Source organism: Dromiciops gliroides, chromosome 4 (assembly GCF_019393635.1).
Source record: "Dromiciops gliroides isolate mDroGli1 chromosome 4, mDroGli1.pri, whole genome shotgun sequence".
In the NCBI taxonomy this organism is placed as follows: Eukaryota; Metazoa; Chordata; class Mammalia; order Microbiotheria; family Microbiotheriidae; genus Dromiciops; species Dromiciops gliroides.
The window spans coordinates 138,657,326-139,810,758 of record NC_057864.1 but is presented as its reverse complement, the minus strand read 5'-3'; the positions used below and the strand labels follow the sequence as shown (position 1 = coordinate 139,810,758).

The 1,153,433-nt window shown below is 35.9% G+C and overlaps 2 protein-coding genes and 6 pseudogenes across 3 annotated transcripts; 5 read left to right on the top strand and 3 right to left on the bottom strand.

Annotated features, from left to right (window-relative positions):
• Nucleotides 1-20,453: 20,453 nt before the first annotated feature.
• On the bottom strand, nt 20,454-29,876 carry LOC122754709 (annotated as a pseudogene).
• Nucleotides 29,877-242,677: 212,801 nt separating this feature from the next.
• LOC122754708 lies at nt 242,678-299,880 on the bottom strand (annotated as a pseudogene).
• Nucleotides 299,881-321,840: 21,960 nt separating this feature from the next.
• Nucleotides 321,841-322,358, top strand: LOC122754707 (annotated as a pseudogene).
• Nucleotides 322,359-357,339: 34,981 nt separating this feature from the next.
• LOC122754706 lies at nt 357,340-358,113 on the top strand (annotated as a pseudogene).
• A 2,288-nt stretch (nt 358,114-360,401) lies between these two features.
• On the top strand, nt 360,402-361,145 carry LOC122725421 (annotated as a pseudogene).
• Nucleotides 361,146-392,637: 31,492 nt separating this feature from the next.
• CHRM3 (cholinergic receptor muscarinic 3) lies at nt 392,638-1,025,839 on the top strand. Of its 2 annotated transcripts, XM_043964241.1 has the most exons (5): nt 392,638-392,753; nt 606,753-606,854; nt 729,578-729,673; nt 923,129-923,240; nt 1,022,352-1,025,839. In XM_043964241.1, exon 5 carries the CDS (start codon nt 1,022,371-1,022,373, stop codon nt 1,024,126-1,024,128), a length of 1,758 nt encoding a protein of 585 aa, XP_043820176.1. In that variant the 5' UTR covers nt 392,638-392,753; nt 606,753-606,854; nt 729,578-729,673; nt 923,129-923,240; nt 1,022,352-1,022,370; the 3' UTR covers nt 1,024,129-1,025,839. The 2 variants fall into 2 exon arrangements, with proteins under 2 accessions (XP_043820176.1, XP_043820177.1); XM_043964242.1 differs by lacking the exon at nt 923,129-923,240.
• LOC122726501 (small ubiquitin-related modifier 2-like) lies at nt 474,167-474,811 on the bottom strand. The gene is made up of 2 exons (XM_043964243.1): nt 474,658-474,811; nt 474,167-474,605 (listed from the first exon to the last, which is right to left on the bottom strand). Exons 1-2 carry the CDS (start codon nt 474,809-474,811, stop codon nt 474,529-474,531), a joined length of 231 nt encoding a protein of 76 aa, XP_043820178.1. The 3' UTR covers nt 474,167-474,528.
• LOC122754705 lies at nt 474,810-620,579 on the top strand (annotated as a pseudogene).
• Nucleotides 1,025,840-1,153,433: the final 127,594 nt, after the last annotated feature.

The window sequence follows — 1,153,433 nt, the reverse complement described above, 5'->3', positions numbered from 1 at the left end:
CAAGGTTGTATTGCAGAGTAAATTCATTGTTACTCTACAGTTTTATTGAGCACGCAAAAGGGATCATTTAGTCAATGATAATAAACTCAGTTCTTCAGGAATCTCAATGCAAATGAAACAATCCCCTTTTTTAAACTATTTTTTGTTTTCTCCCACTTTGGTTTATGATTCTACCCCCCCACACACCCACAACATGACTCATAGAAATATGTTTTACATAACTAAATATACATATCCTACATCAAGTTGTTTGCCTTTTCAGCAAGAGGTGATGAAAGGGAGGGAGAGAATTTAGAACTCAAAAAACTCAGTATGATCTGATCAAATAATTTTTATGTTCATTTCTTTATAAAGATCTGCTCCATGGGGAAGCTAGGTGGTACAGTAGATAGAGTACCAGCCCTGAATTCAGGAGGACCTGAGTTCACTCTGGCCTCAGACACTTGACATTTTTAAACTGTGTGACCCTGGGCAAGTCATTTAACCCTCATTGCTCCCCCCCCCAAAAAAAGATCTGCTCCAGTGATCATCCCACCAACTTAAAAGTAATTATATTTAAGAACTCTCATTGAATTAATAAATAGATCAGAAAAAAGTATAAATGGGGGCTGTCTACCACTATAAATCATTAAAAATATTTGTATGTGAGGCTTGGCTATGCCCTAAAGAATGTATATAAGATGAAGGAACCATCTCAAAACTGATAGAGAGTCTAAGGCACTGAATTCCAGAAATTGAAGCAAGAATCTCATTGTACCACACCCTTGAGGAGCAAAGTTTGGATTGAACTGTTTCAGAAGAGTAAGTCATGAGTTCAACTGGTATAGTAGAAAGGAAGATGCAGACTGAGGGATGACCAAATTACAAGTTAGGATGTTCTCCAAATTCCCCCTCAGAACCTGACTCTCTACACATAGAAACTATAATATGATCTGTTCTTTCATGATCCAAAGGTACCTTTGGAGAGAGTATTAGACTTTGATTCAGGAAGACTGAAGGAAGTTTGAATCCTGCCTTAGCCATTTAAGTGTATAACACTGGACATGTCATTCACATCTATCTTATTCAGTTTCTTCATATGTAAAATGGTGATGATGATAAAACCTACCTCATAGGGTTCTATAGTACTTTGCAAACCATAAAATGATCTGTAAATACTATCTATTTGTTATTGTTGTTGTGGTGGTAGTGATTTCTATTGCTGTTACTATTACCAAACTTATTACTAAAAATAATCTAAAATTTTCCTTAACCACAAAGAGGCCAAGGCATTCTTTCTCCATTCTCTCTCTCTCTGTAAGTCTCTCTCTACACACATGCATGTATGTATGCATATGCATATATATGTATATATATATATGTGTGTGTGTGTATATATATATATATATATGTAAACACTTTTATTTTTCTCCTTGTTTATCTCATTTTTAGACTAGTTTAATGGGGCCCATGACAGTGGTTGGATAGAGAGCCTATCATTCTCTTTAAATATAGTTAGATCATCTTTGACCTTCTTTATCCCTGATTGTGGTAATAATGAATTTACTCTGTGATCAGCTAAAAGCATGGCCAGCATTAGACATTTTCCAACAGATTAAATGTCCTCCAAAAATAAAGAGGAAGCCTACTCTTTGAAAAGAATAAATATCCATATGGGCCACATGAATTGCTAAAGCATCATCTCTTACGGCAGTTATGGTCAAAGTTATATACACACATGTATATATGTATGTATATATGTATGTATTGTGTATATGTATGTATACATATGTGTATATACATTTAAATCTATAATAAATTCCTTAAAATTGGGGAAGAACCATGTAGACCTATGTGTAAAGAGTATATCTCCTTCTAGCCTTAAAATAATGTAATTATTTTAATAGTTTTACATCTGGATGCCACATTTTAAGAGTAACGTTCACAGATTATGCATATCTACAGAAAAGTTACCAAGCTGAGAAAGGACATGAAACTGTCCCAAAGAAACTGGTGATTTTAAGTTTGGAAATCAATCAACAAGTATTTATTAAGCATCAACTATGTGTCAATCACTATGCTAAGTAATGGGGATATGAAAAAAATTAGATAAATTCTATTGTCAAAGAACTTGCATTCAAATTGGGAAAAAAACTTTTTTTTCCCCACATATAAATATACATATGTATATGTTATAGGATGATGTATGCTATATGTGTGCATATATCTATATCTATATCTATCTATATAGAATAAATATGAACACAGTAAGTACAAAGTAGTTAAATACGTGTAAATTTACCTCAGTGCTTACTGATTCTAGGCAGTGGAGCAGGGACTTTGGTCATAATTCCAGGGTTAAAAAGAGAACTCATGGTCATTCATTGACCACAACACAGGCCAAAAGAGTTGTAAACACAACTCACCCCAGATGGCACCACTTTGTAAGAACTGAAAATGTACAAGGCCCCAAAATTATCTCTGTAAGAGATTACAAAACAAAAAATGAAAAGGACCTATATGTAATAGCATTACAGTCTAAGAAATGATGAATGGGATGCTCTGAGAAAAACTTAGACTTACATGAAGTGATGTAAAGTGTTATGAGAACCAGGAGAATGTTGTATACAGTAACAACAATATTGTATGATGATCACGTGTGAATGGTTTATTATCAGACACACGACCCAAGATGATTTGAAAAGATTTATGATAAAAAATGCTATTGAGGGCAGCTAGGTGGTACAGTGTATAAGGCACCAGTCCTGGATACACGAGGACCCGAATTCAAATCCAGCTTCAGACACTTGACACTTACTAGCTATGTGACCCTGAACAAGTCACTTAACCCTCATTACCCCACAAAAAGAAAAGAAAAATGCTATCCACCTCCAAAAGAAGAACTGATGCAAATGAAACAATCCCTTTTTTAACTTTTTGGGTGTTTTTTTCCCCACTTTCGTCTATGATATCCCCCCTATCACCACAACATTACTAATATGGACATATGTTTTGCATGGCACCATATGTATATCCTACATCAAATTGCTTGCCTTTCCAGTGAGGGGTGACAAAAGGGAGGGAGAGAATTTAGAACTCAATTTTTTAAAAAAAATTAATGTTAAAATTGGTTTTACATATAATTGGTAAAACTAAAATATGTATGTGTGTGTATATATATATATATACACACACACACACACACACATATAAAATGAATGGGGCTTGTCATTTATATCATCTTATTGAGCAGAGAGGGAATAGAGCTAGTGTGTTATAGTGGATAAAGATCTGACCACAATACAGAAAGATATAAGTTCAAATCTTGGTTCTGAAATTTGGTACTACATATGAGTCTCTTTTATACTTAGTTTATGGTCTATAAAACTGGTGATGATAATTCTTTCACTGCTCAACTCAAAGAATTTCTTTGATGGAAGAAGTTTGTATACACTAAAAACACTGTATAAATATGCATTATTTATTATAACTCATTTGCCTATATACATCAATAATAGAACCTTCCCTTACCTTAGCGATATTTTCCATTGCAATATTCAGAGTTTGGCACCAAAATATCATTCTGCCTAGTAATGTGAGCACAAAAAATTTGGGTTTTGATTTTGATTATTACTTTTATATTGATTTCAGTTAAGTGTTAGGATTAGAAGCCATACCAAAGAGTAGAGGAGCAGGTGGATAAGCGGTTGAGGCAGTAAGTACAAACTACTATCATTAGTTTAACATTAAACTAAGCATATATGATAAGGTTATAAGAGGATAATTCAATTGAATAGAGCATCAACTAAGTGTTTTTGACAATAAATAACATTAACATATTCATAGGCAATGGAGAAAAAGCTAATGGATATGGATGAAAAAGTATATTATAATGCATTTACCTGCAAGAAATCAATCTGTGAAGTAGTCAAAGGATACAAATGAATACTTTTAATTTTCATATATGTAATATGTACATGTGTGTATAATTTCATATATATTATTGTATTTATGTACTCCATGTCCATCCTCAAGCACTGGGATTTCAAAACTACTCTAGGTTCGAGGAATTAGTTGGGTTAATATTTATCTAAAACATTTAAAAAAATAAATTAAAAATTTCACAGCTCATGAGTCCCCAGCAACACTTTTCTTTTAAAACAAATGAGGGGGCAACTAGGTGGCGCAGTGGATAAAGCACCGGCCCTGGATTCAGGAGTACCTGAGTTCAAATCCGGCCTCAGACACTTAACACTAGCTGTGTGACCCTGGGCAAGTCACTTAACCCCAATTGCCTCACTAAAAAAAAATGAGAACATATATTAATTCAATGTAAAAAAATAAATAAACATACTTATATTATAAGTAACAAGAAATTATACCCACACATATAGTGTCACACTTTCCCACAGATATTCATTTCATGGTCATAAAAGTTAATAATATGCTATTATATTAATAACTAATTATTAATTTGTGATTCATCCCTTTCCTCCCATTACTGTTAAACCCCTATTCCTGAAAATGTCAGTCAGTCTCTGAAAAACATGACTGAATGATATGATTACTCAGTCCCCAAGGCACCTGATCCTTAACTATGTTGGGCAGGACCCTACCCAACTAAGAAACTGATTTCTTTTTAGGGTATAAACAGAATCAAGTCTAGATGGGTTCTTTCTTTGGGAGAAGTAATTCCTCTTCCTGATCACCTCCATTAGAGGTTAGGGCAACCTTAAGCTCATGAAGAAAAAAACTAGCTAGAGATGTCTGGATAGAAATGGCTTCCCTTACCTGGATGTCTTGAAGCTGATGAGTTTCATTATCAAGCCATGGCCTTAGGAGCTGAAGGTTTCCTAGCCCACCAAACATGTTCACCAATTAGAGACGAATTTGACTTGTCAGGGGATTTCTCTATTAGAAGAAATACATCTTATTTAAGGTGTTTCAGAATCTCCCTAGGCATCTTTGGTAAGAAGAGAATTTACTGACCATCAATTTATCAATTATTCACTAACCTACTTAATAAATTTTAAATTAATACCCCAAAACTGTCTCTCAAGGATTTATTTGCAACAATGGGTATGGGGAGTAGAGGGAACATTTCTAGGTAATATGTGTAGGCAGAAAATAGCTGTAGGGGAAAAATAGCCAAGGAGTACACATGGAAGAGGGATCAATTTAATGTAAAGGATTAACGCAGCCCCACCAATTCAATATATTTAGTGCTTTGTCTCAAATGGAATATCTATTTACCTTCAACACTGTAAGCACTAGAGTCTTCTTGCTTTCTGATGGTTCTAGTCATTAGGCTGCTTTCTACACCAAATTGCAAACAGCTGCTGTCATCTGCAGGGCTATCTTCAATACTGAACTACTGTTAACTGCTGGTTCTCCGCTGAATGATAAACACTATATACCCTTTTCCTAGCAAGGTCATGTTTATGTGAACTAAGGAAAACAATTTGTTTTTGTATATTAGACCATAAATCAAGATGATATACAAACACTTATTTAAATAATTGCTGTGTACAATGCACTGTGCTAAGCACCAGGAATACAAATACAAGCAAAAAGAAATACAGTCCCTGACCTGAAGGAGCTTACATTCTAGTGGGAGAAAACAAGACATAAACATTAGCAAAAAAAAAAAAAATGGGGGACTGGGAGGAAGATGGAAGATGTAAAGAAGGAAGAGGAGATAGGTATCCAGAATTGGGTGGGGTGGATAAAAGTCCTATTGAGATGAGACAGATGTGTAGCCTAGGGAGGAATTAAGATATGGTTGACCTAGGCCTACACCTTACAATGGAGCATCTTGAAGGAACCGGCCAATCACAGAGAAAGATCAAATGGTACTTTTAATTTGACAAGTGGGGCAAGGGTGGGGTAAGCTGCCAAGGTATAGAAGTTTCTTTGGCATGGTAGAGAAAAATTTATGGAGATGAGTCAGGAGTGCAGCCTGGAGAGGCATTAAAGAGTGAAGGAATTTCCTGGAGAAGAAATAACCTCTGGGTTATTCAAGCTCTGTTAAGAATCAAACATGGAGCATTATGAATCCAGGCAGCATAAAAACCCCTTGGTGGTTTTGTTTTGTTTCTACCTCAGGGCCTATTCCTCCTGGGCTTATTTGGGTTAGCATGAGAAAATTCCCTTCAATTCCCTCATTAAACTGGCAACTGGTGCCAAGGCCATGCAAATTACCCTTAGGCTTCACTTACTAAGCCTGAACGGCCAGAGTGTAGTTGATGGCCTTTGTCCTAACTCTATCAAGGTCAGGAAGATATGCTTAAGTGAAAATTTCCTTGTAAAAAGTTTAAAATTCTGACAATTTTCATGTGAAAACAACAGCTTATATTATCTAACCGATTGGGGTCAGCTGTTTAATTTAGACTATAGTAACTAGTTCATGTAATAATTTGAATAGAGCCATAAATTTAACAAAGCGCTTACACAAATGTACCAAATGATTAATTTGGTGATTTTTGGAACAGCTGCTAATCAGGCACAATGACACACTATTCAGGAATTTCCCATTAGTTGGGATTTATCATTGCAGTTCTACTCTTTCCTTGTCATTTATTCATAAGTGTGTGCACATGTGTATGTTGTTGCCGCCGCTGCCGCCGCCACCACCACCGCCGCCACCACCACCACCACCATCATTATCATTGGAATAGGTACCTTCAGAAATATACATTTCCAACTACTGCTTCAAAGGTAAGTACCTCTAAAGGTTTACCTAGATGTAAGACCCAATAAGAGTTGCCAGGGAGCAAGAGGAGTTATACCAATGAAGTTACAAAAAAAGAAAGATTGTAGATATACTATACATGCATATATGAATATCTGTACCTATATATGTATAGACATATGCACATATGTACACACACGCACAGATATGCACCTTTCTGTGTGTAAGCATGTACATTTAGGAATGTATGTATACTTACAAACGAATATGTGCATACTATACTAGATATGTACAAGTGTAATAAACATGTGTGCATATATCCTTTAATTCTAATGAGAGCTTAGTTTTCCTAAACCAAAATTTTCACTATTATTGATACTTATGCCTTCCTTTCATTGAAATTGAGCATCTTTTGCCACGCAAAAATGTTCATTCATTCAAAAAAAAATACCTTATATCCTCTCCAAAGCACTCATCTGTAACATAAGGTCTTAGAGACTTTCCTGGGAGGCATTGTGACAGCTAAAATGTCAGAGGTAGGTTTCCAAGTAAGACTTCTATCCCCTATGCCATAGCTTCTCCTACACACACAAACACATACATATACACACATACATCCCTACCACTTCCTAAATAAAAGTATATATGTGTGTATATATATATATATATATATATATATATATATATATATATATCCCTTAAAGGCCATTATTATAACTTAACACTTCTTTGCATCCCTCACAGAATTAAAAATAATTTCTTTGAATATAGGTGCTAAATAAATGTTTGACTAATTATATCTATAATCTTCTTAACAGACCATTCACAAAAGAAACACATTTTTGGTATTTTTTTAAACAAATCTTTCATGAAGCATGAGATACTCTAATCTAGTGAGAGCTGGGAGTTAGTCTACAATTTTTACCTTCATAGATATGAAAATAGTACAGGAGGTAAAGTTCCCATTGCTATTCCCTCATTTTAATGCTAAATAAATTTCTGGAAATTTTGTCAAGTGGAGACATTTTGTCATATGTTGATATTGAATAACATTAGCTTTCCTGTGCTCCTAACAAATATACTTTAACAAAATACTGAATGCTACATTTTTCCCCAACATTAACCTTATTTATATGGGTCTATAATCCTCTTTTTTTCCTATATATCCCCTAAATTTGTATAAATAATTCAAATGGAATATACTTTGCTTCTCCGTTTTAGCCTTTACTGAAATCCATGTAAAAAGGACATGTTTCTGTACTTGCATAATGCCTTATCTACAAAAGCAGTCTTTTTACTTAACTTCCTCCACAGAGCCCACCATTAACAAAACCTTTTCTACAACCCTGCTATTTGCTTTCTTTCACAATCATTTAACAGGCTTTTCCCTACCCTCCTCCCTTAATAATAGCAGTATTTGAAGCTCCATCTCTAGTATTTTATGTTTGAACTTGGAATGAAGGCAGGAAACAGCTCTGTAAGGTACACCACCTATTAGAATATATTCCCTAAAAGGAAAAGAGATCTTATAATAACAACCAACAGAGTCAGTATTAAGACTTAAGAGACAAATATTTGAACAAGTATAGGAATATAATCTATTTTTTCTCCTGTTGCTTTTCACCCAGTTAAATACAAATTGTGAAAAATACCTTTAATGTTTCAGGGATTGCTTTTCTATGAAAAAAGGAGTGTTGATTCACATATCCTACTCTTTTACCTTAAATGGAAAATTATAAAACATTAAATATTTCTGTATTAATTAGTGTGATTCATGTTAATTTTCTGAAGAAAATACTGGATTAGGAATAAAAAAGGCTGAGGTCAAAGTCTGACTTTACCACTCAACATCTGTGAGTGATATTTTCCCCACACCTTAGTTATAAGTGATTTAACAATTGTAATGATCAGTATATTAACTAAAATTATGATTTAGTATATCTAGATATTTTATTTTATTAGTAGATTACATCAATAATAATGGATGAGGTAAGAGAGATGTTAGTGAGGCGATCCACATTGAAGTTGTTCTTTTAACACAAGCTGTCAGCTAAATCCACACAGATTATATCAGTCAAATCCACAAACTTAAAAGGTCAACTATCAAGAATAGTAGCTCCTGAGCTAGATATACCAATCAGGACTGATCATCTACTATGACACACCTACTTTGGTTTTGGAAGCCCCCACTTTGCTTATGTTCTGTGGTTTTACTCTTTTAATTATGTACTAATATGCATTAGAATTTGAGTATGTTTGTCTTACTGAAATCCCCCATTTTGATTACCCTTAAGACTTGTTTGTGTATAGGACCTATGGCTCAGCGTCTTTCTGGTCCTACCCCTGACTGACCAGCTTTATTGTGAGATAGGCCCTCTCTTAATAAACCTATTTCCATATGGTTTGGAGACTTTGCTGTTTCTGCAATTCATCAGACTGATAAATTTTTATGACATAGCTCTATGATCTTGGGGAAATGTAACACCTCAGTCTCAGTTTCTTCATATATAAAATGGTGATGATATTTGCACTACCAATCACAATCAGATTACTGTACTGATCAAAAGAGGTAAAATGTATAATAAAATTTATGAACATGTAAATCTATTTGTTTATTGCTTTAAGTGTTATTACATATATCTATATCTTAAATATTACTTTATATAGCAATGAGAGTAAAATTATACTATAACAATTACATATAATTCTGTTATTACTATAAAATAACATTTACTAAAATAAGTAAATATTACTTATATTAAATATTTAAAAGGCTGTGAGGAAAAATAGGATGATAGTAAATAGCTCTGAGGCAAGGAATAAAGGATGCAAGTGATGGATAGCCTCTATTTTCTCAGTAAATTAAGAGTAGATTTTCTTTTAAACAGGAGGGTAGAGGGCATGGTGGAAAGAATATAGGAAAAAAACCTCCTACTATTTGAAATAAAATAGTTAAAGTGCAGCAGAAATGTTGTGATACTTATGTTAGATTGTGATAGTATGCCTAGACTGTGATTACATTTCCCTGGCTAAACCATCAAGGTTCCAAAGTCCCGTCTATACCACAATGAGAAATGATTAAGATTATATAATATATTAATAATATATAATAGCATACATCATCAATAACCCAATAATATGCAATCAATATATAATTTTACTCTCATACCTCATTAGATTATATATATGTTGTATCTTAATAACATATCATATTTTATGTATTTTCTATTAAATTTACAGAAAACTATATCCTATTCCTTCAACTCCCAAACTCCATTGAAAAAAATAATAATAAATAAATTTCTTATAACATACATGCTTAGCCAAGGGTTAGTTAAGTCAGCAAAGTATTTCACAGGACATTTATAGATTTAAAGCATTATACTTCCCAGATGTACTTCCTTATTTCTAATTTATCATTATGTATCTTTCAAAATATTTTAATTATTACATTTCACACAAAAATAAAATTCATAATTACTTTTGATGACAAATTGATATTCACAAATAAACACTAAATAATGGTAAAAAGTGTCCTAGAATATAATAGAATGATCAATAAATAAGTAATGAGCTTTAAAAGAATATTTATGAAAATTACCAGGAGAGTTAAGTATTTCTTTTTTTTTTTCAGGGCAATGAGGGTTAAATGACTTGCCCAGCATCACACAGCTAATCAGTGTCAAGTTTCTAACACGTATATATATATATATATATATGACACTTTGGTTCAAAGAATGGATTTATGCAAGCTGGAAGCCACAGGGTAGTATGTAATTCAAAAAAAGGCCTATGCATTCCTTGGCCTTAAGGGGTACTTACATAGCTTGATTGTTTATCCTGTCAGTACTTCTGACTGATTCTTTTTGTGTGTGTGTGTATGTGGGGGGTAATGAGGGCTAAGTGACTTTCACAGTCACACAGCTAGTAAATTTCAAGTATCTAAGGCCGGATTTGAATTCAGGTCCTCCTGAATCCAGGGCCAGTGCTTTATCCACTGTACCACCTAGCTGCCCCCAACTTCTGACTGACTCTTGAAAGCACTCTACTCCTTTTCCTAAGAAATGGAAGGTACATTTAGCATTGAACTGTAATAACTTCAGCTAAATTTTAGAAAAGCATTCAAACTGCTTCTTGTCAACGAGGTGGGGAACTTTGGATACAGAATGAAGGACTGCTTTTAGTAACTTGTCTCTAAGTAACATTCATGGATAACCCATAGCACAAGCATATGGAGTATTGTAAAAGCCCGATGTTACCCAAAGAATTCCCCAGCAGACCCTTAATAAAGAATATAGAATATAGAATTTCCCTTATGTAAACTTCAACCAGATCTAAAAGGGATAAGGAGCATCTAGGTTGCACAGTGGATAGTGCACTGGGGTGGTAATTGGGAAGATTTATCTCCTTGAATTCAAATTTGGCCACAGACACTTAATAAGTGTGTGACCCAAGGCAAATTACTTAATCCTGTTTGTCTCAGTTCCTCATCTGTAAGATAAATTGGAAATGGAAATGGCAAACCACTTTGGATTGTTGCCAAAAAAACCTCATATGGGGTTATAAAGAGTTGGATATGACTGAAAAATGACAAAAAGGTATAAACAGATATAAATGAATGAAAAAGAATAACAACAATAACAGACCTGTAACCTTTCCATCTTCTAAGATCTATGGTCTATATGAAGTCCAGGGCAGGTCAAGCTATAGCATACCCCTCTAATTACCCTGTTTCCCTCTTCATGAGTCTTAGTGGGAAGTGCTTGGCTTCTACCATTATTATCCTTTCACGTGATTCAGAGAACTAACTGTTGAAGACCTTACATGTAATCACCTGGGACTTTTGTTAGACATGCATTTTACATGATATTAGACAGTATTTCTACCATAATGAAATACCTTCTTAGGCCAAAGAATGAAAAGGAAAAGAGTAGGGAATATGCTATTGTGGGTTTTTTCCTCTTTTCTACATGTCAGTGCTTTAAATTCTTTTATTTTTTAATATTTCGATTTTTATTTTTCCCCAAATTACATGTAAAAACACATTTTAACATCAATTTAAAAATCTTATGTTCCAAATTTTCTTCCTTCCTCCCTCCCCAGGCCCCTGTTAAGAACTTAAGCAATTAAAGATAAGTTATATATGTGTACTCATGCAAAACATTTCCACATTAGTCAGGTTATGAAAGAAAACATCTAAAAAAACTTTAGAAAAAGGAACTAATCAAAAAAATGATACTTCAATCTGAATTCAGATACCATCATTCTATCTCTGTAGATGGATTGCATTTTTCATAAATCCTTCAGAGTTGTCCTGGATCATTGTATTGCTGATAATACAACCATGTCATTCATAGCATATCATCTTACAATATTGCTGTTATTTTGTATCCACTTCATTTCACTGCATCAGATCATGTATTTCCAGGTTTTTCTGAGAGCATCCTGCTTATCATTTCTTATAGCACAACAGTGTTCCATCATAATCTCATCCCACAATTGATTCAACCATTACCCAATTGATGGCCATCTCCCCAATTTTGAATTCAACTTTTAAAAATCTTTTTGGATAGCAACTTAGTAGTGGTATTACTAGGTCAAAGTGTATGTGTGGTTTTATAGCGCTTTGGCCATAGTTCCAAATTGCTCTATAAAATGTTTGAATCAGTTTACAACTTTACCAAGAGTGTATTAATGTCTCACTTTCCCTATATTTCCCACAACATTTGCCATTTTCCTCTGCTTTCCTATTATCCAATCCAATGAAAAGGAGGTAGTACCCAGAATTGTTTTGACCTGAATCTCTTCAATCAATAGTGAGTTAGAGCATTTTTTCATATAGTTACAGGTAGCTTTGATTATTTCATCTGAAAACTTCATGTCTTTTGATCATCAATCAATTGGGGAAGAGCTCTTATTTTAACAAATTTGACTCAATTCTCTATGTGTATGAGAACTGAGGCCTATCAAACAAACTTGCTTCAATTTTTTTCATAGTTACTACTGCTAACTGTATTTCCTTCTATCCTATTCATTCCCCATGAAATTTACTCTATTTTCTATCTTTTTTCACCCTATCTCTCCTCCAAAGGATTTTACTTCTATCCCCTCCCCCAATCTGCCTTCTCTTCTTTCACCCCCCCACCCCCCATCCTCTTCTACTACTCCTTTTATGCAGGGTAAGATAGATTACTCTACCCAATTGAGTGTGTATGTTATTCCTTCTTTGAGCCAGTTCTGATGAGAGTAATGTTCACTCACTCCCCTGCACCTCCTCCCATCTTCCCCTCTATTCCATAAGCTTTTTCTTGCTTCATTTTTGTTTGTTTGTTTGTTTTCATTCATTTATTCATTCAATTATTTGACATTTTTCCCCATCTTACATGTAAAAACAAATTGTGACATTGTTTTTAAAATTTTGTGTTCTAGGGCAGCTAGGTGGCACAGTGGATAGAGCACTGGCCCTGGAGTCAAGAGTACTTGAGTTCAAATCTGTCCTCAGACACTTAACACTTACTAGCTGTGTGACCCTGGGCAAGTCACTTAACCCCAATTGCCTCACTAAAAAAAAAAAATTGTGTTCCAAATTCTCTTCTTTCCTCCCTATCCCTCCCTTAAGAACCCAAGCAATTCAATACAAGTTATACATGTGCAGTTGTACAAAACATAGCAGACAAAAAAAAAAAACTTTAGAAAAGTGAACTAGCAACAACAAAATATACTTCCACATGTATTCAGATAACATCAGTTATTTCTCTGTAGATGGAATGCATTTTTATAAGTCCTTCAGAGTTGTCTTCAATCATTGCATTCCTGAAAATAACTGTCATTCGCAGCAGATCATCTAACAATATTGCTGTTATTTTCTATACACTGCATTTCACTTTGCATTAGCTCATGTAAGTCTTTCCAGATTTTTCTGATAGCATCCTGCTCACCTTTTTTATTTTTTTATGGTAAACTACATTTATATAGTACTTTAAAGGGAGATTTCCTTACAAAACACACATGAGGTTGATTATTGCAACAACAATAATAGCTAACATTCATATAGTACCTTATACCTGACAAAGAATTTTCTTCACAATAGCCCAGCAAAGTAAGTACCATCATCCTCATCATCCTCATGTTACATGGCTGTTGCTTCTACTTTAATTTTTTTTCCCAGTTACTATTACTGTTTCCTTCAATCCTATTCACTCCCTATGGTATTTACTCTATTTTCTATCTTCTTTTACTCTATCCCTCCTCAAAAGTGTTTTGCTTCTCACTGCCCCTCCACCATCTGCCCTCCTTTCCTTCACCTCTCCCCTCTTATCCATTCCCCTCCCACTTCACCTCAGGGAAAGATATATTACTATACCAATTTGAGTGTGTATGTTATTCCCTCCTTGAAACAAGTCTGATGAGGGTAAAGTTCAGTCACTCCCCTCCTCCTCCCCCATTTTCCCCTCCACTCCATAAGCATTTTCTTTATTCTTTTATGTGAGATACTTTACCCCATTCCACCTCTCACTTTCCCTTTCTCTCAGTGCAATCCTGTCATGCCTTAATTTTATTTTAAAGATGTCATCATGGGGCAGCTAGGTGACACAGTGTATAAAACACCTGCCCTGGACCCAGGAAGACCTGAGCCCAAATGTGGCCTCAGACACAAGACATTCACCAGCTGCTCAACCCTGGACATGTCAGTCACCCCACTCTGACTGCCTCACATAAAAACAAAAAACAATAAACAAAAAATAAATGCTTTACAGATATTATCCCTTCATAATCAATTCCCACCTGTCCCCTCTGTCTACATTTATTCCTTTCAGCTGTCCTAGTACTGAAAAAGTTCTTATGAGTTAGAAGTATCATCTTACCACATAGGAATGTAAACTTTAACATTTTAAGCTCTATCATGATTGCTTTTTCCTGTTTATCTTTTTATGCTTCTCTAGGGTCTTGTATTTGAAAGTCAAATTTTCTATTCAGTTCAGGTCTTTTCATCACAAATGCATGAAAGTCCTCTTTTCAATTGAAGTCCCATTTTTCCCCCTGAAAGATCATGCTCAGTTTTGCTGGGTAGGTGATTTTTGGTTGTAATCCCAAATCCTTTGCCCTCCAGAATATCATATTCCAGGCCCTCCAGTCCTTTAATGTAGAAGCTGCTAGATCTTGTGTTATCCTGACTGTGGCTCTACAGTACTTGAATTTTTTTCTTTCTGGCTGCTTGCAGTATTTTCTCCTTGATCTGGGAGCTCTGGAATTTGGCTATAATATTCCTGTAGGTTTTCATTTTGGAATCTCTTTCATGAGGTGGTCAGTGAATTCTTTCAATTTCTATTTTACCTTCTGCTTCTAGAACATCAGGGCAATTTTTCCTTATAACTTCTTGGAAGATGATGTCTAGGCTCTTTTTTTGATCATGGCTTTCAGGTAGTCCAATAATTTTGAAATTATCTCTCCTGGATCTATTTTTCAAGTCAGTTGTTTTTCCAAGGAGATTTTTCACATTGCCTTCTATTTTTTTTTCATTTTTTTGTTTTGCTTTATTGTGTCTAGATTTCTCATAAATTCATTAGCTTCTATTTGCTCAATTATTTTCTTCAGAGTTTTTGTACTTCCTTTTCCATTTGACCAATACAGCTTTGCAAGCTGTTGGCTTTTTTTTTTCATGATTTTCTTGCATCACTCTTTTTTTTAATTTTTTTTTTTAGTGAGGCAATTGGGGTTAAGTGACTTGCCCAGGGTCACACAGCTAGTAAGTGTTAAGTGTCTGAGGCCGGATTTGAACTCAGGTACTCCTGACTCCAGGGCTGGTGCTCTATCAACTGTACCACCTAGCTGCCCCTTTTTGCATCACTCTTAATTTTCTTTCCAGTATTTCCTCTACCTCTCTTACTTTATCTTCAAGGTCCTTTTTGAGCACTTCTATCTCCTGAGACAAATTCATATTTTTCTTGGAAGCTTTGGATGTAGGAGCTTTGACTTTATTATCTTCTTCTGAGTGTATATTTTGATCTTCCTTGTCACCATAGGAACCTTCTAGGGTCAGAATTTCTTTTTCTGTTTGCGCAATATTCTTAAAGTGGGGCACTGCTTTCAGGGTGGAGGGTGGACTGTCCAAGCTTCAGGGGGTTTCAGCAGCTGCTCTCTAAGACACCTCCAGGAACCCGCAATTCCCTAGTTCCTCCAAGGTAGTATGATTCAAGGAGAGGCACATTCACCACTTTCCTGTTCTATACTCTGGTCTGGAAGCAACCAGAAGCCTGCTTCTCTGCCCTCCAATCAAGAAAAGAATCCTGCCTCACTCTGGTTGCAAGCTCTGATGTACCATTTCCCCTTTTCTTCCTAGGCCACCACCCACATCTTGACCTATACCTGAGCATAGGCAAAATAAGATACCTGTCTCAGTGCCAGTAAAGAGACCCCTGTAATCTCCACCTGGCAAACTACTTGGCCTCCTCACCATCTGTGGGCTGAGTTCCAGAAGCAGCTGATTCAAAATCTCCTGAGGCCTGGTTCACTGGTGCAGCCTGTCTGGGACTGGGACTCTCTTCCAGTACAGCCTACATGGGACTGTGCTCTACTCTCCCTCCTACCAGCTCCCAGTACAACAGACTTTTCTGCTGACCTTCTAAGTTGTCTTTGGCTAGAAAATTATTTCACCCAATCCTTTTGTTGATTCTGCTGATCCAGGATGTTAAGGGCTAAAATTCTAGCTAAACTGTCTAAAACATTTAATGAGTGGTCGCCAATAAATTATAAGCTTTAGCAAGAGTTAGACTTTTAAGCATTTATTAAGGAGAATAAGAATTTGGTAAAGAGAGAGAAAGGTCCAGATTCCTATCTATTAAAGGGAGAGCACATTTCTAGCTCCGCTCTCCACCAGAGTCCAAAGGAAAGAGAGCCAGACAGAGCGCTAGTCTCTTCCTTCTTCCTCCCGCTAGCCTGCATCACTTCCTTTTCCAAAGAAAAGACTCCTGGTCTTGCCCTCAAAGACCTTCGCTTCATGGGCGGAACTCTTCTACAGTAAGTCTCCAGCAGGTGGCGTCATTCCAATCGTTACAAGGAATTGTCTTATGCCATTATTTGAAGGTATTTGGAGGGATCTTGTTGAGACCTCAGGGAAGTCACTGCCTTTCCTCCACCATCTTGGCTCTGCCCTGTACTCCCTGTAATGTGCTATTGTGAAGGTGAGCCAATTCACCATATTTCATATTTTGATTCAGTTTTTCAGGATCAGGAAGCCTGGTAATTTCACATGGGGTCAGAGTATTAGAGGTGAACCTGAAAGAGTTCAAATGCTGAGTTGAGTTGAGGAGAGGTCACAATTTAGTATATGTTATAAAGATTCTATAACCTGATCTATATTTAATGTGAGATGTAACTTGTATGAGTGATTAAGAGTAGGTTTCTGGGACATGTTCAGTGTTCTATAGCTTGTTTAGTGCTCCATTTTCTCCTTCCCTTCTGCCTAATACCAGATAGAGCTAATAATAAATCCTTGTTAGATTCTGTACATTAAATACAAATTTCTGAACTCCCTGTTTTCTGCCAAGGAAAAGAGTGTGTATATGGAGATGAGGGTGGAGATGAGGACAAAGCAAATGGGGACACAGAGCATGGAGTATGAGTAAGCAACATAATTATAAGCTATATACTCATGACACACGGACACTGTGGCAGAGGCCCAGATTTATAGCAACTGCTGCCAACTCCTTTCCATCCCTAGGATGGGTAATCCTGCCTATCATAATAGAATGGCCTCTGTATGAGAAATACACTGTCATGTTGGTGGTGATAGGCACATTGATTGAGATAATGCATATTTTCCCTTTTGATCTTCCCACTTCAGCAAAGATCACTAACCTGTTACCAAAGGTGTATGTCTGTTTCAAAGCCTTCTTTCACACATCATTTCTGATTTGAATTCCCAGGTGGTTTTTTTTTTCTCATCGCAGATTTCCATATAAAGATTCACCAGACATGGCATATCAGTCTCAGTAAGAAGAAAAGACTGGGTCAATGATTTTATATCTTTATGAGGATTTGGAAATGTTTACAGCCCAACAAATCATTTTCTTACTACTAGGTACATTTGTCTACCTAGAAAATACCTTTATAGACAAACTATGCTTTTCTTCCCCCATTTTTCTCTGAACTTACCCTGAGTCCTAAATTCAGAACATCACTGACTACCTGGAAAAGTTGAAGGTTGCTAGCCTAATCTTCAATATACAGAACAAGCAACCCAAAAGGTATACAAACCTGTGGCCTGCCAAAATCATTTCCTCAGGAGTGTTCGAGCATAGGAGTCTCTAACTTTCTCCAATATTCACACCTTAAGATCTTCCTGAAAGATGATGGATACATATTTTTCCCTTTGATCATCCCATGTTCTGTTACTGAATGATCACCCTGAACCAAACTATATATTTTTGGTAAATCATCATCACTATTAATTGTGGAAAATCAAGAAGAAGCTGCCATATAATGGCTGACCAATACATTTATCCATACATTGTTACAAAGGAGGGTGCTGCAAATGAAGGGAGGAAAGAGAGAGAGAGACAGACAGACAGACACACACACACACATACACACACAGAGACACAGAGACAGAGATAGAGACAGAGACAGAGGACTGAGACTGAAAGTACAGGAGAAAGGGACACTCAGACCAGCCACTGATTACAGATATCATTGGGCCTGAGGGAAAACCACTGTTAAAGAAAAAGGAGTCATGTTCAAATTGATATACTCTTTAACATTGGTTTTCCTTTAGGCCCAATGATTTCTGTAATCAGTAGCTGGGCTATTCACTATCTTCACTCCCTAACCATTCCTCCTATAAGAACAATCCTACCTTTTACTAATGGAAAATAAAACAGCCTACTCTAGGCTCAAAGGTTGATGATCATGATGATGATAAATAGCAAGCATTTATATTGTGTTTTTAGGTTTGGAGAATATTTTACAAATGTTACCTTATTTGATCCTCACAGCAGCCTCAGGAGTTAGGTGATTATTATCCTCGTTTTCCAGTTTACAAAATTGAAACAGACACAGGTTAAGTGACTTGGCTAGGTCAAATAGCTAGTGAGTTTATGAGTCAAGAGAGAATAGAATGTTAGAAATGGCAGAGGCCTTAAAAATACATCCAAAAATTCAGAATTTGTGCTTCACTGAGAGAACATATCCCCAAAAGCCCACTTTACAATATTAGTGATAGAAATAATTTACTGAAAGAATATCTATTGAAATGTTTATCTTCTTTTTTTTAATGTGGAACTATGTTTAATGTCATTGTACATATATAACCTATATCAGATGGCCGCTTTGGGGAGGGGGAAAGGGAGAGGGAGAAAAATTTGGGACTCAAAAAAACCTATCTTTACACAGAACTGGAAAAAAATACTAATAATTTGAAAAAATAGAAAAAAGAAAGAAAAATTCCACTAGCAAGTTCAGGGCAGGAGGGCTAGAAAATTCTTATGGAGAAGATCTAGACATCTTACTGACCCACAAACTCAATATAAACCAATTATACAAGAGCAGGAGGAGGGGAAAGCTGTCACACAATCTTAGTAGCTAACATTAATAGTGTTAGGTGCTATGCTAAGCACTTTACAAATACGATCTCACTTGAACCTCACAACAACTGTGGAAGGCAGTGCTATTAGGTCACACAGGCCACCTAAGACGGGATTTTTTTTTTTTTTGGCATGAGGGTTAAGTGACTTGGCCAGGGTCACACATGTAGTAAGTGTCAAGTGTATGAGGTTGGATTTGAACTCAGGTCCTCCTGAATCCATGGCCTTTATCCACTGTACTTCCTAACACCAGACTTGATCAAGTCTTCTTAAATTCAGACCTAAGGCTACAATTTCAAGGAAGAGAAGTAAATGTTCTTTGGCCTTGTTCAGTCACATTCAACTGCTGAAACCCCATTTGGGGTTGTCTTGGCAGATATATTACAGCTGAGGAAATTGAGGCAAACAGTGTTAAGTGACTTGCCCAGAGTCACACAGCTAATGTCTGAGGCCAAATTTGAAATGAGGTCTTTCTGACTCCAGGCCCAGCACTCTATCCACTGTGCCATCTAACTGCATTGTCCTAGTCACACCAAATCGATGTTTGCGTACCACAGAAGTCCACTGTATAAGGACCAAGAGGATGAAGTACATGAAGATCATGTTATATGACACAGGTACCTTAATGTGTATATAGATAGAAATATAGACTAGGGAGTCAGAATGACCTGAGTTACTTTGACATCCACAATAAGTAATTGAACTTCTCTTGCCTTAGTTCCTTCTTTGTAATAGGGAATAACAGCAGCATCTACCTTACAGGGTTGTGAGACTCAAATAAGGTAACAAATCGAAAAGCTCTTTGCAGACCTTCAAGTGCTACACACAAATGCTAGTTATTATATAATGAATGGTTTGAAGCAAGTAGGGATGTTTAATTTGGAGAAGACATAGGGGAAACACAAGACAGGTCTTTCAATATTTGCAGGACTTTGATTCGATTAGACTTGCTTTAGATTGCTTTATTTAAGAGTTGGGAGATGAAAGAGATGCGAAACTAACAAGCAATAAACTTCCTATTTTCCCTCCCACCTATTTCCCTCAAAAATCTGTTTATGAATATCTGAAATCTTGGTTCCATTCTTCCCTGTTCCTTAGTACTCCCAAGATATAGAGAGCTCAATCAACCAACTCCTAGACCTGAAAAACAAATTGTTGGGTTCCTATTCTCTCACCTGCTCTGCCCAAGGATGGGCTTGCCTTCATCTTGAATGCATGGTGGAGCCCAAAGAGGAAACAGGCAGAGGGGAGAATGCATCCCCCTCTGAGAAGGGAGCTGGGAAATAAAGAGTGGTGACATGAGGGCCCCCATAGCTTGGATGACTGAAAGGAGGGCCAGGAGCTAGGGGAATAGCCATAGGTCCCCCAGGGAAGGACCCAGCTGCCTCAAAATCCTCTTGGGGTGAGTTGCTGTTGCTGCGTTTGCCCTTCTGATGCAGGTTACAGAACTAAGCCCGGACATCTTTCTCAAGTCCCAGCTCCTCGGCAATATTGTTGATCTGTTGAAGTGTGGGCTTGGGGCACTGGAGAAACATGCTCTCCAAGTTTCTGATCTCCGTTCTCAATGCTTGTACGCTTCCTCTTTCTGGCTTGCTGAAGGACTGTCTCAGCCTTGCAAAGCTCCTGAAGGTGATCATTGTCATTAGCTGCATCTAGCCTCTTCTGTACCAGAGGTCGGAGCTTACACATGTTCTTGAAGCTGAGTTGTAGTGCCTCAAAACAACAGATGGTGGTCTGGCTAAAATCCTTGCCAAAGAGAGCCCCCAAGGTTATTCCCACATCAGCCTGGGTATAACCCAGAGTGATCCTCTTCCGCTTTAGCTCCTTGGCACACTGCTCCAGTTCCTCTGGGGAAGGGGTCTCCTGTGGCTGCTCGTCTCCACTCTCCACTGGCTAAATCTTGGTGACTCGAGCTGTGGCGCCGGGCTCTAGTGAACTGTCCTCGGAAGGGCTCTCTACCCTGGGTCCTGCATCGTCATCGGGGACCGCGATCTCCTGAGCAGGCTGATCCATCACTCCCACATTGGACTGAGGTTCACAGTAGATACCTCCTCCCCACATATCATGCAAGGGGTGGTACAGGGCCATTCCCCATCTGTCGGGTCCAGGTCCTGTCCGGGCCCCACTGGGTGGGACTTGAAAGCTAGGCCAATTTCACATAGGTTCGGACCCTTCAGCCACGCCACCGCCCAGGCAGGGCTAATAGTATTCAGGAGCCAGGTGCTCGGCCAAGCGAAAGCAGGGCACCCCGACCAGGGGTTTTAAGGACTGAGAGGAAAGGGTACAATCTGAAATGCATATCTTCAAGATAATCTAAATAAGGAGCAACAGTGAGGGTTTTTCTTTGCGTTATAAAATCAATATATTTCTCTATGTTGTTGATGTTCAGTCACTTAATTGTGTCCTACTTTAAATGACCACATTGAATTTGTCTCTGGTATTTCCCAGGCAAAGATCCTAGAGTGGTTTGCCTTATTTTAACTAGTGTGTCCCCATTTTACAGATGAGGAAATAAAGCAAATAAATAGGGGTTAAATGACTTGACCAGTCACACAAGTAATCAGTGTCTGAGGCTGGATTTGAACTCAGATCTTGATTTCAGTCTTAGTGTTCTCTCTACTGCACTCTTTAGCCGACCCAAACTTCTCCTTACCTGGAGTAAGTAAATTTCTTTAGATAGATGGGGGGCAGTTAGGTCATACAGTTGATAAAGAACCAGCCCTGGATTCAGGAGGACCCGAGTTCAAATCTGGCCTTAGACACTTGATATTTACTAGCTGTGTGACGCTGGGCAAGTAACTTAACCCTCATTGCCCCATTAAAAAAAGAAAAGTAGACAGATTGATGGATGGATGGATAAATGGATGGATCAATAGAGGGATTGCTAGATGGATAAGGGGGGGGCAGGCAGTCAAATAGATCATTCCTGTTTAGGAATGTCAAGATTCTGAATAAAAGAAATTTAATTACTCAAAAAATATGTCTATACTATGTTCTGCATAGTAGAAGGAACCTTAGAGCTCATCAAATCCATTAGGCTCATTATTCAGATGAAGTAGTTGAAGACAAAGATTTAAGGCAGCTAGGATCTGAGTTGACACCATTACCTTATAAACAATGATCAATCAATCTTGTACCTTTTTCATGAATTGATGAGTTACTGATCACTCAAAATCATGGACTGACTTCTGGAACAGTCCTTACCTAAAATGAAACTGAGGTCCAGAAAGGTAATATTTCACCAAATCAGGTAACTTATATTCCAAATAACCACTTTTTCAAGAATGATGACAGAGAAAACTATGTACCTAGCAGGGAGCTGAATAAGATGATCTCTAATGTGCCTAGAATAGGTGACATGCTAAAAGTCAGAGAACCAGGTATCTGATTCCTAGTCTAGTTTTCTTTCCACTACTTTGGTGAATATCTTTTGGTCTATGTGATATTTTTTTTCTTAACAATCTTTCTGAAATTCATATAGATTTTAATCTATTTTAGTATACGTATATACACATATGCATATATGTATATATACATGTATGTGTGTTGTGTTGTGACATGACATGACGTGATGTGATGTGATGTGATGTGATGTTTTGAGAAGTGACAGTCAAAAGAGAGCTGGCCTTGAAACCATGGGTTCAAATTTCAACTATACCACATATTAACTTTGAGATCCTAGGTGTTTTCCTTAACTTCTCCATGCCCTAGTCAGCTCTCTAAGATTACAAATTACAGAGACATGTTGACCAACATTAGTGGAAGTAACTTCCTAACCTGAGAGTGCCAATAGAGAGTGCCAGTACTAAGGAAATCCTATTCAGTCCTTACAGTAGTATAGCATAGCACAAAATAGAGTAATATAGTATAATGAAGTCTAGTATTCTAATATTCAGTGGAAGAAAAGTTTCTTTTTTCCCTCTTTCTCTAAATAAAAATTCTCAAGTAATGGCAACTATTCTTTTTGATATTTTCTTCATATCTATCCAAAATCCCTGTCTATTCTCTTGGAAAAAATCTCATTTCTCCAAATTTATTTTGTCTGAAATGACATCTATGGGCTTCAAATCATCAAATGTTTTCCACTCACTGAGTAGAGGATTTAGAGTTTTATCAAACTCACATCATGATGAATAAGGAAACAGATTCACAATTGTACTAATACAGAGAGAAGAAACCACTCATCAGTTCCAATGTCTGAGTGATAGATCATAATTAAACAACCCTTTTCCCAAGAACATTTCTGCATGCCCATGATCTGGATGAAACGGTAACAGAAATTTCTTGAAAGTCACTGGTTCAAAATGCTAACTATGGTTGTCATCAGCATGATCTATATTCATTGTTTCCATTTTTAAAACAATCAGGATATATAGATTGCTTTCTTCAACTCATTATTCAGCACAAATATGAAAGTTCCACCCATTCCCCTAATTTCATTGGACTAGTCATCCTTGAAGAAAGCTTTGCCAGTTCTATCAATAGCAGTTCATTGCATGACTGAAAATGATACCAGCTTTGTGCCTAGAATGCACCATCATTCATTGGCTTTTTTCAACAAGGATATAGGAGACCACACCTGCTACAACAGCTACTATGTAGTGATCCAATTCATCACAATATGATTGCTATTAAGATCTGTGATGATACCTTTTGCTGTATCACAGATTCCAAAGTAGGTTGCTCTAGAGATAATAACACCCTGTACCAAGAAACTGGATTTTTGGCACAAACCACAAATTTCATCCAGGTTGATGATTTTTACAAAGCAATCTCCCAGGTCTGTGAATTCTCTTTCAGGGGAAGATTTCCAAATACAACGTCAAGGGCAGTTCTTGAAAAATCCACAGTCAGATAAGTGAAAGAGTTAGGGCTTGAATTTAGGTTTTCTGACATATAATCTCATGTTTTTCTCAATGCATTTAGTTATCCAAGAGCTTCAGTGTAGGGATAATTTCCTCCCTATTATAACAATATACATTCCTTGTTCACAATATTGAATTGGAGTTAGTTAGAAGAGACCTGGGTCTGAATTATATTGCCGACATTTAGCTACATGACCATGGGCAAGTCACTTAACCTATATAGGCTTCAGTTTTTTTAATCCATAAAAATAAATTTAATAGTTCTAAACATATAAATTTATTGTGAAATATTATGAATACATGAAAAGCACTTGTAAAAATCAAAGCACTATTTAAACGTGATCTTCAGAAAGATCAACTTTTATGGATTTATCTTTGTTCCTCCTTTGTTCCTCTCTGGATTCCACTCCTGACTCTCCAGCCTTCTTTCTCCATTATTCTTCAGTAGCTTTATCACCCTGGAACATTCCTTTGCTCTGGAATCCCTTTCCTCAGATTTTTTAGTTTCTCTTAGACCTTAACATTTTAAGGAAGTGACCAGGACAGCAATATTCATTCCTTCATTTCTTTCCAGGTTCTGTTTCTGTTTCTATGGACTTCTTTCTCCACCATTCCCCCATACAGGTACCATCTTTGTTCCTCCCACTGTACTTTTCACCAACTATTTATGTACTTTCCTTGCCAATTAGAATATAAGTTCCTTGAGGACAGGGTCTATCTTTCTTTTTACCTGTATTTGTATTCCCAGTACATAGCAAAGTGCCTGGCATATGCCAAATGCTAAATAAATGCTTGCAGGTAACAATAAATTTTAAAATGTTTTAATATTTGCAAAATCCTTTGAGGTAAGTACTATTATTATCTCCATTTTACAGATAAGTGAAGTGGGAATCAGAGAGTTAAGTGACTTGTCCCCATTGATATAGCTAGTAAAGGTTACAGGGGCTTCACACTCAGGTTTTCTTGACTCTGAGTCCAGAGCTCCATAATATTCACTCCATGTGGTTTCTGTACATTACCTTGTTCTAAAAGCACTATGTAGATCTAAAAACCAACTTTGTACACTTTCTAAACTCTGCCCATTTTCAGATCAGATCTTCTAAACCCCTCTCCCTGGTAGGGTACTACTCATATACCATATAAGTCATTCTTTGAAATCAAAGCCCTTTGTGAGTGAGCCTGAGGACAATTACCTCAGATGAGGGAGGATGTGAAATGCTGTGGATGTTGTGCAAGAAATGCCAGTGGCGGGACTCAGCTAGCACAGCTGTACTTTTTGCCTGACGATGAGGTGAACTCTCTACAAGAGCAAAAAGTGAAATGGAGTTTTTATAATGACTTTTCTACACAGCCTGCATTTTTGAGTTTGGGGTTTCCTGCTGACAATTCAAGAAGAGATCAGCCATCTACATCACAGATGAATCCAGGTGGATGGTTAAAAAAAAGTAAATGTTGCTAACTGAGTAGAATATTATTGTGAACAAGAAATTAAGCATTTATTTAGCACAGAGAGTTTTTTCAGCCCTGTGTTTGAAATGGAAACCCTCATTATCAAGTATGTCCCTCACAGTTTATATCTGTACAATGTTTGGCAGTCACTTTTATGGACTGCTCATTTCAACAGACCAGTGAGGTGGATCAATATTATTCTCTCCATCCTACATATGAAACAACTGCAACTGAAGTAGGCTAAATGGCCTTCCCAGGCTTATATAAACTTGGTAGCAGAGCCAGAATTAGAATTCTGCTTAGAGTCAATGATTTTTCAATGCACACACACACACACAAAACTGTGCCTACAGTCAAATCAAAGCAGGTTAATTAGTTATCCTATGAATGGAGGCTGTATCTTCAATGAATCTGGATAATACAAATAAAATACACATTTCCATATTTGTAGATTTCCTGCTGTTTTTTTTAAGACTTGAAGTTATTATCGGTCCAAATATACTAAATGATTTGTAAAGCCTTTCTATTCCATGTAGGATGTTTAAATGTAGTCAAATGACTCCAGAAAATGAAAATAATAAGAACAATAATCATCATTATATATTCCATCTTAGTTTGCAAAGGGCTTTACATGCATTATCTAATTTAAGTCTCACAACAAAACTACAAAAGAGCTATTATAGGCATTATCATTGTCATTTACAAATAAGGAAACTGAATATCATAGAGGTAAAGTAACATAGTTGCACAACAATTAAATGTCAGAAATCAGTTTTAACCAAAGTCTTTCTGCTTATGTTTATAAGTGTTTGTAAGTATAGCAGCTCTAGTATGCTCTAGTAAATTGTTTTTCTATTAACACTTCTTTTCATAAGCCAATAGCTATGGGTCACTCTCTTCATTAGGGTTTATTAGCCTTCTGCTCTTATAGGTCCCTACCTAGATATGTGCTGTCTAACTCCCTTCAGTTACACAGCAGGGTCTACATCATCCTTTATAGAAAGCTTAGCAGCATCTCATAATCTGCAATTAATTGGACCCTTGTGCAGGAACCAAATCAGGACCCATGGATCAACAGTTCACACCATTTATTATTGGATAAGCCTTGTGTTTGATTATATGTTGGTCCTACTCTAACCTAGTTCCTTGTTCCTGGTACCTGGGTCTTTGCTGCCTTGTCTATAAATAAGTCCATTACTTTATGCCTCAGAACTATATAACATATCCTATTCACATTCTCCTTAATATGAAATCCTTCCCTGGCTTCCTCACCTATATCCTAGTTATGATTGGACTAGAACCTAGACTTGCTCATTCTAATTAACACTGGGACTTTATCCAGGAACCAAAATCTCTAGGACTCATCATGTTAGGAGGACCCTATCTGAACTGCCTGCTCTGCCTTGGTAACTCTTCCACTTGTCCAGGTCACCATTTTGCTCTCTATCAGCCTATTATTTTCAAATAGCTACATTAATAATGATTATTGAATTCATCAAAAAGATGAGTTGTACTTCTCTTTACTCCTTTTTGTTTTCAGCATTTTCTTGATGTGCCACATTTTTCCTAAGAAGGAAAGCTAAGTAAATAAGTTATTTTTGAGAACATAAATATAAACAAAGGCACAATCTATTGTTAAACATTAACCAGTTGCTTAATTTTAAATATAACAGAAGCATTTTTCTATACATACATAAAAATATCATTGATAAAGAAATAATACTAACATTTTGGCATTCTTAGGCTCTAATCTAAAAGCAAGAGAAGAATAATAGGCTAATTATAGCATTCCTATAATTTACTAACCAAATTCCTTTTCCTATAATGAAATGAACAATCAAATTGGTACCAATAAAGAGTTAATATTATTCCTATTAGAAGCCTAGCTGAACACAATAACTGTCATCTATCATTTGTTAATTATTTCATATTTATTAGTAATTTTTTTGAATTATATAGATTTTGTGTCATTTTAGAACAAGGATTAGGTCTTTACCCTTTTTGTAATTTCTGTAGTGAATAGTCATCAATACATTATAGGTACTAAATAAATTCATAATTGATTGGTGAGGGAATTAGATTCAATGAATGAAGACGTTAAATACTTCAGAGAAAATTAGAAGCTAGATGGTAATTAAAATTGTTAAGATTACATATCACTATTTTATTTGTATTAAGAGAAAATATTTGCAAAGTCATCATTTCTGTTAAGTAAACAGTGTAAAGTAAAATGATACAAAGACAGAATTAGAATTTACTGATTATTTATTGGGGCCAAGAAAAAAGATTTTGCATTTATTGTATCTTCTCTTGCTAAATAGTCTCCAGCAAGATCCTGCTATACTCCCAAAGTCACCTATTTTGTTTTCTGCAATCATGTGTACATTTCAGTGGTAATGGGATTTACAAATAGGTCGCATCCTATTTGCCCTGTTCTATATGTGAGTTTGTTTACCATACACCTCTAGGGCTACAGTCAAGTATTGCTCCTGGGAATAATAGGACTGACATTTGCCATGCAATACTTAAGACTAAAATAAAACAACTGTTAATAAACACAGGTGTGTTCTATATTTACACATACCTACTTTAAATATTTTTAGCCATGCACATCAAGGAGGTATTAGACCACATATCTTAATGCAGGAATAAACTTTTTCTATCACCTTACAGTTACAAATAGTAAAATACTATACTTGTGGATATTCTCTCCCTCCCTCTCCCTCTGTCGGCTTTCCTCCCTTAACCCCTCCCTCCTTGGGCCTGTCACATTATCTATACCCCTTTATTTATAAGAAGGTACTTTTCCCATTTATCATGTAGAGACATTTATTACATTCCTACTTTTCGTTAGGTATTACTAGGTCATTGTATGCTCTTTCTGTGGAAGGAGTATAATTAAGTCTAGTACACATTCAAATGCATAATTGCAGGGGGTGAAAGATTTAGAACCACAACTGGAAGATTCTGAGATTCCAAGAATGGAGCTTTGCTGTGAATTTCCAGTATATGGTGAAAGACTAAATCTTTGTGTCTAGCTAGCACTAAGCTACAGGTATGTCTCAGATTCATAAGAACATTTCTCTGTTCCAAGAGAGGTCATCTCTTAATAAATGGAGGCAGACCAAGAACTGTGCTCAGTGCTGAGTTGTTCATACACTTGTGTTCTAATTCTGCCCAGTGCTAATGCCCTGTCAAGCCTCCAAGAAAATCTGGGCTTCAGTATCTCATGCAATGAAAAGTATTGGGAGAGGGCAGCTATATGCTTCCTAGGAGGGCTAGATTTCTGACAAAAATGTTGGCCAGCATGCTAGGAAAACACCAATAATTTTGAGACACAACACAATAAAGTAGAAAAGAGCTCATGTACCTATCCATTCCCAAATTTTACAAGAACATGAGAAGAATAATATGGCCCTCTATGTGCTGATGTAAGTGTTACGTTCTGATATTAGATAATATCATATTTTAAAGTGAATCAGTGGGTTACTGCTATGGTGAATACATGATTACCCAATCATTGAATGTGAGACTTATAATGAGAATGATATTATTTAATTTCCAAATTATAACATTTAGTTTCCAAACTATCAAGAAAATCCTCCTCTAAAAATTACTGGGGCCTTCAAAAGCCTTCAGAGAACAGAATTCCCTTTGAAGGCTGTGGAGGCTCCACATAGGAATGGACTCCATGCAGATAGCACCCAGTGTTTTCAATCACACACATACACACACACACACACACACACACACACTAACACACACACACACACACATGTACATCCAGTCTTTGCATTTCTTTGGATGTTCAACCTATGAATAGTTACATGGTTTCCTAGGATTGTGCTTTTTTTTTTCTTTATTAATGATTTTCTTAAATTATCTCAACACAGAACCATATTATAAAGAATATTAGGCACGAAGGATATACTTTAAGGGATGGAGAGAGGGTGGACCTGAGGGGAAGAGTGGTGAAAAGTAAGAATAAATACTTTAGATGTGTATAGTGCTTTATGGTTTATAACATGCTTTCATTCATATTTAGATATGTATTTTATTCATATACACATGTAAATATGTACTTGTATACACATATGTATGTGTGTATAGCTTCATTATTTCATACAAAAAATAAAACACTCTCTGAGTTAGGTACTATTAATATTGTTGCTTTCAATCCAGAGACAAGGAAATTGAAGGACGGAGGATTTAAATAATTTGCTTCCAATCACACAGCTGGTAAACAGCAAGGTTATGACTCATACCTTTATCTTCTGATTCCAAACATTTTCTCACTGTACTAAGATGCATCTCAAGTAGTGGAATAAGGGCAGACAATGGGCCAGAGGCAGGAATGTTATACTTTGACATTAAATTTGATTCAGCATCAATTTATCAATACAAGAGTCCTGAAAACCAAACAATAATTATCTATTGTGCTCAGCAACTGGGGAGAACAAAAGTATACTTTACTTGTAGTCATTGCTCCTCAAGGAACCCAAGGCTTAAGAGCAGACAAAGACACCAATATAGAGAACTGCTTTGCTATATAGAAAACTACAAAACAAATGGTATGTGAAGTTTCGGCAAAAGTTTGATACTAAAGCGGTAAATCGATATGTGCTTCCTGAAGGATGTGGTATTTGTGTTGAGCGTTGTTTGTTCTGTTGTTTCAGTTGTGTCTGTCTGTTTATGTCCCCATTTGGAGGTTTTCTTGGCAAAGATAGTGGAGTGGTTTGTCATTTCCATCTCCAGCTCATTTTGTAGATGACTAAACTGAGGTAAACTGGTGTTTCACCCTATACCACATAGCTAGTAAGTGTCTGAGGTCTTTGAAGTCAAGTCTTCCTGACTTCAGTCCCAAAGTTCTAACCATGATGCCACCTAAAAGCTCCTGTATTGTGTATGGGGAAAGATTTAATAGGTGAAGAAAGGAAGAGAGGATACTATAGGAAGTGGGACTCTTTCAGCAGAATCACAGAAATGTAAGAGCACAATACATATGCAGAGAGGAAAAAAGAATCTAGGTTAACTAGAACACAGAATCAACTGAGATGCCATAGGTTGTTTGACACAGTGGAAAGAGGAAAGAATCAAAAAGAAAAAGGGAAAAGAATAAGGTTTACATAGTACCTACTATGTGTCAGGCACTATGCTTAGTACTATATAAATATTATCTAATTTGATCTTTATATCATACATATAAGTTGGAAGTGCCTTTAGAGATACCTACAATTTGTCCATTTCCTAACACAATCTTTTTAACTTTATACCCCTGAGTAAATTATTTCACTACTCTGAGTTGTGGGGGCTAAAATTTAATATACGGAGCATTAATTGTGTCACTCGCTGAAATATTGGGGTCCCAGAAATAATGAGAGACCTTTATGTTCAAAGCTCCCTACCCTCTGAGATGCCCTTTTAGATATTTCTCCGAGGCCAATAAGAAAGGAGTCTTACAGCTTCTTTTCCGCAAAAGGATCAGATTTTATTACTTGGGAATTAATTAAACAACAAAGGTGAAATTAATAAAAATCAAAGATAAGGAAATAGGAAAAAGAAATACAAATAAATTGTCTTAACTCACCACACCTGGAAAGTCTGCTAGCTTTCTTGCATCACCAAGAAGACTGAGGAGCCAGAGGGCGAGTGTGAGATCATTCTGGAAGAGGCTCTCCTCCCCTCAGAGAGTGTTCAATCTCCCTCCGCTAACAGGGGAGGTCCTTCAAAACTGTCTATGGAGAGTTCTCCTTCTGACCTCATTAGCATACATAACTTCAGGGTGGGCCAGGTGTGTCCCCTCCCAAATGAGTCAGCTAAAACTCCAATAATTTTTTACCACAAATAATTTTTACCATAGAGTATTAGTGTCCTCATATGTAAAATTATTGGTTTGGACTATATGGCATCTAAGGAAGATTCAACTAAAAATATAAGCCTATCATTTGACTCTGAATGACTATGATTCTAGTGATGATTTTAGAAAGGTAGAGTAGTGTAAGACTGCGTGTCATGAATATCAGAAAAAGGAGAATGAATTTTATTCAGTAGACATTAAGACAATTTAAAGATCACAGAGTGAAGGAATGATATTACACAATATAAGCTTAAGAAAATTCTAGCAGAAGAGACTGGAGAAGGATGAATAGAGGCCAGAAAATATGTTATGAGGTTAATACTATAAAATGGAATTCTGTTTGGCACTGAGGATATAGAAAAGGATATAGATACTGCTTTCAAAAAGAATAGATATGTAAGGAGAGTTTAGAAGTCACAATTTGACTTTGGTAAGTGTAAGACTCATTCACAGCCCTGTTCCTCCTCCATCTTTCCCCCAACTCCATAAGCCCCTTCCTGTTTCTTTCATGTGGGATTTCATCCCATTCTACCTCTCTCCTTCCCACTCCCCAAGTACAGTCCTCTCACACCCCAATTTTACCCTAAAGATTTCATTATTGGGCAGCTATTTGACCCAGTAGAAAAACAACTCATGCTAGACTCAGGAGGACCTGAGCCCAAATCTAGCCTCCAACATAAGACACTCAGCAACTCCATGACCTCAGGCATGTTGCCGAACTCCAACCACCCTACAAAAAAAGATAAACAAAAAATAAATGCTTTACAGATATCATCCCTTCATAATCAATTCCGACTTGTATGCTCTATCTAAATTTATTTCTATCATCTACCCTAATACTGAGTAAGTTCTTGAGTTAGATGTATCATCTTCCCATGTAGGAATGTAAACAGTTTAACCTTTGAACCTCCCTAATTATTTCTTTTTCCTGTTTACCTTTTCATGCTTCTCTAGGGTCTTGTATTTGAAAATCAAATTTTCTATTCAGTTTAGGTCTTTTCATCATGAATACATGAAATTCCTCTCTTTCATTGAAGTCCCATTTTCCCTCTGAAGGATTATAATCAGTTTTGCTGGGTAAGTGATTCTTGGTTTTAATCCCAATTCCTTTGCCCTCCAGAATATCATATTCCATGCCCTTGAACCCTTTAGGGTAGAAGCTGCTAGATCTTGCGTTATCCTGACTGTGGCTCCACAGTACTTGATTTTTTTCTTTTTGGCTGCTTGCAATACTTTTTCCTTAAACTGGGAGCTCTATAATTTGGCTATAACATTCCTGGAGGTTTTCATTTTGGGATCTCTTTCATATGATGATCAGTGGATTCTTTCAATGTCTATTTTACTTTATACTTCTAGAATTTCAGGGCAATTTTCCCTGATAATTCCCTAGAAGATAATGCCTAGCCTCTTTCATTGATTATGGTTTTCAGGTAGTCCAATAATTTTCAAATTATCTCTCCTGGATCTATTTTCCAGGTCAGCTGTTTTTCCAAGGAGATATTTCACATTGCCCTCTATTTTTTTTATTCATTTGGATTTTGTTTATTTTGTCTTGATTTCTCATAAAGTCATTATCTTTTATTTGCTCAATCCTAATTTTTAAGGAATGATTTTCTTCAGAGAGCTTTTGTACCTCATTTTACATTTGGCCAATATTACTTTTCAAACTGTTGACTTTTTTTTCCCATGACTTTCCTGAATCACTCTCATTTCTTTTTCCATATTTTTCCTCTATCTCTCTAACTTTATCTTCAAAGTACTTTTTGAGTGCCTCTATGGCCTAAGACCAATTCGTATTTTTCTTGGAAGCTTTGTATTTAGGAGCCCTGATGTTGCTATCTTCTTCTGAGGGTGCACCTCGATCTTCCTTGTCACTAAAGAAACTTTCTATTGTCCGCATCTTTCTCTGCTTGCTCATCTTCTTTTACTTGACTTTTAAATGCTTCTTAAAGTAGAGCACTGTTTCCAGGCTGCACTTTCCCAAGCTTCATGGGGTCCCAGGTGGTATGATGTAAGGAGGGGCAGGTTCTTCAATGACCTGGCCTTTTCTCTGGTCTGTAGATAACCCCAGACCAAATTGCTAATTAACCAGGCAGCAAAACATTGTGTGCTGTGGTTGTTAACTCTGATGAGCCTGTGCTCCTCCTGTACCTGGGCCACTGCCACTCAAGCCTACTTCCTGGTTCCCAGAAGGGGTGAAACACTCAAGTTCTGTCTCAGTGCCAGCAGAGACCCCTGTAATCACTATACAGCCAATTGCTCAGCCCTCTTACCAGATTGTGAGGTGAGTTCCACAAGATGCTGGTACTGCAGCTGATTCAAAGGCTCTGGGGGTCTCTTTCTCTGGTGAGGCCTGCCTGTGACTGGATCTATGTCAGCATAACCACAGGGTTGGGCTGCACTCCCTCCCTGGCACAGTGGTCCCCTCCTGTCAACCTTCTAAGCTGTCTTTGGCTGGAAAATTATCTCAGTCCATTCTTTTGTGGGTTCTGCTGCTCCAGGAATTGTCCCATGGCATTATTTGGAGGTTTTTTGGAGCGATCATGTCCTGAGTCCTGAGAGCTTACTGCCTTTCCTCCATCATCTTGGCTCTGCCCCAGAAATCCAACCTATGGCTTTTTTGATCAATAGATTTCTAGGAAACAAAAGACCTTAAAGTTGAATTTCTGCTTAAAAAAAGAATTCCAACTACAACATATCTGATAAGTATTATCATCTATCCTGTGATAACCTGGTGTGAAGAAAAATAAATTATTTGTGAGAAAGTCTATTCTACTTTTTGATACAGGTAACTGGAAATTCTTTGTTACGTTAAGCCTAAATTTACCTCTCTGAAACTTCTACATGTTGTTGCTTGTTTTACCCTCTTAGTCCATGCAGAAAAACTTTAATCTCCTTTCTGTATAAGAAAACTTCAAGTATCTAATGACAGATATTGTTTTCTCTAAAAGTCCTCTCTTTTCCAGGCTAACCATCCTCATCTAGAATGTAGTACTAGGTTTAAACTAAGGAAGACCTTATTTCAAATCTCTGCCTCAAACACTTTTCTAGCTAGTTGACTCAGTGCAAGTCACTTTGCTTTTCTCAGTTTTGTCATCTAAAAAATTATAGCCCCTATTTCATAGGGTTATTACGAGGATAAAATACAATAACATTTGCAAACTGTAAAGTGTATGAAAATGGTAGCTATTATTAATATAAGTAAATATATTCAAGGAAATACAGAAAGGAGAAGCAGGAAACATGGTAGAAATAATTTAGATGAGGATGAATAGAAGAAGCAACAGAAACCATATCATCCTGGGAAATACCACATACCACCAGTAGAGAAGGAGGAAGCAAATGTATTCTAGAAATGTGTTAGAAAAAAATTTAGCAAAGACACTTGATATATGAAGCAATCTAGCTAGAAATGTGCTGAACTTCTTTCTTGAAGAAAAGCAAAGTAGCAAAAATGTCAATTTACCAATCAATAATAATTTGATTCAGTGTATCCTCTATTTGAAATATGGAAGAAACATCAAAGGGAACTCCAATTTTGTACATAATTTGGCCCAACAAAGAGAAAATGTTTTGATTAAGATAGAAATGATGGGCAAAAGTGGCCACTTTATCTTAAAATTCATTACATAGATGTAAAGGAAAACAGGCATTCTATTCCTTCATCCAACGACTGACAAAAATGTTAAATGAACTATATCTCAGAATTCTGAAATATCTGACAGATGTGATTGATGAGAGTTTTGGGAGATGTTTGGAAGATCTTAATTGGTCTTTTACTCACTCATCATGCTTTTAGTATCTCTCCCTCTCTAATTCATCATCTACACAATTGGTAAAATGGCATTTCAAAACCACACATGTGACCAAGCTACCCTGTAATTTAAAAAAGCCCCAAAGGTTTGCAATAATTTCTAGACTAAAATATAAACTCCTCTATTTGCCATTTAATACCTCTCACACTCTGTCTCCAACTTTTATTTTCTGAATGAATTCATATTACTTCCTCTAATACACTCTTTCCCCATCATGAATTAAACTAGCCCACTTGCTTGTCCTTATGCATCATATTCCATTTCCCATTCCTGTGCCTTTGTACAGACTGTCACATATGCCTGGAATTTTCCTTCCCTCCTTCCCTCCATATCTTGGAATCCATACTTCTTTGAAAACTCAATTCAACTGGCTCCTTCTACAAAAGCCCTTTTATGCTCCCCTATACTTTTATTTTTATCATTTTCTTACCCCTAAAATTTAATTTGTATTTACTCTGTATATATTTCATGTACATTTATCTGTGAATATGTTATTTTCTTAAATCATGATAAAAAATCTTCAGGCACAAATATTATTTTAATTATCATTTTTTTTTAAATTTCCAGAACCTGGAACATTCCCTGGAATATTGGTATATAACAAATGTTTTTTTAATTTTAATTGAATTAAAATCATGGACATCAAGAGATGTATTATAAGACTGGAAACAAGAAAATTTACTGATTTTTAAAAATATGTTAAGAGAGTCATTTCCTCATTATATGCTAGTGTCCTTGGCATTAACTGTGTGGGTACAATTATATCACGTTATTAAACAAGGAAGAGAATGTGAGAAAGTGGAAAAAGCATTTACATCTCCACTATTTACCAAGCAATATAATAAGCACTTTAAAAGTATATAATTTGATGGGAGGATTTCTATATTTTCCAAAAGAGAAGTGATGATCACATTTTTGATGAGAACAAGTCAAATGAAATTTATATGATTTCATTCCTTAACAGGGTTACTAATTTGACAGATTAATGTAACATGGAGTCCAGCAAAATATTTAATGCTCATGTTACTACTCTGGATAGAATGAAGAAATAAATAGTATCAAAAGAGTATACTGAGAGCTGATAAGTGTTTAACAACCAACTCTCCAAAAGATATGTGCATGATATGCTTTTAAGTTTAATTTGCATTATTAATATCATTTCCATTACTTCCTTAAGGTAAGACAATCAATGAAACAATATATCGAACCCTGACTTATAATATTTGCCAGTTTCCCAAGTGTAAATGCTCACACTGAAAATCAACAATGAAATATCAAGAGCCTATACTAGCTGACTCCAACATACCCTAACATCATAACTGGTTGTAAGACTCAAACTGAAAATCATTGATAATATATTGGTGGAACCTTAGAGGGAGGATATAATTAGAGTTTACCTACATACATTCTTTTTTTTTTTAATTTTGGGGGTGGGGCAATGAAGGTTAAGTGACTTGCCTAGGGTCACACAGCTTATGTCAAGTGTCTGAGGCCAGATTTGAACTCAGGTCCTCTTGAATCCAGGGCCAGTGCTTTATCCACTGCGCCACCTAGCTGCCTCACCTACATACATTCTTGACTCTATTATGTGAAATATTTGTAGGTATGATATAGATAAAGGCATAAAAAAACATGATTATCAAAATTATAGACAGCATGAGGCTGGGAAGGACAGCTAGAATCTTAAATTACTGAGTCATGAATTTTAAAAAAAGAGCCTAGATAAGTGGGCTAAACTTACAAAGATGAAATCGAATAAGAGTAAATTGAAGGACCCCTGGTTTCAAAATGTGAATTCCACAAACATGGTATTTGAGAGGCACAGTGAGGTTACAATTCACTTGAAAAAGCTCTCGGGGTTATAAAGTATCCCAAGCACAAGATGAGTCAAGAATAGGACAAAGAATCTCCAAAAATGCATTGCAAGTTTAGGTCCGTAAAGGTAAACAAAGCATAAAGAATTATGAATATAATTGTCCTACTAAATTCTACTCTGATCCAAACATATTTGGAGTATTCTGCTTCTCTAAATTTCTGTGAAGTTCTGTGCACCACAATTCATTGTTTATTTATTTAATTATTTAGAATTGGAAATAGTTTATTTTCTAGGTGAAACTACTCAAATCTCACATGAAAGCTGTTTCTTCTTTAAAAATTTATTTAGAAATTGATTTTCCCCGAATTACATGTAAAAACAATTTTAACATCCATTTTTGATACTTTGTACTCCAAATACTCTGCCTCCTTTGACTCCTTCCCCACTTAAGAACACAAGCAATTCTACATGTGCAGTCATGCAAAACATTTCCACATTTGTCAAGTTATGAAAGAAAGCAGACAAAAAACCTCAAGAAGATAAACGAAAAAAATATGCTTCAATCTGTATTCAGACACCATCATTTTTTTTTTTTTTTTAGTGAGGCAATTGGGGTTAAGTGACTTGCCCAGGGTCACACAGCTAGTAAGTGTTAAGTGTCTGAGGCCGGATTTGAACTCAGGTACTCCTGACTCCAGGGCCGGTGCTCTATCCACTGCACCACCTAGCTGCCCCACCATCATTTCTTTATCTGGAGATGGATCACATTTTTCATTATAAGTCCTTGAGAGCTGTCTTGGACCAGTGTGTTGCTGAGAATAGCTTTCATTCACAGCTGTTATTTTGTATATAGTACATTTTATTTTGCATCAGCTCATGTAAGTCTTTCCAGGTTTTTCTGAGGGCATCCTGTTCATCACTTCTTATAACACAATAGTGTTTCATCATAATCTCATCCCACAATTGGTTCAGCCATTCCCCAATTGATGAGCATCTCCTCAATTTCAAATTCTTTGCATCATAAATGGGCTGCCATAAATATTTTTGTACATATAGGTCCTTTGACTTTTAGTTTTTTATCTCTTTTTGAATACAGACCTAGTAGTGGTATTACTAAGTCAAAGAGTATGCATGTTGTTTTAGCTCTTTGGCCATAGTTCCAAATTGCTCTACAGAATGTTTGAATTAGTTTACAACTCTATCAACAATGCATTAATGTGCCATTTCCCCCATATATGCTACAACATTTGTCATTTTCCTCTGCTGTCCTATTACCTAATCCAAAAAGTATGAGGTAGTAGCCCAGAATTCTTTTGACCAGCATGTTTCCAATATAGTGAGCTAGAGCATTTTTTTTTCCATATGGCTATAGGTAGCTTTGACTATTCATTTGAAAACTTCATCTCTTTTGATCATCTATTAATTGGGGAGTGGCTCTTAATTTAATAAATTTGAATCATTTCTCTATGTGTTGGAGAAATGTGGCCTTTATCAGACAAACTTGCTTCAAAATTTTTTCACAGTTACTATTGTTAATGGTATTTTCCTCCCCATGCCAGTTACTCTATTCTTTATCTCCTTTCACCCTGTCCTTCCTCAAAAGTATTTTGTGAACCACATTTTAAAAAGTACATTGATGCACTAAAAGGCACTTAAAAGACTGTGACCATGATAGTGTAGGGACTAGAAAGCCTTATCTAATTAATGGAATTATAAATATTTAACCCAAAGGGAAAAAGACAAAAAATATGTGTTATGTTCTGAAGGCTTATCATATCAAAGAGAGATCAGACATTGTTCATTTTTATGCCAGAAGGAAGAGCTAGGAAGAATCAGAGTGGTAAATAACAACAACAACAACAATGTTGATAATGATGATAAAGATGTCACCTCATTTGATCCTCACAATAGTCTTAGAAAGTAAGCACTTTTATTAACCCCATTTTACCCAAGGTCATATACCTAGTAAGAGTTTGAAGCTAGATTTTTTTTTTTTTTAGTGAGGCAATTGGGGTTAAGTGACTTGCCCAGGGTCACACAACTAGTAAGTGTTAAGTGTCTGAGGCCAGATTTGAACTCAGGTACTCCTGACTCCAGGGCCGGTGCTCTATCCACTGCGCCACCTAGCTGCCCCTGAAGCTAGATTTGAAGCTTTATTCATCCCACTCCAGTGGCTTCCAAATACCTCAAAGATCAAATGTAAACTCCTCAGTTAAGCTTCTAAATCCCTCTCCATCCTATTCCCAACCTATTTTTCCAGTTTCAAAGGATATCACTGTTCCTTCCATACTCAGTGATAAGGCCAAACTAACCTTTTCTCTGTTCTTCATACATAATATTCTATCACCCATCTTCATATCTGTGTATGAGCCATCTTTTGTTCCAAGACTTTACACCATCTGCCTCAGCCCTGCTTGATAGAGTCCCCTTCATTTCTTGAAAATGCAGTTTAGGGGGCAGCTAGGTGGCAAAGTGGATAAGGCAATAACCCTAGATTCAGGAAGTCCTGAGTTCAAATCTGGCCTCAGGAACTTGATACTTACTAGCTCTGTGACCATCTGCAAGTAACTTAACCCTCATTGACCTACAAAAACAAACCAAAAAAAAAAAAAAGAAAAAATGAATCAAACCTCAAATCCACTTACTGGTTGAAAAGTTGGGGTTTTATTGTTTAAACACTGACTTCTGCATGAAGCCTTTTCTAATCAACCCAATAACCAGTGCCATCCCTCCAAAACTGCATTCTATTTAATATGTATATGCATATATTGCGATTACAAAATTTATATTATTATTGCACATATATGCATGTTTACATGTATTTGTATGCATAAATAAAATGTGATACACATAAACACACACAAAACACATCTTAGTATTTTTTCCTCTCCAGATAGTATTGCTCATTGTAACAAAGGCTTCTTTCATTGTTTATAGTAATCTCAACACCAAGTTTAGTATCTGACTGTGTTTTAAAAAACAACAAAAAACACAAACAGAAAAAAACAACTGGTGATTGATTGATGCTTCTCAAAGCTCTAATTTACCACATCACTTTATCTTTAAAAACAACAACAAAACCCCAACTTTTCAACCAGTAAATGGATTTTAGGTTTGTTTCATTTTGTTTTCTGGTTTTCTAGTTATATTAATTGCAACACTGTCCCCTTCTTTTTAGGATCTTGCATTTTATTCTTTTATCCAATAAAATTATTAGTATTATTCTTATTCATTTTTTGAATCTTTCTGCTGGTTTTTAGTGGTATTTTCAACGTGAAGATTTCCTTTCTTTCCAATCTTGCTTTTACTCTTATTCTTTTTACATTATGGGGCGGATTCATTCCTATTTTAATTGATTAGTGTGAACTGTGTTTTGACCAAACCTATCATTCAGCCATCTTTTCAGATCTGAGATCAATTTATTTTTGTGGTACTTAGAAAAATTAATTTAAAATATTAAGTAATTAAAGAAATCATCACAGAAAAAATATTTATTGATTAGAATACTTTTCCCAAGAATGGAGTTTAGTTTTCCATTTTCAAAATATAAAAGTCAGAAGGAAATATACTAAGTAATTTCTTCTTTAGATGAATGTTTCTATGAGAATATGGAAAATCATGAATCAATCTACCAATCAATCAGTGAATTAATGGGAAAAATTGATTAATACTATATGCTAGGATCTGTCCTGTCAAAATGCTAAATCAGCACATTTTAAAAATACAATTTATTGCTGTTTTTTAAAGACCCTTGTCTTTCAAAGATAGGAGGTAAGCAAAATTGCTGGCTAGTTTCCTTAAAGAAACCACTTTAAAATAATTTCCTCAACTTTGAGAATCTGATTTTGTAGTTTTTTTTTTCCTTTGGTTTGCAATAAAATACTGAACTGATAATTCCTAAGTTTAAAACAGGGACTTCTGAAACTAATACCTTTTTAAAGATTCAATTTTCCTTCCATCCACTGGTCTTTCCTCTGTTTGAGAACCTCAGAATGCCCTCCATAAAGAGAGAGGTTACCACAGAATTACAGATCTAGCCTTTGGTTAATTAACATCAACACTGCATAGGTAAAAATCCATAAATTTCTAAAGCCTTTGATATAGTGTATACCCAGACCTCCATCTCTTTTGTCTTTTGCCTTACCATCACATTCTAAGGGTCCCTTAAGAGTTAGAACATTGATCTAAACCTAATAATGTGACACAGTGAGGGAAAATGTAAAGTATTTCCTGTTTAGTTGTTTTTTGTTTATTTTGGTCACATCTGACTATGACTCCATTAGAAGTTTTCTTGACAAAGATACTGGAATGGTTTGGGTCAGATTTGAACTTGTGAAGATGAGTCTTCTTGACCTCAGGCCTACTTCTCTATTGACTGTGCAAAACCTTTCACTTGGATAAAAAAAAATCAATTTCATAAGTGTAAGATGGAAAAGGCATATGAAGGAATTATTAGATTTATTCTGTTTGACAACAGAGGACAAACAAGGAACAATAGTTTGAAGATACAAAGAGGTAAATTTAGGCTTGAAGCCAGAAAACACTTAACAATGGAAACTATCCAAAAGTGAAATGAAATACCTCAAGGATAGTATAATCCTGCTCTTCCAAAGTCTTCAAGCAGAGGTTAGGTGAGCCCTAGTTGGGTAAATATAATGGGGATTACTTTTCTTTATTTTTTGGTATGGAAGGCCTCTGTGGTCAGTCCCAATTCTCTAATTATGTGATTCTGAGACAAACAGATGCTTCTGTATCTAGCTAACCCTACTTTGCTTTTTCCTACTTCCCCTCGAGGCATTTTGTAAAGGTTTCAGGCTGACTTTTGTCTAATTGGAGGAAAAGCTGAAAGTTATTTTTCACCTAAGTCTTCATACTAAAACCCCAGTTAACCTGACTGATATATTCCATGGAAAGCTGAAAGCCAAAACTATCGGCTCAAAATCACAGAGATTTATTCCATTGCTTCTCTTTTGATAAAGTACCTCTCCAAAGCTAATATTGAAAATATATCTGACAGCTTCTGATATTTCATTATTGATCTAACTAGTTAACTGCCTTATTAAAAGGACCACTATATGACGTATATATACACACAAAATATATAATTATATAAATATACATATATACATCTATATGTGTGTGTGTGTGTGTGTGTGTGTGTATATATATATATATGTAAAGTGTACTCCATTATATTGAGACTCACAGGCCGTCTAGACCAGTCCACAAACAAATGTAAACCGCACTATATATATATATATATATATATGTAGAAAGAATTCATCTAGTTTCTGCGTGATGGCTTTCAAGGTGCAAGATCCAATTGCCCTTGAGGTAGATCATTCCATTTTTGGATAGCTTTCATTTTGATAAAGTTTTTCTTGACATCAAGCCTAAATAGGTGAAATGAGACAAAGACTAGATAGATAGATAGGTAAATAGATAGATAGACAGACAGACAGACAGACAGACAGACAGACAGACAGACAGACAGGAAAGAAAAAGAAAAAGAAAGAAAGGAAGAAAGGAAGAAAGAAAGAAAGAAAGAAAGAAAGAAAGAAAGAAAGAAAGAAAGAAAGAAAGAAAGAAAGAAAGAAAGAAAGAAAGAAAGAAAGAGAAAGGAAGGAAGGAAAGGAAGAAGGAAGAGAAGAAGGAAGGAAGAAAAAGAAATTGATGCAAAATGAATTAACCATTTAAATCCTCACTAATATCTGAAATTTTAAAAGATGGTTTTATATATATATATATATATATATATGTCTGTGTGTATATATATGTGTGTGTGTCTATACATACAGAGAGATTGAACATATAGAATATATTTAATAAATTGAATAAAATATGTGTAGTGTATTTATTCATGACAAAATATAGTAAACATATTGAACAAATTTACATGTTATTGATATTAAATAATTGTAATTATATAATTTAATTGTAATTAAATGATTATAATTATATATAGTATTCTGTATATATTGAATATGTGTGCATACATATGTGTGTACATGTGTCTATATGTCATCACCTCATGGGTCCTGTAGTGCATAAAATAGCAACATTAGTGGTGGTAGCAACAGTAATAGCAAACTATCTAGGGCTGTTAACCCAGAGATGGTAAAGTAGTCAGACAACTGGTCAGGAAGATATTAAAGGTAACCTTTTTCTGTCACTAGGCACAGGACCTAGTATCTGGATCACAGTTATACGATGCAGAGAAGTACATGTGCTTGGTTACAAAGGAGAGGAGACCTGATTGCTGTTCCAGGGAAGAGAGGAGCACTAGTGCTTGAGGCTGTGGTGGAGCAGGGGCTCTTCTTAGGCAAATGTGAGTGTAGACTAGGAAAGCAATGGCCATATCTCTCCCTAAATCATATTACCTTGGAAACACGGAATACTCACAGATCCCCTGAATAAGGTCAGAAAACAAGAGGGTGAAAATGTCTGTAGATTGGGACAGACATTGCCTTCCCACCTCCAGGGAAGCAGAGGCCAACTTTAATATAGATTTCAAATTCAAGAAATGGGCTGGAAAATAAGAAAACATCAAAAGAGCATGACCATAAAAGAGTTATTATGGTGACAAGGAAAATCAAGTTACAAAGTCAAAAGAAGACAAGAATGTGAAAACAGCTACAAAGCAAAGCTGAAAAAATGAATGCTCACTAATACACATGTATCAAATAAGCACAAAAGACAGATTTCCTCATCTCTTCAACTGCGAGCTTGTTCAAAATAATTATACAGAATTCACTTTTTGCCACAATTATTTCTATTTGTATTGCTGTGGTCATTGCATTTAGGGGAAGGGATTTTCCTTATTTTACTCTATATTATAACAAAGAAATATTCTCATGTTTCTCTAAATTCCTCAAATTCATCATTCCATATTGTGAGAGTATATTCCATTATATTTATATGTAAAATGTTTAGCCATTTCTTATCCATTTCATCCACTTTGATTCCAGTTTTTTTCTCACTCCTAAAAAGTAATTCTGTTATAAATATTTTGGTATATATGAGAAAATTATTTCTGTCGTTAACCTCTGTGTGGTATGTGTCCAACATCATATTTATGGATTGGTACATGAAAAGGAGACAGCAGCATCAATTATATTGGGCTTAACCTTGACCTTGGAATGAAAAAATTGGGGAATTACCTTCAACTCCCAGAGAAAAATGGGTTATTAGCCTTTAAATACTCTTGCAAGTAGGAAGATTTGGTAGGAACAATACCTAACCAACACACACTCCCATATAGATTAGGCTCTTTTTTCCCCCCAAAGGTACTGAAACTATTTAACAAATTTACATGGATGGTGTGATTAAAGCTTAAACCATTGGCCAAACTTCTTGGGGACCTATGTACAAAAACAGCCAAGACACAAGGGCCTAGAGTAACCCTTTCTTTTTAAGCATAAATAAAATCAATACAGGAGACTTGTACTCAGCTGAATTGAGGCTATAACCACATTGAATATCCTTTCCCTGCACTTAAAGTTGTTCAACTACTCTAAATATTCCTTATCTGCTATGGTTAAGCAAACTTTCTTTGGTTAACTGTTAGGTGAATTGAGCATCTCATTTCATTCCAATATCATACTGATACAACTAGTATGATCTGAGTTAGATATGCCCTATCATAGTAGTTAATTAATTAAACAGAACCTGAATAGAAGATAAGGCATGAGAAGGGAAGAATTTACATTACTACTTTTTCATATCTCTTCTGTTGAAGGAAAAGAGTAAGTAGTTCCTCTCTCTCCTCTTTCTCCTTCTCTCCCTTTCTCTCACTCCCTCCCATCTCATTATGGTTCATCTTCCTTTGTCTATCTCTTTCTTGCAAAGATTGTCTTAAAAATTTTATCCTCAATTTATGAAAGTCATTTCTCTTGGAATTTCATGATTTACCTAGCTAGACATTTCCCCTACTGTCAATGTGCTCATAAGAATTAATTAAAATTTTATCTTCCTCTCTGTAAAGCAAAGTTGTCTCTACATAAGACTTAGTTCCTCACAATTCTGGGTTTATTGCTAAAAAATGCCTAGAACTACCGGCAGGGAAAGGGCAGTGTCCATAGCATAGATTTATTTGGGCTGAAATTAGTAACTTGGTACAAATCAAAATTTTATGCAAAAATGAATATTGCATAAAATTATTTTGTAGCAACTTCTTCCTTTCTTTCCTCCCTTTTTCTTATCTCTGCTCCTCTGTGATCACAGAAATTCTATAATTGTTCATTGCTTCTTTGCTCTTCTAGTATTTTAAATCACTTTATTGATTGTTGCTGTTTTTTGGTAATTCTCATATGTAGTTCTAAAGATTCATGTTGTATTAGTCATTTTTATAAGTTATTTCCCTCTGAGAGACTGTAAGCTTCATATGAGGACAAGGAATTTTGTTTTTGTTTTCCTTTGTATTTCTGCCAATGTCTAGAGAAAATGCACAGAGTAGATATGTAATACATTGGGGGGGGCAATGAGGGTTAAGTGACTTGCCCAGGGTCACACAGCTAGTAAGTGTCAAGTGTCTGAGGCCAGATTTGAACTCGGGTCCTCCTGAATCCAGGGCCGGTGCTTTATCCACTGCACCACCTAGCTGTCCCCTGTAATATATTTTATTAAATAAATTGAACATAAACTAATAGAAATTACATGCATTGTATACTATTTGAAAATGTGTAGGGAATCCTTAGATGGTATCTGTTGGGTGTATTATTTGTCATCTGCCCAAGAAGACATCAATTAAAAACACCAGTACAAACAGTCTGTGCTTAGCTTTTTTGGCTAACCAATAGGGAATAAGGCCACTACACATTCAAGCTCTCATTACTTCATACCTAGACAATCACAGTAACCTTCTGATTAGTTTCTGTGTATCTAGTTTCTCCCTATTCCACCTACCAAATCAATAAGAACACAACATTTCTTTATTTGAAAATCTTCAGTGACTCCCTAACACCATAAATATGAATTACTGAGTCTGGCATTTAAAGAACTTTGTGGTTTGTCTGACAACTATGCTTTCAGGCATTTCTTATTGCTCCATTTTACATACTACTTGGTCAGCATAGGTTTGTCTACTAGATTTTTTTAATGCAACATGCTATTTCCTGTCTTTATGCCCTTGTCCTGGCTGTCATCCATACTTGGAGTTATCTCTGCCTCTTGTAATTGCTGACTTCTTTCAAGACTGTGCACAAATTTTATCTCCCATAGGAAGCTATTGCTGATTCTTTCAGTTCTTGGTGCTCTCTCATGTATTTGCTCTGTATGTATTTATATTCTTCCATGGCTTCTTTCTCTAGTAGAATGTCAATTTCTTGAGGGTACACTCCATTTAATTGTTGTATTTGTATCTCCAGAACTTAGCACAATGCCTGGATCATAGTAAGCATTTAAAAATGTTACTTGAATGGAATTGAAAAATGTAGTCATTAAGCAACAAACTGTGGACATGATTTTGATTGAAGTAATGAAAGTCTATTCATTGTCCAATGCATCTTAAATATCAGAGTCCATATATAGTATATAATGTACTTCTTCATGTTAGGCCCATTAAGAAAAAAAAAGTTTTAGTTGGGATACCATCTATAAGATGGGCAAGTTACACTAGAAGATTAGTAGTACAGCTTTCAGCTCTAAAGTCTGTATTCCTATGAAGTTATAACCAAACGAGTTCCCTCCCTCCCTTTCCAACATTCATTCATTCATTCATTCATTTGTTTACTTGTTTATTTATTATTTTTGTTTGTTTATTTATTCATTCATTCATTCAATAAATGTTTTCTGATCACATACCATGCATCAAATGTAATTGGAGAAGCAAAACTAATCATAAAGATATAGATGTAGATATATAATCACTTTTACTAATTTATGAGTTCCTTGAGAAGGGAAAGAGAGAGGGAGAAGCATAAGCATAGATATAGATATATCATAAATACCTATGATCTAGATCATATATATTATCTAAATATATCTCATATATATCATACTTGAATGAAATGGCATTTATTAAGTGCTTACTGTGTGCAAAAAAATAAAATTGGGTAACATACTTGAAATAAAAATAGAAAAGGAAGATAGCCCCTGCTTTTAAGATGTTCACATTCTATTAAGGGATACAACATATAAAATTTTAATCTGTAAGTCAGATAGAACAGTCCCATCTTTTTTAAGGTGCAGTGGCAAAGCCCATAGTGATATGTTACTTTTCATATCACTTCTGCTGATAAAATCATATAAGATAATATATAAGAAAACAACATGTCATATCATATAATAAAAACATAATATCATAAAAATAAAAAAATTACAAAATAATTTAACGATATGACAGTGCCAAGAACTTTGTTGGTGAAAATTTTCTTTTATGGCTCTTCAGGAGGAGTCGCTACAGTGGCAGCAGTTGCAAAGCCATATATTCATGGTAGTTGGAGAGAAGTGTAAAAAAAAAAACAAAATAAAAGCCATGTGCTCTTTGTAGTCAAATGCTATTGTCACCTTACTTATTAAAATCTAATTTTTATAATTTGTAAAATGAGGATTATAAAACAGCGTGGTATCATGGAAAAGAGAACTGGATCCCAAATCAGATGACTTGGGTTCCTATCCTGGCTGAGATTATTACTTATGCGACCTTGTGCAAGTCATTGTGCACAGTACAAGTCACTAAATCATTTTAGGATTCAGTTTCTTCAACTGTAAAATGATGAGCTTAGTGTTGATGACCTCTAAGGTCTCTTCCTGCTCAAAAAATGATGGAATTTTCCTGCACTGCATGCTTCACAGGGATATTATAAGAATCAAAGGAGATAACATACTTGTGTTTTACCTTTTACTTCAAGGAAGTTTCTTACAAACAACAACTTTATACCTTTTAAAAATAGTGGGCTAAATATTTTTTCCTAGGGATTCAAATGTACCAAAACATGATGAAATGGAGCATTTTCTATTTTATTGTAAAATGCCAATAAGCAGAATGGAAAGAAGTAAGGAGTCACTGCATAGAAATAATTATCACAAACCAGCACTTGCTGAGTAAAAATTTCACTTAAATAACCCCTAATGAGGATTAAAATAGAAGTAAAGGAACATAGCAAGGTCTACAGTATCCATACCTTTACAAAGTAAATTTATAATCAATTCATAAGATGCAAAACATATTTTCCCACTGATTTCCATTGCTAAATAAGGAACACCATTTTGGCTTTATGAGCTATAACCACATACAGATAACATTGCTAAATGAGAGGAGAAACAACTTGGTGGAACAGAAAGATGAATTTGGAGTCAGGAACACCCAGGATTAAATCATTCATTAGACACTAGCTATATGACCATGAGTAAATTATTTAAACCCTCTTGGTCTCAATTACTTTTTTGTAAAATAAAAAGGCTATAATATGTTGCCCCAGAGATCCCTTCTGGATCTAACCTTATGATACTATTAAAGGAGAATTTATGAGATCTCCTTGAAGGGAAAGAATGTATAGATATAGACTAAAAATAGCAATGACGCCTAAACCTGTAGTTCCTTCTGTATAGGAACCTCCCAGGTGAGAAAGCTCCCTCTACTAATGCAAGTGATCACCTGCATAAGCCTGCTGGGAATCAGTCTCCTCAAAGCCATACTTGTAGGGTAGCTAGTTTAAAATATAATTGTGGGGGCAGCTAAGACACAGTGGATAGAGCACCGGCCCTGGATTCAGGAGGACCTGAGTTCAAATCCAGCCTCAGACCCTTGACACTTGTTAGCCGTGTGACCCTGGGCAAGTCACTTAACCCCAATTGCCTCACCAAAAAAAAAAAAGTAAAAATAAAATATAATTGGGAAATAATTAACAAACAAAATAAAAAGACAATAGAACATAGATACCATTAATACGTGGTTTTCTAAGTCAATATATATCCCACTGTGTTTATTTGAATTTGACACTATTGGTCTAGAACAGTAAAGTGCTTTGGTCTGGTTTATATAACCAATATTATTGATAAGACTTTAACTAGGGTTCCCTTGGTTGCTAGGTCAGCTTTCTAACCACTCCATTATGCTGCCTTTTAAAAAATAATTGTATAGAATAATTATATATACATATACACACACACAAATATGTATGTATGTACATACATATATTATATTAAAATATGTATGACATATATGTATATGTATATTTTTATAAATATTTTTATTTCTTTCCATTCAATAAAAGACACTTCATTATTTTTCATCTATTTGTTGTTTTCATTCACTATTTATTATTTACTTTTTTCCATTCTTTGTTGTTCTCTAGTTAGTATGACAGGTTACAATGTCACTGAACCTTATTTTATACATCATAAGAATGGGAATCATAATTTTTGCACCATTTTCTTACAGGGAGATTTTGTGTGGATCAAATGATCAAATGAAGCCATATGCCTATAGCTTGCAAACTGGACAAAGCACCATTATAATTATTACCAAGTCTCCCCCCCCCCATGCAACCTGTGGTATGAGTAGATGATGTATAGAAGTGTTGTACACAGCAGGCCTTACAAGTTTAAAATCAAAAACAAAAACAAAAAACTGTCCACCTATCTGACTTTGTAAAGAACTCTAGCCAGAGAAAATTATTTCATGTTTTGAACTATCAGTTTCTTATAACAGGGGAAACATTTCTATATGGAAAAATATAGAAAAGATTTTGCAAGGTCTCAACTTACTAGATATATAATTTTATTCCACTCAATTAAAACATAGTATATCCTTAATGTGCTTTATTTGAAAGGGAAAAAATGATGCCTAATTTGGTTTGATAACAAAGTTTAGCTCAGATACAGGTCAAATTGAGTTTTAGACTTTGGATCCATTAATCAAGCAATTAGCACTTATTTTCTATCACGTACTTGGCCTTGTGCTATACATTGAAGATACACATACAAGAGGAAAACTTATAAGTATTGAATAAATGCAAAACAAATGTACATTGTTTGGGGTGTAGGGGAAGTATTAACAACTAAGAAAATTTAAGAAAAAAACAAAGGACTTTCTGAAAGAATTAACATTTGAGGTGAGATCTGAAGGCAGAATTGTAGAAAAAAAACAACATTCCTGGCATGGGAGGAAACCTGTGCAAAGACACAAAGGCAATGAAACATGGTAAATAGGGAACAATATACAAGTTTTATTAGAATGTGGAAGAAAGAAAGGGAAATAATATATAATCACACTGGAAATTTAGACAACAGAAGGAAATAAGCCTTTATTAAAGTACCAACATATATTAGAAACTACATGAAGCATCTAAAAATATCATCTAATTTAATCAAGCCTGGAGTCATGTTGTGAAGGGCTTTAAATGCTGCCCCCCCCCCAAAAAAGTTAAAAATTTATTTTAAAAAAACAGGAAATCACTGATAATTCTTGATCTTGGGAGTAATACTACTTGCTAGTCATGTGCTTTAAGGAATATCAATTCAGCTCTATATGGAGAAGGAATTAGATTAGGGAGAGACTAGATGACTGGAGGCTATTTAGAAAACTATTGCAATAGTTTAAGTAAAAGGTGAGAAGGACTGGGAATAAGGAGGTTGAATTGTGAGGTTTCTTAGGTATCTTATTTTGGTGGCTAACCAAAATTTTACAAAGCACACCCTCTCACTTTGAGATTTCCCTAGAAGGACAATGTGGTATTGAATTAAATAGAATGGGAGAAGTTAGAGATGTAGGGGGACAATAAGGGTAAACAGTTAAAGAATCTCAAGAAAAGTCAGATTAGTAGAAAACTGGTGGGGGAGACGTGGTAGGGTTCATTGGTTTTGAGAAAGCATTTTCAAGGACTTTGAGAGGACAATTACAAGAGAATAGTGTGGTCGTAAAAGTTATTTCAAGGGGTTAAGAAAAAAAGGCTTTATAATTTTATTTTTATTTTGCCTTAAGAGACACAAACAGGAGTGAAACGGGACAAAAGGGTCAAGGGTAGGCTATTTGAGAAATGGGAATATTTTAATATTCATGTAGGATTTAGTGGACATGATCCAGTAAACAGAGATAAAGATTCATGAGGGAGAGTGGATGAATTCTGGAGAATAATCTAAGGCACTAGATGAGGCTGAAAGGAATAGAAACACGATCTTAAGTCTCAAAGTTGGGCCTTAATAGTGATGCCTCAAAGATAGAGCTAGAGGTTTTAATGAATGGAGGAATAAAGTTGCAGGGACTATTGACTAGCCTCAATGACTTTAATAAAGAAGGAAGTATCTCTGATAAGGAGTGCAAGTGACAGTTGAAACTATAAAGAAGTCAAAGAAAATAGAATACATAGCCTGGAGAAAAAAGACATGTAGGGCATGGTTTTCTTCATGTATTTGAAGGACTGTGATGCTGAAGAAGGAATAAGCATTCTGCTAACAGATAGGACTTGGAGACATTAGGTGGAAGCTCAAAAAATAGCAATATCTAGGAAAAAACTTTCCTAACAATTAGAAATATCCAAAATTGAAGTAGGTTGCCTCAAAAAGTAAAGTGTTCCCAAAAGTGCTTTCAATCAAAGAAAGGATTAACAATAGAGAAGGCTATTCTTCAGTTTTGGTTTGGGCTAGACAACTTCTGAAATGCTGAAAGGAAATAATGTTAGAGATCAAAAAGAGAAGAACCTTTGAATATGTTAGCATGTGGGATCAGTTGGGAGACTTTTCCCAGGCTCTATTGGAGAAATATGTTCTGTTTAACATTCCAGGGCAGTCCTTTCCATGTGGATAGAAGTAAAGAAGATTCTGAGACACTGAGATACCTACAAAAGTGGGGACAGCCTTCTGGCTACAGTTGTTCCTTTTTCTTTCTCCCTTTCAACTGCTACTCTTGCCAGAGCAGGATTAAGCAAAAGAGGAGCTGAGACACATCTTAGAGAGCCCTGGTAGCCCTTGCAGTTATTCTAAGGTGGAGACCTAGAACAGTGCTAGAAGGGAAGGGCAGGACTGGATCTTCTTTTGACAAATATAAAAGGCCTGAAAGACTTGCTAAATGGAAAGTTTCCCAGGTGATCCACTCAAGAGCCTGGGATAAAAGTGGCAAACATGAGAATAATGCATTATTTTTGCCCTAAAAACATAATAGCTAGTAAGATAAGGAGAAAGAGAAAAAAAGAAATGATAGGGGGGAAAATCACTGGAGATGCTTTAACTTTTTAAAAATATTTTTTAAAATTACCTTGGAAATAGAGAAAGACCAGATAAAATACATTATGTCATGGCTTTTGGTGGTTAACTCTACAAACTAACACTAATGACAATAATAATAGTTAGCATTTTAAGGTTTGAAAAGTACTGTACACACATATGCATATATACACATACCTATGCATATATACAAATATCAGCTAGGTGGCATGGTGAAGATAGTACCAGGTCTGGAGTCAGGAAGACTTATCTTTATGAGTTCAAATCTGTTCTCAGACACTTATTAATGGAGTCAGCCTAGGTTATTCACTTAATCTTGTTTACCTCAGTTCCTCATCTGTAAAATGAGCTGGAGAAGGAAATGGCAAACCACTCTAGTGTCTCTGTCAAGAAAACAACAAATGGGGTCCCAAAGTGTAGAATAAGACTGAAAAACAACTGAATTACAATTAAATAAAACTATATATGCGTACATGCATATATACAAATTCATTTGATTCTCACAACTCTGTGAGGTAGTTGCTATTATTAATCTCTTTTTATGGATGAGGACAATCAGGTACAACCATAGTACTTCCTAGAAAAGAAGACTACCTGTAGGAAGGGTCCAAATGCCTAGCTTGCCTTGCCTGAACACATGAGTATTATCCTGCCATATGCCCATAATTTTCCCTTTCTACCAGGGTAAGTTCAGAGTACCATTCTTGCCGCCATTCCTCCAAAGAACTGTTCAAAGATCCCTGCTATTTTGAGGAGAATGGAATAAAAGATGCCTAGGATGAATTCACTGCTTTTGAAAATTTCCATTGAGTCAGTGACTCTTCCTGTCCAGTGGACAATGAATGAATTGTCTTATCTCAAAGCACCGAGATTTTTTTTGCACTACGCCATATAAGCTCCTAAAGCCTCCACCTGTTTCTGTGAATGGTGAGTTTCTGCCTAGAATGTGCATACAAGTCACTTATAATGCTTTCTCCATAGGGTGCAAGTCTAATACACAAAGTACGTATCTCAGTACTATAGTGATCCACACAACCACAGTGCAAACAAGTCAAAAATATTTGAGCTAACACCACCTGCCTTTAAGATGTTCAAGAAGTTTGTCATCATCCTGATTTATCTCTTTGTCAGTTTTTAGTACAAAATACTGCACAAGAACCTGTCAAGTGTATTGACAGGAACACATAAATATTCCATGAAAAAGGCAGTAAACAAATTTCACATTCAGAATCTTTTGCAGTTTCCTTACTGCAGTGGGATTTTTGTGTTGGGACTGTAAAGCACAACTCATCTCTGGTCCCTAGACAAAAAACTCTCAGGTTTCTGCCAACCCAACCATTTCATTTTGGAAACCCAGAGAGGAAAAATTCAAATTTCTTCTTTCTACTAATATGTTGCTCTCTCAATAGATAGATAGATGGATGATGGATCTATCTATCTATCTATCTATCTATCTATCTATCTATCTATCTATCTATCTCTATACATATATCTTAAATTAGAATTTCATATTTCATAGATCCAGGAGAGATAATTAGAAAATCATTGGACTACCTGAAAACCATGACCAAAATAAGAGCATAGACACCATCTTCCAAAAGACTGTCAGGGAAAATTGTCCTGATATTCTAGAAGCAGAAGGTAAAATAGAATTTGAAAGAATGCACTGATCACCTCCTGAAAGAGATCCCAAAAGGAAAATCTCCAGGAATATTATAGCTAAATTCCAGAGATCCCAGGTCAAGGAAAAAATATCACAAGCAGCTAGAAAGAGGCCATTCAAATACTGTGGAATCACAGTCAGGATAACACAAGATCTAGCAGTACTTGACTTTCAAATACAAGACCCTAGAGAAGCATAAAAAGGTAAACAGGAAAAAGAAATCATGGAGCATATTAAAATATTAAACTGTTTACATTCCTACATGGGAAGATAATACTTCTACCTCATAAGAACTTTCTTAGTATTAGGGCAGCTGAATGGACTATACTTAGACAGAGGACACAGGTCCGAACTGAATACGAAGGGATGATATCTATAAAGCATTTTTTTTTGTTTATCCTTGTTTTTTGAGGGGCATCAGGGTGGGGTGGCTTCTGTCTGGGACCAGATTTGGGCTCAAGGCATCTTCGGTCCAGGGCTGATTCTTTGTCCATTTTGCCACCTAGATAACCCATGATCACGTTTTTTTTTTTTTTAATTAAGGAGTAAGAGGAATGCACTGGAAGAAAGGGAAAGGGAGAGCTAGACTGGAGAAGTAGCTCAAATAAATAAACAAAAAAAAAAGCTTATGGAGGGGAGGGGAATAGGGGGAAGGAGTGGAGGAGTGAGTGAACCTTACTATCATCAGAATTGGTTGAAAGAGGGAATAACATACATACTCAAGTGGGTATACTAATATATTTTGCCCGGAGGGAAAGTGGGAAGGGAAGGAGATAAGGTAGGGGGGATAAAAGAGGGAAAGGAGGAAAGGGCAGATTGGAAGAGGGAGCAGTAAAAAGCAAAACCCTCTTAAGGAAAGTGAAAATGTTCTGCATAACTGCACATGTATGGTTTATATTGAGGAGGGAGGGAAGAAGATTTAGAACACAGAATTAACTCAAAGACCTTAATCTCATTAGAGTGGGCTCATGGAGGGAATAACATACACACTTGATTGGGAGGAGTAATCTATTTAACCCTACAGGAAAGTAGGAGGGAAAGAAGATAAGAAGGGAAGGGTGAAAGAAGGGAGGGTAGATTGGGGAAGGGGGCAATCAGAAGTAAAACACTTTTGAGGAGGAATAGGGCAAAATAAGATAGAATATAGAGTAAAGATCATGGGAAGGCAATAGGATAGAGGGAAATCATTATGATGATTGATTATAATGGAAAAATGTTGGTACCTACTTTGCTGGTCTATTGTGAAGAAAATTCTTTGTAAAGTTTAACATACTATATAGAAGTTATAATGAACAGATTGCTATCAGAAAAACCTGGAAAGACCTACATGAACTGAATCAGAGTGAATATACTGTATACAAAATAACAGCAACAGTGTAAGATGATCTGCTGTGAAGCACATGGTTATTTTCAGCAAAGCAATGATCCAATATAACTCTGAAGGACTTATTAAAATTGTAATCCATCTACAATGAAAGCACTGATGGTATCTGAAAACAGATTAAAGAATATGTTTTTGATAATTCCTTAATCTGAAGTTTTGTTTTTGTCTGTTTTCTCTCACAACCTGGCTAATGTGGAGATGTTTTCCATGACTATTCATGTATAACTTATGTTGAATTGCTTCACTTCTTGGGAGTGGGGGGTTTGAAGGGAGGGAGGAACAGAAGATGGAAGACAAAGTTTTTAAAAAATGATGTAAAAATTTGTTTTTACATGTAATTTGGAAAATAAAATGCTAAACAGAAAAGGCATGTTTAAATTGAGCAGAGTAGCTTGTGGCCAACAGATTACAGGTACACAAAGTAATCCCCCTATGTAGTTAGTAGGAGGAAAGAGAAATGTCAACTCTACAGAAACATTTTGTTTTTATTTACTACAGTTGGGGGATTCCTGTTCATCCAAGGAAGGATTCATAAGGGCCTTTTAAAAAGTAATAATGATCTTTCCCTTGGTGTAAAAGGAGTTACTTATATTGTTCAATGAAGAATTATGAATGACAACCATTCTCAGCAATACAATGAGCCAAGACAATCCCAAAGGACTATCGATGAAGCATACTATCCATCTCCAAAGAAAGAACTGATATTGATAGAATATAGACTGAAGCATTCTAATTTTTTGGCTTTCTGTCATTTTTTTTCTTTTATTCAAGTTTTCTTACACAAAATGATTTATTTGGTAATTGTTAAAGTAATTGCACATGAACAACCTATATCTGATTGCTTTCCATGTCAGAGATGAAGGAAGGGAGGAAGCTGAGGAGGATAAAATTTGAAACTTAAAACTTTAAATAAAAAAGTTTATAATTTTCACCAGATAGATAGATAGATAGATGATATATTTAAAAATAAGATAAAAGGAGTTGCTTAATGGAGCACTATCTCATGTCATTTAGGTAAGATTACAACAATGTTTCTTAGTATTTAGAACTAGAAAGGGTACTAACTTTGACAGGAAGTCCTGGGAGTCAGGATACCTATAGTCAAATTTAACCTTTAACACTTACTAGCTGTGTAATCCAGGACAGTTCACTTCTAGAAGTTTCGACTTTGTAATATCTAAAATAAGAATAATAAAAGTTTCAATCTACCTTAATAGGTTGTGATAAGTGTTTTATAAACGTATAAGCCCCAAAGTGTATATACATATATATGTGTGTGCATATACACACATACATACAAGTTATTATAAGGCAGCATTCTATAATAGAAAGAGCATTAAATTTGGGGTCAGGGGACCTAGGTTCAAACCCTAGTTTATTAGTTATTAGTTCAGCCTGCTTGGAAATATTTATTCTTTCTTATTTTAAGGTTTCTTAGTTTTAAAGAGAGCAGTGGATTAGATGACCCAATGATAAATTAAATCATAATTGGCCATGATATTGTACAGGCTGAAAATTTGAATAACTGTTTCAAAAGCTTGGATAAATTCATAGGTGACAGATCCAAAGTAGCCAAGGATGTCTGGGACACATCTTTAGCCTTTCAGGTTATAGACAATGAAGAAAACAATGGCTTTCTATGACATGCCTCTTACTATCACTGTCAGAGAGAAGAATGTACCATAACTCTGAGCCTGTCTTTCTCTCTTTCTTTCTTTCTTTCTTTCTTTCTTTCTTTCTTTCTTTCTTTCTTTCTTTCTTTCTTTCTTGAGGGGCAATGAGGGTTAAGTGACTTGCCCAGGATCACACAGCTAGCAAGTGTCAAGTGTCTGAGGCCAGATTTGAACTCAGGTCCTCCTGAATCCAGGGCCAGTGATCTATCCACTGCACCACCCAACTGCCCCTTGAGCCTGTCTTTCTTAGTAAAATAATCTTTCTTTTTTGGCAACAGATGAGTAAGGTGTTCTCATAAGCAAGAAGATCATTATTTCTCCATGTGGCCTGTCTATATAAATGGATCACATACACACACAATCAAAATCTCTGATTCATATTAAACTCTGTTTTAATTATAGAAACTGGGTTTCAATTTTATTTAGGACTTAAGTCAACAAATAATATTCCAATTTGGCCACTGACTCATCCAAAACTTTAGGAATAACAAAATTAGCTAGTTTCTTAGCATGTTTTGGTAATGGTATAACAAAGCTATGGCAGCCAATGATGAAACAAGTTGACTGAGGATAGCCTATTATTGTGAGCAGCTCATGTTGCTACTGCATATTTTCTATTCACAAATGCCACTTAGAGAATGGAAGGAAAATCTTTCCTTTTTCTTTTTAAAGAATCATATCAATATCTGAGAGGTTAGTTTATATTTTAAGTTGCTCTTGTATGCCTTAAAAGCATTCATTCCTCCTTCAAGACATTTCAAAATCCATGTTCAACTTTCCATGTCACGTTAGGGCTTAGTATTACATAGATTATAGAGCTGGAAAAGTCCTCAGAAACCATTTAATCTTAGGGCTATGTTTTGCAATTGAGAAGAGTGAGGTCCAAGGATGTAATATGACTTGCCTTAGGTCACATAGATAGCAAACACTGAAGGCAGGAACTGAATCCATATCTTTAAGAAGTGAATTTTTCCACTTTACCAGGCTTCCTCTATTATTTTCCCTGAGGAATGGATATTCAGTTGTTGTAACTTGAAGTGGTAACTTTAGCTGTTTTTCTCTCTGGTCAGAATGAAGGAGGAGGAAAATGTGAAATGGAAATTACCAGGGTAAATAGGAAGCAAGCCAAGTAGACATGTACAGACAGTTAAAATGAGGGTGCAGAGTTCAAGGTTACCAATAAGATGATCCCCCTTCCTTATCACTCCCTTTCACTTTAGCTTCTAACTGCAGCTCTCTTTCTTTCTATGCCTGTAGGGAATCACTGGAGGGAATATTTAAATAAGTGGATCACCTATTTTTACCTTTGTATACCTATTTTGTAACTGGCAAATGAGAGAGCTCATCAAAATGACCAAGGTAATGTCATGAGTCAAAGGTGAACCTAGATCAAATCTGCCTCTAGGACTTTTGCACCAGTGCCTCACAACTAACCAATGACTCTTTTAATTTGATTCCAAACAAACAATTTAAGAGGTTAAGTTGGACAGGTCAGCCTATTTACATGAAAGCTGTAACAAGAGACCAATCCATTAGGCTTATCATCTCATTTGGGAAGAGTAATTAGCCACATTTTCAAGTAATTCCAATTCAATCAAAACCATTCTACAAATGAAAAGATTAGATGACTCCATAGCTAAAGATAAAGTGCTAATTGAACAACTAAACTGAAGGCCATCTGAGTTCTAGAATCTAAATCATTCAAAATTCTAAAATTCACTTTCATTAGTAAAGGGATAACACACAGTATAGTTTTATCAAAATAAATGCAAGTAACATTATCTTAAGTGCTAATTTATGCCAATTAAAAATAAGAAGTGAAATTAAAATATTCACTCTATGAGCTATTGGTACTTATATCCCATGCTATTAACATATTGAAAAATATTTTGCAAAAATAAGAATTTTTATAATCAAATTATCTCAAGGAAGAGTAGGCCAGACAGACACAAGGCAAAGGGACTCTAAGGAGAAAATACCTTCATTTCTAGCAGTTTGAACACAGGTGGATGTTTACAATATTCTATAAGAAATAATAACCAAACTGTCAACTACACTCAGCATTTTAGAAGGAAATATAAACCAATATTGAACCTACTGCCTCATAAAAGTTAAGTTGTAAGAAATAATATGTTGTTTCCCTCTATTCCCCTGTAAAACATCTAGTCAGACTATTTAAAATAAAATCTGACCCCAGTTGACTATATGTATAATATATGTATTTGTGTGTAATACGTATTCTAAAGCATGTGCATGTATATATGTGTACATATATGTATACACATTTGTTTTCTTACAAAAACAAATTCGATAAATGTAAGAAGGAAAATTCTAGCTCTTAGATACAGCTCTATGCTGTTTACATAAAAACACTCAATACTTTGAATTTTTTCCTCTAAAGTTAGATTTATTTGCCATAGACAAGTACAGGACACTGGTTGGGCCAACGTTCTGATTGAATTTGGTAATTTCTGGTTCCTCCAAAGTACTCAGACATTACTTATTTGGTAAGAAATTAGGGGTGGGAAGAGAATGCTGATGTTTGGAAACTAAAGTGTCACACTGAGGTGTGAAAAGAAATGGGACAAGATGGGTCAGGAAAATAAAGAAACATAAATCTAATGAAGGAAATTGGCATACCAAGGCATGGAAATTGGTTAATACAGAAAAGAATACAAAAAAAGTAATATTGGGCAAGTTGATATCAAGGCAGAGAATCAGAATTTGGAATCCAGTAGGAAGGTCACAAAGGTAAGAAAATGAAAATCAGCACTTAAAGGTCAGTGGCTTTATATAAGGAAGCAGCGTTCAAGTTCTGGGATTTTTCTGAAGCTACAAAGATGAATACTGAGTGAAGAGATAAGCACTGAAGTCCAAGTGAGCTTAATATGAACAGGAAGAAAAATGTGGTTCATCGATAATAACTTTTACATATAATTTTATATATATATATATATATATATATATATATATATATATATAAAATTATATGTAATTATATATATATATATATATATGCTGTCATTTCAGCAGTTGGTTAATGTTTTCCTCTGTGTATGGGTCCTCAAGCACTTATGGGTACCTGTAAGAAAAACAAATGTCCTGCAGGTGACTCAATCTTGATCTCAGTTATGCTGTAGACTTACAATGATATGCCCTTAGAGTGGTACCTCTTCAATCACCACTCCCAAGCCAAATAATCTTTGAAGGGTATGTATTTTTTACTGTGTTTTAAAACAGAAACTCCAAGTGTTTAAAGTTACAGTTGGGAGCTTGTTAAAACAATATAATACCATTTGCTTTCTTCCCCAGTGCATTAAGATTAAGCTCTCTCTTCTCCTATATCAACAAGAATTAATTAAAAGCCTATTATGTACATACCATTACGCTAGATGCTAGGTTAGGTAACAGAAATGAAATTTCCTGACTGTTAGGGAGCTCATGCTCTAATTGGTGGTGGTAGAGAGAACACTAAAATATATGGGAATATAAACAAGAGATCATAGAAAATCTAAGATTAAAGGTAGGGAAAGAACAAGCAGCCATGGGTAGTGGCAGCAGGAGAATAAAACTTTTGAAGAAGATGGCTCTTGAACTGAGTTTTGAAGCAAAATAGGAAATAACAGAAGATGAAGTAAGGAATAGAGTATTCTGATTGGGGGCAACCACTGAACAGGCATTTAAGTGAAAAATTAAGTTTGCTTTAGAAAGAATATAGGGAGAAAGACATTTTGACTGTACTATGATCTAGAGGGGAGTAATTTTTAATAAGTTTGAAAATGTAATATGAGGCAAGGATGTGACTAACCTTAAAAGCTAAACAGAGAAAGTTTTATTTGATAAATTATATAAAATCTGTGATTTTACTTGCATAAGGGAAGTCTCAGGTAAAAGAACTCCTTCTACCTATAAAGCTTGGCATTTTCTCCCACCACTTTTGAAGAATTGCCTAGGGCCCTGGGACAATGTGACTTCTTGAGGAGGCACAGACATTATGTGTAAGAAGCAAGACTTGAACCTAGATACCATATGCTTTGAGGGTTGTTTTCTATTTACTCACCTTAATCCTAAAAGTAACAGAAAGCCTCTTAAGTATGTTGAATAATAGGAGGAAATGGTTCAATTTGCTCTTTCAGAAAAAAAACAACATTTTGGCCTATGTAGAATAATAGAAAGAGAAATGGATTTGGAGTCAGAGGATATGGATTTGATTCTCGACTATCCTGGGAATTACTATTTCTAGGAGTTGATTGTGTAGAAAGGAAGAAGAGCAAGAGAAAGATGATGGCAAATGAGTGGAACTCTTAAGAAATCAGGTTGTGCAGTGATCGATAATGATGGACTTTGCTCTTCTCAGCAATACAATCATCCAAAACAACTACAATAGACTCATGATGGAAAATGCTATCCCCATCCAGAGAACAAACTGATGGAATCTGACTGTGCTTCAGAGCATACTTTCACTTTCTTTATTTTTTGTGGGTTTTTTCCCTTTTGTTCTATTTCTTCACAACATGACTAATAATGGAAATGCTTTACATGATTGATCATATATAATCTATGTAAAATTCCTCACTCTCTTAGGTAGCAGAGAGGAGAGGGAGGAATGGAAAATGTGTAACTCAAAATTATATACTAAACATTGATGTTAAAATTGTCTTTACATGGAATTGGAAAAATATTATTTAAAAGGAAGAAAAAAGAAATTAGGTTACCTGGATGACTTTCCTTACATATGGGTGCATTGGTATATATGACCTTGAGATCAATTCAATTAAATTCAAAAAGCATTCTGAATAGCAGCCTGTTTAGTAAAAATGGAGAGTTTACATAAGATCTAAAATCATCTGACCAGGCAGAAAGGGCATTGGAATAGAAATGCAAAGACCTGGGTTTAAGTTATGTTTATTTACTAGATGTCAGTAGCACAGGGGAGAGATAGATCATGAGTAGTTCATAACTAACCAACAGTAAGAAGAAAAGTGACAAAGCAAGAAGAGAATAGAAGTTTGAATTATTTCTTTTTCCAGAAGACCTACTTGTAATATTGGTTGACTATACCTGCTGCTTTCATTAGATAATTATGGGGATTTGCTAATAGCCGATCAGTAGCAACTTGGCAAAACAGCCGCAAATTATACTGGAAAAGGCTGGAGATTATGCTATAAAAAATATAACTGGAGTCTTTCCATCACAGCCCACTGCAGAGAGAAAATGTGCAGCAAGCTGGCACTTGAGCAAGAGACTTAACAGCAGGATTTGCTAGTGAGGCACAAAGAACTGAAAATCTCAGTTTTAGCAGGTATAAAAAGTGAGAGTAATGCTCCAATGACCTGCAAACTGTCAGCACCCAGTATGCCCAAGAAAATAGGCACAGATTCAGAATGTGCTTGTGAAAGTTGCAGCTGTGACTGAATATGCCCAGCTTTCTTGTGAAGATTTTAGACAGCTTACAGTACAACCTATTATATAAAATGTTCTCCTATAGTCCTGCATTTGTATAGGCCATTGTTAATATTGATTTTGATACAAATATGTATGAAAATAGGCAAATGGAGGAAGCCATGATTTCAGTAGTCAATAATGAGAGGAACTGTATGATATGATAAACACATACACACATATTTATGATAAATTGGTAAGTGTTCCTTTTAGTATAGTTTGAGGTAGAATATCAATAGCTGTCCTTTATTTCTACTTTTGTCCCATTATCCTTGATGTCCTCTTCTTCCAGATGAATTTTTATTATTATTTTGAATTCTCTATTTATATATATATGCACACACATATATGTATACATAAACACATATACATATATAAATACAATACACACTGTATGTAATATGTGATATATGTTATTTGTAATATGCAATGCAAATAATATATAAATATGTTTATATATATATATACACAAGTCTTATACATGCATATATATATATTTATTAAGTGTTTTCTTCTGCTTCTATTATAAATTTCAAAGTCCTCATCCGGACATCTAAAGATTTCCACAGTCTGACTCCCACCTATTTTCCTAGTCTTAAAAAAAATGGTTTCCTTTGTACCCTTGGTGTTCTGGACAAGTGAATTCTTTTTACCATATCAAACTACCTCTACCAAATCATTCAGTCAATTTGCTTTGGATGTTAAGATAATTTTAAAAAATCAACACTTTAATACATATTTTCCCATTATATAAACATATTCCCAGGCCATTTAAAATTTTTTTGTGTGTGTGGGCCAATTAGGCTTAAGAGACTTGCCCAGGGTCACAAAGCTAGTAAGTATCAAGTGTCCGAGGCTGAATTTGAACTCAGGTTCTCCTGAATCCAGGGCCAGTGCTTTACCCACTGCACCACCTAGATGCCCCACCCCCCAGCCCATTTCTATACCAACAATTTGAAGTAGAAAGTTTGCACAGTCCTCAAGTCCTAGCAGAGTGTTGTATTTAAGATCTAAGAAGATACAAAGCTGATATGCTCAACCTACTAATAAAGTAAATTGTAATTTCCTTTTTACCTACCCACATGCCACCTGAAACTCTGATTCACTCATCTCCCTTAGTCTACAATGAATGGCTATTACCTCTGACCTGTTGGCAACCTGTAAAAGAACCCAGGGATTATTTCATGCTTATATTTGTATTTCCAAACCTTAGTACAGTCTATTCTAAATAATGGGTACTACATGTCAGTGATAAAAAAAAATCTTCCCAAACTATCAAGTCACTTCTAAAGTTCCTCTCCAGAGTGCATACCTTATTCTTTGTGATTCTCTCTTTAATGTCCCAGTATCCTCTTGATTATAGAAGGTCACTTCAGGTCTGAAACTCCTACCTTGAAAGCATACTCAATTCCCAAGCCCTCTCCCTCTGATGGGGTGGTTTCTCCTATGATTTCCACTGTAAGGAGGACATCAAGGTCAGCCATGTCTTCATTCTTCTCCAGGCTGTAGTCTCTACTCCTCTGGACTTTCTCTATCACAGTCTCACACTAGATACCTTCATCTCCCTCCTCCTTCCCATCCCACTTGTTGATTTCTTTCAGTTTATATGTATTATCTTTCTTCATTAGAATATATTTTAAAATATGTTTTTATTTTAATTACTGGTAATTAGCACAGTGACTGCTCCTAGTAAGTGCTTAATAAGTGTATGCAGACTGAATCATTTGAAGACAAAATGAAAAAAGTCTTCTATCAGAATTTTTTTTAAAGGAAAAATTTTAGAATAAAAAAGATCAATTTTGATATTGGTGATTTTAAAAAATCATGCTGAAGGTGGTTGTACCTGAAATAAGGGTTAGAAAAAATGAAGCTTAAAAAAAACATATAATAATCAACTAGAATCTAATAGAAAAGAGATAGTTGATTTGAGACTAGGATGATACTTATTTTCATTATTAGAAGGAGCAATAACAAATGTGAATTGGATTGCTACCCACACAAGGGTCAAGACTAAGGGAAGAGAGACAAAGAGCTTTTTGAGAGGTATATTTTATATTACCAGAATTTAATATGCTTAGAGCAATATCTTAGATACAACTTCATATACTTCAAACTGACTGCCTTCAGACTTGTATATCACTTATGAAAACAATGTGCAAATAATAGATTGTCTAGAATCTATTCCAACTGAACTAATACTTCTAGAAAAAAACAATATCCTTAACCTTCCTCTCCATTCACCTTGAGCTAAGAGAGAATTAAATGCTACAAAATAGTCTAGGAATATCCAAAGCAAAGAGCTCAAACACATATTCAGACAGTGGATACTTAGCCTTTCTTTGATTCGAATTTAGGGAACTTTAAAAAAATTTCATTTCAATTGAACAAGCTTTCATTAGGTACCTACCATATGCTAGGCACTGAAGGAGGGGGGAGTCAAAGAAAAATATATAAATAAATTTTATACACACACACACACATATACACACACACACATATATATACATACACATACATATGTATATATACACATATATATTTACATAATCTACAAACAATGATGCATGCATGCATATTCCCTGCCCTCCAAGAGCTTGCATTTTCCTGGTGGTGGAAAAGATATGTGGGTCATGGTACCACCGAATTAAATAAATATCATACACACAATCTATGCAAAGTAAATAGATGGTATTTACCGTAAAATGTGTGAGAAAATCTTTAGTTTTGGAGGATTAGACAAGGCCTCATGCAGGATTCTCTTCCCTTGGGTGAAATAAAAGTGAGTGTGTGTGTGTGTGTGTGTGTGTGTGTGTGTGTTTAACTGGCTTAGATATTGTTTACAATCATTTTTGAAGTACATGCAAAAGACTGAGAAACAGTATCATTTCTACTATCTACTTTGAGACTTGATCATTTGACTGTTCAAATTATAATCTGAAAATAGCTTCAAAGAGACAAGCTCAGGTAGGATTCAGATGCTTTGTTTGGTTCTGTATTTGTGCATATATGCATACATACAGATTTTATACATAGGTACCTGTGTATGTATACATCAAATATTTATGCATATATAAATGTGTGACTGTGTATGCATAAGTGCATTTACACATACCCGTATGTATAGAGAAGAAAAGGGAAAGGAGGGAGAGAGAAAATAGAAAGATAAAAAAACATAAGGGAGGAAAATAGAGAGAGGGAGGGTGGGGGAGAGAGAGAGAGAGAGAGAGAGAGAGAGAGAGAGAGAGAGAGAGAGAGAGAGAGAGTGAGAGAGAGAGAGAGCGCGAGCATCGTTTAGGTCACAGTGCATGAGTTTGAATGCCAGTAATGTAAATATTTGAAGGTTTAAATAAATCCATCCGAGAACTTTAGTCCTGATGTTTAGGCACCTGAGAATGATGGTTATTTTTATTTTATATATTGGGGAAATGATCATTAAGTTGGGACTAGAGGAGAGAAAGCATGGGTCATTAGTGTTGCATCAACTTAAGTAGGGAGGGAGGAGTAGGAAGAAGGGGAAAAGTTCTTTGTCAAATTAATTATCTCATTTTAAAAATTTCCCCTATTGAAAGAACTAAAGAAAAATCTGCTTTAGATTATTCCTTTCATGATTTGTTTTATTTAGCCTATTTACCTTATGTAAGGTTCACTTTAAAGTACTTCCCTTTCACATTTTTCATTTGTTATGAATTGTCTATTCTAATTAGAATAAAAAGACTGATTTCTGGGACAGTTTTTTATTATTTTGAATGTTACAATCTATATTCTCCTGGGATTATATGTATATCAAAACTGTTTTATGATTATAGAACACATTTGATGAATTTGTTTATAGATAGAAAATGAGTGTTTATTAACCACAATGTAGAATGGAGGCATTCATAGAAAGGACCTAGAGTCTGGACCCAGAAAGATAAGAGAAGAAGTAAAAAGGACAGATTTAGTAATTGAATCAGGTCAATTTGAAGCTGGTATTGATGTGTACTGCATTCACAGTTGAGTTGTAAATCCAGTTGAGCAGAGGAACAGCTTGAAAGCAGAGAAGTAGAGAAGTCACGAAGAAGATCAATTAGTTTGACTGAGATATCATGCTCAGAAAAGTGGTAGTCATGAACAGTGGAGATCAATTCAGCCTAGCATCTGTTGAACAAAAAAGTTACATTATGAAGGGAAATTTTATGTATGGTTCCTAAAATGGAAAAAATGAAGTAAGAAAGGGTAAAATTCCAGAGTTGTGAGTTAACCCAAGCACCTGACTTTTCCTGTTTTATATCTATTTGAAAGATTTCTTAAACTGTATGCCCACTTTCCCCCATAGATTCCATGATTTGCTTTAATAAATGTGAATTGGAGATGTTATTATTTCCTTTGCACATTGTTAAGCAAAACAATTATATTATTTTGAGTATCTGCTTTTGTTTGAATGGAAACACATTGTGGGGGCTCTAGAGCTGTGGTGTTAAATAAGGGGAATATATTCCTTTATAACAAAGGTATCTCTCGGAGAGTTTGATTCTAACTGGTGGTGGTAATACATCTCTGGAACCATAAACATACCAGCATAAGAGTATTTTGGAGTGAACAGGTTAGTCAAGGAGGAAATAGTACACATACCCTTTGTGAGGTGCTACTGTGGGCTATAACCATGTGTCTACTATACTTAGATTCTTTCTGTTCTATCTTTTGGTATTTGAAATTATCTCTTGGGAAAAATAGCCTATCAAATTCCTCTTGTTATCTCCTCTTCCAATATGAATCCCTGTTGTTTTTATGCCCAACCTTTGTTCTTATTTTTATTGCTCCTCCACCTCTGCCTTTGTTCTATGCCTCACTGTATCTCAATACACACTGATTTAAAAAAAAAAATTCCTAAGGATAAATGAGTTTCCTTCTCTATTCCTATCCCCAATGTGAAAGACTAATTTTTTTTAAGGATAAATGGAATTCCCAATCCTTATTAGATATTCTGTAAGGAAGAGAGTCACCCTTGTGTTGACTTGGAGAGAAATGAAAGTTTTTAGGGAGGAACCCAGTAGACATTAGTCTTACTGACTCATCTGCCAGAAAGATTTAAGAAAAACAGAGTGACACCCATCCTAGTTCCAGACCCTGCCAAAATCAAGTGTACCTTTAGTAGAATAATTTTCTTCTCTATCAAAAAGGAACACATTTTACAATGGCATTAGAGAGTATGTTAGCATAGACAATTTGCAGTGTAGAATGTAGTTTCTCCATATTTTTAAACCTTTAGAGTGAGTCTCAAGGATTAATCACTGATTTACAAAGCTGGAAAAATAAAAAGGTGATCAAGAAGTACATGAAAATAATTGCAGAGTATAACCACAAAGAAAGCACCCCAAATAATATGTAAGGATTTAATAGACATAAAACTTAAATATTCAAAGATTTGGGACTTCAAATTTAAAATAGTTTACCTAATTTTTCTATTGGATCATGGTAACATTCACATTTCATTTCACAGATTATTTTATTACACAACATTTTGAAAATGATGAAAATAATGATGAAAATGCATGGGAAAGAACCATCATTCATACCAGGCCAGGCACTGTGATAAGCACTTTATAAATATTACCCCATTGATTCTCACTTTGAGGTAAGTCCTATTATTATCTTCTACTTTACAGTTAAGGAAACTGAGGAACTTCAAAATTAAATGATTTTCTTAAGGTCATACTGAGGTAAGATTTTAACTTAGGCCTTCTTGACTCCAGGTCTAGTGCTCTATCCACTGTGACAACTAGCTTCTTCAAATATATTAAATCACAAGTGTGGTAGGAAAAATACACTAACCCCTACTTTCATGCCAGTTAGGTTAAGTTTTCTTTAAAAGGCATTGTGACCATTCTTAATGACCATATCTCTGAATTACAACATTGCAATAGGAAACAAATACACATGGGGAAATCTTGGAAGTCTTCATAAGCCAAAGAATACCATATTGTGTTACCCAAAACTTTCATAGAGATAAAGAAACCCAAGACTACCAAAAACTATGAAAGTTGAACTCTTGTGATACTTTACAATATTGTATTCATTGTTTAGTTATCATCAATGTCTTATCAATGCTGACACTCTCCTGTAAATAATGTGGGGCCACCACCCTCACATGAATAGGATCACAAGATGAAGTGTTCTGTATTGATATATGTAAATTTATTCTATCTCCCTCACTCCACTGTAAATCTGTATTACCAGGTGGACCACTTCTTTCATCTGCACACACTTTATAGCTAACCAGTACCCTTATGCTGTATTGTTTGCTTTTTACCCTTCATTCATTAGTCTTAATTCCCTTTTTTATTTGTGTATTCTCTCCCCCCACCAAAAAAAAAAATAGTATAGAAAATTTCTAAGTATTCACAGGCCAGAGTTTTGACTTTAGGCCTTTTTGTTTTTTCTTGTTTTTGCTTTGTTTTGTTGTTGTTATTAATGTTGCATTTATTCCTTAGTCTGATTTCTCTAAGCAGTCAAACCACTGAATAGATTTTTCAAATATCAAACTTAACACAAAGCTAGAAGACTAAAAATGAGAAAAAAATTGGAAAGGAATTAAAAAAAACTTCAACTTGACATATTTAAATAAATAATTGATGTCAAAATTAGGAATTGGATGGACAAAAAGGCGATTGATGCTGACTACAGAAATTTGTGTTGAAAATTAGATAAGAAAAGACAAAGAGAAACATGGAATTTCAGGGAAACATAAATGTCTAGAATATTAAAAAATGGAAGGAGGAGAAAGTGAGGCTGCTGACTGCACAGCACTTCCTCACTTAATCCAACTCATTGCAAGTCATGGCATCCATCATCACTGAATGTGCATTACCTCAGGCAAACTGAGACCTAGGAAAGATCTTAGCTTAAAGAAGCCAAGTTCTCCCACTGCATCCATTGCCATCTCTAAACTTCCTGATCTATATCTTGCCATTGGACCCAGATGGCTTTGGAGCAGGGAGTGGGGCTGATGACTTTGCACTGCCCTTCTGCACTTAAATCCAATTTCCTGCAAATCATGACATCACCTCCTTACGTCATGGTCCTCCTTGAGAATGAAGGACAAACAACAACAACAACTCTGAAACTAAAAATAGGATGCAAAACAGATGAAAGATATAAATATCTGTAAATATTTTGTTACACTTTTTTTACCACATTGAAGAAGAGGACTACTGTATTTGGTCTATAACATCACAAACTCAGCTGTACTTATTGAAGAGGTAGAATTGTCATTGAGGAGAAGAAATAAAAATAGCTGGACTACACAAATTATAGATGAAGGATAGTCAATTTGTAGATGATCCAGCTGTGACGTCATTGAGTCATCTATTCACAAGTTGCATGAAAAAAGTAAAATTATCATACATGTGGAAAATTATCTCAACCATTATGAAAAATAGCCATGAGAGAACATTAGTTACTACCATTCAACTGTCAGAAGAGGAAGAGGAAAGATCATGCATCTTTTTACTGCTTTGTACATCTCTCTTGCCAGGTTTCTCAGGCTCTGGAGGAAAGAAGAGAGGTGAACAATGGGCTTCTGTTCTACTATTTACTTTCCCTCGCATGGTGGTGAGGCTCCTACAGGAAGAGGAAGAGGAAGAGGAGAGGTGGCACACTTCCCACCTGGCTACACTCTTTTAATCCTGTTGCTCTGATCTCCAGCATCAAGTTTAAGTCCAAAGACTACTGTGGATTGTTTTCTCCAAACTCTTACTATTTAGTGTTTCCCTTCCATGATTATTATAACACCTCACCTAGTTTCCTGGTGTCCTAATGTTCTGGTCAAAAAATTTAACTTAGTAAACCTTGAATACTTCTGGGGCTCCTCATGGATGTGACAGTCTTTTGGAAAGTATTCTGATTGTGAGTAATTCCTAGTGTTCCTGAAAGTTGGAACTTCTATGAGGAATTCATCTTGGAATTCAAGTTGAAATGAGCATAGACCTCCTGAAGCTGTGTCTGGATAGAGGCTGTCTCCTTCTTAACTTTTTATTTTCCTTAGTGGAACTATCACTCAAAGACTTGGACTTGGGTTCCAGGGATGAATCCTTAAAACCACATTCTTTAGAGCTCCTATTGAGTATGAGGTGATGATTAGAATCAATCAAGTTCAGGTCCAAAATCTGCCAAATTGTTCTCATCTGACTCTTGCTTCTGCTAGGCTGGTTGTAACATCTGGCCTGGATTCCTGGACTCCTGAGACCTTGTGACTTGATGTTCTGGGTAGGAAACTCCACTCTTTCCCTTTTTTTTTCTTTTTCTTCTTCATTTTTCTTCTTTCCTTTCTTTCCTTCTTTTTTTCTTTCTCCCATGTTGTCTTCATGTTCTGTCTCTGTCTTTCTCCCTTGAGCTCCCCCACCCTGTTCCTCCCTCCTTTCTTTCTCTGTGTCTCTGCTTCTGTCTTTCTCTGTCTCTAGTCTCTCCCCCTTCTTAGTGGTGTCATGGTCTTACTATCTCACTCAGGTAGAAATTCAGTAGCCACTCACGCTAATTGCATTTTTAACTAACACAGAAGCTTTGACCTTCTCCATTATCAACTGGGATCATTTAACTTTCTCTTAAGCAGCTTGGTTTCCTTTCACTCATGGAATTCATCATGCTGCTGCAAGACTCAATACCCACATCTGATAAGTTTTTGCCCTACTGCTGCTCAGAATTGAAGGGCTCAAGTGATCCTCCAACTTCAGTCACCCTAGTAGGAGGATTTATAGGTATGCTGCACCTCACCACAGCCCATACTTGTTAAAGCATGGACATTTATGCGTATAACTTTAAGATAAGTAACTGGATAGTTTCTGTTTTATTTCAATGATTAATGAACTGAAATGCATATACCTAGAGATCATGTTATTTTTGTCATTAATATTCTAGTCAAACAAAATATCCATTTGAATATTTCATTAAGTTGCTAAGCTGGCTAGCATGTCAGAGAATTACCCATGACATTTTCAGAATATAAATTACCAGAAAAAAATGTTGCACATGTCTTAAGTGCCAAAGCTTCAGAAGATTACAGAAAATAACTCTGTAGCAATTCCAAGTAGTAAAGGTTAGAGGTCAGAAGACACATGCAATATTATTCTGGCAAGGTCATGACATGCAACAAAGAGCCCATTTAAAAAGAAGCCTAAAGCAACTCCTTTCTTCACCTCATAGAGCACAGTGGTCATTCATCAGAGCTTGGGGTTGGTCTAAGTTGACCATTCAGGTGCAAAAGGCTCACTAACATTTTAAATTAATATGTAAAGAAGATCTCTTGAAGTCTCAAAGCTCATTCCCAAATATGAATGAGTTCTTAACTCAAAATGAATAGGAATTCATTTACATTTAATCATTATGCTGTTTAGTGGCCAAATGCCTCAAATTTCCTCCTAGACTTTGCTCTTTTTCCCTAAAATTCTCTACTAATACCAAAAGAATATGGTAGTTTCTATAAAACTACTTCCAGACCATTAGAGGCTGCACTGTTAGATGTGTAGCTGGTAAAACACATGAAAATAATTTTCTCTTGTGACAAGGGGAATCTGTTGATGCCACAAAATGAAACCAGAGTGTTCAAGCCATTATATCCAATGATTATGAATACATCCTGTTTATTTAATCAATCATGAAGCAATTTGAGGCAAGTAAGTAACAGAATAGATGAAGTGCTATACTTGGAGTCAGGAAGGCCTAAGTTTTAACCCTGCTTCATGCATTAGCTATGTGATTCTGGACTAGTTACTTAACCTCTCTCTGCCTCAGTTTTCTCAACCATAAAATAAGTAAAACATAGGGGCAGCTAGGTGGCGCAGTGAATAAAGCACTGCCCTGGATTCAGGAGGACCTGAGTTCAAATCCAGCATTAGACACTTGACACTTACTAGCTGTGTGACCCTGGGCAAGTCACTTAACCCCAACTGCCTCACCAAAAAAAAGTTTAACAATAGGTCCTACATCACAGGGTTGTTGAAAAGATTAATTGCGATAATATATGTAAATCTCTTTAAAAACTTTAAAGTACTCTACAAATATCAGTTATTAGTAAGGGCCTATAAATATATGCCAAGCCATGCTAGTAAGACAAACACAAAACTGAAAGCCTCACCTGTCCTCAAAGAACTATCTTGCTAATAGGTGAGAGTAGATTTCCTAGATTAAAAATACAAAAAGCCAAAGGAAGCACTAAGAAAATAAATCCTATGAATACTTATTCTTAGGAGAAAATAAACATGATGGTACCATCAGGCTGAATGAGAAGAAGATAAGTCACTTACTTAACTTGGCTACCCTTTGGTTTCTCCATCTGCCTTCCAAGGATGGCCACCATGTTCATCTGCTTCCCTCTCTAGAGTGAAGGGAGGATTAATGTGTGTTTACCAAGAAAGCCCATCTGCCTGTTAAGCCAGCTCAGCCAAGGCAGTTAGAGATAGCAGCATTTCTCCAAGGGAAATACCAAACATTTTCAGGGTCTTGCCAGTTTCCAGACTTAGTTCTTCCTTTATATATTACTTTCCTTTTACAACAGCTATGCTTTTTAAATAGAGGAGCTGTTTTTATTATTATTATTATTATTGTGTAGCAGTTAAATAATTAATTCAGGTCACAGCTGTAGCTTTCCAGAAATATTGCAACAAACCCTCTCAGTCACATGAATCAGTGATCATCTTGAGTATGGATCATTTGACACTAACTACCCTTTAGGTTTTGAATAGAAATTACACTTTAGAGCCAGGAAGTCTTGGGCGAGTCTTTCTTCCTTCCAATCTATAGGTATTTTGATTTTTTTCCATTGCATTTAGAATTTTCTCTTCAAAATTTTTTGTTGTTTTAAATTACCTAATATCCTTTGGCATTTATTTTCCTTGTCATATAATTTAATATTTGACTATAATCTCTTCTTGTATTGTCCCATAAATATGTAATGTATAAGTAACAAAAATTATCAGCAATCCCAACACTTTCAATCTCTCCCTCAATCAAGAACAAGACTGTCTCAATTTCTTCTTATATTTTTTTATTTTTTATTTTAATGGAAGTGACAACTACCCATCTCCTAGGGCTATTTGTTGTTTTTTGTTGTTGTTTGTTTGTTTTCCTGGGCAATGAGGGTTAAGTGACTTGCCCAGGGTCACACAGCTAGTAAGTGTCAAGTGTCTGAGGCCAGAAATGAACTCAGGTCCTCTTGAATCCAGAGCTCATGCTCTATCCACTGTGCCACCTAACTGCCCCTCAATTTCTTTTTTATATTAGTTATTACCCTGACTACCATTACAGTAGGAAGTTTTTTTAATCAAGGGAAAATAGCACCTAATTTGGGATTAGAGCTCACTCGTTTTCCAATTTTAATTCAATTGCCTTCAAAACTCTAACTTCTTGGTCTCTTGACACTTGCCAGCCTTCATTTTGAGTATTGCTTAATACCTCCTGTCTTGCCTGACTCTGGGTTTTTGATTCAATTTAGTTCCCTTCAATTCAACTGACTTCATTTCAAAACATTTATTAAGTGTCTACTATAGGACATGCATTATACAGGTACAAGGGACACAGAGAAAAAAATAAACATGCAAACAAAAATAATCCCTGACCTCAAGTAGTTGACCATTCTTTTGGAGGATTAAAATATACAGAAATTCATTGTAACTTGAAGAAAGACTGGGTATTAACAAATAAGGGGATTGGGGAAGGCATTCTCTAGGAGTTGACATCTGAGTTTAGGCATAACAGAAGCTAAGAATTTTAAAAGGCCAAGGGAAGGAGCAAATGCATTGTGAGCACAGACAATACCCTATGAAAAGGGAAATTGAATATTTATTCTATCAGTCAGCAAGAAAAAAAAAGTGCTTACTATGGGCCAGGCAATGTACTAATAAGTGTGGGGAGAAAGAAAAAAATACCAGCTCCTTTCAATTATCTCACATTCCAAGCTTTTTGCATATGTAATAGGGCTTTTCTCATTCCCAGATTGCCTAAAATCCAGGTACTCAAATAGAAGACAGCAGTGTCCTGAATTTGGGAGAAGGCATTCTCTATTCCCCTACCACATGGGTGAATTTAGCATCTTTCCATTGGCTAGGAACAGGTTGCTTCTTTAAAACTACCAAAATGGATGCATTACTCTCTCTTTCCAGCGGAATTCTTAGGTGAAAGTCTTGTTCTCCTAGAGTGTGGGCACCATGTACTAAACTGGGTGAGAGAAATGGTTACCTTCTTTTGCTTCCTCCTTTTAGGAACTATGGCCCTGAGAATTAGGTTTCAGGGTTTTCACCTGTTTTGTTTGTACTTTTCAGTTTTAAGTAAAAGAAGTATAGTCCTACAACGAAGGACTTCATGCCATGTTGACAATGGATACAGGATTCCATGCTGGATGTTTTTTTCAACACATAAGGAAATCCTTGAGAAACAGGGTGCCGAAACATAAACCAAGGGTTGACTTGGAATTGGCAAGGATTGGTGCTGTATAGAAATGGATTTAAGCCAAGAGACTAACCTCCCTCCCCTCCCCAAAGAGTTGGAGTGTGTGTGTGGGTAAGTATGCCCCTGAGACATTTTTGGGGGTGTTTGCATATTTGCTCTTGTTCTATCTTTCGAGTAAATATTGCATTTCAATAGCTAAGCTGACTGTTATGGTCTTAAATCAAAAAGTGGTGCTGAGAAACTGCTAAAATTGAGAGAACACAATTGTTGAAGTCTTGAAACAATTGCAGACTAGATAATCTCGAACTTACTCTGAATGGTACCACAGAACTCCAGGAAAGGGGTGAAATGTAATACACCTGGCTTTCAGGCATCAGGTGTCAGTAATGCTCACAATTGCACATATTTAATATATACAGTATAAAAAGAAAGTTATCTTAGAAGGTAAGTACTAACAGTGATAGAGGAGGATACTAGGAAACTTTTGCTGATGGTGGGATTTGGACTGTTTTCAAGGAAGTCAAAAGGTGGAAATAAGGAAGGGAAGCATTCTAGACATGATTTTAGACAAATAAAAGATATGAAGAGAGGTCACCCAAGTAAGAGGAATAGGAATAAGCAATACAGCCCAGCTCCTCCCTCACAATAATTGCACCCAAGCCTATAAAATCCATTAGATGGTGTTGTATTAAGGGAATCCAAAGAATATTCAAAGTGAGTCACTTTTCTATCTTAGGTATATATTGGGAGGCACAATTCCAGGTTGCTCCCCAAAATGGCTTAACAGTTCACAATTCTACCAACAATGAATTAGTGTCCCAATTTTTCCAAATCCCTTCCAACATTTGTCACTTTCCCCTTCCATAATTTCAGCCAATCTATTAGTTGTAAAATCATCCTCAAGGTTGTTATAATTTGCATTTCTTAATCAGTAATGATTTAGATCATTTTTTTTCATATGACTAAAAAATGTTTTGATTTCTTCATTGGAAAACTACCTGTTATATCCATTGACCATTTATCAATTGGCAAATGACTTGTATTCTTATAGATTTGATAAAGTTCTTTATTTATTTTAGACGTAAGACCTATATCTGATAAACTGTTCTATTTTCCACAATTGTCTGCTTTCCTTCGTATCTAGCCTACATTTGTTTTATTAATATAAAACCTTCTTAATTTCATGTAACCAAAATTATCCTTTTTATATCTAACTTTGCTATCACTTATTTATTCATAAATTGTTCCCTATCCATAAGTTTGACAAATAATATTCTGTAACCTTCACATTTTCTGGTAAAATCTGTCTATTTCTAGGTCATTTAACCATTTTGACCATATCTTGAAAAATGGTGTAAGATATCCATCTATGACCAGTTATTTTTACTATTTTCCTTCTCAGCCTCTCTTTTCATCCTATCCCAGTTACCTTACCTTCTTCCCTTCTCCTCTTATTCCTTATTTTACCTACCCCTCTAAAAGTCCCTCCCTCATCTATTATTATCTTATTTATTCACCCCACCCTCCTAATCTTATTCTATACACACTCTAAAAATCCCTCTCCTCTCTCACCTTTGTAGAAATTCAGAATACTTCTAAACCTCTTCATACACACACACACACACACACACACACACACACCCCTTATTTCTTCTTCAACCCAGATGAGAGAAAGGGTGCAATATTACCAGCCCTCCACCCTAACCTGCTCCCTTTGTATTAGTTCTTCCTTTACTGACCTATTTTCATGAGATAATTTCTTCCTCTGAATATGAACACAGATCTTTTACACTAAAGTAGCTACCAGTAGTTAGATTCTCTTTTCCTTTCCTTACTCATTTTTATTTTTAATTTGTCTTATTTTATTTTTAGCAGCATAGTATTATTATTAAGTTGTTTTTTTGTTTTTGTTTTTGTTTTTAGTGAGACAATTGGGGTTAAGTGACTTGCCCAGGGTCACACAGCTAGTAAGTATTAAGTGTCTGAGGCCGGATTTGAACTCAGGTAGGTACTCCTGACTCCAGGGCCGGTGCTCTATCCACTGCGCCACCTAGCTCCCCCCATTATTAAGTTTTAATCCCAAATTGTGGGTAATGTTGCCCTAATCCTCCAATCCTCTTTATTGCTGTTTTCTGAATTCTGGGGCTCAAGTACAGGGACTCCTCCGTCCCTGTTGCATCAAACACCATCCATGCTGCCCTGAAAATGTTCTTACTCCTTTAGATACTGTACTTACCAGGTATGTATTTGCTCCTCCTCTCCTACAGACACAGGTGGGGATCACATCTGGTCATCACAGCTAGGCCTGACTTCTGGAAACAGCAAGGGGTCCTTAGAATTCTCCTTACTGAGCCATCTCCTATTCTTTGGATGAAAGTTTGTGAAGGAAAAGTTCTGAGGTAAAAGTTCCTGTTTCTGTGAATTTCTTGAGGCTACGAATAATATGAAATTTGAGGTGAAATTTCTTGAGGCCTACTCAGCTTCCCTCAGGGTCCACTGTTTATTGATTCAGTGGAGTCTGCCTGCCTTGTGGTGTTTATACTTCACTCAGACCAAACTTCTGCCCCTGTGGTCTTCTCTGAGGTCCTCTCAAGATGTCTTGGGAGGACAACAGCTTTACCCCCTTTATTTTTACTGAACTAAGTTCATTTAATGGTGATTTGCAGTGTGTGGAGGAAATCTGGAAAGCCTAGAAATTTCTGATTTACTTGCTTATCTTCCCACAATTGAAAAAATAGTTTTTAAAGTACCTGGTCAATTTGAAGGCAAAAAAGAATGTCAGTAGATATGGAAAGACTGAAGTTTGGAGAGTGAGGAATAATTGTAAGAGTAATATGCTACAGAATACTGGGGGAGTTGTGATCAAAGATATAAGACGACAAATTTTAAAGAGGCCATATCTTCAACAGAGACCAAAGTAATGGATTGAAAGGGAGACTTAGGCTAAAGGGATTTCAGAGGCAGAGGAGAGTGAAGGAGATAAAGATTAGTAATAGCTAAGTTCTCAGCTAAAAGTGTAGAATAGGGTAGTTTGGGAGGGTTGAAAAGAAAAGAAAATTTTACAACTTCTTTGGGAAGTATGGTAGAAAAAAAAAATTGGGGAGGACTAGAAAGAATGTCTTTTTGCAAAGAAGTCCCAGTTCAGATTAGAAAACAAAACTTGGTACCAGACTCAGTCATTATAGTGGCATGATTTCCTCTAGCCAAGGGCTTTTTTAAAGTGTTTTTTTTTTTTTCTGGCAGGGCAGTGAGGGTTAAATGACTTGCCCAGGATCACACAGTTAGTGTCAAGTGTCTGAGGCTGGACTTGAACTCAATCAAGTCTTCCTGAATCCAGGGATGGTGCTTTATCCACTGTACTACTGAGCTGCCCCCTAGCCCAGGGCTTTTTAAACTTTTTCCCCCCATTAACCCCTTTCACCCAAGATATTATTTATGTGACCCCAGCTACATAGGCACATAAAATAGGTATACATAACCTTTTACTGTTACCAAATTTTTCCTAACCCCCTTATTCAGTTACATGGCCCCAAATGGGGTTGTGACCAACAGTTTAAGAATCTTTGGTCTAGCCCTATTTGAAAGCACATAAGTAGGAAAGAAGGAGGTATAAGGTTGGAACAATCAAGGTTTGTAGTTTGACAGTGTAAGTAACAATAGGACAAGAGCACAAGGCATTCAAGAATAAAGGATTAGCATAGCTTTGTAATGGTTCATTAGTGGTTTGAAATCAGGAAGGGAAGAAAGTGAAGCTATTGTAAGAGCAATGTTCTGAGAAACTACTGAAGGGTGAAAGAACTGAAAGTCATGGTGAAGATAAAAAGTAAGTTTAGGAGGAGGAACAGGAAGAGATGTTATAATGAGAGGTTATAGCTACATAAAGGGATTTCAGAATTCTTGAAAATAGAAGTTAAATATTTGTGAGTGATGACAATATCAAGTGTGTAATTGTCCCTGTTTGTAGATGAGTTGGAGTGAAACTTTAAGTTTTTAGATCACAGGATCTTAGATTTATATTTAGAAAGGAATTTAGAGAGCATTTAATCCAATACTCTAATTTCAGAGATGAGGAATTTAGACTAAATGACTTCACTAAGAATATTATTTGGAGAAGATACTTCTACCAGTTTTCTAGTATTATTATAATTCTCCTCTTTGTGGAAGTAAATCAGTTAAAAAGGTATCAGAATCTTGCCTTCTTGGGGTAGTAGGACAATATTATTTATTCTCCAAGGTAAAGCATATAATCTGCATTAAAAACAAAATTCTCTTTACTGTCTTTGTTTTCTTTATTTTTATGAATAAGAATAATAAAGAAAAAGATAATTTTACCAGGCCTTTCTTGACAGTTGTTTTTCTTTACTTTGACAGTTGACCAAAATTAATGGAGCTTTAAAGGTTCATAAATACTAGGCTCCCATTAGAATATAATTTTTTATTATATTGATTTGAATATATCATAGGTCAAACCATGTCACCACAAATAATCATCTACAACAAAATTATGATATAATTCCATTTGATCTGTTAATATGAACATGTGGATTTGATGGAGGTACCTTATTATCCAAAAGGAGTTTTATGAAACCCTGGATTAGTAGGAACAATAGGAGCAAAATATCTTTCAACTGAACTCCAGGCTGAGCCCAGATAGCTAGCAAATAAAAGACCCTACCTAGTGACGTCTTTTCCCTCAGGATAGTAATTCCCTATCTTATGGTAACATCTGAGCTTCCTCATCCTTGCCAAACCATTTTTTGGAATCCTCTAGTATTATCATGATACATTTCCTCCATACTTGTTATAACTGAAATTGTTAAACTACTTTTTGCTTCTGGGTTGATTTCTGTATCATACTATTGAAACTGACAACGCCCTGTAATCAGTGGACTACAACCATATATACCCTCAGAAATGGGGAGTCCTCTGAGCTTCCCTCTTAGGAAGGAAGTCTCCACATGATCATGTGTTTTGTTAACTTTCTTCTTGGGACAATAAAATATTAAATTTATATTTATGTTTTTCTGTCTGTCCCTGTTTTCATAGAAGGACAGGCATGTTTTTTCTGTCTCTCTCTGATTTGTAGGAGAAATTAAACATTATTTCTCTGATCTGGTTGTAGGAGACAGGAAGATACAACACCTATATTTTAATATTTGACAAATCCAATAAATAAATTTATGGGATTCTATAGGATGCAGAGCTCTGTACCAAATATTGTGGAACATACAAAATTCAGATGAGTAATAAACCTGAACCTCACAGAAATGCTAACTCCAGTAGAGGAGTATAATACAAAGAAATATTACTATAACATGGAATATGTACATCCTAAAGACTATATTAAAGAAAGCGAGGAAAATTAATTAGAGAGATGGGATCAAAGGGCTAATTTTATGTGAGGTTGAAGTGGGGAAAAATTTATCAGCTAAGGGTAATCAAGAAAGATTCTATGAAGAAAGTTGAATTTACTTAGTTCTTTAAAGAATGGTTAGGAATTCAACAGGAGAGGAGAAGGAGGAGGTGGGACATCCATAGTCTGAGGAAAAAATGTAAAGAAAGCCACATGGGCAATAAAAACAAAAAAAAAAATAGTTCACAGAATAGAAAGTAATCTAGTTTAGGATATACATGACTAGAAATTGTAGGAGATAAGGCTGAAATAGAGTGGTTCAAAATTATGGAGGTCCTTACTTACACTCCTTGAAGGAGTATGTTTTTTACCTACTGGGAAATAGGTAAGTATTTTTTGAGCAGTGGAGTGATTTGACCAGATCAATACATAAGGATTATATTGATTTCAACATGAGGGAAACATTACAAACTCTTTTTTTCTGCCTAAATTTATCTCTAACTCACTTTTTACATGAAGCCTTTCCTGACTCTACTCCCACATCCTCCCTCAAGCCATGACCTGATACTGGCCTCCCTCCCAAAACAACCTGATATTCATATTGCATATATTCTGTCTGTAAGATATGTATATGTATGTCTGTGTATCTCCTTTTTGGATTCATTTTTGTGGCCACCATGGATACATCTGGAGCTTACTTTGCTTCTACTAAGTCCCTCCGATTTTTTTCAAATGAATTATATTGTTTAGTACTCACTCATCCAGCCTATACTGTACTCTATATTGCAATCAATAAATCAGTAAATATACATTATAAATGCCTACTATGTTTATTGCACATTGTTAGGAAATGTATATAGAAAGACGAAAACTAAACTATCTTTGTCTTCAAGGAGCTTATATTCTATCAAGGGAGATAATGTGTACGTTTATAAGCATATAAGACACAAAGCCAACACAGGATAACACTGCATGGAGATGAAGGTGTTAGCAGGAGGTGGTGCAGTGGATAATGTTGGTCCTTGTTTGAGTCAGGAAGACCTGAGTTCAAATCTAGCCTCATGCAATTACTAGCAGTATGGCCCTGGGAAAGTCACTTAACCTCCATCTGCCTCAATTTCTTAATTGAAAAATCAGTGTAATATTACCATCTACCTCTCAGTCAGAGCTATTGTGAGGATCAAATGAGATAATGTTTTTAATGCACTTAGCACAAATGCCTGACACATGTTGTTCAATTATTCAGTCATGTCCAAATCTTCGTGGCCCCATTTGGTGTTTTCTTGGCAAAGATACTGGATTGATTTGCCATTTCCTTCTCCAGCTCCTTTTACAGATGATAAAACTGAGGCAAATAGTAGATGGAATAAAAATAGTTATTCCCTTCCACATCCTCTAGCAATTGAAGGAACAAAGAAAGTTCTACAAGAGATTTGGGCATTTTAGGTAAATCTTGAAGAAAAGTAGGAATTCTAAGAGGTAGAGAAGAAGATTAAAATTTTAGGCTTTCCATTCAAGAGCCAACACAATGAATGGTAAAGAGACAGGAGATGGAAGGTCATGTGTGAAGAATAACAAGTAGGCAAGGATGACTGAATCCCAGAGTGAATGGAGGGGAATGATGTACAATAACATTTTAAAGGTAGTTTGAAATTATGTTCTGAAAATTAACAGGTTATATCCATCCCTAATTTTTAAAAAAATCCATTTATTCAAAAACTAGGAAGCACCAAATAAAACTCATATCTCCATATACATAGTTGAACAGAAGAAGACTATTATACATGGAATTGCAGATCTCTATTATTTATAGCTTACTAATCTTTGAAATATATAATTTCAACTTGTAGCTTTTAAAGGTATTCAACTGATATCTGCTTCTTTTTTTAACCTTATGTGTGTACTGTTCTCTACACTAAAATGTCTCAGTTTCCTTTTCCTTCTTTTGTCCTATTTTGTTACCCTATATTTATTACATCTTGCCCTCCAATTCTCTACATTAAAAAAAAATTTAAAAATTAAGACCTTGTGAGAAATATACAGAGTCAAGAAAAAACACATTCTCATGTTGGTAGTATCTGAAAGAGTATATCTTATTCTCTATCTTGAGTCCACTACCACTCTATGAAGAGGCAAATAGAATGCTTCATCCTTAACCCTCTAAAAATTACTTTGTCATTGCATCTGTCAAAATTCTCAAGATTTTCCAGATGGGTTTCCTTTTAAGTATTATTATTATTATTATTATTATATAAATCATAACTTTGGCAGTACTCACTTCATTCTTGATCAATGCATAAAGATCACAGGAGGTTTTTCTGAAGCTATTCATTTCATCATTTCTTATGGCACAACAAATTTCCCTTATATCTATATACCATAATTTGTTTGGTTATTCTCCAAAATAAAACCCTTAGTTTTCTTTTTTTTTCTATTCCAACAAAGAGAACTTCAATACATATTGTTTTACACGTGTTTTTTCTCCTTTTTGTATTTCTTTAGGAAATGGGTCTAGGAATGTTATCATTGAGGCAAAAGGAATATTATGTTTAGTAGCTTTGGGGTCATAATTTTAAATTGCTTCCCAAAATGGCCAGACCAATTTTCACCTCTATCAACATTGTATCATCTTGTCTCTTTTTACTGCAGCCTTTCAAACAATTTTCATTTTCTCTCTTGGTTATCTTTGCCAATCAGATGGTTTTGCAGTAGAATCTCCAAGTTGCTTTCATTTGCATTTCTCTAATTATTAGTAAGAGCAATCCTGACATTACTAGACTCACCAAACTTTATAGCTGGTAATGACCTTAGATATCATCTAAACCAATTCCAGAATTTTACATAAACACAAGGAAGTCATTTCTTCAAAATCAAACAAGACCAAGAGAGAATTTGCTTCCAGTCTCAGTGCAAGATTCTTTTTATTATAATGCACATGGGCCAGTTTACATTATTCAGTAAATTATGTCACAACAAATTCAGGTAAAAGGCAAAACAAATTTTGCCAGGTCTTCCAGGAAAGGTTGCTCTTACATTCTTTAGATGCTGGGTCATCCCCATCCCCCCACTCCTGCCCCCAAAGTAAACTGCTTATATTAATTAATAAATGCTGAGTGTTCTACAATATAAATATAATGGATAGTCTTGACTTATTTGCATACCTTGAGAACTGATTTCTCAATATTCTCAATGATACTATTTCTTCCAGCATAGACTTCCTTTCTATTTTCATGACTTATTCCAAACATGCTGCCAAACTATTTTTTCTAGTGTCATTTTTATGTCCTCAGGCAGGAGATCAAGAAATGTTAAAGGTCAAAGATGGTGAATTCATTGTCTTTAATGGAGAAAAGCTCATTATAGAAATTTTAACAGGTCTTTTCTCATTATTTTGTCTGTTACCCTTCATTTACTTGCAAAATTCAATGTTCTCAAGATGATTCAGCTTAGTAGGGTCTGTTGCCAAGGTTTCTAATACTTATTTTTCTCTACTAATACTTTTCATGTTTTTTTATGAGATGATGTTCATAATCTCCCACCAACCTTCTCCAAAAGATTTTTATTGTCATGTTTATATTCTAAAGTAGCATTGCCCTTAGCTCTCCTATTACTTTGCTCAGTAAAGATAACAAGTGTTTTCCAGCTGAGGTAGTTTCAAAGTTTCTTTGGTCTCACTATGATTTTTTTACTTTATATCAGTTACATTTCCAGAAGAAATGATGAGAGTTCATATTGATATCGGCTCTTTAATGCATTTCAGAAAAAAATCTGCTTTGACAGTTTGTTTAAATAGTTCAAATTGGAATTGAGTCAATTGCTTGCTATTCCTTCATCTCAATTTAATATATTTGACCAATTTGGCTTTGATACTGCACTTTGCTTTAACATACCTAAGGTATAGAGAAGGATAATTCAGAAATGATGCTCACATCATTAGGCATTCATTTCACATATTAGAATGTAATGATTTTTGTCAAAGTTTCTTCTTACTCCATCTGGTACCTCAACACTATTTTTTTTTCTATTTTAAATGTTCTTTTGATGTTCTCAATGGATAAACTGAGGTGAAAGTAGAAGCCTTCTAAGGACTTGATACTTTCCTATCACCAAAATAATATTCAAAAAGTGTGAGGAAAAGTCATATTGATTACAAGAATGACCATGAATTAATTTTTTCTTTGCCTGGAACATTAGTCATGTTTTTATCTATAACCAGTTCCTGATGGGGCTCCGCATAAAATTCATTTACTTTTGGTGAACTATTTTCACAAATTCTCTTCCCTACCTACTGTTACTATCTACATTCCCAGAATGGAAGTAGAAATATCTGCTATGTGGCCCAGATTAAGATTTTACTTCAATAGGTACTGCACCCATCTTCAGGATTTAATTATGTCAGTGGGTATAGGTTTCTCATGGTCTATGTACAAAATTCAGTCATGAAGAAGATAGAGTTGCTCCTTCCTCAGGCTTCTGAACCAGCAAACCAATAGAGAGCAAGAAAAACTGTGCCCTCATAAATCAGAACTACTTTCTTGCAGACTGTTCTTTCCCTATAATGAATTCTGTTGGCTGTTACAATAGCTACAATTGTCTTCTCTTATTTTTAACCTGAAGTACCAGACCAATCACAATTAGTCCTTGTTTACAACAATCTGGTAGTCTATTTCTGAGGAGTTGGCATACATCCTTCCAATTTTAACAAAACCACAATATAATATAGGTCAGCCAGAGTGGACAGCCACCATCTATTTTTACTTTGTGACCCTCGAGCTCTAAGATGAATCTGGCTATAATCAATATGACTGCTCTGTTCTTGGAAATCTCTATTTAACACATAATGTAATCTTTTTTTTAATATTATAATTTTTATTATATTGACATGAACACTGAATATTCATTCCTCTAGTAATTATAGTTGTTCTTTATTTTTTTTTAATGTATGAGGTATTTTATTTTTTCCGCCACATGTAAAGATAGTTCTCAACCCTTGTCTATACATGCTTTACAATTTCAGACTTTTCTCCCTCCCTCCCCTCCCTCCCCCCACCCCAGACAGCAGGTAATCTGATATAGGCCATATCTATATATCTCCATACATATATATATATATATTTACACACACATATATATATACACATAACAACATTAATCCTACTTCTACATTAATCCTGTTACAAGAGAAAGAATCAGAGCAGTGATGCAAAACCTCAAAATAGAAAAAAAAAAACAACAGCACCCAAAACAAAAGAAATAATATGGTTCAATCAGCATCCATACTCCACAGTTCTTTCTTTCTTTTTTTTTCTTGTTGTTGGAGATCCTCTTCTATCATGAGTTCCCTGGAACTCTCCTGTACCATTGCATTGGGGAGAAGAATATAGTCCATCACAGTAGGTCAACACTCAATGTTGATGATACTGTGTACAATGTTCTTCTGGTTCTGCTCATTTCACTCATCATCAGCTCACGTAAGACCCTCCAGGTTTCTCTGAACTCTTCCTGCTCATCATTTCTTACAGCACAATAGTATTCCATTGTATTCATATACCACAACTTGTCCAGCCATTCCCCAATTGATGGGCACCCTCTCAACTTCCAATTCCTTGCTACCACGTAAAGAGCAGCTATAAATATTTTTGTACATGTGGGACCCTTTCCCCCTTCCATGATTTCTTTGGACAAAAGACCTAAAAGTGGGATTGCTGGGTCAAAGGGTATGCACAGCTTTATCGCCCTTTGGGTATAATTCCAAATTGCTCTCCAGAATGGTTGGATCAGCTCACAGCTCCACCAACAATGCATTAGTGTTCCAATTTTCCCACAGCCTCTCCAACATTTATTATCTTCCTTTTTTGTCATTTTAGCCAATCTGATAGGTATCAGGTGGTAACTTAGAGTTGTTTTAATTTGCATCTCTCTAACCATTAGAGATTTAGAGCATTTTTTCATATGGGAATAGATAGCTTTGGTTTCTTCATCAGAAAACTGCCTGTTCATATCCTTTGACCATTTCTCAATTGGGGAATGACTTGGATTCTTATAAATTTGATTTAATTCCCTATATATTTTAGAGATGAGGCCTTTATTAGAAGCACTGGCCTCAAAAATTGTTTCCCAGCTTTCTGCCTCCCTTCCAATTTTGGATGCATTGCTTCTGTTTGTATAAAATTTTTTTAATTTAATATAATCAAAATCATCCATTTTGCATTTTATAATATACTCTATCTCTTGTTTGGTATAAAACTGTTTTCCTTTCCAAAGATCTGATAGGTAGACTATTCCTTTCTCTCCTAATTTACCTATGGTATCACCTCTTATGTCTAAATCATGTATCCATTTTGACCTTATTTTAGTATAAGGTGTAAGATGTTGGTCTATGCCTAATTTCTGCCATACTATCTTCCAGTTTTCCCAGCAGTTTTTGTCAAATATTGAGTTCCTATCCCAGAAGCTGGAGTCTTTGGGTTTATCAAACACTACATTACTAGTGTCATTTACTACTGCATTCCCTGAGCCTAGCCTATTCCATTGATCTACCACTCTATTTTTTAGCCAGTACCAGATAGTTTTGGTGACTGCCGCTTTATAGTAAAGCTCCAGGTTTGGTACCGCTAACCCACCTTCCTGTGAATTTTTTTTCATTATTTCCCTGGATATTCTTGATTTTTTGTTTTTCCAGATGAATTTTGTTATTATTTTTTCTAGCTGTATAAAATAATTTTTAGGTAGTCTGATTGGTATGGCACTGAATAAGTAAATTAATTTAGGTAGAATTGTCATTTTTACTATATTAGCTCTGCCTATCCATGAGCAATTGATATCTTTCCAATTATTTAGATCTGATTTCATTTGTGTGAAGAGTGTTTGGTAGTTGTGTTCATAGAGTTCCTGGGTTTGTCTTGGCAAGTAGACTCCCAAGTATTTTATATTATCTACCGTTACTTTAAATGGAATTTCTCTTTCTATCTCTTGCTGCTGGACTTTGTTGGTCATGTATAGAAATGCTGATGATTTATGTGGATTTATTTTATATCCTGCTACTTTGCTAAAGTTGTTAATTGTTTCAAGTAATTTTTGACTTGATTTTCGAGGATTCCTTAAGTATACCATCATATCATCTGCAAAGAGTGATAGTTTTGTTTCCTCCTTGCCTATTCTAATTCCTTTAATTCCTTTCTCTTCTCTGATTGCTAAAGCTAACATTTCTAGAACAATATTAAATAATAGGGGTGATAATGGACATCCCTGTTTAACCCCTGATCTTATTGGGAAGGCCTCTAATTTATCTCCATTGCATATAATACTTGCTGATGGCTTTAGGTAGATACTGTTTATTATTCTAAGGAAAGCTCCTCCTATTCCTAAACTCTCTAGTGTTTTTATTAGGAATGGGTGCTGTACTTTGTCCAAAGCTTTCTCTGCATCTATTGAGATAATCATATGATTTTGGTTGGTTTTCTTATTAATGTGGTTGATTAAACACATAATGTAATCTTGCACATCTTGTACAAGTTATCTAAGTCCATAATAATCTTGGCATTTCTGGGGGAAATTTGCCCATTGGGATTCTCCTATACCATTAAAATCAAAATTACTTTAATTAAATAGAGAAAAATGTACATAATGTAATTGACCAATTAACAAACAAGAATTATTAAGTACTTGCTACATGTTAGGCACTGTTATAAGTTTTAAGGATACAAAGGGGTAAATTTTAAGTACTTTCTTTTAAGGTTAGCCTATGATGATATTGATAGAATATGTGTATGTCACACAGGCAGCCAGGTCGCACAGTGGATAGAGTGTCTTAGTTTGGAGTCAGGAAGACTCATTGTCCCAACTTCAAGTCTGGATTCAGATATTTACTAGCTCTATGACCTTTGGCAAATAACTTAATTCTGTTTGTCTCAGTTTCCCCATCTGTAAATAACATGAAGAAGGAAATGGCAAGTCACTCTAATATCTTTGCTAAGAAAACCCCATAAAGAATCAAAAAAAAAAGTCATACATGACAATGAATGAGCAATAACCACAAAATGCATACATAACTATAAGTGCACAAACATATATTGTACATATGAGTATATCTATGTTTGTATATATACAAGATGCACAATATAGATACAGGGTAACCTTGAAGGGAAGGCATTAACATCCAAGAACACCTGAAAAAGTTTTGTTTTTGTAGATGGTGATATTTGAACTAGGTCTTGAAGGGAATCTCAGAACTGAAGGTAAGGAAGGAAAATATTCTAGGCATAGAATAGAATAGCCAGTATAAAAACTGATTAATCCACTTAAAGTTAATTCAATTGAAGCCACACCTGCCTGACTCTGAAGAGATTATTGTTCTCAGCTCACTTCAATGTGGGATCACCCTCAGGTCCAGTGAAACAATGGATTTGGGTGAAGCTAGCCAATTAGCTTGAAGCAATGTGTAAGGACTGCCTCTTTGGGGGTGAAGGAAGGGGCTTGGACACACACAGTTTGGTGCTTGAACTGGTTGTTGGTGGGTGAAGTTGAGGACACTAGGTTAGATAGGTCTTTTCCTGGCTTTCTGACCCAGGTGTTCTCTTTTTTCACTAATAAATGCTCAAGGCCAAACTAGGTGCTAAAGTTTCTAATTTATAAGTAAACCCTAGCTAGTTTTCCCTATACTTGGGATAGGAATAAGGCAACTAAACATTTAGTTTTACTCATCACACTTGGGGTAGATAACACGGACAGATCTGTACATTAAGAAATTCACATGAATAACTATATGGACAGGACATGAAAGTGCTTTATAATTATGGTTTGCTTTATAAATGATGGCCAATTTTTTTCATGGTTTTGGGGGCTTGGAAGAAATCCTCTATTTTTTTTTTAAATTTAAAAGGTTTTTCAGCTTGACTTACATATAATCAAAACTATTGCAATTCATTAATGCTATAACATGTAGCACATTTCTAGAATGGAGTGCATAGAACTTCTGAATTCAAAAGGATTAATAACTTCCTAATAAGCATGATTAATGTAACAGGACTTTAGCATCCCATCATCTAAGATGGAGTTTTCCATATAGGAGTCTTCATCTTAGTTGATCTGGTTATGTTCAAAAGCCCTGTTGTACTAATGAATAGTGTTAGAAATTATAAGAAGGACTACAAAATTAATGTTTACTTGCCAACAACCTAGCTTCTTTGTATCAATACTACATAGTTTAATCACCTCCATTTGGAGAAAGATCAGAATCAGGGGATTTTAGACCTTCAGCAAAAGTGGAACAGTTGCTAATGCCTAGATGATGGAGGTCACAGGGTACAGTGGAGAATGCACCAAGTTAGTGGTCAAGATATCTATTTGGCTTCTAGTACTGGTCTTCTAATCAGCTATCATCTTTGAGAGGTCATTTGATCACAGTGGACTTCATTTTCCCCAACTGTAAAATGAGAAGTTGGATTGGAATATCTGTAAGGTCCTCTCTAACTCTTATAATATACTAATACTAGGCTCAAGGAACTTTAAGACTCCAAATTGAATTATACTGTTATCATATTTAATATTTTTAAAGAAAACTTGGGAGCAAGACTCTAAGTTATTGTATTAGGTATGTATCTTTTTAAGCTCACATATGAGATTTGAAGAATGCCTTGAATTTATTGCAGCATCTTAGCGCAAAATGCTAGCATGAGATTTGTAGTACAATGAGCTCATCTAAAACTCTATATGTATGTGAGTCAGTGGAAAAAGTGTATTGTATCTTTTGCTTAAAGAAGATTTTACTTCTATAGATAACCCACAATTTAGACACATAAATAAATGTTTAAAGTTGCTTATGCAAAACTGGACCACTTCAAATGACAGTGGCAGTTTGATTCAATAGTTTCTAAGTTCATAAAATTTAAAGCTGGATGGAGATCAATCATCTTATAAAATTCTGTAATTTAACAAATGAGGTAGTTGAGGTCCACAAAAATTCTATATATTTTCCATAGTCATGTGGTCAGGATTCAAAATCCCATTGTGGTAAAAAGTACCATCTATTCCACATAGTTTATGCTACTTTTCCCTTAAAAAGGAAAGAAACCATTTTTTGAGACTTACTAGGACTGGGGCTCTAAAACTTAAATTATTGTCTTATATTTCCTGTAATCTAAGGCATAAAAAGTCAAACTCAAAAATCCTTAAGGCTTCCCAGGCATGATTTGGATAAATAGCTCAGTCAATGTTTGGGTAAGTAATGGGGGTTATTTTTATTATAGCAGTGTTTTTTTTCTCAATTTCACTCTTCTAGATTTCTAAAATTAATTTTGTGATTTGCTACAAGTCAGTTGCAAACCGCATCAGTAACTTTTTTCATATTTGTTAAAATATAAGCAATTTTGCTTTTGTTGTATTATACAGTGCTTGAAATTTCTATTGCCTCCCAACTTTTTCTTTAAAAAATATGAATAGGGGGGCAGCTAGATGGTGTGGTGGTTAAAGTGCTGACCCTGGATTCAGGAGTACCTGAGTTCAAATCCAACCTCAGACACTTAACACTTACTGGCTGTGTGACCCTGGGCAAGTCACTTGGCCCCCATTGCCCCACCCCCCCTAAAAAATATGAATAGCACTGAGGAGACTGTGTAGTCTAAAAACAAATTTTCCTCTTATTCCTTACTCCTGATCCAAATTTTTAAATCTATTTTTCATAGAACTTATCTGTGTAATCTTTTATATTACTGTAACTTTCTCACAAAGTAAATGTCGATTTAATTTTGATAATTTTCAATCTTTATCCATTATAATAGATAATATTACAGACTTTCCAAGTCTGATTTATCACCTACAAAAAAGGAACAATAGTGCTTTGGTCAAAGAGTTGATGTGATTAGCAAATGATATAATGTATGCAAAGCTGGTTGCAAATTCTCAAGCACTATACAAATTTCATGGCATTATAGAGAACAAAGAGAGGCAAAAAAACTTGAATGAATAAAATACAGTCCCAAAAGTCTTAGTGCAGTTATAGTTGATTAAAATTTAATGGGATACATTGTTCATAGTGAGGAGATCCATGGGGAGGCTATAAAAGCCCTCAGGCTTTGACTAACGAAATCACAAGGTATCAAATAATTTATTATTATTTTCATTGGGATCCTTTTGGTCATGATCATCCTGAACACTAAAAATACAAAATGCTCAGTAAAACCCATTCTATCAATTCTTTCAGTTGTTTCTCTAAGGAAAATATGCACACCAAATTTCCATTTAGGAAAATTGTTATATTTGTCTTATGACTTCATATATAGTAAGAATGTCAACATCGATATTAGAATATAATTTTGGAAGTTATATGTTGACTTGTTCCCTATTGATAAGAATCTCATATTTAGAGATTCAGTTCAAACACCTAAATTAATGTTTGTACACAGTCTAAAAGTTTTATAATCCTCATAATCTTTAGCTATGAAACTGACAAAATGATGGCATTATTTAATTCAACACAATGGTAGGCATAGTCATTTTTAGCTTTTTATCCCTAGCACCTGAATTCAAATCAGACCTCATATGCTTAATTGCTGTTTGACCTCAGGAAAGTTACTGAACTCAGTTTGCCTCAGTTTCCTCATATGTAAAAGAAGCTGGAGAAGGAAATGACAAATCACTCATGTCTTTCCTAAGAAAGACCCAAATGGAGTCACAAAGAATCAGACATCCCTGAACAACAACCTAAAATTAAAATTAATACCTGAGTCATAGGAAGGTACAAATAAATCACTCAAAAATTTCTTTTCTCTTCACATCTACTTATCCTCCCATAAAATGTGGGAGATATTGATATTCTTCTCAGAGTGCATTTGAACAATGTCACATGACAATGAATGTAATTATTTGATTCCAAATTCAATAAAATGAACAATGTTGATTCCAGGGGAGAATGAAGCATACTTTCTTTCTCTCGGTAAAGAGGGGAAGTATCACTAGTATATAATTGTATATTCTGTCAGGTAAGGTATCGGTGACATTCCATTTTGCTCATTATAAGCAAATCTTGATTTTTTTTACCTTATTACAAGGTGGTATTTGATTTGTAGAAAGGATGTCAGGGATACCTATAGCACCTATGCTGGTAGCAGGGGGAAGAAGTTACAACCACCTTTAAAAAAAGTAAATAAATACAAAAATATTTTGAAAATTAAATTTTATAGGCATAGTAATTTTAATAATACATTTGCCAGGTTAGAAAACCCCAATAAAGTGGAGAAAATCCATAAGAAAAAAATCCTTAAAGTTAAGTAAAGCAAATTCATCTTTTAAAAGGCAAGAATGCTATGAAAGGAAGAAAGTAGAGACATTTTTACAAGAAAATGTTTCTTATTTCACATGTGAACACTCCAACAATTAACATTACTTTAAAAGCATGCTTCTTAAGTCTCTTATAAAATGCTAAGAGAAATGTGGGGATTTATACTTATATTATTCATCTCTTAAAGGCTAATGTTACAAATTAAGCTAATAAACATTCAGTACCATGACAACTCTTATCCATCTGATATCCATTTCCAATACAATATACTATCAAACCTGCAGCTGAGAGTTAGGAGAAGATAAGCATAGCTCATAACGAAAACATCCACAATTCCTTTGAGTGAATATACTTGGTCTTTGCTCTAGATTGGAATAAAACAAATAATGCATGAATTGCCAGTAAAGGAACTGGTTACATCTGAGGTAGCCTTTATCTGGAGTCTACTTATGATCTAAAATATTGCCTAATCACACAAAAGTTTCTTTTTGTGAAACTTTATTCAATGATTATGATCTGTCATTTGTGATGGGCTATATTTAACATTAACTTGATCAGATTCTGTAGAAATCAATTTTTAATTCATATAAAGGAATGGACTAAAGATCTAATAAACAAGTTAATAATTATTGATTCCCTAAAAATTCTTAGCACCTACTAAGTACATGAAGGTTTGGAAAGATTTTAATCTGCACCAACAAAAGGAATAGAATGGGGAAAACTATTAACTATATTTTAGAACATTTTTCCCTCAGAAATGATCATGTAAGTAATTATCAATATAAATTTTTGTAACTCTTTCTTGAAAGTCAACTCAGAATTTGGAAAAGATTGCTGGGGGACCTGGTATCAGGAAAGGGTCAAATCCTTCTTTTAATATTTATTTGGTAAATAACGATATAAAAATCACTTAAATTCCTGAGTCTTCTATTCATTACCTACAAAACAGGAATAACAGTGCCTTCCTCAAAGGGTTCCTATCATTGTCAAATGATATAATGTATTCAAAGGGGGTTGCAAATTCTGAAGCACTAATAAAATTCATAGCACTATAAAAGAACAAAAAAAATAAGGAAAAATAACTGGAATGAATTAAGCAATCCCAAAAATCTTCATGCAGATTTAATCCATTAAAACTTAAAGTTTAACTTCACAAAGACTTTTAGGATACACTGTATACTGAGAGGAGATCCATGGGGAAGTTATTAAAACATAAGAGCTTTGAATATGAGGGGCTTTGTGTAACCAAATCACAATGTATCAAAAAAAAAAAAGTCGAGAAGGAACCAAATGTTTTGGGGGCGGGGGGCATATCATATTTATTAAATACCAAAAATAGAGGATAAAAAGCATTAATAATTCCTTTCTTCCATATCTACAATATATTTATGTGAAGCATCTATACACAAGTTGAGGTCAGGCTCAATGAGGTTATAGACAGGGCTTTCTCAAATCATAGTTAACAGGGGACATCTTTTTTTTTCCAGCTTACAATTGAATGAGAGACTATCATGTCCCATTAAGCTTGTTATTTGTTTCTTACAAAAAGATATTCTATTATTTCTTATGGAGGAAGAAAAGGTCAAGACTATCAAGGGAAATGAGAGAAAAGTGGGAAAGAAGAGGATCTAGTAGTACTATATCTGAAATTATACTACAATAATAATAGCTAGCATTTGTAAAACAACTAAGAATTGCAAAGTGCTTTAGAATGTATTCTTATTCTATCCTCACCAAAACCTAGAATGTAGATGGTTTTAATCCCATTTTACATATAAGGAAACTGAGGCAGAGAAGTGTTAAATGACTTAACCTGAGTCACAGAACTAATATGCATCTGGAGCAGGGTTTGAACTTTTCTTTGTGACTTCAGGTCGAGTTCTCTATCCACTATGGTACCAGTGTTGTCCAAAATATAGAAGCAACTTTACTTAGTAGCCAGGTGCCCAGTACAGCAAAAGACTCAAGATACTGGAGTTATAACTCATTATTCAATCAAAATTATTCTGCAAATTGGAAAAGTCTGGCAAAAATTATGGTTAAATCACCATTTCCTGCCATATACCAGGGCAAGATCTAAATGGATATATGAATTAAATATAAAAGACATCATCATTAATAATATAGAAAAAATTATCTTTCACATGTATAGATAGGAAAAGTGCATAAGCAAAGAATGGAGACCATCACTGAAGATAAACTTAATACAATTGACTACATACTACGTAAAAAAGTTTGCACAAACAAGACCAATTCAATTAGAAATAGAAGGGTAAAAGTAACTGGTTAAATATCTTTGTAGCAGGACTTTTTTCCTCATAAGTTCTTATATCCTAGATATTTAAACAAAGAAATTAAATCTATAATATCAACAGAGTTTCCTCAATATTTAAATGATCAAAGCATATAAACTGTTGCTTTTCAAGAAAAAAAATACAAGCTATCTACAGCCATATGAAATAAGGATCCAAATTGCTAATAATCAGAGAAATTAAAATTAAAGCAAGGTTCTACCTCACATCCATAAGCTGGGTAAAGTGGACAAAGAAAATGACAATTTTGGAGGAGATACAGGAAAACAGATAATAACACCCTTATTGGAGCTATTAATTGGATCAGGAATTCTGCAAATCAATTAGGTACTATACCCAAGAAGTCACTATACCTCATAGTTTTTAGCTTAACAATTTCATTATGATGCCTATGACCCAAAGAGATCAAAGAAAGAAGTAAAAGACCCATATGTACAAAATATTTATAATAGCCCTTTTGAGTGGCAAAGAACTAGGAACAAAGGGATGCTACCCAGACTGTGACAGAGAGTTGTTGGGCTCAAAGTGCTGAATTAGAAATACGTTTTCTGAAACATCCAGTGTGGGAATGTGCATTATGCAACTATTAATATTGGTTACAAGGGTTTTTTATCACTGTTGTTTTTTAAATTCAGAATATATATACATACACATATATATATACATACATATATGTGTGTGTATGAATATTAATATATACATGCATGCTAACATACTTACAAATATTATTTTTTTAAACCACAGCAGGAATCTGGGAAGTGTGTTAGGTTGAACTGAAATTGACTACCATATGTTAAAGTACATTTCAACTTGCAACTGATAAATGGTCTTCTGTGTCTAGAGAGCTATGTTCTCAGTTTAGTAGACAGTGAATGATTTCATCTTATTAAGGAGCAGAGGCATAATGAAAAAGTGTCCTAACCAATGAAACTACATTGGTTCAAGATTTATATTGGGGAAAACTTCCTGAATTCCCTCAGTAGTTTCAAATATATAGAAGAGAATAAGAGATCGATAGTAGTCTTATCTCTAGTTCTCATCTTTTCAAGTGAAGAGACTGGAAAGAGATCGAGACTGATAACCAGAGGGAAGATTACATAATCTATAATTGTCAAAGCAATAATGAATTAGGAGAAAGGGCTATGATGTCTGGATTTGTCACTTGCAAGATGATAACCCAATACATTATTCAATTTTTCAAAGTTTAAAGAGTATAATAGGATTCTCGGGACAGAGCCAAGGTGGCAGAAGAAAGTCTGTGTCTCTCCCAGCTCTGGAAAACCTGTCCACATACCTCCAAAAATAATGTGATAAGACACTCTTGGAGTAGCATAATCCACATAAGAACAGAATGAGACTCTTTTCCAGCCATAGATGGCTTAATTAGGGGAATGGGATCACCTGCTGTTCAAGCTGAGAGAGAAGCACAGCATGAGGAGCAGGACCAGCCTTGAGCAGGCAGCACCTCTAACCAAAGCCTCAGAATCTTCAGAAATAATGGAAAAAGAAATGAGAGTGATGCAGGAAAAGTCACATGAAAAAGAGACAACAGCTTGAAAAGCAAAATGGAAGAGGAGATTAAGAAGCTATCTGAAGAAAATAATTGCCTAAGAATTAGGATTGAAGAAATAGAAGCTAGTGACTATATGAGAAACCAAGACGCAGTACAGCAAATCCATATAAATAAAAAAAAATGGAGGGCAATATGAAATACCTCCTTTAAAAAACAGCTGACCTGGAAAATGGAGCCAGGAGAGATAATTTGAAAATCATTGAACTACCAGAAAACCATGACCAAAATAAGAACTTAGACACCATCTTTCAAGTGATTATCAGGGGAAATTGCCCCAAATATTCTAGACGCAGGAGGTAAAATAGAAATTGAAAGAAATCACCAATCACATCCTGAAGGAGATCCCAAAAGGAAAACTTACAGGAATATTATAGCTAAATTCCAGAGATCCCAGGTAAAGGAGAAAATATTGTAAGCAGCTAGAAAGAAGGAATTCAGATACTTTGGAGCCACATTCAAAATAACACAAGATCTAACAGCTTCTACATTAAAGGACCAGAGGGCATGGAATATGATATTCCAGAGGGCAAAAGAACTGAGAACATAACCTAAAATCACTTACCCAGCAAAACTATTTATAATCTTTCAGGGGGAAAAATGGGACATCAAAGAAAAAGAGGATTTTCAGGCATTTGTGATGAAAAGACCTGAACTAAATAGAAAATTTGACTTTCAAATACAAGACCCCTGAGAAACATAAAAAGGTAAACAGGAGAAAGAAATCATGAGTGACATTAAAAGGATAAACTGTTTACATTCTTACATGAGAAGATAAGAACTTTCTCAGTATTAGGGCAGCTGAAAGGAATATACTTAGACAGATGGCACTGGTGTGAATTGAATATGAAGGGATTATATATGTAAAGGATTTATACTTGTTTTTTGTAGGGCAAAAAGGGTGGGGTGGTTTATTTCTGGGGCTGGATTTAGGCTCGGGGCCTCCTGGGTCCAGGTTTGGTGCTTTGTCCATTGTGTCACCTAGCTGACCCGTGATGACATTTTGAAAATAAATTTAAGTGGTAAGAAGAATGCACTGGAAAAAAGGGAAAGGGAGAGGTGGAAGGATGTAAAGTAACTCAAATAAAAGAAACAAGAAAAAGCTTATGGAGTGGAGAGGAGAATGGGGAAGGAGCAGGGGAGTGAGTGAGCCTTATTTTCACCAGTATTGGCTCAAACAGGGAATAACATAAACACCCATGTGGGTATAGTAATATATTTTGCCCTGAGGGAAAGTGGGAGGGGAAGGGGAAAAGGTGGGGAGAGGTGAAGGAAGGGAGAACAGATTAGGGCAGGGGCAGTAAAAAGCTTTTGAAGAGGGATAGTATGAAAGAAGATAAAAAATAGAGTAAATATCAAGGGGAGGGAATAGGATGAAGGGAAGCAAGAGTAACTATGAAAGAAATGATGAGCAGGATGCTATCAGAAGGATGTACAAAAAAATGCAAACCATCTACAGAGAAAGAACTGATGGTATTTGAATACAAATTGAAGTATAATTTTATTTCCAAGTTCCTCTTGCTAAAGTTATTCTGTTTATTTTCTTTCACAACTTGAGTAATGTGAAGATGCTTGCCATAATTGCACATGTATGACTTATATTGAATTGCTTGATTCCATAGGGAGGGTTGAGGAGGGAGGGAGGAAGAAAAATTTATAATACAAAGTTAAAAAAAATCAATGTTAAGAAAGAATGAGCAGTTGGATTTCATTGAAACCTGAAAGGACTTAGATGAATTGATACTGAGTGAGATGAGCAGAACTGGGAGAACATTGTACACAGTATCAACAACATTGTGTGTTGATGAACTGTGATAGACTTGACTCTCCTCAGCAACACAATGCTCCAAGATAGTTTCAAAGGACTCATGAGGGAAAGTGTCCTCCAAATCCAGAAAAAAAAGAAATGTGAAATCTAGATACACATTGCACCATACTATTTCTACTTTTTTTGTATTCCTTTTATGAAGTTTTTCCCTTTTGCTCTGATTCTTCTTTCACAGTATGACTAATGCAGAAATATGTTTAATGTGATTGTACATACACAACCTATATCAGATTGCTTGCTGTCTTGGGGAGGAGGAGGGAGGGGAGGGAGGGAGAAAGATTTGAAACTAGAAATCTTATAGAAACAAATGTTGAAAACTATCTCTACATGTAACTAGAAAATAATAAAATACTATTTTAAAAATAGTATAATAGGATATTGATTCAGAGACAAAGGCTTAGAGTTTGAAGGGACCACAAAGGACATTTAGTGTAAACCCTTCATTTTTCCAGATGAGAAAACTGAGGCCCCAATAAGGCTAAGTGACTTATCTAAGGTCACATAGGCTGTAAACGACTGAAGTATTCAGCATCTGAATACTTCAATGATCTACTTTTCTTTCGCTTCTTATTCTTTTTTTTTTTAGGGTGTGGGGGGTAGGGAGGCAACCTTGTTAGCACTTTCCTCCATCTACCTCCCTCATTCTTGAATTTTTAATTATACTGCTGATGCCTTTAATTATTATTATTATTATTGTTAGTAGTAGTTGTAGTAGTAGTATTTTGGTGAGGCAATTGGGGTTAAGTGATTTGCCCAGGGTTACACAGCTAGTATGTGTCAAGTGTCTGAGGCCGCATTTGAACTCAGGTCCTCCTGACTCCAGGGCCAGTGCTTTATCCACTGTGCAAGCTAGCTGCCCCCTCAATTTTATTATTTTATAAATGAGTAAACTGTGGCTGAAATAGACACTGATTTAGCCAAGGTAAGAAATAAACCCTTTTCTTCTTTAAAATGAAAATAAAACATCTAGATATCACATACAGCTCTGATTCAATTTATGAGTTCCAAACCTACTTAAATACTACTTTCTTTACCCAAATATTTTATGTCCATATGTTTGTCTCTTGTTCTCTGCTGGTTTTATCTTTCTCATTCCTTTTTTTTTGCCTTGTTGAATTACATTTCCCCAATGGTAGAGATGTTTTTGTTCATTTTTAGTTTTATACCCTGATGTTTCTTTATGTGTAATCAATCACCTCCTTTTCTAGATAATTGAAATTTTACTTCACCAGGAAGTCTATTCTCAAGACTAACCTAGTTGATAAGGATTCAGTCAGTACTTGGAGGCAAAAACATCATAGCTGACATTTTGGATAATACTGTTCATTGTCTCACTAGATAGTTATTATTTAATTGGTGTATTTTATTCAAATTATGTGTAAACAGCAACTGAATAAGTCAGTTCTTAGTTATTTATGCTAACAAGGATAGTGTGAATAGATGAAAACCAGAAGTAATCAACCTTTGAAAGTCTTTATACCATAATCCCCAAATCCTTCCCTTTGGAACCTATTTTCAAAGCTAGTACCATTTTATTTGACCTTCCTCTTTAGATCATAGCTCTTCCCACCTTTGGGAAAGGTGCATATGAGCAGTGAAGAGATCAAGAAGCATTGCCAAGAGAGTAACTTAGCAAAATAAAAGGCTTAAATAATGGAGTAACAGGATAATGATCCTTGAATAATTGAGAATGACCTATTTTCAACAAATCAGTATAAGAATCAAATACCCAATCATGAAAGTGATGGTGAGAGATACCCTTCCCTCTCATAAGCAAGAAATAACTATCTTTGCTCAAGGCAATTTGAAGAAAGGGAAGTTGGAGAAGCAGAAATGTATGTGGGAGGAGAATTTCTGTATAAAGTGAACATAGCTTTAGGGTTTTCTACAAGAGAAGAAATTATTTTTTATAACGATGACTAAAATATCAATGTAAAATAACAAAATCATTAAAATTCCTATTATCACTGAAATGATAATGGCACAAGTTCATAATTTAAACAACAAAGATTTCAGGTTAATTTCTACTTTATAATTATTAGGGAAAATTTTACTGTTATGTTGTAATGGATAAAAATGAAACATCATTTTTTATGATTTAGAAGATAATGTTGTGATGATGGTGGAGTGGAAAACATTCAGTTGAGCTCTCCCAACATTCCCCTCCAAACAACTTTAAAATGATGCTTCAAATTTAATTCTGGAGTGGCAGAGGAAAAAAAACCCACAACAATGTCAGAGTGATACATTCTTCCAGTCCATTTAAGATAGGATGTTGGAAAAATAGGTCTGTGACACAGGGCAAGTTGTTGGCCCAGAGTTCATGTGGATGAAATGCCAGTGGTGGGACTAGGTGGTGAAGACAGAAGTAGTAGCAGCTTTGGGACATCCCAAAGCAGAGATGGTAAGGGGATTTCACAATTGGTCAGAAAGAGATTACAGGGAACACAGAACCAGATGCTGTTCAGAAACTCAACTGCCTATGACCACTTCTGGGTCATTGTTCAAGGGCAGAAAGGAACACTTTTGGTAAAGAGGGAGTGGGAGTTCTGATGGACAATTGTTTGGCAATTCCATTGCCTATGCCCACTTCTGGGTCACATTTCTCTCTCTCTCTCTCTTTCTTTCTTTCTTTCTTTCTTTCTTTCTTTCTTTCTTTCTTTCTTTCTTTCTTTCTTTCTTTCTTTCTTTCTTTCTTTCTTTCTTTCTTTCTTTCTTTCTTTCTTTCTTTCTTTTTGGGTGACACAATTGGGGTTAAGTGATTTGCCCAGGGTCAAACAGCTAGTAAGTGTCAAGTGTCTGAGACCAGACTTGAACTCAAATCCTTGAGAATCCAGGGCCAATGCTTTATCCACTGTGCCACCTAGCTGTCCCTGGGTCACATTTCAAGGGCAGAAAGGAACACTCTTGATCAAGAGGGAGTTAAAGCCCTAAGGGAACAATATAATTTCAAGGCCCTAGGGAAAGAACAGAGGGTAGACCAAGAAAGCAGAGACCACAGTTCTCTGTAGATCACATGACCTTGGAAGCACTGAAAACTTCCAAGCTCCCAAAACTAGATTTGAAAACAGCAGTTCAAAAAAGACTGAAGCATGAGACAGACACTAATAGACATTAATGAAATAGAAGACTTTCAAGCATATTTTTTTTTTGGTGGGGCAATTGGGGTTAAGTGACTTGCCCAGGATCACTCAGCTAGTAAGTGTTAAGTGTCTGAGGCCAGATTTTAACTCAGTTACTCCTGAATCCAGGGTCCTTGCTCTATCCACTGTGCCACCTAGCTGCCCCACTTTCAAGCATTTCTGGTGAAAAGATCAGAGGTGTATAGAAATTTTGACTTTCAAATATCTGAATCAAGAAAAGCATAAAAAGATAAAGATGAAAGAGAAATCATTAAAAAAATTAATAAGGTTAAAAATGTGTATTTTCTATAGGGAAAGATGATACATGTATCTTCTAAGAACTTTATCATTATTAGGTAGTTGCAAGGACTCTACATAGAAAAAGGATGCAAGAGTGATTCAATTATGTTTGGATGATGGCGGGAAAAGGATAGGATAGGTATTAAAAAGGAATGAAAAGAATGATATGGGAGATGTGGTATGGGAGAAAAAGAATGGGGAAATTATTTCACAAAAAAGGCATACATGGAGGAGCTTTTACAATGGAAGGAAAAGTGGTAGTTGAGGTGGAAAATGCTTAAACTTCACTTACATCTAATTGGTTCAAAAAGGGAAACACATAGATACATACATATATGTATACATTCATACATACATACATAATTTGTGATAAAAATATATCTTACCTAACAGAAAAGCAGGAAGGGAAGGGGATAAGAAAAAATTGAAGTGATCAAAAGGAAGATGGATAAAAGAAGGCAGTGATCAGAATGACAATAGCCTTTAGAGGAGGGAGAGGGACAAGGAGAGGGACAGGGAGGGAGGGAAAGAGAGAGAGAGAGAGAGAGAGAGAGAGAGAGAGAGAGAGAGAGAGAGAGAAAGAGAGAGAGAGAAGAGGATCAGGAAAAATGCACAGTTAGTGATCAAAACTGTGAATGTGATTTTGATGAACTCACCAATAAAATGGAAATGGATCACAGAATGGATTAGAAAAAAGACACCAACAATATATTGTTTGCAAGAAACACACTTAAAACAGAGAGATACACACAGATTTAGAATAAGGGTCTGGAGCAGAATCTTATGCTTTAACTGAAGTAAAAAAAGCAAGGGTAGCAATCATGATCTCAAACAAAAATAATGTTGGATAAATTATTCAGTTACATGTGAAAATTTTTAAATTTGAACTTCACTATGAATTTCAAGAAGTGTATTAACTACTGAATCTCTGTGGAATTTCTTAGGACACTCAGTAATGCTTTTTCAACATACTGTCTGCAACCCTTTTACATTCTACAAATGTCTTTGATTCCCATGGACTGGTTCCCTAAAGTACCATTGCAATTTTCAAAGGAGCATGTAAATTCTGGGAGGAGGTATATAAGAGTGAATTAGAAGGACAGCTAGGTGGCGCAGTGGATAGAGCACCGGCCCTGGAGTCAGGAGTACCTGAGTTCAAATCCGGCCTCAGACACCTAATACTTACTAGCTGTGTGACCCTGGGCAATTCACTTAACCCCAATTGCCTCACTAAAAAAAAAAAAAAAAAAAAAAAAAAAAAAAAAAAGAGTGAATTAGAGTTGGAATAGAAAAATGTCTTAGAAAAATTACTATGTATTTTGATACCAATGTAGAACTATCAAAGTCCCTTTCTGCCCCAAAATGTATAGGTTATGTTTTTTGTTTTGTTTTTGTTTTTGCAGGGCAATGGGGGTTAAGTGACTTGTCCAGGGTCACACAGCTAGTAAGTGTCAAGTGTCTGAGGCCAGATTTGAACTCAGGTACTCCTGAATCCAGGGCCGGTGCTCTATCCACTGCGCCACCTAGCCGCCCCCTAGGTTATTTTTTTTTTTAAAAATGCTTTAAACATTTGAGTGCATCTTTTAAACTATATCCATGAATTTAATACCTTCCCTAGTGAAAGAAAATGAACTTCATAAACCTACAACTTAATGTCTAAGCATATACATTGCAAATGATCAGGAAGGATTTGATCAGAAACTCAAATAGAAAAAAAAAAATTATGCACTGCAAAGGACTGGTTTTAATTTTGTTGAGCCTGGATATGTAGTAGGACACCAGGAAATCCCAAAGATCCCAACTCCCTAGGCCAAGGGAAAAACAGCTCTGTCTCCCACCTCAGGTATGAGGTGTGGCAGAGCAAGACCCTGGTATGCTGATAATCAGTATCAGTGTCTGCAGGATATGGATGGGTATACTACTGATACCCATATACTACTGATACCTATTATTCAAAGTTTCCCTTCCCTCCCCTTTGTTCTGTAAAGGTACAAAAGACCAGGTCTTTTCTTACTCCAGTGGGACAATCACCATAGTGATCTATCCCCTAGCCATATATTCCTCTACTAATAAATCCCTTTTTTATTTTACAAGATTCGAGATGATAGAGGATGAGGTAGACCCCCCCCCCTATCCAGGTTGCATATCCCCCCAACAGACATACTGTAAAGATATGGAAGTTTTAAACTAAGATATTAAAAATCAGTTACAGGGGCAGCTAGGTGGCACAGTGGATAGAGCACCAGCCCTGGATTCAGGAGGACCTGCATTCAAATCTGACCTCAGACACTTAGTAGTTACTAGCTGTGTGACTCTAGGCAAGTCACTTAACCCCAATTGCCTCACAAAAAAAAAAATCAGTTCCAAAATAGAGAAAGGTAAAATGAAATGCAAAGATGAGTGAAGGTCCTTGTGTTCTTAAGAAAACATGATATATTTGAATAATTTTTATCCCATAACTATTCTTATGATCATTTCTAATCACATTTTTCAGAAGGAGCATATTCATCAATGTAGAGATTATCTAATCTAACCTTTTTTTTTTTTTTACAAATAAATTGAAGCTCACTGAGGTTGTGATTTTCTTGAAGTCACACAGTGAGAGACAGAGGTGAAAGTCAAACAAAGCTGTTGATTCCCAGTGCTTTTTCTCCCATACCACATCAACTTTTATACTTGAATTTGAATAATTGAAACTTCTGTCATTTTCTTGGAGACAGTACTCCCTCTACCAATGAAAGTACCTTTATTCTTATTAGGTTGTCTTTGGGAATTCCTCTGACCAAATCCCTGATGATAAGCTACTACAAATTTAGATAAATTGGTTCAGTGCCAGTTCCATAAATAGGTTGTGTTTATTTGTTTGTTGTTGCTATTCAATTGTTTCGGTCCAAGTCTAACCCTTTGTGATTCCATTTAGTGTTTTCTTGGCAAAGATTCTGGAGTGTTTTGCCATATTCTTTTCTAGCTCATTTTACATATGAGGAAACTGAGACAAACAGGGTTAAATGACTTGTCCAGGGACACGCAGCTAGTGTCTGAGGACAAATTTAAACTCAGATATTCCTGACTTTAGGTCCTATTCTCTATGCACCATGTCACCTAGCTGCCCTATCCCCCACTGCAATTGTAGTTTTTTTTTTCCTATTTAGTAAGGAATTAAGAAAGCTTACATTGAAGGCGTAGCCTTCAAAAACTTAGTGTCTTTTCCATATCATGAGCCATTTGAGGTGGACATGAGTGAATGTTTTAGGAGGAAAATTAGATACACAAAAATAGATTGCCTTCTCTTCACCATTGTAAAATAGTGACAGGCTATCATTGATAGATAATGTGTCTTTCTTTGTATGTCCAACTGGCACATAATAAGTGCTTAACAATTATTGTTATATTCAATGAAAATTAGAAGTTGAAGGAAGAGGAGAGAAGAAACTGAGATTGTAACTATAGCATATTGCATTATAAATAGTACATAATGTGAATCAAGGCAAAATAAAAAAAAAACATGACACTGAATGGGGGTCCTTCAATACATCAGAGAGAGAGGGAGCGGGAGGGGGAGAGAGAGCGAGAGAGAGAGAGAGAGAGAGAGAGAGAGAGAGAGAGAGAGAGAGAGAGAGAGAGAGAATGGTTTGTGTTAAATGACTGTATGCTGATAGACATAGGAATTATTTTAATAAAAGAAAATGATTCTTGGATAATTATCCCCTACACTACGGAAAACTGAGTTGTATAAACAACGGACTTTGGAGAATTATCCATAGAACTGTTTTTCTTCTCAAATTATCAGAATACACATTAAATTTAATTTGATTAACCCTCACATTTTATTTATAATGAGTTTCCTAAGTCCCTTCAAGTCTCAGTTGAAGCCCCTTCTTCCCAGACAAAACCCTTCCTGATTTCCCTAGTTGTTATTATTCTCTCCTGTCTAGTAAAATTTCTCTGAATTGACTTTCTGCATATTCTTTCACTTTAACATCTCTATACATGTTATATAATTCAGAAAAATCTAAACTATTTGAAGGCAGGATTGTTTCACTTTCCCTTTTAAATCACCACTATTGAGTACAGTTCCTTTTTACATGGTACACATTTAATAAATACATATTCAATTGCAATGAATAAAAACGGTATCAATAACTGGCATCTTTAGAATGTTTTATAGTATTTTATATCTGTTATTTCAGTTTTACCTTCATAACAACACTGAGGTAAATGGTGGTATTATTCCTATTTTACAAATGAGAAAACTGAGACATATGCAGCTTAAAGGACTTATTGAAGATCATACATCTTTTAATTTTATGAAACCAAATTTTTCATTCAGTTCTTCCTGACTCCAGATCCATTGGTCTCTCCACTGAACTACCAAGCTACCTAAATATCAAACCACATTCCCATTTTATAGATAACAAAATTATATTGATCTACCTATTCACTAAAACATTTATCTGAACATTACTTTAAAGGTTCATGAACATATTCTCATAGAATTTTAGGAGAAGGGGCCCTCACTGGAATCTTTTAATCATAGTTCTGAATTGTGTCTTTTCCCAAAAATGTACATATGGTAAAATGTACTTATAGTTTCCCATTTAATTTTTTCACACCTATAAAGTTCACATTTAGAAGTCTCAGCACAAAGCACATAATTGTGTTTTTTAACCACATGTAACATTTCCATTTTTTTTCCTGTTATATTGTAACCTCCTACAGCTAATTTCTTGTTGGTCTCTCTGATCTACTGTTAAGTCTCCTGAACTCTGCAAAGAAAGCTCACTCAATTTTTTGTGGTATAGTATCATCATTGTTATTGTTGTTCTTCATTCTCAAAGAGGACCATGACAGATTTCATGAATTTCAGTGAATTGGATTTAAATGAGGGAGGGATATGCAAGTGACCCATCTCACTCTCTTCTCCAGAACCATCTGGGTCCAATGGCAAGATATACATCAGGATGACTGGAGATGGCCCCAAATGTTTAAGGCACCTGGAATTGTGACTTGGTTGGGGTCAGACAGCTGGTAAGTAACTGAGGTGTGATTTAAACTCAGGTACTCCAAAGTCCAGGGACAGTGCTTTATTCATTGCACCACCTAGCTGCACATGTTATTGTCATAGCTATCACTGAATCCCAGGACCTAGAATATGACATTGTACATAATGGGCACTCAATATTTTTTAAAATAATTTATCTACTGCCACTTCTTTGTCAAGTTGTATACTGTTTCACACAAAGAGCATATTATTCAGCACCATAAATTATCTATCTGCTCTGAGAACTCTAAGCTATCTTGGGCATTAGTATATATAGAACAAAATCTGTTTTGAAGGGGACCCGATGAATATCCTGAGGTGCAGCATCCTTAACATAATTGTGTTAACCTTTTCTTCTAGGAGCTTAGTGCCTAGACTACATATTGGGTACCTCTTAAGTGTGCCTCTCCTCTGCCCCTTTGGGAGGAGACTCTAGAGTAAGTAGGGAGCATATGTTTAGCTCTATGCTCAGAGGTCTAATAACTACCTTATTCTTCCTCAGAGTACCGAAACTATAAGAGTTCCTGAAAAACATAGATCCTTAAAGTCAGAATCAATTTTCCTCTCTCTGATTGACTCAGCTTAGTCATCACAGGACACTAGAGGAGTGATCACTCTCAGGTAGTAATTCTCCATCCTGTGGTGTGAATATTGCTAGTTCCCATTCCCTTTATTCAGATACTTCAGTCAATATCAGCTGAGGACAAACAAAATAAAAGGAACAAACAAACAAACAAAAAACTCTTCTTTTCTCTCCCCTACTATTATTCTTATACATCTCAGTGACATTCTTTCCATAACTCAGATAATTCCCTGCAATTCCAGTGACTATCCCTGGAATCTTTACTGTATTTTAACAAAATTAGTGTGGGTTTACCTGTAAAGCTCTGCTCTGAGCCCTCTTTACATTTAAATCTCCACTTCTTCATTGGTGATCTTATCAGCTTCCAAAGGATAAATGATGATCTCTAAATAGATCATGCCCAGATATTTCTGTTTAACCTTAATCTCCACTAGGAACTCTTAATCTCATGTTACCAGTTGCCTGTTAGACGTCTCTACCTGATTGTCCCATAGGTGTCTGAAATGTAACAAGGCCAAACCAGACTCACTATATACTCTCTCCCCCACTCCATTTCCATCAAATCCTTCCTCCAAACTTCCCTGTTTCTTTTGACAGAAACAGAGCTGGAGACAGTTTGGAAAGCCTGATATTGTATAAGCTTCATTTGTGTTTCTATGCCTGGTGTGGTAAAATATGAAAGTTTTTAACAGTCGGTTAGGATAACTGAAAGACGCCAGTTTTTCAAGGACCACCCTTTTGGGGAGGAGATGAACAGTCCGCCTGCTGCGCATGTCAGACTGCCTGCTGGGTACAGTCCGCCTGCTGCGCATGTCAGACTGCCTGCCGGGGTTTTTTTTTGACTTCCGGGGTGGAGAGAAGGGGAGTAGCCTTTTTTGCCGGCTTGGCGGGACTCCTGGCGGCGCGGGACTGACGGTCTGACTCACTCCAAAGGTGGCCTAAATCGGTTTGGTGAGTTTTTATAAGGAATATAGACTAAGCCTAGATTTAAGACGATTTGTACTGTATTTCTATTTTCCTATCCTTCTAATCAACAACACCTTATATACAATAAAGGCTCTATCTAGAAAACCAGAAGCTTCTTCCATTTACTAGTCTGGGAGATAAATTAAGGGAAGGGTTAAGTAGGGGAGATTTATGATCTAATATCCAATTTTAAATCTCACAGTTTGGCGACCCCGAAGGGACCTTAAGGACCCTCCCACCCTCCCTAGTTTGGCCATAAGCCGGCTAATTCGGTGGATTTTCCAAATACCCCCCCCCCCCCCCCCCCGCGGACTTTCCCTTTGTCTAATCTCCCTTAAAGACTTTAAGCCTCTGAAAGTCTCGCTTTAAACAGAAAAGCCAGCCCAGTTTAAAGGGCAAGATGCTTGAATATTCTACCATCCCTTTGATTTTTCTCATCGGAATGTATTGGGACAGCATAACATCCCGACTTAGAGGAATAGTTTACTCAATGGTCCTTCATAACATTATTGGTTTTTTCCTCATTCAGGCAGCAAAAAGTTTTTTGTATAATAGTATACGTGAGAATCTTTGGGAAAATACGTTTAATATAAGTAGAAATTTTATGCCTGCAATTGAAATACCTTTTAATACCACATCCATAGTTCATACGACTAAGGATTTTATTCTTTTTTGTTGGTTTTTTTTTGTTTTTGTTATTATCATTGTTTTTGTTATTATCATTGTTATGATGTGGGGGAAACTCTCACATATGGAGAGAGACCTCAAAATGGCTGTTTCTACTAGAGATGATCCAAGTTCAGAATCAGATCAGCAGAAACTACTCCCTCTGCAGGAAGCTATAGAACATAGTAAGAAGGGAGTGCCAATTCAAGTCAGAAAATATAGCCCCTTTAGACCAAGTGACTTGTGCGCATGGAAATCAATCATCCCTAGTTTTGAGAAAAATCCAAACACTGTAATTTCACAGTTAAGGACTATATTTAATGCATATCAACCCAGTTGGGCTGATGTTACTTGCCTTTTGGAAACTTTACTGTCCCCAACTGAGATTACAGATATTATCTCAGCAGGAAATGCCCTTGTTGCGAAAGGTAAGGCCGATGTGGAATGGCCTCTAAAGGATCCAGAGTGGAATTATAATGATGATAGGGATTTCCAAAGATTAAAAGATGCTAGAGAAACACTTCTGAAGGGAATGGAATCTTGCTCTAGAAAACCGGAAAACTGGCAGAAATTTTTAAGCCTACCTCAGGAGGCTAATGAAAGACCAAACAGATTTTATGATAGACTTTGTGAGGCCGCTAGACAGTACACCAGATTGGATCCAGTAGATTTAAGAGATTCCTGTATCATTCTCAACACATTTGTTTATAATTCACTGCCAGAAATACGCAGATACTTTCTGAAACAATGTCCAGACTGGAGAAATCTCTCAGTAGATAGAATTAAGGAACTTGCAAATTATGTCTTTGACTCACGTGAGGAAGATCCAGATCACCCTAAACAGAGCATTCTGGCACCAGCGATTCCTAGTCAGCCATGTGGACACTGGAACAAGGACACTAAGGTGTGTTGTTACTGTCGTAAGGAGGGGCATGAATTGAGAGAATGTAGGACTTGGAGAAGAAATTCTAATTCTAATTACAGGCGAAATCAAAATAGAAATAGATCCTTTTGGAGGAATACAGAAAGGCAGTACCAGAATAATGGTAACCAAGACCCCCCTCAGAAGAGGACACAGGAATGATGGTGTCTTGGGGAGGAATGGAACATAGATAATGAAAGCCATATATTCCCAGATCCGGATTTTTTGAATGCACTTGTGCCAGTCCATTCACCTCCCCAGAGTAATGAACCACATGTCACCTTAAAAGTGGGGGAGACTTATTATGATTGTCTGCTAGACACAGGAGCCTCTAAATCAGTATTAGTAAGCAAACCAGATGCTGGGTGTAGACCTGTAGGATTTTTGAATGTAGTGGGAGTCTCAGGAAAGAGCCAGAGAGTGGCAAAATTGAATCCTCGCATGGTATCTATGGGGCCCTTAACAGTGGAACATTCATTTTTACTCATGCCTGATGCCCCTGTAAATTTATTAGGTCGTGATCTCCTTTGCAAGCTCAGAGCAACCATATCTTGTGCTCCAGATGGGGCTGTCTCCTTACAATTGCCAGAGGATACTGTTCATTTATTACCAATTTTACTTACAGAAGCTCAAGGAACAGCAGGGGAGGTATCCAAAATCCCCTCTGACATTCCTGAGTCTTTATGGGCCTCATCCCCTAATGAGGTGGGGCTCCTTAAGTCTGCCATGCCTGTTACCTTTAAAGTTAAGGGGGGACCACCCCCCTCCATTCCACAGTATCCATTGTCTAGGGAAGCAATAGAAGGGATCACCCCTATAATTGAGGCTTTGAAAAGCCAGGGTATTATTATTCCATGTCATCACTCTCCATGCAATACTCCCATTTTGCCAGTTAAAAAACCCAAGCCTGGGCCAGATGGTAAACCTGTTTATCGTTTTGTGCAAGATCTTAGAGCGATTAATAATTATGTTATTCCTAGACATTCCATAGTTCCAAACCCGGCTACGATAATTTCCTCGATTCCCTATGAATCTACATGTTTCACAGTGGTAGACCTTTGCTCTGCCTTTTTCTCCATACCAGTACATGAGGACTTCCAATATTTATTTGCTTTTACCTGGAAAAATAGACAGTGGACCTGGACTAGACTCCCACAGGGATTTGTAGACAGTCCCACATTATTTTCCCAAATTTTACAGCAGGATCTGGCCTCTATTACCTTTAAGGGCTCCATACTAGTACAATATGTAGATGACTTACTTTTGGCCTCTCCTAATGCTGAAATTTGTCAGGAAGATAGCCGTCACTTACTGCTGGAGCTGCACAAGAGAGGACACAAGGTTTCCAAGACAAAGGTACAATGGTGTTTGCCCCAGGTAGAATATTTAGGATTTATTTTGGCTGCTGGAACTCGCTCTGTCTCTTCTAAGAGAGTCCAGGCCATTCAACAACTCTCTGCCCCCACTACTAAGAGGCAGTTGAGAGCCATTCTGGGAGCAGCTGGGTACTGTAGACAATGGATACCCTCTTTTGGTGAAATTACTAAACCCCTCATAGCTCTTACAAAAAGTTCTGTTCCAGACAGTTTACAGTTGGATCCCCAGCATCTCTCAGCCATAAAAGAATTAAAACGGGCCTTGTTATCAGCACCTGCCCTAGGACTGCCAGATTATAGTAAGCCTTTCACTCTCTTTGTGCATGAACAAAGGGGGGTGGCTTCTGGAGTCCTGACTCAGTCACTGGGGCCTAACCAACGTCCTATAGCCTACTATTCAATTCAGCTGGACCCTGTAGCGGCTGGAGCGCCACCTTGCCTTAGAGCAGTGGCGGCCACAGCGCTTTTGGTAGAAAAAGCCTCTGATTTGGTCCTAGGTAACCCTCTAACTGTGCAATGCCCTCACGAAGTGGAGGCTCTCTTACTACGTCACAGGACACAAGCCTTTTCAGATCAAAGGCTGGCTAAGTATGAAATAACCCTGTTAGGTAATGAGAATATCACTTTAAAACGCTGCACAGTTCTTAATCCAGCAACACTACTCCCTAACTTACCATTCTCGGGGGAACCATTGCATGACTGTGCTTCTTTAGTTGATATGGCTGAAAAACCCCGTGACGATCTTTTTGATACACCTTTAGAAAATCCTGATCTTGTCCTCTATACAGATGGTTCCTCATTTATGAGAGAGGGAACCCGTTTTACTGGAGCTGCTGTAGTTTCTGATTATGACACCCTCTGGGCAGCTTCTCTGCCTTCCCATTTTAGTGCACAGGCTGCTGAACTTGTGGCTCTTACACAGGCCTGTAATATAGCTAAAGATAAGAGTGCCACCATTTTTACTGACTCGAAATATGGCTTTGGCATATGCCACTTTATTGGTATGATTTGGCGTCAACGAGGCTTTCTAACATCCTCGGGCAAGGCTATTGCCAATGGGGACCTTATCAAGGACCTCTTAGATGCCCTAAAACTGCCTTCTTCCCTAGCCGTTGTACATTGCCCTGCCCACACAGGGAATAGTGATCCTGTTTCAAAGGGAAATGCACGAGCCGATTCTGCAGCCAAGCTTGCTGCATTAGAAGCTCCTGAACATGTATTTAACCTTTCACCTTCTGAGGATATTCCTTCCAACCTAACCTATGACGATTCTGAAGTAGAAAAGTGGAAAAAGAAATTTAAGGCGAAACAGATCAATGGCATCTGGGTGTCTCCGGAAGGTAAGCCATTTCTTCCCCGGAAATTCTACCACCAGGTATGCCTCTCTGTTCACAGAAAAGGCCATTTTGGTACACAAGGCATTGTAGACTCTATTAAGAGAACCTGGATAGCACCAGGTGTGACTAATACAGCATCTCGAATCTGCTCGGGCTGCTCCACATGTCAGTCTTATAATCAGTATGCTTTTAAGGCCAAAGCTTATGGAGGGCGTCCTCTAGCATATACACCTTTTGAGCACTTACAAATTGATTATATTACTATGCCAAAAGCAGGACATTATAAATTTTGCCTTGTTATAGTTGATCAGCTCACTCGGTGGGTGGAGGCCTTTCCCAGCCCCCGAGCCACAGCTGCCTTTGTTGCCAAAATTCTTCTTAAAGAGATAGTACCTCGTTTTGGCCCACCAGCCCGCATCGATTCTGACAAAGGCACACATTTCACTGATTCGATTTTATCCCAAATCTACTCTTTCTTGGGAGTGACTCCAAAATTCCACACGCCCTACCATCCACAAAGTTCAGGCCAAGTCGAACGTATGAATAAAGAGCTTAAGAGTATGATTGGCAAATTATGTACTGAAACTCATTTGAAATGGCCTGATGTTCTACCATTGGCATTATTCTATCTACGAAGTAGACCAAGAGGAGAACTTCATATATCTCCTTATGAAATGCTTTTTGGTCACCCTCCTATCCAAGCTAAAACTTTTTCCCCAGTTTATACATCACTGGTGGGAGGTGATACTTCTGTTGCTTCCTATATACAGGAATTACAGACCAGGCTACGTGAACTCCATGAGGCAGGAGCTGTGGTCCAGGCAGGACCATTAGACTTTTCATTGCATAAGTTCAACCCAGGAGATAAAATATATGTAAAGAATTTTCAGAAAACCAGTGGAACTCAACCTGCCTGGGAAGGACCTTTTCAGGTATTATTGACAACTCCTACTGCCATTAAAATTGGTGAAAAAGACTCATGGATTCATTGCTCTCATATAAAGCCTGCACCATTCATAGGTGAAGAGATTTCAGATAGACCTGAGGTAGACGCTAAAGAGGTAAAAACCCTAAAGATAGCAACTGTTAAAGAGCAAAGAGAGTTCAGAGGAAAAAGGCAGTTCCCATTTAATAATCCCACTGATCAGTTAAATGCTTTGGGACTCAGTCTTCGTAAAGTATCAGGAGACGGAAATTGCCTTTTTAGGGCTTTAGCAGACCAGCTAGAAGGTCACTGTAGAAATCATCTCAGACACAGACAAGAAGCTGCTTCTTATATGATTAACCATAGACAAGAGTTTGAGTCTTTTATAGTAAATGACTCCCCTTTTGAAGAATATGTTGATGAATTAAAGAAATTTGGAAAGTGGGGAGGAAATGATACAATTGTAGCATTTGCTAAGCAGCATCAGCTGAATGTTGTGGTTCATCAATTAAATCAGCCTTTATTGAAAATCAGTGGCACAGACAAAACTGATGCTAGAGAACTCCACATTTTCTACCATAAAGAACATTATGACAGCATTAGAAAGATCAATGACAATTCAGAAACCCCTGCCACTTTGGCATGCAGAGAATTGGGGAACCAGTTAAAACAATGTGGCATACCCCAAACTCTAGCAGCTTAAATACCTTAAAATTTAACAAGCATTTCCTTCCACAGGCAAAAGCACTGAAGCACATGGCCTAGTTTTCTGGCCCACCTCAATTTCTCCCACCCTTTTCCCTACCCTATACCTATTTTTTTTTTAATCCTTTTTGCTTTTTGTTTTGTTTTGACTTTTGAAAGGCACTGAAAAGACCTGGAATTCACCACACCTTTAAATTCTTTAAGAGCACAAAAGGGTGCTTAGCGAATCTTTTGCCTTTTATTTTTGGTTTTTGGTTTTGCTTTGTTTTTTTTTTTGTTTTTTTTTTTTACTTTTGTTTCTTTTGCTTTTCTTTAAAAACCCGATTTTGTGAACTAAGTGACTTTTCAAAGGCATTTTAAGTATATGCTATTGAATATTGAATCTTGCTTATTGAAGTCTTATTTCTTTTTGATGAATTAATCACCACTTTAAGTATCTGCTACTGTTATACTAGAGAATTCATGTATAAGATGATGTGGTCTACTTGCTAAAAGAAGATTATGTAATAATGTCTAAAAGAAGATTATGTAACAATGTCTAATATAATCAGCTATTTACATTCGTTTATTATTTATATGTCATTATACTCTGGGTATGGTTTGGAATTGTTGTATATATCACTAATATATTCTCAGTTATGCAGCATAGCACACATTTTTACCATCATATTGTCTTTGGTGAAATTAATGAGATTTCAGAAATATGGAAACTTATCATTTCAGAGACTAACTTGCTGTGAACTCTGATGCAGGCCCTGGAGAGAATATATGTGCAACAAAAGGAGAGACAGGTATACATAAGTCCATGGTTTGCTTATGATGGTGACCATGTAGAGCACAATTACTAGGCACAGTCCAGTATTCATCCTCTCTCCCTCCTAATTTAACCTAATTTAACTGAACTTACTTATCTTTTTATCTCACTCAGTTGAATTCACCTGTGGCCTAGCACAATCACTGGCTGTCTCGGAACCATGAGATATGGTATGATAACCTTTCCATAACATTTTCAGGTGTCATGAACACATACTAAATTTGACTTTGATCCAGACACATGGTGGTAAAAAGTGTTACTGATTGCAAAATGCTATGCTAAGGTTTAGTAAAAAAAAAAAAAATACAGCAATTCAAACAGTTAAAGAAGAAATCCAGCTTTCCAGACCAGAGTCCAGAGTCCAGAATCCAGTTTTCCAGACCAGAATCCAGTTTCCTCCTGATGACATCTTACCACTTCAAGAAGACAAGAGAACTCAGAGACTTTATATGAACTGTTTTGCTTTATTAGCTTTTACTATCTCCTTTCTGTTATATACTATCTGTAACATGTACTCTCTGCAGAGGCTCTCCCTTTGCAAGACTAATGTCAAAGCGTTGGTTCATGAGGAAAGAAAAAAAATCGCCCCTCTGGACAAAACTTTCCTCTCTTCCTTTTCTGTATTGTTGTTCGCATATTATTAGTCAGCAGAAGTTATTATATTCTTTTTACTGTTCCATCAAGGAAACATTCCATTTCTTGAGGAAGCAAAGGGGGGAAATGTGGTAAAATATGAAAGTTTTTAACAGTCGGTTAGGATAACTGAAAGACGCCAGTTTTTCAAGGACCACCCTTTTGGGGAGGAGATGAACAGTCCGCCTGCTGCGCATGTCAGACTGCCTGCTGGGTACAGTCCGCCTGCTGCGCATGTCAGACTGCCTGCCGGGGTTTTTTTTGACTTCCGGGGTGGAGAGAAGGGGAGTAGCCTTTTTTGCCGGCTTGGCGGGACTCCTGGCGGCGCGGGACTGACGGTCTGACTCACTCCAAAGGTGGCCTAAATCGGTTTGGTGAGTTTTTATAAGGAATATAGACTAAGCCTAGATTTAAGACGATTTGTACTGTATTTCTATTTTCCTATCCTTCTAATCAACAACACCTTATATACAATAAAGGCTCTATCTAGAAAACCAGAAGCTTCTTCCATTTACTAGTCTGGGAGATAAATTAAGGGAAGGGTTAAGTAGGGGAGATTTATGATCTAATATCCAATTTTAAATCTCACACTGGGCTTGTGAAGTTGGCCCTATCTACCTACTTTCCTTGAAGCAGCTTCAGCTGGACAGTTCTCCCATAGCAACACACTCAGTGGAAGCAGCTGTCTCTAAAAGCAGATAAGAGCAGCAGGGGGAAAAAAGGATTTGGAATGCAAGTATACCTTTTCAGGCATTCTATAGAACCTTTTTTTAAAATACCTGAGGGATGTTTCCTGGGTCCTAAATGTTAATGGTATATAAAAGTTTCCAGTCCCACAAAGAAGAGTTAACATAAAGCAACACTAGGGAAGAACAAAAAAAAACAAACAAACAAACACACATTTGAGTCTAGAAACTCCAGCACCAAATATTAAATTTCCATAAATAAAGTAGTGCCCTCAGAAGAAAGGTCTGTTCTCCATTTATTTTAAAAACCCATTTATTCTTTCCTCTAGAGGGTTCACTACTTCCACCCACTTTTGGTGTGGGGCACTTATAATCCAGCTCTATTGTCACCAAAACCCATTTTTCTAATCCCATAACACTGACCCTGAGAAGTCTCAGATGAGATGTCTCTTGGGGTCTAGTCTGCACTTTATAGATACCCCTGTAAGCAGTTGGATTGAAATAAGATATTAGCTTGTTTGCTTTGTATAGTACAAACAGATACTCACCAAGTAGGATCAAAAGTCTCCCAGCAGATTTTCTCTATCGTTTCCATCTCCATCATGAGTCCTCAAAATGATTTTGCTAAAGTACAGTTCTATGTCTCTACTTAAGAAATTCACTGGTTACCTATTATCTCTATGATCAAGTACTAATTCCTTCAGTTAACATTTAAAACTATTCCTCACCTAATCCCAAACCACTTTTTTTTAGGCTTGTTTCAGATTGTACCCCTTCATACCCTCCATGTCCAGCGAAATTGGTCTTATTCCTCTATTCCACCTCATTTCTTCTTCCTCACCTCTGTCTGTTAGAATCCCCTAGGTTTCAAAATAGATCTCACGTGCCAATTTCTGTATAAGGCCTCTCCTGATTTCCCTACCCAGGGCTGCCTCCCTCACCAAACCCTTTGAAAAATGCTTGTATGTTGGTCTCCCCCAATTTGACATAAGTTTCTTGAAAGCACAAATTGTTTCTTTATTGACTAGCACCTTTCACATTACCTGGCATACAAGTGGTGTTTAATCAACACATGAGTGAGCATTTATTAAACACCTAATACGTGCCAAACAAACTAAGCCCTATGGACACAAAGAAAGGCAAATAATCTAATGAGAAAGATTGCATGCGAACAACTAAATACAAAGAAGATATAGATATGATAAATCATATGTAGTCACAATCAGTGACCAAATATTTCTTGATTGATTTCCTAATAAACAGAAGAAAAATATTGATTGCCTCTGCCCCACGGCTTTCTAAACAACTCCAAAATTTGAATTTCTTAACTATTGTATAATATTTTCATTCTCTAATATTAACATTTGTTCTGTGTTTGGTCAGTTTTCCATATCACTGCTGTCTACAAACAGAAGTTTCATAAAGTTCTAGAAAGAAAGATTAATTCAATTAAGTTCTTTTTCTTCTGTTCTAACACAATACAACATATAATATAGATGCTTAATAAAAATCTGTGGTTAAGGTGATAATGATGGGAGAACCATCCAGTTTTCAGCCCCTTGATTAAAAAAAAATGCCTTCTTGGAAGCCCACCTCAAATCCAGTATCTACTCTAGCAAAAAAGACCTTCTACTTCAAAATGTAAGACAACATGGGGGCAGCTAAGTGGTACAGTGGATAAAGCACCGGCCCTGGATTCAGGAGGACTTGAGTTCAAATTCAGCCTCAGACACTTGACACTTACTAGCTATGTGACCATGGGCAAGTCACTTAACCTTCATTGCCCAGCAAAATCAAAAACAAAACAAAACAAAAATGTAAAACACTAACTACAGTAATCCAAACCTCAAAAATACTTAAATACAAAAATGTCTAAAATATCACTACACAGATGTCATCTCTCTTATTTCTCTTTAATAAGACCATATTTGCAGACAGATATTACATCTTATCTTATGTTCTCGGAGTCATTCTCAACTCTTTGTTCTCCCTCAACATCAACTCTCCATCTAATCATTTGATAAGTCCTACTGATTCTGTGTCCACGTTTTGTTTTGTTTTTTACATCTAGTCTCTTTTTGTCATTCAGACAACCATGACATTATCTCAAGCCCTAATAATTCTTATCTTGACAAGGACTCTTTTCTTGTTGTTTAGTTGTTTCATTCATATCCAACTCTTCATGACCCCGATTCAGGTTTTCTTTGCAAAGATACTGGAGTGGTTTACAATTTCCTTCTCCAGCTCAATTTACAGATGAGGAAACAGAAGCTAATAGGGCTACATAGCTAGTAAGTGTCTTATGCCAGATTTGGACTCCAGAAAATGAATGTTCCTGACTCCAGATTGTGAACTCTATCTACTTCATCACCTAGCTTCCCCTATTGACAATTCCAATATTCTCCCTAATTCATCTCTGTTACTTTCTTCTCCATTCTATATTTCTCATAGCTACCAAACTTTTATTTCAAAAGCATAGGCTTTTTCATATTGCTGCTCCCCACCTAGGCACTTGTCTTTTAATGAAAATTGACCTACTTAATGTTTCTCATAGATGACAATCTACTTCTTGCTCCATGCTTTTGTACAAACTATCCTACCTGAATTAAATATTCTTTCTCACTACTGTTTCAAGGTATTTTAAGATATATCAAGTATAGTCTTTAACATTAAAATAATAACTAATATGTATATATTACTTACTATGAGGTAAGTGCATTATAATTCTTACCTCATTTTATGCTTACAACAACCATAGAAGGTATCATGGTGTCATGCATGGACTCTTTCAAGGAAGTATTCTCTTATCTTCAGAAGTCCTGCGACCACCATCATGTGGCCCAAAATGGATTTTTCAGAACATAGAAACATATTCACTTGAAAAGGCCAATGACATGTAATTGACTATATACCTGACTATTCCATTTCTTGGGTAGTGTGAAGACAATCAATTGGGAATTCTAGAAATAAACTAACTCAGCATTGAAAGAAACTAGATTGGAGAGGGGGCAGGGTAGACAGATAAGAAAGATTATGCAAGGTTAGTCCATAATTCTTGGCCCCAAATTAGGCAGAACATAATGTAGAATAGGTTCCCTAGAGCAGCAGCTCCCAAATATTTTGGTCTCAGTAATTCACTCTTTTTTTTTTTATTTTTGGTGTGGCAAGGAGGGTTAAGTGACTTGCCCAGGATCACACACCTAGTATGTGTCAAGTATCTGAGGCCACATTTGAACTCAGGTCCTTCTGAATACAGAGCCAGTTCTTAGTAACGCATGTTTTTTTTTCTTTTTTACTGACTGCATTTCTTTCTTCTTTAATCTTTTTTTCCATATAAATATTTTATTATTTTCCAGTTACATTTAGAGATAGTTTTCAACATTTGTTTTTATAAGATTTCTAGTTTCAAATTTTCTCCCTGCCTTCCCTCGTTCTCCCCTCCCCAAGACAGCAAGTAATCTGATATATAGGCTATGTATGTACAATCACATTAGTCATGGTATAAGAGAAGAATCAGAGAAAAAAGGAAAAACCTCCAAAAAGGAAAACAATAACATCAACAACAACCAAAAATAAAAATAGTATGGTTCGATCTGCATCTTTATTCCACAGGTCTTTTTTTCCCTGGATTTGGGAAACATTTTCCATCATGAGTCCTTTGGAACTATCCTAGACCATTGTATTGCTGAGAAGAATCAAGTCTATCACAGTTGATCCGCACATAATGTTGTTGATACTGTGTACAATGTTCTCCTGGTTCTGCTCATCTCACTCATCATCAGTTCATGCAAGTCCCTCCAGGTTTCTCTGAAATCCTCCTGCTCATCATTTCTTATAGCACAATAGTATTCCATTACATCCATATACCACAACTTGTTCAGCCATTCTCCAATTGATGGGCAACCCCTCAATTTCCAATTCCTTGCAACCACAAAAAGAGCAGCTATAAATATTTTTGTACATATGGGTCCTTTTCCCTTTACCATGATCTCCCTGGGAAAAAGACCTAATAGTGGTCTTGTTGGGTCAAAGGGTATGCACAGCTTTATAGCCCTTTGGGCATAGTTCCACACCACTCTCCAGAATGGTTGGATCAGTTCACAGCTCCACTGACAATGCATTAGTGTTCCAATTTTTCCACGTCTGTAATGCATTCTTTAAAAAAATATTGAGGACCCCAAAGTACTTTTGTTTATATGGGTTATAGCTATTGATATTTACTGTATTGGCAATTTAAGACAAGTAAATGCCAATTTATTTATTTATTTATTCACTAAAACATAACAATAATAAACCTTTACATACATGGTAAAATACTATATTTAACAAAAAATAACTACTTTTCAAAAACAAAACGAAGGTTGTAGTGAGAAGAGTGACATTGTTTTACATTTTTTGAAAATCTCTATAATGTCTGGATTAATAAAAGACAACTAGATTATCAGATCTGCTTCGGTATTTAATAATTCAGTCAAAATATTTTGTTTTAAATATATGAAGAAAATATGGCTTCATACAGAGCTATTTTTGGAAAATGGAAAGTATTTTAATGGCCTATTCAGGTAATTCTGAATATTTTTCTTTGATACTACATTTAAACTTGAAAAGTGGCAGTTTTGAAAGGTTAGTTGCAATAAGGAATATGAAACAATACCAACAGACTCATTTCACAGTGTTACATTAAAATACCCTGTTCTATCTTACTCTTTCAATTGGTCTTTTACCTATGAAATATCATGCAATGGTGGTTCATTGACTTATTCTGATTTTCCACCACAACTGATGATACAATAGTAAAAAGTTATATCCTCACAAGAAAAGTCTAAGTATTAGGAAATTGTCAAGCTCATGGTGGCAGAAACAAGTTTTCTAAAATCTTAATTTTTGCTTGAAAGTTTGAATTTTATCATTTATAACAAATATCGTATTTCAGCAATTCATTTTCAAGAAAATATCTGCTAAATAACTAAGTCTGAACAATCATAGTGTCAGGCATTCTTTCATGTAAAAATTATCTTCCATAAAAAAAGACTAGTTCATCCTGTAAATGGAAACATAGTATAAGTTCTTGACCTCAAGACAACCATTATGCTTAGATATGTACCAGAAATTCTTCAAGTATACTTCCAAATCCCTTACAGAGAATATTTTAAAAGGGGTTTTTTCAAGGGTCAATATTTCATAAAAATGAATGATTGTATTGCTTTCTTACACTTATTCTTAAGAGAAACTGAAATTTTAATAATGCAATCAATATTTATTAAATATTCTGGGAATTGTGCTAAGCCTTATGGATTAAAAAAAAGAGGCAAAAAAACCCAAAACAGTCTCTGCCTTAAAGGAGTTTACAATATATACAAAACTAGCTATCTTCCGGATCAATAGGAAATAATTAACAGAGGTATGGCTTTGGAATAAAACGGGTGGAGAAGGCTTCCTATAGGTGTGACTTTAGATGGGGTTTAAAGGAAACCAGGAGGTCAGTAGTAAGAATGGAAGAGGAAAATTGTTACGAGGCATGAGCCAGAGAGTATGCCTTTGAATAAATTTGAGATATGAAGTGTCTTGTTCCTGGAACAGATAGGAGGCCAGTGTCACTGAATCAAAATATGGCAGAGTTTAAGGTGTAAGATGACTGGAAAGGTAGGAGGGGGGTCAGTTATGAAGGGCTTTGAATTCTAAACAAAGAATTTTGTACTTGCTCCTAAAAGCAATAGGAAGCCACTGGAATTTATTGAGTAGGGGGTGGGAGTGAGGTGATATGATCACACCTGTGCTTTAGAAAATCACTTTAGTAGCTAGTAAATGATAATAAAGAATACAAAAGTATTGGTATAAGTTTATACCACTACTTTAACTCATGGTAAGGCACCAGGAATTTTCCTCATCATTGCTCTTGAATAAATAGTGCAAATGTCAACCCAGTTATTCCAAGATAAACAAAATTCAACAAAGTTACTGAGCACTTTGAGTGTTTCCCTACCAATTCCATTTGTTATTGAGCATTCACATAACCAAAGATCTTTGATAATTATTTGGTGCTAATGTTTGGTGCAGTATTTGGTGCAGAAACACAAGTTTAACCACATATATAACTGCATCCACTTTTAAGACAAAATTAAAAATCTGAAAATAAGATATTAACTCAGTTTTCATATTTACAAATAAATTTTTATTACACTGGTCATTTAGCCACAAGAAAACTCCTCTTGACACATTTATGAGATAATAAGTGTAAAAAAAGGAAATAATGTCTTAGTATTGTTATGAAAAGAATTTTTTGCTCATGGAACCCCTGAAAGGGTCTCTAGGAATCTAGGACCATCCTTTGAAAGCCATAGAATGTTTCTCTTCCTCCACCACAATAAATTATGCTAATCTCTTTACAAGATACCCAAGTGCTATATAAGGAGATTTGGGGCAGATAAGTAGGCTATGTAAGAAAGAAATTAATATTTAAAAGTCAAACAGGAAGAATATTTCGCTATCCTAGGAAAATAGTGAATGCCAATGACATGTGTGTATCCTGAAGTTTTAAAAATGTGTGTATTTGACAAAAGAAGAGTATAGGAAATTGTTTTACTATTGCCTCTCCCTTCCCCTCTTCTTTTCTTTCAATTTTTAGAGTTGAACCCGGAGTACCTCTTAACTTTTTCTGCCTAAGCAGTATCTCCAACACAGTTCAGGAAGAACAGTAACAGAATCCAGGGGAAAAATATATTTGTTATTCCATCTTCCCATAGGTACTTTCAATGCATGTTTCATAGCCCTTTTATGTGCCCAATATTCTATTTGTGTACACATTTTCTCCCCAATAATCCATTCATGTATGCATTTTTTTGTCTCTCTCATGAACCTTTATCCTATTAGTCTCATTTTTGTGTATGTATCTTCTCTGTCTTAAAATCAGAGTTCCACATACAAAATAATTATGTGATTGAACTAATTCCCATTTTGATGAAAAGTGATTCACAAATATATCTGAAAATGAATTTCTCCAATATGATTAATATATATTTTAAATTCTGTTGGCCTAATAATTTTATACTCCTATTTTCAAAGTAAGATTTGGTAGTTTGTGATTTTGGTGGGTGCAATATTCCAACTCACAAAAATTGATGAAGCTAATAAAAGATTACAAAGTGACAAGATTACACCTCAGAATATTTGTTGATTAAAAAAATTCTAAGAATTTATTAAGTACCTACTTTATTCCATGCACTGTAGATACATAGAGGAAAATGAAAAAAAAATTGTCCCTAAGAAGCTTACATTCCATGAGAATTCTCACAAAGCTGTACCTGCAACAGTTAAATCCAATAAATATTATCTGCAAGTTGTCCTTCTAGGCACAGAAAAACAAAGGCAAAGAAAAGACAATATCTGCCCTTAAGGATCTTTAAATTAAAAGAAAAATTGCCAATAGTAATAGCCACACCTTTTAGATGGCAATGATTCTAATTAAGGAAATAGAAAGTACTTGGAGATTTCCACATCTGAAGGTTATTCATAAATACAAGAAGTCAAGTTTAACATAGGCTTATTATGCTCAGTGGACTGACTTAGTTGAATATGAACTTTTGCTACAAATTTAGCATTATTTATAAATATGGATGCGTGAATTTTTACTTGAGCATGAGAAAAAGTAAAGGAGAGCTAAACCTAGAGTCAAGAAGACCTGAGGAAAAACTGGTCTCATACAATTACTAACTGTATAATTCTGAGTAAGTCCCTTGACCTATATCAGACTCAGTTTCCTTATCTGTAAAATGGAGATAATAATAGCATCTACCTCCCTGTGTTGGTCCAAATATAAAATGAAATATTATTTAAAAGGCACTTTAAAAATATAAAATATATAAAATATAATAGACATTATTTCTTACAACTGAATTTCTTACCTCTTCATTCTTTATTCATTTTGTTCTTACTCCTGTTTGCTTGTTATTTCATCCTAATTACCTATTTTTAAAAATTTCTCTCTTTTTTGCTATTATTATCCCTTCATGAACATTGATGTTGCCATTGTGGACTGAACCACCAGATTTGGCTGACCTATCACTGCAGTCCACACCATAGAAGGATTTTAAGTGAAACCTTTGCTTGAAACATGACCTGGCCCCACCTTTCACTGGGGCCTAAGAATAGCATAACTAATTTCAACACATACCTATGACTCCTAAATCACTGTTGTTATCTTTAAAATATTATTACATTTTAGGATTTAGAACAAATTCTCCAGGATACAGATTTATGGCTGGCAAAGAAAAAATAAAAGAAAATCACCCCATAAGTATATATAAATATTTGGTTAATGTTCAGAGGAGGTTGCCTTGTTACTAAATAATAGCATAAGATTGTTGTATGATCTTTCTTTTTGAGAGAAGATAGTTTTGTTCATATATTAGATGACAGATACTAATCATACAAAAGGGATTCCAAAACTCAGGGAAAAGAAAAGAGAATATTATATAGAGTTTGGTCCTATAAAAAACCAATTATAACTAATATAAAATTCATGTTTTCAAAATACATTTTATCTTCCAAAATTTTTTTCTTCCAAGTAAAATTTTTTATTTTTGTTCTTAGTCACTGACAACTCTGTAACTAATCCATACATATTTAAATATAAATGTTAAATCTATTAACAATAATTCATAATTCATTTTAAGTCAGTCATAAATTTTAATTTCTTGACTTTACCAGAAGGAAAACATCTCTATTAAAACATCATAGATATTTTGTGTTTAAAAACTTGTTTAATGACCCAATAGTTAAATGTGTAAATTAGCAAAGAGGATTTTTTAAAAAGTACAAATTATAGGCAACCTTCTTGAAATGCTCCAAGTTACTTAGAATAAGAAAAATGCAGATTAAAACAACTCATCCGATTGGAAAGAAGACAAAAAAGGAAAAATTATAAATATTGGGAACACTCTGGGAAGAAAGGCACTGTGGTGCCCTGTAAGCCAAGCCATTTTTTTAATGTCAGGAATGAAATTTTAATCTCTATCTCCCTCTTCCCAATTAAATAAATAATAACCTAGGACTATCACAAATTGGCATTTACCACAAAGAGGCTAAAGACAGAGGAAAAGTACCAATATGTCTCATCTATATCTATATCTATCTATCTATCTATCTATCTATCTATCTATCTATCTATCTATCTATCTATCTATCTATCTATCACCCATCTATCCATCCATCCATCTATCTATGTACTCATTTTATTGTAAAATAACTGGAAACAAAGAGGGAATCTTTCAATTATGGAATGTCTTAGCAATCTATAATATATGTATGTAATAGAGTACTATTTTTTTTAGTGAGGCAATTGGGGTAAAGTGACTTGCCCAGGGTCACACAGCTAGTAAGTGTTAAGTGTCTGAGGCAGGATTTGAACTCAGGTACTCCTGACTCCAGGGCTGGTGCAATATCCACTGTGCCACCTAATTGCCCCCATAGAGTACTATTTTTCCAGAGGAAATTATGAAAGGAAGGAATTCAAAGAAACTTCAGAACACTTATTCATACAGAAACAGAATGAGGTAAGTAGAACCAGGAGAACTCACACAATGATCACAATAATTTAAAGGAAAACAACTTTGAAAGGTTTCAGAACTCTGATCAATGTAGTGACCAATCATGTCTTCAGAAGAATGATGATGAAGCATATCCTTAACTGACTGTTGAGAAATGAAGAATTAGAGATGAACATGAAACATTTTTAGGTAAAGCCAATGTGTTCAATGGTTTTGCTTGATAATACATATTTTTTATAAGGGTGAAATTCATTTCTGGAAAGGAAGGATACAGTTAGTAAGTGAAACATGATAGACCAAAAGTAAGAAAATACCATCAATTGGACATATAAAAATACACAAAAGAGAAATGAAGTTCAAGGGGGAGACACAGAGAAGTAGGACATTCTTGATATTTCTATTTTTAATTTAATATACATAAAATTAAATTATTGTTTTATCTACACCTCTTTTATATTCCTTTTATATTCAAAGATTTATGTTTGTTGGCTTTGTTGTTTATAATTTTAAAAAAGAAAAAATGGTTTGCTATTTTATTTCCTCTCAAGCGCTCAGAACCATTCAGACAAAACAACACAGAACTTTGTCTTTATAAGTTCGCATAAATATCCCCTGAATTACTACATAGGTAGATAGATGAACCAAAGGAGGGAAGGAGAGACAGAGACAGAGACAGAGAGCCAGTGAGACAGAGACAAAGAGACAGAGACAGAGAGAGGGAAGAAGAATATTTTTTGTATATGCTGAAAGGTGGGAACAAGGGGCCAAGATACCTTTATCTGCTAAAAATATCAATATTTTCAAATGATTACAAAATATTGTGATAAAATAATGGGACTTGACAGATGCCCAGTAGCCCCACCTGAAGTTTGATTTGGAATTGATTGAATTGGGTAAGATTGGGAGACTGAAAACCTACTTAAGGATGATTAAATAGGGACCACACCTGGCCGGCCCTGAGTAGGGTGTTGTTCTCAGAAGTTGAACCTAGTTAAGGTTGATTAAATTGAGACCACACATGGCCAACCCTCAGTGGAGGGTTCTCAAAGGTTGTGGACTGTGACATCAACAGTAGAATACTCTCAACAAATCAACTTCAAGCAGTGTGTAAGGACCACCTCTGCTCCATACCTATAAAAAGCTTCCACACTCAGTTTGAGGGGAGTTCATGATTGAAACTGGCATGTGGTGGAGAACTTGAGGAAGAACTCGGCCAGGCTGGAACTCTAGGATAGATAGGCCTTTTCTTAACTTTCTGAACTCTATGTGTTCTAATACCTGGTATATTTTAATATATGCTTAATACACAAAGACTGGTGCTAAAGCTTCTAATTTAAGTTGATCACACATTTAGATTTTAAACATCACAATATTTTAACACATTTTTACTTAATTACCTACTTTGGTAATTATGAAATGGAATAATATTTGTAAAGCATTTATCACAGTGTCTTCCACATGGAGGTGCTTAATAAATGTGTGGCCCCTTCCCTCCCTCTCTCTATGTAAGATACTGAGGTAACGAAGACTAAAAATTCTCAGCCCTCAAGGGCCCAACATACTAATAGTAGCTGACATTTACATCTTACTTATATTATTTAGCCCAACTAGTATCCTATAAGGTAGGTACTACTATTGCTGTTGTACATGTGAGAAAAAACCCACAAATATTTTAAGTGACTTTAGATGTTCACACAATTAGCTAGTCAGTGTCCAAATAAGATTTAAACGTTGGTCTTCTTGAAAGCTAGCTCATTATCTACTAAACTATGCTGCCTCTTTCTTGCTTTTGTTTTTAGGGAGAGACCACATGATTGTTGATTTAAAGTTGGAAGGGATCTTAGAAGTTATCTAATTTCTCCGTCTCTTTTTACATAGGAGGAAACTGTTCCAGAGAAGTTAAGTAATGTGTCCAAATTCTCATAAGTAGAAGCATGAGAGTTAGGACTGAAATTCATGTCTACCAACTCCAAATTTATGACAATTATGTTAACAGAAAATTATGTCAAAGTTTTCTAAAGGAAGGCAGATAGATGGCTCAATGGATGGATGAAGTGCCATGCATTGAGTCAGGAAGTCCTAAGTTCAAATCTACCCTCAGACACTTACTAGCTGTGTGACCATGGGCAAGTCACTTAATCCTGTTTGCCTCAGTTTCCTCATCTGTAAAATAAGTTGGTAAAGGAAATGTCAAACCCTTCCAGTTCCTTTGCCGAGAAATGCCAAATGGGGTCACAAAAATTTCAGCACTACTGAAATGACTGAATAACAATAAAGATTATTAATATATTAAAACAATTAAAGATTCATGCAAAGTTTCACAGAAATAACTTCTGAGCTATGTCCTGAATGAAGACTGTATGCCGAAAGATTGAAATCAGAGTGCTTTCCAAGAACAGGGAATTTTTTTAAACATTACAATGGGTAACAAAAGTACAAACAGATAATTTAGCACAATATAAATGAAATCAGTTTTATGATTTATTATTAACTGTTGGAAGCAAATATAATTTTGATTAGAATTAGACTGGAAAATTCTAACAGCAGGTCTAAATCCATTGAAAGCAGTACAATTTAGAATTTATTTTATTCAAAGAAAAAATGAGCTGTATAAACACAACCACTACCTCATCTCTAAAGTATTTGCATGAGGTAAAGTAGTGCTTTATATTTATTTTCCAAATGTGGTTAGACATGGGCAATAAAGTCTGATGAACTTGAGAAATGCAATTCTATACCTGACCCACTTTTCACTCATCTCTTTACTGTGTTCCTCATAGTAGACCCAAGGGAATAAGTCATTTTGCTGATTCTTCAAACCTAAGTTTGTAAGAAAACAAAAAAAAAGGGCAACAAAGAACAAATGAGTCCATTAAGTTCCAATAAACACCAACCTTTCCACTAAAGATCTACTCTGATGCTACATTGTGGTATAAAGTTGACCTTGGATCTTTAAATGTTGTGCCAGCAGAAAACAAACTCTAGCAACCTGGAAAGTTTTTGAATATAAGCTTATTATCACATGCCTTTTACTGAAGGATCAGCCAAGTTAAATTATATTTAAAAAAAAAAGATTCAAATTGCCAAGAGGATAATAAATGCTTTCCCCATGGCAAATCTGAAAGATGGCCTTTAGAATCTTAAATAAATTGATATATGCATTGGAGAAAAACCTGCAGATCATTTTAGTATTGATAAAAATCATGGTAAAATGCATTTATTTAACAGATATTTAATGATTAAGTACTATATTCAAAGCATTGTGGTTGAGACTAGGCATTTATTTAAATACTCTTTTTCATTTAACAGACATTAATTTTTTCTACCTCCTTCCTCCCACCCCCATCAGAAAATGAAATTATTGTAGCAAAACAAATTCCTATATTGGCAATATCCATGAATGTGTGTCTCAGTTTACATATTTAATCCATCACATCTCTATCAAGAGATGAGCAGCATTCAACATCAGTAGCCCTGAAACACAACTAATACAAATGCTATTGACTATCTTAGTAGAAAAAGTAGAAAAGATTGCTTGTTGTTTGTTGTTGTTGTTGTTGTTAGAAAGTTTCAGGAGTACATGAAAGATGATGCACATTTGAAACTGTATCTTGACTCAAACATTTATTGTTTGACTCCTCAAGAAGTATAACATGATATTATAGAAAGAACACTAGACACATAGTAGAAACATTTTGGTTCTGATCTTATCTTCACTAGTAATTAGCTATATGACCACTGGTATGCCAATTCTTTTCTGTGATGAATGTCCCTCATCTCTAAAATCATATTGCAAATGCCACCTCCCTGTATAGGCTAATATGGACTAAAATTCAAATCATAAGGATGTCTATTGACCATTTATCCATCTTGGCTCATTTTCCCCAATTTAAAATTTGGAAACCTCTGAAGTTATTTTTGGTCTAGGGTGTGTGTGTGTGTGAGAGAGAGAGAGAGAGAGAGAGAGAGAGAGAGAGAGAGAGAGAGAGAGAGAGAGAGAGAGAGAGAGAGAGAAGAAGAGAGGAGAGGAGAGGAGAGGAGAGGAGAGGAGAGGAGAGGAGAGGAGAGGAGAGGAGAGGAGAGGAGAGGAGAGGAGAGGAGAGGAGAGGAGAGGAGAGGAGAGGAGAGGAGAGGAGAGGAGAGGAGAGGAGAGGAGAGGAGAGGAGAGGAGAGGAGAGAGGAGAGGGGAGAGGAGAGGAGAGAGAGAGAGAGAGTAGGAGAAGGCCTCTGAAGGCACTGGTTACAGTGAAGATGATGTCTGTTTTCACATCTACTTTTTTTTTTTTTTTTTGCAGGGCAATGGGGGTTAAGTGACTTGCCGAGGGTCACACAGCCAATAAGTATCAAGTGTCTGAGGCCAGATTTGAACTCAGGTACTCCTGAATCCAGGGCCGGTGCTTTATCCACTGTGATACCTAGCAACCCCTTCACATCTACTTTTGATACTCTATGACAATCCTCAAAGCAAATAATAGTCCTATCAGATTTTGTGAATCAAACAGTTGATTTGGGCACATATTTTATCTTTGACCAGACCTGTAGTTGCATTATTGCAGAGAACTTCTACCATTTTGGACTGGCATGTGCCCTACAAATTATAGTCTTTATTTTTTCTTAAAATCTCTATGTTAAATCACGTGTGACCTGAAGGAAGGAGATTCAATGACCTCTAAAGTCCCTAAGAGTTTGCAAATATACGATCTTATGAGCCAATGAGAATCAATTTGCACTACTACATCTGGTCAATATTCAAGTTCTTGATTCTAGTACATCCTTGTATCCTTGGACATAACACTGGAGCACAAAAACAACATTTCTCTTCACTGATAAATCACTTAGTTATCTCTTTATGGATGGCAAGTTAGTACTTTAAAGCAGGCCTATGGAATAATAGTTTAATTACCAAGATCAAAGGGCATTTCTTCTGTAAATGTCCTTCAGACAAGGCTTGAACTGTTTTCCTTGGTTGCTAATAACCTTGGGAGGTGTTTTTCATCAACACTTAGGAAGAAAAAAAATTAATGTGAGATCAGGACTGGAGGCTAAAGTTTAAGTTTTTTTCTTTGTTTTTTGTATTTTTGCTACTGCTACAGTTAAGAGAGTATAGAGAGGGGGCAGCTAGGTGGCACAGTGGATAGAGCACCAGCCCTGGGGTCAGGAGGACCTGATTTAAAATCCAGCCTCAGACACTTGACACTGACTAGCCGTGTGGTCCTGGGCAAGTCACTTAACCCCAACTGTGTCACCAAAAGAAAAAAAAAAGAGAGAGAGAGAGAGTATAGAGAGCAGAGAAGGAAAAGAGCAGATGCAGAAATAGAGGGAGAGGAGAGGATAGGAGGAGAGAGGAAGGAAAGAACAAGAGAGGAAATAACAGGAGAGGAAAACTGTACCTTCCACTATTGGTTCCTGTTCTCCTTGCCTCTCTTTTCCTCTCCTCTCTTCTGCAAGTCAATTCCTGCCACTTCTACATTGTGTTTGCTCCATCCATACAGGAAAGTATTATTGAAGTTTTAAAGATTATTTTTCTTGACTCCCTTGCTTACCTTTTTTATTTTGTATTATAATTCTTGGTTTATTCGTATAGTGCATTTCCTCATCCAGGAATTATATCATCCATCATTAATCCATAATTATGTCAGTGAAATCATAGGTCCTAGCCAGATCCATATATCTATCCCAATTGCATTTATTTCATACCACCACTGCCACCACACCCAATCAATTATAAGCTGCAAGACGGCAAAGGCCACATTTTAACAACTATCACACTCCATATATAGACATGACTGTGGTTAATGAATGCTTATTGAAGTTGATCCTAGATTCTCATCACAGGAATCTAAATTAGAACTATATTTTCTAATTCAAAGAACTAGTCAAAATCAAATACAAGACTACAAGATAATTCAAGATGGATTTGGACACAGGGCTTAATACTAAAATAGCTAAAGTATAACTAAAGTCAAAGAGCTTTAACCTAAATGTCAACAGAAATGTTTGGGTTACATATTTCAGATTATTCTTGCCCAAGTTATTCATGGAAAATACCATAATCCCTTACTTAAGTACAGAGTTGAAATTAGCAAAAATAAATCAATAAGGGCATTTTCAAGATAGCAAAATGACCCAAACATATGGTTTATGTTGGCAAGAGACTATTAAGCTGCAGAGAAATGAGCAAGCAGTATGTTCAGCTTTTGCCAAGGTCATTGGGGGTAATTAGTCTCATCCATCCTCCAAAATCTGCTCCCCCAAATACGCAAATAATTAATAATAATAATAATATTAACAATAATAATGTGTTCCTTTTTAGCATAGGAGTAAATTAATGCATACATTTAGGTACCCTTTCTTTACCCAAGGTGTTATCATTGCTTGTGCCCTAGATCTGTACTTTGGAGGTCTTTAGGCATAACAATTGTTTTCATGTATTTAAAAAAAGAAGTGGAACTGGTGTGGCTCATGAATAGCTTTGCGCATTTATCATATTTACCACACATGTGAAGGAGAACATTTTACATAGATTTGTAGGTGGCCAGATAACTGATACCTCCAGGAATTCCTAGCTCAATTCATAGCTCCAATATGACATCTTTCGTGAGATCGAATATTAATATCCTCCTGATGAATTTTGTTTTCTGTATGTTTTGTGTTGAATTCTCTATGTACATAACCCCACCCTAACATACCCTCAGTAGACAATAAGTTCCTTGAAAGGAAGAGCTCTTCCAGATTTCTTTCTTTTTGTTCCTAATGCTTAGTATAGTAATTGGCACATATTAGTTTTGTAAATACTTCAATTGAACCGAACGGAACATAATGGAGTATGATAGTACTGGCATTGTGAAACTTCATATGAAATTCAGGAAAGAAAAATGCTGGCAAAAGGTTGAAATATAGATTCATACATGCATGTATTTATGTATAGATGTATGCACATGTATGTATACAGGCATGCATGCATACATAAATACATAAAGCATATACTATTTAAATATTTAACCAATAAACCAAAGTGCCTAATACATAGATCTCTCTTTACTTGAAATTTTTAAACAAATATATGACCTTACAGTTGTAGCATATAAGGTAAATATATAATTAGAATTCATGACTGACAGTGAAGGATTTGAGCTATAATTTCTACCCACCCCAACCAAACTATATATTTTACACTGCTGGTTCAAAGTTTCTGGTGGATAGTAAGCACACTGCATGAAGGGAAACTAATTTTATTGAGAATTTTCTTTTTTATGTGTATCTCATCAATATAAATGGCAGCACAAGTGTATTTTTGTAATGCAATCTATGTATGGAAAGATAGAATTATTGCATTAGGGACATAGAGTGAATACAACCTACAAATATGATAGTAACACAAAGGCATACGTTGCTTATAGGAGCAATTTATATACAGCTTTCAAATATTCAAGTGTTTATCTGTTTTTTCCCCCACTTTACCTGAAAACAATGGCAATTCATTAATGTCATTTAATTAGGAAAATAAGAAGCATTGCCAACTTCTACCTGGGGGATATGGTGAAGGCCATTTCCCAACTATGCTTAGGTTGCATTTCCATGTCCTGGATCTATATTTCTCTCCCTTTAGGGCCAGTGACATAATCAATTCAACTGCTGGCTAAAGTAAGAACAATCTGTGACCATGTTACAGAACAAATCCATTGTATATGTGAAAATTAACCCCCATCAACCCAATGTACTATCAACAGTGTCCTGTTCCAATCCATTAATATAATATTTGTGGGGTTTTTGTTTTTTCCTGGCACATAATAAGAACTATATAAATGCTTATTCCCCTCCCCTTCCATGGTCAGCTGAATTGACTAATCAAAGCTTTCACCATCAAACAATTAAAATATCTCCTATTATTGTTTTTAATTTTGATGTCCTAGATACAAGAGATTTCTGCCTAATGACTTTCAATCTCTAAATCAAACAAAGGTAAAAATATATGTCTTTACTGATTAACTACCTCATTTACCTACTATATCTCAATGTAACAAAGACACAGAAAAAATATTTCTCTTCTGAAAAATCAGATGATATGGACAATGAGGGTTAAGTGACTTTTCCAGGGACACGCAGCTAGTGTCAAGTGTCTAAGGCCAGATTTGATCTCAGGTCCTCCTGATTCCAGGGCCAGTGCTTTATCCACTTCACCACCTAGCTGCCTCCCAGTAATGTTCTTCTGATTATTACCCTCAGAACAAGAGGGAGAAAGCATGGGTGTGGAGGGGCGAGATAGTATGCAGAGGGCACAGTAGATGGCAAGCTGCTTGGGATGTAATTTTTAGATTAATTTGAACTCACTCATTTACCAGTCAGGTTGGCTCAGCCCAAAAGAGAGGGAAGAGGGAGGCAAAATGAAAGACAATGGAGAGAGGGAGAGAGGAAGACACCGAGACAGACAGATACTAGGGGTTTGGAAAGTAGAACAACAAAATAGGACAGTTGTTCCAATCTAGTGGATTTTCAAACTAGCCTTTATATAGTATACTTGGGATATATTAGAAAGTATGACATTTGGTTTGAGCAGATGACATGCTTTGAATTAGCATAGTACTTTAGTCTCCCTCCTTTTCCCAAATTATTTATATCTGTATTTGCCCAATAATTATTTCCAAGACGCAGTTATTATAAAAATCCTTCATATAAGTCTGATTAGGATATAAGAAACATGCTAGTCAGTATTTCACTTTATTGTAATATGCTTTAAGTCAGTCTCTAGGGATATACCAAAAGCACAGATTTCCAATAATTGCTCCTCTGAGAGAAGCTTATTAGGATTGAATGGACATGATAAATGGTTTAAGAATAAGTAAGAGAGTGATAGAATTTGGAACTCAAAACTTTAAATAAAAATGTTTATTGTCAGAAAAGAACACTTAGGTCAGAATCATGGTTATAGTTTGGAATCTATTTTAAAGTTCAGAATATATATTCAATTTAGAGGCTTAGTTCTACATGGAAAAGAGGAGAGGACAAAAGGGAAAAGGCACATTAGATGCATATTCAAAGCCTTAATGCCCCTCTTAAAAATTCATAATAAAATCACCAAATTTGGGCCTTAAATTGAGATGATGAAATGTGATCCATCTGATGAAATAAAGAAGCAATGATTTTAACAATACCAAATCTGTATAATATGAAATTAATCAACCCTATAAGTAACTCATTTTCTGCTATTTCTTTACAGTTTTCAAAATACATTTACAAATCTTTGAACCTCTAATCCTGTGAAGCAGGTATTATTATTCCTATTTTGGAGATTAGGACTCAGCAGCCAAGAAAAATCCCACAGAAAGTAGTAAATCTAGGTTCTTTTCCCTAGTCTAGTACTGTTTGCAGTAATTAATATTGCCTTTTGATTTTGGTCTTAAATTCCAGTACTTTTCCCTAATATACGGTGGCTGAGTTTGGAGAACCATTGGTTCTCAGGCTACTTATGCAACCAAATTTCCTAGTCAATCTTGGACTCATTCTTTAATTTATGTTTGTGTGTCTTTTTCTTGCTGCATCCAGAAAGTGAAGTTCCCAGTTAAGCAAAAGCACAGCTGCCATAAATGGAGCCAGATATTTCTCCCTGTCTTCTTTTAGACCATTGTTGGGGTTGTTAGGCATGTTCTAATTCATGTTATCCTCTGTTTTAAGTACCCGCAGTCATTGCCACTTGGACCTGGGAGGTGAAACCATGGTAACCTTGGAGCTAGGATTCTAGGTGGGATATAGCAGCCATGCAGCTTGACAAGGAAGCTCTGAGAAGCTAGGATGCTTGATGTTAGATATGGATCTGGGACTGTGCTCTGTAACAACTGAGCTAAGGTATTTGTTTCTAAATTTATGAATATTTCTAAATACTTCTTTGACAAAGTTAATCCACTCTCAATGTTTAAATGGAACTGATGTTGAGTGGACCACCCAAATCCTACAATGGAGAGAATACCACAAGCCAGTTGCATTGGTGTAGTTTTGTAAACTTTTCAATTTTTAATTGCTTGGCTGTTTAATCTTTTTTGTGTTATTGGATTATATTGATAAGCATTGGGATACTGACACATTCTGTATTACTGAGTTTTATATGTAAGTAGTGAGAGTTAATTTCTCGTGAGAAATCTGGCATCACTACATTGCTACTGTCTAGTAGAAATGTTCATATTGCTCTTTAATATTCAAACCAGGCTAGATTCCTTGTCTTTAGGAAACTGACTAAGCTATTTGTATATTTGCTTTATAAGAACTAATAAAATATGTATTTGTATGGTATCCAGGTTAACATTCTTACTATGGTGGAAAGGAACTATAACCACAAAAATCATTATAGTAGTACTTTTGTGTCAGTGAAAAGGAAGGAACATGGTGAGGCTCCATTAGTTGAGGGATATCTGAACAAAGATATTTTTTTAAATGAATGTAATAGAATATTATTGTACCATAAGAAACAATGAATATTAAGAACTCAGAAAATTGGGGGAGGGAAAGCATGAAGTAATAAAGACAAAGCAGTTTACACAATGACTACACTAATAAAAAGTCAAACAGCAAAAAAGGATATCAAAATTCAATTAAATGCAGTGGTTGATCTTTGTTTCAGAGGATTAATGTAACCAAGCTTGAAGAAGGGAAAGTGGTAGGTTTTAAGTGGAATGGGGCATGTTTATTTGTTTTGCTAAATGTCATTTTTTTTTTTGGACAGAGCAATGAGGGTTAAGTGACTTGTCCAAGGTCACACAGCTAGTATGTGTCATGTGTCTGAGGCAGATTTGAACTTGGATCCTCCTGAATCCAGGGCCAGTGCTTTCATTCACTGTGCCACCTAGCTACGCCCTAAATGTCATTTTTGATGTTTTTGAAAGCCAAAGATCTTTTATGAGGATGTCATGTACAAAGTGGCAGTAATTTAAAAAAAACAATTAAAAATGCTTATTTAAAAGAAAAAAAGTATTGCCACTAGTAAAACTGAATTACTTGGATGAAAGGTATGAGCCAAACACAAAATGTTCAACATTCATACTTCACATTTCGCATGAAATTCTCCTAAGGAAAGGAAAATATACGCATGCTTTGTGATCAATTGGTTGAAAATATATTTCTTGATGTGCTCTTATGGCAGGCTGTTCTATGAAACAGTCTGCTGAATCTTGGCCTACTGCCAAGTTGAATAAGAGATTAGTTTTATCAAGGTTTCTGAAGATAAAGGCTCTGGCCTGATTCATGTGACTAAGGTCATAATCACATGGTCAATGTTGAAAGTATTTTCAAAGGAACATATAATGTTTCATTCATGGGGAAACAACTGTGGATAACTGCTTCAAGCTTCATAGACTAGAAAAAAGACGGCTGGCAACATGGCATAGAGATGGTCAAAAAAATTAGCTTTATGTTTTCATTAAACTGGTATTGTAAATCATGATTAGATAAGGAGGAAAGAAACACTGCCAGGACACAGGGGTAATCTTTCTCCCTATTCATTCTCCCATGTCTCCCCAGTGAATGATGATGAAGACCTAATAGGTAGGAGAATTCAGATAGAACATTGCAATTAGATTTCTGGTACCTTCTTGCATTCTTTCACATTGGTTTTCAAGTCCAGTGAAAAGTGTTTTCCTTCAAAATGTTCGTTATAGTAGTGTTTCTCAAAATGGAAGGTCAGGATGTTGAAAAAGGAGGTTAGTCAAGGTTTGAGAGAAATAAGGGGAAATTGTTGGCAATATCAAATTATAGGTTATATTTATATAAGAAGCATCCACAACTTTCTGAGTTCTTTTCCTAATATTCCATTATTTTATGGATTTTTCTGGCTTTAGAACTAGGGCTTAGCTATTTAGCAGGCACAAAGCTCACAAAATAGGCCAGAAGGCTATCATGCTAAGTTATTTCTCTGTGGATCTCAGGGCTCAGAATAAAAATAATGAAGAATTATACATTTAGCTCCTTTTTGTCCCACAGAGTTCTCAGTTAAGCCATATATAGAATGCATTGTTTCTCGAAACCAAAACCTATGAATTTTGACTCAAACTCTCAAAAGGACCTCTGATGGCAAGGCTAGATATTACTTCTGACAATGCAGATTAAAACCCATTCCTGTTTGATCAGGACTTTACAAAAGTGAACCAAATGCTTTTGTACACATTCTATGAAATATTTTACCATTAGAAGTTTAAACATGAAAGGAAAGGAAAGTTTAAGTTCTTTGATTCTAGTTTCTTTTCATATTAATAATGGAGGCCAACCTTCCTTCCTATTGTTTTCTTCTTGGTAGATTTCAGACATGTTCATATGCTGTCCATGTCAATTACTACAGCTGTCAATAAATCCCCATCTATTTTACCTACTTTAGAACCCTTTATTTAATTCTTTTTTGGGGGGGTGGCAGGGAAATGAGGGCTAAGTGACTTGCCCAGGGTCACACAGCTACTAAATGCCAAGTGTCTGAGGCCAGCTTTGAACTCCAGGTCCTCCTGGATACCCAGGGCTGGTGCTTTATCCACTATGCCACCTAGTTGCCCCTAGAGCCCTTTAAAGGAAAATAAAACCATCCCACAATACAGAAAGTTTATTTCATTAAGAATGAATAGACATAAACCCCCTTCTAGGTCTAAATATGTAAAATAAAGTCCAATAATGTTGTAAACTGATATGATGTATGATGATTAATCAAAAAGAAAAGTACTTTGCATGGATCAGGACACTGAAAACCTAATTCTCATATTGGGATCTAAGTCCGGGTCATTTGGGTTCAAGGTTGACTGGTATTACCAACTCTACTATTTAGCTCCAGTTTTATTCTTCCTCCCACCCCCTTTTTGTTTCTTTCCATTTTTTACTAACAAAATTATCTTTATAAAAGAAAGAATGAATAGAACAAAACAAAGAGCATGTAATTAAAGAATGTGCTAGATTATTTTGTACTTTCATGGTATTTTTCTTCCTCAGCTTGCCTCCCAATTCTCAAGCATCACCAAATAATGTCTTTTAAGATTCCCATTTTCCATCATAGAAATGAATGGAAACTGTTGAATAGGTTCTTATGAGAGATATTCTGTGCTATAATGACAGTTTATGAATATTGATATGAGTACTCCCTTTTTTCTACTGAATCACTATTCTTACTTGATTACAAAACAAATCAGCTCAACAAATATTGATTAAATGGCTACTTGCTACAAGGTACTTTGTTAGATGTTGTCACACTGATAAATTGTATAAAATAAATTTTTAAATTTGAAAAATAAAACCAGAACAGTTTCAGTTCAGAAGTTTATAGTTGGAAGAAATCTTAGAGGCCATCTCATCCATCCCCCTCCTTTGATAATGATATGAAGAGACTATGGTTATGTGATGTTATTTGTGACAACATATCTTTTGTCAGTCATGATTTGAAACCTATATCTTCTTGACTCCCTGTATTTAAACCACTAAAAAACATTGCCTCTTATAGATATTCTTCCATCTGTACTCGTTCATAGCTTTCCCATTATTGTTCAAGGCCAATTCATATGCCACATGGTCTTTCCTTTAATTTGACCTCAAAGCACATTGTATGACTTTAATTCATGTATGTTATTTTATTTACCATTATATTTATCTGATTACATGTCTTATCAGTATTTCATCCGCACCCTTCCTTTTCCTCAATCCCTGTCTAAGCTCCTTAAATTGAATGAAGGGGCCATGTCTAATTTCAAACCTTCACTACACATTATAGGTACTTTACTAAAAGTGACTAAAAGAATGTACACATCTTAATACCATTGTCATGTGAAATTTTGTTTTTTTTTATCATTTAAGACAATTTCACATTGTCCTGTGAAAAATATTTTACCCTAACCTAAAAAATTTTAACATAAAAATATAAAATTTATTTCATATACACTTACTTTTGTTCTTTACATATTGAAATGTTTTTGTTGATAATTGTGCTCATAGTAAAAAAGAAAATAATTTTAAACGTCATTGCAAAAGAGGAAAAGTAAGTAACTCTATTGACATCTACTCCATCTCCTTTTCACATTTCCATTGGTTGATCTTATTCCTGAGTTCAATTTATAAGAAATTGCCTTAAGTGTATACTTTACCATTGGTTATATTTTATTTATAGCTGAATCTCTCTTGTCTAGTATTTAATTTACTAATGACATAGATAGCTGACCTGATCGAAACTTTCAGGGAGAGGAGAAAGAAGAATTCATCTTTTATGCAACAGTGTCCACATTTATCAAATTATTTTCTACCCTATATGAAAGTGACATAAAAGAGAAATTAGAAGACAAATTTGAAGGCATCACTGCATAGTGACATGAGAGAATTCTTTTCCATAAAAAATTATTTTAGTTGTTCTTTAAATCCAGACTTTCAAATATGAATTCCAAATTGTCCTGCCCTGTCTTCGTTTTCTTATATTTTCCTGCCTACTCTCACTATTTCTTCAGCACACCTCACATATTCCAATATCAACAAGGCTAGGACATTACGTCCCCCCCCAATAACCAAATATCCTTTCAGTCCTCCAATGCCCACCACTTTCTTGAAGTCTTCCCTAATTAGTCTTATCTCAATTTTTTTAAAAAGTGTATAACTATCTATAATTCTGTATATATTTCTAAATGTAGAGACATAATAGGGAATTATAGGTTAAATGATATGATATGTGTAAGTACATTGCAAACCTTAAAGCATTGGCTAAAATTATCATTATTGTTATAGATGGATATTAAGAGGTAGCATGCTAGAGCTGATAGAATTCTGGCCTGTGAAACAGGAAAACCTGGGTTTATATCATGCCCTTCCAACTCAGTACCCAAAGTATGCTCTAAAAATTTAAATTAATGAGAAGTTACTTATCTACTTCTGTGAAGTTTCTATACTTAAGAGTTTCTTATACCAGAAAAATCTATGTAAATAATTTTGCACTTATGCCTGTCTCTGACATATATTATATTGTAAACTCTTTAAAGGCAGTTTCCATGATAGGTATTTATATCTACATATGCTTACATCTACCCATGTGAGACAGTTACAATCTCTTGGTTCTTTTTTCCTGGGGAACTTGGGACTGTATCCAAGACTATCTTCCCTACACCTACAGGAAGTGTAACTGCATTAATTATCCAAAAATGAAGCATAGCACCTAAATTGACCATGAGGTGCTTCCATACTTGATCCACCTGCTTCCATCATTTCCATAATTTTGGTGCAACAGAAAGAAATTTGAATTTATTCCCACTGACAAACTTCAAAATAAATCAAGGGCGTGAAATGGAATATTGAAATATGAATATAACCCTGTGCTTGATAGAAAAGAATAAGGTATGGGTCTATCCATACTCCATTACAAGGTCATGAACTAAAGACATGGGAACATGAAGAAAGAAGTAAATCAGTCCTCCCTCTTCCCATTATCCTAACTTGCTTACCCAAGAAGATTCACAACAGCTAGAAGTCTTAAAAACTTGAGATCTTCTCCCCTATCATCTCTTAGTACTTTTTTCTCTACTAAGATCAAGATCTCTCTCACAGTCCTTGCCTCCAGTCTTCTCTCACTTCAGAGTTGTAGGGACATTGCAACTATGGACCTGGCCATACCCTTCTCTTTTATGGAAACTCAGAAGGTCAAGTCCTGAGAAAATACTTCTTAGCCTCCATTGATCCCAAAGTAGCCAAGAAGTCTACAGTAAAGAGCAATAACAGAAATAGATGGAGGCAAAATTTTACAGGTCATATCCTGTCTCCTCTTTGAAAGCATTCCAACCCAGACTTATGGTAGGACAGTTTCTCCTATCTAATCCCTGTCTTGGTAAAGTTGGGGCAATCACACTTCTGGTTGTCTCAGAAAATATAATCCACCTGCATTCTTCTGTGGAAATATTGTGTGCCCTAAGAGTCTACAAAGAGATGAAAAAACACTGGCTACAAACACACACACACACACACACACACACACACATACACACACACACACATATATATATATATGAAGACATACACATAGATATACATACATATATAGCAGCATATATGTGCATATACATATACACACATTCATAGAGATGAAAAGGTGATACAGAAACCACGACTACAAATAAGTATATATTGTGAGAAAATAATGGGATTTGGCAGATGCCCAGGGGCCTCACCAGAGATTGATTTGGAATTGATTGAATTGAGTGACACTGACTGAGAGACTGAGAACCTACTTAAGGTTGATTAAATCAAGACCACACCTGGCGGATCCTGGGTGGGGTGTTGTTCTCAAAAGCAGAAGACTTTGAACTCAGCAAATAGACTACCTGGTGGTCCAGTGAACCAATCTAGACAATCAGCTTGAAGGAAGGCCCATTCTGGGGCAGGGAGACAGGAAGTAGGAAGTGAGGCTGGCTCCCTGGCTCTGTCTCTTTCATTCTGGAACCTTGGGTTGGTGGCTTAGGAAAGGAGAAGAAGGAGTCCAGTCTGAACCCTAGGGAATATAGGTTTCTTTTTTTTAATTTTCTGAACTTCACGTGTTCTCTCCTTACTAAGCGCTAATATATTTTAATAAATGCTTAATGCCTAAACTGTTGCTGAAGCTTCTAATTTATAAGTAAATCCTAGCTAGTTTCCCCCCACATGTGGGAGGGGCAGAAAAAGGTTATCACACATTAAATTTTAAACATTATAATACATATGTATCTATTCTGTAAATAATATCTTATCTCTTAGGATTCAGTATAGTGGTTCCTGTACTTTAGAGTACATTACTATAATGGCTAAATTGAACTCAGTAAAATTTTCATTAGCTGCCTAAAGATTAAAGAAATCAGTTAGGTGGCAGAATGGATAGAGTAGTGGCCTGGAATCAGGAAGATTTGAGTTCAAATACAACTTCAGACACTTACTAGCTGTATGACACTGGGCACATCATTTAACCCTGTTTGACTCAGTTTCTTCATCTGTCAAATGAGCTGGAGATGGAAATTAAAAGGTACTCCAGTATCTTTGCCAAGAAAACTTGAAATGGCATCACAAAGAGGTGAATACAACTGAACAAACAACAACAACAAAACTTATGGCCAGGAATTTAAGCCAGTCACTTCAAATGTGTTATATTAACATATTATACACTCAACAGATGTTTACTTATACTGGGTTGACAACAGACTTATTCATATCAAGTTTTATTTGTATAGCCATCCTGCCCAGCCATATGCATAACCATTTGATCCGTGGGAGTTATTAGTTTATCAGATGGTAGACAACTAGAAAAAAAAATGGGATTTGTGAAAATATTCCAGATGTTTTGCAAAGAAGTTTAGAACTTTAAATTGCAATAATCTGTATTTCAGTAAACATTTTAAAAGCATAACTTATTAAATATTAATAGATCTAGGATAGAATCTGCTTCTGACCCTTGAAATGCCAGCCTTTTTCTCTGTGATCCTGTAGACTCAATTTTGCTTTCTGTACAAGATTTGGCCCTTCCTATGAATAAATTGTATAATTGGTCCCCCTGATTCTAAAATATCTATCTCTAATCTCCATATCCAGAGTTGTCAAAATAATATTTCTAAGGTACACTTTTCATCAACTTTTTTTCCTTTCCCTTCTTTTCTAATATTTTTACTTCTTTTCCTTTCTGGCAATTAAAACCCTCCATAAACTGTCACCTATCTACTTTTCTAGTCTGATAACACACAACTTACCTCCAGAAACCTGATATTCCAGTTAGACTGGACTGCTAGCTATTGTCCAATCTCAGTACTTTAACTCTCACCTTTGTGCAATTGTATTAGTTGTCCCTGATGACTGTAATGTACTCTTGTCATTTCTGCCTTAGAGAGTCCTTGATTTCCTTCAAGGATCAACTCATGTGGAATAGTCTCAGTTAAGTCTTTCCTGAGTCCCCTCGGTTAGTCTTCTTTGACTCACTTTACCTTGTATTATGCTTATATGAAACACCCTAGTTCACTGGTATAATATGTCCTTTCAGGGCAGGAACTGGCTTCCTTTTGAATGTTTTAGCCACAGTACAAAATATACATTGGTATAGGGGTTAGGATGTTGGCCTTGGGGTCATTAACCTTGTGGTTGAAATCTTGCCTCTAGCACATACTGGCTATTTGATCTAACAAGTTTAATTTTATCATGCCTCAACAGCCCTTTAAGATTTTAAGTTGCAGAGCAATTATTTATTTGCACTGGTAGAAGAAGTTTTCTCATCTGTAGCTACCAGTATAAATTAAATCACAGTACCATGTATTGGAAGATATTTAATAGATATATATGTATGTGTACGTGTGCATGGTGCAATGGGACAGACTGAACAATACATAAAATAAAGAAAATTCTAAAGTGCTTTATTAGATATGCCCCACCCATACTATATTTCCTCTTTTCTCCTGACAAAAGTTGTATCTTGAAAATTTGATGGGGGCTATGCAACTTACTTCATTGTCTCCAAGTTAATGTATGCATGTAGCTACCCCAAAATTATTAATCTACCATATTAAGTCAAAAAGAAAGCTGGCTTATACTAAAATAAGGTCAAAATGGATAAATGATTTAGACATAAGAGGTGATACCATAGGTAAATTAGGAGAGAAAGGTATAGTCTACCTATCAGATCTTTGGAAAGGAAAACAGTTTATGACCAAACAAGAGATAGAGTATATTATAAAATGCAAAATGGATGATTTTGATTACATTAAATTTTTTTTAAAAATTGTACAAACAGAAGCAATGCATCCAAAATTAGAAGGGAGGCAGAAAGCTGGGAAACAATGTTTGTGGCCAGTACTTCTGATAAAGGCCTCATCTCTAAAATATATAGGGAACTAAATAAAATTTATAAGAATCCAAGTCATTCCCCAATTGAGAAATGGTCAAAGGATATGAACAGGCAGTTTTCTGATGAAGAAACCAAAGCTATCTATTCCCATATGAAAAAATGCTCTAAATCACTATTGATTAGAGAGATGCAAATTAAAACAACTCTGAGGTATCACCTGACACCTATCAGATTGGCTAAAATGAGAAAAAAAGGAAAATAATAAATGTTGGAGAAGCTGTGGGAAAATTGGAACACTAATGCATTGCTGGTGGAGCTGTGAACTGATCCAACCATTCTGGAGAGCAATTTGGAATTATGCCCAAAGGGCAATAAAGCTGTCCATACACTTTGACCCAGCAATACCACTTTTGGGTCTTTTTCCCAAAGAAATCATGGAAAGCGGAAATGGACCCACATGTACAAAAATATTTATATCTGCTCTTTATGTTGTGGCAAGGAATTGGAAGTTGAGGGGATGCCCACCAATTGGGGAACAGCTGGACAAGTTGTGGTATATGAATATAATGGAATACTATTGTGCTGTAAGAAACAATGAGCAGGAGGAGTTCAGAGGAACCTGGAGGGTCTTGCGTGGGCTGATGATGAGTGAGATGAGCAGAACCAGAACAACATTGTACACAGTATCATCAACATTGAGTGTTGATCTACTGTGATGGACTATATTCTTCTCCCCAATGTAATGGTACAGAAGAGTTCCAGGAAACTCATGATAGAAGAGGATCTCCAAATCCAAGAAAAAAAAAAAAAGATCTGTGGAGTATAGATGCTGAATGAACCATACTATTTCTTTTGTTTTTGGTGCTGTTGTTTTTTCTATTTTGAGGTTTTTCATCATTGCTCTGATTGTTCTCTTATAACATGACTAATGCAGAAATAGGTTTAATGTTATTATGTGTGTGTGTGTATATATATAACTTATATCAGATTACCTGCTGTCTAGGGGAGGGGGCAGGGAGGGGAGAGAGGGAGAAAAATCTGAAATTGGAAAGCTTGTATAAACAAAAGTTGAGAACTATCTTTACATGTAACAGAAAAATAAATTAATTAATTAAAAAAAATACTAGGGGGATTCAGGAGGGCTTCCTCGGGCTCCTCCAGAGTATGTTTTCTACATTTTCCCTTAATTAAAATTTTTTGTTTGTTGTCAAAAAAAAAAAAAAGAAAGCTGGAATAATTGGGTCATATCCGGTCTTATGGGGTAAGAGAATAAAATTGGCTTGTCTATTTGGTTATCAATTTATCATAGGTGCACCGTTATTATGACAGCTTAAAAAACCCCACAAAACTCCTGAATCAATATCTAGAGAGTTGATTCAGTCATACAATATAAAAGGCGTTAATTCTACTTTTACATAAGAAATCACAATTCCAAAAGTCCTACTGCAAGATACTAGCACAAACAAAATTAAAGCTAAGCTGGATTCTCAATTAATTCCACTCAGTCCTGGAAGATTCCTGAAATATATAAAGGTTTGTGCAATTTAATTGTTCTGCTAGAAATGATGGGGGCATCAAGCTCCTTCTGAAGCCTCAGGAAGGTAAGGGGATAAGATTTTCCCAGGGACCAGCAAATCCTTATTAGTAGGCCTGAAGGTAAATGATTCAGGTGACTCTAAACAGACCAGTCCTCTTTGAGGACTAAGGATACCCTCTTGGTTGAAGGAAGCAGATAGGAACCTAGCCTATTAAAAGCAAGAGTAACCCAATGTTAAGCCAGTGTGCTCCTAAGCAAGGATTTCCTATATTCCCAATGAGTTGGGCCAGAACTTCTCCTCCAATCTATAAAGAATAAGGAGGTTAAGAGGAGGAAGGAGCAATAACAGTGGTATAAGGCAGGGAAACAGGTAATTATAGGGGAAAGAGATTTCTGGCAACATGGTAGAAGGCATCACACACAATAACATGAACATGTAACATTCAGGATACAGTGGCTAACATAACCTGGAAGTATTACGGAAGATTAGGAAGTGAAATTAGAACAGTATATTGAGGTCAATCATAGACATCCTTGAATATGAGTCCAAGAAGAAATACCTTTACGTGTACATACAATAAGGAGTCTCTGATTTTTGTTTTGTTTTGTTTTTCTAAAGAGAGGAGATATGATCAAACTGAGAATATGGGGAGATTAATTAGGTTGTATTGGCTCAAGTATCTCCCCACTCTAGGCTATTCTCTATTAAGATGTCTAATGGATTTTCCTCAAGTACAGGTAGACCATGTCATCCCCTCATTCCCCCTATTTAATGGCAGTTACCTCTTGCCTACAGAATCAAACACAAAACCCTCTGTTTCATGTTCAAAAACCTTTATAAACTTTATCTCTCTGACCTTTCTAGGTTTCTTAAATGATACCCATCCTCTTGTACAATTCAACGACCCCTTGATGTTTCCTCACAGAAGACATTCCATCTCCTGGATTCCAATTATTTTACACTAGTTGTCCTGTATCTGGAATTCTGTCTCCTCTCATTTCTACTTTCTACCTTCTTTGACTTCCTTCCAGGCCTATATAAAACCCCATCAACTATAAGCCTTTCTTGACTCCCGTTAATTCTATTACCTTCCCTCTCCACTTTTTTTGGTATATAGATTGACTGGGTATAGTTGTTTGTAATGTTGTCCCTCCCCTTACATTGTGAGCTCTTAGATTTCAAGGACTGAGTGTTTGTTTGTTTGTTTTCCCATAGAAGTAGTAAGCATTTAATAAATGCTTGCTGCCTGAGTGACCAACAAAGTATTCTTGTATGGGGCAGTAGCCTGAGGATTTGCACTCAGATCCTGGCTTTGACACAGCTGTGTGACCCTGGACAAATCATTTAGACTCCATGTGACTCATGGAACTGCTTTGGATTTAATTACTAAGTCATAAATACACTACTATCTGCCTCAGTGGGAAGAGTTTCCAGGCTTTATTCCTTACGCTGATAAAATCATAGCAGTAATCTGAAAATAGGATATGGGAGTATAGAAACTAGAATCATGGAGATCAATTAAGAGATCAGCTGCAGTAGGATTAGGCAATAAAAATCTGGATTATAGTTTGACAAAAAAAAAGTAGAGACAAAATGATATGCAGATTCCCTGGTATCTTCATTTATATTTCAGTTCTCTCAGAATATCTTAAATAATAAGATTTTAAAGATATCAAGTTTTGTGTGGTTAGCTAAAGTAACATTCTAGAAAATTAATAATTTAGTTTTATATGTTATAGGTGCCTCAAGACATTAAGCACCTAGCTAGAAGAAAAAAAAACACATTTAGTCAAAAATAAATCAATGTTTATATTTGGCAAGTAGTTTGAGGACCTGGAATATAGTCTCTACTATTGTCCCTGCTTTATTACTAGTAATTTTGTTTTCAATGTCTATAGACAGGTATTCTTTCTGCCATGCAGATTTTAATACATTCATAGGTTAAAAAAATTTCCATTTTTTTTGAAGATGGAGCTTCAACTATTATGACCCCCCTTCAAACCATAACACTATGAAGTGTTGAAAGAAACAAAAAGCCAAGACAGATACACAAACGTGCTCTATTATAATACTTACCTTTGAGAAATGAAACTTTGTCCAAGTCGAAGCTATCTGACATAAAAATTGATTTTGGTAGTCTGTGCCTTATATGGTCAAAGATTCACTTTCAGAAATGTACTTAAGCTCAATATTTGCTCAGTCAACCACTTCCATCAGTACTCCCCTAACATACATAAAATATTGATTTAGTCAGATTAAATATGGATATGTATATCTACCAAGTTTCTATTAACATTTAATTTGGTATCTCAAAACTAGAGAGATTTGTACAAGTAGGACAAGATCCAGAGGATATCAACACATCTAATTAAAAATTAGGTAGATACTGACAAGTGAGAGGACAAAAGAAAGCTTTTCAGATGACTTGAACCTTGCAAATAGCAAGTGAAATGGTATTATACAGCACTTCGATGATGAGTGAATTTCTATCCTCCCTGAGTTCAGATTTTAGATTCATATATGATATATATGAGCCATCTACATAAAGATGAATAAACCATATACATGCATGTATGTATATAAAGATATATGTATACATTTATATATAAACATCTATGCATGTCCATGTATGAATACATATGTCTATATATATAAAAACCTATGTATTCATATACTTGTATCTACATATGAATATATGTACATATATTCATGTATATATGCAATAATACAAATTTTTGTAAGAATCAAAAGACATAATTAATATAAAATAAAAATACTTTGGAAATCACATCTATTTTAATGTTTAATTGATTATACCCCAAATTCATTCTCAAAATCATCTCAAAATGGTCTACTTGTAACCCCAAATCTGTTTAATGCCCAGAAGCCATTCCAATGTATATTCTCCATGCTTTCTAGCAACTGAAACATCTAGAAAATTAGGTGGGGGGGGTAGAGGTGGTAGTGGGAAGAATACCGCAGAAGCTGTATCAGCTAAGGTTAACACATACAAAGAATCTGACAAAATACAAAGTTTATTATAGCATATAGAAAAGTACAACTCAATCATGAATTGGATATAATGTTTACATACTAGCTATAATAAACAATAAGTATTTTATTATTAATCATTTGCTTGACTTCTTTGGATTGTTTAAAAACTTTTTACAATGTTTTTTATGGTCAACAAGGATAGCAAATGGTCCTATGATTTAATCAGTCCATATATCATTAAAAAGTGATCAAAGGAAGTTTGAACTGAAGTTTTGTTTCTGTTTTTCTCTTCTCCCAATTCAATATCAAGTAGTAGTATTCACATTCAATTTTCTTTACAGCATGAATAGAATTATGAATTCTTTTAATGCAACATTCTAGAATTTTGCCAAAATGTAATCTGTGTACTATCAGACATTGAGCTTGACTTCAATTAGTGTGCAAACGTCATTCTTTTATTTTTTTGAAGGGAAAACATTTGAATCTTTCCACTCCTACATTCCCTCTCCTTTTCTCCAGTCTTTCCAACTTTCATTTCCACTTACCTTGGTTAAGTAATCACAGTTAACCTTAACAGTCTCCATGCCCCACCCTTGACTGCCAATTCCTTATTCTTGTTCCCCTCAAACCCCTCCCCATCATCAATATTCTACCTCAAAACTACCATACCTTTCACTATGCCCTCCAAAGGCAATACACTTGCTTTCATCTTAAATCTCTTCTTTTCCCATGCTTTACATTTTCTGTCTCTCAAAAAGATTTGGCTCCCACCTAATGACACATCCTCCCTAGGCACCCTTTCTAGCAATGGCTTCACTTTCACTCATTCCCTCTATTCACTGATATGGGTAAGATTGCAATAGTACTTGCTCTTCATTGCCACTTTCAGGTTCTCTCCCTACCCACCATCACTCATTAATATTTCCTCCTTTGTAATTCATGCGATCCATATCTCCCACTGGTAGTTGTCATCCACACACTTCCAGCACATTCTTATAAGTTGTATAATAATTTCAGTACTTGCACTGAAATCTTTACTTCCAAACTCCTGTCTCTATATATATTTATACTCTCAAACACTTTAACCTTCCAATTCCTCAACTGACTCATTTTCCTTGACTTACTTAACCAGACACAGAGATGGTAAAACAATAGACCTTCCTATCACCCAGAAATGCACCACTTATTTTCAAGTTTGTTAACTCTGAATTTCTCCTTTCTGATCATAATCTTCTAACATTCTATCTTCCAATTCTACCCTCTGCCTTCTAAAACCAAATTCTATTCTTCATCCACATTTTGACCTCCAATCCTATAATGCCTCAGTTCTTTCCCAGGCCATCATCTTTGCACTAACTACCTTCTTTCCCCAAATTCATTACTTAGTGAACTAGTTCAATTGTATACTAAATTTCTTGAGAATCTTGCCCCCTTTTCATATTGCAGATTATATCCTGCAAATTCTCAGCCTTGGATCACTCTCACTATTCACTGCTTTTGTTCCTCCACAACTGATGCTTAATGAAACTGGAAAAAAAATATGTTACTATTCTGACTAGTTTCACCTCAAATTTCTGTTACATAATTCAGCTGAGCCCTATTTCTTATCTCATATCACCCAGATGTCTTTTCCACAATCTTTTCTTTTACTCCCATCTCATGTGATGAAGTGGTCCTTCTGTCAAGGCTAAGCTTTGTACATGGACCAGTGATCTCATGCCATACTCTCTCCTCCAACGGATTGCCCTTTTTCATAATTCCCAGTCTCTTACTTGTCTTTAATTTCTCCCTCTCTAATGGATGCTTCCTAATAAAGGCTGGAAAGGTGGAGAGGTTGGGCAGGTTATGGAGGACTTTAAATGTCAAACAGAGGATCATTAGTAACTTAACAGAGAACAGTTTGGGTTGAACAATCATGTTGGAAGCCAGACTGTAGAAAGTTAACAAGAGAGTAATGGGAAATGAGGTGAGGTGGATATTATAGAGAACATTTCAAAGAAATTAGCTACAAAAGGGAGGAGAAATGGGGAATGATATTGGGGGGGTGTTGAAGAATTCACTGAAGATTTTTTGAAAATGTGAAAGACATGGGAATGCAAGATAGTAGGGCTGATAGGGGAGGCAATCTGCTGGGGAGGATGAGATGAAATGGGATTATTTGTGCATGTGGAGGGGTTGGCCTTGACATTAGTGTGTATTAAGGAGGACAAAAAAGGAGGGAGCTCTCAGTGAATGGCCTTGATTAATTTTTTTCTGTGAAATGTGACAAGGATCTCAGATGAGTGCATGGGTTGTTGGGAATCTAGAAGAGGTTTGAGGAGAGATGAAAAAATTAAAGTGTCACAGTAATGAGTGTGATAGTGAGTTAATTAGGGAGGAGTTTAAAAATTGCCTTTCATCAGTGAGAGCCCAGTTGAGATAAAATAAATTTGTAGTGGATACAATCAGCAAAATTTCGTGATTTTATCCAGCTTCATTCAGTAGCTTCTGTATAAAGGTGAAGAATATGTGAGTATTCCAAAGCTGAGGCTTTGCAGGGCAGGTAAAATTATAAAACACAAGAGCAAAGAACTCAAGAGAAGAGGGCAATGTCGAATTCAACTGGCTCTCCAATGGGTCACAGTTTGTACAAAGAACAAAGTTAGTATTGGCAAGAACACTTATAGATTAGTGTCAGGCTTTTCTAGCTGAAGCATCAAGGCACCCCAAGGGAGATAGGAGGTACCATGTGCCAGGTAAATGAAACAACCACCATTGCCTGTGATGGGGACATCCCAAGACCCCTGATCACAACTGCCTTGGGAATAGAAATCTCCCCCAAACTACCAAATCTCATAGCCAATCATTAAGTCATTATGAAGATAAGAGCAATCTTACTCATCACTACCAAGAACAACTGCTGACCAACTATCACCAATAACCTTATAGGAATAAATTATCTAAGAGTGGCAGCACTTCTCAAAATATTTTTCCAACTTAAAGCCCAACCCTTATAACCATTCACCATTTTGGAAGGAACTCCTGTGGGGAAGTAGCCATTAATCCCTACCAATTGTCAACAATTTGACATAGACAGGGCATGCACTCTAGGCTAGGCTAGGCAGTATATGCCAGATAAATCAAGCTACCACCATCACCTTGCTTACCATTTCCTCTCAGACTGATGGAGAGAGTTTAAGCCTTTGAACCCAAGAGCCTTGGGAGTATTCATTACTTCTAGTTCAGTGTCTTCAGCCATCATCCTATGAAATCACACGTGGCATGGGACTGCAGTGGAGATGCAAACTGGTAACTGTTTTTGGATGTATTACAGGCACAGTGCATGAAGACCAAGAAAGGAAAGTGCCACTAAAGTCCTTGGCAATGTCAAAAAGTTCGACATCAGAAACTCATACTATTTTATCAGTGGAAATAACATAAAAGTAAAAGCATTAATACACATTTTGTTGATGAACCCTAAGTATCCTGGGACTTTTCTTTCTGACTTGACAGCTGAAACTTTCCTTGTGTGTTACCTCTACATTAGAACATGAGCTTATTGAGAGAAAAGACTTTCTTTGTTTCTATTTATGTCTCATTGCTTAGCACAGTGCTTTGCATATAGTAAAGGCTTAACATTCATTCATTTTTATTACTTTTCTTCCTCCTCTACTCATCATCTTCCATTCTACATGATTTCCTCTCATTATTCAGTCAACTTATTAAGTGCCTATAATGTGTCTTGAACTATGCTAAACACTGAAGATACCAAAAAAAAAAATAAAAATACTCATTGCCTTCAAGGAGCTCACAATCTAATTGGACTTAATAGTGAAAGGGAAGATTCTGAAAAAAAATACATAAATGCAGCATCTGTCTTTCTGTTCCTTCCCCATTAGCCAGAATTTAAGATTATACATATTTTGTAGTGCACAATCAGTATTGGTTAAAACTCCTGTTCGTTTTCCTTTTAACCATCCATATATCCTATGAACAATCAAAGTAATCATTATTACCAGCTAGCCATAGAACACACAATTCATAACACAAGTGTTCTAATTACATATAAATGTGAATAAAGTGAAAATATAATGCCTTCCTTCCTGGCTGCTTTCCACAAATATTGAACTCATAATCTCAAAAATACAAATATATGCAGTGGATAAAATGGACCATCACAGGAATTCTGGGGAACATATATGATCATAGTAGTTATGTGAAAACATGCACATACAGTCAATCAATCAATAAACATTTATTAAACATTTACTATGTGCCAGGAACTGTGCTAAATGCTGGGATTACAAAAAGAGTCAAAAAGATAATTCATGCCCACAAGGAGCTCACAATTTTAATGGAGGAGATAATAAACAGATATATACAAATAAGCTATATACAGGATTATCAAGATATAATCAACAGAGAGAAAGGACTAGAATTAATGGGGTTTGAGAAAGGTTTCCTGTAGGAAATAGAATTTTGGTTAAGATGTAAAGAAAGCCAGGGAAACTAGTAAGTGTAGATTGCAGATTAGGAAGAGCATTCCTAGCATAGTGAACAGCTAGTAAAAATGTTCATAGCTAGGAGATAAGCATCTATAACTTTCAGGAATTACCATACCACAGTTTTATGCCCTTCACCATCAAACTTTCTACTATACTCACCCTTTCTACTCCTTTAGAGGAAGCCAGGGTCACAAGTCCAAGCATTCCCCCCAAAAAGAAGAAGAAGAGCAAGAAAACAAAGGGACTATCTGATGAAGCTATATAAATACCTTAGGAAAGAAAGCAAAGGGTAAAGGAGAAAGGAAAAGATATACCAAATTGAATGTAGAATTCCAGAGAATAGCAAGTTTTTCTTAAATGAGTAATGCAAAGAAGTAGAAGAAAGCAATTGAATGGAAAAGACAAGCGATCTCCTCTAGAAAATTAGAGATATCAAGAAAATTTTTCATGCAAAAATGGGCATGAATAAAGACAAAAAATGGCACGCACTTAACAGAAGCAGAAGAGATTAAGAAGGGTCAAGAATATACAAAAGAACCATAAAAGCACATTTGGAAAATTCAACAGTGGCCACTGGATTGGAACACATCAGTTTATGTACTAATGCTTAAGGACAATACCAAGAAGTGTTCAAATTATCAAATGAGCATACTCATTTCACACAATGCTTATGATTAAGGTTATGCTTAAGATTCTGCAAGTTAGGCTCCTGAAGTATTTGAACTGAGAATGACCAGAAAAGCAAATTAAACTGCCAGCATTTGCTGGATTATGGAGAAAGAAAGAAAGGGAGTTCCAGAAAAATAAAGTCTACTTCTTCTTTATTGTCTACAATAAAGCATTTGTGTGGAGAATATATAATGCTTTTAACATTAAGTATTTAGCCAACCTCCCCTCAGCTGCTATGACTTCCCTAAATCACTGCCTAACACCTGCAACACAGGCTCCTGAATTAGAAACCACAACTAGACATGTAAAGATAAGAAGATGTGGTGTAGATGCTGAGAACTGAACCAGCAGAGGTGAAAACACACAGCTTATGCCACCTTTATGATAGCTCATGGATACTTGGGATTTATTTTATAATTAAAAAAGAGAAGGGGCCAGCTAGGTGGTGCAGTGGATAGAGCACTGGCCCTGGATTCAATAGAACCTGAGTTCAGGTCCAGCCTCAGACACTTGACACTTACTAGCTGTGTGACGCTGGGCCAGTGACTTAACCCTCATTGCCCCAACCCCCCAAAAATGTTAGTGAGATATATATATATATATATATATATATATATATATATATATATATATATATATGTGTGTGTGTGTGTGTGTGTGTGTATACAATACATACAAATGCATACATTCATATATACATGTATATATTTTATAATACTGTATTACATAACATTACATTGCATTATATTATATTATAAACTTTTTTTTGTTTGCTTGAGGGCCTAGACTACATATTTTTGCCTCTGCAACTAGCATGATAACTAGTTGAATATTTTAGAGTCATTACTAAATGAATATGAAGTTCTTTATGAAAGATGACTATATTTAGCAGGTTAAAGGATATAGTTTCTCTTAAAAGGGTTTTAGTCTTATAAAATGGCTGCATCTTGAAATGGCTGAGACTCTACCCTTGTGATGACATTCACTCTTCTTCCTCTCTTCACTCTTACATCAGCATCTAAACCTACGAATATTTCAACTTCACTTAAAGGATGACCACCCTTATAAATGCATTATTAAACCTAACTTGTGCTGTTGTTTCTCCAGACTTAGAGAAATCACTGTGCTTTTGCATAGACTAGAAGACCCAGTCAAAGAAATTTTAGTAGTGTAGGCAAAATTGAATTTTTCTGCTCCAGAGCACACTATCTGGTACTACTCTGAAGTGACCATATCAAGGCTCTACTTAAGAAAACTTAGAATTGACAGCCCCTTAGATATGCCATCATAGGCAGGTACTTGTCTGATTGGCTTGTGTCTAAAGCCATTACTGATAGTTTTAAGCATGCTGAAATTGTAGTTTTTTATAACCAGAAACTTATTTAAAAATCTGCAGTAAGTAGACTGGTCTATTAGGGATTTGGTATCAACTGCCCCATGGCCATTATATCACCAAACCCTGGAGATGATTCTCTTCAACAGAGTTGAAGCATATTTTCTTTCTTTTCTTGGTCTTCAGATGAAATAGATTCAAATACTAGTCCTCTTTATTATTTTTTATGCCTTCGACAAATCATTTAATCTCTTTAGCCTTCTGTCTCCACACCTGTAAAATGAGGCTTAAGATTCTATGACTTTATCAAACCTAATGGTTTAACAGATCACAAATCACCAAATTTCCTTGACCATGTCCTTCCCAATAAAAGGTGGAAAAGCCACTTGAAGAGAACTGAATTGCTTTTAAAAATTAATTTAAATCATTTCTACTAGATGCTTAAGAGAAAATGAATGTTCATTTTTTATAAAATGTTATATGTTCTACTCCTAACTCTTTTGTTCTTATTTCTTAACTTCCTTCTTACTGAGGGCAATTATTATTTTTTTTAATGTATAAGGTATTTTATTTTTTCTGTTACATGTAAAGATAGTTCTCAACTTTTGTTTATACAAGCTTTACAATTTCAGATTTTTCTCCCTCCCTCCCTCCCCTCCCCTAGACAGCAGGTAATCTGATATAGGTTATATCTATATATCTCTATACATATACATATAGATATAGATATATACACACACATATATATATACACATAATAACATTAATCCTATTTCTGTATTAATCCTGTTACAAGAGAAAAAATCAGAGCAGTGATGCAAAACCTCAAAATAGAAAAAAACAAAACAACAGCACCCAAAACAAAAGAAATAATATGGTTCAATCAGCATCTATACTCCACAGTTCTTTCTTTCTTTTTTTTTCTTGTTGTTGGAGATCCTCTTCTATCATGAGTTCCCTGGAACTCTTCTGTACCATTGCACTGGTGAGAAGAATATAGTCCATCGCAGTAGGTCAACACTCAATGTTGATGATACTGTGTACAGTGTTCTTCTGGTTCTGCTCATCTCACTCATCATCAGCTCACGTAAGACCCTCCAGGTTCCTCTGAACTCCTCCTGCTCATCATTTCTTACAGCACAATAGTATTCCATTGTATTCATATACCACAACTTGTCCAGCCATTCCCCAATTGATGGGCACCCCCTCAACTTCCAATTCCTTGCTACCACGTAAAGAGCAGCTATAAATATTTTTGTACACGTGGGTCCCTTTCCCCCTTCCATGATTTCTTTGGGCAAAAGACCTAAAAGTGGAATTGCCGGGTCAAAGGGTATGCACAGCTTTATCGCCCTTTGGGCATAATTCCAAATTGCTCTCCAGAATGGTTGGATCAGCTCACAGCTCCACCAACAATGCATTAGTGTTCCAATTTTCCCACAGACTGAGGGCAATTATTGCTAAGTGTTCAATGTCCTGTGGAGCCAAGATGGTAGAGAAAAGGGAAGGACTCACCTGAGCTTTCCCCCACACCCCTCCAAATCTCTCCAAATAATACATCAAACCAATTTCTAGAGCAGCAGAACTCACAAAAGGGAACAATTTTCCAGCCCAATGCAACTTAGGTCAGCAGGAATAGTCTATTGCACCAGGGTGAGAGTAGAGCACAGTCCAATGCAGGCTATATCAGCTTAGAACAGGCAGGTATTGGGGCAATTGAATTAGTGGTGGCAGTGGCATTTTCTGGATCTCTCAGGACACAGACACTGGGCAGGGGGGGGGGGGGCGAGGTCAGACAACTGGTCAGAAAGAGATTACAGAGGTCTCTTTCCTGGTACTGGGGGCAGGATGCTGTTACATTGGTCATACTTGGATCTGGAGGGGCAGTTAAGTGGCACATTAGATAGAGCAATGGCCTTGAAGTTGGGAGGACTTGAGTTCAAATCTCACCTCAGACACTTACTAGCTGTGTGACCCTGGGCAAGTCACTAACCCCAATTGCCTTAAACATCTGGGGCCATCTCCAGTCATCCTGATATATATCTTTCCACTTGACCACTTTTTTATGGAATAGCTAATAAATCTATTTATGGTAAACAGCAAATGAAAATCAGGGTAGTAATACAGAATTCAATAAACCAGAAAATATACACATTGAATAAGATCTCACCCTGGAAACAAGATTTTTAACCTCAACCAAGAGAAAGTCCCTGAGCTCAATCAAACAAAGGGAAATGTTCCAAAGACTAGGGAGGGAAACTCAACATTAGGGACATGTAGAAGAGCTGGTTTTCCCTACACAACTGTCATTTCCAAAGTCTTTTCTCTTTTTCCATGAGTCTCCTCTCAAAGAAAGTCTGGAACCACATGTGTCTCTTTAGAAGAAAGAATGAAGAATGCATGCCTCCTCCTACAGGGTCACATTGGGATTCTCTCCACCAATTAAAAAACATGTCCAAAAATAAAACAAAACAAACAAACAACAATATTCCAGAGTAGGAAATAGCATTGGCCTGTTCTGAACATGTAATAAGATTTGTAGGGTCCTAATCATTGCACACACAACCTGTGATTGTAAGGCCCTAAGCACAGCACATAAAGTAGGATGTATTCTGCCTATAGCTATGGCTTGCTCATGAAGTTGAAATTTTTGCTGGCTTCCAGGATCTGTTCCATTGACATTTTCCATGGCTGCATACAGCTTCCATCCCTGTTTTGAAAGCAGGGGAGAGATGACCATCGTTGAGCTTCTTGTGCCAGCTTCTTCCAGTAACATTGATGTCCACCCCTGACATCACCAGTTGGGTCAGCTGGAACCAGAATCACTAGCCTGTGTTTCTGGAGCTAGTGACAAAGGCAATCTATGATGATCTCATTAAGAATTTCATAGTTGTTGGTGCAGTCGATCATGAGCTCTTAGTAATTCCGGATCAGGCACAGAACTGCCTGGAAGACCTGAGCTGTACTGAAATCAGGTTCCTTGCTCCTGTGTTTCTAGGCATAGATAGTCAGGAGCTCCAGAGCATACTGAGGAGGGAGTAAGTCCATTTTCTCTTTGCACATGTTGTACCAGTGTTTCAGCAATCATATCAATGTGACTCTGGAAGAGAGAGTGAAATTGGTGATGTTGCACAGCTCTCCGTCACTTACATCCAATTCAGTGAAGGTTATGACATCACGTTGATATGGTCTTCTTCAAGAATGAATGACAAACAACAATGACAACCTAAATCTGGGTTGCAGTCCAGGGTTTTAACCCCAGGTTGAGGAAGAGCACTAGTATACCAGAGCCTGTGGCTGCAAGGAAGCAGGGACCTTGGTCACAGTTCCAGGGTGGAAGAGGGTGCTTGTGGTCATTCACACACCAGTGTACAGTACAGGAGAGTAATAAATACACCTCTCCCTAGATCATACCACCTTGGAAGAACCAAAAACTTGCAGGTCCCTACAATTTCCTCTGAAAACAGATGCACCAAAAATCCAAAGCTCCAAAAATAGAACCCTACTTTAGCATAAAGTTAAAAGTCAAGAAAGAGGGTAGAAAATAGTCTGGCACACTAATGGAGGAACTGGGGGTCAGTATGAAGAAGAGAAGATCAAAGATGGACATAATGGTTGTCTTCAAATATTTGAAGAGCTTGTACATAGAATTGGAAGATTTGTTATGTGATGCTCCATAGGACAAAAATAAAATTAATGGGTTAAAATGACAGAGGGGGGAAAATTGTATTTCAGAGAGAAGGGAATATACGTACATACTCACAAACATATACACATAAATACATATGTAACACATATACGTATATACAACATACACATAATTTACATTTCACATATATCATATATAGATATATACACGTGCATATAAATATAGATATTTATAAATATGTGCATATACACATATATTTAGATCATATAATATTTATATTATACAAGTATAGAAATATGTGTACATATATAGCTATATTTAAGCCACATGTGGAAATATCTATATACATACATACATTTATCATTTAAGTGTATATATACACATACATACATATATACACATATTCTTTAAATATAGGTATGTATATATACATATGTCTATGTTATATAGGTATACAAATATTTGTACACATATATACACATTTAAATAACCTGCTTATATACATGTGCATATGCTTATTCATATATAGGCATGTATACATATATGCATCCATATGCACACATATATTAAAGAAGGCTTTAAATATATTAATGATGAAAGCACTTTAATACTTGATTATGTATTTAGTCCAAACTTATAAATTCATTAGTTGAGGGAACCCCAGAATGAAAATACATCACTGATGTAGGTTAGCAAATCTCGATTTGCATTTTAGAGATACGCTTTGGGCTCTCAGAGGTTAATAATAGCTAATATAATGTAGTGCTTTAAGGCTTGAAAGTCTTTTACATATGTTAACTCATTTGCTCTTTACAACAACCTTATGACAAAAATGCTACTATCCCAATTTTCCAGATAAGGAAAACAGGGCAGGGCCACATAAGTAATGTTGATTCAGGATTGAACCTTCAGGCAGTATACACTACTCTATATCTTTTCATAATTAGATCATCAAAAGGATGGAAAATACTACTTCTCAAAGTCTTGAGTTTCCCATTACTATGTGTTCAAGCTAGACTAGCTAAAAACCTATGGGAAATATTGTAAAGAAAATTGCTGGATTTTGTGGCAGTTTGGATTAAATGGTCTCTGATAGCTCTTTCAGTTCTATTAACTCTGATGTGATTTCTACTTACTCATTAAATACTTCTCTAAGAAAGGTTTTACTATGGGTTTTGTACATTGTAGAATTTTTTTTAAATATTAAAAATGCATTCCACTTACTAGCTCTGTGACCCTGGGCAAGTCACTTAACCCCAATTGCCTCACCAAAAAAAAAAAAGTTCTAACTTGAATTATGTGAAAATTATAGTGTTTTCCAAAAAAATATGTTATATTTTCTCTTATTCCATTATTTCCCAAATAGAGGATAGTTACATATATGACTCCATTGTCATAGTGTTGGATTATCTTGCCTTTTTACAAGTGGCAGTATTTTTTTTGCATTTGGTTAATTGCAATTAAAAAAATGTTCAAGCACATTTGTTTCTAAAATAATCACCTGAGATTTCTAATCACTGATGGTATTCTCTGAATAGCTTATTAATTCATTTATTAAATCATCATGTGCTTCATTATACCTGGGTTTTGACAGGGAGTAAGAGAAAGTGGGTACCTATGTGGGAAAATTTGTATAAAACATTGAAACCATTTCCTTAGTTGCCTTTCAGCATTGTCTCCTGTCAAGCTGACTCAGATGGTTAGCTTGATGGTACTTTGATATGCAAAAGAACTTCTGTGTTTAACTATAGACCACCCACTAGCAGAATCTGAGAGTATCATTAGGTAATTTGAAAGAGTGAAAGAAAAGGAGAGAAACTGTGACAAGTGGGAGAAAATAAAATGAATTAGCAATAATTAAGGTCTAGTTGATACAGTACTTATTGATATCAGTGATTCATCATTCAGAGGAGCCATGAGTGGGCACTCAATAAGTATTTGTTGAATTGAATCAATTAAGAACAAATAAATGAAAGGGCTAAAAAATGAATGCTACCTAGAAAAAGAACACAGAAAAGGAATTGGAAGAAGGAGTGTTGGAATAAAATGACTTAGCATTCAATAGTCATAGGAACCAAATACAAATAGAATTAGTCACCAAAAAAAAAAAATTGCGTCATTGTTGTTTTTTAATCATTTGAAACCTGAAAAAGGTAACACAAGTTTGTTGACAACAGTCTTCTTATGGACACCCTCTTATTTGATTTCAAAGATGTCACTTTCTCCTGATTCTTTTTCAACCTCTCTAACTGCCCTTCTCTAACTATCTGCTGACCTTTCTGGGGCAGTGAGGAGGCACAGTAGATAGATCACTGGCCCTGTAGTTGGGAGGACCTGAGTTCAAATCTCACTTCATACAATTAATAGCTGTGTGACCCTGGGCAAGTCACTTAACCCCAATTGCTTTAAACATGCAAGGCCATTTCAAGTCATCTTGATCTGTATCTTGCTAGTGGACCAAGATGGTTCTGGAGGAAAGAGTGACTTGGTGAATTTGCACAGCCCTTCCCCACTTAAATCTAATTCACTGCAAGTTATGATGTCACCCTGATGTCATGATCCTCTTTGAGAACAAAGGAAAAACAACTGACCCTTCTTTCTTTTAACTGCTGATGAAGTACCTCTGAGATCATGTTCTATTTACAATGCATGAAACTTTTAAGTACATGGTTGTTTCCATGTTGTTATTTTCCCATTAGGACAGACACCATGTTTTTGCCTTTGGAGTATTGTAATAGCCTAACAGCAAATAATAAATCAATTAGATGACAATTGGGAATACAAAGATAATAAAATAATTCCTGCCCCTAAAGGAGCTTATATTATATTAGATGAGAGAATATACAAGTAAACAACTATATATATATATACATATATATATATATATATATATATATATATACACACACATGTAAATAAAATCAGTTCAAGGTAAATATACTGATAGTTATAGCAAGAGAGAATCAAGAATCATCTCATGTAAAATTATTATTATTATTATTATTAATTATTAATTATCATTATTATATCATGGCTAGGTAGTATAGTGGTAGACCATGGGACTTGAAGTCAGCAAGATGTGAATTCAAATCCTACCACAGACACTTAATAGTTGTTTGACCTTGGGCAAAGTCCATAACCTTTATGGACTCAATGACTTCTAAGTTCCTTTTTAGCTCTCCATCTGTGATACTATGATCATATCCATCCATCTTCTAAACTATGTGTTTCATAAAGACAGGGACCATGTCTTATATAAACTTATATAAACTTTGTACCTCAACAATCCATTAATGGCTAAGTGAAATGCAACTTAAAAAATATTTGTTGAATTGAACTTGAACTACACGCATGAAAAAAAACAAGAAAAAAGCATAAAATTATAGATTTAGAACCTAGAATTTGTTTAATCAACCCCCCTCACTTAATAAATAAAGGAAATGAGGCCTAGAGAGGTCTGCCTCTGAAACCCTGAGTTTTAATAAGCCAGGTTTGAATCTTGACTATATTTAGGCTTTTATAGCACTTCTTGGCCATGACCACATCATGCTGCTGTGCAGGAACACCCTCCCTACCATTTCTTTAAAAAAAATTTTTTAATTTATGGAATAAAACAAGCATTTTCATAACATAGCAAAATGAAAAAATGATTGCATATAAAGTTCCAAATCTATTATGCAAAACTTGCTTTTTTTTTTCAAATATACAACAAAATTATCACGTAAATTCTTTTCTTCTTCCTTCCCCCTAAGTCCTAGAGATGTTTACCATTAGATACAAATAGGTATACTGTAACAGCAATATTGTTTTGAGAACATCTTTGAATGAATAAGTTATTTTGACTATTAAATATATATCCAAAATAACTATAAGGGACATATGAAGAAGACACTATCTGCACCCACCTTTTCCAAATCCGTTTCTTGTATTATCTTCTCTTATTTGAATATAAATTCCTTCATGGAAGGCATTGGCTTCCTTCTGTCATGGGGCCCAGAGTACCCCAGAAGTTCTCTGGGGTATATCAAGGAATCTTCTCCTTGAGAAACTAAACCAGAGGACAGATACACCTAGAGAGATAAGCAGAACCAGATCAGACTGAGCTAGCTTTGGGACCTCCACTCTTCATTCTGGTTTCCCTTACCCCTGGGGAGATAAGATTAGGTGTGGCTGCTTCTTTTGTGTTCTGAGGAGATGGCTTGAGAGATCAGCAGCCACCCTTCACCCAACTCCTCTAGCCACCACCAGTGGGGGATGGTCCTCCCTCACTAAAGGAACTCTCCACAGGCAGATGGTCCACCCCCATCAGTCCCATATAAAAATACCTACCAGCCTCCTGATCGAGGAGATTGGTACCTCAGAGTCACGTACTTTATGCCTTTCTCCCCAAGAGAAGTCCAAGGATTTCTCTTGGTTTCCCTTCCCTTCCCTTCCCCCCCCCCATTTCCTTCTCCCCCCTTCCCTTCCTTTGCCCCTAAATAAACTACCATCTTATTCTAAATGCTTTTGTGTGCAAGAGGATGTAATTCTTTAAAGAGGAATTCCTAAGAACCCCAACCCTGTACCCAATTTTCCCCCATAACACTTCCATTTGTATCTTCTGATAGTAGTACAGTGTCTGGCACATAGTAAATATTTAATAAATGCTTTATCTATCTGGATAGATAGTCAGGTTGGAAATAAAAGATGCTAGATGCATTTGGTAGGTGTCTGGGATAGGATTTGAAACCCTATCCTCTGACTGCACAGTTAGCATTCTGTCCTTTGTACTATAGTACCTCTTTTGTATTATGCCTAGAACTGATCAAATTCAAGTTAAAGTATAGCCAACTCCCATTTTCCCATGCTATTATTTTAGGGTTTTTTGGTTTATTTTGTAGGTGAGGAAAGAACTAAAACAAGGGGTATGAAATTATCCACAGGATACCACTAGAAATGATTAAGACTCTAGAAATCATAGTCTATGAGTAATGGTTAAAGCCATTACAGTTATCACCTATATCACTTATTTGGTATGAAATATTTATATTTCTCTCTACCTCTTTTAGGCATATGATCTATCCCTTAAAGTAGGCCTTAAGCCACTCCCATTTCAGAAACAACATCTTATTATTTCTTACATACCCAACATCCAATTGTTCTTGCAATAATAGCATCTAATACAAGGTTGTACAATGTAAGTACCTGATAAATCTTTCTATTAGAGCTGGGATTGTTGAACCTGGAAATTACCAACAGGCAACACCTGCATTTTAATAGTATCTACAGAATATTGCCATAGGATAAAGGAGCTTATCACTTATTTCCTATCTGCATAGGTAAAGCTGAATAACGGTACATAAGAGGCACAATAATCATGTGGGAAGAGTACAGGTCTTCTTCAAGTCATAAAACCTAAATCTGCATATCAGTATTGCCTCTTGTTATGTGATCAACAAGTCACTCCAACTCTTCAAGTCTCAGTTTCCTCATCTGTAAAAAAGGGATCGCACTTTATAGTAATAGAGTTGTAAGGATCAAATGAGCTGTCTCTGAAAAGTGATACAAATCATTTTATGAAAGTAATTTATATTATTCTATTATCATATGAATTTTATAGAGAGGATTCAGTTAGATATGGCCAAGAACCTCTCAACTGTGAAGAATAAAGCAACAGGATACAGAGGAGTTTGGGCTCCAGAATTAGAGGACTTGGGTTCAAATCTAGCCTCTGATGTGTACTATATGTGCCACCTTGGTGAATTAACCTCTGTGTCCTCACTTTCCTCATTTGTAATATGAAAGGATTAAGGTAGATAGCCCCTGATATATGATCTTGTGATTAAAACAAGGATAAATGTGTGAGAGGGTATAGAAACTATCTTTAAAATAATAATAATGCTAACATTTATATATTCTTGCTATGTGTGTGAGAAAATAATGGGGTTTTGGCATTCCCAGAAGACCTGGCTGACAGAGCCTGGCCTGATCTTTCTTAAGGCCAGCCCAAAGTCAGGAAGTTACCTCATTCAAAACCACACCCACCCTAAAGCCTTGTTCTGCCAGAGGATCTGTTCTCTGGGCTCTGACATCAGGATGACTGTGCTGAACCACCTTCAAATGCAGTGAACCAATAGATTTGAATGATGCTAGCCAATTAGCTTTAAGCAGTGTGTTAGGGTGGGCTCTGCCCCTTCCCTCACAGAGCTCACAATCTCTGATCTCCCTCTTTGGCCCGGGAACTTGGTGAGAGCAGATGCAGCCCACTATGGTGCCCCATTTCTCTTTCTCTCTCTCTCTCTCTCTCTCTCTCTCTCTCTCTCTCTCTCTCTCTCTCTCTCTCTCTTTCTCTCTTTCTCCTAGATCTTAGCTAGGCTTTCCTATCTTTCAGAGCCATGTGCATTCCCTTACTAATATTTAAGATGCTTTAATAAAGGGTTAATGCCCCAAACTGGTGCAGTAGCATCTAATTTCTACATAAAATATATGTGATAAACCCCAGCTATGTTCCCTGAACTTGGGACTATTATAGGGTGACCATATATAGTTTTACTCACCACAAGTGTCAAATATTATACTTAATGTTTTACAATTATTATAATTTTATCCTTACAACAACCCTGGGAAGATAGATGCTATTATCATCTCCATTTTATAGATAAGGAAAGTGAGGCAAAGAAATGTTAAAAGACTTGTCCAGGGTCATTCAGTTTGTAAGTGTCCAAGGGTGGATTGACCTCAGGTCTTCCTTACTCTAGGCCTAGCATTAATACCCATCTTGAGAAATTTTGTCATTCAATATGTCTATAAGCAGAGAACTAAAATGAGATGAGCTTTGTAGAGTGTTATGACTGTAACTCTGAGAGGTTTTTTTTTTAATAGTCTGATTTATTCCCACTTCTTACCAAGGTTTCTACACTTTCAGTTATGATAATATTATAATTGAATTTAAAATACTTATCAACTTTACCTAAATAATATGCAAGCAGGATTTTATTTAATTACTTTATCCTTAAACCATTATGGAAAAGAATAAATAATCAAGTCGTCATGAGATTCAATTAATGACATAGGATTTCACAAGCATGTAGTCTACATTGTCTCATTCTCAGGAATGCAATTGACATAAGGCTGAATGCAGTCACTGACAAAAGATTGGCTTGCAGAATCATGTGATCACAGAATTTCACAGTTGGGAGGCATATCAGTGGATATCTAGTTAATAAAATTCATACACAAAAAGAATCTTACTTCAAATACCAAACATTTGGTTATACAGCCTCTGCTTGAGGACATCCTTAGAAGGCAAACCTCTCATGGAAGCTCATTACTTTTTTGCATAGATATGTGTAATTTAAGATTCTAAATGTGGATTCTAATCTGTTCCCCCAGTTTTGGGGAAAACTGGCTAAAATCACTGACAAAACGAGTTTAGGTTTTTAAGGGTTTACTGAAAAATAGAAAGAAAAAGATTGAGAACAGAATTCCAACACCCTGGCATTCCTATCTTTCCTCAAATTTCCTTTGAAGTCCTCTGCCGCGGCCACCACCATAAAGTCAGGAACCCCCCCCCCCCAAAAAAAAGAGAGAGCTCTCCGTGCAGGCCCTCTTTCCTCCTTCCTGTCTCCTCCCAGAAAATAGGAGGCTCCTCAAGTTGATTGGCTGGTAGCCTTGATAGACAGCACCCACGAGCAAACGTCACTTCCTGACGCCAAGGAAAAGCCACATGGCCTTGCCCTCTGAGGCATTTTCCTCATGGTGGAGCTTCCCTATAGTAAGTCTCCAGTAGGTGGCATCATTCCAATCATTACAGATATAATGGTCAATAAGTTTTTCCTTTCATCAATCACATATTTTCCTCAGTCAACTTCTACCCATTCCTCCCAATCAGGCCTCTGTGGCCAAACTGAAGAAGCCTAATCCCTCTTCTACATGACAGTACTTGAAATAATATCCTCCCTTAATTTGTATTCTTCTGTAATAAATGAAAAAACCTGGCAAAGGATCTGAGTAATTAATAATCAATTTACTAATTAGGTTACCTAATAATCAATAAATTGATGATCAGTGATTCTCCTGGCAATGGAAGAAAGACAGAAATGTAGAGAGCCTGACAGCTTTAAATAAATCCTTGAAAGGGAATTCCCTTGACATCTGAAAATCCACCCTGATTATTGGACATTCAATGAGGAAGTAGGCTAAAAGTTTTCAGTTCCTCCTGCTGGGAAGGTGACTTGCTCATGAAAGTCAGCCACCTCCAGCAATCTGGACAAGAGAATCTATCTCCATCCAGGCCACTCTGCTTTGTTTTCCCTTTCATAAGATGGGTCACACCAAACTCTAACATAGAGTTACCAGGACAAGGACCCATTTCCTCCAGGTAAAAACTAATCCAGACTGGAATCTGTTTACACTCTAAACAGAAGTAAATTCTTGTTGGGTGGGGTCCTGCCCAAGATTGAAGAGCATGAACTTCATCAATCAATCATGTCTCCTGGACTGACTTTTTACAGGGGATAAACCTTAAAATAAGGAAATAAAGGAGAAAAACCTGGATCCCACATGAATAATTGGTTATTAATATAATACTAAAATAATAATTTCTCTTACTCCAAATTGGTTAATCTAGGTAAAGTCTCCATTATATCAGTAATCACACTTGTAGTAGCATGGGAAATTTTTTCTTCTCATGGATCCTGAGTAGTATAATAGTCTTTTGAGGGTGTCTGGGTTCTGTTCACTGTGTTCATCTAAGCAGAGAATCACTGGCACTAGTTTAAGGCCAACAAAGGATCTTCAGTCTGTAAAAGCCTCACAACTAGCCCCAAATTGGGTCCTCAAGTTTTCCGTGGCCAGTTTATTTTCTTCCAACCTCCTTATTTTTACAGATGAGTACACTGAGATAGAAGGAGTGGTTCAGAATGACTTATTCAAGCTTAGAAGAACAGAAAATAACTACAAACAATAGGTGAATAGCAGAGACAATTTATTATTCATTACAGACATTTTTACACTAGCATTTAAAAACTAAAGGGAAGTATTTTGTTCTACATTGGTTAGTTAAGGGAATTTTCATTTAATATTTACCCACCAATCCGCCACCTACCAAAAAACACCCTATAAACCTTAGATATCATCTATCTACTGAGTCATCAATAAAGATATAAATTAACAGATACTATTCAAAATGTATTAGTGGAAAATACTACAAAATGTCAGAAAAAATTTTTAAAATGCTATACATATTCCATCACATTGATTTAATTTGTAATTAATTTTAGCATCATTGGACTATACTTAGCTTGACTCTAAAAAGGATCATATACTTCACCACTCTCATTTCATAGATGAAAAAACTGAGGCTGAGAAAGATTAAATGCTTAGCCCAAGTTCACACAGGCAGTTAGAAGCAGAACCAGCATCATAGCTTCTGACTTCAAATCCAGTACATTGATGATCAAACTAGTGTTGTGAAATTTGGATAGAAATTAATCCCTGTGGGCCAAACATTAACTTAGAAAATCACAAATTATCATTATCTATGTTGCATTGCATTTTATTTTATTTTTAAGACATTTCCCAAATGCACTTTTCTCTCTCTCAGGGAAACTTGGTAGTTTTGCCTCCTATGAGTCTGATTCCTCTTGTAAAACCTGCTGCTTTACCTGAAACATGTGGAGGAGTGGAATGTCAAACTTAATTATAGCATAGAATTGATATGGGGGAGAAACCAATAGGAGAAAGCATGTGGGTCCTTAGGATTCCTCTATAAGAATTACACTCTCGCACAAGACCTAATTAGGAATAAAAGAACAGGTTTATTGGGGTACAAGAGAAACTGGCCGGGAGAAAGGTTTTGCCTGAACAAAACGCTTTCCTCCCCGACTAGCTCGGGGAGCGCCATTTTATAGGGTTTAGATGGGATGGGTAAGAGTCTCTTATTCGGTGAGGGGCTGGAGGTCCTCCCTCGTTGTGCTGGGGTAGGAGGAATCCCTTGTGAGCGATCTGGTGGTGGGTGTCAACTTTGTCCTGATGGGTCTAAGCAGTCTGCTTAGTCTGGTGGTTTCAGGTGGTCTTCTCCTGGATTACTTCATCCAGGTGTTTAGGAGGACTGGAATGTAAAGTGGTGGTCCTGGAGCATGCTCAGTTCGATCTGGTGCCACTTATCTCTGTTGGGTGTGTGTGTGTGTGTGTGTGTGTGTGTGTGTGTGTCTGTGTGTGTGTGTCTGTGTGTGTCTGTGTGTGTGTGTGTGTGTCTGTGTCTGTGTGTCCTTGATTGAGTTCAAGGAGAGGCCTACTTGATTTCAAAGGAAAACCCCTGAGGTTTCAAGGAAAAAGTTCCTTGAACTCCCCAGAGAACTGTTGAGGTAACCTGGGCCCATAATCCTCCCATGACAGAATGAACTTAAATTGAAAAAGGTACTTTCTAAATTAGATATTAGAAGTAGCTAATATGTATCTTAACCTATTCTTAGTAGGTAGATTTCTAGAAAAACTATGAAATAAGTCAGTATATAAATGGAATGATTCAAACAGGTCCCTAGTGCCTGCAAACCACCCACTGTTACTACCCTCTGTACTGGTTGCTGCTTTTTCAGTTGATTTTTGCCTAAACACAGGAACACAGACATCAAATAAAAAGTGAAAGTAAATAATCCCAGTAAACTTTCATGTGGTGGCTAAATCCAGTCTGAAGTTTTTCATCTCCTCCTTAAATTCTCATGAAGCAAAAAATAGTTTCTCCCCTAGTTACCTTGTTTTACATTATCAGTGAATCAGTATTTCACTCAATTTGTCAGGATTCATTGTCAAAGGTTATCTTTGATAGTCAAAGGATATCAGTCACAATTGCTTCTATCAGCTGAAGTATATGAGTTTTAATACCTCCAGTTCAACAGGCATTTGCAAACAATTGTAGACTCAGAACACTCCCTACAAAGTAGTAATAGTAGTCATCATCATCTTAATCACAATCAAAATCATGCAACTCACCATGTTTTGTGGGGCTGGCAGAAAGTGATGGAATAGGAATATGCAGAGAAGAGACAATATATGAAATAGTGCTTCATATTACAGCAGCGAGTGGATCAATTCTGAGTTTTATCCATAGATTTTTTTTCTTCCTATATTAAAGATAGAGTCCTTTCATCCATTTCATCCTCTCTGGTGGATGCCCCAGGCAATTACCATCCAGGTGATAACCAGTCCCCAAGGAAATACAGAGTAGAATTATTATTAATTATCTCAGACTAGAGTCTGTGGTAGTGATGGTAAATTCATATAGACCTCTGGAACTGGCAACCTCTGGGGAAAATATTAGCAACTCATGTTCAAACTTACAAACCTCATAGGCATATTAGAAATATCCAGAGACTGTAGTATCTCAAAAATGAAAGCCCTAAGACCAATTATATGCATCATTCTCTATTATTGCAATGAATAATAATAATAATAAGCATTCATATAAAGATTTAAGGTTTTCAAATTGCTATATAGGTATGTTCTCATTCGATCCTCCCAAGCATCCCAGTAGGTAGGTATAATTATCCCCAGAAAACTGAATCAGATAGAGATTAACTGATTTACTCTTGGTCACACGGTTGGTATGTCAGGCTGGATTGAAATTTAGGTCTTCTTGTCTCCAGGTCTAGTTCTCCATGTACTATGCTATTGCCTGCCTTATTTTTTTTTTTTGTGGGGCAATGGGGGTTAAGTGACTTGCCCAGGGTCACACAGCTAGTAAGTGTCTGAGGCCGGATTTGAACTCAGGTACTCCTGAATCCAGGGCCGGTGCTTTATCCACTGCACCACCTAGCTGCCCCCCAATATTGCCTGCCTTATTAAGCTAAGGGTTTTTTCCATTTCATATATTATTCTGGTACTTATTTTACTACCTTCTTTTTCTACCTTTTAGACCACTTCTTTACTCATTAGCAAAGCTATATAAAGGTAGACAAAAAAAGTGAAAATCAATGAAGCTCACAATTTCGATACTATAATAATCTCACCAACAGTTTTGTTTTAGGGAGATGAATTTTCAGCCAGACAAATAAATTACATTCAAATTGAAAGGTAAGGGTCCCCCCTTCCTTTTTAAAAAATGTTAAAGTAGAATCTGGATAGCCACTCATTAGGAAAATGGCAGGTTTTACTTTTCAAGTACATATTGGATTAGTTTGTCTTAAGTCATTTCTAGGACAGGGAGGTTGTACAGTAGAAAAAGTGCCAGACCTGGACACAAGAAGACCTGAGTTAAAATCTGACCTCAGACGCTTACTAGCTGTGTGACCTTTGGCAAGTCACTTAAACCTGTTTGCCTCTGTTTCCTCATCTATACAAATGAGCTAGAGAAGGAAATAGCAAATCATTCCACTATCTTTGCCAAGAAAACCCCAAATGTGGTCACAAAGAGTCAGACACAACTGAAAAAAAGACTGAACAAAGTCATTTATGATTATATATATATATATATATATATTATGATTATATATATATATATACACACACATACGCAAACATGTATATGTATATGAATATATAATCTTATATATTTTTCCACGTATTATATCTTCTTTACCCAACTAAATTCAAAGTTCCTAAAGCAAAGCGATGTTCTTTGTGACATAATGCTAAACACTGACAAGATACCTAATAAATGTCTTTGTTGACTGGCTATTTGATACTTTAGTAGCTATCTACCAATTGAAAAAAGTGAATTCCTGACATCAATTAAATATCTTTTTAAAAGAAAATAAGGATTGTAGATAATCTCTAGATTTCATCCTTTCATGTTATGTCAGTTTCCTATCACTGTGTATAACTCAAGTTCCTTAGTTGGGGGTAGAAAATCAAGAGTGAATGACTAGGTATACAAAACAGTCATTTGGAATAAGATTTGCTCTACTGTTGCCAGATGACTCAGAATTTCAGGAAGGGAGCAGAGTATCCAAAAAACAAGGACATGAACCTAAGTAGATATTGAGGACATCAAAACTGAAAAAGTAACTAAGAACAAATGCAATGGAAAAACTGGTGGGATGAGACAGGTGATGCAGTCAGGAAGCCTAAGAACAGCAATATAGAGAATTAGGGCATGCCAGAAATCAAACACCAGAAAGAGACCAGGTACACAGGAAGCTTGAGAAGATCCCCCAAAATTAGGTTGAAGTCCAAAGGTACAACTTTTATGTGACTTCCTCAATATTTAATTGGGGCATACATTGTCATAACTCCAATTGCCTCCTTAACAGACCAGTGCACTAAGGTTTAGAATCCAGGAAATAGTTGTTATTTCCTGCCATGTTTCCTTTTACTCCTGAATTTCTCCTTATCTTTATTCCTAATGCAAATTTCAAGAAGAGTGAGAAATATATTCTACCTAAGTCATTTCTCCTTATCCTCTACTTGGAGAATCAACCAAGTTCAATAGAGGTTTCTTTATAAAATATGAGTCATGACTTGTAACAGAAACAAAGAATTGGAATTGGGAGGGACCCTGGCTGAAGAAGAAATCCCTCTATGACATACCTAAATATCCATCCAGCCTCTGCTGGAAAACTTCCAGAGCAAAAAAAAGTACCTGACCTCCTAAGGCAATCCATTCCATTTCTTTGATCATTTCGATTGTGGGGAACATTTTCCCCTTCCGTGAAGCCAAATCTGCTTATCTGCATCTTCTACCAATAATTCTAGTTATGTCCTTTGTAGCCAAGCAAAAATAAAAGTAAAAGTAAAATTCTTTTTCCATGTGATAGCTATTCAAGTTATTGGACAGCAATGCTGTATCATGCCCTTTGTAGTTCAAACTAATATCCTCAGTTCTTTCAACTAATTTCAGCTCCTCATCATTTTGACACACCTATGATCCCAATAGAATGTAACCTCCTGAAAGGTAGAGACTATTTAAGTGTTTCTTTGAAAGAAATTCCCAGTGTCTAACAGCACACATTAGATGCTTAATAAATGCTTTTTGAATAATCATATTCTTTAGAGGTCTCGACTGCTACACAACAAAAGGCAATGCAGCAGTCAGAATACTATTTGCTGCTCCTTCTTAGTATTCTCCAGTCACCATCTCTCAGCATCTTCTCCTTTTTGAAGTTCATATTGTTGTGGGGGAAATTGATGGGGATTTGGGGTAGGCATTCTTAGGAATCCCTCTTTAAAGAATTACAACCTTTTGCACACAATATCAAATTAGAATAAAATAGCTTATTTAGGAGCTAGGGAAAGAAAACCAAGAGAGAAGTCCTTGTACTTCTTCTCAAGGGGAGAAGGCATGAACCAGACATGTGGTTTTCTGAGATACCTATGTCCTTAAACAGGAGATAGGCAAATACTTTAATAGAGGACTAATGGTGGTCCATTGGGGCGATCATCTGTCTATGGAAAGTTCCCTTACTAGGAGAGGACCATCCTCCACTGGTGGTGGCTGGGGGAAGTTGGGTGAGAGGTGACTCAGATCTTTCAAGCCATCTCTGTCCCCCTAATGTCACAAAGGCAGCAGCCACACCTAATCTTATCTCCCTGAGGGGTGAGGGAGACTGGAATGAAGAAGGGTGGTGGTCCTGAAGCTAACAGTGGATATCTGGTGCGGTTTATCTCTTTAGGAGTGTCTGTCCTTTGGTTTAGCTTCTCAAGGAGAAGGTTCCTTGATATCCCCCAGAAAACTTCTGAGGTATCCCAGGTCCATAACTATATATTCCATTTATGCTATATTCATTGTTGTTACTGCTATCTACTCTAATGATCTTTAAAGCAAACTCTCCACCATTTCCAATGACTTTAGCACTTTGCTCACAAGCCCTAAAAAATTCTATTCATGCAAATAGACATTTTGATGATTCTTCCAATACCCTAATTATGCAATTCCTCAACTCTTTCAACTCTAAGGAACTTTATCTCTACCACATTTGAGCCACTTGTAGAGAAAGATAAAATCAAGAACTGCTATGCCTCTAAATTTAGGGGGTTTTTATATTCCAGTTTTTGCCCCCAACTTCATGTCTTTTCATGTATGGGAGCCCTTTCCACCAACTTGAAGCTATAGAGCAGTAGCTGCCTCATTTCTTTTCTCTTCTCTACATCAAAACTTGTACGCAGCTTCACCTATCTTCTCCTCCTTCCTTCCTGTCTGAGAGGAAGCATCAAGTTTCCTCATCTCAAAGGCTAATTCCTTTATTTAACTGAAATCTGATACTATCATTTTTTTTTTACTGGGACTTCATTGATCCTTAACTCTTGAATCTGTCCCTCTTTTCTTATCCTATAAACAACTGTCCTTTTATATGCCTTCTCTTCCTTTCATTACCATGCAAATTCTGGAAAGATATTCTTAGTGCCTATACTTCACCATTCATTCAGTTGTAAAGTCCTTGACTCTGGCTTCTACTAATTCAAATTTAATCTATTCAATTTAACAAGCATGTACTAAGTGTCTATTATCCTCCTAGATGCTAGGGATAAGAAGGAAAAAAAAATGAAAATAGTGGAGGTCTCAATGTTTAGTTCTATTGTCAGCACCAATTCTTTCTCAAAGATTTTTTCAATAAACTGGCTTTTTATAACATCATAGTAAACAGAGACATTTACCTTTTCTCAATCCTGATTCTTCTTGACATTTCTGCAGCACTGAAGATGGTTATCCACTACTTCCTTCTTGAACTCTTTCACCTTTTGTCTTTTCCGGTCCTGAACTTTCCTGGTTCTCCTCCTATCTCTCTTACTGCCCCATCTGTGTATAATTCTGGCTTCTATTTTTCTTTTTGTCCTTTATAAAATTGTTGAAGGTTCCATTCATAGCCCTCTTAAATTCTCTGTTTTTGTCTCTGTCTCTTTGTCTCTCTGTCTCTGTCTCTCCCTTTTTCTATCTCATCAATGTCATCCAGTTTCTTAACATCTATTATCACCTCTATACAGATAACTTCCAAATTCTTATTTCCTAGACTAGCTGTTTGGGACAAACTGCCTCAGTTTATCCAAATAACTCGAGGAGACCACCAAGTCAAGCAGAGACAGATTTATTACATCCTCATGAGGACGGGCAAAACCCAATTACACATTGAAGTCTTGCAAAGATATGCCCAATCCTCTAGGTTTATATAGTAATCTTGAAAAGGACTGTCCCCATGTATACCTAGGGTGGATGAGCTCACAATCTAACATCCAATCCTGTCTCACCCAAGGTACATACCCAGCTCATGATCCATGTATGGAGATTTGTCCAAGAACAAAGGGGAGAAGGGGAAGGGGTACAAGTCTAAGGAATGTCAAAGAAAGAGGGAGACAGAAATCACTCCCTTATCTAACTGCAATCTATCATGACAGGGACTGGGGTTCTGACATGTGAGAGGGGAGTTTTTTATTACAGGCCATAAACTAAGGTGTAGCTGTCATGTGAGAACTAAGCAGAAGTAAAGTAAATAGTGCTAATTGGTAGAACTGTGACAAGTAATAAAACTTACTGCGGGACTGGATATCTCCCAGACCCCATCCCCAAAGTTTACAGAATTGTCCCAAGTCCATTATCTCAACAATAAAACTTAAAGGAGACAGTGAGAATTTGACAAGCAATTAACTTTTAAGCAAAGCGAGAGGCTAGCTATTCAGGGGGGGCTAGATATCTTTCAGACTCCATCCTCAGAGTTTAATCTGACTTAGATCCATAATTGTACCACACACTAGCCTTCATCTCGAGGTCCAAATTCATATTTCTACAACCTTGATGCACATTTTCATTGGGACTTATTTCTGGTTTCTCAGACAGAATGTGTCATCAAAATGAACCTAGAGTTCAACTTCATCTCTGACCCTTGGCCAACTCTCTTCCTTCTCCTAGTTTCCCTATTTCTTTTAATAGTATTACAAATATCTCAGTGACTCTAAGATCTAACTCTTCTCTCTCCCTCACAACAATGACTTCCAAGTTCTTTTTAATTGACGTTGGAAATATCTTTTGCATCTATCCTCTCTTTTATTTGTAGCACCTAATTTTAAGTCTCTCTTGCTTTCTCCCTAGACTATTTTAATAGTCACCAAATTGGACATCATTTCCAGTCTTTCAACTTTCCATTCCATCATTATCTTATACTATACCTCTGCCCAATTAACCTTTTAAAAACAGCTTAGACACTATTTGTCACTATTCCTGCTTTAAAATTTTGAAATTCTTATTGACAACTACAAAGCACCCAGCCCTGTGATGGAGCATTCAAGACTTCCTACCCAGCCAACACATTTCTAATAGTAAATCCCAGAATTCCCAAGCTATCAAGCTCTCTTCTTTTTTATATTCTGGCAAATTATTAAGGAAAATGATTCTTTGCCCAGTATATAATGTACCTTGTGATGTCAAGTGCTTGTACAAGAACCAAGGACCCTTTTACCAATATTAATGAAGACCTAGACATGAGCAGAATCCTGATGTTACTAGGAAAACCTTGAAGGTGTCAAAGAGAGTCAGAGAGATATATTTTGGAGAATACTTCCCCAAAGAGTGAATGTGGCCTGTATAAACCTGGAGTTTGGGGTTCTGAGTCACAGATTACATTTGAACAAATTTAATATCTAGCTAAACTGAACTATTTGCAATTCCTTGAAAACATTCCATGCTTCCTAGCCCTAATCCTTTGCTTCTCTGGTTCCTTCCATTTAATTTATCCTCCTATGCCCATCCCCCAATTCGATCTAAATTCTGCCTCTTTTTCATGATCACCCTTTAACATAAAGTATTTTATGATCACAAAGCCTGAAATAGCTTTCTGAATTTCCATAGCCATTTCCCAACCTTTCATGAAACTTTATCATAATTTACTTCATCTCTTTATGCATGTACATGTCTTATCCCTACTAGATTATAACTTCCTTGTGGTCAGGTACCATGCTTTATTTATCTCATTTCATCCATACAATCTGCACAGTGATTCATTCAGTATGTGCTCAATAAAAATTTGAGAGTAAGAATTGGTTCATTCCTTATAATAGTATCTTCAGTATCTAAAACACCTTGTACGTATTAAGTGCTTCATAAGTGCCTATTAATTGGTTATTTTTTTGATGCTGACTAGCTATACAGTGTGGATTTCCACACTAGCAGGGATACCCACAGCAACTAAATTAGATAGTGCTATGCATGGAAGAGAATAATAGATAAGAAATTCTAGTAATAAGAAAATTTTAAATACTGAGACAGCTTTTTTCCTTCTTAGGAGTTTTTATATGACTTTCACTCATGTAAGAACTATTGCTTGTTACTGGTCTATGGTTTCTAAACAGAAATAAATAAGAGTTTTATAGTCCCCTTTCTACCCTCTTTGGTTGGTGATACCAAGCTCTAAGCCCCAAGTACATTTTCAGTTCCATGGAAAGAAAGGAACAGTGAATTGCAACTATGCCAACTATTTGTTCTTTATTTCCCTGGACCACAGGGAATTGGCTTATACCTCAATTCTAGAATATAATAAAAGTAAATCATAAATACCATTAGAATAATTTGTATTTATGTAATATCACACCCACATACCAATGTTCTCTTTTCCTTACATTTCATTGTCTTATTATTAGGATTATATACTGGGCCATATAAGTTTGCATCTCAACTACCATACTAGCACTGAGAAAATAAATTATTTTTACTCTAAGCATTTTTAGTTGTTTTTCCTGTGCTTTGCTGTCATATCTATAGTCTGTCTTTTATAGAAATAAGACATTTCTCCGAGTCAAGCAAATTTCTCTGAGTTAAATGGGACTTAGAATTTTCTCTGCCTCTGTATTATGAGAAAGGAATGTTTCTTTAAAATCAACTTGGTTTAACCGAAATTAATCTACTCCCTAAGTTAAATAAAATAGGACCTAGTGTCTCACTGAGCCCAGAAAGGGCATATATAACAAGCAGCTTAGTATAGTGGACCTTATACACACACACACAAATTCTTCATATCAGTAAAATAAAAGAGATAACCATGTACAATTTGAGCCAAAACATTACATTCATACAAATGCACATGTATGTGTGTATATATATGTGTGTGTGTGTATGTTTGTCTCTCTGTATATATATGTATATATATATATATATATATATATTTGTGTGTGTGTGTATGTCTGTCTCTCTGTATATATATATGTGTGTGTGCATATATAAATGTATATATGTATATGTGTATGTATATATATAGAGAGAGACAGACAGACAGACAGACTTACACATATATGTTACTACATATCATTCAGCTTTTGGTGTGATAAAGCATTAACTAATTTTGGTTTTAAGCTGAAAATTTCAACTATTTTTCATTCCATATTTCTTAGATCATTAGGAAAATATTTCATTCTCTTTAAAGGAGTATTTGACAACAGCTTCTGATATATGTTCAAAGAAAAGAGAGGTAATGATATAATTCAGGAATCAATTTTATTTAAAATTTCATATAATAGTAATGCACACATTCTTTTTTTTAAGTGATTACAAACATTACAAATTCAAAATGACTTTACTATTGAACTTTCTTCTTAGGTAGTATCTTTCTTTTAAATATTTTCATTTCAGTACCTAGTTTTGCTCTACTTTAGGGGTTTAAAACATGGTACATACATATTTGTATTTATGTTTTATATAACAGTATTTTAATATAACTGGTTTCCTGCATAATCCTACTTATTTTATTTTACTTACTTTATTTTACCCATTTAAAATTATGCTAAGAAGGGATCCATAACCTTCAGCAGGCATCTATGACATAGAAAAGGTTAAGAGGGGGCAGCTATGTGGTGCTGTGGATAGAGCACCGGCACTGGAGTCAGGAGTACCTGAGTTCAAATCCGGCCTCAGACTCTTAACACTTACTGGCTGTGTGACCCTGGGCAAGTCACTTAACCCCAATTGCCTCACAAAACAAACAAACAAAAAAAGGTTAAGAATCCTTATTCTACTGAATATATTTTCACTGAAAGAACATTTTAGATCATAGATTTAGAGGTAGAAAGGATATGAGACTTCATCTACTCCAACTCTTTTTTATTTATAAGTTCACTATTTTCTAAGCAGTAAGTTGACTTCTCCAAAGTCACAGAAAAAAACTAGAATTTGAAAGCAGGTCTTGAGACACCAAACACTGAACTTCTAATTATCTCATTTTTTGTTATTCTACTCACATGTGCAGCTTCTGCTGTTTCTTACTCTTAGAATGTTCTCATGTCACCATTCTACCAAGCCATATTCAGCAAACATGTATTGCCCAACCTATTTTGTGAAAAGTATATAACACCTCTCTCCTCTAAGACCTTCCTTAGCTACTCCCAGTAGTACTCAATTTACTTTATTCACTTCATTATAGCTTAGCCCACATGTTCCTAGCAAATTTTCATTCATATGATGAGGTATCCAAACATGGTTAATATAGACTTACATACCTATAATGTCCATAACAGAGAAGGCGACAGTTTTGCTGTAATTTGCCGTAATCAGACATCTGGCATATAGTACTCAGTTCTGCAAGTTAGTGCTTAGGAAGGACTTTGACAAATAGAAACATGCAAGAAGAGACTATTGTTAAGGAAAACATCATAAGAGGAGTCATAATTATGTGATATGAGTATTAGCTGATGGAATTAAGCATGTTTAGGGCAGCTAGGTGGCATAGAGGATAGAGCATTGGTCCTGGAGTCAGGAGGACCTGAATTCAAATCCAACCTCAGACACTTGACACTTACTAGCTGTGTGATCTTGGGCAAGTCACTTAACCCTCATTGCCCAATCAAAAAAAAAAAACAAACAAAAACATGTTAACCCTATAATAAAAGAAAATTTATGTTGTTGTGAGGATGCAATTGATATCTTCAAATATTTCAAGGGTTAGTTGTGAATGATGCCTTAGAGTGATTCAGCTTAGCTCCTGAGAGGAGACCTGGGACAAACCAAGACCAATTAAAAAAAAAGTTACACAGTCAGCTTGAAAGCTCAATGTGGAAATGAATTTCCAAACAATCTTAGCTTAAGATACTGATTAGCTCTCTGACTATAGATAAATTGATAAACCTCTATGTACCTCAGGTTTGTCATCTGTAAAGTGAAGATAACAATGCCTACCTGCCTTAAAAAATTTGAAAAAAGGAATTTGTAAAGCTTAGTAACCTCAGAAATTCCTGTTGGACTAATTTAGTCTTACCCTTCATTTTACAAATGAAGCTAACCTAGAGATATTAAGTAACTATACTATAGTAATAAAGGTAGTCCTATATAAATATGGTCATCATTAACTTTTATTATTATCAATTACTATTAAAGCTATCAAGAAGGGGAATGCCTCATGAGCTAGTGAGCTCCTCTGTTTCTGAGGCTATTCAAGCAAAGACTGAATGAACACTCAGTAGGGATATTTTAGAGACAATTTCTGCTTTAGATCTTTTTTTTTTTTTAAGTGAGGCAATTGGGGTTAAGTGACTTGCCCAGGCTCACACAGCTAGTAAGTATTAAGTGTCTGAGGCCGGATTTGAACTCAGGTACTCCTGACTCCAGGGCTGGTGCTCTATCCACTGAGCCACCTAGCTGCCCCTGCTTTCTTGAACTAAATGACCTCTCCATGTGTCTACCAACACTTAAATTTTATGGCTTTCTATGTTTTTAGAGGGTTTTTTTTTCTATATGTATTGGTTTTATTACCCCATTAGTTTATAAAGTATTTTAGGAAAAGGCAATAATACAGTTTACTAAAAAGGACATTAGCCTGAAGATCTGTAGGCCTGGCAAAAGATGAAAGTTGTGTGGCTTATTTCAATACTGGATTGGTCTATACAATTGATTAATAGGTGTCCAAAGTCATTGGAAATCTTTTTTGAAGCAGATGTCCATTTGTTTATATTTCTCACTTAGTTTTAAAAGAGCCCTGTCAACAACAAAAATTGTGTGTATTTTGTAAATTCAGTTCATTTAGTCAAAAATAGATAAAAATCAAGTTGATGCATAATTGCTGAATGCCTGTTATGTGCAAGGCCACATGCCAGAATCTGTGATGAATGCAAAAATGAATTTGTAAGATCACTCATAATAATGCGAGCAATAATATTCTATTTGGGCAATCTAGAGTTGAAGCAAATACACTTGTAATATACACTAGAATCAAATGAGATAAGTGCTAATACTTTTGCCATATTACAGATGAGAAAACTAAGGCTGATTACAGTTAAGTGACTTCACTAGACTCACACAGCAGGACTTGAACTCAGATCTTCCTTACTACAGGTCCACCATTTTATCTACTGCATCTGATACTTGCAAACAATACACTGTGAGCCTATACTTAAGAATCACAGTCTATAATGTTGATCGAGTGTGAATATATAAGCTAGCCAGCTCTTTTTTACCCTAGCGAGTTAAATAACTGCTTCTAATTTCTTCTGGTATATATTAAGTTCTGCAACAACAAATATCACTACAATTAAAATGCTATACAACAAAAAAATTACCTATAACTATATGGACAACCACTTATTTCAGACAACATTCAATGCCAATAAATTCTAAATTAAGAGGGTACAGACAGACCTTCAAACTCTTTCCTGGCAGCATGTGCCCCTTAGTCATAATGTGGTGAATTGCAAAGAAGCCCAAAATAACATTTTTATAGTCAGTTGAAGGATTCAGTGACGGGTACTAGTATTTATTGTTAAGAGATTGTCACTGAAAATCAAATTGGAGATATGGAAGACATTAGAGATGAAAAATGTTGTCTAATGATGGAATTTATTCAAAAGTATTAACAATTTTCATTTTAGGGCCTGAAAAGGAAATGAATTCACAGAATCTCAAAGTTAGAAGGAAGTTGAGATACAATCTAGTTCAAAGCCATAAGTGAATAAAAATCTCCCCTAACACATAACTGACACGTGATTATCTAGCTTCTGATTAAAGGCCACCAAAGAGAGGGAATCCACAAAATGGAAAGGTTTGTTTAGGTGATCCAGAAATTGAAATTTCAGGATGACATAATGGATAGAACAAATGTGAGGTCAAGGAAGGCATCTTAGCCCTCAACTTCATCATGGTGACATCTATTTTTTTTAATTACAATACCAAAGCCCACCTGATACTGAAAAATGAAAAACTCAAAAGAACTCATTCCAAATTATAAAGAGACAGCTAATACAAAAATCTCAGTTTGGTATTTAATGCCATTTAAAACCCAGCAATTTCCTATCTATCCACAGTCTTCTTACTCTTTGCTCTCCTCCACATAGTCCATGAGACAGTGGCAAAACTGTCCATTCTATTGTTCCCACTCAACGTCCCCCTCAACATTGTGCCTTTTCTCTGGCTATCTCCCATTAAAGGTCTAGCTTCTCACCAATGCCTAATGGCTTTCATGGCTACATTGAAGACTTATAACAAATCTCACCTTTTGCAGGCTGCCTTTCTCTTCCCCCATTTCTGTTATCGCTTCTCTAAGACTTCCTTTTATTTGAACTATACATTTTTTCACATTTACATTTTTTTATATGTTGCCTCTGTTGGAATTAAAGCTCCTTGAGAGGAAGAGTGATGTTTTTACCTTTCTTTGTATTCTAAGGGACAGTGCCTGGAACATAATAAGCACTTAATAAATGGCTGTTGACTGACTAATTGTGGAGGAATAGTTTGGTCTTCGAAATCACCAAAAATAGTCACTGTGATACTCAAAAATAAAAAAAAGAAGAGGAAATAAACCATCTATAATACTGGCAGAAACTGATGAAATTGAATGCTTCACATTATCTTCAAGACTGATATATAGTTTCTTTGACAATGACTGAAGAGCAACCTCATGTGGTGGACTGAGAGCTGGTCTCTAATCAAGGGAGAACTAGTTTTAATCTGAGACAAACTAGCATTGTGCTACTGTATAAATTATTCTTTAAGACTATAAATTGCCAATCTGCATTGATAGAGGGAGTTTCCTAACCTCATACTATAGTGGTGAAATCCTATGTTTAGTCCCTATGTATATTTGGGGGGTGGAGGGGCTGGGCAATAAGGGTTAAGTGACTTGCCCAAGGTCACACAGCTAGTAAGTGTCAGGTGTCTGAGGCCAGATTTGAACTCAGGTCCTCTTGAATCCAGGGCCAGTGCTTTATGCTCTGTGCCACCTAGCTGCCCCTAGTCCTTATGTATATTGAAATGAATTAAGAAATAATATAAATAACTAAATAAAATAACTAGTTACTATTTGTACTCTTTGGGAAAATTATTAGTAAATTTCCTCCTATTAAATATCAGTTTTGCTTTTGTAATTTTCTTTAGAAAAGTATTTCATGGTACTGTGATACTTTATAGTTATAAAATATATATGAGCTAACAGGCAGTAAGGGGGGGTTGTTCTATTTTTGGAAGAGAAAGATCAATCTCAGTAGCTTAAATCCCAGTAAAGAAATCACAGGAGGTTTGTGGACTCCAACCATCCTGTCTCCCCAAACTCCATACCAATTTGCCCTTACAATTTTAAAGAGAATCAGACAATCAGTAATCAGAAAAGAGGTTGGCAAGGTAAGCCCAGCTTGCCTTAAGCAGGGTACTTATGATTCAGTACCTGGCACTTTACCTTCCCAGTGAGTCACCACTGAGCCAGTTCCCTTAATATACATCTAAAGCTAAAGAGTTTTTCAATGTGCCACTCTTTGATGAAGTTTAAAAATGAAGCTCTGACCATTTCTGGTTGTCCAAGATCCCCCTGACTTTGAATGCAAAAGTAAGGGCATCTGTTACCAGGTCCTGGCCAAATCTCATAAGAGCTAATTTAATTGCTTTATCCTTGTTCCCTTTACTTCCTGTCCTTAAAAATACTTCACCAACCTCCTGGCACCCTCATAGAATTGACTGCTGATTGAATACATCTTTAATCATTAAATCATTTCTTCTCCATCCCTGTTCCAACTCCATTCACCTATTTTTCTTTCTTTAGAAAGTGAAGTTTGCAAAAGGTACCATAAAGAAAAATAACAGTAATCAGTGCTCAATTTGAAAGGGATAATTGAAGGATGTGTGTGTGTGTGTGTGTGTGTGTGTGTGTGTGTGTGTGTGTGTGTGTGTTTAACTTCTGCTCCTTCTTTTGGCCAATTATATAACCTAATGTAATTATTATGGAGGGCAACACCCTCCTCACATTGCTGGACAGCTGGTAACCATCAAAGACATTCTCTTAGGTAGTATTTTCATCTTATTTTGTTGTATGTTGTTTCAAAGAGCCAGATGGTTTTTTTCTCCTGTCTCTTGTTCCTATCTCTTCACAGCAGGAAGCAGCCTTCAAAGGTAATGAGGGCCCCACCCAGGGAAGACAGGGTTATGAAGTGTGTCCTTGGTTGGCAATGTGGCGAAGGTAATCAGGTATATTACCAAATACAGTTGTAGAATGTAACAATAAAATTATAAAACAAAAGGTGATGGGAATTCCAAATAAAGTTAGGAAAGCAGCAGGGTCTTAATAAAGGTTACCTGTGCAAGGATATTGCAATCCCAAGTGACTAGAGAGCAAGTAGTTGGAAGAGGTCAATTGAAATTTGTATTCAAAAGTAACTCACTTGAGATGTTATTAAATGTGCATCATTAGAAATTCCATTCCATTGTAGGAAGGTATCATACTTTACTCTTATATGTTAGATATTCTGCTCACATCCATTTCCTTAACTATGTCTAATATAGTATGTTATTGTTGTTACTATTCCTATTATTAATTGTTGCTTTCGTAGTTATTCAATAGTTTTTCTTTTGTATAAATATTTCTCTAATGATCTCCAACCTTTTCCCATCCTACTTTCCTCAACCATATACAAATTTAATTTATCTTAAATTGATTTTTCTTTACCTATTTGGGCTTTACTTGTGTTTTGTTCCTCTGTAGCAGAAGCCTTAGAATAATAAAACTCAAACAACAACTACAAATTATTACCATGACCATGCTGACACGAAAAAACAAACAAACAAACAAACAAACAACCCTTGGGAGATCCAAACTAAAATCAGAGATATGTAGCACAGTAGCTCAGGGCAGTTAAGTGGATAATTAGCCCAGCCTGAAGTCAGGAAGACTCATCTTCCTGAGTTCAAATCTGAGCTCAGACACTTTTTAGCTGTGTGACCCTGGGAAAATCACAATACCCTTTTGTTTGCCTCAGCTCCTCATCTATAAAATGAACTAGAAAAGAAAATGGCAAATCACTCTAGGATTTTTGCCAAGAAAACTTTAAGCGTGGTCACAAAGAGTTGGACACAAGTGAAGAACAAAGCACAGTAGTAACTGAATAGATAGTTTTCATTTCATTTCATTTATTTTATTCTGATTAGGAAGTTTAAAACTATAGTAAAGTAAACCAATACAAATTATCACATCACTGGAAAGGTTAATAAGACCTTGGGTTTACCTGCTTTTGGGGGGAAAATGTGTGGAAGAGTAAAACCAAATCCCCTGACTTTAAACTAATGTTGTATCAACACGATAGAAAGTATGATAAGAAACCAAAGTAGCAATAGTTTACTTGACTAAGACAGTGAGAAAAGTTGCAGATTTCATATTTATCACTCATACCCTCCTTTGTTAAAATTTGGCTATTTTGTGCCCTATGTCCTGTTGATGCTATGATCTTGAGACATTTCTTTTAATCTGACATCTGCTCAAAATTAGTCAAAAGTTCCACTGTGGCTATGTATATGAATTCCAATACATCTGTCACACAGAGAACAAATTGGTCTTTAGGAAACAGTCAGAATATTCTTTCTTTATTCTTCTAATGTAGGGTCAGTCCTATAAGACAACTGGAGAGCTTTACATAATATTAAGTCATATATTTAGCTTCCTGTACTACGAGACCATCATCAAAGGGGACTAGTTATAGCTATTCTCATGGTGCCTGTACCATTGCTTGATTTAAATGACATGATATTTGTCAAGAACTTTGTAAGCCTTAAAGTACTACATAAGTATCGTTGATGTAATTATTATTATTAACATTATCTCTTCTCTAGAGCTAAATTTGGTGGTTATGATCAGAAGTTTTTTTTTTTTCTTTTAGAGATTCTTATGGTCTTTATTTACATTGTTGTAATCCTTGTGTATATTGCTCTCCAGAAGGCTTTTTTCAGTCTTAGCCACTGAGATTGCCTTCCTTCTGAGATCAATTTACATTTACTCTCTATATATTTTCAACATTTATTATATTTGTGTATTGTCTGCCTTCCTAGAATTTGAGGTCCTTGAGGATGGGGATTATGTTTCTGCCTTTATTTGTATCACCATTGCTTAGCATTGGAACTTTTTTTTTTTTGGTTGAGTCATTTCAGTAATGTCCATGTCTCCATGACCCCATTAGGGATTTTCTTGGCAGAAATACTAGATTGTTTTGCCACTTCCTTCTCCAGCTAATTTTATAGATGAGGAACTGAGACAAACAGGGTTAAATGATTTACCCATGGTCACACAACTAGTAAGTGTCTGAATCTGGATTTGAACTCAGGTCTTCCTGAGCTCTATACATGGTGCCACCTATCTGTAGGTATTTAATAAATATATGTTAACTTCATTGAGTTATTGATTGGTTAGTTAAACTTATTTGAATTTGCATCAATTTCTAGGACAATGGGATATTTTTAAAGCTAATATTCCCCTCAGTATTTACTCTAAATTTCCCAAAATGAGGAAGTATCGAGTTCTTTCTCAGGCTAGTTCAACTCTGAAGCCTGCATGCCAGTTGAGGGGGTTATGTGAAAGGTTATGGAGGAGGTGAACTATCCCATGTAAACTATGGATATTATATACACAAGATTCCAGATAGATAAAGAACGCAAAAAAGAAACAGAAGGCAGCTCCTCCATTCAGTGCAAACTGCACAAAATGAGAGCCATCAGATGATAATAGAAAGATTACATTAGGGAATTCATTGAACTCAGGTACAGAGTTTGGAAAGAAAAGATTTGAAAAGCAACCCTCATGAGGAAAGCCAGTATAAACTCCCCCAAACAGTCTTTTAGTCATTCCGAACAAACCAGTACAAACTCTGATATTTGGGGCTTTGAAGTTAGATCCTGGTTCAGCCTGTTAAATAAGCTAGTGACAGATCACTGACCCCAAAGATCATTATACTGTGAGACAGGGCCCTGCAGAGCAAAAGAATAAGGTGGAGCCAATTCAGGACCTCAGCAGTAGCCCTGGAAAAGGTATTGAGGGAGAGGGGCTGTTCAGAAGGCAAGAATATCATTATTGTCGACATCTACCAGAGACCTGTCAAAGCCACACAAGTGGCTGGGATCAATTTTTATTTGGGGATGGTATAATAAAAAGGGGATAGAGATTGGTGTTGGTCAGAAACTCCAGTATAACATGAAGAAACTATGAAAGAAGCCAGTGATTAAGGCAGGGGGTAAGCCTAGCACTACATATTCACACCAGCAATAGCATATGAATAGAGTTAGAGGGTCAAATGAGGCCTACACAATCCTTCTAAGACTACAAAAGAGAATTGGCCACAGCAAAGTCCTAATATAACAACTAAGGCTGGAAATATTAAGTATACACAAGAAAACATAAGACATTCACAACATACAATGAAGTAAGAGAAGCCCAGAAAAAGAGAATAAACAGCTGATAAGCACAGCCTCTGAGATTTTTTTTTTTTAAGGCTTGGCCAGAAGATGATAAGATTGGCTAGAATAAAATGTAGCAATAGTTAAAAATGAAATTAGAGTCTAGGAGGAAAAAAATTTGACATTGGATGAAATGGAGTGTAGCAATCAGGACTTAATGATGTAACAAAAACATTAGAGTCATAGATCAATAGCTAAAAAGGATCTGTAATCTGATCAGTATCTACCAGAGTTCCTTCCTCCCTTTCATAATAAGGATGATTTTTTTTTCTCTAAAAGGAGACAAAACTGTCTCTGGGACCCAAATGGCCTACCTTGAACAAGTTTCCTGGGTCACCTAACAACATAAAGAGGTCCACACAATTAAAATTGAGATCCTTCTCCCATGGTGGATCTCTAAAGACAGGTCACCACATCCTGTCCTGATGACCAGAAACATTTTTTATAAATATGAGGGAGACAGAGTCTATAGCAACTACATGAAGTATCCTTGCTATGTTAGGCCTAAGTAAATCTTTTTTAAAAAAATGTTAAATGACTTCTGAGTGTCTCCTTTTTCCAAAATGAACCTGAACTAATAGGATACAGATGTCAGCCTTGCCCCTAATGGAGCCAAAGAGGTCATTATATCCTCCATTTTACTGATGAAGAAACTGAGGCAAAGAGAGGTTAAGTGACTTGCCCAGGGTCACATTGCTAGTAATTCTGTCTGGTGTAGTTTTGAATCCATATCCTCCTTAATTTAAGTCCAGTGTCCTTTCCACTATAATATGCTGCACTTTTCTATTAGGATCAATGAGAAAACTACTAGAAAAGAAGGTAAAGTGAAAATAAAAAGAACACATCAATCACCTGCTTAAAGAAATCTTAAACTAAAACTACCTATCAATGATACAGCCAAAATTCAGAGCTTTCAAGTTAAAAAAAAAAAACATGGAAAGCCAGAAACAAATAACTACTACCATATTGTACATGGATAAGCTGCACAATTCCTTCAAAGAAAATGAAATCTTAGAAAAAAAATATTATGAAGAGAAAAAGATAAAGGTTTATGACCAAAACTAACTTACTGTGCAAAAATAAATGTGATACCATAGAGAGAAATATGGACCTTTACTATGAAACTAGACTTACAAACATTTGATGGAAGAATCTGAGCTTAAATGTGGTAATGTTTTACATAATTGCACATGTATAACCAATATCTGATTGTTTACTGCTTCATGAAGGTGGGAGGGGAAGGAAGGAGGGAGGGAAAAATTTGGAACTCAAACTATGAATAAAAGTGCTTATTATTTACAAAAGAAAGTCACAGGCAAAGTTAAAAAAATAATCAGAGCTTAGAGGACACTTTGAAATGTAAAGATATAAGTGAAGTGCAAACTAGAAAGAAAGAAGTGATTAATAAAAGAGAACATCTAAATTAGAGATCAATGTCAGGATAGGTAAAGAAAAGAGATGAAGTATAATAGGAGTGAACATTTCAATTCTAAAGATTTCTTTTTGTTTTTGTTTTGTTTTTGTGGGGCAATGAGGGTTAAGTGATTTACCCAGGGTCACACAGCTAGTAAGTGTCAAGTGTCTGAAATTGCATTTGAACTCATGTATCAGGTACTCCTGAATCCAGGGCTGGTGCTTTATCCACTGCGGCACCTAGCTTCCCCCATAAATGTTTATTTTTGTAATTCCATATTCTATGTAGAGACAGTCAAAGGAGAAATTAGAGGGGAAATAAGAGATTATTATGGAAGACAAAATGAGAGTGCAGAATAGGGGAAAGTAGTATAGCATAGATGCAAGTAGAACTATTCCCACAATGAATTAAGCAAAATGTTATCCTCTATAGTAATTAGAATATTTTTATTTTATCTTTTCTTTTAATTTTCACTTCTAAATTCCTAGTTCTGCTTACTTCAGTTTGCATCAGTTCATATAAGTCTCCCCAGGCTTTTCTGAAACCATCTCCTTTGACATTTCTTATGGCACAATAACATTTCATCAAAACACATATCACAACTTGCTCAGTAATCCCTAAATTGATAAATATCTCCTTGACTTCTAATTCTTAGTCATCACACACACACACACACACACAAAGATGTTATAATTTTTTTTTGTACATATAAGTCCTTTCTTTTTGTCTTTGATTTCTTTGGGATACAGACCTAGTTGTGGTATTGCTAGGTCAAAGGGTGTGCACAGTTACATAGTTCTTTGGCCATATTTACAAATTGACCTCCAGAATGGTGGGATCAGTTCACAGCTTCACCATTTCTTTAGTGTAACCAAGTTTTTCCATTCCCTCCAGCATTTCCTATTTTCCTTTTCTTTCATGTCAGCCAATCTGATAGATGTGAGGTGGTTCCTCAGAATTGTTCTAATTTATATTTTTTCATTATTTAGAACATTTTTTTCATATGAGTATTGGTAGCTTTGGCTTCTTCTTCTCAAAATTGCTTGTTCATATCTTTTGACCATTTATCAGTTGGGGAAATGACTCTTATTTTTATAAATATTACTCAATTCCCAGAATATCTGAAAAATGAGATATATCTTTATCAGAGAAACTTAGTATAAATCCACCTGCTTTCCTTTTAATTTTGGCTGCATTACTTTTGTGTGAAACATTTTTAATTAAATATATTCAAAATTATCCATTTTGCCTGCTTTTAACCTCTCTATCTCATTTGGCATATCTCTTGTTGAATTTATCAAACACTAAATTACCCTAATCATTTACTTTTGTATGTTGTACACCTCAACTATTTCTTGGATAAACCACTCTATTTTTAATCCAATACCAAATTGTTTTGATGATTACTGCTTTGGAATAAAATTGAGATTTAGTATTGTTAGGTGACCTTCCTTCACTTTTTTTTTCATTGATTCCCTTGATATTATTGACTTTTTATTCTTCCGGAGGAATTTTGTTATTAATTTTTCTAGCTCTATAAAACAATTTTTGGTAGTTTGATTAGTATGGCACTGAATAAGTGAATTAGTTTAGGAAGCATTACCATTCTTATTATATTGGCATCTTTCTGTGTGTTGTCACCCTCCATTATATCATAAGGTTCTTGAGAACATGGGATGTTTTTTTTTTTAAATTGATTTTATCCCCAGCATTTCACACAGTGTTTGATACATAGTGGGTACTTAATAAATGTTTATTATATTGTATTGAATTGGATATTTCACTATGTTTCAGCCACCCCTACCCCCCAATATCTAAGCTCTTTCCAAGGCCTTTAGATTTCACATTTGTAACATTTCTTGAATAAAGTCTCTTCTCTTCTCTGACACTGCCACCACTCTAGCACAGGCCCTCATCACTTGATGCTTTGATTATTGCAATAGTCTGCTGTCAGGTCTACCTACTTCAGCTTTCTCCCCACTCCCATCCATCCTCCATTCAACCACTAAAATTATTTTCTTAAAGCACAGATCCAATCATGTCGCTCAACCAACTCAATACATTCTAAAGGCCTATCACCTCTAGGATCAAATACAAAATACTCTGTTTGACATTCAAAGCTCTTCATAACTGAATGTCCCTTCACCTCCTTGCCACCTCTCCAGTCTTCGTATACCTTATTTTCCAACACATACTCTTTGATTCAATGATTCTGTCCTCCTGGCTGTTGTCACTTCATCTCTGGGCTCCAGAAATTCAGAAATTCTCTCTGGCTGTCCCTTCCCCATGAATGGAATGCTTTCCCTCTTCCATTACAGCTACTGACCTTTCTGGCTTCCTCTTAACCCAACTAAATTCAGATAACTTCACTGACCTCTTTGGTTTTTTACCTCTCTTAATTTCAATAGTGTTGGGCAAGCAAAAAAAATGACATTTATATGAACATAGTATAATATGTGTAGTCCGTGAGTGGAATGTGGCAAAGCTACTAGTTTCACTGTCCAAAAATAACATAAAAGAACCACTACTGAAAGGGAGTTAATTAGAAATGGTTGATTTGATTATGACTATTTGCAAAATATAAGAAAAAATCTCGTATTTTGAAGTGCTATTTGATTACAGCTGAAAAACAGCAGAGATTGTTGGAGTGTTAATTAGAACAAGTCATCATTTAACTGACCTATCAAGGCTCTAAAAGCTTTGAGTTTTTCTCCCCTGAGAAAATGCACTACTGTGCCTTTTTATTCATAATATTGCATGTGAGAAGGTCTCACAGACATTGATATCTCAGTATGGAAAAGAAAGGTAAATTTCATAAAGCCTGGCAAGCAGGAGGATTAATTTTACTTTTAGCTCTTTACTCACTAATGGAACATTCTGGGCTTCATTTTTTTATAATTTTTCAAAAAGGATACAACCTTATGAAATAACATATTAAATAACAATGAAAACCTCAAGACAATAGTGATAGTCCAAATAGTTAGTCTTTTCTAGGTTATAATGTATGTTCCTCACAATCCCTCTTTCATGCAGCTACCAAATTTATATTACTAAAAATCTGATTTGATCATCTCATTATAACTGCTCAAAAAATTCAGTGGTTCTCTTTTGCCCCTTTTCTTCAGGCAACCACTAAAAACCCTCCATAATCTGGTTCCTACATACTATACCAGTCTTATTTCTATTGCATAATAATATACTCTCTATTGATATCTAATTGGGCCTACTAGCTGTTCCTTGTGTATAGCATTCCATTTCCTCCCTTTTTACTTTTGTATTTTTTCCATGTCTAGAATGCATGCTCTCTTCACCTCTGACTCTTAGAATCCCATAGCTAGGGTGCCACCTCCTAAACAAAGTCTTTCCTGATCACTGTAGTAGTAATTAGTACTATCTTAAGAAACTGGTCTGAGTCAGGACCAGCTTGAAAAAAAATGGTTTAATGAAAACTCTTGATTCATTACAGCATGTTAAGTGGTTTCAAAAGTGCCAACCATGTTTGCTTCCCAGATTTCAAATGTTTTCAGAGTCTTCCAAAATTCTCACTTCAAAATAGCCAAGAAGGTAGACTAAGATGTAACATTTTCCTTTAGAAACACCACTCTTTGCTATTGAATATGTAAGCCAGAATGAAGGGGCCAAGAAAAGAAAAGAAAAACATTAACCAACCTCTTTAAAGATCATATTATATCCAGGGAATTATCTGATCTTAAGATTATAGATAACTAGCATCTGCAAGCTGTGCAAAGTAATTCCTCTTCCCAGTGATTATCTGATTTTCTTCTATTCCCTCCTACTGCTTCGTGGGTACATTTCTGTACATCTATGAGGCTGTGGATCAATGAGACCTTTTCAATGCTGCTACTACTTGCTGCTGCCCCTGAATGTTATTTGCCCCACCTTTGATCCTGAGTTACAGCACCTTTATTTCTCTCTGCATGATACTTTCAACATCCCAGCTCTCTGTGAGTCTTACTGGCCCTACTCTTTAAAGTTTTTCTTTTTTTAAGTAATTCATCTGGTTCTCTCCTTTTTTTTAGAGGCCACCCACCCACAACATATCTTTGTAATTCAGCCATTTGAACCTTAAACTATTCTCTTTTACTGTGAAGTAAATGTGTGTGTCATAGATACCACACATAAACACGTTTTCTGGCTACAAAACCTTTACAATAGATACAGTTGCCCTTCACATGTGAAAATACTTTGAAGCTGCAGTTGAAAAGATCCATATATAACCACCAACACTGTCCACAACAGGTACATAAAACTATGTTTTCCTTTGAACCTATGGCCACAATTTTTTCTTACTTTTTCATAATAGCACAGAAATTAGCAGCATAAGGCACTTTACAGGTAATCTAACCAACAATACCACCAACTGTGGATCATAGAATCAAAAGTGCAAGACTATAGGACCATGGATTGAAGATTGAAAAACTTAGAGGTCATTTAGTCTAATCACAGTATTTAATAGGTAAGGAAACTGACATTCTAAGTTATAAAGTGCTGTGTCCTAAAATCTTACAAGTCATAAGTGGCAGAGCTATAACTCTAATGTGTGACCTCTGACTATAAATCTGGCATTCTTACTATTTCATCATCCCAGGAAGACCTGCCACATAGTCCCTAAAAAAGTGGTTTTTCAAACTTTTCTTTTGAAACTTTCAAACTCAGATCTAATGATGAACAGCAGGCTATGGCAATCCTGAAATATTTAGTGATTGAATGTTACCTGGTAACGGCTAACTTCCATATCCCCCTTTTTAAAAACATGTTCTATGTTCCACTACAGTTTTTTATAGCATCTTTTAATGAACTAATTTTAATTCATCTGTTTGCTAAACAATGACACTCATCACTCACTTCTTATACCCCTGTAGGTTGTATAAATATTCAATCTAATTTATCTTCATGTAAAACCCTCATTAGCTGTGTATACTCTCAGTGGAAATGGTTCCTAACTAAAGAAGTCAGAGTTGGGAACTGGGCATGCATTGAACCAGGACTAATTTACCTATTTTTGATTACTGAAGTGAAGATATTTTTAAATTTTTTCTCAGCCTGTTTCTTGACTTTTAACTCTGTTAAAGTGGAGGACTGCTTCCAAGGTGGAGGGCACACTGTCCCAAGCTTCAGGGGGTTTGTTCATCTGTTTCAGAGATACTTCTAGGGATTTGTAAATTTTTAGTTCTTCCAAGGTGGTATGATTTAAGGAGAGGAATGTTTACTAATCTCCTGGCCTGTGTTCTTTTCTGAAAGCAACCAAAGGCCTGCTTTTCTACCCTGGAACTATGAACAAAGTCACATTCCACTGGGGCCACAAGCTCCAGTGTGCTTCTGTTCCTCCCTGGCCTGGCACAGCCACCCAAGACTGTGGCCTGGATGGGAGTATGGGCAAAACAACTGAGTACTGCCTCAGTGCTAGCAAAAATATCCCTGTAATCTCCTTCTGGCCAGTTGGTTAATTAACCCCTTATCATCTGTGGGCTGAATCCCAGAAGCAGTTGCTGCTGCTGCTGATTCAGAGGCTCCCAAGACCTGCTCCTGCTTTGCTGGGGCTGGTGTTAGGTGTGCACTGGTGTGGCCTGTGCTGGGCTGAGCTCCACTCTCACCCTGATACAACAGACCTTTACTGACGACCTTCTAAGTCTTTGTCTTTGGCTAGAAAATTATTTTTTGTGGGTTCTGCTGCTTGAGGAATTGTCTTATGGTATTATTTGAAGGTATTTAGAAAGGTCTTAGGGAGAGCTCAGGCAAGTCACTGCCTTTCCTCCACAATCTTCCTCCAACCTTATTTTTAAATTTTTATAAAAATCCATGGCCACAATGGAAAAATGAGTTGCTCCAAAATAAAAACAGTAATGGGTAATGGTCCAGGCATTTCTATCCATCAGTTAGGAATGACAAACACTAGCATAACCTCAGTGTGCCAAATCTGAGAGAAACCTCTCTCAGAACCAAATATGAATACCTTTGCTTTGACCAATGGATCATTTCAGTTTTGACATGGCAACTCCCTGGAACAGTGAGTGAGAATTAGTTGTATCATTCCTCTTTGGTGACCAAGATTCATTGGCATCCTTTACTATGATTCCATTCTTCCTTTGTTTATCTTCTACTATGTACTTGGGTGCCTCAGGTAAAAACTAATCCTTTGCTTTATATGAGTTAAAAACAATCTACAATAAAATACTGATTCCTTTAGGCAATATTGGACTGCCTGAGACATTGCAAAATGTCCTTTTACCCCAAGATAACTGAAACAAACTAGAATGTTAGCACAATGGAAATGTGAAGCTGAAGAAATACCTCACACCTCTAAAGGGAGAATCAAAACTCAAAGAAATCCTCAGATGGGTAGAGAAAAACCAACATGAAATTTATCTTTTATCATTGTAATATCCTTCATTGATATTCAGAAACCCAGTTATAAACATACAGGATGAAGAGAAATGGGGCTCAATAACATTTCAAGTGAAAAACAACTGGAGTTTTTGGTTGACCAAAAAGTTATCATGAGCCAATGGTATGACATGGCTGGGAAAAAAGCTACCAATCATACAATCAAGGATGTAGAATTACAAGGGATCTCAGAGGTCACCTAATCAGCATTCTTCATTATCAATACTGGGAAACTGACGTGCAAGAAGCATCAAATGATTTAATAATGATATCCTAAAAAATAGAAGCAAGTATTAACTATGCTGAGAAGAATAATGATAAATTCTAGTAGTTCTATACTGTTTGTATTGACAGAACTTACTATACACAAAAATGTTTACTCAAACTGAGAATATTTTAAATGGAAGATTACCTACAAAAATATAAAATTTCTTAATTTATTGATTACAAAACAGAGGTTTTAAACAACTCATTCTTAGGAAATAAAATTGGATTACATATAAAAGAGTTCCAGAAGAAAAATCCTCTGTTCTAGAGAATTTATAAAAGAATTCTGTAAAGAACAATTTAAATAAGAATGATTACATATGCAATAAAAAATATTATTAAACAAAAATAAAATGTTGTACCAAACTCCTTTTGTGAAATAAATATGGTGCTAAAAATTTTGCTTCTGATGACTGCCTCTCTTAATCTGCTCTCCATTTTATCATCCCCCTTTATTTTATCTCTTTCCTCTTCTACTTCCCTATTGGGTAAGATAGATTTCTATACTAAATTAAGTGTGTGTGTATGTTATGTATGTGTTTGCAAAGTGGAAATACTAGACTCTTTCCCCAAAAAAGCAACAGTAAAGTGAAGATGCAACTATTTCCTACACCATGGTGTTTCTGTTATTTACATAATGCTGGTAATGCTAATAGTACAAACAAAACAAGAGAAATAAAAGGCATAAATATAAACAGTAAGGAGAAATTACTCCAAATTCTACTGCTGAAATGAATATTCTTTTCTTTTTACTTAGCTAATGGAAATAATCCTTTCACTCAAGTATTGGAATACAAATGAAATACACAAATCCAATAGCATTTTGGTACAGCAACAATAAATTCCAGCAGCAAATAATAGAGAATAAAATCCCATTCAAAATAATGAAAATATTCATTCAATTTCTTGGAGTCATTCTACCAGTTCACAATAAAAACATATAAATATAAAGACCTTTAAAGAAATAACGAATGATAAATCATTAAAGTAGTATTCATTGATTAAGTCTAGGCTGTAGTAATAAAACAAAAATTATGATACACCTTAAATTTTGAGTTAAGTTGATTGCTATGTCAATCAAAATTATCAAGAACTATTTTGAAGCATTAGGTAAATGAATTAAATAATGAATGAATTAATTGCAAAAACCTTTAAGAGCTTAATTTTTTACTAGGCACTTTGTCAAGTGCTAAGGAGAGAAATACAAACAAGATAATATCATACTGGGATGTTTAAAATCTAATGTGGGCCCTAACCTGCCGACCTCCACCCCCAATTTTGGGGGGGAAACTGGCTAAGATTTACGGAAAAATTCAGCAAAAGTTTAGGCTTTTAAGGATTTATTAAAGAGTTAAGACAACACATGGAATCCCGTAACATCAGAAAAGTCTGTCTACTTTGCACCTACTTTCCTCTCTTTTTCTCTGTCACCCACCAAGCCAAAGTCCCGAACAAAAAGAGGGACCCTCCTTTTCTCCATCTGCCGCCACATGCCAGTTCCTGAATGAAAAAAGAGAGGGTGATCCAGTGAGCCAGCCTCAACTTCCTACTTCCTGTCTCCCTCCCCCAAAGGGGAGGTCCTTCAAGCTGATTGGTTGAGAATGGTCTCCTATTGATGGCATAGTCCACAGCCTCTGAGAACAACACCCCACTCAGGGTCAGCTAGGTGTGGTATTGATTTAACCATTCTTAAGTAGGTTCTCAGTCAGTTTCTCAGTTTCACCCAATTCAATCAATTCTAAATCAATCTTTAGGTGGGGCCCCTGAGATTCTGCCAAATCCCATGATTTTATCACATTCCGCCTTGCCCTGCCCCCTGCCCCCCCCCCCCCCCCGCTTCATTAAGAATACTCTATAAGTTTATATTCTAAAAGGGGAAGAAAATGTGTGTAAGGGATGAAGAATTAGAAAGTGGGCCAGAGTTTACATGACTAGCTGCCCAAAGACAGTGCAATGGATAGATCTAAGGTCCCAGAGGAAGGAAAACCTGAGTCCAAATGCAGATTCACTAACTAGCTGTGCAGATCTATGTAAGTTGCTTAATTCCCATCTGCCTCAGGCTCTTTGATGGTAAAATGGATTTAATAATAATATCTACCTCCCAAAGTTCTTATGAAAATTAAGTACTATTATAAATACGGAGTTTATCATAGTGCCTGACACATAATAGTCAATTAAATTCTTATTTCCTTCTTTCATTCCTTCTTTCTTATTGGCAAGTCTTAGAGTTGTCCGGAAAGTGCCATGGTAAATTCAGGACTTTGTAAGATAGGACTCACCAATCAAAGTACAGAGTCCTAGAGGCAGAAATCTGAGTCCCAATGGAAGGAGGTAGAGAGCTTTGCCAGATATAAAAACAAAATTCATTCCAAGTAACAAAATATATACAATCTCACGAAGAATAATTTTAAAAGTAGGAATAAAGGTGAATAATACTTTAAGACATCAACTTATATTAAAAAGTAGTAATCATAATTAGACTACAAAAATAATATCCAGAAACAGTTCAATTACATAAACAGGTTCAATAAATCTAAGAAAATCAAATATTTGATGAACCCCCTATTTGACAGCAAACTGTTCAGAAAAATGGAAAGCAGTTTGGAACATTAGGTTTTTATCATCATCTTATACTAAATATTCAAAAACTCTAACTGCACATAGAATTTAAATATAGTATAAAGCGGGCAGCTAGGCAGCACAGTGGATAAAGCACTGGCCCTGGATTCAGGAGGACCTGAGTTCAAATCTGACCTCAGACACTTGACACTTACTAGCTGTATGACCCTGGGCAAGTCACTTAACCCTCATTGCCCCACTTTTAAAAAACAAACAAAAACCCCCCAATAAATGTAGTATAAAAACAACACCCAAAATTAATGAAAACAAGTAATTTTTTCAACTATAAAGTGTGTAGGGGTAGGAGAGGCTCAACCAAACATGATCACAAAAATAAAACCTAATTTTGATCATATAATATTAAATAGCTTTTGCATGAATAAAATCAATGCAACTAGGATAAGGAATATAGGAATTGTATTACCCAATGACTGGGTTCAACCTCTAAGATAAATGCAGAATTAATATAAATATATAAAATTAATTGTCATTCCCCATTGTATGTGTTTAACATATTTGTGACCTTCCTTTATCATTCTTATTTCTCTTTCCATTTTTTCCTCTACCTCTCTTTTTCCTTCTACTCTCTTACTTTATCTTCAAAGTCCTTTTTGAGTGCTCCTATGGCCTAAAACCAATTCATATTTTTCTTGTAAGTTTTGGATGTACGAGCCCTGATATTGCTAACTTCTTCTGAAGATGCACCTTGATCTTTCTCAACCACATCTTTCTCTGTCTGCTCACCTTGCCCATCTTTTACTTGATTTTAAACTCCTTCTTAAAGTGGGGCACTGTTCCAGGATGTACTGTCCCCAGTTTCAGGGGGTCTAAGGTGGTAAGATTTAAGGAGGGGCAGATTCTTCACTCGCCTAGACTGTTCTTTGGTCCAAAGATAATTTTAAGCTAACTTCCTAATTAACTAGGCAGCAAAACTTTTTGTGCTGTGGTTGTTAGCTCCAACGAGCCTGTGCTCCTCCCCCACTTGGACCACTAACACTTAAGCCTACTTCCTGGTTCTCAGAAGGGGTGAAACTCCCAAGTTCCACCTCAGCACCAGCAGAGACCCCTAAAATCTCCCCTCTGCCAACCACTCAGCCCTCTCATCAGACTGTACGTTTAGTTCCAGAAGACACTGGCACTGCAGCTGATTCGGAGGCTCTGGGGGTCTATTTCTCTGGCAAGGCCTGCCTGGAACTGGATCTGTGTCAGCATGACCATGGGGTTGGGCTCCACTCCTGCCCTGGCACAGCGGCCCCCTCCTGCCGACTTTCTAAGCCATCTTTGGCTGGAGAGTCATCTCCAACCCATTTTTTTGTGGGTTCTGCTGTTTGTTCAACATATTTGAACAAATATTTCTCAATAAAAGAAATGCAAACTATTACCTGTTCTGTGAAAGAAAAATACTTTTAAATATATAGGATAGTTCTTAGTCACTAATGTTGCTAATGATTTTAAGACAAAACAAAGCCAAAAGCAAGTAGGACATAACATTTAACAGCCAAGAAATGAGTAAAGCTAATAAAAGACAGAAATAGTCAATGGCGGAGGAATCATGGAAAGTCAAGAGCATTTACTTGAGGAAACCAAGGCTCAGAGAGGATAATGAGAGTGTGTTAATCCTTTTCAACAATTTTATTTTAATAATAGTTATCATATGTTTGGTTATCTATTCTTTATAGTACCTACATTTGTGGAAAATAGTAAAAGTAAAAGTAAATTATTAATAAATGGGGTTTTTTTACCTTAAAAAAAAAGGAAAGAAAGAAAGCCAAGAGCACAAACATATTGCTGGGAGAGCTGAGAATTGGTTTGATTGTTATGGCAATCAATTTGTGTCTATGCAGAAAAGTGATTAAAAATCCATACTTTGACCCAGCCAATACCTACTATGTGCCAGGTACTATAATAAAGATGGCAAAGTGCACATATTACCCACTTACCTTTCCTGGAAGAAGTTGACGGCATCAGGAGACAAAGCACCTAATTAAGATGACATAATAATTTGACCTGGACAAGAGTAGAAAAAATAACTCTGTTGGTTTCAGTCAGTCTACTTGGAATAACTTTTAAATGGACAAGAATCTATAAAATGATACTAAGCATTAATGTACTTTTTAAAACAATAAATGGCTTTAGAATTCTACTAGAATTAATTAAAATTCATCATATATTTCCATCTTATTTTACCAATTGCAAAAAAAACCCACAATACTTCATAAAATCCCCAACCAACTTAAAGAAAAAAAAAAAGAGGTTAACCCTGAGATTGTGTCTACAATACCCTTTCACACTTGGATGAAATTGAGTCCAAAGATTTTTTTTAACATTTAAAGCCAATCAGGTGTTATACTGTCAACTCTTTTGCAATATACTTTTTGATAATGCTATACTGGGAAGAAAAACAGAATTAGTGCCAAAACTTGTAATCATGAATTTTATCAAGTCAAAACTTGCTGTGTCTAATTTTTCTCTACTATGACATAGGAATTATAATAACTAACCTATCTAAACCACAAGGTTGCTACAGTAAAAACACTGTTTACATTGTAAGCAGTATATAAGTGAAAATTATTAATATGATTATATCATGCTATCTTTCATCATTTAAAATCCATTTTCCTAGATGGGGAAGATCAAAACTCAATAGGAGTTGAGTGTTTCTGGATTTTTGTCATATTTTACCTTCCTTAAGAAGTGAGCTCATCCTTTCCATTTTTCTCTAAGTATAATTAAATTTGTGATAGTCAAATTTGCTTGACAGTTGGTAGATTTCATGGATCAATGAAACTTTTTCTAAATATTATTACCTTTATTGAGCTGTCATTTTCCTGTCACATAGTAGGCATTTAATAAACATGTATTGACTTACTTTCCTATAGCAGTTGTTTATACTGCATAATCTGTACTTTATTTTTATTCTGTACTTAATAGCACTTTGATGCCTCATCTTCATAGGTCTCATCTGGTTACTAATTTGGGGTCACAAAAACCCATAATTTTAATACCTATATTTATGGAGCTATATGGCTATGAATCATGGTTGTGATGATATATAGCCTTGATTGATAAAATACTGTAATTAAGGAAGATTCAAAAGTATGAGTAACCCAATGAACTACAAAAATTAGAAGGAAGTGTGTAAGTAGGCTGCAGGCTTTTACCAGTGTGAGAAATGAATATTTCTCTCTTGTATTTAATAATTAATTATTATATTAGGAACATTCTTCCTCTTTTTTACTTTCTCATGCATAAACTATCCAGTGTGAGAAATCTTAGGCAGAAATTTTCCCAGACCAAGATCTAATCAGACAGTAAAAGAAATTCTAAGTTTAGGCTAATGGGTGCATTACTGCTCACTGTGTTTGTTCAGACAGGTCTGGGGAAGTATTGATTGTCCCTTCTGTCAGACAAGTGATGTAGAAATTGATAAGTCCATTTGACCAAGATTTGGGTGGCCCAAATCACATTCCTCATGACCATCATTATAATATAGCCCCCTCTCTCATTGTAATATTCATTTTCTTAATAATTTTAGCCAATTGGAGTTGATTGCCCCCCTCCAGGAACCCCTACTCTGTGAAGGGCATATTAAACTGTGAATCCACCACCATAAGGGTTCTTTGGTACAAGAGATATGGCCAAATGACAATCTTTTATTAATAAATGTGCTGGCCTTATTAATAAAATTATTAAATTACCCAAATACTATGTCTCAAACTTTTAAATTGCCACACCAGTAACCATTTTTATAGAGGACAAAGTATAAAAGATATTAAGGACATTTAATATTAGACAAGCAAGAAAACAAATGTTTATTGAGTCCTTTTTGTTTGTTTGGTTGGTTTTTGGTTTTTTTTGTTTTTTTTTTAGTGAGGCAATTGGGGTTAAATGACTTGCCCAGGGTCACACAGCTAGTAAGTGTTAAGTGTCTGAGGCCGGATTTGAACTTAGGTACTCCTGACTCCAGGGCTGGTGCTCTATCCACTGCACCACCTAGCTGCCCTGTTTATTGAGTTCTTAATACATGTGAGTTACTGTGCCAAGGGATGAGGTCTTTAAAAAAATAATTAATTCCCACAGGAGTTTATATTCTAATAAATGGGGAGGCACTGCTTATACTCATGGGTATAAACAGAATTTATACACAATTACTACAAGTTATTTCAGGGTAAGGCTGCCTTATCAGTTGTGGGAATCAGGAAAGTTTTCATGAATAAAGTGGTCCTTGAGCTGACTCTTGAAGGTAAACAAGGATTCTTAATTGGCCAGTAATATAGAAAGGATCATAAATAATAGATGTATAAGATTTAGTGCTAAACCCAAAATAACAAAAGAACAGACTATTGGGTGCATCCTCTACATAAGTATTGTGGAAAGGCATGAACAAGAAGGGCAAATAAGAACATATTAAGAAGTCAACTCTATCACTGGATGGAGTTAAATAAAATCAAGGAATCATCAAAATATCATTTAAGCAATGAAAGTCTTAAATCAAATTAAATTGTTATTAAGTAAAAGTTATTATTCTTAGTCTAAAACATTTAAAATTCCAAGCAGAAAATGAGAAAAGAAAAAAAAAGACAACACAAACTTCTGTTATTCCTATCTAAAAGGTCGTTTTCAAGTTTTTCCCCAACATTCTAAATAGCACTAAATTTAGACATGAATATTCCTGTTTTGAGATGGAATGACTTGACTCTTATTCCATCAAGGTCCTCTTCATTTAATTTATGTTTCTTGATTATTATCATTAGTCTTCATGGCAGTGTGGTGGGAGAATTGCCTTATATATTTCTTTTCCAAATATGCTGTCTCTTTATTTGCAATAAATACAGTAACACAAAAAATAAAGTGGCATCTTACTGGAGCATACGTAGTTGGTTAAAATACATTAAAGGATTTTTTGAAGAGGATATATTCAGAAATGTGATTATAAGCTAAAATACTATTTTGAATGAATGATATAATTTCTATTTGTCATTAGATGGCAAGGTCTCTGAAGTTTGCATGCCCTCAAGGGAACGATTGAAGTCTACTTAGGAAACCTGAAAATAGCAGAAGTTAACTAAGTTTGCAGGCATTTACCTTGTCATTGCTCATTTCACCTGAATGTTGTCTTTGCCCTGCTCCAAATTCTGCATGAATTTCAATTGCCCCAAAAGATGAAAGAATTCTTGCTTCTCATAACCAACAATGAATACACACAGGACACATGCTCTCAATATTATTGTCACAGAGAACTCATGCAAAAGAAAATAAGCTAAGATGAACACATGATCCCTTCTAAATTGCTCTATAAGACCATCAATGATCTTCCTTTTACTACTAAGAAATAATGTCTTCTACTTTTGCTAACACTAGCTGATCTCTATCAAAGCTCTTATGTTCAACAAATAAGTATTAATATTGGTTCTGTTGGTGCATGACCTCTTGCTAAGGTAGCATGACACAGTATATAGTAAGTCAGTGGTTGTTTTAATTATATTGAAATAATATTTATATTATATTTTGAGATATTGAGATGATTATTTGTATTATTACTTTGCATTTGTAAGGTGAATGAGATAATACTTGTAATGCACTTAACAAAATGTCTAGCATATATTAAATGTCTAAAATAAAAAGAAAGGGGAAGAAAAAGCCAGTCTCTGCTTTCAAGGATATCATTATTTAAGGGAATTGTTGTTGTTTGTCCTTTGTTTTGGAAGAGGACCATGAATTTAGGGTGATGTCATGACTTTGACTGAAGTGGATTTTTTAAAATGGAGGATGGGTTAGTTGAATGGAATAGACAACGTGCAAACAACTATGTAAAAAGAAGATACATATAATATCATATAATATGGAAATGCCAAGTTCACTCCTATCCTTGACATTTACTAATTCTGTGATTTTGGTCAAGTCCCTTTACCTCTTTGGGTCTTAGATTCCTTATCTGTATAGTGAGATGATTACAACTGCACCCATTTCACAGAGTTGTTGTGAGGACCAAAGAAGATAATGTATGCAAAGTGTTAATGCCAAATTAGAATGTCATATAAAATCTGTTATTGTTTTTATTGTCATTATTAAAGTATGAAGTCATCTTCTCCAAGTTTTTAATACTTACCTATATTTAGTCACTGTTTGATATGTCATTTAGCCACATATTATCTATGAGTCTAGCAAATCATTAGCCATGAATAAAGAACATATATAACTGTAGCAAAATAAGCATCATGCAAGGTTACTGCAAAGACCTGGGTCTATAGTAGTCTGGCAAAATATGACAGGTTTCACACCCTTCCAACATATACTTTTTCTGTTTCTTGAGACCTGGATTCTTCTCTCTGTTACTAGTTATGCTTTGTCTCTGATTCCAGTTCTGACCATGCCATTTTCCACCTCACTTTGGTAGCTATATAGACAGTTCACTCATAAAAATCTTCCATCTCTGGATAGTTGCTCTCTTACTGTCTTATCTCATCATCTTAAGTTTCAATTCCCTACTAATCTTTATGGTTCTATGCTTCCCAGTCTGAAACTATTTTCTTTGGAAGAAAGAAAACAACAACAACAAAGAAAAATGCATTGAGAAGTACTGCTATTCACTCCTGAGCAGCTGTCCTATCTGTTCTTTGATCTTTGCCTTTATATAAAGATAAAAAAGGCTTTACACTCTCTTTATCATCCATCATGAACCTTGCCTTGTTCTGACCTTTAGAACTCCTGGCTTGTGTCCCAATTATGCTCTCTTTCCCATGGTCTTATAACTTAATGTTGATCTCATTATTCCCTTTCCTTCAGGTAAATTATAAGATTACGTACTAAGAGCCAAAAAAGACTCTCAAGGTCACCCAGTTTCATCCCCTTATTTATAATAATAGAAACTGAGTACTAAGGAGGTAAAATGATTTGCCCCAAACATACAGGTATTAAATGGAAGAACATGCATATGAAGCCATGCCTTCTAATTTCAAATGCTGTGTTTCTTCCATTCTATCATGTTGCCTCCCTGTGTGTCACTTTTATACTGCACATTGAATTTTCCTATCTTCCATTTACCTCAGTATCTGATAACTTTAAGCAGACATTGTCTCATATCACATAATAATCATGCTATTTAAGGTATGTGTGGGGGAATCTCACTGATCATCTCATTTATCCACTGTCTGAATAACTCTTTTTTATCCCATAAGTGAGGAGTGGCCATCCAGTTTCTACTAGAATACCTTTAGTAAGGAGGGACCAACTACCTCCCAAGTCAAATACTCCCTTTACATAGATCTAATTTGGGGGAATTTAGAAAAGAAAAGGAGTCAGGTCACTGTTGCCCTCTGTTTATCCCAGTGAAACTTAGAGACTTCTGAAAAATGTAGCACTAACCCACTGAAGCCAATGTTCCCAGAGTATCATTTCTAGTTACCATAGTACATGCTAGTTTTTCCACCTCATTTTAGTTTACTCTGACATACCTATGCCAATGTCTTTCCAAATGTCCCCTGGTAAATTCAATACAATTTACATTAAAAAACCAAAAGTGATTGTTATCATCCTCCTATAGGAGACTTGGGTTCACTGAGGAAAAAAAAAAACAATTAAGAATGTTTATTGTCAAGACTACTGTATCTGGTTGGATAGAGAGCCCACTGAACTGATTGTTTAGTGCATTTGTCGTAGACATATTTGAGATAGACAATCAGACCATGAATTAAGAAGATAACGAGAATAGACTAGATTTCCTTAGTGTAATTCTATAGTATTTTCAATGATCCCAGATTTCTGTATTTCAATAATACAAATCCATCTTTTAAAAATTAATATTCTGTTTTGTTAAGGCTATATTACTGTGAATCATGAAAAACCACAATTTATGTAAAATGAAGATTGTAGCTCACTCAAAAATACATTAATAAAGAAATTTATGGTATGTGTAAATTTACTGTAGCATACCACCAATAATGTATTACTTATGATCAACTGCATTTAGAAGGAAGTTAAAAGGTATTATCAAAGATTTGCACAACCGAAAAAGTAGGGTGGCTGCTGACATAATCAAAAAACAAACAGACAGACATTGCTACATTAGTACCCTTATATATTTGGGAATACCTCTCAGAATATCCATTTAAAGGATTTATGGGAAGGCAAGACTCAAACAGGATGAGAAGGCATGAATAAATGATGATCTGCATTATCCCAGGAAATACCCACATTAATGAAATCACAGATCCTTTTATGTTTTGAAGTACATAAAATAAATACTACATTGATATTCTAGATTACATATATTTCTCCTTTTATATCAGCAGTTTATAAACACTAGAACATTCCACATACTCAAGTTGCAGTTTCAAAATTATTATGGGGGGAAGAGAACCAAATAGTGCCAAAAGGTATTTGAGGGGTAAGCATTTTTATTTCTTCAATGTTCTGGTGACATTTTGTTTTGGACAGAAACTACTTTGCCAAGTAGTTTTATCATAGATATCCTAAAATATAAATGAAGTCTCAAGATAGCAAGCAAAACAAGGTATGAATAAAGTAAATAAAAGTCTAGACAAGAGGAAAGAAATATAAAAATGAGGAGCAATTGGTTATAAGAAAAGAAGAAAAGCTGAATGGATAAAGAAAAATGTCAAAAGAAACATGATCCTTCTCTCAAGATTTTTTCACTGATTTGGAAGAAGCAGGAAAGATTTAGTACAGTTTGTGCCATTCTTTATTTCTTCCCACTCACTGCTTTTTTCTTTTTATTTTCCAAGTTTTCTGCAACCACATATCCTTTCTATTTAGAAGTGACTGTAATCTGACCTCTCTTTTAGCTCCCATCAAATAACAATGGCCTTTGCTCCTATCTCATTTTGCTCTTTGACCTGGTCTATCACACTAAAAAGAAAATCTGGATTTCAGGCATGGCTAAATAAATCAAGCAAAGTAAACCAGTTCCTTTCAGAAGAAATTGAGTTTTGTTCCCTAGGAAGACAAGGAAAAAAAAAAAGAAATTGTTCAAGAGTTAATGGAGAAGTTTACTATCAATCTAAATATTTGTGGAAATATATGTATTTATAATAAACATATATGTGCATGTTATACATATATCAATGTGTTTATAAAGATATAATATACATATGTAAACATAACTATGCATGTCTGTGTAAATAAAATGGAAGCACTATTCATTCTCATTTTAAGGTCTAGTTTTAATATTTCCTCCTTTTGGAGTAATCTGAGTTAATTTTAAAATAAACTTCATCCAGAGGCAGAGTATCTAGAAAGGGGAAGGCAACAATCAATTGTCATAGCCTGCCCTGCTCAGACAACATCTATAATATTATACTCAGTTCTTGGCTCCACATTTTAGAAAGACTATCAATGAGCTGAAGTGTATCAAGAGAATTCTAATCAGGATGTCTAGGGCCATTTTATTTGATGTGGATAAGTTAAAGGAACATGCACATGTTTAGGAGAGTGAAAATATGACCTAATGGGACTATGAGAGCTGTTGTCAAATATTCGAAGGACATAAAATGGAAAAGACTTAGACTTGTTCTACTTCTTCCAGGAAACAAAATTAGAAGCAATGAACAGAAGGTGAAAATAGAAACATGTAGGCTTGTTGTAAGGGAAGGAAAAGCCTTCCTATTCAATAAATCAATAAACAAACAATTATTAAACTTTGCCTATTATATGCCATGCTATGAACTAAGCACTGGAGACATAAAGACAAAAAGAAAAATGAAACAGATTCTCCCCTCAAAAACCCTACATACTACTAGTGTGACAAAATAAGGGTTTCTATGAGTTAATATAAAGAAGTTTGTTAGGAGGTGGAGGGTCATAGTACCAGCAGTTGATGAGATCAGAAAAGGTTTCATGTAGAGGCCTAACCATTAGAGACATCCCAAAAGGGGAAGTGATGGCCTTTCTTAGGGATATTGTAGAGGGAATTATAATGCAAATTATATGGGTTGGACTAGATGTCCTTTATGTTCCCTTTCAACTCTGAAATCCTGCAATTCTTAGGTCCTGTTTTATAGTACCAAAAGTTTTAAAATGCATACATGTGTATATTATATATGTGTTTATATATTATGTATATATTATATATAATCATATATGTGATTATATATGTAAACTATTATTTTTCTCTCTTCTTATTTGATGCTACTTTTAATCTGTGTCTGACAGGTTTATTTCAAAAATAGTTTTCCTTGTTTCACAAAGACTGTTTTTACATGGCTTCCACAGAATAGAATGGGCCAAAAAATTCACTGGCTCTAATTTGCCATGAATTTTATAGACTGTTACATGAGTTTTGCAATGAGAAAATTAAATGCCATTTACTGAGTGCTTGTTTATCTTACATAGAACACTATGTACATTCTTTTTTATTTTATATAACTATATATAAAGTATCAGTAGGCCTCTAAATCATAATTAATCATTTCTGAACCTAGGGCAATAGCACAAGCTGGCCCCAGGGTAAGTGACACAAGACTTACCCTCCAATTATCTTTGTTAAAAAAAATCAGGTGGGTCTGATATACGAGAAAGGTCTGGTACATGGAAAGCTACCTGAAAGGATGGAAAGAGTAAGCATTCTGGGTATGCTAGAGGCATTATGAAAGCATCAAGAACAGGATGGCATGTATGTCAAGAACAGGGAGAAGATATAGAATAGGGCATCTTAAACCTTTTCAACTTGCTACCCCTTTTCACTGGAGAAATTTTTATGCAACCCTGAGTATATAGGTATGTAGATATAGGTGTGTGTATACATACAAATATACACATATATAAATGTAGTGTGTGTATACATGTATATATAGGTATATATGTATATGTGTGGAAGGATGGATGTGTGTATGTACATATACAAACACATACACACACACACACACACACACACATATATATATTTATAAAGCCTTTTACTGTTGCCAAATTTTTCACAATGTCCACATTCAGTTCTGCAACCCCATATGTGGTTGTTTCCCATAGTTTAAGAAGTTTTGATATAGAAAAATACGCAGCAATATTTCCTAAGACTGTTTATAAAAAGCAGTTGAAAATAATGTAAATTTATAAAATTCTCTTTTTAAAGAAACTGCCTAAAGTATATTTATCTGTTTTTTATTGATTCTATCAAATTCAAAATGAAACTAAGACAAACATCTAAATATCTAACAGAAGGATGTCTCTGTCTTTTAGCAAACTCAACTTTGCTTTCTCTCAAAAAAGGATAAAACTGTAACTAATTCAATTTACAAAAGAAAAACTTACGATGCTTATGTTATTTTTGGTAAACATCAAACAGAAACATAAATAAAAAAGTATTTTTAAGAACACCTCTATGTTTGGGGATATTAGTTACCCACTGAAGAAAAAAAGATGCCTTTACTTAGAAATTGATTACAATTCTTTATGATATAATTTACCTTTTAATTGTCTCTCTTTTTTTGCTGGGGCAATGAGGGTTAAGTGACTTGCCCAAGGTCACAGCTAAGTAAGTGTCAAGTGTCTGAGGCCGGATTTGAACTGGATTTTGAACTGGATTCCTCCTGAATCCAGGGCCAGTACTTTATCCACTGTGCAACCTAGCTGCCCCCTTAATTGTCTCTTTAAAAATTGTGACAAGCCCATAGTTTGCACAAACTCTACCATCCAAAAAAACCCCCCACAAAATTGAAACAAAAAACCCCACCCCTTGTGAAGAAAAATCTTTTATCTTTTCCCTGACGAGATAGTAAATTCATTGCCACATGAAGTTAGCGACACATAGACTGGAGAAATAGATTTACAAATAAGTAATTGGTTATCTTCATATCATGCATGTATTGAGAAACTTCTGCTACAATACAAAATGCACTATTCTATTCCAAACTCAAGTACATCACAAACAATTGTTAGGAAAACTGCTTTCTAAATATAATCTCTTCCCTTCTCAAAATTGACCTATACATACTTTCCTCTAATATGGAATTCCTTTCTCCCTTATGCAATTGTTCTCACCTTGCCAAACTGAACCTTGAGTTAATTCTATTGCCCAAGTCCTTCACACATATGCTTGCTACTGAACAGAACTAGAAGTCAGATCACTATTCTGACTGAGTCATCAATAAATTCAAATATTAGCAAGTCAATAAACATTGATTAAATGTCTACTATGTGGCAGGAACTGTGTTAAGCTATGGAAATATATAAAGATGAAAAAGACAAAGCCTGCCCTCAAGGAACTCACAGTCTAACATGGAGAGGGTGGGACAATTGGGAAGGGATTGGGAAGACAACAACAACAAAAATATGTATAAGCTATTTACAGGAAATGGGGGGAAATTAAAAGAGGGAAGGACCTAGACTTAAGAGAGTTTGAGAAAGGCTTTCTGTAGATGATGAGACTTTAGCTAGGACTTCGAGGAAACCAGGGAAGCCAGCAGGTGGAGATGAAGAGTAAGAACATCCCAGGCATGGGGGACTGCCAGAGAAAATTCCACAAGCCAAGAGATGGAGTGCCTCATTTGCAAAAGAGCAAGGATGCCACTGCAGTTGGATCAAAGAGTACAAGTCAAAGAGGCAGACATAAAAAAGACTCAAAAGGTTGGAAGGGGACTATGCTATGAAGGACCTTGAGAGCCAAGCAGAGGATTTTGCATTTTATCTTGGGGGTGATAGGGAACTTCTGGAGTTTATTGTTTTAGGGATGGGAGACCATAATAGAGTAATGCTTTAGAAAAATGACTTCAATGGCTGAATGGGAGATGGATTGCAGTGGGGGAAAAATTTGACACAGGTAGATCCACCATCATGCTATTGCAATAGTCCAGGTATATGTTGATGTAGGCCTGCAACAGAACCATGTCAATACAGAGAGAAGGGGCCATTTTAGACAGAGGTTGTAAAAGTGAAATCAACAGGCCTTGTCAACAGATTAGATATGTGAATGTAGTGATTCTGAGGAGTCAAAGATGATTTAATTTGTCTCAGTATTGCGAATCAATAATTTTACTCCCCATAATTGATTTTCTGACTGTTCTCAACATTCCATGCCACCTTCTTCCCAACTGCATAACCGCACACAGAAATTATACCTCAATGTCTTCATCTTTTTATCTCCAGAATTCCTAGGATGGGGCCATCCTACACTACTTAATGAATACCTCCCAGGTGATTATTTCTGATCCCATCTATTCCCAGGCCATCAGGTGTTCTTTCATTATATGTGTACCCTTCCCTCTATCTCTTACTCCATATTGTCAAGCATAATCAAATAGATATTGTCATTATTCCTGGAAATGGTATGTTGCTACTCTTATTGTCCCCCACAAAGAGAGTATTACACTCCATAAAACTTTGAGTTCTTATGGAGTCAAATAAACTTCTCCTAATGCCTTTCTAGAAATTTATCACATCCTTTTGACTTATAGTATTACCCTTTATAGTGACCTCAAAAAGTGAAATAAATGTAGGGTTGCTAGGGAATCTATCAACGTTCACTTTAAAGGAATCTCCATCTCTGAAAGGTAGCTATAACATCATCCATATATATAGCAACACCCTAAGTGTTCTACCGCACCCAGGAAAGGGATCATTATTTCTAAAGAGTTAAGAATTTATTTGCTTTGAGAAGTCTCACTTTCTCTTGAGATCTATATAGTCCACATCTATCAATTTTAGAAAGATTCAGGTTACTTCTCCACATTCTTGTTCTCTGCATAGCTAATCTATTTTTTTTTTCCTTTTATGTTCTGTCTGGTGGAGCCAAAGAGCAAAAGAATACCTTAAGTGTATGAACTACCATGAAGATGTGGCATTTCCAGAACAAAAGTTTCATCAATGGGACAAGTTCTTTATATATTATCAAAAAGACAAGACTATAAGATAAGATTGTTCCTAAGGCTTTGCCTGAGTATTCCTGTCATAGTACATTTCAATGGTATATTTTATCATGAAAAGCCTTTCAGTGTCCCAACAAGTTGTTGAATTTTGAATTATTTTGTTGATACATAGCAACAACAAAATTAGCAGCTACATGAGACTAAAATATTATTTCTAATTGAACAAATATAATGGAACCCCTCAAGATTAACATCTGCCTAATAGGTTATGGCCTATCAAACATTTTAAAAACAGATATTTTTATAGAGAATATTTTGATGCATGGCGTTCTGTAACCATTTAACAATCTTATAATGTGGATCCTTTTCTTCTTTTCTTTTCTTTTTTTTCTCTTTTTGTTTGTGGGGCAATGAAGGTTAAGTGACTTGCCCAGGGTCACATAGCTAGTAAGTATCAAGTGTCTGAGAACAGATTTGAACTCAGGTTCTCCTGAATCCAGGGCCATTGCTTTATCCACTGCACCACCTAGCTGCCCCCATATCATTTTAATTGTTCAAAATTAACTCTGCTACAAATTTATCTTTCCTTTCTGTCATCTTCCATGCAATTTACCATCTGTCTGAACCACATAATCAAGCATTTGGTTTTAGAGATATACATTGTTCCCATATCATTTTTAAAATATATTTTGTGTTCCCAACACAATTTTCAGTAGTTTCACAGTAAAATTTGCGCGTGTGTGTGTGTGTGTGTGTGGGTGTTCTACAGAGCATAAATTACTGTATTAGAGCAGTTTGGCATCTCCATCACTATGCCCATTTTTGGGTCATAGTTCAAGGACAAAGAAGTTTGTTCAATAAACAGGGAGTAGAAACCTTGACAGACAATTGTTTGGCAATTTTCTTGTAAATGTATACTGACTTCAGTGATGCAGTTCAAGGGTAGAGATAGCACTTTTAATCAAAAGGAAGTGGAGGGGACAGCTACATGGCACAGTGGATAAAGCACTGGCCCTGTATTCGGGAGGATATGAGTTCAAATCTGGCCTTAGACATGTGACACTTACTAACTATGTGTCCCTGGGCAAGTCACTTATCCCTCATTGCCCAGCTCAAAAAAAAAAAAAAAAAGAGAAGTGGAAGCTCTAAGAGGTAGTATGACTTCAGGCCTCAAGGATTCTGGGACCCTTAGAAATAGTATCATTTCCATTTTCAAGCCATGATGGGCCTGAGGAGCAGTATGGATTGCAATCCCAAGGGATCAAAGGCTCTTCCTGGGTCACAAGGAGAGTTCAGATAAAGAGATCAGTGACCACACATCTCCTCAAATCATATAACGTTGGAAGTAATAAAAACATCCCAACCACTAGAAATAGCTCTGAAAACAGCAGTGCAAAAAAGCCTTAAATTTGCCCCCATATGGGAAACAAAGTCCAATATTTACCTAAAGTTCCAAATGAAGTAATAGGGTGGAAAATAAACAAACAGCAAAAAAAAAAAAAAGGGAGCTGACAATAAAAAGCTACTGTGGTGACAGAGAAAATCAAGATACTAACAAAAAACACAATGAGTCAACACAGCTACAAGCAAAACCTCAAAAGGGAAAAAAAGTATCAAATGGACACAAGTCAAACAAGAATTCAAGGAAGAGCTAAAAAAATGCAAAATGAAATAATATTGACAAAGGAAAAATTAAGCAAAGTAATGAAAGCAAAGGAAGAGATGTATGAAGAAACAACTAACACCTTTGGTAAAAGAGGTGACAAAAATGTACGGAACAAAAAGGAAACCTTAATCAACACAAATGGCCAAATGGAAAAAGATCAAAAATTTACTGATGAAAATAACTTCTTAAAAAGCAGAAATGGCCAAGTAGAAAAAGAGGTACAAAAGCTCACTGAAGAAAATCATTCCTTAAAAATTAGAAAGTGGAAGTTCATGACTCCATGAGATATCAAGAAACAATAAAAAAATTCAAAAGAATGAAAAAATTCAATAAAATAAGTTGTGAAATATCTCATCAGAAAAACAAAAGTCCTGAAAATAAAATGAAATAGAATTATTTTAAGAATTACTGCATTACTTGGAAGTCATGATCAAAGAACCATCCCGGACATTATACTCCACAAAATTACAAAAGAAAACTGCTATGATATCCTTGAATGAGAGGGTAAAATAGAAAGTAAAAGAATACATTGATCACCACCGGAAAGAGCCTCCAAAATGAAGGCTTATGGGAATATCATAACCAAATTTTAAAGCTTCCAGGTCAGGGACAGCTTGGTGGCACAGTGGATAAAGTACTGGCCCTAGATTCAGGAGAACTTCAGTTCAAATCTGGCCTTAGATACTTGACACTTACTAGCTGTGTGACTTTGGGCAAGTCACTTAACCCTCATTTGCCCTGAAAAAAAAAAAAACCAAGCTTCCAAGTCAAAAAGAAAATACATCAAGACGAAGAAGAAAGAAACCATTCAAATACCAGTGAATTTGTCCGACTATTTAAAGAACAATTAATTCTAATTAATTCTAATGCTATAGACACTATTTGGAAAAAAATAGGCAAAGAAGGGACCCTAACAGATTCCTTCTACTACACAGTAGTAAATGACCATAGTAATCTAGTGTTTGATAAACTCACAAATGCAAGTTTTTTGAAAAATAATTCACTATTTGACAAAAATTGCTTGGTAAACTGAAAAGTAATTAGACAGATATGTATAAATCAAAATGTCATACCACATACCATAAGGTCAAACTAGGTACATTCTTTAGACATAAAGAGTGATATCACAAGCAAATTAGGGGAGTATGGAGTAACTTACCTCTTGGGTCTATGGATAAGAAAATAATTTATGACCATATAAGAGATAGAGTGCTTAATGTGATGTAAAATAGATACATTTGCTGACACTGAATTTGGAAAAAAAAAGTTTTACACAAACAAAACCAAATGCAGCCAAGATCAGAAGGAAAGCAGGAAACTATGAAAAAAATACAGTAAGTTTCTCTGACAAAGGCCCATTTTGTGTGTGTGTTTGTGTGTGAAATTTATAAGAATATTAGCCATTTCACAAATGATAAATGGTCAAAGAATGTGTACTGGGAATATGCAGAAGAAAACAAAGCTATTTATACTCATATGAAAAAATGCTCTAAATCACTATTCATTAGAGAAATGCAACTCTAAGGTATGACCCTATAGCTGTCAGATTGGATAACATGATAGAAATGGAAAATTATTAATTCTGTAGATGTGGAACAATTAGGACACTAATGAAATATTGGTTGAATTGTAAACTACTCAACCATTCTGGAGAAAAATTTGGAATTATAACCAAAAGACTATAAAATGGCATGTATTCATTAGACCAGAGATACCACGACTTGTTCTATTTTCCAAAGAGATCAAATGAAAGGGAAAAGGACCTATTCATATAAAGATATTTATAGCATCTCTTTTGTGATAGCAAAGAATTGGAAATTGGGGGAATACTCATCAATTTGGAGAATAGCTAAGCAAGTTGATATATATTATTGTGATGAAATATTATTGTGCTAGAAGAAATGATGAGCCAGATGGTTTCAGTAAAAATCTGGGAAGCCATATACGAACTTATGACAAGTGAAGTAAGCACAAACATTGGATGTTATGCCTAATTACAGCAATAATGTAAGAATAATCAAAAGATTAACTATTTTGATCAAGACAATGATCCAAGACAATTCTAAAAGACCCATGATGAAAAATGCTACCTACCTCCAGGGTGAGAATGAATGAACACTGAAAGCAAATTGAAACATATTTTTAAACTTTTTTTAAAATTTGCATTGCTTTATTTTATTTGTTTCCTTTTGTAAAATGGCTAATATGGAAATGTGATTTGTATTACATCACATGTATAGTGACTTCAAATCCAATCTCAGACACTTGACACTTACTGTATGACCCTGCGCAAGGCACAACCCTAATTGTCTCAAACATTCAGGGCTGTCTCCTGTCCTCCTAATGAATATCTTGCCACTGGATCCAGATGGCTCTGGAAGAGAGTAAGGCTAGTGATTTGCATGCCCCTCCCCCACCTTAAATCCAATTGACTGAAAATCATTTCATCACCTCCTGATGTCATGGTCCTCTTCAAGAAGAAGGAGAGGGGCAGCTAAGTGGTGCAGTGGATAGAGCACCAGCCCTGGATTCAGGAGGACCTGAGTTCAAATCTGGCATCAGACACTTGACACTAGCTGTGTGATCCTGGGCAAGTCATTTAACCCCAATTGCCTCTCCAAAAAAAAAGAAGAAGAAGAAGAAGAAGAAGAAGGAGGAGGAGGAGGAGGAGGAGGAGGAAGGACAAATGGGAGCAACTAGGTGGTGCAGTGGATAAAGCACTGGTTCTGCATTCAGGAGGATCTGAGTTCAAAATCCAGCCTCAGACACTTGACACTAGCTGTGTGGTCTTGGGCAAATCAATTAACCTTCATTTCCTTGTGAAAAAGAAGATGAAGATGAAGATGAAGACAAAGAAGAAGAAGAAGAGGATGAGGAGAATTAGAAGAAAGAGAAGGAGGAGGAGGAGGAGGAGGAGAAGAAGAAGAAGAAGAAGAAGAAGAAGAAGAAGAAGAAGAAGAAGAAGAAGAAGAAGAAGAAGAAGAAGAAGAAGAAGAAGGAAGGACTAACAACAACAGGTATAATTGAAATCAGGTTGTTTGCCTTCTCTGACTTCTCAAATAGAAGGGAGATGCAGGAGGGAGGGAAAGAATTTGGAACTCAATTTAAAAAAAATATATATTGTTAAGGCAGCAGCTAGGTGGCATAGTAGATAAAGCACCAGTCCTGGATTCAGTAGGACCTGAGTTCAAATCCAGCCTCAGACACTTGATACTAGCTGTGTGACCCTGGGAAAGTTACTTAGACCTCATTTCCCCATCCAAAAAAAATTATTTTCATAACTTGTATTACATGTCATTGAGAAATGTTTAATGAGATAAAGTAATTTTTTTTTCAGAAAATGAAACTATACTTACTCTCAGTTTCCAAATAATTACTTTTTTTAGTTTGAAACCCAAATTAACCTCTTCTTTGTGGAGAATGACTAGAGAGATATGTAAATATCTCACTAATAGAGTATTTCTCAGATGCCTGTCTTGACATCTGAATTTACAAGCAAAGAACAAAGAAACTGCCAGGATTCTAACCTTTAAGAAAGAAAATATCAGCTAATATTTGAAGTTAAGCTTCATATCTTTAGTTTCAATGTTCAATCTTGAGCTTTATAAATTTTCTGTGTTTTGTATGTACATTAAGAAATAGAAAGAACTTTAGAAAGAAAATATGTACATTCTGGATCATGAAACCATGGAAATAATTCAAGGTTAATTCAATTAAGGTCATTTTTAAAGTATGTACCTCAACCACTATGGTATATACTGGGGTTACAAAGACAAAAATAAAATAGTCTGTGCTCTCTAGGAACTAAATTTTTGCTGTAAGAAAGGAAATTTTCTTAATTGGCTTGTGAGATAAATTCTTATTTTGCTATTGTGTTAATAACCAATTATTAAGGATCAATGTTTTGTTTGGAATTTTTCCCCCTTTATTAACTCATTTAAGTCCCAGACCCTGTAGAAGGTTAGTAAGCCTTTGAAGGACATAGCTGATTTATGAGATTGCCCTAATCCTCCAGGAACATGATTGTTGATCTTGGGGGGTAGGGAACCCCACCCAAGTAGGAGGCATTATTTAGAGGGTAAACAGAATCTAATCTAGGTGAATTCTTGCCCCAAGGAAATGAGCCCCTGTCCTTGCACTCCTCCATTGGAGTTTAGCATGATCCATCTCTTTAAGAAGAAAACAGCCAGAGTGGTTTGGTTGGAGATGAATGACATATTGCTGGAGGGAACTGTGTCTCATGATCAAACCACCTTTAAGTAGGAGGAGTTGAGGACTCAGTACATCTCCTCAATTAAGGTCATTTTTAAAATATGTACCTCAAGCACAATGATATATACTGGGGTTACAATGACAGAAATAAAAGAGTCCATGCTCTCTAGAAAGGAACTTTTTTTTTTTTTTGTGAGGCAACTGGGGTTAAGTGACTTGCCCAGGGTCATATAGCTAGTAATGTCATACCATTTCTTGATTGGCTTGTGAGATAAATTATTATTCTGCTATTATCCAATCAAGGGTAATTTTCACTTATCAGGGAAACATCCTTTTTCAAAATATATTAAGGCTTTTAGACTCTCCAAGGTTTTGTCTTTCATTATCAAGAAAAACCACTGATTATCAGTTTATTAGCTACCTTAATTATTACCTAGCCTAACGAATGAATTGATTATTAATTATCCAGAAACTCTGTGAGGGTTTTTTGATTGGTTTTTGTTTGTTTGTTTTGTTTTGTTTTTTGTTTGTTGTTTTTGTTTTTTGCAGGGCAATTGGGGTTAAGTGACTTGACCAGGGTCACACAGCTAGTAAGTGTCAAGTGTCTGATGCCGGATTTGAACTCAGGTCCTCCTGAATCCAGGGCTGGTGCTTTATCCACTGTGCCACCTAGCTGCCCCTGCAAGGGTTTTTCAGTACTTGGCTTACTTAGTCATACTTTGTTTTATTGAAATTTAACAACAGGGTAATCCTATCAATCACTCAGTTAACAATGAATACCTGCTATATGCTTTCCACTGGAGAGGGGGATTATATACACAAAAGTGAACTCATCCTTGCCCTCAAGAATCATGCATTCCATTGGGGAAATTAGCACATTATGTTTACAGGAAACAAATGATATACACAAAAAGTAATTATTTTAAGGGAGGATCCTAAGAGTCACAGGGATTAAGAAATGCATTTTATATGCAGAAATATGTTTAATGTGAATGTACATATATAACCTATATCAGATTGCTTGCTGTCTTGGGAAGGGGAGAGGGAAGGGAAAGAGGGAAAAAATTTTGGAACTCAAAATCTTATAAAAACAAATGCTGGGGGCAGCTAGGTGGCACAGTGGATAAAGCACTGACCCTGGAGTCAGGAGGGCCTGAGTTCAAATCCGGCCTCAGACACTTAACATTTACTAGATGTGTGACCCTGGGCAAGTCACTTAACCCCAATTGCCTCACTAAAAAAAAAATGTCGAAAACTATCTTTACCTGTAAATGGAAAATAATAAAATAATTTTATGATAAAAATAAAAATAAATGGCTAAAACAAATAAATGAATGAATAGCTGAGTGAATGAATGAAATGCATTATATAGAAGTTAGCACTTGAAGTTGACTTGTGAAGGTGACTAGAGATTTTATGGGGTAGAAGGAGAATGGTATGGGTTTAACCAGGATAAGAGCACCAAGCAAAAAGCAAGGGTATCCCCTTTATTCCAACTAAATAGTTGTTCACTATAGTGAACATGTATTTTCTTGAGACATTGTGATAGTTTCACCTCTCTCATGTTATTAGAAAGCAAGGTACTTTACAAGAATACCATCTATTCTGAACCATCTTATAAGACAGAAAACATGTCAAATAAGAAGCACATGGACCTTCCAAGAGTGCAAGGACCTGAAGACCCAGGAAACTCTGTGCTGAGGAAGGAAAACTGAAGGGCCCAGGAGGCTACTGTAACGATTGGAATGACGCCACCTGCTGGAGACTTACTGTAGAAGAGTTTCACCCATGAAGCGAAGGTCTTTGAGGGCAAGACCAGGAGTCTTTTCTTTGGCGTCACTTCCTGACGCGGGCTAGTGGGAGGAGGAAGGAAGAGACTGGCGCTGAGTCTCGCGCTCTTTTCCTCTGGACTCTGGTGGAGAAGGGAGCTAGAAATGTGCTCTCCCTTTAATAGATAGAAATCTAGGCCTTTTTCTCTCTCTTTACCAAATTCTTATTCTCCTTAATAAATGCTTAAAAGTCTAACTCTTGCTAAAGCTTATAATTTATTGGCGACCACTCATTAGATATTTTAGACAGTTTAGCTAGAATTTTAGCCCTTAACAGATGGCTGACCAGGAAGAGGAAAGCTGAACCTTACTTCTGATCTTCTGGTTGGGTAAGAAATTTCCCCTCCCTCTCCCTTTAACTGCTAAGTACTGGTGTACTGGCTGTGTTTTCCTTTAAATTTTTTCGAATGGACCTTTTAAACTCCCTAATTATCCTATTTTTGATTTTAGTCTGTTTAACCAGACAAATGGGAGATAAGATCATGTTAATGCTTTGTTTTTGTGGATTTTCTATTTTTCTTTTTATTTTTGTTAAAAGAGCCAGCAACTTACTCACACAAGGAAATATCACTCCCTCTCCCAACCATGCTTTTTCAGAGAAACCTGAAGAGATTCCTGCTGCTTTTCCCAGTTCCAACACTAATTGTTGCTCTAATTTTGCATGCCTGGAGGCAATGACCCACCCTCTAGAAGCTTTTAATCCCCTAGCACCTGGAGGCAAAGTGGGGGAAGAGGAATCCAGGCCTGAGTTCAAAATCAAGTCGGATTCAAATTGCGCTGGTCCCTCCCCTCCTCCCCAGACCCCACCCTCTACTCCTCCTATGGCCAAGCCCATAGCTTCCCCTGCCTGGGAAGTCCAGAGATCTGATGCGCATGCTCAACTTTTTCTACCTGCATTTGCAGCTTCAGGCTCAGCCCTTCCCCGGCCTGGCTGTGCTTTTGAGACAATCTTAGAAAACTCTTTAAATTCCAGATATGCTTGTTTTGTTCATAATTTTGCTAACCTGCTTTTGTCTTTAATTAGTAATCTTATAAAGCATTTGTATGGTGAAAAGACTGACAGACAATATAAAGGGGTTAAAGAAGAAAAACTTAAGCTGAATAAGAATGACAACCATCAACATAGTTCAAGACTCTGCTTCTTTTGCCATGGAAGGGTATATATTGTACAGAAATGTAGAAGTAAGCAGCAAGGTATTGATATGAGTATTGGGGATTTTAGATACCGAAATCAGAAGTGTTCTGAATTCACTCAGAGTATTAATGTCAGTTCAGAGGTTACATAGGATTTCTATGCTATTACATCTACATTTTGAAATTAATGGTATGGGTTTATTTTCATAGAGATTTTCATGCTTTTGAGATTGTGTTTTATACTTAGTTTTTAAAACAAGGAGAATATTTGTAAAAGCTTTTTATAGTCATGTGATCAAGTTTATATTTTATAGTACTCTTATTAATATTAAATTCATATTCATTTAGATTTCCCTAGTTTGAATTTCATTGTCTTTTATTATTCCACGTGTATTTTCTTCTATTCATTCATCTATCTAATTTTGAAACATGGTTTTGATTTCATAATACAATGTTAATTCTAGGAGTATTGTGCTCCCATATTCTGAGTTGTTTGTTTTTGTTATTTTTTTTTTCCTCAACTGATTATTTGATCAAACTCTTTAAAGCATTTCCCTGGCAAATTGGTTGCCATGGCAAGTGTAAATTGATTCTAGAAGTATTATTTTTGATAAGCATATTCCCAAAAAAAAAAAAAAGAGGGGAACATTTATAAAAGTTTTCTTTTTTCAAAAAAAAAAAGTTCTTTGAGATTCTGTTGTGCTTTAACTTGTATTTAAGTATGTTCTGATTTTTCACAAAAGTAATTGTATACTAAGTAAAAAAAGGGTATTATTTGAAATTGTTGCATAATTATATATTATTTTTTGAGTCAAGATGTATTCACATTTTTTGCAATCATTTATTATCCTCAATTTTAAATCCATGTGAGACTTGGATTATGGGAACTTATCATTTAAGACATTAATTGCCTTTATTCTGAGTTATCAGATGCCAGTTGGCCAAGATGCCATCCATTCACAAGAGGAATACATGCAAGAGCAGATACTGAACTGTCACATGAGGGGAGACATGCATGAAGTCAAGGTATGGCCGAGGGAACGGCTTTTGACAAATGTTGAGGTTGGATTCTCTTGGTTTAATATTTTATTTTATTTTTCCCCACAATATTGTACAGATGGCTGGAAGTATTGATCCCACCCATCTCACTTCTACACCTGGCTTCTATGCTCCCTCCTATATGCCTGATGCCATGGACATCTCAATCCCATGCATCTGATTAAGTCTGACTCAGTTTCTTCCAATATGTTCGGTGGCATGGACATATATTCCATCCACCTATTTTAAGCCTGGCATACTGTATGGGCAGTACGTATTGCTCAAGTGTGGGAATGCTCATATCCCATCATTTCTCTGTTCTTTTATGGTAACCCCCATAATTATCTCAGGTGTCATGATAAATACAGTGTTGAATTTGGCCTTGACACCTGTTACCAATTATATTAGATTTTTTAATTTCTCAATGGCATGAGGATAATTAGGCAGATGATGCAAAAAGTGATGAAACAAAGATAAAAATTATTTTTAAAAAATTAATATCGCAGCAATTGTCTTCTCAATTACTCCCCATAAGGGGGGGGACTATAATAATATTATAATTTTAAAGAATGGTTCAATTTTTGTTTTATTATATGTTTCATGTGTAACAACTAAGATTCTGAATTCCCTTAGACATGTTTTTGAGAACTTTCATTGTTTGATTTGATTATTGACAAAGCTATTTTAAAGTTGTGTTAAGCTCAATTTTGTAGGAAATTTTCCTGGCTGATTACCAGCATCCACACATCAACCCCTGAAAAGACTTCCATTCCACGACTACACCTAGAGGACATCTGAGAAAAGACTTTCAGAGACTTTAAATGAACAGTTTTGATTTGTTCTTTTTGTTGGTTTTTTTCTCTTTCTGTTATAATATACACCATCTGTAACATGTATTCTCTGCAGAGGCCCTCCCTTTGCAAGACTAATGTCAAAGCGTCGGTTCATGAGGACAAAAAAAATCGCCCCTCTGGACAAAACTTTCCTCTCTTCCTTTTCTATATTGTTGTTCACATATTATTAGTTAGCAATAGTTATTATATTCTTTTTACTGTTCCGTCAAGGAAACATTTTGTTTCTTGAGGAACAACAGGGGGGACTGTAACGATTGGAATGACGCCACCTGCTGGAGACTTACTGTAGAAGAGTTTCACCCATGAAGCGAAGGTCTTTGAGGGCAAGACCAGGAGTCTTTTCTTTGGCGTCACTTCCTGACGCGGGCTAGTGGGAGGAGGAAGGAAGAGACTGGCGCTGAGTCTCGCGCTCTTTCCTCTGGACTCTGGCGGAGAAGGGAGCTAGAAATGCGCTCTCCCTTTAATAGATAGGAATCTAGACCTTTCTCTCTCTCTTTACCAAATTCTTATTCTCCTTAATAAATGCTTAAAAGTCTAACTCTTGCTAAAGCTTATAATTTATTGGCGACCACTCATTAAATATTTTAGACAGACTAGCTAGAATTTTAACCCTTAACACTACACTAGATCTATATCCATCAGCAGTACATTTTCTCAGATTCCTTGAGACTGGAATCAAGAAACTTTTGGATTAGAGAGCACTTTCCCTTCCAAGACTGAAGTTGGGAGGTTAGACCCCTACATGGGCATCTGAGGCACATGATGATTCATCTGGGATTAGTAAAGATACATCTCTTGTACTGAGAAGGTGGAACACTATTTTGCAAATAAAATTATACAGGGAAATTTAGCAAGAGGGCAATAAGAGCCCTTCAAATCCTCTAAAGCCTAGAATGCTCTAAATCCTCTGCCCCATTTTGATCTTTCATGAGAAAATATCCAGGGCAGATTATGGAAAGAAAGGGTAATATGGGCTCTTGGGAATTCATATATATGCAGACCTTTTCAGTAAATCCAATACTATTATTTTTGTTGGGTAGGGCCAAATGAAACCCTTTGAGTTGCCCAAACCACTCCATGTGGTGCACGCCACACAATATCACATCCCAAGGGCAGTGAAATATATTTTTTCTCTAGTGATAGAAAAGATGTAAAAGCACTTGGTCAATAGAGCAGTGTGTGATTATTTTCACAGTCTTGAGACATCTATTGCTTCAGAGCCAACCAAGTACTGGGGACAGCTTTGTTGCCTTTGGAAGGAAATAAATAGACTAATCCATATGAAATGAGGAGGGAGGAACCCTGGTACATAGTGATCCTATTATACTTGTTATTATAAATAATTCTCTTTTGTTGTTCTTATTGTTTGGTCCTTGTCTATTTAAATGTTCACGATTTTTTGGTCTGTCGAATTTTGTTAAATTCACAATAAACAATATTTTGCAAAATAAATAAAAACAAATACTATGATACAAACACATAGAAAGATATATACACATATTTATATATTGAATAACCCAACCATTTACTGACCAAATAAGGGAAGTAAAACCCTTACCTAAAAGAAAATTGACATTCCTGCTGAGCAGAAGCATATTGTTTGCAGCTTTGAGAAGGATTATGAGGAACTTACATTGTTGTCCTAACTCTCTATCTAATTGCAAGGACTGAGTGGAAAGTATGGCAGTTTTCAATGGGAATGATAACTCCATCTTACAAATTATTCATAGGAAAAAAGTCTGTCCTATCTAATGAAATTTACCTTAGATTTTAGTAGCTTACATCATGGTTCCATAGCCAAAGAACTGGATCTGTACCCAGAGGCCCCAAAAATAAACTCTATACCCCAGTTCCTCATTTGTAAAATAAGACTAGTAGATCTCATGACCTTTAAGTTCCTTCTAGTTCTAAATCTCTGATCCTATTATCTCTAGAGAATAAGGTAGCCTAAGATGTATGTAGTACTCTAATGAATTAAATTCTAAAACCAAAATATAAACAATTGCACTGAGTAAGAAGGGTAAGTTCTCTAAAAATATAATGTGAATCCACTGGGAATCCATTAATCAATTTTAACTTCTAAAAACTTGTATGAAGCAGTTGATTAATAACAGAGAGTACTGGAGGAAGGAAGATGAAGGGATCCTGATATAGTAATGAAAGCAAATCAGACAGCTAGAATCTGAGCCAAGACTATGTATGGATGTGGCTGCCCTGTTCTTTGGGAGAAGGAGATTTTAAATTATCTCTATAGCCCTGGGCAAGTCCCACCTCCTTCCTATCTTCCAGTCTCCAACAAGAAGTAAAAGATCTTGAAGATGGTAGAATCCACTAAGATCATCCCTTCCTAGAATAGGAAGATTCTCTCTGATGGAGATTCTTCTCTGATTCTTCTCTGATGGAGAAATCTGCTGCTATAGTCCAGCATCCATCTCTCGGTGGTCTTGCTCACCATTATAATGAACTTCTTCATGGGTATAATCCACCAATACACCCAATCCAATCAACATTTATTAAGCACCAACTATGTACCAGGCATCACTAAGTGCTGGAGATACAATTAATAAAAAGAGGCGCTTACAATATAATGGGGGAAGGGGTATACAAATGGAAATAGGAAAATGGGAGGGAGGGAAACAGGACACCAAGGGCCATCTTTTTCCATAGGGTTGAAAACAAACAGATCAAAAGTGAATAAATAGCTTGTTGCAGAATGGTAAGAAAGTCAATAAGGAACAGGTTCTAATTCAAACCAAAGTCCTGTGGCTTGATGCTTTCTTGACAATGAAAGCATTTTTTTCCCTGATAACATAAAAAAATGGATTAAAAAAAACTAAAAAAAAAGTAGAACTTCCATCTCAATTGGCTAATCTTTCCATGCTTATAGACAGACATAATCAAAGGAAATACAATACATGTTGTTCCAAATATTTTTATTGGTGGATGAATCAATACAACCTTCTCATGATTTTCTATCTTGCTAAATAAAAGTATATTTGAAACTGATTAAGTGAAAAAGCAAAACAAAACAAGAATAGTAGAATCAACCTCAAATAGAAACAGATCCCTACAGGTAGTATATTGATTTAGAAAACCACAAATTAATATTATCTAAGTTTTGTTGTATTTTTATTTATTTTGCTAAACATTTACCAATTACATTTAATTTATTTTTGGGCCTCATTATGCTTCTCATTCCTCTGGAAAAGAGTATTCTTTAATGAGTCATTATTTTACCAAGAACAAGTTATGTTTGGCTAAACCTATTGTCTTTTTTAAAAGTAGATTTTACTAAACTTGTAACTCAAGTAACTGCTATCATCATACATACTTATCTAGATTCTCTCCAACAATTTGATGAAGTATTTTTTTTTTTGGTATGGCAGTAGGGTTAAGTGACTTCCCCAGGGTCACACAGCTAGTAAGTGTCAAGTGTCTGAGGTCAGATTTGAACTCAGGCCCTCCTGACTCGAGGGTCAGTGCTTTAACCACTGTGCCACCTAGCTGCCCTCTGATGAAGTCTTTTGTGTTATTTTTGTGGAAAAGATGAGTGATGTAGGATAAAGGAATTCAGTTAGCTGCATTCAGTACTGGATAATTAGCTGGACACAAAGCAGAACCATGAATATTCAATGTTATGTTGGAAGTAGGTCTCTGGTGGAATGTCCTAGGGATTTGTCATTTACCCTATGTTATTCAACATTTTAATATATTATTTAGATGAAGATAGATATGGCATGTTTTCAAGTTTTCATATGACAGAAATCTGGGAGGGACTGACGTTATGTCATATCCAAAAACAAACGAACAGTCTAGAATAATGGGCTAAATTTAATAAGATGAAGTGTCAAAACGATCAATGTAAAATTCTATATTTGTTTTATAAAGTCAAGAACGCAGTTATAGAGTAGAGGATAGTTAACAGTGATATCTGAAAAAGATCTTTGGCACAATGGAGTACAAGGTCAAAATACCAATATGACATGGCAGACAAAAAAGCTGACATTATTATAAATATGTTATTATTCAAACAACAACAACAAAGGGAAGTTTGGGTTTTCTTTAAGGAAATCTGAATTGTTAGAGCTTTTTTAAAATAGAATAGTTTGTATTGGGAGGTATCAGATTCCCTATCACTCAGGGATATCAAAGAATGAATGGATATATGTCTGAAATGTAGAGTGTATTTCTATTTCAGCTCTCAAGTCCCTCCCAAATCTGAGCTCTTTAACTTCCATTTACATATCTTAGTAGGTCAATCATCATTTATAGTATTGTGAAGCCATACAGCCTTTTACAGACCTATGAAATTTAAATGAATTAAAGACTTAAATGCCTTCCCTATTTGAAATGTTTCAATAAATATATCTCCGCCTATATATTCTCATTGGCATTTCAAACTCATTATGTTCCCCTAAATCTGACCCCACCTTCAAACTTTCCTATTTCTATCAAGGGCACCAGCTTCCTTTCAGAAATCCAGATTCTCAACTTTAAAGTCATCCTTAAGTCATGCCTTTCCCTCACTTCTATGTCTAATCAATTGTTAATACACATCAATTCTACCTTTGCCACATCACTCACATTTCTCCTCCTTCCTCCCATATAGATTGCTATTACTGTATGTCATTTTTTCATCATTTGTCACCTGGACTTTTTGATAACTTCCCAAGTATTCTCTGCACCTTGTCTCTACTCTTCTAATCTTTCTTCCACACAATTACCAAAATATTTTTTTTCTTAATGAACTGGTTTGACCATATCAATCTCCTGTTCAATACTCCTGCCCCATTATGTTTAAGATAATATGTAAACTCCTTTGTCTAGCATATGAGTCTACTCTACCTTTCTAAGCTTATTTTAAGGTATTGCCTGGTCCCCTATCCCACCCCACCCACACCAAATCTTTTTGCAGATAAAATGGACTACTAGCTATTTTCTGAATTTTAACTGCCACCTCCAGATTCTGTGTCTTCACAGGGCCAAATTTCAAGATTGGCCTAAGAAACAAAGGACAAGGGGCAACTAGGTGGTGCAGTAGATAGAGCACCAGCCCTGGATTCAGGAGGACCTGAGTTCAAATACAGCCTCAGACACTTAACACTTACTAGCTGTGTGACCCTGGTCAAGTTACTTAACCCCAAATGCCTCACCAAAAGAGAGAGAGAGAGAGAGAGAGAGAGAGAGAGAGAGAGAGAGAGAGAGAGAGAGAGAGAGAGAGAGAGAGAGAGAGAGAGAGAGAGAGAGAGACAAAGGACAATTGGAGTGAATTATATAGAGGCACTTGCTATATGATCTACTACCTTGACTAGATTAACCTTACCATGCTGCCTACACTTTCCCCAAACAAACAGAATGGCAACCACTATCCTATGATTTCTGCTAGATAAGGTATATTGGTTCTGTAGTTTGGATGATGGTAAGTCTCAGAGTCTTGTCAACAATGACAATCCACAGGGTCAAGGACATTGGGCATCTGATATGTATGAACATTCTCTCTACTTACCTACCTACTTTACTCTCTACTCTTCAAGGAACATGAAACACCATTCAGTATGTCATGATGATTATATTATATTAAATACCCCAAATTTGAGGGGTCACTCATGCCACCTTTATGACTATGGCATATATCTAACACCAAAAGCATAAATCCCCACAGGCTATGTCTACAATCTATTGGACCAAATTATACTATGCATTATGAGAATTTATTGATATGCAAAGGGAAATCTATCAAGCTACCTCTTTCACCAGGGTCCAAGTTTTTTTTTTTTTCATTAAGAAGAAAAATAAGAAAGATTAAGTTCTGTATTGGTTAATAGGAACTTAATACCTCCAATACTGGTGACTAAATTTGTCATTCCTTCATGCCTCTTCCTGCCAAGCCCCAACTTACTAAAACAACTCCACCAGATTTTATTTTTGCCAAGCTTTACTATCACGAGGCTCATACAGAAGTATATTGCTAAATGCTTAATAGCTCTCTCTCTCACAATGCATGTATAACACACTTTTAAGTTATTAGGCTTTACTAACACTTTCATAAACAAAACAATAAATTAAGCCCTGATTTGTAGTGTATTTCCGAGAAATATGAATGCTCACACTGAAATTTTAACAAAGATCATGTTGGTTTAAGCTGGGTCCAGCACATGTCTGAGTACATAAATCAATATGGATCATAAAAAGGAATACAATTCAGTTTTCATTTAGACAAATTATACAACCACAGAACTATAATTCTAAAGCTAAAAGAAACTTAAATACCATCTATTACAGGATGTCATCCTAGCACCCTCTCCATCCATTTATTCTTTTTTTTTTTTTTTTTAGTGAGGCAGTTGGGGTTACATGACTTGCCCAGGGTCACACAGCTATTAAGTGTTAAGTGTCTGAGGCCGGATTTGAACCCAGGTACTCCTGACTCCAGGGCCGGTGCTCTATCCACTGCGCCACCTAGCTGCCCCCATTTATTCTTTATATATCTTGTAATATATATACTTAATTTTTCTCATGGTATACTTGTCCCTTATTAGTAAGTATCTGAGCCATGTTTGAACTCCTGAAGATGTATCTTCCTGACTCTAGGCCTATGGCCTAGTGCTCTGTCCACTACACCAACTTGCTGCACCCCCCCCCCCAATAATTCCTACTCCTTAGCTAGTCATGCTGTTGTACTGAAAATGAGACCAATTCTAGGTATATAAAAGGGACTACAAATGTCATAAGTTCATGCATTCATTGGGAACTCCTCAAAGTCAATGATTATCTTGCACCTTTCTTTGTATTTTCAATGCTTGGCATAGTGTCTGGCACATAGTAGGCATTATTAAATGCTTATTGATATAGATCTGAAAAGGAATCTTAGAGATCATCATTTATGCAAGCTTCTTCATTATATAGATGAGGAACCTGAGGCCCAAAGAGGTTATATGACTTGTACAAGCTCTCCCTGAGAATATGCAAAAGAGCCAGACTATAAACTCTATTCCTCTGGCACAAGATCAAACATTCTATCTACTGTTTTCCAGTCATTACTTATTGTACTAAAGAATATATTGATCATCACAACTTAGAACAGCTATTCATGAGGAAGAAAGAAAAGGATGGCACCCATGAATATGGGAGAGTGGCATTTTATGTTTGATATAAACCAAATAGTTGCAAAGAAATTGACATGTTTGGAATGGTGCCAAATGTATTGTCCCCAAACATCTCCACACTGTGATGATAGAAATAATAATGAATAAAACTTATTAAGTATCTACTCTGTGCAAGACAGTGTGCTAAGCTCTGGCATACCAAAAAAAAAAAAAAAAAAGTAAAAATAGTATCCTCCCTCAAGAAGCTTATAATGTAATCGGAGAAACAGCATGCAAACAAATACATAAAAAGCCATCTAAATGCAAAAAAAATAGGAAATAATTAACAAGGGAATGCACTGGAATTAAGCGAGGTTGGGGAAGGGTCTTGAAGGATATCTGTTGTCCAAATTCCTTTTCTAAAATTCTATTATGCAGGGTTAGACCATAATCTTTTGTTGTTATTTAGTCATTTTCATTTGAGTCTAGTTCTTCATGGCTCATTTGGTGTCTTTATAGCAAAGATACTTGAGTGATTTGCCATTTCTTTCTCCCATTCATTTCTTTCTTTTTTTTTTTTTTTTTTAGTGACGCAATTGGGGTTAAGTGACTTGCCCAGGGTCACACAGCTAGTAAGTGTTAAGTGTCTGAGGCTGGATTTGAACTCAGGTACTCCTGACTCCAGGGCCAGTGCTCTATCCACTGTGCCACCTAGCTGCCCCCCATTCATTTCATAGATGAGGAAACTGAGTCAAACATGGTTGACTAACTTGCCAAGACAGCTAATCGTTGTCTGGGGCCAATCTTAAACTCAGAAACATGAGTCTTCCTAACTTCAGGCTCAGAACTCTATTCACTGTGCCACCTAACTGCCCTTGTATGATCTTTAGTACTTTTTAATTTTACTATAAATTTGCCTACATTTTGCAGACAAGAAAACTGAAGCAGAGAGAGTTTAAATAAGTTGTTTAAGAACAAATATGTATTTATGAAATGGCTGTATAAGCAGTTGAATATCTGGAACTAGATTCCAAGTCTCTTGATTGCCAATTCATTGTATTTTACACCACACTATGCTGCCTCTGAGATCAAGGCCACATAGTAGAGATAGCTGGAAAGTTGCCAAAAATGGGAGAAGAATAGCACTGAAAGGAGTGAAAAAGAGCCAAAGACATACTGCCTGACATACTCTCAATTTCCCCAGGATTTCCCCACAATTAGTGCATTTAGATATTTTATAACATTCAAAGTAGCCTAATTTTAAAGCCTCATTTCCTTAAAGAGAGATGCAGGGATGTTAGATGAGACCAACTTGGAGTTACAGGAAGTATGAGGCCAGTACAACTGGGGGTCATTAGCAATTTTCAAGTGCTATAAAGAATAGCAGGAAGCAGCTGGCACTGAGAGTTTTTATGGCTGCACATGACATCTCCATAAGAGAAATTCAGATAAGGGAAATTTATATGGGTTTGTTTTAAAATTTGGGTACCAAGTCAACATGGACTTATTAAGCACCTACTTTACTGAAAGCCTGACAGTACCAAGGGTAATATGGGAGGTAAAAGACTAGTTGTTAATGTTTTTCTTGATGTTTCCCACCAATTTTGTACAGTGGTATTAAGTATATGATGTAGGTTAAAAGCCTGACTTTAAAAAAAACAAGGAAAAGGGGACAGGTTACTTTTTCGTAACCCCTTGCTCCATGTGAGAAAATGTCCCTCCCATATACTTTACAATTAGTGATTTTCTTCAGCAGTCCAGTGATATGTACATTTTTTGTAGGATCATGTCTTCCACTGACATAGCTCACCATCCTCTACTCCCATGAATTATAGGGCCTCTCTGATTTAGTAGCTACAACTAAAGTTCATCCCTTGGAAGCCACCCCACCCCATGTCAAGCACCTCTGATCCTAGCTAGGTTGATCCAGTAGCCATTGACAAGCCTGTACTCAAAGTCTTTCTAGTTTGTCTGAACCTTGTAAGAGTTTGTCCTCCATTGAAATAGTGTTTGAGAATCCTGGGGTTTCTTCCATGGGGGAATGAAAAATCCATGGAGTGTGATATTTGCAGCAAAACCAATTTTGACTTCTGATAAGGAGAAAGTAAGTGATTATAGCTATCTACAAGTGGAATAGGTTTCCTCTGGAGGTAGTGGTTTTTCTATCACTCGAAATCTCCACTTAAAGATAGGTAAGGGGCGGCTAGGTGGCGCAGTGGATAAAGCACCGGCCCTGGATTCAGGAGTACCTGAGTTCAAATCCGGCCTCAGACATTTGACACTTACTAGCTGTGTGACCCTGGGCAAGTCACTTAACCCCCATTGCCCTGAAAAAAACAAAACAAAACAAAAAAAGATAGGTAAAACAAGGGGCAGCTAAGTGGTGCAGTGGATAGAGCACTGGCCCTGGATTCAGGAGGCCCTGAGTTCAAATCTGGCCTCAGACACTTAACACTTACTAGCTGTTTGACCCTGGGCAAGTCACTTAACCCCAATTGCCTCACCAAAAAAAAAAAAAAAAAAGATAAGTAAAACCCTGGTTAGATATATTATAAAGAGGATTCTGGTATCACGAGATCCAAAATCAACAGAAAGTTACTACTTTTAGAACAAATGTGCTTTTTGGGGAAATATATATATATATATATGCAAATATGAAATATCTATACACACACATGAAAAACTGGTAAATGGTTTTATGTTTGGTTTATGCCAAATATAAACGAGACATCTTGACATAGTAAGTAGAGAGTCAGTCTTAAAGCTAGAAAGACAGGTTTTGGCTATAAAACAATCAGTAAATTATTAAAGTACTCAGCAACTCCAAGCAACTCTAAAGTTATAAGCCACTAAACCCTTACAACCCATGTGTATATGTCAGGAATTCTTCCACTGATTAAATCCAGGGCCCCCTCCAAAAAAAAGTAATATCATTTTGAGGTTAGAATTAGACTTACAACTAAATTTTACTGATTCCAACTATATAATGTATTTCTGTATCTTGTATAATAATATATTTATTTCACATAGTTCCTAAGCAACAGATTAAATGTACCTCACCTCAGACCTTAAAGACACTGGATAAATGGAATAGCTACTTTTTCAAAATAGTAGTTCTCCTGTCTATGCAATAAAATGTTAAGGGATTGAGACATGAGGTTCATAAAGTCTGTGAAATATTCTCTTTAAAATTAGCATTTCCATCATTCTACCCCTAATGTGGACCCAGAACCCTACTTTTCAATAATATTCATTTCTTTTTCCATGTAAGAAATTCAGCATACACACATGGGCATTATTAGAAGGCTTTCTCTGCAAATTAATGTTGTCATTTCCTACTGGAAAAAATGCAAATTAAAATCCCTTAATGCTAGTGCCTTCCCTCTGTTGATTCTCTAATTTATTCTCTATAGAGCTTATTTGTACATAGTTGATTGCATGTTGTTTCTCACATTAGATTATAAGCTCCTTGAGAGCAAAAACCTTCTTTTACCTTTCTTTGTATCTCCAATGTTTAGCATGGTGCCTGCCACATAGTAGGTGCTTAAAATGCTTATTAACCAAATGAAAAATATCTACAGATTATTTAGTCTGTTGATTCAAACACCAAATTCTATCGGGGTAACATTTTCATTCTCATACAAAAATATTATTTCATATTCATAATTTCCCTCAGAATTACTATACAGCATTATTATAACTAAACAATAGTTTTGTCTAATTTCAGCTTCAATCTCAACATTTTCTCTCTCTTCCCTGTTAATAATAATTTATTTTTCTCTACCCTTTATTATCTGTAAAGAAATTTTTCCACATATATACTGTGAGCATTAAAAATTCTCTCAACCTTCAAAGTCTATCTTCTTATTGAGTATAGACTGTCAAGTTTAAGGCAGCAAGAAATTTATAAGGTGAAAGGAGAAGTCTATGGAATTATGTAGATACATCCCATTTAAAGGAAAACTACTAAGTAGAAATTTACATTCCAGGAAATAGAAAAAAAATTGTGTTTATAACATCCCTGTGCAAGTCCAGGCACCCCCTTAATTAAATACAGAACTGTAGCTGAAGCCAAATCAATAGCGGCAAACACCCTTTAATGTGGTCTGTGTCCAAATGGCCCTTAGTTAAACAGATAGACAATTAGCTCTATTTACAATGGGAAACAAAGGGCTAAACATTAGCACAGCTAATAACTTTTAGCTTATAACTTCTGGTCTCAAAAGAATAGTCATTTGGAATATCTTGGTAGCTCAAAAGTCATAAACATGCATGTGTGTGTATATATATATATTTATATATACACATACATATATATTATATATTTTAACATAACATTTTATGTTTTGTGACATTTAAATTTTACTATTAAATTTGTCCAAAAAAATGAATATTGAGAAAAGAATTTCAAGTGTTCTTACCTGAGATTTTTATTACAGCTTAGAGATGGTTTTTCCCATATAAGAATATATCTGCAAAAATAAAATGGAAATGACTAGTAAATATGAGTAAATTTTCACCCAATTTACTTATATCCAGATTTGCAGGAACATGTCTACTCTAAAATGCAAGGCTTATATATTAGGAAATAATTTTCTATTTGTAAAACCCACAGTGTGATGACAAGAGTTGCTGAGAGACAATCTAAGACATCCTATTAGATACTACTTTCCCCTCCCCTTTAATCTGTCCCATCAAGACCAGAAAGTTTGTTTTGCTTACAGATATTTCTTCCTTGGTATTAGCTTCTTTTTTAATGCCACCTCTCCCAGTCCCTGCTTTTTTCTCCTTGAGCTTGATGTAGTTTACCATCAAACCCTACTTACATTTCAAATAATAGTGAGAGGTTAAGCTATTGCCCATCCCTCCCCCTACTCTTCCCTGCACATTTGTATATTCTTCCTGCATCCCCATAATGAGAATTGGCAAATTCTATTCCTTTATTCCTCTTTTCTATACTAGGATATTCCTTCTGTCTACTTTTCCCTGAAAAACAAAACAAACAAAAACAAACCAGAATTAACTCTCTCCCAGGACTTCAATTTTTCTTTTTTTAAATTCCTTGTCCCATCAGTCAGTTTATCTTAGTGGCTTCCATTTTGGAGAGTGACCCAGGCCAGTCAATCTAAAAATCCCTCCTGTTTCTGCTTCTGACTTTCTGGAATTTGCTACCATTCCTCAGGTGCCTCTCAAACTGGAATTTCTTTCAGAACCTTGGTCCTACTAAGCCTAGAATGTCTATCTTTTACAGTAGACTTCTTATGATGAAAGAGGAATATCTATTCACTGTGCTGGCTTTCTCCCATTAAAGATTTGGGGAGGGGTTCTATGTTTAGGAGAGGCCCATAATGGAAAATTTTTGTTTCCCTCTTGGCTCTGCTTCTGACTTACAGGATATAGATATCAAACTCCCACACAGATATCATCCACCCATATACACCTTTCAGCTCCCAATTTTTTATCTTTCCCAATAGAATGCAAGCTCCATGAGACTTGGGACTACATTTCTTTTTTTTTTTTCCTTTGCAACAAACATTTATTTTATTTTTTCCAGTTATATGTAAGGGTAGTTTTCAACATTCATTTTCATAAGATTTAGAGTTCCAAATTCCCCCCCCCTTTCCTCCCCCCTCCACAAGACATCAACCAGGTTATATATGAACAATCCACAAGTGCTCTTTTTATCATTTCTTTCTATAGGGGTGCATAGTAAGCTTCCTCATTAGTCCCTTGGGATTGTCCTGGATCACTGTATTGCTGAGAGTAGTTAAGTCATTCACAATTGCTCATTGAACAATACTGCTGGCCCTATGCACAATGTCCTCCCAGTTCTGCTCACTTCACTGTACTTCAGTTGATATGAGTCTTTCCAGGTTTTTCTGGTATCATCCTGTTTGTCATTTCATGTAGCACAATACCATTCCACTACAATCATATACCACAGCTTCTTCAGTCATTCCTCAATTGATTTACTCTATTATCTATCTTCTTTTACCCTATCCCTCTTCAAAAGGGATTTGCTTCCATCTGTCCCCTCCTCCAAATGCCCTCCCTTCTTTTGCCCCTCTCTCTTTATCCCCTTCCCCTCTTATTTTCCTGCAGGTTTGGAGAGATTACTCCACCCCATTGATTTTGTATGTTACTCCCTCTTTTAGCCAATTCTGATGAGACTGAGGTCTTAGAGCCAATTTCTGATGAGTATTAGGCTCATTTACTGCCCAAATTAAATGGATTACTCCACCCAATTGTGTGTGTGTGTGTGTGTGTTAATCTCTCCTTGAGGCAACTCTGATGAGTTTAAGATCTTTGAGCCTATTCTGATGAGTATAAAGTTCATTTACTGCCCTGCTCCTCCCCCATCTCTTCCCTCACTCCATGCTACCTATGCCCTTCCCCCTCCACCAGTACACCCCCCTCACACCTCAATTTATCCCTAAAGATGTCATCATGGCCAGCTAGGTGACACAGTGGACAAAGCATCCACCCAGGATCCAGGGGGATCCCAGCAAAAACCTGGCCTCGGTTACAAGACAGTCACCCACTGCATGACCAGAGGCATGTCCCCCAACTCCAATTTTTTTATGATTCTCTAGAGTCTTGTATTTGAAAATCAAATTTGCCATTCAGTTCAGGTTTTTTCATTATGAATAACTGAAAGTCCTCTTTTTCATTGAAGTCCCATTTTTTCCTGAAATATTATAATAAGTTTTGGATATGTGATTCTTAGTTGTAATCCCAATCCCTTTGCCCTCTGGAATATCATATTCCATGCCCTCCAGTCCTTTAATGTATAAGCTTCTAGATATTGTGCTATGCTTGCTGGTGTTCCACAGTACTTGAATTATTTCCTTTTTGGCAACTTGCAATATTTTCTCCTTGACCTGAGAGCTCTGGAAATTGGCTATAATATTGTAGGTGTTTTCCTTTTGGGATCTCTTTCAGGAGGTGATAAGTGGTTTCCTTCAATTCCTATTTTACCTTCTGCTTCTAGAATATCAGGGCAATTTTCCCTGACAATTTCTTGGAAGACAATGTCTAAGCTCTTTCCTTCATCATGGTTTTCAGGTAGACCAATAATTTTCAAATTATTTCTCCTGGACCTATTTTCCAGGTCAGCAGTTTTTCCAAGAAGATATTTCACATAGCCATCTATTTTTTATTCATTTGTATTTCCTTTATTGTGTCTTGGTTTCTCATAAACTCACTAGCTTCCATTTGTTCAATTCTAATTTTTAGGCAATTATTTTCATCAGAGAGCTTTTGTACCTCCTTTTCAATTTGGCCAATTTGGCTTTACAAGCTGTTGCTTTTTTATCCTGTCTTTCCTGCATCACCCTCATTTCTCTTTCCATTATTTCCTCTACCTCTCTGACTTTATCTTCAAAGTCCTTTTTGAGAGCCTCTATGGCCTCAGACCAATTCATATATTTCTTGAAAGCTTTAGATAGAGGGGCCCTGACATTGACATGTTACTCTGAGGATGCACTTCAATCTTCCTTGTCACGAAACAAACTTTCTATGGTCCTCACCTTTCTGTGTCTGCTCATCTTGCCTTTTTTTACTTGACTTTTGGTTCCTTAACATGGGGCACTCTTTCCAGGCTTCACTATACCAAGCTTCATAAGGCCCCGGGTGGTATGATTTAAGGAGGAACAGGTTCTTCACTCACCTGGCCTATTCCTTGGTCTGTAGATGACCCCAGACCAATTTGCTAATCAACCAGCTTTGTATGTTGTGGTTGTCAGCTCTGATGATCCTGTGCCCCTCCCTGACCTGAGCCACTGCTACTCAAGCCTACCTCCTGGTTCACAGCAGGAGTGAAAAACCCAAGTTTTGCCTCAGCACCAGCAGAGACCCCTGTAATCTCCCCCCTACCAAAGGCTCAGCCCTCTCACCAGACTGTGAGCTTAGTTCCAGACAACACTGGCACTGCAGCTGATTCAGAGGTTCTGGGGGTCTCTTTCTCTTGAGAGGCCTTCCTGGGACTGGATCTATGTCAGGGTGACTGTGGGGTTGGGCTTCACTCCTGTCTCGGCATAGCAGCTCCCTCCTTCTGACCTTCCAAGATGTCCTTGGTTGGAAGATGATTTCAGGATGTTCTATGGGTTTTATTGCTCCAGGAATAGTCCTGTGGCATTATTTGGATTTTTTGGAGTGATTGTGTCATGAGTTCGAGAGCTCACTGCCTTTCAAGAAACAGACTATCTAGCCTAAAGCTCCAGCCTGGTCTGGTTCTTCTTCAAGTCCTCCACTATGAGCCTGCTTCAGACATGAACTGCTAGACTACATTTCTTTTTGCCTGTATTTGTATCTCTGTCACTTAACCTACTGCCTTGAACTTAGTAAAGGTTTCTCAATTCTGACTTCTCCTTACCTTGCCCCAATTCCTTTTGAAGACATTAAGATTCTGAAGGGACACATTTATTTTCTCCCACTGGAATGTTAGAACTACATTATTTTATAGTTCTTTCCAATTACTCAATTAAATTGATTTCTCTTGACTTTTTTATTTATATTTCAAGGTTTCAATTCAGTTCTTGTTTTTGAACAGAAATGATTAAAACTCTTCTATTCCACTAAACATCCATAAAAAACAACAACTACCTCATAGGGTGATATTCAGCTTTCCAGGATAAGTTATTTTTGGTTGTAAACTACATTTCTTTTTTACCATTTGGAACATTGTATTTCAAGATTTCCTCTCATTTGGGGGGGTTAACAGGTCTTATATGATCTTCATGATTTTTCCATGGTACTTAAACTGCTTCTTTCTGGATTTTCTCAGTTATTTTTCATTGATTTGAGAACTTTGGACTTAACTATGACTTTCCTGGTACTTCTCCCATATGGCTTGCTTTAAGGATATTATTGGTGGAGCCTTTATTTCTCTGTTTTACTTTGCCTTTCTAATAGATTTGAGCAATTCTTATTTATATCTTGAAATATAGTGTCCGGGTTTTTGTTTAGTGTTTTTTTTTAAGAAAACCCTTTTTTAAAAATATTTTAAATATGTCACAAAGGAACATACACTGCAGTTTGAATGGTAAAAAGATACATGTTTATAACATCTTATAAAAACTACCATTTAAAATTTCTTGTCTATTTGTTACTCTCCTGCTACTTCTCCCCCCACCACCTAAGAACAAAATAAGTACATTATTTAAAGCATGATGGGAATGATGAAAATTAAAGTTCAAGGCATGTAGAGAATGGTGGAAAGAGGGAGCTGGGAACAAAGGGCCAAAGAGACTCTACTCGCCCTGTAGCCCCCAAGCCAAGGAACATTATCAGTAGCTAAACAGCTGTTGTGGGCTGGTGAGGGGCTGCATTTTACCCTTAGATGCTGAAGTGGACAAAAATAGGAAAGGGAGGAGATGGAGGAGATATAGGAATGTGTATAAATGCTTTGTAGATATACCAACTCACCCATAAACTGCCTCATCTCCCCTTTCTCCCAGCTGTAGTATCTGTAGCACAGAGAAGGGCAGTGAGGATTCAATCCAGGAGTCCTTGCAATCTTCTGTGGTTTCTTCTATTAGGTGAGGATCCTAGGCCTGGATGGGTAGGTGTGTACCACTCCTCCTTCCATCCACCCACCACTTCCTCTAAAACCTTAGCACCCATGGCAACAGAATTAGTCACATTAGTGGCTAGAAGTAGTTCTGGTTGTGAGCTGTCCTGGCCTAGTCCCTTATTACTTGCTTATTAGTTCCTTCCCCATTCTTTCTGCTGCTCTGGCTAAAACTGAAGAAGCAGTCTGACTTAGAGCACACACATCAGCATATAACCCATTCATATGATTTACAACACTTTCTCCCAGCTCCATAGAAAACCTGATCCCCCATGCCCAAAAAATTAGCCTTGCAAGGCAAAGGAGTAGGGTGGGAAGAAGCCTTCCCAGTTAAGAGCTGTTTGAGGTTTATCTTTCTAAATCCATCTTTGCTTCTCATAAGACTCCTCATTCTTGACATGTAAGGAAATTCTAGACCTCAGGAACTGCTTACCTCCATGATACCCAGGAAGTTAGGTAACATTCATTAAGACTCCAACTCCCAAGAATCATTTACTGCACATAATGGGGAGATGCATAGAATTCAGACCAGGGAAAATGAATGTGAAAATAAAACTGGGAAAACTTGAGCAATGTGTCAAATACTGCTAGTGTAGAATCTGAAAGTCAAGCATTCCTTTCTGGTTTCACTGACTATTCACACTTTTGACAAGCAGGATTCCTTCTTTCTTTCTTTTTTCTTTTTATTTTTGAAAGGCAATGGGGGTTAAATGACTTGCCCAGGCTCACACAGCTACTAAGTGTCAAGTGTCTGAGACCGGATTTGAACTCAGGTCCTCTTGAATCCAGGGCTGGTGCTTTATCCACTGCACCACTAAGCTGCCCCTCCTTCTTTCTTTTACCAAGTTTAATGACTAAATAGACCACAATTCTGGGGAGGGGGCGGGGTAGGGCATTGAGGGTTAAGTAACTTGCCCAGGGTCACACAGCTAGTAAGTGTCAAGTGTCTGAGGCCAGATTTGAACTCAGGTCCTCCTGATTCCAGGGCCAGTGCTTTATCCACTGTGCCACCTAGCTGGCCCGAGAACATAAATTCTTAGAGATTCCTTCCTCCTAGTCCGTTTAAAATCTAGTCTTACCTCCTACTATCCTACCATACTCCCAAGACACAGATAAGTGATCCAACTTTCCCAGAGTGACTAAGATGGGAGATAGGGATAAAGACATTGCTGCACCTTTCATAAAGATCCTTGAGTAAAGGAGTAATTTCATTAAAAATGGACATTGTTCAAGAATCCCTAGCTTTCAGTTTGGGCAAGAAATACCAAAGTTCCCAGTTTTTTTTAATGACAAAATCCTTAATATACAAATCCCCTGAAAATACTCAGATGCTACTCAGTTTCCCAAGAACACTAGGTTTGGGAGAGACAATTTGTCATTACTGTATATTCCACAATATTCACATAGGTGTTAACACACACACACACACACACACACACACACACACATACTTGTAATCTCCTAACAAACTTTAGGGCATTGGGACATGGGGATTGGAGTATTAATTAAACTAAGTCCACTTGGCTCTATCTGTCATTACACCTATCCACTTCACCCCACCCACAATTCTGGGCTGTGAGGGTCATTAAGGAGGGAATAAGATCTTTTCATTCTTTCATTATGAGGAAGCAACCTTCTTTATCTCCAAACAGTGATAGGACTTAGGTGGGTAAGTACAGGGGAAGACTTCTTCCCTCTTAGGAGTGAGATAATGGGTAAAACCAGTTTCCTTTACCTCTTTAGTAGGTTATTACCTAAATTAAGTCTCATCTTTTATTTTATTTTAATTAAATCTAATCTTAACATAAAGCAGTTGGTTGAATTCCCAAGAGGGCACAGTGATGATCTGCTTTTTGGCACCCAGAACTTCTAACCCATCTCTTTTTTTTGTGTGTGTGTGGGGCAATGGGGGTTAAGTGACTTGCCCAGGGTCACACAGCTAGTGTCAAGTGTCTGAGGCTGAATTTGAACTCAGGTCCTCCTGAATCCAGGGTGGTGCTTTATCCACTGAGCCACCTAGCTGCCCCACCCATCTACTTTTATTTGAAGTTTTGTGGCTATGAGGGAAGGAAATCAGAAAATTAAGTTATATAGAAGTAACCCTCAAGGTTGAAGATCCCCAAGAAGGTGGGGGGTGGGGCTTATCACTGGCCCTCTTTCCACTGATTCCTCCAAAGAGAATTTGACCCAGCCCCATCAAGTCATACACACTGCATAAGCATGTATGGGTACAACTCTCGCTACTCCACTGGAGGAAAGTAAATACCTATTCACTCTTATTTGCATCTAACTGCCCCTATCTTCCAGGAAACTCTTCCTTTAGTCCATGGTAAGCTCAGCTCCTGGCATTTTGGCTCCCCATCTGCATCAAAGAAGAAGGTAAGGTACAAAGCGTATAAACAATGAAGGTGAAATGCAACCAGAATGCTATCTGTGGGGAATGACCACTAAAATCATGGTCCCTCTTTTGTCCTGGGGTACAATGTATTCAGGTTATTTATGTTCACATTTCACCTGGTGAAATTACTTTTAGATTAAATGCACATATGCACACACATGCATATATGTTGTGCACACATATATATTCATATCTATATATACAACGGTCCACATATACATATACATTCACACACCTTTCCAGTTTCCATTCCATGTGGAGTTCATGGCTCTGTGATGCACTTTTCTGTGTTGGCGCTATATCATGAGTCCCTTTCCATGGCTTAATCAAAGGTTGAAATGTTGGTCAACCCTCCCAGGAATTGCTGGAGAAATCCCTCCAGCTCCTCAAATTTCAGATTATTTACTGAGCTATGGCTCTGGTGCTCCCTCCCCTGATGTAGGTTATGTTTCTGACTCTCTTCCTCCATGATGGGAAGAAACAAAAGGCACATGGAAGTGTGGGAGGTGGCAGTATAATAATAACCAGAGGGAGCAGCATCTTCAGCAAACTCTTCTGATCCTTCCCACAGCCCTGGGCCCCATGCCTAGAGGGAAAGTTGCCCATTCAGGGGTTTGTGGTAACAACCTTGGCTCATCCATTTGTGTTTGAGCAAATTATCTGCCCAGCTCTGCTGCCATCATTCACACTGGTAGTGTTTCTCCCCAACCTGCACCTGTTGTGGCACTCCGAATAATACTTCTAGATGAATCACATATCACATGCATCACATTCAAATGTCTTTGTCCCTGTGTGAATGAGGATGTGACTCTTGAGGTGATAACTACTTCTTAAGGCTCCCAAATACTGCTCACAAGTAAAGTTTTTTTCAAGGCTCTTTCCTTGAAAGGGGCCATTCATCTCCACAACTACCAATTTTTAACCTTTTTTTTGGTATAAGAGCTTCAACTGCCATGCTGTTGTCATCTTTTCTGTTTTGTGACTTTTCTCCAATAATTTGTTGACCCTGGCCAGAGCACTTCAGCATCTCTGGGCTGCCATTTGCTCCACCTTCCCTACCAGTTTGCTGGCAATCTGACTAAGCATCATTTTCATACTGACTTCTGTGGAGACCAAACTCACTCCTGCAAGAGTCTAAGAGACTCACATGAATCATGTTGCCCAATTCATTTAAGAGGATAGTGTGTATTCCTTTGGTTACTGTGTATTCCAGGGGAACTATGAATATTTCATTTTGGCCTCCTCATCCCATGCCCTTGCTGACATACTCAGAGGCCTTTGGCTGCTACTGAAATTCAGTACCCTCCAAAGGAAAAATGATATCCCAACAATTGGGCTCTTTAACTTCAGTCATAATATTCTGATGGGCTCCTGTCTGTGCTCAAGGTAGAATAAAAACCTGCCAATCTTAGGTGTCCAGCTCCAGTCTCTGGAGAAGGTTTTAAGTCTGTCTCAGAAACCAATAACTGCAGGGTTCAGCCTCTAACAATATCCCTGTATGATAGAACCCCTCCCTCAGTGCTCTCTCTCTGGTGTCAACCTTGCTACACGCCCAGAAGGAAAGAGACATGTTTACAAACCTCAGCCAGGGGCCTGTTTCTCCCCCTGCCCCTGGGTTGTTTTCTTTTTAAATCAAATTTTTCAGAGTCCAGTGATTTTTAAATTATCTCCCCTAACCTGTTTTCTAGGTCAGATGTTTTTGATATCAGATACCCTAGTTTGTCTCCTTTTTTGTCAGTCTTTTTATTTTGTTCTCATATCTCTTGATGTCTCATGAAGTCATTCGAGGGGGTGGATAGGGGAACAGTCTATTTTGGTTTTCAAGATGTGCTGCTAGGATTAGGTTTGGGCAGTTTCTCTTCTAAGTTATTTATTCTTCTATTTTTTCCTACAGAGCTTTTATTTTATTAAAAATATTTTGCTTCATTTCTTTTAAGTATTCTTGTAATTCTTATGGGAAATATTTTTTTTCTTTGAGCCTTGGCTTCCAGTTTTTACATAGTTGTTCATACCTTTTGGGGGGGGGTCTATAAATCTGTTAATTTTTTAAAAAAAATTCTGATTAGTGGTTTGGGGGTTTGGGGGAGGTTGTGGGGCTATGGGTTTTTGTTGTTATTATTGTTGTTGTTTGTAATATTTTTTTGTTTTTTCTCATTATTCCACCTTTAGTTCCTGAATGGTTTTTGTTCCCTTTAAAGCTTAGAATGTGGTCATAGGCTGCAAATAGTCTCCCTCTAGGTTACAAATCTTCTTGTACTGGATTTCACTTCTTGCAGTTAGGTCCCTATGGATCAATGGCATTCAGAAAGTCGGACTCTCAGGTCCTTCTCTTGAAGCATCTAACAATGTGTTAAGAAATTTAGATCCAGGGGTGGAGCCAAGATGGTGGAGAGGAAGCAGCAAGCTGCCTGAGCTCTCCTTCTGTTCCCTCAAAAAGAACATTAAATCAAGCCTCTGGACAGATGCTGAAACTACAGAACCTGCAAAGGGACAGAGAGACACAGTCCTCCAACCAGAGATAATTTAGAAGACTTCAGGAAAAGGTTGGTCTGACTCGGGCAAAAGGGAGGCCCAGTGCAGGGCAGCAACCCAGCGACGAGGGGGTCGGGGCAAGTCAGCAGGAGCTACAGGCCACAGCCGAACAACTGAGGCCCCTGGAACCTGGTTCAAAAATCTGGTGGCCAAGAAGGACAGTGGAAAAACCTACCTGCACCAGTTGGGAGGGCCACGAATGGGTCAGGCGGGAATGGACGCAGGGATCGGGCGCCTGGCTAGCAGAGCCCACTCAGACAGGAAGTGCAGGGTGGGGGATCTCCACTCACCATAAAGACCTCAGAGTAAAAAGCCAGTCACACAGCACCTATACCCCTGCACAAGAAGCCCAAAACAGGGACCCTGGTGCCCCCAGAGCAGACCTCAACTTAAAAAATAAATAAATAAGCTGCAATAATGAGTAAGAAGCAAAAAAAGAGCCCTCTCCATTGAATAACCCAGGAACTCTATGAACACAACTACCAAACACTCTTCTCACAAATCAAATCAGATCTAAATAATTGGAAAGATATCAATCGCTCATGGATAAGCAGAGCTAATATAGTAAAAATGACAATACTGCCTAAATTAATTTACTTATTCAGTGCCATACCAATCAGACTACCTAAAAATTATTTTATACAGCTAGAAAAAATAATAACAAAATTCATCTGGAAAAACAAAAAATCAAGAATATACAGGGAAATGATGAAAAAAAAATTCACAGGAAGGTGGGTTAGCGGTACCAAACCTGGAACTCTACTATAAAGCGGCAGTCATCAAAACTATCTGGTACTGGCTAAAAAATAGAGTGGTAGATCGATGGAATATGCTAGGCTCAGGAAATGCAGTAGTAAATGACACTAGTAATGTAGTGTTTGATAAACCCCAAGACTCCAGCTTCTGGGATAGGAATTCAGTATTTGACAAAAACTGCTGGGAAAACTGTAAGACAATATGGCAGAAATTAGGCATAGACCAACATCTTACACCTTATACTAAAATATGGTCAAAATGGATACACAATTTAGACATAAGAGGTGATACCATAGGTAAATTAGGAGAGAAAGGAATAGTCTACCTATCAGATCTTTGGAAAGGAAAACAGTTTATGACCAAACAAAAGATAGGGTATATTATAAAATGCAAAATGGATGATTTTGATTATATTAAATTAAAAAATTTTTGTACAAACAGAAGCAATGCATCCAAATTTAGAAGGGAGGTAGAAAGCTGGGAAACAATTTTTGTGGCCAATACTTCTGATAAAGGCCTCATCTCTAAAATATATAGGGAACTAAATCAAATTTATAACAATCCAAGTCATTCCCCAATTGAGAAATGGTCAAAGGATATGAACAGACAGTTTTCTGATGAAGAAACCAAAGCTATCTATTCCCATATGAAAAAATGCTCTAAATCTCTAATGATTAGAGAGATGCAAATTAAAACAACTCTGAGGTACCATCTGACACCTATCAGATTGGCTAAAATGACAAAAAAGGAAGATAATAAATGTTGGAGAAGCTGTGGGAAAATTGGAACACTAATTCATTGTTGGTGGAGCTGTGAACTGATCCAATCATTCTGGAGAACAATTTGGAATTATGCCCAAAGGGCTATAAAGCTGTGCATACCCTTTGACCCAGCAATACCACTTTTGGGTCTTTTTCCCAAAGAAATCATGGAAAGGGGAAAGGGACCCACATGTACAAAAATATTTATAGCTGCTCTTTACATGGTAGCAAGGAATTGGAAGTTGAGGGGGTGCCCATCAATTGGGGAATGGCTGGACAAGTTGTGGTATATGAATACAATGGAATACTATTGTGCTGTAAGAAATGATGAGCAGGAGGAGTTCAGAGAAACCTGGAGGGTCTTGCATGAGCTGATGATGAGTGAGATGAGCAGAACCAGAAGAACATTGTACACAGTATCATCAATATTGAGTGTTGATCTACTGTGATGGACTATATTCTTCTCACCAATGCAATGGTACAGAAGAGTTCCAGGGAACTCATGATAGAAGAGGATCTCCAAATCCAAGAAAAATAAAAAAGAACTGTGGAGTATAGATGCTGAATGAACCATACTATTTCTTTTGTTTGTGGTACTGTTTTTTTTTTCTATTTTGAGGTTTTTCATCATTACTCTGATATTTTCTTTTACAACTGGACTAATTCAGAAATAAGATTAATGTTTTTATGTGTATATATATATGTGTGTATAAATATATATATATATATATATGTATATAGATATATAGATATAACCTATATCAGATTACCTGCTATCTAGGGGAGGGGGGAGGGAGGGGAGGGAGGGAGAAAAATCTCAAATTGTAAAGCTTGTATAAACAAAAGTTGAGAACTATCTTTACATGTAACAGAATAAATATAATACCTTATATGTAAAAAAAAAAAAGAAAAAGAAATTTAGATCCCCTAGTCTACTCACTGTCTTATTGCACTGGTCATTCCTTATTTCACCACAGTTCTCAGGGCTTTTAATTCCCTACCTTGAGGCTGTCTTGAGAAAGCAATACTTTCTTGTTCCCAGTTATAAAACATAGTTAACAACAAATATCTCTTGTCTATCTCTGCTCAGTTTAGGAGGCTGACCTGAATTGCCACTGGCTTTGCTGGCATCCCTCTTTCCTATTGTCAACATGCTTCTAGCTGACTTCTCATCACCTACTTATGAGGGACTATTCTGTTCACAATTATTTACAGGAAAAAAGATTTTGCCCCCTTGGTGCTTCCTGGAATTTAATAAGTGATTCATGGTTGTTGACTTAACATTAGGATAAATGAAGAATGGTTTCAAGTAGTAGCTCCCTTAGCACCTCTCCTATATTCAGCCCTATCCTCTTTCTATCCTGTTTCCCCCTTCTAATGCCTTCCATTGTTAAACTCACCTTTATCCTAGAGCTACTATTCTCATTTTCCTGGTTGTTCTTTCCAATGCTGATGGCTTCTCTCATATGTTTCTCTTTCTTCCTCCCACCACTAACAACAGGCTAAGAAGGACTAAGGATAATCTTTGCTCACCACCATACCTTCAAAAACTTTTCCCCCCTCCCTTCCTGTTATGACCTAGTTAGTTAGTTGCCTCCCCTTTGAGATTCACTAAATATCAACCTATCTAGATCAAAGTTCAGTACCTCACTTGGAATCTCCATCACCCCACATATTCTCCTTATCCTTGATGATTTTGGTATTCACCTATTTTAATGAAAGAAGGGGAAGAAGAGGCTCTTAGTTCAAGAGAGAGTTGTATCCCTGAGGGGCAGAATAGCTTTTGGTCACAAGTAATCACAGAGAATGAGGAAAAGTGTCATTTCTGGTCCCAAGGGAGCAGGGACACTAAGGGCAAGTACTGATTGCAACCCAAAAGAATTAGAACCCCTTCTTGGATAAGGACCAGAGTACAGATCAGGAGAGAAGTGACCAACCACATCACACCAATGATCATACAACCATGGAAGTACCAAAAACTAAATTCATGGTACTAGCACTGCAAAAGAGCCTTAAGCTTAAGATAGTATGCCTCTACCATTCCATGACAGAAATAGGCCCTTATTTAAAATAAAATTCAAAATAAATAAATAAGGTGGAATTGAATAAACAATTAAAAAAAAACAGAAAACGTATAGTTGCTATAGTCACAGGGAAGAGCAAGTCACAAACGCAGAAGAAGACAATGAAGTCAAAACAGCAACAAATAAAACCAAAAAGAAAAAAAAAATGTGAATAGGATGTAAGTCCAAAAAGAATTCCTGGAAAAGCTAAAATAATTGTCAAAATCAGATAAGAGTGGTACCAGGTAAAAAATAAGTAAAGAAATGAAAGCAGAGGAAGGAATTTAGGAAAAAGATGTTAACAGTTTGGTAAAAGAGACACAAAAATACTGAAGGAAATAACACTTTTTTAAAAATGGGCGAACAGAAGAAAAGGAACAAAAATTCACTGTTTAAAACAATTCCTAAAAAGTATGTTTGCAAGTAGAAAAAAATGCAAAAGCTCACTGAAGAAAATCCTTAAAAATTAGAATTGGGCAAGTGGATGCCAATGACTTCATGAAGCAGCAAGAAACAATTTAAAAATTAAAACAGAAGAAAATGTAAAATAACTTATCAGAAAAAAACAATTGACCAAGAAAAGAGATCAATGACAGATAATTTAAGTATTATTATACTACCTAAAAGCCATGATCAAAAAAGATCCTAGACATCACATTTCAAGAAATTATCAAGAAAAACTACCCTGATATCCTAGTATCAGAAAGTAATGTAGAAATTGACTAAGTCTACCAATAACCACCTTGAAAAGATCCTAAAGTTTAAAAATCCCATAAATATTATAATCAAATTAAAAAGCACCCCATTAAAAATACTTTAAGAAGTCAGAAAGAAACCATTCAAATATTATGGACCCAGAGTCAGGATCATATAATATTTAATAGGTCTCATGTTAAAGAAGTGAAGAATTTGGGATATTATATTTTGGAAGGCAAAAGATCTGCAATTACAACCAAGAATAACCTATTCATAACAATTGACTATAATCCTTCTAAGTATAAAAAAATGGATATTCAATAAAATAGATGAATTTTAGGCATTCCTGATTTAAAGTCCAGAGCTGAATAAAAAAAAATTACTTTTAAATACAAGATTCATGATAGGCATAAAAAGGTATACATGAAAGACAAATCATAGGGGACTCAATAAGCATAAACCATGTACCTCTTTCTATGGGAAGATGATACATGGAACTTCTAAGAACTTTTTCATTATTGGGGCAATTGGAAGGATTCTGCATTTTAAAAGGGTATGAGAATGAGCTGATTACATTGGAATTATTAAAAAAAATATGTGAGAAATAAGAATGCCCTGGAAGAAATGGGAAGGGAGAGGAATAATAAGAAAATGATCTCACATAAAAATACATGCAAGGAAAACGTTTCACAGAGGAAGGGAAAATGAAGAGGCAGGCTAAGTAATGCTTGATCCTCACTCACATCCAAATTGGGTCAAAGAGGGAAAATATTAAAAAAAAAACATATCAAATTGGTAATACAAATCTATCTTTCCCAACAAGGGAGAGTAAGGGGATGATGTAAAAGGGTGATAATAAAATGATGGGCCGATCAAAGAAGGTAGTGGTCAGAAGCAAAACAGACTTGAGAAGAGGAATAGGATAAAAAGAGAAAGAGAAAGAGAAAAAAAAGAAAATTAGGAGGAATGAAATGCATAGATAATAATTTTAACTGGATGTGAATGGCATGAACTTACTCATACAATGAAAGCAGATAGCAGAATGAAATAGAACCAGAATCCAATAATATGTTGTTTACAAGAAACACACCTGAAACAGAGAAACACACAGAGTTAAAAGCAGGGGCTGGAATAGAATCTATTATGCTTCACCTGAAGTTATAAAGGCAGGAATAACAATCATAATCTCAGAGAAACAAAAGCAAAAATAGAACTAATTAAAATAGATAAGCAAGGGGGCAGTTAGGTGGCACAGTGGATAGAGCACCAGCCCTGGATTCAGGAGTACCTGAGTTCAAATCTGGCCTCAGACACTTAACACTTACTAGCTGTGTGACCCTGGGCAAGTCACTTAACCCCAATTGACACACTAAAAAAAAAAATGGGTAAGCAGGAAACCTACATCTTCCTAAAAGAAACCATGAACAAGGAAGTAATATAAATATTAAACATATATGTTCCAATGGCATGGCAACAAAATTCTTAAAAGTTACATGAATTACAAGAAGAAATAGACAATAAAACCTATACTAGTGGTAGACCTCACTTTTCTTATTTAAGTGCTAGATAAATCTAAATATAAAATAACTAAGAACGAAGTCAAGGAGGCAAATAGATTGTAAGAAAAAGTTAGATATAATGAACCTCTGAAGAAAACTGAATAGGAATGAAAAGGAGTAATTCTTTTTCTGAGTTGTACATGGCACCTTCACAAAAATTGACCATATATTAGGACATAAAAACCTCAAAAGTAAATGCAGAAAAGCAAAAATTTTGAAATCCACCCTTTTCACACCATAACACAATAAAAATTACATTTAATAAAGGGCCATGGAAGCACTAATTTAAAATCCTTTGGAAACTAAATAAACTAATTCTACAGAGTGATTGGGTCAAAGTGCAAATCATAGAAATAATCAATAATTTCATTAAGAATGAAGAAAAAGGAGACAAATTTCCAAAATGTATGGAAGGCAGCCAAAGTAGTATTTAGGGGGAATGTTTATATCTCTAAATACACAAATCAACAATAGAGATAAAGAGTAGATCAAAACATTGGACATACAACTAAAAAAAGATTAGACAAAGTACAATTTTAAAATCCCCAATTAACAAAAAAATAGAAATCCTAGAAATCATAGGCAAGATTAATAAAATTGAAAGTAACACAAATACATACACATACACACAATTGAAATAACAAATAAATCTAAAAGCTGGTTTAAGGAAAAGCCACTAAATTTGATAAGACTCATTAAATTGATTTATAAAGGGGGTGGAGCCAAGATAGCAGAAGAAAGGCTGTGAATCCCCCAAGCTCCCAACAAACCCATCCACACACTCCAAAATAATGCCATAAGACAATCCCCAGAGCTGCCTAACCCACATAAGAACAGAGTGAGACTATTTTCCAGCCAAAGATGACAACTGGGATCACCTGTTGATTAGGCTGAGAGGGGTTGGTGGGGAAAGGGATCCAGCCAGGAACAGCCCACAACTCCAGGGCTTTGAAGTCCTCAGCACCAAAGGCTTCTTCTAAGGCTCAGCTCACAGTCTGGTGAGGGGGACTTTGAAGAGAAAGTAGGAGAGATAGAAGGAAGATTTATAGAGATGGAGGAAAGAATGGAAAGAGAAATGAGAGAAATGCAGAAGAATCATGAGAAAAAAGTCAACAGCTTGAAAAGTCAAATGGGAAAGGAGATACAAAAGCTCTCTGAAGAAAATAATTGCCTAAGAGTTAGGATTGAACAAATGGAAGCTAGTGACTTTATGGGAAACCAAGACACAGTAAAACAAATCCAACTGAATAAAAAAAAAAATAGGGCAATATGAAATATCTCCTTGGAGAAATAGCTAATCTGCAAAATAGATTCAGGAGAGATAATTTGAAAATCATTGGACTACCTGAAAACCATAACCAAAATAAGAGTTTAGGTACCATCTTCGAAGAGATTGTCAGGGAAAATTGCCCTGATATTCTAGAAGGAGAAGGTTAGATGGAAATTCAAAGAATCCACCAATCACCTACTGAAATCAATCCCCAAAGGAAAAGCACTAGCAATATTATAGCCAAATTCCAGAGATCCCAGGTCAAGGAGAAAAAATTGCAAGCAGCTAGAAAATCTCAGCTCAGAAGAGGATAGCAACCTCAGGGTACCTACATCCAAAGCTTCTAAGAAAAAATATGAATTGGTCTCAGGACATGGAAGCACTCAAAAGGGACTTTGAAGAGAAAGCAGGAGAGATAGAAGGAAGATTTAGAGAGGTGGAGGAAAGAATGGAACGAGAAATGAGAGCAATGCAGGAGAGTCATGAAAAAAAAAGATTCATCAAAAGAGAGAAAAAAACCAAATTACTAGCATAAAAATTCAAAGGGTGAATGTACCACCAACAAAGATGAAATTAAAGCAATCATTAGGGGCTATTTTGCTCAATTACATGATGATAAATCTAACAACCTAAATGAAATGGATGAAAAATTACAAAATATAAAATTTCCAGGTAACAGAAGAGTCAATAAAATATTTAAATAACCTTATCTTAGAAAAAATAAATTGATCAAGATAGCCTTATCTGCAGGACCAGATGGATTTACATGTGAATTCTACCAAACATTTAAGTAGCAATTAACCCCGGAACTAATAAACTATTTGAGAAAGGGGTGAGGGAGGGAAAGAGTCCTACTAAATTCCTTTTATGACACAAATGTGTCTTTGAAACCAATTCATGAGGAATAAAAACAATGAAAGAAAGCTATAGAACAATTTCTTAATGAATATGGATGCAACAATTTAAAATAAATTAACAGCAATAAGATTACAGCAAAATTTCACAAAGATCACATAGTATGACCAGGAAGATTTCATGCCAGTAATGCAGACCTTGTTCAATATTAGGAAAACTCACCATAATTGACCATATTAATGACAAAAACAACAAAAAATCATCTAATTATGTCGATAAAGATATATCTTTGACAAAGTAAAATACTCATTCCTATTAAAATATTAGAAAATATAGGAATAAATATAACTTTTAAAATGATAAAAAGTATCTATCTCAAACTAAATTCAAGCATTTTCTATGATGGGGATAAAATTGAAGCCTTCCCAGTAACATCAGAGATGAAGTAAGGATGTCTGTTATCATCCCTAATATTCAATATTGTACTAGTAAGGCTACCTATAGCAATGACAGGAAAAAGAAATTGAAATGAAATAAAAAATAGACCATGGGGAGGGAACTCTTTGCAAATGATAGGATGGCATTCTTAGAGAAAACTGGAAAATGAGCTTTAAAAAAGCTATTTAAAATAATTAACTTTAGCAAAATGGCAGGATATAAAAACAACACTCAGCAGCAAGAGATAGAAAGAAAAATTCCATTTAAAATAATGGCAAACAATATATAAAATACTTGGGAGTCTACCTGCTAAGATAAACCCAGGAAGTATGTGGACACAATTATAAAATGCTTTTTACACAAATAAATACAGATATAAACAATTGGAGAACTATTAATTTCTCATGGGGAGACCAAGCCAAGATAATAGAAATGACAATTCTAACAAAGTAAATTTGCTTATTCAATGCCAAGCAAATCAAACTATCATTTTTTTTAAAATACAAACTAGAAAAAATACCCAATTCCTCTCAAAGAACAAAAGGTCAAGAATATCAAGGGAAGTAATGGAAAAAAAAAACAAAAACAAAAAGGAAGGCAGCCTAGAGGTTCGAGATTTCAAACTATATTACCAAGAAGCAATCTTCAAAACAATTTGGTAGTGACTGAGAAATAAAGTGGTGAGTCAGTGGAATACATTAGCTACATAATACTTCCCAGTACATAGCAATAGTAATTTAGTGTTTGTTAAACATAAGACCCTAGATTTTGTGGTAAGAACTCAATAATTAACAAAATTTACTAGTGAAACTAGAAAACAGTTTGCCCAAAAGTAGGCATAGACCAACATTTCACATAATATAAAAAGATAAAGTTAAAATGCATAAATAATTTAAACATAAAGGGTGATGTCATAAGTGAATTAGAGAAGCATGAAAAATGAACCTGTCAACTGTATGAATAAGGGAAGAGTTTATGACCAAACTAGAGACAGAGAGCATCATAAGATGTAAAATAATTTTGAAAACATAAAATTAAAAGAATTTTGTCCAAACTGGAGAAAAAATTTAAACAAATTTCTCTGATAGTTATTTTGTTTCTCAACTTTATAGGAAAAATAACCAAATTTTTAGAAAAGAGTCATTTTCAGTTGGGAAATGGTCAAATGATATGAACATGCAGTTTTTTTTAGAAGAAATCAAAGCTATCATTAATCATATGAAAAAAGGCTCCAAATCATTTATGATTAGATATGCAAATTAAAACAATTCTGAGGTACCACCTCAAACCTATTGGCTTGGCTAATATGACAGAAAACAAAAATGACAAAAAATGATGGTGAAATCGAGACACTGTTGGTGTAGTTGTGAACTAATCCAACCATTTTGAGAACAATGTGGGACTATGTTCAAAATCTATAAACCTGCGCATACTCTTTGACCTAGGAATAGCACTACAGAGTCTGTATCCCCAAAGATGGAAAAGTAAAGGAAAAGGAACTATTTGTACATTTTTTTATAGAAGCTCTTTTTGTGGTGGTGAAGAATTGGAATTCAAGAGGATTCCCATCAATTGAGGAATAGCTAATCCAATTGTGGAATATTATCATGATAAATTACTATTGTATTATATGAAAAGAGTAGAATGATTTCAGAAAACCATGGGGAGACTTATATGAATTTATGCAAAGTAAGCAGAACAAGGAAAATATCATACATAATAACAGCAATATAATATGTACCATCAGCTATAAAAGATTTAGTGATTCTGATCAAGACAATAGCTCATAACAATTCCAATGGATCCATACTGAAAAGTGATATCTACCTCCAGAGAGAGAACCAGAGAACTCTGAATGCAAATTGAAGCATACTTTTTGAAAGTTTCTTTATTTTTCTTATTTCATTTTTTGTCTGTTTAATTTTGCAACATGCTAATATGGAAATATATTTTACATGACTTCATGTGCATAATCAATCTTAAATTACTTGCCTTCTAGAGGGGGGGATGACTAAGAGTTTGGGAGAGAATATGGAACTAATTATTTTAAAAAATAATTACTGAAATTTTTTACATGTAATTTAGAAATGTTTTAATGAAGGAAATTTTATATGCATATTTAAAATAAAATATTGATAAGTGTAAAACAATTGATATGATAACTAGGTTAAGAGAGCCAAATAAAATCTTAAAGAAGAAACATTTGATTGGCTTTCCAAGCTAGGAGACAGGACAGCCAAAGACAATATCAGTATAAAATGCAAATTCATAACAAAGGATATTATGGAAGGAAAATTGTGAACAACATTAGCTCACAAAATATTGAAAACCAATGGTGGTAATAACAAATCTGCAATAAGCTTGACATGAGAATTATCTGAACAGGTCAGGTCATCTCAAGGTCTTCTATAATTGAAAACAGAAGGACAATATATATGAAATGGAAGAGAAAGACAAAATTATGGAAACAGAAAACCAAAGACCTCCAAGGGACCTTAGAGGCATCTGCCTAGTTTTTCTGTACCTATCCATCTTAGGACTTTTAGGTTATGGTATTTCAGTACTTGATGGGTGATATGAGGAGACAGAAAGAACACCAATGAAAGATGAAGCCAAGAAAAGCAGCTAGAACTGGCCAAATCAATGCTGAAACCTACAAATATGTAAAGGAACGAGTTGAGTTTCAAAAGATCTCAAAAAGAGAAGATTTATCCTAAAATGACAAAAGGTACAAGGGGATTATTCCAAATGAGACAGCTTATTTTTACAAGTTGTTTTTTAACTTAACTAGGTATGAAAGTCAATCTTGTTGCTCTATTGTGTTTAGACTCCATTCTCTTCTTGATACAGAAAATGAAGATAACTCTTTCCCTTGTAATATAAGATGGTACCATACTATTTAGACATGATTATTCAAGAATACTGTCTCAGTTATCACATTTATGAGTCCTTTAAGTACTCTGGTGTTTAGTTCATAGGGTTTAGGTAACTAGAAAATATGTGCATGTATTCAATTTGTCTTTGGTTTACCTCAGTTATAAGTGAGTTTCACGGATATCTTTTCTCATAGTCTCTTCCTTCATTGTTGAGTACTGTTCATCTCATGAGAAATGATTACCGTCCCTTTCTTTCTCCTTTTTTCTCTAATTCAGTCCTCTTTTCCTCACATTTCATTTTTCACCTAAACCCATAAGAGTAGAACAATAATCCTCCATCCACTCTTCTCTGTCTTATTTAGCTTCAATGAATCTCAAAGACATCAGCAACCCCTTTTACTCTATTAGCATGTAAACAATTCATGGTACTATGGTCCTGTCTAATTGATCAAACATACATACCTTTTTTATGTTTCCCTTGACTCCTAAATCTCCATTTCAATGTTTCTTCTCAATTCTAGCCTTGGAAGATTTTATGGGAATCATCTATATCATTTCAAAATCAACCCAACTTCCCCAAGATTATACTCAGTTTAGGAAAATAGCTTATTGTTATAAGCCTTTGTCTTTTACTTTTAGGAATATTAAGTTCTGAGCTCTCCTCTTCTTTAGGGTGGCGACTATCAAGTCTTTTCTAATCCTGATTGGAATAACTAATAAATTATAAAATGCAGATTTTTTATAGCACTTGCAGCTCCCCAAACAATGTTCTATTCACTCTAACACTATTGGATCAATACAGGTACTTGATGGCTATTGGTGGAGAATATTATATAGTGTTATACCACTTAATTCACAGAAATCAAATTTTAAAAAATAACTGAAATGAAGAGTGGGGTATTTTTGTATATCCATCAAACCTGATGACATAGATAGTAACTACAATGTAGAAAGAAGAATAGTGGAAGTAAAGAGTAATAATTCTAAGAAAGGAGATAATATCAATACTCATGGTCTTACATATTTTTTACCCAAATACAGAAAGTATGAGTAATGGAAATCCTAATGAAAATGGCAATTCTAACATTAAGAAGGCAACTTTAAACCTCATTAGTAGTATTGATATCACTGAAAGTAATTGAGTTGAGGCCTATAACTAGAATATGGCTCCAAAAGTCATATATTATTTTTTTTTAATTAGTAAAGAAAGTTGTAGTATGTGGAATAAAATTGTACCTTATGAAAATACGACCATATGAGAAAATCTAGGAATCAGAGGTGGTAAACAGCATCTGAGTAATGATCATGAAACCACAAAGTGAAACAATATTCTTTTTTGCAGTATGATAGACTTGCACCTAGACAGGAAGAGGAAAAGGATGATGAGTTCGAAAAGTAGACATAATAATGATGAAAGTAATCATATAGTAGTATATGAGATGATTATAGATTTGAGTCAGATTAAACTCTGAGGATGGGGTTTGGAAGATATCCAGCCCCACCCCAGTATAGTTAGTTTAAAAGTGTATTGCTTGTCAAATTCTCACTGTCTCCTTTAAGTTTTATTGCCAGTTAACAGTATTTTTACTTCTGCTCAGTCTCCCCACTTGTCAGCTACATCTTAGTTTTATCTGCAATCTGCAATATGTCAGAACCCCAGTCCCTGTTGAGTGGGTCAGGGGATTCGCCCACTGATTCAATACTCAGGACTCAAGAAGAAAGGACAAGGCTCAGCACAGGATGCGGCACTTAATTTGAGACCAGATGTTAAGTGACATGTTTCTTTTTCTCAGAGCAGAATCCCCTTGACCCTAGGGTCCCAACAATGGATTATTCTTTTATTCTTTATTCTATTTCTTTGATTTCCCAACATAGCTGAAGATAAATTTTAAGCCTGTCATCCTTCTAAAATTAACATGACTACAAAACAATGCTGAAACACCTGAGTGACTCTTCCTGTTATTCAAGGTGAATATCTTTAGAGATAGGGGCCAGGAGAGGGGAGGGGGGGAGTCAGTGGGAACTGTGATTCCTCTCACTGTCACTCACCCGTTCCCTCTTCCTTAGGTTTGACCTTGTTCCCCCTCCCCTTTCCCCCCTTGTTCCTGGAATACGTATGCATGTCTCCATACATTGATCATGAGCTAAACATGCACCCTGGGTGAGACAGGATTGGATGTTAGATTGTGAGCTCACCCTAGTATGCATGGGGACTTCCTCCCCACCAACATTACTATAAAAGCTCAAGGCATGTACTAGTTATTGCAACTCAGTTATTGAGTTTGCCCATTCTTGCAAGAATGTAATAAATCTGTCTCTGCTTGACTTGGTGGTCTCCTCAAGTTATTTGGGTAAACTGAGGCAGTTTGCCCCAAACAGTAGTTAGGGTTGACGTTAATTCTGGTCACATTGTGGAACTCGTTTATCAAAAGCAGAGCCACTAATAATTGCTTGATGATTAATATTATTTTCTTCTTCAAAAAATTGCGCAAAACCAAGAAAAGAAAGAATTGGTTTATGAGGTAGAAATTATAGGAAACTCCAGAAAAAGTGGCCAATCTCTCTCTGAGTTTGTGGTAAGGAAGAAAAAAAAAGTCGGACATAGTTTGAAATGCACCATAGATACTGGAGAATAGAATTAAATTGTTCAATGATTACATAATTTCCCTTATGTTCTGTATTAGGCTTAGCTCAGACCAGTCCAGTGATTCAGGTTTGAGATAAGAGGACAATGACACATCAGTGGAACATAACATTTAATAAAAATAAATTTACTTATAATAAGAGATTAAAATTATAAAATTAACAATTAAAACAGATACTATTCTACCCCCATGTTTACCATAGCAACAACAATAACCAAGTACTAGGCATAGAACCAGAAAGGTATTGTGTGTGTGTATGTGTGTATACACATACACACACACACACACACATATATATATATATGTTAAAATATTTATAACAGCACTTTTAGTTGTAGGAAAAAAACTTGAAACAAAATGACTGGTGAATGGCTAAAGAAATTATAGCATATAATAGGATTTAATAGTATTGTGTTTTAATAAATAAGAGGATTGCAGAGCACTGTGGGAAAATCCCCTTGATACTTCTATGTCAACATCATTTAACTGATGGCGTATCTGTTATCCTAGATTCTTATGACTAGTATTAAATAAGTAATACAAGTAAGAAAGCAGAAAAACAACAAAGCTGAAAAGAAATGACTTTTTATCTTGAATGCTAGCACTTGATTATGTGGCATTAATTTGGTATATGTTTGTAGAAGAGTAGCATGGTATAGTGCAGAGATGTTAAATATCCATAATACTCATGAGTACAAAACCAGATTAAAATGTAACTAAGAAATAGTTAAAAATAAAAATAGAATAGAACATAGATAACATTAATAGATAATTATCTAAATCAATATATAGCATACAGGGATGCTTATGTATGGTTTGATGACACCTCCCCCCACAAACACACACAAAGAATTCTTTTTAAGTTTGACTCCACAGGTGTAGTAGAGAGAACCCTGCCAGTGAAATTGGGAAAAATTGGGTTCATGACCTGCCCTGACACATATTTTCTACTTTGTCTTGGTCAAGTCACTTAATTTTTCAATACTTCTCTCCAATGCTATTATCTCCAGATAAGGTGCCATTTTAAAGAAAGGGAAGGAGTATTGTTCCTAGAAGTTTCCTACACTAAAGAAATCATTGGTCCACTCTCTATTCCTGTATTTTGCATATAATTTTCTGTGTACATGCTGTCTCCTACAACAAAACATAAACCCTTTAAGAGCAGGAACCATTTAATTTTTGTCCTTGTATTTCGAGTGCCTCACACTATTCCTAGCATATATTAAGTACTTATTAAATGCTTGTTGATTGATATCTGATTACTGATAAAAAAAACACAATTGATTGGAAGAGCATGTGAAGGTAAAGGTGAGGTTCTATAAAGATTATGAAGAAAATGTAAAAAAGATGGATTTTATGGCCCCACCTGATATTAATTTTGCTTTAAAATTATGGCTTCTTCCTCTGAATTATAGGGCATCCAGCACGCTTCTTGTGATTATTAGGATCATAAAAACATTTTGTATTCACAGAAGCAGAAGAGGGGAGGAACAGAGAGGCAGAGAGGTTTTCTCCTATAAATAAGAAGCAGCCTGGTATAGTAGAGTGCTGGATTTGGCGTCAGAAAGACCTTGTTTCAAATTTCACCACAAATACTTGCTATGTATATGACTCAAAACTATGGTCTTTCCACATCTACCTATATGAGGTGTTAGACTCAAAGGCCTTCCAGTGGTAAATCTACGATTTAGGATAGACTTCTCAATTTCCTGAGTTCCAACCCTTGGTCTAACACTACATGTGTGAGCATATAAAAGTTACAACCTCTCTGGACCTCAGTTTCCTCATCTATAAAATAAAATATTTGTGCAAATGTCTTTTCTAGCTCCAAATATATGGTTCTATGATTTTTTCATCTATATGAAGGGATAGAAAACAAAGTAAGCTAAATCAAGAAAATAAAACACATTTATTCTACAATAATGTGAATAAAAACATTAAAAATTAACTGTATTCAGATTATTTGCAATGAGAGACCTTGGTGGCAAAGAATAGATCATGTAGGATAGTTCTGTTATCTTGAGAAAGAGTCACTAGACAAGGGGTGCAGATTTGCCTTATCTTGCCTGGATCTAGGCCTCCACCATCCTTCCAGGTGATCTCTACTTCCATAATCATCTCTATCTCCTCAGAAGCAGAACCTTACACTCTTCCTCAAACTAAGCTGTGCTCTTATAGGCCAGGATTTGCTTTATCTTGTCTCTACATTTCTTAGTCATTTTCATGCCACGCTGTTTATATTCTCCTACCCTATTCCCTGATACAATAAGGCAGCAATATTCCCTACCTAGTCATGACTTAGGAACCAGAAGGAGTTGGAATATTCCACTAAGATTTCTTGCTCACAGATGGAGTCAGCTTATGGTCTGATTAGCAATCACAGCCACAGTGGTGACTTGGAACTTTTAAAGTTCTTGAAGGAAGTCTCTCATTATGAAATAAGAAGTGATTTCCTGTAAGAAAGGGGACAGGTTTAGACAGGACAAGCCAAAAGTTTTGGAATGGGCCTAAGGTTAGAAATCCAAGAATATCACTAGAATAAGAACCTTGGAATATACTCTACCTGTCAATTAATGAGTTTAGAGAACTCCATATGCAATTCATAAGTGAGTTAGGTAATGCTTATCACTATCTGAAAATTTTCTCCTGACAAGGAGTCATTTCACTCTGAATTCTCAACAGCACTTTAAATATATGTTGGAACTATCATACTAGCTTTGGAATTTCTAGACCTTTTGACTGGGGAGCTCAAAGTACATGCAGAGGTTCTGTCTTTGTTCACTGTCGTAAGTTTAGAGATTCGATAATACTTTTGTACCCTTACAAAAAATTGATCAATTAGATGAAAGATGGATAAAGAATTAACAAAATCATTGAGGTTTGAGAATTTGGATTTTTCAAAAGTACAAAAAATGAAGGGTCTAAGATGTTACATGTGACCAAATAAATGAGTTGAGTTCAAAATAGTGAAATCAAGGCTAAAAGAAGAAAGAAACATAGAGGAAGTCTTAGCAAGTTGAATATTTGCTTCAGTTTATCTCCCTAAAGCATCAGATTTTTGTGACCATTTTTACAATTTAACGTGAGTCCTAAAGCCCATTGCTATGATATTCACTGGTGGAATACAGTGTCATTATTTGTATGAGGATAGGGAGTGGAGTTGGTGAGAACAGGAGAATCGAGAGATCAAGCCTTTTCAGTCTCTTTGACCTCTTCAGTCCCTTTGGGGTGTTTTGGCTTCCAGTGTTAAGAGAAGGCAGATGGGGGGCAGCTAGGTGGTGCAGTAGATAGAGCACCAGCCCTAGATTCAGGAGGACCTGAGTTCAAATCCAGCCTCAGACACTTACAACTTACTAGCTGTGTGACCCTGGGCAAGTCACTTAACCCCAATTGCCTCACCAAAGGAAAAAACAACAACAACAACAAACAAAACAAAAAAAGAGAAGGTATATGATACCAACCCTACTTCAGGTAGCTAAAGGGAAGAAAAGACTTAAGGAAGAAGCTGCCATGAGAAGATTGGACAGTTTTCATCATGTCCTTTTCACTAGCTTGCTACACTAGAGACTTCATGGATTTTTCCCCTTTGGTAATTATTTTCTCTTAGTTAAGTTTCCTTGCTCCCAACAGGAGAGCTTCTTTACTCTGTATTATCTTTTATATAATCTCCTATATATACTTTCTCTGATTTCTGTCTTGCTATGAGCTTGGATAAATGGGTTTCTTTGCTATTTGCTGTGTGATTTCTATGCATTATGCACTGGTATTTGGTCAGAAGGTAGTAAAGCCTTGGATATAAAATTTATAGCCTTCCTTTATGAATTAATGAATAACAATCAGTTTACCTTAAATATGAAAACTACATCTAATAACATGTAAGGAAACAAATAGACAGAATTATACCCCTCTCTGAGGACTGCAGAAGGTCTGCCTCTGGCTAGCCCCAAAATTCTGCTTTCTCTCCTATCAGAAATTAGATTCTCACTCAAGAAAAGGATGAGGAGGCAATTATGTATGTATGTATATATGTACATATGTATGTGTATACATCTATATGTGTACATATGGACATGTGTATACATGTACTGAGAGAAAAAGATATAGATCTATCTATCCATCCATCCATCCATCCATTTATGTATTTATCTTCCTGCTTCCCTTTAAACCAAATTGAGATCCCTCATGCTACTTATGGGGACATAGATTTGTAATACATTTATATAGCTTTGTTTATACATATGACAGATCCCCTACAACCGCATGTAAGAATAGTCATGACCTAGATCCATCATCCCCTTCTAGACACAATTTTGCCAGTCAGGTGTTATGCTTGGAGGCTAGGAACATGTTTTAGGACAAAAAAAATCCTATGATTCTGAATAGGAGTAAACATAGATTGTGTGCCTATCACATTTAACATCATAAACATTACTTATATGAAAACTGTAGTGTCTAAATAATTGATATTGTACATAGTATATTGCTAGTCATGGACCATTGCCAGTTCTTCTGACCTATGTCTTTGCCACTGGACCCCAATGACTGGAGAAGAGAGTGATACTGATGATTTTGCATAGCCCTATCTCACTTAAATCCAATTCACTTACAAGTCAAATCATCACCTTCCTTTTGTCATTGATCCTCTTCAAGATGGAAGGATGAACAATAATCTGTGAGTAGGAGTAGTTGCCCTGCTGATGACCCAACTGGACAGTTCTAGCTGGCAATGCTGCTATTTCTTCCATTCTGCTCCCTCATCCTCCTTCTCTTCTCCCTCTGTTCACATGTTCAGCCATATACTTGCATGTGGTTATGATTACTTATACTTCAGAAAATATCTCAGGGTTTGGTGACCAGATTTTTTTCTTCCCTCTTTATTTGTCTATTTCTTCATTTTAGCTTTTTTTTGAACTGGGAAACTTAATTCTTTTGTATAATGTGGTTTTCATTCATGATTTCTTAAAATATATCTCTGGTAAAACAGGCTTAGATAAAGTCCACCAGGATTCACATGGAACTACTTGACAATGCCTTAAAACCCAAATCACTCTTGTTCTCACTGATTGGTCAATAACAAGTTCTAGCCCAAGCTTCACTTGATCATTGTTTGGGTTTTGAATGCTCATGGTTAGCATAAATAGGAACTCTTTTTATTCTGGCTAGAAACTCTGAAGGTGTTCCCCTTACTGAATGATTCTTTTCAGAAGTCAAACTAGGCCATTTTTTGCCTCCACTCTATCTGGGGTCATCTCCAATCATCCTGACCTGTTTGCCACTGGAACCCAGTGACTCTGGAGGAGAGAGTGGGACTGATGACTGCACAGCTCTGTTTTACTTAAATCCAATTCACTTGCAAGTCAAAACATCACCGTCCTGATGTTATTGGTCCTCTTCAAGAATGCAGGACAAACAACAACTATTTGTCATGGATATCTCTGTTTTAAATAAATTTTAAATTTGGAAAGTTAGAATATGAATCACATTTCCATTTTAATATTCCAGTTTCCCTAATCTCTTACTGTAATTTTTTTTAATTTTTTTAGTGAGGCAGTTGGGGTTAAGTGACTTGCCCAGGGTCACACAGCTAGTAAGTGTTAAGTGTCTAAGGCCGGACTTGAATTCAGGTACTCCTGACTCCAGGGCCAGTACTCTATCCACTGCGCCCCCTAGCTGCCCCTTCTTACTGTAAATTTTTAAAAATTACTTTTGATTTGTACTTTCACTTTTTTTTATTGAGGCATATTAATAGACCTGAGAAATATGGGAGAACAAGAATATAGTATTTTTTTCCTCTCACAAGCTATTAATATTTTTTAGTAATTTTGGCATGAGGCAATCAAAAGGAAAGAATTATTACCATGTTGTTAAAATGGTAAACATTTCTTTCATTTGGAATAGCATTCCACTATGAGATGATTAGAAGGCAGTCTGAAACAATGGAAAGCCATGTCTTTCCAGGCTGCATTCCTAAGACTCCAGACTTTTTTTCTTATACCACAGAAATCTCTTCACTCAGTTCCCCACCCCCACCTCTTTGATTGGAAGCATCTTTCACACCTGCAGGCTCTCCTTCTGATTGGCTGTTTCCTACAAGCCCTTCATATCCTGTTTCTGCCACTTATGACCTGAATGACCTTAAGCAAGTAATTTAGGAATTTACCTTCCACATCTGTAAAATGAAGGGGTCAAACAAAATGATATCTGAAGTCCCTTTCAGCCCTAGATCAATAAAACTATCATCTTATGCCTATGAAATTTATTTCATTGGTCCTTTCCATTTAACCCTAAATCTAAGTTCAATGATTAAATAGGTAACTGATGAATGTGTTTCACTTAGGGAAGATATTTCTGAGTAAAAATGTAGCTCACTAAATCAATCCATGTTCTGAAATGAAGCAATACCATATTGGGTCAGTTTTACTTAAACCTTTCAAGAGATTTTTGCTGACTAGCTTTATGCATAGACTAAAAGGACCAGACATTTTCAGACATCTCAGAGGAACAAAAGGAAATTTATAGAGCTACATGGGGACATTTGTTTAGTTAATTAATCTTTCTCTCTTGAACCTTCAAAACTTTGTCATTAAGAAAGGACCTTTTTTTGTGTTTTGGATTATGTTTTATAAATTAGCTGTCTACTTTGGGGAAATGTAAACACATTAATTTATTGTATCAACTCTCATAACAAGAATAGACTTATCTCTTTTTTGTAGGAGCTTAATAAATGCTTATTGACTCATTTAATGTGATACTAACAATATTAAAAATAACAGCACATTTATAAAGCTCTTTAAATTAAAAAATGTGTATGTGTGTATATATATACGTATATATGTGTATGTGTGTATATATACATATATATACATATACATACATATATATATATACACATACCTAAAATCATTAACTTATTTCAAGGGATAACCCTTTAAGGTAGCTATATCTGACATGGACTAGAAAGGAAAGGTTAAAAATAATCCTTCCTTCCCCACCTAAGATAGCATGTTTTAGAGTAGTTATATACCACCTGATGACAATCTTATAACTTGTCTCATTTAAAAATGAATAAAACTTTGAGATTACTCATACAAATTTTGAACTTCTGTATGCCCCCACCTCCCACTCCCGCCCATTTAGCTAGCTGGTATTGCTGTCATACTTAGAATTCAGAAGATCAAAAGGGAATCAGATGTTATCAATATTGCTCTGATATGTTCTGCTAACAACTAGGATAGAAATTTGGGATTGGTTGGTTCATTCCTCCCTCCAAAATCTACCATATGCAAGATGGATATTCTATCTATAAATAAATATATGTATATATGAGCAAATACATACTATTCAAAATAAATACATTGTTGTTGTTATTTTTGATTATTATTCATTCACAAAGAGGACCAAGGACATCATGAGAGTATTTTCTTGACTTGCACATGAACTGGATTTAAATGAGGTAGAACTGCACTCCTGAACCACACTCTCTTCTAGCAATACCAATGTCCAGTGACAAGACAAAAGTCAAATTGACAGGCAATGGCCTAGGATACAGTAGATGACTATGGCCTTTCCAAAATAAGTTCTTTCCTAGGCCTCCCTCATTTTGTCAGTGACAATGCCCCTTAAATGGCTAAGGGCTAGGTAAGAATTGAAACAAAGCATGGGCTAATTTACCATCACAAAACATCAATCTGGGAAAATGTATGGTTATAAGAGTTAGACTCTAGGGAAAATTGAGAAACCCAGAATCAATATTTTCAAATTGTAGTGCTGGAGAACACTTTTGAGAGTCCCTTGGACATCAAGGAGATAAAATCAGTCAATATTTAAAGAAATTAATTAAGATTTTTCATTTAAAGGAAAAATACTGAAACTGAAAGTTAAATACTTTAGCCACATAATAAGAAGACAGGACTTATTGGAAAAGACCCTTGAGTTGGAAAGATTGAAGGCAAAGAAAAAAAAAGGAAAAACAGAGGATGAGATATATAGACAATGGCATTGAAAAAAATGAACATGACCTTGGACAAACTTCAAGAGATAGTGGAGGGTAAAAGGGCCTGGTGTGCTATGATCCATGCAATCACCAAGAGTCAGACATGACTGAACAATTGAACAACAACAATAACAATCTTCTTTGAATGAGTTTATCTAAATTTAGCTGGGCTGGACCTTGTATGGCAAATGTACAAGCTATTGCTGAATAGTACTCCAAGCCTTTCCAAACTAGTAGGTCTTGCCAGATATAACTCACAGATAGTCACCTCCATATGGTGTTTGAGTATAATTCTCTGGAAGAATTACTAAGAAATAAAATTAAAGATGTCATCATCTATAATAAACATTTCAATGACATCAATGATAATAATATCAAAAATTACCATTTATATAGTGCTATTATGGTGTGAGGTTTTGTTTTTTTTTTTTAATATTTCTCTTGACTGGAATCTATCATGGGAAGTTTGATTGCAAGGCTACCAATTGTCAGAATCGAAATTAGAAATTCTGACATCTGGGAAAAGCAAGCATCAGAAAATATGCCAAGGCAAAGTATCAAATCAACTTGTAGTTGTAGTTACAAATTCAGATGAACATAGCATCCCTAGGAGGAGACATTTCTGTTTTCGTGTTAATACTCTACAAAATATACTATGCAAAAGACATCAGAGTACATTAGCGTAATTGTTGTTAGTCTTTTATTTTTGTTGTTGTTTGTCCTTCATTCTTGAAGAGGACCATGACATTGGGGTTATATCATGACTTACAGTGAATTGGATTTAAGTGAGGCAGGGCTGTGCAAAGTCACCAGCCTTACTCTCTCCTCCAGAGCCATCTGTGTCCAGTGGTGAAATATATATCAGAATAAGAGGTATATGGTCCCAGGTTAGTGTTAAGTGTCTTGCCTAGGGTCACACAACTAGTAAGTGTCTAAAGTCAGGTTTGAACTCAGGTTCTCCCAACTTGAAGGCCAATGCTCTATCCATTGTACTACATAGCTGCTTCAGTATCTTTTAAGTCTGATTAAATATGTGTATGCATATATATTTGTTTATATACATATGAATATGGAAATGTATATATGTAGCATACAAGATATTTATATATATTCACATATACATACATGTCTATCTAAGTGCTTATGATACTGTCTTCTTCACCAGACTATAATGTGCTTGAGGGCAAGGAATGTTTCACTTTTGAATTTGTATGCCAAGTTAGTCTATCATTAAAGGAATGAGCATTTATTAGATGCTTAGTATATGCCAGGAACTGTGCTTACTACTAAAAATACAAAGAAAGTTAGAAAAACAAACAAGCAAAGAGTAATTGATGCCCTAAAAGAGCTAATATTTTAGGAGGCCCACCGTACATATAATTAGTTATAAACAAGAACTATACAGTGTAAATGAATTATTTCCTCAGAGGGAAGGCACTGAGAGTGGGGCAAATCCCAGATAACAATTCCTAATGGAGGTAAGATTTGCACTGAGTTTAAAGGAAGTCAGGAGGCAGGGGTGAAAAGGAATTTATTCTAGGCATGGGATTGATGACAGTAAATGAAAAGCAAAGGGAATTGGGAAGTGGAGCATCATGTGCCTGGAACATTAAGAAGGCCAGTATCACTAAAGCATGGTGGGTGTGTAGGGAAGCAAAGTAGAAGAATATTGGAAAGATAGGAGGGGTCCAGTTCATGAAGGGCTTTCAATGCCAAAGATAGACTTTCTAATAGATTCTGAGGAAATAGAGAGCTCCTGTAATTTATTGAATGGGGTGGGGATGGTGTTTGATATGGTCTTCCCCGTAACTTTAAGAACATCATTTTTTGGCATGTGAGTGGAGGACTGACTGGACTGGTGAGAAAAATAAGGCAGGCACACAAACCCATTGGTTATTTGCTATAGGCTAGGCATGAACTGATAATGGCCAATACCAGGGAAGCAGCTTTGTGAGAGAAGTGAAAATGATACAAATGAAAGATAAAGATGTGATATCTAGTGCCTATCAGTGCCTGGTACATAGTATGCACCTAATAAATGCTTATTTTTGCTGGATTCCCAACCAATAACCCTTGGAACCTTTTAGAAAAAAGCCAGTAGAGTACTGTGTTAACTAAATTTCCGTCAAAAAAACAAAACAAAACACAGAGAAAATGCCCTGGGCAAACCTGAAGTGACTGTGCCAGCTGTAAGAAACAATATCAAGAACTAAAGGAGGAGAACATACCACTGCTGCTCTGCTTCACACAAATAAAGGGCAAAATTGGGGCAAGGATTGAAGCACGCCTAGGCTGCCACTCCATCCTAAAGAAAGGAAAATTTTGGAGACAGCTGTCCCTGCCTCGGGGCTCTGCCCACCAGAGAGGAGAGAGCCCAAAGTAGGGATCTAGAGGAAAAGACACACATCCTGGTTGCTAGTCTGGCCCCTGGAAAAGTAATTGCCTCAGGGAGAGGGTGTGTTTGTACGTGGGGGGAGGGTAAGGGGGGATATACAGACACATAACAGCTGTATGGCTACTAGAAAAAAAGGAATATTGAGCCTCTCTTTACTACAGTTTGCACATACATACATACCCACATGCATACCCACATGCATACACATAATGCATGTGTGCATACATACACATAATGCATGTATGCATGCATACATGCCTATCTGTGTGTGCATTTACTAACATCTTCTCCATCACTTTCTTAAGTTGAGACAATCAACTAAATGATAAAACAAGCCCTGACCTTGTAGATTTTCTATCTAGCTAGAAGAAAATGGATCAAGAGGAAATATATAGTAACCTCTTACTGAGATGCAGAGATAAAAGAAAGTATGCTTAGCTAAAGACCACAAATTAAGATCTAAAAAAGAAAATGCAGTTTTCACTAATTTTAATATTTATTCTTACCAATTTTATTATCCTAGAGCTATAATAGTATGGACTATTTTTCTGAATGGTACCTATTATTTGATAAAGCAAATGCCATATGGAAAGATTTATCTTTGTGCAGCCTCCAGTTCCAACAAGAATAAAAATGGACTCTCCCTGAATATACATAAAAACTGAGCTTCCATAATAACATTCTTTATGGTAATACTAATATGGGTGACTTGGTAGGGGAAGAGAGAAACTAGCAATGGGACATATGACAGCTATCATTCGTGGTTAAAAATTCTTTTTTTTTTTTATGAGACAATTGGGGTTAAGTGACTTGCCCAGGGTCACACAGCTAGTACGTGTTAAGTGTCTGAGGCCGAATTTGAACTCAGGTCCTCCTGACTCCAGGGCCAGTGCTCTATCTACTGTGCCACCTAGCTGCCCCAACAATTCTTTTGATTCTCATTTTTTGTTTGTTTGGTTTTGGCTTGATGATGCCATAATAGTTATCACCAAAGGTAACACTAGTGCTTTACTAAACCACAAGTGAAAAATCTAAGGTTGTCATGGTCGATTATCACCTTTATCCATATGTGTTGCCAGTCTTTGGGCTGCTTGATGTCTCTGACCTTTGCCATTTAAATGCCTCAAAGAACGTAGGCATTTTATGTTCTATTTAATGATCTTCATTGGAGAATCACTTCCCCATTCCTTTTTCAAAAAACTAAATAGATACAAAAAGCCCAGAAGGCACTAATTGGTCAATATCCATCTATTTTTTCATTATTATATGCAAATGCTGAAATACCTAAAATAAAATCCTAGAGGTTAATGGCTGAAAGAAAATGCTTAAAAATTAAACCTGTCTTTGAAGCTATTGTTCTCTACAACAGGACAGAAATTTGCTTTATTCTTTTTTTCATATAATTGTCCCTCTTTCAAGAAGTCTAATGAATATCCCCATTTGTAGTGAAGGAGTGAAAAATAATTCTGAATTCAAATAACTGAGGTCTGTACCTATCTTAACCCAAAGAAATCATAGTTTCAGTTGCTTGGTTATGTGACACAGTGCATAAAGCATGAGACCTGGAATCAAGAAGACCTGAATTCAAATCTAGCCTCAGACAATTACTAGCTATGTGACTCTAGCCAAGTCACTTAATTCTGTTTGCCTTAATTTTCTCATCTATACAATGAGCTAGAGAAAGAAATGGCAAACTGCTCTGGTATCTTTGCCATGAAACTCCCAAATGAAGAGTTGGTCATGACTGAAACTACTAAAGAACAAAAATGGTATAATTGTGAAACTATGATAAAAATGATTATTTTATAATGTATCATTGTCATCAAGCAAACTCTGGGCTTACCCTGAGTTTGAAGACAGAATAGTTATATGTTGTACTTCAAAATTCCGAACAATCACCATTTTTTCCCTAGTGTTTACAATGATTTTTTTTTCTGACAGGACTAGTCATGAGGAAGTTTATTTTGCATGCTTGAATTTCATAAAATATATCTTCAGTGTTGACTTCCTTATCCTTTCTAAAATAGGGTCTTTGTAATGTGATTTCATTCAAGTACAATCACTTGTAATTTCTACTTCGTGACTCAAATGTTTGGTCTTTAGCTCATTTGGAATACCAGTTATCAAATACATTTCTGCTCTTTTCAGTAAGAATTTAACTAAATACAGCAAAGTGTCTTCAGAATTGATTCAATATCAAAACTGATACAATCAGTTAAGTAATAAATATCATATCAATTTTCTCAGTTGTCAAGCTGACCTGCACAAACTGAAATCTATTTCCTTATTGTGTGTGTGTATGTTTTTTTTTAACCTGAGAAGTAATCCAGGATGTGTTCAAGCAGGGAGGAAGTCAAACAGGTTAGTGTAATGGCAGGTTGAACCACAGCAACAATTTCTAACACAAAGTGTTGGATGGAAGGCAGATGGAAATGTGCAAATAGTATGGGCAGTGATTATTGCTCATAGTAGTCAGCACCCAAGCTGACAAATGGGCCAAATTTAACCTTTGCACCCTCAGACCTGTTTCCATGAATGCAGAACATAAGACTTACAGGAGATTAAGGCCAAAAGGTATAAGTTCTGATCAGCTCCAGAGCAAATTGTTTAATTTTCAGTGTATTTGTCCCTGCTACATATTAGGGGCATCATTTATTGTTTTGGTTATTGTCTAGATTCAGGAAAGTACTGAAGAAAAGTATTATAAGGCAGATTAAAATTGAAAGTGTATTATGTTTAAGGAAAGCCAGTTGTTAAATATTTAACAGCACATGACTTGATAGAGTACTTAAAATGTAGCATGGGGGGGCAGCTAGGTGGCACAGTGCATAAAGCACCGGCTCAGCCCTGGATTCAGGAGGACCTGAGTTCAAATCCTGGCCTCAGACATTTGACATTTAATAGCTGTGTGACCCTGGAAAGTCACTTAACCCTCATTGCCCTGCAAAAAAAAGTGCAGTATGGCTAAATACAGGTGCAGTCCTAGGTCCATAGGCTTCTAAATAGCCAAGAAGGCAAGGCATTCATTGGCCATTTATTAATAGATCTTTAAACTAAAATGGGGAGAGTTAAGCATAAGGGAGTACCAGTATCCTGAAGGAGAATTGATCACTGATGGCTTCCAGAACTAGTAATACTGAATTAATTAATTTCTGTTTCATAGTCACTAGGGTTTGCTTATCTGTGCTAGGCTCTGGTCATTCTATTAAGGGTAAAATTTAACCCTAAACAAATTCTTATCCCAACTGAAATAATTTGGAATAAGTGAAAAACAGAAGATTTTATTAGAATGCTGGGCCATCAGAAGCTTGACTACTAATGAAAAGTTATGTTAAAGAACTGGATAAGGCTCAATTTTTTTTTTACACAAAATAGTCATATACATTTTTGAGTCCTGGATGAGGAAAGATAATCAATGGGGGGCGGGGGGTGGAGAGTCTTACTGAGTTATGGTAAATAACAATAACAAAATGGATGATCAAATAAAAGGGAAGTATTAACTTCCCAATTAGAATTACTACATTTCTATAGCAACCCCATTTAGCATCCCCATTTAGCAACATAATGCATAAAGAAAAACAAAAGAATGTATGTTTATTCTAATTTCAAAAGAATAATTTATTATCCCTATCCAGTGTTAAATGATGAGAATTTGAGAATTTATGAACCTAATGGTCTTGCTATATAGACCTTGGCATAATTAAAAATGGCCAGAAATGGAGCATTCTTGACCTGAAATCAATATTTCATGTCTACTTTTAGTGTCCACAGATAAGATTGAATAGGGAACATGTGATAGTTCCTTCCAAACTATATCATATAAAACATCTCAAAATAAAAGTATATATTTTTAAAGTTTTATATTTTTTACCTTCTTGCTATAAATGCCATTTTCTGACTTTCCTATTGTTAGGGTTCCCATTGAAATGAGTTCACAACATTTTAAATATTTGTATATATTTGTATGTACATATTATCTCCTCAATAGAATAGAAAGTCTTCTATCTTAATTTTGTCTTTGTATCCTTGTCTGGCACACAGCCTGGCATATGGATTTTGCTTAATAAATGCTTGCTGAATTGAATTGACCTAATAAAGAGATGGAGAACTTTAGGCTTGGAGTGTTGCATATACAGGCTCTTTTAAGAGCCCGTTTAATTTTTGTTCCCTTTTAGAAGGACCAGAGCTCATTAAGCTAGAGTATATCCAGAAATAACTGTGCCATACAAACAAAAAGTTAAAATAAAACTTTAAGATAGAAACACCACTATAGTTTATGCAACTCTTAGAAATCTTGTCTCTTCTATCCCTTTTTAACACTGTTTGCTCATACAAGCTTGGGCCATAGCACTATTTATTACTTCACAATCGTACCTTTGGTCACCTTCGACTTTCTAGCTAATTAAATGTAAATATTGTTTCAAAATGTAATTCATTGGCAATAGGTGTTATTTTTTCACTTTTATGTGTGCAAGCACTCTTCCTTACAGTAATAGAGTGCAATCATTTGTTCTTACATACTTACCACCTAGGTTGTCAGAAACCTGGTGCCCCTTCCTTGCTTAGAGTGCTATTATCTAAAGTCACCAATAGTCATTTTACTACTGAAGGAGATTAAAGGCTTGAGTAGACAGACTGTAACCTTAAAGCTGTTAAGGCTAATTAGAAGGCCAAAGCACAGGCATATGACATTACTTAGAGCCATTAAAAAGTGATATTTCAATAAGTGCAGATTACCATATTAAAATTTGATTAGATGAAGATGGAGGGCTTTATGTAAAGGAAGGCAGTGATTTAAAGAAAAGTTTTAAATAACTGTAAGATTTTGCACAGGGAGAAGACATGGAATTTCAACTTATCTTTCTGACTTTATAAATGAAGCTACTGAGAAATCAAAATGATTTAACCAATATAGGAAAGAAGGAAGGAAGGAAGGAAGAAAAAAGGAAGGGAGGGAGGGAAGGATTATTTTTTTTCAATGACTGCAAAGGAAATCAAAGGGTTTACTCTTATATTGGGTGGGAAGTTAGACAAAGTTTTCTTCCCACTAAGAGTCTGCATGATTCTATGATTTTCTAGAAATCTTCACTATAGGTAATGAAAACAGAAAATAAAAATCCTGACCAATTTTTTTGCATTCAATTAGCTAGTTTTTTAAAATATCAAATAAATAAGAAATCATATAATACAACATTGCAAAGCAAACTATTAGAGAAAAAGTTTCTTCCATATTCCAGTGAGTCAGTTGGCAGGCTTTGCTTTTGAGAACATGGTAGGACTAATAGTACTTAAACAATCTACTCCCCAAAGGCTATTTATATTGCTTCTTAGAAAACAGTAAAGTTCCTTATGTAATAACATAATTAAGAAATAGCCTATCAGAAATATATCATGCAGCAAACCAAAAACTAGGAAATATAATATGCACAGTAATTTTTATTTGAGTACTCTTAAAAAAACAATGCTCTCCTCAATTAACCTCTCTTACCAACCACAAGGAAAGAAAAGAGGTGACCTTCTAGGATAAATAGTGTTCTGTGCTTTGCTAAATCAACAAGTATGTATTTCCAAGACTAAAGACATTTTATTTTATTCAAACAACCTGACTCTTGTGAAAGCAATTCATAAGAAAGAGATAGATATATATGCACACACAAACAATACATATGTGTGTATATGTAATATGCATATGGGGTGCATATGTATACCTACATATAAAATATGTTTATATGTGTTCATATGTATGTGTATATATATAATACCTATACACACATGTATGTATATATGTATGTGTGAGATTTAAAATTGGATATTAGATCATAAATCTCCCCTACTTAACTTTCCCTTAATTTATCTCCCAGACTAGTAAATGGAAGAAGCTTCTGGTTTTCTAGATAGAGCCTTTATTGTATATAGTCACAAGGTGATGTTGATTAGAAGGATAGGAAAATAGAAATACAATACAAATCGTTTTAAATCTAGGCTTAGTCTATATTCCTTATAAAAATTCACCAAACCGAAAAGGCCACCTTTGGAGAGAGGGAGACTGTCTGTGCCGCGCCGTCAGGAGTCCCGCCAAGCAGGCAAAAGGGCCTACTCCCGTTCTCTCCACCCTGGAAGTCAAAAACCCGGCAGGGCAGTCTGACATGCGCAGCAGGCGGACTGTTCATCTCCTCCCCAAAAGGGTGGGTCCTTGAAAAATCTGGCGTCTTTCAGTTATCCTAACTGACTGTTAAAAACTTTCATATTTTACCACATATGTATGTATGTATATACAATGAAGGACACAGAGAGACAGAAAGAGGCAACTTGTTTTGTGGATAAAGATCAAACCTCGAAGACAAGAAGACCTGTGTTCAAGTTCTACATCTGAAACACACTGGTTGTATGACCCTATTCATTTCATTTAATCTTTCAGTGTCTCAGGTAGCACTTGAAGTTACCTATTATGATAGTTCCTTATATCAAAAGTTATGTTTTCAGTCATTTCAGTTGTTGACAACTCTCATGACCCTATTTGAGGTAGAATGGTTGTGCCATTTCCTTCTCCACTTCATTTTACAGATGACGAAACAGAGGCAAACAGGGAAACCCATAGTCACACAGTTTCTAAGACTGGACTTGAATTCAAGAAGACTCATCTTCCTGACTCCAGACCCAGCAATTTATCCACTGTACCACATAGCTTATAGATAGATAGACAGACAGGCAGACAGACAGACAGATGATAGATAGATAGATAGATAGATAGATAGATAGATAGATAGATAGATAGATAGATAGATAGACAGACAGACACATAGAAAGAGAGGAAAAGAGAGTGTGATGCACTAGGTGGAACAGTGACTAGAGAGCTAGTTTCAGAGATTGGAAAACCTGAATTCAATTGCTCTCTCTGATATGTGACCCTCAGCAAGTCATTAAATCTCTCACTGCTCTAATAAACTCGCTTGGACTATAAACTGTAGAGAATAGATCCATTCACATTAAAAGAAAGCTTCATCTACTAGTTACTATATTAATGAAATCACAGGTCCAGTTCCTTTTTTTCTGTCCCTCTCTGTATCTCTCATTATTTTCATTCCGTCTCCCTTTCTGCCTCTCTGTCTCTCCACATAGACATGCATATACACATATCTACCTACCTACATACATACATACATATATACATACAGTTTAAAATCTTAGAGTTAGTAAAAAGTATGTATGTCATGATGAGTTTTATTTTAATGATAAAATCATCCATATGATTCATACCTAAAAGTAAGAAAAGTCATTTCCTATCACTGTATATAATATTATGTTTTCTTGTCCCCAAGAATGTTACTTCTTCTTTTAAAAAAAGGACAATGATACAGTGAAAAAAAACAACTGGAAAACAAGAACAAAGAAATAATCATCCTTGTTCTGCAGCTTAAAGCTAATGTGATATGTTAACATTCTGGACTTCTATTTTTTTTTTTCAATTTTAAAATGAAGGGGCAGGGAAAAGTAATACCTAAGTGCTTTACAAATATATCATTTGATCCTCGCAACAACCTTGGGAGTTAAATGATTTTATTACCCTCATTTACAGATGAGGAAACTGAGGCAAACAAATGTTAGGTGACGTGTCCAAAGTTACATGGGAAGTGTTTAGTCATCCTGACTCCAGACTTGCACTTTATCTCTCCACAGTTTTTTATACACATACCTTCTCCACTCCTTCATTCACTTCTCTTCTCTTATTGGAAAGCTAGGGGTTGGGGGAGAACTAACTTCCTCCCAATCTCTTCCTTTATTTGAGGGCTGGGATCTGAACTTTCAAAGAAAATCCACATTTTCCATCAGCAGTTCTATTTGGGTTTTGATTCCAAGGAACCTCATACCCCTTGTACCCCCAAATCCCTTTCAGCTTCCTTTTGCATGTTGCCTTCCTCCATTAGACTGTAAGCTCCTGAGGACAGGGACCATCATTTGCATTTATAATCCCCACCAAAATCCAGATATTATAAATGCAAAGTCAATCGCACTTTCAACTACATCTTGCTTTGGTAGTATTAAAATTGATAAGTATTAATCAAAAGTTTGCTTTATGATTTTCTATCAACTTCATTTAGCTAGAGTAATTCCTATCTCAAGTTACTGTAGATATTGCTTATTTGAGTACCCAAGCAAACTGACCTAAGAATTACCATTGGATACTTCAAAAATTGAGAATTTTTTCCTGAATGTCTTGCTTTCTTTAAAGTGTTATTTTTGAATGATTTGCATACAATTCTATAAATTCTATAATCTTCTCTATATTACTTTATGATCATATCACATAGTAAGAGCATGGAAGTTCACTAACCAAAGTCATAGAATATTCTCCTTTAGCAGCTGGGGGAAATTTTATCAAAGTAAATTAGTAAGTCCTGGCACTGCTGTGAGTTTACGTAAGAGGAGGCCGAAGTGTACAATTAATTGATATGCCAAATCAGGTAAGGGATTAGTTCTAGAAACTACACTGGTTTATTCAAACAACTCGTGTTTGCTCAGATGTCTGCCTTGATCATTTTCCCCACTCTGTTTTGTTCTTGTGATTTAAAACCTTCAGGCTGACTGATACCAGGGAGGCAGTCAAATGGGCCATATGAACTATTTCATGGAACAGGTACCCATGTCACACAACAATTAGACATTATTAGATGGTGTTGGTCCAATGGTTTTGACATATATATGTATATATATGTGTATATATATATATGTGTGTGTGTGTGTATGTATATATGTATATATATATATGTATATATATGTGTGTGTATATATATATATAAATATTTATAAAACTGCCTTTTAAAGTTTTCTATCATTAACCCACTCTGCATTCTGAAGCTATCGGGACTTCCTAGAATTTTTGTCACACTAAAAGTTCTGTCAGCATTTCCATTATGCAGCTCCCACTTAGGAGGAAGGGCTTCTTTTAGGGCATTCCATTCACATTGGGTTCAAATTTGGCTCAGCCCAGATGCACCTTTGTTCTTAGGGGTTTTTTTTTCCCCTTTTACTGGTATGTGTATTGGGAGGAAGTTGGATGACATTATTTTATTTTAAGTTGTCTTTTTTTTTTCAGGAGCAGCAAAAGGAAGGATGTTTTCCTGCTTAATCTTTTTTTAGAAACAGATTTCTACAAGCAACAGCCTTTTCATATTTTTTGAATAATCCCCCTTGCAAAAGAGATTATTTAACTTTGAAATGCAGCTGCTGCACACCCTTATTAACTACTCTCCAAAGCAATTTTCCACTCTACTTTGTGCCCAGTGATATATACACTATCTTGCAAAAAGCCTGGTCCTCTGCCAAAGTCCATTGAGAAATTTAATGGGTTCTTGGGAGCTGTTAATGAAATATACCTTTTCCCCAAAACTTTCACCATTGAAAAATGACATGTGACAGTTTTGCAACAGTTAATTTAAAATTGGGTTGTACATCTGAGACCTGCCACAGATGGTAAATTTAGTCTTTCAAATTGCCCATCTCCAAGCCATATTTAACATTAAATGCCAAGGCAGGATCATAGAATCCCAAAGTTCTATTTAAATATCCTTGGTCTACCCACTTGGAGAATGGCTGAGAGCAGGATATATATAAAAAGTTACTTGGTGAAGTATAAATGGTAGGAAAAATAGTAGGAAAAGAAATACTTTAAACCAAGCCTAATAACTTTTTTGTAAAGTGTCATAATGAGGTTTTCTTCTCTTTCTATTGGGTAGGAGAGAAGCTAAGAGGAATATAGGACACAGGCCACTCACTACAAAGAATAGGGAATATGAGCAAACTGTAACATGCTTCATACTGAAAATTAACAATGTCAAAAAGGCACATATTATTATCACCCACTATTTGGAGCAACATAAACAAAAACTAGAAGATACCTTCTATACAGAGTAGTGTTTTATTTTTTAATCTAAAAATATTGTGGTTTGCCGCAATATTGGGGCAAGGAAGGAGACTGGCAGCAGCTACTTCTGGAACTCAGCACAGAGTCTGGTAAGGTGGTTGAGTGGTTGGCTGGGGGTAGATTGCAGGGATGTCTGCTGGTGCTGAGGAAGAACTCTGTTGTGTTTCCATGCTTGAACCGGGAAGCTGTCTTGAGAGGCACCCCAGGTTGGAAAGGGACACAGGCATGCCCAATTCTGTTCCCAGTTAAAGAGCAAGCAGGCCAGTGATTACTTACAAAACAGAGCACAGGCCAGGGTAGTGTAGAATATGCTTCTTATTAAGTTGTACCACCTGGGATCTCCTGAGGCTGGGGACAGAGTGGCCTGGAAATAGGGCCCCAACTTTAAGAAGGGTTTAAAGTCAATAAATAGGCTGGCAAAATGAGCAGACAGAAAAAAATGCGGACACTACAAAGTTTCTTTTGGTAACAAGGAAGATCAAATAGACCCTCAGAAGATAATGTAGTTAAGGCTCCTACATGCAAAGCTTGAAAGAAAAATATGAATTGCTCTCAGGCCATGGAAGTGCTCAAAAAAGGACTTTGAAGATAAGTTTAAGAGAGGTACAGGAAAAAATGAAAAGAGAAATGAGAGTGATGCAGGAGGGTCATAAAAAAGTCAACAGCTTAAAGGAGAAGGAAAGGAGATACAGAAGCTCTGTGAAGAAAATAATTGATTAAGAATTAGGATTGAGCAAATGAAAGCTAATGACTTTATGAGAAATCAAGACACAATAAAACAAAATGAAAAGAATGAAAAACAGAGGGCAATGTGAAATATCTCCTTGCAAAAAGTGCTGACCTGAATATAGGTCCAGGAGAGATAATTTGAAAATTATTGGTCTACCGGAAATCCATGATCTAAGAAAGAGCTTAGAAATATCTTCCAAGAAATTGTCAAGGAAAATTGCCCTGATATTCCAGAATCAGAAGACAAAATAGAAATGCAAAGAATCCATTGATCATGTCCTGAAAGAGATCCCAAAAGGCAAACTCCTAGGAATATTATAGCCAAATTCTAGTACTTCCCATGTCAAGGAAAAAATATTGCAAGCCCCCAGAAAGAAACAATTCAGTATGGTGGAGCAACAGTCAGGATAACACAAGATCGAGCAGGCTTCTACATTAATGAATCAGAGGAGTTGGAATATGATATTCAGGAAGGCAAAGCAATTGGGATTATTTCCAAAAATCAACTACCTAGCAAAGCTGATTATAATCTTTTAGGGGACAAAATGGGGAATTCAATGAAAGAGAGGACTTGTAGGCATTCATGATTAAAAAGACCTGAACTGAATAGAAAATTTGAATTTCAAATACAAAACCCTAGAGAAGCATAAAAAGGTTAACAGGGGAAAGAAACCATGAGGATATTAAAAGGTTAAACTGTTCTTTACTACATGAGAAGAGGATACTTCTTAACTCATCATAACTTTCTCATTATTAGTGCAGCTGAATGGAGTACACTTAGACAGAAGGAACAGGTATGAGTTGAATATAAAAGGATGATATATTTAAAGCATTTATTTTCTTTATTGTTTGTGTGTATTTTTGTTTTTGTTTTTTTGTGGGGCAGTCAGAGTTGGGTGGCATGCCCAGGGTTGCATAGCTGGTGAGTGTCATGTGTCGGAGGTCAGATTTGGGCTCAGGTCCTCCTGGTTCCACTGAGCCACCCAATTGCCCCATGTTGATATCTTTAAAAAAATAAAATTAAGTGATGAGAGGAATGCACTGGGAGAAAGGGAAAGGGAGAGGGGGAATGGGATAAAGATCTCACATAAAAGAAGCAAGAAAAAGGTTATGGAGTTGAGGGGAGATAGGGGAGATGCTGGGGAGTGAGTGAAACTTACTCTCATCATAATTGGCTCAAAGAAGGAAGAACATACATACTCAATTGGGTATCATAATATATCTTTTCCTGTGGGGAAAGTGAGAGGGGAAGGAAATGGGGGTAGGGGTAAAGGAAAGAAGGCCAGATTGGGGGAAGAAGCAGTCAGAAGCAAAACACTTTTGAGGAGGGATAGGGTGAAAGAAAATAGAAAATAGAGTAAATATCAAGGGGAAGGAATAAGATGAAGGGTAAATACAGTTAGCAATAGTTACTGTGAAAAAAAAATTTTTTTGAAGAAAGTTTGTTTGATTGGCCTCAGTTTTCAAACACATAGAGGACATAATCAAATTTGTTAAAATGGACTCACTAATGGGTGGAGTCAAAATGGAAGAGGAGAGGCTGTAACTCCTGCAAGCTCCAGATAAACCTGTCCACTCGCTCCCAAATAATGCCATAAAAAACAAAAACAAAAACAAACAAAAAAAAATCAGATCTGCCTAATTCACACAATAACAGAGTGAGACTATTTTCCAGCCAAAGATGGCAATTGAGATCACATGCTGATCAGGCTTAGAGAAGAGCTCAGCACGTGGCCTGGACTCAGCCAGAAATAGACAGTGCTTCCAGTGTCTTGTAGTCTTCAATGCCAGCAGATTCTTCAGAGCCTTGGTTTGCAGATTGGTGAGGGGTTTTAGCAGTTGACCTGGGTGAAGTGGCTGCAGTCTCTGCCAGAGTTTGGGGTGAAGCACCCTCGTTCTGAACCAGGGGGCTGAATCGAGTGGAGGTGGCCCAGTGGTAGAGGGGGCACAGGCACACCAACTTCTGACCATAGAGAATCAGATTTCTTTCTTCTTCTTTCTCTTCCTCTTCTTGTTCTTGTTCTTCCTCCTCTTCCTCCTCTTCCTCCTCTTCCTCCTCCTCTTCTTCCTCTTCCTTCTTCTTCCATTTATTTATTTTTTCCAGTACATGTAAAGGTAGTTTTCCAGCATTTTTCATAAGAATTTAGTGTTCCAAATTTTTCTCCCTCACTCCCTTTCCTCCTCCCTCCACAAGACAGTAATGTATGTTAAATAAGTTATATATGTAAAATCCACAACTGCTCTTTTTTCTTTTTTTTTTTTAAGTCTGTGTTCAGTCAATATCAGTTCTTTCTCTGGGAGTGGATAGCATGGTTCATCCTTAATCCCTTGGGATTTTCTTGAATAATTGCATTGCTGAAAGTAGCCAAGTCATTCACAAGTGCTCATCAAACAATACTGTTGTCAATATGCACAGTATCCTCTCAGTTCTGCTCACTTCAGTATACATCAGTTTATATGAGTCTCTTCATGTTTCTCTGAAATAATTCTGCCTGCCACTTCTCACAGCACAATAACACTCCATTACAATTATATACCACAGCTTCTTAAGTCATTCCCCAATTGATGGACATTCCTTTGATTTCCAATTCTTAGCCACCACCAAGAGTTGCTATAAATAATTCTTATACAATATTCCCCCCTTTTCTCTTTTTCACAATTACTATTGTTAACTGTTTTCCCCTCTATCTTACTCACTTCTCCATGATATGTATTCTATTATCTATCTTCTTTCAGACTATTCCTCTTCAAAAGGGATTTGCTTCCATCTGTCCCCTCCCTCAATCTGCCCTTCCTTATTTTGCCCCACTCTCTTTATCCCTTCCCCTCCCATTTTCCTTCAGGTTATAAAGATTACTCCACCCAATTGAGTGTGTATGCTATTACCTCCTTGAGCCAATTCTGATGGCTTATTTACTGACCAGTTTAAATAGATTATTCCACGCAATTGGATACTATGCATTAATCCCTCCTTGAGCCACCTCTGATGAGATTAAGATATTTGATCCTATTATGATGAGTATAAAGTTCATTTACTGCCCTGTTCCTCCCCCATCTCTTCCCCCACATGATAAAACCTTTCCTGTTTATTTCATGTGATATTTCACCCCATGCTAGCTCTGCCCTTCCCCCTCCCTCAGTGCATCCTCCTCAACCCTCAATTTTACCCTAAAGATGTCATCATGGGCCATCTAGGTGGCACAGTGCACAAAGCATCCAGCCTGGACCCAGGGGGATCCCAGCCAAAACCCTGCCTCAGATACAAGACAGTCACCACTGCATGACCCCAGGTAAGTCCTTCAACTCCAATTTATTATGGCTATCTTTGGCCTTGCATTTGAAAGTCAAATTGCCATACAGTTCAGATCTTTGCATCACAAAGACCTGAAAGTCCCTTTTTTTCATTGAAATCCCAGTTTTTCCCCTGAAAGATTATGATCAGTTTTGTGAGTAAGTGATTCTTGGTTGTAATCCCAATTCCTTGCCCTCTGGAATATCATATTCCATGCCTTCCAGTCCTTTAGTGTAGAAGTTGCTAGATCTTGTGCTATCCTGACTGGGGCTCCACAGTACTTGAATTCTTTCTTTTGGCAGCTTGCAATATTTTCTCCTTGAATTGAGAGCCCTGGAATTTGACTATAATATTCCTAGGAGTTTTCTTTTGGCATCTCTTTAAGGAGGTGATCAGTATATTCTCTCAATTCCTATTTTACCTTCTTCTTATAGAATTTCAGGGCAATTTCCCTGACAATTTCTTGGAAGATGATGTCTAAGCTCTTTCCTTGATCATGGATTTCAGGTTCACCAACAATTTTCAAATTATCTCTCCTGGACCTATGTTCTAGGTCAGAAGCTTTTCCAAGAAGATATTTCACATTGCCCTCTATTTTTTTATTCATTTGGATTTGCTTTATTGTCTTGGTTTTCTCACAAAGTCACTAGCTTCCATTGTATAATCCTAATCCTTAGCCAATTATTATTTTTGTCAGGGAGCTTTTGTACCTCCTTTTGCCATTTGGCCAATTTTTCTTTTCAAGCTATTGACTTTTCCTCATGTCTTTCCTGAATAACCCTCATTTCTCTTTCCATTATTTCCTCTTCCTCTCTAACTTTATCTTCAAAGTCATTTTTGAGTGTTTCTGTGGCCTGAGGCCAATTCATATTTTTTCTTGGGAGCTTTAGATTTAGGGGCCCTGACATTGACATCTTCCTCTGAGGGTGCACCTCAATCTTCCTTGTCACTAAAGGAACTTTCTATGGTCCTCACCTTCCTCTGTCTGCTCATCTTGCCTTTCCTTTACTTTGACTTTTAGCTCCTTAATGTGGGGCACTGTTTCCAGGCTGTACTATCCCAAGCTTCAGAAGGTCCCAGATGTTTGTGTTTAGGAGAATCAGGTTCTTCACTTCACCTGGCCTGTTCCCTGGTCTGTAGATGACCCCAGACCAACTTGCTAATCAACCAGCTTTTGTGTGTTGTGGTTTTCATCTCTAACGAGCCTGTGCCCCTCCCCTACCTGGGCCACTGCTACTCAAGCTTACCTCCTCGTTCACAGCAGGGGTGAAGAATCCAAGTTCTGCATCAGTACCAGCATAGACCCCTGTAATCTCCCCCCTGCCAAGGGTTCGGCGGCCCTCTCACCAGATATTGAGCTTAGTTCTAGAAGACACTGGCACTGCAGCTGATTCAGAGCCCCTGGGGGGTCTCTTTCTCTGGCAAGGACTTCCTGGGATTGGATCTGTGTCAGGTGACTGTAGGGTTGGGCTCTCCTCCTGTCTCAGCAAAGCAGCTGCCTCTTTATGACCTTCAAAACTGTCTTTGGTTAGAAGATGATTTCAGCACACTTTTTTGTGGGTTTGTACTGCTCTAGTAATTGTCCTATGGCATTATTTGGATGTTTTTTGGAGCAATAGTGCCATTAGTTCAATAGCTCACTGCCTTTCCTCCACCATCTTGGCTCGCCATTCACACTCTTTGACCTAGCAATACCATTACTTGGTTGGTATCCTCAAAGAGATTTTTTAAAAAAGTTGAATTTGAAATTGGGATGATACCCATCAATTGGGGAATGGCTGAAGATATTTGAGGTGGGGATGGAATACTATTGTGCTATAAGGAATGATGAGTAGGATGCTATCATAAGTCCTTAAACTTATGAAAAATGCAATTCATCCACAGAGAAAAAAAAACTGATATCTGAATAAAGATTGAAGTATAATTTTTTTGTTAGTTCCTCATTCTAAAGTTTTTCTGTGTGTTTTTTTTTCCACAACCTTACTAATGTGGAAATATTTTGCATGAGTACACATGATTGCATTTGGTATGTTGTGTATAACTTGTATTGAATTGCTTCAGTTCTTAAATGGGGTGGGGAGCGAGGGAGGAAGAGAATTTGAAACAAAAAGTTTTAAAAATCAATGTGAAAATTTGTTTTTCACATGTAACGTGGGGAAAATTCCTAAATAGAATACATAAATCAACAAAAATATTTTCTTCAGCAGCTTTTTGTAACCTACTTTCAATTTAGCCAATTCCATTTTTAAGGAATTGTTTTCTTCAGTGAATTTTATACAATTTTGTTTATTTTTGTTCTTTCTTTTTAGGTCTTTCATAATTCCCTTGCATCACTCTCATTTCTTTTCTCAATTTATATTCTCCTCATATTTTAAAAAAAATCCTTTCTGAACTGTCCAAGAATGGTGTTTATTTATTTATTTTTTTGGTGGGTGGAGGGTGTATAAGTAAATGATATTTTTCTTTGAGGCTTTGTATGTAGCATTTGGACATTATTGTCCTCTTCTGGAGTTTGTATTTTGATCTTCCATGTCACCATTGTAACTTTCTATTACTTCTTTTTGGAGAAGTTACTAAATCTTGTCTTATACTGAATGTGACTCCATGATATTTGAATTGTTTCTTTTTGGCTGCTTGTAATATCTTCTCCTTATCCAGGGAGGGTGTGGAATTGGCTATACATGCACACACATATACACACATACGCACACACACACACACATATATATATACATATATGCACATATATATAGGCTATTTTATATATAATTTAATTATGTATAATTAAAAATATATATTACATGTAAATTTTTTTCTTTTTGTGGGGCAATAGGGTTTAAGTGACTTGCCCAGGGTAACACACCTAACAAGTGTCAAGTGTCTGTGGCCAAATTTGAACTCAGCTCCTCCTGACGTGAATTCAGGCTAGTGCTTTATCCACTGTACCAACGAGCTGTCCCCTTGGCTATAATATTACTAGTAGTTTTCATTTTGTGATTTCTTTCAGGAGATGATTGATGGATTCTTTTGAATATATTTTTAGGCATTGGTTCTAGAATATCAGGAATGTTTTCCTTTATACTTTCTAAAAATATGTAATTTTTGCTGTTTTTTTAATTTTGGTTTTCAAGTAGAAAAATAATTCTTAAATTATCTCTCCTGGATTTTTTGCAGGTCATTTTTTCCCCCAAGGAAATATTTCACATTTTCTTCTCTTTTCTAATTCTTTTGAGGTTGAATATGTTTCTTGATATCTCATGGACTCATTAGTTTTCCACCTTGCACATTTGCCCAGAGGCTGCCTGAATGGGACTTTGTTTTTCTTCAGATATTTTGTACCTCCTTTTCTATTTGCCTAATTCTAATTTTTAAGGAATTATTTTTCTTCAGTGCTTTTTTGTAGCTCCTTTTCCATTGGCCAATTCTGCTTTTTAAGGAGTTCTCTTTGGTGATTTTTTGTGCCTTTTACCAAGCTGTTGACACTCTTTAAAAGATCTTGTATCACTCTCATTTCTTTCCAATTTTTCTTCTACCTCTCTCATCTGATTTTTAAAATCTTTCTGCATTCTTTGAGGGATGTGTTTGGAATCCTTAAACAATTTACATTTTCTTTGAAGTTTTGTATGTAAGTGTTTTTTATTTCATTGTCTTCTTTTGGATTTGCATTTTTATCTTTTCTGTCACCAGTTTTCCATAATCAGTTTTTTTCTTGTTTGTTCATTTTTCAAACATCTGTTTTGAATTTTAATTGTATGTTAAAGTTCAGTTCTGCTCCTGGGTTGAAAGGGGCACTGCAATGTTACAGGTTTTTAAGATCCTATTTTCAGAGATAGTTCTGGGGCTCTGTCAATTTTCTCTTTCAAGGTGGTATAATCTAAGGAGAGGTATGATCACTGTTTCACTGGTTTGGCTGTGGTGCATGAACCACCACAAGCACTCTTCTATCCTACAGTTGTGATTAGAGTCCCCATTCCCCTGTAGCCCCAAGTACTCCTTCTAGCCATGAGGCTATGATCCTGAAATAGTGATGGACAATGCAACATAGTCCAACACCCAGTGTCAGCAAAGGGTACCCTGTAATTTCCTTCTGATCAGGAGTCTGACCACAATACTGTCTATTGGCTGAGATCACCCAAAGATGTTCTGTTGTTACATATATTCTGCCTCCAAGGCCTGGTTGTGGTCCTTTGTTTAGCCTGAACAATCTGCCCTCTGCCTCTGCATTTGTCATTTTTCTTTTCTGTCATTTTATCTAATTTCACAGGTATGAGGTGACATCTCAAAGTTGTTTTAATGTGCAGTATTCTAATCATTAATGACTTGGAACATCTTTTCATGTAACAATTGATTGCTTTAATTTCTTTTTAAAACTACCTATTCTTAACCTTTGACTATTGATTGGGGATGGCTCATTGTTGTTGTTATTGCTTTTATAAATTTGACTCAGTTTTGTATATATTCAATGAAGCCATTATCAGAAAAAAAACTTGCTATAAAAATTATTTTCCCAGTTTCATGTTTTTATTCTGATGTTGGCTGCATTAAATTTGTCTGTACAGAAGCTTTTTTAATTTCATGTAATCAACATTTTTCTTTTTTTCTTCCCTTGAACCACACTATCTCTATGTTGGTCACAAACTCTTCTATCAATCACAGATTTGATGTATGCTTTTCCATGCTCTTTTACTTTACTTATGCTATCACCTTTTAAGTCTAAGTGATTTATACATTTTGATGTTATCTCAGTATATACTGTGAAATGTTGGTCTATGCCCAGTTTCTTCCAAAATACTTTCCAGTTTTCCAAGCATTTTTTTCAATTGGTAAGTACTTACAACAAAAGTTTAGATATTTGAGTTTGTGAAATACTGGATTATTGTGGTCATTTACAGCTATTTTTTATACACCTAATCTATTCCAATTACCCACCAATATATTTCTTACCCAGTACATGTTAGATGATTATTACTTTGTAATACAGTTTGAAATCTGTTACTGCTAGGCCACCTTCCATCATATTTATTTTCCCTGATTTCCTTGATATTCTTGACCTTTTTTAAGATGATTTTTATTTTTCTTTCTAGCATTATAAAAATATTTATTTGGTTGTTTGGTTGGTATGGCACCAAATAAGTAAATTAACATAGTTAGAATTGTTTGTTATTTTTATTTTATTAGATTGACCTACCCATGAGCTATTAATATTTCTCCAATCATTGAGGTTTGATTTTATTTGCATGAAAGTATTAGTAATTATGTTTATTAAGTTACTGAGTTTTTTCTTGGTGGTAGGTAATCAAGTATTTTATATTGTCTGCCACTGTTTTAAATAGAAATTCTTTTGCTATCCTCTTCCTGCTGGGTTTTGTTGGTAGCATACAGAAATGCTGATAATGCATGTGGGCTTAATTTATATTCTATAACTTTGCAATAGTTGTTCTTTTAACTAGTTTTAAAAGTTGATTCTCTAGGCTTTTCTAAGTATACAATCACATCATCTGAAAAGTGATACTTTGTTTCCTTGGTTCCTATTTTCATTGCTTCAATTTTTTTTGCTTGTATTATTGCTATAGTAAGCCTTTCTAGTAAAATATCAAATATTAGTGGTGAAAATGAATACACTTGTTTCACCTCTGTTCTGATTGGGAGGACTTCAAGTTTATCTCAGTTTTAGATAATATGTGCTCTTGGCTTTAGATAGCTACAACTTATCATTTTAAGAAATACATCATTTATTCTTATGTTTTCTAGTATTTTATTAGGAATGGGTGTTGTATTTTTTTTTCAAAAGCTTTATTTTTCTTCATCTATTGATATAATCATGATTTTGTGGGTTTTGTTATTGATATGGTAAATTATGTTGATAGTTTTCCTGATATTGAACCAGTCTTGCAATCCTTGTATAAATCCCACCTGTCATAGTATGTGATCTTTGTGATATATTAGTGTAATCTCCTTCTTAGTATTTTATTATTTCTTTTGTATAAATATCCATTAGTTAAATTGACTTAGAGTTTTCTTTCTCTGATTTTACCTTACCTGGATTGGGTATCCACACCATATTTGTGTGATAAAAGGACTCCAGATTTTCTTTCTTTCCTTCTTTTGTTTTGTTTTGTGGGGCAATGAGGGGTTAAGTGACTTGCCCAGGGTCATACAGCTAATAAGTGTCACATTTCTGAGACTGGATTTGAACTCTTGTCTTCCTGAATCTGGTGCTTTATCCACTATGCCACCTAGCTGCCCCACTTCCTTTCTTAATAGCTTATGTAGTATTGGAATTAATTGTTTCTATAATGTTTGGTAGAATTCACTAGTAAATACATCTGGTCCTGGAGAGGAGAATTTTTTTCGTGGGGAGCTCATTGATAGTTTGTTCAACTTATTTTTCTAATATAGATAGGTTTATTAAATATTCTATTTACTTTTCTGTGAATCTTGGTAGTACATATTTTTCCTCTTCCATTTAACTTAGATTGTCAGTTTTAGTGGAATGTATTTGTGCAAAATACCTCATAATGATTGCTGCAATGTCATCTTCATTGGCAGTATGTTCATTCTTTTCATGTTTAATGCTACTAATTAGATTTTATTCTTGCTTTTTATACAAGTTATCCAATGATTTATTTTTTTGTTCCATAAAATCAATTTCTAGTTTTATTTTTTACTTCTTTTTAAAATTTTATTCATCTCTCCTTTGATTTTTGAACTTCCATTTTGGTATTTCATTAGCCATTTTTAATTTGTTCTTTTTCACTCATTCTGTTGAATTATATTATTTTATTTAGTTTCCAATTAAATTTTAATTTATGCTTTTATGGCACTTTATTAAATGCAGTTTTATTCCACCATCATATTAAAAGTATGTATATAATAATTGCGTTTTCCTGCATTTTTGTTAGGGTTTTATGTCCTAATATATGTTCAATTTTATGAAGATGTCATGTATAGCTTAGAAAAAAATATGTTCTTTTTATATTCCTAGTCAGTTTTCTCCAATGGTCTAGCATATCTAACTTTCTGGGGAACTTATTCTTCTCCTTGACTTCCTTCTTGTTTATTTTATGGTTAGATTTATGTAACTCTTAAAGAAGAAATTTGAGGTCCCTCACTAATATAGTTTTATTGTCTATTTCCTCCTGTAATTCATTTGACATTTCTTTTGAGAATTTGAATGCTATGCCATTCATTGCATATATGTTTAGTATTGGTATTACTTCATTGTCCATGGTGCCTTTTAGGAAGAGGTAGTTTCCCAGCTTATGTCTTTTACTTTATACCACTTTTGCTTTTTTCCCCCTGACACCAAAATTGCTAACCCTGTTCCCCTGCCTCTCCCTCTCCCTCTCCCTCTCCCTCTCCCTCTCCCCCTCCCTCCCTCCCGCCCTCTCCCTCTCCCTCCCTCTCTCCCTTCCCCCCCCCTCTCTCTCTCATTTCTTTCTTTTTTTTTTTTACATCAGCTTAAGTATATTAGATTCTGCTCCAGGCCTTGATTTTAATTTGGTGTGTCACTCTATCAAGTGTGTTCTTTTTTTCTTTTTTTTTTCTTTAGTTAGGCAATTGGGATTAAGTGACTTGCCCAGTATCACACAGCTAGTAAGTGTTAAGTGTCTGAGGCCAGATTTGAAACTCAGGTGCTCCTGACTCCAGGGCCGGTGCTCTATCCAAGTGTGTTTCTTGTAAACACATATTTTTGGATTCTGATTTCTAATCCATTCTGATATCATATTCTGTTTTATGAGTGATTTCATACTGTTCACATTCATATTTTCTGCTATTTATCCTTCTTTCTTTTATGTTGTCTCTCCTTTAAAGTCTCTTTTGCTTTGAAAAGAGCTTTCTTTATCTACCTTCTCTTTCATGACTTTCCCTTTTATTTTTTTCATTCACCTCCTACTTCCTCTTTGGTTAGCTAATTTCCATTAATTTAATATATACAACTAATTTTTCCTTTTTGAACAAATTTGGGTATAAGTGATGTTTAAGCATTGCCAGCCTCCCAATCCCCATTTTCCTCACTTGAATGTCTATTTTACATGAGAATTTTCTCCATTCTTCCTTTTCCTTCCCTCTTGTTTCAGGACATTCTTCTTTGTCATCTATCCATTTTTTTTTTACATTATCTCAACATAATTGACTCATTCCTACCCTCTCATTTTATATAGAATCCAACTGTCACAATAATGAGAAAAGTTTTTAGAAGATATATATAAAATCTTCCCATATTGAAAGGTAAACAATTTAACCTTATTGAGTACCTTATGACTTTTATTTCATGTTTACCTTTTTAAGCTTATCTTTAGTCTTGAATTTGAAAGTCATATTTTTTACGTAGCTTTGGTCTTTCATTAGGAAGTCTGTGAAGTCTTCAATTTCATTAAATATCTATTTCTTCCCATGAAAGATTACACTCAATTTTTCTGTTTAGGTTATTCTTGATTGTAATCCCAGCTCTTTTGCTTTCTAGAATATTATAAACCCATTGCTCCTTTAATGTGATAGCTGTTAAATCATGTATGCTCTTAATTAAGATGTCATGCTATTTGAATGATTTCTTTTCTGACAATCGAAAGTTTCTTTAGTGACAAGGATGATTGAGGTGCACCCTCAGAGGAAGATGTCAATGTCAGGGCCCCTATATCTAAAGCTTCCAAGAAAAATAGAAATTGGTGTTAGGCCATAGAGGCTCTCAAAAAGGAATTTGAAGATAAAGTTAGAGAGTTAGAGGAAAAAATGTAAAGAGAAATGAAGGTGATTCAGGAAAGCCATGAGAAAAAAGTCAACAGCTTGAAAAGCCAAGTGGAAAAGCTCTCTGGTGAAAATATATGCCTAAGAATTAGGATTGAACAAATGGAAGCCAATGACTTTATGAGAATCCAAGACACAATAAAGCAAATCCAAATGAATAAAAAAATAGAGGGCAATGTGAAATATCTTCTTGGAAAAACTGCTGACCTGGAAAATAGGTCCAAGAGAGATAATTTGAAAATTATTGGTGAACCTGAAAAGCATGATCAAGGAAAGAGCTTAGATATCATCTTCCAAGATATTCTCAGGGAAAATTGCCCTGAACTGGATGGCAAACTTGACTTTCAAATACAAGACCTTAGAGAACCATAAAAAATTGGAGTTGAGGGACTTACCTGGGGTCATGCTGTGGGTGACTGTCTTGTATCTGAGGCTGGATTTTGGCTGGGATCCCCCTGGATCCAGGGTGGATGCTTTGTCCACTGTGCCAACTAAATGGCCCATGATGACATCCTTAGGGTTAAATTGAGGGATGAGGGGAAAGTACTGGGGGAGGGGGAAGAGCAGAGGTGAAATTGTAAATGAAAGAAACGGGAAAAGGCTTATGGAATGGGGGAAGATATGGGAGAGGAGCAGGGCAGTAAATGAATTTTGCAATCATCAGAGTTGCCTCAAGGAAGGACTAACACACACACCCAAATGGGCAGTAAATGAGCCTAACACTTATCAGAATTAGCTCAAAGACCTCAATCTCATTAGAATTGGTTCAAGGAGGGAATGAGTACAAACTCATTTGGGTGGAGTAATCTCTCTAACCCTGCAGGAAAATAGGAGGGGAAGGGGATAAAGTGAGAGGGGCAAAAGTAGGAAGGGCAGATTGGGGGAGGGGACAGACAGAAACAAATCCCTTTTGAAGAGGGATAGGATGAAAGAAGATGGATAACAGAATAGATATCATGGTGAAGGGAATAGGATGGAAGGGAAACAGTTAACGATAGTGATCATGAAAAAGAGAAAAGGGGGGAAATTATACACAAATATTTATATCAACTCTTTGTAGTGGCTAAGAATTGAGAATCAAGGGAATGTCCATAAATTGAGGAGTAATGGAAGAAGCTGTGCTTATATGATTTTGGTGAAGTGACAAACAGGATGATCTCAGAAAAACTTGGAAAGACTCATGAACTGATATATAATGAAGTGAGCAGAGATGGGAGGACATTGTACATAGTGACAGCTGTATTGTTCAATGAGCAGTTGTGAATGACAACTACTCTCAGCAGTGCAATGATCCAAGACAATTCCAAGGGACTAATGAGGAAGCTTACTATCCACCCCCATAGAAAGAACTGATAAAAAGAACACTTGTAGATTGTGTGTGTGTGTGTGTGTGTGTGTGTGTGTGTGTGTGTGTGTATAATCTGGTTGTGATCTTGTGGAGGGAGGAGGAAAGGGAGGGAGGGAGAAAATTTTGAAACCCTAAATCTTATGAAAATGAATGTTGAAAACTACCCTTACATGAAAACTGGAAAAAATAAAATAAATATGTTTGTTGCTTTAAAAAAAAAGCATGCTCCATCTCTGTGGGCCCTCCTTCTGATTCAATGGCTTCTCCCAGAACCTCCATTTAGGAAGGTCCACAGGCCATCCATATCTCTTTCCTCTGCAAGTAGTAGTCAGGCATTTTTCTTACCATGCACCTGCACTGTGTATTCCCCTCCCTTTTCAAACTCCTTTTATGTGCTGTCTTCCCCATTACAATGTAGGCTCTTTGATGACAGGAACTATCTTCCTTTCTTCTTGCATTTATGTTCCTTGCACAGTGCCTGGCACACTATAAAAACTTTATTGATAGTTGTTGTTTTTCAATTGCAGCAATAATATTCTTTATATTTTGTTTATTCTTCAACTTCCAAATAATATTGAAACTTAAATGAAGAAACCCCAAAAAAGTTTTAACAAATTATTCTTGCTTTTAAAATTACTGTTGAAAACATTTGATTTCAACTCAAATACATTTTCACCTTTACATAAGAGATTCCTCACTAAAATTTTTCCCTTCCCTAAAAATGCTTCAGTGAATGAGGTAAATACCTACTCCAAATTTTAGCATCAAAGAACACAGATTAGAGTAATTGTCCTGGTATGACGAAATATATTTAGTTTAAAAAAAAAGATTCTTCACAAGTCTTTTCATTATTCTCTCCCCTACCTTATAAAAATGTTTCCTATGAAGTATCTAATGACAGCTGGTATCAGGGTGCTGCTTTATGTCCCTAAAGGAGCCAGCAACATGCATCAGTTTCCCTCCTAATTAATCTTCTCCTCCACTTTTTTTTGTGTAGCCTCTTTATTTTTGGTTCTCATTGGCACCCTTTCTTTTAGCGTTACAGAATTTATTTAAGATGACACAAGGTGACAAAATAAATGCTGACCATGACATTTTGATGTTGAGACCCAACTGCCTCTCTCAAGTAGCTCAGAAACTCAGATCATTTACCTCCTTCCTACAATGCTGATCACTAAATTGCTTTTATCTGTCCTCATTAGTTACCTTATCAGCAGGTGGCTCCAGTATTCCCATATTCCTTCTCTAAGATCTTGTGGTGAGTTAACCTTTATCTTATTGGCCAGTTTAACTTGACATGGTCTCTAGCTTCATGCTACATAAACCTGAAGGGAAAATCTGGAAGAGAACAAAATGTGTGAGGCCATTTTCAGATTATATTCCACTGCCAAAGGGAAACTAAGGAGATCTTGAATGAAGATCCTCTTTTGCCTTGTCTTAAGTGGGCTTCCTATTCCAAATTGTTGATTAGGTTTGCAGAAGACCCACCAGTTAGAAGTAGAAGAGTTCCTTACCTATTTACATATTTCCTCTTTTAATTTTCCAAATGAGGAAAATATGGCAGTATAAGGAAGCTGCCTTGATTCATACAATTAGTTCTTAAGGGAAAAAATTATTGCTCCATTGTGTCTCAGAAATTTGCTTCAAGAGTGAAAACATGCTAAAGAAGCCCCATTGCATACAAGAAACCAGATCACCTGTGCATCCAAATCATTGTGTTGTCACTTTGAAATAGTCCCTTAATCTCTGTCACAGACTCCCGTATGAATCAAATAGGGAGGAACGAACGTCTTGCTTGTTTTTGCCATTTATGCAACATTTCGGCATATTTTAATGAATCCAGGTGCAATGGGAAGTTGTGCCAATGATAGCATATTCATTACTTGTCCAGCATATTGTGCCAGAATATGGTTTCTATTGGAGGAAAGATCAGATGATTTAACAGAAGGAGTGTATGAAGTCATTAGAAATTGAAATATAATAAAGTCAAAGCTGTAAGTCCATGGTAAACCAAAGAGTGATTCTGAACCACAGTGTGTCCTCCCATGATATGTGTGGGGAAAGTGTTGGTGTAAGTGACATGTCTGGCATACAATTGCTAGGAATAACTATATCACACTGACAGGTGGCATGGACCTCAGGTGCAGTATAGCTAAACTAATAAGCATTCCAGAAGCCAGATGAGTAAAAAGAGTTGCATTTCCTACCTCTAAGCAAATGAAAACTTAGTATTGTCCTCCAGACATGGTCAACAATCAGTGGCCATTTGAGGAAGAGGGTAGAGAAAGTGTATGTATACTATATTATAAAACTAACTTAGAAATAATATTTAGTCTCCTCTAATCATATCATTTAGAGTTCTAGGGAACCTTTGAGATCTAATCCATCCCCTTCATTTCCCAATTGAGTAATCTGAGACCCCAAAAAAGGGAAGTGAGTTTTCCAAGATACCATAGCCAAGATTCAAACCTTGGCTTCTGATGCCAGATTTAATTAACTGTCCACTGTATCACAGGGCAATTGTATTTTTATATGTCACACTTCATGTGATCTTCTTTGGCGTTGCTCAATAACTTACAATTTCAAAACCTGCCAGTTAAGGAATAGTAGAATAACAATGTGATTATAAAGCCTAATAAAAATTCTGAGATATTGGAAGAATGAATTATATATGTATATACATGTATATTTGTGTATATGGCACCAAGTTTGAGTTCAGTTTTGAGATATACTACAAAGAATTCTTCTTAATAATTTCAAAGCTCTTTTTCCTGGAATATTCAAGGTAATGATAGGATACCCAGACTAAACAGGTGTTTCACATTCCATGCTTTCAGCATTAGTTAAAAATTTTAGAGTGTATCACTAAAGGTAGTAATCATAGTTTAAAAAATGAAGTGCTTATCACTACATTTATTTTTAAACTAATTTTTGAGAAAGTAAAGGTCAAATTCTCAAGCTTTTGTTTGTCACTCTGGCATCTTTCACCTGGTGTCTTTCACACAATGTAGGTAAAGTTGCCTTTCTTTTATCTTTATTACTATTGATATGATTCTCTGAGCCTGAAAACTTGAACTGGAAGTCTTTAAGTAAATTGGCTTAAATGCAGGCATTAACACCAGATAAAACATTGACCATGAGCAAAATCCTGAAATTATTTAACTCCAGTATCAAACAGCAGGCATTGGAGGAGTCCTGGAAGGTAATAACTCCAGCACAGAGGTGCCCAAAATTGTTCCTAGAAATTCTCTGCTTCCTCCACCTTTAAGTATGTCCTACTTCCCTTAAAAGAAATAAGAGTTCCCTAAGGAACACTAGACCAAAAAATTCACAATAGTCTTCACAATCATAACCCTATTCTAAAAGCTTTGTAATTACTTCTTGCCCTAAAGAGCAAAGCTAAATTTCTCAGCAAATGCATGCCTTACCATGTTCTGACTACAAATGGGAAAGTATTTATCTCCATATACCTAATGCGTTCAGGCACATTCTTCATTTGAAACTCTCTAGGACATTGACATTAATTCTTCTAAGCCTGATGGGTCTTTCTCCAATCCACCCATAATTCTGACTATTTACCTACCCTTCCTGTCTGCCACTCTTTAAAGACCTGTTCTAAACCCAGCCTATGAACTCAGAATGAAAAAAAAAAAAGACTCATGAAAGAACTTGAAAAATTGTTTAGACATTTTTTTTTTTCTTTTTGACTTTATTTTAAACAAACTATAAGTAGTGACTACATGATGTAACCCTGGCTTGTATCTATAAGGCATATTATGCAATTTTGCCCAAATTCATAATAATTTTACATTAGAAGACTGGTTACAAAATGTCTCATGTTTAATTCTCTATTTAGAGAGAAAAACTCTTTTTTTTGTTGTTTTATTTAGGATTTTATTTTTCCCAAATTACATGTAAATACAAATTTTGACATCAATTTTTTAACCTTTATGTTCCAAATTCTCTTCCTTCCTCCCTACCCCCACACCAAGAACTCAAGCAATTCAATATAAGGTATACATGAGCAGTTCTGCAAAATGTTTCCCCATTAACCAGGTTGAGAAAGAAAACAGACAGGGCAGCTAGATGGCTCAGTGGATGGAGCACTGGCCCTGGAGTCAGGAGTACCTGAGTTCAAATCTGGCCTCAGACACTTGACACTCACTAACTGTGTGACTCTGGGCAATTCACTTAACCCCAATTGCCTCACTAAAAAACCAAACAAACAAAAAAAGAACAAAACAAAAAAAAAGAGAAAGAAAACAGACAAAAACAAAACTTCAGATAAAGGAACTAACCAAAAAAATTATGCTTCAATCTGTATTCAGACAATATTAGTTCTCTCTCTGTAGATGGACTGCATTTTTCATAAGACCTTCAGAGTTATCTTGGATCATTGCATTACTGAAAATATCCAAGTCATTCACAGCACATAATCTTGCAGTATTGCTGTTATTTTGTATACAGTAAATTTCACATTGCATCAGCTCATGCAGGTCTTTCCAACTTTTTCTGATAGCATCCTGCTCATCAATTTTTCAATGGTAAAATACATTTATATAGTACTTTAAAGAGAGATTTCCTTACAATAAACCCATGAGGTTGATTCTTGCAACAACAGTGATAGGTAACATTTATACAGTACCTTATATCTGACAAATAATTTTCTTCACAGCAGACATATGTTTTATCATCATTATCAATCAATACTCATCATAAATCAAACATCTTCATCAATTAATCCACCTCATCATCAATCAGTCCTCATCATCAATAAGTCCTTATCAATCATTTCTCTTCTTCACCCAATCATCATCAATCCATCAATCTTCATCATCATCTTATATTACTCTTGCCTCTGCTTGAAAATTTTTTTCAGTTACTATTGTTAACTGCTTCCCTCCATCCTATTCAATCTCCTATATTTACTCTATTATCTATTTTCTTTCACCCTATCCTTCCTCGAAGTGTTTTCTTATGATTGTCCCCTCCCCAAATCTACCCATCCTTCTTTTACCCCTCCCTCCTTATCCCTTCCCCTCCACCCAATTGAGTGTGTATGTTATTCCCTCCTTGAGCCAACCTGAAGAGATTAAGTGGTTTGAGCCAATTTTGATGAGTGTAACGCTCATTCACTGCCATGATCCTCCCCTCATCGCTCTCCCAACTCCATAAGACCTTTCCTGCTTCTTTTGTGTGGGATTTCACCCCATTCTACATCTCCCCTTCCTCTAACCCCTCAGTTTCACCCTAAATATGTCATCATGGGGCAGCTAGGTAACACAGTGGACAAAGCACCTACTCTGAACCCAGGAGGACCTGAGTCCAAATCTAGCCCCAGTCACAAGACACTCACCCACTGCTGGACCCCTTGTATGTAAACCAACTCTGACCCCCCCAAAAAAATAAAAGAATAAATGAAAAAAAATGCTTTACAGATATCATCCTTTTATAATCAATTCCCACCTGTTTCCTTTGTTTAAATTTATTTCTATCATCAGTCCTAATACTGAGAAATTTCTTATGAGTTAGAAGCATCATCTTCCCATGTAGAAATGTAAATAGTTTAACCTTTTAGCATCCCTTTTGATTTCTTTTTCCTGTTTACCTTTTTATTCTTTTCTAGGGTCTTTTATTTGAAAATTTGAAAATTTTCTATTCAGTTCTGGTCTTTTCATCATGAATACCTGAAAGTCCTCTTTATCATTGAAGTTCTATTTTTTCCCCTGAAAGATTATACTCAGTTTTGCTGGGTAGGTGATTCTTGATTGCAATCCCAATTCCTTTGCCCTCTGGAATATCATATCCCATGCCCTCTAATCCTTTAATATAGAAGCTGCTATATCTGTGCTATCCTGACTATGGCTCCACAGTATTTGAATTATTTCTTTCTGGCTGCTTGCAATATTTTCTCCTTGACCTTGGAGATCTAGTATTTGTCTATAATATTCCTGGAAGTTTTCATTTTGGGATCTCTTTCAGTAAGTAAATGGTGGATTCTTTCCATTTCTATTTTACCTTCCATTTCTAGAATATCAGGGCAATTGTCCCTAACAGTCTCTCTCTCTCTCTTTTAATTTTTTTTTCTGGGCAATGAGGGTTAAGTTACTTGCCCAAGGTCACCCAGCTAGTAAGTGTCAAGTGTTTGAGGCCAGATATGAACTCATGTCCTCTTGAATCTAGGGCCAGTGCTTTATCCACTGTGCCACCTAGCTTTCCCCCCGACAATCTCTTAGAAGATGATGTCTAAGCTCTTGTTTTGATCATGTAGTCCAATAATTTTCTTTTTTTCTTCTTTTCTTTTCTTTTCTTTCTTTTTTTTTTTTTGGGTGGTGGGGCAATGAGGGTTAAGTAACTTGTCCAGGGTTACACAGCTAGTAAGTGTCAAGTATCTGAATCTGGACTAGGACTCAGGTCCTCCTGAAACCAAGGCTTTATCCACTGCGCCACCTAGCTGTCCCCAGTGCAATAATTTTCACATTATCTCTCCTAGATCTATTTTCCAGGTCAGCTGTTTTTCCAAGAAGTTATTTCACATTGCCCTCTATTTGTTTATTCATTTGGATTTGCTTTAATGTGTCTTGGTTTCTCATAAAGTCACTAGCTTCTATTTGTTCATTCCTAATTCTTAGGCAATTATTTTCTTCAGAGAGCTTTTTCATTTGGCTTTTCAAGCTGTTGACTTTTTTATCATGACTTTCCTTCATCACTCTCATTTTTTCCTCTACCTCTCTTACTTTATCTTCAAAGTACTTTTTGAGTGCATCAGCGGCCTGAAACCAATTCATATTTTTCTTTGAAGCTTTGGATGTAGGAGCCCTGACCTTGCTATCGTCTTTTGAAGGTGCATCTTGATCTTCCTTGTCAGTAAAGAAACTTTCTCTTGTTCGCATCTTGCTCTGTCTGCTCATCTTGCATGTCTTTTACTTGACTTTTAACACCTTCTTAAAGTGGGGCACTGCTTCCAGGCTGCACTCCCCCGAGGTTCAGGGGGTACCAGGTGGTTAAGTTTAAGGAGAGGAATGTTGTGCACTAGCCTGTCATGTGTCTGGTCTGAAAATAACCCTAAGCCTACTTGTTCTATAACCAGTAAATGAAATTTTTGTTTTGATAGGTTGATAGCTCCAGTAAGCCGGTGCTCCTCTCCCCCCTGGGTCAATACCACTCGAGGCTGATTCCTGGTTCCCAGCAGGGGTAAAACAACAGAATTCTGGGGCAGCTAGGCAGCACAGTGGATAGAGCACTGGCTCTGGATTCAGGAGGTCCTGATTTCAAATCTGGCTTCTGACACTTGACACTTACTATCTGTGTGACCCTGGGCAAGTCACTTAACCCCACTTGTCCTACAAAAAACAACAACAACAACAAAAATCAAAAACAACCAACAGAGTTCTGCCTCAGTGCCAGCAAAGACCCCTGTAATCTTCCCTTGGCCATCCACTAAGCCCTCTATAAACTTAGTTTCAGAAGACACCAGCACTGCAGCCAATTCAGAGGCTACAGAGGTCTCTTTCTCTGGTGCAGCCTGTCTGGGACTGGATCTGTGTCAGCTCAACCTGGGGATTGGGTGCCACTCCCACCCCAACACAGCATACTCCTACTGCTGACCTTCTAAGCTGTCTTTGGCTGGAAAATAATCTAACACCATCTTTTTTGTGGGTTCTGCTGCTCCAGGTATTGTCTTATGCCATTATTTGAAGAGGTTTGGAGGAGAGCTCTGAGGAGTCACTGCTTTTTCCCTGCCATGTCTGAGAAAAATTTTTGGAAAATAGCTTGAGGGTTGAAGTTCTCTCTTGTGTGTCTCCCATTTCACCCACCAATAACATAAGGACAGATTAATGCATTAGTGTTAATGAGAAATAATATTAAATATAGTAAATTTATACTGTCACAGAATAAAGTTGGAAAAATCAATAATGTTGAAATAAGGCAGGGACAAGGTAGAATTCTCCTATCCCCAGGCCTTAGAATAATGCTTGGCACAAGGGCCAATTGATAAGTCTTGATTGACTGATTAATCCTTCTTCTGCGTGGCTTACTTCTCTTAACACTCCTGCCACATGAGAGCCCAAGATAAAAATACAGTCCTCCCAGCTTGTCCATTTAGAAATCATACCTTGTGGGCTAAAGAAGGGAATCGTAGGTGTGGCAGACACTGACTGATGCCATGGCAGCCTTACTTCCATGGGAGGGCTGCCACCTATCCCTTCTCCAAAGTCACCAAACTGTCCTTGAGACCATGAATGATAAATCTCCACTTTTCTTCAACCACTCAAATTTTTATATCAATTTAGTTTCTTCTCTTCCCAAGCTGAAAAGAACTACACATCTCCTTTCTAGACATTGTTGTATATGCAATAGCAAACACATTTTTTTCAGCAAATGAAATAGCACTGAAGATCATTGGTAATGGGACCATAAGAGACAAATCTGACCTAAATTTTTTTTTACTTATATTTTAGAATGAACCTAGAGTTCATTTATGATCATTTTAAATAGTCTCACAATCAAGGGAATACCTATAAATTGAGGAATGGCTAAACAAACTGTGGTATTTAAATGTAATAGAATACTATTGTGCTGTAAGCAACAATGAGCAGAAACATTTCAAAGAAACCTGGAAGGACCTACATGAACTGATGCTGAGGGAGATGAGCAGAACCAGGAAAACATTGTAGACAGTAACAGCCATATTGTGTGATTTGTAATGAGTATGTCACCAAATGGGCTACTTGCCCAGGGTCAGAGAAGATGCATTTAAATGATAACTGTGGGTGGGGATGGGTGATTTTTTAAAAGAGGACATTGAGAAAGCAGAGAGAGTGGTGGTGTTTGGGCAAGGACAGTCAACTTGTGGCTCTCAAGGTATTTTAAATTGGAAGGAAAAGGAGCCAGCTAATTTTACTTATCTGTCAGTGAATCCAACAGACATTATTCTAATACTAAGTGAACTGAGGTATTATGATTGAAATATTAACCTGATAGCATGTAAAGAAATGAAATGTGGAGCCTGGGGAAGGAGAAGTGACTGATGCTGACCTGGAGAAGGAAATTGAAATGGACACTATCTACCTCCTTGACTGGGCTTTGTTATGCCACATTTGAGAAAAAACATTCACTCTGGCAAGCTTCAGCTCAATCTGTTACCCTAATGTTTAATGAAATTCCCTTTGTTCAGCTTCCCACTCAGAACCACTTAGAAATGAACTTAGAGGTTCCTTCTTTACTAAGCTTGAGATGTTGGAGTGGGATAAGGTTCACAGCATGTGATGTATGTGACAGATACTCTAATATTAATATATGTAGTTGGGGTCTGGTCCTGATAAAGTATTCCTAGAATGGCATCCCTTAACATGGAGAAGCTGAGGGTGGGCTTTTTAGACAGTTGTGATGATGCACACGGGAGAATCAACATTCTATAACTAGTTCAAGCCTCTCCTATCCCAGATCCATGCTTGCTATACCTACATTTCATTATTAGAGGGTATACTGAGGGGTTGAGGTTCTCTCTTTGATTGATTAGCTGGAGCTTTCACTGACCAAATTACCACCAATGTTAGACACCAATGACTAAAGCTCCACCCCAATTCCATGGAACCATTTAATATCAATTGGCTTTTTACTTCTAAGAAATACCAAAAACTAACGTATCAACATTTCCGTCAATATTTAGGAATCATACTCTCTGCTATACCTCCTCAGTCTCTGAGGGGAATAGGATCTATTTAGCTCAGTTTCTACATAGAATTGGTTTCACTAAGTTCATATCCAAAGTTATCACTTTTGCTAGATGACTCCTTGTCTGAGCTACCCACCCTGGTCCAGGAGACTGGATTCTAGAATCTAGATCCTGGAACACAGGGATCCCAGTGCACTGTCCTGATCTCTAAAACTCACAGAGTCAGAGTTTTCAGTCTCCTTTACCTAACGGAAAAGAGAAAAGGCAAAGGTTAAGGACGAGAGCCTTTTCCTAGGGCCATATGCCTTCAGGAGGGGACAGGGGGAAGGCTTCATGGCCTCTTCTCTTACAGCACAGAGTCTCAACAGACAAATAAAATAGGACAAAAAGTGGCTAAAGTGCACAGGCTTTTAAAAGTGATTCTACAGCCAACTGTGAGATTTAAAATTGGATACTAGATCATAAATCTCCCCTCTTTAACCTTTCCCTTAATTTATCTCCCAGTCTAGTAAATGGAAGAAACCTCTGGTCTATAGTTAAAGCTTTTATTGTGTGGTAGTTACCAGGTGATGTTGATTAGAGGGATAGGAAAGTAGAAATACAAACAAGTAGTCTTAAGTCTAAGCTTAGTCTATATTCCGTATAAAACTCACCAAAAGCCCAAGGCCACCTTTAGAGAGGAGAGCCGCGTCAGGCACGTGCTGCTAACGGTGAGCCAGGCCACGTCCAACTCCAGTCAGCGTCTGTCTGTGTGTTGCAGTCATCAGACCAGGAGAGCAGGCAAGAGAGATCCCACTTCCGTTCTCTCCCTGCCTTTTAAGCTTGCACCCCGGAAGTGGAGTGCTTAGCGGCTGGGCTGGCGTGCGTAGCCCGTGTATGGCTGTCGATCTCCTCCCCAAAAGGGTGGTCCTTTAAAAACTGGTGTCTTTCTGTATTCACTAACCGACTGTTAAAAAACTTTACTTTTTACCACACAACCAAAGAGCCTCCTTTTCAATATAATGTCGGCACATTCTACACAAGTCAATTCTCTTACACATCATCACAACTTTCCTGGAAACACGGTCCTAGACTGTCGATTTAGAGTGATGTCATGTAAGGTATTCTCTATATGCATTGGACCCCAATTATATATAGATATACCCTCTTTTAGTTTCCTAATAAAGCTTATTCTAAATTATTGACCTTGGTTAAAGTGACAATATGAAATGCACCCAAGGGACGAGAAGGAAGTAGTGTTGTTAATTAAGATGGGCTCAAACCATATTTGATTGTTGGATGAAGACACATTTCCAGTGTAACCCCTGAAGTATCCCTAGTTGCTGGATGATTGACAACCAACTCTCATCGGGATCCTGACTGAGAGAAATAGATAGTCTGGCTGATAACCCCAGCACACCCTAGTGAAGACTATACATTTATTACCTTTTTCTACTCTGTCTAAATGTCACACTAATTAGTAATTTCCTTGAAGGCAAAGCATAATCTTATTTTTCTAAATTCCTCATAACCTATAAGGCAGTATTGGGTATATGTTAGGGGCTAAATAAATCCTTATTGACTAATTAAATTTCAAATACAGCAACAAGAAATAATTCCAGCCCCCCAAAATTGAAAATACTCATTTCCAATAATCCCAACTGTAGGGTTGACCTTTCTAGAAAGTCAAATTTGGAGAGTTTTTTGTTTGTGTTAACAAAATTGCCACCAATACATCTTTTTCAATTACTCCTGAAAACTGAATCTGGGTATGGCTGTGACTTAATGAGCTATATAGTGGTTTCTTGGTCTTGCTATATATACTGGGTAAATTCCTGCATTCCCATTTTACCATCTGCTTGGCAATGTGAATACAGATAAATACAAAAATACAAAGATATTTAAATGCACAAATTTTATGTTTTTCAATTTAGAGGAAGCACATTGTCTCATATAGACAAAAAGGATTTAATACTTACTATTTAAACTTTAATTCATATCTTATCCTTTGTTTTAGTGAGCTGAGAGATTGTACTTTTTTAAATTAAGATTTTCCCCTGCCTTATCATCACACTGCCTCTTCATACAGCAATGTCAAGATAACAAAACTTTATATTAGAGACCAAGAGTTGAAGTTTCAGATCTGTCAACCATGACAATGTTTGTTTTTGAAAAAGAAAATTAGTTGTGACAACAAAAACCAGAGGATTTCTTTTTGATTTGTCAGTATTGGGAAAGTGGTGAAAAGTGGGAACACGAATGTAGCATGCAAGAGTCTTCAAGATATACTGATACCAGAATGAGAAATGAGAGGAAATTGATTGAAGGTTTATGTAGCAACATTTCCACAATAATATTGAATTTGAGTCACAGCACCTGGAGAATTCCCAACACTATTTAGTTCTGTCCACCTTCCTGAAGTTTTCATCTTTTTTAACTCTGTTAAATAATTATATGTGTGTATATTTAATTTAAGCCATTTAAATCAAATCTTGCAAAGAGTAAGAATCTTGCCCAATGTCATCAAGTTAATAAGTATGGTCAGGACTTGAATCCAAGCTTTCTAATTTAAAATCCTATATTTTTTCTGTAAATTGAATTGTTTTCAAATAACTGTCAAAATGTTGCATAATTTTAATGTCTATTCTTTTTAAAAAACAGGAATGATTTCTGTGTTATGGGGAGATACTGGCAAGGAAACTCCTCTTCCAATTCTGTTTGACACCTTCTTTGCAATTTATAATTATATAGATTTGCCAGATACACTGAAAGTTTGATTTGCCTGAGGTTACTTTTTCAAAGGCCTGAACTAGTAAATCTCACAGACAGGACTTCAATTTAGTATTTCCTTACTATGCACATTCTCATTCTTTCTGTTTCTTATACATGTTTTCCCATGTTCTGATACATTAATCTTACTTTTATTAATTTATATCTTTACTTATTTATGTACTTATTTTTGTAGCATCTGGGCATCAGTCTTTCATAAGCCACAGATACTATCATTTTTCCACTTTCTATTCTGTTAGGTACTATGGATGAATGGAATAAAAGGTGGGGAGGATAAGGGAAGTGAGAGAAAAGTGCTTTTCTAAATTAAAGGAGTAAGTCAGATGATGTAAAGAAGTTTGATCTGCAGTGGGAATTTTAAGAGGGAAATTAAGAGATTTCTATTTCTTTCTCTACCCATGGGAATCTTCATTTAATTTCAGGCTACTTGTCCTCTCAGGGTATAAGGGCTTTGAACTTATAGAATATGCTCAAGGGATGGTCACTCTTTTACATGAACTGAAGATTCTACTTCCCTTGCCCACCTCACCCCCCATCATAGCCCATGAAACAACATCAGGAGAAGATGACACTGGGAGATGGTAGCTAGAAGGACCCTGAAAAGCCCATGCAGACACTGAGAGACAAATATAAAAATGGCCAGAAAGTGGGAGGTGTAGTATAATGAGAGCAAGTACATTAATAAATTTTCCCTTTGAAAAGGAGGCTCTTGGGTGGCAATTACTTATCAACATGTTTTTGGATGTGGGTGCAGAAATAGTACCAAAGTCATAGTAAGAGGAAGAGTACCCATGAATGCCCTCCCCAATGTACTCCAGGATTCTAAGCTTGTACTTCATTAATGTCATGGGATTTAATCTATGTGTGAATGAGTAATCCTTTGGGGATCAGTTTGGAGAGATTAATATCCTGTGGGAATGGGGAACAGTGATATTTCATAATTCTTTCAGTATTATTAGTAACATTAATATCTGTGGATGATATGGCAACCTGTGGCTGAGACAATGGGATAAACTGTAGCTAGAATTTAATCAGAGAGTAATGATCAGGTTGTTCAGACTGCATTGGCTTCGATTAACTCATGCCTACTCACAGTTGCTCAAGCTGTTTCTTCAAGATCTTATCACTAATTTGTATCATCAATCAATAAGCTTATATTAAGCACCAATTATTTGTCAGTACTGTGCTAAGGATTGGGGATACAAATTAAAAAAGGGAAAAACCCTAAAGGATCCTGTAGTTGATACATATAGAAGTTTGTAAAGGACACATGCAAAATAAATATAAGTTGGTTTGGGGAGAGAAGACACTCTAAATCATATAAGACTAGGTATGTCACTACCATTTTATGTCTTAATTTCTTCATCTGTGGATTAACAACATTGGACTTGATATATTCTAAGAACTTTTCAGTATCTAAAATGTGATCTTATATAATGATATAAATGAAGAATAAAAATAATGAACTAATTAATTAAAATGAATTATTTACATACAAGGTGGAGGAGTTATGCCTATACAGTTTATGTGAAGAATTCTTAGTTTAATGAATTTAAGTCATCATTAACCCACAGTTCTTCCTGCAAGCCAACAAAGCTAGTGACATTAGGCTGCATGGAAGGAATCATACTATCCCAAACAATATCTTGTTGTAATTTGCCCTACTCAGGAAACATATGAAATATTATCTCCATCTCTGTTGGCTCAAAACTGTGTTATATGTGGACTGATTGAAGAAATTTAGACTAGATAAACTCTAAGGTCTCTTCCATTTCATAGATTTCATAAAATTCTAAAGTTCTGTGATACTAAGAATATTTTCTCACTACAACTCAGTCTCCTCAAAATAAAATTTTCTGTTTAAATATTTATTCTTTAGACATGTTTCATGTGTGCATAATGATTGACTTAACACAGCAAATAAATTATTCTTTAAAATAAATTCTCAGTGTCCAAGTTGGAAGAAGTCTTTGAAATCAAATAGCCCGATGCATTCATTCAATAGATGAGGAAACTGAGACTAAAGAAATTATCATTTATAGCTAACTGAGATTATAGAATTAAGACTAGAACCCAAGTCTTCTAACTCCTAGTTCACTTATATTTCTATTCCACCACAGTTTTCTTCTTTCTATGCACCTGCAATTAAAAAAATAAGCCACACAAATTTAAAGATTTATTTCAGCAAAGTAGCTGCAAAGCCTGTCTTTTCTTCCATTTCTCTACCCCAAACCGAACTGGATTGTAGAGAACAGTAGTTCAGAGCACTGAATACACTACTGTTGAACAAACTGAAATTAATATGAGTTCTGACTATGTCAGAGTTGTGGAAAAACTAGAACTGTTTTGAAAATTTAAATTAAGATCATATTAAACTATAAGTAAATTTTCAAGGGATCTGCAACTTTGTTTTTCTGGGGAACTCTTGACATGGTACCAGCAGGTACAAACACAGATCACTATCTAGGATTTGTAGATCATTCCTCAAAAGTTTTCTAAAACACAAATAAATCATGTGATTTCCTCAGCATCACACAGCCAGTAAGTGTTGAAGACAGGTTTTCCTGACTCTAAACTCTATCTACTATGCCTCATGGCTTCGACTAAATATTATGTCTACACCAATAATATAAAACAGTGTATGAAAGGTCAAAAATGAATGGAACTGACAGTAAGTTATAAAGGATTCCACAATATCAATATTAAATGCCACTTAATAGAACCATGTTGGAATTAACCAAATCAGAAAAAAAAATCTATACCTTAGTAGCTGATAATGGGAGGATGCTATGGTAAAAACTAAAAAGTAAAACCATATATTAATCAGAGGATGAGTAAATCATCAGAAGTAATTGTTCCTTCAATTAATGGAAGAGAACTCTAAAGGAATTAGTTATAAGAAAAAAAAACAGAAAGAGGAAAGCAACTTTGGAATGCAAAGAAAAAAATCGGGGAATTTTTCCCAGTGAGGAAGGAGCTCACACCTTGAGAACTTCAAGGGTAATTTTGGCCAAAAAGGAGTTGTTGATCATTTAATATATATTCCCATAGCAAAAAAAAAAAAATCAGTTTGTGGTTGTCATTGAGTTTTTATCAAAAATAATATAGGAGGGACAGCTAGGTGGCACAGTGGATAGAGCATCATCCCTGGATTCAGGAGGACCTGAGTTCAAATCCAGCCTCAGACACTTAACAATTACTAGCTGTGTGACCCTGGGCAAGTCACTTAACCTCATTTGCCTCACTAATATATATATATATATATATATATATATATATATATATATATATATATATATATGTGTGTGTGTGTGTGTGTGTGTGTGTGTGTGTGTGTGTATGTATATGTATTGTGTATATATATATATATGTATATATGTATATGAAAGTGCTGATGAGGAAGAGTAATTGATTTTGCTAATAGCTGCAACAAAATTTTATTTTGCCCTTACCCAATTTCTGAGAATGTTGAGAAATTAAGGGGTGGAGGTGGGGAATCACTTTAATCAATGACAAAGTGATAAAACCTTCTTGATTATGTTAAAGGTATTTGGGGTATAGACCTTCACATAGCTTGGCCCCATCTGTTGACACCTCCATGAGAACATTTCTATAAGCCCTTTCACTTCTCCTAGTGATAAAGGTCAGTAATTATCTTTAGATGAACAATATGCAGCTGAAGACATATTAAAATACAAAATACATAATTAATAACACATATCTACAATAGAATACATACATTTATTAAACAAAAATTCTCTTACATCTCTATCCCCACTACTCATATTTTGGTTTTTATTGTTGTTAACCATTGGTTCTAATTAAGCTGACCGAACAAGAATACAAGGATCTGTTTGAAACTGTCCCAATATCAGAAACACAACAACACAAAAGTCTAGTTTCTACTTATAGTGAATGAAGAAAGCATCATCATATGTGAAAAAATGTTCTCTCTCATTTGAAACAACAGGATGGTACAGTAGATAGAGTGCTGAGCATGGCATCAGGAAAATATGTTTAAACCTGACTTCAGACACTTACTTGCTGTATGATCTGATCAAGTCACCTAACCTCAATCCTCCTCAGGTTCCTTATCAGTAATGGGAATAATAATAGAGCCTTCTTCCCAAGGTATTTATGAGGATCAAATAAGATAATATTGGCAAAGGGCTTGAACATAGTAGGAGTTTAATAAATTATTATTCCCCCATGATAAAGAACAATATTCAGCTTTGAATACTCACTCACTGAATGAAAGTCAGACCAGTTCAACACAAACCTAAATAAATTAGCAAGTGAACAGTATGGTCAAAAAGCCAAAATACTACATGATTAACTGTTGGGTTTTTACAGACCCCATTGGATATGTTTTACAACATGGTCTGGCTGAGAATTGTGTTTTGGCTTGTTTCCTCTCTTCTGAACTTTCATAAAATTTCTTTTGTTACCTAAGAGAATTAAATTAAGAGAGGTTTCCCTTCACTGCAGTTTATCAGAAGCCTGTCTTCTTCAATTACTTTCTCTGTTGATTAACTTATCAGTGTTCATTGCAGGATACAAGGGAAAATAGAATAAAGGCCTCACAAACCCCTTAGTCCCCCACCCCCCTACACTGAGAGGAAGGTTAAGCCAGCTAGTATATTATCTGAAGTACAGAGTTTTGTTTATAGATGTTGGCTTCCCTTCTGTGCTTTATGTTACTGTTGCAAAAAAATCTTAAGACTCTAGGTTATTTGGCAATAAAAAAAGCCTTCTCGTCCTGCCTCTAATTCAGCAGGGAGTCAATTCAACTCAAGAAACATTACTTTAGTTCTTACTATGTACCAAGAATTGTAGTGATACAAAGAAAGCTGAAAGGGGCAATGGATGGAGCCCTGGATTTAGGGAAACCTGCATTCAAATTTTGCCTCAGACATTTCGTGCGGCTGAGCCTAGGAAAATCAAGTAACATCTGTTTTCCTCAGTTTCCTCATCAATAAAAGGGGAATAGTAATAGCATTAACCTATCATGATGATTTCTGAGGGTTAAATGAAATATGTATAATGTGTTTTCCAAACATTAAAATACAGTGTAAATGCTAGGACTGTTATTATTAAAAGGTCAAAATGAAATTATCCCTGCTTTCAAGGGGTTTATATTCAATTGGAGAAAACATGTGGAAAGATATATGAATAGGAAATAAATACAATTTTTAAGTATGGGATTCTTGGAGCAATAACCACTCAAGGAAATAGATCAGCAAAGACTTTTTGTTGCAGGAAGTATTTGAGGAAAGCCTTGAAAGTCCTATGGGTCCTAAGAGCCAGAACTAAAGAGAGAGAGCATTCTGGGCACAAAGGGTAATCTGTCCATAGATAGAATGACAGTAGATAAAATATCACTTCTAGAAACAGTAAGTGGAGTATGGCTGATATGAAGAGTATATGAAGGAGAGTAATGTTCAGTAAGTCTGGAAAAGTAGGCTGAAGAGAAATGGTGAAGGGATATAAAGATATTGCTTTTAAGTATTTTTTCACCTACAATGAAGAAGATTTTACATCATGTCACAAGACACTTCCAATTTACCTTTCTTGGGACTGAGAAAACTAATTCAGAGTAATCAATTATTTACTCTTGACACTTGGGCCCCATACTATCAGGAAACTGAGAATTTTAACATAGTATTTAATATTTTGGAAAATATCTTCTAGCATTATAGTAGATAATAGTTAACCTAAAACGTAGTTGCTCAATTGTTCTTTAAATAGAATAAATGTACACACTAGGGAAACTGTTTTACTCTTAGCTTTTTTAGGTATGTGTTTGCATGTTTTATGTGTGTGTGTGTGTGTGTGTGAGTGTTCATGTGTAATTTTCAAGGGCTGGCTTATGTTAGAAAATTTGTGTTCTTATTCAACTAATAATCATAAAAACAAGTTATTTGAAATTAGTCCAGTTAATATTTGAGAAATACAATCCATTAGTACTTCTGTTATAAATTTGCTGATCTTTTCTACAGTATACAATTGTTGTTGTTTGTCAAAGAGGACCACTGACATGAGGAAGGTGATGTCTTGACTTGCAAGTGAATTGGGTTTAAGTTAGGCAGGACTGTGCAACATCATCAGCCTCACTCTCTCCTCCAGAACCATCTGGGTCCACTGGCAAGATATAGGTCAGGATGACTGGAGATGGCTCCAGATGCAGTGAGAGACCTTGGCCTTTTTAAACTCAGGTCTTTCACAGGTCTCATTTTGTCTGAGGCAACACCCATTCAGAGATTATGCTATGTAATAAATGAGGCAAAAGACAGTATCTATATCTACATCTATATATGTTTTACATATAACTGTGCACTTAAATTTAAATGAAAATAGTCAATACTATACAGTTGAAGTCTTCAATTGGGTAAGTGAGCTACAACTTGGGTGCTACTCAACAAGTCCTAGGGTACCAGATTTACTCCCTTCTTACTTGGAAAGTCCATGGAATAATAAGCAGGTCAAATCTGCTAATGTTGAATTGGAGCTAGAGGGGACTTTCAATATACAATGGGTAATTATTACAAATTTGCCTAATGCATTGCATAGTATTGGATAGAATTAAAATTTATGTAGTCCAATACCTTCCTTTTCCCATTGAGGAAACTAAAATGCACACAAATGAGATAACTTGTCCAAGATCTTGTAAATAATAATTGCAAGAATTGAGATCTAAATTAAATTTTTCTGACTCCAGATCCATAATTCTTTCTAGATGGATACCTGCTAATGTAAATCTTGATTTAAATGTTTCTTTGCTTTCACTATTATCAGTTCATTTTGGTCATGTGCTCTAACATACTTAATGTCAAATCAGAGAATAACTTAATTTAGGGTTTTCAATTTTTACATTGGAAATTGACCAAATTAACCGTATGACTTTATTTAATGACTTTTTGTTAGTAGTACTTTTTATTAGCCTCTAAGTTAAAGCCAAAAACCAAAAATTACTTACTTTTTCCCATAAATTAAAACAATTAGAAAATTTGTTGTCACATTTCTATTATCAAATCCAATCATCTATCATAACATAGAAAAAGTTACAGAAAAAGGACAGAAAAAAGGAATAGAAAATGGATAAGTATATAGGGAGAATAAAGTTCTATATTTAAAAACTGGAGAAAAGAAATAAGTTGGTCCAGGTACAGTATAGAGAAACAAAAACAGAAAGCAAAAAGTAAGAATTTTAATACAAGTAGAAATTGTCACGTCTGGCAAAGTAATTGAAAGTCAGACTACATATGGTCATTGTCATCGCTGATATAAAAAGATATATGAACTGAGAATGTAAACTGTGTGTGTGTTAAACAAATACTAATCTTTAAGTAAATCTGTTCTAATCTGTTGAAGAGAGAAGAGAACTCGTATCAGCCATAGATTGAATTTCGAAAGGACCAAAAACAGAGATGAAGTTACGTTCATGTAGTTCTGATTAAGTGAAACAAATTATCATTTTTAATCTAAAATACAATCTAGTTCCTTTTTTCCTGGTTTATTTCAAGAGATGAATTGTTTTATTCCAAGAGACAGATATGTTAAAATAAACAGAAAATGATAATAATCCAGACCATCAAATTAGGACTCCCTGAATGATGTCATATGCCAAGCTGTATAAAATTGCACAATGTATTTTTCTCAAATCCAACCTCCTTAATTTCTTATGAGGCAACAGCACACACTTTTTCTCACTAGCATCAGAAACTGATCAAATTCACCATTCTATATGACACTTCACCTCTGGGACCCACAGTTTCCTCTCAGGTAAAATGAGGGAATTGAAAAGGATGGATTGTAATGTCCCTTCCAGTTCTAAATCTATGATCCCATAATTTCCAGCAACAATAGACTAAAGAATTTCCATCATTCTTCACACATGTATATCTTACAAAGGAAACGAATGCAAGTGATGATCTATTTATTGCTTTAATTCCCTATCTTGGACTCTACAATTTAATAAGTATTGTATTTGGTTTGTTTTGTTGAAAAATAAGCAAGGTTCTGTGGTATTGGTGAATAAAATGAAATTTTAATTCTAAGTATTTTCGTATTCACAAAGACTATTGTCACTTTGATTTTATTCTCCTTGACATGGTAGCCAAAATAATCTTCCAAACGTATAGGCCTTAACATGTCACTTCCCTATTCAAAAGACTTCAGTGACTTTTTATTAACTCTAGGATGAAATATAAACCCTTGAATCCAATTCTTAAGGAAACCTATAGTGAGACTTATAGAATACCTTTCCAGCTTTGGTTCAATGGGTCCCTGCATGCATACTATACTATGCAACCAAACAGAAGATAGGAAGCAGCATGTTGACTTCTAAAAAGCATGGACTAGAATCTGAAAATCTGAATTCAAAGAACTTTTTCTCTGGCACTTTTGACCTGTGCAACATTGGATAAGTCAATAAGTCTTCAAGGTTTTATTAAATTATTACTATGTGCCAAGTACCATGCTAAGCTTTGAGGAATATCAAGAAAGACAATATTATTCCTTGATCTGAAGGAGTTCACATTTTAATGGAGGAGATAACCTAGTCAGGGAGATAACATGTAAAATATATCGTGGGCCAATGAAAGTGAACCTCAGAAGGGAGACACTAACATTGGGAATAGGCATTTAGAGGAGATGGGATCAAGCAAGTTTAAATTGGAACTGAGTCTTGAAAATGATCAGTGAACATCCAGGAGGCATTCCTGCCTTGGGAGACAGACTTTGAAAAAGTGGGTAGTTAAAAAATAGAATGTTCTATGTAAGAAATAGCAAAGCCAGTATAAATGGATTGTTGACTACACACATGAAGGAAAAGTGAAGTAATAATAATAATAATAATAATGATTAGGTTGATGAGGATAAGGATGGTAGCTAGGATTTGTATGGTGTTTTAAGGTCTGCAAAGTGCTTTATATATATTATCTCATTTTTACCTTATAATAGCCCTTTAAAGTCAGTGTTATGATTATCACACTATATATTATCCCCCATAGAAGAGTAAACTATGGTATGGAGGAGATTAAGTTACTTTCAAAGGGTTTTAGAGCTAGAAAATATCTCAGAGCAAAATGCAAAATCAGGTCTTCCTGAATCTACGTTCCCTTTTCTATCCACTATAAAATTTAGATGCATAAAGTATAAAAAGACTAAATGGAAAAAAAGAGCCATGCTGGTAAAAATGTTCTCATTTGGGAAAGAGAGGTATCAGACTAAAATTACACCTATATGCCATTCAAAATATTACTCATTTGAGGGAATTTTTGATAGGTTCAAGCTGCTTTCCTTGTTGTTATTCCTTAAATAGGAATGAGTAGGCCCAACTTATATATGTGGGTTTGAGTCTCTTCCCATCAAATGCTAATTACACCAAATACCATTTTAACAAAGGAATAGTGACTAAATACTTACATCCAAGCAGATAGCAAAAAGAAATCAGAGAAGTTATGCAGGTAAAAAAACTAGCAGACAGAAATCAGAGTGAATGAGCTCTCATACTGGAAGAAAGATATCTCAGCTCATTCAAGAGAGAAAAAACAATCACCCAAAGAGAAATCCCTCAAAGTTTCTACAGAGTCAAGTTAAGAAATCAGCAACATTTTGAGGACCTGGTTTCCCTTATGTGTCTGCACTTGAAAATTTATTCTCTTTCCACTGGAGATGCTTGAATCCTTTTTCAAACCAGATACAAGAAAATCTCTTCCATCAAGCTCTTGCATGAAATCCATATCTCATGCAGGAATGCAGCACTGAATTATTTTCTCCATCAAATGGGAGAGTTTTTTATGAATGCTGTAAGCTTGAAACCTGGGTTACTGATAGTTCTGGGAATTATCTGTAAAGAAATGAACCATGAGAACTGATGAGCTGCACACAGCAAGATAGTATAAATTGGAAGGAAAAGAGAAGCAGGGCAAGGAGAAACCTTTAGGGGATATCCATAATGACCTGTGTATAAATGAAGCAAAAGAATTAGACAAAGAGTGGTCAATCAACTAGGATAAAAGAGTTGAGGGTCATAAAAATCTAGAGAGGACACAACATATAGGACAGGATGATCAATAATGTTGCAAGTTTCAGAGATGGCAAGAAAGATGAGGATTCACAGAAGGCCATTAGATTTGGCAATTAAGACATCATTGGTAATTTTAGAGAGAACAGTTTTAGTTACATGATAAGGTTAGGAGCCAGATTGCAGAGAGTTTAGAATTGAATGATAGGAGGGGAAGGGAAAGATCATAGAACGAATCCTTTTTCAAGGACTTTAGCAAGGAATGGGAGGAGAGGAGAGGTAAATAGTGTGGATGCTGGGTACAAGTAAGGGTTTTGTTTAAAGACCAGAAAAAAATATGGGCATTTCTAGGCAAAAGAGAAGTAATCAATAGATAGTAAGATATTGAAGAATAGAGAGTAGGAATGACATGGGGGAACAATCTATTAAGTAGATCTATATATTTATTATAGAAGACTAATGGGATCATGGGTACATGGAGAAGGTATCACCTAGGAAAGGAGTAGGGTCATCCCATCTTGTGAGAAAAAGGGAAAGAGAGGATTGAGGGAGTGGGTATTGTGGAGTGCTTGAAGAGAAAAGGATTTTTTAAAACATCTTCTGTGGTGAGTAGCAATTTGATTATGAACATTTAAAGCATGTCTCCTTGGGTCTGAATTTCTGCATTTATAAAGTGAGGTTGTTAGAATAGGTGCCCTTTACACTCCATTCCTGCTTTAGATCTATGATCCTACATTGCCTAAACTCAATACATTTTGGTTCATCCAGGAAGTCTGTTTCCTTGCCCAGAATTCTCTTTCACTATCTTCCTTCAAGTTTCAACTTAAATGCTACTTTTTCCTCATAGCCTTCCCTGATGTCCCCAGTTGAAAATGTTTTGTTCATCAAATATTCCTAGAGAACTTTGTCTATATCTTTCATTTGCCTCCAACATTCCTAACGCTTATTCTACTTAATTTTGTGCAAATCATATCCCTCCAGGAAACAGTAAACTCGATACCAAGGATTGTTTCTCTGTGTGCCTGTAAATTCATACAGTGCTTGATAAATATTTATTGAATGATCATGTAAATGGATGAATAGCTCCCTTATATTACTTAGTAATATCTGCTTATTTATTTTATGTGTCTTCTCTAAGGTTACCTACCAGGTATCTACTATATATCTTGAGTATATATAGAGATAGCTAACTGGTACAGCAGATAAACCACTAGGATATGAATTCAGAAAGACGTTATTTCAAATCTAGCATTAGACATGTATTAGTTATGTGACCCTGATCATGTCACTCACACTCTGACAGTCTCAGTCTACCCATATATAAAATTAAAAGTAGTACCTACCTCCATGGGTTGTTGTATGGATAAAATATTAGATAATATATATAAGGTGTTTTGCAAACTTTAAAGAGTTACATGTAGCCTAGTTATGGTTATTAAACTTATTTATGTACATATTGTCTTGCCCCATTAGAATTTAAGTACCTTGAAGGCAAGGGCAGATTTTGCTCTTTATAGCCCCAGAAGTGTGTGTGTGTGTGTGTGTGTGTGTGTGTGTGTGTGTGTGTGTTGTTTACAGAGTATGTATACAGAGTGTGACTGGAAGTAATCTTAGAGAGAAGGGTTAGGACTGGGAAATGTCTCTCAAAAAATTTTTATTTGAAAAGAGGTAAAAATATGTAGCCTATTCCTGCAAACAGGATCCATGCTGAAGATGTATTTTAATAAGAATGACAGTAAGACCATCATTCTTATTAAAATACATCTTGTAACTATCACCATTTTATATACAAGGTAAGTGAGCTTTGGCTATCAAATGACTTGCCCCAAATGCTATAACCTAAAAATTTTTTAAAAGGGGGGGGATTTTGATCAATGTCTTCTAGATTAAGAGAAAGAGTCCAAGTCCCTTTTCTCCCCTTTATTCCACCTTTTATGATAATTCAAGACAAATCAGTATAGGAGATCAAAAAGAGTAATTGACCTTGAAATGATCTTGAGGCAGAGGAAACAAGGAGATGGTATCTTTCTAGACCTGATTCTGACTAGCATGGAAGAATTGGCTACCGTCCCAGAAATTATAAGAACATTGGGAGAAAATGACTACTCCATCAGAAAAATTAGGCAAAGTCTAACACATACTTTAGATTTGGGGAAAACAGATTTCAATAATTCACTTAAAATATGAGAAATATCCAAAGGATTATTATTTAGTAGAAGTTGGTCCAAGAGTATTGGTTAGTTCAGGAGAATTAAATTCTAAAAACAAAAACAGATATAGTACATATAAAATGGATAAAGGGGGAGATAAATAGTAAATTAATAAAGAAACAATTAAATAAAGATAGAAAAGTGGCTACATAGGAAATATATTAAGCATTATAGTTTGGGTTTTTTTTTCATAGCACTTGAAAATTGAATCAAGGGGGAAAAACAGGTTAAATAAAAAGAAAAGCACAATACTGTAAAAGCATGTTAGCCTGAGCTAAAGTGAGGTGAAATTGACAATAAATATTAAGGATAACTAAAAAAAATGTGGTTTTCTTTGGTTATTTGGGGCAGGGGAGAGGAGGATCAAAAAAGATCTATAACAATTGTTGGTTGTAGTGCAGATTTAATACAGATCACCAGAGTTGCAGTTGTTCTAACACAGGTTATCTATCCACCAGAGTGCTCCATTGGAAGGAATTATAATTAATCTTTCTAGAAGGCTGAAAAGAAAGGCTCAGAAATGCAGATTACTATGAGAATGAAATAGGGTTTTGGTGAATAAGCCTTCCGTATTCCGGATGTTGATGCCTATATCAAAATTCTATTCTACATCAAGAGTTAGGTTTCTGCTTGACATATGGGATTGTTGAGCTTCTGACACTAATCTAGAGGGCAGAATCCTGGCAAAATACTAGATTACATTATTAAAAGGATGGTTGATGAGTACTTAGAAAGAGAAGCAATGATCATTAAAACCTGTATGGCTTCATCAAGAACAGGTCATGGAAGACTAATATAATTTCCTTTTTTAAAAGGGTAATTAGAATAAGAGAATAGGGGTATAATACAGAAATAGCACAATTAGATTTCAGTAAAATATTTGACAAAGGCTAAATACAGAAAAAAATACAAGACAATATGAGAATATGAGAAAGCCATTCCAAGAGTGATAATATGGCAAAATGATATAAACATAGGAATGAAGGGGGTAGAATGAAAAGAGGATATGGGGAGTAATCCAGGGTTTTTTGTTTCTTTGGGTTTTTTTTTTAAACAAATATAATTTCTCCAAACAGGGAATAGTCTATGTACCCTTCCAGCAAAACTTCAAAGGTGGAGCACTGAAGAAAACGTCAAAGAGTAATTAATTTAAAAGAGGGAACATGAGAGTCTTAGAGAAATGGCTCCCAGGAAATGAGAGTTTATGCATGTTTCTCTCAGAACACTTGGACAGGACTGAGAAAAATAGATTGTTTATTCCATGAAGGGGAAACCCCTAACATTTGTCAGTATAAAACAGACAGGGGAGAAAGATGTGTTGCCCATTTAGGTTATATGTGCATGCACATGGTTCTTTCTCAATGCAGCTTGCAGGGAAACTAAATAGATGTCTCTAGAATCCCTCAACACCCACAAGGGAGAATTTGACTCCTACAAGGAGAGATGACTGCTGACACAAGCCTGCCTCTTCTGACATCCTCAGAGAGGGAATACGAGGCTAGAATTTTTTTCTATGTGCCATCCTTAATATTGTTAGTTCAGGGGAATTATTTTAAGGCTTACGTTGTGCTTGTGGTTGTAACCCATTAATGGGAAGGGAGTGCCCTAAGACATATTAGAAAGCATTATTCCCTTGGCACCCATGGTAATTATTCAAAGATATATGCAGGTAACAATTTGTGAATAAACAATAGCAAGCAGATACCAGAGAAATTTTACATTTAGAATATACCAGACAATACAAGAAATGAATAAACTCTTCCCCTGGAAGTTATCTTAGTTCAAACATAAAAGAAAATCCCCAGTCTCATCTAAAGGGAAATTCCTACAAATCCTTTGTGAAGATATAGGGACATGAAGGAGGCATCAGATCCTCTCTATTTCAGATTCTTCTCAGAGTATTTTGTTTTCCTCCAGTGTTTTATCACAGAAGAGAACATGGGATCATACATATCCTTTCTGAAACCAGAACCAGAACCACTTATCTTCCAAAATCTCTGTAATTTCACCCCTCATGAAGGTAGATATCATGGAATAATCTCCACCAGTAATGGAAGTCTTATGCAGATATAAGGCTTGAGGCTCCTTTACATGATAGCTGAGTTATATCATGGAGACAGAGAATCAGTGTCATTTCAGATGACTGGAAAAAAGCTGAATCCATGCTACCTTGATGGAGTAAGATCAACAGAAAAGCCCTGTGTTTTGAAGTTATTACCACTAGGTAGAATTCCATAATTTTTTCAGAGTGAAAGATTCTAGAGCAGATGCATTTCCTAAGGGTGCAACTTGTATGAGAGAATAAACCCCAGTACTTTGAATTATTTTATTTTGTTTGCCAAAATGCAGTTGGTCTTAGCCTAAGGAGTAAACTGCATAAAGGTCTCTTTGCTAAGCAAATTATTGAATTTGTTTTTATTCTCTTTGGATAACATAAAGAACTGGATCAAATTAATCTACCAACATGTATCTATCTACCTCCAGAGTAAGAACTGACAAATAGAAGTATGCTTAGTATGGTTTACACACTCATACACATTTGTGTGTATGAGCATATGTTCAGATGAAGAACTAAGGCAAATGGGGTTAAATGACTTGCCCAAGGTCACATAGCTAGCAAGGGTCTGAAGCCAAATTTGAATTCAGATCTTCCTAATTCCAGGCTCAGTGCTCTATCAAGTATGCCAAATAGCTGTCAATGTGTATGTGTGTGTGTGTGTGTGTGTGTGTGTGTGTGTGTGTGTGTGTGTGTGTGTGTGTGTGTGTGAGAGAGAGAGAGAGAGAGAGAGAGAGAGAGAGAGAGAGATGTGGTCTCTGGTGCAAGGACAAGGTTGGGAAGGAGGGATGGAAGGAGACAGTTTAAAACTTAAAATGTAACAGAAATAAATTAAATTGTAATTTGAAAAGATAAGCATTTATTAATCACTTACTTGACAACAAGCACAGTGTGCTAAGTGCTGAGGAAAAAAAATTTTTAAATGTTAATTCCCTGTCCTCAAGGAAGTAACATTCTAAAGGAAAAGGCACATAAATCAGTACACAGAAGTTAAAGAGACTAAATGGAAGATAATTTTGTGGAGAGGCATTAGTAGGAGTGGGGAAGTGGGGAGACAGGCAAATGCTACCTGAAGGAGGCAATGCTTGACTGTCTCAATTGGAGGTTAGAAGCAAGAGCATTCTGGGCATGGGAGTCCCTCAGTGCAAAGGCACAAAATGGGAGATGAGTTTATGTTCCTATTGAAACATGGAAGAGATAGTGATAGCAGAGAAAAAACAAGGACTACCTTCAGGACTCCTTAAAATCCCTCCAAAAATCTTTAAGTCATGCCCTAAAACAAGTTCTGGAATGGCAGAATCCACAAAAGGATAGGGTAAAATAATTTTTCAGTCTATGACAACTTAGAAGTTCAGCAAGAAATGTCTGTTACACCAGGGTGAGGGTAGAGTGCAATTCAGCATAGACCAGGCCCCAGCAAACCAGGAATGGGCACTAGAAGTGTCTGAATTAGCAACAGCAGCTGCTGCTTCTGGTGTTCTCAGCACACAGATGGTAAAGGGGTTGAATAACTGTTCATAAGGAGACTACAGAGATCTCTTTATTGGCACTGGGGGCAGGATTCTGTTGCTTTGCCCATACTCGATCCTGGTCCCAGTCCTGACTGGTAGTCCCAAGATGAGGAGCTTGCTACTTCCGGTAGAACAGAGACCCCCTTCACAATCCAGGGCAGAAGAGTGCTTGTGGTCACTCACAGACCAGAGCATAGGCCAGGAGAGTAGTAAACACATGTCTCCTTGTATTATACCAGCTTGGAAGAACCAAAAATGTATAGGTCCCTAGAACTTCCTTTCAAAACAACTGTACAAATGCCTGAAGCTTGGGACACTTAATTATCCACCCTGGAAGCAGAGCCCCACTTTAGCAAAGAGTTAAAAGTTAAGAAATGGGCTGGAAAATGAGAAAACAACAGAAAAAAAATATAACTATAGAAAGCTACTATGGTGACAGGGAAAACCAAATCATACACTCAGAAGAAGACAGCATAGTCAAAATTCCTACAGCCAAGACCTCAAAGGAAAACATGGATTGGTTTCAGGCCATAGAAGATCTCAAATATTACTTTCAAAATCAAATACGAGGCATGCTATTTCCTTTCTCTCCAGGGCTCCATCTAGAGCAGAACCTGTCACTACCGCCAAGATGTTGATGCCCAAGAAGAAACAAATTCCTATCTATGAATTCCTTTTTAAGGAGGGAATAATGGTAGCCAAGAAAGATGTCCACATGCCAGAATATCCTGAGCTGGTAGACAAGAATGTGCCCAATCTGCTTGTCATGAAAACCATGCAGTCTCTAAAGTCTTATGGCTACATTAAGGAGCAGTTTGCATGGAGGAATTTCTACTGGTATCTCACCAATGAGGGCATTCAATATCTCCGGGATTATCTTCACCTACCCCTTGAGATTGTGCCTGCCACACTCTGAAGAAGTCATACTGAGACAGTAAGGCCAAGGCCTAAAGGCCTGGAGGGTGAGTGACCTGTCAGGCTTACTCATGGTGAAGCTGACAGAGACACATACAGATGAAGTGCTGTTCTCCCTGGTGCTGACAAGAAGGCTGAGGCTGGTGCTAGGTCAGCAACAGAATTCAGTTTAGTGATGGATTTGGTTGTAGACATGGTCAACTTCCTCAAAAAAAAGTGTAGAGATGTTTCATGTTAAATAAAATTTGGGGGGGAAATCAAATAAGAGAGGTAAAGGAAAAATTAGGAAGAGAAATGAGTGACGCAAGACACAATCATGAAAAAACACTCGATAGCTCAGTAAAAGTAGGACACTCAAAAATACTGAAGAGAAGACATTTATTGGATTAGCCTGGAAATTGAAAGCTTATTGGATTAATCCACAGCACGATATTAGAATAAGGTGGTACAGTGGAGATAGTGCAGCTCCTGGACTCAATAAGACATGTTTGTGAGTTCAAATCCGTCCTCAGACATTTACTATCTATGTGACCCTGGGTGAGTCACTTAACCCTATTTGCATCAGTTTCCTTATCTCTTAAATAAGCTAACAAAGAAAATAGCAAATGGCTAAAGTATCTTTACCAAGAAAACTCCAAAGGGATTCTTGAACAATAGTATACAACTGAAATAACTAAATGGCAATAAATTTAGTCTCTATCAATAAGGACAGAACCAAAGGAACAAGGCACAATGGTTACCATAGGGTCTGAGGTCCAAAGAGTGTGGCTGATAGCATAGTGATCTCAGCTGTTGTTTTAGTATTTATTAATAGTTTTACTACTTAATGGGTCTAGGCATTATTTTTCAGTGCCTACTGACTGTGACATTTAAAGGGATTAATACGAGAACAAGCTAGAAAATTAGGTTAGAGTTAGATTGTGAAAGGCAGCAAAGTCTAGGCTTAGGAATTTATGCATTGCTAAGCAAGCAATGAGGAGTGCCTTAATATTTTTTAATGGATCTTTGTGAATAGTGAGGTGTAAAAATTGTTAAGGATGTGGTAGAAAGGATGTATTAAAGATAAGGACAGAGGAAAACAGAAAACTATTAAAATGGTCAAGATGAGTATCGAATAGGGTCAGAACTAAGGTGATTGCCCTAGTGGGGCTAGAAAGGATGAAGAGGATGCAAGAGACATTAGAGAACTAGTCAGGGCTTGGCAGATGATTTTATTTGGTCAGTGAGTGAGAGAGAAATATCAAAGATGCATCCAAAATTTTGAGTGTGGGTGTCTGGAAAAAGCAGACAGGTGTCAGGGCAGAGGATAGGGGAGAACATTGCTTATAAATTTAATAGTACTTTAAGTTTTGCAAAGTACTTGGCTCACAACTCTTAAATGATGAGTTCACTTTGGGACATGTTGAATTTGAAGTGCCACCAGTTCATCCAGGATATTATGCAGAACATCCTTCTACAGGGACTGAAGTAAAGAGAAATGGAAAACAGAATTACTCCTTAAACATTGTGTTCCTGGTACATAGTATGTGCTCAATAAATATTTGGCACCCCCCCAAAAAAGTTGAATTCTGTCAGGCTGTGACACATTGGCTACATGTGGTGAAAAGCCAGGGGTGGTACCCTGGATGGTTACTGTCACAAATCTAAAATCATGCCTCCCTACTTATCTATCTCATTTTACATTGGAGCAAAGGGAAAGAAATGAAAAAGTAAAATTAGGGGTGGTGATAAGTGATTGAGTAAAATGGCAGTGGTTTTTTGAGGGGCTATGCACCTAAGAGACATAATTTAAGCTAATCAAGGAAGTAATAGATTGCCACTTTCCTTCATTCCCCCCTCTACCATACTTTTTAGGCTTTATAGGAAATGGAATAATTGAATTCCTTTGGCTTTGCATAAATGTTCATTTTAATAAACCATAGAAATAATTGCTTAATATTCTGGAGTGAATTGGACAAAAGAAAGTAATATTATTTTTTACAGTTGGAAAAAAAGTCTTGATACTACTAATGTTTTGTTCTCATATATTTTCAAATAACTTTTAAAATAGTTCACAAAATTACAAAAGGAGACAGGCTAGTATTTAAAATAAATTTCATATAAATTATTGGAAAGGCAAAGACAAATTTTTGGTAGTGGATAAGGCACAAGTCAGCAACTTTTACAGAAGAGTATTTAGTCTTCATTTCCTTGTACTGTAATTTTAAAGTCATTTTCCAGTATCTGGGGCCATCCCCAGTTGTCCTGATGTGTCTCTGGAGGAAACAGTGAGGTTGATTACTTTGCACCACCCTCCTTCATTTAAATACAATTCACCGCAAGTCATGACATCACCCCCCCACCATGTCATGGTCCTCTTCAAGAATGAAGGACAAACAACAAAGATAATGATGATGGCAATGATGACAGGTGCCTATGCTGTCAATGCAAATCAATGTTTGTATGTCAGAAAGCTGATCCATATAAACTTATGTGTCAAGTTGGAATATAGTCATAGATTCTGGTTATGGGCTCTAATTTGTTTTTTACAAAACTCCCAGGCCCTGAGTCTGTCTGTTTTTATTCACTGAGCCTTACAGGTAGTAGATTTTTGAAAGCACCATAATGTTTTCCTCCACTTTCATGTTGAGAGTAAGCATGACACCACTACTTAGAGTCAGGAAAACCTGACTTTGAATCTTGTGTTAGACACTAGATATATAAAACTGGCAAGTTCACTTAGTCTTTTTAAGTCTAAGATTCTTAATATGTAAAATAGGTACGATATTCTCTACAGTACTTTCCTGAAGATTATTGTGAGGATCAAATGAGATAATGCATATAAAATACTTTATAAAAATTAAAGTACTATGTAAATTCCAGTTATTTTATATGTGATTTATATATATATATGAGTATACATAAAGATATATAAGCATATATATGGGTGTATGCATATATATATATATATATATATATATATATATATATGCATCTATTTGATCACATTTTACCCTCTTTCAATTAGCTCAAATTTATTTACCTTTCTAGGTATCTCCTCTCTCCCATGTTTGCCTTTCAAATATTCTGTGTAGCTCCTAGACTTTCAACAGGAATTCATGGAGGTCACTGATTCTAACAATGTAATGCTGTGTATTCCTGTAAAACTAAGTTTAGATTTAAAAGTTGTTATATCAGAGTATATGCCTTTCTCTTTTTACCTCTTTCTACTGCCAATAATTTTTATTTGATCTGAAAATGCTGGAGTTTAGCAGTCTGCATATGGTAAATTTTGGGATACTTTTAGTCAGTGGCACATGGATTCAGCTTATTTTTTCATTTGCCTTCTGGTTATAATTATTTTAGGACATTGTTTCCTACACCCCATGATTTCCTGAACTCTAATGTCAATTTTTGTTGGGTTTTTTTGTTGTTGTTTTATTACGTTTTCTTGGGAGTCTAATTATGCTTAAATTCTCTCATCCCAGTGTTTTCAAATGCATGTTTTAGAAAATAGATATCTCATATGTCCCTTCAATTTTTTCTCTTCTAACTTTAATATTTCTTGTCATATCATTGAATTTTGGAGTTGTACTTCTTCCATTTTATGATCAAACTGTCTACCACTTTGGTAAGATTTTTCAGCTTTTCTTTTAAGCTGTTTAGTCCCCTCCCAATTCTTTTCCCAAGTGCTCTACTTTGATTATTTAGAATTCCCTTTAATTTGATTCCTTTGATTCCTTATTAGAGATATTCCTTGATCCCTTTTTTAATTCTTTTTACTAGGACTCACCTCTTTTTAAAATATATTTTTATTTATTTTGTTAAGTATTTCATAATTATATTTAAAAATATTCACTTTTTAAACTTTGAATTCCCAATTCCCTCCCTTTCTTCACTCTCCCCCTTAAGGCAAGCAATAGTACACATAAAGTCATGCAAAATAGATTTCCATATTAGTCATGCAAAAGAAAACACACACACACATACAACAAGAAAAATAAAGTGAAAAAGGTATGTTTCAATCTGCACTCCAAGTTTATCAGTTTTCTCTCTAGAGGTGGATAGCTTTTTTCAGTATAAGTCTTTTGAAATCATATTGGATTATTGTCTTCATGAGAGTAGCTCTTTCACACTTGATAATTATTAAAATACTGCTGTTATGGTGTACAATGATCTCCTGGTTTTGCTCATTTCACTTTGCACTAGTTCATATAAGACTTCCCAGCTTTCTCTGAAGCCATACTGTTTGTCATTTCTTATAGAACAATAGTATTCCATCACAATAACATATCACAACTTGTTCATTCATTCCCCAAATTGTTGGGTAATCTATCCCCTTAATTTTCAATTCTTTTCCACCAAAAAAAAATCTATAATTATTTTTTGTTGTTGTTGTGTTTTTTTCTCTTTCTTTTTGTTTTCAAATAAGTCCTTTTCATCTTCTTTAATCTCTTCAGGAAATAGACCTAGAAATGGTATTGCTGGATCAAAGGGTATATACAATTTTATAGCCCTTTGGGCATAGTTCCAGATTGTTCTTCAGAATAGTTAAACCAGTTCAAAACCTCACCTGTAACACATCAGTGTCTCAATTTTTCCACCTCCCCTTCAGCATTTATCATTCAGCAACCAAAGTGCTTTTCCTAAAGTGCAAGTCAAATCATGTTTCCCCTCTACTCGGTGAACCCCATTGGCTCCATACAATCTCAATGAAAAATAATGCAAACTTTTCTGTTTGATATTCAAAGCCCTTCATAAACCTGTCCACTCACCACTACTTTTATAGTCTTCTTGCACTTTACTCCGCACCCTGTTATCTTCAATCCAGAGATTGCCCTTGCTGTTATTCTACCAATAAGACATCTCTCAGCTCTAGGTATTCTCTCTGGCTGTCATTCATGACTAGAATCATCTCCCTCCTCAGTTGTGACTTCTGGTTTCCCTGACTTCCTGTAAGTTCCAGACCAAATCACATTTCCTATAAGAAGTCTTTTCCAACCTCTCAGTTCCAGTGCCCTCCCTATTGTAATCATTTCCTATTTATCTCAGATATGACTTGTTTGTTATTTGTTATTGTTTTTCATAATAGACAGAGACCTCCTTGAAAGCTGTGTCTACCTTTAGCCTTTTTTTGTATCCCTAGTATTTAGTACAGTGTCTGGCACAGAGTAGAAAATAATAAATGTTTGTTGCCTGATGAAGTGATATCTGTCTGTGATTATCATCTTCTTGCTTGTATTTGTATCCTGACTAAGACATTAGGGAGGGGAGAGGAGAATGCAGAGAAGACAGAAAGGTGATTTTTTTTTCCTGTTATATGGATACAGTTTTCTTTGGCATCTCCAAGGTTAGTGTTAGCTACAACCCTGGATCCTTCTTCTTAAATGTAAGGTCTATGGTAAAGATGACTCTCTGAGAGTGGGAAAGGAAATGAAATATCAACAACCCTTTCTGTGTCCCATGTTAAATTTGAATGCTCTAATGACTTTATTCTCTCTACTAAATACCCCATTTACTAAAACATCCAGAGTACTTTCAGTATATTGTAGCTTCTTGAGCATTTCAACAAAAAGAAAGAAATATGAGCAAAAGCCAAAGAAGAAAAAGGAGAAAGAAGACTTATGGCTATTTATTTAATCAATAAATATTTGTTAACTGTCCTGATGGATCTACATAGAAATTCTGTAAAACTTTTTTAAAATAATTAATAAAAGTAACACATAAATTATACACAAAAATTAAGAAAGCAGTTTAAAATTATATTTGTGAGAAAAAGTATTGTTCTAAAGTGTAAATCATGGAAGGAGAAAGTAAAGAAAAACTATGATTCAATATCATTTAGGAGTTACGATTAATTAAAAAATAAAATCCCATCAAACCCATTACAAAAATTTATTCATAAAATGTTGCATTATGACCAAGGTTGTATTACAATACCAGTATTATAAACATGGTTTGATATCAGGAAAACAACAAAATCAATAATATTTTAAAATGTCCAAATTTTGTGATTACCTCAAAAAATATAGGAAAAAATTTCAAAGTACAATATTCATTTATGAAAAAATAAAATAAACTCAGCAAATTTGGTTGGTTGGTTGTTGTTCTTTGTTCATGAAGAGGACCAAAATGACATCACTATGCTGGAGTCAAGGTACAGTATTCCCAACTGTGGCTAATCAAGACAATATGAGTTCAGAAAAACTCTACCATGGGTCAGGCACAGAGTCCACATGAACATTTTGAATTGGCTATGCCAGTAGGCTATCATAAAGTTATCTTTGTAATACGATAAAATTACCTAAACCATATCAAATCATCATGTGTGCGGTTATGTTAGAAGTTTTACCAATAAATATAAGAGTAAAAACAGAATGCCTAGAAATGTTAGCAATAAGAATAAAATAAGATAAAGAACATAAAGGCACAGAGCTAAGAATAGAGGATATTTAAACTCCTTATTTGCTGACGAAAGGATGATTTAATAGGAAAAATCACAGATGATCATCAGAAAAAAATTTAGACAATAGCTGCAGGAAATTTACAAGTTAACAAAAGCACATGAAAAATTAATTGCTTATCTATATAATAAAATCCAATAAGCAATAATGGAAAGGGAAATCCCATTAAAATAGCACCAAAATTCATAAACTGTTTGAGAATCAAGTAATCAAACACTTTCAATATTTATACATATTTAACAATAGTGTCCCTAAAGAAAAACAAAACACACGCAAAAAAATTAAATGCCTGAATATAAAGAAGCATGGAAAGTTTTATACAAACTGATACAATGTGAAGTAAACCAAGAAAACACGTTACACAGGACTAAAACAATGTACACGAAAGATTAATAACCCCAAAATAATCAAGGAAAGGGAATAATCATTTATATGGTGCCTACAATTTGCAAGACACTGTCCCAAAAACTTTTTTTTAATGAATATTAACTCATTTGATTTTTAAAACAACTCTTTGAAGGGACTGCTACTTTATCCACTTTTTACAACTGAAAAAATAGTTAAAAAAAAAAAAACTAAGGCAAACACATAATGATTTACTTAGGATCACTCAACTAATAAAAATCTGAAGCTGAATTTGAACTCGGTTTTAATATACTCCAGGCCCCCAAAACTCTACACTGCCACCAGCTGCCTCTAATTAAAAAAAATGAAATTGTAAAATTATAAAGAACGAGAATGACTGCAGAGAAAAAATTATGAGAAGCCACGTATCCCTTATTTCCTTTCCAGACGTGGGTTGGTACTGGTAGAATTCACAAGTTTAGAACATGATATTAATTATTACTTTTTTTTCCAATGGGTTAAATCATTTTGGTTTTGGTTTTGGTTTTCCTTTTCTTCCTCTTTTAATATTTTAAAATTCATTTTTTATGTAGAATGGCCTTTGGGGAGGGTGAAGGGAAGGTATATCATATAAAAGGAAATTTAAGCAATAAAAAACCAAAAATATCAATGGAATTAATTTTAAAAATCAACACTAAGATTCAAGGTTGTTGCTTCACTAAGGATACTAAGACAAACTGAAAGAATCCCTCCTTTTCAAGAGTTTATATTCTATAAGGACAAAAAATGTTGATAAATATAAATACAGGGTGACCCAACAGTCATGAATATTTAATAACCCCTTTATTTTTTTGTTTTAAATTTATAATACCATAGCATAATGTATATACATATATGACAGCATATATATGTGTATAGAGAGATAGACAGACATAGATTCATATTATACATGTATATGAATTTACATTACATGTTAAAAATCAAATCTCATAAATGCCAATAAATAATTTTCAAAAAGTTATTAAATAATCAGACCCCTTCCTGACTTTTCGCCCACCCTGTACATAGAAACATATACATAGTAAATAAAAGGTACTTTAATAAAGGGTGACAATAACATCTTGGGGGATCAGGAAAGGCTACATTCTTATTTTTTCTTTATACTTGATTCATTTATTTTTAAGATTTCTTTTTATTATAATGAATTCCAATTCTCTCTCTCATCCCTTTTGCACAAATTGAGAAGCCAAGCAATATTATATCAATTATACATGTGAAATATTTCCATATTAGTCATGTTGGAGGATAAAAGCAAGAAAAATAAAGAAAATTTTAAAAAATAGATTTCAATTTTTACTTCTTGTGATGCTCATCTCTGTCTCTTCTTTGATCATGACCTTTACCCTTATCCATACATCCAACAGATAAATTTACCATGCTTCCCTAATTTATCTATGGAATCAAACTTTATGTCTAAATTATTTACCTATTTAGACATTATATTGGTTTACTGTATGACATGTTGATTTATATCTCATTTCTTCCAACTGTTTTCCAGTTTTCCCAGAAATTTTTGTCAAATATTGAGTTCTTATTCCCAAAGCATGGATCTTCAGGTTTATCAAACACTAGATTACTATGGTTGTTTGCTAATGTGTACCTAATCTCTTCCAATGATCCACCATTCTATTAGATAGCCAGTACCAGATTGTTTTTATATTACTGCTTTATAATACAGTTTGAAATCTGGAACTGCTAGGATGCCTTCCTGGAGTCAGGAACATACATTTTCATCAGTTTTAATTTTCCCTCAGACACTTACTAGCTGTGTGACCTTGGGAAAGTCATTTATCCCTGTTTGCTTCAGTTTCCTCATCTATAAAATGAGCTAGAGAAAAAAATGAAAATCACTCCAGTATCATTGCCAAGAAAACTTCAAATGGGGTCATGAAGGGTCAGACAGGACTGAAATCACTGAAGAACAAATTTTGCTTTTGTTTTGCTGAGACTATGATCTGTACTCCCTGCCTTTAAAAAACAAAAACTTAGCTGCAGCATAATAGATTCTGCTCCAGTCCTTTATCTGACTTCTGTGTATCTCTCTGTTTCAAGTGTGTTTCTTATAAACAATATATTATTGTTTCTAGTTTCTAATCTATTTTGTTATCCACTTCCATTTTATGGGTGAGTTCCTCCCATTCACATTCACAGTTATGATTATTGTGTATTTAGCCTCCATCTCATTATCTTCTGTATCTCCTTTGTCTGTCTGTTTATCTCTCTCTTTTTCTCTCTTTCTTTCTCTCCCCTCCCCCACCCCATCCTTCCTCAAAGTTTATTTTGCTTCTTAGCACTGCCTTCTTTGAACTAAAAAGGTTTTATTTGGGGGATGAACTTTGAAAGATACCATAAATTCTTAGAAGCAGATGGTGAGTGAGATAGGAGCCTATCCCAAACTGAGGAATGAGTGCAGGATAGGAAAAACCTATGCAAAGTCACAGAGATGGGAAATGAAACACAGGTAAAAAGGGCAGCAAGAAGTCTGGTTTGGCCAAATAGAAGACTACATGGTGGGCTCATGTTATTATTTCCTTTTCAGTTAAAGCTCCATTAGTGTTTCGTTTTTTAAAAATGCAGAAGTACAAATATGTTTCCACATTCCTTTGAAGTAGGTAGCTCAGAAAAGATTACATTATAATTATTTCATAAAAAGAAGAGGAACTGAAATTTCTAACAAATTTAGGGTTTAGTGGAAGACTAGAAGAAGGGAAAAAAGTGATCTTTGATTTCTTCCAATAGAACATAAATTTCCAAGACAAAGCCTGCCACATTTTTGTCTTTGTTTCCTAGATCCTTAGTATAATGCTCTGCACAGACTAGCACTTAGTGTTTGTTGAATTCAGCACCCAGTGTACATGAGTTCCAAAGGCATGTTTTTATTTTCCTCTTGATTCAATATATTGAAATGTAAAACACTGGAAAATATACACTAGCATGGTAATTATTTTGGATGTTAATGTAAGAAGTTACTTATTGCACTGAGTTATAAAAGCTCTAAAAGAAGCTTACCTGAAACTCTCTCCTGCTGTATACTTCTGTGTAGCTATGGTGCTCTCACAAACTGTGGGAAAATCACCTGATTTACCTCCTGTCTTAATTGGACCATGGTGGGCAGAGACACTTTGTATCCTGCAGCTCCTCAGAAGGAATTTTCCCCCAAAGGCTTTCAATTACTATCACCCTGAAAGAAAAGGGGTGGGAAAATGAACTTTTTTTTTGGATATTTAAGCCTTAGGGATTAAAAAAAATTAAATGCCCTAAAAAGAAGTTTTAAAAGAAAGCTATAAATTCTGAAAAGGCAAAGCCATTCTTCAAGCGATTAAATAGATTTGTTTCACAAAATGTCACTCCCCATAACATTTATTATTTATAAGGTAAATAACAAATTATATTTGATTGCTTTCCTGGCATCTGAATATGATTAGATAATATTTTTTTAATTGTCCATGTGGTTGTTGACATGACTTCTTACTAAACAACCAGTTTTATGTGCTGTGTGGCTTTTTTTCTCCCTTTACTAGATGGGAGAATGATGTAGTCAAAAATATAAGAATTCCATTTTCATTAAAAAATGGAAGCTTTAGTGATACTCCTTTCCCCTCAACAGGGGAACTTAATTTTAATTGGTCTTCACAGAATATAGGAGGAATTTCTTTCTTCTTTGAATCTATTGTTAACCAAGCTGCTTTCCTCCTTATTCTTAGGAAGGAAGGTACAAAACAAAATCTAGCTGCCCCAGATTGGATTAATTCCTTACAGAACTTGATGGGAGATAGATAAATTTGTTTGAGAGCTAACCTGGGGCAATTCAATAGAAGATGGATTCTAGGAATTAACAATTCTGTTATACTTAAAGATATTCAGACCACAGGTATGTTGTATGTATGTTTGCTTTAAATAAATGTAAGCATTTGAGGCCCTCCCTAGGTATGCCTACCTACCAATCTAAGTTGATTGGGAGTCTTAAAAGATTTGAAGACATAATAAAAATAAGATATTCCTATATTTAATTTTCCAGGGTTTCATTTTTATCTTTGCATACCTTACACCTCATATATTGCTTGGAAAAAAATATGTGCTTAATAAATTTATGTTTATTGATAGGGATTAGATATTTCTAAACCAAGGAAATAATTGTTATAGTAGTATTTCTAATCCATTTTTTTGTATGTGGGCTTAGTCTCATTGGTAGATACTTTATCCTAAAATGCCTCTCGATTCTCAGGAATTATTTTTAAATGCAGAGTTGTCACTCTTCTCCAGAAAACAGTCTTTTAGTTCACCAAAGTCCATCTAGACTAAGAGGAAGTGAATTTTGAGATACTTAAATGGGCCACAAAAAATAAAATGGAGGAAGTAAAAAATGGAGGTGTTTAGGAGTTTCCTTAAATAACAATAATGAGACATAAGGGGCTACCTTATTAACCCAATGACAGAGTATCAATGATTTTTGTTTAAATTAGAAGACATTGACATACCTATCTGGTCAAACTTCCTGGATGAGCATCAGCAATGTCACTGGTGAACTTTAAAAGGCATTCTGGCTCCATTCTGAGGCAATAGAGAAAAAACTGGGCTGTGGAGGAAGAACCCAGCTCTTAAAAACTTGGTTACTTGGGGCAGCTAGGTGGCCCAATGGATAAAGCACCGGCCCTGGATTCAGAAGGACCTGAGTTCAAAGCCAGTCTCAGACACTTGACACTTACTAGCTGTGTGACCCTGGGCAAGTCACTTAATCCCCATTACCCCGCCCAAAAAAAACCCAAAACTTGGTTGCTTGAGCCTCAGGGAGAAAGAAGAAAAGGAGGAAGGGGTATTTTCTATACTCTCCTCTCTCTTTTGACAATATCTTCTTACTGTAGAAACACTTGGTCATTTTTAAGGATCAAACATTCTCCTCTTCATAATGGATAGGAATTTGTTTTATTTTAGTCATCTCTATCATCAGATGAGGAAACTAAAGTTCAGAGAGTTTGAGAGACTTCTCCAGTGTCATGAAACTAAGAAATGTCAGAACAACGACTGCTTCTCAGATCTCCTGATTGTAAATCCTAATCTCTTTCCACAAATGCCAGGCATTCTTCTCTGCCTTTATGATCAGGAAAGCTGAAAGCAAAACTGTAGTTGAAAGCTTAGAGGGTTAATCTTCAGGAATACTCTACTGATAACTAACTTCCTTTTTTGGTGTCATTATCAGATGACCCAGTCACTGTTTACCTGATGAGTAGCATCAGACTCAAATGACAGAAATTGTCTGAGCAGGCTGGTAGACAAGTGTTATTCCTGTGACTCAGGGTTCCCTCTAGATAAGCAGTAACTCTGAACTATTGTGGTTTCACATTGTTTTGTCTGGGGACAGGACCCTGCTGTTTGGGAGACAGGCAAGTCTCAGAATTGAGATTTTGAAGGGACAGGGCTAGGGAGGATCTTCCTCTTTGTAGATTAAGGGTATAGCCTCTCTCTGGGAAAATGCATAGCAATACTCTAGTCCAGAATTTCAAGAAAGCCAGAAGTTGAAAGAAGTGACAACTACAGCCAAGTGATGAAGCAGCTTGCTGAACAGAGTAAAAGAGCAAGATCATCAAGAACAGTTCAGAAACAGGATCCCTCAGCATTAGAAACACAAACTGCCATTCCTTATATGTGCCAGAGCTATATGGGTGGCTCTATGTTTGTCTCTTTATTTGGGAATGCTATTGGAATCAACTCTTGCCATACAGCTGTTGTTTTGGTGATAGTGTGCCCTAGATGTACTGGGGAGGTGTTTTGGTGCAACCATCCTTACTGTGTTTGCTATATATCATGTAATTTCTACCTTGGTAGCATCTCTCATCTTTGCCCCTTTTTTCTCCCCTGACAGTGTGACCACCCTGGTACAAGACCTCATCATCTCATGCTTGGAATATAGGATTAGTCTGCTGGTTTGTCTATGTCATTAACCTCTCCTTGCTCCAGTCCATCCCCTATTCGACTGTAAAACTGATATTCGGCAGGACAGCTAGGTGGCACAGTGGAAAAAGCACAGACCCTGGCTGGATTCAGGAGGACCTGAGTTCAAATCCGAACTCAGATACTTGACACTTACCAGTGGTGTGACCCTGGGCAAGCCACTTAACCCTCATTGCCCTGCAAAAACAAACTAAAAGCAAAACTGATATTCAGTAAGCACAAATTTGACCATGGTACCCCTCCACCCCCATTGTTTAATAAAATCCAGTGGCTTTCTATTCCCTCCAAGATCAAAAGTAAAATACTCTGATTGATGTTTAAAGACCTCCCTAAACTGTCCCCATCCCACCTTTGCAAGTTTCTTATACGTTAAAGTCCACCCCCATATTCTTTGGTGTTTAATATACTTTTATTATTTTATTTTTCCTCAATTAAATGTAAAAATAAATTTTTACATTTTTTTAAAAATTTGAGTTAAAAGTTTCCCCCTCAATGCCTCCCGCCCTCCATTGGGGAGGGAAGCCATTTAATATAGGTTATACATGAACAGTCATGCAAAACATATTTCCATATTAGTCGTGTTGTGAAAGAAAACAGACCAAAAAAATAAAATAAGAGGGGAGCAGCTAGGTGGTGCAGTGGATAAAGCACCAGCCCTGGATTCAGGAGTACCTGAGTTTAAATCAGGCCTCAGACACTTGACACTGGCTGTGTGACCTTGGGCAAGTCACTTAACCCTCATTGCCCAGAAAAAAAATAATAATAATAAAATAAAATAAAATAAAAGGGGGCAGCTAGGCGGCATAGTGGATAAAGCACCGGCCCTGGATTCAGGAGTACCTGAATTCAAATCTGGCCTCAGACACTTGACACTTAACTAGCTGTGTGACCCTGGGCAAGTCACTTAACCCTCATTGCCCTGCAAAAACAAAACAAAAATAAATAAATAAAATAAAATAAGAAAAATAAAGTTAAAAAAATAAGTATGCTTTGATCTGCATTCAGACTCTAGTTCTTTCTCTGAAGATGGATAGCATTTTTCATTTTAAGTCATTTAGAATTGTTTCAGATCATTGTATTGCTGAGAATAGTTGTCATTCACAATTGATCATCATAAAATATTGCTGTTACTTTTTACAATGTTCTCCAGGTTCTGCTCATTTCACTTTGTAGTAGTTCATGTGTTTCCAGGTATTTCTGAGAATATTCTGCTTGTCATGTTTTTTTTATAATACAACAATATTCCATCACAATCATTTAGCTACTTCCCAATTGATGGGCATCCCCTCAATTTCCAATTCTTTGCTAACACTAAAAGAGCTATTGTAAATATTTTTGTACGTATAAGTCGATTTCTTTGTTGTTTTTTTTAACCTCTTTGGGATATAGACCTAGTAGTAGTAGCTGGGTATGCTAGCCTTTTGGACATATTTCCAAATTGTTCCCCAGAATAGCTGAATCAATTCAAAACTTCACCAGCTCTGCATCAGTGTCTCAATTTTCCCCCATCCTATCCAATTTTTATAATTTTCATTTTCTGTCATATTAGCAAACCTGATAGGTGTGGAGTGGTAGTTCAGAGGTTTTTTTAAATTGTATTTCTCTAATCAATAATGATTTGAAGCATTTTTCATGTGACTGTAGATAGCTTTGATTATTTCATCTGAAAATTGTCTGTTCATATACTTTGACCTTTTATCATTTTGGGAATGGCTCTTATTTTTATAAGTTTGAATCAGATCTCTATATATTTAAGAATTAGCCATTATCAGAGAAACTTGCTGCATTTTTTGCAGTTCTGATTACTGTGTCTCCCTCTATACTATTTTGCCCTGTTTATCCTACTCACTCTTTCCTTTCATGCTGTCTATCCTGGAAAGTGTTTTGTTTCTGACTACTGCTTCCCCCAATATGCCATCCCTTCTATCAGACTTAACACCATGTCCTGTGCCCTTCATGGTTTACTTTCCTGTAGGATAAAATAGATTTCTATACCCAATGGAGTGGGTGTTATTTCATCTTTGAGCCAATTCCTATGAGAGTAAGGTTCAAGCACTCTACCCCTTTCACCCCTATCCTTCCTCCACAGTAAAAGCTCTTTTGTACTTCTTTTATGTGAGATAATTTACTCCATTCTACCTTTCCTTTTTTCATTCTCCCACTGCATTCCTCTTTATCACTCATTCCTCTTTACCACTCATTTTTTTTAGATATTATTTCATCATAGTCAACTCATATTTGTTTCTTCTGTCTATGTATATTCCTTCTAACTGCCATAATAATGAGAATATTCTTAGGAGTTACAAATATAATCTTCCCACATAGAAATGCAAACAATTTAACCTTATTGAATACCTTATGATTTCACTTTTCCATTTATCTTTCTATGCTTCTCTTGAGGCTGGTATTTGAAAGTTAAATTTTCTCTTCATCTCTGGCCTTTTCATTAGGCATGCTTGACAGTCCTCTATTTCACTGAGTGTCCATTTATCCCCCAAATGAATATACTAAGTTTTGTTAAGCATGTGATTGTTGGTTGCAATCTTAGCTCCTTTGCCTTCTGGAATATAATATCCCAATCCCTCTGATCCTTTAACATGGTAGTTGCTAAATCTTGGATTATCTTAACTGTGGTTCCATGATATTTGCAATAGCTGCCAAAAATATTTTCTCCTTGACTTGGGAGCTCTGGAATTTGGCTATAATATTCCTGGGAATTTTTATTTTGGGAGGTGATTGGTAGATGCTTTCAATTTCTATTTTACCTTCTAGTTCTAGAATATCATATCAATTTTCCTTGACAATTTCTTGGAAGATGATGTGTAGGCTCTTTCTTTTAATTGTGGCATTTAGGTAGTCCAATAAGTCTTAAATTATCTCTCCTTTTTTGGGTTTTTTACCCAATAAAATGTTTCATCTTTTCTTCTATATTTCATTCTGTTGATTTTGTTTTATTGTTCCTTGATGTGCCATGGAGTCATTAGGTTCCACTTGAGCAATTCTAATTTTTAAGTATTTATTTTCTCCAGTGAATATTTGTACTTCCTTTTCAATTTAACCAATTTTGATTCTTACAGATTTTTTCTTTTCAGTGCATTTTTGTGCTCTTTTTTATTATTTGGCCTATTCTGTTTTTAAGGTGTGATTTTCTTTAGTATTTTTTCTTCCTCTTTCACCAAGCAGTTCATAGCTCTGGGGCCTAATATATAGAACTTATAATTATTACCCCTATGAAATCATGTCAAATTGATTGATATTGATTGGAATTATTATTATTATTATTATTATTATTATTATTATTATTATTATTTTGTGGGGCAATGAGGGTTAAGTAACTTGCCCAGGGTCACACAGCTAGTAAGTGTCAAGTGTCTGAGGCCAGATTTGAACTCAGGTCTTCCTGAATCCAGGGCTAGTGCTTTATCTACTGTGCCACCTACCTACCCCAGATTGGAATTATTTCTTACAGAGCTATCATTATGCCCATTGTATGTCTGAGGAAATTTAAGCTATCAGAGGGTAAGTGATTTTCCTGAGGTCACACTAAGCATCTGACACAGAATTAAAACTCTTCTTTTCCTGTCTATAAAATCACTTTTTTTGTGGGGCAATGGGGGTTAAGTTACTTTCCCAGGGTCACACAGCTAGTGTCAAGTGTCTGAGGCCAGATTTGAACTCAGGTACTCCTGAATCCAGGGCCAGTGCTTTATCCACTGTGCCACATAGCTGCCCCCTATAAAATCACTTCTGATCCTGCCTCTAACCATTACACCCCTTGTGTCAAACTCAAACAACAACTGAGGCCAAAAAACCACACATAATGATATTGGTGGCCAACAAACTGACAGAAAACTAAATATTAGCATTTTCTATGTTCTATATTTTGATTTATTTTGTTAAATATTCCATAATTCCATTTTAATCAGGTTTGAAATACTCAGTAATATATTGGTTTTGGCACTTCCATATTACATTACTTAGCCTCTATCTCTTTTATCTTTCAACTCACATTTCTGAATCACAGAAGCTCAAGGCTAGAAGTGGCCATCTAATCCAATGAATGAATGAACAAGAATTGTCTCTACAACTTAAAAATAGTTCTCATGATCTTCTAAGCATTCTCTTCTTTCTGTTTCACTTCTCTATGATTCTCTACCTGATCCTCATATGGCATGATTTATAGGTCCTTCACCATCTTGTTGTCACCCTGAAATAACAGTCTGATTTATGTGTCTTTCCTTAACTATGGTGCCCAGGACTAAATAAAATGAGTGGTTTGACTTGGGGAGAATATAGTAGGATTAACGCCTTCCTTATCCAGGACAGTAGATCTTTCAATGGAGCCAAAGACATTAGTTTTTTTAGCTTGCTAACTATAGGCTTGAAACATTACATTAAAATCCCTATATTTGACCTATAGTTTGCAGATTCCATTTTTTTCTTTTTATGAAAATTTAAACATTTTCCCTTCTCCAGTGATTTGGTACTTCTCAATTCTCCAAAGTTATTTCAATTATTGCTGCTAATTGCTGAGAAATCACATCTTTGAATTCCTTTTGCAATGTGAATGTACTCTACTTATGCCTAGTGATTGGAATTTATAACTTAGATATCTTTTACCATCTCTCTAGTTAGCTTGAATTTCAATTCCCATTAAATAATGTTTTCACCCCTTTCTAATCCAGAGATAATTCTGAAACAGAAGCAAAATATGAATGAAATTGTTGTACATTCTTTGCTATCATCACCCAGTCTCATCAAAAACAGATATGATATTCCATAATTATTTGCCCTATTTCCCAACTATAATTTTAAAATCTTTTTTTTTTCTTATCTTAGCACTCTTTACCAGCCTAACTTCATTCTTAGGTTTAGCACTCATCACACTATTTAAGGCACTGCCTCATGTTTTTGTATTCCTCTATTTGCTTTCTTGGCTGGCATATTCTTTACATTTCTTTTTTTTTTTAATCTGTTAGTTGATAAGCTCTCTGTGTATCCATAATAGTTTATTTTGACTGCCTGCCTTTTCTTTCTCATTGGGTTTGTGTCTTATTCTTTGTGTTTTCTGAATTTCATTCAGCTCCCAATACCACCTAGTTTCCCTTTAGTTTAGTCCATCAGTCTACAAAATCTGGCTGCAGTATAAATATAATCATATTTAAAATTGTAAAAAGCAGGCTTTGGTTTTTACTCGCTGGCTCTACCAAAGTAGGCAGTGGTACATATAGGGCCTTCAAGACATCATTTGTTGAGCCCTGATTTAGTCCAGGGAACTAGCTTTTCCTAACTTCCTCCAATGCAATTTTCACTATTTTTTCCTTAAGAAACATTGCAAATGTCTTTGTGACTCAACTGGTTCAGGGTACTGAATCTCAGGTTATTGGTATAGCTTCATCTAAGGAGAAAAATTAGTACACAAGGAGTCAGGTGCTTCAATCTGAGCATTCTGAGGGAAAGGTCCACAGAATGACCAACATAGGAAAACTGTGCTTAGAAGGATCATTGCTGTACCTTTGCTGAATATTTTCCCCCTATTACAACTAAATGAACTTCCTTTTATTAACTGCTAAATTTTCCACGAGTGTCTCATTTCACTCTGTTTTTTAATCTAATGTATCAGTTTAGGATAAACAAAACTTAGTCTATTAGAGGTTCCATAGTTTAAAATTCTTCTGGGGAATTCTGAACCAGAAAAGATGGAAGCTCTCAATAATTATTTTAGTGAGAAAGGGAAATAATTTCAGTGAGGGGAGAAATATGGACTTGTCTCCACATCATTTCTTATCTGAAGAACTGATATAGATATTGAGAGAATTTACCAGCTAGTATTTAGATTTTTAAAAGATATACACAGAAGATGGAGGCAATTGATACTAAAAGAAAATGAATATGAATATTATACAGTGCTGCAGCTGAGGATGAGCAAAGGATAGCAAGGAAAGCTAATAGTAAAAAAAAAAGAAAAGGTCTTGTGGAGTTTTTGTTTTTGTTTTGCTTGTTTATTATTTGAGGGGAAAGAGAAATGAAAGAAGAGTAAGAATAACCTCTGAAGGGAATGGAATGACTTTAACTGATGAGGAAAGAATGTAGAGTCACTCCATTTCTGTTTTTCTTTTTTCTTCTGTTTTCTCTGAAAGGAAAATTACCTTTGCTCCAGAAACAGCAAATTGAAATGGCTAGGAGGGAGTTAAAACCCATCATAAGGAGATAATAAGGGAATGTTCAGCTGCCTTTGACAAATCCAAGTCACCTGGGCTTAATGAACTATATTAGTTACTGAAAGAATGGAAGAATGTTCTTGTTGATTCATTATCAGTGATACTACAGACATTAAGGAGAAATAGAAGTACTGCAATAGCAGAGAAGAACAAATGCTGGCTTAACGTTCAAAATGGGGAAGAGAGTAGATTCTGCCAATGTCAGGCCAATGAGTTTAACTTCAAATCCTGGGAAAATTATAGAACAGATGATTAAAGTGCTGGTTAGTGAACATGGCTTGTGGCTAAGGGTGGAAAAGCAGTGATTAAAAATTTAGCAAAGAGACAATTAATTTGTTTCAGAACATAAAAAGTTGGGCCTGGAGTCAGGAAGACGAGTTCATTTTTTTTTCCCTTTTTTGTTTTTTGGTGAGGCTATTGGGGTTAAGTGACAAGGGTCACACAGCTAGTAAGTGTTAAGTGTCTGAGGTCAGATTTGAACTCAGGTACTCCTGACTCCAGGGCTGGTGCTTTATCCACTGTGCCACATTGCTTCCTCCAGGATGATACGAGTTCAAATCCCACCTCAGACACTTCCTAGTTTTGTGATCCTGAGTGAATTACTTACCTGTTGTCTGCCTCAGTTTCCTCAAATGTGAAATAGGGATAATAATGGCACCTAGTCACAGCTTTCAGTAGGTAGGTGGCCCAGAGAAGTAAGCACTGGGCGGGGAATTAGGAAGACTCATCTTCATGAATGCAAATCCTTCTTCAGAAACTTACTGTGTGACCCCAGCCAAGTCACTTAACCTCCTTTGCCTCAGTTTCCTCATCTTCAACATGACCTGAAGAAGGAAAAGGCAAACCATTCCACTATCCTTGCCAAGAAAACCTCAAGCAGGGTCACAAAGAGTCAGGCATGACTGAAATGACTGAACAATAACTCCTGGTATTCTTATGATGATCAAAGAACATAATATTTGTAAAGCACTTAGCACGATACCTGGTACATAGTAGGAACTTAATAAATGATATAAACCCTGAAGAAGAGAACCCCTCCAAAACATCTGAAAGCAAAGCTCCAAAGGATAATGCAGCTTGGAAAGAATTCAACTAGAATTCATGAAAGGGATAAAGAACTTTTTTTAAGGGACTAAATAATTGTATAAATGAAATAATAGCAGTAAGGGGGAAGCTTGGAAAATAAATGAAATCTATGGAAGAAAGAATTGCAAAGAGAATTAACAGCTTGGCATAAAATTTATAACAACATACTTAAGCCACAAACTCTTTGAAAATGAGAATGGACCAAATGGAAGTTAACTACTGTATGATATAAAGTTTTAAAGCAAAACCAAAAGACTGAAGAAGCAGGAAAAACAAACCAAAACAAGCAAAAGAAATGATGAGCTGTTTTATAATGGAATCAACTGACATAGAAAACAGATCAAGGAGAGCTAATTTAGGAATCATTGAAACGCCTTTCCGAGATGCAGTGTGGTATCTTCAGGGTCCTCTCTGGCATCTCAGCACAATGTGTTAAGAACCTCATAGCCCTTAGACTGGTCTTGTTACTCCTTCTCAGGCACTTGATTTTCTGATGATTTTTTTCACCCATTACTTTTTGTCCCCTCTCCCTGTTTTTTTTTTTCCTGTCAAACCAGATTAAGAAAAAAAAAATGATAGGGGCAGCTAGATGGTGCAGTGTATAGAATACCGGCCCTGGAGTCAGGAGTACCTGAGTTCAAATCTGGCCTCAGACACTTAACACTTACTAGCTGTGTGACCCTGGGCAAGTCACTAAAAAAGAAAAAAGATAAGGGGCAAAGTGGCCAAGATACCACCTCCCATAAAAACCCAGGCCATCACAGATTAAGTCAGTCAAAGCCATTGACTTATTTGACTAGAAACACAGAAGTCTAATTTTCGCTCTGCCTTGTAAACTCATTAACCATGAATCAATAATTCTCTTTCACTGTTCAACCACCCAAGAAAGTAATTTTTCTAGTGAAATATATACAATAATTCAAATTCTGTTTCTCTGTCTTCCTTAGGACTCTCCAAGAAGCTATGGGGTGACCGAATGAATAGAGTTGAGGCTAGAATCAGACAAAACTGTGTTTAAATCTGTCTGGTCTCAGACACCAGATTGTGACCCTGTGAAAATCTCTTTGCAGATGTCTGCCTCAGTTTCTTCAACTGGATAATAATTGAAACTATCTTCCAGGGTTATTGCAAAGATCAAATGAAATAATATCTATAAAGTGCTTAGTACTTAGCACAGAGTTGCTATTTAATAATTTCATGATCCTTCCCAAGCCTTTGCTACTGCATATATGCATCACAATACCTGAGAACCTTGTCACCTTTTTTACAGAAAAAAATCAAAGCCTTTCATCATAAGCTCTCTTTTCTGTCCTTTGTCATATCTCATAAAATTCACATGCAATCTGACACTTATCTTCTATTTCACTCAGGTCTTACTTGAAGAGGTGACCTTTCTCCTTACCAGACTAATCTCACTATCTGCTCAAGTGATTTCATTCGTTCCCACCTCATTCAACACATTATCCCCTCCTGTCATTGCTACTCTTTCGCTTATTTTCAATCTCCCCCTATCTATCGGTCCCTCCTCTACTGCTCACTAACATGGCCATATCTCCTCTATAAAAAATTCTCACTTTATCCTTTCATGCCTGCTAACTACCGCCCCATACCTCCTCTTCCCTTCTTGGCTAAATTATTTGAAAAGGCTTTATATGATAGATGCTTCCACTTCTCTCCTCTTACTCTCTTCTTAATCCTTCACATTGTGGTTTCTAACTTTATCATTCCACAAAACTGCCCTCTCTGAAGTCCCCAATGATCACCTAATTGGCAAATCTAATGAGCTTTTCTCTATCCTCATTCTCCTAGACCTCTGTAGCCTTTTTTTCTTTTTTTTTCTTTCTTTTTTTGGTGGGGCAATGACGGTTACGTGCCTTGCCCAGGGTCACACAACTAGTACGTGTCAAGTGACTGAGACCGAATTTGAAGTCAGGTCCTCCTGAATCCAGGGCAGGTGCTTTATCCACTGTTCCACCTAGCTGCCCCCTTCCTCCAGACTTTGACACTAAATATGACTTGGTCTCCTTGAAACTCTCTTCTCTCCAGGATTTTGGAACACCACTTCCTCTTTCTTTTCCTCCTCCTTTCTGATCACTACTTCCAGGTTTCCTTTTCTGGATCCTTATTCATATCTTCTAAGCTTAGGTGTCCTACACAGTTGTGCCCTGTACCCTCTTCTCTTTTCTCACTATGGTATTTCATTTGGTGATCTAATCAGTTCCAATAGAGTTAATTGTCATCTCTGCTGATTATTCTCAAAGATAATCATTCTGTTTCAACTTACCTCTTTTTTGACCTCCAATTTTGCATCTCCATCTTCCTTTCAGACATCTTAAAGTGAGTTAACAATATTAATATTAAACTCAACATCTCCAAAAATGAACTCATTATATTTTCTCCTTAATCTTCTCTACCTCCTATCTTCCCTAAAGCTGTAGAGAACAATATCATTCTCCCTGTCCTTGAGGCTCACAACCTTTGTGTCATCCTCAAATCTTCCCAAAATCTCACCCCCAATATCTGATCTTTTGCAAGGTCTGCCAATTTCACCTTTGTAGTTTCTTTCAGTTATTCTACCTTCTATTCTCTGACAGTGTCATCACCCTGGTGCAGGCCCTCATCACCTTATAACTAGACTAAAACTATTACAATAGACTTATGTTGGGTTTACCTACCTCATATCTACCCCCCCCATTCCAATTCATCCACCATTCAGGCTACAAAAGCGGTTTTCTAAATTTTAATTCTGACCATGTCAACTCCCTATTCAATAAATTCCAGTGGCTTCCTACTGCCTCAAACATTAAACACAAAATAATCCATTTGGCATTCAAAGCCTTTCATAATGTAACCCTCTCCTAACTTTACAATCTTCTTATATTTTACTCCCTGACATTTACTCTTTGATCCAGGGAAACTGGCCTCCTTTATTTTCTACAAATAAGGCACTTATCTCTTGACTCTGGGTATTTTCTTTGAATCTCTACCACACCTTTAATGTTCTCCCTCCCCATCTCCACCTAATACTTTACTTCTCTTTTCCCTCTATTTGCTTCTATTAAAGCTCAATTAAAATCCCTTCCACAGGAAGCTTTTGCCAACCCCTAAGCATTCTACTGTTTTCTCTAATTTACTACCCATTTATCTTATATATACTTGTTTGCTTGTTATCTCCCTCATTAGATTATATGCTCTTTGAGAACAGAGCATTTCTTTTTCTGTTTTTTTTCAAGCATCTTTTTTCTATCCCCAGCACTTAGCATAGTACTCAGCACCTTACACACATAGTAGTGTTTAAGAAATGTTTATTGACTGCATCAATGGCACTTACATAAATAAAAATGCAAATATTAACAACCTTTATTATATTTTTTTGTTTATTTTTGTTTTGTTTTTTAGTGAGGCAATTGGGGTTAAGTGACTTGCCCAGAGTCACACTGCTAGTAAGTGTTAAGAGTCTGAGGCCGGATTTGAACTGAGGTACTCCTGACTCCAGGGCCGGTGCTCTATCCACTGTGCAACCTAGCTGCCCCCTTTATTATGCTTAATAAGCAAAACATAATAAAAAGCAAACAAGCTCTTAAGAAATAGAGATTTGTTGAACAGCCATACCTCTTCCAGAAAGGGAGAGGATAAAAGAGAAGGGAAAGAGTGATAGGATGCTAGATCTGATAAGAGGTATGTGAACAGTCCCATCAACCCAACATATGTCTATTCTATATAGTTCAGTGACCCAGCCCCTATCTTATAGTCTATTGCTGAAGATCACATGGCTGCCACTTTTCCTCCATTCTTTCTCATCTAAGAAAACTTTCGATTCTGGAGCATAGCTACATGACTTCATTGGTGCCGATGTACCTTTCTTGGTGCTGGTCCAACTTACTCCTGATTCAAGTTCTAGAAGGTTGTGTTTAGCTTGTGAGTCTGGCCCTGTCATTCATAGGGTCAGGACAGCTCTCTCAAGGCTGAGGAAGGCAACACTAAAGTAACTTTCACCCTAACAGCAGCTATCTATCTCCAGTATTCAGATCTCTTTGGTAAACTTTAAGGGGGCACCATACATTTTTTCTTTGAATGAATATTTTATTCTTCATGTTAACTTCAGCACTGGAAAATTATCTTAGAGTTCTTTACTTCCTCTTCTAGAAGGAAAACCATGTTCCACTACTTTAAGCATGAATATCAGCTATGTGGATACATTAGAAAGATAAACATCTAAGGAAGTCATTGAGAAATTATCCCTGTTCTTTATAGTCACTGGAAGCAAATCCTCAGCCCTTTGTCATTCTTGTTAGAAATTGTTTTTGTTTTTGTATTTTTCAAAATCTCTTGTGGAGGATTTTATGCTACTTATGTATATAATTGGTAAATTATTCAACCAGTGAGGTGGAAGTGTCAAGTGTTATTAATTTGAGGGAAGCAGTAGATGTTTTTGTCTGACAACCAGCTGCAAAAATTCCTGTCTTAAAATGTTCCAACTACATTAAATTAATGACTGATTGGATATTTACAATCTAGCCCTTCATTTATTCTTCAGTATTACATAAGCATGATTTTATGTAGCACTTAAAGCCTTCAGAAAAAGTTTTTTCCTATCAGCAACCCTACAAGGTTGTAGAATTACTATTCTTTCCTCCCCTGCTTTATTGATAAGGAAACCTAAATTTAGTAAAGTGTAGTGATTTTCTTAGGGTCACAAAGCTCTTAAAACTCAGAGTTGAAATTCAAACACAGATCTCTGAAGTCTGGTATTTTTACTACTGTACAAAAGTTTTAAATACATGCCATTATTCAAAATAAACCTGGCTTTTCTATCATTAAAATTAGGGCAGTGTCCATGCCATGCATCATAAGAGATATTTGATTGCCCTAAATTCAGGCACGGGGAGTGCTTTACTAATCAAGTTTCTGTGGATCAAACTTACTTAGACTGAATTAGACTTTATGGCAAATTACATCAAAATAGGCTTTTGTTACATATGTCCATCAAAGGAGTAAGGGTTTATTTTTGGTGTATTTTTTCTATAATGCGAACATAAATTTACATTTGGCTTTTTTCTGTTTGTGTGTGTGTTTTAGTATTGAGGTTGGTGACATTTTCTGCCTCTTGAAACAATTTGTTTTTATGTTTTGTTGTTGGTGTATACTTTCAAAACTCTATATAGCTTTTAGGTATGGCTCAATCAACAGATCTGGCCATTTAGTATGCATTAAGATTACATGTCCTATGATCAGACAAAGATGTTTCTGGATGGGAAATGGCATAGATTTCTGTTAAATTACTAAATGCATTATGTTTTCATGAAATATAAGATGAAACCATTTCAAGTTTAAAACATTTTATTGTTATATATGATATTTGGAATGAATATCAAATTATAGACAACAATACCATTAAAGAAATAAGTTTGTGCCATTATTTTTAACATTTTGTCAAAATGCTATTTTCTAATGCTGACTATTATAGCTCCAATCACTTTTACTACTTTCAACATTGCAAAATCATTTTGAACTAAAAGAGGTGATGAAAATATGATAGCATTCTTCTACTTTGGTTTAGTTGCACATAAATGAATCAATGAATACTGCACATAACCAATCTATTTTCCTTTTAAGTTAGCAGGCCAAACCTACCTGTATTGCTTCCTTGCCTACTTCTTTTCACAATGGTGTGTGTGTGTGTGTGTGTGTGTGTGTGTGTGTGTGTGTGTGTGTGTGTGTGTTTTCAATCAGGATATTCAAAGCTGACCTAAATATAAATGTTCTCACTATTTCCTTCAGAACACTCATCCAAAAAAGAACAGAAGATTAAAGTAATTGAGGACAAAGAAGACATGGATAGTGGTCTGGCTTAGTCTTCTATAAGAATTAGATAAGAGTCAGGCAGGCTAGCCCAAGGCTTCTCAATCTGCCCATCCAAACCAATTCCTCAAAGTTTATTGCCTCTTATCTACACATTGATGGGCTGGTACAGGGAACCCAAAGGATTTATTATTATATTCTATATAAAATCTAATGACAGTGCAAGGCTCCATTGAACTATCAGCTTCACCTTGCCTGAGACGGAAGGGTCATTTGGTTCATTGTGGATGTTTGATAGATTGGCAACAGTAAAATCTGTTACTCACAGTCACAAAAATATAATGCAGGTAATTAAGTGAATCTGATTTAATGGGATCATTTAAAAGATGATTCATCAGTAGTAGGTGTGAACAAGACACTAAAACCAAAACTTAAAAAAAAAAAAAAACCTTCAACACTATATTCTCTTGACTTCACTTTAGGTTAATAGCTAGATGATTCAGAGATGTTAAGGGTACTGATTCAGCCCTCATCCCTTACCACTGATACTCTGTTTTAGTCTCATGCCAAACTCTTTATTTTCAGGACATTAAATAATGAAATCTCTAAAATGAGCATAACGGGGGCCTAAAGGATAAACTGTATTGGAGTTTTACTAAGAGCAGCAATATATAAATGTTCTCAGATATTTCTGATAATAAGTTATCAGAGTAAGCAATATCAAAATCATGAAATAGGTATGCATGTCCCATCCCATCTTACCTTTTAGCACATTCTTAGTTACCCTTCCCCATACACCAGTCTATCCCTTCCAATTATACCCCATACCCTAAACACACATCCTTATTCCTTACAATGAAATCACTTCTTACTATCTACTGAAAACCTGCCAACAAGTCCTATTCAATGTCCTTTGCCATGACCTGCCTGTTCTCTTTGCCTTCTCCCCTGCCCTCTAGCCAACTGCCAGTAGGAAAGGCTTTATAAAATTAAGTCAGCCTCTGTTAATAATGGATGTTAACTATTTTATGTTACTCCTTCCAACAAAGTTTCTCTGTTAAGAAGCAATGTGCTAGGGGCAGCTAGATGGCACAGTGGATAGAGCACCGGCCCTGGATTCAGGAGTACCTGACTTCAAATCCGACCTCAGATACTTAACACTTACTAGCTGTGGGACCCTGGGCATGTCACTTAACCCCAATTGCCCCTCAAAAAAAAAAAGAAGCAATGTGCTAAACATTAGAATCATACATAAAATAATAGGTTATAAGGGAAAATACTTTCGGATACGTGTCCTCCTGAAACATGCATAACAAATATCAAATAGAGAATCTCCTTATCCACATATTAATAAGAATGTTCCTGTATATTAGTCTGATATTATAATGAAGGGATACATCTTATAGATACAACATGCTAAAATTATATCAAGTGCCAAGAAAAAACTTTCCTTTCCTCAAATGGTTAATTTTGGGGTCAAAGATTAGGATTTTCCAGAAGATACATGATTCTTGGATTGCCCACAGAGAAAATGAAGGGACCAGAAGCTTTTTACTCTCATTTAATCTCATTACAAAATTCACATAAATAATGCCAGATGAAACATGAATCTTCCTCCTAGACCATCATTTTTTTTTTATTTGGTGGTATATCTCTTTAACAAAACAGACCTCTAGGAATTTGACACCAATTAAGGGGCAGCATGTGTTAGTATGAATGACAACAACTTATTCAAATCAGATTCCAGGAGGGAAAGAGAAGAGAGAAAAGACTAAGTATATCCTAAAAGATAGGTATCTGTAGAGTGGCTTGAATAAAGGAAGTGATACCTAGAAATATATGGGAAACAAAATCCAAGAAAGAAAGCCATATTAAAATCTATAACTTCTGCTATTTAAGCAAATACATAAAGTTTAGAGAGCAAATAAGAGGAACTAGTGACTTGAATCAAGGGAGGCAAATTTAACTTCAAAGTTTGCACTGTAATATGGCGAATTAAATAAATGACTGGAATACGGCTTAGAATTGGTAAATTGTATTCAGAAAGGAACAGCATAGGTAAACTGGGGAGGGGATAGAATTATATATTAAGAAGGTTTGTTCATGTGAGGAAATCCGGGAACCAGAGAGGGTAAGCATCATGGAGAATATTTGGATGATGGACAAAGGATGGAGAAATAGAAGTGATCTTGCCATTTGTGTTTACTACAGATTAACTGAACAGAAAGAGGAGATAAATAGAGTTTGGAAAATAGAGTAAAAGGCTGGAAGAGGAGCATGATAAAATGGTTTGGGTATATTTGACTTATCTAAATATCTGCTAGAGCTTTCTAACAAACTGGAACAGTTAATAATATCTTGGTCTACCTTATTAGTAACTTCATCCCTTAAGAAAGTAAAGAAACTGCTGAGGAGAAAAATCTATCCTATATTTGGTTCTCATGAGCAGAAATAAACATTTCTGAGGTAGAAATGTTAGGGCCTTAGGAGTGGGGCAATCATTACTCTACCCTAAATTTTGTTATATGGAAGGAGAAGGTATCTGAGTTTAGTTTGGCATCCAGCCTAGAACTTTGGAAAGTTAGTTTCAAAGGATTCATAAGAAAGATAGCTTGGATGTAAATTGACTAAAATGCTGTAAAGCAAATCAGTACAAGAGGGAAGGGAATGTTCAAGAATGAATTCTGAAGATAGAAAGGGAAATGATTCCAATGAGAAGGGGAAATGCGATTTTTCTGGAAACTAATATGTATGCATAAGAATCTGAATGTTAATTTAGATTTTTCTAAAGTATAGAAGATGAAAACAAGTACAGATAGTAGAGGATGGATATAAGGGTATTATTACATGATCCTGGAAAAAAAAAAAAAACCAGGAACACTAAAGCTCAGAATGAGCTGAGGCTGGCATAGAAAGTTAAGGAAAATAAAAGGTCATTATTATATTGTGAGAAAAAAGAAGATTAAAGAAGAAAATAGGATATTTGCCTGAGGTTGATGGAACAATCAGAACTGCAAGCAAAGCGAAGTTGAAACTTCTTAGCTTGTACTTTGCTTCTGTTTATTCTTCCAAGGAGAAGGAACTTAGTACTGGAAAAAAGAAAATAAAAATGATACCCAAGGTTAAGTAAGAATATAGAAAGAGAGCACTTAGCTGCCATTGATGAATTCAAATCATCTGGCTCAAATAAAATACATTTCAGGTCTTGAAATAAATGGGATGTGATTGCTGAGCCACTATCAGTATTATTTGAAAAAGCATTTTTACAAAGCTACCACAAGATTGGAGAAGAAAAAAAATGTTTCATTTTTTTTAAATGATAGAAAAAAGTCTGAAATTATTAGACAAATGAGCCTTAGTTTTATTCCTATAAAGTCAAGGGATTTTATAAGAACATACTCTGTGTTAAATATTGTTCTGAGCCTTGGTAATACAAAGAAAGGAGAAAAAACAGTCCCTAATGGAGAAAATGAAATGCAAATACATCAAGGTATGTGTGTGTGTATGTATGTATGCATGTATATATCCATATATGTATATCCATATATCCATATATGTTTGTACTAGATATTTATATACATACCAATAAACATACATATATATTTAAATAATTCACACTAACTTATGTACATATATGTACACATACCACACATATATGTATATGTATATATGTGTGTATCACATATGTGATAAATTATGTGAAAATTTAAAAATAGATCATTTTTAAATGGTCAATTAACATCTAGAAGGGGAAGTAATAATGACACAAAACTAATATGGCTTCATCAAGAACAAATTACACCAAACTAAACCCATTTCCATTTCAAAGGATTACTCAATTGTTTAACAAAATTATAACAAAACTTTTGGTTTAAAAAAATCCAACAACCTCATACTATTCATGTGGAGAAGATAGATGTGGACTATTCTGAATAATCTACTTAAATGGATTCTAATAATATGGTTAGAATTCTAAGATTCATTAGAAATAGTTAAGTGACTGGAGTCAAAGTATAACTGTTAAGGGTTCAATGTTCATGTGAGTATTCACTGGAATATCCCTGGGATCTGGGCTTGACCCAATAAAATTTAACATTTGTATCAGTGACTTGGCTAAAGTCATTAACAATGTTCTCATCAAATTTTCAGATTACATAAAGCTGGAAGAGAGAGGTTACACACTCAATAATAGAGTCAGCATCTAAAAAGCTCTTCACAGCCTAGAACATTAGACTGAATTTAATAAGTTAAAATTTAATATGGTACAATTTAAAGTTTTACACTTGTATACAAAAAATCAGCTCAGAAAACATAAGTTGGTTAGACAATAGTTGGTCTGCAAAAGATTTGTGGATCTCAGTGAATAATGTAGCTCAATAAGATTCAGCAGTGCGTTGAGGCAGCAAAAAACAAAAAACAAAAAAAAGGTTATATGATCTTGGCATTAAGAGTAGCCTAGATTCAAGGAACAGAGAAGCTGCCATTGATGAATTCAAATCATCTGGCTCAAATAAAATACATTTCAGGTCTTGAAATAAATAGGATGTGATTGCTGAGCCACTATCAGTGTTATTTGAAAAAGCATTTTTAAAAAGCTACCACAAGATTGGAGAAGAAAAAAAAAGTTACATTTTTTTTAAATGATAGAAAAAAGTCTGAAATTATTAGACAAATGAGCCTTAGTTTTATTCAATGTTGGCTTCTTCAGACTTCATCAAGTGTGTTCTGTCAAATTGCCCCATTTTGTAAGAAGGGTGTTTATTCATAAGCTACTATACAGTATCAGTATGCTAGTATACGCTAAGTCCAAAGTTGAGCATGCAGGTTTGTGAAGGGCCTTGAATCCATTTCACATGAGGATCAGGGAAAGAACTAGGAATGTTTAGCCTAGAAAACAGAAGACTCATGGAGGACATGACAGCTGTGTTAAAGTATTTGAAGGGTTAAATGTTATGTGGAAAGGGGTATTAAACATTCTTTTTATGAAGAATGGGTAAAAGTTTCATTGAAACAAATTTAGGCTTGATGTCAGAAAAAATAATGAAGCTTTCTAACAATTAGAACAGTCTAGAAGTGGAAGTGCTTTCAGTAGAGGAAGTAATTTCTTCTTTCATGTCTTCAACAGACTGGATTACCACCTATTGAGTATGTTGGAGAATATGTCATTTTCATCTACAAGTTGGCCTGGATGATCACTAATGTCCCTTCTAACCCTATTTTTTCACTCTTCATATCCCCTTGCCTTTTATTGTTATTTTATATTCTTTTTGATGAAAGGGGAGAGGTGAGTCTAGAGCTATATTATATATTCTGTTCTATACCATAAGACCTATTCATCAATATAGCTCATCAGCAGAGAAAACTCATGGGCCAACCCAAAACTCGGATTCTGATTTCAGCTCTTCTGGAACTTAGACTCTCAGATGAATACTAGGGAATCCTGAAAGATTAAGGGCCTTGTTCATGGCCATACACCCAGCATTTTCCAAAACTTGACTAGACCCTAGGAATTTTTTACTCCAAATTTCTATGATTCCTTTTATGAAGATAACCTAAGAAAATATACATTAAAGCATTTCCAAAATATGTGTCTATGTTTGACTGCCTAAATTATGGATTTAACCTGTGGAAAAATGAATAGATATGAGCAGAGGTCTGTCTGGCCCAGATAGTAAGAGGAAAGATGTACCAGCACCATCAGAAGCCTAGATTGAGGAGGAAGTGCATATGGACTATTGAGGCTGGGTAATCACTACTCCAATCACAAGGAATACTGGACCATATTAATCTTTATATGACACTGCTCGAATAAGTTTGTGGGTACATTTCTAAGAGGTTCACAAGAAGAGCTGCTTTCCTGATTGCACTCAAGGGGGAGGGTAGGCAGAAGCTTAGATTCTTGAAGTGTCTTCAGATACTTCTCCCTAAGAATTCTTTCAGTCATTCAGGAGTTACATCTCCCTATATGCAAAACCACAGGGATATTCCCCCATACACATTTATACCCCTTTCCATTTAGGTAGGAATGGGTATTAAGAAAAAGAATGGAGAAATAAAATGTAGACTTCCAGGAGTCAAGATGGTAGAAAAATCAGTAAATCACCATAACTCTTTCATATTCACCTACAAACCACCATAAAATAGCATCCCCCCCCCAAAAAAAAACACAACAACGTGGAATAACAGAACCAGCAAAACAAAACAACATGGTGAAACAATATTTTAGCTCAAGAAACTTGGAAAATTGTCAGGAAAGGTCTGTCTCATTCAGGTAAAAAGGGAAGCATAAGACAGAAGGTGTCCCAGCAAGCCAACCATAAGCTCCACCTCAGCAAGCCAGCAGTAGATCCTGAACCCCAGTGTAGCAGGCAAATGCCAACACCAGTAGTGACCCTCTCTCCCTGCCCCAACATGCCTCAGCATAGCCAGAATTACCAGTGGACTCCAGTTCTGAGAACTGACACCTGCTTTAGCATAGTTCTGGGAAAATAAAAGGAATAAAAAATTTATTACAGTGGAGGGAAAGATGAGAGGGTGGGTGATGAGCATCACTTGAACCTTACTCTCATCAGTATTGGCTCAAAGATGGAATAATATATATAACCATTTAAATATAGAAATCTATCTTACCTGAAAGGGAAGTAGGAGGGGAAGAGATTAAGCAAAAGAATGGGGTATTCACAGAAGAGAGGACAATCAGGAGGAAAAATAGGATAGAGGGAAATATGCAGTTAGTAATTATAACTGTGGGCGTGAGTGGGACAAACTCATAAAACAGAAGCAGATAGCAGATTAGATAAAAAAACATAATCCTACAATATGTTGTTTACAAGAAATACACTTGAAACAGAGAAATACACACAGAGTAAGGAGATGGAGCAGAGTCTATATGCTTCAGCTGAAGTAAAAAAAAAATTTTTTTTAAAACAGGGGTAGCAATCTTGATCTCAGACAAAGCAAAAGTAAAAAATAGACCTCAATAAAAGAAATAAGAAAGCAAACTAAATCTTGCTAAAATGTACTATAGATAATAAAGTCATGCCAATACTTATCATATATGTACCAAGTGATATAGGATCCATTTTTTAAAAAGAAGTTAAGTAAGTTACAAGAAGAAATATACAGCAAAACTATACTAATGGGGGATTTCAACTGCCCTTTCTAAGAACTTGATAAATCTAACCACAAAATAAATAAGAAAGATGTTAAGGAGATGAATAGAATATTAGAAAAGTGAGCTATGACATACCATTGGAGAAAACTTAATTGGAAGAAAAAGGAATATACCTTTTTCTCAGGAGCACATGAAACTTATACAAAAATTGATCATGTATTAAGGCATAAAACACTCAAAATCAAATGTAGAAAGGCAAAAAAATTAAATGTATTCTTTTTTGATTATAATGTAATAAAATTACATTTAACAAAGTACAATGGAAAAATAGACTACAAATGAATTGGAAGTTAAATAATCTAAATTCTAAAGTATAAGTGGGTCAAAGAACAAATCATAGAAGCACTCAATAATTTCATTAAAGGAAATAAAACAAAGACACAACATCCAAAAATTAATGGGATGCAGCCAAAGAAGTAATTAGGGGAAATTTTATTTCTCTAAATTCTTACATCAAGAAAATAGTGAAAGATCAGGTCAATGAATTGGACATGAAACTAAAAACAACAACAACAAAAACTTAGAAAAAGAAAAAATTTAAATTCCCCAACTGAGCACTACCTTGGAAATCCTGAAAATCAAAGGTGAAATTGGTAACATTGAAAGAAAAAAAAAGCAAAATAACCCTATTAAGCTAATAATTAAAACCAGGGGTTGGTTTTATAAAAACAATAACACAGATAATCTATCAGTTAATCTGATTTTTTAAAAAGAAAAAAAAACAAATATCCAGTATCAAAAATTAAAAGGGTGAAATCACCACCAATGAAGAAGAAATTAAAGTAACCTTTGGAAAATATTTTTCCCAATTATATGCCAATACATCTGATAATCTGAGTGAAATTGATGAATATTTCAATTGATAAATAACCTAGATTAAAAAATCAGGAAATAAAATGCCTCCCGAACCCCATCTTAAAAAAAGAAATTGAACAAGCAATTAATGAAGTCCCTAAGAAAAAGTCCCTAGGGTCAAATGGGTTCACAAATAAATGATACCAAACATTTAAAGAACAATTAATTCCAATACTATATAAACTATTTGGAAAAGAAAAGAAGCTGAAGAAGCAGTCCTACCAAGCTCCTTTTATCACTCAAATTTGGTGCTAATGCCTAAAGAAGAAAAAAGCTACAACAGAGAAAGAAAACTGTAGTCCAATTTTTCTAATGAATATTGATGGAAAAATTTTGAACAAAATACTAGCAAGGAAATTACATCAATATATCACAAGGGTTATATACTATAACCAGGTGGGATTTATTCCAGGAATGCAAGTTTGTTTCAGTATTAGGAAAACTATCAACACAATTGTGCATATCAATAACAAAATCAAAAAGAAATCATGATTATCTCAATAAATGCTGAAAAAGCTTTTGATAAAGTACATCACCCACTTCTTTTTAAAACACTAAAGAGCATAGGACTAAAATAAGTGTATATTAAAATGATAAGCAATATCTATCTGAAGCCATCAGGAAGTATTATCTGTAATGGGGATAAACTGTACGTCTTTCCAACAAGATGAGGGGTAAAGCAAGGATGCCTGCCCATTATCACCACTATTATACAATATAGTGCTAGAAATGTTAGCTGTGGCAATAAGAGAAGAAAAAGGAAAAAAAAGAATTGCAAAAGGTGATGTGGAAACAAAATTATCAATCTTTACAGATGATATGATGGTATACTTAGAGAACCCTAGATAATCAAATAAAAGTATTTGAAATAATTACCAAGTTTTGGAAAGTTTCAGGATATAAGATAAACCCACATAAATCATTAATATTTCTTTATATGACTAACAAAGCCCACCAGCAAGAAATAGAAAGAGAAATTTCATTTAAAATATAAGCAATATAAAATACTTGGTAGTCTACCTACCAAGACAAACCCAGGAGGTATATGAACATAATTACAAGACACTTTTGTCACAAATAAATTCAGATCTAAATAATTGGAAAAATGACCAGAGAAAGGGACCTCCTCCTGGACTGATGCTTCTCTGCAGACACCCCACCCAGCAGAGACCTGGCTCTCTGTCCTGTGTCTCCCTCCAGGAACTAGATGGTGGCTTCTGTTCCAGAACCATCTCTGCCTCTGTCCTCCACCAGCCCACCCTGAGATCCCTTCAGATATGCTGCCCCTGGTCTTAATGCTGCTTCTTCTGTGGGTCTCTGCCTACATCCCCAAGAGGACTGAGGAAAAGATCATTGGTGGGCAAACATGTGTTTCCCACTCCCAGCCCTGGCAGACCACACTGTTTGTCTCTCAGAATTTCCACTGTGGGGGTGTCCTGCTATCCAATCAGTGGGTCCTCACAGCAGCTTATTGTAACCACTGGAACCTTTGAGTGATTTGGGGGAAGCACAATATCTATCAGGAGGAGCCCTTCCAGCAATCAATCAGGGTGAAGCACTGGGTCACCTACCCCAAGTACAGCTTCAGAAATCTGAACAATCACCTCATGCTGCTCTACCTTGAGAAGCCAGAGAATCTGACCCCTCAAATCTGACCCATTCAGCTTGCAGAAGACTGTGCCAGTCCTGGGACGACCTGCTAAGTGTCCGACTGGGGTACCATCTCCAGTCCTATTGTCAAGTAGCCCAGCAACTTCCAGTGTGTGGACGTCAGTATCCTGTCCATGGCAAAATGCAAAAAAGCTTACCGCCGATATGAAATCACCCCAGGCATGATGTGTGCAGGGACTGAGAAAGGTAGAAAGGACACCTGTCGGGGTGACTCTGGAGGCCCCTTGGTGTGCAATGGGGCCCTGCAAGGCATTGTGTCTCCGGACATGGAACACTGTGGCCTGGCCAGATATCCCGGTGTCTACACCAACCTGTGCCACTATCGGACCTGGATTCTAAATGAATTGCAAAAGAAGCAGAAGAAGCAGTGACAAGCTATACCACCCCACTCTACGCCCCCAGGAAGATTGGCCAGTCCAACTTGTCCTCAAGCCACCTCAGTGGGCTGAAACTGCAGCCCCACAATCTACAAAGGAACCCAGGCCTGTGATGTTTTGGATCTACATCTACCCAGTTGACCATTGACCACCCCCTCTCCCAAGCATGGGACTCTGAGACTCAGGGCATCCTAATTTCCCAGCCATGGGCCTCTGGAGGACCCCATCTCTAGTCTGGATTTGGATGCATGGAAATGGAATCAAAAGGAGTTAGAGGTAGAAAGGATTTTTTGGCCTGAAATAGTGGGTCTGGAAAGGACCTTTTGAAAGATCATGTACTCTGATTTTTACAAATGGGGAAACTGAGGGTTGAAGTGACTTCCTCTAATGTCACATAGCTAGGATGTCACAGAGCCAGATCTATCCCCAGGCTCCCAGGTAACCTAGCCCCTTTCATGAACCCACTGCCTTGCTCAGGTATCCAGAGTAACCAGGTTGGTCCCACTTTGTCATACCCCTCCACAACCACCACCAACAGTCTGAGATGAATAATACCTGTGGGGCTTCCTTTGGGGAAAAAAAATTGGAAAAATGTCACTTGCTTATTGGTAGGCTGAGCCTATATAATAAAAATGATAATTCTTCCAAAACATTTATTTATTTATTCAGTGCCATAGCAATCAAATTACCAAAAATATTCTATACAGCTAGAAAAAAATTACAACAAAAACCATCTAGAAGAACAAAAGTTCAAGAATATTAAAGGAACATTATGCGTTGATTAACTGTGATAGACTTAATTCTTCTCAGTAATACAATGGTCCAAGATAGTTACAAAGGACTCACTATGGAAAATACTATGCAAATACAGAAAAAAAAAAAACTGTGGAATATGGATGTAGGTTGAACCATACTATTTCTTTTGTATTGGGTGTTGGGTTTTTTTTTCTTTTTTGAGGTTTTTCCTTTTTGCTCTGATTCTTATTTAACAGCAAGACTAATGCAGAAATTTGTTTAATGTGATTGTACATATATAACCTATATCACATTACTTGCTATCTTGGGGAGGGCAGAGAGAGGGGAGGGAGAAAAATTTGAAACTAGAAAGCTTATAAAAACAAATCTTGAAAACTATCTCTACATGTAACTGGAAAATAATAAAATACTTTTATAATTAAAAAATAATATTAAAGGAATTATTTTTTTAAAAATACAAAGAAAGGTAGCCTAGCAATACTAGATCTCAAACTATATTATAAAGCAGTAATCGTCAACACTATCTGGTATAGGCTAAGAAACAAAGAGGTGGATCAGTGGAATAGACTAGCTACACAATATACAGTAGTAAATGATCATAGTAACCAAATATTTAATAAACACAAAGACTTTGGGATAAGAACTCACTATTTGACAAAAACTGCTGGGAAAACTGGAAAACAATAGGGCACAAACTAAGTGTATACAAACATGTCATACCATATACCAAGATGAGGTCAAACTGGGTACATGATTTGGACATGAAGGGTAACACCATAAGGAAATTAGAAGAGCAGGGAAATGTCTACCTTTCAGAACTATGGAGAAGGTAAGAGCTAATGCCAAGACAAGAGATAGAGAGCATTATGAAATGTAAAATTGATAATTTTGAATATGTTAAAGTAAAAAGCTTTTGCACAAGTAAAAGCAATGCAACCAAGATTAGAAGGAAAGGAGAAAGTTAGGAAACAATCTGTAAAATAATTGTCTCTGATCAAGGCCTCATTTCTCAAATATTTAGAAAACTAAGTCAAATTTATAAGAATATGTCATTCTTTAATTGATGAATGGTCAAAGAATATGAAGAGGCAATTTTCAGATGAAGAAATCAAAGCTATAGGCATATGAAGAAATGTTGTAAATCACTTTTGATAAGAGAAGTACAAATTAAAACAACCCTGAGGTACCACTTCACACCTATCAGATTGGCTAATATGACCAAAAAAAAAAGGAAAATGATAAACAGACAAGATATGGGAAAATTGGGAGACTATTGCACTATTGGTGGGGTTGTAAACCAATCCAACCCTTATGGAGAGCAACTTGGACCTAAGGCCAAAGGAAAACCAAACTGTTTATACCTTTTCATCCAGCAATACCACTATTAGGTCTGTATTCCACACATAACATAAAAAAGGGAAAGGGACATACATGTACAAAAATATTTATAGTAGTCCTTAATGGCTGAAAAATCTGTGGCAATGAAATACTATTGTGCAAATAATACATAATGGCTCTTTTTTCCAGTTGGAATCATGGCAGACAGAGAAGAAAAGATGAAGGTGTCATCCTCTCCAGAATCCCTTCTGAAAAAGTGAAAGGCTTTTGCAATACTGAAGGCCAAACACCTGAAGAATAAGGTAGATATAAAAAAGCTCTGTAGAATATGGAGAAAAGTCATCTGTGTAAAAGCTCAAGTTTACCATAAGGAGTACAAACAGATGTACAGAAGTAAAATCTAGCTGGCTAGAATAGCGTGCAAAACTGCCAACTACTATGTACCTGCTGAACCCAAGTTAGCTTTTGTGATCAGAATCAGAGGTATCAATGGTGTTAGCCCAAAGGTCTGAAAAGTATTGCAGCTTCTCCATCTTTGACAAATCTTCAATGGCACCTTTGTTAAGCTTAATAAGGCTTCAACTAACATACTGAGAATTGTTATTGCATAGGGTTATCCAAAACTGAAATCTGTGAATGACTTGATTTACAAATCTGGCTATGGCAAGATCAAGAAACAGAGAAATGAACTGACTGATAATGCCCTTATTTCAAAATCTCTAGGTAAATATGGAATTATTTGCATGGAGGACTTGATTCATGAGATCTATACTGTTGGCAAACACTTCAAAACTTCCAACAACTTCTTGTGGCACTTCAAATTATCTTCTCCCTGGGGTGGAATGAAGAATAAGACTACACATTTTGTGGAAGGTGGAGATGCTGGTAACAGGAAAGATCAGATCAACAGGCTTATTAGAAGAGTGAACTAAAGGGGGCAGCTAGGTGGTGCAGTGGATAAAGCACCGGTCCTGGATTCAAGAGGACTTGAGCTCAGGTCTGGCCTCAGACACTTGACACTTACTAGCTGTGTGACCCTGGGCAAGTCACTTAACCCCCATTGAACAGGCATATTTCATAAAAATCTGCAAAGACTTGTATGAACTGAAGCAAAGTGAAATGAAAAGAATCAGGAAAATATTGTACATCATATCTACAACATTGTGCAATGATGAACTATGAATGACTCAACTTTTCGCAGTAACACAATGATCCAAAACAAGTATAAAGGACTCAGAAAGGTAAATGCTATCCACATCCAGATAAAGAACTGATGGACTCTGAGACAGCTAGGTGGCACAGGGGATAGAGCACCGGCCCCAGACTCAGGAGGACCTGAGTTCAAATATGGCCTCAGACACTTGACACTTACTAGCTGTGTGACCCTGGGCAAGCCACTTAACCCCAATTGTCTCACACATGCACACACACACAAAAAAAACTGATGGACTCTGAATGGAGATCAAGGCATACTTTCTCACTTCCTTTTTTCCTGTTTTTTTTTCCCTTTTGATCCATTTCTTCTTTCACAACTGTGACTAATGTAGAAATGTTTTACATATTAGTATGTGGATAAACTGTATCAAATTGTCAGCAATTTTAAGAAGGGGGAAAGGAGGGAGGGATGAAAAATTTGGAACTCAAAATCTTGGAAAAATGAATGCAAACCATTGTCTTGACATGCAATTGGGGAAAAAATGTTATTTAAAAAAGAATGCAAGGTGATGTAAGATAATATTGTGAATTCTTCCTTAAGGAATTTCTTTAATAACCAAGTGTCAGGACCTCAAGCTCATCCCATATTCCTTAGATGAAATCAACTACAATCGCCAAAGAACTTATTTGTAAACAGCACATGAGCTTATGTCTTTATTTGATTTTTAAAAATACTTTGCAAATCATGATACACAAAGAGCTGTGTCTCTGTTACTTTTATGTTTCTTCAACCTCCAACATAATTTATATGTATCTGACTTTTTCCATCTCTTTGGCTCATATTGAAGTTTAATCCAAATAAATAATATAATTTCTTGGACAACTGCTGTTTCTTCTTTGTGACCCTAATTTTGAGGTTAAAGTAGGTATATTCTTCTATTAATTTCAAGAAATATTTAATTTACTACCATATTCCAGGCATTGTTTAAAGGACCAGGAATAAAAAATAACAAATTAGAATAGCCTCTAATCTCAAGGATCTTACATTGTATTGGGAAGGAAATATGTATATAGTTAAATACAAAGTATTTATAAATACATACAAAATAAATGTAAAGCAAATAGAAAGTATGTTGGGATACTGGAATACTAAGAAGTGGGAGCACAAGGAGTGACATTAGGATGCTGAGGTGGTACTGAAGTAAAATCTTAAAGGGAACAAGAAATTCCAAGAGACAGAGGTGTGACGGGTGTTACTAAAATTTTAAATTAATAGAGCTTTAAATTGAACTAAAATTTTTGGTACACCTTCTATTTAAAAGACCACTGCTCAAAAGATGTAAATAAACTGTTTGTAAAATGATTAACGACCATAAGAAAGACTGTTCCAAATTATTTATAATAAAAACCTAAGTGGGAGAATGTCTATAAAACTATATGGACAATTGCTCTTTATAATTGTAAATTATAAAATTTAAAGTTCTATGTCATTATTAACCAAATTTGGGGGGTCATATCCTAAAAGGATCTCATATTCCGAATCTATAAAATAGAAGACTTTCACTAGATAGCGAATATCTATTCCAGTTTTAAATATCTATGACTCCAGGAAATTGAGGTTGATAATAAGCCCTAGCCAGAAATAATTTGCTAAAGTTGACTTCTAGGGAGCTGAGATGACTGAAGAAAGGACATGACTCACCTGAGCTTTCCCCACAACCCTTCTAAATACCTTCAAATAATGCTATGAGGCAATACCAGGAGTAGCACAGCCCACAAAAGGACAGGGTGAAATAATTTTTCAGTCAAAGACAACTTAGAAAGTGAACAGGAAAGCTCTATCACACCTGGGTGATAGTGGAGTTCAGTCTACCACAGACCACACCAGCATAGCCACAGCCACAGCCACAGCAAACCAGAAGCAGACCTTGGGAGCTAATGAATGAGCAAAAGTGGCAAGTACTTCTGGAACTCATCCCACAGAATGTAAGGGGGTTAAAAAATTGGCCAGAAGTAGATTACAGGCTTCTTTTTCCTAACACTGAATCAAGACTCTGCTGTTTTGTCCATACTCAGATCCATGTCATGGCCTTGGGTAGTGGTCCCAGGTCAGGAAGGAGCACAAACACACTGGAGCTTGCAGCCACTGTGGATCTGAATGCACCTCATAATCCCAGGGCAGAAAAGCCGGTCTGTGGTTTCTTGCAGACCAAAGCACAGTGCAGGAGAACAATAAATATACCTCTTCTTAAACCATACCTCCTTGGAAGAACTGAAAACTTATAAATTCCTAGAAGAATTTCTGAAAACAGCTGAACAAACACCCTGAATCTTGGGACAGTGCACCTTTCACACTGGAATCAGTGTCCCACTTTAATGAATGGTTAAAAGTCAGGAAATAAGCTGGGAAAATGAGCAAAAAAACAGAAAAAAAAAATCTTACCTTAAAAAGTTATTATGGTAGATGGTGGAGGAGAGGCTGTGACTCCTACAAGCTCCAGATAAACCCATCCATTCATGCCCAAATAATGCGGTAAAAAATCAAAACCCAGAACAGCCTTATGCACATAAGAACAGAGTGAGACTATTTCTCCGCAAAAGAGGGCAAATATGATCACCTACTGATCAGGCTGAACAGCTCAGCGCACAGTCCGAACCCAGCCAGGGACACTGCTTCCAGTGCATGTCAGAGTCTTCAGCACCAGCAGCTTCTGAGGCTCCGATCACGGACTGGTAAGGCGGTTTGGTGGTAGGCCGGGGTGAAGTGGAGGCAGTGTCTACTGGAGTTGGGGCAAAGTGCCCTGGGTCTGAACCAGTGGGCTGAATCGAGTGGTGGTGACCCAGTGGGGGAGGAGAAAAAGCACGCCAAGCTTCTGACCACAGAGAATCAGAGTTCAATCAGACTTCTGTTTCCGGGTCAAAGAGAAAGTGGCTGTGATTACTCACAAGCCAAGCAGGCTGAGAAGAAGCCTAATCACCCCCTGGGTCATGCTGTAGCATGAACAGTGTGTCCTGGAAGCAGCGCTACACTTTAACAAGGAGTAAAAAGCCAAGAAATAGTAAGCCAGGATGAGTAGGCAGAGAAAGCAGAAGACCATTGAAAACTTCTTTGGGGGAAAGGTAGACCACAATACATCCTCAGAAGAAGAAGATAACAAAAGGGTCAAAGCTTCAACATTCAAAGCTTCCAAGAAAAATATGAACTGGTCTCAGGCCATGGAAGCTCTCAAAAGGGACTTTGAAGACAAAGTAGGAGAGATAGAATGAAGATGTAGAGAAAGAGAGCAAGGAATGGAAAGAGAAATGAGAGCAATGCAGGAGAGTCATGAGAAAAAAGTCAACAGTTTGAAAAGCCAAATGGAAAAGGAGATTAAGAAACTGTCTCCTGAAAATAATTGCCTAAGAATTAGGATTGAACAAATGGAAGCTAGTGACCTTATGAGAAACCAAGACACAGTAAAGCAAATCCAATTGAATGAAAAAATAGAGGGCAATGTGAAATATCTCCTTGGAAAAACAGCTGACCTGGAAAATAAATCTAAGCAAGATAATTTGAAAATCAGTGGACTACCTGAAAACCATGACCAAAACAAGAGCTTAGACACCATCCTCCATGAGATTGTGAGGGAAAATTGCCCTGATATTCTAGAAGCAGAAGCTAAAATAGAAATTGAAAGAATCCACTGATCACCTCCTGAAAGAGATCCCAAAAGGAAAACCTCCAGGAATATTATAGCCAAATTTCAGAACTCCCAGGTCAAGAAGAAAATATTGCAAGCAGCTAGAAAAAAAGGAATTTAAATACTGTGGAGCTCCAATAAGGATAAAGCAAGATTTAGCACCTTCTACATGAAAGGACTGGAGGGCATGGAATATGATATTCCAGAGGGCAAAGGAACTGGGACTATAGCCAAAAATCACATACCCAGCAAAACTAAGCATCATCTTTCAGAGGCAAACATGGAATTTCAAAGAGAAAGAAGACTTTCAGGCTTTTGTGATGAAAAGACCAGAATAGAAAATTTTTGCTTTCAAATACAAGACCCTGGAGAAGCATAAAAAGATAAACAGGGAAAAGACTTCATGAGGGATATTAAAAGATCAAACTGTTTATATTCCTACATGGGAAGATAATACTTTGAACTCATAAGAACTATATCAGTAAGGAATTAACAGAGGACACAGGTCTGAGCTGAATACGAAGGGATGGTATCTGTAAGGTATTTATGTTTTGTTCTTTGTGGGGTGTCTTATGCCTGGGGCCAGATTTGACCTTCGGGCCTCCTGGGTCCAGGGTTGCTGCATTGTCCACTGTGCCACCGAACTAACCCATAATGACATCTTTAAAATAGAGTTGAGGTGTAGGAGAAATAGACTGGGGAAAGGGGAAGGGGAGAGATAGTCTAGGGAGAGGTTGTTCACATGAAGGAAACAAGAAAAAAGCTTATGGAGGGGAGGGGAAGAGGGGTAAGTAACTGGGGAGTGAGTGAACCTTAATATCATCAGAATTGACTGAAATAAGGACTAACATACATACTCAAGTGGGTATAGTTATATATTTTTGCCCTGAGAGAGGGGAGGGAGGGAAGGCGGGAAGGGAAGGAGGGAAGGGCAGAATGGGGAAGAGAGCAGTAAAAAGCAAAATACTTTCGAGGAAGGTAAAGATGTTCTGCACAACTGCCCAAGTATGACATATTGAATTGCTTGATTTCATAGGGAGGGTTGAGGAGAGAGGGAGGAAGAAAATTTGGAACACAGAATTAGCTCAAAGACCTTAAACTCATCAGAGTTGACTCATGGAGGAAATAACATTCACACCCAGTTGGGAGGAGTAATCTATTTAACCCTACAGGAAAGTATGAGGGGAAGAGGATAAGGAAGGAAGGGTGAAAAAAAAACGGAGTGCAGAGTAGGGGAGGGGACAGTCAGAAGTAAAACACTTTTGAAGAGGAATAGTTTAAAAGAAGATAGAAAATAGAGTAAATATCATGGGAAGATGAATAGGAGGGAGGGAAATAATTATGATGATTGAATATAATGGCAAAATGTATGGTACCTACTTTGCTGGGCTAATGTGAAGAAAATTCTTTGTCAAGTTTAAGGTACTTTATTAGGTTATGATGAACAGGATACTATCAGAAAAACCTGGAAAGACCTACATGAAATGAAGCAGAGTGAAATGTACTGTATACAAAATAACAGCAGTAGTGTAAGATGATCTGCTGGGAAGCATGTGGTTATTTTCAGCAAGGCAATGATCCAATATAACCCTGAAGGACTTATGAAAATGGCAACCCATCTACAGAGAAAGAAGTGATAGTATCTGAAAATAGATGGAAACACATTTAAATTTTTTTTCTTGGTGAGGCAATTGGGGTTGAGTGGCCTGCCCAGGGTCACACAGCTGGTGGGTGTTTGGTGTCTGGGGCCAGATTTGAACTCGGGTGTTCCTGGTTCCAGGGCCGGTGCTCTGTCCACTGTGCCACCTAGCTGCCCCTAGAAACACATTTAAAAAAAACTTTTTTTTCTTCTTTGACAATTCCTCAATCTGAAGTTTTGGGGTTTTTTTGACTGTTTTCTCTCACAACCTAGCTAATGTGGGAATGTTTTAAATGACTACTTATGCATAACTTATTTTGAAATGCTTGAGTTCTAGTGGGTGGGGGGTGGGAATGGAGGAGGAAGAGAAGTTGGAACACAAATTTTTTAAAAATTGATGTTAAAATTTGTTTTTACATATATTTTGGAAAATAAAATTCTATTCAATAAAAAATTAAATTAAATTTTAAAAAAAGAAACAATGAGCAGGAGGAGTTCAGAGAAACCTAGAAGGACTTGTATGAACTGATGATGAGTGAGATGAGCAGAACCAGGAGAACATTGCACACAGAATTATGAACATTATGAGTTGATCAACTGTGATAGACTTGATTCTTCTCAGCAATACAATGGTACAAGATAGTTCCAAAGGACTCATGATGGAAAAGGCTCTCCAAATCCAGAAGAAAAAAGAACTATGGAATATTGATGCAGATTGAACCATACTATTTCTCTTGTTTTTGGTGCTGTTGTTTTTTCTTTTTTGAGGTTTTTCCTTTTTGTTCTGATTCTTCTCTTATAACATGACTAATGCAGAAATATGTTTAATGTTATTGTACATATATCTATTTCAGATTACTTGATGTCTTAGGGAGGGAGGGAGGGAGAAAAATTTGAAACTAGAAATCTTATAAAAACAAATGTTGAAAACTATCTCTACAGATAACTGGAAAATAATAAAATACTTTTATAATTTAAAAAAAATAAAGTGTAGATTTAAAGGAAAAAATAAGTTATTATGGTGACAAGAAAGATCCCAATATACCCTCAGAAGAAGATAACAAAGTCAAAGGTCCTACATGCAAAGCTTCCCAAAAAGATATTAATTGGTCTCAGGCAATGAAAGCACATAAAAAGGACTTTGAAAAAAATTAAAAGAGGTAGAGTAAAAAAGGGTAAGAGAAAAGAGAGTGACATAAGAAAATCATGAAAAAAAAAACAGCTTGGTAAAGGACACACACACACACACACACACACACACACACACAGAGAATACTGAAGAAATTAACACCTTAAAAATAGACTAGACCAAATGGTAAAAGAGGTACAAAAATCTATTGAGGAAAAGAATGCTTTGAAAAGCCAAATTAGCCAAATGGAAAAGGATATACAAAAGCTCACTGAAAAAAAATGACTCCTTAAAAATTATAATTGAACAAATGGAAGCTAATGACTTTATGAGAAATCAAGACACAACAAAACAAAACCATGAGAATGAAAAAAAATGAAGGCAGTGAGAAATATTTCATTGGAAAAACAACTGACCTGGAAAATCAATCCAGGAGAGCCAATTTGAAAATGATTGGAGTACCTGAAAGCCATGATCAAGAAAAACAAAAAAACAAAAAAACCCTGGACATCAGGGAGTAAAATATAAATCAAAATCACACCACCAAACACATGCTGAAAGAGACTCCAAAATGAAAAATCCCAGGAATAATATAGCTAAATTCCAGAGCTGCCAGGTCAAGGAAAAAATATTGCAAGCAGCCAGAAAGAAACAATTCAATTACCATGGAATCATAGTTATGATAACAAAATATTTAGCAGCTTCTACATTAAAAGATCAGAGGGCTTGGAATATTATATTCTGGAGGGCAAAGGAATTGGGATTATAATCAAGAATCACTTACCCAGAAAAACTGTTCATAATTCTTCAGGGGGAATAATTAGTATTCAGTGTAATAGAGGACTTTCAGGCATTCTTGATGGAAAGAACTGAGCTCAATAGAAAATTTGACTTTCAAATACAAGACTCAAGAGAAGTATAAAAAGGTAAGCAGAAAAAAGTTAAGCTGTTTACATTCCTACAAGCTGATACTTGTACCCCATAAGAACTTTCTCCTTATTAGGGAAGTTGAATGGAGTATATTTAGACAGGGGGCACAGTGGTGAATTGAATATGAAGGATAATATCTTTAAAAAATAAAATTAAGGGTGAAAGAGGAATGACCTGGGAGAAAGGGAAAGGGAGAGGTACAGTGGGGTAAATTATCTCATATAAACAAAGAAAAAAACATTTATACAGTCTAGGTGAAGATGGGGGAGGTGCAGGGGGGCAAATGAGTCTTTCTCTCATCAGAATTGGATGAAAGAGGAAATAATATACACACTCAATTGGTTGTAGAAATCTATCTTACCCTGCAGGAAAGTAGGAGTGTAAGGATATGGGGGTAATACAATGGAAGGCAGATTGGGGAGGGAGTACTTTGAAGCAAAACATTTTTGGGGAGGGTCAGGGTGAAAAGAGATAGAGAAAAGATTACATGGTATGGGGAGGGAATAGGATGGAGGGAAATACAGTTAGCAATAGTAACTGAAAAAAATTTTGAATAAAATTTGCCTGATAAAAGTCTCATTTCTCAAACATATAGAGAATGGAATCAAATGTATTAAAATAAGAGCTATTGCCCAATTATTAAATGATAAAAAGAGATGAATAGTTTTCAGATGAAATAATCAAAGCTATCTATAGCCATATAAAAAAGTTCTAACTATTGATTAGAAAGATGCACGTCAAAACAATTCTGGGGAACTATTTTGTATCTATTGGACAAATGATGTAGGAAATGTGGGAGGAATTAGACATTAATGCACTATCTTTTTTTTTTTTTTTTGGTGAGGCAATTGGGGTTAAGTGACTTGCTGAGGGTCACACAGCTAGTAAGTGTTAAGTGTCTGAGGCCGGATTTGAACTCAGGTACTCCTGACTCCAGGGCCGGTGCTCTATCCACTGTGCCACCTAGCTGCCCCGATATTAATGCACTATTGGTGGAGTTGTAAACTGATTCAACCATCCTGTAGAACAATCTGGAACTATAAAAAGGTGCATACTCTTTGATCTTGCAATACCACTGCTAGGTCTGTATCCAAAATGAAATAGAAAAACAAGAAGAAAAAGAACCTATATGTACAAAAAAAATTTATAACATCTCTTTTTCTGATGACAAAGAATTCAAAATTAAAGGGATGCCCATCAATTGGAGAATGGTTGAATCTATTTTGTGATGTGATTATGATGGTATACTATTGTGCTATAAGAAACGATGATCAGGATGCCTTCAAAAATATGGAAAGACTTACATGAGCTGATGCAGAGTGAAATGTACTGTGTACAAAGTAACCACAATATTATAAGATGATTAGATGTGAATAATTAAGCTATTTTCAGTAATACAATGATCCAATCAATTTATAAGTCCCAAGGACTTATAAAACATGCTATGTATCCCCAAAGAAAGAACTGATGGTATCTAAATACAGATTGAAGCAGAATTTATTTTTACTTTTTTTGAGCATTTTTTTGTCTGTTTTCTTTCAAAAACTGGCTAATATGGAAATGTTTTGCATGACTACACATATGTAACTTATATTAAATCATTTGCCTTCTTAAAAGGGGGGTGTGGAGGGAGGAACGAAGACAATTTGGAACACAAAGTTTGTGTGTGTGTGTATGTGTGTGCGTGTGTGTGTGTGTGTGTGTATTGGAAGAGCAATGAGGGTTAAATGACTTGCCCAGGGCCACACAGCTAGTAAGGTTCAAGTGTTTGAGACCAGATTTGCACTCAGGTCCTCCTGAATCCAGGGTCGGTTTTTTATCCATCGTGCTACCTAGCCACCTCTTTGGAACACAAAGTTTAAAAAATGGATATTAGGGGTGGCTTGGTGGCACAGTGGATAGAGCACCGGCCCTGGAGTCAGGAATACCTTAGTTCAAATCCGGCCTCAGACACTTAACACTTACTAGCTGTGTGACCTTGGGCAAGTCACTTAACCCCAATTGCCTCACCAAGAAAAAAAAAAAAGAGGAAAAAAAATGGATGTTAAAACTGGTTTTGCATGTAATTGGGGAAATAAAATGACAAATAAATAGTATTTGCAAAAAATAAAAATCAAAAATAAATGTTTAAAAATTATCCTCAAGTGACCTACTTCTGTAGGAACCTCACCCATTCTCTTCAAATTCTTCTTGCATCACTCCATCTATGTTTGCCTTCTTCAGTCAAAGTTTAATGTTCTGCCCGCCCCCCCCCCCTTGTATTGAGCTTTTCATTCTCGTATTTTCTCAGAACAGGGACAATTTCTTTTTTAATTCTAAGATGAGAGTTATCCTCTGTAAATGAACCTTTCGCCAAATGGGAAAAAAATAGGGAATGCACAATTTAAAACTGTTTGCTATCTTGAAGGACATATACCTGATGGAACACTCCAACCCCTTTCCTAGGACTAACTCAGAAGTAAATCAGTATTAGAGGATGAAAGGGCCAGTGATGATCACCTTGTTAGTTTTTACTTTTTCTGATATAAGCATGGGCTCTGGAAACACATCATCTAGCTCCAATGGTGGGGATTCAGACCCCAGAGGAGGACAGTTGATGATGGAAATGATTGGGGTCAGGAGGACCCTTAATGTACCTTTCTAATCAGATCAAACAGGTAGTCACTCCACTTATGCCTAGGAGTGGCTCTGATAGGTAAAAAGAACTGAAAGGGAAAATAGCTTCTTTGTTATACCTTGGTGAATACTTAGAGGAAGTTCCTGCTCATGGGAGATTTATTATAGGCCATGAAATTCAGAGTCACAGATGTTGTTTTGTTGCTATAAAATATTCAGTTTTGTCTCTTTTCCCCCACTTTAAAGTTTTCAAATGGGATTAACTACTTTTATCAATCATTAGGCAAGTCACATGTTTTCAACAGGCTGAGTTACATAATGAAACAAAAAATCTGTTCCCTTGACAATATCACTAATACAGATGTGCTTGTATAGGAAGAAACATGTGGCAGCCATTACTCTCACACTTACATTATATACTAGAAAAAAGACTGAAAAGCTAATTTCCATCTTTGAGTACAACATATCTGATTTCCTATATCATGGAATTTCCATATCCCAAATTACCCAGATCTGTTTTGATTATTTTTTCACTCATACCTAATCTAACTTATTGTGTGTGTTGTTATCACTACTATTGGCAGTAACTATCTTCCTTGAGGAGAAAAGTACTTTTTATGACTAAAGCAATAGATGAATTTGTTTCTCTATGTACATATTTTGCATTCTGTTTTTAAGCTTTCATTCACTTGCCATGAAACCTAGACATATTATTTTTCCACTCTTTGTTTCCACACCTATAAAATGTCTATTAAAATTTATTCTATATTGTGTTGCCTGGAAAGGTTGGATTGATTTTTGTTTATAGAGAGCATTTTCATATATCCCCCTTATCTGTGCCATCCTTTGATGTGGAATCCATATATCATTCTTCAGGATCCCTGCCAGAAAGACAAAGGGAGTAAATGAATCTTTTATCCAATAGATATTTACTGGATTTCAATATCTAAAGCTACAGGGTAGAAATCTTCTTGGTCAGTGAATTTCCAACTCTTAGATCACTTCAGTGTGTGGTATCCTAGCCTTTATCAGGAGGAAAAGACCAAGAAGTTCTTTCACATAATACATTTCATTTCATTGTTAGCTACAGCAGGTCTTAAAGGAAACACTGAATGAAAATTCACAGATATTTTAAACTCAATTTATTTCTTCTCTCTAACCCTACCTGCCTATTTTTCCCCCAATGCTATCACACCCTACTTTTAAGAGGATACTAGTGTTTTTTTTCCCCAGTCAATTCCATTATGTCTATATGTTTAAGGAATAGAAGTGGGGATCACATCTCCTTCCCCACCCTATAGATTTTTTCCCTTCTTTGTTTCTTTCTTGGCAGCAAGGTGTAGTACAAAGAACAAATGGCAAAGGACCTGAATTTTAGCCCTGAGTGTGCTATCAACTCAAGGTTTTGACCATGACCACAAGAAAGGCCCTTTATTTCCCTTATCCAGAGCTTACTAATCGATTACTCATCTAAAAGAATTGCAGTAAGTGATCTCTAAGGTTTCTTCTACCCTAAACATTTACCTTGCTCTTCGAATATCTCATTTAGGACTAGTTTTGCCTTTATCAAATATGGACATAGTAGATATTATATTGATATTTCACTATCAAAATCAAACAATCCTTTATTCTACATTAGGTAGATAGTCAACCAAATCTAGTCACAAAATTTGTTAAGTGCTTTGGGATCTGTGAATTAAGTTCTCTATATAAATGACTGCCATTATTTCTATTACAACATTAAGACAATTTAGGATGTGTTTTATTGGTCCATTAATAGATTCCTTGAGTGGTGCAGCTATCTGGCTTGCAGCCCTGTGTCATGGAACACAGTGAAGATGTAGGTTAATGGACCAATTAAATACATTGTCATGTTTTAGGGCTACTGAAGTATTGGGGAAAGTTAAGTGAACTACCAAATTGGATGGAATATTTTAAATTGAGTAGAAACAGAATGAATAAATTCCACAAAAGTGATAGGTTATGTAGCTTAAAATGGTTGTCCTCTCATAGAACCTCAGATATAATATTGTTAGAATTTCTTTTCATTTAAAAATCATTTTAATGCTATCTTTTGTTTTGATATCACTTTCATTTCTGAATGTATCTATCCTTCTTCCTCTACCCAGAGGGAGACATTCCTTATAACAAAGAATACTTAAAAAACTTGCAAAAATGAGAGTTGAATAAAAATAAACAAATTATCAACTATGTTTGAAAGCATATGGGAAGTTGTACACTGACATTTTCACCTCTGCAAAGGAGAGGGAGAAGTGTATCTTAACATCTCTTTTGGAGAGACAAGCTTGGTCCTTATAATTACATAACATTAAATTCACTTTTCTTATTTCCATTTACTTGCTTCTAGGCATTGTGAATTGTTTTACTGATTCTACTTACCGCTCTCTGCATAAGTTTCTATGATTATTTCTATACATTTCTGAATTATTTTTATTCATCATTTCTTATAGTAAAGTAATATTCTATTGCATTGCTCTAGAGTAATTTGTTTGGCTGTTCCCCTTTCAGTGAACATCTCTTTTGCTTTTGGTTCTTTGCTATTACTGAAAGTGCTGCTATTAATGTTTAATGGTTTGTCAGACAATGTCATTGACCTCCTTGAGTATTTGACTAATAGCAGGATCTCTATATCAAAATGTATGGACATTTTAGTGACTTTCTTAGCCTAATGTCAATATCATTAACAGAATAGTTAGCCTACATCACAGCTCCACCAAAAGTGTATTAGAGGGGCGGCTAGGTGGCGCAGTGGATAAAGAACTGGCCTTGGATTCAGGAGTACCTGAGTTCAAATCCGGCCTCAGACACTTGACTTACTAGCTGTGTGACCCTGGGCAAGTCACTTAACCCCCATTGCCCAGCCAAAAAAAAAAAAAGTGTATTAGTAACCCTATTTTTCTGCAATGCCCCCTACCTTGTCTATTCCTATTTTTGTCATTATTGTTAACTGGTCACATGCGTGGTAAAATCTCAGAATTATTTTGATTAGCAAGTCTTTTATTATGAGTAATTACATATCTCTTGTGATATGGAGTCATCTTTCATATGGTTGTTAATGGTTTGCAATTTTTTTCACTGTATTCATATTCTTTGATCACAATACAATGGAAAGATGCTGGATTCGGAACCAGTGGATACAGGTTTGAATACTGACTCTCCCATTTATTATTTGTGTGACCTCAGACAAGTCACTTCATTTATCCAGGGCTCAATTATAAAATTAGACTAGGTCAAAATGATATTTTTATTTTTTGTTTTAATCTTTATTCTTTCTTCGGTTAAGAATTTTTCCTCAAGCCGTCAAATAGTAACTAATCTTGATCTTTTCTAAATTTTTGTCATTGTGACTTTTGTATTCAAGTTGAACCGTCATTTTGAACCTATTATGGTAGATGGGATCAAAAGTGTGTTAAACCCAGTTTCTCCATAATTGTTTTGCAATTTTCCTGGTAGTTCTTGCCAAGTAGGGAGTTCTTCCCTGGTTAATTTATATTGCCATGTTTATTCAAAACTGAATTATTGAGTTTAATTGTTTCTGATTATCTTTTTTTATCTAGCACAATCCATTGATCTACTGTTCTATCTTTTAAACAGTACCAAATAGTTTTGATGATTACTGATTTATAGTTTAATTTGGACTCTGGAGATGCAATTCCATTTTCATTCTTACTCTACTTCCTCCTCTGCATCTTGAATTTCATTTCAAATTAGACACAAATAGAGCATTAAGATGTCAAGAAATAATTTGATTTTGTTTCAACTTTGTTCTTACCTCTTGTGTGGCCTTGAACAAATATTTTAACATCTCTAGATCTCTTCTCATTGGCATTCTACAGAACTGGACTAGATTATGTTTAAGGGCACTCCATTCTCTAAATCCTGTGATATATTATATTGAGGCTAAGAAGGAGAGACTCAGGACCATGCATTTAATTTAGATGGGTAAAGTAGATGAAATCCCCACAAAATAAATTTTAAAATCCTTATAGCTTATAATACTTAGAGTGATCAAAAAGTATTTGGAAGAATACTGGAAGTTCACTGGTGAGGAGACAGAACACTAAGATAAATTGGAAAGATGACTTTATGAATGTAAAAGAAGAAATAAAAGTTGGACGATAAGTATAGTATAGAGGTAAAGGAAGAAGAAAATTGATATTGGAAAAAAGACTAAGAACACTGATGCTACAAATTATGCAGCAGCCATTCACCATGAGCTCCCTCTTCTTATCTCTTCCTCTTTTCATAGCACTCATATGCCTTGTGCCACTGCATGTACCCTCACCCCTATGATCTCATGATTAGGTTGCCTTACTCCTTGCCAAAGCTAATCTCTCTATCTGCTTAAGAGATCCTATTTCCCTCTTGTTACCCCTACTCTCACATTATTTTCAATCACTCCCTATCTATTAGCTCTTTCCCTACCATGTACAAACATATACAGTGTCACTCCATCCTCAAAAAACCTTCAGTTGAGACTTCCATCCCTGCTAACTATGTCTTATAGCTCTTCTTACCTTTAAAGTGAAACTCCTTGACAAGACAATCTACAAAAGGGGCCTCCCAAATATAACAAAAATTGAAAATATTGGATGTTGGAGGGGATGTGGGAAAGATGGGACACCAATCCACTATTGGTGCAGTTGTGAAAAGATCCAACAATTATGGAGAGCATTTTGGAACTATGCCCAAAGGACTATAGAATTGTGCATACCCTTTGATCCAGCAATACCATTGCTAGCTTTATATCCCAAAGACATTCCCCAAAAGAGAAAAAGACCTATTTGTACAAAAAGATGCATAGCAGCAATTTTTTGTGGTGGCTAAGAATTAGAAATCAATGGAATGCCCATCAATTGAGGAATGGCTAAACAAGCTGTGGTATACGTTGGTGATGGAATGTTATTGTTCTATAAGAAATAACAAGTAGGATGATTTTAGAAAAGCCTGGAAAGACTTGTATGGACTGAAGTATAGTGAAGTGAGCATAATCAAGATAACATTGTGCACAGAGATAGCAGTATTGTTTGAAGAAGAACTGTGGGTAGACTTCTGGAATGGAGCCAAGATGTCTGAAGAAAGGCAATAAGCTCTTGGGACTCACAACAGGATTGCTCCAAAAAACCTCAAATTATTGCCATAGGACATTTCCTGGGGCAGCAGAACCCACAAAAGAATGGACTGAGACAATTTTCCATCCAAAGATGGCTTAGAAAGTTTTCATTTATTTATTCATTCATTCACTCATTTGTTCGTTCATTCGTTCATTTGATTTTGTGGGGCAATGAGGATCAAGTGACTTGCCCAGGGTCACACAGCCAGTAAGTGTCAAGTGTCTGAGGCCAGACCTGAGTTCAAGTCCTCTTGAATCCAGGGCCGGCGCTTTATCCACAATGCCACCCAGCTGCCCCCATGATGGCTTAGAAGGTAGACAGGAGGGGGGCTGCTGTGTCAGGGTAAGAGTAGAACCCAACCCTTAGGCCATGCTGACACAGATCCAGTCCAAGGCAGGCCGAGCCAGAAAAAGGTACCCCCAGAGCCTCTGAATCAGCTGCAGCACCAGCATCTTCTGGAACTAAGCTCAAGGTCTGGTGAGAGGACTGAGTGGTTGGCCAGGGGGAGGTTACAGGGGTCTCTGCTGGTGCTGAGGCAGAACTTGGGTGTTTCACCCCTGCTGGGAACCAGGAACTAGGCTTGAATAACAGTGGCCCAGTTGAGGGAAAGGAACAGGCTTATTGGAGCTAACAACCACATCACACAAGGTTTTACTGCCTGGTTAATTAGCAAGTTAGCCTGGGGTTATGTATGGACCAGATAACAGGCCAGGCAAGTGAACAACCTATCCCTCCTTAAATTATACCAACTTAGACACTCTGAAGCTTGGGACAGAACATCCTGGAAGCAGTGCCCCACTTTAAGAAGGGGTTAAAAGTCAAGTAAATGACAGGCAAGATGAGCAGACAGAGAAAGATGAGGACCATAGAAAATTTCTTTAGTGACAAGGAGCATCAAGGTGTACCCTCAGAACAGGATAGCAACATCAGGGCTCTTAAATTCAAAGAGAAGTAATAGTGATGCAGGAGGGTCATGAAAAAAAATCATCAGCTTGAAAAGCCAAATTGGTCAAATGGAAAAAGAGGTACAAAGGCTCTCTGAAGAAAATCATAGCTTAAAAATTAGGATTGAGCAAATAGAAGCAAATGACTTTATGAGAAATCAAGACACAATAAAGTAAATCCAAATTAATAAAACGATAGAGGGCAATGTGAAAAGGACTTTGAAGACAAAGTAGGAGAGATGTAAGGAAGAACAATGCAGGAAAGTTATGAGAAAAAAAGTCAACAGTTTGAAAAGCCAAATGGGAAAAGAGATAGAAAAATTCTCTGAAGCAAATAGTTGCCTAAGAATCAGGATTGAACAAATGGCATCTGGTAACTTTATAAGAAACCAAGACACAGTAAAGCAAATCCAACTGAATAAAAAATAGAGGGTGAGGGGCAGCTTGGTGGCACAGTGGATAGAGCACCGGCCCTGGAGTCAGGAGTACCTGAGTTTGAATCAGGCCTCAGACACTTAACACTTACTAGCTGTGTGACCCTGGGCAAGTCACTTAACCCCAATTGCCTCACTTAAAAAAAATAAAAATAAATAAAAATAAATAGAGGGTGATATCCAGGAGAGATAATTTGAAAATCATTGGACTACATGAAAACCATGACCAAAATAAGAGCTTAGACACCATCTTCTAAGAGATTGTCAGGGAAAATTGCCCTGATATTGTAGAAGCAGAAGGTAAAATAGACATTTAAAGAGTCCACCAATTACCTCCTGAAAGAGATGCCAAAATGAAAACTTCCAGGAATATTATACCCAAATTCCAGAGCTCCCATATCAAGGAGAAAATATTGCAAGCAGTCAGAAAGAAACAACTCAAGTACTGTGGAGCCACATTCAAGATAGCACAAGATCTAGCAGTTTCTACATTAAAGTATTAGAAGTCATGGAATATCTTCCAGAAGGCAAAGGAACTGGAACTACAGCCAAAAATCACCTACCCAGCAAAACTTTTTATAATATTTCAGAGGAAAAAATGGGAATTCAATGAAAAAGTGGACTTTCGGGTATTCATGATGAAAAGACCTAAACTGAATAGAAAATTTGACTTTCAAATACAAGACCCTAGAGAAGAATAAAAAGGTAAACAGGAAAAAGAAATTAGGAGGAATTTTAAAATGTTTAACTGTTTACATTCCTGCATGGGAAGATGACACTTCTAACTCATAAGAAATTTCTTAGTATTAGGACAGATGATAGAAATAAATTTAGACATAGGGAACAGGTGGGAATTGATTATGAATGGATGATACCTGTAAAGCATTTATTTTTTGTTTATATTTTTGTGGGGTGTTCAGAGTTGGGTAACATATCTGACATCCAGCAATGAATAAGTGTCTTGTAACTGGAGCCAGATTTGGGCTCATGTCCTCCTGGTTTCAGGGTGGATGCTTTGTCCACTGTGTTACCTAGCTGCCCCATGGTGACATCTTTAGGGTAAAATTGAGGGCTGAGGGGATTTCACTGGTGTAGGGGGGAAGCAGAGAGGTATAATAGAGTGAAATCTCACATGAAAGAAACAGGAAAGGGCTTATAGGGTGGAGGGAGAGATGGGGAAAGAGCAGAGCAGTGAATGAACCTCATACTCATCAAAATTAGCTCAAACACCTTAATCTCATCAGAGTTAGCTCAAAGAGGGAATAATATACACACTCAACTGGGTGGAGTAATCATACAAGAAAGTAGCAGGTAAGGGAATAAGGAAGGAGGGATGAAAGAAGGGAGGGCAGATAGGGGAGGGGACAGTCAGAAGCAAATCTCCTTTGAGGAGGGATAAGGTGAAAGAAGATAGATAAAAGAGTAAATACCATGGGGAAGGGAATAGAATCCAGGGAAACAGTTAACAATATATACTGTGAAAAAGAGAAAAGAAAAAAATGTACAAAAATATTTATAGCAACTCTTTATGGTGGCTAAGAATTGGAAATTGAAGGAATGCCCATTAATTACGGAATGACTAACCAAGCTGTGGTATATGATTGTAATGCAGTATTATTGTGCTATAAGAAATGACAAGTAGGATGATTTCAGAGAAACCTGGAAAGATTCATATGAACTGATGTATAGTAAAGTGAGTAGAACCAGGAGAACATTGTGCTTAGTGACAGCATTATTGTTCTATGAGCTATTGTAAATGACTTAACTACTCTGAGAAATAAAATAATCCAAGACAATCCCAAAGGACTAATGATAAAGCATACTATCCACCTCCAGAGAAAGGACTGATATTAATTGAACACAGACTGAAGCATGCTATTTTGCATTTTCTTTTTTTTTACTAGAGTCTTTTTCATATAAAATAACTATTATGGTAATGTTTTACATAATTGCACACATATAACCTATATTTGATTGCTTACCACCTCACAGAGGGGGGAATAAAGGGAAGGAGGGAATGAGAGAGGGATAAAATTTGGAACTCGAAACTTTAAATAAATTGATTAATTAAAAAGGAAAAAAAAGAATTGTGAACAACTGAACTATTCTCAGCAATGCAATAATCCAAGACAATCCCAAAAGACTAATGATAAAGCATACTATCCACCTCCAAAGAAAGTACTGATATTGATGAAACACAGACTGAAGCATATTTTTTACTTTCTTTCACTTTTTTCCATTTAATTCAAGTTTTCTTGTACAAAATGACAAATATGGTAGTTTTACATAATCATACATGTATAACCCATATCTGATTACTTACTGCCTCAGGGAGGGGACAGCGGAAGGAAGGAAGGAGGGAGAGATAAAAATTGAACTCAAAACTATAAATAAATATGTTCATGACTTTTTTTTTAAAGGGGGCCTCCACTTTCTCTTCCTTTACTCTTTTCTTAAGCTCTAATGAACTGGCTTCTGACCTTATCATTCCACCAAACTGCTCTCTCCAAATTTACTAGTGATCACTGAAATGAGATCCAGTAACTTTTTTTTTTTTCAATTCTCATTCTCTTTGACATCTTCGTAATCTTTTACATGGTCGATTATGCTCTTTTCCTTAATACTCTCTTCTCTCTATGTTTTCAGTCACTGACCTCTCTATCTTAGGTTCTTTCACTGGATCCTCATTCCGTTCATCCTATCTAACCATAAGTGTACCACAGCATTCTGTCCTGGGTCCTCTTCTTTTCTCCCTCTATACTATTTCACTTGGTGATCCATCAGCTTCCATAAATTTAATTATCATCTCTATTCTGATGATTCTCAAACTTATCTGTTATGCTGCAACCTCTATGCTGAACTTAATCATCCAAATGCTTTTCAGGCATCATGAACTGGATATGTAATTGACATTTTAAATTCTATATGTCCATAACAGAACTCAATAATTTTCCCACTAAACCTTCTGCACCCCCTACTGTCTAATGCAAAACTATTATCCCAATCCCTTTAGCTCAAAATCTAGATGTTTTGTTTCTCAGCTTCTTCCTACCGCTCACCTGATAGTCTCATTAGCCAATTTGTTATCAAGGTCAGCCAATTTCAGCTTTGTAAAATCTCTCAAGTACATTGCCTTCTCTCCTCTGCCAATGCCACCAGTCTGGTGCATGCCCTCATCACATCATGCCTGTGCTGTTGCAATAACCTGCTGGTGGCATTCATGCCTCAAGTGTCTCCCCATTCCAATCCATTCTCCATTCTGCCACCAAAGTGATTTTATATATTATTTTTTCAAAGATATTTTCTAAAGTACAGGATTGATCCTGTCTCTCTTTACTCAGCAAATTCCAGTGGCTCCCTATAACAGCCAGGATCAAATACATCCTCTATTTGTCATTCAAAGCTCTTCATAGCTAAGACACATTCTATCTATCTAGACTTCTTATAACCAACTCATTACCACTTACTTTTTAATCCAGTGATAGTGGCCTCCTTTGTATTCCCTGAACATGACAGCCCATTTCTTGGCTCTGGGTTTTTCTCTGGCTGTCATCTATGCCTGAAATGCACTCCATCTTCCTCTCTACTCACTGGCTTTCCTAGCTTTCTTTAATTCACAACTAATATCCTATCATTTGTGGAAAGTCTTTTTCAACTATTCTTCATTCTAGTGCTTTCCCTCTCAATTATTTCTCATTTATCCTGTTCATAGTATATTTGCACATATTTGTTTGCTTGCTGTCTCCTCCAGTATATTTTGAGCTCCTTCAAAATAGGGACCACTGTCTCTTTTTATATCACCAAAGATTAGCATGGTGTCTGATAGTACTAACAAAATTTTAAGGACTTACTACCTGAAATGATATCATAGATCAAAATTTAGTATTAGAAGGGGACATCAAGCCAGGTTATCTCATTTTCAGCTATGCAAACTGATATTTAAGTGATTTGTCGAGGATCGCATAGAATTGATGTCTGTGATAGGATTTGAAAGGTAATTCTGATTCAAAGTTCAATGTACAATTCATTATGCCAGGTTGGGTCCCATAATAACAATAAAGTCAGTGTTTATGATAAGAAATCAGTTAACATAGTGGAAAAAGAGCCAAATATTAATTTACATTTGACACCAGAAAGAGAAAAAAATTCTCTGTGGAAGTTCTTCAAAGGAATTCAATCTAACTGGAAAATAAAGAACACAGATTCAAAACTGAAACCAGGCATTCTATAAAATCTGTAGCCTGTAAATTAAAATGACAAATGAAGCTTCATCCTAAGCAACACCTTGTATAACACTCTCTTCCCTCATTCCATTTATTCAAGGCTTTCTCTACAATGATTTACCATAATATGGAATGCTTCCCCCTTACATGCCTCCTTCTTGAAACTATTCCCATATTTCAAACTTCAACTCAAATGCCACCACCTCTATGAAGACTTCTGTGATACCCTTTTCCTCCTCAACTCCCAATAACTTAAGATAGAGGGTCAGCTAGGTGGAACAGTGTGCATAGAGCACTAGTCATGAAGTTGGGAGGACCTGAGCTCAAATCTCACCTCAGCCACTTACTAGCTGTGTGACCCTGGAGAAGTAACTTAATACTAATTACCTTAAACATCCAGGGCAATCTCCAGTTGTCTTGATATATATCTTGCCATTGAATCCAGATGGCTCTGGAGGAAAGAGTGAGGTTGGTGACCTTGCATAGCCCTCCCTTACTTAAATTCAATACATCACAAGTCATGATATCACCCTGATGTCATAGTTCTCTTTGAGAAGGAAAGACAAACCAGCAATAAACAACTTAAGATAGAAATAATATTTCTTCAGTCTTCATAAAGAACATTTTCTTTCATATATGTTGTATGATTATTATTTTCTATTTTCTATTATAGTTATTTGCATACATGGTATATATTCCCCTGCAGCTAGGTGTTGAATTGGATAGGGTAGCAGGCTTTGAGTCAGGAAGACTCATCTTCCCAAGTTCAAATACAGGCTCAAACACTTACTAGCCATGTGAGCCTTGGCAAGACTCTTAATCCTGTTTCTCTAGTCTGTTTTCATCTGTGAAATGAGCTGGAGAAGAAAATGGCAAAATACTCTGGTATCCTTGCAAAAGAAAACCCTAAATGGGGTCACAAAGAGTAAGGCACAACTGAAAGGACTGAACAAGCAATGAAGACATCTTCCCCTCCTATATTGGAAATGCCATGAAATAGGAACTTATACCTTATACTGTCTGTAAACTCATCTTGGCTCTTTTATACTACTTTGATGACCAAATTTTTATTATTGCAGTTGTAAACAATGTTTCATCTTAGGTTTGAAAGAAAAGTGAATGATGAAACAGTAGGAAAGGTTAAAAATTCTCCAGATGTTAACTGAGATATGTCCCAATAAATGCCTTTTTTGTGTGAAAGAGATGCAAAGAAATGGATAAGAAAACTCCTTTATTATTATTAGCATAGAGAAATCCATTTGCACTTTATGTAAATGACCAGCAGCCAATGAGGCAGCTAGGTGGCACAATGGATAAAGCATAGGGCCTGGATTCAGGAAGACCTCAGTTCAAATCCGACCTCAGACACTTGACACTGTGTGACCTTGGGCAAGTCACTTAACCCTCATCCCTCATTGCCCCATCCCAAAAAAGAATTTATATCTGTTCTCCCTTCTATGAGTCCCCCAAAGCACAGGAGGTCCAGCCATAAAAGACCAAAAGCCACTTGAGGAACTGGGAAACCCCTTTGGTCTTTCCTGGTAGCTTATAATGGGTGTATTAAAAGTCTCTTTCCCGCTACTATTTAAATGATTACCTTACTATCAATTATCTTTTTTAGCTCACTGACTTAATGGCAAAAGTATTCTTTATAATCATTAATTTATCTCTTGTTCAACAGATATTTATTGAGTTACTACTATGTGCAAAGTAATACACTTTTAGTTATTGTGGGGCACTGTAAAAAAGAATAAAACATAGTCCCACCTTGCAGTTTAGTAGGGAAGGTAAGACATAGTCACAAGGAGAGACCATAATCCAAAAATACAATAATGAAAGTTTCAAAGTGTTATGTTGGTACAAAGGGGAAATAAAAATTTGATCAAAGAGATCAACAATCTTTTCAAAAATTCAGTTGAAATTTAATATGAAGCTTGAAAATGTTTAGAAGTAGGATTGAAAGAGGTCCATTTTGGTGAGGGAATAGTATGAGAAATGGCAAAGAAATAGGAATAGAGAAGTAGAAATTTGGTAATTATGCTGGATTGCAAGGGAGTGCTGGGAATAAAAAAGGACACATGAAGATGATAGATGGACATAAGATTAGAAAGATTGTAAAGGGGGCAGCTAGATGGCGCAGTGGATAGAGCACCGGCCCTGGAGTCAGGAGTACCTGAGTTCAAATCCGGCCTCAGACACTTAACACTTACCAGCTGTGTGACCCTGGGCAAGTCACTTAACCCCAATTGCCTCACTAAAAAAAAAAGAAAAAGAAAAAGAAAAAAGAAAAAGAGAAAGATTGTAAAGGGCCAAATATTGAGTGCCTACAAATGTCACATTAAAAGAAATGATACTTGGAGCAGCTAGGTGGCTCAGTATATGGAGCACCGGCCCTGGAGTCAGGAGGACCTGAGTTCAAATTCTACCTCAGACACTTGACACTTACTAGCTGTGTGACCCAATTGCCTCACAATAAACAAACAAAAAAATAAACGCAAAAATGATACTTTATTCTGTAGTTGATGGGCAGTCATTTATATTGTTTGCGATAGGATATGGCAGGTTGAAAACTTTAATTTATGAAGATCAACTCAGTAGCAGTTACTACATACATGTAGGAATTATGTCAGACATAATGTGAGGATCAGAAATACTGACCATATTCACAAAGAGCTTATAGTCTAATTGTTATTTATGAAACAATCAGGGAATCATGCAAAACTATCTCAGTACAAAATATAGAGTTGGGTGTGAACTGGAATGGAGGTTAATAGGTTGATTTTAAGTTGATAATTATAGGTTGATGATTATAGGTTGATGTTTGGATGGATGATCAACCATGAGTCCAGAACTCTGACAATGAAACTTACCACTCACCTGGCAAAGAAGTGATGCACCTAAAATGCAGAATAATAACTACACTTTTGAGAATGGCCAATATGGATGTCTGTTTTGCTGAACTATGTATGTTTGTGATGAAATTTTATTCTTCATTTTTTTTTCTTTTTCAGCGAGAGAGACAGTGGAAAGGACAGAATTTAAATGCATTTAAATAAATGAGTCCACTTTAAAGCAAAAAAGGCTCATAATTTTTCCTAACACAACATAAATTTTTTTGCAGTGTACCTCAATGAAACTGTGGTTAAACAAAAATTCTGACTTCAAGGGAAAGCCTGGTAATTTACCCACTCTAGGTAAGGTGACACCATTATGTAGATCATCTCAAATGCTAGAATAAGTTTAACCTTTGTTGGTTAGGCAAAAGGGAGTCATTAAATGCTTTTGAAAAAGTTGAGACTAATAATGTAACAACAGATTTATATATTTATTCATTCATTTACTCATTCATTCATTTACTCATCCATTCATTTATTTTTTTATTTATTTGTTTGTTTGTTTTTGTGGGGCAATGAGAGTTAAGTGGTCTGCCCAGGGTCACACAGCTAGTAAATGTCAAGTGTCTGAGGTGATATTTGAATCCAGGCCCCCCTGAATCTAGGGCCTGGGCTTTATCTACTGCACCATCTACTTGCCCCCTTTTTAATTTTTTTTAACAACAGAATTTTTGTGTGTGTGTGGGGGGCAATGGGGGTTAAGTGACTTGCCCAGGGTCACATAGCTAGTAAGTGTCAAGTGTCTGAGGCCGGACTTGAACTCAGGTACTCCTAAATCCAGGGCCGGTGCTTTATCCACTGCGTCACCTAACTGCCCCCAACAACAGATTTTTAAATAAATGAGATAACTTGTTTATCAAGAGGCAGAGTCAAGATCTGAGCTTAGACTTTTGGAGTCTAAACAGAGCATTCTTTTCCAGTATACCATCTTGTTTCTCATATGAAATAACCATGAATATATGCATAACCTTAGAATTAGTCTTTTCATTAGGAATTGAATTTAAAATAATCTTAAAAAAACTCTTCTATCACCTACATTAGTTTTCTTATGTATTATTGCCTTTCTCCGCTCTCATCTGTACCTCTCTCAGAATTCTTAATTTCTTCAAAGCCTCAGCTGCTTTACTATCACCTCAGAGAACACTTCTGTAATCCCTTCATTTGACTGTGTTCTCTCACCTATAAAATTGCTATGTATATTGTTGCTCCTGTTACATTCTTGCTATACAAAGGAAGATTTTTAAGACCAAGAACTGATTTTGTCTTTGTTTTTCCAGCACTAGGACAGTGCCCTGCACAAAGATTGTTCTCAATAAATGTTTACTCAGTTGAATTGACTGGGGTTACTTCTAATTGTGCAAAAATACATGAATATAATGGGAATGATTGAATCTGTTATTGCTAATCTTAACAAATTACTGTTAGCTAATGTGTCATCTCTGCACATTAGTCTTGTTTGAGACTGAAAATTGAGGATCTCTTTGATTCTTAATGGGACCTAATAGACATTGAATTGAGCACCACTTCACCCCTGGGAAGAGTGGTTTACTTTAGTTTCTGTATATAGTGAATTTGTCTATTCTTAATCTCCTCTATAGAGGAGCATCTTAGAAACCCATTTTAAAGGAAGGAACTGAGGCTCAAAATTGTTACTGAATTGTCAATGGTCACAAAGCTAATAGCTATCAGAAACAGTATTTGAAATAACATCTCTCTTTACTCCAGATTCAGCACTGTTTCCATACAACTAAGCTGTTTTTCCTACTAAAGTCCAAATCATGCCCTTTCATGGTATGGATACAAGTCTGGGTTCTTGAAGACTTTTCCAGTCTGTCAATAAACATTTACTAAGCACCTAACATGTGCCAGGCACTATGATTAGTGGAAAGTGAGTTCTGGCATGTCCTACCAAGCTGGAAAGATTTCAAATATGGTGATAAATTATTTGTCTATTGTGTAAGGATCAACCTGGCTAAGTTTCTCACTAGGTTGGCTAAAGTTCAATAATGGTTTTTTGTAACTCTCAAAGACAATTTACTATGTCATAGAGAAGTTTCCATTCATATCATTGGGGGAAGTACACACAGTATCGAAATTATAGAAATCTGAAATAGGCATTGAGGTTTCTTAGAGATTTTACATAGCCTCAATTAAAACTATCACCTTATATGAGTTATTATCAAAAGCATTTTAGGTTAGCCATAGTGGCTTTTCGTCTGGGAACTGGAGTGTGGTGGAAGAACTTCACATGTTCTCTTTAGAAAGTGGATAGCTAGGTAAAGGTAGCTTTTTCTCTCTCTCTTTGCTAACCCCTAATATACTTTAATAAATGCTTAAAAGTCTAAATTGTTGCCGAATTTATCAATAAACTTAGCTAGTTTTACCCCCCACTGGGGGGCAGATAAGGCAATCACACATCAGATTTTAAACATCACATTGCTGGGGCTGCTGATGTTGGTGTATCACTTGAACTCTGGAGTTCTAAGTTTCAGTAGGGCTAAACCAATTGAATATGCCATTAAGTTTGGCAATAATAGGAAGAGCCTCAGGGAAGGGGATCCCCCAGGTTGCCTAAGGAGGTACAAACTGAACCATGTCTAGAAAGGAACAAGTCAAAAATTCCTTGCAATTAGAGGTGGGGTTAGCCATGTGATGGCCACTATACTTCCAGTCTAGGTGGGAAATGTAGACCTAATCTTTCTTTTTTTTAAAAGGTAATTTAATACAAAAATGCATTCTTATTAAAGACATTAAATTAATTGTTTGGGTTTTTCCTGCTTCATAAAGTATAAAACTAAATCTAATAGGTCTTTCAAAGAAGTCATTCAGAGAAAAAATTAAGTTCTGACTAAAATTAAAAATCACAAGTTATATCATTAAACTTACTTGGGACAATAGGATAGAAACCTAATAACAGAGATTTTAACTGTAAGTCACAAGAAAGGCTTGGTAAAATAATGGCTAATATCACTCATGTGAACTACTCCACAAATTGATAGTAACACTAGGAAGCATCAAATTTGACTAAAAATACAATCAGCTTAATTTTCAATGTTAATATTTCAAACAATGAAAATTTTAAAAATGCTATGTATGTAATTAGGACATATTCCCATGGTGGAAAGGTATTAGTGAACTTCCATTCTAATTATGTATCTCTTATATTGTTTGTTTTCTGCTGAGTATATATTTACTAGAGGGGATGATTGAATCCAAGAAGTTCTGGGTATGAGCTGGAGGGGTACAGCAGATAAATATATATTCAAATTATGCCATAAGATAATACAGATAATAAGTTAGACAAATATGAATATTGGAACTGTGTACATTTTCAATATTACATTGTGTTACTTTAAAAAATATATACCAATTTACAGTTTACAAGTGTTGCTCACATCCAGCATCTCCAGAAGGAAGAAAGTATTGTGTCACCTCTGTCATTGGCTTTCATCATTGTCAAATAGGTCCCAATCAGGGGGCAGCTAGGTGGCGCAGTGGATAAAGCACCAGCCCTGGATTCAGGAGGACCTGAGTTCAAATCCAGCCTTAGACACTTTATACTTACTAGCTGTGTGAACCTGGGCAAGTCACTTAACCCCCATGCCCCCACAAAAAAAAACAAAAACAAAAACAAATAGGTCCCAATCAAGAAATTGTATATATATATGCACATACACACATGCATATACATACATACGTGTATATATGTATATTTACACACATATATGTTTATATACATATATACACTCACACACACACATATATATATGGTTCTTTCCTACCATGAAAGGCACTGATTACTTAAAGGAAGAGAAGGGTAACACAGAACATTTCCCTTGGATATGTAAACACCATCAGACATTACTCATATTCCCCTACTATGCATCCACTTAAGATAAAACTATTATTGCTTCCTGCCAGCATAGTCCATCCAATTGGTCTTTCATGGCCACTGAAACCAGTGTGGATGAGACTATGGACTATACTTGGAACAGGAGTGCTCCATAGCCACCCATAAATTGGGTACTGGTGATATTGACTGTGAAATTGATGCATTTAAAATTTGAAAGTTTTCAGGCACTTCCCGGTGTTCAAATGGTGTGCTATCTAGTTACCACTAATTTTGCTGCATCACTATATTGGGCCTTGTAGTACTTCTTGCCTCTGGATAGTTGAGTTCTCCAGGATCCTATAGCTCCTCTGAACCACCTTGATGGTTGAAATAACTTGTGCTGCTGGTCCACATTAAGCCCTCAGGCCAGAAAGGAATAAGCCTTTCTGGATGCCACATAAATCTGGTTTCACATCTCTAATGAATAGCAGAATTAAGAAGATAATATTTTCAACATCATGGTGGGATGAGATTTAGACACAATGTATTATAACAGTCTTGGTGACCATTATTATTTCTCCTTGGTCATCTTCTTCTTCTTCTTCTTCTTCTTCTTCTTCTTCTTCTTCTCCTTCTTCTTCTTCTTCATCATCATCATCATCAAACAAGGTCTGCCACACACTGAGGGTAGAGATTAAACCAAACATATTTTTCTTTTTAATTCTCTTGTTTATTGTGAATTTAACAATCATCAGCAAATATTTCAATATACCAAAATGAAAAATAAAATGCACTGTATAAAAATCTTATCACCCACATCACCTAGAAAAGTCTCATTATCAAAACAAACACTTAATAAATCCGTATTAAATTATGAAAATTTTCCCTGAAAGTATACAGCTGATTTTTTGTATCTATGTGCAGGACTTTAAAATTTACTGCAAAACAATATAAATATCTGAGGTGTTCCCATTAAATTATATATTATTATTATTTTTATGTCTCCCTGGAGAGTAAATTCAATTGAAGAAACATTAAGTCGTGATAAAATTTTGAACTGGAATGATTAAGGACAAAATTTCTTAGCACACCACCAAAAAAAATCCCTCAAGGATGATGTGAACTCAGTCAGTTCTGAGTACTATTATTCAACCAGTTATGACTTCATCTAACTATGCTATTAATTCCCCATTTTAATTTTGTCCAGTAGCCCATCATATTCAACTTTGTCAAATGTTTTGAAGAAATGAAGACCCACTATATGTAAAATATTTCCTTAATTTACAAGTCTAGCAAGCCTATTAAATAAAGGAAATTAAATTAGTATATTAAGATTTGTTCTTAATCCATTTTGGCTGTAAGTGATAACCTTTCATAAATTGTCTTTAAACAGCCCTCAATAACAGATTCATTGTGGTACAGTAGAAAGAGCACAGAATCTATGATCAGATCTTCTGACACTTTTTCTTGGTGGGAATTTGGTAAATCACTCATACCCTCTCTATCTAAATTTTCTTATCCATTATGTGAGGGTATTGACTAGATGACCACAAGTGCCAGGTGGTAGATCAATGGATATCTATTTAATTTTTTGTTATTAATTAAATAATCTATACACTCTAGCACCCATTTTTTTCTTTTTGAAAGTTATGTTTCTCATATAAAATAATCTAGAATCTGTCAAATAGCCCATGATTTCTCAATAAAAGGTCTGAGAATGGTTTCTTAATCACTTTTGCTTTATTTCAGTATTTTAGCATTTAATTTATATGGGACTAGAGTCTTGAAACATGAAGTGACTCAAAATAACTACAGTGCTCTCGTCCTCATTTCTCTTCTACTTTACACTCAGTTCTCCCTTGATGTCACTTGTTATGCTCTTTCTAGCTGGCAGTATCATTCTCTTTCCTGAAGAAAACAGAAGACTGGAGCAAAAATAGGACAAATAATTCCTTACATTTGTATCCTCAAAAGATGTCCGTGTGCCAAAGACTATGCCTGTCCATTTCTTATTAATCTTCTTATTCTGAACATAATTTAAGCAATAACAACAATGTAAAATGCACTTTTGGATGCTTTATAATTTGTAGCAAGTCTCAGCTCTTGCCTTTATAGTTTATGATTCTCTCTTTTGGTTTATGACAATATTTTATACTTCCCTTTTTATGTAATCTTGCACCTTAATTTGTCCATGTTTGTTATAAAACTCCAGCTCATCAGAGAGTTTCTTGTGCAGAGACATTATTTTCTCTAGTAGTTTCTCATATTTGTTCATTACAAAAACTATCTGCAATTGCATTTCATAATTTTGTTATATTTCCTGTCATGTTGCCATTTTAAGTTTCTAGATTTATCATCTTCAAAAATTGACTTTCCTCCAGTCTGCATATTCAGTTGCCTTGGAATATAAAGTTCTAAAAAGGAAAAACGAAGGCCCAGAATTATAGAATGTGAGCTTAAAAGTAATAGAAGAGGTGATTTAGTCCAATCTCTTCATTTCACAGATTGAATAACTGAGGCCCGAAGTGGTTATTACTTGTTTGATGCCTCACAACTATTAACAAAACTTGGACTAAACTCAAATTCCAGATTCGGGACTTTTTTCTGCATAAATTGTCCTATTCTAATAATTTTCTGCCTGCTACCACTGGTGAAGGAATATAGACTACTAGACATTATAGTATGATCTTCGGTTCTAGGCTTCCAAATGAACAATATTTTGTTACCAAGATCAAGGCTTTTTCAAAAAAGAAAACAAATCAAAACAAAACAAACGAAAACATAGCAAAACAACCCAGATATTTCATTTTCCTCAACATTTTCATAATCCCGAAAAAGCCATATGCTCTTGTGGTAGCCAGGAGCAAAACAGGTGACACAGGTGTGATTCAGAGTGATTGATTGACGTCCCTTTTTCTCCTTTCCCACTTTTGTCCCCGCTTCCAGGAAGCATATTCCCTTGGTGGACTCTTAGAACCTCTCCAATCTCCTGCCCAGGCGGCCGCTAAAACAGGGAGAAGCAGAATCTCACAGCACATGGGAGGTTAGTGTGGTTCCACTAGGGCAACTGGGCATGCTCAGTAGCCAGGACAGGTTTTGGTCTCAAGTAGGCAGCCAGTGCATTACACCGGCGCTAGGCAGTGAGGGAGCTGAGGGAAAGCAGCTGCAGCAAGAGGAAGAAGAAGAGGAGGAGGAGGAGGAGGAGGAGGAGAAGGAGGAGAAGGAGGAGAAGGAGGAGAAGGAGGAGGAGGAAAGGAGGAAAGGAGGGGGAGGAAAGGGGGGGGGAAGAACAGGAATGGGGTGGAAGCAGCACTGAGGAATACAGCCACCCCTAGGCGAAGGAAGAGTTGTTGGGGAGTGGACGGGTGGGTTGTTGAAAAGACCCTCTTCCTTCACTTCCAGTGTCTTGTGCCTTGCTTTGGGAAAAGAAGAGAAAAAAAAAATAAGGAGAGAAAGAAAAAGAAAGGGAGTGAGGGGATAAAAGACTGTGCGACAAGAAAGGGCAAGAAAACGTTGCGAGGAAGGGATCCCAGCTAGCCCGGGGGTGGCAGCGTGGAGCCGGCGCGGCTGCTTGGACAGGTGCCGCTGCCCGGGAGAAGGCATGTGACGCGGCGGCCACCGCTGCCTGCGGGCGGAGCGCTCGCTGGACCTGGAGCCCACACCCCGGCTGGGGGATAAGTTGTGCTTCTTCCCATAGTCTATCTACGCTCGCGGAGCCTACAGAGCTTCGGGTTGGGATCATGAACCGGAGTCTACAAAGCGTGAATTTGGCTTGGGCATCTTGGTCCTAGGTCATTTGCTCGCTTATCCTGCCTAGGACAGGAGGACGCGGCGGAAAGTGGGGTACGAGTCCAGGCACCTTGCTGAGGGCACCGGAAAGGTCCTAAAAAGGCGGAGATACCTGCAGCGCCTGAGGTCGCGGCCACCAGGTAAGGAAGGGGCCAAGCGCCCAGGGCTCTGGGGAAAGGGTGGTGCCTGGATCAACTGAACCTTCTTCTTGCCTTTGCGCGTTATTTGGAGGGGGAAAAAAAAGTTTTCAGCTCGGGTGGGAAAGGTCCTTTTTCACCGGAGTTGAAACAACGGAGCTGGGGAGAATGAGGGAAAAGATTGCCCTCTCTCTCGTCCTCGAGCTGCTTGCACCAGTACAGAGAATAATAGGGTTGAGATGGAAATGGGGAAAAGAGTGAGGGGACTGCCTTTGTCACAATGGGGCACCCCCCGAATGGACTGACCTAATGGCGAATTGCAGCTGGGGGGCCCCCAGGATGCCTATCGGGTCGCTTCCTTTTTTCCCCATGACAGATTTCTGACTTGAAAGGACGTGGTACTTAGGCGAAAAATAACTCATTATTTCTTGATTTTTCCCTTTTTTGAACAATTAATGGGGGGGGGGGGCTCAGAGCAAAGACAAGCTCTGTCTTCAAGTAGATCATCTTGATCCATTTGCGTTTTGGTGGGGGTGGGGGCAGGGAGGGGGAAGGAGTGAATTGAGATCTGAGACTTGAGCAACACCTAGGTGTAGGTACGCAGCTCCACGCGCGCGTCTCTACTGTTGGGGCAAGGAGTCATCCAAACTTGCGGAGCAGCTGCTGAACTACATCCCTATTTCTTAAGCAACACTGTTAGTCCCTCACTTGATTCATTTTGGGAATGTTAGTTAGCTGGACTATGGCTTTTTTCTTTCTTTTCTTTTTTTTTCTTTCTCCCTTTCATTTTAGCTACGTAGAAGTGGGGGACTTGACTTATGTAATAGAGTTTGCTTGTATATTTAGTAGGGTGTGCATGTTGGGATTGTGAACCTGTTAAAGATTGTGTGTTTGTGCCCGTGAATGTTTAACTCTTTTGCTGCTAGCAGAGTGGAAATGTGACGAGGAACTAAGGACTTGGGAAATGTATACAATAAAAAAAATTCTCAAGGATGTAATGAATCATTTGTTGGCATGTGTTATTTAAACTATTGTGGAGGGGTACAAAGCGCTATTTCTCTCCCTCTGTCTTTTTTAGTCAAGGGTACTGCTGATGCTTGCGATAGCTAGGAGAATGCTATATTTATCATGGCAGTTGGGTTGTTGCGGAAAATAAAGCTTTTTAAACGTTTGTTTTCACAGTGGTTGGCTTGTTAACTCAATTTTAGTTCAAACAGGACTTTATATCATTTTTCTTTGTAATTCTATAAATCCATCCATATTTTTGAGTGGTTAAAAATCTACGTAAGGGTCCCTTTTAAAATTGCATTTGAATAAGCAAGCTCCCAAAGATTTCAGTAAGTAGTGTTATGACAAATTAACATGGATCAACATTGCCAGTGCTTAAAACAGAGTCCAAGTATTTACTTTAGATAAAGCCTCTGATGAATAATAATATTCACTCCAGAAAGTGAATTTGAGCTCAGATTTCAAACAGAACGTGAATGTCTATTGTGGTAATATAACTAATATAAAGATTTGCAAGGGTCTTTTCCAAATATGTTGCTGTATGTACAAGGTTGGGGGGCACCCCCTTGTAATAAGAACTGGTATTGCTAGATATACATGCACACAGGAAATGCCTGTTTGCCATTGGCTCTTGTGTGTGTGTGTGTGTGTGTGTGTGTGTGTGTGTGTGTGTGTGTGTGTGTGTGTGTGTGTGTGTCTTCTAACATATCTTGTTTTGGCTGCATTATCTAATCTTTCACAGAAAATGCTGAGCCCATAGATCATTACACATGAAATAATGTGCGTTAATTTAAATTTTCATTAATATTTTTTCCATAAGGGACTGCCACAAAAGGGTCACTTTGATAGGATAGAATTTAGTTTTGATATGGCTACTCTCATTTAAAAATATATCATACAGGTTTAATAGACCGTATCTATCTTTCTGATCCAGAGACTCTATTTCTTTTGTATGAAGACTGTCAATATGTTTGCTTTCTATTAATATCTGAAAGATTCTTTAGAATGGAAGATCTGCGATGACAATTAAATTAATATAACAGAACCTATAATTGAATTGAACATTTTATTTCTTCTACTTTAAACGATGAAGAATTGAGCATGAACTTTGAAAAACTGGGTCATTTGAAAAGTTAGATGTGGAGATAAAGTTTCTTAGATGAGCACTGTATATCTGAAAAAAAGGTCTTGCTTTGCATGAGGATTAATTGCAAGAAGATTGATTGTCTTATGTAATATCTTTGCATTAACCTTTAAAGTTAATATGAGTACATAAAGTTTAGTAAAATATGCCACTATTAATCCTCTCCCCTGTCAAAATCCTACCCCACCTCCCATTCACATCTAAGATATGATCTCTTTCCAGTTCTTAAAAACCCCATTGCAACAGAGATTTGCAGATGCATATACTGAAAAATCATAGTTAATTTATTTCCATTTAGAATCCTGTTTGGTCTTTTGCTCCTGAGTTACAGAGTGTAAAGGAGGCAACCACTTTAGATAGTGTTAAGTGCGTGTGCTTGTTGCATAATACTGAGGTATTAATGCAGGCAACCTGTTGAGGATGAAATAGGGATAGGAAATGGAGCTGTGATTTCCTTCCTATGGAGAGCATCCAGGGGTGGAAAATCCTTGCCTCGATGCATATTAGCACTGTTTTTGCCATTTAAAGAGCACTATAAGCTAAATTACTAGCCCAGGATTACACAGCCAATAAGTGTCAGAGACAGAACTTAAATCCAAGTCTTTCTATCTTTGAGACTAGCCCTATAGCTGCTGTGACATGCTGTGTTTTGTTGAGAATGTGTCTAAAAAAAAATACCCTAAAATAGTAATTTATAGAATTATTTGTATCAAAAAATAATTTGAGTAGAGAGAAAATTAACAGATAATATTAAAATAAACTTACTTGTTTAGATCATTGCAATTATGAATTTATTTCAGATTTCTATTTAACATTTCTTTACTTTAAATGAAATAATTCTAACCAAAAGCATAAATTCCCTACCATCCTTCCTGTGCCCCGCCCCCTCCAATGGACATGTTGTTCTGGCCTACACTTGTCATTGGGAGAAATAGTTGCCCTCTTTTAAATGGTCTGGCTACTTCTCATGTGAGGATAAAGAAACTGGGTTGTTTTGTTTGCAATTCAGGGAAGTTTATATTCTGAACAGCTGTGGTGTAGTGCCACTTCAAAAGATGGGATGAATGAACTGTGAATCATATGAAGGAAGGGACTCAGATCTGTGTGTATGGGAGAAATGCATCAAGGCTTTACTTACATAATGGAACATAATTATCTTGCTGTAATATATTATTGCTAATAGAAATACACTCACTTCATGTCTTGGTTTTAAAGTTTCAGTTAGGAATTGGAAAGGAAGCTTTTCTCCTTGTAAAGGAAGGTGAAAAAGGTATATTTTACTCAAGAGAAAAAACAAAAACCAGGACACAACTCTACTTATAACTGAGTTAGCTTTTATATCAATCAAAATGATTACATTTACATAGTATTTAATTGGAGAAAGGAATGCAATTGCAAATAAGTAATTGTGATCTTATTCCACAGAGAGAGGTTGAGAGGAGAGTTAGCAAATAGACATTTTTTCAATTCAATTGACATTGATATTGTAGTTGTTTGAATTCTGCAGAATATCTCACCACACTTCAACCCCACCCCAACCCCACCAATCGGATAATGAATTCCACATGGTTGTACCTACAGCATAATTAAATAGAAAATCTATATTTCAAAAATGTAGAGATCATTCAGCTTACTTCATAGGAAAAAATCAGGCTCAATTAAATGTTATTTCCTTTATGCTCAAGAAACCCAATTATTTGTTGCTTGATTCAAAACAATTATTTTGCAATTCTCTTTCTTCAAGGTTCTGCTCAGGTGCCTCCCATTATAACATTCCTTGATTTACTGTCCTGAACTGATAATGATTTCTCTTTCCTGGGATTTCTTAAAACTTGTCTAAACCTTTCTCATGCCATTATTATATTTTGTAGCATACTCATGTACGTGTCCTATTTTTATATTCAATTTATCAGCCCCTCATATGCAGCGACTGATTTATTCATTTTTATCTTTTCACCATGTAGCACACACAGGACATTTTACATAGTAGTTGTTACATAAATGTTTGTTGAATTGAATTTAAGTATCAAACATATGTAAATAGTCACTTGGACTTATATCAACATTCCCAAGGTAGCCTTTAAAAGTTTCAAATATGTGGAAGAGGATACCTATTTTGCTTCCTGTGTTATACTCCATGAAGAATATGTTTTATACATAATGTATTTTAATAATTATAAATTCCCTAAAATTATCTCTTTCAGAGAGCAGATTTCTCTTCTCCTCCTCCTCCTTCTCTCTCTGCCTTCTGAAATATACATACTGTTAGCTTTCCTCTGTTGCACTAATGCAATGTTAAACCAGAATGTGTGCTGTTTATGGGGGTGGGGTGGGCTTATGGAGCAAGCTTGCATATTCTGCATTTCACCCTGAATTTTCTTTCTTTCTTTCTTTCTTTCTTTCTTTCTTTCTTTCTTTCTTTCTTTCTTTCTTTCTTTCTTTCTTTCTTTCTTTCTTTCTTTCTTTCTTTCTTTCTTTCTTCCTTCCTTCCTTCCTTCCTTCCTTCCTTCCTTCCTTCCTTCCTTCCTTCCTTCCTTCCTTCCTTCCTTCCTTCCTTCCTTCCTTCCTTCCTTCCTTCCTTCCTTCCTTCCTTTTTTTTTTTCTTTTTTTGTCAGGCAGTTGGGGTTAAGTGACTTGCCCAGGGTCACAGGACCAGTAATTGTTAAGTGTCTGAATTCAGATTTGAACTCAGGTTCTCCTGAATCCAGGGCTGGTGCCCTATCCACTGCGCCACCTAGCTGACCCTCTGAATTTTCAATATGCCTTGATGTGTTGCTATGAGGACTAATATGCAGTGTCCTTTTGTATTACTAGTTGGCTACTGAATATTCTCTTTTGGCCAATAGGCCTGGCACCATATATTTTACCCTGGCATTTGGCAGTCTCTGCTACAGAGATTGGAAACAATATGATTTATCCACCTGTTGCAACTTCCCACTTACTCCTTTCTGTATGCCAACTACTTTGCCTGTTTTAATAGTTTCCATATTCCTGTGATTGAGGTTCCAGCTGCAGCCTGACAGTTTGTCACAGAGTGAGTCCCCTGATGGCAGGAAGAATGTTCTCCACCAGAATCAGCTGCTCTTCACTATGGTGCCAGCTCATTTCAAAACCAACGCGAACTTAAACACTTAGAAAAGAAATGGTGGAAATACAATTTACTTCATAGAAATTACAGCTGGCAGGAATTTACTTGCCAAATCTTTTGCCTACCTTCACTTTACATACCATGTTGTTAAGGAATAATTCAAATAATTGAAAACAAAACCTGAATTATATATCAGTGTATTCTTGAAAACTACTAGCAAGGTTATGTTTACTAATTTTCTCTATCAGGGATCTTTAGTCTTTATTTGAGTATGTTGAGGAGCTATTCTATTCATCATTTGAAACTGCAATTTAACCCTAGTCCTTTGTTCTCTCTACCTGAATTCGGGCAGGATAATTCTAAAAGTCATACATCTGGCATTGTAAATTGGTGCTTTTCTTCTCCAGAAGCAAAAACACCTGGAGACACAGTAAGTAACTGAAAGATACAATCATGTCCCTGACTCTGGCCCACAGGCCATTTGAAATTTGCAATAACAAATGATTGGATCTTTTCCTGAACAGTTAGGGTCCTTGGCCATTTGAATACTTTCAACTGGCATTGGAAATGCCCTTGGTCTCCAGAAATTGGAGAGAGTAGCCAGTGGATGCCTCAACTTAATCACAATAATTAGAGGTACATAATGAACTGGACAGGCTGGGTACCCTTGATCTAGATCCTGATAATTTTCTCAGTATTTATTTTTCACACATTTTAGGTGGCCATAGAAAATAATCAATCAATAAACATTTGTTAAACACCCATTATGTGCTAGGTACTGTGTTCAGTGCTGGAGATACAAAAAGAGGCAAAAGACAGTCTTTGCCCTTAAGGAGGGGAAGACAATAAGGAAACAAATATACATAGCAAGCTATATAGAGTATAAATAGAAAATACTTAACAGAAGCAAGGAATTAGAATTAAGAGGAATTCGAGAAGACTCCCAATAAAAAATTGTATTTTAGTTATGACTTAAAGGAAATCAGGAAAGTCAGTAGGCAGAGCTGAGGAGGGAGAGCATTCCAGGCACGAGGGACAGTTAGGGAAAATATCTAGAGCTTAGACAAGGCGTATCATGTCCCTGAAATTGCACTGAAGAATAATAACACTTATTGTTTTTACATTCATATTACATTTATGCTTCTTTGTATTATCTCTTTGTATTTATTGGTCTCATCTTCCCAGAAAAAAAAAAATTGGCAAAACTTGTATCATTGAGTGTTTGGCGCTCTAGTAGATACCTCTACTAGTTATTCAATAAATAAGTGGTCATTGATAAAGATTATGTTGTTTTCTGATTACTTTCTGTGTTTAAACATTATCAGTTCCATTACATGGTAAAATTCTGTACAGAAGAGATATCTTCCTTTCTGGCAGTGTTTATACAATGAGAAGGGTGCCTATGGGACATAAGGATACTAAAGCATAGACAAATCCATTATTTCTTAGACTTGATCTATTAAAATGCTGTCAGCATCATAGAGGAACACAAAAATATTGATATCAGTCAGTCAACGAGCATTTATTAAGTACTTATGTGTAAGTGTCTACGTGCTGAGGATACAAGGAAATGTAAAAAGATTATCTTTCCCAAGAAGTTTGTATCCTAATGAGGGAGACTTATAAGTATCCAGATAACTCTATATAACCAGTACAACAGATACTTTTCATGACGTAGAATCAAATTATATTTTGAGGCACTTTGTTGCTTCTATTTTGTTTCCAGCAAAACCTAGGATTACATGGTTATTGGTTTTTCCAGGATACTGAGAATGTCACTTATTCCAAGGACTCAGTTTACAGTATTATCCCCCAAAAGTGGTTTTTTTTTAAATAAAGCACAGATGTTTTTTTTTTTCCTTTTTTCTTTTAATTCCAAATTATTTCCTTTTACCTACTCTCTCTCCCACCCAATGGGAAGGCAAGAAAACCAAAACTTATTACAAATATGGATTGTCATGCAAAACTAAATTTCTCATTAGTCCCCCGCCCCCCCCAAAAAAAAAAACATGTAAAAGAAATCAAAAGAGAAAATATGCTTCTATCTGCACTGAGTCCACCACTTCTCTATATGGAGGAGGATATTATGTTTCATTGAGTCTTATGGAATTCTGATGGATCTTTATGTTGATCAGTTACTCAGTCTTTCAAAGTTGATTAGCTTTATAATATTGCTTTTACTATGTAGATTACAATCTGATGGATATGAGGTGGTACCTTGCAGTTCTGTCAATTTGCATTTTATAATTGTTAGGGATTTACAGCATTTTATATGACTATTGATAGTTTTAATTTCTTCCCCTGAAAATTGCCTTATATTTTTTGAACAGCTATCAATGAGGGAAATGTCCCTTATTTGTGTAACTTTAATTTAGTTCCGTATATATTTTGGAAATGAAAACTTCATCAGAGAAACTTGCTACAAAGATCCTCCCCCCTCCCCGCCCCAGTTTCCTCCTTTTCTTCTAACTTTAGCTACATTGGTTTTGTTTATATAATTTTATACACTAAAACTTATGATGTTTACCTCTTATAAAATCTCTCCATCTCTTGTTTGGCCAAAAAAATCTTCTACTATCCATTGATCTAATAAGTAATCCCTTCCATACTTCTCTAATTTGCTTATATTTTCCTTTATCATGCACTCACTTTGAGCTGATATTGGTAAATGATATAAGATGTTAGTCTGTGACTAATTTCTGCCAGATTCCTTTTCAGGAGTTTTTGTTGAGTTCTTATCCCAATAGGTGGGATCTTTGAGTTTATTAAACACTAGGTTACTCTCCTTATTTGCTTCTTTATTGTATCCTTAATATTTAATATCTCTCTTTCTTATATAGTACCAAATTATTTTGAGGATTACAACTTGGTATTATAGTCTGAGATCTGATATTGGTAGGCCTCCATCCTTTTTTTATTGATTTCCTTGATATTCTTGAACTTTTTCCTTTCCAGATAAATTTTGTAACTATTTTTTTTTCTATTTGAAGAAATTCCTTGTTAATTCAATTGGTATGACATTGCATATGAAAGTGAATCTAGATAATATTGACAGTTTAATTAAATCAGTTATATCAGCCTAATTGGGAGCAATTAATATTCCTCCAGATATTTAGAGGGCAGATAGGTGATGCAGTTGAGAGAATGTCAGGTCTGGAGTCAGGAAGACTTGTATTCAAATCCGGCCTCACACACTTATTATAGTATGTATGACCCTGGGAAAGTCACTTAACTCTGTTTTCCTCAGTTTCCTCATCTATAAAATGAGCTAGAAAAGGAAATAACTAACCACTCCAGTATCTTTGCCAAGGAAACTTCAAATGGGATCATAAAGACTCAGACACAATTGAAATGACTGAACAACAACAGGCATTTAGATCTATCTTTATTTGTTTGAAGAATGCTGTGTAATTGTCTTCATAAAATTCCTGCGTGTGTCTTGGAAGAGTGACTCTCAAGTATTTTATACTATCTGTATTTTTTTAATTGAATTGTTCTTTCTATCTCTCACTGCAGGATTAGTGTTGTTACTTTTTAAAGGAGGAAAACAAAATAGAGTGCCTACTAGTCCCACAAGTCTTTATAAATCCCTAGTCAAGTACCAACCCTAATATGAGAGTTCCTCACTGCTATACTTCTCAATGGATTGTTTTGGGTAATATTCTCAGTTGTTTTTTGCTCAGTTACTGTTTCTTTTGTTGTACATTGTTTGTCCTAATAGGGAACCAAAGTGTAATTCTCTCTCATTCAGCCATGGATGGTTTTTGGACAGGAAGGTTACTTGACCTTTTCTGCCAAGACAATATTTCATTATTTCATCCTGGATATGCATACTTTCTCCTTCCCCTCCCCCCTTACTCTTCCCTTTTTCTTCTTTCCATTTCTCTTTTTCCTCCTTCCAACTCTTCCTTCATTTTCATTTCCTTTTTTCATCTCTATCTCTCTCTTCACCCTCCTCCATCTTCTCCTCTATTTCCTCCTCTCTCCTTCTTCCCTCTGCTTCTCTCTCAATCAATTGCCTTCTTCTCCTTAAATTTCCCATATTCTTTTCCCATCTTTCCCCATTTTTCTTCCACTCCCACTCTGCTCTCTCTTCTTACCGCCTTCTACCCTTTCTTTCTATTTCCCCCTCTTTCTTCATCCGTTTTTCCAATCACCTTTCATCCACTCCTCATCTCTTTCTAATTTTCCTCCTTGTCTTCCTTGTTTCATTCCTTTTTTCCTCCTCTTGCCCTTTTCTTGTCCTTTCCCTTTCCCCTGTCTGCTTCTCTCTCACACCTCATTGTTTATCTTTTTTTTACATATTTATTTATTTAAAGTTTTGAGTTCCAAATTCTATCCATCTCTCATTCCCTCCCTCCCTACCCTACTCCCTCCCTGAGGTGGTGAGCAATCAGATATAGGTTATGCGTGTGCAATTATGTAAAACATTACCATATTAGTCATTTTATATAAAAAGAATCAAGTAACAAAAAAAAAGAAGAAAATGCAAAGTAGCATGTTTCAGTCTGTGTTCATTCAATATCAGTTCTTTCTCTGGAGGTAGATAGTATACTTTATCATTAGGACCTTGGGATTGTCTTGGATCAATGTATTGCTGAGAGTAGTTAAGTCATTCACAATTGCTCATAGAACACTATTGCTGTCACTGTGCGCAATGTTCTCCTGGTTCTGCTGACTTCACTATACATCAGTTCATATGAGTGTTTCTAGGTTTTCCTGAAATCATCCTGCTTGTCATTTCTTATAGCACAATAATATTGCATTACAATCATATACCACAGCTTGTTTAGTCATTCCCCAATTGATAGGCATTCCTTCAATTTCTAATTCTTTGTGTGCTATGGTTGTTAGCTACAACAAGCCTGTCCCCCTACATCATCTTGGCCATTGCCAATTAAGCCTACTTCCTGGTTCCCAGAAGGGGAGTAACACCCAAGTTCTGCCTCAGCACTAGCAGAGACCACTGTAATCTTCCCCAACCCCCAGTCAGTTGCTCAGCCATCTCACCAGACCATGAGCTTAGTTCCAGATGACACTGGCACTGCAACTGATTCTGAGTCTCTGGGGGTCTCTTTCTCTGGTGAGGCCCGAATGCGACTGGATCTGTGTTGGCGTGACCTCAGGGTTGGGCTCTACTATTGCTCTGGCACAGCAACCCCCTCCTGCCGACCTTCTAAGCTGTCTTTGGCTGGAAAATAATCTCAGCCCATTCTTTTGTGGGTCCTGCTGTTCCAGGAATTGTCCTTTGGCATTATTTGGAGGTTATTTGGAGCTATCATCTTGTGAGTTCTGAGATCTTACTGCCTTTCCTCATCATTGTTTATCATTAATTGTTTTTAGTATCAACTCTCTGCAAATAATACACAAATTAATATACTCTTCCTCTGTCCATTCTGACACATTGGTTCCATACAACCAAGGACCTATTATACACTTCAAACACAGCACACTCACCATATCCAAAATGTAACACATTCTCTTTACCCCAAATCTTACCTGTTTTTTAAACTTTCCTATTTGTATCAAAGACATCACCATTCCTCCAACTTTCTATGTTTAAAACCTTGGAGTTGCCATTGAATCCCCAGTTTCCTTCATCCTACATATACAATCCCTTGCCAAATCTTGCCATTTCTACCCCTAAAACCTCTCATTCCACCCATTCTTTTTAAACTTAATTTATTTTTATTTTATTTTTAATTTATGCAACAAAACAAGCATCTCCATAGCTTAATACAATAAAACAAAATGATTGTACATGAGACTGCAAATCAACTATACACAATTTGCTATTCCTTTCAAATATACAACAAAATTATCATGTAAATATTTTCTTCCCTTCCCCCACCCTAGAGATGACTACTATTAGACACAAATAGGTATATGTGTGTATAAAATTATTCTATAAATACTTCTATTTATCAGATTGTCTCTGGATGTAGATAGCATCTTTCTTCATATATCTTTTATACTTAATTTTGTTATTATAATACACAAAATAACTTATTCTCTTAAAGTCATTTTTTTTTGTGGGGCAGTGAAGGTTAAGTGACTTGCCCAGGGCCGCACAGCTAATAAGTGTCAAGTGTCTGAGGCTAGATTTGAACTCAGTTCCTCCTGAATCCAGGGCTTCTGCTTTATCCACTGAGCCACCTAGCTGCCCTCCCTCTTAAAGTCATTCTTAAACAAATAGGAGATCATGTTAACTTTAAAAGTCCTTCACAACCTTGCCCCAGCCTAACTATCTAGCCTCAATGTTTCTTATAAACCTTTCCATAAGCTATGATCCAGCCAAACTGACTTCTATGTTCATCAAAAAGGTACTTCATCTCTTGTTTGGGTCTTATCATTCAGCATTCCTCATGCCTAGAATGTATTCCACCTCATCACTACAACCTCACAGAATCCACCTCTTCCTCAAAATATAGCTGAAGCACACCTTTACAAGAGGAGTTATTACATGGAATATGTAAACTTAAATATATCTATTTCTATCTCTATCTATCTATCTATCTATCTATCTATCTATCTATCTATCTATCTATCTATCTGTTTATCTATCTATCTATCTATCTATCTATCTATCTATCTATCTATCTATCTATCACCTATCATCTATCTATGCCAATGTATTCTACCTGAATTTCAGAAAGGGCTACGACAAAGAAAACATTGAGAATTCTTTCTTTTAAAAAATAATATTTTATATTTCTTCCCCATTAAATGTCAAGACAATTTTTTGCAGGTACATTTTTTCCCTCTATCCCTTCCTTCTTCTTAAAATGGTAGGTAATTTGATATAGGTTATACATGTGCTATCATGCAAAATATATTTCCCTATTAGTCATAGTTGTTAGAGAAGAAACAGATCAAAAGATCAAAACAGATAAAAAAAACCATGAAAAAAGAGTAAAGTATGAAAAAAGTATGTTTTGATCTGCTTTCAGTGTCCATCAGTTCTTTATCTGGATGTGGATAGTATTTTCTTTCCTGAGTCCTTTCAACTTTTCTTGGATCATTGTGTTGCTGAGAAGAGCTGAGTCATTCATAGTTGATCATCATATAATGTTGCTAATACCATGTACAATGTTTTCCTGGTTTTTCTCATTTTACTTTGCTTTACTTCCCAGAAGTTTTTCCAGGTTTTTTCTGAAATCTACCTGTTAATCATTTCTTATTGCAAATTTATATTCCATTACAGTCATATACTGCATGTTATTCAGCCATTCATCAATCGATGGGCTTCCCCTCAATTTTCAATATTTTGGCACCACACAAACAAAAAAACACTATAAAATTTTTTGCACATGTAGGGGTTATTTTCCCTTTTTTATGATCTCTTTGGCATATAAACTTAGTAGTGGCATTGCTGGATCAAAGGGTATGCACAATTGCTCTCCATAATGGTTGGATCAGTTCACAACTCCACCAACAGCGCATTGGTGTCTCAATTTTCCATATTCTCTCCAACATTAATATTTTTCCTTTTTTGCCATATTAGTTCATCTGATAAGTATGAGGTGGTACCTCAGAGTTGTTTTAATTTGCATTTATTTGATCAAAAGTAATTCAGAGTGGGGCAGCTAGGTGGCACAGTGGATAAAGCACTGGCCCTGGATTCAGGAGGACCTGATTTCAAATCCGGCTTCAGACACTTGACACTTAATAGCTGTGTGACCTGAGCAAGTTAGTTAACCCTCATTGCCCCTCAAAAAAAGAAAAGAAAAAAAGAAAAAAAAAGTAATTCAGAGAACTTATTCTTAAGCATATAGATAACTTTGATTTCTTAATGTGAAAACCATATGTTCATATCCTTTGACCATTTGTTGATTGGGGAATGACTTGTATGCTTATAAATTTTACTCAGTTCTCTATATATTTGAGAAATGAAAACTTTATTGCATATACTTGCTTTAGAGATAGTTTCCCAGGTTTCTGCTTTCATTCTAATCTTGGTTGCATAAGTTTTGTTTGTGCAAATTCTTTTCAATTTAACATAATCAAAATTATTTTAGATTTCTTAATGGTCTCTATCTCTTATTTGTAATTCACTTAACTTCTTAAAAAATTTGGATCCTATACCACTTGGTGTATATATCTTTAGTATTGATAACACTTCATTTTCTATGGAACATTTAACAAGCTATAGTTTCCTTATCTCCTTTAATTAGATTTATCTTTGCTTTTGCTTTGTCTGTGATCAGGATTGCTACTTTTTTTTTTTTTAACTTCAGCTAAAGCATAATAGATTCTGCTCAAGCCACTTAGTTTTGCTCTGTGTGTGTCTGTATGCTTCAAGTGTGTTTCTTGTCAACCATATATTATAGGATTCTGGTTTTTGATCCACTGTCTTTCCAATTCTATTTTATGGGAGGGTTCATTCTATTCACATCCACAGTTATGATTACTAATTGGATATTTCCCTCCATCTACTTTTTTTTGTTTGTCCTCTCTTTCCTTTCACCCTTCCCCTCCTTCACAGTGTTTTGCTTCTGTCTGGTACCTCCCCCCATCTGCCCTCTCCTCTGTCAGTCCCTGACCCCTTTGCCTAATCTTCTTCACTCCCACATTCCTTTTGGGTAAGATATATTTTTATTTTCAATGGATTGTGTGTATTATTCTTGCTTTGAGCCAATATTGATGAGAGTAAAGTTCAAGTGATGCCCTTTGCCCACCCTCTCATATTTCCCTCCACTGTAATAGTTTTTTTGTGCCTCTTCATGTGAAATTATTTACCCCGTTCTATATCTCCTTTCTAGCTGCACCCAATGTACCCCTTTTTCTCATCCCTTAATAAGCTTTTTATATCAATCTATCAAATTCACCTTATACTCATAGCCTCTCTTTATGGATATTTCTTCTAGCTCTATAATTAGTGGTACAGGTTTGTTTTTTTTTTTTTTAGAATTATAAATACCATCTTCCCATGTATGTTTAAAAACAGTTCAGTTCCATTCAATCCCATATATTTTCTTTTCCCCTTTTACCTTTTTATACTTATTTTGGGTCTTGATATTGGAGATCAGTTGTAATTGTTGTTCAATTCTTGTCTTTTCCTTATGAAAACTTGAAATCCTTCTGTTTCATTAAATGTCCTTTTTTTTCTCAGTTGAAGTATTATGTTTAATTTTGCCAGGTAGGTGATTCGTAGATGCAGTCCTAGCTTCTTTTCCTTCTGGAATATCCGGTTCCATGCTCTTTGATCCTTTATTGTGGTAGTTGCCAAATCCTGTGTAATCCTGATTGTGGCTTTCTGATATTTTAATTCTTTTTGGCTACTTGCAGTATATTTTCCTTGACCTAAGAGTTCTTTAATTAGGCCATATTGGTCCTTGAGTTTTTATTGTTGGAGCTATTTCCTGAAGAGATCAATGAATTCTTTCAATACTTATTTTGTCCTCTGGTTCCAAGATATCAGGACTATTCTCCTTTATAATTTCTTGAAAGTATAGTAATGTTTTACATAATTGCATATGTATAACCTATATCTGGTTGCTTGCCACCTAAGAAGGGGGGAGAATTGGGAGGGAGGGAATGAGAGAGGGATAGAATTTGGAACTGAAAACTTTAAATAAATAAACAAATTATAATTTCTTGAAAGATGCTGTCCAAGACATCCTTTTGATAATGTTTTTCAGGAAGGTCAATGATTCTGACAATGTTTGACATTGTCTCACATTAGGATTGATTCTATTTTCAAGATCAGATGTTTTCCCAAAGAGGTGTTTTACATTTTCTTATATTTTTTCATTCTTTTGAATTTGTAATTGATTCTTGATGTCTCATAGTCATTAGCTTCCACTTTCCCAATTCTAATATTTAAGCATTCGTTTTCCTCAGCTTTTGTACCTCCTTTTCCATTTGGCCAATTGCTCTTTTTAAGGAATTGTTTTCTTCAGTCAATTTTTTAATCTCCATTTCTATTTTGAGCAATTCTACTTTTTAAGCAATTGTTTTCTTTTTCTAAGCTATTAACTTTTTTGTCCCATAATTCTCTGACACCAATCTCATTTCTTTTACCAAATATTCTCCTCCCTTTTTTATGTGCTTTTTAAGCTCCTCTTTGAGATCTTCCATGAGTTCTTTCTGGGCTTGAGTCCACTTCCTGTTTTTGTCTAGGACTTTTCCACATCAATGTTTTGACATTGTTGACCTCTTCTGAGTTTGTGTCTTGAACTTCCCTGTAACCATAATAACTGTGTTCACATTCCTTCTTCATTTATTTATTTGTTTGCTTTTTTCTTTGTTCATTTATTTGTTTATTCATTCATTTATTTAGTCATTTGATCACCCATTAATCCATTTATTTATTTACATATTTATGTATTCATCTATTCATTCGTTTGTTTGTTTATTTAATTTTTGCTTAGCTATTTTAGCCTTTTCCCTTCCTTTTAAATTTGAGCTCTTCTACTAGGGTCAAGGGACCACTCTCTCAGGCTTTTTGTGCCAGTGGCTATAGGTCCTGGCTGTTTACCTGGTGCTGCACTGAGGTTGTTTTGAGACCTGTGGAGGACCCTTGTGTCTGGTGCTGTGCTGAGGGGATGGGGTTGGGCTTGATTGGTCGTGCTGGTTGCCCTAAGGGTCCGGCATCTTACCTGGTGCTAAGCTGGTGTCATAATGCCAGTATCTGGTGTGTGCTGAGGCTGTTGGAGTGTTTCTGAATTTTCTGGGGCTATACTGAATCATATGTTGGTCTGACCACTGACTGTTGCCTTTTAGCTTAGGACTATACTGAAGCACAAGGCAGGGGTTGGTCACTGGAAGCTGTGTATTTTCTTAGGCATCAATAAGGCTGGCATACTACCTGTTTGTCTGTGGCTATGCTGAAGCATGTAGAAGGTCCTGGTATTGGCATTTGCCTGCTCCACCACACTGGGACTCAGGGTCTCCAGCTGGTTCTCTGAGGTGGGGCTTGCTGCTGGCTTGCTGGAATGCTTCCTGTCCTGTACTGCTCTCCCCTTTTACCAGAGTGAGAAAGACATTTGAGCCAATCTTCCAAATTTCTTAGACTAAAATATTGTTTCACCCCATCTTTTTTCTGGTTCTCATGTTCTGGGATTTGTTTTGGGGTGCTATTTTATGGTTGTTTCAAAGTGAATGGGGGGAGTTTGGGCTATTTAATGTTTATTTTGCCATCTTGGCTCCTGGAAGTTATGAGCAAGAGATGTATTTCTTATGTCATCAACACTTTTTGATGACCCCATGGAGGATTTTATTGATTAGCACTTCACTTTTTTAATGCTCATAAGCCCACTCCTTAGTAGCACACTTTGTAGAAATTATAATCAAGCTAATCTGCCTGTATTTGAAGAATCATTAAAGGGTGATAATGGGTAACCCTAGTAAGGTAGGTTAGGCTCCCTTTCCTTCTTTGAAAATCAGGACATATTTACCTATCTTCTATTTTGTTATACAACTATCATTTTCCATGTTTCTGGAAAAATCATGAATGATTCAATATAATTCAATAAATGCTTTGTAAACAAATACACTTACAATCAAATCTGTCACTTAATCTAATAACCTGGGATATTTTTTCTTTTCTTTTCTTTTTTTTTTTTTTAGTGAGGCAATTGGGGTTAAGTGACTTGCCCAGGGTCACACAGCTAGTAAGTGTTAAGCGTCTGAGGCCGGATTTGAACTCAGGTACTCCTGACTCCAAGGGCCGGTGCTCTATCCACTGTGCCACCTAGCTTGCTCAACCTGGGATATTTTTAATATAGGCCTTATGAAATGAGACTTACTAGGGGGAGTTATATGTTCTCTTTCCTTATCATGCATTATCTTGGATTTCAAAACCTTATTAATCATTTCATTCTGTTTTTCCAAGTCCAAATATCCTTCTACTTGGAAGAGAAAGCAGAAAAAAAGAATTGTATAGCTTTGGTTTATATCTTTTGCTTATTATAAATGATACATCCATCCCATATTCTGTTTTCCACATGACCCAAAATTTCTGAAAGATTTTTATTTGTCATAACTTTCAAGAGTTTCAATTTCTTTTAAATTTAGTTTCTTATAGGACTGTATCACTCATTTTTATTGTCTCTTACCTTACATTTGATTCTATATTCTGTACATTTCTTTTCCAAATCAAAATTGGTTAATTGTTTTAATTTAGACCATCTGTTTCTTTATCACATGCCCCCCTTTTCTTCCTCATTGGAATTACTCCAATTTGTGTCAGTAGAATTTTATTCTTTCTAACATCTTATTACTCTTAGACTGGGATCTCACTGATCATTTAAAAAGTAAAGTCTTTAGAATTTTCATCAGAGTATTCCCATATTTATCTTTCTCATGTATTATGATGCCTAGGATGGAATGGTCACTTTCCCAATGGTTCTTATCATTGGTACATATTTTATCATCTATGGTGTGAAATAAAGTACAGCATATTATCTGCCTTTCTTACAATCTCTTACATTTAAAGTATAAAATTATCACTAAGGCAAGCCAATAGTTGTTTAACTGCTCTACTTTTTGCAGGGAGTTCCAGAAAATGTCTCCATAGATGAAATCCTTCATCACCATTCTGTCATACATCTGTACCATAGTTGTGATCATTTTCTCTAACTCATCATCCATGTTCTTCTTTTGGACTGTGAAGTTGTTTCTCCTGTTCCTTCCTCTGTTGAGCTCCATACCAATACCACCCACCATGTGCTTTCACTAAGCTTTATGGATTTTTAATATAAATAACTTTTTGGTAGCTTCTTCCATTATACATTATTCCATTCTTCCTCTTTAACTAATCTTTTTCTCTTGTAACATTTTTCTATAGCGACATTCTAGTTATGAATCATATCTTCTCAATTCTCAATGATATTTTGAGGTTAAATTAGTTAAACTTTTTAATCATGTTGTGTAAATACTTTTATAGACAGATGTGGCTATGTTTTATTGGACTGTAGTCAGGAAGTTCTGAGTTCAAATATTACCCCAGCCACAAAATATGTGTCAACCTAGGCAAGTCACTTGTCATTTGGCCTTTTTAGGCTTCAGTTTCCTCATCTGAAAAATGACAATGATAATAGTATTGACCTTAGAGATTTGTGAGGATCAAGTGAGATAATACAGCATATCTCTAAAGTCTTAGTGAAGTTTTAAGCTTTAAAGTTTTGAGTTCCAAATCCTATCCATCTCTCATTCCCAACCTCCCTCCCCTACCCCCTCCCTGAGGTGACGAGTAATCAGCTATAGGTTATACATGTGCAACTATGCAAAACATTACCATAGTAGTCATTTTATATAAAAAAATCAAGTAACAAAAATAGGAGAAAATGCAAAGCAGCATGCTTCACACTGTTTTCATTCTATATCAGTTATTTTTCTGGAGGTGGATAGTATGTTTTAACATTAGTCCTTTGGATTGTCTAGGATCATTGTATTGCTGAGAGTACTAAAGTCATTCACAATTGCTTATAGAACGCTAATGCTTTCACTGTACACAATGTTCTCCTGGTTCTGCTCACTTCACTATAAATCAGTTCATTTAAGTCTTTCTAGGTTTTTCTGAAATCATCCTGCCTGTCATTTCCCACACCACAATAATATTCCCCCACAATCACACACCACAGCTTTTTCAGTCATTCTGCAACTGATGGGCATCCCCTCAACTTCCAATTCTTAGCTACCACAAAGAGATTTCATAAATATTTTTTGTGCATTTGTTTTTCCTTTTCTCTTCATAGTTACTATTGTTAACTGTTTCCCTCCATCCTATTCTCTTTTCCATGACATTTACTCTGTCATCTATCTTCTTTCACCCTATCCCTCCTCAAAAGGGATTTGCTTATGACTGCTCTGCTCCTCCACTCTGCCCTACCTTCTTTCATCCCTCACTCCTTATCCCCTTCCCCTCCTCCTACTTTCCTGCAGGGTTAGATAGATTACTCCACCCAGTTCATTATGCATGTTAATCCCTCCTTGAGCCAACTCTGATAAGATTAAGGTCTTTCAGCCAATTCTGATGACTATGAGGTTCATTCACTGCCATACTCCTCCCCCATCTCTCTGTCCCCCAACTCTATAAGCCCTTTCCTGTTTCTTTCATGTGGGATTTCACCCCCATTCTACCTCTCTCCTTACCCCTCCTCTAGTACAGTCCTTTCACCCCTCAATTTTACCCTTAAGATGTCATCATGGGGAGATCTGATCCAGCCTCAGGATGGCAGAGAGGAATCAGCAAGCTGCCTGAGCTCTCCTTCTGTTCCCTCAAAAAAGAACATTAAATCAAGCCTCTGGAGGGATTCTGAAACAACAGAACCTGCAAAGAGACAGAGAGACACAGTCTTCCAACCAGAGATAATTTAGAAGACTTCAGGAAAGGTCAGTCTGACTCGGGCAAAAGGGAGGCGCAGCGCAGGGCAGCAGCCCAGCGCCGAGGGGGTCGAGGCAAGTCAGCAGGAAGCTGCAGGCCACAGCCGAGCAACTGAGGCCCCTGGATCCTGGCTCAAAAATATGGTGGCCCAGCAGGACAGTGGAAAAACCTACCTGCACCAGCCGAGAGGGCAAGTTGCCAGCTGGAGGGCCAAGAACAGGATAGGCACGACTAGGCCCACTGACCCCAGCTCACTTAGACAGGAAGTGCAGGGCGGGGGAACTCTACAGACCATAAAGGCATCAGTGTAAAAAGCCAGTGACGTAGCACCTATACCCCAGAACAAGAAGCTGAAAACAGGGACCCTGGTGCCCCCAGAGCAGACCTCAACTTAAAAAATAAGTAAATAAGTTGCAATAATGAGTAAGAAGCAAAAAAAGAACCCTCTCCATTGAGAGCTTCTGTATCAACAGGGAAGAGGCAAACACAAACTCAGATGAGGACAATAGCCTCAAATTGCCTACATGTGAAGCCTCACAAGGGAAGGTGAATTGGTCTCAAGAACAAAAAGCCTTCCTGGAAGACTTCAAAAAGGATTTAAAAAATCAATTGAGAGAGGTAGAAGAAAAAAATGGGGAGAGAAATGAAAACAAAACAAGAAAACTATGAAAAAAGCATCAGCAGCTTGGAAAAGGAAGCACAAAGATTGACTGAAGAAAACAGTGCCTTAAAAATTAAAATTGGACAGTTGGAAGATAAGGAATCCATGAGACACCAGGAATCAGTCAAGCAGATTCAAAAGAATGAAAAAAATAGAAGAAAATGTGAAATACCTCATTGGAAAAACAACTGATCTGGAAAACAGATCCAGCAGAGACAATTTGAGAATCACTGTACTGCCTGAAAGCCATGATCAGAAAAAAGAATCTAGACACCATATTCCAGGAAATTATTAAGGAGAACTGCCCTGATATTATAGAATCAGAGGATAAAATCATCATTGAAAGAATCCACCGATCACCTCCTGAAAGAGACCCCAAAAGGAAAACTCCAAGGAATATTGTAGCCAAATTCCAGAATTATCAGGTGAAGGAGAAAATACTCCAAGCAGCCAGAAAGAAGCAATTTAAATATCAAGGAGCCACAGTCAGGATTGCTCAGGACCTGGCAGCTTCAACATTAAAAGACTGCAGGGCTTGGAATATGATATCCCAGAAGGCAAAGGAGCTTGGTTTACAGCCAAGAATCTATTACCCAGCAAAAATGCGCATTATCTTTCATGGGAAAATATGGACATTCAATAACATTGGGGACTTTCAATCTTTCCTGGTGAAAAGACCAGAATTGAATAGAAAATTTGATCTCAACATACAAGACTCAAGAGAAGATAAAAAGGTAAACAGAGGGGAAAAAAAAATGTTACTCAATTAGGTTAAACTGTTTATATCCCTAAACAGGAAGATAATACTCTTAACTCTTAAGAATTATATATGTATTTGGGCAGAGAGAAGGACTATACACAGAGGGTATAAATAAAAATTGTCTTTGATGAGATGATACAAAGAAAATTAAGGGGTTAAAAAGGGAGTCTATGGGGAGGAGAGGAAAGGGGAGTTGGAATGGGGTGAATTATATCATATGAAGAGGTTAAAAAATTACAATATTACAATAGAGGGAAAGAAAGGAGGGATGAACATTGTTTCAACCCTATTCTCATTAGATTTGATTCAAAGAGGGCATAACATATACGTTCACTGGGATAAAAAACTTAACTCATTCTTTAGGGAAGCAAAAGGGGAAGGGAACGGGGGGGGGGTGGGGATGATAGAAGGCAGGACAAAAGCAATGGAGAAAAAGGTAAAGAAAAGGGAGGGGCGTGATAAAAAAAAGGAGGGCAGATTGGGGGAAGCAGGGGTAAGAAGCAAAATATTGGTGAGGAGGAATAGGGTGAAAGAAGGGGAAAAAAGTACAAAGGGGTTAAATAGAATGGAGGGGAATAGACAGTAATAATAACTGTGAATATGAATGGGATGAACTCTTCTATAAAACAGAAGCAAATTGCAGAGTGGATTAAAAAACAGAATCTTACAATATGCTGTTTACAAGAAACACATTTGAAGCAGAGAGATACACACAGAGAAAAGGTAAAAGGCTGGAGCAGAATATATTATGGTTTGGCTAAAGTTAAAAAAGCAGGGGTAGCAATCCTTATCTCAGACAAAGCACAGGCAAAAATAGATCTCATTAAAAGAGATAAGGAAGGAAATTACATCTTGCTAAAAGGTACTATAGATAATGAAGCAATATCAATATTAAATATGTATGCACCAAGTGGTATAGCACCCAAATTCTTAGAGGAGAAGTTAAATGAGTTACAAGAGGAATTAGACAGTAATACTATACTAGTGGGGGATCTGAATCTCCCCCTCTCAGAATTAGATAAATCTAGCTAAAACAAATCTAGATAAAACAAAAAGAAAGAAGTGAAAGAGGTGAACAGATTACTAGAAAAGTTAGACATGATAGATGTCTGGAGAAAATTGAATGGGGATAGAAAGGAATATACCTTTTTCTTAGCAGTACATGGCACATTTTCAAAAATTGACCATGTATTAGGGCACAAAAACATCATAGTCAAATGTAGAAAGGCAGAAATAGTAAATGCATCCTTCTCAAATCATAATGCAGTAAAAATGTCATGTAAGAAAGAGCCATGGAAAAGTAGACTGAAAATAAAGTGGAAACTAAATAATTTCATTCTAAAGAATGGATGAGTCAAACAACAAATCATAGAAACAATCAATAACTATATCCAAGAGAATGACAATAATGATACAACATACCAAAATCTATGAGATGCAGCCAAAGCAGTGTTTAGGGGAAAATTTATACCTCTAACTGCTTACATGGATAAAAAGAGAAAGAGGAGATTAATGAATTGGGCATGCAACTTAAAAAGCTAGAAAGAAATGCCCAATTAGATACTAAACAAGAGATCCTGAAAATTAAAGTAGAAATTAATAAGATTGAAAACAAGAAAACTATAGAATTAATCAATAAAACTAAGAGCTGGTTTTATAAAAAAAACAATAAAATAGGTAAAATATTGGTTAATTTTGTTTAAAAAAGAAGAAAACCAAATTACCAGTATAAAAAATGAAAAGGGGGATGTTACCACCAATGAAGTGGAAATTTAGTCAATAATTAGGAATTATTTTGCCCAACTGTATGCCAATAAATTTGATGATCTAAATGAAATGGATGAATATTTACAAAAATACAAACTGCCTAGGTTAACTGAAGAGGAAATAAAATCCTTAAATAAGCCCATATTAGAAAATGAAATGGAACAAGCCATTAATGAACTCCCTAAGAAAAAAATCTCCAGGGCCAGATGGCTTTACAGGTGAACTTTACCAAACATTTAAAGAAAAATTAATTCCAATATTATACTAATTATTTGGAAAAATAGGTGGAGAAGGAGTTCTACCAAATTTGTTTTATGACACAAATATGGTGGTGATACCAAAACCAGGCAATGCAAAAACAGAGAAAGAAAATTATAGACCAATTTCCCTAATGAATATTGATGCTAAAATCTTAAATAAGATATTAGCAAGGAGATTACAGCAAGTGATCACCAGAATAATACACTCTAACCATGTGGGATTTATACCAGCAATGCAGGGCTGGTTCAACTTTAGGAAAACTATTAACATAATCAACCACATCAATAAGAAAACCAACCAAAATCATATGATTATTGCAATAGATGCAGAGAAAGTTTTTGACAAAATACAGCACCTAATAAAAACACTAGAGAGCTTAGGAATAGGTGGAGCTTTCCTGAAAATAATAAGCAGCATCTACCTAAAACCATCTGTAAGCATTATAGGTAATGGAGATAAGCTAGAGGCCTTCCCAATAAGATAAGGGGTGAAACAGGCATGTCCATTATCACCCCTATTATTTAATATTGTACTAGAAATATTAGATTTGGCAATCAGAGAAGAAAAAGGATTTAAGGAATTAGAATAGGCAAGGAGGAAACAAAACTATCACTCTTTGCAGATGATATGATGGTATACTTAAAGAATCCTAGAGAATCAACTCAAAAATTACTTGAAACAATTAACAACTTTAGCAAAGTAGCAGGATATAAAATAAATCCACATAAATCATCAGCATTTCTATACATGACCAACAAAGTCCAGCAGCAAGAGATAGAAAGAGAAATTCCATTTAAAGTAACGGTAGATAATATAAAATACTTGGGAGTCTACTTGCCAAGACAAACCCAGGAACTCTATAAACACAGTTACCAAACTCTCTTCACACAAATCAAATTGGATCTAAATAATTGGAAAGATATCAATTGCTCATGGATAGGCAGAGCTAATATTGTAAAAATGACAATTCTACCTAAATTAATTTAGTTATTCAGTGCCATATCAATCAGACTACCTAAAAATTATTTTATAGAGCCAGAAAAAATAATAACAAAATTCATCTGGAAAAACAAAAATCAAGAATATCAAGGGAAATAATGAAAAAAAATGCACAGCAAGGTGGGTAAGCTGTACCAAACCTGGAGCTTTACTATAAAGTGGCAGTCATCAAAACTATCTGGTACTGGCTAAGAAATAGAGTGGAGGATCAATGGAATAGGCTAGGCAAAGGAAACACAGAAGTAAATTACACTAGTAATGTAGTGTTTGATAAACCCAAAGACTCTAGCTTCTGGGATAGGAACTCAGTATTTAACAAAAACTGCTGGGAAAACTGGAAGATAGTATGGCAGAAATTAGGCACAGACCAACATCTTGCACCTTAGACTAAAATAAGGTCAAAATGGATATATGATTTAGACATAAGAGGTGATACCATAGGTAAATTACAAGAGAAAGGAATAGTCTACCTTTCAGATCTTTGGAAAGGAGAAGAGTTTATGACCAAACAAGAGATAGAGAATATTATAAAATGCAAAATGGATGATTTTGATTATGTTAAATTAAAAAGGTTTTGTACAAACAGAAGCAACGCATCCAAAATTAGAAGGGAGGCAGAAAGCTGGGAAACAATTGTTATGGCCAGTACTTCTGATAAAGGCCTCATTTCTAAAATATATGGGGAACTAAATCAAATTTATAAGAATCCAAGTCATTCCCCAATTGAGAAATGGTCAAAGGAACAGGCAGTTTTCTGATGAAGAAACCAAAGCTATCTATTCCCATATGAAAAAATGCTCTAAATCACTACTGATTAGAGAGATGCAAATTAAAAAAACTCTAAAGTCCCACCTGACACCTATCAGATTGGCTAAAATGACAAAAAAGGAAGATAATAAATGTTGTAGAGGCTGTGGGAAAATTGGAACACTAATGCATTGTCGGTGGAACTGTGAGCTGATCCAACCATTCTGGAGAGTGGTGTGGAACTATGCCCAAAGGGCGATAAAGCTGTGCATACCCTTTGACCCAGCAATCCCACTTTTAGGTCTTTTTCCCACAGAGATCCTGGAAAAGGGAAAAGGACCCACATGTACAAAAAATATTTATAGCTGCTCTTTATCTGGTGGCAAGGAGCTGGAAGTTGAGGGGATACCCATCAATTGGAAAATGGCTGGACACGTTGTGGTAAATGAATGTAATGGAATACTTCTTGTGCTGTAAGAAATGATGAGCAGGAGGAGTTCAGAGAAACCTGGAGGGTCTTGCATGGGATGATGATGAGTGAAATGAGCAGAACCAGAAGAACATTGTACACAGTATCATCCTCATTGTGTGTTGATCTACTGTGATGGACTATATTCTTCTCACCAATGCAGTGGTACAGAAGAGTTGCAGGGGACTCATGATGGAAGAGGATCTCCAAATCTAGGGGAAAAAAAGAACTGTGGAGTATAGATGCTGATTGAACCATACTATTTCTTTTGCTTTTGGTGCTGTTGTTTTTCTGTTTTGAGGTTTTTCTTCATTGCTCTGATTTTTCTCTTATAATATGACTAATGCAGAAATACGTTTAATTATATATATATATATATATATATATATATATATATATATATATATATATATATATATATATATATATATATATATATATATATATATATATATATAAACACCTATATCAGATTACCTGCTGTCTAGAGGAAGGGGAGGGAGGGGAGGGAGGGGAGGGAGGGAGAAAAATCTGAAATTTGATAGCTTGTATAAACAAAAGTTGAGAACTATCTTTACATGTAACTGGAAAAAATTTTTTAAAAATACTTTATTAAAAGAAAAAAGAAAGAAAAAGAAAATAGATCTACTCAGAAGACACCAAGCCTGGCTTGTCACAAGAGGGTGAGGACATAGAACATGGAATGTCAGGGCTTATAGAGATCTGAGAACACACAGGGAATGCCTAGGCTAGGAGTTGCCATGGAGAAGAGAACGTCATAGCAGGGAGGGCACCCACATAGAGCACTACCAGAAATAGAAGAGCCCTTATACCAGGGAAGTCAGAGTGACCCCTCAGACTACAGAAGTGGATGGGAAAGCTTCTCTTCTCCTCATCAGAAAGCATTCAGCTGGCTGCCACTATCACTCCTCAGTTTAGAGAGGACAGTGAGGGTCCTAAAGCTCCAGAGAATTGCCAAGAGCCACAAATCTAGCCTGTATGTGAGCATGGGTGTAAATGGAGCCTTTTCTGGCTCCAGTCTCTGGGCTCTAAGTCCTGAGAAACTGATGTGTTTGTCCTGAGTGCTGGGGGAGTTTGGGAGGGAATGTCCTAGAAAATTAAAAAAAATACTTGTGGAAAAAAAAAAAAAAGATGTCATAATGGGGTAGCTAGGTAACACAGTGGACAAAGCACCCACCCTGGACCCGGAATGACCCAATCCCAAATCTGGCCCCAGTCACAAGACACTCACCCACTGCTTATCCCCAGGTATGTCACCCAAATCCAACCATGCTCCCCCCCCCAAAATAAGCAAAAAATAAATGCTTTGCCTCCGTTCTACTTTTCCCCCCTTCTTTTATCATATTCCTCACCAATGTTTTGCTTGTTACCCCTGCCTCCCGCAATCTGCCCTCCCTTTTATCAGCCCCCTTCCCTTTTCGTTACCCTTTTCTCCCCTGATTGTGCCCTCCTTATCAGTGCTCCACTTTTCCCCTTACTCTATTATTTCCCTAAAGAATAAGCTAAATGCATTTATCCAAATGAACATATATGTTATTCCCTCTTTGAACCAAATGTGATGATAGTAAGGTTGAAACAATGCTCACCCATCCCTTCTTTCCCTCTATTGTAATAGGATTTTTGCACCTCTTCATATCATGTAATTAACCCTATTCCACCTCTGCTTTCCTCTTCTACCCACAGCTGTGATGTTTAAAATCTAAATTGTTTGATCGCCTTAAATTAGAAGCTTTAGCACCAGTCTTTGGGCATTAAACATTTATTAAAGCATACAGGTATTTACATAGAGTTCAGAAAGTTAAGAAAAGGCCTATCTAGCCTAGAGTTGCAGCCTGGTCTCACTCTTCCCCAAGTCCTCCACCACGAGCCTCTTTCAATCAAGAACTCTCCAACAAACTGACTGTGGAAGCTTTTAATGGGTCCGGGGCACGAGTGGTCCTTACACACTGCTTCAATCTGTCATCCAAATCCATTGGTCACTGAACTTGAAGGTGGTCTCGAGTTAAATTCAAAGTCTAGCTTCTGAGAACAATACCTTCTTAAGGGCTAGCCAGGTGTGATTACAATCTAGTTAACTTGAAGTAGGCTAATCAGCAATCACTCTCACTTAATTCAATCAGTTTAGATTAATCTCCAGGTGGATCTTTGAGTATCTGCGAAATCCCATTATTTAATCACACCCCATAATTTTCTTTATATCATCACATCAAAGACAATTTATATCTTTACCCTCTGTGTATATTCCTTCTGTCTACCCAAATAGATACACAGTTCTCAAGAGTTATAAGTATTATCTTCCTGTGTAGGGATGTAAACACTTTAACCTTATTGAATAACTTTTTTCCCCTGTTCACCTTTTAAAACTTCTCTTAAGTTTTATATACTAAGATCGAATTTTCTATTCAGTTCTGGTCTTTTCATCAGGAAACCTTGAATGTCCCCTATTTCATTGAATGTCCATCTTTTCCCCTGAAAGAGAATGATCAGTTTTGTTGGGTAGTTGATTCTTGGTTGCAATCCAAGCTCCTTTGCATTCTGGAATATCATATTCCTAACCTTGTGATCCTTTAATGTTGAAGCTTCCAGGTCTTGTGAAATCCTGACTGTGGCTCCATGATATTTAAATTGCTTCTTTATGGCTGCTTAGAGTATTTTCTCCTTCATCTGATAATTTTGGAATTTGGCTACAATATTCCTTGGAGTTTTCCTTTTGGGGTCTCTTTCAGGAGATGCTTAGTGGATTCTTTCAATGATGATTTTATCCTCTGATTCAAAATCAGGGCAATTCTCCTTGGTAATTTCCAGAAATATGGTGTCTAGACTCTTTTTCTGATCCTTGCTTTCAGGCAGTCCAATAATTGTCGAATTGTCTCTCCTGGATCTGTTTTCCAGGTCAGTTGTCTTTCCAGTGAGGTATTTCACATTTTCTTCTATTTTTTCATTGTTTTGATTTTGTTTGGCTGATTCCTGGTGTCTCATGGAATCATTATCTTCCATCTGTCCAATTCGAATTTTTAAGCCATTGTTTTCTTCAGTAAGCTTTTGAACCTCCTTTTCTATTTGCCCAGATGAATTTTTTTTTACGGAATTATTTTCTGCAGTCAATCTTTGTGCTTCATTTTCCACGTTGCTGATACTTTTTTCATATTTTTCTTGTGTTGCTTTCATTTCTCTTCCCATTTTTTCTTCTACCCCTCTCAATTGATTTTTAAAATAGTTTTTGAGCTCTTCCAGGAAGGTTTTTGTTCTTGAGATCAATTCAACTTCCCTCTTGAGCTTTCACATGTAAGCAGTTTGAGAATATTGTCTTCATCTGAGTTTGTGTTTAGCTCTTCCCTGTTGACACAGAAGCTCTCAGTAGTAAGGGCCATCTTCTGTTTCTTATTTATATTGCAGATTATTTTTTTTAAATTGATGTCTGCTCTTGGGGCACAAGGGTCACTGTTTCAAGCTTCTTGTGCTGGGGCATAGGGGCATTGTCACTGGCTTTCTACTCTGAGGCCTCTATGGCTTGTAGATTTCTCACTGCTCTAGGCTTGCTCCCTGCACTTACTCCAGGCATTGGGATGGCCAGGCCCAGTCACACCTGTCCCATGGGTGGCCCTCCAGCCGGCAGCCTGCCCTCTCTCTTGGTGCTGGTGGATCTCACAACTGGTCTGCTGCCCCACCAGGTTGCTGAGCCAGGATCAAAGGGCCTCAGTTGCTCAGCTGTGGCCAAGAGCTTCCTGCTGACTTACGCAGAACCCCTTGGTGCTGTGCTGCACTGTCTGTGCTGTGCTGCACTCCCCTTTTGCAAGAGTGAGACTGACCTTTCCTGAAGTCTTCTAAATTATTGCAAGTTGGAAAATTGTGTCTCTCTTTCTTTTTGTATGTTTTGTAGTTTCAGAATCCATTTAGAGGCTTGATTTAATGTTGTTTTTGAGGGAAACTTGGGAGAGCTCAGGCAACTTCTTGGCTTCTAGGCAAAATTATTAATGGTGGTTCTGAAGAATACTGGAATGTGCTCTTCTGTCTAAGCATCAGAACTCCAGAGAGCCTGGATTTATACTGAATTTTCAGTTGTGTCTGCTGTGATAGCTGTCACATGGAAGGTGGACTAATGGGGTCAGGGAGTGTTGGTTAATAATACAAAGGCTAAGAGGTTTTTAAAAATTAACCTAGACAGCATACTCATGATAAGGAAAGTGGAATTTTATCCATTCCAAATTAAGTTTGCTGAAGAGTTTCATTTTAAACTTTAATCATCCCAGAATTTTGTAAAAGTACATAGTTCTATAACCTTTACTAGCTCTTCACTTAGATATGGTCTTCTGTGCATTATTGGTCTACTCCCCTAAATTTTTTTTTTGATTCTTTGTGATAGCTGCAATTCTATGTGATAGATTTCTGGCCTCTTGAATATATGTGGACAGTGTTCTGTTATCCCTTAATTTTATATTTTAAAACCTTATTAAATTCCTCCCAAACCAGGCAAATATATTGGTGTTCCTATATTCTATATTCTTTTTATGTTTCCTCCCTCCCTTCCTTCCTTCCTTCCTTCCTTCCTTCCTTCCTTCCTTCCTTCCTTCCTTCCTTCCTTCCTTCCTTCCTTCTTTCCTTCTGCCTTTTGAGAATTCTACCATTGACATTTTGTTTGGAAAAAAAATAATTAGGTTATTTTGTCACTACAATGGAAACTGTGACCTTTTTTGTAGTTATTTATCTCTATATGGCAATAATAATTTATTTAAGATTAGATCTTCCATTGGGTTTATCTCCATTCAACTTAATGGTGTTACCAGCGTAATATAATAAGAGTCTCTCTCTATTCTCCTCTCCTCTCCTCTCCCTTCCACTCCACTCCCATCCCTTCCTGTCCCCTTGTCTCCTCTCTTCTCTCCTTCCATCCTTGCCTTCCATATATCAAGTACCCATATCATTTTAAATGGTAACAATATGCTCTAAGTGATTTAATTTGGTCCTAAATTTACTATCCACATTGATTATTTGGGGGCCTCAATATAGAGTAAAGCATGTTTGTGTGTGTCTATGTGTGCATGCGTGTGTGTGTGTGTATACACACACACACACACATATATATATAAATACATATTATTTATAAAAGATACCTATATCTATCGGAATCTCTCTCTTTCTCCCTCTATCTTTATCTATAGAGAGAGAATGATGCATACATGCTTACAAAGATAGATCTGTTGAATCATAAAGTGGAAATGAAATCACTTTTCCAACTACAAAAAAATTAAACATTTACTGAAGAATTTTTATTTGTATCCTTAGTATTTCTCAGGATTTGGGAAATTATTAAGATTCCCTAGATCCCTGTTAAAAGCCACCTAGAAAAAACAAATCATTTTTCTGTTACTAAATTCTCTCCACATTCCTTTGAATTTAGAACTCTCCCTTTTCAAATATGGGTTACAGGATATTCATGCCTTGTGCCACTAGATGGTGCTTTTCTATGGCAATAAATTGTCAATAAATTGTCAATTGGCAAGAAGTAGAGGAAGAGAAGAACAGACATCTATAGTGTCAGTGATAATTATGACACATTCAGTGTTTTGTTATACATATTTTTAAAAACCCTCCTTTCAAAATAATTTTTTGAGATAGCATAAGTATCTCCATTTTGCAAATAAAAATACTGAGATTTAGGAAATAATCCATGGTCACACAACTACTAACTTGTATAGTGAGGATTTGGACTCTGGTCTTTTGATGACATAAACATATGAATTTTTCCAAATTGTCATATTTCATTCAGAGCAGCCAAATTTAAAGTTGTGAAAACTTGGAAGCATACATTGCAATCCATCATGAAATCATAAGCTTCAGTGAAGATAGACTGAATGCAAATTGATTTTACTTTACTGTTTACATTGCTATAACCTTCAACTTATTTATAGAATACCATTTATATATTATACATCATTTATAATAAATGAATAATTTTTAATAGCAATGTTCATTTCCTTCTTTTACATGGTCATTAAACACATATTCACTGCCTTCCATCTCAGAGGGATTTCTTCTTTGTTTTTTATTCTTGATAACTTATAAAATTTAGTAATTGTTTCCTAACTCCTTGGAACATTTCCATTTTTCAGTTATACTTGTTGACTTTTGTCCTCCAGATGATTTTTAAAATTTGGTCCTTTGCCCTATTTCTCTAGCCAAAAGACCTGAAAATATAGCCTTTGGAACACCAACCTAATATTGAGGTTTTAATGTAGCAATGATATTGTATGGTCATGTGTTCCCAAGCAGATGGCATATCACTTTGAATTGGGAGAGTCTGAATGTGCTTAAAAACTTAGAGAGTAATAAATATTAGCAGTCCTTGGGTAGTATGCCAGTTTTCAAGAAGTTTTTGTCTATTCAATTAAAAAAAAAATCTTAGCAATTGGTGATTATTTTTTTCTGGCATCAGTGAATGCAATCTTTTATCATTTTTAAAAACTAAAACCCAGTGATGATTGAGGTCATGTGCTCCAGGGAATTGTCGAAAGCTTAAGAAAGGGAAAGATTATAAGAAAAACTGTTGTGACTTGGCTTTTAAAATTATTTCATTTCATTAAATATTTTCATATTATATGTAAAATCTTTAATTTTTAAAAGATTTTGAATTGCAAATTCTCATCCTTCCTCCTACCACTCTCCCCTCCTTTAAAAGAGAAGCAATTTGATTTCATTTAAATATGTGATGTCATTAAAACATCTTTCCATATTAGCCATATTGCAAAAGACAAAATAAAACAAAAAATAAAGAAAAAAATTAAATGTATGCTACAATGTGCATTCAGAGTTCATCTGTTTTCTTTCTGCATGATAGCAGGTCCTTTAGAATAGCTGTCTTTCAAATATTATGATGATTTGATTATCATTACAATATTGTTGTTACTGTGTACATGTTCTTCAGTCTCTACTTGCTTTCCTGTGCATCAGTTCAGACAAGCCTTCCCTACTTTTTCTTAGACTGTCCTGCTGATTATTTCTTATAGAAAAAAGTATTCTATCACAATCATATACCACAACTTCTTCAGTTATTTCCTAATTTGTGGGCATCCTATCAATTTCAAATTTTCTTTGCCACCAGCAAAAGAGTTGCTATATATATATATATTGCTATATATATATATGTGTGTGTGTGTATGTGTATATATATATATGTGTGTGTGTGTGTGTGTATATATATATATATATTTGCAACAAACATTTATTTTATTTTCCATTTACATATAAGGGTACTTTCAACATTCATTTTCATAAGATTTAGAGTTCCACATTTTTCTCCCTCCCTCCTTCTCCTCCCCCCTCCACAAGATCACAATCAGGTTATATATGTACAATCCACAAGTGTTCTTTTTATCATTTCTTTCTATAGGGGTGTATAGTAAGGTTCCTCATTAGTTCCTTGGGATTGTCTTGGATCATTGCATTGCTGAGAGTAGTTAAGTCATTCACAATTACTCATCGAACAAAACTGCTGTCACTACGGAAAATTTCCTCTCAGCTCTGCTCACTTCACTATACATCGATGTTCATTAATCTTTCAATGTTTTTCGGGGATCATCCTGTTTGTCGTTTCCTGTAGCATAAGTCCATTCTACTACAATCATATAACACAGCTTTTTCCATCATTCCTCAATTGATGGAAATTCCCTTGATTCTCAATTCTTAGCCTCCACCAAGAGTTGCTATAAACATTTTTTGTACAATTTTCCCCCTTTTCTCTTTTTCATGATTACTATTGTTAACTGTTTCCCTTCATCCTATTCCCTTCCCCATGATATTTATTCTATTATCCATCTTCTTTCATCCTGTCCCTCTTCAAAAGGGATTTGCTTCTGTCTGTCCCCTCCCCCAATCTGCCCTTCCTTCTTTTGCCCCTCTCTCTTTATCCCTTTCCCCTCCTATTTTCCTGCAGGGTTATAGAGATTACTCCACCCAATTGAGTGTGTACTTTATTCCCTCCTAGAGCTAATTCTAATGAGATTGAGGTCTTGGAGCCAATTCTGATGAGTGTTAGGCTCATTTACTGCCCAGATTAAATAGAATAGTCCACCCAGTTGGGTGTGTCTGTTAGTCTCTCCTTGAGGCAGCTCTGATGAGTTTAAGATCTTTGAGCCTTTTCTGATGAGTATGATGAGTGTAAAATTCATTTACTGCCCTGCTCCTCTCCCATCTCTTCCCCCCCTCCATAAGCCTTTTCCTGTTACTTTCATGTAGGATTTCACTTCTGCCCTTCCCCTCCCCCAGTGAATTCCCTTCACCCCTCAATTTAACCCTAAAGATGTTATCATCTAGTTAAGTGACAGTGGACAAATCATCACCCCTGGACCCAGGGGGATCCCAGCCAAAACTAGGCCTCAGACACAAGACAGTCGCCCATTGTATGACCCCAGTTATGTCCCCCAGCTCCAATTTTTTTTTATGGTTCTCTAGGGTCTTGTATTTGAAAGTCAAATTTGCCATTCAGTTCAGGTCTTTTCATCACAAATATCTGAAAGTCTTCTTATTCATTAAAGTCCCATTTTTTCCCCTGAAAGATAATGATGAGTTTTGCTGGGTAAATGATTCTTGGTTGTAATCCCATTTCCTTTGCCCTTTGGAATATCATATTCCATGCCCTCTGGTCCTTTAATGTAGAAGCTGCTAGATCTTGTACTATCCTGACTGGGGCTCCACAGTACTTGAATTCTTTCTTTTTGGCAGCTTGCAATATTTTCTCCTTGACCTGAGAGCTCTGGAATTTGGCTATAATATTCCTAGGAGTTTTCTTTTTGGTATCTCTTTCTGGAGGTGATCAGTGGATTCTTTCTATTTCTATTTTAGCTTCTTCTTCTAGAATTTCAGGGCAATTTTCCCTGAGAATATCTTGGAAGATGGTGTCTAAGCTCTTTCCTTGATCATGGTTTTCAAGTAGACAAATAATTTTCAAATTATCTCTCCTGGACCTATTTTCCAGGTTGGCAGTTTTCCCAGAAGATATTTCACATTACCCTCTATTTTTTTTATTCATTTGGATTTGCTTTATTGTGTCTTCGTTTCTCATAGAGTCACTGGCTTCCATTTGTTCAATCCTAATCCTTTGGCAATTATTTTCATCAGAGAGCTTTTTTACCTCCTTTTCCATTTGACTTTTCAAGCTGTTGACTTTTTTCTCCTGTCTTTCCTGCATCACCCTCATTTCTCTTTCCATTTTTTCCTCTACCTCTCTAATTTTATCTTCAAAGTCCTTTTTGAGCACTTCTATGGCCTGAGACCAATTCGTATATTTCTTGGAAGCTTTAGATATAGGGGCCCTGATGTTGATATCTTCCTCTCAGGGTGGCCCTTGGTCTTCCTTGTTACTGAAGAAACTTTCTATGGTCCTCACCTTTCTCTGTTGGCTCATCTTGACTTTGTTTTACTAGACTTTTAGCTCTTTAAAGTGAGGCACTGTTTCCAGGCTGCAGTATCCCAAGCTTAAGAAGTCCCAGGTGGTATGATTTAAGGAGAATCAGGCTCTTCTCTTGCCCAGCCTGTTTCCTGGTCCTAGATGACCCCAGACTAACTTGCCAATCAGCCAGCTTTGTGTGTTGTGGTTCTTAGCTCTGATGAGCCTGTGCTCCTTCCCCACCTGAGCCACTTCTACTGGAGCCTACCACCTGGTTCTCAGTGGGGGTGTAGAATCCAAGTTCTGCCTTAGCACCAGCAAAGACCCCTGTAGTCTCTCCTCTGCCCAGGGCTCAGCACACTCACCAGACTGTGAGCTTAGTTCCAGAAGACACTGGTGCTTCAGCTGATTCAGAGGCTCTGGGGGGTCTCCTTCTCTGGTGAGGCCTTCCTGGGACTGGATCCGTGTCAGGGTGACTATGGGGTTGGGCCTGGCTCCTGTATCAGCACAGCAGCTCCCTCCTTCTGACCTTCCAAGCCATTCTTGGTTAGAAGATGATTTCAGCACATTCTTCTGTGAGTTTTGCTACTCTGGGCATTTTCCTATGGCCTTATTTGGATGTTTTTTGGTGTGATTGTGTCATGAGTTCGGGAGCTCACTGCCTTTCCTCTGCCATCTTGGCTCAGCCCCAGAAGTCTAGTTTACTTTTGATTGTTCAGCTGAGCTTCCCTGTAAGGGAAGAGAGCTCTACTTCTAGTCTGTCTCTAATGCCTGATGATATCAAAGAGAAAACTAAGCACGATCTCTAAGAAAAGAAAGTTTTCCCAGAGCAGTTGGTCTCAGTCTCTTCATTTTCCCTGTAATATTCTGTTATGGGCCTAGCACCCCAGAATTCTCTGGGGTACATCAAAGAATCTTCTTCTTGAGAAACTAGAACCAATAAATATTTTTCAACAGATAAGTTATTTTTTCTTTTCTCTCATCTTTTGAGATACAGATCTGATCAGCACCATCAACACCACTTATGAGAGAGAAATAAATTAGAACCAGATGAAGGCAAATTTCAAGGAAGTACTGGAACAAAACCAGTCTATTTCTGCTTGAATTGATACTCAATACAAAAGACCACCACAATGGCTTAGCAGTATGAGTTCAGAGAAACTGAAATCATAGTCAAAAAAGCAGTTCATAAGAAAGAGCAGAGGAATCAAAGGTCTAAGGTAATCACCCTCATTTAGAAATATGTGACTCTAGACTCAGTTTCCACAAATCAGGCTGTTAGCAAATTAAGGACATCAGGGGAATCTCCCAGGATTCAGATATCAGGATAGATCAAATAAAGCTCAAAATCAGGTTTTGCCATCAGCATGGCAGGAATGACATCCTCTGCATCCCTTATTTTCACAATACTTGCCCACAAGAAGGTGCTTCTGAAGGAAGGGATTCTGCACTGGGTTTGTGGTATACTATGAGAGGATGAGACAGGAATATTGACAGTGGCAATTTTACACACACACACACACACACACACACACATTTATATATAATCATTTAACTATGGACATACAATGAAAGATGATAGGATACTGAAGCAGCTGTGCAGCCAAAGGCAGAGAGATCTGAAGAAATACTGAACATTGCCTGAAGCATGACCTCATATGGTACAGTCTAATTGGTATCTGGGAAAGAAGCTACACCAGCTGTTATATAAGTTTAGCATAGAGCCATAAGAAATTAAGCTACTCTTTCTGAATAAGAACTTTGAGCCTACTATGAGTTAGAAACTTCAAAAACACCTTTAGATTTCAAATATATATTAAAAGATTACATTTTTCTTATTTTATTGGACTTTTCAGATGATCCTTCCCATACATACCACACACACACACAGAGTAATTGTAAATCACTACCAGTAATATCATTTGGGAAACTAAGAAATTTTGTTGTTGTTCAGTCATTTCAGTCCTACTTGACTCTATGTAACCCCATTTGGGGGTTTCTTGGCAGAGATACTGGAATAGTTTGCAATTTCTTTTCCAACTCATTTTACAGATGAGGAAACTGAGGCAAATAGGGTTGTGACTTGCCCAGGATCACACCTAGAAAGTGTATGAGGTCAGATTTGAACTTAGGAAGTTGAGTTTTTGTAACATTTCCCTATATATATATATATATATATATATATATATATATATATATATATATATATATATATATATATATATATATATATATATATATATATATATATAACACTTTCGACATGACTGCTGATTGATTTCTTCCTTCTGAAAACTGTCTTTCACATTTTTGACCATTATTAGTGGGGGTGGGGAATGACTCTTCTTATAAGTTTGGCTTAGTTCCCTATATATGAGAAAAGAGAACTTTATCAGAAAAACATGCGACAAAAATTTATTGCAGGTTTCCTACTTTTCTTATTTAATCTGGATTGACTGTGTTTCTGTGAAAAGTTTAAATTTTATATGCTTGATATCTATTTTATCTCCAATGAACCTTGCTGTGTCTTGACTCACAAACTATTCTCCTAACCATAGATATGACAGGTAATTTCTTCTATACTCTACTAATTTCCTTACAATATCACCCTTTATGCTTTAATTATGTACCCATTTTGAATTTATTTTGATGCATGGTGTGAGAAACTTGTTAATGACAAACTATGCCTAATTTCTGCCAGATGACTTTCTAATTTTCTTGAGCAGTTTTTATTCTGAGTTTTGGAAAGTGCTACTCCTCTTCATAGAAGAGGCTGGAGATTAGGCAGGAGAAAAAATGAAGCTTGAGATAAAAGTTGTATGGCCAGATGGTTAGATAGTCAGATGGGAGGGACCATTTCATCACTCTCCATTCCAAAGTCTGGAAATTAGGCAGTAGAAAATGCAGCAAGAGAGGAAAGTCAGACTTGCAGTAATTGTAAGTCCTAGTCTCCATCAGTTTTTCTTTTCCTCTTTCCTTGAGGAACAGCAACTAGCTAACTCTAGTTGGCATTTTTTTAGTCTGGAAATCCATTTATGGCTTGTCCAATTTCTTTATCCAAAATTGGGTCACTTAATTTTTGTTTATTGTTCTCTCAATTTTAGCATTTTTTGTTTGTTTGTTTGTTTTACTGAGGCAATTGGGGTTAAGTGACTTGCCCAGAGTCACACAGCTAGTAAGTGTTAAGTATCTGAGGCTGGATTTAAACTCAAGTACTCCTGACTCTAGGGCCGGTGCTCTATCCACTGTGCCACCTAGCGGCCCCAGCATGTCTTATTTTTATAAATATTCACTTACTTCATTTAAGTTGGCAGTTTTACTGGCATATAATTAGACAAAATCATTTCTAAGAATATCCTTTTTTATTCATTTGTTGTGAATCCTTTTTTGATACTAGTAATTTGGTTTTATTTTTTATGGTCTATGTGTTTTGTTGTTTTTTAAACTAGTTTTTATTTATCCAATGCTTTTTTCTAATTTGTTAATCTCTTTGATTTTCAAGAGTTTTATTTTGTAATTTAATTATTCAGTTTACTAGACTTTTTAGTTGCATACATTTAATTGATTTATTTCTCTTTTTTGTTTTAGAGATAGAAATTTTCCCTTATGTACTTCATTAATGGTATGCCCTAAATTTTCACATGTTGTCTGATTGTTATCATTGACTTTAATGACATCATCTGTTATTCTGTTGATTTATTCTTTGACCCATTAATTTTTCAGATTTAATTAATCTCCAGTTCATTTTAATGTTTTTTTCCAATGGCCCTTCATTAATATAATTATATGCCATTGTGGTCAGTAAATCAGCAGAACCAGGACAACAATTTATACCGTAACATTAATATCATAAATATGAAAAAAATTTTGAAAACTTTTTAAGCATATAAAGAATGAATGAGTGGCATCAAAACAATTTATACCTTAAACTGCACTGAAGAAACAAACAACTTTGATAGTTATAGGAACTAAGATCAATATAGGGACCATTTATGATTCCAGATGAAGAGTGATGAGATGAGATATACTATCCACTTCCTGGTACATGGTCATGGATTTAGCATGCAGAATGAGACTTACTGATTTTTATACACAGTCAATAAAGAAATTTGTTTTTATTGACTATGCCTATTTGTTACAATGAATCTGTTTTTCTTCTCTTAATTGCAGGCATGAGGGAACAAAAATATTTTCAAAACTTTATAAATAGAGGACAGGAAGGTGCTACATATATGAACTATTTTAAAGTCTTTTAGATGTGGTCATTGTTAGATTAGCTTAATTGTTTTATTTTGTTACATGAAAATTCTTGTAGAGTATTAGTAATGTATAAATCTTTCTAATATGAAAACAAAACCTATCCATAAACAAAAAGTTTACTAATCATCCATTATGACTACATCAATTTTATCCTCAGTTTATAAAATAAATTGTCAAATAACTTTCTGATGCCTAGATAATCTATTTCTGTATTGTCCCATGATACATCATTCTAGGATCCCTTTTTTTTTTTTTTTGCAGGGCAGTGAGGGTTAAGTGACTTTCCTGGGGTCACACAGCTAGTACTTACTAATCAAGTGTCTGAGGTCACATTTGAACTCAGGTCCTCCTGAATCCAGGGCCAGTGCTTTATCCACTGCACCACCTAGCTGCTCCCTACATTTTTGTTTTGTGCCTATTTTTAAAACAGTTTTTCATCATTTGTTTGTACTGTTTTCAAATAACTTCTTTCTAAAGTGCTCAGGAACATACTTCTTAATCTGTAAATCAATGGTAAATCTTACATCCCTTCCATATGTATCATGCTATGATATTAGTTTAATATTATTCCTGGAATTTTGTTTCAAAATGAACAAGATAAACTAGTCTAATATTTAGAAAACTTACTTGCACTTCTTTTTTTATTGAAAATGAGGACAATCTTTGCTGCATTGACTCCCCATCAATATTCCACAGTTCCTCAAAGATCAGTGATAGTGGTTCTGCAGCGATATATTCAGACTCTGGGTATAAATATGTGAACCAGGTGTTTTTTTTTTTTTAACTTGCTCTTTTTAGTGTAGAGGGAAGGGAATAAGTATTTATTAAGTATCAACTATGTGTTAGTCACTGTGCTTAACACTTTACAAATATTGTCTCATTTGATACTTTGATTGAAGATCCTTTTGCTTGCTAGAGAAGAAAGAGAGTAAAGTTTGAGTAGTTTTACTCACTAGCAGTCATGTTTATTCAGCACTGACACATTCATGGCAAACATCTCTTCTATATGTTCCTTTACCTTGACACTACTAAACAAAGAAATAACAAACAAAAGCCTTTTTTGTTTTGTTTCCTTGGCATTAGTCTCAATTCTCAGCTCCTTCAGGCTTTAGACTTCCTGACATTTTTTTCTTTGCTTTTGGTTAGGTGTTCTTTTTTCGATCTGTATGTTGCTTTAAAATTTAAGCTAATGAGAACTTTCTGTGAAGTAATTTTTTTCTTAGATGTTAACCACTTTTTTTTCCTTAAGTGGGTCATTTTCCATCATGTCTTCCCATTTTCCTTCTTTAAATTCTCTAATTCTTTTTGGCCCACCATATTTTTAACGTCTCAGGCCACAAGATCTCACCTCTGAATTTTATAAATCTATCAGTCAAAAGTATTTTAAGCCCTTGGTACTAATTGCTGGAGATAAAATTAAATGTAAAGAGACAACTTGTAAGTAGGTAGGTTCATAAATAGTCAGTCAAAAACAATTATAAAGCACTTAGATTGTTTGCCAGATATACAAGATATATGCACAGTAGAGAAGATAATCTTAGATATGAAGGCACTAGCTGGGGAGCCAGAAAAGGCTCTCTTTGGTAGGTGGGATTTGAGTTATTGGAAGCCAGTGAAACTAAGAGGTGGAGGTGAGAAGAGAGAGCAATTTCATGCCTGGATGATAGCCAATGTAAAGGCACATATAATTTTATGGATGAGTCAGATGCATCTTAGGGAAAAGAAGTTACTTCTTCAATATTCCATAACTGGCACGTGTTAGTAAAAGGCCCCTAACATAGGTATCTTGCTTCACACCTTAAGCTCTATCATACTGGGCTTTCCAACCAGCATCATAAGAATTTAGAGAGAGGAGAATGGATTAATTAGGGAAAGCACAAAGTGGGAACCAACATATAAACACCTATGTATAAACAAGATAAATACAAGATAATTAGGAGGTAATCAACAGAGAGAAGTGACTAGTAATAAGGAAGATTGATTTTTATCTCAGACTTAAAGGTAGCCAGGGAAATCCAGGAGGCAGAGATAAGGAGGGAGAAAAATCCAGGCATGGGGGCCTACAAATGGAAGCATCTGGATCTGAGAGAGAGAGAATCCTGTGTGAGGCAATTATCATGGATCATAGAGTACATTGGGCTGAGTAAGGTGTAAAAAGACTGGGGTATGAGGAGGAGCTTATGAAGGGCTTTGAATAAAATTTCTAAGGAATGTGAATTATTAGACATCTCAACCACTTGTTAGTATCTTTCAATAGCCTAATTTATTTCTGGGGATAGTATGTTCTAGATCTCATTTTGCACAGTACTTTGACTTTCTTATTCCCCACTAAATTTAAATATCTGTAAATGAGATTATCTTTGTAAGAAGTTTACCATCAAATTAGTTACAAGGACTTGCCATTGAAATAGCTACATTAGACATTTTTTTTCATGAGTAGCCAATGGAAATCCCATTGTCACTCTGATGGGCATGTTGTGGTAATTTGTGGTGCCCATTGGAATGAATCTGACAGGTAATTAATTTTATATATATGAATTTTTGTATTTTTCATTTATATGAAGTATGAACATAAATTATTTTATATAAAAGTTTCAAAACTATAATCTTTTCATAAAAATGTATAGCAACATTTGAGTTCTCAATAATGACAAATTTTACAGTCACTTTCCTTATGCTATCAGACTTTTTATGAACTGGAATTCTCACAACTTGTTTCAGGGTGAAAATAAAAAGAAATTGGGCAGGAGTTTTTTAAAGCAGATTCAATGGAAATCCCTTTTTGATTAAAATGATTGTAATTTTCTAGATCCTAACATCCATTGTTAAATCTCATTCCTTTGTAGGCATATTAGGAAGCTTTCTGGTAGGGTTTGCATTTAATTATCCAAGGTAGCAGAAAAAAAAATGAACTTAAGATGGACTTGTATTTTTGTTTCATGTAACTAAAAGCTCTTAGGATCCCAGGATTCTAGAGTTTGGATTTTTCTCAGAAGGCCACTTACCAAAAGCATGACTAGGTTATTTTGGAATAATCTTTATCATCTGTTTCTGAATTTAGGGAAAAAAAGATGAATATGTACTTTTCATCATCACTCTAAGATGTGAAGAAAACAACTTCAGCTGTGAATATGTGTTGCTCACACATGCTGTTTTCAAAAGGAGAAAATGTGTGAATGGAGATAATTTCTATGAAATGAAATTCATAGGCTACATGATGACATAGACATTATACTCCAGAATATTTTTCATCAAATGGTTTATCCTTGTAGGTGTAAGCCTGAGCTTGAACCATTCCTTTGTATAAAGAAAAGGGGGAAAAGTTAGTCAATAAACAATTACTTCATTTCCTACTGTGCACCAGATACTATGCAGAGTACTAGGAAGACAAAGAAAGGTAAAAGACAACCCCTGCCCTCAAGAAGATTATAATCTAATGAGGGAAGACCACATACAAAAGGAAGCTAAAAGGGGGTAGTGAGCATGATGGGTTGGGACCCCTCCTTAAATGGAGGTTCTGAGAGTCTTTCTCTGCTTTCTACCCTCCTATCAAGGGGAGGGAGGGAAGTCAAAGACAGATTTGGATGAAATGATTTGCTAAGACATGATAGAGAAGTCCCAAGGAGTGCAGCCTGGTGTTATTTGTTGCATCCTACTTTATGATTTTAGCAAGTAAACATATGAAGACATAGGTACCATTCTTATAAAATTTGTGGATGGCAAAAAGAGGGTTAGTTAATTCTCCAGATGGTAGGTTCAGAGTCCAATTCCTTATTATTTATTATTTTTATTTTGCTCTATCAAGCCCCAAAATAGAGATAAGCATAAAGAAATTTAAGTTCAAAATTTTAAGTTTTTGAATACAATATGAGGGGCATATAGCAATAACTGCATTTTAAATATTAGTTGACAGTGAGAAGTGAATAACAGAACAATTTATGTGGTCCTAAATTTCATTAATAAGATTATAGTTTCCATAATAAGGAGAGTAATAGTCATATTATTTACCTTGCTGTAGTCAATCTTCAATACCAAAGTCTTGTATATACTATTTAGATACTTTGTCTATTTCCAGAAACAAAGGTATTATGATGGATATTTGTCATCCAAAGAATATGTCATAGCATAATTCAGAAGGTGATAGGAACTTGAAATCATCTTCTACTAGTAAGAATTGGAAAAAACAACAACACCTGGGGGTGTTGGGTTTGGAGAAAAGAACTGGGTAGGGGAAGGAAGATAGGACAGCTATCTTCAAATACTTTAAAGTTGTCACTTAGAAGAAGGAATAGACATTCATTGTGGTTTCCAAGTATAAAAATGTAACAAAAATGTCAAAATTGCTAGGAGGCAGACTTAGGACAAATATAAAAGAACACACTTAATAACATTTTTTTTTGGATAAAACTTGTGATTTTACCATATAGAGAACTCCTAATGAAGAAAGTACTCAATTTACCAATGCACATGGGTAAAATGGTCATAGAGAATTTTTGAGGGCACTGTGAGCTTGAATAGTTTTCTCAGTGTCACACACCTAGTGTATATCAGAGGCAGGATTTGACCTCTGATCCTCTTAACTTTGAGATTGGACTATCCCATGTTTCATTACTCACATTCATAACTAAAATATGGAATAGACTGTTTCATGTGATAGTGGATTCCCAGGTGAGCAGAAGCTGTACAATCTCATATTGTCAGGGAACTCCATCCTTTAAGTAAGGGTTGAAATGGATGATTTCAGAGATCCTGTCTAATTCTAGGATTCCATTAATTCCCTGTGGAAATTTCCCATGGAAATTAGTGGTACTTGGTATTCCCATTGAGACAGAAAATATTTGATGATAGTAATGTATGTGTATATCATAAACACATACACATGTATGTTAGGATCTAAGTTATAAATTAATTTCCTTCCCAAAATATGAACCCTAGGACTGATCTCAGTACTACAAAAATAATCTAACCAGAGCAGAAAATGGCAGTATCATGTTATACCATTAAAATTCAAATGTGCTCATTTTATGAAAATAATTCAAATTTCCTATCAAATGGAAGATTTTTGAAGGTATAATTATAGGAAATGCTTTCAATTCAAAATACCAACAATTCAGTAAGCATTGTGCATACAACTCATGATGTAAGTACCCAATTAACAGAGACCTGGAGAAGGGTTCTCTTCCTATTGGAGTTATTAAAGTTGACTGAAAATCTCAGAGTTTATACAAAAACAAATAACAAAACCATTCATAATATATCTTTTTTTTTTTTTGTGGGGCTATGGGGGTTAAGTGACTTGCCCAGGGTCACACAGCTAGTAAGTCAAGTGTCTGAGGCTGGATTTGAACTCAGGTACTCCTGAATCCAAGGCCGGTGCTTTATCCACTGCGCCACCTAGCCGCCCCCCATAATATATCTTAAAGACAAAAAATTAGACATATCATAGATAGGTTCAGTCAAAGCCTGAGAACTTCCATAATATCCTGATAAAATATTTTATAAGAATTATTTAAACTAATCTCCCAATATTAACATCATTGAAAGATTTCACTGAATATACAGAACACTCAAAACAGAGAGGTAATATGAAGAAAATAAAATCAATTGGATCATAAACTTAGAGATGGATGGGACCCTCAAGACTTTCTAGTCTAATCCTCTTATTGTGCAGATGAAGAAACTGAGTCCCAGAGTGATTAAATGATTTGTCTTTGGCCACTCAAGTAGTAAGTAGCAGAGCTAGGGTTTGGACCTATGTCCTCCAATGTGAAATCACATTTTTTACTACATGAAGTTGCCTGAGATATTAAAGGGAGAGAGCAGGATATTAGAAGTCATGCAGTCCACCCTCCTAACATTTTTAAGATACAGAAATGTATTACTGAAATTAAAACTAAAACACTTATCCAAGTGACAATCTTTTGTGGATTGATGAATTCTGAGACAACTTTGTTATCCTCTAAGTGTTCTTAGTTTGATAGTTACCGATTAAAAGAATAAGAGAAATGAAACCATCCAGTTTCTTTCCCCTCCCCTGTCCCTTGTTCCAGTTCACATGGGTATAAAGTTCCATTGTCCTTGGAAATTGAGCTAGAAACTGTAATTATAACAACCTTTGCAATTTCAGTTGAGGTCATAACAATGCTCCTAGCCACTTGGGTTTTTAATCACAGAGTCATCCTTGACCCTTTCTTATCCTTAAAGCTTTATGTCAGAGGACAGCTAGGTGGTGCAGTGAATAAAGCACCAGCCTTGGACTCAGAAGGACCTGAGTTCAAATCTGGCCTCAGACACTTGACACTAGCTGCATGACCCTGGGTAAGTCACATAGTCCTCATTGCCCCACAAAAAGCAAACAAACAAAAAAGTCCTTTTGGAGGCAGCTAGGTGGCGCAGTGGATAGAGCACGGGCCCTGAATTCAGGAGGACCTGAGTTCAAATCCAAATCCAGCCTCAGACACTTAACACTTACTAGCTGTGTGACCCTGGGAAAGTAATTTACTCCCAATTGCCTCATCAGGAAAAAAAAAAAAAAGCTTTCTCTTATTGGTTGCCAAGTTAGGTACATTCTGCTTTTAAATGTCCTGTATCCTACTTCTCATTGGTCAGATGAGAATCAGTTTAGCTCAGGCCCTCATGATCTCTTGTGTAGACTGTTTAAATGTACTCTTAATGATTTTCCTTTCATTCTTCAGTCTTGTCTCTTTACAATGTGTCCTCAACACAATTTTTCAAATAATCTTCTAAGGCATAGATTTGACTTTGTCTTTCCTCTGCTTTGAAAATGGTACTGCCTTCCTTTATCATTTAGAGGAAGATGCAAAGGCACTTCAGGCATTTGAGGCTCTGTAGAGTTTGGTTCTAATCTGTCTATCAAGGTATTTTTCACATTATTCTTCTTCATACAGTCAACCAAACTATACTAATTGTTCAACAAACTACACATATTATCTCCTTCCTCTATCCCTTTATACAAACCATCTCTTGTGCCTATAAATATACTCTGCCCTACCTGTCAATATTCTTATCTTTCTCCACGTCTCAACTCATGTTCTATCTCCTCCATGGAGATTTTCTTGACCCTGCCCCTTATTAGTGCTCTCCAAATTGTTTATATTTACTTATCTGTACAGATGTCCATAAGAATGTAAGCTCATTAAGGGTAAAGACTTTCATTTTTATTTTAATATTCCTGGCACCTTAGCCAAGAGAATTATATGAAGAATATGCTTATTGAATTGAATTAAACTTGCTATAGTTGAAAATGAGAAAAAATATTCATCTGGGAAATTTCCTGAAATGGAAGCCAATCTAAGTGCAGATTTAGGAATTTAAAAAAAATAATAGCTCACAATTACTAGTGATTTATGGTTTAAAAATGTCCTGATGATAATGCCATGAGACAGGTAGTACCCATTTTATAGATGAAGAAATTGAGGATGATGAAAGGGTAATTGGTTTGCCTAGAATGAAACAGCATTGTTGAAATAAGTGCTTAGCTCTTTAAGGTGACTTTTTTTTCTTATAAATACTATTCATAGTAACTTAATGATTTTTTATTGAATAATATTTACCTGTCTGCCTACTACATTGGGGTATTGTACAAAAACACTGTCAAATATATACAAAGCATGTGAGACTCTTAGAAGAATTCAGTGGGACTGTTGTTTTGAAGGCCAAAGGAGGAAAAATGAGCCCCACCCAAATCTCTATTTATTTATATTGGTGATTCTTTCAAAACTACAAATAGAGGAAGCACATTTCTTTTCTTTACTTTTTATTGTTCATTATTTTATAATTGTCCAATTACATACAAGAATAGTTTTCAACATTTTTTTCATGTGGATTTTCAGTTCCAAATTTTTCTTCCACCCTCCATTGCCTCCCTTCTCCCAAAGACAGAAAGCAATCTACTATAGGTTATATATGCAATCACATTAAACATATTTCTGTATTGGTCATATTGTGAAAGAAGATTCAGAGCACAAGGGAAAAACCTTACTTCCAGGTTTCTCTGAACTCCTCCTGCTCATCCTTACTTTTAACATGGATTTTTAAAAAACTTTCTGTTCTAAATTTTCTTCTTCCCTCCCTCCTCATTCCTTCCTATGAAATCCAGCAATTCAATATAAATCATACATGTGCCGTTATGCAAAACATCTCCTCATTAGTCAGGTTGTGAAAAAAATAGACAAAATATCTTTAGAAAGAGGAACTAATAAATAAAATTATACTTCAGTCTGTATTCAGATAGCATCACTTGTATCTCTGTAGATGGTTTGCATTTTTCATATAAACATCTTATAGCATCCTGCTCATCATTTCTTTCACAGTTGCTATTGTTAACTGTGTTACCTTCCATCTTAATCCCTTCCCTTGATATTTACTCTATTATCTATCTTCCTTCACCCTATCCCTCCTAGAAAATGTTTTGCTTCTTACTGCCCCATTCCCCAATCTGTTCTTCTTTCAATTGCCTTTCTCCCTTATCTCCTTCCACTCCCACTTTCTCACAGGGCAAGATATATTACTATCCCCTCTTGAGTATGTATGTTATTCCCTCTTTAAGCCAATTCTAATGAGAGTTAGGCTCACTAACTCCCCTGCTCCTTCCCCATCTTCCCCTATACTCCACAAGCTTTTTCTTATTTCTTTTATGTGAACAACTTTTCCCCAATTCACCTCTCCCTTTCCCTTTCTTCCAGTGCATTCCTCTTACCCCTTTATTTTAAAGATGTCATCATGGGTCAGCTAGGTAATACAGTGGACAAAGCACCAGCCCTGGACCCAGGAGGCCCTGAGCCCAAATCTGGCCCCAGACATAAGCAACCCCACCCTGCCTGCTCCACAGGAAACAAGGATAAACAAAAAATAAATACCTTACAGATATCATCCCTTCATATTCAATTAACACCTGTGCCCTCTAAGTATATTCCTTTCAGCAACCCTCATACTGAGAAAGATCTTTTGAGTTAGGAATATTATCTTCCCATTTGGAAATGTAAACAGTTTAATCTTTTAATATCCCTCATGATTTCTTTTTCCTGTTTACCTTTTTATGCTTCTCTAGGATCTTGTATTTGAAAGTCAAATGTCCTATTCAGTTTAGGTCTTTTCATCACGGATGCCTGATAGTCTTGTTTTTCATTTAAGTCCCATTTTTTTCCCCTGAAAGATTATACTCAATTTTGCTGGATGTGTGATTCTTGGCTATAGTCCCAGTTACTTTGCCCTCTCAAATATGATAGTCCATGCCTTCCAGTCCTTTAATGTAGATACTTCTAGATCTTGTTTTAGTATTGCTGTACCTCCACAATATTTGAATTCCATATTTTTTAGTTGCTTGCAATATTTTCTCCTTGATGTGAGAGCTCTGGAATTTGGCTATTATATTCCTGGAAGGTTTTCTTTGGGGATCTCTTTCAGGAGGTGATCAGTGTATTCTTTTGATTTCTATTTTACCTTCTGCTTCTAGAATATCAGGGCAATTTTCCCTGACAATCTCTTGGAAGATAGTGCCTAATCTCTTATTTTGGTCATGGTTTTCATATAGTCCAAAGGATTTTCATATTATCTTATCTGGATCTATTTCCAGGTTAGCTGTTTTTCCAAGGAGATATTTCACATTGCCGTCTATTTTTTTTATTCAATTGGATTTGCTTTATTGTGTCTTGGTTTCCCATAAAGTTATTAGCTTTCATTTGTTCAATCCTAATTCTTAGGCAATTATTTTCTTCAGAGAGCTTTTTTATCTCCTTTCCCATTTAGCTTTTCAAACTGTTGACTTTTTTCTCATGACTTTACTGGATTGCTCTCATTTCTCTTTCCATTCTTTCCTCCATCTCTTTAAATCTTCCTTCTATCTCTCCTACTTTCTTGTCAAAGTCCCTTTTGAGTGCTTCCATGGCCTGAGACCAATTCATATTTTTCTTGGAAGCTTTGGATGTTGGAGCTTTGACTTTGTTATCATCTTCTTCTTCTGAGGGTGTATTCTGGTCTACCTTTCCCCCAAAGGAGTTTTTGGTGGTTTGCTCTTTTTTCTGCCTGCTCATCCTGGCTGCCTAATTCTCAAGCTTTTATCTCCTTCTTAAAGTATAGTGCTGCTTTCAGGACACACTGTTCTGAGCTATAGTGTGGGCCAATGGGTGATTGAGTTTCTTCTTAACCTGCCTGGCCTGTGAGTAACCATGGCCACTTTCTCTTTGACTAGGAAACAGAAGTCTGATTGAAATCTGATTCTCTATGTTTGGAAGCTTGGTGTGCCTGTGCCCCTCCCCCACTGGGCCACCACCATTCAATTCATTCCACTGGTTCAAAACTAGGGTGCTTCACCCCAACTCCAGCAGAGACTGCAGCTATTTCACCCGTGCCAACTGCTGAACCCCCTCACCATTCCATGATTCGAGCCTCAGAAGAAGATACTGACACTGAAGACTCCGAGGCGCTGGAAGCCCTATCTCTTCCTGTCTGGGTACAGATAGTGTGCTGAGCTGCTCAGCGTGATCAGCAGGTGATCACAATTGCCACTTTTTTGCTGAAAAATAGTCTCACTCTTTTCTTATGTGAATTAGTGTGCTCTGCTTTTATTTATTTATTTGTTTATTTATTTATTTCTCAATTTATGTCTGTCCATCCATCCATCCATCCATCTATCCATCTATCTATCTATCTGTTCAATTATTTTTTTACTTAATTAATTATTCATTTTTATGGCATTATTTAGGAGTGTGTGGACGGGTTTACCTGGAGCTTGTGGGAGTCATAGCCTCTCCTCTGCCATCTTGGCTCCGCCCCCTAAGATAAAGTTTTGAAGGCGACGAGAGTCTTATCCATACATATGTTCTGATATATATATATGATACATATATATACATATATAATACATATATATGTATTTCTGAAGTAATTCTTCAAAGTCTCTCTTCCATGTTTAATATCTATCTAGCGCCTACTCATCTGTCATAGTCTTCTAACTTTTTTAACCTTCTAACCTGAAGTCATCTCTTACTCTTGTGAAGTCTTATAATTCAGTTATGTCTGTATAATTCAGTTCACACTTAATAATATGCTTCCTTTTGACATTCCTATTATAGTCTAGAAGAGTTCTTTCTACCATTTACCTACTTCTCAACTTTTTGCCTATTGAAATGTTTCCCTAATTGTATTATACTACTTCTTCAGCACAGGTACTGTGCTCTTATATTTCCATGGATTGTTTACTTCCAGTTGAACCATTTTATACTATATTACTAGATATTAATATTTTATACATAACTCAGGGAAATATATGTTACAAGGTAGCCTATATACACACATATATAGGTGTGTGTGTATATATATATATATATATATATATATGAATAATAGATAAACATATGTATATCTAAGATAGGATAGCCTTTATTTTGCCCTATGGAAACTTCAAAAGAACTCACACTAGCGGGGCAGCTAGGTGGCACAGTGGATAAAGCACTGGCCTTGAATTCAGGAGGACTTGAGTTCAAATCCAGCCTCAGACACTTGACACTTACTAGCTGTGTGACCTTGGGCATGTCACTTAACCTTCATTGGCCCACAATAAAAAAAGAACTAACACTAATCCATAAACAATTAATGAAATTTTTCTTTTCCATGGAGTCCCACTGTTCCCCAGCCTCTACTACTCTGTGGTTTGGACTCTCTGGAAAGCTGATATTGGGGCACCTAATAACATTTTTGTGAGTCCTGTCTTTCACATCAAATACACACACACACACACACACACACACACACACACACATGTGAATTGGACTTAATTGCACTAGTTGGAGGATATGGGATCCTCAAAAGGAAATGAACAGATTTAAAAGAGAGATGATCCCCTTCCCATGGGACTCTTACCATCTGAATATCTCATGGGAATGTCAGAGCCCAAAATATGTCAACAAGCTTTCCTTAAGCACTTATTATTAAACTTTCCCCCATGTCATAGTTTTAGTATCTCTCTTCAGTCATCTTTGTATTGTGGTTTAAAAAAAAATGAAAGTTTTTTAAGAGTCGGCTAGGATAACTGAAAGACGCCAGTTTTTTGAAGGACCACCCTTTTGGGGAGGAGACCAACGGCATGAGCTACGCATGCCAGACTGCCTGCTAAACACTCGACTTCCAGGGTGCAAGCTTAAAAGGCAAGGAGAGAATGGAAGTGTTCTCTTTTTCCTGCTCTGCTGGTCCCCTGGCTGCGCTGCACAGACAGACACTGACTGGAGTTCAACTCAGCCCAGCTCGCTGTTAGCAGCAGCATGCGCTTGACCCGGTCTCTCTCTCTCCCCAAAAGTGGCCTTGGGCTTTTGGTGAGTTTTTTATGGAATATAGACTAAGCTTAGATTTAAGACGATTTTTATTGTATTTCTACTTTCCTATCCCTCTAATCTACATCACCTGGTAACTACCACACAATAAAAGCTCTAACTAGAAAACCAGAAGCTTCTTCCATTTACTAGTCTGGGAGATAAATTAAGGGAAAGGTTAAAGAGGGGAGATTTATGATCTAATATCCAATTTTAAATCTCACAGTATGTTGGAAGGAGAAACATGCACAACTTTCTTCTCCATAAAAAGCCCAATGTCCAAGAAATCTCTCTTCTCTAAATTTAAGCCTGTATTCTTGAATCACGTTATGAAGTTAATATCTTCTCTTTGATCTAGAAGGATGGGTTTCAGGAAATCTCACTATTTAGCCACATAGGTTACCTGTACGCAGCTACAACACCTGGGACGCTATAACAAAAAAGTCAAGAATATAAATATACTTTTAATTTCCTTGGTTATATTGAAATGTGATTTGGCTAACTATTTTTTATTATGATTCAAATTTGAATTAGATGTTTAATATTGAACTTAATTGATACATGGAGAGGTTGAGTAATCTCATCTTGTGGTAAATGAACATACTATTTTAAACTATATAAGTAAAGAGTCAAGATTATTTTTAAGGTATTCAGAGTTGGCCTGACACAAACATCATACTCCCATTCTATTCTATTTTGCTTTTTAATGTGATCTCACCCCTGTATAAATGGCTTCATGTATTTAAACATTCTTATTAAATCACTTTCAGTTTTCCTCTAGACTGGGCCTACTCTTAGTAAATAAAACGTATTAAGCAACATTTTTATCTATTTAGTGGCTGTTTTGTATATTACTTTCTTAATATGGTCTCTGGTTATGGAGTCTAAACAGTTTGGAGTTTGATGGGAGAATTGCCTCATGGTTAGACATATACAGTGTAATGTTTGCATATTTAAAGACAGACATAAAATGATCTATTATAGTTTTAAAATACATTGAGACATAACTGTGTACACATATTTTAAAATATACACCTGTATGTATATATGTACAGATGTTTTACAGAAACACATAAGTGTATATATAAATTTATATGTAAAAGATTAGGTGTAGAAACATAGATTGCCTGAATAGTTTTATTCAGTTGATATGTGGAAATGTGATGGTTTTATAGATTTGGACAACTGTCTAGTTAGAACTTCAATTAGAACTTTTACAGGTTATCCTGAAATGAGTTATATGAGTTGATCTGAGGTGATTCTTTACTATGCCTGGATCATTCAAAACTGATAGATGGCACTCTTCTTCATAGAGATCCCCTGAGAAATATTGCTCAGCTTTCATTGTCTACATTGATGTGCAAGAATGAAGATGAGTGTATTTTCATGAAGGAAAAATCATTCTTTATCAACAGTAAAGGGAAACAATGAGAATAACCTTTAAAGCTGTTTCAGTTCAGCCATTCCCGAAAATATGAGCGGAAGTTCTTATGTTGTGTGTGTGTGTGTGTGTGTATATGTGTGTGCGTGTGCGTGTGTGTGCGTGCACGCGTGCTGACACATTAAAGTCAGGGGATTCCTATTCTCCTACAAAAGAGGTCTCTTACAGGATACCAAATCAAATTCTAGACTTACTCCCAATTTCACATTCTTCTTCTTTTAAGATTGTTATTAAGAGAAAAAGGCAGAAGGACCTCCCTCACTAAAATAGTGAAAGCTAGATATAAAAATAAGTGAGGAAAAACTTACATTTGCTTATCTGATTCTTCCAGTAATGAATATTGAATTTATTCCTTGCTTATCAATTTAAAAATATTAAAACATAACATATTACATTGTTATATGGTGATATGGATGCTTAGTATATTTAAATTCTTGCTTATTAACAAAATGCTATCGGATTTAGCAAATTTTGATTTCTAACTTGCAGTTCCTTTGTAAAAAGTAGCAGGCTTTCATCCATCATGCAAAGCATAACCATGCTTGTCAGTTTCACTTTCTGGTTCCCATACACTAAATGCCACAATGTTTGGATTTCTCTTCCACCAGAGAGGACTTTTATTCTTATTCTCTTACCAACAGTAAAAGGAAATGGGGATATAAAAATAGATTGTATTTTACAAGCCTAACCATCTATTTAATAATGCATATTTGTTATGTGAATTTTTAATGTAAGGTTTCTTAATTTTTTAACTGTCTGGAAATACTATTGTTAGTATTTAGTGCATTTAGTTATACAGACTAGTACATTTATGTAAGGCTTATCTCTATAATAGCTTGACTTTTTTGTGGGGTGCTGGTTGTTGCTGTGTTGTTTAATCATGTGAGTCACTATCTTTGTTACTGACCTTCTCTAATGCCCGGTTCAGGGAGGTACTCAAGGTCTTTTCCCCTTTTTGTCCTGAATGCCTACTTTCAAATGTAATGGTTGTGCTTTGGAAGTCATTTTTCAGATGATTAGTTTCCCTGCTGCATTACCAAACCACCTCATATAGGTGCTAGATTGGTTATCCAGAAATGTGAAACATTATGGTATGCATTTTTATCTTTTGAAAAAAAAAACATAAAAATTGTGACTGATTCAAGGTTATAATTTACATCATACTGAGGAATACATTTGAAATTCAGTCATTGTAAGGCTCCCAGATATAATTATACCCTTTTCATGACATATCAACTTAAGTGAGGGCTTATCAATGAAATGACTTGGCTCTCACTTAAGGTGTTAATTCAATGTTATTTATGCACTATGATATTGGATCATACACTGTGCATTGTGGTGAAATTTAAAGATGGAATGGTAGATGCAGAACTAGAATATTCAATTATTACCTTTCAAGCACTTCTGGTATATTTAGAAGGATAAAGTATACAAATATATATATATATATATATATATATATATATATATATATATATATATATATATATATATATATATGGAAACTAGAGGATAGTATATGAGAATAGGTAATAAATTATAAGAAGTTGTGTACAATATAAGTACAATAAAATTTAGAGAAAGGGGAGTTCACTTGAGGAGCATGGCTAATAATTTAGGATATGGGGGCAAAATAAGTCTCCACTTTTGTCTTGAAAAAGTGAAGGAATTAGATGAGAAAAGTGTGAAGATGGCAACATTGTGTTGTGTAGTTTAAAGAACTCAAGATTTGAAGTAAGAAGATGGCAGTGTCTCCATTTGAACCCAAAGACTGGACATAGATTCAGAGTTGTACAAAGAGAAAAGTAGAAATTCTGTGCTGTAGCCAAATTTGAGAAGTCCCAAATAAAAGAGAAAATACTTCAAGTAGCAAGAAAGAAGCATTTTCAATATTATGGAGATGCAGTTTTAGAGACAAGATTTAGAGACTTCCACATTAAAGGAGTGGATGGCTTGGAATATGATATTTTGGAAGGAAAAGAAGCTAGGATGACAATCAAGAATAACCTACCCAGAAAAACTTAGTATAATGCTTTAGGGGAAAAGCATGCATATTTAATGAAATGCAGGACTTTTCAATCATCAGTGATTAAAAGACCAGAGCTAAATAGAAAATTTGGCATTCAAACACAAGACTCAATAGAAGCATCAAAAGGTAAATATGAAAGAATGAACATAAGGGTCTCAATAAAGTTACACTGTTTACATTCCTATATGGGAAGATGATACATGTAACTCCTATGAATGTTACCATTATTAGGGCAGTGAACCCAGTTTTATATAGACAGTTGGGGTGGAGATGAGTCACTTATATTGGAATCATCTACCAAAAGGGGTGAGAAAGAGGGATATAATAGGAGAAGGAGAAAGGAAGAAATAAAATGGGAAAAAATGTTTGACATAAAAGAGGTGCGCAGAGAAGAGCTTTTATAGTGAAGGAGATATTAGTGGCAATGCTTGAACCTCACTCTCATTGGAATTGGTTCAAAGAGGAAATAATGAATGTGTATATACACACATATATATGTATGTACATGTATACATGTGTATATGCAAATATATAAGTATATCTATTTTATGTCCACATATTTATGTGCATATATATATATATGTGTGTATGTATATATCTATGTCTATCTCTATACAGAGAGATTCAGGTAGGTATAGAAATGTACCTCAATAAGGAAATAGGAGGGAAAGGGGATAAGAGAAAGGGGGTTGATAAAAAGGAGAACAGGTTAAAGGAGGAAAATATATACTTTTGAACATGGACAGGATAAAAAGAGAGAGAAGAAGAAACAGAAGAAAATGGGATGGAATCAGTAATCACAACTGTGAATGTGAATGAGGTAAGCTCACCCATAAAAGGGCAGCAGATAGAATGAATTAGAAGCCAGAATCCAAGAATATGTTGTTTAAGAGATACTTACTTGAAAGAGAAAGACACACAGAACTAAATCTGGAACAGAATCTAATATGCTTCAGTTAAACTTTATAAAGGAAGGGGTAGCAATATTTTCTCAGACAAAGTAAAATAAAACAACAACAACAATAACAGATCTAATTAAAAGGGTTAATCCAGAAAACTATATTTTGTGTAAAGGTACTATAGACAATGAAGTAAAATTTTAAAAAATAGTTACAGCATATTTGTCTGAAAAGGCCCTCATTTCTCAAATAGATAGATAAATGGATGCATGGATAGATAGATAGATAGGTAAGATAGAGTATAGAACTGAGTCAGATTAATAATAATAACAACTCCCCTACTGATAAATAATGAAAGGATGTAAACAGCGTGTTGGCAGAAGAAGGAACCAAAACTATCTGTAATCCTATGAAAAAAAATGCTCTAAATCACCATTAATTAGAAAAAGGTAAATTAAAAAAAAACTGTAAAGTATCACCTCATACCTGTCAGAAATGACAGTTGCTTGAGGGGATAAGGGAAAAAATAGGTACATTAATGAACTCTTGGTAGAGTAGTGAACTAGTTCAACAGTTCTGGAGATTGATTTGGAATTAGGCTCAAAAGTTTGTAAAACTGTTCATATCCATTGACACAGCTATTCCAGTACTAAATCTATATGCCAGAGAGATCAAAGAAAAAGGAAAGGACCTATATGTACTGATATATTAATACTATTTCTTTTTGTTGAGGCAAAGAAATGGAAATCAAGTGGATGCTCATCATTTGGGGAATTGTTGAACAAGTTGTGGCATATGATTTTGTTGGAGTTCTATTATGTTCTGAGAAATGACCAGTTGGGGTTATTTCAGGGGGAAAAAAAACCACATACATGGCAAGAAGTGAGAATAATTTGGAGATCTTTGAGTGCAGTAATAGCAATGTTGTAATGATAATCAACTGTGAAAGACTTGGCTACTCTGATCAATACAATAATCCAAGACAGTTCTAAAGGACTCAAGAGGAAAAAATGTTATCCACCTCCAGAGAGAGAACTTTTGAACTCTGAGCACAAACTGAAGTACAATTTTCTTATTCTTTGTTTCTTACTTTTTTGAAATATGGCTAATATAGAAATGTTTTGCATTATTTCACAGGTATAATTTATATCATATTGCTTCTTACAGGGGAGATGATTTGGAACTGAAAATTTAAAAAGAAAAATTGTTAAAATACATAAAAATAAAAAATAAATACGATGTCATGCTTAAATATGACATCTTGAAGTTTTCAGTAAAAGGGCTTTCAGGAGTTGTGAGTTACCCCTTTGCCACATGTTCTTTCTAAGTTTAAATTCACTTTCACTTGACCTTTGTATGTACTTGTGGTACAGTATACCATTCATTGCCTTTTGAGGGGATGTTTTATACCAACTCTAACACCCTAGTAAAATACATCTTTCTGAAAACTGACTGACTGACTCTGATAATCTACCACCAATAATGACGGGGAACACTAAGATTGATTTCCTGAGCTATACTACTGAAAGACAACCCTGTAATCCCTTAAGAATAATCCTAGAGTCCTGAAAGGATGTACACCTCAGGGGAAACCTACCCCTTTGGAATTTTAGATAAAGGCCCCTGAGTTCATGAACTATACTAGCATTAAACAATGAAGGCTTTGACCATAGCTTTAGTAGTAAGGATAGCAATAAAGTAAAGAATGGGTAGTCTTAGGTTTAAAGTTAAAAGGAAAGAAGGAAATAAGTATTTATTAGGAGCTTACTATGTTGCAAACACTATGCTAAACACTTTACAAATATTACCTTATTTGATGCTCATACCACCCTTGGGAGAGAGGTGCTATTATTTTTTTGAGGGAGAGGTGGGGCAATGAAGGTTAAGTGACTTGCCCAGGGTCACACAGCTACTAAGTGTCAATTGTCGGAGGCCAAATTTGAACTCAGGTGCTCCTGAATCCAGGGCCTGGTGCTTTATCCACTGTGCCACCTCACTGCCCTGATAGCTGCTATTATTATACTCATTTTACAGAAGAAGGAATTGGGGTAGGTACCAGTTAAGTGACTTATTTAGGTTCACATAACTAGTAAGTTCCTGAGAGATGGTTTGAAGAAAACAGTCAAGCATGACACCAAGATTTTAAGCCTGAGTAATTGGGATCATGGCAATGCCATTTATGTAAATGGGGAAGTTGGGAAAAACAACAATTTAGAGACACAGTTGCTGAGCAATTCAACAACTATACTGACATTATATAATTCTAGATCATTTCCCTAGGGTTAACTTCTGCTTTGAGGAGCTTAGCAAAATATATAGATTGAAGTTTTTAATGTAATTAATAGAAGTAATTAATGTAATTAAATGTGTTGGGTTGAAGCAAAAGTCAAACTTCCTTTATGCAAGGTCAGTGAATGGGCTAATTACTTCACTAAATAAATTCGGGGGCTGTTAAGAATCCTGAAAAATCCAGTCCTTGGGCTAGACAACATTTAACCATTGTAAGAAACATGGTTTCCTATTCCCAGACATTTTTAGGGAAAAAAAAGTTTTCATAAACTTCCTTTTAAAAACTCATTGTAGTGTTTTAAATCATACTGTTAGAAATTGCTTTATAGCTGACTTTTTAAAAACACATTTACTTTTATTCTGCCCACCATTGAGATGAACAGCTGGCCACTATCTACTGTGTAATAAAAATGCCAAATTATGATGTCTTCAACACTCAGTGCTCTCCAAAGTTGGAAAATATTCTAGAACTTAACTCATGCATTATTAGGTAGAAAGAGTGCTTGCCCCACCCTTCCTTTCCTTCCCTCCAGGAGAGGAGGAGGCATCAGTATCATCCATATATAAAGTTGCCGTGGTTCTTTAATTTCTTGGTGACATGAGTTTTCACTTGACTTTCAGAAATGGCCTTTCCCAACTTAAAAAAAAAAATTCAGACATAACCTTTTTCAAATAGATTTACACAAGAACTGGAAGTGATTTACCACATGTATAGGAAGCATTCTTTTGGATCCTCATTTCTTAGGTATGCTTATTATGGAAAGCAGTTTTTTTCACCTTTTTATCTAAGGAATTAGTCACATAGTATGAGGGTTCGCTATAACCACAAAGCATCAAGTTTATATATTTGGAGTACTTGGCAGACAGCTTTTGTGCACTGAATTCTAATGGTGAGAAAAGAAGTATCTGATTTGAATTAGCTTTCTTAAGCTATTGTTTTTGTTGTAAAGTTCACAGTTTGTTTATTTTTCTTTTGTTTTTCTTTTGGCTTGGTCATTTTTATTTTCATTAAGCTAAATTCAAACTTTGGACTCAACAGCATTTCATTAAATCTCCATTGTTGAGATATTCCATGCTTGACAAAAGAGAAGCATTTTTATTTTTGTCCCTGAACAATTATTTCCTGTTTCATATATGCTGTGTATTTTATATCAGGAATGATTGTAATTTCATAACCTTAACGTGTATTATTTTCAAGGTCTGGGTATAGAATTGACTGTAAAAATAAGCACAGCTCATACTTGAGTTATATAGACAACCAGGTGATAAAATAAAAAGGAATATTGAATATATGACATAGTTCTTCAACGTGCAAGCTGGCAGGGATGGCAAAAGATGGGAACAACCAATTAGAGGAGTTGTGTAAAAGACCAATAAATTACTGTATTTTGGATGGAGTTGTAAATTAGTAGAAAGCAATGTATTTACATAAATCAAATAATTAAAACATCCATATCCTTTGACTCCTGATATTTTACTGCTAGGTAAAGCAGTAAAATCTTGAGGTCATAGACAAAAAATAAGGGTGTACATATGCCAAAATGATTTATCACACCATTTTGGATGTAGTAAAGAACTGGGTTTGAGTTCCAGTACTAATACTTGCTAATAACTTTTTGAGCTTAGCTTACTTAATATTTTCTGACTCTGAATTTCATCATGTATAAAATGAAAAGGCTTGAATAGATGATCTCAAAGGATTCTTCTAGTTTTGAATTCAATAACAGTACTATTCTATGAAAACAGAGTTATATATAAATTTCACATGAAAGTAATTTATCTTTCAACATAGAAAATGACCTGTATTTAGAAATTTTATAAACATACTCCTGTATTCCCAACAATTTTTTTTTGGTGAGGCAATTAGGGTTAAGTGTCTTGCCCAGGGTCACACAGCTAGTAAGTGTTAAGTGTCTGAGGCTGGATTAGAACTCAGGACCTCCTGACTCCAGGGCCAGTGCTCTATCCATTGTGCCACCTAGCTGCCCCCATAATTTATTTTTGAATTAGAAATTCCTCATCTACCTTTTCTGTCATGCCTTTTCTTATTGGATTTCTGTAGTTGCTAGGAAACTGAGGCATACAGAGTTTAATAGAATCTATGTCTCTCCTAAATGAAGACTTACTATTATTGTTTTATTATTTTACTGTTGAAAATTAAATATAGTTTTTATCTGCCTGTCTCCTAAAATTTAAAAATAATAATAAATAGATCAGTGAAATCATTCTTATAATATCTCCAACAATTTGTTTCCATACTTGTCCTCCTCTGGATAAAACAGATCAGAGAACATAATGTCTCTCCTACAGGAAAAACCAGAGCAGAGACAGACAGAAAAAACACAATACCAATTTATTTTGTCCCAAGAAGAAATATAACATGATCATGCTGGAGACCCTTCACAAAAGGGTTCAAAGACTCCCTCTTCTTAAGGGTATTACAAGTTAACTTCATTAGCATGATACAAATCAACCCAAAGCAAATGCAGTTCAACAATTTGTTATAACAAGTATGGAGTAAATACAGAAGCATCTTAAGATTACAGGATTCCAAAAAAAAAAGGGTTTGGCAAGGATGAGGACACCTAGATGTCCCCATAAGATGAAGACTTACTATCCTGAGGAAAAAAGTCACCAGGTAGGGACTATTATCTGCTAGCTATCTGGGTTCCATTTGGAGTTCAGTTGAAGGACATTTTGCTCCTATTAACCCAGGGTTTCATAAAAAATACTTTTGGATAATAAGGCACCTCCATTAAATCCAGGTGATCTATACATTCATATTAACACCACTATACCACAATAGTCCTCTATCAAAATGCACTGTATCTAAAGGCATCTTGCACCATAAGCACCAATAAGGGGTCATATTTCAATAATAATGCTGAAATTAAAAAAATATTTTTATCATCTCCAATGCATAAGCAGTAATAAGGCTTTTGCATTTATGTACATTGGTGAGGAGGGAAAAGCTATTTTTTTTTTTCCGATCAGGAATGCAGCTATAATTATAACCTTAATAGAAGGTCCATAGTCCACCATCATCAGTAACCTTCATGTGTTGTTTCCCCCCCCCCCCCAAAGTTTCCATGTAAATTCATCTTACATGGGGGGAAAATAGTTCTGGTACCTCACTGAAAAATATCAGATACATTTAAATGCATAATGGTCACTGAAATATGATTTCATAGTTTCATTGTTTTTCTTTGCTGTTCTATTCATTTGCTTCTTCTGTTCAAGGTAAATGAGTAATTCATCTTTCTTTAAACTTCCATATTTCCACTAGTCACCTATGTTCACAACCTTGTAGTCTTTATTTTTTTTTTTTGCAGGTCAATGAGCATTAAATGACCAGGGATACACAACTAGTTAAGTGTCAAGTTGTCAAGTGTCTGAGTGTCTGAGGCTGGATTTGAACTCAGGTCATCCTAAATCCAGAGCCAGTGCTTTATCCACTGTGCCGCCTAGTTGCCCCTGGAGTCATTCTTGATTCTTTACTATCCTTTGCACAATAGTATCTGATAAGTTGACAAGTCTTACGAGAATATGCTTTTACATCTTTGCTGGCATTCAGTTCCTAGGCCCTCACTTTAGTTTGGACACTTATAAGTTCTAATGTCATTCAACCCCTAGGCATTCACTAAAATGTGATGACTGTTCTATTACCTCTAATGTCTTCTACTATAATAGAGTGATTTAGTCTCTTCTCTCTCTAATTCACCTTCACAGCTGTTAGACTGATAGTCCTAAAGCATGGGTTGACCAGGGGTCCCTCAGGCTCAATAATTTCAACGATTCCCTAATGTCCTTAGGAGATGGGAAATTTAATTCTTTCATTATTAGATGCAGACTATATTTACTGGCTTTTTTAAGTTAGGTCTCTTAACAGTGCTCTGATTTTCAGTTTTCAGTTAACCTGGCCTGGTTATTGCTCATTTTATACAGACTTATACTACTAGTCTCAAGTATCTGTTACCATGCATGAATCAGACTCTAGCTTCACATCAGCTTTCTTCAAAGTGAAATCCAAGCTCTATGACTCTTAGATGAGGCTTTTTCTAGTCCCATAGGTAATTTTCTCCTCCACCCAGAAGGCGGGAAAAGTGAATATTTTATCCTTACCTTGTATTATTTTGTTTATACTTAAGATTATGAGTATATATAATTTCCCCTCATTAAGTGTAATCTCCTTGAGGACCGGGGCTATTTAAAGTTTGTTTGTTTTGGTTTGCTTTTGTGCCTCCAATGTTTAGTATGATGCCTTTCACACTTTATACATTATGTGTGTAATAAAGGCTCATTAAATTGAAATGAATCTAATACCTTCTCTATAGGATCCAAAGATAAAACATACACTAGGAAAACCTATGCAAGTAAGACATATTTGTTTTTTTTGTTTGACTAACTCTAATTTAGGTACTTCATGTCTGTGAATGTGTGTTCGTGTGTATGTGTATATGTATATGTGTATATATGTATATATATATATATATATATACACACACACACACACACACACATATATATATATATATAGTTGATCTCTCTGGGCCTCATTTTCCTCATCTGTAAAATAAGGTGGAGTTAGGTGATCTTCAAGAACCTTTATAGGTCTAGATATATGACTCTGTGACTGTCCTAACCCATAGTCCTCTTTTTACTGATTTCACATTATTTATCCTCATACACTAAATTGAAACCAAACACACTGGTCATTCTTTATGTGCATCTGACCATTGCATCAGATGTCCCTTTTATCTGGAATGCTCACAATCACAACTATCCCTTGTGTTCCTGGTTTCCTTTAGGGATCAATTAAAGCGAGACCTCCTATAGATGAACTTTCTTGATATTCTCAGATATTATTTCTACTATTTTTCTCTGGAAATTATTTTATTTTATACATACTTAACATTTACTTAATATTATAGTGTATTTCTATTTAGAAAGTGAAAATCTCTGCCCCGGCGGAGCCAAGATGGCAGAGAAGAAGCAGCAAGCTGCCTGAGCTCTCCTTCTGTGCCCTCAAAAAGAACATTAAATCAAGCGTCTGGACGGATTTTGAAACTACAGAACTTGCAAAGAGACAGAGACACAGTCTTCCAACCAGAGATAATTTAGAAGACTTCAGGAAAAGGTCGGTCTGACTCAGGCAAAAGGGAGGCCCAGTGCAGGGCAGCAGCCCAGCGCCGAGGGGGTCAGGGAAAGTCAGCAGGAGCTTCGGGCCACAGCTGAACAACTGAGGCCCCTGGAACCTGACTCAAAAATCTGGTGGCCAAGAAGGACAGTGGAAAAACCTACCTGCACCAGACAGGAGGGCGGGCTGTAGGGCCACGAACAGGCGGGATCGGGCACCTGGCCCAGTGCACGCAGACAGGAAGTGCAGGGGGACGAACTGCATACACTATAAAGGCCTCAGAGTAAAAAGCTGGTCACACAGCACCTATACCCCTGTACAAGAAGCCCAAAACAGGGACCCTGGTGCCCCCAGAGCAGACCTCAACTTAAAAAATAAATAAACAAGCTGCAATAATGAGTAAGAAGCAAAAAAGAGCCGTCTCCATTGAGAGCTTCTGTATCAATAGGGAAGAAGCCAACACAAACTCAGATGAGGACAATAGCCTCAATTGCCTACATGTGAAGCCTCACAAGGGAAGGTGAATTGGTCTCAAGAACAAAAAGCCTTCCTGGAAGAGCTCAAAAAGGATTTTTAAAATCAATTGAGAGAGGTAGAAGAAAAAATGGGGAGAGAAATGAAAGCAAAACAAGAAAACTGTGAAAAAAGAATCAGCAGCTTGGAAAGGGAAGCACATAATTTCACTGAAGAAAACAATGCCTTAAAAAATTCATTTGGCCAAATGGAAAAAAAGGTGCATAATCTCATTGAAGAAAACAATGCCTTAAAAAATTCATCTGGCCAAATGGAAAAAAAAGGTGTATAATCTCATTGAAGAAAACACTGCCTTAAAAATTAAAATGGGACAGATGGAAGATAAGGAATCCATGAGACACCAGGAATCAGTCAAGCAGAAACAAAAGAATGAAAAAGTAGAAGAAAATGTGAAATACCTCATTGGAAAGACAACTGATCTGGAAAACAGATCAAGGAGAGACAAATTGAGAATCATTGGACTTCCTGAAAGCCATGACCAGAAAAAGAATCTAGACACTACATTCCAAGAAATTATTAAGGAGAACTGCCCTGATATCATAGAATCAAAGGATAAAATCATCATTGAAAGAATCCACCGATCACCTCCTGAAAGAGAACCCAAAAGGAAAACTCCAAGGAATATTGTAGCCAAATTCCAGAATTACCAGGTGAAGGAGAAAATACTCCAAGCAGCCAGAAAGAAGCAATTTAAATATCATGGAGCCACAGTCAGGATTGCTCAGGACCTGGCAGCTTCAACATTAAAGGACCGCAAGGCTTGGAATATATTCCGGAAGGCAAAGGAGCTTGGATTGCAGCCAAGAATCTATTACCTAGCAAAAATGCACATTCTCTTTCAGGGGAAAAGATGGATATTTAATGACTTTGGGGACTTTCAGTCTTTCCTGGTGAAAATACCAGAACTGAATAGAAAATTCAATCTTAACATACAAGACTCAAGAGAAGTTTAAAAAGGTAAACAGAGGGGAAAAAAAAAAGTTACCCAAGTAAGTTAAACTTTTTATATCTCTGCATGGGAAGATAATACTCATAAGTCTTAAGAATTGTAAATGTATTTGGGCAGAGAGAAGCAATTTACAGAGAGGGTATAAATATAAATTGTCTGTGATGAGATGATACAAAAAAGAATTAAGGGGTTAAAAAGGGAGTCTGTGGGGAGGAGAGGAAAGTGGAGGTGGAATGGTATGAATTATTTCATATGAAGAGGTGAAAAAACAACCTATTACAATAGAGGGAAAGAATGGAGCGGTGAACATCGTTTCAACCCCACTCTCATAAGATTTGATTCAAAGAAGCAATAACATATTCATTCATTGGGATAAAGAAATTTAGCTCATTCCTTAGGGAAGCAAAAGGGGAAGGGAAAGGGGGGGAACTGATAGAAGGGAGAACAAAAGCAAGGAAGGAAAGGGTAAAGAAAAGAGAGGGGGATGATAAAAAAGGGAGGGCAGATTGGGGGAGGCAGGGGTAAGAAGTAAAACATTGGTGAGGAGGAATAGGGTGAAAGAAGAGGGGAAAAGTACAAAGCAGGTAAATAGAATGGAGGGGAATAGACAGTCAGTAATAATAACTGTGAATGTGAATGGGATGAACTCTGCTATAAAACAGAAGTGAATTGCAGAGTGGATTAAAAACCAGAATCCTACAATATGCTGTTTACAAGAAACACATTTGAAGCAGAGAGTAAAGGTAAAAAGGCTGGAGCAGAATATATTATGCTTCAGCTAAAGTAAAAAAAGCAGGGGTAGCAATCCTTATCTCACACAAAGCACAGGCAAAAATAGATCTCATTAAGAGAGATAAGGAAGGAAATTACATCTTGCTTAAAGGTACTATAGATAATGAAATAATATCAATATTAAATATGTATGTGCCAAGTGGTATAGCAGCCAAGTTCTTAGAGGAGAAGTTAAATGAGTTATAAGAGGAATTAGACAGTAATACTATACTAGTGGGGGATCTGAATCTCCCCCTCTCAGAATTAGATAAATCTAGCCAAAAAATAAATAAGAAAGAAGTGAAAGAGGTGAATAGATTACTAGAAAAGTTAGACATGATAGATGTCTGGAGAAAATTGAATGGGGATAGAAAGGAATATACCTTTTCTCAGCAGTACATGGCACACTTTCAAAAATTGACCATGTATTAGGGCACAAACACATCATAGTCAAATGCAGAAAGGCAGAAATAGTAAAAGAATCCTTCTCAGATCATGATGCAATAAAAATTACATGTAAGAAAGAGCCAGGAAAAAGTAGAATGAAAATCAATTGGAAACTAAATAATATCATTCTAAAGAATGAATGGGCCAAACAAGAAATCATAGAAACAATCAATAACTATATCCAAGAGAATGACAATAATGAGACAACATACCAAAATCTATGGGATGCAGCCAAAGCAGTGCTTAGGGGAAAATTTATAGCTCTAAATGCTTACATGAATAAAAAAGAGAAACAGGAGATTAATGAATTGGGCATGAAACTTAAAAAGCTAGAAAAAGAACAAATTAGAAATCTCCAATTAGATACTAAACTAGAGATCCTGAAAATTAAAGAGAAATTAATAAGACTGAAAGCAAAACAACTATAGAATTAATCAATAAAACTAAGAGCTGGTTTTATGAAAAAACCAATAAAATAGATAAAATATTGGCTAATTTGATTTAAAAAAAGAAAGAAAAAAAACAGATGACCAGTATGAAAAATGAAAAGGGGGATGTTACCACCAATGAAGTGGAAATTTAGTCAATAATTAGGAATTATTTTGCCCAACTGTATGCCAATAAATTTGACAATCTAAATGAAATGAATGAATATTTACAAAAATACAAACTACCCAGGTTAACTGAAGAGGAAATAAAAGCCTTAAATAAACCCATATTAGAAAAAGAAATTGAACAAGCCATTAATGAACTCCCTAAGAAAAAATCCCCAGGGCCAGATGGGTTTACTGGTGAATTTTACCAAACATTTAAAGAACAATTAATTCTAATATTATACAAATTATTAGGAAAAATAGGTGAAGAAAGAGTTCTACCAAATTCGTTTTATGACACAAATGTGGTGGTGATACCAAAACCAGGCAAAGCAAAAACAGAGAAAGAAAATTATAGACCAATCTCCCTAATGCATATTTATGCTAAAATCTTAAATAAGATATTAGCAAGGAGATTACAGCAAGTGATCACCAGGATAATACAATATGACCAGGTGGGATTTATACCAGGAATGCTTGGCTGGTTCAACATTAGGAAAACTATTAACATAATCAACCACATCAATAAGAAAACCAACCAAAATCATATGATTATCTCAATAGATGCAGAGAAAGCTTTTGACAAAATACAGCACCCATTCCTAATAAAAACACTAGAGAGTTTAGGAATAGGTGGAGCTTTCCTTAAAATAATAAACAGTATCTACCTAAAACCATCAGCAAGTATTATATGCAATGGAGATAAATTAGAGGCCTTCCCAATAAGATCAGGGGTGAAACAAGGATGTCCATTATCACCCCTATTATTTAATATTGTACTAGAAATGTTAGCTTTAGCAATCAGAGAAGAAAAAGGAATTAAAGGAATTAGAATAGGCAAGGAGGAAAAAAAACTATTACTCTTTGCAGATGGTATACTTAAAGAATCCTAGAGAATCAAATCAAAAATTACTTGAAACAATTAACAACTTTAGCAAAGTAGCAGGATATAAAATAAATCCACATAAATCATCAGCATTTCTATACATGACCAGCAAAGTCCAGCAGCAAGAGATAGAAAGAGAAATTCCAGTTAAAGTAATGGTAGATAATATAAAATACTTAGGAGTCTACTTGCCAAGACAAACCCAGGAACTCTATGAACCCAACTACCAAACACTCTTCACACAAATGAAATCAGATCTAAATAATTGGAAAGTTATCAATTGCTCATGGATAGGCAGAGCTAATATAGTAAAAATGACAATACTGCCTAAATTAATTTACTTGTTCAGTGCCATATCAATCAGACTACCTAAAATTATTTTATAAAGCTAGAAAAATTAATAACAAAATTCATCTGGAAAAAGAAAAAATCAAGACTATCCAGGGAAATAATGAAAAAAAAATCACAGGAAGGTGGGTTAGTGGTACCAAACCTGGAGCTTTACCATAAAGCGGCAGTCCTCAAAACTATCTGGTACTGGCTAAAAAATAGAGTGGTAGATCAATGGAATAGTCTAGGCACAGGAAATGCAGTAGTAAATGACACTAGTAATGTAGTGTTTGATAAACCCCAAGACTCCAGCTTCTGGGATAGGAACTCAGTATTTGACAAAAACTGCTGGGAAAACTGGAAGATAGTATGGCAGAAATTAGGTATAGATCAACATCTTACACCTTATAATAAAATAAGGTCAAAATGGATACACTATTTAGACATAAGAGGTGATACCATAGGTAAATTAGGAGAGAAAGGAATAGTCTACCTATCAGATCTTTGGAAAGGAAAACAGTTTATGACCGAACAAGAGATAGAGTACATTATAAAATGCAAAATGGATGATTTTGAATACATTAAATTAAAAAGGTTTTGTACAAACAGAAGCAATGCATCCAAAATTAGAAGGGAGGCAGAAAGCTGGGAAACAATTTTTGTGGCCAATATTTCTGATAAAGGCCTCATCTTTAAAATATATGGGGAACTAAATCAAATTTATAAGAACCCAAGTCATTCCCCAATTGAGAAATGGTCAAAGCATATGAACAGGCAGTTTTCTGATGAAGAAACCAAAGCTATCTATTCCCATATGAAAAAATGCTCTAAATCTCTAATGATTAGAGAGATGCAAATTAAAACAACTCTGAAGTACCAACTGACACCTAGCAGATTGGCTAAAATGACAAAAAAGGAAAATAATAAATGTTGGACAAGCTTTGGAATAATTGGAACACTAATGCATTGTTGGTGGAACTGTGAACTGATGCAACCATTCTGGAGAGCAATTTGGAATTATGCCCAAAGGTTGATAAAGCTGTGCATACCCTTTGACCCAGCAATACCACTTTTGGGTCTTTGTCCCAACGAAATCATGGAAAGGGGAAAGGGACCCACATGTACAGAAATATTCATAGCTGCTCTTTACGTGGTGGCAAGGAATTGGAAGTTGAGGGGATGCCCATCAATTGGGGAATGGCTGGACAAGTTGTGGTATATGAATACAATGTAATACTATTTTGCTGTAAGAAATGATGAGCAGGAGGAGTTCAGAGAAATTTGGAGGGTCTTATGTGAGCTGATGATGAGTGAGATGAGCAGAACCAGAAGAACATTGTACACAGTATCATCAACATTCAGTGTTGATCTACTGTGATGGACTATATTCTTCTCCCCAATGTAATGGTACAGAAGAGTTCCAGGGAACTCATGATAGAAGAGGATCTCCAAATCCAAGGAAAAAAAAAAAGAACTGTGGAGTATAGTTGCTGAATGAACCATTCTATTTCTTTTGGTTTTGGTGCTGTTGTTTTTTCTATTTTGAGGTTTTTCATCATTCCTTTGATTTTTCTCTTATAACATGACTAATGCAGAAATAGGATTAATGTTATTATGTGTGTGTGTGTGTGTTTGTGTATAACCTGTATCAGATTACCTGCTGTCTAGGGGAGGGAGGAAGGAGGGGAGGGAGGGAGAAAAATCTGAAATTGGAAAGCCTGTATAAACAAAAGTTGAGAACTATCTTTACATGTAATGGGAAAAAATTAAAAAATTTAAAGAAGAATAAAAAAAAGTCTCTCACAGAACTTGAATTCTGTCTAATTGGATTTATTGTAACGTATTTAGTATTAGTTCTTGTGGAATCAATGAATAATTATTATCTTCTCAATAATTTATTAAGCACTTATTTGTGTATTCACCAGGCAGTGTGCAGATACGGGAAAGACAATAGAGGTGGGGGGGAAAGCTACATTCAAGGGACCCATCTTCTGTTAGAGTGACATAGTATATTCACAAATCAGTAGAGAAGTTCCACTCAAATGAAAATAAATGAGAAAGATTCTAGAGAGAAAAGAGGGGAAAGCCCAGGGAAGTGCTATGAGTTAGACTTAGTTTGGAGGGTAGGACATGGTTGATGAATCTGAAAAGAAGGAAAAAAGAATGGTGACAGAATTAGGTCATCACTTTAGAGCTAGAAGGAATTTTGAACTTGATATAGGTTCCCCTCTTAATTGTATAGATGAGAAAAGTGAAATCAGAGTAGTGACTTATCCAAAGTCACACAATAAGAAAGTGCAAATCTACCCTTTCCCTCTTTCCTCCCAAATAAAAGCTATTTCTTATAACAAATGACTATAGTTAGGCAAAACAAATGCTTAAAATGGCTGTGTCTGGAAAAAATTCATTTTGCACTTTTAGTCTATGACCTCTACGATGAGAAAGATGTGTGATTCATCATCCATCATATTTGGTCATTGCATTTTCAGATCCCATAGAATCAAAGAATCATTTTTAGGAGAATTTTTTAAGCCTATGAAATATCAAATAAAATTCCAGAGGACATAACTTGGTCGACCAAATAATGAAATCCTAATGTTCATAGAATACACATCACTTATCCTCTTTAATAATAAGGAAATATATGACCAAGATGGCTTATTGATCATATATAATTATTTTGTGACTTCTTAGGTAATAAAAATCATCAATCTGGGTTAGACCACTGTTTGTTAAGGGAAGAGACTTATTTCTGTTAGCTATAAGGTCCCTGAAGGTACCTTGTCTTTTCTAGGAGGTATAAGTGATTCAGGGAGCTATCAATTACAATGTGAATTTTTAGTAATCCAAGTCATTTAATGAACATTTTTCAAGAACTACAAATTATATAAAGGGAGCAGGAGACAAGGTAGTATCTCCTCTGGACTTAAACTTCATTACTTTCAGAGGTTGAAATGTAGGCTTAGGAGAATAGAGTTGGAGAGGGAGATAATGAAAATCAAAACACACTTTAATCAGAGAGAGCTGATTATGAAAAGGGGAAAAAAGGGTGAGAGGTTTGGTTGTGGTGGTCTAGGCTGGCCAAAGAGGAGGAGAAGGGAAGAGATTTCTGATTAGACTATTCCAACTATTAATAACAAGTAATGAAAATGAATCAGAGAGCAAAACCTAATAATTTGTTATTTATGAAGAAACCCATTTAAAACATATTTATATTAACATAAATTGAAAGGCTAAAATGTAGACTGTTTTGTTAGTGTAACCTCCCCATCCCCCAAACAACAAAGGAGGGTGAAAATCATGGTTTCAGATTAAGCAATAGATGTGATTCAGAGAGATAGGCAGTGAATTTACATTATGCTTCCAAGTACTATAGATAATGAAACAATCCATATCATACATACATATGTACATACATACATAGACACATATTGGAAATGGCATAGCTTCTAAGTGATTTTTAAAAAGATAATAAAAATACAGGAAAACAAAACAATATGAGTAGGTAACCTTAGTATGCCCCTTTTAGACTGATAAATCTTAAAGACAATTTTAAAGTCAAGAATATAAATATAATATTGATAAATTAGATATTATTGACTTTTAGTGTTTTTCAAATGAGAATTGTTAAAAGTGAACATTTTCAACCTTGGCATGGCACTTTTATAAAGTATTGTCATATATTAGGGTATAACAGTCATTAAAATGCAGAAAATCAAATATATTTAAATATATTCTTATTGATCATAATTCCATAAATAGTTATCAAGATGAATATGAGAAAGACTTGATATTTAAATGAAGACTGATAATTTAATCCTAAAGAATGAATCAGGGAATGAACATATTATAGAAAAAATTAATAATCATACCAAATAAAAATTTACCAGCAAAAAACACTCTAAAATGTATTGAATGAAGCTTATGTAGCTAAAGGGACAAAAGTATATGTTATGGGGAGAAAGCACCTGGGTCCTTAGGATTCCTGTCTAAAGAATTACAATCTCCTGTAAGTCCTATTTAGGAATAAAAGAACAGGTTTATTGGGGTACAAGAGAAACTGGCCAAGGGGAAGGTTTTGGAGAAACAAAACACTTTCCTCCCGGACTAGTTTGGGGAGTGCTCTATTATAGGGTTCAGATGGCATGGGTAAGAATGTCCCTTATTGGGTGATGGACTGGGGGTGCTCTGATGGTAGGCTGAAGTAGGTGATGATCTGTTATGAGCACTCTGGTGATGGGTGTTAACTCCATCCAGGTGGGTCTGAGCAGTCTCCTGGTGGGTGGTTCCAGGTCATCTCCTGGTGTAGTCACTCCCCACAGGATTACCTCATCCAGCTGCTCAGGAGGACTGGAATGCTGGGTGGTGGTCCTGGAGCATGCTCAGTTCAATCTGGTGCTGCTTATCTCTTTTGGGGGTGTATGTCCTTGACTGAACTCAAAGAGAGGCCTACTTGATTTCAAGGGAAAACTCGTGAGGTTTCAAGGAAAAAGTTCCTTGACCTCCCCAGACAACTTTTGGGGTAACCGGGGCCCATAATCCTCCCATAACATTTATTTCTAAATTCTTATATAAGCAAAAAGAAAAAAAAGTTCAGTTGATTAATTGTGGAACTAAAAATTAATTCTCCAGAAAAATAAATGCAATACTCCCAATTAAATACAAAACATCATGCTGAAATAAAAAAGAACCCATACAAAATTGAAACCAAAAAAACCAACAGCAACAAGGAACTTGTAGAAGCATAAAGGAAACTCAGAGTTGCTTTCTTTTGAAAGTACCTTTAATCATAGCTATTTGATTTTTTTCTTTGAAAAAAGGAAGACAAAATAGATTTAATAGAACTGGAAAAAATCACAATAAAGAAGAAATAAAGGAATTGGTCAAACACTACTACACACAGTTATCTGCCAGCAAACTAAAAATGTAAATGCATAAAAATTCATGGCAAAATACTCAAATTTAGCAAGTGTAAACAACCCAGTCTTAGAAAAAGAAACTAAACAAGACAAAAATTAGATCCCATTAAAAAAAAAACTTTTAAAAAATGACATCCAACATTTAAAGATATAAAGGAAAAGATATAATTGAATAGAGATTTATTTCTCATCACTGGGCTGTATCAACATAATGGAATTAATTTATTTTTTTAGCTCCATGCCAGGAAAATTATCAAGGTATTATTTTATAGAACCAGACAAAATAATAACCACCAAAATAAAATCTGAAATAACAAAAGGTCAAGAATCTCAAATTATGTAATGAAAAAAGGAACAAAAAGGCTATATTACCTGACCTAACACTATAAAGCTCTATTAAAAATAATAGAGAATTTAAAACATGGACTAACTAACTGGATATTGTTGAATTTTTGAAACGTTGTTTGGGGTAGGAGAGAGAGCTCTGGATCTAGATTAGATGTCCTTATGCATATCACTTCAGAAGACTTCTTTATGTCTCTGGGAAAAATTATAGGGTTAAAGCCTTCTAATATCCCCATAGCATCGTAATTGAGGATTCTATAAACCAGCAAACCAGCAAATGTAAACTACTACAGTAAAGACTTGACAACTCTTTGACAACTGCTAGGAAAATTGGAAAGAAGTTGAGAAGAAATTAGGTTTGGATGAACAACCACAATAAACTCCAAATAGATATAGGACCTAAATATCATGATAAAATAAAAGCTAGCATTTTCATAGCACTTTAAGATTTGCAAAGCCCTTTCATATCTTGTTTGGTCCTGACAACAATCCTTTACAGTAGTAGATTTTATTATCCCTATTTTATAGTTGAAGAAACTGAGGCTGAGGAAAATAAGTATCTTCCTGTAACAGGCAGCATTGCAATTCAGGTCTTCCTTAGCCTTAAGTACAGAACACTGTCTATTACTGGATAGAAAGAAAGTCCCAGGATCAAGAAAATCTGTGTTCAAATGTAATCCCTGAGATACTAGCTCTTTGACCATAGACTACTGTCATGGGAGGATTATGGGCTCCGGTTACCCCAACAGTTCTCTGGGGGGTTCAAGGAACCTTTTCCTTGAAACCTCAGGGGTTTTCCCTTGAAATCAAGTAGGCTTCTCCTTGAACTCAATCAAGGACACACACACACACACACACACACACACACACACACACACATCCAACGGAGATAAGCGGCACCAGATCAAACTGAGCATGCTCCAGGACCACCACCCTACATTCCAGTCCTCCTAAGCACCTGGATGAGGTAATCCAGGAGAAGACCACCTGGAACCGCCTGTCAGCAGACTGCATAGACCCATCAGGACAAAGTTGACACCCACCACCAGATGGTTCACAAGGGATTCCTCCTACCCTAGTGCAACTTGGGAGGACCCCCAGCCCCTCACCCAATAAGAGACTCTTACCCACCCCATCTAAACCCTATAAAATGGCCCTCCACAAGCTAACCGGGGAGGAAAGCATTTTCTTCTGGCAAAACCTTCTGGCCGGTTTCTTTTGTACCCCAATAAACTTGTTCTTTTATTCCTAATTAGGTCTTGTGGGAGAGTGTAATTCTTTACAGAGGAATCCTAAGGACCCACGTGCTTTCTCCTATCGGTTTCTCCCCCATATCACAACATTTCAGTCTCTTTCCCCACCCCACTCCTCTCAGCCCCAAAGTGTAGGTTGTGGAACAGGTACATATTTTCATTGATAAATGTAGTTTTCTCACTGGGACTTCCCAGTAGAAAGTACAAGGTCTGATTATATTTAAAAAATGAAATTATAAATTCTTAGACTAAAGTGGCTAAATTACATGCTTTGAGAATTAGCTCCCTACCCCAGAATGTAGAAATAGATTGAGCCAGGACAGCTAGGTGGTGCAGTGGATAAAGCACTGGCCCTGGAGTCAGGAGGACCTGAGTTCAAATCCAGCCTCAGACACTTGATATTTACTAGCTGTATGGCCCTGGTCAAGTCACTTAACCCCAATTGCCTCACCAAAAAAAAAAAAAAAAAAGAGAAAGAAATAGATTGAACTTATAGCACCTCTATTCCTCTACTATATCTCTTATAAAGAATGCAATTCCTTTCCCTGAAGCTTGTTATTTTATTCCTGGCACAAAGGTCTGCTTTTTCTGTCCTCTGGCAAGCATCCACCTGTTTTGTGCTGGGAAATACTTAATCATTTGTAAACTGAGAATTATTACAAAGAAAGTGATTACCACCTGGGGTTGTCATTAATTTGAACATCAAAGGATACACAGATAAAGCTATGTAGTTATTCATAGCCATGTGATCTACCCAGAGTAAAACCTTAATGTGATTTGGCCACATCTCTACCAGAGAGACAACTACTATGTCTTTTGATAAACTAGGAGCTATTAGACTTATCTTTTGAATATTGTTTGTAATAATTGCTGTGGGTTTGTTTTTCTGTTTTTGTTTTTACGTTCAAAATTCAGTCCTACCAGTATCAAACAAATAAACTAAAAACAAAAATATTAATATCATGTTACTTTTTGATTTTTTTAACAATTCACCATACTTTTTTAATAGCCTGCTATGAGCAAAGTAATGTGCTAGGAAATGTGTATTACAAAGATGAATAACAACAGATTCGAAACAATAAGATTATGGAATTTGAGAAGTAAGAAAAGGTCTTTTGGATTTTGTAATTCTGGTTCATTGATATGCATAGATAGAATTATTTCAGCAGGAATTTGATTTCAAAAGATTGAAAAATAAGTGAGTGTTGAGTAAGTCTCTAGGAATTTGGCAGTAGAAGGTGTTGTTGGGATGTAACTCCATAGAATGATAACTTGAGTGTGTACAGGGTGATCACAAAATTACTTTAGGATAGGAGAGACCTATTCATGTTATACGCAAATATGAAGGAAGCAGTAGAGGAGGAAAGATTGAAAGTGAGAGAGGGCTTGGTGATGATCAATAAAGCAAAGTCCCAGAGGAGAGAGAAGAAGATGAGAATTCATGTATCAGGTTAACCTTTCAATGCAAGAAGGCTATTTCATGATGAGATAAAATGGAGAAAGGTAGCTAGAATAATTTTCATTTATCCAGAAGAGATGATAAAGCACTCAGGACTGTTCTCAATAAATTCCAGTGGCTTCCTATTTTCTCTGGGATCAAATACAAAATCCTCTGCTTTGCATTCAAGGCCTTTTATAACCTGCTTCTCCACTTCCCCTTACCTTTCAAGTCTTCTTATATCCCCCACATAACTCTTGATCTAGTGACATCAGTCTCCTTGCTGTTCCTCAAACAAGATACTCTTATCTTTCATCTATGGGTATTTCTCTGGCTGTCCCTCATATGTGGGATTCTTTGACTCCTCATCTCTACCTTCTTACTATGACTTCCTTTCAAATATCCACTATAATCTCTCCTTCTATAGGAAGTCTTTCCTAATCCCTCTTAATTTTGGATCCTTCTTTTACTTTCCCCCCTATTTTTCCTGTATGTGCTTGTTTTTACACAGTTGTTTTTGTGTTGTTCCCTAAATTAGATTGTGAACTCCTCAAAGAGAGTATTTCCAGTTCTTAGCACTGTTCCTGACAGACGGTAGGTATTTAATATATGCTTATTGACTTACTAACTAAAAGTAGAAAGTTATATTACTTGCTGAAAAGAAGATGGGAGTTGGGTAGAGTGAAGACTTGAAAAGAAAAAAAAAGATATAAAGTAGTGTTAGGGTGCAGTGTGATAGGAAGTTTATAAGAAACAAATTAAAATATTGCCATAGAGTGAAGAGGGTATGGTTCCATTTGGTTCAATGAACATTTAATAAAGGAAACATTCAATTGTGTTAGGTATGATAATTTGTAAGCAATCTACTCAGAAGTTTTCTAGCTACTTCTGGTATCATTCAGTCCAGAAAAAGGCAGACATGTTTGATGGTTTGTAAGCAGTAATACATTATATAAATGTGCTTCATTATTATTATGGATGAATAAGTAGTTATCAAACACCTATTGTGTGCTAAGAACTTTGTGCCTGGAGGATAAAGACAAAAAAAGTGAGGTTGTTCATTCTCTGAAGAAACTTCCCTTCCTGTAAGGGTATAAGGGTATAATGCATTCATAAGGAAATGGTGAGGCAGGGGAGAGAGTTGTTATTAAGGATAATACTGAGATTAAGGAGTGGAGCCATGAGGCATTTGATAATCATATCCTTTCTAGTATCAATTTTAGAATGGATTTGATTAGTGTGTCCAGAGGAAAAGGTGGAAGGTGGAATGGTGGAGCAAATAACATGATGCTTCTAGTATGTGGACCTTAGTTTTATAATGGTTAGTTATAATGGTTCATACTTATCCACCAATTAGGGTACCCCATCTAAAGAAATGTGGCTTAGAAAAAGCTATTTCAATAATAGAAAAAAAATTAGTTTAGTTTTTTTTTTTTTTGCAGGGCAATAGGGGTTAAATGACTTGTCCAGGGTCACACAGCTACTAAGAGTCAAGTGTCTGAGACTAGATTTGAACTCAGGTCCTCCTGAATCCAGGGCCAGTGCTTTATCCACTGTGCCAGCTAGCTGCCCCAAATTCCCTCCATCTTTCATCCCTTTGTTTTCTTCCTAGCATATGTTAAAAAGATGAAGCTTATGGAATGTTTCTTTCTTGTTCTCTGCAGTTAGGGTTGAAGGCAGCAGCCAGTGCCCACCACAGTGCCAGCTGTCTGTGTGTACGGAACATTTTCAGTTTGATGTTCTTAAAGTGAGATCTATTTTATTTAAAAATTTATATAGTGCAGTACTTCATCCTAAACAAAAAGAAAAGCAAGATACAGAAAGCCACACCTTATTGATACTTACTCAAGGGTTTTTTTTTTCCTACTCAGTCTTTTCCAAAGAAAACTTTTGCTCCTCTATTTTAATAGTTTTTCTATGCCATTTTACCTTTGTTCTGAATTATAAAAAATAGAATCACTGAATCACCGAGCTTTTGCCTACAAATAAAGGTTTGTAATTATTAAAATAAAGAATTTAGAATTGTGCAATGAATAATGCTTCTGATTAACAAGTAAACCAAGAAAGAATTGTGTGCGCTTGTGTATGCAGGTACACTGTGTGTGTGTGTGTGTGTGTGTTTGTATAAAAGAGAGGAAGAAATGATTTTCATCATTTACCAAACAAGTATCTTAAAAGTTGGCAAAGGTAGCTTTGAACTTCAGCCACACAAGGATTTTCCTGTTTTATAAACCTTGTGTTTTAATGGGTATGAGTCAAGGTAACAGTGACTGAAACCTTCCTCTGTCATTTATTACCAGTGTGACCTTGGGGAAGTCACTTAGCTTTTCTAGGTCTCAGTTTCTTCATCTGTAAAATGAGATGGGGTGGAATAGATAGACCTTTAAGGTCCTTTCTTACTATACTCCTATCTACAGGGACCCTGAAAGAAAGAAAATAGGTGCTATTTGAAATTAGAAGGAACAGGCAAAATTTCTGCTCTTTCTATCTCAGCATGTGCTTATTCCAGTAAATAGACTCCTTGCTCTTTGCTGCTTTTACTATATCATAAATAAATGAGCAGGCTGGGCTGCCCTTGCTTTCTAGAATTTTAGTGCAGGGCAACTGTGTGTGGGAAGCTCTGAAATGTCACAGTCACTGTTTTGTATTCACTAATACAGGTGTCCATCTATCCCATAACCAGACAGATCTTGTTGTTTATTAATCCTCTTCTGTTTTGGCAGAAAGTGGGATGGCTTTAACAATTTGATAAACCTTTCTCCAATTATGATCAAGTATTTCCTCTGTGGTGTGACTCTTGGCCTAATTAATTCCCTCAACTAGGTTATCCACAGCACCTCAGTCCTTTGAAGATGGGTTCATTTGAGAGGGTTGTATTTTTCTCTTCCCAGGAACTTGTCAGAAATAGAGTTTGGTGCTGTTTTACCATGTATAAAGGTCTTACTTGACCCTTCTTGTTCATGATCTATTCCTTTGATAGCTTCTTTTCCATTAGGCACAGTTATCAACACTCTCTATAATGAAATGGTCTTCCATGGGTAACAAAAGTTTCTTTAGACCTGCACTTTACCATTGAATGACTCATTTGTGAATAATGTTATCTCCTTCAGTAATTGTATGACTTTTAGTCCCAGGAGCTATTTGTCTAGTTGCTTTACAGACCTTTTTAGATGGCATTCATTTTCAGATTGAAAAGTAGTTTGAAATGTTGCCCTGAGTTTCATGATATTGTATCCTACCTTCTAATCTGAATAGAAAGAGAAATGCTTACTGTAAAGCATAATGAAGTATACCATGTAATTGAATTTTCCAGAAAACTCAAGCTAAAAAATGAACACTTAAATTTCATTTAAAAAGAAAAATTTTTTAATTAATTTTTTTATGGCAGGGCAATGAGGGTTAAGTGACTTGCCCAGGGTCATACAGCTAGTTAATGTTAAGTGTCTGAGGCCAAATTTGAACTCAGTTCCTCCTGAATCCAGGGCTGGTGCTTTATCCACTGCACTACCTAGCTGCCCTTAAATTTAATTTTTAAAAAGTAGTCATATAAATAGAAATCTTTAAAAAAAATTCCTCTGACTTTTTAAAGTATAGTCTACTAACCCTTTTTCTTGGTGATTCAAGGTATTTATCGTGAACATCAAGTACCAGGCAGTTGACAAGCATCAAAATCTACTGTTTGCCAGGCATTGTGCTAGGTACTGGGAATACAAAGACCAAAAACAAAACAAAACAAAACAAAACAACACCCTTCTCTCAAGGTGTTTATATTCTGAGTAATCCAGAATGATTGCTTTGGGCTACTGAGCAGTATTGAGTGTGTTTTTATACAATATTTTGTCTTGGACACTTTTGATTTACTAAATTTTTTTGTTTGCTTTAAATGGCATTTAGTTTCTTTCTAGCCTACCAGTGATAATTTCTCACCCCATTCTAACTGCAACTAAATGTTTTTAGGAGATTGTTGGGAAAACTAAGTAATTAGAATCCTCTGCAAGATAAGTTCCTTGTGATGATTATGTTGTAGAACTCATGAATTTTAGTGTGCAAGAAATTTGCTATATGTTTTTCAGCATTTTTGACCTTTTATATATTTGGCGATTTCAATATTTTCAGATGTTTTAAAATGATATAAAATTGACATATACATAAGTGTGTTCTTCCAGTAGCTCTCTTCTACTCAGTGGTTATTGCAATAGCTGACTAATTCAGATGAATTCCTAGTTCATTTTATTATTGGCATAATGGAATCATAGAAACTGAGTAAAGTTCTTATTTATTAATGTCAGTTGCACATGATTATTTATAATTTTTATTCTCTTATTATGAGGATTAATTAAAAATACTTGCTGAGGAGATTTGTAAGCTATTTTCTTAAGTTATTTTCATCAACTACTCCCTCTCACTACCCACACATACCAATTCCATTTCCAAATGTCAGTGTTTCTACCTTTACATCCAAATCCATCCCAGGTCACATAGCTACCACCATACTTCAGGATCATATTATCTTCTGCTTAGTTTATTACACTGACTTACTAAGTAGTCTCCCTCAGTCAAGTCTTTCCCGGCTTCAAGACATCCTTCACACTAATGACAAACTCATTTTTTTAAATTATAGATCAGACCAAGTCACACTCCAGCTCAATCAACTTTGATGGCATATGATTGCCTCCAGGATAAAAATATAGATTCCTCTGTTTAGCTTTTATCCTTCATAGCCTTGAGCCACCCCTTCTTTCCAGCCTAGGTATTTTCCCTTTCCTATATGCCCTTATGCAGCCATACTGGGATTTTCTCTCTTCCTTAGATCACACATGAGCAAATATATGGCTTCATTTCGTGGATCTGGGTGTTTGCTCTGACTGTTTGTGATGCCCAAATTTCACCTTTTTTTTTTTTTTTTTCATTTTGCTTCCTATAAACCTTGACTTTCCTGCTGCCTTTAAAGGTGTTGCAACAAGCTTGTAAAGGCTTTGAAACAAGCTTGAACTTAACTACCCTGAATTTTTTTGCATTTATTCTCTTTATTTTATTCTGCATTTACTTATTATAGATCTTTGCTATTCTCCTGTTATAATATAAACACCTTATAAGTAAGCACTATTTATTTTATTATAGTTATATCTCCAGTGCCTAACCCACTGACCATACTAGGAATTTAATAATGAATGCATGTTTATTGATTGATTACAGACATGAGAGTAGGTTTGTGAAAAGGCATAAAAAGTAAGGTGGATGCTAAAGCTCAGGGAAGAACTAGTAGTCAAGGTTGGCTGAAACATTGTACATATTAATGAGATTGATATGAAATAATTCAATGGTAGAAGAGGTAGGTTGGACCCAGAATATCGAGAACCTTAAATGTCTAAATGAAGAGTTTCCATTTATCTTGGGGGAATAGCAAACCACTAAAGGTTTCTAAGTAGGAAAGCATAAGTGTTAGACCCATACCTGAGGCAGAGATCTGGGTAGATCAATTGGAGAGAAGAGAAAGAAGAGGTAGGCAAGACAGTAAGTAGGATATTATGCTAGAAGTGCTTGCTCTAAAACAAATGTTAGGAAAGCATTTAGTAATTGGTTTACATATATTTGTATTTTTCCTAAGAAATTAAGTTATTAATTTATTGTGGTTTATTTAAATATATTTATGACAAAGTTGAAGCTATATTTTTCTTTTTTAAAATTTTAAACAAGAAGTTTATTTAAACAACAAGATGTCTGACTTGAAGGGAAAACTAGGATCATTTTCTTTATAGTAATTTATCCCTATTGAGAGACAGAGATTGCCCTACATGTAACAGCTACATACAAAAAAGTTATAAAATCATCCTTGGCTTTACAATGATAAAAGAAAAACATTGAAATTATCCAATAAAACAAAGTATGCAAGGATTTTTTTGTGGTTTTTTTTTTTTGTTTGTTTTTTTGCTGTTGTTAAACAGTGAGAGCAAAATAACTTACTGGAATATAAAGATAAAAGTTGAATGAGCATGCCACTAATGGAGAAAAGGGATATTTTCACACAACCAGTTTGTTTTTTCCCCTCCCCATCTCCATTTGATGTTGATCAAAACATACCATCGGCCATTTAGTTAAAAAAAATACGCATTATGCCTGTGCACATACACCAGTTACTTTATGTACAATAAAGGAATGTGGGAAGGGAATCAAAGAAGAGAGAAAACTGTACTGAAGTAGTCAGGATGTGGATGAACCAAATCTTGGTTTTCTAATTGTGAATGTATTGTTTTCCTTGGGAGCACAGTTCTGGAGTAGAGTTGCAGGTTCTCTTTTTAGTAAACACCACCCGTCTGCTGCTGGAATACATCCATTGTATTTTCATCCTCCATTTCCAACTGTGCAGGTGTGTCTGTTTGATGGTTGCCCATCAAATCAGAATCTGATCTGTCTCATTGACAAACCCTCTCGTTCACAATAGGCTTTCATTAGTTTACTAAGTGGTGTGTGCCTCTTCATCTTAAATTGCACCACCGAACCATCTTGCCCTGCCACCTTCAAATTAACGTGGTCCTTGTTTTCAGTCTTGACTCCTTCCTTCGGCTTTTTGTCGGCCATGGCGAGTCCGGGGGTCTCCTCAGCCACCTCTTCACAAAAAGAGGCACTAGGATGGTCCAATCCAAGGGAACGGGGTGGGGGGGGGAGAAGCAGCAGCAGGAGCAGGAGCAGGAGCAGGAGAAGGAGGAGGAAGAGGAGGAGGAGGAAGAAGATGATGGTGGTGGTGATGGTGAGGAAGAGGAAGAAGAGGAAGCTATATTTTTCAATGACATTTATCGTTGATTAAATCTCTATTAGTGGTATTTACAGTTTGAATGAATGAATGTATGAATACATGCAAAAACACTTTCATTTGTGAGTCAGTGAAAAATACTTAAACTTTTAAATATATATTTGGTATTTAAATCACCTATTTTTTCTCAAATATTCTTTCCACCTTCTCTTCCCAGAGAGTCTTATAATATACAGTCAGAAGTGAATAAGCATTTATTATGCCCCTATTATGTCCCAGGTACAGGACTAAGTTCTAAGGATGAGATAAAAGACAATCCCTACCATCAATGACCCCACAATCTATTGACCCCCACAAAAAGCAAATAGATATGTATAAACAAGATATACAGGATAGATAGGAAATAATTAGCAGAAAGTCTTCAGACTTAAGGCATGAGAAAGGTTTCCTGTATAAAATGGGATTTCAGTTGGGATTTGAAGGAAGGGCTATAGGTAGAGATTAGGAGAGAAAACATTTCAGGCATAGAGAATAACTAGAAAATAACAACCCCAAATCCCCAAACCAAAACAACAATTACAACAACAACAACAGCAGCAGCAACAAAAACAACAACGATCACATCCTGAATTGAGAGGTGGAATGATATAAAGGTTTTGAACAACAAGCAGGATTTTGTATTTAATTCAGGAGGTGATGATGATAATAAAGATAAAAAGAAACTAAGCAATGCATATAATAAATATTTAAATTTTAAAAACTATATCTGTAGTCCATCACCTCTAGAAAGAAGGATTAGAAGGTTTCTTCTCTGAATTCTCTTATCCATTCTTTGGCATCATGTTTGGTCATTATGATTTCAAAGCATTCAGTTTAAGTTGCCTTTTCTTTTTCCATTATATCGTTGTAAGGATTGATTATCATTTTTCTGGACTGCTTATATCATTGTGAATCATTTTACATAATTTCCCCATGCTTCTTTGTATTTATCATATTCAACATTTCTTAGAGTGCAGTAATATTCCATTATCTTACTGAACCATGATTTATTTAGTCACTTAAAAGTCAACGGGCACCTGCTTTGTTTGCAGGTATTTAGTCCTACAAAAAATACTACTATAGATATTTTATTTTATTTAGGACTTTTCTTTTTTCCATTGAACTCCTTGGGGCATATGCCTGTTATGGATCTCTGAGTCCAAAAGTATAATTTCTAGTAACATTTTAAAATATAATTCCAAACATTTTCCAGAATGGTTGGACCAATTCATATATCCACATAATAATATTGGGTGTTACATTTTTTGCACATCATTCTAATTTTGTGATTTGAGATATTTAATATTTTTTTATTTAGGATTACCATAGTTTACTTGAGAATCAAGTCAAATCAGCAAATATTTATCTGTTTTCTAATCTAGATTCCTTTAGTTTATGGGTTGGACTAGATGGTCACTTAGGTGCCTTCTAATGCTCAACTTCTGTGATTCTGTGAATAATTGAATAGCTTCACCTTCCCTTAGCATTTTTAGTGATGATACAGAGTAATAGTCTGTGACAGTTTTATTCATGTAATTCAAGATGAGATAACAATGTTTGTTTTATTCTATTTTATGGTGAATTATAGAAATATGAGGTCATAGTTCTTTTGGGGGAAAGTATTTAACATGTATTGTGTTTTAGGGAATTTGTTTCTTTTATTATTAAGGAAAGTTCAGAGGAATAAATGTAATTTAACCTAAGAGCCATATCTTTAATAGCATGAAAATGACCTGGGCCATTGGCCTTATGGGCTCTCAATATAGTGCTTAAATGAATGTTTTTTATTTAATTCAGTAAAACTTTGCTGAGCCTCCCACTAGGTGAAAGACACTGTTGGATTTAAAGATTACTTTGTCTCTTCTCTAAAAGATCTTACAATATAAGTGAAGCATAATAAGCCTGTTAAATATATTGAATTTTTTTGTTTGTGTTCTTTTTTATTTTAGAACTGGCATCAGTTGTGGTTTAAGAAATTATTTTGGAAAGAAAATTGAAAATTCAGTTGTCAACAAGGTAGGATGGGGACAGCTAGGTAGTGCAGTGGATAGAGCACTGGCCCTGGAGTCAGGAGTACGTGAGTTCAAATCCAGCCTCAGACACTTAACACTTACTAGCTGTGTGACCCTGGGCAAGTCACTTAACCCCAATTGCCTCACTAAAAAAAAAAAGAAAAGAAAAGAAAAGAAAAGAAAAGAAAAGAAAAGAAAAGAAAAGAAAGAATAAGGTAGGATGGTGGTATTTATAAATGGAAATCAATTTGTGAATATAGGCAAGTCATATCTGAGGAAAAATTATCCCCATGATTTTTTCCTAACTAGTTAAGGTGACTGTAAGATTGAAAGACCATTTGAGGTAGCTGCTTTAAAGTTATTTCACAGAGGTGAAAAATTTAAGTTTCATTCCTAAAATGGTACTAGAATTTTAGGCAACTAGGTGGTGGAGTGGAAAGAGCAATGAACTTGGAGTCAGGCAGAGCTGAGTTAAAATCTTTTTATTTTTTATTTTTAAAGTATTTTATTATTTTCCAGTTACATATAAGGATAGTTTTCAACATTTGTTTTCATAGGATGTTTAGTTCCAAATTTTTCTCCCACCCTCCCTTCCCTCCCCCTCCCCAAGACAGGAAGCAATCTGATAAAGGTTATATATGTGCAATCACATTGAATATATTTATGCATTAGTCATCTTGTGAAAGAAGAATCAGAGCACAAGGGAAAAACCTCAAAAATGTGGGGTGGGACCCAGCACAAAAGTAGAAACAGTATGGTTCAATCTGCATTCATAATCCACAGTTCTTTCTTCTGGATGTTGAGAACACTCACTATCATGAGTTCTTTGAAATTGTCTTGGATCATTGTACTGTGTTCTCCTGGTTCTTCTCCTCTCAGTCAGCATTAGTACATGTCCTTCCAGTTTTCTCTGAACTCCTCCTGCTCATCGTTTCTTATAGCACAATAGTATTCCAATACATTCATATACCACAACTTGTTTAACCATTCCCCAATTGATGGACATTCTCTCAATTTCCAATTCTTTGCACCACAAAGAGAGCTGCTATAAATATTTTTGCACATGTGGGTCCTTTTCCCTCTTCTATGATTTCTCTGGGATACAGACCTAGCAGTAGTATCACTGGGTTAAAGGGTATGCACAGTCACACAGCCCTTTGGGCATAGTTCCAAATTGCTCTCCAGAATGGTTGGATGAGTTCACAGCTCTACCAACAGTGCAATAATGTTGCAATTTTTCCACAGCTTCTCCAACATTTATTATTTTCCTTTTTTGTCATATTAGCCAATCTGATAGGTGTCAGGTCATACTTCAGAGTTGTTTTAATTTGCATTTCTCTAATCATTAGTGATTTGAAGCATTTTAAGGTTATATATGTACAATAGCATTAAGCATATTTCTGCATTAGTCATTCTGTGAAAGAAGAATCAGAGCAAAAGGGAAAAACCTCAAAAAAGGAAAACTAAAAAAAGTAGAAATCGTATGGTTCAATCTGTAACTAGATTCCACAGTTAAGATTATTAACTGTTTATTTCCATCCACCCTCTTTTCCCCTTTTTAGACTTTTTCCCTTCTTTCACCCTATTCCTACTGACCAGTGTTTTGCTTCTGACCATTGCCTTCCTCAGTCTGCTGTCCCTTTTATAATTTGCCCTTCCTTTTCTTGTCCCCTTTTTCCCCCTGCTTCTTCCCTCCCTTCTATCAATACCATGCTTTTCCCCTTCCCCTTTTGCTTCCTTAAAGATTAAGCTAAGTTTCTTTATACAAATAGAATTGTATGTTATTCCCTCCATAAACCAAATCTGATGAGAATATGCTTGAAAGAATACTCACCCCTCTTTCTATCCCTCTATTGTAATGGATATTTTTGTGCCTCCTCAAAAGATGCAATTAACCCCATTCTACCTCCCCCTTCCTCTTTATTGTGCTAATTAAGTTTCTTTATTTCAACACATCAAAGTCAATTTAATAACAATACCATAATAGAAATACAGATCCAGAGAGTTATCCTCCCCCATAGGGATGTAAGCAGTTTAACCTCATTGAACAACCATCCCCTCCCTACCCCCCACCTTGTTTATCTCTTTATAATTCTCTTGAGGGGCAGCTAGGTGGCACAGTGGATAAAGCACTGGCTCTGGATTCAGGAGTACCTGAGTTCAAATCCAGCCTCAGACACTTAATAGCTGTGTGACCCTGGGCAAGTCACTTAACCCCCATTGCCCTGCCAAAAAAACAAACAAACAAAAAAATAATTCTCTTGAGTCTTTTATCGGGAGATCAAATTTTCTGTTTAGTTCTGGTCTTTATTTTTTCCCCAGGAAACCTAGGAAGTCTCCTATTTCATTGAATGTCCATCTTTTCCCCTGAAAGAGAATGAACAGTTTTGCTGGGTAGATGATTATTGGTTGTAATCCAAACTCCTTTACCTTCTGGAATATCTTATTCCCTGTGATTCTTTAATGTTGAAGTTGCCCTGTCCTGTGCAATCCTGACTGTGGCATCATGATATTTAAATTGTTTCTTTCTGGCTGCTTGGAATATTTTTTCCTTCTCCTGATAATTCTGGAGTTTGGCTACAATATTCCTTTAAGTTTTTCTTTTGGGGTCTCTTTCAGGAGGTGATTGATGGGTTCTTTCAATGATGGTTTTATCCTCTGATTCTACAATTTCAGGGCATTTCTCCTTGATAATTTCCTGGAATATGGTGTCTAGACTCTTTTCTTGATCTTGGCTTTCAGGTAGTCCAATAATTCTCAGATTATCTTTCCTGGATCTATTTGCCAGGTCAGTTGTTTTTCCAATGAGGTATTTCATACTTTCTTCTATTTTTTCAGTCTTTTGATTCTGCTGGACAGATTCTTGGTGTCTCAAGGAGTTATTAGCTTCCATCTGCCCAATTTTAATTTTTAAAGCATTATTTTCCTCAGTAAGCTTTTGCACCTCTTTTTCCATTTGGCAATTTTTTTTCTCCCATTTGGACATTTTTTTCTATAAATTTGCCAATTGTACTTTTAAGGGATTGTTTTTCTCAGTCAATTTTTGTGCTTCTTTTTCCAGCGTAACTCTCATTTCTTTTTCCATTATTTTTTCTTCTACCTCTCATTTGGTTTTTAAAAGCCTTTTTGAGTGCTTCAAAGAAGGCTTTTTAATCTTGAGAAAAGATCATCTTCCAACTTGACTCTTCATTTGTAGGCATTTTGACAAACTCATCTGAGTTTGAGTTTTGGTCTTGCCTTTCACCATAGAAGCCATCAATGTTAATGGTCCTTTTTTGTTTCTTGCTCATTTTATAGCCTCTTTTTTTTTTAGTGAGACAATTGGAGTTAAGTGACTTGCCCAGGGTCACACAGCCAGTAAGTGTTAAGTGTCTGAGGCAAGATTTGAACTCAGGTCCTCCTGACTCCAGGGCCAGTTCTCTATCCACTTATAGCCTCTTTTTCAACTTATAAAGTTGAAGTCTGCTCCTGGGACACATGGATCACTGTTGCAAGCTTCTAACTGCTCTTAGCTGCCCCACTCTCAGCTGCCCCACTTTCAGCTCTGTCGAGTTACAGCAGTGTCAAGCTGCCCACCAAGCCAAGCTGTGGTAAGCTGAGCTGTGCTGAGGTGAGCAGTGCTGAGATGCCCTCCCCTTTCACCCAGGTGGGACAGACCTTTCCTGAAGTCTTCTAAATTATTTCAAGAAGATGGCTTGTGTCTCTCTGTCTTTTCATAGATTCTGTAGTTCCAGAATCTGTTTAGAGGCTTGATTTAATGTTGTTTTTGAGGGAAACATGGGAAAGCTTAGGCAATTTCCTGGCTTCTATCTGCCATGTTGGCTCTGTACCCGGAACTCTACTGAGTTTAAATCTTGCCTTAGACACCTATTACTTGTTTGTCCCCTGGTAAGTCTCTCAACTTCTGTTTGCCTCAGTTTACTGATATGTAAATAAGCATGATAAAAATAGTGCCTAACTTGCAGGGTTTTTTTGAGCATAAAATGAGATATTTGTAAAGTACTTTGAAAATTTTAAATACCGTATAAATGCTGCTGCTGCTGCTACTACTACTACTTCTATTACTATAACTATGACTAAGATTACTATTGCTGCTTAAATGTGCCCCCTGAAACTGAACACAATACTCTAGATACAGTTAGACAAGGGCTGAGTACCACAGAATTATCACCTTACTCTTGGACACAGTGGCTTTCTTAGTCTGTGTTATTGTTTTATTTACTTTCATCCCTGCAACATCAGGCTACTATTGACTGATATTAAGATTGCAATTCATGGGGCAGCTAGGTGGCACAGTGGATAGAGCACTGGCCCTGGAGTCAGGAGTACCTGAGATCAAATCCAACCTCAGACACAACACTTACTAGCTGTGTGACCCTGGGCAAGTCACTTAACCCCAATTGCCTCAAAAAAAAAAAAAGATTGTAATTCATTATATCCATAGAGCCTTCCCCTGAATTCCACTATCTAGTCTTGCCTTTCAGCATCTTGTACTTATTCTTAATCATTAAGTTTTCACCTTGATGTTATGATCCTTTTGGAGAACAAAGGACAAATAACAACGATCAAGAGTAACAAGTTGTTATAATATCACTAAGGTATGCACTTAGTGAGAGGTGTATCTAGAGTTTGATGTTTGAAAGCTTACCCTAGAGATTCATTCATTCCTCATCTCAACACCCTCTCCATTGTATACTGTAGCCCTTGTAACTTCTTCATTTTCTATTACTTTGGGCCAAATCTAATTAAGAAATAGAAAATTTCACTTTAAAAGTTTCAGACTTGTATCATAACTAAAATGTGTGTTGCCTTACATTCATGTGTTTATTTATCTTTTTTCAAAGTGCAATCACATATATATGATATATACATATATGTGTATATATACATATACATGTATAAACATGGTATATTATCACTATATGAATTACCTAATATAATTGTTATTTCATAAAATATATTATTTCTGAATTCCAAATTACATTACGAACTTTGCTTTTGTAGTACTAAAATATTTTGATTATTATGGGTGGGACAGGATCACAAATTTAGAGCTGGAAGATACTTTACAGGCCATTTAATTACCCCCCCCCCCAATTTTAAAGACACATAGTTGAAGGCCAAGGGTATTTATGGTCATATAGGTTATAAATGGTAGAATCAAGATTTGAATTAACTCCTCTCATTCCAAATCTATCATTACACTACCCAGTATGACCTCTAACAGTGAGGAATAGACTGAATAAATAGTAGCAGTTATCACTATGATTAAATTATTCCTTTTTTCATAGAATGTTGCCCCTTGCCATCTAGTCTGAACACATCAAAATACTGTATTATTGTATAATTTAGAACATAAATATATACCATGTCAGAATTAACCATAGGATGATGCCAAGAACTCTGAAGTCATGACTAGCTTATATTCTTTGTCATATGTTTTTTTTCCCAGTATTTTAAGAAATAAGCTTCAACTAAATTGTCTTTTCTGGTAGGGAATGAAGACTGAGACTTCCAGTTCCCATTTGATTTTAACACAACGGTTCTGTTTATTATAACCGCTTGTTACCATAAAAGTATAAACTGAAAGGTAGCAATGATGGGTTAGGGTAATATATTATATTAAATAAACTTGTCCTGTGAGCAGTGCATGGAAGGCTTTGTTTACATTACAGTAAGCTGTTTTCTGCTGCATTTACAATTCTGCTATTCAAGTAAATTAAGGGAGCTCCTGCCAGCAGCCTTTAGCATATCTATCCAAACCAAAAGGCATTATTTTTATTATTATTATGTTAACATATTTATGTCTATTTAGGTATTTAGTTGGACAGTCATCAACCCTTTCAATTATCAAAGCAATACAAGATAGGGTGTGTTGTCTGATCACTTAGAATAAAGCAAATATTATAAAGAATTCAACTGCCTCTTATGGAATATGAGACCAAAAATTGGGTAGTATTAGGAAATATAATTTATGGCTTTGACATATGGTGAATATGAAATGAATTAAACAGAGTTGAGGAATTATTTTAACAGTGCTAATGTTTTGAATAGCTTAATTTTTTTAAAGGATAGGGTTTGGGTTTTTTTGTGGTTTTTTTGTGTTTTTTTCTTTTTAAGTTACATATATACCAGAAATGTCCATTCTCCTTTAGAACTTGAAGTAATTTGGAAGGTTGTGTGTTAAGGAGAAGACAATAACCTTATTTAAAATAAAGAATACTGATAAGGTATACATAAGTACAGTACTTGTTCCAGATTTAATATCTTTAATCATACATTAATGATGATAATAATATCTAACATTTATACAGCATAGTTTTGGAAAAATACTTTACATTTTATATCTCATTTAATCCCAACAACATACCTGTAAAATAGACATTATTATTATCTCCATTTTATGGATAAGGAAATGGGTTTAGAGATGTTAAATGATTTGTCCGGGGTCACACAGTAAAGTGTCCGAGGTAGGATTCAGGCTCAGATTGTCTGACCCCAAATCCTCTATTATGTCCACTATACCTTGTAGCTGCCTCAAGCACTGACAGATAGCCAGGTAATTCATTGGAAAGAACATTGTGTCAGGAAGACTGAAATCCAAACATGGCCTTAGACACTTAGTAATTGTGTGACCTTTTCTCCAAACAAGTTCACCTCAGTTTGCCTGTTTATTCATCTGCAGAATGGGGATCGAATGAGATAGTATTTGAAAAACACTTTGAAAGACTTAAAGTCATAAACACTACCTATTAATAATAGAAATACTAATTAATAATAGTAATAATAGTTCAGTATTCAAAGGATAGTAAAGTTAACACAAGTAGGAAAGAAGGCAAAGGGCAAGAGGGAGAAAGGGAGGAAACATTTATTAAGTACATACTATGTGACAGGCACTGTGCAAAGTGCTTTACAAATATCATCTCATTTAATCTTATTAGGTGGATGTTATTATCATCCATATTTTACAGTTGTGGAAACTGAGTCAGATGTCAGGTGGTTGGCTTATGGCCACATAGCTAGTACCTGTCTCCTGATAGATAGATGGGAACCCAATTTTGGAGGACTTTAAAATCCAAGCTAAGGGATTTGTGTGTTTTTTCAAATATTTTGTGAGGAACCAACAACAAATTTTGAGCAGAAGAGTTGACATGATGAATCCTGTGACTCTGGTCTCTCTAGGGAGAATGGGAATTCAAAGAAAAGAAAAAACAATAACCAGTCTGTGCCCAAAAGATCACATTGTAATGGGTGAGAAAATATACATACATACATACATGCATACATACATGCATGCATACATACACGCATACATACATGCATACATACGTATATCTATATATAGATATATATAGATATATAGATATATATATATAGTGTGTGTGTGTGTGTAAAGGATATCCACACATATACATGGGGACAGCTAGGTGGTGCAGTGGATAGAGCACTGGGCCTGGAGTCAAGAAGACTTATCTTTAGAAGTTCAAATCTGGCCTCAGGCACATAATAGTTATGTGACCTTCAGCCAGTCACTAAACTGGTTGGCCTCAGTTACTCATCTGCAAAATGAGGTAGAGAAGAAAAAGTAAAAAGCTTCATTATCTTTCCTAAGAAAACACTAAAAGGGACAGAGAGAGTTTGATACAACTGAAAAGCAATAAAACACATATATGCTTAGCATAATGCCTGTCATGTAGTAACTCACATATATCTGTCATATAGTATCACACATATATAGCTGTGTGTTACTACAACATGTGCACTGACCAAAGCATATGCATTTCTATCTACATATTTCTGTCTATATCTATCTACCTATCTCTATATCCATATATATGTGTGTGTGTGTGTGTGTGTGTGTGTGTGTGTGTGTGATAATGTACATTTCAAAGGGGAAACACCAACAGTGGGGCTGGGGGTAGGAAAGGCTTCTTGTAAAAGATAGGATTTGAGCTGAGTCCTGAAGGATATCAGATATAAGGAGAGAGCATTCCAAGCATGGAAAATGTATCTGAAGTTGAGGTATCCTGTTCAAATAAGAACAACAAGGCAAATGTTGCTTGATTATAGAGTATATGGAGGAGTCTGAATTGTAAGGATGCAAAGGTTGGAACAGTACCATTTTTTTTGTTGTTGTTGTTGTTTGTTTGTTTTTGTTTTTGTTTTGTTTTTTGCGGGGCAATGAGGGTTAAGTGACATGCCCAGGATCACACAGCTAGTAAGTGTCAAGGATCTGAGGCCAGATTTGAACTCAGATCCTCCTGAATCCAAGGCCAGTGCTCTATCCACTGCACCACCTAGCTGCCCCAATGGGGTATGGTAATGAAAAGCCAAATAGAAGATTTTATATTTGATCATGGAGTTAAAAGAAAGTCACTGAAGTGTACTGAGTAAGGAGTGCCATAGTGTGTAATTTAAAATTCTAAATGTGGGTTCTAATCTGTACCCCCCCAAGTTTTGGGGGAAACTGACTAAAATCACTGATAAATGAGTTTAGAATTTTTTAAGGGTTTATAGAAAGATAGTAAAAGAAAGAGAAAGACTGAGAAGAGATTTCTTATAACCTGGCAATCCTAGCCTTCCTAATCTCCCACTTCATAAATTCCTTGCCACCATGCTGATTTCTAGCAGCCAAAGAGGAAGCACAGTTCCACCATCGTCTCCTTCCTCCTTCATGTCCTCCTCCCAGAAATGGGAGGCTCCTCAAGTTGATTGGCTGGTAGCCTTGATAGACAGTACCCACAAGCAAATGTCACTTCCTGACACAAAGAACCTTGACCGCATGGCTTGTCCTCAGAGGCTTTCTCCTCATGGTGGAGCTTTTCTACAGTAAGTCTCCAGCAGGTGGCATCATTCCAATCATTCCAATGGTCAGATCTATTCTTTAGTAATATTCCTTCAGCTGAGTGAAAGATAGACTAGAATAGGGAGAAACGAGGCAGGAACATCAAGTAGAACTGTAGTCTAGGTATGAGGTAATAAGTGTATCAGGATCATGACAAATTATTTTAATTACAAAGATATACTAAAGATTACTTTAAAGTTATATTTAAACACAATGTATTGCTTCATTCATTAACTAAATATCTGTTGAATAGTGACAATGTATGCATTCAAAGGTTGTTCATCTGGGCATCCATAGCAAAATGTTCTCATTTGTACATTGACTAGTTTGTATTAATTTATGGAGCAGAGTGACACTCTCATAAAGTGAGAAGTCAGTACTTTTTTCCTTATCAACAAATTGCTAAAAATCATTAAGGATGGTCAAGCTCAGATAAAATGCTTCCAATTGATTTCAAATTGATAACCTTACCTATTATGTAACAACTGTGTAATTTAAGATTCTAAATGGATTCTAATCTGTTCCCCCAGTTTGGGGGAAACTGACTAAAAATCACTGATAAAACGAGTTTAGGTTTTTAAGGGTTTATTGGAAAATAGAAAGAAAAAGATTGAGAACAGAATTCTAACAGCCTGGCATTCCTATCTTTCCTCAAATTTCCTGTGAAGTCCTCTGCCGCCACCACCATCAAGTCAGGAAGCCAAAAAAGGCCAGTGCTCTCTGCGCAGGCTCCCTTTCCTTCTTCCTGTCTCCTCCCAGACCATAGGAGGCTCCTCAAGTTGATTGGCTGGTAGCCTTGATAGACAGCACCCATGAGCAAACGTCATTTCCTGACGCCAAGGAAAAGCCACAATGCCTCTGAGGCTTTTTACTCATGGTGGAGCTTTCCACAGCAAGTCTCCAGTAGATGGCGTCATTCCAATCATTACACAACCATAGTGACTATTCTATAAGAATCATTAATTAATGTATAACATATAAGCTAATATTAGAATTAAAATGTAAGAATATAAAATTTTTGCTTATTCCAAATATATTATTTTTATTAGGGATAGGTATAGTTACTAATCTCCAATTTTGTCAGTATAGGGAATTGCTGAGGTAATACTCTGTACAAGCCCACATCTTCTCTGCAATTTATAGTCTTAGAGATGAGCATAGAAGATTGAAGGGGTAAAATACTTGCCAAGGTATGCATGGCTGGTATGTGTCAGTCGGGACTTTAATACAGTTCTCCCTGACTCTGGTCAGCATCCTATCCACTATTTGATGCTTCCATTTATTTTATTTATTTATTTATTTTGTTTTGTTTTAATTGTTTTTGGCTTTTTGCAGGGCAATGAGGGTTAAGTGACTTGCCCAAGGTCACACAGCTAATAAGTGTCAAGTGTCCCCAGGTTATATTTAAACTCAGGTCCTCCTGAATCCAGGGCAAGTGCCTCCTGAATCCAGAGCAAGTGCTCTATCCACTGCACCATCTAGCTGTCCCCTTCCCTTATATTATTATAATAGACATAATAAATATGAAATGAATTATATGTGAACTCATTGCTAAATATAGATATCTTAGAGAATTTTTGAGGAATATGTAGTTTCTATATTTCTGCTTTTTAAAATTATTTATTTTAGACTAAACTTCCTAATAGACTGAAAATTAACAGAAGTTAACTTTAAAAATTGTTAAAATAATCATAAATACTTTGCTCACACTTTCATTTATGCTAAATTAGTGTTAAAGTCTTATTAGTAATATAGACTTAGAATTAGAAGTTACTTCAGAAGGTAATTTGTCCAAACCACCAAAATCATGAATCCTATCCCTTTGCTTGAAATAAGTAATAAGAGCTGTTGAACTCATGACACAATTGCTCCAAAAAACATCCAAATAATGCCATGGGACAATGCCTGGAGCAGTACAACCCACAGAAGAATGTGCTGAAATCATCTTCTAACCAAGAACAGTTTGGAAGGTCAGAAGGAGGTAGCTGCAGTGCTGAGACAGGAGTGGAGCACAAACCCAGAGTTACCTTGACACAGATCCAGTCCCAGGAAGGCCTCATCAGAGAACGAGTCACCCAGAGCCTCTGAATCAGCTGAAGCACCTGTGTTGTCTGGAACTAAGCTCACAGTCTGGTGAGAGGGCTGAGCCCTTGGAAGGGGGGAGACTACAGGGGTCTCTGTTGGTGCTGAGGCAAAACTTGGGTTTTTCACCACTGCTGGGAACTAGGAGGTAGGCTTGTAGCAGTGGCCCAGGTGGGAGAGGGGCATAGGCTTGTCAGAGCTGACTACCACAACACACAAAGCTGGTTGATTAGCAAGTTGGTCTGGGGTCATCTACAGACCAGGGAACAGGCCAGGTGAGTGAAGAACCTGATCCTCCTTAAATCATACCACCTGGGACTTCTGAAGCTTGGGATACTGCAGCCTGGAAACAGTTCCTCACTTTAAGGAGCTAAAAGTCAAGTCAAAGAAAGGCAAAATGAGCAGAAAGAAAAAGGTGAGGAACATAGAAAGTTTCTTCAGTGACAAGGAAGATCAAGGTGTACCCTCAGAGGAAGATGTCAACGTCAGGACCCCTATATCTAAAGCTCCCAAGAAAAATATCAATTGGTCTCAGGATATAGAGGCTCTCAAAAAGGACTTTGAAGATAAAATTAGAGAGGTAGGGGAAAAATGGAAAGAGAAATGAGGGTGATGCAGGAAAGACAGGGGAAAAAAGGCAACAGCTTGAAAAGCCAAATTCGCCAAATGGAAAAGGATACAGTACAAAAGCTCTCTGATGAAAATAATTGTCAAAGAATTAGGATTGAACAAATGGAAACTAGTAACTTTTTGAGAAACCAAGACACAATAAAGCAAATCCGCGTGAATAAAAAATAGAGGACAATGTGAAATATCTTCTTGGAAAAACTGCTGACCTGGAAAATGGGTCCAGGAGAGATAATTTGAAAATTATTGGTCTACCTGAAAATCATGATAAAGGAAAGAGCTTAGACATCATCTTCCAAGAAATTGTCACACAGCTAATAAGTGTCCAGAGTTCTCAATTCAAGGAGAAAATATTGCAAGCTGCCAAAAAGAAAGAATTCAAGTACTGTGGAATCCCAGTCAGGATAGCACAAGATCTTGCAGCTTCTACATTAAAGGACCAGAGGGCATTGAATATGGTATTCCAGAGGGCAAAGGAATTGGGATTATAACCAAGAATCATCTACTCAGTAAAACTGTATATAATCTTTCACAGCAAAAAATGGGATTTCAATGAAAAAGAGGACTTTCAGGTATTTATGAGGAAAAGAACTGAACTGAATGGCAAATTTGACTTTCAAATACTAGAGAACAATAAAAAAAATTTGAGTTGGGGGTCATACCTGGTGTTGTGCAGTGGGTGACTGTCTTGTGTCTGAGGCCGGGTTTTGTCTGGGATCCCCCTGGGTCCAGGGTTGATGCTTTGTCCACTGTATCACTTAGCTGACCCATGATCACATGTTTAGGGTAAAATTGAGGGGTGAGGGGGGTGTACTGGGGGAGGGGGAAGGACATAGTTGGCATGACATGAAATCCCACATGAAAGAAACAAGGAAGGGGCTTCTGGAGTGGGGGAAGAGGTGGGGGAGGAGCAGGGCAGCAAATGAATTTTATACTCATCAGAAAAGGCTCAAAGACCTTAAACTCATGAAAGTTGCCTCAAGGAGGGATTAACACACACCCAATTGAGTGGAGTAATCTATTTAATCTGGTGAGTAAATGAGCCTAACACTCATCAGAATTGGCTCAAAGACCTCAATCTCATCAGAATTGACTTCAAGAGGGAATACCATACATACTCAATTGGGTGGAGTAATCTCTCTAACCTTTCAGGAAAATAGGAGTGGAAGGGGATAAAAAGAGAGGGGCAAAGAAGGGAGGACAGATTGGGGGAGGGGACAGACAGAAGCAAATCCCTTTTGAAGAGGGATAGTATGAAAGAAGATGGGTAATAGAATAAATATCATGGGAAAGGGAATAGGATGGATGGGAAACTGTTAACAATAGTAATCATGAAAAAGAGAAAAGGGGGACAATTTTCCAAAAAATATTTATGTCAACTCTTTGTAGTGGCTAAGAATTGAGAATAAAGGGAATGTCCATCAATTGAGAAATGACCGAAGAAGCTGTGGTATATGATTGTGGTGCAATGGTATCGTGCTATAAGAAAAACCAGGAAAGACTCATGAACTGATGTATAGTGAAGTGAGCAGAACTGGGAGGATATTGTGCATAGTGACAGCAGTATTATTCAGTGAGCAATTATGAATGACTTAACTACTCTTAGCAATACAATGATCTAAGACAATCCCAAGGGACTGATGATGAAGCATACTATCCACCCCCATAGAAAGAACTGATAAAAAAAAAGAAATAAGTAATAAGTTCCTTTTCTCCAAGTAGTGTTTTGATGACCACTTAGAGATGTAGAAGTGATTTGTGGGCAGGTATAGAGTGTCCTAAATCAATTTTAGGGGACCTTACAAATCATAATATTCTATAATTATATAATAACCAAGAGTGATGGAGAACTTGATATGAAGCATCTTATTCCACTTTTAGGAAAAAGCTAATTGTTAGGATCAAGTTCTTTTTTATGGCTTCCTATAAATTTTCATTCATTGTCTTCCAAAAAGCTGATCACTTCTAATCTCTCTTCCACTACCAACCCTTTTGAAGACTTCTATAATATCTCTTTACGTCTTTTGTTCTCTGGAGTAGTATCCCAGATGTTTCAAATGCTCCTCACATGATATGGCTTCTACTCCATTTTATCTTACTGATCATCTTTCCAATATGCTCTAGTGCCATGAAAATTCCTTTTGAAAGGAGATGCCCAGAGCTAGGGTGTTGCTTTAAATTTGTACTGCCTAGTTCAGAATATAGTGGGACTATAAACTTAATCTAGTCACCATTCTTTGTGGTATCTACCACCTTGTTTTTGAAAATAGGACCACCTGATATGAGCAACAAAGTCCAGCAGCAAGAGATAGAGATATTCCATTTAAAATAACTGTAGACAATATAATAATTTGGGAGTGTACCTGCCAAGGCAAACCCAGGAACTATATTAACACAATTATAAAACACTTTTCACCCAAATAAAATCAGAGCTAAAAAATGGAAAAATATAAATTGTTCATGGGTAGATCATTCTAATATAATAAAAATGACAATTCTACCTAAATCAATTTACTTATTCAGTGTCATACCAATCAGACAACCAAAAAGTATTTCATGGAACTAGAAAAAAATAATAAAAAAATTCATTGGAAGAAAAAAAAACCCTCAAGAATTTCAAGGGGATTAATGAAAAAGATGCAAAGGAAGCTGTATCATATCTAAAACTATATTATAAAGCAGAAGTCATCAAAACTATTTGGTACTGGCTAAGAAATAGAGTGGTAAATCAGTGGAATTGGTTAGGTACACAAAAGAAATTAATATAGCAATCTCCTGTTTGATAAACGTAAAGCCCAATAAAATGATAAACATAAAGCCTCCAGCTTCTGGGATAAGAATTCATTATTTGACAAAAACTGCTGGGAGAACTGGAAAATAGTATGGTAGAAACTAATCATAGGCCAACAACTTACACCATACACCAATGTAAAATCAAAATGGGTATAAGATCTAGACATAAAGGGTGATACCATAGGCAAATTAGAAAAGGAATTAATAGTTTATTGTCAGATCTATGGAGAGGAGAAGAATTTATGACCAAAGATGAGATAGACACCATTATAAAATGCAATGTGAATCATTTTCATTACATTATATTAAAAAGTTTTTCCACAAACAAAACCAATGTAAACAAGATTAGAAGAAAACCAGAAAGCTGGAAAACATTTTTTACAGACAGTGTTTCTGATAAAGGCCTCATGTCTAAAATATATAGAGAACTGAATCAAATATATAAGAATACAAATTATTCCCCAATTGACAAATGGTTAAAGGATATGAACAGGCAGTTTTCAGATGATGAAATGAAAGCTATCTATAGCCATATGGAAATTTTTTCCCAGTAACTAATGATTTGAGAAATGCAAATTGAAACTACTCTGAAGTACTATGTCATAACTATCCAATTGGCTAATATGAAAAAAAAAGGAAAATGATAAATGTTGGAGAAGATGTGGGAAAATTGGAACACTAATGTACTGTTGGTAGAGCTGTGAAATGATCCAACCATTCCAGAGAGCAATTTGGAACCATGCCCAAAAGGCTATATAACTGTGCATACCCATTGACCCAGTGATAGCACTACTAGGTCTATATCCCAGAGATTATAAAAAAGGGAAAATGGGTAGGCCATGCTAATATAATAAAAAACTATTTATAGTTGCTCTTTTTATGGTAGCAAAGAATTGAAAACTGAGGGGATGCCCATCAATTGGGGAATGACTGAACAAATTGTGTTATATGCATGTAATGGAATACTATTGTGCTGAAAGAAGTGATAAGCAGATGGATTTCAGAAAAACTTGCAAAGACTTATATGAATTGTTTCTGATTGAAATGAGCAGAACCAAGAGAACATTGTACACAGTATCAAAAACATTGTGTGATGATTAACTCTGATAGACTTAACTTTTCTCGCCAATACAGTGATCCAGTACATTGACAAAAGACATATGGTTAGAAAATGCTCTCCACATTCAGCAAAAGAAATATGGAGTCTGAATGCAGATTGAAGCATACCATTTTTAATTTTGTTGTTACTTTTTTGTTATTGTTCTTGTTTATTTCTTCCATTTTCCCCCTTTTGTTTGGATTCTTCTCTTACAATGTGACTAATGTTGAAATATGTTTAATGGTATAATGTATAGCATTTCAAATTGCTTGCTGTCCTCATGAGGAGGGAGGGGAAGGAGGGTGCGAGAAATATTTGGACCTCAAAAAAATACCTTTATATGTAATTGGTGATTGAAAAAGAAAAAAGATAATAGGAAAAAGAAAATAGTCCAGCCATCATTGTTTTATTTTCCATGATTTTTCAATAATCATTATTATATGTGTGTGCTTATACATCTATATACACATGTTATAATATCTCATTTTACTTTTTAATGATAAGAATGAAATTTGTTTTCTGTCATCAAAGTTTTTAGGAAATGAAACATTTTCCCCCTTAATCTTACTGTCAGTAGATTAGGAAGCTCAAGGCTGAAATGGCAAGATCGATGCATATGTTGCAGTTTGCAAAGGAAGGTTCGCTGTTCCTCTTACATTTTCAGAGACAGCTATAAAGTAGATTGAGTGTTTGAAATTCTGTAAAAGCTATTTAGAGGTATCCAGAAGTAGGTGGTTAGATGATATAACTGTTAGGTTGCCTAGTGCTTTCCTCCCAGGCACTCTTCTTAATACATGTAGACCTGTATGCAAGCTCTTCTTATACCTATGATTTGAATATCCTGTACTAGGCAAAATCTGATCTCATAGCTCTTGTCATTCCTTATGCTATTCTGGCACATGCTGGGGAGGAAGGTAGTAGTAGTAAGCATTGAATAAACCCTAACCCAAAGACACTATCACATATACTATAGTGACTATACAATCTAAGGAACTCAGTCACAAACTCTTCCCCATGGGAGCCTTTGTGCTCCATACTTATTCAGATATGTTCTCTGCTTTCATGAGAAGCACACCTCAAATATAGACTACCTATAACCACTACCCCTCCTGTGATACTTTAGTATTCATTATAACCAACTTGGTTTCCAATTGCCTCTAAGTATATTCAGTATTTCTGTGTCTACTTGCTAATACCCCATAATATTCCCTCAAGAAAATGTAAATATGCAACAGTTTTAGCTGCTGTCCAAAAAAAAGCAAGAAAAAGGAAGATTCTTCTCACAGGAGTAAGAGTATTGGCACCTCATCCCAACAGTTAACCAATCTGACACTGATTGGGATTTAAAGATTTTTGCTCCTTCCTTCAGAAGAAATCACAACAGTAATATAGAAGTAGTAACCACTTGCAATATAGAAATGATAACCATTTCAAGGTAAAGGAAGAAATAAGCTTTCTTTTTACTTGCTATACTGAAATACAATAGATTTTAATATTAATTTGTTTTTTCCAATTCCAAAATCCTCTTATTAATAAGAACATTTTCATTGCAATAAGATAATTTGTTTTTCATGGGGGAACATAATTATTTTTAGAGATTATTTTCCTGTTTTGAATTTGAATTTTGATTTTAGTAATAATATTTGTTATAGAATGTGCTTAGTGCCAGAACTTAAATTCATTTAGATATTAAGCTGTTAATTGTGAAAGTTCTAAATGATATCTGCATGAAAAGATCTTAAGTAGAACTTCATAAAAGTGTCTCTTCATTTCAGAATTCAGAAGACCTAAATTCTCGTCCCAGATGGAAACCCCTTAGTTTATATATTATTATTAAAGATGACTAAAATAACTTAGAGAAATTTAATGACCTGCCTAAAATCCACTCAGATAATGTGTCAGATATGGGATTGGAACACAGGTCTCCCTTGACTCCAGGAATGAACTATATATCACAAAGTAACAGGTTGTTTTCCAGCAACAAAAAGCCAGCACCACTATTGCTGCTACCACCATCAATGATAAAACTGAAACAAGATGAAAACAAAAACCAAAACTATCAAGATCTTGTCATCTTCATGCTGCTACAAATAATACCTGAAGATAACCACACAGTTCAATTTATACTCTGGATGTAATGCCTTCTTGGGGAAAAGAGGGCAACAATTTCTGAAACACATTTGACTATCTTCTTCCTCCAAATCAACAGTGTTTTTTCAAGCACCTACCATTTGCAAAGCATTGGTAGGTTCTGGAGAAAATTATGAGCTAAAGCTATGCAATAGAAAAAATGAAGATGATCTGAAAAGAATGAAAGGGGAATAAACATTTATTTAGCATCTATTATGAGCCATGCACGATACAAAGTTTTTTTTTACAAATATTATATCTGAACCTTACAGCAAGCTTTTTAGGTGGATGCTGTTTTTATTTCAATTTTACACATGAAGAAACTGAGGCAAAGATGGGTTAAAAGAGGATTTCCAGAATCACATAGACAGTAAGGATCTGAGACCACATTTGAATTCAGGCCTTCTTGATTTCAGGCCCAAGACATTTATCTACTGTGCCACATTTATTATCATCAATATCACTTCAATCATTTACATTGTTTGAGTAGTTTCCTGCATAAACTGTTAGGAAAGTAAACCATTGTATAGATTCAGAAAGACCCCCTTTAGATTCATCCATGACTTTAAGTGTATGTTGTGAGGAGACCATTTCAACTTCCCCTTTTAAAATCCCAGAATTTCAAATTTGGAACTGCCTTAGAGGTCATCTGGTTCAACCCATATCTGAACAGGAATTCCCTTTATGGTATCCCTAAAGTATGCCCATCTCATCTCCTCATTAAGACTTTGTGTGTGTGTGTGTGTGGGGGCAATGAGGGTTAAGCAACTTGCCCAGGGTCAGTTAGTAAGTGTCGTGTCTGAGGCTGGATTAGAACTCAGGTCCTTCTGAATCCAGGGCTGGTGTTTCCCCTTTAAGACTTCTAGTAAGTAGAATTGCCCTCCTTCTAAAGAAAACCATTCCACTTTTATTGATCTAAACATCAGGAAGTTTTTCCTTATGTTGAGTCTAAATCTTTCTTTGCATTTCTAGCTATTCATTCTAATTCTACTTTTTGAAGTTATGAATAAGTCTAACCCCTCTGCCATATGCCAGCTTTTCAAATATTACAAAACAAACTTTCTTATTTCCTCTGAGTGAAGTTTTCATGAGATTTGAATTTGAGCCTGTTTACCTTTGTCACCCTCTTCTGGACAGCCTCTACTTCACAAATTTCCTTCCTAAAATGTGAGGCCCACAATAACCCATACATGGTTTGACTTGTCTCTTCAGGTTCAAGTACCATAGTTCAATACTTGCACAAAACCCCTTAGTGAAAAAAAAAATAAAGGTAGAAGAGGTATAGTTACTTTTGCCTTCATTTGTATCATTTTACAAATAAAGAAATGTAAATTTCTTAGAGGTAGGAGCTATGTTATACATTTATCTCTTTTCTCTATGGCTCCAGAACATATACTTGATAGTTAATATTTGGTGGAATAAATAAGAATGGGGTGATAACTGTGTTCTTCTAGCATTCCCCAAGGTGGCTTCTTTGAGTATCATGTCAAGGAAGGTTTTCTAGTACCTTGTCGTTATTCAGGGTGATCAGAATGACTTGGAGCTGGTTTAAAGTGTATGGTGTTTTGTTTTCTCACTTAATAGTATTTTATTTTTTTCTAATTACATGTAAAGATAGTTTTAAACATTCATTTTTATAAGATTTTGAATTCCAAGTTTTTCTCCCTCCCTCCCTCCCTCCCCTCCTCCCCCCAAAAAAACTAGCAAACAGTGTGAATAGGTTATACATGTACAAATATGTTAAACAAATTTCCACATCAGTCGTGTTAGAAGAATCAGAAGAAAAAGGGACAAAAAAGCATGAGAAAGGAAAAGCAACCAAAAAAAGTGAAAGTAGTATGTGTGAATCTGATTTGAGATTCCATAGTTCTTACTCTGGATTTGGATAGCATTTTCCCTCATGAATCTTTTGGAATTGTCTTTGATTATTGCATTGCTGAGACTTTCTAAGTCTATTATAGTTGATTGTCACATAATGCTGCTATTACTGTATATGATGTTACTATTTACAATCCTTTTTTGTTTATGCTCTCTTCACTCAGCATCAGTACATGTAAGTCTTTCCAAGTTTTTTCTGAAATCTTCCTGTTCATTGTTTCTTATAACATAATAGTATTCAATTACATTCATATACCACAACTTGTTCAGCCATTCCCCACTTTATGGGCATTTCCTCAATTTCCAATTTTTTGCAATCACAAAAGGAACTGCTATAAATACTGTTGTACATTTGGGTCATTTTCCCTTTTTTATGATCTCTTTGGGATACAGACCTAGTAGTGGTATTGTTGGGACAAAGGGTAAGCACAGTTTTATAGCCCTTTGGGAAAAGTTCCAAATTGTACTCCAGAATGGTTGAATCCATTCACAACTCCACCAATAATGGATTAGTGTTTCAGATTTCCCACATCTCCAACACTTTTCATATTCCTTTTCTGTCATATTAGCCAATCTGATAAGTGTAAGCTGGTATCTCAGAGTTTTTTTTAAATCAGAAAAGTATTTTATTATTTTCCAATTACATGTAAAGATAGTTTACAACATTTGTTTTTATAAAATATTTAGTTCCATTTTTTTCTCTCTCTTTCCCTTCCCTCCGCAAAAAGACAAAAAGTAATCTGATATAGGTTATATATGTACAATCACATTAAACATTTTTCTGCATTAATCATGTTGGAAGGGAAGAATCAGAACAAAAGGAAAAACCTCAAAAAACAAAACAAAGCAAAAAAACAAGGTAGAAACAGTATGGTTCAATCTGCATTTAGAATATACAATTATTTTTTCTGGATGTGGAAAGCATTTTCCATCATGGGTCTTTTGGAATTGTCTTGGATTGTTGTATAGCTGAGAAGAGCTAAGTCTATTACAGCTGATCATCACACAATGTTGCTGTTACTGTGTACAATGTTCTGGTTCTGCTAACTTCACTCAGCATTTAAGTTTTTCCAGGTTTTTCTGAAATCTGCCTGCTCATCATTTCTTTTTTTTTTATTGAATAGAATTTTATTTTCCAAAATATATGTAAAAACAAATTTTAACATCTTTTTTTTTAAATTGTGTTCCAACTTATCTTCCTCCTCCATTCCTACCCCCCACCCACTAGAACTCGAGCTTTTCAAAATAAGTTATACATGAGTAGTCATGGAAAACATTCCCATATTAGCTAGGTTGTGAGAGAAAACAGTCAAAAAACTCCCTAAACTTCAGACTGAGGAATTGTCAAAGAGAAAAAAAATATTTTAAATATGTGTTTCCAGGGGCAGCTAGGTGGTGCAGTGGACAGAGCACCGAACCTGGAACCAGGCTGCTTATCATTTCTTACAGAACAATAGTATTCCATTACATTCATATGCCACAACTTATTCTGCCATTGCCCAATTGATGGGTATTCCCTTGATTTCCAGTTCTTTGCCATCACAAAGAAAGTTGCTATAAATATTTTTATATATGTGGGTGCTTATCCCCCTTTTATGATCTCTTTGGGATACAGAGCTAGTAGTGGCATTACTGGGTCTAAAGGTACACAGAGTCCCATAGCCCTTTGAGCATAGTTCCAAATTGCTCTCCAATGCATTAGTGTTCCATTTTTCCCACAACTTCTCCAACATTTATTTTTTTCCTATTTTGTCATATTAGCCAATCTGATAGGTGTGAGGTGGTACCTCAGAGTTGTTTTAATTTGCATTTCTCTAATCAATAGTGATTTAGAGAATTTTTTTCATATGGCAATAGATAGCTTTGATTTCTTCAGGTGAAAACTGCCTGTTCATATCTTGTGAGCATTTCTCATTTGGGGAATGACATGCATTCTTATAAATTTGATTTAGTTCTCTATATATTTTTGAAATGAGGCATTTATAAGAAACACTGACTCTAAAAATTGTTTCCCAGATTTCTGCTTCTATTTTAATTGTGGATGCATTGCTTCTGTTTGTATAAAACCTTTTTAATTTAATGTAATCAAAATTATCTATTTTGCATTTCATATTCTCTGTCTCTTGTTTGGTCATAAATTCTTTTCTCCATAGATCTGAGAGGTAAACTATTCTTTCCTCTCCTGATTTCCCTATGGTAACACTTTTTATGTGTAAATCATGTATCCATTTTGACCTTATTTTGGTATACAGTGTAAGATGTTCATGTATGCCTAGTTTTTTCCATAATATCTTCCAGTTTTCCCATCAGTTTTTATCAAATAGTGATCTCTTATCCCAGAAGCTGGAGTAATTGGGTTTATCGAACAGTAGATTACTATAGTCATTTACTACTGGGTTTTGTGTAACTAACCTATTTCACTGATCCACTAATCTATTTCTTAGCCAGTATCAAATCCTTTTGATCCTGCTTTATAATGTACTTTTAGATCTGGTATGGCCAGGCCACCTCCCTTTTTACTTTTTTCATCAATTCCCTTGATATTCTTGACATTTTGTTTAAAGATTATATTTTGAAAGCTAATCATATCCTATAGTCTTGAACTCATTCTTTAAACTCATTTGTATTTCAAAGTTCCTACTCAGAAATCTTTTATCATCAACAATGCTTGGAATTTTAAAATCAAAGATTTGTTTCTTTCTTCTATGGAATTATGCATCACATTTTTATCTTTGTGTAGGGTTAGTTTTTCTTGGTTTTAAACCAATACGTTTTACATTTCAGAATATTGTATTCCAAGATCTCCTTGTATTAATGGTAAAAGCTTTATATCTTGTATTATTCTTATTATAGTTTCTTGAAACTTAAACTTGTTTTTCTGGATGCTTGCAATATAGTTTTCTTTAACATAGGATCTTGGGATTTTGGCTTTGACATTTCTAAGACATTTCCTTTAGGATGTTCTCAGGAATTGACAAGTTGATTCTTTCTATCTTTACATTGCCCTCTGTTCCAAGTAAATTTGGGCAGTTTTCTTTTGTGATTTCTTGAATTCTAGTTTTTAGTTAATGAACATTTATTAATTCCCTACTCTGTTTCAGGCACTGTGCCAAGTGTCCAGTATTTTTTTTATCCTTATTGTCTGTTTTCCATCCAGGTAGCTGTTTTGCCTGGAAGTCTGTTTATGTCTTCTCAAAAATTATTTTAATGAACATAAATCTAGTGAATTACTAGTATTTGTTTTTCCTATTTTGTATATCCTACAGAGAAAAGCAATAGCCTATGAAAAACTGAACTGAATGTAATATCTCTTTTGCTGAAGCTTCTCCATATCAAAAAAGTCCCATACTGCTACCATAGGTAGGAGAAAGGGAATCTCTGCTTCCACTACAGTGGTACAGGAAGATTATATATTTTTATCTCTCTACCATATATCTATTAATCTATCATCTATCTATCTATTATATATATATATAACCTTTACATTTGTGTATGTATATACATCTATATTTATATACACACATTAATACATATTTATGGCATTTCCTATTGGAAGATTGAATAGATTTTCCCATGAAAATATTCTTACATATGATGATTAGATTCTACAATACTATAGATACAATATATTACTTTAGAAACTGGGTCAAATGGCCTACCAAGGAAGGAGTATCCAGAAGTTTAATTGAGAATGGATATTCTCTCTTCAATGTGGTTTTGGCCATGTCTTAAGATTTAATATTAGGTGGTAGGTATTGATAGCATTTCACAGTGGTGGAACATTATGGGCCCCAAATGGGTAAAAGAGTGTTGAATGTGTGATACTCAGGAAAAGGTTGTCCTGGGTGTAGAGTCCTGCCTGAATTAGCAATACTACATGAGAACTTTGGTTATTGGTAGGTAGCTTGAGAGTACTGAAAAAGGAAAATGAAGAACACTAATCCTGATTTCGAGTAGGCAAATAGGATGTGTTGTGGAAATTTGTTTACAATAAGGAATGGTCGGCAATATGGAGTAGTGGAAAGAACACTGGGCTGAGAATAAGGAGACTTAGCATCCATGTCTGCCATTAGCTGGCTATAATTTTTTTTTTTGTGAGGAAATTGGGGTTAAGTGACCTGCCCAGGGTCACACAGCTAGTAAGTGTGTTAAGTGTCTGAGGCTGGATTTAAACATAGGTCCTCCGAACTGCAGGGATGGTGCTCTATCCACTGTGCCACCTAGTTGCCCCTTCTGGCTATATAATCTTAATATTCTTTATAAAAAACAAAACAAAACAAAACAAAAATCCTGGCCAAATTAGTTGATATTTTAGGTTCCTCATCAGCTCTTTTTTCCCTTTTCTTTCTTTCTTTCTTTTTTTCAGGGCAATGAGGGTTAAGGGACTTGCCCAGGATCATACAGCTAGTTAGTGTCAAATGTCTGAGGCTGGATTTGAACTCAGGTCCTCCTGAATCCAGGGTCAATGCTCTATCTACTGCGCCACCTAGCTGCCCCCCTTATCAGCTCTAATGTTCTAGATATATATTGAGTTAAATAGAGTTTTCTTGTCTTGAATGGTAACTCACATATAGTCATATATAAAGTCATATGTACAATCATTTTATAAGAAAATGAATTCAGTTTCTTAAGTTCAAATGATTTGCTATCTTTTGTAAATAACCCATCATAAAGTCAAGTGCTGACTGTATTCTGTTAAGATCATGCAGCTCTCATGTACTGTTTTAGTAATTGAATGACTAATTTATTATATATTCCTCCTCACTGACTAATCTGCATTTATTTTCAAGAATTGGAAACCTATTGAGGTTAAATCAAATAAATAATTTATATAGCCTGTCCTTGGTGTTTTTTCAACCTTCAAAATAAATAAAGCAAAAATGATCTTATATTTGTTCCCTAAATTGAAATAGCTACATGTATAGTTTTGTTTATTTAATAGACTTGACCTTGAAAAAAATTGTATGCCAACTTGTTTGGGGTAAATCAGATGACAAATTCATTTAATCAATATTTATGGAACATGTGTTGCTTGCAAAGTTGGAGCTATGTCAGACATTGTAGAACATACAAATATGTTTCTGATGTGGTTCTTGTTCTTGAAGATCTCAAATTTAGCTTAAAAGATATATAAATCTGGAGCAGCTAGGTGGTGCAGTGGAAAGAGCACTAGCCCTGGATTCAGGAGGACCTGAATTCTAATGCGGCCTCAGACACTTGACACTAGCTGTGTGACCCTGGGCAAGTCACTTAACACTCATTGCCCTGAAAAAAAAAAGTGAATTGCCAAAGTGAATAATCAAAACATATATTTTACCCTTGCTCTATAAATTGTGGCAACTACATACATAGTTTCTTCAGTAGACCTTATCCTGAAAAGTTGCATGCCTCCAAATCTGTGATCATTCACTCGATTCATTTTTTTGGAACTTGCAAGGTAGGTGCTATGCTATATACCATAGGAGAAACAACAATATATGAAAGATGTTTCCTATCCTCAAAAATTTTAAAATTTAATTTGAAAAACACTTTTGAAATTCACTAGGGCAACTGGCTCTTTACAGGAAATTCATGGCCAATGGTCTTGAACTGGCAATGATTGACTTTTACAGCTAGGTCCCATCAAGTGTGGCATAATTTAAATTTTCATTTCATATATCCATTTGGTTATAACTAGTTACCATATTTTTATATAATCATAACTTCAGATAATGAAACTCAAATAATGCAGTCACCTCATGTGATTCATTTTTCACAGCACTTAATAGCATTCATTATTGTACTAATATAGTCCTGGCTGCATTTTCTTTTTCTTCTCAGCAAATAACAATTTTCAGACCAGGTTTTTCTAAACATTAAAATTTTCTTACTTTATGTGTGTAAAATATGCCGCCATGCCTCTACTGTACAAAAAAGTATGAGTGAATAGTCTATTCTTACTTTTTTTAAACTGAAAAGGCAATAACAGCAAGATATCAATAAATATAATTGCCTGTGAGAGTACCTAATTTCTATGCCTCCCACAGCATATATTCAGCATTTATGACAGAACCATCCTACCTGTCTTGGTGGTCAAAATATCAATATCAGTTTCATGTTTCTCATTATTTGTCTACCTTCTCATGTCTTAGGTGATCATTAGAAGTAGGGCAACATTTGATGTCTTTACATCATATTTTGACAAGAGAAAAAATTATTTAATCTTTGGATTCAATTAATATTAAAATTCAAGAGCGTAAGTTATTCTATCTTTCTCACTGTGAGGATAGAATTTGATTGAGAAGTATTTTTAAAAAGTTAAATAGGATAGTGGAATATAAGTTGTCATTTTATTGGCTATTGCATATTATTTGTTGTTAGAATTTGTGTGAGATTGTACCTTGCTTGAGACCACTCTCTTTTGGAGTTCTCCTTGGGACTTGAGGGTTAATTCGCTTTGAGTTTATTGTAGTAACTTCCATAAAAAAGGCTATTTGGTTCAATTTGGGGTGATAGGTTTTTTGAAGCATACACTAGAAAACACTATATGAAACCATCCCTCTGAATTGATTTTACATCAGTGGAACAGTTAGTCTTTATACTGCAACAACTTAAAAGCCTTTGACTTTGAATTGATAATGTTGAGACATAAAGCTTTTTTCCTTTTCTCTAAGAACTAAGCAACTCATTTCTTCTTTAGCCTAAATATGACCTTTCTAGTTTAAATATGTAAATTTAAATTTTAATGTGCCAGTATAACAAAGGTAAGTATGAAAAATATCTTACATGCCTTCCAAAAAAAAAGTAAACTGCCTCATACTTGTCTTAGATTGGGATTCATAGTAGATACTACATTTGAATCCCAAGGCAACTCAGGAAGAAATAATTTAAAGATGACAGAATTTACAGGAGCTGCCACATTTTCATACAAACGCAGTGTGTGGGAGAACTAACTTTGTTTACTGCTTTACTGTCATCATTCCCTCTCCGGTTTTTTTCCCCCTGCCAGTTTGTGTATGTTACTTGAGTACTTCAGGCACAGGGTCTATACAACAAACCTCTTGGCAGAGAATGTACTGCTCTCTGTATAAGCCCATGGTGCTACTGACCTACTTGTCCTAAAGGCATACTCTTTGAGGATTTCTTTTTCAGTTGTAGGGCTTGGTTTACATTGATCCATCTATATGGTTTCACATGATTTTGAGCACACGTGTTTGCAAAATGAGTGACTTGTTGAAGGGGTCTGGGGTTGTGGAAGAGTAACCAACATTAATTTACTCTTGAAATGATTAAAACCTTGAACCTGGGCCTCTCTAGCATCACGTTTTTTTTTTGTTTGGTTTTGTTTTTATTTTGTTTTGTTTTTGCAGGGCCAAGGAAGTTAAGTGACTTGCCTAGGGTGACACAGCTTGTCCTACTGAATCCAGGGCTGGTGCTTTATCCACTGTGCCACCTAGCTGCCCCCTAGCATCACATTATAAGTACCTAACTAATATAAATATAAATTAAGGTACTTTTTCCAACTCTTTGTAAGTATTAAAAGATAAGGAATTTTTTGAAACAAATATTTGACACATAAACATGAAAATTCAATCTTTAACATTTAGTGACTGATGAAGTGGGACAGAAATTGAAAGTTATATCAGAGTCCAAGCATTTGCATATGTTTAAAACATACATTTTCAGTCATCATTCATTTTTTTCTTTTTTAATGTTTCCATGTAGCCTTAGATCAATCACTATCCTTCTATATTCTGTGTCCAATTTCTATAGAACTCTTAATATTCACCCCAGGATGATATGAATGATAGAAAGAGCATTTGAAGTTGTATAAGCAACTTGAAAAAATATTTTTTTACTATACAAAACAAACATATGTATATAAAATATACATATATACACATACATACAAACATACACACAAACACAAACTGCAAAGTCGTATTAGTATTTTCTTATCTCTAATTATTCTGACCCACTCATTTATTATAGATGCCAGTGTCATAGCATTATTCCCTCTCTGGGACAAATTGCAGTTAGAATTGCACTGTTGATAAGAGATCTGTTTCCACTTCAAAATTCTGTAGCTAAATCATGTTAAAACTACCAAGAAAAATTTCCATGTAATCAAATAACTGGTCAAAATGTATTTTCAAAATATTTTCCATATTTTCCAAATGATTAGTTTAACCCATCCAAAGATGAGTTTTAGCACCAAATATGGATATTCAGTGTGAAAAGGCAATATATAGAAGCAGTGTGCTGTAGTGCACGGACACAACTATACTCAGAATCAGGAAGCCATGGGTTTAAGTCTAGACCTCTGAAAATCAAATAGCTTTCTTTATGACTACAAATCACTTAATCACTTAGTATTCTAGACAACCTTCTAAGAGTAGAACTTGAAAACATTGTATCAACCTGCATTGTAAGAAGTGTCCTGTCCTGGGAGTTTACTCTCCCAAAGAAAACATATGTACAATATTGGTACCATATCCCATAATTATATTACAGCATATGATCAATCTATTTTAGCTCTTAAATAATCTTACAATAAAACATGCCTCACTATAGTTCTTTGTCTTCAAAAATATAGAAGTTAGAATAGGAAGAGGTAGTACATGAATGGAAGAATGAGAAATTCATGTAAAAATAAAGCCTAATTTCATTAGATTTTTTTTCTTAAGATCGTCTATACTTAAATATAGCAGGTAAATAACAGTGAATTGCTTACAATTATGTACTGAAATATGAAGCATCAAAATGGGTACATTAATCCAGGAGAACATTTAAGTATTTCTGAGACATGGAGACACATACATCCTATTTCTCCATGTCATGCTTCATCTAAATAGTGCTAAAAGCGTTATCTGAAATTGATTTGTTTTAGAAGTCATAAAGTTGTAACTTTATTGTCAACTAATGAATAAAGAAAAGTGTTTATGTTCTTTTGCCAGACCATAAATATATTTGTTTTGTTTCTGTGATATAATATAGCCTAAGAATATAAGAAGCTAGTCAACATTTCATTTTTATACATTCACACTTATACAGCTGCTTGGAGGGTGTGTATTAAAAATAACTTGACTAAAAGTTCACTTCGCTGGCAGATTAAGATTTCAAAAAAAGATGATTGATATTCAGTTACTAAGACATGTTCTGGGGGAGATAATTTTATTTTACACACTTTAAAAGGTTTTCTTAGGTTAATGTCATAAAATATTATATTTTTAACTTAATGGTAGATCCATAACTTGTTTTGATTTTGAGATATTTTCAGTGCTAAAAAATGATTTTTTATTTTTCCTACTTCAGTCAATGATAATAGATATATATTTTTTTCAGGGACCTGACTCAAGCTATTCATTAAAAAAATTAATATGTTATCTTTGTTTTTTTTTTAAAAAGATCTTTTGAAAATCTCTGGGATGAAATAAATGTGTTCTAAATATAATCAATGATTCTATAAAAGTAAATGGGAGGGGGGCAGCTAGGTGGCACAGTGGATAAAGCGTCGGCCTTGGATTCAGGAGTACCTGAGTTCAAATCCAGCCTCAGACACTTGATACTTACTAGCTGTGTGACCCTGAGCAAGTCACTTAACCCCCATTGCCCCACAAAAAAAAAAAAGTAAATGGGAGGCCATCCAGTCCAATTTGCTCCTAACCCAAGAGTACCCTCTATCACAGTTCCAGCAATATGTGATGAAGTCTTTGCTTGAAGATCTCCAGTAAGTGATAACCTATTATAACTTCAGGCAACCCAAGTCTAGACATTAAATATTTCATTAATTTTTATATATTACATGAGAGAAAAGTTTTTGGTAGTTGTTGTTATCTGTGGTGCATTTCATATTGCCTGACATATAATGTACACTTAATGAATGCTTGTTGATCGATTCATTTTATTAGCAATCAAGTATTTATTGATAGTAAATATATGGGCAGCTAGGTGGCACTGTGGCCAGTCCTGGATTCAGGATGACTCTTCTTCATGAATTAAAATTCTGCCCTTAGACATTACCTGTGTGACTTTGAGTGAGTCATTTAACCCTGTTTGCCTCTGTTTCCTCATCTGTAAAATGAAGCAGAGAAGGAAATGGCAAACTACTATAGTATTTTAACAAAACAAAACAAAACAAAATCCAGTGGAGTCACAAAGAATCAGACATGACTGAAATTGGTTGAACAAATTTATTGATGAATACATTGTGCTACACTCTGGAAAGGAAAATGAACTGAGCAATTAATGTATTAGAGGATTTGGAGTGGGGGGAGAGAATGAATTCAGGAGGATGAGCTTCTCTATGTTAAGAGGTGAGTACTAGACTAGAATGATGATGAAGGTGAAAGGAAGGGGGGCATTAGTGTTAATCAGATGGAGGACTTCCTTGAAGAACTAGCTCTATGTCTGTGCTTCAAATCATTGGCAATAAGCACTTTCCATGACAAGTGTTGTGGCAGGTAGCAACATACTCCTGCCAGCCCTTTTTTTTTTTTTTAACATATAAGGTATTTTATTTTTTCCGTTACATGTAAAGATAGTTCTCAACTTTTGTTTATACAAGCTTTACAATTTCAGATTTTTCTCCCTCCCCTCCCTCCCCCCTCCCCTAGACAGCAGGTAATCTGATATAGGTTATATCTATATATCTGTATACATATACATATAGATATATATCTATACACACACACATATATATATATACACATAATAACACTAATCCTATTTCTGCATTAATCCTGTTATAAGAGAAAAAATCAGATCCTGCCAGCCCTTTTTCAGTGTCAAAAAGGGGTCTGAAACCTAGCAGAGAAGGATGGGTTGTCCTGCCCTAGAATCAAGATACTGCTCCCACCTCTAGCAAATATGTTTCTTATCTCTTTTATTGATCCTTCTGTTCATCCACCCATTACATCTGGCCCAGTTACTTTTCTGCCTGGCCAAGATCTTAGTTATTATGCATAATTCTACTTCATACAATTCAAACTCTGTACCAAGTCTTGTCACTTGGATATGATTTGACTCCCCAAACTTGATTCTTATTTTCTTCCTTTGGATAAAGCATCTTGGCACATTTACTTTTTTCCCCCCTCTCTTAACTGATATTGTGACTTTGTGCTATATTTCACATGTTCCTTTTTCTCCACTCTTTTGTGTTCTGCCTACAAAAATATGTTGATAGGACAGGAGACCTGGGGTCAGAAAGGCCTGTTTTCAAATCCCACCTCAGACACTTACTAGCACGGAAAGCCTGGCCAAATCACTTAACTTCCATGTACCTCAATTTCCTCATCTATGTATTAGGGTTTGGACTCTGGATTCTAATGCCTTTTCTGATCCTGTGACGGGATAAAGTCTTGCTTCCAGATTTATCTTTTTTACCTCCTCCTTTGAAAGTCAGGTGCAAAACCCTTCTCATTTCTATTTTTTTTTTGATGCAATTGGGGTTAAGTGACTTGCCCAGGGTCACACAGCTAGTAAGTGTCAAGTGTCTGAGGCCAGATTTGAACTCAGGTACTGATCTGTAGGGGTATACCCTCTAGCTCCAAAATGTGTGTGTGTGTGTGTGTGTGTGTGTGTGTGTGTGTGTGTGTGTGTGTTTTAACCTGCTTTAGGGTCTTTCATCAGATGTCTTTGAGGACTAGCAGCTTTAGGATCATTTCTCCATTCTTGTTATTGGCTTATAGCTCATGGCTAATCTTTGTATCATCACTTTTTAATCTGTTTCCGTTCTTGTTTAGGAAGTTCCGGAAGTTGAGCAATTAAGGAAGGATCTATACTTACCACTCATTTGAACCCTCCAGCTGCAAAATTGAGTCCCAGCAGCTTTGAGTCTAGAAGACATGCATTCAAATCCTGCTTTTCTGACGTTCGCCATCTGTGTGACCATCGGAAAGTCAATTAAACTCTTTGAACCTTAATTTCTTTCTTTGTAAAACTCCAGTTAATTTCATTTTTTTCAATTCAGCAAAGTTTGCATAAATACGTATTTCATGCAAAAGTGTGGTAGGTACTAGGCTCTTAGAATAGAAAGATAAAATGGCCTAGTCAGTAAGTCTATAAAGTATTAATGACATCCACATTTTCTTTTTCTTTTTTTTAGCAAGGCAGTTGGGGTTAAGTGACTTGCCCAGGGTCACACAGCTAGTAAGTGTTAAGTGTTTGAGGCCGGATTTGAACTCAGGTACTCCTAACTCCAGGGCCAGTGCTCTATCCACTGTGCCATCTAGCTGCCCCCGACATCCACATTTTCATTCATATTTTTGACTGGCTCTTCCAATGTGTCTTCAAATACTATTAGGACTCTTCTATCTTGAAAGAAAAATTGGGGGGCAGAGCCAAGATGGTGGAGGACAGGCAATGACTCCTTTGGAGCTCTCCTCCAAATCCCTCCAAATTCCTTCAAATAATACCATAAGACAATTACTAGAGCAGCAGAACCCACAAAAGGATGGGATGAGATAATTTTTCAGTCAAAGACAGCTTAGAAAATCAGCAGGAAAAGTGTGTTTTACCAGGGTGAGAGTGGAGTGCAGATCCTGGTCAAACCACACAGACACATCCCCAGCCCCAGAGAATCAGGCTTCTGGAACCTTGGAATCATCCAAGGCAGTGGCTACTTCTGGAACTCAACTCAAAAACTAGTGAAAGGGTAGAGTTGTTGGCCAGGGGGAGACTTTAGGGGTCTCTGCTAGTGCTGAAGTGGAACTCTGTTTTGTTGTTGTACTCAGAACCAGGAAGCAGTCTTGAGTGGTGACCCAGGTGGGGGAAAGGCACAAGCACAACAGAGCTTGCAGCCACAGTGAAACAGGACTCTCATCCAGGCTAGAGGGCAAGCAGGTTGCTTGCAGACCAGAGCACAGACCAGGGGAGTGGTGAATGAGTCTCTCCTTAAATCTTACCACCTTGGACTCCCTGAAGCTTGGGAAACAGTGTCTCACTTTAAGAAGGAGTAAAAAGTCAATAAATAAGTTAGGATTATGAACAGACAAAAAAAAAATGGTGACCCTAGAAAGTTACTTTGGTGACAAGGAAGGTCAAAATATACCCTCAGAGGAAGATAACAAAGTCAAAGCTCCTATATCCAAAGCTTCCAAAAAAAATATGAATTAGTCTCAGGCCATGGAAGCACTGAAAAAGGATTTTGAAGATAAGGTATGAGAAGCAGAGGAAAATATGGAAAGAGAAATGAGAGTGATGTAGGAGGGTCATAAAAAAAAAATGTCAACACTTTGAAAAGCCAAATAGAAAAGGATATACAAAAGTTCTTTGAAGAAAATAATTGCTTAAAAATTAGGATTGAGCAAATGAAAGAAAAATCTTTCCTTCTCTTTACTTCACTCTTCTGTGCTATCCAAAGATATATGACCCACCCACTCTCCTCTTCTCTCTCTCTCTCTCATCTCTTTTTCTCTCTTTCTCTCTTTCTTTCTCTCTTCCTCTCTGTCTCTCTCGACCCTCTCCATCTCTCCCTCTCTATCTTTCTGTAGATAGAGCAATAGATAGATGATAGATAGATAGATGGATAGGTATATATATATATATGTGTGTGTGTGTGTGTGTGTGTATGGACATATATATACACATATGAACAAGAAAAATAAGTGGTCACTCAATATAAAAAGTAATATACTCTTGCTTCTTCAATTTCCTTATCACTTACTGTCTATTTTTTTTCCTTTACAATCTGGCTTACCATTTTAAAGAAATGTCTTTTGAAGGTGAATAGTCATTTCCTCATTAAGAAATTTAGTATCCTAAATTGAACTGAAATCCTTTTCTCCTCCATCACTGACATTTTCCCCCAGATCTTTGTAATACTGACACATGATTTTAAATTATTCCTTCTTGCTACTGTTCCTCTCTGCCCTAACATTTCTAACTGAAAGAAAAAAACAGATTCAGACCAAATGGTCTCACACCATTAAGCTTCTCTTGATTTTCCTGCCTTGATTTCTACAAAGGGAAGAGAAATAGATGACAATTACAACACAAAAATCCAGGGAGAAAAGTGTATCAACTGGAGTAGAGGGTAAAAAATGGTGTTAAATGAAGTATGTAGGTTTTAGAAGGATGAGAATTGAGAGGAGACCTTCATATTTGGCAAAAAAAATCATTATTAAATTTGAAGAGAGAATTTTCAATTGAGTGATCAGGTAAGAAGTCAGATGATAAAGGACTTAGGAATGAATAAGAGGAGAGGAAGTAGAGGAAATGAGTGTCAACATCATTTTTTAGCAGTTTGAGTAAGGGAGATGAATATGGGATATTATTCAGGCCTACTGAATGTTTTTGTCTTTAATGAATGACATTTGAAGATCAATGAACTTGGGAGCAGGTCCTTGGTGCCTAAATGCCTTAAAAGAATGGTGTTATACTCAAATAGAAATAGGGCCACTAAATTGTACCTAAGGATTCCTGAAGGCTGCTTGTGACTTAGAAAACCACGTGTTTATATATTTCTTTTTTTCACTAATTTACATATTTTGTTAAATATTTCCCAATTACATTTCAATCTGCTTTAGACCACATTTAGGAGTGTTGTGGGCTGCAAGCAGTCCAGACATATGTTTGATAACTATTCCTTAAAATGTCTTAGAGAGAATAACTTTCCAAATATTTTATCTCATTTTTCCTATAAAGTAGAATATGTAGTATAAGGTTGTTTTTTCTATTGTGAAGTATAGATTCATGCAAGATCTGCCTTTTAATACCAAATAGCATTCATAATGTAGGAGATGTTTTATGGGCTGATTTTAATCTACTGTTGAAATGAGATAATAGCAATGTTGTGTTCTTATCCCATCTCTTGCCAACATCAAGGAAACAGAGTGGGCTGAATCACTTTTATTTTTTGTTCTTCCCAAAGTGTCATCCTTAAAATAGAACTTATCTTTTCCACCAAACTTCCCTCCCCCTCCCAACTTTATTCAAAGAAGAAAGAGATGACAAAAAACAATAAGTTGATTTCTCTGTTTCTGGGGATGTTATAGAACTCCTAGATGATATAACAGATGGATTTATCTTAAAAGTATATGACCACATAATTTTGCTGAAAATCTGGAAATCTGGTCCTAGTAAAATGAAAGGCTTAAGAATCTCTGTGCAATACAGTGTGAAAGTATCAAGGGATTGAATCTCAAGAGAGCAGAGATGTTAAATGATTAGCACAGTCATAGATGTCAGCATTTTATAAAAGGAATTTGTGAGGGAACCTTTAATAACTTTCTTACCTCTATAAGATACTTACAACAATGATCTAAATACATATTTATGGTACCCTTGATGAAAACATAAGCCTGGAACTATAGTAGACTTGAACAAATTATTTTCCATAGCAGAACATATGCTCACTGGCCCACAGCCAGTTGAAAGTTATAGAGAATACAAGAACCTGAAGCCTTTATTGTTTATTGATGATTAAAAAACAAACAAAAATTCATTTCGTAAAAGAAAAGGGCCCAATGTAATATCTTTCCCTCACAGAGTAGCCCACATTTGTCAACATGTCACAAATGTATATAACTAAAACAAAGCAAAAATGCCCAGTGATCAAAAGATTTTATGTATGTATGTATAAACATATACCTATGTACATTCATATATACACATGTGTGTATACAATTTGTGCATATGTAACATACATTCATAATATACACACATTTATATATGTGGGTATGTATGTGAGTATATATACATATACATATATATATATATTTATATATGTATGTATACACACATATATGCATATAAACACACACACATACCACTTCTTAGATTGGGGTTCTTAGCTTGAGAAACATTATCTCTTTTTTTAGATTTTTGATAATTCTATTTCATTATGTACAATTTCATTTGTGTTTCTGTGTATTTTAATGCACATTTAAAACATTATTCTACAAAGAAGTCCATGGATTTCACCAGGCTGCCCAAAGTGTCTGTGACACAAAAAGTTTAGAGTTGTTGATGAATTATGGAAAACTTCTACATGTTCCATATGATTGTCATTATACTGATTGAATAAAGAATTTTAATTTTGTAGATTTTCCTAAGTGAAAATATATACTTGAAAATAAAATTAAAAACTGGCCTAAATCCAGAAGAGAAAAAAATGAATTAAACAAATAATTTTGATTGGCCAGATTATGGTATGCACTTGTGTGGTCAGCCAATAGAATTGTTCCATTGTATACTGGGCAAACACTGCAGATGAAAAATTAGCATGATCCAGAATTTGTTAGGATGAAAAAAGTATACTGGTTTGCATTTATTATATTGCATAACATTTTTGAACATCCAGTGTTTTGGGGGGAAAAGATCAAACAAACCTTTTTATGTCAATATTCTTCCTATGATGTTCCATAGTTCTTAATGGTGGAATGCCAACATTGTGTCAAAAAAAACCCAAATTTATTGTTCATTAAGAGAAAATCTGGGGGACATCTAGGTGGCACAGTGGATAAAACACCAACCCTGCATTTAGGAGAACCTGAGTTCAAGACATTTGGCCTCAAACACTTGACACTTACTAGCTGTGTGACCATGGGCAAGTCAATTAAACCTCATTGCCCCACCAACCACATCCCCCCCCCCAAAAAAAAAACAAACAAAAAAGAAAATCTGGTGAAAGTAACGAGAGAAAATACAGTGGTTTAGAATAATAAGGTCCTTCCTATCATATTTCATTCATATCAAACAAAATTGAGAACATATTAGTCATTTCGATTTCAATTCAGAAAAAATTTATCTCATTACTTATGAGATCTGCAACAGGCCCAGAAAATGCAACAGTGAAAATCATTACATTCCCTGTCATCAAGGAGCTTTAGTCTAATGGGAGGATACAACATTCACACAGTAAAATAAGAGAAAGAGTTGATTGATAAAGGCAAAGGACAAAATGCTTTGGAAAATTTGAAGAAATGGCAACCTTTAGGAAATAGTAATAATGCATAATATTCATATAAACCTTTGGATATGTTGTTTTGTTTCATCTTCCCAATAACCCTGTGAGGTAAGTACTTCTACTTACTGCTATTATCTCCATTTTGTAGATGAGAAGAATAAAGTTGAGAAAGTTTAGATTTGATAGTTTCATAGAGATAGTAAGAATCTAAGATAGTGTGGGAACTTCCTTGTTTTGTTGTGTTTTCACTTCACATGGATTGGTCTATATTATGTGTTGGCTTATATTATTGCCTCTTGCTTCTTCTTGGCCCTAAGAACTAGGAATAAGTTATGAAATTTGCAGAGAGGTAAATTTGCCCCCCTCCAAACAACAACAATAACAACAACATGATGATGATAATAATAATAATAATAATAATAACCCCCCAAAAGAATGAATGAGCTGCCTCTGCTGGTAGCAAGTCCCCCTTCAATGGAGATCTTCAGTGACAACATGTTACCTCTGTTCGTAAAGGGATTTCTTTTAGAGGTATGGGGTTGACAAGTTTTTCACCAAATTTTCTCCAATTCTGACAATTTTACTTTTCTGTGATGCATTTCTTAAAAAAATTAATTCTTAATGAATTAATTTTAATCATACCTCTTCAGTTTTTTTACTGTCCAAACTTAAAAAAAAAACAAATGTAGCCTAATTATCTCTGCTAAAAGGACAGAATGCTGTTATAGACAAATACATTGCACATGCATTTTGATACAAATTTCATTTCTACCATTTTCACACCTTTTACCTCTTAAACATTCAACTTCTTTCTACTGGAACCTCCAGTAGGAAGCACAATTGATTGATGTTATTTACCCCACACTAATGAATATTAAAATGCCCAAAGTGGTAGAAGTGAAAAAGAAGAAAAGTGTGATAAGTCATCTGCAAAAGGGAAACTAAACCACTGAATAATTGTGATTTGTCTCTCCCTTAATAATGCTACTTCTTATTTTCTGAGAACATATCTCTAAGGCACTCAAAGTACCTTGGAGACATTATCTAATTAAATCACTCTCCACATGTAGATGGCAGGATCCAGATTTAATTCTCCTACAGTCATTTCATCATATAATAAGCTTTCAAACATATGAAAAATACCTTGTCAAAACTCTCTTAGAAGGGGAAATTTTTGTAGGGGAAAGGTCCTATTGTTTCAGAAAATGTGGCATTGTCATATCCAAATGCTTGAACTCCTGTTCTTTTAATGGGCACCCTTCTCAGCACAAATAAGCCTTAAAAAGTGCAGGTTGAATTTCTACTACCAAGATCAGGTGGAATCACTCCAACAGGAGACCTTTTAGGGATGGCTCATCATTTCTGTGGTTAGCTTTTTGTTTGATTGTTGCTGAAAGTATGCTGAAAGATAATGAAATCTATGTCTGAACAGTTGGATTATACAGGAATATTTAAAAAAATTTTGAACTTTATTAAAATCCTACCCAAAGAACTCTTTCTTAAGTCAGGATATACTTGTTACAGCATTATGAAAGGACTGTGCTTAACAGTAACTTCTGATAAATTTATGTGCTTAAACTTCCCCATCTCTGAATTATTTAAATAAAAATCATCTACACACACATTGAAGGTAAGAGAAGGAAGGGAATCTTTTGCAAATTATATTCTAAATTAGACTATATCTTTACAATATCATGCTTAGTATAGGTGTATAAATTGAATTCTGTTTACCAAAAAGCAATTGATTACTTAGAGCAAAAAAGCTACCATGAAGGCTATCAAACACCTTGTTGTTTGACATATGTTTGCCAAAATCTTACAAGATTCCTTAAAGGGTAAAACATTGAAGACTTTGCCAATCATTTGACAATTAATATCAGATTATGCTAGATTGCCTTGGGGAAATTAATGCATTCATTTAATGACAATTAAATGGAGTGGGGAAAGTTGTTACTTTTTTCACTGAAGCAAATACCTATATTTGAAATATCAATATTCTTTCATAATAGTTGCTATGTGTGATTATAGTATATGAGGAAATGTGTTAGGTATTGTGGATAATATAAACTTGAATAAAACATAATCCCTGTTTTTGAAGATCTTAGAATACAGTTTAGGCAGAGCTAAGACAGCAGAGGAAAGGCAGTGAGTTCCCAGAGCTTTACCCTGAAACCCTTCCAAATTCCTTCAAATAATGCCATAAGACAATTCCAGAAACATCAGACCCCACAAAAGGATGAGGTGAGATCATTTTCCAGCCACAGATGGCTTAGAAGGTCAGCAGGAAAGATCTGTTGTTCCAGGGTGAGAGTGGAGTGTGTGCAGATCCAGCCCCAGGCAGACCACTATAGAGGAGCCTCTAAGCCAAAGCTGCAGCTGCTTTTGGAACTCAGCCTACAGGGGGTCAAGGTATTGGCCAGGGGGAGATTACAGGGGTCCTTGCTCATGCTGAGGCAGGACTCTGTTGTTTTGCCCCAGCTAGGATCCAGGTTGCAGTCTTGAGTGGCGGCCCAGGTAGAGGAGGGGCTCAGGCTTGCCAGAGCTTGCAGACACAGTGGAACAGTATTCCCTTCTGGGTCACAGGGCTAGCAGGCCTGTGGTTCGTTGCAGAGCAGAGCACAGGCCAGGGCAGAGGTGAATGAGCCTCTCCTTAAATCTTACTGCCTGGGACTTCCTGCAGCTTGGACATTGTGAGCTAGAAGCAGTGCCCCACTTTAAGAAGGAGTTAAAAGTCAAGAAATAGGCTGGCAAAATGAGCAGATAGAAAAAGATTCAGACCGTCAAAAGTTTCTTTGGTGACAAGATAGATCAAAATATACACTCAGATGAAGATAGCTTCCAAGAAAACTATGAACTGGTCTCAGACCATGGAAGTGCTCAAAAAGGACTTTGAAATTAAGGTAAGAGATGTAAAGGGAAAAATGGAAAGAGAAATGAGAGTGACAAAGGAAAGTCATGAAAAAAAACACAAAAAAACAAAACTCAACAGCTTAAAAAGCCAAATTGACCAAGTGGAAAAGGAGATACAAAAGCTCTCTGAAGATAGCAAACAGAAGCTCATGATTTTATGAGGAATCAAGACATAATAAAGCAAAACCAAAGGATGAAAAAATATGTGAATTAAAAAAATGTGAACTATCTCCTTGGAAAAACAGCAGACCTGGAAAATGGATTCAGGAGAGAGAATTTGAAAATGATTGGACTACATGAAAGCCATAATCAAAAAAAGAGCTAAGACATCATCTTCCAAGAAATTGTCCGGGAAAATTTCCCTCATATTCTAGAAACTGAAGGTAAAAGAGAAATCAAAAGAATCCACCAGTAGGCCTCCACCAGTCACAGACAACCATGGATCAGTGCCTTGCAGAGCCACAGGCCACAGTGTGGCTGTGCAGTTCGACGTGGTAGCCGCAGCTCCTGAGTGATTTATAACCAGTAACTGCCGCATCCGAAGTTGTATCTACCCCATAAGGAGTAGCTGGAGTATCCTCTCCAGGGCACTGGCCTGGGCAGATCAATATGGAAAACAAGCTGTTGCCTATGCAGCAGATTTTCCCTCTCTGTGACATTAGTGGATCCGAAGGAGAGGCAGAGCCAATACAGTTTGGCACCAGTGCTGCTGCAGGAGTTACCAGAGGGATGTAATGTCCAACATCCAACTGCCTAAGGGACTCCAACTCCTGATTTTTCCTCGGGGGTTAACTCCTGAAGCCCTTCCCATATATGAATATAGCTGCAAGGCAGCAGATGTTTAAAATCAGAGTTCCTTCCCCTAGGCGGGTTGCCTAACAAGCCCCACCTGCCCAAAGTGACTGGTTTTAAGGGACCAGTGACTCGCCTTCGCCCCTTCTCCTGTTAGTGGAAACAGTTCCGCCATGAGAAAGCCAGGAGTTGGGCTTCGGTTGTCAGAGGCTATTTGAGACACATGTCATTGGAGCATTTTATAGAGAATGGGAACTTATCCACACTCCCACCCTAGCATGACAAACCTTTGAAAGCAATGAACCAAGAATCCACCAATCACCTCCTAAAAGAGATCCCCAAATGAAAACATCCAGGAATTTATAGGCAATTCCAGAAACTCCCAGATCAAGGAGACAATGTTGTAAGCATCCAGAAAGAAATAATTCAAGTATGATAGAGCCACAGTCAGGATAATCCAAGATCTAGCAGTTTCTACATTAAACTATTGGAGGGCTTGGAATATAATATTCCAGCGGGCAAAGAAACTGGGATTACAACCAAGAATCACCTATCCTGAATATAACCTTTTAGTGGAAATTGGGAATTCAATGAAAGAGAAGACTTTCAGGCATTCATATGAAAACACCTGAAACAGAATAGAAAATTTGACTTTCAAATACAAGACCCTACAGAAACATAAAAAGGTAAACAGGAAAAAATGAAGCATAAAGGATATCTTTTTTTAGTGAGGGCAATTGGGTTTAAGTGACTTGCCCAAGGTCACACAGCTAGTAAGTATTAAGTGTCTGAGGTCAGATTTGAACTCAGGTACTCCTGACTCCAGGGCCAGTGCTCTATCCGGTCTGTTTTCTTTTAAAACCTGACTAATGTGGAAATGTTTTGTATAACTAAACATGTATAACTTATATTAATTGCTTGATTTCTTACAGGTGGTAGGAGGGAGGGAGGAAGAGTATTTGGAACACAAAGTTTCAAAACTCAATGTTAAAATTTGTTTTTACACGTAATTTGGAAAAATAAAATTCTAAATAAATAAAAATTTAAAAGAAAGTTAACAGAACTAAATTTGTTGTTATAATGGAAAATCATAAGCAGTCAAAATTAACACGGAAGACACCAAATGATTTAGGAGTGTGTATGTGTGTGTGTGTGTGCATTTATGAATTGATTTTTAAAAATACTAGAAATTGTTGAAAAAAGATATGGGGTCATTCCAAAAACAAATCTTGTCTATTTGATGAATTTTCCTAGGCCTATTTTTTTATGTCTCTGTGATTAGACAAACCAACTTTTCTCCATAATGTAAATTATATAATGAATATTTATTCTTTGCCTACTAGGTACAAAAAAATAGTATACAGTTTAATAAAAGATGTTCCTAATGGAATAATAATTCTAATTATGGAATTTTCTTTTGGAGATATTCCAATTATGGAATAACACAGTAATCTATGTAAGCAATTATGATTTACATCTAGATGTTATTTCTAATCTAGGTACTTAGAAGATGAATATATTGATAATTATTTATTAAGTGCTTACCAAATGTCCTAGGCTCTATGAGAAGTCCTCAGTATTCAAACAAGCAAGTCCTTGGTCATAAGGAGTTCTACTGGGAGAAGACAAAACATCAATAAATGGAAAAAAGGTGGGGAAATGCTTGGTGATACTAGCTAGAAAGTGACAGGGTGTGTAAATGACTGAGCATAGAAGTCTTTTTCAAAATAAATTAAGGCAAAAGACTCACCTGTTAGAGTTCAGTCTTTCAGGCATGAAATAAGTCCAAAGTTCTAGTGGGGAGCATATGGAAGAAGAGAAGAGTTGTAGATGATGGCTGGACTGGAGGGAGAGAATAAGTGATTTTTTCAAAACTTGGGGAAAATCCATTAAAAGAAGATTGGCTACTTCTTTGAATTCAAGAAAAAGGAAAGGTTGATTGGATATTTACCTATAGTTAGTTTGGTCTGCTTCTGATATTTTTGTAATAGGATCAGAGCTCACCTAGATAAGATTATTTAAGAGGAAGGCACATGGAATTTGTGAAAAATTTAAATTAGGGAATATTTCAAAAATTGAGGTTTTATTCTTTCCAAGTACATATAATTAGTCAAATTAAACCTATTTCCCTAGTTAAAGCCCTTTTTAGGGAGCTCTTTACTTTGTGGGCAAAAATGGCTTTGATTTCATGATCATGGATATTTTTCTCTGCTTGAAGACAATTTAATTACTCAGTCGAGTGATTTAATGAAAGAAAGAACTTTCTTAGCAAAAACTTTCTTTTTTCTCCCTTCAAGCAGAAATCTCGATAATAGTGTCCAAATTTATTAAATACTGTATTCCTCTAATGAAGTCATCTAAGCAAGCAGTCAGATTTTTTCTTCTCTCCTGAGTAGTTGTTATTTAAAACTCTCCTTCTGTTCATATTTTTATTTTCCCTTCTTCCAGTTAGATGTACTATCTAGTATTTCTATAGCACCTATCACTATACTTACACATTTTGACAACACTACCATATTTAGCTTAGGAAAAAAGAGAGTAAGGAAGATATGAAGAAAGGGAAACATTTTCTGTGTTATTATCATTATTGTACTAAAAGTTATTCTGAGAATGGGTGGGGGATCATGATGGAAAAATTAGGTACATCAGAATGGGTCACTGGTCACAATCATTTCCTTGCTAGCTAGTCACAGGAGCTGCCTGCCTAGGAGCAGACAGCCCAGTGCCCCACAAGAGGCAAGATATTGAGGGGTTCTTTTTTATTTCATAATTTTTAGGACAAAGTTATTAACATTATAGCTTGCATCCCACTCTGAGAAGCCATTTCATAGTATCCTTAAAGGTTATTTTAAAGGCCAGCTAAGTGGTAGGAGTAGATAGAGTGCCAGGCCTAGAATCAGGAAGACCTAATCTTCCTGAGTTCAAATCTATTCTCAGACACATAGTATCTGTGTAACCCTTGGTAAGTTACTTAACCTTGTTTGCCTCAGTTTCCTTATCTGTACAATGAGCTGGAGAAGGAAATGGCAAACTTCTCTAGTGTCTCTGCAAAGAAAACCCCAAAAGATTTCAGGAACAGTTGAACATAACTGAAAAACAACTAAATGATATCCTTATAAGGTTTACTAGGAAAAAATAATTAAGCAGCCTTAAATTATTTGGATTTATTTTGATGTTTGTTTTTATTAAATAACTATAACTGAATATACCAAGCCATCCTTGCTATGTGTCATCTGTTATAAATTTTAAGTTTAAACTTTTTTAATGTTATTCTTGAGAACACTAGAATAGAAATAGGGGACCCAGGAGCCAGCTCATTTATTAATTAGCTGAAAGGTCCCTTCCAGTTCTATCAGTTGATAAGTCTATGAATATATTCAAGATAGAACTTAACCTGTGTGGCTTAGCAAACAAACTGTAGTTCAGGAACTTCTGGGTCATTATATTTCTGTGAGGCATTTCTAATATGAGATTTAAAGATCATTTAGTCCTCCTCTCTTAGGGTCACTTATTCTTCTCCCTAGCAAAAGAAGATCTGTTATTAAACTCTACTCTATATTCAGGCAGTTTTTTAACTTCATGATGAGTCATATTGCAAAAGGTAATTTGTAAGTCGATAATTTATAAGGTCTGTTTTTGACACTACAATATTTTTCTACATAACATTTTTATACCTAGTGGGTTAGGTCATTTCACAAACTTCTTTTTAATCCATAATAGCTCCAATCCCATACATATATAATATATTTGTAAACCTATCTATGTATACATATCCATATCAATATATGTATGTATATAGATGGGAGTGATTATGGATTAAATAGAAATATGACCACATGATTATATAACTAATATGAATGTATACACACATGTGTATGATACATATACATGTAGAGACATTTAGACACACATTTATTTGCATGTGCATGTATGTATGTGTGTATGTATATACATACGTGTGTGTGTGTATATATATATATATAAAACTTTTGGAGCATATCACTTTTATTACTCACGATGTTAAGACTGAGTATTACTGCCTCATTTTTTTACAGTTGAACAAAACACAGTTTTATAGAGATTTAATGGCTTGCAAATGTCTTATAGGTTAAAAGACAGCTTGAGATTTTCTATTTTATTATAAAATCTAAAGCAAGGATTATTAACCTTTTTTGTGTCATGGATACTTTGGCAGACTAATAAAGCCTATAGATCCATATTCAAAAGATTCTCTTTAAATAAAAAAATGCATAGGATTACAAAGGAATCTGGATACATTGAAATAGTTATCAAATTATTTAAAATTAAAAGTTTATGAATCCAAGAATCTCAGCCCTAGACTAAAAAAAAATGGCCTAATTACTGAGTTGTGGCATTAATTTATATAAAAATCACTGAAATAAGTTTCATCTTTTTCTATGTTTCAAAGAGAAACTAGAGGGACTTAGAACCATTGGAAAATAGACCTTGCTTTCCTGGTTTAAACAGGGTCAAAAATAGTACAAAGGTTAGATTTCCTTTCCTTATGTTCATCTGAAGTTGTAAAGGAAAAGGAGAATGAGAGCAAATATTTAGAGCATTGAATGGGCCTTAGAAATCCCTGGGTCCAGCCTCTTCGTTTTAAAGATGGAGAAACTAAGACCTAAAGATGGTAAATTAATTTCCCAAGTCACACAGGGATTAAAGAGTCAGGATTTGAATGCAAGTTTTCTGCCTTTAAATCCAGCTCTGTTTCCACTGTCTCACACCGTCTTGATTTGTGACTAAGAATAGAGCAGGAAATTTTCTTCAGAGGCTTTATTCTGGACCTGTTTTCATCAACTCTAGATGAAAAACAGATTCATTATGTTCCCATTCCAATTCAGTCATCAATGTGCCCTATTTCAATAATGTATTTTTTTCTCTTTTGAGCAATTAAATTTACTGATTTAAATTTGTTTTGCCTTTAGGTTCTATACTCCTAAGGCAAAGAGTCAGACTTTTAGACACTTCTATAACCCAAATGAATGAAGTGAGTCATTTTAGTAGGAAATGTTATTGCATATTGAATAGCTTTATAATTTTGGTCATTGAAATTCTCAAACTCATGTCTTTAGATATTACTCTGAGGCATTCAATTTAATAGAAGTTTTCATTATTTAGCTTTTGAGATCATGGCAAGATTAAAAAACAAAACAAACAAAAATTTAGAGTATTCCTCAGTCCTCTGAAATCTGCCTTCATCTAGTCTTTAAGGTGTATTATAAATTATATCCCTTTACATCTTCTATGGTACTAGAAAACTGGCCTTGAAGTCCTTCATATATGATGTGATGTGTACCATGTTTACTCTTTCGTTTACTTTTATCAGTATCTGAAATGCATTTATTTCTTGCCTCTGACTCCAAGAATATTTTACTTCCTTCAAAATTCAGCTCAAATGCCAAGAGGTATTTCATTATTCTTCCTTCCCCAAGCCCTACTCAATGAAAATCTACCTTTTCTCCTTCCCCTCCACTCCATTAACAAAAAAAGAACTTAAACCCCTATGTTACAGACACATATAGTGAAGTAAAACATTTTTCTATATTATCCATGTCCAAAAAAAATCCCCCAAACAATATGTCTCAGTCTGTATTCTGAGCATGTTACTTGTCCATCGGGAAATAGAAAGCATGCTTCTTTTTTGAAGCCTTGGATAACAAAATTGCTCTGTGTTGTTGTTATTGTTGTTGTTGTTGTTTTCTTTAGATTTCATGATTACAATTTGGTACATTTTTTAGAAATCCTTGCAAGGAATTGTGGGGTAAACGTATAACTGTACATCTTGCTTTTACTTACCATTTTGACTCTATCTTCCTCAAATCAGTTTGTATTTCCAAATACTACTTCCTTTCTCTGATTCCCATTGCACTTTTTGCTCTAGTTTAATGTATAGCATCTTGGACTTAGAGTAAAAATATTCTGAATTTTAGTCTCCTGACTTCTACTGATTAGCATTAGAAACCTTGTGTCAGTAACTTAATCTCTCTGAGTTTGTTTTTCCATCAAAAATGGGGAGAAAACCTGTGAATGCTATGCTTTCTTGGGGATCAAATGAGATATTTGGAATAGGTTTTGAAACCTTAAAGCTGATGTTGTTTCAGTTGTTATTTCCATTCTTGTTGACAATATGCTAACCTCATTTGCATTCTTATTTTGACATTTCACATATAAACATCTTTCTTCCTCAGATTGTCACCTCTTTGAGGGCAGAGTGTTTTTTCCTTCTTTTTTCTTGTGCATGTTCATTGCTCTTCTTAGTAAAGAATGCTGACAGTGCATAGTTGGTACTGCTTGAAATGTCTCCACTAATAAATTTTATTAAGATTTTATTTAATTTAAAAATTTTTTAAAAAGTTTTGATTTTTAAGAAGAAACCTTGGAAATAATTGTGATATATAAGTCATGAAGAAGTTGCAATGATGTCATTCCCACACATAATATATATCCTGAAAAAGTCATAAAGTTCATTATTTACAATTTGTCTTAATTTATATGCCAAATCATCTCTTGATGATAATAGCTTATATGTAGAAAGAAAATTAATAAGAACTTATATTACTTTAAAATGTATGGAAAACTATAGAGGAACCGTATCACTAGTATGGTTTAAAGCAAAGATTTTAAGAATATTAATTGGGATCATTTAGTAATTTCTATAATTTTGGTACACTACTTTAGTTCTAATTCTTGGAAAAGTAGTTAATAAGAGTATGGCTTTAGAATCAGGTAGACAAGGGGGCAGATAGATGGTACAGTGGATAAAGCACTGGCCCTGTATTCAGGAGGACTTGAGTGCAAACCCGACCTCAGACACTTAAGCGACTAGCTTTGTGACCCTGGGCAAGTCGCTTAACCTTCATTACCCTGTGGGGGAAAAAAAACGAAAAAAGAAAAAGAAAAAAAAAAGAATTAGGTAGACAGGTTCAAATTTCATCTTAAGTACTTATGAGCAGCATGGTCATAGGCAAGCCCTTGGTATACCTCTCCTTCTTTATTTGTAAAACAAGGTTACTAAAAGCACTTATCATATTATTGCCTTGAGCAAATGAAATAATACACATAAAGCTCTTTTCCAAGTTTAAAGCCCAATGTTCATGTCATCAATTGCTCTCATCTCATTCTCAAATTTCTTCTTTATTTCATCTTCACCATCATCATCATCATTCAATATCATCTAAAACAGATTAGGGTTTTTTTTAGCTTTTTTATGTAAAACATTACTGTCATTTCATTAAAAAGACACATTTAAAAAAGAAAGCACACAATAGCATGCTTCAGTCTGTGTTCAATCAATCAGTTCCTTCTCTGGAGGTGGATAGTATGTTTCATCATTAGGCCTTTGGGATTGTCTTGGTTCATTGTATTGCTGAAAGTAGTTAAGTCATTCACAATTGCTCATAGAACGCTAATGCTGTCACTGTGCACAATGCTCTCCTGGTTCTGCTCACTTCACTATACATCAGTTCATATGAGTCTTCTCAGGCTTCTTTGGAATCATCCTGCTTGTAATTTTTTACAGCACAATAATATTCCATTACAATCATATATCACAGCTTGTTTAGTCATTCCCCAATTGATGGACATTCCTTCGATTTCCAATTCTTAGCCACCACAAAGAGTTGCTATAAATATATTTTGTATATTTTTTTTAAATTTTCTCTTTTCACAGTTACTATTGTTAACCATTTCTCTCCATCCTATTTTCTTCCCCATGATATTTACTCTATTATCTATCTTTTTTCACCCTATCCCTCCTCCAAAGGGATTTGCTTCTGACTGCCCCCTCTTCCACTCTGCCCTCCCTTCTTTCACCCCTCCCTCGTTATTCCCTTTCCCTCCTACTTTCCTGCAGTTAGATTACTCTACCCAATTGAGTGTGTATGTTATTCCCTCCTTGAGTTAACTCTGATGAGATTAAGGCCCTCAGTTTCTTCATTTGTAAAATAGAAAAAATACTGCTCAATCTACTCCATATATTTGCTTACATTTTTTCAATGAATAGAAATGGATATTTCTTCCCTCTAACCTCTACCCCCAACATTGGGATGGCAGAAAGGGGGAAAAAAAACCTTTTATATCCAATATGGATTATTAAGCAAAACACAATTTTATCTTGGTCATATGCAAAAAATAATAGCTAACATTTATATAGTTTTTTTAAGGTATGTAAAGAACTTTACAAATATCTCTCATGTGGTCCTCACAACATCCCTGGGAACTAAGTGCTGTTGTAATGTTTATTTACAGATGAGGAAACTGAGGTAAAGAGACCTAAGTAATTTTACTTGTGACCACACATCATGTGATGTGTGAGGCCATATTTAATTTCATTTTTTACTTACTCTAGATTCAGTGTTCTATTCATTTGTCACCTAGCCACCACCTATGAGAATAAGAAATCATAATACACCTCAAAAAACACAATATAAATCCAAATGTAAAGTGATATCTTAATTTGTGATTATTACTACCTTTTTTTCTTTTTTGATCATAAATGTTCATTAAAAGTAAATAATTCAATTTAAGTATTGCAGGCAGTCTTTTTTTGCCATAATGCATTCCTAGGAACTATGTGACAAATCTGATCATATTTCCCCCATAGAGACATATTATAATTACAGGTTATATTTTTGACCAAGAACTTGACACCACATAAATCTCATCTACTATTTTTTTTGTGTGTGGGGCAATGAGGGTTAAGTGACTCGCCCAGGGTCACATACCTAGTAAGTGTCAAGTGTCTGAGGCCGGATTTGAACTCAGGTCCTCCTGAATCCAGGGTTGGTGCCTTTTCCACTATGACACCTAGCTGCCCCAATCTTATCTACTATTGACACAATATGTCATAAAAGCAAATATAAAGCATTGAAAGCAGTAAAGTTGTCCTCTAAATCCTATAAATGGAAATAAATGTCCCATCCCATTTTGATTATACCTGAGATGATTGGTTCTTTAAATGATGATGACAGTATATGAATATGAATCTGTTCTAATATCTATTTGTCTGGTTCTGAATTCAGAATGCTGATTGAGACTAAACATTAGACTACAGGCACCTACTTGGCTCAGTGGATAGAGCTCAGAGTCTGAAGTCAAGAAGTCAATTTTGGTCTCAGACACCTACTATGTGACCCTGGACAAGATACTTAACCTTTGTTTACTTCAGTTTCCTTAATGGTAAAATGAGATTAATAACTGCATCTACTTCACAAGGTTGTTATGAAGATCAAATGAGATAATATTGTAGTATGCTTGGCATGGTGCCTGGCACACTGTAGATCCTATATAAATATTTATTCCCTTCCCTTCACATTCAATTTAAACATTTTTTTTTAGTTTAACTTGAATTTAGAAGTTCCTTAAGCAGAGGGGGTAATGATTTTGGATGGACTATATATTTTTAAAGAACAAAAATATTTCTAGGAAAGTTTGAAATAATGGAGACTTTCCCCCTTGGCTTTCTTCATATCAGGAATTGGCATTTGAAATGATGCCATTAACTTTAGAGTTGCATTGCATCCTTTGTATTATTTTTTAAATACCTTTTTTCATATTCTATATCCTCTCAGGACTTTACTGTGAAGTTTAGGTAAAATTTTCTGGTCTGATCCTATTGTTCTTCAGCCTCATTTCTTTTATTCTTCTTTCCCCCACTTCACATCACCTCCACCCCCATCAAGATAGGCTTCACAGGAAAATAATTGTCAAACAAAATAAAGAGAAGAATAGAATGTATTCTGCAGCACAACATAGGGTGGGGAAGGGAAGGACAGTCATAAACTGTTATCTTAGCCTTGGTGATAATTTAGGAGGGTGTGTAGGGTGGGTGGTGTGAATATTGGTTTCCTAGTTTAATACCAGCTGAATAAACAATCTCCCCCCCTCCCCCTTTCTTTGGCCTCCCTGAGCTTCTGTTCAATTCCAATTACATAATGCCTATTCAAAAAACAAAACAAACACAAAACAACCTTCAGTGAATGGAACATCAAAGTGTTAACTTGGTGAGGTCAAATGGATAGAATAGTGGCAGGGTTCCAAGATCAAATAACAGTTTGATACATTTTAGTTTAACAGATCTAATACTTACTGACACTTATTAGCTGTGTGACCAAAGGCAAGTCATTTGACTTTTTTGATATTCATTATCCTCATATTCAGAACAGTGGTTTGTAAACTTTAACATGCTACATAAATGTAATAGCCTTGTTATAAGTGGCAAATAGAGAAAGAGGATAGCATTAAATAATCATTGATTTAAGGAAGAGTAGATTGTTAGAAGTTACTTGTCAACCTCCTTATTTTACAAATGAAGAAACAAAGACCTGTACAGTTGACTTGAATTTCCAAAGGTTGCTCTATAAATAGCAGAACCTAGATTCAAGCCCATGTATATGGAAACTTAGTCTAGGGAGTTTTCTTTGCTACCATGTTGTTTCTCTATAGTGACTTTTTGGGTTTTTTGTTTGTTTGGGTCTTTTGTGGTGAGGCAATGAGTATTAAGTGACTTGCCCAGGGTCACACAAGTGTCTGAGGCTGAATTTGAACTCAGGTCCTCCTGAATCCAGGGCTAGTGTTTTATCCACTGTGCCACCTAACTATCCCTCTATAGTGACTTTTTTTTTTAAAGTGAATGAGAACAACATCAAGTGATAGTTCATAAAAGTACTTGGTTAGGAAAAGGGGAAAGAAGATAAATCCAATAATTAACCATGTATCAAGTCCCTTCTGTGTGCCAGGAGCTATATTAGGCCCTGAAGTCATAGGGGACATTCTTAATCATACATGAGCTGTACTTTCTATCCCTATGATGTCCCTTGCAACTCTGCTTCTATTTCTGCTGTTTACTTCTGGTTACAACTTTATACAAGTCACTCAAACTTTTCTAGGTATTAGTTTCTTCATGCATATAAAGAAAGGATTGTAATAGATAATTTCTAAGGTCCTAAAGAGGTCTAAATTCTATAATCTTAACATAAAAGATTCAAGAAAAAGGATTTAATTTTAGATTATTGGATGGCTTATTTTTCCACCAATCTTCATTAAAAAATGAAAACCAAAGGGCAGTTAGATGGAGCAGTGAATAAAGCACCGGCCCTGGATTCAGGAGTACCTGAGTTCAAATCCGGCCTCAGACACTTGACACTTACTAGCTAGTGTGACCCTGGGCAAGACATTTAACCCTCATTGCCCTGCCAAAAAAAAGAAAGAAAGAAAAAAATGAAAACCAAAAACCCTGAGCAATAACAAAACCAAACCAACCAACCAAACAAAAAACAACCATTTAAGTAAGCCCCTACTATATTGCAGGTCTCCTGATCCCTTCTTTCACCCCAAATATAATTCTAAATCCAAGATATACTCACCCTACATTTTATATCCCCTTACTTCCTCTGCCAGCAATTACAATTATTCTCCATAGTATCTTCTCCTTAGTTAACTTCTCGCTTCTTAGTTCCTTCAGTCATGTACAACTCTTCATGACTGCACAGATCATCCTGTCCATAGGATTTTCTTGGCAAAGATAGGGTACTGGTTTGCCATTTCTTTCTCTTGGTGGATTAAGTCACTTGGCCAAGATTACATAGCTAGTAAGCATCTGAGGCCAGAATTGAACTCATGGCTTCCTGACTCCAGATCCATTGTTCTATCCACTGAACCATCTAGCTACCTCCAGCACCTTGCACCAAAGCTAAAACTAATTGGGAAAATTCCTTCTATTGCTCATCTTTGACGCTTGCCCAAGTCTAGAACATGATCCATGATCCATCTTTGCCTGTCATTATCCTTTCTTCCCTAGACTGTAGGTTGGTGATAAAATGAACATGTCTCATATCTGGATTTTAACTCCTATTTAAGGGTTTTAAAATTAATTTTAAAACAGTTTAAAATATTGTAAAGAACGAAATATTTGTTGCCCCTGATGGTTCTAGTCTCTGAATTAAAAACATAATCAAAATCAGGCAAAAGTAATGTAAATATAATGTTGGTTTTCTCTTTTTCTCATAATCTCTTGTCCCTAATCATTTATTCATACCTATTCAACTTATTTTCTTGACTTCCCGGAGCTTATCCTTTCTTAATATCATTTCATCTGACTTAAATAAAATTCATCCCAATTAGATATTACTCTCTAGTCTATGCAAAGTTGCTTAACTGGTATTGATTTGGGACACTAATCCTATGGAAGGAGAGGAAAAGAAAGGAGAAGGATATGAAAGGAAGCATAAAGTAATGGAAAATGTAAAGAAGGAAAGAAGGACTGAATGGGAATTAAAGCAAAGGAAGGGGGAATAGAAAAAAGCAAGAAAGAAAATAAAGGTAAGTAAAAGTGTAGAGAGCGTTGGAGGATGGGGAAGGCATGTTTTTTTTTTCTTATAGATAACAGTGAAAAATATTTTACTGTTCCTCCACATCTTAAAAGAAATCATTTCTTTGTATTCTATTTTTGATTATGAGATACCTGGACAGAAGGTATAACCACAGTTAAAATGCTGAACAAGCTTACTGCTATTAATTTTTATTCATATTGTGGTCTATTTACAAAACAGCTAAATTGAATGAACAGAGTTAACTGCTGTACAAAGAATATGTACAGACTCGAAAGTAATTTTCAACAATCATCACCCTGCAAATATTTGGCATGCATAATTTGCATTGGCCTCATACATATTTACCAAATTACTGTGTTTCCTTTTACAGCTTCCTTGTGTTACTAAATTCAAAAACATACACGGAACTTATAGTAGATATACATAGAATTTCCCTTAAGGCTTATTTTTATTTATTTATTTATTTTTTTAGTGAAGCAATTGGGGTTAAGTGACTTGCCCAGGGTCACACAGCTAGTAAGTGTTAAGTGTCTGAGGCTGGATTTGAACTCAAGTACTCCTGACTCCAGAGCTGGTGCTCTATCCACTGCGCCACCTAACTGCCCCAAGGTTTATTTTTAATGCCTATTAAAAACTGAAATAATAGAAATGAGAAAGGAAAAGTGACATGTTTATATGTGGATATATATATGTATATACATATCTATATACATACATGTATGTGTGTATCTATCTACCTATCTGTCTATCTATCATCTATCCATCAATTCACATACACATACACACATATTTGATTTATATTGGGGCCAAGTATCTGTGCCATAGTGGGCAGTCATTTATAATAGAGTCAGGAAACTGGGTTCACGTCCTATTTCTGACAAAATCTTTTATGGCCCCAGGGCAAGTCACTAAATCACTCCAAGTTTGATTTCTTTATGTTTTCAAAGGAGATGATTATTGTTCTTCCTATATTATAGGGGTTTAAGGAGAATAGTGTTTTGAACATTTTAACATTTTATGTCCTATTTGAATGGGACCTATGCCTTCAGCCTTTATAGGGTACATCTAATGAGCTAAGCAGATAACTCTTATCTCTGCTTCTCACCAATATAAATAATAATAACTAGCTAGAATTCATGATTAACACTTTGCAAAATGGTATATAAATATTATCTCATCTTTCATGTTTTTCTTCTATCCAAATTTATTTCAGAGTGGCCAGATGACAATATGGATAGAGCACCAGACCTGGAATCAAGGAGACTTGAGTTCAAACTTGGCCTCAGATACGTATTAGCTGTGTAACCCTAGGCAGGCACTTAATCTCTGGTTCCCTCAGTTTCTTCATCTGTAAAATGAAGATAATATACCATCTACCTCCCAGGGTTGTTATAAGTGAGATAATAATTATGTTATGAAGACCTTAGCAACATCTCTGGCATAGTAAATGCTATATAAATGTTAGCTATTAAGGCTATTATTATTTTAACTTGAATTTCCTGTAGAATGCAGAAAAAAAGGGTTTCAGATATGTGACTGTATCCTAATATCTACTAGAATTAATCTGTTGATCTTGGGAAGTCACTTTATATAATTGCACCTTTTTTTACTATCTGTAAGATAGGGATTTAGATTTGATCATCTCTAAGAATCTCTCCAGCTATAGTCTTCTGTGCTCTATGGTCATAATTGGTCCTTTTATACTTTCATTGGTAGCATTTCTTTTTACACTACAGTCATTTCCTGATATATTACCTCTGCCCACTGAACATTCCATTGTTGCAAAGAAAAACAGATTGTGACGGTCTGATAGCATATCTACATTCAATTGTAGAAGAACATATTTGTTTGACTCACCATGTTGCTGTGGCGAATGACGATTTTATTTTGTTCTGGTGTGCTAGTAACAATAATAACTCACATTTATAAATGCCCTTAATATTTAATAATAAAAATAGGTAGCATTTATATAGCACTTTTAATTTTGTAACTAGATTTAAAAATATCTCATTTTACCTTAAGAATTACCCTGGGTTATGGGTGTTATTACCTTCATTTTACAGATGAAGAAACTGAGACAGACAAAAGTTAAATCACTTGTCCATGGTCACACAGCTAGTAAATGTCTGAGGTCATATTTGAACTAAAGTCTTCCTGATTCTAATTTCATTACTCTATCCATTACACCACCTAGGTATATAACCCATTTTCCCCACAGTTCTGTGAAATAAATAGTAATGATATCATTACTTCAGAGATATGGAAAGTGAGAGTAAGAGGGGATAAATGACTTGTACATAGTCACTTAATAAATATTAGGTTCTAAATCTGAATGCTGATTTCTTGTGAGTCCAAGTTCAATGCACTTTTCACTTTTCCAAGCTGTCTGTCAAATATATCAGTAAAATAAACTTTAATAAATTTTATGCATACACACAGCTATTTCTAAATAAGTTCTTTAATCTGCAGTACCAATAAATTATTTTAATCTTCACAAATCAATTTTTCTTCATATGGATAGATATAAAAGACAAAATTCTAGGTGATTTGAGTGCTAATTTTCTCAAAAGTAAAACATCCTGCACTGATACTTGGGTATATTGAGTTTTCATTTAGGAAGATAACTTTACTGATTAAATGGTGAGGAAAAGGGCATAGCATTCAGAGTCAACATTAAATCAAAATGGTTTGTCCCTGCCAATATGTATGGGCTATTAAGATTTTTTAGGCTTTTAGTATAAAATATGGATGTATATATCCATGCATTATTCCTTATGGCCTTTACTTTTTCTCTTCAGACACACTCATCCACTGAGATACCACTGAGACATGGTATCTCATGATGTGGGTGTTCCATCCATAGATAGAGCAAGTCTGCTATAATTTAAATAGAGAGGCTTGAAGAATCATTATGGTTTAAAAAAATACACACACATATGCATGCAAATATGTATGTGTTTATGAATATGTAATATACATGGTGTACACACACATATATACATACATGTATGTATACATAGAACTGTGGCCTACCCTGTAATGAATATTTCCAGACAATCCAAATAAGTCCTTAGTCAAAATCTATCAGGCCTATGCTTTTGAAATTTATTTATTCATTCATTCATTTATTTATTTATGCATGCATGCATGCAATGAAGGTTAAGTGACTTGCCCAGAGTTACACAGCTAGTGTCAAGTGTCTGAGGCTGGATTTTAACTCAGGTCCTCCTGAATCCAGAGCCTGTGTTTTATCCATATGCTTTTGAAACTTAATGAATTTGGTAGTATTTGTTTTTTGTTTGTTTGTGTTTTTGCAGAGCAGTGAGGGTTAAGTGACTTGCCCAAGTTCACACAGCTAGTAAGTGTTAAGTGTCTGAGGCCAGATTTGAACTCAGGTCCTCCTGAATCTGGGGCCAGTGCTTTATCTACTGTTTCACCTAGCTGCCCCACTTGGTAGTATTTGACAGTGTTTGTGTTCCTTGGGGTAGACTTGAAAAACCTAGGGTCACTGGGACAAAATTATGTGGCACTGAACTAAGTAAGGCTTTAGTGAAAGATAATGACAAACCAAAATTCACATTGTTAAATAGATGTGACTTCTCATAAATGTGGATTCCCCCTTTCAACTGTATAAATTTGAATGTCTCCTTATAGGTTCTTGCCCAGGTCCTCACATAAGATTTCCATAAATGTGCTACCCAGTGTGGTAGCAAGAAGAAATCTTCCTTTAGATATGTTGACATTACTTTAACAAGAAATTGTAGAGATATTGAGCTATCAGGTTGAGTAATATGCTTTGAGAAACCCCAAATCAATTGTCAGATCATTATGACATAATTCTGGTACTAATACACACACACACACACACACACACACACACACACTCTGCATGGCTCTAAATTGCTATTTCTTATATGCTTTTACAGAATAAACCCATAGTCTTGTCACCAGACCAACACATGTATGTATGTATGTATATACTCATACACACATTTACATGTGTATTGTGCATGTATGTGTGCACTGCATATATAATTATTTAATTATCTGATTGTAGTTAGCATTTTAAAAAGATGAAAAATTACATACAAGATATTATTCTACTGAGCAAAACTGTAGATTCTCATAACCATAGAACTTACTAACATAAATATTAGCAGAAATTTTAATATAATTCAAAGATTTATGAAAATTAGTAGAGGCTCCTTATTTTTGTTGCTCTCCCTTCTTTTCCTCCTTTGATGTGGTTTCTGCTGCTATAGGGTATGGAATACAGATGTTAATCTCTTTATCTATTCCTTTTTTTTCTTTCTCCTTAATACTGACCAGCACTGGGGTATTATGAGTTTAGAGGTAGGAAAGGATAGGAGATTGTCCCATATAACATTAATTCTGCAACATTCAGAGGAGTTGAAGGAAGAACAGAGAGGAAGACCCAGCATCATGAAGGATAAAAGCAGTTCTTTAAGCTTCTTAGAAAGAATGTCAAATATATGTGCATATATACACATTTACACACATATATATGTATATATTAATATGTATATATATATATACACACATACACATATATAAATTAAATAGAAAACTTGGAGATATATAGTTGTTTATCTTTTCATTGAAGTAAATTAAAATCCATGTCTTGAGAATTTGTCAAAAGTATAAGGTATAATTAATTGATCTTTGAGCAATTATCAAACTGGGAACAATTAGCATAGGCTCAAATGAGGGGATAAATCATAAATGACATATTTTTTTTTTTTACCAGTGATTGAATGTTTGCTTGTAATTCATTGTAAAATATAATTCAAAGTAGAATTATACACGGAATTCACTAAGCATGCCTAATGTAATATAATACTTTAAAAATATGTGGTGAAAAAGTCCCTAAAGGGGATTTTCCAGTATGTATAGGTTTGCAATTTTTAAATATTTTAAAAGATACAGAATGCCTTTATATTGACTTTTAATACCAATACCAATAACCAGTGATAAGCTGTAGCTCCTTTTTTTAACATTTTTTACAAGTTATGATTACTTTATGCCAGGAGTTCCCAGAGTAGTAAAGAACCTAGGCATTAGACGAATGCATTTGTAAAACTGTTATACTTCACTCTAGCTCTGCCTGTCCAGGTCTCTACTTTATTTCCTTACACAAATATCAGCAGATCAAATAATGATAATTTACTGAATCAATGATTCTGAGAGCATTTATAGCCTGACTCTGAGACATAGATCAACTCTAATAATTCATATCAAAGAGTGAAGGTACCAGAGTTAGCTTGGCTAAATAATGCCCTCGGGGTTCTCAGATACTTCTGAGTAGTTGGGGGTATATTTCTCTAAGACCCCCACTTTGATGTGTTCTCTCCAATATTAGTTGACAGTGATAGTACTCCAATGTCATTTAGTCAATTAACATGAGTTAATTTTAACAAAGGTATTTTTACTGAGATGTTGTAGCCACAATAGAAGCATAGATATCTTCTTGCTCCTCAAAACATCTGGTAGAACACTCTCCTCTATAACACTTTGGTCCCTAGTAACATAAAGTTGAAAATTAAAGCAGTTTTTAAAATAATTTGCCCTATAATTTTCATTTCTTCATGAATGGCATACACACTGAATGAGTTTAATTTATCAGCTATTGCTATCCTGGGTTAAGCAATTTCCTTATCATATATCACCTTGTTCATGCTTGGCGTACAGCAGATCTCTGCTTGAACTCTATCATGCAAACATTTAATGTATTTTTGTGTGCTGACCATCAGTCCCTGCCTGCTCAATCCAACACAGCCAGACAAGAAAGAGGAAATGTCTTGGCCAGTTAATGCCTTTTGAATGTGTTCTTAGTTTTTGCTCAATGAGATTGAGAATCAGAATCAAATGACTCTTCATCTTCACATGATAAGAAGAACACTGGAAAGAGTCAGAATACCTGTGCATGTTTTAAAAGAGGGCACTTCATACGCTATCTCTTTTATTAGCCTCTATTGCTGACCCCCAGTACATATATTTATATTTAATGCAAGACATTTTCATGCACTAACAAGAGAAGTGTCTTCCTCACCTGGTCTCACACTTCATCCTGCAACTCAACATGAAGCAATTGAATGAAAAGCTTTCCCAGTGGACCCAAACCACAGTTGTGTCTTTTGAGGGTGGTTGCAAAAGTAGGGGTATACTAAGCTTAGATTTTGAGATGATGATGGTGATGATGATGACAATAACTAATGTTCTAAGCGCTTTAAAATTATCATCTCGGGGCAGCTAGGTGGCCCAGTAGATAGAGCACTGGCCCTGGAGTCAGGAGTACCTGGGTTCAAATCTGGCCTCAGACACTTAACACTTACTAGCTGTGTGACCCTGGACAAGTCACTTAACCCCAATTGCCTCACTTAAAAAAACAAAAAACAAAAAACAAAACAAAACAAAATTATCATTTCATTTAATGCCCACAACACTGGGAGGTAGGTACTATTATTATCTCCATTTAACAGATGGAGAAATTGTGGCAGACAAACATTAAGTGATTTGTTTGTTTCTAAGTTCACATTTGAGCTCAGGTCTTCTTGACTTGGAATGGGATGTTATCAAGAACAAGCATTGTCATTCGTTGGTAAAAGAGAAAAAAAAATTCTTCAGCAGAAGCAAGTATGAAGCAAGAGAGAGTCAAGATACAAGAATAATTTAAGGCGAAGAAGGGCAAAGTTGAGAGACCTAAATTAATATGGCTTCAATTTTTTCAGAAAAATAGGCTAGGCCCTACTTAGGGCAAACTTAAAAAAAGTATCAGGTACAGGGATGGGAGTTAAGCAATGTTGCTAATGTTTGTAATATTTATGTCAGAAACTTGGTTCAAAGCCAAAAAAGAGGTACAGTAAGACAGAAGTGAAGATGGAACTAATATGAGAACACATAATTCTATAGTGTTTATAGTCCCTGTCCTCTGCAAACATAAAAATTAGTCATGTGTGTATATGTATGTATAAATATACATACATATACATGTGTGTACACTCAAATAACTAAGTTCCATGCAAGTATCTAATAAGTGCTACATGAAAGGTACAAAATAAATGATTTAAATTGTGGATTTTACATTATAATTTTTGTATTTGCATTTTTATTCTAACCTCTACTTTGAAGGTAGATTGAATTGGAGATATGTAGCCTAGAGAAAAGGAAATGAAGGAAGTATATGATAGATGCATTCAAGTAGTTGATTGATAAGTTGATAGTAAGCACTTAAATGCCTTTTTCCTTTACTCATTGAAGGAAGCTTTAGGGAATTCATCTTCTATTGATGATCATATTCTCTTTGTTTTATGTCTCACTTGACATTAATAACCAGAGAATTGTAAAACCAAGCTGCCTCTGCTGATATGTCATTCTAGGACTTATTTGATTTTGATAAAATGCATGGGACATGTCTTGCTGTAAGACAGACTTTAAGGAAACATTTCTCATTTTATAATCTAATGTGCATTTTTAAAAAAATAGTCAACAAACAAACACAAGAGAGTATTCTTGTGTCCTCTAAACCAACTGGGACCTATAGAGATGAAGTGATTTATCATAGAATATAATTTATGAAAGTCTGAAGTTTCCTTTAGCTTATATTTATTACTGATGTCATTGACATGTCTGTAGATTATTCCCATAAAATGTTTGAAGAGATGAGAAAGAAAATGATGGGTCAGTAGTTATTGATAAGCATAAGTATATTCCTTTCAAAATTCTAAAACAAACCTGTAATTTATGAAACAGCATTGCATAATGGATTTCATTATAGTCTCAAATCCTTTTCATTTGTAAAGATCAGTTCAGACACAGGATTTGTTATGCTCTGGGACATTTCCAATAAAACTAAAAGTTAATCAGGGAACAAGAAGCCATACCAACAAGTTTTCAAGCCCTGATTGCCTGTTTCTGTAATTTCCACCAATTCTGATAAAAGTATACACCCCTTGCTCCTTTGCTTTTTAGCACTGATTAGTCTTGAGGATATGGACTTTGATAAATACCAGGAGGGAGAACATTTGTATATGCCAGGCCCATATTGCCCAAGAGAATTAGGTCTTTCCACTGCAAAAAAACTTCTTTATTGTGAAAGTTTTGACAAGGTGCTTTGTCACATGTTTGAAAGCTTTTAAAATGATGAAACAACTGTAAGAGAATTGAATCTAAATCTTACCTGCCACCCACACATATAGAGATTAATTGGGTAATGTCTCTGAGGTACTTTGAGCTCTTCTGAGACAGATTCTTTGTAAATAGGAGATGGGGAGGTGGTACTAAAGGTAGAATCATATCACAATTATTCAGTGGCTTATTACCCAATTTTTGGATGATTTATCATTCTTTGTTTTCCTCCTCCTCTATTCTTGTCCATTTAAAATTTTTATTAATACTGGGCAAAATGTATGTCAATTTTTTTTCTGTTTTGTTTTTAGTGACACTAATAGAATGTTAGTGTTTTGGGACTCATCTTTCCTATAATGAAATTTTGATGGGAAAGCATACTGGATTTAATGTGTTTAGGCTAGTATTGTGTCCATTTAAATTAAATTAACTCCATTTATAATAGATGCTTAAGTTTATATAGTAAAATTAGAAAGATACATTATTAACATCAGTTATTTTATTTAAAAATAAGCATCAGAATTACAAAATAGTCAGAGTTGGCAAGACTACAGTGAGCAATTAGTTCAACCCAAACATGAAAAAGAATCCTCTCTACAATTCCCTCTCCATCATACTGAATGGTCATTCAACCAGATAATTTAACATTTGCCTGAAAAACTCCAATGATGGGGAACTCACTACCTGACCAAATAGCCCATTCTACTTTTGGAGGGCTCTAATTTTTGTATTTCCTTAAATCAAATCCAAATTTATCTATTTGCAACTTCTAGCCATTGTTCCTGGTTATGCATTCTGCATCAAACATGAGGCCAAATAGAAGTCTAATTACTTTCTTATGTGATAGTTCTATGAATAGCTGAAGAGATCCCTCATAAGTCTATTTTACTCAGATTTTGCACAATACTCTATAGGCATCTTAGTTGTACCCTTAAAAAAAGCTTTATTTATTAGTGTCTTCGGATGGCTACCAGAATGTATTAACACTGCTGTCCATTAGCCAGATGACAATATCATGCCTATTTTTTTTTTGTCATAAAGATTCTACATATAAATTCTGGTCTCTCATCCCAATGTAAAAAAAATAAATAAATAAAAGGCTTTACTTTACTTTCTTAACAAATAATAGTATACAGAGATCTTTCTCTTGTCCTTCCCTTCTCCCAAAGCATATACTTACAGGAATCCCACTTTAATTTAGGGAGTTCGTAAATGAGAGTGATTACTAGAACACATTTCATAACAATCATTATCTCATTTAAAGCAAAAGGTTCCTGAAAATGTGTTAGTATACAATGTCAAACTGCTCGTTATTTATTGTATCATGGTCATTGTTAGTTGTTGTTGTAGGTTGCATAATCTGTACATTCTAAAGACCCTGACATTCTCCCATTATTTGTATCACTTTATTTAATACATATTTTGCAGGATTCACAACTCTAGCCTGATTTACCTTTTGGCCCAGATTTCGTTCCAATTTCTTTTCTGAAATTTTCTCATTTCAACCTCAGAATATCTGAAATCAAGGTAATCATTTTGTGGACTCATGTACACACACACACCCACACACACACACACACACACACACAGGGAGAGACAGAGACAGAGACAGAGACACATAGAACAGAACTTATATCACTTTATAAAGTATTGGCTCTAGGGGCAGCTAGGTTGCACAGTGAATAAAGCAATGGCCCTGGATTAAGGAGGACCTGAGCTCAAAACCGGCCTAAGACACTTGAGACTTACTAATTATGTGACCCTGGGCAAGTCACTTAACACTCATTGCCTTGCAAAACCAAACCAAAACAAACAAACAAAAAACAAGCCAAAAAAAAAAACAAACCAAACAAAAATAAAGTGTCTGCTCTAAGTGGACTGATGTCAAATATTAGATTTTGATTGTGAAACACTTCTTTTTAATAATCAGAGAGTATATTTAAAAGTTTGTTTCCGTATTACAGATATTACAAGCTGGATATAAAAATATGCTAGCCACCAGATGGCACTTGAATCTTCAGGTATACCAGCCAAATGAAAACTAAACCACCCCAGATACATCTTGCATTCAGCCTCTTTGTATTGTGCAAAAAAAATCAATTTTTGAACTTAAATGCAGGGATCTGAATCATCAGATTCATAACTTATCGTATCATCTAGCCTCCATCCCTCCTTTCTTTTCCCTATCTTTCTGTCCATTCAGAGCATAGCCCTAAAGAATTCACTTTCAGTATTTAGAATTTATTGGAAGACAAAGTAGATAAGGAAATATAAAACTATGGCCTGGCTGCTGTGAAGACCCAGTAAGATTATGTAAAATCAACTATTTGTAGATTCTGTCAATTTGTTTCCGGGTCTTTTTGAGCTCTGTTCATCAACTTATGAATGGGATGTCAGGTGGTAAATGGTTGAAGGAATACAAGGTTGAATTTTGGTAAGACATAAGGGGACAAGGAATGCCAGTGTAAGAAATATCATAGAGGTCTCACATTATATAGACTTTTTCAGCTTTGCAAGAGAAGAATGAACTAAAGTTTATATTACTATAGGATCAGTAGACTTCATGTTTATAATAATTTCTTCTAGGAATTTGCAAGAAGACGGCCTCTACTCTTTTTTTCATAGTGCATTCCCTTTGATTCTTACATGTAAAAGAATTTTGGCATTCTTACAATGCCAAAAATGGTTTATTTAACAGTCTAAGTGATGGACCTTGAAAACTCCAACTTAACTATTCACTTCACCTAGAGTTCAGCAGACTGTTTTATCCAGGTTCCCTACTTTTCTATCTCAGAATCAAAACACACGTTATAGGCATTTATTTTTTTTTATTCATGGCAAGTGATAAATATATTGGGATCTAATTTTTCATACTCCCATTCTTTAAGGGAAGGGAAGAAAAAAGGGTTGAATCATTTTTACCAATTCCCTGGGTTTTATTTTTTTAATTCAAAGTTATTTTATTGATTGCTTTCATATTGATTTTTTATATTAATTTTAGTCTATCATTGCCAGGGGAAAAATGAGTCTGATATGTGACACTGTGTATAGAATGCCTAAGATCAGAAAGACTTGAATTTAAATCCGCTTTCAGACACTTGATACCTATGTGATCCTGGGCAAGTTATTGAACCTCTCTAAGCCGCAATTTATTTACCTGTAAAATGGGAATAAAATAGTACATATGTCACAACAAAGTTTTTATGAGGATCAAATAAAATAGTAATAATAACTATTATTTATATAGTACTTTAAGGTTAGTGGCAATCTTGCCATTGTTGTCACTACAATCAATATCTCTCTAGCTGAAGAAAATGAAAGGAAGGGGGAAAGTTTGGCTGGACATACATAGCCAAGTACTAAAATAACTGAGCTAGATTCTCTTTGTCTTTATTTAATAAATTAAAATCAACTGATTATAATCACTAGATAAAGCTGCAAAATATTTTCATATATTTTATATCAGTCATCCTAAATTGAATTACCACTAAACTAGTACCAAAACTTTTGCAATCTTAAATATTTCCATTATTATTTTTTAGTTATATCTCATTCATTGGTTCTTGAATTATAATTATATTTAAAACAGTATAACAAAATTATGGATAAACATAGTTTGTTGTTGAACTGAATATAAGTAATATGTATTTATTGAAGAATAAAGTACAATAGGTTGTGTTAAATAAACATTTAAAAAAACCCTCCCTCCCCTCGTGATGTAAAGACATTTCTTTTTCCTATGCAATATAAATTTCAAGATTTCTAAAGGGCCATTGGACTAATGGAAGAACATAACTTTTTCATTTAAACTAACACAAAAGTACCATAAATTACAAGTATAAGCTTTCTGGGAACTTACCAGAAAAATGCTTTTATCTGGCTGATTAATGACTTATTGATTAAAATGGCTATTGGCATTATCTTAATTGCATGAAGGCAGTTCTTTGACAGAACATTTATTTGAAAACTGGACTGACTATAAGGTACAATGTTTTCACAGAGCATTCTATTAATGAGCTGATTCGAAACTTTGTTTATAATATGTTGTTTTAAATACACACACACACACACACACACACACACACATATATTCATTCTTTGAACTCCTAGAAACTAGCAAACCTATTAAACCTCTTGTTATTTATCACATGAGGTTCTAATATTCTGTCTTTGCATAATATTTAAAGGTATTTATCTTCTTGAAATCTAAGTTTTTCCCCCTGAATGGTATATAAATGGTTAATACTAGTCTGAATTCTATATCTATAATTATATCTATATATCTGTGTATGTATGTATGTATATATGTATCTATCTATCTATCTATTTTTTTTGTATCATTTACATTTTCTTCCTTCTTCCCTTATGGGGGAGCTATCCCTTTTAAGAAATTTCTTAAGAAGAGAAAAAACTAACCAATGTATCAAAAAGGTCTGAAATGATATCAAGCTTTCCAAATTCATAGTCCTCCACCTTTGCAAAGGAGGAGGTTACTCCCAATGGTTAGGCTTAATACTTAATTCTCTTTTAATCTTAAAAGTGCCGTGCAATCAACACAGTAATTGTAAGAAGACCCAATTGTTCATATTGATCTTTTTCCACCTATAATATAACCTTAGAGAAACCACAACCTCCCTAAGCTTCTTTTCCTCAACTATAAAACAAATATAATAATATTGACTGTGTAGTTGTGAGAATCAAATTATATCACACTTGTGATGAATTTTGTCCTTTTATAAGTGTTATTTAAATTAAAGTATTATGATTAGTCTTTCATCTGAGAGGCCTTTTAGTTGTCTTTGAGATAGAGGAGATAATCTCGGATTGCTTACTTACATACCCAGTCTACATCTCAACTACATTCTTCTCATGGAATTGCTGGAATTGTGAACTTAACTGGACTCTGGTGCCACATAACAAACAGAACCATTCCATCAATGCTCTCCGGATTGCCTTCCCTGTAAAACAGAGCACCATAGTCTTTCCTTGTGCTGAATTTTCAGCCATCTTCAGCTTCTTTACTCCCCCTTCATTCTGTTTCTTTAAAGAAAATTCGGGCATCGCTTAGTCAAGTATCACATGCTATAATATGTCATGGATATGTGTGAGTATGAATTAAGCATTTTGCATTAGGTGGTTAAGAAGGTGAACCTATGATTTATTTCATATGGGGAATTCCTGGGTGAGGAAATTTTCTCTTCTAATGCAAGTTGACACTTTCTTTGGGACTTTTTTGTCTACGAGAGTGACCTAGAGCACTAAGAGGTCAAATGATTTGCACAGGGGCACACAGTCTGGATTTGTCAGAGGAAGAAATGATCCCTCTTTATGAATAGGAGACTGGCTTTCTAGTCCTGAAGCCATGCTACTTCCTACACTGCTGCCTTGTATTAATGTATATATTCTACTTGTTTATTACCACCAGCATAGAGAGAAGATTTAAGAGCTGCATAAGGCAATAAGGAAGAATTCAAATTGATATGGAAGGAGAACTGGAAAGCTATGTTACTTTACAGGTACTTCTGACTTCTATGTTGAGAGTTTAGGAAGTTTGAAATGGTAAATTTGGAGTTAGAGAGCCTGGTTGCAAGAACTGCTTCTTTTACCTATAACTTTGTATGACCTTGGAAAAATAACTTAACCTCTCTGGAACCTAGTACTTCATCTGTTCAGTGATGAAGTGACAGAATTAGGCTAGATGATCTCTAAGGTATATTCAAGCTCTAAATATGTGAAGTGTTGTGAATTCGCAGGAACGTGAGACATATCATATTCTAAGAAATCTGAGGGTATTTCAGAAACAAACATGAATGAGTTTTGCAGTCATTTGCCATCCTATGTTGTTCACATTGCCCTCTTTAAAATTAAGTATTTGAAAAATTCATCAGTTCAGTATATATTAGCAATATTTGGGCAATATTCAACACCCAGAGTGTCCTTTTATTTGTATTCTAAAATGTATGGTTTGTGTTTTGACTTTCCATTTTAAATCATGAAGAATAAATAAACCATTATGGAAGAAGTTAATTTATTCCCCTCAGTCAAACTGACTGGTACTCATCTGGTAAATAAATCCCATAGTAAGATAATAAGCTTTTGCATTAGTAAATAAAGTAAGATACCTTTGAAGTACCTTTCAAAGAATGTGAAGCTTAAAGTATTGTTTCTCAGGTTGTTGTAGAGGGGGAAGGAACTCTTCTTAATAAGAAGATGAGGGGCAGCTAGGTGGTGCAGTGGATAGAGCATTGGCCCTGGATTCAGGAGGACCTGCGTTCAAATGTGGCCTCAGACCCTTGACACTTACCAGCTGTGTGACCCTGGGCAAGTCACTTAACCCCAATTGCCTCACCAAAAAACAAACAAAAACCAAAAAACGAAGAAGAAGATGAAATATTTTGGCTTTCCTTCATGTTAAAAAGATAGAAGTTCTGAAGTACCTCAAATATATATTTTGCCCTTGTTAATAGTTATGCTAGACTTGCTACTTTTGTCTTCTGCTGCTTGCCTTTAAATTGTTGAGCCTAGAACTATGTGCATCCTGATGAGATAATGAAGGCAAGGTTTTACAGTGATGCCTCTAAATATCTGCAATATGGTTGGGAGGTTGAAAAGGAGGTAATAGGCTTTAAAATTATTCTGAAAACTTGACAATGACAGTTAAAAGAATGGAGACACACTAGAAGTCATGGAATTCCAGCAATAAGAGAAGCTACCCTAATACTGAGAAAGTGAGTATGAGTTAGAAGTATTATCTTCCCACATAGAAATGTAAACAGTTTAACCTATTACCCTCCCTCATGATTTCTTTTTCCTGTTTACCTTTTTATGTTTTTCTAGAATCTTGTATTTGAAAGTCAAATTTTCTAATCATTTCAGGTCTTCTTATCACAAATGTCTGAAAGTTCTCTTTTTCATTGAAGTCCCATTTTTCCCCTGAAAGATTATAGTCAATTTTGCTGGGTAGGTGATTTTTTATTATAATCTCAATTCCTTTGTGCTCTGGAATATCATATTCCAAGCCCTCTGATCCTTTAATGTAGAAACTGCTAGATTTTGTGTTATCCTGACTGTGGTTCCACAGTACTTGAATTGTTTCTTCCTTGCTGCTTGCAATATTTTTTTCCTTGACCTGGGAGCTCTGGAATTTGACTATAATATTCCTGGGAGTATTCATTTTGGGATCTCTTTCAGGAGGTGATCAATGGATTCTTTCAATTTCTATTTTCCCTTCTGCTTCATGAATATCAGGGAAATTTCCATGACAATCTCTTAGAAGATGATGTCTAAGCTCTTTTTTATCATGGTTTTCAGGTAGTCCAATAATTTTCAAGTTAACTCTCCTGAATCCATTTTCCAGGTCAGCTATTTTTCCAAGGAGATAGTTCATATTACCCTCTACTTTTTCTTTCATTTGGATTTGATTGGTGTGTTCTGGTTTCTCATAAATCCATTAGCTTCCATTTGTTCAATCCTAATTCTTAAACAATTATTTTCTTCTGAGAGGTTTTCCATTTGGCTTTTCAAGGTGTTAACTTTTTTTCTTGATTTTGCTACATCACTCTCATTTCTCTTTCCATTTTTCTCTCTACCTCTCTTATTTTATCTCCGAAGTCCTTTTTTTGAGCACTTCCATGGCCTGACACCAATTCATATTTTTCTTGGAAGTTTTCCATGCAGGAGCTTTGACTTAGTTTTCTTCTTGTGAGAGTATATTTTGATCTTCATTGTCACCAAAGAAACTTTCTAGTGTCTGCATTTTTTTTCTGTCTGCTACCCTAGTAAACTTTCTTCAGCTGAAGGACTAAACCAGATTAAGGGTACAATGCAGCAAATATTTATTATTACTGTGGTCCTTAGTTCTGCTAAGGGAAAAAGAAAGTTAAGATAATATGCTGTCTGCCTTCAAAGAGTTTAAAGTCAATGGGGAAAGAGGGGAGGCATAGGACAGAAATATAATTTGAACCTGAATTTGGTTCTTAAAGCAAAAGTTAGTTTCCTTTGTATTAATGTCAAATTCATTAAATATGAAATATTCAAAAGTAAATTGTTAAATTCAGCTTTTAAGAATATTTTTACTCCTTTAGGGAGAAGTCCATTCCCGAAATATTATTGTGCTTATTTCAAGTATACCTTCACTTGTTTATGTATTCTAATTACAAGACTTTTAAAATAATTTGAGTGTAAGGAATTCAGTTTTTAGAAACATTTGTCCTGGAAAAAGACTGGAGGATTTTTACATGTGTAGGGGATTAAGTTTTCATTTTCGTTTTGAACCTGATCCCAAATAATATACCACATTTTGAAAGGCTCTATTTCTTGATCAGAATAAAGCCATGAGGAATTAAGTGGAAAAATGTTAAGATGCTATTATTAGGCATTTACTATAATAAATAAACTTATATGTTAGTGTAGATATAATTTGACAAAATAATTGAAACAGTACTGAAGCAAATGTTTTGATAATTTCTTGTAAGTTAGATATTAATTTCACTTATTTATTAGCATAAAAATAAAAGAAGGGCAGGGTGTTACAGCTCAGTTTATGAAGTAAGGATTAATTTTTATTGAGTTTTTCATCCATTTAATACTTCTACACAGCCTAGCTCTGTTGATGCTAAAGAAGTCACTTAACTCTTTAGTAACCCAGGCAATTCTTTATGAATTTCAAATCAATAGTTTCAGTGGAAGAAAAGTCTACAATAGGGAATCACCCACAGCAATAAAAGCACTAGTATGGACCTTACCCCTGCCAAAAAAAAGGAAGGAAGGAAGGAAAAAAAAGAAAAGTGGCAGTGGTATGTAGGATAGGCTTAGTGAAGTTGAAAGCAGAGAAGAGACACAAAACCAGGAAGTGAAAATCATCCTTAAATATGTAAGCATCACATTAATATGTAGTCATATTTTACCCACCATAATGGTGATTTTATAAATTATTTAAAAATGCTTAAGGGTTTCTGTGAGGTTGAAAAATATGTACATCTCTTTCTAGGAATAGGCAACACAAAATATTTCTCAGAAATACTTATCAGAAGGGAAGTTATAACAATATGCCTATGATTTTATTTAAACAGGAAGTATCAGGTCTCAATAATTCTTTATATTACCTAATAATATGTAGTAAATAATTCAAGTAAAACATAATGTGGCCAGGATAAAAGAGACTAGGTAAAATAGTGTTTCATAATGGTGTAGGAGATGAATGATAATGAATTAAATAACTGCTTTTGTTTTTGTTTTTGTTTTTGGCAGGGCAATGAGGGTTAAGTGACTTGCCCAAGGTCACACAGCTAGTAAGTGTCAAGTATCTGAGGCCAGATTTAAACTCAGGTCCTCCTGAATCCAGGGCTGGTGCTTTATACACTGCACCACCTAGCTGCTGCCATAACTGTTTTCTTTTTAAAGGAACAACCAAATTAATTCATAATAATTCAAAGCATTTGGTTTAAATGAAGAAAGATAGAGGGAGGCATTTTTATTGTTTTTCCTCAATAGTTTTATTTCTATTTTGATACCATTCCTTCTTATTTTAAAAGAAAGTAAGGTTAATTATCTGTTTTTCATTTATTTCTTCTCTTTTATTTTTTCTTCTGAGTGCAAGATATATGGCTTTAAAATATTCAAGATGGTTAATTTTGGAAATTATAATTGACAATGTATTTAATTTCCAGTGTAGAATTCTTAGGAGGCATGAATGTAGATCTAGAAACAATACATTATACAGAAAGAATAGTTTTCTTTTTTTTTTTAGTGAGGCAATTGGGGTTAAGTGACTTGCCCAGGGTCACACAGCTGGTAAGTGTTAAGTGTCTGAGGTCGGATTTGAACTCAGGTACTCCTGACTCCAGGGCTGGTGCTCTATCCGCTGTGCCACCTAGCTGCCCCTAGTTTTCATTTTTTAACAGCATCATTTTGCCTTGGTAATGCCAAATCATATTTGCTGGCTTTACAAAGATGCTACTAGAAAAAGAAATAATCAGTGAAATCCTCCAGGTTCTTAAAGGGACTCAGTCTCTGGAAATCAAAGATACTAATCCCTACCCATACTTGAAGAATGGTTTTAGGTTTGCTGTTATCAATAACTGAGTGGGATGACCTATTCAAGAATTTCAGACCATCAGTTCAGTTCTTAGAATTCTAGAGTGGTAAAGGTCCTTAGAGGTTTTGTTGATATACTTTGAAAGATGTCATATAAAAATCACAAGTTAGAGTTTTCTCTGATGATTTTAGCTAAATAGGGTAAGCCAAGAGGGAAAACAAAAATCTTTCCACACATTATCACACAGAAGAAAACAGCTTCAGAAGTAGATAGAAAATGTCAAGCAGAAACTCTAAATGTAGGAAACTTGAAGTGATTCGAAAAGAGTGTAGCAACTGGAAAATATATGTGAAAATAATCAGGCTTAAAGAGAGAGCTAAAAATGAAAACAGGAATTCAAATTTATTGAAGTAACCTAGATGAAGCTTCCCCCCACTCTTTTTTTCCATTCAGAACAAAATTTCCATTTCTATAGACAGATAGCACTGAGACTATCGATATCATTATGTAACATCTTCATTAAGCAGTCATCACTTTTATAGAATACTTACAAGTGGGAGGAAAGTGGCTGTCTCAACAAGGTATCCTATTTCACTTTTTGGATTTCTCTAATTAAAAATATTCATTTTAATATTTTTTAAATGGAAAGTTACCCAATGGATGTAGTTATGAATGCAGAGACTACATTAGGTAAATCTGATCTATCAATTCATCAAGTTTTAATTGTTTCCCACTATTAGAATGTGAGTTCCTTGAAAGAAAAACTTTGTTTTGTTTTCCTGTTTGTATTGCTGTTACTCATCACAGTGTTTAATACAGAGTAAGAAATTAATAAATTATTTTTCATCCATTCAACATTTATTGTATATAAGACAAAGAGGACACAGTAGGGCTAGAAAAACAACAAAACAGAATAGTTTTTGCCTTAGGAAGCTTATGTTCTATTGGGACAAACAACATGTAGTCATTTAAAAGGAGATACCCACTGGAAAGATGAAGAAAGGTCTCAGTTAAGAGGGTTTACTTGAGTTGAACTTTCCAGGAGACTGGAAATTCAAAGAAGGGATGAGGATGGCTTGCATTCCAGGTATATATCATATTATCATGAATTTAGATTTGGAAATGATCGTGAAAGTCATCTAATGGAACCCTCTTTTCATACAGCAGGGTAAACAGAGACATATGTTAATTGACTTGCACAGAATTAAAGAAAAGTTGGATGAGTTGGAATTTATACTCACATCTTCTGGATCTGAATCTTGTCCTTTTCCTACTGTCCTATGGCTTTTATTCTGGGGAACAGAATGAAAAGGCATAGAAATGAAACATTGAATATCTTGTGTGAGGAACACTGGGAAGACCAGTTTGATTGGCTTGAGAGTATGTGAAAGGGAATAATGAATAATAAGCCTGTAATGGTAGGCTGGATCCAGGGTATAAAATGTCAAACAGAGGAATTTGTATTTGATCCTAAAGCATTGGTGCTTTTTGAGCAAAGAAATGACATGTTCAGATCTGTGCTTCAGGAAGATCACTGGCAGCTGTGTGGAGGATGAACTATTTTTTTCTTTGTTATCTTGTGGGATCAAGTTGTGTCTAAGTCAGGGTGGACACTCCTGCTGTCCCATAGCATAAGTTCTGCCTTCATCCCTTGTACTGCCTTTTCAATCTTCTCTGCACAGCTATCAATTTCATTTGATGATACTAAGGAAAGTTCCCTGTGAAGGCTATTGCTAAAATAAATTTGGGTTAACCTTCTTCAACTGTGGTCTGCTCCTTTCCATAGCATTCATTTATCTGATCTCATACATCTAGTAGAACCTTTCTTACTTACTTTGATGTTTTAGAGATTAGAGTTTATCAAACATAGCTTCATGTTCTTATTGATACTCTGGGGTGTAGTTTACATAACTTAAAATTACTTGACATATTTGAATAAAGTTAGGTATACTCTTTTTACCTCCATTAAAAATAATTCCCATTTGGTCATTTTTTTGTTCTATTCTATGCAGGATATGGCATGATTTTAGGTATTCTCACAGAAGTCTCTCCTTGGAACTCAATTTAGCTCGTCAAATATCACCCTAAGATATATTATTTCATAAGTGAACACACTACCACAGATGTTGTCTGACTGATACAGTGTACAATGGAACCATTTCCTTTCTGATTCTTAACAGTATACTTTCACAAATGCAGCCTAAAATTTGGCTTGTGGCAGGGGATAGGTATTAACATTTTGGGGCAGCCAAGTCACACTGTTGATTCATTGAATTTCCTGTCAAATGTGATCCCTGTGGTCTTTTTGACTCTTAACTATGCTATAACCACCATCCTATTCTTCTATATCTATTTGATGTGTTGAACCCCAAAACAAGTTCCTAATACATTCCTTTCAAATTTCATGTTTTGTACTATCGTATAATGTAGTATAGTATTTGTTCTTTATCACATGTCACTTTTCTCCTCAGTGCTGTGCCCCCTTCTCCTAGCCAAGTTATCCATAAGTAAGATAAGTTTTGTATATCTAAATATAATTATACTTAGAAATATGCATATAGACATATATTTAATTTCCTCACACTCTTTATATGCAATGAGAATCAGTTAAGTATAATTCTTGGTTTAATGTGCATGCTTCATCCTCTTACCACCCACCTTTATTTCTGAAAATATATATTTTTTCTGTAAGCATTTACCAGAAGCAAGATTATCCTTCAGACCATAGGTTTCAAAATGCTCCTGGATTAGTATATTTTAAGTCTTTGAAAATGATTTCTAATGCATATTTTTTTTTAATTTTTATTTGAAGGATGAAGTCTATCAGCTTGTTTCTCTTTCTCTCTATATTTTAATTTTAGGAATATAAGTTTAAAAATTTTTAAAAAACACCAAGTAAAATTAGCATTTCAATGTACAAAGTAGAAAAGTGGGGCTAGACATAAAACTATGAAGCTCTATTGCACACACTTTGCTTTTCCTTTTAGCCATATAATAATTCAATTTTTTTCTGGGCAGAATAGCAACAGTTGTATTTAATAACATTTGTTTTCTTTTCTTTTAAAGAATTTTATTTGGGATATATAAATAAATTTTATACATATATCAAACAGATATAATATACACATGCACACATAAATGGCATATCTAATGTATATTTACTGTGTTATTACATTTAGAAATACTTAGATATGTTCTAGTACATATAACTTAGTATTATAAATCCTTCCTCTTACATTTTTTTGTAAAGGTAAATAACTTATAAATAACAGATACATATAAATTTATATAAATAATATATATATGACAAATTTGTTTAAATATAATACTATATAAAACCTAAATAACTCATATATGCACAACTTCTACATTTATCTATCTATCTATCTATCTATCTATCTATCTATCTATCTATCTATCTATCTATCTATCTATCTATCTGTCTATCTATATACATCCTATACCCATCCCAGCACACACCTTCCCCACCTTTTTTTTCAGGTTAAATATTTTCATTTATATTTTTCTGTTCCAATCCCTATCCCTCCTTTCTTCCCTTCCCTGCCCCCTCCCTAAGGCAACAAACAATCTCATATGGGTTATACATATATGATCATGCAAAGCATCACCATATTTATCATTTAATGAAAGAATGTGGAAAATAGCATGCTTCAGTCTGTTCCATCAATATCCGTTCTTTCTTTGGAGAAGGATAGTATGTTTCATCAATATTCTTTTGAGATCATCTTGGATTATTGTATTGTTAAGAATAGTTGAGTTGGGGGCAGCTAGGTGGGGCAGTGGATAAAGTGCCAGTCATGGATTCAGGAGTACCTGAGTTCAAATCTGGCCTCAGACACTTGACACTTACTAGCTGTGAGACTCTGGGCAAGTCACTTAACCCTCATTGCCCTGCAAAAACAAACAAACAAACAAACAAAAACAAAAACAAAAAAAAGAGTAGTCTAGTCATTCACAGTTCTTCTTGGAACAATATTGCTGTCTCTGTGTGCAGTGTTCTCTTGGTTCTGCTCACTTAACAATACATCATTTCATACATGTCTTTGCAAGCTTTTCTGAAGTCATCCTGTTTGTCATTTCATACTGCACAGTAATATTCAATTACTATCATATACCACAGCTTGTTTAGCCATTCCCTAATTGATGGGCATTGCTTTGATTTCCAATTTTTAGCCACTACAAAAAGAGCTGCTATAACTATTTTTGTATAAATAGGTCTTTTTCTCTTTTTGGGGATATCTTGGGGATATAAACCAAGTAGTGGTATTGCTGGATCAAAGGGTATTCACAATTCTATAGCCCTTTGGGCATAGTTCCAAATTGTTCTCCAGAATAGTTGAATGTTTTCACAACTCCACCAACAGTGGGTTACTGTCCTAGGTTTCCCAGGATCCCTCCAAAAGCCAGTATTTTCCATTCTTGTTATATTTGCCATTCTAATAGGTGTAAGGTGATAACTCAGAGTTCTTTTAATTTGCATTTCTCTGATCAATAATTCAACTTTTAAAGCTATTCTTTTTATGCTTTCTTCTTCTCTTCCTCTGTATTCTTCTGCATTTTAAAAATGCTTCACTGACGCTCTTTTTTCTGCTTTTTTTTTTTTTGGACAAACTTGTTGCTAGCCCCACTGTGCTTTCCAACTCCTTGAATTACTTTATTGGGGAAAATTAAAGTAAAAGAGAGAGAAGCAAGGAGTGGAAAGGAGAAAAGAGAAAAGAGGAGAAGATAAATTCTTGTGGCCAATATTCAAACAAAATAAATTCCCATATTGATCATATATAAGTATATATGTATTTATCTTTTAATCTAGAAGCCATCATCTCTCTTTTAGAAGATAGATAACATACTCACCTTTCTCTATATCTGTTCATAGAAAGCACCACATTTTTGTCATTTACTACATTGACATACTAATCTATTATATTAGCATGCCATAATTTATTTAATAATTCCCCAGTTGATGGACACTTTTTTAGTTTAAAGTTCTTGGCTCTACCAAAAGGAGGTGCTATAATTAATTTTCTATATTTGGGTCTATTTGCTTTCTCTTTGTTCTCATTGGGATTCTGGGCCTAGTAGTGATATTGCTGGGTCAAATGTTATATAAAGTTTAGAGATGATGGAGGTATAGTTCCAAATTGATTTCAAGAATGGTTGAACCAATTCACCATTTAAGCCTCAATGAATTTGTGAGTTCATTATTCCCTGCAGGGGCAGTTAGGTGTTGTCCTAGATAGAGTCCCAAGCCTGGAGTCAGGAAAACTACTTTTCTCAAGTTCAAATCTGGCTTCAGACACTTAATTAGCTGTGTCATCTTGAGCAAGTCACTTAACCCTGTTTGCCTCTGTTTTCTCATTGGTAAAATGAGTTAGAGAAAGAAATGGTAAATCACTCCATTATCCTTTTTTTTTTTTTAGTGAGACAATTGGGTTTAAGTGACTTGCCCAGGGTCACACAGCTAGTAAGTGTTAAGTGTCTGAGGTCGGATTTGATCTCAGGTACTCCTGACTCCAGGGCCAGTGCTCTATCCACTGTGCCATCTAGCTGCCCCACTCCATTATCTTTGACATGAAAACTCCCAATAGGATTACAAAGAGTCAGACATGAACAAAATTACTAAACAAAAACAACAAATATCTTCTTCAACAATTTTCATATTCCTTTTGGTTGTCTTTGGGTGTGAGGTAGAATGTAAGAATTGTTTTAATTTGAATGTATATATTTCTGGTCATTTTTTTCATATTAATTTTGAGAGTTTGGTTTTCTTTTTTTGAGAATGCTTTTTATAATTGTTTGAGAAATAGTTTTTTTTTCCTTATAAATTTATGTCAATTATATATCTTGGACAACAAAACTTCATTAAAATTTTTACAAAGATATTTTCATCAAAGTTAACTATTTTTTTTTCTAAAACACATAGCTTTTGAATGCAAGTTGCTATGGTGAATTTTTTTTATTCTTTTTTTTTTTTTTGGTGAGGCAATTGGGGTTAAGTGACTTGCCCAGCGTCACACAGCTAGTAAGTGTTAAGTGTCTGAGGTCAGATTTGAACTCAGGTCCTCCTGACTCCAGGGCCAGTGCTCTATCCACTGAACCACCTAGCTGCCCCAGCTATGGGGAATTTTTAATCATGTTGTGATAAAAAGGAAGATCAATGAGAATTGTAGTTGGTAGACATGGCAATAATAATAGACAACAAAGTTAATGCAGAACTACATAGCTCTGTTTTCTCTGTCAATGAGAATTGAAAAAATAGAAGAAAAAAATTCATTACAAAGACATGAAGTCCAAGAAAAAGGAGTTGGTTAGGAATCCACCTATCTACTTTCATTTAATTTAAATTATCAGATTCTTATAATTTATATCCTTGTACTGAAATTACTGGCAGATTTGCTGAGCTGCTCTTGGTGATCAGTTGAGCTCACCAATTGCTGAGATGCTCTTGGAGATCTTTGAAGTATTGTGAAGAAAAGAGGTGCCTTATGCCTGAATAACAAACATTCTGATGTTTGAAGTGAAATAGGTAAAATCTTAATAAGATATTGAGGGGCAGCTAACTTGCACAGTGGATAGAGCACTGGACCTGGATTCAGAAGGACCTGAGTTCAAATCCGACCTCAGGCACTTGACACTTACTTACTAGCTGTGTGACCCTGGGCAAGTCACTTAACCTCCACTGACCTGCAAAAAACAAAAACAAAGCCAGAAAAAAAAGATACTGAGCTTCACATTGATTCCTTACAAAATTACTCAATCCAAAGAATAGTTTGCAATTAAGTCATCAAGCCTTTATTAAGCATTTACTGTGCAAAGGCACTCTTGGAAACATTGGTAATGAAATACAAGCAGAATGACAATCCCTTCCCTTGAGGATCACATTGTAATAGAGAGAGAAAACATTTAAAAGAAAGCTAAAAGGGAGGAAGAAAGCACTGCCCTGGGATAAGTTGGGAAAAGAAATCTAAAGAAGTCAGGAGCAGAGTCTGGAGAGCACTGAAGGAGTGAATGTGGATGTCCTTAAAATGGGAGTTTATAAGTATTTTGAAAGAGCATTTATAAACTCAATAGTCAACATAGAATCATCAGGAGCAGGTCATTAGATTGTGTTCATTTATTTTCCTTAATAGAGGTATTATATTGTTAAAATTGAAAAAATATTATAAAACGCATATGCAGATTTCAAGAAAAAAATATATTGACATGGTGTTATCCTTACATTATAAAGTAGAAGGAGAGATGAGCACTACTTGATAGTAAAGATTGTTTGATTCAGAACTAGTTGAATAACAGAACAATATAGTGGTCATTAATAGATTAAATTTGGAGAGAGGTATTTAGTGGGTAGCTAGGTGGCACAATGGATAAGGTACCCATCCTGAAGTCAGGAGGACCTAAGTTCAACTCTGGCCTCAGATAATTACTAGCTGTATGACCCTAGGCAAGTCACTTATCTCTGTTTTTCTCAGTTTCCTCATCTGTAAAATGAACTAGAGAAGGAAATTCATTATCTTTGAAAAGAATATCCCAGATGGTTGAATGCCACAAATACCGAGAATACCACAATGAGTTGGATAAAATTAAATTGACAGAGCAACAGTAATAATTGAATAAGATCCCTCTCCAATCCTTTCTTTTGTCTATAATTTTCACAATTGAAAGTGCTTGCTCCTCAAACTACCTTAGGTTCTTTTTTTATATATTATAGTTGATATATACTTATATTTATAGACAGCTAGCTGAAGCTGGACTCGGAGTCAGGAAGACCTCAGTTTCCAACTAAAAACATTTTTTAGCTTTGTAACCCCAGGCAAGTTACCTAGCTTCTCCTGTCTCAATTTCTTCATCTCTAAAAATGGATAATAATTATTTGTCAAGGTTATTGTGAGGATCAAATGAAATATTTCTAAAGCATTTTGCAAAGCTTAAACCTCTATATAAATGCTAGCTGTGATCACCATCATCATCACTTATATATGCATATGATATTTTCTACATTAAAATTTAGATACTTTGGCAGCAACTACTATTTTACTTGGTCTTTGTGTCCCAACATCTTGACCCAATCTCTGGTAGATAAGTATTTAGAAATGCATGTTGATTGGATGACTGATTATAATATCATAGGTCTAGTACTTCAAAGGATACATACAAGAGATCATCAAGTCAAATAACTTAAATTTTACCAAAAAATAAAATAGGATTTAGGGAATTTAAGAACCTCAGAAAGGTTGAGGCCCAGCACACATAGGTATTAAGTGGAAGACCTGATATGTGTTTTTAAAAAATGATCACTAAATGTATTTTATATAATATTTTATTTTCTACCAATATTCAACAGTAGATATTTTTTAAGTTTTTAGTTCCAAATTATATCATTTCCTCCCCTCCCCACCTCTGAGATATTAAGCAATCTGACATAGGTTATACACATGCAATCATATAAAACATATTTCCATATTAGCCATTTTGTGGAAGGAAACTTGAACCAAAAAGAAATGTTAAGGGCTAAAATTCTGGCTAGACTGTCCAAAATCTAATGAGTGTTTGCCAATAAATTATAAGCTTTAGCAAGAGTTAGACTTTTAAGCATTTATTAAGGAGAATAAGAATTTGGTAAAGAGAGAGAGAAAGGTCTACATTCATCTATCTATTAAAGGGAGAGCACATTTCTAGCTCCGCTCTCCACCAGACTCCAAAGGAAAGAGAGCCAGACCGAGCGCCAGTCTCTTCCTTCTTCCTCCCACTAGCCAGCATCACTTCCTGACGCCAAAGAAAAGACTCCTGGTCTTGCCCTCAAAGACCATCGCTTCATGGGCAGAACTCTTCTACAGTAAGTCTCCAGCAGGTGGCGTCCTTCGAATCCTTACAGAACGAATGAATAAAAATGACAAAGAGTATGTTTCAATCTGTATTCAGATGTCATTAGTTCTTTCTCTGGAGGTAGATGGAATTTTTCATCATGAATCCTTTGGAATTGTCTTGAATTACTGTATTGCTGAGAATAGCTAAGCCATTCATAGTTGTTCATCGTGCAATATTGCTTTTACTATGTATAATGTTGTGGTTCTGCTCATTTCACTTTGCATAAGTTCATGTAAGTCTTTCCAGGCTTTTCTGAAATCATCCTGCTCATCATTTTTTCTTTTTGTGGGACAATGAGGGTAAAGTGACTTTCCCAGGGCCACACAGGTAGTAAGTGTAAAGTGTTTAAGGCTGGATTTGAACTAAGGTCCTCCTGAATCCAGGACTGGTGCTTTATCCACTGTGCCACCCAGCTGCCCCCCATCACTTCTTATAGCACAACATTCCATTATAATCACATACCACAATTGATCAGCCATTCCCCAACTTACAGACATCTCAATTTCCAATTTAGTCACCACAAAAAGAGGTATTATAAACATTTTTGTACAAATAGCCCCTTCTGACTTACATGAACTGATGATGAGTGAGATGAGCAGAACCAGAAGAAAATTATACACAGTATCATCAACATTATGTGTTGATCAACTGTGATAGACTGGATTCTTCTCACCAATACAATGGTATAAGAAATTTCCAGGGGACTCATGATGGAAAAAGCTCTCCAAATCCAGAAAAAAACCAAACAAATGTGGAATATGGATGCTGATTGAACCATACTATTTCTTTTGTTTTTGGTGCTGTTGTTTTTCTATTTTGAGGTTTTCCTTATTCCTCTGATTCTTCTCTTATAGCATGACTGATGCAGAAATATGTTTAATGTTGTTATGTATATATATATATATATATATATATATATATATATATATATATATATATATGTGTGTGTGTGTGTGCGTGTGTTTGTGTATGTGTGTATAAACAAATGCTGAATAGTTTATCTCTACATGTAACTGGAAAATAATAAAATACTTTTATTTAAAAAAAAAACAAAAAGCCCCTTCCTCAAACCTTTACCTTTTAAAAATATCTTTGGGATACAGTATAGTGGTATTGCTGGATCAAATGATATGCACAATGCTTTTTCAGACACAAGCAAACAGGACTGAACAACAACGATGGACCAATATCTTACAATTGTGGCTCAGAAGGTTGGTAAGAGGGCCAGAGACCATGCTTTAGTGTACCTATCAAGGGTACTGGAGATGTTAAGTCTGAAGAAGACCAGACTTTATGGATTAGGTCTTAGAGTTCCAAATTTCTCTCCAGAATGGGTCAATAATTTCACCACTCCATCAGCCATGCATTAGTGTCCCAGTTTTCCCTCATTACCTCCAACATTTATAATTTTTTTCAGTCATATTAGTTTACTGATAGGTGTGAGGTGGTACCTCAAAGTTGTTTTAATTTACATTCCTCTAACCAATAGTCATTTAGAGCACTTTTTCATATGACTATACGTAGCATGATTTGTCTAAAACCTTTTTTCTATTCATATCCTTCTACCATTTGTCAAGAGGAACTGATATTTAAATTCAGTTCCTGTGACTCCAAATTCAATGCATTACAGACTACATCATGCTGTTTAACATTTGCTTCATGATTTAGTTGAAGATGCATATGAAATAGGTATCATATTTGTCAAGGACACAGAGAAACAAAAGACACTTATCACATTCAATGACCTAGTGAAATATAAGCCAAAGAGTTTTGACAAGCTAGAACACTTGGCCAGAGGTAATTAAAAAAAAGTAATGGGAATAAATATAAAGTATTATAAATACATAATAAAACATGGATAACTTATGACATCTCAAAAGAAAAATTTCTAGGGATATAAGTCACTAAATGCTCAGTAAAAGTTAATAATATTTCATATCCGTGGGTAAACTACAATCACTGACTAAATTAATAAAGGTATAGTTTTCAAGACAAGAGAAGATGCAGTTTCTGTGTGGTTTGCCCTGTTTGGAATAAACAAGAGAATATTGTTCCGTTCTAGGGACCACACTTCAGGTTCTTTTAAAATATCTTTTTTTACATTACCAGAATTTCCCCAGTATCCCCTTTCTTTCCTCAAGGGCAAGGTATCATAATCACTTGTGTACACATGCGTGTGTGTGTGTGTGTGTGTGTGTGTGTGTGTGTTTCTCATGGAAACCTGCTTTTAATTTAATAAAAATCCATACATTACAAAATAATCCAATTATATTGAAATTTAATTATCAATTAAAATGTATTCACGGATATCACCTTAAGATTCTCTTTTTGTCTTATTATATATTCTACTATTCATAAAACTTATGAAGTGCTTAATAATTCCTGACACATAGTAGATGCTTAATAAATGCTTATTGACTACCATTCTTTATTTTCTTTCTGTTCTAGTCAAACAACAAACTCCCCCACTTTTTGCATATTATTTTTTCTCCCTCTATTTTGTTTTTATACACATAATAGTATATACTCTCTTTTCATCCTCAACTTGTAGAATCCTTAGCCTTCTTCAAAGCATACTTTCATTGCCACCTGCTATATAAGGCTTTCTTTCCAAGTACTAATACTTTGTTCCACTTAAAATTGCTTTTGTCACTTTGGGAATTTGTTTTCGCGAGCAAATTTTATATCCTTAGTAGAACCATCAGCTTATTAAGCCCAAGACCTTTTCTTGCTTGCTTGCTTTTTTTCTTTCAATAATTATGGTCTATTAAAGCTATTGTACATAAATGCTAATATGTTTGTCAAATTGAACAGAAATTAGTTGGAGGGTGGAGCCTGTCAATTATATACCCTGATGAAATTTTCTTTAGTTCACAGAAAAATTCTGTCACATTTTAAATAAATGGTTTGTGAGTAATCAAAGAAGGGAGCAGTTATCTTGATGTACTAATAAACTTCATCATGAATAGGGGATATCAGACTGTCCTAATTTCCTTTTAAAATAGGGATTACAGATGAGTAGATTAAGTTTTTAATGTTAACTGTTTTCACAGATACCAGGTTGATAACAATTTGGCTGCAAGTTAATTTGGAGGGAAAGAGAAGTTAACTCACTTGTCTTTATTATAACAATAATGTTATTGTTTTAGGCAATGTGATTGTCCAAATGATTGGCAGATTCTGACAACTTTATAGTTAAATAAAAGAAGGAAACTACTGAGTGGAACATCTAAGGTTTTTGATCTTTCTTAATTGCAAGTTAATTATGTAAATCACCACCTTCATATTAATCGCTGCAAAAATCCTCCAAAATTTAGTATACTCTCTGCCTATTCAACAATGTTTGAGGATGGAAAAATTGGAATCTTTCACGTCTCCTTCTGGCCAAGCTATGTAATTTAGAAGTTTTCATCCTTTCAATTCTTCTTGACCCAGGGACTATCTTTATACTTTGAATTAGAGTAAATTTAAAAGGCATTTTTCTTTGGTGGGGGAAAGCATTGTGACTAGTCTGGAAAATTCTGCTGGAAAATTAAGAGTAGTAAACTGGTGGTGAATCATCAGTGCATCTGATGAAATAAAGCCCATTTCTGCTTTAATTTTAATGGAATTGTCTTTTAGGAAGCATGAGGGAGTACTAAATAGTCGAATTAATTTCCATCACCATCTGTGATAAACAAATTCAATCAGCCCCATAAAATTATATGTGGGGAATAGTAAAGATAAATGAAAACATTCTACAAAATGAGAAAGGAAAAGCAGGTTTTGTAGATCTTGGTTTTATTAAAAAAAACCCTCTTCCATTTCAAGAATTGCCAAGCTTTTCCATGCTTTCAAGATAGAATGAATAAATGAAAAAGTTATGTGCATAAAATCATATCTTCGAGAATCTATTTGAGACTTGAGTTATCTAAAATAGTTGCTTTTCCATATCTTAAAGCTAGAATAAATGTGGTGATACCATGGTTAAAGTTGGAGACTTAGGAAGAAAAAAAAAGTTTAAATTTCCTATTATATTTAATAGCTGTGTGGTCCTGGTAAATATATTTAAAATTCCTCTAACTTCCCATCTGTAAAATGGGGATGATAAAAAGCACATACTTAATGGGGTTGTTGAGATAATCAAAGAGATAACATATGTAAAACACTTTATTTTTTATTTTATTTATAATTTTCCCCCACTTTAAATATAAAAACATCGATTTTTAAAACTTTGTATTCCAGAGTCTTTTCTTCCCTCTCTACCCCCACTTAAGAACTCATGTAATTCAATATAATTTATACATGTGTAGTCATGCAAAACATATCAGACAAAAAAAAAGTTTAGAAAAAGAAACTAACAAAAACAACAGCAAAATATACTTCCATCCGCATTCAGATACCATCATTTCTTTCTCTATAGATGGACTGCATTTTTCATAAGTCCTTCAGAGTTGTCTTGGATTATTGTACTGCTAAAAATTATGAAGTCATTCTCAGCAGATCATCTTAAAATATTGTTGTTATTTTGTATACAGTACATTCACTTTGAATCAGCTCATGTAAGTCTTTCCAGGTTTTTCTGATGGCATCTTGCTCATCTTTTTAAAATAATAAACTACATTTATGTATTACTTTAAAGTTAGATTTCCTTTCAAAACACCCATGAGTTTGATTATTGTGACAATAATAGCTAGTATTTATATAGAACCTTATACCTTCCCATTCCTACATGGGAAGATGATATTTCTAACTCATAAGAACTTTCTCAGTATTAGGGCAGTTGAAAGAAATATACTTAGAGGGATAGAGGGTGCAGGTGTGAATTGTATATGAAAGGATGGCATCTGTAAAGCATTTATTTTTTGTTTATCCCTTTTTTTGTGTGGAGCAGGCAGGGGGGTAATGGCTTATGTCTGTGGGTGGATTTGCATTCTGGGTCTCCTGGGTCCAGGGCCGGTATTTTTAACCTTCTTTGTATTTTGGATATTCTAGACCTTGGAGACAATTGAAGTTGCTTTATACTTGTTGCATAATTTCTTTTAGAGAAGTTTGAAACTTTGTGGGGATGAGAGAAAAATGTCTAACATCTACCTTGTTCCTCACATGAGTTATAATACTAGTCTTAAACAAAGCATTCCAAAAAATGATAAGAGCATAAGAATACAAAGAATCTCTAGGATCCCTCTTTGTGGAAACATTGTTCCTCTTAATGAATTAAAATGCATATCAACTCTTTTGACTACTGATTTAGTACCATGACACTCATCCATAAGATACTAACTAGGTGCAGCTAGGTGGCACGGTGGATAGAGCACCGGCCCTGGAGTCAGGAGGACCTGAGTTCAAATCCCGCCTCAGATACTTAACACTTACTAGCTGTGTGACCCCTGGGCAAGTCACTTAACCCCAATTGCCTCACTAAAAAACAAAAACAAAACCAAAAACATAAGATACTAACTAGATGTTAATATTGATTCATTAATTATTCAAAGAATTCCAAGACCACATAACTGCACTATTGTACTGACTACATCTTTTCATCTTGCCCAAAAGGAAATAATTGGAATCTTTGTCAAATACCATATTATGATGTCAGTATAGTGTATTTGCTGCATTTTATTTTATTTTAGGTTCTAATGCTTTGTAAAAGAAGTAGCAAAGAGTTGGATCTTGTATTACTTGTTTCTAATAAAGCCATCCACATTATTACACAGTGATTGAGGCACTATTATCTGGAGAAAAGAATCCTGGATTTGGAGCCAAAGAAACTAGGATCAAATCCTATGTGATCTTGTACAATTCAATAAATCTCTCTGGAGCTCAGTTTCCTGCTCTGTAAAATGAGGACATTGGCCTCCATAGCATTAGAGGTTCCTTAAATCTCTAGAACTATGATCTCAGGATCCTATATTTTTAGTCGTGGTCTCCCTCCTGAGCTGCAGTTCCACGTTGCCAACTACTTATTAAATATTTAAAACTGAATATCCCCAAAGTATCTTAAATTCATCATGACCAAATTGAATTAATTAAGCTTTTCCCCAAACTAATCCCTTTTTCCAATGTCTCTCTTTCTATTGAGGCTACTTCCATTCTTCTAGTAACCTAGATTTGTGATTTTAGAGTCACTCTCCAGTCTTCAGCCTTCCTCTTTCCAAGTATCCAATCTTGTTGATCTCATTTAGATAAGATCTCTATACTTCTGCCCTCTTCACTTCACTCATAAAGGCACCATCCTAGATCATTATTTTATCATTTTTAACCTAGGCAGTATCTTCCCTTTTGAATTAATCTTTCATACAGCAGGCAAAGCGATTTTTACAAAAGCATGTCTCTGCCAGCCTTACTTTTCTATTTGATTAATTCCAACATGGTTCCCCATTGCCTGGATAACCTAGACTCCAAATGTAGATGCCTTTCCTTGAAGTTCTTTACTACTTAGCTGCAATCTACCTTTCAAGATTTATTATGCATTACTTTCTATTCAAGTGTATTCAAGTGAAATTTTCCCTCTTGCTTTTCCTTACATTGATCTCTGTTTGCTTATAATAACAGATTGTCCCAGGCCTTGGATGAGTTTATTTCTCACCTTTGCCTCTCAAAATATTTAATTTCCTTTAACATTTAACTCAAGTAACACCTTCTAAATGAAATATTTTCTGATTCAAACTTCCCAGCTTCTAGTGCCTTTACTCCCCCCCGCCCCCCCCAAAATTACCTGGTAATTATTTTTGTATGTGTTGTTGTATATATTTATGTATTTTCCCCTACATGATATAAACTGATTGAAGAGAGGGATGGATGGATATATATATATATATATATATATATTACTTTTATTTCTTTGTATTTCCAGTTCTTAGCAGATTGTTTGTCTGAGAACAGGTTTTCTTTCTTTTTTTCAGAATATATTTTAAACAAATATTATTTTACTGATTGAAATATTTAGGACAAAAATTTTAAACATCCATGTCTAGGAGTAGAATGGACTGTCTGATGTGGGGGTTAATTTGTTCTCCCTCATTATAAGTGTTGAAGGCACAAGTGTATTACCACTTGCTGGCTGTTGTGGAGAAGATATTTTTCTTGGACGTGGGGTAGATTATAAAGCCACTGATCTGCCTTTCACCTCTGAAATTCTGTGACTTCAAAGTTATTTTATTATTTCTCCAAGTTCTCCTCTTTTATTTTCACTTTCCATGTCCATTCCACCCTCCCAGACTGAATCCACCCTTGGAACAAACAAAAACAATTAAGTAACAACATCCTTTACAGAAATCTTTTCTGACTTATTCTTTGCTAATAGTTTCCTAGCATTTTCCAATGTGGGAGGAAGTTTGTTTCAATATCCCTTCTTGAGAAACAATATTTATCCCCCCACCCCACCAACTCTAACTTCATCCACCTTTTAGTGATCCTTTGTGATCTATTATTTATTGTATGTATTGTTGTCTTGGTTCTGCTTATTTAATTTGGCATCAGTTCATACCAATATTCCATATTTCTTATATTGTCATGTCTTATTCCAAAAGGACATTTCATTATATTCATATACCAATTTATCTATAGGTAGTCCCCAAATGGTGGAAAAACACTGTTTCTATTTGTTTTATGTTAACAAAGAATAATACGGTGTGGTATATCTTAGAACTTTATTTGACTTTAGTAATCTTGGGACATCAATAGCAGAACTGATGGATCACAACAAATGTTTCATCATTTAATTACATAATTTCAAGTGGAAATTCAAAATAATTACATCACTTAATAGCTCCTCCAACACATTGGTATCTGTGTGATTGTCTTTTCATTGCTCCTCCCATGTGGATTAGTTCCATCTTTTCTCATCTTCGTTGATTTTCATGGAATCAGATGAAACTTCAGCTAAGTTTTAATTTAAATTATCTTCCTTTTAGTAACTTGCAGCATTTCTTCTTGTGATCATTTATAATTTGCTAATCTTTCAATGCCTAGCTCTTAATATTATATATTTTGGTCACTTCTCTGAATAAATGAAATATACTAAATTTGTTGGTTATATTTGTTGCAAATATGTCACCAGTACACTCTTCTCTTTAAATTTTATTTGCATTAATTTTATTCATGCAATATATTGTTAAATTTATATACACTGATTTTTCAATTTTATCTTTTATGATATTTTGATTTCTGATCTATTTAACAAATAATCTCTTTTTCTGGAGGTGTTAAAGCAACTTCATGTCCCTTCTAACAAAGGGCCTTTTGCTGTTTAGAGGCTGCCACACGATTTAAGAACTTGGCATATTTTCCACTTTTTAAATTTAAGGATTTACTTTGATGGATCTGCAATTTCATTAATGTGGGTATCTTCCTTTTTTAGTATAGTTCACATCTATCTACTATTTTTCATGTTTAAATAAAGAAGCATTTTTAAACAAAGTCCTGAAATGTATGTTCAACAAGTTAACTGTTATAAATTAGATTTTACATAAAATATGCATTGAGAAAAAAACTAATATAACAATTATGTAAAAGAGGACTTTTAGTTCTTTAGTTTTAAGGAATCTCCTTTGTAAGTCTTAAAGCTAATCAATATATTTTTCTGCCTAAATTATATCTCCCAGACACTTCTTATTTCTTCCTTTTAAGGTTGCAGAAGTTTCATCTGGGTGCAGCAGGAGTGAAACTCCCTTAATAGAATAAATATTAACCCTGCCCTTCACAATGTACCTGACTTTGACATCGATATTGTTTTCTTAAAATAATGCTTTTTTCAGTGGGAATACTATATTAAACTTTCTTCCTAAATATTAGGTCCAACAAGACAATTACTGAGTGTTATGTTAACTCTCATGTTTGGATTTGTTGAGTCATGTTCTAGAGGACAGAACAGAAGTAAAGATAAAACAAGTATCATGCCTCTGCATATCATCATGTCCCATTCCCATTTTCCCCCCACATTATGCATTTCCCACATTTCCCACATTCCTGCATTAAACTTAGTACCTAGAAAATAATGAGTCATGATTACTTTTTGTCATTTTGTGAGCCTTTATCCACTGAATTCTGAAATAATTCTATCCAAAGACAGGAAATATGGACTAAATGAGTCTTTCATTTCTTTTGACCCTAGCCAGGGTCAAAACAAGTTTAAGATTTAAGAAATATTTCCATTTAAAGCATTTTCAAAAGCATTCATTGACTATGTCACAAGGAAAATCTGAATTAAACATTTTACACATTTAGAATTCTTTAGGTTACTTCATCCAAACATAAGAATTTGGATTTTATAGGATAAAATAATATATTTTATGAGTTATTTTATAGGTGAAGATACCAGCCCAGAGAAATCAACTTACTTGCCCATGGTTATCCATTTCATAAGTGGTAAATATTGTGAGGGCCAAATTTAATATCTGGAGAGTTACTTGAGTGGCTCACCATAATATTGGGGTCCCAGAAATAATTAGGGATCTCTAGTTCCAAAGCTCCCTACCCTCCAAACTGCCTTTGTAGATATTTCTCCCAGGCCAATAAGAAAGGAACCTTACAGCCTCTTTTCCACAAATGGATCAGATTTTATTAATTGGGAATAAAATAAACAGCAAAGTTGAAATTAATAAAAATCAAAGATAAAGGAATAGGGAAAAAGAAATATGGATAATGCTTCTAGCTCTAACCTAAGTCTATATAATCCCCAACTTGCTTTCGGTTAAGCTAATTCAAAAGAAAGCAGGGCTTTTATATTAACTCACCACCTGGGGCATCTACTCCTGCTGCTCACACCACTTGCAAGAAGGCAACCCCTGAAAACCCTGAGACTTCCCTCAGGGAGCATTTAATCTTCCTCCCCCAAAAGGGGAGGTCCTTCAAAAATTGCCTATGGAGAGAGTTTTTCTCCTTCTGACATCAGTAGCATAAGTAACTTCAGGGCAGGCCAGGTGTGGCTCCTCCCAATGAGTCAGTCCAATTCTTACCACAATATCTAAATATGTATCTTGAACCCCTCACAGTCACATTAGGCAAAAGGTATGTGTTTGAGCACTTCATTCATGCTGTGATTGATCATTTTCTTTCCTCTGAGAATTAACCACTGAAAATTACCATCTGTCTATGTAAATAGAATTTGTGTTTATTTTAATACCAAATTTCAACATATTATACACAATTAAGGATTAAGATAGGAATTGTATCTGTGACTTCATTGGAATAGGAAACTTCCAATTCCTACTATTCTTTGCCATCTTAGAGAATTACTATGTTGCTGGTAGGTTAAATGACATTTTTAGGGTTACACAGTTAGTGTACATTAGAAATGAAACTTGAACCAGAGTTTTCCAGGCTTCAAGACTGGCTCTCCCACCACTGTTCTATCTTACATAATTTATTCCATAGATATAGATAACAAAACACATTTCTAATTCTATTACATTTTCAACTCACAGTCTGACAGTTCACACCATAGCATGAATAAAGCACCTTTTCTGAGGAGTTTTTTTTGCTAAATATAATATTTTTCAATATGCTAAAAATAAGCCTTCTGTAAGTCTTATAAATATCCTTTTGATATTTGGAGAGGTGGGGGTGACTGCGTATATGAGAGTTCATAATACATGAATTAACAAAATTATTAATTGGGTTATGGGAGGTATTTTTTCCATCAAAAGAAGACATTTAAAACAACTTGAAAATATAATGAGGAAAAGGAATAGTTAATTTTGAAGTTGTTTATTTTTACATCTGGACATTTGTTTCTAAGTGATTTCCTCAGGGGCAGCTAGGTGGTGCAGTGGATAAAACACTGGCCCTGGATTCAGGAAGACCTGAGTTCAAATCTGGCCTCAGACACTTGACACTTACTAGCTGTGTGACCCTGGGCAAGTCATTTAACCCTCATTGTCCTGCAAAAACAACAATAACAAAAACCAGAACAACAAAAAGCCAAAGTGATATCCTCAATGAAGTTATTAAAATAAACATACTTTGGCATTTTCAAAGGATTGATACTTTCTTTTTACTTCCCCTATTCCACTCCTTAGTTGCAAAATTTGTACTTTTTAAGCATACAATGAGTTCCTAATTGGAGCATTGGTGTATGCAAAATTATTCTTGTCAGACCTTCTTATTGGCAAGTACTAAAACTCAGGAGGATTTGATTTTCATTAGTAGAGAGAATAGCCATATCAATAAAATCACATCTTTTAATACATTTTGACTTTGGAAGTCATTATAACATTAAATTGAGATAGTAATTATTTTAGAGTTCATGTTATATCAGCTTATAATGACGCTATCAAGTCAATTAGATTATTATGGTGGTATCTCATTATAATTCTACCCAGACAATTCATGCTGTGGGATGTGTTATATGTAAAAGTATATTATATTCAAATCTTTCTGGTACTTACAATAATAAACTCCCTTGGATGAGGGCCAAAACCAACTATAACAGGTTGGTTTATAACAAGACTTCAGTGTGTTTGTCGAGACATTATTTAGGTTGTGAAAATTAAAAAAAGAAACTTTCACAAAAAGCATATGGGGGACAAAGCTTTGTTGACTCAGATGCAGTATGAAAATATCAGTCTATGAATTTTACATCACTTTGGGTTGCAAAAGACTAGTGTTTTGACCCACTGTATCAAAGTTTCCCGCTTCATTTTATAATTAAAAATGTAGATGAACAAAACTATTTGTGGTAAAATCTATTATCCAATATTATGTTAACTAGAACTCCATTAATGGGCTCTTTCACATATCTAATGAAGAATGTTTTTCATTATTTCAGTCACAAAATTCTGATACCCTTGAGTATAAAGCATAGTGAAAACGATGTATTTTAGGAATGAGATGGAGACTTAAAATCTCATTTGTGCTTGCTGATGCAAAATCTCATGGGGGTAGGGCAAAATTACTTTTTTAAAAGGTAATTGTTTAGAGTTTCAGAAAAGAATACTGTTCTTTTTTTTTGTAGAAACATTTTGGTTCAGTCTGCATTGAGAATCTTCAGTTCTTTTTTCTAGATGTGGAGAACATTTTCCATCATTTTCTTTGATCATTGAGAAGTGTTAATTCTATCACAGTTGATCATCACACAATGTTGTTGCTACTGTGTACAGTGTTTTCCTGAATCTGCTCAATACTGTTTTCCTTTAAAAACTTAGGGCATAAGTCATTCCCCAATTGAGAAATGGTCAAAGGATATGGACAGGCAGTTTTCTGATGACAAAATCAAAGCTATCTATTGCCATATTTAAAAAAAAATGCTCTAAATCACTATTGATTAGAGAAATGCAAATTGAAACAACCCTGAAGTACCACCTGACACCTGTCAGATCGGCTAATATGACAAAAAAGGAAAATAATAAATTTTGGAGAAGCTGTGGAAAAATTGGAACACTAATGCATTGTCGGTGGAGCTGTGAACTGATCCAACCTTTCTGGAGAGCCATCTGGAATTATGCCCAAATTGCTATAAAGCTGTGCATACACTTTGACCCAGTGGCACCACTGCTAGATCTTTTCCCTAAAGATATCATAAAAAACGGAAAAGGACCCACATTTACAAAAATATTTATAGCTGTTCTTTTTGTGGTAGCAAGGAATTGGAAATTGAGGGGCTGCCCATCAAATGGTGAATGGCTGAACAAGTTGTGGTATATGAATGTAATGGAATTCTATTGTGCAGTAAGAAATGATGAGCAGGCAGATTTCAGAGAAACCTGGATGGACTTCCATGAACTGATGCTGAGTGAGATGAGCAGAACCAGGTTAGAACATTGTACACATATCAACGACATTGTGTGTTGATCATCTGTGATAGACTTGATCTTTCTCAGAGTCCAAAGGACTCATGATGGAAAAGACTCTCCAAATCCAGAATAAAAAAAGAACGGTGGAATATGTATACAGATTGGACCATACTATTTCTTTTGTTTTTGGTGCTGCTATTTTTTATTTTTTAAGGTTTTTCCTTTTTGCTCTGATTCTTCTATTATAACATGACTAATGAAGAAATATGTTTAATGTTATTGTACATATATAACCTATATAAGATCACTTGCTGTCTTGGGGAGGAGTGGGAAGGGAGAGGAGGAAGGGAGAAAATTTGAAACTAGAAATCTTATAAAAATTAATGTTGAAAACTATCTCTAAATGTAACTGGAAAATAATAAAATACTTTTATAATTAAAAAAACAACATAGGGCAAGTGAGCCAGAAAATATGCTTAAGCTCTGTAGGAGGTTGAAGTGGTTACTTAGCTTATATGAATGAAATATTAAAAACTATTAAGAAAAGCACACTAATAAAGATGGCAGAGATGATTTTATTATTTTACTGAGAGCTATAAAAAAACAAGAGAAAGTTGTTTGTCTTTAATTCAGTTATTAATACTGTAGGAAGTATCTATTGAATTGCTGCTATACATTCAATTCAACACTTCTAGGAAAAAATATGTCTACAAAAGAAGGTGCAAGGAGGAAATTATTTATTATGGAATATCAGAATGGGGAAGTGATAACGAAATCACTTAGGATTGTGGTCCTTGAACTTTGTTCTATAATATTTTGGTAACTATTTCTATGTGATTGGTTTACTTTTTAAACCAGTGCTTTGTGATCTGTCTTCATAATATGAATAATAAATAGCATATACAGGACTAGATTCTTAGATTTTCTTGGGCATAGTTAAGTTCTCTTTACACCTACACCAAAATGGCTGAGAAACCAAGTTTCACATTACATACCTCAATAAAGAATCAACAAACTCTTGATCCTGAGTCACTGTAATTTATAAGTAATAATGCATATGTAGATATGTTCATTATTTCTATTTGCTAAGGGAAAAATTCATCTATTCAGCTGGGTATCAAATAAAGATTTATCTTTCAGTTATTCCCTAGAGTTGATATACAAATGAACTTATTCCACAAGTATGTCATAACTCAAAAATTACTTTAAAATAACAGTTGATATTCATAGTAATGACTCTGAGACATGTCAAATCCTTAAAAAAAAAACAAAACTCTTCAACATCATTGTTTACCCAGTTCACTGATTGGGGCCCCTTGAGATCTCTCCTTTATTTTGTGAATCAGACACCCAGTCTGGTACTGGAGAGGGGCAGCCCTGTCACACCTATCATAGGGGAGCATGGTACTAAAATCATGTTGGTAGAAAGCATGTGCAAATATTACAGCTACATTGTAGTTAGGGAGTATATAAGAACAGGAATTATAGTTTTGTTAACACATCCTTATCTCCAGGTTAATAATGATAAATATATGAAAATGAAAAAGAATAAAAATATATGATTATATTTTTCTGAAAAATCTGTGGGTAGGTTTGTGAATCTGAGAACTAAAGAGTAGGTTTCTAGATGTTTGTTCCCTATCATGGAATTTCATAACAATTAACAATCAAATAATTTCTTAAAATTAAGAAAATGAATTTCTGAACCAGAAATTTATAATATTTCCAGCTTCAGCTAACTATTCAGTTCATACTTGATTTATCTACTTTGGAGATCTTCTCTGATAATTTATACAACACAAATTCATTTCTTCTAGGTTTCTTTTCACCATGGCCCTTCTGCTTGTTCATGAAAAGCATATATCTATTAATGTAATCTTGGTTCAAAACAAATAGAATGAACACAACAAATTGTCTACAAGAAAAATCATCATGGTGCATTCCAAAATCAAAATATAAACTACACCTCCTTAAAAATCAGTCAAAAATTCTCATATCTAACTGATTCCCTGCCAAAACAACATATAGGAATCCTAACAAGTGAGGACTTAACCTCTACTTGCATTCTTCTATTGGTGATAAGCCAAATACTTCAAAATGTAGCCCTTTCTATTTTTGGACAGCTTTCTTTTGCTTTTCTTGATTTTTTTCAAAGACATGTTCTGCTATGAAATTTCTATCATACTGATTAAACAAGGATTTCAACTAATGATATTTCAAATCTTCATATTGGAATAATGATGTATCAAGTATGATTTTCTTCAAATTTACCTTTCCTCAATACTTCACTAGAGTTGATAAGAATGAGTTCTCTTAGTAAAGGATCATTCTATTCATTTTATATTAGGGCCATAATATCTGGAGTTTAAATGACAGTGAATGAAAACCTTGAATTAAATATAAATTCATTCATTTGAATTAAAGTCTGAGAATTTTTTTTTCTTTTCACCTCCCTATTTCTATAGATAGGGATCTCAACATCCATAAAATCTCAAATCGACAACATATCTGTCACCATTGTGGTTGGTTTTCTACTTCAAAAGACGATGAAGAAATCACAAGTTAAAACTTATTTTAATACTGTTTAATATGGTATATATATATATGTATATATATATGTATATATATATATATACTCTAAAGTTTTAATAAACAATTAACTTATTCTTTAGGGATAAGAACTGAAACTGTAATTCCATTAGTATCAGGTACTTCTGGATGATGGAACTCCCTTTATACTAATATCATTTCCCCAAGGTCAGCAGATAACCTATATTTGATCCATTCACTTTTATCAGTATAGTCAACTGAGTGCCTTCCTTTTGATCTGTTGTATGTGATTTCTTTCCATTGGAAGGTCAAATACTGAAGCTGAAGCTTAAATATGTTGGCCACAAAATGAGAAAACAAGACTCATTTGGAAAGTATCTGATATTGGGAAAGATTGAAGGCAGAAAGAAGTGGATGGAAGAGGAGGAGATGGATAGATAATGTCGAAGCAAAGAACATGAGCTTGGACAAACTTTGGGAGATAATGGAGGATAGAAGGCCTGGTGTGCTATGGTCTACAGGGTCATGAAGAGTCAGACATGACTGAATGACTGAAGAACAAAATATCTTTTCAGACTCATTACTTATTAGAGGAGGTATTTTGTTTTGTGTGTGAGGCATTTGGGTTGAGTGATTTGCCCAGGGTCACACAGCTAGTAAGTGTCAAGTGTCTGAGGCCAGATTTGAACTCAGATCCTCCTGACTCCAGGGCCAGTGATCTATCCACTGTGCCACCTAGCTGCCCCTAGAGGAGCTATTTTTAAGAGAGATGAATTGGCCCCATAATTAGGACTAAATGAGAATTTTAAGTGAAATAGATCAGGAATAAAAAAATATTCGTGAAACATTTGAGTCTACTGACTTTCCTAAAGAAGGAATTTTACCTTTATTGCACTGTTTCCAACTATAAGTAATTATTTGCATATTACTCATGATTTTTCAAATGAAAACATTAATGTAATCCGAATGGCTGATGTGGTTTAATATGAAAAAAATTAAATTTGAATCAGTTGTCATTTTCAGTATTTGAAAATAGAAGTATTATGTTTTAGTTTGTTTTTTTCTATTTCTAGACCTCTATTTTCAAACTTTATCATGTAGTTATAATTCAAGGAGCTAAGTAAAAGAATCTGCTAAATTGCTAGGATAGTTATGTTCAAAAGAGGTATTCTTACCATTTCAGAAGGGGTTCATATATTTAAAACAATTTTAGAATTAGAAAGAACACAAAAGGCCATTTAATTAACATTGTATCTTAGTCTTTTGATCGGTAAAATATTTGTTAAATGAAAGGGAACTGGAGACAGCTAGGTGGTGCAGTGGATAAAGCAATGGCCTTGGATTCAGGAAGACCTGAGTTCAAATCTGGTCTCAGACACTTGACACTTACTGGGGAAGTCACTTAACCCTCATTTCCCTGCCAAAAAAGAAAAAGAAAAAGAAAAAAGTAACTCTTTCGCCTGCACACCCAGCGAAAGTGCTCCTTTCTTTCAAAGAGATTACATTCTATTTAGTGAAGCAATATGTAAAATACCTGTGCATATACAAGATATTTATATAATATATGAAGGTAATCTAAAAGAGAAAGGCATGATCACCTCAGGGGTGAGAATAGGAAAGGCTTCCTCCCAGGTACTGTGCTAAAGCACTTTAAAAATATTATCTCATTTGATCTGGGTCTTCAAGTAAGTCAGGGAAATTAAGAAGCAGAAGTAAAAAGTATGAACATCCCAGGCATGGAGGCAGCCAGGGCAAAGGCACAAAGTTGGGAGATGTAGTATCCTACTGGAAGAACTTCAAGTAGGCCAGATATAGCTAAATAGAAGAGTGTGTCGATGGGGATTACAATGTAAAAACAAAAACAAAAACAAAACCTTGAGAAGTAGGAAGAGGCCAGGTTATGAAGACCTTTAAATTCCAAAAAGGGGAATTTATATTTTATCCTAAAGGAAATAGGGAGCCACTGGAGTTGTTGAATGGGGTAGAGGCATGGAAAGCAATGACATGAATATATTTGCATTTTAGAAAAATCCTGGCAGCTGAGTGGTTGATGGTTGGGAATGGGGATAGATTTGAGACATGAATACTTGCTTGGAGGTACTTAAAGCAGACAAGGTGTAATAAAGAATTGAACTAGAGTTACTACAACTTACTGGAAAAAGCATCATTGCTTGAAAATTCCTAATAAGTAAGAAAAAACTCATTACTTCATGAAAAAACATATTTTTAGGTTTTAGGAGGTTTTCTTTCTTCCACCCTCTTCAATCAAGCCTAAATTTGCTCATTACAATGTCTGTCCTTTGCTCCTAGAGGAATGCATGAATTCAAATGTATATGTGTGTATGTATATGTGTGTATCTGCGTGTAGGTATGTATATATACACACATACATATATATACACATACACATATTACACATACGTGTATATATACATACACACAGAGTTTACTTATTATGTAAGCACTGGGGATATAGATACAAAGGTGAGAGATAAAACAAATTAGATGATTTCTACTCTCAAGGAGTTCATATTGGAATAGGGGAGAACACATATAGAAATTTGGTAGCCATGGAGAAGTGTTTTTGCTATGGTAAATAACTGCTAGGGTGAGTGAAGCCATAGGGGAGTTAATTGATATACCCTGAACATTAACAGTGGCCATTTTTTTTTTTTTTTGTAAATCACACATAACTGGAAAAAGGGGATTTGGGAGATAGTGGAGAGAGCAGGGCTGATGGACAGAATCTTTACAGAGGGTTGTAACTGGTATTTCTCCTTTGTTATGCTGTTGCTAACAACAATCGATTAATTGCATATTACCAGGGATTTAAAAAACATTCTGCAGAATGGAGATGAGCAGAATAAATAGATCTTTTCTCCATATGACATTAATTATTTGAAAATAGCCAACTCATTCCCTCCTCAATAGTATGATTTCTGACCACTGCCTCCCTGTATGCCCCTTCCCTTAAAATCACTCTCCCCCTTTTTTCCCCTTTTCCTCCTAATTCCTTGTTGGGTAAGGTTACTTTCTCTATCCAATTGAGTGAGTCTGTGTGTGTGTGTGTGTGTGTGTGTGTGTGTGTGTGTGTATGTATTGTTCCCTCTTTAAATCAATTCAGATGAGAGTGAAATTCAAATGTTGTCCTTCTACATTTTCCCCCTCTAGTATAAATGCTTTTGCTTACATACCTCTTTTATGAGATAATTTTCCCTATGCTTTTTTTAAATTTTAATTTTATTTAAATGTTATTTTGCCCAGATGTATTTAAAGTGAATTGTTTCTTTATGGCTCCTTTAAATATTTTCTTTATGACCTGGAATTTCTAGAATTTGGCTGTAATATTCTGAGGAGTTTCATTTTTTCAGGTGGTGATAAGTGAATTATTTCAATTTCTATTTTTCCTTCAGTTCAAGGACAGTGGGGCTGTTTTCTATGATAACCTCTTGAAACAAAATACCTAGGCTCTTTTTTGATAGTTTTTTTCAGGCATCCCAATATTTTCTAAATTATATCTCCTTAATCTATTTTCAAGGTTAGTTTTTTCTGAATGTGATATTTTACATTTTCTTCTTTTTTCATACTTTTAACTTTATTTTATTGTTTTTTTGATATCTTATGGTCTCATTATCTTCCACTTGCAAGTTCTAATTTAAAGAAATTATTTTCTTCAGCAAGCTTTTGTATGGCATGTCCCAATTAGGTCAATTTTGTTTTATGAGGGGATCAATTAAATTTTATACATTTTTTCCATTTGATCAATTCTGTTTTTATGGTATTATTTTCTTTCAGAATTTTGTGTTTCTTTTAGCAAGCTCTTAACTGTGTTTTTTTTTCATAATTTTCCCCCTTGTTCTCATTTCTTTACCCACTTTTTCATCTACTAATCATTTGATTTTGAATATCATTTTTAGCTTGTCCAGGAATTTTTAGGCTTCTGTCAAATTCATATTTTTCATCCTTTGAGGCTTTGATTGTATTTGTTTGACATAATTTTCTTTTGAGTTTTTCTTTTGATCTTCTCTGTTACCATAGTAGCTTTTTATGGTCAGATTATTTTTTTATTGTTGGCTCATTTTTTCCAACCTATTTCTCAACAGTGAACTCTAAGTTGAAGTTTTTGTCTGTTCCAAGACTGTGGTGGTGGAAGGGTCACTGCCCCCAAGCTTCTGGCTTTTTTCATTGCTGTTTTAGAACTAGTTCTTGGGGTTTGGGAGTTTTGATGGTTCCAAGGTAGTGTCATCTGGGGAAAGGTATAGCTTCTTTTCTCTGTCCTTATCCAGGAAGAGCCCCCAATTCCATACCAGCATAAGTGATACTGCTCTGCAGGGCCCCTGTTCTCTTGGCATGGAAGTGATACTGCTCCTCAGAATCCCTGCTCCCTTGTGAGCAAAAGTATCTGGAAGTGGATACAGGCAATAGAATTGACAAACAGCATCTGTTGCTATTAACACAGGGTTACTCTGTAATCTCTTTCTAACCAACTACTCAATCCCCTGAGCACTGTCGCCACAACAAATCACACCACTGGTCTCATATCTACTTGGACACTGTGTCAGCCCTCATTTCTGTTTCATAGATCTCTCCTTCTGAGCCCCTATGTCTTGAGCTAGAAGGATATATTACCCTGATCTATTGTTGGCTCTGCCATCCAAAATTTGATTTGAGTATTATTTTAAAGTTGTTTGGAGGAAAATATTAAAGAGAACTGAGCTATAATGCTTGACCATCTTGACTCTGTATAATCAATTTATTATTAAATCCATTCTTTTTTCTAAGATAGAGATATCACCAGCAGTATCTCAGCCTTTAGATTTTCTACTTTTTTGTACCTGAGGATGTAGTTTATTTGAGCCACTTTACTTGAATTTATCAAAGCAAGTAATATATTTTTTACCATTTCTCTAATATGAATATTAACTCCCCATTAGTCATTTTTTGGTTCTTTCTCATCCAAAGATATTTTTTGGCAGAGAAAACAGAAGATAAGTCTCACTTAAACATTTCAGCCTTCTTTCTAACTTCAGTTATCACTGTCCCATTTAATCCAAACCCTGATCATATCCTTTCTGTTTTTCCCCCACAAATATTTCCTTAAACAAATCCCTTTCTGAGGTCATTCCTTGCCAACCCTGTGAGGCTCATCCCTTTTTAGCATTCCCATCTTTATCAGTAGTATTTTGGTACTGTGCCATCCATTTTGTTCATCTTCTTGCTTTCATCTTTCATAAAATTTAAAAATCTGAGTAAATTATTTTAATGTCTAAGTTCTCATGTTGGTATGTCCCGACAACTCTCATTTCTCCATATCAAAATTGTTTCTTTTTTCTGTCTAAAATTTCATTCTTCAGAGCTTTTGATCTCCATTACAGTTGAGTGGACTTTTTTTCAAGCACTTAGACTTCTACTCAACATTCCTTTTCCTCCACAAATCCTTTGTATCATATTATTTTTAGGTTTCTTTTCTTTCTATTGTAACTTCTAAGTTGGCATGGTCACTTGTCCCAAATTTCCCATAATTTCTAACTGTGAAAATAATTTTGTTTTTTTCCCCTGTACATGTGATACAGATGCATAAGAATTGCTATTCCTTTTGTCTTTTGAAGAAGAAAATTATCATTATGCAAATTGAGAATATATATTTGTCAGAGTGCCAGTAGCTGTCTGAATGATTGAATTTCTCCATCACTACTAGATGATATCTTTACTAGATTTGTGATTTGTTTCCTGAATTCCTCCCCTTTGTCTTCTTTCTGTCAAAATGGTGCATAGTATATTCTGATTAAACTCACTTCCATTTTTCTCCATTAATTTTCAACCAAATGCCATTTACTCTGCTTTTTGTGGTTCTTGGATTTCTTCTTATGAATATACCTTCTCAATATAAGATATTTCTTCTCCCTCACATTTTTACCTGTCCATTTTCTTTTCAATACACTACATCCTTTTCTAAACTAAAAAAAAAATCCTTCAAATCAGTCCCATGACTCTGAATAAATTTCTTAACCTCTCAGTGCACTAAACAATTTTCTAAGTGTATCAACTGTTAGTGGAATTTCCACATATATGATTTCCCTGTCCTAATGAAATCACGGGTCCAATTTATAGCTCTTTCTGTTTATCTGTACAGAGTTATGTTCAGGTTATGAGGATCATCTAATCACATCTCACTGACACCTTTTAGGTAAAATTTTGCCTCTTGCATAAATTTCTAAATTGCTTTTCCCATTTGTCATACTTTCAGCATAGCTATATAGACAATAGGAGCCATTGGTTGTATTGCTGGCTGTTTTTTGAGATTCTAACTTTTTAATCTTCTATTATTTTAAGTTCAAGTCTTTGTCTATTCTAACCTCTCTTTGGGATTTACCGTTGTTCACATGCATAGGTACTTATCTCTTTTTGTCTCTCTTTACAGAGAGTGGGTTTATAATTTTCCCGTGATGCCAGTCTAATAATCATCCTTTTCAGCCTTTCTTGAGAATCTGTACTCTCAGCTCTCCTAGAAATAGCCAGACGCTAACTAGTTTTGACTTGGAATAATTTTTTTCTTATCTAACCCATCCCCAACAGTATCACTACTATCTTCCTTAATATGTGCCAATATGAAACATTAAACTGAAATTTGGCCATATGATCAAAGAACATTTATTGACCATCTACAACATGTATAAAACTATAATATTTCCCAAGATGAGATTTATATTCTCTTTGGAATGACAAAGTACTATCAAAGGTAACTGAAAAATCACTTCTGTGAGGAGTGTAGCAGATAGTTGCAAGTGATATGCTATAGTATACAACTGTTCAAAGGAATGGTGAGTACAATGGTGATAAAATGAAAATTCTTTCTTTGAGAATGTTAATTAGGGAATCTGCAGAGATTAGGGAGAGTATTCTAAGGAGAGTGAATGGAATATGTATTTGCATGGAATGATTCTGTGTTGGAGAGATCCAATGGATTAGTTTGGCTCATTTGTGTTGGGGAACAATGTGAATTTATATTGGTAAGATGAGGTCATGTCGGATGATGTGCATATATAGTGAACTGGAGAATGGAGACACTGAAGCCTTTTTTTCCTTAGCCTATAAAAAATGGAAAAAGAGTAGGAAAAAGTATGTTTCTCCTTCTCAAAGAACCATACAAGCATTTTGTGTGTCACTGTGTTGCTACTAACATTTTGCCTTTATCTGAGGCAAGCTATTTACAACCATACCTTGATCACTCCAAAGCTGACCATTCAATTTCTAGTTTAACTAGGCCCTCATTCTCTCCTTGACTGCCTTTCCTTTAGTTATTTCATTCTCTTTTAAGGTTTCTGAAATTGGAAGATGGAAAAAAAATAAAAGGAAATAAAACATCACTCATTTTAACTTCCTATCAGAAGGTCTAAAGTTTGATGGTAGTAAAGTGGAAGAAAACTAAGAAGATGAGGGAAGAATGTTTGGAAATATTTGTAGTTAGACCTTCAGAATATTTAAGGGAGAATTTAATTTTTTAAAATATATTTGATATCATTTGTTTTTGCATGACCTGTATATTCCCCCTCACCTATATCAAAGGCAGTCTTTAGTGACAAATTTTTAAAAGGACCTGGAGGAAAAGAGTTCAACAAAACAAACCTAAATATCTAAAGGCTTGACATAGTCTAAATCTAATATTCTATGCCAATAGCCCTTAGATAATTCTACACCAATAGCCCTTTTCATATATCTTCTTCAGGACTAACTTTGGTAATTATAATTTCACAGGATTCAGTTTCATTCCTTTTCTCATATTCATTATCAAAATCATTGTGTATATTGTTTTCCTAGCCCTGCTTACTTCACTTTATAGCTTTCATACAATTCTCTTCTGCTTCTCTATTTTCACTATATTAAATATTCTTACAGCATAGTAAATCTTAAATAGCATTAATGTACCACAATTTATTTAGTGATTCTCCAGTGACCATCTGCTGTTTCCAGTTGTTTGCTATAATTCAAACAAACAAAACAAAACAAAGCCTGCCATTATAAATATTTTGCCATATATGGGACCTTTATATTGTCATTGACCCCTTTGTGGTATCTGCCTAGCAGTGATATTTCTTGGTAAATTTCATGAATGCTTTAATAATTTTCTTTGCATAATTCCAAATCATTCTCAAGAATGGACTAAATCCCAGCTCTACCATCAGTAATTTGGTGTGCCTTACCTTAAACCCTGCAACATTGATTATGCCTGTTTTTTCCAACTTTTAGAATTCGATGGTTATAAAATGAAAGCTCAGAATTATTTTGATATGTATTTCTCTGATTCTGAGCATTTTATATAGATGTTTGAATTTATAATTCTTCTTTTGAATTTTTTGTTTATATTATTTTACTTCTTTATCTGTAGATTAGGGTGGGGTTGTTTTTGCTTTTTATGTATGTGTATATCAAATCTTAATCAGAGATATTTGATACAATTTTTTTCCCTGCTTAATGCCTTCCCTTCTTATACAAGTTACATTATCTTTGTTCATATAAAACTCTTTGAAATTCATGTAATTGAAATTATCTATTCATGTTTTTAAATCAGCTATATAATATTTGTTTGTCAACCCCTAGCCATATCTGTGAAAATTCCCAAATTTTTTTCTCATCTGATTTTTTTTGTCTTATGAACTTCAATATTCAAGTCACATATATGTTTATGTAAGATGGTAGTCTAATAATTTTTGTACACTACTTTGTAGTTTTCTCAGCAATTCTTTCGTAGGTACTTTATGTTTTGGGATTTAATAACCACAGGCTATTGAAATCAATTATTTCTGATTCTTCCTTATCTAGTCTGTTCTGTTGATCTACTTTTCTATTTTTAATGAATACAATTTTTAAAATCTTCTCTATAATATGGTTTGAGGTCTTGAAGTTCTAGTTCTCCTTCATTCCTACTTTTTTCATTATTTCTTTCAATATTCTAGATTCTTAATATAACCAAATAAACAATATTATTTTTGAGCTCTATAAAGTATCCAATTGGTGGTTCCTCATTAGTAACATTATTAACAGAACTAATTATATTTAAAACAAGATCATCCTAAACACATTATTAAATCAGCCAATGATACTATTAGTGAGGGCTGAGCAGCCTTTATCTTTTTCCTTTCCCAGTCAATTGGTATTTATTTATTTTTTTGTTTTTGTTTTTTGGTGAGGTAATGAGGGTTAAGTGACTTGCCCAGGGTCATACAACTAGTAAATGTCAAGTGTCTGAGTCCAGATTTGAACTCAGGTCCTCCTGAATCCAGGGCTTGTGCTTTTTCTACTGTGCCACCTAGCTGCCCCTCATTTGGTATTTATTGAACAATATAAGCCAGCCAATGTTCTAGGCACTAACAGTCTAATAATAAATTCTCACAAAATAGTGAAGTGTGACACAGGAAATAAATGCAACAGAAGTAGAACAAAAGTTTTTACAAGTCAACAAACATCCCCAGAATTCATACTGCACAATGTACATAGAGATAATACAAGTTTAAAGTTCCAAGAAATCTTCAAGTTGGGTCCAGAACTGTTTCATAGGTTCTAGAACAATGTCCATAGAATAAGCAAGCAATAAGGATGGGCTTTATTTGCTTAAGTTCCTCCTTGGAGGCCATAGGTTTTTTTACACTTACTGTACATATGTAGGGATAAAAAACCTTAGGCAATACTGACACCCAGACAGTGAAGTTCTGGTAAATGTTTAACAACTGGTTCTTTGTAGGGTGTTGGGGGAGTAAAGGATATATGCACAAGAAATTTAATTTGCATTATTAGCATTTCTGTATCATTTTCTTAAGTCTATATCGTCTTAATAACACAAACTCTGATCTATGGAATTAGCTGATTTCAGATGTATCAGTGCTCACATTGAAAAATTAGCCATTGGCTCTCCTAAGCTGAGCCTTCTGGAGCAGGCTCCAGCATACCCCTGCACCCGTGGCACTGTTGAGGAGCCCAAAAGAAGTACAAAACATAGGGTGTGTATGGGGTGTGCAGGGAAGACTAGTACCTTTGGTGAGTGGACTTGCCAAGTCCTTTTCAGGCTGCTCATCCACCTTTGGTGTCCACCTGTCACCCAACTCTCACCTGTGGCTCCAAGAAGCTGTAGCATGTGCATCTGTCACAACTTGGTTAAAACCATTTTGACATATAGGTTTAACCAGCTTGAGGGTGACTGACAAGTCTCAAACCTGTGAGTGAATTAAGGGATTGTCTACCCCAAGAATGTGAAGACTTACCATGATGGAATGAGCAGATCAGAATAATTTGTTCCAATAGTCATAAAGATGGCTGCAGAAGGTATTGTAGAATGCTTAGAAATTAGTCAGACATCAAAGACAGCAAGGTAATCCACTGCATCCTGGACCATCAACAGTCATCTTGACCTTTGTCTTAACACTGGATGTTGATGACTCTGTAAAAGAGAGTGAGACTGATGACTGCACAACTCTGCCTCCCTTAAATCCAAGTCAAGATATCACCCGCAATGTCATTGATCCTCTTTGAAAATGAAGAACAAACAAGAAAACACAGTCAAAGAGCTTCCAATCAATAGTGGCAATAAAAGCAACATGTGTAAGTTAATAAGGGAACTGGATGGAATTTATAATGAAGAAAGCTTAAATTTCCTTTGGCATCTATTTAAAAAGAGGAAGATGCACTTCAAGACCTTCAGGACTTGCTTCCTTCCTGGTGATTTTCTATGACTTAATTGAACATTTGGCAACACCTACATTCTGATGGGTAGATGCTAAAAAAGAATCTGAAATAATTTGACATTTTCTAAGGGACAAAATGACACACTCCTGCTTATAATTATGGAACAAAAATTTTCTCAAGTTATTTTCAACAAAACTTTTTTGAGTAAAAATACCTGAGCATCACCTATGTCTTATAAATATGATTTCTATTTCTAATCAAAATTGGACTTAAATTAAGTGGTTAGGTAATCAATAGATTCTGAGGTGCAATTTTAATAGCATCCTTGGAACACAATCTAAGTATTCCCTTACTTCTGTAGAAAGGATGCTAGATTTTTAGTCAGAAATCTGTGTATGACTTCTGTTTTTTCTCTCAATCCTTCTATGATTTTGATCAGTTACATAAATTCTTTTGTCTTCTGGTTTCTTATCTGAAAAATGTGGAGGTATAATAAATGACATTTCCATATTGTTTGACCTTTTCATGGAAAAATGCTGTGATTCTATTCATCTTGGGTTAATATATCATGTTATAGTTTGCAAATCATTTACATCATTTTTGTTTTCATTTTATCCTCATGTAGCCAATGAGGCACTTATTGCAATTATTATTATACCACCTTGTCAGTGAGGAAAGTAGGTATACAGGTTATAATTTATCTAAAATAACATAGCTAATAAGGGTCAGAGCTGGGACTATTCCAAAGTCATACAGGGAAAGAGCAAGGAAAGGAGTTAAATACCTATACTCTTACTCAAAAGTTATGGTTCTTTGCACTATACTACATTGTTTTGAAATTAAATACTATGGTGGGTCAAGGTGATTGCAAGCCTGTAATCCCTTCTAGCAGGGAGGCTGAAACTGCAAGATCTCTTGAGCCTAGGATTTCTGAACTGCAGTGGGCTCAGCCAGTGTCTGGACTAAGTCCAGCATTAATATGATGACCCACTGGGAGCAGGGAAAATCTAAGTTGTCTATAGAGAAATTAACTAGCTAAGGTTAGAAATAGGATGCATCACAATTCCCTAACCTATCAGTCATGGAATTGAGGTTGTAAATGGCTTTTGAACTTCCAACCTGGATGAGAGAGGAAAAAACAAGTCTTAATAATAATAAGCATACAAAAGTATATATTATGTAGTGGGGTCGTTTGGTCTTTTCCTGTTCAGATCAACACTAGCGGGGAAATCATTAAGAAAGAAAATTAAAAGTTAAAACTAGAATAAAACAAGGCAATTGCTGATAATGAAAGTGATGATCAAAAAAATTGAGCATCAATCTAAACTGAGTCAAAATGGGCACTGAAACTTAGGATAATTCTCCATTTTCTGTTATTTCATTAGTCATACTTTCCTATATCTACTGAATGACTCTTTCTGGGTTTTTCCTGTCCAAGGTAAAATCTTACTCTTCTAAAAAATCTTCTTACATTAATATGAAGCTTCCTATAACCTGTAATCTGTGTCATTGCCTTCCATAGTTCCTCATTTCAAAGTGTTTAGACTTCTAATGATTACTATAGCTTACACATTTTTGTCATGATGCACTCTGCTTTAGTTTATGCTATGCTGGAATTGTATATAGGATCTCACTGCTAGATCTCTGAAATCTCACACAGCAAAAGTGACTTATCTAAAATTTTATAGACTCCATAATTTCTAGTGTTGTGTGATATAATATATGTGTTCTGTCAATGTTGATAGATAATGGTGAAATAAAAATGAGAATTCATAGCTCTGGAATGAGTTTCCCTATATTTTATAAGGTAATATATAAGATATTGTTGTGGAAGCCTTGAAAAAAATAAACAATGGTATATTACATAAAGATGTGTTGTACAGATTTGTTGGCACAATCAAATACATTCAAACTGAGGATGAAAAATACTTTTCTTATCACATTATGAAAGCAGTTTGAAAGGCTTTGTGTTATACAGGGAAAATCACTGGATATGGAGGCAAGGGACTTGGTTTGAATCTCAGACCTGGTATTTACTAGATAATGCTGGGACAAAGTCACTTTTCCTCTCTAAGCTTTAGTTTCTTTAGTTGTCCATTGTGGCTAAAAGCAGTGTCACATAATAGACAGCGAATCCACCAGAAACTTAGGTTCTAGTCTCACCCCTTACCCTGGGCAAATAACTTAACCCCTGCATTGCATAAGTGATGCTTTAACATTATAAATTGCAGAACCCTTGTCAGTATGTGGAGGTAGAAGGAGTTTCTTACTGGGGGATGCTAATATGAATTAAATCATTTTAGTATGAGTTTTATCCCCCCCAAAGGGTAGTAACAATCTTTAATCTTATTTTTCTTGCAGGGCTCTCAAAAGGACTTTGGTTTATAAACCGTAAAAAAGTATAGACGTGTGAATTATTTTTTATCAGAATTGTAATTGAATACAAGTAGTAATTTGAATCTCATGACTGGAGTATCATAGAGATGCTAGAGGACTGGCTTTGGAGTCAAGATACCAGACTTGAAATCATGCCTTTACTAAGTCTATGCATCCCCAGCTCATTTTTTGTCCCTTCTCAAGGAATTTCAGACCTTACTTATAATTCTCCTCTCTGCTCTAACCCTTGCCTTTGTAAATATTTAGGGGACTTTGATTCCTGAATGCAGGAATTGCTTCATATCTGACTATTTCTAAGTGAAGTGACTGACAACCAAGCAAGGTAACTTATGAGGTCCATAGGAGGGGTCTAAGACACAGTGGTGTGCATATATGTGATGACAACAACAGCAAATATGGGGATCTCTCAGCCCAGAAAAATAAAGAACAAAATTAAAGGCTACACTTTGCTGGCACTGGGTACTGCTGGCACTGATTGACAACTCTGTTGTTAATATAGTAGTTCTGGGTGGCAGTTCTCAGGCAGATAGGAGTGTTTGTGGTTGGTCACAAGGGAGCAGGAGCTCTGGTGACAATTTCAGAGCAAAGAGGAACACTAGTACTTGCTGCTGATGAAATCGAAAAAGAAACCTGGTCATAGGTCAAGAACCAAGAGGAGTGCTGGTACTTATACCTTCAGGGAAGTAGTGCCCCTTTCTGGGTAAATATCAAAACAAAAGCCAAGAAATCAGTGAATATACCTCTCTCTGGATCATACCAGCTTGGAAACATCAAAAACTTTCTCTAAAACTTCAGAAACTCTTTCCCAGAAACTCTCCAGAATTATCTCTGAAAACAGCAGCCTAAAAAATGGTTAAAACTTGACAGTCTCTCCCCATGCCCAGGTGAGCAGAGACCAATTTTAACAGAAAAGTTCCAAGTCAAGAAATAGGCTGGTAAAATGAACTCATATAAAAATTGAAAACTTTTCCATAAAAAAAAAACTACTACTATGGCAGAGTAATATAATAACATGAAAACAACTACAACAAACACCTCAAAAATGCTAATTGTATAGAAGCCGAACAAAAATTCCTAGAGTGGTCAAAGAAAGAGACTACGGTGGTAGAGGAAAATTGGGAAAAATAATGAGGGTGATGAAAGAAAATTATGAAAAACGAATTAATAGCTTTGTAAAAGAGACCCTAAAAAGTAGAATTGGCCTATTGGTAAAAGAGGCACAAATAATCACTGAAGTAAAGAACTCTTTAAAAGGCAGAATTAGTGAAATGAGAAAAAAAGAGTTAAGAAAGTACCTAATTCATTATAAATGAGAATTGGAGAAGTGGAAATTAATGACTTCATGAGGCACCAAGAAATAATACAAAAAAAAAAACCAAAATAATTTTTTTAAAAAAGCACACAGAGGTTAAGCAACTTGAACAGGGTCAAATAACTAGTAAGTTTTTAAGGCTGGATTTGTGCTCAGTTCTTCCTGTCTCCAAGGCTTCAGCTTCCCTGCTATAACTTCACTCTGTTTCACCCATGCCAAAGAATTACAATATATTTGACCTCTTGATTGGTTGATGAAGAAGTTTTCGATTCGTATGCTCATGGACCCTAAAGTTCTTCTATCCTCTTATTTAGCCTCCAGTCATTCTATCTCTCACTATTAACCCTATGCACTCTCCTTACCATGACATCTACTTCCTTTACCTTTCAGTCCTATGTCAAGCCAGAATGTCTCTGGCTTCTTTTTCTTCTTTTCCTAATCTGGAATCTGTAATAAACCAGTTGAAGTTTATTCTCCTCTCTATTCTTGAATCCCTTGAGCCCTTTCACTGTTCATGCCTTGAAAAATGCTCTAGACTACTTCCTCCATATGATTCCTGAATTTTCTGGGTCCAGTGTCTTCATATAAACTGGAGAATCTTTTCACTTCTCCTTAATCGATTGTTACATTCCCCACAGCATGTCAATCTAAACCTTCTCTATTCAGCCACCCAATATAGCCCCATCCTCTCAGCCAAGGATCTTGCTTCATATTTTTATTGAGAAAAAAGAGAATTCACCATATACTTTGTTTTCTCAATACTACACCATAAAACCTCTTTATATTAACCACAATTATTTTTTTTCCTTTACTCCAATTTTGGATGATAAGTCATCCCTTCTCCTCACAAAGCCACAGCCTTTACCGGTGATCCTGTCCCATCCAGTCTCCTCCAAAAAATTCCCCTAGTAACAATCCCCCCTATATGTAATATTAAGGAGAGCTAGGTGTCACAGTAGATAAAGCACTGGGCTTGAAGTCAAGGAGACTCATCTTCTTGAGTTCAATTCTGGCCTCAGGCACTCACTAGCACTTGGAAGCACTAAGATAGAATTGAACTGATCTTCATAAGAAACTAGATACTATAAGGAAGAGCTGAAGAAGGAATACAGTCCGGAGAAGACAGCCTATGAAAAGGAGATTGGGAAGGGTATGTTGTATATAAGTAAGAAGAATCATGCCAGTTTGATTGGAACATAAGTGTGTGAAAAAAATAATATGGAATAAGCCTGAAAATGTGGGAAGGAGCCACAATGTGAGGGACTTTAATTCCTAAATAGAAGAGTTTGTATTTTATCCCAAAGTCAATAGGCAATCACTGGCGATTTTTAAGATAATAGTGAAATGTTTTAGTGATATGGAAAAGTGATAGTAATATATAAAATGATTCTCCAGCTTATATGAGCACACAGTTGGTGACTCTAAGACCCTGGGCAAGTCACTTAGCCATTTGCCTCCGTTCCTCATCTGTAAAATGAGATGGTGAAATAAATGACAACTTTTCCACTATCTTACCCCTAAAAAATGTTATCATGCAGAGGCAGACATGACTGAAATTACTAAACAAAATTTATAATATTCAATCTATGCCTGTCCACCAAATTCCTAGGAACATACTCAGATATCACAAAGCTATAAAAATACTTCATTTCACCCTCCTATGTCCTCAATCTATCTTCTTATATTTCATTATTATTCACAACCAAATTTCTAGAAAAGGCTTTTAGTACTTGTTGTCTCCATTCATTATGTTTTGAGCACTCACTGCTCAACTCCCTGTGACTTGATTTAGACATATCTCTCTGTTCCTTCTCCTGTCCCCTTTGCTCAGTTATGATGTATAGCCTGCACACTAATTTTCCTATTCTCTCTCTCTCTCTCTCTCTCTCTCTCTCTCTCTCTCTCTCTCTCTCTCTCTCCTCTCTGCCTCTCCCTCTCCCCATAGCTTGTATCCAATTTTTTTATCTACAACATTTGATTCATAAATTTATGTATCCAGTTCTAGTCTGTCCTGATATCTAGTCTCATATGGCCCCAAACCTATTGAATATTTTTAACTGGATGACCTGTTGTCACATCAAGATCAACATGTACAAATCAGAAATCAGTAGCCATCTCCCCCAAATAAAATAAAACCCCACCCTTCTTTTGAACTTGATTTTTTTCTTTTGAATACCTCATTATCACAACCTTGGATTCATTCTCATTTATTCACCCTCCCTCCCCACACATAGCTATAAAGGTGGCAAGTATTAATTATTCTGCCTTCCCACCTCTAAAATCTCTACCTTTCTCCATACTCATATGGCAACTATACTAGTTCAGGATATCCTAGTTCCTCATAACACCTCTCCTGGGCTTTGAAGTTATTTTTAATTGGTCTTCTTTCTGTGAATGTCACTACTGTCTAATCCACACTCCTCATGATTGCCAAAAAGATATTCCTAAAGCACAGATGTGAACATATCACTACTATTTTCAAAATCACCAGTGATTACCTATTGGCTTTAGGGTAAAATACAAACTCTTCTATTTAGGAATTAAAGTCCCTCACATTGTGTCTCCTTCCCACATTTCCAGGCTTATTCCATATTACTTCTTTCACACACTTATGTTCCAATCAAACTAGCGTGATTCTTGTTACTGATATACAACATACCTTCCCAATCTCCTTTTCATAGGCTGTCTTCTCTGGAGTGTATGCCTTCCTCAGCTCTTCCTTGTAGAGTGTCTAATTTCCTGTGATGCTCAGTCCAATCCTATCCTAGTCGTTAAAGTACTTGGGTCCTCTCCAGAAGTTACTTTTATATTTTTAAATGTAATATCTATGGACTATTTTTCTCTTTAAATGCAAATCCATTGTGTAGGGCCATTTTATTGCTTCTTTGTATACCGGGTGCCTAACATAGTACATGGCATATAATAGGTGCTTGTTGATATTGATGATGTCTGTTCACTCCTATAAGTAGTTGCTTAATAATAGTAGCTATACTAGCTAAGATTTATATAGTGCTTACTATGAATCAGGAACTGTGCTAAGCATTTTACAAATATTATCATATGATGCTCACAATAATCTTGGAAATTAGGTCCTCTTATTATTCCTATTTTACATGTGATGAAACTGAGGCAAACAAGTTCAATGACTTTCCCAGGATCACAAAACTAGCAAATATCTGAGGCCAAATTTGAACTTAGGAAGATTATTCTAGGCCCAGCACATTATTCACTTAACAACTAAGTGTTCTAGGAAGCTAAGACTAGAAGTTACAGATGACATTCCAACCCCTTTACATAGAATTTCCATAGCAGAAATGCTTTTTATTAATGAATTGACAGGTTCAGATAAAAAGAATTCATCAAAGGAAAGAATCACTATGTAAATATGAGAATTAAAACAAATAAAACTGCAAATGGAAACTATCAAAATAATATGGTACAACCTGTTAAACTTAAATTGTCATTTTATCATAAATCTATCATACTGAGTCAGCTTATTCTCTCAATTCCTGTTCATAGATAGTTTGCATTTCCAAGAGACATATAGGACCCATAATGGAGTGTGTGTTATTTTTTTTTCAATATTAGTAAGACACACATGCTGTTTTAATGCAGCTGTTAACACTAAATGAAAGGAAAAATAAAAACATCATCATAGGTTCTCACATTTATGTACTACTTTCAAATTTACTGCTTCTCATGTTACCCCATTAAATCCTATGTATGGCTAGATGGCACAGTGGATAGAGTTCTGGACCTTGAGTCAGGAAGATCTGAGCTCATGTTTAGTATCAAACATTAGCAATGTGACCCTGGGAAAAAATCACCTAACCTCTGCCTGACTATTTCTTATCAATAAAATGTAGATAATAATAGAATCCCCTTTCCAGGGTTGTAAAGTTTTTAAACATTTAAATTTTAAAATATTTAAATGTTCTTTGTAAAATATTTAAAATACTACATAAATACTAACTTGTATTATTATTTTCTTCACAGTAACTTCTAAGATAGGTGTTACTCTCATTTTACAAATAGGGAAACTGGGACTCAGAAACATTAAGTGACTTGCCCAAGGGCCAACAATCTACTAAATGTCTGAGGCAATATTTAAACTAAGGTCCTAACTGCAAACCAAACACTATAGACAAAAAACCCCAAAACAACAACAAACAAACAAACAAACAAAATAAAACATTGGTTCATGTGGGAACAACGGTCAGATTTGAAGGTCAAGTGATAAACTGATAGAAAAAAATGAGACAAGTGAATAATGATTTGTTCTCTGTAGAGTAACCTAAATAATTTTAACCATACTGTATTGTAAGTATGCCTACAATACGGTCTATAATATAGTGAGCCTTGAAAGGATGAAGCATATTCAGCTAAAATGTTATCCATTTCTCTTAATTGTCTTTTACTACAAGTTATTATTAGCATAAAGCTGTAAGGCATTTTTTTTCTTTTGGAAAATTACCACTTTACAGAAAATCTTCCATTAGGTGATATTAAATCATGGCATAACTGTCCAAAGTACTATGCGAAGGTGTACATGCTTCACAGTACTTGCATACCCTTGTGAAGCAATTTTTACAAAGCAACTTATTTATGTTAGATCAGAGCCAGAGTTTATATTGTTAATAAAGAAAAGTATATTGTTTCCTCATTTTAATGAATTCTATGCTAAAACAAATTACAAAAATAAAAATTCCAATTTTAAGCCTTATAGTAAGCAGCTCCTCTTCTGTTGATTTGTCCTATTGTACCTGATTAGTACATTCCATTCCATTCTATTAGAAGTCCCTCCTCTTCATGGATATGAATGAGTTATGTAAAAATATGTTCTGATATAAAAGGAAGAAAAGGAGAATATAAATGGATTGGATCTTTGGTCATACTTTATGAATTTTGTATATGTGAATCATTGTAGGTCAACTCTATAATCATGATTTTTTTAAGCTGTCAAAGCTTAAAGGTCCCAATGGCTCCTTGACCTTTGTAGAAAAGTTTGCTGGGTGTTTTTCTTATCTGTCCCCCTCTTTGTAATCAACATTAAATTAAATGGATAGCAATACCCAAGTATTGTTTGTTAAAAGAAATACTCTGCTGCATGATATAATAAACTGGAGCAGCTAGGTGGCACAGTAGATAAAGCACTGGCCTAGGATTCAGGAGGAACTGAGTTCAAATCTGTATTCAGACACTTCATGCTTACTAGCTGTGTGACCCCGGGAAAGTCACTTAACCCTCATTGTCCCACGAAAAAAAGAAAAAAATAATAAAAATAAATTCAGTAACTATGATATAATATATTGCTAAAATATGTATACTTCAGTGGGACTCAAATGTTTTGGTCTCAGGATCTGTTTACTTTTTCAAAAGTATTGGGGGCAGCTAGGTGGTTCAGTGGATCGACCACTGGGCCTGGATTCAGGAGGACCTGAGTTCAAATCCAGCCTCAGACACTTAACAGTTACTAGCTGTGTGACCCTAGGCAGATCACTTAACCCCAATTGCCTCATCAGAACCTAATGAGCTGTTATTTATAAGGATTATATTGATTATATTGGATTATATTGATTGATATCTTCTCTATTAGAAATTAAAACTGATAAAGTTGAAGTATAATTTAAATTAATTTGAAATAATAATAAACCCATTGTGTGGGTTATGGTGAAAAATAACTATATTTTCTGAAGCAAAAAGAATTATTGAGACAACAATTACTATTGTTTCACATATTTTTGCAATCTCCTTAATTTCTGGTTTAGTAGGAGAAAACTAGATTCTCATGTCAGACTGTATTTAGTCTGTTTTAGTATTCTGTTTTAGCTGAGGAATATGAATAAAATTTAGTCTCATATATATGTACTTGGAAGATAGAGAAATATGTTCATATACAAATGATATTTTAGTTTTATGGAGATAACTTTAACATCAGGGACCTCTTGTTTCCATGGCATGTGCAGAAATGGAGATCATTCTCAAATAACAGTTGGATATGATGAAGTTCACCACATCCAATTGATAAGCTAAAGAAAGATGTGTTCAGTTTAATCTCAATCAAATCTTCACTGAAGCAAAGAAACCCTTTTACTTCTCCCTAATGGATTAGATATCCTATTCACCACAGTGACTATTCTAAACATTAACTGTTCTTCTCAAGTCTCATTTACCAATTCTTCCTCATATCCTTTCAGCTGATTATTAACTCTCATGATTTTTTTTTGGGGGGGGGGGGGGTGAGGCAATTGGGGTTAAGTGACTTGCCCAGGGTCACACAGCTTGTCAGTGTCAAGTGTCTGAGGCTGGATTTCAACTCAGGTCCTCCTGACTCCAGGGCCAGTGCTCTATCCACTGTGGCACCTAGCTGCCCCCTCATGATATTTTTCGTGAAAGTTGAGACCATTAACCAAGTACTTTATTTTCTTTATTTCTCAACTCATGACCCCTTAACAGTATCCCACACTATCTCTTCTTTATCACAGATTTAAGAAGAGGGCATTCTCCTTAACAAGACTACCTGCCCCCTGTCTGTTTGTCTGTCTATCTATCACCTATTCTCCATATCTATCTATCTATCTATATCTCCATATCTCTATATCTATGTATCTTATACATATCTAATACATTTTTTATCTCCATCTATGTAGAGAATCCCTTTCTCGTGTCTTTTCCAATAGATTGTTGCCAATATCCTTATCATTCTGTTCGTCTTCTCTTTTTCTGTGTCTCTATATCTCTGTCTCACCTGACATCTTTATCTCTTATTTTCTGCCCTGCTGTCTATAGACATGCCCCAAGTATACATCATTTTAAAAGGAAAAAAATAAGCAAACAACAAAAAACCCTCACTAGAACCTACTGTCCCTACTGGATATTATTATCCTATATATTTTCTGCCTTTGTCAGGCAATCTCCTTGGGGGAAAAACTACCCTCTTCTACTCTCAGTGTCTTTGAAATCTTTAGTAATCTGTCTTCTGTATTCATGATTCAACTGAAACTATTATTTTCACATATGACACTGATCTCTTAATTGTCAAATTTGATGGCATTTTTTCCCAATTCTCACCCTTCCTGGATTATTTATACCTTCTGACATCATTGAATATTACTCTTCTTGGATACTTTCTTTTTTCTAGGTTGTCATATTTTTTTTCTTTTACCTCTCTCACTGTCCCTTTACTTTCTTTTTGCTGGTTGATTGCCCATGTCACATCTTGCTAACTGTAGGTTAGCCTTTGTCCTGGGGCTTCTTGTCTTTTGAACATTTTCATGTATTGATTTCATCACTTTTCATTGATTTAATTACCATCTCTAGAAAATTACGGCACAGATGGAAGATCAATGGATTTGAAGTTAGAGAATCCAGAATCCAGCTCTAACACTTGCTATACCATAATCATGACTAAATCATCCTATCTTTCTGCATTTTAATATACTCAAATATAAAATGAGGAGTTTGGATTTGATGACTCCTAATGTTCTTTCCAGCTCTAAATCAATAATCCTATTATATGGCCCTATGACCCCCCAGCTGCAATATCTCTTGAGCTCTGGTCCTTTATCATCAGCTCCTTATTAGGCACTATAAACCAGATGTACAATAGACACTTACAAAATGTCTAAAAGCAGAACTCATTATTTCTACCACCCCCTGAAAAAAATCCTACCACTCTTCCAAACCTATGTGTTTCTTTTGAGTGCATTACCATGCCTACAGTTACCTAGATTGCAACCTTGATGTCATCACTAACCTCACTATTCATGCAGTTGTTTGTTGTTGTTTTTTTTAATTTTTTTTTTTTAGTGAGGCAATTGGGGTTAAGTGACTTGCCCAGGATCACACAGCTAGTAAATGTTAAGTGTCTGAGGCCGGATTTGAACTCAGATACTCCTGACTCCAGGGCCCGTGCTCTATCCACTGCGCCACCTAGCTGACCCCTATTCATGCAGTTGTAAAATCTTATTTCTACTACCACAATATCTCTTGCATCTGTCTCTTTTTCTCACTCACACAACTACCAACCTAGTTCAGGTTCCTTTGTCCTGGACTATTGTAAAGCTTCTAATTTGTCTCGCTGTTTTAAATCTCTCCACAGTCCAATCCATCTGCCACAGAGCAGCCAAAATCATTTTTAAGTTTTAATTTATTTTTCAACCAAAAATACTTTTCTCTCCCACACCCCCCCCCACCATTAGAAAATAAAATAAAACCAAAAGTCTTGCAATAAATATATCCAGTCAAGCAAAGCAAATTTTTGCACTGGTCATGTACAACATGTGTCTCATTCTACACACTATATCTATCACTTCTCTGTGAAAAGATGAATAGTGCTATTGTCCTGAAATCATGCTTGGTCACTGGGCTGTTCAGTTATTTATTCTTTCAAAATTGTTTGTATTTACAATGTTATTATTATTGCATGTATTCTTCTGCTTCTACTTACTTTCCCCTAAGTTTTTGTTCAGCTGTTTTAGTTGTGTCTGATTCTTCATGAACCCATTTGGGATTTTCTTGGCAAAGAGACAAGAGTGGTTTGCCATTTTCTTCTTCAGAAAATTTTACAGATGAGGAAACTGGGGCAATCAGGTTTAAACAACTCACCCAGGGTCACACAACTAGTATTCAAGGGCTTTAATATCTCTTGAGCTCTGTCTGCTGTGCCACCAAGTTGCCCCTTCCATGCATTAGTTCATACAAGTTCTCCCATCTTTCTTTGAAAGTATCCCCTTCATAACCCTAATATTTCATTATATTCATGTAAGGTAATCTCTTCAGACATTCCTTATTTTATGGATACCCTTTTACTTTCCTTGTGGGAAAACCACAAGGTTTTCCACAAAAATAGCTGTTATAAATATCTTTTGTACATATGGAATCTTCCTCCCCCCATTCTTTGATTTATTTTACATATAGGCCTAGTGGTGATATCTTTGGATAAAAGAGTATGGACAATTTAGTAATGGAGGGAGGGCAAAGTTTCAAACTGCTTTCCAGCATAATGGAACTAATTTGCAGTTCCAATAGTATTTTTTTTTCCAATAGTATATTGACAGTCCTGGTTTCCAGCAACCCCTTTACATATGTCAATTTTGCCAGCTTCTGAGTTGTTTTAATTTTGCATTTCTCTAATTATTAGTGGTTTAGAACATTTTCCCCCAAATAGTTATTGGTTGCTTGGATTTCTTCATAAGAATATTGTTTGTGTATATCCTTTGACCATGCATTAATAGAATATTTTTTTTCCTAAAGAGTAACTCTGATCATGTCATCCTTTCCTGTCAAATCTCTAGTAATTCCTTATAACTTCTAGGACAAAATTTGAATTAATTTCTTTGGAATTTTAAACCCTTCACAACCTGACCATATCTTATGCCTTTTCTGTCTTGCTGCCAATTACTCCTTGGCCATTTGGACAATAGTCTTTTAAGTGCTTACTGTTTATAGATACTGTTGTAATCATTGGGAATACAAATACAAGCAAAAAGTAAGCTCTTAATGAGCTTACTTTCTAGTGAGGGAAGATAACATAAAAGAGCTGAAAAGCCGGGTGCAGGGGCACATTTTGTTGATGTCTAAAGACTCAGCAGCAGAGTAAGGAAAAAAATGAAGGATGGCCTGGGCACTTCCTCAAAATGGAGGTGCTGGGAAGAATTTATCAAGGGGTGACATACAGGAATGAAGAGATCTTCCAGAATGTGAAAGCAACTGAGGCATGATGGCTCATGTTGGAGAGTCAGGAGTGAGTTGAGAGAGGAGGCTGTTACTCTTTTTCATGCTGTACAGTTTAGCCAGATTGGTCTTCTTGCTGATTCTCACAATTAACACAGGGTGGACCAAAAGTCAGGATGTTTTAATAAATTTTGAAAATTCTTTTTCTTTATTTATTGCTTTATGAGATTTTATTTTTCTCATGTAATATAAAATCATTTCCTATATATGATATATATGATGCTATGGTATTATAAAATAACAATAAAAATAAAAGAGTTATTAAATATTAAAACTCCTCCATGACTTTTGGCCCAAACTGTACTATCTCCTATATTAATGACTTTGCAGTGGCCATCTCCAAAGCCTGGAATGTAATTTCTTCCTTTTCTACCTCATAGAATCACTAGTTTCCTATAAGTCTCAGCTAGGTAGTTGAGTAGATACAGTAGTGGTCATGGAATCAGGAAGACTCATCTTCATGAGTTCAAATCCAGCATCAAATCATACAATTTGTCTCAGTTTCCTCATCTGTGAAATGAGCTGGAGAAGGAATGGCAAACCACTCCAGTAACTTTGCCAAGAAAACCTTAAATGGAGTCAGAGTCAGACATGACTTAACTAAAAAATAGTCTCAGGGGCAGTTAGGTGGCACAGTGGATGAAGCACATTCACTGGATTCAGGAGGACCTGAGTTCAAATTCGGCCTCAGACATACCCTGGACAAGTCACTTCCCTCATTGTCCTGCAGGAAGGAAGAAAGGAAGGAAGGAAGGAAATTAAAATAGTCCCATCTCATGTTCAGACTATTGCATAAGATCTTTCGTGGTCCCCAGCAGCTAGTGTCTTAAATGGCAAGACTATCTTGTATCAATTTTTTTTTGTTTTTAATTTATTTTTTTATGTCTATCTTTTTAAAAAAATAAAGCTGCTATATGTTCAAATCTTCTCCCCACTCCACCCCCATTAAAATAATAGCTCCTTTAAGAAAGGGACTATTTCTCTTTTGCCTTTGTATCCCCTGTGCCTAGAAAGCACAGATACCTAAAGAATGTTTGCTGTTGGGTTGATTCCCTTTATTGAGCTAGGAAATACTATTGTCAATCAATTGTCACAGTAACACCTACAACTAGATTTGTTACCTTCCATCACTTGATATGGTCCCTCCCTTTTTCCTCCCTCATCTAGCAGAGATCTAGCTCTTTAGAATGCTTGTTTGTGAAAGGATTTTTTTGTAAACATAAACTAATCCCTTTATGTTTAGAGATAGGCATCTGTAAAATCAGCAATCTATATTCAGGAAAATAATTCTGAAAGTTTATGTTTTCCATCTTTCTGAATTTCAACTCACTCTCTTCTTGCTATTTTAGTTTTAAGAAGACCCAGGACTTTCTAGGTTCACAGTCATTCATTGTATTAGTGATTTGACTATGACATGTAAGAATGTTTCTAAAAGGAAGTTCAGGAAAGCTCTGAGTCAACTCTATATAGTTAAATCCAAGTGGGTGTTATGCAGCTGCTGATATACACTGGAAAGAAGCTGCAATGGGAAACCTTTATATATTTCATGCAGAATCCATTAGAGTATAATTTGGTATTTTAACTTGCTTCTCCCCTTTATCCGCCATCACCAAGCAGGAGCTCAAATGCATTCTGAGTTGCCAAGGTATTCATACATTGTTGCCATTTTAGTGGAAGTTCAGTAAAAACATGTTTTCCTACTGGAATCAGTTAAACTTATCTCTATCACTCCCATACCTCTTGCTATTAGTCAGTTAATTACTGCTATGAGACTGCTAATAGTCCCTTCTAACTGTAGGTCCAGAGGTTCTGATTCAATTCTTGCTTATATCTTTATCCTGTAGCCTTGGCTTTAATAATGTATAATTGTTTAAATGGTGCTCAGGTACTTTAGTAGACCCTATGCCTTGACCCATTTTTTTTTTTTTTTTTGCAGGGCAATGTGGTTTAAGTGACTTGCCCAGGGTCTCACAGCTAGTAAGTGTCAAGTGTCCGAGGCCGGATTTGAACTCAGGTACTCCTGAATCCAGGGCCGGTGCTTTATCCACTGAGCCACCTAGCTGCCCCCTTGACTCATTTTTGTTGTCCCTCTACCTCCACACAAACATTTGATGCAGATAGAGAAGCTATGGTGTTAGAGGAAACTTGGAATTCACATATACTCTTCCCCTTCTGGAGAACTTTTGTTCTTATTGAAAGAAAATCATAGCCGTGGCTCAGTTTTTGTAACTGAGTTGACAATTATAAATATGAATTAAGTGCTGTTACTGAACCTGGTGGTTGTTTTTCAGTTGCATCCAACCCTTTGGGATTCCATTCAGAATTTTCTTGGCAAATATATAGGAGTGGGTTTGCTATGTGCCTCTCCAGTTCATTTTATATATGAAGAAACTGAGGCAAACAGGGTGAAGTGACTTGCTCTGTGTCACACTGCTAGTACATGTCTGAGGCCGGATTTGACTTCAGGAAGATGAATTTTTTGACTCTAGTATTGGCACTCTATTCACAGTGCCTCCCCCTCCCCCACCAAAGATAGCTGTTTTCAAGCATTTTGTGGGGGAAAAGGGGATTAGACTTTCTCTGTTGGACCTCAGATAGCAGAACAAGAAGGAATGGAAGGAAATTGCAGAAAAAAATTGCTGTGTCTTATGGAAAATGCTTTCAAAAGAGTTTTCTAGAAATGAAACAATTTGCTTTGAGAAGAGATCTTTAAGTTGAATCTAAATGATTATTATTTTAGGATATTTTATAGGTTCATTGATCTCTGAAATTCTCCCTGTCTTAGAAATATGATTTTTTTCCCCACAGGATGATCAAAGCCTCTTCTGTTCACATTGCTTCCTCACATAAAATAATTATAAAGGACAATGTGACCATCAAGGAAAATGACATTTCCATGTGGGATTGAGAGAGAATTTAGCAGTGAAAGATCAATCCATGATTCCCTCTACTTTGACCTCTTGACCTAAGCATCTAACTTCGTTCCAATTTCATGACCACAGAATCAAACAATTTGCTTATTTTTCCAATGAGAAGTGATTATCAGAAAAGAAACCATTATCTATATCCTTTCAAACAGAGATATAACTAAATTCTATGATCATGGAGTCATCTAAAAGAAGATTGAGATTTTATGTTGTTTTTTCTTTTCAAAAATTTATAGGAACATTCTATTAATTTATGCCTTTTTAATAAATGAATTCTATTCTTTTTAGTAAAAACTGCAAGATTTTTATAATCAGAATGCTTTTATGTAAAAGGAAAATAAGCAAATTGTTTATTTAAAACATTTATACAAATAAAACTATTCCTAAAGTTTGAAAAGTGCAAATTTGCAGTCATCATTATTTCATTTGAAATGTAAGTGATATGAACAGAAAGTAAAATTAAGCATTCAAAATAAAGACTATATACACATATATGTGTGCACATTTATGTGTATGCATGTGTATGTGTATATATATTTAGGAGAAAATTTTTTTCATTATTTTGGATTTCTTATTCTCTACTGCTGTGTTTGCAAAGTGTAGGAACTAGTAAAGGGATTCTTGTTGGAAAACAACAACAACAACAACTTTAAAAGCACTTATCTGTACAGTGCAAAAAAATTCTCTAAGCATTTCTTTAAAATGTGCAAGCTAATGTCAGTAAAATGCCACTATTAATAAATTCATCCTTTGCAGTATGGGTTCAGCTTTCTTGCTATATGCTGTAAACGTTATTAACAGCTAAGCCATTTCTGATATTTAAAGCTAAACATTGTTGATCAGTTAAGAAAGAAAAGCCCTAGTTATGTGCTTATTAATTATAAAATAAGAGTCTACTTTTCAGTCATTTTTTAAGCCAACATGCTTTTGATGAAACAATAGCTAGTTCAATTTCTTTCTTTCTTTCTTTCTTTCTTTCTTTCTTTCTTTCTTTCTTTCTTTCTTTCTTTCTTTCTTTCTTTCTTTCTTTCTTTCTTTCTTTCTTTCTTTCTTCCTTCCTTCCTTCCTTCCTTCCTTCCTTCCTTCCTTCCTTCCTTCCTTCCTTCCTTCCTTCCTTCCTTCCTTCCTTCCTTCCTTCCTTCCTTCCTTCCTTCCTTCCTTCCTTTCTTTCTTTTTGCTGGGCAATGGGGGTCACACAGCTAGTAAGTGTCTGAGGCTGGGTTTGAACTCCGGTTCTCCTGAATCCAAGGCTGGTGCCTTATCCACTGCGCCACCTAGCTGCCCCAGGTGGTTCAATTTCACTGCAGTTCAACAGAACAAACTGGAGAGCCAGTAGAAAGGAAATGCAAGTAATGGGGTAGAAGAGGAGCGACTGGACTTCAGATGACTTTGTGAATTAGTGAGGGTCATGGTTTATAATAAGAATAGTTATGTTTGATGATTGTTAGTTCATAGTCTTATTTTAAAATTATTTCCCATTCAAAATGTGAAGATAAAAGTGAATTGAGTTTGGTGTTTAAGTATCACACTATTTTGGTGGTTTTTTTTTTCTGATTTAAATTGCTAATATTTTCCATGATTCTTGTCCTTTCTTAGTAAAAACATTTAACCATTGTTTTTCACATAGGTTTACTATAATCACTTGTTTTTATACCAAACCCAATCTGTGGCACTTCACCGTGATACAATATGGGCTGAATATCAGCAAGTTCTCTACACAACGTGATTGGACAATTTGTAAATTTGTTTTTAAAGGCAATAAGACCCGCTATTCAAATGTGTTTGTATTATTTATTAATGTTAAAAATCGTGGCTCAACTATAGCTATTTTAGATATTATAAATACATTAAGTGACTATTTCTTGAAGTCTCAAGTCCAATGTATTTTACTGAGTTCATTTCAAAGAACAGAGAGAGCTCTTTCACTGCAAAATGCAACAATTTATTTCTTTTTTCAGTGAATCGATGAGAACAATAATGAACTGAATATTTAGAATGCCACAGGAATCACAGAATTTTATAATTTTAAGGGATCTCAGGTGCTATCTGAAGCTAATTAACTAGAATCCTCTCTGAAACATCTTTCCAGTAGTTACATGGCTTTTGTTTTTAAAAAAAAAAAATCTCCACAGTGGGGAAATTTACCACCTCCGGAGGCATCTTATTCCATTTTTAAAAAATTTCTAATTATTAGGAAGTGATTTTTTTCCATAAGACTTTCTGTACATTTACAAATTCTGCTAACTTTTGAAATCATTTATTCCTTTCAAGGTTTGGCTTAAGTGTCACCTCCCTCACAAGACCTTTACTGATTGCTGTCTTTGTTGATTCGCAACCTTAAATCATTTTTTATATATGCTGTATTTGCCTATCATTAAAAATGACACCTTCCCAAAAGGAGAATTTAAGCTTTCTGAGGGCAGGAATTATCTCCCTTCTGTCCCACACACTCCCCTGCCTTCCCATCTCCCAGCATAGTATACCTTAAATAAAGAAGGCACTTTAATTTAAATGATCAAGTTAAAATAGGTTTTAGAGAAAGAATGAGAAGAAAATGAATGGGTCATAGGAAAGATTGAGTTTGATGAGAAAATAAGGGTAAATGTGCAGAGTATGTACTTGCCTGGTCTACAGTGAATATCCAAGGGGTATTAATTTAGACAAAGTGATAAAGTAGCTGGCTGCCCTAGTTAAGATGCTTTCCAACAATATAGGAATTTGAGGGATTACTAATTATGTAGTGACTTAAGGAGGAACCTTAAGTGAAGAACATGGGGAGAATTAGGCAGTTTCTCTAGTTGGTACTGGCAGGGGGTGGGGGGGAAGGAGTTATATGCAAACAGAAAATGCACAAGAATGGGACTTATCACTCCTGATTTTGATGTGTTTTGCTGAATGTACATGCTATTCATTTTGACATCTTTTTTTTCTCATTTAAAAGCCCTTATTCATTTAATCTGATTGTATCCACATAAAATATGCAAGGGAAGGGGATTAGGAAGGATAGTGTACAACACAATGTTCTGTTTCTCTGTTCCTTCTTAGGTAGCGAAGATGATGACCAGGAAATTGTTTCCCTACAAGAGAGTGTTATTTTTCAAACCTTTGTATACTGAAACATTTTTAACTGAGAATAAAAAAAAAATGTATCTATTCTTCAGCCAATGAAGGGGAAAGGGCATGATTATATATTCTTAACATAAATTCATAAATTTACTTTTTTGAGATTGCCTAACTCATAAAGTAAACCAAATTGTATTTGATTTTTTTCAGTTAATTTTGTAAAATCTCAGTATTGTTTCACTTGATGTAGTACAGGTAATTTTAGTGCTTGATAATCACTCAGTTGTGCATTCTTTAAGAACTGATACAACTAAGGGATTGCAATTTACAGTACCATTCTTGAATTACATCTAGTATGCTACAGAAGATGAATAGTAGGTTTTTATTGAATTTTTGTTACTCTCTTAAACAGTGGGGTTTTTTGTTTTTCTTTTTTTGTGGAGTAATGAAGATTAAGTAACTTGGCCAGGGTCACACAACTAGTAAGTGTCAAGTGTCTGAAACCAGGTTTGAAATCAGGTCCTCCTGAATCCAGTGCTGGTGCTTTTTCCACTGTGCCACCTAGCTGTCTCCAACAATGTTGTTTTTTTTTTTTTAATAATAAGTAATCCCTTTCTGTATTTGTGCTACAATTTAAATATTTTTGTGGTTGTATTCATGTTTGCATATGTTTGGTCAAAAGTAACTCAATTTGTTAGCCTTCTGTTTGGTTCTACAAGAAAACTTGTGCTTTTGTGTTTGTGGTTTGGAATTATGACTATAATGTTTGGAAACATATACTGCATAGAATCATTAATTGATTCCCTGGACCATGTAAGGTGAACAATCATTGCAGGGGATAGCCAATTGCCTAAAAACAAGGGTATGAATTGGAGAAACAGTAGAGGGGGTGAGGCAGAGTTTGCCAGGAACATTTCTAGAATAGCTGGGGTGACCATGGAGGAGGAGAAAGAAAGTGAGTTCATTAGATTCAGAGTCCAGAATTTCTCAATATTTCAACTCTGAAGATGAGATGAATTGATCTTGGGTGAGGAAAGAGGAACATCCCTGTTGCTGAGGAGAGTACTGGACAGAGCCACAGAGATTGGGCAGGTAGAAGCACTGAGCAACCCAATGTTTTATCAATTTTGAGGGAAAGCAGAGCAGTGGGAGCATCTCTGAACAGAAGAAAGGCTGTGTTATCCCAAGGAGAAATCAGATTGAATAGAGCAGATCTAGGAATGAATGTTTAGCTAGTATCTATCCTATAGTGATTTGACTTACTGCCATAAAATAACATAGTTTCATGTTCCCAAAGAGATAATTAATAATGTCATTGGAAATTATATTGCTTGGGGTGACTTTTTAGGGGGTATAACTCCTTAAATTTATCTTTCAGTTAGTAATTATCTCTCTGACTTAATTCTTTGATTTTAATGTATAATAGTATAAAGACTGCTATCCATTGATCCAACTAGAGTAAGTCATGTGTGTGTGAATGTAATATTATGTTGAATGCTAAATACATATGTGTGTGTGTATATATATATATATACACATACATATATGCATCTACACACAGACACATATGTGTACGGATCCTTATCCGTATGTGTATGTATATACATATGCACACACACATGCACACAGACACATACATGTACACAGACATATGATTGGCTAAGCAAGTGTGAGTACTAAAACCACCCTTCTTGTATTACTTATTATTAAGATGAGTTTATAGCTCTATCTGTAAAGGAAAATATTGGGTTTTAAAAAAATTTTTGGTGAATTTTATTATTAATTCATTTTGCTTCAATGTAAAAATAAAGCATATCCCATAGCCCTACTCCCCAATCAAAAGGCCCTGGATGGATAAATGTTGTATACTTCCAGGCATTCAGTGTTTGTCTAGTTCAGGGAAGCAATTATATTCCCTGGAGTGATACAGCATCAGTGAAGAAATAAGTGAATATAAATTTCATCTAAAGTCATGTATCTTTGTTTTTCTTCCATATATTAGTAAAACAGTTGCATAATTAGTAATTCACACCAAGCGATTGCTTTACTGTCTTTGCCTTTAATGGCTAAGTGCTTCTACTGAACTCTCCAAGGACCTGTCAGGAGTGAATTGTTTTTAAGAATACTCATTTATAGCTACTTGACTATTGGTGCCAATTATATATTATCATGAATGGCTATTTTTATATTAGGTCAAATGTTATTATATTTTAAGAGTGCATAATTTTCATAAAATATTTTAATCCTAAAATGTCTTTCAAGAATCTCTCTTAATGAACACCAATTAAGTTAATTGCTACCTAGAACATTATTTTTAAAAGTTTAGCTTCCTTAGCATGAAAATCATTTTAGTTTCTTGAAATTATGGGGCTTGTACTTTATACTTGTTTCCCTCGAGATTTTGTTGCAAACAAATATTTCTCTGAAAAGTTTATTTAAAAAGTAGCAAAATGTGTGAACTAAATTGTGACATGGGCTATATAATGTGTTTGGGTGAGAAATTAACCATGTATCTAAATGTTTTACTGTCATGTTTTACATATTCACAGGATTGGGTTTACTGAGAATCATTTTGAGGTTTTACTATATATAATATTTTTTTTTTCTCATCACATATCCAATCTGTGTGTGTAGGGAGAATTTGCAGAAGGGAAGATAGGATGGAGAATCACATATCCTTTTGAAATAGAGAGTAATACAAACGATCTGTTTGTCTTCTGCTTGTCAGACCAATAGAAGAGAATGAGATTTCCCTCAATATTTATATCAGTTTTATTGGAATCCTCCCTTCATACCCTGAGAAATTATAAGTACTAGGCATTAAGTCAGTACTTCCCTAAGGCTCAGTTCTCACCATAGCACTCCACCTACTCAATAAACTCAAATATCTATCATTTCTTGGATCATATATAAACTCCTTTTTTTTGACATTTAAAGCTCTTAGTAACCTGGCCTTTTCTTATCTTGACAGTCTTCTAACACATCACTCCTCTCTGCTGCCTCTATGGTATAGCAACAACAGCTTATTTGCCCTTTCTCACTTAAAGTGCCCCATCTGCTATGCTTGTACCTTTGCAGTATCTTATATCCATGCTTGAAATTCTCTCATTACTTGGCTTCTTAGTATCTGTGGGTTCCTTCAACACTCCACTCAAATGCCGGTTTCTCTAGGGTCCTTTCTGTGTTACCTTACCTATTACTTTTCCTTTGAGATTATCTTGTATCTACTTTGTGTTCATTCTGTATACTTTCATATGAGTAGCTTTGGCATGACATGGACATCATACCCACACTCCCCTTCTCTCTAGGAGAGAAAGAATAGATTGTGGGGTTTTGTTTTCTTAGAATTCCTGGATATATTATATTTAATGTTAGAACAGTTAGGTTTATATTTTCCTTTATTTGCTTCTAATGTTTTTGAATTTTTGAATTTGGAATTTTTGATGTTGCTTCTCTGTAAAGTACTTTTTGGATGTTATTTTTGCTCGATGTACTTTAAGCCATCATTCTCACAGATTCTATCTCCCTGTCTCATATAACACCTCTCCAAAATGCCACCCATTCCCTTGTTTGAAACTTTCATTTAAACAACAAATTCCTATTTTCTTTTTTTCCTTTTTATCTAGTAATGATATTCATTTTCTCTTTTTCCTCTAAGTGATTAAGTAACATCCCTCTTCCTCTCTGCCCCTTCAACTTATTTTGTTTATTTTTCCTTTTCTATAACTTTTTTATAAAAAATATTTATTTTCCTCAACATCTTAATTAAATCTATTCTTTTTTTTGTTCTAAACTATTATTCTTTGTTTCATCATCCTTATACTTGCTTATTAATTCTTTTATCTCAATATTCTTCATAGGATTAAAACTTCTAAAGAAGCTATTTTTAGTTCCCTCTTCAAACAATTTCCATATTATGTCATACATTCTCACCTACCCCCTTTTTCTGATTCTGAAAAAGAAAACAAACATAGAATTTAATTTAGAATTGTAATGATAATTTATCTTATTTATTAATCCAAGCATTTTTCTCAATTTCAGTGATAAATTTGTCAATATGCATTCATAAAGCAGCTTCTCTTTGCCTAAACTTGTGTGACTCTTTTGGGGGGAGGAGGTTAGAGGTAAAAACATAAGGCCCAATTTTATTTATTACTGAAATGTTTCTGTCATAACTGAAATTAATAATAAGCACATTTATTTTCCACTAACTAATGTATGATAGGGGAAAAAGTAAGATGTAGTGAATAAAAACAATGGATTTTGGTGCAGCATCCTGAAATGAAGGTATAACTCCCCTACTTAAGTGACTTTGTGCAACATTCCATCTTTGGATATTATCTTTGGGTATCATCATTGTCTGTGGAATTGGGATAAGAATGCTTACACAGAACTACTCTGATCGATACAAAAATCCAAGGCAATTCTGAAGGACTTGTGATGAAAAACATAATCCACCTCCAGAGATAATTGATGAAGTCTGAGTCCAGATGAGGCATATTTTTTTCATTTTATTTTCTTTGCAAAAATAGCTAATATGAAAATCTGTTTTATATTATTTTGTATGTATAATTGATTTCATGTTGCCTGCCTTCTCAACAGTTCAGGGAGGGTGGCAGGAAGGGAAAGAAGTTGAAACTCAAATTTTTTAAAAAGTGAATGTTAAAAGTAAATATCTTTATCTAATATTTATGTGTGTGTGTGTATAAAATAAATGATGCTGACACTTCCTATCATAGGGTTATGTTGAGAAGAGTGTTTGTTAGTTGAAATGTGTTATAAATTTGAACTGTTTTCATCTTCTAAGCCAGTTATGTATGATTCTTGTTAAACATGATGAAATTGTGTTGTTTTGATATGCTTTTTTTGTATTTGTTGTTTAGATATGGATGGTTATAGCAGATATTTCAGCAATGAATTTTATAACAGATTGTGGATTGGATGAACTCCATGATGTACAGTACCCGGAGGCTTCCCTGTCATTGGTAAGTGATAATCTTCCATTTTGCATATATCTCCATTCTATGTAGGTGTATGTATGTGTGTGTGTGTATGCATACATTTGCCTTTTGATTTAATATGAGGTAGATACATTTTTATATATCTTTGGCTAAATGTCTTTTGGTTTACCTTCAACAACTTAGAATACAACTAAAACTGTCTGCACATTTCACAACATTAACAACCAGGATAGAACCAAAAAGGATTGGTTTTGCTAAACGTGAAACCAAGACTTTTTAGAACAAACCCATTTGATGATATCTTGCCTCTGATCTCATATATCAACCCAGAATTGATCTTAAAAATGATAAAGCTTTGGTTTTAATATGGATTCATTTTCTTATTTTCTACATAATAGGTTTTGTGGGATACCTTTTGTACATGTAGCATATAAGTTTTCATGATTTATTCAATTAATACCACTGCAGAATCTCTTGGGGATGATCTATACAGAGTCAAATGTTTAGCTTGATCATTAATGAAGGAAAGATTAAGTAGATGAAAACTGTTTCCCAGATCATTACATGCAGTTGAATTGACAAACCAAAGAGCCTGGTTTTCAGTATGTATCAATTTATACAGACAGTACAAATAGGCAAGAAGTCAGTCCAAACATTTAATATGAGAAAGAAGTCATACTGCTTTGACATCAAAATATTGTTGTCCCTTTTATGACCCTAAACATCTCCAAGAAACAAAGACTCATATTTTAATACCTGTATTATAGCAGTCTACTGTGGCTGCAAGGCATGGAATACAACAGTCTTTAAGGAATTGAAATTAAATATCACAGAAAGAGCAATAGAGAGGTGCTTGGTGGGTGGATGAGAGCCAGTTTCAACATATGACAGATGCAAAACTTTGAAAAGAAAATGTCATCAGGGAATTATATAATGTAAAATAACATAGACTAGTCACATGGTAAGGCGTAAGATGCTTGGAGATAGAAGGGACCATTAGGGAATCTAGTACAACCTACCTGATTCAATAGTTGAGGAAAAGGAGAATAAAAGAGTTTAAGGTGAATCAGGTGCAAGTGGCAAAGATAGGATTTAACCCAGGCACTCTGACACCAAATTGAGCACTCGTTCCACTGTATAACACTAGAGTTGAGAACCAGAGTGCCCTACTAGTACCTTGGAATTTCTGGACAAATTAGGAAAGTTTACAGCTCTTTAGGTGGACTCATATCAACTTACCAAGGAAGTGAATTAGAGTTTCACATGATGGGCAGGCCTCGATGAGTGGTGATCAACATAATTTCAAGGAATATGCAAAATTATGAAGTCACAAGTCCATATGCATCTGTCAATTTTATGGTTCCAAATCTTAAGAGTCACAGAATTCCAGTTCTCATTTTAAATTGCTAACATGCTATAAAGATCTGTAATACATTGTATTTTGGGGGTAGAATAAAAATTTATAGAACTTGGAGATAGAAAACTTGGATTTGAACATTGACTCTTCTCTCTTTGTGACATTTGGCATTAAATTCTCTTTTTTTGGGCCTCAGTTTTCTCTTCTGTAAATTGTGAGCATTTGGTGTGATTACTTTTAATGGTCCTGTGTTCAGTTCTAATGACTTATTTGGGGGGCGGATAAAATGATTGCATTTAATATGTATTTATAACAGTAAGAAACAATGGATTTTGTGTTAGAAGACATTAGTTTGGATCCAGACTTTTCCATTTCTTATCTCTGAGTTTGAGGGAGTCAGTAATGTTTGCTTGACTTCAAATTCTCCATCTGCAAAATGAGGGAGCTAGATTAGATCTTCTCTATAAATCCCTTCCAGCACTAAAGCTATGATCCTATTAACTTTAATTTTGTGTATATTAGAAAATGTACCTAATTTAAATAGGACAGGAAACTTTATTTTTTTATTCTATAAAACATATTAATGAAAAACTTCCATTGTATAAAAACTATTTCTGCTATCTAGGCTGTATGCTTTTTTATCAGATCATATTTATTAGGTATTTGTGCTTAGAGATGAAAAAAAGCATTAGATCTATGTTTTTTCTTTTGTACAGTTTAATTTCAAGACTGTTATGAAACCATTATTTTTAGAATGGTGGGAGTTAGTTCAAAAATTACTCATTTGGGTTTAAAAAAATTAATTCCTTCAAATCTGGAAATCACTTTTGTTCCATACATGCGTGTATACATACATACATATATACACATGTACATATGTTTGTATTTATGTATACATATTATATATGTATATATATTCTGCATTCTTCTAGCCAGCATACATTTGCAAACATATTTAATTATATATACACACACAAACATGTGCATGTATTTGTATATCTATAGAAGAGAAGCATACATCTAGCATAGTCTCTTATACCTACCTATTTTATATATGTGTATGTATATTTGAATAATTTTCCAACCAGATACATAAGTACCACTGAACTATTTCAGAAATTTTGTATTTGTAATAAATAAATAAATTAATGAATAAATACACAAATGTATACAGAGATATATGTGTGTTTATACATATATGTAAATATTTATAGATATCTGCACATATACATGTGCATGCATATTTATGCATATGCGTATATATTTTGTGTAATGTATATAAATGAAATTAAAATCTTAATAAATAACTTTCATATCCATTAAGAGGTTATTTACAGCACATAGAATAATAATTAACATACTAGATAAAGTTTAATCATTCTCACAATCTTAACCCTTTCTTGCCATATCTTGGAGGGGGAAAATGAAGTCAAATAGAGGAATTTCTTGTTTTTATTACTATAATTATAAGCATTTGTAGTAGCAAATTAAGTACACAGATGAACAGGAATTAACAATATAAAGTTAATTGTAGAACTAAAAAGAACGTAATCTTTAAAAGGCTTGGGGATGAGATGCAAAGAGGAATAGAATATTTCCCAAGGCTTTTTTTTAAGTCATACCATATTCAAGTTTTAGTCACTCTTTTTAGATGGGATGTTTTGGTCTGGAAAATAACACATTTTGTGACTCTAATAGAATACAAGGAAAGTTGTGGAGTAAAGGTGATAGAGATAGAGAATCTAGATGATACAGAATATAGAACATAAGGGATAGAGGAAATGGGAGGCTGAGCACACAGGATATGGAGGGGGTGATCAACACCAATTTTAGAACTATTTTCTATGCTAGACTATTTTATGAATTATTTATAGTGATATTATCTTAGTCACTTCCATTCATCACATTTAACTGTTGTTTTAATTATTCAGCTTTACATCAGCTCTTTGTGACAGAATAATACAGTGAAAAGAACATAGGCACTACAGTTAGATGATCTGTGTTTAAAGCCTGTTACTGATATTTATGACTTGCATGACCTCCCAGGCCCTCAGCTTCCTTATTTCTGAAAGTGTCTGACCAGACACAGGTGGTCTCACCAATTGCACAGTGCCTTTTCCCCTAAGATGAATTTCTGTCTCTTTGAATCATTAAATCACGGATTTTGATTTTGGGGGGGGGCAGGGCAGTGAGGGTTAAGTGACTTGCCCAGGGTCACACAGCTAATAAGTGTCAAGTGTCTAAGGCCAGATTTGAACTCAGGTCCTCCTGAATCCAGGGCCGGTGCTCTATCCACTGTGCCAACTAGTTGCCCCCAGAATCACATATTTTAAAGGGTCCTCAGTGGCCATCTAGCCCAACCCCTATATTAAGTAAACACTATTTATATCTGAGAAGTGTTTGTCCTGTATCTTCTTGAAGACCTCAAAAAGGTAGAACTTACTACTTCTCAAAGCAAGCCATTGCATTAAAGACTTCCCTTTGATTTTTTTCAACTGCTCATAATGATTTTCAAATCCATGTTTCTATATCATCCCCAAATGGGGAGGGGGAGGGGATTGCCAGCCCTAATGTAACTCTTGTGAATCAGTTCTCCATCACCAACTGCATCCTGGATATATTGAGTTGATTCTGTAGGCCTTTCAAACTCAACAGGTCTAAAAAAACCTCAACTTCCCTCTTCCCAAATTCTTCCCTTTTCTCAACTTCATCCTTATTATTGATGTCTCTATCATTGTTTAGGACACTTAGTCCACTATTTCAGTGTCACCTTTAACTCCTTGCCCTCACTCACCCAATATGCAAAATGCATGACCAAATGTTGTTATTTTTACCCTTATGATATCTCTCAACATTGTCTCTTCTCATTTCTCACACCATCACCACTCATTTATACTACTGAAATAGTTCCTTACCTCTCCTTTTCTCAGTCTTCTTTCCAATCCAAATAATCAGCTGCTGAAGTTGTTTTTGTAAAGCATGCATCAGACCATGTTATTCCCCTATCCAGTAATATCCAGTAATTTCCTATTACATTTAAGATTAAATATAAACATCATTTTCTACCATTTAAAGCCCTTCATGACCTGGCCACTTTCCAGTTTTCTTACAATTTATCCTCCTCCATATACTATATAATCCATTTACATTGGCTTACTTATCGTTCCTCACAAAGGACACTGGCTGACATCCATATCTAGAATGCTTTTCATCTTCACTGCTACTTCTCAACTTCCCTGACTTCCTTCAAGACTCAGATCAGCTTCTGTAGAACTAATTTCCTTCCCTTTCACATCTCTTTTCACCCCATCCCCATTCCATGCTTGCAAGTGCCTGCCCTTATGAATTTCCTTCCATTTATACTGAATATATTTTTTATATTTCAATTTTTGCATAATCTCCTAAAGGAGAACTGATACCATGTTTTTTCCTTACTTTATATTTTCAGTGTGAAGTCCATAGTAAGTGAGCTAAGTAATAAATATTATTAACTGACTGACTTACTGAATAAACCTATCATTTGAAATATTCACCTTCTTCCCATTATTTAAATTTACAAAATTTGTTCATTTCCAGTAGCACTTTTTTCACTCTGAATAATTGCAGGAAGATTCTCTAGAGTAGCTTAAGCATCAGGTATACAAATACTATTAATACCTAGAGGTTTAGATAATCCAAACAGGTGACTTTAATTCACTGGGGACAACTTGCATGCACTCTGTTCACTTATCTTGGATTTAATTTAATTCCTCCTAGAGTAGAAGGTACACATGAAATGACAATTGTAAAAGTACTCTGGGGACAGATTTTTCTGGTGCCATTTGATTCGTGGTTGATATTTTTTCTTATAATAGTTTCATATAGATAAACTTGCCAGTGTTCACATGAAAGATGCAGCTTCAGTGTAATAAAAACATCATTAGATTCAGTGTCAGAGGATCTGGGATAGAGTCTCAGCTCTTCTCTTTGTTAAAAAGATGTCTTTGGGTAACTATCAACCTCTTTAAATGTTAATTTCCTCATTTGTAAAATGGGGATAATAATCCTTAAAGTATCTACCTTCAAGAGTTCTTTTGAGCACATTACCTATATAAAACATGTTATAGTCACTCAATTTTCAAGCATTTATTGAACATTTACTATGTGCACAAAACACTGAAGATACCAAAAAAAAAAAAAGCAAAAATTGTCACTGCCTTCATAGAACTAGTTTTCTAATGGAGGAGTCAACATATTAAAAATTACCTCAGAACATACAGGATTACTGTTAGTAGATGGAAGGTAACCTGAAATGGAAAGATATCACCATCTTGGAATATTAGAAAAATGCATCCTGAAGAAGTTGGGGCTTGAGATAAGTTTTGAAGGAAGCTATGGAAAGAAAGAGATGAAGGTGAGTGGGAAGAGCATCACAAGCATGAGAACATCCAGTGAAAAGGCATGGAGTTCAGAGATATGATGGCTTATCAGACTATCTGTAAGTAGGGTAATATAGTTGGATCATAGAGTATATAAAGTGTAAGCTACAAAAATGCTGGAAAGTTGGGCTGTTTCAATTTAAGTAGAAATTATATGTAAATTTAGATGGAACATTAGATGTAATTTTTTATTATTTTTAATAAACCTGGTCTTAATGCTTAACTCTGATAGCCATGACTGAAAAGGGGGCAACTGATGAGTTTTAAGACTTTTGCTTTTAAATATTGGGCATCACTATCAAAATCATAGCTTATGTGATTTTATACATATATAAATGTGTGTATATATATCACATATATTCAGTTTCTACATCTATGCACTTTTCATTTTCTTATTTGATTCATTATTTTCAACCACAATTAAATTGATTGAAGATTTTTGCCTCATATCTATAATGATGAACCCACATCATTAGCTTACTGGGTAGAGTGCTTCTAGAACTGAAGGTAGAGGAACCTGAGTTCAAATTCAGCCTAAGATACTAGCTATGTGAGCCTGGCCAATTCACTTAACCTCTGTCTACCTCAATATCTTCATCGTGGGGAAAACAATAGTATGTCCTAGAGTTGTTGTGAGAATAAAATAAAATGTTTGCAATATACTTTACAAACATTAAAAAACTATATAAATGCGAGCTATTATTTACATTATTTTACATTTCCAAAGTTAGCTGACTCTCACTTCTTAGAGACTACTCAGAAGAGTAACTGAAACATTTTTATTGTTTTGAATTTTAACTTGTATTTCTTTATTATATCAATTTAATATGCATAAAAGGTTGAAAACTCAATACTGTTAAACAGAACACTTATAGTCTTGTTTTTACCAAATGCAAGATATCTTAGAATCAAGTTTCACTTCTGGTAGCCCATATCTGTCAATCGGTTCAGCCCTTTCTTATTACTATAGATGGCAGAATATTAAACTGAAGATAAAGACATTAGCAAGAAAATAAAAAGTAGTAGAATGGTGCTATAATTATTTTAGCTTTTAGAAAGGTCAAACTTACGATTCTACTTAAGAAAGTCACATAGGGGATTTTGGATTGTAGGCTTTAGGAACAAAGAATAGTTTTTGATATGAATCATAAATCAGCTACTTCAAGCAAGAGGATTTGCACAGTCTTTTGATAAAAAAAAAATCAGAAGCTTTGAAGTAATGTGGAAATTGTAGACATAGTGGCTTCCCTAAGGTCTTGAATTTGTTCCAATAGTAAAGAGTAAGTAAAAAGAAGTAAAATATGTAATTTCTCTTGAAGTAGTTTTTTTTAATATAACATTTTTAAGTAGTGACACTTGGCAGAATATAATTGTATTGTGAGAGTTTTTTGTTTGTTTATTGTGATTTAGTGAAAAGCTCTGTAGATGTGTTTAAATATGAAAATAAAATGTTCTGCTTGTTCACATATGTGTATTAAGTGCTTACTAGGCCTGAGAGGATATCAACAGATACAAAGGAAATAGGTCCTGCCCTCAAAGAGCATATAATATAATAATGAAAATGACAAGAACATTGCTAATTGCCTTATAAGGCAGAATATAAGTACCACAAGGAGATACAAGCAAAGATCTATGAGGTTTTGGGAGAATAAGAAGAGAAAGTTATGAAATTGGAGGGATCAGGGAAAGTTTTGTAAAGGAGATGGAATTTGAAATGGACTCCAAAAAATGGATAGAATCTTCACAAGTAGAGATGTGAGATAACAAAGTGAGTCAACATAAGAGTAATAACACAGCTAGCAAAGGTTAGAGGCCAGATATAAACGGAGATCTTGAATCATTTCAGATTTAGCACTCTTTCTACTACACCAGCCTTCTTTAAAGTAGTGATGACCCAGATTGTTTAAACTTACTTTCAGTAAAGGTACTTGCATTCCTATATGAGTGTGGGATGGAAGATTCTAGAGCTTTGAAAAACATAGAATTAACATGTTTCTGATTTTTAGCATATTAAGAAAAGGGAAATCACTAAGTTGATTCCGATACTTCTAGTATGCTTTGAAATTAAGAAATAAGAATTTATATTTGTCATCTTTGACCAGGAGATATTATTCAGTGCATGGGGAAATAACACTACCACTAAAAAATCTATACTTAAAGAATTCTATTTTTGACATTTTATATTTTCTGAAGGAAAAATAATTTGGTATTGAATCAATTTAATAGCAAGTACAAGTGGGATAAAAACTTTCTTTAGAAAACAGCTCATTTTGATAATTAGTTGTCTTATGAACAAAATCATAGCATATATACATTTTAAAAATACTTCCTTATATGTTTTAATCCTTTCCCATAAGTGATGGGGTATAAGTCCCTTTAGAGAACATCATTCACTTTTTCTCTTCACCTACAGTTTATAGCATAGTCATAGACATGTAAAAGGTACTCAATAAGTGAATGCAGGATTTTTTTAAACTATTGTTTTCATCTCTTATCTGCCTCTTCAAGATAAGTAAATTATCAGACTATCACTCAAAAAGTACATGAAAGCATACATACATACATATACACACATACATATATACATATATTGAGTTGTTATTGATATTCATTTAAACAAAATAAGAAAAAATATTGGCATTAACAAATCATCCTATGATATTGAATTTTTAAGAAAAGAAATATCAATGAATTTTAAATTTTTATAATAAAAACACTGAAATATCTCTGAAGACAAGAAGACCAAATTCTCTGGTGTGTAGAAAGGGGCATTTTAAGTCATTTATTCTCATTTATATATTTGAAAGTCATTAAAACTCAAATAAATACTATAACCTAGCTTTACTTTACTATAGGCTTCTCTTCACTGGAAACACAAATGTAGGGTTTGAATTTTGATCCTCTTTACTAAAGGGCTAATTTTGTTTCACTTCAAAACATAACATTTGTTGTTTTTATAGGATAATCAAATTTTAAATTATGATACTATTGTGACCTTAGTTGTTACCAAATATATCCCTATTTTGGTTCACGATTTCTTAACCTGGTTTTGTGCCACATACTTTTGGCAGTCTTGTGAAGCTTAGGGATGCCTTCTCACAATGTTTTTAATGCATAAAATTTAGATACATAGATAGATAGATAGATGGATGGATGTAGATATAGATACACACACATATGTATATGTATGATTACAAAGCAACACAATTATATTGAAATAGTTATCAAAATATATGTTTTTTAAAAGCTCACTGATTTCAGACTCAATCTCTGTTTTAGAATGAATAAGGGAGAGAGCATGCATACATTTATTATTTGTTTATTATGTTTTGGGAAGGTACTAAGCACTAGAGATAGAAATATGAGGAAAAAAGACAAAACTAAGGTGTTTTTTTTCAGGAAATTTACAGTCTAAATGGAGAAGAAACATACAAAAAGTAGCTGGAAAGGGAATGGGGAGGGTACAGTTTTGGAGTGAAAAGATGACCAGAGTGTAGGTAGCATGTGGCAATGACCTGGAAGAGATATAGAGACCTTGTTCCAGACAAGATAAAGTGAGTGCTCATCCATCAGTACCTGCCTTCCCAGGTGGAGAATCTGAGGTTCAGGTGGATAGTGGGGTAGATGGAGATGATGGCTTGTCTGATGTGGAGAGAGAGAGAGCCTGGAAGTGGTGTGAGGTCCTATCAGATCCTGCCATCTAATATAAATTAAATGTTTCTTTGTCTTAGTCTAAATACTACCTCACACTTTTTAAAGTGTGTTTACATTATTTCCTCTAATGATTTTTTCAATTCCTACAGATGTATAGAAGTTCAGACTGGGACAATGGTATCTAAACAGTTAAAGAGTCACATTACTTTTGAAAGTCAATGTCATAGATCAGTACGTGTCTTGATCTTTAAGTCATGTTGTAAAATCTTTTTCTTTGTTCAGGCAGAGAGTGATGATTAAGTGTCATTTCTAGTATGTTTTTATTTGACCTTTATAAGAACAATGCAAACTTATTCATTAGTAAGGAACTCAATGAAGGTCATTCAATCAATGAATATTTATTTAGCACCTATAATGTGCAAGGCTCTGGAGTTCCAGAGACCAAACAAAAATGTCTTCCCTGCAAAGACCTTACATTCTATTAGACAATACAATATTTACACAGATAAGTACAGGATGATTTCCGGAGCAAGACAATGAACGCTAACTAAGCAATTGAAAGAAGGCTTCCTGTAGGAGACAGCACTAACTTGAAGCTTGAAGAAAACTCTTGAATCTAAGTGATGGAGGTAAAGTTAGAATGCAAAATCATGGAGATATAGGATATGTTCTAGTTTAGAGAAAGGAATGTGGAGTAGGACAATTTAACTGGAATATAAAATGATGGAGAAATGAAGCCCTATCACTGCTTTAATGGGTTTCTTCATAATGTGGCAACACTGACAGGGGAAAGGGCAGTATGCGGTATATTTACATATAGGGTTAGCCTATTTAATCAAAATGTGTTAGGAATGTCATCAGAGAGGAGATTTTGGACCATTAGTGTCAGTAAGGAGAATAGTAGGACCTGTAATATGTATATTTAAGCCCTTATTAACATAGTTAAATATTTCCATAGTATCTTTTTGTTCACTTTATTTATATTTTAATTAGCCTTGTTTGTTTTACTTTTACCTTTTTTTGTTACTCTGGACTTGACAAACCAAGAACATGAAAATAAATAAGGAAAGAAAAAAGTGAGTTGCATATGACTCCATGACTCTTAAGGGCTATCAACAGACAGTGCCTAAAAGATAAATTGTAACCTATTAATAACTCTAACATATTATATATATATATATATATATATATATACATATATTAATAAAAGCAACTGTGTGTGTGTGTATAAAAGCAACCATGAGGTTTTACCCTAAATCCAATAGGCAAGAAAATATCAGAATAGTCAATGTTGGAAGCATTGAGGGAAGATAGGCATACAATTGCATTGTTGATGGAATTGTGAGTTTTTCTTAAGTATTTTGGAAAACAATTTGAAATTATGCAAACAAAGTGATTATTTTATTACTGGGCATATTACCTAGCCATATGACTGATAAATATAAAGTCTCTGTATACATCAAAATGTGTATGATAGCACTTTTTGCAGCCACAAAACACTGGAATCAAATTGGATATCTATCGATTATAGAATGGCTAAACAAATCATGGTACGTGAACATCATGGAATATTACCGTGGTATAAGAAACAATGAATATGGCAGCTATAAAGAAGCATGGAAAGATTACAATGAATTTGGGAAGATGAAATAAACAGATCAAAAAGAACCCTAAACAGTAGGTACTGTCTATGACAGCTTAAATGGAAGGAACAAGCACAAAACAACAGAGAGTTAATGTTGCAGAACTGCAAGAATAAACAAGCCCCCCAAAATGCTAACGAAGAGGTGGAAAGTCCATGGGTGTGGAGAGTGTATACAATTTTGGATTGTTTTTTGATTTATTGATAACTTTGGGTTTTTTTATTATTTTTCTTTTTGTTCAAAAATTTTCTTTGTTTTATAATACGATTCTCTGAGCAGGGGTAGAGGTATGGATACAAGGAGAAATTTAGGCAATATAGAAACCAGTGAAGCAATAAAATACATTTTAAAAACAAAACAATAGAAATAATCTTTTTATATCCATTATCCTACCAGCCACCCATACCCAAAACAAATAGCAAAAGAGTCAGGAGTGCCTTTCAAATAGCAACTAATCACTATAGAAGTTCTGTTATAGGCTGTTAGTTCACATCCTACCTTTCCATTTAGGACTTGTGAAATCTTAGGCAAATCCCTTAATTTCAGTGGGCCTCAGTTTCCTCACTTATAAATGAGGGCATCGAATCTCTGTGATCTAACACAGTTCTAAATTTATGATATCATGATGCTTAGCCCTTCATATCCAGCTTAACATTGACCTTCTAAAATGTACTTCTTCTAATTCAATTTCAGCCAGTTAAAAAGCACTTAACTAAACATACAGCTAGCATAAGGGACTGATAAGTTAAATAGTCAAATTGGATTGTTTTATAGGACTGATTTTATTTCCATGAGATGAAGATTTCCTATTCTAAGATTTCAAATATTGATTTTAAACTCTTTGGCATAGAAAGTCAAATTCACTTTTAGGAAAGAAGGAATCAAGGTAAAATAAAATTTTCAAACTTTTGAAACATCACGTGACTCTCAAAAATAGGAAATTAACCTACAACTTAGTGTCAAAATTTATTGTTGTTACATGGCATTGAATAATATAGAACAAATAATATTAAAAAGTTGGCTAATATTTGACAAATGGCTACATTTTTTCCTTTTTTCCCCTCCATTTAAATGGAGAGGTTTCACACATATATTCTTGATATTTAACCTCTTCTTTATAACTAATTGGGAGCTGGGCAGGTACATGGCATAATGAGTAGAGTGCCCCACTTGAAGTTAGGAAGTCTCACCTTCCGGAGTTCAAAACTAGCATCAGACACGTACTAGCAATTTGATCCTGAGCAAGTCACTTAACCTGTTTCCCTTAATCCACTGGAAAAGGAAATGGCAAACCACTCCAATATCTTTATCAAGAAAAGTCCGTGGACAGCATTGTTGTGCTATGGTCAATGGGATCACAAAGAGTCAGACACAACTGAATGACTAAACAACAACAACCTTAGTGGATTATTAGGAAGATCAAACAGATAATATATACAAGAACTTTCCAAATGCTACTGTGTAATTTAAGATTCTAAATGTGGATTCTAATGTGTTCCCCCAGTTTGGGGGAAACTGACTAAAAATCACTGATAAAACGAGTTTAGGTTTTTAAGGGTTTATTGGAAAATAGAAAGAAAAAGATTGAGAACAGAATTCTAACAGCCTGGCATTCCTATCTTTCCTCAAATTTCCTGTGAAGTCCTCTGCCACCACCACCATCAAGTCCGGAAGCCAAAAGGGCCAGTGCTCTCTCCCCAGGCTCCCTTTCCTCCTTCCTGTCTCCTCCCAGACCATAGGAGGCTCCTCCAGTTGATTGGCTGGTAGACTTGATAGACAGCACCCATGAGCAAACGTCATTTCCTGACGCCAACGAAAAGCCACAATGCCTCTGAGGCATTTTCCTCATGGTGGAGCTCTCCACAGCAAGTCTCCAGTAGGTGGCGTCATTCCAATCATTACACTACAAGAGAAAGGATGCAGGCAAGATGGTGGAACCTGAGCCCAGAAAAAAAAAAAAAAAAAGAGTCCCTTGGTTCCAGAGAACCTCCTGAAGAAGAGGAAAGCCTACGAAGCACTCAGAGCCACTCAGGCTAAGCAAGCGCTTTTGGTATAGAGGAAGGAAAAGAAAGGGGGTCAGCTCAAATTCAGGCAGCTGGAATCATTTGTCCATGAGTGCCATTGGATCGTCCGTGATGTAGCTCGTCTCAGGCGCCTGGATTTGGAGCCTGGGTGCTATGTACTAAAGGACACACATTGTCTGGCTTTTGTGGTCCATATGGAAAGGATTAATGGAGTGAGTAACCTGGTGACAAAAACAATAGAGGAGCTTTGTCTGAAGAAAATTTATAGTGGCGTATTGGTTGAAATGACCCCAGCTTCCTTAAAGAAACTTTGAACTATAGAGCCTTATGTAGCTTGTGGATGCTCTAACCTAATCTGTCCATGAACTCATTCTGAAATGAGGACAAGCCAGGATATATAATAAAGAAAGTCTCCCTAACAGGTAATACTCTGATTGAGGAGCATCCAGGGAAGTCTGGTATCATTTGCATGGAAGATCCATGAAATCTACTCAGTGGGAGAGCATTTCTCTCAGGTCTCCAGGTTCTTGTGTCCTTTCCCCTTATCTGTGGCCCACCATGCTGCCAAGACTAGAGTGGGCTTTGTCAAGGAAATGGGCAAACCTGGCCACTGAGGTGAAAGAATCAATCAGTTCATTCGGCAGCTGAACTAGGCCCAGGATCCCAGAAGATTTATCTCTTCTGAGTTTATACCCAGTATCTTCAAAGAAGATTTCTTTCCTGCAACTGATGAGATGGGAAGAAAAGAGTGTTATCTGTGTAGAAGGAGCTTCTTCACCTTCTATACTCTTCCTTAAGGAAGAAACCATATTGGTTTATGCAGCTAGATTCACCTTGGATTAGAGTCTCAGGACCAGGGAAGAGGAGGCGTAATACCTGCTATTCTGGGATTGGAAGTTAGATTAAACCCATCCCAGTTTTTCCATGGTGGTCTCCCATCCAGGGAACAATCAACTGCTGGCCATATATGATTCTCTGAAGGTTGAATGTTGTGAAGTATACTTTGTCATTCTGCTCTCCACTTGGGAGAAAACAATGGGACCTGATCTGGGGTTTGAACTGACTTTCAAATATAATAGGCCATCATCTCCTTGGAACTCAGTGTTTTCCATGATCCACTATGAATCATAGGGTCCTTCCTAGCAGTTTTGTTAGGTGCCTTCCCATGTATTAGCACTACTCTGGTGCCACCACTGTACACCAAGGTCCCATTCCTTCCCGCTATTAAAGGAGAGCTATTGACTGTAAAGAAAAATACTACATGAATGTTATTATTAATTTGGCCACCAGGTAAACCCTCTGGACTAGAGGTTTTATGAGGGTATTCAGTGCAAATGCTTGACTTCTCCAAAGTGCTAAAAGTATAGCAATCTTAATTTGTCTTTGCCCCTCAGCCTGTCCTTTGATGGATTTAATTCAATCCAATCAAGTTTCTCCATATTTTGTATCACACAAAAACATGACTTTTTAATCATTCACCCCCACTTCATTTCAGCCTGATTAATTAACTAGGTGAACAGATTCTTAATCAAATCATTTCATTTATGAACCTTGAAATAAGTGCCAAAAATGCAAAGCATTGATGAAACGAAATAGTGTCAGACAAGAGGACTGTATAAGATTGCTACAGGATTGTTTTACATTCTCTGGTTTTTATATAAAACATCAAGTTAGGTGGAATGGGAGGAATTGCTTTCCAGCACATCCCTGAGGAGGCCCTCTTCATGCTTCTGCCCTATCCTATTTTGACTAAAAGAGGACCTCTGGGTTCAAAGATCATAGAGAAAGTTTGATTTAATTATTTACTACTGTGTCTCAACATCTCCCTAAATTACAGATGACACCCCAATAGTCAGTATATATTTTCTGACATCTCAGCATTTAACACATGCAGTCCATTCATGAAACCTTTCTAGCTGAGATAACCTAGGATATAAGGGTAAGAGATTAGCCATGCTTAAAGGGAACTTCTTAAGTATCCAAGGAATGCAGAAAAGTACTTCCAGCAACTAGGGAGGTATAAGTTGTGAGTTATCTCTTTTCTACATATGTTCACTAGGTTTGAGCCCATTTTTCCTTTAGACTTTTTGTACTTGTAGGAGACTGTCACAGATTTTGTGGGGAAAATTTGTTTTATAAAAACTATTGTTATTGTTCTACTTTAGTAAATAACTACTTGAAACTTACTGACTAAACCGATTCTCAACTAATAATCTTTTAGGGAAGCATGCCAGTGGGTGCTCAAGTTTTTTATATTAAAAGATAGCCCCAACTCCACAGGGCTACCTATAGAATCCTCAGAGGGAGGTACAGCTAGCCACCGTCTTGGTATTCAACTTATAAATGGCAGTGAGAGTTGGGATATGAATTTTCAGAGCTCATATGGATTGAAATTTTTAAAAAGTTGATCTAGTTTCCCCCCCATATATCCTCCCAGACATTAAGTCATGGGAAAGGGAAAGGTATATAATACTGGTTCTTCAAACAGAGAAAACAAGGAGGAACCAACAGTGGGAGTGAAATTGTTTGCTAGCTATATTTCACTAGAGATGAAAGGTTTCACAACAGTTGGCAGTCTAGTCTCAAGTTCTGGTTGCTGGCTTATTTCGCCATTGCAGCACTTTTTTTTTCATCTAACATTCATTGTGGCTGGGTAGGATCTATTAGGACTGCCATCATTGTGTAGCACTACCACAGCAATGCCTATTCTCACCAGCAGCCTATAGATATCTGTCCAACAGGAGTTCTGTTTCCACTTCTCTGATACCAGTCATATAAAGGAATGGAAAGGCAAAGTTGCAATCTAAATCAGAGGATGTGTGGGTCAAAATTCCTTCACTAGGGCAAAGCCACGGACCAGAAGGAAAAAAAAGGACTATGGAAAAAAATAAAAACAAAAGAAAGAACTCTGTTTTTAGTTCACCCACAAAAACTTCATACCTACTTCCTGACTTCTTGAACTTCTCATGCTGTCAATTTCTATTTTCAATAACTTACTGACTCAATTTTCCCTGTATCAGGCCTCAAGTCTCTTCATAATCCCTTCCAAAAGGGGTGACTTTATATACCCTGTTCTATATAAATAAGGTAATATATACATATATATACATACATATACATACATTTATGTGTGAAACACACACATACAAAGTAAATACAAAATAATTTGGGGGAGATAGTGTTAGTTACTGAGTTTATCAGAAAAGGTATGCTATATGAATTAGCATTTGACCTGAGCCTTGAATGAAATGATTCCAAAAGTTAAAATTAAGTGAGAAAAGCATTACAGATGTAGAAGATGGAATGTGAAATAGAGAAGGAGTAACATGAAATAAGCATGGGAAGAAAGGTTGAGGCCAGATTGTGAAAATCCTCAAATGTCATTTCCCTCTTAAATGCAATTTACAACCACTCTACACAAGTAGAGAGTTTAATAAGTAGTTATACCCTTCTCTACCCCAAAACGTCAGTATATGTTTTCTGACATCATCACATTCAACACATGCAGTCCATTAATAAAACCTTTCTAGCTTGATTGGACCTGCAAGAGCTTATGCTTTGCTAAGCCTTTAAAAATCTAGGGCCTTTTGGGAGCAGCTAGGTGGCACAGTGGATAAAGCACTGGCCCTAGATTCAGGAAGACCTGAGTTCAAATCTGGCCTCAGACACTTCACACTTACTAGCTGTGTGACCCTGAGCAAGTCACTTAATCTTCATTGCCCCCCCAAAAAAAAAATAATCTAAGGCCCCATGTCACAGTGAGACATTGGAGAAGGCTCTTAGTAAAATATCTATAAATATGGTTTGATATATAGAATATCAAATGTGTGAGATTATCTGTCCATTAAAATGGCATGAAATGAATCTTCTGTGTTCTAGTCATATAAACAGCATAAACCATAGATCTTTTTTACAAATGAATTTAAGAATGATACAATAGTGAAGTGGACAGATCTTATTCATAAAAAAAACAATGAATGATGTGGAGGATGACACATAACAAAACAGCCTTGAACTTAGTAAGAATTGTATTCAATGGAGAGAGAGAGACACACACATATAGCGTTATATTCAAGAAGAACTGTGTTTAATCTCTTCCTCTGAGGGAGTTACAGAAAAAAATAATAATTGACTTCTGCTTCATTGACTATACCACAGCTTTTGACTGTGAGAATCACAACGAAATGTGGCAAGTCCTCAAAGAGAGAGGAGTACTAAATTATCTTACTTGTCTCCTGAGGAACTTTTATGTGAGTCCAGAAGCAACTAAATATGGAACTGACTAGATTAAGACTAGGAAAAGGGAACAACAAGGCAGCATACTGTCACTTTATTTATTTAACTTATATGGAGAATATATCATGCAAAATGTCAGGTCAGATAAAAGGTAATAGGGTTGCAAGGAGAAATATCAACAATTTCACATCTACATATGATACTACTCTAATGAAAGAAATTGAAGAATTAAGAAGTCTCTTGATGAGGGTGAAAGAAGAGAGTGTAAAACTGGTTTGAAGCTTAACATTAAAAAAACCCCTAAGATCATGATAACTAGTAGCATCACTTACGGACAATAGAGGAAGAAGAAATGGAAGCCATGTCAGTTTCTATATTCTTTGGCTCAAAGATCACTGCAGATTGTGACTGCATCCATGAAATTAAAGGGTGTTTGTTCCTTGGAAGGAAAGCCATGGCAAATCTGGAGAGCACTAAATCGCAAACACACTGTCTTGCTAACAAAGGTCTATATAGTCAAAGCTGTAGTTTTTCTAGTAGTAATGTATGTCTGTAAGAGTTGAACTATAGGGAAAACTGAGCACCACAGAATCGACACTATTGAATTGTGTTGCTGGAAAAGACTGAAGCTGAAGTTTACATACGTTGGCCACATAAAAAGAAGATGAGTCCAATTGGAATAGACCCTGATACTGGGAAAACTTGAAGACAAAAGGGGAAGGCAGAGGATGGGATAGATTGATAGTGTCATGGAAGCAATGAAGATGATCTGGGACAGACTTAAGGAGATAGTGGAGGATAGAAGGAGCTGGCATGCTCTGGTCCATGGAGTCCAAAAGAATTGAGTACAACTGAATGAATGATTAACAACCAATACATACTAGTACTGTGATTCTGAGCAAGTTGTGTAAGTTTTCCTTGTATCAGCAAATTCTATAACTTGCAGAGTAGCTTCAGATCTACTTTTGTGCTGGGAGTTCCCTTACCTATACTTCCCTACCTACAAAAGTGAAATAATAGGCCACACCCATAGAAGTATAAGGAAACCCATAAGATAGATCATTTATACTGATAAATTTTATATAAATGCACTTTTATAAATTAACTAATAAAATGTAATCAAATACTGAAACTGAAGATTAAATACTTTGACGACATAATGAGAAGCCAGGATTCATTGGAAAAGACTCTGATGTTGGAAAAGATTGAAAAGAAAAGGAAAAGGAGGTGGCAAAAGATGAGATAGATAGATAGATAGTGCTGTAACGATTGGAATAACGCCACCTGCTGGATACTAACTGTAGAAGAGTTCTGCCCATGAAGCGAAGGTCTTTGAGGGCAAGACCAGGAGTCTTGTCTTTGGTATCAGGAAGTGACGCGGACTAGTGGGAGGAGGAAGGAAGAGACTGGCGCGGAGTCTCGGGCCTTTTTCCTCTGGACTCTGGCGGAGAAGGGAGCTAGAAATGCGCTCTCCCTTTAATAGATAGGAATCTAGACCTTTCTCTCTCTCTTTACCAAATTCTTATTCTCCTTAATAAATGCTTAAAAGTCTAACTCTTGCTAAAGCTTATAATTTATTGGCGACCACTCATTAAATATTTTAGACAGACTAGCTAGAATTTTAACCCTTAACAGATGGCTGACCACGAAGAGGAAAGCTAACCCTCAGTCTTCTTCTGATCTGCTGGTTGGGTAAGAAATTTCCCCTCCCTCTCCCTTTAACTGCTAAGTACTGGTGTACTGGCTGTGTTTTTCCTTTGAATTTTTTCGAATGGACCTTTTAAACTCCCTAATTATCCTATTTTTGATTTTGGTCTGTTTAACCAGACAAATGGGAGATAAGATCATGTTAATGCTTTGTTTTTGTGGATTTTCTATTTTTCTTTTTATTTTTGTTAAAAGAGCCAGCAACTTACTCACACAAGGAAATATCTCTCCCTCTCCCAACCATGCTTTTTCAGAGAAACCTGAAGAGATTCCCGCAGCTTTTCCCAGTTCTAACACTAATTGTTGCTCTAATTTTGCATGCCTGGAGGCAATGACCCACCCTCTAGAAGCTTTTAATCCCCTAGCACCTGGAGGCAAAGTGGGGGAAGAGGAATCCAGGCCTGAGTTCAAAATCAAGTCTGATTCAAATTGCTCTGGTCCCTCCCCTCCTCTCCAGACCCCACCCTCTACTCCTCCTATGGCCAAGCCCATTGCTTCCCCTGCCTGGGAAGTCCAGAGATCTGATGCACATGCTCAACTTTTTCTACCTGCATTTGCAGCTTCAGGCTCAGCCCTTCCCCGGCCTGGCTGTGCTTTTGAGACAATCTTAGAAAACTCTTTAAATTCCAGATATGCTCGTTTTGTTCATAATTTTGCTAACCTGCTTTTGTCTTTAATTAGTAATCTTATAAAGCATTTGTATGGTGAAAAGACTGACAGACAATATAGAGGGGTTAAAGAAGAAAAACTTAAGCTGAATAAGAATGACAATCAACATAGTTCAAGACTCTGCCTCTTTTGCCATGGAAGGGTATATATTTTACAGAAATGTAGAAGTAAGCAGCAAGGTATTGATATGAGTATTGGGGATTTTAGATATTGGAATCAAAGGTGTTCTGAATTCACTCAGAGTATTAATATCAGTTCAGAGGTTACATAGGATTTCTATGCTATTACATATACATTTTGAAATTAATGGTATGGGTTTATTTTCATAGAGATTTTCATGCTTTTGAGATTGTGTTTTATATTTAGTTTTTAAAACAAGGAGAATATTTGTAAAAGCTTTTTATAGTCATGTGATCAAGTTTATATTTTATAATACTCTTATTAATATTAAGTTCACATTCATTTAGACTTCCTTAGTTTGAATTTCATTGTCTTTTATTGTTCCATGTGTATTTTCTTCTATTCATTTGTCTATCTAATTTTGAAACATTGCAAGATGGTTTTGATTTTATTATACAATGTTAATTCTAGGAGTATTGTGCTCCCATATTCTGAGTTGTTTGTTTTTGTTATTTTTTCTCAACTGATTATTTGATCAAACTCTTTAAAGCATTTCCCTGGCAAATTGGTTGCCATGGCAAGTGTAAATTGATTCTAGAAGTATTATTTTTGATAAGCATATTCCCAAAAAAAAAAAAAAAAGAGGGGAACATTTGTAAAAGTTTTCTATTTTCAAAAAAAAAAGTTCTTTGAGATTCTGTTATGCTTTAACTTGTATTTAAATATATTCAGATTTTTCACAAAAGTAATTGTATACTAAGTTTTTTAAAAAGGGGTATTATTTGAAATTGTTGCATAATTATATATTGTGTTCTGAGTCAAGATGTATTCACATTTTTTGCAATCATTTATTATCCTCAATTTTTAAATACATATGAGACTTGGATTATGGGAACTTATCATTTAAGACATTAATTGCCTTTATTCTGAGTTATCAGATGCCAGTTGGCCAAGATGCCATCCAATCACAAGAGGAATACACATGAGGGGAGACATGCATGAAGTCAAGGTATGGCCAAGGGAACGGCTTTTGACAAATGTTGAGGTTGGATTCTCTTGGTTTAATATTTTATTTTATTTTTCCCCACAATATTGTACAGATGGCTGGAAGTATTGATCCCACCCATCTCACTTCTACACCTGGCTTCTATGCTCCCTCCTATATGCCTGATGCCATGGACATCTCAATCCCATGCATCTGATTAAGTCTGACTCAGTTTCTTCCAATATGTTCGGTGGCATGGACATATATTCCATCCACCTCTTTTAAGCCTGGCATACTGTATGGGCAGTACATACTGCTCAAGTGTGGGAATGCTCATATCCCATCATTTCTCTGTTCTTTTATGGTAACCCCCATAATTATCTCAGGTGTCATGATAAATACAGTGTTGAATTTGGCCTTGACATCTGTTACCAATTATATTAGATTTTTTAATTTCTCATAATGGCATGAGGATAATTAGGCAGATGATGCAAAAAGTGATGAAACAAAGATAAAAAATTATTTTTAATAATTAATATCGCAGCAATTGTCTTCTCAATTACCCTCCATAAGGGGGGGACTATAGTAATATTATAATTTTAAAGAATGTTTCAATTTTTGTTTTATTATATGTTTCATGTGTAACAACTAAGATTCTGAATTCCCTTAGACATGTTTTTGAGAACTTTCATTGTTTGATTTGATTATTGACAAAGCTATTTTAAAGTTGTGTTAAGCTCAATTTTGTAGGAAATTTCCTGGCTGATTACCAGTATCCACACATCAACCCCTGAAAAGACTTCCATTCCACGACTACACCTAGAGGACATCTAAGAAAAGACTTTCAGAGACTTTAAATGAACAGTTTTGATTTGTTGTTTTTGTTTTTGTTTTTTTTTTTCTCTTTCTGTTATAATATACACCATCTGTAATATGTATTCTCTGCAGAGGCCCTCCCTTTGCAAGACTAATGTCAAAGCGTCAGTTCATGAGGACAAAAAAAAATCGCCCCTCTGGACAAAACTTTCCTCTCTTCCTTTTCTATATTGTTGTTCACATATTATTAGTTATCAATAGTTATTATATTCTTTTTACTGTTCCGTCAAGGAAACATTTTGCTTCTTGAGGAACAACAGGGGGGACTGTAACGATTGGAATAACGCCACCTGCTGGATACTAACTGTAGAAGAGTTCTGCCCATGAAGCGAAGGTCTTTGAGGGCAAGACCAGGAGTCTTGTCTTTGGTATCAGGAAGTGACGCGGACTAGTGGGAGGAGGAAGGAAGAGACTGGCGCGGAGTCTCGGGCCTTTTTCCTCTGGACTCTGGCGGAGAAGGGAGCTAGAAATGCGCTCTCCCTTTAATAGATAGGAATCTAGACCTTTCTCTCTCTCTTTACCAAATTCTTATTCTCCTTAATAAATGCTTAAAAGTCTAACTCTTGCTAAAGCTTATAATTTATTGGCGACCACTCATTAAATATTTTAGACAGACTAGCTAGAATTTTAACCCTTAACAGTGCCATGGAAATAACTAAGAAGAACTTGGATAGACTTTTGAGAGATAGTAGAGAATAGAATGGCTTGGTTTGCTATGGTCCTTGGGATGAAAAAGGGGTGGACATGTGTGAATAACTTTACAACAAAATACATACATACATACATACATGCATACATACATACATACATACATACATACACACACATTTTAGGGATCTATTATTTTGTTGGTGTTGGTGTTCTTTCCAATAAGTAAATCACAATTTTTCTACATTTTGGTAGATGATATTGAACAGTTGCTATGCCTAAAAGATTCATTACTTTGTGTCCTCACCAGTGATAAGCTACTACTCATTTAATTATACTCCTATGTAAAAATTCAATGGATCAATAAGCTTTTGCTTAAAATCTTCTGAGCTTGGAAAATGAATCTTGTTGTCTTCCTATATAAACTATAATCTGCATGAGGGCTCAGAATGTTGCAATTTTTTCTTTCTATGCTTGGTGCCTGGGACACATTAGATACTTAGCAAATGCTTGTTGATTGCCTGAACAGTCCTTAGTTCAAGATTTGGAATTTTATTTTGTTTACCTTTCTTTGTGTCCCATGTGCTTAGTACACTGTTCTGCACAGAGTAAATGGTTATTAAATGCTTGTTCACTGACTGATCTGTCATAATTTAGGAAATTCAACTGTAATCCCAAATCCCATGTACTTCGTGCATCTGTAATTCTGTATTACCAAATGCCTGAGTTATTTTAGAATATAAATACAGGGCCCTTTCTACCATATTACCATCTATACTTGTGTGTGTATTCATACTATCATGGACACATCAGATTCTAATCAAAGTCTAAGAAATGAGCAGACTCTAAGATTGGTTTAACACCACTCAAATTTGAAGAAATTATACCATTTATTAAGGAAGACATTAATATGACTAATAGTACTGAATCTGAAATTATGAAGAATGGGAAAAAAGGCATTTTAAATAGCCCTGAAAGCAAACTGAGAAATTACCTTATGCCAATTCTTCAGATATGAGAAAAGATCAGTGACTTCCTTGTTTTTGATTCTAACAAGGATAGCAAAAGAAAAAGAGAAAGCAATGAAGTAGCCTTAAGAATTGGAATTACTTTTAATTTGGATTAAAGGAAAAATTTCCTATTTATGATAGTAGTTATACCCTACAAAGCATTACTAAGGACTACCTTTCCCTTAACATCTTTAAATAGAATATATTTACATTTTTAGGGAATGATCTAAAAGTGGTAATCTTATTGAAAGGCAGGGGCACAGAATAGAATACTTCTCAAGATCTATTTTGATAATTCTCTCCTTTTGAAAATTCTTTTTAGAACTATACACACCCAACTTCCTTTGAAAATATCTTCCTTTTGAGGCCTTCCATTTTTAATTTTTTTTTTGCAGGGCAGTGAGGGTTAACTGACTTGCCCAGGGTCACATGGGTAGTAAGTGTCAAGTGTCTGAGGCCAGATTTGAACTCAGGTCCTACTGAATCCAGGACTGTTGCTTTATCCACTGCACCACCTAGCTGTCCCAGCCTTCCATTTTTATTGTTCATGCATTTTCAGTCATGTCCAAATCATTGTGACCCAATTTGGGGTTGTCTTATCAAAAATACTAGAGTGGTTTCCCATTACCTTCTCCATCTCATGTTACAGATCAGGAAAATGAGGCAAGCAGGGCTAAGTAACTTGCCCAGGGTCACACAGCTAGTGTTTGAGCCCAAATTTGAACTCAAGAAGATGAGTCTTCCTGACACGAGGCTTGTAACTCTATCCATTGTACCACCTAGCCATCCCTATCCATTCAACTAAATGCACCAAATTAATGAACCTTTTGCTTTCAGCATTGACTAGCCCATCTAATTCCTAATTCTACTCTGAAGCCCTTTTGATCCAAACAATAGATTAGAGTCTCTAAAGATTGTTTAAAATTCCATAGTTCTGTGACCCGATTATTTTTTATTTTTATAAAAGTTTATATATGTTGAGAGAGGCAGAATGATATAGTGTAAAAATATCTGATCTGGGAGTGAGGAGGCAGACCAGAGCTCTCACTCACACATGCTCTGTGACCCTTGGAAAACCTGTTAACCTATCAGCATCTTTTGGGAAATTCTCTAAGATAACAAATTAGAGGGAAGATATGCATCTGCATGGGTAGCTAGGTGGTACAGCAGATAGAGTGCCAGGCCTGGAGACTTATCTTTATGTGTTCAAATCTGGCCTCAGACACCTACTGGCTGTGTGACCCTGGGCAAATCACTTAACCCTGTTTGCCTTAGTTTTCTCATCTCTAAAAGGAACTGGAGAAGGAAATATCAAAACACTCTAATATCTTTGCCAATAAAACCCCAGTGGGATCATGGAGAGTCAAATATGACTGAAATAACTGAACAACAAATATATCTGCATTGGTAAAGGAAGTTCCTTCATTGATCACAGATCTATTTTTAAAAATGCACATGTTATAGTTTTGAAGATATTAATTTCAGATCTCTAGGCTAAATGTTCATTTTGCAGTAAATTTTAAGCAATGAGCTGAGAAAAATTTGAACCATTTCCTGTTCTTTTACTATTTTGCATCAATGAAACAAGCAAAAAATATGATTGGATTTGTTTCCTGTGGGCCTTTTAAGGCCACATCTTTACATTGTAGCTTTTAGGAAATTAAAATAGAGAATATATTACATTATCATATTAAAAGGAGGCCCAAAGAAAAAGAAAAATGTCTTCTGAAAATTACTCTTTATCACTATAATTTAGGGAAATAGAGCACAAGAAGGTAAGAATTTCTTTTTTTGAACCACTTCCTGTCCTTGATTCCCAGCTCATGAGGGAGAGGAATGCTTTAGATAAATCAGCTGCTAGATTTCCTAGAATAGTAAATTACACTAATGCCTCTATTCACTGTAATCCTGCCTTTTTTCCCTTAGGATTTTCTCATTTTTCAACAACTACTTGTTTCTACCCTAAATTAGTTTCCTACAAATACTCTTTAAGTCAAGTGTTCGCTTAAGCAATATTTATTGAGCTACAATAATTGAACCCCCCCATACTACTCCTATCCACATTAAAAAAAAATTACAGGCACCCACTAAACTGTGTCGCTTAATAATCATTGATTGTCTGTATGATACCAGAATCTCTAATGGACTAAAAAAAGCCATACACATAGATAGATTGGTACTTCTGTTAAATTATTCATGATTATGGAATAATAAATAGTATAATCTAAGGGTAGAAGCAACTAAACATTATTAACTGTAGTTTGGGGTTATAACTTTTATTAAGTTCCAACTTAACTATGGTGTTAACATCAGCTCTTAGTTAAATAAAACTATTTTGCATAATTCTAAGATGCCAAATGAAAACATGTAGCCAGTGAAACAATAATTTATCATTTACTAAGTACCTATGTGCCAGGCACTATACTAAGCTAAAATTCATAAGGATATTAATAGTATTGCTAGTAAGAGTTCTGGTAGTGGTGGTGGTGGTGTTGGTAGTAGTAGTAGAAGTAGTAGTAGTAGGAGAAGTAGTAGTAGTAGTAGTAGTAGTAGTAGTAGTAGTAGTAGTAGAAGTAGTAGAAGTAGTAATAGTAGTGGTAGTAGTAGTGATTCCTTCTAATATTTTTATAGAGCCTTAAGGTTTGCAAAACTCTTTAACATGTGTTAACTAATTTGATTCTAATAACTACCCAGTACAATAGGTGCTATTGATGATGATGAGAAGGAGGAGGAGGAGGATAATGATGGTAACATTTATAGTATCTACTAAGTGCCAGGCATTAGGCTAAGCATTTTACAGGTATTATCTCATTTGATTCTCACAACAACCTTGGAAAGTAGGTGCTATTATTAATCCTTTTTCAAAGAAGAGGAAACTGAAGCCTATAACAGTTAAGTGACTAGCTCAGGGACACACCACTAGAAAGTGTCTGCACAGGTTATACAAAGAATAATAAAAAATAGTTCCTGCTCTTAAGAACTGTATGATCTAAAGGAGGAAATAACATGCAAACAACTATATAACAACAAGATACATACAGGACAAATTGAGTTTGGTCTTAGAGGGAACTCACTAAGATTAAACTGGGAAAGGATTGTTGTATAAGGCGAAATGTTAGCTGAGACTTGAAAGGCAGCAAGGAAGCTAGGGGAAGGAAGAGAATTCTAGGCATGGAGCCAATGAAAATACTCAGTCAGGAGATAGAAACCACAAGGCCAATTTCACTGGATCTCAGAATAAGGAGTAATACTGGAAATGTAGGAAGTTGGTTATGTAGAATCTTCCTTTCTTTTAAACTCTTCTATTATGCTGTATTTTATGACTGTACTTTACTGAGACTTTCTGTTTCCCTGTACTCTGTTGATTATGATAATAGTTTTCCCATCATCAACATCAGATTCTTCCACAACTATAACAAAGGAAGGAGTGGATTTATTAGAAGTTTCTACTTATGTAATGATGATGCTAAGCAAAGAATCCATAGTGGAATCCAAGGCTACTCACACTGAAAAGAGTGTGACAGAATAAGATGCCACAAATCTTATCTATGACATGAATTTGAGTGGAAAAAAACATTTGAAAGTCACTACCATATCCACTGAAAAGGCAGTGCCCTAGAAAGTGAAATTTGTCCATCTTCAAGAACTAGATCCTTTTTTCTATAAACCTTAAATTCTCTGTGAATTAACTTAAACTTCATAAATAACACATTTATGTACAATTTTCTATAGAAAAGATACGATTTTCTCCCTCTCATATGGGTTTATTAGCTTTGGAAACATTTTAGTTTGTTTTGTTTTCTATTTCTGTTTTAAATATTTGTAGTAATAATGATAACATAATAATAATTTATATTGTGCTTTAAGGTTAGAAGAATATTTTAGATATATTTCACTTTATTCTCACAAACCTGGGAGTGAGGTGTTATTATTACCTCCATTTTACATGTGAGGAAAATGAGGCAAACAGAGGTTAAGTGCCTAGGATCACACCAGATTTGAGGTAGTTTTGAACTCAGACTTCTCTGGCTCCAGAAACAGCACTTTATCTACTGCGGATAAATGAAAAGAATTTAATTTATTGGTGGGTGATGCACGTAAAAAAATAGTTTTTTAATAGTAGTTTCATATTTGTCTCCATGGTGGCCTTAGAGGTAAAAATAAGTATTGCCAGTAGGTGGCAAAGTGGACAGAGCACTGGCACTGAAGTTGGGAGGATCCTGAGTTCAAATTTGACTTCAGACACTTACAAGCTGTGTCACCTTGGACAAATCACTTAATTCCAATTGCCTTAAACATCTGGGGTCATCTCTAGTTATCCTAATTTATGTCTTGCCACTGAACCCAGAGGGCTCTGGAGGAGAAAGTGAGGCTGGTAACTTTGCACAGTCCTCCCTCACTTAAATCCTATTCACTGCAAACCATGACATCAGCCCCCCCCCTCCCCCATCATGGTCCTCTTCTAGAACAAAGTACAAACAAAAATAAGTATTTTTGAAATTGAAATTCCTTCCTGTATCTTTTTCTAAGTCTCTTGGATTCCAGCCTGTAGTTACTAAAACCCTTTCTGCCTTCATGATATTCATGACATTTCTGTAGGTATACAATCGTTATCATACAGGTGAAATTAACCCTGACTCTGTGCCAAGGTCCCCACCTTTTCCTAGAAAACCTAGATCTCATTATGCCCAGTTTGAGGTGAATTCCCTCATATTAGCTTATTATTAATGTCATTCTCTAAGTATGATTCAATACTCTGTTATAAATATTGTATCCCCTTTCCCCCCCAAAAAAAGAAGTAGTAAGTTCTATTTCTTTTACTCAAAATAATCTTTTCTCCTCATATGCTAAGGGGTCTATATTATGAGTAACTAAAATATTTTGTGGGCAGCTAGGCGACGCAGTAGAGTGCCAGGCCTGAAGTCAGGAAGACTCATTTTCCTGAATTTAAATCTGACTTCAGACACTTAACTGTGTGACCCTGGGCAAGTCACTTAACCCTGTTTGCCTCACAAAACTGCAAACTATAATAGTATCTTTGCCAAGAAAAACCCAGTGGGGTTACAAAGAGCTATGAACAATTGAAATGACTGAACAACAAAAAATATCTTGTAAAACTCACTATTTTCTATTTTAATTAAACTATGCCTTTTCTTAGCAAAGAGCTCTTCAGTCACAGGGGATAGCAGGGTGAATCAATGAATACAGTGTTGTGCCTGGAGTCATGAAGACACCACTGCCTGAGTACAATCTGGGCTCAGATGCTAACTAATTATGTGACCCTGGGCAAGTCACTTCACGCTGTTTGCCTTATTTTCCTCATCTGTCAAATGAACTAGAGAAGGACATAGCAAACTAACATCTTTGCCAAGAAAACCCCAAATGTGGTCATGAAAAATTGTACATGACTGAAATGACTGAAAAAACGACACATAAATTCAGTCATCAAGCTTTTCATTCTTTTGCTCAGAGTCAATAAGTATCTCTGTCATGATTCAAACCCATGTCTCCTGGCCACAATTTTAGTGCTCTACCGACCTCCACCTCCTGCCCCCCCCCAAAATGCTAAGACTAGTTTAGGTTAAATTAAGGGTTGGTTACTGTTCAGAATGAATGTGGAACTATAGTTTAATCATATTACATTTGAAGAATATTGTAGAATTCTGAGTCACATATTTAAGTATGTTGACAAGATAGAGAACATTTGGAAGAGGATAAGCAGGATGGTGAGTAGGCTGGAAATCATGCTTTATAAAGGTCAAATAAAAGAATTTGTAGTGCTTACCCTGGAGAAAAGAAGACTTATGGTCCCATAGCTGCTGTCTTGAAGTATTTGAAGGGTTGTGATGTTGAAGAGGGATTCCTTTCAAACCATGTTTCATTTAGTTATTAAATCCCTGTGGACCTCTGGCATATTTTTCTTTTAAAGCCTCAGTAAACAGAAGGGTAATCCTGTCTCCTTAGGTTTGCCTGTTTTACTTTTATGCTTTCCTTAGGTGTACTTGTAGGATTTTTAAGGATCCCCAAATCTCTAACGTCTCTCCCCTTCCCTCCTTCTGTCTTTTTCATCCTTTTCCATTTCCCCTCTCTCTTGACTCTCAAAGACTCAAAGAGCATCTGATAAATTTGGTTCTAATGGTAAGTGTTTAATGATAGTTTCATTATCCAACAGGTGTAAACAAAAATGAAGAGAACTTTTCTTAATTCTAATCAATGATGAAAAGTTTAGCAAAAATGAAAGTGACTAATAGTCATTAAGTCAGAAGATAGAACAAAAGTAAATGAGGAAGAATGGCATTATCTGGTAAGAGAAGTGTCAGAATATACTCATTTCAAATCACCCTGAGGCTATAGATGACAATAGTTTTCCTTTGGCAATGGAAGGGGAAAGTGGAAGGGTGAAAAAGGGTTAGTTAGGGTCACTGCTAGGGGTGGAATAGTTCAGTTTAATATTCTATTGAAAGAATGCAAAGCCTTCTCAGCTCTAACTTTATTAGTTTTTTCTCTGCTAAAGGGAGAAAATAATTGTCAAACTGGGTAGGATAAAACAAAACAAGTTAAAAAGAAATTGAGGGGCAGCTAGGTGGCACAGTGGATAGAACACTGGCCCTGGAGTCAGGAGGACCTGAGTTCAAATCCCGCCTCAGACACTTAACACTTACTAGCTGTGTGACCCTGGGCAAGTCACTTAACCCCAATTGCCTCACTTAAAAAAAAAAAAAGAAAGAAATTGAAACATAAAACAGGTGAGGTAATAGGATGAGAGTTCCTAACTGCTTACAGGGAATACAGTTCCCCAAAATCCAGATAAATTACATCTAATCATTTTGAAAACTTATGGCTTCAATTGCTATTTTACTTATTTGTGTTCTTTGAAAAATGCCAAGGGGGAATAGCTGCAAAACTAGAGATGGATAAACGTGATCCTTATTTTTAGAAAAATGGAAATGGGTTGATTATTGAAACTATTAGTTTGTGAACCTCACTGGGATTCATGACAGAACTGAATGCATTAATAAAGCAATAACTTGGGGCAGCTAAATGGTGCAGTTAATAAAGCACTGGAGGATAAATTCAGTTGATAAATTCAGTAGGATCTGACCTCAAATCCAGCCTTAGATACTTGACACTTACTAGCTGTGTGACCCTGGGCAAGTTACTTAACCTTCATCATCCCATCAGAGACAGAGAGAGAGAGAGAGAGAGAGAGAGAGAGAGAGAGAGAACTTGTGAGTATTTAGAGGCTTGGATAGATAATATGTCATTTGAAAAGAACTAGCAGGTTTAGGGTACAAGCAAGGTATGCTGCCCATAAAACATGGAGGGCAGAACAGCTAATACGATCTTCAAATAAATTTATAATATGTCCACAGTGAGGAAGGTGATACATCCACTCTTCCCTATCTTGTTTAGCCCACGTTTAAACTATTGTTTCCAGTTCTGGGCATCACATTTTAGGAAGGACATTGACAAACTTAATTGTTTCCATAAGAAGGTATGCAGGGTGATAGAACTCATTCCATTAAGAGTATCAGTTAGGGGGCAGCTAGGTGGTGCAGTGGATAAAGCACTAACCCTGGATTCAGGAGGACCTGAGGTCAAATCCAGCCTCAGACACTTGACACTTACTAGCTGTGTGACCCTGGGCAAGTCACTTAACCCTCATTGCTCTGGGGAAAAAAAAGAGTATCAATTAAAGGAATGAAGAATATTTTACATGAAAAAAAAGACTTTGGTGGTAATGAATGTGATCATTGCCTACTGGTTTTACTTGGTAAAATTAGGAACAGTAGGTGATTATTTGGTTGTGTTTTGTTTTGGTTTTGGTTTTTGTGGGGCAGTGAAGGTTACATGTCTTGCCCAAGGTCACACAGTTAGTAAGTGTCAACTGTCTGAGGCCAGATTTGAACGCAGGTCCTCCTGAATCCAGGACCATTGCTTTATCTACTGCACCACCTAGCTGCCCCTGAGTGGGTGATAGTTGTAGATCATCTCATGAAAGAAAAAACTCTTTATTGACTTAAAGCTATTTAAAATGGAATAGGGTAACATCGGAGGTCTCTATTCTTAAAGATTTTCCAGGAGAAGTTTGATGACTATTGATGTATGGATTGATTGGATGAGATAAACTCAGAGGTTTCTTCATGTCCTGAGACTCTATAATTGGGTCCCACCTCATCCCAAATAAAAAGAGTAATATAGGTTTTATCCAAGTGAATTGTTTATGTATCTTCTGTTTTGAACAATGACCATTCTACTTTCACTGATCCAAAATGGAACAATAATTTAATTCCTGATAATTATTATCTACTTTACCCTCACTTGATATTTCAGTCAGTAGGTTCCCTGGCCATGTACTCATGCCATATTCTATGAATTCTAATACCCTAAACATTGTTAATATTTGATGAAGAAAAATTAATCATTGGAAAAGATAAAAACATAATTTACATAAATAGAAAAGCATTTATTGTAATTTTGCCCAACCTTATCCTTCAGTAAAAAGCAACCATTTTTGTATGAGAAAGCTGCAGTTCAAACAGGAGAATAAATTTTTTATCAAGTTGAAAGCATTTTTTACAAAGCAAAGTTCATAGAACCCTATTATTTCTATCATTGGCCAAAAGGATAAAATAAATTTGTGAAAAATTATAGGGGTACCATAAATAATCAAAGATATGGATTTCCCTTTGTTTTACTTCCTCTTTCTCTTGCTAATAAGTTACCTTGTTTCATTATAAGTGGACAGGACTTACAGATATTAATGTGAATCTGGAGATTATATCATTGTGAATCTGTTGTAATGTTAATAAAATTATGTGAATTATCTTTGTCCATAAGACTTTATTCACTTTGGAATGCCCTCTGCCATTAATTATCAGAGTAGTAATAGGTAGAAAAGTCGTGTTAGTTCCTCAAGTTGGGAAGTACTACAGTAATTATACCTTTCATGGAAGGGAAGCTGCCAGTTTTCATTTAAATAAAAATCATGATCTTTTGTAACAAGGCTGTGTCAATTTTAGTTCTGTTTTATTTCTTTCTCTTATGTTTCTGCCCAGTTTTTGGAAAGATTTATTGGATTCAGAGCCATTTCTTATTCAGTTTTTGTCATACATTGATCTAGAACTATAGGGAATTAATATGTCCATCATTCGACTGGATTTTGGTACTGCCTGGTACAGTCTAAAATTGATGAATAATTATCATAACAATAATCATAACTAGCATTTATATAGAGCTTTGAGGTCTCCAAAGTGATTTGCATATGTTAACTTATTTTGCTCTCCTTACAACCCTATCAGATGCTTTTGTTAACCCCATTTTACAGTAGAGGAAACTGAGATACAGAGAAATTAAGTGATTTACCCAGGGTCACAGGGATATTAAATGTCTGACTCCAAGTCCCATGCTCTACTTACTGTTCTACCTAGCTGCCCATTAACAAATATGTTGCTTGACCTTCCCTGTGGCTTTTCCATTTGTATTAATGGCACTTTTAATTTCCCTGTCCTTAGGTTTATAACTTCGAAATGATTCCTAACTCGTTCAGGTACCCGTTGACACTCAATGCCCAACTTTTACTCAGATGTCCAATCTTATTGATTTTTCCTCCATACTGAGGGTCCTAGTGCAAGACTTGATTACCTCACATCTGGACTACTATAATACCTGTCCATTGAGACTCCCTAATTCCATTATCTCCCCTCACTAATCTGTTATTCATACTTCATTTTATGGTGAAATTGAGGGAAATAACCATTTACTAAGAACTTGCCCTGTAGCAGACTCTGTGCTAAGCATTTCACAAATATTATCTCACTTGATCTTCACAACAACACTGTGAGGTAGGTGCTATTAATATCATCCCCAATTTACAGTTGAGAAAACTGAAAGACAGAGGTTAAGTGATTTGCTCAGGGTCACGCAACTATTAGATGTCTAGGTGATTTGAACCCAAGTCTTCCTAATTCTAGGCTAAATGCTCTATCTACTATATCACTTAGTTGGCAATATATCCAGTAACAAAAATCACAACTCCTATATATTACAAAGCCTCTGTAATCTCACTGATTCAAAAGGTCCTCCTACAATGGAGATTTAAACTTGTCACTGCCCATACCATGTGTCTATTAAAACCCATCTATAGGGGGCGGCTAGGTGGCGCAGTCGATAAAGCACCAGCCCTGGATTCAGGAGTACCTGAGTTCAAATCCAGCCTCAGACACTTGACACTTACTAGCTGTGTGACCCTGGGCAAGTCACTTAACCCCCATTGCCCCGCAAAAAAAAAACAAAAAACACACACACACACAAAACAAAACATCTGTAACTTATTAAATGTTCAGTCATTATTGTGGTTTTAACCTTCACTACCTTGTATTCAACTTGGTGATCCTTTACCCTTTTCACTTCTGCTAAAATAAATTTCCTAATAGACAGTTCTGATGATATAATTCTCCTTTTCAAAAAACTTCAGTGCCTTTCCATTGGATATAAGATAAAATACAAACAATTTAGCCCACTAGATAAAGCCAACTACTGTCTTACCCCAGGCTAATTTTCTAGTGTTGTTCCATGCTACTATACTCAGCCTTGTCTTAGTCTACATTCTTTTCAACTTATATTGCTAAGTTAACTCTAATATTGTCCTGAACTTTTCACTTTCTTTGTATTCATGTCTCTTACAATAATGCCTTGAAGACACGATTCTCATTTCATATATTGAATTATTTTTCTTCCTCAGTTGCTATTTTTTGATGAAACATCTAAATCTCACATCTGAAATATATCTCCTTTTTCAGAGAATTCATTTTACTTTGATTCCATTATCATCCTTTATATTTCATCATCAATTTTTGATTAATTTCTTCTCTTTTTCCTACCATATGTACATTCTTTTGCCCCCTCCAAAAAAATAAGGGAATATTTTCTGAATCTCTGCTTTGTCCTTACCCCTTTCTCTTTTGTATAGAACTTATCAGTGCACAAATCATAATTGCTCCATTAGAATTTAAGTTCTTTGAGGGTAGGGATGCCATCATTGTTCATCTTGGTATTCTCTAGTACCTTGTATACAGATTGTCAATAAACAAAGACTTGCCTACATTCTACTCTTTCTATTGGCCTGCATAAACTTTCAGAAAAAGGATTTTAATTGGCAAATCAATATGTGTATAGTAATGGAATATATGTTGTATTCAGGAATGAAAAAGAAGAATATTTTGAAAGAAGTGCCCTTGCTTTGATCTCATCATTATTCATTATATTTTATTATTTATCACTTTTTTACTACAGTTCTTTCTCTTTTTCCCACCATATTCACAGATAGATACTCTTGTTCCCTCCCTCAAAATAAATATAAATAAAAAGCCAAACACCACTTCACTCTCTAACTCAAAGTTTTCATTCTATCGTTTTCCTCTACTATCATAAAATTTCTAGAAAGAATAATCAGGGGCATCTAGGTGGTGCAGTGGATAAAGCACTGGCCCTGGATTCAGGAGGACCTGAGTTCAAATACGGCCTCAGGCACTTGACACTTACTAGCTGTGTGACCCTGGGCAAGTCACTTAACCCTCATTGCCTGCCCCCTCCAAAAAAGAATAGTCTCTTTTGTCTGTCATTCGTGTATGTAACTAATCATTTTTATATCATAAACTCCTTTAGGACAGGAATCAGCTCTAATCGATCTCTGTATCTCCCTCAGAAGTAAATCTGGAATTAATTCTGGGAGGTATCTACACTTTATTTTAACATTGTACTTTCTGCATAGTGGGAGCTCAGCTATTTTCTGATTTGATGTTTAATATGTAAGGGAATATGAACTGGAGGTGGTAGACTCCAGACCCCCATAAATGGATTAACTATAGACTTTTCATGAGCACCTCAGGAAGTTAATGTTTAATCCTTAGCTAAGGACTGTATAGTTGTCATTTTGCTTTATTGAACAAGAGTTGGAATGATGATATTAAAGGATAGTTTGAGGATTACTGTCAGGGATAAAGAAATTCAAACTGTTTGTGATAACTTTCAGTCTGATAAATATCTTCTTTCCTTTTATGGTATTGCTAGTAAGTTCAGGGAGAACAGCCTGACATATTCAATATGACTTTGTTGTCAGATATAATCCAAAGTTAAGTGAAGATATATAACATGGATATTAGAGATCAATTTGAAAATGAAAAGTGGCAGCAGGATTTAGTAAAATGCAACAGACTAAGGTCTTAAGAAGTGGGGAGATGTTTTAACTCCCCCTTTGATGTTCTTTTTCATGCCTAGTGAGTCATTTCACACTTCAACCCCCAGTTGTCTCATCATGTGATAAATTCACTGACTGCTTCTATAAATCCATTACAAAGTCCTTTTTATTTGCAAATGAAAAGTTAGAAAAAGTGCTACCAATAATAAAGTAAATTGAATTAAGTTAGATTTATAACCTTTAAAACACCTAATAAGTGCAAGATACTGTGGATTAAAAGCAAATCTCAATACCTGCTTTTAAGAAGTTAACAATAGGTGGAATATAATAGATAAATAGAGGGGAAAAGAACCCTTAACAATCTGGGACTCAGGAAACAATCTTGTAAAGGAGATGACAGCTGAATGGAACCTTCAAAAAATGTAAAGGATTGTTAGAGTAGAGATAGGAATGTATTCCAGGAATGAGCATTAACTTTTATAAAATGCTGGAAGATGGGAAATGTAATGTCAAGGTCACAGAAGAGTTAATGGCCCAGCTTGTTTTGACTGGAGAGTGAATGAAGGGAAGTACTATAAAATATCCAGAAATGTATTAAAGAATCTCAGTGTTGAAAACAACCTCAGAAGCTGTTGAGTACAGTGCCTAACTGAATAAGTGTCCTTTTATAAGATTTCAAACACCTGGTCTTAAAGTTTTTGCTTGACCCTTTGAACTGAGAGGAGCCCACTATCCTCTTGAGGAAGCCTAAATCTTTTTGTGATAACTCTATTGTTAAGGGATTTTTCCCCCAAGAAAATGCAAATTGCTTCTTTGAAACTACCACTTATTGCTCCTATTCCTTCCCATTCAGAACATCATGAAACAGGTCTAACCTGTTTAAGATAGCTACAATTCTGTCCTTTGTAGGTATTTCCCCCTCTCTGGAGTAAATATTTCCAGTTTTCCCAAAACACTCACATTCTATGATCTCAAGACCCTTCACTATCATATTTACCCTCCCTAGTTTATCATTGTCTCTCATAAAATGTGCTCCCAAATTAACATACCACCTTAAATATGACAAGACCAGCCAAGGATACACTGGGATTATTAACATAATCTAAATACCCATTTGCTTTTCGGCCACCTATCAAACAGTCCACTCATATTGAGCTAGCAATTCACAAAAATTTCCCAATCTTTTCAGAAACACCTTTCTATTGGCCTTCCCCATCTTATACTTATAAAGGTATTTTATTAGTCCACTTTTCCCTTTTAACTTTCATCTTATTAAATACCTCAGAATTTTGAACCATGAAGATATTTTTAGATCCTGTTTTTTCCACTTGTCACATTAGCTATATCTCCTTTATGTGATCTGAACATGTAATAAACTTGTTATTAAATTCATTTACTTAAAAGTTAACTAGGATAGGACTAAGCATAGATCCATGGGACACTCCACTGGAGACCAAGTTGAAAACAAAGTATTAATTATATCCCTTTGGGTCTAGCCTTTCAACCAATTTTGAATCCACCTTACTATGGCTGAACAATGACTGAACAACAACAGAACTGGAGTTGTTTAGTCCACATTTCTATCTTTTCCACCAGAGTAGTGTAAAAAATCTTTATGAAATGTTTAGATTATTTTCCAAAATTCAGTCACAAGGTTATTTATTATTTAAAATTTGAAGGATCTCAGTTAAAATTCTGGATAGGATATTTATTAAAGAGAAAAAAACCACTCAATCTCTTTTTACCATATCTCCAACTGTTTTTTGCGATTCACAATTGTAAAACAAACATACTGATCTTTTTTTTTTTAATTTTCTAAGGGTTTTTACTGTTAGTAATAGTAGAGAACAGATAAAGTAAAAATAAATAAATAAATAAATAAATACTCCCTCTGTTTCTTGTCAATCTTTCTTTTTTGTTGTTGTTGTTACTTAGAGCCTTTAAGGAAAACCATAATCTTATGCAGCTGTCAGTTTTTGTTTAATAATAATAATAATAATATTCATAATAGTCATAACCTTTCTGTGGAAATTCAGTTTGAAATAAGGTTATCCATCTACATTCTAGAGGGAAAAGAAGGTATCTGCTTGTGGGTCTTAAGACCAAAAAGCAAAATCAGGACCAATCCAACAAATACTAATCCAGAAGTTCATGAAGACTGGGGATGGGTTGGTTACTCACTCACTCTCAACCAAAAACCAAGAAAAAAGATTTGAGGGGGATTGAGGAGGACATGAAATAGAAGATAGTGATGTTTCTGAGACTAGGATAATAGCAGAGGGATGAAATCACAAGGACTACATGCAGGGGGTGACTTTTTTCTACTCTTCCTTCAATATGAAACAAGTCTTACCTATCACTAATGTATACCATAGGAAAAGGTAAAACTGAATGAATAAGAAAAAGATCCAGATAAAATTGTCATCAATCCTTAGGAGATAGTCATTATTATTAGCCAAATCCTTTGAATTTTCTGTGTATGCCCAAGACTTCAAGCAACTCAACACAGAACTCTCCAAGTGAAGGGACTTCTGCAGGAAAATCTTAAACATTAGTGGGGGAAACAAACAAACATAGAGTGATAGGTAAAGAAAACTCCAAATATCAGACCCTCCACCTCCCCAGCCCTCACTGTTTTGCTAGAAGAACTCACACTCTTCCCCTGTTTTTATGAAAAAGAGCTCTGATATGGTTATATAAAGAGGCAGCTCAAGAAGCACTAATCAAGAAGTTCTGATTCTCATTATTTTATTTTGGCCTCCTTCTTCCTATCAAATCTTATGATTAGTCTCAGACTAGAAAGAAAACACTAGTGAAATCCTTAGGAGTACTACCTGAAACCTCTACTTGTAGGCTCAACTGCCAGAATTTGCATAATAATTTAACATTCTCTACTAAAATTGTCATCTCTTGACTCCCATCCTGAATAGGCCCAGGCTTGGGAAGAGATACAGGGGCATTGTAGCAATAGGGATTAGGTGCTCTTAATTTTTTATGATTGTGACTTTCCTAAATTCCTTTTCCTTAAAGGATCTCCTCCCACATATCTTCTCTCCCTCAATGAGACACTGTATTCTTGGCAACTCTTGGTCTTTGGAGTTATCTTACACCTCTCTGACCATGTCTTTTCACTAGGACAAAGCTTATACACAAATATATATATATATATATATATATATATATATATATATATATATATATATATATATATATATATATATATATATATATATGCACGTGGTTGCATATATATATACATACATATACACATATATATGTATGTTTGTATATGTGTATGTATAAAAATGTTTGTTTTAATTTTTTAAAATTGCAAAAGTTAATATCCCTTGCCATCATTAGCTCTGGTGTCTGGAAAGCCAAAAGAATTACTTTAAAGACTTTTTTTGCATTTCGAAGTGTAAGGTCTGCTTCTGATTTAGATTTTTTGGCTCCCCCCTCCTCTTTTTTTTGTCTTAATTGGCTGTTGAACAGATTACCTTATAATTGTGTTAGATTTGTAATCCTACTGTGTGTAGAATCTTTATGCAAGAGGCTACTTCTCTGGAGGGGATCACCTCTTTCTTCTTTAGCATTCAGGGATTAAATTTGCTCTAATTAATATAGTTTGTTTTATATTTAAAACTTACTATACATAACCCATAGGAGAAGCTTTTACTTTATTGTCCATAGTTTCTGATTTTTAAATAAATGGGAATATGCCAGGGGTTTTTCCTGTAATATTGTCTTTTTGAAAAAGGTCAGATATTAGAGTAAGACTTTCATTTATTCTAGTTCTCAGACTTGAAAGGAATAAATATCTCATAGTTCATGATGTTTAATCTATGATTTATTTTTTAACTGGGGTGTAATTCAGGTTTGTATTAGTTTATGCTTTATAACAATTATATTTGTACTTTAATGTTTTGACACAAAATACAGTGCAATTTCCATTACAACCATCTGAGTCTTTTATAGGTAAACAATGGCTCAGGTGAGTATGAGTGGGTTATAAATTCTGCTTTACTACCAATAATGCATGATGATTATATATCGTTTAATAAACCTCCATACTTTAACTTTATCTTCTCTATAACTGAGGAACTTAGTTACACACACACACATATGTGTGTATGTATGTATGAATGTATGTATTTATGTATGTATGTGTATTTCATTCTGGAAAGTCAAAGAGTAAATGTGATTATGAGAGTGATTAACATGATGGACTCACATAATGGAAGGAAATAACATGATATGTTATAGGATATTCATTTGATATTTTTATAATCCATTTTATTTCCTTGGATTTTATAATTAACTTAATAGGGTTTTATGTGCACAAGGCAGAGGGTAGATATGATCCAGCCTATATCAGCATTGGCATGTCAATGTTGTTTGCTTGAAGCAGTGTGTTATGTCCAGTTCTCCAAACAATTGATTGCTGGATATTTATCTTAAAAATCAAAGAAGTAAATTGCATTATGAATGAAATCTTTTTTTCCCTTTAAATCATATAACTGACAAGAAAGCACATGAAAATACAATGGAAAATAATGTGGGATTAGAATGTCTGAGAAGTCGGCTAAGTGAATGCAATATATTTAAATGAAATTTTACCCTGTTTATGAACCCTGGGAAATCAGGCCTATAATAATGCTTAACTTTAATTTCATGAGATTAAATTGACCAACTAACTTGACTTTTTTCAGTTTCTTGGAAGATTCTTCCTTAAATTATAGGTTAACAAGGATGTCCATTCAAAGTAAACTCTAATCAGTTTTCTTAACCATTATCTTAAGACATCATTGTTTTTCATATTTAAAGACAAACCTGGTGGTGGTGATCATGATGTCTCAACCAGTATCTCAGAAAAAAATTAAACAACAACAATAACAACCACCACAACAAACCTCATTTGCCAGCAACAAAATAGATTGTTCTTTTCATCTGCAATCACTATTTGCAGAACTGTGTGTATATGTGTAATTCCTGAACACGCTTATCCATGCCCCAAATTTCTTGACTCAAAATGATTTCTTTCTTTCTTTTCTTTCTTTCTTTCTCTTTCTCTCTTTTTTGTTTTTGGCTGGGAAATGAGGTTTAAGTGACTTGGCCAGGGTCACATAGCTAGTAAATGTCAAGTGTTTGAGTATCGGATTTGAACTCAGGTTCTCCTGAATCCAGGGCCAGTGCTTTATCCACTGTGCCACCCAGCTGCCCCAAGAATTCCATTTCTTAATGAGGTTTCGTTGTAGTCATCCTAAAACAATGGCATCTTATTGAAGTTATGCCATAAGGATTTGTTTCCTTTTGTCTGTGCTTTTCATTCTTCTTCCTCAATTTGCCATTTTATTAGCTCTTTTGAAGCATGCAATAAATAACTTCTTCATTTTACTCTTACAGCCTTACTGAGACTTTGTCCTTAGGTTTGTTTGTTTGTTTTTTTCATGTATTGAAACTGACATTCTAATCTCCATTATATTAGAGAGCAAAGTTACATACAATTTTGACTTCATGAGATCTTTTGGACCTTCTTATCTATTGCAAAAAAAAAAAATACCCATTCTTCAATTATTGAAATCTCCCATTCTCCTGCCTCCCAACATCCCTCTTACCTATTCTATGTGCTCCTTCTAGCTTCCCAAACCCAATGTCAAATTCTTTACCACTCTTATTGATGCCAGTATTCTTAGCCATCTTACTCTTCTGATAATCTCATACTACCATATCATTTTCCTTTCTATGATTAGAAATAGTACTTTAAAAAGAAATAAGAGGAATTTTAATTGCAGCTAAGGTATAATTCTGAGACAATGCATATTAACCACTCTCAGCTATGCTAACAAGTCTATGACAACAGAGGAAATATAACATTGCTTCATGGGATCAATAATAGATAGTAATTACTAACATCACAGAAACATCTAACGTTCTAATCCTGATATCATTTATTTTCCACAATGATATTTTATTTGGCTTATTTTAGTGATTAAGCATCAGTCTACATGGCTGTATTCTATTGATGAAGTAAGACAAAGTACAGGCCTTTTGCCATTTCAAAATAAAAAAGAACTTAATCACTTTTCAGAAAATGTAACATTAATTAATAATTGTCTCATTAAAAATGTTTGTGTGCATGCCTTTACTTCTATGAATAACAATCAAAACAATGTGAAATTCATTATAATGCAAGCACAAAGTCAATGTAAAGTCATAAGGTTGAATAAATTTGAGTTTTGATTGAGTTTAATTTGATACTTAAATTTATGATCTTTTATGGGATGCATATAAATCTCATACATGCCTTCTAAAACTCTGTGACTACTTTAAATGAATGAATGATCAAGCATGTATTAAACATTTAATATGTGCTGAGTACTGCAGGTACATGTACAATCAAGCAAAATTTTCCCTGCCTTCAAGAAACTTATATATAAGAATATAACACATAAAAGGAAAATAGAAAGCCAATTCCCTCCCATATTATTTTGTATTTAACTGTTTTGCATATATATGAATTCATTAATTTTACATTCACGATGTATATTTTTCATATGTACTTGCGTCCCCATTAAAATGCAAGCACATTGCAAATAGGGATTATTTCATTATTCATACTTAGATTCCCAGTACCTGACATATAGAAAATACTTAAATATTAAATGACAAGAAAAACATGAGAAAGGGAGTTCCTTGAAGGCAGAGAGAGTATATTCTTTTTTGGTGTCATACTGCTAAGCAGAAAAGTGACATGAAGTACTACTTCCACATCCTCCCATATATTCTCCAAAGATGATCCACAAAATTTTAGTATGCTGTGTGTCTTCCTCTAAAGCCATTGATTACATGAATAGTAATTGATAAAAGAGACTGACCATTAGCTATCCTTTGCATTTACTACATGAACAGTTCAGCAAGATTTGTTTGAACTATTCCTATAAAATATTCAATATATTTATTATACTGAAGTCTGCTGTGATTCATTTTTCACCTTATATTATCAGGAATGAATCATGATTAATATTGAATTAGCATACATGAGAAGGGTTTAGGTAACTTTAATATTCCTCAGAAGGAAACAACTGAACACATTGTGAAGATTCAGAAGAGGAAAGTAGTTTTATCTCCTTTGACACTGCTCACTGAATCATCTGAGCTACCAGGGACAGTTGATGTGTCCTGGGCTTTCATTGAAATAATTCATACTTACTGAAGCATACTATTTTCACTTTTGTTGTTGTTGTTTTTGGTTATTGTTCTTGTTTATTCTTTCTTGTGTTTTTTTCCCCCTTTGGTTCTCCTTAATGTGGAAATATGTTTACCATGATGGTAATGTATAATCTATATCAAATTGCTTGCTGGCCTCAGGAGGGGGGAGGGAACAGAGGGTGGGAGAAAAATATGGAACTCAAAAATATCTTTACATGTAATTGAGAAAAATTAAAAAGAAAAAAAAGAAAAAAGTAAGAACAATGTGCATACATTTGAATATTTCTATAAGTGGCAGATTAATATAATGACCTGTGGTTGATTCTTATTGACAGTTTTAAATGGCATTCCTTCCTTGACCATATAGTTAAGACATAAAATGAGAAACAGAAAGATTTCCATTTAACTGATTTGTTTTTGTCACCTCTATAATATGGAGCATATCTAGTATCTCAGATCTATTTAGAAGAGAAGGCAGTCACTCCCAAGTGAATAGTATAATCTCAATTACCTCTGAGCCTCTTTCAATCTCACAAGGATCAGAGGGTTGAACAGTTTCTCATGCTGTAGACAGGTGAAAAATATAAGATGGCAGAAGATGTCTAATCTTAGTAGACAGGTGGATATTAGTGCTCAATGTCTAGACAAGTGTGTCGCCACTCAAAAGGAATTTTGTCAACACATTTTTAAAGTAAATTGGAATTTCCAGCTCATGTCCTATTCTTCCTTATTTTGCGTGTTGTTCACCTTGAGTTTTCTTCTTCGTACAATCCTGCTTTTATTATTCTAAATACTACCTCAAAAAGAGTGGTTAATATTGCATCTAACACTTGGCACCATTTCTTTTTTCTTTTCTTTTTATTTTACAATAGAGATTTTTAATACTTTTTATTTGCCCCAAAGCTTATGGAGGGGGGTGGGAAGGGTAGGAATTATTGTTGGCAGGGGGGGGGCAATTGGGGTTAAGTGACTTGCCTAGGGTCACACAGCTAATGCCAAGTGTCTGAGGCCGAATTTGAGCTCAGGTCCTCCTGAATCCAGGGCCTGTGCTTTATCCACTGCGCCACCTAGCTTCCCCGATAGGAATTATTGATAGAGAAGTTTCTAGCTAATGATGATAGGTATGAGGGTGACAGTAATGAAAGAAAGGGAAAAAAGGAATGAAGGAAAGAAGAAAAAGAAAGGAAGGAAGAGAAAGAGGAAGGAAGGAGGGAAGCAAAGAAAGAGGGATAAGGGAGAGAGGGAGGGAGGGAGGAAGGAAATCTATTACTTAGTTTATTAAATAAAATCAGATAATTCCACACAGAAAATACATTAGTATTTGTTGAAAAAAATCAAAGAAAACAAAAAACATATACACCTCTGGGCCATTGTATATTCCATGTAGTAAGCTTCCAGAATTCCAGGAGTATATTCCAATTCTGTGATTGAACAATTGATTTATAATTTTTGGTACACTAACTATAACTTGTTATTATCCAGTGAAGAGCCCATTTAAGGTAGAGGTTCAACTGGACTATGATTGAGGTCTCTTCTAATTCTAAAATCCTATGAAGATAGATTAGGTGAGTTTGAATCATTTCTGGAAGAATTAACTTTATGTTACCTCTTCAGAGTCTTTGAGAAACTGGGGTCAACTCTATGATACAATGAAACCAAAATAGAACTTTAAAGGAAATTTAATAAATTAGAAAGAAAAAAAAATAAGGAAACCTATGTTAGAAGATTTTTCACGATTTAAAGTAGTATACTGTATATATCCAGAAATAATTATTATAATTAAATTTCAAGCTAAATTGATGGGGTTTTACTTTTCCCTACTTTTTAAACACATATTTACCACTCTTAATATATATATATATATATATATATATATATATATATATATATATATATACATATATATATATATAAAATGTATGTACGTATGTGTATATGTAAGTATGTATGTCTTTTAGAAGCATGCTGAGATGTACCCCTGTTACCAGTTGTTTTTCCTCTGGCTAAAGCAAATATACCTTATGACTCTACTTTTTTCATGGGTCATAAAAGAGTTATAATATTTCATATTTATAGACATTATACTGTTGAGTTTTAGTAGCCAGAGTTGGTTCTTTCTTAGGGACAAAATGTGCCTGTCTTTTCTTATGGCATTAAAATAACCTTCAAAAACTTGAATGATCAGCAAATTAATGATTCAAGAAGAACTTTTATTCAGAACTACTTTAATTGCATTCATTTTTAATTTCATTGCATACATAAACAAAACATCATCTGCTATAAATTGTTCAAGGTTCTTTATTTTCCTCTATATCAGTTTCTTAAATTTCTTATACAATAACCTCAACCTAATTTAATGCATATGCCTCAACAGATGTATTCCATATAGTTTATCATGAGTAAACTGTGCTAGCATTTACACTTAGGCTTTCAGCCTAATGTTTTGTGTATTTAACTGATGATTTTGTCTCCAATTAGGGGCTATTAGTAAAACAAAGCACTGTTTGCTGTGCTTCAGTACATATTTTTGCATCTAAGGATAATTTATTTTGCAAAAATCATTTTTGTATGCCAAGCTTTTAATGAGAATAGTTAAATAAACAGCTAAGTTGAGAAAACCATCTACTAATGAATGTACAATATACAATTTGCTACTAATTAATAGATATTACAGTACAAAGGATATATAAATAATAATTGTTTCTAAAACCATTTTGACTAAAAAGCCTTTAATAGAATTATTCAATTCAATAAATATTTATTATGAATCGATCCCTCCCTTCTTCCACTGGTGAGTTCTAACCAGAATATCCATTTTTAGAAATTATCTGAGCCAGGTATCCTTCATTGCTCTCCCAGCTCAGCTTTTAGCTTTCTTGTCTTGATCACCATGACCTATACAGGTACTTTCCCCTTCAATCTGGTTTAGCTCCATTTACAGTTAAAAAGTATTCTCTCTTTAGAATATAAGCTTCTAGAAGGCAAAAATTGTCTTTGTTCTTGCTTGTATTTTTATCACCAGGGCTTATCATAATGCCTGGCATATGTTAAGCATTTGATAAATTTTTGTTGACTTGATTTGTCTCTGGTGAAGACACTATTCTAGGAGCTGGGATAATGACAAAAAAAACCTGTCTAACAGGCATTGTGTTTGCAGCAGTATTTAGAAGAGAGATTATGGCTAGATATATAGCTTTGGGAATCATTTGCATAGAGATCACACTTGAACTCATATGAGCTGATGAGATCACCAAGGAGAGCCCAGGTTGAAATTGTATGGTACACCTTAAAATTTCCAGGGGTTGGAAATAAATAATATATGAATAAAGGCTCTAAAATAAGTCTGTCAGAGAGAAAGTGGGAGAACAAGGAGATAGAGAAGTGAAGTTGCAAAGGCTTCATGGCAGATATAGATTGAAAAAAGCTGGTTTGGATTTAACAGATATTAGATTATCAGTAACTTTGGAGATAAAGGTTTTAATACCATAGTAGGGCCAGAAACAAAACAAAACAAAACTGAGAAATGGCCAGAACAAAATTTACAAAACATGTTTAAATATTTTACTTCAAATCTCAGACTAAAACAATTATAAATATATATATATATATATATACATATCAAGTAAACACTACAGAAAAACAATTTAACTGTGCCTAGAATTGATTAGTATAAAGAACTTTACTGAGCTGAAATGCATTGGGGAAATCACATAGTATATTCAGTGATTCCAAACAACCTACTCTATCACAAAAGTCTGTCTTTTTTAAAACCAATATATCCTTAATTATATTATATTGCTGCAAATCATAGAACATAAAATCCTAGAATAATGGAATTTGAAAATAACAACAGAATAGAAACATGGTAGGTATAAACAAGCTTGAGCATATCATAAATAATAATGTATGGGGGGAAGGAGCCAAGATGGCAGAAGAAAGGCTGTAACTTTTGGAGCTCCCTGAGATCCAGCCACATACCTTCAAAAAATGCCATAAGAAAATTTTTGAAGCAGCAGAACCCACAAAAGAAATGAGCGAGATCATTTTCCAGCCAAAGACTTCTTAAAAAGGTAACAGGGAAAGTCTACTGTACCTGGGTGAGAGAGGAGATCAGCATGTAGTGTATACCCAGCCTCAGGCTGTACCTCCAAAGCCTCAGAACCATCAGCATCAGCAGCTACTTCTGAAACTGAGCTCACAGACCAGTGAGGGGGTCCAGAAGTTGGCAAGGGAAAATAGCTGGGTCTCTGCAGGAGATAAGATAGAGGACCCATGTTCTGAAACAGTAAGCAGACTCAAGTGGCAGTGGCCCATTGGGGGAGGGGCACAGGCATGCCAAGCTTGCACAACACAGAGAATAAGATTTCAATGAGATTTCTGCTTCCAGATTAAAGAGCAAGAAGACCCATGATTACTTACAGGCCAGGAAGGCTCAGAATGAGCCTCTCCTTAAATTTTTTCTACTTGGGACCCCCTGAATCTTAGGTCAGTGCATCCTGGAAGCAGTGCTCCACTTTAAAAAGAAGATAAACATCAAGAAATAGGCAGGCGGGGGGTGGCTAGGTGGTACAGTGGATTAAACACCGGCCCTGGATTCAGGAGTACCTGAGTTCAAATCTGGCTTCAGACACTTGACACTTACTAGCCGTGTGACCCTGGGCAAGTCACTTAACCCCCATTGCCCCGCAAAAAAAAAAAAAAAAGAAAGAAAGAAAAAGAAATAGGCAGGCAAGATAAGCAGGCAGAAAAAGCAGCAGAACATCAAAAATTTCTTTGGTGACAAGGTAGATCAAAATATACTCTCAGAAGAAGCCAACAAAGTCAAAGCTCTTACATCTAAAGCTTCCAGGAAAAATGTGAATTGGTCTCAGGCCATGGAAGCACTCAAAACGGACTATGAAGATAAAGTAAGAGAGGTAGAGGAAAAAATGAAAGAGAAATGAGGGTGATGCAGGAGGATCATGAAAAAAAGCCAACAGCTTGAAAAGCCTAATTGGCCAAATGAAAAATGAGATACAGAAGTTCTCTGAAGAAAAACATTGCTTAAGAATTAGAAAAGAGCAAATAGAAGCTAATGACTTTATGAAAAATTAAGACACAATAAAGCAAATCCAAATGAATAAAAGAAGAGAGGGCAATATGAAATATCTCCTTGGAAAAACAACTAACCTGGAAAATAGATCCAGGAGAGAGAATTTGAAAATCATTGAACTATCTGAAAACCATGGCCAAAAAAAGAGCTTAGACATCATCTTCCAAGAAATTCTCTGGGAAAATAGCTCTAATGTTCTAGAAGCAGAAAGTAAAATAGAAATTGAAAGAATCCACCAATCTCCTCCTGAAAGAGATCCCAAAATAAAACTCCCAGAAATATCATGACCAAATTCCAGAGCTCCCAGGTCAAGGAGAAAATATTCCAAGCAGTGAGAAAGAAACAATTCAAATACCATGGAGCTACAGTAAGGATAACACAAGATCTAGCAGCTTCTAAGTTAAAGAACCTTAGGGCATGGAATATAATATTCTGGAGGGCAAAGGAACTGGGATTAAAACCAAAAATCACCTACCCAGTAAAACAGATTATAATCTTTCAGGGGAAAAAATGGGACTTCAATGAAAAAGAGGAATTTCAGGCATTCATGATGAACTGAATAGAATAGAACCTGAACTGAATAGAAAATTTGACTTTCAAATACAAGACCCTAGAGAAACATAAAAAGGTAAACAGGAAAAAGAAAGCATGAGGGATGTTAAAAGGTTAAACTGCTTACATTTCTACATGGGAAGATGATATTTCTAATTCATAAGAACTCTCTCAGTATTAGGGCAGCTGAAAGGAATATACTTAGAGGGCACAAGTGTGAATTGAATATGAAAGTATGATACCTTGAAGGCATTTATTTTTTGTTTATCCTTTTTTGTGGGGGGCAGGAAGGGTGGGGTAGCTTATGTCTGGAGCCAGATTTGGGCTTCGGACCTCCAGGGTCCAGGGCTGGTGTTTTCTCCCCTGTTACCTAGCTGCCTAATGTAACATCTTTAAAGTAACATTAAGGGGTAAGAGGAATTCACTGGGTGAAAGGGAAAGGGAGAAGTAAAATGGAGTAAAGTAGCTCGCATAAAAAAGCAAGAAAAAAACTTATAGAGTAGAGGGGAAAATGGGGAAGGAGTGAGGGATAGAGTAAGCCTTACTCTCATCAAAATTGGCTCAAAGAGGGAATAACATACACACACAAGCGTGTATAGTAATATATCTTTCCCTGCAGAAAAGTAGGAGGAGAAAGGGATAAGGGGGGAGAAGTGAAGGAAGGGAGGGAAGTTTAGGGGAAGGGGCCGTAAAAAGCAAAACACTCTTGAGAAGGGATAGGGTGAAAGAAGATGGAAAATAGAGTAAATATAAAAGGAAAAGAATAGGATTGAGGGTATTACAGTTAGCAATAGTATCTGTGAAGGAAATGATAAGCAGGATGCTATCAGAAGGACTTATGAAAAATGCAATTCATCTGAATATAGATTAAAGTATAATTTTTTTGTTAGTTCCTCTTTCTTTTTTTTTTAATGAGGCAATTGGGGTTAAGTGACTTGCCCAGGGTCACACAGCTAGTAAGTGTTAAGTGTCTGAAGCCGGATTTGAACTCAGGTACTCCTGACTCCAGGGCCGGTGCTCTATCCACTGTGCCATCTAGCTGCCCCAGTTCCTCTTTCTAAAGTTATTTTGTCTGTTTTCTTTCACAATCGGACTAATGTGGAGATATTTTGCATGACTACACATGTATAACTTATATTGAATTGCTTGATTTCTTAGGGAGGGTTGGGGAGGGCAGGAGGAAAAAAATTTGGAATACAAAGTCTTAAAAAAAAATGTAGGAGCAGCTAGGTGGCACAGTGGATAGAGCACTGGCCCTGGAGTCAGGAGGACCTGAGTTCAAATCCGGCCTCAGACACTTAACACTTACTAGCTATGTGACCCTAGGCAAGTCACTTAACTCCAATTGCCTCACCAAAAAAAAAAAATAAAATAAATAAGTTAATTTTTTTTTACATGTAACTAGGGGAAAATGTTAAATAAATATTTTTAAAATTTGAAAAAAAATGATAATATATACATGAGAAGTATCAGAGGGCATATATGGAAAGAAAAGTAAATAGAGGTTTCCATAGTAAGAATAAGAGGTACTACGTTGACATCCATAGTCATGTCAAGTCAAACTAACAAATATTTATTACAGACATATTCTATGCCAGGCATTTTGCTATACACTGGGGATAGAAAGAAAGTGTTAAAAAAATGTCCTTGCCATCAATGTTCTCACATTCTAATGGGAAAGAGTGCATGCAAGTAGCTGTATATATAAGATATAGCCAAGGAAAATTGACAGTCTGATAGAGAAGACAATAGAAATGGAGTGAGGGAGAGAACCAGGAAGAGCTTCATGCTGTGAGTTGAGTAAATCCTTTATGGTGATTCACATGAAAACACAAACAAGAATTATATATTTTATTACAAGACATGAAAAAATTGAGATCTACCTTAGTGGAGGGAAATGCCACATTCCACTTAATCATGGGTTTACAAAAATACTGGTATACTATCAGACAACCTAAGCTGTTATGCTGCTGCTCCCACCAATCATTGCTACAAGTTAAGAAAATCAGGAATTAATTGTCTAATGTTACATAATGAATTGTGTTATTGAGGATAATGGTAAAGTGAGATATGGCCATTATTCCCAATTTCAGAGGAATTGTTTCATTAAAAGTTTGGGCAATTTCTCATCTGTGGTAAATATCATATTCTTATGGCCATGACTTTTCCCTTGTACTCTGCCTTCTCTTCCTTTTCATCCCCAGCCTAAAAATCTAAAATTTAGATAGCTGTTTAAGTACATAAACTATTTAATCAAAAATATGCAATTCTTGGGGGAAAAACCATATAGAAATTTAGTATGCTACATAGACATTGACCTAACTAAATGCATTTTAACATAGATTAATGTGTAACATATTTCTGTATTTCCTTTAAATTTTACTTCCCATTTCAATCAAGGGTTTCTCTCACAGAAATAACACTCCTCTCTAGATGAAAGAAATCAAATTAAAATTGTTCTTCTATTATGGAAAAACCTTAATCATTAGTGTCCATGGATTTGACCCACTGAAGTTTACAAAACTGGTGATATAGCTCACAAGTCTCTGAATTGCTCATGTTTTTACATATTTCTTTTTTCTATCTCACTTAACAATTCCTCCAAATTTTTCAAGGTTCTTCAAAATTCCCTCCTTCATATACCAGAAATTAGAATTCACTCTTTTCTATGCACCCTAAGGAAGTTACTTCTCTCAAGGCTCAACATTGGGTCTTTTATTTATTCCTAGTGTCTGTACCCTAAGAATTAATATCTTTGAAATTTGATTGAATTTCTTTGCTCTCAAATCCAAATATGGATATTTAAAGGAAGGAGGAACTGAATTCTACAGATAGAATTCCTGCCCTGGTGATTTCTGGGGAAGTGAAATTGCCCAGGTGAGGACTACACTTATGGATGCAGTGGTAGTGGCAGGTACAGTCATACCTAACAATTATTGAAATTGAGCTAAGCAGCCCAAAAATGTATCCAGAGAAATCACCATGAAACCCTTTACTAGCTTGACAGGAAGAATAAAAATATGCCCTCAAACAACCTTTGTAATTTGTAAATAGTAAATGATGTCATAAAGACAAATTAGTTCAAAGAGGAATTAGTTGTTATGTGTCTTCTGGCTTCACAGAAAATGCATGTGTTAAATTTGCGTGTTCTCCAATTTTCTGTGCCCTGGAGCAAAACCCTTCTCTCGTTACCCTACTTATAGCTCTAGTGTCAAGACCTTCTTTCTGGCCCTAGATTAGCATAGATTACATTAAACTAAGCCTGTTTAAATCTTTCATGTCCCAGGCTATAGAAGTATAATTGTGAAGACCTGAATGTTACTGAGGGAAATAAATTATCTGGCCTTTCAGGGAATAATAAATAAATCTTTTTTTTCAATTTAAAGGAATTTTCTTAGCATTTAATATAGGAGATATGTGTAGGATACAGATACCTACACAATGTGATTGGGGGGGGGCAGTGAGGGTTAAGTGACTTGCCCAGGGTCACACAGCTAGTAAGTGTCAAGTGTGTGAGACCAGATTTGAACTCAGTTGTTCCTGAATCCAGGGCCTGTACTCACAATGTGATTTTGAGGCATTGAAAATCTCACTTCTTCCCCTCCCTTTCTGTAGGTACTTATTACAATTATTTGTCATTAAAATAATGGCTTATCTCTATCAGCGTTTTAAACATGCCTGTATCTGTATTCATCTATGGATATGTGTATTAGATAGACCCTGACTAACTGGGCAGCCTTAAGTAAGTTATTCATTCATTTTGTCATCAATAAGTAAGGGTGGTTTCAAGATTCTACTACTACTATTGAGATGTGGTTTTCTCATGACAATATCCTTTTTGGAGTTCTATGACGAATATGCATTTTAAAGTGTATAATTAAAATGTTTCTATTAATATAAGTATAATCTCTTCATTATTTATTTTTCCATTGTAGTTTAATTCATTTAGTTAGAATTCATTGCTGATAATACCAAATTCAGAGGACCATTTCTATGGACCAGTTGCTTCACTCTATTATATCTCCTATCTTACATCATGAGTTGTAACCAGCCTTCTTATGAGCACCCAGTACTCATTCAAAGGATGAATGTGTGAGAAAATATGCATAGAGTATTATATACCCATCACTATCTATCTATCTATCTATCTATCTATCTATCTATTTATCTATCTATCTGTCTATCTATCTACCTATCTAATTATCTATCACCTATATATCTATCAAATCTATTTATGTCTGTCTAATCATCTATTTATCCATCTATCTACCTACTTGTATGTATATATATATATATATATTTTTACCCAACCTAATATTACATCTTTGTAGGGAGATCCTGTTGTAGAATTTCTTCTACCTGTATGAATCTACATCCTCTCTGCAAAGTATTGTCTTAGTGAGTTGCCTGGGGCATTGAGACATTAATTGACTTGTTTGGGGTAACATAATAAGTATGCATAGGTCATGATTTGGCCCTGGGACTTGTAGAAGCATAGGCCACAACTCTACATTATACTACCTTACTGAATCACAGTAATAAATTAGGGAATATGTATAAGTAAAATAGCAAAGCATCTAAATTCATAAAAAAGCTAATTGAATTATGAAGACACATAGTAAAAACTATTTTGGGATATTTTAAAGTTTGTCTCTCAGAGCTGGATAAATCTAACTGAACAATAAGTAAAAAGGAAAAAGAAATCTGAACAGAATGTGAGATATAGAAGATCAACCAATTAAGAAATGCCCAAAAAAGCCCCACAGGAAAAAAACTACTGTGATAATTGGTTTGGCACCCCCTACTGGAAAGATACTGTAGGGAAGCTCTGCCAGAGGAGAAAGCATGTGATTTAGAGACCATGTGACTTTAGCATCCAGAAGTTACATCTATAGAACCACCTGTGGGACTTGTCAATCAGAGCTACCAGCCAATTCACTTGGAGCTGTGTTTGTGTGGATGGCCCTGTTTCCTGTTGGAGAGGAGGTTTCTGGAAGGAGGAAGAAACAAGCAAGCTCTCTCTTTCTCCCAGGACCTCGGTTTGAGTGGAGCTGAGATGCTCACTCCCTGAGATAGATAGATGAAGGAATCTTGGCCTCTTTCTCTCTCCTCACCAAATGCTTATGGTCCTTAATAAAGACTTAAGTCTAAACTCTTGCTAAAGCTTATAATTTATGGCATCCACTCATTAGATTTTTAGACAATCTAGCTAGAATTTTAGCCCCATACAGATAGCAACTTTACACTACTGAAAAAAACAACAGAAAATCAACTTATTATGTATCCATCATGTATGTGCATGCATGGTTAATAAAGTGATAATCTAAGATTTGGGAAGTTCTTGGTTTAAAACTTCTCTCAGATAAAGTGACTTTATGCCTATGTGTTAACAACCTAACATCTCAGTCCCCACCCCCTCCAAAACAACTCTAGAACTATAAATAGCAAAATAATTTTTGATTTGCAGTTTTAGAGAAACTTTACCTCCCCATAGTTCCTACACCAAACAGTAAAGACTATTCATAAGATCTTATCTAGAAACTTGAAAAAATGAAAAAAAAATCTAATCAATTCTCTTCCCCTGAGAAGCCTACAGTAGATAGGGCAGAAGAAATTCAACATATGAAAAGATAAATACATAATAATCAAGAAGAGGGAATGACTACTTCTGACTAATACCAAGTGGCATCTCTGACCTCACTAAGAGTGTGGGGCAGGGGGAGAGGTAGGGAGTAAGGGAGTTTGGAAGGAAAATGCTTTTCATGGTTTTGGAAATACAAATAAAAGAATGTATATGATCTCCTAGTAGTAAATTGATAATGTCTCTTTTATATCATGAAAGCTATAGGTCTTAATTTTCATTGATTAAGAGAAAGGTTCTAATTGTTTAAATAGTTTTATAAGAATAGATTTAGAAGTGACCTGAGGCCATAGACAAAATATCTCATTTTGAAAATAAAGAAGCTGAGGCCCAAAAAAGGTAAAATAACTGCCCTAGGAGGTCACAGATAATTGGCAGAGTTCAAATTAAATCACAATTCCCCGATAGTAGATCCAGTGCTGACAGTTATAGCATTTTGACTCAAGGAGATTTAAATATCATCTATGATTTTCCTTTCATTGAAACTGAGGCCCAGAGAAATTTAATGCACATAGAGTGATTCTTGAAGACTGAAAATTTTTTGTGTGCATGCATATATATGTATACAATTGTGTGTCTATGTGTCTGTATGTAAGGATCCCAAGAGAGAGACAAACACTAAGGACAAATTTAGACTCTTACTAAACCTTTAAATTAATAGGGCTAATAAAGAAAAATAATTCCACGGATTACATAGTATATGAGGTAAAATGAAATTATGTGGACTGTGAGAGAATGATAATAAATTTGGTATGGAAATGGGACTAAGTGGAAGAAGTAGAAAGGATAATAGCCTTAAAAATCATCTATACTCTGCTTCACTAGGCCATTAGTGGTTAAAAAAAGTAGAGTGACTCTTGCTTTTTTCCAAATACCCTTCACTGTGTAAGTTAAAGGAACAAGAGATTACACCTTTAAAAGATTAATTATTTAAACAGAATATATATATATATATATATATATATATAAACATGTTTAGATAGATAAAGGTTAAAATACAGATATGGATATAAACATGTATCACATAACATATATCATATATAAGTATATATGTATCTATATATCTACCTGTAATTCAAAGCAGTGGAAAACATGCTCTTTCAAAAGGGTTTGAGGACTTTGAGACTAATATCAAGTAACGTAAAGTTTATTTGCATAGTATTATTTTTAAAGGAAATCTGTTTTAATGGAAATTTGCCAGTACTGCTCTTTCATTGTCATACCTGTCATACTTGTCATTCATTGTCATCCTTCATTCTTGAGTGGTTAGGTTTTTTTTTTAATTTTAAAAGAAGAAATTCTCATTTGCTGTATTATTAGACAGTTTGTACATACCAGTGAAGATAAGCAACCAGCCAACTTTCAGATTATAATCCAAAATAGTGTGGATCTTTTTTTTTTCTTTTCTTTTTTTTTCTTCTTTTTTGGTGCACCAATGAAGGTTAAGTGACTTGCCCAGGGTCACACAGTTAGTAAGTGTCAAGTGTCTGAGGCCATATTTGAACTCAGGTCCTCCTGATTCCAGGGCCAGTGCTTTATCCACTGCTGCTCCAGTATATATATATATATATATTTTTAAAATTTTTTTGGTGAGGCAATTGGGGTTAAGTGACTTGTCCAGGGTCACACAGCTAGTAAGTGTTAAGTGTCTGAGGCCGGATTTGAACTCAGGTACTCCTGAATCCAGGGCCGGTGCTCTATCCACTGCGCCACTTAGCTGCTCCTCCAGTATATTTTTAAAGAAAACTCCATATGGGAACATAAAGAGTTGGACATGGCTGAAACAACTGAACAATAACAATAAAGAAGGGCACCAGATGGAGTGAGTTTTTTTTTTCTTTCCAGTTTCAACAGGCCTTTGTTGGAGAATAGGGCTGAAAAACATTTTGTGGTTTTCCAGAAATCTTGGATTTGAAGAACAACCAGTTCTTGATTATACTTAATAAGTTTAGATCAGTACATGTTCCAGGGGAGAAGCTAGCTTTTCAGTAATATTTAGTTCATTCAATCATGTCTATGTGAAAACATGAAATAAATGAGCAGGCAGATTTCAGAGAAACCTGGAAGGACTTGCATGAACTGATGATGAGTGAAATGAGCAAAACCAGGAGAACATTGTACATGGTAGTTGATGAACTGTGATAGACTTGATTCTTCTCAGCAATATAATGGTACAGGATAGTTCCGAAGGACTCATGATGGAAAAGGCTCTCCAAATCCAGAAAAAAAAAAAAAAGAACTGTGGAATATAGATGCAGATTGAACCATACTATTTCTTTTGGTTTTGGTGCTGTTTTTCTCTTTTGATGTTTTTCCTTTTTGCTCTGATTCTTCTCTTATTACATGACTAATGCAGAAAAAAACCACGAAAAAAGCTCTGGATGTTGCATCAATGTATTTGTGCAGTGAAACAAGGAGGGAAGAAGAATGCTTCCTATCAGTATTACTTTTTGGTGCTGTGTATAAAATTTTCAGTGGCTCAAAAAGTTAAAACGAAAACCAAAGCCACAGCCCAAACACAATACCCTCCCTGAAGAAACAAAAGGTTTCAATTTAGGCAGGAGTTAAAATAGTTATGGGGTACCTCAGGATTGGACAGTGCTGTTGCTGAGAGACTTATAGAGTAGAAATATGTGAGGTGGCATGCTTTGACTAGATAGGACCTGTTTCTGTGAGCTAGTAAGAGGAAAGTTTATTATTCAGGTTAACTATCTCTTATAAACCCTCTGTAATAAATAGGATTGGCTTTCCTATTTCAGCAGTTAGCAAGGTGAAAGACAAAGTTAAAACTACTGTACAGTGTCAGGGACAAGATAGGGGAACTGTAGACAAAGCAGAGTTCCTGGGCACAACTTTCTTGCATTTTTAAGATCTCGTTAATTTTCATTGGAGCAGAAGGCCCTTTTATTTTTCAGTTGTTGTTCTGTCATTCAGTTGTGCTGACTCTTCAGGACCCCAAGCACTATAGCATGTCAGGCTCTTCTGTTCTCCACTATCCCCCAAAGTCCGTCCAAGATTATGTTCATTGCTTCTATGACACTCTCTCTCCATCTCACCCTCTGTCATCCCCTTTTCCTTTTGCCATTAATCTTTCCCGACATCAGGTTCTTTTCCAAAGAGTCCCATCTTCTCCTTATGGGGCCCAAGTGAGTAAGCTTTAGCTTCAGTATTTGTCCTTCCAGGGAAGAGTCTAAATTAATTTTTGTAAGTATTGACTGATTTTGTCTCCTTGATATCCAAGGGACTCTCAAAATCTTCTCCAGCACCACAATTTGAAAGCATTAGTTTTGCAGTGCTCATCTTTCCTTATAGTGCAAATCCCCCAGCCATATATTGCTAGTGAAAAGACCATAGCTTTGACTATACAGAACTTTGTTGGCAAGGTGATGTCTCTGCTTTTTAGAATGCTGTCCAGATTTACCATAACTCTCCTCCCAAGAACAAGTGTCTTTTAATTTCATGGCTGTAGTCACTATCTGCAGTGATCTTTGAGCCCAAAAATATAAAATCTGACACTACTTCCATTTCTTCTCCCTCTATTTGCCAGGAAGTGATGGCATCAGTTGCCAAAATCTTAGGGTTTTGTTTTGGGTTTTGTTCTTAATGTTTAGCTTCAAGCCAGCTTTTAGATTCTCTTCTTTCACACTCATCAAGAGGCTTCTTAATTCTTCTTCACGTCTGGTCATCAGAGTAGTATCACATGAATATCTGAGGTTGCTGATATTTCTCCTGGCAACCTTAATTGTGGCTTTTGATTCATCCAGCCTAGCATTTTGCATGATGTACTCTGTATATGTTATTTAAAATATACAGTTTTGTCATACTCCTGTTACAATCTTTTTTTTTGGTGAGGTAATTGGGGTTAAGTGACTTGCCCAGGGTCACACAGCTAGTAAGTGTTAAGTGTCTGAGGCCGGATTTGAACTCAGGTACTCCTGAATCCAGGGCCAGTGCTTTATCCACTGTGCCATTTAGCTGCCCCTCCAGTATATATATATATATATATATATATATATATTTTTTTTTAATCTTTTTTTTTTTTTTAGTGAGGTTAAGTGACTTGCCCAGGGTCACACAGCTAGTGAGTGTTAAGTGTCTGAAGCCGGATTTGAACTCAGGTACTCCTGACTCCAGGGCTAGTGCTCTATCCACTGCACCACCTAGCTGCCCCTTGGGTAGGATTTTAACCATTTCAAGCAGATGCCAGAGTTGTCAAGAATAAAGACAATCTGCTGCTACTATGAGAAAAAGCTGGATTTATGTTTTTAAAAATACTGACTTTAAGCTCCAATTCTCTTACTTTTTGCATGACTATGAGCAATTCAATTTTCCTGACCCTTAGTTTCCCCTTCTATAAATTAGGAATAATGATATTTATTATAATCCCTATCTTCTAGGATTGTTTTTTTGTAAATGTAATATAAATATAAGCTGTTCTTATTAATTACAATATTGTTGTTATTCTAATTATCATTAGTGTTTGTTATAATTTCTTATAAAATTTATATCTTAGCCTCTTGCCTCTTTTCCCACATGAGCTGTTTAGACAACATATTTGACAAACAGTATCAACCCCTGTACCTAATGCTAGCACAGGGGTCTCTTGTAATCTCTTTCCAACCTGTTGTTCAATCCCCTCTTAATTTCTTAGCCGAGAGCTTCCAAAGCTGCTACTACTGCAGCTGCTGTTGCTGCTGTCACTGATGCTTCCAAGGCTCACACCTGAAGGTGTTGCCACTTGTGATCTAAGTCAGCTCCTACCCCAGTGTGACAGACCTTTCCTTCAGACGCGCTAAGTGTTTTGAGGCTGGAAAAATGTCTCACTCCATCCCAAACTTCTGTGGGCTTTGCCACTTCAAAATTAAATTTGAGGCATTATTTTAGCATTGTGTGGAGGGGAATATTGGCAGACCTGAGCTGTATTACTTTTAGAGTACTCTGCCACTTTCATACTTAATGTTTTTCAGTGATCTAAATTTCTTGGGTTATATTCATTGTAAATTCATTATTTTTTAAAGTTATAACCCAAGCTTTCCCAGTAAGCTTCTCTGTGATCTTGGAGAAGTTATTTAAACTCTGTAAGATTGCAGTTGCTTTCATAGTTTTTTTTCCCAAGGTGACAAAGAATTGGAAACTGAGGGAGTACACATTAACTGGAATAGCTGAACAAGTTAGGCTATATGAGCAGGATGGAATATCAATGTGCTGTCACAAAAAATGGAAGGGAGCCTTTCAGAGAAATTTGGGAAGACATATGAACTGATGCAAAGTGAATGAAGCAGAACCAGAAAAACATTTTACATAATAATAAGAACACTATAAAGACAAACAACTTTGACAGATTGAGGAACTATGATCATCAAAATGACCAACCAGAATTCCATAGGACTCATAATGAAACGTGCTATGCACATCCAGAAGGAAATTTGATGTACTCAGAGTGAATATTGAATATTTTTGAAATGGTTAATGTGGCATTTAAACAGATACAAGAGACATAATTTCTGGGTAATTTAATCATTTTATTAATAATGCCAGCATTATAATAAAATGTACAGTCATTTGCCATATCTCTCTTAGACCAAAGACAATAATGGCAGTGGGCTCATGGTTAATGTGCCCATTGGAAGCAGGGTGTTCACAAGGGTGGCAATCAGCTCTGATTAATTAACAATTAATGAGAGATAGACTTTACCAAAAGAAGTAAGCTAACTCCAATGAGGAGCTGAGAGTACCACCATGTTACTGTTGGACTGAAAGACTGTCCCAATATGAATGAATTAAACTTGGAGGCCTCTCTTGGCAAAGAAACGAACCTTTATTAAGAGAAGGAAAGGTGGGGTCTAGAGTCTACCCAGTACACTCTGAGACCCCAAGACCCAGAATTCAGTTATTTATAGGTCTCTTCATTCATGTCTAGTGAAACAATGTACTCTAGAAGCTGGTTCATATACAATTGCCTTTTACAGGTCACTATGTCTTAACTTTGTGATCATTCTAACTTTGCACTTTCCATGATGTCTCAATCAGCCCTTTCCAAGACTTTCTTAATTTATAATTTTAATATAAAGATTAGTATATAGGTATCATTGTTATAGTCACATACTTAAGATACACACTTTATAATGATTAACGTACATTTCTAAGGTTAACTAACACAAGAATTTCCCTGGGACTATTGCATAACTTTTTTACACACAAGTTGTTTTTTTGTTTTGTTTTTTGTTTTGTTTTATTTTGTTTGTTTTAGCTATGACTGCTCTTACTATAAATCACATAGCTGATAAAATATTAGCAAGGAACTCAAGCATAGCATGGCACTCAAGTCATTGATCATTGCTCTTTCTCCTTTTCGATTCCCCCTTTGATCATTTTCTAAATTTATTGAGAATTGAACTGATTACAGGCTAAGAAAAAAATAGTTTTATAGAAGGCAATCCTCAGATAATACAAAACAGTAAGGAGAATACCCTACCAAGGCATAAAATTAAAGAAAGTTTTCTTCTGGAACAATCGATGGATGGCTTTTAGCTCACATGGTTCTGGATGAATTGAAGAACTAAAACACAGGAGATACCAGGACATGATATTTATCAGGAAGATGGGGTCATCACCAGCGTTCATGCCTTCATGTTTATTAGAAAAGCAGTAGATGGGGCAGCTAGGTGGAATAGTGAATAAAGCACTGGTCCTGGATTCAAGTAGACCTTTATTCAAACCCGGCCTCAGACACTTATTAGCAGTGTGACTCTGGGCAAGTCATTGCCCTGCCCCCCCCAAAAAAAGGCTACATAGGTGATTCATTTAAAGTATTAATAATCTCAGTTGAGACAACATTAAATAAAATTGGGCAAGAGAGAAAAATAAGGAAACGTTGTTATGCTCAAAGGTGCAATAGATAATGGAATAACATCAAGATAAAATACAGATGTTACAGATGGCACATCACTGTAGTCATTAAAGGAAAGCCTAATTGAAAAAAAAAACCACTAGATGCTTTAACTTCAATTGTGACTTCATTTTGCTTCTTCCACATAAACCTAAGAGAAAGACCAACATGAAATATAATTATGAATAATATGAATTTTTAAAATTAAGATGAATTTTTAGCAGTTGTTGAATGAGAGTCTGAAGGACTATCACTTTTTAGTGTTGTATCACTAAGGGAAGTATGAGCAATAGAAATACATGAAGGATAACTATTAAAATTACAATAAAACAATATATAAATATTGTAGCATGACTCTAAGGAAAAGAAAATTTATTTCTCTGAATATATATAAAATGGAGAAAAAGACAAGTGAAGTGAGCCTGCATCTAAAAATAAACACAATCATCTCAAAATAAGTGCAAAAGTAGGAAATTTAAAGTTATAAAAAGAAAAAATTTAATCCAAAGAAAAATGAATTGATAAAATAAAGGACCTTTCTGACATACCTTGGTTGTGTGACTGTGGGAAGCCACTAAACCTTTCTTGGTGTAAGAAAATTGAGGTTTAGTTATTGCCACTAGTGAATCAAAAGTTGATTGTTGAGAATTTTGATGGTAAATTGTAATCGTATTGGGATGTCAAAACAATGTGGATGATTTAAAATATTTTTAAAATATGTTGCTATGTGAAATTTCTCTGAGATATTAAAAAATGTTGTTAGAGAAACTACTTCCTTATTGAGTTATTAAAGTGATTAATCAAAGTCACTTGGCCAAAGTTAGTTTATTACTTTAGGAATTTGGCAGCTAGGTGGCACAGTGGATAAAACACTGGCCCTGGAGTCAGGAGGACCTGAGTTCAAAACCAACCTCAGACACTTAACACTTACTAGCTGTGTGACCCTGGGCAAGTCACTTAACCCCAATTGCCTCACCAAAAAAAAAAAAAGAGTAAGATTATTAAAGGAGAACTAATAAATATTCAAAGAGTTACATTCTCCTCCAATTTATCTTCCTTAAGGATTTAAAAAGTATTTCAATTTGTCCTTTCAAATTTCAAAAACTAATTATTTCAAATTTTATACTTAATCCAATTAATTTCAATTTCAAAAGGAAATTTCAAACATCAAATTTTCAAATATATACAATACATATAATTTCAACTTTCATTTCACTTAATTTTATCCAAGAGTGATCAAGTAATTTTAAATTGAAATTCCATTCAAATTTCCAAATTCTCAAATTATTCCAAAAGGCTTTAAATCTTGAAAGGTGAATTTTAAAAAGGTATTATATATGTCATTTTGAATATGAATTTCTTTAAAATTTCAGATTTTAAGTTCATAAATTTTGTGATAGCATTTCAATCATTATATTTAGTAGTGAAAATAATTGAGAGCAATTTAGATAGATAGAGGACAGCTAGGTGGCACAGTGGATAGAGCTCCAGCCCTGGATTCAGGAGTATCAGAGTTCAAATCCAGCCTCGGACACTTTGACACTTACTAGCTGTGTGACCCTGGGCAAGTCACTTAACCCTCATTGCCCTGCAAAATAAATAAAAAAATAATAATTTAGATAACACAAATTTTAGATAGATATTATTTTCCCTTATTTCCCCCACCTTGCCCAAGTAAATCTCCCAGTTATAGGTTAAGCTCCCTATTTATTCTTTCAACTTGGCCTGAACTTGAGAGTGATATGGGGTGTGGTAGTAGAGTTTAATACCAAGATTTGATAATATGGAACCTGTGAAATAAGTCTCTCAGTCTGAGTCAATAAGGGCTGGAGGTGCCAATTCTGGAGGCAATCTTTTTATTTATTTATTTATTTATTTTTGTTGGGGCAATGAGGGTTAAGTGACTTGCCCAGGGTCACATGGCTAGTAAGTGTCAAGTGTCTGAGGTCAAATTTGAACTCAGGTCCTCCTGAATCCAGGGCCGGTGTTTTATCTACTGCTCCACCTAGCTGCCCCCTGGAGGCAATCTCTTTAAGGACAATCTTAGCAACAAAGATTCCCTAGAAGAGGGAAAGTCTTCCACCCATCTAGTGAGTTGGTCTACAGTAACAAGGCACTGTTAACACAGTCCGTTTGACGATGTTCATATGGCATGTAGGCATGTAGGCATATCCTCTAAGAGTGACTTTCCTAAAAGCATACTGGTTATAAGACTGACATATGTGACAAGAAGCATATATAAATTGGCTACAGAGGAGATACCTGGGGCTACCAATATTTAGTTGACTGTGTCCACCATTCCCAAAATGCCCCTTCTTTGTGAGTTAAAAGGCAAGTTTAATGGTAAAATGTTTTAGTGGCTTACCAGTTTCAGTGATGCATACCAGTTCCATCTGTTCCCCAGAAACCTGTTTCACATTGGACTTCTCAGGGGACTTCACTTCTTTCTCACAGTTGTCTTTTCTTTCTTGATAGTAACACTTTTCTAATGCCTAGCAAAATTTCCTATCTTATGAGGGCACAGCATAGTATGTTGGGAGCCAAGAACCAGATCACAAGCCTCATATTCTAAGAGAGAACAGAAGCTATTATGATTTGAGGGCATAGTAGTCCATAGTACCTAGTAAATAGATATCAGGTGTCATAGACAGTGGGCTGAAGGGATAAATTGAGGTACTGGATGAGAACTTCAGATACCACACCCTTCTGCTTATGGACAAAGAGGAAGAAGGCTTGTTACAATTTGGAAGTCTCAGAGCTGTTTCTGAGAAGGGACATCTTTTAAACTGTCATCACATGTTCAGATAGCAGAGGCAGAAGTTCTGGGAACAGTCTTTAGTTAGAGCAGTTAAAGGTTGAACGTTTGCAATAAAGGATGAAATATACTGTCCAAAATAGCTTGTAGCTCCAAGTATGATGTGGAGTTATTTCTTTGTCTTTATTCAGGCTATGTTGCGTTCTCTTCCAGGTGAATGCAGACAGATAGTGGACAGATTCTCTGATCAGGAAACTGAAAAAGGCTGAGCATAAATCAATACAAATAAAGCAGTTTAGCTGTATCAGGAATGGTGGAGATGATGGTATCCAGATTAGGGACCTAGGAATATCATCCAAATTAGTAGTACAGAGATTTTACATGGAGAAGAATAGACAGTTTGTCATCTAGATGTTGTAGAATCCCTTTATCAATCAAAGATGGTCCAAATTAACAGTTTTTTACTCATTTTAATTTGGAGAGCTTTTACATGAAAAACAGCAATAAAACTAGTGGTAATAATTTTAAAACAAGAGTACTTTTGAAAATATACAAATCAAAATTTCAGAAGTGATAGATGACAAAAATAAATAGTAATATTTTTCAAAAAATTATCAAACATGCCTATTAAACAATAATTTTTGAAAATGTCCAAATTATAGTTTTGATCACATATTATCTCAAGCAACAGGCATTGTTGACCTTAAAAGCCTTGTATCATTATAAAAAATTAGCCCATACTAAGTTACAGGTAATAGGTTGAATCTTCTTAGTAATGGTACAAGTACTAGTAGTGGTTACAAATACAGAGAGAGAGTTAATAGTATCTCTAAATACAAATTATAAATCTCTTTCAAAGATGTTAAATATTTGGCATGAACAGCAAGTGATGTTATTGTTAAAGGATCAAAAGTTAGTTATTTAGAATCAGGAAGCCCAAATTTTCCCAATTTCAGGTCGTAAATCATCCTTCCCTTCACCAATACCTACATACTTCATTCTGAGGGGTATTAAAGTTTTTCCATGGATTCGTTAAAGAAAAAACAACCAGTCTTTGGCTGATCCTGAGCTTTTCCTGCTTCAGATCTGCCTTCTTCTTTCTATAATCTCTAGCATAGTAACCCTTTCCCCACAATCTAAGCAATCAAAGGGCTTGCTTTTGTCTGCTTTGGACTCAAGTGCAAGAGTCTTAGGATACCAGTTACACAATTTCTTTTTTTTCTTGTTCTTATCTCTTTCAAAAATGCAAAGAATTATGGCTTTGAGCTCACTAATATTCATCTCATGCCACTCAGGGAAATTATTCATAGAAAAACTCTTTGATTTCTGAGGATGTCTGATTTACAAAAGCTGTATTAAGTATTCTAGCAGTTCTGGGGTTAATAGGGTCAAGTCCTACATATCTCTTTGACCCTTTACAGAGTTGATCATAAAATTGATTTGGGGTCTCTTTCTCTTCTTGCTGGATTTTCTGAAAATTGCTAAAATTGTCTGTCAAACCTCTTTGGTTCGAACCAGTCTGTTCTCATCTACAGGAAGGTTAGTGTTCAGATTTCCCTCAAGTTTGGGGGTCTAGAAAAGGTAGTCAGAGATAGTGATGGGCAATCACACCAGTGTGCTTGTCTTTCCCCATTCACTGTTTCCTGTCTTAGTTCTGTGGTTTGGGGGTTTGGAGGAGAGCTAAATGTGGCTTCCTCATTTCAATGCCTTGTGGAGAAATTTCACTTACTACTTGAGAAAAAAAATTACTAATTGATTCTAAGAAATCTATGGCTTGGGTAACTAGTCCAAGCAGTTCTCTAACATGCAAACAAAAGAGATAATAGGTTCAATGTCCTCTAACATCCTTTGACCTCAGCAGAGCAAAGAGTTGACCATTGTGATCACAAAGCATCTGATAAGGTAAGAAAAGGGAATAGAATTGGTAATTATTTTTTAAAAGATTTATAGCTTAAGTAACTTAAATGTTTCTAAGTAGAACAAAAACTATTTCTAACATCTTTGTGGTTTAAACAGCTAATCAAAAGAGTTATTAATGTACCAAGTATGATCACAAAGAATTGAAAAGAAAAAAAGTAAATTCATCACCTATTCCTTTTAACCAATTTATGGTATGAATATCTAGTTAAAGAACTAAATAAAAGTATTAACAAGAATTATGATCAGGACAACATATTAAGACAATGCACATACAGTACAATCAATTAAACAAGGACCTGTTGCCTTGCATGAGATTTTCCTAGTGGCTTACACAAACCCTCTGGAAGGTCAGCTATGACGTTTTCTGAGTTTGTGGCTGCCTGAATTTGTCATACAAAGCAATCAACAAGAGTAAATCCCCATTTTGTTGTTGTTGTTCTTGTTGTTGTTGTTTTGGGGAAAAGGCATTAAATAATAGCCTATCTAACTAATGTATTGTTGTCAACCGAAACTGAGCAAGTGGGTCCCTATCTACACTAGTTGCAGTGCCACCAAGAAATTCTATCTCCTTACTTTGTGCCTCCTTTTCCATATAGAATTGCAACTTCTTTTCAAGCCACCACATTACTGGCTACTCCTATAGCTTAGCATCTGGCTGTTTGCTACACTCGATCTCCCTGCTATATCTCTCACCTATGACAAATTGAGTCCTAACTAAATCCCTAAACTCTAAATTCTACTGGCTGCAGTGACAAGATTCTAACTGACCTAACCAGTTAATAAGCAAAGGTTAAGATCCGGCAGCTTTTAGTACCTTGTAAGTATGCACCCTGGTGGCTTGTTTCTTATACTGTCATCAGGCTATATTTGTGTTGTGTACCCCACACAGACTCAACCTAACTTTACTAGGTCTCCCTTTACACAGACCAGTCAGATCTCTTTCTCACCAAGACTTACTCAGGATTTCTACTCTAAATTATAGAAGTCTAAAAAACTGGTAACAGTCAGATAAAGCAGATAACCAAACAGAAAAAAAGAGTGAAACAATAAATTCTTTTCTTTTTTGTTTTTTGCAAAATTAGCTTCTGATGAGTTTTATATCTTACATTCCTCTTTTTAATATTTTCTTTTCCCCTTTGAAATCCAAAGGGAAAGGCATAAGTACATCATAGTCAAATCTTAGTTTTAGAATATCCAATTATAGTTTGTCTCAAATTATTTATTTAGTTGTCTTTTATTTCTGCAACCTCCAATGTGGCCAGCAATGGAAATATAAAGAAAAAGAGCGATTTGTCTAATATGAAGAATATTTTTTTAAATCTACTTTTTACAGTCTCTTTCTTTTTGGTTGATCAAACCAAAAGAAAGGGCATAAGTGAAACACACCAATGGCCGAAACACTTACACATTTTGTGCCTTTAGGGAGCCATGGACATGTCCTAGTCTTAATTTTTGAAGGAAAAAAGAGAAATTACAAAAGTTACCATTGCTGGGTTTCTGGTTCTCAAAACCTTTCTCCCCACACTCTTAGCATTCTCTTTAAGTGGAAACCTGCAAAAGATTAAGATGAAAAAAATAACAAGAGAAACACAAAAGAAAAAGAGGATCCCCCCTAAGGTCAGAGGCTTGCAAAAAGGAAAAGATAGGTGGAATGGGAATACAGTGTCCAGGGTCCCTCAGGGAAGGAGGCACTCTGCAGTGCCCAGACAGATCACTGGACCATCCTGGGAGCCCTCAGTACAAGAATAAGTGGTTTCCTTTGTCCTAGAGGGGTGCCAAGCTGTAAAAACAAAGAAACTGGAGGGCTGCTAGGTAGTGCATTGGATAAAGCACTGGCCCTGGAATCAGGAGGGCCTGAGTTCAAACCCAGCCTCAGACACTTGGCACTTACTAGCTGTGTGACCCTGGGCAAGTCACTTAACCCAGATTGACTCACAAAAACAAACAAACAAACTGGAAGTCCTCCCTGTGCAAAGATACCAACTGGTTTTAAGAGAAACAAAGGTGGGGTCTACAATCCACCCAGTAGGTCTGAGACAATGGAATATAGAATTCAGTTATTTATAAGATTCTTCATTCATGTATGGTACAACAGTGTCCTCTAGAAGCTAATTAATGTAAGGTTGCATTTTAAAAGTCCTTGTGTTGGGGGAAGCTAGGTGGCACATTTGCCCTGGATTCAGGAAGACCTGAGTTCAAATGTGGCCTCAGACACTTGACACTTACTAGCTGTGTGAACCTGGGCAAGTCGCTTAACCCTCATTGCCCTGCCCCCCATGTCCCCAAAAAAGTCATTGTGTCCTAACTTTGTACTTTCCATGATGTCTCAATCAGCTAGATACAGGACATTCTTACTTTATCATTTTAATATCAAAATTAACATGTAGGTATCATTATTATGGTCACGTACTTAAGATCCACACATTATAATGATTTAATTACACTTCTAAGGTTAACTTACCCAGGAATTTCCCTGGAACCATATCATAGTTTGGTTATACATAGGTATTTGTTTGTTTGTTTGACCTGTGACTATGTTCTTACTATAAATCATGCAGTTAATTCTTATTCTAAATGGTTATAGCTGATTAAAAAAAAGATTAGCAAGGCAATACTAAGCATAGCATTCAAGGTACTAATTACTTATCCTTTTCCTTTTAATATAAGTATATGAAGTGGTTTTGTTTTTCTTATTTCATTAATATGAGATGTGAAGTTGTAAAGGGGAGAATTAAGAACTGAAAATAAAACTGACTTTAAAAAGTATTATTGTTAGGATTTTACTCCATAAACTCTAAGGTCCCATTCACCTCAGAAAAATCCTATTTCCTTGACTCTACTATTCTACGGTGATTAAATAAATAATGCTACTTAATTTATTGGTGGGCCTTTGAGGAGATGTTTCTGTGTGATTCATAAAATGAGCATACACACACACACACACACACAAACACACACACACACACACACACACACACACATCCAACCAAAACTCTGTTTCAGTGTTGGAGCCTAATGTTTTCAGAAACTGTAACTTTATGTTGTTTAGTCAGAGTACTTTTCAGTGGGGGAAAAAGCAGGTGGCATAACCAGCTGGTATTTTTTTTTAATATCTGAGGAATATTCTCCTCAGGATGAGTGATTGAGAGAAAGAAGAAAAGCCCAGCCTTCTCAGTACTACCCCAGCAAGAATTTTGAAGAGCACTAAATCATAGAATCATCAATTTTTAGCTGGAGTTCAACCCTCACATTTCATACATGAAGAAACTGAGGCATGGAGAAGTTAAATGACTTGTCAGGGGTCACATAGCTAATAAAAGCCTAGACCTAGATTTGAATTTGGGTCTTCCTGATTCCAACTCCAGTATATTCTATCTCCTACTACACCTGGCACCAAACAGTTGAATAAAGAAATAATCAAGAAGTTCAAGGACTTTCCTGGCCAGGCCTACACAAAGGGACTAACAGAAGCCTGTGGGCACTAGGGTAGGAATCCAGCCAGACAAAGCCAGTATAGAAGTACAAGTCACATGAAGCTTTATAACACAGAGTGCAGGGGGAGACAGGAACACCTGGAGCTTGCAACTATGTCATTCTGACCCACAGTCTTGGCTCAGAAACCCACAGCGCAGGCAATGATCAAGTCATATCTTAGAGCAGGTCACCCCATGTATGGCCAGTGACCTCTGAGGTCCTGGGGGGAAAAACAGCACTCATTACATAGACCACAGATAATATAGATATGTGTGGAATAAGATCCAGTTATTCCTTCAAGAAGAGCAAAGAGCCTGGACTTGACATAAAGTCCAGTTCAGAAAATGAGGCTGGAGAAATGAGTTCATATTGCCTAGAAGGATTAAATACCACAGATGACATGAAATCAGTTTTGTAATTTTTTTATGATTTGAAGATAAAAGAAAAGGTAAAAGAATAGAAATACACTTAGAAACAAATAAGGTGGAAATTACTATTTCACATTATTGATCTGTGTGAGAAAAAGAACATAACAGATGTGGAAAAGGGAATAGGAAGAGCAAGATTCACATGACTTTCATTTTTTCTGAGCCAGACCAAAAATATTTTAATAAACACAAACATACATACATCCATGCATACATACATAAAAAGAGTTTAGTGTAGAAATACATGAAGTTGAACAGGGACTGGAAAAAGAGAGTGAAAGATTAAGAGGAAGCATAGTTTTTAAAAAGGATTAGTAAAAACAAACCCTATCATCAAAAGGTGAAGCATGAATGAGGGAAAGAAAGGTTAAGAAAACTGTATTATATTTATATAGCACTTTCTGGTGTTGCAAAGTGCTTTACAAACATCACCCCAACCTTACAACACCATGGGACCTAGGTGATATTATCATCTATACTTTGCAGATGAAGAAATTGAGATAGGCAGTGGATAAGTGGGAATAAGAATTTGCCTAGCCCCTACTATGCACCAAGAACTATAATAAGCACAATTTACAAACATTATATAATTAATCCTCACAACAATTCTGCATGGGAGGTATTTTAATATCCCCATGTTACTGTTGAGGAAATTGAGTGAAACAGAGGTTAGATGACTTGCCTAGAGTCACATAAGTAGTAAGAATCTGAAGTCACATTTGAACTATCTCCTGAACCAGCATTCTTTCCACTGAGCCACCTAGCTGCTTCTGATTAAGAAACTTACCACTACTGGTAAGCACAAAGCTTCTCTCTCAATACCCCCTTCTTTGTAAAGAGAAGAGCATGGGAAAAAAAAAAAACAGAATAAAAGAGTAAAATAAATAATTTACAGTCATAATTGTGAATGTGAATAGGATGAAATAAATCATAAAATTAATATCTATAAAAAGACAGCAGAATATTTTAGAAAGCCAACTTCAACACTGTTATTTTAAAAAAAATTCTTGAAATACAAAGATTCAGACAAAAGCAAATTAAGGGACTCAGAGCCAAGGGGGGTGGGGGAGGGGGTGCACATCATTTGGTAATTGGCTGAAGAAATTATTTTCTAAGAATGTGATGGAATATTATTGTGCTGTAAGAAACGGCAAAAGGAATTTTTTTTTAATTAATAAAGTATTTTGGTTTTTTTCCGGTTACATGTAAAGATAGTTCTCAACTTTTGTTTATACAAGCTTTCCAATTTCAGATTTTTCTCCCCCCCCCTCCCCTAGACAGCAGGTAATCTGATATAGGTTATATATATATATATATATATATATATATATATATATACATATACATATACATATATACATATATATACATAATAACATTAATCCTATTTCTGCATTAGTCATGTTATAAGAGAAAAATCAGAGCAATGATGAAAAACCTCAAAATAGAAAAAAACAACAGCACCAAAAACAAAAGAAATAGTATGGTTCATTCAGCATCTATACTCCACAGTTCTTTTTTTTTTCCTTGGATTTGGAGATCCTCTTCTATCATGAGTTCCCTGGAATTCTTCTGTACCATTGCATTGGTGAGAAGAATATAGTCCATCACAGTAGATCAACACTCAATGTTGATGATACTGTGTACAATGTTCTTCTGGTTCTGCTCATCTCACTCATCATCAGCCCACGCAAGACCCTCCAGGTTTCTCTGAACTCCTCCTGCTCATTGTTTCTTACAGCACAATAGTATTCCACTGTATTCATATAGTTATATTCACAACTTGTCCAGCCATTCCCCAATGGATGGGCATCCCCTCAACTTCCAACTCCTTGCCACCACATAAAGAGCAGCTATAAATATTTTTGTACATGTGGGTCCCTTTCCCCTTTCCATGATTTCTTTGGGAAAAAGACCCAATAGTGGTATTGCTGGGTCAAAGGGTATGGACAGCTTCATTGCCCTTTGGGCATAATTCCAAATTGCTCTCCAGAATGGTTGGATCAGTTCACAGCTCCACCAACAATGCATTAATGTTCCAATTTTTCCCCAGCTTCTCCAACATTTATTATTTTCCTTTTTTGTCATTTTAGCCAATCTGATAGGTGTCAGGTGGTACCTCAGAGTTGTTTTAATTTGCATCTCTCTAATCATTAGAGATTTAGAGCATTTTTTCATATGGGACTAGATAGCTTTGGTTTCTTCATCAGAAAACTGCCTGTTCATATCCTTTGACCATTTCTCAATTGGGGAATGACTTGGATTCTTATAAATTTGATTTAGTTCCCTATATATTTTAGAGATGATGCCTTTATCAGAAGGACTGGCCATAAAAATTGTTTCCCAGCTTTCTGCCTCCCTTCTAATTTTGGATGTATTGCTTCTGTTTGTACAAAAATTTTTTAATTTAATGTAATCAAAATCATAAAAGGAATTTTTTAAGAGAAACCTGGGAGACTTCTTCAAATTAATGATAAATTGAGCAGAACAAAGAAAACAATGTAAAGAAAAATAATCACAGTTCAAAGGACTCATGATCAAGTGTGTTGTTACTCACTTGATGACAGAAGGGTGATAAAATGAAGATACAGAATGAAACATATATTCTTGGACAATTGCAAATGCTAAGGGTTTCTGTTGTTGTTGTTGTTTTGGTTTGTTTTTGTTTTTTAGCTTGGCTATGTTTACCAGCTACAAGGATGGTATCTTTATTAAGAGGCATTGGAGAGGATACCAGAGTTAGTAATATTATTGCCCCAAAAGCATGTCACTTGAGTCTCCTTTTTTAAAGTCACAGAAGAGAACAGAATGAAATTCAGAAGGAGACAGAACCAAAAAGGTTAGGTTTTATAAAGTAACCTGTTAAATATGCTATTTACTTCCAGAAGATCAAACTATACATATGAGAGATACACAGTTTCTCAAAATCTATTCTTGTATCTATTTTTCTGTTCTGTTTGCATATGGAAATATGATTTTTATTTTTTATTAGGACTAGAATAAAAGATAGAAATAATGTCTCTTATCAGAATAAAATCCTGACATTCAACTACATGGCTTTGACCTACATCCATACAAACTTAAACATTCATTCATAGTTACACAGGTGGAGAGGGTTTGTGGTATAATTCAAATCTTGATCCTCTGATACAAGACCTATTTCTCTTCTCATTGTACCTTGCAGATTCCATCATTTTAATTTAGCCCATAACTCTGTAAGAAATCTAACAAGACTTGAACCTTCCATGTTAGAAGCACAGATTTAAAAAGAAAGAGAAAAAACACATTTTAGACTCTTCCCCAAAACACAAGCAATTAAAGTGTATATACAAATGAACCTCCTTTTAAATATACACTTACATAATTCATTTAAACTAACATGAAATAAAAATGTAAATATAAAGAATATTGACTTTAAAATTTAAGTAAAATCCTGTCAAAAATACATTGGTATCCAAGAAATGTCTCGTTATGACTAGGTTGGATCTATACCAGGAATGCACATGGAGGTGGCTGCTAAGTTGAGTGTGATCCAGACTGTAATTTTGTGGTACTTGATCTTTTTTTTTTCTTTCTGGCTATTTGCAGCATTTTTATTTATTTACCATAATATATCTGTATGTTTTGATCTTGGGCTGGTGCTCTCTCTCTCTCTCTCTCTCTCTGTCACACACACACACACACACACACACACACACACACACACACACTCACACACACACACTCACACACACATCTTTCAGTTGGTCCAGTTATTCTTAAATTATCCCTCCTTAATCTGTCTTCCAGGTCACTTGTTTTTGCTCCTAGATATTTATATTTTCTTTTACTTTTCAAACTTTTTACTTTGTTTTAATATTTATTTCTCAGAGTTAAATTGGCTTCTGTTTAAAATCATTCTAATTTTCAGGAAGGTCCTTCCCTTCCCTTCTTAAATATAATGTTGTCCTTCTCATTTAACCACTATTAATTTTTCCCATATCTTTCTTCCTCGGGACTCAGTTTTCCCCTGTAGTTCACTTATTTTGTTTTTAAAAATAATTCTTCAGCTTTTTTTAACTATTGTATCATCTCTTTCAGGAATGCTGGTTGAACTTGTACCTAGGCTGTGTTTTTCTTTCAGGCTTTGCTTGTAGATGTTTTGAAGTGAATCAGCCAGTAATTTTTAAGCACCGTATGCAAGGCATTGTACTAAATGCTGAGGATATAAAACAAAATAGAAAAACGGCCTCTCTCCTCAAGGTGATTACAGTCTAATGATAGAGTAAAACACAGAAGGAAACTTAAAAGCAGGTGGGGGGAGAAGGTACATTGTATAGTGTAATATTAGAGAAGGCCAAAGAGAGCAGCCAGGTGGGAAATGAAGATCCAGCTTGCCTAGGTGCTGTCTTTAAATGAATGTAGGGGAAGGGGAGACTCTTTGCTCTATCTTTTGATCAGAGGGATCACAAAGGCAAAGGTTGCTGATGAGATGTGAATACCAAGACTAATTAACATGATCTTATATAATGATGAGCTTGTTGATGATGAGGTTTCTAGGGGCATGTTGGAGAAGTCCAAAGAAGTACATCCAGGTAGGGAATAGTAATTTCCTTCTTATGTCTTGAGAATCCCTGTAATCATAACAGTACTTTATGGTGGAATTATTTGTTTATTTGTTTGTTTACCCATTATTCCAGTCTTTTTCCCAACTTTGGACCTTTTTTTGTTTCTGTTGTTCAGTCATTTTCAATCATATCCTACTCTTTGTGACTCCATTTAGGATCTTTCTCAAGATATTAAAGTGATTTGCCATTTCCTTCTCTAGCTCTTTTTATAGATGAGGAAACTGAGTCAAACAGGGTTAAGTGACTTCTCCATGGTCACATAGCTACTAAGTGTCTGAGGCCAGATTTGAAGATGAGTATTCCTGACTACAGGCCCAGGACTCTAACCACTGTGCAACCTAGTTGCCACTGGACTTTATATTAGGGCCGAACTCTGTCCAGTTGTGGAGGTGATGTCTGAACTGAGCTGTTGTTCTCAGATCCTTCTGCTTCTTTTTTTAAGTTTTGAGTGTTATGCTAATACAGGATGTCAAGGACAGCTAAGGTTGTGGACCCGCAAGCTTTCAGTGCTCCCAAAATGTGTGATCTGTGGCAAAGTCTGCTCATTGCTTTCCTAGTCTGAGGTTTGAAAGTTTGAGTCTGAATGAATGCAGGTGGGCTTATCCCTAGTTGGATGTCCAAGTTGGTGGTGGCGGTGTTTGTTCTTTTTTTCTCAAAGAGGACGATGACAGATGTCATCACTTGCAATGGACTCGATTTAAATGAGGAAGGGATGTGCAAAGTCACCAGCCTCACTCTCTTCTCCTTTCTCTCCTCTACAGCTATCTGGGTCCAGTGACAAGAGATATTATCAGGATGACTAGAGAAGGCCATAGATATTCTTAAGGCAATTGGGGTTAAGTGATTTGCTCAGGGTCACAGAGCTAGTAAGTGTCTGAGGTCAGATATGAACTCAGGTCCTCCAAACTTAAAGAGCAGTGTTTTATCCACTGCACTACCTAGCTGCCCTTCGGTGGACCCCTAGATTTCTGCTAGGCTGAACCTTTTCCAGACACCTTTAAAATTCTAAAGGCTCACACTGACAAAAAATCAAGCTTTTTTTTGATCCATAATTCCTGCCCTGTTGTTAACACTGTATGCTTCAGACTGGGCTACAGGCGACAATTACGTCCCCTGCTCTACACCTGGCGTTAAATCCAAACACCTTTCTATTTGGTTCTTAACTTGTCCCTTATGTTTGAGACCACTTCTTACACAAGAAAGCCACTCCAACGTACAGGTCCTCTCTTCTTTCAGTTCTGAATCTGTTACTCAGTGCTGTGTAAGGATCAGCAGAGGTGTCAGTTGATATCTTGTTCCTGCAACCCCCACAAGTCCTCCTGAGATCTTATCTTGCCACTGTGAACAACCTTCCTCATCTTTCAGTCCTGGTACACTGGAATTTTCCATGTAGATCCTTGCTATTGTCCAGAGTGTCCACAGACCTTTATCTTGTTTTCCTATGCTGACCTTTGACTCACTATAAATTTTTCCCTTGAATTTCCCAATCAAGATTCAGCCTACTGCATTTTCATCTTTATAAATGGGTTGCTTTGGAAAATGTAGGATGTACTTATTCCTGCTACTCCATCACAATTTTGCCCCCTTTCTCTGTTATTGCTTCTCAGATCAAATACAAAACTCTCATTTGGGATTTTAAAATCCTTTATGACCTGAATTCTTCCTACCTTTCAAATCTTCTTCCATGCTATAATCCCTCCAAATATTCTATAATCTAGGTCTACTAACCTTACAATAGTTTATACATTGTACACTATACCCCTTCTGATTCTGTGCCTTTTCACTGGCTTTCTTCCTTGCCTAGAATGAAATCCTTCCTCACTTCTACCTCCTGGTTTCCCTGTTTGTTTTTTTCTTTTTTTAGGAAGGCAATTTGGGTTAAGTGACTTGCCCAGGGTCACACAGCTAGTAAGTGTTAAGTGTCTGAGGCCGGATTTGAACTCAGGTACTCCTGACTCCAGGGCCGGTGCTCTATCCACTGTGCCACCTAGCTGCCCCTTGTTTGTTTTTTTCAAGAATCAGCTCAAATCTTCCTTCTTTTCCCATTAATCCTATTATGCAGCAGGCTTTTCCCATTCCCTCTAAGTACTATTTCCTTCCTTCATATTAACTTTCATTTTTACTGTATTTGTCTCATACAATGTGTTGCATGCTGTTGCCCTTAAAATGTGAGCTTCTTGAGGTCAAGGACCATAATTTTTCCCTTTTTTATATCCTGAGGGCCTAGTAGCATATGAGACCCATAGTAAACATTAAATAAATGCATATTGACTAACTTTGTACATTTGTGCATTGACATTTGAGGTTACCAATTTTACTACACATTCTTTTCTTACATTTTTTTTTCTTCTGTGATCACCTGGGTATTTGGCAGTTATTTTCCTTAAATTGTAGCTATTCTCTATGGTATCTGGCTTAATGGATATACAAAGACAGTTTTCCTCACCCTTCCTTTTTAAGATAGTTTTATGGAAAATGCATCTAAGTGAGACCTAAAAGAAAGCAGGATTTCCTTATATGTATGTGTACATGTGTGTTTGTGTGTGTGTATATGAAATTATAGAACTGAATGACATTATAAGAAAAGACATGGTGACAAGAGAGGTTAGCATTAAAACTCAGAAGAATTAGTATTTTAATTTGTCTGGGACAAAGAATATTATAAGTATAAACAGCAATTTTGGATCTGTGAACCCTGTCTACTTATCTGAAGTAGACAGTAATGTCTAAGGTCCCTTCCAGCTTTAAAATTATTCGATTTATTATAGAAAATCACTCATTGATTTCCCCCCCCCCCACCCTCTCCTTTAGAAGGAGCAGGACACTATCTAGGCCTAATATTAAAGCGTTTTTCATTAGTGGAACAAAAAGCATGAGTTACATTGGACACCACCAGCTGGGAGCTGAAAAGAACAATGTGTATGGAGTTAGTGATAGAAGTGATTTCACCTAGAAGCCCAACCAAGTTCATGACATATCTGGTGAGAGGGGTGCTCAGGCAAGGGGATCTATTTTCAAAAGCTTGTATGTTTTATATTTTGCTTACTTTTTACTTTTGATAGCATTTATGGTTTTTTTAATTCTTTGGAAAGTGAGCAAAAATTCTAATCCATGAATTTCCCAGGTTGTCTGGGGAGGGAAAATGAACCACTGAAATGATAAATCCTCCAGAGTATACCCAGGCCGTTTATTTAACAAAAGGATCATATATTATTTTCTTCGAGTTGGATGACAGACAGAAAATGCCCCCTCGCCAAATCTTGACATTTGAGAACACAGGACCAAATGTAATAACAGAAAATTTAATGAAGTTGTCTTATGCTTGGGTTTAAAAAGTCACCTTCACAGGGACTAGTTTGGAGTTAGATAGACATATACCTGGGTGGGAGTGGGGGTGGGAGTGGACTTTTGTTGCAACTGCAAGTTCAATGTGCTTTAATAGTGTATAGTTATTCCTTCCACATTGCAACTTTCCCCATCACTATTTTGAAATATCATGGGTCAGCTGAAGAAATTAAATGGGAAGTTGGAGGGAGCTTTGTGGAAGCCTCAGATGACAAACAAAGGCCAGTAGATGAAAGAGAGCCTATGACCAAATACTTAACCCAAATTTTACAATAAGTAAACACCCCATAAAAGAAAAAAGAAAAAAATCAGAATTCTTCTCAGGTATAAAAGGAGGGGCAAAAAATATACACAGATTTTCTAGATCACAAGGATGACATTCCCCTAACTCTCATGATGTGGAAGGATAACTGTAATCTGGTCAAACATATTTAACTAAGTGAAACGAATTTGTCAAATTAAGAGAGACTTAATTTCTAGGGTTAAGGAATAGGTGGTCTCATTCTGGAGAGCAATTTGGAATTATGCCCAAAGGGCTATAAAGCTGTGCATACCCTTTGACCCAGCAATACAACTTTTGGGTCTTTTTCCCAAAAAGATCATGGAAAAGGGAAAAGGACCAACATGTACAAAAATATTTATAGCTGCTCTTTTTGTGGTGGCAAAGAATTGGAAATTGAGGGGATGCCCATCAATTGGGGAATGGCTGAACAAGTTGTGGTATATGAATGTAATGGAATTCTATCATGCTGTAAGAAACAATGATCAGGAGGAGTTCAGAGAAACCTGGAGGGTCTTACATAAACTGATGATGAGTGAGATGAGCAGAACCAGGAGAACATTGTACACAGTATCATCAACATTATGTGTTGATCAACTGTGATAGATTAGATTCTTCTCACCAATCCAACGGTACAAGAAAGTTCCAAAGGCTCATGATGGAAAAGGCTCTCCAAATCCAGAAAAAAAAGGAACTGTGGAATATGGACACTGATTGGACCATACTATTTCTTTTGTTTTTGGTGCTGTTGTTTTTTGTTTTTGAGGTTTTTCCTTTTTGCTCTGATTCTTCTCGTATAACATGGCTAATGCAGAAATATGTTTAATGTTATATAGTTATATATATATATATACATATAAAACCTATATCAGATTACTTGCTGTCATGGGGAGGGGAGAGGGAGGGGAAGGAGGGAGAAAAATTTGAAATTAGAAATTTTACCTAAACAAATGTTGAAAACTAAAATAAATTAATTAATTAAAAAAAGCAATAGGTGATCTTGCTCTTCTTTTCCCTATGCAGACCAGATAAAAAGTATTGTTTTCATTTCAGGTAGCCATATTTTAAAATGATTAAAGATCTTTTTGATAGATGCAGGTAGGATGTTGAAGACCTATAAGAATATTCCATAATGACGATTGGTTGAAAAATCCTGAGATGTTTTGAAAATACATAATGAGGGGGTAGAATTTGTGACTGATTTCAAATATTTGAAAGGCTATTACATGGAAGTCAAATCTGTTTGGTTTTACTTTGGCCTTCAAGGACAGAATTGGAGGTGTATGTAGAGGTTGCAGAAACAAGTTTAAGTTTTATGTAAGGGAAGGGAAGAACAATAAAACAAAAGCCAACCAAACAAAAACTTTGATGATTAGAACTTTACAAAAATTAAATGAGCTATCTTGAGAGTTAGTGGGTTTCCCTTTGCTTTAGATATTAAAGTAAAATTAATTGATTACTCTGAACATATTGTAAAGGATATTATGGTTCAGATATGGATTGATGTATATTATCTCTATGATCCATTTAAAAAGTGAAATTCATTGATTCTGGTTTTAAAGGTTTGCCTATCCCCCCAGCAACCAAATTCTGTACTGTTGTTGCTGTTGCCCTCTCTCTTTTGTGTATTCCAAAAATGAATAGAAAATGGTCGTGAAATTAACACACTGAGCTCCTGAATATCTAAATATGAATGCAAAAGAGACCTTGTCATATAAACAATTTTGATAAATTAACTAGGTATCAATTTTTGTTTATATTAATTAGATTCTTAAAATGTTTCAATTTGCTTAAATTATAAAGAACATAAAAGGGTGTTTTATATCTCTTTCTAAAATCCATTTTCTGCTCTATCAGGGGAGAAAAAAAGATGTTATTCAGTAGGTCCAGAGGTATGTGAATTAAATCCCTAGTGATTTTTAGACTGTTTCTTTGTTTACTTCAAAATGAAATCTAAATGCAAAGTATAAATAAGGTTAAGGAAAGTTGGTTAGATTATTTTGGTGGCTCCCCCCCACCTCCGCATTCATCCATCAATCAAATGTTTATTGAAGTTCTATGGTGTAAAATAGGAGACAACAACAAAAGTGCAACCAAGTAGCTTACATCGTACTAGAGAAAATAATCTCTATGCATACAAATAAATACAGTGTTGGCCAAAAATCATGTAGGTGCTTCAGTATTTAATAGCTCCTTTATTTTTTAAAATTTATAATATCATAGTATCATATACAGTATGTATAGTAAATGAATTTACATTATGTATGAAAAATCAAGTCTTGTAAATGGCAAAAAGAAAGAAAAATAATTTTCCAAAAGTTATTAAAACATTTTGGCTTTTGGGCCACCCCATACAAATTATATACACATAAATACAAAGTAATTTGGAGAATACCTTAGCACTTGTGGTTTAGGAAAGGCCTCAGGAAGGAAATAGCATTGATGCAGATATTAGAAGGGCTGTAAGTTTTCTTAAAAAGTAAAGAGTCAGGGGCAGCTAGGTGGCGCAGTGGCTAGAGCACCAGCCCTGGAGTCAGGAGGACCTGAGTTCAAATTCTGCCTCAGACACTTAACACTAGCTGTGTGACCCTGGGCAAGTCACTTAACCCCAATTGCCTCACCAAAAAAATAAAAGTAAAGAGTCATTGCATTCCTTACAGGAGGAAAATATACTTCCAAAAGTCTAGAGAGAAAACAGAGAATTTTGTATACAAAAAATAGAAAAGTAGTCAATTTTATTGGGATATAGAGTGCATTACGGCACAGTTGAAGCAGAACAAATGAACAGTTATTTATTAACTCAGAAATGGCTTAAAGGTCTTTATATGGAACCAGTTGAATATAGATTTCATTTCATCCATTGTGTGTTAGAGTTTGTCAAAGCCAGAACTCAAAGCAAAAGATATAGTAGTGAAAATCTATGAGTCAACATAATTAAAATAAGAATAAAAATTTCTAAAATCTACAAAAATCCAATCCTCAATACCTTATTTTTATTCATAGCAAATTAATGTCTACCTTAACAATGAATAACAAGGAGAAAGGTTCATTTCTAAATGAGAGGAATCAAGAAATGTAAACAAATTTTTGACATTTACCAAACATTTATTGATCCATTTTATGCAATATAGATTTCCTCATATGTATTGTGTACTTTTATCACATCAGTAAACATACTTCTACACATTGAATTATTTGTTTTATTGTTTTATTATTTTATTACAGGTGATTCAGTGATCTCTGTTCTCTCAGCTTGAATTTTGAAATATTTCCATAAGACCCACAAGATATTATGTCTCATACTTTTAATACAAAACATGTATTGAATTTTCCATTGCAAGTGAATATTGAATAAAACCTTGGAATACATTATGTTTCCTGCTAATTTTATACCAACCTCATTTAAGCATGTATGCAGATTGTTTGATTTGCTCTTTAGCATATCATCCTACTGGTATATCCCTATTTGGTCTCCCCAGAGAGCTGATAAGCCTAGGGCTAACATTTATACCTGCCGTGAAGAATAGCAATAAACTATCATAACCAAACTGATGTTAGGATTTGGGAATTGATATTTAAGGAATTTGAGTTTTAGTCCTAGTTCTAGGACTAACTGGATGTTATTCCTTTCGGTGTGTCATTCTACCTCTTCATGAATTACCTTCCTCATTTTTTGAAAGAGTATAATAATGCCTGACTAAACATTTACCATAGAGTGATTAGGAAGATCAGCTGAAATTATCTATGCAGCATGGCAGAGTGTATACAGTGCCGAGCTTGGGGTCAAAATCCAAGATTATGCCAGTATTCATATATGCAAGCATTAGATATCCAGATATACTTGATTCAATTCAACAAGCATTTTTTAAAAATTAAATACTTGATTTTAACATCATTTAAAATGTTTGACTCCTTAATTTTTCCCTTCCTCCATTCTTCCCCCTACCCATTGATAAATTGAGCAGTATGATACACATTATAAATGTGAAGTCATGGAAAACATGTTTACATGTTAGCCATGTTGAAAAAAAATAAAATAAGTGAAAAATATATGCTTCAATCTGTTCTTTCCAAATGCCTTCAGCTCCTACCAATGGTGTTCTTACAAGTAGAGAAAGTGGTCTCATATACTCAGGTTCTATCTAGCAATTGAGAGTCATATTAGCTTTTACAAATGAATATTTGCTTTAAAATGTATAATCACAAATTTACAAACTTACTCCCCCAATATAGGAAAACATAATCACTCTTCTTCTCTGTAACACCTCAGTTGTCTCTGGGAAGGGGAAGATTAGGATCACAGGAACTCATTTCCTATACAGCACAGTCCTAGTTCCAATTCCAAATGCCCCTCAGGCTCAAGTCCCTGGTACCAGTCTCATCATGGCTTCCTTGACTGTTTTGGTAGCTACCCTCCTCTGCATACAATCCTGGCTGCAAGGTTGTTGTGGCTCAATGGCTCAGAGGGTCCCAATTAGGGCATATCCCCAGATCCTTCAAAGATCACCTCTGGCACATGAAACTGAAGAGGATAAACGACACAGATGAGAAATACCCCCCCCCCCCGATTTATTTCTCAGAACCAGGATAAAAGAGAGAAAGGGAAGCTAAGTGGCACAGTGGATAGAGCACCAGCTTTGGATTCAGAAGGACCTGAATTCAAATCTGGCTTCAGACACTTGACACTTACTAGCTATGTTGCCCTGGGGCAAGTTGCCTCACAAAATTGCGTCACACACAAAAAAAGGAGAGAGCAGGGGAAGGAAGGCCTTCTTCTTTTCCCAGTTCAGTTCATGGAACCCATTTTGCAGGTGCATCTTCTGGATCCACTGGATAAAAGCAGCTGAAAATAATGGCAGAAAGAATGATAGAAAAAGGGATGGAGTGGCTAAATCTTGCCAGATTTAAAGACACAGACAGCCTGTCAAAGAAGGCTAGCCCACCTATTTGGTAGAAGATGCAGAGGTCTCCATGTTAGGGGCGTTGGATATGCTCTAAAGGCACCTCAGGGCATATTAGATACCCAGATATGCCTACATTATAGGTTTCTTTTTTTGGTTGTTGTTTTGTTTTCTTTGACTTTTTACAAAAATCTCCAGTGCTTAGCAAAGTATTTGGCACATAGTAGGTGCTTAATAAATGTTTAATAACTTTATTAAGTACCTACTATTTGTAAGGCACTATATTAGAATATAAGTAGATATACCTTACATTTATACAATGATTGGGGATTTGTCAATTACTTTAACTGAGATTATCTAACTCCATCCTTCCAACAGCACTATGAAATAGGTAGTCTTATCTCCCTCCATTATATGAATGAAAAAACTGAGGTTCAGAGAGGTTGTAACTTGCTCGGGGTCACTTGCAAGAGACAACAGAAATCCACAAACGTGAAACAGGTTTCAGTGTCCAGTACTACAGAGGTATTCAGAAGGCTTCACCAACGGAGGTCATGCAGCTTCAGGTTACCAGGATTGCAGAGGACCCTGCAGTCTTTAAGTGAAGAAACAACCTCCAATGGCCCATAATCTCAAAACAAGGTACTCGAATATTTTGACTCCCGTGGAATTTTAAAGGCCCTTTAAAGTTGCTTTCCCCGGTGTACCACCATTATATAGAGGGAATGATAGCCTTTTCCTTCTTCCTGTTCACCTTACACTCAATATAAGATAATGTCATCCATACAAAATTCTTCTGGGTAGGAGGTGATTGGTTCTTTAAATAGTTGTAGGAAAGATTAAATCTTTCTAATTTAAAAGGACTTATTCTGTAATGACCCACAGCACAGTCAACTATAGCCAACTATGTAACTAGAGAATTAGATTGCAGGAGGTAAGAATAACGAATTTACAACTAACAAGACCTTTTTTGCATATTAATTCAAGAAAAAAAAATCCTGGGAGAATAGGTACTATTATTAAAGTCAAAAACCAAGAAGGGAAAAGAAAAATAAAAAAGAGGCTAATTAAAACATTTTTAAAGCAAAGAGGAGGGAAAAAAGGATGTGGGAAAGATTTACAATTAGGATAGTTTTGAAAGTTAGATGGTGAATTTGTTGTTTACTTAAAAAGAAAGAGCCCAGCAATCCCACTTTTAGGTCTTTTGCCCAAAGAAATCATGGAAGGGGGAAAGGGACCCACATGTACAAAAATATTTATAGCTGCTCTTTATGTGGAGGCAAGGAAGTGGAAGTTGAGGGGGTGCCCATCAATTGGGGAATGGCTGGACAAGTTGTGGTATATGAATACAATGGAATACTATTGTGCTGTAAGAAATGATGAGCAGGAAGAGTTCAGAGAAACCTGGAGGGTCTTGCGTGAGCTGATGATGAGTGAGATGAGCAGAACCAGAAGAACATTGTACACAGTATCATCAACATTGAGTGTTGACCTACTGTGATGGACTATATTCTTCTCACCAATGCAATGGTACAGAAGAGTTCCAGGGAACTCATGATAGAAGAGGATCTCCAAATCCAAGAAAAAAAAAGAAAGAAAGAACTGTGGAGTATAGATGCTGATTGAACCATATTATTTCTTTTGTTTTGGGTGCTGTTGTTTTTTTTTTCTATTTTGAGGTTTTGCATCACTGCTCTGATTCTTTCTCTTGTAACAGGATTAATGCAGAAATAGGATTAATGTTATTATGTGTATATATATGTGTGTGTATATATATATATCTATATGTATATGTATAGAGATATATAGATATAACCTATATCAGATTACCTGCTGTCTAGGGGAGGGGGGGAGGGAGGGGAGGGAGGGAGAAAAATCTGAAATTGTAAAGCATGTATAAACAAAAGTTGAGAACTATCTTTACATGTAACGGAAAAAATAAAATATCTCATAAAAAAAAAAGAAAGAGCAAGATATAAACATTGGTCTTCTAGAGCTCAAATTCAGTGCTTTATATACTAAAGAAGAGCTACGTTTTAAAGATAAAGACCAAAATCAAAGCACTTTGTTCCTTCAAGGGGTTTACATTCTCTTGGAATAATGAAGGTCATTATTTTCATAAAAAAATAGCCTCTGGGGGCAGCTACATGGTGCAGTGGATAGAGCACTAGCCCTGAAATCAGGAGGACCTGAGTTCAAATGTGACTTCAGACACTTGACACTTACTAGCTGTGTGACCTTGGGCAAGTCACTTAACCCTCATTGCCCAACAAAAAATATATAGCCTCTGGTCCAACCCTTTCTTCTTTTTCTAAGTGAAGCAAACTACTTGGAAAATGTAACCTTAATACCTACCCACTTTTTTTAAAAATAGGAATACTTTTCCCACCTCTTGCAAATTTGAAACCACTAGTCTTAGGCATTTGAATGTGGCTCTTAAAATGCACCTGCAGCCTGAAAATTCCTTCAACAGAACAACTTGGAGAGAGAGGAGAGATGAGTAACAATTTTGTTAGAAAAGCTATCAACAGCAACAATATCAACAGTGGTAATTATCATGTTTCTGCTTACCCTGATATTACACTGATAGTCCTGATTAAGCCGTCAGATTAATTAATGCATCTACTAATGGAGCCTCCGTTCAGTCCTAAGGAGTGTGAGAGTGATGAGCAAGGTTGATTATAAGCATATTAAATATCTGTCCTTAGCATTTTTATCATTCTGACTTTAAGGCATTTGCCATTCTGTTTAACAAATAACTTTATAGAAGAGTAATTATTCCTGACATCCTGATCTCCTGATAAGCCTGTTCATTTTTTAGTATTCCATAGCTATAGTAATTGCCCTCTGAGGTATTTTCCATGTTATTAGTCTTTTTTTTTTTCTTTTCAAGCTTAGAATACATTTGAAAGGATTTAAAAAAGGATATAAGTGGATGACCTTTTCCACACTTTTTATTATCTGAAAAATTCTTCCAGGTATAAATTATTCCTGGGCTTCCTCCATGAGGTGACACAACTCAGGCCTATTAGTTGTAACATTTGAAGATGCCGAGGTAAAATACTTTTCAGTAGACTAGTGGTTTTTTATAACATAGAAATCACAAGACTTCCTGTTGTCACATATCTTTAACAGGTAACTTTATGTGCTATAGCAGTTAATTGTGAATGGTGAAACTTACACAGCCACAAAATAAGTTTCTTTTCCTATAATAAATACAATACCTCACATTTATGAAAATTATTTTATTCACACTAGCCTTCTGAGTTAATACAAATTATATTGCCCCATTTTTCAAAAGAAGATTCTGGGGCTTAGAACAGTTGAGTGACTTATTGCTGTAAAGTTGTTGTTTAACTGTTTTCAGAGGTGTTTCTTCATGACCGCTATTTCATCTCTACCTCCTGGTTTCCTTCAAGTCTTAGCTAAAATTATAACTTCTATGGGAATCTGTTCCTAATTCCTCAACTCTAGTGCTTTCCTTCTGTTAATTACTTCCTCTTTATCAAATGTATACAGATATATACATGTTTCTATGTATCTGTATACATGTGACAGGAAGTAATCTAGACATAAGCATTTATGTGTACATACATGCACATATACATAAATGTTCTCACTCCCATTACATTGTATGTTCCTTAAGGGAAGAGGATTACCTTTTCTTTTCATTGCATCCCCAACAGTTAGCACATGATAGGGATTTTTGTGGGGTTTTTTGGTGAGGCAATTGGGGTTAAGTGACTTGCCCAGGGTCACACAGCTAGTAAGTGTCAAGTGTCTGAGGCCGGATTTGAACTCAGGTGCTCCTGAATCCCAGGGCCAGTGCTCTATCCACTGCGCCACCTAGCTGCCCCACATGATAGGTTTTTAATAAAAGCTTATTGACTGGTGACTGACTGAAAATAATTCCAGACATAAGGTAACTGCCAGCATGAAAAGGGCAGAGATATAGAAGATACGGTATCTTGTGTGAGTAACAGCAGGTAGACCATTATGACTGTATCATAGAGTGTATGAATGGGTGTAATGAGGTAAGAGCATTAGAAAGGTAGCACGGGGAATGTTGTGGAGAATTTTAAATGACAAAACAGTAGAGTTTATATTTCATTCTAGAGGTTAGGAAAGTAAAAGAGTTACTGATTATGGAAGGGTGACATGATCTGATCTGTGCTTGTGCAAAATCACTTTGGCAGATGAGTAGAAGATTGATTGGAGTGGGGGAAAGGCTTTAGGTAGGTTGATTAAGTCAGAGGACATGACAATAGTTCAGACTAAAGATGATGTATTCCTGAACTATAATGGTAGTTGTGTGAGTGGAAATAAGCAGATATGTGAGAAACCTTGTGGAGATAGACATACCATTTGACAACTAATTGGGGTTGTGGGATGACTGACTAATGAGTAAAAGATGAGGTTATAAATCTAACAATGAAGTTATAAATCTCAGTTTAAGAATAAAGATGCCCTCAGTTCAGAAAGAAGCCTAGGAGGTAAAGATAATGAGTTACGTTTTGCATATTTTAAGTTTGAAATACTTAGAGGGGACATAGTGTGAAATTCTAATAGGCAATTGCTAAAAAAAAAAACACAAGGAAATGAAAGAGATCCAAAAATCTAAGGAAATTTACCACAAAGAGATTTTGCTTTGCCCAGGGACACACGACTAATATATGTGATAGACAAGGAATTGAACCTAAAATTTGTCAAAAAAAAAAAAAGTCAATTTAATGACTTTTAAACCATACTATACTGGTTTAAAATAAAATACATGATTTTTTTTGTCATCTTCATTTATCTGAAGGAGAAAATGTATTTATTATTCACACAGAGTAATCTAAAACCTATCTTAACCATTTAATTACCAACTTTTGGTCATTACAGTTAGACTTATATAACAAATCACTCACTGGCAAAGGATTCAGGGAACAAAACATTATTTTAACATTCATGCTAAAACTAAGTATACCATATTGTTGTTATTATTATCAGTTAATTAATAACACATTAATAATGTATTATTAATTTTAATTAATAATATAATAATAATGTATTATGACAAATAATTACTATCAATTAGTATTTTTTAGTGTTCATGGAGAGCTCTATAAACTTTAAAAGCTGATTGTTGTATCAAGCTTTGATTTTATCTTTTTTTTTCTTATATGACCTAAGCCTTATCTAAATAGTGAACAATGCCGTATAAATGTGTTCAACTCTCTTGCCTTTTCTTCTTCTGCTCTATAACCAGGGAAATAAAAATAATTGAAAATTTTTATTTTTTAATTCAGAGTATGAACAATTTAATCATTTGAGATTCAAGAATTTTTCTTGTTCCTCTAGATTATTTAAATCTATGGAAATAAACCAATGTTGAGAAACCCTCCACTCTTCTGCCTACCTCTTTGACTGTCATAAGATATTGTAATTTTCCATCTCACTAATTCTTTACATGAAAATGTGTGCGCAAGTTCTGGGACATATCATCATGTAAGGAACCTCCATCTTTGTGTAGGTGTTTTGAAGTAAATTTGAAACATGGAGGTGGGAGAGAAGCCATATGTCTGTATAAGGGAATTTTTTTTAATAAAACATCCCATGGTTTAAAAGAAAAAAAAGGGAAAGAGAGTTTCTGACAAACTAAGAAAAACAAAAGGTTGTTCAGAGAATAAGACAAGTCGGTAACAAGGTATGCTGAAGTTGACTTAGTCAAAACTAGGTTGTTCCCAAAACTGTGTCTTTAATGAGTTGTGTGTTTCTTCAAAATCACAAACAAAAATAATGAAGCTGGAAAAACTAGGCACGATTTATTTAAGGAAAAAATAAGGCCATTTCTGTAAAATGGGGATTAACTGGGATAAAAAAGCATAAAGTTGGAAGTAAAACATGTGAATAGCAGTTGCAGAATCATTGAAAACATTTCAGGCAGCTAGATGATAGAGGATAAAGCACTGGGCCTGAAATCAAGATGATTCATCCTCCTGAGTTTAAATCTGGTCACCCTGTGCAAGTCACTTAACCCTGTTTGCCTCAATTTCTTTATGTATAAAATGAGATGGAGAAGGAAATGGCAAACCCCTCCAGTATCTCTGCCAAAAATGAAAACAAACAAAAAACAACCAAATGGGGTCATGAAGAGTTGGATATGATTGAAAAATGACTGGGGGAAAATCTGGACAAATTTCATTACATGTAGGAATATTAGTATGAGATAAAGAACAACAAATATAAAAAATAGGTGGATATATATGGGAAGACTTTTATGAAGATATGTAAGGGCCAAATTTAGTATGGGAAAAGTTAATTGAGTGGCTTGCCTTAATATTGACGTAAGAAAAGAAATTAACAGCCTCTTTCAAATATACAAAACAAGTTTTATTAATGGAACAAATTTAAAACATAAGTGAGATTAATAGAGATAGGAACAATGTATAAATCTCTGATGTAAAAAGGCCCCAGGCACCCCGAACCTGTCTCCAGCCCAGCCAGCTCCAAAGGGCTTTGCCTCAAAAACACAAACTCACCACTCCCTGAAATCATGAATCTTCTGAAATACTAAACTTGACAAAACAAATATGTAGCTCTAAGGAGAATTAGCTTTGTAGTCCCTTCTGTTTTTGTCTGAAGGTCAAACACCAACAGTTCCTCTGTCTACCTTCCTTCCCCCTTTCTCTCAGAACATTCTCCAACTGCCTTTTTCTCTAACTCCCTCTAACTCTCTCTCTCACAGGAAGGGGCATATTTAGTCATACCAAGTCTTAAGTTTCCAACTGGCTCAGCACACCCACATGGGTTGTCCTCATTATAATCTGGGGAGGCTTAGTTACATAGTTTCAATAAATGTTCCCTGTTGTCAGAGTCCCTCTTGTTTGTTCAATTATCTCCCAAAGTACACACCTATCTTCTCTTAGGCTTTTCAAGCTTACATTTTTTTTTTTAGTCTGACCATAATGAAGCAAAGATAGAATTATGAAAACCCCAAATCACAATTAATTCTTTACAGATATGGAGTGAAGAAAGAAAAACTATGTATGTATGTGTGTGTGTCTCTCTCTATATAAATACAAACATACATATGTATAGGTATACACATATGTATATATGTGTGTACAAATGTATGTTTGACTAGAGCTATGAGTGTATATGTATATATGTATGTGTATATACATATATATATGATTAGAATTATATAAATGAAAACAATTCTTACATTTAAGTAAAATAGAATAGACAGTATTGGTACTCACTTATAAAAATTAAACTAGAGATACCTTTATCAAATAGTAAACTACTTAAGAACATATTTTGGATAAAATCTTAATTGCACTTAATCTTTTAAACTCCTTATGGGTTTTGAGGAGCTGTACCTTAGAAGACATTTAATTGTATATATGTTGAGGTTTATATGAAATGGAAGTGAAATTTATGGGGGAAAAAAGAAACATTTTATGTAAAATATTGCTTTCATAGTCTCACCTGGAAAATAACACCATGTTTATACCAACAAATTTTTGGTCAAGGTAATTACCAAACAAAGGTATCACATTCCAAAGTATAGAGTTAAGGACTCAGGAAATTGATAGTATCTCTACTCCTTAGGATTACAAAAGCTATTAAAATTTTGCTATTGTTGTTCTGTCATTTTCAACTCTTTGAGACGCCATTTGGTGTTTTCTTGTCAAAGATACTAGAGTGGTTTGCCATTTTCTTCTCCATTTTACAAATGAGGAAAGTGAGGCAAACAGGGTTAAGTGACATGGTGGGGTCACACAGATTTGAATTTAGGGAGATGAGTCTTGCAAACTCCAGGCCTGGCACTCTATCCACTGTGCCAACTAGCTGCCCCCTATCGTTTAGTAACTAAGAGGAAACACCTCCACTCTAGTTATCTAGCAATGCTTTTCTGTGGTGTGTAGATGATCCTAAATTCTTGAAGAATATTTCCATGGAGTAAATCTCCATGTAGGTTTTACCAAGTTCTCAAGGCTTAATGTATTTTTGGTAGTGGATTTCATGTTTGTGTTCTGAGGACTAGTGGTTCTTAATTCAGACAGATTCCTTTCAAATAATTGACCTCCGAGGGTTAAATTATTTGATGAAGATTGATATCGATTGATGAAGACCACATCCATTGCAATGAAATTAATATAACTTCCCAATAGGACTATTAGATCCTAGCATTTCTGAAAACTTATCATCCTCCAAAATAACATTATCTCTGAAACTCACACGTTCCTTCTCTTGGGCCCCCTCCATCCCTGTTTTTGGAAAGGATGGGATGTTCATGTAGGAGATCCTCCCAGACCTTCCTTTTGAACAAGGCACCAAGGGCATTCACCACATCATTTCTCACCCATCTCCTTTCTTTGATTCTATGATCTCCACATATTCATATTCCTGCAAGATAAAACCAACTTTGGGGCAGCTAGGTGGCACAGTGTATAAAGCACCAGCCCGGAATTCATGAGGAACTGAGTTCAGGTATGGCCTCAGAAACTTGACACTTATTAGCTGTGTGACCCAGGGCAAGTCACTTAACCCTCATTCAAAAATAAAAATTTAAAAGATAAAACCAACTGTATGACTCACATCTCCTCAGATCATTTCTCACCCTGGGATTTCATGTCCCCTCTTTGGGTGTTCTCTCATTTAAGTTTTTTGTTTAATGTGTTGTCTTTCCCCATTATATTATGTTTTGTTCTTGTTTTTGTTTTGTTTTGTTTTGTTTTGTTTTTTGAGGGACAATGGGTATTAAGTGACTTGTCCAGGGTCACAAAGCTAGTAAGTGTCAAGTGTCTGAGGCCAGATTTGAACTCAGGCCCTCCTGACTCCAGGGCTGGTGCTTTATCCACTGTGCCACTTAGATGCCCCCTCCCCATTATATTATGAATACCTTGAGGGCAGGATACTGCCTTATGCCTTTCTTCATTCCCCCAATGTTTAGAACATAATAGGCATTTAGTAAATGTTTAGTAACTCTGACTGACATTTTTTTTACCCTGAAATCATGAATCTTCTGAAATACTAAACTTGACAAAACAAATTTAATAGGTATCTCCTTGGGAAAACCATTTCTCTCGTTGAAAAGCAATCATTAGTGTGTGCGTGTGTATATATATATATATATATATATATATATATGTGTGTGTGTGTGTGTGTGTATGTATATATATATATATATACACACACATACACTCACACATTTTTTGGTAGGGAGACAGCTAGGTGGCACAGTGGATAGATCACAGGCCCTAAAGTCAGGAGGACCTGAGTTCAAATCAGGCCTCAGACACTTGACACTTATTAGCTGTGTGACCTGGGCAAGTTACTTAACCCCAATTGCTTCTCCCCCCCCCAAAAAAAATATATATATACATATATAAATGATAGGATAGGATAGGATAGGAAAATCTATGAAGATTCCATTCTTTGTAAGTGAATGGGTATAAAAAGGGCCAATGAAGTAACTTTAAAAGAAAAAAAGGAACGGTGCTCAATTGTTTGAACAAAAAAGGATTATTTAAATGTTATGTCTTTCATCTTTGATTATGGAATGAATGGCTTGGGCTGAGTAAATTCTACTGTATGACAAGCACTGCTCTAAGCAATTTATAAACATTATTTCATTTTTTCCTTACAACAACCTGGGGAGACAGGTGCTGTAATTATCCCTATTTTAGAGATGAGAAAACTGAGTCAGACAAAGGCTAAATGTTGCCCAAGATCACATAGTTTGCGTGTTTCTGAAGTGGATCTGAACTCAGTTCTTGACTCCAGCCCTGGAGTCAACACTGTGCCACATAACTCCATATATTGCACAATTAAGTTTTTATTGTTTCCTCTGTGTCACAAACATGCTACAATAACATTCTATCTTTGAAACCCTAAGATGAACGTTATCTATGTTCCTGTTTTGTCAGTGACATTTACTGAATGTTGTGCCTCTAGGCAAATAACTCAGCCTCTTTGGTCCTCTGTTTCCCCTTGTGTAAAATGAGGAAATTGAACTTGATGATTTCTAAGTTTGTTCCTATGTCTAATGTGATTTTGTTCTTTATATTCATCTGTGTTCACTGAAATGTTGATCCTGTCAAACTTCTCCATTAAGTATCTTTGCCTACTCAGTACTTTCCTGCCTGAAGGCCAACTGTTAAATTCAGTTTACCTCCTATGCTTCTTTGTTATTGTTGTTCAGTTACATCTGACTTTTCCTGACCCTATTTGGGGTTTTCTTGCCAAAGATACTGGAGTGTTTTGCTCTTTCTTTCTCCAGCTCATTTTACAGATGAGGAAACTGAAGGGAAAAGAATTAAGTGACTTGCCCAGGGTCATACAGTTTAAATGTCTGAGGCCAAATTTGAAATCTGGAATATTATTAGACTTCTTGACTCCAGGCCCAGCACACTATCCACCCTGCCACCTAGCTACCTTCCCTTATCTTCCCTATAGTTCCTTATATTTCAGTATGTCTAAGTGCAGTTTACAGAGCACCAGGCCTACAATCAGAAAAAATCTAAGGGCAAATACTTCCTCAGACTCTTACTAGCTGTGTGACCCTAGGCAAGTAACATAAGCTCTCTTTGCCTATTTCCTCATTTATGAAATGAGGATATTAATAATAATGCATATATCTCAGGATTGTTTTAAGGATTAAATGAGATAATATTGTGAAAATGCTTAGCATGTGGTAAGTTCTATGTAAATATTAGATATTATTATTATTATTATTTGCACACACATATATGTATGTATATAAATACATATATGTATGTGTATATATGTGCATACATACAAAGTAATAGAAGATAATTTAAAGGGAAAGATGTAATAACTTAGGGGAACAAGAAAGGCCTTCTTTAGGAGAGAGCAACTGAAAAGAGCTTTGAAAGAAGCTAGATTTTCTGTGAAGTATAGGTGAGAAAAGAATGCATTCTAGGTCTAGGAGACAAGTTTAGAAAGATATAGTGGCTTAGGATGGAATTTCCTTTGTGAGGAAAAACTAGCAAGTAATTTCATGCAAAAGGAAGCATTCCACTTTGTAGTTATGTGGTTCTCATATTTTATTAGGGTTCTTTATCCTGTTTAAATTGCATTTGACCTCCATGTAAATTCTTTTAAAGTCTTTCCTGAATGTTTTGCCTAGTACCTTCATTCTAGTGGAAAGTAGACACTCATTTAAAGCTATATGAATGTCAAGGCAAACTGGCTTATAGCAGTGTGTTTAGTAGTTATTATCTAACATTGATGAGTTATGCTAGCATGAAATGTTCTTGCTAGCTCTGACATCTTGAATGTTTTAGAGTGCCATATTTAGACGCATAAAACCTGGGGTGGAATCCTTGCTCTGACCTTAATAGTTGTGTCATGTTGGTCTATTTAACCTTTATAGGCCCGATATCTTTATCTATAAATTGGGTATTATAGTACTTGTATTATCTATTTTTATGTGAATCTTATAAAGAAAAAAAAAAGCTTTCTAAACTCTAAATTACTGTATACATGATAACTTGCTTTATAATTCCAAAAGATTTTTGCCAAAAGAGATTAAAGAAAAAGTTAGAGCATGTTGTTTATACCATAAGCAATAGAAATATTAATTTTTTTATATTTCCTGAGAACAGTTCTACAATAGGAATAGCCAGAATTATAATTCATCACATCAAAGTTGACCTTTCCAAATTTTTAAGAGGTTGGAATTTTGACTAAATGCATTTTCAGGAGCTCATTAGATTGTCAAGTGTGCATCTAAGAATGTCACAGCTGCATTTTCAAAGGTGATATTTGGAAATGTGCCTTTCTAAATGTTATTTTCAAAAGAAGCAATTTATTTTCAAAACCCATTAGGATTTTCATTATTCTTTGTTCAGTATGGGTCACTGCTTTGTTTTTTGGACTGCCAATTTTATTTTTCAGGGTCTTTTCACATAAGGTTTATGTATTTTATTTAAATATTTACATAATCAAATACATTTTCAGATCAAGACAAGTTTGGCAAGTAGAAAAAAAGATTGCTCCTTTCTCGGTCATATTGATATGAGCCATTTAAGATTTTTGAAATTGTTTTAAACATATCTTTATTTTCTCTTTGAGCATCATCCCATTAATTTACACATGTAATGGAATTACTTCCTTAGCCACAGATTGAATATGAATGCCTAAATTCAGGGTCTGTCACTCATATAGATATTTGCATTACATAATTCAAAGAGAGTTTTGTTACACTAAGTTTGAAAGGCATTTTCAGATCCTAGCCTTTGTTGGCTAATGCAAATTGGCCTTTAAAACTTAAAAGCTATAGAGCAAAACATCTGGCACATGTAGAATTTATTACTGGCATACTGGAAGGAGTTGTCATTAAGACATTTCTCTGATAGAGAAAGGAAATCCCAGGCTAAGAAACTATCAGTACTTCAGAAATGAGTTTATTTTAGTTTGAAAAAGCCTTCAGGAATTATGGTGCAGTGGTAGCTTTGTGCTAATAAGCAGCATAGAGAAAAGTGATTGATTGGCTATCTTGAATTCTGTCAATTAAAGGCTACTTTAGCCTAGGAAGAAAAGGTATTAATAGAGATTTTAGAAGAGGTCTAAATGAAGAACTAAACAATTAGTGGGAGTCCCTGAGGATTTGGCAGTGATGTGATAATTCAACTGAGTAAAAGACTAGAGGAGATGTAGTATGCTTAGAATTGACCCTGAGAATCTAGAGAGGAGGCCTGGGCAAAATGAGGCTGGCTGTCAATCTTGCAGTTGAGAGCTAATCTACAGATGGAGCTTGATCCCCAAAGGCTATTACTAAGGTCTTAGAACATTCACAGAAAGGGTAGCTAAATAAGGGAATTTAAATTTCCATCAAGCCCCAAATAAAAGAAACTCCATGCAGATATGTCCCAATAATGCTCATTGACATTAACTGTCTTTGAATGAATTCCATGGAGATCATTCAATATTTTTAAATTTTTAATTCATATATAAAAAATAAAAATATAAAAACAAAAACAAAACAAAAAATTAATTCATATGGGTTAGATGTTTACATTTTGGTGATGACATATTTCTGTCATTTTGAAACTTCAGATTTCACCATATTATCACCACCAAATACTCAAATCAACCTAAGAAAGGAACAATCTTTTTTTTTCACTTGCCAAACTTCTCCTAATCTGAAAATAAATTTGATTATGTAAATATTTAAATAAAATGCATAAATAGTATGTGAAAAAGAACCTGCAAAATAAAATTGGCAGTACAAAAAAAAAAACCCAAACCAAACCAAACAAAATAATAAGGCAGTGACCCATGCTGAACAAAGAATAATGAAAATACTCAAAGGACATAATTTAAAAGTAAAGGAGGTTAGGCCAGATGTTATCTAAGCTACCTTCTAGCTTAGACATTATGTGGTTATTAGAAGGAAAAATATAAATGAATGACTAGATATAATGTCTAGTAACTTTCTGATAAAAACAAGACAATTTCAAATTGATAATGCAAGTACAAAATGCAAAATTATTGATTCCTTCTTTCTAACAAATCTTTTACCATTCACATTGGCATCTTTAATAAATACAACAAATTTAAATATAATTCAACTGCTAACACTAGTATGAGTAATCCATGGAATTTCTTTTTAATGTCTTGCAATATTTCATTAACTTTAAAACATCTTTGAAGAAATTGGGAAATGTACACAAACATCATAAATCAAATGTTCTTATTTTTTGCATCATGAATTCAAGATCTGCATGCTGAAGACATGTTTATGCATGTTTAGTATTAGTAATTTTAAGATTCTGCAAGTCACAAGGTGAATCATTTGATATTTTGAAATGTTTAGTGCAAATTTATTTTAATTACCATAGTCTAATTTAAATGTTATTCAATGATTAGATGGCTATTTTGCAAATGGCTTTATAGTGTGCAATATTTCTTTTCTTTCTTTTTTTTTTTTTGCGGGGCAATGGGGGTTAAGTGATTTGCCCAGGGTCACACAGCTAATAAGTGTCAAGTGTCTGAGGCCAGATTTGAACTCAGGTACTCCTGAATCCAGGGTCGGTGCTTTATCCACTGAGCCACCTAGCCGCCCCAGTGTGCAATATTCTAAGGAATGCTGGGTTGGAAATCAAGAGCCTAAAGCTCATGTTTAAGCTTATATTTGATAGCAATATTACTGAATCTCTAAGTCCCAGTTACCTGTTTTTTTTCCAGAATATGTATGAGGATACTTACACTGTCTTCTCTCACATGGTTATTATAAGGAAAGTGTTTTAAACATATAATATGTTATGTAAATGTAAGTTTTTTGTCATCATATAAAAATAGACATTAGATGAGGGCAAGCTGTATAATAAAGATAAGAACTGACCAGTATCTCTTTTCCATGGATGTAAAGGTAAAGATTTTCCCTCTATTTCTAATTTCTGGCCAAATTGAAGGGAAAAGCAATCTATTCCTCTGCACAACTTGCTGTCAAAACCTAACTTAAAGGATTTTTGTTTTTGTTTTTGGGGGGTTTTTTTGTTTGGATTTTGTTTTGTTTTGTTTTTTGTTTTTGATGTTTTAAAATTTTTTTTGCTTTGTAGAAATGTCAGCATCTACTCAGAAAAACTTACTCTAGACCAACTGACTTCAGAACTCTTTCTATTTAGATTCCTACTCTTATTCTTTCCTTCTTTTGGACTTGCCTTTCAGGTTTTCAGTTATTCTCTTGTGCTTTTTGGAAGGTTTCAAGAGAAGCTGAGTGTTGTACTGCATAATGAAAGTGAAATGAAATACAAGTCTAGAAAATTCAAGGAAGACTAATTAATGAAAAGATGAAAAAATAAAATGGCAATAGATGCAAATTCCTTGACATCAAGAACTGTTTGATTTTTTTTTTGTATGCTCAGAACCTAGCACAGTACCTGGAACATAGTAGGTGCTTAATAAATGCTTATTGTTATTCTTTGTTCTTGAAGAGGACCTTGCCATCAGATTGATGTCATTACTTTCAGTGAATGGGATTGTGTAAAGTCACCAACCTCATTTTCTCCTCAGAGCCATCTGGGTCCAGTGGTAACATATATATCAGGACAACTGGAGATAGCTCCAGATGTTTAAGGAAATCGGGGTAAAGTGACTTGGCCAGAGTAACACAGCTAATGTCTGAGGTCAGATTTGACCTCATGCCCTCCCGACTAAAGGGCTAGTGCTCTATCCAGTTCACCACCTACCTGCCCCCAAATGCTCATTGAATGAACAACAAACAGGCAGTGACCAGCTTGCTTTCTTGTTACCAAGTTAGGTAATGTCACAAAGGCTTTGGAATTGATTTCCTTGTTAAGTAGAAAAGGAGAAAAATTTTCAAATGAGATAGTAGTTAAAAGAGTAGTTACTACAAAATGCAATATTTGAACCACTTTGTAGGTGCCTTTTCACATATTATTCTTCCCCAGACTTCATTTCAAATAAGCAACTGATTTCTACTAACATCTAATGAATTAGATTCCATGATGGACATTGACATATTTCTATTCTTTTAGTTTCTAGACCTCTGCTTTCCCTTTAATTATTAGATAAGGAATGAATACTCTTGGTGATTTAAAAATATTTTTAGGTCTTGCTGGAGTTCAGCTCCTTTTTGGTAGATGTGAAAGCCAAAAGTGAGATGATTTTCTTGGATGGAAAAAATTTAAGAGTGCTACATAACATCTACATGAGTGTAAGATAATGAGTGAGTGTTGGGGTTGACTAGAAACAATGAAAACCAGACTAGGTTGAAGCATAATAAGTTATAGCATCTATATTTATTTTTTTCTTATAAAATAGATTGGTTAAACTTTTCAAGTCACTCCCTAATTGTGTCCCTAGATAAAGCATGCCTAAATATTTTCTATTATTAAATTGGGGCAGAGATCATTCTAGGTCATCCCAATGAAAACTTTAACCTATTTAAATTTGGTATTATAGCAAGTTAAAATGATCAATTAAAATTTATTTCAATATCATAACGATGTATAGTAAGTACTTTTCAGTCAGGCAACAAGCATGTATGAGACACAAGCTAAGTGCCAGGTACTGAACTAAACAATGGAAATACAAATAAAAACACAAAGACAGTCTAAGCCCTCAAAGAGCTTAAATTCTAGTGGGGGAAGAAAATACATGAAAGGAATCTGAAAAGTGGTGGTAAGGGGGCAGCTAGGTGGCACAGTGGATAAAGCACTGGCCCTGGATTCAGGAGGAGCTGAGTTCAAATTCGGCCTCAGACACTTGACACTTACTAGCTGTGTGACCCTGGGCAAGTCACTCAACCCTCATTGCCCCACAAAAAAAATGTGGTGGTGAGAGGAAAGCTTCCCAGCAATGGGGCATGATAAAGAAAATCCAAAGCAATGACCTTTTTCTTGCCTTGGTGTCCTTCTTAAACGGAAGTTCTAGGAGGAGCCATCCAATCAGAGGGAGAGGATGCAGGTACAAAGAGGAATTCCAGTATGTGTATTCCAGGGCTGGAGTAATATTCCAGAGTGAAGAGATTTCTAGGCTATAGTAGAGAAAGTCCTAAGTACAGCTAGAGAAGAATAAGAGGAATTCAATTTTTTTAATGTATCTGTGATCTTATGAGTGGGGATATCATCATCACAGATGCAAATCACAACTCACCCATGCCTCCTTACCTTATGTTACTCTTATTTATGTATTCTCATACATTTGTCACAAGGGGAGGTGGGGGCTCTCCTCACTTTCTCTTGACAGTATGAAGAGATCAGTGGAGCACATGGCTATCAATTGGTTATGTCTTCTCCCATCACAAAACCAGCCCAATTAATTTCTTAGCTTTTTTTTTTTTTTTTTTTTTTTGGCGAGGCAATTGGGCTTAAGTTACTTGCCTAGGATCACACAGCTAAAAAGTGTCAAGTGTCTGAGGTTGGATTTGAACTCAGGTCCTCTTGAATCCAGGGCAAGTGCTATATCCACTGTGACACCTAGCTGTTCCCAATTTCTTAGCTTTTAAAAAAAATTCTAGTTCTTTTTGTAATTTCTTATCTGCTAAGGCTGTGGAAGTCTAGTCACATCAATAGTGCACCTCTCCATTATCATCTGAGTGATAATCCTTTGTAATTTCTTGGAAATTACTGGTATGCCAGTAAAATATTAGTGTTCAAAGGTTGGTCTTTCAGTAAGTAAATGTATTTGTGAATGAATGCATGAAAAATTGTTACACTTTGTGCAAATATTTGTGCTAAACTTTAGAGATAAAAATTGAAAAATACAAAAACAGCTCCTACCCTTGAGACTTACATTCAGATAAGGAGACAACAGAAAAGGGCTATTGGTGGTGAGAGAGGGTCTCTTTGGTTGAGGGCATTTACAAGGATGTTGAGTGGGCCATAGAAAAAGAGATTTACAAAAATTTAAATTTAAATTAAAAAAATTTAAAAATTAAAAACACAAAAAATTTTACAAAAGAAAAGTAGATTTACAGACTAAATCCAGGGATAATAGCAGAGTGTATATGAACATAAGAGGAAAGGATCCATGTGTGGAGGAAAGGTAGACTAGTTAAGTGGTAGATGTAAATGAGGGAGTGAAGTAAAGAATGGTAGCAGGAACTCTCCTAAAATAATGGCTGGCATAAGACAGATACATATCAGAAGAGTAGGGAAGTAAGAAGGAATTTCCTTTAATGTGGTTTTGGTTGTGGGTGACAACATGGAAGACTGTACAAGTAGTGGTAGGAGAGGAGCAAAGTATAGTGGCTAAGGTTTCTTTTAATAAAGTTTTCTTGTACAAAATGACAAATATGGTAATGTTTTACATAACTGTACATGTATAACCCATATCTGCTTGCTGCTCAGGGAGAGGTGAGGGGAGAGAAGGAAAGAGGGATAAAAATTGGAACCCCAAACTATAAATAAAAATGTTTATTACCAAAAAAAGAATTAAAATAAATGTCAACCCTAATGTACAGCCTGGAAACTATATTTCAGAGGAAAGGGTCAGGATGATTTTGCCTGATGAAGCAAAATAAGATAGACATTACAGCAAAAGATCATAACATGCTGTTGATGGTAAAGTTTAAAATTATGTAACCTACATTGTGTTTTGCTAAAAGTCAATGCATGATAAATCTTTGCTGGTGGACTGAGTGAGAACAATCCTTTTAGTAAGTTTTGCCTTTCCTAGCCAAAATACAGATGAAGGGATACTTATTTATTGGGCTAAATAAATTGTGCCTTTCATTTGCTGTCTAATAATAATAACAGTAAAATCATTTATATAGAATTTCATGGTTTCTGGAATATTTTCAATTTCAGCATGTGGGGGAATTGTGGAAATATTATTACTACATATTGTAAAAGAGCGAGGTCATTCTCAGAAAATTTGTGATTTTTACATGGTTTTACAACTCAGTAAGTGTTAGAGCTTGGAATCTAACCCAAAATGTATTATTCTATGTTCATTCATCTCTTGAGTCCTTTCAAATGATATGTTGCCTTTGCAAATGATCTAAGTTCTTGAACTGTCTCTTCCTTTTCATTTGGCCGAACTATGTAATAATGGCAATAGCATAAGTCATCAATTTAAACTATGTGTTTTTGAAGATGCTTGTCATCGATGCTCCATGGTTTAAATTCTCACTCCTAATGAATGTCACACACAAATGATTTATAATAGAACTAAGCTGGTACTAGGAAAAAAGCCAGTTCTTGTTTTTAAAATGAATGCTTCAATACTGAACCTAATCTCAGAACAGCAACATGGGAGTAGGGGAAGGGAGAAAAGGAAATGGCAAACTTTTGGTTGTTTAGCTTAGTTCCTGGTAGTCTACAATTTTCTTGTGCCAAAAGTCACCTAGATGTTGTTAATGAATAGTGTTTACTTGCTTCAGTTAATTAATTAATTGTTAGGAATAAAAGAAAACTCCTCTGTTGGATGCTTTTCCTCTAACCAAGTGCTCTCACTAATGCAAAATCTCTTGAATGATCAAAACTCTCTGATAGATAGTAGACATTTGTTATCACCAGCAAAGAAAAATGCCAATGTTATGGGCTTTGAACTAAGCATTTCCCTTTAGTTTCAAATTGGGCCTGTATGTTGACCTTAGCTCTGAGTCATTTCATTTTTAAATGCATTGGGAATAGAAAACTGAATGTTTATATTTCCTTGACTTAAAACTGATGCTGCTGGGAGCTTTTCTTGAGGTAAAATTGTGAACTATAGGAAGTCAAATGGGAAGATTTTGTAAAATATGTCTTTCCAAGAGAACTCATCAAGAAACTGATCAAAATATACATACCATGGCAAGCCTAATCAGTATTCAGATCTAGCAGACAAAAGTTGGGACCTCTGTTTAAATATTTAAGAACCGTATACAATTATTTTTTTTCTCTTTCAGTTTATATATAAATGTACACACACACACATACATGCATATATATTTATATGTACACATATGTGTAAATATACACATATATACATACACATTTATACATATACCTATGTATGCATATATGTATATGAGATTTTCCCCTGGTTTGATTATAAAGATCTTGAGTGTAGTTAGGGAGTGTCTTCTAATTCCATTCCTCAAAATGAATCACCCCATATTGCTTTGAGAACAAGGTAATTGTGGTCTTTATTTCTTGGGACTTGAAAATTAACTTTTCAGTCTTTGTAGTCACTAATTCATGTAGAGATTTAAGAAAATGATATCTGATTAGAACTCAGAGCAGAGTACCAGCTCATGTAGAACAATGGCATGAGTACAATTCTGTAAAAGTTTAGATATCCTTTGCTATGTACTTCTACTTTCTGCAACTTAGAATCACAAAATTAAACGACGTCTTAATTATTGAGAAGACATAGGGTAAGCACTATTAAGTATCATCAATAAAAAAGGACATCCTATGACTGTTCCAGATATCCTCATAGATATCAACTATGTTCAGAATATTGATCATGAGGTAGTGCCTATTTAGACCTACTAATGAGGTATAAGCAATCTGCCCTCCTGGATCTTCAGCTGAGAGCAACTGTTACTTTTTTGAAATATGTAGAACCAAAAACTAACAGTTTGCTTCAACTGACAATAGCTATTATCACATCAATACCTTGATTCCCAGGGGGCATACTGAGTGTTCATGTAGGGCTAGCACCTTTGGTATGAAGGTTTAACCATCCTTTTTCAGAGCTGCTCATCCACCTTTGGTATTCATCTGTCACCCAACTCTCACTTGTGGCTCCAAGAAATTGTAGCATGCACAGCAGCCGTACCCTAGTAAAAACATCTAAGCAGATAGACTACACCAGGTTTAGGGTAACCACCTGTCAGTGAGTTAGGAGGATGTCTATCCCAAGTATATGAAGACTTCCTCTTGTTGAATGGGCAGATGAGAACAATTTGTTCCATTGACCATGAAGGTGGCTAAAACAGTCACTGTAGAGTTCTTATAGCTTGGTCAGACTTTGAAGACACCAAGGTCATCCACTGTAACACAGGCCATTGCCAGTCATCTTGAATTTTGTCTTGCCACTGGACTCTGATGACTCTGGAAAAGAGAGTGAAGCTGATGACTTTCTGCAACTCTGCCTCACTTAAATCCAATTCCCATGTAAGTCAAGACATCACCCTGTGATATCATTAGCCCTCTTCAAAAATGAGGGATAAACAACAACAACCCTGATCCAGTCTTGTCCAAAGCTTTTACAACCTAATATCCCAGGTATACATATTTCCCAGTCTCCAAACACACTGAGGTATCTGTGCCTACAACTAGTATGTTGGAATTCCCAGCAGTTTGCAGTCTAAATCAGAAATCAATCTTTCAAAGGCTAATCAGGGTGTTTACCCAGCTTAGACTCAGGATTTGTGCCATTGCTAGTTCATAGGATCAAACTGGAGTCTCACACTGAACACAATAGCAGCAATATACCTGACTGACTACACCTCTATTACTGCACTAATTCTCAGTGCACCTCTCCCCTGATTACCTTCCATACTCCATCAGAAAGTAGAGAATTAATTAATTAATTAATTAGATTAACATTATGGAGCTTAATTGTCTATTTGTATCTATATTATTTGCCTTGGCAAAATATATAAGGAATAGTTCTGGCCAAAGTGAATGGCTATAGCCAAGTCTTTAATTAAATATTGGAGTAGAGCCTCCTTCTATTGCCAAAGATCATGAAGAGGATACAACTTATGTTGAAGTAGAAAGGAAGAGTAGAGTGAGAGGGAGTACCAGATGGACATTCCCTGTAGGAATTGTGACTGAGAAGATTTGTACACCAGCACTTTGTTCTCACTTTATTATTACATAGACAGGAAAGTCATGCAAAATACTATGCAGCCATCTAGAATTTCAAGTAAAGAATTACAATTTAATTGAAGCTTCTTATCCTTTTAGTTTGTTTTGGATGTTAATATACTAAGTCTATATTTTGATGCTCAGAAAATAAACTTTTTAAAAGATTGATGTGCAGATCTTATTTTGGTCACCTTTGAAGTATTGATTATGCAATTTGTATACTCTATATTATCTATTTCACCCAATCCTCCTTTGGGACTTTTAAGTCCTCAATAACATCTCCTCTAGGAAATGGACTGGTCAAATTCCAATGGTTTTGCCTTATTTACTTCCAGCAAAAGGAGAGATATGGAAAGTTGTTAATGCTATTAGTTAAAATACAGTTTATGCATTATCAGTGTTCTTTTCATAGTTTACCTGTCTCAGAATTTTAGAAAGTTAATTTAAAAATAGATTTTTGTGGGGATTGCTTTGATGCTTTGTTTTTAAATTTGTCAGAATCTTCTTATAGAACCTTGAAATTTAGGTCTTTTAAGGATTGGACTTTCTGGCTCATCCTTGCATAAGTGATATATACATATAAATACAGATATATGTATGTAAATACATTTATACGTATATATATATATATATATATATGTCAGACCAAAGTAATTGTATTCATAATAAGTACTTTCATCTAAATAAATTAACTTTTTACAGTTAATGGCTTTATTTCTATTATCACTTCCATATTTTTCTATTCACCTTCAGTATCCAACTGTGCTAATGTAGCTATTATGGGAAATAATATGAAGGGATTTTTGAAGGGATGGTGAACCAGAATCTCTAACATTGTCACTAGTTAGTTTTTTAGGAAAGTCACTACATTTTTTAGGGGAAGGGTATAAAATTAAAATAAGTGAAGAAATTGGATGCTATGATCTTTAAGGGCCTCATCAACAATAATAGTCTACGATTTTCCTCCATGTATATTTTGTTTCATTTTCACATACATATATTTCCTTTGAGAAATCTGAATGTATGTCTGTATGTATATAATATATATACATATTATGTATATGTTCACATTTATTTATGTCTGTGTGCAAATATAATGTATATATAGTTTGTATCTTTGCACATGGTTAATTCATTAGTTCAATAGGTTAGAGTTATTGTAGACTACAGTTCTAATCATATTTACTTCTCTTGATAGCACCTATTCTCACATTAGTAATCAAATAAAACATTACCTTTAGTGTTTTAAGTTAGAGTCCTTTATTTAATTGAATACCTGGATATTTTTCTATTGCTCAGAAGACATTTAAAAGCAAAAACAATTTTGGTTAAGTATATTAACTGATTATGTTGGATTTAGCCATTGTTTTTAGCTATTCAAATATAAACTTAAATAGTATTTCTGAAAACAGAGACTCTTGTAGCCATAAGAGAAATCTTCAGATTTCAAAATTAGTTTGAATGTCATTTTATTGTGACACTGAAAAATATATTTTGTATCACAAAATCTGATTAATGCCCCATAAATGGCTCAGGAAGAGCTTGTTAAGATGAACAGCAGGGTTTTGTGTTTTAAGTGGAAAAGCATGCATTGAAATTAAATGAAATTTTAATAGTGGATTTGGTAATTTTCTTGGTTCTTGGGAATTTATGGGAAAAGTGTCCTACATCTGATCTAGCAATGCAATTACCATCCTTTTCCCCCATTAGCTCTTGGATTGAGCCATTGTTTTTAAAGAAAGACAAATTAAGGAAGACCAGAGTCATTCTTCTGTGTCATATTTCTTCCATCCCTTTCTGATTTTTGGAGTGGGTTCTATTGCCTGATCCAGGTATATATCACTTACCGGGAAGTCTTCTGTTTCATATTGAGGGCTGTATGCTCCAGCCTCATGAGAAGTGTGTGAAGGTAGTTCATATTGGCCTTAAGTACTCACTTCCCACCACAGCTCTCTAAAATTCTATAATGCTTGGCAATGGGTTGGCCTATCCTTTCACAGATAACAACAATGGGGAACAGAAAACAAATGGAACTTCTCAAGATTCTATACCAAGCCAAAAACAGTGTTTAAGATAAAACTGAGATGCCTTGGGTCCGAGTTGTGGAAGCTGGGCCACAATGCCTGAAGAGGTCTTATTTTTGTGTCAGCTCCAATCCTTTTCTGAAGAACACTGATGACATATTCTAGGAGTACTTGGGGAGGAATGGGTTTAAGTTATCCCTTCTCTTTCCATTTTCTCACTGTTAGCAGAGAGCATGCAATTTTTAAAAGAATCTGCCTCAAGCCTTATACCTGCCTTTCTGCAAATAATAACTTGACTATTGAGGGGTAACATGGCCAACTTCTGTTTTCCCCTTGACTTTAGTTGTGTTTATTCTACCCATACTCAGCCCTTGTGGAAATGCAGCCAAATGGAGCTGGTACTCCCAAATACTGGGCACACACAGGAGATCCTAATAAACTACTCTTTTACTAACTTTTTTTTTCTAACTGACTTTGTCCTCTTGGTCACTTTGTGAAATAATTGTGCAAATTTTGCTTGTGAACTACTCATAAACAAGGAAAGTAGTAGTGATTACTTTCCTTTTCCATATAGTCCTACTGCCATTTGGCCTATTACCAGAATATTGAATATTGGGTAGTGCATTATTTAAACCATTACAGCTCTATAAAAGACACAAAAATACAGAATTTCTTTCCCAGTTATGGTTGTTCCATTGAGGTTCCATACCAATGTTACTGGAATATCACAAACAAGAACAGAGGATGCTTAGTTTCTTTATGAATATTTTATGTCATTATTAACATGGAATCTTTAATCAATGACTAATTTTATGCACCATCTTTTACATACTATAAATGAAATGAGAAACTAAAAAGAAATTCTAGTAAAATGGTAAGGTGACATACAGATTCATCAGAGGAGAATAAAATAGTTGATCTTATCACATGCTCAAAGGCAACAAGAAACATGTTATTTGAGCATTTCAGTTTGCTTTGCTCCTAAGGAGTATAATCATACAATCATGAAAATTCTTAGGACATATAATTATATAAGGAGATGAATACAGAAGAAATTAATAGAATGCTTCAAAATAAGCCAATATACACATTGATATTTGAGTGCTTCAGTATGAAAATGAAGAGAAGAAAGAATATGAAAACTATGGGAAAATAAGAGTTGAGATCATTTTTTAAAGTAATGTGCTTTTCAGGAACCTCTCTCTTGTACATTGATTTTATTTTCTTCAGTATCAATCAGACAATGCTGAGAGTAATGTGGAAATTTGTTTTGATTTGTGGACCCTACCTTTAGGCTGAAATTAGAAAGCCTTAGGCCCTCAGGGTCTCTCCCCCTCCTCCTCAGCTTTGGCTGAGCGGAAAAAGCCCCGTGGGCTATGCAAGATGCCAGATCAGACAGCTGGTGGGGAAAAAAAGCCCCAGTTCCCTCCGACCTGAGGGGATCTTGGATGGCCTGTGCTGAGGCACATGAAACTTGGAGTGCTCCCCCACCCCAACCAGCCACAGCCCTGGCTGGTGGATTAGCTTGGTCTGTGGGGGCAAAGGAAGCCCTGAGATTTGAGTGGAGAGAAGAAAAGGTATATATAGACCTGGGAGTGAGACAGGAGGGGGACAGAAGGACTAGATAGAAAAGGAGCAAGGACGGACTAGAAGGAAGGAGGGGCTGACTAGAGGGGAGGACGAAGGAGAGTTTGGTTAGGAAAAGGAGAGACAGGACTGACAAGGTTACAGGCCTTAATACAAACCAGGGAAAGTGTAACGTGCCCTGAGGCAGGAGGCGGCTAAGGATCTTATTGTATTCAAGAAGTTCTGTGCAGCAGGTGGGAAAGAGACACAGTGCAAAGAGGCCACAGGAAAGCAGTCAGGTTGTACATTTTATTTCCCTGTATTCTTAATTTCAAATAATATCTCATAATTAAACTCTGCTTGGATAATTTAGTTAAGAGGCTTCTTAATCCTTTGCTTATCAATTTGGGAGTGGAGCAGTGTGGTAGAACTTTATAAACGGCCCACATTAAATTAACAAAGTCAGATAGCCAAATAGTCAAAAGTCCCCAGAATTAGTACCCCAATCAAATTAGTCCCTGACATAATAAATTGAATACGGCACCATTGACTAAAGTAAAATTAAAGTAAATAGCAAATATGAAGGAGAAAAGAACAAAAAGTATTGCATGCAATCAAAGTAGTTCAACTTAAATTGTTTAAACAAGCTGTCAATTATGTGAAAGTGGTTAAAGGACAAAAATAAAGACATTGAGTATGAAAATTTTTATCTGACGCAAAAGTTAGCAAAAATGAACATGAAATCATCTGAAACAATCAATACAATCTTCTTGCCAATTAGTTTTTTATAGTCAATGAAAAAACTATTTTTTTCAAGTTGGTTTTGTTGTTGTTGTTTTGCTCTTATTGGTGGCTTTTTTTTTTTTTGGCAAAATATTACAAAGGAGGAAAACGGAAGACTAGAAAGAGTACAATTAACCAAAGTAGAGAATAGAACCCTCCATAGAGATCACTATGAGATACAACTAATCCAGGACAGCCTGAGAGAATTTGTATGTAAAACCAAAAGAGGAACAACCAGATGCAAAATAGAAGAGAGTGTTAGTTTTATAATGATTGTCTTTAATTAACAATGATATTTTGCTTTGTTTTGGGTTGTTTGTTTGTTTATTCCCAATTCAAGGGAAGTCTCTAAATATTCCCATTTAGATGCCACTGCATTAATTGCATTGAGCTGGGTCACATCAAATGCCTATTCAGTAAAATATAAAGTGATATAAAATAAATTGATCTCAACATCCACCTTTTAAAAATAATGTGGAAGTGGGAGAGAGCGAGAGCAAGAGTGAGAGCAAGTTCCCTGAAAAGTTTTACTCCATACTCAGTAAATTAGCAAAGAGGATGCATGAGAACAAAGGTACAATAATAGAAAATTGGTTGGATTTTGAATTGGATAACTATCTGGGAAAGAAATTCAGAATTATGCTTTAAAAATCTAATAAAATATTTATATTATTTTACCTGAAACATCTCTGCTAGGAACATATTCAAAAAACAACAAGGATGGAAAGAAGGGTCCTTTACCCAGAGATAATATTCAAAGCATCATTTTTTGTCTTACCAAAGAAATAGAAACACAATAGATATTCAATGAGTATAAAATGTCTAAAAAATATGGTACAAGATTTATGGATATCACTATGTCACAAGAAATATAAAAAATTGAGAGAAATATATGAAGATAAATGACTGAAACAAAGTGAAGTAGGCATAACCAGGAAAATAATATGTTCAAGAAATAAAACAATTCAATGAAATAAAAATCAAAATCCCTAAATTATATATTTCTATTTAGGAGGATCCTGGCACTGGAGAAGAGTTGAGAAGACAAACTTTTATTTCCTCTTTGCAAAGTTGTGTGACTATAGTTGTGGAACATTGTGTGTACCATAAAGCTTAATTATAATATTGGCTAGTTCTGTACATATGTGTCTCTGCAAGTATCTGTGTGTGTGTGTGTGTGTGTGTGTGTGTGTGTGAGAGAGAGAGAGAGAGAGAGAGAGAGAGAGAGAGATACATTTGTTGCAAAGTAGTTGAGAGTTGAGTCAGTTCTTTTAGTTAACTGCTCATTGATATTCTTAATTTAGATTAATTCCTTGTAATGCTTAGATTATTTAGATCAAGTCTTTGGTAATGTAAACATTTCAAGAAAATATTTTATTTTATATCTGTAACTGTATGTGAAACTTCTTTCTAATTATTATGTCAGCTTAATAAAAATGTGTTTCCAAGGTGAAGGGTGGAGCCAAGATGGTGGAGAGAAGCCAGGAAGCTGCCTGAGCTTTTCCATGTTTCCCTGAAAAACAACATTAAATGAAGCCTCTAAACAGATTCTGGAAACACAGAACCTACAAAAAGAGTGGCACAATCCTCCTACTTGAGATTATTTAGAAGACTTCAGGAAAGTTCTGTCTCACCTGGGCAAAAGGGGAGGGCAACTCAACTGACTCACCAGCAGCTTGACAAAGCTGCAGCTCAACAAAACTGCAGCTCAACACTGCTGAGAGTGGGACAGCTGAGAGCAGTAAGAAGCTTGCAACAGTGACCTCTGTGCCCCAAAAGCTGACTACATCTTTATAAGTATAAAAATAGGCTACAATATGAGTAAAAAACAAATAGGGACCTTTATCATGGACAGCTTCTATGGCAAAGGGAAGACGAAAACAAACTCAGATGAGTTTGTCAAAATGCCTACAAGTGAAGACTCAAGTGAGAAGATGATCAAAGACCAAAGACCAAAAAACCTTCTTTGAAGAGCTCTAAAAGTCTTTTAAAAACCAGATGAGAGAGATGGAAGAAAAAGTGGAAAAAGAAGCACAAAAATTGACGGAAGAAAACAATGCCTTAAAAATACAGTTGGCCAAATGGGAGAAAAAATTGGTCAAATGCAAAAGGAGGTGCAAAAGCTTACTGAGGAAAATAATGCCTTAAAAATTAAAATTGGGCATATGGAAGCTAATGGCTCCATAAAACACCAAGAATCCATCAAACAGAATCAAAATACTGAAAAAATAGAAGAAAATGTGAAATACCGCTTTGGAAAAACAACTGACCTGGAAAATAGATCCAGGAGAGATAATCTAAGAATTATTTCACTACCTGAAAGCCATGATCAGAAAAAGAGTCTAGACACCATATTCCAGGAAATTATCAAGGAAAACTGCCCTGATATTGCAGAATCATAGGATAAAATCATCATTGAAAGAATCCATTGATCACACCTGAAAGAGACCCCAAAAGGAAAACTCCAAGTAATATTGTAGCCAAACTCCAGAATTATCAGGTGAAGGAGAAACTACTCTAAGCAGCCAGAGTTTTGAGAAATATATTTACTAGATCAGGAAAACATTTCTCTGCATTTAGATGGCTGTGTTTGGCAATTTTTAATGAAATGTGGTTTGTGCTGGAGATAATAGATTCTGTGGAACAGAGAGAACTTTCCTAACATTCTATTCACCTCTTTAACTTCTTTATTTATTTTGTGGTTAGATTTATCTAATTCTGAAAGGGGAAGGTTCAGATCCCCACTAGTTTAGTTTTGCTGTCTATTTCCTCTTATAACTCATTTAACTTCTCCCCTAAGAATTTGGATTCTATACCACTTGGTGCATACATGTTTAGTATTGATATTACTTCATTATCTATCATACGTTTTAGCAAACTGTAGTTTCCTTCCTTATCTCTTTTAATTAGATCTACTTTTGCTTTTGCTTTGTCTGAGATAAGAATTGCTACCCCTGCTTTTTTTACTTCAGCTGAAGCATGATATATTCCCCTCCAACCTTTTACCTTTACTCTGTGTGTATCTCTCTGCTTCAAATGTGTTTCTTTTAAACAAAATATTGTAGGATTCTGATTTTTAATCCACTCTGCTATTTGCTTCCATTTTATGGGAGAGTTCATCCCAGCCACATTCACAGTTAATATTATAAACTGTTTATTTCCCTCAATCCTCTTTCCCCCTTTGTTTGTACTCTTTTTTCCTTTCTTTCCTCCTGACCACTATTTTGCTTCTGACCACTGCCTCCCTCAATCTGTCCTCCCTTTTGTCAGCTGCCCTTCCTTTTTTCCACTCTTTTTCCCCTGCTTCTGCCCTCCCTTCTATCAATACTACCCTATCCCCTTCCCCTTTAGCTTCCTTAAAGAGGCAGCTAAGTTTCTTTATACACAGACCTTTGAATATGACATTCTAAAAGGCAAAGGAGCTTGGATTACAACAAGTAATCAACTGCCCAGAAAAACATCACCTTCCATCTATACTGTGTATTACTTATATACACAATTTTTTCATGTGCTGTCTCTCCAAAAAGGAGGTGAGGTCTATGAGGGAAGAGATCATTTTTGTCTTTCTTTGTATCCTCAGGGATTAACATGGTGTGTAACACATAAGAAAGTGCTTAAATTATTTTTGACTGATAGACATGATATGTGTATCAGAATATTGAAAGGAAACTATGCAAAGCCCATGGGAAAAGTTAGTTACTAAGTGGAGTGAGTAAGGGAAAGCTTCATCTCCCAAAATAATCTTCAGTTTGATTGAAGACAGAAAACTAGGATCTCAGAGGTATACAAAGGCAGACTGTTAATTTTGACCAAGGTGTGAAGCTCAGTGTTTGCTATTCATAGGATAACCAATTGCTTTTTAATGAAAAGTGGATATTGATTTCTTCTGCATCATGTGGCTCAATAAAATTGACTTTGAATACATGTATATGGAATGAACCACATTAATATATTAATTTCCATTTAGAGTTGGGATTAATACCTGATAATTATCTCCTCAATAAGACTGCTGTCTTAAGTGAAAATCTTACTAGACAGGATTGAGAAGAATTGGATTTGAATTTTAACTCATACATTGTCATAGTTTCTTTTCTGTAGAATAAAAAGGGTTAATGTCAAGCAGAAATAGGCTGAGGAGCCCAGGGAAGAATATGTGTTCCATATTCCTTTAGCTTGGAGTTTGGAGATGTTAAGACCAGGAATTGCGGAAACCCAAAACTTGAGCTAAGGTAACCCTTGAAAAAGTCTACGGAAGTAGCTTAATGATAGCTAGATCAGAAGAAAGAAGATCCAGATGCTAAAAACAAAGTACTAAGTGATAACTGGTAGTGGGCAATGTGCCATTCATCATGCAGGTATATAGCATGTCATATAACAAGGAGCTCCTACTTCCTTTTTTGAGGGAAGTGAGTTGTTCTGGACACACTTAATTTTGTGTAAGCATATTGGTAGAAAAAAACAAACACTAGCTTTATGATAAAGGCCTTTCCAGATCTAAAAAATGATCCTATAATTATTTCAATTTTCTAAGTTTTACTTTACTCATCTATAAAATAAGTATAATAATTCTTGCGCTATCCTAACTCTTAGGATTGCCAAGAGGATTACATGAGGTAATGCATCTGGAAGCATCATATTATTTTATATGTGAGCCATCCTTGAGATAAAGAAAGGAGAGAGAAAGAAACAGATACAGAGAAAGAGACAGACAAACAGATGGACTTTTAAAATATGAATCAACAGAAATTAAGTAGCTTTAGTTGTAAGATTTCATACAGTGAAACTTTATTTTTTCAGGTCAGCACCTGAACAAGAGACCTAATGTGATGACTAATTGAACTAAGATTTTACCTGAGAAGGTAAAATAAATCAATCTATCTATCTATCATCTATCTATCTATCTATCTATCTATCTATCTATCTATCTATCTATCTATCTATCTATCTGTCTGTCTGTCTGTCTATCTATTTATCAATCTGCTTGTATGTATATACATATATACACATATACATACATATACGCATATGCACACATATGCATGTATGTGTATGACTATAGTCATGCATGTAAGTCATATATACATATACATGTACATATACATATACACATGCAGAGTTAGGCAAAACCAATCTCAATCACATTAATCACCATCTTCTCTCAAATTCTGATTGGGAATCCAGGAGCCCTGAGAATTCCATTATTCCCTAAACTTTCTTCTAGCCTACCTCCCATTGACATAATTGAAGGGAGAAATCATTGAGAAAATAAGGACCTCCTTCTTCATTGCCACCAGCAACAACTTTTGATCCACTACCACCAACTGACCGACAGACCTGGGATACTGATTGTGGTACAACCCCAGAAAACACAAATCTTGATTCCAACCCAGCCCTCATCAAATGCCAAGCAGTTTCCCCATACAGAGCCCAGTGCCTCCAGACATCATGCAGGGAAGTGACACCTGTGTAGATGCAGTTTGGGAATTACTCCTACAAATGCTACAATCACAGCAACTGAAGACACAGAAAAGGAAGTTCTTGGCTTCAAAATCCTTGCTGCTGTCAAATAGTTCAACATCAGAAACTGCAAATCAGTAATTACTTGTACCATCCACCTCAAGGTAGCTGGAAATGCCATATAAATTTTGACTATTGATATTTTTATTATTACTGAATATTGAAAATGACTACAGTAGGCTGGAAAAGGTTGAACTTGAATAAGATTTTGAAGGATGAATAAGAGAAAATTGGATTATGAATTTCAGGGAAAGGCAATGATGTGAGCAAATATGCAGAGGCAAGATTGTGAAGAACATATTCCTAGGGCTAGTCAGGGAGGAAGTAAGCCAACTTATATGCAGGTGAATAATAACAGATAAAATTGAAGTAGTTGCATCTAAATTTGGACCTTACTCTTCAAGAAATTACTTGAATTTTATGTAGTATTATAGAATAGAGTTGCGGAGCAGTAAAAAAAATACTCTTTATCTGTAGGAAGAAATTAATTTAAACCAAGTAAAAAATATAGTCTACTCTTTTTTTCCAAACAGCTCCAATTCTGAGGCAAGATATACATTCAGTATATAAAGAAACCATTGAACAAAGAAAGTCAAGTAATAGTAATATGAGATTTGAGAATATTCGTATTGCCTTTTGCTTTATTCCTTTCTTTTTCTTTTTTTCGGGGCAGTGAGGATTAAGTGACTTGCCCAGAGTCACACAGCTAGTAAGTGTCAAGTGTCTGAGGCCAGATTTGAACTCAGGTCCTCCTGAATCCAGGGCTGGTGCTTTATCCACTGTGCCACCTAGCTGCCCTGCTTCATCCCTAATACATTTAAATTGATAGTGTATTTAAAGGGTTGCACTAGATGATCTTCAATTTTTCTCCAAATTCTGAAGTTCTATTTATCCTTTGATTAATCCTTCAACAAAAATTATCTTGACTTGAGTAAATCAATTAATTAGGTTTCCTTTTTATCTTTAACTGAAAATACTTTAGGAAGGAAACAGATTGTGTTGACTTACTGTAGAAAAGAATGATTATGTAGTCATTTTATATTATTTATTGCTCATTTTCATTTAGGCAGCTAATATAAAAATGCTAGAATCAATGATACCCCTAGTTGTGTGGGATTTTAATTCCTTTGTCAAATTATTCCAACTCTTATTGATGGGATAGATCACTCATAAAGTGTCCATGGAGAAGAATAAAAATAATTCATTCTGATACACACCTTTTCCCCTGTGCCCTTAGGTTTTGTTTATATTAATTTATTTAGATCAAAAAAAGAGGCATTATATCATGAGGATACAAAATTGTATTAAATCATAATGTAAGATGCTTTTTTTTTTTTTTACCAAATTCAAACTTTACTCTCTTGTTCCCTCCACATCCCCATTCTGGTAACTTGAGGAGAAGGGCAAATACACTGGTTTGGTTTCCTGTTCTATTTTTAAGTCTCTAGTCAAGGAAGGAGAAGAAGGAATCATTCTATTCATGTGTCATACACTAAGCCTTATGGTAGTTTGCTAATTATAAGTTGCATTGTCTTTGTCTCAAAAGGAATTTAAGAGCTGAACCAAGTATAGTTAGGTCTCTTAGCCCTCAGTGATTACACAGCTGCAGAATTTACAGCCCAAATGTCAGCCTGCTTTAGCATTGTCTTAGGCCAAAAGGCCGAAACCAAGTAAAGTAAAACTCTTCACTTAGTTATTATAGAACTTATTGTGGAGCAAACAATAGAACTTTGGGCTAAATCAGAAATTTTCAGTCTTGTTACGGTTTTTTCCCTGGAGTTTGTGTGAATTATTTGTCCTTACAGGACTTTAGCTGCTTCTTTAGTCATGCCTTTATTTTCTTTAAATATATTTTCATTATTAATATAATAAAAATATCAACAAAAGCAATTAAACAAAACAAAGAATGAATCTAAAGGGAAGTTCTAAACTGTAGTTTGCTAAGATGAAGTACACACACACACACACACACACACACACACACACACACACACGTGTGTGTGATTTGTTTATGGAGAAACATTGCTAAAACCATAACAATATCTTATTGCCCTGTCTATACTTTGATCACTTTTTGCCTAATTACCAAAAGTTGCTTCTATATTTTACATTATTGTGGTCAGTATTATTATGTTCTATTTCTGTTTCCTTCACTCAGCTCATATATTTCCTTCTATTTTTCTTTTTGTTCCTTTTTGTCATTTTTATGGCACCATAATATTTTATACATTTACAAACCATAATGCAATCTGGTATTTGCAGTAGGCTGTTTAACAAAAATGAAAATAAAGCATTCTGAGGTCCTTGTGGAGGGAACTTTATTAAATCCATTCAAAGATTTTTTTATCAATTTCCAGAATTAGAAAATTATGCTGTGAATGTCCTTATGTAAATTTGTCTTTCCTTGAATAGGTAGTTTTGTACAATTTCTTTTGTCTAAGGAGGACTAAATTTCATCTCAGTTATTCCTTAACCTTGGCACCTTTTAGTTTTTTTTTTTTCAGACCCTTTTATTCATTCAAGTACAGTACCTATTTTATCCTAAAATGCCTGATTTATTTAGAAAATGTTTAGAAATTGAAGTTGAAAAGAACCTTTGAAAAATTCAAGTCTGATACGATCACAGATTTTCAGAGTTGATAGGATCCATCAAGTCCATCTAGTTCAAACCCTACCTTAAGAAAGTCCCCTTTTATAATATAACCAACTGAAGGACAGACAGCCTTTGATTAAAGAGCTTTAGTGAGAGGGAACTTAGCCAATGTGGCCTATCCCACTTTTGGATAGTTAAAATGGTCTTAAAGTTCTTTCATTGCTAAACCTAATTCTGCCTTTTTTGCAGCTTTTACTCATTGTTCTTACTTCTGCCACCTGGCAAACAAGAAGAATAAGTCTCATTCCTTCTCAAGAATGTTCCCATGACAGTCCTTCAATTAGTTGATAATGGTTTTTAAGGTTTTCTCCCCAAAACCTAAATGTTTTCTCTTGGCTTAACATTCATATTTGATTCAAACGTTTCTTATAGGACAGAATCTTCAGTACTCTCACAAACATGGTCACTATATTCACTCAACATTCTTCAGCTTGCCAATCTCTTTTTTTAAAAATGTAGTGCCCTGAAATGAAAATAGTATTCCATATATAGTTCAACTATGTAACTGACACTAATACACTGGAATGATTACTTAATTATGGACATACTATCACTCAGACACTTAAATGGATTTGTAATCTCATCCATTTGAGAGATTTAACTGGTGACTTCCTTTCTCAGATCACTATTTTAGGACAGTCATAACCACCAGTCTCCATTTTACTCTCTCTTCACTGGCTGGTACCTAAATTACTTTGCAAAGCACCTTGCCACCACAGAAGTAGCACTTCCTCTCATGATTAAATCATTTCTTCCAATATTCCAGAATGCAGCATGTAAATCTCTCTGCTACAGACCTATTTTCTACCTCTGTAATTTTCTCAACTAAAGTCTCCATCACTCTCCATTGTGAGTTTGTCCTGTATTAGAAGCTAAACTTGCAGGCGAGGAATGTCCTAGTTTTTGTTGTGTTTTGTTTTGTTTAAATTCACAACCTTAATTCAATGCTTGGCACAGAGAAAGAATTTAATAAATTCTTTTTCATTAATTCTGCTTTTTAAAATCCTTTTTTCCTCTAAGACCCAACTCAAATAATGGTTCCTCCATGAAGCTGTCTCCTCAACTCTTGTATTCTCACCTCCCTGTGTTCATGTCTTTCAAATATATTCTAAACATTTGTCAGTTCTAATGTTTTATAACATTTATATTCATGCTTTATACTTCCAACTGGATTCCAAGCTCTTTGACAGCAAGAAATCTATTCTTTCATATTCTTGGCATCTGGTCCATTCACTCTCATGTTGCATGAACTTAATAAATTGTTAAATTTAATTTACACATTGCTTTATTTATTCTGAAGTATTTTGAAGATAGATTAGATTTTCTAATTATTAGTTCTGTTTTAACCTGACTTTTGACTTTATTGGCAAAGCAAAAGCCTAGTGAGGAAACCCCCTTTACTATTGCAGATCTACACCTGCTGTACAACTTATAGCCATTGAGTTACCTGGGGCCCCTAGAGGTAACATGACCTGCCCAATATCGTAGAGTCAGTGTCTGAGGATTTGAGACTGGATTTGAAACTAGGTGTTCCTAATGACTGGTTCAATTTTATCTGCTACACCACTGGCTATCTCTCAGTTAGCCTTAGAAAATACATTTCTGCACTAAAATTTATTTCTTTTCTGTATGTATCCTATCTTCAATCACCACCAATTTGTTAGTAGTATTCTGGTTAATATTAACTGGCTGGTTCCTGAGAAAGACAACTTTTTTTTTTTTAATACAAGGGTAGGTCTGTATTCTTAGTTGATTAGTAAAAGTTATTACCTTTTCTTAGGTCACTGAAAGGTTAGTTGGAATAATCATAACAAATTTTACATAGTGCTTAAAAGTTGGTAGATTGCTATACAAACATTATCTAATTTGAGCTTAACTAAAATCCTATGAGTGAGGTACCAAAAATGTTATTATCCCCATTTTGGAGATGAAGAAACTGAGATTCAGAAAAAGTACATTATTTGACCATGATCAGCTGGATATATTAGATATGATATTTAATAGAGGTCTTCCTAATTCTAACTCATCTAATTCAGCTAGTTAATGAGATAATTCTAGAGATTATGTTGTCAGGAAAAATCATTATAGCAAAATGTAAAGACAGTTAAGAAACTGAAAGTGGCACTAATTTCCTTAAAATTCCTTCCTCTTTATGTGCTTGAAAGATATATTTTATATTCAAAGTAAATTTTTATTTTAATTTACTTCAACCTGACATTTCCCACTGAACCATCAATAAAAACACTGTCAACATGGTCATTTAGCTGCACAGTGCATATATTCAGAAATCAGCACGATATTCATTGGCTTGAAATCCATTTCATGTGATTGTCATTCTGCAGCCAACTTCCCAAAAGTTAGACAAAAATGCGAACTTCCTTAAAAGGAAAACATAGAAGAATAAGAAATCTCTCCCCTTCCTCCTATTTTTTTCCTTGTCATTCCTTCTACTTGCTAATTGTCTAACAATGACTTCCCCGCTCTGGTTCCTATCATACATCTAGTTATTTCAGGCAAATTGGTTGTCCACTTCAATTAGCAAATTGGTGTCTCTTTATAGGGATGTCTCATTTGTTTGCAAAAGGATGACATCCAGACATGATGATTTCCTCTAATTAACAGAACTATTCACCTTCCTTTGCTTCTTATGAGTCTGGAGAAAGGGGAGGTACAGAGAAAACTTTAAACAGAACTAAAGTATGCTTCAATAGAGGAAAAGTCAATCTGGCATACAGAACAACCTGTTTGTTTTTCCCCTATTTAAATTACAGGCCTAAATTGATAGTAAGGCTGACTATAATATAGGCTGACCCCTATCTTAATGCCATAACAAATATCAATGGCAGCAATTAATAAAGGGGGAATGAAATAGAGAATTATGCACAAAGATGAAGGGAGAGAAATTACCTGTTTCCTTTCTACCACCCTTGAAGTATTTATTGATCTTTGAGCTTTTTTGACAATACCTAAAGAATGTGGTATCCCAGAGTGGTCCATAGTAATCATTAGTAAAGTTATGTGGAATCCAGACCTAAAATTTCTTCCCTGTAAGATTATTCCCACCAAACTTAGAAGGAAAAGATTTTCTAATTAGAGCTTTGTGGGTTTTTGAGAAAGACAAAGATAATTTGCAGTTAAATTAAATAGTGATGTTTCTATTTAGGTTTCAATTATTTTCCTTTCAAGTTGGGGGATTAAATATCTTTCATGCAGAATAAGAGGGAGAGTTATATGAAAATGCTACACCCTGGGCTTTCTATCAGAGTCCTTTTGTTTTTCCCACAGCTCCTAATAAAATTTTCTGCATTTGATATATATTATCCTATTATGCTTTCTAAATTCTAGTGATATTTTACTTCAAAAAGTCCTTGAGGAATAATAAGAGACCTTTGTCTGGACAAATTTTAGGCATATTTCCAAATGAAGTGGCTGATAGCAAAGAGGCATAGTATACTAAATTGACAGGCATATTCCTCTAAGCCTCATAAAATTATTGAAGATCAAGGTTGGGATGTTCAATAATGTCAAAATGCAGACAAATTTACTGCATGGAGTGCTTGGAGGAGGGTGCAGGAAGTACCTCAGATTAATTTTATAAGGAGTTTTTTTTTAATTAATTTTTAAAAGAACTTATTAGAAGGGTACCTCCTTTTAATAGTAGTTAGCATTTATATAGCACGTTATGTTTTACAGAGGACTTTACATAAATGATATCTTTATCACCAAGGTGGGATCAGAAATGATATATCTACTAATAGTCCCTTATCAAACCTTCTTTTATGCTTGACATATTTAAGTGTTTGTTATTTCTTATTACTATTCAATTAACATTGATCTCTAAAATTATCAATAGAGTAAAATTTCCTTCACTCTTTTCAGCCTTTATATCTAATAATAAACATTCTGGCAATACTTATCTAGGCTAAAGAATTGTTATTTAAGGAATTCCTTTTTGTATACATGTCATCGGTTTTGTGTATACATATTTTCATATACTAGAATTGCATGTTTCTGGTACTTATTCTTCCTCATCTCATAGACTTCATTTTTCCTCCTCAACCGTTAACCCTGGAGAATGTGCCAAATATTTCAACTCCTATGCATTAAACCTTAAGACTAAAAAGTTTATAATTCACTTTCAGAGATACATATGGCAAAAAGTAAGAGATAAGATGAGCCTTTTATACCTTTAAAAAGAAAGAATTCACTTTTCTCATATCATTTGTAAACCATTCTTAAAATGCCTTATCCAAATTTCCCCCTATTTGGACACTATGAGGTGCTCTGCATTTTGTTTTGGTTTTTATAGTTGCTTTGTTTTTGACTCGATCTTTTGACTTCATTTTCTGTCTCAATTTTAGCTCAAGAAAAACATGGCATTTCATGGCAATAAGCATTATTTATCTAGCACTGAAGTTCATTGCAAAAGTGACTATATCTGCATGTCACTGTATCCAGACTTACTTTCCTGAAACTCCTCTTATGGTTTTGACACACAATGGTTGTTTGGGAAATGGTTTCTGTCCTGGAGAATCTAGTAGCCAGAATTGCTTATTTAAGCAAACAATTTTCCCCCATAAGGCCAAAAGCAAGCCTTAATATGATACAGAACATAACAAATTTGTAATGAAGGGCAATTTCTAAATGAGAAGAGGTTTTAAAATAGATGTTACTGCCTTGGGGAGAGTGAAGTCATCTTTTCAAGTTATTGTTTTAATGTCATTGTCTAGACGAGACCTTAGAGATTGTCAAGCCCAACCCAACCAGGTAAAGGAAATTCTATAATCTGAGGGGTGAGCTGATCCTATTTTTTTCTTTATAGCCTTTATTGAGTGACACTGATCTTTGGAAGTCATATGACTCTTTTACTGTGATTGTATCTCCACTTCGTAGTGAAAAGTAAAATATTTCTTTCTTTTGATATTTTCTATTATTTCTTCTGTTTTTTGGACCTGAATCATTATGAAAGTAAGGGTGATGTTTATAAATAAGCAAATAGCATAGTAAATTAATGAATTATAAGCAGTTAGTAGATCAATAAATCTGACAGGTACAAGATGTTTGGGTCTAAGCTAGTTTTAGCTAAACTCTTGTCCAGAAGTGCCTCTGGGATCCATGAAATTTGGCAATTATCTGTGGATAGGAAATAAAATATGCTTTTTTCCCTAGACCCCTAATAACCACATACTGAATTTTTCTTTTTCCTCCATAAAAACTTTTATGAGGTTTGTGGCCAATAATCTGTTCTGGTAGAAAATCCACCTTGTTCTGTCTCTCACCAACAGTAGCACAGTCATGGATTCTACAAACAACCTGCCTTTTACTGGGCTCCACTTCCATTAATTAGTCATTCCAAATGTTCAAAGGAGGAGAAGGAAGGGGAGGGGAGGAAAGGAAGGCAGGAAGGAAGGCATGCAGGCAGGCAGGAAGAAAGGAAGGAAGGAAGGAAAGGAAGGAAGGAGGGAAGGAGAGATGGAGGGAGAGAAGGAGGGAAGGAGAGATGGAGGGAGGGAAGGAGGGAGGAAAAGAAGGAAGAAGCTGAAGAAAGGGAGGGAGGAAAAGGCATTTGTTAATCTCTGTTATGTGCTAGACACTGGGCTAAGCACTTAAAATTATTTTATTTGAACTTCACAGCAATCCTGAGGGGCAGGTGCAATTATTATCTCCATTTTATGAGGAAACTAATGGGGGAGACACAAAATTAAGTGACTTGCCCAGGATTACACAGCTAGTAAGTGTCTGATGTCAGATTTGTATTCAGGTCTTACTCCTGGCCGAGTGCTAAATCCAATGCATCACACATTTACACAGGTAGATTATGGATTAGAGGCCCTCTAAGTTCCCTTTCTAGTTTAAAATTCTGTGATTTTTATCAATTTTCTACTTTATACATCAGTAGTACAAGTTTGGGGACAAATGAATTCAGGGCTTAGAATCAGGAAGACCTGATTTCTAATCCTACCTCCAACACGGTATGGACGAGTCACATTTCCTCTTTGTGCTTCAGTTTCCTCATCTGTAAATTTGGAACAATAATAGGACCTATCTCAAAGGGTTGTTGTAAGCATCAAAATGATTTAACATAAGTAAAACACTTTGCAACCATAATTACTATCTATTATTAGTACAAGTGTTCTCCCAGTGTGTTTCACTGAATTACCTTTCATTGGTCCCTCTTTGTTATCCTGATTTGCCAGTACTATATTATAAATATTTTTGTCTTATTTCCTTTATGGAAGTCTAATCTTTCCTTTTTTCCTGTGTTTGTTTTACAGCCTTCATGGTTATAGAACACCAGGTTTCCTTCAAGAAGAGAAATACAGCACAGTGCCTGGTCCAGTGGCTTGATTTGATGTTTCTACCTGGAACATGTATGTAAAACATGATTTTTACTTCTTAATTCTTATAGTCCCTTTATATAAACATTATCTATTTTCCAACATAGATAATTTTTCTTCTGTAAAGGAAAATTCATGGATGCAAAAAAAGAAATTTCTTCCCTACAGTTTTGTGGAATATGTGCTTATAGTATTGTGGGGTTTTTTTTTAATTATTATTATTATTTTACTACTCAGCCTGACATGTACCTAACTAGGCAGAAGGGAAAGCTGTAGTGCAGGAATGGAGTCATGGCCCATAGATTCTTTTGGCACATATTTTGGTTCACAGATATAAAATAGGATTTGTATGGGCATCTATAGGGCAGGGAGATGGGCCTGGAGTTGGGAATACTCATCTTTCTGAGTTCAAATGTTGTCTCAGACACTTGCTAGCTTTGTGACCCTAGGCAAGTTTCGAAGACCAGTTTGCCTCAGTTCATCTGTAAAATCAGCTTAAAAAGGAAATGGCAAACCATTATAGCATTTTTACTGAGAAAACCCACTTTCTCTCTTATTCTAGTTGTATTAAGTTTATTAAGATAAAAGTTTATAGTTTCCTGTAATAAAAATTATTTTCTTTATATTTAGTGACTACCTTATGTTATATTTTGGTTAATAATTTTCCCTCTAGCCATACCTGTGAAAGGTACCTGACCTAGTGGTTGTCTTCTAAAATTTCAAAAGCATATTTTTTGGTTTGTCAGAATCTAGGTTGGTAAGTTCACTTTTTATTCTGATTCTTCCTTATCTAGAGAGGCATATTTCTCAACAGCTTATGTGCTATGTCAGAGCTTGTGATAATTACTCCGTGTGTCTAATACTGAAATTTTTAAAAAGCTAGTATTTCCTAGTTCTATTGTTCTGGAATTCAAAGGGTTTCTAGTTAAATCTGATTCTAGGATTCAGTTCTGAACTTTCTGCTTTAATGTAAAGAAGGGTTGGCATTAAAATTTATCTAATCCTAAGTAAATTTGGGTAATTTACTAGCATTAAATCCATCCAAGAGCCATTTCACTGATTTTTTCTATATTTGTTTATATTAAGTTCTTATATTTGGTCCAGAATTCAACATATGATTCCCCAAGTGTAGGAAAATTGACATATCAAGAAAATAATGCAATCTATTTTAGAAACTGTTCAAATCAAAAGGAAAAGTTTTATTTACCAGTCATTGTGTAGGTGCTTAAATAATAATTACTTAAATCCAATGACCATTTATTATTGTAATAAAAAGTAAGAAAGTATATTATATCATTCATTTCTCCTGCTGCATGACCCTTTCAGGTACCCAAATACACTGAATATCAGAATGCATAATCTTGCACTCACTTTTTCTATTTCTTTCTGATGAACCAGACCACTGACTTGTGAATGGTTTTCTGTTTGCCAGCTACTTGGTTTACAGTCTGAAGGTTTAATGTTTCCTTCATTGTCTACCTTCTATACATCATATGAATCTTTAAGTACATGGAATTGAAGATTTTCTAATTGCAGAGTAGGTAAAAAAAAATCTTCCTTTATGCAGAATGACTACTAATTCCAAACAGGAGCTTTATTTAGGGAAATTGAGACTTATGACTTTAAAATGTTTATGATTGCATTTGAAAAAGTTTCTCGTTCCCTTTATATCATAAACTACTTGATGTACTTCAAATTCAAAATCTTTAACAATAAAAAAGAAAACAAAAATGTGTGAAAAAACTCAACAAATACATCTCAAAAGATTACAATTATTTGACATACTCAAATACACTTTATAGAATATTTATAATTACCTATGGATAACACTGGAAATACTCTTCATATCAGACAATAGTATTAAAGAAAAACTTTGAAGAGAGAGATGATGCCACTGGAGTAAAAATCAAGTCAGGCCTGGGTATAATTGCCTACTACCCCATCTTGTTCATGGATCTCTACCTTTCCTAACTCCCATTGGAAGGAATATGATATAATTGAAAGACCAGGAATTTTAAAAAATCCAGGTTCAAGTATTGGTCCAGCTATATAACGAGTTGTTTGAACTCCGGCAAATTCTTTAACCGTCTTGGAGTCTCAGGGTTTTTTTCCTTGTGTTTTTGTTCATTCATAAAGTGGGGATTATACCTGCATCACCTACCTCATCTAGTTATAAAGAGTTCTGTAAACTTCAAGGCTTACAATCAATGTATTATTAATTTATTATTTAGCTAATACAGTTTTATGAAGAGTAAATGAAATAACAATTATTCATGTATCACTTTATAAGAAGAAAATATGAGAAATCAGAATAAATAGATTAGAGATGAATCCTAAGGAAATATTTAAAGTTTTTAGTATTTTTAAGCTTTGTTGTGGGTCACAGAAAAATCAAAGAAAGAAAAGAACCATTGCTTAAAATAAATGGAATGATCATAACAGATGTCAGAAACCTGAGGTATTTATCTCTTTGGTTTTTTTTGACCAATAAAAACAAATTTCTTAATGAAAAGAGAACACAAATAATTAAAACGGAATTGAAACTCAATACAAGTAAAATATGGTCAGGAAATACCTAAATGCCCTCCATAAAGTAAACTCATCAATTCCAGCTTAACTATCTCTCTAAGACTAAGAGAACTAAATGCTGCAAATGCTATATGGTTCCCAACTGTATTTACATGGTTAGACAGTGTCCCCCCCCTCAAAAAAAATGTCTATACCACCACCTCCATGACATTGTGGAAGATTTATTTTGCGTCAGGAGTCCTCTCTTTTTCATCTCAGGTCATTCCCCACAGAGTTCCACACATGCCAACTCTGAGCAGGCCACTCCTGTTCCTTAAAATAGTAACAAAAGGGGTTTTTTTCTAATGCTATAAAAGAAGGAATTTTAGTTTTCAACTAATTAAAGTCAAGTCTAGAATTGAACAAAAAAAGTCTCATCATAACTTCAAACCTGTCACTAATTCCTCATGAACAGAATATATATATATGATTCCAGAGGGAAATGACATTAGAAAGGACATTTAGGGCTTTTTCTCATCTTAACTGAAAGCAAATAAAAATAATCTGAAATCAAGGAACTTGTTTTAGTCAGTGTGTTGGAAATAATAACAAAAATCAATGAAGATAATTATCTAGGTGAGACACTGTGTCCAATCCAAAGAGAGTAATGCAATATTCTTGAAATGACCTGGACTTTGTGAGATAAGTAAAATTCTAGTGGTTAGAATTAATTGGTTATGGATGGTGGTATTTTTTTGTTTGAAAATTGAATTCTATCATCCTTTTACCTTTAACACTTAATTTACAAGCATCCATTTCTGCCAAATTGAGGAATATTTTCCATACTAAAGACTCATAAAAATATAATACTTTGACACTGGAAGGTCAAGCAATGCAACTTCCATATTTTATAAATAAGAAAACAGGCCCAGAGATATGAAGGGACAGGCTCAAGGTACCACAGGAAGTTAGTGGCAGAACCAGGACAAGTATCCAGGCCAACTATCTCTTTATGCTACATCACTGGTTCTCATTATTTTTTTTCCTATTCAAATGAGTCAGTGTTGTCTGAAACCACCTCTTTATATCATAGATGAACACTTCACTGGTGGGGAGGGACAGAGGAAGGTAGCAGGTGAATAGTGTTTTAGCATCACTGTGCAGAAGATTGGAATCCTCTGCATGAGCCAAACCCAGCTTCACTTGTGGCTACCTTCCTCTGTTTCTAATGTTGCTCAGTGAAATGTTTACTCTTCTAGTGTTCTTTCTAGGAAGAATACTTGTGGAAATTCTGCCATTCTAGCTACTGGTAACAATTTGCATTACATTGTTACACCTGTTATTATGCTGTCACAAGGAATAAGTGTTTCATTTATATTGAATTGCATCTATTAATAGTGATTTTGTGACTTTATGTATATATTTTTCTTCTCGGTGATTTCATTTTACACTTTATGTGCTAGCCAAACACACTTATTTGGTGTTTTCCGCTTTTTAAGTATCTCTCACCTTTATGCTTTTGCCCAGACTGTACTATATTTCTGGGATTTACTTCCTTCTCATCTCAGACACTTGAAATTCCTAGCTCCTTTTAAAGATTATATCAAGTACTAATTCTTGATGGAAACCTTTTTTTATGCCTCCAAATCCTCCTCCTAGTCACTTTGTATGTCCATGGTATATATTTTCTTCTTATTTATCTTTGGGAATAAGTTTCTACTGCCCCATTAAAATTTAAAGCAAGGGAAGACTGAGACTATGTCATTTTTAAAGCTTTACCCCTAATGCTTGGTACATAGTAGATACTTAATAAATAGCTATTGAATTGGATTTAATTCAGAATTATCTTACACATAAAAGTCAACTGTGAAATCACTTGATTTCCCCCTTCTAATTAAGTTTGGATCTCAGATTTATTTTGTCTTCATCATAAAGTAATTTAAGCTTTATTGCTATTTGGTCCAGCTTATGAGACATTTTCCCAGGCTGACTAGTATAAGGACTAGCAGGGATCTGTAGTGGAATCCTGATCTCTTAGGGACATAGACAAAGCAACTTTCTCTGAGTCTAGCAAGAAAACCACTGACCTTGAGTGCAAACAGTTGCAAGGATGAGATAGTCTTATGCAGAATATGCCCTTCCTTGAAAATTTAATACACTTTTTCTGGAACTAACGCAGTGAATGGAGATGGATGATGCTGACCATAAAGGAAATTTGGAATCTCATGATGATAACTGTCATACAGGAAGTCTTCTCAGTGGACATCTGACAAATTCCATTATTTGATTGCAAGTCATTGTAGTGGTTATGTGTTATACTTGACAGTATAAGGTTTACCTTCTGATAAAGCCCTACATAAGCACATGTACCATTGAGCCCTTCTTTGAAAGTGAAATGTGACTGTTGTTATTGTATGGTCAGGCCATACATTTGTATTTCACTAGTTTTGTTCAATATATGTGTTGCTCTTGTGTGTAAGCTTGATAGCAGAGCCCAAACTGAGGTACAAAGATCAAAACTATGAGAGATTTTAAGGAACAAAATTTAAAATAATGCTTATGGGGCAGCTAGGTGGCACAGTGGATAGAGCACGGGCCATGGAGTCAGGAGTACCTGAGTTCAAATCTGGCCTCAGACACTTAACACTTACTAGCTGTGTGACCCTGGGCAAGTCACTTAACCCCAATTGCCTCACTAAAAAAAATAAATAAAATAAATAAATAAAATAATGCTTATAAAACTGGCCCTACAGTACCACCAGAATTTCTTTATTATTAATTGGTGAACCTGGGGTTTCTGTATCACCTAGAGAAGAATGAGTCCATCCTTGGGTCTTCCAACATGTCTAGGGATAACTCACCTATTCTGCCCAGTATGGTTGATTGAGATAATATTCATTGTTGCTTTCATTGGACACCAAAATTGCTGGCTATAGCACTCTTTGTGATGTCTTCCTAAGCCATTAGCCCATGAAGCAATGGCACAGTGTTGTTTTTGACTTTGTATCTCAAACACATGGTCACAATACCTTATGCTTAATTGTTAGTTGAAATTGAAATACATTTTTTTATGTTACAGTGCCATATTCCAAAATTTGCATTTACTCTGTTGCCTTTGTTCCTCTTTTTAAAAGACTTGCTACTGTATTTCTTCAGGTGGCATTACAATTTCTTCCTCCTACTTATGTAAGAAAATAGAAATTTGTGTGTAACATTGGACCTATTTCCAAAGAGATCAATCTTCATTCCAAAGATTCAGAATACACAGATGAGATTTGGATCTATCCTGAAACATAACTCTGCTTGTCTATCATCTGTCCCATTCACTTTATTTGTGTGGGCATGCTTTTGGCAACAGCTGTTCAGAAGATTATAGCCAGGCCAGGAAGGTATTTCTTGAATTCCACTGCTCTCCCTCATTTAACTATAGCCTAATTTATGATTTGCATTTATATGTGACTTTTTTCTTTTCCATTGTTTTGAGAGCTTGTGGTAAACATGTTGCTATCCCTTACACAACACTGACATATCCACATTTTCCCTTTTATTTCCCTCTTTTTTCTCTAGTTGAAAGTTCAAAGCTCAGAAAATAAAAGTTTGTTAACTATGAGCATTCTTTTTCTATAGGGAGAATTTGTCTTAGCTATTACTTTAACATTTCTCTTTTATTGTTAGATCTTCAGACTGATTATCAAACTGTCCTTAAAAATGTTACCTTAATTTAATCCCTCTTTCGTAGTGGGGGGGATGGTTATGTTTTGCTTTGGGAACCTTGTACTTATTGTTGGTAAATTATCTATATATTCTTGAATACTCTTACTATGTAAGCAGGCTCCTTCAGTATCAGCTATAGCTTTCTTCTTCTTCTTCTTCGTCTTCTTCTCAGTCTTCTTCGTCTTCTTCTTCTTAGTCTTTTTCTTTGTCTTCTTCGTCTTCACCTTCTTTGTCTTCTGTCTTCGTTTTCATGTTCATCTTCACAATTAAGGTTAAGTGACTGCCCAGGGTCACACAGGTACTAAATGTCAAATGTTTGAAGATGGATTTAAACTCAGGTCCTCCTGGCTCCAGGTCTGGTACTCTGTCTACTGCTCCACTTAGGTACCCCTAAAGCTATTTTCTTAAGAAATAGCAAAATGTTTGTTTTCCTTTTATCACTCCTCTTTCTATTCCTTTTTTCTTTCTTTCTTTGTCTTCATATTAATATAAATGTTTTCCAATTGAATGGAATTCATACTGCTCTTTGTTTTACATATATATGTATTTATGTATATGTATATATGCATATGTATGCATGTATGTCTTGTGTCTGTCTATTTCTATTTCTCTCTGACTTGCTCTCTTGCTCTCATTTTCTCCATCTATGTCTTGCTTTAAAATACAAGGTGTAGAAGTCATGTTTTCAACTTCTTTCAATCATCTACCAGGCACACTTGTATGGAGAGATGCTCATAGAATTGGAATGGACCTTTGAATGATTTTCTTCAAACTACATCTTTTAATGCATGAGATAAAGGAGGCCCAGAAAGGTGAAAGTGTAGTTTCTTTTCTTTTTTTTTTTTAGCAACAAACATTTATTTTATTTTTTCCAGTTACATGTAAGGGTAGTTTTCAACATTCATTTTCATAAGATTTAGAGTTTGAAATTTTTCTCCCTCCCCCCTCCCTTTCCTCCCCCCTCCACAAGATCACAACCAGGTTATATATGTACAATCCCCAAGTATTCTTTTTTATCAGTTCTTTCTATGGGGGTGAATAGTAAGCTTCCTCATTAGTTCCTTGGGATTGTCTTGGATCATTGTACTGCTGAGAGTAGTTAAGTCATTCACATTTGCTCACTGAACAATACTGCTGTCACTATGCACAATGTCCTCCCAACTCTGCTCACTTCACTATACATCAATGTTCATTAGTCTTTCCAGGTTTTTCTGGGATCATCCTGTTTGTCATTTCCTATAGCACATGACCATTCCACCACAATCATATAGCACAGCTTTTCCCATCATTCCTCAATTGATGGACATTCCCTTGATTCTCAATTCTTAGCCTCCACAAAGAGTTGCTATAAATGTTTTTATACAATTTCCCCCCTTTTCTCTTTGTCATGATAACTATTGTTAACTGTTTACCTTCCATCCTATTCCCTTCCCCATGATATTTATTCTATTATCCATCTTCTTTCACCCTATCACTCTTCAAAAGGATTTGCTTCTGTCTGTCCCCTCCCCCACTCTTCCCTTCCTTCTTTATCCCCTTCCCCTCCTATTGTCCTGCAGGGTTAGAGAGATTACTCCACCCAATTGAGTGTGTACATTATTTGAAAGTGTAGTTTCTTGAAAGTTGCATGGAAAATAAATGACATCTGGATTTACCAGAGTGCTTGTCACATATTAGATTTGTAGCAAGTAGATGCTGGTTAATTGAATAATTAATCACTGATCAGTATTTGCGGAGATGATTTAGTCATGGAAACTAACTCAACATGTTGGCAAGAGAAAGCAGGGAGCTCCTTAGCCCAGATTCATGGTCATAATTACATTGGATCTTATATCAGTGATATTTCTTCCTTTTGTTCTTGTTTCTAGATTGTTTTGCAAGGATAAGATGAAATAGCACTTTGAAAATCTGAACAAGTTATATACATTCATTATTATTAGTGTTGCTGTTGTTATTCCATTAAGTGATTTTGTGGCCTTATGACATAACTATTTAGAAAAATTTTAAATAAGTGTAAAGCTCACAAAAGCCAAAAATACTCTAAGGCGTATGGTGTAATTTTCTTATTTGCTATTATACAAATACTGAGGCAGACTCTGATGCCAAGTTAATGATGCTATTATTATCATAGTAATTGTTGTTATCAGTACTATTATTATTTTCCAATAACAATAATGTTGTAATTTAGTCTGCAGTAGAGGGCTGTCATTAAGTCTAGTGAATAATGAATTGATCCATTTCTAGGAAGCAAAGGGAAAATGTAGGTTTGCTCTGTAATATTTAATTTATCTCTCACCTAACTCTCGTTTCTATACAAGCTAATGCAACTGCTTTAACTTCCATGCTGCTTTCAGACATAACTCATACTGGCATAATTATTAGTAAGTTATACCAGTAAAGTATTCATGTAATATGGCCACAGCATGGCAAGACAGAAATAGGATTACTTTGGTGATCTTTACCACTCAACAAATTTTGCCTCTAAGTATAGCATTAGAAGTAAGAGGTGGAAGTTGGAGAGAGGCAAAATTTATACTTACTATCAGAGGAAGGGGAGAAAAAAACAAATTTCCTAACAATTAGAATTATCCAAAAGTGTAATGCATTGCCTCAAAAGATAGTGGGTTTCTCCCTCAGTAGAAATCTTCAGGTTAAAGGTGGTTACTCTTCCAAATTTTGAGATTCTGTAAAAATTTACTCTTGGACTAGATTCAGTCAAATTTGTTTCATTATTAAATGCTTTTGTAAGAGATTAAAATAAAGGTGTGAATTTATCAGGTGTAGCTACCATGAAATAGCATGCTGATTAATGTATATGTTACATTTTAAATTCACATTTTCAAGATGTAACTTATATTGGTTATCATTAAAATGCTCTTAAAATGCCATGCTGGACATTTTGTCCATTTGGATGAAGCATTCATTACCATCTTTTATTTATGGCAGTATTTTTGCTAGACCTTACCATATCTAGATGACACATCAAAAAACAAATAATTCTCATAAAATTGTAAAATATTTTAGTTTTTCTTTAATAAATTGATTATTTATTTTTGATATTCTTTTTTTTTGAAATTTGAGGTATTGATTTTTCCCTTCCACAAATCTTTCCCTTACACCTTCAGAAGACAATATGATATCAATGATACATTTGAAATGATGTAAAATATATTTCCATATAGACCATATTGCAAAAAAAAGCAAGGAAAACAATACCAGTGAAAAAAATATATTTTAATCTGCACTCAGAGTTTACCAGTTCTCTCTGGAATTGCTTTGTATTATTGTCTTGATCAGAATAGCTAATTCTTTCACAGTTGATCATTGTTACAAAATTGCTATTACAGTGTCTGATGTTTTCTTGGTTTTATTCACTTTGCTTTGAATCAGTTCATATAAGTCTTCCTGAGGTTTTTCTGAAGCTGTCCTGCTTCAGAAGAGTATTTCATCATAGCTATATACTTCTTGTTCAGCCATTCTCCACATTATGACTATCTCCTTAGTTGCTATAAATGTTTTGTGCATATATGTTCTTTTTCCTTTTCTTTGATATCTTTGGGATACAGATCTAGTATCCATATTGCTGAATAAAAGTGTATGCACAGTTTTAAAGCTCTTTGGACATAGTACCAAATTGTTCTCCAGGATAATTAGACCTGAACAAAATTCCATCAGTAGTGAATTAGCGTCCCAATTCTTCTACATCCCCTTCAGCACTTTTCACTTTCCTTTTCTATCAAGTGACCCATGGACAGCTAGGTGGCACAGTGGATAAAACACCAGTCCTGGATTCAGGAAGACTTGAGTTCAAATCCAGACTCAGACACTTGATCCCCCATTGTTTGATCATACATTCCTTTATTAATTGATGTGACAGGTAAAATTTTCCATTCTTCTCTAATTTGCTTATATCACCCTTTATGTCCAAATCATTTACCTATTTTGACCTTTTATTAGCATACAACAAATCACTAATTTTTGGATGGCTTTTAAAGATACTTTATTTCTCCCCAGAATCTAAGAGATTCTTGAAACACTGTCACATACATTAAATTTAATATATCTTAATATATTTTGTACCTCTTTAGACCATAAATTTTATCTGCATGAGTAAATACATATATGTATATGCATACATATATACATACAGAGAATGGTTTTAGAACAGGACACCCTTTGAGATTCTGAATAGACAAGCATGAAGTTAAATATTTACTTCTTACTAAGAGATGATGGATTTCACAGGATGTGGCTTACTACCTGCTGATATAGATTCCTACCCACTTTTTATTTTTGATCAGTTTTTATTTAAGGTTTTGAGTTCCAACTTCTAACCTTCCCATCTTCTGTCCCCTCCCCTCTCCCTCAGACAGTAAGCAATCAGATATAGGTTATAAATATGCAATTAAGGAAAACATTTCCACATTAGAAATTTTGTACAAGAAGACTCAAATTAAAGGGGAAAAATGAAGGAAAGTGAAAAATAGCATCCTTCACTCTATTTTCAATCCATATCAGTTCTTTCTCTCGAGGCAAATAGTATGTCACATCATTAGCCATTTGGGATTGTCTTGGATCATTGTATTGCTAAGAATAACTAAGCCATTCAAAATTCTTCATTGAACAATATTGTTGTTACTGTGTACAAAATTCTCTTGATTCTGTTCAGTTCACTATGTATCAGTTCATGTAAGTCTTCGCATGTTGTTTTTTCTGAAATAATCCTTCTTGTCCTTTCTTATAGAACAATAATATTCCATTACAATCATATACCACAGATATATCATATATATCATATATACCACAGATATATCATATACCCATTGCCCAATTGATGGGCATCCCTTTGATTTTCTGTTCTTACCCACCTTCAAAAGAGCAGTTATAATTATTTTTGTACAAATAGATTCTTTCCCCTTTTTTGGATATCTTTGGGATATAAACCTAGTAATGGTATTGCTGAATCAAAGGGTATGCACAGTTGTATACCCATTTGGGCACAGAGCCAAATTGCTCTCTAGAAAGGTTGTATTAGTTCACAACTTCATCAACAATGCATTAGTGCCACCCCTTTTTGACTTAGTAAAGGTCTTCAGGAGTCGATGAGCCAAAAAAAAAAAATTAAAATAATTAGCACTTGGGTAAGTTTTACATAAACTCATGGTTTTGACTGCACATTAAAGAAACAAAAATATGCCACTCAGTTTGTATGTGAAACTTCTATTATTTAGATCTGCCAGAGTTTGAGCCCCCATGTCACAGTTCTTCAAAATTTCAAGGTCACTTCCATGGCATGCATGGACAAATATAGGGGAAGAATCAAGTAGAGAATAAAACAAAACACTTAAAAATAAGTTTTTAAATCGACACCATTTTGATATTAATCCATACATTTTATGAACATGAAATGGTAGAAACAATATTTTAGATTATAAAATATAAAAAGTATATTGTTTGATACCTTGGAATGTTAATTTTTGTTTGTTCTGAATAGATCAGCTTTTGAAGAGTAAACAGATGATTTAATGTATTTTCTGGAGCTTTAAAATTTTTCCACTATTTATTGGATATTCCCAGGTTTCTCAATATTCCTTCTCTTTAAACTACTGGTTTACTCATATTTTCTCTGAATTCTTTTTTTAAAAAATGAGTTTTTGAATTAAGAGCTTGCTTATCCCCTCCTTCTACTGATGAGGAAATAGATGCTCAGTAAGGTTAAATTACTTTCCTAAAATTACATGACTGTCCAAATTAGATTTTGAGCCTAGGTACTCCAACTCCAAATCTAGGATTGTTTTTTACTGTACTCTTATTCCCACTGGATTGTGAATAAGACATGTATGATTTAGGATAACATTGGAATTCTGAAATATTTAATGCAAACTGTTTCATTTTAAATAAATTAACATATCTAGTGTAATCAGCATTTTAAAATGAATTATTCTTGCATATTTATTTTATTGAAGAAAAAGGACAATTTTCAATTAGCATATGCATTTTGCATGTTATGGATATTTTTACAATATTTAAGGATATTTTTCCCTCTTAAGTAAGTTAAATATTCATTGCAGTCTTGGTTATGTTGGTGCACCTCTGTCTTAAAAAACCTTCCCATTTATATTTAAAACAAAGCCTATTAGTCCCTATATTAACTATTACAAATTCCTTATTAATGAATTCTAAGCTAAAGAAGTTTCAAATTGCATAAGAAGATTCAATGATTCTGGCTAATGACGTTTTGGCCCAATATATGACACCATCCTTAACAGAGGTTGCCTTTCATTTTTCTTTGCTATTATGATGCTTTTAAATGTTGGTAAACATAATTATCTGAAATCTTCCCCTAGAAACATTTTCAGTACCAAATAAATGAGAGTTGTAGCTCATCTGAGTGGAGCAATACTTGTTTTACAGAAAAAAATGGAAAACAATTGTGGGAAAAGATTCTTTTCACAAGAAATATGTATAGTGAGTGAATGAATAACATTTGAAAATACTAAAATGACACACATTCAAAAAAGAAAAAGTAACTAATAGCAACCATTGACTTGGTCCTTTGGCAGAATTCTCTTGAGATTTTTAATTTCTACCTTGAGGTTTTACTTATCTAAAATTACATAGAAGAAGTATAAAAGATGTCAAATTGGAATAAAATATGGCATATTCTTTCCTTAGATTATGTTGTTTTTCAAATGAAATGTTATAAACAAAAAAGGACAGTAGAATCACCTACCATTTTAGTTATACGTAAAATATTAAATTTATAGTAACATATTAGTCTAAGTTCCTCATAATCTTCACTAGCCTTGCAGTCTTACACATTATATGCTTTCTCTTTCTAGTTTTCTATCTCACGGTTTACAAAATGGGGTTTAATAACCAAAACCTATAGTTACTCAATGGGGGAGGTAATAATTTGGAGACTGAAAGTAGGCAAGAATCTCATTCTTTTCTCTTTCTCACCTCCAGTATTCGGACCATTTCTACTTCTTTTTGTAATACACTCTTCCCATCCCCATCATATCTTCCATAGCCCTAGGCATAAAGAAGTTGTCTAATCAGTATGAATTAATGTATTTCATATTAGTTGTCAGAACACCATGAAATAGGCTATATACTCTCCATAAGAAAGTATCCCCAGGAATTAGAGCAAACACTAAAAATTCGTTATTTCAGTTTCATGCCCATTATATCATTCATGTAAGACCACATAAAATGGCATATATAGGAATGAGATTATTACAGTAAATGCCAGAGAAAGGCAAGAGCCAGACATCAATCTTGTAAAAGTCATAGGAGAAGTTCTTCTCATTCCTGGACCCCTTAAATCATGAAGCAAATACATTTGCCTATAAGGGGCAGCTAGGTGGTGCAGGTGATAGAATAATGGGCCTGAAGTCAGGCAGATTTATTTTCCTGAGTTCAAATCTGGCATCAGATATTTACTAGTTATGTGACCCAAAAGAAGTCACTTAACCCTTATTGCCTCAGTTTCCTCATTTGTAAAACAAAATGAATGGGATATGAAAATGGCAAACTACTCCAGTATCTTTGCCAAGAAAAACCTCAAATGGGGTCACAAAGAGAAAGACACAACTGAAATAGAACTGAACAACAAATTTACCTAAAACACTCTTGTAATCCTTTTTTAAAATTCTATGTGGAAGTTTTATTTCTTCCAGCCTTCTATCTTTCCTATTATTTAACCAATACCCAAGGATAGTTGATTTGGTATTGAAACTCACAAATAATTTTGATGTAGTATTTCACTGACTGAGTTTCTGATGAACAGAAAGCTCTTGAAGAAATCATATTTGACCTTTAGAAGTTCAAAACTATTTCGAAAATTGCCTCTGGATCATAGAAACTTTTTTTAAATGCAAAGAAGAAGAGAATGGAAGAAGCTCAGAGGGAGAAACAGACCAGAAAGATAGCTTTGAACCTAACACAATTAATTACTATCTGCTTTTTTTTTTTTTAAGTGTGGCAATTGGGGTTAAGTGACTTGCCCAGGATCACACAGCTAGTAAGTGTTAAGTTTCTGAAGCCAGATTTGAACTCAGGTACTCCTGACTCCAGGGCCTGTGCTCTATCCACTGCACCACCTAGCTGCCCCTATCTGCTTTTTTTTTTTTTAAAGGCAAGATATACATAGTAAAGGTTCACGGTTTCAGATACAATCCTTTCTTTTTGTTGTAGACTGAAATACTTCTTTTTGTTGTGTTTTGTCAAGTCCAGAACAACCACAACAACAAAAATAACAACAAATGAATGTATCAAAAATGGTTTTTCTCCCTTAAAAGTTGTTGAATAAGAGCCAAATACATTTCTATCACACACACACACACACACACACACACACACACAATGCAGATAATCTGTGTATATTCACTTATGATCTTATCCATTTTTCTTTTTTCATGGATTAAAATATATAGAAGCTTAAATCTCAGATGTGCAAAGCAAGAATTAAAAGAAAAATACAGAAACCTATTATTTTAAAAGTGGAGTGTAGTTTATCTTCATTAGATAACACATCACAAATCTTTACATAAAATTCAATTAAACATTTAACTTTAAGGTGTATAGCCTGTTGTTTTTTGTTTGCTGGCTTGCTTTTTAAGGAAATGGTATGAATATACCTTAGCATAATTTTCAATAAACAAAACTTTTCAGGGACCTTAACTCGCTTTATTTGATAAAAGTCCAAATATAGATATTTCTCTCAATTGGAATGGAGAAATCCTGGTGAAGAACCTATATTTACCTATACAAATCAGCAACCTTACTCTTCAGTTTATGGTCTTAGAAATTTGCTTAGGGTACTGAAAGTGTGTGAACTTCATAGTTGTTGTTTATCAGAGACAGGACTTGAACACAAATCTACAAACTCTGAGGCTTTCTCTGCATTCATTAGAATATTCTGGCTTTCATTTCCATTTTATATATGGGGAAACTGAGGTTCAAATTCATCTTATCATTTACTGGAGTAGCAAGGACTAGTATCCAGGCCTTTCGGCTCCTAGTACAGTGCCATTTGAAGTAAACATTTTAAATCCAAATCTATGACTCTTTCCACTAGATAGCTAATGCTTATAAAGTGGCTCACTGTTAGTCAACTACTGGAACTGAAAGGGGAAGGGGACACTTTGACTTTTTTTTGGAGGCAATTAGCGTTAAGTGACTTGACCAGCATCACACAGTTAATAAGTGTCTGAGGACAGATTAAGTTCAAGTTGTCCTGATTCCAGGCCTGGTGTTCTATCCGCTGTGCCATCTAGCATCCACAATTGTTACCTAATTTACAAAATAGTATTAATGTGGCAAGCTTTTCTTAAGTGTTCTGTCTTAATATAAAAAAAGAAAGCTTTATTTCTTTAAAACTTCTGGGTGTTTCTGGTATTGACATTTACAATGGAAAATTAGTTTCATTGCTCAATTGAAGGGAAAAATTATGAAAATTTGCAGCATTTGGTTATTCTTATTCATATTCCTGAATGACCCTGTAGAAATAAAATTGCCTTTCCCTAGACAATTGACTATTGGCTGAAATAATCCACAGATGGAGTTGAAAAACACTCCAGCTCTACAGTCACATCAGATGAGTTTAAATCCTTCATATATGTGTGGTCTTGAACAAATTTTTGACCTTCCTAAGGTTCAATTTCTCTTAAGTAAACTAAGGACATTTGATGAAATGGTCTCCAAGATTCCTTCTAATTTGAAATTTACAATCCCAAGCGTATTTCTAAATCTTGCAAAAAATACCATCATATATACACACACAAACATACCATATGCCCCCACACCCCCCCACAAAACCCTTAAAAGTTGTGCTACAAATATTTAGCTTATAACAACAAGAAATTTCTTCATCTTAATTTAAAGTAGATAGCAGAGAGACAGACAGAGACAGAGACTAAGCACTATGTACTTTTCAGCATACAACCAAAACAGTTATGAGTCATATTCAATAATATTTCTTATAGCCGTCTGGGGGCTTTATTATGATATTTATTATTATTCAGTTTCAAGCTTTAACTGTTGTTCCTGTGAATTCCACAGTCTGTCGAGATGTAAAAGACCCTCTAAATGTTTAAAATTTCAATATCTTTTCCTGCCTTTTTTGTGGTACATGCCAATATGGTAGTAAAATGCCTCACATCATATTTGGATCTGAAATAGGATTTGTGCTATTAGATTCTGGGCTCGAAGCTGTCTAAGGTGAACCATTTGAGAACTTCACTCGAAAACCAGGTGTCTGGAAAGATCAATAGTGAAAGATATGACATAAAAGAATTCTTATATCAACATGTTGACAAGGCTTTAGTACCAAGACACACAACACTTTACAATTGAATACTTTCAAATATGACCAACTTCTTGTATCATTTTCCTTTATGCTAGCTTCCTGAGATATGAGCTGAGTTCTTGCTCCAAGTGCAGAAGGGGCCGCTACTGTTTTTCATGTGTAAAAATCAACATTGTTCACATGAAATATGAGAGAATATGAAGGAAAAAGGCAGGTGAAGGATTTAAGGCATTTAAATGTCACTACCTTAGGGACTTTTTTATTTTTCCAAAGCTAATCTTGTCGTTATAGGTCAGGTTGGAGGGATTTTCTGTTTCCATGGATCTATATATTTGGGAGGGGAGTCATTTTGTAATACTGTGTAATCTTATATTTATGTTTCTGAAATAGAAATCAGCCATTTTCCATGAATAGGAAGAGACATCAAGGTTTGCAAAAGGGTTCTTTGTGCATAGTGATATTAAGATTTTGGTAACTTTTTTATAACTTACAGGAATTCTTAAAGTAAGCCAATTGTACTTAGCACTGATGAGACCAAACTCTGAAGGGTATAAAATTATTGCAGCTGCAGCATGAGGAATTTAGGCTAGATGTAGGACAATGTTTCCTGCCTGTCACTGAGTATTACTAAATGCTAAACATTACTTAGAAAAGTTGTGGAATTGCATTGTTCAGAGGTCTTGACAAAAGGAACAATTCTTATCTAGATCAGCTTATATGAATCATGTCTGGCAAAGGAGTAGATCAGACTGGCTTCTTGGTCTTTTTCAATTAACCTAATTTTATGATTGTGTTCATATACACAAGAAGAATAGAGACTTGAAGATCATTTCATATTTATGGTCAGCAAGTGTGCAGTATTTGTAATCTCATAATCCATCCTAGCAAGCATGGCAACCCTATGCATTCTTTAAGGTAGTGCTGTTAGAAAACCATTTTGTTAGTATTAGCTTCCTGGGGAGCCCTAATACTTGTATGGAATGAGCAATAAAACTTAATAAAGCAACTGAAAATTCTACACAACACACATAGGATTACTAAAACTGCCAAAAGGAAAAAGAAAAAAGAAAACAAAAAACAGTTGTTGGAGGGACTGCATAAAAAGTCTTTCACTGTTGGTAGTAGAGCTGTGAATTAATATATCATTTGTGGAAAGCTATTTGGAACTATGACCCCAGTCATTAAACTGTACATAACTATTGACCCAGAAATGCCACTTCTAAGTTTATGTCCCCAAAGAGACCAAAGAAAGAAAAAGAAAAGAATCCATATGGACAAAAATATATTTATAGCAGGTTTTTTTGAGGTGGCAAAGAAATTGAAACTAAGGGGTAGGTCAATTAATTTGAAAACTGATGAATAAATTCTGATATAATAAATGTAATGGAATGTAAGACATGACTAAAGAACTAATTCAGAGAATTTGTGGGAAGACTTACATGAACTGATATAAAATGAATGAGGAAAAACAATAGGGTAATTTATAAAGTAACAAAATATCTGATTAGTGCAATGAGCAAGTATGATTGTAGGTGGGGGATGGGGTGGTAAACTATAGCCTTGGGGTTCAAATTTGGCCTGGTCCCTATTTTTCTTTGGCCAGAGCTAAAAATGATTTTTACATTTTAAGTAAAATAAGCCTTGGTTTTTAAATATAAATACTATTAGCTCCTAGTCAATATAAAACAAGTTCATGACTTGGTGGGCTGGTATAATTTGCTAACTACTCTTACAGATGATCAATAATGCAGCGAGATACTTAATTTCTAAAGTAACTTGATGAACTCAGGATGCAGAATAGGACATACATTATTCAGATATGGCTAAGGCAATATTAGTTTTTATTTTCTTTGCATATTTTCTTTCAGATGAGAGATGTAGGAGAAAAAAGGGGGATTAGGATATGGTAAAAAAAAAAACACACAGAGAGAAAGAAAATAAAGAAGGGGAAAGTATCATACATGCTTTGGAAAAAATGCACAGGCGAAGAGAAGTCCAAAAAGAAGCATAGGCAAGTAGGACAACTGTGATAAATGCAAGTTGATATTTTTAATGTAATTTAGTAAGGCAAGTAGTACTTAATAGAGATTTCCATTTCAATAATTATACTTTTTTCTGTTCTACTGTGTATATGGAAATGTTCTTTATATTTGGTGTTTGTTAAATTCAGTTTTTCACTTCAGTGAAGACTATGAGTCAGGTATTATAGTCATGGAAGACTATCCGGGAAGTTGTAGGTGATAGCTTCATGATCAGAAGAGAGTTATATGTCTGGGCATAAGTTTAAAAGGAAAAAGGTGTTGTTGTTGTTGTTGTTGTTGTTGTTGTTGTTGTTGTTGTTGTTGTTGTTGTTGTTGTTGTTGTTGTTGTTGTTGTTTGAATGATGGTTGCAGAATGGAGAATTGGATGTAACAGGGATTGGGGGGCAGGGAGGAGAGGGGAGAGAGTTACTACTATTCCAAGACTGAAGATGTTGGGGAAAGAGTGTCATTAAAGAGAACTTCCAGAAGTAGAATCCTTCTGCAGAAGACCATGTTTCTGTTCCTAATTAGGTAGGAATAGATCAGGGAAATGCAGAAGTTTGACATGAGTTCAGCTTAAAAATAATATTTGAGTTTCTTAAAATAGAGGAACTTCAGTTTGGAAAAAATTAGGAATGGAAGTTCAAGAACTTGGGTGTATATTGATAGAAAGTGATAGTGACAGGATTAGGCTTGCAGGTGGAATATCAATTTGGATGGTAGAGATTAAGGAAGGAGGGAATTTGGAATGGAGCTGAGCTTCAAAGGAAGAGATGAATATAAAACAACACGGGAAAATGTTTAATGCAAATCTTAGCTCAGTTTAGAATGTTGGTGTGACAGTGTATCATCTAAGTGCCCAACTCCCGTGTGTCCTTTGTGTTTAAAGTTATCACTGTTATGGAATGAAGAAAGGTTGGAGTAGAATGAAATTCCACAGTGGAGGCTCCTTTCACAATCTACTTGAATGTCAATCTGTAACTGTAAAAATTTACTAGGTTGATTTTTATGTTTTGTGCTGGTTGTTGTAAATAAGAGTGCTTTCTTCCCTCTCCCCTAATTTTTTGACAGAAAATAGAAAGAGGGAAGAAAAATTATGACCTCAGTACTCTGGGCTTAAAACCAAGGGAACTAAAGTATTTAATTCTCTTACACATTAGTGAGCATATAAAAATGGAATTGTAGAGAAAACTATGAATCATCACTGATATGATTTAATATTCCAGAATGATCACATTTAAACTGGTGTGTATCTTTTGTGCTAAAGAGCAGTATTATTCCTTTCAATGCATTAATAGGGGCAGCTAGATGGCACAGTGGATAAAGCACTTGCCCTGGATTCAGGAGGACCTGAGTTTGAATCCAGTCTCAGACCTTTGATACTTAACTAGCTGTATGACCCTGGGCAAGTCACTTAACCCTCATTGCCCTGAAAAACAAAACAAAATCCTCAAAGCATTAATAATGTGCATGTTTCACATTAATGAATCAGTTTTTATTACTAAAGACTGGAATTTTTATGTTTTGAAAGTATATTTATGTTTCTTTGGCATCTGTACTGATGATCAAAAAAGAAAACATAAATTGACTATGAAGTATATAAAAGTACAGTAGACTAGAATTATTAAAGAATTCAACCAGAAGTAGAGTTGTATATTTGGGAGGTGGAGGGGTTAAGAAATTTTAACATTCTCAAAAGTAAAAAAGTAAACAAATATATGAGCAAAGTAAATGATTTATCATATTCATGTTAGGGGGTCTAGATTAGAAGGATTTTTAAAAATCCAATTTACAAAAATGAAATTCTTAGCACATTAAATTTAGTCTCTTTAAAATATAAATAATAAAGGACTTGAATTTGGAGACACTAAAATTTAGGGGCTTGAGTTTTCTCTACTCAGCTGAATTAATTTTTTTGGCAAAAGTTAGAATTATAAGTGACTTTTATAAGTTGTAATGATAGGCTTTTAATTTTATTAAGAATTTGATAGATATGAAAATGTGCAGTTTTTAAAAATTTCATAGTAATCTGAACTGAAAGTTTTCTCAGATTCACATCTCTATGTGTTTATTGGGAGTGACAAAAAAAATGGAAACTGAGTTAGTTAATAAGTGACTTTATTTAGTTTTAGGAAACCAGTGTAAAGATGTAATAAAACTTTCAGCAGCTGCCATCTCTCTTTAAAAATCTGAGATTTGTATGCTTTAAATATGTATAAGACATAGAACTAGAAGTGCAATATTTATTTAGCTTTACCTGTGTATATTTATTTTGGAGAATAATGTATCTAGGTGTCTAGCTACAGTTTTACAATTGTCATGGCTGAAATTTGGGTGAAAAAATAAATTGTCTACCCTTACAGGTATCATGGTTAAAAGCAACTAATGTCTCTAAATCTAACATCCTCAATATGTTTTCATCATTGTACATAGTATTATAAACAGAATTAAAGATTAATTGGTTTAAAAAGCAGAGAATACCAAAGCTATCATTGTTGTCATCATCCTCAGGCATCTTCTCACTAATATGTATTGAGAACTGAAAGCTTCTATTTATATATTTGGTGACCTTGGTATTGTGTTGGGAATTCTGAAAGAATGTCATTTAAATGTTTTTGAAGAAATTAGAAGATTATGATGGTCAGGAAAATAGTTTGGGATATAATTGGAATTGGTGTACATGTGTGCACATATGTATGTATGTATATAGACACATATATACATATATCACATATCTCCCAATTATAGATAGATGATAAAAAGAAAGACAAGAAAGAGTATGTATGTGTGTATGGGGAGATAGATGGTTTATATAAGTGGGGATATAAATACATATACATGTATGTTTTATATGTATATGTGTATATATATATAACATAGACATGTTGGTTAATATATTACATGTGTGCATATGTGTGTCTGTACACACACACACACACACATACATATGTGATAGGGCAATGGTAATATTCACTTTTGGTCCATTACTTCCGTATCAAAAGTAGATGTTCTTTAGCCTCAGAATGCTACCATACAGGGCTACTTTCTCATGCTGAATCAGCAATAGTAATTCTACACTTATCAATGACCAGCTTAGTTGTCATTTAGCATCACATTAGCCTTAATGGTATAACATCAAATGAAGACTTTGTTTTGGTTGGTCTATATCAGATTGTCAACAAGTGACTTTGGTATAGGAGAAAATGGTCACCTCCTCTTTCATTTTTAGGTTCTTTAGTTTGGTTCCAAGTACCCCATTAATATGAAACCATTGTTTGTTGTCCTAGTGATAAGTAATCTTTAAACACTCACTGAAAACAAGGTTGTAGTAGTGTAAACCAATGGAGACAGATCATTGTGTGAGGAATCACAGAAGAAATAAGATTTGAGAGTTGATTTATATAGGTGAAAGGACTGAGAAACTAATCTGAGTTTCTAAATTGGGATAGCATGATAGTAATAATGGTCATGATGATGATAATGGAGAGGAAGGCAGTTATTAGAAACTTTGGAAAAGAGAAAAATTAATGCAGCTTTAGCTTTTCTTACCTTTCCATTAAAGGAAGGAAGGAAGGAAGGAAGGAAGGAAGGAAGGAAGGAAGGAAGGAAGGAAGGGAGGGAGGGAGGGAGGGAGGAAGGGAGGGAAGAAGGGAGGGAAAGGAAGGAAGGAAGGAAGGAAGGGAGGAAGGGAGGGGGGAGGGAAAAACAGGAAAGAGAGAAACCAAGTAGATGAGGAGATGCTTTAGAGGAGAGAGGTCTCAAGATGGAAGTCTTTTGCATGCTAGACATGTTTGAAGACAGAAAAGTAAAATGATGCATTCTGGATTGGGAATCCTAGGAAGTATTTTAATATACTACATAGGGGGAAAATGTAGATTACAACATACTCAATTCTACAGTGTTTCCTTTTGCTATCGAATCAAAAGAGCTATATCTTGAATCTCAGAGTAGAAAAGAAATCACATGTCATATAAATCCATTCATACACACCCTTAAACTGTGAATCTCCTCTACAAATCCCTGAAAAAGTAAATGTCCAGCCTCTATAGTAAAACCTGGAAGGATGGCGAACTCATTATTTCACATGGCAACTCATCCCATCTTTGGATAACAAAATGAACTACAAAACTAACGGTAAAAACTATAAATACTTTCTGGCCATTCTATATACTATGGCCATTCATCACAAATCTAATCCCTCTTTAACATAAAAGCCCTATAAATATTGTACAAAGATTGTTCCTTTATCTTTTCTCCAGGTTAACTATTCTCATTTCATGCAACATAGAGAGGCACCATAGTGTGGTAGAGAATGCATTGAACTAGGACATAGAAGATTTTGATTTGAGGTCCAGCCCTTCAAGTTACCAGATATGTGCCTAAGCAAAAGTTGTTTAATCTTTGTGAGCCTCAGTTTCCTCAGGAGCAAAATAACAATAGCTAACATTTCTATATACCTTCAAGATGTGTAATGCTGTTTTATGACAACTACCTTCTATGATACCTATTTTACAAACATTACTACAATTACTACAATAATGTTACTGAAAGTGAGTAAGATCCATTTTTCATTTTAAATTCCTTGTCTATTTGATGTTACTTTCTGATGAATGGAGCATCTGATATTGGAGGAAAGATAATTTACTTCTAGTTAAGGGTGCAGGAACACCCTAGCTAGTATGATTAGTTAAGTCTAAAAATATATATCAGGTGAAATATTCCAGGTACTTTTTTGTTGTATTATAATAGGTTTATATTATGATATCTTTTTAAAAAATTTATTTTATTATTTTCCAGTTACATATTACATATAAGGATAGTTTTCAACATTTGTATACACTGGATTTTTAGTCCCAAATTTTTCTTTTCTACCCCCCACCCTTCTCTCCCTCCTCCCCAAAATGTAAAGCAGTCTAATATAGGTTGTATATGTACAGTCACATCAAACATATTTCTACATTAGTCATCTTATAAAAGAAGAATCAGAGCACAAAGGAAAAACCTCAAACAAAAAAAGCAGTCCAAAAGTATAAACAGTATGATTCAATCTGCATATGTAATCCACAGTTCTTTTTTCTGGATGTTGAGAATATTTTCTATCACGAGTTCTTTGAAACTATTTTGGATTGTTGCACTGCTGAGAAGAGCCAAGTCTATCACCATTGTTCATCACACAATGATGCTGTTTCTGTGTACAATGTTCTCTTGGTTCTGCTCCTCTCAGTCAGCATCAGTTCATATAAGTCCTTCCAGGTTTCTCAGAACTGCTCCTGCTCATCATTTCTTACAATACAATAGTCACAGGGTCACACAGCAAGTAAGTGTCAAGTGCCTGAGGCCGGATTTGAACTCAGATCCTCCTGAATCCAGGGCCAGTGCACTATCCACTGTGCCACCTTGATGTCCCTCTTTGATCTCTTTAAGATATAGACATAGTAGTTATAGTCGTGTGTTAAAAAGTTTGCAGTTTTAAAGCCCTTTAGGCATAGTTACAAATTGTTTTCCAGAATGGTTGGAACCATTCACAAATCCACAAATGGACCAACAGTCCATTAGTATTTCTATTTTTCCACATCCCCTCCAACATTTGTTATTTTCCTTTTCTATCATGTTAACAATCTGATAGCTAGGAAGTAGTACTTTGGAGTTGGTTTAATTTGTTTTTTCTTTATCAGTAGTGATTTAAGGCATTTTTATATGAATATAGATAACGCTGATTTCTTTTCCTACATCCTTTGACCATTTGTCAACTGGGAAATGGCTCTTATTTTCACAAGTTTGACTCACTACCCAATTTATTTGAGAAATGAGGCCTATAAGAGAAACATGTAAATTTGTTTATATTGCTTCATTTAATATGGTAACTTTTTAACAATAATCTGATTTCCCTGATTATCTCTTTTAGTTTGATCTGTTATGGCTTTTGTTTTCTCTGAGATCATGATTCCTACCCCTGCATTTTTACCTCAACTGAAACATAACAGATTCTGTGCCAGCCACTTAGTTTATCTCTAGGTGTGTCATTCTGTTTTAGGTCTTTTTCTTGTAACCAACATATTGTTGGATTCTGGTTTCTAATTCATTCTGATATCCTCTTCTGTCTTATGGGTAAGTTGATCCTATTCACTTTTACAGTTTTGATTACTGTGTATTCCCCTCCATCATATTTTTTTTTCTACTTGTCCTTCTGTCTCTATTTTTCCCTGGTTCCTCCTCAAAAATCTGTTTTTTTTCCTGGCTGACTATTTTCCTTAATTTGCTCTTTCTTTTATCAACCTCTATATTTCTCTAATCCCCTGTATCTACTATTTTTCCATTGAATAAGACCTATTTCTATGTCAAACTGAGTGTATATATTTTCCCCTTTTTGAACCAATTCCAATGAAAGTGAGGTTCAGGCATTTCCTGCCAACTCCCCTTTCCCATTCTACTGTACAAACACTTCTTGAATGCCTTTCATGTGAGAGAATTTTCTCCCAGTGCATCCCTCTTTCTCATCCCCTTTTTTTTTTAAAGCTTATCCCAACATTATGGATTCATAACCATGCCTTCTGTACATATAGACTACTAACTTCCCTAATAATAGTAAACTTCTTGGGTATTACATGTATCATTTTCCCATATAGGAATGTAAATAGTTTAACCTTATTGATTCCATTATGATTTCTCTTTCATGTTTCCCCTGTTATGCTTCTCTTGAGTCTTGTGTTTAATGGTCAAATTTTATATTCATCTCTGATCTTTTCACTAATAATGTCTTAAAGTTTTCTATTTAATTAAATATTTTTTCCTCTGAAGTTTCATACTCAGTTTTGTTGGGTAGATTATTCTACCTCCTTTGCCTTCTGGAATAACATATTACAACCCTCTTCTCCTTAAATATGGAAACAACTAAATCTTGTGTGATCCTTACTGTGGTTCCATGATTTTTAAATGGTTTCTTTCTATCTGTCTGCAATATTTTTTCTTTCACCTGGGAGATTTGTCATTTGACAATAACAGTGCTGGAAGTTTTCATTTTGGGATGTCTTTCAGGAGGTGATTGGTAGATTCAATCTTTTTTAATTTTACCCTATATGGTATAATTTCTTGATAATTTCTTGAAATACAATGTCTAGGCTTTTTTATTAATCATGAATTTCATGTAGTCCAATAATTCTTAAATTATATTTCCTATATCTGTTTTTCAGGCCAGTTGTTTTTCTGATGAGATTATTTCACATTTTCTTCTATTGTTTGATTCTTTTGACTTTGATTGCATCTTGATGTCTCACGGAGTCATTAGCTTTCACTTATTCAACTCTAGTTTTTTAGGAATTATTTTCTTCAGCAAATTTCTATCCCTCTATTACTATTTGGCCAATTCTTTTTTAAGGTGCTATTTTCTTCAGTATTTTTTGTACCTCTTTTCCATGTTGTAAATTCCCTTTTCGTTATTTCCTTGTATTACTGTATTACTCTCTTTTCCCAATTTTTCCTTTACTATTCTCATTTCTCTCTCTCTCTCTTTTTTTAAGTTATACAGAAATTCTTGTTGGGCTTGTGTACAATTTGCATTTCCCCCCTTTGAGTTTTTCCTTGAAGTTGTTTTACTTTGTTGTTTATTTTAATTTTTAAAATTTTTTTGAAGGGCAATGAGGGTTAAGTGACTTGCCCAGGGTCACACAGCTAGTAAGTGTCAAGTGTCTAAGGTCAGATTTGAACTCAGGTCCTCCTGATTCCAGGCCTGTGCTTTATCTACTGCGCCACCTAGCTTCCCCCACTTTCTTGTTTTCTGAGTTTGTATATTAATCTTCCCTGTCACCATAGTAATTTGTTCTTGTCAGGTGTTTTTTTTTTTGGGTTTTTTTTTGTCTTCTTGTTGTTTGCTCATTTTCACAGCCCATTTCTTGACTTTGAAATTTGTGTTAAAATTGGGATCTCAAGAGAACCCATTTCTGCAACTGGAGGAGATTTTGAAACATGAGACCTGGATGATAATTATATAATTGGAAAAGAAACATATCTTTTCATATGTATATTAACCAAAAATGGGATCTGCTCACCTGCGGGTAGGAAGGCACTCTCCTTCCAAGCTTCAGGCCTTTTCAAGCTGCTATTTTCAGAGATGGTTCTAAGGGCTCTACTCTAAATTTTGTGTTTCCAATGTGGCATGATCTAGGGAGAAGTGTGGTCCTTCCTTTCTTGGTCTGCTCCCCTGTATCTGGAAGAGAAAACACTTTTTCTGCCCTGTAACTGTGATCAGGACCCTTGCTCCTTTGGGACTGACCAGAAGTGCTCCACTTTGCCCTGGAACTGTGATACAGGACTATAAACAAACAATGCCTAGACCTGTCCCCAGTGTCAAATCAGGGTTCTTTTTAATCTCTTTCTGACCAGTTGTCCAATTCCCTTATAATATCTGGGCTGAGAGCTCCTAAAGCTGCTGCTGGTAATTCACTATCATCTATATGATCTGCTGCTTGTGTTGACATCATGTATGCTATGGGCTAGCCCCTACAGACCACTCCTATCAACCTCCTAAGTTATCTTGACCTGAAAAAATTGTTTACCTTAAACTGTTGTTATGCCACTCCAGAATTATTTTAATATTGTTTGGAGGGGAATGTCGGTAGAGTTTGGTTGGATTACTTCTTCTACTCTGCCATCTTTGCTCTGTCCCCTCCCAAAAATTTAGTAATACACACACATATACACACCAATAATCAATGTAAGATTTTAGTCATCTAGTATATCAGCTCATGATCCCTAGTAATAAAGTGGTCTCTATCTGCTGTACCCCTCTGGTCCTTGAAAGAAGTATTACTTGATATATAAATACAGGGATACCCCATGTAGCATTGGGGTTGGTCAATGATTTCATTAAGATATCATAATGTAGGAACTCAGTATTTGACAAAAACTGCTGGGAAAACTGGAAGATAGTATGGCAGAATCTAGGAATAGACCAACATCTTACACCTTATACAAAAATAAGGTCAAAATGGGTTCAAGATTTAGGCATAAAGGGTGATACCACAGATAAATTAGGAGATGAAGGAATAGTTTGCCTATCAGATCTATGGAGAGGAAAACAATTTATGTCCAAACAAGAGACAGAGAATATTATGAAAAGCAAGATGAAAGACTTTGATTATGTTAAATTAAAAAGCTTTTGTAGAAACAGAAGCAATGCAGTCAAAATTAGAAGGGATGCAGAAAGCTGGGAAACAATTTTTACAGCCAGCATTTCTGATAAAGGCCTAATTTCTAAAATATATCGGGAACTAAATCAAATTTATAAGAATCCAAGTCATTTCCCAATTGAGAAATAGTCAAAGGATATGAACAGGCAGTTTTCTGATGAAGAAATCAGTTATCTATTCCCAAATGAAAAAATGCTCTAAATCACTATTGATTAGAAAGATGCAAATTAAAACAACTCTGAGGTACCACCTGACTCCTTTCAGATTGGCTAATATGACAAAAAAGGAAAATAATAAATGTTGCAGAAACTGTGGGAAAATTGGAACACTAATGCATTGTTGTTATCCACCAATTAGAGAATGACTTGATAAGTTGTGGTATGTAATTGAGATGGAATACCATTATGATATAAGAGATGAGGAGAGTTGTTTCAGAAAAACCTTAGAAGATGTAAAGTGAAGTGAGAAGAACCAGGAGACTATTGTGGATCATAATAACAATATTGTAAAGATGATCAACTATAAAAGACTTAGCTGCTCTGATCAATGCAATCATCCAAGATAATTTCTAAGGAATAATGATGAAAAATGCTATCCACCTTCAGAAAAGTAATCAATGAATTCTAAGTGCAAATTGATTTTTTTTTACTTTATTTTCTTGCTTTTATGATACACAGCTAATGTGGAAAGTTATTTTGGGTAATTGTATTACATTTCATACTTTCTCAGTGAATGTGGTAGTGGTTGGAGGAAATGAGAAAATTTGGAATTCAATTTTTTTTAAATATTAAAAATAAATATATTTTAATGAAATAAAAGTGATAGGCAGTCTAGTAGAAATTATAAATAGACAAGCCTAAAAATACTTTTGGTTAATTGAATAATCTTATGATTCTCAGTAATAGATGTATCCCAAAAGCTTAATCAATGGAAAAAGAGCAAAGTAACTCTGAATACCTTTGGAATGGCAGTACTAGATTGCAATCCCTTCCTTAGGGTTACATCTTCTCTCACTCTTCTTTTTCTGCAGCTTTCTTCCATTCAACTCTTCTCCTCTTCCTAAATTTACCCTGATTCTTGCTACTTTTGTCTTCCTGTCAAAGATAAAAGTCAGTTTGAGAACTAGTCAACACAAGATTTGCAATTCATAACATCTTTATTGTTGGTTAATCACTTGGTTTTCATTCTTTCTTTTCTTCTTCCATTTTTGTAAGTGGTTCCACCATTTTTTTTTCATTTCCCCTTCCCAGAAATCTTCAAGTAATTTCTTTCTTTCCCAATGCTCAGTTTGGCATAGAATCCCAATATTCTTAGAAAGGTCTTCTTTCTAGCCTTATATCTGCCGTCCTTCTACAGGCCTGGATTAGTGCATCAATGCCAGACTTTCCAGTCAGTATTGTATGTTTTTTCACTTTATCCTACTTCCCCATTAGACTATTGGCTCCTTATTTTAGGTATGTGCTGTGGTGTGTGTGTGTGTGTGTGTGTCTGTGTCTGTGTCTGTGTGTGTGTGTGTCTGTGTCTGTGTGTCTGTGCAACCCCTCAATTTCCAATTCCTTGCCACCACAAAAAGAGCAGCTATAAATATTTTTGTACATGTGGGTCCTTTTCCAATTTTTATGATCTCTTTGGGAATAAGACCCAAAAGTGGTATTGCTGGATCAAAGGGTATGCACAGCTTTATAGCCCTTTGGGCATAATTCCAGATTGCTCTCCAGAATGGTTGGATCAGTTCACAGCTCCACCAACAATGCATTAGTGTTCCAATTTTCCCACAGCTTCTCCAACATTTATTATTTTCCTTTTTTGTCATATTAGCCAATCTGATAGGAGTCAGGTGGTACCTCAGTGTTGTTTTAATTCGCATCTTTCTAATCAATAGTGATTTAGAGCATTTTTTCATATGGGAATAGATAACTGATTTCTTCATCAGAAAACTGCCTGTTCATATCCTTTGACCATTTCTCAATTGGGGAATGACTTGGATTCATATAAATTTGATTTAGTTCCCTATATATTTTAGAAATGAGACCTTTATCAAAAGTACTGGTGATAAAAATTGTTTCTCAACTTTCTGCATTCCTTCTAATTTTGGATGCATTGCTTCTGTTTGTACAAAAACTTTTTAATTTAATGTAATCAAAATCATCCCTTTTGCATTTCATAATATTCTCTATCTCTTGTTTGGTCATAAACTGTTCTCCTTTCCAAAGATCTGAAACGTAGACTATTCCTTCCTCTCCTAATTTACTTATGGTATCACCTCATGTCTATCTTTACCATATTTAATAGACGTCAGGGCACAAAATAATTATTCGGTGTGTACTTTGGTTAGTTGTTTAGGTTTAGTTAGTTAATGTTGCTCCTATTTGGGGCAACGTTTTGAAAAAGGACACAAAGAAGGAATAGTTCTTGAAGCATCTTTGTGTATTCCATCTACCTACATAGTGTAACAATCGGAATGACGCCACCTGCTGGAGACTTACTGTAGGAAAGCTCCACCATGAGGAGAAGGTCTCTCAGGGCAAGACCATGTGGCTTTTCTTTGGCATCAAGAAGTGATGTTTGCTTGTGGGAGGAAGAAGGGGGAGGCTGGCGCTCTGACTCTCTCTCTCTTTCCTGAGGACTGGTGGAGAAGGGAGCTCCAAATGTGCTCTCCCTTTAATAGATAGAGGAATCTAGGCCTTTCTCTCTCTCTTTACAAAATTCTTATTCTCCTTAATAAATGCTTAAAAGTCTAACTCTTGCTAAAGCTTATAATTTATTGGTGACCACTCATTAGATATTTTAGACAGTATAGCTAGAATTTTAGCCCCTTACAACAGATTACAATGCTTTCTAAACCTTAGTAAAAAAAAATATAGTGATTAATTGACCCTAAAAATTCTATCATCCTGCATTTAAAATAGTGAATTTTCCCAAATGTCAAATAACAAATATACAGTTCATTTTTAGTCTGTATACAAAAGCTTTACAGCTTGGTAACACCTACCAAAATGTATTCTTCACTGGTATAAGCTTTTAGGGAACTGAAATCACATACACATCATAATGAAGCACTGAAGTTGAATTTCAGGGAGGTACAGACAGAAGTACATAAAGGAAAATTAATAAAATCCTGGTAGTAGTATTTCAGATTCTAAAGCACCTAATTAAGTGAGACATTTTTGATCAGAAGGTCTTCTACATCTTCAAATTACAGCTTATATAAAACTATCTACTCTGTTTATGAACAAAGGCATGTTTTATACTACCTTTTGCTATCTTATTCAGGATAATTAAAGAGATAATGGAGAGCATTTCCTTTAGGCTGCATCAAAACCAGAGTGGTAGGGGCAACTAGGTGGTACAGTGGATAAAGCACTGGCCCTGGATTCAGGAGGACCTGAGTTCAAATCCAGCCTCAGACACTTGACACTATCTGTGAAACCCTGGGCAAGCCACTTAACCCTCATTGCCCCCCCCCCCAAGAACAAACAAACAAACAAAAAAACAACATAGTAGCCATATACACGTTTCTCTTTCCTTGGTAATGTGATTTTGTCTTTTTTTTTTCTCCAGATTTTCACTATATGTCATATTCATTATACATTCTTCTTGGTAATTGTGAAGAAATATTATTTGGGGAAGTAAGAAGGTGTTGTCAGACTAAATGATATATAGCTACAGGTGGTATAAATGACTACTTGGGGAATTAATTTCCATATCAAGGGAAAAAAATCGTATCAAATGTCCTTAAGTGAAAAGTTACCTATAAGCCTAGAAATCTTTGATTCTGAAAAATGCTCATAGAGTTTGAAAAAGAAAATAAAATAGCAGAACTGACCATCAGAAAATGAGCCTGCCAGACAAAGAATATTCTGGTAGTCTCTGTCATAAAATGAAGGTAGTGTTTCTCAAAGTGTGGTCTGCAGACCCCTGGGTATACCAGAAATCCTTCCAGAGGGTCCATGAGGTGAAAACTATTTTGTCATACTACTGTTTAGATGTTATTTACCTATTAAAATACTCCCCCATTTTCCAAATATATAGCTCTATTGTCAATTTTTCCATATACTTTGACTAATATACCATATCACAATAGAGTGTATGTAGTACAAATGAGAATCCAGCTGTCTTCTGTTAAAACAGAAATGAAAGAAATTTGAATAAATATGTAAAATAGTATACCTCTTCTCAGTAGTATTTTTGTTTTGGAAAATATTATTTTATGATACATATTAATTGTGTTAACATAATGGGTCTTATGTTGTTATTTTAGTGAATTAATAAATTCTTTTAAATTTTATTAGTTTTAATTTAAAATATTATAAATATTAATAATATGTCCACATAAATAAGTATGTCCACGCAAACAAAATCTCTTTGGGGTCCTCAATTTTTTTTTGTGAGGCAATTGGGGTTAAGTGACTTGCCAAGAGTCACACAGCTAGTAAGTGTTAATTGTCTGAGGCCGGATTTGAATTCAGGTCCTCCTGAATCCATGGCCAGTGCTCTATCCACTGCACTACCTAGCTGCCCCTGGTCCTCAATAATTTTAAGATTCCAAAAGAGTCCTGACTTCAAAATGTCTGAGAATCACTGAACTAAGATTTATCATTCGTTGAGAGAAACAGTATTACTTTGTTAAAATGGGGATGAAATATATTTACCTTGAAGTTTTTTTTCTGTCATCAGTAGAGCATGACCTACCAGTGGAAATGGGAAAGCATCCTCTTCTTGTTTTCCTCAAAACCTACCCTCCCACTTAGAGAAACAAACTAAAAAACCCCTTACAATCTAGCCTACTTACCACTCATATTTTTAAAATAGAAGAGGAAAAAAAAGGTTTTGAAAATTTCCAACATTTTGTCAAATATTGCTGAGTTTCACAAACTCTACCCAAAGGTTCACATGACTAGGAACATTTAGGTTGGAGCTAAAAGCTATTAGAATTGTAAAAAGCAATAGTGATTGCAAAACATTGGAACTGGTAGCAGAATCAATCCTTTCATCTTTAGAGAACCTTTGTCTTACTCTCATGGGAAACTTCTTGTTTGTTTGTTTTCTTATATATTTACATCAGTACCTGGTTCCCCAGAAAAGATTAGAGGAAGTAAATAAATCATCAGAACACTTCCAATTCTCACGCATTACACTTTTCCCAGAAGTGGCTTGTATTTCATTATGGGTATTTCAATGTCTTTTGCATATATAACCAGAGTGAGATGTGAATTAAGTCTAGTTGTCTCCCTCACTTTTGGAAGAGTCTAGCTAAGGAAAATAGATTCACAATAAAAATATGTTCACTTGTGGGGGAAAAATATTGGCTATTGTACAATCAACATGGACTTATTTCAATAACTGTTAGTTCCCAGGGGCAGCTAGTTGGATAGAGCCTTGCAGTCAAGAGGGCCTGAGTTCAAATCTCACCTCCGACACTTACTAGCTGTGTGATCCTAGGCAAGTCACTTAACCTCAATTGCTTTAACCATCAAGGGTCATCTTTAGTCATCTTGATATATATCTTGCTACCCATCCCAGACAGACAGCTCTAGAGGAAAGAGTGAGATTGTTGACCTTGCACAGTCCTCCCTCACTTAAATATAATTCACTGCAAATCACGACATCACCCCAATGTCATGTTCCTCTTTAAGAATAAAGGACAGGGGGGCAGCTAGATGGCGCAGTGGTTAAAGCACCAGCCCTGGATTCAGGAGTATCCGAGTTCAAATCCGGCCTCAGACACTTGACACTTACTAGCTGTGTGACCCTGGGCAAGTCACTTAACCCCCATTGCCTGCAAAAAGAAAAAAAAAAGAGCTGCTATAAATATTAAAAAAAAAAAAAAAAGAATAAAGGACAGGGGTAGCTAGGTGGCACAGTGAATAGAGCACCAGCCCTGGAGTCAGGAGGACCTGAGTTCAAATGCAACCTCAGACACGTGACACTTACTAGCTGTGTGACCCTGGGCAAGTCACTTAACCCCAATTGCCTCACCAAAAAAAAAAAGGAATAAAGGACAGGGGCAGCTAGATGGCGCAGTGGTAAAGCACTGGCCCTGGATTCAGGAGTACCTGAGTTCAAATCCGGCCTCAGACACTTGACACTTACTAGCTGTGTGACCCTGGGCAAGTCACTTAACCCTCATTGCCCTTAAAAAAAAAACCCAAAAAACAAAAAGAATAAAGGATAAACAACAACAACAACAACAACACACCATTTCCCAATAGCCTGCTGGCTCTTTTCAGCTTGCCCTTAAATATATTCTGTCTCTAGTTACTTTTTTGTTTTAATTCTCAATGCTTTTATTACATAATGATATTTCAAGCATTAGATTCAATCCATTCATTATGCCATAACCTAGTTGTCCAAGGCCCAGGCTAAAGACAGTCTAATGAAGTAATAACATATTGGTGGAAGCTATGAAAGCAGATCTGGACAATGTCAGCCTATTTTAGTTATTTGGCAAATTCATTTGAATTTTACACTTTGATTCAATCCAGTTCAGTATAATTTGGCATCAACAAAGGGAATCTAGTTTTTGAAGAGCAGTAAAGTCTCAAAAATCCCCAAATTTGTCAAGAAATAAAAAGTTTTCGGGTATGAATCTTTTTCATTCAATCAAAATGCATTTATTAATTCCCTTCACATAATGCATTACATACAACATATGCTAAATAAAAATTGGTTCAATTTAATCCAATGCCATAAAAGGGAATTGTGACTGTTGGACTAAATATCAACTCTTAACTTGAAATGTAAAGCTGGAGGAGGAAGGGGTTGTTGTTTCTGGTTGCTAATAAATTCCTATTATCCCTTATCTTTTCTATACACACACATTTGTGAAAGGTCTGGTTAGACTTCATAGCTTTGTACCTACAAAATAAGCAAACAATTAAGAACAAGATTTGAAAGACTTTTTCACAGTACTACCTCCATATGGTGAACTGGATAGGATTCTTTTACTCAGGGCTGTGCTGAAGCCAAATACTGTGTGTTGGAGCCACTTCTTAAGTTTTCAGTGTGAGCATTTGCAACTCAGAAATCAATCGTCAAGCATGACAAATCAGGGCTTGATTTATTGTTTTGCTTCTTTTCTTGACTTACGAAAGTGATGGAAAAATGTATATCATGAAGATTAAATTTTATGATGTATCCTGCTTTTTGGAGAGCCAGCTGTTAAACACTTTACAGAACACCACTGCTCTTATTTGTAAATCATTTCAAAGATAATTCATGAATGAAGGTCTTACTGTAATTACAGAGGAATTTGGGGCTGGCACCAAACAAATTAAATAAATGATTATGCTATTGGCTAGAAAACAGTGTAATGCAGTAGTAATAATAACTTACATTTCTGTTTGAGGTTTATAGAGTTCCTTGCTCACAACACCCTTATAAGGTCATGTAAGCATATTATTGTTGTTTCAATAATAACAAAATCTGATACTCACATAGTGCTTTAAGTTTTGCCCAGTGCTTTCCCTACAATATGTCAATAAGCATTTATTAAGCACTACTATATGACAGGCATTGTGCTAAACAGTAGAGATACAAAGAAAGGCAAAAGACAATCACTGCTCTTAATGTATCCAGTCTAATGGAGAAGACAACATACAAACAACTATGTAACAAAAATATATATATGTATGTATATACATATACATATATAAAATAAATTGGAAATAACACAAGGAAGGCACTAATATTCATGGGAATTGGCAAAGGATTCTCTTAGAAGGTGGGACTTTAGCAGGGACTTGAAAGAGACCAGGGAAGCCAAGAGGTAGAGAGTATTCCAAGCATGAGGGACAAAGAGTGAAAAGTCAAGAAGTTAGCTGATGTAGTGTCTTGTGGAAGAAATAGCAAGGAGGCCAGTGTCACTGAATAACATAGAATAAGGGCAGGGGGGATGTAAGAAAACTGTGAAGTCAAAGGCCAGGTAATGAAGAGCTTTAAATGTCAGGAAGATGATTTTATATTTGACCCTGGTAATTGGGACCCAATGGAGTTTGGTGAAAAGGAGGAGACATGATCAGATCTCTGCTCAGAAAGATCAGTTTGACAGCTGAATGGAGTGTGAACTGGAGTAGGTTTATGGACAGTAGTGGAAAGCAGAACAACTAGTGGACTATTGCAATATATAATGTATAAGAGAAATGTTACAAAGTTAAAAATTAACAGGCCTTGACAACAGATTAGATATAGGGGTGGAGGAAGGGTGAGAGATACTAAGGAATAAAGGATGATATCTGCGTTGCCAACCTGGGATACTGGAAATATGGTGCATATTTCCAGTCAGCAGTAGTAGAGAATAGTTCTTGAGTCAACCTTGTAAATCGGAGATTGGTAAAGAATCATTTCCACATTACAAAATGGTCATGAATTGTTTTACTACTAAGCCCTTGATAAACTGGGAGAGATAGGAAAAGCCAGGCATAATTTAAGAGGGATTTAGAATAGAATGAAATAATGTGAATGTGTATTAGTAGCAAGTCTCCTCTTTTTTTTTTTTTTGGGGGGGGGGTGGAGACAAACAAAAGAATGCAGTTGACAACGGGTATCTCCTTAGGTGATCATATAATGAACCCTGTACTTTTGAAGCTGTATAAAAACTGTAATCACTTGATGAGAATATTCCTATCCATGATGTTGATATTGAATCAACTGCCATCTCTTGAAATTAATCCAACAATTATCTTTCTCAGTTTCATGAAAAACCTGCTCCCACTACCAGGATCTAAAATGCAGAGATTTCTGTTCTACATTTCTCCTGTCCATGTATCCAGGACCATTTCCTTATGTTTCTGCCCCATCATACCTCATCATGCCCTAAGTCAATGATCACTTTGAAAAAAAGCTATATTTGTATATAAGAGCTATGTATAGATATACATATATATTTTAAAAAATCTCTATCAGTCACCAAGAGGATCATCATATTGGTTTTTTTTTGGTGAGGCAGTTGGGGTTAAGTGACTTGCCCAGGATCACACAGCTAGTAAGTGTCAAGTGTCTGAGACCAGATTTTCACTCAGGTCCTCCTGAATCTAGGGCCAGTACTCTATCCACTGTGCCACCTAGCTGCCTCAGGATCATCATATTCTAATTGATAGTTCTAATTTTGATACTCCTGGGTTATGAAATCCACCTCCCATCATATGCATACATCCATCCTCACTATGTTTTTAAAGATAATTGAAAAGAAATTGGCATGTTAATGAGATATCAATGAAAATCATAGGTACTTTCAATTTGACTCAGTTCAATAAAGATTTATTAAGTGCTTATAATGAATTAGTACTAAGGATAAAAGAAAAAATGAAAACAGTCACTACCCTTTGAGGAGCTCACATTGCTAAGTATACTTTTGGAAGAGGACAGCTAACAAATTTTTGGATTGGAAAACTGTTCATTTGGTCAGTTGAGCTGATCCTTGAATGGAGTTAGGGAGTCTAAACTAAGGATTGAAAGCATTTTAGGCATAGGGGACCACCTGTGCAAAGGCAAGTGTGTGTGTGTGTGTGTGTGTGTGTGTGTGTGTGTGTGTGTGTGTGTGTGTGTGTGTGTAGATGCAGATACTTTCATACTCTGATAAATTTTCTTATCTCATCAGTGAGGGGTCTTTGTTTTAAATGGTGGTGCAATTCGTAATTCATATAAATTCCTTCTTAATACAGTGCTTCTGAGGCTCTCTATACTTACTTACCTAGGTTCATTTGATGAGCAAATATAGTATTTTTAGTATAACAGAACCTTCCAGATTTTGTACTCTGCTAGAATAGCCTTCAAGTTTCCAGGGTCACTTCCATATCACAATGAAAATTTAAAGTAGGACCTTGTAAAGCACAGAAATATAAACTATACATAAGAATATAAAACATATATGTGTATATACATATACTGCCTTTTAATTTTTAAAGCTGTTAGGAGGGTTCAAGTGATAAACTCTCATTGAGTAAACATGTAACAAACATGTTTAATTTAGGAGGTAAATGGAACTTTACATTTTCATATGAGTGTACCAATATTTGTTATTATAAAGTACAGAATAAATCAAATCAACATGTGCAGTTATATGATATTGAGCATTCAAAAAAAATCTGAGTCTCAAGCATTAGCTCTGAAATGAGGATGTAAATAAAATGATCTCCTTTTTTGCTTTTGTTCTGAACAATTCTGAAAGGCATTTTCTGGGCAACAGGATTTGTCAGCAATTACTCTATTGAGAATCTAGAAAAGAAAACAGTAATTAAATACCTTCACTTACACCACTTCCTCTGACTGGATAGGCAAACTTAACAAATACAAACAAACAAACAACTTAAAAACACTTAATTTAGCATTCCACAAGAAGCACTAGGATATTTTAAATTTCAAACTACTTGTGTTAATGTTAGGGGGAAAATTGAATTATCCGTGGACATAGGTATTTGTTTGTAGTAAACCAAGTCCCATATTATATAGTGAAGTCTCAAAGTCTCTACTGAACATTAAAACAAAGGGAAATCATTGTGAAATGATATCCATGTCACCCAAATAGCTTATTCAGACACTGGGAAGTAACACAAAAAGTGGGAAAAGAATATAAGGGCTAGATTTTCACAAGCTCACCACTAAAGGAATCTAGTTAAAACTCAGAAAGGGACTAGAACCTACTAAACCCTATGCCTCAAGTATTGGTTCAAATTATAAGCATCAAAACCATGTTGAACCATTTCCTGAGGAGACCAGCAAGTTATTGGACTGAGAATCTTGTGGCTCTGGAATTTAAAGCTTCTAGAATGAAAAAGCCAAGAAAATCATCTGTCCACAAGTTTCCTGATTAGTTCAGGTCCAGAAGGCTCTGCTCACTCTTTCTGATTCTGTGGGTTAATTGCAGAACTTAAAAGTTAAATAAAAAGACAAAGTTTGGAATTAAGATCAGAAACATAAATTGTTAGCAGGATTAAGAGTATTTGAGGAGTAGGCAAGATAGCATAGTCAAGGTCACACAGAAGGGTCTCCTATCAGGGAAAAGAGGTTGGTTGGGTTAAATTTAGCACAGATTTCACAATAATTTGTGATGCCTGTTGTCCTAAGGAAGTATATGTTTTCTTTTCTTTCTTTTTTAGTAGGAGTCATAAGGCCATTCTTGAATTTCTTCTTACTATGAATGAATAACAATAGAACTATTCTATAATAGATATAAATAGATAGATAGATAGATATGGATATATAGAGATATAGATTTTTTCCTTAGGAAAAAAAGTTTTCTTTAAGTAGTAATGGAAATGTTTAACTTGTCCCTCCAAATCTTCTTATAAATGTAATTTCAATGAATAATTACACCATCAACATTTGCTTAAAGTAAAAAAAAACATAATATGTTAAATTTTTGAAGAAATCATGATTCTTGAAAACAAGTATAAGATTCATAAAAGTTATTTTAATGTAGGCACCATCATGTAAAAATTAAAATAACATCTCACAGTGTAATTAAATTGTCTCTTTTGTCTATTATTCATATAGAATCCATAACCATAGAACATAGGGCTAATATGTAAAATGAATATTTTTAAAAGTGCCATCATTAAAAATTATGAAATTTTACCTTATACTCCAAAAAGAAAAATTTCAGAACCCTAATTTATGGCTTAAAACATTTCATTTAGTCTAGTGTCTCCAATTAATCTCTAATAAAAATCATCCTTTATTGAGTAGAAATGGATTATAATACTGAATTTTTAAACAGTTTGAGATCATTTTTTCTTGAATCTCAAGAAGAATGACTACTAACACTATCCCAGTTCTTGCTTCTCTTTCTTGTTCTTATGTCTTGAAAGCAGATCCATCAAGGTCTTTGGAAGGGAACCTCATATCTACCCCACCCTCCCCATACTCCTACTGATTTTGACTGTTAATAAGCCATAAAATTAACATCAAAAAATAATAAATATTTGAGTATTTGTTAATATGCAAGGCTTAGTTGGGTATAGAAAGAGATAAAACTTGTTCCATACCCCTGATGTAGTCTTGTTGAGAAGATAAGAGATATTAATAATATGATATAATTTTATATAAGACCCACTCATTTGGGTATTCAAATCTAACTTCCACAACAGGGAAATAGAAAGGGGATAATAGTAAGGGAAGAGTGATAAAACAAAAAGAGTGGATTAAAGAATGCAATGGTCAAAAGCAAAAGACTTTAGAGGAGGAAAAGGGGGGAGGGGAAAAGAAGAATGAAAGAGATAAATAAAGGAAAATAGAATGGAGGGAAATCCAAAGTAATAGATTAAGTATACAATATACAGTACTAAATGACCATAGTAATCTAATTTTGATAAACCCAAAGATACAAGCCTTTGGAACAAAAATCACCCTTTGACAAAAATTGCTAGGAAAACTGGAAAGCAGTTTGGAAGAAACTAGGCATAAACAAATATCTCACACCATATTACCAAAAGAATCTCAAAATGGATAAATGATTTAGAAACAAAGGATGATGTCATAAGTAAATTAAGGGTTCATGGAAAAATTTATTAGTCAGATCTTTGTGGATAAGGGGAGAATTTATGATCAAGCAAAAGATAGGATCACGAGGAGTAAAATGGATAAATTTGATTATATCAAAAAGGTTTTGTAGAAGCAAATTTATGCTGCAAACATTAAAAGGAGAACAGGAAACTGGGAAATTTTTTACAACAAGTTTGTCTGAAAAAAGCCTCATTTCTTGAATGTATAGGAAACTGAGCCACATTTACTTTAAAAAAAAAACCTTAGAGTAATTACCCAATAGATAAATTGTCAAATGATATGAATTGGCAGTTTTCAGAAAAAAATCAAAGTTATCTAAGGCATATTTTTAAAATGCTCTAAATAACTATTGATTAGAGAAATGCAAATTAAGACAACTCTGAGATACCTATCATCCCACAACTATCAAATTGGCTAACATGAGAGAAAAGAAAAAAAATTATAAATGCTGGAGATAATGTGGAAAAATTGGCACACTAATGTACTTTTGGTAGAGTTGTGAACTAGTCCAACCATTCTGAAGAATATTTTGGAACTATACCCAAAGAGCTACAAAATTTTGCATATCCTTTGACCCTGCAATGCCACTACTAGGACCTACTATATCCCAAAGATATGAAAAAAAGGAAAAGTACTTATTTGTACATAAAATATTTATAGCATCCCTTTGACAGTGCCAAAGAATTGGAAATTGAAGGAAAACCCATCAATTAAGAAATGGATAAACAAATTGTGATATATAATTGTTATTGAATACTATTGTGCTCTAATAAATGATGAGCAGGACAGTTTCAAAAGGAAAAAAAATGGAAAGATATATTAATTGTTGAAAGTGGAGCGGAACCAGAAGAGCATTGTACACAATAACAGGAATATCATAAGGCTGATCAACCATGAAAGACTTAGGTACTCTGACTAAAAACAATAATCCAAGACAATTTCAAAGGACCCATGATGAAAAATGCTCACCGCCTCCAGTAATTGAAACATAATTTTTGTTTTTGTTTTGCTTTCTTTTATTTGTTTTACTTTCTTTATTTTTCTTGTTTTTCTGTGTGTTTTCTTTTATAATATGGCTAATAGGGAAATATGTTTTGCATGACTTCACAAGCATAATTGATATATTTCTTGTCTTTTCAAGAGGTGTTGGTGTAGCAAGGGGAAGGAGAGAATTTGGAACTCGAAATATTTTTTAAAAAGGAATATTGAAAATTTTCCAAGTAATTGGGTAATATCTAATGACATGAACAAAAATATATTTTAAAAGCAATTACTAGATTTCAAACTTCACACAACACTTTGTTTTCCATGTCTCAAATCCATATATTAAGCAATAATTTACATGATCAATACTGGTACATATTAATAGACTTGAAGATTTATGAAACTAGTGATTTTATATGTAGACTTGGTATTTACTTTTACTTTGTTGCCTAACAGTGTTTATATATACATTAGGAACTTAATGTTGATTGAATTTGAGTTCAACACTATCAGTGTTGATAAATGATTACATAAGGTGTACTGTGCCTCTATTTCACAATAGATTCAACTATATATAATAGTCTAGAAACCTCCATAAACTATTCACAAATCTTCCTTTAAGCTCTTTTCCTACAGTGTACCCAACCTGATTTTCATTTGTTTATTAAAAATCATTCATTATTCTTTTTATAATTTCCCACTTATTTTAACCGGCTTCATAATCTTTTTATTCTCTTTTCATTAAGGACTCTTAATCATAGTCTTCTATATTTCAGAGTGAAAAAAAATCAAAATTTTTTTTTCATCTTTGTATATCCCCACATGGTGGCAACTAGACTTGGCCTATATAAAATATAGAATATTTTAGTGCCCCCCTTTTTTCCAACTTAAAAACTCTCTTAGGATGTATTTTCAATACAAATGATGATTAATATTTCTCCTTTTTAAAATTATAAACAATTTTATTTCTAGTTTTTGAGTTCCAAATTTTTTACATCCCTCCACTCCCTGAGGCAGTAAGCAATCAGATGTGGGTTATACATGTGCAATTATGTAAAACATTACCATATTATTAATTCTGTACAATGTAAAGAATTAATTGTTATTTGAGGTTTTAATGCCTTGGCACGCACTGGCCTGGGGCTCCGCAAACCGCATGGTGCTCCACCCACTGGTTGTAGCCATTGCCAGGGCTCTGGCACCTCACATCATCACCACTCACCAACACCTACGTGGGCCTGGCAAAATTATAATGATTGGAAGCCTAGTGAGGGCAGTCATGTGACTGTCAGAGCGGCCATCCCATTGGCTTGGGGCTGTGTAGGGTGTTTCTAGGTTTGGAGGAGGAGAATCAGGCATTCTAGGTGGAAGCTGGAAAGCGACAGGCGTTCTGCTGCATATTTTCAGCTGATTTCTGGGCGGTGGTATATTTTCAGGTATTATAATTTCCCTTTCCCCATTTTATTTCCTTTCCCTTGATCCTACTGATCCTGTTTGTGTTTTTTTTTAAGTTCTTGTTAAAATAAATCTTGTTCTGTTTTGAGGGAGGCTGCCGGTGGTCTCCTTCCTTGCCCCAATATTGCAGCGAGCCGCTTAGCTAGCACTCCCCAATTAAAAATTGGTCCCCACAACAAGAAAACTCTAGTAAAAATTTTAAAATGAAAAACAGTACACTTCAGTCTGTGTTCAATAAATATCAGTTCTTTCTTTGGAGGTGGATAGTGTGCTTCATCATTAGTCCTTTAGGATTGTCTTAGATTATTGTATTGCTGAGAATAGTTAAGTCATTCACAGTTCATCAAACAGTATTGCTGTCTCTGTGCACAATGTTCTCTTGGTTCTGCTTACTTCACTATATGTCAGTTCATACAGTGGCTTCAGGTGAAGCTTCAAATAAAAATGTAAATTGTTCTCAGCCCCAAAAAGAATTCCTGGAAGAGCCTTAAAAGGACTTTAAAAGCAAATTAGAGAAATAGAAGAAAAATTGGGGAAAGAAATAAAGGTGATGCAAGAGAACCATGAAGAAGAGATACAGAAATTTACTGAGGAAAACAACTCCCTAAAAAAAGAAAACAGAATTTGCCAAATGGAAATGGGAGTACAAGAGGTCACTGAAGAAAATCATTCTTTCAAAATTAGAATTGAACAAATGGAAACTAATCTTTCTTTGTCAGAATGAAAACTAGATTCTTATAGTTATTAGTTCTCAGCCTAAAATTAATCTGTTGAAGCCTGGTAATTCATCTGTCCATAGACAGCAACTAATGAAAATAGCTACTTTGCAATAGTCTGTATAATAAAAGAGAAAGCATTTTTAAGCAATTCAAAGTTTTTGGATTAGAGAAATGGGAAATATATTCACTTTAAAATATTGGATTTTGAATTATTTTTTCTAACTTTTAATTACTTTAATATTTTGTTTAAGGCACTGTTGCTTTACACTTGTAGTACTCAGACATGATTAATCAGCTTAACTTGAATAACTGTAATTTGATGCCAAGTTATTTAATGTATCTAAGGCATACTTCCTTTATTCGCAGTTATTGAGGAAAGTAATCCAAAGCCAATTTCCCCTTAAATAGCAAGAAAATTAAATGTAGCTTTTCTTGTTTCAAGAAACTTGGTTTCTAATTGTTTTTGGTGAATTTGTAATGTTTTATTTTGGATACAATAAATTATATAATTATGAAATTGAAAGATTTAATTTGAAGTATGATATGCTGTTTTTCCCCTTCACACAATTCTCTTGTATATCAAAAGAACAGAAATGTTAATGATTAAGAATTTTCCCCCAAGGCAAACAAAATAATGCCTATGCAGTCTTTTCTTATTTTCTCTTTTTTTATATCCACATGTGATTTCCCTTTTCGCAAAATCCATATAGACCTGATTTTATACTTAGCACATGGAATATATGATATTATTAAATTATCTTCTATCCCTTACTTATTAGTTCCTTTCAGGCAGTGATTTTTATATCAATTGCCCTGCCTCCCACATTGTCCAGCAAAAGGCTGAATAAAACCAAAAAAAAGATATCACTGCTTAAAAGAGAACTTCAAAATACTAACATTTATTTTTTAGCAGTGTGATCCTAAATTCAATGTAAGATGAGAGACAGAATGAATAGCTTTAATGAAAGAAACCCCAGGGGTTTTTTGAGGTAGGAGATTCTGCTTACCAGGATTTCTGGGAATTTGAGGATGATAATATATTTCCACGTCAGCACCCTCAAATAGCAAAGATTTCTAAGAGTGTCCATGACTCAGAGTACAAAAACTTTCCAAGGCACTAATGAATTAGAACTCACATTATTTTCAAAGAGAACAACAGATTAGTGGAAAGATGTAATTTCTTGTTAGATATGTAACAAATAGCATAGCTTTGTACATCTCTAAGGACTATTTACCTGTCCAAAACGTATAATGGCCATCTCTGTTCTGTTTCATTTCTTTTTTGAAGTTTAATTTGACTATACAGTAAAAGGAAATATCTTTGGCTGTTGCATTTACTTGGCAGCCAGATACAGGTTTGGTATTCCAATGAGTCATCCAAAGAGCTTCATATTCATTCAACATTCCAGAGCTATGTCATATTATCTGTTCCAATGCTTTTCCCTTTGATGAAAAAGGATGTATACATAAGAGAAGAAAAATGCCTTCTGACCTTAGGGATATTCTGTATTTATATATGTGCTTTATGGGTATTGCTCTGGAGTAATATATACAAATACATAAAATACATTGAATTATATCCTATACTCATTTTAAAGGCAGAGTAATAATCATGGGAAGATCTCTGAAGCAGCCTTTAGTTCTGTTTACTCCCATCTCTGCAAATAACTTGACTGTTAAATGACTCTTAATTTTCCTGAAATTCAATTGTCACATATGAAGTAGGGATTCCAAGTGTTACCTTACAGTGATACTTCAAGTTTCTTAAGGACCATGCATTATTCTGCTTTTGTAGCCCTCACAATTCTAGCATAATTATGGCCACATGAGACTTTCAGTAGATTCCATTTAATCCTTCTATTAAAGGATTATTGTGAAGATCAAATGAAATATTTAATGTGAAAATGAATGTAAAAGTAAAATATACTATATACTTCACAGAGTTTCTGCCACTAGGTTGTAACCTATACAGTAACATTTGGAAAAATTTTACTTCCTCATTCTAATCTCTACTACCTTTTGTTCATGACTTATATGATTTTAAAGGAATATTTATAGGAAGATTGGCAGAAATGTCGTCGTCTTTTAGCTGAATCCAGTTTCATAAGTGTCCATTACTAGGAATGCCCTACCAATAAAAAAGGCAAGGTGGTGCTACGGGAAAAAAAAAACGGCCCTTTCATTAAATAGACATCTGAACATTGGAGAGTCACTTCTACTCTCAAAGTTCCACATAAAATGAGAGTGGCATCAGATGATTTCTAAGAACCCTTAGCATCCTCTGATACTTTGATTAATTTAGCAGCTTTAAAAAACCATATTGTCATTAGCAAACAACATCCTGAAAAGTGGAGGACAAAGGTCAAAGGAAGAGGGATCACAAAAAGGTAGTACATCTGGTTAAGAATCATGATTATTCCTAAAAAAACAGCCATGAAATCAAGTTTTGATCCTATGATCCTTTCCAATATTATCTTCTTCCTAACACATCATCAGGCTTCTTTCTCTGTATTGCACATAAATTTTTCTGGTTCAGCATAGTTGATGTTCTAACACTGTTAGTAACAGTGAAAAAAAAAAGATTTTCATAATACCTTTAATTAAAATGTAAAGTGATGAGTGAAGAGTAGATAGTGAAAAAAATAATTTTAGTAAGATAAGATTGGTGTACAAGATAACTGCTAATGTGTTTTTTATGAATCTAACTTTCTATGACTTTAGGATAATTTTACCCTAAAGATGCAAATAGTAATACAATTTTATTCATCATGAAAAAAAAAACTTGTTAGTATCATCCATTCAATCTTTGTATTTTGGATCACTGAATTTTTGTATATATTAATGAAGTTCTTCCTCCTTGTTTTGGAGTTATTAGTAGTTGGTTTTCATTCATCCATTAGTTAACATTCATTTAAAATGCATCTATTACGTAACTACAAAGTACTAGGCACTAGTGATATTCAAGACTCAAGTAAATATGTGACATCATTGATTTGGAAGTCTCTCTCAATAATGCAGTCAGTCAAATATCAATCAATCAATCTTGATTTAGTTCTTACTGTGTGTAAGGTACTTGTTAAGCACTGGGTATACAGAAAGAGGCAAAAGAGTCTCTGCACTCAAGGAGCTTAAAATCTAATGGGAGAGACAACATAAAAATAACTATATAAAAATTAAGCCATATACAGGATAATTAGGAAATAATTATCAGAAGAATGGCACTAGAATTAAGATGGTCTGACATCTGACAGTGGCTTCCTGTAGAAGGTGAGATTTTACTTGGGACTTAAAGAAATCAAGGGGAGGTTATTATAGTAGAGGAGGGGTGGGGCAGCCAGGAAGAATGCCTTGAATCAAGAGATGGAATACCTTGTTTGTGGGACAGTTAAGGAGGGCAGTGTCATTGTATCAAAGAGTATGTTTTGGTGACTTATGTGTGAGAAAATTGGAAAGGTACAAGGAGACTAGGTTATGAAACATTTTGAATGCTAAATAGAGCATGTTGCATTTCCTCCTAGAGGTGCTAGGAAGCTACTGGAATCTATTGAATAGTGGGGTAATATTATTGAACTGAGTTTCAGGAAAATTCCTTTAGTTATTAAGTGCCTTCTTAGTGCCAGGCACTGTGCTAAGCCCTGGAGATGCAAAAACAAAAAATAAACACAGTCTCTCCTCCCAAGAAGTCATAGTCTAATGATTGAAACAACTTGCAAAGTTGCAAAGTTGCAAAGTTGCAAAGTTGCAAAGTTGCAAAACAACTATGCACAAAAAAGATATATTCAAGATAAATTAATCTCTGAGGGAATAGTCTAAGATTTAAGAAGACTGGGAAGGGTTTCTAAAGAAGGTGGGACTTCAGCTGAGATTGGGCAGTTAGTTGTCACAATGGATTGAATACTTAATCTAGAGTCAGGAACACCCAAAATCCAGTCTAAGATATTTATTTGCTTTGTGGCCCTGGGAAAGTCACTTAACCTCTGCGTGTCTCAGTTTCCTCAATTGTAAAATGATGCTAATAATAGCAACTACATCCTAGTAGTTATAAAATGATTTGAAAATTAAGTGCATTATAAATGCCTGTTATTATTATTGAATGATAATAATAATAATTACTTGAAATAATAAATTACTAGGGAAAGTAAGGTGCAGAAATGAGGATCATGACCCATCCATACTGGTTCATCTTCTATTATACTTTTTTATTTTTAATATTATACTATTATACTACTACATTATACTCCATTTCTTCCTTTTAGTTTGTTGCAGGGAGTCCACTAAACATTTTGAAAGCCAGCCTTTCTTTCTCCTAACACTGTTGGGATTCCAGTAGAGTGCTCTGTTTATCAACTTACCATCCCATGAAAAAACTACCTTCTTTTCCTAGCAGATTTTTCCTCGATGTCATCTCTTCTTCCTTTTCATCTTTAAAGTTGGTCATAAGTTTCAGTCTGCTCATATCCATAATGTACTTTTCTACTGCCCTGTTTGTCATAATTAAATTTTAATTCTTCAGAAACTGCTTATTCCATGTCTGTCTGCCATACAGAAACAATGGTACAATGTTGTGGTTTTCAAAATGGGCATTTTCTTCCATTAGAAACTTAGGGTAACTGGAGGAGCTTTGGAATTCAAAGCTTTTCTCATCCTCATATACAAATCTGGCCCAAATTCTTGGCCATCTGTACTATCTGTGCCAAATAGATACATACATATACACACCATACATATATCTCCTAATGAATGGATAAATTCTATAGGTTGTCCATCCAAAGGCATATTTTAATACAAGTAATGGACAGCCTTCATTATTTCAAAAGGCTCAACAATGTTTCAGGGCTTAATGTATCCAACACAGTTTCAACTACAAATGGGAGCATCTAGAGGATCTCACTGTCCAGAGAATCCCTTTTCAACTTGGACCCTGAAGTACATCTCTACAATATTGAACACCTTTGGCAAGTATATATCTTGGTTTTTTGGTTGATATTAATATTCCATTTTTCCCCTGAATCTTTGTTTCTTCCCTTAGTTACCCTATTATGTCCCCTCAAGCATGGATCTCTTTAATTTACATTTGGGAAATCTGGAAGATTTTCCTTTTATTGTTCTCTCTAGTGCTATTTCTACCTATTTTATATGTATATCTAGAACTATAATATTAGGGTCCAAATGTAATCATTAAAAAGGGTTATTTCAGTTATATTTTTTCAATGAATTTTAGATTATTTTGATATAAGAATTGGAGACACATTATTGAAAAGATCTTTGAAATTAGTATTTTTCTTTATCAAATTATTTTTTTGTTTTTGTTTTGTTGTTTGTCCTTTATTCTTGAAGATGCAGTAGATTACCTAGGCATCTTTGAAGTCTGGCCAAGCACTAAGCACTCCTCTGCATCTGCTTTAGCTGTCCTCATAATAGTTGTAACAAATTATTCTAATATCCCTATTCCCCTGACAATATATTTCACACACCAATATGTTTGAGGCCTGACAGTTACCATCAACCTGGTTTAGTCCATCTGCAGAGATGGCTTACCAAGGTGTAGTCACTGAACATGCAACAGATTCTTAGAGCTACAGGTGAGACTTGGGTGGAGGTGGATGGGCAGCCCTGAAAAAGGCTCAGGAAGCCCTCACACCAGAGGTATTAGTCCTCTTTAAATGCCCTATACAGCTGGATAATACCTTCAATAAGGATGCCACCAAGGTAGATGACTTTCAATGCTTTTAAAATGGTAAGTGAGCAGGCCTATAGTTGTTTGCATGAGTGTCTATTTAGACAGTATGAATAGTGTGGGTTTTTACTACATTTTTTATTTTTCTTTCTATGACCCCTGTGAGCATGGAGGTTCTCAGCATACAGTTAGAGCAAAATGGAAGATAATTTCTTCTTCATTCTCTTTAATGTTGCATCTATCTATGTTATAAGCATATCTATAAATATACATATATATATATATATATATATATATATATATATATATATATATACATACATATATACATATATAGAGGAGAAGGCATCTGAGGGCAAGCCACGTGGCTCAGAAGGTCAGCTCCTTGGCATCAGGAAGTGACGTTTGCTCGTGGGTACTGTCTATCAAAGCTACCAGCCAATTAGCTTGGAGCTTTGTGTGTGTGTAGATGGGATGTTTCTCGTTTTCACTGGAGTCTTCTGGGAGGAAAAAGGGGTGAGGCTCTCTCCCTCTTCTTGTCAGGACCTCATGGAGAGTGGAGCTAGAAATGCTGGCTCCCTGAGATAGATAGATGTAGACATCGTGGCCTCTTTCTCTCTCTTCACCAAATTCTTATGCTCCTTAATAAATGCTTAAAAGTCTAAACTCTTGCTACAGCTTCTAATTTATTGGTGACCACTCATTAGATTTTTAGACAGTATAGCTAGAATTTTAGCCCTTTACACTATATATATGTATACACACACACACACACACACACACATATATATATATATATAAAATTAGAGTCCAAATGTGGTGGTTCCATCCTGCTTAAAGGTGAAAACTGTTATAGTAACCTTCATAGATTTTTTTTTGTTTTCTTTTTCTCCCTTTTCCATTCATCTGTAATTATTTTTCTCATAAATTCCCTTAAGATGAATTTGTATAGTTAGATTTCTTTCCAAGTTTTCCTTAAACTGATTGTATTCTCTATTGTCTTTCTATTTCCTGTGACAATACTATTTATAATCATTGATCATGCTTCTTTATAAGATTTTACAAACACATTTTCTAGTATTAACTGGCACTGGTCACCATATCTCTTCCCTTAGCAAATGAATCAAATATTTTCTGACAGTTGTGCTTTGGGGCAATTTTTGTCTTCTTGTTATGGCCTTACATTTACATTAAATAAGCATCTGTATAAAATTACTATAATATATTCAGGGGTCATTTGTGTTGTATTATTTAGTTCCCATTTTTCATTTCTAATTATTTGGTTAGAGTGGGAATAAGTTTATTCTATTTTATTACAATTTTTATGATTATTCTTCTGGATTTTGCTCAATCTGATCTTTGCTCTGATAATTTGGTGGTGTGGAAATATGCAGACAGCTAGTTCAGAGATAACTTTCACATCAAATACATGCTTCTTCTCTTTGTCACCTTTTTGGTACTACCATATCCAATATCTACCAATTATTTTCTTTTTAAAAAATCCTGCTTATGCTATAAATGCATAAGTTTTCTCTATAATCTGAAAATCTTTAGCCTCTCTCATTGTTTTTTTTTTCTGAACCATGCTTTTCAAATATTTCCCCTTTCCCCTATTCTAACTATTTCCCATATTTGCATTGAAATCACTAAATATCAAAATGCATGTTGATTTAATTTGAACAGTCTTATCAGGTTCTTTATAGACTTTCTCTACCTCTTCATCATCAGTAATCAATTCTCTACACAAACTCCAGTTATTTTAATTGTGTTAAGTTTATTTTAATTTAGGTTAGTTCAGTCATTCATTTATAAGCATTCATTACTACTACAACATAAAACCAAATGCAGCAACTCTTTTCTTTGTCTCTTCAAGGAGTAATTTTAAAATGTATCTATTTAGGTGCAACTTTGTTCTTTCTACTGTTTTTATTTTGTTGTTGTTGTTGTTCCTTCATGTTATACTTTTTTCCCTTTATTGCATGCTTTTATGATCCAGTCTCTTCTTTCATTCTGTCATGCCAGGTTTACCCTGGGCTAGAATTCATCATAACTAAGTTGATCTCAAATGACCATGATATTACTTGCTACCCCTTCTTTTCACCATTAGCACTGTAAAAGTAATCAAATCAATACTCCCCTTCCTGTAAGGAAACATTAATCAATTACCCTGCATCTTTCCTAATCAAAACATCCTTCACTGGTCACCACTATCATCAATATTTGTTGTCTTTGTCTATTAAAATCTAATTTCCTTAAGGAGAGAACATATTTTATATATGGGAGTGTGCTTTCTTTTTTTGTTTGTTTGTTTTGGGGTTTTTTTGGGTTTGTTTGTTTGTTTGGCAGGGTGATGAGGGTTAAGTGACTTGCCCAGGGTCACACAGCTAGTAAGTGTCAAGTGTCTGAGGCCGAATTTGAACTCAGGTCCTCCTGAATCCAGGGCTGGTGCTTTATCCACCACCTAGCTGCCCCCAGGAGTGTGCTTTCTAACAGCATATATATATATATATATATGTATATATATATATATATATATATATATATATATATATATATATACATATATATATACATATATATACATATATATACATATATATACATATATATACATATATATAGGAAATGGCAAACGACTCCAATATCTTTGTCAAGAAAACTCCAAACTACATAGTATATAGTAAGTGCTTAATAAAAGCCTTTTTTCTTCATTCACTCATGTTAAGAATATAAAAATTAATATGAGTGAGTTTCTCTAGAAATATGTCCACTCATTGGTTGTTGGACATGGATCTAACATTCAGAGTAACAATACTTAAAGTTCATAGAAATTATGTTCCATGTGTGATTCTCATTACTCTCTTCCCTTTCCTGATGTTCTTCCATAGTCAATTCAGATGTAGAAGGGAGACTCACAAGACTAAGGTACATTATATATTTTCCTTTGTTTCATAGGTCAACATGGCCAAAAAATCATCATCGAGTGGCCAATTAACTGGTGTTGAGCCTCTCCATTCTTAACTTTTCTAGTCTTCAGAAAGCAGACTCTATGTTGCCAAGGCTAAGCTTGGGAAAACAAACAAACAAATAAACAAAGATGTTGGGAATACAAAGATCAGAAGAGGTCAGAGAAGGCAAGAGAAGAAGAGGGGAGGGAGGAGGAGAAAAAGGGAGGAAAAAGATGCAGATTAGAAGAGAACAGGTGTGGGGGAGGTTTCTGGAAAAGAGGGGGAAGCAAGGGAGGTGAGGGTACAATACCTGTCTTTAGGAAGCTTGCCTCCTATTAAGGAAAACAATGTGTATGTAGAAAATTTTATTTTCAAGTCAATACTATTGGTAATAATTATCTAGTCACTATTCTAGGACGTAGACTCTGATTATGATTTCTGTGTATAAGTCTTTTCTCCATCTCTCACTCCTTAAGTCTCAGGACATATACACAATTCATAAAAACAATTATATAAATGAACAGGAAGTGGGACTATGCAATTAGGATTATAAAACATAAATTCTACTAATACTAGAAGAGGATAAAAAAAATCATAGGTTTGTGAAGTACTGAGATAAATACCAATAGTATTGTTTGTTTGTTTTGGATGACAAATATTTGTCAAACAATGCCTGCAAAATATACGTACAAGTATAAATTGAAGTCTCTTTCCTCATATTGACTTTTGGCTGCATTTCTAAACTGAGAAGGATTAGGACCAGAGAAGAATTATTTTCCCGTGTTGATTCTTTATCTGTAGATGAACTAGCTTTGGTCAGTTTTCCATAATGGGAAACCACAAGGAGTACTGGCTTTTTTTGCTGCCCCTAGGAAAACCCTAAATAGTTCCTATGGAGTGACTGAGATATTATAGGCAATTGAATGGCACTAAGGGAGAGTTAGAGGAATTTCTATGCCAAAAGCTCAGCTCAATGCTTTCATTAACTAATAAGTCCATCTACACCACATGTCTAAGTTCCAGAATCAAAAACTTGTGCAAGTCCAAGGTTACATAGTTTTGTTTCATGGATTGCCATGGCCAGACAAATCAAGTAATTGGTCAACTGCTGTTGAGCCTCTGCTTTCTTAACTCCTTTGGCCTTTAGAAAGGAGATTCTGGAATGGAAAGGTGAGGGGGGAAAAAGGAGGAAAGGGAAAAGGAAGTGTGGGAAAGGGAAGGGAAGGGAGGGGAGGGGAAGTGGAAAGGAGAGGAAGGGGGAGAGGGCTTTCTAGAAGCAAGTTCTGTTTTGTTTTTCTTTGCTTGTTATAAGTCTTATGACCAGAAGCTGTTAAATGAAGTAAAGAGTGGTTAAGGTTGATTGCTTGAGAGAATGGAGTTTGGGGATCCTAAAATTGACCAAAAAATGAAGTACTAGACTCTGTGGGATAAACATTCATATTTGGGGGAGGGTTGGGAAGGGGATGATCACAATTACATTTTGCTCACTTAAAACCTAAATTGTTCTCTTATATTTGCTACTTGTCTTTTCAAACTTATACTTTTGTTTAGGAAATTAATTAGATTTGAACAAAAGACTAGGTCCTAGGTGCTTATGTTGTATCTTTTCTCTTTTATTGGTACTTGTTGGGTCAATGTTCTTAAGTGACTTTTGTTGTTGTTATTCAATTGTAACCTATTCTCTAGGAATGCATTTGGAGTTTCCTTGACAAAGATACTGGAGTGGTTTGCCATTTCCTTTTCATTTTTCAGATGAGGAAACTGAGGCAAAGAAGGTTAAGGGACTTGCTCAGGGTCACACAGCTAATAAGTGTCTGAGGCCAGAATTGAACTTAGAAAGATGAGTTTGGTTTTTTTTTTTGTTTTTTACTCTAGGCCCAGCGCTATGTCACCTCACTGCCTCTGAAGTGACTTCTTTTAATTTCATTTATTGGTAATGGTCTATTTGCCTCCATTAGTTTTTCCAAGGTATCTCAATGCATAGAATCTCAGTTCCTGACACTGATTTATAAATAGTAATATAAAATACAATCCATGTTTGTATAACACTGGGAAGGATTACAAAACATTTTCCTCATTATATACTTTCTTTGGTAGGAGATGAAAGACATTATCCCCAGTTTAAAGATGAGAAAACTGACATTCTGTCAAGTAAAGTGATTTGCTTAGGGTTATACAGCTAATACATATTTGCAGTGGGATTCAAAATCAAGTTACCCAATTCCAGGTGTAGCACCTTATCACTTCAACACATTGCCTCTAACATAGGAAAACTTACTGTTATCCTATAAACTTGATGATAAATGTGGCAGATAGCTTAAATACATGGTATGTTGTTCCTCCCAAATTTTGTCAGAGCCCTTAACCAATTGATACATGGAGGCATTCTCTGGTGAAATGCAAACCAAAGAGGTGAAACATGCCATGTGGCTCATTGAACACTGCACAGAAGGTAAATGAAGTGTATATTTTCCAATTACAATTGGAATTTTAAGTGAGTGGAAGGGAATAAACTGAACTTGGAATTTGGAATAAATGCAACTTGGAATGTGTCCTAGAGACCGAGGTTTATACAAGAGCTGTACAAACCTCGCAGAGTGAAGCATGACACAAGGTGAAAGTTTCCTGGCTTCACAGTGTCAGATTTAGATTTTTTTTAGAATGGGCCAGAACTATTTGACAAGGAAAAGGTGGAAAACATAGTTGAGCCATTTTGGAATATGAAAGTGAGTGGTGATAACCTCCATAATAATCAATGATTGGCCATTAGTATCTGAGTAGTTGTGTATACCCTAACAGGATTTTTTTTTTTGTTATAATGGTATCCAAAAACACCACTAATCAACTCTCTGATTTTTACTTTCTCATAGTTTCTCTCTCAATAGATCCAACGACCTTTAAATATGAGAAATTGGGGCAGCTAGGTGGTGTAGTGGATAGAGCACCGGCCCTGGATTCAGGAAGACCTGAGTTCAAATCTTCCCTCTGACACTTGACACTTACTAGCTGTGTGACCCTAGGCAAGTCACTTAACCCCAATTGCCTCAACAAAAAATACATACATACATACGTACTTACGTAGTACATACATACATACATACATACATACATACATACATACATACATACATACGAGAAATTGTAGATAGAATAAATTGGGGGAAAGGGGTGAGGGAAGCAAAATAAGAAAAACAAAATCAGCTGTCAGTGACTCAGGAGTAACTCTCAGTTTCAGTTCTACCACAGTGTATCCAAAGCTGAATGAACTGTTTGATCACAGCTTTTAAAATTCAGGAGATTCCGGCGCCATTCATTCCCTCATTTGTTTCACTTGCTTTCTGGGTAACAATCTAATGAGGGTAGTAAAATTGGAGAGGGATTGTGAAGAGGACAGGAATTTGTAGCTGAAGATTGGCAACAGGTGCTAGCTAACAAACTACTGGTTTCAAAGGTAAGTTTGAGTTCACATACAAAGTGAGAAAACACCTGCTCTGCAGGAGGTTTGGCATATGCTTTGTGGTTTAGAGGAGCTAAGACGTGCTCCCATTGGAGTCTTTGACTCTTCAAGGTCTGAACAAGTCCATAACCAGCAATGTACCATGCTAAAAATTTTTGAAGAAGCAACAGACAGGAAAAGATGGGAACTCTGAGAGGAGTGTTGAGTTACAGCCAAAGCATTAATAAAGGAAACCTTTAAAATCATGGACTGGAGGAAATGGACAAGTTCCAAAAAGTCAGGTAATATTGGACTGGAATTCAGGTTTCTTTGTCTGCTTGTGTGGAGTTCTTTCGGTGGGAGTTATCGCTTCATTACTACACATTTTACTTTACTCCATTGCTCCATGGCTTGTGATTAGTTTGGTCTCAAGTGAAACCAAGATTGTGCCCATTAATTTGGCAAATATTTATTTGCTTGGCAGTGAATGACCTGTCAATGTTTATAGTTTCAGTGGTAGTTCTACAATGTTTACTGTTTCCACCGTTCAGAGCTTTCTGTACACTGATCCCTGGATTAGACTCAAAGTAAGCTGATTTTTATCAAGCCACTGGGTAATTCTGACCATTTCATCTGACAATTTTTAGTACTGTAGCGTGGCAGCTGACCTGTATATGTGCAGAATTACTGTGTCATCAGCTCCCAGAAAGGTCTTTGATTGTGAAAACATTTACAGCATGTGTCCATTGAAGGTAAGAGGCAATGAAGAATTGTGATCTGCTCTTGAGAAAAGTTAAAGTAGCTTGGCTATAGCAATACTGCAGTTTCTTCAGTGGAATTTATCAGTTCTGTGTAGAAACAACAGCTCTTTAAGGAACAAGCGCCTTACTGAACAATATTCTTATGTAGCAACATCTTGGTGTTGTAGGTTTTTTTTAGTATCCTCAACCACATCCTTCCTGTTGCCTGTGGGAAAACTGTTATTTGCATTATATGCTGTGTGTATTCAGAGCAGATTGTGTGTATTTCCACAATAAAAGGATATTGTCTCTATGAAAGGCAGCAGCAGTGGATTGCTTCTAAATACTTTTGTTTCAGGACAAGGATCAGCAGGATTTTTTTTTTTTTAAGCTCTGAACCAGAAACTGATTCCTTAAAATAAACATAGTGGGATCCTTTTATAACAATGGTATGGGGAAAAGAATGGATGCTCATCAACTGTATTACATCTGTTTTTTAACTACTTTTAATTGTTCTTCCAAGAGAACATAATTTGATCGATAGGGACTGAAAATTACCAATTTAAACTAATATTACCAAAAAAAAAGTTTGAGATACATAGTATTGCTGGTGAGAAGAATCCAGAATATAGGCAGAGGAAGCTAATGCCAAACATATTATACGTTCAGGTTTAAGCATATTTTGTGGTGAACATTTCTCTTTTTCTTTTTTGTGTTTTTGTTGTGCGTGTGGTAGATTTTTAAAAATTTGTTTGGTTTTACTTTCACCATTTCTTCTTGCTAACCTTTTAGCAAGGTATCGTGTGTGCTTTCCCTACCTACAGTTATTCTGATATTGGTAAAGTTTTTTGTTTTTTTTTTTGTTTTTTTTCAGAAATAGATATACCAAAATATAGAGAAGCTATACACATTTTAATGGTCAGGAGAGGGAATAGAGAACACATCACTCACTGAAATAAGGAGAATGAACAAAAATAAGATTCTCATGGCATTCGTTTGTTGGTACTCTGAAGTAAAATAATTTACTTGTAGCTTTCAGGGTGTAATTGTATAGAATTTTTAAGATTTTCACATATTTTCAAATAGATTACTCCCATCCTGCCTTAGAAGTTTTTGTCTTCATCCATATTTAATTAAGTGGCCATTTATGTGATCACTTTATTTACATAAATAAAAATGACTAATAATCTTATAGGTTTATTTGAATATGCTTTTTATAGATAGGTAAAATATTCTGGACTGAATTACAGGTTTTCTTCAAGGATGATATGTATTTTTAAAATAATATTTTCTTTAGCTATACATATCTGGCAATGGATTTTTTGGGACACTCACTTAAGACTCTAGCAACAAATTCTGGTTTTGTATGCTGTAAAATATTTATTTCATAGTTTTGATTTTAGGGCTAAATTTAAAAGATAGATTCACTTAAGGTATTTTGAATATGTCAGATGAATAAAATAGAAAAACTCTAATGCTTGTGGGTATTTCCACTGGAGACTCAGTGACAGATTTATGAAAGGAAAGAGATTTTTCTTCAAAATAAGGTAAGAAAAAATGTGGAATGCTATAACTGAAATTCACTTTAGATGGATTATTGAATATAGGTAATGAGATTAATGGCAAATGCAAGAAAAATGCCCTATTCTGTTTATCTTATAATATTAGTCACATTTTCTTCTGCTCAAATAGCTCCTTAAGTCTGAATGCCAGTTATTTCAAGGATAAATATAAGCATTTGGATTAAATAGCTAGATACCATTTATAGGACATTTTTATTGAATCACCCTAAAATTTTGGTCATTTTGTTTGCATAATTCTAAACTGCTTTCTGAAATGGTCTGAAACTCATATCTACACCAACAATGATTGTGCTCAACATCCCACACCACAGTGACATGGCACAGCTAGGTGGTACAGTGGATAAAGCACTGGCCCTAAAATTGGGAAGACCTGAATTCGAATCTCACTTCAGACACTAGTTCTGTGACTGTGGGCAAAGTCACTTAACCCCAATTGCCTTAAAACATCTCGGACCATCCCCAGTCATCCTGATAAGATATATTGCCACTGGAGCTGGATGGCTATGGAGGAGAAAGAGGCTGGTGTCTTTCCACAGCCCTTCCTGACTTAAATCTAATTGTCCTCTTCAAGAACAGACGATCGGTGGGAGCTAGTTGGAGCAGTGGATAAAGCACCAACCCTGGATTCAGAGGAACCTGAGTTCAAATGTGACCTTAGACACTTGACACTTACTAGCTGTGTGACCCTGAGCAAGTCACTTAACTCTCTTTGCCTCCCCCCATAAAAAAAAGATAGGAAAAAAATGGACAATCAACAACACCTATGACATGGACAAGTGCCATTTTTGTCATCATTGCTAATTTCCAGGGTTTGATGTAAAACCTCAGAGTTGTTTTGATTTGTATTTCTCTTCTTATTAGTGATTTGGAGTGTTCATGTGGTTGTACTAAATGTTAATGCTTAATACTGTTAAGGGCTAAAATTCTAGCTAAACTGTCTAAAATATCTAATGAGTGGTCGCCAATAAATTATAAGCTTTAGCAAGAGTTAGACTTTTAAGCATTTATTAAGGAGAATAAGAATTTGGTAAAGAGAGAGAAAAAGGCCTAGATTTCTATCTATTAAAGGGAGAGCACATTTCTAGCTCCCTTCTCCACCAGAGTCCAGAGGAAAAGAGCGCGAGACTGAGCGCCAGTCTCTTCCTTCCTCCTCCCACTAGCCCGCGTCACTTCCTGACTCCTGGTCTTGCCCTCAAAGACCTTCCCTTCATGGGCAGAACTCCTCTACAGTAAGTATCCAGCAGGTGGCGTTATTCCAATCGTTACAGTCCCCCCTGTTGTTCCTCAAGAAACAAAATGTTTCCTTGACGGAACAGTAAAAACAATATGATAACTATTGCTAACTAATAATATGTGAACAACAATATAGAAAAGGAAGAGAGGAAAGTTTTGTCCAGAGGGGCGATTTTTTTTGTCCTCATGAACCGACGCTTTGACATTAGTCTTGCAAAGGGAGGGCCTCTGCAGAGAATACATGTTACAGATGGTGTATATTATAACAGAAAGAGAAAAAAAAACAACAAAAAGAACAAATCAAAACTGTTCATTTAAAGTCTCTGAAAGTCTTTTCTCAGATGTCCTCTAGGTGTAGTCGTGGAATGGAAGTCTTTTCAGGGGTTGATGTGTGGATGCTGGTAATCAGCCAGGAAAATTTCCTACAAAATTGAGCTTAACACAACTTTAAAATAGCTTTGTCAATAATCAAATCAAACAATGAAAGTTCTCAAAAACATGTCTAAGGGAATTCAGAATCTTAGTTGTTACACATGAAACATATAATAAAACAAAAATTGAACCATTCTTTAAAATTATAATATTACTATAGCCCCCCCCTTATGGAGGGTAATTGAGAAGACAATTGCTGCAATATTAATTAATAAAAATAATTTTTTATCTTTGTTTCATCACTTTTTGCATCATCTGCCTAATTATCCTCATGCCATTATGAGAAATTAAAAAATCTAATATAATTGGTAACAGGTGTCAAGGCCAAATTCAACACTGTATTTATCATGACACCTGAGATAATTATGGGGGTTACCATAAAAGAACAGAGAAATGATGGGATATGAGCATTCCCACACTTGAGCAATATGTACTGCCCATATAGTATGCCAGGCTTAAAATAGGTGGATGGAATATATGTCCATGCCACCGAACATATTGGAAGAAACTGAGTCAGACTTAATCAGATGCATGGGATTGAGATGTCCATGGCATCAGGCATATAGGAGGGAGCATAGAAGCCAGGTGTAGAAGTGAGATGGGTGGGATGAATACTTCCAGCCATCTGTACAATATTGTGGGGAAAAAGAGAATAAAATATTAAACCAAGAGAATCCAACCTCAACATTTGTCAAAAGCCGTTCCCTCGGCCATACCTTGACTTCATGCATGTTTCCCCTCATGTGACAGTTCAGTGTCTGCTCTTGCATGTATTCCTCTTGTGATTGGATGGCATCTTGGCCAACTGGCATCTGATAACTCAGAATAAAGGCAATTAATGTCTTAAATGATAAGTTCCCATAATCCAAGTCTCATATGGATTTAAAATTGAGGATAATAAATGATTGCAAAAAATGTGAATACATCTTGACTCAAAATATAATATATAATTATGCAACAATTTCAAATAATACCCTTTTTTTTACTTATTATACAATTACTTTTGTGAAAAATCAGAACATACTTAAATACAAGTTAAAGCACAACAGAATCTCAAGGAACTTTTTTTTTTTTTGAAAAAAGAAAACTTTTACAAATGTTCCCCTCTTTTTTTTTTTTTTGGGAATATGCTTATCAAAAATAATACTTCTAGAATCAATTTACACTTGCCATGGCAACCAATTTGCCAGGGAAATGCTTTAAAGAGTTTGATCAAATAATCAGTTGAGGAAAAAAAAATAACAAAAACAAACAACTCAGAATATGGGAGCACAATACTCCTAGAATTAACATTGTATTATGAAATCAAAACCATGTTTCAAAATTAGATGAATGAATAGAAGAAAATACACGTGGAATAATAAAAGACAATGAAATTCAAACTAGGGAAATCTAAATGAATATGAATTTAATATTAATAAGAGTACTATAAAATATAAACTTGATCACATGACTATAAAAAGCTTTTACAAATATTCTCCTTGTTTTTAAAACTAAGTATAAGACACAATCTCAAAAGCATGAAAATCTCTATGAAAATAAACCCATACCATTAATTTCAAAATGTATATATAATAGCATAGAAATCCTATGTAACCTCTGAACTGACATTAATACTCTGAGTGAATTCAGAACACTTTTGATTCCGATATCTAAAATCCCCAACACTCATATCAATACCTTGCTGCTTACTTCTACATTTCTCTAAAATATATACCCTTCCATGGCAAAAGAAGCAGAGTCTTGAACTATGTTGATGGTTGTCATTCTTATTCAGCTTAAGTTTTTCTTCTTTAACCCCTTTATATTGTCTGTCAGTCTTTTCACCATACAAATGCTTTATAAGATTACTAATTAAAGACAAAAGCAGGTTAGCAAAATTATGAACAAAACAAGCATATCTGGAATTTAAAGAGTTTTCTAAGATTGTCTCAAAAGCACAGCCAGGCCGGGGAAGGGCTGAGCCTGAAGCTGCAAATGCAGGTAGAAAAAGTTGAGCATGCGCATCAGATCTCTGGACTTCCCAGGCAGGGGAAGCTATGGGCTTGGCCATAGGAGGAGTAGAGGGTGGGGTCTGGGGAGGAGGGGAGGGACCAGCGCAATTTGAATCCGACTTGATTTTGAACTCAGGCCTGGATTCCTCTTCCCCCACTTTGCCTCCAGGTGCTAGGGGATTAAAAGCTTCTAGAGGGTGGGTCATTGCCTCCAGGCATGCAAAATTAAAGCAACAATTACTGTTAGAACTGGGAAAAGCTGCAGGAATCTCTTCAGGTTTCTCTGAAAAAGCATGGTTGGGAGAGGGAGAGATATTTCCTCCTGTGAGTAAGTTACTGGCTCTTTTAACAAAAATAAAAAGAAAAATAGAAAATCCACAAAAACAAAGCATTAACATGATCTTATCTCCCATTTGTCTGGTTAAACAGACTAAAATCAAAAATAGGGTAATTAGGGAGTTTAAAAGGTCCATTTGAAAAAATTTAAAGGAAAACACAGCCAGTGCGCCAGTACTTAGCAATTTAAAGGGTAGGGGAAATTTCTTACCCAACCAGAAGATCAGAAGACTGAGGTTTAGCTTTCCTCTTCGTGGTCAGCCATCTGTTAAGGGCTAAAATTCTAGCTAAACTGTCTAAAATATCTAATGAGTGGTCGCCAATAAATTATAAGCTTTAGCAAGAGTTAGACTTTTAAGCATTTATTAAGGAGAATAAGAATTTGGTAAAGAGAGAGAAAAAGGCCTAGATTTCTATCTATTAAAGGGAGAGCACATTTCTAGCTCCCTTCTCCACCAGAGTCCAGAGGAAAAGAGCGCGAGACTGAGCGCCAGTCTCTTCCTTCCTCCTCCCACTAGCCCGCGTCACTTCCTAACTCCTGGTCTTGCCCTCAAAGACCTTCCCTTCATGGGCAGAACTCCTCTACAGTAAGTATCCAGCAGGTGGCGTTATTCCAATCGTTACAATACATAAAAAGAACAAGAAAGTGGAAAAAAAGGAGTTCCTTATCATATGAGCATTATAATGGATCCCCCTAATAAGAAAAAATACCATGCCAACTGACATGAAAACAAAATGTATTGGAGTTAGCAGAATATTAGATTCAGAAATGCTGCATTCTGGTCCCACCTCTAAATGCATACTAATATGTATGACTTCGGGCATGTCATTTTCTCTTTCAAATTCTAAGTTTCTTCCTCTGTAAAATGAAGATGATAATAAGTGCTCTACATCTCCAAGGCTGTTGTGAATATCAGATAAGATAATATAAGCATATTGTAATGGTAAAACAATCCATAATGTAGACTCTTGTTATGATGTAGGGTCCTATTCCCTATCCTCAAAGAACTTAGAAGTTTTCTAGGGGGAGTGGCCTTACACATATGAAATAATTAAGGATCAGTACAAAACAGAATATAATTAATTGTTTATATGTATTGTACAAATAATAAATTCTGTAGGCAGCAGAGTTTGGGGGAGTAAGTCTTTATCAGGAATATGGGAGCAGATCCAGGCTTCCTGGAGGAGGGGGTATTTGATGTATGTCTTGAAAGGTGGGTGGAATTTTGAAAGGTCAGATGGAGAAAAGGCCTATCAAAAGTTGTGTAAAGTACCTCAGACTATAAAGTCATAGAAGGAAATAAACAAGAACTAACTTGTCAGGTCATAGTCACAGTTGTGATTCAAAGGATAAGCATTAAAATTCAATGAAACTTAACTGGATGTTCATCTGTGTAGATCATTCATTTTCTTTAATGTTCCAGCCAAAGCCTGTAGAGGAATGTTAACATTAGATTATGCAAAATACTTTTAAAAGATGTAGTCACCTGGAAAATGCTTTTTTAAATGGATGAAAGTAATCAGTTTTCTCTCTTATGAAATTTGCTTTTCTTTGGATTAGTTCAACTAGATAGCTATCAGGGAATTTAAAGGGAATGTTTTGGGGAACCAGTCAGTGATTTTCTTGGTCACTCCATCGTCTAATATTATTTCTGTTGTCTGTAAAGTACAAATCCTAACCAATTTCTATGAGTTGTGGCATTAAAAGTACTGTCTCTCACAGGATATTGCCATTATAATTGTCTTCTAAGGACAATGTTAATCATTTAGCTCCTTGAGAATAGGTGTGTGTGTGTCTATATGTCATTTATTTGTGTCTTAAATTGGACACAACTTAAACAACTCAACAACCTCTATCAGTGTAAAAGTTGCTGAATTTCAATGAATTGAAAATTCTTCTACAAATGTTCTGACCTCTAAAATAGCACTTTCTCAGCACCCACTTCTAGGCTTGTACTTCTAGATTGCAATTTCTAACCTTTCATGAGTAAAATAACCAAGCTTGTTTAAAGGAGTATAATAAGAATCACTAAAATATGCTGAATGGAAGTCTAAGAAGCAAAATAAAAGTCCATGGATTTTGTGACTACTATTGAAAATGATGAGGATTTATTTTCTCATTTTGAAATTTTACTTCTGCTCTTTGGGGCTCATTAGAGGCTTGAAATTGTTGTCAGCCTAATCTCTGTAAAAGTCACATGTTAACTGTATTTTATTGTTGCTCTTTATAAAGCTTTTGAAAATCTATCAATATGGAAATCAAAATGTCATTAAGTGTCCCATGTTTTTTTTTCTTTTTATGTATGTGTATGTATATGTATATACATATATGTGTGTACACATGTATATATGCGTATTTTTATATATGTACATATATAATAGATATAAGTGTGTGTGTGTGTGTATACACATTGTGAGAGAGCACAGTTATAAGATTTGATAGTGGGGGAATCTTTCCCATTTTAAAGATATTAGGTAAAGAAATTGCCCTACATAGGTTTTCAGAAGCCTTCATATACTCGCTTCCCGCCTTTCCAGTCTTCTTATACCTTACTCTTTTCCTCCTCTCACATAATCTGCAATCCCGTTATACTCATTTCCTTGCTATTCTTCATACAACACACTGAATTTCCTGACTCTGGGCATTTCAACCTATTGGTCCCCATGCCTGGAATTCTATCTATCCTAATCTCCACCTTGTAGCTTCCCTGGCTTCTTTCAAGTACCATCTAAAATTTCACCTTCTTTAAGAATCCTTTCTTAATCCTAACATCTTCCCTCTCTTCATTACTTGCAGGTTATCCTGTATATAACTTGTTTGTACATAGTTCTTTGCATGTTTTAGTGAGCTTCGTGACAGCAGGGACTATGTTTGTGGTGATGGTGATGGTGATGGTGGTGGTGGTATTATTTTGCCTTTCTTTGTATCCCCAGAACTTAACACAATGCTTGGCACATAGAAAATGCTTAATAAATATCTGTTGACTAAATGATTGACCTACCCATCCATGATTCCTTCCCCACACACTACTTCAAACTGTTGATATACAAATATCTATCAAAGCATGCAGATAGTGTAATGGATATAGCACTGAACCGGGAATCAGGAAGACTTTAATTCAAATCTGATTTCAAACTCTTATTAGCTGTGTAACTTTGGTCGTTACTTAACATTTGGTTGCCTAGTTTACTCAACTGTCAAATGGGCATATTAATACACAGCTCTTAGAGTTGTTCTAAGATCAATGTGATAATATTTTTAAGTGTTTAGCACAGTGGATGCCAAATAGGGGTTATATAAATACTAGCTGTTATCACTCATTGTCGTCATCCTCATCGTCTTCATTGTCACCACCATCATTACAACAATCACCATCATCATCATCATCATCATCATATTTATCCCTGGATGCAGGAAGTAAATGGCAGAATTGAAACTTAAATCCATGTCTTCTGGTTTCAAAGCCATAACCTTCCAAACATTTGGATGCTGTCTGCTAGGACATTGACAAGCAAGGACATATCTAGACAATGCAAACCACAATGCTTAGTGGACTCAGAATGGGTAATGTTTGCTTTAGAGATGTTTAGTTTTAGAAGAAATGTATTTTATAAATGAAGATAAAATTTGTATGACTCATCTCATTTCTGTTGAACCTTATCATCTTTCTTGATACTTGTAGTCTCTTAGCCACTTCTTGTCTCTGCCTGTTATCTCTTTTCTGACTTCACCTGCAACCCTATTTAGCCAGTTGAATGTTTCTAGAGAAGACCATAAAACCATACAGCTTGCACTACTAAGCCTGTTATATAAGTTTAGTTGGATCGTGACTTTTGCTTAAATGTGCTTCTTTGTATCTTAAATATTAACTCATAGTATTCACAACATTTCTTCCTCTTTTTTTCTCTTTCCAGCCTAAATCTCACCTCAATCCTGTTTATTGGATCTTTTATTTGGTATAGCACGGTGGATAGAAAGCAAGTCTTAGGGCTGGGAAGACTTTGGTTCAAGTCTCCCCTCTGACATGTACTATCTGTCTGATCCTAGGCAAGTCACTTAACCCTCTCATTGCCCATAGCAACTCTTAATAGTCAGTGAAAATTCTTCTTTGGCTTCCTATTACTTATAGTATAACATACAAATACCTTAATTTGTCATATAAGGCTATCCACAACCTGTTTCCAACTCACCTTTCTACCTTTGTTTTTTTTTCACTCACCTTCATACATACTATATTTTAACTAACCAATACTATCATCCTTTCCTTTATTTCACTATCCATTCACACACACACACACACACACACACACACACACACACACACACATTCTAGAAATGCATTTTTCCCATATGCCCTTCTTTGTTAAAATCCCTTGCTTCCTTCAGGTCCTAGTTTAGGGGCCATCTCTTCTATCAAGTATCTCCTGTTGTCCCAGCTCAAATTGAGCTTTCCCTCCTCAAATTTCCTTTACCTTTTATCACATTCTAACTTAAATTATACTTTTTTCTTGTGTTCACTTGTTTCTTCTCTATTGTATTACCTAGTACTTGGTCTAAAGTTTTGTTTTGACATTATGTTCTACCTACAAGATAGAACATTTTTGTGTAACTACTTTTTCCTATTATATTATAAAAACCTTGATTGCAGGAATTCTTTAGTCTTTCAAACCTTTTTTAAATATAGCCGTTTGCATAAAATAAATGCTGAATCAATTTTGTTTGATTGAATTGATGAATAACAATTTTTTCCACTTTATATTCTTTGAACTTTATATCTTTTACATTTTTCCATTTGCAAGGCACTTTTTTCTCCATATTTTATTGGTTGTCTGGACAAGTGGTATTATTCCAACTTTACAGATAAGGTCTATTAACATTCAGTTCTAAGCAAGTTCCTTTTTTCAGTTTTATTTGTGGGTTTTTTAAATATTTTACAAACATTTTTTAGATTATCTCTACTATCCTGAGACTTCTTGTAACAAAGGAAAACAATTATGCAAAACTAACAATCCAATTACATCTGAAAATGCATGCAACATTCCACCTCTGTAACATCTCCCAAACTTTATTTTTAAAGTGTTTTTAATGGACAGAAATCATTTTTTCCCCCTTTCAATCCTCTATATAACTGGTAAAGAATAAGGAAAGAAAAAACAAATTCCTTGTTACAAATACGCATAGTCATGAAAAACTGATAACTTTAATTATTGTATACAAAAATGTATGCAAAGTGTCTTTAAAATCTTATTCAATTTTAAGCTTTACTTGCAAGAGATACAGCCATGCTGTATGGTTCATTCTATACACTTCTCTGTAAAAGGATACTGTGTCTCTCTCTCAGAATCATGGATTGTCATTACATTGATCATAGTTATATAAAACACAACACTGTAAGGACAAATGCATATGAAAGTTGTAGGAACTATGATCTATGTACATAAATATACATATTTATGATATATGTATATATACACATACATATTTTTTCTCATGTTTCTGTTCTCTTTATTCTTCATCAGTATATAATATTCAAAATTATTCATTTTGGGGCAGTTAGGTGGCGCAGTGGATAGAGCACTAGCCCTGGAGTCAGGAGTACCTGAGTTCAAATTCAGCCTCAGACACTTGACACTTACTAGCTGTGTGACCCTGAACAAGTCACTTAACTCCAATTCCCTCACTAAAAAAAACAAACAAAATTATTCATTTCACAATTTATAGGATAAATTGTTGTCATGGTTCTGCTTATTTTGCATCAGTTCATATATTTTATCTCATCAAAAGTCTTTGTCTCCTTTTTTTTAACAGCACAGTATTTTTCCATCACATTCATGTATCACAACTTATTCAACCATTCTTCAATGGATGAGCATCCCTTTAGATTCCAGGTTCTTTCTGGTACCTTACACTGCCTTTCAGTCATATGACTGAACAGTATTTTTAGCAGATTACCACACTGTTTTATTGCTTCATTGCTTTCTCCTTTGTTTTATTTGTTTATTTGTTTTAAGACAGTTCAATGGAGGGAAGAGTATACTGAGAATCAAGAGGTGGAGCTTTATCCTCAATCTATCATCAGGCCAGATTTGTAACCTAGGACAAATGCCTGTCTCAGTCTCCCTTCGATTTAAATAGTAATGGTAGTCAATTTCTGCTTACCTATTAACGTCTATAGATGATGTGATGATTAATTAATAATTAGATGAAGAGTTTTGAGCTTTTGCTGACAATAGGAAACAAAAGTTCAAAGCTCTAGCCTCTAATATAGGTAATTCCTCCTGTAAGTTCAATTTCTTATTTTAAATCATAATCGTTATTCTTGCTCCACTCCTGCAATCCCCATAAGAATGACTATTAAAATGTTCTCTCATTTCAAATGACTGTTCCATAATTTCTTTGCCAATTGAGCCCTCTGAAGTTCGTTGCTCTCTCTGACCTTTTTTGGTATCACCAATTGTTTAAAAGTCTCCATTTAATTTTAAAGAGCTTTTGTGCTTCTTTTCCTTGATGCTTATTATAGGTTTTGAATCATGTACTATAAAAAGTAGTTAGCTGTATGTGCTTTTATAATGAAAGTAATTTAATTGGGCACTTTGTCTCCACAGATCAGCAAGGGTCAGAATGATTTTTTAAGAGTACATGAGAGAAGTATTATGGAAGGAGAAAGCATAGCATTTTGTTCTCAGCAGTGAATTATGTATGTTTCATTAACACCAATGGAGTGCCTAAAATCCCTTGTAATGGCAAACTTTGTCTTATCAACAGTTTCAGCATGCATTCTAGACCAACTAATTCTTGACAACTCCTCTTCCACCCACATATATTGCTCTTATAGGACATGACCCACAGTGACCCAAGGACATGTTAATCACACTAAGAAAACTATATCTCTTCCCTGTATAAACTGGATTACTTATTGTCCCTTGACCCCCATGGTCTGTACTGGACTACCTTGGTACATTTTCTGACATGTTTATTGTGACAGTTCCCTGTTTATTGTAATAGTTCTTGAAGAGGCCTTCTACAATTGAAGCCCTCAATTCCTTGCCTTTCACTCTCTTAATAAATCTCTATAGTCTGGCTTCATCAATTAACTGCTACTGCTTTCTCGTTTAATAAAATAATGGGATTTAGCAGCCGCCCAGGGGCCCCACCTGAGAATTGCTTATAAATTGATTGAATTGGGTGAGACTGAGAAACTGACTGAGAACCTACTTAAGAATGATTAAATCGGGACCACACCCGGCTGCCCCTGAGTGGACTGTTGTCTCAGGGGCTGTGGACTACTACATCAACAGGAGACCACCCTCAACCAATCAGTTTGAAGGACCTCCCCTTTTGGGGAGGGAGACAGGAACTAGGAAGCTGAGGCTGCCTTGCTGGATCTTCCTCTCTTCGTTCAGGAACCTGCACGTGGCGACAGACGGAGAAAAAGAGAGGGACTCTTTTTGTTCGGGACTTTGGCTTGGTGGGAGACAGAGAAAAAGAGAGGAAAGTAAATAGAAAGTAGATAGACTTTTCTGGCATCACGGGATCCTATGTGTTGTCTTTACTCTTTAATAAATCCTTAAAATCATAAACTCTTGCTGAATTTATCAGTAAATCTTAGCTGGTTTCTCCCCCACACTGGGGTCAGGGCAGGTTAAGATTCACATTAGATTTTAAACATCACACTCAAAAGTTACCAATTATTGAATTTAATTGCCTTTTCTCAATCCTCATCTATCCTGACCTCTTTGAAGCCTTTGACGACGATGCCAATCACCCTCATCTTATTGATACTATCTTCTCTCTAAGTTGCTGCTACACCATTCTATCCTGATTATCTTCTTACTACTCTGTACCATCCTCAGTCACCTTTGTTGGATCTTTGTCCAGGTCATGCATGCTAACCATGGAAGTTACACAGGGTTCTATCCAGAGCCCTCTCTTCTTCTTCCTTTATACTAATTCACTTAATGATCTCATCAGATCCCATATACTTAATGATCATCTCTATGTTGATGATTCTCAAATCTTCCTATCCGTCTCTAATCCCTAGGCTAGGTCTATGATCTCACATTTCCAAATGCTTATTGGTCATCTTGAACTGGATTTTTAACATTCAGTTAGAATTAGGTCAGATGTTATACAATAAGATAGTGATTCAGAACCAAACTCTGTCTGAGTGCATTCTAACATATCAATTAGGGCATGTCTGCTGCTATAGCTGAATGACTCTAGTGGGAGGTAATGTAGCCGCAAGCGTTAGGGGAAAAAAGAACTGGGCCTGAGCACACCCCAGGATTGTTCTTAGACTTCTCTGACTCATAGTGTGGCACTGAGCAAGACATTTAGTGGCACTGTGCCTCAGTCTTTTGTAAGGGCATAAGAATTGCTCATACACATGTTATAAAAAGATCACCTAGCAAAATTGAAATAATCTAAAGCTAAGATCTATATGCCCTAGTACAAGTCTATATGATTCTCCTTAGATTATAAAACAGTGTTGCTCACCAGGTTACTATCAATGAGGCTGAAACCCATAACTCTTGGTACCTTCCCTCTGAGTCCAAGTTAGTGGCTGTAAGCAAATTTCTTGGAAGAACCTCTTCTTCTTAGTGATACCTGTTATCAAAAACTGCCTCTCACTTTGGTTGTGTCCCCTCAGCCTCTCAATTCTGAAAAACAGGCCTTTCTATTTAGTATTTCTTTGAAGCAGTTTGGGGGTTAACATCCCAGAAATTATTCAAAGTTTTTAATGTTTCTTCTTCATATTCAACCTGTGATGGTTCTGCTTTAGGTCACCAAAACGTTCACTGTTGAGATGTGTTCTTGTAACCAAAATATGGCACTAATGGGGGGGGGGGGAGGAGAAAACATTTTGTACTTTGCAAGGCTATTTGAACTTATTTTAGATTATAGCAGGTATATTTCCTTTTTTTGAGGCAATACACTTTACCTTGGTCTTGACAAATATGATTGCCTTGCACAACAACAACAGTAAAAAACAAAAACAAAAAATCCCAAGCGTATAAGGTACATTTTGCCTACAGACTTCAAGAAGGAGGCCTCATCTTCCCCTTACTCATGAAAGTCACTTCTTGTTGCTTGGAGTATAGAGGCTGAATGACTTCAAAACTAAGATGTTATAATGCCTACATGCTTGATCTAACTTTTTGAAACTCAGTCATTTTAAGTTAAGATTAAGTTCCAAAGCAAGCAAAGGAAAGATTTGTATTGTTAAGGGCCCACAGGTAGCTTCACTGGGTAGAAGGTCCAAGGTATCAACCTTTACTGCATTTTTTCCCATTGATTTTGGACGCTAGTATATTTTAAGGCACCCTGTTTCTGTCTTAAGTCATAAAACAAAAAGGCTTTTCCTAGCTGTAGTTAGTAGATTAACTGTACAGTTATGGAAAACCTATGTATATTATTTTCTCCAAGGTCATTACGTTATATATCATGTCTCAGAGGCAGAATCCCCAGCCTCTCCGTGTGGAAGATGATATCAAAGGCATTCCATATGTGTGTCAATTCTCATGATACAACTAATTACTAAAGGTATTCTGTGTACTGTTCAGGGCTAAAATTCTAGCTATTCTGTCTAAAATATCTAATGAGTGGTCGCCAATAAATTACAAGCCTTAGCAAGAGTTAGGCTTTTAAGCATTTATTAAGGAGAATAAGAATTTGGTAAAGAGAGAAGAAAAGACCTAGATTCCTATCTATTAAAGGGAGAGCACATTTCTAGCTCTGCTCTCCACCAGAGTCCTCAGGAAAGAACGAGAGTCAGAGCACCCAGCTCTTCCTTCTTCCTCCCACTAGCAAACGTCACTTCCTGACGCCAAAGAAATGACTCCTGGTCTTGCCCTCAAAGACCTTCACTTCATGGGCGGAACTCTTCTACAGTAAGTCTCCAGCAGGTGGCGTCATTCCAATCGTTACAGTACAAAAGTACTGTTCTGGGTAAGTGAGACAGTGACATACCTCCTCCCCAAGGAGTTTACATTGCTTATATTGCTGGTTGTTTATAAACAAAGAATTCAGTCAGAATCAAAGAATATCAGAGTAGGAAAGGATCACAGGAGCCATTTAAACCAACCCACTCCTGAAAAATAATATCCTTTATAATATGCCTGAAACATGCTAACCCATACCTGAAAATCTAATTTGTGATTATACCTGACAAACATAAAACCATTCTTTACTGAAAGACCTCTCATGAGGTTGCTTATGAATGTGCTCCCAAGGCAGAACATTCTGCTTTGGGGTAACTATAACTGTTAGGAAATATTTTTTCCTCACATCCAACTTTTGATGTAAGGAATTTTGATGCATGTGCATACATGTGTGTGTATGTGTGTGTGTTTGTGTATGTGTGTGTGAGAGACAGACAGAGACATACAGAGAGAGACAGACAGAGATAGAGAGAGCACAAGCTAGACAGATATATGAAAGCCAAAATAATATATTTGGAAATGTATATTTTCAAGTACAAATCTCCGTTTTTAATCTGTTGGTAAGTAGCACTTCGATAATTTATAATATTTTACTTTGGGTTTAGATTCAAATAGTATTTTAGGAGCCTTTTTTGCCTAAAAAATAAGCCATTATGATTGCTCAAAAAAATCTGGGAAACTTTTCACGCATTGAAAGAAAGAGTTTGGGGACAGCTAGATGACGCGGTGGATAGAGCACTGGCCCTGGAGTCAGGAGGACCTGAGTCCACAGACACTTGACACTTGCTAGCTGTGTGACTCTGGGCAAGTCACTTAACCCCAATTGCCTCACAAAAAAAAAAAAAGAGTTTGACTAGAAAATGATAGGACAAAACAAAATTATAATATAATTAGTCATATGTGAAATGGCTTATGCTTTTAAAACAAAAGAGGAAATGACCTACATTTCTGTCTCTTGAAGAAATCATCTGCCCAATTCCCTTATTGTTTAATTTTTTTTTCTGAAGGGAGGAGAAATCTCTTCCTTTCCTCCTTTCCTTCATTATCTTTTAGAATGATCAGCTGCAGTAGAATATTGATGACCTCTAGCCAGCAAATTACATAGCTGCCCACTATGATAATTTTTCATCTGTAAGAGACTAAAAGAAATAAATGCCTCACTATCAAGGTTACATTCCCTAAGGTTCAGGCAATTTGTGAAGTGAAGGTTCTTCTTCTAAGGGTTGACAGGCTTTCAGCTTTCTCCTACCCATGAATGATTTAGGTGCTGGTGGTAATAACATAAACCAATGTTTCAGTAAATTTGATGCAGCTATTTTTTGTAATTGCTCTGTAATTGTACTTTTCAGCCACAATTCATGTGAAAAAATGAGATTAAAATACATTATTTAAACAAGTGCTACCTTTTATAGAGACTATTTTCCTTTCTCATTGTCTTCTTTGCTTAAGCAACATTCTAGGTTTGAAGATTGGTCTGTCTTTCTCTGTGCCTTCTCAAATGGGTTATAAAGTGACATCTCATTCACCCAATTTCCAGTGTTTTTCTGACCATTGATGATTGGATAACAATAATAAACATCCAAATCAATTCACTGAAGACATAATTATGTTTTCTGTATTCTTTACACCTGAAATGTTCCATGTTTCTCTCATGTTCTTTGTCATGTCAACAAATGAATATTTGAAAGCAGCCTAGTACAATGGGGAAAATAATAAGTCTTGATTTTGGGAATCAAAAACCTTAGATCAAATTCTGGCTTGGCCATTTCTATTTTTATGGCTTTGATTAAGTCATGACCTTCCAGCTCTAAATTTGATATCCTATGATCCTATTTAAATAGACCAAAAAGAGAAGATCCCTTCTAAACAAAGAAATTTCTTTAACAAGAACTGTATGGATCATGAGGAAAAGAAAAGAGGATTGATGAATAGATAAAAATTTGCAATGCTAAATTGTTAGGGTTTTTTGAAGAATCTAAAAAAGGCTAATTTTACCAATGATGTCAAATTATGCTATGACCTGATCCAAACATGAGAAAGAAATATGTCTCATCTTGCTGTTCACTAAAGAAACTTCTTTCTAAAATAGCATGCAGTTTTATAACTTTTTTTCAGCTTAATTCCAAATTACTTTTCAGAATGACTAGATCAATTCACAGCTCCATTAACAGTGTATCAATATACCTTCATTCCTTATAACATTTTTCATTTCTTTTTTTAAACATTGCCAATCTGATAATTTTTATGTCTCTAATTAATTGTGATTTGGAGCATTTTCCATATGTCTACAGATAGATGGGGTTTCTTCCCTTGAGAATTGCCTGTTCATATTCCTTTGGCCACTTTTCAATTATCTTACATATCTTGGAAATGAGACCTTTATCAGAAACTTATTGCAAAGATTTTTTTTTTCCTTTAGCTATTGCTCTTTCAGTCTTATCTGTATTTGATTTGTTGGCTCAAAGACTTTTTAAATGTTATTATATAATTAAAATTTTCCACTTTAATTTCTTCTATTCTCTTTATCTGTTTTTCGTTCATGAACTCTTCTCTTATCCAAAGATTGGAAAGGTAAATTTTTCCTTGCTCTTCTGATTTGATGTTTTTAGAGAGAATAAGGGAAAAGTTGAAAATAATATGGCCTTTTATATCTATATCTAGGATCTATTGGGGGCTTATCTTTTTATGAGATGTGAGGTATTGGTATAAACCTAATTTCTGCCAGATGGTTGCCCAGTTTTTCCAGTAATTTTTGTCAAACACTGATTCTTTGCCACGGTGGGTAGAGTCTTTGAATTTACCAAATGCTAGGCTTCTACTGTGTACTAAATCTCTTCAAGTGATTGATCTCTTATTTTTTAACAAGCAGTAAATTGTTTTGATAATTACTGCTTTGTAAAATAGTTTGTGATATGGTACTGCTGCTTCTCCTTCCTACTTTTTTGGAAATTATTTTATTTGCATTTCTAGCCTTTTGTTCCTTTAGATGAATTTCATTATTATTATTTATAGTAATATAACCTCATCCTTGAAAATGTGGCAGGTTTAGTACTAAATAAGTAAAATAATTTAGGTGGTAGTGATATTTTGTTACATTGTCTCCACCTATCCATTAGCAATTAATATTTGTCCACTTATTTAGGTTTGTATTTACTTTCATAAACAGTATTTTGTAGTTATATTCATTTAGTTGTTGTGTGTATCTTATTTGGTAGACTCCTGAGTTTTGTATATATTCTTTAGCTTGTTTTAAGTGGAATTCATATTTCTTTCACTTTCTGCTGGGTTTTATTGATTTTATTTAGAAGCACTGATGATTTCAGTGGATTTATTTTATATCCCGCAACTTTGCCTATATTGTTAATTTTTTCAATTACTTTTGATTTTCCAGGGTTCCCTAAATATAGCATCATATCATTTACAACCTATATTTATTCCCACAGGAGGAAGGAAAGAAACAAGCATTTGTTAAATATTTAGTATTTCACAGGCACTATGCTAATCTCTGTACAAAAACATCACACTTGATCCTTACAAAATCTATGGGAGGTAGATACTATTATTGTCCCCTTATTCCATTTGAAGAAACTGAAGTAGGTAGCATGTTAAGTGACTTGTCCAGAGTAATACAGTAAGTGTCTGAGGCTGGATTTGAATCTGTCTTCTTCACTCCACTATGCTACCTAAATTGGTGTTTTATAAAACCTAATTGCTCACCTGTTAGCAAGTAAGGATTTTTGAAGAAGTTATTCATGTTTTCATTTACCAAATAATAGCCTGTTCTAAGAGAATTCATCTTCTTCCTAGGGGGAAAAAAGCAAGTAAAATAGCTTAACTACTATTCTAAATGTTCAATCAGTAATAGAAGACACTATCCAGTCACTTAGTTTGTTAAGTACCTCGTATGTTGTCAGGCACTGTGCTAAGTGCTTTGAATACAAATAGGAAAAAAGAAATACAATCTTTGCCCTCCCATATGATTGGGGGGAAACTACCACAAAAGCACACTGAAATCAGGAGAGGTGTGGTCCCTGGTGGATGCATGATGGAATATTCATAGGAAACAGAAGCTTAAAGAGGCTGTGACTTCCGACCATTCAGTCAAGAAGCGTTTATTAAGTATTTACTATATACCAGACACACTACTAAACACTGGGGATATAAAAAGCAAAACTATTCTCTTTCCTCAAATAATTTGCAATGTAATGGGAGAGAAATCATGTAAACAACTACATAGAAACAAGCTATATCCAGAACAAATTGGAGAGAATCACAGGGTGAAGTACTAGTATTAAGGAGTACCAGGAGTGTTTTGTTTTGGTTTTTGTTTGTTTGTTTGGTTTTTTTTTTTTTTGGAAGGAGATGGGATTTTAACTAAGACTTGAAGGAAGCCAGGGAAACAAGGAGGTAGAAAGAAGAAAAGAGAACTCTAGGTATAGATGCATAGTTTACAGAGTGTTTGAAACATGATTAGAATTCATTTCTTCCTGCCCACAAGTCCAACATTCTATAAACTCTGCCATCCAAATGCATATAAATGCTTGTTGAATTATTTTAATCTTATTTGGGAGGGCATTAAGTAGGAAAATCTAATCCTGAGTGTTTTTTTTTAAATAAAATGTGTCACCGACTAAATATTGATATGTTCTGCTTTTATTGACACAGAATGCTTCTCACTATTAAAATACCACTTGTATCAGATTGTAATCCTGCTGGCTGCTTCTTTCCACCAATTCAATTTGACATTTAAGGTTGAATAGGGATTAATATATGTTCTTCCATAGTAACAGTGTGTTTTGCACTAATTCACAGGTTGTTTTTCTCTTCTTTCTTTTTTCTTGAAATAAAAGATTGTTCAAAAACTGCCTAAAATACCCTGACAACATGATGGTGGTGGTAGATTACCAAATGCATCTGTTATCTCTTCTCTGAGAATCAATTATGAGTATATCCTAGTGTTTTCACAGCATAAGGGAAAGCATCCCCAGAGTATTTCCTCTTGAGGTAATTTAAAGTAGGAAAAAACATTTAGAAAGGTTTATGCTGGGGCAGCTAGGTGGTGCAGTGGATAGAGCATAGGCCCTGGAGTCAGGAGGACCTGAGTCCACAGACACTTGACATTTACTGGCTGTGTGACCCTGGGCAAGTCACTTAACCCCAATTGCCTCACCAAAAGAAAAGAAAAGAAAAAAGAAAGAAATATTTATGCCTCCTTAGATCAGCCATGGAAACAAAGGGCAAGAAAGGTAATATTTGTGTAAATTGTTTATTTCTTTACTTTTTTAATTCATGGGAAAACTGTACTAATGCTCTATTCTGCTACCTCTTCATGATATAAAAGTGACCCTGAGTTCTTGAAGGTTAATCCAGTAGAGTACAGGTTCAGTCAACTCCTAACAAGCAGGCAAAACCAGGATATAGGACCACTGGTAGCTGTAACTCAATGACTACACTAGGTAAGTTCAGAGAGACCCACCTCCAAAATTTAAAACAGAGTGGGCCAAATATTTTCAGTACAATTTGCAAAGACCATTTACCAAGATGTAAAAGGTTTGGTCCCTGAATTTATAAAGGAAATACTTATACTGATGAAATCAGAGCGTCTTGAGTACAGAGTAAAGGGAAAACAAGCAGTGGCTTAGCAGTCAGTTGCTTTGTTTATCCCTGTCTAGTTGAACTTTTGCTCTCTCAAAAGATTAAATGTTAATATTGAAAAAGGACTCAGTACCCACAAATCCTTCATCTCTACTGTTCTCTTTCCCCCTCATTTCTCCTACCCTCGAGCTATATTTCTGCCTCTGTATTGTCAGGTAGTGTTATATGTCCCAAGTTCCATTGAGCAAAGGACGCTGCCTCTAAATGAGGAAAACTCTACAATGTATTAATTTGCAATCAGCCCTATCACTTAATGTCAGTGAGAGCAAGCTAGAACAGCCAGTCCCAGATGGATGGATTATCATCTCTAGTGTAGGGATCAGAGGGATTTGGAACATAGGGACTGTTCTTGGGTTAGTGTAATGGGAGTATTAAGGATAGAATGATCAGAGGATGCTAGGAACAGCTGCTTCATTGAGAAGGTGTGACTCACATACCAGGATGAGGGTTGAGCAGAGCATGGATATAGCCAGGCTATAGCTAGGTTGTTAAAAGAGGCCCATTAGTGGTTTGGGATAGCATTAGGTAAAACGAGCCAGACAGAGAGAATTGTGCTCTTGATTCTATTTCCGGATTTTCTCTTCTCAGTTCCTTTAAGGTAATTTAATGAATGTTTTGGTACTAATACCCTTATTTCACGAAGTCAATAGTTACTGCATGCTATATTTATTATACATGTTTGGGGGAAGGGTGGTGAATGAGAAACACTACATACATATTAAGTACTCTGTAGATATTTGTATAAACATTGGACATATTCTAAACTACACAAAATTAAAATTTTGGGAAGGATAGTGGTTATATAATGAATAGTTGTTAAACAATATGTTTTTTCCTAGAAAAAAAAAAAGAAAAGTTTTGAAATCTGTCTTTGGGATTCCCTAGCAGACCAAACTGGAGAAGGAAATGGCAAACCACTCTAGTATCTTTGCTAAGAAAACCCCAAATGGGGGCAGCTAGGTGGAGCAGTGGATAAAGCACTGGCCCTAGATTCAGGAGGACCTTGAGCTTAAAGCCAGCCTTAGACACTTGACACTTACTAGCTGTGTGATCGTGGGTAAGTCACTTAACCCTCATTGCCCTGCAGAAAGAAAAAAAAAAGAAAAAGAAAACCCCAAATGGGGTCATGAAGAACAACTGAAAATACTTCCACAACCAAAAACAACTGAACGACAACAAGCAAACCAAAAGTTTTATAAAACTTCTACAGGACTTTGACAGGCAAAATCATATGTAACACATGGTTAAAACCTGGAATATTTGCACAATACTTTCCTCATGGTGAAGAGAATGATTATTTACCATCTCTACCTCTCGTGCAGACACAGAATCTAGATTAATCATTCCCTAAACCAATGAGGACAGTCTTAGGAAAATGAACAGGCTTGGACCCTGAGTTACATGTATGTTGGCAAGTTGGACACAATAATGCTTCTTAAATATTTTAGTGTATACACAAGATTTCAATATATACCCATTATGTTTGGAAAATTCTAGATCATACTGAAAACACCAATATACTAGATACATCTTTACTTTGCAGAATGAATTTAAGGTCTAATAGAATCCTCCTCAAATATTTGTACAGAAAAAAATCACTTATAAAGAAAAGAAATGGTAGAGGTTGGAGCAGAGAGAAGGAAATTAGTATATCTTTCCAGGGAAATTCTAGAATTCTAGATCCATAGCCCTCAAAGTCTTTGAGACAGAAGGCTTCAGGTGGTCACAAAGAAGTATTTATAGGCACAACTATTAGAGGCTGAAAACTGTCATTATCCAAAAGCTCTGATTCCAAAGGATGCTTCTGTTTCACAAAGGGCACATGAATGATCTAGCCCAGCTTTCCCCTTCATTACTCACTTTATTTCTTTCCTCTCATGGTTTTATTACTGTTCATTTATATCTTGAGGTCATTCTGGCCAACACACCCAAACCTGCTAAGCTCTAGTCTTATTTCAAGAAACTATGAAAGATCATCCCCAACCCTAAGAAGCAGTTAGAGAACATTTTTTAAAAAGGGAAAGGATCAATGGTCACTAGGGAAATTATCAAGACATCCGTACAATATAAAAAGTGGTTTAATATTGAGATGATTGAAGATCTATCCCCTATATTCCATCTTCTCCCTGGAAATGAAGTAATATTGTTATTTTTAAAATATCACCTCACTCCATTCTGCATCTGCTGCTCTGCCTGGTTTCAACTCCAGGGAACAAGATGCCCCTCTCAGGTTAAGCTCAATCACTTCTGAAATCACCAGCATGCATCTAACTTTACCCTTTATTGACACCACCTCTCACAGCCTCCGTCTCCTTCTCCTCTCCTCTCTGAGTGAAGGGCAAAAGGGCAGGGTACCAAATTCCTCCTGATGCCTTCCTCTATAGAGAAAATGAGAAATGAGTCTCTCAGTTCTCTCCACTTTGCATCTGCTGCTATGCTTGGTTTCATCCCCATAGAACAAGCTTTCCTCTGGGGTTCTGCACCCCCTTTCCTGCCTCCTTTTGTGTGAAGTCTCCTCCTTTAAATTGTAAGGTCTTTGAATGCAAAGTCTGTCTTTCTTTTGACTAATTGTATCCCCACCTCTTAACACAATGCCTGTCCTATAGTAGGTACTTAATCAATGTTTATTGGATTGGATTAAAAGAGTATTCTAACCACTGTGCCACTAGGATTTCTCTCAAGAGATCGCTATATAAAATTTTATAAGTTGGTAAAACTATTTTATTTGTGTGTATATCCTCTTGGGCTCTGTTTTGATTTCTTCCATGTATTTTAAATATGTATGTGTATGAATGTATGTATGTAGGTGTGATGGTTTTCTAGTAAGAGGAAGTTATATATCTCAATGGGTAGTGAGATAGATGGACAGATAGATAGATAGATAGATCTCACTACCCATTGACATATATCCTATCCTCTTCCCCCCAAAAAAACCTTCCCCTCTAAGAGAAATGAATAGTCCAGCAAAACAAATCAGCAAATTGTATGACTGAATAACTTCATCCCATTCTGCATTTCTACTCTATTACTTCTCTGTCAAGGAGGAAAAAAAATAACTTTGAAAAATCCCTACCATTTTTTTGACTGCATCCCATTGGCCTCTGAGGCAGCTAAGTGGTACAGTAGGTAGAGTGCAGGGCCTGGAGTCAGGGAGACATTTTCCTGAGTTCATATCTGGCCTCAGACACTAGCTGTGTGAGCTTGGTGAAGTCACTTCAACCTGTTTGCCTCAGTTTCCTCATCTGTAAAATGAGCTGGAGAAAGAAATGTAAAACCATTCCAGTATCTTTGTCGAAAAAAAACAAACAAACAAACAAATGGGGTTATAAAGAGTAAGACTTGACTTAAAAAGCACTGAACAACAACATTGGCCTCCAGACAAACTGTCCCTGAGTAAATCACTCCCCACATAACTTATGACATTTTTTGACATAAATCTCTTCCTTACTGGTGTTTCTTAGTAAATTTAAAATAAAATATTAACTAATACAATCAATGACTGTACTGGATATTCAGCATATAGAAAGCATGGTTGTACCTAAACCAAGAAAAAGTAGGTGGTTCTTTATGTTTTTCTTGGAGATAAGAGATAAAGCAGTACCTTCCAGGAATATATCTCCTTAACCATTTCAGAGACTGGTTCTTCTTTCATAATATGACTAATGCAGAAATATGTTTAATGTGATTGTACATATATAACCTATATCAGATTGTTTCATCATGGGGAGGAGGGAGGAAAGAGAGAGTGGGAGAAAAATTTGCAACTAAAAATCCTATGAAAACAAATGTTGAAAACTATCCTTACGTGTAACTGGAAAATAATATTATACTTTTATTTTTAAAAATTTCAGAGACTGAGGCTTTCATTCCAGAAAGTCACTCTTAAATCGAATGTCTTTTTTGGATGAGGAACTGGGGACAGAAGACATTAGTATCCATTATTGGTGATTAGTATATCAAATCTGCTTATCCCCTAGGAAAGAAGAGAGCATATCAGGGAATGGAGTCCAGAACAGATACAATTTGATTGCATTTGGGATCAAGGTGCAGCATAAGTGTGGGAGTAGAAAACCCGGGTGGAGAGTCACACCGAAGGGTTACTTGAACATATTGGGCCTTCCAGAAAGGAAATGGAGCTTAGAGATATTTCTAAGGTATCACTTTTTTATGTTTCAGTGGAGGGGTCAAAAATAGTTTCACACAATTAGCAAAATTTCCTAAGGTAAGTCATGGTACTAAGAAATATAAAGTCTTTGTGATATTAGGCATAATAAAGTCATCCTTATGCCTGAAGTTCTTTTGAAGCCTACTAACTCTCATCTTCCTCTGTACAGTGCAATAATTCTGTTCATTTTTCATTCCATGGAACAAAAGGAACAGATTTGCTATGCTATATAATCCTACCTCCTTTGCTCTCAAGTTCTTAGTGCTCTCAAGATGAGCTAAAGACAGCAAAAGTGAAGTGAATAGGTGAAAACCTCAGAGCAACGGCTGGACTCTCATTTATGCAGTTGACCCAACTGAGCAGTGGTAACAGTCATTGCCATTTGAAAAATGTACTGCCAATTCAGTTTGAAAGCACCCACTTGTTTCAGAAGCACTGGAGTACTGGCATAAAGCCTAGTAGCTTTACTGATATGTTTGTAGTGACTATTAATAACAGCTAATGACTTGTGCTTACATTACCCTTTTTTATCCAAAAGAATCCAAAAACCCTTTGAAAAGGATGGTGTGAACTCCAGCTATTACAACTCCTTCAATGACACACCACTCACTCTCTGGGCCTGGAACTCAGCAACTGTTCTAGGTCATGGTCATAATGCTAGATTTGGTATAGGAGGTGAAAAAGAAATATGAGTGTAGGCTGAGTCTGACAACAAATCTGAGGTAGTTAAGTCCAAGTCCACTGAATTTTAGCTAAGACTATCCATACTCTGTGACAAGTGTTATGGGATTTGAAAGTACTAATGCCGATGAGAATAATTGGTAGCTTTCTGTCTAATCTTGAAGCATGTCAGCCAAATTTTTCTACTTTTACTACTAATGAGATTATTGGTGCATGACCACCTAGCAAGAAATAATCGTACATCTTCAGATACATTAAAGTTGGTTTTTGTTTTGGTTTGTTTTTACTGGGAGGGGTGAAGGGAGTGTGTGATGCAATTTCCCAAGTAAGAGTGTTGTTTGAAACCTTAATGCTATTGATATCACCTACAACAGTTCCTTTAGCAAATTCTTCCCCCAAAACAGTGATTGGGGAAGTGCAGTGCAGTGATTGGGGATTGTGCAGTGCAAGCTGGTTGTGCACAGCTCCTAGAGAACATTTTGCTGGATTTATAGTTACAGGACTAGGGAGAGGATTTAATAGTGATCTAGTATTCAAAGAGGGATGTGTTCAAAGAGAAGACAAATGAAACGTGTGTTTATATGGAACATCACTGGTCTGCTATGCTGAAATGGACTAAATGTACTAGCTGCAATGTCAGCTGAACAATAAAGAGGACAAATATTCCAGACGGGACTTGGGCATGACATGATCCTTGTGATGGTGAATGAAGCCAACCTACTTAAATGCATTTGGGGGAGTTGTTTCAAAGTTACTTTCTGTCAAACAAATTTCTGTGTCCCAAACAGCAAAAAAGATGCAATGGAATAGAATGTCATATATTCCAAGAATTTAGAGGATACAAATGAAGTTTGGGAAAGCATTATCTTGCAACACAATAGTCAATATTTTGGAAGGAATTTTTTTGTAGGAGATTTTTTTTCTGCTTTAAGTATGTTCCAATTTCCATACCTGTTGTTTTTAGTTTTTGTAATGATGTAAAGTCCGGAATTTTAAATGGGGTGCAGCCATGCTATTCTGAGGTCAAACAATTTAAATATGAGATATGCATGGTGCTTTTACTAAGACTGAGTCAGGAAAGTTGCACTTAAAGCTTTACAAACAAATGACTCATTATTGTAGTTGGGATGAGTTGGTTTTGCTTGTTTTGTATTTTGGGGAGGTTAGTTAACTGTGTTTGAAAAATTGGATTAACCCCCCCACACACAAAAAAAGGGAATGTCAGTTGTAAGTCTCTTTATTTCAGTCCAGTTTATTTCAATATTTATTAATGATGAACGTTTTGCTAGGCACTAGGATACAGAGATTAAAAGCAACATAATACATGAAGACATGTACAAAACAAATGTAATAGAAAGTAGATTGGGGGAAAATAAGCAAAGCAAATGAAGAGAAAGTTCATTTTCATTTGGGTAGGTCTGGGAAGGCCTGAAAAATGTTGGTGCCTAAGCAAGAACTTGAAAGAATAAAAAGCTGGGGATTGGGTAGAAATGGAAAATGGTCTACATAAATAGGTGATGTCAGAATATGGCTGGAGAAAGAATATCTAATCATTGAATTGGCTAAAATGTAGAGTCTGTGAAGGGTAGGAGAGTAAAGTAATACTGGAAAAATGGGGTAGATTCAGATTGTAAAGGCTTTTGAATACTGAATATATTTAAGTCTTAGAGCAAAGGAGTAATATCATTGTACTTGTGCTTTAAGAAGATTTTTTTTTCAGCTTTCTGAAGGATGGATTGTAGGTTGGAGACCAGTTCAGAAGCGATGACAGGAGTGATAAGGCAAAATGTGATTAAGGTATAAACCAAGATGGTATCAAAGAGCTATGGAAGAGGAGAGTTGGATGTAAAAGGCATTATGGAGTTTGACTAAATAGGACTTGGTAGTGTGCTGGATCTAAGTGTTAAGAGAAAAGAAAACAATAAAGCATCACAGAAATATCGAGTAGTTCTAAAAGAAACTTTGGTTCTAAAAGACATTTTACAAGGTTATCCTGAGTTTCCATTCCACTGGGGTTTGGGAGGAGGAAAATGTAACATTTAAAGAGATGGGAAAGGCAGCATAATTTAAGGGGGGCATTAATGACTAGAGAGGTGAGGAAATTATTATCATGGGAGATAGAATGTGAATTGAGTTCTGAAGGAAGCTGGGTTTTCCAAAAAGTGAGAATGAAGAGAAATTACATTCCATGAATGAAGAACAGTTTAGGAAAAAATCCAGAGACATGAGATGGGATACTGAGTTGTGAGAAGAGAAAATACAAACATTTGGTTAGAATATAAAGTGGCAAAGGAGGGTAATATGAAATAAGACAACACAGGTGTATAGGATACAGCTATGATGTGATTATAATGTCAAATAGATTCTAGCAGAAGTAGCTAGTCAACAAAAGTATTTCAGTAGGGGAGTACCTGTGTTTGAGGAAGACTTTGTCAGTGGCTAAATGGAGAATGAATTGTGTTATGGGCCTGGGGTAGTTCAGAAGTTTTCTGGGGGAACTAAGGGAACCTTCTGGAGAAGCTAAATCAAAGGGCAGACACACCTAAAGAGATAAGCAGCACCTGATCTAAACTCAACTAACTCTAGGACCACCACCCTTCATTCCGGTCTCCTCCACCCCTCAGGAAGATAAGCCTAGGTATGGCTTCTGTCTGAATGGCACTGGGGGACTGAGATAGCTGAGAGATCTGAGAGGCCTCTCGCCCAACTTCTCCCAGCTGGACAGTCCTCCCTTGGGTGATCACCCCCAATAAGGAAACTCCACCACTGACTGTTTATAAAAGTATTTGCCTTTCTCCCGCTCAAGTAGATAGTTATCTCAGAGAACCAGGTCTCTGTTCCATGCTATCTCCCCATGAGAGAAGTTTGACTTCTCTCTTTGTTTCCTTTCTCTGGTGCCTACATAAAATATTAAATTTGCTAACTGAATTTGTGTGTGGGAGGGTATAATTCTTTAAAGAGGAATTCCTAAGGAACCCAATCCCAACACTCCCACAAATTTCCCCATAACAAATTGGACATAGGAGAGCACAGAAGCAGGGACTTTAAATGGAATGCTTTTGCAAGAGTCCCAATAAAAGTTGATGAGGGACTGAACTGGAGAGGTGATGGTATGAGAGAAGAGAAGGGGACAGATGTAAGTGATGCTGCGTAGGGCGAATTAAAGAGAGATATAATTGTAGAGCAAAAAATTCAGCAAGAACAGATGCTTAGGGAATCAGGAGAAAAAGTGATGAACCATTCAGGGGAAAAAAGAGTAAGAAGGATCAGGTAAACACATAGTAGGGGAGAACCAGGAGAGAGCAAGGTAGTGGATATCAAGGGAGACTCAGAAGGAATGTGTATTCATTAGTGTAAACTATTCTTTCTCAAAGTTAAAAAATCTAGTTGCTGAATTTGTTATCCCCTTTAAAAACTCTAGTTATAGACTGAGTTTTTGTCTCTAAACTTGTTTGTGCATCTGTAGGTATGGTCAAAATCCACTTCTAGCTCCAAAAAGGGTCAAAATTTTATGAGATTTTGGAGGAAAGTGTGACTCTCTCTAGGTCTTAAAACCTTAGCCTTTTTGTTTAGTCATTTCTGACTCTTTGTGAAACCATTTGAGGTTTTCTTGGCAAAGATACTGGAGTTGTTTTGCCATTTCCTTCTCCATTTCATTTTACAGATGAGGAAACTGAGGCAAATAGAGTTAAGTGACTTGCTCAGGGCCACACAGCTAATAAGTGTCTGAGGCCAGATTTCAACTTCAGTCCACTGTTCCCCCAAATCAAACATTTAATCTGATCAGACTTCTTTATACTGCCTATTATGCCATGATAATTCCTGTTTCTGAGACATTGCTTATACCTTTTCCCCATCTAAAATGCCCTCTCTTTGTTCATACAAACATAGGTTTTAGAGCTGAAAGGGATCAAAAAGGTCATCTCACCTAACCCTTTTATTTTAACAACAAAAACAGCAATAACTAGCATTAATGTAACACTTTAAGGCTTGAAAAGCACTTTACAAATATTATTGGGGCACCTAGGTGGTGCAGTGGATAAAGCATTGCCCCTGGAATCAGGAGGATCTGAGTTAAAATCTCACCTCAGACACTTACTAGCTGTTGAGACCCTGGGTGAGTAATTTACCCAAATTGCCTTAAACATCTAGGGCCATTTCCAGTTGTCCTGATGTATATCTTGCCACTAGACCCAGATAACTCTGGAGGGGAGAGATTGAAGACTTTGCACAGCCCTCACTCATTGCACTATAAGTCATGACACTACAAGTCATGGTCTTCTTCAAGGTCCTTTTTGAGGTTGAGCTTGATGTCCTCTCTGAGAATGAAGAACAAACAGAGAGAGAGGGAGGGGGGAAGGGGGGAGGATGTATACACACATCCATATATATATTACACATACAAATATTATCTCATGTTATTCTTACAACAAACCTATGAGGGATAGGTGGTATTATTATCCCAATTTTACAGATAAAAAAATTGAGGCCTAGGTAGGTTAAGGCACCTCGCTGGGGTCACATAGCTAGTAAGTGTCTGAATCTTAATTTGAACTCAGATATTCCTGGTAGTTGACACAGTGGATAGAGCCTGGCCTGGAGTCAGGAAGACTCCTCTTCTTGAGTTCAAATATGGCCTCAGATACTTACCTCCTATGTGACCCTAGGCAAGTCACTTAACACTGCCTCAGTTTCCTCATCTGTTAAATAAGCTGGCAAAGGAAATAACAAATCACTCCTGTATCTTTGCCAAGAAAACCCCAAATGGGTCACAAAGTGTCAGATATGACTGAAACACTAAAACAAGACAACAACCTACAACTTCCTGACTCCAGGTCCAGCATTTTATCTGCTCTATGACCTAGCTACCTTGTGCTAGATGATAAGACTGAGGCCCAGATTAATTAGGCCAGCTGCCTAAAGTCATGCATGTATGTACTAAATGGTAGAACCAGGATTTGACCCAGGTCCACTGAATCCAGAATCACTGTTGTTTTCACTCTGTCATCTAATTCTGCCCATTTTTTAGGCTTCCAATCAACATAATTACTTCCAATGAAGCCTTCTTCACCACTCTGACTCATAGGGATCTCTCTTCTCTTAATTCCTACTGTACGCATAGTCTGTACTACTCAATTGAATACACATTTTAACATTCAATTTCATAATTTTTTTTCAGAATTGGAAGGGAGATTAAAAACTATGCAAACCTTTTCCCTGAATGAATTCTTTCTGATCAAGAAATTAATCAACAAACATGTTTTTGGGTGCTTGCTATGTGGCAGGCTCTGTGCCGGTCATTGGGGTTAGAAAGACTGAAAGGAAATCAAGCCCTGATTTCAATGAGCTTTCTTACATTGTAATGGAGAAAACATGTATATGTACATATGGGTGCATGTGGACAAGTATAAACTAAGTAAATACCAACTAATACTTTAGGTAAAATATATTTAAATACAAAGAAAGTTACTGAGGAATAGAAGTAGCAGTGGAAGGATCAAAGATTAAAATTCTCTGATGTCTTCACCATCTTTCTTTGAACACCTTATCATTTTAATCTTGTCTCCTTTAATTCACTTGTCAGTTCCAGTTCTTTTAGGACAAAGAACAGGTTGCAAAAGGAATATAATTCTCTGTCTCTGAAACTTTCCTGTCATGGTTCCCTCACCAACTCATGGAGATAGGAGTGTATGTTTTTTTGGAGGGGGTGAAGGGGAACGACAACAAGAAGAAACCAACAACCGCAACCTAAATAAGGTCAAAAGATCCTGTGTCAGCTCCCAATTCTGGGACTAAACCAATAGTGAATTTGAACAAACACTTTGAGTTTCAGTTTCCTCTTATTGAAAATGGGTATAACACGTGTACTACCCACCTCATAGATTATATAAGTGAGAGTTATTATAATTTTCCCTTATATCTCATAGGAGGATAGTTCCTGTAAGATATCTATTATTGGTCAAAAAAGAGTGATTATTCTCTGAAAAAATAAAATAATTGTTATTTTAACACAATGAAATGGAGTGTAAAGATCATACTGATTTTTGAAAGAGAGAAAGATTATTCATAATATATTATATGACTAATAATAAAGCATGGTCTAGTGTAAAGAACATTGATCCAGGAGACAGTAGACTAGGGCTAAGGCATTGGTTTTTCTCCTTAGCTCTGTGGCTAACATTAACATACCTGTTCTTTCCATGCATGGAATGAAGGAGTTGAATTATTTGCTCTCAAAGGGCCCTCTCAACATATTTCTGTGAATTCTAATGAAAACCTAATATATTTCTGGGCTCAAATATAGCTCAAGCCTGGCTGAACAGATAACCAAAGCCTTCCCTACTAGTGTTAATTCCTGATCCAGTAAGGATTGAACAATAAAAGTTGTTCAATAAATTATTTGTATTGGTTAAATGATTTGAGAGATATTTCCTAATGAATTAATGAGTGAATGAAGGATTAAATGTTTACTATTTACAAAATATGGGGTTAAAAATAGAAGAATTAGACAGTCTCTGCTCTCAAGGCGTTCACTCTTTGCAAACTGCTTTCAACTTGCTTCAAATTTTTCAGGCCTCCCTGAGCATTTGATTGAATTTTTTCTAAGCTATAATGAAACCCTTTCTTTCCAAAAAAGATAGAGGAAAAGCTAGTAAATAAAAATTTTAAATCACCCATTTTTATCCAAGACAGAACTTGCCAATGCCTGCTTTTAAATAAAACACACACATTGTCTGCCTTGCCACTATTTATGTAGCTTTGGTTGATCTCTGAGACACAGTAGATTTCATTTCAAAGTGACAAGTTTATGTTAGAAAAACACATTTTGTCATTGGGTACATGATTTATTCTTTGAAGAATTGTCTTCTTTCCGTGAACATTCATTTAATTAGGCAGCCTTTCTGTCCTATGCAGCAGATATGTAAATAGAGCAAACTTAACATTTTCATGTGGCAGGGTTAGAAATTCCATTTGTTCTACCAGAGAAAGACTAGCTTATTTTTAAAAAAAATACTTTAGCAAGATGTATTTAATGACTCTCCCTGTGACACCTAATAGAAAAAAATTCAATTCAGTTGTCTAGAGTGTTCTACAGGGGCAGCTAGGTGGCGCAGTGGATAAAGCACCTGCCCTGCATTCAGGAGGACCTGGATTCAAATCTAGTCTCAGACACTTGACACTTACTAGCTGTGTGACCCTAGGCAAGTCACTTAACCCTCATTTCCCAGGAAAAAAAAGAAAAGAAAAGAAAAAATAGAGTGTTCTACATTTCTGGAGGCTTGGTATCATTTATAAAACATATCTGGATTTATGACAGAATTTGTCCCTTTTTATATAGATGTTGGGCGTCATATAGACTCTTCTTTTTACATTTGAAACAGGTGATATCCATATAAATATTTTCTTATTTTCCAGTTACATCTAGAGATAGTTTTCAACATTTGTTTTTATAAGATTTCTAGTTTCAAATTTTTCTCCCTCCCTCCCTTCCTCCCCCCTCCCCAAGAGAGCAAGCAATCTGATACAGGTTATGTATGTATAATCACATTAAGAATATTTCTGCATCAGTCATGCTATGAGAGAAGAATCAGAGCAAAAAGGAAAAACCTCAAAAAAGAAAAACAACAACAACAAACAATAGAAATAGTATGGTCCGATCTGCATCCAGATTCCACAGTTCCTTTTTTTTCTGGATTTGGAGAACATTTTCCATCATGAGTCCCCTGGAACCATCCTGGACCATTGCACTGCTAAGAAGAATCAAGTCCATCATAGTTGATCAACACATAATGTTGTTGATACTGTGTACAATGTTCTCCTGGTTCTGCTCATCTCATTCATCATCAGTTCATGCAAGTCCTTCCAGTTTTCTCTGAAATCTGCCTGCTCATTGTTTCTTACAGCACAATAGTATTCCATTGCATTCATATACCACAACTTGTTCAGCCGTTCCCCAATTGATGGGCATCCCTTCAATTTCCAATTCCTTACCACCACAAAAAGAGAAGCTCTAAATATTTTTGCCCATGTGGGTCCTTTTCCCTTTTCCACAATTTCCTGAAAGAGGTGATATCTATAGCCATGCATCAAGGTATGCATTAAGAATTCCAGGTATGCACTGAGAATCCTGCAGTGCAGAGCTGACCTGGGGGTGTGCAATGCATCCATTTCAGATGCACTGGGATTCTTAATGATCTTAGTTACTTAACTCTAAATGCCTTAACCACTGCATTTTCTCCTTTTGTTGGCAATACTGGTGTCTGCTCCAGGGTGGCTATTATTTTGTTTACCTTAGTACCAGATCCTGTTCACTCCAGTTGTACCTAACTGTCACCATATCATCTGTCACTAGATCACATTTCCTTAGTTCTTCTTTGAGGAAAGATTTCGGGTTGGCATCCAGCTTGACTGTCCAGACCATATCCCTGACACCCTGGAAGAGGGATTTGGGGCTGATAGCCATTTGTCCCATTGATTAGTACAATTTGGGCTACTTTTTCTATTCATTCTTAAATAGGAATGGAGGCACTGATGAGACCCTCCAAGGCTATTAGATCAAGCACATATGGCCCTAGAGACTCAGATGGACATACTCCTGTTGACTCTGATATCAGACATTTAGAGTATTCTGAACCAGCTCCTCATCCCTTCCTCTCCCCTCCCTCCCCCACCTCACCTTCTTAGTGGAAACACAGATATTCTTAGGCCTCTGACCTTGCTACTCCCCTGAGTAAATTGAAACAAGATGGGGATCTTGTTTCATGGCTCAAAATCAGGTTAGTCACTGTCATTCTGTGATGTTTAAAATCTAAATGTGTGGTCATCTTAAATTAGAAGCTTTAGCACCAGTCTTTGGGCATTAAACATTTATTAAAACATACAGGTATTCATGTGGAATTCAGAAAGTTAAGAAAAGGCCTATCTAGCTTAGAGTTCCAGCCTGGTCTGGTTCTTCCTCAAGTCCTCCACCACAAGCCTGCTTCAATTACAAACTCTCTCTCAAACTGAGTGTGGAAGCTTTTTATAGGTCTGGAGTAGAGACAGTCCTTACACACTGCTTACACACAGTCTTTACACACTGCTGGATTGGTTAGTGTCATCCAAATCTATTGGTTCACTGGTCTTGAAGGTGGTCTCAAGTTGAGTTCAAAGTCCTTAGTTTGTGAGAACAATACCTTCTTAAGGGCTAGCCAGGTGTGATTACAATCTAGTTAACCTGAAGTAGGCTAATCAGCAGTCAATCACTCTCACTTAATTCAATCAGTTTAGATTAATCTCCAGGTGGGCCTTTGAGTATCTGCTAAATCCCATTATTTTATCACAAGTCACAAGAATGTCATATATGACTAAAAAGAACTGTTTTAAAAAACCTGGAGACTTTGATGACTTCATCTGAAACTTTTCAAAAATCTTTGATAGCTTTCTTTGGGACAAAACCATGAGCTCTAAGAAGATTCCAGGAGGGCTAAAGACTAATTATAAATTATGCTAATACCTTTAGCATCCTTGGATAATGGTTTCTTTAGAATAAAACTTTGCAACCTGAGTTTCACTGACCAAGGAGTCCATGGATAGATTTCAGGAGGAAAATACAATATGAGCCTAGCATAGAAATCTACCAGACATCTATATGCCAAAGCAGAACAACTACTATTTTTTTTTTTACTTTCTGAAGTGATAATTTAATTGTTCAAATGTTAGAAGAACCAACAAGAGGAAGTTCTGTACTGGATCAGATCTTTGCCAATAGGGAAGAACTGGTTATAGGGATGGAAATGAAGGAAGTGACCACTCCATCTTTGAGATTATAACAGAAAGAAGGGAAATCTGCAAATGGTCTCACACGAACCCTAGTTTTCTGTGAAATTATTTTTCAAGGGATTCAGAGGGAAAACAGGTAGGATACCATAGAATAAAGTACAACTGAGAAAGTCAGACCAAGAAGAATAAGAGATGCCCAAGAACACAATTCTAAAGACATAAATTCCCCAAATTATTTCTTCTTTTAATCCAGGGTTGCTATTGCATAGGCCCTGCCTCACTTAAATCCAATTCACTTGAAAATCATTACATCACTTCCCTGATGCCATTGGTCCTCTTCAAGAAGAAAGGACAAATAACAATCTATGAATTGTAGTAGCTGCCCCACCGGGGACCCAACTAGGCAGTTCCAATTGGGCAATGCTAGCTTCTTCCTTCATCCCTCCCTTCCTTCTCTTTCTCCTCTTCCTCCTCTCCCTCAGTCCCAAAAGAATATAAATTTTAATTGTTGAAATGTCACAAAATAGCTGAGAGCTTACAGGCTCGATTTCTTTTTTTAAGGACCATGACTTAAACCAGCATCACTCTGGTTTTCACTGGTCAACAACAGGTCCCAACTCAAGCCTCACTTTATCATTGTTTGGGTTTTGATGGCTCTGAGTGAGTATAGATAACAATTGTTTTGGTTTGGGGAAGAAACCCTGAGGGTGTTCCCCTCCCAGATTTGTTCTTCATTCATTTTTTTGGCTAGGTAAAAGAGGGCGTTCTTTGCCTCATTTCTTACCTAGCCTTAATCACTCAATTGGTGTTGCCCCAGACAAACTAAGACCTGGGAAAACCGTTAGCTTTTAAAGGCCAGGTTTCCCACTATGTCAGGGACCATCTCCAGTCATCTTGATCTGTATCTTCCCACTGAACCCAAATGACTCTGGAGGAGAGAGTGAGGCTGCTAACTTTGCAGAGCCCTGCTTCACTTAAATCCAATTCACTTGCAAGTCATGTTATCACCTTCCTGATGTCACTGGTCCTCTTCCAGAAAGAAGAATAAGAAATAGTATACTGCCATAACATGTTCTATTCATTATTGACCTTCACCTAAATATTTTCCTTCATACTTTTTGTTTTTCCTCGATTTTCCCTACATGAGTATACCTTACCAATATACAATACTACCACATTCCCTCCTTTTGCCTATTTAACCTAACCTAACCCTTTTCTTTCCTATCTTCCCTTCCTATCACATACCTTCCCATTTCATCCCTTTCCTTCTGCGTTCTTAAAGTATAACCCATCCAAAGCCAGAAATGAGCTGTGTGAGTGTTTATATCTCAGAAATCAGTAAATCTAACAAATAAGGGCTTAATTTACTGTTTTGTTGATTGGTTTAATCCCACAAAGTCTTGATCATATTTGCCTCCTTGTGATGGGACCTCTATTTTGTCTTGCTTATTGAAGCTGTGAATTTTACTATTGCATTCTTTCTTGGATTTCATCTCCTGAAAATTTTTGAGTTTACCAGCAGTTATTCTTCCTGGATGGATGGAACTAATAGGCATTTATTCAGCACTGACTATTTTCCCGGTACTCTGCTAAGCACTTACAAATATTATCTCATTTGATCCTCAAGACAACCCCAGGAGGTAGGAAGTATTATTGTTCCTATTTTATAATTGAGGAAGCTGAGGCAGACAGGAGGAACATGATTTGCCCAGAGTCACATAACTAATAAGTGTCTGAGGCCCAGTCCTCTATCTACTGTGCCAGCTTCTTTGTGGCTAGTCTTTATAGTATCTAACTTTGAGGAGGTATGTAAGTAGTTTTATCTCATCCAACCTTAAACTCTTATGGCTATGCCTGTGATTGTAAGAACAAGTAAGGATTAAGGCCAAAAAAACAAACAAACAAACAAAACAGTGATGTCCTTTCTGCTTGTAAAGAATGGTTCTGAAGTATGATGTCTTTAATTTTATGATTAGCAAGCCTTCATTAATTGGATGAGTTAAAACTGTCTTAGGGAAACATAGTTTCATTATTTTCAAGTCACACAGTAATACAAGGAACTATTGCCAAGGAGAAGCCCTTCCCTATATGTTTTAAAAAAATATTTTGATTAGTAAATCAAGTGAATCCACTTGAAAATGTTTAAAAACTTAAGAATGCTCAAATATACTTAGATTTACTAATTCTGTAAACTTAAATACATTATTTCCCCTAGCTGAGTCTCAGTTTCTTCTGTAAAATGAGAAAGTTGAATTGTATATGCTAGAAATCCTTTTCAGCCCTCAATCTATGAGTCTATGATTTTTCTCATTTCCTGTATATCTTATTAGTTTAATTAACATATATTGTTTTTTTAAATCCAAAAAGGTAAACATCAGATCAGATTCTGAACTGAATTATTGCAAGTTACCAATGGGTAGGTTTAGAACTTGTGGGGCTATACAGTGATGATTTTTTGGACTTTCACGTATAAACTCATAACTATTTTAACAACTTAGTATGATTGATTTTCTTTGAAGAACAAATATTATTTAACCAAAATTGATTACTATCTGATCAAAAAAACGTATTTTGGGGACATTTGGAGAGTGAAAATATATGAAAGCTTTTGATTTTAGTTTGTAGTCTCATGTTCAGAGTTTGCTACTAGAATTCTCATTTATTTCCATTTTTTAATATTTGAGGTTGACTTCTGATATTGTATTTGATTCAGAGATTTCAGACTTTGGTGGTTTTGTTGGCTCAGTTAATGTTGGAAAGTATTAGTGATAAATTGTTTTGATCAGCAAAATTCTGAAGATGGGTGAAAGAAGTTAAGGCAACAGATTGGTCAAATCATTGGAACCCCACTCTTATCAGTGTTATGATGGGATGTTAGCATTTTGATAGTGACTGAATGGAAATTATCTCTAAGGGTAATGCTGGGCATAAAACTAATACTAAGTCTTGACATTTGTGTCTGGGTCAGACACTGGTTGGGGTCATTGTAGTCTCATGTACTACCTTTGACCCTTCTCTGTTGCATGCCCTTTTAGTAAGTTGATGGGACAAATGATAGCTATTTAGGGGCAACCTAATGTAAGTTTGTCCTCTTAACAGTATTTAATAAACAATCTGGTTTAACTAGAACAATCTAATGTAACTAATGTTTGACATATTTATTTCTGCATTCTAAATAATTAAAATTTGTTTTCTATCTTAAAATATTAATCTGCTGAAAGCATTTGTGTCTGCTAACTATACTGTTCTAAATCTGACCCAGTAAATGTAAGAAACAATTAATTTTAATAGCAATTGATCTGCTCTGGTTTGTAATTAAGTCCTATTTTTATTTTTTATAACAGAAAAAAAGGTCCAACTAGTATCCCATTGTATCTTGTATCCTGGCATTTCATCTCCTTATAATGCTTATCAAAAGACTATAATTAGATTTTGGAAAATAGTAAGACACAGACTCTGGACACTTGCTATGTCAAAGTGAGTCATTACTTTGGTAAATCAATGATCTTGTCTATCTGGGTTGCTGTTTTTGTTGTTGTTTGTCCTTTGTTCTCAAAGAGGACCATGACATCATGAGGTGCTGTTATGACTTGCACTGAATTGGATTTAAGTAGGGAGAGTTGTGCAAGGTCATCAACCTCACTCTTTCCTCCAAGATATACATTAGTACAACTGGAGATGGCACCAGATGCCTAAGGCAATTTGGATTAAGTGACTTGCCCAGAATCACACAGCTAATAAGTGTCAAATGTGAGACTGGATTTGAACTCAGGTCTTCCCAACTTCTGCCAGTGCTCTATCAACTGTGCCACCTAGCTGCCCCTTCTATGTGGATATTTCCTTTGGTGACTACTCACAATACTATCCCCACCTTCTCATCCTATAATATTCTTGTCTTTCTCCTTTCAGTTGTCTTCCAAAGATTTGCCCAATGCCTTTCATGAGTGCCATTGTAGTCCTTGATTTATCTATATGTTTTCCCACACTTTATAAACATTCCTTGCCCATCTTCTTTTTAAACTTTGACAATAACATTTATATAATGTTAAAAATGAAATCATTTGTTGATTATATTTTGTAGCCTGTTTTTCCTTAGCGTGTATTATGCATTGGCTTTTAGGCAGTTTTCAATTCATACCATGAAAAGTAAATTCACATATATAAGTATATATTGAATAACTATAAACTGAATATGAAGTAGTTTAGGGATGGTAGCAGCAAGGTGGTATAGTGGATAGGATTTGGACTCAGAATCAGGAAGATTAGTTCAAATTCTACATTATACATTGACTGTGTATGACTCTATGTAAGTCATAGCTTCCCTCAGGTATAGTTTTCTCTTTTGTCAAATGGGTACAATAATAATTGTGAGAATGTAATAAAGTGAGATAACCTATTTGAAATATTTCACAAACTTTAGAGCACTATATATATGTTAATGATGATGGTAGAGGGTACTAGTCGTGAGATCAGGAAAGACTTAATCTAGAAAAAATCAGGAATAGCAAGATTAAGTCACTTGCCTGTGGTCACAGAGCTTGGGGTTTAAGCAGATTTGAATCCAGGTTTTCCTGACTCCAAATCGAGTTGTTTCAGTAGCATCCAATTCTTTGTGACCCCATTTAGGGTTTTCTTGGCAAAGATACTGGAGTAGTTTGTCATTTCCTTCTCCAGCTTGTTATATAAATGAGAAAACTGAAGCAAACAGGGTTAGATGACTTGCCCAGGGTCACATAGCTTGTAAGTTTCTGAGGCTGGAGGAAGTCCAGCTCTCTCTCTCTCTCCTATACCCACTGTGCTTTATTATTGTAGAAAGTATTCTTCATTATTGTAGAAAATAATTATATAGCCAAATCTCATTTCTTTAGAAGAAGCTAAGTTCCATAATGACAAGAACACAACACACTCAAATCTTTGGTCATGAACACAAATTTAAACATATCAAAGCAGACAATATCCTGTCATAAAAGTATATAAATGGTTGTTGTCCTTCTTTCTCAAAGAGGACCAAAGCAACATCACTCTGTTGGAGTGAAAGATAGTGTATAGTGTTCTTGATTGTGGTGGATCAAACCAATACAAACTTGAAATGCTCTACCACAGGTCAGGAAGAAATAGTCCATATGAACATTTGGGGTAATGATGTCTCTAAATTTGTCCACCTCCTATTTCTTTTGAGCTACCTCATGGAGAACAGCACCTTGTTTAATGTGGGCATGTCATGTTGGGCAGATCCTTTACCAGTGTCTCCCATGTCACACAATCAACTCCAAAGTTCTTAAGAGAAACCTTGAGAGATTGAAAGCTCAAAGGGAATTTGAGAACCATTGAGACCAAATTCCTTATTACACAGATGAAGAAACTTTCCCAGAGAATTTACTTGACTTGCCTAAGGTTACACAAGTAATAAGAGGTAGAGATGGGAATCAAACTGAGGTCTTCTAACATAATTACTTTTAAGTGTAGCAGAAATGGTGTGTCATACTTTTATTGCTAATGGGATAGTACTTCAAATTCCTAAAGAATGAATTTCTGTTTAAAGGAAGTCTGTTCTTAAATATTTGTGTAAGATAAAATATCTAAATGTAATGTGAATATCATGGTCTGAAATTATGGGGGGGAAAGTTTATTTTTTCTTATATTTATATATTATTTAGGTCATAATCACAAGTATGTCATAATTAATGGAACAAAATAAAACTAATATTAATTAGATGGACACAGTTGTTTCAAAAACATGTAAGATAGGATGTTAGGACATAGTTCACTTCAAATTTGAATTTTGCCCCATAAAGAATGTAATTGTTGCAAATGTTAGAGTGTGTTGGCATTGAAATCATTCTATTTTGAACCATGTATCTACAATGGACACCAGCTACAGAATATAATTTAAGGAGCAGAACACAGAAATGAGTTTTAAGTAGGAAAAAGATGTTTGAATGGGTACTGATTTCCTAAGTGGTCAATTCATTATTTAATTTTTCAAGTTAAGGTCAATTTGTGTTTCCCTTCATAATTTCATGGGTAGGCAGTGTCAGATAATGGGGAGAGAATCAACCATGGAATCAGGAAAATTTAACACATCCTAACATTATGATCCTGGCAAAGTCACTTAAACTCTCACTGTCCATGAGAAATTTTCTAAGGATAAGTTGTAGAACTGTTACTTACCTACAGTGAGAAGGAGTTTCCTCACTGTGAATTCTCTCTTCCAATGAAACTGCAGGTCTGAACCAAAACAAAGTGCAGCCTCTCAACCTTGTCTCATTGTAGGAACTTGTGTAATAAGATTCCATTTTATGACAGTCTAGACAGCTTGATAATATACATTCTATTGCCTCTCCTCTTTTTATGCACACACATGCATGGATGTGAATATATACATAGATGTTTACATATGTGTATATGCATTTCAAGAGAGAGACAGAAAGAGACAGAGAGAGAAACAGAGACAGAGACAGAGACAATGAGAGAACCACATACCTCAACTATGATTTCCTCATTTCAGCAAGAACTTGACACTAGTTATTTCATTTTATTTAAATGCAAGCGAAAGGACTAGGTTTTCACCTTAAAATCATTGTTGCTTTTAATTCTTTTAACACTCCTCTTTTCATTTCATACATTCATTTACTCCTTCTGTATCTATTTATCTTTCTAATGGAATTCTTTAGAGATGTAGCATTCCATAACTGGCTTTTCTGAGTTATTATTCTGGGAAAGGGTGAATCACAGGCCCCATCTGTCCTCTGATTTTTTTTTTTAATTCAGTGTCAGATTTGAAATATACAGTTGTCTTTAAGTTAATGAAATGTTTAGACAGCTGAACAGTAAATTGCATGCTCAAGCAGTTTTCTAGGTCAGAAAAAATTAAACTGTGAAATTAACTGGAATTAACCTATATCTGCCTTTTGTTTTGTTAAAAGAAAGGAAAAATAACATCCGAGGATATATAATGATTCTAATATTTGATAACATCACCTGGGAAATATAGCTAATATAGTGGATGAAAGTGTCAAGATTCAAAACATCCTCAACAGGCTAGAATATTGGGCCAAATCAAACAATATAACTATTAATAGTGAAAAGTATAAAGTTTTACTTTCAATCAACCTCACAAGTATAAGAAGGAGAAGTTGTGCTTAGACAATAGTTCATCATATATGTATGTGTATATATGATATGTATATAATGTGATATAAATTATATTATATATAATACACATAATATAAATGTTAGTGGACTGAATGTTCACTATGATTCCAAAATGTAATATAAATTTAGGCTATGATAAGTGAAACTGCTTCCAAGATTAATGAAGTCATAGTCCCATTATGTTCTGCATTGATCAGATAACACTGAAAGTAGTATGTTCAGTTCAGGGAATTACATTTCAGGAAATATGTTGATAATCTGTAGAGCTTCCAAAGAGAAAAAAAAAACAGCATGGCATAGGGCATCAATATCATGGCATAGGGGATGATGCAATAGATCAGAAATTTCCAAATTCTCCAGATTTCCTCCACAGACAGACAGGAAATTGATATGAAATGAATGTAGAGCAGCAAAAATAATGGGGAAAAGCAGTTGTCCTCTTAAGATAACTTGAGAGGACCTCAAAAAGACAGGCGCTCCAGGGGCTGAGCTTTGGCCTAAGTGAAGGGTAGAAACCTCCAGGCCTATCACATTGAATCAACACAGTAGGCCCTGAGGTCAGCTCCATGAGGGAAGCCAACCATGCCACAAGAAATTTCATCTTACAAACTTTCACTTCACAGCCTCAGGAACTTTCACCTCAGGAAGGTTTACCTCATAAAGAACAGCAGATAGCTAGATGGGGGAAGATTGAAGGACCCCCACCCCACTGCTGTCTCAGGACACAGAAATGATCTGTGAATTGAAAATGAGATAAATTACACACACACACACACACACACACACACACACACACACACACACACACACACGCAATCTCCAGTATTTCAGCTGTCTCTTCTTTAGACTTCATAGGGTGATGAGATTGTGCTCTAATTGAGATGGTGGCCTCATTAAAGATAATATCATTTCCGTAGTATGCTGTGCTACATATGAGTTTCAAAAGATATTAAAATCTTTGAAACCTAATGTTGATAGGTACATATACAATGTATAGTTCAATCAACATAATTTCTCATTAAGGAGGGGGAGAAAAAGGTGCAAGAGCTTCAATGGACTTCCCAGAACCACACATCAGTTTTACTGTTTTGTTCAACAAGGACAAATATACATCTTTTTCTCTTCCTGCCCCAATTTGCTTTCCTTTTCATTAAGAATTATGGGGGGCAGCTAGGTGGCACAGTAGATAACGCACTGGCCTTGGATTCAGGAGGACCTGAGTTCAAATCCAGCCTCAGACACTTGACACAACTAGTTGTGTGACCCTGGGCAAGTCACTTAGCCCTCATTGCCCTGCAAAAAAAAAAAAATTATGGATGTATACACTACCTACTATATAAAGAGACATCATTCTCTTTGCTAATGCTTTTCCTTTTTATCCTGAAGGTGCTTCAAAAATGAAACTCAAACTGAACCATTTTTTATTTTTATTTTTTAAAATTCTAAATGATTCTGTTAATTGTTTATGATCACTGGCTTCTAGTAGCATTTTGGGCCAGAATACTATGGCAAAAGGTATGGCTCAGGAGATTTTCAAGAAGTTTAAGTGGCTCCTCTAAATTTTAGGCAAACCATTGGTGCATTGGAGGGTTAGAACAGCCATCCTGCATAGGCTACTTACTATTCATGAAAATTACTGAATTTGATTTTAAGCATGAAGTATGAACTGAAATTCTAAGTAAGGCCATTTGGCTACGATTTGTGATCCAGGTTCTCTTCTCAGCTCCTCTGAACTTCTATGTAATGTTATGTCACTTACCTTCCCTGGGCCTCTCAGCTCAGTAAATTTTTATCGGTTGATAGATTTCCTCATCTGTAAAATGGAACTAATAAAACCTGTTCTAACTACCAGATAGTTGCTGCGAGAATCACATAAGACAGAGTTAAGGAAAGTGCTTTGAATAGAAAATAAAATCCTATACTAATAAAAGGGATTAATTATGGAGGGGGGTGGAAATCCCTCTTATAATGGAACAATTTGAGAAGAACAAACAGCAGAGGAAGTGTCTATTGATGTGTTTGTTTTGGTACAAAATAGTCATTTATCGTCTTCTCTTAAATGGTGTGACTTCCCCTCTGCTGTCTAACAAACCATATTCCATCAGTAAAGCAATTCCTATCTAATCCCATCTGTATCAGATGTTCTCATTCATGGAATTTACATGGCAGCCAAATAAACATGCACTTCCAGAGTGGGTAGGATTTGAACTCATAAAATGAAGGGTTATACTATCTTTCATGTCCCTTCAGGATCAAAAATCCTATAATTTTTCCTAAATAATGAAAATTATTAACCCTATCTGTATATTTAGTGAAGTAGTGATTAGAATGCTGCATAGTTTGCAATTGCATTTTTTAATTTATAGCTCCAGGACCCCTAGCACATTACTTGTCATGTAGTAGTCATTTATGTATTTATGTATTTATTTATTTGTTTGTTTTGCAGGGCAATGAGGGTTAAATGACTTGCCCAGGGTCACACAGCTAGTAAGTGTCAAATGTCTGAGGCCATATTTGAACTCAGGTCCTTCTGAATCCAGGGCTAGTGCTTTATCCACTATGTCACCTACCTACCCCTATGTAGTAGTAATTTAACAAATACTTGTTGATTAATTAATTTATTGATTGACTTAGATCCTAAAGACTTGAATTTGAATCCTGTGTCAGATACTTAATATCTCTGTTATCATTAACAAATCACTTTACCTCAAGGAACCTCAGTTTTCATGTCATCTTTAAAATGGGGATAATAATACTTTCACTATCTATCATAGAGTTATAAGCAATACAGGTTAGCAGTGTTCTGCCCAAGGTGACACCATACAGCAAGAAAAGAGTTCTACTTCTCCAAAGACATGTTTCTTCTCTGTGGTGATCCCTGGACCTGTGCCTTATGAAAAAGTCTTCCAGCAATATTGTCCTTGGGTCATCACTTACATCAACCTGTTGCCATTATACCCCTCCCCTAGGACCCATATTTCCCTTCAACTCTCAAAAGGGAGATAAGTTGTCCCTGGACATCCTGAATGTCTAAGGACTCCTTGGGTTCTGTGCTTCTCTTAATAAACAAAAATTGAACCAGGTACAAAGATACCTAATTGTTCTTTTACCGACCTTATATTATTGAAGATAGAGCTTTGCAAAGGTAAATAAATTAAGAATATTTTGACCATTAAGCTGAGCATAGTGTATTCCCGATAGAATATAAACCCTTCAAAAGCAGGAACTATTTCATGTTTTTCTTGGTATTTCTAACACCTAACATAATCCTTTGCACATAGTAGGAAGTTAGTAATAGTTGCTTATTTTTGTTTTGTTTTGATTTGCTTTGTTTTGTGGGGTAATGAGGGTCAAGTGACTTGCCCAGGGTCACACAGCTAGTAAGTGTCAAGTGTCTGAGGCTGGATTTGAACTCAGGTCCTCCTGAATCCAGGGCTGGTGCTTTATCCACTGTTCCACCTAGATGCCCCAATACTTGCTTATTTTTAAGAGTTGGAAATGACAAGAGGACCTTCTGTACCTTGGCAGTTAGTGCAAAAGTACTGACATAGGAAATGGGACCAGCAAGTGGATCAATTTTTTGATATATGTATTTTGTGAAAGGAACCTAGAAAAGTAGACTAGAGCTATATTGTGAGGGAATTTTAAAACTCCCTCTGAAGAGTTTCTACTTTATCCTCCATAATATGGAACTACTAAGGGTTCTTAAGGAGAGAAGTAATATACTCAGATATGTTGCTTAGGAAGATTAGTTTGGCAGTTGTGTGAGAAATAGATAAGAAGAGAAAGAAACTGGAAAGAGTAAGACAGATGAGGGAATTATCACTATAATCAAGGCAAGAGGTGACAAAAACCTTAACCAAGTTGTTGGCCATCTGAGTAAGGAGGAAAAAGATTGAATATGGGAGATAATATGGAAGTAGAATCCTATTTCTTGACCACTGATTGGATATGTTTTGGGATACAAGCAAATTGAGTCAGCAAAATGAATTAAGAATAGCTCCAAGATTATAATCTAGGTGACTGGAAGGACTGTGGCTCCCTCAGGAGAAATAGGGAAATATGAGGGTTTTTTGAGGTTGCAAGATAATGAATTTCATTTAAGAAATACACTTTGAGATGCCTGTAGGATATCTTGGTAGAGATGTCTAGCAGGTAGTCTGTGATGAGACCTCCTGGAAGAAATTGGGGGTGGATAGAAAAATTGGGAATCATCTGTGTAGAGGTTTTAATTGAACCCAATGGAGCTGATAAAATCACTCTGGGAGAAAGTAAAGAGTAAAACAAAACAAAAGGACTGAACCTTGATTAACATCCAGGATTAGGGAGGGAGAATTATTTGATTCTTAAGCAAAAGATTCTATGGATGAGTCAAACAGATAGGAGGGAAAACCAAGAGAAAGTAGAGCCAAGAAAGCTAAGAGAGAAAAGACTATGTGGGGGGAAGAAATGGTTTAGACTAATCAAAGCTGTGGTGAATTCCAAAAGGAAGAAAGACTGAAGAAAAGCCATTGGACATAACAATGAAAAGATCTTTATTAACTTGGAGAGAACAACTTAATTTAAGGTGTATATCAGAAGCTAAAATGGAAAGATCCAAGAAGTGAAATAGCGGTGAGAAGTAAAGACAAATGATGCAGACACATTTTGTTTTGTTTTGTTTCCTATAAGTTTGGCTATGAAAAGGAGGAATGGTATAGATTATTAGTTGAAGGGGATGGCACTATGAAATGAAGGAGTTTTGTTTTGTTTTTATTTTGTGTTTGTTTTTGTTTTTAAGAATGGGGGAAAGTTGATTATTTTTGTAAGCATCAGGGAAAGTTCCAATAGGTATGAAAGAATTAAAGGTGAGAGACTGAAAAAAAGAGACAGAAAGAAATGAAGACAGGGAATGATCAAAGGAAATTAATTCTGGAAAAGATGAGTTGGAAAGAGATCTAGAGGAGCAGAGAGCTTGGCATTGGCAAGCATAATTCCAACCTGGAACAAAGGAAAATTATATTTGCATTGATGTAAAAGTATTTGGGAGAGTAGAATATGTGATAGGAGGAAGCTCATAGTAGATGGCCTCTATTTTCTCAGCAAATTACAGGTAAGATCCTCTGTTGATAAGAACAAGAGAATGTTTGGTGTAGGAGGCTTGAAGAGAGAAAGAAGGATTAAGAAGAATGACTTTTAAGAGTTTGATAATCAAGGAAGAATAAAAATATTTCTATACATGCACTTAGACCCCGTTTAGGACTAGATAACTTAAATTTTTCTGGAATAATAAGAAAAATAAAAGTTTTATTTACACAACAGACCTAGGAGATAGGCGTTATTAATAGCAGTTAGAGATGAGGAAACTGAGGCTGAAATGGGTTATATGACTTGCCAGGGCTACATAGCTAATAAGTAACTGAGGCTGGAGTTGAATTCATGTCTTTCTGACTCTAAGTCCTATGTTCTATCGATTGTGACAGCTAGCTATCAATCCAATACTGAGAAATTAAACATTTAACCTAAAGAATTCCAATACAAGTGACTTGGACCTTATAATAAGTTTTTAAAATAAGTTTTTTACTAATGTATTCTATTTCTTACATCATCATAGTTATTCACAGTATCCTGCCCCTTCCCTTTCCTATAGAGCCATCCCATATAAGAAATTTTATCAAACTTAAATGCATATACATTATGATTTATCTTAGATTTTCAATCTATATTTATCATTCCTTTGGAGAGTTTGTTAATATAACAGAGGTTACACACCTATTTCTTATCATAACTTAAATAAAACTTAAAGTGAAATATTTCTTTGATATTACAAATGCAGACCCCCCAAAAATGGAATAACTTCCTATAAGGTACACAGTGTCTCTAAGGAGGTATGAAAAGCCATAATTAAAGATATTGAATCCTGGTTTAGTTTATAAGGCATTTTTATTTTGGTTCATCTGCAATAGTAATGTTTCTCCTATCAAATGAAAGTATTAGATGAGATGATTCCCATGGACTCTTCCAGGTCTAACAGCTTATTGCCCTGAATATAATAGGTGCTTAATAAAAAGTCAAATTGAAATGAATAAGAAGAAAAATAATACATACCACAGTAATAGGCAATAATGGTCTATACAGCAAAATAATTTCACTATATTTACTATATTATCAGTTGAAAATTTGGCTGTTGCAAAAATAATATGAATGACATTTTTATTCTTCATTGTGGCTGTAATTAAAAAAACTTTAAAGCAAATAGAATTCTCAGATTGACTTTCATTAATCACAGCATGGTATTTGTGTGAGAATACAATCTGTGACAGGGTGTAGGTGTTGCTATATTGAGTAGATTTATTGTAAGTAATGAATTTCTAATGTCAGTTTTCCTTCTCCTAATACTGAAGACCCTAGAATTCTTTTGGCTGCTCCTGAGATGTGCTAATGACACTGTGAAAAGAAATATCATTGGTAGTGTTCAGCAATTCTAGGTCATACATTCATCATCAAGGACAAAATTCAAAGAATGTGAAGGATCAGAACTGATATAGGTTGGTGTTTCCATTTCCCCCAGGTGGCAAGGCTGGGATGTATGCATTAGGGGTATTTGACTTCTGTTTACTCTCTAAATAAATGGCATATTAAGAAGTTTGATATTATAGCAGTTTGCCACAAAAACTATGATTAGTGCTGTGTTTCACAACTGAGAGATATTTGAAAGATTTATTTTAAGACACACTGAAAGAAGGAACATGATAGAAAGATTAGAAAGAATGGAAAGTTGAAATAGAAGTCTTATCATAAGGAAATAGCATTGATTTTGCTGTGGCAGATTCCTTTACAATCTGTTTTAGGTAACAGATTACTAAAGACAATGTTTTAGAATAGTGTGGTGAAGGCTGCTGTCAATTCTTGCAGCAGCAATGGTTGGTTCAGTTCTGAGACAAAATCATTTTAGAAAACTGTATTTATCAAGCAGAAACATTGATGTTCCAGGTGGAGAGGTGGCTTAATGCCTGAACATCTTCTGCATGCTGAGAGTCTAAATTTGTGGGTGGGTGTTTCCTTTCCTCCTGGCTTAGGTTTAAATACTTCCTTTGCTTGATTATTTACAACAAGGGCAACAGGAGTGGAAGAATAAGGAGACTTCAAAAATATTTTCCTTTCTCTTTTCTAAAGATCATTTTTCTTTATCAACCTTCTGTGGCCTCCAGATGGTTGAGTGAGGACTTGGGATACAGATTACCATTGGCTAAAATCTCACTGATCTACTCTAATAGAAGAAATGTTTTAAATATGAGTGGGGGAGGAGGAAAAGATGAGAATTGGGGAAGCATCTTTAAGTGAACAGGACGAAACCTTTCAGTAAAGAATCCTTTAAAAATAGGAAGTAGATTAAAGTAGGAAAAAGGATATTTTGTTTTCTAATAGAAGTTTATGGAAACTGCTTTTAATAAATTCTCCTTGGGGCAAGGGCTATTTGGTTTTTGCCCTTATATCCCAAATATCTAGAACAATACCTAACATATTGTAGGAGGTACAAATGCTTGTTAATTAGTTGATTATGTTAGTTTTATTCCGGTGAAAAAATGAGCATCAAATGAAAAAAAAATATATAAAGACCAAAGGATTCTTACTCTGTCCTTAAAGCAATGTGTTTGGTCAAAAGACTTTTCAGTTTTAAAACTTTTATCTATGTTCATATCTCTTTTTGCTCATCATGATGCAAGCACACACCCAATGAGCATCAATTCAGCAATCTTTTGCTTACAGTTCCTGTTTAACCCCAAATTTTTGGATCATCTACTCATTCCAATGAATATGCTATTAAAAAAAGAAAGTATTCTAATTTGTTTCATATTTAGGCTGCCCCATAAAGTAACATTGCACATTGGACATTTTGAACTATTCAATAAGAATGTACTTTAAATGCCCAGTTAGTGCAAAGAACACAAAGGGGCATATAAGGATTAGTGAAATGTGACCCTTGCCAACAGAGTATTACACTATAATAGAGAGAATATTAAAATGCAACTATGCATTTTAAAGCATCACAGAATACTTGCAATGCATTCTTCTATAGCATTGAATTTTGTGAAGTGTTACATTATACAGTGTAGTCAGAAAGCATTTATTAAATGCTTAGTATATGTCAGGTTCTGGTAGAAGTAGTCACAAGGAGCTCACATTCTAATGGAGGAAGAAATATGCAAAAACTGTGTATAGAGATGACATATAGAGGATAAATTGTAGATATTTTCTGATAGAGGATTCTAGCATTAAGAGAGATCAGGAAAGACTTTTGGCAGAAGATGGGATTTTAGCTGAATGTTGAATGAAGGCAGAGAAATCAGGAGGCAGAGACAAGGAGGTAGAGGACTCTTGGCATGGGATAAAGCCATTAAAAGTTCAGCAGTGGAGTGTTTTGTGCCAGTAATAGCAAGGAGGAAAGTGGGGTTGGATCATAGAATGAATGGAAGGTAGATTTAGAAAGGTAGAAGGAGCCCAAGTTATGAAGGGCTTCAAAGGGCAAATAGATTTTGTATTTGATCTTGAAGATAATAGCTAGCCACCTAAGTATATACAATTGGTGGGTAACATGGTCAGAACACATGCTTTTAAAAAAGCAATGGCAAAAAAAAAAAGCAATGGCATAGAAATTATAATTTTGTCTTTGAGAGTTGATGAGCTCATCAGCTGAATTAATATAGAGGGGGAAGAAAAGAGGGTTTAGAATAGATCCTTGGAAAAACACATGGAAAGTGGGAGTAACTTGGATGAAGAGCTAGGATGAGAAAGAGACCTCCAGAGCCTCTTAATTGGCTGCAATGCTGGCTTCTTCTGGAACTAAGCTCACAGTCTGTTGAGAGGTCTAAGCAGTTGGCTTGGGGAGATTACAGGGGTCTCTGTTAGTGCTGAGACAGAGTTCAGTTGTTTTACCCCTGCTGGGGACCAAGAAGGAGCCTTGAGTGGCAGCAGCCCAAGTAGGAGAGGGGTGTAGGCTCACTGGAGCTAGCAACCCATTTGAAACAAAAATTTTCTGTTCTGGTTGAAGAGCAAGTAGGTCTGGGATTATTTATAGACCAGAGCATAGGCCAGGCAGGTGAAGAACATGCCATTTCTTAAATCATACCAGCTTGGACCCCCTGAAACTTGGGGCAATGCAGCCTAGAAGCAATGCCCCACTTTAAGAAGGAGTTAAAAGTTAAGAAATAGGTGGTCAAGATGAGCAGACAAAGAAGGATGCAGGCCATTGAAAGTTTCTTTAGTGACAAGGAGGATCGAGGTATACCCTCAGAAGAGAATAGCAATGTCAGAGTTCCTATATCCAAATCTTCCAAGAAAAATTTGAATTGGTATCAGGCAAGAGAGGTATTCAAAAAGAACCTTGAAGATAAAGTAAGAGAGGTAGAGGAAAAATGGAAAGAGAAATGAAAGTGATGCAGGAAAGTCATGAGAAAAAGGTCAACAGCTTGAAAAGCCAAATGGAAAAAAATAATTGCCTAAAATTAGGATTGAACAAATGGAAGCTAATGACTTTTATGAGAAACCAAGACATGATAAAGCAAACCCAAATGAATAAAGAAATAGAGGGTGATGTGAAATATCTTGGTAAAACAGAGAGATAATTTGAAAATTATTGAACTACCTGAAAACCATGATCAAAACAACAGCTTACATATCATCTTCCAAGAAATTGTCAGGGAAAATTATCCTGATATTCTAGCAACAGAAGGTAAGATAGAAATTGAAAGAATCCACCAAACACCTCCTGAAAGAGATCCCAAAAGGAAAACTTCCAGGAATATTATAGCCAAATTCCAGAGCTCCCAGGTCAAATAGAAAATATTGCAAGTAGCCAGGAAGAAACAATTAAAGTACTGTGGAGCCAGTATAGCACAATATCTAGAAGCTTCAACATTAAAGGATTGGATGGCATGGAATATGATATTCTGGAGGGCAAAGGAATTGGGATTACAACCAAGAATCACCTACCCAGCAAAACAGCATAATCATTCAGGGGGAAAAATGGGACTTCAATGAAAAAGAGGACTTTCAGGTATTCATGATGAAAAGACCTGAACTGAATAGAAAATTTGACTTTCAAATACAAAACCATAGAGAAGCATAAAAAGGTAAACAAGAAAAAGAAATCAAGATGGATGTTAAAAGGTTAAACTGTTTACATTCCTACATGGGAAGATGATACTTCTAACTCATAAGAACTTTCTCAATATTAGGGCAGATGATAGGAATAAATTTAGACAGAGGGCACGGAGGAAATTGATTATGAAGGGATGATATTTGTAAAGCATTTATTTTTTGTTTATCTTTGTGTGTGGAGCGGGGGTGGTCAGGATTGGGTGATATGCCTGGGGTTGAGTAGTTAATGAGTGCCTTGCGTCTGAGGCCAGATTTGGGCTCGGATCTTCCTGGGTCCAGAGTAGGTGCTTTGTCTACTGTGTCACTTAGATGCCCCATGATGACATCTTTAGGTTGAAATTTAGTAGTTAGAGGATTGCACTAGGGGAGAGAGAAGGGGAGAGGTAGAATGGGGTGAAATCCCACATAAAAGAAGCAAGAAAGACCTTATGGAGTACGGGGAGAGATGGGGAAGGAGTGGGGCAGGATAGGGTGAAAGAAGGTAGAAAATAGAGTAAATACCATGGGGTAGGGAATAGGATGGAGGGAAACATTTAACAATAGTAACTGTGAAGAAAATTTTGAAGCAGAGGCAAGAGTAATGTAAGATGATGATGATGATGATGATGATGATGATGATGATGATGATGATGATGATGATGATGATGATGGATGGATTGGTGATGATTTGATGAAGGTTAGAATTGATTTATGAGGATTGATTTACAATAAGGACTGATTGAGGAATACGATTAATTGAAGATGGGGATTGATTGATCATGATGATAATTGATTGATGATGATAAAACATATGGTAGATACTATGCCAGGCTATTGTGAAGAAAATTCTTTGTCAGATATGAGGAACTATATAAATGTCATCTGTTACTGTTGCATGAATTAACCTCATGGGTTTATATAAACGTAATTTACTATGAAAAGAATGCTGAGCAGGATACTATCAGAAAAACCTGGAAAGACCTACATGAAATGATGCAACATGAAATGTACTATATATAAAATAAGAGAAATATTGTGAGATGATCTGCTGTGAATCACTTAGGTATTTTAAGGAATGCAATGATCCAAGACAGCTCTGAAGGTCTTATGAAAAATGTAGTCCATCTACAGTGAGAGAACTCGTGGTGTCTGAATACAGATTGAAGCATACTTTTTTCCTTAGTTCCTTTATCTGAAGTTTTGTTTTTGTCTGTTTTCTTTCACAACCTGGCTAATGTGGAAATGTTTTGCATGACTGCTCATGTATAACATATTAAATTGCTTGAGTTCTTGTGGGGGGGAGGGATGGAAGAAGATAATTTGTTTGTTTGTTTGTTTTTGCAGGGCAATGGGGGTTAAGTGACTTGCCCAGGGTCTCACAGCTAGTAAGTGTGAAGTGTCAGAGGCCAGATTTGAACTCAGGTACTCCTGAATCCAGAGTTAGCGCTTTATCCACTGTGCTACCTAGCTGCCCTGGAAGAAGATAATTTGTAACAAAAAATCTTTAAAAAATTTTGATGTCAAAATTTGTATTTACATGTAATTTGGGAAAATAAAATTCTAAAATGAAATTTTTAAAAGTTTAAAAAGTTCTAGGATAGACTTAAATTAAGAGAGACTTGAGGCAAGGAAACTAATCAGAAGCAATTTCAGTAGTCCCTGTTAGAAGTGATAAAAGCCTTGGCAGAGATGGTGGCAGAGTCAAGAGGAGAGAAAAGAGCATATACGAGAAATGTTGCAAAAGTGTAAATGACGGGGGGGTGTTGAAAAGATATTAGATATAAGGACATGAGAGGTTTAGTCTCTGAGTGAAGTACAGGACCTGTGTATATATTATAAAACTTCACATTATCTTTATTTATATTCAGAAAACAAGGTTAATTATTTTTATTGATTTATATCATTGAGCTGCTAATTAGGGTCATAGGATTATAGATTTTGATCTGGAAGAGAAATCACAGGCCATTTAGTTCAAGCCCCTCATTATACAAATGGAGACATTGAGACTTATATATAGGAAGTGGCTTGACCAATGTGGGACAGGTTTGTTGAAACTCAAATCCTCCAACTCAAAATACAGAGGAAAGGACCTCTATACAATGCCACCACCATGGTAAATGCAATGAAGAATATATCAGGTGATTTTTTGATTTCCATATTGATTGTTCTCAGTTTATCTTGGATTTAGCTTATTTATAATTTTTTGTTCATGTTCTTTCCCTCATTAGACTGTGAACTTCTTGAGAATAGAGTCTTTCTTTTGCTTTTCCTTTATCTCCAGTGCTTACTTAGTATAGTGCCTGGTATATATTAGGTGCTTACTCGCTGTTTATATACTGAACTTTCTCTATCACATTCCTTGGATTTTGAGCTGTTCATTTTAAAAATGAACAAACAGATCTCAAAAGCTAAGCAACTTACCCTAAGATAATACAACTTCCAAATAGCAGAGATGTCCTTTCTCTAAAAATACAGTACAATTTTAGAATTTTCCTGGGGCCTCCATTTTGGAGGAGGGCCAAAGATGACCAACTTTCATTCTCTTTTGCTTCTGACTTTCTAGATTTTAGTGCTCAACATGGGTTTCCTCCCATTCTTCCCCCGTTTCCAGCTCCCTTTTCTGTGCTCTCTTCCATTATTAGAATGTAAGCTCTTGGGGGCAGCTAGGTGGTACAGTGGATAAAGCACCAGCCCTGGATTCAGGAGGACCCAAGTTCAAATCTGGCCTCAAACACTTGACACTTACTAGTCTTGTGACCCTGGGCAAGTCACTTAACTCTCACTGCCCCTCCCCTCCTCCCCAAAAAAGAATGTAAGCTCTTTGAAGCTAGGGACTGTCTTCCTATTTGCTGGTATATGTATTCCCAGAGCTTAGCATAGTACCTGCACCATAGTAAGTGCATAATAAATGCTTATTATTTTTCCTAGCTCATATGACCCTAGAAAATCAGGATGCAAAGGTAAATTTGTGAAATTATTTTCCTACATTTGATAAAAATCTAGATATGTTTTATGTCTTATAGGAATATTTGAAATAATTTACACAAATGGTACAAGGACAGTAAATATCATGCCTAAAATATTAAGGAAATATCCAAAAATGTCAAAAAGGAGAAAGATCTTTTATAGACAAGTATATTTTGTAATAAACTATTGGATGAAAATTGCTTAAGATCTATAACTATAATCTCCTTGAGGGTGAGCACCATGTCTAATTTAATATCCCCTTTTTGCACATACAAGGTACATAAGCAATACTTGCTGAATAAATGAATGAATCACTATTCCTTTTTTCTGTTTCTGTAAAGAACTATTTGTATAAAATGCAATAGTGTCAAGATGAGGCACGTTTAAATAAAAATTGATAATTGCTTATTCAAACACGGAGACATAAATAGCAAATATGTAAACGATTCCAAATTTATCCAATACTTAGTTTTCTTCAGGCTTCAAAACTTCTTTTAAATGTCTGAACTTTTACTAGTTATTTCTTAATTGCTTGGTCTATTAAAGGCAGTTCTGAATACTACTGGTTCAAGTTAAAGGTTAATTATCAAATGTCACTGGAATTTTTTTTGTTTTGTAACCAAAATATCCTGCTTGATCTCTCCATTATTAAAGCTCTCAACTTACTGAGATGCTTACTTCTCAATATCTGTGGTTTTTGCAAAGTATTAGTGAATACCCATTAGTCTAGGCATAGGTAAGCATCTAAAAGTTGACGAGAAACTGTATTCCACGTTTCCACTTAGTACTTTGGGTGATTTACAAGTTCGATTACACAAGTAATCTCTGATCCATCGGTTCTCTTACAAATGGCAGCTTGAAGAAACCCTGCCAAGTAACATCTAGCCTACAGTATCTCCTCAGAGAAGTCACAGATGGATCTTCAAAGATCCCAGCTGGGGCAATCAAAACTACAGATGTTCTTCTAAACAGGTACTGGGCTATTAAAATACCACTGAATTTAACCATTAATCAGCACAATTTACAACATATTGATGGTAGATATACAGTAAGTTTTCAGGGGAAAATAATATTTTTACTACTATTATCAAATAGGGATTACTTACATTGTCTGAGCATGAGATCATAATTATTGAAATGTTATGTTTGAATTTGAACTATAAAAGTATTTATATCATTGTACTCTCATTTTTAGTGACATGTTTTCTAGGGTTAAACAAAAAATTTCCTAAAGCCACATTGCTTTTATTGCCACAAATAATTTTTTTACATATGGGACCACCCTTAGATTTTGTTCTTAATCTTGGTTAATTTATATTAGTTCGTTTGGTCCTTCATCACATTCATTACATTGTAAATCACAAATTCAGCTATTCTCTTATATGTTATACTTTTTTTTTTTAATTTGTGTGTGTGTGTGTGTGTGTGTGTGTGTGTGTGTGTGTGTGTGTGAGGCAATTGGGGTTAAGTGACTTGCCCAGAGTCACACAGCTAGTAAGTGTTAAGTGTCTGAGACCAGATTTGAACTCAGGTCTTCCTGAATCCAGGGCCGGTGCTCTACCCACTGCGCCACCTAGCTGCCCCTGTGTTATACTTCTTAATGAAAAGTATTCTCATTCCAGAGATGTTCCCCTTTGCAATCCTCCCTTTCTTTCTGATTGGTAAGTCCATGCCTAAGACCAACATTTCATAAGACACTGAGGCCCTGATAACTTAACTCTTGCCTCCTCTTCTCATTTTCTAGGTTCCTCTTTTTTCAAAATTAGTATTCCTCCCATCTTCCCCACTCTGATCCCCTCTATTGCCAAAATTAGGAAGAGAACCGTCAATCTCAAATTGATAAGAAGGCAATTTCTTACTCTTTTCACATTATAATGTTTCAATGTCAAGCAATCAGATTTATTGAATTTATACACACCTAAACCAGAAAGCCAAGTGTAGAGAGCCAATCAGAACTTAAAGTTTTCTTCCAGAAAGTCTGTTTAGTTTAAGGCTTATCCAGAATTTCCGTAGGCTTTAGCGAAGAAGAAACTTATATTTAAATGTTTGTACTTTGGGATCTATTTTTTTAATACAAAGCTATTAGAATAGGATAATCTCTTTAATGTTAGCTGGTCAATTTTACCTGATTACAAGTTTTCAACTGAGTATTAACTTACTGTCATAGAAGTTAAGACCATAGGAGAAACCAGCCTTCTCAATGTCACAAAGAAGCTTCAATAGTAGTAGCAGCAGGGGCAGCTAGGTGGCGCAATGGATAGAGTACTGTCCCTGGAGTCAGGAGGACCTGAGTTCAAATTTGGCCTCAGACACTTAACACTTATTAGCTGTGTGACCCTCAGCAAGTCACTTAACTCCAACTGCCTCACCCCCCCCCAAAAAAAAATAGTAGTAGTAGCAGCAGCAGCAGCAGCAGCACTAGTAACAGTAGTAGTAGTAGTAGTAGTAGTAGTTTTTCTTATTCCAAATAAACTTTAATAGTTTAACTAAATAATAATTAATAATAATTAACAAACAATAAATAATCCAAATTATTTAACTCTTGTACCACATGAATGTTTGGTCTTCATGTCAAAATGTTCCTAAACATAACTTTCAAAGTACTTATAGATTCACTATATATAAATTCCCCTACAGAGGATTTAAAACTGCTTGAATGATCAGTCAACATTGTTATTATCCCCCCAAAAAAATCATAGATACATGCTTACTAAGTTTACAGATGATACAGTATTTAGAGAAATATCTGATATGTTGAATGAAGGATTAGAGATCCCCAAATATGTCAATAGACTTAGAATATTTAAGGCAAAGCCAATAAAATTAGATACACTAGAGATAACTATGAACCTCTACATTTGAGCTCAAAAATCAACTAAGCAAAATGGAGAAAGCAAGATAGCAATAAGTATGAAAAAGAACTTAGGCTTGTAGAGGGCTTTGAGTGCAATATAAGTCAGCATTATGATATGGAGGCCAAGGAAGTTAATATAATCTCATAAGCAAAGATATATCCAGAGCAAGAGAAGAAATAGTCTCAATATGTTCTCATGATTGGAACACATTTAGAATATTGTGTTCCATTCTGAGTGCCTCATTTTTGGAAGGAATTGAAGAACTGGAGTCTTCAGGAGTTCTACTAGAAAGATGAAGTTATTCAATATTATTCCATAAAGAAAACGGGGATGTTTCACCTAAAGAAAAGAGGTTGTAGGGGAGCGTGTTGAAGAGGATAGATGCCTTCAAATATCTTAATGACTGTCATGTGGAAGATGAATAAGCATTTTCTTGCATGGACTTAGTGATCAGAACTAGAAAAAATAAGCAAAAATTATTGAAAACAGACTTAAGCAACTTAAGTGAGAGAGGAAATAATTTAAAATAAAAATGTCTTCCCCAATATTAGAGCTATCGAAACTCTAAATAAGCTGCCTCAGGTAGTAGTAGGTTCTCTGTCATAAAAGGTCTTCAATCAAAAGCTGGATGCCCACTTGTTGGGAACATTAGAGACAGCTAGATGGCAAAGTGGTTAAAGCATTGGGACTAGAATCAGGAAAGCCTGAGTTCAAATGTGGCCTCAGACAATTACAATCTGTGTGACTCTGGGCAATTCACTGAAACTCTATTTTCCTCAGTTTCCTCATCTGTAAAGTGAGGAAATATTAGCATCTCTCTCCAGGGGTTATTGTGAGGATCAATAGTTATAAAGTTATAAATAGTTATAAAGTGTTCAGTATAGTGCCCACCTAGCACATTGTAAGTGCTACATAAACATTCATCATCATTGTCATCATGTTATAGAGTTATAGAGATGATGTCATCATCACCACCATAATCATCATGTTATAGAGTGGATTTTTGCTGAGGTACATATTAGACCTCGAAGATTCCTTTTAAATCATCTACCTCATAAAGCTATTCCTTTTTTAAAAGAAATAGATATCTATGTGCTCTGCTGAGTAATCTATCTTCAACCACTAAAAGTCTCTTAATATTTTTGAATATTGAAATAACTCTATTGATATAGTTACATTTAGCAGACTGTCTTGCAGCCCATGGTGGTTTCACAGCCAGTTATGAGAAATACAGGACCAGATTTAATTTCTTCTATTTCCTGGCATCTTATTCTGTTCAATAAACCATGCTCCCTAACATACCCTTGCAATGTAGCTTGTGAAGTCACATTTGGAGAGTGACAAAAAAATGTAAGGAACAACAAATGCATTGCTATCAATTGCTTTGTTGGAAAATAAAATTCTATTTTTAGATCATCCAGAGTTTGCCAGTAGCCACCTAATTAGCTAAAGTTGCCTAAGGTACTCCTATTTCCTACAAATATTTTAATGTGTTCTTTGTTCTACTTGTAACTAGATAGAAATGCAAAAAAAATTGCAAAATTCTTGTGAGATATCTTTTTTTTCCCACCCAGGAAGTGTAAGAGCAGTGAATGATCACTATCTGGAGGTCTCAAAATTAAACTTCTACATTCTGATGAATATGTTCTTTGGAAGTAGATATTATTTCATTATGTTCATATCATCAGTATTAATTCAATAAGTACTTAATTGATTGGCCAATATCAGAATCATTTATTAAATCCAAGATTTTTATTGGAAAAAGAAAAAGAGAACAGCAGTTTCTAGAGGTTATAAATTGACAAATTGCTAAACAACTCAGATTTTTCCTAGAGAAATGGATGCTCTGAAGGGGAAAAATTCTTCCACAAAGTTACCCAGTAGGATAATTTGGTCTAGTGAGCCAGAAATGCCTTTTGGGTTAGCAAGAAAGTTCATGTGAAATAAATTATTCACACACTTGAGTAAACCTGGGTTTAATCCCCAAGTCAAGGGGAAAAAAGCCAAAAAAACAAAAAAACAAAACAAATCTACTGTGCCTTTCTTCATGTCCCATAGTTTGAAATATTGCTGAGATATAAACGCACATTTACTTGGATCCTTATGAAACACACTCCTACCAAATGGGGAAGCTTCAGAAGCATCAAGGTTCATTTCAACTGTGGGCTATTCCTTTCTCTGTCTCTGTCTCTGTCCCTGTCTGTCCCTTTCCCTGTCCCTCTCTCCCCACCACCACCACCACCACCACCCACTTCTCTCAACTGAAGTCTCTTTCTCTGAGGCTCAAAGTACACTGGTTATTTATAGTACAAATCCCAGTCCTGATCTTCACAGTAATTATTTTTATTGTTCTGTTTTCAACCTAGGCTGATCAACCATACTTAGGCAACCCAGTTGCCCTTTGCTTCTTGTATCTCCCCATATTAATGTTGGCTTTAGTTAAGATCCCTGACCAATTTATCCACTCCCACAATCTCATGGGTAAAAGAGATTATAATTGTATATCACTAAATTCAGCTGAGGTCCATTCCTACCAACTTCCCTTTAGCATGATACTGACAAATGTAACAGACTGATGTGCTCATTTCAGTTAGAAAGAGCCTACTTACTGATCAATCCCTTACTTCCTTCTTTCTCTCTATTCCTGTTTAAGAAAGTATAGTGAGAGCCTTTATTCGTTGTCTTAGTATTTGCCCCTTTTTTCCTGTGTTTACCACTATGTTGATAAAAGTTGATTAACACTAGGGAAAGTTGGAGCTTCATTATTTTCTAGCTCTGAAATTTGAAACAGTTAGGTGAAATAGTAGATAGAATGCTCGACATGGAGTTAAGAAGACAAGTTCAAATTGAACCTCACATACTTAGTAGCTGTGGGACTGTGGTTAAGTTACTTGTCCTCTGCCTCCATTTTCTTATCTGTAATATAAAAGTAATAATTGTCTTTATTAAAAAGGGTATCATGATATATTCCCTGCCTCACATGAATATTTCGAGAATTGGAGGCAAATCATGAAATTATAGCTTTTAAAAAGATTCTCCATTAAGGCAAGGTAGTAATGTCAATCTGAAAAATTTGAAAATATTTTGTTAATTTTTAGTATCCTAGAAAATGCATCAATATTGTATACTGAGAGCATGTCAAGTGTTTGGATATTATATACATAAGACAATTAATCTAGCATCTAGATATAACAGAATTTTACAGCCAGGAGATATTTTGCCCATTGTTAATCTTTTTTCTTTCTTTCCCATATCATTTCTCCTTCACTATTTCCAATTTACTCTTCTCAAAGTTCATTTGACATAAAAATTTGCCTTTTTTCGCATCATGATGAAATATTTTCAGCCTGTATAGCATGCATGATGAGAAACAACCTGTTACTTATTTTAAAAAAGAATGAATTTGGGGCAGCTAGGTGGCACAGTGAATAGAGCACTGGCCCTGGATTCAGGAGTCCCTGAGTTTAAATCAGGCCTCAGACACTTAACACTTACTAGCTGTGTGACCCTGGGCAAGTTGCTTAACCCTAATTGCCTCACTAAAAAAAAAAAAGAATGAATTCTGCTTGCACATGCCTAAGACAAATGAAGTTCAAGTGCTAATTAAGTTTTAAATAGCAAAATTAATGTTTGTGTAATCTTCAGAAACATAAACAAAGACTTGGACCCCCATTTTGTGCCCTCTCTTTCAGATATAGATAAAAGGGAAGAAATTAGAAGAAAAATATTTCAGATCCAAGTAAAACAGCATTATGCTTCTCTGACTACCACCCTACAGTTTGCCACTGTGCAATTTTTGAGCAATATTAATGCCCTTATCTTTTGTTTTTCACATTTCCTTTTGACCATTGGTTAATATATTTTGTGTCTAGTAGGAAAATTAAGCTAATAAGCTCTAAGAGTGCAGTGATCAACCCATGTGAGATCTAAATTTTGCAGTTCCCCTGGCACAGTGCTCTGAACAAAATTGATACTTAATTTTTTAAAATGTAAATTTAAATTAGGGAATTAAAATCTAATTCTCTGGGTCTCAGTTTATTCAATTGCAAAATTAGGCTTTTAGATTAATCGATCTCTAATATCCTGTGTAACTCTCAAAATCCTTGATTTCCATAACTGTGAAGCTAAAGTTTTTTCCTTAGAGTGTTAATGTCAGTTCCTTCCTTGAAAAAGTCAGTTATGACTTCACAGAGATTCTCAGTTGATTATACAAAATTTAATCTATTCCACAATTAACTATAAACTGTGTGTGATTTCAAGTGAAGACCAGTTATACTGTACTGAATCAATTCTGCTAGATGAGTAATCTTAGTATTCATGAGGTTAGGAAAACATGAAAAAGATGAAAATGATGTTTGTTTATATTTGAGAATTATCACCTTTGTTTTCACCTGACACACTAGCTTTGCCAAAATCCTTTGAAAATTTGGAAAATTCTTAAACCCATAAGAGAAGGGGGTTTGAAATCTTTGGAGGTTATTTTTTCCCCAAACAGTATGTATTTAGTATTCAACTCTTCACTATAGGGCACATTTGAGCAAAGAACAGTATGAAACAATCACTGGTAAATTTTTTCAGTCATTTCTCATAATTCTGTTATCTTTATAATAATGTACTTTATAATTTTCACTCAGCTTATTTTTCATTCAGGGAAAAGAAATTGTGATATACTTAGTTTCTACCTCCCAATATAAAGCATTTCGCAATAATATCTTGCCTTGTGTAACCATCTGGGTTCATGCTGCCTAAGGTTGCCTAGTAAGTCTTTTATCTATCCTATCTTTAATTTTCCTGGACCCTATCTGAATGGCCTTAGGTAGAAGCATCTTTCTTTCATATCAAGCATCAGCACAATTTGACCTAAGAGTCTTAACCTATTAGTGGTAATAAATAGCTGGTTCACAACTGCAGGAGTAAATCCCAAGATGTTTCTTTTCATCTTTTGCTTTTAAATGTGAATTGTTTATAATGTAGTTACTGACCTAGCATATGAGTAGTTTTATAAACTAATGGGAGTGGGGTGAGGAGAAGAACTCATGAAATTGCATAATATGTACTCCTGCCAATGAGACTTTTATATCAAAACTGTCATTTCAGTAATCATTCATTTATTAAGGACTTACTATATGCTAAATATTTATACTGCCTATGTGGGTGGGGCCAAATTATGAAGGGTCTTGGAAGACAAAGAAATATCGATGATACAAAAAAAATTTAAATTTAAAAAAAAACAAGGAGCTGTTGTAGTACCTTGTATAAGAACATAACACAATGAAAAGAATGTTTAAGGAAAATTAGTCTCCAAAGTATGAATGGTAGATTGAAGGTTAAAAAAAACTTCTATCAGGGAAGCCAAATTGTAGACTTTTACTGTCCTTTAGCCATACAGTTTAGAGTTGATAAAAGTATGAATCAGGAGAGTTAGTACCCATGGAAATGGAGAGGAAAGTTTAGGTACTGGTACAACAAAGCTACCAGACTTAATCACTAACTGGGTGTGGAAAGAGATGGAGAATTTGGGAGTTAGAACAATGTCAGGGGGTTGCATATTTCATACTTTTAAGTGAAATTAAGATTCAAATGTAGAGGTCAAAATGGACAAATTTAATTAGTTTGACATATATTTTCTCCAAATACTTGCCAATCACAGCACTGCAGCTAAGAATGTATATTTTGAATTAATTTATCAAAAACAATGTAATCACCATTCAGTTATAATATACCTGTTCAGATGCATGGTAGTGCTTGTTGAATTTTCTTTTCGGTAGAGCAAGCAGTTTGCTACATTTCACAGACCACCATCTTTTGCATAGACCATTGTTGCATAGAGAAAATGGCATGACTTGACAGAACAAAAATGACATTTTTTCTTTACACTTAATTATTTGTTCATTCATCTGTTTATGTATTTTTGCCCTATAATTAAAATTGTGGCAGAAAAAGACAAGTGCATATGGATAGTGTTCCCCGCCCCTCATCACATAATATAGAGGACATGGTTCTATGCCTAGTACTATATAAGGAACTAGTGCATATTTAACTGTTCTTTACTGTCTTGTTTCTTTAATGTTCTGGGGTTTATGTCCTTGACAATTATTTTAACTCATAAAAGTATTTTATTATTTTCTGGTTACATGTAGATATAGTTTTCAACATTTGGTTTCATAAGATTTCTTAGTTTCAAATTTTTCTCCCTCTCTCCCCTCCCTATCCCCTCCCCAAGTCAGCAAGCAATCTGATATATGTTATATATGTACAATCACATTAAACCTATTTCTGCATTAGTCATGCTGTGAAAGAAGAATCAGAGTAAAAGGGAAAAACCTCAAAAAAAGAAAAACAAAAAAATTAGAAATGATATGGTTCAATCTGCATCTAGATTCCACAGTTCTTTTTTTTCTGGATTTGGGGAGCATTTTCCATCATGAGACCTTTGGAACTATCTTGGACCATTGTATTGCTGAGAAAAGTAAAGTCTATCACAGTTGATCAACACACAATGTTGTTGATACTGTGTACAATGTTCTCCTGGTTCTGCTAATCTCACTCAGCATCAGTTCATATAAGTCCTTCCAGGTTTCTCTGAAATCTGCCTGCTCATCATTTCTTACAACACAAAAGTATTCCATTACATTCAAATACCACAACTTGTTCAGCCATTCCCCAATTGATGGACATACCCTCAATTTCCAATTCCTTGACACCACAAAAAGAGCATCTATAAATATTTTTGTATATGTGGGTCTTTTTCTCTTTTTATGATCTCTTTGGGAAAAGGACCTAATTCCATAACAATTTTGAAAAATATTTTCTATATTTCCTGGCCAAGAACAGAGTTTTGGTAGTTTATATGTGTAGGTACATGGTCAGAGATATATATTTCGTAGATTATTTGGTTAATGAGTAGTGCAATGAATAAAACACTGGCCCTGGATTCGGGAGGTCCTGAGTTCAAATCCAGCCTCAGACACTTGACACTACCTGGGCAAGTCACTTAACCCTCATTGCCCTGCAAAAAAACAAACAAACAAATAGATATATTTGATGGGGAAAGGAAGTATATAGAAGCAAGGAAAATAATTTAAAAGATTTTTATTACAATTAGGAGATAAATAATGAGAAACCGAGCCTGGGCCTTGCATTAAGAATGGAAAATAGAAAATACGTTCATAAAACACTGTAAAAGAATTGATGGGATTTGGTGAATGATCAGTTTGAAAGTCAAATGCAAATTAATAATAATAATAATAATAGCTAGCATTTATATAGTGCATTAAAGTTTGTAGAACAATTTACAAATACTGTTTCATTTTATTTTCACAATCTCAGAAATTAAAATGTTAGTATTAACCCCTTTTTACAGATGAAGAAACTGAGTTAGATAGAGGTTAAGTGACACAGCTAGTAAATGCCTAAAGGTGAATTGAAACTCAAGTCTTCCTGACTCTAAGTTCAGTGATCTGTGTACTATGCTACCTTGTTACCTCTTAATAAAAAAGTCAAGGGGTTAGCTAAGTGGTACAGTGGATAAAGCACTGACCCTGGATTCAGGAGTACCTGTGTTCAAAGCCTTGGACACTTGACAAGACCTTGGGCAAGTCGCTTAAACCTCATTGCCCTGCAAAAAAACCCCAAACAAACAAACACAAAAAACAATAAAAAAAATCAAATGAAAACAAAGATGTCTCTGCTGATTCAAGCTTGAGTGATTAGGAATAAGATGTTACTCACAGACAGAAAAGACAGAATGTTATTGAAGAAAATAATGAGTTAGGCTTCACATATTTTGAATTGAGTTACTGGTAGGACATTCACGGTGGCAATTATAATTGTGAGTGTGGATCTCAGAAGAGAATTTGGAGCGAAAATGTGGATGGGCGTTATCCACATGGAAGTAATAATAGAAGCCACAAGAGAGGATGAAATCACCATGGGAGATGATTTAGAGAAAACAAAGAACATTCTTCAGAAATGTCTAAGTTGAGAAATCAATATTAAAACTCATATTTGTATAGCACTTTAAGGTTTATGTAGCCCTTTACATGCACTATTTCATTTGACAATCTTTGAGGCAGCTGCTATAACTCTCCCTATTTTACAGATGAGAAACTGAGGCTGAGAGTGGTTTAGTGGTTTATCCAGGGTTCATAACTGGCAAATCTGTCAGGCAAGACTCAAATTCCAATCTTCCCATGTCTACTTCAAGAGCTCTTAGAATCTCTTACACATAAATGACCTATTCATTTTCATTCATTCTCTCGCTCTCCCTCCCTCCCTCCCTCCTTCCCTCCCTCCCTCCCTCCCCCCCTCTCTCCCTCTCCCCCATCCATGCCAGTTAGTCAGTGAAGCACACAGAAATTTAAGAAAAGGATCAAAGTATATGTCACAAAAGTCAGATAACTTCACTCTTTTCAGAACCAGGAGAATATTAAAGAGAATTAAGTCAAAAGGGAAGATTTGAAAGTGTAAAGAATTAATTGTTATTTGAGGTTTTTATGCCTGGGCGCACACTGGCCTGGGGCTCTGAGGTGCTCCACCCACTGGTTGTAGCCGTTGCCATGGTGCTGGCACCTCACGTCATCACCACTCGCCGATGCCTACATGGGCCTAGCAAAATTATAATGATTGGAAGCCTAATGAGGGCAAATTTTTCCAGGCCCACGTAGGCGTCGGCGAGTGGTGATGATGTAAGGTGCCAGCACCATGGCAACGGCTACAACCAGTGGGTGGAGCACTGTGCAGTTTGCAGAGCCCCAGGCATAAAAACCTCAAATAACAATTAATTCTTTACATTAGGAATCAAGAAAATCAAGACAGCTGAGCCCTCAGAAGTACCATTGGATTAGGAAGCTATCAATAGCCTCTAAGAACATTTTCAGTAGCACCAAGATGAAAATCATATTTCAGGGTTCTGGGCATTAAGTGAGGTATTAAGTTTTCCTGAAGACTTTTATGATGCTCTGATGAATGTATCTTGTTAGATTCCTTTTGCTTTAGTTAACTACTCAGGCAAGGTAAGATTCTAGACTCCTTTTATTCTTTCTCCCCATTTGCATTGTATCTATCAGGATCATTGGCCTCAGTGACTCTAGGTGTGTTCCTAGTTGTGTAAGCCAGAGAATTTGACCACTAACCTTGTTCTTTGAGAGTTAAAGATTTTAAAGCCCTGTTCTTGCTAAATACTCACTTCATTAGCTCATTTGGAATTACCTAGGTAACATGTATAACTAGGTGGCAGCTATGTATTGCCATCACATCCAATTTCCTTTTCTGCTTAATGATATTTCAAATATTCTTCCACTGTGGGTTTCAAAAATGTTTGGGCAATTAGGATGTAGAAATTGGAAATATAATTTAGAAACTCCCATGAAATGAAATTTCTCTTGAGTTTAACTACTTGCCCCTCCAATCCCATTTCTTTGATGTATTTTTTTGTTTATCAACATTGACAACTTACTCCAGAATCCTATGATTTTATGCTACTTAATAAAATAATGAATGAGTAAATATATCATGTTTTATAGCAGTATGGGTTCTTCTGCTCATCCATTGCTCTGTAGTAGAAGGGCAATGGTCTTAAACAATTCTCTCCCTGGTGACAACTGCCATGAGTTACTTGGGGTAGAAGAAGTTGGAAGCCGGAGTATATTTCCTATCTGTAGGAATTTATATCTTTTTGATGTTTACTCTCTCTTTTATGTAAGTGACTCAAAAGAGATATGGATTAGTAAGAAGCTGAATACTAGGTGTGAGTAATAATGGTCCTGGCCTCTAAAGAGTTTCCTTTAGGGACAACAATGAAACAGAGCAGCTGTGGGTGGCCCACGACACTCCAAATGTACTCCATGTAACGATTGGAATGACGCCACCTGCTGGAGACTTACTGTAGCAAAGCTCTGCCATGAGGAGAAAACGTCTGAGGGCAAGACATCAGGCTCTTTGGCGTCAGGAAGTGACGTTTGCTTGTGGGAAGAAAAGGGGGTGAGGAGGGCACTCTCACTCTTTTTCATCAGGATGCTGGTGGAGAAAGGAGCTAGGAATGCTCTCTCCCTTTAATAGATAGATGAATCTAGGCCTTTCTCTCTCTACCCAAATTCTTATTCTCCTTAATAAATGCTTAAAAGTCTAACTCTTGCTAAAGCTTATAATTTATTGGCGACCACTCATTAGATATTTTAGACAGTCTAACTAGAATTTTAGCTCCTTACACCCAAACCATATTAAAGGGTAATAGGAAAATATTTAATAAAATGAATAAAAATACATTAAAACAGATAATATTAATGTGTAGGTTTTTTAAGTCAATGTGTGGCCTGCAGGAATCTTTGTTTATGATTTAGAGGCCACCGTTTCTATTTGAATTTGACACTACAGAAATAGAGAATAGAAATCTTGATGTAGAATTAGGAAAACCTGGGTTGTTACCTCACTTAAGACATTTAATAGCTATATAAATCACTTATTCCTTCAGAACCTCAATTACCTTATCATTGCAATAGGATTAATAATATTTCAATCTCATATCATTCTTGTTAGAATTGCTTTAAAAACCTAAATCAATGCCAATTATTACCTTTGTAGCCACTTTGGCTAGAGGTGAAGAGCAGGGACAAGTAGGCATTGTCTCTATTCCTATCTACCTTGGAGAGTAGGAACCAGTGTATAGTAGAGAATCAAGCTGATAAAGCATAAATATATAATGAAAGATCCATACTAAATGATTTCCATTCATTTGTCCCTAAACATCACCTAAAGGTGTGAGGCAAAAGAAGGAAAGGGTGATACAAAAATGGCTAGAGCATCAATTTCTAATTCTTTCTTTAATGAATTATTTATTTATTTTCTAAGGCTTTTTTTTAGGGGGGTGGGAGACTTCAGCATTTTTTTCCTTTAGCCTTTCTTTCTAAATATCTCTCATTTTGTCTGTCATTGGATTTAGTGCATCTTTTTTATGCAAAGCTTCATCCAATTTCTCTCTATGTAGCTTTAAGAAACATAAAACCTTTAGGTTGCTTTTGAGAACCTTTTAGATATGTCAGACTCTGGATACCTACCTCAATGAGGCTGTAGTGTTTTTATAGCTGAAGACACAACTGAAGCTTTCTAATCTCCATTGTCTTCATACATATTTGAATCTGCTATCCTGGGGGAGAGGGGAGGGCACAGTGGTGTTGGGTTTGTTTTTTGTTTGTTTGTTTGTTTGTTTCTTTCTTTCTTTCTTTTTAGTGAGGCAATTGGGGTTAAGTGACTTGCCCTGGGTCACACAGCTAGTAAGTGTTAAGTGTCTCAGGCCGGATTTGAACTCAGGTACTCCTGACTCCAGGACTGGTGCTCTATCCACTGCACCACCTAGCTGCCCCTGTTTTTTGTTTTTTAATGTGAAGTATTGGCAGCTATATCAAATATTCAGTATTCTTTTAAAATTGTATCAGTATTCCACCTAGACAATTTTAGGGGGTCTTCAAAATTGGGTAGATCAGTTCTTCTGTGCAAGTGTTTAAAAATACAATCTCTTTTATGAAATACATAGAAAAATGTCCTGTGGATTTTCTTACATGATAAATAAAATTCGACCTCAACTTATACTTTAAGAACTACTTAAATTTCATACCAGAGTAGTTGCTGTTATCTTTCCTGTGGGGCTTTGTGGATCTGCTACTAATGCACATAGGACCTTTTATCCATATCTACAGGGGAAGTGCAAATGGTTGTGTAAAATCAACTGCCAAAAAGCTTTGCTGTCAAATTAAATTGTTTGGTGCATTAAATTAAGAACCATGAAGTTGTGCGTGAAAAATAGATAGTACGCTTTTGGAAAGGGAGAAATAACGTATCTTATAGTAAGATGTGAAGAAAAATCTGAGACGTGAGTATGATACTGAAGATATCAAACAACTGAAATCAATTTACTAGTATTTATTGAGCACCTACTATGTACCTACTATGTACCAGGAAGCATGCCAGGCACTAGGATTATACATGCAAAGAATGAACCAATCTCTGCCTATAAGGCATTTTTATTCCAATGGTGAAGTCAACAAGTACATGTATATGAATATATGGAATAATATTAAGAGAATAAATAGAAACAAATACAAAGTAATTAAGTACAAGGTAATTTGGGAGGGAGGGCAATAGACATTGGGGGAGATCAGGAAGAGTTTTTTTTATAAGAAGTGGAGTTTGAGCTGCATCTTCTTGGAAAAGAGGAATTCCCTGACATGGATGTGATAAAAAAGTGTATTCCAACCACTGGAATCAATGGTAAAGGCATGAAAGCAAGCATTAGGAGAAATTCCTTGAAATTTATCTTTCCCCCCCTACTGGCATTTCAATTCCCAAGGTAAAATTTCATTTTTATAGTTATTTTCCAAATCTCTAGTTTAATGTTGGCAATTTTATATGCACCAAATAATATGCTATGATGCTTGGGTGCTGCATTATAACACAAGGAAAATTTGGACCAAGGGGAATAGAAAGAATTCTGTTTGGTGTTCTTTTAGTATATTCTTTAATCCTGTTGCCCAAACCAATCGCATGATCATATATCAAGTTCATACCAAGTGCAGGGCACATTACTAGGTGTATTACCTGTGCTAGGAATTACATCAAACACTTTCCCCTCCAGTGAGTATATTCTCCATTATTACCATAGTATATTTTGAGTTGGGAGGAAGAATATTTATAGAAATAAGGCTCTGCTAATCATTATCTTAATAAATAATAATAAAAGCTTTTATTTATGATTTTACATTTTTAAAAACCCTTTACTCTTTATCATTTCAGCTGATCCTCAACACAACCTTGGAAGATAGACACTTATTTTTTTTTCCCTGTTTTACAGATGAGGAAACTAAGGCTTAGAAAGTCTTGGCCAATCACTTGGCAAAAGTCGCAGGGTCAGTAAGTCATTGGCAGAATTTGATCTAAGATCTTCTTGACTCCAGGTCCGGTACTCTAGGAACTGTACCAACAAGCTGCTTATGTGAGCTTGGTCTATCCAAGAAAAGACAGGCCACTGAATGGATATGTAGGTTGAAGGAACATAAAGAACCAGAGATAAAACTGAAATCACAAGCCCAGAAGACTGAAAGGATGGTATAATTCTTAAGAGAAACAGGGATCTTTGGAGGAGTAATAGATTTAGGAAGAAACATCAGTTCTTTTCTATATGTGGTAGGTTGGACTTCTTACTAATTCTCCGATACTCCTCACACACCCCATCTCTGTGCCTTTAAAAAAAATTGTTTCATGTCTGGAATGTACTTATTCTTTACCTTTTAAAATCTCTTGTTTCCTTCAAGATCCAGCCTATGTACAACATTTTTACAGGAAACCTTCTCTGATCACTCAGGCTCCTAGACACTACTTCCAAAATTGCCCACTATTTATTGTGTGTGTATGTATATGTATATATGTACATATGTATGTGTAGATATGTAGATATACCCATACACACACACACACACACACACACACATATATATATATAGGAGGGGGGAGGGAGGAGGCAGGGAGGGGCGAGGGGGGAATTGAGATTAGTTTTTTCTTTGCTGTTTGGGAGCTAAGATTCTGAACTAGTGAATGTGTTTGAGGGTACAGATGTCTCATAATTTCTTGATCTCCAGTAGTGGGTTGGATGTGAATCATCAACAATTTCTGGATAATTCTAGTTTCAGGTCTTTGGAAGGTTTGACATTTTGGAAAATATAGGAACTTACACTAGGTGGAGGCTAGCTCACTCTGATGACCTCTAAAATCACTGAGACTGAGGTCTGTGCATTTTATTTTTGGGGGTGGGGGAGATAGTTTGATAAATGTGTTCCAGTATAATTGATTTTCTTTTTAATCTTATGTATTTTATCTTATATGTTTAAAAAATTAATCTTAGAAAAAGTCCACAGGCTTTAGTAGATGCCCAAAGGCATACATACATTTCTCTCTCTCTCTCTCTCTCTCTCACACACACACACACACACACACACACGCGCGCGCGCGCACACACACACACCCCATTAAGAACCTGTGGCATAAGGGGCAGCTAGGTGGCATAGTGGATAAAGCACTGGCCCTGGAGTCAGGAGGACCTGAGTTCAAATCTAGCCTCAGACACTTGACACTTACTAGCTGTGTGACCCTGGGCAAGTCACTTAACCCCCATTGCCCTGCAAAAAAACAAAAAACCACCAAAAAAAAACAAAACTCATGGCATAGTCAGTATAATTATACCCCCTTGTCATTCCACATTTGGAAGAGTGAGTTTGTCCGCTCTCCTCTATTCCTTGAAATTATCCTTATATGACATGAACTCAATGCTTTTCATGATGGTTGACCACTCCTTATCAGCCTCTTTGGTTGGAGAAGACCCAGGCAATGCATGATAAAGTGAGTGTCCCATAAGAGCCCTGTTCCAGGGACTGTATTCATTTTACTTGGTGATCTCATCAAATCTCATGGATTTAATTATTTTAGCTGATAATTATTAGATTTCCTTAGTCAGTCCTAATCCCTCCATCAATCTCTATTTCATCTCCTATCTGACACTGTCTCTGGCATTTCTAACTGCCCATCTTTTCCAAAAAAATCTCCCTTCTGAACTTCACTTTTACTGTCAAGGGCATCAACACACTTCTAGTCAGCCAGTCTTACAACCTGGGTGTTATTCTTGACTCCTCAATTTTAGTTATCTTCCATATCCAATCTATTGCCAAGTGTTATAGATTTTCCCTTCTCCACACTGTCCTTTTTCTTTTCCCACGTGGTCCAAGCTCTCATTACCTTATATCTGGACTATAATAGTAGCCTACTGGTTAATCTCGGAGCCATAAATATCTCCTGACTGGTATATCCTCCTCTCAGTTATCAAAATGACCTTCCTAAGGTTCAGATCTGATGACGTTACCCTCCCATTCAATAAATTCTAGTGACTCCCTATTGCCTCTGGGATCCGGTAAAAAAAACCATTTGTTTGACATAAATTGTATATTCCACAGGAAGCCTTCCTAAACCATTTTTAATTCCGGTGCTTTCCCTCTTTTAATTTCCTATTTATCTTGTATATAACTTGTTTTGTATTTTTTTGTTTTATGTTATCTCCCTCACTAGACTACAAGCTTATGACTGCACTTTGTAGCCCTAGAGGTTAGCACAGTGATTGTAACATATTAGGTACTTAATACATGTGTAGTGATTGATTGATTGATTGATTGATTGATTGATTGATTGATAGATAACCTGGTCCCCTACCTACTTTTCCTGTATCCTTATATCTTACTCCCCCATGTACTCTCTAATCTAGTGGCATTGGCCTCCTTGCTGTTCTTTGCACAAGACACTCTATTGCTTGGTTTATCTGACTTCCAGGTCATGGAAAGTGCTATTTTCCTGCCTATTTCCTATACCAGAAACATTCTCCCTCCACATTTCTTTCTCCTGGTTTACCTGACTTTCTTCAAGTCCCAGGCAAAAACCTATCTTCTACAAGAACCTTTTTCTAATCCTCCTTAATGTTAGTGTCTTCTCTTTGTTGATCATCTCTACTTTTTTATTTACATCTTTTTTGTACTAAGTTGTTTTCACGTTGGGTCCCAGACTATGAGCTCCTTTAGAGTAGAGATTCTCTTTTTCCTTTCTTTGTTATCCCCAAGGCTCGGCACAGTACCTAGAACATACTAATAGGTACTGAATAAATGTTTATTGACTGACTTACTGATTCGAGACTCTGTCCAATTTATCAAACATTCTCCTTAAACACCATTACTATAAATTCCTGACCCCAGAGCTCCAGATATGACACGAATTTGAATGGCATTGCTTTACATTATTTACTTTGTTCATGATCCTTTATCAAGTCATACCTCTCACATCTAGACATTCATTTATTTCAGTAGTGTCAAAGTCAAGTGGAAATGAATTCCTGAGGGCCACACATTAACTTAGAAAACCACAAATTAGCATTATCTTTGTTGTATTGTATTTTTATTTTGTTAAACATTCCGAATTACATTTTAATCTGGTTCAGAGGCCTGGAGTTTTGCTGGCCACTTGAGGTCTGTGCAATGAAATTAGCACGTCTGATTTTTGTGTCACATGTCACTGCTTTTTGAAACTTCCCTGTCCAATCATTCCTTCTGTAGTCTTATTCCGATATTAGCACCCCAGCCCTGATGTCCTTTTAATTATCCTATCAAAAAGAGTTGAGTCCTCTTTTCTCAAGGAACTATATCTTCCTTGTCCAGAGCCTAACAGGTTCCCTTGTTGTTGGTAAATCATTTCAGTTGTGTCCAACTTTTTATGACCCTATTTGAGATTTTCTTAGCAAATATACCGGAGTGGTTTGCTATGTTCTTCTCCAGTTCATTTTACAAATGAAGAAACTGAGGCAAACAGGATTAAGTAACTTACTCAGGGTCATACAGCTAGTAACCATGTATCTCCTAACTTGCATTGCTCAATGAATGTGCATAGTTATATTACACTATATTCCTAGGGGAAAGTCTGAGCCACCACCATCCCATCCCATGGGAGGCTGCATTCTGAGCAGTCTCATTTCATTTCCTAGGGTTCTTAAATTCTTATACACATGAGAATCAATCAATAATCATTTATTAAATGCTTATTAAGTACAAAGAATTGTGTTAAAGACTGGGGATATAAAGAATAGGAAAAACAGCTCCCCTCTTTGAGAAATTTGCACCCTAATGGAAGAGACCACACTGATGGAGCTCAAAGCTCAGGACACTCTTCATCTGACTTGGTTACACATTTGCACTTTATTTTAAAATATGCCACAACATAAATAGGAAGTTGTTGATGCTGTTATGGCAATGAAGCTTTGGAAATTTATGGGAAAAGTGTTTTGACTCAATTCAAAAAGTCATCCAGTTGCCAAGCTTGAATAATTTGCACTTAAACTATTTGTTGAACTACCTCTCATCACTGTGTACACTCATTGCACAAAATGACATTTGGTCATTTTAGGGGAAATCTCTTTCCTATTCTATCCTGCTTTGTAAGCATTAGTTCCTCTCATTTGTCCTAAATATACCATGATCAGCCTCTAAGAGATGAGTCCTCCCAGCCCTATCTTCATTCTGAGAGTGTACCATTTGGGAAACAGTGACTCGTTTACCCATCCCCTTTATGAACTCCTAGGCTTTTTCCACACTTCCTAATTTTCATCCCTGTAAGTCAGAGGAATCTTTTCCTTCTGCACTCACAGAGCAAGCCCATCTTGTTCTTTCCTGACATTGTTTGTAAGTGTCTTCCTCTATAAGCTTTCTTAAGATGCAGAAATGAAAACTACACACAGTATTCTATGTAATATGTGATTTTGAGTAGGAAAGTTCATTGACGATTTTTTTTTTCTTTATTGAAACAATGAAATTTGGATTTGATTCAGACATGACTTGGACATTACCCACATGCAATCTTGTAATTCTTCCTTAAAGCCACAGTTACAGGGGATGCCAGGGTCTATTCATTTTGGCCTTTTTTGTCCAACTTTTCTTTGGCCACTGGTTGTAAGCACTTGCATTGACCATATAAGGGTCTCTCCCTACAGGAGTCTGTGAAGCCCCATCAACACCACAGGACAACTCATGCATATGACTTTATAGAAGAACTCACATATAACTTCCAGATGGGGACTTCTCTTAGATCCCTTCCACTTTCCATTCTCAGTTTTTTCCTGAGAAGGGTAGTCTGACAAATACCTTTTCAAAACTCTCAGTGGTCAAAGGAAATAGGAGTAAGTGACATTTTTATCATTTAGGATGATTTCTTATATTAACTATTTATGGAGTCACTTAGAGAAATTGAAATTAACTAACAAGCTGTGTGAACTTAGTTCATTTCACTTCCATGAATTTCAGTGCTCCAATCAATGAAAGGAAGGCATTAGATCAGTGATTTCTGATATCCCTTCTGTCTTTAACCTTTCTAGTATTCTAAATCATATTGCTTTTGTCTTATGTACCAAATGATTCACTTGGACCAGGTCCCATTGTATCCTATAGTGGTCTCAGTATTTGTTATCTTGTTGCTTCTCTTACAAGCTTTCCAATTTGCCATCTGTTAGATTGCTGACTTGACAATACCTCTGATATCTGTTTACCAGCCTTGCAAAATCTCAGCAAGACTTTCAGATCAGATCATACTATTTGCAGCCCTAAGTATAAATAGAATAAGTGGGACAGAGGTTAGTCCTTTGAGTACAAGAATATGATTACTCTTCAAATTAAAAAAATAACAATTCAGAGTTAAGTGTCCCCTTCACCCATGGTTGTGGATAAAAGTTTGATTTGTGAAAAAGATATCAAGATTGTATGTCTTAATTTAGGAATATTTCATTTCTATGTATGATATAAAGTTAATAAGGATTGACAAAGTAATAAAAGCAGTACAAAATCACTTCTTAACCTTAAGTTCATAGTTATGAAGATTGCATTTTTTAAAAATGGATCTGGGAATTAAGATGAAAAGAGTAGTTGGGGATTTGAAAATAGAAAAATAAATCATTTAAATTCCTGGCTTTCTATCTTGCTACATGGTGTCTCAAAATGGCTAGACTCACTATAAATATGCCCTCCCTGTATGCTTTTGACTTGTCTATTCCTCTTATTCAGTTTCTTGCCTTTTTCTAGATAGGTCCATCCAAATGGATTTTTCTCCCATCCCTTCTCTTCCACTAACTCCAGATCTATTCTCACTCTTTCCTTTCCCCACGTCTATCATCCTTTTCACTCTTCAGCGTTCATGATTTGTAGCTTCTCTGGCTCTCGTAACATGTTTTGACCCATGATACTTCCCTCTGGTGTCAACTTCTCCATAGCATTCACTCCTGTCAGTGATGGATGGATTGCTGTTTCCTTTATGAAAAAATCAGTGAATGCAGCTGCAGTCAACAGGTTGTATTTTCATTTCAAAATTGATATTGATGTTCATGTTTGTAGAAGTATTTTCTGATGAGAGATGAGAGTGGAAATACTTTTCAGGACAAAAATATATAAAAATTCAATACATTGTGTGCTCTTCAGTAGTGTAAATTAGAATTAATGTCAACTAATTTCATGTAACAAAGCAAAACTAATGCTGCATAGTAAATTTAGTTGTGAGGGAAGAAATTATTTACAGGGCTTCTCTTTTCTACTGTTTTTCATCATCTCATATTTTCAATCTAGTGGACGAAAACAGCCTACCCTGTAGTCCACTCAACTTCGAAAATTTGAATATATTTTTGTCATGGTATAATTCACTTTAATTTTAAACTTGAGAATAGTAACATAGTTTAAAGCCTGTATATTAAATATTATATTTTTTTCCTCAGCAGGCCCAAATAGAGAAAAAAATTATTCATTCCAAACCCCCCCAAAAATAGAATATTCTAATAGCTGGAAGTGTTTTCTTAGTTTCTCCTTTTTGAAGAAGAAAGAAATGCTAAGCTTCATTTCATGTCAGCTTTAATAAAGAAAAACACTTTTATACTATGCCATCAGATCTGTTTAGCCCAATTTCCTCTATCTTCTATTTTCATGTCAGGGTAAAAACTCTGAATTGATTTCTTAATCGTTAAAGAAAAATGAAATTATGCTGAGTAATATGTATTTTATTATATACCAATTCTTTGAGAACTGGTATTCTACTTATAATATGTCATAACAATATTAAACAGAATATTCTGTCAGTGAATTTAACAGATAGTGAGCAGCTACCATATACAAGACATACCGGTTAAGCATTTTGTGAAAGTTACAATTATCAGGAAGAAATAGTCCCTGCCCACCAAAAGCTTGTGATCCAGGTGATGAGGGGGAATGTATATAGAAACACATTTAGTGTAAGGTAGAATATGGTACTGGAGAGAGGTGCAGTCCAAGAATTATGAGAATAAAAGATGACTCTGACTGGGAGCTCAGAACAAGTTTCGCTGAAGAGGTAGCATGTGGGCTGAGTATTGAAGAACAGGTAGGATTGTAATGGCATAAAGGCAATTTACAGAAAAAAGCAAGGAGTTTAGCTCAGCTGAAGCAGGGTATAAGAAAAGGTAGAAAAGGTAGATTTGGGCCCAAGGTAGAGGTATAAGAAAAGGTAGATTTGGGCCTAATCATGTAAGGTTGTAATAGGATAAAGTTGGCTTGAATTTTAGAATATAAGGTTGGGGGGTGAGGAGGGATGAAACTTGATCAGTGATTTTTTTTTAAGGAAGATTACACTGCACATATCAATGTCATAGATGGTCTGGTGGCAGAACTAGTTGGAAATGATTAGCAATAGTATAGACAAAAAATAAAAGGGCCTAAACCCAGATGGTGGAAATAGAGAAAAGAAAAACTGATGCAAGAAAAATTATATAAATCAAAATGGATAGGACTTGACAACTGCTAGAGAATAGCTAAAACAGAGCAGAGGAATAGTCAGAAATTATTTGGGGCTTCTGGTCTGTTTGACTGGGAAGATTAGAATTCCATTAACACAAATAGAGTCAATAGGAAAAGCTGACTGGAAGGAAAGCTGATTTCTATTGAGTACATGTGTGAACCAGGATGCTCCATCCTCCCAACATTCCGGAGAGATAAGAAATTTATTTTATTTCATAGACAATTTATGAATCATCCAATCCAACATGTCCAATAACTACTGAGGACTGCTAATATTAATCTCCTTTTCTTGAGTTGAGGAAATGGGAAAGCCTTGGATGATTGATGTCTTGACCACAGTCATAAAATTTGTCAGTTATATGGCTGCAAGTTGATGGTTATTCTGACCACTTGTTCCATACAATACTCACTTAGCCACATTGTCTTTTAAGAGCATAGACCATGGCATTAAGCACTGGGCTTATACACTCAAATTCCACATAACTGGTATCATAATGAGCTGCAAAGCACAACCTAAGGAAAACCAATTATATTTGGAGGAAACAATATGTACAATTTAAAAAGATATAACTTGCTTAAGATCCTCTCAACTTTGATTAATCATCAACAAAAGATAAGGATTTTAAAAATACTAGTAATATTCCATGAAGTGTAACAAAGTATTCTCAGGCTGCTGAGAAACAACCAAACCAGCAAAATTCTTTAACTTATCAAGGTCGAAAACAATTTCTTTAAGTGATGAGCAATTTCCCTAATATCATTAAAGTATCCATGAGCGAGCAGAATGGAAAAGTATAAGTAAGAATAGGTATTTCTGCATGTTTATCTGTTTCAGGAAAGCTACTGGGAGCTTTTAAAATCAGGTTTTTTTTCTTGGCAAAGCTAGATTTATTGCTTTGCTATTCCAAGACTTGCCTTATCAGGAGAGAGAAAACCAGACATATGCTCCAATCCAATTTATGTTGGCAGTGTGGTGTTGCAGAAAGTATGTTGGACTTGGTATGAGGAGAGCTAGGTTAAAATTCCCTCTAACTGCAGCTTTGAGCCAATCACTTAAATACTCTGGGTTCAGTTTCCTCTTCCACAAAGTAGAGATAAAAACATTAGCACTAAAGATAATGTTGCATAGTAGATTCAGAGTGATTTTCTCATTTTTCTTATTTCATCATAATGACCAGTAATTAATACGCAACTCTAACTTAGAAGCTGAATATCCTTCAAAATTACAGACTCATTGGTGCCCTGATGCCTCACTCTGACATTCTTTCCAGCTACTCTACTTGTATAAGTATTTATACTTTATCAGTTACATATATAGTTTATCATCTGCCATTATTTATTTAGAGTAATGATGTCCTTTTGTTCTTTACTAATTTGAACATGAGACTAGTAATGAAATGTGGAATATTTCTTTTATTTTTCTGATAAAATGTCAGAAAATGTCTGAAGGAGGCCTACATTTTTTACACCTATTGTCCAAGAAATATTTCAAATATATTTCTATTTATTTCCATGTATATGTCATATACCTGGATCTTTCATGTTCTCAGACATATTTATTTCCAACCTTCAATTAAGCACCATAACTTTTGTCTTAGGCCCTTAATATGAGTCAGAAAAGTTGAAAGCTCCAGGTATTATATGGTAGCCATAGGTTCTTAAATCTTTAGGGATTATATACAAGTTTCACAGCTTTTTTGTCCCTTTTACTCAGAGGTAACATTTGCAATCTCCTATTGAAGTGAATTATAAGTTTATAATGATAACAAGTCATTTACTACAGTAGAGTTCTAGGGGATGGTCTCAAATTTGCACTTTAGGAAGCGAATGCCTTACTAGAAGTGCAAAATGGGTTATTTCTGAAAAGATTATTTTATCTAAGGCAGAACCCAACAGACATCCCCTGAAGGGAGGTGAATAGAAACTGACAGATTTCACTCAACTATAGAGAACAATTTAGAGAAAACTCACATGTATCTAGAAAAAGATACAATATTGAATATATTATGAAAGGATATAATAGTAAAGGAAAATTTTAACTTAATTATTTTTTCTGAATTAATTGCAAGCAGTAATCTCATGTAATTTGTGAAAACAAACTACAGGAAACACCCTAAAATAATTACTAAAAGAGAAGAATGGAGTAGAACAAATTAGGGACTATTGAATGGAGGTTTAGTTTTTAATGTTCTTTGTGCTGGTAGTGGTTTGGTTTTGGTTTAGGGTAGGGAGGTCGTTAATTTTTGCTTTGCTAACATTTTTTACATTTAAACTTCCTAGCATAACAATGCTATAGCAGTTAGGAAGCTGTATCCTAAAGAACTGGGCAGAAAATTGTTAGGACCACCTGGCTCTTTGGAGAGATCAGGGAACATTAATTTTGCCTTGGCAGCCTTGGAAGTGAGCAAAAACATAACAAAGGGAGTAGCCCTCCCTCATAATTCTAGTACCCACTAGTTCTTCTAGATTGTTTAGACCAAAGTCTAATGATTTCTCAATAGAGATCACAGTTTACAGAAAGATCTCTATTATGACAAATTATTTGCTGCCATAACTAGCTGTGATCTGTATAACAAAAGAAGGAAGGAAGGAAGGAAGGAAGGAAGGAAGGAAGGAAGGAAGGAAGGAAGGAAGGAAGGAAGGAAGGAAGGAAGGAAGGGAGGGAGGGAGGGAGGGAGGGAGGGAGGGAGGAAGGAAGGAAGGAAGGAAGGAAGGAAGGAAGGAAGGAAGGAAGGAAGGAAGGAAGGAAGGAAGGAAGGAAGGAAGGAAGGAAGGAAGGAATTTCCCAACTGTCACAAACTCTTTGGTCTACCAAAATAATGAGAATTTTTCCCACTCCACTTTCTCTCAGATATTTCTTTTTCTCCTTTTCTGTTTCTTTAAAAGCTAATTATGATCCCCTGCACCAATCAACAATTGATATTATTTATGTGTATAGTTTAATATAAGTATAAATAGAGGCAGGGAAATAAAGGTTCAGTGGAAAGAGAGCAAGGCTATAAGCAACAAAACTTGGACTCAAGTCCTACTTCTGACATTATTAGTTTGTGACCAGCAGCAAGACACTGAATCTCTCAGTGTTCTAGGTGCTCTAAGGCAACAAATTGCAGAGATATCAACTTGTATTGGTGAAGATTTTCTCCTCATCTAGCAGTTCTTTATGCCAATAATATCACATGTACCACTCTTATCCTATGGTTATTAATATTTGAGTGCATGAACAAAGATTATTCTGATCTTAAAAGTATAGAAGCAGGAAGTTACCTAGTATATATGTTCATCACTTGTTGCGATTAAAAGAAAAACATTTTTATGTTTAGTTATTCAGTCATGTTCAACTCTTTAAGACCCCGTGAACCATAGCACTCCAGGCCCTTTTATCCTACAATATTTCCCAAAGTCTATTGAAGCTCATGTTCTTTGCTTCCATGACATTATCTGTCCCTCTCATCCTTTTTCCTCCCCTTTTCCTTTGGTCTTCAATCTTTATCAGTGTCAGGGTCTTTTCCAATGAGTTCCATCTTCTCATTATGTAGCCAAAGGATTTTAGCTTCAAATTCAGTATTTGACCTTCCAGTAAATAGTCTGAATTAATTGTTTCAAGTATTAACTGATTTGATCTCCTTATTGTCCAAGAGACTGAAAAGTCTTCTCCAGTGCCACAATTCAAAATCATAGATTCTGCATCCCCAGTTTTGTTTATAGTCTGATTTGGGGGCAACTAGGTGGTGAAATGGTTAGAGTTCTGGTCCTGGAGTCAAGAGGACATGAGTTCAAATTCCACCTCAGATACTTACTAGCTTTGTGACCTTGGGCAAGTCACTTAGCCCCAATTGCCTTAAACATCCAGAGCCATCTCCAGTCATTCAGATCTGTATCTTGCCACTGGAGGAGAGAGTGAGATTGTTGACCTTGCACAGCCCTCCCTCACTTAAAATCCAGTTCACTGCAAGTCATGACATCACCCTGATGTCATGGTCCTCTTTGAGAATGAAGGACAAACAACAATAGTTGGATTCTCACAGACATACATTGCTACTGGAACATAGCTTTGACTATAGGGACCTTTGTCTCCACTTTTTAGCATATTGTTCAGATTTGCCATAACTTTCTTTTCAAGGAATTTCATGGTCACAGTCACAGTCTGCAATGATCTTGGAGCCTAAGAATCTAAAATCTAACACTGTTTCCATGTCTTTTCCTTCTTTTTCCAGGAAGTGATGGGAATAGTTGTGAAGATTTTAACTTTTTTTGTTTGTTTGTTTTGGGCTTTTTTGTGTTAAGTTTCAAGCCAGCTTTTGTACTCTCTTCTTTCAACCTCATAAAGAGACATCTTAATTCTTCTTTACTTTCTGCCACCAGAGGGTATCATGTGCATATCCAAGATTGTTGATATTTTTCTTGGCAACATTTATTCTGGCTTTTGATTCATCAAGCCTGGCATTTGCATGATATACTCTGCATATAAGTTAAATAAATAAGGTGGTAATATACAGACTTGTCGTATTCTTTTTCCAATCTTAAACCAATCATCTGTTCTATATTGGGTTCTAACTGTTGCTTGTTGGCCTGCATACAGGTTCTTCAGACAAGTAAAATTATCTAGTACTCCAATCTCTTTCAGGACTTGCCATATTTTATTGTGATCCACACAGTCAGAGATGTTAGTGTTGTTATCAATGAAACAGAAGTAAATGTTTTCTGGAATTCTCTTGCTTTCTCCATTTTCTAACAAATGTTGACAATTTGGTCTCTAATTCCTCAGCCTCTTTAAAAACAAACCTGCTCTTCTGGTAATTCTTGGTTAACATATTGCTAAAGCCTATCTTACAGAATGTTAAGCATAATCTTTCTGGTGTGTGAAATGAGCACAATTGTTCAGTAATTTGAGTGTTGTTTTGGCATTGCCTTTCTTTAGGCTTAAGATGTAAATTAATCTTTTCCAAACCAGTGGCTCCTATTGAGTTTTCCAAATTTGTTGGCATATTGAGTGCAAGACTTTAACAGCATCATCTTTTAGAATTTTAAATAGCTCAGTTGGAATTCCATCATCTCCACTAGCTTTATTGTAAGCAGTGTTCCCCAAGACCCATTTGACTTCATTCTCCAGGATTTCTGGCTCTAGATCAGTAACTACATCATGGTTATTGGTGATATTAAGATATTTGTTGTATAGTTCTACATATTCTTGCCAGCATTTCTTAGTCTTTTCTACTTCTGTTAAATCCCTGCCTTTGTTGTCTTTCATCAAGCCCATCTGGGCATGAAATATTCCTTTAATATATTTAATTTTCTTTTTTTTTCCTTTTTTGTGGGGCAATGAGGGTTAAGTGACTTGCCCAGGGTCACACAGCTGGTAAGTGCCAAGTGTCTGATCCCGGATTTGAACTCAGGTCCTCCCAAATCCAGGGCCAGTGCTTTTTCCACTGTGCCACCTAGCTGCCCTATATTTAATTTTCTTGAAGAGATCACTTGTCTTTCCCATTCTATTGTTTTCTTCTATTTGTTTTGCATTGCTTACTAAAGAAAACCTTCTTATCTCTCCTTGCTATTTTATGGAATCCTAAATTCAATTGAGCATATCTTTCTCTTTCTCCTTTACTTTCCCTTTCATTCTTTCCACCACTACTTGTAAAATCTCACCAGACAGGTATTTTGCTTTCTTGCTCATCTTTTTTCTTTGAAAAGTTTTGTGTTGCTGCTTCCTGTACACTATTGCAAATTTTTGTCCATAATTCTTCAGGCACTCTGTCTACCAGAACTAATCCCTTAAATCTATTAACTATTTCCACTTCATATTTATAAGGGATTTTATTTAGGTCATAGCTATGTGATCTGATGGTTTTCTCTACTTTCTTCAGTTTATCTAAATTTTTCAATAAGAGTCTCAATATCTGAGCCTCATGACATTAGCTCCAGGTCATGATTTAACTGACTATATAGAGCTTCTCCACCTTTGGCTACAAACTACATAAACTGTTTTTTATATTGATCATCTGGTGATGTCAAAGTGTAGAGATACCTTTTAGGTTGTTGGAAAAGAGCATTTCCTATAACTAGTGAGTTATCTTAACAAAACTGTATTATTTTCCGTACTGATTAATTTTGTATTCGGAAGCCACAGTTGATTGCTATTCCAGTTTTCTTTTAATTTCCTGCTTTAGCATTCCAATCCCCTATGATGAATGTGACATCTCTTTGTCATGTCTTTTATCATTTTAGTAATGTCCATAGGGTTTTCTGGCAAACATACTGTAGTGGTAGGCCATTTCCTTCTCCAATGGATTACCTTTTGCCAGACCTTTCCACCATGACCTATCCATCTTGAGTAATCCTGTATGGCATAGCTCATATTTTCATTGAGCTAGGTAAGCCCCTCCGCATTAGCTTTAAAAGGGAAAGGTCTCCTACTGCATCTGGGGCCATCTCTATTCATCCTAATGTTTATCTTGCCACTGAATCTAGATGGCTCTGGAGGAAAGGGTGAGGCTGGTGACTTTGCACAGCCTTCCCTCACTTAAATCTAATCCACTAAAAGTCATGACATCACCTCCTGATATCATGGACCTCTTTGAGAACAAAGGTTAGACAACAACAAGCCCCTCTGCCACAATAAGACAATGATCCAGGAGGGATAAATATGTGTGTGTGTGTGTGTGTGTGTGTGTGTGTGTGTGTGTGTGTGTGTGTGTGTGTGTGTGGTAGTAAATAGCAGAGTTAGATAGGATTTCAGAAGTCATTTACTCCAAAACCCATCAGGTTTACAGGTAAAAGGGCTGAGACCCCAGGAAGTTAAGTGACTTGCACAAAAGGTCACACTTAATGAAGAAGTAGGATTTGAACCCAGGTCCTCCAACTCCAAATCCAAAATCTGTTGTATTACAGGATCCTGACTGTGCAATATATCCAGAGGCAACATCCTGGCAATGGGAAGAATGTTGTATGAATAGTTAGGAGCCCTAAGTTGCAGTTCCAACTCTGCCTTTAAGAGCTACTTGAACTTGGCCAGGCTATTTACCTTCATTGGGCTCATCTATAAAATGAGGAGGTTGAACTATATGATCTGAAAGGTCCATTCTCATTCCAACATTCTCTGATTCAAAGAAACAGTTAGAAAACCGATACCTAATAACTGAGTATTTAAGATGTTGAACATTCCAAATTGAAAGATGTTAAATGGCTTTCCATTGATAAAGCTCCATTCTCCCACATTGATTTTACCTTCTAAGATCTTGGAATGGTGCCACTTATGTCTTAAAATCCCACAGTTCTCCTAGGTTTATAAAATGACAGAAGAGCAGTTACTTTAGATAATTGAGAAGTATTTGTTATCACAGCATATTTTTATTTTTTATTTTTGTGGGGCAATGAGGGTTAAGTGACTTGCCCAGGGTCACACAGCTAGTAAATGTCAAGTGTCTGAGGCCGGATTTGAACTCAGGCCCTCCTGAATTCAGGACTGGTGCTTTATCCACTGTGCCACCTAGCTCCCAATCTCAGCATATTTTATCATGACTGTTATCCAAAGCCTGCATGATGTTAAATAAACAATAAAACATTAATCTATTTAATAAATACATCGTAGAATGAGTGGAGTCTTTCCATCATTGTACTTGTAATGCCATTGTACTCCAGCCAGTAGAGTTTATTGAAAAAGCAGGTTGGGGCAGTTAGGTGGCACAGTGGATAAAGCACCAGCCCTGGATTCAGGAGTACCTGAGTTCAAATCCGGCCTCAGACACTTGACACTTACTAGCTGTGTGAACCTGGGCAAGTCACTTAACCCACCTTGCCCTGAAAAAAAAAAAAGAAAAGAAAAGAAAAAGCAGGTTGACAGTGATAATATGATTTTTTTCCCTTATCTTCTTTCAGAATATGGCATATGAGGAGGTTTTTTATATTTTCAACTTCCTGGGAGTAAGAGCCTTAAAAAGAATGCATACTTATAAATCCAAGGTTTTCTTTTCCCCCCACCAAAAAAACTTTTACTTCATTGAAAATCACATAAACTTTCATCTTATAAAATTACAACTACTTACCATTTCAAACACGTGTTCCTCATAATGTAACCCAATAATTAGGAAATCTCTTGATTATTCAATTATTTTGTTATCTTTATGGACCAGTTTTTCTCAATGATGTCTAAGTTCTTTGTATTTCATTTCTTGTTGTTTTTAATTACCCAGTTCAGGTTTAGTTCACCAATTTAGGATAACAGTGAAGACATCTTCTCATAAGTCACCATTAACTTTCCATTTCTATTTATGGTAATACTTTTTCATCCATGATTATGAAGGGAGTTCCTCAGATTTACTGTAGTCTCAAAAGCTAGAAGATAAAAAAGTGAATAAGATTCACTGCTTTAAATGAAGTTTAATTTTTCCTCATAGTGATATAAATATGACATTTTTTTCATATTTGGATACAGTTTTAAAGCCACAGAAATGCTTTTTTCACCTAGGCAGCTGCCAGCACATTAAATCTGCCTGAATTCATCTTAGTTTAACCTGAATACAAATAAACTATTATCTCCCACAAAAGAAAGTATGAGGGATGCTTATAATGATGCATTTCAATGATTTCACTTTTGTGACATTTAAACTTTACAATGGATTGCGGGGGGGGGGGGGGGGGGGGGGGGGGGGTTGGAAGGCTCTTCCTTCAGCATATTTAGCTTTATAGAATAAAGTCTTCAATGGAAAGAATGTAAAGCATGAGTAAGCCCATAAATATTATATATTATTCTAATAGGTTTATTAGTTATGCTGTTATTAACTCAGAATTGTTAGATATACAGAATCTTAGACATAACACAATTCAATATTCATTCAGCACAACAGCATTAAGCAGCATTAGGTGGTATGCAGAATTTAGACGACAAATCGTTCTTGATGTTATGGAGCTTATAATCAGTATGGGGATGTCATAAAAAGGCATAATAATAATAATACACAATGAATGATAAAGCAGCATATAACAATGTAATCGTTTAACAAGATGCATTCATTTTTTTTAAGGAAATTCCCTGTGCCTGTTCTACAATTGTCTTAGAGGGTTGCCTACCTTCAAGAGTTACAAAATGACGTACTAGGTGGAGTCTGAGGAAGGTGATAGTTGAGTTGGCCTTTAAAGGTTGGATAGAAATTAATAAAGAGTAATTAAGATAGGGTAGATTAGAAGCTACACCTGTGATTTCATTTGTATAGGGAACATCAAGTTAAGGAAACTTACTCTACCAATGCAGAGTACTTTCTCTGCAACTTATATTGAAATATAATTATTTTAAAGTTCATGGAGCACACATTAAGAACCCCTATCTTAGAGAAATGCCTAGAGCTTCAAAAGTTTAAGTGACCTGCCCAGAGTGTCACAGCTGGTACATCATAGTCAGGAATTGAATCTGGGTGTTCTTGGAGCCAAGACCAACTTCCATTCCACTACCTCATACCAAGTATGGCTTTTAAAAAAATTATATGGGCTCTTGTTTTAAATGTTTTGAAGGACAGGGCTCCATTCATGTGATTATTTTTTTACTTTTTAAAAACTATATGGAAGCGACTAGGTGGAACATTGGATAGAGTATTGGCTCTGGAGTCAGGAGGACCTGAGTTCAAATTCAGATTCAGACACTAACTGTGTGACCCTGAGCAAGTCACTAACCCTGATTGTCTCAAAAAAATAAATAAATAAATAAATGAAACCTATATGATCGTTATCCCTCTCCATTTTTCCTCTCCAGTTTGGATAGGAAATAGCAAATTAGGAGGATACTAAGGTGGGAACAATGGCAATTATTGAGGAAGACTAGAAATGTCCAAAGAGGGAATAAAATTGTTTGTATTGCTACTATTCCCAATCAAACTTTTGGGTGGTGATGGATCACAATGACTTATTGGTAGGGAGCAAACACAAGGCAAGATCAGATATTTAAAGGCTGTTTTATGTAATTTATATATCACAAATACTCAATGAAAATAGATTGGCTCTGGTGCCTTTGATGTGGTTAACTTTGTACTTTAGAGAGTTTTTTGCTTGTTTGTTTTACAGGCAACTGTCTTCATTTGGCTATTCCATTTATCATAGGTATTGTCACAGTAATTAAAGAGTTGTGTCCTCAGTGTCCCTTTTTGATATTTAATGAAACTCTAAAGCACAATTCATTTCTCCCTGCTTTCACACAGAAAGTATAAGTAAATGAACTATATAAACAACTGTCCTGCTGCCACACAATTTCTTCTTCTTATAAAAGAAGCCAATTTAATTCATTCCAATTTCTGATTTACAGAATTGAAAAGTCTCAGATTATGAGGTTTGATGGGGTCATTATCTGTATATTAGAGAACCAGCATGAACTAGATTGCAGATCCCCTGAAGTACAATGGGGAATAGAAAAAATAGGAGGGATGCAAGAGGTGTTGCCAAGGTAAAATAAACTATAACTGACAACTGATTAAGTATGTAGAGTGAGGCTAGTGACCTAAGTGACTTAAGAACATAGTATAGTCATCAAAAGAAACAGAAATTACAGAGAATTTCAAGGTATTTAAAAAAAAGTGTTTTATGTTTAAGCATGTTTTCCAGGCATATCTAATACAGGAAATAGATGGAAAACCAGGGCAGGGGTACAAGTGGTTAAAGAGCTGTTCAGTTTTTTATGTAAAAAAAAGTTTATAGAATCAGAGATCATAGGGATTTTGTGACACTGAATTCCTTACGTTGAACTGCCTTTATATATATTATATCTCACCCATAGCTCTTCCTTAAAGACCTACTTTGTAACTTCAAAGCAGTGATCCTAATCAATGAATAAGCATTTATTAAACACCTATTGAGGGATAGCTAGGTGGCCCCATGGATAGAACACTAGGCCTAGAGTCAGTAAGACACCTCTTCCTGAGTTCAAATCTGACCTCAGACACTTCGTATCTATGTGATGCTGGGTAAGTCACTTAACCCTATTTGCCTCAGTTCCTCATCTATAAAATTTGCCAAGAAAATTCCAAATGAGATGACAAAGAGCTGTACACAACTAAAAAAGGAATGAACTTTTTGAAGCGCCTACTTTGTAGCCTAAGGAAGTATGCCACGTGCTGGAAATATAAAGGGAAAAAAAATGACATGATCTCTACCCCCTCCTTACATCTGAATAACTGAATTGTGTATTTATGGATATATGTACAGATAAATATTATTGTGTATATTATTGTATACAACAGTTTTGTTGGAAGAAAGGAAAAGATCCAAACAAATGGATCTGGGAGCACTTGAAGAGTGAGAAAATACTTTCCTCTAAGGTTCAGGGAAAATGGGTTGAGATTAAGGAAGGTTTCAAAGAAGATGTTAATCCTGAGCCCTTAGAGAACAGATGAATTCTGAAAATCAGAGATGAGGAAAATTGTGGTTTTAGATATGTATGAATGCCCACTTTTTTTCAAAGATAGGATAAGGCAAGTTGACTTCAGGGAATAGCTAACAATGTTGTCAGGATAAATAGGATGATGTAATGTGAAATAAGTCTGTGAAGATAGAATGGAAATAAACTGTGGAGGATAGATAGAGATAGTAGGGAGCCACCACAGAGTTCTGAGCATGGGAGGGACAGGGTTAGACTTGTACTTTACTAAGACCATTTAGGCAGTTATCTAGAAGAAGGAACATAGAGTAGAAAAAATAGAGATGGTAAGATCAGTCAGGAGACTATTATATTAGTCTAAGGAAAAGGTAACAAGGGCTTGAACTAAGGTCATGGCAATATAGTGGAGAGGAGTGATTAAGGCACAAAAGATATTAGCAGTAGGAGCAGCATCAGCTAATAAATAGATCTTTAAGGTTTGTAAAATATTTTGTGTATATATATATATATGTGTGTATATATATATATACACACACACACACACACACAAACACACACATATACATATACATACGTATATGTATATATACAGACCTATACATACATATACACTTGCACATACGTATCAAATACATAATATGATATGTATATATGGTATACAATATGTGTGTATACATAAATATATATATACAGACACATACATATATATGTACTTGTGTATAGTCTCATTTTATTTTTATAAGCTTAGAAGTTAGGTACTATTATTATCCCCATGTTACAGATGAAAAAACTGATGGAGATTAACTGATTTCCCAGGGTCACACAGCTAATGAATATCTGAGGCAAGTCTTCCTGATTCTAAGTCTATCCACCTTGGGGCTTCTATAATATTGTGGAACTGTACAGTTATGCCCTACAGAGAAGCTGGATGGCCCAGCGGATAGAGCACTGAGCCTGAAGTCTGGAACACATGAGTTCAAATCCAGTCTCAGAAACTTATTAGTTGTGTGAACCTGAGCAAATCACTTAAATTTGGTATCCCTCAGTTTCCTGAATTGTAAAATAAGGCTAATAACAGCACTTAGTTCACAGAGTTATTTATTGTGTGGATCAAATGAAGTATTATTTGCCAAGCACTTAGCACATTGCTTGGCCTATAAGAGGATTTTAATAAATTTTAATAAATGTTCCCTCCCCCTCCCCTTATATGATATCACAAAATAAGATTTTCCCCCTAAGTCTTCACTAAAAAATCACCCTAATTCCTCAAATGATATAACTTTCAGACCCTTTAGGATTGTGGTTACTCTTTTTTGTATTCGCTCTAGTTTTGTAATTCTCATTATTAAAATGTGGCCCCCGGAATTAAGCACAGTCCTACAGTGTGAGGACAACTGCAGAATATAATAGAACCATTTTATTTTCCAAACTTTTTAGCAGCCACTTCATACTGTTGGTGTATGTTGAACCCAAAGTACACCAAAATCCAGGTGTTTTTTTCACATAACCTTCTCTCAAGATAAGTGTGAGCCAGGTGGAATTGAGGGAAAAAAAATATTGATTCTGGAACCAGAGACACTGGATTGAAATTTATATCTAATGCTTACCTGTGTGACCGAGGGCAATATTAGCTTTTTAACCCTCTCTGGGCCTCAATATCCACATTTCTAAAGTAAAGGGACTGGACTGCACAGTGTGAAGCCTCTGATGTGTCCTCATCCTCTCAATCTATGATTGTATAATGGTGAGTTTGACGGACATTGAAGCTGAGAGGTGCAATTGGCAATTAGAGATTTGTGTCTTGAGAATGATACATATAGACACGTGAACATAGATATAAATGGGTAGCCATCCAAGTGGAATTGATATTTGAAACTGTGATTTTGGATGAGAGCTCCCAATGACCCAAGGAAGAATATAGAAACTTAATGTGTTAACTGAATTGAACCTTTTGGATCACCCACAGTAAAGGGCAGGAAGAAGAGGAAGGACACAGAATGAGCAGACAGAGATTTAGGCGAACCACAACAATGTAGTGTCTAGGAAGGTGAGAGTTTCAAGAAGAAAATATGGATAATGGGCCGACAGTTGCAGATGTTTAGGATAATAAGGGCTAAGAAAAAGGGTCACCGGATTTGGTGGATTTAATACTATATGGTTTCATTAAAAGCTTTGGGGCATTGGGGGGCATTGGTTTAAATAAATAGAGGGTGGAAAAGTGAGACCATGTTTAAAGATGATCAAGTGGAAGTTAGAATAGGAAGCAAGACTAAGAAAATGTTGGCATTCGCTTCATGAGTGCTAATATAGATCCTATTCCTTACAAGCTGTAAGTCTGAATTCTGCCTGAGCCAAAAGCCTTATTCAATCATTCCTTCAGAAAATACACGCTTAGCCATCTGAATGCTTTTGGTTGCTCTCTCTTCTCGAACATGCCAATTTCTTATCAATTACAGTTTGTCTAGATAGTCACTTTCTGTCCAATCTCTCACACATAGATTTCAAATGGGATGGCTGGATAGGGCTTTCATTTATGCTGTCTTTCCCTGCCATGATATTCTTTCCTAACAGTGCAGATCCCATTGTCTTCAGGCAAAAATGTCACTCTGCACAACATCAAACTTTAACTGCTCCATGCTGCATTATCTCTGGGAGGAAACGATGCTGCTATGAAATACCAAAGTACAGACAGTCCCTTACAGCTCTCAATAAACCCATGAATTATGAATGACAGGATCTAGATGAGAATATGTCAGAAACATAGACTGTAAACAGGTGGTTGGAAGACATGGCCCTGGATTAAACAACACACTCTAATGGCTGCCTTGGGAAAATTGCTTGTCTGAAACACTTTCTTAAGATCCCATTAGTATGGCTCTTGTATCCCTTCAGTTCATTTCAATTCAGAAAACAGTTATTGAGCACCCTCTATGTACAAGGCACTAGAAATACAAAGACAAAATGAAAATACCTTCCCACAAAGAGCTTTAATGATTTGGGGTGGGGAGGGGGGGAATAGCATGTACTAAGGAAAGTCTATATACAAGTTATCCAGAGTAATTGTGGGAGGTTGAGGGTATAAAAAAAGCACTAAGAACTGGGGAGATTCGGGAAAAACCCCAGTAAGAGTCAGACATGATGAATGACTGAACAGCAACAACAAAGGGAGATAAAGATAAAAAGATTATATTTATTCAGTTTCTCCAATGTAAGGTGATTTCTATTTCTTCTCCTCCTCCTTTAGGATTTGACAGCATTCACAAAGAAGACTAGGTAAATTCTCATGATGATAAGGTCATAGGCCTATTTATCTCAGGTTACAGAATTAAAAATTTAGAGCCTTTTAAAAAGGACCTTAGTGTTCTTCTAATTCAAATCTCCCTCCTTTTACAGATTAGAAAACAAATACCCTAAAGCCTAAGCAATTTGCACATAAGAAGGAGTAGCAGTGGGGCAGCTAGGTGGCACAGTGGATAAAGCACGGGCCCTGGAGTCAGGAGTACCTGAGTTCAAATCCGGCCTCAGACACTTAACACTTACTAGCTGTGGGACCCTGGGCAAGTCACTTAACCCCAATTGCCTCATCAAAAAAAACCAAAAACAAACAAACAAAAAAAAAGGAGTAGCAGAGGAAGAATTTGAAACCATATTCTCTTATTCCAAATCCACTATTTGGTACTGGCCACACTCCTAATTCCCTAGTGCTCACCACTGCATCATTATTAGAAAAGTACAATTTACCCCAAAGGTTAATGAACAAACAGTTACTCAGCTGTCAGGTATTCTGATTCTCTCTCTCATCCACACATTAATAAAATAACTTTGATGTATCATATTAGCTGGTGCCTCCAAATAATGACTTTTTAAATTATTTTTAAAAGGTCCATAGTGTTAATGTCTTTACTCCCAACTTTTTGAAAGCATCTAGGTAATGCAGCACTTAGAGGGCTGGACTTAGAATCAGAAAGGCCTGAATTAAAATTGGGTCTCATATACTTCCTGGCAATGGGATTTTAGGAACAGATCATTAACCTTTCTTGGCATTAGTTTCCTCACCTCTAACAAGGGGCTAATAATAGGACCTAGTAAACAGGCTTGTTCCAAAGATCATATGATATAGCATATACCAAGTTCTTTTGCAAATCTTAAGATTTTTAAGTACTTTAAAGTACTTACAGATGTGATTTATTATTATTTTTACTCCCAGATTTCTTTTCTTTTCTTTTTTTAAGTTGACAACCTATCTTTATTAGTTGGAAGTAGATCTGTGAGATTCCATGATGTCCAGCATGCAATTTTGAAATGGATAATGATGATGCCCCAATAATAAAACCAATGACTTCTTAAATTGATTTGCGCTTGTACAAGTAGGTTTAGAACAATAAATATTTGTTTTCTGACCCAGGCCTTGATTAGTTTGTTTTTTGTTTTTGTTTTTTTGTTTTGATTTGCTTTGTTTTGTGGGTAATGAGGGTTAAGTGACTTGCCCAGGGTCACACAGCTAATAAGTGTCAAGTGTCTGAGGCCGAATTTGAACTCAGGTCCTCCTGAACCCTGGGCTGGTGCTTTATCCACTACACCACCTAGCTGCCCCCCTTGTTTTTTGTTTTGTTTTGTTTGTTGATTAGTTTTAAACACTGTGAATGACAGATGAAGAATCTATAAAGGTCAATAAATGGTTTCAAGTACAAATCCCTAGGTCCTGGGATTTTAGACCCCTTTGAGAGTCTGGTGAAGGCTATGGACCAATCTGGAATTATACTCCTAGATTTCTTGAGAGAGAAGAGCAGATTAAGTTTTTTGTTGTTCACTACCGTAGTGATGTTCCAGAACCATATAAAAATTAGTGTTTTCCTCGTTGATCAGCTAAGTGATTAAAATGTCAAACTCCTCTCCTCTCTCTCCCCCTCTTTCATATATAGACATAGATATATAGGTATACAATATATGTATGCATACATATGTATACACATATATACATATACACACATATACATATATATACACAATTGTATACATACATATATACTAGATATCTAAAGATATATGTGCATATATGGTGTATGCGCATATATGTTTATGTGTACACTATGCATGTTTCATACAAGAAATTAGAAAGTTATGGTATCTTTCCCACATTCTAATCTAATCTAATACATCTTCCCCATGACAGCCCAACAAAGACTAAGGATAAGTATCATGCTCCCCTTCCCCTTAATTCTTCTCTTCTCCAATTAAAATATTCCCTATTTCTTTATCAAACCAACTCATTCCCATCGACTGTACTATGTATTTCTACCATGGTGATGATATACAGCAGTAAGGACTCTCCTGATCTATTAACTTCCAATTTCTGTAAGTATTCTGGTCCTCCATTCTATGAATATAATTAATTCCTATCCCCCCAATACCTTCCTCTAATTCAGTGTTTTCTTAACCTTTTTTGTGTCATGGATAGCTGTGGGGAGTCTGGTGAAGCCTAATGTTTCTAAATACACAAAATAAAAATATAGATTTACAAAGGGAAACCAAAAATTAATGAAAAATAAAAGTTATTTTTCCCATCCAAAATTCATATTACTGAATCAAATTCAAGTTGACTGAAATTTAAACTATAGATCCCTGACCCTGGTTAAGAACTTCTGCTTTAATGAGCCCTGTTTTCTCATTACTAGTAAAGTCTTAGAAGACTCAATGGCTCTTTAATGAAAGGAGAATTTGTTGAACAACTGTTTCAATGGAACAACCTTCAAATGAAATTAAAACATAAAGCTAGAACTATCGGTACAATTGGATCTTCACAGAATAAGTAGACACCTGAAGTTGTACATATTTCTTCTTCAAACAAATAAATAGTTAAGATGTATTGCTTTGTTACAGTAATTCATCAGTCTCGTGCCTGATTCTTATATCCCTTCTGTCATGCAGAGCCTAAGAATATACAGAATTTTAACATAGTTCGTAAGAGCAAGGGGAGAGAGGCACAACAGTTATGTTGAGTCAATACTTCGACATTATAAAGCATTTAGGCAAATTTTTTCTATTTCTAGTGTGGCATTTAATAATATTTTTCATTAATACAGCTTGTTTGTGATCTCTGTTGTCTTAACAGTAGCAAAAAAAAAAGCAGTGTTGATTTCTTTTTAAAGCTAGAAAAGGCCCCATAATCACATAATCAGATTTACCAACCCATTAGAGTGAGTAATCCACCCTTGCTCAGGGAAGTTGCCTCATCCCTTAAAATAACTCCTTAAATAATACATGAGAATCCACCACTTGGTCATTCATGTGAGACACTGCCTGAAACTGAATAAAAAAATCATGAAGTCTCCCACCTGCCAAACAATTTGCTTAGGGATAACCTCAGTTTTGGTCATTAGTATTGGAAGAAGAATATTTGGCCTATGAAACAAAAGGCATATAGGGTAATTTATATTGGGAAGTGGCGGAAAAAGGCTGATAGGAGCACACTAGCAATGGAGTTCTTATAGCAATTTAAGCATTTCTGAAATTATATCTGTCCAAGTGAAAATATTAATGAATAAATCAATCATTTTCATAAAAAATATAACTTTCTAGGAACACATTATTGCCTAAAATTACTTAGCTATCCAGCGGTGCTGCTGTCCACTTCTGTGATCCTATTTGATAATAAAGCAAAAGCTTAAACTATCTAGTGATTAGAGCTATGGAAAAATGAAATGGAATACTTTAGGAAGTAGTAACTTCCTCCTTTCTACAGGTTTTCAGAAAAGTCTGAATGACTACTTGTCAGATATTGGATAGTAGGAATTCTTGTTTAGGTGAGTATTAGACAAGATGGCCTAATAAGAGCATAAGAAATATGTTTTTATTCATGCATTCATATCCTTTAAAGTCCTTTCCAGTGTGGAGGAGATTCAGTGACTCTGGGCCTCCAAGCTAATAAGAGTCTAACTTCCCACAACATTAATGTAGTCACAATTTCTTCCTCTGGTAAATGCATTAAACATTAACAGCATCCTGTCAGACTTTGGATTGAGGGAAGTAGCCACTGCTGGACAGCTAAAATATTAAGAAAATGACTACTGCCCTGCCATTCATCCTGTGGATCACCAGAATTGCCATCCATTGACTCAGAAGAAATAAGAGAATTACCACATCCTGAAAGGAAGAATCCCAGAAGTGTTAGACACTGTGGAAGGGAAAAGGCAATATTCAACCTACTCTGTACCATAACTATTATCAATATATCAGAAGTGACACTTTTATGGTTTTCCTATGGAAAGCCACAGGACGTAGTTTTGCAAAAAAATTCAATAAGCCTTTGAAAAGGTCATAAGAGGCATACAGAAGGGAATCGAAGGCAATTGAAACTCCAGAGTGCAAATGAAGGTGTCATTACCATCAAGTGGAATTGACAGCTTTTATTCAGACCCCTCCAATTGCATTCTCAAATGTTGCCCGCTCTTGTGTTTTCACTTTTTCATAATGAACCACACTTTGCGTCTAAAAAATGTGAACCCTTCTACTAATAGAGTCATCCTAAGTAGATTTAGCAGTGGTGAAGAGGACTACACTTATTTTCTTTGTACTTTATTGAAGCAAACCTTAAAATCATACAATTTGCTGTTATTCAATAGTGGCTTAATATTGATACTGCAACAACAACATGAATTATATTGTGACAATTGCAACAGCACTAATTAAATTCATTGGCTTATCTTTGCATTATTTTTTTCATTTTTATTAAGAATTTTAGCTTCTACCAAAGGGAAATAGCTAAATATATAGCTTGAATAGCCAGCAAAAGACTGTGTCTATTTGCTAACTCCAGTTTATTCATGTTTTCTCCCTTTCCCCTCCTACCTGTATCCCTACACTTCCTTTTCTTTCACTCCCTTTTTTTCTTTCTCTCCCTCTTTCTTTCCTTCCCTTTCTTATGTTTCTCCCTCTCCTTCTCCCCTTCAGTTTTGTGACTGTGGTGAAGGGATTGTAATGAGATGATTAATTGCAAGAGATCAAGGAAGACTTGGGGCAGTAAGCTGGCATAGTGGTTACATTGCCAGGCCTGGAGTCAGGAAGACATAAATCCGAATCTGGCCTCAGACACTTAACCCTGTTAAGTCACTTCATCCTGTTTGCCTCGGTTTCCTCATCTGTAAAATGATCTGGAGAAGAAAATGGCAGAGCACTCTAGTATCTTTGCCAAGAAAACCCCAAATGAAGTCACCAAAAGTCAAAAACAACTGAATGAATGAACAAAAACAAGGGAAGACCTCATAAAATAAGTACCATTTGAGTTGGGCTTCTGTAACATTGAATAGAGAAAAAGGATGCATGAGGGCATCCCAGGTGGAGGTGTATATGTGCATTCATGTGTATGTGTATGTGGAGAAAGTGACAGACAGAAACAGAGAGACAGAGAAAAAGAAGGAGCGAGAGAATTAATATACTCAATGTGCTTAATTTTTATTACACAGGAGATGTTGCCATATTTGACAAAACACAAATGTCCTTATCAAGGTAAAAGTAATATAGAGCAGGAAATACACTTGGGAAGCTGAAAGATAGTATACTCATGTTACTGTCACCTAAGTCACTGATACTGGAATACTAGGAAGGTAGAATGGTGTGGTATCCTTCCTCAACAGAAATAAACCCATAGAAGATGTTCAGTTAATTGGCCTCTGGTGTTGGGTAAAATTCAGAATGTAACAGTAAAAAATTTCTCCCCCAGATATTTGGCTGGTTTCTGGAGAAACTCTGGAATCCATGCTTCTTTGCAAAGGTATGTTGGAACCTGCTCAAACAGAGAGCTTATTGTGAAATTTTCATTGGGGGCATTTGCAACTCAAAAATGATACTATAAATCAGAGCTTGATTTATTGTTTTGTTGAGAGTCTAGACTTAAGTAAGTGCGCCACCTAGCTGCCCAATATCCACGCAAACTTTCATAATGTACATATGTAGGTATGTATGTGTGTGTATATATGTATATATAGGTATATACACACATATATGCACATGTACACATGTATATACACACATGCGCATACCCATGTCTGTGTATGTGTATATGCATATGTATTAGTTAAGTAGCTCTAATTTTGTCCCTTAAGAAATAAGAAAATTTACCTTCCTATTTCCTTCACAAAGGTGGGAGACTTTCTGTTGTGGAACATTCCAAATAATGTATAATTTCATTTAAGTGTTATTAAATTATTTTTTCTCCTTTTTCTTTCTTTCTTTCCTTTTTTTAATTACCAGTAACAAGGGATGGCTTTCTTGGTAGTAGAAGGAAGGGATATATTTAGAAGTGAAGGAGGTGGGCAAGTAGGTGGTGTAGCGGATAAAGCACTGGCCCTGGATTTAGGAGGACCTGAGTTCAAATCCGGTCTCAGACACTTGACACTTACTAGCTGTGTGACCCTGGGGAAGTCACTTAGCCCTCATTGCCCCAGGGGGGAAAAAGAAATGAAGGAGAAAAAATATCCATAAAGAATTATTGTTTCTAAATATTAAATTCCTTAGGATTCAGTTGCTTCCGTGTACCTTTTTATTTTACCTTATCATGAACTTAGGCTACTTTATAGCACAAAAGAAATGAATGGACATAAAATTCCAAATATTTACATGTCTCTAAATTCTCTTCTGATTTTTATTACTGCACATAGACATGTTTTTACTCAGTTATACTCATTGTATATACATTATTTATGTTCTGTTTTTGCCACATAACATTATTTCATATAAACATTTCTGCGTATTGCCAGCAGACATATTGTACCATCATGTCACCATACCATCAAATGCATAGTCATTTCAAACATCCAAAAATAGAAATTTGCTTCTAATTTTTTTTTTGTTATAAATAAGCATTAAACAAGTTGGAGCTATGTAAACGTTGACAAAATCTGAGTCTTTACTTGGACAAGAATACATGTTATGATTCCAAATGTATTAAATTTCTTTTGCTTATTTAGAAAAAGAACAGTGGATCAAAGTCCCTAATACCTCACTGATATATTACTGATCTTTTCAAGTCTTCGCTCAAAGGCCACCTGTCACAGTTAACTTTTCCTTATCCCTATATTTGTTAGTTCCCTTACCCCCCCCCGAAAAAAAATTACTTTGCATTAAGTTTGTATTAATTTATTTATATACATGTTATTTCCTCCTTGGTAGACTGTAATCTTTTTGAAAGTTCTTGTGCAGTTGTGTTCAACTCTTCATGACCTCATTTAGGCTTTTCTTGGCAGAAATACTGGAGCGGTTTGACATTTCTTTCTCCAGCTCATTTTACAGATGAGGAAACTGAGGCAAACAGGATGAAGTGACTAAACAGGGTTAAGTGTCTGAGGCCAGATTTGAAATCACAAAAACAGACTTTTCTGACTCCAGTACTGGCTGTCTAACCTTTTGAAGTCATATTTATATGACACTTTAATATTTGCAGTGTTATCACCTATTAACCTATTAACAAATGTTATCACCTATTAACAAATGTTATCATATCCTCCCAATAGCCACAGGAATTAGATTCTCTTATTATCCCCATTTTACAGATGAAGAAACAGTCAGGGAGAGGTTGCGTGACTTCAGATTGGAACTTCTATCTATCTCTGACACTTCAGGTCCAGTGCTCCATCCACTTAGCTGCTTCTTGAGGCCATGCACTATTTGCTTTTGTCTTTATACCCTTGGCTCCTATATAGATCCTGGTAAAGTGTTCAATACATGATAACCGCTTGATGATTGAATGAATGAAATGGGTTTGTTCCGGAAAGTTTCAGAGTAGAAATACTCATGTTTCTGTATCATTTTCTACCAAAACAACAACAAATTCTTGTCTGAGATCTGAACCACTGTTTAAGTCTCCTCATTTTCAAAAGGAAAAACTTCCAGACTCATCTGTCTTGATGTTGGGCATCAAGCCCATAAATAGGAATGCTAAAGGAGAAGAAAGGAATTTGCTCACAAGAGAATAGAAGCCTTGGAAAAGTGAATGGAAAATGTTGCCTCTGTTTAGCATGAATGAGGCCTAGGATTTAAATAACATCTCTCAAGTCAGATAAATAGTTTTCATTTGACTTAGGAATCTTCACCTTGCATTCATATATTTGAATGTAATGTTTTCTGGCTTTCTTCTTTGATCTTTATTTGATCGTAATGTTTTAAATCCTAAGCTGGACAAAATGAAATATCTAGTTTATTTCTCATTTAGTACATGTAAGAGAAGCCAATTAGAACAGGCCTCTAGCCTGAGTTTCAAATCACAGGTCTCCCAGGTATTTCAAATATAAGGTTAACTCTCCATTGTTTCAGAGACTAGAATTTTTTTTGTTTTTTTCGTGTTTTGTGTGAGGCAATTGGAGTTAAGTGACTTGCCCTGGGTCACCCAGCTAGTAAGTGTCTGAGAACAGATTTGATTGGAGGAAGATGAGTCTTCCTGACTTGAGGTCCAACTCTCTATCCACTGTGCCACCTAGGTGCTCAAGAACTAGAACAGAATGAATAATGGGACTCAGTATTAAGCATCTACTTTGTGACGGGCATTTGGTAGCTTATTGAAAAGAAAGGATAAAAAAAAAAAAAGATGCAGTTCTTGCCCTTAATGAGCTTACGTTCTCCCAGAAGGAAGCATTTGTTGTTGTTGAGTCATTTCAGTCTTGTCCAGCTCTACTCTTCATGACCCTATTTGGCATTTTCTCAGCAAATATTCTAAAATGATTTGCCATTTCCTTCTCCAGATTATTTTACTGATGAGAAAACTGAGGCTTAACAGGCTTAAGTAGAATTGGCAAGACTGTACATCTGATTGGAAGAGAGAGAGGAGGCAAGAGTAAGTACAACATTTCAAACCTGGGTAAAGGTATCCTCGATAGAAATAGAGATATTAGAAGAAAGTATGGGGTTAGAGGGAAAGGTAATGAGTTCTGTTTTGGATATGTTGAATTTAAAAAGTTAAATTTTGAATTATTTTGAAGATTTTGAAATGTTAGTCCCCAAATGTTAACCTTCTTTATGTAGGGGGCTAAAATTCTAGCTATACTATCTAAAATCTAATGAGTGGTTGCCAATAAATTATAAGCTTTAGCAAGGCTATTTAAGTGTTTAAGTATTTATTAAAGAGCATTAGGATCAGAGAGAAAGGTAAAAATCTAACTATTTCTAAGAGACCCCATCATCCAACCCACCATGGTGAGGTCAGGAACCAAAAGAGCAAGAACCCCTCCACCAGCATCCGCTTCCTACTTCATGTCCTCCTCCCAGAAATGGGAGGATCCTCAAGTTGATTGGTTGGTAGCTTTGATAGACAGTACCCACGAGCAAACGTCACTTCCTGACGCCAAGGAACTGACCACATGGCTTGCCCTCAGAGGCCTTCTCCTCATGGCGGAGCTTTCCTACAGTGGCTCTCCAACAGGTGGCATCATTCCAATCATTACAGTTATTGTGAACTACTAATAAAACATAAAAATTAATCCTATAAATGAACTGTGTCCCTCCTCTGCTCAAACAGTGTCTGTGGCTCCTTATTACCTGTAGGATAAAATGTAAATTCCTTAGCCTTGCATTCAAGACCATCCATATTGTGGCTACAAAGTGTCATAATTTATTTCACCATATTCCCTTCACATATACTACACCTAGCCACATGGTGCAAGGCTTGTTCTATTCTCACATGCTCCCTCATCTGTTCCATTCATTTATGCAGAGAACTGTCTGTTCTTGTAACTGCTGTCCATCCTCATCTGCACCAATTTAAGTCATTCTCTTCCTTCAAGTTCCAGTCCATGTGCTACCTCCTCCATGAAGTCTCCCCTGATTCCTCCATCCTCCCATTTTCTTGTTGCATTGTGCGTGGGTCCCTCTTTTGTAATAATCATATTCTATCACAAAACATGCTTATTTGGCTGCATATTTTAACTTGCCTATATGTTCCACCTATCCCACCCCCAGTTATAAGACTAAGCTCTAGAAGGCTAGTTGAGAATATATTGCTTTTCATATATGACTTTCACATAGTAAGTGCTTAATGAATGTTTGTTGAGTCAGCTAGGTGGCTCAGTGGATAGAGTGCCTGACTTGGAGTCAGGAAGACATCTTCCTAGTTTAAATCTGGCCTTAGACTCTTACTAGCTGGGTGACCCTGGGCAAGTCATAATCTTGTTTGCCTCAGTTTCCTCATCTGTAAACTAAGCTAGAGATGAAATGGCAAACCACTCCAGTATCTTTGCTGAGAAACCCCAAATGGGGTCATGAAGAGTCAGACATGCCTGAAACATGATTCAAATATAACAACAGTGTCTGTTGAACTGAAATGAATTCTCATTATTATTATTAATTAGCATTTATACAATGCCTACTACATTCCAGGCATTGTACTAAATACTGGGGATATGAAAAGAGTCAAAAGAAAGTCCCTTTCTTCAAGGAGCTTGGGTCCCAACAGCCATTTGAAATTTAGACTAATTGAAGTCCAAGAAAAGTCTTCACTTTTTCATTTATCTCATTTTATAGTCTTAAGGATTTGAATGATAACCAGCCATCAGGGAAAATATATAAAGTTCTTTTGAAGTGACCATGAAATGAGAAGAGTTACAATGAATCTAACCTTAAAAACAACATATCCCTTGAACACCCCAGCTAGATACCAGTTGGTATCAGAGAAGCAGTAGATAATTCTAATTATTTTCTCTATTTCTTTTTAGATGCTACACCCCCAGGGGGTATGTCAGAACAATATTGTTAAGAGGCGATAAAAAGTTCCAGGTTATTTGCCAGGAATAATCAAGTAGAAGTAAAGGATATGAGCCCTGTGGGTTTTGTCATGAGACTTAAGTAAAGTAAGGTGAATGGGGCTCATCTACCTTTGATATTGGAATAAAGATTCCTTTTGAAACTCTTTAAATAAGAACAAGACTCACAGGCCATCTTTTCTGCCTTTGTATTAAAAATTGTTTTCATTGTTGTTCAAGTAATGGTGATACAGGAATCACACAAGATGATAGATTTAGAACAAGAAGTTACCTTAGAGGATGAGTCTAATCTCCTCATGTTAAATATGTGGACAGTGAAGCAGAAAGAGATTAAGCCCACAGTCAGAGATAGTAAGTATGTGAGGTAGCTTTTGAACCCAGGTCTTCCTAACTCCAAGGCAAATATTCTGTAAAAATATAAAAAAGGTCATCTACAAATTTCAATTTCACTCTATCCCATCTAGATAGGATTAGGCAACCTTAAGGTAGCCACACAGATTCCCTCCCTAGTCTCTTGGACAAAACTCTCTATCTCACCCTTACCCCACCCCACCCACCATCTCAAAGTTTTGATAGGTTAGCTTTTTGCCCTATCTTGTTAAGTTCCTCAGCCTCCACAAATCTCCCTGCAGTCTTCTAGCTCTTGTCTCCTAATCTTCCCTACTTCCCCTTCCAGAATTCAGGAAGTCATCAACAAGCATTTATTAAGAGCTGAGGACTCCCTGTTTCCTAAGAGAATCTGGCAAACTGCTAAGGGATTTAGTCCTATGGAGGTATAGAGTCCAGAGAGGCAGGCAGATGGCAGTAAAGATTAAGGGATAGAAGTTTGAAGCATGGGAGAGAGAAAGTTTCCTATAGAAAGGCCATGAAGGTTCCTCTTTAGCAGGTTCAGGGCAGGGTTGGTTAACTTTGCCATTATAGTGAGCAGCTTGTGCCAAGGCAGGAGTTCTAGGGGCACAGGCATCTCCACATGCTGCAGCTGCCAACAGCATAATGACTACTCTTCTAAATATCCTTTTGTGATCCCCCAGGGCTGTGATGTGATGCCAGCTGTGAGATAATCCTCACCAAAAGGGAAGCTGTGCTGCCTTGGATTCCCAGACTATTAGGGGAAGGCTGGGGAACTTCATAGCATTCTTTTTCCTTGTCACACCAGAATTCTGCTGCAGGAACATCCCAGGGATCCAGTGTGCCTGGTGTTAAGTAATAACCCTCTACCCACCAATGGTTTAAAGGCAGCCCCTGCTGGAATGCTGGGCTAGGCAAAAGCAGAACTGGCAGGGGGTCCCTTTGACTCTTGGAGGAACTAGGGCAGAAAAAAAACCCAAAAGCCCCCAAAACTGTCACTCACACAGATGACCTAAGTAAATACTATTCAGATAGCCTCTGCTGTGCTTTGGGGACCCAGAGGAGGAAGGTAGAAATATTTAGAACCAGAAGGAACTTGTGAGATCATTTAGTCTAGTTCCTTCATCATAGGGATACAGAGATTTAAACTAGGGAGCCCTTTGTTCTAGGTCACAAAGGTAGAAAGCAACAGAGACAAGATTCGAACCCAGGCATTCTGTTCTCAAATCTAGTTGTCTGTCATTCAAACACATCATGTTTTACAGGAAACAAATATAAAGGATTATAGGGGTAATTAATGAGCTAAGTATAGGGTATTCTAAAAATATTCTTGGGGTCTCCAAAATTAAACCTATAATATTGACTACATGATTCATGCCCTTTTTTAGGGCAGGGGAGAGAAGGGAGGATGATAAAGATTGGTAATATTCTCATTCTTTAATTCTATGATGGCTATAAAATGTAAAATTAACAATTTGTTGTTGTCATTCAGTCATTTCAATTGTTTCCAACTCTTCATGAACCCATTTGGGGTTTTCTTGGCAAAAATACTGGAGTGATTTGCTATGTCCTCCTCCAGCTCACTTTAGATATGAGGAAACTGAAGCAATCAGGGTTAAGTGACTTGCCCAGTGTCACACAGATGGTAAGCATCAAAAGCTAGTTTTGAACTCATGAAGATGAATCTGCCTGAAGACTGTTAGCATCTAAAGTGGGATAGCTAGGTTTCACAGTAGATTGGGTGCTGGGTCTGGAGTCAGGAAGACTCATCTTCCTGAGTCCAAATGTGACCTCAGACACTAGCTATATCAACCCTGCTTGCTTCAGTTTCCTCATATATAAAATGAGCTAGAAAAAGAAATGTCAAACCATTCCAGAATCTTTGCCAAAAAAACCCAAAAGAGGTCACGAAGAGTTGGAAACAACCACCCAACAACATCTAAAGCACTTAACATTTTTTTGTGTGTCTCGAACCCCTTTGACAATCTGATAAAGTCTACAAATGGACTCCTTTATATTTTTTTAAATGCATAAAAAGAAGACATAGGGCTACAAAGAAAATGAATTACGGTAAAATACAGCCTAAGGACAGGGAGACAGTAATCTTTTGCAATCTAGATCACATGTAGTCTTGTGGCATTTCTAGTAACTACAATAATTTCAAAGTAGTGCAGAATGTAAAAGATATTTTGAGATGTCTGCAGCATCTATAAATGTGATAAGAAAATATCTGTGATTTCTGTTGTCTACAAAAAAGTCACAATTACTGCTAATATTATTATACTTTGTTACCTACATTAATAATTGAAGATAATGTTTAATTGTAATTAAAGGTAAGTAAAATAAAGTTGTAATTTTTCTTTCCCCATCTAAGTTGACAGATTGCCATGAATGCTAGGATTCTGTGGACCTCAGTTGGAGAATGCCTGATCTAAAGTATTGTCAGAGGCCAAAACCATAGAAGATCATGGTGCTATTTAGGAAATAATATTAAAGAGATAGCTTAGCTTTTTATATTATACTTTAAACTGCTTATTAACCTATTTTAGCCATTTCAAGCTCATAAAAGCCTTCTATTCATTGGTAAAGTGTAAATAAATGCCTATGGTAGTGACAGGTAGATGTAGGCTGGACCGTTATTTTCCTTGTCTATGGAAAATAATTGCTTTCCAAGCATCTCTTTTTTGTTAGTTTGCTTTGTTTTGTTTTGGTTTTGCAGGGTAATGAAGGTTAAGTGACTTGCCCAGGGTCACACAGCTAGTAAATATCAAGTGTCTGAGACTGGATTTGAACTCAGGTCCTCCTGAATCCAGGACTGCGCCACCTAGCTGCCCCCTCCAAGCAACTCCTTGAAGGAAATCCTTAAAATCATTAGAAGCTGGGGCAGCTAGGTGGCACAGTGGATAGAGCACTAGCCCTGGAGTCAGGAGGACCTGAGTTCAAATCCGGGCTCAGACCCTTAACACTTACTACCTGTGTGACCCTGGGCAAGTCACTTAACCCCTATTGCCTTACTAATATATATATATATATATATATATATATATATATATATAAATCATTAGAAGCTGCTGCTTCTAAGAGCCTAAAGACCCTGTCCAAACACTAGAAACTCAGGCTCATGATAGAAAAGTAAACTGTGTATATTTAAATTAAATCTCACCTAATTCTGTTTTAAAATGCAAAAATTATACTCTTTAATTCTTAAAAATCATTTTTTCTTACTTTTTAAAAAAACTATATATATCCAGTATGGAATTCTAAAATCCTATTGGGAATGCTTATTGAGAAATTATAGACTCGTTACATTACAATGAGTTCATTTTCTTTTGTACTTTCTAGCTACTTCTTGACTGGATTTATTTGAATAAGTGAGGTGGAAGCTCTGCTGTCACCAGAAAGCAAGCTCACTGGAAGAGTGTGGTCTCCCATTCCATCACTTTGAAAATGATTCTGTGAAAATGATCTCCTTGGCCAGACACTTGCATCCTGTCATTCCTTGCTGAAAGTCTTTGACAGGTCTTTTGTTGTTGTTCATCCTTCAGTTTCAAAAAAGACCAGTGACAGCATAGGTGATGGTGTTCAGGGAGGAATAACACCTCCAATGTGAGGGCTTGTTGAACTCTTTCCAGAGCTTTTCATCTTTCCGTGTCCACCTGTCAGCAAATTCTCGCCTATGACTCCAAGAAGCTGTAGCATGTGAATTGGCCACACCCCAGTAAAACCATCTGGGCAGATGAGCAAAACCAGCTTGAGGGTAAACAGCAGGCCTGTGGCAGTTACACTGTTGTGTATTTCATATCAGCTTCACTCTCTTTACTCTGGTTTGGGAAACCTGTTTCTCCCATGTCTATAAAACTTTGCTATTGTCTTGTCCTTTGCTCTCATCAAGCAAAATTGTCCTTAGATTCTTTTGTCACATTCTTATACTGGGAATGTCATACTTCTTGCCCTGTCCTGTGAGCCTAGAAAATATGAGAAAAGTCCAGAAGTGGGGTGAGATAACTTCTTAGCTCCCTCTTTTCCATCATCTAAGAACTTACATATTACAATATGCAGGAAGACCTCTGAGACAAAAATTGTGTTGATTAATATTTTATAAAAAGAGAAACAGCCTATAAATTAAGTGAAAAAACAAAATGTCAACCTGGCTGTTGGGATGAATTCACTGATTGTTGTTAATAGGAAGGAAGGAAGGAAGGAAGGAGACATAAGCCAAACAAAAATACCAAGATAAATAGAACAAGGATTTTCAACTCATATATATCCATCTCTCTTTAGCAGTTACCATGATAGCTATCCTAAGCTTTAAAAAATCAACTAGCTAACCCAAATTAATCACCTGTCATATGCATAGTGTTGTAGAAGGTACTAAAATAAATGACATGTCCCCTGACCTCTTGGAGTTTTAGAAACAGCAAACATTTGGCTAACAAAGTGATTAAAAATGTCATTGGTATATTATCCATGGATTCATATTTAATGTGAGTGCCAGGATATTTTAGGTCAGAAGCTTATAAAGAAGAATAAAACTGACCCATGTTATTTCTGAACAGTTTGTAACACAAAAATGTTTGTTTGTTTAAATAACAGGAGAGAGAGCTAGGCATGGTGCCAAAGAGGCTGAGATTGGAGAACCAATTGAACTTAAAACTCTGATTTGCCACAGGGATAAAGCTGATGTGGTATCTGCACCAAGTCTAACACCAACATCATGAGCCCCAGTGAAGGAGCCACCAGGCTGCCTAAGGAGGGACAAAGTGGCTTAGATCAGAAACTAGGTGATCAAAAGTTAATGCAGATTAGCAGTAGAATTGGGTTTATGAGTGGCTCCTGTACTTCCAGTCTGGGTAAGACAGAGACACCAAATAAATAAATAAATAAATCAGATTTAGAAATTAAAGAACCGGAAAGAGACAGGTTTGAAAAGAACAAACAGCACCAAGTTTTTGAATTTGTGAGTACTGAAGTTAGAGCAAAGGCAGTGCTATCTAGGTAACTTCAGTCATTCATTCAACGAAAGCATGTATGTGTGTTTGTGTATGTATGTGTGTGTTTGTGTGCATAAGAAAGAGACGCAAAAAGAGACAGAGACAAGGAGGCAAAAACAGAGACAGAGTCCTTTAGGATAGATTTGTATTGTCCAGGAGTCCTCCTTTAGAGCAAATAGAATGCAACAAAAACCAGCTTATCTTTATATGGAGACAAAAACCCTCATAAAATTGTGGACAGCAATTAAAAAACAATTTTGAATGAAACATAAAACTAGTAATGGCAGTTGTGTTAGATGCTCCAAACACCAGCGAGGCAGGGGAGAGAGAGAGGAGAGGAGAGGAGAGGAGAGGAGAGGAGAGGAGAGGAGAGGAGAGGAGAGGAGAGGAGAGGAGAGGAGAGGAGAGGAGAGGAGAGGAGAGGAGAGCAGAGCAGAGCAGAGCAGAGCAGAGCAGAGCAGAGAAGAGAAGAGAAGAGAAGAGAAGAGAAGAGAAGAGAAGAGAAGAGAAGAGAAGAGAAGAGAAGAGAAGAGAAGAGAAGAGAAAGAGAAAATGGAGAGTGGAGAACTTCACCATGACCCACACTGTGGCAAACAGCTATATCCAAGAAAACTGCAAATTCTCTGCAAGGAGATTACTTCCTTAACTGAGTCTGTGAGCCAAAGAAAATTTGAACTGATCGTGAATTTAATTTAGTTCATACTAATAGTGACCTTCCTTGCGATTAGCTCACCGCTGGTGTGTGTTCACCAAGTATCCCTCTCTTCTCCTTTCTTATCATCTCAGAGCACCCAATTTCCTGGGCTTTTCTTTCCACTGTAGTTTCTGTCTCCCATCATTCTTCTGTCCCTCCTTCCAACTGGGAAAAACTATATTTTGTGTAGCCAATAAGGAATTATACAACAAACATTTGATAATTTTTATTGTGTGCAAAGCACTGCTATCGGTCCTGAGAGACAAAAAAATAAATGAGATATGGCTTTTGCACTCAAGGAGCTAACAATCATAAATATGACTTAAGTTTGAAGGTGTTCAAGGCACATAAAATGCTAGGAGATAAAATGATAGATTACTTACATTTGGCATTTACAATTGAGCATATTGTGCAGGAAAACAACATCAGAGATACTACCAGGTCAAGAAGAATGTTTTAGAACAAACTTGGACTTTTTTCTTTAAGAAGTCAGCTTGTTTAGTTGGATTACATAGCAATTTAATATTAATTGTCCAAGTTAGAAATCAGTCATATTGGACCTATAAGAAAATGTTGGTCTGTACTCAGTCTTAAGTATACACATATGCATTTTTCAGTAGAGTTGATGTCTCTGTCTCTATCAACTCTGTGTTAACTATAGGGCCTGCATCTTTGGGATGGTAACTATGGCTACAGTCCCAGCAGGATTGAGACTGGGCTTAATAGAAGAATGAGAGTTTGATTTCATTTCAATCATGCATGAACGTGCTTATTGTTACTTTTCTCGTGAAGGATTTCTAGCCCATAGAGATTGTCTATATAACTTTGCACCTAAGTGAATGGAAACCATCACCTTTCATGTATGAAATATGAGCTGTTCCTTCTATTATGATGAATTACCAGCAGGAAGAACAGTGATTTGGTGGCTCTGCTGATTGCCCTGGGTTCTATTTCAGTCCTGCTCAGAGTTGATTATGTAACTCTGGGAGGGAAAAATCACTTGGCCTCTTTTGGCTTCTGTTTTCCCTGCAAAATGGAAAAGCTCGACATTGGTGTGTATGCATTTATTTACTTGTTAAATTTATCAACATTTACGGCTTTCCTTCCAGAGCATTTAGACTTTCAGATCTTTTAATAGAGAAACAGAATTGAATCAAGATGTATCAACCATGCTTGGAATACAAGCGAAGTTTTTATGTTCTATATGAGCAGTGGTCATTTTAGTTGGCAATAAGTTCATAGTATGCTCTATTCAAGCTTCTGTGTGCCTCCTATCTGCCATCACCCTGCTTCATAGTTATTCTTATAAGGCTAGGAAGAATGGTAGTTAACTGTATTGAAATGCTTGATGATAGAGTACAAAAGAGGTGCTGTTATCCAGGCTAGACTAATTTTTGAAAGGTTCTATTTAAGGTGCTGCAGTATTAAATGGGTTTCAAATGACTCACTTAACTAGCAAGCAAATAGTGGACTAAAATATGAGGCCAAATAGTGCATCTCAATTTATTGATGTTAAAAAAGGGTATTTTCAACTACAGGAGTTGGAGATCATGTTCTAAATGATGTAAAAGAAAATTAATTTTTCTGCTTCCAACTTCTTCCCCACCACCACCATTTTCTTTTTTTTTCTTCTTTTTTTGGTGGGGCAATGAGGGTTAAGTGACTTGCCCAGGATCACACAGCTAGTAAGTGTCAAGTGTCCGAAGCCAGATTTGAACTCAGGTCCTCCTGAATCCGGGGCCAGTGCTTTATGCACTTTGCCACCTAGCAGCCCCCTACCACCGTTTTCTTTAAAAAGAGATGGGGGGGGCAGCTAGGTGGCGCAGTGGATAAAGCACCGGCCCTGGATTCAGGAGGACCTGAGTTCAAATCCAGCCTCGGACACTTGACACTTACTAGCTGTGTGACCCTGGGCAAGTCACTTAACCCCCATTGCCCCGCAAAAAAATTTAAAAAGTAATAAAAAAAAAAGAATAGATGAGGGGGCAGCTAGGTGGAGGAGCAGCTAAGTGGCATAGTGGATAAAGCACCGGCCCTGGATTTAGGAGGACCAGAATTGAAATCTGGCTTCAGACACTTGACACTGATTAGCTGTGTGACCCTGGGCAAGTCACTTAACCCTCATTTCCCTGCAAAAAAAAAAAAAGAAGAAGAGATGAGGAATGACAGAAGTTGTACCCTCACAAAGCATTGTTCACAGGGAGAAAAGGGGTAGGTCTGATCCTAGCTCCATAACAACAGTGACATAATTCTCACAAGTCAGCATGGACAAAACTGAGGTAGGCCAAGTTTATCTTTGGTTACTTCCACCCCAAATCTGCCACTGTTCTCTGGCTGACCAACCTTTCCTGGCCCCAGGAAAGACTCTTAACACAAGCCTGCTTGCCTTTGCTTACAAAGCCCCATGCTCTCAATCCATCCCTTGCATATAAACACTTACCAAAACTGTCTACCTTATGTCCCATTCCTTTGGGACCCTGATTTTTTGCTAGTTGATCTGGGACAGGTAATGATAGAGTAATGCAGCATAATGGAAAGAGTAAAGAATTTACAATCAAAGGATCATCTTGGTTCTTTTCTCAACTCAACATTTACCAGATGTGTGAACTTGGATGTCACTTAACCCCTGTGGTCCTCAGTTTCCTCATCCCTAAAGTTAGATTCTATGATCTCTAAGGTCTCTTCTGTATGCAAAGTTTCTTCTGTCATTTTATTTGCATTTTAAGGAGTCTCCTGGAGAAAATGATCTAGTACAAAGGGAATATGGAATATTTGTCTTAGAAATGTATTGGTTTTCTTTTTGTGAGGGGTTTACTTAAGGTCACTCAGTAAGTTTGCAATGGAAAGAAGAATGAATAGAAAAATCGACTGATTATGAGAATTTTAGGGCCCATCACTGGCTGCCAGAGAAATATAGAAATCCATTGGATACCCCTCAAAAGATACCACCTGAATGAATGAATGAATAAATCATACTAAACATAGTAAACAATTGGCACAGAGCTTTTGGGGGAAAAGGGAGATAAATTGGTTGAGATATTGACTTCTGCTGTCTGGGCTAGAGCTCTTTAAATCAACCAGCATAAAACGAAGTGACCTGAAGTGATTTTTTTCTTGTTCTTTAATGCCTCTCCTCTCTATAACTTTAAAGTCCAATGTGATCTGCCAGCCAAATTCATGGTTTGTTTCTAAAGGCAAATTTTAGTCAATTTGCTGTATTTTTCTGCAAAACCAGTCTTCCTCCCTTTACAATTCAGGCTGCTCTCATATTTAATCACACACAAGAGAAATAATGGTGAGTCACAGCAAAACTCTGTCAGAGCTGGATGCTGGTGTAATGGGTATTTTAGAAGGAAAGAAGGCTTGCCTTTTTCCACAAGAGGGAATGCACCTGCTTTGCTTTTTATCTCTGATAATTACCGCATGTTCTCCTTGGCACCTTTAGAATTAAAATGCTGCCAGTGATATTCCATTTAAGGTGGAACAGGAGCACAGATGAGGCAAACTGATTAGCTTCAGTGCTTGTTAGAGAGAATTTGATAAAGATCATACATTCATAGATTTAGAGCTGAAAGGAGCCTTTGGCATCACCTAGTCTGCCCACCCACCTTCATTTTACATGTAAAGAAACTGAGGCCATGAGACTCATCCATATGGTAGAACCAGGGTTCAAATCCAAGTCAACTGATTACTAATCTTGTGCTTCATCTACCACAGTACACAGGGGAATATAGAATATTTGTCTTAGAAATGTATTGGTTTTCTTTTTGTGAGGGGTTTACTTAAGGTCACTCAGTAAGTTTGCAATGGAAAGAAGAATGAATAGAAAAATCGACAGCAGTTCACTCTGTCTTTAAAATGAAATATGTTTGAGATGTAGACACAATGACCTTACATTTCTTGCCATTTAAAAGCTGGGTATCATTACTATAGGTAATGCTTGAGCCTATCAAGATTGATTATATAGTCATCAGATTCTTCCATAATTAGGAATTTTCTTCATTTTTCTGACTACTTAGGTAGTGACCATTTCAATTCTTTTAAAAAATTGAAGTTCTATTAAAAGATGGAAAGTATACTTTCTTGTTTTAAAAGCCATTTTTAAATAACAGTGAGGAATATTTAAAGGAAGGGTTATCTGTGGATTTCATTTATCTGTTTTCTTCCCCCTATGTGGTAACTAAGTATGTTATGTTTATTATTCTTAGTCCGTTAAAGGAAATAATAAAAAATTGCTTATCCATAAGCCAAGTAACTGGACAGAAAACTTTGCTCTTTCTGCCTCAATGTCCTCGTGTAAAATAAAGAGGTTGAACTAAACTCCACTCACATGTCCTGCCAGCTCTAAAATTCTATTAATATATGAGAAATTATTGAGGTTAATGATATAGGGAAGTAGCATGATATTGTAGGTAAAACATTGGAATTGGAGTCAGAAATATTTGGGTTTAAATCCTGCCACAAGTACTTATGAGCTGTGTAAGCCTAAGCAAATTATTTAACTTCTCTCTGAGACTCAGTTTCCTTATCTGTAAAAGGAGAATAATAATGGCTCCTAGCTTAAATGTTTTTGGTGAGGTTCAAAAGAGGAAATGAGAGATAGATAGATAGATAGATAGATAGATAGATAGATAGATAGATAGATAGATAGATGATAGAGATGACAGATAGATGATGGATAGATACATAGATGATAGTGATGACAGATAAATAGATGATAGATAGATAGATGATTGATAGATGATAGATAGGCATATGTAAAGATATATATATATATATATATATATACATACATATATATACATTCTGTTTTGTAAAACATACTACAGTTCTTATATTGAGTCTTCATTTAAAAGATATTATGCTACTGGATGATTTCACCTTTAGCTCTTATTTCTTCTCCTTAAAAATCGGTAGATGAATAATCATGATCAGTTGTAAAGGAGCATAATATTAAGTAATATGTCTCCTGGGAATAAGATAGTTGGACTGGAAAGATTCTGTTTTCTCAACTAATTGATTCACTCTGTTATGTTTCATACTATTGCACTTAAAGGGATCATTTTATTGCATCAGCAGAGGTAGACGCAAAATTTTCAAATCCCAGTGAAAACGGAAACTTTAGCTGCAAGACTGACAATGGACTAGAAGTTTAAAAATTATTAAGGCATCTAGGAAAATGTTTTTTTTTTTCCCTTGAGACCCACATTTGACCTTTGGAAGGCTTTTACATGAATTGGAGTGATATAGCTTGGCTATGTTCCTTTACTGCACATTGTTATTTAGCCTTTCTTCAACTTAATGATGCCCAGTGCCAACACTTCAGGAAAATCAATGTGGTATTCAGTTTCAGTGGCACCTGGACAATAAGCCCGTATCTTTACAGCTCCTCAGACATTATTATGATGACTTTTTAAAAACCATAGACTCACTAATATGAAAATTAAGTTTCTTTTCTGCCCTTTTCCTTTGAACTCCTCTTTTTTCATTCATTGTAGTCATGTGGTTATAGAGGGAATTAGGTGATGGTAGGTATATTGGCAAAAAAAGATCTTCCGGAAAGCAGAGAGACCCTTTGTACATTTACTACTTTGAGCAAATCACTTAGTCTAACAGGCCCCAGTTCCCTGATCTGTAAAATAAGCATATCCTGTTAGGTGATCTCTCAGGTCCCTTTTCAGAGCCCAGATTATGATCCTATGAACACATGATTCTGAAGCTAACAACTTCCATTTGCTCTAATCTGTAAGACTGACTCAGTTTTAAGGAGTGAAGTATATTGGTTTTTCTTTGTTTTAGGTTTGGGTTTGGGTTCTGTTTTGTTTTGTTTTGTTTTTTGATCAATAAATACATGATCTATAATTGGTTGCCTATAATTACTTAGTTTTACTAATTTGATAATCATAACCAGAATATTTTATGTTTTCTTTCTCTTTATTAATAATTTCATAACCATTTTATTCACTAATTTCCTCAGTCCACCTCTAACTTTTTAGAATCTTTTGTATGGGCCTACATGACTTTTGAAGGTCACCTTCCGTCTCTAATATATAAATCTATGATTTTATGGCCTCTTTGGCTAGAGTTTACAAGTATTTTCATAATTGAATGGATCTTGGCATCTGGAAGGGATTTGACTATGGAAATATTTTAATCAGAACATCAAAGTTCTCCATTGTGCATCACCTACCTACATCCCTACGAAAAAATACATAGCTTATTCAGCTCACCTTCCTCTTTTCTACTTCCCTTATACATATGATTCTGAAAGATCAGCTTAGAAGCTTGGCTCATTATACTGTTACCTATCCCTGAACCCATCCTGATTTATCCAGATGTTGCCATTAACTACTCTCTATGCTCACTAGCCTACCTCTTACACTGCATCCTTTGGAAATCCATTTCATTATTAATAAACTTCCCTTCATCAAACTTTCCTTTTTCAGCCTTCTAATCCCTAAGATTTCCAACCTCAGAATTATCTTCATTTCTTCATTCCTCTTTTCCTTTCTTTTTCTCCAGATTCACTCCGGTTCTAAGTCTTATCAGTTCCAAATCCATAACATATTTTTCATGAATTCCCATGTCTCCACTTTAGATGGCCTTCATCCCACTACTGACACTAATCAGTTCACATATGGACTAAGGCAATAGGCTTCCAATTGGTTTCCTTACTTCCAGTTATTCCCTTTTCCAATCCATTCTACACATAGCTACTAAATATCTTAATAAAATATAGATCTCAGAGTAAAGTGGCATTGAGACCTCCATTCAAGTCCTTCCTCTATACAAATTTCCTGGGTATTCTTAGCAAGTTATTCACCTCTCAGTGCTCAAGGCTACTCTTTAAGACTATGAGTTGCAGAAAGGTCAATACCTGCAGTGGCAGAGGGAGTGTCCTCACCTGAGACTTCCCTATTCCCATGACATCATGGTTCCTAGTCTCTATCCCTAAAACACAGGTCTTCCTGTGTTCCCTCTTTGCTGAAACATTTCCACCTGGCTTCTAATTGCCATGAAGATAAAATATAAAATGCTTGATTTAGCATATAAAATCCTTCAGAATCTGATTCCCATTCTGCCTTTCCAGCTTATTTCATATTATTCTTTTTCATGCACTCTATATTCAAACCAACACCCCAGAAATAATTCTGTCCTCCCATGCTGGCATTCTGCCTCCCACCTACATTCCTTTGTACAGCTGTACCCATGCCTACAATGTACTCTTCTCACCCCTCTAGTTTTTAGAATCCTTAGCTTCTTTCAGAATTAAATTCAGGTACTATCGTACTGTGGAAAACCTTTCTTTATTCCTCCCAGTTATACCACCTTCTCTCCTCAAATTATTTACTTGTATCTGTAAATGTTCCACCCTTTCTCCCTCCTCATCCCTACTCCCAACCATGAAAGTGCTTTGCGGGCTAGGGGCCGATTTGTTAATTCTTGGTAGTAATTCTGACAAACATCATATCACCGGGACTATGACAATCATCACAGTTTGTTCTTCCCTTCCTCCATTCTCTACCCTCTCTTGTCTCTCCTTCACATCATTCCTGAATGACATATTCCTAAAGCCTATTCTTATCACATTACTCTTCTACCCAGAAACTTTCAGTGGCTTCCTCCTATTCTACTACTGAATAAAGCATAAACTACCTAATCTTAACATGACATTGAAGCCCTCCACAATGTGGCCAAAGTATCTGTCCAAACTTATCACCTATTCCCTCTTGTATAGTTTTCAATATAGTCAATCTGGCCTCTTGTTCAAGTTCCAAATGAGTACATGACTGTTCAGGTGGGGGCCGGACTAGATGGCTCTTCATTCCCTTCTAGCTCTGACTTTTCTATGCTCTCTCATATTAGTCTTTTTTGTCTCGATTCCTTTGCTCATACTATCCCCTACACAGTTATTTTATCCATTCATATTGCTAATATTCATCCAGGCTTATCTCAGGTGTCCTATCCATCACAAACCCTTCACACATTTCTCTTCTTCTGCAATACTACTGCCATCACCACCAGCACCATCAACCCTCCAATTAAAAGTGATGCCTTTCTCTTCAAATTGCTCATTACTCATTGCCTGGAACTCTTCCTTTCAGTTATCACAATCATAGTTAATTAAATGAAGCCCTTCCTCTGACAGGTTGTATATTTCTTGAATAGATGGACCATGTCATAATAAGTTTTATGTGCCCAAAACACAACTAGTGCTTTGAAGTGGTGTTTTAATTGAATTGCAGCTGGTGTGTGTTTGTTGTGTTTGTATTAGCTATAATGGAGTTTAAAAACCCATCAAGAGTAGAGTTATTTTATCTTCATGTCAGTCTTCACCAAAGATCAGGAATCTATGATTATCAGGGATACTTAGATTCTCTACTACCAATATCATCACTAATTTTTTGGTTTCCCTGATGTAGAACAGTTTTCAAACAGGAATCTTTCTAAACAGTTGTGCCAGAAAGTGCTATTTGATAGCATGCCCTTTACGCAGTGAAAACATTTAGAAGACCATCCCCTACACACACACACACACACACACACACACCACACACATACACACACGCATGTGTTTTCTACTAGATTTAGAAACATGAATATGTGTTCTTTCAATCACTGTTATTGAATTCTCACTGTTATTGAATTCTCGAGGTTGACAATACTGCTAACCTTAAATCAAAGCAAATGGGAAAAAGAGCCTTGATCTGTAAGAAAGACGTATGTATAGCAGGAGCCATATGCTCTGTTAGCCTCAGTTCTTGCCTGCAGTGGAGTGGTCTATGGGCCTCCAAACTACAGCATTAATAGAGCACAGGAAATGACTTTTTAAAGTGACACTTTAACTTATCACTTGATGTATAAGCTACACATCAATGACTCAGGCAGTTCTAGTCCTTAGATTCCTTCTTCTCTTATGGATTTTCTTCTTATCATTGATAAAAGAGGACAGAATTAAAAGATTATCCTGCCTCCCTGGATTTATGTCGAGTTATCATTTTATGATGTGTCTCCACGGAGACTTTTTCAGGCAATTCAAGAAAGGGAATAGTACACATAGATACAGGCTCTGCTGGGAGAAAGTTAAGCTGAGAAAAAAATGTGCTTATTACAATTAATTTTTTAGTACCAGAACTCAATATTCACTCTTTGTCTTTTAAACTTCTGACCAGAGGAAAGAAGGTTTGCAACGATTCTGCTTATAAATAAAAATGGAAGCTTCATGAGGGTAGGAATGATTTTATTGTTGTATTCCTAGCACATAGTATCTATATGGCAGACAGCATGTACTTGATAAATTAATAGTGAATTGAATATATTCTAAGTAAATTTAAAACTTTATTAAAAACGTACTCCCATTCTCCCAAGTCTGCTATTTTTTCTTAGATAAAACAGGATTCAAAATCAGATGCGTTCCATTTCTAAATCCGGGTGCATTATACTTTAGAATTAGGCATTTGCCCGGAGTCAAAAGATCCACTGCTAAATGATGGCAGAATTAAATTGGCCTAATTATTTTTCCTCATGAAAAACTGAAACAGAAACAGGAAATTATGATGATTTTATAAACAAATATATTTGAACCAGATAAATGGGGCCAAAAATTGACTTCAGAGTTGGAATGTGCCAATTGGACTGTAAGTTGACTGCATTAGCTAGGTGATGGTCATGTCATTTTTATTTTTTTTACTTTGTGTCCCAAATATACTATCATTGCAAGCAGTGCTCCCAAATTACCTTGATATACTCATGCAAATCATATAATAGTACATGCTAAAGGAATGGGGGGGGGGGGTAAATGCTAAGCTTTTTCATTTAGCTACTTCTCTTTTTCCTGAAGGAGGTAGTCAGCTAATAAGCATAGCCACACAGGCATTCTAATATGGAATACTATAATGTGTGGTTTTATCTGAAAGAAAGTTGTGTTTATTTATTAGTTTATAGCACTGATAAGTAAAGAAGTTGGATCTTTTCTATAAAGGTTATTCCCTGGGAAGGTAGCAAAGGGACTGTACTTTGAGTCTTCATAAAGTCTCTAGCTTATATTGGCTCCACACCCCTTACTCAAATGTAACTTACTGAGAAGTATTAAGACATATTGAAGGGGGCAGTGGATAAAGCACCAGCCCTGGATTCAGGAGTACCTGAGGTCAAATCCGGGCCTCAGAAATATGACACTTACTAGCTGTGTGATCTTGAGCAAGTCACTTAACCCTCATTGCCCTGAAAAAAAAAAAAAGACATATTGAGTATTGAACATAGCCAAAAAGAGGATGTTAGAATGGTATGTGTGTTTTCTTGTACCTTTCTGACAGTTTATTACCTACAATTGTAAGACATACAAGCTCCCCTCCTCTCTTATGATAACTCAAGAAGAAAATGGAAGATCAATTATACTATTTTAGTATTACTAGGTACTTAGTAAAATATTTAGCAAGGTAAATATTAAGTAAATAGTAAGAATACTATTTAGTATTAATTAAGTATTTAGTAAAAGTAAGACATATAACCAGTGCTTATCATGGGGGGAGGGGAGGGACAGAGTAGATACATTATTTATTTTTATTCTTTTTTTTTTACGGGGCAACGAAGGTTAAGTGACTTGCCCAGGGTTACATAGCTAGTAAGTTTTCTAGGTGTCTGAGGCGGATTTGAACTCAGGTATTCCTGAATACAGGGCGGTGCTTTATCCACTGTTCCACATAGCTGCCCCCGAGTACATACATTATTAAGGAAATTTTTTTGGTTTATTTAATTTTGTTTTTACATCAGCTCAAATAGGAATTGATGTTGCTACCTTAAAATCTTTCCCAATATGACAATGAAATTCATTTAAATAATGGAGTCAGCCACAACTGTCCTTTCATGATAATTTTCTAAATTTAGCTTTCTTTCTCCTTGATTTTCTTATTTCTAGTTTACCCAACTCCACTTGACTATATATTTCTGTGTGTAATAAGAATAAAAGAAAAGGATTCCCATGAATTGAGTTGTCATTTATCATATCTTAAAGAAAGACAATAGTTGTTTCCTGATTCATTAATTAGACAATCATCTGGAAGAACTGCAATTCAGTAATTCAACAAATATTTATTAATGTATTCTGTATGGAAAATTATGCCAGTCACTAGAGAGGATAGGAAGATGAGTTTAACATCTAGTACCAATAGGAAGGCATAAACACAATGTTATCATAAAGTAGAAATGGCAAGGAAATAAGTGAGGTTCACAGTGCTTGCTATTTATTTAAAATCTGGGGGGGCAAGAGATTATTTTTATTTTTGGAGATTAGGGAAGACTTCATGAAGGACAGTGCATCTTAGCTAGATTTTGAAGGATAGATAGCATTTCAACAGAGACAATAAGATGTAGGACTATGGGAGGAGAACTAGTCTAGGTATAGCGATTGAGCAAAAGAAAGGAAGTGGAAATATATAGAATTATAAATGGGAGATACCCAGTAATCTAGTTTCTGAATTCATTGTCATATAAAATAAACTGGGAAAGGCAGAGTGGTATCAGATGGTGCAGTACCTTGAATGAGCAGCTAAGAAGTTTAGATTTCAGTAAGAGAGAGGTGCTAAAGAATTTTGAACAGATAAATACCCCACATAAAAAAGATTAATATGCCAGTCATGTGAAGAATGGATTAAAGAGAGGCAGTATTGAAAGGTGGTTGAAAGATAACAACACTAGTCAACAGTACGATAAGGGCCTGGACTAGGTTGGGGGCAGTGAGACCTCTGCATGTCCCTGGTCATTATAATATTCTAAAGAGTTTGAGGAAGTTACAGGTGAAACCACAATTCATACTGATCTGCATTCTGCATAAAATATGAGGGATTTTATCAAATCATTAAATTTCAGGTTTGGGAGGGACCTCATTGGCAATCTTGTTCAAGCCATATTCAAAAAATGAATTTCCCCTACAGCACAGAAAACAAATGAAATGATCCATCATCTTTTGCTTGAAGATCTATGGTAAGGGAGGAACCATTTCCTTCCTAGGTAGCTCATTCACCTTTGGATTGGTCCACTTGTTAGAAAGATTTTTTTTTTCCTGTTACCAAGCCTAAATGTTCCTCTGTCTAACTTTTACCTATTGTTTCTAGTTCTTCCTTGTGGGGCCAGATAGAACAAGTCTAATTTCTGTTCCATATGACAGACCTTCAAATACTTGAAATAAGTAGGTAACATGTTCTTCCTGAGACTTCTCTTCACCAAGGCAAAGTGCTCAAACTTTCCCCAACTAATCCATGGAGGGCAAGCCCTTTCTTATTCTGGTTGAACTTCTCTGGGTATTTCCATACATACGGAAGAAATATCCTTTGCCCTTCATCTGTACATACCACTGACAAATAAGAAATGTCTAAATTTAAAATAATATATGATAGCCTCAAATTTTACATGGAGTTGTTATGCTCTGAATGACAAAGATCATCCGGAAAAGAGTTCTGAATAATTTTTGATGGTTACAATTTAATCCATTGTCAAAATTAAAAAAAAAAAACCATCTCTTCATGTCTATATGTAGTCACAAATAATAGGCTTATGATCAGAAACAGAAAAAGGTACCTGAGTGACATCAAACAGTAAAAGAAGGGGAGGAAAGGAAGAGAAGGGAAAAGGAATAAGTATATAACACCTACTATGTGCCAGCAGAGTGCTGTGCACAATATTAGCACTGTGCCAATGGTTTTACAAATATTATCTCATTTGATCTTCACAATAACCCTGGGAGGGTGCCTATTATTATTATTATTATTATTACCCTGTCTCACCATTGAGGAAACTGAGGCAAATGGAGGTTAACTGACTTATCCAAAGTACACAGTTTTGATTTAGGTCTTCCTGATATCAGACCAGTGCTCTATCCACTGTACCAACTATCTGCCTAACACCTAAAGATAAAGGACAATGAAAAATATGCAGTTGCCATTCTTCCTTTCTCCTTTCTTCCTGAACTTCTGGGAAAAAAAAAGCTGGTGCTTGCCCTTCTACAGGGCAAAACATGCTATAATCACTTAACAAGAGATATACTGAACTGAAATGAATCATAGAATTTAGATAACTTCCAAATACAGAGCTCTCAGAAAGTACTTGGGAGACCAATCATTATGATGATGCATGCTACCCAGTTCCTGATACAGAGGTGTTAGACTTAAGATAAAGAATGAGACACACATTTTTTGGCTATGCAAATGCAAGGGTAATGTTTCATGATGCTGTATATTTGTTATAAGGATTTTGTTTTTATTTTATCTATGGAAAAAGGGATGGGAAGAAGAGAAAACAAAAGTCCATGGGGAAAATAATTTTAAGAGGAAATCATTTGGAACAATTTTAAGGAAATAGAGAAGAAGAAACTCTTACTGGTGAATTTTTCTGAATAAAAACATAATTCATCCATTTGTAGCATTTATAGTTAACATAATTAAATTATAATCAGTTGCCTTTGATCTTGTATAAGTTAAAAGTCATATAAAAAACCAATGTCAGTTACCCTGATTCCTTGAGCATGTAATATCTTTTTTACACTGATTTTTATCAGTGTAACAAACTAGAGCACACACACAAAAATTCATTTTTGTTATCTCAAGAAGAGAAGTACCTTCTCTGCTTTTCTGGTCATGACATGTTTGTTTGGCCAGAATCAGCTGTATAAACTCATAAAATACTTTTTCAGTTATAATAATCTTTTACCATGAAATATGATGGATCATTATTTTTCAGCCAACAATTGATATTGCCCCAACTTTTACAAACAGAAAAATGAACTATCACTATTGAAATAAACAATTAGTCCTGACAACCAGATCTCTTTCTTACCTTTATGCAAGGAAGTACTAGAATTCAGTGCATTAATTTAATTATTAATCCTAATGCTAGGACCTGTGCTATTTTCTTACTGCCTTCTCCTCATAATCACTTTCTAGGAATGCCCCTAAATTTAGTACTTGAAGGTTTTCTTATTTCATCAGTGGATTTTATCTCTTATTTCCTTAGTAGATGGTCTTCATAAATTGCTGTAGTTAAAATAAATTCATTATGTGGTGCCAAAGTTTCTGATATTGAATACTTCTGCACATAATTAAGCTAATCCTCAGAAGACAAACACTGAATGCAATGTTGAATCCTTGCTTGAAGCATTTCTTGTTTGCACTTTACTAACAAAGTCATAGGTAACCCAGGATTACCTACCATGCATGGTGAAGCATCAGAATAGGACTGTAGTGGAGAAATTTCTAGTAGAGATACAAAAAAATAATGAACTTTAGAAAATAAGCCAAGGTACCATTCATTGGAAGTTACTGATATCAAATAAGAGTTGGAAAATTATCCTCTAATAGACTTTCATCCTTGGATACTATATAGGTTTGTTGAAAACCCAGGGAGATCTTACCTACAAGCAGGTCCATATGCCCAGAGGTCAAATAAAGTAAGTAATCAAACTAGAAGGAAAAAAAAGTTATTAGCACAGTAACAAAAACTTCTTGCTCTCAGCTTCAGCTCTCTAAGCATAATTCTTGATTTATTTAGCTTTTGTCAGACCTGCTTAGAGTACATAGTCAGCAGCATTCCGTGGCATCGAAATGGACCAATGGAATATAATCTTCCCCTGTAAGAAAGTTGGTCTGGAAAATGCTTACTAACTTTAACATTTGTGAAGTTAATGATAACTAAAAGTTGACATGTGCAACAAGGTTATTTGTATTCAATCGAGTAAGTACTTTTATTCTATAGCCTTTTGATATTTAGTTTACGGTAGAAAGAGGCATTTTAGTCAGATTTTTCATTTGGTCTGCAACAAAACAGGGTATAGTTCAGTCAAACTGAACTTATTGTCTCCTCACAAGTTTTATACCACCTAATTTATTTTCTAAAGTTAAGGAACTTAGAGTATAGTTATTATAGGAAAAAAATGACAAACTATAATTATAAAGCAGAACTAATTCAATAAATCATCCTTAATGACCACCATATATATAAAAATAATAAGAGTAATAAATGTTCTTTAGTAATTATTATTCAATCTAATCTTGTATCATCTTAAATTTATTGTTGCACTCTCATAAACCCATTATAGGAAATCCTCCACAATCCTCTTCAGAGAACCTATGATTTTGCATTCTGCCCACTTCCTGATAGGTCATAGACCCATGCAGGATGATACACACATTTTTGTTATATCAATATAAGGATAATCTTTCTTGAAGTTATATAAGTTATATGGATTTTGTTTTTATTTTTCCCCATGGAGAATGGAATGGAAAGGAGAGAAAATAGATGTTTGTTCATGGAAAAAAAAATAAGGGAAGTATTTGGAACAGTTTTAAGGGAATGTTCAGTCGTTCCAGCCATGTCCAACTTTTTGTGACCCGATTTTGAGTTTTCTTGGCAAAGATATTCCAGTAGTTTGCCCCTTCCCTCTCCAGCTCATTTTACAGATAAGTAAAGAGAGACGAACAGGGTTAAGTGACTTGCACAGCCAGGATTACATAGCTAGTAAATATCTCAGGCCGCATTTAACTCAGGCCTTCCTGTTTCCCGGCCTTGGCCCCTACCTACTGGGACAGGTAACTGCCCTTTAAAGAAATGGGGTAGGAAAAGTTAATGTTTCAGTTTTTTTGGAATAAAAATGTAATTCTTCTACTTGTAGCATTTATAGCTAACATAATTAACCCAAGTGAGAAAATTTTCTATGTCTGAATCCTAATGCAATACCACCTATATTCCTAATTTTCTGCCTTTACACAGACTGTCATGTAGGCTTGCTTTCCCTTCTCACCTCTGACTCTTGGAATCCTAACCTCCCTTCAAGGCTTAGTTCAAGTTGCCTCTTATAAGAAAACTTTTCTGATTTTCCCCAAGTTCTTAGCACACTCCCCACCTAAAAAAAAACTTTTTATTTGCATTGTAACTTTGCATTTAATTTGTGCATATTATGTACATAAATGTATATGTAGTCTATATAATAATTAGGTATACATATTGTGTTTACAAACCATATACATATGCATAATACTATGTGTTACATATACATGCATACATGCATACATATATACTAACTCCCATAATGTGTATTTACTTATCTGTATACATCTCCATCAATCAGTCATATAGCTTTCATCTGAAGACCACTAGTGATAGAACAAGGCAATACATTTAACTTTTGTACAATTTTAATAAGAACTTTTTTCCTCAGATGAATTCTGATAAGAATTATACAATATATTTTTAAACAAATATTGTTTAACATCATTTATTTTTAACATAATTAATACAAATAGCAAAAAATTAAAACAATAAAAAATGTTATAAGTAACATTTACAAAATTTTAAAAATCAACATATAAAGTCATTTTAATAAGGTTTTCAAAAAGGAATATTAGCAAAAGTGAACACCTCCAGAATATTGAAGAAGAAATACTTCTGTGAATCATTAAGCAAACGCAACTAACAGAAAAATAATCTGCAAGAAGAAAGTGGAACAAAAAAAAAAAAGAATCTATGAGAATGACAGAAACCTTTATGAATGACAAACAGAAGCTGAGCATAACTCATGGGGGACTGTGGGTGGGTTCAGATCAGACTCTAACCTTTCATGGACACCTATAGAAAATTGATGCTAAATAATAACCTTTAAAGTAGCTTAATAACTCCACATTGTGTACTGTGTTCATGCCTTACAAAGCTTACAATGGCCATCTGCTGCCCAAGCACAGAATACAGTGCTCTGCTCACCGGTACCACTTAACCCACACTAAGTTATTTTGGATTTAAATCTGCTTTCTTATGACTATTGTATTATGTAAACCACAAAACTAACCCAATACTTAGCATAATGTTCTGCATATAGTAGGTGTTTAATGAATATTGCAGAATATTGCTTACCTTATAGAATTACAGTATTTTAGAGCTGAAAGGGACGTCAGAGATAATTTAATATGCTACCTTATTTTACAAATGAGAAAATTGAGCTATAGAGAGATGAAATAAAGGACTTGCCCAAGATATAAGCTAGTAAGTGGCACAGCCTGAATCAACTCTTGTCACTCTAAACCCAGTGTTTTCTACTATACAATGCTGCGTAGAATATTTTCTCTTTCTTGTATATGGATTTAAACAACTCTGTAATGAGCTTAAGATACTAGAAGTTACAGAGAAATGTTATCTGGTATTCAATTACACAGCTAACTTTGACAAAAAAAACAAAACAAAACATTTTAAGCATCTACTACCTGCAAGACACTTGGCATAAGAAAGACTAAAAACATGTTGTGCTTTCCCTCTGAGAGCATACTTTAATCTTAAAGTAAGCTTATGCCTCAAGAGCAGGTGCTTGACTACATCCACAGCAGAGTAGACCAGCTTTTAAAAATACTGAATTATCATTTAGGTTTTGTATCACTTTAGAGGCTAATTAACACAGGTGTTATGTCTTGAGCTGAGGTTTTCTGTTATGAAAATGTAGCTGAGTTCCTTACTGTAGCTATGACTTATACATTTCTAGGAAAATGGAAACATTTTCATTAATTATTGACTGCCACTGGCCTGTAGTGATGGCAGAATTCCAGGGAAAGAAACCATTCGTTTGGAGTTTAAACAGAGGTTAAACAGGAGGCCAACTATTTTGCTATTTTGGGAGATTGTACTGCTTCATGAGTTGCAACCATATGCTATTACCTGAAGAATATTGGTATTTTAAAAATGGGTTTTAGTTTTAGAGTGAAGCTTGGAATCACTGGTAACATGGTGTAATTTTTCTCTCATCAACAAATATACACATTTCTAATTGTAAAGAATAGGGAAGAGAGAATTATGTAAGGAATTATAGCTTTGTATTGTTTAAGAAATATATACATTAAATTTAACAAAGTAATAACAGTATTGCTCTATTTGTGTCCCTTTCTGCATTTTTTCTGATCTTTTATAAAATATTTCATTGATTTTTATCATGTTTATAATTAGCCATTATCCCACTTCCCTTATCATTCTAGAGTAAAACCCCTCACTTGTAATAAAACTGTATTGTCCGGCAAAATAAATCAATATATTGTGCATAATTGAGAATGGATATCTCATGTATCTCTAGTTCATCATCTCTCTGGCCAGAGTTGAGAGGTATATGTCATATTTAAGCTTTTGAAATCAGGGGTAGATGGATTGATGGATCGATAGAAAAAAAGATAAAAGATTTACTAATTGATTTCTATGTCCTGGGAACTGTGGTAAGCACTAGGGATATAAATGCAAGCAAGAAAGAGTGATATCAGGATGTTTGTAGTCTTATGGAAGAAGACAAAACATAAAGGAATGCTAAAAAAAAAAAATTGGAGGAAGATAGGGGGGAGGATGGTATCCATGGGCACATGGTAAAAAGACCAGGAAATATCATGGTGACTTAGGCCCTGAAAGAAGGGAGGGCAGATTGGGGGAGGGGGCAGTCAGAAGCAAAACACTTTTGAGGAAAAGAAGATAGAAAAATACAGTAAATGTCATTGGGAGAGAAAAGGAGGGAGGGAAATACAGTTAGCAATAGTAACTCTGAAAAAAAAATCTGAAGCAAGTTTGTCTGACAGGCCTCATTTCTCAAACACATAAAGAAGTGAGTCAAATTTGTTAAAATAGAGCCATTCCGGGCAGCTAGATGGCACAGTGGATAGAGCACCGGCCCTGGAGTCAGGAGTACCTGAGTTCAAATCCAGCCTCAGACCCTTAACATGTACTAGCTGTGTGACCCTGGGCAAGTCACTTAACCCCAATTGCCTCACTAAAAAATAAAAATAAAAAAAAAAATAAAGCCATTCCCCAATTGATAGATGATCAAAAGATATGAAGTTTTCAGATGAACTATTCAAAACTACCTATAGCCACATGTGACTTAGGCCCTGAAAAGAAAAGGTTAAAACTGACTTAGATCCAAGAGACCGAGGAAGTAGAGTTCAAGTTTCTAGTTAAGAGGAGGTGCTTAGAGAGTAGAGAGATGGTGAGATAACAGTCAGGAAGTCAGGACTGGTTATAACTTTGGTCAAAAGATGAAGTCTTGGGGCAGCTAGGTGGCGCAGTGAATAGAGCACTGGCCCTGGAGTCAGGAGTATTTGAGTTCAAATCCGGCCTCAGACACTTAACACTTACTAGCTGTGTGACCCTGGGCAAGTCACTTAACCCCAATTGTCTCTCCAAAAAAAAAAAAGAAAAGAAAAGAAAATTTATGAAATAAATCCTCAAGTATATGGTATTTGAAGACTGGTGAGTTTTTGCTATTAAAAAAAAAAGGTGATCATGAACAAACAAGAGACCTCTCAGGGTACAAGAAATTAAGAAATGTGGGTAAAATAGAAGATAATAAATATTTTGAGGGGAAATAAAAAGAGGTGCCACTTTTTTTAAAAAGGAAAGCCATTAAGCAATGATTTGGCAATTTATTTTTCTCAAGGCCAACATTAAACATAAGTTGGAGAGATGTCCTCGGGTGGAACTCACAAGTTTTGTTGGCAAAGTCTGTTGATGAGAAAGACAAAAAGGAGCATATGGAGAAATACAAAAATATATACTCCCTAGATACACTGCCTCTTCAGATGTCAAGAAAAAACCTGGAGTGAGCACAATAAGTGTGGCATGCTGAAAAGTTAAGAATTCAAGGCCCACCCACAGAGCCAAACATAAAATATTAGGCAAGTTGCTTCTTCTCCCCTCCTCTTCTCCCTGCAGATTTTTTTTCTTCTACAGCTTTATTGGAAGGTAATGCTGCCTCTAAAAAGGGAAATTATAATTGTCCTCAGTTGCTTCATTGTTAGATAAAGACACCAATATATAAAATGGTAGGAATAGGAAGTTGGGAAACAGGAGTTTGAATCAGGAATTATCATTCTTAATAATGGGAGGAGGTAGAGTTAAAAAAAAAAAAGCATTGTATTTGGAGCAGGAGTTCTCAAACATTTGGGTTTTTTGTTTTGTTTTGGTATCACAGACCCTTTTAGCAATCTGGGGTCACCTATAGACCCCTTCTCAGAAAAATGTCATTAAATGCATAAAATAAAGCACATATAATTAGAGAGGAAATGATACTGAAATAAAGTTATCAAGATAATATTTTATTAAAAAATTCATCTATTCCAACCTAAGAAAATATGATTTAGATTTTAAAGATTTAGGCTAGAATCCAAATTTCTCTGCTCACTAAATAACTCAAGTCAGTTCACATCTCTGAGTCTCATTTTCCTTATCTATAAAAGTAGAATAACAAACACTATTTGCATTACTGTCCTTACCTATTATGAGCTTAAAATAAGATCATGTACATGAAAGTAGAAGTCCATGGAGGCAGAACCAGGTTCAAGTCCTGGTCTTTGAGACTTGTAGTGCTTATTTTATCCCTATAGTGCTCTGCCTCAGAATACTTCCTTCCTTCTAAGGCAAACTGATTAAAGTTTTCAGGTCTTTGATTTTTGGTTTCTCAGTATTCAGGAGCTGCTTCCTCACTATTAAAATAGTGTAGGGGGCAGGGGGCAACTAGGTGGCGCAGTGGATAGAGCACCGACCCTGAAGTCAGGAGGACCTGAGTTCAAATCCCGCCTCAGATACTTAACACTTACTAGCTGTGTGACTCTAGGCAAGTCACTTAACCCCAAATGCCTCACCAAAAAAAATAATAATGATAATTAAAATAGTGTGGGGTCCGTTACTATCTCCCTTACACATCTACTTTCAGGTCTAACATGAGAGAAGACTGTATCCTACATGAGGATCTTGGAATTTTCCTTATAGACTGGGAGGGACCTCAAAAGCCATTAAGTCCACACCCCACCCCCATTTTATGGAGGAGGAAATCTTTCCTCAATTAAGCCGTTTTCCTCACATCCCAGAAAGGGTAAGCATCAAGGCCTCTGATCTAGAGTCAGCATTCTTTCCCCTATACCACACTGCCCAAGATTTTACTAGAGATATTTGACTCCAAAAACCTGTGATTTCTTCAAGTGTGGGTGTTTCTCCTACCCATGCAGATGACAAAATCCTCATAGGAAGAGTTTGTGAAATTCTTTGGCCAAAAATTTCATTACCCTAAGGCCAGCCTCTAGCGTTGAGCCTTTCCAAACCTAGCTGGCATTGTCTTAGGGAGACAGTGAATCTGTCTGCTAGGAGCAGATTCAAAGCCTTTACAGTGTAATGGGACCTTCACAGCTCATGCTTAGCTAGCATGGCATTTGGAAGCACAGGGTTGATTTCACCTTATGATGAGATATTAGGGGAAAAGAATAATAAAGACTTACTATGTATAAAAAGATAAAAATCCATGTTATAGACTTAATGTAGTATGATGCCTAAGAGAAAGCAGGTTTTTAGTCTTTTGCTCTAGTAATACTATATCTGGAGCATTTGTTGTTGAGTACCAAATTTTAGAAAGGAAATTGACAAATGAGTACACTAAGAGGAGGGTAACCAGGATATTGAGAAGTTTAGAGACCCTACCATTTGAAGAAGGACTTGGGAATGTTTAGAATAGAGAAGAGATTTAGGGGATACTTGCTTGCTTATCTTTAAGTATTCGAAGGGCTATTATGTACAAAAGAGATTCAGCTAGTTCTCCTTAGCCTCAGTAACCAGAATTAGGAGATATGAGTGGAAGTTATGGTGAAGGTAGACTTAGGCCTAATGTATAAAGGAAAAAATTAGGAATTGGATATGTCCAAGAATAAAAAGGAGCTGTCCCAGGATCATGATCCTCCCCCTCATAAGTTTTTAACTGGAAGTTATCACCTCCATTTAAATGGGGTAACATTATAGAGGTGATTTTTGTTTGCATAAGTGATTTCTGAAGTCCCTTCCAGCTCTAAGACTATGTTACTTCTTATTCCATTTTCCCAATAAATGTTCAAAAAACCCTGCTCCTCCTTAGTGAAAGTATTTCATCCATTTCTTCATTTAAAGTTCAGAATTTTTTTTTCTCCTTCCCAAGCCTTTCCACAAAAGGATACCAGTGCCAGAGGCAAAGAGAGCCTTTTAGTTTCCCTTAAAGCCTCATGCCTCCAGGCTATTAGCAGAGGCATAGACATAGATTGGATATAACCCAGAATTATATTTTGAGTTGTCCTTTTATCTCTCCACAGCAGGGTAACATTCAAGACAGGACCTTTGGTTCAAACATTTCCAAGTGGAATCCCTATAAATGAAGTTTGACAGGATTCTCCCAAGCCTCAGATGCAGAACCTTGGCATACTTCAATATGCTTACAAGGAAATAATAGAATCTGGGGAGGCAGTGTAGGTAGGCTGCCTGTATACTGACAAAAGGGGGCAGAGTGTATCCCTTTACCATAGGTGTTCCAACACTCCTACAAAGAGTGTCCCCACCTCCCACTGTTCCGAAACAATCATATTTTTGTTTGGAGTTTCCTCAGGCCTGATCTCAGAACATTTAGTACCAACTTACTGAGGAGGCGGAAAAAAACTTTCCCTACTTGTTTGGCTAAGAGATTTCCAGAATTGTCTCTCTTTGGAGAATTAAAAGACTCTGTGTGTCTTGTATGAAATAAGAACATTTTACAAGTGTATATATGCAATCAATTGTCTTACTTCATAACTTTATTTTTTTCATATCATTAAAGACAGCATGATTCGTTTCAATTCAACTCAGTCTGAGACTGGCTTTAATCACAGGCACTTTTGTCTAGAAGCAAAATCTTTGGTAACTAAGTTGGAATGAAGAATAGAGAAAGGAAGAAGAGTATGTAAGATTTGTTTAAGACACAGAGAGAGAACCTCCCAGTATGTGCATGTGTTTAGAAACCCTGTCCTTTGCATAAACATTAATATAGCAAAGCAATTCAGTTTGCTCCATGGATAACAAAACGTGCAACTGAAAGGGATAAAAGATGATTTGTTTTCTTTATTTTGTCAGACATTAGTTCAAACCAATAGGCTTCTAAATAATGTTGAAATTTTCCTAGGAACACTGATCCCTGAGGGTAGACATTTGTATTCTTTATAAAGTCCGTTAGTTGTCTATAATGTCTGCATTTGCTAAAAGGCCATTACACTGATGTCTCAGATGTCAAGATCAATTATTATGCACAGCCCTTATGGAAATGAGCAAAAGAATCTACTCTTTCTGGCTATGGTCTTGAGCAGAACCTATCACTGAAACTGATCAAGAAAAATCATTTCAGAAGAAACTTCCATTAACATACAATCTGTGTTTCCACCATTTTAATGTCAGCCTCCATTATTTATGGAAGAAACAGTGCTTTTCCAAGGGTCAGCCAAGAACCAATTATTTCTTGTGCTATTCTTGTTCTTCACTTCTAAGTTTGTCAAACAGGAAACATCTGTCAGGCCTTGTGAATGGCAGATGATAATAAACTGCCCATGAAGTAACCCTGTTGTCTCTGGCTCTTAAGATTTGTTTTTTCTGATGATTTATAAAAATCATTTCTTTTAAATTTCACCAGTAGCATGTGTCTAAAGAAGCAAAGAAATGATCTTCTCTTCATTTTCAGAACTCAGAATCTCTTCTTGCAGAAAGACCCATAAGTCACTGTCCCAAAAATTTTAATGTGAGATACTTTCACATTTATAGTATTTTCTCGTGTATCCAGCCCTCTTCTTAAGTGTATCTCTCTCTTTGGGGCAGTTAGGTGGCACAATGGATAGAGCACTGTCCCTGAAGTCAAGAGGACCTGAGTTCAAATTGTTATGGGAAAAACGGGGTATGGGTTTGGGTTAGGGGTAGGGGTTCTTAGGAATTCCTCTTTAAAGAATTACACCCTCTTGCACACAAAAGCAGTTAGAATAAGGTGGTAGTTTATTTAGGGGCAAGGGAAGGGAAGGGGGGGAGGGAAACCATGAAAGAAATCCTTGGACTTCTCATGGGGAGATAGGTATGGAACAAAGCACGTGGCTCTGAGGTACCAGTCTCCTCGAGCAGGAGACTGGCAGGTACTTTTATAGAGGACTGATGATGGGGAGGGGTGACAATTTGACTATGGAAAGTTCCTTTAGTGAGGGAGGACCACCCCCCACTGGTGGTGGCTAGAGGATTTGGGTGAGGGGTGGCTATGGATCTCTCAAGCCATCTCTCTTTTCAGGACACAAAGGCGGCAACCACACCCAAAGTTATCTCCCCAGGGATAAGGTAGATCAGAATGAAGGGTGGAGGTCCTGAAGCCAGCTCAGTCCAATCTAGTTCTGCGTATCTCTCTAGGCATATCAGTCCTCTGGTTTAGTTTCTCTCTCTCTTTTTTTTTTTTTCCGCTCGGGGCAATGGGGGTTAAGTGACTTGCCCAGGGTCACACAGCTAGTAAGTGTCAAGTGTCTGAGGCCAGATTTGAACTCAGGTCCTCCTGAATCCAGGGCCAGTGCTTTATCCACTGCGCCACCTAGCCGCCCCCCGTTTAGTTTCTCAAGGAGAAGATTCCTTGGTGTGCCCCAGAGAACTTCTGGGGTGCTCTGCACTCTCAACAAAATCTCACCTCAGACACTTATTAGCTGTGTGATCCTGACCAAGTCACTTAACCCCAATTGCCTTAAACATCCAGAGCCATAGCCAAGCATCCTAATCTGTATCTTGCCACTGGATCCAGATGACTCTGGAGGAGAGAGTGAGATTAGTGATCTTGTATAGCCCTCCCTCACTTAAAATCCAATTCAGTGCAAGTCATGACATCACCCTGATGTCATGGTCCTCTTCAAGAATGGGGGCAGCTAGGTGGCACAGTGGATAAAGCACCGGCCCTGGATTCAGGAGGACCTGAGTTCAAATCCGACCTCAGACACTTGACACTTACTAGCTGTGTGACCCTGGGCAAGTCACTTAACCTCCATTGCCCAGGAAAAAAGAAAGAAAGAAAGAAAGAGAGAGAATGAAGGACAAACAACAATAAATGTATCTGGTTGCCCTCTTTGCCATATGACTTCCCAAGCCTCTTCTCTTCAAAATATTCTGTATCCCAGTTTCTTCACCTGGAAAATTATAAACTTGAACTAAATAATTTTTAAGTTGTAAATCGTCCTAGTTCTAACATCCTATGAAGCTTTGGACACAACCAGTCTATGAGTACAACATGCATTTACATTAAAGAGTGGTTGGAAAATCCCCCCATGCCACCTAATGTTCTTTTAGATTGTACTATATTTATACATGCATAAGGGGATCTCTGAACTAGCCAGATTTTCATATATGTCTATGATGTGTTTTCCCAGGACATTCATATAAGTAATGCCATGCTGCATTTGTAATATTACCATTTCTTAAAATGCTAAAATAAATTTTATACAGTTTATGTACTTTTGAGATCAAAATAACTGAAAATAATAAATAATCAGGTAATATTCTTCCTATTAAAACAACCAAAAAAAGCAAACTTCAGATGTTATGAAGTTAATTAGTAAAATAATTACAATAAAGCTCTCTGGCCACTGTTATTTCATTTTAAAATTATTTAATTCCACAAATGATTAATGAAGCCTTACTCTGTGCTGGTTACTGAGGGGAGATGACAAAGTGAAATCTCTACCTCAGGGTGCTGGGGGTTTGAGCATCAGATCCCTCAGTGTTTGAGTATTCTCTAATGCAGCTCAAGGTCTTATTCCTGTGCATTCTCTCCAGTTCCAGATGACATCAAAATATTACCCAATTTCATTAGGTAGTATTACAAAGGAATGTTTACATTGTGGGGGAAGGAAGGAAGGAAGGAAGGAAGGAAGGAAGGAAGGAAGGAAGGAAGGAAGGAAGGAAGGAAGACAGACAGGAAGACAGACCTGGGGATGCAGTTTCCCTATCTCCCATAGTCCCTGGTGAGACTGAGACCAGACTTAACAAAGAGTCTAGATAGCATATGTTGAATGAAGTTCACAGATAAATATGGATCAGTTGAAAGAGTTCTTATCAGCTACCATGGGGTTGGGTCTTAAAGATTGTTTCTCAGGACTTTGAAGATGGATTGGCTGGCCACAAAATTCAGCATGTACTTCACTCATAGAACCCCAGCGGCTCCTGACCTTTGGAATCTCTCAAGGTCACTGCCATCTCTAATTTCTTTCACTTAAAGCAGGAAGAATAGACACAAAAACAACCGAAGCAACAGCAGAGTCATATGTTTCTGGGCCACATTATGATAGCCCTGGTGAAAAAAAAAAAAAAAGACTATTGGCTCTCTTCCTGATGAATGTAGAGTACTTGAGTCCTCACTTGAATACATAAGACAGGAAGATGTCAGACCAAAGATCATTCCCTTGTTGACTAGTGCCTTTGGAATTCACCCCCATTCCAGCTCCATTGTTAATCCAAAAGGATTCGTTTTAGCTTGAAATTTTCAAATTGTTTACAAAGTAATATTTTAATTGCTTTGACACAAAGGTCTCCCAATGCATATTTTGAGGTTTTTTTAGATTATAAAGATGAACTTTAAGTTTCTGACTAACCTATTTAAAAATCTGGCTTAAACCCACCTACAGTGCATAAGAGATAAAGAAGATTGGGTTGATATATTCATCTACATTGAGTTTTATCTCCTATCACTTTCCTTTACCTTCCTTATACTCGGTCCAAGACATGCCTTTCACTTTCACAATTTGCCTTTGCTCATATTAATTTCTCTACCTGCACTGCCCCTTGACCTCTAGGCTTTACCTCTTAAAATTCAAGGTCCATCTGGAATGCCATCTTGCTAGGTTGTCCAAGCCAGAAGTATACTAGTCCTCCCCCATGGATATTTGTCAAATGAATACAATGAATGAATGAATCAGTACATGGACTTATGTCCTCTCACCCTTCTTTGAGCTTGAACAATCTGCCAGTTATAAACATGATGAACTTTGAAATCATTGCTTTGATTACATGAACAGAATGAGGAGAATGAGTTGGATTATTGGTTTGGTTTTGTTTTTTATTTCTTCTAGGTGGTGTGCTCTCAGTGCCTGTGTCTAAGTCATATCATTGATCTTTCATTTACTTTCTCTGATCCTCACCATCCATCTCCATCAAGAGCCAAGGAAGAAAAGATCAAAGAAGGTTAATATCGGTGTGCATGCTATTTGTGAATAGAAATTAAGTTGCTTTCACAAAATTGTTTTTCCTGATCCATTGCGCAAGTGCCTTAACATAAAGTTAGAAATCTGTCAAGTATGGATGTCCTCTGGAATGGGTGATACACGATTATAAAACATTTCAGGTTGCTTCTCTGAAAGAAGAAGTAATGTATGTAGTGCATTAAATGATGGAATTAGAGCTAAGAGACCTCAACTGGTATTTTCTGGCTCTGTCAGTTACTAGCAATATGACCTCAGGGAAGTTAATTATAGTTCATAATAATACCAATAATTAGTTACAATAACTCATGTTTATATAGTATTTGGTAATTTACAAATTGGTTTTGAATGCATTTTCTCAATTAATCTTTACAGCAACTCCATAGGGTAAGTCGTGCAAATGTTATTAGACACCCATTTTTCAGGTATGGAATCTGAAACTTGTAGAGGCAGAAATTTTTCCAAGGTCACATGGTTAGTAAGTGGCAAAACTTGGACTTGAACTCCTCTTCATCTGACTCAGCCATTTATTCAGTAAACATTTGTCAATCTACTGCCATGTGTGAGGCTTTTGCTAGGTGCTAGAAATATAAGGTTCATTCCCGGCCCTCAAGGAACATACATTCTATTGACTCTGTGTCCCATGCTTTTTCCACCCCCCAAAAAATACACTTTATACTGAGCCTCAGTTTTCTTCATATAAATAATGGGAATAAAAGAATATTTGCAAAACCTGTCTTACAGGGTTGTTATAAATACAGAACTAGGTAGTAGCAGTAAAGAATTTGATAAATCCAAAGCCCTATGGTCTCTAAACTAAACTTTTATTATACTTGGCATTGCCTTACCTTGGGGTTACTTCCGACTACTCTTAGAAATCTCATTTAGAGTCACCTTCTACCACATTCTACTCTATGGTAAAAAGTGGTATATCAGGACTCTGACAAATCCAACTGATCTTGTGATTTCTAGCTCCACCCTTTTTAAATAGACAGCAAGCAGATTTTCATTTGCTGGAGAGACAGTCTGCACAATAGCTTAGAAGTCACTTTTTACCTATGTTCAAATGGGCAGAATTCCTTTTACAACCCAGGAAATACCACTTGGCCAAATGAAATATAGTTATATCCACTTTCAGAGAGGTTTCAAATTGAATGTACTTCAGCTAAAAAGATACAAATATGCATGTGTGTGCATTGTACATGCATGAATGAATAGACGTGTACTGTGTATAGACATATAGTATATTGTAAGTATGTATATATAATCATGTATGTGTTATACACATATTAGTATATTTGGTCATCCATAACCATAGGGAAAAATGCAGATGAAGGTAGGCTTTACTCTCAAAGTAATTTTTTAATGTCATTTTTGGTAGATATTTGAAAACTATCTTTAAAATTGTTTAAAATTATATACCTTGAAGTTCAGTTTTGGGGTGTGCAGGTTTCTTAACTCTAGCAACAAAAGTAAATATTGAGAGTGAAACTCTGGGTGTTAAAGTGGAACAAGGATACTAGGCAGTGAGCTCTTTGCTATATCTAATCCGATAATATTCTAGTGCTTACTTGGCCTTTGTAAATAAAGATAAACATAGCCTCCCTCTTTTTTTTCTCCTCAAAAACAAACACTCATACGTAAACAAAAACCGCAGCCATGTGGCTCTTTGGGTATATGGGGACTGCAAATGTTGCTTCAGAGTCATATAAATGGGAAAACCCATTTACCTTGTGGTAACTTAGAATTTTAGCTCTTTTCTTAGGAAATACATGTTAACTATAGGATGTTAGCTAATCTTTATGTGGTACTTAACAAAGGGCTTTATATGTGTCACCTCATTTGATCCCCACAACAATCCCATGAAGTAGGTGCTCTTATTATCCCCATTTCACAGGTAATGAAACTGAAGCTGAGAGGGCTTACTGATTTGCAAGGAGTCATGTAGTTAGTGTCTGAATCTGGATTTGAATTTAGGTCATCCTGACTCCAAATCCTAATGAACCACCTAACTGCCCATGTTGATTATATTATGTCTGTTGTTTCTTCTTCTTCTTCTTCTTCTTCTTCTTCTTCTTCTTCTTCTTCTTCTTCTTCTTCTTCTTCTTCTTCTGCTGCTGCTGCTGCTGCTGCTGCTGCTGCTGCTGCTGCTGCTGCTGCGGCTACTTCTGCTTTTTCTGCTGCTGCTGCTTCTGCTTTTGCTGCTGCTGCTGCTTCTGCTGCTTCTGCTGCTGCTGCTGCTTCTGCTTCCTCCTCCTCCTTCTTCATTTCAAACTGTAATCAATGGAGAGAATTTCCTGTGTGAAAATTCCCTCTACCATTGCAGATCAACAATTGTTCTGTATTTTATAATATTGAGAGTTTCCCAGGATAATGAGAAGCTATGTGATTGCCCAAAGCCACATTCATAGTATATGTTAGAGACTTGTCTTGTGCACACATACATACATACATACATACATACATACATACATACATACACACACACACACATACACTGCTTTGAATTCAGAAAAAACAATACATTCCATATACATAAAATGATAATAAGAAGAAGCATGGTGAATAAGATCAATCTGAGTAACACACGCACAAACACAAAATAAGTCTGCATCAACAAGTGCTAAAAGAACATGAAATAGAGGCATAATCAAAGTTATTGAGGTTAGTTAGTCAAGGCTTTCTCTTGGAGAGAAGCTTTGAGTTGCTGAAACTACTCATGGGAATTTGGAAGGGGGCAGAGGATTGGGTGATGGATCAAGAGAAGAGAATAAGATGTCAAGTAATCATCCTGGAGGAATTATTGCCAGAATCAACTGGTAGTTATCGAATGGTGTAACATCAGTCACATGACCAAATAGAGCACTGGATTTGGAATCAATAAGAATTGGATTTGAATTCTGCTTAAGAGACTTAGTCACCTAAGGTGACTTCTGTCACTCAGGTTGTCATTTGACTCTCTCATCTTCAATCTCCTCACTCATAAAATGAAGAGAAAGGCAGTTGTTTTACAGGACTCATATATGATAAAATGAAATAATACATATGAAGCAAACTTTAAAGTACTATAATATCATCATCGTCATCATTATTTAAAAAGTAGGTGTCATAAAAGTAGAAGAATTAAACCAAATAACTGGAAAATTTTAAAATTATTGCTTTGTTAGTGTAGATTCCAGTCGTTCTTAAAAGAAGGAAAAAACCAAGGAAGGCAGTGTCATGAGGATAAGGATAAGAGCTGGCATTTCTATAGCAGTCTGAGGTTTTCAAAGCACATTACATGCATAATTTCTCAAAGGATCAGCACAGGAGGGACCATATACCAGGAGAAAAGGCTATACTCTAATAATTCTGACCTAATTCTAACCTTCTTAAGGTTAAAAATGCTATGCTAGGATACAGCTCTGCTCCCATACTGTTTTTATATCTGGAAGCTAAGTTCTGAATTGTGTCCACAAACTGCAGAAATGCCTTTGAAGCTCTTCCCTCCTTCTACCAAATGAGGGTAACTATAGCCTTGATGAAGCTCTTGGAGGATTTAGAAGCTCAACAGGAGTTCCAGAGCCATGTAGAAGTCTTTTAAAACTCTCCACTATATTTATACAAAGGTTGACCAAACTAAAGTAGAATAGTTTCTTAAGGCATCAGGAGGAAAAAAAATATGCTTATATACACATGTATATACATATATCCATACTTGTATGTATACATATATGTGAGTGTACACACACATGTAAGCTTTAATAGCTTAAGTATATGATGAGTTTTATGTAATTTATATGCATATATGTGTGTGCATATATGTATGTGTAGAGAGACAGAGACAGAGAGTTTTAGCTTAAAACTGTAATACATATATGCTACTTTTCTTCCTATATTGCGGCTGCTTGCTTCAAATTATGTCCTCTAAGTACTTTGACCTTAATATAGCCTTGTTTGGGGGTCTGATTTGCAAATGTTTTTGCATGTATGTGTGTGTGGGGGGGGGGTTCTCCACAGATGCAGTGACAGTAAGGCAACTTAGCAACTTAAAGATCTTTATTGAATCTTTACTCATTAGTGGCTGAAGACAATTTGACTTGAAAGTATATGGGGGGTGCAGCTAGGTGGTGCAGTGGATAAAGCACCAGCCCTGGATTCAGGAGGACCTGAGTTCAAATCCAGCCTCAGACACTTGACACTTACTAGCTGTGTGACCCTGGGCAAGTCACTTAACCCTCATTGCCCTGCCAAAGAAGAAGAAGAGGAGGAGGAGAAAGTATATGGTGGATAGATGGTCTCTGTACTCTCTGTTTATGGAACTAAGTCTTTGTAGATGGCCTACATACACATATCCATATATACTATATAAATATCTGTGTATATTTACCAATCTCAAGGGTTTTTTAAATTGCTGTCAGTGCATAACAAATAGGAGAATAAGGAGAACAAATACACAATTTTTGCCTTGGGTCCCATCTATCATTAGCTGAAAGACTGTTTGTTATTGTTGTTTGTCCTCTATTCTCTAAGAGGACTGTGACAACAAGAGGTAATGTCATATGTTGCAGTGAATTTTATTTAAGTGAGGGAGGGCTGTGCAAAGTCACCAACCATACTCTCTTCTCCAGAGCCATCTGGGTCCAGTGGCAAGATATAGATTGGAATGGCTGGAGATGGTCCTGGATGCAGTGTAAGACTGACCTTTTTAAGCTAAGGTCTTTCCTAGGTCTCTGGAAAATGGTTAGATCCTTCCTATGTGTCCTTACACTTTGTTTTCTAAATCTGTCTCTCATGGGAGCTCCTTTGTTCTGAACATACCCCCAGATATTCATAAAGCCATATTAATATTACCCTGAATAATATTCCTAAGCAGGATATTGGCCCAACTGAGTACATAGATATTACTTCCTGTCATACAAGTTAAGGTTAAGTTTCAGTTGTTACTAAAGGCAGTATCTATGTACTTATGGTCCAGCATCCTTCCTACTCAGGTTATTTAGGAGGTTACTACTGTGTATGTGTGTATGTGGGAGCATGTACTCAAGGGAAAGGGGAACCCATGGAAGGAGGATCCAGAAAGTAGAAGATGCATATCTGTGGTATCGAATGCAACACATTAGTTGTTGTTTAAGGCTATATGACCTCTTTAAAAAAAAATAGTTCATTAGCACATATCAAAATTTCTGGGTTGTTATGAGATAGTTATTTCATCAATTCAACTATCATAAGAGGGGGAAAAAGTTCCATAGAAACTTCTCTTTAACTTCAAAATACACTGTATTGCTCAGAAATAGTGTCTAGTAACCTGCTGCAGCAGTGGGGCCATCTGTCCATGATTAATATTCATTTTTTTCAACCTGACACATGCAGTGATTGGCCCTTGATTCATTGTCAAGGCTGCCGAAGACACTGGGAATATGAAACTTTTGTAGGTCATCTACAAAGACTAAGTTGCATAAACAGATTGTACAAAGGCCAGCTACCCACCATATACTTTCAAGTCAAACTGTCTTCAACCATTAAAATGTGACCTAAAGTGTCATCCTTTTTAATGAATAAAGATTAAAAGAAGATCTTTAAGTTGCTAAGTTGCCTTGCTGCCATTGCAGCTGTGGAGAACCCACAGACACATATATGCACAAACATTTGCATATTAGATCCCCAAACAAGACTATATTAAGGTCAAAGTACTTAGAGGACATAATTTCAAGCAAGCAGCAGCAGCATAGGAAGAAAAGTAGCCTTAAAACATTTCCCAACAAATCTGGTACTCGCCTTACCATAAATACTTAAGCTATCAATGGGAAGAGCAGACAAACATAGGAAAAATGCATGGACAAAACACACACGTAGGGAAAATGTATGCCTAAGGAAAGTGCATGTGTGTAGGAATAATTCATACCCCAAGCACTACAGTATGACTGATGTCCTTTGATGATGTCATTGTGCTGCTTCTGCCAGGTGAGCTCTTCAAAAGTCCCATGAAACATAGTTTCCACCAGACATTGTTTTAACCCTGTCCATGTCAGTGGATGCTGTGCAGCACTGTTGTGCTGATCTCTCTCATGCATGCACTCTCTCTCTCTCTCTCTTGCTCTCTCTCTCTCTCTCTCTCTCTCTCTCTCTCTCTCTCGCTCTCGCTCTCGCTCTCGCTCTTGCTCTCGCACGCTCTCTAGATAGATAGAGATACATAATACATATAGGTGTATATATTTAAATAGATACATAATACATATAGGTGTATATTTGTAGATAGATGATAGAGTTGTAGACAGTTTGTTTGAAGTTGAGGAGCTTTTCTTAGCTTCCAGATTTAGCTTCAGTTAGAGTCCTTAGCCAAGGTATTATTTCTCCCTCATGGAAGGTGGTACATACTCTGACATTCTTTCAGCTAAAAGTACAGAGGTTTTCACCCCTTTCCAACCTCCCCAACCAGTACAGTTATATCAACCCCCCACCCATACTCAGTTAACTCCAGTGGTTCCCTATCATGCCAGGATCAAATACAAAATGCTCTTTTTGACATTCAAAGTCTTTTTATAGCCTAACCCTCCCCATACCTTTCCAGTCTTCTTACATTGTACTCCCTACCACATATGGCTTCCTTTCTGTCCTACAAATAAGACTCCATATCTCAGTTGCATACATATTCTCTGGCTGTCCTCCATGGCTAGAATAGTCTTCCTCCTTAGCTCTACCCACTGATTTCCCTGGCTTCCTTGAAGTCCCATCTTTTTCAGGAATCTGTTCCCAACCCCTCTTAATTCTAGTGCCTTCCTTCTGTATATTATTTCCTATATAGAGCTTGTCTGTATGCATTTGTTTGCATGTTGTCTCCCTCATTAGATCCTCATTTCCTTGAGGGCAGGAACTGTCTTTTGCCCTTTTTTGTATGTCTAACACAGTAACTGGCACATAGTAGTTTCTTAATAAATCTTGATTGATTGACTACAGGTCTTTTAGAAAGACAAAGCCTCCACATAACATATAATATAGGAATCTTTAGGTTGAGCATATCTGCTCTGGAAGGAGATTCCTTGCCAAATATGTCAAGGACTTCAGCATACAAAGCCAAATCTGCCCCATCTGGTGCTTTCAGGCTTACAGCTTGTGAACTTTAATAGCTGGTCACCAAGGTCAATATTAGTCAGCTAGGTGGCACAGTGGACAGTCCTGGAGTCAGGAAGACCTGAGTTCAAATCCAATCTCAGACATTTACTAACTGTGTGACTCTGGGCAGATCACATAACCCTGCTTGCCTCATCTGTAAAATGAGATGGTGAAGGAAATGGCAAACCACTCCAATATGTTTGCCAAGAAAACCCCAAAAAGAGGTCACAGAGAGTCAGACACAACTTTAAAAAATGATTAAAACAAAAACAAAATAGTTTTGTCTAATTTAGGGTCAGAAAGACATTTCACTCCTAGCCTAATTTCCAGGGGCTGAACTCTTTCCAGTTAGCATCTATTTAGATGTTATCCTTTCAGAAAACTGAATGAAAGGATTTAAAATTTTTTTTAATTGAAAACTCTGTTTCCCCATACCTGCCCCAGCTCAAATTCCCTTCATAGTTTGTTATTTTTCTTTTGGTTTTGGCAGGGCAGTGAGGGTTAAGTGATTTGCCCAGGGTCACACAGCTAGTAAGTGTCAAGTGTCTGAGGCCAGATTTGAACACAGGTCCTCCTGAATCCAAGGCCAGTGCTTTATCTGCTATGCCCCCTAGCTGTCTCCCCCTCATAGTTTCTCAAAGACAAAACTATTTTGTACTCCATGCAAATGAATGGGAACTGGGTGAGAAACAAAAACAAAGGTAAGCCCAGGGAAAAGGTTCATGTCCTCTCTTTGTCTAACTACATTTCTGGTCTTACATCAATCAGTTAATTGATATACATTTATTAAGCCGATACTACTAAGTACCAGTCACTGTGTTAGGTTCTGGGGAAAGAGAGACAAAAATGAAACTACCTCTGCCATCAAAGAGATTCCATACCTACCTTCTATAGGTGGAAATATATACACATATAAGCATATAAAAATAAATGTGAGATAAGGGTGGAAGGTGGAAGATAACACTAAGGGGAATAAAAAAAAAAACTTCATTTTGTAAGTAGTAATTGAGCTGATCCTATCCTACCTTGAAAACAATATTGAGGGAACTATGAAGGTTAAATTCATTAAAGGCTCCATTCATGTGAATTTCTTGCTATTTTTCCATGGGTCCAAAATTTTTTTTTTGGAATAGATGATACATACCAAAGTGGCATATGCTGTTCATTACTGATGCTTTAGAAACAATTGACTAAAACTTTTAGAATAAACCTTGGGCTAGTGTGCTCTGGAGCTAAATTGGGAAAGATGTGGATTTCAGCAGGGCATGTCTGATCCTAATGTTGCAATTTGGATTAACGAAGCTAGCACTTACAGTATATTGCCTACTAGTCTGTTGGGATTGTTTTAAAGTGGCTATTATTGTGTACATATTTGCACACTACCAGGTGGCTTACAGGAAAATAAAAAATGAAGTATGAGATCTCTGAATAGAGGTTGGCATGTTATACTTCCTTAGGCGACAAGAGACAGATTTTTTTCATACCCTATTATGAAATATTCCATGTTGGAAGACCTGAAAAGCATTGTGCTTGGAGTAATAAATCCATAAATGCATAATGTTGGATGGGATTTATGTGAAGTCAGACTTTTCATCACTATTTCCTGTGACCAAAATCTAGCAAGCCATGTCCTGATGGAAAGTTCATGGACCTGCAATCTGGAGATCTGGGTTCTGTTCTCAGCTCTTCCTAGATGGCACTGTTAAAAAAAATCTTAGTCTGGGCCTTGCCTTGATCAATAAGGCAAACTCATGAAATAAGACCAAAGGAGTTCATTAGCACACCAAAGCATCAAACAGTTGGTGAGGGACAAGCCCTAAATTCAAACTGTGTGCTGCTTTTATAGACAAGAATAAAGCAATTTCCATATAAGGGTAAAACAATTTGGATTGGTACATGTTTTAGTGAGGAGATGGGATTAGTATCACCTCAGCTCCAACCCAACCCCATATTACAACATCATAGTGAAATGGGATGAATACTATGAGATAAGATTAGCGTACGTGTTGTTTACTTCCTTCTCCTATTGGCTGGCTCCCCAAGTACCCAAAAGTCAGGCAAGGTTAAAACATGGAGCTATTCAGACCGACTCTGTACAAGTGACTGACTTTGCACCGTATCATAGTCAAGTCACTTCATCTCTCTGTGGCCCTCAGTTTCCTCCTCTATAAAATGAAGGGACTTGAACTACTTTACCTCTACTATGAATTCCAGCTCTCATAGTCTGATTTTTTGCATTAGGTGGTATTTGACCCCATGGCCCAGGTAGTGCAAAAAACTCTTTCCTCCTTAGCTCCAGCATAGTTCATGGATGAGTCATTCTGACTTTGTCCTAGTGTAGCTGAAAAATTCCTATACTGTTGTCAGGAGAAACCTGGGTTCAAATTTGTATGCTTACACTTACAGGTTTTGTGACCATTGCAAGTGGCCACTGTTCTGTTTCTCCTGTGGAGTCTCTGTCTTCTCTTCAATGCATATGCTATGGTTGTCACACTAATTTTTCTAACGCACAAGTTAGCCTTTTATTGTTCTGCTCAAGAACCTTCAATGATTCCCTATTACCTCCTCCAGGATAGAATGCCTTTTGGCATTTACACTCTGTTGCCAGCCTACCTTTCTTGGATTATTTGATATAACTCACCTTTCTAACTTCTGTGTTTTATTTAGCCAAACTGGCCTGCCTGTTGCTACCAGACATTAGCATTTTGTTTTTCGCCTTTGTGCCTTTTCAAAGGCTGCTTAAGGGCTGAGATGCAGTTTGCTCTTCTTTCTAAGCTTCCTTCTATACTCAGCTCATGTGCTTCCCATCAGAAGAGCCAGAGCCAGAGGTCCCTGTCAGTGATCTCCTCTACAAAATATCCTCTCCATTTACCTGTGGTGTCCCCTCAATACAATCTAAGAGACTTTAGGACAAGAACTGATTTGCCCTTGTGTCTTTGTTTTGTCTCTGTCTCCCCAAAACCTATCATAGACCCTTGTGCCTGGTACACATCCATGAAGGGCCTGTGAGATTAGAAACTCACCTCCCCTCTCTTCTACTTCTCACCCTCCAACTAAAGGTACTTTCCTGCTTTTTGCCATCAGTGCAAAATTTCTAGTTAAAACTTTATTGGAATTTAAGGCTCACTGGATTGGTGTGAGTTACCCCAGATAAGTGAGGTTTCTTTGTTCTGGACATGGATGAAAAAAGTAGGGGAAAGACATTAAATACAAATTTTCAAACCTGGTCCACAAGAAGAAGAAGAAAAAAAAATTTTTTTTTGGTTGAAAAACCATGCAGAGGAGGAAGTTTGGAGATTCCTTTTCACAGATAGTGAATATGTAATTGAGATCAGACACTGGAACTATAAACCTAAGAGGCCGGTGATTCCTAATTCTGATAAAGTAGAGTGGCTGAAGCAGCCTGGAGGGTTTTCCTACTTGAATGGTTTTTCTAAGCCTTAGAAACCCTCTAGGTAAGTAAAAGTTAAAGTCCAGACTTTGATTAAGTTAAGTGGTAATTGATGATACCTGATGTTAAAAGGAGGAAGCATGGCAACTCTGCCCAGATTGAGCAGTCTGTATCCTTAGTGTGGATGTGAAGAGCTAGGTGCTACAATAATTAGAGCATTGGGTCTGCAGTGTGGAAGACCTGAGTTCAAATCCAGTCTCTGAAAATTAATATCTGTGTGACCCTGGGCAAGTCACTTAACTCTGTTTGCCTCAGCTGGAAAAGGAGATGGCACACCACTCCAGTATCTTTGCCAAGAAGACGCCAAATGGGGTTAGGAAGAGTCAGACATGACTGAATAACTACAACAAAAATCCTTAGTGTTGTGGGGGAAATAGGGTAAGGGGTTTGGGATAGGGGTTGGGGTTTGGGGTCCTTAGGAATTCCTCTTTAAAGAATTATACCCAAAAATAAAAAATTAGAAAAAATAAAATTTCTAAAAATTAAAAAAAAAAGAATTACACCCTCTTGCACACAAAACCAATAGAATAAGATAGTAGTTTATTTAGGGGCTGGGGAAGGGAAAACAAGAGAGAAATCCTTGGACTTCTTCTCGTGGAGAGAAGGCATGGCACAGAGCGTGGCTCTGAGATACCAATCTCCTTGAACAGGAGACAGGCAGATACTTTTATAGAGGACTGATGGTGGTCCGATGAGGTGATAGTCTGACTGTGGAAAGTTCCCCTATTGAGGGAGGGCCACTGGTGGTGGCTGGGGGAATTGGATGAGGGGTGGCTATGGATCTCTCAAGCCATCTCTCTCTCCTCCTCCAGCCATAAAGGCCGCAGCCACACCCAATCTTATCTCCCCACGGGTAAGGGAGACTGGAATGAAGGGTGGTGGTCCTGGAGTTAGCTCTGTCCTGATAGGTTCCACTTATCTCTTTAGGTGTGTCTGTCCTTTGGTTTAGTTTCTCAAGGAGAAGGTTCTTTGATGTATCCCAGAAAACTTCTGGGGTGCTAGGCCCTATATCATTAGTGTCCTTTCATAATAATAGTTATATAATTTAACTTTTAACTCTGACTGTGAGTCCAGCACTAGTCAGTGTGCCCTCTAGCTGACTCATCTGTCATAGAAATGTTATCCAATTAATAGTACTGCTTAGTGAAAAAATTCTGTCTTTGATTTGTGAAAAAGGGTAGAAGCAGGCTGCAATAGAGGGCTCTGAACCACTCTTTAAGAGAATCCAACTATAGGTACCTAAGATAGTTGAAATCCTTTGTTATTGCTATGAAGATGAATCTTTACTATTATAACATCCCTCCCTGCCAGCTTTGTGAGCTGATTTAGTAATTCAACCTCCATTTCTTCTTTCTGACCAAGTAAGATATAGACATATACATACACATATATATATATGGTCTTGAGAATCATAGAGTTAGTTATATGATTTAGAGCTAGCCCTTCGAAATCATCTGTTCTAACTTTGCTCATTTTATAAATAAAAAAATTGACACAGAGAATTGTTCGTGACTTTCCTAAGTAGATTCACACACTCTCAGTTCCCTTTTTCTCTCTATCCTCACCCAAAAGCTCCCCACAATGCTTTTCCCTTTCAGTGTGGGGCTTTCCCATATGAAAGTCTTATCTAATGTGATGAGTAGAATTAATTATATGTCTATAAACTACTTGAATATACACTTATGTAAGGAGTGTATGAGTCTCTGTGTATATGTCTCTATTGAATATCTGTAGAATAAAGTATACCCTTTGACAAACATAATTGACTGAAAACTTGCTGAAGTCCATCTAGTTTAGGTTCCCAGAGCAGTGAATTGCCTGGGGCTGACTAGACATTGTCATTCTGCCTTCTGCTTATTTTGTAAACCCCCAAACTCTCCCCTCCCAGAGGTTCCCAAACTTTCTTCTTGGACTTTTGCTTGTTTTGCCAACGAATCTGTCCAGTGAAACTGTGAGAAACTTACTCTTCCCAAAGGCAATCTTTTTTTTTTTTTTGGTGAGGCAATTGGGGTTAAATGACTTGCCCAGGGTCACACAGCTAGTAAGTGTCAAGCGTCTGAGGCCAGATTTGAACGCAGGTCCTCCTGAATCCAAGGCCAGTGCTTTATCCACTGTGCTACCTAGCTGCCCCCCCCCCCAAGTCAAACTCATTGCTGTTTTGGTCCCCCATATAAACCTGGTCCCCATTTCCCATTTTGGGGTACTCCCAGTACCTGCTGCATGGTACCACAAGCTGCAATTCCTCTGCCCTGATTAAGAACCTTAATTTTAATATATTCATTGTTTTCACTAAATTTCAGGTTGACACTTTCTCTTATTCAATTCTAGAAATGAGTCACAGCATATCAGTCATCCAGTCAGTCAACAAACATTTATTGACCATTTACTAGGTGCTAGGCACATGTGCTATGTCCTGGGGAAATAAGGAAAAGGGGGGGGGGTTGGGGGGAGTGAAATCTTACAGCCTTAAATTAGTATCTCAGCGAGTTGTGTGAGTTGTACTTACTACTCAACCTTTCAGGTTCCATTTTATCTTTTAAATTCTGTGTATTAATCACTTAATGATTGTTCTGAATCATACTGCCACCAGGTACCTGGGGGCAGCCTGGCTTCGAGGTTTACACTATCATAAAAGGCCTTGATCCTATATAGAAGTTCCTATTCCAAATTACAGGAATAATTTTCTATCCATCAGTCAGTCTGCTTCTAGAGATCATGTCTACCCAGTTCCAGTCTATTATCATTATAGCATATAATAATAAAAGTAGATTCAGTGTGAGCTAAATAAGATGCTGTACCTAAAAGGGAATTGTTATTGCCAATAATTAGGATCAGGGAAATCTTCCTGAAAGAAATAGCATTTGAAGAGAAAGAAGGAAATTTCATTAAGCAAAAGGAATGACCTAAACAAAAGCATTGAGGACAAAAAGCACATAACTTGTTCAGGGGACAGAGAGTAATCGGGTTTGGCTACATCCTCCAAGACATAGCTGAGTGTGCCATATGGCTGGCCAGATCAGGTGGTGTCAAGTTGTAGGCAGACTGCAAAATACTTATGGCAGAGTTCATTAACACTCTGTACCCTTAGGAAATGTTTCTTAAATGAAATGTGCTGTCAATTCGGTTGAAATGAGAAGTTATAGACTGCTTGTTTTTCAAAGTAATTTTCAAGCTGTAGAAGTACATTATGTCAGGAAGGTACTGTTTTATTTCTTCTAGCATTTTGTTTAAATAAGAAGAAAATCAAAATATTACAGGCATCTGAACAAAAATCACTTAAATGCTTATAGGTTTTTCATTCCGAATTTGAGTTGGCTGACAATTGCTTAGAAGTAAGCCTTCGAATGCAGTCTTTAATCAGTAACATCAGCAATAGGCGACCCTGCTTTTTGTCGAACATTTATATAAGTCATTTCTCCTTTGATTCTGTAATAAATTCAACGTGCACAGTGTTGTTCTAGGCATTGGGGAAACAAAACGTTTATTGCCCTCTGGGAACTTACCTTCTATCTGAAGATATACCTTGAACACAGAAAGTAAATGCAAAGCAGGGACTTGCTGGAGTCAGCCAAATAAAATTGAACAGTTTTTCAGTTTCAATAAAACTCGGACTCTGGACTGGAGAATCAGTTGCTACATTTTCAGTATGTATATTTATGCTAAATAAATCATGGAGAGGCAGCTAGGTGGCGCAGTGGATAAAGCACTGACCCTAGATTCAGGAGGACCTGAGTTCAAAGCCGGCCTCAGACACTTGACACTTACTAGCTGTGTGACCCTGGGCAAGTCACTTAATCCTCTTTGCCACACACACGCAAATTTTTTTTTTAAATCATGGTTTGATTTCTTGTTTTGTTGGTTTGTCTAGGCTTAAAGTGATGGAGAAAAAAAGGTTAATAATATAGATGATGATGATGGTTATTAGTGGGGCAATAAGGGTTAAGTGACTTGCCCAGGGTAACACAACTAGTAAGTGTCAAGTGAATGAGGCCAGATTTTGAACTCAGGTCCTTCTGAATCCAGGGCCGGTGCTTTATCTACTATGCCACCAGCTGTCCCCCAGATGAAATTTTAACATGTGTGCTGCATACATTTTTTTTTTCTTGTAGGAGATTTTTAAGCATTTACTAGTATGCCTTTGATACATATTCAATAAAAGTCAAATTTTATTTATGGAAATAGGTCTTGTTATTTCTGATCTCCAATTTGAGAAAATAGTAAAATGTACCTTTTTATATCAATTTTTTAAAACTCAGATATATGAATACTAACTTAAACAATCATAACTGATATAGATAACAATGCATAAAAGTAGACTGATATTAGGTCAGAACAGCACCTTTTCGAATATTGTTTTGCTGTCTAACAAATACTGTTTAATTCAATCATGAGGAAGCCAACTCCAGTTTGTGCTGGATCAGGGCCCTTAGTGGCATAATGGGTCTGTCATCATATGCAGTGTTTTGTTTCCTTGATGTTTCCCCTGACATTGATGTTAGGAAATGTCAACATATTTCCTGAAGTAAATTCAAAAAATCCTTGCTGTGGAAAAGCTGTCAAGCCTTTAACAATAATGGCATTCCTGGGAGCCACTATTTCTGCTTTAGGTACTTGATACTAGAACAATTTTTGAGCAATAGATAAAAAAAGTTCCTAGTAAAGGGTAATTTTTCTTTCCAGGCTACAAGCCTGATGCCTCTCAGAGGGACTTTCTCTACCATGTTACAGAAACCCCTCTATCTACCCATCAGAGAACCATTCTCTTCCTTCTTCTCTGTCCCCCTTGTCTGTATCTAATTGTTTAGCTTCTCCATTTTAAACTCGGGGACACACACACACACACACACACACACACACACACACACACCCATCCCTAAATCCTCTTTATTCTTCCACAGGCTACATTCCTGAACTTTTTTTTACCATGCAGGGTGCCTTAATTCTCTCCCTCCCCCCCCCCCCCAGCCTTTTTAGCTCTCTCCTTTTTATTTGTTATCTAAACACCTTGAGGTCAAGGATTCTTTTTCCCTTTGTATTTGTATTTCTGAATGTTTACCACAAAGCTAGGCATATGGTAAACCTTAATAAATGATTGTTGACTTGACTTAAAAAAATATATTTATGTAATCTAGATAAACCTACTCTAAGAACCTTTTCCATGTGGAGAAGGAAGGAGTCCTACAAGCCATATCACAGATGAAAAAAAAAAAAACCTGAAGAATAAAGAGTACTAACACCTAGCTAAGAATGATGATTGGTCTGGGAACCAGCTGACAAATTGGTGCTACCACAATTTCTCAAAGTACTGAAGACAGTTGGATATATAGCATTATATACCAAAGCTAATCATTCTGCAAATCAGTGCTCTGAGTAAGAGTCATTAATACAGATAATCAAAAGCATCAGATAAATTTTAAATAAATTTTAATTGATGTCCTTCAGTTTTATATCATTACCGTTTTCCCCATTTTCTCTCCCCCTCCAGCTCCCTCTCCCAGATACCAACCCTAGATAATAAATAGTATTTTTAAGGCACATAAAAGAAGAAAAATCAATATAACTGACCCAGTACCTTGAAAAAGTCTCAAAATAAGTGCTTTGTCCATACTTGTGGACTTCTTACTTCTGCAAATGAGTGGGTTGGCAGTGTCTTCTCATATCTTTTCTTTCATGCCAAACTTATTCTATATAATTTTGCAAAATTCTCTTTTAATTTTTTGGGGGGAGACATGTTTTTTTTCTTTCATTTACCTTGTTTTATCATTCTGTATACTGTTTTATTCTTTGACTCTGCTAACTTCATGCTGCATTAGTTCATGTAGATCTTTCACTGTTTTCATTATATTCATCATTTCTTATGGGATAGTAATATACTGTTATATTCCTGTACCAGTTTGTTTTGTTATTCCACCGTCAATGGGCACTGTTTTCAATTCTTTGTTATCACAAAAGGGGTGGCTATAAATATTTTGGTGTATTTGGGGACTTTGCTTTTATCAATGGCCTCCTTGGGCCAAAGGATAGGAACATTTTAATCATCTTATTTGCATAATTGCAAATTAATTTCAAAATGTACCAACAATGTACCAATATCTTGATCTTCCCACAACCCCTTCAACATTGAGTATTGCCATCTTTTGTCATCTTCATCAAATTTGCAGGGTTTGAGGTAAAACAGCAGGTATATATATATATATATATATATATATATATATATTTTATTTTATTTTATTATTTTTTTTTTTGTGAGGCAATTGGGATTAAGTGACTTGCCCAGGGTCACAGCTAGTAAGTGTCAAGTGTCTGAGGCTGAATTTGAACTCAGGTCCTCCTGAATCCAGGGCCGGTGCTCTATCCACTGTGCCACCTAGCTACCCCAGCAAGACTATTTTGATTTGCATTTCTCTTATTATTAATGATTTCTAGCATTATTTTTATGGTTGTTAATACTTTGAAATTCTTCTTTTGAGAACACTTGGTTCATATCCTTTGACAACTTATCTACTGGGATGATGGCTGTTGATATCATATACATATGTTAATTGTATATCTTTGATATAAAACCTTTTTATCACAGGAACTTAATGCAAAGGTTTTATCCCATTAAGATGTGTCCCTTCTGATACTAGCTGCATTCATTTTGTTTATTCAGAAGCTTTTCAGTTTGATGTAATCAAAATTATCTATGTCCTCTTTTGTAATTTTCTCTTATTTGGTTTTTTAAAAAAATCTCCTACCCATAGCAATGAAAAATATAGATAGATAGATAGATAGATAGATAGATAGATAGATAGAGATAGAGATATTTATCTGTATATCTATATATAGATATAGATATATAAAATCTAGCAGCAGATACATTAAAAAAAATTGTATGTGCATTAAGGAGTTTTTCCATTGTTTAGAGCAAATGGTTTATCTTTTCAGTGATTTAATTTTTCTTTTGTTAGAATTAGTTTATGTTCCCCTAAGCACAAGGAAGACAATGATTAAAAAAAAAAAAGTTCAGTTAGTAGTACAGAGAGGTCAGTTAGATAGCATTCTAGTTGATTATCTGAATTAGTTTTGTGAAGAAGAAGAAGAAGAAGAAGAAGAAACAGCATTATTATAAAAATGCATGACCAGGAGGGGAGGTAAATTTGTCACAAAGTGAATGAATGATACAAGAAGAAGTAGTAGTAGTAGTAGTAGTAGTAGTAGTAGTAGTAGTAGTAGTAGTAGTAGTAGTAGTAGTAGTAAAGTACTATTTGTGTACTATGAAGCATGAAAAGTTGCCAATATTAGAAATACAAAAATCAAAGCAGTCTTTGACTTTAAGGAACTTAAATTCCAATAGGTGAATACTACACACATGGGGGATGATGACCAGAGAGCTATGTTTTGATCTTGAAAGTCACAGGGATGGTGAGTGGAGCCATGGGACAACTGAGATACACATAGTAAGATTCTACAGTGAGAGAAGCTAAAGGGTCTTTGGTGTTCCCAGGATACTGAAATAGAGAAAATGTTCTGCCTTTCAGTGGATCCTCTATGGATGTTTTAAGGAAAATCATGAACAAGTATTGCACAGGATAAGAAAGTTTGCAGGGCTTGTGATCTGTGTGTGTGTGTGTGTGTGTGTGTGTGTATCTCTGTCTCTCTCTGTCTCTATCTCCCTCAATCTCTCTCTGTCTCTGTCTCTCACACACTCAAATTTGTGTATATATGTATACACACATATATAATCAGTGGAATTCTATCTCTTGGCATCCAACAAAATAAATAACAGAAAACTGTTGAAGACATATTTTTGTTTTTGTTTTTCCCCTCCGACTCCACATATTTCCCTTATGTTTCTTCTGGTCACATTTGCCTAGCTTACAATTGGGATAAAATTTGGGCTATTTATCCTTTTTTTTTGTTTTATTTTGTTTTTAGCAAAGATAGCATATCATTTGATGAAATATTCTGATTTTACATGTTCAATCTGCAGGAGTTTTTATTATAAGTAATACTTATTACTTAAGTACCAGGAAAGATCTCGAATTAATGCCTCATTATGTCTATAGGCATCCTTTCCCTGCTTCTTTATACACTCAACTCCTAAAAAGTACATGGTCAAACATCACCAAAAAAGTGAAGTGCTGACTCTTTATATATGCCTACTTACTGTTACCTTCATCCATCTGAGGATCATTGAAAACATTGAATCAATGTGTAAAGGTGGTAAGAAAAGACAGGTAGGTTAGTTACTAGGCCACATGAAAGGAATATAATGGTGAAATGGAAACATGCCTGAAATGGAGATTGACTCAAGTCAGTCAGTCTCTCTCTCTTTCTCTCCTTCTTCCTTCTTTCCTTCCCTCCCTCCCTTCCTCCATGTTTCATTATTGTAAGGAAAAGGGTTTTTTTGATCAGAGGGTCATAATTCCAGAGTTAGAAGGGTCCTCAGAGCCCACTGAGCCCAATCCTCTAATTTAACAAATAAAAAAACTAAGTTCTCAAGAGGTTGTGGCTAGCCCTGGGTCAAATGCGTAGTAAACATCAAAGCTAGGATTTGAACCCACATGCTCTGACTCCAGAATCTGGACTCTTTCCCATGCATATATGTCTTCTGTGTAGACTTTTATGCACATTAAAATGTCCTCAAATGGATATTTTTAACATAGCAGTAGTAACAAAAACTTAATCTCTCCTTTAAGATGATCTCATTTATCTTTGTATATATTTTACTTCTATATAGTCATTTAAATGTCTCTTCCACTAGATTGTGGGCACCTTAAGGTAGTGATTGGTTTTGCTTTTCTCTATATTCCAGTCCTTAGCATTGTGGCTGGTACATTTGTTGTTGCTCAGTCTTTCTTCGTCATGTGTGACCCTTTGTGACTCCATTTGGGGTTTTCTTGGCAAAGATATTTGAGTAGTTTGACATTTCTTTCTCCAACTCAATTTACACATAAGGAAACTGAGGCAAACAGGTTTAAGTGATTAGTAAATGATAAATAGTTAATAAATGCTTATGGATTTGATTCTGTTTCTCAGTGTACTTCTATCTCAGGGTGTCTGTTTCTTTGTCTCTTTTTCTGTCATTTCTCTCTCTGTCTTTCTAAATCTTTTTATCTCTCTAAATCTGTCTCTATCTCTGTCTCTCTCTTTCTGTCTGTCTCTCTGTCTGTCTCTCTCTCACACACACACACACAGCTTTTTGAAGTAGCTAAGCAGATATACCATATGTGAACTTAAGCAAGTTACTTCAATTCTCTGTGTTAATTCTCAGTTTCCTGTTATAGGGAATTAGATCTAAAGGACCTCTGAAATCACTTCCAGCTCTTTCTTCTGTCATTCTGTGACTCATGGTTATAACTAGAAGGAAGGACATGAAGCCCAAGGAGATTGCATGTGGCTGGAACCACTCACACCTCCTGCAGAGCAACCAGTGTTCCTAAGTAGTTTAATTACGCTGTGCCCCCTTGGGAGCCATTCTCACTAGTCTTTCCTTCCTAGGTATTTCCACTGATCTTCAACTGGTTTAATGGCTTGGTTATTGCTGCTCTCTACTACCATCTGCTGGACTATAGCTGCTAATAAACTTCTCCCTTGTTGGAGAGGGTTGAGTTTTCAGTACATAGCCTATGGCTTTAACCAGTCACACCCAGCCTGGCAGCCAGTAGAAACCCCTAGGCTAGGATTACCTATTATTTGAACTTGCTCCTTTGCTTCCTGTTCTGACTTCCACAGTATAAATCTCATCTGAGTTGTGGTAAGAAATCCTCCAGTTTTTATCACATCCCCTAGTGTAGGGCTAAGCCAAAGAGTTAATTCCCAGCCCTCTCTGCCTCACTTCCTCTGCCTTTTGTTACTCAGTCTCTTTTCATACTTGGCCTCTAGTCAGAACAAAAGTGCTGTTCTCTCTCCACTAAAATCTTAGCAATTACATTTCATCTTATAAAAAATGAGGTCATGAAAAAAAAGTCCTGAACTTAAAAGACAGTGCTAGATCAAAAACTGGTATGATATGCATTGTCCTCTCTATCCTTACTTCATAAAGTTAGCAATCTCTAACATGGCATTTAGAATTTTATTAAAGCCTCAAATTGTCTATATATATATATATATATATATATGCGCATACACACATACACACACACACACACACACACACACACACACACACATATATAATTTCATCATAGACAACCAAGGAAGACCATTTTAGGTTTTAAAATTCTATGATTCTTTGAACATTCAGGGTTATTCTTTTGTCCTTTTCTTACATTTAAAAAAACATTTTATTGACTTTTCCCCCATACATTGTCTGTTTTTTAAAATCTTTGAATGAAAGGAGATAAAATTCTAAGGACTTTAATTTTCAAGCTATAATTATTAAATGATTTTTATTCCAAATATATGGCATTTAGAGCAGGACTTCTTAAACTTTTTCTACTTGAGGCCCCTTTTCCCCCAGGTCCATAGGTATATAAAATAAGTATACATAACCTTTTACTGTTGCCAAATTTTTCACAACCCCCACATTCAGTTATGCAATGGGGTCACCCACAGTTTAAGAAGCTTTGATAGAATGTAGATTTAAAGATGGGCTTATTTTTCATTCGAGGAAACAATATTTCAAAGAAATTGAGATTTTTAGGCTTTCTAGGGAGATTATATAATTTGCCCAAAGCCGCACAGGTAATATGTAAAAGCTAGGTGGCACGCTGTATAAAGCTTGTCCTGGAATCAGGAAGACATATCTTCCTACGTTCGAATCTGGCCTCAGACACTTGCTAATTGTGTGACCCTGGGCAAGTCACTTAACCCTGTTTGCCTCAGTCTCCTCATCTGTAAAATGAGCTGGAGAAGGAAATGGCAAACCACTCTAATATCTTTGTCAGGAAAACCCTAAAATGGAGTCACAAAGAGTCAGGCCTGACTGAAACAACTGAACAACAACATAATTATGTGGCAGAGCCAGGATTTGAACACAGGTCCTCTGACTCTAAAGTCAGGGCCCTTTCAACTTCACCATGCTGTCTACTTTTGTAAACCATTTAATGGCTGACAGTCATCAACAAATTAGCAAAGTGTTCCAGTGTAGGAAATTCTCTTCCCAATTTAATGGTGCCTTTAACTGATGACAAATAGCATCATTAAGGGATTTGTTAAGGCTAGTAAGGTATTGATCATTACCTGGAATTAGTTGGCCACAGGAGCTTAGCTATTACATAGGAAATAATCAAGAAGCTGTATCATTTCCATTCTAAGCAGTGGCAGGTTCAGTGAGTGTGGTTTCTTATGGGGACTTTGGGACTTTGAATAGATTCTTTGTGTTATTGTTAATTATCTTTCTGTTCAGAGGGAAGAGTTAAAGTCAGGGAGGAGCCAAATATGAATTCTTGTTTGTGCTTCTAAAAGTCTCTAAGTCATGTTATGAAAATGGCATACCTGAGGAAGAATAAGCTAATACCTTTGGGGGATACCTTTTTCCTTTTTAAATAAATGCTCAGGTTCAGGTCGTACTTTTTGTTTGTCTTTCATTCTAAGAGGACCATGACATTGGGGTGATGTCATGACTTGCAGTGAATTGGATTTAAGTGAAGTAGGGCTCTGCAAGGTCACCAAACTCACTCTCTCCTCCAGAGCCACTTGGGTCCAAGATATATATATGAGGACTGGAGCTGGCCCTGGATGTTTAAGGTAATTGGGGTTAAGTGACTTGCCCAGGGTCACACAGCTTGTGTCTGAAGTGTGATTTGAACTCAGGCCCTCCAAATGTCAGGGCCAGTGCTCCATCTACTATGCCACCTAGTTGTTCCTCAAGGAGGTACTAAATAACTTCTGAAGGCCCTTCTGACACTGAGATTTTCTATTTCCTTTTAAGTGTATGCAAACGATAGGGACTGGAACTGTGATTTTACTGTTATTGAGAACACCAGCGAAGAAAGCTTCCTCAGCATATGGCAGGCCAGCTTCTTCTCTGTAATTTATAGTCTTAGATTCTCTTGTAGATAGTTGCCTAGTGAACTGAGCTACACAAAGTCACACAGCAGGTATCAGAGATGGGATTACAGTGTAAGTCTCCCTGGCTCTGAGGCCAAGTCTCTGTTAATTAGACCACACTGCCTTTCTAGTGTATATATGGCAGGGTTTTGTTGTTGTTCTGGTTTTTTTCAGTTGATTTTCAGTTGTGTCTGACTTTTGGTGACCCCATTTCAGGTTTTCTTGGCAGAGATACTGGAGTGGTTTGCCATTTCCTTCTCCAGTGTATGGCAGTAATATAATAAAAGATAAAAGTTAGGGAACATGTCACTACTTAGTTAAGCCTTTGAGGCCTATTAAGTAGAATCTGTTCTTAATGCCCTAATGAACCTCCAAGATTCAATTGTTCATGTGGCTTCTGCCTTGAAATTTGTTAAAGCTCAAATACTAAAAAAGGGTATGGAGATTAAGATCCAGTTTTCATGTCATCTTCTAAAGAAAAATAAATTAGTCAATTTAGATTTTAATATAGTTTTGCTTAGACTCCTTCCTTCCTGAGGTTTAAAACAGCTCTCACGCAGCCTTTCTGGGTAGGATAGCACAATCATTCCCTTTTCAAAAAAACTACCAGAGAGAAGTCACCAAAACCTAGAGTCCTCTGGCTTTTTGACTCTCTGCGCCAATGTGCTCCACAATTCCCATTTCCAGTAAAATACCAGAAGTTTTGACTTGCTATGAAACAATAGAATGCATTCCCCTGGTCTATGACAATCAGTACCATGCTTTTGACTTGCAGTTTTGTGATTCCTTGAATATATCTGTATTTAAGATCCCTTATTATAGGGGATGGAGCTGTTGTTGGTTCAGTTGTTTTAGTTGTTTCTGATTCTACCTGACCCCATTTGGGGTTTTCTTGCCAGAGATACTGGAGTGTTTTGCCATTTCCTTCTCCGACTCATTTTAAAGATGAAAAAACTGAGACAAGCAAGGTTAAGTGACTTGTCCAGGGTCACACAGCTAGTAAATGTCTGAGGCCAGTTGTGAACGCTCAAAGATAAGTCTTCCTGACTCCAGGCCCAGCACTCTATCTGCTACACCTAACTGCCCAAGTAATAGAGAGCTGGGCTCAAAGCTAGGAGCACCCAGATTCAAGAGAGGTCTCTCACATTCTGGCTCTGTGACCCTGAATTAACTGCTCATAGCTCTAGGAATTGTGTCCAGAATATAGAGACTTGCCTTGGTAGAGGGAGTTTCTTCATTTAGGAGTTATGATGAAATCACAGGTCCAGTTTCTATTTCTACCTCTAAATGAGCACACACAGAATTCATGTCCACATTCCCTATGAAGAATAATTATGGTAGGGAATTCAAACTGTCCCATGAGAATCTTAGAGGGAAAAAACAAGAATGTTTTAAAATATTTCTAAACTACATCCTATCAAATATTAGCCAGGTGTTACCTCTGTTCCTCTGAGGGCTTTGTGAAAAATAAAACTTTATAGTCCACACATAACAGGTGATTTAACAGTTCAGATAAGCCTTGTTATTTTTTAAAATTTATTTCTCGTACCTCGGGGTACCATGGGAGCATAAAAATTGTACCATCTTGTGTTTGAAGTCCCAGTGGCCAACCTAAGAAATAAATCTGGATTTATTTTTAAATTTTTATTTTATTTTTCATGGGGAATGTGTTATAACTAAAGCAAACTACTGATTTCAGTGTTTGCATTAAGTATTTTACTAGCCTGTGATAATATCATTGCCTGCTAGCAACAGTCTTGTCTGGGGGTGGGGAATACACACACACACACACACACACACACACACACACACACACATATATACATACATAAGGAGAAAAGGGAGAGAGAGAAACAGAGAGTGAGGGGGGGACAGAGAGAGACACAGAGAAAGAGAGAATGAGAATGAATGAATGAATAGGTTTGGTTTCAAAAGGAGGTTCTACCATCCCAGGTATTTCTATTAAAAAAAGTAACAAGTATTTTCCTAAATCTATTCATGTGTATCTATTATGCACATGTCCTTCTGAAATTTATAAATCACAATGAAAAATACTTCCCCCTGTAATAAAGAAAGAAAGAAAGAAAGAAAGAAAGAAAATTTTCATTTGAAGGATAAATAGTTTGAAAAGGGGGAAGTTTATGTCAGTAATTTGAGCTATAGAAAATAGGACAGAGTTGCTATATTTTGGGGGTTTATCACCAAGTTAGAGCTGGAAGGGAAATCTAATCCAACTGTCTCATTTTGCAGATGAGTAAACTGAGGCCCAGAGAGCTTATGAGACTTTTCCAAGCTCACAGGTTTTAATGACAGAACCAGGATTCAAATCCATGTGCTCTGATTTCAAATATTTTTAACATACCATGAGATGAAATATATTACTTTGAAGTATATGAAAAATTGTATTTCTTCTCCTTGAGTCATTTATCCCCAAAGCCTTGTCTTTATTCTGCTCCTTTCCCTTTTCCTTCTTCAGGTTGAGTCTTTTCCCTCCTGATGTTCTTTTACCTGTTTGCCTCTTCTCCATATTCCTTTCCTTCTAGGCCTCTTTCCTCTAACTCATTATTTCTTTCTGTTTGAGTTCATCTCTTCAATTAGTTCAAGTTCTTGTTCCCCTTTTCTTTTAAATTTTCCATGTCTCCCCAAATTTCCCCTCTTCATTTTTGATCTGTGGCCTTCTCCACAATTCCAAAACCCTCCAAACCTCCTTCATATTCTTACTTCCTCAATTTGAATTCTCCTATTCATTCTCCCCCACAATGTTCTCTCACTAAAGTAGACACTGAACAATTGCTTGAAAAATTTTCATCCTGGAGTTTTCTGCCTGAAGTTGAAGGGTGAGGAAAAGGGACAAAATTATGTAAATATTTAAGTTTCTGGCAATCTTTTTTTTTTTTTTTAGTGAGGCAATTGGGGTTAAGTGACTTGCCTAGGGTCACACAGCTAGTAAGTGTTAAGTGTCTGAGGCCGGATTTGAACTCAGGTACTCCTGACTCCAGGGCCGGTGCTCTATCCACTGCACCATCTAGCTGCCCCTGGCAATCTTAATTAATCTTCGAGATTCTCATTGCCATTGAGGAAAGATCAATGGTTACAACCAGAATTAACTGGCCAGTGGCCAAAGTTATTGGAATCTTAATTGACTAAACGTCTTCATTGGAAGATGGCAGGAAAACTGGGTCATAATCTCTTCTAAACTTGCCTCAATATGTTTGACTTTTAACAAACTTCTAGAAAGAAGCAACATTAAGAATTTGATCTTAAATGTTATGAAATTTAAAATCCTGGATATTTCTGTTTCCATTGTTCTAGAGAACTATGGAATGTCCCAGTCATTCACCATAGGCTTTATTTTACTTTGGCTTGTGGAGTTAGCACATTTTACCTTGTCAGTTTATCCTAGGCTTTTATTCCTATGAGTATTTGATTTATCAGCGCCAACCAGGATAGAAATCAGGCAACATCATCCAAAAAGACTGATTTTATAAGCATTGTAAAATTGTGTGTGGGTTGTTATTTGGAGCAATGTGTTTTCTGAAAAATCCACAGAAATATTCTTTCACTTTTTGATTTATTGCTTTTTTCTCCCACTAGTACTATCTAGCCTTCTTATGCCAGATCTCATTCAGAAATGCTGAAGCCACTTTCCTGAGGCCATGGCTGTATTTGCTTACAAACATTTACCTTTTTGCTTAATTTTGGGACAGGGAGACAGTAATGCATTCTGATCTTTCCAGAAAGAATCACAAATATAAAAACATTATCAAGGTGTTCAGATTTATTAAATGCATAGTACAGTGCTGCTCAACAATATTAATTGAAATTCAGTCTTCCAGATATCTGAATAGTACAGTGGAGAGAGCGTTGGGCCAGGAATAAGGGAAACAAGTACAAATATGTCCTCAGACACTTTACTAGCTGAGTGATCTTTGGCTTGTCCTTTAACATCTGTCTGTCTCAGTTTCCTCAACTGTACAATGAGGTTGATAATAATAGCACCTACCTCACAAGTTTGTGAAAATCAAATGAGGGGCAGTTAGGTAGTGCAGTGGATAGAGCACCAGCCCTGGATTCAGGAGGACCTGAGTTCAAATCCGGCCTCAGATACTTAACACTTACTAGCTGTGTGACCCTAGGAAAGTCATTTAACCCTCATTGCCCTGCAAAAACAAAAAAACACACAAAAAGAAAATCAAATGAGATATTATTTGTAAAGTGCTTAGCATAGGGCCTGGGACAAAGTTAACCCCCAATAAATGTAATAAATGTTTGTGTCCTTCCTTTTTTCCCCCTTTTTTTCCTTCCTTCAAACAGTGTACTAGTCAAAATTTTCACATAACAAAACAGAAGCATAATCAACTTTTATGTGGCCTCTGAAGGTTTACAAAGTACTTTTAATTTTTTTGGGCAGGGCAATGAAGGTTAAGTGACTTGCCCAGGGTCACACAGCTGTAAGTGTCAAGTGTCTAAGGCTGGATTTGAACTCAGGTCCTCCTGAATCCAGGGCCTGTGCTTTATCCACTGCACCACCTAGCTGCCCTTACAAAGTAATTTTCTTTTTTTCTGGTAAGGCAGTTGGGGTTAAGTGACTTGCCCAGGGTCACACAGCTAGTAAGTGTCAAATGTCTAAGGCTGGATTTGAACTCAGGTCCTCCTGAATCCAGGGCCAGTGCTCTATCCACTGGGCCACCTAGCTGCCCTTACAGAGTACTTTAAATATATTATGTCATTTGATCCATATCTTCCCTGTTCCAGTTATATGCAAGTCTTTTGTTCTCTTTGAAGGTTAACACAGCTTTGTATTTTTTTTTTATGTTTCTGACCTTTGCCTTCTTTAGAGAAAGTATGAAATCTTAGAATTTTTCACATTTATAGTGCTTACAACAGGGTTTACAGTATGATTTAAACCAAAGAGAATTAAAGGATGGTATAGCTGAGAATGGCCTTAGAGACTGTCTAGTCCAATCCCCTGAGTCATTACAGATGAGGAAACTGAGGACCAGAGACATAAGTGACTTGCCCAAGATCACAGACTCCAAAGCCAGTTCCCTTTCTATCACACTGAGCTCCTTCTGCCTGGTTGATTCTCTAGCTTATGTGGATACCACTGTATAGCCTATAATAGTGGTTTCTTCTAAAGTATGTGCCTCCAGAGACATCCATCTTACAAGTTGGTGTGCCTTCCATGTGGTACTACATACTCTCTGAATCTACTTAAGCAAGTCAGATTTAGCTTGCCCTTTCAGAAAATGGTCTGTTTCCAACTATCTCCCACCTCTTCCAATATAAAAGAAAACATGAACTACAACGTGATGTCCCTAAGAGGTACTATTTTACCTAATTCTGCAGAAGTGTTAAAATTTTACTGTATCTCCCTTTTTTTTTTCTTTTTTTCTTTCTGGTTTTCTTGCTTCACCAACACCATCTCTTTTCTGTATTTTTCCCTACCCCTTCTACAATTCTTGGTTTTTGTGCCAGCATGATTTGCCTGCAATGTCTATTTGATGCCACTAAAAAGCTCCATTTTTTTTCCTTTGGCTGGTAGACTGAACCAGTTACAACACATTGTGTGAACTCGAGGTCTTTGAATCTCAGTGGGTTTGGTATTTGTTTCATATGCATTAGTCCTATCTTATTTCCTAGGTTTCCTGCTATTCCAGATGCTTAAACTACAAGAAATATTTCTGGTTAAGTGAGATATTGTCTCTTACTTAACAGTTATAGTTGACTCATAATTTTAGAGCTAGAAGAGTTCTCAGAGACTATAGTCCAACCCCTTGATTTTACAGATGAGAAAACTGAGACCCAGAAAGGGCAATTTGTCTTAGGTCACAAGAATTAAGTATCAGGGTCATAATTTGAACCCAGATCTTGACTCCAAATCTAAGGCTCTTTCCTTTATGCCTTTAACTTCAGAAGTATTCTAACTAAATATATGAGGTCAGAATCTGTATTTAGTATTTTAAACTTCTTGTCATTAAAAACTAATTTTAATGGTTGCCTTATTTAAGCACTTGACAGAACAAAATGATCTCCCCTTATAGTTACACTAAAACCATCCTTTGAGGTTATAGGGAGGAAATCTTGGTTCTTCAAAGGCTAAGCTACCAGAACATGAGTTTTGGCAGGTTCTATCATGCTGGAAAAGTTGCAAGTATGGGACTGGTGAGCTAAGTACACAGAGGTTTATAACCTAAGTCTTAGTGACCAAATCATAAATATTTTTGGCCACGATTAAGTCATGAAGACCATCTGGCTGCTGGGAAGTTATCAGCTGCCTCAGGAGAGGATTATTCTCTCTTGATCTATTGAAAAATATCCACATTATGTGAACTGAAGTTAGGGTATACTACACATATCTCTCAAACTAATCTTCTTCACTTCTAGGTTTGCTAGGCCAATTATATTCAAGGTATCATCAAATTTTCAACTAATTTGAGTTTCAACATCAAATTTTTAATGAGCCTCAATTTTCTAGTTATTCTTCTATCATCATAATTTGCTCCCTTCTATATCAATTTAACACATCTGTTATTTTGACAATAAAACACTCATCTGTCATTGTAGCTGTTATCATACTTTGTTTTGATAGTGGTTATTTAGTAGATATTGAGTACTAACTTCTGGAGTAGGGTACATTTTTAATTTAACACTGAGAAAATATGGGAAAGGAAGGTGACATTTTGGAATTATAGTGCACTTATCCCTGTAAAGTGCTAGCATTAGTATGAATCAACATTGCTGAATAAATGGAGGTGACAGTTATTTGTTATGGCATTGAATGAATAATGTTTTTTATTTCTTTCTATATTGGAAACTAGTCTTTATGTAACTTCAAACATCAATATCAGCTAAATCCTAGAGCGAAAAAAGTAAAGTATTAAAAGAAAGAAGAATTCATATTCTTTGTATCTGTTCTTTGCAATTTCTTATATGGGGGCTGCACAGTGAAAAGGGGAGAAAGATTTTAAAATGTATCTTGTTTGAACTGTAAAATAAAGAGTGGATAAAGTTCTGTTGTTAATACATACAGTTTTGAGAATATATGAACCTTGGGGAGGAAGCTATTCAACAAAATTCTTTCTGTGTCTAAGTTTTAAGTGCATAGTTTGCTACTCATTTGGGGGTTGATGATGATGGCATATATATGTGTGCACATGTATGTATGTGTGTGTATATATGCAGCAATATATACATGTGTGCACATATTTGAGTGTGCTGTGCACATATTCAGATATATAGATTCATGTACAATACATACAAACTGCGTGCATACATGTGTATATAAACACAGAGAGTGGGCCAAAAGTCACAAATATTTACTAATTCCATTATTTTTTGTTTTAACTTTACAATACCATAGCATTATATGCAGTATATATAGAAAATGAATTTATATTACATGTGAAAAATCCAGTGTCACAAATGGTGAAAAATAAAAAAATAATTTTCTAAAAGTTTTTAAAACATCAGGCTCTTTCGTGACTTTTGACCCACTCTTTACACACACACACACACACACACACACACACACACACACACACACACACACACACACAAAGTTAGGTGCTACAGTGGGTATAGTGTTGGGCCTGGGAACAGAAAGACATGCATTTGTGAGTTCAAATCCAGCCTTATACGCTTGCTGTGTGACCTTGGGCAAATCATTTAGCCATGTTTGCCTCAGTTTTCTCATCTGTAAAATGAACTAGAGAAAAAAATGGCAAATTCCTCTAGTATTTTTACCAAGAAAATCCCAAAAGGTGTCACAAGTAGTCAGACACAATTGAACGACATCAAAGTATGAAAAGAAAAATATATATATATACACACATACATATATATGGATATTTGTGTGGATATTTATGTGTGTAGTAAAAGTAATATGTGTGTATTTACACATATATTTGTATGGCTATGAAAAAAAAAGAGAGAGAGAACACAAAGCCACGGCATGGCATTTATACATGTTTTGTGACTAGGTCTGAAGGTTTTTGTCCATTGTTTATTACTGTTTACTGGTTAATTCACTGTGTTGGTACAATATAAAATGATTTATCAATTTATCATAAAAATATGTACTTAAACCACTCATAGAGAAAGAAATTTTTAGCCTACAATGTATACATTGATTAAAAAGTAATATTAAAATGGGCTCCTCTCCCACACCCCACCCACTTTAACCTTAGATTTCCTGCATTGACAATTCTTATTTCTAACCCTAATCTGATTTTTTTTTGGGGGGGGGGCAGGACAATGAGGGTTAAGTGACTTGCCCAGGGTCACACAGCTAGTATGTGTCAAGTGTCTGAGGCCAGATTTGAACTCAGGTCTTCCTGAATCCAGAGCCAGTGCTTTATCTACTTCATCACCTAGCTGCCCCCAATTTGAATTATTGATGGCATTTTTAAATGCTGATAGATGGGTCTTTCAGAGTGACGGAGCCCTCTTTGTTTGGACTTTTGTCATTTATACAAAAACTTTGTTTAGTGAGCAAATTTGAGTAAAGTGACTTAGGAAATTAGAAGCTGGGTGGAAGTAATGAAAGATTGGGATTTGAATTCAGGTTCTGCATTTTGCTACTTGTGCAACCTTAGATATATCAGTTCTCAATGTCTTCACCTATACATGAAAGAGTTGGTCTAGATTATCCCTAAGGGCTTTTTTTAAATTGAAATACAGCAGCAACAAACAGTAGACTTTGCACATAGGTTTTCAACAGAATTTCCTTAGTTATGGATCTTTTTTCCCCTATATAAATATTTTATCATTTTCCAGTGACATTTAGAGATAATTTTCAACATTTGTTTTTTTTTAAGATTTCTAGTTTTAAATTTTTCTCCACCCCTCCCTTCGCTCCCCCTCCCCAAGACAGCAAGTAATTTGATATAGGTTAAATATGTACAATCACATTAAAAATATTTCTGCATTAGTCATGTAATGAGAGAAGAATCAGAGCAAAAAGGAAAAACCTCAAAAAAGAAAAACAGCAACAAAAACAATAGAAATAGTATAGATAGCCCTGCATCCAGATTCAACAGTTCTTTTTTTTCTGGATTTGGAGAGCATTTTCCATCATGAGTCCTTTGGAACTATTTTGGACCATTGTATCGCTGTGAAGAATCAAGTCTATCACAGGTGATCAACACACAATGTTGTTGATATTGTGTACAATGTTATCCTGGTTCTGCTCATCTCACTCAGCATCAGTTTATGTAAGTCCTTCCAGGTTTCTCTGAAATCTGCCTGCTCATCATTTCTTACAGCACAATAGTATCAATTATGGATCTTTTTTAACCAAGCAGAGACAATTTGTAGGACAGAGATTCTCTCTAGCCTGGGAGGATTTAAGTATAGACTTTTCTCAAAGTGGGGCACAGTAAAAAATAATGCCTCTACCCAAGACCCTCCTTGTCCTTTGACTCTGTGGAAGTGTTTGACATTTAAATATAGTTTCAGCTTTCAGTCTTCTTAAGTAAGATTATATGAAGAAATTATGTAAATTAACCCATTTCCATTCTGTAAAACAGAGAGCTAGTTTACAAAAATTTTTTCTAAGAGCTTTACATATTAAGAAAAAAATAGGGGGGGGCAGCTGGGTGGCACAGTAGATGGAGCACTGCCCCTGGATTCAGGAGTGCCTGGGTTCGGATCCGGCCTCAGACACTTGACACTGACTGGCTGTGTGACCCTGAGCAAATCACTTAACCCCCATTGCTCCGCAAAAAAAAAAAAAAAAAGAAAGAAAAGAAAGAAAGAAAAAGAAAATAGTAGGGGCAGCTAGGTGGCGCAGTGGATAGAGCACCAGCCCTGGATTCAGAAGGACCTGAGTTCAAATCCAGCCTCAGACACTTAATACTTACTAGCTGTGTGACCCTGGGCAAGTCACTTAACCCCAATTGCCTCACCAAAAAAAGAAAGAAAGAAAGAAAGAAAAAAGTGACCAGAACAAGACAGATGCTTGGATTTTGTTCATTGATCCTATTCTTTCTAGGGAAGCCCAGCCTGTTTTTCACTGGAGAAAATAAATCCAACTTGCCAGAGTTTGTTGAATCACTTAAAACACAATTACCTCCTTACCAAATGTGGGCTAACGCTGTTTGCAGGAGCCTGATCTATCTAATCCCCAAATGGGGTTTTGGATTAGATAGAAACTGAAGAATTTGGGCAAAATTGATCATTTAAGTTTAAGGAAACCTGTTCTTAAAAGGAGGACAGGTAGGGGGCACAGTGGATATAGTGCTAGGCCTGGAGTCAGGAAGACTTATGTTCATGAGTTCAAATCTAGGCTCAGACATTTACTAGCTGTATGATCCTGTGTGAGTCGCTTAACACATATATGCCATTGTCATGAGCTGAGCATATAGAGAACATCATGGCCAATCAACTGATCAATTAAATACTTCATAAACAGAAACAGAATCATGAAGAATTCCATAGGGCAAGAAGGCAAAACAGTATCCTTAGAATTTTACTGTATTTCATCTAAGAGCAAAAAAGAAACAAACTAAACACTAAAAAGCGTGAGATCAGTAAGAATGAGGTTCTCAGGGTGGACATTAAAAGTAGAACAAGTGGGGGCAGCTAGGTGGCGCAATGGATAAAGCACTGGCCCTGGAGTCAGGAGGACCTAAGTTCAAATCTGGCCTCAGACACTAGACACTTACTAGCTGTAGGACTGTGGGCAAGTCACTTAACCCCCATTGCCCAGCAAAAAAAAAAAAAAAAAGTAGAACAAGTAACAGGCGTATTCAGCAAGTATTTAGCACCATATATGTATGGAACAAAAATCTGAATGTGCTAAGTAGCCAGATGTCCATCCACAATGTTTAGCCAGTCCATATTTCTCATAACTATGATGTTCACAGATATACTTCTCCAGTTAAATATATTCATTTTCGAAAAAATGCTCTAAATCTCTAATGATTAGAGAGATGCAAATTAAAACAACTCTGAGGTACCACTTGACACCTATCAGATTGGCTAAAATGACAAAAAAGGAAGATAATAAATGTTGGAGAGGCTGTGGGAAAATTGGAACACTAATGCATTGTTGGTGGAGCTGTGAGCCGATCCAACCATTCTGGAAAGCAATTTGGAATTATGCCCAAAGGGCGATAAAGCTGTGCATACCCTTTGACCCAGCAATCCCACTTTTAGGTCTTTTGCCCAAAGAAATCATGGAAGGGGGAAAGGGACCCACATGTACAAAAATATTTATAGCTGCTCTTTACGTGGTAGCAAGGAATTGGAAGTTGAGGGGGTGCCCATCAATTGGGGAATGGCTGGACAAATTGTGGTATATGAATACAATGGAATACTATTGTGCTGTAAGAAATGATGAGCAGGAAGAGTTCAGAGAAACCTGGAGGGTCTTACGTGAGCTGATGATGAGTGAGATGAGCAGAACCAGAAGAACATTGTACACAGTATCATCAACATTGAGTGTTGACCTACTGTGATGGACTATATTCTTCTCACCAATGCAATGGTACAGAAGAGTTCCAGGGAACTCATGATAGAAGAGGATCTCCAAATCCAAGAAAAAAAAAGAAAGAAAGAACTGTGGAGTATAGATGCTGATTGAACCATATTATTTCTTTTGTTTTGGGTGCTGTTGTTTTTTTTTTTTTTTCTATTTTGAGGTTTTGCATCACTGCTCTGATTCTTTCTCTTGTAACAGGATTAATGCAGAAATAGGATTAATGTTATTATGTGTATATATATGTGTGTGTATATATATATATATCTATATCTATATGTATAGAGATATATAGATATAACCTATATCAGATTACCTGCTGTCTAGGGGAGGGGGGAGGGAGGGAGAAAAATCTGAAATTGTAAAGCATGTATAAACAAAAGTTGAGGACTATCTTTACATGTAACGGAAAAAATAAAATATCTCATAAAAAAACAAAAAAAAAACAAAAAAAAAATATATTCATTTTCACCATCCATGATCTGTGCACAGCTCACTTTTAGCCTGATTTGTTTGGGTGGATATAACACTCCACTGGGCTAAATCAGGGGACCTGCGCTCACATCATAAGTCTGCCACTGACTAACTGTATGACCTCCGTTGTGGTACTTTAATATTATATACTTTTTATGGACTGTGGGTCTGCTGTGGAGGGTATATCAATGTGAATAAGTCTCTCAGGTTGACTGGTATACCAGATACAAGCAAAATCAGTGCATATAACCGGATGATCCATAGTTTCTTCATCTTTTTACATAAATATGTAAATGAATGGTAGGATAAAGAATAAAATACAATTTCTCCTGTTAGTCTTCATTCAATATTTTAGACCTCGGGGTTTTGTATAAAAGTAGATTTTGGAGATTATAAACTGGGAAAAATATGGCATACAAGATGGATGTTACAATATTGAGCATATTTCTGAATTTATTGAGTGATATTTCTGGAATGAACTAAAAGTGAATCTATAACAATATTATCTCTGCATGGAAGGATTTTAAAAATGAGATTTAAAAGTGTCTCTATCCACACCTTTGAGAAAAAGTCATTTAATATGTGTGATCTATCATAGAGAAGTAAAAGTTAATGAAATTAATAAGGTTTTATATCTATAACAAAACTGTTAGGTTAAGGGATAAAGAAAGTGAAAGAGACACATTTAATATAGAATATTTGTATGTTCAAAAACTGTTAAAAATTCACACATTATATCATATAAACCACTGTAAGTATGAGTTGTATTTGGATTTTTTAGTTCCAAAAATATGTTTCTTATGATGAGACCTTTTGTAAAAGCAAATATTGAATCTGTTTTATCTCCTGTGCAAATTCTCACACATAAATTCCTCTTTTAAGAAAGAGGATACATTCCTGAAACTTCATTATCCAAGGCAGAAAAAAATTAGGCAATTTAAGAATTAATTCTATAGGATGTGGATACCTTTCCATTATACTTTTGGAGAATACTTCCTCCTTATTTCTTAGGTACTGGGGGAAACAAGATTTCAGAGGTTCCTTCTAATTCTGAAAGTCTGTGATTTGTGACATTGTTGGTCTGGTTATTCCCCTCAGTGATACAGACTACAAGGCTTCTATCCCTCCTCAGCTACCATTTTGCCTTAGTAGATGTACTGTATTCGGGTCAACCTGATGTGATGGATGTCTCTGTGAACTCAGCTTATCTGGATTTTAGAAGGTATAAACAGTCCATTGCTGAGCTTATAATCAGAATCTTTGCCCTTTGTTAGGACTTAACGAATCTTTGGCTAGCCAGTGGAAAGGATGGGCAAAAGAAGGCAACACACAGTTGGTTGAAAGGAGGATCAATTTTAGTACAGAATTCCTTTTATTTAAAATAAATGTGGTTTCTCAAAGTCCAGGATTGCCTCCATGCTACCCTGAGGCATCAGAGTAGGACTTTACTGGAGCAAATGTAGCTTAATATCAAATAAAGTAAAGTGAGTACAGCAGTTTACAAGTGCTATACAAATGCCACCTGTCATTAGTAGTAGTAGCAATGCTAGCAGTATTTCAGAGGAAGTGTGATGTGGTGAGTAGAGAGTATTACACTTGGAATCAGAAAGACTGGACTTTAAATCTTACTTCTAACAATAATTCCTAGATGTGTGAGCCTGGACAGGGTCCTTAGCCTCTTGGTACTCTAGACCAAAAGTGTCAAACCCATAGCCACATATGCCAAAATACTATGGAGTGCTGCCCAAACCAGATTAAAATGTAATGGAGAAATATTTAACAAAATCCATACAAATTTGAAGAACATCAATAATGTTAACTTGTGGTCTCCTAGGTCAATAGATAGCCTGTAGGGATTCTTATGTATAGAGGTCCCCATTACTATATCACTGCTCTACGTGACTCTATAAACCTTAAAAAGCTGGAGGGGTGTTGACCTGCCTTGATAGAATTCCCCTATACCAGAGAGATCAAATTACTGGCAGTGCACACAGTCAAAAAGGACACAAGGATATAAATGTTAATCATCTTCACCAGGCCACACAGATCTCAGCTGGCTCTGTTTTTGCTCCGTGCAAATTCAATAGCATCTATGGCAGTTAAAAAAAAAAAGTAGCCTTTCCCAGAATTTTAGGGTGGTTTCAAGTGGCCCCAATACTTAGAGCTAATGTTGTTTAATGCTCTGAAGGGCAAAGGGACCTAAAGTGTTATGGAAATGTAAAAATATTAAAGAGAACAGACTTCAGGTACCTTTTCAATACACCAACCATGAGTAATCTAAATTAAGAATGTACATAAGGTTTGCTGGAATTTTCCATTCTCCTTCATGCTCATGCTTTCACTCTGCTAGCTGCAATTTATTCTGTCTATATCTTGCTTTCACATCATCTTCCCCGTTAGACTGTGAGCTCTCTGAGAGTAAGGACTGTCTTTTGCCTTTCTTTGTATCCCCATTGCGTATGAGGTACATTGCCTGGGACATAATCAGTGTTTAATAAATGGCTGACTGACTTTGGGTTCAGGAGCTGTGTTTATGGATTTATCAGTAATTCTAGCTTCCAATCAAACTATCAACTCCTCAAGATAAGAAAGATACTGTATATTTCTCTAAGATTCCTCCACAGAGCTAGGCAGATAGAGTATTGATCTTCATAATCATTGGTTGAAATTATAGTGGCAGCATCAGGGAAATTACCCCTCATCTTTTAGTCTGGCACAAATCTCATGGCCAGACATGTGCACTTGACTCAAGGGGAGGTGCTCCAGTCTAAACAAATCAATTATTTCTTTGATCACCCATACTAAAAACAAAAATCGATGTACTACATCATCATAGCATCATAAATTTCCAGTTCTTAGAAGTCACAGAGATCATTTAATTAAGCCCTTTCATTTTATAGATGTTGAAACTGGGCCCCAGCAAGCTGAAGTGATTTTCCTAGTACCATATAGATCATAGTAAGTGACAAAAGCAAGATTTGAACGCAGATCATTTGACTCCAAATACAGAACCCTTTCCATGGCTCCACAGTGATTCTTGATATTTTATTAGCAAACATTCATTAAAACCTAAATGGAGTATTTCCTGGTGAATCTTAGAGATATTTTCCCCCTTTCTCTGTTGATGGAAATGAGAAAGTTTTTTAGCTATAACCTACTTTGAATATATAAATGCTAGGAAATGTATTTTTTTAAATTGGTGACTTTTCCTTCAGAAAATAATTTGATCTCTGATTGGATAAATTATTAATATTTTGGTGTTTAAAGGCATCTTACGATGCTACCCGCTATATCAGGCATGCCCCTGTAAGATAAGAAGATTGGCAAGTGTGTTTTGATATATTAGATTTTTAAGGAGTCTTTGGTCATGTAACAAAAAATCTACTGGATACATTTTTTAAAAAAATAAATGAAATTATTATCTTCTATAAAGTATGAATTAGTTTCTATTTCATTCATGGGAGACAGAAAAATAGGTGTTTGCCCACAGAGCCTGGGATGAGCAAGATATCACATGTTCTCCCTTTCCATTGGAAATGTCACCAAGTAGTCAATGAATTCTCAGTAAGAGAGAGTAATTAAGTCTCCCCCTTTGGATGGCTTCCCTCCTCCATCCACGTGATACCTCTGGCAACTCAACAAAAAGAAAGAGTGTACTTTCTGCTCTGCCCATTCCAGGGCCTGCAAACAGTCAGGGCCTTCTCTTTAGAACCTGTCCAGAATCATCAGAGAGCTGTGCCTTGCTAATAATATATAACATAAAATTAATTGAGTTATAACCTCCTTTCAAACAACCAACTTCTATTTATATAAATATAGATATCACATCATAAGCATGTAACACAGGATATCTACAACTAGTTTTGTTTTGTTTTGTCAAAAGACTAATACAAGAAAACACCATTTCCTGAAAATGCTTGCAGAAAGAAATTTTTTTTAACAATCACTTCCAGCCTCATTAATTGACTAATTGGTCTATATTGAAGTTTGGAAGCACAAACATTTATCTTAATATGTGAGGAAAGATGTGGAATTTACCTTGAAATTCCTTTATTCTTTTTTTAACTTAACTCCTGGCTCAGATTTTAGAAAATGAATGCAATTTCTATAATTAATAAGTTCATTTTCTAAATTGTGTTGCTCATACATACAGAAAAAAAGAGTATTTCCATAGTGCCTGCCATCCGTTTTTCTCCCTGACTCTCAAAAATCACTTCATTCATAGAGTTTGCATTGATTTAAGAGCCTCACTATCCAGTTATTTCTGGTAATGTCCTTCACTGTTGACTTTGCAAATTGAAATGTGTTTTATTGATCCAAGTATAGGCAGTGTTTCAGACTCTCTCTGAAATCTGGCTCACGGTCACCTTAGTGCAAATTTAATATAAGCATCAAGCGTTACACAAAAATGAAAAAAAAATCCTTTGGAATAATAGCAGCTATGGAATGATCAGGCTGAGACTAAATTGTCATAAATTTTCACAGCATTCTCAAACACTTGAAGAAGAGATTTTATAGGATTTTTCTAGTTTGGACTTGACCTTTTTCCCTCTATCAGATCCAAGGTGAAACCTAGTGGGAAACATATGCAGAAACTACTGGGCCAAACATTGTTTTATGATGAGAAAATGTTACTTCTCAAGATCGAAGTCTGTTGTCTAATTGATTTATATAAGATCCCTCTGTGAGACAGGTATTATTTTCTCCATTTGTAAACACAGCAGACAGAAATTCAGATGAATCCACTAACCCAAGGCCATATATCACATTGACAGAACACATATTATAAATTCCTAATATTTGATCATAGGCTTTATTAAACAAACAGACCTTTTAAAATTGGTCAGCTAGGACTAAATTGTAACAGAGTATAGACTTACCTATGACTAGTTGATTGCGGGGGGCAGGAACTCTCTTCTCTCATTTTCTTAGAATGTGATTGCTTTTCCTGTTTTGTGGATTTTTTTTAAAGATATTTGACTGAATTGAAACTGGGGATTGTTTTTCAAACTCTCCCAGAGATTCATGTAATTATAGGCTGACAGATTTATAATGGGAAGAGAACTCAGAAGTCAACTAGCCCAATCCTCTCATTTTACAGGGGAGTCCAAGAAAGGTTAATAAATAGCTGAACACAAAGTTAGAAATACCTGAGTTTATAGTCCTACCTCTGATACTGATGCTGGGACACTGGGTAAATCACTTAGACCCTCAGGGCGCTCCACTTGACCCTAAGTCACAAAGAAGATGCCAACTTACATAAGGAGGAGTTTCTTCATCAAAGTGTTTCCTATTCCAGTGAAATCACCCATCTAGTCCCTATATCTCTTCCTCTTAATAGGTCTACAAAATTTTATTAGGTACTTGCTACATGCTGGGCACTGTGCTAAGCCCTAGTAATATAAATATTTCCTTGTAGACAGGGACTGTTTGAGTTTTATCTTTGCATTCACAGCACCTAGTATGAGGCATGCCACACAGTAGGCATTTAATAAATGCCTATGGATTGATTTATTTTGATTCACAAGTGCTTTCCTATACTAAACCCAGTAGAATGGAAGGCAATGGGAATTTTTCATCAAGGAATAATAACATGATCAAAATGGAATCCCATCAACAACAAAAGCACTAACTTCCTGTGGTGTGCAGTTCTCCAGGTGTACATAAATATATAGGATACAGACCCTGCTTTCAAGAAACTTACAGTCCAATAGTAGGTAAAAACATAAACACTAATGAATGCGATACAAGGCAGAAGGTTGTCATGTAAAATAGATATTATATACTCAGTCAATCATCATCTATTGTGTGCTAGGCTTAATTTGTCCAGACAAAGTGCTATAGGAAATTGGAAGAGGAGAGTTTAATACTGGGAAGGAGTTTTTAGGGTATTTCAGGGCAAGCTTCAAGGAAAGGATGTCAGCTGAGGTAGGCCTTGAGGAAACAGAAGCCCTTTAACAGATTGAGATTGATATCAGGGTTAATGTAGGCCAGTCAAAGGGAGTCAATTTCAATTATTAGAAGAATAATTTAATGTGGCATTAATCTAATGGTGGCATATGGCCTATGCATAGGGAGACAAGACTGAAAGCAGGAAAACTATTTACAAGGCTGTTGAAATTGTCCAGGAAAAGGGGTCTGAACTAATGTAATAGTATTGGGGAAAGAAGGGACAGATAGGACTGAACAAGACTTTTTACTAATTGGTTGTGGGGAACAAAGAGACAATAATGACTGGAAGATGACTGAGATTCTGAGCCTGGATGAGGAGAGAAATGGTTTCATTAGTAGAATAAGGAAGTCAGGAAGGGCATCTAGAGATGTTTTAATTCTTTGCATTAACAGAACTTGCTCCTGATAGAAATGTATACAGGGCTGTGGGAAAATGTGACAAGCGCTCAGAAGAATAGTCAGAGATGTGATCATATTTAAGGGAGTCATGGGATGTATGTGATGACTGAAACTAGGAATGAATAACATTTATGGAGTGCTTTATCTTTTATAAAATGTTGTCCTCAACAAAGTATTGTAAAGTAGGTAGTAAACCTATCATCCACATTTTATATGAGAAAGCTAAGAGACTTTAAGTGATTTCCTAATGGTCAGACAATTAGGAAGCTTCTGAGCCAGAATATGAATCCATCTCCTCACTCCAAATCCTATACTTCATTATGCTACATCTCAAACAGATTGCCAAGCAAAAGAGTATATAGACAAGAAGTAACAGATGAAAGATAAGAAATAATCATTAATACAGGGGAAGAGGATGAAGAGGATGATGGAAGAAGACAGAGAGAATATGGTGGAAGAAAGGGAGACGAGGAGAATGACCAACTTGAAGAATTGGCAGTGGACAGTCCAAACAATAATCCCATTATTGTCTGCTTTGCAAGCACCTCCTAATTATCAGTGCCAGTTAGCCTCCTATGCCCTTCATGGTACTTTTCTCAGCAAAAACGCTGCTACAACCATCTTTTCATAAACCACTTCTGCTCCTCCTGAATGCCTTCCCTGTTTTCTACCTGGACCCAATGCATTCTTCCTCCTCTTCTCTGAAAATGTTTCTTTAAAAGTTCTATTCATGTAGAATGCACTGAGTTTACTTAGAAACTGACCTGAGAGGTTCCAAGTATCATGTGGAAAGCAGTGGTATCTTGACTGCCAAAAGCTGTAACCAGTTTTGCCAAGTGAACAGAATTCCAACTGTGTATTAAGAAAGTGAACTGCTGAATAAAATGAAAGGCCTGCCAATGAGATCATCTATTCTTTGTGGCAGAAGTTTGGCTAAAGCATGCTTCCTGAAAACATACAGAATTAAACAAGATCTTGGGAGCTTAGAGGATACTGGGGGAAGGCCCTAAGGGGTATGAGCCGCAGATGCAGGAATAATGTGATAAATAGGAGGCAAATTAAAGATGTACCAGAAAATGGCACAAATAAAGAACAGAGACTCTGTCAGTCATCAATGTTTTATTTTATAAGGACAATGGAGATGCCTTATTGAATTCCAAATAGGAGCAGTGCTAAGTGGGAGTAGGGGGAACTGGAATAGAGAATACTTTTAAGAGTTTCTTAAGGAATGAAAAGATTCTATGTTCAATGTACAGTTAATTAATACAGTAGTTGATAGATCAACCGTGGAGTCAGAGAAATACATTTGAGGCCTGACTGACACATATTACCTCTTTGAACCTAGTTAAATTACATAATGTCTCTGTGCTCCAGGAAACTATTAAAGACAACATTTATTAATGAGTTTCACATGGAGGAAGAATTTCCTACATATGAGAAATCACATGTAATGACATTACACACACTCACACTACATATGTGTATAATGTATTGACATGTGAATTCTCTGGAATAGGAAACTCTTTCTCCAAACAGTGGCTTTAAAATTTGTCAAATTCTTCACATATATTATCTCCTTAGAGCCTCTTAACAACTGTATGATCCAGTAATTGCAGATATTTTTATCCCTAATTTACAAACAATGCAACAATAACCCAAAAGATATAAGTGAAGTGCTTCTTGTTACATAACTAGTTAGTAGGTAAGTATGAGGCAAGCTTTCAACTCATGTCTTGCTGACTCCAGGTCCAGCCCTCTATCCTTTACAAGAGGAACCCTTAATCATTTTTATATGGCTCGGACCCCTTTGGTGGTCTGGGGAAGCCTTTTGACGCTCTTCTCAGAATAATTTTCTTTAATTACTTAAAATCTATAACATTACAGAGAAGTCAATTATTTTGAAATACAGTTATCCAAATATTAAAAACAAACAAACACATTTAAGTACCCCAGGTTTAAAACCCTAGCTCTATTCCATGCAATCTCTCACCACTTTCTCTAAAATTATACTCTGGTGCTTCCTGCTAGCTTGGACATAACTCTGAGTTCTAGAGAGCTGAGCCAATAAACATTAGGTCTGGCAGGTCCTTACAAGCTGGAAGGGCTTCAAGTGCAGGTCCAATGATGGACTGTATAACTATTGTGCAATGACTTCCCTACCTAAAGTCAAAGAATCTGAACTGTGAGGAGATGATTTTTTTAATCTCAGCAACTCTGCAGGGCCATCAGTTAAGTCACAGGAGGGTCCTGATCAGTTGGTGGAAAAAGGACCCATGTATCCCTTAAAGTATTGAAATATATTAAATATTGGAATACATTAAAAGCTAGAGAGCCTTTCTCAAGCTTTATTTATAGGAGATTTCTTGTACAATCTGCAAAATGTTATTTGACTTTCTAAAGATTACATGTCGGGGGTAGCTAGGTGGCACAGTGGATAAAGCACCGGCCCCAGATTCAGGAGGACCTGAGTTCAAATCTGGCCTCAGACACTGAATACTTACTAGCTGTGTGACCATGGGCAAGTCACTTAACCCTCATTGCCCTGGAAAAAAAAAAAAGATTACATGTGTTGTGTTGCTGCTTCCTTCTTTTTTTTTTTCTTTTTCTTTTTTTTTTTTGCGGGGCAATGGGGGTTAAGTGACTTGCTCAGGGTCACACACTAGTAAGTGTCAAAAGTGTCTGATGCTGGATTTGAACTCAGGTCCTCCTGAATCTGGGGCCGGTGCTTTATCCACTGTTCCACCTAGCCGCCCCCTGCTTCCTTCTAAACAAGGAACAAAACAAGAAAAAAGGATCAGGTAAGTTATAGCTATTTTCTTTTGTCTATAATTTCATGAGGACTAAAAAGAAACAAACCCCTCACTCATCATCCCATTGGTCCCTTTACACAGGACTTTGGATATTGAATTCAATAAAATGGGAATCTATTCCTTCTTCATCTATTTACTTATTTAATGGCAAAATGATCCAAATGTAATTTGTAGTATCTTCTATTGGTGGCTTTGATTCATTCACCTTTGTCTCAGTAATGTCTGCTAAGAGCCCAGGTAAGATACCGACATTGTCACAATTCATTAAGCTACAGACTCTTGAAAGGCTGAAATCTGCCAACCTCCAAAGTTCTTGTTCAGGTATCCATATGTAATGTACTGAATAACTCATTGAGCGTCACTATTTTCTACCTTCATTCTTAACCATCTGGAGAGCTGGGATAAAGTACATTTACCTTGCTTCAGACATTATCTAGGACTTTGAGATATTCAAAGGGAACAACTGAAAGCTTTTAACGACAAGGATATAGCATATACAATCAATTTAATCACTCATAGTATGGTGGAATCTAGCTCTGGATGAGGTCCTTAGAGGAACTAAGAAATAATAAACCATCTTTCCTCCCAAAGGGTTGCAATCATAGTTTGGACAAAGCAGAAAAAACGTGTGGGATAACATAAATGCTTAAAAAACCCATTAAAATATATGTTGGTCAGATGTGGACATTAGACTTGGACAATGCAGAGTTATTATATTTAGCACTACAGCCAATAGTTTTCTGGGGCCCTAAGAAAACAGAACTGCTCAACATCTCAGTTTATTGGCTAGCTTTCAACAGCTTTCCTCACAAAGTGATATTCTAAGGAACGGGTTCTTCTATCAAGCCAAATTCCCCAGGCTGTTTCACCTTGTTTTGTTGTTGTTTTTCTGTAACTCAAAAAATCAAGCAAGTATATCAATTCGATTTGATTCATTTCAACCAACCTTTAATAAACACCTACTATGTGCCAGGGCACCTTCTTATCTCAGTCATTTGACTATCTGCATGAATGTATATGAATTAGCAAGCATAAGAGATTTTTACTCAGGCTCAGCGATTCTCTTAAATTGCTGTTCATGTCTACAAGGAAGAACTACATTCCTCATGTTGTGATTTGCTTCCTCTTATGATATATTAACTCCCCCAGGTGAGATTATGTGTGTCGCACAGGCAGTACTGAATAGGACTAAAGGTCAGATTCTTCTGTTCCAGTTCAGTTAGAGGGACCAGAAATACCAGCCTTGTCACTTTTAGGGCCATCTGAAAAACCCCAGACAACCAGATGATATAGAAACATTAAGTTCAGCCACACTCTTATTGAAATGAACAGCAGTTTGCTCCTTCCACGTCTGTCTATTGGTTCAAATTCTTAGGGTTAGTCATTCAGTCAGTCAATGAGCATTTTAGGCCTTACTGTGTACCAGGAGCATAGGAATATTAAAGCAGTAGGGGTGCTCTAAGCAAAACAAAAACAAGGTCTCTGCCCTCAAGGGGTTTACATCATAATGAAGGAGATAATGTATAAATAATTATGCATATACAAGATGTTTAGAGCATAAATAGATTCTAAAAGAGAAGGCACTAGCTGTTGGCAGGGGAAGTAGGGGAGTAAGCATGGGGGAAAAATAGTGTGAAAATTCATGGAATCAGGAGATGGCATATATCATATATGTGCATGCATGTACACATAGACATGCATGTATGCACACATGCATGTGCGCATATATAGGAATACACATACACAACACATTTATATAAACATACAGACATATATGTGTGCGTATATGTATTGCATACTTATGTGTACACACACATACATCCATACATATATGAAATAGGTCAGAAAAGCTGAATCATAGAATCCATAGAGGGAAGTAAATTATAAGAAGACTAGAAAGATAGGAAGGGGCCAAATTGCAAAGGGCTTTAAATGCAAAATCAAGCATTTTCTACTTGTCCTTGGAGGTCAAAGGGAGCCACTAGGGTTTATTCAGTATGGAGATGACATGGTCAGATTTGCATTCTAGGAAAATCATGGAATTTCACATAGCACCTGCTATATGGAGTTCAAGTAGAATGATCCTAATTAAGCAAGATGGACTAAAGAACAATTATAGAAATGCTGTGAAATATTTGGAGCATTCTTTGACAGTCTGGCAATGCTGAAGTATTCACATTACATTTTGAACAAGAGATGGATGAAGCTGATATACACATAGCCATCAGGGATGATGTCACTCCTGTTCAGCTAATTGGCACGAATCCCATGATGCGAAGGAAAGCAGCTTAGGGCCATGGTTTTGATGCTCGCTTGGAACTGCTGAGGAGATATAAGCAAAAAATCATATTGCTTCCCATAAGAAGTTCAAAATTGTGTGGTGAACTAAAACTGTGTGTGTGTGTATACACACATTTGTATATATGTGTGTGGGTCCATATCCACAAATATGAGAGAGAGAGGGAAGGAAGGAGAGAGAAAGAGGGAAGGAGAGAAGGATGGAGGGAGAGAGAAAGAAAAGGAGGGAGGAAGGGGACGGGGCAACTTTACTGCTTTAGAGTAGAGAAAAGAAAAGTAAATCTGAAGACAGGACCTTGGTTTGCAATCATTGTCACTACTAGCTTTGAGACTTTGGCCAAGTCTATCAAATGCTCTTGGCTTCAGTTTTCTCATCTGTAAAATAGAGTGTTTGGACTAGATGATCTCTAAATTCCCTCCCAACTACAAATCTTAGGTTCCTGTCACAATAGCCTCTAATATTTATATAGATTGGGGGCAGCTAGGTGCCGTAGTGGATAGAGCACCGGCCCTGGAGTCAGGAGTACCTGAGTTCAAATCCAGCCTCAGACACTTAACACTTACTAGCTGTGTGACCCTGGGCAAGTCATTTAACCCTAATTGCCTCACTAAAAAGAAAAAAAAAAACAAAAACATAAAAAATATTTCTATAGATCTTTATTTGACAAAGTGAGAGACAAAAGTCTCATAGTGGATAGAAAGCCAGTCAGGATATCTTGGGTTTAGCCCCTCCTTCTGCCATATGCTGGCTGTGTGACCCTGGGCTAGTCACTTAACCTCTCTGTGTTCTAGTCAATCCTATAAGCTTATAAATTGTGGGAAAAGTGCCAATCTGCTCTTGTAGAGGGTGTTTCCTTTTCTGGGAGTTTCATCTGACAGTGAAATCACAGCTTCCATCTCTTTCTCTTATAATGTATCTTATAATCATTGTTCTCCAACTTGATCTTCACAAATGAGGTAAGAAATGCAAATATTATCCTCATTTTGTGGATTTAAAATGTGAGGCTTCAAAAATTGTGACTTGCTCTAGATCATATAGCAATTAGGGATTATGTCATTTACAAGAGTAATTATTTTCTCAGTAAATCCACAAGTTTTCATTAAGTTCCAATGATGTACCAAACATTGTGCTAGGTGCTGGGGATACACATACAGAAAATAAAATAATTTCTATCTCACATGGAGGTTACATTCTACTCGGGAAATCTATATGTACAGTTAGAAGTATATATAGAAAACTAAAAAAGAAATAATGAGATATTTAAATGCCAGGTTGGGGAGTGAGGACACCAACAACTAGGGAAATCATGAAAGGGTTTGTATAGGTATTGGTTGACCTCCAATTTGAAGGAAAATAGGGATTCTAAGAAGTGGAGATAAAGAGGAAGGGAATTCCCTTCCTGGGGAATACCCACATATGGAGATGGGAAATAGATTGCCATGTGTAAGGAACAAGGAAAGCCAATTTGCTAGACCATCAAGTGTGGGAAACAGAGTAGTGGGCATTGAGAATTGAAAAATAAGTTGGCACCAGGTTTTGAAGGGCTTTAAATGCCAAACAGAGGGATGTGTGTCTTATTCTAGAAGTAATGAGGAGACAACATAGTATATTCAATAGATAAATGAGCAAGTCAGATCTTTTCTTAAGGAAAATCACTGACAGCTCTGTGGAACTTGGGTTTCTATCATCCCCAAGATTACTAGTGTCTTATTTTAAAAAGAACATGGCTTCTTCTTAGATGTACATAGGGATAGAAATGACAGATTGGTTTCCAAAACTAATGATTGTATTAAAGAGTAAAAAAAAAAAGAGTTCTTTATTATTTTTTGCCAGATAGTACATTATTCAAAGTTGAAGGAATGTCTAGATAAAATCACCACTAAAATTTGTTAGATATTGTTAAAATATTTTCACATATTTTATCACATTCTAGTCCTTCAAAAATCAGGTTAAAATATTAAAATGCCCATTTAACAGATATGGAAATTTAAGCCCATGGAATCCAAGTACAGTCATGTGTCTAATATTACACACATGCTTTATAATGGAGATGATGCTAGAAACCAGGAAATATTCTCACTAGTAAACCATATCATCCACATGTCCATGCAATAACAGAAAAGGCTACATTTTTCTTAAAAAAAAACCCAACAACCCTGTAGTGGCCAAATCACTTAAGATCATCTAGTATTGTAGAGAGAATTTGAAGGAAGACAGCTTTTATTTGTCCCATTCCACTGGGATATTTGTTTTTATGAGAATATAAGGCCTTACAAGGGAGGATAAATGTTTATTGAGTAAGTGGAAATATTTTAAAATCTTTGATTATTCAATTTCTCTCTATATATTTCTCCCCAAGTAAGTTAACAAGTTTTTGAGGGAAAGAATCCTTTGTCTTATACTCAAAACCATAAAGCCATAAAACTTGAGATCTTAAAGTAACATTAGTCTTTGTATCCTCTTCAGTACTTAGACATAATAGGCATTTAATGAAAAAAAAATTGAATAACTGAAATGTCTATAGTACTTTAAATCTTTTTGAACACTTTTACATAGATCATCTCATTTGAGTCTCTGAACAGTCCTTTAATATAGGTAGGTAGAGTTATTTTTGTCCCCATTGTATAGATGAGAATAATAAGATTCAGAGAGATTTGAGTTATTTGCCCATGATCATATAAAAAGAGATAAGATTCAAACTAAGGTTTTCTTGATTCCATTTCCAGCACATTCTTTAATTTTCCATACTGCCTCTTTAAATACTCTTTAGTTTTTAGAGCAAGAACTTTGAAACAAATAAAACATCAATTAAATCATGAACATAGTTTGTTGCAGTTTAATAGTTATTAAAATGTATACATACAAAAAAAGAAAAAATGTATGCATATAAGTCTGGTTCACCAAATATAAACAGATATAAACACATACATGTGTGTATATATGTACATATGTGTGTATATGTATATATGTGTGTATATAGATGTGGTGGGTGGATATGTATATATTTATATGTACACACATGTATGTTTGAGGTTTAGATAAATATTTATGTCAGCCCTATTCATTTCTAGTTTAAGCAATGTGGTTCAATCCACATTTATGTTTTAAGATAGATTTTAAATTTAATTGTCATGATTCACTAAAGACTAGGAATAAATAGTAATTGTGAATTGTTAGGTATGTGGAAGAGACTGGTATATAAAGGCAAGAGTGGAGAACAAAATGAGAGAAAAAAAAAAGATTCCACTATATGAAAAGAATACCCCATAAATAGAATCAGTAAGATTGTATTGCTTGAAAAGATGGCAAAGATGTGATTTCTTAGTCCTAAGACCATCAACATCAGTAAGAAGTGTCATTTTATTACCAGAAAAAATGGAGAGTATTGTGGTCCAAACCTTTCATAAACACTATAATACTCATCATTTTTGACTACCTGGGATCACTTGAAGAGGACACACTTAACTGAGAAGACACCAGAGTGAGATTTTTAAGCTTCTTAAGTCATAGGGACTTTCAAATGGTATACATCTCTCTAAGTTTATGCAACTTTATTCCCCTTTTATGTGATAAAAAACTAAAAGAAGGGAAAGTAGATCAGTAAATGGAAACTCTCCCGAAGTATGATTGCTTCAGCAAACTTCTTCCTTTGACACCATTTCCATTCTACTTAACTTTTAGTTTTTCATAATAATCACTAAAGTGATCCTTTGACTTTTTGTTTGGAAGGTATTAAATGGGAATTCCATTTGGAACATCATTTTTCTTGTATTAGAACCCGAGAGGGAAGTAAAAAATAAAAAAATAAAAATTGTGAATATTAAGAAATAGCAAGTAGAGATAGAGTGATAGTTCTGCAGGTACAATATGCCTGAACATGTAAGCAAATAATTAAAATTATTGTTATGTAAGTTATTAATTTACTTTTGTGAAATAGCTGACTTCCTAGTAATAAGTTGAGAAAATCAGTGTAAATAAGACTCTCAGAGTATGGGTATATCTGCAAAATAAAATGCAAGATTTATTATACTGGGGTCAGGGAAAGGGGTAGTCTACATCATGAGAAAGTTTAGGTTTGGGATTTCCTATAGTGCTGCCTACATTCAATTATGGTTCTCAACCTACTCCTCATTTTTGGACCAAGATAAAGGTTCTTCTATAGAGCCTCTACAAGATATGTGTACCCGGGCAGCTAGATGGCTCAGTGGATAGAGCACTGGCCCTGGATTCAGGAGGATCTGAGTTCAAATCCAGCCTCAGACACTTGACACTTACTAGCTGTGTGACCCTGGGCAAGTCACTCAACCCCAATTGCCTCACCCCCCCCCAAAAAAAAAGATATGTGTACTGATTTACTAGCACAGTGGGCTGCCTTCCAAATATATTTTAATACTCTGTGTAGTAGGCATTCCTTGTTCATTTCATTTTTCTAGTCTGTCCTCTTTTGAGTGACCTTGTTTCTCATTGGAGAGTTCAGTGTAATCAATACAGTGTCATCTTCAAATAGCACTAAACCTCACAATCTATGGGAAAGAGCTCATCCATTTGGACTCCATGTAGGAATTCTTAATAGCTCCATATATCTTTGGTGTGCACAGCTCCATGTTTTATGTCTCACTTGCTATCGGCAATGAGACAATTGTGTTGTTGCTGTTCAGTTGTTTCAATCATGTCCAACTCTTCCTAACCCCATTGGGGTTTTCCTGGTGAACATACACTATAGTTGTTTACTATTTCCTTCTCCAGCTCATTTTACATATGATGAAACTGAGGCAAACAGGATTAAGTAACTTGGCCAGGGTCACACAGCTATTAAGTATCCCTTTCCATATTTGAGTGAGGGTCTTCCTGATTCCAGTCCCTATCCAGCTCTATCCACTCCACCACCTAGCTGCCTTGTAACAATACAACAAAACAAAAACCCAAGAAAATGCCCAATAACTGACAGAACCCTGAATATGTTTAATATTTAATAAATGTGTTGAATTGAATTGAAACTCAAAATGAATATCTTGAGAACCATTCCTTGAAAACTATATTACCTCCAACACTGTTTTCCTCTATATGGTAAGGTCCAACTATACTTCTGGATTTAATATTGTTGAATATCATTTTTACTTCTTTATATAGCATACTATTATCAATGACTAGAGATCAAGATAGCAATAGTTTTATTTCATATTTCTAGGTTGTCCTTCCAGTTTTGTGTCTAAATGCTTTCAGGGAAATCTTGCTTGAGTCCAAGCTTTCTATGGGCTCATTTGCCTTCTATTGTTTTTGATTGTTTGTTTGTGTATGTGTGTGTGTTTGCTCTTTTATGAGGTAATCTGCCCATAATATTCCATCTTCCTCCTCAGCAACATTTTTTTTTTTCAAATGAGCTTGTATCCTAAATTGTTGTTATCTTTGGCTGCCATGTATTTTTGGTTGGCAAGAAGATCAAGTGTTGGTTGGTTAAGGTAGTTTTAGAATGTTTTTAGTCTCCTTGTTGTGGCAATTTTTTATATCGGTTAAACTTATTTAAGAAATGACAGCTATCAGAGTAAAATTCCTTGTCTTTGTTTCACTTTTTTCAGCATTAACAGAATATTTAAATAAGTTATATTTGGAACTGTAATTTCTTGCAATGTCTCATCAATGCAATTCTTACCTCTTCCAATTTGATATTAATTTTTAACTTTTTTTTCAAATTACTTGAAGATCTGAATATACATTTCAGTTAATCAAAAAATGAGTTCCATTTGATAATCGTTTGTTTCTTGTCCATTGAAACAGTCTCATTTTTTGAAATGTGGTTTGGCACTTGCCAAGTCTATGACCTTTCAACTCTCTTCTTGAGGAAATAATTCATAATATGCAGGTGTAAGACTTCTTTGTAATTTATAACCTTTTAGTTTCTATCTTTTCTTGATCCCAACCCATATATTCCATTGCATTTGTTCCTCTCCTTTTCCAAACTACATTTTCTATTGCATTTTTTCCTCTCCTTCCTTGAGCCGACTTCTGAATCAAATAAGAGGCATGGACTTGATGACCTCCAATGACCCTTCCAGCTTAAATCTTTGATTCTGTTATTAGTTGATTTGTTTCAGGAGCATGATGCTAATAAGAATCTCATTTTCCGTTTATTTTTGTATTTTTTAATAGTTTAGGTGCCTTTAATAAAAGAAATAGAAAGACGGTAAATAGCACACTATCGACTCCTCAAATCACAGCTTGACATTGGGCAAGGGCAGGATCAGCCTTGTCCTTCACTGGTCTTGCTGTTAGTTGCTTGAGTTTACACATTTACTTCTCCCTGGGGAAGGTAAAAGATTGGATTCTTTCCCTCCGTAGTCTCATGCCTTCAGCACCTGTAACCAAGAGATCTTTGTGTAGTTTGTGGAGGAAATCAAGGACTTTTCTTTAAAAAGAAGATAAATAATCCTTATGTTCAAGGAAACCTCTGAAGTTACAGCAGAATAGAGATTAAGATGTGTTCTCTAAGATACTTGAAACTTCTTCATTGTTCATCAATATTCACTTCACATAATAACATTTTATATACTAAAAGAAGTATTTAACTAAAGTGGACCATGATGATGAAAACATAGAATGGATAGATTATGAATCATTAAGCCATCATTTAACAGTGGTATTTTCAGGTAAGTTGAGGAATGAAAGTACTTGGAGGCCTTTGTAGGCTTATGGAGCACCACACATTAACTTGGCATACTTCCCCTTAAAGTATAATATCCTTTATAGCCTGATTGAAATGGCACCTCCTTGGTTCCCCCTTTGTTTTTCAATCTTGCCACCCCCACCCCAGTTTGTAAGGCATTTCCCCTCAGACTCCAGATAGCACTTTCTTTGCAACTCTAAGGTATAATCAATTTTTTTTGAAAAAATGTTTCTTTTATATTCTTTTTAAAAAACCTTCCTTTCATTTTTCAGTGACTCTTACTACTCACATAAACACACATACACTCCCTCTTTATTATAACAGTTAAGAACAATTTAGCAAAAGAAATCAGTATGTTAACCATATCTGTCAATGCATGCGTCATTCTTATTTATATTCCATGACCTTTCCAAGGAAGGGAGAAAGGTTTAGTTAACAGTCAGATCTTTGATCATAATTGGTCATTGAAAAGATCTGAATTTTGACGTTTTTCATTGTTTTCCTTTACGTTATTATCATTTCATTTACCCAGCATCAATTCATATGTCTTTCCATGTTTCTATAAATTCTTTATATTTGTAATTTTATTTGTTGGTCATTTGTAATTTTATTTGTTGTTCAGTTGTTTTTAATTTGTATCCAACTCTTTGTGACATCATTTGGGGTTTTCTTGGCAAAGATACTGAAGTGATTTGCCATTTCCTTTTTTTTTTAGTGAGGCAATTGGGGTTAAGTGACTTGCCCAGGGTCACACAGCTAGTAAGTGTTAAGTGTCTGAGGCCAGAATTGAACTCAGGTCCTCCTGAATCCAGGGCCGGTGCTCTATCCACTGCTCCACCTAGCTGCCCCTGCCATTTCCTTTTCCAGCTCATTTTACAGATGAGGAAACTGAGGCAAACAGGGTTAAGTGACTTCTTGCCCACGATCATATAGCTAGTAATAGTGTCTGAGGCTGAATTTGAACTCAGCGGGAGGAGCCTTCCTAATTCTAAGTCTGGCACTCTATCCACTGTGCCACCTAGCTGCCTTTTGTCATTTTATAGCCTAATACTATTCCAATAATTAATTTACTATAATTATTCAGCCATTCCCTCAATTAGTAGACATTTACTTTCCTTTCAATACTTTGCTACTACTGGTAGTACAGAAAAAGGGGGACTGTTATAGATATTTCTGTAAACATGAGATCTTTTTTCTGTCTTTGATTCCTTTGGGGTTTATACCTAGTAATGATATTGCTGGGTTAAAAAACATGCACAAGTTAATGAGTCATCTGTTACAATTCCAAATTGTTTTCCAGAATGGTTGGATCATTTCCCAGCTCCACCAGAGCATTAGTGTACCTGTCTTCTCATTGCCTTCCCAACATTTACCATCTTTGTCTTTTGTTATCTTTGCCAATCTTATGGGAGTGAGGTGAAACCTCAAGGTAGTTTCATTTTCATATCATTTATTATTTTTGATTTGTAGTTTTCTTTATCATTGTCGATAGCTTCATATTAATGTACTTTTTGTGGATTATCTTGTTATATGGCATACCATTTTACATTTAGAAACCAGGTTTTCTTTATGTTTTATATCTCCCCACTACTAAGTTTAGGGATAGCTGGTGCCAGGCCAGTGGCTGTCAATTTCAATTAGAGGGGTTTCAGTGAGTACTTCATAATTTTCCATTGTAAAAAGTGAATCATTTCCTATAGTTTGGGAGTAGGGTTTAGGGAAAAGGAGCTGCACATAGTCAAAGATTAGTAAATATTTTTAAATTGAATATCTCAAAATGTGGGCAACTAAATCAATCAAATAACCACTTAATGCTGGTCAGGAACTGTCGGGCCTTTTGTGTTCAGTCATTTCAGTTGTGTTTGAATCTTTGTGATCCCATTTTAGAATTTTCTTGGCAGAGATACTGGAGTGGTTTGCCATTTCCTTCTCCAGCTCATTTTACAGATGAGGAACTGAGGTAAACAGGGTTAAGTGACTTGCCCAGGGTGAAACAGCTAGTAAGTGTCTAAGGCCACATTTGAACTTTTTAAAGAGGAGTGTTCCTTCACTGTGCCACCTAGCTGCCCTACCTGTTAGACCTAGGGTTGCATAGATTCCCTGCCCTCAAGAAGTTTCTATTCCATCAAATGTATCTGGGAGAAGCAAATTTTTAATCACCAAAGTCACTAAGTCAGCATGTCATCAGGTGCTTATAAAATGCCTACTATGTGCAAGGCAAGGGGGAAAAAAAGCTTTTCTCCTCAAGGAATTAAGAGGATGTATAATAATATATTGTGATGGCACTTAACTGTTTACAGATCACTCCTATATGTATTATCTCATTTTATCTTCACAATTAACTCTCTGAGATATAAAGGACTATCTCTGGATTGAAACATCACTGCCACAGAGAACATGAGTCTCAAAAAATCGCAGAGGACCCAATTTGCCCTAGCCATCTACATCATTTTCACTATGTTGGGAAAAGCCTTCTATCATCAGTCTTTGATTTAGTGAAGGGGTGGGATGGCTGAGAGAATAATGAGACTTGTTAAAGAAGACCACTGACTACATGCTAATGACACTCCAACACCAAACCCTTAATTATCCTATTTTCTGGCCTCTTCTACACACTGTGGAAGAAACACAGAAAAAAAACCCATAAGTCTGAAGTAGTTCACAGAAAAGAATCCTTCTTCTATGTGGGTGAGAAATGAAATTGCCCAGCAGTAGCCCTTGGTGCTAATGGGGAGAACAGACATGAACAACAGCAATGATTTTATAACAATTTAAATGGCCTTAAATGAGTGCCACATTAAGATATCCTCAAACAAACGTCCACTTTGCATACTTATCTACTACTGCCATATTGGATGCCACAGTTAATTCTGGGAAGAATGTATTCACGCTACCAATCCACAAGTAATAAAGATGTGCTATTTCTCTTTCTCAAAAAGCAAAGCAGCCCAAACCAGCTACTGACCTGATGTACTTTTCTCTCACCAAAAGCAACAGGTGACAGGTCAGTAGCTGTCACACTCGGAGGGGTTTGAACAAGGCCTCCATAATTTCATGTCTTTTGTATGGGGGAAGGTGGGGAAGAGGCCCTGGATCTCACACACAATGTACAACATTAGCAAGCAACAGCCTAACCTGAACCACCCCCCTCTTAACTAGGGAATCAGCTGCTGTTTCTAACTAACCTGAATGTTATAAGTAATATTATGAAGATAGAATCAATAAGACTTGGCAACAAACTGCAAGTGCGAGGAGAGGTGAGAGTGAGAAGTTAATAATCAACATTGTTTTTTTTGCAAGCCTGGGTAACTGGGAGGATGATAGTGCCCTTGGCATCCAAAAGGAACATTTAGAAATGGGGAGAGTTGGGGGAGAGATAATGGGCTTATTTTGGACATCTTGAATATAAGATCCAGTTTGAACTATACAACAGGGAGTTGAAGATACAAGTTTAGAGGTCACGAATAGGGTTAGGGCTAGATAAATAAGTCTGAGAGTCATCTGAAAGATTGTAGTTGATGAGAGCTGATGTGAAATTTCATAGATGGAGAAGAGGGCCTAGGACAAAGCTTTCAGGGACACCCGTAGACTGTAAGCATGAGCTAGAAGAAGATCCTTCAAAGGAGTTGAAAAGAAATGTTCAGACCAGTAGGAGAAGAGATCAGTGCCATAAAACTTACAAATAAGAGAGTCTCAAAGAGAAGAGGACATAGACAGTGTTACAGTTTCCAGAGAAGTCAAGAAGGTTGAGGACTGAGAAGAGGGCATAATTTTTGGCAATTAAGAAATCCTTAGTAACACATTTCTCTTTCTACAGTACCTCTTGCATCTCTCCCCTTCTTTCCACTTACACAGCCACCAAACTTCTTCAGGGTCATTCATTATCACCTCTTCTCTGGATTATTGTATTAGCCTCCTAACTGGTCTCCCTGCCTCCAATCTTTCCCTTCACAGGCCCAAACTACATACAGCTGCCAAATGAATGGGCACAGTTCTGCCTATATCACTTCCTTGCTCAAAGAGTTTTACTGGTTCCCCATTGCTTCTAGAAAAAAAAAAAAAAGAAAATTCCTTAATTAAAGATTTAAAGCCATTTGCAGTCTGACTCTGGCCACCCTTTCCAGACTGCCTTCACATAACTCTACCTCACAAATTATAGTCCAGCCCATGTATGTCCCATACATCACTTTCCCTCCTTTATGCCTTTTCATGTGCTAGAGAGTAGTTCTCACACTTACTGCTTGTCAAGGTCTTTAGATGTATTCAGGGCTTCTGTTAAAAGAAGGGTGTGCTAACCCATTACCTTCTGACCCAGTACCTCATCTCAGCCTCTGATCATACAAGTTCAGTTGTGCGCGTGCCTACAGATTCTTGTCCTCCTTCTTCCACATTTCATTTCTAGTGGTTAAAATGGGATTGGCTATATTGCCAGTAAGAGTAAGTAAAGATGAAGCTGAAACCTAGAAGTTCCCATAACTGCCTTCTGTTATTTTAGCTTAGTTTAAATGACCACAGGCTTGAAAGTTGTACACTACTCCTAAAACAGTCCCTTGCAACACCCCCGCCCCCCAACAAAAACCAGTAATAACAACAACAAAAAGGTGTGAGGTTTGGGGGTTTTTTTGTTTCTTTTTTTTGGTGAGGCAGTTGGGGTTAAGTGACTTGCCCAGGGTCACATAGCTAGTAAGTGTCAACCGTCTGAGGTCAGATCCTCCTGAATCCAGGGCTGGTGCTTTATCCACTGAGCCACCTAGCTGCCCCAAAAAAGGTGTTTTTTAATGCCATTGTGTAAATAGAGCTCAAAGTTCCATGGTACTTTATATTGATCAGACCACATCTGAAGTGATTTTCCCAGTTCATTAACAAATTAGAGTATAATCAGAGTTTGATTAGGAGTCTCAAAATTTTTTTTTAAATTTTTTTAATTAAATTTTTCTTTTTTTGGTGGGGCAGTGAGGGTTAAGTGACTTGCCCAGGGTCACACAGCTAGCAAGTGTCAAAGGTCTGAGGCTGGATTTGAACTCAGGGCCTCCTGAATCCAGGGCCGGTGCTTTATCCACTGTGCCATCTAGCTGTCCCCAGGAGTCTCAAAATCTTATCATATACGAGACAACTGAGGAAATTCAGAGAATTACGTGATTTTAGAAATGAATAAAACTATAAAACAAATTTATGTCATACTCTAAAATATGCAGAGAAATTTACATACATTCTCTCATTTGTTCTGATGTATTATTATATGTACATTTCTAGTCTGATCAGCCACAGTTGTATCTTGAATATAACATAGTGAAGTCATTTTGGTCCTCCTCAGGAATGAAGGATAGCAAATCAACATTTCTAGTCTTCTCATGTACTTTATAAATGAGGCAGTTGAGGCTCAGAGAGGTTTAGGGATTTGTTCAGGATCAATTAGCAATTTAGTGGTTCAGCCAGGGCAAGATTCCAGATCTCCTAACTCTTCAGCACTGTTTTCATTATACTACCTCTTTTTTTTTTTTTTTTTTTTAGTGAGGCAATTGGGGTTAAGTGACTTGCCCAGGGTCACACAGCTAGTAAGTGTGTGTTAAGTGTCTGAGGCCGGATTTGAACTCAGGTACTCCTGACTCCAGGGCCGGTGCTCTATCCACTGCGCCACCTAGCTGCCCCCTATGCTACCTCTTAAAGCTATTTAGAGACTGGAAGATTAGACAGTCAGATATTCAGTCACCTCAAATTATTTAGTACCTGTGTGCCAAATACTGTGGTAAGCACTGGAGATACCAAAAAAAAAAAAAAAAAGGCAAAAACCAAAACAAACGGAAAAAGTACAAACTTTCAAAGAGGTCACACTCAAATGGAAGAGATGTGTTTACAACTGTGAGCAAATGAGATATGCAGGATAAATTGCAGGTAATCTGAGAGGGAAGGCACTAAGATCAGAGTATTGGGAAAGGTTTCTTGTAGAAGGTGGGACTTTAGTTGAGAGTTGAAGGAAATCAAGGAAGCCAGGAGGTAGGTTGAGAGGAAGAAGGACAAAGTTTCAGGCCTGGAGGACAGCCAAAGAAAATGTTCAGAGCTGGGAGATGAAGTGTCATGTTCAAGAAACAGCAAGAAGTCTAGTGTTTCAGGATCAAAGAGTACCCGGATGGGAGGAAAGTATAAGAAGGGACCAGGTTAGGAAGAGTTCTTAAAGACCAAACAGATGATTTTATGTTGGATCCCAGAGGTAGTTGAGAGCCACTAGAGTTCATTAAATATGTGGGGTGACATGGTCAGACTTGAAATTTAAGATCATTTTGACCACTGAGTGGAGGATGATTGGAAATGGGGAGAGATTTGAAGGACAGAGACCAACCAATAGTTGATTTCACTAATCTAGGTATGAGGTATTGAGGGCCTCCATCAGGATGATGGTGCCAGAGGAGAGAAAAGAGTGTAAATAAGAGATTCATATCTAATGAAAGGACTTGATAACTGATTGGATATGGAAGGTAGGAAAGAGTGAGAAGTTAAAGATGGTACCTAGGTTGAGAAACTAGGTGACTTATGAAACACTCAATGATAATAATACATCAGTCTGGAAGAGTGAAGGGCTAGGTAGATAGCAGATAGAGCTCTAGACGTGGAATCCAAAGATCAGAGTTCAAATCCTAATTTAGATGATTACTGGCTTTGTGACCCTGGGCAAGTCACTTAACCTCTTTTAGTCTCAGTTTCCTCTTTTGCAAAATGAGGGTCATAATGGTATCTACTCACGGGGTTGTTTTGGGGAATAGATGGTATATGTAAAGCACTTTGCAAACCTTGAAGTGATATATAAATGCTAACTAAGATTATCATAATCATCATTACATACAACAGTTATCAAATATTTGAAGGGGTAGAATGTAAAGGAAATCGGTTTCCTTAGTATGCTAAAGAGGGCAGAACTAGGACCAATGATTTGGAGTTAGAGAGTAGCAGGTTTCAGTTCAAGGTAAGAAAAAGCTTTCTTAAAAAATTGTGATGAAACCCAAATATTTTTATTCATCCTCCAGAAATATATCAGAAATCTCAGTGACTCCATCCATCAGCTTACTTCCCTCTCATGTCCCACACCCTTATGAAAAAAATGAATCTGGGCAGTTAGGTGGCGTAGTGGATAAAGCACCTGCCCTGGATTCAGGAGGACCTGAGTTCAAATCTGGCCTCAGACACTTAACATGCACTAGCTGTGTGACCCTGGGCAAATCACTTAACCCTCATTGCCCTGCAAAAAGAAAGAAAAGAAAAAGAAAAAAAAGAATCTCCTCAAGTTTCATAATGCTATGATGACTGAAATACTTAGAGCTCCTTTATTGAGTGTCAAGTCATGATAGATGAATATCACCACAACTAATTATACAGTTCATTAAAGTCACTTGAACATGGAGGCTGAAGTTAATTTTTTCTGTGCTTTGTTTCAGTTTGCAAAATATTCTTCCCTCGAGATGAAAGCACAAAGAGATCCCATATTCTTAAGTTTAGAGCCCCAACTCATTCTCCTGGAGAATAGTGCACATTTCTGACATACTCCGCCTACAAGGACTTTGGGAGATCTCCAGGGTTTCAGTGGAACATTAAGAGACACCAAATATTCTACTTCTTCTATGGGGAGAATGTCCATAGTCATCTGGACCCTGCAAGTTTATCATTAAGTCAGAATGTTTACCTTGGATGATCCCATTGAATATATAAGTGCCTTCTCTTTTACCTTCCTAATCATACCACAGGCCCTTAAGGCTTCTTCTATCATGAAGCCTTTCCTGATCCCAAGGTGATTTCTCAAGATTTGATTACAAAGTTGAAAAATAGGAGTTCAAGAACTAGACCTGCTACTTGCTAACCAGGTGATTTTTTAGTACATAACAATCTCCATGAGCCTTGGTTTTCCTTTTTATAAAGTGGAGATATTAATATTAGCGCTTTCACTTCTGCAGGTTTTTTGTGAGGAGAGTACTTATTGTATAGAAAGCACTTTGTGAATTTAAAAAATTTGTATATGGTTTTATATGTATATATTTAAATTCACAAAATGCAGGAGGACGTGTGTCTACACGCACACATAATACATACTTACACACACATACATACATACATTATATGAATGTGCTTAAGTATATCTTCTCTCTGTCCCTCTCCATAAGTCTGTCATCTTCTTTATCAGGTGATATGTTCAAACAACCAGATCCAAGGTGTCTTGATTAATCAGTTGATATTCACTTGGAAAGAGATTGATTTCTGGTTGAGTGTCATAGGCCTCTGTTCTGTTCAGAAGTTTTGAAGTTACTTATATGAAGCCATGAATGACTTGCTTACCAAATTTGCTGGTGACATGAATCAAAAAAGACAGATAATATGTTAGATTACAGATTTGGCAAACCAAAGGGGCTTGACAAGATATATTGGACTGAATTTAAAACAGATAAGATGAAATTTAATAGCAATGAACATCAAACCTTCACTTATACTAAAAAATTGACATTACAAGTACACAAAGGGGGTGAAATGGTTAGACAGCCTTTGATCTGGAGCTTTTGATGGAATGCAAAACCAATATTATTCCACAGTGACATATTGCCGACAAAAAACTGTTAATGTCAGACTCCATTGAGAAGGCTAATTTTGAGAAATAAGAAAGAAATATCCTATATATACTCTGCTCTTGTCCATTCACATCTAAAGGTCTATGTTCAGTTAGAGTCACTAAAGTTCAGGAAGGACATTGCTTCAAGATGAGGGAAATCAAAATTGTAAAGAACCACAAGTCCATGTCTATGTCAAGATCATTTTCAGGAGCTTGGTAAATTTAGCAAAGAGAAGAAATAGGAAACAAAAGGAAGGCAAGGAGAAGAGGAAGAGAAGGAGGAAAGGGAAGGAACATTATAGATACCTTCAAGTATTTAAAGTATTTGGAGAAATGGTATGACTTGGTCTTGGACCCAAAGAACAGAAGTAGGAGCAATGAATGGAAGTTATATAGTTATATAGTAAATTTAAAGTTGATATCAGGAAGAACTTAGTAGCAATTGGAGCTATATACAAATGAATTGGGCTGCCTCGGAAGGTAATGGATTTTTCTCTCATTGGAGGTCTTCAGACAGGTTGGATGTTCACTGTTCATGAATGTTGTATTGAGTTAGAAACTAAATTAGATGGCCATCTGAATTTCTGATTCTTCAAGGCCAGATTTACACAAATTTAATAAAGATCAGTTTAAATTTTTACCAATACTTAGGTTAAAAAAACCCAACCACACAATTATAGGATGAAGTAAATATATCTAAACAGCAATTTATGTGGAAAAGATAGTGGAGTTAGAGTGAACTAAAAGTTTAATATGGGCCAACAATGAGACGTGTAATGATCTCAAATGATCATAGTCTACATTAATGTAAGTATAGGCTAGGGATGGAGACTAGACCTATAATTTCCTTGATAAAGGAGGAAAAACTTGATTTTAGACGTTGTCAGTATAGAGGTCTTGAAGCAGAAGCTAGATTACTACCTATTAGATACACTCTTGTGAGGATTTAGTTTTGTATGGATTGAATTAGACAGCTGTTGATGTCACTGCTGACCCTCAAATTCATCTGAATCTATGATTCTAGACTCCCTCCATTAATACACCTTATCTTCAGGGGCAGCTAGGTGGCACAGTGGATAGAGCACCGGTCCTGGAGACAGGAGTACCTGAGTTCAAATCCAGCCTTAGACATTTAACACTTACTAGCTGTGTGACCCTGGGCAAGTCACTTAACCCCAATTGCCTCACTAAAAAAAAATACTCCTTATCTTTCTAGAAGATACACTTACCATAGAACATTGCCCAGAACACTAAGGGGCTAAGTGACTTACCAAAGGTCCCACACTAGATATATGTCAGAATCAGGACTTAAACTGAGGTCTTCTTTGTTTCAAGGTTGGCTCTGTCCAATACACCATGATGTCTCTTTGAAAGAGAGAATGGCAGAATATCAATATAGTGTTTAGAACAAAGGAGGTTACAGTCTTTCCTTATAGTATTCCAGACCATATCTGGAAGAGCACATGCTTAAGACTATAATGTGATTCAAAACTGTGATACTCAAGAATTAGCAAAAGAGAAATTTAATAATTATTTTTGAGTTTTTTTGAAGGGCTCTCACATAGAGGAAGGGTTAGACCTTGTTACCTTAACCCTTGTGGGGGAAATTAGAAGTAATGGGTTTCTGAGCAATAGATTTTTGGCTACCCATAAGGGAAAAGAGTTTTCCAAAAAGAGAATCAGCTGCCTCAGGAAATAGTATATTCTCTCAGTAGAGCACAAGCTAAATGAACATTTGCCAAGGATATTATAGATCCAAAGTGTCAAACTCTCAGCTGACAGAACTTTGCCCTAACCAGATTGAAGCATAATTGGAAAATACTTAATAAAATATAAAAATATGTAATATAACATATAGAATGTTAATTTGTGGTTTTCTAAGTCAATATGTGGCCTGCAGATCCATTCTATTTGATTTTGAAACCACTATTATAGAGGATATCACTGTTTTAAAAAAGGATTAATTAAAAAACAAAAGGGATTAAGCTAGATGACCTCTGAGATACCATCAACCATGAGATTCTATAATTGTATTAATCCTTCTTCACCTAGAGTGAAAGCTCATGTGATGGAAATACTATTTCTTACCCTTAAATATCTTGCATTGTACTCAATAGGAGGTAGGTGTTTCATAAATGTTGATCAGTGTCATAAAATATTTCTGGAGATAAGACTAAAGGGAGATTCCATGGGACAGGGAGTGGTGTGTATATGCCATGTATTTAGCACTCACTTTATATTATTTTTTAAATTTTATATTATTTATAATTTTAAAATTTTATATTATTTTTCTATACAGATGTCATTTGGAGCTTTTAAATGAAGTTATCTTCAGTCATTGTACTTGTCTTTGTCATTAGTGAGTCGTTCCTTGGCCTTTACAACTGGTTCTTCTGGGATGATTGGGACAAAACCACCTGAAGAACCACTAGAAACATTCACCAAATGGGATGAAGCTGTAGTCAGTCCCTGAACAGAAGGAGTTGATCTTTGAAAGAGAAGTCATACAAAAGTATGCAAGGCTGACAAAGAAAATAATAGGTTAAGGTCTCATACTCCTACCTGTTCTCTTCCAAAAGGATATCTATCAGCACACAGGTATAATTCCATGTACATGTATGATTTTTTCACATACTTACATGAAGTTATCGTAAGTTGTGAAGAGGTTGCTAGTCTATTGCAAAAATAGATTGTGGTTCTCTAAATAAGTAGAATTATAGTTGATCAGACAGGAAGGACAGGTGAAACTGTGTATGCTAGTTTCCTGTGTAGGCTTTCAATTAAGTCATATGATCAGGATTAATATTGTTTGTTGAGTGTCAGCAATGTAGTTGGCAATATGCTGGACACATGACACCAGTCTTTCCTGGGAACACAAAACAGACAAACCATTCAAACACAAAATGGATCAGCTGAGAAAAATGGCAAAATCTCGGAGGTGAGAGGTTTCTGGGCATTTCTATTTGCAGATCTTGGGTTCCTCCCTCTCTTCCCCCCTTCCCGTCCCTCCCTCCCCCATACCTAGGCTGGTATTCTGGGAAGGCAAAGGGGACTCCCCCATGACCCAAATTCAGTATTTATATGATTTTTATAATAGTCCTGAGTTAATAGTGAGAACTATCAACTACAGAGTTCTTAGCATTAAATTGTGTGGGCCTGTCTAGCTTTCTTATAAAGGAATTGTTCTAAGGAGACCCTGCTCTTCAAACAGGCTGTCCCAAAAGTCTTAATGCAATTCTAAGCTATTTAAAGCTTCAATTTTTGGAACGCCCTGTATATTTCCACTGAAGAACGGAAAGAGGGAGAGATCACCTAAGCAAGGTGTGTTTATGCTCTTGTTTTGACTCAGATGACATTTATGATTTTTAATGTAAGGCACACCTAACAGTTATAGATATTTCTAGTGGATGGGGATAAAAAGATTAAAAAAATTAAAAGGTGCTTTCTTTCCTCTACTCTTAAGGGAAGGGGTAGGAAGGGAAAAAGAAAAAATAACAACTATGGCCATAGGCGATGTGTTGAACTTCTTAATTGACAATGACATTATGGGCCCTATATGGAAGTCAATTCTTCTGTTCTTTCCCCTGTCATAGTAACTGGTGGTGCTAAGTCAATGGCATAAACATATTCCAGAGAGATGTGCAATACTGTAGGGAAATTAACTTTCTAGATTATCATAGCATGCACATAAACAAGTAACTTCATATATACAACAAATGCATGGGGTTGAACTATGTTGGTGAGCTGGAGGAGAAGAGTCTGTGGAAAGGTGAACTCTGAGGTGCTTTTGGTGACAGTTTTCATTTTTGAAGTGGGGCACTGTTATAGCCTATGCTCACATGTTTGTCTGGGAAATAATTTCTCAAGTAAACCTAGCAATGAAGATATGCTTTCTGGTTTCCTCTTTTTATCTTACCTGACTCTACAGAATTTAACTTTAGAATACTTATTTATATAACAATAATAATAATATTCATAATAATAATAACAGCAGTTGACTATATTTGATGCTTTATGATTCACAAAATACTTTATATTCATTATCTCACCTGATCCCCACAACAGCCCTTTGAAGTAGAGAGTACAAGCATTACTGTGCTCCTTTTACACAGGAGGAAACTGAGGCTAAAAGGTTGGTAGCTTATGGAAAATAAGTGGTACACCTGAGGTTTGAATCTGACAAAAAATATAGAGATCCTTACAAGATCTAGTTCTGTGATATGTATCACTTATTACTACTAAAGCAGTGAACCTCAGAGTAACCAGCCTCTTTTTCTCATCAATATAAAGCCCCAAAGGCCAGGCCAAACATTTAATGAATAGAATCACAGACTCATAGATCTTGGAGCTGTATAGAACTTCAAGTAATCATTAGCTTCTTCCTTAAGAGCTTATGTATTATCCTTTTTTTTTTTTAAGTGAGGCAATTGGGGTTAAGTGACATGCCCAGGGTCACACAGCTAGTAAGTGTTAAGTGTCTGAGGCCGGATTTGAACTTAGGTACTCCTGACTCCAGGGCCGGTGCTCTATCCACTGTGCCACCTAGCTGCCCCCAATGTATTATCCTTAATATTATTTTTAGATGAAGCAATTGAGACCCAAAGGAAATAAATGACTTATATAAAGTTTCATGACTTGTAAAAAGTGCATTGAGGAGCAGACTTCTGGTTTCTTGTTTGCTAGTGCAGTACTTTTTCCACTATAACAATTTACTTCTTTTCCTTAGTTGAAAAAGTGAAAAAATGTGAAATTGATTAACACCATCCATTTATGTTGTCTTTTCTATATTCATCTATCCTTAAAACCAATTTAAGAGGTTATTTTAAGTGGTTTGGGGGGACAGGGGAAAAAAGAAGAGCTAGATGTCAGGGATAGGCCTGGAATGTAATGGACAAAGCAAAGTAGGTGGAAAATAGAGGGGGGAAATGATAGAAAAAAGGAAGAAGAAAAGAAATAAGCAAATATGGTACAGTAGGTAGTATGCTTAAGATGACCAACTTTCCCCTAAAGAATATCACTCATCCAAGCTTAAGGGTAGGTATAAATTGTACTGTAAGTTTTTTCTATAACAAGTCTGGCAAGTAAGTATTTTATGTGCTTTTTTGTTTATTTGTTTGTTTGTTTGTTTTTTGCGGGGCAATGAGGACTAAGTGACTTGCCCAGGGTCCCACAGCTAGTAAGTGTAAAGTGTCTGAGGCAGGATTTGAACTCAAATCTTCCTGAATACAGGGCCGGTGCTTTATCCACTGCACCACCTAGATGCCCCCAAGTAAGTATTTTGAAGCTTATTCTGTGCCTCTTTTAAAAAGTAAACAGAAGCCAAAAATCTTCTGAAAAGCAGTGTGTGTGTGTGTGTGTGTGTGTGTGTATTATACATGTATACATATATGTGTGTGGAAGTATATAGGTATGTCTGTACATATATACTAAATATATACCATACATATAGGATATATTTGCATGATATACATACACAATATGTATATGTAATATTACACATGTGGGATATTATATATTTAACGTGCCACATGTGTCAAGAATAATTTATCACTTTACTGAGCAGAAAACAGTTGTGTTAATGGACCACAGTAGTCTTCAGTGTTGTATTACTTTTTTTTCTAGGCTTAGTTCACAATTCCGAGATCGCCTCCAAATTTATAAAACATGAATAAATAATGACAACCCTAACATAAGTAATTCTGTCACTCATTTTTAAGCTCTTTCAGACAGCAGATGCTTTTTGAGGAGGGAATATCAGAAAGATAAGGCATACATCCAGCCATATCTAATTAATATTCTCTCGGCTATTTAGCCACGGAATTCTAATACCCAAGCCATTTTGGCAATGAGCCTCTCTGACCTAAACTAGACACAGTCTATTGCTAAGACTGAATTCCAAACCTTTGAAACATCATAAAAGCCCATGTTCTTAGCTGCTATGACTTTAGAGAACCCAGTATCACCTCCATGCCATGAAGAATGACTTTGGGAAGATATAGAACTATTGTGCCCATACAAACATTGCCAGTTGTCTTCCCATTTGAATAGATCCAATGTGGCTTTAATATTACACTTAAATAGTACATGATAGTTGAATAGGGCAGATTCTTAAAGGGCCAGGAAGAATAATAATAATTCACATTTATATAACACCTTAAGGTCTACAAAGGTCCTTTCCTCACAACAGCCTTGTGAGGGACGTGTTGCAAATATGATTATCCTCATTTTACAGAAGAGAAAGTTGTCAAGTGTCACACAACTATTGAATATTGGAGCTTGGACTAGAACCCAGTTAAACCGAGAGAGGGCAAGCATTTACAACTTAAAAACATTTCCTTAGAATGTTATTCTGACAGTGTTATTTTCCTTATTTATCAAATTAAAAAACTGAGGCAAAAAGAAGTTGCTTGACATTTTCATAATTACACAGTTAGTAAGTGTTAGACCTGGGTTTCCTACTCATATCTCCCACCTTCAAAGCTTACACCCCCTCCAGTATTCCCTCAAGATCCTAATTATCAGAAGGACATTCTTTACATGAGCGCATAGAAATAAAAAGACCCTTTTGAAGATAGGGATAGATACTGGACCTCTGATTTCATTAATATGGAGAGCTCCTGGTTATAGAAACTCACTAGACCAAGAGTCCTTAAGCTAAGGTCCATTAACTTGTTTTTGTTTTTGTTTTTGTTTTTGTTTTTTTGGTGAGGCAATTGGGGTTAAGTGACTTGCCCAGGGTTACACAGCTAGTAAGGGTTAAGTGTCTGAGGCCGAATTTGAACCCAGGTACTCCTGACTCCAGGGCCGGTGCTCTATCCACTGCGCCACCTAGCTGCCCCCATTAACTTGTTTTTAAAGGTATTTTGCTAATTACATTTTGATATAATTGGTGTTCTATGAATTTTGTTTCATGCACATAAAATATAATTTTGAGAATGGGTCCACAAGCTCACCAGATAGTCAAGAGTCCAGGACACAAAAAAGGCTTAAGAACTACTTTACTAGAGCAATGCTTGTCAATACATTCCCTGCAATTTTAGAGAGTTGCTGAGCAGTAAGTAGTTAATCAACTTACATAGGATCATATGACCAGTATGTGTCAGAAGCAGGATTTGAACCCAGTTTGCCTTGCCTTCAAGGCTAGCTCTCTGTCCATTACATCTTGCTGTCTCCCACTAAAGATAGCAAGTAGAAAAGGGGTAAAACTCACAAGTTGAGATGTGACCCTGAGAAGTGGCCGGCCCTATGCCCTGTTCCATTTGATATCTACTTCTCTAGACAAAAAGAAAACATCGATTAATCATTAGAGATTGAGAATTTCCAAATATCAGCAGGAAGTATAAAACTAAGAATATAACATCCTGACAGCCTGAAGTCATGCTAGACTGTGGAATATTTTTAGGGTAGTGTGTATTTTTTAAAAAATAATGTACATGCTGTGAAAGATGTCATGAGCAGTTAAAAAAAAAATCAGCAGGGTTTGTTTCCCTTGGAACACAAAGCCACCTGCAAAAAAAAGTATTAGTCAAAGTCTTTTTTGTTTGGTTTAAAATTTTGTAACACCACACTCCAGTTCTTTTTTATTTTTCACTCTTCATCAACCACATGCTGTTTGGAACCATGAAGGTGTTTCTCTAAAAGAAATTAATAATAAATTGAGCCCTGAAACAGATTTACATTAAAATGATTCAAATATTCCATCCAATAGCACAAAAGTTTAAAAATATTAAGTTATTTACTAGAATATCTATCTTTGTATCTCTCTGTACATGTATCCTGAGGATTACTTCTCTGTGTTCAAGACAAGAGTTGCAATGAATCTAAAAGTCCTGCTGAGCATGCTTTTTATATATCTGTCTCCTGCTTCAAAAAAAATAGCAATGGTTTCCTCCTGGTCACATGATAATCTAGCAATTCCATTCAAGGTCTTCAAGAGTTAAGCCCCTCTACCAAGCTCTGCACTCATCTCTCCCAACTCCACCATGTGAATGGTTAACCTGCTTTTGATTCTGCATTGGTTGTAGCAGAGCAGTTTAAGAAGGAGTAAAGAATTCAAAGAATCACAAGAGTTTTGAACCATTTCTAGACATCATCCTATCTGTTGGTACTCTAAATGTGATATCCTTGTTCAGTGGTAAGAGGATATGTTACTGAAGAAGCTGAATAGTTTTGTTACTTGGGATGCTTGCTAGAAATGAAATCAGAAAACAAAAGGAAGCTGCAGCTAAAGGAAGGAACTAATAAAGGAGGTGGTTTTATCACAAATGGTTTTTATCACAATGCTTTTATCACAAATCCAAAGGCAATAACTAATAACATTTCTTGGGACATTGGTTGTCATATTGCAGTGCACATGATAAGCATTTCTAGGAATATTACCATGAAAGTAATCGAAGCTCTTATATCAATGATAGATATGGAAGAGCAGGTAGAGATTTTATATGAAAAAATTATAATATACTTCAAGTTAATCTTACATATCTTTTGATATTTGGTAGCTTCTGTGCAAAAATAACCAGAGGAGAAGGTAAAAATAGATTGGAAAATATGTTTCAAGAATAAGGAATGAGAGAAGCTATAGAATGATAGTCTAGATGGAAATCTCATGTCTATACATCATGATTGCTTTTTTAGAGAAAAGAATTGGAAAGTGCTAGACATAGTAACTGAAATTGATGATTTCAACAGAAAGAAAACAAGTCCTTACTGAAGCAGGAGTCATTCTAGAATCTGTGTATAATCAGATCACCAGTTTTAAGGGGAAAAAACCCATAGACTATGGAATAAAAGATGAGAAAAGTATATCGTGAACAATTACAACAACTTGAAAATAACCTTTTTAAAGGAGTGGCCATTCTCCCCATAAATGAGAAATGTATGGAAAAAAAGTATATCACTAGTGATTTTTAGCAATTTCATACTGGAGTTTAGCCATTGTAAAATAATGACCACAACGAGAAGACCAAAAAGAAGATAGATATTAATTCAATCAGAAAAATGTTTTATTTAGCTCCTTGACAGATGAAGAAATACATAAGAAAATACTTGTTTACAATGCAAATTATAAAACATTGTGTAGAAAGTTGATAAAAAATTTTGAAGAAATATCTCTTCACAAAAAAATGAGAAGTGATGGAGGTACAAACAAGTTTAAATAGGTGAATAATATTCAAATTCTGTCTCAGGCACTTAAAAAGCTGGTTAAGAAAATGGTATTTAAGAATAAGATTTGGCTTTCGGATTGGCACTTTAAAATATAGGAATGATAGGATGTTGGCAATGGATTGAGTATACTGAACAATACTGGCAAGAATATATTTGTGTAAAGTCTTTCAAATCTAGTCAATAGGGCTTTACACAGTAAAAAAAAATGTAGGAGGGAGAAAATTGCCTATGTATATTCACCAAGCTAGATAACATAGAATTTAAACTACAATGAAGGAAGAATTGCAGCTGAGATATCCACAAAAGTTCACAATAGAGAAAATTCAAGAAAGGAACCAGTGGTAAAATCTGTGGCCTCTACTGTTTATGCTTAATGCTCAAATTTTAAGCACAATCAATAGGATTCAGACATCCTAAGAAGCAAATTTAACCTTGCAGTTATCACTAAGACTTGGTGAGTTCCAATTATCCCAAGGACAGAGGGTAACCGTACCCCCCTCTCTCTTCTACTACCATCAGTTCCAGTTCCCACTGGCTATGTTTCAACCATAGTGAGGAAACAATATAGAGGTCCCCAGTTCTATTTAACCACTTAACATTGAATATCTTTTACAAAAAGTATTTACTCCAAAATTACAGCAAAGTTAAAGTTCCCTTAGTATCACAGAGGCATTATCTCCCTCATATTTCCTTGGTCTCTGATGGGGTTGGGGAGTAGGCTCATAACTTAGCTCAGTCTCTATATAGCTTTGATTTCACCAAATTCATGTATAGATGCAGCATGATCACCCCCATGAGTCTTTGTCTCAACTTCAATTGCCTTGTGTTTAGAAACCTCCCCTCGAATGCTGTGATGCCAGAGCTCCATTTTGATCTTCCTATCTCACAGGGTTGAGAACTCTGATCATCTTCACCTTCAGAGGGCAACAACCAAGGTTTCAGTGGGGAGAAGGCCCCATGGCCCCTCCCTTACTGAACTATCTCTCACTAGATACTGTGAGCAAGAAAGTCACCAAATGAGGCAAGGAAGTAGTATCGAATCTATAAGGCCTTTTTAAATGTTTCAAGAGCTAACTGAAGAGCCTCCTGTTCAGTTAATCAAAATCAGCTACAGAATGTCTATACATCTTCTACAATGCCTCTAAGTTACTTCCATTGCACATCACTGAAACACTCCTATAAATAAGGTCTCTAACCCCCTCTACATGGAGCGATGCTGTTTAAGGCACTCTGTGCATGTGTCAGACCCTATGACAGTGGTATTACCTTTAATTGAAATAGGAAAGAGTAGAGAATGGGCAAACTGGAGGTAGAAGTATAAGGAAGAAGATAATGAGTTCTATTTTGGACATATTGAGCCTAAGATATCAATGAGCTTAACATGAAATTCAGATAAATTGTCCAACAGGCTCTTGGGATGTGGAATTAGAGATCAGAAGTAAAATTAGTGCAATAGGCAGATAAATAGATAGATAGATAGATGATAGATAAGATTAGAGAGTTTGAGATGCATAAAGTTATTTTTGATTCCATGAGGGCAAGGATTATTTCATTTTGTATTTGTATCCCTATTACTCTGTACAGTCATTGGCACATAATAGGTACATAACAATTTTTGGTTGATTGATTGCTAAGTCAGAATTGGGAGAGAGGGGAAAGACAGGCAGAAGGAGAGGCCCCAAGTCAGGGAAACTAGTGTCCAGCTATTAAGGAACAATAGTTCATACCAAAGGAAAGAATGGCCAATGGTGTCAAAAGCAAAAGAAAATTTCAAGAATTTGACTTTTGAGAAATGGCCTTTAGATTTCTCAGTTTAGAGACAAGATTATGGATTTAGAACTAAAAGGAACTTCAGAGGCCATCTTGTCAGGGGCAGGTAGGTGAGGGGGCAGCTAGGTGGTACAGTGGATAAAGTACTGACCCTGAATTCAGGAGGACCTGAGTTCAAATCTGGCCCCAGACACTTATTAGCTGTGTGACCCTGAGCAAGTCATTTAATCCTCATTGCCCCATCCCCCCCCCAAAAAAAGAAGAAAAGAATCTTCTTGTTTCATAATGCTATGATGACTGAAACAATTAGAGCTCCTATATTGAGTGTCAAGTCATGACACACAAATATCACCACAGCTAATTATACAGTTCATTAAAGTCATTTGAACATGGAGACTGAAGTTAATTTTTTTGGTGCTTTGCTTCAGTTTGCAGAATATTCTTCCCTCAAGATGAAAAAATAGAAAGATCCCACATTCTTAAGTTTAGACACTTGACACATACTAGTTGTGTGACTCTGGGCAAGTCACTTTAAAAAAAAAGAAAAGAAAAGAAAAAAGAAAAAAAAAAACAGAGGCCATCTTGTCCAAAGCCTTAATTTTATAGAATTAGAAACTGAGGCCCAGGGAGGTTAAATGACTTGCCCCAAATCACACAGGCAGTAAGAAGTTGAGGTCGAATTTGAATCTGGGTCCTTTGATTCTGGTGCTCTTTCTACTATACCATGATGCCTACTATTTTACATCCTGTGAGGATCTGTGACAACCCTTGAGATAACTGTTCCAGTGGAGTGGTAGTCAGATGCCTCATTACAAAGGGCTGAGATATGAGTGCATGCTAAGTAAATGAAAGCATGTATTGAATCAAACATTTGTAGGTAGGCTTCCTAAGAGTTTGTCAGTAGAAGAGAATGTATATCAATGGTTTTAAGGCACTGCATGATCAATGGACATTTTTTTTCAAAAATGGGCAGTTTTATTTTATTTTTAGCAGCTTGTTATTATAATCAAGTTTTAATCTTGACTTGTGGGTAATGTTGCCCTCAGTTGGGGAACAGCTGAACAAGTTTTGGTATATAGTTGTGATAGAATACTATCGTTATGTAAGAAACGATGAGTTCATTGATTTTAGAAAAGCATGGAAAGACTTGCATGAAATGAAAAAGACCAAAGTGAGCAGAACCAAGAGAATATTTTATAAAGTAACAGCAATATTGTTTTAAGAAAGACTTTGAGCATCTAAGTCATTTTGACTATTACAAATACACAAACTAAAAATAAAGGACATATGGAGAAACACTCTATCTGCACCCAGAGAAAGAACTAAGAAATAGAAGCATGTATAGAATAATCTACATATATATATATATATATGTATATATATGTATATATATACATCCACATACATATCTATTTGTACGTAATTATAGCCACCTCTAGAGTGAGTGGGAGAAAAAAAAGGGAAAAAAGAAATTTACATGATAACTTTGTTGTATATTTGGAGGGAATAGCAAGCTGTACATGGTAGATTTGCAGTTTCAGCTGTAATCATCTTTTTTATTATGCCATGTCATGGAAAGGCTTGTTTTGTTCTGGGAATTGAAAATAAAATAAATGTTAAAAAAGAATGGGAGAAGTTTAGGCCTGTTCTTAGACAATTAGGAAAGGAGCCAGCAGAGAGGGAGAGATTGAAAGTGAGAAGCAATGACCAAAGGGACAAAGTCCCAGAGGAGATGGGAAGATATGGCATAGGAACAGCTGTTAGCAGGTGAAAGACCACCTCTTATGTGGAAAATGAAATAATGGAGGGAAGAGATGGCTCAAGGTTTAGATTTCTGTTGTGTTATTCCTGTAAGATAATGGAGTGGCAGGGGGCAGCTAGGTGGCACAATGGATAAAGCACTGGCCCTGGATTCAGGAGGACATGAGTTCAAATCCGGTCACTTACTAGCTCTGTGACCCTGGGCAAGTCACTTAATCCTCATTGCTCTGAAAAAAAAATAAAGGAGTGGCAGATTAATTCTTCCAATTTTATCAAAGGAGAAAGTGGGTTTTTTTACTGGCAGAAACAACAAGAAGAAGAAACTTTTATTAAGTGCCTACTATGTGCTAGTGCTTGTGCTAAGTGTTTTAATATGGGTTAAAGAAAGCTACAAAGTGTGTGTTGTCCTAAGGAAACAACAACGGAATACATTTATTATTTATCTACAATATAGACCACTCTGCTAGGTCTTGAGGATGCAAACAAGTTTAGAGAAGATAAAGTCCTTGTCCTCAAGAAGATTTCAATTTAGGAGATGCTGCTTGATCAGTCACCAAGCTAGTAGACAGCTTATATTCTCCTGGAATAGGCTTTCAGAAGCCAAGGTTATTCTAAGCACTATGATAAGGGATCAGATAAAAGAGTAAGACTATACTAGAGGGAAAAATATATAATAAGAATAATAACATCAAGTCAAATGTACTTAGTCTATTGATAATTTGTCATATTAATGCAGTTTTCTCACATTTTGGTCTTGTCTATGTGACATTTCTATATATGAATATTGACTTTGTAGGGTCTTTACTTGAGGAAATCAATCTTCGTTTTTGTTATACTGAATTCCTTTTTTGGTTAGGTCACAAATTACATTCCTTTAGTGTGTCTATTCAGCATTTTCAGACACTCACATTTATTAGCTTAGCTTGCTGGTTCACCCAAGGCTTTTCACCAAGGTAAGCACAATTTCAGGGCACCATTAGCTAATTTGAAAAGGCTCCTCTGGGTGAAAGACATAAATGTCATTTTTCACCTTCCATGAGACATAAATCTTATTCTCAATGAGGGAGGCAAATGCAAAATGTCTGGAACAGTTCGTCATCAAAAGATGCTTAGAAAACCAGGTAAACTTACTCTTGATATCTACATGCTAAGGTAAGAAGAGATCAAAATATTTTCTGCAATTTGATTTTTATTTGATGCTCTCACATAATTTAGATTGCAATTATAGATTCAGAGCAGTTGTGGGGGGATGCTTTCAAAAGCCAGTGGTAATATTTAAAATAACAATTTGATTTTGACAACATGATGTGTTTCCTCCCACCCCGTGCCCCTGAATCCTCAGTGGCCATATAAAAGATTCACACTAACCCTTACAGTGCTGGAAACTCAAGTCAAGTTGTTGAGTCTGTTTGCTCTTGTATGAAAACCAGAAGATTCAATATGGAATTATAAACAGAATGTAGTTTACAGAATTCTTATTGAATAAGGAGAATATATCTAAAATTTCAGTTCTGAGTATCTAAGCAGTTAGTGATTGAGCACCCTCGATAAGGATTTTTAAATTATTTTTGGTATTCTTAGAATTTTGTAACTCTACATCTTTGCATTTAGATTTTTTCTTGTGTTCCTTTCTTATGATTTTATTTTTTTTCCTTTCTTTTAAATTGTATTTTATAGTACTGGCTGCTTTTTAAATAAAATACCATGAACTCTGGAGGCTCTGTTTAACAAATGAGGAGTATCATTCCTTGATAAGTTATTAGATTTGAGACCAACTTTTTTCAGTCAGATCAATGTTGTATTTATCTCCTTGTATTACAGTCACTACCAGCACTTAATTTCGTATGAGGCCTACACCTCCTAGATTTCTTTTGCAAACTGAAAAATCCTTAGAAAGAAGACAGTGAGACAGAAACAGACAATGGCAGAGACAGAGAGAGAGAAAGAGAAACTGAAGCTTTCATTTTTCACTCCCAAGTTGTCTGGTTGGCCCAATGACAGAACAGCTAGCTCTCAGCTTCTTGGAGAGCAAGTGAGAGTGCCAATAACAAAGAAATGACCAGAGAGCCAAAGAAGGCATAGTACTGTTCCCCTATTCTTTCTTTTTTCTGATTACCTTCTTTCTGTGGAAGAAATATTAGGCTTTCTTGATTTTATCTTTATTATTAATTTAAGAATAATATCATGCATGTACTGATTTATAGTTTGTAAAGCACTTTACATAGTTTTATCTCTGATGCTCATAACCTTGTGAGGTGCTATTATTACTATTCCCCTTTTAAAGATTGGGAAACTAAGGTGCTGATTCCCTCGCTAATAACAGCAAGTTGCATAGCTTGTGACCTTTTCTAAATCACAAGACCTGATCTAAATGCTATTATTTAAAGAAGAGGGCTAGGTACTAGACCTGGGATTTAACTAGTGTAGAGAACTCCTTTATGTGGAAATTCCCTCAGTGCAAATTGGGGCCTTTTTCTTCTAGAGTTACCTAGAACCCTGAGAGATTGTGATATTTAAAATCACATAGCTAATATCTGTCAGAGATGAAAATAAAACACGGATCTTCCTGGCTCTGAGACATCATACTTGGTCTTCTATGCATCAGCTATTCCCAAGAGTGAGAAAATGTTATAATTTCAGAAATTGATTTGATTCAATGCATTCTTACAATATTCCTGAGAGGTTGGAAAAGAAGAGGTAGTAGGAAGGCATAGATATTTTGCAGCTGAGCAAACTGAGTCAAAGTATCTAAGTTGTCATATAGAGTGGCTGCTCAAATTAAAATCACTCTGCCTTTGGCGCCTCTTCATTGGTATGGTATAGTGACAAGACCCATTGATTAGTTTGAGGACCTGGGTTTGATTCCTATCTCTGATGATTACTACCAATGTGACCTTGGGCAGGTTTCTTGACGTCTCTTGATTCATATGTAAGATGAAGGTGTTAGATTCTTCCATTCAATCTCTTTTAATAGATTGCCCCTTCTATCCTCCCTAATCTCTCAATTATTTTCTATCTCTCCATCCCCTGTCTCCTTCACTATTGCCTACAAACATGCACAGATCTCCATCCTCATAAAACCTCTACGTGATCCTTCCATCAATGTTACAGTCTTATATCTCTCTTCTTCCCTTTTTGGCTAAATTCCTTGAAAAGATTGTCTATAATAGGGCCCTCCACGTCTACTTTTTTCACTCTCCTCTTTTCCTACAGTCTGGTTTTCTCTTTCATTATTTCACTGAAACTGGTCTCTCCAAAGTCACCAATGATCTTCTAATTTGCAAATCCAATGACCTTTGTTCAATTCTCATGCTTCTTACCCTCTTTGAAACTTTTGACACTGTTGATTACTTTCTTCAACTTGGTACTATCTTCTGTCTAGGTTTTTGAAACACCACTCTCAGGTCCTTCTCCAATCTATCTGACCACTCCTCAGTGTCCTTTGCTGGTTGCTCATTCATGGCACACCCACTAACCTTGGTTGTCCCACAGGGCATTGTCTTGGGCCTGTTTCTATTCTTCCTCTACATTATTTCACTTGGAGATCTCATCAGTTCCCATGGATTCAATTATCTTCTCTATGCTGATGATTCTCAAATCTAGCTATCCAGACCCAACCTCTCTGCTCACCTCCAATCTTGCATCTCCACCTACTTTTCAGACATCTTAAATTGGATCCCAATAGACATATTAAACATATCAAAAACTAACTCAAATTCTCCCTCTCCAAACATCCATATTACTCCTTTTCCAAATATCTCTATTACTATTGATAGCAACACCATCCTTCCAGGCCTCCAGGCTCACAATCTAGGTGTCATCATCAATTCCTCATTGTCTCTCATCACCTCCCCCTAACCCATGCAATTTGTTGAGTTGATTTTACTGTTGCCACATCTCTTGAATATATCTCCTTCTACTGTGCCACCTAAAGGCTAATTAAAGGAGAATTAGCTACTAAGTGAGGATTTTTTTGAGCCCTAGCAACTAAAGAAAAACCTGTCTGGGGTGGTGCTATGTCATATTGTTAGAAGGCTAGAACACTGGACTTGGAATACACAAAGCCTGGGTTCAAATCTTGCTTTAGGCATGTACTAACTGTATATTCCTAAGCAAATCAGTTTAGCTTTCTGAGCCACAGTTTCCTGAACTGTAAAATGAGTAAATCAATAGCACCTACCTCCCAGTGTTATTATAAGATTCAAATGTATCAGTGCATATAAAATGCTTTGCAGACCATAAATCCCTGTTGAAATGTGAGCTTTTATCATTATTTGCCCATACTGATAAAATCACAGATGCTTGAATCTCAGAGTCAATAGGTCCTCAGAGGCCATGAAGTCCAATCCCAGTAAATGAGCAAAATTTTCCAAATCGAAAGAATCAAGTTAAGAATTTGGCCTAGAGTTATAGTCTTGTAGTACCATTCTCTTCCACCACAAGTTTTCAAATATTCCTTGTAACAAAACAGCTGTGAAACAAAGCAGTTCATTTGGCATCCAGGGATGTAAATCTTGTGGGCTTGACTTGAAAACATTGAAGGAAGTTGGACACTATCTTACTATATTGACTTAGTTATCTTAAGTTTTACACCTTGATAAAATTTTTATTCTCTCCTTCCTATTCCAAAGATAATTCCCTTAGGTAAAAATAGAAGAAAAAATATTGATTCAATATTTCTCCCTTTTCTCTGTTATCTGTTGCCATCTTCTCATCTACACTAAACAAGGACCTTTCCCTTTCCTTGAATTTTGTCTTTCTTTCATGACATAGGATCACAAGATCACAGAATCTAGAATAGGAAGGAAACTGAGAGAGCATCTACTAACCAATCATTAAACATTTATCAAGTACTTACTATGTGCCAGGCACTGTGCTAAGTGAATGAAGATGGAATGGAATATACCAGAAATAGCCACTATGCTGATTACTGAGTTCACTGAGTTAGTGAAATCGCTGAGAAGGTATATAAAGAGAAAAGAAAGGGCTCATTACTGAATCTTGGGGTCATCCAGACATAGAGGTTAGGGCATGTATATTGATCCATCAAAGAAGACTGAGAAGGAGCAGACAGCTATGAAGAGGAGAGAATAATATTTCAAAAACTCAGAGAATAGAGAATTTCTGGAAGGAGGTGGTGGTCAGCAGTCAGATGTTGTAGAGAGATCAAGAAAGATAGGGACTGAGAAGAAATCATTAGATTTGACTGTCAAGTGACAGTCAAATGGTAACCTTGGAGAGAGCAATTTTGATTGAATGATGACCAAAGCCAGATTTGAGTTGTGTTGAGAAGTAAGAAGAGAGGAATTGGAGATAAGAAGAATTTGATTTTTTTCTGCTTGAAGAGGAAAACTATAGAATGATAGCTTGAGCAAATAGAAGGGTCAAGGGGTTTGTTTTTAAATGTATCACAATTCCATTTCATTTTATTAGGTTCAGTCCAAAGTTCTAGACTTTTGAGATTTTTTTGAATTGTCATTCTATCATCTAGAAGGTTTCCTGCCCTTTCCAACCTTTTGTCACATTCAAATATGTATGATAAGTATTCCTTTATCCAAGTCCTTATTTTAAGATATCAAATAGTACAGAGTGAGCCAAAAGTCATTGTTTTACCAGCTTTTTGAAAATGATTTTTTTCTTTATTTTTTGCCATTTATGAGATTTGGTTTTTCACACATAATGTTAATTCATTTCCTATATATGCTGCATATGATGCTATGGTATTATAAATTAAAAACAAAAATAAAGGAGTTATTTAATATTGAAACCCTTTTGTGCCTTTTGGCCCACTGCATACAAAGCAAAGCACAGGCCCCTGGACCACTCCAATAAAGACCTCCTTCCAAGCTGAAATTCAGCCATGAATATAATTCATTGGAAGCTAGTATTTGTATCTGGTTCCTATTAATAAAATTTGTCAATTTAACAAATATAATTATCCAGAGGTTGATAAAATCTGGGTGCATTGCTTAAACTAAAGTACTAATGTTTCTCACTCATGTGACTTTTACATTTGTTTCATGCTTATATGTGGGGGGGGGGGCAGTGGGCATGTATAGTAGGTAGTACCAACAGGACAAACAATAATGAGAAGGTACATTCATTTATAATCTGAAATCTACAGTGAGTCACCAAAGTGTTTTTCGTGATTGCTTCTACAGTGCCAGGTACTCTCTGGTCCCTCAATAAACATTAATTGATGATTATAATTTATTGTTCAAATAGCCACTTTAAAATCACTTCCATCTCTACCCTTGCCTTCCCACCACCCTAAAATAAAAACATAATTTATATAAAACAAAGTACCTCACATACCTCTTCACAACCCATTCAGGGTGATATTTACCCCCCAGGGGCAAAGAAACATTTGTCTCAAGATCTTTTTGAATGGGGTGTTTTCTACAGATTAATAGATCATAAGATTTTAGGATTACATCATCATAGATCTAGATCCAAAAGGGATCTTTTAGGTCATTTGATTCCCATCTCCTCATTTTTTGATGAGTAACCTGAGACTCAAAGGTGACTTTCTCAAAGGTCACACACTAAGTGGCAGAACTAAGTGGCAGAACTGGGATTTAAATCCAGTTCCTCTGAGTCCAAATCCTTTGTTCATTGGATCATAAACTTAGAGCTAGAAGGAACAATAAAAGTCACCTAGTCCAATCATTTTACAGTTGAAGAAAATATGACCTATAGAGGTTAAGTGGCTTGCCTAATGTCACACAGATATTTGTATGTAAGGGATGATGTTGGGATCATAGATTTAGCACTTAAAGGGATTCTCAAGGTCCCCTAGTTAGATTCCCTCATTTTATAGCTGAGGAAACTAATCTCAGAGAGATTAAATGATGTTTCCAGTGTCCCACAGTATATGGTAGAATGGAAATTTTATTTAGGTCTTCTGAGTCCAAATTCAGTTCTTTTTTCCTAGAAGCTGATAGGCAGCACAGTTGGTAAGAACACAGGACCTTGAGTCAGGAAGACCTGAGTTCAAATCCCACCCTAGACATTAGCTGGCTATGTGACCTTGGTCAAGTCACCTTACCTCTGTCTGTCTCAGTTTCCTCAACTGTAAAATTAGGATAATCATAGAACCTATTTCTCAGAGTTGTTATGAAGATCAAAGAGATATTTGTAAAGCTCCTGGCACACTTGGTAGGCATTTAATAAATACTTGTTTCCTTCCCCTTTCCCTCCTTCCTTCCCCCTTCCCTCCTTCTTCACCACTACCACTCCTGTACTAAAATTGTCCAGTGCTTATGTGGCCAGACTTCCTTAATCCCTGATCCAAGGTCTATCTGAAATAAAAAACAAACAAATAAGCAAATAATGCAAATCTGTTTTTCTCCTTTTCCTTGTCTTAACCCCTGTGTAAACTTATCTGTTATTGATAGGGGAAATTAAAACGAGTCTAGAGAGTTTGGCATTTTCCAGGGAACGTGAAGAAACAGAGAACAGAATTAATAGGTCTCTTGTCTATCAGTTTTCTTTTATCCAGTTAACAACATACTTCCCTCTGTTGCTTATTTTCAAGAAGACTGGAAGGAAATGTTCTCATTTCAAAACTCTCCTATTATACATTTAAATCTCAGCAAGCTTGAAACTAAAAGAATTGAAGAGGGAATAAATTCATGGTAGGAAGCCTCCATCCAATAAATGAATGCTCTCATGTCTTAGACTTAATTTCTTCAGCTTGAGTCTCAAAAGGTCGCTTAAAACTCAGCTCGTGTCATGTTATGCTGACACTTTCAGATTGCACTAACTGCTTCATCTTCATTTCATTATTAGAGCTTGTGGGGGGGGCGGGGCTTGTGGGGGAATTGGTTCTATTCACCTCCGCCTTGCCAGTAAAAGACACTACTTCCTGATGTTAAAGGATAGGGGGAAAGTCTCAACATAACTTGTCATTTAGTTACTTTTAAACAGTTTAATATTTTTATTTTTATAACCATTATTAATTACCAATATATTATATTGTATATTATAATTATAATAGTAGAATTAGATAAAATTCTACTATGATGATTATATAATTATTAGATAAATATACTTATACAATAACTAAGAATATGAATTTTTAATTTTGTTATTTTAATATTCTGCACTGCACCTATAGCTTTCTTTGTAAATAATACTCAGAATCAACTTAACAGTAGTTTTTAAAAAATCAATCAGTCAATAAAATATTGTTCTATGCCTACTATGAACCATCCACCAACAAACATATGTATCAAGTGCCTACTATGTTCCAAGAACTGTGCTAATTATTCTATGGGAGAAAGGGCACATACATAATTAATATAATGTAATGTCCTGCCCTGCTCCCACCCCCACTCCCTACAGCTGCTGGTCAGGCCAGGAAGTGCATTATGTAGAAGGGCATTCCTGAGCAAAGTTTTGAAGTTAAGAAAGAAGTGAGGAGTGAATGTTTTCCAGGCATAAAGAACAGCCCATGTAAAGAAACAGAATGGAGAAAGAATGTCATATAGGAAAAAGTAACATTTATTTAGCACCTACAATGTGCCAGGCACCATGCTGTGTGCTTTACAAATACATTACTTAGTCCTCACAACAATCCTGCGTGATAGATTTCATTATTATCTCTATTTCATAGATGAGGAAACTGAGGCAGATAGGTAAAATGACTTTCCCAGGGTCACAAAGCAGCTACTAAGTGTCTGAAGCCAGATTTTGACTCGTTTTATCCCAGCGTTCTATAACTGTAAAGCCTCGATGCAAGCAAGAAACCCAACTTGATTGGATCATGAAGTGAGGAAAGGAGAGTAATATAGACATATCTCTATCTCTATCTCTATCTCTATCTCTATCTCTATCTCTATCTCTATCTCTATCTCTATCTCTATCTCTATCTCTATCTCTATCTTTATCTCATCTCCATCTCTATCTTATATCTATATATAATAGACATATATGTATATATTACAAAGATGATAATGTAATACATTATAACAATACAGTTAGAAAGGTAGATTATGAAGGACTTTAAATGACAAGTAGAAGAGACTGTATTTTTGTGTTAATAAGGAACCCCCTTGGAGGAAATGCTATAATTTAACTATAATTTTTTCCCCTCAAAATAGTTTTCTGATTTCTGTTTTCTCAGCTAGATTCTGTTTCCTAACCTTTAGGTTAGGGACCACAGTCTGATATTTGTTTTATAGTCAGTAAGCCCAGTACTCAACAAATACCTAATATTTCTTTTACTATATTCTCATTAATTAGAACAAAATGTTTCCTTCCCCTGAAGGAAATTACAATCTACCCTGGCTTTTAGAATTACCCTGATAAAGATAAGTGGAAATGCTTGCATCTCAAGGAGATCTTTTAAGAGATAGGGACATTTGAGAAAGACAAATTAGTTGGAGAAAAGGGAAAACAGGGTCCTAAATTACTAGGATCCTCCAGGAATAGGTCAGGGCAGTAGGTAAGTATCTTTTGCTCTGGCTAAAAATCAGGAATCATAGCAAAGTCCCTTTAATAAACTCCATTTAAAAAATAATACCCAATTGTCATCCTGCCTCCTGACAAATCTCTAATAAAACTGTTTATTTAGTGATAGTTACTTAGGATCATTGCTTGCATCCTGAGAACAAAGCCACTACATAGTTTATGCTAAATATATGTTAATTTTTAAAACAGTGTGTGTTTATTTAATGATAGGCTCTTGCTGGGAACAAAGTAATTGTTCTGCTACAATCTACTATGGCAAGAAAATTGTTCTCTAATCAAGCAGTGGACACACCTGCTTTTTTGCTTCCTGGACATTCTCTGGCTAATCCATTAATCTTTCACTAATCTTCACACCTGCAGCAGCTTTTTCTTCAAATTCCTGATAGGGCAGCTTTACCCCATATTATGCCCATTTTAATGGAGTGTCATGGTACCCCCAGGTCAGGCAGCTAACTAAACCAAGGTAGTGTGAACTGAATTTTTGTAAGGTCATAGTTTATCCTTGAGCTGAAAAAATTCATTTCTCTCACAAGAATGTTGTGCGAAATGGTTAATTAAAAATGTTCCTGTAGCCACTTCTTAATGATAACATCTGCTCTGAATGCTATCTTTATAAATTGTCTAAATTACGTCTCATAACTTTCTAGATGGAGTAATCTATATTCCCCAAATAAGGAAGATGAAGGCAGATACAACTCATATATCAACTTTTATATCACTTTAAAGTTTATGAAATACTTTCTCCACTAGGCTCTATGAGGTAGGTAATGGGAGCACTATTACTCTCCAGCTTTTACCAGTGAGAAATCTGGGGCGGCTAGGTGGCACAATGGATAAAGCACTGGCCCTGGATTCAGGAGTACCTGAGTTCAAATCCGACCTCAGACACTAGACACTTACTAGCTGTAGGACCGTGGGCAAGTCACTTAACCCCCATTGCCCCGCAAAAACAAACAAACAAAAACAAGTGAAAAACCAGAAGGTCTGAGAGGTTAAATTCCTATGTGGATTGACTTGTACGATCAGTCATATAGCTAGCAAGTTTTTGAGGTGGGATTTGAACCCATATTCCTGACTCTCTGAACAGCATTCTTTTCACTCTACCACATTGCATTAGGACAGATCCATGGGCCCAAAGCTAGTACGTAATGGATCCTGAATTCAAGATCTTAATATTTAAGAGCCAGAAGGAGCCTTTGAGGATATCTAATTCAATTCTTATTTTACATATAAGGAAACAGAAGCCCAGCAAGGTTTAGTGACCTGGCCCAAACTAGTAACAAAAGTACCATTTTAATTCAGATCAAAATATACTTGTAGCCTCTGTTACCTCTTAGAATAGAGGACAGGGAAAAGAGAAGAGACTCAGAATATTTGTCTTCATCTATCTGAAGGGCTTCCAGAAGGAAAAATCATCAAATTTTTTTTGGGGGGAAGGGCAGGGCAATAAGGGTTAAGTGATTTGCCCAGGGTCACACAGCTAGGGTCAAGTGTTTGAGGCTGGATTTGAACTCAGGTCCTCCTGAATCCAGGGTCGGTGCTTTATCCACTTCACCACCTAGCTGCCCCCACATCAGATTACTTCTTAGCACCAGTAGATAGACCACTTTAAGTCCCAAAAGAAGTATCTTTCTAGTAGATAAACTAAAAATTGGAATGCACACTGCCTTGGGGAATGGGGTATTCCTTACCCATGGAAGCCTGCAGATGGATAATGTTGCAGAGAGTATTTCTGTTCTGGAACTGGTTGATTAGTTAATCTCTGGCATTCCTTCTAACTCCAAGACTGATATTATCATAGCTTTTTGTTGAATTTTTCATTTATTTTGTATTATGTTGTGTGTGTGGATGTGGATTTTATCTCCCCTTTTAAAGAGCAGGCTCTTTGAAGGCAGGAACCATATCTTATTTCTCTTTCCATTCCCTTAAGTTTCTAGAATAACATCCTGTACATTATAGATATTTTAAATATATGTTTAGTATTGAACAACTTTCATTTAATAAACGGTTCTCATTTAATATTCACGTATCTGTCTAGATAGAAAATTTCACTGGGGAAGGCAAGTCTATGAGTACTCATTGTGGGTAACCTTTTACCATGCTCACCTACCCTTTATATCACAACAATTTTTGGTGTCATGAACCCCACTGGCAATTTGGTGAAGCCTATGGACCTCTTTTCAGAATAATGTTTTTAAATGCATAAAATAAAATACATAGGATTACAAAAAACAGTTATATTGAAATATAGTTATCGATTTTTAAAAAAACAAGTTTATGGAAGCCAGGTTAATAATCCCTGCTCGAGATCATCTAAAACCCCTCTACTTTCAGTTTGCCTAATTCTCCTATTTGTCTTCATTCTGCAATGCCCTGTAGAGCATCTGGTAAGAAGTTTCCATTTAATAACCCTTCATATGCTTGAAGACAGGTCGATCTATTTTCATACCTCTATTTGACTTGCATTAGCAACAAATTTATACCGATGTGCAAAATTTCATTAACATTCACTTATCAGATCTCTAATTTAATATTTCAAAGTCCTGCTGGACCCAACATTCCTTCAGGAACCCAGTGGATACCTGTCTGCAACTGGATGTGCTACAATCTGTCATTACCCTTGCTAATTGTATCCAGCCAGTTTCCAGTCAGTTGACTGTGCTTCTCTCCATGTTAAAACTGGGCTAATTTTGCAGGAAAAATTCCCTCAAACATTAATTCCAATTTTTTTTAAAAAACAGAATCACTGGGGCAGCTAGGTGGCGCAGTGGATAGAGCACCCAGCCCTGAAGTCAGGAGTACCTGAGTTCAAATCCAGCCTCAGACACTTAACACTTACTAGGCTGTGTGACCCTGGGCAAGTCACTTACCCCCAATTGCCCTCACTAAAAAAATAAAATTAAATTAAATTAAATAATAAATAAATAAATAAAAAACAGAATCACATCCTCTGTACTCCTAGGGAAAGAAAAAAAAAAAAACAAAAACTGCTATGCATGCTTATTCCATTTACCCAATGGCTGCATGTGAAGCATATATCCTTGGTGTTTCCCATGTTTATAGATCAGTTTCTTTGTTTTGGATTCAGTTATGAAGTGAGATTGCCAGGATTGAAATTCCTTTATTCCATCCTTTTCTTGAAGTTAGAAAAAAAAAAGAGATAACTCAGTGCTAATCATTGGGGATTTCACCAGTTCACAAAGAATTTTTAAAAACTAATTGAAAGGGGGCGGCTAGCTGGCGCAGTGGATAAAGCACCGGCCCTGGATTCAGGAGTACCTGAGTTCAAATCCAGCCTCAGACACTTACTAGCTGTGTGACCCTGGGCAAGTCACTTAACCCCCATTGCCCCGCAAAAAAACAAAAAACAAACAAACAAAAAAAAACTAATTGAAAGTTCATGAAGTTAATTACCCTATTGCCTCAGTATACTAATCACCTGAATATGCTAAATTGTATTCTGCCCAGTGTCACAGTTTCCAGACAGCCTTTTAACATATTTTTATTAAGACATCTTTGAATAGCTCTTCATTATTTACTAATTTTTAAATCTTTATCATTCTTTGATAAAAGCATAGCACATAAACTTTCAATAGTTCAGGCATGTTCTAATCATCATTAATTTATGAAACTTCCTTTTATTGAAGGTTTTTATTAAAATGTGTTTTCATCCACATGTATTAAAAAAAACCTTTCATATTTGTTTTCCTACTTTATTGTTATAAAAGTCTTTCAGAGGACAAGTTCACTAACACCATTTTCTAGGTCCCTTGTTACATATTTAAGTCTGGTTACATAAAAGAGACTTAATAAGTTTAGAGTCACATTGGGGTACAATCTGTTCTGATACAATTTGCTGCACATGTAGTAGTCTTGTGGGTATCTCAATAAGGCTCCACTGAACAAACCAAAATCCTTGGTAAGACAAGAACTGCTTATTATTTCACATCGGTGGAAAGAAGATTGTAATTGTGTCCAAAGACCTGGATTCAATGCTGTCTGTTGATACTACCTGTGTGACTTTGGGCAAGTCATTTAATCACTTTCAGACTCATATTTAGAATGAAGGGTAAGGACTAAATAATTTCTAAGGTCCTTCTAATTCTAAATTCATTTATCCTATGAGTCTTCCATAAAATCAAAGAAAAAATTGTAAGTTCTTAAAAGTTTTTTGTATTTTTTCCTTCATAGATCCAATTTCATGGTATCCAAAACCAGTTGGGCTGAATGCTTAGTATAGCTTGATTCTACTTTCACTGCTATCTTGCCAGCAATAAAGAATAATGAAATGCTTTGGTAATTGTAACAAGGTATATACTTTAAGCTTATTCAATTCTCTCTCTGAGATTTCATCAGTTTCCATGAGGTGCTATTTTCCCACATATTATCAGCCTTAAACACAAACACAAACACACAGAGCAAATCCATGGTGGCTATTCTTCCAGATGTATTATTCCATTGCACTATAACATAAAAAATACAGGGCAACAAAGGCAATGCCTGGTGAAAAGCACAGACAGTAAGTGCTACCAGAATTCAGATAAGATAATGGTTTCTAAAGACTAGAGCAGATGGAAGAGGCTTTTTTGAGTATTATATTAAGATGGACCTTGAAGGATGGGTAGTGTCCTTCTACTATGGTACTTGGTAACTCCAAGACACCAATAGTTTGCCTGCTTATAGTATTTTGCTTCTATTCTGGAAACTTTGTCCCATTCATTTTCTTCTGATCTCCAGCACATACTTATTTCTGTACATTTTTCATTGTTGTTCACTGGTGTCTGCTTGTACATGACCCGTGGATTTTTTTTATTCTTGGCAAAGATATTAGAGTGATTTGCCATCTCCTGTTCTATTTCCTTCTCATTTTCTGTGTCACTGTAAGGATTGGAGTGATGCCACCTGCTGGAGAGTTACTGTAGGAAAGCTCTGCCAGGAGGAGAAGGGCAAGGCATGTTGTCAGTTCCTTGGCATCAGGAAGTGATGTTTGCTCGTGGGTACTGTCTATCAAAGCTATCAGCCAATAAGCTTGGATATGTGTGTGTGTGTGTGTGTGTGTGTATGGGATGTTCCCAGTTTCAGAGGAGGCTTGTGGGATGAAGAAGGGGTGAGGCTCGCTCTCTCACTCTCTTTCACAAGGACCTCAGGAGGGAGCAGAGCCGGAGACGTGGGCTCCCTTTGATAGATAGATGAATCTAGGCCTCTTTCTCTCTCTCTCTCTCTTCACCAAATTCTTATTCTCCTTAATAAATGTTTAAAAGTCTAAAGTCTTGCTAAAGCTTATAATTTATTGGCAACCACTTATTAGATAATTTTAGACAGTATAGCTAGAATTTTAGCCTATTACATCACACGAGAGGCCAGGCATGAATAGATTGCAGTGTGCATTATTGGAGGAAATGCTTCCATCAATGAGATCACAGATTATCCATGAGTACTAAGAGCATTTACATTATAATTTTCATTGGTGTGTTCATATTTCTTGCATGATTTTGAGCAGAACTTTACTCATTTTGTTTAATTCCCAACTGTTTAATCTTTTACACCTTTGCACTCTGTAGGCAGCTAGATGGTGTAGTAGAGAGAGCAATAGACTGGGAGTTAGAAAGACCTGAATTCGAATCCTGTCTCAGAAATTTCCTAGCTCTTATGATCCTAGGAAAAGCTAGACTCAGTTTCCTCATCTGTGAAATGAACTGAAGAAAGAAATGGCAAACCACTCCAGTATCTTTGCCAAGAAAACCCCAAATGGGGTAATAACCATTGCTTGTTGAGTAGACTATCTTCACATGTATTTGATAGAATATAATTTTCAATATATTGTTTTGGGGTTTTTTTTGTTTTTTTTGCAGGGCAATGGGGGTTAAATGACTTGCCCAAGGTCATACAGCTAGTAAGTGTCAAGTGTCTGAGGCCGGATTTGAACTCAGGTACTCCTGAATCCAGGGCCGGTGCTTTATCCTCTGAGCCACCTAGCCGCCCCTCAATATATTTTTAATAATAGAATTTTGTAATGACAGTTAATATGTTTCCTTCATTCTTTCATTTTTTCCCTTGGTCATTTGATTGGGTGTTAACCTAAGTAGAGACTTGGACGACCTATTATTCTCTCTGTATACATACTTAGAATAATCCACTTCAAGGTAACTCTTTGGGAAAGTTTTCTGACTTTTGTCCAACCATATTCCTTTTCAAAAAGAAAGATAAGATATTCAAAGTGTACCCAGTTAATTTCCAATGAATTATATTACCTCTTCCAGATTTTTATTATTAGACCTGAGAGTACAGAGGAATAATGAAAATGTGCACCATCATTTTTTTACCTGTGAAAAAATCCAGCTTTTATAATATCATAGATTTTTAGCAGGAAAAGACCTTGAAGAATATCTAGTTCAATTCCTTCATTTTATAAATCACCAGGAAGATTAATTATCTTGCCAAAGGCGTATGCTGGCAGAAGCAACCTAGAATCCAGGTCTCCTGACTCCTTCCTAGGCATGAAGACAGCTACATGGCTCAATGGATTTGGAATCAGGAATGAAGTCATTTAACTTGAAGTCAGAAAGACCTGAACTCAAATCTAGCCTCAGACACTAGCTATAGGATCTCTGCAAGTTACATAACCTCTGTCTGCTTCAGTTTTGTCAACTGTGAAATAAGAATAATGATAACACCTACCTCCCAGGATTATTGTGAGAATCAAATGGGATAATGATTATAAAACACTTAACACAGTACCTGGAACACAGTAGTTACTTAATAAATGATTATTCCTTTCTCCCCTTCCCCTTTATGACAGGGATTTTTAATCAACAAGCATTTATTGTCATTGTTGTTCAGTTGTTTCAGTCCTATCCTACTTACTCTTCATGACCTTATTTTGAGTTTTTTCTTGGTCAAGATACTGGAGTGGTTTCCCATTTCCTTCTTCAACTTATTTTATAAATGAGGATGTGAGGTAAACAGGGTTAAGTGATTTGGCCAGGGTAACACAGCTATCTTTCTGACTTCTGACCTAGAACTCTATCCACTGCACCAACTCACCACCTCAAACCTCTTTTTGCCAGGTACTATGCTAAGTGCTGGGGATAAAAAGAAAGGCAAACGACAGTCCCATTCTCAAGGAGCTGACAGTCTAATGTGGGACACAACATGAAGCAACTATGTACAAACACTACGTATGCAGGTTAAATTGTTGATAATCAGGAAAGACACTAGTATTAAGGGATTGAGAAATACTTTTTCTATCAACTGTTAGTCTGGAATTGAAGGAAACAAGGGAAATCAGGAGATGGATGTGAAGAGAGAGACAACTACAGGAATTGGAGACAGCTTTTTTCTCCTTTCTATTCTCTTCCCATCCCAACTACTACTACCATATCCCTATGATTTTATTTTCCTTTTAGCAATATGTATTTATATCTTCATATATGTAATTAGCTAGTTTAGATTTAGGTCAACATAGAAAAGTTCTGATATGTATGGGTTGAGGTTCAGAGGTTCAGAAAAGGATTGGGGATGTGCAAGGCAGCCCTGGTGCCACATATATACCATTAATTCAGTCATAACTGATCCATTCCATAGCAGTTTTAAAGAATGACTCCTCCCAACCCTCCCCAGGAATTCTTGAATAAAAATTCGCACTTTGGAAATATTTTGTCCAGTGGTTCTTTTCTCCCCTGAAAGTTTATTAATCTAAATCATTTCTACACCTATACAACCGACTCTCCCCTATGTTCAGTGGCTTAACCATTCAACTTTAAAAAAAATCAAATCTTTAGAGAAAATAGCATGGGATTGAACCCTTTCAATGAGTTTGCAGTTAGAAACACAGGTTTCCCTTTCCCTATTCATCATAAACTCTAGCTACCAAATGAATCACCTCCTAAATCCTCTGGGGCTTGTGATAATTGTAAGAATAAATGCCAGCTTGGAACCTTGAAGTATAGACTTGCCCCCAAAATAAAATGGGTGAGGTAGGGAAAATTTGCAGAGGTAGCCTTACTTTTTTGTTTGTTTGTTTGGGCTGTTTTTTAATTTTTGTTTTTTCAAAGTGAATGGTTTCACAACTTTTTCTATGGATCAAGAAAACAAAAGGTTTTCAGGCTTGAGAGAACTAATGCAGATAATCTTTAATCCAATTTAGTTTCTTATTTTAAAGGCAAAATTGTGCTATTTTGATGGTAACAGCTATGCATAATCAAACCTGATACAATTACATTTCCAAGCATCCTTCATTTTTGTTGTCAAAATTCAGTCAAACCTACCAAAGGAAGTAACAAAGAGAGACAGTGTAATACATCATTTTTTTTTTTTGCCAAATAAACATTTTTCCTTTTTCTTTATGAAAAAGGGATCTTTTTTCAGTTTTGGTGTTTGGGGAAAACTATGTTCTATTCGGAGCATGAACAATGCTACCAAATCAGAACACATTCCCTCTTTTACGTTCAACAATGAATAATAATGGCAGGGTTCTCAGGGTTTGTTTCTGACTATTCAATCTACTAAAAAATGGAATCCCTTTAAAGATGTTTTTTATTGGGATAGGCTTTGTTGGTTCTGTTTGATATCATTTAAGAACTGCATATGACTCAAGTTCCAATTCCCTGCTACTCAGAGAAGACCAGTTATCTGCAACTATTCATCAGCTTTGGGGCTGCAGTAAGACTCTTTTTCAAGTTGGCTTCGCCATCTAGTGGGCAGATCCTCATTTCTTTTTATCTGACACCCAAATTCTCTTCTTTCTCTTTCACAAAAGCCATTCTAACTCACCCCTTCAGTCATGAATGCTCTCAACAAAATGGACACTCAAAGAAGAAAATGGACACTCAAAAAGAAACCTGGTCAGTGGTGCGAGTTAGATACCAGATGGGGGTGGGGGGAAGCATCATATGAGGATATTTCTATTCTGTGCCAAATTGTTCTCCAATTCTCATGATAAAAACAGAGGCAGAGTTAAATTCAGGCTTTTAGTAGTTTTTGAAGACATTTTCCTAGTGCGTTCTCAGATGACTTAATTCAGAGTGAGAATTAAGAATTGCTGATCCTAGATGACTCTGTGGCCAATATATCAATATTACTAACATGATATAGTTATCCTTTGCTTTTCATTGGATGGGTAGGTTGGGGGGGTGGAATTTGAGGACTCTGGGGAAAGATACTTGAAACTGATATTTTTAAAAAAACCTGTTTTGATTTGTGAAAAAGAAGACTAAGTTACAGATACCAGAAGAAATGAGTCTACCCTACTTTCCAAGTATCTCTTGCAATACCATTAAGCCCACAAGAAGGTAGCCTCAACTCCTTCTTCCCTCAATGCTCTCCTCTCAACTACACACCAGGCATGATAGTTCCACCTGGCATCTCTCTAGCACTTTGTACTTTTCTCATTGGTTTCACGTCCATCAGCTCATTTGATCCTTATAGATTTTTGGTAATGATTTATAACAGATACATGCCTACATATATAAGTATTTTCAACTCTTTAACCATCAGAAAAGCTATGATTTCTACAAAGATTGCATTCAGATTTCTAAACATTTATCAGTACTCTCAAATTTAATTTTAGTTTAATTTCTTCTTGGCTGACTTGCCCTTCTCTTCTGTTTAACATATTTTGTTGTTCTGGCCAAACTGGCACCTTTTTTTTTTTTTAAATCTTTGGTTTCATTCCTGCATAAAGCTCCAAGTGAAGAACTCTCTCTACCAATGTACATTAACACCTGCTCTGCAATTATTATCCCAGAGTTGCTTGGGGCACTGAGAGGTATGGTAACTTTGTCAAGGTCATGCATTCAATTTGAGTGTGAAGTAAAATTCAAAATCCTTCTGACTCCAAGGCCAGCTCCCTATCCCCTACACTATACTTAATTCCTTTAACATACTTTAATTTATCTTATTCTGGATTTAAGAAATGAAACAAGCATTTCCAGAACATAGTAAAACAGAAAAAAAGACAATTGTATTGAAGTTGCATATCTGTTACGTACAACTTGTTATTGCTTTTAAATCTATAGTAAAGTTATATAATAACTTTTTCCCCTTTTTTCTTCCTTCCCCCAACTACCCTAGAGATGCTATCATTAAACATAAATATGTGTGTGTGTAAAATTATTCTATACACACTTCTATTAATCAGTTCTCTCTCTGGATGCATTCAGATAGTGTCTTCCTTCATGTGTCTTTTGTAGTTGGGTATTTATAGTAGTCAAAATTATTTAGTCACTCAGAGTTGTTCCTAAAACAATATTGTTGTTATTGTATACAAATAAATATTTCTGCTACCCTTGAGAGCCCTAAAATCTTGGAGTTAAGGTAAGGGGAGACCTTAGAAATCATGATTCTGAGTTCCCAATGCGCCCTTACAATATTCCTGAAAATGGTTACCCAGCCTCTGCTTCTTTCTGTATTTCAAGAGTTATTTTTTTTTCCTAAGTGAGGCAATTGGGGTTAAGTGACTTGCCCAGGGTCACACAGCTAGTGAGTGTTAAGTGTCTAAGGACGGATTTGAACTCAGGTACTCCTGACTCCAGGGCCGGTGCTCTATCTACTGTGCCACCACCTAGCTCAAGAGTTATCTTAAAGAAGAAGGATTAGACATTTGTTTGGCCAGAAGGTGGAGCTAAGGACAATGTGCAGAGGTTACAATATGCCAAATTTCGGCTAAAAGATGAACATACTAATCCTTTGTACCGTCTAACAATCTAATGGGCAGATCCCAACAGCAAGTTCTGTATCACTTGGATGCCAGATATGGCCACTACTCAGATGTCACAAAGACCCTTCGTACTTCAGGTAGGCATTACTGAGTTCAATGACTTCTGAGGTCTCTTACAAGTCTAACATTCTTTGATTCAGTTCTTATTAATAAATATTTATCAAATACCTACTGTATATAGGACACTTTGTTGGAGACTAGAAAATACAAAGTTCAAATAAGAAAGACACCATCCAATCTCATGGAGTTCATTTATACTCTAGTAGGGAGATAACTATAACATATAGTAATACTCTAATATAAAAGATATACTCTTTAGTTTTAGTGGGGGGAGTTGCTATTGACAGGAGCTAGGAAGGCTTCATAAAGGAAAAAGCATTGGAATTTGTCTCTACAAGATAGATCGGAATTCATAGAAGCATAATAAGAAGAAAGACAGTCCAAGTAGAGACAACCTCCTCTCAAATGTTGTGGGTACATCTAGGCCAAACACTGCACACTAGAGAATAAAGAAGGGGGGAAAATGCTCTTTTTCACCTTATTTCTTAACCATTGTTCAGTCTTATATGTAACGCTGTCAATTCTATCAGCCTGTTTCCTTTTATTGTGAATTTACCCTATGCTGCTTCTAAGTGCATCTGAATAAGTAGTCAGAAATTCTATATTAGGGATAGGGACTGGACTCATAATTTTATTAATATACAGAACCCTTACATGAAGAAACTCCTTTAATCATTGTAGATCATTACTTTTTCTGTAATTTATAGTCTTAGAGTGTTGCTTAGATAGAACATTGAGAAGTTAAATGACTTGCCCAGGGTCACACAGAGGTAGGACTTGAACCCAAGATTTTCTGGCTTTAAGTCCAGTACTTTATCCACTCTGATACCACATTGTGAAAACCAGTCACCTAACCTTTTTGAACCTCAGTTCCCCAGGATGTAAAATAGAGAAAATAATAGTAGCTAACTCATATAATTGTTGTAAGGGGGTGTGTGTGTGCGTGTGTGTGTGCCTGCATATCACTTCACAAACCTAAAAAATATTTTATATATTAGCAAATTATTCTATATTTTAGACTGATTTTAAATATTTTTATTTAATTGATTACTTTTAGTTAGTTTCTAGCCATATCACCATTCCCTAAAGAAAAAGTTGAAATGCCTTCCCAACATTACCTTTCTGGTTGTATGTAGGAAAAGCAAGTATCATTCAAGAATTTTCAGCTTTCATATTGCTTTTGCAGGGTTTAAGTATTTGTGGGTCTGATTGTTTTCTCTCTTCAGTAAACATTCAGCATCCACATTTTGTGCTTAATAAAAATCTCTTCTGTATGATTCTCTTCACCCACTGAAATGTGTGAAGGGTCCCCAAAACAGCCCCTTTGTTCTCTACATTTCCTTTTTATATTTCTCCTTATCCTTTGTTCTCTACATTTCCTTTTTATATTTCTCCTTATTTTTTGTCCTGAAAGTATATCACCTCTGTCCTCTCTCAGCCCACAGGATGCCTTCTAGTTTTCTGCAATCTTTTACTATTTGTATTACAAGTTTCTAGAATAACTTGTGCTTTCTCCTAACTTGAATGATGTTATTGAGTCCTTGCATGTTATAGTCTCTCTCTCTTTCTCTCTCTCTCTCTCTCTCTCTCTCTCTCACACATACACACACACACACACACACACACACACACACACACACACACACACACACACTCCCTACTTCCTTACTCTCTCTGCTTTGCCTTTGAATATTCACTTTCCACTTATCTCAAGCTCCAAGGATATTACTTGCTCTTTCTCCTATGGAAGAGTCTATTAGTCTCATTTTCTTTGTATTTTGCCTAAAATAATTAATTCGTTCTTGATAAGTAGAATTATTACCAAGTTGTATCAGCATTTTGTCTTGATAGATGACTCTAAAGAAAGTCAACAAGCATTTATTAAGCACCTATGTATCTAAGCACTATTGTGTTAGTTAAGCCCTGGGAACATAGTAGTAGGCCTCCACCAGTCGCTGATGACCATGGATCAGCGCCTTGAAGAGCCACAGGCCACAGTGTGACTGTGCAGTCCGATATGGGAACCACAGCTCCTGAGTGACTTATAACCGGTAACTGCCACATCCCGTGTTGTATCTACCCCATGAGGAGTAGCTGGAGTGTCCTCTCCAGGGCGCTGGCCTGGGTGGATCAATATGGAAAACAAGCTGTTGCCCATGCAGCAGGTTTTCCCTCTCCACGACATTGGTGGATCCAAAGGAGAGGCAGAGGCAGTAGTCCCTACTTTCAAGGAGCTTAGAATCTAATGAGGGAAACCATTTGCAAAACAACTGTATATATTAAAAAAAAAGATACAGGATAAATTGGAGATACTCTCAGAAGGAAAGCACTAACATTGAGGTCCAGAAAAGGCTTCTTGCAGAAAAATTTTAGCTATGTAGATGGGGAGGGAGAGCATTCCAGGCATAGAGGACAGCCAGAGCAGAGAGATGGAGTATCTTGTGAAAGAAACATCAAGGATTCCAATCTCAGTAGATAGTAGAATACATGTAAGAAGTAAATATAAGAAGATTGGAATGGTAGGAAGTGACCAGGACCAATTTATGAAGTTTTTTTTTTTTAAAAGCTAGAGTTGCTTTTAAATTTAATTCTGGAGTGAGCCACTGGAGCTTATTAAAATGGGGTGGGGTGGGGGGCTGTGACATGGTCAGACCTTCACTGTAATAAGATCACTTTGATAACTGAATAGAGGATGAACTGGAGTAGGTAGAGACTTGATTCAGGAAAGCCAATAGCAGGCTATTGAAATGATCTAGGCAGTAACTGCTTTTCCCCCTTTTCCCCCCTTTCCCACCCCCACCCCTGCCCCAAGTCTAAAGGGTGATATCAATGTTAAGACAAAGAAGTGGGCACGTAAGAAAAACATTCTTCCTTTTTGTCTATTTTGGCATAAATTTCCAGCCCAGATTCTTTGAGAATACAGGGAAAATCTCATCTATTTATGGATCCACACGGCCGGAAAGCAAATAAAGTGAGTTGCCAAATTGAAAAGAAATTTATTAGTACACTAAGGAAGACTGCTTGGGTTGGTAGAAGCTTCAACCTACCATGGTTCAGATTTGGCATATAGCTTTTTCAAGCCTCGGCACCCAATAAGCATCATTTGAATGAACCAGTGGAATACTGTTTGTCTCTATAGGAAAACATATCTGGGCTGCCTCTAGTTATATGTTAGGTATACCATTTGTGGGTTTATGTATAGCTAAAATGTGCTGTGTACAGCAGGTTTTTATGTATTCAGCCTAAGCAGGATAGGGGCAGTCAAGGCAGGTTTTATTACTGTTTACAGCAGAAAAGGAGGTAATTCAATGAGGTTGTGTTATTGAATGTGCAGCAAATGAGGTATAATTAAAATAGCACATTGGAATAACAAGGTGTTTTGTTTTTTATCTCCTACACCAATAGAAACCTAAAGAAGGCTTCCTCCTTCATTTAATGTAAAGTCAGTTATCTAAACCTCACAGTGAAGATTTACATATTGAAAAAATAAAATAAAAATTGAATATTATATTTTAAGTGTAATGTATCAGCACGAAAACAACCATTTTTTAAATATAATTCATTTTTTAGGTGATTTTTTTTCTTGGTCAAAGGAATTCCCAGTGAGGAAATTTAGATTGATACCTGTTCTTCAACATAGAAAGTTGTCCAGGGCATTGAAAAGTTAAATCATTTGCTCAGCATCATCCAGTTAGTAGGTTTCAAAGGACAGACTTGAACCAAAGTATTGTTTGTGGTTACAAGGCCAGGCCAGCTTAATATCCACTGTAACCCATTGTTGCTCTTGTCCAGTCATCTTCAGTTGTTGTTTGACTCTTTATGACCCCCATTTGGAGTTTTCTTGGCAAGGATACTGGAGTGGTTTGCCATTTCCTTATCCAGATCATGTTATAGATGCAGAAACAGAAGCAAACAAATCTCCCACTGCATTCTGGGCCATTGCCAGTCATCCTGACCTATGTCTTGCCACTGGACTTTGATGAGTCTAGAGGAGAGAGTGGGGCTGATGACTTTGCACAGCCCTGCCTCACTTTAACCAGGTTCACTTACAAGTCAAGACATCACCTTCCTGATGTCATTGGTCCTCTTCCAGAACAAAGGATGAACAACATGAATTCCTCTTCAAAATAATGTCTTTAAATGAATAAAATAATATATATAGGATTACAAGAGAAAGCAATATACTAAAGTGAAGTTATCAATATTTCTTTTAAAAAGTTCACAGACCAAAAAAAAGGGGGGGAGCAGCTAGGTGGCACAGTGAATAAAGCCCCGATCTTGGAGTCAGGAGGACCTGAGTTCAAATCCGGCCTCAGACACTTAACACTTACTTAGCTGTGTGACTCTGGGCAAGTCACTTAACCCCAATTGCCTCACCAAAAAAAAAAAAAAAAGTTCACAGACCCCAAGTTAAGAATCTCTGCTCTATCATATTTTTAGAAGTTTAATATTAACTTGCTTTGTTTCTATTTTTCCCCCTGCATTGGATTGTAGCAGTGTAGAGGTATTTATTCTCATTCCTATGAGGCTCATCTGGCAGATACCTTGTCTATATCTCAGCTCAAGTTTTATAAACTTTTTTGGAAATGTTATTTTTAGAAAATTAATATATCAAGGACAGGGGTGATGAAAATGTCTTGGATAAGTACTGTATAACTTGGAACCACTCTACATTTTAAGAAATAATTAAAAAAAGAAGAAAAATGAAATATTATGAGTGTATTTATGCTGTAATGAAAAAAGATATCCAGACTGGGAGTTGGTAGTCCTGGTGTTCTGGACTTGAACACATAGCCAACTAGCTGTGTGACCTCAAATAAATTATAAGATTTTGAGTGACCCATCTTCTTTATCTGCAAAATGAAGAGGTTGAAATAGATGGTTTCCCAGGTCCTTGCCAGTGGTAACAGTCTATGTTCTTTCCCTGATTTCTTTTCTTCTCTCTCTCTCTCTCTCTTTCCTAGACTATGCCAGAGAGCCACGATGACCCTGCACAGTAACAATACAACCTCTTCCTCATTTGTTAACATCAGCACTTCCTGGAACCAAGGCACCTCAGGCCCAGGTCTTCCTCCTCACTACGGCAGCTACAATGTTTCTCAAGCCTCTGAGACTTTTTCCAACAATTCTACAAATGATGACCCTCTTGGTGGTCACACCATCTGGCAAGTGGTCATCATTGCCTTGTTGACTGGCATCCTAGCCTTGGTGACCATCATTGGCAACATCCTGGTAATCGTGTCATTTAAAGTTAACAAGCAGCTAAAGACTGTCAACAACTACTTCCTCTTGAGCCTGGCTTGTGCTGATCTGATCATTGGTGTTATTTCAATGAACCTTTTTACCACATACATCATCATGAACCGATGGGCTTTGGGGAACTTAGCTTGTGACCTCTGGCTCTCTATTGATTATGTGGCCAGCAATGCTTCAGTCATGAACCTTCTGGTCATCAGCTTTGACAGGTACTTTTCCATCACCAGGCCACTCACATACCGAGCTAAACGAACAACCAAAAGGGCTGGTATGATGATTGGCCTTGCTTGGATCATCTCCTTTATCCTTTGGGCTCCTGCCATTTTGTTCTGGCAATACTTTGTTGGGAAACGAACTGTTCCCCCAGGGGAGTGTTCTATCCAGTTCCTCACTGAACCCACCATTACCTTTGGCACTGCCATAGCTGCCTTTTATATGCCTGTGACAATTATGACTATTTTATACTGGAGGATCTACAAGGAGACTGAGAAACGTACCAAAGAGCTTGCAGGACTGCAGGCCTCAGGGAGAGAGGCAGAGGCTGCCCACTTTGTTAATCCAACAGGCAGCTCCAGGAGCTGCAGCAGCTATGAACTACAGCAGCAAACCATCAAACGCTCAACCAGGAGGAAGTATGGCCGCTGCCATTTCTGGTTCACTACAAAGAACTGGAAACCCAGTGCTGAGCAGATGGACCAAGACCATAGTAGCAGCGACAGCTGGAACAACAACGATGCTGCTGCCTCTCTTGAAAACTCTGCCTCATCTGATGAGGAAGACATTGGCTCAGAGACAAGAGCCATTTACTCCATTGTGCTCAAGCTCCCAGGTCACAGCACCATCCTGAACTCGACCAAATTACCCTCCTCAGAGGACCTGCAAGGATCAGAGGAGGAGCTGCGCAAAGCTGATTTGGAGAAGAAAACGAACAAGCTCCAAGCCCAGAAGAGCATGGAGGATGGAGGCAGCTTTCGGAAGAGCTTTGCCAAGCTTCCCATTCAATTAGAGTCAGCTGTGGAGACGACCAAGCCACCGGAGGCCATTTCTTCTGTTGCTAAAACAACAGCAGCTCTTCCTCTTTCCTTCAAGGAAGCCACGCTGGCCAAAAGGTTTGCTCTAAAGACCAGAAGCCAGATCACTAAACGGAAAAGGATGTCCCTCATCAAGGAGAAGAAAGCAGCACAGACCCTCAGTGCAATTTTACTTGCCTTCATCATCACCTGGACTCCGTATAACATCATGGTCCTGGTGAACACCTTTTGCAATAGCTGCATCCCTAAAACCTATTGGAACCTGGGGTACTGGCTTTGTTACATCAACAGCACCGTGAACCCCATGTGCTATGCACTGTGTAACAAAACTTTCAGAACCACATTCAAGATGTTGCTGCTGTGTCAGTGTGATAAAAGGAAGAGACGCAAACAACAGTATCAGCAAAGGCAGTCAGTTATTTTTCACAAGAGGGTACCACAGGAGGCTTCATAAAATGAAATAAAAATTTTAAAACAACAGCAAGCGACCAAACACACATGCACTTAGACCCCATAGACCTTGAGAAAGGAAGAAGGGGAAGATTTTTTTTCCTGGTATTAATATTAGACATTTCAATGTCCAGATTTGAAAGCCACTGCCTGGCTGATGTATCCTTTTAATAAACCTATTTTAATATAAAAAGTCAAATGCACATTAAGCGAAAGAAAAACATACTACTGAATGGTAAAACATTAACTCGGAAGTTGTTACTTTATCACTTTGAATGGTTTTCCTAAAAAGGGAGGAAAACAAAGCTATATAGTAATTATAAACCCATCATTGACCTGCCCAGGTCTATTGACTCATATCAGCTCTGGGATCTCAGGTAAGCGTATCTAGCTGGCCTACTTTCCAACTTCTTTCTAAGGATCCTGCAAGTACCGATCCAGGCTCTTGGACAGAGGAGGCCAGCAAAAAGATGGTCTTGAAGAGTTTTAACATGTTACAAGGTGGCATCTTGTCCCAATAGAGCTTCCTGTCTTCTCTTTAGTGTATCCTTGTTAAACCCTACCTACCTGTGGACTTGATCCTCCATCCTTACGGAGTACTGTTTTGTGCAGCTAAAGTTTCGTGTATATGAAAATAAATACATATATATATATATATATGTGTATATATATATATGTGTGTGTGTGTGTGTGTGTGTGTGTGTATATGTGGGTACAGAGCATACACACACACATGTATACAATATACTGAGAAACAAAAAAACTGGCAAATTACTCCTGCAATACATGATTTCAGTATTTTGGCAACTAAAGTTCTCTGGAAACCTAATACAACACAAATGTACAACACGATCCAGATGAAACAGGCCTCATTTAATGCTGTTAAATCAAGGCTGTTTTCAGGGGCCACTCAGAGAACAGTAGAATCCTATCCAAAGTACACCCAAATGAGGCCAGCACTGTTCAGCTGTGCCTATTAGATGCCCTCATGTTCAGTCTGAGAAACTAAGCAACGTCAGCAGATCTGTGGAGATTAGTGGTCTCCAGACCATCTGAATCCAGATGAGCCAGGAAAATCAACCTCTTCTGGGCTCTCGAACCCCACACTGAGGACTGGCTAGCCAGCTGCATTGGTTTAAAGCTTTCTTTACCTGTGCTAAGGCCCAGGCCCCTTGGATCTCAAAGAATGAATTGCAACACAGTGTTTTTGAATTCTCCACAGCCTCAAATGTGAGCTTGCGGCTAAACAAAATTTCTGTGATAAGCTTGAAACTCAACATTAGTGACATGGCTGTCTGGGTCTCTTCAATTGCAATATATCTGGTAATAATAAAAGGAAGAGTTTTTTTTTTAAAAAAAGAAGAAGAAGAAAAAAAGAATGAAAAAAATGAAATTGTTTTGGTTTTGTTACCTGGCATTTTCTGATGAAAATTTACTAAATAAATCAAAGGGCTTAAATCTGTGTCACTTAGACATTGCCAGTGTTTCCTGGGCTTGAGCATGTGATCAGAACCCAAATAATGGGTGTGCTCTATAAAAGTTAGGTGTCCTCTGAGGAAAGACTATATTTGAAAAGTATTGCTTCTAATCTGATTTATTTACATTTTGAAAAATAATTTTGTATTTTCATTTGACCAAAATTATATAAGTTTTGTTTTGGGGTGGTTTTTTGTTTGTTAATTGTTGTTGTTCAATTTCCTTCCTTCCTTCCTTCCTTCCTTCCTTCCTTCCTTCCTTCCTTCCTTCCTTCCTTCCTTCCTTCCTTCCTTCCTTCCTTCCTTCCTTCCTTCCTTCCTTCCTCTCTCTCTCTCTCTCTCTTTCTTTTTCCTTCTCTTTCTTTCCCCTTTCCTTTCTTTTTTTCCTTTCTTTCCTTTTTTCTTTTCCTCCCTCTCCCTTGCTCCTTCCCCCCCTACCCCTCCCTCCCTCCCTCTCTCCCTCTCTCCCTCTCCCTCTCTCTCTCTCATTTTTGGCTGAGGGTGGGGGTGGGTACTGTGGGTGGGGGGAGGGGGCAAGAAAACCTTACCTTTGTTTGGGGCATCAGTGTTGTGAACACAGAGCTGGTGTAAAAGCTGCTTTTGTATTCAGTGTGAGATGGTATTTACAGATGATTTTGACCACAGTGGAAGTATATTAAATGGTGTCTGTGTATTTGAGCTATTTAATTTGTGTTATGTTTATATGAAGAAATATTTATACATACTTCACCAAATGTTTATTTAATGTTGATAAATATTGCTCTTCAGTCTTCAGCTGTGGTGTCCTTTTAAAGTGATTCCTAAAGGTCCACTTTAACAATGGATACAGTATATCTAGCTTTCATGTTGCTAAGAAAAAAGTCATCTTGTTGGCATTAGTGAATATTTAACTCTTTGTCTGTTAATTAAAAAAACCACAGTAATTATAACATAATGCAGTTAAGCCACGATTTTGTTGAACCTGATGAGAACAAAACAAGAGAAACCAATATAATTAACAGCTACTGTGTTGACCTTGTTCAACCAAAGAATAAGGAAAATATGAAGTTTTCTAAGTTGAGTAGAAAATGACAGGTCCCTATACTCTAAAGCCAAGTGGCAACCATTTCTCATCCCAGTTCTACCACTAATTGGTTGACCTTGACCAGTGGTGGCCTTGATTTTCCTCATTTGTAAAATGAGGGTGTTGGACTAGATTATCTCTAAGGTCCCTTCCTGCTCTAAAAGACTGTGATTTATGGTTCAGTAGAAACATTTTTTAAAAAATATTTTCACTCAAGTTAAACTGGCAAAAAAAGTATTTAAAAGGTTAATGTCTCCCATTACAACAAGTGATTGCTACCCAACATTTTTAGGAATTGAAACACCCTTTCCTTGTTCTGGTTTACCACACAACCATCTTCCTAAAACTGTTACTTGGTGTGCTTTATTTATTTATTTATTTTAGATTAGAGAAAATTAAACTTTCAGAATTGGAGACACTCTGGGTATTGAAAAACCAGGGTTGATAATCACTATTCTCTGTAGAGAGAATCTTCTCTTGATTCATGCTTTTATAATGATCCTAATAAGCTCAGAGATAAGAAAAAAAATTGAAATGGGATTCTAGCCGTTCATTATTATTCATTTTTGCTACAGATTTTTTTTTTAAACTACCAACTCTTAAAAGCTACTTTTAAAAATTACCTATTGACTTTGTTTACAGGATAGGGACAGCAAACCTTGGATCGTTTTCAGAGAAGAAAAAACACAAAACCAAAAAAAAAAAAAGTGAGATTTTAGTGTAAAAAAAGGTTTAAAATATAAGATATAGCAAGTGTTTATAAAAGTCACTTCATAATATTACGCATTCACATCGTAATAGGTTCACTACAAATAAACTAGCTATTCAGTATATCAATAATAAATGTCCTTTTGCTCAAATTGGGAATTAAATGATTTTATTGTGTGCAAGTCATGTACATGTAGTGTGCTCTGTGATAATCTATTCTACTGGGAAAGAGCAGAAAAAAAACAAAAAGATAAATTACATACTATCACATCCTGTCTCATCCTATCATATGCTAACTAACTCTGTCATATACTATCTCACACTGTCCTATCCACATATACTCAGGCCCATACATTCTGCTTTCTTTTTTTCTTCTCACGATCTCTCCTTTGGTCACCATTCAAGTCTCCCTTGTTTATATTCTCCTTTCCTTTATCTTCTCCTTTGCCCATCAAATCTAGTCTTCCTTTCCCAAATATGTTCTAGTTCTATCCACCCCATCTTCTGATGGCTCCAGAGTCTGGCAAAATGTGAACTAACAAATACATCCCTAAATGCTAAGAAGCTGGCTGCCTTTAGTCCAAAGGGTACAAAGAAAGCATAATGAGATTCCTTTGCAAATTCTTTCAGTGCTTCCAGATGGACTAGTCTCAATGAGTTGGAGATAAGGGAAGCATATCCAGAGGGAAGTTTCTCTACTTTTTATTAAATATAATTATGGGCATGTTCATTACTTCATTTAAAATATTGATTTGGTAGTGATAATATGCATAGCTCTGTGCTGTGCTGCTACAGAAATCAGGAGTCATTTAGATAGCAAAGAAATTAAGACTGAAAAAGCCGAGTTCATTCATCTAATGAACCTTTCAGGAATAGTGTCTGGCTAGGCAGCGAAGAACACATACTAATAGGGAAGGAAAATCCATAATAATTTATAATATGGAAAATCCAAAAGTCATACTGTTTACAATAACTTCAGCTTTCTTTTCAAGCAAATCCTTTAGCGAACCTACCAACCAGGTACAAATCTAGCAGTTTGAGATTCCCTTTTCTCCCTGTCAAAGCTAAACTAAAATATTTTCTTACATGAAGTAAGAGAAGTGGTAGACCCAAATAGTCTACAAACTGCATAGATAAATGTACCTGGATAATCTAGCGTTCCTTGTATGTATGTTAGGATTGTTGGCTTGGCTCAAATTATCATCGCATATAATTTTGGTTAGTTTACAAAATTGAGGAAGATTCTAACTTTAGCCTGTGATCCAAACATTGAAGGAAAAACTCTCATAATCATCACACCATGATATATAATGTTAGTTCCAGACTACTAAGTAGATTTGTAAAAAACAACACGCAAAAAAACTTTGTGGAAACCTGTTTTTGCCTATTCTTAGAGACATATGGTGCCAACATTTTTTAGCAGTCATTTTTTTTCTTACATATTGAAAGCTTCATTAAGTTTGGGGCAGGCTTGAGGGAAATCTTATGGAAATTAGAAATAAAAATGTGCAATTTAGTGGTAGCACAAGTCACAAATGGGCTTCCAAGATGGTGAAACCAGAGCATTATTTCATTGGGCAGGAAGCTTAGATAGATAAATATAAAGACAATTAGGATATTTGCATCCTTCTCCATAGGGGTGTACAAATATGAATTAACCACTGTCCACATGAGTTGAGTGTATTATTTGCTTTGTAAGCAAAGAAGATGTATCATAGCTGTATTTAAAATATTGTCCGAGCCTTAGAGAAAGGTGCCAAATTTTACCTTTTTACTACTTACTGACCAGGCATTTCTTCCAGAGACATGTGGGGGGTTTTCAAATATCATTTTCATCTTTTTTTTTTTCTCCTGAAAACAAGTCAATGGTATGTATGATAAAATTATGCCTGCAATTTTGTGGTAAATATTACTTCCTTGACTAAGTTTAACAGCATAAATAGCTAAATAAATAAAATCCACTACTAAATAAAGATTGTGTCCTTTCATTTTCATCCAAAGTTTAAGACATAACTGTAAGCTTTTCTTTTTATATGTAGGCAGATTGCATTGCAGATTTGAATGAGAATGGGAATATATTTGAAAGAATGATAATGATAATGCTTTATGAAATATGGTACCATATCTATTGAATTGTGTTGTTTCTACAGAAAATATGGTTTTCTCCAACATTTGGAAGGACAGAACCTATCATGTTTATTCATAAGTATGGGTGCTGTAGTGACAGTTAAACCATATGCAAACCACTATATATCTGAGTCTGGATATAAAAGCATATGGATATGGTTCTTGTCTGGAAGAGTGTATTAAAACAAATCCAATAATTTCTAGATACCAATGCATAGTTCAAAGAATACTGACCTTTGAGTCATAGGGCTTAATTTAAATTCCACCTCTAATACTTACTACTTGTGTGACCTTGTGTGAATCACTTAAATTCCCATAGTCCCAATTTACTCATTTGTAAAATGAGGAAGTTGGGCCAGAAGGCTTCTTAAGTCCATTTCATCTCTAGATCTCTGTGGTTATTACCTAACAGAATGAGCATAATCTATTCATGCCTACCCATTTTGTACAACTCTAATCCATATCCTTTCATAAATTTGCCATATTGGGTATGCCCTAAATAATTGGGACCTATCTTATACCCTCTTGATATTGTATGGATACCAGTGATACACAGAGGCTGTTCATACCTTGTGCTTGCTATGTGACCAACCCATCATTTTTCTGGTCAAAAATTTCTATAATGGCATATTTCATACTGCTTCTCCATAGAATTCCTATTTTCTGTGTACTGCAGCCTTTCCACAATCACCATGGGCCTCTTTACTTCCCTTTCTTTTTCTTTTTTTGCAGGGTAATGGGGGGTAAATGACTTGCCCAGGATCACACAGCTAGTAAGTGTCACGTGTCTGAGGCCGAATTTGAACTCAGGTCCTCCTGACTCCAGGGCTGGTTCTCTATCTACTGAACCACCTAGCTGCCCCCTCTACTTCCCTTTAATGCTTAACCTCAGTGCAGTCACAGAATATCAACTGAAAGAATATTGGTGTTAAAAAAAATGTGGTCTTTTTTCATAGTGAATCTTTTATGCTTTATAAGAATAGTGCACGTTCCAAAAAGTCAATTTGGCCTATTCTCCCATTGAATTCTGAACCCACTAATTCTACATTTATGAAGACATATGTGCTTTAAAATGGGGATGCCCTTTTTAAGAAATGAAGAAACAATTTAAATTTATTATTTTGGGGCAGCTAGGTGGTGCAGTAGATAGAGCATCGTCCCTGGATTCAAGAGGACCTGGGTTCAAATCTGGCCTCAGACCCTTGACACTTACCAGCTGTGTGACCCTGGGCAAGTCACTTAACCCCAATTGCCTCACCAAAAAAAAAAGGTATTATTTTGGGGGCAGGTAGGTGGCCCAGTGGATAGAGCACTGGCCCTGGATTCAAGAGGACCTGACTTCAAATCCGACCTTAGACACTTGACACTTACTAGCTGTGTGACCCTGGGCAAGTCACTTAACCCTCATTGCCCCACCAAAAAAAAAAGTATTATTTTCTGTTTTCCACTTTATCCATCAGAAAATATTTTCCTTTCAAAGAAAAACATTTCATAGTACTATGTAGCAAAAGTTATACAGTTCCCAGTGTCTTCTCAGCAAGGTGTGTGTCTCTCAGCAAGAAGCCAGAGTACTTGCCGAGCTTCATGAGAGGTGTCCTAGTTCAGCCCCAGTTCTCTGAAAGGCAGTTGGAAATGCAAGACCAGGAGTTTAGCAGAGAGATTAGGAAAGGATAGGCTAATCTAAGAATTGTGGTTAAAATTGTCAGTGTGGGGGGAAAAAACAGAAGCAGAGCTAGAAATTATCCCATTATAGCAGTTGAGATGTGCTGGGATGTTGCAACAACAGGATTTATTATTTTAAAAATTATAATTTTACCTACCATGGTTAGAAAGATCTGCTATGAAAAGGAAAAGGAGGGACATGACTGGAACAGCATAAAAACTATTCCCGCAGGCCTAAGTCCAAGGGTACTGAATTACCTAGCACAGGATAAAACATCCTTATTTCTGTTTGATTTCAGGTAAAAGTCATAGTTAACTTTTTTGGAACCATCCATCATGTAGCAAAGTTCCACATTTTTCATTGGGTATCCTATCCAGACCCAGAATTGAGCAAGTGAGAAATTCCTTTTTCAAAAAGAAAATAACACAATGGGGTAATTAAGTCAAGAGGATTCTATTTATGCATATACAAGACTGTCTCCTTGATTTTCCCAGGCCCAGACATGCATCTATAGCAGTTCTCATATTACACTGCCTTTGGGCAGCTTGTGATCTTTCCCTCGAATTGTGTGTTACTAACTTAATGATCATTCAGACAATTACTAGACACTAACTGTGTGACCCTAGGCAAGTCACTTAGCCCTGATTGTCTCAGTTTCCTCATCTGTGAAATAAGCTACAGAAGGAAATAGCGAACCACTCTTGTATCTCTGCAAAGAAAACCCCAAATGAGGTCACTAAGAGTCAGATACAACTGAAAATTACTGAACAACAAACAACAAGAAGGCAAAAATAAACCTTTAAGACTGGAATCTGTTGAATCCAAGTTGGCTCAAAATGTAACATCAATATATACTGTTCCAGGTATAGTTTCATAATTTTTATAATAATAAATTACCATATAAATTACTTCTATACTATAATCAAACTTATCCTCCCCTCCTAACTTTGGTGGGGATCTGTGATGAAAGATGGGATCACATTTTCTCAGTACAGCAATTCATTATTTTAGAATTTCCCAACATTTAGCAAATTCTTTCACAGGGCTGATAAGATTTTTTTAACCTTACCCACAGGAGATCACACAGAACCTAGTAAGTCCCACAAATTAAGTAATTATGATTCTTCCCTTTTACAATATACCCAACTAAATACTTCAGCCTCTAAAAGCTAAATGAATAATTTCACAGCATCCTCATCAAAAGGGTAAGATTTTCCTATTATACAATTACATCATTCTTTTAACAGAATTTCTTATACAATGTTTCTCAAAGTTCATAATACATGAAAATTTAGAAACAACAATTAAATAATATCATGAATTTAAAACATGAAACAAGATATTGCCAGTCAAATGACACAAATTCAGTTGAATGGAAAATCACTTCATTCACTTTTGACATATTATACCAATTGAATTCAATACCAATAAAGATAAATTTTGATTCAGTTATACCTTTAACAAAACTTACTTTTGCAGTTTCCAAACATATTGCCTTAATGCCAAATATTGTATCTTTTCCATTTAGGCCTGATTTACTTATAAAAGGGTCAAATATCACAATTATCTCAACAGGAGAATGTGTATCACTTAACATGAGACAAGAATAAATTCAATCACATATGGATTTATATGTACAAATGGTATCATACATAACATAATCTCATCAGATGGTGTCCTGAGAAAGTTGTTTGAGATGAGACTTCTAAGCCTTAAATGGACAATTTACTTTTTTTTTTTTTTACTGTTTACTTTATCTCTGTGGACCTTTTATCTGTAAGGTTTAACAGAGAGGACTTCCCCCTTTGATTTTGTCAAGATGACTGATCTCTTTCCCTTTTCCCCCTTAAATTGTTACCCATCATAAATCCCATTGTTAAGAACCCTTGATGAAGTGTTTGTAATATCAATTAATGATTCATTTAGGAGACTTCATCTCTCAAATAGAATCAAATGGGGGAATGTGAGAAATGAATGTTTCTCTCTTGTATTTAAAAACTAATTATTGAATCAGGACCAAGGTTTTTCCCCTTTTCTACTTCTTCATCAACCAATGTGGGAAACCTCACAAAGATTTACCCAGGCCAACTTCTAGTTAGATAGTAACATAAATTCTAAGTTTGGAATAATGGGTGTATTCCTGCTCATTGTGTTTGCTCATACAGACCTGGGGAAGTGTTGGTTCTCCCTTTTGTCAAGACAGGTGATATGGAAATTGGTGTCTTTTTGATCAAGATTTGGGTGACCCAAGTCATGTACTCCAAGACCCTTGTTTTAATATAGTTAACTCCCAGTATGTTAACCAATCAGTTGATTAATACCTCTCAGAAATATCTACTCTTCAAAGGGCATATAAACTGTGAGCCCACCACCATGAGGGGTCTTTGTTCTAAGAGAGATATCTAAATGACCATCCTTTTATTAATAAACATGCTGGCATTATTAATAAAAATGATAAAATTACCCAGAAACCATGTCTCTCAAAACTTTTTAATCACCACACCCTTTTTGCCCTTTTTCCTTTGGCTGAAAAATTCAGTTTGGATTTACCAAGACACAAAACACAGACAATACTAGCAATATACTGGGCATTATATAACTAAACTGAAACAAAGACAAGATAAACACAAAGAAGCATGCTTGATGGTAGTCTTTCAAATTAATTCCAGAGAAACCATTTTCTAAACCAGAACAGACTATCCAATTGATCAGGTGGTGTGTGTGTGTGTGTGTGTGTGTGTGTGTGTGTGTGTGTGTGTGTGTGTGTGTGTGTGCTGGGGTGTAACTGCTATTTGCAAATCATGGTGGCATGGACAATCCTTCTCCCTTCCAACCTGGTTCTCAAAACATAAGTATAAGGGCTATGCCAAACAGGCAGAACCTGTGGCATTTCTAAGAATTCAGTCCATGGGCCAGTCCATCTGGCCAACAAAGGTTTATTGAGTTTGCCAGCAATGGTGTCCCACCTGCATGGGCAGAGACTCTCTGAAAGAACAAAAGGAGGAAACTCATATAAATTCCAATTGAGGCAGGAGGTAAAGTAGGTGTGGGGTACCTCTGGATTTGACAGGAATTGTTGCTGGGAATTTCCAGGGTAGGAATAGGGAATGTGATATCCCTTGTTTGAAGAGGGTCCCTTGCTGGGGCTAGTAACAGGAAAGGCTTTTCTTCAGGTTTGCTATCTTTTTGTAACCCCACCCTAATAGATAGGACTATTTCCAATACTTGTTTCAGCAAAAAGGAAAGTTGCCTACAGGCTGGGAGTTATAATGCAAACAGGGTAATAAACAAGACAAAGGAACTACAGACAAAATGGAGTGGCTTTTGTTTTGTCCTACCGAATCATCAGCATATACATGGTAATTAAATACAGGATAGCTGATGAGATCACTAAGTAAACTAGTGGAGAGGGACAGGAGAAGAGGACCAGGACACAACCCTGAAGTTAGAGGGTGTTATTTGGATGAAGATCTACCAAGGAGACTGAGAAGCGATCTGCTACATAGGAGGAAATTAAAAGCATCTTTAGATCATAGATTTAGAGAGTGATAGGAATAGATTTAGCTCTGGACCTAAAATAAACTTTAGAGGTCATCTAGTTCATTCCTTTCTTTTCACAGATGAGGAAATTGAGTCCCAAGAAGATTAATTTATATTTCTACTAGTCTAACCCTCTCCTTAAGACAACAAACCAACAAAAATTAATGTCAGTTTATTAAGAATAAATTTTCAAATACAGCTATACATATATATATATCATACCAGAAGAACAACATCTTTGAGGTATAAATTAATGTAAAAATAAAGACATGGATGGGGTCGAAACTACCCCACTTTATCTTAGCCTTGATGGTTCAAATAGGGTTTATTCTAAGTGTGAAAAGTCCTTTAAACGGGTGTGCCATTGTAGAAAAAAAAGGATGTTCAGATAGGCCAAGAAAACTTAACAAGCTCATTTAAAATGGATTCATAGAAAAGATTGAAACAAGCCTGACATTCAGTTACACTCCCTGAGAAGGAACTGCTTTAAGGGGAAGGAAGGGAGGTCTCATCACTGACTTTGGCCTAGGTTTCCTTTCCCAATTCTTTTTCATCTGAATAAAATTGTGTCAGTTTCAAAGCATCTGGACTGTTTTGTACTTCCCACCCTACCATCAATGTCCTGTATGCATCCCTAGATCAACTAATGGCACTATTTGAATTGGGAGCCAAGGACAGACTGGATAAGGATTCATCGGGCTTAAGAAGAACCTTTTGAGCACCCCACAAATGGGGGGGGGGAAGATATGTTACCCTTTTGTTACATGTACACTTGAATCTACATTTTCCTGGACTCTCTATGTACTTGTGGGAAAGTGTGGCATAGACTTTTAGGGGTTGTCTTGTACAAATGTTCCCCCTTTACCACTTTATTAAATATCCCTTTTAAAAAAAACTATTGGGGCAGCTAGGTGCTGTAGTGGATAAAGCACCGTCCCTGGATTCAGGAGTACCTGAGTTCAAATCTGGCTTCAGACATTTGACACTTACTAGCTGTGTGACCCTGGGCAAGTCACCTAACCCCCATTGCCTCACTAAAAAAAAAAAAAAAACAATAAAACTATTCATAGCTGAATGACTGTGAGATTCCAAACAGATAATCTTGGAAGGAAGCACAGCTTATAGCCAGGGTGACTGGAGCTAATGGCATTAAGGACACTCTGACCTCTTCAAGATACCTCTAGAACCCAAAGGGGAAAATATAGACAATCTCTATGGGTACCAACTGTAGGAATGACAGGGTAGAGATACTCAGTGCTTACATGGGCTACAGAAATTGAGTTGATCAGTAGCAAGTTGATAGTGAAGGTGGAAAACTATTCCTATAGGTGTGACATCTTCTTTCACTACTCTATATGAATAGCTTGCCCAGGTCTTGGAGTAATAATAATTCTTTTAAAATTACAAAAATTGGGGGCAGCTAGGTGGCACAGTGGCACTATTTGAATTGGGAGCCAAGGCACTGGTCCTGGATTCAGGAGGACCTGAGTTCAAATCCAGCCTCAGCCACTTGATACTAGGTATGTGACCCTGGGCAAGTCACTTAACCCTCATTGCCCCCCCAAAAAATCACAAAAAATTATTGCATACATCCGAATAATGCATTCAAGCTGTGTTTAAATAAATATGGAAGGTTATTTTTGTTTGTTTATTTGTATCTCATGAAGAAAGACGTTCTCTTGTGGCCAGATTTGAACTAAGAATGATGAATCTTCCTGACTTCAAGCCCCACTCTATCCATTGTATCACCTAGCTGCCCTTTCAATATATATCCAAAGCTATTACATATCATCAGGGTTCTAGGTGTATACCTGAGTGCTTGGGAATGTATTTTCTTGTGCTACAACTAATAAGCCTTCACCATTAAACTCCCCCACCTGTGATGATCAATTGATTATTCAAGCAGACAACTAGCTTTTTGAAAGAACTATTTACTAAGGTGACCTAATGAAAATAATTGGTATAAAACATTCCCCATCAAGGTTTTACACTCTCCCACACAGAGTCCAAGGAAACAGATTCTGCACAGAGGTTGGGGGGGGGTGGCATTTTTCAAAAAGACACTGAATTTGGTCATTTTAGAAGTTACTCATGACCACTAAGAGCACTTGCAAAAGAGTCATTAAAGTGGGTGCATCATTTTAAAGACTTAAGGAGACATTATAAAATAAGAGTAGATGACTTTTTTCAAAAGTTTAGCAGAAAAGAGCAGTAGAGATATATCATGATAACTGGTTGGGAGATAAAGGACAAGAGAAAGTTGAGGGGGGTTTTGGGGATTAGAGAAAATCTGTTTATATTTTAAGTATTCGTAGATATGGAAGAAATAGTGGGAAACTATGACATTTTATGAGGTCCTTCAGAATTTATATTGTCTTTCAGTAGAATCGCAGAATCTCACAGTTGGCATCCAGGCCATTCCCTTCCTAAACAAGAATCCTGTCTGCATAAATTCCAATATATGGGTATCAAATCTTTTCAATTAGTTATATCACATAATACGATCATAGATTGAAACTTCAAAATATCTTAGAGGCCATCAAATCCAATCCCATCCTTTAAAGGATAAGGAAACATAAATAGACAGGAAAAGAGACTTGCCCAGGGTCACATAGCAAGTAATGATATGAGATTTGAACCCAGGTCTTCTTGAGTCCTGACTTCCTGAAAAGTCCACTGATTTTTCCATTATGGATTGATCTACTTTAGAGCCTTATTCTCTATGCCATATTGCCCCAAGATTATAACTTGTCTTAAAGTTGCTCACAGTCTTTCAAGAGTTGTGAAGGTAAAAAATAAAGCCATATTATAGAAAAGGGTTGGGAGCTCTATTTATAAACTTACCTCAGGGCCTGGAGTTCAGTCTTTCAAATGATGAAGACCCTGGAGGCTTAGTTGTTTTCTCTTTCCTAGAGTCTTTGGCCAATTGATGTAGGCGGAAACTTACAATTTCATAACTCCCACTGTCTGACTTCTAAAATACAACAGACCTCTAAAGGCAATTACTGAGGTGGTTCTGACCCTTGGAGCAATTGATTTTCTTGTAAATAAGCATCTATTAGTCCCAGTTAACCTGCTATGATGAAAATCAATGCAAGTTCAGTGCAAGTATTAAACAAATACATTAAGGTGAAGCAGTGAAGTAGACCAGTGCTGTATAATATCTATAATGAATTCCTTCCTTATTGGCTGACTAAATCTGAAATGAATTTTAAGACAATATAAAATTGCCATTTCTTTGCTACTAGGCAGGAGCCAAATATTTTCCTAGTTACCATTGTAAGTTTTCCTAGCTCTACCGTAGAATTATTGACTTCATCATTGGAAGCTCCAGTAACTAGCAGGGGTGAGTTCTTTAGCTAATGATGAGATGATTATTCCTTGCTTCTCCCTTCTAAGTGCTTTCCTTTGCTTCAGGTCAGGCCGGTGCCTAGTTTCAACTGGTCTCTGCATCATAGAGAACAAGCCTTCCTGAAACTTTGTTCTCTGATATTCAACTTCAGCAGACATTGATTTGTTCTCAGAGAAGCCTATTCCTTGGCAAATGATAAGGACTGTTTAATATTTTTGGCAGCCTATTCCTTCTACGACATCCACAGATTGTTTTCTTTTCCCACTCTCATTCAGAGACTCTTGGAGCTGAAAAAAACCTTGGAGATTACTCAATCCAACCCATACCAGGACAAGAATCCCCCTCTATAGCAGCTGAGAAGTTGCTATTGAGTCAGAATGCCTCCATTTATGGGGTTCCCCCTCTCCTTCTCAACTCTTCTGGTTGTTTTTTTGTTTTTTTTTACTATGGAACAGCTATCTATCATCTATCTATCCATCCATCCATCCATCTATCTATCATCTATCATCTATCTATCTATTTCTATCTATCATCTATCAATCTATCTATCTATCATTTTCCTTTTGACCAGCCAAGATTTCTCTCTTTACAATTTCAATTGATTGTAGTTCTGTTCTCTTGAATTGAGCCAAGAAAGTATTAATGGCAACTCTTCAAATATTTGAATACAAGTATTGTCAATCTGAGAAGTTTTCTCTTTTCTAAATTTGTCATAGAGGCAACCATTGTTGTGACTCAGAAGGGCTCAAGTACCTCTCGCTATTCAGTACCCAACCATACTTATTGCTGGGGAAACCTGACTTCTCAGTAGGAGGAGTAGGCATCCCAGTTTTGATATTGGCTCATCAACTGCCTCTCAGATCCTCTGGAGACAATTCTATTGCATTTAGTCTATGGTTTCTGTTCAAAGTGAAAAAGTAAAGACTATGTACACACATCTCTTCAACTAGCTCATCTCTTTCTGGTCATGCATTTCTCTGGTCATGAAATTATATTGTATCTTATTCATAATCCCTCATGTATTCTTCATTTCCCACTAGCTCATACTACCAAACTCTACCACGACTTGAGGAAACATTCGCACCAGGATACTCATAATATTACAAGATTTCATCAGCTTTGTTACTCATTTCTTGCTAGTAAACTCAATACCATCTGCCCCTCTGATTAGAAGGCTAGAAGGCAAAGTAAAGATTTCCCTCCAAAACCTCCATTTAACGAGGGCTGCCAGAATTGTCACCTCATTTCCCACCAGTTTGTACTCCTTGGACTCCACCATAAGGTGTACTGGTTATGTCTTCCTCTCCACACCCCATCTTTTTTACTTCATTTAGTATGTTGTGTTCCCCTGTTAAACGATAAGGTCTTTGAGGGCAGTGACTGTTGGGGTTTTTTGTTTTTTTTCATATTTGTATCCCTAGAGCTTGCCATAGTTCCTGTCACATAGTTGGTGCTTAATAAATATTGATTGTTGTGTTTCAGTTGCTCAGTATACCATAATTTAAGAATTCTGTAATTAAAATTTTCAATCAATTTTCAATTAAAACTAAATGAAATAATTAGACCTATAATTCTAACACATTGATACATTATTTGCCCCTTATCCTTTTTCTTTTTGTGTGTTGTCTTAGATTATAAGCATCTTGAGGGCAGGGACTATCTTTCTTTTTAAAATTTGTATTCCTAGCATTTAGCACAGTGTTTGAGACAGATTAGGCCCTTAATAAATGTGTGTTGAATTGAATCAAATTATTGGCAAATGTTAATATCACCAATGAAGAACCTAAGACCTATTTTCCCAGGGGCTGGTTGTACTCCCAATTTTTTTTCCTCCTGTTTCTACCATGGCATGGATAACACATGCTGATTCCATTGGACATCTTAGGGAGTATTTAGTCTCACAAAGTTACTAAAAATGTGGTTAAGGTGAAAAATTTTTTTAATATTTTTAGATTTTCAGGACATTTGAAGTTTTGTATTTTTTCAAATTCTTTTCACCTTAAGGCAGGATGGGGTGGCAAGAGCTATGAAAAGCTGGTGTGTCCAAGCTATGGCCAGTTAGAAGCATTCAGATAATAGAAGCTTCAGTCAAGTGATTCCTGATTGGTCAAATGATTGACTTTATTAGCCAAAAGTTCTAGTGACTATTACCCTTTAGCACTATTTAACAGCTGAAGACAAGGGAAGCTTCTCATAAAGGCTTATTACTCTCTGCTGCCACCTGTGGCACAAGGAAGGAAAGCAGAGGTAGTAGCTTGGAGGCTGCCTTAATGGCAGAGCTGTTAAAGTGAGATGCTTTCTAATTGGACAATGTGGCATCTGGTTGACTGAATTATTGGCTCTACTGAGTTTTATAAATTAGAAGACCAGTTTGATGAGATTTGCAGTTCTTTCACTTAAGGGACCTGATATTCACATTAAGATAGATAAATAGGGGGGTAGCTAGGTGGCACAGTGGATAAAGCACTGGCCCTGGATTCAGGAGGACTTGAGTTCAAATACGGCCTCAGACACTTGACACTTACTAGCTGTGTGACCCTGGGCAAGTCACTTAACCCTCATTGCCCCCCTCCCCCCCAAAAGATAGATAGGTAAATGATGATAGATAGATGATAGATAGAGATAGACAGACAAAGTTGTGGTTGTTGTTTTTTTAGTTTAAAGATTACTGTGGTCAACACACTGTGTGCTAAGGGAATTCAAATGCAGTCTATCTATAAAGGACCTATACTTCCCCCAATGCACCACACTATATAAAATCAGCAAAAAAAACCTCAGAGCTTATGGAGAAAATATCACACAGTGATCAAAAACTTCATCAATGACACATCAAAAATAAAAGATAGGAACCTAATGAAAAAATAGTACCACAGTTTTATACATATTAAATGGTTAAGACATACATAAAGGCTACAATAAAAAGTGGCCAAATCTGTGCTGCCGACTTGTGCTCTCAGCCTGGATATTGGAGTGTGGGTATCGTGGAGATGCTACAGTAGGAACCAGCCCTTCTTCACCTGCAGTTCCTATTATATCAGAAGATAGGCAATAAATATGGTAGTATACCCTGGAAAAGCCTGAAATTTTTTTGTGTAAGTGCCCATCAAAACAACTGCAGCTTGTATTGTGAAGTGGTATAGATTTCTGGAGTTCTTTAACCATATTTTGCTGAAGAAATCATGCAAAACAAACTATAAATTTGAGCTATTCTCAAAATATTCCCTGATATATCAATCAAGTTGGAATGATTTTTTATTTTCTAAACATTATAGTAGAACTTACTGTACAAGAGAATTTGTACACTCAAAGAACTTAGATTCTAATGGAAGAAGACTCATCAATCAATCAATTTTTATTAAGTGTCCTCTAGGTGCCATGCACTGTGCTAAATACTGGGCATACAAAAGATAATACATGACAAAAAGCTGAAAAGAGAACTGGAAGAGTTCAGAAACTTCCTTCCTGAAGCTTGGTCATGATTTACCTAAAGAAGACCAGAATATGTGGTATTGCTATATATTAGGGATAGATCTGGTGTTTACTCTATCTTTTTGTTACCAAAGTAATTCAGGTTCAGGTTATTGTCACTAAAAATTATACAAAATTATCCTTAACGATTTTGTAACTATTGATTTATAGATATTATGAAATGGTAACTACTATACAACATATCACTGAAGGCTAAAAAACTTTAGCCTCTATCCAGATACCTAGAAAGATGATTATATGGCTAAAATTATTCATGAGAACATGCTATCATTTTAAAATATTATATATATATATATATAGAGAGAGAGAGAGAGAGAGCACACAATATAACACTGATTCATAATGTTTAAGAATGATATTTTTAATTGCTATCAATTTGCCAAATAATAAATCTTACAAAATTTCCAAATGCGATGGAATGAAAAACTTTCAAAATATATCCTCCAACTAACCATATCATTTTTGTGATAGTCTGCTACTGGAGTTGTTCCAAATGTATTTTCAGTGAGCCTTCAGAAAAGGACCTTTGCCAATACTTTGATTCAGTTACAAAAGCAGTTATTTTATCCACTGAGAATAATTTGAAGAACATTAAATGTAAAATAATAACCAGATAGTCGCTTCCCTTAGTAACATTTCCGTCTAAAATTCATTAGAAAAATAAGATTAAATAATAATAATGTACCCAGGAAAAAATTTTGTCTATAGTATGCTAAATTATTTCCCCAAACTCCAGAACTAAATATCATCAAAAATGTTTCCAAAGCTACATTTTATTCAACAAAATTCTTTAGTATCTCTGATGACAAGTGATTAAGAATAGGAGAAATATTGTAATCTTTCAGAAAGGCCTTTGTTCTGACCAATTAATCTAGAAATCAACAGCTATTTTTATTGAGCTTTTAAAAGGGGGCAGCATTATTCTAGATATTGTGAAAGGGTGAGAAAGGGTGGGCAAAATAAAAATCTAGTAAGACCTTGAAATAGTAGAACAATCCAAAAAAGCTATTTAAACTATGTCCCTAGAGCTATTTTGAAATGGATTAGCTAATCCTCTTTGTGGGTTTGGACTAGATTTAGGCAAATTATTGAGTGTTGCATAAGTGCCTAAAGCAGTTATTTATTAGTCCTATACAACAACCTTGCCCCCATCCTCAACTATATGTATCTTCCTTATCCTTTTTCTCTTTCTTTCTCAATCCTTTTTTCTCCCTTCCAATCCTTTTGTTTTCATTCTATTTTCTATTCAAATAGAATTTGATATGGAATCAAAGGACCAGGATCCCTGTTGCTTGCTAACTATTTGCACTTGGGCAAGTCAATTAACCTCAGGTAAGTGGTCCCCAGTTCCCTTATGTTTAAAATGAGGAGAGAATAGATCAGATAATCTCAAAGATTTTCCCCAACTCTAAATTCTAATCATGTTATCTTTTCTTTCTTCTCTTCTATGTTTTAGGCATATCTTTTTCAGGCAAAGGCCCTTAAAGGTATTTATTTTCTAAAATTCTTCTAGTGGCACCAAGCATTGAAAAATGTTCAGTGAGACCTCATCTAGACATTTCAGCCAATCAGAGACAAAAGAATCAGATGACCATTTTTGGTGTCTTTCAGCTCTATAATTCTATCTACAAAAGGGAAATGGAAAAAAAATGGTGGTGGGAGGGAGCAGTGAGAGGGAAATAGAGCATTTCAAGTGTTTACAAAACACTGAGTCCAAATCCAGTTTCTTTTTTTTTTTTTTTCCAAATCCAGTTTCAATCTAAGTTTAAGTCTATCTGGTGAAATGGAGTCTGCCACTAAAAGAATGATTATAAAATATTTTTTCCATATACTTAAAATGTCTTATCCTATTGTGTTTCTTTCCTTTCACTCTCCAAATTCCGTGCTATTTAATAAGGCACCAATTAGTCACTGCTTATTGATGTATCAGAGGCATCCAATTCAGAGTTGATCCAAGTCCAGTGCTACAACTGAAAGATCATTGTAAAAATCCCTCTTTCCTTTAGATTTTTCATTCACCCATTATAAAGAATTGCTCCAAAGAATATTTCCCTTCCTCTGGCATTCTCAACTTTTCAGGTGCTATGATGAAGAAATGTGTCACAATTATAATTCCCACTGCTTATCTAAAGTGTTAAGTATGTCAGCCCCAGTTCCCACCCTGGCTGAGATCTCTTTTTGCATTTGCCATGGGATAACAATGAGTCTTTTCTACCCTACACTTACAGATAGATGCTGACAGAGATGAAGTTATATGTGTAGCATTTGAGGTTTAAGGTTTGTAACATAAGAATTCAAACTTCAAATCCTTTTTATTCTGGAAAAAGGAAAGCACAATTACTTAAAAATTGATGGAATCATTTATTTTTTAGTCTGTTGTTTAAATGTATCAGGAAAGTAAAATCATCCAAATTCTCATTATATAATATATGCCCTCTAATAGCAAATGAAAATTGTTATTTTGATTTGATTTATTTAAGATTTCGTTTACTTCTGCATTTTTTCTTCATCAAAATCATTTGTAAGCTCTTTGATGGTAAGTTCTGTAGTTTTCATTTGGGGGGACAAGTTCTTCCCACAGGGGAAGTAGTTTAAATCTTTGCTAAGCATTCAGGGGGTGATAGTTTTTTGAATCATCTTCCTAGCCAAGAATTGCCTGATAAATAGGGAAGGTAGGGGGTACTAGTTAGTACTACACCAGAAGCCTTGAATTTGAGGATCTAGAAGCTGGCTGATATTAGTTTTAACAGAATCAGCAAGAGCCCAGCAACTGAGAAGCTCTTTCTCTTTCCAGGCCACTGGTATAAAGATTGTTCCATATATTTGCCAATTGGTAGTGTAGGAAGTTCCCAGCAGGGCAGATGGCATGTAAGGAATGTAAAAGAACTGAAGTGTTTGTATCCAACTCTCATCTGCCATCCAATTACTTGTTCATTAACAAGCCTTGCTTTGCAATTCGCCTTATGACCTAAGCTGCTTCTTTTATATCCACTCTTGTTCTTTCTCTCCTTAAAAATATGACCAACAGAGACATTTGTGTTTCCTTGGAGGTAGCTCTAGGAGCTTTAGGTACACAGAATACTGAGTGGGGAGTTCCTTCCTAATTCTACGCTGGCAAAATCAATCCATGGTCCGTTATTAGATAATCTCCTAACTGTGGGGTATATATTGTGAGCCATTCATCTCTTATTTCCTCATAATATTGGACCTCCCCAAAGCAGAATTTTAAAAGAAAACTTCAGGCCATTCCTTTCCCTGGATGAAAAAGAGCCTGATTTACATGGTTATTCTGACACCTAGTGGTAACATTCATATCCTCAGCACCTATCATGTATTAGTTGAATTGAATTATTCTATATTGTCAGATATGTTTGGAGACAAAAGTAATTTCTCTGTTCCATTTCCTTCCTTCCTTTTTTTAGATTATTTTCTCCAGTGCTCTCATGCAGTCAGATTTCTCATAAGAAAAGCAAGGGGGCAGCTAGGTGGCACAGTGGATAGAGCACCAGCCCTGGAGTCAGGAGTACCTGGGTTCAAATCCGGCCTCAGACACTTAACACTTACTAGCTGTGTGACCCTGGGCAAGTCACTTAACCCCAATTGCCTCACTAAAAAAAAGAAAAAAAAAGAAAGGAACTAATAAAATGATGCACATTAAAGTGATAAAGACAATATTTTACCCCTCTATGAGTGTAACAGAAACTTCAATAGCCCCTCCAACAGGGACTATGGCTGTTATTACTGCATCTTCAAGGGGCAATAGAATCTTGAGAGAGAGGCAGTTTACCTGAATTCTGGAGAAACTATTAACTTTCATGTCTGGAAAGAAGCTATATGAGTACATAGAGAAAAGACTAAGAGAAGTTGTTTATAACTTTCATGCTGTGGAGAAGAAACTATCTTGAAGATAGTTGTTGAGACGCTTTAAATGCCATCCTAGGAGAATTGAATGTTGGTGTCTCCAGAGTTAAAGAGAAGTCTGTTGTAGTTTGTACCATCCTTAATTGAATAAATTATATACCTGTTTTGTTGAAAGAGAGGGAGAGAGACCAAGACAGAAAATTATAGATAAATAAAAGTAAGCTTATAGAAAGAGGTTACTCTAGTTTATTTGATAAAATGCAGTGGAAACTCATAGACAAGTACTTAATAAATAAATGTTCATTTCTATTAATTTATGAGGAAATGGGGGAATCTCTTGAATTAAAGAGGTTTCATAGAGTTGTTGACAAGTATAGTCTAACACATAGTCCATGTGACAATGAAGGTTACTGGAAAGGATCTCCTAAAACAGTGATTAGTTATTGTATTTGGATTTTAAAGGAGAAAACAATCTCCAATGGTAGAATATTAGGTACTGTGACAGCTGAAGGGAGGATATTTTTAGATGGACATACTTCTCTTTACCCTTAAAATATTAACACATAAACTCTCTGTTTGTTGTCCAAGAACCAGTCAGGCTAAATTTGGAAGAGGACTAGAGGGTTGTGGTAGAGAGGTAATGATTTTTTTTTCAGTCACAGCAAAAAGTAAAGAATATAAGAATATAAGGTGTTGAGATTTGCCCGAATGGAGGAAGAATCCATAGTGATGAAATCACAGATCATATTAGCACATTGGAGTAAATTACCTTTTTTTTTTTTTTTGGTGGGGCAATGAGGGTGATGTGACTTTCCCAAGGTCATCACACAGCTGGCAAGTGTCAAGTATCTGAGGCTGGATTTGAACTCAGGTCCTCCTGAATCCAGGGCCTGTGCTTTATCTACTGTGCCACCTAGCTGCCCCATGGAGGAAATTACTATCTATAAATCTGGTCTGGTCTTGCCAGGGCAAAAGCTTAATGTCCACCAATTGTCTGTAGGATTAATTAACTAGAATTAGCAATAGAGTCCCCTATTATACAAACAGTGATTTTAAATGATTGGGTGAAAATATATTTTCTTTTTCTGTGTGTGCCCACATGTCTAAAAATGCACTGAATCAATGAATTTAAGTTCTTTCTGTCTACTTTAGACAAAACTAACAAAGGTGTCAGAATAGGATCAGTGGTTCAAATTTATTTTTTTAGTACATAGAAAAACCCTAGAAAGATGCTGCTGGCTCTTCTTTCAACATTCCCCTTCTTCTTCTTTCTCCTCTTTCCCTTCTTTCTCTTTGTCCTCTTTTCCTATAATTCCTTTTATAAAAGCTAATTGACATAACTGATCAATTAATATAGAGGATCATGGCTTGTGGGCAGCAATATTAGAAACTCCAACAGCTGAGTGAACCCCTAGGAGCTCAAGGAAATGAGTTAGTTGCTCCCTGCGGACCCAATGCTAATGGGAGTTGGGGAAGTAGTCTCTGAGGAGGTGTTACAAGATCTGGAGAAGTCCATGTAGTCCAACTCCCTCATTATATAGGTAATTAAAATGAGGCCCATGGAGGTGAAGTGACTGACACAAGAATATGAACTCAATTTAGGTTTAAGGGTGAAACAAAATGAGGCACTGGTGCATCTAATATTTAACAAAAAGGTTTACCTAACTGTAACAGGAAGATAGTTAGCTAGACCAAAGTTTCTTAAACTATGGGTCACCACCCCATAAATGGTCACATAACTGAATATAGGGGTCATGAAAAACCTGGCAACTATTTTATATACCTATATACCTGGGATTGTGTAAAAATTTCTTGAGCAAAAAGGGGTCATGGATGGAAAAAGTTAAGGAACCCTAAGATAGATTCTCATGTTGATTCAGCTGAATACAGTTTCCTAATCTCTGAGTTGACTATGTGGTCCATGGTCATGAATGCTCCATATGAATGCTCAAGTATCAGGTAACAGTTGGAACCCCTCAAAGCTTTTGGTGGTCCAGTGACTAGAAAGTGATGTTAGTAGCTTCTGAGTAAATTAAATCTCAAGGATGGTTCCAATACCATTTTAAGGAAAATAACTAGCCAAGCCCACACTGGGGGAGACTTTGCTAGATATTCTTTCTACTATACTCCTCTCTTTGGTGCCAAAATTCTAAAAGTTCATCTAGAAAACCCCCTAACACTTAAATGGTTTTAAGGCCATCGCTGGCAATCCTTGCCTTGGAAATCTGAATAAGCTTAGCACAAGAAGCACTGGAGGAATAAAAACTGAACCAGAAATATAGCAAAATTAAACTAAAAGACAATAAATGATATCATTTCCCCCCAAAGAGTCACCAAATAATAACAGAATAAAGACAAGAAATCTCAGAATTAACCTCCTTTCTTTGGAAGGATTAAGTGCTGAATCTAAAAATTCTGGTCCATGTAGTGACTGATACTGAACTTTTCACAATGGTTCTCCTGATGTAAAGAGTTGACCATGAACAAAAATAGCACCAGGGACATCAAGTCTACAGAGAGGACATTGATACCTCCTGCAAAGGCTTCAATTCTCATGCTGTTTCAGGGTCATATGAAGTAAAGTAGCTAAGGCATCTTTCATTTAGCCTGTCCCAGTGTCAAAGTCAATACCAAGAATTCAACTGTAAGCCTTGCATGAGGAAAAGTTCTTCAATGGCTACAGGATATCCTATTGGTAGCAGTGTTGAGGAGGAGTTTCCTATCAGTTCTGTAATGATTAGAATGACGCCACCTACTGGAGACTTGCTGTGGGAAAGCTCCACCATGAGGAAAATGCCTCAGAGGCATTGTGGCCTTTCCTTGGCGTCAGGAAACGACGTTTGCTCATGGGTGCTGTCTATCAAGGCTACCAGCCAATCAACTGGAGGAGCCTCCTATGGTCTGGGAGGAGACAGGAAGGAGGAAAGGGAGCCTGCGCAGAGAGCGCTGGCTTTTTGGCTTCCGGACTTGATGGTGGTGGCGGCAGAGGACTTCACAGGAAATTTGAGGAAAGATAGGAATGCCAGGCTGTTAGAATTCTGTTCTCAATCTTTTTCTTTCTATTTTCCAATAAACCCTTAAAAACCTAAACTCGTTTTATCAGTGATTTTTAGTCAGTTTCCCCCAAACTGGGGGAACACATTAGAATCCACATTTAGAATCTTAAATTACACAGTTCAAATAGCCGGACTACAATATCCAGGGATAACACAGTCTAAAGATTTGAGAAAAATATATGAATTTAACAAATGATAGTTTACTGGGATTATCATCAGAGTATAGTTCTTGAAGGTTATATTCATAGTGTTTTATACTTGTTGAATTGCTACAGATAGCTTATTCTCCAAGACTCCAATAAGTAGCCACTGTTGCCAGAGGCATCACCAGAAACATGGAGGTCAGGCAGGGCTCACCTTCTTCTGCATTGCCCATCACCCAATTCAAGGATCATTCTGTTCCAAAATCGCCTACTATGCCAATCAATAAGAGAGAGCTGACCAGGCTAGTTTCTAGGTAGTTAAGGTTTGCATTTAAAATGAAATGTGAAACAAGTAATAGTTGTTGTTCATCTAACAGTTAACAAAGGAAGATTTACCTAGCCCTAGCAATGGAGTTAGGGAACAAGGATATCCATATAAATGCAGAAAAACACTGCTCCTCTCCTCTGTGTTGTCTATGGTGTTTATTTGGCCAAACATCAGGTAGGAGCTGGAGCTCCTTATGCTCTTGATTGTGATGTATTTAGACATTGATATGAGCATCCTGAACCTTTGGGCCTCTGAGTCTACAGGAAGCTTTGAATGCTTTTTCTTTTTTTCTTTTCTTTCTTTCTTTCTTTTTTTTTTTTGATGAGGCAATTGGGGTTAAGTGACTTGCCCAGGGTCACACAGCTAGTAAGTGTCAAGTGTCTGAGGCCGGATTTGAATTCAGGTCTTCCTGACTCCAGGGCTGGCGCTCTACCCACTGCACCAACTAGCTGCCCCTAAATGCCTTAAAAAAGAAAAATCTAGCAGACCACCCATGCTGGGGGACTCTAGTAGCTATTCCTTTTACAATACCAGCATCATTCCATTACACTGACAAGTGTCAATTTAGGGTGATCAGAAAGTGTAGAATAATTATTTCAATGATCAGGGTTCAAACCATTTCTTCAAAAACTAGGATTCTTTGAAAAAATGCTAAGGTTCTATGGGATATATTATACAAGTATACCCTAAGCTACAGGTATATTTTGTAAATTTATTGACTTTTTACATTAAATTCACACACAAATATTGTTTTTATATAAAGTTCCTTGATGTTTGTTCTTAAGCACAATTGAAGATCATAAATGAAATAGTTATAAAAGAAATGGTTCAAGTATTTGACTTTATGTTACTCTATAAAAGAGATATTACAGGGGTGGAGCCAAGATGGTGGAAGAAAGGCTGTGATTCTCCCAGCTCCAGAAAATCTGCCCACATACCTCCAAAAATAATGCTATAAGACACTCTTGGAGGAGCATAACCCACATAAGAACAGAGTGAGAATCTTTTCCATCCAAAAACAACTTAATTAGGTGACTGGGATCACCTGCTGTTCAGGCTTAGAGAGGAGTGCAGTTCACAGAGCAGGACAAACCTCGAGCAGGCAGCGCCTCCAACCAAAACCTCAGAATCTTCAACTGTCTTCTGAATCTCAGGTTGAGGACCAGTGAAGGGGTCCAGTAGTTGGGGGGAATAGCTGTCATCTCTGCTGGAACTGGGGTCAGGAGCCCACATTCTGAACCAGCAAGCAAAGCTGAAGGACAGCCACAAAGTGGGTATGGGGCACAGGCACACCAAGCTCCTGATCATTGAGAATCATATTTCAATCAGACTTCTGTTTCTGGGTCAAAGAGAAAGAGGGCTTTGGTTATTCACAGGCCAGGAAGACTGAGAAAAAGCCCAATCACCCCCTGGGCCAAGCTGTAGCTCAGAACAGTGTGTCCTGGAAGCAACACTACACTTTAAGAAGGAGCTAAAAGCCAAGAAATGGAGGATCAAAATGAATAAGCAGAAAAAACAGCAGACCATCAAAAGCTGCTTTGGGGGCAAGTTAGACCAGAATACACACTCAGAAGAAAATCATAACAAAGTTAAAGATCCTGTATCCAAAGCTTCCAAAAAAAATAAGAATTGGTCTCAGGCCTTGGAAGTGCTCAAAAGGGACTTTGAAGAGAAAGTAGGAGAAATAGAAGGAAGATTTGGAGAGGTAGAGGAAAGAATGGAAAGAGAAATGAGAGTGATGCAGGAAAGTCATGAGAAAAAAGTCTACAGCTTGAAAAGCCAAATGGAAAAGGAGATGAAAAAGCTCTCTGAAGAAAATAATTGCCTAAGAATTAGGATTTAACAAATGGAAGTCAGTGACTTTATGAGAAACCAAGACACAGTAAAGCAAATCCAAATGAATAAAAAAATAGAGGGAAATATGAAATATCTCCTTGGAAAAACAGCTGACCTGGAAAATAGATCCAGGAGAAATAATTAGAAAATCATTGGACTACCTGAAAACCATGACCAAAATAAGAGCTTACATACCATTTTCCAAGACATTGTCAGGGAAAATTGCCCTGATATTCTAGAAGCAGAAGGTAAAATAGAAATTGAAAGAGTCCACCAATCACCTCCTGAAAGAGATCCCAAAAGGAAAACTTCCAGGAATATTATAGCCAAATTCCAGAGATCGCAGGTCAAGAAGAAAATATTGCAAGCAGCTAGAAAGAAGAAATTCAAATACTGTGGAGTCACTGTCAAGATAACACAAGATTTAGCAGCTTCTACATTAAAGGACCAGAAGACATGGAATATGATATTCTGGAAGGCAAAGGAACTGGAACTGGTCACCTAGCTGACCCATAATGACATCTTCAAAATAAAGTTGAGGGGCAAGAGGAATGCACTGGAAGAAAGGGAAAAGGAGGGGGCAGCTAGGTGGTGCAGTGGATAAAGCACCGGCCCTGCATTCAGGAGGACCTGAGTTCAGGTCCCGCCTTTGACACTTGCTGGCTGTGTGACCCTGGGCAAGTCACTCAACCCCAATTGCCCCGCAAAAAAAAAAATGAAAAAAAAGAAAGGGAAAGGGAGAAATGGAAGGGTGTAAAGTAACTGAAATAAAAGAAAAAAGAAAAAGCTTATGGAGTGGAGGGGAAAATGGGGAAGGATTGGGGGAATGAGTGAACCGAGCCTTGCTTTCATCAGAATTGGCTCAAACAGGGAATAACATAAACACTCAAGTGGGCATAGTAATATATTTTGCCCTGAGAGAAAGTGGGAGGAGAAGGGGAAAAGGGGGAGAGAGATGAAGGAAGGGAGGGTAGATTGGGGGAGGGGACAGTAAAAAGCAAAACACTTTTGAGGAGGGATAGAGTGAAAGAAGATAAAGAATAGAGTAAATATCAAGGGTGAGGGAATAGGATGAAGCTTAATACAGTTAGCAATAGTAAATGTGAAAGAAATGATGAGCAGGATGCTATCAGAAGAATGGATGAAAATGCAAACCATCGACAGAGAAAGAACTGATGGTATCTGAATAGAGATTGAAGTATAATTTTATTTATTAGTTCCTTTGCTAAAGTTATTCTGTCTGTTTTCTTTCACAACTTGAGTAATGTGAAGATTCTTGGCATAATTGCACATGAATGACTTAACATTGAATTGCTTGATTCCAGAGGGAGGGCTAAGGAGGGAGAGAGGAAGAAACATTTATAACACAAAGGTTTTTTTTGTTTGTTTTTTTGTTTTTTGCAGGGCAATGAGGGTTAAGTGACTTGCCCAGGGTCACACAGCTAGTAGGTGTCAAGTGTCTGAGGCCGGATTTGAACTCAGGTCCTCCTGAATCCAGGGCCAGTGCTTTATCCACTGCGCCACCTAGCTGCCCCCATAACACAAAGCTTTTTTTGTTTGTTTGTTTGTTTGTTTGTTTAGTGAGGCAATTGGGGTTAAGTGACTTGCCCAGGGTCACACAGCTAGTAAGTGTTATGTGTCTGAGGCTGGATTTGAACTCAGGTACTCCTGACTCCAGGGCCGGTGTTCTATCCACTGTGCCACCTAGCTGCCCCTAACACAAAGCTTTTTAAAAAAATCAACATGAAGAAAGGATGAGCAGGTGGATTTCAGAGAAACCTTGAAGGACTTAACATGAATTGATGCTGAATGAGATGAGCAGAACCAGGAGAACATTGTACACAGTATCAACAATATTGTATGTTGATCAACTGTGTTAGACTTGACTCTTCTCAGCAAAACAATGGTCCAAGATAGTTTCAAAGGACTCATGAGGAAAAATGCTATCCCAATCCAGAAAAAAAGAAATGTGGAATCTAGATACAGATTGCACCATACTATTTTTAATTTTTTTGTTTTCCTTTTATGAAGTTTTCCCCTGTTGCTCTAATTCTTTAACAGCATGACTAATGCAGAAATATGTTTAATGTGATTAGCTATATCAGATTGCTTACTGTCTTGGGAAAGGGGGAGGAAGGGAAGGGAGGGAGAAAGATTTGAAACTAGAAATCTTCTAGAAACAAATGTTGAAAACTATCTCTACATGTAAAATACTATAAAAAGGAAATGAGAAAAAAGAGATAGAGCAAATTTGACATTTTTTTTGTTTTGTAAAAGTTAAGAAAAATTTGTATTTGTTATAAGTTTTTGTAAATGAAAGATATAATGGCTTCCTATGATGGCAGGATCATAATTATAAAATATTTCTTTCTCATAGATATTTTTAGAATAAAATAATGCTTAGTTCTTTCTCTGTTCTGCATGAAAAAGAAAACCTTAAAATCATCGTAATGGTTGACCAGCCTCAAGATGGAAAGTAGTGGTCCTCTAACATAGCAGTAAATGCATGTGATCTAGATCTCCCTATTAGGAAATCACATTACCATATTTTCCACAAAGAATGCAATTTTGATGTTTCCCTCTGTTGCATTTTGAGAATTTGGCCTAGTTTCATTAAAAAGAGGTAGAGCTTTCCCTTCTTGAATTTGAACAAGTATCATGACTCACTGGATTTTTCATGCAATTTCAGATGTTAGTGAATAGTTCTGATAATTACCAATTTTCTATATTTATTACAAAATGGTTCTTCATAAATAGCAAACTGTGATATTCTCTACATCTGTGCCCATTTTCTATAAATACATTCCATTTCCTTTTGGAGAGCAATTGATTTTAGTGAAAACAATGGTTTCTGATTACTGTGGCCTCATGCAACCCATCATCCCAAATCAAATGCAATATTGCAGGAGCCAAGAAAGTGATTTTGCCATATCAAAGAACAAGAAAAACCAAAGCACAACTAGGCTAACATTTAAATAGTGCAGTTATAGGTAGCATAGCTAATGTCTATGAACTAGTTAATGTCCAACAATAATATGGAAAGAAACCTTGACTTTTTTGTTACCTAATTTTTGATTTTCTTAACAAATGGGGTTTCTTTGTGTTCAGAGCAGTCCACTCAATCAATTAGAATTGTATTTATTTGATGGGCCTGACATTGTGATAAAATTTGCTTGTGTTTTATCTAATGTCCCCAAGGTTAATTTTATTATTATTTAAATATTTATTAAAATTCAAATATGAACAAATAAACCATCTATTACTTGGAGTAGAAATACCAACACAGGAAGAAACATACTGATTTATTGACATTTGATGAGTACTAGCTATTAAGTATAGAGGGGAGATTAGAGCAGCTAGGTGGCACAATGGATAAAGCACTGGCCCTGGAGTCAGGAGAACCTGAGTTCACATCTCACTTCAGAGACTTACTAGCTGTGTGACCCTGGGCAAGTCACTTAACCCCAATTGCCTTAAACATCTGGGGTCATCTCTAGTTGTTGTGATGTATATCTTGTTACTGGACCCTGATGGCTCTGGAGGAGAGAGTGAGATTGGTGACCTTGCACAGCCCTCCCTCACATAAATCCAATTCAATGCAAGTCATGCCCATCACCCCAATGTCATGGTCCTCTTCAAGAATGAAGGGCAAACAACAACAACAACAATAGAGGGGATAAAGAGGTTCTAAAAGTCCTGCTCATTCACAAATATGTTCTCCAATGACCTTGCAGAAAATCTAAAATTTCCAATATAGCATCAGTCCTTTTGATCAGAACATTACCCCTAGGAAGGAGCTATTAAATGCAAGTATGTGTTAACGGCTAAAATTCTAGCTAAACTGTCTAAAATATCTAATGAGTGGTCGCCAATAAATTATAAGCTTTAGCAAGAGTTAGACTTTTAAGCATTTATTAAGGAGAATAAGAATTTGGTAAAGAGAGAAAAAGGCCTAGATTCCTATCTATTAAAGGGAGAGCACATTTCTAGCTCCCTTCTCCGCCAGCGTCCAAAGGAAAGAGAGCGAGACTGAGCGCCAGTCTCTTCCTTCCTCCTCCCACTAGCCCGCGTCACTTCCTGACTCCTGGTCTTGCCCTCAAAGACCTTCCCTTCATGGGCAGAACTCCTCTACAGTAAGTATCCAGCAGGTGGCGTTATTCCAATCATTACAGTCCCCCCTGTTGTTCCTCAAGAAACAAAATGTTTCCTTGACGGAACAGTAAAAAGAATATAATAACTATTGCTAACTAATAATATGTGAACAACAATATAGAAAAGGAAGAGAGGAAAGTTTTGTCCAGAGGGGCGATTTTTTTTTGTCCTCATGAACTGACGCTTTGACATTAGTCTTGCAAAGGGAGGGCCTCTGCAGAGAATACATATTACAGATGGTGTATATTATAACAGAAAGAGAAAAAGGAAAAAAACAACAAAAACAAAACTTTTCATTTAAAGTCTCTGAAAGTCTTTTCTCAGATGTCCTCTAGGTGTAGTCGTGGAATGGAAGTTTTTTCAGGGGTTGATGTGTGGATGCTGGTAGTCAGCCAGGAAAATTTCCTACAAAATTGAGCTTAACACAACTTTAAAATAGCTTTGTCAACAATCAAATCAAACAATGAAAGTTCTCAAAAACATGTCTAAGGGAATTCAGAATCTTAGTTGTTACACATGAAACATATAATAAAATAAAATTGAAACATTCTTTAAAATTATAATATTACTATAGTCCCCCTTATGGAGGGTAATTGAGAAGACAATTGCTGCAATATTAATTAATAAAAATAATTTTTATCTTTGTTTTATCACTTTTTGCATCATCTGCCTAATTATCCTCATGCCATTATGAGAAATTAAAAAATCTAATATAATTGGTAACAGGTGTCAAGGCCAAATTCAACACTGTATTTATCATGACACCTGAGATAATTATGGGGGTTACCATAAAAGAACAGAGAAATGATGGGATATGAGCATTCCCACACTTAAGCAATATATACTGCCCATGCAGTATGCCAGGTTTAAAATAGGTGGATGGAATATATGTCCATGCCACCGAACATATTGGAGGAAACTGAGTCAGACTTAATCAGATGCATGGGATTGAGATGGTCCATGGCATCAGGCATATAGGAGGGAGCATAGAAGCCAGATGTAGAAGTGAGATGGGTGGGATGAATACTTCCAGCCATCTGTACAATATTGTAGGGAAAAAGAGAATAAAATATTAAACCAAGAGAATCCAACCTCAACATTTGTCAAAAGCCGTTCCCTCGGCCATACCTTGACTTCATGCATGTCTCCCCTCATGTGACAGTTCAGTGTCTGCTCTTGCATGTATTCCTCTTGTGATTGAATGGCATCTTGGCCAACTGGCATCTGATAACTCAGAATAAAGGCAATTAATGTCTTAAATGATAAGTTCCCATAATCCAAGTCTCATATGGATTTAAAAATTGAGGATAATAAATGATTGCAAAAAATGTGAATACATCTTGACTCAGAACACAATATATAATTATGCAACAATTTCAAATAATACCCCTTTTTTTTAACTTAGTATACAATTACTTTTTTGAAAAATCTGAACATATTTAAATACAAGTTAAAGCACAACACAATCTCAAAGAACTTTTACAAATGTTCCCCTCTTTTTTTTTTTTTTTGGGAATATGCTTATCAAAAATAGTACTTCCAGAATCAATTTACACTTGCCATGGCAACCAATTTGCCAGGGGAATGCTTTAAAGAGTTTGATCAAATAATCAGTTGAGAAAAACAAAAACAAACAACTCAGAATATGGGAGCACAATACTACTAGAATTAACATTGTATTATGAAATCAAAACCAATTTTTTAAAATTAGATAAATGAATAGAAGAAAATACACATGGAACAATAAAAGACAGTGAAATTCAAACTAAGGAAATCTAAATGAGCATGAACTTAATATTAATAAGAGTATTATAAAATATAAACTTGATTACATGACTAAAAAGCTTTTACAAATATTCTCCTTGTTTTAGAAACTAAGTATAAGACACAATCTCAAAAGCATGAAAATCTCTATGAAAATAAACCCATACCATTAATTTCAAAATGTATATGTAATGGCATAGAAATCCTATGTAACCTCTGAACTGACATTAATACTCTGAGTAAATTCAGAACACTCTTGATTCCAATATCTAAAATCCCCAATACTCATATCAATACCTTGCTGCTTACTTCTACATTTCTGTAAAATATATACCCTTCCATGGCAAAAGAAGCAGAGTCTTGAACTATGTTGATGATTGTCATTCTTATTTAGCTTAAATTTTTCTTCTTTAACCCCTCTATATTGTCTGTCAGTCTTTTCACCATACAAATGCTTTATAAGATTACTAATTAAAGACAAAAGCAGGTTAGCAAAATTATGAACAAAACGAGCATATCTGGAATTTAAAGGGTTTTCTAAGGTTGTCTCAGAAGCACAGTCAGGCTGGGGAAGGGCTGAGCCTGAAGCTGCAAATGCAGGTAGAAAAAGTTGAGCATGTGCATCAGATCTCTGGACTTCCCAGGCAGGGGAAGCTATGGGCTTGGCCATAGGAGGAGTAGAGGGTGGGGTCTGGAGAGGAGGGGAGGGACCAGCACAATTTGAATCAGACTTGATTTTGAACTCAGGCCTGGATTCCTCTTCCCCCACTTTGCCTCCAGGTGCTAGGGGATTAAAAGCTTCTAGAGGGTGGGTCATTGCCTCCAGGCATGCAAAATTAAAGCAACAATTACTGTTAGAACTGGGAAAAGCTGCGGGAATCTCTTCAGGTTTCTCTGAAAAAGCATGGTTGGGAGAGGGAGAGATATTTCCTTGTGTGAGTAAGTTGCTGGCTCTTTTAACAAAAAGAAAAAGAAAAATAGAAAATCCACAAAAACAAAGCATTAACATGATCTTATCTCCCATTTGTCTGGTTAAACAGACTAAAATCAAAAATAGGGTAATTAGGGAGTTTAAAAGGTCCATTCAAAAAAATTTAAAGGAAAACACAGCCAGTACACCAGTACTTAGCAGTTAAAGGGAGAGGGAGGGGAAATTTCTTACCCAACCAGAAGATCAGAAGAAGACTGAGGTTTAGCTTTCCTCTTCGTGGTCAGCCCTCTGTTAACGGCTAAAATTCTAGCTAAACTGTCTAAAATATCTAATGAGTGTTCGCCAATAAATTATAAGCTTTAGCAAGAGTTAGACTTTTAAGCATTTATTAAGGAGAATAAGAATTTGGTAAAGAGAGAAAAAGGCCTAGATTCCTATCTATTAAAGGGAGAGCACATTTCTAGCTCCCTTCTCCGCCAGCGTCCAAAGGAAAGAGAGCGAGACTGAGCGCCAGTCTCTTCCTTCCTCCTCCCACTAGCCCGCGTCACTTCCTGACTCCTGGTCTTGCCCTCAAAGACCTTCCCTTCATGGGCAGAACTCCTCTACAGTAAGTATCCAGCAGGTGGCGTTATTCCAATCGTTACAATGTTATGTAGAAGAAGTATCAGTATAAAAACACCAACAACCATTGACAGATCCTCAGAGACTATGGTCTTGAAAGAATTTCACATGAGTCAATTAAATTCATTTCAATTTAACAAAATATTTATAAACTGACTACTTTGTTCATAGAAAGCAATTATTCAACGTGACTATTTAACACATACATGTTATGAGCCAGGTATTGTGATGGGTGCTAGGTATTTATAAAAATAAAAGTGAAACTGTGTCTGCACTCGAGAAGCTTGCATTCTTGGGGTCAGACAACATAAATACATGTAAGTATCTGTATTATATATACAAAGTAAATGTAAGAAAGTGGAGAGGGGGAGGTCTCTTATCTGGGGGAATCAGGAAAGGTTTTAATGTGGGAGGTGTCACCTCTAAGAGGTGACATTTCAGCTTTGTGTTGAGGGAAACTGGAATCCAAGAGCAAGGAAATGATGAGGGAATACATTCTAGTCATGGATAACAGCCTGTGCAAAGTCATGGATATGGAAGAGGAATTCCATGTGTAAGGAATAAGAAAGCCATTTTGAGAAACTAGAGAGTAAAGGGGAGTAATAAAGCCTCAAGAAGTAAGTTGGGGGAAGGATATAAAAGGCTTTAAATGCCAAAAAAGAAAACTTTGTATTTAATTCTATAGGTTATAGGGAGCAACTGGAATTTATGGATAAGGAAAGGAGGCTGTGTGATGGACAAACTAGAGAAAAGATTTAAAACAAAATGACCAAGTAGGTGAGAGGTGATTAGGTTCAATAGGGGTGATGTCTTTTGGGGGGGAGGGTGTTTAAATTGTTTTTTTTATTCTGAATAGAATTTTATTTTCCAAAATATATGTAAAAAGAAAATTTTAACATCAATTTTTTTTTTTTGCGGGGCAATGGGGGTTAAGTGACTTGCCCAGGGTCACACAGCTAGTAAGTGTCAAGTGTCTGAGGCCGGATTTGAACTCAGGTACTCCTGAATCCAGGGCCGGTGCTTTATCCACTGCGCCACCTAGCCGCCCCTAACATCAATTTTTAAAAAACTTTTTGTTCCAATTTCTCTTCCCCCTTCCATTCCCACCCCCCCCCACAAGAACTCAAGCAATTCAAATAAGTTATACAGAGTAGTCATGGAAAAATTCCCATATTAGCTAGTTGTGAGAGAAAACAGTAAAAAAAAAACAAAAAAAAACTTCAGATTAAGGAATTGTCAAAAAGGAAATGGAAAAAAAAATTTTAAATGTGTTTCCATCTGCTTTCAGATATCAGTTCTTTCTCTGCAGATGGGCTGCAATCTTCATAAGTCTTTTAGGGTTATATTGGATCATTGCCTTGCTGAAAATAACCACATGCTTCTCAGCAGATCATCCCCCACTATTGCTGTTATTTTGTATACAGTACATTTCACTCTGCTTCAGTTCATATAGGTCTTTCCAGGTTTTCCTGATAGTATCCTGTTCATCATCACCTTTATATAGTACCTTAAACTTGACAGAGAATTTTCTTCATAAAAGCCCAGCAAAGTAGGTACCATACATTTTGCCATTATAATCAATTATCATAACCATTTCCTTCCATCCCACTCCCTTCCCATGACATTTACTCTTATCTTCTTTTTACCTGTTCCTCCTCAGAGATGTTTTACTTCTGACTATCCTCTCCCTCGCTCTGTACTCCCTTTTTTCACCCTTCCTTCTTTGTTCTCTTCCCCTCCTATTTTCCTGCAGGGTTAAATAGATTGCTCTTCCCAAATGGGTATAAAAGGTATTCCCTCCATGAGCCCACTCCAATGAGATCAGGGTCCCTGAGCTAATTCTGTGTTCTAAATTTTTCTTTCTCCCTCCCTACTCAACTCTCCCTATGAGATCAAGCAATTCAATATGTCATACTGGTGCAGTAATGCAGAACATCTTCATCTTCCTTGAAAGTGTTTTGCTTTTTACTGCTCTCTCCCCCAATCTGCCCTTTCCTCAGTCCCTTCTCCCCCTCACCTTTTCTTCCCCCTCACCCCGGGCAAGAATATATTACTATACCTACTTGAGTATGTATGTTAGTCCTTCTTTGATCCAATTCTGATGATATTAAGGTTCACTCACTCCCCAACTCCTTCCCCCTCTTCTACTCTCTTCCATAAGCTTTCTTCTTGTTTCCTTCATGTGAACTACCTCTCCCCATACTATCTCTCCCCTTCTCCCTCCCCCAGTTTATTCCTCCTATACCTCAACCCTATTTTAATGATGTCATCATGGATTGGTTAGGTGGCACAGTAGACAAAGCACCAGCCCTGGACCCAGGAGGCCCCAAGCCCAAATCCATCCCCAGACATAAGACACCCCACCCTGTCTGCCCTACAAAGAACAAAACATAAATGCTTTACAGATATAATCCCTTCACATTCAGTTCAGCCTTGTCTTCTGTGAATTTCTTGTGAAGACTTTTTTTGTTTTGTTTTGTTTTGTTTTCCAGTGAGGCAATTGGGGTTAAGTGACTTGCCTAGGGTCACACAGCTAGTAATTGTCAAGTGTCTGAGGTCACATTTGAACTCAGGTTCTCCTGAGTCCAGGGCCGACCCTCTATCCACTGCGCCATCCAGCTGCCCCTGAATTTCTTACTGAGATAGTTCTTATGATTTCAAAGTATTATCTTCTCATGTAGGAATGTAAACAGTTTGATCTTTTAATATCCTTCATGAAGTCTTTTACCTGTTTACCTTTTTATGCTTCTCCTGAATCTTGTATTTGAAAGTCAATTTTCTATTCAGTTCAGGTATTTTCATCACAAATGCTTGAAAGACCTCTTTCTCATGGAAATCCCATTTTTGCCTCTGAAAAATTATACTCAGTTTTTCTGGGTATGTGATTTTTGGCTGAAGCCCCAGTTCCTTTGCCCTCTGGAATATCATATTCCATGCCCTTCGGTCCTTTAATGTAGAAGCTGCTAGATCTTGCTTTATCCTTATTGGAGCTCCACAGTATTTGAATTCCTTTTTTCTAGCTGCTTGCAGTATTTTCTCTTTGACCTGGGAATTCTGGAATTTGGCTAAAATATTCCTGGAGGTTTTCCTTTTGGGATCTCTTTCAGGAGGTGATCGGTAGATTCTTTCAATTTCTATTTTAGCTTCTGCTTCTAGAATATCAGGGCAATTTTCCCTCACAATCTCTTGGAGGATGGTGTCTAAGCTTTTGTTTTGGTTTTGGTTTTCAGGTAGTCCAATGATTTTCAAATTATCTCTCCTAGATTTATTTTCTAGGTCAGCTGTTTTTCCAAGGAGATATTTCACATTGCCCTCTATTTTTTCATTCAATTGGATTTGCTTTACTGTGTCTTGGTTTCTCATAAGGTCACTAGCTTCCATTTGTTCAATCCTAATTCTTAGGCAGTTATTTTCATTACACAATTTTTCAATCTCCTTTTCCATTTGAGTTTTCAAACTATTGACCTTTTTTCATGACTCTCCTGCATCGCTCTCATTTCCCTTTCCATTCTTTCCTCCTTTTCTCTACCTCTTCTTTCTATTTCTCCTACTTTCTCTTCAAAGTCCCTTTTGAGAGCTTCCATGGCCTGAGACCAGTTCATATTTTTCTTGAAAGCTTTGGATGTTGGAGCTTTGACCCTGTTATTATCTTCTTCTTCTGAGGTTGTATTGTGGTCTACCTTACCCCCAAAGAAGTTTTTGATGGTCTTCTGCTTTCTCTACCTACTCATCCTGGCTTACTATTTCTTGGCTTTTAACTCCTTCTTAAAGTGTGGCACCGCTTCCAGGACACACTGTTCAAGCTACAGCATGGCCCGGGGGATGGTTGGGCTTCTTCTCAGTCTGCCTGGCCTCACTTTCATTTGATTTTAAACTCTCCACTGGGGGGGGGGGGCTGCTTCTCGGCTCCACTCCTGTTCTCAGCTTCAGAGGGTCCCAGGTGTTTTGGGTTGAGGGAGGGCAGGCTTTAATTTCACCTGACCTGTTCTCAGGTCCAGAGATAACCTCAGGCCTACTTTACTAAGCAACCAACCAGCAAAACTTTCTGTGGTGTGGTTCTCAGCTTCTGTTGAGACTGCTCCTCTGTTCCCCTCCCCAACCTGGGTCTCCCACCACTCAGGATTTCTTCCTGGTTCCCTGTTCGGGTGGGACATTGGAATCCTTCCCCCCAGCCCCTGCACTTACCCCCTCCTCCCCCCCCCACCCCCATCCCGGGCCAGCCGTTCAGTCCAATCGTGCGCTTGGTTCCAGAAGACCCTGGTGCTGCAGCCGATTCAGAGGCACTGGGGCAAATTCCTCTGGCAGGTGTCTGGTGTGTCGGCCAGATTGCAGGGTCAGGCCTTATTCATGGCCCAGCACAGCCCCCTGAAATCTATCTATAGCTGGAGAAAACTCTCAGCCTGTATTTTTGTGTGTTTTTCTGCCCCAAGGGTTCTTTTATTGCTAATTTTGGGGTTATTGTATCAGGAGCCCTGTGGGTTTAATGTCTTTCCTCCGCCATCTTGGCTCTGCCCCCCCCCCCAGATGCAGTGATGGCTTTATAAGTAAAGAGAGGACCAGATGAGAAAAGATGTTATAGAAGTAGATTCAACAAAATTTGGCAATTGATTAGTCATATGGCATGAGAAAGACACTTAAATTGAAAACTTGGGTGTCTAAAAGAATGATAGTGTCCTTAACAGTCACAATGAAGTTCAGAAGATAGCTTCTTTTAGGAAAGAAAATGAGTTATGTTTTGGGCATATTGAATTTGATAAGCTTAAGGAACACTTAGTTTGAAAAGTTCAATAGGCATGATGAAGGATTAGAGTTTAGAGAGAGACACTTGGGCTGGATCCATACACATACATATATTTCTTTAGAGAGGCAATAAATGAACTATTGGAACTAAGATAAATAATGGAGATACAAAATAAAAAATGAACCAATTCATTTCCTCAAGGAGCTAATAGTCTACTGGGGTGGGGGGTTCCAAGATATACACAAAGAAATAAATGCAAGATAATGAGTGGAGGGAGAGAACAGTAATAATCAAAGGGATCAGGAAAGGCTTTACATAGGAGGTGGCACTGATTATGATTTAATAGGGCAAAGAGATCAAAAAAGGATTTGCATACAATATTCTTCAGAGAAAACTAGTTTTAATGGAATGCTAGAGTGGAAAGCCCATAGCAGTCAAGTTGGAACATAAGGCTACTAGAAGACTGATGAAATGAGAAGATTTCACCACAGACAGACTTCCCATATTTCAGTATTCCACAATCCAAACTATATTTTGGACCACTATAATGTCTGAATTCTATACCAAAACTAACTGTATCCTCCATAGCATTAGAATAATACCTAATCATGTTTGGGGGTGGGGGTGGGGGTGGGGGTGGGGATAGCAGTTGAAGAGAATGCATGAGCTATGGTTTTGAAGAACAAGATGATGGCATAAATGGGACACTAAAAAACAGAGGAACATGATGGTGCAATTATCTTAAGCAAATAGGTTTTAAGTAAGGGCTTTTGGCAGTAGAGATTTTGTGGACCAGTAAAAATGTACCTGTACCAAAGTCAAGTCATGTACTGGCAGTTGAGAAAGCCTGTCCTAGATAATAAAGTTGTTTAGGCAGCTAGGTGGCACAGTAGATAGATTGTCAGGCCTGGACTCATCTTCATGAGTTCAAATTTGGCCTTAAATAATTACTATCTGTGTGATCCTTGGCAAGTCACTTACCCCTGTTTGCTTCAGTTTCCTCATCTGTAAAATGAGCTGGAGAAGGAAATGGCAAACCAGTCCAATATCTTTGCCAAGAAAACCCCAAATGGGCTCATGAGGAGTCAGATGTGACTGAACAACAACAACATTACAAATCCAGCAAATAGATACATTTGAGATAACTTTCTTTTAAAAAATATTTATTTATAATTTTTATTTTTAGTTCCAAATTCCTTCCCTCCTTCCACCATCTTCCACACCCATTGAGAAGGCAAGAAATGCAATACCTATCATACAAATGCAGTTTAAGTTAACTTTCAACAATGTACTAACAAAATTGGTTGCTGTTACACTATAGCTATAATATCTATATTTGGGAAAAAATAAAATTCAGAGTTTTTCTATAATCTTTGTAAAGCCTTGAGAAACTATGTTGATGTGACCATAGAAAATAAAAAGTCAAATTTAAGCAGTGGCTTTAATCAGTCAGTCAGAAAATCAACAAATATTTATTATATGCCTACTATGTTCCAGTTGAAGAAAAGATGCTCAAGGAGCTCACAGTTTAATGGCAGAGACAATATGCAAACAACTATGTAAAAATTATATATATATATATATATATATATATATATGTGTGTGTGTGTGTGTGTGTGTGTGTGTGTGTGTGTATACATATATATTATATCTATCTATCCATATATCTCTATATATGGTTATTTGTAAATAATCAACAGAAAGAAGATACTGGCATTAATATGATGAAGGCTGGCACCAGATAGTGGCAGTGTTAGAGGAGAGAAGGTATATTGAGAGATGTTGAAAAGAGAAATGTTAAGAAGGGAGAATCAATGGGAATTGGCAACAGTGGGCTGGGGAGTGGGATAGAGTGAGACATAGAAGATAACACTCAAGTTGCAAGCCTGTGTGATTGAGAGGATAGTGATGCCCTTAACACTAATAGGAAAATTAGAAAGGGGAAGGGGGTTGGAGGGAAAAGATAATGAGTTAAGTTGTGGACATATTGAATTTAAGATGTCTATGAGTCATTCATTTTGAGATGTCCAGTTGATAATTGAAGATATGAGTCTGGAGGTTAGGAGAAAGTTTAGGGCTGGAAAAGTCAATCTGAAAATCACTAGCATAAAGATGGTAATTGAATCCATGGAGCTAATGAGGCCACTAAGTGAAATAGTATAGAAGGAAAAGAGAGCCCAGGACACAACCTCAGGGGACACAAACTGTTAGCAGGGATGAACTAGATCAATATCCTACAGGAGTTTAGAGTAGTGTCACAAAATTCTAGAGGAAGATTATCAAGGGGAAAAAAAGGTGATAGTGCTAAAGGTTGTAAAGAGGTCTGAGAAAAGGTGATTAGATTTGGCGATTCAGAGATTATTGGTAATTTTAGAGAGATCTATTTCAGTTGAATGATGAGGATGTGAGACAGGGATGAAGCAAGAAATTATGGCAAAAGGCATTAGAATGATCTGAGATGAGGAGGAAGGAGAAGAGGAAGCTCTTGCCAAATAGTCTTAATTCTGTCAATGAAATATGAGGCAAGATTCTTAGCTGAGAGGGGGAGCCATAGGAGATTTGAGGAGCTATGAAAGCCACTATGGTCATTGGAATAGACTTGATTAGTGAGGTGTAAATGGAGATTATGTAACATAAATTATGTAAAATAAATTTGTCTAGTCAGCATGATTTTATGATTTTTCTCAAGCTTCATTCATCACCATGTGAGTAGGAGCAAAAGTAGGGGATTATGAAAATCAAGTCAAAAGCTTGGCAGGGCAAGATTGGCAATGTAATTAAAAAAAAGAAAACTTGAGAGAAGAGGATAGTGTATAGTTGAAATAATTTTTAGTTCATGACAATTAATCTTAGTCTTCAAACAAATATGCTCTTTATGTTTTCCAGGCAGTTGAATTTTTTAAAATGAAGGCATATGGACATTTGGCCAAGATTTCTAAAAATATATATTATATATACTTTCTCCTCTTGGCCGTGTTCCTAACTTCTGTGCTGCAGAACCATGCCTTCTCTACTGCTGGCTCATCATGGAACTTCCTAGAAGGCATGGGGTCTCCTTGCTCTAAAATAACCTACAAGCCTGCCATGATTACCCTAGAATATTCAAGATCTGTCCCTTTCTCCCATTGGTGACTTCTTCCTGGAGCCTCTATTAAGTGGAAAGGACCAAACTCATCCGCTTTCATTCTCCTTCTGGCCCTGTTCCTGACTCTCTGAATTTCACAACCTTGCTTGGCTATGGATACATTCTACTTCCTTTATTCCCACTTTCCAGTTCCTTTTTTTTTCTTTTTTTTTTTGTGAGGCAATTGGGGTTAAGTGACTTGCCCAGGGTCACACAGCTAGTAAGTGTCAAGTGTCTGAGGCTGGATTTGAACTCAGGTCCTCCTGGATCCAGGGCCAGTGCTCTATTCACTGTGCCACCTAGTTGCCCCCCAGTTCCTTCTTATGTGTTGTCCTCAGTCAGGATGTAAATTCCTGGAAGGTAAGGACTATTCTTTTTATTTTCATTTATATCTATTTAGCACAGTGCCTGGGGCATAGTAAATACTTAAATAAAAGTCTATTTCCTTTTTTTTCCTTCCTGCATGTTATCAGGCTTCCAAGCAGGCTTGAGAAGTTTTGGGCATTTCTGCATTTCCTGAGAGACAGATAGGATTCATCATCAAATAGCTTCTTTCAACTGCTCAAATAGACTTATTTTCTTGGTTTCTCTTGAGTTGTCTGGATTTCAAACTCCTTAGTGAGCTTTTTTTTTTTTACATCAGAAATATTTGAAAGTTCCCTAGTCTAGTAATGGTCCTTTCTTTCCCCTTCAGAATCACATTCCATTTTATACACTGGTAATTTTGGTTGTAAATCTATATTTATTTTGATTTGTGGAAGAATGTAGAAGAATGATCTCTAACTTCTAGTAGATAATGCCTGGTATTTTGTGATCCTGATTGTGGTTCCTTGATACCTCGATGCTATTTTCTTACTGGTTGCAAGATTTTTTTTTACTTAGAAGCTCTAGATGTTGACTATGCCATTCCTGGAATCTTCTGGGATTTCTTTCAGGAGAATATTAATTGATTCTTGTTATTTTCATTTTAGCCACTGGTTCAATAGATCCAGAAAATTTTTGTTATGATTTTTTGTCTGTTTGTTTTTAAAATAATTATTTTTAAGTATAGGATGAATCTTAGATTATATCTCTTGAATCTCTTTTCCAAGTCAGTTATTGTTTTTCTTTTTTTTTCTTTTAGTGAGGCAATTGGGGTTAAGTGACTTGCCCAGGGTCACACAGCTAGTAAGTGTCAAGTGTTTGAGGCCAGATTTGAACTCAGGTCTTTCTGAATCCAGGGCCAGTGCTTTATCCACTGCACCACCTAGCTGCCCCAAGTCAGTTATTTTTGATAGTAGATAGCTTAGAGTTTCTTCTGTATTTTTTTTTTGTGGGGCAATGAGGGTTAAGTGACTTGCCCAGGGTCACACAGCTAGTAAGTGTCAATTATCTGAGGCCGGATTTGAACTCAGGTCCTCCTGAATCCAGGGCCGGTGCTCTATCCACTGTGCCCCTTCTGTATTCTTTAAAAATAAGTTTAATTTAATATATTTATTCTCTTATGGGTCAATGATTTATGACTTCCAATCTTCTAAGGCCTTAGAACAGGTTTGTTATTTTCTGTTCCAAGATATTTATCCTTCCAATTCTTTCTTCTAGTGCTTTTTATTCCATTAAAAGAAATCTTGCAGGGATCCTGGAGTCAGGAGTACCTGGGTTCAGATCCAGCCTCAGACACTTAACACTTACTAGCTGTGTGACCCTGGGCAAGTCACTTAACCCCAATTGCCTCACTAAAAAAAAAAAAAGAAATCTTGCTTCATTGAAAATTCATTTTCCCTGTTATGAGGTTGCTCAATCCTTCTATCTTATTTTTTTACATCTCTAGATATATTATAATGCTTTTTAGTGTTCTATATTTTCTTCTATTTGATCATCTCTCCAGAACTTAGTTGATGAAGTCAAAGCTTTTTACTACAACTGACGTCTTTTTGTGTGAGGTGGTCATCACTGCTAGGTCTCAACCTACATCACCTATATTCCTGAATTAACTTCTACTTGTTGGGATTAGTGCTCCTCCTCCCTTTGAATCATTGATGTTCAAAGCACTGGATATGTCTGTCTCAGGATAAAGTGCTAAGGACCTGGGTATGATGTGTCTTAATTTGAGTTCTCCATTCAGACTGGTTGCTGTAGCAACTGGTATCTACCATTCCTAGTCACTTCCAAGGATGCTGATATGAATTTCTCTCTGACCACCCTGGTTCTTTCTCTTTAACAATATTTTCATCTCTTTCATAAAAAAAACAATACTTTGTGACAAATATGTATAGTCCATCAAAATAAATCCCAGCATTGACTATATTTTTTAAAAAAGATACATCTCATCCTGTGTCTGGAGTCAATTATATCTCTGTTAACAGGTAAGTAGCACGGTTCTTCATTTGTCCTCTGCAATTATATTGGGTCATTGCATTGAACTGAGTTCTTAGGTCTTTCAAAGTTGTCTGTCTTTATAATGTTGTTTTATTGTATCAATTGTTGTTTTCACTCTGTTCACTTTACACTTCATTTCATATGTCTTCCCAAATTTCTCTGAAATTGTCCCTTTTCTCATTTTTTATAATACAGTATGATTTATGAATTAATATACCATAGTTTGTCTAACCATTCTTCATTTGAGAGATACCCAATTAGTTACTCACTAGTTCTTTTCCACTACAAAAAGAGCCACTATAAAAATAGCTTAGTAGTGATATCACTAGGTTTATATCCTTTGATCATTTATCATTTGAAGAATGGCTCTTATTATTTTAAATAACAATCATTGTTATACATACAGATATATAGATATAGATCTCTTTTCTGTTTAAAGCAAGGCTTTTAGAGGCTTAAAGCAAGGGAGATTAGGCAAATGAGGCAAAGTCAGTGGGGGTATTTAAAAGAAAGTCCACTAAATTAGGTGGCTCATGGCCAAACTAAGGAGGGTGGGAGGGTCCTTAAGGTCCCTTCGTGGTTGCCAAACTGTGAGATTAAAATTGGATATTAGATCATAAATCTACCCTACTTAACCTTTCCCTTAATTTATCTCCCAGACTAGTAAATGGAAGAAGCTTCTGGTTTTCTAGATAGAGCTTTTATTATATGGTAGTCACAAGGTGATGTTGATTAGAAGGATAGGAAAGTAGAAATACAATACAAATCGTCTTAAGTCTAGGCTTAGTCTATATTCTGTATAAAACTCACCAAAAGCCGAAGGCCACCTTTGGGGAGAGAGACCAAGTCAAGCGCATGCTGTTAACCGAGAGCCGGGCCGAGTCAAACTCCAGTCCACATCTGTTTGTGCAGCACAGCCAGGAGACCAGCAGAGCAGGAAAAAAAGGCCCCACTTACGTTCTCTCCTTGCCTTTTAAGCTCGCACCCCGGAAGTTGAGTGCTCAGCAGGCAATCTGGCGTGCGTCTCAAGCGGACTGGTGTGCATAGCTCATGCTGTTGGTCTCCTCCCCAAAAGGGTGGTCCTAAAAAAAAAACTGGCGTCTCTCCATTATCTAACCGACTGTTAAAACTTTTTACCACAATATATATATATATGTAATCTGTGTACATAAACATAAATAAACACATCCATCCATAAAATGGGACATTTATTAAAAAAATTTGCTACAAAGATTGTTTTCACAGTAAAGTTTTTTCTTTTCTAATTTTAGCTTTGTTAATTTTGTTTGTGCAAAAACCTAATTTCACATAATAAAATTTTTCTTATTTTATATTTTTTGAACCTCTATCCCTGACTTGGTCATAAATACTTCCCCAATTAATATATCTGAAAGAAAGCTTGTTTACTAATCCTCTAATTTGTTTGTGATGAGACTTTTTATATAAAAGTTATTTATCAATTTAGAACTGGGGCAGCTAGGTGGTGCAGTGGATAAAGCACTTTCTCTGTATTCAGGAGGACCTGAGTTCAAATCTTGCCTCAGACACTTGACACTTAATAGCAGTGTGACCCTGGGCAAGTCACTTAACCATCATTGTCCAGCAAAAAAAAAAAAAATTAGAACTTATCTTGATATATGGTGTGAGGTATTAGTCTAAAACTAATTTCAACCCCAATGTTTTCCAGTTTTCCCAGCAGGGAAAACTTTCTGTCTCTGTCTGTCTATCCTTCTGTTTCTCTAGTACCAAATGAATTTGATGATTATTGATTTGTAGCATGGTTTGAGATCTGATACTGCTAGTCCTAATCTGGTGCTTTCTTAGGTAGACTTGGTTTTCTCTGCTCAGCTACAAAGCACCAGCCCCCTCACTGCCACCACCACCAACTATTTCCCTAATCATGATGGGAGGCTTCTCTCTTGTTTCCTGAACATGGGTGCTGACTATTCTGGTAGTCCTCTTTCCTATTGTCTGTGGAATTCTTCAGCAAGCTTTTTTTATCTCTTTTCCCATTTAAACAATTCTGCTTTTTAAGGAGTTATTTTCATGAGTGAAGTTTTGTACTTCTCTTTTCATCTTAGCCAATTCTGTTTTTAAAGATGTTATTTTCTTCAGTGTTGTTGTGCCTCTTTTGTCAAGTTGTGTGTCAAGATAATAGAATGTGGTAGATGAGATTTAGCAGATACTTAGGGGCCCACCTGGAGATTGATCAAAACTGATTGAATTGGGTGAGAGTGACTGATTGCTACTGGCTTACTTCCAGTTAACGAGATTGTAAGCACATCTAGCTGGTACTTAAGAAGGTATTGTTCTCAGAAGCTAAAAACTTCAAACTTTACTTTGAGACCACCTTTGGGTCCAGTGAACCAATGAATTTGAATGACATTAGCCAATCAGCTTGAAGACCCTCCCATTTCTAGGAGGGGAACATGAAGGAGGAAGAGGATTCTGGTGAGAGAGTTCTTCCTCTTTTGGTGCGAGACATCGGCTTGGTGGCAGAGGAGACTTCAGAAGTGGGATGTTTAGGAAGGCTAGGATTGCCAGGCTATAAGAAATCTGTTCTCAATCTTTCTCTTTCTTTTACTATCTTTCAATAAACCCTTAAAAAACCTAGACTCATTTATCAGTGATTTTAGTCAGTTTCCCCAAAAAACTGGGGGGACAGATTAGAACCCACATTTAGAATTTTAAATTACACAGTTGTTAATTTTATTTTCCTAACTTTCTTGCATTGCTCTCATTTCTTTTTTTTTCTTTTTTTTTCTCAACAAACATTTATTTTATTTTCCATTTACATGTAAGGGTAGTTTTCAACATTCATTTTCATAAGATTTAGAGTTCCAAATTTTTCTCCCTCCCTCCGTCCCTTTCCTCCCCCCTCCACAAGATCACAACCAGGTTATATATGTACAATCCACAAGTGTTCTTTTTATCAGTTCTTTCTATAGCAGTGCATAGTATGCTTCCTCATTAGTTCCTTGGGATTGTCCTGGATCATTGTACTGCTGAGAGTAGCTAAGTCATTCACAATTACTCATTGAACAATATTGCTGTCACTATGCACAATGTCCTCTCAGCTCTGCTCACTTCACCATACATCTGATGTTCATGAGTCTTTCAAGGTTTTTCAGGGATCATCCTGTTTGTCATTTCCTGTAGCACAAGTCCATTCCACTACAATCATTATAACACAGCTTTTTCCATCATTCCTCAATTGATGGACATTCCCTTGATTCTCAATTCTTAGCCTCCACCAAGAGTTGCTATAAATATTTTTTGTACAATTTCCCCCCCCTTTTCTCTTTTTCATGATTACTATTGTTAACTGTTTCCCTTCCATCCTATTCCCTTCCCCATGATATTTATTCTATTATCCATCTTCTTTCATCCTATCACTCTTCAAAAGGAATTTGCTTCTGTCTGTCCCCTCCCCCACTCTGCCCTTCCTTCTTTTGCCCCTCTCTCTTTATCCCCTTCCCCTCCTATTTTCCTGCAGGGTTAGAGAGATTACTCTACCCAATTGAGTGTGTACATTATTCCCTCCTTGAGCCAATTCTAATGAGATTGAGGTCTTTGAACCAATTTTAATGAGTGTTAGGCTCATTTACTGCCCAGATTAAATAGATTACTCCACCCAGTTGGGTGTGTCTATTAGTCCCTCCTTAAGGCAGCTCTAATGAGTTTAAGATCTTTGGGCCTTTTCTGATGAGTGTAAAATTCATTTACTGCCCTGCTCCTCTCCCATCTCTTCCCCCACTCCATAAGCCTTTTCCTGTTTCTTTCATGTAGGATTTTGCTTCTGTCCTTCCCAATGAATTCCCTTCATCCCTCAATTTAACCCTAAAGATGTTATCATCTAGCTAATTGACACAGTGGACAAATCATCACCCCTGGACCCAGGGGGATCCCAGCCAAAATCTGGCCTCAGACACAAGACAGTTGCCCACTGTATGACCCCAGGTATGTCCCCCAGCTCCATTTTTTTTTTTTATAGTTCTCTAGGGTCTTGTATTTGAAAGTCAAATTTGCCATTCAGTTCAGGTCTTTTCATCATAAATATCTGAAAGTCCTCTTTTCCATTAAAGTCCCATTTTTTCCACTGAAAGATAATGATGAGTTTTGCTGGGTAGGTGATTCTTGGTTGTAATCCCATTTCCTTTGCCCTTTGGAATATCATATTCCATGCCCTCCAGTCCTTTAATGTAGAAGCTGCTAGATCTTATGCTATCCTGACTGGGGCTCCACAGTACTTGAATTCTTTCTTTTTGGCAGCTTGCAATATTTTCTCCTTGACCTGAGAGCTCTGGAACTTGGCTATAACATTCCTAGGAGTTTTCTTTTTGGGATCTCTTTCTGGAGGTGATCAGTGGATTTTTTCATTTTCTATTTTAGCTTCTTCTTCTAGAATTTCAGGGCAATTTTCCCTGAGAATACCTTGGAAGATGGTGTCTAAGCTCTTTCCTTGATCATGGTTTTCAGGTAGACCAATAATTTTCATATTATTTCTCCTGGACCTATTTTCCAGGTCAGCAGTTTTTCCCAGAAGATATTTCACATTGCCCTCTATTTTTTTATTCATTTGGATTTGCTTTATTGTGTCTTGGTTTCTCTTAAAGTCACTGGCTTCTATTTGTTCACTCCTAATTCTTAGGCAATTATTTTCATCAGAGAGCTTTTGTACCTCCTTTTCCATTTGGCCAATTTGACTTTTCAAGCTGTTGACTTTTTTCTCATGTCTTTCCTGCATCACCCTCATTTCTCTTTCCATTTTTTCCTCTACCTCTCTAATTTTATCTTCAAATTCCTTTTTGAGCACCTCTATGGCCTGAGACCAATTCATATTTTTCTTGGAAGCTTTAGATATAGGGGCCCTGATGTCGACATCTTCCTCTGAGGATGCCCCTTGGTCTTCCTTGTTACTGAAGAAACTTTCTATGGTCTTCACCTTTCTCTGTTGGCTCATTTTGCCTTTCTTTTACTAGACTTTTAGCTCCTTAAAGTGGGGCACTGTTTCCAGACTGCAGTATCCCAAGCTTAAGAAGTCCCAGGTGGTATAATTTAAGGAGAATCAGGTTCTTCCCTCACCCTGCCTGTTTCCTGTTCCTAGATGACCCCAGACCAACTTGCCAATCAACCAGCTTTGTGTGTTGTGGTTGTTAGCTCCAAGAGCCTGTGCCTCTTCCCCACCTGGGCCACTTCTACTTGAGCCTACCACCTGGTTCTCAGCAGGGGTGTAAAATCCAAGTTCTGCCTTAGCACCAGCATAGACCTCTGTAGTCTCTCCCCTGCCCCTGGCTCAGCCCACTCACCAGACTGTGAGCTTAGTTCCAGACAACACTGGTGCTTCAGCTGATTCAGAGTCTCTGGGGGTCTCCTTCTCTGGTGAGGACTTCCTGAGACTGGATCTGTGTCAGGGTGACTGTGGGGTTGGGCCCGGCTCCTGTATCAGCACAGCAGCTCCCTCCTTCTGACCTTCCAAGCTGTTCTTGGTTAGAAGATGATTTCAGCACATTCTTCTGTGAGTTTTGCTGCTCTGGGCATTTTCCTATGACCTTATTTGGATGTTTTTTGGAGCGATCGATCGTGTGATGAGTTCGGAAGCTCACTCTGCTCTCATTTCTTTACCTATTTTTTTCTCTACCATTCTTATTTCATTTTGAAATCACATTTTAGCTCTTCCAGGAATTCTTGTTGGGCTTGTGTCCAATTCACATTTCTTTCTTTAAGGCTTTGATTGTAACTGTTTTGACTTCCTTGTCTTCTTCTGGGTTTTTATTTTGATTTCCCCTATCATAATAGCTTTTTTATGATTAGGTTCTATTTTGTTGTTTGTTAATTTTATAACCTATTTCTTGACTGAATTTTTAAAAAGTTGGGCTCTGTTCCCAGTGGGGTAAGGGGAAGCGGCACTGTCCCAAGCTTCAGTGTTTTTCATACTGCTATTTTTAGAACTAGTTCTGGGGATACTGAAGTTTTTCTGCTTCCAAGGTGGTATGATCCAGGAAGAGGTGTGATCACTGCCTGCCTATCTATCTATCTGTCTGTCTGTCTATCGATCTATCTATCTAATCTATCTATCTCTGTCTTTGAATCAATTCACATAAGACTGAATTTCATGCAATATCTATCACCTCCCATTTTCCCCTCCACTGTAAAAGTTCTTCCTTACATGCCTCTTTTATGTGATACAACTTTAACCATTCTTCTTCTCCTTTAACAATTTTCCCAGTCCAACTCTCTTTCTCCCCTATCCATTTTTTGGAGTTCATCCTAACATAATTGACTCATTTCCATGCCGTCTGTGTAAATTCCTTCTAATCTGCTCTAATAATGATAAAGTTGTTAGGAGTTACCTGTATCATCTTTCCACATGGGATTATAAACCATTTAATCTTATTGAGTCCCTTATGATTTCTCTTTCATGTTTACTTTTTTATGTTTATCTTGAGTTTTGTATTTGAAAGTCAATTTTTCTATTCAGCTCTGTCTTTTAATCAGGCTTGTTTGAAAATCTATTTCCTGAAATATCTGTTTTTCCTCTGAAGGATTATACTCAGTTTGACTGATTAGGTTTTTTCCCCCAAATTTCCCCCTGCCAATCTTACTTGATTTTGAAAATAAATTTTAATGCTTTTGGAATTCTTATCGGGCTTGTGTACAATCCACATCTTTTCTTTTAGGTTTTGGCTATAACTGTTTTGAAAGCATTGTCTTTTGAGTTTGTTGCTTATATTCCCTGTAATTCTAGTGATTTTTTATAGTCAGGTTCTTTATTGTTTGTTTCTTGACTTTGAACTTGAAGTTAAAGCTGAGTTCTATTCTCAGGGTAGGGGTGGGTATAGGAGGTATTGTCCCAAGCTTCAGGCTTTTTTGGTTCTTCTGTTGTCAGAGCTAGTTCTGGGTGTTTGGAAGTTTTTGATGCTTCAAGGTAGTGTGATCAAGGGAGAGGTGTGATCGTTGCTCTCTTGGTCCTTACTCTGGTTTTTACCCAGAAAAGGAACCTGACTGCAATTGATAAAGCTCCTCAGAAGCCCTGCTGCCTTGCAACCAAAAGTAATACTATTCCTTTAGCCCCTCCTCCCTTGGGACAGCAAGTGATATTGTTCCTCTGGGCTCTTGATCCCTTGTGATAAAAAGCAATACTGCTCTTCAGGGTTCTTGCTCCATTGTGCCTACAAAAACTCCTCTTTTCCATGGAACTGTGACTTGGAAGGTTATTATATTCAATGGAGTATCCAAACAGTATCCTGTCCTTCACTCAGTGCTAGCATAGGAGTTGCCTTTAATCTCTTTCTAACCAATTATATTATGCACTTGTCATCTCTGACTTGAGAGCTCCTAAAGTTGCCACTGATGCTTTTGCCACCTCCAAGGCCTATAGCTGGTATTGTCATCATGTGGGTTTTGGGCCAATCCCCTTCTTGTGTCAGACTTCTCATTCCTACCTTCTAAATTGTTTTGGGCTGGAAAAAATGTTTCAACCCAAACTTTTGTTGGATCTGCTGTTCCAGAATTTTATTTCAGATGATATTTTCTTTTCTTTTCTTTTCTTTTTGGTGAGGCAATTGGGGTTAAGTGACTTGCCCAGGGTCACACAGCTAGTAAGTGTCAAGTGTCTGAGGCCAGATTTAAACTCAGGTCTTCCTGAATCCAGGGCCAGTGCTTTATCCACTGCACCACTTAGCTGCCCCGAGGTGATATTTTAAATTTTATTTGAGGGTATTTTGTAAAGCTCAGCTGAGTGCTTTCTCTCCTCTAACATCTTGGTTCAACGCCTAGAAGTGTCACTTTATTTTGCAAAGAAACATAGAATTATAATACAAAACATTATATGCACAGGGACTGGGGGCAACAACTGACAGAAGAAACTGAAAGGAGAAATTGAAAGGTGGACTGCACTACAACAAAAAAAAGAGAGATCAAGGTAGGCCATTGTGGGGACCAATTTTTAATTGGGGAGTGTTAGCTAAGCGGCTTGCTGGAATATTGGGGCAATGAAGGAGACTGGCAGCCTCCCTCAAAACAGAACAGGATTTATTTTAACAAGAACGAACTTAAAAAAACCACAAAAAACAACACAAACAGGATCAGTAGGATCAAGGGAAAGGAAATAAAATGGGGAAAGGGAAATTATTCAACCTGAAAAATACCACCGCCCAGGAATTGGCTGAGAATACACAGCAGAGCTCCTGTTGCCGTCCAGCTTCCAGCTAGAATGCCAGGAAAAAAAAAAAAACAAAAAAAACAACTTACTTCCTCCCCACACACTCCACACAGCCCCCAGCCAATTGGATGGCCGCTCTGACGGTCACATGACTGCCCTCACTAGGCTTCCAATCATTATAATTTTGCCAGGCCCATGTAGGCATCAGCGAATGGTGATGTAAGGTGCCAGCACCATGGCAACAGCTACAACCAGTGGGTGGAGCACCATGTGGTTTGCGGAGCCCCAGGCCAGTGTATGCCAGAGGCATAAAAACCTCAAATAATAATTAATTCTTTACACCATTGGACCTCTTTACACATCATGAAAAAGAGCACTTGATCTAAATCTTCCACTTAGACTCATACCTTCAAGGAAGGAAGTCGTTCTTGCTTTCTTTGTTCATATCTAGTAACAGACACTGTAACATACTCAACTTGTTTCTTTTGCCTAAACATTTCTTGTAATTTGATTTTCCCTTATATATATAGAGAAAGCAGGGGTTAACTGGAGATATAGTTTGAAAAATGAAAAAGTAGGGGGAAGCTAGGTGGCATAGTGGATAAAGTACTGGCCCTGTTTTAAGAAGGACCTGAGTTCAAATCCAGCTTCAGACACTTTGACTCTCACTAGCTGGGCAAGTCACTTAATCCTCATTGCCCCACAAAAATAAACAAACAAACAAATGAATGAATGAACAAAAAAATGAAATAAACAAAAATACAAATGAAATGAACAAAAAAATAAATGAAAATGAAAAAGTAAATTAAAGTCTGGTATCTAGTCTCTATCTGAATTAGGAATTTTCCCAACTGGGTGCTCCACAATGTTATGATTATACTAATAACTTTTTATTTGTTTAATATCAGTTGCATAAAGGGGGCAGAGCCAAGATGGAAGAAAGGCAGTGACTTCCCTGTGCTCTTCCCAGGACCCCTCCAAATACCTTCTAATAATACCATAAGACCATTCCTGGAGCAGCAGAACCCACAAAAAGACAGGGTAAAATAATTTTTCTAGCCAAAGACAACTTAGAAGGTCAGCAGGAAAGGTATGTTGTACTGGGGTGAGAGTGGAGCACAGGCAATGCATACCCAACACCAGCATATCCCCAGCCCCAGCAAACCAGGAGCAGGCCTTGGGAGCCTCTGAACCAGCAACAGCAGCAACAGCAGCAACAGCAGCAACAGCAGCAACAGCAGCAACAGCAGCAACAGCAGCAACTGCTTCTGGAACTCTTAGCCCACAGACAGTAAGGGGGTCAAACAACTGGTCAGAAGTATATTACAGGAATCACTTTGCTAGCACTGAGGTAGCACTGTTGTTTTGCCCTGTGACAATTGGAATGATACCACCTGCTGGAGAGTTACTGTCTGAAAGTTTCACCATGAGGAGAAGGCAAATGAGGTCAAGCCATGTGGCTTAGAAGGTTAGTTCCTTGGCATCAGGAAGTGATGTTTGCTCGTGGGTACTGTCGATCAAAGCTACCAGCCAATTAGCTTGGAGCTGTGTGTGCATGTGGATGGGATGTTCCCAGTTTCACAGGAGGCTTGTGGGACGAAGAAGGGGTGAGGCACTCTCTCTCTGTCTCTCTGTCTCTGTCTCTGTCTCTGTCTCTCTCTTTTGCCAGGACCTCAGGGGGGAGTGGAGCAGGAGACGCTGGCTCCCTGAGATAGATAGCTGAATCTAGGCCTCTTTCTCTCTCTCTTCACCAAATTCTTATGCTCCTTAATAAATGCTTAAAAATCTAAAGTCTTGCTAAAGCTTCTAATTTATTGGTGAACACTCATTAGATTTTTTAGACAGACTAACTAGAATTTTAGCCACATTACAAATAGCAACTTTACAGCCCATACTCAAATCCCAGGTCACAGTCTTGGGTAGCTGTCCCAGGCAGGGGAGGAACACAAACACATGAGAGCTTATAGCCACAGTAGAATAGGACTCTGTTCATAGTTCCAGGTCAGAAAAGCAGGCCTGTAGTTGCTTGCAGACCAGAGCATAGGCTAGGAGAGTAGTAAACCTACCTCTCCTTAAATAATACCACCTTGGAAGAACTTAAAAACTTACAAATTCCTACAAGTATCTCTGAAAACAACTGCACAAATCCCATAAAGCTTCAGACAGTGTAGCCTTTCCCCTGGAAACAGTGCCCAACTTTAACAAAGAGTTAAAAGTCAAGAAATAGGGGCAGCTAGGTGGTACAGTGGATAAAGCACCAGCCCTGGATTCAGGAGGACCTGAGTTCAAATCCGGACTCAGACATTTGACACTTACTCCCTGTGTGACCCTGGGTAAGTCACTTAACCCTCATTGCCCCACTCAAAAAAAAAAAGTCAAGAAATAGACTGGGAAAATGAACAAACAAACAAAAAATGCTGACCTTAGAAAGTTTCTATGGTGACAATATAGATCAAAATACACCCTCAGAAGAAGATAACAAAGTCAAAGCTCCCATATCTAAAGCTTCCAAGAAAAATATGAATTGGTCTCAGGCAATGGAAGTGCTCAAAAGGGACTTTGAAAATAAAATATGAGAGGCAGAGGAAACAATGGAAAGAGAAATGAGAGTGATGCAAGAAAATCATGAAAAAAAGTCAACAGCTTGGTAAAGGAGATGCAAAAAAATACTGGGGAAAAAACACTTTAAAAACCAGACTGGGCCAAATGTTTAAAGAGGTACAAAAAGCCAATGAGGAAAATGATAACTTTAAAAGCTGAATTGGCCACATGAAAAAGGAGGTACAAGAGCTCTCTGAAGAAAATAACTCCTTAAAAATTAGGATTGGGCAAATGGAAGCTAATTACTATGAGAAATCAAGAAACAATAAAGCAAAACCAAAAAAAAATTTTTTTTAAATAGAAAGCAATATCTCATTGGAAAAACAAGTGACCTGGAAAATAGAGCCAGGAGAGATAATTGGAAAATTATTGGACTACATGAAAGCCGTAATCAAAAAGACAGCCTAGATAACATCTTCCAAGAAATTGTCAGGGGAAATTGCCCTGATATTCTAGAACCAGAGGGTAAAATAGAAATTGAAAGAATCCACCAATCACCTCCTGAAAGAGATCCTAAAATGAAATCTCCCAAGAATACTATAGCAAAATTCCAGAGTTCCCAGGTCAAGGAGAAAATATTGTAAGCAGCCAGAAAGAAACAATTCAAGTATTGTGGAGCCACAGTCAGGATAACACAAGATCTCGCAGCTTCTATATTAAATGATCAGAGGGCTTGGAATATGATACTCCAGAAGGCAATGTGTAACGATTGGAATGATGCCACCTGCTGGAGACTTACTGTAGAAAAGCTGTGCCATGAGGTGAACATCTCTGAGGGCAAGACCATGTGTCTTTTCTTTGGCATCAGGAAGTGATGTTTGCTGGTGGGAGGAAGAAGGGGGAGCTGGGTACTCAGACTGGCTCTTTCCTGGGGCCTCTGGCAGAGAACGGAGGGAGAAATAGATAGATAAATGTAGCCCTTTCTCTTTCTCTTTACCAAATTCTTATTCTCCTTAATAAATGCTTAAAAGTCTAACTCTTGCTAAAGCTTATAATTTATTGGCGACCACTCATTAGATATTTTAGACAGACTAGCTAGAATTTTAGCCCTTAACAAAAGGAACTGAGATTACAAAACAAAGTGAAATATACTGTACACAAAGTAATAGCAATATTGTAACATGATCAGCTGCAAATGACTTGGCTGTTTTCAGTAGTACAATGACTGAAGGACTTAAGAAAAATGTGATCCATCTCCAGACAAAGAACTGATGGTGTCTGATTGAAGCATAATTATTTTTTTGTTTGTTTGTTTTTCTTAATTTTTTTTGTCTGTTTTCTTTTACAACCTAATATGGAAATGTTTTGCATGACTACACATAGAACTTATGTTGAATTGCTTGTGTTCCTAATTGGGGGGGGGGGCATTGGGGAGGGAGGATAAAAGAGAATTTGGAATACAACGTTTTAAAAATCGACATTAAAAACTTTTAACATGTAAATAGGGAAAAATAAAATTCTAAATAAATAAAAAAAGAATGTGCTGGACTTAGAGATGTGCTTACAATTGTTTTAATCACACTTCTTTTTCTTTGACATTTCAACTTAAATTGGGTATATAAAAATATAAACTGAGTAAAATTAAAATAGAACATTTAACTATATATGTGTGTATATATACATATATGTATATGTGTGTATATATATATTTCATAAAATAGCATGGACCTGCTTACCATTATATAGCTCCTAGTCTAAACATGAGTTAGCTACTGTAATAATGTGTTGTTTTTGAGTTGTTTTAGTAATGTCTGATTCTTCATGACCACATTTGGCTTGTTTGGGTTTTGTTTTGATTTTTTTTTTTTGACAAATATACTGGAGTTGTTTGTCATTTTCTTCTCTAGCTCATTTTATAGATAGATAAAAAGTAAATTGGGTTAAGTGACTTGCCCGGGGTCACTCATCTAGTAAGGCCAGATTTGAACTCCATCATAACTGACAACAGGCCTAGTGCTTTATCCACTGTGCTGTCTAGGGCCCCCTAACAATGTAGCAATGTATGACTAATTAAATCTCCAGACTTTATGTGAGAAAAGAAAGATGCAGGAGAGAAATAAGTGAAGCATTAATGAGTTTCAGTTCTTCCTCCTTTCTGAAGAGATGAGGGTTCTGATAGGACAGTGCCACTCACCCATGTATTATGTGCCTTGATTAGGGGTGTGCTGGTAAATGACTAACACCTGGCTCTCCAGAAACAACAACAACAACAACAACAACAACCAGCTAACAGTGACACATGAAACATATAACTACTTTTTTTTTTTAGTGAGGTGATTGGGGTTAAGCGACTTGCCCAGGGTCACACAGCTAGCAAGCGTTAAGTGTCTGAAGCCAGATTTGAACTCAGGTACTCCTGACTCCAGGGCCCGGGCTCTATCTACTGTGCCACCTAGCTGCCCCACATAACTACTTTTAAAAGACTAATCTGAACCATTGACATTTTATCTTACTTTCCTAATAATCAACAAAAAAATAAATTAATCCATGATTTGTAGCATTTGTCCATTTCTATGGTATAAATGTTCACATTGAAAATATCACAATTGGCTTTCTATTAGAGCTGGCCGCAGCTCTAAAGCCTTGGCTTTGACCCTATTTTTTCAGTGTTAAGAGGACTCTTTTATCTTTCTCTCAGCCTTCATAAGTGGGTTGGGATATTGATTTTCTCTGCCATTGGCTCAAATCCCTACTCGCGTGTTCCTTTATTTTTAGGGACACAGTACCTCATACCTTAATTCCATTTAAGAAATTAACATTAAATATATTTTACAAAGATATATTTACTTCAAAGAAATAGCAAGACTTAACATGCAAACATTTCCCCCAGTACTTTGAGAGTACAATTTCTCCTATACTATATTGATCTTTACTAGTAGGAGATGGGATTAGCTGGGGTCATGGAGAATCAGACATGACTGAAAAATGGCTTTTCATCAACAACAAAAGGCCTATGAGGGAGATTGACGTAGGAACACAAGCAGAATATGTGAAAACGAAGTGGACAAATGAAAATTTTGTAGGCTATACCAAGCATAGTAAAGTGGTTGGCAGAGTAGTGAGTTGGTAGATTCTTTTCTTAGAATCTAGAAACCTGAGATCAAATCAGTCCTCAGGTACTTACAAGTTGTTTAAACATTAACAAATCACTTAATAAACTCTCAGAACCTCAGTTTCCTCATCTCCAAAGTGGAAGTTCGTGCTATGAGGTTATTGATGTGGAGAAAGTACATGGTAAAACTTAAATCATTATGTAAGTGTGAATTACCGTCACCCCACTACCACCACCATCATCACCATCAACAACAACAACAATGAAATTCTCTAACAATCTCCAGATACAGTTTGTAGAAATATAAGCCAGGGGCAGCTAGGTGGTACAGTGGATAGAGCACTGGCCCTGGAGTCAGGAGGACCTGAGTTTGAATCTGGCCTCAGACACTTAACAATTACTAGCTGTATGACCCTGGGCAAGTCACTTAACCCCAATTGCCTCACCAACCTTAAATATTCCCAATACTGCTTCATCCCAAGGCATATATTCATTTATTAAGTACACCTGACATTGCTGCTTTCATGTGAGTTAGTGTCTAAAAGAATGACTTAGTTATAATATGTTGATGTTTTGTTGATTCAATTGAATTAAATTCAAAAAGTATTTAGAAGAAAGGAAACAAGCATTTTTAAGTCCCAACTCTGTTCCAGGTATAACACTAAAGGCTTTACAAATATTATCTCATTTGATGTTCACAACCACTAAAAGATGTAGATGATATAATTATCTCAACTTTACAGTTGAGGAAACTGAGGTAAACAAATATTAAGACTCTCCAGACTTTATGTGAGAAAAGAAAGACGCAGGAGAGAAATAAGTGAAGCATTAATGAGTTTCAGTTCTTCCTCCTTTCTGAAGAGATGAGGGTTCTGATAGGACAGTGCCACTCACCCATGTATTATGTGCCTTGATTAGGGGTGTGCTGGTAAATGACTAACACCTGGCTCTCCAGAAACAACAACAACAACAACAACAACAACAACCAGCTAACAGTGACACATGAAACATATACCAGATGATCTCTAAGTTTCCTTACAGAGCTGTATTAATGGATTTCTTCTTCCCAATGGTATTTGCACTACAACAGGTGATTGTTTAAAGGAGAGAAAAATCAGTCCATCATGAAATTTTATATCAGCTTATTGGGTTCTGGAATTGGGTGATGGGGACAGTTATTTCCACTGTCCCTCAAATCACACTATGAGGTAATCAGTTATTTTACTTTTTGGTAATACATTTCTTCTCAAACACAAGAATGAATTTCTATCTGGTTCCTAAGCTCTAAAGTATTAAGTTAAGCAGCCAAAGATGCTAGCAAGCTAGAAAGGCTTTGTGCACAGTGTGGCAGCTGTGTACCCTCTGATGACCCATCTAGAAAGGTTCATCCCCAAGTTGGCTAAAAGGGGAAAAATCAGTGTAGGAACTTTCCATATTGGTTTTTTTTTTAGGCAATTGGAGTTAAGTGACTTGCCCAGGGTCACACAGCTAGTAAGTGTTAAGTGTCTGAGGCTGGATTTGAACTCAGATCCTCCTGAATCCAGGGCCGGTGTTCTATCCACTACGCCACCTAGCTGCCTCCAGGAACTATCCATATTAATAAAATCATAGATGCTTGGAGTATTATTGTAGTATATATGGTGTTTGAGAGGGAGGGGAAGAATTAGAAGGTTAGGCGGTCAGACAAGGGGATAGATAACAAATTGGGTAAGTTGATAAAATTTGCCCTTTGATGCTAGGATTTAGATAAAAAATTTTTTTATCAGCAGTTGTAAAATTAATATATATCTCCTTATTTGGCATCTAAAGAAATTATATAGTCATAAAAAGAGAAAAGAAAATTGTGAAAGTAACAGAGAAGTGTAGTTGGGGGTATGATGTTAGGTTAAAGTACTTCCCTTCTGTGGGTCACATGTACTCTGGAATATTGCTAAAGGACTTCCACTATGGAATGACAAAGCTATTCCTTATTGGTCCCTGTCACTGGGGACTGTGTCAAATAGTATTGGTCACTGAGCCTGGAAAAGTTTTCAACTCAGTATTTAAAAGGAGATGACAAATACTCCGCCTCTCTTTCTCCCTTTCCCTCTCATTGATTGTGTCTCTTGGGACTCTGCCAGATTTCCATTGGACTTCCAGTGAATGGTAGAAGGGATTTCTCTTCTTTCACCCTTCAATAGTAACTATGGCAGCTATGCACGCATATGTGTATATATGTAAATACAGAGCAGAGAAAGCCTGTGTTTGTCTAGGGGCCTAAGACTAGATTTCAAGTGTCTGGCTTCCTATTCTTCTTTCTGTTCCTTTTCTTAAATACACATGTCCAAATAACTTTCCTAAGAAATGGGCATTTCCAGCTGTGGTGGCTTCTTCATGAGTTTCAGAGGTGAAGAATTCCTGGGTATTGCCAGATATCAGGAGGTTCTTGCTGCAATTCTGCTGCTTCTTAGAAGAGGGAATGATCACTAATGGCATCATCCTATAACTGACTGGCCAGAAAATTTAGGCTTTGAGTTTTTGCAGGGAAGTACAGACTGAAAGGATGGTGAAATCTGTTCAGTATTTCCACAACCTTTCCCATTTACCAAGAGAATATTGTAGAATTTATGGACTTATGTGTTAAGTATGTGTTAATGTATTCTTATGAGTTTTTCAAACATTTCTCTTTGTTGTGGTAGAAATAAATAGCTGACTTATATGAGATAGTTACTACTTTATATCATGAATATCTCCTACAGAGATCCTTTTTCAGGGAGAAAGGAGACATAAGCCATACCTAAGCTTTTTTAATGATCTGCCCATCCCCCACCCCCACCCCCAGGGTTCTGGGTATGGGAAATAAGCTAGAGATTCAGAGGAATGCCTGAATTCTTTTTGGAATCAAGCTTCACCCAGAATGGACCCTACTTTTCCCCCTGAGCAAAAGCCCGTCTATGGTCTGTAGTCCTTACCAATTTAGAGATTGCATGTGTGAGAGCAAGAGTTTAGAGAACTTAATTTTAAAATTTTCAGTTGTTTGTAGGACTAAACAAGAATGAAAATTTAACAGGATATTTTTACTGTGAAATAATAACCCATGAATATTTTTGTAATAAAATATATTAACAATTCATATCAAGTTAGATTTTTAACCTTTACTTTCATGTTATAAAACAGATTAATTTAGAAGTAACACAATATTCATCTATTTTTAAAATTTAAATGTACACTGTACTCCATTCTGAACTTCATTATTTACAACATTTTCATTAACCAGAGGAGAGTCATTTAGGTTTTCAATAGCTGATTAGTTTCCTGTGATTGTAATTTCATTTGCCAATTTTTTTCCTGCATGAAGTGAAGATTATCTAGGGAGAATACATCAGAATCCCCAAGTATTGTGCTAGTATTTATTTATCCAGATGTTTAGATAAATGCTGCTCATATAAATTATTCTATTTGTAGAGAGATTTGCTTATTTTTTTCATTGTATTGATCCCAACAGAGAAACATTCTGACATTCAAAAACAATTGAAATATCAAAGGATCATAAATTTAGAGCTAAACAAAACTATAGTGGCCATATAATCATTCTGCTGATGAGGAAAGGAAGACTCAGAGATGGTAAGTGACTTGTCCCCAGGTCAATATTATAGTGAATCAGAGAGCTAGGATTTAAAATCAGGCTCTTTGACTCAAAATCCAGGGCTCTCATATGAGTATCATGCCTTCAATACACTTTGAGAGGTCATTGACTGATGTAGGCTTGCATTTATCTGTGAAAAATAAACCAGGGCAGCTAGGTGGTACAGTAAATAAAGTACTGGCCCTGGATTCAGGGGTCCTAAGTTCAAATCCGGCCTCAGACACTTGAGACTTACTAGCTGTGTGGCCCTGGGCAAGTCACTTAACCCTCATTGCCCTGCAAAAAAAAAAAAAAGAAAAAGAAAGAAAGAAAAGAAAAGAGAAAAGAAAAGAAAAGAAAGGAAAAGAAAAAAAGAAAAATAAACCAAGTAATAAAAACCATTGAGAGGAACTCATTTAGGTTTTAAGAATTTGATATATTACAAAGGCAAAGTGAGACAACAGAATAATCATAGCTAATATTGTGAGAACACTTTCAGCTTTGCAAAGCACTTTGTCTTTTGACTCTCACAAACTAATGGGTATTATCTCATTTTACATATGATGAAACTGAAACTTAGAGAAATTTAATCACCTCACACAGCTAAAGAATGTCCAAGGTGGGATTTGAACCTAGGTCTTCTTAAATCCAAGTCCACTGCTCCAGGTAACAAATCAGAAAGTTTCCCTAGTGTGGGCTACATGACTAGTGTCATTTTTTTAACCACTATGTCACTTGCTCAGTGGGCCACAAGATGGCAGTGAAAACCTATCTATTAAGTGCCTTTCACTTTCACATTAAATTACAAAGCTGGTAATTAATTGCCTTTTGGAAGCAATCTCTGAAAAGAAATTTCCCTGCTTTGAATTTTCCAAGGTTTTCCTTTTTCTTTTTTTTTCATTTGTGAGAAAACCCTGTACTGGCACAAAGGACAGGAGCACTGTTTCCCACTAAGGGCCCTGAGTGTCAGGCTTATGTATCCAGATTCCTCCAAAGGAAATAGAAGCACACAATGTACAATGTAAATCAAGTTTAAAATAGCAATTTACTACACACACAAAATGTTAAAAACACAAAGGACTAGGGGCAGCTAAGTGGCACAATGGATAGAGCACGGGCCCTGGAGTCAGGAGGACCTGAGTTCGAATCTGGCCTCAGACACTTAACACTTACTAGCTGTGTGACCCTGGGAAAGTCACTTAACCCCAATTGCCCCGCAAAAACAAAAACAAAAACAAAATAAAAACACAAAGGACTTATGAACATTGACAAAGATTTAAAACATGACATAGTAACCCATAACAGTTATTTAACATTCTAGCAAGAGGTTGGTACTTAAATATCAAAATATGAAAAAATTTACAGGGCTAGTGAACAGAGTTTTTGTCTCATCAATTAATGAGAGAATGAATATTATGAGAGGTGGGCTTATTTCAATGAGGGTCTTGAAGTATGTGACACTGAGCACCCAAATCTTGGTCAAAGAAACATCAATTTCTAATCAACCATCTGACAAAAGGGAGAAACCAAATGTCCCCCAACCTGTCTGAATAAACACAAGAAGAAATCCACCCATTCACCTAAACTTAGAATTTCTTTACTGTCTATGATGAGATCTTAGCCTTCCTATGTGTCTAAGTCCTGCCCCAAATTTCTCACACTAGTTGATTTCTGGATGAGGAAGCAGAAGAGGAAGAAAACCTTGGTCTTGATTCAATTAGTTATTAAATAAAAGAGAGAAACAATTATTTCTGTCACTATTCTCTCACTAATCATTCTCTGCCTTTCTACTTCCTGCTTCCCTACTACCAACAAATATGCCCAGGTCTTCTCATCCTTAGAAAAAGCCTCACCTATTCCATCCATTTCATATAACTATCATCCTATGTTTCTCCTCCCTTTCATGAATAAACTCATGAAAAGCCATAGAAACTTGGTACCCCTACTTCCTTCTGGCTACCAACCTCATCATCCAACTGGAACTGCTCTCTCTAAAGATACCAATGAGCTGTTCATTGCCAAATCTAATGTCCTTTCCGCAAGCCCTTATCCTTCTTAATATCTCTGCAGGCTTTGTTGCTATCAACCACCTTCTTTTGGATGATCTCTCCTATTTAGATTTTCATAGCACTGCTTTTTAATGTTTCTCCTATATATCTAACTATTCCTTCTTAGTTTCTTTTGTTGCATCTTTCTCTGTATCAAACTTACGAAGCATATATGTAATCCAAGTCTCTGTTCTAGTCCGTCTTCTCTTCTCCCTCTACAATATCTCATTTCACATTTAGTTGTTGTCTCTGCAGATGACTTTCAGATCTACTTAACCAGTCTTATTCTTTCCCCTCACCTCTAGTCTTGAATCTGTGATTTCCCATTGAACATCAAGGGTAAGATGATCTGTAAACATCTCAAACTCAACATGCCCCAAACAAAATTCATTATATGTTCTTCTAATTTCCTTTTCTAACTTCTCTTTACCTGTTGAGGTCATTTCCATTTTCCCAGTTGCCCAAACTGACAACCTGGGTGTTATCCTTGATTTCTCTCTGTCTCTGTCTCCCTTTCTCTTTCACAGACACACACACAGAGAGAGAGAGAGAGAGAGAGAGAGAGAGAGAGAGAGAGAGAGAGACAGAGAGAGACAGAGAGAGACAGAGAGAGAGACAGAGAGAGAGACAGAGAGAGAGAGAAATGTGGGGCTGTTCAAGAGGAAAAATAATGAATTCTGTTTTGGACACATTTAGTTTAAGATGTCTACCAAACATCTAATTTGAGAATCCTGAAAGGCAAATGGAGATGTGAGATTGGAGATCAGCAGAGAGGTTGGGGCAGGATAGATAGATTTTAGAATCATCAGTATAGAGGTAATAATTAAATTCATTGGAGATAATGAGACGATTAAGTGAATAAATATAAAGGGAGAAGAGAAGACCCTGAGGGACAACTTTGGTTATATATGTAGCAGGAAAAACAGGAGAGAGTAGTGTCCTGAAACCTAGAAAGAAAAAAGTATCAAAGTATCAAAGAATAAAAATAGTGTCAAAGACAGCAAAGAGAATGAAGACTGAGAAAAGGCCATTGGATTTGGCAACTAAAAGATCACAGTAACCTCGAAGAGAGCAATTTTAGGAAATAATGTCAGAAGGTAGACTGTAAGGGATTATGAAGAGAGTGAGAGGGGAGAAAGGAGAGTACCTAATATAGATGGCCTTATCATAGACCAGTTTTTCAGTGAGTTTATAAAGGGCAGAAGAGATATAGGACAGATATAGGCAGAAGAGATAAAGATTGAAGAATCAAGTGAAGGTTTATTTCTGCCCCCCAGAATTTGGAGAAACATGGGCATGTTTGTAGGAAGCAGGAAATATGCCAGTAGCTGGAGAGATTGAAAATAAGTGATAGGGGGGCAGCTAGGTGGCACAATGGATAAAGCACCAGCCCTGGATTCAGGAGTACCTGAGTTCAAATCCGGCCTCAGACACTTGACACTTAACTAGCTGTGTGACCCTGGGCAAGTCACTTAACTCCCATTGCCCTGCAAAAAAAAAAAAAAAAAGAAAAGAAGTGATAGAGTGATGATGTAAGGGGAAATCTATAGGTGGGGTAAGTATGGAATGGGGTCACTTGAATATGTAGAGGAATTAGCCTTGGTATGGAGTAAGACCAGTTCATCATTTGAGACAAGGATGAAGGCGGAGATAGTGGCAGAAGGTATCTGAGAGATAGGAGATGAGAAAAAAGATGAGAAGAGGGAGGCCACAGCAAATTCCTCATTTTTTTTAATGTAAAATATAAGGTGAGGTTTTCAGCTGAGAAGATGGTGTGAGGGGTAGCCATGGCAAATTTGAGGAGGGATTAAAAAGCTCTTAATGAAATACAATGGCAAGTAGAATAATGAGTTGGTAAGTGAGGGGGTGAGGGTATGACAAAATTGCCTAGTAGCAGTGAGGGCCCAGTTGAGCTTAAGTTACATAAATCTGTAGTGGAACCCATCAGAAAGGTTACATAATTTCTTCCACCTTCAGTCAGTAAGATATGTGTAGGAGCAAAGGTAGTAAATGGTGGGAGTGATCCAAGGCTAAGGCTTGGTAGAGCATAATTGGTGACATGATAAGAGGGTTAGGGATTCAAGAGAGGAGGAAAGCATAGAGTAGAATTGGTTCATGGTCAAGATGGGGAAAAGAAGAGCGTTACTATTTCAGGGGAGATGACCTGGGTCAAAAGACTGGGGGTCATGGTGCAGATGAAGAGTAGGATTTTTTTAAGGGAAAGAAGAGGGCAAGGTGTGTGTCAAGATAATAGAATGTGGTAGATGAGGAGATTTAGCAGATACTCAAGGGCCCACCTGAAGGTTGATCAAAACTGATTGAATTGGGTGAGAGTGACTGACTGCCTCTGGTTTACTTCCAGTTAACTAGATTGTAAGCACATCTGGCTGGTACTTAGGAGGGTACTTAAGAAAGCATTGTTCTGGGGCAGCTAGGTGGCACAGTGGATAAAGCACCGGCCCTGAATTCAGGAGTACCCTAGTTCAAATCCAGCCTCAGACACTTAATACTTGCTAGCTGTGTGACCCTGGGCAAGTCACTTAACCCCAATTGCCTCACTAAAAAAAAAAAAAAAGAAGGCATTGTTCTCAGAAGCTAAAATCTTTGAACTTTACATCAAGACCACCTTCAGGTCCAGTGAACCAATGAATTTGAATGACACTAGCCAATCAGCTTGAAGACCCTCCCATTTCTTGGAGGGGAACATGAAGGAGAAAGCAGACTCTGGTGAAAGAGTTCTTTTTTTGGTGTGAGAGATTGGTGTGGTGGCAGAGGACTTCAGAAGTGGGAGGTTTAGGAAGGCTAGGATTGCCAGGCTATAAGAAATCTGTTCTCAATCTTTTTCTTTCTTTTACTATCTTTTAATAAACCCTTAAAAAACCTAAATTCTTTTATCAGTGATTTTAGTCAGTTTCCCCCCAAAACTGGGGGGACAGATTAGAAACCACATTTAGAATTTTAAATTACACACGTGAAAAACCCATAAAGTATAGTCCAGTAAGGGAATTTCAGAATTTTTCAACATGGAGTTGCTACATTTTGGGACAATGACAAAATCAATCATGTTATCATCTTTGTGTGTGTCTGAAATGGGATAGAAGAGTAGCTTGTGGTAACTGAGTAGGTTGAGGAATTGATTGGTTAGGGTGTTTGAGTGTATATATATATATATATATATATATGTATATATATGTATATATATGTATGTATGTATGTATATATATGTATGTATATGTATATGTATGTGTATGTATGTACGTACGTACGTATGTATGTATATGTATGTAGTCTATATGTGTGTGTATGTACATGTATGTATGTAGTGTGTGTGTATGTGTGTATATATGTTGAAATCTCCTAGTATGAGGTCAGAAGTTGGGGAGGAGAGAAAAGCTGTGAACCACATACCAAATCTATTGAGGAAGAAAGGGGAGTGACCTGGGGACATACAGACAATAGCTACCAGGATTTTGATTGTGTGGTAGATATGAATAATATGAATCTCAAAGGAAGAGAGGTTATTGAGTGATAAAGACAGTGGGAGATCCTGGATATGGCAATGAAAAGCAAAGGATATTCCAACTATCCAACTTTGACTGGTGAGCCTAGGAGAGTGGGTCAGGGTTCAACCATTATTGGAAAGGGTAGCCAGGAAGGCTTTGTCATCTGGGAGTATCTAGGTTTTGGTGATAGCTAGTAGATGGAATGAGTGTGAGAAGAAGAAAAGAGTTAAGATAAATGGAAGTTTGTTTCTTATGCAATACGCATTCCAGAAGGACTTGGGGAGTGTTTGGTGGAAACTTTCATTATTTCCCTTATTTAGATTTTTTATTTCTTCAAATTAATTTTTATTATTACTTTATTGAGTTCCATAACATAGTTCTTTGATCATTTGATAGATATAGCATTAAAACTGTAAATTACCTTTGGTAATATTAACATTTTTATTACATTGTTGTGGTCCAACCATGAACACTAAATATTTCTTTAGCTATTTAACTTCTTTATTTCTTTAAGTATTTTATATTTGAATCTATATAAGTATGTTTTGTACTTCTGTAAGCTCATCCCCAAATATTTTATGTACGTTGTTGTTACTCTGAGATTTCCTTATTCATAATTACTTCTTGGATTATTTTTATTGCTTGGAAGGGCTATTGGTTTTTCAGTGTGTTTATTTTGTACCCTGTTGATTTGTAGGGTACAAAAACTGAAGGGTATTAATCGTCTCATTTAGTATCTTTGTTCATTCACCAGCATTTTCTAAATAAGCCAGCATATCAGCAAACAGGAAGAGGTTGTGTTTTTTTTCATCTTTTCCTATATTTATGTCTTTAATTTCTTTCCCTTCTCTTAATGCTATTACTATTGTTTTTATAACTATATGAAATAATAATGGGAGAATGGGCATCCTTGATTTATTCTTGTATATATAGGTAAAACTTCTAGTATATCTCAATTGTATATGATCCTTGCTTTGGGTTTTAGAAAGATTTTAAAATGAAATTAAAAGATTCCTCTATGCCTATAATTTATAGGATTTTAGCATAAATTAGCTATATTTTCAGTAAGACGTTATCTTAATCTATGGAGGCAATCATGTGACATTAAATATTTTTATTTTTAATATGATTAATTATATTTATTATTTTCTTAATGTTGAATTATCATTGTATTCCTAAATCCAACTTGTCATAATGAATTACTCTTAGGTGAATTTCTATTGTCCTATTGACAGGATTCAGTTTAAAATTAGTAGACATCCATTAATATTATAGGCCTACGTTTCTCCCTCTGTACTTTATCCTTCCCTGATTTAGATATTAGGACTCTATTTTTCATATAAAAGGAGACTGGTAGAGTGCTTTCTTTCTCAGTTTTTGAGAATAAGTTGTATAGTGTTGGTCCTAATTATTCTTTAAAAGTTTAATAGAATTCTTCCTTAAATCTATCAGGACCAGGAGATTCCCTCCCTCTGCACTGTTCTTTTACAATGAGTTATATTTTCTTTTCCGAGATTGGATTATTTAAGGTTTCTATTTAGTCTTCTGTTGTATTGAGTATTTTATATTTTTTAAAGTATCCCTCTTTTTTGTATTCAGTTTTTAAATAAATAATTGTGTATAGTAGATTCTGATCATTCCTTTTACTTTTTTCTGATTTTGTTGTGATTTCCTCTTATCCATTTGCTATTAGAAAAAAATGCCTTCTAAGTCTATGACTTTTTGTAATTCAGTTAATTTTTCCTTTATAAATTTAGATGCTATGCCTCTCCAGGTATAAATTTAATATTGCTATTTGTTTCTTTGTTTCTTGTCTTATCGTTTCTTTCAACATGATGTAGTGTCTGTTTAACTCTATATGTTGCGAACTTTTGCTTTTGCTTTAATATATTATGATTGCAATTTCTATTTTTCTCAAATTCACTTGACACACCATAAATTTTGTAAACAGAGTATAGGCTTTTTGTTTTCTGGAGATATTCTATGTATTTTTTCTGTTTAGAAATTCTTGACAGATTTCCTTGATCGTTTCCTTCATTATGTTGTTTAACTTTTTTTTATTTGGCATTTTTTTTTTTGAGAGACCCATGATCCTTAAATTGTCTCTACTTTCCCTGTCTTTGAGAGCAATATATTTTGCTTTAAAAAAAAATTATTTGGGGCCAGCTAGGTGGCGCAGTGGATAGAGCACTGGCCCTGGAATCAGGAGTACCTGAGTACAAATCCAGCCTCAGACACTTAACACTTACTAGCTGTGTGACCCTGGGCAAGTCACTTTACCCCAATTGCCTCACTTTAAAAAAAAAATTATTTGAATTGTTAACATTATTTCAGTTTGCTTCTCTTCCAGATTGTCTTTCATTTAATGTATTTGTATGCCCAATCAATTGTTCTTTCTTTTGATTCTTTGGTGAGACTTGCTCCTGTGGATTCAAGTTTTTGTCTTTTGTCAATTATTTCTATAGGCCATCAGTTGTGCTTCACACAATAATCCCTCCCTCCTCTTTGAAAGCTCCTGGAGTGTAAGAGCTGTTTTGTTTTTTGTATCTTTAGTACCTAGCACAGTGACCTATACATACTAGAAGCTTAATAAATCTTTGAATGGAAATTGAATGAAAATTCATATTTGTTAAAATTAATGGAATTGAATAATAATAAATAAAAACCCTAATATCAATATAATCTGTCTTTCCCAGAACAGCCAGCAAACAATGGGTGGTTGAAGCATATAGATTTGTTTTGCTCCAACCCTTAGTAGACACATAAGTGGCACTACTTTTATATTGTATTAAAAAAAAATTCTCTGGGTATTTTTTTGATGATGTTTTAATACCAACTCTTTGTTCAAGTCAGTCCTGCCATCTACTTATTCCTACCCTGTGCCTTTTCTTTGTTTTTGAGTTATCCACACTATAGACTGTTTGAACATCATGGTAATCCTATGATTTGCAGCTATATATAACAACACTAAAGGAAATCTAGTGTTAAGAAGATGGATTTTTTGTGTCAGAAAATATTGAAGGATCATTAAGAGGAATAGCTAAAACTTTGAATGACAGAGTCAGGATCCAGAAAGAGACCAAAATTATCAAAAGGCAAAACTGAAACTCAGGTCTTCCTGACACGAAGACTGACTTTCTATCCATTATACCATACTGTGATTTCCTACAAATCTATTCCTATCCCTTATTTCTATGGACAAAGAATTTCAATTTAACTTAAAAACTAAATTAACTTTCCCAGGCTGAGTTTGGATACTTAGTCAGAACTTTTCAGACTGAGTTTATTGTATCAAAATAAGCTTTTCTGGATAAAAAATATTCTCGATATCATGAAACAAAATGGTCTGATACAGAGCTGATCATTATTCTATTGGCTGGCAATGCTTTCAACTACAATGAGTTGTGATCAGATTGAATAAGTCTTCTGTTTTGTTTTATCTGAAAAGTAGCTTTCTAAATAATCCTAGTAGTAGTAGTAGTAGTAGTAGTAGTAGTAGTAGTAGCAGCAGCAGCAGCAGCAGTAGTTGGAGTAGGAGTGGGAGTAGGAGTAGTAATAGTAGTAGTTGATGTTGATGTTGTTGTTTCAGTAGTGTCCAACTTTCCATGACACTATTTTGGGGTTTTCTTGGCAAAGAGATTGAAGTGGTTTGCCATTTCATTCTCATGCTCATTTTACAGATGAGGAACTGAGACAAACAAGGTTAAGTGACCTGCCTAAAGTCACACAGCTAGTAAATGTCTGAGGCTGGGTTTGACCTCAGAAAATTGAGTTTTTCTGATTTCCAGTCCAGTGTTCTATCCACTGAACCAACTAGGGGTACTTAGATCAATATTATTTACTAATTAATTTCAGGCAAAAAGCCAGCACTGACGTTCAACTGGCCAGACCAAAATGAGCAGAAATTTTGCAAAACAAAAATCACAAAAAAAAGGTTTCCTTTTTTGCTTTTATATAAATAAGTGATCAGTGTACAAGGTATAGCTTAGGATAAGAAGAATAAATATTTAAGATCCCTAAATCACTATCAGAAGACAAAGCTTAAAATATTTATTTTTATGGAATTATAACATTGTTAAGAATTATTGAGGATTTATCATATATATATGATGTGTTTATTGGTTCAGACTACTGATTTTCTTTTTATAATGTAAAGGAAGATTTTTAACGTCAGGATGACTATACACACATATACATACATGCATAGATACATGTATATAGCTATAGCTATATGTCTATATCTACATTTATATACATATATATAGATATAGATATGTATTGCTTATGGGTACACGCACTTATTCATATCTATACATACCTGATGTCCCAAAAATCTTAGTATAGTTTGATGGGTTAATAACTTAAAACCAAACTAAAACTTTTTGCATACATGTGCATATTTGGTAACATGAACATCTCTGCTGAATGGTACTTTTAAAAAATCCAGTACTTATGACATAGACCTAATTTCTTGGTATAAGATCAAAGAACATAAAATGAATTAAATCAGGGATCTGAACAATGTAGCTTTACTTAACCATCTGCATGAACTGTTTGAAAGCCACAGATAGCAGATACAAATGAGGAAAACATCATTCTATTGCTAGGTAGATTAACAGCTGGCAGAGAAATATAGATAAAGTTTTACATAAGGTTTACCCGATGGCATTTTCAAATTTTCATGCAAAGAATGTTATTCAGAATAACATTTTCTAATCTCAAATGTTAATCTGGTACATTTCCTGCTTTATAGAATAATATATGAGAATGCCTAACAGTATGTTCAATAAAAATGATGATTTCTCTGGCTCTACTTGAAAAATAGAATAAAGGTGAGAAGTACATAATTTTATGAAATATGATTCCTATAAGCAAATGAATTTCAAAATTAAGAAGTTTCTAAATAATAAACATATACAAGTGATCATTATTTTTTTTTTTACTAAGAGATTCTTGTGGAAAGTATCTCTAGCCAGAATTTGTAGTTCATACATAGTTAATGACTCAACCTCAAGCAACAGACTCAAATTATTATATTTATTCAACAAATATTCATTCAATACTTATCAAATGCAAGGTGTATGCAAAGTACCTTAATATTATAGTCAGCAGGAGTCCAAATATTGAAACTTCTTGATTTCTCTTTCTGTGATGTAGACATAAAAAACAAAACAAAACAAAAAAAACCCAACCTTTTCGGAGATAATGTAATCTTTTTGGATATGAATCAGAGCTTTCCATTGTATTCCTTTCTAATGCCTCATCATGATGTGGAGAGGAGAGCATATGATAAAACAGCACTAACTTTGGAGTCAGAGGACCTTGGTTAAAATCTTGCTTCTGATGCTTACTACTTGTGTGATCTTGGACAAATCTTTTAAGCTAACTGGGCCTCAGTTCCCTTATCTGTAAGACAAAGTTGGAATAGATGGACTCTTATGTCCCTTATAGCTCTAAATCTATGATTCTGTGACTAAGTTCTCTAATGAATAATATGTAGAGTAATACCGTTGTATCTGGGCAATAATGAAATGAGATAATAGTTGCAAAGCTCTTAGCACAGTGTCTGGCACATAATAGATTCTTTCCCTCTGTGATGATGAAAATTATGAGAAACATAGTTTCTGGGTAATTTAATCATTTTATTAATAAGACAGCAAGTTATAAAGAAAAGGATGGTCATTTGTATGTCTCTCTCAGACCAAATGACCCCTAATGGCAGTGGAGTCTCAGTTTATATACTCTTCTAACTGTAGGAGGTCCATCACATAGCAATCAAATACAATTGATTAACATGATTGGAGGTGGGTTACATTAAAATGAAGTCCAGGAATACTGATGCAGGTCACTTAACCCTTGGTAATGACATCAGAGAAAGAAGGTGAGACCCTCACCCAAGCTTATCAGAGCAAAATAGTTTCTACCTAGGTGTGGTCTTGCAGGCCAAATCTCATCAGTAATGTCCTTCAGCTATCTAGACAAATGGGTCTGTCTCTACCCAAGATCCTTTGTAAGTTTGGGTTGAGCTTGACCCAGATGAAGAGATTTGATGGAATCTCTCAAGGAAAACTGGACTTTGGAATGGGAGCATGGGATGGAGGAGGAAAGGAGAGATAAATTATTAATAATTATTTGTCACATATGCTTCCTAATAGGGAAAGTTAAACAAAATCAGGAAAGAATGGATGGAATTTTTTTTCCTTGGCACCAACCTCTCAAAAGGTACTTTCTCCTTTTCTTCCTTACTTAGGACTTAAGGATGACACCTCTCAAGATCATGGAGCTGCCATGCTATTAAGGTAGGATAGATGTTCTTCCATTGCTATGCCTCATCTGATCTGGAAAGCCATGTAACATGGAATGTCTGGGATTAGCAAAGGGATCAGTGAGGTAAGTAAACGTTGAAGGTAATACTACCCACTGCTACCTCCCTACCTCCACCCCCAGACAACTCTATCTTAACCCTCCCTTAGGAAGCTTTTATAATAGTATAGGGAGTTAGTAATAACAATCTTGTAATAGAAATAGAAAGGATTAGATGAAAAAGACATTGCAAAAACATGACCACATCTAAATGAACTTCCTAAAGTCATTTATTGCCAACATAATGTTTATCTTCTGGAAAATTATCCTCCCTTATCTACAGCCATTAGATTATTGTTGCCTTCTTCCTGTTTCCCCTGTCCATTTTCTTATCCATAAATTCTATACAATTTTTTCCAAGGAATGGAATTGAAATCTTTTTTTTTTTTTTGGGTGGGGCAATGGGGGTTAAGTGACTTGCTTAGGGTCATACAGCTAGTAAGTGTCAAGTGTCTGAGGCTGGATTTGAACTCAGGTCCTCCTGAACCTAGGGCCGGTGCTTTGTGCCACCTAGCTGCCCCCAGGAATTGAAATCTTTTAAGGCCATTTTAGCTTCTTTTTAAATGATGGGTGAATTTAATAATATTTATTATTAAGTTCTTTCTCATGTAATAAGGGGTATATAGTACTTAAAGTGTGTAAAGATATTCTTTGCCAGGTTTCAGTCTAAGTGACCGCTTGGAAAATTGTGTGGGTCCTCTTTCTGACCATATGTGAATGGAAATTGGGGGAGGGGGGCTGGGGAGAAGATAATACTTTGTGAGGACAAAATGTCTTTTAATTGGCTATGGAGCCAGAAGAAATGAGGACTCAGGGGCTGCTAATTTGTTATACTTTTGTATTGGGGTGACCCACTCCTGTGTTATTTTCTTCTGTAGTTGCAAGAAGGCAGACATCCTGAGAATCATGTCTCCTGGTCCTTGTCATGGTGCCTAGGAACATATGCCTGCCTCTTTCTTCTTGTGTTTGTTCTTTTTTTATCTTGGGCAAATAAGAATTCAAAGGGGCAGCTAGGTGGCACAGCAGATAAAGCACTGGCCCTGAATCCAGGAGGACCTGAGCTCAAATCCAGCCTCAGACACTTGACACTTACTAGCTGTGTGACCCTGGTGTAAAGAATTAATTGTTATTTGAGGTTTTTATGCCTTGGCTCGCACTGGTCTGGGGCTCCACAAACCACAAGGTGCTCCACCCACTGGTTGTAGCTGTTGCCAGGGCTCTGGCACCTCATGTCATCATCACTTGCTGACGCCTACATGGGCCTAGCAAAATTATAATGATTGGAAGCTTAGTGAGGGCAGTCATGTGACTGTCAGAGCGGTCATCCCATTGGCTGGGGCTGTGTGGGGTGTTTCTAGGTTTGGGGGGAGAAGAATTGGGCGTTCGAGGTGGAAGCTGGAAAGGGACAGGCGATCTGCAGCGTATTTTCAGCTGATTCCTGGGTGGTGGTGCTTATAATTATATTATAATTATATTATAATAATAATAATTATATTATAATTATAATTATATTATAATTTCCCTTTCCCCATTTTATTTCCTTTCCCTTGATCCTACTGATCCTGTTTGTGTGTTTTTTTTTTTAAGTTCGTTCTTGTTAAAATAAATCTTGTTCTGTTTTGAGGGAGGCTGCCAGTCTCCTTCCTTGCCCCCAATATTGCGGTGAGCCACTTAGCTAGCACTCCCCAATTAAAAATTGGTCCCCACACTGGGCAAGTCACTTAACCTTCATTGTCCCAGGGGAAAAAAAAAAAAGAACTCCAAGATAGAAGGGCACAGACCACAAAGTGAGTTCAGTGTATCCAGATGTTCCACTGGATCTGAATGGCAACAATAACAGTGGCTACTAGTTTAGTAGAGGTCAGAAACAATAGAAGTGACTTCAGAGGATGAGGAAAGACAGGCAGATGTTGCTACCTAAGAATGGCAGCAGCTTCAGGAAATATGAACCCTTGTAGTAAAGGGAAGCTCCATCCATGGACTCCCAGAAGCCATTGACTCCTGGAGTCAAAGACGATGTTACACTGAAGGGCAACTTCAGGAGGACTTCATAAAAGAAGAAAATGAATTTTAGAGCAAGGAGTTGAAAGGTACCCCTTTGTCCCTTGCATCATCTATATGTAAATGTTTGAGGCAGGATTTGAATTTAGGTCTTCCTAACTCTAGGCTAGCACTTTATCCACAGTCCCACCCAGTCATCCTGATCTGTATCTTGTCACTTTACCCATTTTGGCTCTAGTGGAAAGAGTGAGGGTGGTGACTTTGCACAGCCCTTCCTCATTTAAATCCAATTCACTTGTAAATCATGACATACCCTTCTTAATATCGTGGTCCTCTTCAAGAATGAAGGACAAACAACAACAACATCTATATCTATATCTCACTACCTTCACATTTAAACTTGTGCCTGGTTTCTCCATGGACATTGTACATATTTGACAGAGTATAATCCAGGCTTTGGGGAATTTTTTGTGTGTGTGTGTTGTGTGTGTGTGTGTATTTGTGTTTTGTTTGTTTGTTTTGCGGGGCTATGAGTATTAAGTGACTTGCCCAGGGTCACACAGCTAGTAAGTGTCAAGTGTCTGGGGTTGGATTTGAACCCAAGTCCTCCTGAAGTCAGGGCTGGTGCTTTATCCACTGTACCACCTAGCTGCCCCCGGGAAAAGTTTTATACTATTTTTACTATGCTTTCTCAGAAAAATATCTGTTTTCCAAAATCTAAATAACTGATTTTTGATGGAAGAAGAATACTGGTAGGCACTCAGGAACAATAGTACTAGAAACATGCAGACACTCAATATTATACATTTCACCCTGAGAGAGAAGTTGTAGGCATTCTTTAGTGAACTAGTTCACTGCTGTGATTGCAGTGCAGATTGGGGAGTGAGCCCAGATGAAGTGTACATACAGTGCATATACCAAATCCATACTAAGTTCTTTGAATAGAAATGCAAAAAGTAAGATAGTCCTTGCCATCAAGAAACTTACATTTTGGGGGCAGCTAGGTGGCTCAGTGAATAGAGCACCGGCCCTGGATTCAGGAGTACCTGAGTTCAAATCCGGCCTCAGACACTTAACACTTACTAGCTGTGTGACTTTGGGCAAGTCACTTAACCCCAATTGCCTCACTAAAAAAAAAAAAAAAAAAGAAACTTACATTTTTTGGAGGGGGAGGGGGACAGGGCAATGAGTGTTAAGTGACTTGCCCACGGTCACACAGCTAGTAAGTGTCACGTGTCTGAGGCCGGATTTGAACTCAGGTCCTCCTGAATCCAGGGCCAATGCTTTATCCACTGCACCACCTAGCTGCCACAAAACTTACATTCTGATAGAGAAAAATAGGAGAGTGTTGATCATGGTAGGAGGTCTCAGGATAATAACACAGATGGTGAGTCAAGCTGTAGGACTGTCAATTGATATCCCCTTTCCAGGAATAATGGCAATTTGGCCAGATGTAGTAGTTTACACCTATAATCTCAGTTTCTAGGGAAATTGAGGTTGTCAGATCTCTTGAGTTCAGAGTTCTTGGCTTTAGTGCACTAATTATATTGAGTGGTCACATTAAGTTCAGCATTAATATGATGAGTGTTTGGGAGCCATTAGATTGCCTAAAGATAAATCAACCAGACAAGGTAAGAAATGAAGCAGGTCAAAGTGTCTGTGCCAACAGTAGATTAGGTCTGTGAGCAGCCCCTGAATTGTCTGTTTGGATGAGATGGGGAGATTTGGTCTTAAAAGAAAAAGAATTGTACTATACTAGAAGTAAACGATAACATTCAGAGAACACTTCCTTGGGATGCTTTTAAAAAACAAAATTAAGAATTTATTACATTTTTATAAGGACACACAAATCCTAGATGTACAATAAAAAGAAATGTAATAAGTTCATGAAATTTGAAGTGGACCACTCCACTCTACCCCTGGGTCCTTTGATCTACCCTGCCAACACAAAGCTGAAGAAACTGATGTGTATTTGGCTGGTAACTCAACAAAAGTCACAGAGGTGGCAAGTGATAGAACCTCCCCTGGGAGTTTCAATTGGTATCTCATTCTAATTTCAAAAGCATTTGTAATACTTATCTTGTGGTAAATATCAGACTCCATTAAGAGTAGGAGAGTGTTTTATTGCTACTATGAATATTGCTCAGGACATAGAATTATTATTAACATTTTCTTCTTTGTTTTTATTCTTTTAAAAATATTTTATTTATTTCATTAAATATTCTGAATTATATTTTTTAAAACTTAACATTCTTTTTTTTTTTTTGCAGGGCAATAAGGGTTAAGTGACTTGCTCAGGGTCACACACCTAGTTAAGTGTCAAGTGTCCGAGGTTGGATTTGAACTCAGGTCCTCCTGAATCCAGGGCTGGTGCTTTATCTACTGAGCCACCTAGATGCCCCCTTAACATTCATTTTTAAAAGATTTTGAGTTCCAAATTCTGTCTCCACTCATGCCCCCTTGAGAAGGCAAGAAAAATGGTATCAATTTTACATGTAATGTCATGCATATGAACCATGTTACAAAAGATAACACACATAAAATAAGAAAAATAAATAAAGGAAAAAAATATACTTCAATCTGTAGTCAGAATTTATCCATTCTCCATCTGAAGATGGAAAACATTTTTCATCATGGGTCCTTTGGAGTTTTCTTGGATCACTGTCTTCCTCAGACTAGCTAAATCATTCAGAATGGATCATCATTACTATGTTACTATTATTTTGCACAATGTTCTCCTGATTGTGCTTACTTCATTTTGTATCAATTCAAAATCTTCTTAGTTTTCTGAAACCATGTGTCTCATCATTTCTTATATCACAATAGAATTATAACACATTCATATACCTCAAGTTGTTCAGTCATTGCCCTGTTTATGGGCATCCCCTCAATTTCCAATTCTTTGCTGCTACCAAAAGACCTACCATAGAAGTTTATGTACAAATAGTTTTTTTCCCCCTTTTCTTTGTGGTACAGACCTAATAGTGGTATGTCTCCATCAAAGGGTGTGCACAGTTTTAAGTCCTTTGGGCATAGTTTGAAATTGTGGTCCAGAATGGTTGAATCAGTTCATATCTCCACTAACAATGCACTAGTATCCCAAATTTTCCACAACTCCTCCAGCATTTGTCTTTTTACTTTTCTGTCATGTTAGCCAATCTGAAATGTATGAGGAGATATCTCAGAATCGTTTTAATTTGCATTTTTCTAATAGTGATTTAGAGCATTTTAAAAAAATTGATAGTTTTTTTGATAGCTTTGATTTCTTCAGAAAGCTGCCTGCTCATATCCTTTGACCATTTATCAATTGTGGAATGGCTCATAGTTTTATAAATTTAGCTCAGTTTCCTATATATTTAAGAAATGAGTCCTTTATCAGAGAAATTTGCTATAAAAAGTTCCCTCTTTTTAATTTTATCCTTCTAATTTTGGCAACGTAAGTTTTGTATGTTCAAAACCTTTTAAAAATTTAATGTAAAAAAATTATCCATTTTACTTCCCATGATACTCTTTATCTCTTGTTTGGTCATAAACTCTTCCTTTAGCCATAGTTTTGATAGCTACATTTTCCTATGTTATTCTAAATTACTTATATCATGCTTTATGTCTAAATCATTCATCCATTTTGACCTTTTCTTGTTATACAGTGTGAGATGTTGGTCTATGCCTGATTTCTGCCAAACTGCTTTCCAGTTTTCCCAGAAATTTTTGTCAGATAAACCAAAAGCTTAGATCTCTAAGATTATCCTATACTGTTACTATGGCCATTTACTATTGTTTATTATATACCTAATCTATTTCACTGATCCACCACTCCATTTCTTAACCAGTACCAGATTATTTTGAGGATGTGTTTGTTGTTGTTCAATTGTTTCTCCTTTGTCTGGCTCTTTGTGACTCCATTTGAGGTTTTCCTGGCAAATGTATAGGAGTGGGTTGTCATTTCCTTCTCCAGCTCATTTTATAGGTGAGGAAACTAAAGCAAACAAGGTTAAGTTTCTTGGCTAGGGTCACAGAGCTAGTAAGTGTCTGAGACCAGATTTGTATTCAGCAGGATGAGTCTTCCTGATTCCAGGTCTGGTACTCTATCCACTGTGCCATTTAGCTACCTTTTGATGATTTTTTAATATAATTAATATTGTAATATAGTTTGAAACCTACTAGTGCAAGGCCACCTTCCTTTACATTTTTTTTTATTGATTCATTTGATAGTCTTGACCTTTTGTTCTTCCAAATGAACTTTGTTAATATTTTTATAGCTCTATAAAATAATTCGTTGGCAGTTTGGTATGGAACTGAATGAATAAATTAATTTAGGTCAAATTGTCATTTTTATTATATTGTCTTTAATTAGATCTATTTTTGCTTTTGCTTTGTTAGAGATCATGATTGATACCTCTGCTTTTTAAAATTGAGCTGATGTATAATAGACTGTGCTATATCGATCCTTATTTTAATTCTTTTCATGTCTTTTTGTTTCATGTGTTTTTTTGTAAACAGCATATTGTTGGAGTTTCGTTTCTAATCCATTCTACTATTCACTTTCATTCTATGAGTGTGTTTAACCATTCACATTCACAATTGATTCCTAACTCTGCATTTCACTCCATCTTATTTTTTTTCTGTTTATCCTTCTGTCTGTCTGTCTGTCTGTCTCCCTTTCTCTGTGTCTTCTGTCTTTCCTCTAAAGTTTGTTTTGCTTCTGACCACTTCCTTCCTTAATCCATTCTCTCTTTTATCACTCCCCCCATTTCTCATATTCCCTTTCCCTCCTACTTCCCTATTAGGAAAGATAGATTGCTATACCAATAGAAATTGTTTATATATTGTTCTCTCTTTGAACCAATTCAGATAAAATTAAGGCTCAAGCATTTTCTGCCCCTCATTTGCCTTTTCACTGTAAAAGCTCTTTTATGTGAAATCATTTTCCCCATTCTTCTTCCTTCACCCTTTCCTCAGTGAATATCACTATTTCTATCCCCCTTTTCTTTGGGATCATCCCAGCATAACTGACTCATTCCCATGCCATCTGTCTATGTAGAATCTTTCTAATTGCCCTAATAATGATAAAGTTCTTGGGAGTTACATGTATTATCTTCCCATGTAGAAACATAAACGGTCTAACCTTCATGAGTCCTTCATATGTACATATACATGTGTGTGTATTTAAGGTTTTAAAAGCACTTTTCAAACATCATCTCATTCAATCCTCACAACTTTGAGAGGTAGATTCTATCATTATTGCCACTTTACAGATGAGGAAACTGAAGAAAGAAGTTAAATGACTTGCTCATAGTCACACAGCTAAGCCAGTAAGTTTCTGAGGTTAAGTTTGAACTCTATTCTTCCTGACATAATGTCGAACTGTATAGTTGCTATCAGTAAGGGGCTAAAATTCTAGCTAGACTGTCTAAAAATCTAATGAGTGGTCACCATAAATTATAAGCTTTAGCTTATTTGTTGAGGAGCATAAGAATTTGGTGAGGAGAGAGAAAGAGGCCAAGATTCCTTTATCTATCTCAGGGAGCCAGCATCTCAGCTCCATTCAAACCGAGATCCTGGGCGCAAGAGAGCCCCCTCACTCCTTCCTCCCAGAAGCCTCCTCTCCAACAGGAAACAGGGCCGTCCACATACACACAGCTCTAAGCTAATTGGCTGGTAGCTCTGACAAGTCTAACAGGCAGCTCTACACATGCAAGTTCTGGGATGCTAAAGTCATATGTCTTCCAAATCACATGCTCTCCCTTCAGGGCAGAGCCCCCCCACAACATCCCTCCTGCAGGGGGTGCCACTCCAATTCTCACACAACTCTTTATCCATTATATCAGCTACCTACCTTCTATATGCTTTGGTGTTTAAAACTTTTGATAAAGGGGTACAATGACATATAAACACCCCTTGACAAAAGTCACAGAATGTGATTTAAAGGACATCACACTTGATTTTGACCTGGAGAACCTGGTTTTGAATCTTGTCTCTGTTACTATGTGATGTTTGTGAACTTGTTGCTGAAACTAAGCTTCTTTATTTGTATAAAACTGACATATTTAGTTCACTTTTCCTTTAAAAATCATTTTTATTTAAAATTTTGAGTTCCAAATTCTATCTGCCCCCCTTCACTTTCCCTCTCCCTCAGGCAGTAAGCAGATATAGGTAATACATATGCAAATATGTATTTTCTTAGTCATTCTGTATAAGAGGACTTGAATAAAAGAAAATAATGAAAAAAAAAGCAAAAAATAGCATGCTTAAATCTGTATTCAATCAAAATCAGTTCTTTCTCTGGAGTTGGATAGTGTGTTTCATCATTAGTCCTTTAATCTTGGATCATTGTAGTGCTGTGAATAGTTAAATCATTCACAGTTTTTCATCAAACAGTATTACTATTAGTGTGTACAACATTCTCTTGGATCTGTTCATTTCACTATACATCAGTTTGTGTAATTCTTTTCAGATTCTTTCTGAAGTCATTCTGCTTGTCATTTCATATAGAATAATAATACTCCATTACAATGATATAGTATAACTTGTTTAACCACTCCCTAATTAATGGGCATCCCTTTGATTTCCAAATCTTAGCCACCACAAAAAGAGGTGTTATAAATATTTTTGTACAAATATGCCCCCCCCCCCCCCCGCTTTTTTTAGATGTCTTTGGACTATAAACCTAGCAGTGGTACTACTGGATCCAATTCTAATTTTTAAAGAAATATTTTCCTTAGTGAATTTTTTGATTCCTTTTTCCATTTGGTCAATTCTCCTTTTTAAAAAGAGATTTCAATCAGTGAAGTTTTGTTTCTCTATTACCATTTGGCCAACTCTGTTTTCTAAGGCGTTATTTTCTTTAGTATTTTTGTGCCTTTAAAAAATGTCATTATCTTTTCCTCTTTTTCTTCTCTATTTCCCATTTCTTTACCAAGTTTTCCTTTCCTATGCTTATTTAATTTTGAAAACTATTTTCAAGCTCTTATAGGAATTCTTGTTTGGTTTTCATCCAATTCACTTTTTTTTCCTTTGAAGCTTTACTTGTACCTGTTTTGACATCATTGTCTTGTGAGTTTATTTTCATCTTCCTTATCATCATAGTAACTTGTTATGCTCAGACAATATTTTTTGTTGTTATTTGTTCATTTTTTTTCTATCATATCTCTTAGAACTTCATGCTAAAGTTGGGTTCTATTCTCAGTGTTAGGATGGGGGAGGGGAGGCAGGATACATCTCAAGTTTTAGGCTTTTTTTTTCCTTTTTCTTTTTTTCTTTTCTTTTGTTACATAGAGTTAGTTCTGGAGGTTTGGAATTTTTTAATATTTCCAAGGTGATGTGATCTGGAGAGAAATGTGTTTCCTTCTCTCTTGTTCTGTGCTTTAATCCTTACATAGGAAGAGCCCTGATCCCTTGGAATTGCAATTGATACTGTTCCTCAGGACTCTTGCTCCTTCATTACCAAAAGCCTTCCTCTCTACCCTTGAACCCTCAGCCAGAAGTGAGTATATACAATGGAGTTGCCAAATACAGTTGCCTAGTCCTGTGTTAAGGACTAGCACTGAGGTCCCCTGTAATCTCTTTCTGACAAGTTGCCAGATTCCTTACTATCTCTGACTTGAAAGCTCCTAAAATTGCTGTTTTTTCTGTCACTGCCATGAAGTCACACCATTGGTGTTACATCCACATGGGCTCTGAACCTACCTGTACTCAATGTGTCATACATATGTCCTTCCTACCCCCTAAGTTAACTTGGGCTGGAATAACGTCTCACCATTATCTTTTGTTGTTTCTGCCACTCCAGAATTAGACTGGAGGTGATATTTTAAAGTGTTTGGAGGGGAATGTTGGACTAGCTCAGCTAATTGCTTCCTCTACTTTGCCATCTAGGTTCTTCCCCTTGTACCTCCCCTTACTTTATTCCCATTAATAATGTGTCCCCCTGACATAGACCCAATCTCCATATAATTTCTTGGACCCTGAAAATCCTTCCTGGGTAAGGAATCATCCAAAGAACTGGCAGCCATGTGGAAGATCCAATCACTTTCACTTTACAGTAAGCAATGAGCTACAACAACATGCCTGCCTTTTGCCAATGCACATAACAATATTCATTCTTCTTCCACTGCACACTTTAAGTTGATTCAGTTGAGTGAAGCTACTTTGACTGGAGTTATTCATCAGGATCTACCAGTCAAGCCATCAAATATCCCTGGAGCTCTTCATGGCTTCTTTGTATTGAGAAGATGAGGAAATGATGCTGATAGTACAAGCCTTTATTTCCCTGAGTCAACCAATTCTCAAGGAATGTCTCAATCACTACCTTTTTTGTTTTTGTTTCTGTTTTTTTGCAGGGCAATGAGGGTTAAGTGACTTGCCCAGGGTCACACAGCTAGTGTCAAGTGTCTGAGGCCAGATTTGAACTCAGGCCCTCCTGAATCCAGGGCCAATGCTTTATCTTCTGCACCACCTAGCTGCTCCCCTCCTTTTATAGAAAACCTGGCCTAAATTACAGTGAGACAGGATGTTAATCTATTCGTTCTACTATACTCATTAAATGAAGACAAAGTAGTTTAAGGTTAACCCTTAGGATGTTGGCATACCTGCCCTGACAGGGCAAAGAGATGAGAAATTTTCATTGGCATTTTTTTTGTGAAATCTGATTTTGTTTACATATAATATATTTCTTTTATATACTTGTATGCTTTGTCATAAGAAGAAAAAACCCAGTAAATACGTAAGAACACTGGGAGTGTTACTTCTTATCAAGAGTAGAAAAAAGTATTTGGGCAGAGCATCTAAGTATTGTTGAAGAACTACCATTTTGTTTTTATATGGTTTAATATAATTAATTTTAATAGATGACAACAAATATATTTATTTATTAACAAAAACTTCTTGGACCTTTCCTAGGAAAATTTGCATGGATTAAAGACAGAGGCTTTGAATTATAAAAATGATTTTTTAAAAAATCACCTAATTTAAGTTGTTTATTTACCTATAAGTGGGAGCTTGAAAGGCTGGGTCAATGTGTACTTAGTAATCTGCAAAATGACGTTATTAATAAGCCATGTACAACCATATTTGAACATGGCATAAGATCCTCAGGAAAGGAAGGAGGAACTGACCTGAAAAGATTGTTTTAGTCAATATGTGAATAGACTGTTATTGCCCATCAAACAAATGAGAAGGACAAGACAAGAGAAGAATGAGGGGGTTTTTTGATCATTGTCATTTCATGTGCATATCTGTACCTAGGATGTCCAACATACAGAAGTGATAAGGCAAGAATCTCTGTTCAGTAATGTTTCATTGGAACAAACCAGTTCTTTCCATCAGTAAATCAGTCATCAAGCATTTATTATGTGTCAGGGACACTGTGTTAAGTGCTAGGGAATATAAAGATAGGAAAAACAAAACAAAACAACACACTCCTTACCCCCAAGGAGCTCATATTATAATGGGGAAGACAACATGTATATAATAATACATACATAGTATGTATGTGCACAACACATGTATGTAACATATATGTATGTCTAGATATAATATATAAGATAGATAGGCATTATAAATATATACATATATGGATATAATGGAAGTTTAATTTCAGAGGAAAGCTCTAACATTTAATTTAAGGGGATAGGAAAGGACCTACTATAGATGGTTGGTTTTGAGCTGAGTTTTGAAAGGGAGCCAGGGCAACTAGGAGGTAGAAATAAGGAGGGAAAGCATTCTAAGCATGAAAGGCAGCCATCAAAAAGGTATGAAACAGGGAATAGTAGAGTGCAGCTAGAGGGCAGAGAGTCTAGTTTGGAGTCAGGAAGACCTTAGTTCAAATCCAGCCTCAGACATTTATTAGTTATGTGATCCTGGACAAGTCACTTAACCCTGTCTATCTTAGTTGCTCATCTGTAAAATGAGCTAGAGAAGGAAATGGCAAACCACTCCACTATCTCAGCTAAGAAAACCTAAATGGGGTCACAAAGAGTTGGACAACTGAAACAACTGAACAACAGCAACAACAGGGAATGGTAGAGTATGTATAGAGAAGTAAAGTGTAAAAGACTAAAAAGGTAGAAAGGGAGAAGCTTATAAAGGGCCTTAAAAGACAAGGGATTTAATATTTTAAAATTTTTAGTTACTAATCTAACTCCTGGGATAAGATCATTGCATTATTGAACTAAAGTTCAAAGGGACGTATAACACCTCATTTTAAAAGTGGGGAAACTGAGGCCAAGGAGTGTAAACAAACCTTAGGAGGGTCCCACAGGTTGCAAGAATCTGAGGTAGTATTTGAACCCATATCTTTTGACATAAAAAAACAATATATTCTTTTGTCTCTGTCATCCTGGCCTTAATGTGGATCCTTAAGTATTGATTTTTAAAAATGTTTTTCCCCTTGGGGCAATGAGGGTTTAGTCACTTACCCAGGGTCATACCGCTAGTGTCAAGTGTCCAAGGCTGGATTTGAACTCAGATCCTCCTGAATCCAAGGCTGGTGCTTTATCCACTGCACCACCTAGCTGCCCCAAAGTATTGATTTATCCATGCAAATCTCTTTCATTTGGCTATAAACTGTCTTAATGAAAATTAGAGATCCCTGTATTCTGCCCATTCTTTGTGTCTGAAATGAACTGTGTGAATTTTCATTTTGATTTTCAAAGGTTCACAACCTTGGAGCCTATGGAGTTAGGCAATACTTTAATTTGAAAGGGAACTTCCATGCACATGAATCATAAACCTGAGAATGACTAAACCTACTTAAAGTGTGAATGATAGCACCATGATGTCTATTTCCTAGGGGTGATAAGCAGCTTCGGTAGCCTTGGTATAAGCACGTGTGATGGTTTTTCATGGGAGGCATAAATAATATCTGCTCCAATACCATTTTTGTATTTGACAGATAGTCTGTCTGGAGGAAAGAAAGGCTCTTCTATACTCAGTGAGGAAAGATTCTAATCCCTCCTAGTCTTCAACCATGGACTGAAGCTCTTTATATTCCTCCCATTCATCATTTTGTTTTTCTGTCTCAGCTTGGCCTTGACTTTTCATTTGAAAGAAGATGCATAAAAAGAAAACCGCTCCCTCATTGTTCACAAGCAGAGCTTATAAAACTCACCAGATGGTCAATGCAAGTTTCTCACAGCCTGATTCTCTGATCTTTATAGAGCAATCCCAGTCAGCGGAAATTTTGCTTCTATGAGCTCTCATCAAACTCTGAGAACTACAAAAATGCTGAAAGAAATAGCCTGGAAAATGTGTGTGTGCTGTGGGGAAAGTAAGTGGTATTAGATTTATTCTATTTTGCTTCATAATGAAGAATTAGCACCACAGGGTGAATGTTGTAAAGAAAAAAAAATTAGGTTTAATGCCAGAAGAAAAAAAAAATCTTCCCAATAATTTTTGCTTTCCAAGAGTGGAATGAACTGGCTTAGCAGGGAATGGGTTACCCCTTTCTCCTCTCTCAATCTCACCCACTTCCCCCCCACACACACACACACACACTAAAGGTCTTTTAGCAAAGTCTGAGTGAAAACTTGGCACATGTATTATCTAATGGATTGTTTTGGTGGGGTAAGGATTGGATTAGAGGGACACTGACCATTGACTTCTCTTTTAGTTCTGAAATTCTATGGTTCTGTGATGTCGTTCTTGGAGATTCCAAGGTATTATCCACCTCCAGATTAGGCACCTTCCCCTAAAGTTACAACCTAGTCACTGTGATTGCTATTTCTCAGAAAAAAAAATTTCTAGAAAAAGAGAGAGAGAGAGAGAGAGAGAGAGAGAGAGAATGAGAATGAATAATGAATAGTTGGGTAGCAGATAGAACATTTATTAAGCACTTACTATATACCATGTACTATGCTAAGTGTTGGGGATACAAAAACAAACAAATAAAAACGAGTTCCTAGTCTCAAGAAGTTTTCATTCTAATAGGGAAAGGCAAAATATAATAAAGAATTATAAAGGAGGAGAGCAAAGGAGTGTACCTGGAGAGACATAGTGGGGTGGGTGGTATGGAGGCAGGGCAAGGCAGCTGGTGTGGAGATGGAGCAGACCAGACAGTGAGCAGGAAAAGAATCTAATAGAGTGTCTGGGACTCCTCATGATATGGGAGTTCCAGGCAAAGAATCATCAATCAGTGAGTAGTTTTCAGGACAAAATAAGGATGATAAGGATGTCAGTTTAGGGTCAGAAGAGACTTCAGTGGCCATCTAGCTCAACTCATAGCTAAAAATAAATAAATGAACAAATGAATCTACTCTACAACATACCCAAGTGGTCAGGCACATCTTGATAGGAGACTTCTTGTGAGGGAGAGCCTTCTACCTTCCCAAGGCAGCTCTTTTAGATACTCTACCCTCCTTATACCCTATACCTATACTCACCGTATTAATGTTGAACTTAGTACAGACACCTGAGCAGCATAGCCCAGTGCAGCTAAGACCTCCACAGCTCAAGAAATTTTCATTCTCCCCAGGAAAGGGGATTATAAGTAAATGCTGACACACCTGGCCTAATATTGCTCTGTTAAGTGATGCAGAAATTAACAACTTATGTCAACACATTTTTCCTCTCTTTGATCATTTGTGGGCTATATGCTGTGATGTTTAGAAACTAATGTGTGGTCACCTTAAATTAGAAGCTTTAGCACTAGTCTTTGGTCAGTAAGCATTTATTTATTTACTTATTTATTTATTTGCTTATTTATTTACTTATTTTTGGTGAGGCAATTCGGCTTAAGTGACTTGCCCAGGGTCACACAGCTAGTAAGTGTCAAGCATCTGAGGTCAGATTTGAACTTAGGTCCTTCTGAATTCAGGGCTGGTGCTCTATCCACTGTACCATTTAGCTGCCCCAGCATTAAGAATTTATTAAACATACCAGGTATTAGAGTAAAAAGAGAACACATTGGGTTCAGAAAGTTAAGAAAAGGCCTATCTAACCTAGAGCTCCAGCCTGGTCTGGTTCTTCCTCAAGTACTCTACCATGAGCCTGCTTCAGCCATGAACAGCCAGAGCAAACTGTGTGTAGAAGCTTTTTATAAGTCCGGAGGAGAGGCAGTCCTTACACACTGCTTCAAGCTAATCGGTTAGCATCGTCCAATCCATTGGTTCACCCGGACTTAATGGTGGTCTTGTGTTGATGTCATAGTCCACAGGCTCTGAGAACACTTCCCCTTGGGAGTCAGCCAGGTGTGGCTTTAATTGATATAACTTTAAGTAGGTTAATCAGCAAAGTCAATCACTCTCAGTCAGTTTCACTTAGTTCAATCAGTTCTAAATCTATCTTCAGGTGCGGCCTTTGGGTATCTGCCAAATCCCATTATTTTCTCACAGTGCCTTACTATGGTATCTTTGGGTCAAAGTTGAGGGGCATTTTAGTCATTTTTTAAAAAGCATAATTTTAATATGCTTTTCAGAATGGTTAGACCAGTTTATAGCTCCACCAATTTGTGAGGGGTTTAATTCGTTGCAGTAAATTAAGATGTATTGGAGATAACAGAATCCACATGACATCATCAGCAGTATCTAAGTACCTAAAGATATTTTTTATGAGTCAGGCCAAAAACCATCTTTTTAGAATTAATCAATAAACAGACATGTATTAATTGTCTATTATGTGCCAGGGACTGAGCTAGGTGATGCTAATATATACATATACACTTAGATGTGTGTGTGTATATGTATGTATATATGTATTAAATATACACATACATATATCTGTATATGTATATGTATGTGTGTGTGTATGTGTAACCAATCCTTATAGCACTGTTGGGGAAAGACAAGTCACTTAGCACAGTGCCTGGCACATAGTAGGTGCTTAGTAAATGTTTATTGATTAATTGATTGAAGTCTATATCTATATCATTCCTAACATATGACTTGCTTCTTCATCCAGAAAACTATTCTCTTTGTTCACTTTTAATTCTCTGCCAGAAATTGCAAAGGCATAGAAACATAAATCTCTCAGGTTTTAAATCTATTTTAAGAAAGTTATGAATTTTTCAATAATTGCTATTAGAAGCACAGGATTAACACTCAATGTAAAGATGGATGATCTCAGAGAATTCTGGGAAACTTCTACAAAAATAGTTGGAGGATTAGAAGAGCATAATCTTTTAAAAATACTTGTAACAAAATAATTGGACAGAAGTATAGAAATGGAGTTAGCACTTTCCATAGCTGTGGAATGAAAACCAAGGAAATGAAGAAAGCAAACAAAAACCAGAATGATCCTCTCTCTTGATAAGCTCCTCAGGGACACTTAGAACTAGAAAGAGGAGCTGTTGTTGATCTTAGGAATCCATGTTAGCTAAATCTGTACTATTTGTACTGCCTTTCAGAACAGTCCACTGTCTGCTTGATAACACTGTCTCTTCAGTATCCAAAGCAGTCCACTTTGAGGTTTTGAATTATAACTTCATGTTTAAAGAATGTAAATGACTATAAATCATTGACCAACTACAAATGTTAAATAGTAAGTATCATTTTCACTTTGGGGGATCTCAGTACTGAAGTTGCATTTAAAGAAAATAGGTAAGTATTTTTTGGAGATTTCATTGCCAGATAAAAATAATTTTCAAATAGAAATGTTAAATTATCTGGGAAAATTTTCATTAACTGTATGAGTGACATTATAAATGCAAAATGAAAAGTCAAAATTAAACATATAAAATGTTATTTTGGATGACTTATGGTCTGTAAGAGTTCACATTACCTTGGTTATTCTTTTAAGTGTTACTAATTCATAGGGATGGGGAACTAGACTGCACATGCAAAAATCATTTTCTTAAAGCACAGATGTGACCTGTAAATTCTTTTGTGGGTTTTGTTGGCGTTTTTTTGGGGGTTTGGAGAGTCAATGAGGGTTAAGTGACTTGCTCAGGGTCACACAGCTAGTAAATGTCAAGTGTCTGAGGCTGGATTTGAACTCAGATCTTCCTGAATCCAAGGCCAGTGCTTTATCCACTGTTGTGTCACCTAGCTGCCCCGACCTACAAATTCTTAGTAAAATTTAATTGACGTAGTAAATTTCAGTGACTCCCTATCACCTCCAGGCTCAAATATAAACTTTTATATGTGGCATTTAAATTCTTTCATGACCTGATCCCACTCTACCTTCCCAAACTTATTATGTACATTACTCCATTTCATGAAATTTATTCCCCAGCCAAACTAGTTCTGTTCTTCACATGTGACACTCCATCTCTTGTCTCTATTTATCTGTATTGACTGTCTCTCAGACATGGGAAGTATTCCTATATTATCTCTGGCTTTTAGATTCTGCACTTTCCTTTAAAACTCAGCTCAAAACTCAGCTGGCATTTTCTCCATGAAGACTACCCGGATCCATCCAGCTGCTAATGTCTTACCCATAAAAATGACAGTGTATTTATTCTTTTTTTTTGTTTTGGTTTTTTTTTTTTTTTTGGGGGGGGGGAGCAGGGCAATGAGGGTTAAGTGACTTGCCCAGGGTCACACAGCTAGTTAAGTGTCAAGTGTCTGAGGCCGGATTTGAACTCGGGTCTTCCTGAATCCAGGGCCAGTGCTTTATCCACTGTACCACCTAGCTGCCCCAGTGTATTTATTCTTTATGCATCTTAACTACCTGTGCCTTGACTCCTCTGAGAGATTGCTAGCTCCTTAAGAGAAAGGACTGTTTGTTTTTTGTCTTTGGAGTCATAGTATCTTGCATGATGCCTACAACATGAAATGAGTAATAAATGCCTGGTGATTCACTAATGAAAATTATTTCATTGCCATCTTTACTCATCAGATTTCCCTCTTGCTGCAGCTTTTTCAATGTGACTACTAAAAGTAAAGAAATAGAGATTATATAATAGTAATGTTATTATCCCAACATGTGATTTCATAACATTTTGCTTATACTTCTTTTAAGTACTCAATGTAGTCTGACATGCATTATGTATAATCATCTCTCTATCTCTTTCTGTCTATATATCTCTATATCTGTTAAGAAAGGAGAGCTAGGGGGCAGCTAGGTGGTGCAGTGGATAGAGCACTGGCCCTGGAGTCAGGAGTACCTGAGTTCAAATCCGGCCTCAGACACAACACTTACTAGCTGTGTGACCCTGGGCAAGTCACTTAACCCCAATTGCCTCACTTAAAAAAAAAAAAAAAAGAAAGAAAGAAAGGACAGCTAGGTGGCACAGTGGATAAAGCACTGGGCCTGGAGTCATGAAGACCTGAGTTTAAATGTGGCCTCAGACACTTACTAGTTGTATGGCCCCAGCCAAGTTACTTAACCCTGTTTTCCTCAGTTTCCTCATCTGTGAAATGAGCTGAGGAAGAAAAATGCAAACCACTTCAGTATCTTTGCCAAGAAAATTTAAATGGGGTTGATGTGGGATGGAATTAGGGTCAAATTGATCATGAGTCATCCCAAAAGAATTACAAGATTCAGTGACTCAGTTTCCCAAGTTGTATTGCAATACTGTGAGTGAACACAGGGAGAAAACCAGAATAGTGGAAAGGTATCTCTCAAATAGGAAAAGAAAAGATAGTTATATTTATAGTATGGATAAATTGATTATCAGTCTCATTATAATAATCTCCATTTTAGGGAAGTACAGGGGAGAAGGGCCTATCCTAATTTGGAGTTCCTGGGATCCTAAGCCAACCCCTGAGGCTAGTACCTTTTTCCATGGAGGTGTGTTTTGGGGGTTTACATGTCATAAGGTGAATCTGGGGACAAATTTGGCCTTTTCTGCGCATGTCTCTTTCTGGTCCCCATGCTTAGTTTCAAAATATCTTCATTTATTGCTTATTCCTAGTTTGAGTTTCTATAGCCTCTCAATGCATCATTGTTATAGTTATAGTCTTAGGCCTTTATGGCCCGTTATGGGTACTGATTACTGCGGGTAAGAGAATTTATCATCCTGACTTGTAATTTATCCATTAACTGGGGTCTGGATCCCTCTTAGAGCTCATATCTGAATTAGAGCTTGGGTCTTAGGTTTTTCTATTAACTCTTATTTGCCTCCTACATTAGGGTCACAATGAGACTGAACAAGAATAATAAAGAATTTATTAAGGGATGGTCTAGATGATCTCTAATATCCCTCATAGCTCTCAATCCATGATCTTATGGTAGATTGTAAACTCCTTGAGGTAGCAACTGTAACATTTATTTTTGTATATCCCATAGTGCCTTGAACTTGGCAAAATTTTTGTCAAATGAATGAATCTTGCTCCCACAGGACTTGAGCTCAAATCCTGACAGACTATCCATGTAACCTTATATGATAATAATAGCAGTTTTAGACATCTTTTGAAGGTTTGTAAAAGCATTCTATATTCATTATCTCCTTTGACCCTCACAACAACCCAGTATATAGGGACTGTTAGAATTTCCATTTTATAGATGATGCAAGTATCTCAGAGATTAAGTGACTTGCTCATTGTCATATTACTTATAAGTGTTGGAAACAGAGGTCTTGACTCCAAGCCTAGGGAGATAACAAGTACACCATACTGCCCCTTTGTACAAGTCATGACCTCACTGTTTTGTTACCTGTAAAATAAGGGGGTTAGATTAGTTAATCTTAAAGAGCCTTAGAGCTCAACCGACACATGACCCTGTAATCTTTGATAGCCAGCCTGGGATCCAGGAGCAAAATTTTCTTACTGGCAAGATGAAATTCTATCAGGAACATTCTCATCCAGTTAATTAGATTTAGCTCTTTACTAACTTGCAGCTGAAAGAAATTGCAAAGATTATCAAGGTTAGTCAGAATTTCAAAAGTCATTGATAAGCATGTAAATGTAATGAAAGCTTTCCTTTTACTGTGGAATATTGTTCACTCCTCCATTCTCATCCTCAGGCCCTCCCCTCCCACCTCCATCCCCTCATTTCCCCCCACACCCCACCCAGGGCACTGGTTTGGCTTTGAACCAGAGATTTCAGTACTACAGATTCATTACTTCAAATTAATGTATTATGACTTCAGGTGACTTCAAATACCCCTGAGAGAATTAACTAATTAAAATATTATAAACCATTAATATTTTGAAATGAATTGGTTGCATAAAATTTTCCCCATGGTATAGTTAATCAAACACCAGATGCTGAAAAACATATAGTATAGTTGTTTGGTTCCCCATGGGCTCTTGGAGGCATTGAGTATGGCAGTCAGGTCAGAAGTACATAGAACACTTTCATGCCATCAAGGCAATATATCTCTGTGTTGCTATTTTGGCTCTACTTGTTGCCCAGTTTTATTTTAATTTTCAACATGGATCTTCTAACAGTAAATAGCACCTTTCTTGATTATATTTCATACCTTAAAACCTCACTAAATCTTCATTTAGACTCTCCTACTTTGCTCCAATCTCAAGGAAAGAGCTGTTGTTATTATTTAATCATTTAATTGTGTTGGAGTCTTTGTGATCCCATGAACCATATTGTTCATAGGGTTTTCTTGGCAAAGATACTAGAGTGGTTTGCCACTTCCTTCTCCAGTGGATTAAGACAGAGGTTGACACAGAAAGTGTCTGAGGCTGAATTTGAGTTTAGATCTTCCTGATTCCCAATCCATCACTCTCTCCCTGAGCCACCTAGATATTATCTCCTTCTATCTTCTTTGAGGGCTTGCCACATCAAGTATTCTTACCATCTTTGATTCAGTCTTTTTCTGTGTATTGCCTTCTTCCCTGTGGACTGTCAGGTATCTCCATCCATTTACCAACCAATCAATATATGTTTATTAAATGCCAACAATTTAAAGAGCTTAAATCCCAATCAATTAATCAATTTGATTGATTAATAAGATCAATTTAAATGAATTATTAAGGATGGGGATGTTAACCTGGAAATTAATGAAACAATCAATATAGGAGAAATAAGGTCTTTAATCAGGGCAGAGGAACTATACCTCCTGGTATCCATGGTATTGCAAAGCAAGGTGTTAGGAATACCCAAAGATGGGTGTAAACCCCCAAAACACACCTCCGTGGGAAAAGGTACCTGCCTTGGGGATTGGCTTAAGCCCCCAGGAACTCCAAATTAGGATAGGCCCTCCCCTGTACTTCCCCAAGGTAGAGATTATTATAATGAGACTGATAGTCAATTTATCCATACTATAAATATAACTGTCTTTCCTTTCCCTATTCAAGAGATACCTTTCCACTTTTGTGGTTCTCTCCCTCTGGTCACCCACAGTATTGCAATAAAACTTGGGAAACTGAGTCACTAAGTCTTATAATTCTTTTGGGATGACTCACAATAAATTTGACCACAATGTCCTGGCCATTTTATTTCTGAGGTAATTGGGAAACTCGGTCAACATTCAGGCCTTACTCTCCTGGACTAATTGACTTTCAGATGGTTTAATTATCTTTATAGGGCAAAGCTAGCCTAAAGTATATGGCAAGGATTTTCCAAATCTTTATAAATGTTGCTGGTATTACAGCCTCCTAAATAGTTACTTAGTCTCAAATTTCTTCCCTCTCCAATCCAACCTATACACAGCTGCCAAACTGATTTTTTCCAGAGTGTAGGAATCTTACTCAGTAAATGCAAATGGCTCCCTTTTACCACTGGGATGAAATATACACTCCTCTATTTGGCATTTAAAGTCCTTCTTTAACTGTGGTGTACAAAATGTCCAAGGGACATAATTCCTGGGCAATTAATAATAATTTTATTAGTTATTGCTAGTAAATAATTAACAAAATATGGTCAGTTGCTTTCTTATGTAAACCAAAGCTCAATCAAGGGGACCCATTCAACTTTTAAATACTCTTGGAGAATGGATGTTCTTGACAAGTGGAAATCAACTCTTGATTGTTTAAAAATTAATGAGAGAATGAATATTATAATGAGAGGTGGGCTTATTCTAATGAGGGGCTGGGGAATGTGACTTTGATTATGTCACTTTGGGACAAAGAGACTCATTTCTGTAGCCAGACCATACTCCTCTCTGGCAATCTAGAAAAATGTATCCAACTAAACCACTTATGTACTTGAACAATGGGCCAGAATTTAGCCAGATTAGATGTTCTTTATGCTTTTAATCAGAATTAAGCTTTCCCAGTTGGGTAGGGTACCACCCAAGATTGAAGAGCTCTTGTCTTTTACAAGGACTGGGCTTTGAATGAGAAAATAGAAAAGGGGAGGGTGCAACCTGAATTTTTTATATATTAATTTTCTTCACACCTTCTGTGGACCATGAAAATTAACCTTGCTATTCCTTATATGTGACTCTACCTTCCATCTCCAGGCTTTTATACTGGCTGTCTCCTTCCCTAGAATGCTCTTACTCTTCACATCTACCTATTAAAGGGCTCTGTTCTATTACAGCCTTTCTTTATCTCTCCAGCTGCTAGTTATTGTCCCTCCAAATTACCTTCTATCTATTTTACATGTACTTATATAAAGTATATACATCTTGTCTCCCCCAATAGACCACAATAAGCTTTTTGAGGGTATTGACTGTTTCACTTATATTTAGGATCCTCAGTAGTAAATTGTAGGCACTTGATAAGTGTTTATTGATGAATTGATTGAGTAAATAGTAACTGGTCATGGCTTTATTTTTGTGTGTGTGGGTATGTGTGATTTCTTTTGTTTTTTTCTGCTGTTAAAATAAAATTTATCAAAATTAAGCAACACTGCTAAGACCTTTTAAAGGAAAATTCTTTTTTTTTAAAAATTATAAATAAAAGAGTAATCTATTCCAAAAGAAAGAAAATGGGCTCACTTATTCCCTACTTTTTTTTTAAATGGGAATTGTTCCATGCATTTTGGAAATAATATCTATATGGCTGTAATAATGAACAAATATTTATCAAGTGCCTACTTTGTGCCAGGCATTCTATTAAGAGCAAGTATTACAATAAAAAAGGTGAAAAAGGCTCAGTCTTGAAGGAGCTTCCAACTTATCAGTGGAGACAACATGCACCTGAATTAATACAGACCTCAAAAGGAGGTAACTATGAGTCAGAGAGGAATTAGTAGCAGCTAAGGGACTCAAAGAAATTGTCATGTTGGAGGTGATGCTTGAAAAATGTTTTGAAGGAAACAAGGAAGTCTAAGAGGTAGGAGTACTTTCCATGTATAGAGGCTAGCTAAAGCAAAATCACAGAGGTGAGAAATAGAATATTATGTGTGAAGAGTTTAGTGTAGTGAAAATCTGGAGTTTAGGAAGAGGAGTGTTTTTGGTTTGTTTTGGTTTGGTTTTTTGCAGGGCAGTTGGGGTTAAGTGACTTGCCCAGGGTCACACAATTAGTAAATGTTAAGTGTTGATTTGAACTCAGGTCCTCCTGAATCCTGGGCTGGTCCTTTATCCAACTGCACCACCTAGCTGCCCAGGAGTTCTATAATAATGTTGGAAAGGTAGGTCAGAATTAGGTTGTGAAGGACTTTAAAAGCTCAAGTTATTAGTTTATATTTGATCCTAGAAGCAATAGAGAGCCATCTGAATTTATTGAGTAGAGAAGTGACATGGTAGGATCTGCATTTTGTAAGAGGGGAAGAGAACAAGCATTAATTAAACACATACTATTTGCCAGCTACTGTGTTAAGTGCTTTACAAATATTATCCATTTGATCACATGAGCATAATGATCTCCTGGAGTTTCACTTTACAGGCTTGTATAGGACACATAGAGAAGGAAGAGACCTGAATTAGGGAGACCAAATAGGAAACTATTGCAATAGTCCAGGTGAGGGACAATGAGGACTTGAATTACCATGGGGACTACGTGAATAGAGAGAAGGGGACAGATACTAGAGATAGTGGGAAAATAGAAGAGACAAGATTTAAAAATTAATTGGTTAGGGGCAGCTAGGTGGGGCAGTGGATAGAGCACTGGCCCTGGAATCAGGAGGACCTGAGTTCAAAGCCGGCCTCAAACACTTAACACTTACTAGCTGTGTGACCTTGGGCAAGTCACTTAACCCCAATTGCCTCACCACCCCCCCCCCAAAAAAAAAATTAATTGGTTATGTGTGGTGAGGGATAGTGAGAAAGATAATACCAATGCTGTATAACTGAGTGACTGAAATAATGAAAGTGCCTGGAGAGAAATAGGTAAATCCTGAATTGGGATGGGCTTGTGGAAGGAGTTTGAGAAGGGTTTGTGCTCAATTCAGAACATGTTGAATTTGAGTTGCCTATAGAACATCTGATTTGAAATATTTGATAAGTGGCAGAAGAGTGAAAAATAAGTAAAGAGGCTAGGGCCAGAGATACAGATTTGGGAGTTATTTGCATAGAGATCATACCTAAATCCATGAGAGATAATGATATCACTGAGATAAAGAGTGTAGAGAGACTAGATGATGGTCCACAATAGAAGCTTGGGATATAACCATAGCTAAGGGACATAATATGAAAGAAGATATGGTTAAGTAGAAAGAAGAGAAGCAAGACAACAGTATCAAGGTGTGAGAAACAAATGACTAATAATGAATTTTTCAGGGATCCAGAGCCTCAGTTTCAATCCTCCCCCCCTCACCCCAGAAAATTCAGTTCTTAGGAGGAAGTCTTAATCCTGTTCAGGGTGAGCTCAAGGGAACAAAAGGAATGGGGATAGATTATTTTGTCTAGCTCTATGAATTGATGGGATACCACACCTATCTGGACTTCCCTTTGCCCCCCCTCAGGGGCCTCCCCCATTAGGCCATTATGTCATCTGAGATAATTTTAATTTGGACCACCCTCAAGTCATGTCAACAATGGAACTGATGCTAGCCAATTAGCTTTGATCAGTGTATAGTGACCCACCTCTACCATGAGGTTGTTACCATCTTGGCTCAGCTCTTGGTTCTGAATGCTGCTCTTGATGCTTGCTCTTTTATTAGGACAGAGTAGGTAATGTAGGGCTTCTGAACTCTGCTTGAGACCACATGCTGGCTCTCTGAGAGACAGTAGGGGTCTTCTGGGGCCTTTCTCCTGTTTGTGCTGAACTGCCATGTGGTCAATACTTCATTGATACTTAATATTAATTAATAATGATTACAGCCAAAATGGGTGCAATAACCATTATTATACAAATAGTCATTAATATAAAAGTAGCAAATAATTTACAAAACAGTCTATCAACAATAATTTAAAAAACACAGAGGCCAGAAAGCAAAGACTATTCAGAAAGAAAGTTTGGTCAATAGTATCAAATACTCTTGACCCAGAAAGGTCAAGAAGTTTGAAGATTGAGGTAATTATCATATTTGACAGTTGAAATAATTGGTAAGGGGCAGCTAGGTGGCACAATGGATAGAGCACGGACCCTGGATTCAGGAGGACCTGAATTCAAATCTGGCCTCAGACCCTTGACACTTACTAGCTGTGTGATCCTGGGCAAGTCACTTAACCCCAATTGCCTCACCAAAAAAGAAAGAAAGAAAGAAAGAAAGAATTAGTAACTTTTGAGAGAGCAGTTTCAAATGAGTGATGAGGTTAAATGAGTGATAAATGATGAAATCAGACTTGAAATGTTTGATGAGAGAGGGAGAGGAGAGGAAGCAGAGAAGATGGTTTTAGATAGTATTTTCTAACAGTTTGGTGGTAAAAGGGAACAAATGTATAGAATGGTAAATTGAGTGGTTGGTAGAAACTGTTAAGCATTTTTTCAGGATGACAATGACTTGACCATATTTGTAGACATAGGGAAAGTCTGAATATCAGAGTCTGGGGCAGGGGGATGATTGTGGGGACATAAGTATGGACCATTCATTGTTTACTATAAGTTAGATACTATGTTAAGCACTGAGGATATAAATAAAAGCAAGTAAGCAAGTCCCTTTCCCTGAAAGAGTTTAACTTCTAATGGGAGAAGATAACATATAAAGGGATGCTGGGAAAGTGGAGGGGGGGGAGAGCACATGACAAGGTGATATACTCTGCAGATCACTAGGGAATGAAATAAAGAAAAGATAAAGTAAAATTATGCATCCATTTTAGCATTTGAGTAAAGCATGAATAGGAAGAATTCAAAGAAATATGGGAAGGCACCTATGAAGTGATCCAGAAGGAAGAAAACATTCAAATAGCATACCAACAAATACTATGATTTGGGGGGGGGGGTGTTTAGTGAGGCAATTGGGGTTAAGTGACTTGCCAAGGGTCACACAGCTAGTAAGTGTTAAGTGTTTGAGGCCGGATTTGAACTCAGGTACTCCTGACTCCAGGGCCGGTGCTCTATCCACTGCGCCACCCAGCTGCCCCCAAGTACTATGATTTTTAAAAAATTCTTTGTTATAAGGGATTTCTCTTTGAGAAAAGAGAAAATTCTAGGTGATATAACAATAAGAGATGCTAATAAAATGAGAAAGAGAGAGAGAGAGAGAGAGAGAGGTGATCAAAGGAATGAGCTCCAAAACAATACAAGAAGAAATAGAATCAAAGGCACAAGTGGAGGGACTTTGGCAAGAAGAAACTCCTTTCCCTTCCAATCTAGTGAGATGGGAAAAATGGAGAATAGTATTGAGAAGGTCTTAGATGTAGAATTAAGGTGCAGAAGGCTCTTGTTTTCTCAACCTCGTTTTTCTTAGTAAATATGTTGAGCGGTCTTCTGCTGAGGAGGAGAGAAGAGAACCAAACAGGGCAGATAAGAAGAAATATTTCAACAGTTTAGAGTTCAAGTTTCTAGGGAGAATAAAACAAATGAGATAAGATGAGGTATCAGTGCATTGGCAACATTTTCTTGGGGGTTGCCTATTTATATCCAATAAGTTTCACTAGTAGTAGAGAATTTAATTATAAGGTGTGGTTGAGGGAAAGTGCACAGGATCATGAGTCAAAAGACCTGGGTTTTAATACTGATTCTGTCACCCAATAGCCCTCTAATAGGGAACTAGATGGTGGAATGGGTAGAATGCTAGGCCCGGAGTCAGAAAACCTGAGTTCAAATCCTACTTCAGATACTTACCTGCTGTATGACCCTGAGTAAGTCACTTAACATCTGTCTACTTCAGTTTCCTCAACAGTAAAATGGGGATTATAATAGAAACTATCTCATAGGGTTGCTATGAAGATCAAATAAAATAATAATTGTAAATTGTTGTATATAGTACCTGGCATATTGTTGTTTCGTTGTTTCAGTCAAGTCCAATTCTTTGTGCCTCTTTATAAGGGTTTTCTTGGCAAAGATACTAGAATGATTTGCCATTTCCTTCTTCAGCTCATTTTACAGATGAGGAAACTGAGGCAAACAGGATTAAGTGACTTGTCAAGTAGTTAGTGTCTGGTGTGGGATTTGAACTCAGGACTTTCTGACTTCAGGCCCAGTACTCTATCCACTGTGCCACCACTCAGCAGTCATCTGTCACATAGTAGGTCCTTGTTCCTTCCCTCTCCCAATTCCTGCCTCCTATATATCCTTGGATGAATAACTTTACATACATCTCAAGCCACAAACATAAAAATGATGAGGTTAGAAGAGATCATAAAAGCTCATATTTAGAAATGGAAGGAACTTTATGGATCATCTATATAGTCCAATTTCCATGTTTTTTTGTTTTTTTGTTTGTTTGTTTTTTGCAGGGCAATGAGGGTTAAGTGATTTACCCAGGGTCACATAGCTAGTGTCAAATGTTTGAGGGTGAATTTGAACTCAGGTCCTCCTGAATCCAGGGTTGTGCTTTTTTATCCACTGTGCTGTCTAGCTTCCCCTTCCCATGTTTTACAAATGAGAAAATTGACCCAGAGCACTGACCCAGATACTTAGTCAAGGCCATGTAAGAAGTTAAGTAGCAGAGCAAGAATTTTAACCCAGGTCTTCTCTAAATCCACTTTTCTTTCCGTGATAGCATGCTACTTGGCCTTCACAGCCTTAATGTTCCATTATTTTCCTTCTACCTAAGAATTTAAACTTTCCTGGAACATTCATCGATTTCATTTCAGATGAAAACCAAGTCTGGTAAACTTAGTTATGGCAGCATTTTATTTTCTTAAAAACCAATTTAAAACTTTAAAACTGAATTCACTATGGAATATATTCTCCACTCTTCATCTCACCCTCTGATTCATGTTCCCTGTCCCCCCCCCCCCATCTCTCCCTCTCTTCCTAGTCAGAAATAGAGTTAAGAATAGAGAATTCCAGTTTTAACCCTCAGAACTTTCTTTCCAATTAGCATAAATATTTGGATGCTAATCCTCGAATCCAGATGGTAAAGCCCTCTCTAAAAGGGACATCCTGATACCCAGTTATTTCTGACAAGACTGAAGGAAATATGAGTGGCCATTTTTATATACCTTAGGGAACTCTCACAATTCAGCCCTGAGGAGGAGGCATTCTTTGCACATTTGCTGTGAAATGTGCTTTCTATAGAAAGCTTGGCACTGCCTTGGGAATAAGTGAATCACTTTAAAGGGGCTGAAGAATGCCACAGAGGGATAAATCAAACCACTTTTACTTTTAATTACTGTCTTCTTTTTTTTTGTCCACAGGTGGCAGCAGTTACCAACTTACATCAAAGGTTGCAATGGCCATTGACTTGTCAGACTTGGAACCTCTGTCAGGAATCTTTAAGAGTTCAAAGAATCATGGTCAGCATATGTGTGTGTGTGTGTGTGTATGTGTCTGTATATGTATATATATATATATGTATATATGTATGTATGTAATTCTATAATAAGAAAAGCATCTGTTCTTTAATGCTGTTTATTCAAAGCTTTTTAAAATTTTCCCTAATAAAATACTGGTAATTTTATGATTTTTGCCCATCAGAGAGGTAGTCAATACCAGAACAACATCTCTTTCCACCAAGCTCCTGCAAAGGATAAACCCCTGGCAAGAGTTATTGTTTCTGAATGTGTATGTATGGCATATAAAATGTCAACTTTTGGAAGCAGTCAGTTTTTCTTATGCATCTTATGCATTTTCTTCACATATGCATCTCCCCCAGTTGTTTAGGTCCTTGTGCATCAAATTTGCTTCTCTAACATAGACTTTAAGTCTCTCTTTTAAAATTTTATTGATTTTTTTGTTTTTACATCACAAATATTTCCATATTACCCTCATTACATGTAAAAAGCACCCTAACCTATTTTTATTTTTATTTTGTAATTAGCAGAACCATATTTTTTCTGCATTCTACTCCTTAACCCGTGGGGAGGGGAACAAAAGAAAACCAAATTCCTCAATAAAATATACATAGGTAACAACATATGTAAAGCAGCTAGGTGGCACAGTAGATGGAACTCTAGGACTGGAGTCAGGAAGAGTTCAAATTGTGGAGTTCAAATTCAACATCAGGCACTTAACTAGCTGTGTGACCCTGGGCAGGTCACTTAACCTCTGTTTGCCTTAATCCCCTGGAGAAAGAAATTGCAAACCACTCCAGTATCTTTGCCAAGCAAGCATTATGGTCCATGGGGTGACTAAGCATTGCCTGGTTTTCTTTAAATCCCAGCTAAAATCCCACATTCTATATTCCTATCCTAGTCTGTCCTAATCTCTCTTAATTCTAGTGCTTTTTCCTCTGTTGATTATTTGCTATATACCCTAACCCTATATATAGCTTGTTTGTACATAGTTGATTTTATATTATCTCCCCCATAAGATTGTGAGCTCCTCAAGGGCAGGGATTGTTTTTTGCCTTTATTCATATCACCAGCCCTTAGCACAATAGCCCTGGCAAATGTAAGCAATTAGGAAATGTTGATTGGCTGACTGTCAAGTGAGGGAGCTCGATGACAATGTAGTTTCTAAGGTTCTTTCCAGGTCTAAGTAAAAGAATGTTCCTGGAACCCAATAGTTGCTTAACAAACGTTGATTGTTTGAATGATAGATATTGAAAAAAGGAATGAAATTAAAATTGGGAAACCTATATCTGTGTTCCAGTTTAGCCAGTTATTAACTGAGGACTTTGAATTTCAGTTTCCCATCAGCAAATGGAGATGATACTTCTACTGTCTATCTCATAGAACCCTCATGAATGTCAAACATTATTATATATGTGAAAGTATTTTTGTAGCCATAAACTTCTCTATAAATTTGTTATTATTATTATTATAATTAACATTTAGAGCCCCCATCTTACCAACCTGCTCTCACTTTCACAACCAAGAATATTTACTTAGCATGGTTAAGCAGAGGAGGATAGAGGGGCAGGGAGGAGGGAGGGTGGGGAATGAAACAGATGTTTGTCAAATTGATAGAGCTTTCAAAATTACATGGTTTCTATTTAGACAATTCAGATTTTTTGCACCCTGATCTTATGTCAACATGTTACAGTCATTTAAATGAAGTTTGGTTTTAGCTAATTGTCTTAAGAAGAAACTAATTTCTTTAAATTAGCATAATCAAAATAAATTATTGTAAAGGGCCTTCAAGCAGTAATTTGGAAATGTAATATCCATTACATAATAAAATTTTAAAGTGGAGAGCAAGCATGATTAACATTATTGAGTAGTTACTGAAAGAACAGTTGTGTATGTTAATTTCAACTACCACTGAAATACTCGTGCCACTCATTTTAATTCTGGAGGTCTCAGTTTCTTGACCTGTAAAATGAGCATATTAGTGTAATAGCTTTTCAGTTTAGTAAAATAATATTAGCCTATAATTATATACTTTTATAATTACAAAGTACTTTGCATTCTTGATTTGATTTGAAACCCAAAAGCATCTTGTGATGTAGTTAGTACAAACATTCTGTTTTATAGTTGTGAAAATTGAGGTTCATCAAGGGGACGTAACTTGTCTTAAAGTATCAGCTAATAAAGAACAGAGCCAGAAGTAAAGTTGAGGTCTTCTGATTTCAAATCCAATGCTCTTCCCAAATACCAGTGATATATATGCAGAAGGTTCACTGAAGGCCACATATTGACTTAGAAAACAACATATTAACATCATGTGTGTTCTATTGTCTTTTTTATTTATTTTGTTAAATACTTCCCAATTACATTTTAATTTTGTTTCAGCAACACTTGGGAATATTGTCGCTGCCTGTTTGACATCTCTGTACTACACCATCCAATATCTAGAGTTCCTTGGAGAGGATGTATAGAAAAAATATTAAATAATCATTTATAATTATACTTGGGACCAGTTGATCAGAGGAGTTCATTCTCCTTAGTATAATTGATTTGATGGTCACATCTCTCCCTCTATAGTTTATCAGCATGCCCAATGGAATTTTGTCAAGAAGACACATGATGACTTCTTACTGAGTTTTTCTCCTCCTCCTCCTTCTTTTCTTTTGTTTTTGCTTGACAATCATTTTGTGAGAGGGAGGGGACCTCACTCCTTCAGGATTGTACCCTCCATTGTAACAATAACAACAGTTAAGCAAAAACACCATGCACAGTGACCATGTCTTGAGACATTTTAAAGGACTGGGGCTTGAGACTCAGGAAGATAGACTATAGTAGGAAGAAGTACATTTCTGTCTTATAAAAGAGAACACACTCTTGCTCTTTATACTTTTGCCTTTTTCATCTTTATTCAAAGGATAGATCAGAGGGTTGCATAGTGGACCTCTGTTGAAGAGTAGGGAGCTTGTGTGATTGTGTATATAGACCCTTCTCTCCCCCAGGAACCACTAATGGCTAAAATGGGACAGAAGGACATTAGAGTTACATCTGCTGATCCAAAATGTGCTCACCTTTATCACCTAAGAGTCAAATTCAGAGAATGATCTGAGAGCTAGTGGTGGAAAGGGTAATGACAATTTCACCAGGAGTATAATATAGCAGAAATGGATGTATTTACTCATGAATCATTGTAACAGGGGTCACTGTGTAGGATATAATTGGGGAGGGTTACTGCATGTAAGAGAGAGATTATCCCCATGAAGCACTTAGCTGGGATGTGATTCCCTTAAAAGGAAGCACCTGGGGTCGTCCACCTGTAAAAATATATACTCTTTTCCCACATTTGGCTCTTTTTGGACTGAAGGGCTTATCTCTCCTAGGTCTAGGGGATATATTTACTCTGTTTTTAATCTCTCTTTAAAAATTTTAAAATAATAATAAACATTATTGAATAAATATTATTAAATAATAATAAACATTTTGAGTTCCAAAATGTATCCTTCCTTTCCTCTTTTCCCTCCCTCCTCCCTGAGGTGGTAACCAATCAGATATAGGTTATACATGTGCAATTATGCAAAATATTACCATATTAATAATTTTGTATAAGAAAAATTAGATAAAAGAAAAAATGAAAGAGTGAAAAATAGCATGCTTCAGTCTGTGTTCAATCAATATCAATTCCTTCTTTGGAGGTGGATAGTATGCTTCATCATTATTAGTCCTTTTGGATTGCCTTAGATCTTTGTATTGCTGAGAATAAAGTCATTCAAAGTTCTTCATCAAACAACATTGCTGAAACTGTGCACATTGTTCTCCTGGTTCTGCTCACTTCACTAGATACCAGTTCATATAAGTCTTTCCAGGGCTTTCTGATATTGTCCTGTTTCTCAGGTCTTATAGTACAACACTATTCTATCACCATCATATACCACAGTTTCTTTAGCCATTCCCCAATTGATGGGCATTCCTTTGATTTCCAATTCTTAGTCACTACAAAAAGAGCTGCTATAAATATTGTTGTACAAATAGGTCTTTTATGGGATCTTTGGGATATAAGCCTTTTAATCTCTCTTTAATTATAGGTTCTCCTGTTTATGGAAACTTGCATGTGTTTAGTAGTATGATTTCATTGTGCCTTCTGAATGGAGTCACTGTCTACTTTTCCTCCACCAATGTCTACTCAGTATGAGACCTACTAGTTAAAGATCTGGCCACTACCATATTTTCTCTTATATAATGGGAGAAGGATAAAATGATAGCAATGAAAGGAAAGTGAGCAACTAGAGAACACATTTTTTAGAGGAGATAAGAAGAATCCAGCAGTTCACTGCTGATTCAGAGGTAGAATTTCTCTTCTCTTCACAAGAAATACGGAGATAAGAAAGCCTAGAAGGGATGAGCAATCAGTGGGAGTTGTTTTCTCTCTCAGCTTTGAATAGGGGTGATGGTGGATGAAGTTGTCTGGGTGAGTTTCTTTCATTGTTTCATCAAACATCACTCTCAACTCTCAGCCATCTCTCATGGACCTCATCAGTCCAATCACTCTATCTGGTAACAAGAGCCCATCAAATCTTTAGCGGAAGGAGCAGGGGAGCAGGTATTCGTAGAACAGATACTACACTTTGCTTTGCCCATCCACATGGCACCAAGATAGAGAATGAACTATCCTCCTCCAGCTTCTCTTTCTCAGAATTCTTCAAAACAATCCCAGAAATTCATACTGATTGGAGAACTCAAGGATGGCGTTTAATCTTTCACCTACATATAACTGATTTTAAAGAAAGTCCTCTAGTATAGAGGATGCAGAATGTTGATTTCCTCTTTAGTATGATGCCATATTCTATCCTTCAGGTCCAAGAAGGGATTTTTTTTGGGGGGGTGTGGAGTGCAAGTCTTATATGTTGCCTGAAGGATAACCACAGGTTTGGGGGATTGTAGAAACCATGATGGTTAAAGCCATACTATAGAAGGGTGAGGGACAGAGATCGATATATTGCCATGCATGCTATTCCAGTGAGATCTTTGGACAATGAACCTCCATCAGGAAACAGAATTGTTCATGGCAGCTCCAAAACAAACAGAAAACAAAACAAAGTTGGGGTGTCTAAGGGCTTAGAGTAAGGTCATAAGACCGTATGTTTGTGGGGATCTTTGTTAGGGTAAACAAAAAAAAGAATCACTGGAATACCAGGTTAATACTTGTGTAGCAGTCCCAAAATGTGTTTACTCTCTGGGGAAGTCCAAGCCACAAGATGGCACAATTACTCTAGGTAGAACCCACTGGGAGAACTAGGGATTGACTGGTATATTAAAGACTTAACCTTTCCTGAAATACTACATAGTATTATGGAGGTTTGGATGGGCTATTGCTGCTAGATAGAATGATGAAAATTACAAGTTCAATTTCTAAAGGAAAGTAGAAATGCTTTAAATGTTTTCTGTATATGTTCAATGGCTACTGCAGTCTTACATCTTAATAATAGCTAGCACTTATATAGATTTTTAAGGTTTCCAAAGAGTTTTACATATGTTATCTCACTTGATCCTTACAATAACCTTGGGGTATAGTACTATTATTTTTCCTGTTTTATAGATGGAAAAACTGAGACCGACAGACTTACCCAGAGTCACATACATAGTAAATATTTGAGGTCATATTTGAATTCAAGTTGTTCTACATGCCTTTAACATATTCAGCAAGGATTAAATTATTAGTTGAAATAACTTGCCCAATTTAAAACTGAATCATTGTTATTTATTTTTCACTATGATGTTTTCTATGTGATACGTTATCAGCACTCTATGACTACCCATAGTCAGAATCCTATGACACAAGCTGACCTGAGAGAATAAGAAAGGGGAGAGAGAAAGCTGTGGTAACATTGTATTTTTTTTTTTTTTTTTTTTTGTTGTTTTTTTTTTTTGTTTTTAGTGAGGCATTTGGGGCTAAGTGACTTGCCCAGGGTCACACAGCTAGTAAGTGTCAAGTGTCTCAGGCCGGATTTGAACTCAGGTACTCCTGAATCCAGGGCCGGTGCTCTATCCACTGTGCCACCTAGCTGCCCCGGTAACATTGTATTTAAACCTTAACTGATCAAATTTAAAGCCTGCATTTGGGAAACTTGCATTTCTTTGAACAGTTTTCTGGTTGATTCATAGATGTATGTCATGATTTGCCAGACAGTTTATTTGAACTTTAGAGGCAAGGATAGTATCTTGTATTCCCCTATAGTACTTAGCACAGTGCTGATTATACAATAGACAATAAATGCTTTTTAGTTGAATGTATGGATGGATGGAAGGAGGGATGCATAGATGGATGGCTGGATGGCCTCATTGGGCTTAAATACTTTGTCAAGTGTGGGGAAAAAGTTTTTCTAGGTTATCCAAGAAAAGCAAATAGGCTAGTGAACTGAATGCTGCATAGTAAGCAGGCAGTCCTTATAGATTGCATGTCCATTCTTATCTGTGCATCACATCTCATATGCAGGAGGTCGCTGCTATTGAACTCCATTTGGAATCCATCCAACACAAGGTAAATAATATATAGAGAATATATATGAATCTACTTCCTTTTAAGTAGAAAATTTGGGAAATTTCTTGATGTCTCAGTTTTCTCAACAGTAAATATAAAAAAGGTAACAGTTCTGACCTTTCTCACAGAGAGATTTCTCAACACTAACTCAGTAGTACAAGGAGTGCTATATTCACTTATTCAGTGAGTATTTATTGAGTATCTGCTGTGCTCGGGATTAGAGAGGATAATAAGTGTTGGGCTTTTTTCAGAGTAAGTATTTTAGTAATAAGGGGTTAGAACCTGAACCCTGTGTTCATATATTCAGAATATGACTCATGAACATTTTAAAACACATCACTAACATGATTTTAAACTGGTAAATCAAATGCTAAATATCCATACAGAACCGAGAATGTTATATACAGTAATAGCAATACTGTTGTAAGAATAGCTTTGAATGACTAAATCATTTGGAATATTATAAATACTACAAAGGACCTGTAACAGAAGATGCTATCCCCATCCAGAGAAAGAACTGATAAATCCAGAGAAAGAACTGATAAATAGAAGTATGTATAGAATTGCTTTGTACATATGTATGTATGTATATATACACATACACACATACATATTTGTGTCTAATTTGTGCCTTCTCTAGGGCAGGCTGGGGAGGGAGGAAGAAAAAAAATTGCACAGCAGAAAAAACAAGAAAATTTAGAAGGAAGCACAGAAAAGCAGGGTAGCTTTGAAAACAATGTGTAGAATTTATTACAAAGTTTTTCCCCAAGAAAGTAAACAGTGGTTTTATTTTGGATCCTCTTTTTATTCTGTGCTGTATACATGGATTTTTTTCTTTTTGTATTTAAGTTCAAAATAATTTTTTTTTAAAAAAAGGTTATCTACTAGAATTTAAATGTATTTCCCAGTGGGAAAAGTCAACATTGCAGAATCAGAGTCACAGTTTCCAGAGGTGAAAGGGACTCAAAGACCACCTAATCCAGCCCAGGTCTGAAAGGAATTCCCTCTACAAGATTCCTGAAAAAGATTTAGCCAATTTGGGTTGAAGACCTCCAGTAAGAGGGGACTTACTACTTCCTAAGGCAATCCATTCCAGTTCAGCATAGCTCTAAAAGTTAGTTTTCCCTGAATTGAAGGCTAAATTTGCCTCTTTGAAACTTCTAAGCATTTCTCTTAGTTCTCCCCTTTTGGAGCCTAGTAAAGCAGGTACATAACATGGTACATTAGAAAGTGTGGTGGCTCTGGAGTCAGAAGCCCTGGATTCAAATCCTACTTTTGTTACTTACAACTTGTTTGAATTTTTTTCAAGTCACCTCACTCACTCTCAGTTACCTCATCAAAAAATAAAAGGATTTCATTGGATGGCAACCGGCCTTCTTTCCACCTCTGGAAACCTCCAGGTGATAGGTTGCACATCTTGATGAGATCTACCATATGTTGCCCCCAAGGATGCTCTTCTCCTGGCTAAACTTAACTTCCTTCAACTAATCTTCTCAACAGCTAGGTGTTGCAGTGGTTAGAGCCTGGGGCTTGAGTCAGGAAGACCTGAGTTAAAATTTGAACTCAAAAACTTACTAGTTCTGTGACCTTGGGCAAGTCACTTAACCTTTGCTTGCCAGTTTCCTCATCTGTCAAATGAGGATAATAGCACCTACATCTCTACGTGATTGTGAGTCTCTAATGAGATAAAAATCTTAAAGCACTTAGCACAGTGCCTGGCACATAGTAAGTGCTATATGTGTTAACTATTATCTTTTTTTTTGGTATTATATTGATGCCCTCCACTGTCCTTAGTTGTTCCTTTAGGCATTCTCTGTATTTTGTCTTTCCTAAAATATAGAAAATAGAATGGAACACAATACTCTAGATGTAGTCAGACCAGGGCAGAGTACAGCAGGGATCTTACTTCCCTTGCTCAGGCATCAAATCTCTCTTCATGTAGCCTGAGCACATTCAATTTCTTGCCACATCACATTCTTTTTCTTTTTAAATTGTTTTTGCCACATCACATTTTTGACTCATACTTAGCTTGCAGGTCATTAAAATCCCCACACTTTTTCATATGAACAGACCTCTAGTCATCCTTTACTGGTGAAGTTGTTTTTTTTAACACAAGCTTAAGACTTTATATTAATTCTTATTAAATACCAGCACATTTTATTTGGTCTAATGATTGGGGAACATATTTAGATCTTATTTTTTTGTACTTGACACTGTTATCTAGTTGGCTATATCTTCCAGTTTTGTGTTATCTGCAAATTTGATAAGCATGTCATGTGTACCTTTATCCTCATCATTGATGAAACTGTTAAACAGCACAGGGCCAATCAACCACAGATGTTTGTACTATTCCACAGGAGACCTCATTCTGAGTTGACATTGAATGATTAAAGACTGCTCTTTGTGTTATCTTTTCCTAGTTTCAAATATAACAAAATGCATTATAATTTAGTTTACATCTCTTCTTCTAATTCAAAACAATTGTGTGAAATATGTTAAATGTTCTAGAGAAATATAGATAAGCTACATTTGCAGCATTTCTTCCAACTATAGCAGTTTGTTGGTAAATACTTAGCAAATAGCTCTCTTAAAAATATTCACCACACAATTTAAAACTTAATCTACATTAACATTTGTCTATATAATTTTTAAAAATGTGCAATAAAAAGTAAATTAAGCCCTGATTTCCAAGAAATTTACAATGTAATAATCAGCACTTGATAGGCAGTTCTAGGCATTTCCAGAACAGTGATGCCCACCTACCAGTTCAGTAGCTCTATCCAAAAGTAAATACATAAACAAAAAGGGAAATAAGCTTAGTATAGCATAATATATTCTTTTTTTTTTTAGGCAATGGGGGTTAAGTGACTTGCCCATGGTCACACAGCTAGTAAGTGTCAAGTGTCAAGTGTCTGAGGCCGGATTTGAACTCAGGTACTCCTGAATCCAGGGCCGGTGCTTTAGCCACTGCGCCATCTAGCTGCCCCCAGCATAATATATTCTTGATGAAACTTTGCTGGAATTTTATGATAATTGTTTCTTTTTTCAATTTTCTCATTTCCCCTTTGGGGAGACAACACAGCACAATGGGAAAACCTCATCATTCTGCCAGATCCCATTGGTCCAGGTATTCTACCTTATCAACTCTCAAACCTCCTTTTTTTTTTTTTTTTAGTGAGGCAATTGGGGTTAAGTGACTTGCCCAGGGTCACACAGCTAGTAAGTGTTAAGTGTCTGAGGCCGGATTTGAACTCAGGTACTCCTGACTCCAGGGCCTGTGCTCTATCCACTGTGCCACCTAGCTGCCCCTCAAACCTCCTTTTAAGGAGGATGATCAGCTCAGAGAATCTCCTCATTTCTCACCTGGCTATACTGCTTTGGGACTTCTCTGACTTTTCTACCATGCCTCTAAGTCAAGTACCTTCCTAGATCTCTCCTCTACTTTACCTTACCTTCTCTACTTCTGCTTTTCAGCTTCCTTTTGTGTGTTGTCTTCCCCCATTGACCTCCTTCAGGACAGGGATTGTCTTTTTTTCCCCCTGTATTTGTACTTTCCTAGAGTCTAGCTCAGTACCTGGCATACAAGTGGTACTTAATAACTGTCTTTTAACTGACTGACACTTAACTAGTTCTGTGACCCTGGCTAAAATGTGACAAGATTTGTGAAATGATTTGTAAACCTGAACGTGTTATATAAATGATAATTATTGTTATTACTATTATTGTTATTGTTATCATTTCCCCATTGCCCCTCTTTATGTTAAGATGTGAGAAAGAATCACAATATAACCAGAAGATTGAGCCATCGAAATTTCAATGTAAACATCATAGCAAAATTATGGTAATAATACAATAGCTAACATTTAAGGAGTACTGAAGATTGTATGTATATTATCTTATTTGAGCCTCATCACAGTCCTGTGAAATAGGTAATGCAAGTATTATTATCCATGTTTCATGGATGAGGAAACTAAAAAAAATTAAGTGACTTTCCCATGATCACACAGAATGAAAGATGTTAAGGTAACTTCTGTATCTGCCTCTGTGTGAATTCACCATTGCTTTTTCCACTGTATCATGTAGACTCTATGTCCCAAATCCATGATCTTTGGAGTTGTATTTTAACATAAATACTTTACAGTGGATCCACCTGATACCCTAGAATTCTTCCTTTCAGTAACTCTTTCAGAGGAACCAATGCATTATTTGGACTCTGCCTGTCGTCATTCACATTCCCTCACATCTATTTCCTTTTCTGGCCAAACAATGTCTTTGATAATACCTTTTATGATATATCTTTGGTACAAATCATAATTGGTAATAAGTTGCAAGTGATTTTATTTCTACTGTCTATTTCCACTGATATCTGTAATGACGATTCTTCTGAGTCTTTTGTGTTTCCTGGTTTGAAGTGGTTTAATTTCACCAGGAAAATGCTGCACTTAAACTTACTATGATAAAGATCCTAAAATAAATTATTTTCCCATAAGAAGCATGGAAAAAGCCATAGATAACAAGATAAAACAAACAATTTGGAACATTTAATGCTATGGTTTTGGTTTTGAGTTCAACTCAAAAAAAATTGTCATGAATGTAATCCTCTTGAATTTCATTTTCTTTCCCCTAAATAAAAAAAAAAGTCCTATAAAAGCTGGAAATACAGTTCTTTACATCCATTTCCTCTTTTACAAAAAAAGTAGTTCTGGCTTAGTGTGTAGTTCCTCACACAAATTTTGAACAGGGAAAAAATTGTTCAAGATTTTTGGAAGTGGGTGGGAAAGTGGGTGGTTGTGAAACTTCTGGCAAAATGTGAAAACCAGAGAAGAGACAGCTTTTGAGAACTGTGAAATTCTATTAATGGATACCAAAGAGAGAGTTTGTGGATACTTTAAGTCATCCCGACATATCTAGCTCTCTTCTTAAAAAGAAATAGTAGATCAAGGACATGAAAGAAGCACAGGCAAAGATCCTTTCCAAGTAGCTTTTGGAAGGCTTGTGAATTCAGGATTTAAAAGAAAAGGATCCAAGAAGTCACAGCATAACCAATCAGTTGAGTAAAAAGCATTAAGCACTTACTCTGGGTATGTTCTGAGAGTACTAGCACCTCTAGTGTGAGGGCTTGCCAAGCCTTTTTCTGGGTAGGTGGCTCATCTAACTTTGGTAACCACCTTTCACCCATCCCTCACCCCTGGCTCCAAGAAGCTGTAGCATGCACAGCAGCTATACCCAAGTAAAAACATCTCAGCAGATGGGCTAAAACCGAGATGAGAGTAACTGATAGGCCTCAGACCCTTTGGTGAGTTAGGGGGACGTCTACCCCAAGCATGTGAAGACTCCCCCTGGCAGAATGTGTGTCTGAGAATAATTTGTTATAATGTCTATGAAGGTAGCTGAAGCAGTCTTTGTGGAGTGTTTAGAGTTTTGTCAGACATTGAAGATGTACCTTGGACCATCACCAGACTTCTGTCTTGACACTGGACTTCAATGACCAGAAAAGAGAGTGAGGGTGATGACTTTGTTCACTTAAATCGAATTCAAGTTTCATTCAGGTTAAAGTTCAATTAAATGGCCTGGGAGGTCTCTTCTAAATCTTAGGTTTTGTGATACTGCAGATGTATTTTTCAGGTACTCTTTTTATAGGGATAGTTCAAGAGTTCCACCCCTTCTTCTTTATCTTCTTCATCTTTTTCCTCCTCATCCTCCTCATTGTTGTCATCCTCATCATCACTTATTTATTTATTAAGTTCCAAGCATTGTACTCAACTGGTAGGATATGCTAGGCAAAAAACACAATCCCTGTCTTCAAGAAATTCAGTCTAACATGGGAGACAAAGTAGCTCCTAAATAATTTGAATGGGGAGATGCTTTTTTTCCCTCTCCCACTAAGGAAGGTTTAAAAATTCGTTTAAAAAATTTGCTTAGGGGCTCAGAACTTCACTAAGGCTTCTATCTAATATTTAACATCTAGGGAGACAAAAACTAAGAAAGAATAACACAATAACAGTGCTTCTGTTTGATATAAAAAAAACATTTGATGGCTACCTAGAATGTGTTTTTATCAGAAAATGCCATCAGTGAATAGTTATAACATTAATATAAAGTGACCAAATTCTTGTCATTGCAGAAAGTCTGTCACTGTGATTATTTGTGGACAATTCATCCCATCAGTAAGTGACAGCACAGGGCTAAATAATTCTCCTTGCTCTCAAGTCCTATACCTATAGTAATGAGTACTTTGCAGAGGGTTTGTTTAAAGAATTATTGGTGGTGGGGAAGCTGTAGACACACATGCCCATATTTGAATGTAAAGAATACATAGATATTATAAAGTGTTTAGCACTGTGTATGGTACATAGTAGGTGATATATAAATGTTAGCTTTTTTATATACTGACATGGAAAAGAAACAATTATATAAACCATGCACATATTTCAACAGAGGATATGAATAATAACTTATTTCTGTAGAGTTCTAAGGTAGGCATACTACCTTATACATATACCTATTTTTATCCTTACAAAATCTTTGTAAAGTAGGCTATACTATTTTATAAATTAGGAAACTGAGTCTGAGAGAGGATAAAGGAATTGCCCAGGCTCTTACAGCTAAGTACACCACTGAGGCAGGATTTGAATTCAGGTTTGCCTGACTCCATGTTCACCATTCAATCAATTGTACCACCTAATTGCTTCCTATCCATAAGAATAGGTGGAATTTTTTTAAATTTATCAATTAGCTCTGGTCACTTAAACAAATAAAAATGCCTCAATTTATCCAACTCCCAAACACCAGGGACTAATTCCTCTTTAGCTTCCTCCACCCATGGCTTTTGGCTCACAATTGCCTTCTGATCCCCACAGTACCCTACTAGCAAGCAGGGAAGGTCTTTGCCCTTCTGCAACACCGTGGGCCTGATTCCCCCAGAAAGCTAACTTTTTCTATCCAATCTCCAATCCCTCCCCACTCTCTACAGGACTGTTAAAACTTACCTTAAATCAGTGTTAGATGAATCACTTTCCATGACATTTAAATAGTGTTCCTTGTACTGAATCTGCGAATTCCACTGATGACACCAATGTCCCTTCCAATTTACTGTTTTAAAATTAAAACTTCAAATATAGACTTTATATTTTTGTTAGATTTTTAAAATTATAAACATGCCTTTCATATAATTGGTAATACTCTTCTTTTACTATACTTAAAATTTGCAATTTATGTTTCTAATGTTTTTGCTATTATTACTGTCACTACTGCTGCTGCTTTTCTTCAATAAAAATTAATTTAATTACTTTTAATTTAAGTAAATTTATTGTAAATTTGTAACTTGTAAATCAAGTAAATTTAAGTAAAATCATTTGCTTTTGAATTACAATTAAAAGTAATTTTAATGGTATTTTTGGATCCAGAATCAGTCATTAGATAAGGAATAAGTAGGTTTTCAACATATAACTGAAATTGCTTATTTCCACACATCCCAAATTAATGCTGCCTACAGTTGTGGTTATTTGAAAGATACAAACACTAAAGGAACTAACAACAAATGAAATCACCAGTAATAACACACTTCCCTATATATATAAAGAATAACTTTTATATCTTTTTTCTGATTTAATTTATGTGAGTATGACTTAAAGCACACACATGCATGTCATTTTAATATTTATTTCGTATACTTAGGAGTTATTTTTTGCATGCTACTTTTCTTAGCATTCCTTTTCCACTCTGTTTTGTGTAAGAATCCCCATGTTAGAACATCTGCCCTCTGTATATTTTCACTTTTTCAGTGTGGATTAGATATGAAATAATGATTTATGTTCTAATTATTTATGTGTTAATATTACCTTCCCATGTGAACTGTAAGCAGAGGGACCATGTCTTTGACATTTCACATAGCTCAGCTGCCTTATTGTTCCATTCCTGTTGCTCTTTCCTCCCACTGGAAAGCTCCTTCCCAGGCTTCTATCTTGAGAATGGGCCCAGATAAGCCATGGTTCATTCTCTGGATTTCACCACCATCCCCCTACTTAAGTACCTTCTGCCCCTCTTTATGTATTATTTTCTCCTATTAAAATGGGGGAAAGCAGGGATTGTTTTTCTTTTTTGCTTCTACTTATGTCTCCACTGCTTAGCCAATACTTGGTACAGGTTAAGCACTGTACAAATGCTTGTTGACTTGACTAATGGGAATAGCAATCTTTGTCATAGCAGCAGAATCTTTGTCCTTCCCTCCTCAGTGGCAAATTCAATTGCTGGGAAGTAATGTAGGCTCCATCTCTGTCTTTCATATACCTTCAGAGAAACTCAGGAGGTATGGCTCATCATTACTATTGTGACTTAGTGCCAAGCAGCTGGCTTTCCAAAGGAATGGTGACTGAGTAGGAGACATATTGCCTGAGGAAAAGGAAAAAAATAAATGGGACTGACTCACCCTAATCCAGTAAGGAATGGGAAATAGAGAATTTAATCACAGTGGCTCTTATAGTTGCATAAGAAGACTTTTTTTTGAAGGGTGGATTTAGGAAATCTGAGTGTAAAGAGAAGTCTGGAGGCATTCTGGCCCTGGGCATGGACAAGTGGACAAGTTTCAGTAAGCTTTGAGATCCCCAAAGAGTTATATAATATCAGTTATCTGCTGGCAGAAACTAGTCTATTTAGCACCTGGTTTGCAAGAATAATTAAGTACAATCATAAGATATTTGATCATGTGCTTATTTTTTACTGATTACTACACTGCAGGTAAGATTCTCCTTGGCTCAGGATCCTCCTATTTCTCTCCTCCAACCCCAAACAAAAACAAAAGCAAACTATAGATCTTATGATGTCTTAGAATTTTTGTTTCTTCTACACAGAGCAATACCCCAAATTCTTTCTACAATACACACCCCTGAAATGAATTTATTTTAATGAGCTGATTTGAAAGCACTTTTTGGGATGATTGCCCCAAATTTTCCTTTAAAGTATAAAATTGAAGAGAAGAGAATATAGAAGAATAGAGACAAATTCTTTAAGCTAGAAGCAAATAGAAGTAATTGAAAAAAAGAGTGTAACAAGCAAAAAAAAAGTGAAAATGAACAAACTCTATTTAAAAGCCAACCCTACTGTACTTGGACTAAAATTTTCTATAGAGTAATACCATATGCAAAAATGAACAAAATACATCATTTTGCATTGTGTCAACAAGCAATAGGATGCATTATGGCAGAGTAGAGAGAGAACTGACCTTGAAGTCAGTGAAGACCCAGGTTCACATCCCTCCTACTTCTGACATATAATACTAGTATGATCGTAGGCAAATCACTTAATTTTACAGTCCCCCTTAACCCCCCCCCAACTCAAGATTAAACCTTTTAGAGTAGGAGCTGACTGACCTTGGCAGAGGGAGTTTTCTCACCAGGAATTTCTTATATTCATGCAGTCACTAGACCAGTCTGAAAAATAAACACGCAAAAGAAACAGAAGATATTGGGCATGAGAAAGTTCTTATGTACATTTGGCATCTGGCAGTTTAACAGAGCATTGGAAATGATATTTGAATTATTAGAGCAGTAAATCTCAATCCTCAGGATAGGACACTTATGTATTACACATTCAGAGTTCATAATTAAGTGTTGAAAAAAAAAAGGATTAGAAGAACCATTGGGAATACTGTTTTGTGGAACCTAGCCCCATGAAAACATTTCCCCTATATTTTGAAGATAATAACATCCATGTAGAAAACATGAAAAAAATTTCTGTGCTATTATATGAGATTTTCTGCTTTGCTCTGGAAATGACAATGTAAAAAGTAAAATTGACTTCTAGGGCAGTGGTACATATATTTCTTTGCATTAGGGCAGTCAGCATCTAACTGGGGCTCCCCAAAGGGATTAAAGTTGTCTATTCAAGGAAGTGTTTAATGTATAATGTAGATCATGTACAGGACAGGTTTTGTTTTGCTTTGTTTAATTTCTTCTACCACAAAAGACATACTTAAAACACAGAAGACTCATAAACATGATTCACAAATGTTAAAATATGAAGCAGTAAGCCACAACCTGTAATATATTCTCTGAGGAGGTTGGTACTTAAAATACTAAATCATTAAATACTTTGAGGTTATACTGAGCAAACATTTCAGCTTCATCTTAGTTCTCTATAGTCTGAGAAACTTACTCATTTTATGGCAATCCAGAACGTGGTCATATTTTCCTCTGAGAAATACACTTATCTTAGAATGACTATTAGACCACCAGTGCACAGGGAAAGAAACAAAACGGAAAAGACTACTAAAGCCTTGAGATACCAATTTAGAAAGAGTGAGACAACATATGACCTTGCTGCCTTGTATGAACAGACACCATAACTATGGAAAGGGACAGAGTAACAAGGATGAGAGAAATTTTCTCTCTTCCCCCAAGGAAGGTTCAGGAGAGAATGTTTGGAATCTCAACCCACATATTCTAAAGAGAGGGAAAAGAGCTAGGGTACAAATTGCCTATCTCTTTAAAATTAACTGAGTGGAAGGTCCTTTCTGGTCAGTGACCAAATCCTTTTTGACACAGTAGCTCCGTCATTGGGTTAGGAGTAGGGTAGGAGTGGGAGAAATACAGAAACCTCTGGTTGGTTATGCCTTTAATCAAGCAAGGAACTGGAAAGGTGCCAGAGCACAGACCTATCTCTATGCATGCTCCATGGGATGGCCACTGTTTACAGTAGTGCTGTAGAAACTAATTGAGTAACTCTAGAGTTAGCTATCATTTTGTTTTCTTTGTGTTTGGGATTTGATGCTTGGACAATCATAAAAATTAATTCATCTCATAATAAAAATCTATGTTATTGACACATTTTCTTGTCTCTTCAAATGTCCCAATTTATCCAATTATTTAGAATGTGTTGTTTCAAGATTAGGTGTACATACATTATCTATTAAAATATACACACATATCTACATATATGCACACACACACACACATATATGTATATACTTAAAAGCCTGAGTATATAATTGGAGGCCAATTATTTTACATTCATTCTAAGATAGGCCCATAATAAACTGCTTCAGTAATTTTGAGTATACTCAGTGACGTATTATAAAACAATAGGAATCAATTAAAAATTAGGTACTTTCTAAGTGACTGACAAAAAAGGCAAAACAGATGGGTTGTCAGTGCATCCTTATTCACTATTGCAACTAATATTTACTTCAACTGAACCTACTACTCAATGTGTCCTGTCAAATTTTTTAGAAAAATTAATTCCACTATTTTGGCAAATTTTAAACACAAATTTAAAAACCAGAGTTCTCATGTTTTAAGCAAAGATATGATGATTTGAGTTATCATATCCAATAGTGTTCTCACTGATAGAATAGTGATCATGAATAATTACAGCTTTCTTACAGAATACGTTTTTTGTTAATATTATTAGATCAAAACAAAATTGACCTGAAATTATGATTTTAAAATGTCATATGTATTAGTATTATTAAAAGGAGATACATTTTTTAAAAACCTGTTGGAAAAATTTTAAAGATTGCCACTACAGTTTTCTTTAAAAAAAAAAGGGGGCAGCTAGGTGGCACAGTGGATAGAGCAATGGCTCTGGATTCAGGAGGACCTGAGGTCAAATCTGGCCTTAGACATTTGACACTTACTAGCTGTGTGACCCTGAGCAAGTCACTTAACCCCAATTGCCTCACCAAAAAACCAAAAACAAACAAACAAAAAAAGAATGAAGGACAAAAACCAACCAAGTGCCTACTATGTGTCAGGCATGATGCTAAACACCTTATTATTATTATTATTATTATTATTATTTTGTGGGGCAATGAGGTTTAAGTGACTTGTCCAGGGCCACACAGCTAGTAAGTGTCAGGTATCTGAGGCTGGATTTGAACTCAGGTCCTCCTCAATCCAGGGCCGGTGCTTTATCCACTGCACCACCTAGCTGCCCCCTAGTACTAAGTTCTTTAAAAAAATTAACTCATTTATTCCTCACAACTACCTTGCAAAGTAAATTCTTTTATTATTCCCTTTTAACATTTAAGGAAGCTGAGACAAACAAAGGTTAAGAGACTTGCCTAGGGCCACACAGGTAATAACAGTGTGAGGCTGCATTTGAACTCATTAGGAAGACTCAGGTCTTCCTAACTCCAGGTCTAGTCCTCAAGCCATTGTGCCACTCAGGTGATTAGTCTCCAAGCCATCTCCCTTGACACTTGGACAATGGTGATTGTACAGTCTCGGTATGCTTCTACTCTGAATTACTTGTCCTGCAAAGACTTTTGCTGGCAAATCAAATCCATGGAGGGTGGGAGGGAAGAAAGGAAGGAAGGAAGGAAAGGGAAGGAAAGACAAAAGAAAATGTAAAACATCATAAAAAGCATTTGTTTTATACTCTTTGAAAACAATCAGAAGCAGGTAAGTACAATATATGTATGGTATTGGTAGGGGTCTAATATGTAGATATTACTAGCCTACATGTGGCATGAATAGATATATGTGTGAGTGAGATTTTCCCTAACCCCTTAGATATAAGTGATTTAACTATGTTAGTAATCAGTATTATAGACTACAAATGAATTTTGAGTCTTCTCTAGTCTCTTAGGTTAATAATAATATAGTACAGAGCATAGATATGTATATTCTTTAGTTGATTTCTTGTAAACTTGTCTTTAACTCATGTCCCTCTCCATGATGGTTCCAAGGTACATTGTGATTAACCACAACACTCAAAATAGTATCTTCTAAACTGAAGTAGCCAATCAGCATTGAGAACCCTAAACATAACCCCGTTTGTTTTACAGACTTGACCAAATCCCAGACTTTTCTGTCTGCCAAGCAAAATCATGCCCATGTCTCTGTCCAGTCCCTGTCCTCATGAGCCATGTAGACACCCTTGATCATGACTACTATGTCTTAATTTCTCTTTTCTGTATCATTTAGATTGCATAATGGAAGGGGTTTGTCTAAATTTAGTAATGTATAAATACTTAGACACCTTATAGGGGAATAAAAACCCCTGGATCCTTGGGCTCGGGGTCTTTTAGGTCCTACCCCTGAATGACTGACTGCCTTTTTTGTGAGACAGATACCCTCTCTCAATAAACCTATTTTCTATGGCTTGGAGACCTCGCCTTCCTTTTTCTTTGTCGGACTTAGAAACTTTTGCAACAAATGATCTATGATCTGGTCTACACCACATCTAAGGGACACTGCAATGTCTACCTTTCCAATGAAAGCTGCCTAGATGGGAAGGGGCAAGCAAGGTCCAGTATCATTATGACTAGCCACTTTTTTCTTTTTTGGCAATACAACATTATTTGGGGGGACTATTAGAATCTGGGGAATCAGGAATGCTTGCATGTAGATGGGGACATTTGATCTGGGTCTTAAAGGTAATTAAGAAGTCTAAGAAGTAGAAGTAAGAAGGAGTTCCAGGTATGGGAATGGATCCCTTGCAAAAGCATGGATATGGGAAATGGAGTGCCTGCCATATGAGAAATAGTAACCTAGTCAGAATGATCAAAGAAGGAGGTAACAAGCATGCCTTAAACACCTACCGTGTGCAGGATTGTTTCACTTTTGTTTATATTTCATGTGTCTAGGCTCATAACAGCCACTTAATAAATAGATGTTCATTTATTAATTTTTACAAAAATGAAAAAATGCAATTCCTGACAATGAGGAGTTTATATTTATAGAAATTAATTGTGTTGTTATGAGGGACTTTCACTCTTCTTTCTCCAAGTGGTTTATCAGGCATTATATCTTTCTACACATCACATATATATGCATGTATATATGTACAAATAACACACATGTATAATTGTATGTGTGCATGTGCATACACACATACATACACATGTATACCTATGCACGTATACGCATATACATATACATATAACTATGTGCATAGTTATAGATATTGAGATGATATGAATATAGGTATACATAGATATAGGTATGGCTATAGATATAGATATGGATATAGGCATAGATAGATATAGGTATAAATATGAATATAGACAGATGGAGATGGAGATAGATATATAGATATAGATAGATATTATATATAGATATAGATATAGTCTATGGGTCGACTAAGGGAGAAGAAATTTGGAATAAAAGGCATTCTCCTAGACTTTTCTCAAAGGGATAATATAACACTGAATTTACTATGTTCAGTTTAGGTCCCTTCCACCAGAGACTGATATCACAAAAGACCACAAAAGATTTATTTTGTTTTTCCTAGAAAGAAACTTGGGGACTAATAGGAAATCAGAGTTTTGCCATCCCTCCCCTCCCCTTCTCTCCTCTTTCATAAAGGCTTTGAACTGTGGTAGAGCTAAAGTCTGTAATTGATACTCCACATTGTCAAGGTCAACACTATTATTCCAGTCACTCACATCCAAAATATCACTGTTATCCTTGAGTTCTCATTCCCACTGATCCCCCATATCTAATCCAGATGTTGTTTCTATGGACACAACACCACTCACAACTTTTTCTCTGACCACATAGACTCCATCCTAGTTCAGGTCCTTGTCACAATCCCACTTGCACTACATTGAATATCAAAAGCCTTCTACTGGGGGCGGCTAGGTGGCGCAGTGGATAAAACACCGGCCCTGGATTCAGGAGTTCCTGAGTTCAAATCCGGCCTCAGACACTTGACACTTACTGGCTGTGTGACCCTGGGCAAGTCACTTAACCCCCATTGCCCCGCAAAAAAAAAAAATAATAAATAAATAAATAAATAAAATAAAATAAAAAGCCTTCTACCTGGTCTTCCTGCCTCAAGTCTTAACCTATTCCAATCCACCCACCACACAGTTGCCAAAGTGATTTCCCTAAAGCACAGTTATGACTTTATCGTTAATCTATGTGCTAAACTTCAGCAGATCCCTATTGTCCCTCAGAACATTTGTAAACTCTCTTTCACATTTAAATTCCATTAGAACCTAGCCCAGCCTCCCTTTCTTGTCTTATTACTTATTTATTTCTCTTCACATATTCTATGGTCTAATCAAAAACATATTTTTGAGTTCTTACTGCATTACCTGGTACATAGTAGGTGCAATGTTTGTTATCTCCTTCCCATTAAGTTCTATTTCTCATGTACATGCCTTTGAAGCCACTCGCCCTCACCTCTACCTCTTAGACTTCCTGATTTCCCTGAAGATCCACATCAAATGTCTCCATCTACATGTACGCTTTCCCGATTCCCCAGCTGCTAACATTCCCTCCAAATAATGTTGTATACATTTTGTATGTAACTGTATCAACATGTAGTCTCTCCAAATAGAATGTAAGTTTCTAGAAAGTAGGGATTATTTCACTTTTATCTTATAACTCCAGTGTCTGATATGGTGCTAGGCTCATAATAGTCACTTAATAAATGGATGTTGATTTAATAATAGTTGCAAAAATGAAAAAAAAAAGATTCCCTGACAACAAGGAATTTATAATTATGGAAATGAATTGTGTTGTCCTGAGGTAAATGAGTTCTCCTCACTAGAAATTACAGTGTGTGTGTGTGTGTGTGTGTGTGTGTGTGTGTGTGTATGTGTGTCTGTATTTGTTTAATTCCAGTAGCCTTATATATGGCTAGTGGCAGTGTGGAAAGAGAGTCAAAAAGCTTTGGGTTCAAATTCCACTTCTGATGTTTTCTATGTGAATGTGGGCAAGACAATTAACCCTCAGCTTATAGTACCCACATCTCATGGTTTCACTGAGTTGAAATTTAAAATTTGCAAATTTGGAAAAAACTTGCAGAATATATAAATAGGCAATTTAGGGTAGAAGAACTCAGGTAAAATATAGTAACTAGTGACCCCATTGCTGGAAGTTCTGGTCAGAGGTCTGAATCTTTATTTTGCCCAGTGAACCAGAACAGTGTCATTAACTCCCTTTTGCCTTAGCTTCTTCATGGGTAACATAGGAATGACAGCATGTGTGTACTACACTAAATAGTTGCAACAAATAGCGATAACAAATGATCATTTTGGTTATACAAATAGAAAGTGCTTCATGAATGCTTTGAAAACTATGCTCTATTGTTCCATTGTCTTACATGAACATATTTCTTGGATTTTTACCATGATATAAAACATCCTGAAATGTCTGGAAATGGAGTGTGGGAGAAAAAAAATTGTTGTACTATGCTGAATATTGTTACCTTTCTGAACACTCATAGACCATCAAAAAGAATAAGTATTGTCCCTGTGGGTCAGGACAGAGATGCTATAGAAAAACATACTTGCCAATTGTTGTATGACTCGATCAATATTTTTTGAACCTCTAGTCTCAGAAATTAATTTCCCAAAAGAGCAGTAGAGAGAGTGAAAACAATCACTAAACCTTTCAAAGCTTTCTCTTCATCATGAAAATAGTTCCTTTTGGAGGGTAACTTTTACAGACTTCCTCCCTTATACCCCAAGTTATGTGCCTTCAGGGCCTCTAATTGGATACAAGGACAGACTTGCTGAATTTTTATTATTTGTATGTAGACTGTCAGGCTCTTAAGGGTTTTCATTTGTACTGTATGTTATTCAATTTTGTGTATTCACTTAAATGTGAGGTTGAGTCTTTAACTGGTTGGTAAACACTCCTAGGAAGCATACAAAAAATAGAAAACAACTGCTTCCTATTATATAAATTTATTTATATTATTATAGCTGTTCAATTAAGACACTGGATAAGATACTAAGTTGTTTTGTAGCCATCCTTTAAGTTGGAGTTAAGTCCTGTTACTGACACATTGTAGTGATATTACTATGGGCAAGAAACCTAACATCTCAGTGCTAGACCAGTGGTGTCAAACTCAAATAAAAATGGATGCCTGTGGACTGCGTTGACTTTGAAAACCACAAATTAACATTATCTATGTTTAATTGTATTTATATTTACTTTATTAAGCATTTCCTAATTGCATTTTAATCTGATTTCTGCCACACTTGGGAGTGTTGGGGCTCTCATACGGCCTATAGGCCTGAGTTTGACACCTCAGCTCTAGACAACAAGTCTTTAAGAAAATAAATTACAGAAGAGTTACCAATCCACCTAGGTGGAAGGAAGTCCATACACTTATAAAATCATATGCACTGACCAAAATCACAAGAAAGAAAGTAAAAAGAAAAAAAAATTCCTAAACTGAAAGGCAGATCAGCATAGTGGATAGATTGCTGTAAGGGTCTACAAGATGACCTGGGTTTAAAAGTCACCTTTAATCATTTATTGGTTGTACAGATTAGGTTTCTCCATCTATGAAATGGAGATAAGAGCTACAGTAATTACTTCACAGGTTTGTTATGAGGCTCAATTAAGCTGATTCATAGAAAGTGCTTTGCAAATTTTAAAGTGTATATCAATATCAAATACTATTATGTTACTAAATACCAAATATGTGTAGCTTTCCTTTTTATAAATGCCAGTCACTTTTGATAGTTGTTATTTTTATGGCTCCCTGTGCTTCATGTCATCATAAAGCCATAAGTGGCAGATTTTATACTGATTCCTTTTTACCCCCATTGGTTATCCCTCATGTTTTCCTCCAGTTCCTAACCACTTTCTGTCTCTTTGAAATTACTATAATTTCCCTCTTTATGATTCTATTTAAGAAATCTGTGCCCAGAGTCTACTACTGTATTTTTTTTTTATTGTGGTATGCACATGTCTGTTGACCCTAAGTTTACCTTTCTACATTCTTTTCAACTGTAGATCTTCTACCCAGGCTTTCCCCTTAGTTCTCCTCATTATCTTACTTTGTTTTCCTTTCTCCATAGCTTCCTTTCTTCATATAGCTTTAGTTCAATTTGGCGTCTTCTTGCATTTCTGACCCCCCACCCTCCTACACTCTGTCTTACCCTCTATTCTGCCCAAGCATCTCTTTTCACTGAACTCTTTGTCTTTTTCGCCCACTCCCAACTCCATGCCTTGTTTTGCAATGCCCTTTATGCCTGGAACTGCCACCCACTAACATTCACAGACCTCCTTCCAAAACTCCTGCAAAACACTTCCCTTGAAGATTGGCAAATCCTGCTGTCTCTCTGTCCCTTTTTGTGTCTACACAGTAGAAACCACTTTGCTTCTTAGTTTATGTGCATCTTGCTCTTTAATGAAGAGTTTTCATTTTCTACATTCGTTCATTCATCTATCCAATAAACATGACGAAGAACCTCCTATATGCAAAACACTATAATCTATGCCTATTCATATATTTGACCATGTCATGAACATGCATGCACGCACGTGCGCACACACACACACACTCACACACTTTCATTCAATAACTCTACTGGCTCCCTTTTACCTCTGGGATCAAATACAAAATTCTATGTTTGACTTTTAAAGCCCTTCATAAGGTGGTACCTTCATATTTTTATATCAGAGAACTTTAATGTAATGTTACAAAATTCTTTGAAATAGGAAATGTCCATGTTATCTTTTTTTACATGAGGAAAATGTACCTCAGAGAGGTTCTATGGTTTGCTCTAAGTTAGATTTCTTGGAAGTGGCAGAGCTAGGAATTAAACCCAGAACTTGTGACTAGAGGTTCAGGACTTTCCTTACTGTACAACATCATCATCTTGGAATTTGCACCCTTCAGTACTTCAGTGGATAGATCTCATTGATGCAGGCCATTCCTCCAACAGCAGAGAACACAACTCATCCATATCTTCTCATGCTATGTAATTCTTGCTCATGACTCCTTAGAGCTAATCTACAGAGGACTAATCCAATGTTCAGAAGACCTGACAACAGTTCTTTTTACATTTTGTGTTTGCTTATCTTCACTGCAATATGTCCAATAAACACCATGTCCACTGAATTTGACATGGTTAATTTGCAACCTTTCATGAGGTGAAATGCATGTTATAGAGTGCCCCATTCAATAAAAACATATATTTCTTCACAAAATATTAACTATATGCACAAACATATGGTTATATGATGTTTTTGGATCTCTGTAACTAGCTCTTTCTTGAGAAATGCCAGACATCTACTTCCATGTTTTGAATCAATGAAAAAGTGTTTATGAAGAGCTTACTATGGGCCAATCATTATACTAAGCCCTGGGGATACAAGAACATCTTTCATGTAAATTTCATTTAATGAAAATATATGATTATTCCTTTTAGAGAATAACATCTACTGAAAATTTTGGAACTGAAGAATCAGCATAGACACAACTCAAAATGAATCAATTATTAATACTGGAAATAAGGCTACATACAGTTTACAAATATTGAAGTAAATCACACACACACACACACACACACACACACACACCAGGGAGTTTAGGGGATTTTTGTGTCCTCTTTCTTTTTCTTGGTTTCATAAATGTAGATTTTAAAGTGATTTGTGTATGACATGCAGACTTATTTGTTCTTATAGTGGAATATGGCCCTAAGCATGAGTTGCCAAATCTCCCAGTATTATGACAGGTTTCAATTTTAGAATGGATCAATGCTTAATGAATAGTACATCAGGCTGGCCTGGGGCTCAGAAAGTGTCATTATTCTTGAGCTGTGATTATAGCAAATAGGAAAATCCCATCTCCATTAGGCTTCCTCTAGTCTACATGGAAAGTTCCTTTCTCTGAACCCCTGTTGTGTTTTACCACCTATCCTACTCATCTTCATACTTAATCATTTACTACTGTTTTTCCTCCTTATCTAGATTACAAACTGACTTCATTTCTTCTGAATGCCTTTCAGAACCTAGCATAGTGCTGTGCATATAGTAAGAGTTCAACAAATATTTAATAAGTGAAAAAAAGAATGCATGAACAAATGAATAGTATTTCCATTGCTACTCTTGCAAATAGTTCCAGATCATTAAGCTGTATTTAGGCTCATTATTTATTGGGAAAACATAGTTTCAATATTACCACTCTCACCCACATGAGGAAAACTAAATTCAAATTTATCAGAATTTTGGATAGTATTTTTAAAAATCTTTTTTCTTAGATGGAATAATAACAATTTGCTTTTGCATATTGCTTTACAGTATACAAAGATGTTTTCATATACATGATAGTTTAATGTCCCACAACAGCTTTAATAATATATGTGGGGCATTAAACAAATAATTAAGTAGACGAGGCTTTGGATTTGGAGACAAAAACCAAAATTTAATCAAACTGCTCTGTCACTTAGTAATTTGGGGCTAGCTGGCATAGTGGATAAAGTGCTGGACCTGGAGTCAGGGAGACCTGAATTCAAATGTGGCCTCATACATTGACTAGCCATGTGACCATGGACAAGTCATTTACCCCTGTCTGTCTTTGTTTCCTCATCTGTAAAATTAGAATAATAATAATAGCATCTATCTTCCAGAGTTGTTATAAGGATAAAACGAGGTAATATTAGTAAAGTACTTTGTAAACTTTAAAGTGTTATATAACTGCAAACTCTGATGCTGATGACAACTTCTAAATTGAGATCCCCCTGCCCCATCTGTTAAATAAGAAAGATGGACTAGATTATCACCAAGTCCCTATCATCTCTAAAATGTTAATACTGAACCTAGGGCTATAATCCAGCTCTTTCTCACCCAAAGTCCTGTACTTTTCCATTTTGAGTAAACGTGGCATAAGCACTTTCTGTTCTAGGCTTTGGCAAAAATCAA

Excerpts from the sequence above, each read along its gene's own strand:
- LOC122726501 (XM_043964243.1), bottom strand. The coding sequence starts at position 474,811 with ATGGCCGACAAAAAGCCGAAGGAAGGAGTCAAGACTGAAAACAAGGAC. Across the intron at positions 474,606-474,657 it reads AGCCTATTGTGAACGAGAGG|ACACACCTGCACAGTTGGAA; the intron begins GTTTGTCAATGA and ends ACCATCAAACAG.
- CHRM3 (XM_043964242.1), top strand. The coding sequence starts at position 1,022,371 with ATGACCCTGCACAGTAACAATACAACCTCTTCCTCATTTGTTAACATC.